Below are 1,153,433 nucleotides of genomic sequence, written 5' to 3' on the forward strand. Positions count from 1 at the left end.
TCCTACATTGTGTTGTAAACACGTGATACAGTTCTGCACCAACCTCTCTGCATTCTTCTTTATGTTTGCATTCTGCCATACCGTAGATAGGTGCTGTATTATTTTTTCCGCACAGATGTGAGTAGGGCTGTGGGCCATTGTGACCATTGCAGTCACATAAGAATTTGGCAACATCCAGTTTTTAGTTCCCTTGTCCACCCAACAACCCTCTAAATCTAACTCAGCAGAGCCCTCTGCCCATCCTTGTATCTCATCGGCCGTGGCTTCCGCCTGAATTTCTTTGACAGTGGCAATTCCATCTTCTATCATACAGGGTACTTCCTCAGTCTGAACTGTCATCATTTTATTATTCAAATCAGTGGCAGTTTGTTTCGCAATTCTGTCTGCAAATGCGTTTCCCTCTCCCACTTTGCATGTTACCTTTTTATGTGCCTCGCGTTTCACTATTGCTAGGCGTTTTGGAAACGTGAGTGCAGACAGTAATCGTACAATCAAAGGGCCATGTTGAATTCTGGCCCCATGTGATGTCAAAAAACCTCTCTCCGCCCAGAGTCGACCAAAGTTATGAACCACCCCAAAAGCATACTGACTATCAGTATAGATATTCACGTTCAAATTTTCAGAAATCTCACAGGCTCTGGTCAATGCTATTATTTCTGCGGTTTGTGCCGAGTTGTAGGGAATTATTTTGCTTTCTACAACGTTCTCTAGGGTAGCGATCGCGTAAGCGGCAGTTGTCGTGCCATCAGGTAGTTTAAAACAAGAGCCGTGTAACTCTCCATCTGGCTCTTTTAGTGAGGTGTCACTTAAATCAACTCTCCCCTTCGTTTCTTCCTCAGTGACCATTAAGCAATCATGGGGTGGTGATTCGTTGTCACCAATTTCTTTTATGGGCAGTGGCATTAATTCTAAAGGATTCAAAGCCCTACACCTCATAATTTGGATATTGGGTGCAAACAAGATAATCTCATATCTTGTCAGTCTAGCGGAGGTGAGTGTCATGATCACTGCTTCCAAGGAGCTAGGACCAGCCCAACGTCCTTGGAAGCAGGCCCCTAACCTTCATCCTAGGCACCAGCCGGTCCCCACTGGGACCTTTTGGACCTTGTCCTGGCGCCGGTGGCACCAGGCTCATCAAAGTCACTGGTCCCGGCACTGGAAGCGCCGGGCTCATAATTTGTATGAAGATGCTTGGGTGGACTTACCTGCAGCAGACCATGCTGCTTACTTACCAGCCACATAGGAATCCTCTGTGAGCCGGGACTACTTTCTTACCTGGGTGGGGCAAGCTCCACTCCCTGGATACAACACTGGAACTCTTCTGGAACAGGAACTCTTTTCTTACCTAGGCGAGGCCGCGGAGGAAGACGCCTCATCACTCCAAGGCTATTTAAACCACACCCGATTGATGAAACGTGCTTCGCGTTATTCTGCATCCGCAGCAGAAGGCTCACCGTGTCTGTTCCAGTTTTCTTCTTTCCGATCCTGAACCTGCAAGAACAAACGCTTACCATTCCTGTATCCAGCATTCAGTAGCACCTGCAAAGACAAGAAACAACAGGTTAGCACGGCAACCTTCACGCGCAGCCCTTTCCTCACCTGATCCATCGGCAGCTACCATCTCTTCACGCTGCTCCTCCGCCTGTGAAGACGAAAGCATAGTTATTCCTGTGTGGAATTACTTACCGGCACTCCGCGAATTCCGGTTTTCTTCAACGCTGCAAGCCTGCACCTGAAAGACAAAAGAAGAGACATTAGACAGGTATTTTACTTACGCGCCATCGCGCCCGCCACAATAGGGCGCCTGCAAATACTCCGGCGTTTCCAGCGTCTCTTCAACACCCGAACTCACAACTGCAAGGGAAAAGAGACAGTTAGAGAGCTTTTGAAAAGCAGGCAACCGGCATTTACTTACGCATTTCCAAGCGCTTCATTCCAAGACTCTGGCTCGAACTTCGGCTTTCTTCACACCATCTTCTACCTCAAGAGCCCTGCAAGACAAATAGAAAAAGCATTATACAGAGCCCTGTTCCACATTAACGTGCCCACGCACCTAAAGACTGTAAGGACTTAAAAGGTGTCCGGAAACTCACCGTTCGTGCAGTTAACGACGGTAGCAATCCTCTGATGTCAAGAGGCCTAAGTTTCACCCAGTGAAGGAACTGGCAACGGCACCCTGCACCAGACGCAGATGGAGAGTCCAGCATTCACCTATCTAAGGTGAGCACGTTGACCTTGGGGCTCCACGGAAAAGCGAGGAAGGGAAAGGGAGAGAGATACCAGACAACCCCAGATCATTAACCCCATATTCTTTCACCTGCAGATATCTCACTCTTCGAGTTAGACACACAGTGCGAAGAGGCTCAGCCCCGGAAGCCAATCGAGTCCTGCACTTCGCTTTTCGAGTCACAGACACCATCCTGCCAAGACCGGCGCCTCCGTGGGAATCAGGTGAGCGTTACAGAACGCGAAGCCCACCGCAAAACTCCTACCCAGGCGCAATGGAAACCTCGGATACTGATCAATTGGCCCAGTTGCTTGGGGAACTAAGAGCAGAAGTACATGCAGCTCGTCAGGAAACAAACGCTCTAAGAAGAGAGCTGATAATATCCAAGGAGCGAACAGAGGACCTCGCTAGGCAATTGCTACAAACGCAGGCAGGACAAACACCTTTGCCCGCTCCAGGAGGAAATTATCCTTCAGCATCCTCCTCAAATCCAGTGCAAATCGATCTACCCGGTAATGTGCCCTTGGCTCCGCCCGAACGCTTTTCTGGTGACCCAAAGAGATTTGCAGTGTTCATTAACCAGTGCCGCCTACACTTCTTATGTAGACCAGCTGCCTTCCCAACAGATCAGGCCAAGGTGGCTTTTGTGCTTTCTTATCTCAGTGGCAGTGCCGCAGATTGGTCGATCCCTTTAGTCACTCAGGATGATCCGGTTCTTCATGATTTCCAGGCCTTCCAGTCCAGCATGGAGAAACTGTTCGCAAGACATGCACAAGGGCAGGCCTTGGACAATGAACTCCTTTCGTTACGACAGGGTAATCAAGACCTCTTGACTTACATTGCCTCATTCAACAGACTTATAGTGGAAACTCAATGGCCTGAGGATAAAAGAATAACGCTTTTCTACAGAGGCCTGCGTGGAGAGCTCAAGGATGTGTTAGCTCAAGTTGTGAATCCTCCACAAGAATGCTCAGACTATATTGACTTAGTTGTTCAATTGGACCACAGATTACAGAACAGAAAGGCTGATCGTTCCAAATTTGATACCCGAGTGTTTTCTAAACCGCAGACCTCTACTAGGGGAGCTGACACCGTGGAACCCATGCAAATAGGGGGCATGAAAGGACCTTTAACCCAAAAAGAGCGAGAAATGAGAAGACAGCTGCAATTATGCCTCTATTGCGGAAACTCGGGGCACTTTCTTCGAGACTGTCCGGTGAAACCAGCTAAGAAGGCTGTAGGAGCCGCAGGTACCTGTTCCACAAATTCTGAGCAGGGAAACGACCTAGCCCGACAAGTGTAGAGGTCCTCTTGCCGAGCGTTAAAATCTGTTCCATGACCTCCCATTTCGTGGTGCCTATGGTCCTCATTAGCCCTGAATGTCCGGATCGTTTGCATGCAATTGAAGCTTACATCGACAGCGGAGCAATCGGTAATTATGTGGACCGTGAAATGGTATCAAGGATGAATCTACCTCTTGTCCCTAAGGCAGTAAAAGACGTCATTACTACAGTGGATGGCACGGAGATAGCCTCCGGACCAGTAACTCACGCCACCCAAGAAGTGACGTTAGTGAGCCAAGAGGGACAACGGGAGAAAATCGTGTTCGATGTGATCAAGGCCCCTCAGTTCCAGATCATTCTGGGAATTCCTTGGTTAGAGAAGCACAATCCTCAGATCGATTGGCGAGCAAAGACGGTTCAGTTTCCAGAATGTATCTCCACTTGTTATCCTCGGCCTGATGTTTCACTGGCGGCAATCTCTTCTGAGGTTCCCAAACTACCTCCCGAATACCAGGAATTCCAAGACGTCTTTCGGAAGGACCAAGCTAACACCCTGCCTCCTCATAGGTCTTACGACTGTCAAATAGATCTGATACCCGGAACAACTCCTCCTTGCAGTAGGATTTATGCCCTCACCGAGCCAGAGAATCTTCACCTCAGACAATATCTGGACCAATACCTAGCTAACGGATTTATCCGTCCTTCAAAATCTCCAGCTTCCTCGGCTTTGTTCTTCGTTCCGAAAAAAGGAAGGAGACCTTAGGACTTGTATAGATTACCGCGCCCTGAATCAAATCACTGTTAAAAACAGATACCCGTTACCTTTGATCCCTGAACTCCTGGACCAAGTCAAAGACGCATGTATATATACAAAGTTGGATGTCAGAGGAGCCTACCACTTGGTACGAATAAAAGAGGGCGATGAATGGAAGACGGCCTTCCGCACCAAGTATGGGCTGTTTGAATATCAAGTTATGCCCTTTGGACTATGCAACGCTCCTGCCGCCTTCCAGTTTTTTATGAATGATGTCCTTAGAGAACTCATAGATGTGTGTGTTGTTGTCTACATTGATGACATCCTCGTCTATTCATCATCTGAAGAGGAACATCAGAAACACGTTAAAGAGGTCCTCGAGAGATTACATCAACATAACCTTTTTGCTAAGCTTGAAAAATGCGTTTTAAACGTAACTGAAGTTGAGTTCCTGGGATTCATATTGTCACCAAACGGAGTCCATATGGATTCAAAGAAAGTCGATGCAATCATCAAGTGGCCTTCACCAACCTCTGTAAAAGGAGTTCAAAGCATGTTAGGCTTCGCTAACTTTTACCGCAGGTTCATTCCTGAATTCTCTCGAATAGTCCAGCCCATCACCGCTCTATTAAAGAAAAACAAACGTTTTGAGTGGTCTACCGAGGCGGAACAAGCTTTTCAGGACTTAAAAGCTAAATTCATCTCTGCACCTGTTCTAAAACACCCTCGCCCAGAACTCCCCTACATCGTAGAAACAGATGATTCTAGTCTTGCTATGGGGGCAGTTTTATCACAAAGAGATCCGGTCACACACCAATTACATCCTGTAGCCTTTTGGTCCCGCAAATTCTCGGCTCCCGAGATCAACTATTCAATTACAGACAAGGAACTTTTAGCTATCAGATCAGCCTTTAAAGCCTGGCGGCATTATCTTTTGGGAGCCAGACACACAGTCACCGTAATGACAGATCACCGCAATTTACAATATCTGAAGACGGCCAAAGCTCAGTCTTCCAGGCAGCTCCGCTGGGCTCTGTTTTTGGCTGAGTTTGACTTTATAATTACTTATCGACCAGGCAGTAAAAACGGAAAAGCAGATGCCCTCTCCCGGATAGGAATAGATGAACACTTGACCAATCCTGAACCAATACCCATAATCCCAGAACAAAGGATTTTGGGCTTGGTCAGCGCTCAATCCTTTGAAGACATCGAGACTACAGTCAAATCACTCCTAACTCCGGCAGAATTACAGGACTGGCAATTCAAGGGGAAGGATTTCTCAGTGGACCAAGACCTACCAAATTTCCGAGGACGATTGTACTTGCCCTGTGAGAAAATACAAAAACAGGTAATCTCCTGTTATCACGACTCATTAATGGAGGGTCACCCTGGCATTACCAAAACCATGGAAAAGGTCAAAAGACATTTCTGGTGGCCATCATGGAAGAAGGATATTAGAGACTTTGTAATCTCCTGCGGTGTGTGTGCTCAGAATAAAAGTCAGAAGGAGAAACCAGCCGGCCTCTTACACCCACTAGACATCCCTCCCTGTCCATGGCATACCCTGTCCATGGATTTCATCACGGACTTACCTCCATGCTCAGGGTATAATACCATTTTAGTAGTCGTGGATCTATTCTCCAAGATGGCTCACTTCATTCCCCTGAAGGGCCTACCTTCAGGTTCAGTATTAGCCCGAGAATTCTTAGAAAACATTGTTCGGTTACACGGTTTTCCCTCGGTTTTGGTCTCCGATAGGGGAAGTCAATTCATCTCCCACTTTTGGCGAAGTTGCTGTCGCTTAGCCCAAATTGATGTGAGACTTTCAACCAGTCACCATCCCCAAACTGACGGACAAACAGAGAGGACAAATCAAACTCTGGAGCAATATTTACGTTGCATGCTCCAACAAACTGAAAACCCTTGGAAGGATATCCTTTGGATCGCTGAATACGCTTATAACAATTCCACCCATTCTGGAACCGGGAAGACTCCCTTCTTCCTATTATACGGAAACCATCCTAGGACCTCTAACCTGGATCCTCCCCAAGAATTCGAAACACCTGCTGTGGATCACTTGCACTCAGTGATCACTCGTACTTTTAAAGAAGCCACTGCCCATCTGCAAAGAGCTAAAGCTCTATACAAGAAAGGAGCGGATCAACACCGTAAAGAGGCCCCTCACTACGCAGTGGGAGATCAGGTCTGGTTATCCACTAAGCACCTGCCTCTAAAAGGACCCCGCACCTTCATCCCGAGATACTTAGGACCCTATCTCATCTCTGCCATAATTAATCCGGTGGCTGTCAAATTGGAATTGCCTTCGCATATGAAAATACATCCAGTATTCCATGTCTCCTTACTAAAACCAGTACAACCAGAAACCCGATTGACCGAACTCCCAGAACCTGTTCTAGTGGATGGAGAACTCGAGTTCGAAGTAAAGAACATCCTAGACTCCAAAATCTCCAAATCTAAATTATATTACCTGGTTGATTGGAAAGGATACGGCCCCCAGGAAAGGTCTTGGGAACCCTCAGAACATGTCCACGCACCTCGTCTGGTCAAGAAATTCCATCTGAATCACCCCCGACAAGCCAAAACCCCCGGAGAAGACACGCTTAGGAGGGGCCTTGAGGGGGGGTGCTGTCATGATCACTGCTTCCAAGGAGCTAGGACCAGCCCAACGTCCTTGGAAGCAGGCCCCTAACCTTCATCCTAGGCACCAGCCGGTCCCCACTGGGACCTTTTGGACCTTGTCCTGGCGCCGGTGGCACCAGGCTCATCAAAGTCACTGGTCCCGGCACTGGAAGCGCCGGGCTCATAATTTGTATGAAGATGCTTGGGTGGACTTACCTGCAGTAGACCATGCTGCTTACTTACCAGCCACATAGGAATCCTCTGTGAGCCGGGACTACTTTCTTACCTGGGTGGGGCAAGCTCCACTCCCTGGATACAACACTGGAACTCTTCTGGAACAGGAACTCTTTTCTTACCTAGGCGAGGCCGCGGAGGAAGACGCCTCATCACTCCAAGGCTATTTAAACCACACCCGATTGATGAAAAGTGCTTCGCGTTATTCTGCATCCGCAGCAGAACGCTCACCGTGTCTGTTCCAGTTTTCTTCTTTCCGATCCTGAACCTGCAAGAACAAACGCTTACCATTCCTGTATCCAGCATTCAGTAGCACCTGCAAAGACAAGAAACAACAGGTTAGCACGGCAACCTTCACGCGCAGCGCTTTCCTCACCTGATCCATCGGCAGCTACCATCTCTTCACGCTGCTCCTCCGCCTGTGAAGACGAAAGCATAGTTATTCCTGTGTGGAATTACTTACCGGCACTCCGCGAATTCCGGTTTTCTTCAACGCTGCAAGCCTGCACCTGAAAGACAAAAGAAGAGACATTAGACAGGTATTTTATTTACGCGCCATCGCGCCCCCCACAATAGGGCGCCTGCAAATACTCCGCCGTTTCCAGCGTCTCTTCAACACCCGAACTCACAACTGCAAGGGAAAAGAGACAGTTAGAGAGCTTTTGAAAAGCAGGAAACCGGCATTTACTTACGCATTTCCAAGCGCTTCATTCCAAGACTCTGGCTCGAACTTCGGCTTTCTTCACACCATCTTCTACCTCAAGAGCCCTGCAAGACAAATAGAAAAAGCATTATACAGAGCCCTGTTCCACATTAACGTGCCCACGCACCTAAAGACTGTAAGGACTTAAAAGGTGTCCAGAAACTCACCGTTCGTGCAGTTAACGACGGTAGCAATCCTCTGATGTCAAGAGGGATAAGTTTCACCCAGTGAAGGAACTGGCAACGGCACCCTGCACCAGACGCAGATGGAGAGTCCAGCATTCACCTATCTAAGGTGAGCACGTTGACCTTGGGGCTCCACGGAAAAGCGAGGAAGGGAAAGGGAGAGAGATACCCGACAACCCCAGATCATTAACCCCATATTCTTTCACCTGCAGATATCTCACTCTTCGAGTTAGACACACAGTGCGAAGAGGCTCAGCCCCGGAAGCCAATCGAGTCCTGCACTTCGCTTTTCGAGTCACAGACACCATCCTGCCAAGACCGGCGCCTCCGTGGGAATCAGGTGAGCGTTACAGAACGCAAAGCACACCGCAAAACTCCTACCCAGGCGCAATGGAAACCTCGGATACTGATCAATTGGCCCAGTTGCTTGGGGAACTAAGAGCAGAAGTACATGCAGCTCGTCAGGAAACAAACGCTCTAAGAAGAGAGCTGATAATATCCAAGGAGCGAACAGAGGACCTCGCTAGGCAATTGCTACAAACGCAGGCAGGACAAACACCTTTGCCCGCTCCAGGAGGAAATTATCCTTCAGCATCCTCCTCAAATCCAGTGCAAATCGATCTACCCGGTAATGTACCCTTGGCTCCGCCCGAACGCTTTTCTGGTGACCCAAAGAGATTTGCAGTGTTCATTAACCAGTGCCGCCTACACTTCGTATGTAGACCAGCTGCCTTCCCAACAGATCAGGCCAAGGTGGCTTTTGTGCTTTCTTATCTCAGTGGCAGTGTCGCAGATTGGTCGATCCCTTTAGTCACTCAGGATGATCCGGTTCTTCATGATTTCCAGGCCTTCCAGTCCAGCATGGAGAAACTGTTCGCAAGACATGCACAAGGGCAGGCCTTGGACAATGAACTCCTTTCGTTACGACAGGGTAATCAAGACCTCTTGACTTACATTGCCTCATTCAACAGACTTATAGTGGAAACTCAATGGCCTGAGGATAAAAGAATAACGCTTTTCTACAGAGGCCTGCGTGGAGAGCTCAAGGATGTGTTAGCTCAAGTTGTGAATCCTCCACAAGAATGCTCAGACTATATTGACTTAGTTGTTCAATTGGACCACAGATTACAGAACAGAAAGGCTGATCGTTCCAAATTTGATACCCGAGTGTTTTCTAAACCGCAGACCTCTACTAGGGGAGCTGACACCGTGGAACCCATGCAAATAGGGGGCATGAAAGGACCTTTAACCCAAAAAGAGCGAGAAATGAGAAGACAGCTGCAATTATGCCTCTATTGCGGAAACTCGGGGCACTTTCTTCGAGACTGTCCGGTGAAACCAGCTAAGAAGGCTGTAGGAGCCGCAGATACCTGTACCACAAATTCTGAGCAGGGAAACGACCTAGCCCGACAAGTGTAGAGGTCCTCTTGCCGAGCGTTAAAATCTGTTCCATGACCTTGCATTTCGTGGTGCCTATGGTCCTCATTAGCCCTGAACGTCAAGGATCGTTTGCATGCAATTGAAGCTTACATCGACAGCGGAGCAATCGGTAATTATGTGGACCGTGAAATGGTATCAAGGATTAATCTACCTCTTGTCCCTAAGGCAGTAAAAGACGTCATTACTACAGTGGATGGCACGGAGATAGCCTCCGGACCAGTAACTCACGCCACCCAAGAAGTGACGTTAGTGAGCCAAGAGGGACAACGGGAGAAAATCGTGTTCGATGTGATCAAGGCCCCTCAGTTCCAGATCATTCTGGGAATTCCTTGGTTAGAGAAGCACAATCCTCAGATCGATTGGCGAGCAAAGACGGTTCAGTTTCCAGAATGTATCTCCACTTGTTATCCTCGGCCTGATGTTTCACTGGCGGCAATCTCTTATGAGGTTCCCAAACTACCTCCCGAATACCAGGAATTCCAAGACGTCTTTCGGAAGGACCAAGCTAACACCCTGCCTCCTCATAGGTCTTACGACTGTCAAATAGATCTGATACCCGGAACAACTCCTCCTTGCAGTAGGATTTATGCCCTCACCGAGCCAGAGAATCTTCACCTCAGACAATATCTGGACCAATACCTAGCTAACGGATTTATCCGTCCTTCAAAATCTCCAGCTTCCTCGGCTTTGTTCTTCGTTCCGAAAAAAGGAAGACCTTAGGACTTGTCTAGATTACCGCGCCCTGAATCAAATCACTGTTAAAAACAGATACCCGTTACCTTTGATCCCTGAACTCCTGGACCAAGTCAAAGACGCATGTATATATACAAAGTTGGATCTCAGAGGAGCCTACCACTTGTTACGAATAAAACAGGGCGATGAATGGAAGACGGCCTTCCGCACCAAGTATGGGCTGTTTGAATATCAAGTTATGCCCTTTGGACTATGCAACGCTCCTGCCGCCTTCCAGTTTTTTATGAATGATGTCCTTAGAGAACTCATAGATGTGTGTGTTGTTGTCTACATTGATGACATCCTCGTCTATTCATCATCTGAAGAGGAACATCAGAAACACGTTAAAGAGGTCCTCGAGAGATTACGTCACCATAACCTTTTTGCTAAGCTTGAAAAATGCGTTTTCAACGTAACTGAAGTTGAGTTCCTGGGATTCATATTGTCACCAAACGGAGTCCATATGGATTCAAAGAAAGTCGATGCAATCATCAAGTGGCCTTCACCAACCTCTGTAAAAGGAGTTCAAAGCATGTTAGGCTTCGCTAACTTTTACCGCAGGTTCATTCCTGAATTCTCTCGAATAGTCCAGCCCATCACCGCTCTATTAAAGAAAAACAAACGTTTTGAGTGGTCTACCTAGGCGGAACAAGCTTTTCAGGACTTAAAAGCTAAATTCATCTCTGCACCTGTTCTAAAACACCCTCGCCCAGAACTCCCCTACATCGTAGAAACAGATGCTTCTAGTCTTGCTATGGGGGCAGTTTTATCACAAAGAGATCCGGTCACACACCAATTACATCCTGTAGCCTTTTGGTCCCGCAAATTCTCGGCTCCCGAGATCAATTATTCAATTACAGACAAGGAACTTTTAGCTATCAGATCAGCCTTTAAAGCCTGGCGGCATTATCTTTTGGGAGCCAAACACACAGTCACCGTAATGACAGATCACCGCAACTTACAATATCTGAAGACGGCCAAAGCTCAGTCTTCCAGGCAGCTCCGCTGGGCTCTGTTTTTGGCTGAGTTTGACTTTATAATTACTTATCGACCAGGCAGTAAAAACGGAAAAGCAGATGCCCTCTCCCGGATGGGAATAGATGAACACTTGACCAATCCTGAACCAATACCCATAATCCCAGAACAAAGGATTTTGGGCTTGGTCAGCGCTCAATCCTTTGAAGACATCGAGACTACAGTCAAATCACTCCTAACTCTGGCAGAATTACAGGACTGGCAATTCAAGGGGAAGGATTTCTCAGTGGACCAAGACCTACCATATTTCCGAGGACGATTGTACTTGCCCTGTGAGAAAATACAAAAACAGGTAATCTCCTGTTATCACGACTCATTAATGGAGGGTCACCCTGGCATTACCAAAACCATGGAAAAGGTCAAAAGACATTTCTGGTGGCCATCATGGAAGAAGGATATTAGAGACTTTGTAATCTCCTGCGGTGTGTGTGCTCAGAATAAAAGTCAGAAGGAGAAACCAGCCGGCCTCTTACACCCACTAGACATCCCTCCCTGTCCATGGCATACCCTGTCCATGGATTTCATCACGGACTTACCTCCATGCTCAGGGTATAATACCATTTTAGTAGTCGTGGATCTATTCTCCAAGATGGCTCACTTCATTCCCCTGAAGGGCCTACCTTCAGCTTCAGTATTAGCCCGAGAATTCTTAGAAAACATTGTTCGGTTACACGGTTTTCCCTCGGTTTTGGTCTCCGATAGGGGAAGTCAATTCATCTCCCACTTTTGGCGAAGTTGCTGTCGCTTAGCCCAAATTGATGTGAGACTTTCAACCAGTCACCATCCCCAAACTGACGGACAAACCGAGAGGACAAATCAAACTCTGGAGCAATATTTACGTTGCATGCTCCAACAAACTGAAAACCCTTGGAAGGATATCCTTTGGATCGCTGAATACGCTTATAACAATTCGACCCATTCTGGAACCGGGAAGACTCCCTTCTTCCTATTATACGGAAACCATCCTAGGACCTCTAACCTGGATCCTCCCCAAGAATTCGAAACACCTGCTGTGGATCACTTGCACTCAGTGATCACTCGTACTTTTAAAGAAGCCACTGCCCATCTGCAAAGAGCTAAAGCTCTATACAAGAAAGGAGCGGATCAACACCGTAAAGAGGCCCCTCACTACGCAGTGGGAGATCAGGTCTGGTTATCCACTAAGCACCTGCCTCTAAAAGGACCCCGCACCTTCATCCCGAGATACTTAGGACCCTATCTCATCTCTGCCATAATTAATCCGGTGGCTGTCAAATTGGAATTGCCTTCGCATATGAAAATACATCCAGTATTCCATGTCTCCTTACTAAAACCAGTACAACCAGAAACCCGATTGACCGAACTCCCAGAACCTGTTCTAGTGGATGGAGAACTCGAGTTCGAAGTAAAGAACATCCTAGACTCCAAAATCTCCAAATCTAAATTATATTACCTGGTTGATTGGAAAGGATACGGCCCTCAGGAAAGGTCTTGGGAACCCTCAGAACATGTCCACGCACCTCGTCTGGTCAAGGAATTCCATCTGAATCACCCCGACAAGCCAAAACCCCCGGAGAAGACACGCTTAGGAGGGGCCTTGAGGGGGGGTGCTGTCGTGATCACTGCTTCCAAGGAGCTAGGACCAGCCCAACGTCCTTGGAAGCAGGCCCCTAACCTTCATCCTAGGCACCAGCCGGTCCCCACTGGGACCTTTTGGACCTTGTCCTGGCGCCGGTGGCACCAGGCTCATCAAAGTCACTGGTCCCGGCACTGGAAGCGCCGGGCTCATAATTTGTATGAAGATGCTTGGGTGGACTTACCTGCAGCAGACCATGCTGCTTACTTACCAGCCACATAGGAATCCTCTGTGAGCCGGGACTACTTTCTTACCTGGGTGGGGCAAGCTCCACTCCCTGGATACAACACTGGAACTCTTCTGGAACAGGAACTCTTTTCTTACCTAGGCGAGGCCGCGGAGGAAGACGCCTCATCACTCCAAGGCTATTTAAACCACACCCGATTGATGAAAAGTGCTTCCCGTTATTCTGCATCCGCAGCAGAACGCTCACCGTGTCTGTTCCAGTTTTCTTCTTTCCGATCCTGAACCTGCAAGAACAAACGCTTACCATTCCTGTATCCAGCATTCAGTAGCACCTGCAAAGACAAGAAACAACAGGTTAGCACGGCAACCTTCACGCGCAGCGCTTTCCTCACCTGATCCATCGGCAGCTACCATCTCTTCACGCTGCTCCTCCGCCTGTGAAGACGAAAGCATAGTTATTCCTGTGTGGAATTACTTACCGGCACTCCGCGAATTCCGGTTTTCTTCAACGCTGTAAGCCTGCACCTGAAAGACAAAAGAAGAGACATTAGACAGGTATTTTACTTATGCGCCATCGCGCCCGCCACAATAGGGCGCCTGCAAATACTCCGGCGTTTCCAGCGTCTCTTCAACACCCGAACTCACAACTGCAAGGGAAAAGAGACAGTTAGAGAGCTTTTGAAAAGCAGGCAACCGGCATTTACTTACGCATTTCCAAGCGCTTCATTCCAAGACTCTGGCTCGAACTTCGGCTTTCTTCACACCATCTTCTACCTCAAGAGCCCTGCAAGACAAATAGAAAAAGCATTATACAGAGCCCTGTTCCACATTAACGTGCCCACGCACCTAAAGACTGTAAGGACTTAAAAGGTGTCCGGAAACTCACCGTTCGTGCAGTTAACGACGGTAGCAATCCTCTGATGTCAAGAGGCCTAAGTTTCACCCAGTGAAGGAACTGGCAACGGCACCCTGCACCAGACGCAGATGGAGAGTCCAGCATTCACCTATCTAAGGTGAGCACGTTGACCTTGGGGCTCCACGGAAAAGCGAGGAAGGGAAAGGGAGAGAGATACCCGACAACCCCAGATCATTAACCCCATATTCTTTCACCTGCAGATATCTCACTCTTCGAGTTAGACACACAGTGCGAAGAGGCTCAGCCCCGGAAGCCAATCGAGTCCTGCACTTCACTTTTCGAGTCACAGACACCATCCTTGCCAAGACCGGCGCCTCCGTGGGAATCAGGTGAGCGTTACAGTGAGGTGTTGCGCATGTGTCCTATTTAATAGGACATCTATGGCATGTGGCACCATCAGAATTAAAGTATGCCCCAATACCATCCCTTCCGTTTGTTTCACCGATGCAGCAGCCGCCGCGACAGATCGCAAACATCGTGGTAGTGTGTGTTCTACAGGGTCCAGCGCAGAAGAAAAATAGCCGCACGGCCTATTTCTTCCACCTTGTTCCTGTGTCAAAACAGCTAATGCACATCCTTCATTCTCGCATACAAATACTCTAAAACATTTTTCATAATTTGGCATGCCCAAAACTGGAGCAGAACATAATGCAGTTTTCAATTGATCAAACGCTCTCTGGCATTTTTCATTCCATTGCAAAGGCATCACCGCATCCTTCCTAGTTAATAGCACCATTGGCTTCACAATTAATGCAAAATTACCGATCCACTGCCGGCAATAAGAAGCCATGCCTATTATGGCTCTGACTCCTTTCTGTGTCTTTTGAATAGGTATACAAGAAATAATTTCTATGCGTTCTGGCGTTAGCCTTCTCCCCTCTTTCGAAAGTAGGTAGCCCAAATAAGCTACCTCCTTTCGATTATATTGAAACTTCTTCAAACTAGCTTTATGGCCATGTGCCCCTAGGTGTGACAGTAGTAATATGGTGCTCTTTTTCCAAATCTCTTCTGTATCAGCAGCGATCAACAGATCATCTATATATTGCAATAGTACACACCCCACTGGTAATTCTAGCATGTCTAGCTGCTCTTTTAACGCTCTACTGTAAATACTTAGACTTTCCGTATAACCTTGTGGAATGCGCGTGAATGTGAATGATCGTCCCCCTAATGTGAACGCGAACAAATATCTACTGTCCTTGTCCACCGGAATGCTAAAGAACGCGTTTTTTAAATCTATTATGCTAAAGTATTCTGCTGAGGCAGGTATCATTGTCAATATTGTAGTGACGTCTGGGACCAAAGGAAATTGTGGATCTACTACTTTATTTAGCGCGCGCAAATCAATTATGAAACGATATGGTACTTCATTGCCTCCTTTCTTAAACACTGGAAGAATCGGGCTGTTACATGTACTACCTGTAATTTCTTCAATGACTCCTAATTTCACCAAATCTGAAACAATACTTTTCAATCCTTTCTCTCCGTTAGCCGAAATTTTATACTGGGGAATTCTTGGCAGTGTAACTCCTTCTTTCAAAATGATCCTCACTGGCTCTATCTTCAAGCATCCTACATCGTTGTCATGCATCGCTCATATACAGGTTGGCACTTCTCTTAACTCTCCTGGCAAGGTTTCAGACATGAATTCTGACACAGGGGTATTTTGTGGCCAAATCGTTAGAAACACCCCGTCTGACGTACAATGTATAATCGCACCTAGCTTTTTCAATAAATTCAATCCCAACAAGTTCTCCCCACAATTGTCTGTTAAAAGGAAAGGACAATGTTCAGTGAATGGTCCTATACTAACTGGGACTAGTTGGGACACTGGGTTTATGACTGGTGTACCTGCGAACCCTACGGAAACATTCTTTTGCCCTGACAGTGGTAAATCCGGAACCAAGTGATGGTCTATTGAACACTTTTGTGCTCCTGTATCTATAAGGAAGCGGTGCTCCTTATTCCCGACTCCCATTTCCACATAGGGTCCTATCTGATTCACGGGAATGGACACTGGTTCCGACCCCTGCCCTTGGCTGTCCTATTGGGGAAATAACACATTGTCCGATGTGTAGTCACTACTATTACTATAATACGTATTTAGATGCGTATTGAAAATGTTCCCATTCTTTCTTCTATTTCCCCCACTCTGATTCCCATATTGTTGGTTTTGCTGACCCTGACTCTGGTTAGGAGTACTTTGGTTTTGGCCTTGGTTTTGATTACCTTTATTATTGTGGTGCTGCTGCATACTATTCCTATTTGGTCCATTCGCTCCTTGGTGCCCTCTGTGCCGTCTTCTCTGACCAGATCCATTTCTATTCTGTAAATGTAGACATTGCGCTCGCCAGTGTCCTTCCTTCTTACAGTAAGCACACTGATTTGGTCCCAATGGCCCCCCATGCATATTCAAATTACTCCTCCCATGTGCGTTGCCTCTTCCTCTATTACGTCCTGCTGCTTGCTGCAGTAACACCCTTGTTTTCAGATTTACTCTATCTTTCTCCTCCTGGTCCTTTCCCGCATTCACTCTCGTCTCATAATATTGGGCCATGTGTAATACCTCACCCAGCATTTTTGCTTGCCATGCACTTTCTGATGTCATTATTAGGTTCTGAATTGGGAGTCTCAACCCCCTTACATATTTATCAACAAATAGCCTCTTCCCCGCTTCACGTCTACCTGACCTTCTTAGACTCTCAGTCCACTCCTCCTCCTCCTCCTTTTCTTCCGCTACTTCACCTTTTGATTTATGCCTGCGCGCATGCTTCGCTCTACTTCTAAATCAGAGCATTGCTTCCCTTCTCCAGTCCTTAACAATATCAAATGTTGCGGGACGTGCTTTCTTTCTTATCAACACTCTTTCCAAATTATCTATTCTCGCTATCTCAAAACTACCATTTATCGGCCACTGATGGTCTTGTTGCTTTCTGGTTTGCCTATGCCAAGTCTCACAGAATATTATCTCTTCCACACCATACTTTACATACATCTCATACGCCGGCGTTCCCCCAGGTGGTGCAATTTGGCCATCTTCCAAAGATTGTCTATCACAGCGGAAAAACCCCACTAGGGTGGACAATACCCCAGGCATGTTTCAACCTTCCCCCTGGTTAATCAACCTTACCTAGGGCATTTGATTTTGCAAAGTCGACTCTCAACCAATATCAGGATTACTTTGAATCGGGGAATGACTCACCTGATAAATCAATTTGTCCTCCAGGACACAATTCGTCTGTATACTGACGCAACCAATGACGTTGTGTCTGTGTTTCTTGGCTTCCGTCTCGTTTCGGGACCCTCGCCTCCTTGTTCTCTAGCAAGATACGTTGATCAGGGATCAAGTGTGTGCAGATCTGCAAAGCAATCTCTCATCACTTCTACAGGGCGCCCCGAACACCTCTTGATCCTGGCTCGATCGTCCCGTCCTAGTCGTTCTCCGCCTTTACTCAATTACAACGTACACGATGGAACAAGTGGGGGAGTGTCCCTATTCGGGCGCCATCTTGAAAGGGGCCCCTAGCGGTCCCGCACGACTATGGAAACAAGGCAAGTTATCACCACACACGATAGATACGCCAGACACGAGATTGTATTCCCAAAGCTAGGGTTTATTGCAAAGCAAATAGTTTCAGTTGGTCAACTCGGTCTCACGCCCCGCGACGTATATCTCTAGAACTCGAGGGATGCAAGTGAGCGAATTACGTACATCAGTTACATATATACAAAATGCATATCATACAATCAGCTGTGACATGTTTAACACCCCCCTTTATTGGGTTTCTTTGAACTTGGTTTGATGGACACTTTCGACGAATATGACACCTTCAAATATCTATTCTAGTAACAATATGCAACTTTGCAAGTGCAGAGACATCTTTTACTTGTTGAACAGAACACAGTGCTTCTGTTCTTGGAAGCAAGCTACATACGGGGAAAGAGTCACATTCCAGACCTTGCTATCTAGGAGGTGCTATTCGTGTCCTGGGAGCCGACACGCTCTACAGGGCTCGGTAAAGGGGGGCCATAAGAAGAGCATAATTCAAGCCTTTAGCTGCTTTATTATAACATATTCTACCATATAACGAGACTGGCTGGCAGCTGTGAAATGATTAAATGCCCTGCGGCTCTGCTTCAAGGCTACATTTGGGAGGGAGCAGAGCATTCCTTCCCGGCGCTGCCTACGTTGTTTTTCAACAAACTCTTATTAGCCTCACGGCCCTGCGGCCTTGTCCTTTCACGTTCAGACAACAATATTATCAGTTGAGCAGTGTAAGCAGAAAAATGTGCTGCGAAGCAATTTGAACAGAAAGCAATGGGCAATTGTTAGAAAACAAAATGGCGATCCTTGTTAGATTAAAATGGCCGTTTATTGGTAAACTCGTAAACCTGTATTTCTATCGTATTGCGCATGAGACGGTTGGCCTTCGGCCACCAAAATACGTTTGCCGTCAATCATGAGAGGTATCCATTTTTCTAGACTGACAAACCCTCTTTTGGCCATATGCCAAACGTCTCATTCATCTATTGTATCCTCCTCTGATGACGATAAGTCCGAAGCACTTCTGTCGGAATCTTGCATGCTATTATAAGCATCATCATCTTCATTAATATCTATAGCCACTAATTCTTTCACTGTTTTTATTTTATGTGTGTCTCTGTCATCCCGGCCATAAGTTTGTTTTCTTTTTGTTATCAGATGCATACATCCCTTCGTACATCCCTCAGTTACCTCAGTGTAAACTAATGGTAGGCAGTGTATGCAACAACAGCACATTATGAATATTCCAAACACCACTACTAATATCGAGATCAACTTCCATCCCCAAGAACGCAGTATTCCCCAAAACCAGGACTCTATTCCCCAGCCCCCTTCTCCAGTAGGGAGTTCGGAGCTTAGGACATGCATTTTCTTTATTGCTTCAAAAATCATAGGGGAATAGTCATCTACAAATACACAGCACGCTGATCCCACAATCTTGCAAATTCCCCCACGATCAACCAGGATCACATCGAGAGCCATTCTATTTTGCAGCGTCATTAACCTGATTCCTTTTTCTTCCAACGTCATGTTAAATAGTATATCTGTCGTGTTTATGGTATTTTTTAGTATTCTGGACAGCTGCCTTATGTTATAGGAGTTCACTATCTGGGACAAGAATGGAATGAATGATTTTGCTAAGTCAGTCGCTATCAAAACACCTTCGCTACTCCTTTTGGTTCTAGATCTGGATAGTCTGGCCATGTCTGCTGTTTCTAAGAGGAACACTCCCGGGAACAGTAAACCTAGGTAACATGTACCTCCCCAGTTTCTGGGCAACCAAGGATATGCTTTCTCTCCACATATAAAATAGACTGGATCTCCCACATATACTGGTTCTATTTCCCATTTTAATACCACCGTATTCATGCATCCAGTAAATGTTCCTACTGAATAGGAGCCTTTCTTTTTTAGACAAAAAGGGACAGTTCTCGGGTTATAATTCACTGTGTAAGAAGGGGGAACTGCATCTTTGTTCCCGTTTGTTCTTACACGAAACGTCATCACAGATGTGTTAACTGGTGGGGACAATCTATCTTGTCGTGTTATTTTTCGCGTACTTTTTCTGGTAGGTTCTGGGGTCATCACTTGTGCTTTATGGAATATGAAACAACCCACAGGCCTCATAATTATTTCCTCAAACTCATTCATGTTTGTTCTGTCTAATTGACCCGTACTACTCTTATTCCACTTTCCATAGAACATTGCACTTAAAAATGCACTGCACGCAGAACTTAATGGCAATGGTTGTACATACCACCCTATTCCTTTCCCTGCATGCTGCAGTAAATGGGCGCATACCCAACAATTATTTTTCTTTAGAATTGCATGCGTCATATTCATGATGAGTAACAGCGTATTGTTCCCATAACCTTCTCTGTGTCTTTCTTCCATTGGGGACAAGGTATAAGAAATCACCTGAACCGGGCTTTCAGTAGTGGATAGATTAACTATTGGTAAAAATATTCCCAATGGGTGTATAGATTCCACATACCATCACACCAACTCTGTCGTTATTGGTGCTACCACACTCATGAAGCACATTATTATTGTCAAAGCCAGCATACAATTTTTTTTACCATGCGTTTTCCCTAGGTTTACAGTCTTTATAACTAACTCACTCTCAGCCGTGGTGCAGGAGGAGGCTGAAACCGGTCTCGACATTTTTCTCACTATCCTTCTTCTTCCTGACAATGTTCGTCGTGGCTATCTCTCTTCGTCGCACTTGTCCGGATGTCAATAAGTTCAAAGGAAGTGTCAACAGTTTAGTCTGCCAGCCCTTTGCAGCCTGGTTTGCTTATTCATTCTAGGCAAGATCACTTATTCTCTCTTATACTGCTCAGAGGACTTGTGAACAGTTCTCTATTGCCTTAGTACCATGTGCGCCCAGCTTGTCCGCTCTGGTTCAGGACACATGTACTTTTTATGATCGCACCGAGGAGCTGCGAGTCTTGAATTGTCCGATTTGCACAATTCTCACGCTTCTCTCTTCTACACCTCTAGTTCCTTCTCCGTCCATGAGCGGAACCAGAGGTTAGCATAAACATCAAAGAACTGTGGACCACTCTGTCTTTCAAGGCCGCAAATCATATCGCCTCACTCCTGGTATTGTGTGATTCGTGAACAGTGCCGGTGCACTTCCAGATCCAGGCTCAGAGTCAGCCTGTGGCGCAATGGCAGATGCTAGTGTGCGCCGCGACAGTGATGCGGATTCGGTCTTTGGCTCTGGCGCAATGGCAAGTGCTGGTGGGCGCTAAAGGGGTACACGTTTTGTATCTGACATTATTTGCAATGCAGATTTCGTGTCGGTCAGCAGTGATATAGGTTCTGCTGGGCAACGTTGGGGCACTCTTTGCCCTTCCCCCTTTTTGGCAATCTCTTCAGGCTTTGTTTCGATTTTCACTTTCCGCTCGGACAGTTTTAGCGGCGGTGGACTGGCAGCAGTTTCTTTCATTTCTGGGACCGCTGTCTCTTTCTGGTTGTCCGGATTGGGCAAATCTTTCAGTGGAGATGGGATCTTTTTGGCATGGGTGGCATGGATCCACAACTTCCTCCCATCCACCCGTATTGCCGTCTGCGTTGCCAGAAGCACTTGATAGGGGCCGCGCCACCTGGGTGCTAACGACAATCTTCTCTCAAAGTTTTTTAGCAGCACCCAGTCGCCTGGCTCCAGCGCGTGCCCTGGACCAGTATATTTTACGGGTAGAGCCTCCTGCACCTGCTGATGAATCAAATGCAATTTCTGCATTAAAAGGCCACAATAAGTGCTAAGTACAGGATGTTCCACTTCACTCAGTCGCCTTGGCTGAGGTGCGCACCAAACATTTGCTGGTCTCCCCATCATGATCTCATACGGGGAGAGCCCAGTTCTAGCCTGTACAGACGTACGCATGCGCAATAACGCTATCGGTAATGCATCCACCCAACTCAACTTGCTCCCTGCACATATCTTGCTAATTTTTGACTTGAGGATTCCGTTGTGCCTCTCAACAAGACCGGCCGAACTCGGATGCCTTGAACTATGAAATCTCTTATCAATCTGAAGACCCGCACATATCTGTAACACCATTGCACCCACAAAATGTGGACCATTATCTGACCATATGACACGGGGCAAGCCAAAACGGGAAAAGTATTCTTTAAGCATTACTTTTGCCGTACTCATTGCTGTGCAGTCTTTTAAGGGATATGCCTCCACCCACTTGCTGAATGCAGAGATCACCACTAAGACATATTTCAAGTTTTGGCACCTCTCCATCTCTATGAAATCAAAATGGATTACCTCAAAAGGCATAGAGGGCTGGCCAAAACTGCCTATTGGAGTCACTGTTCCCTTTCCTACATTGTGTTGTAAACACGTGATACAGTTCTGCACCAACCTCTCTGCATTCTTCTTTATGTTTGCATTCTGCCATACCGTAGATAGGTGCTGTATTATTTTTTCCGCACAGATGTGAGTAGGGCTGTGGGCCATTGTGACCATTGCAGTCACATAAGAATTTGGCAACATCCAGTTTTTAGTTCCCTTGTCCACCCAACAACCCTCTAAATCTAACTCAGCAGAGCCCTCTGCCCATCCTTGTATCTCATCGGCCGTGGCTTCCGCCTGAATTTCTTTGACAGTGGCAATTCCATCTTCTATCATACAGGGTACTTCCTCAGTCTGAACTGTCATCATTTTATTATTCAAATCAGTGGCAGTTTGTTTCGCAATTCTGTCTGCAAATGCGTTTCCCTCTCCCACTTTGCATGTTACCTTTTTATGTGCCTCGCGTTTCACTATTGCTAGGCGTTTTGGAAACGTGAGTGCAGACAGTAATCGTACAATCAAAGGGCCATGTTGAATTCTGGCCCCATATGATGTCAAAAAAACTCTCTCCGCCCAGAGTCGACCAAAGTTATGAACCACCCCAAAAGCATACTGACTATCAGTATAGATATTCACGTTCAAATTTTCAGAAATCTCACAGGCTCTGGTCAATGCTATTATTTCTGCGGTTTGTGCCGAGTTGTAGGGAATTATTTTGCTTTCTACAACGTTCTCTAGGGTAGCGATCGCGTAAGCGGCAGTTGTCGTGCCATCAGGTAGTTTAAAACAAGAGCCGTGTAACTCTCCATCTGGCTCTTTTAGTGAGGTGTCACTTAAATCAACTCTCCCCTTCGTTTCTTCCTCAGTGACCATTAAGCAATCATGGTGTGGTGATTCGTTGTCACCAATTTCTTTTATGGGCAGTGGCATTAATTCTAAAGGATTCAAAGCCCTACACCTCATAATTTGGATATTGGGTGCAAACAAGATAATCTCATATCTTGTCAGTCTAGCGGAGGTGAGTGTCATGATCACTGCTTCCAAGGAGCTAGGACCAGCACAACGTCCTTGGAAGCAGGCCCCTAACCTTCATCCTAGGCACCAGCCGGTCCCCACTGGGACCTTTTGGACCTTGTCCTGGCGCCGGTGGCACCAGGCTCATCAAAGTCACTGGTCCCGGCACTGGAAGCGCCGGGCTCATAATTTGTATGAAGATGCTTGGGTGGACTTACCTGCAGCAGACCATGCTGCTTACTTACCAGCCACATAGGAATCCTCTGTGAGCCGGGACTACTTTCTTACCTGGGTGGGGCAAGCTCCACTCCCTGGATACAACACTGGAACTCTTCTGGAACAGGAACTCTTTTCTTACCTAGGTGAGGCCGCGGAGGAAGACGCCTCATCAATCCAAGGCTATTTAAACCACACCCGATTGATGAAACGTGCTTCGCGGTATTCTGCATCCGCAGCAGAAGGCTCACCGTGTCTGTTCCAGTTTTCTTCTTTCCGATCCTGAACCTGCAAGAACAAACGCTTACCATTCCTGTATCCAGCATTCAGTAGCACCTGCAAAGACAAGAAACAACAGGTTAGCACGGCAACCTTCACGCGCAGCGCTTTCCTCACCTGATCCATCGGCAGCTACCATCTCTTCACGCTGCTCCTCCGCCTGTGAAGACGAAAGCATAGTTATTCCTGTGTGGAATTACTTACCGGCACTCCGCGAATTCCGGTTTTCTTCAACGCTGCAAGCCTGCACCTGAAAGACAAAAGAAGAGACATTAGACAGGTATTTTACTTACGCGCCATCGCGCCCGCCACAATAGGGCGCCTGCAAATACTCCGGCGTTTCCAGCGTCTCTTCAACACCCGAACTCACAACTGCAAGGGAAAAGAGACAGTTAGAGAGCTTTTGAAAAGCAGGCAACCGGCATTTACTTACGCATTTCCAAGCGCTTCATTCCAAGACTCTGGCTCGAACTTCGGCTTTCTTCACACCATCTTCTACCTCAAGAGCCCTGCAAGACAAATAGAAAAAGCATTATACAGAGCCCTGTTCCACATTAACGTGCCCACGCACCTAAAGACTGTAAGGACTTAAAAGGTGTCCGGAAACTCACCGTTCGTGCAGTTAACGACGGTAGCAATCCTCTGATGTCAAGAGGCCTAAGTTTCACCCAGTGAAGGAACTGGCAACGGCACCCTGCACCAGACGCAGATGGAGAGTCCAGCATTCACCTATCTAAGGTGAGCACGTTGACCTTGGGGCTCCACGGAAAAGCGAGGAAGGGAAAGGGAGAGAGATACCAGACAACCCCAGATCATTAACCCCATATTCTTTCACCTGCAGATATCTCACTCTTCGAGTTAGACACACAGTGCGAAGAGGCTCAGCCCCGGAAGCCAATCGAGTCCTGCACTTCGCTTTTCGAGTCACAGACACCATCCTGCCAAGACCGGCGCCTCCGTGGGAATCAGGTGAGCGTTACAGAACGCGAAGCCCACCGCAAAACTCCTACCCAGGCGCAATGGAAACCTCGGATACTGATCAATTGGCCCAGTTGCTTGGGGAACTAAGAGCAGAAGTACATGCAGCTCGTCAGGAAACAAACGCTCTAAGAAGAGAGCTGATAATATCCAAGGAGCGAACAGAGGACCTCGCTAGGCAATTGCTACAAACGCAGGCAGGACAAACACCTTTGCCCGCTCCAGGAGGAAATTATCCTTCAGCATCCTCCTCAAATCCAGTGCAAATCGATCTACCCGGTAATGTGCCCTTGGCTCCGCCCGAACGCTTTTCTGGTGACCCAAAGAGATTTGCAGTGTTCATTAACCAGTGCCGCCTACACTTCTTATGTAGACCAGCTGCCTTCCCAACAGATCAGGCCAAGGTGGCTTTTGTGCTTTCTTATCTCAGTGGCAGTGCCGCAGATTGGTCGATCCCTTTAGTCACTCAGGATGATCCGGTTCTTCATGATTTCCAGGCCTTCCAGTCCAGCATGGAGAAACTGTTCGCAAGACATGCACAAGGGCAGGCCTTGTACAATGAACTCCTTTCGTTACGACAGGGTAATCAAGACCTCTTGACTTACATTGCCTCATTCAACAGACTTATAGTGGAAACTCAATGGCCTGAGGATAAAAGAATAACGCTTTTCTACAGAGGCCTGCGTGGAGAGCTCAAGGATGTGTTAGCTCAAGTTGTGAATCCTCCACAAGAATGCTCAGACTATATTGACTTAGTTGTTCAATTGGACCACAGATTACAGAACAGAAAGGCTGATCGTTCCAAATTTGATACCCGAGTGTTTTCTAAACCGCAGACCTCTACTAGGGGAGCTGACACCGTGGAACCCATGCAAATAGGGGGCATGAAAGGACCTTTAACCCAAAAAGAGCGAGAAATGAGAAGACAGCTGCAATTATGCCTCTATTGCGGAAACTCGGGGCACTTTCTTCGAGACTGTCCGGTGAAACCAGCTAAGAAGGCTGTAGGAGCCGCAGATACCTGTACCACAAATTCTGACAGGGAAATGACCTAGCCCGACAAGTGTAGAGGTCCTCTTGCCGAGCGTTAAAATCTGTTCCATGACCTCGCATTTCGTGGTGCCTATGGTCCTCATTAGCCCTGAATGTCCGGATCGTTTGCATGCAATTGAAGCTTACATCGACAGCGGAGCAATCGGTAATTATGTGGACCGTGAAATGGTATCAAGGATGAATCTACCTCTTGTCCCTAAGGCAGTAAAAGACGTCATTACTACAGTGGATGGCACGGAGATAGCCTCCGGACCAGTAACTCACGCCACCCAAGAAGTGACGTTAGTGAGCCAAGAGGGACAACGGGAGAAAATCGTGTTCGATGTGATCAAGGCCCCTCAGTTCCAGATCATTCTGGGAATTCCTTGGTTAGAGAAGCACAATCCTCAGATCGATTGGCGAGCAAAGACGGTTCAGTTTCCAGAATGTATCTCCACTTGTTATCCTCGGCCTGATGTTTCACTGGCGGCAATCTCTTCTGAGGTTCCCAAACTACCTCCCGAATACCAGGAATTCCAAGACGTCTTTCGGAAGGACCAAGCTAACACCCTGCCTCCTCATAGGTCTTACGACTGTCAAATAGATCTGATACCCGGAACAACTCCTCCTTGCAGTAGGATTTATGCCCTCACCGAGCCAGAGAATCTTCACCTCAGACAATATCTGGACCAATACCTAGCTAACGGATTTATCCGTCCTTCAAAATCTCCAGCTTCCTCGGCTTTGTTCTTCGTTCCGAAAAAAGGAAGGAGACCTTAGGACTTGTATAGATTACCGCACCCTGAATCAAATCACTGTTAAAAACAGATACCCGTTACCTTTGATCCCTGAACTCCTGGACCAAGTCAATGACGCATGTATATATACAAAGTTGGATGTCAGAGGAGCCTACCACTTGGTACGAATAAAAGAGGGCGATAAATGGAAGACGGCCTTCCGCACCAAGTATGGGCTGTTTGAATATCAAGTTATGCCCTTTGGACTATGCAACGCTCCTACCGCCTTCCATTTTTTTATGAATGATGTCCTTAGAGAACTCATAGATGTGTGTGTTGTTGTCTACATTGATGACATCCTCGTCTATTCATCATCTGAAGAGGAACATCAGAAACACGTTAAAGAGGTCCTCGAGAGATTACATCAACATAACCTTTTTGCTAAGCTTGAAAAATGCGTTTTAAACGTAACTGAAGTTGAGTTCCTGGGATTCATATTGTCACCAAACGGAGTCCATATGGATTCAAAGAAAGTCGATGCAATCATCAAGTGGCCTTCACCAACCTCTGTAAAAGGAGTTCAAAGCATGTTAGGCTTCGCTAACTTTTACCGCAGGTTCATTCCTGAATTCTCTCGAATAGTCCAGCCCATCACCGCTCTATTAAAGAAAAACAAACGTTTTGAGTGGTCTACCGAGGCGGAACAAGCTTTTCAGGACTTAAAAGCTAAATTCATCTCTGCACCTGTTCTAAAACACCCTCGCCCAGAACTCCCCTACATCGTAGAAACAGATGATTCTAGTCTTGCTATGGGGGCAGTTTTATCACAAAGAGATCCGGTCACACACCAATTACATCCTGTAGCCTTTTGGTCCCGCAAATTCTCGGCTCCCGAGATCAACTATTCAATTACAGACAAGGAACTTTTAGCTATCAGATCAGCCTTTAAAGCCTGGCGGCATTATCTTTTGGGAGCCAGACACACAGTCACCGTAATGACAGATCACCGCAACTTACAATATCTGAAGACGGCCAAAGCTCAGTCTTCCAGGCAGCTCCGCTGGGCTCTGTTTTTGGCTGAGTTTGACTTTATAATTACTTATCGACCAGGCAGTAAAAACGGAAAAGCAGATGCCCTCTCCCGGATGGGAATAGATGAACACTTGACCAATCCTGAACCAATACCCATAATCCCAGAACAAAGGATTTTGGGCTTGGTCAGCGCTCAATCCTTTGAAGACATCGAGACTACAGTCAAATCACTCCTAACTCCGGCAGAATTACAGGACTGGCAATTCAAGGGGAAGGATTTCTCAGTGGACCAAGACCTACCAAATTTCCGAGGACGATTGTACTTGCCCTGTGAGAAAATACAAAAACAGGTAATCTCCTGTTATCACGACTCATTAATGGAGGGTCACCCTGGCATTACCAAAACCATGGAAAAGGTCAAAAGACATTTCTGGTGGCCATCATGGAAGAAGGATATTAGAGACTTTGTAATCTCCTGCGGTGTGTGTGCTCAGAATAAAAGTCAGAAGGAGAAACCAGCCGGCCTCTTACACCCACTAGACATCCCTCCCTGTCCATGGCATACCCTGTCCATGGATTTTATCACGGACTTACCTCCATGCTCAGGGTATAATACCATTTTAGTAGTCGTGGATCTATTCTCCAAGATGGCTCACTTCATTCCCCTGAAGGGCCTACCTTCAGGTTCAGTATTAGCCCGAGAATTCTTAGAAAACATTGTTCGGTTACACGGTTTTCCCTCGGTTTTGGTCTCCGATAGGGGAAGTCAATTCATCTCCCACTTTTGGCGAAGTTGCTGTCGCTTAGCCCAAATTGATGTGAGACTTTCAACCAGTCACCATCCCCAAACTGACGGACAAACAGAGAGGACAAATCAAACTCTGGAGCAATATTTACGTTGCATGCTCCAACAAACTGAAAACTCTTGGAAGGATATCCTTTGGATCGCTGAATACGCTTATAACAATTCGACCCATTCTGGAACCGGGAAGACTCCCTTCTTCCTATTATACGGAAACCATCCTAGGACCTCTAACCTGGATCCTCCCCAAGAATTCGAAACACCTGCTGTGGATCACTTGCACTCAGTGATCACTCGTACTTTTAAAGAAGCCACTGCCCATCTGCAAAGAGCTAAAGCTCTATACAAGAAAGGAGCGGATCAACACCGTAAAGAGGCCCCTCACTACGCAGTGGGAGATCAGGTCTGGTTATCCACTAAGCACCTGCCTCTAAAAGGACCCCGCACCTTCATCCTGAGATACTTAGGACCCTATCTCATCTCTGCCATAATTAATCCGGTGGCTGTCAAATTGGAATTGCCTTCGCATATGAAAATACATCCAGTATTCCATGTCTCCTTACTAAAACCAGTACAACCAGAAACCCGATTGACCGAACTCCCAGAACCTGTTCTAGTGGATGGAGAACTCGAGTTCGAAGTAAAGAACATCCTAGACTCCAAAATCTCCAAATCTAAATTATATTACCTGGTTGATTGGAAAGGATACGGCCCCCAGGAAAGGTCTTGGGAACCCTCAGAACATGTCCACGCACCTCGTCTGGTCAAGAAATTCCATCTGAATCACCCCCGACAAGCCAAAACCCCCGGAGAAGACACGCTTAGGAGGGGCCTTGAGGGGGGGTGCTGTCATGATCACTGCTTCCAAGGAGCTAGGACCAGCCCAACGTCCTTGGAAGCAGGCCCCTAACCTTCATCCTAGGCACCAGCCGGTCCCCACTGGGACCTTTTGGACCTTGTCCTGGCGCCGGTGGCACCAGGCTCATCAAAGTCACTGGTCCCGGCACTGGAAGCGCCGGGCTCATAATTTGTATGAAGATGCTTGGGTGGACTTACCTGCAGCAGACCATGCTGCTTACTTACCAGCCACATAGGAATCCTCTGTGAGCCGGGACTACTTTCTTACCTGGGTGGGGCAAGCTCCACTCCCTGGATACAACACTGGAACTCTTCTGGAACAGGAACTCTTTTCTTACCTAGGCGAGGCCGCGGAGGAAGACGCCTCATCACTCCAAGGCTATTTAAACCACACCCGATTGATGAAAAGTGCTTCGCGTTATTCTGCATCCGCAGCAGAACGCTCACCGTGTCTGTTCCAGTTTTCTTCTTTCCGATCCTGAACCTGCAAGAACAAACGCTTACCATTCCTGTATCCAGCATTCAGTAGCACCTGCAAAGACAAGAAACAACAGGTTAGCACGGCAACCTTCACGCGCAGCGCTTTCCTCACCTGATCCATCGGCAGCTACCATCTCTTCACGCTGCTCCTCCGCCTGTGAAGACGAAAGCATAGTTATTCCTGTGTGGAATTACTTACCGGCACTCCGCGAATTCCGGTTTTCTTCAACGCTGCAAGCCTGCACCTGAAAGACAAAAGAAGAGACATTAGACAGGTATTTTATTTACGCGCCATCGCGCCCGCCACAATAGGGCGCCTGCAAATACTCCGGCGTTTCCAGCGTCTCTTCAACACCCGAACTCACAACTGCAAGGGAAAAGAGACAGTTAGAGAGCTTTTGAAAAGCAGGAAACCGGCATTTACTTACGCATTTCCAAGCGCTTCATTCCAAGACTCTGGCTCGAACTTCGGCTTTCTTCACACCATCTTCTACCTCAAGAGCCCTGCAAGACAAATAGAAAAAGCATTATACAGAGCCCTGTTCCACATTAACGTGCCCACGCACCTAAAGACTGTAAGGACTTAAAAGGTGTCCGGAAACTCACCGTTCGTGCAGTTAACGACGGTAGCAATCCTCTGATGTCAAGAGGCCTAAGTTTCACCCAGTGAAGGAACTGGCAACGGCACCCTGCACCAGACGCAGATGGAGAGTCCAGCATTCACCTATCTAAGGTGAGCACGTTGACCTTAGGGCTCCACGGAAAAGCGAGGAAGGGAAAGGGAGAGAGATACCCGACAACCCCAGATCATTAACCCCATATTCTTTCACCTGCAGATATCACACTCTTCGAGTTAGACACACAGTGCGAAGAGGCTCAGCCCCGGAAGCCAATCGAGTCCTGCACTTCACTTTTCGAGTCACAGACACCATCCTTGCCAAGACCGGCGCCTCCGTGGGAATCAGGTGAGCGTTACAGTGAGGTGTTGCGCATGTGTCCTATTTAATAGGACATCTATGGCATGTGGCACCATCAGAATTAAAGTATGCCCCAATACCATCCCTTCCGTTTGTTTCACCGATGCAGCAGCCACCGCGACAGATCACAAACATCGTGGTAGTGTGTGTTCTACAGGGTCCAGCGCAGAAGAAAAATAGCCGCACGGCCTATTTCTTCCACCTTGTTCCTGTGTCAAAACAGCTAATGCACATCCTTCATTCTCGCATACAAATACTCTAAAACATTTTTCATAATTTGGCATGCCCAAAACTGGAGCAGAACATAATGCAGTTTTCAATTGATCAAACGCTCTCTGGCATTCTTCATTCCATTGCAAAGGCATCACCGCATCCTTCCTAGTTAATAGCACCATTGGCTTCACAATTAATGCAAAATTACCGATCCACTGCCGGCAATAAGAAGCCATGCCTATTATGGCTCTGACTCCTTTCTGTGTCTTTTGAATAGGTACACAAGAAATAATTTCTATGCGTTCTGGCGTTAGCCTTCTCCCCTCTTTCGAAAGTAGGTAGCCCAAATAAGCTACCTCCTTTCGATTATATTGAAACTTCTTCAAACTAGCTTTATGGCCATGTGCCGCTAGGTGTGACAGTAGTAATATGGTGCTCTTTTTCCAAATCTCTTCTGTATCAGCAGCGATCAACAGATCATCTATATATTGCAATAGTACACACCCCACTGGTAATTCTAGCATGTCTAGCTGCTCTTTTAACGCTCTACTGTAAATACTTAGACTTTCCGTATAACCTTGTGGAATGCGCGTGAATGTGAATGATCGTCCCCCTAATGTGAACGCGAACAAATATCTACTGTCCTTGTCCACCGGAATGCTAAAGAACGCGCTTTTTAAATCTATTACGCTAAAGTATTCTGCTGAGGCAGGTATCATTGTCAATATTGTAGTGACGTCTGGGACCAAAGGAAATTGTGGATCTACTACTTTATTTAGCGCGCGCAAATCAATTATGAAACGATATGGTACTTCATTGCCTCCTTTCTTAAACACTGGAAGAATCGGGCTGTTACATGTACTACCTGTAATTTCTTCAATGACTCCTAATTTCACCAAATCTGAAACAATACTTTTCAATCCTTTCTCTCCGTTAGCCGAAATTTTATACTGGGGAATTCTTGGCAGTGTAACTCCTTCTTTCAAAATGATCCTCATTGGCTCTATCTTCAAGCATCCTACATCGTTGTCATGCATCGCTCATATACAGGTTGGCACTTCTCTTAACTCTCCTGGCAAGGTTTCAGACATGAATTCTGACACAGGGGTATTTTGTGGCCAAATCGTTAGAAACACCCCGTCTGACGTACAATGTATAATCGCACCTAGCTTTTTCAATAAATTCAATCCCAACAAGTTCTCCCCACAATTGTCTGTTAAAACGAAAGGACAATGTTCAGAGAATGGTCCTATACTAACTGGGACTGGTTGGGACACTGGGTTTATGACTGGTGTACCTGCGAACCCTACGGAAACATTCTTTTGCCCTGACAGTGGTAAATCCGGAACCAAGTGATGGTCTATTGAACACTTTTGTGCTCCTGTATCTATAAGGAAGCGGTGCTCCTTATTCCCGACTCCCATTTCCACATAGGGTCCTATCTGATTCACGGGAATGGACACTGGTTCCGACCCCTGCCCTTGGCTGTCCTATTGGGAAAATAACACATTGTCCGATGTGTAGTCACTACTATTACTATAATACGTATTTAGATGCGTATTGGAAATGTTCCCATTCTTTCTTCTATTTCCCCCACTCTGATTCCCATATTGTTGGTTTTGCTGACCCTGACTCTGGTTAGGAGTACTTTGGTTTTGGCCTTGGTTTTGATTACCTTTATTATTGTGGTGCTGCTGCATACTATTCCTATTTGGTCCATTCGCTCCTTGGTGCCCTCTGTGCCGTCTTCTCTGACCAGATCCATTTCTATTCTGTAAATGTGGACATTGCGCTCGCCAGTGTCCTTCCTTCTTACAGTAAGCACACTGATTTGGTCCCAATGGCCCCCCATGCATATTCAAATTACTCCTCCCATGTGCGTTGCCTCTTCCTCTATTACGTCCTGCTGCTTGCTGCAGTAACACCCTTGTTTTCAGATTTACTCTATCTTTCTCCTCCTGGTCCTTTCCCGCATTCACTCTCGTCTCATAATATTGGGCCATGTGTAATACCTCACCCTGCATTTTTGCTTGCCATGCACTTTCTGGTGTCATTATTAGGTTCTGAATTGGGAGTCTCAACCCCCTTACATATTTATCAACAAATAGCCTCTTCCCCGCTTCACGTCTACCTGACCTTCTTAGACTCTCAGTCCACTCCTCCTCCTCCTTTTCTTCCGCTACTTCACCTTTTGATTTATGCCTGCACGCATGCTTCGCTCTACTTCTAAATCAGAGCATTGCTTCCCTTCTCCAGTCCTTAACAATATCAAATGTTGCGGGACGTGCTTTCTTTCTTATCAACACTCTTTCCAAATTATCTATTCTCGCTATCTCAAAACTACCATTTATCGGCCACTGATGGTCTTGTTGCTTTCTGGTTTGCCTATGCCAAGTCTCACAGAATATTATCGCTCCCCCACCATACTTTACATACATCTCATACGCCGGCGTTCCCCAGGTGGTGCAATTTGGCCATCTTCCAAAGATTGTCTATCACAGCGGAAAAAACCCACTAGGGTGGACAATACCCCAGGCATGTTTCAACCTTCCCCCTGGTTAATCAACCTTACCTAGGGCATTTGATTTTGCAAAGTCGACTCTCAACCAATATCAGGATTACTTTGAATCGGGGAATGACTCACCTGATAAATCAATTTGTCCTCCAGGACACAATTCGTCTGTATACTGACGCAACCAATGACGTTGTGTCTGTGTTTCTTGGCTTCCGTCTCGTTTCGGGACCCTCGCCTCCTTGTTCTCTAGCAAGATACGTTGATCAGGGATCAAGTGTGTGCAGATCTGCAAAGCAATCTCTCATCACTTCTACAGGGCGCCCCGAACACCTCTTGATCCTGGCTCGATCGTCCCGTCCTAGTCGTTCTCCGCCTTTACTCAATTACAACGTACACGATGGAACAAGTGGGGGAGTGTCCCTATTCGGGCGCCATCTTGAAAGGGACCCCTAGCGGTCCCGCACGACTATGGAAACAAGGCAAGTTATCACCACACACGATAGATACGCCAGACACGAGATTGTATTCCCAGAGCTAGGGTTTATTGCAAAGCAAATAGTCTCAGTTGGCCAACTCGGTCTCACGCCCCGCGACGTGTATCTCTAGACCTCGAGGGATGCAAGTGAGCGAATTACGTACATCAGTTACATATATACAAAATGCATATCATACAATCAGCTGTGACATGTTTAACACCCCCCTTTATTGGGTTTCTTTGAACTTGGTTTGATGGACACTTTCGACGAATATGACACCTTCAAATATCTATTCTAGTAACAATATGCAACTTTGCAAGTGCAAAGACATCTTTTACTTGTTGAACAGAACACAGTGCTTCTGTTCTTGGAAGCAAGCTACGAACGGGGAAAGAGTCACATTCCAGACCTTGCTATCTAGGAGGTGCTATTCGTGTCCTGGGAGCCGACACGCTCTACAGGGCTCGGTAAAGGGGGGCCGTAAGAAGAGCATAATTCAAGCCTTTAGCTGCTTTATTATAACATATTCTACCATATAACGAGACTGGCTGGCAGCTGTGAAATGATTAAATGCCCTGCGGCTCTGCTTCAAGGCTACATTTGGGAGGGAGCAGAGCATTCCTTCCCGGCGCTGCCTATGTTGTTTTTCAACAAACTCTTATTAGCCTCACGGCCCTGCGGCCTTGTCCTTTCACGTTCAGACAACAATATTATCAGTTGAGCAGTGTAAGCAGAAAAATGTGCTGCAAAGCAATTTGAACAGAAAGCAATGAGCAATTGTTAGAAAACAAAATGGCGATCCTTGTTACATTAAAATGGCCGTTTATTGGTAAACTCGGAAAAGTGTATTTCTATCGTATCGTGCATGAGACGGTCGGCCTTCGGCCACCAAAATACATTTGCCGTCAATCATGAGAGGTATCCATTTTTCTAGACTGACACCTTCTTCCGGGTGTGGTGGAGAACTTCCCGAACCTCCCTGAATGGCTGGAGGTTTACAAGATGCTCTTTTGGGGCTTGAACTCTGATACTTCTTTATCTGCAAAGTGGACCAGACGGTCCCTTTGTAACCTGTGTTTCTGCCACTCTAACTCCCTGATCTTCAGATCATAGAGTCATCCTGGTCAGATGTATTTGCCAAAATATTTTTGAACCTAATTAACGATACACGTCCATCAATATCTGCTATGGACTGGCCTTCCAGCCCAGTAATACCAGGCCTAATTAAGTCCTGCTGCCTCATGGTTCCCGGTTCTTGTGAAGTGGTAGACATGAAATTTGCAGTGCATATAATGTGGTGAGTTGGCCTGAGGCCCGTGGTAAAGAGGGCGTTGCTCTATGGTCAGGGGTTGCCCTTCCATACCCTAACTGTTCAGGGTTTCTCAAGGCCTGATTGAATCTAGCCATTTCCTTCTCCAACCTGTCCGCTTTATCTTTCTCAGCCCCCATCTCTTGGTGGTATATGGCGGCCTGAGCTTTGTACTCTACCACCAGGGGTTGGGAGCTTCTATGACCTTGCTACTTGGCCATGGAGTCCCTTGTTCTCCTCACAAAGGGCCTCATTTTCTTTCCATGAATCTTGTATTATCTGGGAATACTCAGACCTCTTCTTTTGAAGGAGACTAATCTCCTCACTCAGTGCATTTTTGGTCTGTGTGGTCTGCTCTAGATCAAATTCTATTTGTCTCACATGTCCCATTAATTCCTCATTTTCTACCCTCATGTCAGTCAGTTCCTGGAAACATGACTCGCTTTTCTCCATTTCTGTCTTCAGCTGGCACACTTCCTGACACAGGGCATCGTTTTCCTGACACAATGTGCTATTGTGTTCACTGAGGTGATCTCTCTGCCACTTCATAGCGCTCAAATTCTGGAGCTCCGGGTCGAATTCTGCTTGGGAATGGACCTCCTTTATGATCCACTGGTTATTCTCCTCTTTCAATTGCTTAATCTGATTTTGAAATGCACAAATGTCCTCTAAGCAGGCCTTATTGTGCACCACTTCTTGACTCAATTTTAATGGACTCTCTCAGGTTCTCAACCGCTTCTTGATATTCCTCTCTCAGTGCAGCAAATTGAGACTCTGGCTCTGAATTCATTTGTTGTTGTGTCGCTAACTCCTCCTCTAGCTGCTGAATCATGTTTTCTGGTTTTAATTCAGCATTTTGACTCTGCAGCACTTTCTCCTCTGCATTCCTTAATTCAAAAGCTCAGATTGATTCTGCCCAGTGGCTACACTCTCCTGATATCTTTCTTCCATGATCATCATATAGAAGTACATATATGCAGTGAGCTGGACCATTTTAATTTGCTCATCTCTGGTGGTCTGCGTCGTATAAAAATCTGTTAGGCCACTATCCTGCCACTCATCCATACTTAAGGAGGTCACCTACTGCATCATTTTAGATTGCCAGGCTTCATGCTCTTGTTCGACCCATTCCCCTTTAATGAACAATTTGGAGAGAAGGTGCTTCCTAGCCATGTTAATTTCTACAATGCTGCTCATTGTGAATTGTGTTAAGCAGCTGATGGGTTCTCTATGGCAGGGCAAAATCTCAACCCTGCTTCTGCAATTTGTATTCACAATATTTTATTTTATTTACACACCGCCTTGAACTCAGGGTGCAAGTTTGGATTGCGCCTTCACAATGCAAACCAGTTTTCTATCCACTAAATGTAACAATACCTTCAATGGCTAATCTGCTGTGCTTCACTGTGATGGGTGAAAACCCTTTTCTCAATCACGGCACAAGCCCCCACTTTGTCACGGTTCATTTCATGGCACACGCAAGCCAGGGAACTCCTTCCCCTGAATTGAATGTGGCGCACAATAAAACGCTTTTTGTTTTTTTAGTATACTAGATTCTTTTTGAGTAGGCCTCCAACCCGTCTTGCACCCAACCTCCACAAAAACCCTGTGCCACAATTTACTAGGAACCAGGCGGGTGTGTATCAATAAGATATTTATTCATTTACTATTTAATATCAAAGGAACATCAACCAATTACAACAGCCACCAATGTTGTGGCAACACAAAATGCAATAATCTCTACAAAACAACCAGGTTAAGATATATGATCACAGTTAATTCTTTTTGTTAATGGCAGAACAGAAAAAGAACAATTTAGCACAATGATATCACTAGAGTTAAGCTCTCACCCTGCAACACTCCACACACCAAACATCAATTGGACTTCATTCCTTTGACTGGGAGGCAGTGGCAGGGAGTGTGAATACAGGAGGGAAATCGGTTTTGGTGTGGTGCCCACAGAAACAAGATGGGGAGCCAGCAATGAATGGGACAATTTGTTTTTTAAGAGCAAAATGGAAGAATGGTGTTTTTTATTATTTCTTCCAACTGCCAGGGAAAGAGATGGAAAAACAGGGAATGTGCTTGCTTATGTTTAGAAAGACAGGTAGAGCTTTTAGGGAATACTAATCAGCACACAAGGAGAAAATCCATTTTTAGAATATACAACACATGTGCAATGGAAAGGGAATGCAAATGAAGAATTGTTTTTACCACACAATAGAAAAAGAGGAACAGAAGAGAGAACTTGGTTTTTGGGATGTTAAGCGCAATTTCAATAATGCAAATGGATTTTTTATTTTTACTGAGGCTGCAAATGATAGGTAGGCTCTGTGAAAGGGGTTAGCTCACACAAGGCAAATCAGTTTTGGTTCAGGGTGACAGATGTAAAGAGAAAATACAGTGGCAAATGGAAATTCATTTATCAGGGCCAATTTAAAAACAGAGACAAATTATTTTCCCAGATCACAATGGGATTCATTCTTTTGGGCAACACTTCATAACTATAACAATTAACAAAAACACTGGGAAAACGATTGCTGGTTTAAAATTCCACCAATCCTGATCCCGTGGAATTCAATGGGGGAATTAATTGATTTACTTAGACAAATACTAGGGATTTACACAGACAAATGAGGGGGGGGTTCAATGGGGATATGCTAACATACAGAGGCAATCAAGAGATTCTTCCATGGGGAGATTACTGAAATACATGGGCAAACAAAAGATTCTTCAATGGGGAGATGACTGAGATGCACTGGCAATTGGGGTTTTAATGGGGAATTTTCAATGGGGAAATATTGGATGCAATGCTATAAGAATGAAAGTCTTATGCACTTTAGGGCTGGGTTATTGCTAGTAAGCCTTAATTTATGGTTCAGGAAAGCCAGCTGCATCTCAGGACACTCTGGAAAGATAGGGCACGGGTCTGGTCACTCCACTCTTAAAGATGGTAAGTTTCAGCAGCCTTCTCTCCATCCTCCTTTTTCTGTCTCCCTGGTTTTTGTGTGTCTCAATCCTAGCACAGTCCCCCTAATATAGCAGACATGACATCACCCATTTTACAATTTAGGGGACGTACCCTGCAATAATCCCTGCCACTAAGATTGGACAGTTACCCTCTCTCTCTCCGCCCCCAATCAGGATTGGTTTAGGGGTTTGGAGCAACAACTGTCTTTTTCCATTTGTCATCATCCTTTGTTCTCCTTTCCACTTTTTGGCAAAAACTAGTATGTATCACAACTTCATAATTGTACTAGCAACTGCCATACGAAACATATTTTCTGTTTTAGCTGATCATGGGGAATTGGATAAGCCAACCGCCAAACACTTACGATGTAGCATGGCCATGCGTCACATTTTTGTTGATTCCATAAAATGCACAACAGTTATGAAGATAACAGTTATAAAGCATATCCCTAATTTCATTTTCCACCTTTTCATCAACTCTCACATTTGTAACATGTTCAGATCAGCCAGAAATCTAATCTAACTGGCCATTACAGTTCGGAGTCACAGGTAGATGCATTTTATACCCCCCAGTCCCACTGCAAAGTACATGAAAAATTGTGTAAAAATGAAATCAATCCACAGTATGGTTGCTGCGCAAAATGCTGAAAATGCAAATAGTCTTCTAAATTAATTGTGAGTGTTCCTGTGCAACAAAGGGGAGGGCTTCTCCATCCCACACAGTCATCTGTCCCACTGTGCCAACTTGTGACCAGAGGTTTTTATGAGTCTCTTTGAAGTGGGTGCACCAAGGATTCACTCCTTTTAGTCATGCTCCAGCCAAGCATGGCTTTCTCTTGAAGTCCTTGCTTCCCTAGTCAGTAGGTCTGAAGGATACTGAATTTTGATGCCTTTAGCAGGACCACATTTTATTCCGGGCTATTAGATGTGAGATGTGACATCCACCTGGAAGTGTGGCTTTCCACACCCTGAACATGTTTTTCCTTAAGGTTACATGTCTCTTCACATGTCACTGGAGTTTGGTGGGTGAAACATAATATACATAGGTTTGGTCAACCCACACATCAAGTTTTGCTGTTTCTGACATTTTTCTGTGCGCAGTGATATTTTCCCCATTTGGGCTTTTTAAAGCCGTTTTATTTGCAAACACATGTGCAGGCCATTTTTGCTTTCAATGTTGTCACAGTATATTACGCAGCACAAGCAAGTCAGGGACCTTTTTTCCCTGCAATGGGTGTGTGCACAATTAAACCGCCTTTTATTTTTACAATCCCCAAATGGTTTTTAAAGAGTCCTCCAACCCGTCTCACACCCAACCTCCATCAACACCCTTTGGCCCAATAGACCAGGAACCAGGCCGGTGTGTTGTCAATGAATATTTTATTATAAATTTATTATTGCGATATCAAATCAGAACAAACAGATGACAGCAGCCACTACTGATGTGGCAACACAAATGCAGACTTTTATAATGCTGTGATGCCACTACTATTTTGTTTCACGAAAAGCAATGCAAAACAATTCCACTCAAATAATTGCAGGAAGGTTAAGCACTCCCCCTGCGAAAATTGAAAAATGAGTGTTGAAGGATTTAATGCCACTGGTATGGTACAGCACACGCGGGTACTTCAGGCTGCTTACACTAGGAGAGAAATGGGGCTTCAAAATAGACTAGCTAGCACACATAGGAAATTCGGTTTTTCTACAGGTAAAACATGACAAAAATAAAAATAAATAAAAGGGAATGCAATTCAAAATTTGGTACCAGGGGCAGAGAAATGAACTAGGAAAAACAAGTTTAAACAGGTGAAGTGACATTTTTAGAAAAACAAAAATGGAAATCACACTTTCTTGCAGTGCCTGGGAAGGCCAGACAAGCTCCCAACAATGAAAAACAAAGGAAATGCAATTTAAAATCCGTGCTCAGAATATGATAGGGGGAGAAGGATAGAGTAGGGAAAATGAGCTTTCAAAGGATAAAAGATATTTTTAGAAAAACAAAAATGGAAGTCACCTTTATTCCTGCTCAGGCTGCAAATGTCACACATCCTCCAAACAATGGGAAACTCATAGGAGCTCAGTTTTTAGTTAGTTAGTTAGTTAAGCACATAACACGCAAGAATTTGGGCAAAGGGATTACTCACAATAACAAAATTGGTTTGGGTTCAAAATGCCAGATGCAAATGGAAATTTGTTTTGAAACCCCCTTTAACACATGGAAAAAATGGGTTTTCAGCTCTTAATGAAAGGGCTTCTTGGGGAATACTTTATATGTATAATGACTCGCAAGACACAGAGAAGCGAGAGGTAGTTTTGAATGCTACCTTTCCCTATCCCGTGAAGTAATGTGGGAATTAATTGATTTAATAAGCCAAATATATTAAGGATCTACACACACTGGAAATTCTTAAATGGGAAATGGCGAAAATACACGGACGTACAACAGATTCTTCCACAGGAAAATAACTTAACTATGAAGGCAAACAAAGGACTTTTCCGGGGGGAAAAATGACAAATGCACAGGTGATCAAAGGATTTTTCAATGGGAGAGTTACTACAATGCATAGCAAAATAAAACACTTTTCAATAGAAATGACTGACTTTCACAAACTGATAAAATTGGTGATTTTACCCAATGGGAATCTCAAGGGTAGTGCTTAAGAAGATAGGTCTTGTTTAATATAAGGCTGGGAAGATCTATACTTACAAGAGTAAAATCGCTTTATGATCATCAAGGGGAACCAGGGCTTCGCTGCAGGGACCATAAAGGGGTCAGTCAAGTCCTATCTCAGTCCTCAAAATCAGCTACTCCAACTCCCTGCTCCACTCCCAAACTAGGCCCACTTCTGCAAAGATAGCTCTAGATTTTTGATCAGCTGCACACCTCAGATTTTGTAGAGAGAATCCTCATTTAAGGTGGAGTAACTGATTTATAAGGCACATGACATGACTGATATGTCATCCTTCTCGCACAACTGATATGGCAGTGGTCAAGGGTTCCCTCACCCTCTGCGAGCTGGTAGGTCCAGAGAATGGGGGAGTGATTTGAGAAGCAAGGGGAGGATACCCTATTCATCATCTGACTGAGACAGGGGGTTGGATCTGGATTTTGTACATGGACATTTTTGACAAATGCCCTTTCTCATCAGATTACTCCAAATATTCCAGCATTTGTGGACACTATATTTGTTTGTGAATCAAATGATCCAACCTAGAAGTTTGTAGGTTATTTATTCTATGGCCGTGTTAAGGTTTTTTCCTCATTTGCTCCCAACGACATTTGGTAGGCGGAATATTGATTACTTTTTTCATGTTTCCTCAATTTTTCATATTTCTCAGTCACACCAGGAATGCCCCATAATATTTTCCTGAATAACTTGGGTTGTGTAGGGGCCCAAAAATTGTTTTCACCCCACCAGAAGCAGTTCATAAATCTGCACATGGATAATGTACAATTAATATTTTCCAAGTTATTGCATAAACGGCATATATCCCATTCTGCACAATGGCTTGTAAAACCCCTCATGCTTTTTGTCATAAAACGTGCGTATCCAGAGAATTCCTCAACTCATTCCCTTGGCAACACAACTTTTAAATCCAGTTTCACTCTTGGAGATTCACGTCCAGGAATTGAAACTTACTCGCAATTCATTCCCCTCAACCTTTCCTTCAGCTGAAATTGCCTTTTTAGCTTGCATTTTAATTCGACATGAACTCTGAAATAAAACCCATTAATATTGAAATATCACTGCAATGTTGTTCCCTGCATACAGTGGTTACATGTGAGCAACATGATTATACTTTTCAAGACTTTGATGCACACCTGGTTTTACAAAGTGTTACTTAGGGCAAAATCGAAATGTCTTTTGTAGTCCCAGCAGTGGAAAAGGCCTTCATTTGACTGCAGCTTTTTAACCCAGTTCAGGCTCTCAACATGACAGAAACCAACTCTTTTGTTGAAAGCTTTGCACACATTTTGAGAATCATGTCTTTAACTGAAAATGAAAAACGGCTTTTGAAGGGGATGATGTTGGTCATAGGGAAAAACTCCATTCTGCAGTGCAGGTTTGCACACAAATGTACAGGCTGGATGCCGCCGTTTTTGCCAATATGGTCTCAACTTTTCCAGGCCTTTTTCCAAAGTTCAAAGGTCTTCCCGTCATGTGTAACAAGGAACATTTTCAGGCATCACCAGGCTTAGGTGTCTAAATTTGCTCCTTTTCGTTTAGTTATTTCAGGGCCTTATTTTCACCTGGATTCATTATGGGGAGCACTCATACTGACTCCGGCCTTTTGTTATGGTATTCAGGGTTATTTCACCCCACAAGTGCCCCTCCTAGCTCCGTGGTAACTTTATTGAGACAGAAGAGCTAGGAGAGAGTGGGGTTTTCTTTTTACGATTGCCTATGTTCATCCCAGGGATTCTCCTTCAGAGCGTGCCTTCTCCTGGGCTCACTCCTGTACTCTCCTTCAGAGCGTGTATGCTCTATTCTTGGTCCTGATGGAGTGGTGCACTAATTTGCATCCAATCTCTTTGAATTTTGATTTTTCCATTAGGTTGTGGTTCCTGGGCCTCTCCCCGTCCTACAGCCCTCCTAGAGCCTGTAGAGGCAAGGAGTTAATAGATCTGTCAAGAAGAACGCAGAGATTAGTTATTTTACACAAAACCATTTTCCCAGGTAGAAAATAGACAACAAAACAGCAGGAGAGATACATACAAGATGCACATGGCAGGCATACATTTGGTTTTTCTACATGCAGATATTTCCCAAACAGTGGTTCCTTACATTTTTTTTCATAGTCTTTTCAAAATAAGAATAATTGTTCTACTCCCTGTTAATGTATGATTTTCTTCATCCCGGTTCCCATTCCCTACCTTTACTCCTCGGAGGATTACTGGGCTCTACCCTCACTGGGTTCTTCAATCAGTTACAAGTTCTGCCTCGGATGACAGCACTTCAACTGATTGATGTGCACCCATTTCTCTTCCGTTTGTTCTCGTTTAGGGACACAGATCTAATAGGCGACAGGTGAGATTTTGTCTACAATTTTGAAGGGGCCGCGCCAGGAGGGAAGCAATTTCCGCTCCTTGGTCTGGTTCCTCTGAAAATTGTACAAGTAGACCCTGTCTCCTACTTGATATTATTTTTAAGTGGTCTTTAAATCATAGTTGGTTTTCATCCCCTCTGCCGATTTTTCCAGATTCCGTTGAGGGTACGCAAAAGCATGCTGAAGGTGTTTTCTCAGATTCTCAATATAGTCATATATCGTGGACGCCTTGATCAGGGTCTGCTCTTGAGTTCTGTAGAGAATATGCTGTGGTAGAACCATTTTTCGTCCCGTCATTAGCACAAATTAAGAAATCCTGGTTGCCGAAGATGGTGTAGACCTGATGGCGATCAGAACAAGTGGTAGTAAGATGTACCTGCTAGGCCCAGAGACCACCACAAATTTCTTTAGGATGCCCACAATCATTTTGTTCTACCTCTTAACTCCCCCACTAGAGGCTAGGTGGTAGGCAATATGGAGTTTTCTCTTTACCCCAAGTATCTCCCTTATCTTTGTCATCACCTTGCTGGTGAAGTGACTTCCTCAGTCTTACTCAATCCTTTGGGGAGGTCCGAAACGCGAGAAGATGTGGTTGATCATCAGGGCAGCAGCTGTTTCTGCCTTGCAATTTGGGGCCGGGAGACATTCCACCAATTTGGTAAACAAGCATCTTACTGTTAATATGTACTTGTTTTCTCTAGCTGAGCGAATCATGGGCCCGATGAAATCTACTTGTAAATCTGACCATAACAGTGTCATCCCCCTTTTCTGCAGGGGAGATCGGTGTGTGAGTGAACTTGGCTGAAATTGCATACACACAAGACACCCCTTCAAATATTGGTCGAGTTCCTGACCCATGTGTAGCCAGTATGCGACCTCTCACAAGATTTCCAATGTAGTATGAAACCCCCGATGACCCGCTGTGGACACAGCATGATGTGACTTAACATCATGCTTCGGAATGAGGTAGGTACCACCGACTGGTCACATCCAGAGATGGATCTCCGTACCAACAAACCTTCTTGGATTCGGAACATTTTGGGAAACTTCATCAACACCCGGAGATCATCTTTCCCGATGTAATCAGTTTGGTCAGAGGAAAATTCACTGGGTCATAAATGTGTTGATAAAATTTCCCAATTATTCGATCCCTTTTTAAGCCATGATCAAATCAGCATCTGGGGTCTCCTTACTCCACTGGGCAGTTGAGAGTTCATTTAGGGAAAAGGTTTGGGACCTGGGGACAGCTGCAAACTGGATTTCCCCCAACAGGGACTCGATTTCAATGAGATCCCCATGGATGGCTCTGGTTTTGGCCAACTGGTCAGCCAGCTAATTTCCAGTTTTGCCTGGTCCCTCCATTCTGGAATGGCCCTTGATCTTCTTCCAGTAGATGGACATCTCATTAGAGGTGACCAGATTATCAATGGATTGTATTAATTTCCCATGCTTGAGTGGTTTGTTATTTTCACACAGTCTGACTCTGGTTTTCCAATTTATTAGGTGCTCCACAAACCCGTTCCAGCCATAATCTGAATCAGTGAATATGACAAGTTCATGGAGTTGGTGTTGCATGGCAGTGAGGATGGCCTGATTAATCGCCATAAACTGAGCCACCTGACTACTTTGGGGACCGATCTTATACCCAGTGGAGGGCTCTGGGGCATCATTCACTCAGGCATGTCCAATGCCAGCCATCAGTTCCTTTTCCCCATTGTTATCTACATGGCAGGAGCGCCCATCCACATAAACTGTGGGCATCCTTTGGCACGTGTCTTCCTCATAGACTTTGTGCAGGGAAATCAGGTACGCCTCCATGTTGTCTTGTATTTTTAGACTTTCATCTTCAAGACAGTTTTCTCAAGAACAATCATGCAAGTCATCCAAACCTTGTGCGAGGGAAATCTTCTTGTTTTGGCCATATCTGACCTCCGCAGGAAAGCCTTGCATGGATAGAATCCAGGAAGCAATTCTGGAATTACTCACGTTCCCCGACCGTATTCGGTCGCTTTGTAGATATTGCAAAGGCAAGTGAGGAGTCTCGACGATGATGTGCTTCGCCTGGATGAAGGGGCGGTAATTTTTCAATGACCAAACCGTTGCCAGGCATGCCTTCTCACACTCATTGAATTTTTTTTTTCTCCACAGAGGACAAAGTGATACTCACATAGTAGATGAATTTGTTGACCTTGTCATGCTTCTGGTATAATACTGCAGTCAAGCAAGTATTTGAGAACCCCGTCTCCAAGAAGAATTCCTTGTTTTTGATGGGGTAATCTAGACAAGGCACTTGTGAGAGGCTTCTCTTCAGTTGTTTCACTGCCTCGGCTTGTTCAGGACCCCACTCCCACTTGACCATTTAATAAATGGACCAAGGGTCACGTGACATCTGAATACTCTATGAACTTTCAACTATTATTAGTCAGTCCAAGAAGGCTTCCTAGTTCACGCATAGTCATGGGGGTCTTTCAGTTTTAGTAATGCTTCCAACTTTTTCACCTGGGTACAGAGACCCTCAGGGGTAATTTCATGCCCTAGGAAGTTTAGGCGGGTCTTATACCACTGCACCTTCTAGAAGGACAGTTTGGCTCCGGCTTCCTTCAACTGGGTCAGAACATAGCAGATTTCCGCTATATATTCCTCCACGGTTGAGCTTTTAATTAGAACATCATCCACATAGGCCAGCTTTCCCCTTTCACCCAAGTCGGGCATGGCCGTGTGCAGAAAAATGTTAAATTCATTGCCGGAGTTTATATATCCAACAGGGGTTCGGGTATACGTGTACTGCTTCCACCAAAGGTAAAGGCCAGCTTGTACTGGTTTTCCCTACTCACGGGCACTGTCCTGTATCTATTGGTCAGGTTAATGGCGGTATACACCTTTGACCCTTGGATCTGGGCCAGTCCCTGGTCAATGTAGGGAAGAGGCCATCGGGGCATGTGGAACCGTTCAACTCCCCAGGATATGCACAAGTGGCGCATACAGGACCCACAACATAGTATTGTCGCTGGGCTTCCCTATCATGGTCAAGCATTATATTTACCTACAAAAGAGCTTCAGGAAAAGGCCATGTCATGGTGCCATGACTCATCGTTAGCGGGACACCCAGGGAGAACCAAAACTCAAGAACTGGTAGCGTGACATTTTTGGTGGCCAACATGGCAACGTGATGTCCGGCAGTATGTTGCTGCATGTGACATTTGGGCCCGTAATAAGGCAAACCACCAGAAACCAGCTGGTCTACTCCATCCTTTGCCTACCCGTTCCGCACCATGGCATCCTATTACTATGGACCTCATAGTGGATCTACCAGTGGTGAAGGGCTACACCTCTATATTAGTCATCGTAGACACTTTCTCAAAAATGGCACATTTCGTTCCCTGTAAAGGGGTGCCGGCGGCTGGTAGTGTTGCAGAATTGTTCCTCCAACTTCTCCAACGTCTCCATGGACTCCCACACAGAATTATCACCGATAGAGGACCACAATTCACCTCCTGGTTTTTTGCGAGAGTTCTGTAAGGTCATAGGGATGGACGTATGTCTATCGTCGGGTTATCATCCGGAAACGGACGGCCAGACAGAACGGGTGAACCAAAGCCTCAAGAAATACCTACATTGTTTTACCACCAGTAGAGAAACATCTTGGGTTGAACACATTTGGTTAGCAGAGCTAGCATATAATAATGCAGGTCATGCGTCAACCAAGCAATCGCCCTTTTATTGCCTCTACAGCCATCATCCTAGGGTACTTATTGTTGTAATTATGCCCGACCTTAGCCCTCCCAACATTGACAGGGCAGTGAAAGTGCATTGAGCAATTTTGGAAGGAGGTACAGGGTAATCTTATTCAGTCTAAAACCACATATAAGAAATATGGCAACAAACATTGTCGCGCCAGTCCTCTATACCACTTGGGTGATCAAGTATGGTTATCCACCCAGAATATATCCTTGCATGGAACACGAAAATTACAGCCACATTATCTGGGCCCATTTGCCATAGAGAAAATTATTAACCCTGTGGCCAGCCTCGAAAACCACCTTGACCCAAAGGCCACCTCCCATCATGATACAAGGAGAACCGGAATATGAGGTTCAAGCCATCTTGAATTCCAAGAAACATAAAACTGGGCAGGTATACAACCTGATAGAGTGGATTGGATATGGACCTGAGGATCGCTTTTGGGAGCCTTCTACTCATGTACATGCTCCAAGATTATTGTGCGCCTTTCATAGGAACTATCCAAACAAATCCAGGCCATCTGCCTTCTGTGGGGGTTGGGAGGGGTGATGTCAGGGATGGACCAGGAAAAGGGCAAAGGAATAGGACAAAACATTCGAAACCAGTAAAAGGGAACAAAATTGTAGGTGCTTTGAGTCATGCTTTTATTAAAAACACTGCTAAAGTCTTGAATCCTATGGGTAAGGGCCTTACAGGAGACTGCTTTGTCCTCTCTGTAGGCTTAAAGCACGCCAGAACTGCAATGCCCAGCATGCTCTGGGCATGGGCAGCCAATCAGGAAGCAGATCGGGTGTGGCGTGCTACCGCACATGCGCAGGCCCCGAGGCATGGGGCTTGTGTTCGAGAATTTGAGGGGATAGGACGTGTGCAGAGCAGCTCCAGTGAAAACACATGCGAGGGGCCTCGGCCCACCAGATCAACACTCCGGCCCCTCGCTCGTTACAGATAAGTAGCACAGCGTCGCAGAGGGGAGCTGGGGAAGCGCAGGGGGGCAATTTTGCCCATAATATCGCCCCTGCGCCTGCTTGCAAAGCTTAGTAGCCGCGCCTTTGGTGGAATTTCAGTTGTTACTTGCTTGATTTATGTTCCTCACTACAGCAGAAACTTCTTAAGACACGCTTGACACATGTATGGTTTGCCTTTCAAAAACAAAAAACACAAACTCCAAGGAAGCAGAACGGCAAAATACATGCTGAAAGCCACGTGCAGTGACGCTCGTGCCAACATTATTCGAGCAGCATTGACCCGGCAAGGGGATTTAGGGACAATTCATTGGCAAGAGCCACGTGTGGCAGTGCACACCAATAGCAATCTCGAGGGAGTGTGTGTGTGTGTGTGTAGATGTACGAGAGTGGCATGCAGAGAGAATGACCGCAAACTGCATGAACACGCAGTAACTCTCAGATTTTTTTCTTTAGTAGTTTGGACCTTGCCCCAAAAATCTAAGGACACAGCACACGACTGACAGCTCTTGTCTGGCAACGACCAAGGACCACATCTCTGGACTAGGACTACTTAAGAGCTAAGTGTGCATGCATACTATATGTAACGCCAGTGGAATGTCAACTGGCACTATGTGCAAATCGCCTAGTTTTTGTTGGTATAGCATTTGTAAACCAAGTGTACGTTTGTTGTAGATTCTATGAACCATGCAGAAGTATTCAAGGAATGTTGGAACCACCTAGACTGGCAGGTGGTGAAAGGTCTGCAAGAATCAAAACCCTCTCCCAAAAATTCCCCAACCCCATCCATAACCTCTACCTATCCCTTTTTCCGGTTATCCTAATTCCCCCATACCCATCCAACCAACGAGACCCTAACCCTCCTTCCTTGCTTAGGTCACGAATGTCTGCGTAAGCTTTGACTTGCAGGCACCAAGACCACTGCGGGGTGGTTGGTTAAATCCACTCCTGCGCCAGGGACCTGTGTGATCGTGACACCAGTCGGGACCAGACTTTGTAGTTAATGAGGTCCAAATTAATTGCGAATCGATTGAGAATGTCACTGCCTAAGTGTAAGGCTGAAGGGACATCTCGCACAACCCAACAATTATGCTCTATGCTTTTATCACCAATGGAAACTTTTAGCATGCACCTGCTAGGCAGAAGATGTTTGGAATTGGGAGTTACCAGGCCCATTTCCCACTTATCGATCAGCTTAAAAGTGGGAATGGTCTGATGTTTTATGAGTTTCCTGAATAGCGCTTCACTGATTAAGCTTTTTCCATTATTCAGGCATACTCTGGCGAGAACAGGCTACCCCACCCCTCATTACCTGAATGGGGAGGAACAGCTGTTCACCCTTTTTCTGAATCTCAGCCATACTTTGGGCTGGTTTTTCATCACTTTTTATCATGAGATTTGGGTTTTCCTCAAATTGTGTATCCGTATAAAATGTCAGGGTATTTCCTTCCAGTGTGAAATGCCACTTAAAGCTGTGTGGAAGGTTGATTTTCAGGTATGGAGAAGGGTTCCCATCACCAGTTTGTTCTCATACAGAAATTACAGTTATGTCGGGGACATGATTATTCCTAAGGAACAACTCAATTTTGTCAGACCGCTGCTCAACCATATGGCATGTGCCATACAAGCTTACATAGTTTGTGCTCTCTTTTAGTTTTATTGTCCGGTTAGTCTGCGTCCAGAAGACCTTGTTTAGGGGTGATTAGGGGTGTCGATTAGGGGTGACAACTCCCTAGGAGACAGGGTGTTCCCTCTGGAATGACGACTATAACTGGGTATTTCACCTTGTGTCGCCCAATTTTGATCTCCGGAGTTGTTCATGAAGAGGTGTGAGGGGAATTTGGTGACTACCCCCTTCCTGAATTGATCTGATCAAATGTTGTTTTGGATAGAAGGGTGGCTCGGGATCCTGTATCCACCAGCACTGAAAATGAACCCTGCCATTGCACCTTGACAGGGGAATAACACCTGCCTTCTTTCTCCTCAAGGGGGCAAAGGAAATGTGTATTTTGGGCCAGCTGGTTGGTTAATTCCTTTATTATGAACACCAACACTGTGTGATCTTGGGCAATTTTCTGCATCGGGGTTCAGGAATCTGTGAAGAAAATTTGGCATCCTGAGATTTGGAGAGATTGTGAATCGCCTTTTCCCCTTGATTCTGTTCTGTCCCTCTTATCCAAGTCACTTGAGCCGGTTTGGGGGGAGGATCCCTCATCTATTTCTGAGTCCTCGGGATGACATTTCTGGGTTCAAGGATAGGCGGTTCTAGGTCTAGGTCCCCATACTTATCCAGTCTAAGTTAGGGTCTATTGGGACCCATTTTTCTTTGGAGGAATACCCCCATCCTTGAAAGAGAAGACTTTCTTCCCTGAATCCTCCAGGGATTCTTCCCCTTCAAACTAGAGGACACGGACTTCCTCCACAAAATGGGCCTTCTTGATCATTTGGTTTCTACTACTTACCCTCTGTTCCCTTGGTTGCAGTTTTTCGGGGGTAGGAGATTTGGTTTCAGGTTCAGAGGCTTCTAGAGGCCTTTCATGGGTGAGGAAGGATGCTTCCTCTAGCGCTTTGCATCCCCCTTTGTCCCGAGCCTCTTCCTCTGGAACCTGTTGGTTGTCGGGGTTTTCTCTCAGTCATTGTTCCAGGGTGCCAGACCCTTGGTTCGAGCTGTTCTGGGCAGCCATGTTCTGCTGAGCCCTCAACATGCGACTCAAGTCCTGGGTCAAGCTTTGGACCTGGCGCTCCAGTTGTGACACCCTTTATGGCTGATATGGGGGTCTAGGGTCAAATCTTTGCTGCTCTCTGGAAGGGTCTCTTCTCCCAGAGTAGCTTGGGTATGGAGGGTTTCCCTGGTAGCCCTCCATCCTTGGTCTCCTTTCTCCCTGATTTGGGGGTCTAGACTCCGGAAAGCAGGGATAGAGAAAAGGATTGTTCTGACTGTTGGGTTTCAGAAGGTACCTGGCGAAGAAACTTAAATTGAAGGGTGGAAGATTACTGCCCCCCCTGAGGGAAGTTTGGCGGGAAGTTTGGAGGGCAGCTTGGAGGAAGGTTTTCTGGGGCCGTACTTACCTGATTGGATCCCCCCCTGAGCCGGGAGAGACCATAGGTACCCCAAGATGGGTCTGTTCACCTTATAAATTGGGCTAATATAGTCGGCAGAGTCGGGTGACACATGTGTGGGGTCCCTGCCTGGCTACCACCTGCTTGGGACTGGTCAGAGGGTCTTCTCTGCCTCCCATTTGGTTTGTTAGATGGAGGTGGATTTTTAGGGGCCCTACATTTCTAGGTCCAAAATGGAGGTATTCTTCACCTCCGCCACCTTGGCAGCAGCAGGGGTGTTCGTTTTGGGATTTTTGGGGGAATTCTTATTTTCTACAGGCTTTTGAACCTCATAGATCTGGGTAGCTTGCGCTATTAGAAAAAAACAGAAATAAGTTCCCTATTAAGGAACTCCCGTACCCTGTTGGGCTCAATATATGAGTCCAACAGTTTGGTAAAAGACTTAATGTTTTTGTATAAATCCTTATTCACAAAATTCTGTTTTTCATGGTCAAGTTAGTTATCATACAATCAAATAGACACTGGCTTTCATTTTTCAATTTCAACATCAAATTTTAATATTCATATGACCCAACACGTTTCGAGATAGTTCGCTTCTTCAGGGGCAAGTTTTACCAGGTTACTCACCGTAGTGACCACCTTACTCCTAGTCCATAGTCCCCTTTCCTTCATACTTGTGGGACATCTCTCCGTCCTGTGGGACGGGACCGGAGCACTTTGTAAAAAGCACCCACATTTTTTTCAAAAATGTGTCCCTCCTCTCTTTCCTGCGCGGGGCCCGGCATGCGGCCCGTAACCCCGCCCAACTTGGTTCCGACTCGCGCATCGCCCATCAGTCCTTTTCTATCGCCGGGTCACAGACCCATTAGCAATAACAGAGGAACCTTATTAGAGGGGACGGTGGGCGGGAGTATGGAGGAAAGGGGGCTATGGACTAGGAGTAAGGTGGTCACTACGGTGAGTAACCTGGTAATACGCCTACGTCCCGTCCCCTTTCCTCCATACTTGTGGGAGATTCCCAAGCACTCCTTACAGGAACTACGGGTGGATGGAAATACCCCTTACTGAAACAGGTTCTTCAGCACAGCCTGACCAAACTGAGCATCAGCTCTAGAGCTCAAGTCGAGACAGTAATGCTTACAGAAAGCTGATGGGGAGGCCCAAGTAGCTGCCCTAGCGATGGACTCTCAGGGAACATATTTCTGAAAAGCAACCGCGACTGCCTTGCCCTGCACCAGGTGCGCATGGATACCTTTAGGAGGTTTCAGCCTTTGGACGGTGAACGACTCCGTGATGCAGGCGGCAACCCACCTGGAAATAGTAACCTTAGACGCCGGCTTGCCCTGAGGGTTACCGAAGGTCACAATGAGTTGAGAAGAACTCCTAAGCTCGGAAGTCCTGTCCAGGTAGAACTTAAGAGCTCTTCGGACATCAAGACAGTGTAGAACTTTTTCAGCCTCTGAGGCAGGGTTCGGAAAATAAAACGGAAGGTGATTCAGATGGAATTCAGTCACTACCTTTGGTAGGAAAGCCGGGTTTGTCCGAAGGACTACCTTGTCCTTGTGAAAGACCAAAAAAGGATGCTCCACCGACAATGCCTGGAGCTCACTCACTCTCCTCGCTGACGTAACGGCGACCAGAAAAGACACTTTCCACGGCAATTACTTGAGGTCTACCGTAGCCATTGGTTCAAAGGGTTTATGGAACAGCGCCGTCAGGACTACATTTAGGTCCCATGGCGGGTGCGGATTACGCACCGGAGGGTAGAGGCGTGTCAAGCCAGCAAAATGCCTCTTCACCACTCGGTTAGTTAGAGAATAAGAACACAGGTCTGTAGAAAGGTAAGCGGAAACCGCTGAGAGATAAGTCCTGCATGACAGAACATGAACCCCTGACTCTGCTAGGGAGGACAGCACCCTTGGATCCAACTTCTTCTCCAAACACCAATGACAGAACCTGAGCCATTTACTTCTGTATTGAGATCTGGTCGAGGATTTCCTGGCTGCCTGGATAATGCGCATGTTATCCGCAGACAAACTCAGATGCTCTAAAGACTTGAACTCAGGCACCATGCGGCCAAGCTGAGCGATTGTGGGGAGGGGTGCCACATCTGTTGTTCCCCTTGGTGAAGATCGGGAGTTACTGGTAACCTGATCGGTGGATACGCCGACAGGTGTTGAAGTTCTGAGAACCAAAACCTGGCCGCCAACAACAGAGCTATCAGCAGAAGAGAACAGTTCACAGAGTTCTTCAACTTCCAAATTGTTCGATGAACTAGAGGCAGAGGCGGGAAGGCGTAAACTCTCATGGTGTGCCATGGAATCTCGAGAGCATCCCCCAGAGAGGAGGCTCCCAGCCCCCCTCTGGAGGCATACTGGGGAAGCTTCTTGTTTACCACCGTAGCGAAGAGGTCCACCTCCGGTGTGCCATAACGCGAGAAAATCCATAAAAGGACCTCCGCCTTCAACTCCCACTCGTAGCTGACCATTGTCCGCCGGCTGAGGGCATCCGCTGTGACATTCAGCTGGCCCGGGATGTGCACGGCAAGCAGCCAGACACCATGAAGCATGGCCCACTCCCAAATCTGGATGGACAGGTCCACGAGGGGGGGAGACTTTGTTCCTCCTTGCTTGTTTATGTAATACATTCATACCACATTGTCCGTTCTTATGCGGACCACCTTGTTGACAATGAGCGGTCTGAACGCCCTGAGCGCTAGGAAGATCGCCCGAAGCTCCAAATGATTTATGTGCAGGAGCTTGTCCTGAGGCGACCAGAGGTCCGAGACCTGAAGAAGATCTAATGTCGCACCCCACCCGAGGAGGGAAGAGTTCTTCGTGATCGTCACCGTGGGGACGGGTCCTGAAACCCCGCGCCCCCAGACAGATTGCTGAGAGATGACCACCAATCCAGGTCCACTCTCATGGAATCCGGAATCATTATCCGCATGGAATCCGGATCCACTGCCTGACGCCATGAGCTCCGAAGAGCCATCTGGGTCCGTCTCATTTTGAGACGAGCAAGAGGAAGAGCCAGTACACACGAGGCCATGAGGCCCAGAAGCCTCTGGAACCACCAGGCCGACATGCTCTCCGACTGCACAAACATCTGACACGTGGCCAACAGATCCGCCATTCTGTCCCCGGTCAGATACACTCTGCAGTCGATCGTGTTCCAACGAAAACCCAGGAAGATCAGGTCCTGTGAAACCGTCATGGAGGATTTCCGCCAGTTTACCGACAGCCCAAGATGGACCAGGAGCTGAGGGAGAGACTGGAGGTTGACCGCTGCTGCCAACAGACAAGGGCTGGGTAAGAGCCAATCGTCAAAATAAGGATACACATGGATACCCTGGAGACGAAGATAGGCCGCAATCACCGACATCATCTTCGTGAAGACACGTGGCGCTGAGCTGAGGCCAAAAGGAAGCACCCGAAACTGGAAGTGCTCCTTTCCCAAAGAGAAGCGGAGGTATCTCCTGTGTGGATTCCAAATCAGGATAGGATTTGCATGTACGCATCCTGAAGATCCACCACGCTGAGCCAATCGCCCATCTGCAAAGAGGAGCGAATCTGGCCGGGCGTGAAGAATTTCTCTTGGGGTAGGAAAAGATTGAACTGGGAAAGGTCTAGGAGGGTGCGCAGGCCAGCCTGGTTGGGTTTGGGCACCGTAAACAGCCGGGAGTAGAAGCCCTCCCCTCGCTCCCCAAGGGGAACGGGTTCCACAGCTCTGAGATCCAGAAGTTTCTGAACCTCGGCCTTGAGGGAGGGTGAGCCCGACAGCTGAAAAGGAGGGTTGAGGGATAGGTAGGGGGTAAAAGTAAACGGAAGCCCGCTCGAGCGACTGACAAGAACCATCTGTCTTCTGCGATGGTCTGCCACGCCTCCCAATGAGACGCAATGCGTCCTCCCACCGGGGTCTCGTGCGAGTGCTGAAAACCCTCATTTGGCAGGTTTATCGGTGGCGGTGCCACCTGAACCTGATGAGGAGGCTGAGGAGCGGGAGAAAAACCATGTGCGTTGTTGTCTACGGCGGTTATTCCCCGCAGGAGTATCCACTCGGCCATTTTTGCGGTCGAGGAAGCCCCTAAAACCAGAGGAGGGTCGACTTTGCGACAACGGTCTCTGGGATTTGAAAGGAGGTTTAACCAGAACCGACAATGATTTAGCCGTCTGAGTGCTATCCTTGGTTTTGGTGAGCTCTACATCAGTAGAAGAATGAAAAAGCTCCTTACCATCGAATGGAAGGTCCAACACCTTGTCTTGCACTTCCTTAGAAAATTTAGTGGCAAGCAGCCACCCCTGCCATGAGGTATCAACCCCGAGCATGAGGCCCCGAGCCGAGGGGTCTACGTGATGAGCCACAGCCTCCAGGAGATCCTGGGCCAAGACCCTGGCATCGGAAAGGCCTCCTTTGAAGTCCTCCAGCTTCTCGACCGGGATGTGCTCCTCAAACTCCAACAGACCTTTCCACATCCGCATGTTAGCTCCCGCCAATATCAATTTGGCGTTGGCCTGCCTAAGCTGCAAGGCCGAGTTGGCGAAGATTTTCCTCCAGAGGGAGTCGAGGAGCTTGTCCTCCTTACCCAGAACCTGGGTAGCCATCGTGGAAGAGGATGCTGCAGGTCTGGACTGCAAATTGGCCGCAGCCATCAACGTAGAGGAGGGAGGCGGACAAGACGACAGAGTCACCTCTTCAGAAGAATGCGGCCTGTACCTCGCGTCAATCTTTTTATTGACAAAAAGTCCTGAGTGTGGCTTTTCCCAGACTCTTCGGACCTCGGCCAGAACGTCCTTCTGCAGGAACAGGCCGGTACGCTCCAAGGGAGACAGGGTGAACGCCCCAGAAAGCACGCCCCCCTGCAGAGCGGGTGCCTCGGGCACCGGAACATCTAAGAAACTCATCATGTCCTGTACCCGGTCATGAAAGGCTCTGATAGAGCGGGGAAGGTCCTTGTTGTCCTGATCGCCTTGAGGGTCATCTGACAGGTCAGGATCCTGCTGAGCCATGTCAGGCACTGCCTTGTCCACTGGGGACAATGGAGGCAAAGGCGAGAGAGCAGGGGGGGCCCCACCGGCAAGGGAGACGCCGGCGGAACCACCTGAGGAACAGGTGGAAACGGAGGCGCCGGTGAACATATCTCCTTGAAAAGCCCTTTCAAATATTCCCTCATGGGGTCGGTGCGCATAAGCGCTTGAAATTTACCGAAAAAGGCATCCTCAGGAGATTGTTTCGGGACTTGAGGAGGCCTCTCATGAGGTGGACAAATCCAGGGACGTAACGGGGAAGGGTGCCACACCGGGCCCTCCACCGACGTATCCACATAAATCAAAGGAGCCGCCCCCGCGGGCAACGAAACATTGTGCGGAAGAGGCATCCGGGCGTTCCTGGCCGGTAAGGATGTGGACAAGGGACCTTAGGTTCACCCAAGAGACCGAGCCCTACACCAGAAGCCAATGGCGTAGTTGTGGGGGTAGCACCTAAAATGGCTGCCGTAGTCGTGGCGGAAATGGGAGCCATTTTGTCCTCATCTGAGGGGAACTGCGGCACGTGAGGAAGTGAGGCAGGGGTCCCCATCGATGGATCAGGGGTCTTAATCTTAGCCTTAACATAAGGAACCTCGGCCGAGCCAGTACTATGAGGCCTGGAATGTTTTTGTGACATACCAACCGCCAACTGAGCCTTCGAAGGAAGGACCTCGGCACTGCCGGTAAAAGAAGAACTTTGCTTCTTTGCCCCCTCAACAGATCTGGTGTCACCACAAGAGCGGGAACGGTGCGCTTTCACCGACAAAGCCTTGACCGGCCTCTCAGAACTGTTGGTAGCTTTAGCCTCTGTACGAGGGACCTCGGACCCAGGTCCGGTAACAGCCTTTTCTGTGCGGGCCTCGAACATCCGTTCGGTAACTACAAGCCCAGCCAAGGCCTCGGGGCGCATCCCGGTTTTGTTTTTGAGGGAAGCCGACAGAGAGGCCTCAAAGCGAACTCCGGTACCCGACGACTCAGTAGAACTGGGTCTACAAGCAGCCCCCACAGGAGGGGCCTCGGAGCGTACTCCGGTGTTCACAGGCCCCTTACGGAGACCCTCGGAGAAAACTCTGGTAGAATTATTAGGCCCAACGGGCACCTCAGGGCGAACCCCGGTATCAGAGTGATCAACGCCCCTCCCAGACCGAGAGGAACCCGTGAAGGTATCCCCCGGTCGGGGTGCCCTGAAAAGTAAAGAACTTACTGGGCGTTTTTTCTTCTCGTCGATGAACGCCTGAAAATGCGAAGGAGGAGTTCGTCGGAACACCTCCTCCCACCGCTCAAACCGACGCTGAAGTGCCCGGACCGAAAGGGAGCCACAGTAAAAACAGGAGTCCCAACGGTGTTCCGGACCCAAACACTCTAAACAAAGAGGATGGGGATCTGCCCTCGAGAAGCGACGGTGACACGATGAACAATCTGGAAAGTGTAATTTGAAAGACATAGACAGACTAGTAAACGAACGCTGGCGAGAGCCAGAGAGGAAAAAAGGGAAGTGCGTCCAGCCCCGATCGAGCGGAGAAAAGGACCATTGAGTCCCATTCTCAATGGTGCCTGTGCATCCAACCTCCCCATTCCCTATGGGACTCAAATGGGAATGGGGAGTGATGCATTCCGGCACCAGCGAATGGACAATTACCAGTTCCGGCTAAGCCGTAATGACCCAGTAAGTGCACATTCGCGGGTGCCCGAAAAAATGGCAAGTTTGGCGGCAGCCTGCCTGTTTTACCAGCAAGGCTACCGCCAAACTTGTAATGAGGCCCATTGTGACTAAATTTGATCGGAGTCGAGAAACATAGTAATTCAAAAAAAGTGCTGTCCTTGTCAACCTCATTGTTGACAATATCTCAAGACCTTGTATATTACTCAGACTTGTCCTTTGTCCATTATATTGCACATAATTATAATCCTGTAACCATATTTCATAGATAGTCTCTCTTGCTGACTGATTGGGTGATTTATCGAAGAGCGAATACATCTAATCAGGGGTGTTCATGATCCTGACCGTGGTTATCATTTTGTATGCATCACTTCAAAGATAAGCCATGTTTAGTCCTCAATTCCCAACTAGAACCGGATTAATCTACAGATCTTCAAAATTCTATTTCAAATATAAGTTATCTACTAACGAAGAAAAAGTGTCAACTTGGGTTGAAGGGTGAGAGTTTTCCAAAAATATGTATGCGATTCTAGAACAATGCTGACCTGGGTTCTCTCGTAATGCAGGATAGGTTTAAATGCTTCTAATGAAGGAATGGGTTTTCTATTTTTATGGCCGCTTCAAATTGTAAGGAACCATTTAAATCTCTACCTATGGGAGAGGGTGCAATACCGTAAGTTTATTGGACTAAGTAGTTTTAGAGATAATCCATGTTAGGCATGCATAGGCCAGTAGCACTCCGAGATTTCGAATCAGAGCTGCTTTTCAATTGATCGTCAACTCCTGTGTTATACTCTCATGTTCAAGTGTTCAGAAGTGGGTCCCTATGGGAACATAGTGGATTTAGTTTGAATTCTAGTGATCAAAAAATGAGAAATATTCAACACTCGAACTTTAAAATTGCTTACCAAGTGTAAATTGTGACAGTCCACTCAGCTGGTTGTATGGTAGAAGTTAGGCGTTGTGCACTCGGTATGTTATTCCTCTAGCACGATCTTTTTAACTGAAATATAGAGATAAACCCACATAAAGGCCTAGTAAGTCAATGTTTAGAAAAAGGGAGGGTATAAGTGCTCAGTTCACCATTTGTTTGCTGAAAGCAAGCCTCATTCCTGGATTCAACAAGCTGCCATCTGCCTTGTGTGTGATTTTTTTTTTTTTAGAATAAAGATGTCCGCTAGAAATAGCGGCGTGTATCGATGACATCATCGCGTTGGTACGTGCAATGGGGTCACCGTGTAAACAAAGCGTCATAATAATGCTGCGTAAGTATTTTGGACAACAAGTTCCTCTACTTCCTCTAAAGTTCTTATTGCTCCTTTGTCTATAATGATTAGTGTTACACTCATCCCCAAACCGGGTGAGGCAAAATTAGGACATCATTGTCCCATTGTAAATAATTCTGTCCAATAAGATGAAAATAAACGAAAAATTGATCTCGTTATCGATGACTCTATCTAATTTAGTATACAGGGGCCTAATGGGCCTTAGAACATGAGTCTGGTTGAGTAAAGGGTAATGGTGAGCCTCACTCTAATCGTGAGACACTTTTGGTCTAAAATAGTCCCAGTGTAGCTCGTACTAATTAATCACTGTTATGTGTGGCTTTATAAAACATACTAAAGCCACTAAAATTCGATGTAGTATTAGTCATGCTTGGGTGTTGGTAATGATTGAGAGCCCGACGTGAGTTGTGGATATTAACCTCATGCCTGTGCATCGCACGTTAAAATGGGTCAAACTTATTATATAAGTCTATATGAAAAAACCGTGACGCTGTCTGTCTTTTTAGGTACTTTGAAACCGGAAAGAGCAAAATCGATCATTAGTATGTAACCATTGGTTCTTCAGGATTTATACTATGTTTTTATACAATTTCCTTAAGGTATTCAGATATTTCTATTCATAGTCTAAACCTAAGAATGTCAGTCTACATAACTCTGTGTTGTTTAAATCCCTTGGGCCTCATTACAAATCGCCCGGTATGGAAACAACGGTGGCGGTAAACCCGCCGCCACTGTTGTTTCCATGCCGGGCGATTACAACTCCTGCAGGCGGGAGGTGATGTTCCCGCCAGGTCTGACCTGGCGGGTTTAACACCGCCCGCCTGCAGGCGGACGAGGAAACACTGGCAGCATTACGAGATGCTGCCGGTGTTTCCATGATCCCCATTCCCATTGAGTCCCGTAGGACTCAATGGGAATGCGGATTAACACCATTCCGCCTCCGTGATTCCCGGAAAACCGGGGTTGTAATGCCCCGGTAATTCCAGGAATCACAGAGGCGGAATGGTAATACGAGTCCGGCGGTAACCAGGCGGTTTTACCGCCTCGGTTACCGCCGGACTCGTAATGAGGCCCCTTGTCTATTATAGACCTAGGTGTTTCACTGTTTTTACAAAATTAAGTTAAAATTCAAATTGTGTCTCCATCTGTGGAGTTCACATTCCAGACCAGGGAAAACTAAAGCGACTTCATCTTAAGGACTACTTGTCAATCAAGCTTTCAATCAACTGTCTCGTCTAAGGAGATCACAATCTACCTTGGTGTATCGGACAAGAACTACTTGTTACTTACACTTACAATCATCTGTCTCGTGTATGGAGATCACAATCTACCTCAGTGCATCGGTCTTATTAACATCAAATCAACATTTTGAATGTTACACTGTGGCTGTATATTTTGTTCAAGAAGAAGAAGAATGAAGATCAAAGTACTGTAATGCAATTCCTTAACGAATCCGTATGATTGGCAAACTGATACCTTTCCATCAAACTTCAATCTCATATTTGTCAAGTCGGTTTTATTGATGTTTCACCTTATCTGTGGATCTTGTTCAACATAAAGGAAACTTCAAGGTACGTTAATCCAATTCTACAGTAAGTCTGTATGGCCGTTGTAGTTAGAACAAGGGGGTAAGTCTTATTCTAAAGAAAGGGGCCAAGATAGTACTCCTCGTTAAGACCTAAGGGTGTCATAGCATCTATGCGATTCATAATTTATGAATCCAACACAATGCTCTTTGTGATAACCTTTTCAATGTCCCCTCCCCTTGGTAATGGATGGATCACTTCTAAAATGACACATCGTAGTTGTGATATATTGTGCCCATTTTCTTGGAAGTGTTGATAAACTGGTAATTTCATATTTCTAGTTCTGATGTTCGATTTGTGCTATGTCCAGCGGTCCCTTGCTCGAGGAGCGGTCTTTACTACCTGGTATTTGCCACATGGGCATTTGAGGGCATATATAACATTTTTACTCTCACATGATGCATAGTCTCTTAGAGGAATTTCTTCCCACTGCTCGGATGCCTTTTATGGTCACCCTTTATCACATCTGAACAATGTTGGCAGTTTAGGCATGCGTACGTGCCTTGTTTTTTTTTTACTTAAAGTTGATTGGTGCTGTTTTTTGGTTTTTTCAGCTTTCATTAAGGAATCTCTAAAATGTCTGCCTCGTTTGTAGGCCAACATTGGTGGTTCAGGAAACAATCTGTTAAGGTTAGGGTCAGACTTAATCAAGTCCCAGTTTTAGTTGATAATTCTCTTCATTTGAAAACTTTGACTAGAGTATTTTTTAAAACTATTTTTATTGGTTTTACAATGTGTTAAACATATCCCCCAATTGAACCCCACCCTGCCCCCCCACGTTCCCCCAGAGCAACTACTGAGAAGTCCTTCATTGGTCTGGTCGCTACAGGTCCTTGCAATTCCAGAAGCTTTAGGCGTTAGGGGCACCACGCGACTCGATAATCATCCTTAAGGAAGGATAATGTTTCTCCCCAGTGTTTTGCGAACTTGTGCACATTGTTCTCCAGGGCGTACATTGCCCATTCCAAGTCCATGCTTTCCCATATTTTCTGCAGCCAGTCCTGCAACATGGGACCCTCTGAACTCTTCCACCTTTGTGCTATTAAAGTGATAGCTGCGAGTGTTAGGACCACCCTCGCCTTTTCTCTGGGTTTGGGTTCTCTCGGTGCAGTGCCCACTTTGATTCCTAATAGGATATGTTCCGGTGGTCCGCTGCCCCCTGATCCGTAAGCCTGGTCCTGCACTCTTTGTACCTCCCTCCAGAAAGGCTCTATCTTAGGACAGCTCCATCAGATATGCTCCATTGTGCCCTCCATCCCACACCCCCTCCAGCAACCCTCTGACGCACCCGGATATATTTTATGGAGACGGGCTGGCGTATAATGCCAGCCGAGTAGTATCTTGTACCATGCTTCTTGTAACTGGGAGGCTCTTGCTATTTTAGGGATCATCCTCTAAAGTCCCTCCCATTCTTCCCTTCCAATATCCCCTCCTCAGAATCCCTTCCCACCTACGCATGTACGGCCATTGTTGCCGCAGGGTTGCGTCATCCAATACCCTGTACAAGTTAGATATCAGCCCATTGGAGCCATCGTTAGTCCAAAGGAACTTTTCGAATTGCGTTATGTTCATGGTCGCAGCTTCTTTGATTCTGGGATGCAGATCCCAATGTCGTATTTGAGCATACATAAGTCTCTCTCCTTCCTTCACCGCAAATTCACTTTTGCATTCCTAGAACAAGAGTATTTCCTCCCCCTTAAACATATCTCGCAGGTTCTTAGACCCTCCTTCTTGCCATTGTTTGAATGCCCCCTTCTCGAACCCGGGTGTGAACTCCCCATTCTTGAATACAGGTGTGAAGGGTGAGGGAAAAGTCGTAATCCCCCTCGACACCACTAATTTATCCCAGTTGTCTACCACTAATTTGGTGATGGAGCTTTGTATATATGCCTTGGCCTATGCTGTTTCGCTAGCCACAGCACTTCTGCCAATTTGTAATGCGCTACCGCCCTATCCATTTTCACCCATTGTTTGTTTTGTGTGCTCTCCCCATCCTGGAGCCATTCTCTGATCACGCGTAGCTGCGTAGCTTCATATTACTGCTGAAAATTTGGCAGCGCTAGCCCTCCCTCCCTTCTGGGTGGCATCAATAACTGTCTGCTAACACCTTCTTACCCTCCCAAAAGGAACTCGTTATTTAAGGCCTTTATCTCCCTAAAGAAACTCGCCGGGACTGCCTGGGGGGATCGCCTGGAATAGGTATAGTATTTGCGGGAGCGTAACCATTTTTACCCGGGTCATTCTTCCCACCCACGAGGTCCGAAGTGTCCTCCACCTGTGGAAGTCTCGTTTAATGCCGTTCAGCAGTGGAGGGTAGTTAGCTGTGTACCAACCCACCACGGTTGGTGTGATTTTCACTCCCAGATACCCAATTTCCCCCGGGCTCCACACAAAGGGGGTGGCTACCCTCAGCGCGTTGGAGCCCCCTGTCCCCAGCATTAGATTCAGTAGGTCTGATTTGCCCGCGTTGACCTTCAGGCCCGATACCACCCCAGATTCCTCTAGCAAGAGGGGCTCTAGATAGATTGCATATAGCATTGGAGACAGGGAACACCCTTGTTTTGTGCCTCTGCTCAGTCTAAAGGGTCTGGACATAACCCCATTCACTACCACTCTCGTTGACAGTGTCTGATAATTAGCCAGGACCATTTTCAGGAATTCCCCTTCAAGGCCCATTTTGTGCATCACCTGGAATAAGAAGGACCACTCCACGCGATCAAATGCTTTTTCAGCATCCAGCGCCAAGAGGACCGCGGGAGTGTCTGTCTTTTGTACCTTTTCAGTAGGTGGGCCACCCTCCTAATGTTGTCTGACATCTGCCTACCTCTAATAAACCCTGCCTGGTCTGGATGGATCAGGTTTGGAAGATGGTCCTCCAACCTGTTAGCCAGGATTTTCGTATATATCTTAGCATCTATGTTTATCAACGCAATGGGTCTATAATAGTTTTTATCCTCTGGGTCTTTATTAGGTTTCAGGATGAGGGTTAGTCTGGCCTCTTCCATAGATGAGTTATTCTGCCTTTGGACCTAAATGTATTAAAGAGGTATGCCAGGTGTGGGGTCAATTTGGTTGCAAATGTTTTATAGAAGGCCGCTGTAGAGCCATCTGGGCCCGGGGCCTTGTTTGATGGTAGGTTGGCGATCACTCTCTTTACTTCACCCTCTGTGATCTTCTGGTTGAGGGTCTGCTGCGCTTCCCTCCCAATCCTGCGCATCATGACTCTTTCCAGGAACTCTGTCTGTTGGAGAGCTTGAGGATTTTGAGATGAGTATAGGGATTCATAAAATTTTGCCAGTGTTTCCTGGATGTCCCCTGATGGTGTAACCCGCATCCCTGTTCCCGTTTTCAAGGCTGTTATCGCGTTTTTAGATTTCGCTCCCCTCAGTAGGCGCGCTAGGAGTGCATCTGTTTTATTTGCTTTGGTGTAGTATTTTTGGTGGATGGTGAGCAGTGCCCCTTCTGCCCTTTTTGTTCGTAGGACCTTCGGTTTCCCTAGTTCCCGCCTATATTCCCTCATTGACGCCCTGCTTGGGGTCATTCCTGCTTGCTGCCTAGCTGCCTACACTTCCGCCTCCAGCTGTGCCTCCAGTGCCCTCAGCTGTTTTTCCCTCTGTGCCTTTGCCGCTATCAATTCCCCCCTAAGCATTGCCTTGAAGGCATCCCATCTTGTGTCTTCCCCCATATCCCCCTCCTATTGGATTCGAAAAAGTTTTTAATTTTCCCTTCTATCTCCCCCCTAATTACTGGGTCTCTAAGTAAGTACTTTGGGTATTTCCATACCCACACCCCCTTTCTCTATTTCCTGTGTCCATTTGAACAGATAAAATCTTGTGGTCCGCTATTCCAATAGGGCCCGTCTGCAACTCCCTGATCTGTCCCACCAGACCCGTTGACACCCAGACATAATCGATTCTAGATTGTGATCAGTGAACTCCAGAGAGGAAAGTGTAGCCCTCCTCATCCTCCCTCAGCCCCCTCCAGGCATCCCTCAGCCCCGCCCTCTCGATCCTCCCCTTAGTTCTGTCGACATCACTGCCCCCCTCCTCTCCCAGAGCCTCCCGTCCTGTCACACACCCTATCCCATGCTATGTTAAGATCTCCCATCAGGATTATTGGACCCCTTCCATTGTCTTCCAAAACCCCCAAGCGCCTCAGCAATTGCTCCTGGCCCGAGTTTGGGCCGTACACAACCGCCATGGTGTATGGAATTTCCTGATGGGCCCCCCTTACTATGATATAACTGCCCTCTTTGTCTCGTAGAGTTTCAAGGACTCTGAAGTCCACTGTATTTTTGATGGCCAACGCCACTCCTCCCGTTTTGTTCCTCGCCGAAGCGTGCAGAATCTGGTAAAAAACCTGCAGCCTTAATCGCCCTGATCTTTGTGAATGAGGTGTTTCTTGGAGTCCTAAAACATCTGGCACCTCTTTCCTCGTAAATTGTTCTTATTTTTTCCTCTTTGGGGATTAAGTCCCCTGACGTTATGGGTCAGCCACTTGAATATTTACTAATTTAACCGTATCCCTTGTTGTCCAATGTCCCCCGCCTTCCCTCTTTCTGAAATCTCCCCCATTCCACCTTTGCTCAGTTCTTTCTCCTTGCTACCCCCATCCCTGATTCATCCTAACTCCACCCTGTCCTCCCACCCATCCCCCCTACCCTTCTGGAAGTACTTGCCCTTCCTGCTTCCCGTCCTCACCATCTTCGGGCATACCCGCCGTTTCCAATTCCAGGATGTTTGTCCCCTCCCCCCGCCCTGTTACCTCCTTCCGAGGTCCACCACCCATGTGATATTGCTTGATTAAGGGTTCTCTTGTTCCCCCGTTCTATCTGCCTCCTCTGCGTCCTGCACTCTTTCCTTCCGGGGGGGTCTGCCCACTCTCTCGCCTCTTCTCCTTTTGTCCCCCACTGTAGTCCATTCCCAGGGTCGTGGTCTGGAGTTTGAGGCCTTTGTTCATGTTATTGTGTGCGCTTCTTCTAAATCCAGTTGCATAATGTCAGCTCCCTCTTGTACTGACATGACTCGCTTCTGACCTCCTTCCCAGTCGAACACTAGGCCGAACGGGAAGGTCCATTTGTATCACACACCTCGTTCGTTAAGTGCTTTTGTTACTGGAGCCATCTGTCTTCTCTTTACGAGTGTGCTATTGGCCAGGTCTTCGTATAGTGCTATTTGCTTCCCTTGGTACATGATAGGTTCCCGCTTCCGCGCTTCCCGGAGAACTTTTTCCATTTGCGCGTACCTGGTGAAGGCTGCATGTACGTCCCTTGGTCTTGCTCCCGGGCCTTTGACCATCCTGCCCACTCTGTGGATGCGATCTAGCTCTATGGCATCTGGGGACTCTTCACCCAGAATTTCTGCAAAGCTATTCCGAACTTCTCCCTTGAGCTCTCTGTCCGAGACCGATTCCGGAAGCATCTTCACCCTTATGTTGATCTTGCAGGATGTTTTCCATGTCCCCCATTTGAATTTCCGAATTCCGCGTAGCATTATCAAGGTGCTCTATGGCCTCGCTGTTAGCCGTCGTCTCCTTATCCACCTCCTGCAGACCGCTTTCTAGAATATTGGTTTGTTCACCCAACTGCCTCATGTCTTGTCGAATTTCCCCCAACGCTGAGGTCAGATCCAACCTCAATAGTTGAAATTGCTCTTGGCTAGGCTATCCTGTAATGCTAGCATATCTCCCCTGAAGTCTTCTCTTGACATGGGGGCACAGGGGTCCGCATGTTCCGGGGTACTGGTTCCTGTCATTCCTTCATGGCTCTGTTTGGGCAGGGCCCTCACATCCTGAACTGGCCAGATGTTTGGTAGAGTGGCAAATGCATTGCCCTGAGTTTGTGTTGCCCTGTCCCGTCTCTCCTTATTTTTTTGATACATGGTCCTTTGACTTCCGCTGATACGCCCCTCTTAGCCAGTGTCTGAGCTGTGTCCCGCCCTGCGCCCCCTTGCTTGATTTCAGGGCTCGTAGCGTGGTTTCCCAACATCATCTCCAGCGAGTTACTCCACTCCCCACCACCAGCAGCGGCGTGACTGGACTTTTCCTGTTGTTGGGGTTGGCCCTCCTAAACTGCCCAGATGTACCTTAAGGCGAATCACTGCAGGGTGTTTCTTGATGTTGTTTCTGTTAAGGAGGCCAGTAGTGTGAGGAGTCTGAAGTCGGGGGTCAAGCTAAGCGAGTGCCTCAGGAATAACACGCCTCTGCGTGCCTCTCACTCTGTATGTTGCAGTATGTTGAGGGAGACGCAGCAGGCGTGCAGGGTTCTATCTGGGATGGTACACACCTTTGTCTGCTTATGTGTTCCTTATCAGGCAGGCGTCATGCTGCAAAGGATCGTGATAGATTGCTACTTGCTGCAGGCTTTTATAGGGTCCCAGATTCCTTATACATGACCTGGGGCTTGTCCCTCCCCAGGTCTCCTGGTTGTGTGTGGCGTGGCTTTGATCGATGGGCCTTTGCTTTGCGTCCACAGCTGCTGCTGTTGTTGGGCCTGCTTATGGTCCTTGGGGGCACGGGTGAGGTAGTGCAGTGAAGCACGGCACGTTGAGTGGTGGCCCTGGAGTCTGTGGGCATGTCACCCAGTTTGGGCTGGGGGTGCGGTGGTCAGTCTCTCCGTGCTGCAGTCAGGTGGGGGGGGGAGTAAGCCTGGGACGCAGGGCAGCCGGGATAATTCACCTAGCTTTGGTGACGTTGTGCTTGCAGCTGGTGATCCGGTCGCCTCTCCCTTTATAGAAGCTGCGTGCAATTTGCCTCAGCTGTCACATTGGAGGCTCTGGGGCCACGGGCTGGAGAGTCCACGTCTGTCTGCCCTCGAGGTCCGTTTGCGGAGCGTGCTGCAGGGGACCGGATGATGTTTGGCACTCAGGACCTCCCGGCATACCGTGGGGTCCACCTGCCGCACCTGTGTAGGCTGATGTTGGGCCTGGGGGGGATGTCACCATGCTGGCAGGCGATGCAGGTGGCCTTGCTTTCCGTGGATTAAGCGCTGGCATAGGCTGGTGCAGTGAGGCTGCCGGGGGTTCTGGACGGTGCCCGGGTGTATAGCTTCCGTCACAAGGCTGGCGCTACTTGTTGTTATCTCTGTTGGCTGTGTTGGGGCCCCCGAGCGGGGTCTCTGCTGGACGGTTATCCCTCGTGAGTGTTTTCGCCCAGGGGGTTTTGCAGTTCCCCTGCAGTGGATGGGCCTCTCGTCCGTTGGGCACTGCCGCAGCTGAGGGGGCCGGAGAGGCGCTGCTCCGCTCTCCTCGATTGAGGTGTGCCGTTCTGCGTTTCCCTGGCTGACGGGGCTCACTGCGGTTTTACGGAGCTCCTTGGGATATCCTCAGCACCACTTCTCCATACGGTGGGGCGTGAGTCACAGGGCGTTCCCACCCCCTCTGGGGATCACCGGTGCTCGCCGCCGGCATGGGTTCCTTTCAGAGTCCTTTTCCTCCTTTCTGTGGGTTTATGCTCCTATGATGGGCACCCCCTCTCCGTGGGGGTCTTTCCGATGTCAGCTATTAGCCCTCTGGCTGGGTGGTCGGCCCTTTGTTCCCGCGGGGGTCTGGAGAGCGCCGTCAGCATGTCTACACTGTGCTGGCGGCCATCTTGGAATTCTGGGTGAATTCTTTTAATATGCTTCTCTCTCAACGCCTATTATGGTTACCGAACCGACTAGAATATTTTAAGGTGTGAATTAGTCTGGTATTTTCCTTTTTTTGGCTGTTCTTTCAATAGAATCTCACGTGTGAAAGGTTCCGTTCCTTGAATGGGGTCATCCATTATTTGGTTGGGAAATCCTCTTTTTGCACAGCTTTCTTTTAGGTTATCATATTCCGTCAGCAATTGTGTTGCGTCAGATATTAGTCTCTTGAGTCATAGACATTGGCTGTAAGGTAATTTCTCTTTAAGGTGTGATTGGTGAAAGCTTCCAAAGTGTAGTGTACTATAAGCGTAGGTGGATTTTCTATAAATATTAGTAGTCAATTCAGTCCCAGTTCTTCCAATATTGACTTCGAGGGGATTGGGTCCTCCGACATATTGCATATCAATGACAGTAATCACCACAGCTGTGCTGCTTTGGAAAATCTTCGGCGTCTGCATCCTGCGTCGACGTTGATACGCCGCCCTCGAGGATCTCCTCCGACGGCTGACATCACTGGATGTTATAAGTAGAACGCACGACGCCCGTAGCCTCAGTTCCGTTTTTTCTGCGAACGTTTTCGCTTTGGGAATCTTTTCACGCCTCGACTCTTTGGAGTTTTTGTTGTTTCTCGGTTCTTCTAACCTGTTTGGTGTTTGTGAAGTACTTTCTACGTGAAGCTGTCTACCTCGTCTTCCACACCGTGTCCGGGCTTTAAGAAGTTCGGGGACTGTGGGTCCAAGATGTCAGTTACGGACTTGCACGACGCCTGCCTCTGGTGCCTCGGGGAGGCCCATGATACAGATGAATGTCGACTGCCAGTCGCTCACGTTTAAAGCCTTGCGGGAGCGCAAGAAGAAGTTATCGGTAGGTAAGGTGGCAAGCCCCGGAAGTCGAGGTCTGCAGGGCTTTCGATGGACGACTCGAGGGGCGCCTCTCCGTGTCGTCGACGGAAGTCCAGTGGGTCTCGCTCCCGGAGTCGGTCTCGCCACTCCTCTGCCTCTTCGAGGCACTCCGGGAAGCGCAGTCATCGGTCGCCTTCCCCGTCTTCATCCGAGGACTCCGCCCGTCGGCGGGTCGCTTAAGACACCAAGCATACGACGCCGGAGGAATGGGCTTCCTTCGGGAAGAAAATGTTGGCGATTCTCGAATCGCAGGGCACTGGTCTGTCCGTGCCTCAGAGTGGGGTCAGTTGTGATCAGCCGAGAGACACCGCTCGCACGCCTTCGGGCTCGGGTGGTCGTCACGATTCGCGGGAGAGGTACCGCGCGGACAAGGGGAATCGTTCTCGTCATGCCCGGTCCAGGTCCCGGTCCTCGACGCGCTGGAGACCGTGTGAACCTGTGGTGTCTTCACAGAAGACGTTGACGCTGGTGGCGCCGAGGTCATCGACGGACTCTTTCGAGGGCCTGCCTTCAAAGAAGTCGTCGATGCCATCGGCATCCCGGCCGTCGAAGGACACGCTCAGGGCCCTGGCGTTGAGGACTGTGTCGGCGCCGTCGATGATGTCAACGCCGCGCTCAGCGTCGATGCCGATTCACTCGACGCCTTTCGAGGCTGTGTCGACGGGGGGACCCCTTGGCTCGGTGGAACCCTCTAGAAAGGCTATGGCCAAGGTCAAGCATGGCTTTGAGTCACGTTCTGTGCCTTCTTACCGCCATCTGGAGTTTATTTCAGAGGTGGATGAGGGCTCTGATGATGGCATGGTGCCTGACACGGTGCCAGACGAGATTCTCTCGGGCCATAGCCAATTTGAGGACCTGAGGCAGTCCCCCTGCATGATGCTAGTGGGCTGGACACCTCTCCGGAGGTGGAGTTTTGTAGGCCTGAGCCTGGCACTCATGCCGACTCCTCGTACTGGCGCCTTATGTCAAGGGTCACCGAGTACTTGGGATGGTCTGCTCCCCCGGGGGAGTTTGTTCAGGATGACCTTACGGATATCCTCGACCTTGATCCACCAACTGACCCTGTCCTGCTGTTTCATATGGCTCTACAGAGGAGGGTGGCGGCGGCTTGGACTGCTCTGGAGAGTCTCCCGACAGTGGGCAAGTCTTTGCTGCGAAAATATTGCCCAGCCAGTAGCAACCCCTGCTACTTGTCCAAGCATCCTACTCCGGAGAGTTTGGTGGTGCAGGCGGCTACGGCCCCGGCAAAGCAGGTGTCATACCCTACTACTCCTCCTGATAGGGACGACAAGCGTTTTGACGGCTGGGCGAAGAAAGTGTTTTCTGCGGGGGGTATGGCGCTTCAGGCGGCCAATTCCATATGTGCCTTGTCACGTTTCACGCACTCTCTGTGGAACTGTGTTTCCTTGGCTGCTGAACATATTCCCGAAGGGGACGCACGGGATGGTTTCCTTGAAGGCAAGGATGCCATGTGTGAGGCCGTTCAGTCGGGTTTGGACATGGCAGATTGCGTCAGCCGGTCCATGGCGGCGAGGACCGTTATACGCAGGTTTGCGTGGTTGCGGGGGTCGGGGTTTGCTCCTGATGTGCAGGCCCGGCTCCTCGACATGCCCTTTGACGGGGAACATCTTTTTGGCAGCAAGGCTGACGAGAGCCTTGAGTGGTTGCAGACCTCAAAGGCTGCAGCGAAGTCGTTGGGCGCTGCAGTTTGACAACCTCCGCCTTTTCATCCTAGGGCACAGCAATGGAGGGGAGGTTCCTTTCGTTATTACTCATCCTTTGGTAAAGTGAGAGGAGCTGCCAGTCAGTCAAAGGGGCCACCGTAGGAGTGCCAGAGGTGGAAAACAAGGTACTTGAGGTGCCAAGGCCGCTCGGGCTGTTGCCTCTTTGCCATCAGGCAACGTCGCAGCCGCTTCAGCTCAGTCATGAGGCCATGTCCCATGGTTCGCCGGTTGATACTCAGATATTCTGATATACAGTCCCTGCTGGATAAAGGCGCCATAGAACTGGTGCCTGTAGTGGAGAGGAACAAGGGATGGTATTCCCCTTATTTTTTGATTTCCAAGAAAGACGGGGGATTGAGACCCATCATGGACTTGCGCGGTTTGAACAAACTTCTCAGGAAGGACAAGTTCAAGATGGTTACTCTCTCTCAAGTCCTCCAGGCCCTTAAACTTTAGGACTGGTTGGTGTCTCTCGAGCTCAATGACGTTTATTATCATGTGCCGATCCATCCAAAGCACAAGAAGTCGCTCGCAGAGTGAGTGAGTTACAGGCACTTTCAGATAAGCCACCCTTCACTGTGTTTCATAAGGACAGGGTTGTCCTTAGAGTTCGTCCTTCCATTCTTCCAAAGGTGGTGTCGGAATTTCATTTAGGCCAGAAGGTTGTTCTGCCGGCGTTTTATCCTCCTCCACATCCTGGTAAGGAAGTGGAGAGGCTCCATAGGCTTGATCCTTGGAGAGCGTTAAGCTTTTATATTTTATGTCTCGGGTCAGAGTGGATGATCAACTCTTCATTGGTTAGACTGGAAAGCGTTTGGTACAGGCTGTGACGAAACAGACTTTGTCTCGCTAGATTATTCTGGCTATTTCTGAGTGTTACCGCTTGGCGGGTAAGGACCCACCGGTCGGCTTACGGGCCCATTCTACCAGGGGTGTGGCTGCTTCTACTGCCCTGCAGAGGGGTGTTCCTATTCGTAAATCTGTGATGCAGCCACCTGGGCTTCGGTACATACTTTTGTACGTCACTACTCCCTCGATTCCATACGGGGGCAGGATCTGGCCTTTGGCAAGGCAGTCCTTTACTCCGCAATTTGATTGGGCCTGCTAAATTTCTGTTTTATAAATTCTTTTCCCACCTCTTTGCATTGGTACTGCTTTGGGAGTCTGTCATTGATATGGAATACGTCGGAGGACCCAATCCCCTTGAAGAACAAGTTACTCTCTACCTGGTAACGTTCTTTCGATGGGATGGTCCGCCGACGTATTCCATATCGCTCCCTCCCTACCTTCCCCGCTACAGAATTTCTTATGCTTACGTTTCCGCAAGGCTTTGTGTGTCAAACTGGCAGAAGACTGGTGGCACACGTTCTGGGAAAAAACTACAACTGAGGCTACGGGCGTCATGCGTCCTAGTTATAACATCCAGTGACGGCGGCCGTCGGAGGAGGTCCTCGAGGGCGGCGAATCGACGTCATCGACGCAGGACGCAGACGCCGAAGGTTTTCTGAAGCAGCACAGCTGTGGTGATTACTGTCATTGATATGGAATACGTCATCGGCCAATCCCATCGAAAGAACGTTACCAGTTAAGAGAGTAACTTGTTCATCTAGAAAGTGTATATTGGGATTGCCGATTTCCAAAGTGAATTTAATCCTTACATGACAGCTGTTCAGGTATGAGAAGAATTGTTGTAACTCATTAGTTGTGCCTTGCCAAATGCCGAAAATATCATCAATAAAATGTTTCCAAAATGTTATCTTATTTATCCAGGGATACTTTTCCAATACATAAGTTTGCTCAAAATGGTACATGAAAATATTTGCGTAATGGTGCGACAGATGAGCGCATTGATGTTCCGGATATTTGCAAAAAGAACTTGCCGCTGAATCAGAAGTAGTTATTATATAAAATTATATTTATTAGGTCTATCGGAAACATCTTGTGTATCAGGGTTTCATTGTGTTTAAGTAGGAACCACTCCAAAGCTTCTATTCCCTCGTTGTGAGCAATAGACATGTATAGACTATGTACATCTAATGTAAAAAGTATCAATGTTGTGTCATCTGTCCAAATTTCATTAAGAAGTCGTAAGAAATGAGCTGTGTCCTTTAAGTAGGTAGATGTCTGTTGAACCAGAGTTTGTAGGGCTTTTTCAAGATAGATGGTAAGTGAATGAAAAACACTTTCAGTCCCCGCTACAATGGGTATGAAGGGTGGGTTATTCTTGTTTTTATGCACTTTAGGTGGCGCGTAGAACACTGGTGTTATCGGGAATTTTTTTATCAAGAATTCACTTGTGTATTTGGATATCCTTTCCAAATTGAGAGCTTTGTCTACCATTTCTTTAATTACCTTCTTTATTGACATGAGTGGATCACTGTCAAGGATTACTTATGTGCTTTCATCTTGCAGTAATTTCAGAAAAACCTTCGTTGTAGAAATGTGTGTCCATTATGACGAAGCCACCCCCTTTATCAGCTGGTTTAAGTGTTATTGAATTATCCTCTGCCCATTCTTTAATCAATTTTATTTGGCATCTCCTGATGTTCATCTTATTGGTGGTAGAAATGTGTGGATGGAGAGGAGAGCACTACTTTAATTCAATCTTCGTGTTATGAGATTCTTTGCATTCATCAAAATCAAAGTTCAAAATGTTTTGGCCTGGAGCTGCCAGTCCACAATGGTCCCAATGCACCAGGACCAGTCAAAAATTGAAATATCCAAAAACAAAGTAACTCTACTTTGTTAGGAATGGCGCTTCACAGTTTGCCCCATGTGGTTGCTACCAGTTTATAAAATATATAACCTTCTGGGTCAAAAATACTAGTAAAGAGATTCAAACGTATTTGTTTGTAGCAGGAAATGTTTAATTCACATTCCTGTCCTTCTCTTTAAAAAGACTTAGGGCCTCATTACACGGTAGGCGGTGAGCCATGGCGCTTTTAGCGCCATGGCTCATGCCGGTACAATACCGGCACCGCCTTGGCGGAAAGGGGATTTACCGCCCCATTCCAAGGTTGGAGGGGCGGTAAATCCCCCTTCCGCCATTGCCCTTCCCCATTCCCATTTCTGCCCAATAGGGCTCTATGGGAATGGGGAAGGCGCTAATTACGGCACCGCAATTTTGCGGTGCCGTAATTAGCTCCGAGGTCCCTTAGCGGGTTGGATTTTAACGCCTGCAAAAAGCAGGCGTTAAATCCCCCAACCCGCAAAGGGACCTCGTAGTAAGGCGGTAAGGATTTACCGGTACCGGTATTTTACCGGTACCGGTAAATCCCTACCGCCATCCGTGTGATGAGGCCCTTAATCTTGCAAATCCAAAATTAGTAAATGGGTTTACATCTTGAATTGCCCATAATACACAAGTGCCAATGCATTTCGGATTAAACCTTCTTCAGGGCGGTGTAAAGGCAAAATTGATGTTACATAACCGATATTACTTTCATATCTTGTTAATGATCAAGCAACATAACATGTTGTCCCCATTAATTCAAAAGAAATCCAAAATAAATTGAAATCACATACCATATCAAATGTTGATAGCGTCCGTGCACATAGATGAAAAAAAAAAACAAAGATACAACAAATACACCAATTAGTTAGCTAACAGTTAGCAACGTACAAAAAGAACGAGAACTGGCGCGAGCACGCTTTGCAGCGGCTCACTCGGCTCAAAGGACTCGCGAGTATCTGCTGAATGGTAAGCACGGCTCGCACTATAGATGCAGCGCATATATTTCCTTAAAAGTAGAAGCCTAGTGACATTCTACTTTTTACTTTTAGATATTTCCGTGTACAGGCACGTACATAGTCGAGAATCCTACATGACTCAGGTAGGACATGCAGGTTTATATTGAACTATTGGACAGAGTAGCTTACATCTTATTGGTGGTGCCATATTTAAGGTGTCTCAGGTCTTTAATTGTTTTCAGATTAAATAGATTGATCACTGGGTGATTCATTTGCGGGTGAAATGTGCTTTTATTTTTCATTTCCAAATAGTCTGGCTTTTTGCGTTCCTCTGATGTTTCCGGAAGTGAGTCAAAGAAAACCTTAAGTTCCATTTTACAGATTAGTTTGAACAAATTGGGCCTGATTACGAGTCCGGTGGTAACCGTGCCAGAAATTCCAGCAGGTTACCGCCGGACTTGTATTACCATTCTTTCTCCATGATTGCCGGAATCACTGGCGCATTACAACCCCGGTGACCCAGCAATTCTGGAGGCGGAAATCGGTAAATCTCCATTCCCATGGAGTCCCATAGGACTGCATGGGTATGGGGTCCATGGAAGCACCTGCTCAGTTTATGACAGAGTCGGTGTTTCCATGTCTGCCTGCAGGCGGGGGGTGTTAAACCCGCCAGGTCAGATCTGGCGGGAGTGACACCTCCCGCCTGCAGGACTCTTAATCAGGTGGTCCGGAAAGAACAGTGGTGGCGGATTTACCACCACCGTTCTTTCCGGACCGGCAGGGTCATAATGAGGCCCATCTTCTTCTTCAAAACCAGTAGTGCTGTTGGTGGGGATAAAGGTTATTACCAAATTCAATGTGTCCATCTAGCTTTTGGTCAATACTTCAGATAAAATATTAAGAATAATTGATTCTGTTGTTTGTTCTTCTGTCTTTGTTTTCTTTTTCGCTCTTCGGGTTTGCCTCCTCCTAAAAAAATTGGTTGGTTACCTTGCTCTATTACCCCGTCCAGGGTCCTTTCCTCGTGGAAGTCCCTAATCAGTTGTGACATTATGTACTTAGGGAGGGCATGAAAATAGGTATTAACAAACTTCCTACTGTTTGTGCGCACCCGTCTAGCGGTTTGGGCAAATGCCTGTTTCAATTCTTGGGCAATCTCTCTCTGGGCCTAATCCTCTCCGCACTGTAGGATGCGGGGTTCCGGTGCACGGAGAAGTGCTTCAAGATGGCCGCCTTGTAGGTAGACCACCTTGAATGATTTTGATCCTCCAACCCAGCAAAGAAGCTGGAGTACTCCGGGGAGAATGTTCACTTGGCCATTTGTTATGCCAAATTAAATCATCATCTGGTCTTCCAGCTCCATATGCTCCCAGACTGAATGCTTGGCATTTTTGTGGTAAAGGGTCATGCCATTTCTAATGGCTATTATTTTTTTTTTTTATTTGTCTAATGGGGTCTTTTACCAGAGTTCTCATTTGTTTGGCAGCCTTCTTTTTCTGCTGCATTCGCCCTCAGACTCAGAGCTACTATTTGTGGTTCCGTCCCATCTTCTAGACCACTTTTTTGGCCGGGGCCCCCCTGAGCAAAATTTGGGCAGGCCCGGACCCCCCAGAAACACCAATGGACCGTATGTATTGCGCGCCGTCACCTGCTCCCATCACAGTCGCTGGGCTCCCTCATCCCACTCCTACCCAGTCCCTAGTTTCTCTCCACCCCATCACACACCCTGGGCTCTCCCCACTCTGCTCCCACCACTATCCCATGGTACCCGCCCATTGTGCTCCCACCCATTGTGCTCCCACCATAGTCCTTGGGTTCCCCCATCCCGTTCCCAACACAGTCTGAGGGCCAGTGGCGGCTGGTGATTTTTTTAAGTGGAGGGGCATAACTTATTTCCCCAAAAAATGCCATAGCGACCGAGCATAGTGAGGGAGCCCGAACCAATAAATGGAGGTTCGGGGGGTTTCCCCCTGTGAATTTATTTTTTAAATAATGGGTTAAGATACTGCATTGTAGAGCATACTTTTAACAAAAAGATGGGTAAATAGCCAAACAGTTTGCAATTGGTGCTGGGGGGACCAGGGAGCAGGCATGACAGGCAGAAACTCCCCCTTGGTCATACAGACATGCAGTGCCCCAGCCAGCATTTCCAATGAGCTATGCAATACTGGCGAAGCAAAACACCCCAGCACTTGCATGGCTCAGTGAGCATGTGCGGCTGGGGAAGTTCAGCCAGCCCAGGAGCACTCAATCAGCTGGAAAAAGCAGCTGAGTGAGTGCTCACTGTTTCACTGGGCTGGCTCCTTAGCTCCTCCATAATGGGTGAGGGGGCCACTGGGTGGGCGCCCCCTCGCCATTATGGATGAGCCGCCAGGCTCGGACTGGCCTATAGGGCAATGCCTGTACCAAAAATGTAAAATGCTAGTGTGGGGCAGTCAAAATGGGCCCCATTTTGGCCAATGTGGACCAGTTTGATGAGTTACTTTACTATGCAGTTAGTAATTATGGCCATTGTTGCTGAATATATCACAATTTACTTACATTTTACATTGGGTACTATTGAAACAGTGGGCCTCATTACAACCCTGGTGGTAGCTGTGCCGGAATGGGCAATTACCGGGTCATGACGAGTTAGGCGGACCTGATAATTGCCCTTTCGCGGGTTCCGGTACCGGTAGATCCCCATTCCCATTTAAGACCCATAGGGCTCAATGGGAATGGGGAGCTCGGATGCACCGGCACCGTTAATAAGGGTGCCGGTGCATCCGATGAGCTGTGCTCGCGGGTGCCGTACGGCCTGCCAGGTCAGACCTGGTGGGCTGTCAGGCACCCGCAAGCACAACTCGTACTATGGCGGTACGGTAGCAACGGTGCCGGTAGCTTACCGGCACCGTTGTTACCGTACCACCATAGTTGTAATGAGGCCCAGTTTGTGACTAAAGGAATGAATATCCATTTTCAACTGTGGCCCACTATTTCATTGTTGCATGAGACAGTTTCATGATGCTTCAGCCTGACCATGTGAGCCACCCCTGGCCATTTCTTCCAATCTAAAAAAAAAAAAGTGTTTTTTTTTTTTCATTTCATGCTGAGCTCTCAGGGCCCCCCAAGGATGAACCCACGGACCCCTGGGGGGTCGCGCCCCACAGTTTGAATACTGCTGCTCTAGTCGCTCCCTGATTCTTTGAGACTGGGAGTGTCTCCCAGAATGATGGGGCCTATTCTCTTCTCCCCTGTTGTATTGTGGGCTCTCTGGGTCATTTCCCCTGGACTCCCTCTTTTGCACAAAGGAGTACTCCTCTGACTCCTCCCTTCTTCCGGGATTGGTGGAGAACTCCATCCACCTCACTGAACAGGTCGAGGTTTTCAGGATGTTCTTTTGAGGCCTAAACTCAGACTCCTCTTTATCCCCAAAGTGGACCAGATGGTCTCTCTTACTCCCTGATCTTCTCTTCATAGGAGGAGTCCTGGTCGGGTACATTTGCCAAATACTGTTGAACCTAAGCAGTGATGCAAGTCCATCAATCTCTGATGGGGGCCGGCCTTCTTGCTCAGTCATGCTGTATCTACTTAAGTCCAGTTGCCTCATGGTTCCTGGTTCTTGTGAACTCATAGGTATAAAGTTAGCAGTGCCTGCGCATACAAGGTGGTGAGATGGCTTGAGGCCCCTGTTACTGAGGGCACCACACCGTGATCAGGGGTTGCCCTTCCATTCCCTAACTGTTCGGGGTTCCATAAGGCATGATTAAATCGAGTCTTTTTCTAACCTCTCTACTTTCTCTTTCTCAGGCCCTATTTCGTGATAGTATGCAAAGGCCTGAGCTTTGTGCTCTGCTATCAGGGCTTCTATGACATTACCTTGTGCTAATACTTGGCCCTGGAGTCCCCTGTTCTCCTCACAAATGGCCTAATTTACTTTCTGTGCAGCTTGTATTGATTGAGACTAATCTCCTCCCTCTGCACATTTTCGGTCTGTATTGTCTACTCTAGGTCACATTCTATCTGTCTCATATGCTCCATTACTTTTTCATTCTCTACTTTTAGGTAAATCAGTCAACTGGCACACTTCCTGGCATAGGGCATCTTTTTCCTGATACAGTGTGCCTTTCAGTTCACTGAGGTGATCTCTTTGCTGTTTCATAGCGCCTAACTTCTGTCACTACTGGTCAAAATCTGTTTGGAAATGGACCTCTTTAATAATCCACTGGTTATTCTCTTCTTTTAATTGCTTAATCTGATTTTGCAAAGCGCATATATCCTCTAAGAAAATTCTATTGTACGTCACCTGTTGACTCAATTTTATCAGACTCTCTTTGAGGTTTTCCACCCCTTCATTGCACTGCTCTTTCAGTGCGGTGACTTGTGATTCTTGCTCTCAATCAATTTGTTGCTGTGCTGCCAACTCATTCTTTAGCTGCTGAATGATGTTACGTAATTCTAATTTAGCATTTTGGCTCTGTAGCATCTTCTCCTGTACCTACCTTAACTCACTCTGTGTTTGGTCTAAAAGATTGAAATGATGTTCCACAGAAGCTACACTCTCCTGGTACCTTTCTTCCACAACCATCATGTGGAAGTAAATGTATGCAGTGACTTGGACCCTTTCAGTTTGCTCATCTTTGGTGGTCTGCGTCATGTAAAAATTGGTCAGGGCTTGATGTAACAGGCCACTGTCTTGCCACACATCCATATGTATAGAGGTCATCTGTTGCATCATCCTAGATTGCCAGGCTTCATGTCCCTGTTCTGCCCATTCCCCTTTAAAAATTTGGACAGAAGGTGCTTCCTAGCCATGTTCATTTCCACGGTGCTCATTGTGAAGAGTGTTCTGCACCTGCTGGGTTATCTATGCAAGGGCAGGATTTCCACACTGCTCCTTCCTAGTTTATGGTTACTATATTTTGTTTGTCCTCACAGCTCCGACACCTAGGGTACTAGTTTGGCTGGTGCCTTCACAGTATAATACAGCTTACTATTCCCTAAATGTAGCAATACCTTCAATGGGTTAGTCTGCTGTGCTACTCTGTCACGGGTGAAAACATTTCCTTAAACCCGGACGAGCGACCACGTCTGTCACAATATATTATGCAGCACAAGCAAGTCAGGGACCTTTGTCCCCTGCAATGGGTATTCGCACAATTAAACCACTTTTTATTTTTACAATCCCCAAATGGTTTTTAAGGAGACCTACAACCCGTCTTGCACCCAACTTCCACCAGCATCCTTGTCCCAATAGACCAGGAACCAGGCCGGTGTGTTAATGAATACTTTATTAATGTATTACTGTGATATCAAATTAGAACAAATAGATGATAGCGACCACTACTGATGTGGCAGCACAAATGCACAGACTTCTAGAAAGTAACCAGGTTAGGAGACACTGATGCCACTCCTATTTTGTTTCATGAAAATCAATGCACAAAAATCCACTGAAATTATTGCAGGAAGGCTAAGCACTGCCCTCGGAAAATGGAAAAATGGGTTTTCAAGGATTTATTACCACTGCCATGGGACAGCACACAAGGGTACTTCAGGCTGTTGACACTAGGAGACAAATAAGGCTTTAAAACAGAATAACTAGCCACATATGAAATTCAGTTTTACTCCAGGCAAAACATGAAAAATAAATTAAAAAAATTAAAGGGAATGCAATTCAAAATCTGGGCTCAGGGTACACTAGGGGAAGAGAAATAAACTGGGAAAAATGGGTTTAAACAGGTGAAGTGACATTTTTAGTAACACAAAAATGGAAATCACACTATTTCTTAATGGGGCTGGAAAGGTCAGAAAATCTCCCAGCAATGAAAAATGAAGGAAATGCAATTCAAAATCTGCACTCAGAATATGATAGGGGAAGAAGGATAGAGCAGGAAACCCGAGTTTTCAAAGGATAAAAGAAATGTTTTGAAAAACGCAAATGGAAATCATGCTATTGCTTGCTGGGGCTGAGAAGGTCAGACAAGCTCCCAACAATGGAAAAAGAAGGACATGCAATTCAAAATCTGCACTCAGAATGTGATAGGGGAAGAAGGATAGAGTAAGCAAAATGAGTTTTCAAAGGATAAAATACATTTCTAGAAAAATGAAAATGGAAGTCACCCTTATTCTTTTTGAGGCTGCAAATGTCACCCACTCTCCAAACAATGGAAAACTCACATAGGAACTCGGTTTTTAGTTAAAATGAAAGAGGCACATAACAGGGAGACTCTGGGCAAAGGGATTACTCACAATAACAAAATTGGTTTGAGTTCGAAATGCCAGATGCAAATGTGAATTTGTTTTGAAACACCCTTTAACACATAGAAAAATTGGGTTTGCAGCTCTTAATGAAAGGGCTTCTTGGGGAATACTTTATATTCATAACGACTCGCAAGACACAGAGAAGGCAGAGGTAGTTTCGAATGCTAGCTAGGGATGTAACGGTATAACGGTATACCGTTAAAGACACCGTGAACAGCTTAATTGAACAATAATAACCATCACATTGTTTATACCGGTATACCGTTTATACCGTTAAGTGTGCTTTTCAATCTAATTTGGAAAGGGTGCAATAAGCAAGTGCTGCGTAGTCTTGGTCTTGCACTGTTGGATGTGCTGTCTGCCAAGGGGGCCTTGTTTGGCTGACAAGAGCATAGGGAAAGTGAGGCCACATTAGTAAATGCAGTTTTGCTGCTGTGACCACTCTTTCTCTGTGATCAGTAGTGTTGGGTCAAAGATCAGATGACTGTGCAAATTGTGTTGAAAGCTGCCCAGTGCCTGAACCTTTGTGTTCCTCATGCAAAGCTGGTAACAATGAGCTTACTGACTGCCTCTCTACGCATACCTGAGACTCCAGTTCATAGACTCCGCCAGACCTGAATTTCATGGGCAAACTAGAACAAAGTTATTTTGTTTCAGGCATTATTTATTTTAAAGGCAGCATACCAATTTTAAACGTTTTCACACAGTCATGCAGCTACGCGCTACAGGTCAGATCTTCTATGGTGATTTCCCGATTTTCAATTTGCAATTAGCAAGACCACAGGGACATCACGAGGGTGAGCTGAGGGCCTGAACTGAAAGTGATCATTTTATTTTTCCTTTTGTTCGTATGTAAACAAATGTAATAAAACGTTCAGTGACTTGCAAAACAGTGGAGCCAGGAGCACTTTGCTTAGCAACCACTCACCCAGCAGGAGCAGAAATGCATCGAATCAGCCATTGCCCGGCATCATGTGCCATTAGTTCAGTAAGTTAAGGTCCTACTGCAATGAGCAAACACACATTGGAACAGCTGTTGCTCTGGCTGTGCAAATTGTAAAAAAAAAAAACGGCCAGTGAAGTCATGCATATCGAATTACTCTCCCCAAGGTTTAGATTCAAGAAACTTAAGTTTCTCATAGTCATGGATCGGATAGCCATCCAGTTCTGTTTTAGCTTAGAATTCTGGGATTTGGAGTTTTCCCACCAATTTGAAAGATGGGGAACTACATCCCAGAATTGAAAGGGGGAATGAACTGGATGCCCTCTGATGCATGTCCACAAACAACTTTAGCTCTGTAGACCAGACACGGACTGGCCGTTAGGGCAATAGGCCCCTGCCGAACCAAAAACGCAAAATGCTTGGGTGGGCCAGTTCTTTGGGTCAAAGTGGGCCACTCTTTTGGCCAAAGTGGGCCAGTTTGATGAGTGACTTCACTATGAGGCTAATAGTTTTGACCACTGTTGCATCACATGTTATCAAAAATCTCCCCCTTGGGTACTACTCAAACAGTGTTCCAAAAGGAATGAATTCCCATTTGTAACTGTGGGCCACTTTTATGTTGGTGCCCGAGACAGTTTTATGCCCCAGTCCGACCCTGCTGTAGACTGTGTGAACACTGGGCCTATCAGTGCTTTCTGCTAGTAAATAAACTGCCCCTCTCCTTTGTGTAGATTTGCACATTGGCACTAGAGTTATTGCTTCGCTTGATCCTACACATACCCGTCTTCTGCACATGGCACTGGACTCAAGCAAGCAGGACAGATTCTACATTCAATTTGAAGTATCCAGAGCAATGGGGTGAAATATTTCTTAGCTCTATTCTCAATTTGTGACACCACCCATGAAAGCATTCCTCCCTCTGAACTTGCATAACAAGGGTCCTAATGCACACAGACCTGGGGAAAACGGTAATGATGGTGCTCTGGTGAGGTGGTGGTCTAGGCCATATTTGTGCCGATATCTATTTTATCTTTGTCATTTTCAAAGGTTTTTTTTTACCACTATCTTTAAGAAGGTATATGAACATGTATTGTAAGAATCAAGAAAGAAATCAACAGCGCTCACTGAACACTGTCCCTTTAGGATTACATGGTCAGTGGTAACTCCGACATCAGACCTTCATAATACACTAGGCAGATGGTAAACAAGCTATAGTGATTAGATCACTATGCAACCTTTCGGTGTGTCTGTGTTGGCTATGACATTTTGACAAAGGAAACACAATGACATGGGCTTTCAGACTGCACATGAGTGACTTTTCTCCCTTTAATGGGACACAGAGTTGTCAAAACAAACTTTTTGTTGCAGCAAGTGGTCATGATGCCCATGCCATGTGGTTCCAAAAAAATGCAAGTCAAGGCCAATTTTCAAAGCGATGACCTGTGACTGAACAGCAAGCTCATTGCTCAAAATGTGCATTATAACACTTCCACTAGTCACTCTTTCATTCAAGGCAATCAACGAGTGAGCGCCATGAAAGACCAATTCTGCAGCCACCTTAGATTCCTGGAGGATCAGCTAAATCTGTGCAGACCTTGCTACAGCTGGAAAATCCTGCCTGCGTATTCGTAAGTTAACTAAAAACTAAAAAGCATTGACTTAATGGTAAGTTAAAGAACTTCAAATGCAAAAAGGCAATGTAAAAAAAGTTCTTGGTACAAGTAGTTTCAGTTGGAGCAGTTTTTAATGCCATTCCGTAGACCACACGTGCCTGACACAAAATCAATATGTTAGCAATAGGAAGAATAAATACAGTGAAAAGAAGGAAAAGGATTTACTTTGGGTTGACGGCTTTGGGGTTTATATATTTATAATGGATAATGTTTTCTAAACATATGACAATGGGGGATTTCCCTGGTTCTATCATTGAATTTACATATAATAGTCACACCGCAAAATTCACTCATCTCTGCGGGTATTCCCTGCTGCCATATCAAAGGGTAACATGTCCGTGATTACTGAACAACTTTTGGCCCGCAAGTAAACTAAAGGCTGTAACGTAAAGAGAGAGAGTGCATGTGCATGTGTGTGTGTGTATGCACACAAGCGCATACTAAAATCAGCCTCCATTGATCTGTGGCATGCAGATTATCAAGATGGTAACATGTTCATCTTCAGCAGTAGCCAGTGGGGGAGCTAAAAGCCTAAATGACCACTTAAGAAAAGCCATTGAGTTTGCTTTACCAGTTGCAGCAGGCCCCCCCCTCTCCTCCTCTACACACATGTCTGTGTTGTTTGATGGAAGCAAGGGGTGGTATTTCAGATTTCAGTGGAAAGTATGTTCAAAAGCCCAATTCTGGCCCTGGGTGCCTGGTTTTGTTTGTGATGATAAATCTGACAATTTATGACCTTTTAAGAAATATGTGTTAAGATTAGTTAACTCCACCTGCTATACCACGATAACCATTATATACCGTCATTTGGCAAGAAGGTTATCATACCACCATAAAACTAATACCGTGACACCCCTAATGCTACCTTTCCCAATCCCGTGAAGTAATGAGGGAATTAATTGATTTAATAAGCCAAATATACTAAGGATCTACACATACACTGGAAATTCTTAAATGGCAAATTGCAAAACTGCACCGACATACAACAGATTATTCCACAGGAAAATAACTTAACTGTGCAGGCAAACAAAGGACTTTTCAGGGGGGAAAGGACTATAATCAACAGGCAAACAAGTGATAGTTTTATTCCATAGGAAAAAATACTTAAATGCACAGGTGAACAAAGGATTTGTCAATGGGGGTGTTACCACAATGCACAAACAAATAAAATACTTTTCAATAGAAAATGACTGAATTTCGCAAACAGATAAAATAGGGGATTTGTCCCAAGGGGAATATCTAGGGTAGTGTTTAAGAAGATAGGACTTGTTTGATCTATGGCTGGGGAGATCTATACTTACAAGAGAAAAAGGGCTTTATGGTCATCAAGAGGCGCCTGGACTTCACTGCAGGCACCATCACGGTGTCAGTCAAGGCCTCTCTCTGTCCTCCAAATCAGCTACTCCAGCTGCCTGCTTCACTCCCAAACTAGGCCAACTTCTGCAAAGATAGCTCCATATTTTTGGTCAACTGCACACCTCAGATTTTGTAGAGAGATTCCTCATTTAAGGTGGAGCAACCTATTTATAAGGCAACCTATTTATAAGGTACATGACATCACTGAGATGTCATCCTTCTCGCACAACTGAGCCGGTAGGTCCAGAGAATGGGGGAGTAATTTGAGAGGCCAGAGGAGGATACCACATTCATCATCTGACTGAGGCAGGGGGTTGGATCTGGATTTTGCACATGGAAATCTCATATTTTGATAAATGTCCTTTCTCATCAGATTACGCCACATATGGCAGCATTTTTTAACACTATTTGTTTGTGAATCAAATGATCCATCCTAGAAGTTTGTAGGTTATTCTATGGCCGCGGACCTTCCCCCTTAGCCTTAGATGTAGCGTGCAATGAGAATGCTTTTTCTTGATTTTCTATGAATTCGAATTGAGCTGATACCAACCCGTCTCACACCCCCTTTTACAAATACCCACGGTCACAATGTACCATGAACCAGGGTGGTGGGTGGTAACATGATATTTATTTATTTTAATTTCAAAGAAAATCACACAATTTTTATATTGAGCAGCAATCACCAATGGGGTAATAATTACAATGAAAAACACTGAAATACACTTGGGTAACCTTCTACAAGAACATATCGAAAGCACAAATGAATAGGAGCACTTTTTCAATCAGGATAGATAGCACCCGAGTTAAGGTTTCCCCCTGCAATGTTCCCTCAAACCCCAATTAATCGAATTCTGAGTGGATAGAATGAAGCTGCAGGGAGGTAGGGATATGAGGCAGCAAACCGAATCAAAATCTGACATTCCCTCACAAAATAAGAGGCACAAAATTCGCAACATTTTGCAATGGCCTAAAATGACACTCGGATTTTGACAAATAATTAAGTATATTTTTGTTTAAATAATGATGTACATATGTCTGATCACAGTCTCAGGGATGTTATATCACTAGTAACTATAAGGTAAGGTATCAAAAAATACATACAGTTCAAAAAGCATCTTGAAATGAAAACACTGTGCAGCCAAATGAACACGTTGAAAAGTTGCTATTTACACATTTACAGTTTTAAATCTCAAAAAGGTTTTTTTTTTTAAACGGGTGAAAAACACAGAATCGGAATGTTGTTTTTAGGCTGGGTGATAGATGCACATCACAAGGACAACATAAAAGTGAAAGAGTGACTATAGCTGGATAGAGTTTCAAGGTGAAAGGAGGTTCGGTTTAGGTAAAATAAAGCAATTAAGGAGAGAAAATGTATGGCTATGAAAGAGGAATGCCACCTGTGAATATAAATGTTACGCTACAGTTGTAACCCTTCACACAGTGTACCCCTTTTCTTGATGGAAAATACATTTATTTAATCAAAATATTGCTAAGGATTTATGATCTATGCAAGACAGAAATGAAGAGAAAAGCGGCGCTAACGCTTGGAGATCAATGACAAGATGCACAGAGAATTCTAACAGTTTTAAACAAGGAATCAGAGTATGGATAGTATTATTTAAAGAGTGGAACAAAGACAAATGAGGTAATTCATCGAATAAATGTGCGCCGAAATCAAGCAAGTGTGAAAATCGCATCGCACGCATTTGAGACGCGCACAAGCGCCCGTTACCGTATTCATGGAACACATTGTGCGCGGCTTACCCTCGACCTGTGCCGAATCCATGCGGCTTCTACACGTCATTGCAACATTACGGAAGCCTGTTGCGAGATGCCCAGAGAAGGTGTACACTGTCCAGCGCACACACCTAAAAAGGGGGCGGAACGTGTGGAATGGGGAACAACACGCAAAAATGTGGGCGTAACGGGGAAAGTTCCGCTGCGAAATCCTCGCAAAGTCCACACGCGCGCTAACACGTATTCAAGGAATTGAACAGGACAAACCCGTGTGCGATAAAAGACGCGCAAAGCCCGAAACACGTACGCCACGCAAAGGCAGGCGTAAGCGCCCCCGCGCAGCATGAAAATGTGCACAAACAAAAAACAAGCATATACTGCTACGATGATTGTCCCATTTCTCGCAACTGTTATAGTTACTATGGTAACAATCCTCGGCGTTAATATTTTCAGACATTTCTCAGTAACGAAACGAGGTAAACAATAGCACTCTTACTAACCTGAATCTTGAGAAGTCTTTGGAGAAAGTGAAAATCCCCCCCCGAGTATCTCTACCTCCTCTGTTCCAAACCACTGAGAGGATGAGGCAGAGAACCCCGGGAAACCCTCTGGGGAAAAAAACCCGGGACGTCCTGGCCAAGTAGATCTTCACGTCCCCTGAAGGAATAAGAAGGTCTTCAATGCAGGGGATTTCTGATGGTTGTCCTCCCAAACTCTGGCACAGAATAAAAGCACTGTGTTAATTTAGATATCCCGCATTAAGTAACAATCTTAATATATACTTCACCAAGATTAACTGATCTACAGGGATTCAGGGCTGAAGAGATCGGTGTTCGGATGGGCGACCAGAAGGTGAGTAGCAGGGAGAAAGCCTGTAGAGTGAAAATACTCGGCGTGGGCGTTCTGTGTACTACCCTTCCCTTTCCTGGCTTCACAGACTGAGTGTTGTGAAAACGGAACGGGAAAGATCCCGCGGTGAGCTTGGACCAGGAAGTAACAATGAGACTGGAACTGCACATGGTGCTTCAGCCGCCATCTTGGTAGTAGAAACAGATAGAGATGCAATCTGCCGCCATCTATGCCACAGGGACCATCTAAAGTGATCTCTCATAACAGTATGCCCCCTCCAAAGGACAGTACCACCTGGCTTGCCAGGATGAAACAGATGAAAATGACGAACTAGTTTGGGGGCATGAACAGCCCCAGCCGGTTCCCAGGACCGATCAGCCGGAGAATACCCATTCCAATAAAGCAGATATTGAAGTCTCCCGCGATGATAACGGGAATCACAGATTCCTGCCACTTCAAATTCAGGCCCATTTTCTGTAGATACAGGAGGAGGTTTGCAGATGGATCCACGTCCAAAACGATCAGGAACCCACGGTTTCAATTGGGAAACATGAAAGACTGGATGTATCTGGGACCATGAGGGAGGTAGTCTTAATAAAAAAGCTGCTACACCACTCTGTGCCAAAACCACAAAAGGTCTGAAATATTTAGGTGACAATTTGGATGGGATCAGATGACGTGGGAGAAACCGTGAAGACAACCACACCTTATCCCCAGGCTGAATTGGAGGAGAGGGTGCCCTATGTCGATCCGCCTGTCGTTTGGCTCCCTCTTGAGCCAGTTCCAGACAATGTCGTGGAGAAAGATATCCTTTGCGAATGGTATGCAATAGATCATCCAGGTCTGGAAGAGGCGAAACAGGATCACAACACGTGAGAAAACTGGTAGTATGGAAACCGGAAGTCACATAGAACGGACTGGCTTTCAGTTGGGCATTATTATATGCATATTCTGCCAGAGGAAGAAGGTCCATCCAATTGTTCTGTGCAGCTGATATGTAACAGCGTAGATAACTCTCTATGGTTTGGTTCAGTCGCTCAGTTTGCCCATTGGTCTGTGAATGAAATCCAGAACTCAGTGCTCGTTGTATGTTGAGGATAGAACATAACTTCTTCCAATATTGGGAAATATACTGAGGACCATGGTCCGATATAATTGTATCAGGAAGTCCATGTTTGGAAAATACATGTTCAATGAATACTTGGGCCATTTGAGCAGTGGTGGGAACTTTAGGTAAAGGAACACAGATTTCTAACTTAGTGAGTGTGTCGATAGTAACCATTATGGTTGTACAACTTCTGGACAGAGGAAGGTCCACTATAAAATCTGTGGAAACGATTTGCCAAGGTCGATCAGGAATAGGCATCCTTACCAAATCACCCAAGGGAGGTCTTCTAGGAGTCTTGGATTGCTGAAAAATTGAACAGGACTTGACATATTCTGCAGTGTCATGCAATAAGGTAAGCCACCAGAAGTATCTACTGAGTAATTCAATTGTGTTGGACTCTCCACGATGCCCTGCAGAAGGAGAATCATGGCACCATTTTAATGCATCTTTCTGTAGCTCAAGACAAGGTAAGAATACAGAATTCTTGTGAAATAAACATCCTCCTTCTGGAGCCAAGGAGTGTTTCTTCTGAAATTGTGGATCCTGGTGTATAAAAGGGAGAGTCTTATCAGCAATCTTTTGCAGGAAAGTCTGAATTTGGTTGATTGTCTGTAAATTGGAGAAGATTGGCTCTGAATGAAAATGAAACGTAGGATTCATGTCCTTACGGGATAGAGCATCCACTCGGAGGTTGTTTCTTCCAGGAATGAAGTCAAATTCAATCCGAAATGGGGAAAATAAATGTGCACAACGAGCTTGTCTGCTGTTACAAGTTTGGGCATACTGTAAATCCCTAAGGTTATGGTGGTCGGTTCAAACTTTAACTGGATATACTGCCCCTAACAGTAGATGTCTCCATTCTTCAAATGCTTTTTTGATAGCCAACAATTCCTTTTCTAAAACTATGTAATTCACTTCTGCGGGTGATAAAGTCTTGGACAAATAAGCGACCGGACATTCTAAGCCTTGGTGATTGGACTGTAGCAGAACTGCTCCAATAGCGCATTGAGTGGCATCTGATTCTACAATAAACTGTCTTTGTTGATCAGGAGACACTAGAATCTGAGAGGTAGTGAATATGGTCTTCAGATTCTCAAAGGCTTCTTGCGCTTCTGAGTTCCATTGAAAATGAACCCCCTTCTTTAGAAGTTGAGTGAAGGGACGTATGATGTCCGAACATTTAGGGATAAATCGTCTATAGAAGTTTGTGAATCCCAAAAACCGCTGAACTTCTTTTACTGTCCTTGGAGTTGGCCAATCAGAGATTGCCTGTATTTTTACTGGGTCCATAGAGATTCCTAACGGAGACAAGATATTTACCAGATTACTCACCGTAGTGACCACTTTAATCCTAGTCCATAGTCCCCTTTCCTCCATACTTGTGGGACATCTCTCCGTCCTGTGGGACGGGACCGGAGCACTTTGTAAAAAGCATACAAATATTTCCAAAAATGTGTCCTTCCTCTCTTTCCGGCACGGGGGCCGGCACGCGGCCGTAACCCTGCCCACCTTGGCTCTGCCCCGCGCATCGTCCCTCAGTCCTTTTCTTTGCCAGGTCAGAGACCCTTTACCAATAACAGAGGAACCTTATTAGAGGGGACGGCGGGTGGGCGTATGGAGGAAAGGGGACTATGGATTAGGAGTAAGGTGGTCACTACGGTGAGTAACCTGGTAATACTCCTACGTCCCATCCCCTTTCCTCCATACTTGTGGGAGATTCCCAAGCACTCCTTACAGGAACTACGGGTGGATGGAAATACCCCTTACTGAAAAAGGTTCTTCAGCACAGCCTGACCAAACTGAGCATCAGCTCTAGAACTCATATTGAGGCAGTAATGCTTACAGAAAGCAGATGCAGAGGCCCAAGTAGCTGCCCTAGCGATGGATTCCCAGGGAACATACTTCTGAAAAGCAACCTCAGCTGCCTTGCCCCGCACCAGGTGCGCATGAATACCTTTAGGAGGTTTCAGCTTTTGGATAGTGAAAGACTCTGTGATGCAGGCGGCAATCCACCTAGAAATAGTTGCCTTAGACGCCTGCTTGCCTTGAGGGTTGCCGAAAGTCACAAAAAGTTGAGAAGAACTTCTAAGCTCGGAAGTCCTATCCAGGTAGAACTTAAGCGCTCTTTGGACATCAAGACAGTGTAGAACCCTCTCCGCCTCAGAGGCAGGGTTCGGGAAAAAAGACAGGTAGGGAGATCGATTGATTCAAATGGAATTCGGTCACTACCTTCGGCAGAAAAGCCGTATTAGTTCGAAGGACTACCTTGTCCTTGTGAAAGACCAAGAAAGGATGCTCTACCGACAATGCCTGGAGCTCACTCACTCTCCTTGCCGATGTGACGGCGACCAAAAAGGACACTTTCCAAGACAAGTACTTGAGGTCCACAGTAGCCATTGGCTCAAAGGGTTTATGGCACAGCGCTGTCAGGACAACATTCAGGTCCCATGGCGGGTGCGGATTACGAACTGGAGGGTAAAAGCGTGTTAAAGCAGCGAAATGCCTCTTTACCACTGGGTTAGTCAGAGAAAACGAACACTGATCCGTAGAAAGATAAGCGGAGACCGCTGAAAGGTAAGTCCTGCATGACAGAACATGAACCCCTGACTCTGCTAGGGAGGACACGAAGGACAACACCGTGACAACCGTGGCCCCCCTTGGATCCAATTTCTTCTCTAGACACCAATGACAGAACCTGAGCCATTTACTCTTGTACTTAGATCTGGTCGAGGTTTTTCTGGCTGCCTGGATAATACGCATGTTATCTGCAGACAAATTCAGATGTTCTAAAGACCTGAACTCAGGCACCATGCCGCCAAGCTGAGCGATTGTGGGGAGGGGTGCCACATCTGCTGTTCCCTCTGGTGAAGAAGATCGGGAGTTACTGGTAACCTGATCGGTGGACACACCGACAGGTGTTGAAGTTCTGAGAACCAAAACCTGGCCGGCCTCCACAGAGCTATCAGTAGAAGAGAACAGTTGACAGAACTCTTCAACTTCCAAATTGCTCGATAAACCAGAGGAAGAGGCGGGAAGGCGTAAGCTCTCATGTTGTGCCATGGGATCTCGAGTGCGTCCCCCAGAGAGGAGGCTCCCCGCCCCCCTCTGGAGGCATACTGAGGAAGCTTCTTGTTCATCGCTGTGGCGAAGAGGTCCACCTCCGGTGCGCCCCAACGCGAGAAAATCCATGATAGGATCTCCGCCTTCAACTCCCACTCGTAGCTGACCACTGTCCGCCGGCTGGGGGCATCCGCGGTGACATTCAGCCGGCCTGGGATGTGCACTGCAAGCAGCCAGACCCCATGAAGCACTGCGCACTCCCAAATCTGAATGGCCAGATCCACGAGAGGGGGAGACTTTGTTCCCCCCTGCTTGTTTATGTAGTACATTGACACCACATTGTCCGTTCTTATGCGGACCACCTTGTTGACAATGAGAGGTCTGAACGCCTTGAGCGCCACAAAAATCGCCAGAAGCTCCAAATGATTTATGTGCAGGAGCTGGTCCTGAGGCGACCAGAGGTCCGAGACCTGAAAGAGATCTAACGTCGCACCCCCCCCAGGAGGGAGGAGTCCGTCATGATCGTCACCATAGGGACCGGGTCCTGAAACCCCGCGCCCCCAGACAGATTGCTGAGAGATGACCACCAGTCCAGGTCCACTCTCATGGAATCCGGAATCATTATCCGCATGGAGTCTGAGTCCACTGTCTGACGCCATAAATTCCGAAGGGTCATCTGGGTCCGTCTCATTTTGAGACGAGCAAGAGGAAGAGCCAGCACACACGAGGCCATGAGGCCCAGAAGCCTCTGGAACCGCCCGGCTGACATACTCTCCGACTGCGCAAACATCTGGCACGTGGCCAACAGATCCGCCATTCTGTCCCCGGTCATGTATACTCTGCAGTCAATTGTGTTCCAACGAAAACCCAGAACAATCAGGTCCTGAGAGACCGTCATGGAGGATTTCCGCCAGTTCACCGACAGCCCAAGATGGAACAGGAGCTGAAGGAGAAACTGGAGGTTGCCCGCTGCCGCCAGCGGACAAGGGCTGCGTAAGAGCCAATCGTCCAAATAAGGATACACATGGATACCCTGAAGACGAAGATAGGCCGCAATCACCGACATCATCTTTGTGAAGACACGCAGCGCCGAGCTGAGGCCAAAATGAAGCATCCGAAACTGGAAGTGCTCCTCTCCCAAAGAGAAATGGAGGTACCTCCTGTGTGGAGCCCAAATCAGGATATTCATGTACACGTCCTGAAGATCCACTATGCTGAGCCAGTCGCCCATCTGCAAAGAGGAGCGTATCTGGCTGGCCTTGATCTTCTTGAATTTCTCTTGGGGTAGAAAGAGGTTGAACTGGGAAAGGTCTAGGATGGTGCGCAGGCCAGCCTGGTTGGGTTTGGGCACCGTAAACAGCCGGGAGTAGAAGCCCTCCCCTCGCTCCCCAAAGGGAACGGGTTCCACAGCCCTGAGGTCCAGGAGTTTCTGAACCTCGGCGTTGAGGGAGGGCGAGCCCAACGGCTGAAAAGGAGGGTTGAGGGGTGGGGTAGGGGGTAAAGGTAAGCGGAAGCCCACCCGAGCCACTGACAAGACCCATCTGTCTTCTGTGATGGTCTGCCATGCCTCCCAATGAGACGCAATGCGCCCTCCCACCGGGGTCTCGTGCGAGCGCGGAAAACCCTCATTTGGCAGGTTTATCGGTGGCGGTGCCACCTGAACCTGATGAGGAGGCTGAGGAACGGGAGAAATACAGCGTACACTGTTGTCTACGGTGGTTATTCCCAGCAGGAGTATCCACTCTACGATTCTTACGGTCGAGGAATCCCCTAAAACCAGAGCAAGGTCGCCCTTGCGACAACGGCCTTTGAGCCTTGAAGGGAGGTTTAACCAGAACAGACAATGATTTAGCCGTCTGAGTGCTATCCTTGGTTTTGGTGAGCTCTACATCAGTAGACAAATTAAAAAGCTTCTTACCATCGAATGGAAGGTCCAATATTTTGTCTTGCACTTCCTTCGAAAACTTAGTGGCATGCAACCACGCTTGCCTCGAGGTATCAACCCCGAGCATCATGCCCCGAGCCGAGGTGTCTACGTGATGAGCCGCAGCCTCCAGGAGATCCTGGGACAAGACCCTGGCATCGGAAAGGCCACCTCTGAAGTCTTCCAACTTCTCGACCGGAATGTGCTCCTCAAACTCCGACAGACCTTTCCACATACGCATGTTAGCTCCCGCCAAAATCAATTTGGCATTGGCCTGCCTGAGCTGCAAGGCCGAATTGGCAAAGATCTTCCTCCCTAGGGAGTCCAGGAGCTTGTCCTCCCTTCCCAAGACCTGAGTAGCCATCACGGAAGAGGATGCTGCAGGTCTGGACTGCAATGTGGCCGCAGCCACCACTGTGGAGGAGGGAGGTGGACAAGACGACAAGGCCACTTCCTCCGAAGAGTGTAGCCTGTACCTCGCGTCAATCTTTTTATTGACAAAATGTCCTGAGTGTGGCTTCTCCCAGACTCTTCGGACCTCGGCCAAAACATCCTTCTGCAGGAAAAGGCCGGTACGCTCCAAGGGAGACCGGGTGAACGCCCCAGAAAGCACGCCCTCCTGTGGAGCAGGTGCCTCGGGAACTGGAACATCTAAGAAATCCATCATGTCCAGTACCCGGTCATGAAAAGCTCTAACAGAGCGGGGAAGGTCCTCGTTGTCCTGCTCGCCTTGAGGGTCATCTGACAGGTCAGGGTCCTGCTGAACCGTGTCAGGCACTGCCTTGTCCACTGGGGACAACGGTGGCAAAGGCGGAAGAGCAGGGGCAGGCACCTGGGGCAAAGGAGGCGCCGGCAGAACCACCAGAGGAATGGGTGGAGCCAGGGGCGCTGGTGGACAAATTTCCTTAAAAAGCCCTTTGAAATACTCCCTCATGGGGTCGGTGCGCATAAGCGCTAGAAATTTAACGAAAAAAGCGTCCTCAGGAGATTCCTTCGGAACGTGAGGAGGCCTCTCATGAGGTGGACAAACCCAGGGACGTAACGGAGAAGGATGCCACGCCGGGCCCTCCGCCGACGTATCCACATAAATCAAAGGGGCCGCCCCTGCAGGCAATGAAACATTGTGCGGAAGAGGCATCTGCGCGTTCCAATCATAAACGGGCCGGTAAGGATACGCACAAGTGACCTTAGGTTCACCCGAAGGACCGAACCCTACACCAGGGGCCGATGGCGTAGTTGTAGGGGTAGTACCTAAAATGGCCGCCGTGGTCGTGGCGGGAACGGCAGCCATTTTGTCTTCATCTGAGGGGAACTGCGGCACATAAGGAGGTGAGGCAGGGGTCCTCGTCGATGGATCAGGGGTCTTAATTTTAGCCTTAACTTAAGGAACCTCGGCAGAACCGGTACTGTGAGGCCTGGAATGTTTCTGCGACATACCAACCGCCAACTGAGCCTTCGAAGGAAGGACCTCGGCACTGCCGGTAAAAGAAGAACCTTGCTTCTTTGCCCCCTCAACAGATCTGGTATCACCACAAGAGCGGAAACGGTGAGAAACCGCTTTCACCAACAGGGCCCTGCCTGGCCCCTCAGAACTGTTGGTAGCCTTAGCCTCTGTACGAGGTAATAGCCTTATCGGCAGGCGCCTCGAACATCTGTTTGGTAAACACAAGCCCAGCCAAGGCCTCGGGGCGCACCCCGGTCTTGTTTTTTAGGGAACCCAAAAGAGAGGCCTCAGAGCAAGCTCCGGTACCCTGTGACTCAGCAGAACTGGGTTTACACACAGCCCCCACAGGAGGGGCCTTGGAAGTTACTCCGGTGTACACAGGCCCCTTACGGAGACCCTCGGAGAAAACTCCGGTAGAATTATTAGGCCCGACAGGCACCTCAGGGTGAACCCCGGTGACATAGCGATCAACGCCCCTCCCGACTCGAGAGGAACCCGGAAAGGTATCCCCCGGCCGGGGTGCTCTGAAAAGTAAAGAATTTACCGGGCGTTTCTTCTTCTTGTCGATGAAAGCCTGAAAATGAGATGGGGCACCTCCTCCCACCGTTCCAACCGACGTTGAAGAGCCCGGACCGAAAGGGAGTCACAGTAAAAACAGGAGTCCCAACTGTGTTCCGGACCCAAACACTCTAAACAAAGAGGATGGGGATCTGCCCTCGCAAAGCGACAATGACACGTAGAACAGTCTGGAAAGTCTAATTTAAAAGACATAGACAGACTAGAAGACGAACGCTAGCGAGAGCCAGACAGGAAAACAGGGAAGAAAGTCTTCCGAGGATGCAAGTGCGTCCGGCCCCGATCGAGCGGAGAAAAGGACTGAGGGGCGATGCGCGGGGCAGAGCCAAGGTGGGCGGGGTTACGGCCGCGTGCCGGGCCCCGCGCAGGAAAGAGAGGAAGGACACATTTTTGGGAAAAATTTGGATGCTTTTTACAAAGTGCTCCGGTCCCGTCCCACAGGACAGAGAGATGTCCCACAAGTATGGAGGAAAGGGGACGGGATGTAGGAGTAATCACAAATAAGCTATTTGAGTCTGATGAAATTCACACTTTTCAAGTTTGCAACGTAGATGGTTCCTTTGCAAACATTCCAGTACTTCTTGAACATGATGAATGTGGTCAGTAGTATTTGAGGAGAAGACTAAAATATCATCAAGATATGCTGTGACATAATGCAGAATAATATCGGCGAATATGTGATCCATGAATATTTGTAATACGGCAGGGGCGTTGGACAATCCGAATGGCATGACTCGATATTCATAATGGCCAAAAGATATTCGAAATGCTGTTTTCCATTCATCCCCTGATCGTATCCGAATGAGGTGGTACGCTCCCCGCAGGTCTAGTTTCATAAAAATGGTAGAATTCTTTGCGGCTTCAAGAATGTCCGGGATTAAAGGTATAGGATATTTTGTCCGAGATGGTAATTTTATTAAGACCCTGGTAATCGATACAGGGTCGTAGCTCTGATGTGTTTTTCTTCGGAATAAAGAACAATGATGCTGCAGCGGGAGAGGTGGCTTCTGCTATCAAACCATTTTGCAAGTTGGTCTGTAAATACTCACGAAGGGCTTCCTTCTCTTTTTCCGATAAAATATACATTCGGCCAAATGGCAGCGATTGATCCGGAATCAATTCTATTGCACAGTCATCTCTCCTATGAGGAGGCAGTTCTGAGAATTCAGTGATTGAAAAAACTTCTTGAAATTTCCAATACTGCTCCGGTATTTCTTGGACATTGTTTAACATAGTAGCTTTTGATGTGGAAGTTTTATGAGAGGTCGGAATGTGGAATCCTACTGCCGCATCCGATAAACAATGAGTCAGACAATATTCTGACCCCAAGAAAAAAGTTCCTGCGGACCAATTCACATAGGGATTATGTATCTTTAGCCAATTGAGGCCCAAAATAATTGGATAGTGTGCCGTCTTTATCAAATCTAACTCAATCTCTTCTCGATGAGAAGCCATAACCATGCAGATAGGACGTGATGGTTCATGAATGAGCCCAGAGGTTAAGGGGTGCCATCCACGCTTTCTACGGCCACCGCTGTTAGTTTTGTTTTTCTTGGTAACCCGCGTTGTCTGGCCCATTGATCGCCCATGAAGCATCCCACGGCTCCACTATCTATTAGAGCGGGCACTTGGGTTATGTGTTTGTCTTCCAATATCAATATCACCATGACAATCATCATACCTAGATCGGTCTCTCAATACATTGAATTAGTTATCTTAGTTCCCGGGAATCTAACTTCCTGACTCCGTACCGTGGTTCCCTTCAAGGACGGGTCATGGCGTTTCCCGACCTTCGGGGTGGTACAACGGGACAATCACGAAGTAAATTATCTTTATCTCCGCAATACATACACAAACCCTGCGACCTCTGGCGGGTTCTCTCCTCTGGAGTCAAAGGACCTCGGACTGCTCCCAGTTGAATTGGTTCTTCCGTGGGTTGCGAGCAATTGGTAGAAACGGGTTTGTCCATAACTGGAAATGTCTCTGCGGGGGATCAGCCAATCCTATGCTTCCTCCTTTCTCTGGCACGTTCTTGTGATCTATAGTTTAGTTGCATCGCCAGGGCTATCATTTCGGCTAAATTGGGAGGGCAAGGTACTCGTGAGACCTCATCCTTGAGCTCTTAGCCCTCTGCAAAACAAGGTTATCAAGGCATCATCACCCCATGAAGTATCATTGGCTAGTTTTTGAAATTAGTGATATATGTCAGGATATCTTGGGTGCCTTGCTTATAATCTATTAATCGTTCTTGGGAATCTACTGTAATCACTTTTGTGCCAAACATAGTCTTTAAACTATTGCAAAATCCTGGGAAGGAATCTAGTATCGGGTTGTTAGACCCTACCAAAGGGGTAGCCCAGGCCAAAGCTGGACCGGTTAGTTGGGATATCATGTGACCTACTTTGTCTCTTTCAGTTGGAAAGAATGCGGCTTTAAAAAAAAATTGAACCGTGCATGCGTCCAAAAATTCTTTTAATTTATGAGGATTGCCATCAAATCGACCTCCTGGCCAAAGGCCTGGGGGTATTTCTGAACTTTGAGGTGAACGGATCATTTGCCGTAAAGCGGAATTTTCCTGTTTAAAGTTTTGCACTTCTGCAGTGAGTGACTGAATTGCAGCCATCATTTGCTGCATCTGATCCATGAAGAGTGAGAAAATGTCACCTCGCTCACTTACTGCAAGGTCTCATATATATATTTTTTTTTTGGCCGTTGCTTACTGTTAATAGTTACTATGGTAACAATTCTCTGCGTTAATATTGTCAGACCTTTTCCAGTAATGAAACGAGGTAAAGAATAGCACTCTCACTAACCTGAATCTTGAGGTCTTTGGAAAAAGTGAAAATCCCCCGAGTATCTCTACCTCTTCCGTTCCAAACCACTGGGAGGATGAAGCAGAGAACCCGGGAAACCCTCTGGGGAAAAAACCCAGGACGTCCTGGCCGAGTAGATCTTCATGTCCCCTGAAGGAATAAGAAGGTCTTCAACAGGGTTCCCAGTCAATTGGTCGAAAATATTTGGTCGACAGGACAATTGGTCGACACCATTTGGTCGAATGCCAAATGGTCGAATTTTTTTTTTTTTTTTTTACCCTTTTTTTTTTTTTTTTTGGGGGTGTCCCCCCCAACCCTATTTTTTTCTTTTTTTTTCTTTTTCCCCACACGAAAACCCACAAAACACATATATAAAAAAAAAAAAAAAATTCGACCATTTGGCATTCGACCAAATGGTGTCGACCAATTGTCCTGTCGACCAGTTTGCTGTCGACCAATTGACTGGACACCCTTCAACAGAGGGGATTTCTGATGGTTGTCCTCTCAAACTCTGGCACAGAATAAAAGGACTGTGTTAATTTAGATATCCCGCGTTAAGTAACAACCTTAATATATACTTGACCAAGATTACTGATCTACAGGGATTCAGAGCTGAAGAGATCGGTGTTCGGATGGGAGACCAGAAGGTGAGTAGCAGGGAGAAGTGAAAATACTCGGCGTGGGCATTCTGTGTAATACCCTTCCCTTTCCTGGCTTCACGGACTGAGAGTGTTGTGAAAACGGAATGGGAAAGATCCCACGGTGAGTGTTAAATTTTGGCAGAAGCAACGCGGAGACAGTCTTGGGAAGCTGGTAGATGAAGCGAGTGAAGAGTTAGGGGCAGAGTCAATAGACCAGGAAGTAACAATGAGACTGGAACTGCACATGGCACTTCAGCCGCCATCTTGGGAGTAGAAACAGATAGAGATGTGATCTGCCGCCATCGATGACCCAGGGACCATCTAAAGTGATCCCTCATAACAGCATCTGTGATCGTGGCACACCGCAGGAGGAGGAGGATAGCCTGGCCCTGCATTTCTTTACCCAGGACCAGTTTTTTTGGGATGCCTAATGACCAGGTCTATGGCAGGTATAGGTTTCCACCCCATATCATCCTAGACCTGGTCACTGAGTGGGAGGATGACCTCACATCACCCACCTTGTGCTCCCAAGCACTGAGCCCCTTGGAAAAGGTGCTCAATGTCCTGCATTTATTCTTTGGCCACTGGGTCATTTCAGCAGACAACTGCCATAGTTGGGGGCATCTCACAGCCCACTCAGTCACGCTGCCTACAACAGGTGTTGACAATCATGACTGCACGCCCCTCAGTCCGCAGGCACATATACATGCCCAGAACACCCGCAGAAAGGCTGGCCGTGGTCCAGGACTTTTATAGGGTGGCACACTTCCCCAAAGTGCTTGGTGCTATTGACTGCACCCATGTGGCCCTATGTCCAACTAGGGCCACTGAGGACATCTATCGCAACCGCAAGCACTGGCATTCCATCAACGTGCAGGTTGTATGCGCTGCCAATGAAATCATCACCTCTGTCTATGCAAACTATCCCGGGTCCACCCAAGACAGTTTCATATTCAGAATGTCAGCCCTACACTGGGACCTGAAAGCTGAGAGGCATGGCAACACATGGCTCATTGGTGAGTAAAAATGCCTGTGCACATGCATGCATGTCACACACAGACAAATACAGAAACTCAACTAATGACAACCATTATCACCTCCCCAGGGGACAGTGCCTACCATCTGAGCACCTACATGATGATGCCAATACGGAACCCCACCACACCACCCCAGGAAGATTCAACGCCGCCCATTTTGCAACCAGGGGCATAGTGGAGTGCACATTCGGAGTGCTCAAGTCACGTTTCCGCTCCCTTGACCGCTCTGGTGGGCAGCTACTATATGAGCCCCTAGTAGTGTGCAGGACCATTGTGGCAGCATGTGTCCTGCCCAGTGTTGCAACACGGCAGGCCGTACCGGTGGAAATGGTGGTGCCCCCACATCCCCAACCACATGCACGCCCGCTGCGAATGGGGAGGGGAAAGGGCACATGGCAAGGAAGCCCATACCCAGCTTGTGGCAACATTTTTCACGTAAACTCCCACCCCTGCGGAGTGCACAGAGGCCTGGCACATTCCAGGTGACAATCGATGATGACAAAGGGACAGTCAGCTGTCACAACCTTACCACCCTGAGAATGTGTCCTCGGAATTGCAGCAATATGTGCATCCCTAGCCACTGAAACAAACACAATCCTGTGTGACAAAAAGGCACAAATGCAAGATACAGATTTCACCACCCCGATGCAAAACAGCACATCAAAATCCTGGTATGTCACCTAAACCCCCCTCAACCCCATGTCACCCGCCCGACACACCATGCCATGGCATGCAATGTGAAAACTCAAAAATAAATTCACAATACATGACACAACTGTCACAAAGTGCACTGTGACAAATGGAAACAGGCCAGAGACAATTCCCTCAGACACAGACTCTGACAAAAAGACTGATCCAAAAAATACAACCCATACCAAAAGGACGCAAATGCATGCCACCAAAGGTTAGAACACGGTGGCATGCATTTCAGGCAATTCCAAAAAAAAAAAAAAAGTTGCGGGGGTGTCCCCTGTGACACCCTGCTCACTACACTACACAGTAAAGTGAGCAGGGGTTGTTGGCTGGAAACCCCTGCAGCTGCAGAAAAAACAATTAAAAAAAGAACCTGCGGCCCCAGTTCCCGATCACAAAAGTGAAAGTGAACTTGCGCAGCAGGGACACAGCATGTCTGCGAAGGTAAGTAGTGTGTGCGTGGGGGTATGTTGGGGTGGAATTGGGTGTGGGTGGGTTGGTTAGTTTGTGTGTGTGTGTGTGTGTGTGTGTGTGTGTGTGTGTTTGCAGGGGTATTCAATGCAGGTTGGCATGTGAAATGTACAAACCTTCGGTGTTGCGTACATTTCCATGTGAACTACTTTGTTGTGGACTCATTGGCAACCGAAAAATCTCCCCGATCCCCTGACACATCAAAAGCAAACCCAACACGGGACTATCTATTCATCAGCATAACATATCATGAACACAGGACCCAACAATGTCAATATCAGACAGTGACCAATCACTATAGCACAAGTGCCTCAATGTGACTTTGCCACCACACAGCCCCCTTCCATCTTGAGTGTGACTCTGAAAGCTAAAGGGGCCAGGGTACCGCATACAGCATGAAGTGCATCAACAATGTACACAGGCAAGGTAATACATGAATGAGCAACATGCACAGTTAACAATATACTCACCAAAAATGCAGGCCTACCATGCACTGGAGAAACCATCATGAATCCCCACTAGGGGTGTATACACATGTTGGACTTCAGACTGGCCACAGATATGACGGAAGCCCAATGCCTCTGTGTGAGTTATTGTCACACGGTGCCATCCTTGCGAGCCCATGGAAAGGGGAAGCAGGAGTGTCATATGTGTCAGGACCCCAAGCCACAAACATGAACACAGGACAAGCCTGTATGGGCCGAGCCGGAACACACAGTGGATGGATGCCTTCGGATGTCACAAAGCAACACACTGACATGAATGCACAATAGACAAAAAAAGGAAAAATAAAAATGGCAATTGTTGACCAGCGGGGAGAGGGCATACCCAGGAGGGGGGGAGGTGCAGGGTACACCTCAACACCCACATGCGTTGATGTGATAATAAAAAATAAATCCTCCATGGGCCCATGGTCTGCACGGCTAGGCTGAAGTGAGAGATCATTTGTCGCTGTTGTCACCCTCTGGCTCAATATCAGGAGGTGTGTGTGGTAAGGGTGCCTGCCCACTCATATCCCCAGCATGCCCCTCCATGACAGCAAGCATGAGGGTCTGGTAAGCCTGGTACTACAGGAAGATGGCAAGGAGGTTCCCATGCAGCACCTCACGTGTAGCATGGAGTTCCTCTTGCAAGGTCTTGCGTCTAGCACAGAGTTCTGCCTGCATGGCCTCACATGACAGAGGGACCTCCTCGCCGCTTGCATGGAGTTCAGCTGAGATGGTGCGTTCCAGCTGCTCCATCCGCTGTTCTGCCCGCATACCCTGGCCCATCAAAAGTGTGTCTGAGGGAGATGTTCTCTTCCCTCAAGGCTTCCCTGTGGGCCTCTGCCTCAGCAGCCATGGCTGTGCGCAGAGCCTCCAGTTCAGCCCGTCGGTCCCTGTTGGCGGCCAACGTGTCCAGCATGTGAGAGCAGCATGTGGACCGCGTTGCCTGCTGCTGGAACTCCACCTGCCACCAGGGGGGAGAATGGAATTGGCCACACGTTCCATGCCCTGAGCCATCTTCTCAATAGCTGCCCCCTGTTGCTGTGCAATGGCATACGTGTGATTCTCCCACACAGTGTTCCCTGGTGGCGCACAGCCACCGCGTTGCTGGACAGCACACCTGTTTGGCCCAAGGAGCCCTGGTCCTTGCTGTGCTGGCGCTGCCTTTGGTTGCAGGACTGTATTCCACCGTCAATCTGCTGCCCCAGGAACAGGACCAACTGGTGTGGAGCGTGACCCTGCACCCGTAACCACTGCAGGCGGACATTCCAACACTGACTGGCCCCTTGAGGGTCCTACCTCCCCTACAGGTGTGTCGGGCAGAACAGCATCCACTGCAGAATCACTCACCTGCAACAGCATGGATTGATGAACATCCGATTCAGCATCAGAGTCAAAGAGATCCTCAGAGGTGTACCCAGAGCCAGTCCGGGACAGGATGGTCTGGAGCACCAATGGATGCTCATGGCCTACCACACCAAGCCCTCCACTGGTACTTGATTGGTTGGTGCCCTGAACCCTCCACCCTCTCTGCCATCTCTTCCTCCTCTGCTTCCAGTGCCTCATCACCTGTAACAAAACAAAAAATACACATGAGCACACATGTCACCAGCATATACCACACACACATCACAACATTGACAGCTAACACATGAAGCAACCATGTCAGACATGACACAAACTCCGGCATGCATGCAGTGGAAATGAAATGGAAGATGACCCTGAAAGCAGATATGGATGCATGTCAAATATGAAGCCTACACATGTACTGCATGTTGCATAGCACCTGCATCACACACAAGCTCCTGCGTTGCATAGACCTTATACAAAAATGAAAGATCCCAACAAACAAATGGCACGTAGCATAGGCATGGCAAAACTGTCAACCATCCCCAGATGGAAGTCAAATCGTACTGTCCGTGGCCCATGCAGAAAGCATATCACGATACATTACATGTCAATCACTACGACTAAAAGCACACATGTGTCACTGGATGCAACGATGCCAGTGTGTTGCAATACAGTGAAGGAAGGTACATGGATACATAAATGCTAGGTCACCTTGACATCACACAAGTGAATAGGCATGTAGAAGACTGAAACAGGGCTCAGAAGTGTGTGGGTGCAGTGCAGTGCATGTGTACGGTCTCAGCCCTCAATCGAAACACAAATTCAGTCATGTCAATGTTGTGTGATGGTAGCAGTGTAAGGGCAATTGCGGTCATCATGTGCAAAGTGTTGGCAGTGGATTGTTGGAATAAAGTAACTCCCATCCCCTTCGGAGAATGGCTGGGAGGCAGTGTGTCTATTGCATCACCTCAGTCATCTGAGACTACAGCAAATGAGGAGGTCAGAAAGCACAACACATAAGTAATCATCATAAATTCCCCAAGACACGGAGAAGCTACAACACCAGTTGCATAAAGGCAGGGAGGCTGTACCAGAGGGAGTCCTACACTCGAGACAGAAGGGGACACCCAAATAATGGGTGTGAGGCACTGACCCGGAGTGAGCATGAAAGGGATGACCAAATACCATGAGACATGTGAAATATCGGAGATGGAGTAGAATGAGTAGCTTGACACGGACCCATAGGACTCAGAGGCTTGCTGAGAATGCATGTGGTCCATGAGTGAACACTCATGTCCACTGTGAGCCTGTGTCATCTGCACAGTGCATGTGAGACACTCTGCATCAAGGACAAAGGATGTACCACACAGTACAGGTCTGGCAGAGTTGCAGAGGGAAGTGTGCATATACACAGAATACTGGGACAGGCCATTTCATGAGTCCAGCATGTGAATCACCAGTACCATGGAGACAGTGAGCTGCTCGGGGATAGAGAGGCAAGGAAGCATGCCCCTGAGAGGGACCAGCTTGCAGGGTGACCTCACAGAGATGACAGTCATGTGACGACATAGGCAGAGTGTTGAGTGCAAGATCAGCACAGACTATCAGCAAACATGTATGGGAGCAAGGATATGGACAAGAGAGGCTGCAGAGTGTCTTGCATGTAAGGAGGGTGCAGGTGTGTAGAGGAGGATTGGCTCTGTGTGCAGCACATGGCCTGCATGCAGACTGCATCATAACAAGCACGCATCAGTCAAGCATCGCGTGGGTCACACATGGCACTCATGAATACATAGCCTGAACTGGCAGTCTATCACAACACATCACACAAGCAAAACACAATCATGGGCTGGACACACACGCATCAACACTCACCGGATGTTGCATCAAAATCTGTCATCTCTCCCACTCCTTAGATTAGAGCCTAATCGATGAACCCTGAAGCTATCTCCTCATGAGTAGTGAGTACATCGTCCACTGATGCTGGCCCACTACCAGTCACCAGAGTTTAGGTGTAATTGGAAGCCTGCTTGTTGTTTGCACAGCATCGGAGGTCAGTCCAACACTTATAGCAATCATCAGCTGTGCGCTTCTCAAATCCCATGGCACTGACACTTTCTGCAATGCACTGCCAGTGGGCCTTACGCTGGGTAGGCGTAGTTTGGCACCCTGGCCCCACCAGAATATCGTGGTCGTGTCCCAACACGCAGCCCACAAGTGTGTCCAGTTCCACTTTATTGAAACTTCTCATCCTTGACGTGCCGGAGGCCTGAGCCGTGTCTGGGGTCCCAGCCTCTTGCGCAGAAGCACACTTCCTCCTCTTGGTGGGTTGTGCGGACCCTGCCGCTCTGGTCAGTAGGGGCAGGGCCGCTGGTGGACTGGCCAATGGAAGTAGGCAATGGCATGAGGACGGAAGGCCTGACTTGAGTCATTGGCTGCTGGGTGCTGTCGCCGCATGACTGCCTCAGTGCCAAGGGCTGTGAACGACACAGTCCTGGCTGGCAGACTCACAGCTGGGATGGTATTGGCTGCATTTGCCTCTGCAGCTTCCACCACCTGGCTGCTCGGGGCAGCAGATGTCACCACTGCCCCAGAAACACGTGGCTTGGTCACAGCAACCTTAGACACAAGTGGCTTGATCTTCCTGACCTGGAAATCAGCCTGGGAGTCCTCCTGTGCCAATGCAGCCCTAGCCGCAGCTGCACCTGCAGCTTCCACTACCTGGGGGCCTGTGACAGCAGATGTCACTGCCTGTCGGGTCAGATGGGTGCCGGGGATGTCTGGCGGTGGTGGCATGACTGGACATAGCATGTGGCTAGACATCCTGCCCCTGTGGAACACCCTGACCACGTCCCCCTTCGCGGCCACTTTGGACTCCCTGGCCACCCTGGCCACCCTGGCCACGTGCCCCAACACAGCCACCTCTGGGAGGTCACCCAGCTTTTCCACCCTTACCTTTTGGTGGCCTCCCAACAATGCACTGATGGACTAGTGCGAATCGGAGGGGCACACAACAATTGTCCTGTGCAATTGGGGTGAAGAGGGCATGGTATGTGATAGTAGACACACCCGTGTACTCCTGCGAGGCTGTCTGTGACCCCTGGGGAAAAAAGACGGGTCACGCAATGCTCAGTCACCCCAAAAAACCAAACAAACGTGCACGCAACCCCCCGGTAGTCCACGTGCATGGAATAAACATCCCGCAGTACGCCGTGGCACCCAGGGACACAGAAAATACATACGCATGGAACACGCAGGCTACTCCGACCTTCAAAATGGGGTATGTGACACACAGGAGCAACCACAGTGGGAAAAAAAGCATGCGTGACTCACCGTCTGCCTTGCGTGGTGAAAAAAAACAAACGTGTGTGTGCGCGCGTAGGCAACTCCCCCACCAAAACAAAAAGTATGAACTGTAACCATAGTGAAGATATTGCGTGTGAAGCCACAAGAAGAAACACACGCGTCGGACCCCACGAATAGCACGTACAGCGAACTGGTGTCCTACGCTGACCTTTAACTCGTACCGAAGGCAATGCCCGTGCGCATCACATTACGTACGCACGTACGCGCTAAGGGCCTTTCCTTGAACTACACGCTAACGCACTGTTTTTTCACGTGCAGAGTCACTCTGCATCAAGGTGGCCATACAAAAGCACACGGAAGACCACACTCTTGCCCACAAGGCCATTTACCTGGCCCCCAATGCCCCGAGCTGCCTCCTACAAGCCATCTGTTTCTGCCAGCCAACTCAGTGTGCCTGCTGCCAACGTGCCCTGGAATTTGGTGCCTGCACAAAAGACATTGCCAAAGGTCCTGTTGCTGCGACCACCTCTGCTGAAACAGAAGACTCCCGACTGCTGTACCATCGCTCCACAGCCAAGCCACAGGACCCAGTTGCCCATCCACACCTGCCTGGGGGTTGCCATGTCAGACCAAACACCATTTGGGGACAGTGGCAAGCCCAGGCAGTGAGGCAGATGGCTGCCTGCTTCAGTGCCAATGAAGTTGGCATCCTGTTGGAGCAAGCCCTGGGGCATTATGATGCCCTCTTCTCAACATCACGCCTCGACAAGGAAGGACGGAGCAGGATCTGGGTGGACATCATGGATGCCATCAACGAGGAGGGGGTGGCATCCCGCGACTACGACCACGTCCGGAAGCACTGGGAGGACTTCAGGTCCAGGACTCTCAACAAGGCCCGGCGCCTCGTCAAGGCTGAGGATGAAGTGGGGCGCCGGGGCCAGTTGAGCAACAACCAGATGAGGGTCCTGGAGCGCATACGCCCAGCACTTTACCACCAGGTCCTACTGTTGCAGAGCCGTCTGGAGTCAAGTGGTAAGTGTCCATGTGTTCTTGTCCAGCGAAGCGCATGTTGAGGTGTGCCTGGAGTGTGCACCTTGAGCTTATGTCTGGCATGCCCCATGTATGGATGTCTGTGTGCAGGTAGAAAAAATGTGTGGGTTTTCCCATATTTTACGTTTATGGGAGTCGAATCTGTACAATAGGGAGTATTATATAGAAGAGAACAAGAGGACAGATCAACTACCCCTCTCTAGAGATCCCTTTGGATACAACTGGTGAGTGAAAACAGCCTCTACTTTATAATTTTTGTAGAGTGACCACCTGTGGCCTGAAAACTAAGTATAATTCATTCACTTTATTTTGTTTCCAATTTTTTTAAAAAACACAATAAAAAAGCTTTTCAGCATATAATTAATCTTCAAAAAAATACCACTTGAATACAACAGTTTCACTTTCTGAGGGGATAACTTGATTAGACTTTTCCTTAATGCCACAACAGTTATTTAGTTATGTAACAGAGAAACAGGGAAATACAGCATTTTCAGTTCCCTAGTAGGTTCCCTACAGGGTTGAGCCCGTGCTAGTCTGTGTCGCGATGCGCACAGCCGTCATTCGTGATGACGTGCGTGGTCCTGGCGGAACCATGCATGTCATCACGAAGAGGTCTGTGCCATCCTGCACTGGCTAGCACGGCTCATTGTCGTGGGTTTGCAACATGTGCTGGGCCCTGCTGCGACCCCCTCCTCCTCTTCACCCATTATGCGCCGGTCGTCCTCCCAGCCGTCTTCGGCCCAGATGCCACCAAGGCCCCCTGTGGACCTGTCCCAGTCACCACAGCCACTCTGGTGGAGATCACATCCCTGCCACAGTCGGGAGTCCGAGGTTCAGCAGAGGTGGTCACCCCAGCAACAGGACCACTGGTAAAGGAGGTTGTGCAGGCACCTTCGAGCAGGGCACGTGCACGACTGCCCCGAGGGGTGTATTCATCCCTGAGGCAGTCCTGGTGGAGCAGGCACAGGGCTTAAAGGCAGCGGCAGGCTCAATGTAGGAGGTGTCAGGACTAGGGGCTAACAACAGCACGGGGGTAGGCATTGGCCGACGGGCAGGAGGACCTAGAAGCAAGTGTGTCTTCCGTGTGGCAGCAGATGGGTCAGCGAATTGGTGCAGAGCAGTGGCGGGCACGGAGGGCATGACTCACCATGACCAGTGTGGAGAACTCCATGCGTCGGGCAAATAGGCAGGTGGAGTTCCTCAGGCACTCGTTTCAGAGGAGCATGACAGAGTCCCTGCGAGCCCTCGAGGATAGAGCTAAATCCCGCCTCCAGGATATTGACACAGAGTTAGATGATGCCCTGGCCCAGACTCTTGGTAACTTCGGTGAGTCGTAGGACTAGCCCGCCACCCTTGTATATAGTTCTGTAGTGTTAGGTTTCCTTTCTTTTTTATTATTTGGAGTCCATGGACTTAGCTCCACAATTTGTACATAGTTTATTTTTTATAGGGTTTTTGGGGTATCTTGTTTTTACTTTTGGGATCATGGACCCTTCATCCTTATATATAGTTGGACTTCGGCACACACCACAGGGCACCCTCATCCAACACCCATGACCATGCCCATGCCCCGCAGGCAGCCCACACCACAGGGGATCCCCTAACACCCATGACCATGCCCCGCAGGTAGCTCATCACCCGTGTCCATAGCCCACAGGCAGCCCATCATCCGTGACCATGCCCCTCAGGCAGCCCATTACCCATGTCCATACCCCGCAGGCAGCCCATCACCTGTGACCATTCCCCGCAGGTAGCCCACACCACAGGGGACCCCCAACACCCATGGCCATGTCCCGCAGGCAGCCCATCACCCGTGACCATGTTCCACAGACAGCTCAAGCCACGGGGGACCCCCCAACACCTGTGTCCATAGCCCGCAGGCAGCCCATCACCCATGACCCTGTCCCGCAGGCAGCCCACACCACAGGGGACCCCCCCAACACACATGGCCATGCCCCGCAGGCAGCCCACACTACAGAGGACCCCCAACACCCATGTCCATACTCCACAGGCAGCCCATCACCCGTGACCATGCACGTAGGCAGCCCACACCATGGGGGAACCCCAACACCCGTGTCCATACCCCGCAGGCAGCCCATCACCCGTGTCCATACCCCGCAGGCAGCCCATCACCCGTGACCATGCCCCGCAGGCAGCCCACACCACAGGGGACCTCCCAACACCTGTGACCATGTCCCGTAGGCAGCCCTTCACCCCTGACCATGTCCCGCAGGCAGCCCACACCACAGGGGACCCCAACACCTGTGTCCATACCCCGCAGGCACCCATCACCCGTGACCATGTCCCGCAGGCAGCCCACACCACAGGGGACCCCCAACACCCATGGCCATGCCCCGCAGGCAGCCCATTACCTGTGACCATGCCCTGCAGGTAGCCCACACCACAGGGGACCCCCCAACACCCATGACCATGTCCTGCAGGCAGCCCATCACCTGTGACCATGTCCCGCAGGCAGCCCAAGCCACAGGGGACCCCCCCCAACACCCGTGTCCATACCCCACAGGCAGCCCATCACCTATGACCCCGTCCTGCAGGCAGCCCACATCACAGGGGACCCCCCGACACCCATGACCATGCCCCGCAGGCAGCCCACACCACAGGAGACCCCTAACACCCATGTCCATACCCCGCAGGCAGCCCATCACCCATGACCATGCCCGTATTCAGCCCACACCACAGGGGACCCCCAACACTCGTGTCCATACCCCACAGGCAGCTCATCACCTGTGTCCATATCCCCATGCCCCGCAGGCAGCCCACACCACAGGGGACCCCCAACACCCATGACCATATCCCACAGGCAGCCCATCACCCGTTACCATGTCTGGCAGGCAGCCCACACCACAGGGGACCCCCAACACCTGTGTCCATACACCGCAGGCAGCCTATCACCCGTGACCATGTCCCGCAGGCAGCCCACACCACAGGGGACCCCCAACACCTGTGTCCATACCCCACAGGCAGCCCATCACCCGTGACCATGTTCCGCAGGAAGCCCACACCACAGGGGACCCCCAACACGCATGTCCATACCCCACAGGCAGCCCATCACCTGTGTCCATACCCCCATGCCCCGCAGGCAGTCCACACCACAGGGGACCCCCCAACAAACATGACTACGATTACGATGATTACGATGGAGGGGGGGCTGTGTGCTGGACCAAGGATAGCACAGGGCCTTTGTGCCGTATTGGCCATTTCACTGGCTTTTTCCTGTGCAAGGGGCAGTTTTGGGGTGTAACTGGCGCTGCAGGATTTCCACTGCGCCACAGATGGTAATGGCTCGGGAAATCCATTAATACGCGGTGCGCCAAAATGCTGTTTTGCGCTGCACCTGGCGCACGCTCCCTCTCTGCGCGAGGCGCTTGCAAGACTTCTGCGCTGGATTCCATGAATTGTGCCCAAAGTATTAAGATGGGGTAGGCTATGTGTGGCTATGGGATGGGGAAATACTCACAATCCGCACTTGAGTTTGGGGATTTGGACAGTCAGCTGGTTCTGGACTCAAACACTCTGGTCACAGGATAGCGGCGGACACTCCTAACAGCAAGTAGCTAGGCAAGTCTGGTCACTGGATGGCAAGGGTACAGCGGGCATGCAGGTAGTGAGCAAAAGTCTGGTCCGGTCACAGGATGCTCCCCAAGGGTACCACAGCTTTTACCCTTTGCTATTGGGATTTTTGTGGGGTTTTCTGGATAATTGGCCCGCTTGGATCTGGTCAGTTATGCTTTGGCCTAGCAGTAGAGTCTGGAATCTTGCAAAGGTGGATCTGGAATGTCTGGATACGCAGGTGCTGGAAATTCAGGAGAGAGTCTCTGTCCCTGTGAGCTCCCACCCTTTATATAAAAGCGGGTGACATCACAGGGTTTATTGATGGGCAGAACTGAGCTAGACCTACCCCCAAGAACCGGATAGGTCAGCCAATGTTGTTTGCCTCCTCTAGGAGGGGCCTCAATTTATGGGGTTGTGTTTTATGAGGTGCAAAGCCATCCCACAATCCTTTTTGCCAGAAATCAATCTTAACACAAATCACACATTTGTACAGTTGTGGCACTTTTTCCAATTACATAAGCAGATTACATATTTCACGCAGAGCATGGCAGTCCAACTGTCCAGTTTGTAGGACTTTGTTTCGTCCACCTAATCGTTTTCCGTCCTTTTCAGTGAGAAATGTCATACCTAAATTCTATAAGTTTGTACATGTGTACATATTATCATACGGCATGTTAATCTTGAATTTCAAAGTGGCACTATATACACTTTCCTCAAATAGCCAATTATCTGCTATTTCTGTCACTTATATGCCACTGAAGGCTACCATGTCTTGAATTAAAGCCATCAAAATTGCATCTACATTCTGAAACTTTCACATTTCTGCGTTGTCCAATTGCAAAGATAAAAGTCTCAAAATGTTATTAATAAACTAGTCCTTAGAGCCAAAATGGCCTTTGTCCTCCACTGGGACCATTTTTTCTTCAGGCTATGGCCAAATGTCAGTTCAGCCCAGGGCTGCCCTGGAGTTTCCCCAGCTTGAGTGACTGGTGCTTGTCACTTCCAAAAGTCGCACATAGGTGTCCCAGATCTACTGTCTCAAGCCGAAGCCCAGACAGAGGTCTGACGAGCGTGTGATATTTCTTTCTCTTGGTCCATTAAAGGTTTTCAAGGGCAGTAGTTAACAGGTAGGTGTCCCAGAATCTAGTGTGGCTTCTTTTGGGGGGGAAGGCCTCTCCTGTTGCTAGCAACTCCCCAAGTAGAAAACCTGTTTGGCTAATTCCACAACACAGCCAATGCCTTTACTTAGTTATTTTATTTTTATGCAACAGAATCATGTCTGTTGAAACAAAACATCCCATCTAAGTATTCACACAACACCCGCCTGACATTCCTAGGCAAGGAAAGGGCTTTATTCAACATTGTACTTTTAAAACAGGCATTTTTCTTGGTTTCCAAAAACACATTTTGACACGTGGTGAATGGTGCTGGGATTTCCCTTTGAAATCGGTTTCTCTCTCTCATCTGGATTCCAAACTTTGTTTTGCAGCCCTAGTCAGTTTCACTTATACAGCAATCTGTTTAAGACACAGGTCCACTGAAATTGACATACGCCCTTAGAGCTAGGGTTTCCTTTGAAGCAGTGATTTTTAACATTTTGTTGCCCAAAAGTCAAGTGTTTTCCCATGCGGTTGAAATTAAAGCTTCTGTTGATTTCCCAGACTTGGTCTGACACAGCCTGCCGTTCAGGCAGAATGCTCTTTTCTGCTGGAACACAATCTGAATATGGATGGGCATGGCCTCACTGATAAAAGCAGAGTAATTTAGAACAGATGATAAGAGCATCAAAGCAGCATCATTTTAATTGTAAAATATTAACCAGGTTACTCACCATAGTGACCACCTTACTCCTAGTCCATAGTCCCCTTCGTCCATATTTATGGGACATCTCTCCGTCCTGTGGGACGGGACCGGAGAACTTTGTAAAAAGCATCCCAAAACATTTTTTTCAAAAATGTGTCCTTCCTCTCTTTCTGCGCGGGGCCCGGCATGCGGCCGTAACCCCGCCCACCTTGGCTCTGCCCCGCGCATCGCCCATCAGTCCTTTTCTATCGCCAGGTCAGAGACCTATTAGCAATAACAGAGGAGCCTTATTAGAGGGGACGGAGGGCGGGCATATGGAGGAAAGGGGACTACGGACTAGGAGTAAGGTGGTCACTACGGTGAGTAACCTGGTTATACTCCTATGTCCCGTCCCCTTTCCTCCACACTTATGGGAGATTCCCAAGCACTCCTAACTGGAACTACGGGTGGATGGAAATACCCCTTATTGAAAAATGTTCTTCAGCACAGCCTGACCAAACTGAGCATCAGCTCTCAAGCTCATGTCAAGACAATAATGCTTACAAAAAGCAGATGGGGAGGCCCAAGTAGCTGCCCTAGCGATGGACTCCCAGGAGACATATTTCTGAAAAGCAACCGCAGCTGCCTTGCCCCGCACCAGGTGTGCATGAATACCCTTAGGAGGTTTCAGCCCTTGGCGGCGATCCACTGAGAAATAGTCGCCTTAGACGCTTGCTTACCCTGAGGGTTACCGAAAGTCACAAAAAGTTGAGAACAACTCCTAACCTCGGAAGTCCTGTCAAGGTAGAACTTAAGAGCCCTTCTGACATCAAGACAGGGCAGAACCCTTTCTGCGTCTGAGGTAGGGTTCGGAAAAAAGACCAGCAGGGAGATCGACTGATTCAGATGGAATTCAGTTACCACCTTCGGTAGAAAGGCAGGGTTTGTCCGTAGGACTACCTTGTCCTTGTGAAAGACCAAGAAGGGATGCTCCACTGACAAGGCCTGGAGCTCACTCACCCACCTTGCTGAGGTAACGGCGACCAGAAAGGACACTTTCCAGGATAGGTACTTGAGGTCCACCGTGGCCATGGTTCAAAAGGCTTATGGCACAGCGCCGTCAGGACTACATTTAGGTCCCACGGCGGGTGCAGACTACGAACTGGAGGGTAGAGACATGTTAAGCCTGCAAAATGCCTCTGTAACGCTCACCTGATTCCCGTAGAGGCGCCGGTCTTGACTGGGCGTATACCATATCTTCAAAGGTGATGTGTAACACACGGCTGGCTCTTTGGGCTGGACCTCTGTGCACTGTATGTCTGACTCGAAGGGTAAGATGTCTGCAGATAGAAAATATGGGATTAAGGAACTGGGTTATTGAATGTCTCTCTCTTCTTCCCTTTCTCTTCTCCTGTAGAACCCCAAAGGTTAACGCTCTCACCTTAGGTAAGTGAACGCCGTGCTCTCCATCTGCCTCGGGGCAGGGTGCTGTAACCAGTTTCTTCACTGGATAAGGGGAGCAGGCCTCTTGACTTCAGAGGACTGCTGTCCGTCGTTTACTGCACGAACGGTAAGTTTCAAGTAATTCTAATGTCTTTAAAGTCTTTAGTAATGATGTTTCTTGTTTTGCAGGGTCCCGGCGATGGCGGATGACGGGCTGAAGTGAGTTGAAGATGGAGCCCGTGTGATGAATAGAAGCGCCTGGAAGCACGTAAGTAAGCGCTTGTTGCCTGCTTCACGATGCGCTCTAACTGTCTTTTTATTTTGCAGGTACAAGTTCGGAGCGGCTGCAGGGTGCCGGAATACCCACTGGGTTAGATGTGGAAATGAGTAATGGCACGTGAGTATTAAAGTTCCCCAATGTCTAAACGCACCTTGTTTTGTCTTTCAGATGCGGGATGCAGTGCCGAAGGCCTCCGGAGCGTGCGAAGAGTTGGTAAGCTTTTGTCTTTCAGATGCCGGAATGCAGTGTGAAGACCTCCGGAGCGCACGAAGAGTAGGTAAGCCTTTGTCTTTCAGATGCCGGAATGCAGCGCGAGGCGTTGGTGACAGCCGATGGACCAGGTAAGTGAAGAGCTGTCACTGAAGACCGTAATGCTAACCTGTTCTTTCTTGTCTTTATAGGTGTTGCTGAAGACTGGATTCAGGATGGTAAGCCTTTTTCCTTAGGCCCAGGATCAGATTCAGAAGACACGATGAGCGTTCTGCTGCAGAGGATGCAGAATAACGCAAAGCAAGATTCATCCATCGGGTGTGGTTTAAATAGCCTCCTGTAGTGCTTAGGTGTCTCCTTCCACAGCCACGCCTAGGTAAGAAAAGAGTTCCTGCTTTCCAGAAGAGTTCCAGTGTTCTGAATCTAGGGAGTGGCTCCTGCCCCACCCAACAGGAAAAGTAGTTCCAAACAGAAGAGGATCAGAGGCTCAACTGGCAGGCAAGTAAGCAGCATGGTCTGCTGCAGGTAAGTCCACCCAAGCATTATGAGCCCGGCGCTTCCAGCGCTGGGACTGGGCATATTTATGAGCCTGGTGCCACTGGCGCCAGGACTGGGTCCAAAAGGTCCCAATTGGGACTGGTTGGCACTCGGAACCTGGGTTATGGATCTGCTTCCAAGGGAGTTGGGAAAACCCTGACCTTTTGGAAGCAGAGATCATGACAGTACCCCCCCTCAAGGCCCCTCCCAAACCGGGCATCTCGGGGGGTTTTGGCTTGTCAGGAAATGTTTGGTGAAATCTTTTGATTAGGCGAGGAGCGTGGACATATTGAGCAGGTTCCCAGGATCTCTCTTGGGGGCCGTAGCCTTTCCAGTCAATTAGGTAAAATAGTTTAGATTTGGAGATCTTGGAGTCCAGAATGCTTTTGACTTCAAACTCGAGTTCTCCATCAACTAGGATAGGTTTTGGAGATTTAGTTAGTCGGGTTTGAGGTTGCACGGGTTTTAATAAAGAGACGTGGAAGACCGGATGTATCTTCATGTGCGGGGGCAAGTCCAACTTGACCGCTACTGGGTTTACTATGGTAGTGATGGAATAGGGACCAAGGTATCTTGGGTTGAATGTGCGTGGCCCTTTTAGAGGTAGATATTTGGTGGATAACCAGACTTGATCCCCTACTTGATATTGAGGGGCTTCCTTCCGATGTTGATCTGCTCCTTTCTTGTATTGTTCTTTAGCCCTTTGAAGGTGAGAAACAGCTTCCTTAAAGGCTTGGGTGATTGTAGAATGCAGGTAGTCTACTGCTGGTGTTTCAAGATCTTGGAGGGGATCCAACTCTGAGGTTCGAGGGTGACTGCCGTACAAAAGAAAAAACGGGGTTTTCCCAGTTCCCGAATGGACAGAGTTATTGTAGGCATATTCGGCTATCCAAAGGATGTCTTTCCAAGTTTTTTCAGTTTGTTGCAGCATGCAGCGTAAATACTGTTCCAGAGTTTGATGGTCCTCTCGGTTTGTCCGTCGGTCTGAGGGTGGTGACTGGTCGATAGTCTCACATCAATTTGAGCCGACCGACAGCAACTTCGCCAAAAATGAGAAATAAATTGACTACCTCGATCCGAAATTAGAACCGAAGGAAAACCGTGCAGTCGGACGATGTTTTCGAGAAATTCTCGGGCCAGAGTGGCTGCTGTTGGCAAGCCTTTGAGCAGAATGAAATGCGCCATCTTGGAGAATAAGTCCACGATTACTAGAATCGTATTGTATCCGGAGCATGGAGGTAGATCGGTGATGAAGTCCATAGAAAGCGTATGCCAAGGGCGAGGTGGGATGTCAATAGGGCGTAAGAGGCCTGCTGGTCTTTCCTTTTGACTCTTGTTTTGGGCGCATACTCCACAGGACATTATAAAGTCTCTGATATCTTTTTTCCAAGACGGCCACCAGAAGTAGCGCTTGATCTTTTCTGAGGTCTTGGCCATACCGGGATGTCCTTCCATTAAAGAATCGTGATAACAAGAGATTACTTTTTTCTGTAAATCTGTGCTGGGTAGGTATAATCGTTCTTGGAAATACAATAAGTTGTCTTTTACTGCAAAGTCCTTTCCCTGCAGATGCCAATTCTGTATGTCTGCTGGAGTTACAAGTTGCCTGGCTTTATCCTTAACTTCCTCTATGGATTCTGTGGCGATTACACCCAGAATTCTTTGTTCGGGAATGATTGGTACAGGTTTAGGGTTGATCAAGTGTTCTTTCACTCCCATCCGAGAAAGGGCATCAGCTTTACCGTTCTTTGTACCAGGTCGATAGGTAATTATGAAGTCAAACTCGGCAAAGAATAATGCCCAACGGAGTTGTCTAGAGGATTGGGCTTTTGCGGTTTTCAAATATTGCAGGTTTCGGTGATCCGTAATCACAGTAACGGTGTGTCGGGCCCCCAGCAGATAAGGCCGCCAAGCCTTAAAGGCAGACTTGATAGCCAGAAGTTCCTTGTCAGTAGTCGTGTAATTGATTTCAGGAGGCGAGAATTTGCGGGACCAAAATGCCACGGGATGCAACTGATTGGTTACCGGGTCCTTTTGTGATAGAACTGCCCCCATGGCAAGGCTTGAAGCATCAGTTTCCACGATGTAGGGGAGTTCGGGGCGAGGGTGTTTTAAGATTGGTGCAGAGATAAATTTAGTCTTCAAATCCTGGAAAGCTTGTTCCGCCTCGGTAGACCATTCAAAACGTTTGTTTTTCTTTAACAAGGCAGTGATGGGCTGGACTATTCGAGAGAATTCGGGGATAAACCTGCGGTAAAAGTTAGCGGAGCCTAACATGCTTTGCACACCTTTTACGGAGGATGGTGATGGCAATTTGAGAACTGCATCGACCTTCTTTGAATCCATACGCACTCCGCCAGGTGATAATATGAATCCCTATCTGGCAGTCATAAGACCTATGAGGAGGTAGAGAGTTAGCCTGATCCTTCCGGAAAACATCTTGGTATTCTAGGTATTCGGGAGGTAACTGGGGAGTCTCTGAAGAAATTGCTGCCAGTGCAACACCAGGTGGAGGGTGACAAGTAGAGACACATTCTGGAAACTGGACCGTTCTTGCTCGCCAATCGATCAGAGGATTGTGTTTCTCTAACCAAGGTATTCCTAGAATAATCTGAAACTGAGGGGCCTTGATCACATCGAACACGATCTTCTCATGGTGTCCATCTTGACTTACTAGCGTCACCTCTTGAGTGGTATGCGTTACTGGCCCGGAGGCTATCTCCGTACCATCCACCGTAGTAATGACGTCCTTTACAGCCTTGGGACAAAGAGTTAGATTCATCCTCAAAACCATTTCATGATCCACATAATTGCTGATGGCACCGCTGTCGATGTAAGCTTCAATTGCATGTAATCGATCCGAATTATCAGGGCTAATGAGGACCATAGGTATCACGAAATGCGAGGTCACGGAACTGGTTTTCACGCTCGGCAAGAGGACCTCTATTCTTGTCGGGCGAGGTCGTTTCCCTGCTCAGAGTTTGTAACTTTGGTAACTGCAGCTCCTACTGCCTTCTTGGCAGGTTTCACCAGACAGTCTCGAAGAAAGTGCCCTGAGTTTCCGCAATAGAGGCATAATTGCAACTGTTTTCTCCTTTCCCGCTCCTTTTGTGTTAGAGGACTTTTCAGACCCCCTATTTGCATGGGTTCCCCGGAGTCTACTCCTTTGGAAGGAGTTGGCGGTTTGGAAAATACTCGAGCATCAAACTTGGAACGATCGGCCTTCCTGTTCTGCAGTCTGTGATCTATTTGAACGACTAAGTCTATATAGTCCGAACAATCTTGTGGGGGATTCACTACTTGGGCTAACACATCTTTGAGCTCTCCACGTAGACCTCTATAAAACAGCGTAATCCTTTTGTCCTCAGGCCATTGAGTTTCCACTATCAGTCTGTTGAAAGACGCAATATAAGCCAAAAGGTCTTGATTACCTTGTCGCAACGAAAGAAGCTCATTGTCCAAGGCCTGCCCCTGTGAATGTCTTGCGAACAGTTTTTCCATACTGAGCTGAAAAGCTTGAAAATCATGGAGGACCGGATCATCTTGATTTACTAGAGGGATCGACCAGTCTGCCGCATTGCCACTAAGGTACGAAAGCACGAAAGCTACTTTAGCTTGATCAGTTGGAAAGGCTGCTGGCCGGCATAAGAAATGCAACCGGCACTGATTGATAAATACTGCAAACCTCTTTGGGTCACCAGAAAATCGTTCGGGCGGAGCCAGAGGTACATTCCCAGGTAGGTTGATCTGCACTGGATTCATAGAGGATGTAGAAGGAAGATTTCCCCCAGATGCGGGTAACGGGGTCTGTCCGGCTTGTGACTGTAGCAATTGTCTAGCGAGATCATCTGTTCGCTCCTTGGAAATAATCAGTTCCCTTCTTAGAGCGTTCGTTTCCTGACGGGCTGCATGCACTTCTGCCCTTAGTTCCCCAAGTAACTGGGCTAGCTGGTCGGTATCCGAGGTTTCCATAGCGCCTGGACGGGAGTTTTGTGGTAGGCTTTGCGTTCTGTAACGCTCACCTGATTCCCGTAGAGGCGCCGGTCTTGACTGGGCGTATACCGTATCTTCAATGGTGATGTGTAACACACGGCTGGCTCTTTGGGCTGGACCTCTGTGCACTGTATGTCTGACTCGAAGGGTAAGATGTCTGCAGATAGAAAATATGGGATTAAGGAACTGGGTTATTGAATGTCTCTCTCTTCTTCCCTTTCTCTTCTCCTGTAGAACCCCAAAGGTTAACGCTCTCACCTTAGGTAAGTGAACGCTGTGCTCTCCATCTGCCTCGGGGCAGGGTGCTGTAACCAGTTTCTTCACTGGATAAGGGGAGCAGGCCTCTTGACTTCAGAGGACTGCTGTCCGTCGTTTACTGCACCAACGGTAAGTTTCGAGTAATTCTAATGTCTTTAAAGTCTTTAGTAATGATGTTTCTTGTTTTGCAGGGTTCCGGCGATGGCGGATGACGGGCTGAAGTGAGTTGAAGATGGAGCCCGTGTGATGAATAGAAGCGCCTGGAAGCACGTAAGTAAGCGCTTGTTGCCTGCTTCACGATGCGCTCTAACTGTCTTTTTATTTTGCAGGTACAAGTTCGGAGCGGCTGCAGGGTGCCGGAATACCCACTGGGTTAGATGTGGAAAGGAGTAATGGCACGTGAGTATTAAAGTTCCCCAATGTCTTTAAACGCACCTTGTTTTGTCTTTCAGATGCGGGATGCAGCGCCGAAGGCCTCCGGAGCGTGCGAAGAGTTGGTAAGCTTTTGTCTTTCAGATGCCGGAATGCAGTGTGAAGACCTCCGGAGCGCACGAAGAGAAGGTAAGCCTTTGTCTTTCAGATGCCGGAATGCAGCGCGAGGCGTTGGTGACAGCCGATGGACCGGGTAAGTGAAGAGCTGTCACTGAAGACCGTAATGCTAACCTGTTCTTTCTTGTCTTTATAGGTGTTGCTGAAGACTGGATTCAGGATGATAAGCCTTTTTCCTTAGGCCCAGGATCAGATTCAGAAGACACGATGAGCGTTCTGCTGCAGAGGATGCAGAATAACGCAAAGCAAGATTCATCCATCGGGTGTGGTTTAAATAGCCTCCTGTAGTGCTTAGGTGTCTCCTTCCACAGCCACGCCTAGGTAAGAAAAGAGTTCCTGCTTTCCAGAAAAGTTCCAGTGTTCTGAATCTAGGGAGTGGCTCCTGCCCCACCCAACAGGAAAAGTAGTTCCAAACAGAAGAGGATCAGAGGCTCAACTGGCAGGCAAGTAAGCAGCATGGTCTGCTGCAGTTAAGTCCACCCAAGCATTATGAGCCCGGCGCTTCCAGCGCTGGGACTGGGCATATTTATGAGCCTGGTGCCACTGGCGCCAGGAATGGGTCCAAAAGGTCCCAATTGGGACTGGTTGGCACTCGGAACCTGGGTTATGGATCTGCTTCCAAGGGAGTTGGGAAAACCCTGACCTTTTGGAAGCAGAGATCATGACAGCCTCTTAACCACTGGGTTACTCAGAGAGTAGGAACATTGGTCTGTAGAATGATAAGCGGAGACCACTGAAAGGTAAGTTCTGCATGACAGAACGTAAGCACCCGACTCTGCTAGGGAGGACATGAAGGACAGCACAGTGTCAATCGTAACCGCCCTTGGGTCCAACTGCTTTCCCAAACACCAATGAAAGAACCTGAGCCATTTACTCCTGTATTGGGATCAGGTCGAGGGTTTCCTGGCTGCCTGGATAATATGCATGTTATCCGTAGACAAATTAAGAGGCTCTAAAGACCTGAACACAGGCACCATGCTGCCAAGCTGAGCGATTGTGGGGAGGGGTGCCACATCTGCTGTTCCCCTTGATGAAGAAGATCGGGGGTCACTGGTAACCTGATCAGGGGACACACCGACAGGTGTTGAAGTTCTGAGAGCCAAAACCTGGCCGGCCACCAGGGGGATATGAGCAGAAGGGAGCAGTTCACTGAGTTCTTCAGCTTCCAAATTGCTCGATGGACTAGAGGCAGAGGCAGGAAGGCATAAGCTCTCATGTTGTGCCATGGAATCTCAAGAGCATCCCCCAGAGAGGAGGCTCCCAGCCCCCCTCTAGAAGCATACCGAGGAAGCTTCTTGTTCACCGCCGTAGCGAAGCAATCCACCTCCAGTGTGCTCCAACGCAAGAAGATCCAAGAGAGGACCTCAGCCTTCAACTCCCACTCGTAGCTGACCACTGTCTGCCGGCTGAGGGCATCCGCTGTGACATTCAGCTAGCCCGGGATGTCCACTGCAAGCAGCCAGACACCATGAAGCACGGTCCACTCCCAAATCTGGATGGACAGGTCCACGAGGGGGGGAGACTTCATTCCCCCTTGCTTGTTGATGTAATACATCGACCCCACATTGTCCGTGCGTATGCGGACCACCTTGTTGGCAATGATCGGTATGAACACCCTGAGCGCTAGGAAGATCGCCAGAAGCTCCAGATGATTTATGTGAAGGAGCTTGTCCTGAGGCGACCAGAGGTCCGAGACCTGTAGAAGATCTAACGTCGCACCCCACCCCAGGAGGGAGGAGTCTGTTGTGATCGTCACCATAAGAGCTGGGTCCTGAAACACCGCAGCCACCGACAGGTTGCTGAGAGATGACCACCATTCCAAGTCCACTCTCATGGAATCCGGAATCATTATCAGCTTGGAATCCGGGTCCACAGCCTGACGCCAGGAACTCCGAAGAGCCATCTGGGTCCATCTCATCTTGAGACGAGCAAGAGGAAGAGCCAGCACACATGAGGCTCAGAAGCCTCTGAAACCACCAGGCCGACATGCTCTCCGACTGTGCAAACATCTGACACGTGGCCAACAGATCCGCCATTCTGTTCCCGGTCAGGTACACTCTGGAGTCGATCGTGTTCCAGCGAAAACCCAGGAAAATCAGGTCCTGCAAGACCGTCATGAAGATTTCCGCCAGTTCACTGACAGCCCAAGATGGAACAGGAGCTAAAGGAGAGACTGGAGATTGCCCGCTGCTGCCAGCGGACAAGAGCTGCGTAAGAGCCAGTCATCCAAATATGGATACACATGGATACCCTGGAGACGAAGATAGGCCGCAATCACCGACATCATCTTGTGAAGACACGCTGCGCTGAGCTGAGGCCAAAAGGAAACACTCGAAACTGGAAGTGCTCCTCTCCCAAAGAGAAACGGAGATATCTCCTGTGTGGGTTCCAAATCCGGATATGCATGTACGGATCCTGAAGATCCACCACACTGAGCCAATCGCCCATCTGCAAGGAGGACCGTATCTGGCTGGGCGTGATCATCTTGAATTTCTCTTGGGGTCGGAAAAGATTGAACTGGGAAAGGTCTAGGATGGTGCGCAGGCCAGCCTGGTTGGGTTTGGGCACCGTGAACAGCCGGGAGTAGAAGCCCTCCCCTCGGTCCCCAAGGGGAACGGGTTCCACAGCTCTGAGGTCCAGAGGTTTCTGAACCTCGGCTCCGAGGGAGGGCGAGCCCGACAGCTGAAAAGGAGAGTTGAGGGGAGGGGTAGGGGGTAGAGTTAAGCGGAAGCCCGCCCGAGCGACTGACAAAACCCATCTGTCTTCTGTGATGGTCTGCCACGCCTCCCATTGAGACGCAATGCGTCCTCCCACCGGGGTCTCGTGCGAGCGCGGAAAACCCTCATTTTGTAGGGTTATCAGTGGTTTTGCCACCTGAACCTGAGGAGGAGGCTAAGTAGCGGGAGAAAAACCGTGTCCGTTGTTGCCTACGGTGGTTGTTCCCCACAGGGGTATCCACTCTGCGAGATTTTCAGTCGAGGAAGCCCCTAAAGCCAGAGGAAGGTCGACTTTGCGACAACGGTCTCTGGGTTTTGAAAGGAGTCTTAACAAGGACCGACAAGGACTTAGCTGTCTGAGTGCTATCCTTCGTCTTGGTGAGCTCTACATCTGTTGTAGAATGAAAGAGCTCCTTCCCATCAAATGGAAGGTCCAACACCTTGTCCAGCACTTCTTATGAGAATTTAGTTGCATGCAACCACGCCTGCCGTGAGGTATCAACCCCCAGCATAAGGCCCTGAGCCGAGGTGTCTACGTGATGAGCCGCAGCCTCCAGGAGATTCTGGGCCAAGACCCTGGCGTCGGATAGACCCCCTTTAAAGTCTTCGAGCTTCTCGACCGGGATAAACTCCTCAAACTCTGACAGACCTTTCCACATCCGCATATTAGCTCCCGCTAATACCAATTCCGCATTGGCCTGCCTGAGCTGCAAGGCCGAGTTGGCAAAGAGGTGGACAAATCCAGGGACATAACGGGGAAGGGTGCCACACAGCCCCCTCCACCGACGTATCCACATAAATCAAAGGTGCAGACCCCGCAGGCAACGAAACATTGTGCGGAAGAGGATTCCAATCCTAAACTGGCCGATAAGGATGCGCACAAGAGTCTCTATGTTCACCCAAGGAACCAAGCCCTACATCTGAGGCCGATGGCGTAGTTGTAGGGGTACCACCCAAAATGGCCGCCGCGGTCGTGCCGTGAACAGGCACCATTTTGTCATCACCTGAGGGAAACTGCGGCACGTGAGGAAGTGAGGCAGGGGTCCCCGTCGATGGATCAGGGGTCTTAACTTAAGCCTTAACATAAGGAACCTCGCCAGAGCCCGTACTATGAGGCCTGGAAAGTTTCTGCGACATACCAAGTGCCAAATCAGCCTTCCCAGGAAGGTCCTCGGCACTGCCGGTAAAAGAAGAGCTTTCCTTCTTTCCCCCTCAACAGATCTGGCGTCACCGCAAGAGCGGGAACGGTGAGAAACAGCCTCCACCGGTAAGGCCTTGCCAGGCCTCTCAGAATTGTTGGTAACTTTAGCCTCTGAAAGAGGGACCTCGGACCCACGTCCGGTGACAGCCTTATCCGCGCGGGCCTTGAACATCCGTTCGGTAACAGCAAGCCCACCCAAGGCCTCGGGGCGCACCCCGGTCTTATTTTTGAGGGAAGCCAACAGAGAGGCCTCAGAGCGAGCTCTGGTACCTCACAACTCAGTATAACTGGGTCCACAAACAGCCCCCACAGGAGGGGCCTCGGAGCGTGCTCCGGTATTCACAGGCCCCTTACGGAGACCCTCAGAGAAAACTCTGGTACAATGATTAGGCCCAATGGGCACCTTAGGGCGAACCCCGGTGGCAGAGCAATCAACACCATTCCCTGCCCGAGAGGAACCCAGAAAGGTATCCCCCGGCCGGGGTGTTCTGAAAAGTAAAGAACTTACCGGGCGTTTTTTCTTCTCGTTGATGAATGCCTGAAAATGTGAAGGAGGAGTTTGTCGGAACACCTCCTCCCACTGCTCCAACCGATGTTGAAGTGTCCTGACCGAAAGGGAGTCGCAGCAAAAACAGCAGTCCCAATGGTGATCCGGACCCAAGCACTCTAAACAAAGAGGATGGGGATCCGCCCTCGCGAAATGACGGTGACACGATGAACAATCTGGAAAGTCTAGTTTGAACGACATAGACAGACTAGTACACAATCGCTAGCGAGAGCCAGAGAGGAAAAAAGGGAAGAAAATCTTCCGAGGATGCAAGTGCGTCCAGTCCCGAACGAGTGGAGAAAAGGACTGATGGGTGATGCGCGGGGCGGAGCCAAGGTGGGTGGGGTTACGGCTGCGTGTCGGGCCCCGCGCAGAAAGAGAGGAAGGACACATTTTTGAAAAAACATTTTGGATGCTTTTTACTAAGTTCTCCGGTCCCGTCCCACAGGACGGAGAGATGTCCCATAAGTATGGAGGAAAGGGGGCGGGACGTAGGAGTATTCCCTTTTTCAATGGGAAACTTTGGGCTAGCAGCAAAGCAGCGCTGCTTCTTCACTCTGCTTCTATAGTACACACCAGAACACACCCTGGCAGCCTTTCTTGGTGTGCTCCCGGTTCCAACTTGCCCAATGGTGCTTGGCAAAACAGTGCAGCCATCCTTTTGTAGCTGCAAAATGCAGTTTTGATGCGAGACAGTGGTGCTCAAAGGAGCCAGTGCAGCCATTTTGCTGTTAACTGCTGAAGTGCAGCTTGGTTATGGATGGGATTTCTGCTGAGGGGCTCACTGTATCCCACAAATCCCTTGGCAACCCAGCTTTGGAATCCAGTTTCACTCTTGGAGATTCATGGCCAGGAATTGAAACTTACTGGCAATGAATTCCCCTCATCCTTTCCTTCAGCTGAAATTGCCTTTTTAGCTTGCATTTTAATTCAACATGAACTCTGAAATGCAACCCATTCATATATTGAAATATCACTGCAATGTTGTTCCCTGCATAAGGAGGTTACATGTGAGCAACATGATAACATGATTACACTTTTCAAGACTGATGAACATCTGGTTTTACAAAGTGTTAATTAAGGCAAAATCAAAATGCCTTTTGTAATCCCAGCTGTGAAAAAGGCTTTGACCACAGATTTTTAACCCAGTTCAGGCTACCATCATGACAGAAACCAACTCTTTTGTTGAAAGCTATGCCCATATTTTTAGGAGCAGGTCTTTAACTGAAAAAGAAAATGGCTTTTGAAGGCAATGATTTTGGTCATAGTGAAAAACTCCATTCTGCAGTACAAGTTTGCACACTAATTTACACACTGGATACCGCCGATATGGTCTCAGCTTTTCCAGGCCTTTTTCCAAAGTATCATGAGGTGTTTCCCTCATGTGTTGCAAGGAACATTTTTAGGCATCACCAGGCTTAGATGCCTAAATGTGCTCCTTTCGTTTAGGCATTGCAGGGCCTTATTTTCATGTGGATTCACAGTGGGTCTTTCATTATGGAAAACCCTCATACTGACTCTGGCCTTTCGTTATGGTATTCAGGGTTATTTCACCCCATAGTGGTGAAATATACTGTTTTGCATATTAGAGGATTCTTTCATTCCTCCTTCTTTTGTAAATCAAACAGCTACTTGTCCATTGATAATGATAGGTAGGCCCCTTTCCACAGGGCTCTTTAACTTCACATGAAACAAAAGCAAAAGCCAAGCAGTTTTTGTTGCAGTGTTTAAATGCCTGCCATTCATGTGAAAAGCAAAAGCCGGGCCGTTTGGGCTGCTGTGTTTAAATGCCTGCCATTCAGGTGAAAGGCAAAACAAAAAGCCAGACCATTTTTGTTGCAAAAACCAGGCCTTTTTTGTTGCACTGTTTAAATGCCTGCCATTCAGGTAAAAGACAAAAGAAAAAGCCAGGCCGTTTTTGTTCCATGGTTCACATGCCTGTCATTTATGTGGAAGAGACTTCTGTTTGGGGCCTTTAAATGCACCCCACACCATAAGGGAGTATTCTGGCAACAACTCTGGTGAAGAACGCTTGCTTTCTCTTAGATGTTTGGGGAACCAACAGTGGATTGTCTTGTTAAAGCTTTTGCTAATAGGATTAGTGGTGCATATCCAATTTTGGGGTGGCACACTTCTTTGAATTATATGCCAATGGGTCCTAACTTCTCCACTCTTGGATGTGCTTACTTTCTTACATATTGCCTGTGGATCTCTATAGAAATTTGATTAACTCCGGTTGATCTGTTTGATTGAGCTTTCACATTAATGCCAGGTAGGTCCTAGCTAGTCGGGTTTGCTTATGCTGGTAACTCACAAAACGCATGAGTGCAGCATGCTACATGAGGGCGGTGGCGAGTGTACAGAATCAATATCTCGTTTATAACACATGGTCACATCCTGTTGGCTCTTGGGTTTGCTATTTGATTTCCTAAACTCTTTGTATTAACTAGAATGAAATGTTGGTTTATTTAGACTTGTTGCCTAATAACGAGATTGAGAGCTTCTGAGTATTGTTAGAAATTCTGGACACACAATAAAATGCTTTCGTGAAATTGAATTCAGTTTGTTTTAGATTTTTTTCAGTATGATTTGCTCTTGAAGAAGGAGTCTTTACCCCGAAACGCGCTGAGCACAACCCAGATTGTCTTTTGATTTTTGTGTACTTATTTGTCTGTGTATCAGCATTCAAGTGAGCAGGGGACGGGAGAGTCCATATATTGGACTTTCTTTGTTGAGAAGTGACCAGACACTGTCAGGTAAGAAGCCATGATAAGCACCTGAACGTACGTTTTAATTAGCTCAACGCCTTATTTGGGGTTTGGGCGTACAGACTCAGATCTTGTCAAAATAGCTTTATTAGGATCGGATACCTAGATCTCTTAGGACTGCTTTGCTTCCACTGCCCATCTGTTCATTGTTATTTTACCCGTCTAATGTAATGCTCTAGACCAGGGGTATGCAACGTCTGACTCTCCAGGTGTTTTTCACTATGAATCCATTGATCCTCACCATTGGCTGTGCTGGCTGGGGCTGATAGGAGTTGTATTCCAAAATATCTGCAGATACAAAGGTTGCAGACACCAGCTGTAGACCTATCTCTGGCAGGATATAGCAGCAATGATCATGCAGGCAAGGTATCTCATTTAGGAGACGCAAGTGAGCGCAGCACTGGTTCTATTGATATATCTCACTCTTTCACAACCACTTAGAAGGCAGTCAAGCCTGAATAATGGAAGTGGAGTCACGTGACCTTTGACTGAGAAATTCCCTCCATGGGCTCACAGATGTTTGTGGAATGTATTGTAAAGGGTCCCCATGCATAAAACTCCATGGAGGAGGTTTGGGGATTCAGTGACCTTTTATTGGTACGCCAGAGCCTCCTATCCACCATACATAGATAGCAGGCTCTCTGGCCTCTATCTAAAATATTGTATCATTTTCTGCACCCATCAATCGATAGTAAATCACCACATTACATTTTCCAATAATTTTTCTTGCAATAGCAAGTTAAAGAGACAGCAAACAGTGTGAAATATGCCTTTATTTGTAAGTACACAAAAGTCGAATGCAAAGGTTACATTAATAAACGTGATGCATCATTCATTTCACTTTGCAGTCAGGAATGGGTCTTAGTAATCAAGTGGTGTTGCCATGAGTAAGCCAAGAGACAACGTTGTGCTGTCCAATTCATAAATGGTCACGAATATTATAATATATGAAGGATTCTATTAAACCTGAGTGCTTGTGCTTTTGAACAGCGCACAGTGGGCCTGATTTACAAAGCTTTTTTCAATGAGATTGCACCATTATAAAATTATTTTGCAAATCAGGCCCAATCACGTTTTCAGATAAGTCACAGTGAGATTAAATGCCCTGCCCATGATCATGCACTTTGGTTAAGTGGCGATGCCAAGATTTGAACACACTCTACGGTTTAGACACTTGGCCACACACCTTCAAAAGTCTAGTTATTATAAAATATGTTATGATTTGGCTTCCAAGAGCTACCTTTTATAGATATACTTGCAAAGTGAACAAAGAACGTACTAATCAACCTGGCAATAAACACATCCGTATAGAAACATGTTAAGCAAAAATAGTATGATTATAGCTTCATTTTCTACGCCTTAAATAAAAGCCTATAAGTACCAAAATGAAAAGTAATGTGAGAATGGAAGATCTCTTCTTTCTTATAACTGTACTTTCAGGACTTAAAGGCACGCAGCAAAAGAAACTGTGCATTAAAGGCCCATGTCTATAATCATTGTTTAGCACAGACATGTGGCTTTTATTATGCAAGGTCCTAAGAAAATGCAAATGTCCACCTAAAAAACAAACCCTTTTATTGTGCATCAGACTAGCATACAATATTGATTAAAACTAGACCATTGTTTAATTGTTTCGTATGAAGGCACAGATGTGACAAATAACTGGATTAGTATATGGGCCTATAGAGGCAAATGTACCACATTTCCAATCACCTAAACATTTTCCAAGAAATAAATGCACAGAGACTAAAGGAACAAAGAGCTTGCACCCCACGGTTAAGGTACGGCACGAGTTGTGCGTCCTGGACGCTTTTTATCACAAGCCTCATCCTCGTTACGGGTCTCGTGGGGAGAATGGGCCTAGAGTGTTATCCCAGCATTTTGGAAGGGCGGGCTGAAGCCAAATTACCCAAACGGTTTTGTTCGCCTGCAGGCAGGGTGGGTGATAGCTTGTAGCTGGCGGGTGAGGGGAGGTTTATGGCCAGTGACTCCCTCCAAATGTGGGCGAGTTGAGCAGTATATTCATATCTTCCATCCTGTCCAACTACCCAAAATTGACATTTTCGCCTGAATATTTTAAGTGTGAACACACTGGAAAATGATAGCTCATACTTTGGTACCCGGCAGAGGTTGAAGTGAGAATGAAATGGAATCCACTATTTTTGCAGCCATTCCCACAGTCCCAGGAAGTGTTCATTGTGCTCTTGGAGCATGCCTTTATGGTATAGTTCATGATCTCCTTCTGCGCTGATCACTTACCCTGGGCCTTGACGAGGGTGTAATCAATCAAGCAATGTGTAAGAATTGCGATGCTTCCTATCTGCTGGGAGGGTGTGGCAGCAACTGCTGGGAGACGTTGCCTGGCGCAAATAGGAACACGTTGGAAAATATGCCGTGCATATAGAAAAGCGTATATTCAACACACGATGAATCAATTTTGTTCCTCTTAAAAACCCTAGAAACATATTGATGGCCAAAACAAATGCATTATTTATTGGAATCATGTATCCTTTTCGTATTAATGTGGGCCCTCTTTCTATTGTTGTTTGACTCTGAGGCGGGGGTCTGCAAAATGTACCTCTACCAGATGTTTTGGACAGCAACTCCCCTCAGCCCTAGCCAATAGTCAATGGTGAGGCATCGTGGGAGTCGTATCCTAGAACATCTGGAGAACCAGAGGTTCAAGTTGTGAAGAAACAAAGCTACACCTGTCCCTGGTCAGGTCATTTTATGCATCGACTGCAGCATCTGGCCGAGCATGCACAGCGGGCTGGGGTGGCAGATTGGAAGGTTTGCAATCCTGCATGGAGCAATCGGGACTTTCCCTGCCTCCCTTTAGTTTGTATTTGTGGAAAATATACAGGCATATAAGGTACCAGCAAAGTCTGAAAAAGAAAAATCCAAATAGCCACATCCCCTGAACTTGCAGGGTGTCGAGCTAAACTGCAATCTGTGTTGACATGGGAGCAACAACTAAAACTAATTGCAGGGCAGGCTTATTTTACCCATCCACACACGTGGCAAGCTATCTACCACGCATGTTGTGCTACCACTGCCTTGCCCACCCCACCACCCCCACTACATTTGTGTTAAACTTCTACCAATATTCACAGGCACTTCAGATTTTACGGGATGATTTTTTTTACTGCACATTTTCTGTAATTGTATATTGCAGCCCATATAGGTTTCCCTGATATTTCAGAACAAAATACCCCTGGTTTTGTAAATGTCAAAAGTAATTTGGTGATTAGCTGAATCAAGTGCCGCGTACAACAAAATAAGGCCGCCTCATACAGTACGTGGCGGTGGCCTATTTTTTAAACATATAGTTCTCCTTACCATAGAACAATGTATGTGTTTCGAGTCCTATAGTAAATATATGACGATACTTCACGTTAGTCTAAAAGTTGATGCACGAGAAATGTGTGATACAAGAAGGGAATCATATAAAATGTGTAATGTTACTTAAGTGTTGTAATAGTTCAAGTCACTATATTTCTGACTAGTGGAAAGAGACCAACAGAAACAAAATACACTCAAGCAGACAGTCTAATATCACAGCAATGCCCACAGATGAGTAGAGATGCGGAGTTCACGACTCGATTCGGCTGGCCACACGTGGGTCACGACCCTGTCCACTAAACAGTGCAAAACGACAGCGTGCCACTGTTTATCTGCATTTACGTGCGTTACCGACAACGGACAAAAGCAGAGAGAAGAAAGAGCCGAAGGAGAGATGGCGAAAGACAGGTGAAGTACATCGGACGGATTGGGGGGCGGGAGGAGAGGGGGGAAGAGTTGTAAGCAATGGAGAGAAGCCTGGGCGAGAAGGGACGAGCTTATAAGAAGGATAGAGGTGCAGCGAAATGGAAGGATAGGGTTAGATACGCACAACCGGAGAAAACGAAATGCATTTGTGTGTGATTTCACACTTGAGTATCTTGCAGCCCAGAGAAATGTGTTATTTATAAAAGTAAAACCGTGATGATTATATAATCATGATGGCTTGAAGGAAATACAAAAAAAAGGAATGGGAATGATTCCGTGAACCTTCAGTGGATGTTTTCCTGCCACACGCTACTCGCGTGGGGGACGCCACTTGCAAGCCACGCTGTCACCTGCTCCCAGGGCTGAGGTCATTCACTACATCTGTTAAACTCTTCCTGGGTGTGGATATGTCTATGCTTATTTCTTTATGCATCCATGTTTCTAAACATCACAGTCTTGGTGTATATTGCATGCGGGTGTTCGTATGTATGGCTTTGCAGGTGTTTTATAGCGCTCCACACGCATACGTGCTGCATCTGCGCACTGTGGCAGATGGGGAAGGAGGGGTGGGGGGTACCCTGAAATGCTTATAGTTCCAATCCGTGCATACTATATTAGGTGTAGCTATTTATACGTTAGGGTCCGTGCAAGCTTACGTTCCTGTGTATCACTCGGGTTCCGTGGGTATAACATATATGTACACGGGGTGTGTACGTTTACACATATGCGCTGCCGCGTCTGCACGTGCAATGTTCTATGTACATTTTAATGTTTATTTGCATTTTTTTTATATAACTTTGCTACGTATGTGACCGTTTTATCGCATGGTTCCGTGCGTGTGTGTTTTCATGAATATGTATTCCCGAGTCTATGTCTTCCTTATATACGTATTAATGTATCGATTCATGTTGCACGTCTGTGTGTCTGTTCATGTATGTCTGCACGGGCATTTGCTTTTTCACATTTCCTCGTATAAATGTGCAAATGCCGAGCATGTTTATGTTAACAACACAGAAAATACGTGTTTCTTTTCTTCGGGCATGAAGATGACCGAATGTGCTCTCAAAACAACGGAATCTGCATGATCTTCTGCAATGGGGTGGACAGGACTATGTGTATACTTTATTGAGAGCAGATATTTAGAGGTTTGGGGTGTGCTGTGGGTTTGCCTGCAGAGAGAGAGAGGGTAAAGGGTTGGCGTTTGTTCTACACATATAAACGTATATTACATTAATTGGTCACCATGTTGATTCTACGTGGATGTGGCCCGACGCCAATACACTAGTTGCTCGGGTGACCTTCGCGTGCACAATTCTTTCTCATCCCGTACAATTTAAAAATAGACCTTGCACCATGAGACACAAAGCCCCACGAGACAAGTGGTTCAGGGAAAGGCGTAGGATTGGTAAATAGCAATATACACCGGGCCCTGAAACACTGACCTATATCATGTTTGCGTATTTCGTGGTTTCTTCTACAGTGCGCAGGACAACGTTTTGTTACAAATCATTGACACGCATAGCGAATGGCTAGACAATGACGCCGAAAACATTTGTTCAAAAGTAATACAGCAAGTACGAAGGAAGTGATTGGGAGGGCAAGACAGTTCGGACAAACTAGCCAGAACAACACGGCGAGGACACTATCACGCACAGCTTCATTCAAAAAGCGTAGTTCGTGAATCAGGTCAATGGTGTTCTTAAAGATCAGGCAAATAAAAGAGTCCGGAAACTAATTCTGGGACGTGCTTGTGTGTTTGTAACAGCACTGTGCCCAGAAACGTAAATTCATGAAATTGCATTCTCCGGTCAAGGGTAAGCAAGGCTTGCTGGTTCACGTGAAGAGGCTCGCTGGTTCATGTAAAGAGGCTCGCTGGTCATGTAAAGAGGCTTGCTGGTCATGTAAAGAGGCTTGCTGGTCATGTAAAGAGGCTTGCTGGTCATGTAAAGAGGCTTCCTGGTTCACGTGAAGAGGCTTCCTGGTTCATGTAAAGAGGCTTGCTGGTCATGTAAAGAGGCTTGCTGGTTCACGTGAAGAGGCTTCCTGGTTCATGTAAAGAGGCTTGCTGGTTCACGTGAAGAGGCTTGCTGGTTCATGTAAAGAGGCTCGCTGGTTATGTAAAGAGGCTTGCTGGTCATGTAAAGAGGCTTCCTGGTTCATGTAAAGAGGCTTGCTGGTCATGTAAAGAGGCTTGCTGGTCATGTAAAGAGGCTTCCTGGTTCATGTGAATTTCGAAAACGGGACTCTTGGCACATGCTGTACCTGTTACGGATGGGTTCTTTAGCTCTCTCGCTCTCTCTCACACACGCCCTCTCGGGAAAACACAGTGCGTGAAGATGCACAGGATACAAATAAAGGCAGGTAAAGGGCCACTAATGCTTCCTCCGGGGACGTTTCTATTCAACTGGAGGTTGTGGGGTGAGGGGATTCAATCTTTTTGGTAGGGTGGAACTGGGGCATACAATTGTCTCGGGCACCAACGAGAAAGTGACACAGAGTTGCAAACGGCAATTCATTCCTTTTGTGGCAGACTGTTTGAATTGTACCCAAGGGGGAGTTTTGTGATAAAATGTAATGCAAATTGTGCAATGTAAAGAATATGTATTCATCAACAAAGTTCAAAACTACTAGCCACATAGAGAAGGAACTCATCAAAATGGCTCACGTTGTCTAAAAAAGCGGCACACTTTGACACAAAAAAAACTGTCCCACGGTAGTATTTTGCGCTTTTGGTTTGAGCATAGCCCTGTAGGCCAGTCCGAATCTGCTATTCAAGGCAACCCTTTAGTGTCCCCTCTTCGGGACAGTCGCGCTCCTTTGTCCTTTATACCTGACAGTGGTATTTAGGCAACAGTAGAAGCCAAGTACAAGAGCCCCCAGATCCAAGCGAGAATCACAAAACGCGCACGACGTTCCTGCGTGAGACCATACCGCCCGGTCCATGTCTTAGGTGGGGCGCTCTCCCTCTTGCCATCTAAGACATTGCACTGATGGACACTCAGCTGTCTTCAGGACCATCCGGCTCTAGACTCACTGACCCCTTGAAAACGTGCAATGAAAAAGTCGGTGGTCCTGATTCACAATTGCAAAGCGCGTTGTGAATCAGGTCCAGTGTATTTCTTTGATGCCATCAGGACAACACTGGGGCATTCACTATATTTAAGAATGTTTTTCGGAGATGGGCATGTGTTTAGGGGCATCAGTCGCCTAATTGGAGATTTCACTCTTTTGCCATTAGGACGGAGTCATCTGAAATATGTCGCCGGGTTCACATATCGCGCCCCTCTTCCTCCCTTCTAACTTCGAGACTGCCATTGTATTCGGCCAAGAGATGGCGGAATGTTTGAAAAGGTAAGTGAACACTAGTACGGCCGATGATAAACGAACCCTTAGCCAGTATGTATGTTTTTATTCTTGCTTCTATACTGTGCACATACGTTTTTGGACGCATAACTCCACTGCGGGTACTGGTTTTTAATACTACATTGCCCGACAGGTAACACACATGTTCACATCTGTATGTAGAATTTAGAACGGTCACTTACCACGGAATGCGCCACCACACCGCAATTTCTGTTGCACTGGAGTCCAGATTCTCCTTCGCCTTTTTTTACCAAAGCGCCCTGCTGTTGCTCTGCCTGGTTAAGGAGACATGTGCAAAAGAAGTCGTTAACTGAAAAAAAGTCACGCAAAGGGGATTCCTAGAACTCGCATGTTGAACCCTCACCAAGGAAAGGGTTGATTGGATGCCTTAGGGCTGTCCGCGGTGTCCGGGGAGGATTTCGGATGAAGTTTATCTTGGCGGAATGCAGGCTACGTTACTACATTTTCATCATGGCAAGTAATTGGTTGCCAGGCCCCAATGTGCAACTGCCCAGGTTATCACTTGCTATATATAGGCCGTCCTGCTCTTGCCTTAAGAGGTGTTTGAACATTCATTTGACAAGTTTTCCGGCTAATAATAAAACCTACCCCAGCTCGTTGCCAGAACATTGTGAGGGAGAGCCTTCATAATGAAGGCATCTGCAAACAATTATTGTTTCTAGAAGCACGGCGATAGCATATTTGTTTTTATTTTCTCCTTCCCACAGACATATTTTATTTACATATTAGTGTCGGTCTTGCTGGGAGGGAGGGGGCGAGGGAGAGAGAGAGGGGGGGGGAAGGGAGAGAGGAGGGAGGCGGTCTAGATCTTTGAAGAGAACTCACATGCATCTTCCTCTTGGGATCACGGCATGGCAGAGCAGTCAGTTGCGTGCCTGGTGACGTCTCCGTGTCCTATAGGTGCAGTGACTGCGAGATAAGAGTTACCCCCGTGCCTTGGCCCTTCTTTCATTAGTGTATATCGGGCATACACAGTGACATTTAATGTTCCCGGTGGCAGAAATCGGCCTAAAGTTGTGGGGCTATTTACGGGGAATGGTCCAGGATTCTGCCTCGACCGGCGTGTGCTCTTCAGGGTCGTTTTAAACTTCTCCACGGGTCTGAGTTGGACTAACAAGCGCTGCTCGCGGCCGCTCACAGAAGAACGGAGGGGCTTTTCCCGAGGTGAGTGCCCGTGTTTATTGCTGGAGCTCGCACATGCTGGGGTAAAGTCTACGGGGGCGCGGGTGCCTAGCGTGGGTATAGGCCACTACTGGACTCGCTGTCAGCCTGGGGGCGCATGTTCCGTTTCATTGCAATGCTTCAGCTTGACACGAGCTTCTGTCTGGGGAAGAGGTGCACACGGGATCAAGGAATTCATCTAGAAACCAAATCGCCACATAGTTTCCAAACTCTTTTTTTCAAAATAGTTGGGGCGCGCTAACTTCTAGATGAATGCCGACGGTGGATCTATATAATACACGACTTATATATTTACGAGCGTTACAGCGAGCGATGTACTTTCATTAAATATATATATATACGCGCGCACACACACACACACACGATCTATTATGATAGCGCGAGAAAGTATGGATTCCTGAGAAGTTAATGGGCCTGCTTGTACAAGGGCGCAATCCCATATGCAAACGCTCTCTGAATCAGTCCCAATGTGTATACTTACGAAACTTATTTGGAAAATGCATACACTGTAAAAAAAAAATATATATATATATATATACGACATATACAGTCCACGAGTATAGGTTGGAATACACGTGGTACAGATTAAAGATTGTGTGATTCAGTTGCACGCTGTGCCACTTCGCCAACCCCTCTCAATGCATAGAACCCCCCCCCCCCCCCCATTATCGCACAGAGCGTAGGCTCCATGAGAACAGTAGACGCCGCTGCGGGGTTTTATTGTGAATAAAAACTGCCGGGTTGGGGCCGTCGCTGAATGACGTGCACGGTCGTACACCGGGGGGGGGGCTGACTTTTTGGAATCTGTACCCCGAGACGCTAGACCGGGGCAGAGAGCCGGCGATATCTGACATCTCAATTTTCGTGTTGGGTTCTTTTCTAGATTCAAGAGGTACATCCAAGAACGAAAATGGCAAAGTGGTAGCATCGGGGGAGAGTTCGGAGGGGCGGTCGAGGACATCGAGGGGCTGAAAAGATGATGCAAACCATGCAGTTTATTCTTAACCTTATCAAAAATGCAGCCCCTATCTGTTTCTCTTCAGACGGAAAAAAAAGAGGCGGCGGGACCGTTCACTCTGCGCCGCTGACCTATTCAACTTTACCCTCAAAATAATACATTTAGAGGAGAAAAGGGCGAACATAAGAGAATGAGAGGGCGGGGGGCGGGGGGAAAGAGAGCGAGATAAAAAAGCGTCTCCAGCCCTCGGTGACGGCTTGATTATTTGAATATGAGAATGGCCCCGAGTTTGTGTATATGGACTCCCTTCAAGTTAAATCGTTAGAGCATTCCTGCGGTCAGGGCGATCCAGCCTCGGATCTTTGATCTTTTTTTTGTAGATACAAATGTCACTGGGTCCATCTTCACTTCCACTTCTCGATGTCTCCCCTTTTCTAACAAACCTGGCAGAGAGGTGATTAACTGGGCTACAGAGGGCCGGGTAGGGATGGTAAGTTTACACGCACTGCTCGATGCGTCCGAGAGACATCACTGCTTGTGTGGGTCGGCTTTTCGGTTACACTGGGAAGCGATAGAAGGGTAGAAAGAAATAGTCTAAGAATCGAAAGTGACGCAGAAGGGCACTGTCACGAGGCTAAGACACTGAGTGGGTAAAAAAAAGAACTGAAGGGAAAGAGCTTGAATTGGATAGCAGTGAGAAAACCTTGAAGTGGACAGCACTGAATGCATCTTAAAGAGGGGGAAGCGGAAAAAGAAAGGCAGACAGTAGAGCGCAGTGGCAGACCGAACGCGAGGGGCAGAGACTCGAGAACCGGGAAAGAGGAAGGTGGGGGAGTGTGTGTGTCTACAGAGCAGGATCAAAGCTGGTTGGCCAGACGCAGAGCTCTTCCAGAGCAGAGCTCCCCCCACGTCACTCCAGTCCGCTCAGCGTCTCCTGCCGGAGAGCCGCTCTGCTTCACGCTGCAGCCAGCGCACTCGCCCGCCTCTGCCCCCCGAGGAGACCACGGGCCGTGCTCGGAGAAGAGAGGCAGGGAGGGAAGGCCCAAGGGGCGACAGTCCTCCCAGAGGGCCGCTCCTCCAGCCGGGCTCGGACTTTCGCCCCGACGCCATCGCTCCTTCGCGGCAGCAGGCTCTCCCACAGCTGACCGATGCGCATTCTCCGCCCGTTATCACCTCTTTGGAATTGGGTCGGGCTCGTCTGACAGATTGGGCATCTTGGCACAGCGGGGAGCGATACAGGGATCGGAGAAAGGCCGAGAGGCGCCGCGAAAGAGAGGGCGAAGCTCGACTCGGCCTCATCACTGGTGCCTGAAAGCACGATCAGCCAGAAAAGGGGTTACATTTTCTTTCCCCGTCTTCGATTTCCGAAAGAAGGCCGATGTGTGATTGGTTCCATGGGCGTAATCAAGGCAGATAGTTGTTGCCAGAGCCGGCTCCCTCTGCATTCACTCGCGCCAAAGTGCTGCTAAGGGGGCATCGTTACCCACCCCTTCCCGGAGAAAGCGAAGAGGCCCGAAGGAGCTACACCGGGCAGCCATTCACCCGGGCCTGCAGGTATTACCGGAGCACTGCGATTTCGCGCAGGGGTGGAGGGTTGCTGTGCAATCCACATGCACACCACGCACGACAACAGACGAGCCTTCTTAACACGAGCCGCAGGCTACAGGTATTGGGCGCTGGGGGAATTCTGCCAGCTAGATGTTCTCCTTCGGAGCAGGTGCTCGGCCTAATTCTGCCAGCTCCCACATCTCCTTTGGTTGGCGACAACACTTTTTCAACACCGTTGGGTAGAAGAAAAGTAGCGTTCTTATTGCAAGAAACACAAACACATTTCGAAACATGTGTTAGAATAGCTATGGCTCAACTAATGCGTCATGTTTGCAGCATGTTGCTTTTTGCTTTGAAGAAAGGATACATTATATGCATTTCATAATTACAACCTGTGTGAGTGATGTATAAACACCTTAAAACCTATATAGTGCGACCAATGATGCGCCAACCATCAGCACATCCACCGAAGCATTTATAGTTCTATGTGTACCATTACACCAACTACGTTAAGAACTCTCATGCTTTAACATAATCGCTTTGCTCAGGGTTCACACGCCTAAATCTAATGTCAAGAAGTATACTGCGTGCACAGCCTGCCACCTTAAATGATCAAAATGGATGCAAAATAAACGCGCGTTTCTGCGCCCTTCCCCGAGTACTCTCATGTGTGTTAGAATGTAAATATGGGCATTTACACATTTAGGTTAAAATAAGTACACTTTTCTTTAATGCAGTATCACTAGAAAGCACACGCTTCACAACCCACTGTGAGATCACCTGGTGTGATGACTGTACTCGGCCCAGAAGCCCCCGCTCACCCTCGGGGAGATTGAACTGTCAATGTTGACATCTGGAAAGCGTTCACAGATAAACTTCTTTCAGTGCTAGCACTGTGCATATCCAGAGATCATATTAAAATCAGGAATATTCATTACCACCAATAGTAATAACACTAGTAAATATAATTATACTACTATGGGATAACCTACCCAGTGCAGCGTCTCCAGGCGCTCTTAATAAGTGTCATCAACTCTGTGTTGCTGATTTCATCGGCTTATAAAGGATCAAAGGCGGAACCTGTTTGGCACCCACCCATTTTTGCTTGCTGAAATATAAGCACTCGTACTGAAATCTAAAATGGTTTGGTATAAACAGTAGACGTTATAATAGTTCAGATCTCTTAAAAATACAAAATGTAGTTGTTTCTGACAAATATTCCAAGTTCCAAACAAAGAACACCACATTAAAGTGTTGTGGACACTTATGATCGTGGACGTATTTTCAAAATATTGACTATGGTGATTCTAGTATTCAAGGGATATCCGTTTGTGGAAGTTGCTCTCCAGTTGCACTATTTGATCTTAAGTTTTGCGTCGGCTGTTAGCTTGAGATGTCCATTCACGCTGGAGGGGTTTATGATAATATCCTGTGATATGAAACAACGCTTAGGCGTATCTCTCTATTAAGAACCCGATGAAATGTACGCCAACTACCGTGGTCTGGAAGTCTTGCCATTACCGTATCATGTCAATGTTTGATGGCATGCATCCTTCTCTCAGGAGCTTTTGAGTAACTGTCCCGCCGCGCCCCTGTTTGTCAGTGCGGCGATTAGCCGTGCTCTGGCCTCATTCCTATCTCTTGCTTAATCGCATAAACTCGAATATTGCATAGGGTCTCCATAGAAAGAATTGTAGTGTCACGGGAGTTTATTTCAGATAATCTGAAGAAGACCCAGCAACAGGAAGAGCTCAGGCGAGGAATCATGAAACGCCAGGCAGGAAAAACGCTCGAATTCAGTAGGGTGGCAATTAACTCCCAAAGCGCCAAATATATGGACATCTTATCTTGATTGGTCGGTCACTCAGACACATTTGACAGTCTTATCAGGTGCGGAGTAAATAGGGGTTTTGTTGGTCTGATATTGAATGTTTACATAATAGCCACACATGCATCTACCTAGCGAAAGTGCCCTGCGCTTATAAATAGTTTACAGTCTGGAGAACAGCCCCCCCCCCCCACACACACACAGCATGGCAGCAGCAAAGTAGGCATTACTCAATTTTGCAGAACAATGAATGTTTGGGTCTCTCTGGACACACCAAGTGATTGCTGCTACTAACACACACGCAATAACAACGGAGTGTTGTTGGAATTACCTAACACTTATTTTACGAATGTAAGTACATAGGAATATACACGTGCATGTATACACGTACACACACATCTAAATATGCATGCATATTATACGTGTAAATGTAGACAGGGGTGCGTGGAAATACATATGGTAATTTGATATATGTCATGCTCTTCCTACTATACGAAATCTGGCATGGAAGTGTAATACTGTGATGTGACATTAGTGTTTTTACTATGCCCCCCCCTCCCGACAACCCCTCCTCCCATTTATACACCAATAGACAGCAGGTTGCCACTAACAATGGGCGGGAACACAATGTGAGACTATAGTTTCATTGTAAACAAACACACACACACACGTCTGGGCATAGCATGTTTTTGATAGCGGGGCACCGGTTCAACGGCATGCAACGTGAGTGTGTTTCTGTAAGACTATTCGAGTGATCCCGAGCATCACCTTTGCTGCCCTCCAAGCAATTCCACATAGGCTTCATTGGCGCCAGTAGAGAGTGTCCCATCACGCCTATTGCATTGGCTAGCGGGCTTCTTGAAATGGATCATGTGTCTCCTACCTCACCTATGGGCCGTGGCCTCCTCCCCGAGCACTGACATCGTTGTTGTGTGTCACGGCCTCCTGCAAACACAGAGTCGAAGGGTTTTCACTCATGGTCGCCCTGTCATCTTGTTTTCTCCGTATCTGCTTCGTGAAGATCGAGTGGAGGAAGCCAGCGCCATGGCAGATTCCGACGAGGGCTTTGGGCTGCCAGACACCCCCGTGGATTCCGAGTCCAGCGAGCTGCACCCTGACTCCAAGCAGGACAGCCAGCTCGGTGCGGGCAGCAAGGCCCCCTCCTCGCCGCAGGCTGCCTTCACCCAGCAGGTAAGCGATACATCCCACTGCTGTTCCCACTCTCCCACTCTCTCCAGCCTTGCGTGTGTGGACCTAGCGTTCCCCTTCTGCGAGTCTGGCGGTGGAGTGCGAGCGTTAGGGGGCACATAGCAAAATACAACATCTGTTGCCCAGGGCATGCACTACCATTATTATATGTTCTACCTGAAAACGTTTTATCTTCTGATATTAAGCATGTTTATCTTCAACTTAAAATGTTCCTCCTGCACCCCATTGGATCTGACTAATATAGAGGGCCTCATTTTCAATGGGATTTTCCCACTAAAAACGCGTTTGCAAATAAGGCCCTATTCTCTTAAAACTTGACGTAACTGTGACGTCTTACGCCATTATGTGTTAGATAGGGGGTCATGCATGGACATGTTGACAGAAATTAAACTTTGACACACATTCTGACGCCTAAACTGCTTGGGCCTCATTTACAAACATTTTTTCAATGGGAATTTTCTATGTCAAAACATGTGTGTACATCAGGCCGATTCACTTGCAGTATATGCAATACAATGCGCGACCATCTTTTATAAAACGTGAACTGAGAGTGTATCTGTAAACTGCCTTGCTTCCCATAAGCACCCCTCCCCCGTCCATCGCATTATTCCTTCCATTGTAGCGTTCTTTACCCACCTCAGAATGCTCACTGTGCAGTCAATGCCCACTGGTATGACTTGCACTGCAAACTGGCAGCAAGAGTACTCACTGCAAAGAAAGATCACCCCCCCACCCACCCCTCAATAACACTGAGGTCACACGGAAAAGGGAGCGCATGACTAGTGCCTACATATTATCAGCAAATTTAAAGGAAATGAGGGTCGACGTAGATTTCACTATGGTGGATGTACCCAACATCCACCATAGCGTATAGCTTTCCCTTGTTGCTGCCCTTTAGGAAAGTACATACAATTTAACCGAACCATGATAATTGGAACACGTTTGCTTTTGTGCCTTTGTGAACATGGATGTTCTTTTAAACGGTTCAATGTGAACGGAAATCTTTGTACCTGGACCTTTATTCTTTAGTCTAATTGGAGTATTGTTCCACTATTCTTCGCTTTTTCTGTTGTAGATATATCCTTTATAATTAACTAAACAGATCTGATACTACGTATTAGACACGAAACCCATGTCTGCTTTTGCGTGTGATAACGCAAATCCTTCTTCTTAGTCAAATGGGAGTCTTGTTTTAAACCTGTATAACCAACAGAACGGCCTGTTTACACGCCAAGCACTTGTCCGATTTTGGCTATGATGGCAATTGAAGTGCCTCGGTAAATCGCTGAACCTTTCTTCGTATACTGAATACCCAGCCTCACGAGTCGTTCATTTTGAACTGATCCTAAAAGCGGGAACGATTGTCAAGCACGTTATGTTGCTGGGCGTTGCTTAGACAAACGTATTTATGCATCCCACGAGTACAGATCCAGAAAACAAACACGTTACATTGCAGCGCTAATGGGAACACAGATTAAAACCAACAGTGCAATGAATCCCTGCTAAATTGTGTCTCTAAACTTCTGTACACATGTATAAATACACATCTCTTCTTTCAAGTGTGTCACTTAACTATTCTTAAGGCCATACGCATGGGCCCCAATGAATACGGGATTAAACAGTGGAAATAAATACAAAGCCTGTGAAATAAGTCTTTTTACCACTATCAGATATTGGTCCTGATTTACAAAACTTTTTCAACGGGGTTTTCCCATAGAGAAATGTTTAAATCATGCCCATTTGGGTCTGATTCACAATGGCTCAATCCAATTGAAAAACGCTTGTAAATCAGGCCAACAGTATCCCCGAAAAGGGCTGGGAGAGAAAACTGCTGCAAACCATGTGCTATTCTTTACCGAATAAAAGCGTATTTAGAGATGAGTAAAAGTGCATGACACTTGACTCATGCCTTCCCGGTGTCCCTCATGTAGAGGCATTTCAAGGCACTGTAGGATAATCATACGTGGTCTTTTCCTGCTCTGGAAAGTGATCGATCCCACAGCAGCACGGCCTCTTTGCATGCATGGAATAACCAGTGACTTCGGGGCGGTGAGCTTTCCTCCAATAAACACGCGCGTTTAATGTCAACAGCAGAGCGAGGAGGAAAACGCATTTCCACATTGTATTATGAGGGCATCATTACAAAAGAGCAACGCGCGCTGCCCCTTGAATGTCTGTTCATTTAGCCCCCTCTCTTTCTCTACCTCCAATTACAATTTCCTATCCTCTTTTGCAGGGCATGGAAGGGATTAAGGTGTTCTTACACGAGCGTGAACTCTGGTTAAAATTCCATGAAGTGGGGACAGAGATGATCATAACAAAGGCTGGAAGGTAAATACGAATTAGCATTAGGTGCATTTGTTCACATTGCATTCTCGCTGAATAACCCTGACCTCGACGCCCTCTACACACAAGCATGCATGCACACACTGTGCTGTGTGCCCAGGCGCAGAGATATGACTATTGTAGACCCAGAGGTATGGGTATGGACGGTGTTCTTTTAAAGCACAGAGAAGACCGCCTATGATGGGTGCGAGAGGAAATGCAACCAACACATGATAGGATTGTTTGTAACCGTGATATGGCACTGCCAACCCTACTCTTTCCTCGTTATGCAACACGTCAATAGTAATGTAATGCCAACAAAGATACAGGCACCAGTCGCAACAGATTGCAGTGATTATAAACTACTTCTGCAGCATTGTTGTTGTTAAACGTGTCTGCGACTGTCTCTGTTACCAATGTACTGCTTGATGGTGTAATACAAAGAGGCGCCAGCTCCTCTGGAATCTCAGCTCACACTTTCACTAGTGGTACGAAGCCACACCTACAGACTTTAAGTGCTTTACATGTGCTGTTGGGTGGCAGATCGAATGGGCCTGATTTACAAACATGTTTTCAGTTGGACTTTCCCATGTTAACATTTTTTTTGGTAAATCAGGCTTTTAAGAGTGTTGTGTAGCACACAAGTGCACTTTAACTTTTAAGGAGGCAATTTCAAACACATCGTGGTATACTGTATGGCGGAGAGAGAGAAAGAGAGAAAGACGGGGAGGCAGAGGGAGAGGAAATAGCACCTCATCTGACCTAAGGTGAATGAGAAAAGTACACTGCAGGATATGCACGACCCTTTACGCGGGCTGATTATCCCCAAGGCCAGTCTGGCGTATGTTTTACGAATGGCGTGCATGTCCTGTGAAGGCACGGATTGCTTGTGTGTGTATTATTATTATTATTTTGGATTAGCTCTGCTCTGGGCATCTGCTTGAACGTAGAGTGTTTGTAAACATTTCGATATATTCCCAAATTGAGAGCATTGGTAACTGAAGCCTGATTGGACAGAGATGAGTAAGATACGAATTTATACTCCGACTCCTTGCGTCGCTTGACACATTGTCAAAAGGGTGTCATTTCTGTGACATTCGGGATGATGCTTTTGAGAGCGATGATTTTCGGTAACTATATACTCACTTAATAAGATATTTAAAAGGGTCGTCACCGTTCATAGTGGAAAGGGGAGTGTGCTTCGACGAAAGAGGTGCGAGGAGACATCGAGTTTAGGGCAACCCGGAGAGGAAGCGCCACGACCACCACAGAAAGCCCTGCTTGTGGTTTCGCTGTGTGAAGCTCACGTGCAACCACCCATGCGGCTAGGGACCCAGGACAGGGCATGTGAGCGTTTTCCAGAACTATTTCGGGGCATATTGGAGCAACATCGAGGGCTTTTATTGGGGGTAAGCAAGAATGCCGTTGAAATGTATTGTATACACGATGACGTATTGAGGAGAGGGCATGTTAAATGATAACAGATTTCATCAAGCGTATACTGTTTTTCTCCATTCTGTATTTGTCCAGAACTTGGTGCAAGAGTGAACCTTAAAATTGTACGTTAATTAAACTAACCTTTTTAAAACGAACCCGTCTCTTTGCCACAAGGTGGCCTGCAGTTGAGCCATGCTGTCCGTGTGTTCACCAGCATAGGGCTCCCCTGAAAAAGGACACAATGACAGACAGGAATCAGACCACAACGCCGTTGTTCAATTCTTCAGGTTAGCATCGTAGACTAGAAGAGTCTTATGTGGTGAATGGAAAGGCCACAGCTCTCTCTGTTTTTTCTTTTACTGCTTTAAACTTGAATGTGCTATATGATATAGATGAAACACAGAGCGATATAATTTTCATTTAAAAAAAGCAAGCCAGCAAGACACTTTTGTCCAATTTATGTCTTGACCTATGGGGTTTGGATACTATAGCGACGCTGTTTGAGAGCGCCCCCCTCAATAGGACTAATGCTTCAGGCACGCCTCAAAAGTCAGGGATAATAAGTAAGGGAGTCATGCTTCGCACAGGAAAACAAAATAATGAAAGAAAAGGCCAATGATACATTTGACGACAGTTCTGTATGCATTGCTGGCCTGCTTCTTCGACCTGCCCTCTCCTGCTTTCTCTCCATTCTGGAAGCGAGCTTCCTCTCTTTGCCGTCTCCATCACGTCCTATTCTGAAATTACTTTTTTGTCAGAGACACGTTTTCTGTTTCATCACTCCCAAATAGCATGAAAAACATGTGCATGATCATTTAATCGTTCACAGTTTGAATCCGATTTGCAGTGTTTCTCAAAGATCCAGGATATCTTTAACATATGCACCGAAGCTGCAAGTGCCACTCAAACGAGCTGAGAAATGGCACCACCTTGGCCAGAATCACGATGCATGTGGTTTGTAATTCCCTAATTATAATTAGCACTATAAATAATTTTGAGCCTAAGATGAACTGGTTGGTGACCCTGGAGGCGAAAATTCTTCGTTCTATTTTGGGGGTCCCCCCAACTCAGTCCCTATGGAAGCACTGTGACTCGTGCTTGTCCTCATCTCACTCAGAGCGCAATGGCATTTATTGTGCTGTACATCTTTACTGTCGCTCTTATCCACCAATCTCAACACAGATTCTCTGAAGGGTCTCATCGCAGTCCACTGTAACCAAAATAACACCAATCTTTACCTACTGCACTTGGTAGCGTCCACTGACCATTTCTTGAGAGAGAACATAAACCTCTTAGACTTGATGACTCTGCAGCAGGCATTGTCAAACTCAAAAGACACACTGCAGTCAGGGCTACAGACCTGGATCTATGCCAGCTACATACTAATGACAACTCTCTGAATTTTCTAGACAGGGATTTAAATATTATACACCTCGCACATACCTAGATAAGCCCTGCCCCCACCAATTTAGGAGATTTATAATGTAGATGCGTTTTAATATTCTCACTACTAGAGAGACTCTGGGTCGCCGGACTGGGACACCATATGAGGAAAGGCTGTTGATTCTGTTCTAGCAAAGTTGAAACCATACGTCACCTAATCACTAGCTGCCCAAAGCTATGGAATAGATATATTAAGGGCTACTGTAATATGATTTCCAACATTGTGTCCCTGAACTCGGACCAGTTCTGGAGCTATTTATATAGCGTTGAATCCCTTGTATGTACTGCAGCCGTGTTCCATGTCTGGAAGGACATTTTAGCCAGTTCTATTTCATTTCTCACTAGAATAATTGATTTGCACCTATGGAGAATTTTAGACACTTCTCTCTAAGGAAAAGGAAATATATGAACTGTTTGATTTTGTTTGTCTGAATTTTATTTGTTTTTATTAAAATGTAAGGAAATAATAATTGGAATGGTTTTAACATTGTAGATTTGTGTAACTTAACCATGTATGTAGTGTTATTCAGGAACTCATATATGTGCTTAAGATTTATGATCTTGTTTTACCAGATGCACAATAAAAAAAAATTCATTTCAGCACACCATCTTTGAAACTCACCCACTGCCACAGATGAAATAAACTGAAATATTAAACACATCTACAAACATGTACAGTTGCAATATTCAAAAGAAGATATGTTGGGACATAATCCACCAAAAGCAGTTTAAGCATTTAGAATGTACTGCTTTTGAAACAGACAGACTAACCATGAATGCAAATAGAACATGAACTCGATTTTCCAGAGAGAAACGGGCTACAACGACCGATTTTAAGTGGTGTGGTGTTGGCTATCAACAATTGGGAATACTGATTTGGGATTAAATGGACCGAAGGGTTTCAGAATTAAGCGACCGAATCCGGAATAGTTCCACATTAAGGGCCCGATTCATGGCATTTTTGCACGTTTCCAAGTGACGTTACACCGTTGAAAAGTGACTTTGCAGTGCTGACACAAACCCTGGTTCATGGAACTGTGCAAAGTGTATTTTTGCAGTGCATAGTCATTCGGCACGGACGTTGCACTGCAAAATACACTCTGCACAGTGCCATGAATCAGGGTTTGTGCCTGCAGTGCTAAGTCACCTTTCAGCAGTGCCAAGTCACTTCGAACCGTGCAAAAAAAAATATGAATCGGGCCCTAAATAATTGTGTTTAACTAGCACTATGGATGCCAACCCCTTGCACCTTTTCTCCACACACGAAAAATAGTGCTGTATTAACACACGTAGATTACACAGAATGTGTAAGGCGTTTTTCAATGGGATGTTCTCATTGAAAACCGATTGCGTGCATCAGGCCCACTTACTTAAGCAGATCTTGGGTCACCAGAAGGACGCTGCTAAAAGCGGATGCTGCGCCGGGCAAAACAGCAGCTAACCATTGACTAAATAGAATGTTCTTAGGCAGCCCCCGATGCAAGCCACCGGCACACTTTACTTCTCAAGGGCTGAAGCCTTCGTCAAACTGTTCGAGTGTCCCGTCACGGCCGGAGCGGCGATCTTGGTAGGGAGGCGCATCCTGGCACATGAGCACGTGCTAAGGAACACTGGCTGTGAAGGGTTCTCCTGATCAAGCTAAGCCAGAAGGCAACGGGAACACTGGCTGTGAAGGGTTCTCCTGATCAAGCTAAGCCAGAAGGCAACGGCACCAGATCCGCAGAACTGACGAGTAAGAGTGAAACTCCCTCCGCATCACTAGCGAGACACTGAACCTGCCACGTGCACAATTCAGCATGGTACAAGGTCCCTTGGTGAGCATGCATTTCCATGCTACTCTATGATATGGGCCTGATTTACAAAGCGCGTTTCAATGGAATGTTCCCATTGAAAAACGCGTTTTTCCAAAAGTAAATCAATCTTGGCTTTTCTACGTTATTGTCCTATATTAAGCTGTTCTAGGCTATGCTATACCATGTCGTGGTACGTTGTGACTTTTTATACTATCTATCGTGGTGGTAAAGTGTCAAATAATGTTATGTGAGGCATGTCATGATGTTGCAGCCCATCTGCAAAGTAAGCATGGACTGTCCATGGCTCTGCCATGTCGGATTGCCGTCCACCTGATACCAAGAACGCAGAACTGCACGTGCAGGCAGCCAGCAGTGCTACAGGACGTGCCAGTGGCAGAGGAGCGCTGTCACAGGATCAAAGGATCAGCGAGGAGAGGCTGGAATAATACTCGCAAAAGAGAACATCTCTTTATTTGTCAAAATAATAACTGTGTCATGACAAACCACCCTCTGCAACTGTATTCTCTAATTCCGGCCCCAGAGGCAGTACATACAACTAACTCCCTCGCGTCGCCTTTTGCATTTCTTAATGTTAGTCTGTGATCTTTTGTAACGCTGGGCTCGGCTTGTGCATATATTTCATGATTTTAAAGAAGGTTATTCTTTATGTCACATTTAGGAAAAGTACAAGGAAAACGCGAATTTGGTCACCATTCAATGTCGCTTAAGGCGCTCGCTTTCAGCAGTTCACAAATGTACCGCGAAAACCTAGTAATTTGGGTTAATCAATGAAGACTTTCACAAGAGTATCATGGGCACCAAAACCAATTTGAAGGTAAATCAGGCTTTTTTTTCTGGGGGAGTTTGGGGGCGGGGCAGAGAAGAAGGTTGGGGTGGCCCGAGATGTGCTCCCCAACCTGGATTTATATCTACGGAGGATGAAGGACAAGAAAGACAAATAACTAATAATGCAGTCTGCGGAAATCCGAACTTTAATTTGGACAGTGTCATGGACTTAAAAGAACACGATTTTACTTGTCACTCTGCCTTAGAGATTTGGAGTACTTTGGAATAACTGCTTTTGTTACACGCGAGCAAAAGGTCCAACCTGTTTCAAAGTGAAACAGGGCTTCGTGTGATTCCAGCAAGCACTTTTACTTTGTGGTCGTCTACCTCGACCCTTCTATGCAGGGCCCTCTAAATAGTTAAATAACTTTATGATCATTACATTTATCACTCACCAACGACCCGTAGGCAATGCATTATTGTGCCTACAATTTAATAATCAGTCATTTAATTTTTACAAAATTATAAACTATTAAAAAAATAATTCAAGAAAGATCTCGCCTTAGCTGAAGGGACGGTAAACTCGCAAGGAGGCACGATGCCCAAGGGCCAGTCACCTTCCATGCCCCTAGCCCCACAGGAAGAAAAAAGAAACGCTAGCAATTGTTCTTGTGGCATGCATTTTTATTAAAAGAGATTATATCAATGAAGGGGTCCAAATACTTACACCCTAAAACCCAATTTACACGTTTTGCAGCAAGCACAAACGAACTGTGCAGGAGTTTATCCAAGAGAACCCTGCTTCCCAGGACCACAACATCAAAAGCGAGCCCCCTCAACAAAGAGGCAAGAAGCTCGAGGTCCCAGTCAGTCAACCCCACCCCAATGGCAAGAAAAAAAGAAAGAACATCTGTTGTTTTTGTAGCAAGCATTAGCTGCGTTTTACTAAACGAGATTCTATCAAAGAAGGCGTCACAATTCTTATCGATTTATACAAAATGCGCATAGACCCCGCAAAGTACTCTGAACGCCACCACTTTTCGCGTAGCTGCATGCAAAAACATGTTATGCACAATCTGCGTGTTCATAGAATTCCAACCGTAAAAATAACCCTAAGTGCAAGTAGAGGCCGGAATGCCCATGACATGCCCCACGCAAATCGGTTCTGGCCACATATACCAACCTTTGCGCAGTCCGCATCCCTGCCATCATGCATCCCGTCAATACTGCTGGCGGTTCCCCCGCAATCAAGGCGACACCTTGGTGACACTGTGTACGGTGGACTGTAACTTCTTACGGCACGCCAAATAAATGCGTTACATGTCACATAACACAAGTTGGCCCTGATGAATCTGCATGTGAACCCCCGTAAATGACGGCTGCACCCCACTAATCTGCATACGTGCACCCTTAACTTAAATCGGCACCTCAACTATGTGCCGTCAACCCTAAATTGCTACTTGAACCCTACCTCTGTGTATTGGTTCCTATGCACACAGTGCTCTGCGCCTCCTATTGTGTGGCTTTGAGTCCACGATGTTTGCGTGTAACTTTTCCCGACGGGTTGAATTTGTTTTGGTTTGCGCTTGACTGGGCGTGCAATTACACTGCGTGGCCCGTCCCTCAAAACGCCCACTTTCTTCCCAATTTTGCCAGGAAAATGGTGAATATGCATGTCCCGCCACCTATTTATTTGCGTAGGCCCGTCCCACACTTTGCGTGGACTCTCGCGCAGGGCGCCCGACTGCACGCAAAGAGGTGACAGACCTGTGCAGAGTCCCTGCAAAGTCCATTCCATGAATCGACAGAAGGAGTTCTGCGTGCTGATTAGAGTGCAACATTTTTTCAATGCACAGAAAATTCTGTAAATCAAGTCCCTAGCCGTGTAAATGAATTGCCTGTGAGTGCCTCCCTCCATAGAGAGCCCTCCACAGGTCTGAATCTCAATATCCCAGCCCCCTTCCTGGGATTTGAAGGCTGGTAGCAGTAAAGGTGCTAACATCAGGTGTACCTCCCCATCTACCAGTCCCCCTCCCCCAACATCTCAAGTTGCAGCAAGGGGAAATTACCAGCACAATTTACATTCCTATTCTGAGATCAGGCAACATGGATGGTGTCCCTAAACATATACTCAGAGCTACCACTACTCCAGAAGTTGAGACAAAAACAACCTATCAGGAAGTGAACACAACAAACCACAACCCCCTGTCTTCAGAACACACCCGACTTTTTCTCTAAAAACTTCAGATAGGATCTGCACGAGCACAACTGCTCAGGATATCAAATGCAATGATAGCAAGAGATCTCGCAGAGGTCCTGGCTGTGCTTATAAGGCTCGAACTATGCTACACCTCTGGGAATGCCACATGTCCACAATGCCAACCGTGCTTTGCTCATGTGGCTCTGAATTGAAGGTGAACTTCCAATGATGGCTACTGGGTGGCACCCTCTTTTTCGGAATGTTTTTAATGTGCAAATGTGTTCACATGTTTACAGTATCCAAAAAAGTTCACTATCAAGTAAGGCCGAATTCAGTGCAAATTTGGTGAAGTGTTAATTTTACAATACAGCAAAATAAGGATATTGAACAAATAAATGAGCTAGAGATTCAATGAAGGAGTACTCACAACAAAACCGTCAAAACGATTCATGCAGGCGTCCCCCCAGATCTAATGCCCATTAGTTCATTTGTGGGTAATACATTTAGGGCAAACCATGTAGGACCTGATTTACAAGACCGTTTTAACATGGGAAAGTTCCATTTGAAATTTCTTTTGTAAATCAGGCCCTTAATCTACATGTTAAGAATGTATTATGCCAAGTGGCATTCAGGAATTTTATTAGGTATTGGGGCAATACTCGGAATTGTTTCTCCTTGATAGCCAGGTCACAGAATAATGTTTATTTTAAGATTGACTCTCTCATACGTATCCACTCAGAGTGCCACACTTCCTTTTTATCAAGTCTTGACTGGCAATGAAGGTGCTGGGGGAAACACAGAAAGATCTTAACAGATCTTCAAATCGGTTTCACAGATTTATAGGTAGATACCGGTTGGAAATCACCATAGAAGAAAATCTTGGAGAATCCCAAGATATTCAAATATGTCTGCAGAAGTCACAATTTTACCAAAGCAAACCATGGCAGTAGTCTCAATTCGTGTCTGATTAACGAGATAGGTACAGAATTAGGAAGGGAGAGAAGGCGAAACCCCAAAAGTCCCTCTAGTTTATTCATGATCCTTATTGTAAATGCTACAGGGAAATCTGGAATCCTTATTTACACAGGTACAATATGTTATTTTTAATGTATCAGTATTGATGGACTGATAAAACTTTTCAATAGAGCAAAGACTTTATCATACTTTATCTAAGATCACTCCTTTGTCAGCATATGCTAAGCAAATAAGATTAAACTGGCCTTCTTGCGTTGAAAAGAGTGAAGGCTCTCCAATGTATCACCGAAATCTGAAAGCTAAAGATTGAAAAGACAGGGAGCCATGATGATGGGTATATGTTTTGAAGTTATGTAATATATAGGGTGTATATTATTTTTATTTATTTAAATGTTAATTTTATTTGGTTTTTAAAATGCATTTTAAAATTAATTGTATGTTTGCTATGTATATATGCTTTGTAAATATGTTAATACTGGCCCCATGTTTCAATGCTAAAAACGATGTCATCCAGGGCCTGTGCCTGGTATATGATCTTACTCTTATCCCATCACCAACTGGTGAACATTAGTCAAACCATTAATGCTCTTTTGTATAAAGGACCTTACTCCAGGACTATCTTTGCTTTCTGTTATTGCCAATATTGTAAGCCATTTCTGTTCGAAATGACAGCCGGTTCTGAAATACATATATAAAATAAATCTGGCCAAACTGAAAATGCAAATAAATATGTAATTGTGTTGATGTAGGCCACCACCAAGAAAAACACGCATGGTTTTATCAAATGCATGAATTAACCAAGCCTTGCAATTACCAGCTATAAAACAATCACTAGAATGTATACATGGGAGTTTATCAAAGAAAACATAGGATAACTATAGCAGCAGAGGGGGGCGGGGGGAGGGACAACTGGCTAATGCCAAGAAAATATTAAGTTATTTAAAGTCATGGACACAGGTGAAACACACACTTGGGATTAAGTCTTACTTGACTCATATGAAATCTCCAAATTTAAAGCGGGTGTTTACTTGTATGCATATAAATGATCGAAAGATCCGAGACGGATCATGGCACTGGATCGGATATATTAGGAGAAGAGAATGTGACTGTGTTATAGTTGTCGTTGATGACAGAAAGGCGCATGCCAGCCCACGTCTTTGCAGATAGGCAATATGACTTAGATCCAGGGCAATTAGTTACATTTTACAGGCACAGGTCGAGCTCAATTATGCAGTGGCCCTTTATGGTAGAGAAGCATTTCATAAGAGGTCTATAAAATAAGTTGTTATTTTAGCCATTAATGGCCAGGGAAGAAGAGTGATGTAGAAATGTACCTGACTCATGTGATGCAATTTAATTTTAGAGTCACCCAGGGCCTGTATTTTGGAGTTACTTTGCTGTTTGGAATTTGTTAATTGTTTTTTTTTTAATGTTATGGTGAATTTACTGCTAGATTGTGTTTTCCTGGTGAAGGCCAAATAAAGACTGTAGTTGTATGTCTTGTCCTTGATGGTAACATTGTAACCATTTACCTAGGTGATGATGTTACTTTTTTTCTTGCTATTGGTGGGGTTTAGTTACGAAGTTTAGTCTTAATGTTTGTTTTATATGTAACAACAGGTTAAACCTTGACCATGGCATTCTCAACATTTATAGACTTCAACCTTTTATAGATGCAAAATTGTAACTCGCACTGATTTCCTCATTTTTTTAAGGTGAGAGGTATTTAATTTTTCACATGCAAGCATTTCATCATATCCATTCTTAAATGTTGGTGAATTGAGCAGTGTAAGTTGATTTTTCCTTCGATTTTGTGGGGTGCTCCTCACGTTATATGGAGTTTACTCCATGTAGAAGTACATGTTCATGTATTTCATATGAGTATGGCATGAACCCGGATGGTTTTGCATACCGCTAGCATGAGTTATAAATACTGTGTTTTATTCTGCACCACTACAAGAACGTATTTATGCATGGAGATTGTCAAGTGTGTAATGAAGTTTGTCCCGCATGACACCTTATGTAACAGGTAAAGAGTCTAGTTTGCATTTATACACTTTACAATCATTTGGGTACAGTTAGTACTATTTTGCAGTTGTTCTTATTTTATAGTTTTATTATGCTACATTTGTGGAACTGTAAGTGCATTAACAACCTATGGGCCCAGTTTACAAAGCGTTATTCAATGTGATTGTGCCATTGTTGTGTTAAAATAAGATGCAAATTCATAGTTTTTGGTTACATATTTTAATAGACCTATCTATGTCTATGGTGCTGGGTGTCTTTATTTGGAGATCACGGTTGCCGAAAATTTAAGTGTGGATTCGGGGAGCTTCACTTTTTGTAGTTTAAAAAAGAAAGAGTGTGAGTTGGTGCTTGTGTGATGTGTAAAGTGTGTGTTGTACAAGGCTTGAGCAATCATGACTTATTGGGCCTGATTCATGGAACGTTTTCCTATGGGTTTGCGCCATTATAAAACACTTCCATGAATCAGGCCCATTAGGTCTACATGTTTTAAAGGTGTGCATGTGATTGGATGGGTTGCTAGATTGTTCTGGAAGTATGTGAAAGGAAAAGTGAACTTGTACTACAAAACGCCAGTCATTTATGCATGTTTTAATTTTGTTTACATTGTTTGGGTACATTTGTGAGGTTTCTATGATTTTACCAAAGGTAAAATCAGAGTGGTAAATTTCACCGAAGTTAAAATACCCAAAAAAATACAGAATTGTTGTTTTTAATTTTATTTGGGGGGTTTGCCCCAATCCCTCTGTTTTTCTATCCTTCTAACCCCACCCAACCCCATCCACAACCATTTTATCTCCTTAACCCACTACCATATATATATATATATATAGAATTAACATTTTCAGTATTTTTATAGTGTTTTGGGTTTCGGTAAAACTTACCACTCTGATTTATTTTCAGTAAAAAATGACCCATTTGTGGTTTAATGTGTTGATAATATGCTGTTTTGATGTGGTGGATGGCATTTTTTGTTCCAAGGTATTCTGCTAATTTCCATTCTGAGATGGAATGCATAATGTGGCAGTGGATGTTTTGTGGCAGTCTCCTTTTTTGTTGCACCATATAGTGCTTTTTTGTTGTGCAATATATTCCTAATTTAGTTGTGTATTGCTGACTTTATGTTTTGTTGCTGTGTTGTATGATTTCTAATGGTTTATGTTCTTTGGCTACGTGTGTGTGTGTGTGTGGTTTTATGTGTGTCTGCTGTGGTGGTGTGCTGTTGTGGCAGATTCTTTTTCGGATAGTATTCTCTTCTTTTGTATGCTGTGATCTGTGCTGTACTGTGAGTGTGGATGTCATGTGACAGATGCTTTGTTTTTTTAGCAGTGTACTCTTTTTTTTGGGTCCCTCTGCTGTCCACATGAGGTAATGTATGTGTGTTGCTGAATATTTCGTATTCTGCGACATATTTTCATTTCAGTGTGTCTCCACGACTCTACTGCCTGTAAATGGTGACCCCACCAATTGTTTGGTGTAACAGATCTATTTGTGAATTTTGACGTATATTCATTTTGTTTTGTCTCTCGGATGTTACTGTGCATGACTGAATGTGTGTGTGTGTGTTGGGAGCTGCCAATGTTTTCTTGTGTTTTGCAGTATATTTTTAATGCCGCACATGTCGGGAAACAGTAATATTTTTGCCTCAAAAAGTGAACATCGTGAGTTTGGCTGAACAGCGCATTTTGAGTCTCTGCGGAATATCTCAAGCAAAAACAGGTTTTCTGTCAGCAATCTCTTTAAGGAGGAAAACGTAGAGAAAAAATGGTCAAATTTTCACGAATGTCTGGATTGCTTCCAACCAGCGGTCTGCCAAAGTTGGTGAACTTTTAAGTATGGAAACAAACGTTGTAGAGGAAAGCTTGTTTGCAATTTCCTATGTGCAGTTTGATGTAACTTTATTTAAACTCTTGCTTGTCATAAAATGTATCCTCTAAAAAAAAAGTTTAGAAACAAAGTTAGCAAAAAGACTGAGGGCCTGATTTACAGCAGCGTTTTTCAATGGTGCAATCCCATTGGAAAAGGTCTTTGAAAATCAGACCCTGGATTGTATTTTCATTTTCTGTTGCTTTATTTTCCCTATTAGAAACTGAAAACTACACTTATCCGAATGCAAACTGCCCCTTCAAACAATCTCCTCTAGGTATAAGAACTTTACTAAAAAGAAATGAACACTAACACTGATGGATCTGTTTGATAAAGTCATCTGCTTACACACAGAAATGTTACTTGCTTCAATGATGGGAAGATAGCTTGAAGTTCTAAAAAAACTTCGGTTTCGGTTTATTATTGCCTTGAAAGAATTCAAAGAAAATTGTAGGTAACTAGAGTTGGGCAGGGGTTTTCACAGGCAGATGCTTACATCACAGCTGTACTCACCAAACCATTAGAACCTAATCAGAGAACTTAACAGACAAGGGCCCCTCTGTGGTACAAGGCCAGCACAAGGCCCTGCCTCCAAAAATGTTTACATAGACAACTGGTGGCCATCATAGGCACCAGCCTTCTAGGAGTTTTCCCGAATTTCTGATCAGTCAGTCCGCCACTGCAGCGCCACATCCACAAGCTCCCCAATGCAATGCTTATTGTTAAAGACAACATTCGAGACAATACCACTAATGCTGTCACAGATGACTTCTGACGTGATATCACCAATGTCATCATTACCAACATTGATACAACCGACAACTATATCCACTTTTGACAATGCCCCCTTATCTTTGCGTTCCACACATACACCTCTAGTAGGAATGACTGCTCCATATGGACTCTTGATGCCAAGTGTCTTGCACAAAGTCTCTTACTGCCCTACAAATGCTTACCTGATATTTAGGTAGACCTCGAGGATGAAAATATGCACTTTGCATTCACTCATAACACCTGTGTGCTCTCTACAGAAGTTCATGGCAATCATGCACTTTACGATCCCACCTGGTGTTCAGGTCATCCTCATCCACGATGATCCTGCACCGATGCCTTTTGCCACTTTTCTCACCACTGTCTACTAAGCACACTGGTACACACATGGAGCTAGTACTTCTAATAGTGAAGAATACAATCTGCAAATAATGTATGCAATGGATGTGGGTGTAAATAAACTCAAAAAGATTCATCCTTCATGCAGCTGTAAGGATATGGGGCCATCATTCTAAGCTATTGCTACTATTCACCATAAGAGCCTCAGAGAAAGCAGTATGAAAGCAGCATTAACCTTCCTTCTACTCTATCAGCTCTTACGTGCCACCTCTTGAGTGTGAAGGACACCTCTGATACATTCAATATCCCAAAAATTACCACCACAACTGACTCCTTTGTCTCTCACACCACTGTATAAAACACCACTCTCCCAAAATATAAATTCTTGGCTTGGCATGTCCCGTCTCTGTGTATCACGTGTTAACGCCCCATCGACCTCATTGGCTTATGACTTTTCCCACTATTGTTAGTTAACTGCTGCATGATTGCCAGGAGAACTGCTTTCACTAAGTGTTTTTATAGAATACCTTTTTCATTCAATAAATAAAAACACAAATAGAAGGCAAATCCCACACAGAGAATCTTAATTATGGTAGTGTCATAAGGCCTGGGCTCCTACATGTTTAATCACATTAAAGGCTTGTTGGAACAAGGGGCATGTGAAAGCAGCCTGCATACAGGAGAGATATCTCGGCTCCTATAAAGGGATTGATGTACCTCTCTGAACCAAGAAATACATGGCATAGTCATTCCTGGCAAAGGCGACAAAGCTGCCTAGTTGATCACAGCAAACAACTTTCTATGACCGTATTAACTGGACTTCAGGTCAAGCTCCATCGATGAAACAGCTACCCTCCTGGTGGTCTACAATGTCCTTTACATCCTTGACAAAAGGTGAGGCTGTGTTGGGCACCTTGCTTGTCTTTGCCTTGTTCAATAGTGTCGATCAAAGTCCTTCACAGAGCACTAAAATAACATCTAAGCATACACAGATGAGCTCGTATAATGTTCACTTCCTTAATTCATAGCAAGTTCCAAATGGTTAAAACTGATGACTTCAGTTAACCTCTCGCAGAGAAGTTACACAATACCACTAAAGGTTGCATTCTTTCGGCCATGTGGTTCAACATTTATATGGAAAGAGTGGGCAAGTGGGTGAATAATGTGGGAAGATGCACTCATCCATGTGATGAAGGAACTCCGCTTTGCATCAGGAAAACTGAACATTTTAATTTACCACCCCAAACTCCTTACATGTTGAGATGCCGCTGCACCAGTGAAAAAAGCAAGCAACTCATATCCATTAATAAAAACATCTTCCAAAAAAGAACCTCCCTGGTAGGTCCTATAATAACCACCACACTCAAGAATTTCTGTTTGTTAGTCTGGTGACTATCGGGAGGAATGCAGAGTGGGATCACGTGCTGGCCACTGGCTTCTTGGTTCTCAGTTCTGTTGTCTTCAACTTTTGCAGAGTGGCCGTTTTGAGCAGTTTTCATTCCCCAGACCTCACCAATGGGTATGATGGGTGGCCACGGATGGATGAGTGAACACTGATACGTTTTTTTTTTTAGTTTGGCAATCATCCTGTCAGACCTGTCAGGTTCCTCTGTCAGTGTCTTCTCTCTTTCGTGGAGTCCCATGTCTGCCATGTCTTAGATGTTGTGGTGGGGCACCATGTTGTAAGCTGGCTGCATGTGGCCGGAGAAGTCATGTGATCCATCATGTTGGAGTAGGCCTGCAGAGAAAAACTGAAATATCTTTGGATGTTGGCCTTTGCCTGAAGAGTATGTGCAAGCACAGTATACACTTCTGGCATTCCATCATGTTGCTGCAGTAGTAGCTTGCACCTGGGAGGAAAGGACAGTTTGCGTTCCAGATACTCTGCCTTACCCTTTGTAGGACATGGATTTTACTGCCCAAGCAAGAGCACAAAAGGGTCATGATTAGCAGTCAGGATTCAGGCTGTCATGGTGAAGTAGGATGCACCTACGCGTGGAGCACACGACCCACAGTTCAAATTGTTGTCCGTAGGTCATCAATGTGTGTCCCAGAGATGCTCACCCAGTCTTTTCCTTGTATCTGACCTACTATCCATTAAGCTAGTAGGGGAGCACAACAAGTTAAGCGCTTGCTTCACCACACAGGTTTGTTTCGTTGCAGTGCTGGCTCAGCCTTTCTTGCACCCACGCTCGGCATACTCTCATACATTTGTTTGTGTACTAATAACACCTATTAATTTAGTGCTTACTAGCAGGAGAAATAAAACAGATGGTGCTGTGATATTAGTAGCTTTGTAATATTTGACAAGAGGTGATGTTATTTTTTGAAGAATGATTTTCAGTTGAAATACAAAAGAGTACTTCTACAAAAGTATAGGGAACACAGAGACAGAGAGTGTAGAACACTGAACTTGGATTTTTTCTATGAAGACATTGTTAATGTTACTCGTCCTTGTAAAAATCACAAGTTGATTACATACAAGTAATAAAAAAAATAAATAAAAAAAACAGTACTTTTATATTCTTGGAAAAGGGGTGTGCTCTGATTTGAAAGCATACAGTCTTTCAGTTGTATTTATTGCCCCCCTAAATACTTGCTCATTTTAAAAGGTAATACAAAGCTGGGGAAAAGCACAACCTTTTAGGGCCAGCTGTTTGCCATCCTATGTGACAGAATAGAAATACTAGCTGGAGAACCAGTCCTGCATTGCTAGAATCTGCACTTAAGTATAAACGCCATCTCTGCCATGCAGGATATTATTAAAAGGCATTGCCTCTGTTTCTTTCTGAGGGAACCTATGGAGCCATCTCTCTGTAGAAAGATGCACGCAAGTATTAAGATGTCTGTGAAAAATCTTTTTTGGAATCTCACCTATCCACGACAGACATGTGCTTTCATCACTATATTAAGAAGAGCACATTATATACCTAGAGGAAGAATTGGCTCCAATGGATATTTCTGCTCCCCGGATGAAAGGAGTGCCCCTTAAGTCACCATATGGTGCACAGACAACAATGTAGTCCTCAGCAGTATGTTTCAATATTTAGCTTATGTATTCGTTTTTCACTAATCTATCTTCATTGCAATCCTCAAACAATAATGATTTTGAACAATCATCGTTTTACAAATGTTTTCTATTTCCTTGTCAATAACTGTGCGATTCAACACGTTTCGTATTACTACATCCCTTCAGGACTCTACACAATATCATAATAATCAGGACTCAACATTAGAACTCCCACTCAAGTAAATGGTAAAACATTTTTATTGCAAAACAATTTATTACAGTTACATAATAACAAACATGAATCTAATTTATTTCTGCATATCACCTGGGTTATTTAGCTTCCATTTTGTAATGTCAGCACAGAAGAAGGAAACGTGTATATACCATTTATCAGCAAACTTCGATTTTAACTAGAAAAATACTTATCTTCAGGAAACAGAAGAGTTGCTCTGCTCCCTTAGGTCACTCTTGTCTGCCTCGCTAACTCAACATATATATACAGGCCACATCATAAAACTGATGCAGACACGTGTTGCACCAATCCAAATATCAAACAATATACATGTAGTCACACAGTGGCTTTACTCAAAACCTAATGCTGAGGTAACAACATATATGGGAATTTGTTTATGAAATAAATGCAATCCTCAGGATATGTAACCTAGTTTCACTTGTACTAAACATTACAGAGCATCAAACAACTTCATTCATGAAGATGACCAGCAGAATGACTTTGTTTTGAACGCTTATCGAATTATTCAAACTCTTCTTCAGAAAGAACACATTACTTACCCCTGGTAATGTTCTTTCTACTGGCTGTTCTTCCTACAGAGTCCTCATCTTTGATATACCGATATCCTGCTTGCAGTCTCGGAAAAGATTTCGACAGCAGAGCACTGTCTGGCATCGAGTCGACTTGTGGATTACGAAAACCTGCATGGGCTTTGAAAGAGAGAAGTGAATAAAAAAATGCAACCACAGTCAGAGGGGTAGGCTGGGAAGGCGATAAGGAATCCATTGAAGGAACATCCAGTAGAAAGAACGTTACCAGGGGTAAGTAACTTGTTCTTCTAATGGATTGTGTCCTCCCACGGATTCCTCATCTTTGATAGACTACCATAGCAGTTTCATAGAAGGAGGTGGGACCAGTGGATTTTTCTTGCTGGTTTATATTGTTCAAAACAGCTTTCCCAAACTTAGAATCCTGACCCAGAAAGGTGACCAGACAGCAATTTTTTGAAAAGGTGTGCATCAAAGACCAAGTTGTAGCATTACAAATGCCTTGCACTGGTATACCTCTCTGCAGAGCCAAAGTGGTTGCCACTTCTCTGGTTGAATGTGCCGTTAGATTTTCAGGGACATCTTTTCCAGCTATAGAATAACCTTCTGAAATATACAAAATGATCGAACGTGACAAGGTTTGTTTAGTCACGGCCTGTCCTAGTCTGTGTCTGGTATAACCCACATGCCACCCTGGACATGTAAAATATTGGATCCATTTTAGGGACAAGTATATGCAACCTTTCTTCCTCCTTGGAGGGATGAGGTGGTGTATAAAATGCTGGCAAGGTAATTGTTTGTGTTAAATGGAATTCGGACACTATCTTGGGAAGGAAGGAGGGTTGCACCCTCAATACTACCTTTTCTCTAAAGAACAGGAGGTTTCAATGATGGAGCTTGTAGCTCACTCAGTGAGCAGAAGGGAAGGCTTCCAAAATTATAGTCTTGAAGGTTAATAACCTGAGTGGGCAGGAGTGGAGAGATTCCCAAGTCGGGACTATGAAAGGGACCAGTGGGAAATTATTTGTAAGTCCCTTTAAGAACTGAATCACATTGGGTATTTTAAAATAAGAGCCTTGCTATGGAGTGCGATTAAAGATGCGTAACGCCACCAGGTAACCTTGACAGTAGCCACCTGTAGAGCCTGGCTGGCTAGGTGCAGCAAAAAAGATAGCACTGCAGATGTATTGCAAGTGAAAGGATCAATATCTTTAGCTCTACACCACCTTCAAAATGTATTGCAATGGCAGCGGTATAGTGCTTTTGTTGCTGGTCTTCTGGCCAAAGGTAACACCTCCATCAGGTCTTGCGGGAGGTCCCAATCTTTGTATCTTAACCTCTCAGAAATCAGGCGTGAAGGTTTATTGTTCTAATTTCTGGGTGAAGAAGACAGCCTCCCTTTTGTGGGAGTAGGTCCACTCTCCGAGGAAGACAGAATGGAGGGCAGATAGACAAGTGCAGAATGTCCGGCTACCATGTCCTCCTAGCCCAATCCAAAGCAATTAGGATCATGACTTCCTGAACTTCCTCAACCTCCAGATTACATGAGGAATGATGGTGCCTTGTCAGAACGCATGCAGGATTGTACATTCCCAATCCACTATGAACTCATCCCCAGAGCCGCTCTCTGAGGAAATTGCCTGTAGTAGAACAAGTCATATTTTCTGTTGATACTGGACGCACACAGATTCACTTGAGGGGTGCCCCAAAAGGTGAAGATCTCTAAAAGGGTTTCCTGAGCCAGCTCCCACTAGTGGGAGACGGTTTTCTGCCTGCTCATAGTGTCCTCCGTCATATTCTCTTCTCTGGCTAGGTGAACATCCAATTGAGAAATTCTGTTTTGCAGTGCCCAAAACCAGAGCTGCATTGCCTCCCTACACAGTGGTAGTGACTCTACACCTCCTCTTTTGTTGAGGTAATGCATGTCCACATTTTTGTCCGTCATTATCTGGACATTCGTCCCCTGTATGGAAAGCAAAAAGGCCATCAGCGCTAGTATGATTGCCCTCAGCTCTAAAAGGTTTATGTGTAGTTTGGTATCTGATGGGGACCAAAGAACACTGATAAGGAGATTGCTCATGTGAGCTTCCCATCCCTTGAGGGAAGAATCTGTGACTATTGTTATCTCCAGCCAGGGCTGCCAAAAAGGTTCCCCTACCATCACATTCTCCTCTCAGGCCCACCAGATGAAATCCTGTGCGACCTTGCTTGGGACCTATGGGATCTGAGACCCAATGGAGGAACATCAGCCTTACGTAGGCTTCTGGCACCAAGAAAATGCAGGACAGCATGAGGCCCAGCAACCTCAGAAAATTGAAAAACCTTAGATGTTGGGTGTTTTGAAAACCTGTCACCATCTACAAGATATGTTGAGTCCTCAACTCGGGAGGCACAGCCTTCTCACCAGAAGAGTCTGGGACTGCTCCAATTAATTGCAGCTTTGGGGAAGGTTTCACCTGGGACTTCTTGAAGTTGAGGGAGAAGCCCAGTTTGTGGAGAGAGTGGCCGGTGCTGTTGAGATCTTCCACATCCTGTTCGAGAGAACAAGCACTGATCAGCCAATTGTCTAGGTAGGGAAAGATGTGAATCCCTCCTCTCCTTAGATTTGCTGCCACCGTCACCATCATCTTGGTGAAGACCCCCGGCCTGGAAGTCAGCCCAAAAGGCAGTACTCGAAACTGATGGTGAGAACTTCCAATGGCAAACCTCAGATACTTTCTGTGCTTGGGATGTATCGGCACATGAAAGTATGCATTCTGAAGATTGAGTGGCACCATCCAATCCTGGAGCTAACAGGCCTGGAAGATCTGTGAAAGAGTGACCATCTTGAATCCATCCTTCTTGAGGAACCTGTTCAAGCATCTCAGGTCCAAGATAGGTCGCAGTCCTCAGTCTTTCTTAGGAACCAGAAAATAGGAGACATACCCACCTTAGTATTGTTCCACTATAGTACTCTTTCCAGAGCACCCTTCTCCAGCAGGAGGAGAATGTCCTGCAAAACAAGCAGGTCTGGTTCCCAAATAGATTGCTTGGTCAGGGGACAATCTGGGGGCTTTTTTTAGAAATGGGAGACAGTACACTTGAGCCACTGTCTGAAGTACCCACGCATCAGAAGTAATGTAACACCATTCTTTGCGGATTTGGGGCTGTGGCAGAGGGTAGCAAGGAGGTGACTGTCTGAGCGGTCCTTCCTCCATGGCCTCTTGAGCCACATGTAAATCCCCTTTGCCCTCTTTGGGCAGCCTGACCTCTACCTCTTTGTCCAACAGAAGAGTGGAAGCAAAAAGAACACTCTCTTAAAGCCTGGGAAGGCAGATGTTGCTGCTTTTGTGGCTGACGGATGGTTGCTCCCAAAGATTTTGCAGCTGCCTTAGAAGCCTGAAGCTTTTCTAAACTGTCACCAGCCTTTGATCCAAAAAGATTGGACCCATCAAAGGGCATGTCTAAAAGTCTTGAATGGATGTCAGGTGCAAATTCAGACTTGTGCAGCCATGAAAACCTCCTGATGAGTGCACTTGAGCCAACTGAACGGCCAACGCAATCTAAAGCATCAAGACCTGATTGAAGTGATTGGCATGCTGCCTCCTTGCAATCACTAATGATGTTATTAAACCCCTCCCTCATCTCTCCTTCAGGTATGTTCTCTGCTGCCTGGGAAAGTACTTTCCAAAGAGTGTATGTAAAATGGCCTTTAGGGCAAGGCCCCCAGCAGGGAATCCCCTCTTTGGCAATGCATCATTATTATTTGCCATCCCTACCAGGTGGGATGGTTGGGTCAGCTGCTGCCATTGAAGTGGAAGTTGCTGCCTGCACCACCAAACATTCCGGATTAGGCTGCCTGGAGAGGAAGTCATGGGCAATAGATGAGAGGTCTATAATTCCTCACCAACTCTTTATTCACAGCAGTAGTGGTATCAGGCTTTTGCCAGTTCTCCAAGATGGTGTTCTTGAGAGCTGAATGACAGGGCAGCACCAGCTCCTTTGGAGGGACTTCATCAAGGATATCCATGCAGTAATCCTAAACTATGTCCTTTGCAGGACGGCCCGAGCCCAACTATTCAGTAACCCTATTCATAACTTTCCTGTATGACACACGTTGATGAGCAATTATGTCAGGTGTGGCAAATTCCACTTTAGGGGAAATGTCTAAACCACTGGCTTCTTTAAGGCAAGTAGCCAGGTCCTTCAAACGAGACCGATCTGAAATCAGCTCCTCAGGGACATTAGGCGTGCCAAAACACTCATACCCAAAGGGTACGACGTCGTCAGCTTCTTCATCTTCCTTGAAGATGGAGCTAAAAGACAGGAAAAAGTGTTTCTTCGATTGCGGCTTACATTTTGGAGTTGGATCTGAGGTCACAGTGGATGACTTTGATGTTGAGTCCTTCGATAATATATAGACTGAAGCCTTTGGCTTAGATGCTGCACCTGTGGTCAACACTGTTGACATTACTCAGCTAGGCATCTCATAGGTCTTCTGACTCAGGCTTGTGGGTTTGAGGGGTCGAAGCCTTATACAAATCCCTGTCGGCATTTGAAGGCACGGTGGGATCGTTAGCCTTTTGTGGCTCTTTCGAGGGACCAGGAGGGGCCGCCTCCAAAAAAACATCCATAATTTTCTGACAGAACCTTTCCCAATCGGCTGCTGAGGGAGACGTATCTGGGTAATTGACCTGTCTCTTGTCGGGACGAGGATGCAGAAGACAAAGAACGACGGTGTCTCTTTGATCTTTTTTTGTGATGCAAGGACAAAGAATGACACACATCGCTCCTGGAACATGACTGCTTAAGAGTGTTTGGAGCATTTCTTAGGCCTATCAAGTCATTTATCACCTGGCGAACATCTGCATTCAGAAGAGTTTCGCATCGAAGGAGTAGTGGACGGAGACTTAGAAACCGACCAATCTAGGGCTATTTCGACCTTCTCACTTTCAAGGCCTTGGTAGTCATCGACTGGCAGGAGCTGCACTCAATGACTTTGTGCTCCTTAGCGAGACACCTGAGGCATATTCTGTGCGGATCTGTGTTCAACATCTCCGAATCTCAGTCTGCACACCTCACAAAACCTGTCTTCAGAGTAGACACACTAATTCAAAGAAGACATATCAAGAATCAGTGAAATGAGTTGAACCATTCCGAGAGCGTGCTGTGCATGTTGAAAAACGGAACAGGTGTCGTCAAGAGACATCGACTTGATGCACAGCGCGTTCTGCTGTTGAAAAGCCGTCTTCGACTGCAAGCAGGATATCGGTATATCAAAGACCGAGGAATCTGTGGGAGGACACAATCTATTAGAAGCATCATCTACACAAAGCATATATATATATATATATATATATTATAGAGACTAATATATGAAGAGCAGTTTTTTTGTTGACACTGTGTGTCTAGATTTATATTGTTTCAAGGATCTTTCTTTTTTGTTGGGATATTTGGGTTGTGTGCAACAAAAGTCTGCACCAGTTTTATAATGTGGCCTGTATAACCATGTCTTTCAAGGTCCTAGACTCTGTTGGACTTTATTGCTTTTTAGCATCCCTGACGTTTGGAGCAACTATCCATGAGCTTATTTAAAATATCGTTTGTCTGGTGAGCAGGGTCTATTTTGTGTTATATAACTCAATATATAGAAATACTACAAATTCAATATACTGTATTTCAGAAACAATTTGTGAACTAAAATGGGCTTATTACATACATCTTCCCTATGTCAACACTCTGTGGTAGCATGTCATAGGTCCTGAAAACCAGCATATTGGTTGGTCATGTAGGTTATATAAATGGCACACCAAGGTTTAGTTATGAATATAGTTGTTTTTCAAGTTGCTAGAAACAGACCATCTCATGTTCAACATTAAGGTCAACAGTTGAAGCTTTCGTTTTATTGGTTCATGCTTCCTTAAAGCAAGCTTAAAGCAAGAACGTTCCTATTTATATGCCCCAGAATGAGGACACGTGGATCTTTAACAGTCTTGTGTTCGTGTGTTGACCACCAGAGTATGGCAATTGGATAGGAACCTTTCTTCTTTGTTATTTCTTTACTATGTTCCTGGATTCTACACTCTTGGGCCTGATTTACAAAAGCCTTTTACAATGGCGCAATCCCATTAAAAACACTTTATAGATCAAACCCTTTTATCTCCTAAAAGTAATTATATTACAATGAAGTAAGGAAATGCATTATATGTGATAAACCACATACCACATAAGCTGTGCAGCAGTTTATGAATACGTTAATAGTAAATTATCTTGTTGCTCCATATTTGAACCATTTTGTCTTATTCTCAATTTGATTACATACATCACAGGTTCCAAAAATATTTCACGGAGTTATTTACCATGTGTCTATTATGTTTAGCAAAATTAGCGGTGACACATTGGGGCTCAATGTTTTTTTCATATATTTATCTTTGGGATTTATAAAGCGCCAACATAGCTGAGAAGCAATGAAGCACTTATAGTTGGTCCTTCATTATATGTTATCTATGGCTTGTTTCCTATGTTTCCTTTCAGATCCTTTTTAACAGATGCCAAAGCTTGCTGAATATTCTGTAATCTTGTAAACTGTTCATTTTGTATGTCGCTATACAGCAAATTGCAATGTCAATCTCTTTTCTCTGTTGGACTTGAGTACAATTTCATTTTAAACTATTTTTGCTTTATTTGAGATTTGAGCAAGTTTTCATAATTGTAACCTCTATCTAAATACATCTCCAATGCTGATGTAGTATTCAACAGATCTTGTTGCTAGCAGAATCAACAATAACAATCTCGCTCGTTAGTCCTTTAAATTCCATGGAAGTATCATATGTAATGTAATTGTATCATCATTGTCATCACACCAGGCAATGATTTCCATATGCATGATACATAGTGAAAACTGGTAGCGAATTTCCATGATGATAAATGGTTGCTTTTGTGGATTAGTTAAATACGGAGATGACTACTTGAGAACATGTGCAACTTTTAATTAATGTGTATATTTTAATGCCACATGCTCTGTGTCTTAACAGAAGGACAATTCTGAAATCTCTATGTAGCATTATTTCAATATTTAGTTTTGATTCCAAGCCACAGTGTTCACAATTCCCTTATACGTTTATGTTTGTGAGTTCTTTAAATCTGATTTGTTAAAAATCAGGGATGAGAAAAAGAATGTGGTTTTCATTGTTTACACGTTAGTACTGCATTATACAGAATGAGCAACATGTTAATGATATGCGTAATTGAAACTTAGTATACGATATGATAAGTCATTTATAACGCGCCTGTTCACAAGTGATTCTAGGTGCGACATGGAGGGAGAAACAGAAGGAGGGCAAACAACGATCTTACTAGGCCTTATTTCATTCCGATCTCGTAAGTGTGTGGAAGAGGGGTGGGGAGAAGTGACAAGGGGGAGTGGGGGCTGAGGAGAAATGCAGGTTAGTCAATAAGCGCTGCCAGATGGTGGCTGTTAAATGCAAAGAGAAGGGAATGTAGGCTTACAGATACAGACCCTTAAGTGCTGAGGGAGCCCAGAGGCAGTGCAAGGGCAACTGGACATGCAGGAGACGGGGCCCAAGTTCATGGGTGGCCAGGTGACCAGTGCGGGGAGCTATCAGCGACATTAGTAGGGGAGAGTAAGAGAGAAAACGGAAGCGAAAAGGAATGTCTCGAGTTGCTTCCGGAACCAGAGGTGGTTCTGCTCAAGTTTGAGAGAGGCAGGGAGGCTGTTCCAAAGGGAGGCCCTAGCCGAGGAAAGAGATCTGCCTCCCATTCTATGCTTGGAAAAGCATCTGACCCTCAGAATTGGAGGTGGATGAGCGGAGAGCTCGAGAAGGAAGATGTTTAGGAAGAGAAAGTTGGAGGTAGTACGGTCTCAGGGCCGAGAATAGTAAGTGATTAATGTTAGTTGTTGGAAGCTCTAATGTACTGAATCTGTTCATACAGAGCGTTTCATGCTTTGTGAACATTTATTAATGCACATAATACTCAATAGCAGAGAGTATTGACATGTTTCTGCATGCGTTGCATGGATTTTATTTCAGTGATGTTTATAGGTGGCGCTTTGGTTTTGTTAGACCAAAGGCCTAATTTGTATGAGAAACTGTAGGGTTATATTTGTACAGCAGTTTATTTCAGTATTGTGAATAAATGTAGGTGAGCTTTCTTGGAAGAGCGCAGTGGTCTCTACTTTTTGGGGGCTCATGATTTGGCAAATGTTTTTATTTGATTTGTTATTGATAGTTCTTGGTGTGTGTTGTTGTCTTACGAGTTGTCTTTGGCTTAGATATTTTTTCACAATATCAATTGAAGGGAGGTGGGGTGCCTATTGTGACAGTAATCAGTTGTATTATTTTATACAAGGTGTGGGTGCAATAATGTTTGAGATGTCAGTGTCGAGTATGCGCAAGCCTTAGATATATGTACTCTGGACAATACTACAGAACTAATTCACTCACTGAAAGCTGTTGCTTCAATGTAAAAAATAGCCAAGTCCAAGCTTAATCCATGTGATTTATGCATGGTTACCGCATATGTTGGAGTAATAGGAAACTCTTGTCTTGTTACATATATTTATTTCGGTAGCTACAAACGTGGAATTAATAGTTGAATGAGTTGCATGCTTTCAATATTATCACATTTAACTTGAAGTGCGTCAATAATTAAGTTCTTGACACATTTTTAAAAATCTACAGGATAGCTCATTGGAACAATCTTTATTCTACATGTATATTTCTCAGCATGCAATTCTCTAAACCTCAGTGATGTTTTGGCTTGTGGACAAACATTTAAAGCACAATGAAATACAGCTTTTCTTAATAGAGCATGCTCGAAATCTTTTACATTTTTCTTGATTCATTTTACTTTCAAACCATGTCTTTGTGTTTGGTAAACAGATTTTGATAAGATATGGGTTGTTATTTTTGGAATATTTCAGTACTGAAATTCTCAGTCTGCTAAAGCGAACATTAGGGAGACGTTTTTTACACTCGTGACATAGGATGTTACATAATGATGCAACAATATTGTCACCATACAGATTTGTGAGTAGTCAAACATATAAAAGCACATATGCCTCGTTGGTAATTATTCCTATTGTAATGTCTTTTAGTATATTGCTTTAATGTTGGTCTTTGGAATGAGAAATGCTCGAGTCAATTCAAAGTAATTCAACAAAACTCCTCCAATTCAGGTTGCCAATGATACCTTGTTCTTTTGGCACCATGTTTAGTGGTCACAGTTTGAAATACTGTCTGGTCATTAACTTGGGTTAACTGGAGAAGCTTCACAAATACAATTATTTGCTTGACTCCTTAAATGGCGAGGCAGTGAGTGAGCTTTGGGAATTTTTGAAACCTTAAGAAAATGAAAGCAAGCATAACATTGGAGACCATGCTGATTGATCTCATCTGTTATGAATGCTATCATGTCTTAATGTTTTGGTAACCTCTTGAGCTGCTTCTGCATGCAGTTCGTGTATTAGATCCGAGTAGTGTAATCCCACCTATTGTATATGCAATCAGGCTTTTGGAGGAGTTATTGCACATGCTACTAAAACATTAAACATTTCCTATATGGAAGGGAACAGAAAATGTGCTTACCCGAAACCAACATTGGTATCTTTCAGAGATTCAAATGCTTATAATTATTCCACATCCTCAGGCCGGGAACCCCTGTTATATAATAACAAACGTGTACAACCAGGAAGTACATTTTTTTAGCTTAACCACTTCGACCATGTACATTCAAGGCCTAATCAACGGGGCTGTCAGTATAAGCACCAACCCCTAAATCTAACCTCAAATATTGATGAAGTTTTAGAGCACCTTTTATGCTCCTGATTCATAGCAGGAGCGGGTTGGAACATGTGAATCTATGAATGATTCCAACGCCTGAGAACCGGAGTTACATGTAAGCAACTTTTCCATTCTGCAGCATTGGATCTTTCATAGAGCCAAACGTAGGATGTATTCCAAATAACGATAGTCGTTAGACCATTTCTGCTTAGTTCCAAATTGGTGCAACAAATGCGCAACTCAAATATAACACGCATAGGTTAATCTACGTGATACACCGGGTAGACAAAGGAAAAGAATGCTGAGCATAAACTCCTGTCGGAGACCACTCCTACCTCACGTCTCAAGCTGCTTGCCGAGTTAACATTGTCTGTGGCAGACGCACAAGTCCCTGATAGTTGTACACATGGCATATGTACAGTAATCCTGTACATTTACATTTTACATTAATGTCCAATATTAATAGCAAACCTGGTTAGACACCCTCTGTGTACCACATATTGTACTTCTTCAAAACACTTCACCAAACTGCAAAACCACACTGAAGCAGACATTAATTCTGCACCAAAAGTGTTCTTTTTCAGAAAGGCACAGATACATTTACAATTCTGCATTAACATCATAACAGTATGATTGCCTATCTAATTTTAGTTCACAAAAATACAGAAAGTTCATGGTCTGTATTTAGGCCAGAATACACTGTTCTGTATTTACAGATAAGGCAAGACTATTTGTCTCAATCGTAGTTCTCAGTTGCCACCACGAGATGGCAAAGGTGCCTGTGTCAGAACAATTCTTAAATCTTTGATATCATCCATCTGATGATGTCTTTGCCATGGCTACGGGGTATTTTGCATCTTGGCTAGAGATTGTGCTAATGTGTTCCCGGATTCTAATCTTTAGAGCCCATATTGTGCTGCCAATACAGTGGGAAGCACAAATGCAAATAATGCAATAAACAGCATATTTGGAATTACAGTTAATAAACTGCTCAATTTTATGGGTTCCTAGTTTCCCAAACTTAATCTCATTAGTGTCAAAAGCGTATGGGCACATTGTACAGCCTCCGCATTTGTGAAAGCCCCCCCTTACGCAAATGATGTAACCAGTTGCCCATCTGTGGTGTCTCTCTCATAAAGGAAGGGCACAATATGTTTCTAAATGTGGGTGCTTTGCGTTTGCAGTGAGATATCTGAAGGGGGACAATATGCTTGAAAGTGGTACAAACTGCTTAACTTGAGAGGTAAAGTACTTTTTAAATTGTAATTTACATACACATTTAAAAAGATCAATTTGAATATCAACGTAATTATTGAAAGATGATGGTGCGAAAGAAAGGCCTTTATTAAGTAACATTAATTTTTGTGACAAGAGCTGGTAAGCGGGTAGATTATGCACTAGGTTATTAGTCTGCTCTGGTTCAGCAATTTCTGCTGTGAGGCTCGTGTAACTGGACGGGCTAATGCAGGGCTGTTTCTTCCTCTGTTGTTTCCCACCCCTGCAGCCCCTAAATTTGTGGTTGCTGTTAAAACATTGGCGACTACAGGGTCTTGGAACCTGACTTGCTTTGTAAGTGCTCTTCGATTGCCTTTCTTGTAACGACAAATGTGTTCTAAAAAAGATGAAGAGGTGGATGGGTGGGCTAGAGTCCCCACCATGTTCTCAGTGCCAGTGGCCCCCAGTGAGCAAGATCGGCTAGTACTCGTTGATCGAATCTCTGGTTCACTCTCAATATCTGAGCTAGTCGGCGATCTGGAAACGTCATCATGAAACGTATAAACCCTATTGTCTCTATATTCACGATCATTTCTCGAAAATGTGCGAGATTTTCTCAATTTGATCTCATCCTGATGTTGATGCAAAATTGAATACATAGTTTTGTAATTCCTGTCTTTCGTAGCCTGGGGGAGTCTAACAAGTTAATCTCTAGTTTCAATGCATTAATTAGAACAATAATGTGAGCATGTTCCCGTTCTGCATGTTCAATGAGTAACATGATCATAGTATTTGAACTGGCCGAAAGGTGTTATTCCCATTGGTTAGCTAAATCATTGTGCAGTGAGTTTTCAAAATCCAGCAGAATTAAGATTCTAAAACCCCTCACTATCTTGTTTTGTTCTAAGTAGTGTTTGAGAGTTAATTCCCAAAACGTATTAATTTTAGTCATTTTTTACGTCAATCTTCATTTGCTGCTGTCAGACGTTTAAAGGGATTGAGAGTAGACCCTCGAGGTGCAATAAGCACTTTGATATCATCATTGCTCGTCATAAGTTATTCGGCTGTCAGTGACATATTTTAAAAATGTGTTTGGCTTTCTCCAAATTTGCCCTCCTGTGGAATCTGACGGGACAGATCCCGAGATGGGTCTACCCATTGCCTCATGGCACAATTGTGCACATGCCTCTACTAACCATCTAGAAATTCCTTGCTTAGACAGATACAGACCTTTCCCTGGATTGCCAAATTGAACAAACAGCTGATCTGAACATCTAAAGCTTTCTGTTCTCTCAATGTAGAAACTTGAAGATTTCCTTAAATCGAAGGCGTGATGCAACTTTGCAGCTGGAGTGGACAATTGGAGAAGAAAGTTGGAAAGTTCACTGGCTCATTGAGATTGAACTCTTAGACAAACTTAGGTAAGAATTTAGGGTAGGTCTGTAACTCCACCTTAACCCCATGAAAAATCCAATAGTTTTTTTCAAGCAAAAGCTTGTATGTCTTCTATTCTGCGAGCGAAAGTTATTGCTATTTAAAAGGTTGTTTTCCGTAAAAGGTATCTGAGGTCAGCCTTGTGTAAAGGCTCAAAGGGCAGTTTCATTAGGCATGTGAGAACATTGTTGGGTTGCTAAGGAGTTGTCGGAGTACTGATTATAGAGACTGTTGTGATTGAGCTATTGAGAAATTGTTTGACTTCAGGATCACAAAGGAAAGAACGTTTTTCCTATTCCAGCTTAGTTTTGCATAGCTAACAAATGTCCTACGATTGACGATTGACTCAAGCATACTCAGATAAAGCAAAAGGCATTGTCACTTCTCCAAAGGGGGCCGATTGTTATGCCGCTAAGGACAACCAACCTCAGAGAATGCGGTATCCCTGCCAATCATCTGACCCTAGACCCCCTACGTACAATCCATACAATGACCCCTTTCCTAATAGGGTCATGCGTTATTGGAACCCTAACATTCCACTAGGAATCTATGTGATCACTGTGCTGGCCATAATGTCAACAATTAAATTGCAGACTCTCGTTATGGCGCGGCGCAGTGATCAAATAGATCACTGCCATGCATTCCCTTAACCGTCTCCCCCATTTACCCACTTACCTGTTCAGCAGCACACCATGAAGTGTCCCGCCATCTCTCCTCTGACCCTGTGGCGTCAGTTCTCACTCACCAACGTGGGTTTGAACTCGTGTTGCAGGGTCCTTTTTCCCTTTTATTTATTGTCCCCCACTACCATCTAATGGAAGCAGGGGACACCCCCGCAACCACCGCTTCCATTAGTCGGTGTAGCAGGGGGGGTCGGCATTGCACAAGTCTGATTTTTGGGAGTGATATTTTGGAATCATTCCTTTCCCTAGTAAGTACTGGGACAAGGAAGAATAGGAATGACCTAAGTGAAGATCCCTTTCCGAGTACTGTGATGAGGAAGAATCCAACTGACTCACTGGGAGTCTTCAAGATCAGTACTGAAATGAGGAGGATGTGTGGAGGCATAGAGATTACCTATGGGAACTGCAGCGAGTGGTCTACTGGTTGCCGGTTTCCTATTGGTCCAACAATAGTTGAAGTAGAGGAGGAAAACCAGGAAGTGTTGTCAAGCATTCCTTGGAGGAACCGGCAGAGAAGCAGGCAAACAGAAGGGGCTGCAAAAGAGGGGCTTAGTGAGGTGAAGAGGTGTTCCCAAGCGGTCCAGGGTGGAAGAACCGTCCGGGTAGAGGGAGAAGCAGCAGTTCAGGTGGGAGAAACCAGGGGACTACACGTTCAAGGGGAGAATCGCTCTCTGCGAGGGACCACATGCTCAGAGCTGCCGCAGCACACCAGAGAAGGGCAGAAGACTGCAGAAGCCCACAGCCAAACTAGAAGTAGAAAGACCCTGAGACTGACCAAAGACTACCGGGAGAGACTCTAAAGGGACACAGGTGAAAGGGACAGTTGGTGGGGACAGAAAGGAGCAGTGGGATACCATGGCCCCGCTAAAGAGGGGAAGAAGGGGAAACTCTGGGAAGCATGGTAAACGTCCCAAACACCCAAGAAAGAAACCAAGAAAGAAGGGTCTGAGACCTGCACCCAATGAGGATTACCCTTGACAGTCATCTTCATAGACGCAGAACTTGGCAGGGTTGTGGACCAGATCTGTGAGAAAGAATCCCTAAAGACACTGATACCCACAAGTGGAGTGTGACACAAGTCATCTTCCTCGTAGCAGTACTTGGCCAAGAGGAGGGCCAAGTGAAGCGAACCAAAGAATAAAGACCAGGGTCTGGGACCCACAGTAAGCAAAGCTTGAGAAGAGACCAGGGGAAGGGACGCGTCCTCTCTGGTAATGTGAAGAAGAGGCCAGGGGACCCTGGTGTTGGGAGAACTGTTTGAAAGAAACCAGGGGAAGGAAGTCATTCCCCTGGACAGTGAGATATGCATGAGAGAAGCCAGAGTGAGACCAAGGGCAGGGAGCCATTCTCTTGGTTTCAGCATTTTGAGTTGGAACTTTGCTTTACTTTTGGAACGAGCAAACCCTTCCTATTTTGGTATTTTGTTCTTTTACACAATTGGGAACTTTCTTTTGGTACACCATTGGGATCTTTACTTAACATCTTGGAGAGAAACTGTCCAGGAGGATGGAGTCACTCTCCTGGACCAAGAACACTGGGATAACCTTTAGTTTGTTATTAGTGTAAGGTTTGGAAATAGGCTTTCTTGACACAGCAGTGGATTATTTGCTTTATGCAATACATCCTTATAGTCTCCTTAGTTTTAGTTGAGGCAATGAAACCCCTCTTAGATCTAGGGCAAGACCTAGGGCAAGATAGGGTTTTCTTTTTGTTTTCTTGTTTAATAAACATTTATGCCAACAATCATGCCACCTTTGTGACCGCCTCACACCTCTGCACCCTTACAACACACACCCTGTGGGAGAGTAAGTAAGGCAGTACATATGTAGACTGGCTTCTCCTTGTCATTGGCTGTGAACTGTAATCTCATTACCAATGAAGAAATCAAATTAATTTCAGCCTATTGATTCATCTGTTGAATGGCATCCTTGATTTTACAATGACCTGTTTGCAACAATCCTGTGGCAGACAATCAATTGAATTTCTGGTTTTCAGTTGCTGACCTTTAAATGCTAAATAGTCTGGATTGTGATGGTGATTATGGCCTCTCTTCCTCGTTAGTAGGCCTGCCTCTCTTCCTTGTGAGTAGATCCGACAGCACCAGGAGATGGTAGCGTGGATGTACGAATACTTTGACGAGATGTGCATACCAATGTTGATGTGCCTAAGCCAGGGATACTAGCCTCATTGTGCATTTAATTCTCAGAAGCTTGCATGTTACCCGCCTAATCAAGGGGAAAGTGTGGGAAATCATACAGGTATTCCCTGTCAAGGGGATTTAGAAAGTTTCCTTATGCCTGCGAATGACAGAATCTGCTGGCACAGGTGGGTTATTTAACAGTTTCTGCTAATGCAAATAGGTCTATTTTTGGTTGACCCAGTCTGAGGAAAAGGCTATGCTGTTCTGCTCCCACTCGTGTGTTTCTGACCCCCTTTTCTCGGCATCTCTGACAGGATGTTAGATTTATATGGGAGCTGCGTTATGATGAGGTCTACCTCATGCAATATTTCCCAATGGCTTAGGCTTTCAGGTTCTTGGGGTAGCTGAACAGATCATGTTCCTCCTTGTTTCCTTACATAATACATGAAGGTGTCCATTTCCAATTATATTGTTTCCTGAGATGATGCCCGCAACTTGACGATGTTGATATGGAGCTTCAAAAGCTGGCCATGAACCTTAGTTACTCAAGCGTACCTCCTGTCCCTAGAGCAACACACCTGTCCTTACAGTGCACAACAGACTTAGATCCGAGAAATCTGCTGGGTTTGTCCTCAATAGTAAGGCCATGTGGAAGCTGTTGTGTACAAATATTTTGTCTTCCAAGCTTCCTGTGTCTTACACCCATTAATTATATTCCCAGAAAGGACACATTGTTAACCTGCAATTTGGTACTAAGCCCCACAAGGACATGTCTCCTTGAAATGACCTGCACTGCCTTGCTTTATGGTTGCTCTTCTGAGGAGGATTTCTGAGTATAATTAAAATGCGATGTGTTCTGTCCTCTGAAATACCATTGGAATTGATGTGTAGAGGTTTGCTACCCACTTGCGAGGCTGCTGGCATGAATTTTGCTGGTTCACTGACACTAATAGGTCTCCGATCAATGGCAGGCTTTCGTAATTGCTCTTCTTGCTTGAGTCTCTCAATGTGCTTTTAACAGCCTGTCTATCAGGAAGGGGAAAACTGATAATCAATTTCTGTAGAGACAAACTGTCACTAGAGCCATGCACTTTCGGAAAACCTCCCATGAGGAGTGGAGCTCAAAAGAACATATGGTGGTCTTCACCAAAGTAACTTTGAAAAACCTTCCAGGATTTTAATGGATCACTATGTGAAACTATGCTACCTCTATCACCATCTAGTCTTATTTTCTCAGTCATGGGAAAACCCTTCAGAGCATGACCATTCCGAATTTCAATTTTTCATGAATTTGTTTAGACCATTGACACCTATTAATTAGTAAGGAACAAGTTACTTAACTGTAACTATTGTTCTCCAGGATGGGTTCATATGCTCAAGAATATACTGCATCGTCAGGCTGGGAATCCTAAGTAAAAGAAAAAACAGTTTCACCTTCACTTACAAACTGTATTTCTCCTTTAAACCAATCACTGCCCTCTGGGTCATACTGCCCCCATCCAATGACAGTCCTCTCACTAAGCCCCTCCTCTGGCAGCCATCTTCGGATTTGGTAAGCACGTAAAGTGGCAGTATGACTAAGAAGGGCCACAGAGGGAAAGGAGAGAGGGTTTGCATGTGAATCCATGCCAAGCCCATGCTGGAGAACAATAGTTACAGGTAAGTAATTTGTTAATTCTCCACCATGGGGTCTGGCATGGATTCACATGCTCTTGAATAACTCAACCCTGGAACAGACTTACTACAAACAAACAGGTTGCGTAACACTGCTTGGTTGACCGTGGACTCCTCTTCGGAATCCATGTCAACGCAGTAGAATTTCGTGAAGGTGTGCGTGGACCTCCACGCTGCAGCCCTGCAGATGTCAATCGGGGGCACACCAGACAGGAATGCCGTCTTCGCAGCGATCGCTCTGGTGGAGTGGCCAGGCAGCGGTCGGTTCGCTACCCGATCACAGTGATTGATGCAGCCGGAGAGCCATCTTGAAATGGAAGCCTTGGACAAGGCCTTCACATGGTTCACAGGACAAAAGTTCAAAAACAGTTGAGCAGTCTTCCAAAAACTCTTTGTGCGTGTCACATACAACTTCAAAGCATGATCAACATCCAGCGAGTGCAAGGCCCTTTCAACCGGCGATGAAGTTTTCAGGAAAATAAACAGTAAAAGGCTCAGTGAGGTGGAATTCTGATGGAACATTCGGCATGAAAGAGGGGTAAGGTTGCTTGCAGGATAGGGCCTGGATCTCCCCTACCCACCTACCCTCCTGGCAGAGGTGAAGGCCACAAGGAAAGCTGTTTTCCATGAGAGGAACTTGAGAGGGGCCTGATCCATAGGCTCGAAGGAGGCTCCCATGAGCTTCGTCAGAACCACATTGAGTTCTCACGCCGGGGCAGGAACTTTCATTGGTGGGAAAGATACAAAAGTCCCTTGAGGAGCTCCTTCACTAGTCGGTGAGACCAAAGTGAAGATCTTTCTGGTGACCTGGTGTAATGAGAGATATCCACCAGATATACCTTGATGCAGGCCTGGGCCAGCTCGGCCTTGGTCCAAGGATAGCAAGTATGGCAAAATCTGTGGACCTCAAAGGGGTAATCTTCTGCGACTGGCACCTCATCGCGAAATGCTTCCAATTGTGACCATAGCACTTCAAGGTTGATGAAGCCCTGGTCTTGGCGAGTACCTCCCTGCAGTCCGCCAGCAACTCATATCCTCCAAACTGTAGGGCTGCAAGAGCCAAGCCCTCAGGTTCAGAGATCCTGGGTCATGATGCAGAATTGTGCCTCCTTCTCTGGTGAGAAGATCCGGAACCACTGTCAGCTTGACTGGAAGTGACGCTGACAGTCTGAGAAGGACTGGATACCAAATCTGTCTCACCTATGTCAGGGTTATGAGTATCATCCTTCATTGACAGAGTCTGAGAGTGTTGATGACTCGTAGCTGGAGAGCGAACGGAGGAACACATACAGAAACAGACCTTACCACGGGAAGGAGAACACGTCCCCGAGGCTCCTCGGCTGGTGGAATCTACTGGCAAAGCTCTGGTATTTGGAGTTTGCCACCATCGCAAACAGATTGATCTGGGGCCTGTCCACTTGACGATGATGCGTCCACCTGTTCCTCCCAAACTTTCCACTCGTGCCAGGAGCACAGTTCCCTGCTGACGGAGTCTGCAATGGTGTTCTGGACTCCCGCCAGGTGAAGAAGGATGAGGAACATCCCTTGTCCGATGGCCCAGTGGCACAAGTCCTGCGCTTCGTTGTAGAGCGCTGGGGATCGTGTGCCCCGTTTCCTGATGTAGAACATGGTGGTAGTGTTGGCTGTGAATGCCCTCACCACCTTGCCTTTCAGAGATGGGAGGAACGACCTGAGCACCCAGAACAATGCCCGTAGCTCCAGGATGTTGATTGGAGATCCTTCTCCTCCGGTAGCCACAGGCCTCTGGCGTGCAGATGTCCGGTGTGAGCTTCCCAGCCTTCCAGGGAGGTGTCCGTAGTGACCGTATCTTAGTATGGAGGGTTCTGAAATCCCATGCCCTGGGCGATGTTGGAGCGGACGCCCCACCATCCTATTGCCTGACAGAACTTGTCGTCGAGAGCAATCTTGTCCGTGAAGCTTCCGGACATCTATATCTAGCGAGCATCCAGGAACTCCTAGAGGAGCCACAATTGCAACCTGCAGAGCCAGTTGAGGTAAATGCAGGACGATGAGCAACAACTTGATGGTCCACACCGTGGCTGTCTTCGTTGATGACTGTTGCTGCACCTTCCCTTGAATGGCTGCCACCATCTCTTCCGTGGGTGATGCCAGGCAGGACACCGTATTGAGCCTGGCACCTAGGAATAACACGTTCTGCAATTTAGTTAAGCAGGGCTTTGGATAGTTGATGGAGAATCCCAGATCTGTCAGTAGCTGGACGGTCATCTATGTGTGTCCGACGGCCCACTCCCACGACCAGGCCCGAATGAGCCAGTCGTCGAGGTACAAGTACACGTATATCCCCGTAGATATAGATGTGCGGCCACCGGTGCCAGGCACTTCTTGAACACTCTGGGGGCTGACTTCAAGCCGAAAGGTAGGGTCTTGAACTGGTAGTGTTGTCCCTGTACCATGAAGTGTAGAAACCTTTGGTGCTTCCTGTGAATGGGGACATGGAAGTAGGTGTCCTCCAGGTCCAGCGACGTTAGGAAGTCTCCCTTTTCTAGATGGCCGAGCATGTGTTGCAACGTGACCATCCTGAATTTTTGGGCTTGTTCAGACGTCGTAGGTCTAGAATGGGCCTCCAGCCCCCTGTCTACTTTCTGACCAAAAAGCATCTGGAATACACTCTGGAGCCCCGGAGTCTTTGGGGGACAAGCTCTATCGCCCCTTTTCGCAGCATTTCCCGTACCACCTCCAGGAGCTGAGGGATGTGCTGTTCCTGACGGGCCACCAGAGGCGTCCGCGGACTCATGCGCTGAAACTCCAGGGTATTTCCTTTCCAGCACCCATCTGTCAGGTGATCTTTTCCCACTCACTGACGAACTGGCCTTCCACTGGGGTGCACGGGTGGGGACCCAACGTCCTGGTCGGTTCGGGCTTGCTTCAGCACTGTTGTCCTGCCCTGTGGGGAATGGTAAAGCTGTCCTCCACTACCGTAGACCTGGGAACGGTCTCTGTAGGCTTCCTGAGTTGAGGATCTGGAAGGCTGATGGTACGATGAGGAGAAACCTTTGGAAGACCTGCTCGACTTTTCTCTGGAGGATTGAAAGGAAGAGCGGTTCTGCTGGAGGGTGCCCAGGGAATGGGCCATCTCCGTATCTGCCTTGATGGCCTGTAGCGACTCGTTGATGACTTTCCCAAATAGGTTATCTCCATCGAAAGGGCATGTCCACTACCTTCGCTTGGACCTACAGGCAGAAATTCATGGCCTTCATCCAGCCTTGGTGATGAAGGCAGATACCGTTCCCCATTTGCCGGAACACTATGTCGGTAATGAATGCCACTGTGATGGCGTGATCAGATGCTACCTCCCCTTCCTAGAAGAGAGCTATGGTCTCCATCTTCTTATTGTTGGGGAGGAACTCCAGACCCAACTTGTACCACAGCTCCCTGTCATATCTGGCTAGGATCGCCAGTGCATTGGCCACCTCAATGGTGGACGCTATGGTGTAAATCACCACCCTTTCCATGGCATCCATCTTCTTCCCCTCGCTGTCTGGAGGGACCGAAGATGAGGACAGGTAAGCCAACCGTTTTGTTGCGGCCGCCAATACCACCGAATCCGGCAAGGGTTGCAAACTCGGGCACTTGGGTGTGGATTCCGGCAACCAGTACTTCTTCTCCAGCCTATCCCATTCGACCGGAGCTGTGCAAGGGTTCTTCATGAGGCCCAGGTCCTCCTCCCACAGGTCATCCACAAGGGGCACTGCCATGATTGTCGTCCACTTGGCCTCACGCCTCTGGAACAAGCAACCCGCCTTCCTGATTTCTTTGGGCATAAGCTGGAATGGCTTGGAGGCTCTGGCGATCATGGAATGCAACAACCCCACCTCACCTGGTGGGGACGCCCTATGGTGACCCGCTGCACCGATATCCTCGTCGTCCGTCATTGCCGAGGCCGTATCCGTTCCCGTACCTGTGCCTGGGTCCGCTGGGGGAGAGGGAGCCTGACGCAGATATGTAAGCCGAAATGGGGGCGTTGGATGATGCCTCTTCTTTGATGGCGGCTGATCAGGGTTTGGGGGACTAGTGGAACCGGCCCCTGGGGCATCCTCTTCTGGATCTCTGAAACCAAGGTGTGGAGGGTCGACAGGAGGTCCAGAGACACATCCCTCGGCTGAGCTGGTGGAATCGGATCACTAGGCCCAGCGCCATCCTTGCCGGTTGTGCTCCTCTTCCACGTCGTTGTGGACAGTGTGTAAGCACTCCAGGTCCTCCTTGTCCGTGGATGAGACCTCCATGGCTTTAGCCACGGCCTGGGAGGATTGTTCCAGGGCCTCCCCACTCCTCCCCCCAGGTGAGCTGGAACTGGGTTCTGAGATGGTTTGCCTTTTTCCGGTGTGCAAGCAGTCTTTGCCAAAGTCACTGCAGCGGTTTTGCGCCTCGGAAGCAGGGATAACTTCTGTGCTGCGGGGGCTACCTTCACAGTGTCAGCCCCCATTGCCATTGTGAGAGCTGCTGCCACCACTTCTATTGTCGACAAACTATTGACCTGTGCCGATTGGGCCTTCTTGGGCAGTTTGGCTTTCTTCTCCTCCATCTGCAGCTTCTCAGGCTTCTCCGGCAGGTTAGCCTGATTGGATGATTGCAGATTGTAGGACACATCTGAGGGATGCCAGAGTTGTTGCTAGAAGGCCTTCCAGGTGGGCATTGCCACCATCCAGATGAAGGAGGACCAAGGCTTGGACACCAGATATGAAGTTGATTCCTGGGATGAAGGCCTTGATTCTCTGTAGGTGGAAAGGTTTTTACAAAGCAGCTTATATCTTCCTTGCTATGTGCACCTTGAAGAGCAGAGATGTCTGTTGATGTAGAACCCAAAGGACTTGGCACACATGGTCAGCCGGAGTGTGAAGCCCCTGAGGTTCATAGTGGAGAGCCAGGTCTGGATGACAGAGTGTTTGTGTAGTTGGGCAGCAATTGGGTATTGTAGGGGTTGTACTTCAGGTAAACACTGGACATCCAGGACTGCGTCAATGTGAGGCAAGCCTTTAGCCTGTGGATGTCTTCAATGGAAGATATCTTGAGGTAGTGCTGTGTGTCATGCATTTATTGGTGGATGTGGATGTTGTGTAGAGTGAGAGGGGGTCTGAGCAGTTCATGTAAAGGTGAAGATCAAAGGGGATAGCATGGATCCTTACGGGACTCCACATGTGATGGTTAGAGTTGGTGATCTCTGGGAATCCATTTGGATACATTGGTGGTGCTTAGCAAGGTAAGATTTGAACCAGCCAAGTATGGTCTCGCTGATCCCCATATGGCAATGTAGAATGTCGGTAAGTGTGATGGTCTACTGTTTCAAACACGGTTAAGATGACAAGGGGAACCAGGAGGCAGGGATATTAAGGGCATCATCGAATACCTTGATGGCAGCCGTTTCATGCTGCATCTGGATCTGAATCAAGATTGGTAGGACTGAAGAATGTTGTTGGTGGCAATGTGTTGGAGCAGTTGTGTGGCTACTGCTTTCTCAAGGATGTAACCCATAAAGGGAAGATGGGTGATGGGCCGGCAGTTGCTCAGATTGTGAGTGTCCAGAGTTGGTTCCTTGGGAAGCATTGAGAATCTTTCCTGTCAAGGGGCGGTGTCTTGAGTGAGGGAGCTGTTGATGATTGCCAGGTAAACAAGGAGTGCTTTAATCAGAACGGTCTTGAGAATGGAGGCAGGGAGGATATTGTCTTTATACAATGTGGCCATGAGAGATTCTAGGGTGGCAGTAAGGTCTTCCATGATGAACATCTTGAAAGTTGTCCAGGTAGTGGCCGTTTTGCGAGATGGGATTTGTTAGGTGCTATCAGTTGTGGTATTGGTGTCTATGTACTGCTGGATCAGATCTTGAAGATGGCAGTGGATTTTTCAATGAAGTATGGTGCGGGTGAGTCGGGGAGAGGGTTGATGCAATGCTTAATGGCTTTGAAGAGTGCTCTCCTTTCATTGTTGGCCTTTGCTATGTTGTTATGGTAATAGTTAGCCTTAGCAGTGGGGATCAGTTGTCTGTCTGCAGCGCAGCGTTCTTTGTGCAGGGCAAGGTCAGATGCGATGACCGATTGTTGCCAGCCTGTTCTTGTCTTCTGATGGTTTTTTGTTGAGGTTGAGTTATCGAGTGTAGCAGGTTGCAAAAGGTTTAGGCTTGAGGGTGTGTTTTTTCACTGGAGTATAGCGGTTGATGTTTGTTGCAAGGATGCTTTTGAGGTCCTAGAAAAGCAAGCTGCAGACCTGGTTAGCATTCATCTCCACTTCAGCTTGTCCTCCTTTTGAACTAAAAAGAACCTCAAATAATATCACTTTCCCCGGATTTTGAAGGGGAACCCTCTCTGAAGCTTATTGTCTAACAGTCTTTGAACGTCCTTGTGAAGCTGAGATGATGTGCAGCTCTGAATATTTATTTTGGACGAAAAATAGGTCTTCCCATTAATTCCAGCATGTACCCAGGGTCAGAATTTAAAGCAGGTAAGCATCTGTTGTTATGTTTCCACTCATCCCTTAACCAGGGAATTCTGCCTCTGAAGTAGTGCTGAAAACGAGTGGAGATGGGCCAAAAGAATCAGGTTGTCCTTGAATTGTTTAACCTGGTTTGACCATAAGGAGGTTATGGCCTTAGATGTATTGGAGTCCACTTTCATAGCTTTATCATTGACCTTTTTCCTGGCCATCCTGGCCTGTTTTGTGGCTTCCTCTTGTTCGTCAGGCATAACTATTGCATTAAATTGGTCCTATGATACCACATTTCACAGCCATATCATGCATATCCACCGCTTTGCCGTTTGTACTTTTTATCGGGCTTAGCTGAGGCCAATATTATGACAAGAGGCATTTTTAATAATATTTTTCATATATCCAATATTTCTTCTAAGAGTATTGTTGTTGTTCTCTGTTTTTCTTTTCATGGTATAGAAGAGACTTGTTTTCTTCAGTGGGATCTTCTAACACAAACAAAGTAGCAGCCTTCCCTTTCATGTGATGGATGGTTGCTAAATCGTCCAGAGGAGATACAGATAAAACTGGAGTTTTTGTCATGCTTGCTTTTTGCTGGCATACTCATCCCATTCAGTTTCTTTTCATTGCAGAATTTCTCCCTTTTCAGGTGTGTAGGGATCATCTCCTCCGTATGGGTTGTCAATGTCACCATGCCCTTGAATATAAGAATCCCTGTCATCTTCACCACAGACATATAAGTCTTAGAAGTCTCTTCCTTCGAGCATAAAAGCACACAGAATAGGGTTTGTTGATAAATACTTTTCCAGCATTGTGAGTGAACATAGAAATGTCGTCTAAATCCTTAGCCCTGGGACATATCCCCACCCTTCTGCCTGCTGATTCTGTTGTTCTATTTTCTGAATCACCATATTGAGCTAATATTCCCTTTAGGAATCAAGCAGCTTTATTGGCCCTCATTACAACTCAGGCGGTAAGGGGTTTACGGCGCCGTAAACAGCGCCGACCCTTACCGCCTGAGTATGAGGTCCCTTAGCGCCATGGCGGATTTAACACCTGCTTTTAGCAGGTGTTAAAATCCATGGCGCTAAGGGACCATGGAGTTAATTACGCCACCGTAATTTACGGTGGCGTAATTAACGCCTTCCCCACTCCCATTATGCCCTATGGGGCAAAAATGGGAATGGGGAAGGGTAAATGGGGATTGGGGACTTACCGCCCCGCCGACCTCGGAATGGGGCGGTAAGTCCGCCTACCACCATGGCGTAAACGTAGTTTACGCCATGGTGGTAAAGTCACGGCCCAGGCGGTAACTTACCGCCTGGGTCGTAATGAGGCCCATTGACATAAGAGCCAGTTATTTGTCTTTCTTCAGAAGAAGCTTGCACATGTTGTTTCTCTGTACCCAAGCCCTCATCTACCATAATAACACTCGCAATGATGGTGATCTCTGACACAGGGATAAAATAAAAACACTTGTAAAATTGATGCTTAGAATTGTTCATTATAGAGATTGTATGTTCCACAAATTGCTTGTTTATTTGTACATCCTTTGGTTTTCCCTTTTTACCAACATCAACAAGGTCATAGAAAGATTGTAGGATGCATCAGTTGAAGGTTTTTTACTTGAAAGCTTTCCTGACGATGACTTTGATGGTCTCACGGATGATGAAGAGTTGACCGTTGACGTAGGCCTTCTCATCATTGACAATGTCATTAAAAGAAAAGTTGGCGATGAGTTGTCAGTGGGTTTGGCTTGCAGACAGAAAGGTCACTGATGAACGTTTGTCGATGATGTTGCCAGTTACGGAGCTAAGGAAGCCCCGGTTAGCAACCCATGTTTGTCCTTATGACCTGTGTACTTTAAAGACATTGGGCCTCATTATGACCCTGGAGGTAACCATGCCGCTTTTGCGGCATGGCTACCCTCATTCAGGGTACTGGGTCCGGGTTTCCTGAATGGTATTTCCCCATTCAAGGAACCCGGACCCAGTACATCCCCCTTCCCATTTCAGCCCCCATAGGGCTCAATAGGAATGGGGATGATGCTAACGACGGGCCCGTTAATGACGGGCCCGTCGTTAGCATCCTGATCTGCTCGCGGGATCCTCTAAGGACGCCTGGTTTTACCAGGCGTCCTTAGCGGGTCCCGCAAGCAGACCTCGTAATGAGGTGGTAGGGGGTTAACGGGGCCGGCAGCTCTACCGACCCCGTTAACTCCCTACCACAAGGGTCGTAATGAGGCCCATTGTGACCTTCATTCTGTGCTTATATGAAGCTCTTCCACCAGAAGGTGGTTCCAATCTGGATTCTTTCCCCACAAATTGTTCCTCCTAATTAGCTCTTTTCTGAGGATGGGTGCTCTTCTGTTATTTTCATCCTCTGCGGGTAGAGTTATCAGAGAATCATCACCTTAAAAGTTCACTACTCCCTCACTTATTTAAAGGAGAATCTGTGAACAATGATTCTTGCAGGTTTTTTGTGGCAATGACTTACAGATGTCGCAAATCTCTGGAACATGGTCTGAATGAAGAAAGTATAAACAGTTTTGAGTGGGCCCTTCAGAAATATATTCTTTTTGCTGCATGATCTGCAGTCCTTAACCAAAGATCGTTTGCTCGTGGAAGGTGTGATGTGCTCCCCTGCAGTTGCCATATTCAACTATAGAGATGTCAAGGCTTGGCAATTTGCTGTAAAACACATATTCTGAAAGTCCTAGTAGTGGGAACAAGTCTAGCCATAGCAAGCCATAGAAAATTGTCACTGCTTAGAAAGTTAAGGATAGAAATGTCTTAAATTGGAACGTTAAGGGGGCCTCCCTCCAAGGTATGATGTAAGGGGAGAAACGTAGGATCACCAACTAATTGGTTAAGTCATGTATGTGCATTATGATATGATTAGACTACAAAAGTGTACTTCCTGGGTGTAAGTCTATGGGGCTCATTACAAGTTTGCCAATATCCCACTGGTAATTCTGGTGGGATACTGGCAAACTGCCCCTACCGTTCCCGCCACCTGATTTCCCGGTATTCTGGGATATTCCAGGCATCGGAAACGCCATTAAATCAGCTTTCTGTTCCTCTTGATGTTGATCCTGACAAGGATCGAAACACATTGAGGAATGACCGGCTCTCTCTGAATCTGTTCTTTATAAATTCCTTGAACAAAGAAATTGCCCACTAAATCTGGTTAAGAGGATGAAAGTCATTTCATTGAAAGTGGAACAATAAAAAAGATTAAACATTAACGTCACAGTGAGCAAGATTTTATGTCAGTCTTTAACCCCTCTAGCTTCATTCAGTTCAGTTCTTTAAAGACGCGTCTGGCCTTGTTAAACATTTGCACCTAAAAAGGTCCATGCATTCAGTGCATTCAGACTTTGATGTGTAGTCTGAATGCACAAGTCACAAGTCACTATTTTTCTAGAATAAGAATATGTCACAATGAGGGCAGCCACTCACATGTTTGGGTGGGCAGGGGATGTATTTGAAAATATTTTTTCAATAACAACTAATCTAAAATCTAGGAGTTATTAAATCCTCCTTGATTTATCTAAAACATCCCAATGTTTTCCTTAGGCAAAAAATATGCATTTATTTACCAAAACATATATTTAGCACAGTTCTACAGAGTCACTTATTACCGTGTAAAATGGCACATGAACTCTTCATGCACATTCCCGTCAAATGAAAAGTCAGCTATTTCAAATTGTGCATCTGTTTGGTTTAGTGTTTCCGCATCTAGATTTATGTTTCTATGAGTCTCTGATTATCTTACTGTAGTTTGTAGAATGATTTTCTAAGCATGTTCATACTTTACGCACTAGGTGTAGATAATCAAGTTCTTGCAAAGATTTTTTTAACGTTTTGTGGGAACTCCACGACTATCACTAATATTATGTGCTCAATTTAATGACCAACACTTAATGCTTGGATATTGTCATGTAATTGCACACAGAAAACCTTGACTTGTAAAGCTTTTCGTAACTAATTTCCTGGTCTTATTCCAGACTTGGATTGAAGCTGTAAGGTTGTTTGAAAACTCAAGACAATCGCATTATTTTGTTGACATATATATTAAGATGTATACATTCTGGTCAAATAGCTTTCACTTTCATATTGTTTGATATGAAGCGTAATAGTAATTGGTTGGGATGTGGTACAACGGTGTGCTATTATCTACATTTATGATTTTGTCGTTGTGTGATGTACCTGCATGTCACTGTATCCTCTTGTCATATTAAATGTGCTGCTTGGCTGCCGTGGAAGAAAAGAGAGCCGTTTTTAAGTAGAAATATAAAATGTTTTGGTGTTCACTGTACATGTGTAGTTTTGTAGTTATGTCAAGATTTGTTTTTAATCCACACTATCCAGAATACGACCGATTGCGGATTTAAATCTGAAACGTGGTGGATCCTAATACTCTTTATAGTTGTATTTTGAATGTATACATTTATGGCACTCCAATATCCGTACAGTTCTTTTGCCAATGAATGCAGTTACGCATATCCAAAGTGATCCATATTTATATTTGATTACCACAAGTCACCTTTAGTCATATTTAGTTAGTTCAAATTATTACTGTGGCTGTGCTTTGTCACTGAGTGAAAAACATCATCTGGTGATTGAAGGGCAGGCTTTGGGCTGTGTATGGGCAGTAGACCATTCTAGGATATGTCTATGGGGCAGAAATCTTACTATCAGAATTAATCATAAACTGCTAATATATGTGATGAGGGAGGAGGAGTACTTCTTTTGAAGTTACAAAAGTCCGTGACTGAACTGAAAGAGTACAGATTTAGGCTGGAACACATCTCAGAAGGAGCAACATGGTGAATGATGGTTTTTCTCAGCTTCCTGTGGAAGAGGAACTGCCTCTTCATGAGTCAGAGTTTGATGTGCCATTGTTGGAAAGTGGTGCTGAAAATTTCGCTGAAATCTCGTGGTTTCAGGAATCAGTCATTTCTGCTAGTGGGTGGGCTGAGGCCCAAAAGGCGGATGAGGTGATGTGTAAAGTTACATGATTTTGCCTGGATATTTGGTCAACAGAGCAAAATCCCCTGGACAATCTAAACACTTTTTGCAACTTGTAATTAGATTGGTGGTGATAGTCTTATGAGAGGTGAGAAACGTGTCCCTCCTTCTTCAATCAGGACTAGGCTTATGAGCCTGACTTACTTGGGACATCCATGGATAAATGGTGGAAGTTAAAGGTAGTGTTTTCGTAGCCTGGTATGGACATCAAGGTGGAAAGAAGGGTTCAAACGTGACCCTGTCAATACAGTGACAGGACTTCTGTTCCTCGTGTGTGTCAAATGACTCCAGCTGAGTTTCCTTCAAAACCTTGGCATAAAATAGCGATACACATATCAGGCCAGTACTTCGATGACCCCAGATATCTTTGATGCACAGTAAATTATCACTCCCGGTGGCCAGTCGTACAACCTATGAGTGAGGTGAACAATGCCAGTGTCATGGGATTTCTAAACAAATTGTCAGCGAGGGGATTCCTAAGGTTATCATGTCAGACAATGTGTTCACAGGAAATATGTGCCTTCCAAGAGTTACACAATTTAGACATACATGCACCTTGCTATACCATCACCATTCATTCCAATGGGTTAATTGAGTGCTTTGATAGGAATCTCAAAGAATTGGTGAAGATGTGTTGAATTTTTTTACTCCTTTGTGAATTCTAATTCCACTGATTCTGATTAAATTTGATTTTGAGTTGATTGTTTGAACCGCGTTTGCATACTTATATTCACAGTTGAAATCAATTTTTTGTGAAAACTCTAGCCTGTGTAAGTGTAGATAGACAGCTTTGTTGAAATTAAGGATTGGTTCTTCTTTAATGAGTGTCACAGGTCTCATAGATCTGTTATCTTCTGAATGTGCAACAGAAAGAGTGAGTTTTGATTTGTGAAAAAGTGTCTTGGGTAACCTTTCTCTTTGCTTGTTTGAGCATTTTGTAGCTGTGATGAACAAGTTACTCACCAACTGTAACGTTCTTTCGATTGGATGTTCCTCCCATGTATTCCTCATCTTAGATATAACCTTACCTTCAGCTTTGCTGCTTCAGAATTTTTTTTCTCTCTCTCTCCACCAGAGGGCAGTCCACTCGAGGCTGCAGCGTCAATGTCCCTCGGCGGCATCCGTCGAACACCGAAATCATCCGCTGTATAAATGCCTCGATCGTGCCCGTTGGCCTCAGTTCTGTTTTTCATGTCTTATAGCCCATAAATTATAGTTAAAGGATGGGTCTCTTTTGACTCAAGCCTTAAACGAATTTAGAGTGTAAATCAAGTAAACTGTACTGTGGGGTTGGCTGGGAGGGTCGATGAGGAATACGTGGGAGGAACATCCAATCGAAAGAACACTACAGTTGGTAAGTAACTTGTTCTTCGAATGGATTGTGTCCTCCCACGTATTCCTCATCTTAGATAGACTCCCAAAGCAGTTTTGTATTGGAGGTGGGAGTACAGAAATGTTCTAGTCATGTACAGAATGAAGTACAGATTAAGCAAAGAGACCTCCTTGAGAAGAGGTCGAATCTAGATCATAATGTTTTATAAACGTATGCATGGATGACCTTGTGGCTGCTGCACAAATATCTTGTACAGGGACACCCCTGTTTAGTGCTCTCGAAGTTGCCATGCCCCTTGTTGAATGAGCCCTCAGCCCGTCTGGTGGTTCTTTCCCAGCCAATCTATAACATTCTGTTATAGCCAAAATTATCCATCTAGATAATTTTTGTTTAGTTACAGCAAGTCCTAATTTGCAGCCAGTGTTTCCCACAAGAAGTTGATCACACTGACGTATTTTTGCCAATCTTGAAATATAGAAGCTAAGAGCTCTTCTGGGCTAAATTGGAATGCATGTGAGGAACTTCAGAACTAAGTTTAAATCCCACACAGGAACTTGAAAAGGTATTGGAGGAAACACATTATTTATACCTTTTAAGAATTTAATTATTAAAGGTATCTTAAAATAAGATTCTTCCTCTGAGGAGCACTTAAAAATGGAAAGCGCTGCTAAGTATCCTTTTATCGTACCAACCTGGACCCCCAGATTAGCCAAGTGTAATAGAAAAGATAGTATTGTGGGAATATTACATTGAAACGTGTCCACATTCTTTTCTCTGCATCAGTTACTGAACTTGTTCCTACGACACCGATACAGAGATTTGGTTGCTGGCCTTCTGGCTGAAAGTGAAACCTCCATCACGTCATCCGAAAGGTCCTAATCCTTATATCTCAACCTCTCAGAAGCCATGCGTGAAGGTTGAGTGTGTTGACCTCTGGATGGAGAACATGAGCTTCCTCTCGCGAGAGAAGATCCTCTCTTTTTGGAAGATGTATTGGAGGGAAGATGGACATGTCCAGAAGGTCTGGGTACCACGTTCTCCTGGCCCAATCCGGGCCAACTAGGATCATGGTTTTCCTGAACTTTCTCAACCGCCTGATTACTTGAGGGATCACAGGGACTGGAGGGAATGCGTACAGAAGTGGAAACTTCCAATCAACAAACGCGTCCCTTAGAGCTCCTCTCGGGGGAAATTCCCTTGAGCAGTACAGTTCGCACTTCCGGTTGGCACCGGTCTCAAACAGAGGCACTTGGGGGGTTCCCTAAAGGGCGAAGATCTCTTGAATGACTTCCTGAGCTAGCTCCCAATCGTGGGAGACTGTGCTCTGCCTGCTCAGAGCGTCCACCACTGTGTTTTGCTCTCCGGCTAGATGAACTCCCGATAGAGAGATCCCTTCTTGTGTTGCCCACAACCAGAGCTGCATTGCCTCTCTGCACAGTGGTAGTGACCCTACTCCTCCTCTCTTGTTGAGGTAGAACATGGCCACTGTGTTGTCCGTCATTATCAAGACATTCTTTCCCCGTACAAAGGGCAGGAAGGCCCTCAGCGCTAGTCTGATCGCCCTTAGCTCCAAAAGGTTGATGTGTAGTTTGGACTCTGATGGAGACCAATGAATGCTGATTGTCAACTCGTTGGTATGAGCTCCCCACCCCATGAGTGAGGTGTCCATTAATACTGTTATCTCCGGCCATGGTTGCCAAAAAGATTCTTCTCTGAGGATATGTTGTCTGCAAGCCCACCATTGTAGATCCTGTGCTACTTTGGCTGGAACCTGCAATAGATCTGACATTTCCCCTGAGAATTGGGACCATTGAGTCCAGAGAGCCCTTTGAAAGGATCGCATTCTCAGAAAAATGCAGGATGCCATAAGACCGAGCAACCTGAGAAAATCGAAGGCCGGTAGATACTGGGCATTCTGGAATTGTATTACCATCTGCAGAATCTGGTGAGTTCTCTCTTCAGGAGGCGAGGCTTTGCCCGAGCAAGTATCCCGGACTGCTCAGATAAACTGGAGTTTCTGTGATGGTATCATGTTTGACTTTTTCAAATTCAGAGAAAACCCCAGTTTGTGAAGAAAGTGACAAGTCTTGGACAGATGATCCTGGGCTTGTTCTGGAGAACGTGCCCTGATCATCAAATCGTCCAGATAGGGGTAGACATGAATCCCCACTCTCCTGAGACTCGCTGCCACCACCGCCATCAACTTGGTGAAAACTGTTGGGGCGGAGGTCAACCCGAATGGCAGAACTCTAAACTGATAGTGAGAGCCGCCAACCGCAAACCTCAGGTACTTTCTGTGCTTGAGATGGATTGGCACATGAAAGTAAGCATCCTGAAGGTCCAATGATACCAACCAGTCTTGGAGTTGATGAGCCTGAAGGATCTGAGAAAGTGTGACCATCTTGAATTTGTCCTTCCTTAGGAACTTGAACAAGTTTCTCAAGTCCAAGATGGGTCTCAGTCCTCCGTCTTTCTTTGGAATGAGGAAATATGGGGAATACCATACCAACCCTTTTTCCTCTCCGCTACAGGTACATGTTCTATTACACCTTTCTGTAGCAGGGTTAAGACTTCCTGCAACAGGAGCGGATATGGATGTTTGACAGAGTTGTATCCCGGTGGATGATTCTGAGGTTTCTTTTGAAAAGGAAGGCAGTAACCTTGGGATACTGTTTTCAGTGCCCAAGCATCTGAAGTAATGCCCCGCCATTCTTCCAGATGCTGTGAGATCCTGCCTCCCACTGGGGTCTTGTGGGTCAAACCCTCAGAGTGGTTTTGCGGCAGCTGCAGCAGCGGCTGAAGGGACAGATGCCACTGCTGGGGCAGGTCTAGCACCTTTTCCTCGCCCCCGGGAACATTTCCTTTGACCTCTCTGACTGTACTGTCCTCTTCCACCTCTAAATGAAGAATAAAATCGAAAGGGACAACCCCTCCTGGAAGATGAGCCCGTGTAGGGGCGTTGTTGAGGTTGTTTTATAGTGGAACTGAGTGATTTTGCAGCCGCTTTGGAGGTCTGCAGCTTCTCCAAACTTTCATCCGCCTTGCTGCCAAACAACCTCGAGCCGTCAAATGGCATATTAAGGAGCAAGGATTGCACATCTGGTGCAAAACCTGACTTTCGTAGCCACACAATTCTACATAGCACCATGCTAGATGCCATGGACCTACTGATACTGTCAGCTGTGTCCAAACCTGATTGAAGGCATTCTCCTGAAGCCTCCTTTCCATCCCTTATTATGGATAGGAACCCATCACGTTCCTCACTTTCTGGGATGTGCTCAGCTGCCACTGACATGCAGTCCCACAGGGTATATGTAAACCTTGCAAGGGTGCAAGTTACATTAGTGGATTTTAAAGCCATGCTCCCTGACGTAAACATCTTCCTCGCCCATGCATCAACCTTTTTATCATCCCTATCCAGGGGAATTGTGGGGTAAGCAGCATTTCTAGTAGAGGTAACTGCTAGAACTACCAGACCTTCTGGAGATGGGTGTTTACTTAAGCATTCTGGGTCAGATTTACAGGGTCTGTATTTTGATACAAACCTTTTATTAACTGCTGGAATGGCTTCAGGATGTTCCCATGCAGTATTAACCCTCCTTTGTAATGCTACATGAAAGGGGAGTATGGGGTCTTGCTGAGGTCCTCTGAAAGGATATCAGTCATGTCATCATCTTGATAGACAGGTGAATTTCTACCCCATCACATGAATTCAGTAACTCTACTCATTAATTTTCTATAGCCCACATCAGCATGTTCTGCCGGGTCAGGTTTTTCAAATTCGTATTCTGGAGAGGTATCCAGACCACTTGCTGATTGCAAGCATTCATGTAGGTCTTGTATTTTAGATTGAGGGTCAACTGACTCCTCAGGGACTGGTATTGTGCCAAATCTAACACCAGCAGGAGAAACCTCTTCATCTGCTGATGACTCTCCTTCATATATGGATGGCATGGTCCTAAAGAAATCGTGTCTACTTTAAGGACGAAAAACCTTTTCAGATGGTATAGGTTTTAACATTGGTATAGGCATGGGCAGCGACAAAAACGACGATGGCGTTGAAGTTGTAGCAACAGCCTTCGATATTGTTGAGGTAGCTTTCGATGCCCTCAAAGGAATCGTCGAAGGAATTGTCGAGACTATCGACACTGTCGAAGGAGCCTTCGATATTGTCGATTGTATACTCAACGTGACCTTTTTAGGTTGAGTCATCGACGTCTTGTGCTCGACTGTCTTCGATGGCTTCAAAGGAGTTTTTGATACAGTCCTCGATGACGCATGCGAGCCTGATGCCATTTTCTTTCCTTCTACCTGCGGTTTATGCACCGGTAGGCTTTTTCCACAAGTTGTCTGCGAAGAGTCCCTAGATGACACCCTCGACATTTTCTTGTCGGATTTTCTTGTTTTAGATCTTCCCCTGTCCCCTTTCTTGTGAGCAGGGGCATGGTCTTCGTTAGACTTTTTTGAGGGGGTCTGGGCCGCGTTCTCAAAAATGTTTAACGGTCTTGGAGGACATGTTATAACTTTCTCAGATGACGTCGAGGAAGAGGAAGAGGGAGACCAGTGTCGTCTTTTTTTCACCTTTTAGGAGGATGAAGAAGAGGACTTCCCCGATCTGCTCCTCAACCTATATTTTTCATGGTGTTTTACCGAAGACTCAGCCGAGTCTTTTCTCCCCTTCAAAGAAGACTTTGATGAACCATCCTCCATCGCCAGTTTACCTCTTCATTCTTTTAAGGCCTTATGGGTCATCGACTGACAAGAACCGCAGTCATCAATACGGTGGTCGGAACCGAGGCACCAGAGGCAATTTTTATGGGGATCAGTCAACGACATCTTCTTCCCACATTTCTGGCATTTCTTGAATCATGTCTTCGGTTTGGAAGGGTTTGATGAAGACATTATTTTCTCACAAAACTGAAGCGCTGTTTGTAATGATCCGAAGCAAAGCTAACGGAAAAACGTAACTGAGGCCAAAGGGCGCGCTCGAGGCATTTATACAGCGGGTGACGTCGGTGTTCGACGGATGCCGGCGAGGGACATCGACGCCGCGGCCTCGAGTGGAACGCCCTCTGGTGGAGAGAGAGAGAAAAATATTTCCGAAGTAGCAAAGCTGAAGGTAAGGATATATCTAAGATGAGGAATACATGGGAGGACACAATCCATTAGAATGGAGAGCTTTATGGATGCTTCTAGAAGTTTGTGAACGTCAAAATAAAAGTAATGTCGTGCGTCCTATCAACATCTTATTTTCGTTTTATTCTGGATTTGTTTAATTAGAAAAAGGCAAAGCCAAAACGAAAATTCAAACATGCCTTGAGCAAATTTTAGACAAAACAACATCTGCATTAACGTCAATTCACAGTATTGGTAAAATAGATGAAGACATGGATCATTGCCATTCACTGTGCCACCAAGTCGGGGTGATGAAAATTACACAAATTGGCCATTAGTGCTGAGTACCAGATGTCAGTTGGTCCCAGGGAGTAAGCAAAGAGGGCGGTCATGAGCAGAGTTGTACTTGAGAGTCAAGCACATTGAGAGCATTGGTGCTGGAGGGACCCAGATGTGCCTACCATATGTATATGGAACTTTGTGGAGCGCTACTATGGCCTTTGGAGGGATCACAGTGACAGTGTTCTACACATGAACCAAACTAAAACGCTGACTCAACCTTATGGACGTGGCTGATCAAAAAGACAGGTTTTCAGAGTGCTACTAAAGGAACAAAGATCGGGTGAGGTATGAATTATGAGAGATGAGTTCCACAAAAAAGTGAACTGTGCAGAAAAGGTTGGACCACCTGAACAAGTAAGACAAAAAGAAGAGACAGCAAGCAGATTAAACAAAGCAGGTTGCAGCCAATGACCAGGTTTCAATAAACTGAATTTTCCAGCAAGGAAAGGTGGATGCCAAAACTGCAAGTTCAAATAGACAAGGCACATCAATGTGTTTGTCTCCCTTCGGCCAATGAGGAGACCTTGTTCCAGAAGAAATATAAGTGTGCAAGCCCAATATGACTCTGGCGCAGTGTTTTGTTCACATTTAGGGTGCGTGATCGCCATTTTAAGAAGACCTAAAATATATGAGTAACAGTAGTCAAGATGACTAGAGATGAAACTATTGATTAATGGAACTTTGTCAGAAAAGGAAGGCTACTTCGAACCAGACACAAATACAAAAATAAAACTTGAAATACAGATGAGATATGAGTAGACAGCGTTAAAGAGGAAATTAATTTTAGCCCAAAACTTTTCACAACTTCTGGGACCAGAAAAGGACACGCCCCCAGATGTGAAAACCAAAAGGCTTGGGACTAAGCTTTAAATTGAGGGAAAGGAGCAAGAATTTTAGTTTTGGAACGGTTAATTTAAGGCTATGGGGACAATTCCAAAAAACAACAGCTTCAAGTCATGACTGATGTTTATCTTTAGTAGATTGCCGCTTGGCATCCAGAAACGCCAAAATCTAGGTGTCGACATCATACATCAGAAAATGGGACCCAAATGGCTCAACCCACATCTCCAAATGGGTAACACTAATATTAAATAAGAGGGAAACCTCTTTGGTACCCCACAGTTCAAAAGCACCATTCTGACGAAAAAGGAGGAAGCGTGACAGACTGTGTACGATCAGAAAGAAAAGGTTTAATCTTATCTGAGGCCATCCTGCCGGACCCCCAGATGAGCAAGCCACACACCTGCAGAAAGGGGCCCCAGATGGCTAAAAAACATCTAAATTCCTCCTTTGTATTTGTAGTTGGTCAGCTCCATCATCGAGGGGGGCAGCAATTCGCTGATGTTGTCCTCCTTGTTCAGGCCTGTTTCTGACCTCCATTTACATATAATGGTTCTTTAAGCCAGCAGAACTGCTCTAAAAAGCCATGTCGTGTTCGGTCTAGACACTTGACATCTTTTGTAATTTTGTAGTCCATGAAGAGTGAAGCCTTCATTGAAATGTCGTCCTGTATCACGAGGTTGCTCCTGTACTGCACCTATCTCCAAAAATGTTAAGATCATGTTGCTATGTGCGTCCATGTGTACTTTAGATTGGTTGGAACATTTCTTTTTTCAAATGCACATATGGTGCTCAGGTGTGTCGAATGCATGCACCATGGTTTTGAAGTTCCTTGCATGTGTGTTTTGACCTTTCTTTAAGTGAAATATGTATTTGTGGATACATTCATGTTAAATAACTGCAGAGTACTGGCAGTGTGTGAAATCTGTAAATTAGGTTATTTTTGAAGGTTTGGGACTGCCTGTCTATATCTCCGGGGCTCATTTTCGATGGGTTGTAATGTAAGACATATGCGTAAAAGCCTTGCATAAGGCTTTGACGTATATGTTTTACATCACACCCCATTTTCCTGCATTTGTAAGGCAGAGAGGAGGGGTGGAATGCAACTTGCATTTCCGCCTCTCCCTTCTTCCACGCCATACATATAGTTTCACCATTTGCGCCAGCATGGATTTTCATGCCGACGCAAATGCTGTGGATCCCTATGGTGTCCTCAGGCTATATGAGCCAATAAAAAGCAGGCGGACAGCAGAGGGATCCATTGTAAAAGCTGCTTGCAATGCGTGCATGGCAGGCACCGTTTACTCATTTTGCACAGTGGAGTGCAAAAGTGCAGAGCAAAAGACAGTGTACATGCTTCCATGCTGCCCTTTGCCCTGCATTTTGGTACCCAACAATGCAAATGCCCAAAATTTGGTGGCGGGGATCTGGCTATGTGTATGTGTACACGTAACTGGTCCCAGCCGCAGAACTACAAATTAGCCACTCAATGCTTTTTGCTTGTCAAATGTGTGAAATTACAAGTGGATCTTGGCAAGGCAAGTTGTGTTTGATGGATATTGTGCAACCTATGAGGAGTGCATATATATTTTAAGCAATACATTGTTCTCCCTTTCAAACTTCTTTTAGAGTGGTCTGAAGCCATCCATTTTTTACATGGATGTATCCCATATTGTTATTGACAGATGGAGGAATCCTAGTATTGGTGTATGTAAAACGCACACGTACACAGATTTGAGCATAGAAGCGTACTGCTCCATCTAACCATCAATCCTTGGCTGAATTCCATACATCTGCATGTGTTTCGGCGTAACATAATTATTCTTGTATTTAGCTATTTTGCTTCCATTTTTGTGCCCTATTTGGATTATACTTGATCGCAGGCTAATTGTTCACTCTGGCGTGCTGCTGTTGAAGGACGGATGAGATCTCAGTGCATGTGCGACTACGTCTAATTCTGGATTTATTCTTACCTCCAGCATATCGATCTTGACCAACAGATATGGGGCACAATGTGTATGTGAAAAGAGATTCATATGTGTTTTTTAATCTGGAATTTTATGTCTAAGCACATTTTAAACAGATCACTTCTTAAAGTGTTTGCCAATGTCAAATTCAGTTAATTAGGATAGGATACATTCACATGTGTGGCCCTTTAAAAACTGTGTTTCATTGGTGATTGGGGTGACTTACCATATTGGGCTTCACTGGAAATCGGAGGACTCCAAAGCTACTGTGAGGCTGTGAGTGATCTAAAGGATACTTTCCTGTGTTCAGATGATCCAGGAACTTGTGATTTAGCATAAGGATTGGTCTGTGGATACTTAGCATAATTAGGTGCTTTTAGAATAGGCCCTCAAATGATTTAGTAAGATTTCCTATCCTGACACCTGTTCTATCGGAAACTACCCTATTTTGTTGAGTAGCACATCCATGTGGGCCTGTAAGTGTTTATCTCAACGTGCCCTAAAAATAGAGCTTTTGACAAGGGAATACAAGATACAGGTAAACTTCAAGCCAAAAATATCAGACTGGCCCCAGATAGGGTTGAACAAGATAAGAGACCTATCCGACTGAGACAATGGATTATCCACACCTACTGTTAGCTACGGATCCTTCAGAGTAGGCCACCTTGTGGTTAAAAGAGATTGTTTACTGATATGATTGTTCTGAGAAAGCTATCTTGGTTTGTTTTAATTCCATTGTTTCTATTACCTTTACCCTTACATTGTTCTAAGAATAAAACCTGCTTACACTTGCTTACCCATCATTGCACAAGTGTTCTGTTCCTTCTGCCTCATGTCAGTATACTTCATATTCTTTTTTCAGCTATCACAAATAAAGTGCTGTTTGGTCTCTGAAGCTTTCAATAAAATGTTCTGCTTTGCAATACATTCTGACCTTGTTTGTGGGATAGAGGTGAAACATTTCTTTAAGATATCAGCTATATATGTGTGGGGTGTTCTTATTTCAGGAAGGTTTACTTACACTTTTTGGCAAATGTTTTTTGCTTTCTCGGATTTGGTTGGGAAATGCATGGAATAGCCGTTCATTCTGTGAAGAGTCATGTGCAGTAGCCTCGGTTGTTTGACTTGCCTTTCTGCAGTTTAAGGCACTGATTCATGAAATGATTTGCTTGTAAAACGGGGATTTGCGTGCCATTCTGCCCGCAAATCCCTATTCGTCAAACAAGGATTTGCAGGCAGAATGGCACACAAATCCCTGTTTTACACACAAATAATTCCATGAATCAGGGCCTAAGTGTGCTTCAGTTCAGCGACTAATGAGAGTGGGAATTCCACACATTCATCAGTGTTTCAATCACTTCAGCATACCACAGTATATGTGCATTCTTTGGAGTGTCTTTCCATGCACTTTTGCAGTACTCCGCATATTTCAGTATGTGCGGATCGTTCAAAGAGTGTTTATACACACATTAGGGTGCATGACTCAAACTCATCTCCATCAATTTCCTCCAACGTCTCTCTGTATGGTCGCATGAGCAGCAACACCGACCCACTTGCTCCATCGTTTGATGGTGTCAAGGCAGCTGCCCTCATTGGTCTGCTAGGGAAAACTCTAAATTTGTCAATTGTGCGGAATTAAAGTAAAAATATAGAATGTCTTTATATTTACGTGTAAATGTGGTGTGTGTTTCAAATGTGAAAAGTAAAGTTACTGTCAGTTTTGAGAAATGCTTAGTGTTGAGTGGAGTCTCAGTCACATCACCTTTGCAGAGTGGTCTAGAAGGGGGGATTTTTGTGTATTGACACGGATGAACGGATGACATACTTTGTATTGTTCTGATGCTTCTGACTCCCATGTAGTACATATGGGTCTGGTGGCCAAGGACTGTGCAGAAGTATTGTTACAACTTTTGTGAACAACTCTCTTCTGTCGGGCACTGCGCCTACTATGCGTAAGATGGGATACTCATGAAGAAACCCACACTAAATCTGGATAGCCCAAGTAACTACTGCCAGTGGCAGATTCCCATTTTTGGGCCAAAATATTAGAAAACGTGGTGCCAACCCAACTCCCAGAATTTGGTGAATCATACTGTCTTTTGGGCGATAAGCAATCAAGTGTCCAACCAGGATCCAAACTGCCACTATTGGATGATAGAGAAAACCTGCTCTGTGACAAAGATAATCACAAAACCACTTTACTAGTTAGATTTGTCTGCAGCGTTTGACATGCCGGATCATACAATCATTCTTAATCTACTTTCTTTACCTGTCAGCATAACCATACCAGCTCTGAAGAGGTTTGCTTCCTATTTGTCAAATAGAACTAGTTGTGGTTCTTTAAATCCTCTCACACACCGTAAAAGTCAAATGAATTGTGGAGAACGTTAAGGCTCATTTTTGTCTTCTTTTCTTTTTCATATATATGTAAAACCTCTCCATGATAGGTTTACTGAATTAAGGGTAGGGATCTACTGTTATCCGCAAGATATGCAGACATACTTGAAGCTATCACACAATGTTTGCTGAGTTTCTTTTCAGCTATGGTGGCCATCAAACTGTGGCTGGACCATAACTGGTTGAGCCATAACACATCTAAAACTGAAATAATGTTGTCTGTACATCCATAGGTCTGAGAATGTATAATTAATTAAAGGTGATTTTCTCAATAAACGACATGTATCTATTTTTTTCCTCGAAATTAAAAACACTAAGAGCATTTGTTGACCCCTTATAGACATGTTTGCTCAAGTTAATGTTATTTTCAGCTCTTGTATTGATCATATTCTGCTGTTCAGATCAATTTTTTTTAGCATAATCTAAACTAGACTCTTCTAACTTTTATTGGGTTGTAAGTAATTTCAAATCTCACGGCTTTACATTTTATATAACAATATGGCCTGTTACTAATTACTAGTTACTAATTCTCCCAAATTTGCTGATTAACCAACCTGTATTGGTTGTCAGTACAATCTAGAATCCTTTTCAAAATTGCTACTATAACTCAAACAGCGCTGTTTTCAGTTCTTCTTGATTTCTCAAGAGCACTTTAGTGAGCTATTGCACAAGTAGAACTGTCAGATATTCCAACTAAAATGTATTGGTAGTGCCACAATTTATTCTAGAAGTGCAGGTGGCAAATACTTTGCAGTCCAAGAATCTTTAATTAAAATGGGCTGCCCCTCGCTCTCAGACATCAGTCTGCCTTTGGACTTGTGAAAAACACCTAAAAATGCAATTACTCCAAAAACACTTTTCATAATTTCATAGTGCAGAATCAGTCTACCAGTTATGGTTAACCTGCAGCATTATCCCTCTAATGTCATTTCTATCATTTTTCCCCAATGGTGGACCCCAATTCTGGATACATTATTTGATGCAGTCGTAAATCCAGGTGTGGTCCCGAAGTCATGGAGACGTAGTATGGTTGTATCACTGTTTAAAAAGGGGGCACTAGACGGCCCTCACTGTTACAGGCCTATTTCTTTATTGGCTACTTCTAGTAAAATCCTTTCAAAGTGTATATTGGCCAGAGTGGAGGAGTGGGCCATGGACAATAACATTTTGAAACCCCACTACAAAGATTTCAGATAAGGCTACAGTACGGTGGATCATTGTTTTATTCTGAACACACTAATTGAGTAAAATTGTAGAATCAGGGGAGGCTGTATTTATACAGCATTCCTCGACCTTGATAAGGCATTTGTTTCTATCGATAGAAATATCATTTGGTGTAAACTTCATGAAATAAGTATGTCATGTGGTCTGCTGAAGCTAGTACAAGTGAGTTACATGGACACAGAGGCTCCAGTAAGATGTACCACTATTTCCTACCAAGAAGGGGCTTAAGCAGGGATGTACCTTTGCCCCCTTATTGTTCATTTTATTTATGTAAGAATTTGATCCTTTTAATGTTAAAGGAAACATGTATCCACTAATGTTGAATACAACTCGATATAGTGCACTCCTATATTCAGATGACGCGGTTATCATAGATCTAATCCTAAATGGCTCCAATGGGGGGTCTGATATGCAAAACATTACTTGCAGAAACATAGCTTTAAACTTAATAAATTCAAGACTAAAATAGTAGTCTTTGTCAAGCTACGTAAACCAACAAGGTAGTCTTTGAACAAGGCACCATCTAAGGTTGACTCTTATTTGTACCTCAGGCTTCTCTTCTATAGAAACTGATCCTGGGCTAGGATATAAAGCAGTTAGCGGGGAGAGCTTCACTTAGACTTAAGGGGCTTCTCCAATTTTACTACTTGTATGAAGCTCACAGATTGGATAAATGCCTGGAGGTTTATAAGGTCATGGATTCTTCTATGATACTCTACAGCACTGAAGTCTGGGGAAATCATAATTGCAAACAATTGGAGGTGGTCCAGAATGTATACGCATGGCAACAGGGCTTCAACCGGGAACTCCTGGAACTCCAGGTAGCGACTTTAGGACCGAGTTGGGGCTGTTGCGCATGGAGTCTATGGTGCATGTGAGATACTTAAATAACTTCTTGGAAATACTTCTGGGCCTCCCAGTTAACCACAATGTGAAAGAGTGGTTCTTAGAAATGAAATCCTCTCCATGCAGCGAAAAATAGAAGGGGTATAATACTGCCAATAGATTTTGGCTGGCACATAGAGGGGTTGTCTCAAATCACGGCCCACTGGTTAAGCATAAATCAGCTATTAAAGACGGGATGAGCAATATGGCTAGGGAGATAAATATGCAAAATATGCACTCTCTGTCCACATATGCAGAGCTATGGGATTCTCTCTCCATTGGCTGTTGGACACTTTCACCAAATAAGATCTCCAGTCAGACGAAGATACAGATGTGGATGTCGGATTCCCCTAAATGTACCTGTGGGTTGGGCCACGTTGATGAATTGAGAAACTTTTTCTTGTTTTTCCCACACTACAGCTTGAAAGATGTGGCTTTTAACTTGTTTTAAGCATATCAAATTAAAAACATGAAAAGAAGCAATGCGCTTCTTAACTACGATGACCTGACATTTATTTATAATTTATCTGAGTATGTTACTGCAGCACTGAAATCTCGAGCTCAGTGCTAAAAGCACAATAGGATTTTGATGTTAGTTTTAGCTTGGTTTTATTGTCTTATTAATGTTTTATATGGTAGGTTGTCCGGTCTTAAATCTGGTATGCTCTCTATTTGGAGATAATTGGCAGGGTTTATCCCATGTGTATCATGTTGTTATAATGGTTTTATTGTTGGATTTCAAGACAGCACAGCTGCTGATTATGTATTCATTATTTTGTAAATGGAGAAAACTGAATACATTTTATCACTACTACTCTAATGCATATGGTTCTTCATCGCTCTATAAATAAAGTTAGCAAGATGTAACACACAACATGGTCCCACGGTTTTGAGGGTAGGATCTGTTTCTACTGAGATACGTTTGTTTTTCTGTACATGTTCAGCAGATGTGCTGCTACATGAGCTCAAGGACTGTGTCAAGGGGATCACTTATGTATGCTTTGTGTTGCTGTTGTCTGTTGTGAATGCAAAGACCTTTATAATGTGCTTTGTGATTTTGAAAATTCACTATTTACTGCACTGTTTTGTATATGTACACTTCTTGTGTTTGTCTTTCATTTACACACTGTGCCTTCTTTTTACGTTAAAGCGGACCCTAGTACGCTGTGGACTGTAGGAGATTCGATTCATGGAAATATTTGCGTGGAAAATAGGGTACTTGCACCCAAACTACGTGTGAAATCCCGTTGGTCGATTTATGGAATCGAATGCACGGAATATTCCTTGGACTTGCGTGGAGTTCGCGCAGGCTCGGCACATCTCTGCGAGCGGCCGAGTGCCTTGCACGAAACTCCACGGAGAGCATGGGCGATGCCTGCGCAGAGGGCGGAGTAGGGGGTAGAACTCGGAAAATGAGGAAGAACAAGGAAAAAGTGGGCCTTACGAGGGATGGGCCGCAGACAGTCCATAGCACACCCACAAATTCGCACAGCAAAGCGTATTCATGGATGTGACAGCGCAACCTCTCGCTTGCCAAATGCCCACGCAAATCCCTCAATCTCTCCGCCACCCGAAGGCAGGCATAAGGACACTTGCACATAGGATTTGCAGTGCAGAGGTGAGTTCTAATGTCGGATTTAGGGCTCTGTGCACGCAGACAGGGTTCCGATCGGACTTAGGGGTGTACATATGTGGCATATTGGGGTACTTGGCCGGTTTAAAGGGGGTTCACACGCAGATATTCCGAGTTATACCTGAGTTACGAAGTGTCATACGCATGTTGTCGGGGTGCCAGCAATAGTTAAGGGGGACCCTGCGCAGGGTCCCCCAGATGCAGCCCTACTTGCGGGGGAGACCACGCACTGTTTCAAGTGTGCGTGTATTCGCACCAGGGTGAGCACACAAATGTAGCTGCTCTGGTTGGTTATGCTTTGTGTGGGGCCGTGACAGGTGCTTTCAGGGTGCAACTTGCGAATATGGTTACTTTGCGCAGTAAATTACATTAATATGCGGGGCGCACTGTAATTCGCGGCACGCAGCAATTGTGGGAGAAATGCACACTTTTCCATGAATTGGGCCCCTATGGTATTGGCTGAAATTCTCCATTTGTAAAATTGAATTGGACACGCACTGGAATGAAAAAGTAGAAAGTTTGTGGTATGGGAACTCAGGTGCCAAATTGGAAACTGTAATGCAGTTTCCGCACAGCAGCAATTCATAGACGGGAGGAGTATTACACGTGCCTGCGCTGCATATCGATGGCAATGATCTGAGGTATAGGAAGAGCATACAAATCATGCATGAAATGAGGGCAGACCTGCAAGATCTGTTTGTGCGTTTGCCCTTATGTCATACAGCATTTTTATCCTGTATTGTAGGGCTGCAAAGTTGAAGAAGGGGCAGTATGGTACCATCGTAATGATCATGGAACCTTTGTTAGTAAATAACACTTTAAAGGTGACGAGGAATTACTGTTTGCAAAATATTCTCACACACACACACACACACACACACACACACACACACACACACACACACACACACACACACACACACACACACACACACACACACACACGCGCGAGGCAACACACCTCCCAAAATTCGACAGTAATTATTCGTAGACTAACCATAACTCTGTCAAACATGAATGAATCCAATGACCCTTTATTTTTTGCTGGGAGTCAAATGTCATTGTAAATTAGCATAACCAGTGTAGGGTACTAATATTTCACATTCAAAGCCCAACTGCAAGGAGAGCTCTGCTCACAGCCTTAACAGGTGAGTCTAGTTTCCTAAATCATTGTTCACAGAATTTGGTTTCTAAAGTCCAACAGCATGAAGAGCTTTACTTGCAACCTTAAGGGATAGGCCCACCATCCGAGCCAATTATTCATGGGTATCAGCCTGAACGCTTTTTTAACAATCTTGCCCTTTGCAACCAAGTTCTGTGAATATAACATGCTGTAGCAAATACAACACATGCGCTTTGGGGCTGTCTTAAATACAATAACACCTCTCTCACCTGGCGAACACCAGCTGAGATTAAAACTGGTTTCAGGTATCTTCGTCTAAAAGATGTTTTTTGGCAAGTTAACATAAAATGCAATTCATTTTCAATAGCAGATTCACACATTGGGCACATAGCTGAACCTTGGTCCTTCCATAGATATGTGGCACTTGCAACTGGTAAAATCAAAAAACAGAAATATAGAGATCTTTCATCAAATCAATATATATATATCAACACCTTCAGACAGACTATGTTCGGTATGTATTCAAAACCTGATTTTATTTTCAGCCCATCAGTTATTAATTCATTCCATGACAGGCTGCTACCAGTAGTCTTAACAATCTTTTTTCCTACTGCTGAACAGGTTGTTGGGCTTTCCCATAGGTTTCTTAAATCAGGATCGGTTAAGCAATTTTTTACATGATTAATCCACTTGGACTTTCTACCTCCATCCAGGCTCAAAAAATGACTCAAGGCTTCACGATATGGTTCTAACCCTTCCTGGCTCCAGAGTCTTAGCCAATATCTAACAGAGTTGTATTTCGCCAGCGTGCCCACAGGAAGAGTATTAAGTTCGAGATAGATTAGAGATGAAAGGGCACATTGTGGTAGCAATAGCAAATTCTTTAGAAATGTACGTTAACATTAATGTAGTTTTGCAAGATCGGTGTAGCCCCACACTTCTGAACCGTAAAAAGCAGCCCAAGCTGACTGTTTTTAAAATAAATCCAGTACCAGTGAAATAGCTCCACTGCCATGTCTTATATAAAAAACGAATTGATAGCCCCATTATTTTTTTCCATATTGATAAAATATTTTTATACCTGCAATGCCCAACTCCCAGACTCATGAAACCTAATTCCAAAATAGTCAAAATGTTTAACATATTCAAGTGGTACATTGTTTACTCTGAAGAACACTGATCCATGTTTGGACAGACGGGGCTTAAAATCATGATTTTAGATTTTTCAATGTTCACCTTATGGTATAATTCTCTGCATTTGAGTGTAACAATTAAGAGAGCCTTTTTAAGACATGAACGAGATGTTAACAAAATCACTGCATTATCAAGCATAAAAAAATGCCTATTTTTGGACTGTCCTGGCACTCCATCAATCAATCTCTTGGACAGAGATATTAAAAAGAAGGGATGCCAGGATGCAGCCCTGTCTGACATTCCTACATACATCGAATGCTCTTGTTTGCTTGCCCCCTAAGCTGAAGAGGACCTTGGCTTGATTTTGAGATTATAATGAAAATATAATCGAGATTAACTCTGAGAATGCATTACGAGCTGAGAGACTTCTCCATAGGGTGACTCTTGAGACTGCGTCAAAGGCTGTTTTTAGGTCTAGGAAAGCAACATACAGCTTCATTTTAAATAAGGCTGTATATTTCTGAATCAAAAGTAAGAGTAAGAAACATTGATCCTCCGTCCCTCTGCGTGTGTGCTTATTATAGGATTACTGACAGTGCAACCATGAAAATGGCCAAGAACAGCCTTAGCAACAATTTGTCAAGCCCCATCTAAGGGTGAGATAGGGCAATATTTACACAGCAGCTCCCTTCCCCCTTTTTTATATAATAGGATTATTTCTACTTGGCACCATGTGGACGGAATTGAGCCTGATACAAGAAATGCGTTGAACACTTTGCAAAGAATTAGGGCCCACACAACCTCCTCATCCTTGTATAAATCAATGGGAACTAAATCGGGACCCACAGCGTTACCACTTTTTATTGATCTTAAGGCTGCACCTAAAGTCATACTCAAGACATACTCAAACAAAGATGCATCCTTGTGTCACAGTTATCTGACACCATGTTATTCCAATCCAATTCCTCTTCCCCGTGGGACTAAAGTTCATAGATATGGGATATCTATTCATCTGCCGAGATGCAACATTGCAGTGCTTGGTCCCTCTTTAAATCTTTATGTGCCACCATTTTCCCAAAAAGATTATTGTCCCCTTGTTCGAGGGCGTTGTGCAGAGCAAGCAATTATTTGCTAGCAAACTCCCTCTTTTTGAGCATGATTAACTTCTTGTAGTCCGCTCTCAGGATGCGCAAATTGACCTTATCCACCCCGATACTGGATTTAACACAAGATGCAATCTTTTCTTTGGCAACAGAACACTCTCTCTCGTACCAGCCAGATTTTACCACGGTCCATCTTCTGACCGCTGACAGGGGTGCAGTGACATATGGGATAAGGTTGGACTTAATGATTTCAAAATCAGAAAGCACTTGGAAATCTGGGCCATCATCTCTACAAATAGCGGATAGATTACCCATGCCCATGTGACCTGTTTTGTACATTAGTACAACATACCCCAAAATCTAAAGAAAAGCCCAATTTAGCAGCAGAATCCCACATGCTAACATGGCGGGAGATTGGAACATTTTCCACAAACCAAACACAATGGCTATCTTTTGATTAGTCAATCTGTTGGCCCGATACTAAAATCGGCCCAAGTCCGTGGGTAAAATTGGCATGAGGACCCCAAGACAACCATGAGGGTCCATAAAAAGGGTCAGTGATCCAAGATATCTGTAAGAGGATTTTGCCCACTTTCAGTCAATTTAAAAATACACAGGATCCATTTTCACCAGTATAGCAAATGATTGATAAAGAGAGCAGAAGCAAGGGTCTTTCGAAAATTTTGTGCAAATCTGTCTAGTAGTTCTTTCTGTAGAAGTGAGTAAAAAGTGGCCTTTGACTTCAAGATGGCCGCCGTGGAGGGAGGACGCGTTTGAGCTGAGCTCCGTCTCCCCTCCCACGCCACAGTAACAGCTAGACAAGGCGGAACTCTCGAATGCACTAAACCGGGAGACGAGCCCATGCACCAGTCGCCGGTGCTCCCAATTTGGACAGAGGAAGAGCGGCATCCCCAACGCAGGGACAGAAAGCGGACACAGCGCTGCGCGGGAGATCTTCCCGCCAATTCCATAAAACACCAGAGGGGCCAAGAAACGACCCAGAGAAGAGAATAGTCCCTCCCCACTCGTGCCGGGCGATCAGTAACTCTCGTGGGGAGGCGGATCCAGTGCAGTGGAATTCAGAGGAAAGGGACGCTCCTCCGACGTGCCCCGCACCAGGGAAACTCCTCAGGCGTTCCCGCGGCGTGAAGGCTGAACGCGCCGCGGCCGAGCATATTCGAACGCGGGCACTTGGACAGAAATGGACCCGGAAATGAAGTTGAGCCCCGCCCGATCCTGAGAGGAGTGAGCGGAGAGGCGAGAGGGGCCCCCTGGACCGTGGAGTGGACACAGGGTACTCGGGAGCACATAAGGCTCGTGCCCGGTGGCAGGCCTGTGCGCCCCCTCAGTGACAGTTGTCTAAGCGTGGCACACGAGGGGAAGGGGCAAGGGACACGCAGGTACAACAGGAAATACCGGTGACCGGGCTCGCGATTTCGATAGAACCCGAGATCTCGATAGACCCGGACCGCCCTTACCCCGATCAACATCCCTTCACCGCATTAGGAGTCAGGGCATTGGAATCACCCGGTTCGAGCGGCAGGCAGGGAGACACAGCCTGCACACTGAGAAGGGCCGGGGGATCACCTCAACAGCGTTGGAAGACACAGCCACTATCAGAAGGGGCCCCCATCCAGAGGTGGGGCAGGGGCAAGAGAGGGTCCCACACAATCTCGCAGGCTCCGCGTGTCTCGGGGCAAACCGCAGAGGACCCGGAGAGAGAGGTACACCCAGCGCTTAGGACGAAAAGCATTCGAAAAGGGTCCGTAGAGGCCCGAGACAAAGCACTAATCGGCAAGCATCAAACAGGGCGCGCACTGCTTAAAGCCAGATGTCAAGGTCTAGAGGGAAGCAAAGTCAGACAAACCCTCCGACCCAACTTCAGAAGCAAGACCAGAGCTTGGTTCACCTCTGGGGCGGAGATAAAGGGACCCCAGACAAAACAAAAGCACACAAAGATCTAAAAGGAGGCACGGGAAAAGATACTCCCCACGAAGAGATGGCCCCAAAGCAAGACCTAAAAACGTGGTTCGGGGAGTTTCAGTCGCAATTCATGGAATCAATGAACTCGCATCTGGATGCTATGAAGAAGGAATTTAAATCAGTGCTGCTGGAACTAAAAACAGAAGTGGCAGGATTAGGAGAAAGAGCAGATACTCTGGAGAAAACTGTACAGAATATGGAGGAAGAGACGCAACAAGTAGCAGAAACACAGGAACATCTGGTCCGCCTAACGCACAACCTGGAGATTCAGTACGAAGACTTGGAAAATAGATCACAGAGGTCAAATATCAGGATTAAAAATATGCCAGAAACGGTGGAGGATAAAGACCTCAAAATGGCAGTGCAACAAGTATTCAAAGACATCCTCGATCTGGTGGAGGAAGAAGTGCCGATTGATCGCATACACAGGGTGGGCCCGAGGAGACCGATGGTCCAAGGCGACCGCCCGAGAGACATGCTGGTGGCCCTCACAAGATACACACAAAAGGAACAGATCCTAAGAAAGGCCAGAGCTATGGGCCATATCCGAACGAATGGGGAGGAAGCACAATTGTACCAGGATATAGCATTGACTACGCTCCAGAAAAGAAGAGACATGGCCAAAATAAAAAAAGAACTCACCTCGCGCCAAATTAGATACAAGTGGACATTCCAATTTGGTCTACTATTCACTTGGGAGGGATCGCAAAGACAAATAACCACCAGAGAAGAAGGTCTGACACTGTTAAACTTACAGAATCAAGATGAAGACTCCCCGCAAGCAAGCGGCACAGCCCCCTTCACGAGAAAGGGTCAGGGAGAATGGAAAACGATAAATAGGAAGGGGAGGCGTCCAAGCAAAAAGAAACAAAGACCAGCGGCCTGCAGGGAAAGCAGGAGTCAGCTAGACGAAGCAGTACACAAGGAGACTAGACAGCGCCAACAGAACCTCGAGAGTCCAAGTAACAGGTGCCGGGAAGGGGGGGGTAAAGACCCGGATGTCACTAAAGTCATGTGGAAGGGTTTAGGAGCCCCTTCGAAGTTATCCCTGAGAGTGTTCGAGGGCGTGAAGCACACAGCGGCACGCCTGAGCGATATTAGAGAATCATGCCATCCTCAGGCCAGTTTGGGGAGGGAGGAGGGATATGCGCCAGTTGGGGAATGCGCAACACTTGGGGAGGGGAAGGGGAGGTGGGGTTGGGGGACGACCGAGCATAACTCTGAAACTACTAAAGGGAGGAAGGAACCTAAGCGAAGCCATCTAGTCTATAAGAAGCGATGGGGATAAAGATCTTGACACAAAATGTTAGGGGCCTAAACTACCCCGTCAAGCGTAAAAAAGTTGAACACTCCATCAGGCAGGGGGCATTCAATATCGTAATGCTGCAGGAGACTCATATTAGAGATAAAGACAAGCAGAAGCTATGCTTAAAGGGATTCAACCAAATCCATCAGGCAAATGCGCAAGATAAAAAAGCAGGAGTGCTTTTAGCGATCAAAGACTCCTTACATGTGCAGATAGAGTCCACCTGGAGAGACAAACAGGAGAGATCCCTAATTGTGACACTAACAATAGAGGGTAGGCCCCTAACACTGGCCACTGTATACGCTCCCAACTCAGGGCAGGACGGCTTCCTGAGAGATATCCTGGACAAATACAACAGCATGCCACAGGAGACATTATATTGTGGGTGGGGGGGACTTCAATTTGGCGTGGGATCCATCCTTAGATAGATCTGGACCCAGACAACAAGACCAAGGCGTCCCGTCCAAAAATCTAAAGCAGAAATTCACACACATAGGGCTAGCAGATGCCTGGCGCAATGGCAATCCTCAACAGAAAAGCTACACATACTACTCACACGTACATAACACGGCCTCGAGAATAGATTATATATGGGTCTCAGTGGGGCTCCGGGTAAAATAAAACAGATAGAGATTGAACCAATCACTCTTTCGGACCATGCCCCCCTTTTGGTAGATATAAATTGGACAAACCACTACCACCGTCTATGGAACTGGTGCCTCCCGGAGGATATTCTTAGGGATCCGGTAATGAGCCAGATGTTATAAGAACACATTTTAGAATTCTTAGCTAACAACGACCTCCCCGGTACTAACAGGGACACACTATGGGATGCCCTAAAGGTGGTTACAAGAGGACAAATAATAGCACTCAAAGCACAGAAAGAGAAAACGCAACGCCAATGGGAAAAGGAATTAGAGGGGAAAATAGAGGCGATATAAGCGGAATTGATTCAGACGCCTACCAGAAAATGTATGCGAACGTTAAGACATGTCCAGGGGCAGTTGGAAACACTGAGAACGAAAAAAGCAGAAAAGGCACTATTATATACAAAACATTGGTATTATGTGAAGGCGAACAAAGCCGACAAACTGCTAGATAAACAGCTGAAAGGTAGACAGCAGACACAGACAATAAGAGCCCTAAAAGACGAATCAGGCCAACTTAAAACTCAGACCGCAGAGATAGGTCAGATACTTGGAAGATTTTACCAAAAATTGTACTCCACAGACCACCCGAAAAAGGAACTCCAAGAAGCCTTTCTAGCCGGGGTCCAGCTCCCAATACTGACAGAACAAGATAAACAAGCCTTAGAAATGGACATCACCGTAGAAGAAGTATATGCAGCAATTCAGTCCCTTCCGAAAAATAAAGGCGCGGGACTGGACGGGTATACCGCCATATTTTATAAAACATATAAAGACATCCTCGCCCCGATACTTACATCCCTGTATAACACATTTGGTGAAAAGGGAACAGTAACCCAAACAATGAATGAGGCAAAAGTGTTAGTGTTTCACAACAGGCGGAAAGATGGACAACTCCCCACTGCTTAACGCCCTATAGCCTTAATTAATCTGGACGCAAAACTGTACACTAAAATATTAGCAACAAGACCGGCCCCAATTCCTCCAAGGATAATCCACCAAGCCCAATCAGGTTTTATTCCAAATCGCCAGATTCACGACAACATTCGAAGGGTCATACACTTGGTCGAAAAGATGGGCATTAAACAAACCCCAGATGCATTAGTAGCCTTCGACGCAAAGAAAGCGTTTGATAGAGTAGAATGGTCGTACCTATTCCAGGTACTACAGTAAATGGGAATGGGCAAGGGCTACATAGATATGGTTAAGGCCAATTACAACTCCCTGTGCATAAGGATAGCGGTAAATGGTGGGTTATCGGATAAGGTTTACCTAGAAAGAGGGACGAAGCAAGGGTGCCCGTTCTCCCCCCTTCTATACGCTATATACTTGGAACCACTCTTGGCAAAAATCAGGGAACTAACAGAGGTCACAGATATAGAGATGGCGGGGCAGGATCACAAAGCAGTGGCATATGCTGATGACATGCTAGTGGCTTTAGGAGACCCAGAGAAATCCCCCCCATACTTAATGGAAATCATAGAAAGATTTGGAGAGATATCAGGGTTAAAAATAAATAGGCAGAAATCGGAGATGCTGGTCCTGGCAGGGAATAGAGAAAAAATCAGAGCAAAGACAACAGATTACCAATTAAAAATAGCGACCACTGGCATCATATACTTGGGAATCACTCTCACCGAGCAAATAGATGAACTTTACGCCCACAACTACCCGCAAATTCTAGAGAGGGTCAGAAATGATCTGCTAAAATGGAATCCGTTAGTGATCTCATGGTGGGGTAGAATTAATGCAGTGAAAATGACAATACTCCCCAAACTAATGTACTTGTTTCAGGCCCTCCCGATAAGCCCCCTAAGGCTTTCTTCAAGGCACTTAGGAAAGCGGTCTCAAAATACATCTGGCAGAACAAAGCCCCTAGAATCTCAAATGCGGTCCTGACAGCACATAGAAGGGAGGGAGGATGCGCTAAGCCACACTTCAAGAAATACTACGAAGCGGCCCAGCTTTGGGTACTGAGGGAATGGATCCCGGAACAGGGGGAGAACATTTGGGAGACACAGGATAGAGCGGTGGCAACAACATCTACCAAACATCTGTTATGGATCAATAAATGATTCTGACATGATAACACAAACATTAGCAAGATATTGAAGACAACTCTGGGGGTGTGGGACTCCGCTATGAAAAATGAAACCCTGACTAAAGATCCCGCCCCGTTCATGCCTCTGTTTGGTAATCCAGAATTCCCCCAGGGAACGGAAAAAGGAACTTTCCGCAAATGGGAAGAAGCGGGGTGCAAGATGGTGGGAGATATGCAACAAGGCCAACATATAAGGTCATCCGAGAACTGCAAAGCACTATTGTACTTAACAACAAAAGACCGATATAAATACGAGCAGCTACACCACTGGTTGAGCACCCCACGCATGAAAGAAGCTATGTTTAGGGAGTTGACCCCCTTTGAGACTTATATAATGACACACACTGGTGCCAGCAAATTTGTCTCCAACACATACAAATTTATAAATGCCCAAAAGGAACCAACCACATGGCAATAGATGAGGAAGTGGGAGAAAAACCTGGGCTACGCACTCCCCAAGGAACGGTGGGAATACATATGGTGCCTGATGTCAAAATTGACAAGAGCCATTCAAACAAGAGAAATGTGGGTGAAGATCATGGTGCAATGGCACTATACCCCGGAGAGACTGAACTCGATGTTTGCTAACTCCCCAAATAAATGCTGGAGGGAATGTGGAGGAAAGGGGGACTGGCGACATATTTGGTGGGCATGCCCAAAGATTAGGCCATACTGGGGAGAGGTCAAAACTCAAATGCATGGAATGTTCCCGGGGACAGAACACCTGGGAGAGGAAATATGGCTAGGGGGCTTTTGGGATCCCAGGGATAAAACGCTAAGCATCTCTCAGAAGAGAAACTTTATGGGCCTCTTGATAGGAGCTTGGTTGGAAATTGCACACAACTGGAAACAGAAATCCCCCCCACAGGTAGTAGATTGGACGCAAAGGGTCTGGACACATCTGACGATGGAACTATTAACCTACAACATCCAAGGGGATCATGGGAAATTCAGAAACAATTGGGGAGTAGTACTGGACTTTCTACAAATGGATTATAAAGAACAATGGTGTCCGCATACAATAAGGATATTAGACTTATTATGTGAAAGTGGAAAAAACTCCCTAGAGAAGACATGCATGCACGGATAGAGACTTGCTCTGTCTGGGGGGGAGGGGAGTTATTAACATGTTCTAGTTGAAGTTTTTTTTTTAATGTAATGATCTTGATTCATCGCACTGAAACTTAATAAAAATATGTTTAAAAAAGAAAAAAAGTGGGCTTTGAAAATGTGCAATGGGAATGTGAGTTTTGGGCCCCCGTCAGCATTTATTCCCAATTAGTACACTTCATTCCATAATATGCTCTTTTAATTATATTCTCATAGCCTTATTTCTTTTCCATGTGCCCTCTATCAGAAACTAGGAAATCTCCTTGGAACTTTACAACATCTAAACTGTTCCCTAGTCAACAAACCAGGACAACCCATGGTTTTGGGGGTCACTGTGAACGTGTGGAGATGTACTTTGACAACCTGGCCAAGTAGCAAATACAGGTAACATTAAGGTCAAGTTGAGGGATAATGTGTCGTGGTAAAGTACTGACCCGCCGTCTCTGCATAGTAGGTCAGTAAGAGGAGGCAATCTGATAAATGGAGATGCCGATAGATGGGGCAGTTCTGAGTACCAAATTTACCATGGGCAGGCTGGGCCAACCAGGATCAAAATGCAACAGCTCTGAGTGTATTGAGAACTTGAGGTAGCAGAGGGATCAGGTGGAATGCGTACAGGAACAATTCCTCCCATTGGAATGTGAATGTGTCCCCCAAGCTCCACTCTTGGTGAAACCGACTCGCAAACATGTCTCATTTCCTGTTGTTGCTGTAGCAAACAGGTCGCTCTCTGGACCTCCCCACTAGGGGAGGAGACGGAGAATCTGGCTCGGGCGAAGTTCCCATTTGTAGCATGACCTGAGTTCCATGCTGAGGGAATCCGCAATCGTATTGTGGAATCCCAGCAGATGGAAGAGAATCAGAAATATGTTGTGCTTGCGCCTCTGCAGATAAAACTGGAGAGTGGGTCCCCACTTGCTTGCAGATATAGAACATGGTGGAGGTGTTGTGCATGAAGATGAAAACCTCCTTGTCCTGCAGCTGTGGTCTGCATCTGTGGTCTGTGCATCTGAAAGATTTCCTGCACTGAAATCTAAGACATTGATGTGTAGGGTTTTGCTTCGGGCAACCACAGCCCTCTAGCGTGGAATTCTCCTGTGTGGGTTGGGCTCCCCAAGCCTCCAGGGAGGCATCCATGGTCACTGTCACTTGATCTGCTGGAAGGTGAAAGGGGAGCTCCTTGAGTGAGGTTGAGACTGAACCCTTATGGTCCTCTTAATTGAGGTAACACATCGTACGATGGGTGGGATGCAAAATAACTCTTACACCAAATAATAAGACTGACTCAGGAAGTTGGCAAAATGTCCCGTCAGCATTTTTTATATTCAATTGTCTAAAACCGGGAGTTACAACGGACATCAACGGATGTCCCACAGCTAGATCAACATATTTCATAAAAAAGCATTCTTATATAGCAAAACTTCATCACTCGCGTTGCCATACTATGTGGCAAACAAGAAAAACCTAGGTGCGATTGTGGCTGGCATAAGGGGAACATCTAAGTATACTTTCTATGCTGGGTAGGATTGTAATTGGGTCTCTGCAGTCAGGTGGACAACTTATGCCCACCCCTAGTGCAAGTCATCTTTGACAGTTATTAGATACACAGTACATCATTGGCTCCCAAACTATAAGGCCCTTCGTTACACGGCCTTCTACAATTGGATGCCATGCTCATACCCATCTAGAACATTCGACTCACTGCCAGCACGTAAGCTGGCACCCCAGGTGTCAGTGGGTGGACTTGACCATCACTTCCCACCCAATTAGCCCCATATCTCTCATCGTTCATGCCTTCTGCTATTCAAATTGTCTTTGAACTCAGCCTTGTAGTTGCTTCTTGCTCCTGGGAATAAAAGGTAGTATGGGCACTTCTTATCGCAGTTCTGGTCTCTGTACCCAAGCTCCTATTTCCATCCTTGCTCAAATGATAATAGTCTGTGAATTGGTTCATTATATAGCATTTAATTGTCGTGAATTAATAAACCTGGCGCTCATGAGGGTCTCTCTTTGCAACTTGACAAGGGATGCGTCGGCTTCTCACATTCACTGTTCTTCAAAGACTGATAACCAGTTTTGGCTGCTTCAGCCTTTGACACCAGGCCAGACAGCCTTCATTGTCTTGCTTCGAGCTCCAGCTAATTTCTTGCTGCGACACACGCATAGCTATCCATCCTTCTTTCTCCATGGGTTTAAGCTTACTAAAGTTGTGACATTGAATGTCCAGAATATGTATTAAGTGGCGCCACCGCCTGAAGTCTATTTCACTACGTATAGCCAGCCTTATGATTACTTAATCTACTTGCATTACAGCATCTGTACAGTTATAAAACAGCTTGCATTTTCTGCAGTGCTCTTCACACGTTCAATCTTCAATCTGCATATTAAAGTTCACTCGATTCTTTACATTGTCATCAGATTTTATTAGGTCCATGCATCTTCTTCTTCGATCATTCTTCTCAGTGCGTCATGCTCACTTCTTGTGATGTCACAAGCCTCTTTTTTTCTTATTTTCATATTCCTTCGGGGACTTCCTCCAGGAGATTGTCAGTTCCACAAACTTTTTTCACAATTGGCCGGAGGCTCCAGCGCTTTGCAGTCGCGCTCTACCACCTTGCGTTAGATGTGATCCTGAGGACGCACCTCATTTAATTTCATGGATTTATTGTATCCCACATGCCATTATCCGATACTTCATTTGGATCCGGTTTATTCGTAGTAGATTGGATTGGTTTGCACTGGATAAGCACTTTACGCAAGTCAAGGATCTATTGAAATAGTGCAGGCGGTCTGCCACCACTTACCCTGGTAGTAACACATCACGAGCCCGCAGGAAGCTCCTACCATTACTTATCTCGTCCTGATGAAGGCCCATACAAGAACAGCTTCAAATTCAGCTCCTTAAGGCCGAAACACAGCCGTGTTGACTATATGACTTTGAGTCTCAGTGTCCACTGAACACGGGTTTAATTTGTGTTGCATTTAAGCACTATGTACTGTTTGTTTTGAAATATGTTACCCATGCGATCCTCCCAGGTTCCCAGGGTATGTACTTTTCATTTAATCAAAGGATCCAAGACAATGACTTTGGATTTGCACCAATTGTATCTTTTGTTGATTTTGTGTGTACAAGCGTTGAGCATCCTGCTGTGATGTACAGTAAAACTGTTGAATAACCAGCAAACACTGTGGAAATAGTTTTATCTAAGACAGGAGTACGTGCTTTAGGTTTATTTGACTCTGTTCATTTTGTCTTACTGAATGTTAACCTACCTGGTGAGAACAGGGTCGTAACCAGGAGCCCGACACAATTTAACAGTTCCCCAGTGGTACATCAGATCGGGTTTTCTTAATGATTACTTTGTCTCGAAAACTCTCTGTGGCAGAGTCACAGTTACTGATATTGAACTTGGCACAACTTCTGGTTCCCAACATACAGGTAGCAGAGGGGCGGTACTTCCTGCAGAGGTATTTAGCTCCTCCTCCACAAGACGATGACTCCACCATTGAAGAGTGTTGCGGAAGGATGATTGGAGGAGAAGCCTGTCTTCCCAGGACAGTTATTTGTCGCCACTGGACGTTCAGGAACTTTTGAAGCAGTATTATTTGGAGTCTGCAGTGAGAGATCAGTGGGATGCAAGAGGACATCATTCCTAGGAGGGACACGAGGGAGCAGATTGATGTGATTGGCTGACCCAATAGCTGTTGGACCTTGTTTAGTAAAGTCTTCAACCTTTCCTCCGAAGGCATGGTGACACAGTCGACACTATCAAGATATGAGCTCAAGAATAGTGAATTCTGAGCAGAAAGTAGGGATGACTTTGCAAAGTTCACAGAAAACCCACGTCAGACAATGCATGGTATCTTCACTGTGTTGCGTCTCTAGTGGTAACAATGGAGCACGCACCAACCAGTCATCCAGGTCTGGGTAAACGTGGATGCCTGAACGATGGAGGTGCGCTGCCACTGGTGACAGGCACTTTGTGAATACTCTCGGGGCTAACTTCAACTCGAAGGGCAGGGCTTTGAATTGGTAGTGCCCTGGACCTGAAATCAGAGGAAACTTCTGTGCCACCTATGAACAGAGCTGTGAAAGTAAGCATCCGTTAGGTCTAGAGAGGTGAGGAAATCCCCTTCTTTCAGTTGGTCCAGGGTGTATTGCAGCGTTACCATGCATAACTTCTGAGACTTGAGGAATTTGTTTAACTTCCTGAGGTCTAGAAAAGTTCTTCATCCTACTGAGTTTTTCCTTACCAGAAAGTATCTGGAGTAGACTCCGGAGCCCTGGAGGTGCGGTGGTATGACTTTGATTGCCCCCTTATATAGGAGGGATCATATCTCTTGTAGAAGCAAGACATGGTGTTTTTCCACCTTTGGGATGGAGGGATGGAGGGACATATGACCGTGTTGAATAATGGACAGCACCCATTTGTCAGTGATGTTCTTCCAGTGTGCAACAAAGTTGGCAAGCCGCCACCCTATTGGGGTGTTGAAGTAGGAGCTGTGGTGGTGCCCTTGTCATGCTTGCTTCGGGATCAACTTCTAAAAGAGGCTCTGTATCATCGCTGGTTTCCTCTACGGGGCCGAGACTGTCCCTTATGACTCTCTTAGGGGGTGCTGGTGCCGGATGTTTGTGGATGGTAAGAGGACCTGTAGTCTCTCAAAGTCCTTGAAAACCTTGCTTTACCCAAGCAAAATTACTGGTGGTGTTGTTGTAGAGCGCCAAGTGAACGAGCCATTTCAGTGTTGGCTTTGATAGCTTGTAGAGTCTTGTCAAGGCCGAAAATGTGTGGCTTTCAACCACCCTTGGTGGCGTGTGCTTTGTCCATGGCTACTGAGATGGCGTGATCCGACACCGCTTCCCCCTCATGTAGCAGTGTAAGCGCTTCTACTTGTCAGCAGGCAGAAAATCAAGTATTGGTCCTAGTTTGAACTAACATTTATAGTTATAGCGGGACAGAATTGCCAGCGAGTTAGTCGCCTTGATAGTTGTCGCGGCTGTAGTGATGACTCTCTTGCCAAAGGCATTTGGCTGTCTGCCCTCCTTGACAGGAGGCAGCATACAGGGAGAGGAAGAATTGGCGGAATGACTACAGGCAGCTGCAGAAATAACTGAGTCCGGGCAAGGTTGTGTGCACAGGCACTTGGGTGTGGACTCTGGGACTTTATATTTCTTTTCAAAGCAATCCTTTTTGGTGGGGTGCTGAAAATGGGTTCCTCATCGCTAAGAGGTCGTCCTTCCAAATATCCTCCATTACTGGAAAGGCCACCATTGATTTTCTGGCAGATTCCTACTGTTGGTAAAGGAATCCCTCCTTGTTCTGTTCTTCAGGTAGAAGATAAAAAGCGTTGCCACTCGTGACATTAGGGCATGGAAGGAGCCAATCTCATCCAGAGGCAAGTCTCTTGCCAATAGGTCTGCTGTCTCACCGTCACCTGGCACCAGATGTTCAAACGCATCTGTAGAATGTGTGCCAGGAGAACCATCTATCTGATAATCATCAGCGTCTGTGTCCGTATCTGTGAGGGTGACTGGTGATAAAAGTGGGGCCTCTGGAAGAGGCCTGAAAAGTGAAGGAGGAGCCAGGCCTTCCCCTACAGGGAACCCACAAGGTTGTGCAGGAGAAGGCAACTGTGGAGCAGGAAGCCATTGCTGGAGCTCTAAAACAAGTGTTTGCAATGTGGATTATGTATCCATTGACACATTTTTGGAGCCGGAAGGGGTGCCTGTCGGGGTAGGTGTCACTGAAGAATGATGAACAAGTTCCTGTGGTAGAGGAAGACTTTGCTTTAGTGGAGCTGGGGGAGGCATGCTGGCAACAGGAGTCACCTTTTGCACTTCCTCTTCTGCTTCAGAGGACACAACTTACAAATCCACACTCTGTTGAATTATCTGCTCAGGAGGGGCCATGGACGGACATGGGACCATAGGCTGTGTATAAGGAGCCAAAGTAAACAGAGGCTGGGCATGAGTATGCCTTGGAAGATAAGATCATGAGGATGCATTGTCCATAGCAACTCTCTGTGGGACCGTGGAGACCAATGGACTTGTGAACAGGAGCCGTCGACAATGCAGACGTGCTTGGAGATGGCGCAGATGATAATGAAGTTACTATTGAAAACGTGGTCGTTGACGAAGTGGTTGGCAGGGCAGAAGTAGGGGTTTTCATCGTGGGCTTAGTTATCTTAGTCATCGACAAGGTTACTGACGGAGTCGCTGCCAAAGACAACGTCATCGTTGCCAAGGATTTACAGTGACTGAGTCGTTAACAGGGTCGTTGTCAATGATGCTGTCAATGCAGGAACTGTAGTCGTGAATGAGTGCCACCTTTCTGAAGAGTGGTTCGAGACTAAGCAGGGCCCATGTGGTCAATGAGGTGACCATAGTCGTAGATGGAGATGTCAACAAAACTGTCAACGAGAGAGAAGCCCAGGCGTGGGACTCATGTCCCTTCTTAGCCTTCTTCCCCCGGTAGATTCTTCTTGGGACCTCGACCTCTTGGAAGATGTAGTGCGCGCTAGGGGCCTGCTGTGCCTGGTGGAGGCATAACTACAGACCGAAGCCGAGTCAGAAGCCGGCACCTTCATCCAACCAGGCCACTAACCTGTGGTGGCGGTTCTTGTGGGTTTTGGATGAGAGCGACTGACAGATGGTACAGCTTGCCAAGTTGTGTTACGTGTAAAGACAATAAAGATACTGTTCTTGAAGATCTTTGATGTAAATGTTCTTCAGGTTACATGTCTAACAGGCTTTGAATAGGCTGTTCTTCCTAGTTGTATCATCTCCACGGACTCCTGTATGCCTCAGATGGAAGAATGGAACTCCAGAGGCAATGGAATGGGCCAAAACTTCACTGTTGTGCGCGAGAAGCAATCTAGCACCAAACTTGAATATTAGATGGAACAGATTGCAAAAATAGACAAAAAGTCATTGAAGTTGTAGAAGAGAGACTCACAACACTTAAGGTGTGGTAAAACAAATATGAAGATGGCCAGCAGGGGTGGAGCTAAGGGGACTTGTCTAATTGGCTGTGGGCAGTATGACCCAAAAGGAGTATAATAAAGCACTAAAGTGACAAGCAGATTTAAAATGTAAAGGTAAACTGCTTTAATGTGACAGAAGGTTCCCAGCCTGACAACAGGGAATATTCAAGAGCAAGTGAATCCATGAAAGAGCCAATGCTGGAGAAGCAGTGTGGTGAAAAAAAGTGCCACTGTAATTAGCAGTGCTGTGGCATTGCATCACAAATTCCAATGCAATACTGCTTGATTTATGACTTGAGCGAGTATGTTTTTTAAAATAAATTCTACGTTATTATACAATTTGGTATAATCTTTGTCTCTAATCCACTCATCTCTCCCTTGTATGTTCTCACCCACTCTCTTTTATTTCTAGGCGCATGTTTCCAAGTTACAAGGTGAAGGTCACTGGACTCAATCCCAAAACAAAGTACATCCTGCTGATGGATATTGTACCAGCTGATGATCACAGATACAAATTTGCAGACAACAAGTGGTATGTACTGGGTCACAAGCAGAGGGGAAAGTTGACTAGCAAAAGGTGCTTTGGACATCATCCCAGCCACGAATGTGGGAAATCAATATATGCCAACCCTTTGCCCTCTGTCGAAGGTTATCATCCCAAGATAATGGGAGTAAAATGTAATGAAGATTACAGTGGATTTCTAATTCTACATAATTGGCCATTGCCAAAAGTAGGTATACCCCTATATTTAAGACATGGGAGCTCATTGTATTGATCCAGGTAATTCGGTGGCAGCGACCCGCTACGTGTAGAAATACAGGTAGGTGGGCCTCTGCTGCCGAATTTCGGTCATTTGCAAGGCGGAGTGCAACAGTGCAGGGAAAGAGTCAGCATACAAGTGTGTACACTGCCTTTTGCCCTGCTCTTTGCACTTTGCTGTGCAAATTGAGCAAACACTGCCTGCCATGTAAACATGGCAGGCAGCATTTACAAGAAATCCCAATAGGGTCCACCTGCGTGTTGCTGGTGCATAAAGCCTGCAGTCCGCATAGGTATCCACAACATTTGTGCCGGCATTAAAATCCATTCTGGGGCAAACGCTGGTAGCATTCGTAAGGCAGAGAGGAAGGGAGCAGGGGAAACACAAGTTGTGTTCCACCACTCCTCTCTGCCATACTGCAACAATATATTTAGATACTACACTTATATATCATTTGTCTGTATCAGTCTAGCCCTGCCTATGACTCATATAGAGCCACATAGATCCCTTTCTAGCTTCAGTACTGAAATACGTATCCAGGGTAAAGAACCTGGGGTGCATATGACAAAGTGACCTGGGTTGCGAATGCCAGGTCACAGCCAAAGTACAGGCAGTTTTTTTTATAATCTACGGCTTCTCCAACAAGTCCTTCCTTGTGTGCCCCAGAGAGATCATGCAACAGTGGTAGGAGCCCTATTATTTCTGAAACTGGACTATTGTAATGGTCTACTACCTGGGGCTTCTATCAAACAAATCCATTGATTACAAAAAAGCACAGAATGCAGTGATTAGATACGTATTTGGGGCAAAGAAATCTACCCCAATATCTGGCCTATGAGGGTCCATTCACTGGTGGCAGTGGAGGATCGAATTAAGTTTAAAATTGGCTGCATAATGTTTAAATGCATGAACCCCCTAGGGCCTAGGTATCTGATGGATAAACTAAAGCAATATCAATTGACACAGCCCTTAAGGTCAGAGGACACGTATCTGGTGTCCGTCCCCCCAATGCGATGTGTTTCCAGAGGTGATTGTAGATTCTCAGTATTCAGACCTAAACTGTAGAATAGCCTCCCACTAGAGTTAAGGAAATCGGACTCACTGGTATCATTTTGAAAAAATAAATAAAAACGTATCTGTTTAAATAACTCCAAGAATACATTAAGGATTAGAGGTTTGCTGATGATACACTATTGGTGACAGTATCATCTCCCGTTTCACTTTTTCATCTGCGGTTGATACGATTCAGTTAGTTATGTGCGCGTTAAAAAACCTCAATCAATCAATCCCCCTCTGCCACCAATAAGCCAAGAACCAGGCCGGGGTACAGACAGAATATATTTATTTATTGAATAATATGTCCAATGAATAATGGCACCAAATGATTACACACGCCACCTTCTCTGTTGCACAAAACAAAACTTCAAAACAAAACTCACTTTTTGGGACTACACTTTTGGGTCATATGTACATGGCACACAGGCCAAATAAACAGTTGAACCCTGCTGTCCCACAAAGACCACTGAATGTCAGGTCAGAATTAAACATAACATGGAACATTACAAAATCCTGAACTTGGTAATCCTTTTATGAAGTTGGATTTAAATCACAGCAGCATTATTCATTTGTGTAAAATAGTTTCTCCCACGCAGTGCACTTTACTTATAATCTCCCTGCGCACATGTCAAAACTAACAACGTGAAAGCACATCCAACATTGAAAAAAATAACATTTATCACACATGGAACATTTTCCTTCTTCACACTGAAACAATACAACATCTCTCTTCTACCAGGGTCACTTTCTCACTCTTAGGAGAGAGTGCATATTTTTCAATTAGGAAAGACACTTTGTTTCATTTAGCAAAACACTTCTCTACCCAGCATCAAAAACCCAGACATTCAGTTATATTCAGCACCCCTCTGCTTAAAGGCCAGGTCTGAGGAATGGTGACAGTTAGGAACTTTGTTTTTAGTCAAGGGCACCTCTTACTTTTAGGGAATTCTGGGGTTGACAAGGAAAATAGTTACACCAGATTACATTAACAGACTCTAGTTTGTGTTCACACCAGGAGTGAGTTTGTTAATTTCCTTTGGATTTATGGGGGTAACTGAATTATTATGTATCAAAGTATACTAAGGGTCCATTTCCACGCCCCCACCCATTAACTAAGGGAAATGCATTAAATCAAACAAATTCCCACACTTGGTTCTGTTGGACAAACTACTTACATTGGATCTCTGGGTTTGGTGTGAGGAAAGATATCAGTGTTTCAGTCCCTCTCTTGAGGAAGCATAGGAGTCTGGTCAGGCACTTCAGTAATGGATAGCCACCAGCATTCATCCCTCTATTTTGCTCTCCTTGCAAAGATCCCAGCCTCTATAGTCTTTCCCAATTGCTGTCTCCCAGGCAATGCGAAGTCTGCAGCATTTTTTCAATAGTTTCACCCAGATGATTTTTAGGCAGCTCTCCTGCTCTCTGGCTTGTGCATCCACGTTTTAACCACAAAAGCACACCACTTAAACATGTAAATGAGGAGGTGCTAGCTTATTAGCCCTCATTTTAATTGGAACCTTACTGTCACTGTCCTCTTCACCCCCAAAGCTCAAGCCCTCTCTGTGGATAGGCTCACAGAGAAATATGGTTGAATGGTGAGAGGGATGAATCCACCCACTGGAGTTTTAATTTTACACGTTTCAGTTTTTCACCTCAAAAGTCAATACATGGCAAACGTTTGTATCTTACAAAAACAAAACAATATATACATATTTAGATTCCCCTAATCATGCCACACTTGATGAAACGATTCCCGTGTTTGCTCAAGGTTGCATGTTCAAACAGTGATTTGTCGTGGTTTATACAAAAATTATAAATTGTGAATATGTCATTTTCTACCCAGATATCCAAGTTATTAAGTTTTCACCTCTCTGAATCTCTGCTTTGTGACATTTTCTGGGGAGTTAAGAACACATTTTAGGTTGTAAATCTTGTCCCCAAGGTTGAATTCTGGTAAGGGTTACTCTAATAAATAGGCCTGGCCAGCAGCTCTATAGTGATACTTTAACCATTTTCGTGCGACCAATGTTTCTTGAGAAAATTAACAAACTACGGTTGTCCATTTAAACTAATGGGAATCTTCAAACATATATGCAGAGCCTGACTTTCATTTCACAGTTCAGTTTCATTTCTACTCTGTAAAATCATCAGCCTTTCTTCTCCCAAGGCTAATGGTCATCTTGTTGCATATCTCAGAGAACAGACCCCAATAACATTCCTTCCTGGTCGCTGTTTGAGTGTTCTGAATAGAAACTGAGCCCTTCTCAGGAAACAGATACTTAAAGTCATGCCTCTAGAAACAGGCACTTATATTTGTAAAGGTTACATTCCCTTGGGCACATGAGGTCTTGTGTTTATTTTTAATATAATTGCATCTTGTTGCCACTTGTTCATGTTCTCCTCATGATAGGTTTATTTTGGCAAGGGAAATTTTAACTCCATGTGTTTATTATTTCAGCTGCAAAATGCACCCACTTCCGTGATCACAGTTTCTGTGTTTGCAAATCCCAGGCTTTCCATGTAGAATAAGCTTTTAATTTTTCTTGGCTTTATCAATCACATGCAAGGCCCAATCAGTAAGTGGATTTCTCTTTATTTGAAACAGCCTTAGGATATATGGCAGATGCAAATGAAATACTGCCGTTTCAGTTTGGCATTCATCTTGGCAAGTTTTCAATACCATGCAATTTTTAGGCCCAACATGGACAAATGCAGTTTCCTTCTTTTTGGGCAAAATATACCCCACAATACAAATGCAGGCACGCACCAGGAGGAAGTACCGCGAAGTACTGCTTTGCCGCGATACTCTACTCCTTGAACATTCCTACTAGTGCTTGGTACGATCTGCTAATCATCGTAGTTTCTCCACTATTATATGGACACTATCAACCATATTTTGTTTTATTTTTTACTTATTTAGATCTGCTATTATTGGATATTCTGTGTTTAATTGGCTGGTCCCGCCCACCTCCTGACGTTCTCTATAACTTCCGAAACCCACATGCACCTGCGCACATGCACCAGGAGGAAGTACAGAGAAGTACCGCTTTGCTGCTTAGCCACGCGGCAAGCAGTACCCCAGACCCTCTGTGACCTGGCCTCCTATTTCAACCCCAAAAGGTCTGTTCATTGCATTCTCTGTCATGACTGTCATATAACGCTTTACATGCCCATTACTTTATATACGTTGAAATCGGATATGCCACTCGCAACTGCTGCTTCTAAAACTATTGCTCGTGCGAGTGCCCACTCGCTTCGGCGAGTGTCTAAAAAAGCTTCCACGCACTTTTAATAAAGTCTCGCTGCCGGCTGACTTTTCGCAAGTGACTCCAATGACAGTAATACTCAATTTTGAGCCCCTTCTCTTGCCTCCCCCACCTAGTAACGAAAATCTTACCGGGTCTGATTTGCTAATTACAGCAGGTTACTCCTATTCACCCAAAGGCGTCAGCTATGGAGCTAACGCATGTAACAGCAATCATAAACCTAAAAATTACATTGCGTTAGCAAACTTACCTGCTGAACCGCAATAAAGGCTCCTACTCGAACCTCTTCAGGTCATCCCATTTCATCAACCAGTCAGAGCCCTACATCATCATGCACTCCAAAAACTACAAATAGTCCGGATATCGACGAAGGTCGTGATGACGTTCTCCCTTCTGATATTTCAATATATGCCAGTTTACAGGATTTGAATATCATGCAAAACTTGTCTCAACCCCCCAATTTTATTCAATCATCGCTCACGTGAATCATCTGCCATCTCTATATCCTTTGTTGCTCCAGCGCCACGTCGACCAGTTTTTCTACCTGAGCACAACAACGAACCAAGTCCAAATACAATGTTAGAGATCACCCTCTCAGCCATGAACATGACCATATTCAGTCTAACCCGATTATTTAAATCGCTAGACGCGAAAATTACACAACAATCCATACAAATCCAACAGATTTCTGAGTGGATCAATGATGAATTATGCAATAGATTATTGAACAAAACTTCAGTGAGACAATTGAACCAAGTTCCCCCCACCAGCTTGTCCGCTGGCCCTGCATCAACTGCGCAGATTGCCCCTGTGCTATGTGCTCTTCCAGCCTTTCAGCGAGTCATACCATCCATTGATGATAAATCGCTAAATTCATCTGTAATCAACATCAACGAACACATAGATACTGGTGAAGATGAATCTGCCTCGACTACCACCACAGAGGCTCCTCGACCCTTTGACATCTTTGACTCTGAAAACACACGAAAAAATGCTTCAAAGGACAGTTCTAAAAAGCTGCTAATAGTGAAACAGCAAAAGAAGACCAAAAACATGAAGACAGTGCGATCTACTATAAACTCAACCTCAAAACACTTCATATGAGCTATTACTGCATCCTAGAAACAAATCACAAATGCCAGTTCAGCTGTCGTTAGAAAATACAAAAAATTACTTAAAGACAAAAAAGAGAACCATGCAGAATGAAAACCACTCTCTCACGCATCCTCCATTGGATGATCTCATTTCTGCCTTGACATCACAACCTGAAGCTAATGAGACCACGACTCCTACGTGTCAGCAACCCCCAAAGACGAAAAAGAATGATAAAGAACATTCCCTCCCTGGAGGAGATTCCTTGTCTATTGAACAGCGGTATGCTGAGATTAGGAAGGCTGTTGATCTTTACTTAGCCACACAACTTAAGGAACATAACGCGTTGCTCTCCAGCAATAAACAAATTGAACCCCTCGTTATGCCTGCAAATGAACCTTCACTTCTCGAACACTGACAGGAAAATACTCAGAAGCAACAAAAGCAATATATATGAACAGATACTGCTACTTTTCAACAACATGTAATCCCGGCAGAGATGGCGTCTATGCGACAAGGTGTGGTCAACAGAACAACTTCCACTCTTCCCCTTACACCTGACAACAGACAGGCCACTCGCTTAAACAAAAACAAAACGCAATCAAAGTCTCACACCTTAATAATGAAATGTCGAGCAGCCCCATACACCACCTATGACCTTTACGGAACTAGTATTATGAAATTCTTTAAAGATATACCTACATTGGAAGACATTGACATTGATCAAGTAGAATTCCTGAGTCAGAGTGACTTGTCAACCGTTAGATTGTGGATTCCCTCAGGTTTTGTTTTAAATGCAATATGGAGAGCCAAAATGCACTTGTTTGCTTTGGGCTTCATCATTGCCCAAGATCCACATAACAGCAGTGTTAAATCTCTGTTAATGCAAACAGAAAGATTAGCATCAGAATGTTCTAAATGCGTTCCGCACATTCCACATTCCCATAATCAATGGACCAAACCTCAAGCATAACAACCCAAGATCATTGAAAACAAAAAACGAAGCCTGGCCAGTTGGAATACACGCGGCCACGCTCATTTAATGGATTTTTCTGCTAATAAAATTGATGACTTTGATATTCTGACGTTCCAAGAGACATGGCTCACAAACACTCCAATATGGAATAATCACCACTTCCGGCAACCCCAGCTCATAAAGGACAACCAAGTTCTGGTCTTCTCATAGCTATTAAAGTAAATGAAGCCTGACGATTCAACCATGGTCCACCCCGAACAATTTCTTACAGTTTCAAGACTGAGTAATAGCTCTTCTTAATATATACAGAAATCCTGCCGGTATATCAGATGACTGTTTTTTTAGAGACCTGGGAAAACTCCTCAATACAATCACTGCTGATCCTGTCATTACCAACACTATCATCACTGGAGATCTCAACCTACGCTGTCTTCCACTGAGCAAAGTAACTCGTAACAACACTATTACTAGGTGGACTTCATTAATGAGTGAAAGACATCTTAGAACGGCCAATGGCTCCCTACCAGGTGATCTTTCCCCTCACAGTACCTGGTGCAGAGGACTCACAGAGAGTATAATTGATTACACCTATGCAGACAAATAGATGCTGTAGCTGACAAATTTGAGGTCGTTAAGCAATTGCATAGTGATCACAACATCCTTACCCTCTACTGGACCAGGGACTCTAAACATCACCAGATTGCAAAACAGTGGTATAAGATCTCACTGAATGTCAATAATGTCAAAATACGTTTTTGGTGGACTGAAAACAAACTGCTACAGCTTAACAACAAACTCCTGCAGGATCAACTAAGGAACGATGACAAACCATATGCAGTAGCTCTCAATCGTTTGAAAACAACCTCCACGGCCCTTAGCAGAAACACCCATTGCTTTGACTCTGAACTCCGGGAAAAAATAAGCTGATCTCAGACACTCAAAGAAATTAATTAATGAGCTTCCACCAATGGAAAGACTGATCGTGTTAGAAACTGCAAAATGCAAATACAAAAATTGGGTTGGTGGCCGAAAGGCCCTCATGTATCAGTGTGATGGAGAAGCAATGCTTCAAACATTAGCTAACAAGAACACTGTGCAGACATGGGGGGTCATTACGAGTTTGGGGGTAGCCATGGTGCTATTACCGCCATGGCTGCCTCCAAAGTCGTGTCCGGGTTCCTTGAATGGGGACTTAATGGGTCATTCCAACATTGGAGGACCCAGTAAGTCCCCATTCAAAAAACCCATTCCCATACGAGCCCCCATAGGGCTCAATGGAAATGGGGAGGAAGCAACCAGCCAGCCTTAGAGGAGCCCACTAAGGGACCTCGGAATGCGGCGGTAAGGGGTTAACGGCACCGGCATGGTTACTGGTGCCGTTAACCCCTTACCGCCAGCCTCGTAATGAGGCCCATGTTCTCTCTTGAATCAATCCACCCACAACAGCTACTCAAATCAATGGCATCACTGAGCAACAGTGGCTAGAGCATTTCTCCAATTTATATGCCAATCCAATCTCGGCAGCTGCTCGGAACACATTCACTCCTTATGGAACTTGGCAACTGCGAACCTCTGAAGAAGAGATAGAACAATTTATCAAAAAATCAAGCAGATCACGAGCCCCTGGACCTGATGAGCTAAGCAAGGCTATGCTCAAGGTTCACCCTAGGATCTGGTCCATTATCTTAAATAATGTCTTCACAGATATCCTCAGAAGTCGCACCCTACTGTTTTCTTGGTGGAAGTCAGTGATCGTATCAATCTTTAAAAAAGGAGATTGCTCACTTGCTTCTAACTACAGACCCATTGCGCTGCTGAATGCGCCAGGAAATTCTTTTGCCCAGTTTGTACTTTGCGACTTCAACCAGTGGACGTTATCACATCGAAAACGTGATCCCAAGCAGACACGATTCGTAGTAGGCATGGGAACAGCTATTAACTTAATGCACATGTGACAAAATAACCTCTTTATTTTGCGTTTGTCGACTTTCATGCCGCCTTCGATTCTGTTTCCCGACAACTCCTCATGAATAAACTACATGGAGCAGGATGTCCATTGACATTAATTGACATCATAGATGCACTGCACTCAAACACTTTGGTTCAGATTAGGCTTACCTCCGAGGGTATGCTCTCTGCTTCTATGCGAACTGCAAGAGGGCTTAAGCGAGGCTGTTTCCTTGTTTCAGCCCTCTAACTTTTTCATATCCGATATGCCAGAATCATTTGAACACATCATTGCTGATGCACTTAAAATGGGCTTGAGACAAGCACCCGCATTGCTATATGCTGACGATCTGGTCCTGCTTTCCAAGACTCCCATGGGCTTGCAGAGGTTACTTGATTCCTTTTCACTTTATATATATGCAAATCAGCTAACCATAAACATTCAGAAGACCAAAATCGTGCTTTGTAATGGCACACGCTCTAGTCGAAGTAAACTTAAGTGGACTCTACAAGATAGATTAATACAAGTAGTAATACTTGGGCATGATTATTGATAATCAACAACAGAATGAAACTCACAACTCCTAGAAAGAAAACTAGTAACTCCGATCCGACAAACCAAAAACATACTTTACAAATATGGCAAATTTTCAACATTGCCTGCAGTGACCTACTATAATCAAATAGTCACTCCTGTATTACTGTACGGTATGGAAACAAGGACCATATTACCCGAGAAGTTGCTACAACAGGCACATTTTAAATCTAGCCCAGTGCCTGCCGGTCACATGCCAAAGGTACGAAATGGGATTCATTTTCTCTAAATGGCTTGTATCGATGGCGCCTCTGTGCCTTATTCAGAAAATGCATTTTGGTTGCTAATACAGACGGCTTACTTAAAACATTGTCTGATTACATATTCAAATCCGAGCATATTTGTATAACTGACTGGAAAAAAGTAATTTTTCACATCCTGGCATTCACTGATATACCCTCGGATGTACTTATTGTGGATCCAAATAGAGCTAAAATGAAAATATATCTAGCCGATTGGATCGAGACACAGAGACAATGCCTGTTGTTCAAGAACTTTAAAGAAAATCTCTTTGCAGAGAAAATGTTACATGTCATAGACAGAGACGTCTTTATGGGAGGGTAAGAGGGGCACTTGCCCAGGGCCCCCACCTTGGAGGGGGCCCCACACGTCTGCCTGATCTGAAGAAGTAAGATACCATTGTTCACCAGTCTTAAATAGCACACTTCAGGATATTGTATGGGGTGCTTCTGAGGCTCTAAAACCATTGCCCTTCTGTTTTGGCAAGTGCATCTGCCTTGATCAATTCATCATGTATTGCTTTCTGTGTTCACTGTGGTATACATAGTTTGTGTGTTCCTTATGGTACAACTCTGCAGCATTCTTTCCTTCTTCTGGGGGTTATGTTGATCGTGTGCAATAGGCAATGGTGAAATCCATATTGAGAGTGCCACAATGGTTCTGAAGTTAGCTCAGTATGTGAAGCACCCATTGCAGAGATATGTGTTCACATGCAAACTTAGAATATCACATTCCAGCAAGGCTGGCTGAGCCTTTCCTATGTCTGAAGTTTATAAACCTGCCTGCATATGTACTTGGTTTTGCAGAACAACATCTGCTATTATCAGCAATGTACCTGTAACTGTACCAGATAGGGGTTGTTATAAAAACTAACATATCATCCGTATGGTAAAGGTCTAGAAACTGGTTTGTTCAGATGGGGGTGCCTCCAACGATGGCATAAACTGTTAGTCCAAGAGGTGAATAAGTATCCAAATTCAAGACTATGGAACGCCAGCATTCATGTTTGTATTCTGGATTTGCCAGCAGATGATACAGTGACCCTGGTCAAATCATCTAATATATTTTACATTACATTACTGTTCTGTATTCTGTGAGGTTTGCCTTCTTGCATGCTGCTGGTATCGTTTAGCCCATTACTTGATCTTCCTTCTTATGTAGGCCATTTGGGTGGAAGGGTCGGTAGACAGAAGAGAGCAGATCATATGTTGCCGGCCTCAGGCAAGCATATTTTAAGGTCTGCTTGTTTGCCACAAAAAACGGTTTGCTTTTTGGTAAAAGTCATAGGTTTTTATGCACGTTTACAAATGAAAATGTCACAAGCTATTGTTTTGAAAGTATGTAAAGCTTTAAAATAAAAAGGCAAAACCCAGATTAAATGTGTTAAATCACATCGATTGGTATGCTGATACTTACATACTTCCCTTGATGATGGAGAGAATGAAGCTAGAATCATTCCCATTTTGCATAACACCCTTCTATAATATTTTGTTTAAAAATTGTTATGTTTGGTAATGTGATTTGTGTACTTTCAAAGTCCATTTTTTAAAATAAAATGAGATTGTTCTAGTTCATGGTAAGAACTGGAAAATAAAGTGTTCAAATGCAGAAATTACAGAGTTGGCACAAATCCCAGATCACCCCTAACCAATGTGTGATCCTGGGCATCTCCTTTAACCTTGTATTGCCTAACCTCTCAATGTTGAGTCTTGGTTGGATAGCTCAGGGGCAATGTGCTCGCATTGGAAGCAAGACGACACGGAGCAACACAGGTTCGATCCCCGGGTCCACGCTTAGAAACCTCTGGATATTAAGAGCGTTATAAATAACCAATCATATTATTGCCAGTCCCTAAACCTTTCAAAATTTTCAGCCCTTCCGAGTGACATCCTTCTCATCGTATGATCTTCATAAAAGCCTTATTCATGGTTTCACTCTGTTAATAGTGAGCATATTTATATCGCACACCACAGGCTTTTATTCCTTTGATATCTAATAGCAGCACTATTTGAAAACCATATCGCACTTCTAATCTCAGTCTGTCTGGATAAAGACACCTTCCTGGGAGCTTCTAATCTGCCTCCACTATCCATGTTATGGTATGTGTAGTGTTCTCCTTCCTTCCAATTGGTGGTCTCTATCCATGCATGAGCACTTTTGCATTCTGTGAGGCAGCTAGTGTGAATTCCCTGTCTATTATGAGTTATATGTACCTTTTACATACGGTCCTGCATTAATACTACATCTACCTTCCTGGATGTTATTGATAAAAAGTATCCTGTATGTACAAGAACAGTAACCCCTTTGTAAACTGCTAATGTTAGTCTTCAAATGCTACTTGTTTATCATTCTGATTAGAGCAAGAATGAAGAGGGCAAGGGGGCTTAAGTAAATGTACTTATTATGCTGCGAGACAGTATATCAACCTATTGGTTGGGAGCGCGGCGGGTGGGGTGCGCAACCAGCATTCTTGATCCCTTCAATGCTTTGGTTTGGTGGAGGTGGGCCGCAAATTGTCCGTCCCCAGGGCTCCAAAAGTGCTTAAAATGGCCCTGGTCATAGAACCTTATTTGCTTACCCATCCCACACTGATGCTTAGATCAGCTATCTTGTGTTTTAAATTTAACTTGTGGCCCACCAGAGAACTGATCGCCAGACGCAAAGCCATCAGTCAATGAATGAACATTTGTTGATTTTGTGATAACAACAAACAGCAAGAAACTTTGCTAAACATTATTCTGCAGTGTACCAGACTTTCCTAAAATAGAGAAAAATACCTTGCCAAACACCTTAACTATCTCATAGTGCTCGATGAAGATGCCCGCTGAAAATTGATTTTCTCAACATCGGTCCTTAATATTCGAATCGCGACAGTGAATTTCTTAAATGCATTGTCATTAGACCAACATCCCAGAATCATTTGTCTATCATACTTATCCGTTTTTCTTGAATTGAATTTGAGAACTGTTAAACTCCACAAATCAGCTGCACATCAAGATCTATATGCAGATGACATTCCACTTAATTGAATGAAGTCATCTTGGCACAACTGTTGTCTATTTTCCTTTCTAATGACACATGTTTTTGTCTGATAATTTGACTCCTCAAGAAGCCTCTATATTTAGCAACTATTGATGCGCTACCATCAGACTAATAATTCTGAAGTATATTTTTCCTTTGTTAATATTTATCCTCTTTGCATCATTTGAACTTCATGCATGCTGATACTCTATAAACTAATCAAAATGTATGTCCTACAAAGAGAATTACATGTTATTAAATGATGCTGTTTTAGCATACATGTGAACATTGGAATCATCATTTGCTTATCACTTGATTATGATTTTATTACCTTAATTTTGCGTTCATCACTTGATCATTTGTACGACCATTCTTTTTCCTTCTCTTTTGTTCAATCTGTACTGTAATTTCACACCTTAGTTATCATGCCACCAATTTACAATGGAACTCATTATGACATTGGCGGTAGCCGTGCCTGTAATAAAGGCACGGCTGCCGCCAGTGTCAATTTCTATCCCAGCGCCCGTGAATGGGCAATTACCGGGTCATTACGGCCCTGCCGGACCCGGTAATTGCCCATTTGCCAGTGCCGGAAAAAAGATGCTCCCCATTCCCATTCGGTCCCATTCGGCTGAATGGGAATTCGGAGGTCAGATGCATCGTCACCGTTTATAACGGTGGTGGTGTATCCGAAATGCTGTGCTCGTAGGCGCCGCTCTGCCTGCCAGGTCTGACCTGGCGGGCAGAAAGGCCCCCGCGACCACAACTCATAGTATGCCAGTCCGGGAACTACGGTACCAGCAAGTTTACCGGTACCGTAGTTGCCAGACAAGCAAACTTATCATGAGGCCCAATGTGATATTACTGTTTGTATTTGGATGATGTTGACTATAAATCTTTGTGATTATTAAACTTTTGTAATTTAATATTGAAATGTTGATTTATTCAGCTATATCAATAAAAAAAAAACAAATGCAGGAACATGGGTCGTGATGTAAGAAACATGCTAAAAGCCTTACACAAGGCTTTTACACAGGTTTCTTACACTATGCTCCATCCAAAATGACCCCCATAATGTCCAACTTGAATGTTTGATGGAAAAGGTGGGACCTTTATGAATTGAATGTAGACAGTGCAAAGAATTACTGAATTTTGAAAATATTTTAACATAGGAGGCACCCTGTAGAAAATGTGGCAAATTTAATGCTCATGTTTTTTGATGTTCCACCCACAATACATTTTCGTAGATTGACATAAAAAGTATTTGGCCATTAAGTTTCAATTTGGAAAGTGAGAAGTATAGATTGTAAAGACAAGGTGGCAGATGAGAGAAGGAGAAAGTAACACAATGAAAACATGTAATGCCAGGGGACAGGAATCTCCATTATTGTATTTGAAAAGCAAAGACAATTAAAGCTTACATTACAAACCTAGGGTACTCAAAGCAAGCAACCGCTTTAGGAAAAATAAACTGTAACATAGGCTGCCACTCTTTACCTGGCACAGAATTAATTAGTAAACAAATGAAGAGACAAGTACCCCCTCTGCCCTTACATAAATATTGCATTACCGAAGGTTAATCACCCAGTCCACAAGCTATGGCCCAAGGCAAAGCAAGGGGTGCATTTTGGGACACAAACACAATTTACATAGTTTTAACTGGCAGATTCCCAATCTGTTAACATAAAGAGGCTTTGGTACAGTGGGCCTATTTATAGTGTTTACCATGACATGATATTAAGGCAAAACAAGTGATGTTTCAAACTAAGGTCTGCAGTGTATTGAGACACAGTAAAGGGAAGAACTTGTTACTGAGCTCTTCACAGCTGCGTGCAAGTGGTAGATTGCAAGTGTGGTGTGTGCACCTGGGTTGGCCCCCCCGACACATCAATCCAAGTGAAGATGGCAAGCTAGGTGACATGGCACAGTTGGCTCTAGTGCATGGGCCATCGTGGCAGCCCAGAAAATTAGCATATTTAAGGATATTGAAACTGCAATGGCACATTAGCATACCACAAAAGTGACTTGACTTGAAAGAGGTTAGGATGCTGAAACCCTTCATAACCACAACTAGTAATGCGCTCCAGCAACTGGATTAGTGATGTGTGGTTTTTAAGACTAGTCTAAAAGTGTTTGAAGCAACGATCAGCACTGCAGAAGACATCACAAAACGATCCATGATCCTTGAGATGTAGTTTAAAAGCACCCCAGGAGCAGACATAAAATTTGGAAAATCAAAACAGAAGAAATACCCTCCGTCGACATGTCCTTCAAGAGAGAAGAGGTGAAGAAGGTGCAGTTAAGTACCTTCAGCTTCTTCGTGAAGCTTCTTCGGCTTCCCAGTCTTAAAATCCAACACCTCTATGTGTCTGATCGCTTAAAAAGCAGTGCTGAGCAGCTGATTCCCAAGACCTCTGATTTTTCTCCTACTTTACCACCCATAGCTCCAAATGATAATGAAGAAGGCTAAGACTCAAAACACTTTCTATTGAAGAGTCAGTGTCTCTTTAGTGTCACTGCATTTTACAGGATCTGTATAAAGCTACGGTGGAGAGAATAAAGGCATTCCTGATCCTGACTCCTGTGCTAAAACAATTAGATTCATTGTCTGAACTTACGCATCAATGTAGGTTCAAACTGAAGTTAGTAGGCAAGACATTGTTCTTTGGAGACCAAAGAAGCGTCAGCAGGCTGTCATGAACCTGTTACATTATAAAACAGGAGGATTGACCGCCTCTAGGGCTTTCTGACCGCCAAACACATGGGCACTAACTAATTGTATATTGTTGTAGGTTGGGTCATGTTGTACGTGTAATGCAGTTTCAGTTCTGTGGGTGGGAAAGCTTTAGTGGTCTTCTTTTGGCGTCTCTCTCCATGATAAAGGTTAAGAGTGTGTTACAACAGAGGCTTCAGCGTTATTAATCGTTGCTGTAATGTATTTGTCTTGGGTTTTTCCTTCACTTCTCTCGTTTGGTCTTAAGTTCAATATGGATGGAAGTTACCTTTTTACTTCTATAGGACGCAGTTGGACATCTGTATCCAAACTATAGTATTGGTGTAATGCAAGTGGTCGGCAGAATGACTTTGGTGGGGATTCATCTTTATGGGTTGTTGGAAATATTGATGAGTTACAAAAAAGGCCTGACTGCATTAGGGGAATGGTTAGGTTCATAACTTGGAATGTCAAGTGCTTGGCAATCCCATTCAAAAGACAAAATATGCTGTCTGACTTGAGTAAGCTGCAGCCTTGGGTGGTGTGCCTACAGAAAAGGGACATGGATTCCCAATGAAGATTAAAACTGAAGTGTCTGTTGGGTTTGGCGATATGGTCGAAGCAACGGCACTGGTGATGAACATTTAATTTAGTGAATAGGTCCCTCTATGCTCAGCTTGTCGACCAAGAGGCAGCTGTGTATGTTGCATATTATAAATTGGAAATTAAAAGCACAATATCATGACCGTTTATGCAATGAATGTTCTGATCCTCAGCTTTGGAAATATATGAAGATGTGGTTACTAAAATATTGTAGGGGAGAACAAGATAGTCTTTGGGGATTGAAACCAAAAATAGTATATGGCATTTGGTGATAAATCCCAGTCAGGTTTTCTTAACACAAAATCTAAGAAGTAATTCCCACACGTGATCCAAGAAGTGGGGTTATGTGACACCTGGAGGCTGGTGAACCTTGTAGCCCAGTGCATCAACTTTCTCTCTGAGGCACAAAGCTCAGTGTCAAGGATCCATTACATCTTGCATTCTGTCCTCAGAACCACTATATAATTTGGAAATGTGTAAATACTGGCCTCAGAGTGTTAATGTTAAAAAATATTGCTATGTGCTTAATTCCCTGTGCGTGGTATATCCTCCTACTCTTACCCCAGCATACGTCACTCAATGAAGAAACCTTCTCTCATGCTCTCATATAAAGACACCTTAGCCTACGACTGCCTCCGGTTACAGTTACTGCCTAATTTGTAAGTAATTTTTGCTCAAAATTACACCCTGTTCTTCAATAAACACGAATACAAATCTATGTGGGCACATCACTGGGGCGCAAGTTGGTAGGTTTGCAAGTAAAGCATTAGTAATTTCAAAACATGCTCCAGACTGACAGTTTGAATGCTTACCAGCTGTCACAAAGAGGGAGGGATAGAATTCCCAGAGGGTCCGACGTTCGTTCATTCATCCTATTTTTTTCACTGCATTTTTTACTGAAAAAAAGTTGCCCAAAAAAAAACTATGTAAAATATGGGGGTGTGGGGGAGGTAAGGGCATATACAAAATAAAAACATGCAATGAGAATTTTTTCAGGCACAAACTGTCAGCAAAAAAAGCTGCGGAAAAAATAGCCCAGCGATGAATGAACATAGAAGCCCCCAGCGGCTGGACTTTTACATAGAATTAATTTTACCAACATGAGGAGGTGATATAATGTAGGGAAACAGAAACCCCTCTGTGTAACAGGGAAATACATTTGAAAAGATTCCCTCCACCCATCAGTCTCCTTTTCCCAGGTCCTGTCTGCCGATAGCCTATAGGCCCAGGCACCCAAACAGTAAGAATCACAACAATTGTTAAATAAGGCGTAAATAAATAATAAATCAAGTTCCAAATCACAAAATCTGCTCCCTGATGGATAGACATGGAATGCAGGTCCAGCCGCAATGGGACAAAAGCAATTTGAAGGGGACAACAAAGAACCACAAGGAAGGTTTTGGAAGAACTCTGGTGGGACCTAAGGCTTTCTTTAGACATTAGAAAAAGAGAGCTTTTCTATAAAGAAAAAAGTGAGAGGATGACATTCCCGGTTCTAGAAGGGACAATCATCCAGATTGCAAACGTCCAGGTCTTGTTTTAGTAACCAAAGTTCCCGAGTCCCTTCAGGGCAGCGTCCAACAAAGTCCCTCATCGTTTCAGGGAGTTAAAGTGTTACTGTGCCCTTCTTTAGTCATGGTGTTATTTGGTCCTTTGAGACCCTGATCGAAGTTAATTTGTGCCTTAGTCACTTCACCTCCTCATATGGTGAGATGTCCCCCAACAGTGGTTGTTGCACCCCTTGTGTACTCAGGAATGGGTAGGCGCATAGTTTCTCCTACCCCAGAGGGCTCCTGGGCTTAACTGTCCCAACTGCCACAAGTTGAGGAGTCGCTCCTGTCTAATATGGTTGGCGTGGATATAATTGTTCCCCAATCTACCTGGGTAGTAAATCAACGGTCTTCTCTTTCTCTCTAACACCAGCTCTCAGGAACACTGTCTTCTTCCCCACAAAGCTAGTGGACTTCTGGCCACTTATATACTGTGGGTAATTTGGTAGTTTCATTGGCTAGCTTTTTCCTTCCTAGGTATGCATGTCCCTTATCACCCCTGTCCCTGGCTTCAAGTGCCCACTTCCCCCCCTAGTAGGTAAAGTCTCATTCACCTTAACCTCAGTGGGGGGAATGTTCTAATGGTTTACTTCATCTCCCGCCTAGGTCTAGCATGTTAGGGTCAGCCATGAGTGTGCCGGGTGCTTCCGGAGACAGTGGTTTGCCGGGCATGATTATGGGAATCTGGTTCCCCTAGGCCACCTCTCCACCTGACAAGCCCATGGGCAACTGGCTCTTCCCTTATTGGTCGCTCACATGGAATTGGAAATTGTTGTTCACGTTGGTGGGGCAAGTGTCTGAATCCGGCCTGATGGAGTATTTTTTCGCAAGGTCCACGATCAATGTCAGATATTTTCCCTCAAATGCACACAGAGACTACAGCTCTGCACGTTGAATTACTGACACTGGGCAGGCTAAGCTGCGTGTCTTTCTGTCTTTACTCAGCAGCTTGTATATGAGGGTGAGCTGTCTAACCTAGTAATAGATTCTCCACCTGCTATCTATAGGAGATGCATGGGCTCTTTATCTCTTTTGCCTGCTGCTTTCGGAGGATGGGGGGCCCTGAAGATACACCATATGTAATTTCCAGGATGCATCCGGGAATGTGTGTCTCCCAATGACCCCCAAAGTTCCCTAGCCTCTCTTGGATGGTATGGCAACAGCGACTTCATCAATGCAAGGTGTTGGAGATTCAAAAAACAAGGGGGGTCCTGGGAAGTCCATCTGCCAGACATAGTCCCGGTTACAAGAGCCTTACCCAGATTCTTTAGCTCACTATCTTTCACAGAGGAGAAATATCCAAAACATATCAGTCTTTGTCCTGCCCTTGGGCAGTCCAGCACCGAAATGCTAAGCAATTCTCCTCTGAACAAGAGTACCAACAGCAACCCCAGACAGGTGTTTTGGTCTGGTTGGACCTCATCAGTAGGGTGGAGCTGTGCCTCTCTAAGAATAGTGAGCAAGGGGACCACGTCTGGATTCCCCTAGTAACTTAGGGTGAGAACCAAAGTTACTTAAAATATGCAAAAAAACAAGTGGGGTCCTGGGAAGTCCCTCTGCTGGACATTAGTCCCAGTTATGACAGCCTTACCCAGATTTTTTAGCTCACTCAGGTGTTGGAGATTCAACAGCTCACTCATAAAGAACCTCAATTTGGCTACACTGGTTAAATTAGCATAAAAGACATTTTATAAAAGACATTCCACATCTAATACATTAGTACCAACTACTCGTGATGTGTTTAAGGCTACTCTACATAGCCTACTTATTGAGTCTGGCAAACCTAAAGGTTGATAGCTGGCAGGTAATGGAAAAGTCTTAACCTCTGCCAGTTGCTCTGGGCAAACCTAGAGACCAAAATGTTTAGGGTGGGAGCAAGCATGATTTGAAAGTGCTCTTCCCTTCTGAATCATGTCAAGGGTTGCTTGTTGTCTCGTGCAGAAACGATGCAACCTAGCAGTTCTGGCTGGACTGCTCCTTTTGGGGTGTGGCCAAGCCTGATTTGAATATGGTCTTATCCCTTCTAAAGTAGGACAGCAGGCTGAAAATAAATGTTATCAAATGTTTGCTCATAGCAATGCGAGAGGTTATAATTGTATTTAAAACCCTCGAGTCATCACCTTTCTGTTTTGCTAATTATTGAGTAGGCATCTTCAAAGCGACTGTTAAGACATTAAAAGGTGTGAGGACTTAATTTATATCAGTCCATTGGGTATGGTTGCCAGGAAGTTATCGAGTCTCCTCTGTCAATATAATAGAGCATTTGCAGAGCAGGGCTGTGGTACCCTGTTGACAATTAAGTATTGCGGCAGGAACAAAAACCTGGGCAAGCTGCTTGCCTCATATCTCAAGGTTAACCAAGAAAGAACTAAGGTGATATAGTGGCATGGCAGACACTTAGGAATCACACGTATGCACGTAGGAATCACAGGGGTGACTTGGTCACTTACAATCTTGGCCGTATTTTCTAAACTTTTCAAAGACTTATACAGCCCCTTGAATGTTCAGCCGTATACAGCCTCATGAATGTTCAGCCCCGGTAGAGGAAAAGAAGGCCTTTGTATACAATATGAAACACTCTTGCGGGGGTACATGACTACATATCACTTTAGGAAATCTCTAAAAAGGCAAAACTCCCTACTAGCCCCAATTAGTACCCTTTTCCTCAATCTGTTGGAAATATATAATAGCTTTGTAGAATCCGTCTCAGTGTCCGCTATCTTTACAGAGTCTTTGCTTATTCTCATACCATAACCATAAATTGATCCATAGTTGATGAAAAACGACCATGGTATAGTGCTGATTAATACCAACTGCAATATATATCAAACAGTTCTAGGTGCCCACTTGGACGCTGTTGTGTCTGCACTTGTCAGTCTATTACAGGCATATTTCCTTAGGGGAAGATTGTCATCATCAAAAACGAGATTGGTATTCGACTGTACGTAATTGAGATAAAACTATTGCCTTATAGGGACAATAGTAAAAGTTACTCACCGTAGTGACTACTGCACTTCTACTGTATAGTGCCCTTTAGTCCATACTTATGGGTATCAGTCCCATCAGGTTGAGACTGGCGCATGTTGCACAGCAAAAAGAAAGTTTACAACAAAAATTCGATTTTGAGGGTAGAGCGAGGCCTTGGTTAAATGGACTAAGCCAACTGCATTTTTGTAGGGGAAATGAAGGATGGTGTACGGAGGAAAGGGAACTATAGACTCGGAGCACAGTAGTGACTATGGCAAGAAACGTTTACTTACTCCTCTGTCTTGTCCCCTTTCATTCAAATTATGTGAGATTACAAAGTATATGTCTCCTATGGAGGAAGGTACCAAATCAAGCAAATAGATTCCAGAGATTTGCCTAGCAAAACCTCGTGTATCTTTGGGACCTGGAATACATGCAATAATACTTGTAAACGGAAGGTGAAAACCAAGTTGGCACCTTAGTAATAACATTCCATGGCACCTGTCTTTGAAAAGCCACCACGGCAGTCTAAACTCTGCCTCAGTAAACATGCATACCATTTGGCTCAGGTTTAGCGAGAAGGTGGTATGACTCAGAAATCCAAGCTGTGATCCAGCATGCAGTGGATGGCTTGAGACCTTTGCCTCCAGTGGCATGACCCTGAATGTGTAACAAAAAATAGTTTATCTTTGAAGACTTTGGTTTGGTTTTGTCTAAGGAAAGCTTCACCATCCTCTGGAAATCTAAATTGCACAACACCCTTTCAGCTTCTGACTGAAGGTCCAGGAAGAAGACTGGTGTTGTAATTTCCAGATTCATGTGAAAGGAAGGAGCTAATTTCGGTACAAACGTTATATGTATACGAAGAACCACCATGTCCTTTTGGAATACTGAGAGTCCTTTTGGCGAGAGAGGCTGTATCTCACATACTCACCTAGCCAAAGTCACAGCCACTGAGAAAAGTGGCCTTTTGCTGTTTCCATTGGCGCAAAGGGCTTCAGTACAGCAGCAAACAAGATTATATTAAAGTGCCACATGAGGTGCAGACATTTCATGGGTGGAAACAGATGCAGCAGTCCCTCAAAGTGGTGACGGATCACTGGATTAGAAATCGAAAAAGAACGATCAGACGTGCATCTATATGCCCCTATCGCAGGTAAGCACAAACAGCTGGAATCAAGTACTATACCTGTTTCTGTCAGGTGGATATGAACGTACTCTTGAGTGAATTAGCCTGTGTATCTAATGCCAAAATCTGAACCATTTGGTCTTATATTGAGAGCGCTTGGCGGTTTACTAGCTGCTTAAATAGTTTTTAGATTTCCATCTGAAAGACCTAAATAACCAAAAGGGAAACACCTCAGGAACCAGCTAACCAAGCTCAGTGATTGAGGGAATGGATGAAGAATACTCCCTCCCCCTCCCCAGGTACAGTGATAGAATCTGTGGGAATACAGCGAGAAAGATCTGGCCACCTGATGCCATCTTCATGAGGTCTGAAAACCACACCCTGACTGGCCAGTGCAGGGTCCACAGAATCATTGAAGCATCAAAGTCATGCACCATTTTGATACCAGTTCTGGAATTAGTGGAACTGGGGAAAATGCATAAATTGAGCGGGTGTTCGAAGAGATGATAAGAACATCAACTAGAGAGCCTATCTCCCTGCAATGTAAAACTCTTGTATTTCGCATTGGCTGGTGTGGCAAACATGTTTTTAAACAGGCAACCCCACCTCTGAAAAAGCCGTTGAAGGACAGAGTCGTTAAGTGTACAGTCGTGATTGGAGCGGTTAGGTCCGTTTAGCCTGACCTTCTCCATGTTCTTTGATCCTGGAAGGCTTTGAGCTACATCTGACAGTATAACATCCATTCTCAAATCTCGACTGCTAGTCTTCGTAGGGCTGAGAACGTGGTACCTCTCGTTTGTTGCTATAGTGCAAACACGTTATATGTTTTGTCTGAATCAGCTCAATCCTGCCAGCAACTAAAAGTGAGAATGCCTCCAGTTCCTAGAAAATGACCTTGAGTTTCAGCATCTTGATGGTTCTGTCTGTTCTTGGGTGGACCACAGCCTGTAAGGTGAAGGTCTTGCAATATCACCCAAAAGGAGTCCGTTGTTATAGTCGTCTCATGGAGAGTGTTCCAAAAGGCTGCCTGCATCATGAGTTTTTCCTGACAGCCCCCAAAATGGGTTATTTCTTCAATAATCTGCTTTGGTCTTAAACTCAATATGGATGTCACCTTTTTACTTCTATAGAAGTAAGTTGGAAATAGTAATCCAAACTATATGATTGGAAAATCTTCGGAATGACTCATGTGTCGACTGCTTGTCCTGAGCTTGATTCCATGACTACCCCAGATGTCATTGCAACCATTTTATCCCCAACCTTGTTAGATGACATAAGGCTGAGGAGCCATCCGAACCAACAGGCTGACAGATAACTCTTGTTCAGTCTCCATGACGTCCATCTCCCTTTCTGGTGTCAGGAACACTGTGTCTTGGTTAGAGTCCCAATGGAACGCAGTTAACTGATTGCCCTGCGTGGGAATAGTCTGGGATTTTTTTCTGATTCACAGATAAACCCAAAACTCCAGGAAAGTCTGTAAAGCCACTGAAGCTTTCTCGGGCTGAAGGTGCAGACAGAAGCAAGACGTTCAGGTGCTGATAGATGTTTCCATTTCAGACGAAGATGTGCCCCCGATAATAGATGAGAGTTTTGTGAAAGATCTTGGAGCTGTATTCAGGACAAAGGGAAACACCCTATACTGGAAGTGCACATCTCCCAGGAACAAGCAGAGAAACCTCATGTGCGGCGGCCATATGGGAACATGTGAGTATGCATCCTTCAAGTCCACAATGCATAACCAATATTCAAAAGTTAGAATCGACAGTATCTGCACTTGAGTAGTCCTCTTGAATTTTCTAAACAATGGGAGGTTGTGACAGGGTCAGGGTCATGGCCCTGTCAAAGTGGAGGAGAGGGATCCTTCCCAACCAGGGACAGGATGCTCACTAAGATAAAAGTCAGAACTAGCCCTGCCTGGAGAAAAGACAGGCATCGATTGGTGCAAGATGTCAGGTGAGCGCTTTAGCCAATGGGAAGGGGAGAAAGGCACAGAACCACCAGCCCTGCAGCAGCAGGAGAGGCAGAGTGTTGGTTGTATGGCTGAGATCACAGGAGGATCTGGAGTTGGACAGAGACAAGGTGGAGGACGAACATAGGAGCAGGGTGTTGGAGAGTTGGTGGTAGAGTTTAGCGAAGGTGAGGTATTTGAGAAAGAGTGATACCAGTTGTGTGTAGTGTAGTTTTGGAATTGGGGAGAGGTGTGCATTGAAGGTCTGAGAGATACAGATAGTGTGAAAGATAGGAGAAGGGAAATGGTGAAGTAGTAGTAGGTGTGAGAGGGAGGGAGTGTTAGGAGAGAGAGAGGCTAGTGGAGAGATGAAGGAGTGGGGTATGTGAGGAGAGGAGTGCAGGAGAGAAGTGGGAAGTGTGCAAGAGGAGTGGGAACAGTAGCAGTGAGAGCAGTAGTAGTGATAGTGTGGGGAAGGGAGAGTAGTAGTATTGTGGAGAAGGTAGTGGTAGTAGTGGGAGACGAGTAGTAGTAGAAGTGGGAAGAGAGTAGTGCTAGAAGTGCTGCGGGAGGAATAAGGAGTAGTTGTATGGGAGGCGGAGGAGAGGTAGTAATAGAGTGGGAGAAGCGTTTACATCAAAGGGTGGAGGCAGGGGGTAGGAGAGAGAGACACACATTAGAAAGACAGAGAAGGACGTTGGGAGGAGAGAAGGTGGGTAGAGTTGGATGGTGGAAGAGTAGAACTTTAGGACGTCACATTGAAAGTATAGGGACTTGCAGCACAGATGGCCGTTCCCCAGGGGTGCCCCGGCCCTGGAGCACCTGCATACTCGGCACCCCTGGTGCCACGGAAGGAAGTCCCTGCATCTAAGATACACACATTGAGATTAAGTCAGTGGTAGGGATTACTGGTTGGCTGCCCTAACCAGGTATTACAGACACCTGGACAGGGGTGGGATGCCCACAGAGGTGAGAGAGAGGAGGCTGACCCTAGCGCCACTTTCCCAGGGCCCCTTTTTCAGCCAGTGTCTTTAAACAATTGTCTGTCACCATTGCTCCAAGGAACTGTCCATACTTTTCAATTTATTTGTAATATAACCCCTGAACAATTCTTGAAAGTCTGTGAAACATTAAGGCAATCTATGACAGTATTCATGGGAGACAGATCCAGTACTGTTCTGAGGCCCATCTGGTTCTTTTTCAGAACAGTAAAGACCCTAGAGTAGAAGCCGTGGCACAGCTCAGACACAGGAACTGGTTCCAGGGCCCTCATTTCTTGGAGTGAATGTACTTCCTACTGCAGTACAGAAGACAAGACCTACCAGAGAGAGGAAGAATGAGTGAAGGGGGTTGAGCCAGCATGTAGCATCGGGAGTCTAATGACCTGACCCAGGAGTCCTCTGAGATGCAAAACCTCCATGACACTGTCAGAACTGGAGCTTGATAGACCCGACACTATCCTAATTTCTGTTTCTCCTCCAGGTTAGAAGAAGCCTAATTGCCTCGGCCTTCTTTCAAGCAAACCCCTAAAACCTCCCAATGTCTTGAGCTAAAGTGCTGACTCACTGAAGAAGATTGGAATTGTTGTGCAGGGCCTTGGTAAGAATGACCAATGATTTTGCATTAAGAATGGAGATCTTTTACTTCATAGGCTCCTCATCGGTCGAGTTGCAAAATAACTCTACACCTCTCGGGAGGCCCCAAATTGTATCCCGAACATCTTGTGAAAATTTGGAGGATCTTAGGCACACCATCCTCTGCATGCCAGCACCAATACGCATACTTTGCAAGGCAGTGCCAATCTGGTGAGCTGAACGCTCAAAGAGGTGCTGAGCAATCATTTTGGTATTTTGCAGACCAGGTTTAAATGATTCCTGTTTGCCCAGCAGTAGGTCAGTTTGAAAATCTGCTCCTTCCAAAGGCAAAGTTTGGCCACTATCAATAAGGCACCAGTGTTTGCCTGATGCGACTACAAAGCTGAATTGGCATACAATTCTTCTCCCACTGCTTCTCCTTTCCAAGAGATTTGGAGGAGGAGGAGCAGGGGGAAGAACCGCCTTTTTTGAAAAGCTTCCACCTCCGATTATGAAGGAAGGAGGTGTGAAGCCAATTAATTGCATCCAAAGGTGTTTGCCTTTGGTCCACCTCCAACCTTTTATTCATTGGAACCAAAGAATGAGGGTTTTCTACAAAACACATTCTCTTGTAATGGAATGTCTCACTTTAAGCCTATTACTCTGGCCAAGACATTAGCTTCAGACAGATGTTTCACTGGAGCTGATAGCCCAAAAAATTCAGCCATGCTACCTACCCTCTTATGGAATACTTGAGTAGAGGAAGGGATCTCCTCTTCCCTCTCACCCACATCTTGTGGAGAATCTTCCACAATCAGAGCCAAACATTTATGTGCCTTGAAATGGGTCCACTGCTTGTGGTTCTGTTGGTTTGTAATGAAGAGCCACACAGCAGCGGCTCACCTAATGAAGCCAAGGGAAGTGGCTTCGCTGGTGATGGCTGAGACTGCAGAGCAGGAGTGGTAAGAGCTGCTGGTTGAGGCGGTGGTAACGGTTCTTTTACCAGCCAGTTGAAGTAAGAAGATATTACAGGTGCTTTCATGAGCGATTGAAAACACTCAAAGAAGCTGTCCTCAAAGGCCTCCTGAGGGTTGAAGATGCAGACAAGGATAGAGTCGAGGCAGGAGGTCAAGTGAGAAAGGTACCTGGGGTGAGCTGACCATGGATATACACCCCAAAGCCACCCAGAGGGAATAGGGTGTTGAGTAAACCAAGTCAGCATGGATAATGGTGAGCAGTCAAGCTTGGGAGTGAAGGAACCTCATGACACATTCGCAGGTAACTGCACAGGTCTCGACTAAGCACTGATTGTAAAGTGGTGTTGTTCTTCCATTGTTGTGTCCTCTTAATCCTGTGGGGACAACACTGCAGAAGCGGAGTCATTTGTTGTTAAAATGGCTCTGTGCGGTTCTTCACAAGCCAGGATTTTGTGTTCTGCGGTACGTGATGCAAAAGAGAGCAGAAGTGCGGTGCCGCTCGCTGAAGGTCTTGTACCCTTGGGACAAATCCTAGTAGTGGTGGTAACAGGCTTTGATATTATAATGGGGAAGTGCAGTTAACTCACAAGTGCAGCCAGTGGGTGGATCATAAGTGCAGACAGAAGGGACTGTACGGTTGCGGATACAGACCCTTAAGTGCTGGGGAGCCCGGAGGCAGTGCGAAGGCAACTGGATATGCAGGAGCCTGGACCTCGTTTCAGAGGGTGACCATGTGAGCAGTGTGTGGAGCAGTCAGGTACATCAGCAGGGGAGAGGAAGAGAGAAAGCGGAAGCGAAAAGAAAGGCCTTCAGTTGCTTCCAGAAACTGGGGTGGTTCTGGTGAAGCTTGAGAGAGGCAAAAAGGCTGTTCCAGAGGGAGGCCCCAGCCGATGAGATAGATATGCCCCCAACTCTTTGCTTAGAAAAGCTTCTGACCCAAAGAGAGTTGGAGGTGGTTGAGCGGAGAGCTCAAGAAGGAAGATGTTTTGGAAGAGAAAGTTGGAGGTAGAGCGGTCCCAGACCCCAAAAAGCTTTGTGGATGATGCAGATGGTCTTGAACTTGATCCTTACAACCACGGGGGGCCATTGAAGAGATATCACAGCTGGAGAGATAGGATTCCTGGGCTTGAGGCCAAGGACAAGTCTTGCAGTCCTGTTCTGGATAAGTTGTAAAGGTCGAAGAGTAGAGGCAGGAAGATTTAGAAATAGGCTGTTGTCCAGCTTAGAGAGCACAGAGCTCTGGAGAAAGTGAGCTTCTGGGGGAAAGTGAGAAAAGGAAGAATACCTCTAAGGAGGTGCAGCTGATTGTTTGATTTCTTAGAGACGTCAGAGATGTGAGGAGAGAAGGAGAGGGTGGAGTCGAAGATGACACCATGGTTTTTAGCCTCACAGGAAGGAGCAGGAAGAAGGCCCAGAGTGGGCGACCAGAAAGAGAGGAAAGGAGGGAGCGGGTGTCCCAATGAGGAGAATCTCAGTGTTACAGGCATTAAGGCAGAGATCATTGGCGGCACACCATCCCTGAATTGTGGCCAGAAAATCTGGTACGAGAGAAGAAGCAGAGGTGGCTGAGGGGAGCATGAAAGAGAGCGGAGTGTCATCTGGATAACATTGAAAATTGGAGCAGAAAGTAGCGATGCAGTGGGCAAGAGGGGCCAGGTAGTGGTTGAAGAGCCAGGGAGAGAGGATAGACCCATGGGGAACACCACAAGTAGAGAGAGGGATAAAAGAGAGGAAAGACCCTAGTTGGACCAGAGAGGGTCGGTCGGTGAGAAAGGATGTCAACCCGGCCAGGGCCTGATCAGTTGTCGTGGAAGCGATTGAGCAGGATGGCATGGTTGCCCGTGTCAAAAGCAGAGGATAGATCATGATCGCCGCCATTGGGCAACATAATCCTTGCTACCTAGACTCAGAGTGGATACCCAGCCAATCCTATGTGGACCCAGTGCTTACAACAAGCCCCAGGTCGCCTACATCCTTAAATAAGGACCCTCAACCATTCTGGTTCCTCCATGACAAAGACTTCAGTCAAAACACATGTTGGCTCTTCTCACATGCACCTAGCATGTTATGTGCCAGGACAATGGTTAAAAAAAATAAAAAGTTTGAACCACAAACAAGGTGTTCTGACTTTCTTCAACAAGTAACTCCATTGATGGTTATTACCATAATCTAGCACCACTACTGACAAGGTTTGCCCACCCACCAGTATGTACTTTACTGTTGGGAACTTCAGAGTTTTTTCCCAAGCAAACCATGTGTCAGGCTGCAGGAATCAATCAATCACTCAACTAAACAAAATGATAGTGCAGGGATCTGTCGCTCCTCTAAACTCTCAAATGTTACACTGCCTCCACAAATCCACCTTCCTGGCCTCGGGGAAGAGTCCAGACAGCAATGCTTTGTGAATGTGTGAGTAGAGGACCATGTGGCTGCAGCACAAATTTCCTGAATTAGGATAGTAAAGCAGAGGAAGTAGCCATGCCCCTGGAGGAATGAGCCCTGAGACCATCAGAAGGATCTTTTCCAGCTAATCTGTGGCATTCAGAAATTCCTAAAATGATCCATCTAGTTAAGGTTTGTTTTGTGACGGCCATACCCGACATATGGCCTGTGTAACCAACGAAAAGTTGATCATCCTGTCTTAACTTAGACATCCCGGATATGTAGAAGCTAAGTGCACACCTTGGGTCAAGCCTGTGTAATCTCTCCTCTTCCTTTCCAGGATGAGGTGGAGGATAAAAAGATGGAAGTATAATTCTTTGAGTAAAATGAAAATCAGACACAATGTTTGGTAAAAATGTGGGTTTAACCTAAAGGACCACTCCAACCTTGTAGAAAATAGTGTAAGAAAGCTGGCAAGACACACTTGAAGTTCACTCACTCTACGGTCCGATGTAAGAGCAACCAAAAGAATGGTTTTGAGTGTTAGCAATCTTAAAGGACAAGAATGAATATGTCCAATAGCTACACATATGAGAAATTTCAAAACTAAGTTGAGATCCCAAACCGGGACTTGAAAGGGGGTCTGAGGGTAGACATTTGTCAATTCCGTCAGAAATTGTGGCATTTTGAAGAAAGATACCATTTCAGAGGAGTGCTTAAAAATAGATAGCGCTGCCAGAACCCTATAATTGTGCCAACCAGGAGCCCCAGATTAGCCAGGTGTAATAAGAAAGATAAAACCATAGATGTGCTAGTCTTATCCCTGCACCAGCTGCAGAACTTGTTCTAACGGCAGTGATGCAAGGATTTCGTTGCTGGCCTTCTGGCAAAAAGTAAAATCTCCATTACATTGTCTCAGAGGTCCCAATACTTATATCTCAACCTCTCAGAAACTATGCGTGAAGGTTGAGTATCTTGACCTCTGGAAGGAGAACCCAACCCTACTCTCGTAAGAGAAGGTCCTCTCTTTGTGGAAGTTGTATTGGTGGGCAGATGGACATGTCCAGAAGGTCTGGCTGCCACGTCTTCCTGGCCCAATCCGGGGCAATAAGGATCATGTTTATTTCTGAACTTTCTCAACCTCCTGATCATGTGAGGAATGACAGGAACTGGAGGAAATGCATACAGAAGTGGAAACTCCCAGTCCACTATGAACACGTCCCCTAGAGTTCCTCTTCGGGGAAATTCCCTGGAGCAGTACAGCTTGCACTTCCGATTGACACCGGCCGTGAACAGATCCACTTGAGGGGTTCCCCAAAGGTTGAAGATCTCTTGAAGGACTCCTGAGATAGTTCCCACTCATGGGAGACTGTGCTCTGCTTGCTCAGAGTGTCTGTCGCTGTGTTCCCCTCTCTGGCTAGGTGAACTGCGGCAGGGAGACCCCTTCCTGAATTGCCCAGAACCACAGCTGCTTTGCATCCCTGCACAGTGGTAGTGATCCTACACCACCCCTCTTGTGTAGGTAGTACATGGCCATTGTGTTGTACGCCATTATCAGGACATTCTTTCCCCGTACAGAGGGCAGAAAGGCCTTCAGTTCTAGTCTGATTGCCCTCACCTCCCAAAGATTGATGTGTAGTTTGGACTCCGATGGAGACCAACAACCACTGATTGTCAGATTGATGGCGTGGGCTGCCCACCCTGTGAGGCATCTGTCACTACTGTTATCTCTGGCCATGGCTGCCAAAAGTATTCTCCCTTCAGAATGTTGTTCTTGCAAGCACACCACAGAAGATCCTGTGCTACTCTGCTTGGAACTTGAAGAAGGTCTGACATCCTCCCTGAGGATTGGGACAACTGTGTTCTGGGAGACCATTGGAGGGATATCATCCTTATGCTAGCCTCTGGCACCAGGAAAATGCACGATGCTATGAGGCTGAGAAACCTCAAAAAATTCGAAGGCCAGAAGACGCTGGGCACTCTGAAAATTGATGACCATCTGTAGAATGTGTTGAGCCTCGGTGGCGAGGCTTTTCCCGAGGATGATTCTAGGAATGCTCCAATGAATTGGAGCTTTTGAGATGGTATCATGTGGGACTTCTTGTAATTGAGGGAGGTGCCCAGTCTGTGGAGAGAGTGGCAGGTTACGTTGAGATGTTCCAGAGCCTGTTTGGGAGAACGGGCTCTGATCAGCCAATAGTCCAGGTAGGGGTAGACGTGAATCCCCCCTCTCCTGAAACTCGTTGCCAACACTGCCATCAAATTGGTGAAAACCCTCAGGCAGAGGTCAGCCTAAAAGGCAGAACTCGGAACTGATAGAGAACCGGCAATGGTGAACCTCAGGTACCTTCTGTGCTTGTGATGGATTAACCAGGTTACTCACGGTAGTGACCACCTTACTCCTAGTCCATAGTCCCCTTTCCTCCATACTTATGGGACACTTTGTAAAAGCATCAAAAATTGTGCAAAAATGTTAGTCCTTTCTCTCTTTCTGCGCGGGGCCCGGCACGCTGCCGTAGCCACGCCCATCTCAGCTCCGCTCCGTGCATGCCCATCAGTCTTTTTCTATCGCCAGGTCAGAGACCTTTAGCAATAACAGAGGAACCTTATTAGAGGGGACGGAGGGCGGGCGTATGGAGGAAAGGGGACTAGGGACTAGGAGTAAGGTGGTCAGTGCGGTGAGTAACCTGGTTATACTCCTACGTCCCGTCCCCTTTCCTCCATACTTAGGGGAGATTCCCAAGCACTCCTTACAGGAACTATGGGTGGATGGAAAAAAAAACCTTACTGAAACAGGTTCTTCAGCACAGCCTGACCAAACTGAGCATCAGATCTCGAACGCAGGTCTAGACAATAATGCTTACAAAAAGCAGATGGGGAGGCCCAAGTAGCTGCCTTTGCGATGGTCTCCCAGGGGACATATTTTTGAAAGGCAACTGCAGCTGCCTTGCCCCGCACCAGGTGTGCATGAATAACTTTAGGAGGCTTCAGTCCTTGACCGGTGTAAGACTCTGTGATGCAAGCAGCGATCCATCGGGAGATTGTTGCCTTAGAGGCCTGCTTACCTTGTGGATTACCAAAAGTCACCAACAGTTGAGAAAAGCTCCTAAATTCGGATGTTCTGTCAAGATAGAACTTAAGAGCCCTTCTAACATCCAGGCAATGCAGAACCCTTTCCGCCTCTGAAGCAGGGTTTGGAAAAAAGACCGGCAGGGCAATTGACTGGTTCAGATGGAAATCAGAGACCACCTTCGGCAGGAAAGCAGGGTTTGTCCATAGGACCACCTTATCCTTTTTAAAAACCAAGAAGGGATGCTCCACTGACAAAGCCTGGCGCTCACTCACGCGCCTTGCTGAAGTAACGGCAACCATTAAAGACACCTTCCACGACAGGTGCTTGAGGTCCACCGTGGCCATTAGTTCAAAAGGGTTATGACACAATGCCGACAGGACCACGTTTAGATCCCACGACGGGTGCGGACTACGGATTGGAGGATAAAGGTGAGTCAAGCCTGCAAAATGTCTCTTAACCACTGGATTAGCCAGAGAATAAGAGTATTGGTCCGTAGATAGGTAGGCGGAAACCGCCGAAAGATAAGTTCAGCATGACAGAACGTGAATTCCCGACTCTGCCAGGTGGAATACAAAGGACAGTACCATGTCAATTGTAGCCGCCCTTGGGTCCAGCTGCTTGTTTAAACACCAATGACAGAACCTGAGCCATTTGCTTCTGTACTGGGACCTAGTCGAGGATTTTCTGGCTGCCTGAATAATACACGTTATCCGCAGACAGGCTAAGATGTTCTAAGACCTGAACTCAGGCACCATGCCGCCAAGCTGAGCGATTGTGGGGAAGGGTACCACAGCTGTTGCTCCCCCTGGTGAAGAAGATTGGGGATCACCGGTAACCTGATTGGCGGATACACCGACAGGTGTTGAAGTTCTGAGAACGAAAACGTGGCCGGCCACCACAGGGCTATGCGTAGAAGGGAACAGTTCACTGTGTTCTTCAGTTTACAAATCGTCCGATGAACCAGAGGGGGAGGCGGGAAGGCATATGCCCTCATGTTGTGCCATGGAATCTCGAGAGCATCCCCCAGAGAGGAGGCTCCCAGCCCGTTTCTGGATGCATACAGAGGAAGCTTCTTGTTTGCTGCCATAGCGAACAGGTCCACTTCCGGAGTGCCCCAGTGCAGGAAAATCCCAGAGAGGACCTCCGCCTTCAGTTCCCACTCGTAGCTGACCATCGTCTGCCGACTGAGGGCATCTGCCGTGACATTCAGTTGGCTGGGAATGTGTACTGCAAGTAGCCAGACACCATGACGAACCGCCCATTCCCAAATCTGGATGGACAGGTCCACGAGAGGGGGAGACTTGGTGCCCTCTTGCTTGTTGATGTAATACATCGAAACCACATTGTCCGTGCGGATACGGACCACTTTGTTGGCAATGATCGGTCTGAACGCCTTGAGCGCTAAGAATATCGGCAGAAGCTCCAGATGATTTATGTGGAGAAGCTTGTCCTGAGGCGACCAAAGATCCGAGACCTGAAGAAGATCCAATGTCGCACCCCACCCTAGAAGGGAGGAGTCTGTCGTGACCATCACCATAAGGGCTGGGTCCTGAAAACCCGCCCCCACCGACAGATTGCTGAGAGACGACCACCACTCCAGGTCCGCTCTCATGGAAGCCAGAATCGTTATCAACTTGGAGCCTGGATCCACAGCCTGCAGCCAAGAACTCAGAAGAGCCATTTGAGTCCGCCTCATCTTGAAACGAGCAAGAGGAAGAGCCAACACGCTTGAGGCCAACGAGGCCCAGAAGCCTCTGGAACCACCAGGCCGACATGCTCTCAGACTGCGCAAACATCTGACACATGGCCAACAGATCCACCATTCTGTCCCCGGTCAGGTACACTCTGCAATCGATCCTGTTCCAGCGAAAACCCAGGAAAATCAAGTCCTGAGAGACCATCATGGAAGATTTCCGCCAGTTCACCGACAGCCCGAGGTAGAACAGGAGCTGGAGGAGAGACTGAAGATTGCAGGCGGCTTTCAATGGACAAGGGCTGTGTAAAACCCAGTCGTCCAAATACGGATACACATGGATACCCTGCAGACGAAGATAGGCCGCGATCACCAACATCATCTTCGTGAAGGCACCCAACGCTGAGTTGAGGCCAAAAGGAAGCACTCGAAACTGGAAGTGCTCCTCTCCCACAGAGAAATGGAGATATCTCCTGTGTGGATTCCAGATCAGAATATGCATGTATGCATCCTGAAGGTCCACCACGCTGAGCCAATCGCCCATCTGCAAGGAGGACCGTATCTGTCCGGGCATGATCATCTTGAATTTCTCTTGGGGTAGGAAAAGATTGAACTGGAAAAGGTCTAGGATGGTGCGCAGGCCAGCCTGGTTGGGTTTGGGCACCGTAAACAGCCAGGAGTAGAAGCCCTCCCCTTGTCCCCCAAGGGGAACGGGTTCCACAGCTCTGAGGTGCAGAAGCTTCTGAACCTCAGCTTTCAGAGAGGACGAACCTGACTGCTGGAAAGGAGGGTTGAAGGGTGGGTTAGGGGGTAAGGGTAAGCGGAAGCCCGCCCGAGTGACTTACAAGACCCACCTGTCCGCGGTGATGGTCTGCCACGCCTCCCAATGAGACGCAATGCGTCCTCCCACCGGGGTCTTGTGCGAGCGTGGAGAACCCTCATTTGGCAGGCTTTTCGGTGGTGTTACCACCTGAACCTGAGAAGGAGGCTGAGGAGCGGGAGAAAAACCGAGTCCTTTGCTGCCTCCGGTAGGAATTACCCAAAGGGGTATCCACTCTGTGGGATTTTCGGTCTAGAAACCCCCGGAAGCAGAGGAGGGCCGGCTTTGTGACAGCGGTCTCTGGGTCCTAAAAGGAGTTTTAATCAGGATGGACAAGGACTTAGCTGTCTGGGTGCTGTCCTTCGTTTTGGTCAGCTCCACATCCGTTGTGGAATGGAAAAGCTCCTTACCGTCAAACGGCAGGTCCAACACCTTGTCCTGCACCTCCTTTGAAAACTTGGTGGCATGCAACCACGCCTGTCGAGAGGTATCAACTCCCAGCATAAGATCCCGAGCCGAAGTGTCGACGTGATGAGTCTGAGTCGGGGCCTCAAGCAGACCCTGGGCCAAGACCCTGGCATCGGATAAACCCACCTTAAAGTCTTCCAGCTTCTCGACAGGAATGAACCCCTCGAACTCCGACAGACCTTTCCACATCTTCATATCCGCCCCCGCTAACAACAGTTCTGCATTAGCCTGCTGGAGCTGCAAGCCAGAGTTAGCGAAAATCTTCCTTCCAAGGGAGTCGAGGAGCTTGTCCTCCTTCCCCAGCACCTGAGTAACCTTCGCAGAGAGGATGCTGCAGGCCTGGACTGTAAAGTGGCCGCAGCCACCACCGTGGTGGAGGGGGGCGGACAAGATGATAAGGCCACCTCTTCCGAAGAATGCATCCTGTATCGCGCAGAGTGTGGCTTTTCCCAGACCCTACGGACCTCGGCCAAAACGTCCTTCTGCAAGAACAGGCCGGTACGCTCCGAAGGAGACAGGGTGAACGCCCCCAAAAGCACACCCTCCTGCAGAGCGGGTGCCTTGGGCACTGGAACATCCAATAAGCACATCATATCCAGTACCCGGTCATGAAAAGCTCTAATAGAGCGGGGCTGGTCTTCACTGTCCTGATCACCCTGCACATCATCCGACAGGTCAGGATCCTGCTGAACCGTGTCAGGCACTGCCTTGTCCACGGGGGACAATGGAGGCAAGGGTGGAAGGGTCGGGGGAGGCACCGTAGGCAAGGGCGGCGCCGGCGGAGCCACTGGGGGAGCGGGTGGAGCCTGAGGCACAGGCAGGCATATCTCCCTAAAAAGACCCTTGAAATACTCTCTCATGGGGTCGGTACGCATGAGCGTCTGAAATTTGCCGAAAAAGGCGTCCTCCGGAGACGGTTTTGGAGCTGCCGGAGGAGGCCTCTCATGAGGAGGATAATTCAAGGGACGCAGAGGGGAGGGTTGCCACACAAGCCCATCCCCCGAAGTATCCACAAAAATCAAGGGTGCCGAACCCACAGGCAACGAGACATTGTGCAGAAGGGGCATCCGAGCGTTCCAGTCGTAAACTGGATGAAACTGATGCGCACAAGGAATTTTATGTTCACCCGCAGAACCAACTCCTACACCTTAGGCCGATGGCGTAGTTGTAGGGGAAGTTTCCAAAAGGGCCGCCGTGGTCGTGGCGGGAACGGCTGCCATTTTGCCATCACTTGAGGGGAACTGCGGCACATGTGGAAGTGAGGCAGGAGTCCCCGTCGGGGGGTCAGGGGTCTTAACTTTAGCCTTTACATAAGGAATCTCGACCGAGCCAGTACTATGAGGCCTGGAATGTTTCTGCGAATACCAATAGCCAAACTAGCCTTCACAGGAAGGACCTTGGCACTGCCCGTAAAGGAGGAACTTTCACTCCTTTCACCCTCAACAGTTCTGGTGTCGCCATAAAAGCGGGAACGGTGAGAAACAACTTTCACCGATAAGGCCTTGTCAGGCCTCTCAGAAATGTTGGTTACTTTAGCCTCTGTATGAGGGACCTCGGACCCAGGTCCGGTAACAACCTTACTAGCACAGGCCTCGAACATCCGTTCAGTAACACCAAGCCCAACCAAGGCCTCGGGGAACACCCCGGTACTTTTGAGGGAAGCTGATAAAGAGGCCTCAGATCAAGCTCCGGTACCCCACGATTCAGTAGAACTGGGTCTACAAGCAGCCCCCACATGAGAGGCCTTGGAGCGTACTCCGGTATCCACAGACCCCTTACAGAGACCCTCGGAGAAAACTCTGGTACAATTATTAGGCCCAGAAGGCACCTCGGGGCAATCCCTGGTGATAGAGCGGTAGACGCTCCTCCCGCCCGTGAAGAGCCCGGAAAGGTGTCCCAAACAGGAGTCCCAATGGTGGTCCGGACCCAACCACTCTAAACAAAGAAGATGGGGATCCGCCCTTGCGAAGCGTCGAAGACACGATGAACAATCTGGAAAGTCTAGTTTTAACGACATAGACAGACTAGTACACGATCGCTATCGAGAGCCTGAGAGGAGGAAAAAGGAATACATCTTCCACGGATTCAAGTGCGTCCAGTCCCGAAGGAGCGTAGAAAAGGACTAATGGGCGATGCCCGGGGTGGAGCTGAGATGGGAGGGGCTACAGCCGCGTGCCGGGACCCGCGTAGAAAGAGAGGAAGAACTAAAATGTTTGCAAAATTGTGGATGCTTTTACAAAGTGCTCCGGTCCAGTCCCACAGAACGGAGGAATGCCCCATAAGTATGCAGGAAAGGGGACAGGACGTAGGAGTATGGCACATGAAAGTAAGTATCCTGAAGGTCCAATTATACCATTCAGTCTGGAAGCTGGAGGGCCTGAAGGATCCGAGAAAGGGTAACCATCTTGAACTTGTCCTTCCTGTGGAACTTGTTCAAGTCCAAGATGGGTCTCAATCCTCAGTCCTTCTTGGGGATTAGGAAGTAAGGGGAGTACCAACCCTTGCTCCTCTCTGCCACAGGTACTGGTTCTATAGCACCTTTCTCTAGCAGGGTCAACATTTCCTGAACAAGGTGCGGATCTGGAATCTTGAAAGAGTTGTTCCCTGGTGGATTATCCCAAGGCCTTTTTAGAAAAGGAAGGCAGTAGCCCTGGGCTATAGTTTCCAATGCCCATGCATCTGAAGTAATACCCTGCCATTCGTGCAGATGCTGTTAGAGTCTGCCTCCCACTGGAGTGTTGTGGACTAAGGCCCCAGAGAAGTTTTGAAGTGGATGATGCAGCAGCTGAGGGTAAAGCAGCCGGTGTCTGGGCGGTCTTAGCACCTCTCCTCTGTCCACCACAGGGAAATCTTCTCTGTCCTCCTTCACTCACCAGTCCCCTCCCTCTTGCAGTTGAGGAATAAAAACAAAAGGACCTGTCCCTCCAAGCTGTTCATTGGGCAGAGTTTGCAGTTTTCTGATTGCAGCACCAATGGATTTGGCTGCCGCCTTTGAGGTCTGCAGCTTCTCCAGGCTCTCGTCAGCCTTGCTGCCAAATAAATGTGTGCCGCCAAAGGTCATGTTAAGAAGTCTTGATTCCACATCCGGAGCAAACCCAGACTTTCTCAACGAGGCAAATCTGTGCATAACAGTGCTAGCTGCCATACATCTGCTGATACTGTCTGCAGAGTCGAGAGCAATCTGAAGGCATTTGCACATGGTGTCCTTCCCATTCTTAACAATATTCAGGGATATGTTCAACCTCCATTGCTATGCATTCCCATAGGGTAAATGTAAACTTAGCCAGTGCATATGTGGCATTTGCTGACTTAAGGGACATACTTCCAGCAGAGAAGACCTTCTGTGCCATGGCATCATATCGTTCGTCATCTCTGTTGGGGGGAATCGTTGGGTATGCAGTCTGTTTTGATGGGGATGTGGCGGCCTGTACCACCTGATCTTCTGCAGTAGGATGCTTGCTTAGGTAAAAGTGATCACTGCTTGAAGTTCTGTATTTGCTTGTAAAATATTTATTTAATTTACCACTGGAATTAATTCCAGCGTCTCCCAGTTGCCATTGACCTGCGTTTGAAAGGCGACATGGAAGGGAAGAATGGGGTTCTCCTGGGGTCCCTTATCTAAAATACCTGTTAGATCATCCTGCTCATAAAGTGGTGCAGGTCTCCTCCAACCTAGATATTCAATAACTCTAGACATCAATTGTCTGTATGACCCATCAGCATGGTCTGAGGGATCTGATCTTTCAAATTCAATTTGGGGAGAAGTATCTATCCCACTTGCAATTTGCAGAGTCTCATATAAATCTTTTATCCTCGACTCCTCTGATATCAGTTCCTCAGTTCCACAAACCAAAAGTTTGTGTCCCTTATTGCAAGCCAAAGGATCATGAATCATCAGATCAGGGCTCATGCTCCTCATAAATAGAAGAAAGTGACTTAAAGAAATCTCTCCTTGATAGTGGGAGAAAAGAATCTCTTCATTTTTCAACCTCCTTCGAAGATATTGTCACATGCGTTGATGACAGCGCCAAAGCCTTCGACGCAGTCGACAGGGAGGGCTTTGACAACGGTGACGTCGAAGATTTTCCTTTTGAAGGAGTTTCTTCTCGACTCGATGGAACCTCTGAAGGTTTGAGGAGTTTTCTCCTGGACACCCGGGCTCGAGGGCGCACAGGTTTTGTCCTTTGCCATTTCTTTGTTAGGTTTCCCCTCGACATGAACATGACTCTTACTCTTCTTCTTCGAGGGGGAAGAGGCCGCATTCTCAAACACCTGAAACATTTGCAGACTGAATCCCTCCCATTCAGCCGGTGAGGCCGATTTGGTCGGGCAAGTAACCTGTTCAGGGGAGGAACTCGATGCCAAAGACGGCGACCTGCGACTCCTTTTCTTCGTATGTCATGAAGATGAGTGGTAAGACCCACTCCTAGATCAAGATCGCCTTTCAGCTTTATTCCGACGAGGATCATCGCCCCTTGACTCGTCAGAAGATCGCTTTTTCAACAGAGTCGTTAAAAGGGATTTATGTGACCTACCTGAAGCTAACTTCCCTCTATGTTCTTTCAGGGCTTTCAGTGTCATAGAAAGGCAGGATTCACACTACGATATCTTGTGATCGGATCCAAGACACCATAGACACACCGTATGGGGGTCCGTAAGGGACATTTTCGCCCGCAGTCTTGGAATTTCTTAAACCCTCAAGCGATAGCTCTCATGGAAAAACGGAACTGAAGCCAATGGTCATTGTGTACTCTATATACCAGTGATGACCTCAACATTGAGACAGAGGCTCCCCAGAAACATCGAGTCGACAGGCATTGATCCACAGCACCCCCCTGCTGAAAACATTTTCCGAAGCAGCTAAGCCTGGATATGGCTATATCAAAAGATGAGGAATGCGTGGGAGGACACAATCCATTCCAAGAGGCTGTTCCATTTGACCCCATCTACATCATACTGGGAGGACTTATTTGGTCTGTTGAACCTGGTTATCAGTCGCATAGGGCAAGATCAGAAGAAACCCCAAAAGCTGACAGTGCGGAAGACTGAAGTTTGACAATCAAGAAATAAGAAAACACACATGGCTGAAAAATCCAATTACGATCAGTAGAAGAAAGAGACTGAGATACAAGGAACTGGTAGATGCAATAGGTCACTAGACACTGCAGTTGAGCATGCACATACAGCTCTCATTTGTGTTTTTCTTATGATACCTGCTGGGTAAAAAATGTTTTGGTTCCTGTACTGAATGACGGGACATCCCATGAGTTCGAAGAAAAGGTGACTGAACGCATCACTTTAATGGTCAATTATATCAATATTACATTTTGCCACAACAGAATTATTTGTTTGAGTTTCAGTAAATAGTATTTATTAAAAAGAGAACCCACCAGGTATGAAATGTGCCGAAGGAATTGGTTCCATAATGAACACAGAAATGGACAAACATCTGAAAAATGGCCTCATACACATTTGAGATTGTCAATGCACCTAGAAACCATTCTTATGTAGATTAACATTACCATGTGCATTAGGAAATCACGTTGTGCATCTTAAAAGTGCCCACCTGATCCTAGAAATTAAGAAATGTGTACTGAAAAATGACTCCATGTGCCTTACGATTTCCTTTGATTCTTCAAAGGTATCAATGAGTCCTAGGACTAAATATATCTGCCCTTTTAGATGATTCAGTTAAATTTTATTGGCATTTTTAAAATCGCTCAGTGTAATATCATAAATATTCAATGGAATAGCGTTTTTAAATGCAAAGGGGGTTTGATGCATACATGACAACATCAGAAAGTTTAAAAGAGTCCAAATAAAAGACACAAAAAATGTAATGGAAAGATTCAACCAATTTTATTTTTTATTTATTTTTATTGTGTTATAGTTCATAGAACTTTTAACAAATGTATATAAGAGAAAAACATATCACGCAAAATTATATAACATTGCCTCGGAACTACAACAAATTCAAAGATAAAAGACCTAAGGAAGAAAAAAGAAAAGAAAGAAAAAAAGAAAATACAAACTTAGATAGCACTGAAGCATATAAAAAGATAATCATCACAATTAAAAAGGCACGTCAGAATTATATATCCAAATAAAAAGGATGCCACATAAATATACAAAGCTAGTTACACCACAGACCTATTCATTGCTTATATGTAACAGAACCTGGTTCAGGACCGCTCTCCAGGTGAATGAGCATTTTAATATCCTCTTCAAATTTCCGTAGGCGTTCATTTGCCACCTTGCAGATCTGGGTGATAGCAATGACCAACCTGTTAATCCTCCCTGATAGGCACCTCCGCCAGAAAAATTCACTTTCAATATACATCTGATCATAGTAAAATTTAGCAAAGTACTTGTCATAAATCGAACTCATCCCCTGACAGCAGGTGAGAACATGTCTGGCTGTTTCCACCCTAGAATCATCAGCACATATTCTGCAGATCCTTCTCTCAGCGGATACATTAGTCCAGGATCCCCGAACCCCCAATACATTAAGTCGATTGAGTCTAATATCTAAAAGTATTCTGCGGTTAGCCAGGGAGGGCATAAGTTTCAGATAGCTTTGGGGCTCTTTAAATATAAAAGGCATCTTAGCAAATGTGCTTGGAGAGCTCATGGTGGAGATCTTACCATGGCTGGTAGCCCAATCCCACTTCTCTATGACACCCTTCAATGATTTTAATATTGCCCCTTCACCATGATCCCATTTAGGTAACCAACCAATTTTATTAAAACTTTTGAGATTTTTCTCCTTAAATGTATTCAGGGCGTCCATTTTACCTCCCTCCAGGCCTTCCTGAAGGACGTACAACAGAGTTCCTGGGCGAGCAAATTTAATTTTCACATATAGCTTAGCTCTATTATGATCAATTTGGATGGACAAAGAGATAAGCCCCATTTCGAGTTGTATCGCCTGAAGCGGGGTATAATTAGTAAGGCCAAGCAATCTGTGCTATATTATACCTTCCGTCACATCCGCCCACTCAGACCAGTCTGAGAAGGATGTCTCCAGAGCATAAAAGAACATGGACACCAGCTTCTGCTTATATATATTAGTTATTCCCAACAGGCTAAAGCCTGCCATCTTTTTAGAGAAGGTCATGACTGCTGTTAGGGTGGCCATAACTTTAGATTCATTTTTCCTCTCTCCCCACATACCTCATGGCCCAAATACTTATAACAGTTTACTTTTTTAATCAAGCCTAATGTGCACAGAATATTTAGCTTTTTACAACAGTTTCGGCCCACCGCCATAAACTTAGTTTTAATAAGATTGATTTTTAGGCCATTATTCTTAGCATAGTCACAGATGGCACTGGCGCTATTACAGATTCCACTATAAGTATTATCAAAGATAATAATGTCATCTGCATAGCAGATCCACCCAATTTTGTGAGAGATGATTCTGGGGAAGGCGTTCTTTTTTTTCTTTAAAAATACCACCAAAATTGGCCATAAACAGATTGTATAGGGTAGGTGCCAGGCACAACCCTGTCTTACACCTTTTGCAATAGAAACAGGTTCATGCAAGGTACCCATATTATCCAGGTGGATCATGGCCTTACTTTCATCATATATCATCATACAAGCATACAAGAGATGAGGGGGCATGCCTAAGGACTCAAGTTTAGACCACAGCCTCTTACGCTCCACAGAGTTGAAGGTGGAGGAGAAATCGACAAAGAGTATATACAAAGGCAGCCTGTCCTTACCGTTGGCCTGCTCAATTAAGGTATTTACTATAAAGATATTATCTTTTGTCAAGCACCCTTTGCGAAAGCCAGTTTGAGCTTTGTCCAAGATGTTATGACTATCAATCCATTTAGTTATATCCTGGAGAATTAGGGAACAGAAGATCTTACTAGACACATCCATCAGTGCCAAGCTTTCAGGTAGATTACGTGGTCCACTTTTGAAGACCGCAATGATGTTAGACATCTCCAGGAATGGGCATCATACCTGTGTCAATAATTATTTTAAAAAGAATCCCCATAAAACTTCAGGGTTTTCTTTTCTTATGATATTACAAACCCCATCGGGGCCAGGTGCTCTGGAAGATTTTAGATACTTAATTGTCCTTATAACATCCTCCCGCAGAATAGTCAAATTGGATATCGGTTTCTTTTCAAGTTTAGATGTATCACCCTCAAATTGTTTAGCAATAAACCTCATCCAGGTATGACTATTAATAGGAATAGAGAGTTCTGAATTACCTATATTGCGAAAAGATCTAAAACTGGCCTAAAATGTCCTGGTTTTCCCGTCTATAAAAAGTCAGACCATGTGTTGCCAATTAATGTTGTTATCAGAGGCCAAGTACCGTCTAATCTCGTTGCGATAGGCATTCATAATCCTTCTCCTATTCCTCTGAAGGAATTCAGGATTCTGGACATTGGAATCACATATCCGCAATTCCCTGCGCATCGCTCTTTTCATATCCCTAATAACCCTATCAGACTCTTGATTTACTAAGGCCATTCATATGGGGTCTCAATTTCCCTCCAATAGGCATAAAACCATATATATGTTTAGACAGCCAACTCACTATGTTATCAGCAGAGCGAGTAGTCAAATGTTCTATTGATATGTCACCACACCACTTTTTAACCTTAGCTAAATTGGCATCAGACCAACCGATCCTGCTGCCACGGCTAGATATAATGATCCCTCCCATGGCATCCGTATCTGCGGGTCTGATATCCAAGGTAGCCATGCATTGTAGCAAGGCATGGTCACTAAATTCATTTTCCAATAGCTCAAAGCTAGTAAGGCTATGAAACATCTTGTCACTCATACAGATGTAGTCTAATGTGGATGTATACAGACAATTTGTCCATGTACTACGGGAAGTGGATTTATCATGTTTGCATGCATTCTCCACAAATAATTACATATCCTTGATAAAGGTATTCTACCTCTCGCCCTTCGTCTTTTCCCCCATATTGGAAATCAGAATATTGGAATTAAGATCACCTCCCAGTATGATATTCTTCACCCCCTCAGAGATTAATTTATCTGATATACACTCGTAGATAGTCTGTTGTATGTCAGCGGTTTAGTCGTTGCCTGGAGGGTCATATATATTGATCAGCATAATACAGCTACCATTATCCAACTGCGCCTCTACCATCAATACATTGGGATTTGGGGGAAGCAATGCACATTCACAGGCATTGATGACTTTAGATACCAGAATCGTAAGGCCACCATAGGGCCTGCCCTTATCTCCTTTTCTTGATAGATTATGAAAGGCTGTATATCCATCAAAGATCCCCCTTTGCATGAACCAGGTTTCCAATGTGTGCATTACAGAGAAGATCATAGGAACCTGATTCCGCAAAAAGATGGCAGTGGCCTCTAGTATTCCAGGATATAATAGTAGTGTCATCTCAATGATTATTATGGACAGGTGGCAAAAAAGAGCAAAGCCATTCCCAGTGAGATTTTATTACATAATTACCCATCGTAGGGCTATTACTCTGGGCACCATTTCTGGCATTATCAGGATTAACCTTATTTACAGACCAGTGATCTCCCTCCTCATTGACATCAAGCAGATATCCAACCCTTTTCAGCTCCTCCTTATTTTCTCTCACAAGGCAGACCACAGCTTCAGAGTAACAATGTACTCAGCTGAGCAAATTTCAGACGGGGTTCCACAAACTTAATCCACAAACCTAAAATCCCCACTTTTTAATATTCTCAGGCAGAGTTGAGCATTTCGAATTTCAAGTAATTTTCCTTGATTTATGAGCTTTCTAGTTTTCTTAGTGCTGCCAGATATGGTAAACTGTTTTCTAGGCAGGCGCTCGTTAACAGGGCCGTCAAAGCCTGGACCTCTTGAGGATCTCTTACAATTCATAGATAATTTCACAGGCAGTTCCTTGGCCATTTTTGAAAACTTCACCTTAGATTTTCTGATAGGCCCCTGGATTTCAACAGATTCAACAGATTCAGCATCACTATCATCACTGCTTTCAGCGGAAGTGTCAGTTGTATCCAGGGTACTATCAGCAGGTAGATCCACATCAGCTGGCCCCTCCATCACAGGAATAACCTGCAGAGCAGTAACCTTAATTTTTGGCTTTTCCGATCCAATTAGCCATGTAGTTAGGTTACCCCTTTTATGGGCACGTTTTTTTTACTTCCTTGCTGTTCTCTTTCTGCCTCTTTTGGAAGTGGATTTCAACCCTTCTGAAGCCACCTTATCAGCAGTTTCCACCACTTCCACATCCCTATCCTGTTCGGGTTTCTTTACAGGTTTTTGTCCGCTTCTTCTCTCTATTTTAGATAAATGACATCCATCCGCACTCTCACTATCACTGCCAGCCATAATTTCAACCAATGTTGATTCCATGTTCACATTTTCTACAATAATGGCTTCTTTAGCAGGTACACTCGCACCCAGTGTGTTATTCCCCACCATGTCAGTGATGATATGTACTTTAGACATTTCCTTAAGTACATCTGCATTATTTCTCACTTGGGAGACAATAGTATAGCACAATCTTAGCAAGATTTTAATGCAAAGCTGGTTGCGGTATTATGAGGGTCCAATTCTTTCAAGTTAGATTCTATATTACATTTAACACATTCATGATAGGAGGTCAATGATGCATTTTCTTGTACTTCACAGTCACCCACACTACACACTATCCACCAGACCGGTAAATCGGGGGTAGCATGAAAGTCTGTCCGTGGTTACAATGGGGGGATGCTAGATATTGATCTCACTGAGTCTGCAGTCACACTATCCAAGGTCTCTGGTTCAGGTCTCAGATCCTTCAGCCGCTCGAGATTGGTTATTTGTCCTTCCAGGCTGTAGCACAGGTTAAGAAGTGAATTACTATTATCAAATTCCAACGAGATGCAAGCCTCCGCACTAGAAGGTGTATCAGCATCCAGCGGAGCAGTGTGTAGCTGAGCAACAACCACTTGCTCCCCAAAGAAATTGGTAATCTTATCTTTGGCAGCCACCGTCTGAGTGCTTATTTCCACTGTGTCCACATCTTTCATATCGTTCTTTTTTTTGTTGTTGCCATTTTTAAGTTTACTTCTCAACTTCATGGTAGCAAGAGATTTAGAATTAGAACTCCTTTATAAAAGATTCTATAAGATGAAATAGGCCGAAAATTCAGCAGAAATAACATAGTGTTTTTATATCACCAGCTCCCTCACAGGCTCAAAGATAGAGAATCCACAGTCACCAGTGGGGGGGGGGGGAATAACAACAGTTCTTACTTATCCCTAGCTTGCCGCTATATTGTAGTTGAGTGACCCCAATGGGATCAGCTGGCTCAAAGATCAAAGATCTGCAGTCACCAGTCACCCACAGGTATCAGCTATCAGACAAGCGAGGGGACAATAGGCAGCAGTAAGTTGTAATATGTGTCAATAGTCAGCACGAACAATAGGATGTCCAAGCGTGCCTATAGAATCAAGGCAAATCAATAGTTAGGCAAACCAGCAAGCAGACCACCATGAGACTCCAACCTGGGCTGCAACTGGCTATATTAGTAATGCTATTTTAGGCCCTTCAGCATTCGGCTCAGCAACTTTCAGGGTACTACCCCACAATGTATAGTATACAGTGGAAGACACAGAGAGTTTCCCTGCCGTATGGAAACCCGAAGGGCCCCCAGGGCCAATATCGGCCTCCCTACCTGAGCGCAGAACTCAGAGCCTAAGCTTCAGCAATTCTAACCTCTCGAAAATACGCTGAGGTGGAAAGCACCCCCGCCCCACAAGTGGGAGAGATTTGCAGCTTATTAAGAGACCTACCCGGTCCAAATCCCGGTGCAGATCTCAGTCTCAGGAGTCTCAGGGAGTCCCGGAGGGACATGAGAGTACCAATGCCGTGAAGAGGAAGAGTCACAAGGCACGAAGAGTGCAGTTCTGCACCGCTCAGCTCCTCTGAGCGAAGGCCATTCTTCGTCACCTCACCGTCTACTCACAGTCCTCCAGCTCCACCGTCAGCACAGCTAGAGGAAAGGACCTAAAGAAAGAACACGGGACCGTCAAGCCGCACCACGCTCTACAGTACTGCTTCTCTGTTCGAGCTACTGGCCGCTTCCGACAATCATCCTGTGATTGGTACAACTGATACTCCTTATTCCACTAATACTAACTACTGGCAGCTACAGTTGTATTGTTTATTAGCCTGTCTGAGTGGAAGTAGAAGGTTTAGCTTGTTGCACATTATTACTCTGCTGCTCTATTTTAGAATTTTTAAATAATTTCAGGAATTTTACTGTTTTCGTGTAATTTCATTCTTGTGATTTTTTTATTCTGACATTGCTTCGGAGTGACAGGGATAGTTTTGGAAACTATTAGTTTTTTTTTTAAGACAACCTCAAACGCTGTTTGCATTAGGGACAACATTGCCCATCTACCCCCAGTGTATATATTCCCTATTTAAGGTCTGATAGTTTAGCTTGTTGTACATCGTTACTCTGCTGCTCGGTTTTAGAATTTTTAAATAATTTCAGGGATTTTACTGTTTTAGTATAATTATGTTCTTGTAACTGTTTTATTCTGACAGATTGCCCATCTACCCTCAGTGTATATATTTATATATCAGGCCCGCCAGTTCACGCCGGTTCATGTCTCGGTGTATAAGGATGCGGCGGACAAATCTGAGTGAACACTTTTACCGTTATGCGCCTTTTTATTTGATACATATTTGACCTTTGTTACACACTTGCTTCCTCTGGCCTTTTATTGCTCATTATGTCACCTTCAGGTGTAGACTCAATGCCCTCAGTGTTCCATAGATGTCAGTTAGGACATTCAGAGAGTTAGGGAGTTAATACTTTGAGGATGTATCTACCTGATCTCTCTCAATCTTTCATATCTAACACCCTGAAACATAAAGCTTAATCTACTTTCTTATCGGCGGGATCCTGTGAAGAAATCCACAGACACGTTGTGCTTGGGAGTAAGTAACAGTAATTTAATCTGAACCCTCGGCAGCCACATCCAAGGGAAGCCACAAACCAACTGGCCCGTGTGGAATGCTGATCCACAAACGAGGCACAACATTCCACACGCGCCAGCTGTGAATTACATATGCAGAACATGACATATCTTCTCCCCTTACACCTTTAACATAACAAAAACTTAAAAGGTACATAGTAAAAACACAGCAGTAAAGTAGAAAGTTAATAAATAAACGCACAACAAATTGTAATAAAATGATACAACTGTAACCAGAATGCAAGGTACTAACCGATACCAAATACATGCTATGCAAAAACACTAAAGCAGTCTGGTCACTTTAACACTCATAATCCCTGAGTTTAATTGGAGGTCTACACGATCTCACAGGACGCACCTCACCACCCCTAATCGTGCCAGACCCAACACTTGACTCACCAGACCTCACACACACATCCTTATCCCCTTCATCCACAACCAAAACTTCCTCCACACAACCCGCAGCAGACAGACCCCTAGATGGTCCGCCCCTCTCCTCAAACACGGGTGCATCCATCCTCTCGACCGCGAAGTCCAACGCATCGCACACATCACCCTCCATCTCCAAATCTCCACCAGCCGACCCCTTTATCTAGTCCAGCATCCAACACCACCACCCTCCTCTTGCTCCACCTGGGACCATCCTGCAACTGCATGTATCCCTTACCACACTTGACCACCTTCTTGGATGGCAAAAATAACCAGGTTACTCACTGTAATGACCACCTTACTCCTAGTCCATAGTCCCCTTTCCTCCATACTTATGGGACATCTCTCCGTCCTGTGGGACGGGACCGGAGCACTTTTGGAAAAAAGCATCTAAACATTTTTTCAAAAATGTGTCCTTCCTCTCTTTCTGCGCGGGGCCCAGCACGTGGCTGTAACCCTGCCCACCTTGGCTCCGCCCCGCACATCTCCCATCAGTCCTTTTCTATCGCCAGGTCAGAGACCTATTAGCAATAACAGAGGAACCTTATTAGAGGGGACGGCAGGCGGGCGTATGGAGGAAAGGGGACTATGGACTGGGAGTAAGGTGGTCACTACGGTGAGTAACCTGGTTATACTCCTACGTCCCGTCCCCTTTCCTCCATACTTATGGGAGATTCCCAAGCACTCCTAACTGGAACTACGGGTGGATGGAAATACCCCTTATTGAAAAAGGTTCTTCAGCACAGCCAGAACAAACCGAGTATTAGCTCTTGTGCTCATGTCAAGACAATAATGCTTACGAAATGCGGATAGAGAGGCCCAAGTAGCTGCCCTAGCGATGGACTCCCAGGGGACATATTTCTGAAAGCAACTGCAGCTTCCTTGCCCCGCAACATGTATGCATGAATACCTTTAGGAGGTTTCAGCCCTTGGACGGTGAAAGACTCCGTAATGCAGGCGGCGATCCACTGAGAAATAGTCGCCTTAGACGCCTGCTTACCCTTAGGGTTACCGAAAGTCACAAAAAGTTAAGAAGAACTCCTAAGCTCTGAAGTCCTGTCAAGGTAGAACTTAAGAGCCCTTCTAACATCAAGACAGTGCAGAACCCTTTCTGCCTCTGAGGTAGTGTTTGGAAAAAAAGTCCGGCAGGGAGATCGACTGATTCAGTTGGAATTCAGTTACCACCTTCGGTAGAAAGGCCGGGTTTGTCCATAGCACTAAAATGTCCTTGTGAAAGACCAAGAAGGGATGCTCCATTGACAATGCCTGGAGCTCACTCACTCGCCTCGCTGACGTAACGGCGACCAGAAAGGACACTTTCCAGGATAGGTACTTGAGGTCCACCATGGCCATTGGTTCAAAAGGCTTATGGCACAGTGCCGTCAGGACTACATTTAGGTCCCACGGCGGGTGCGGACTACGAACTGAAGGGTAGAGGCGTGTCAAGCCTGCAAAATGCCTCTTAACCACTGTGTTACTCAGAGAATAAGAACACTGGTCTGTAGAAAGATAAGCGGAGACACGAAGGACAGCACCGTGTCAATCGTAGCCACCCTTGGATCCAACTGCTTTTCCAAACACCAATGACAGAACCTGAGCCAGTTACTCCTGTATTGGGATCTGTTCAAGGGTTTCCTGGCTGTCTGGATAATACGCATGTTATCCGTAGATAAGTTAAGATGCTCTAAAGACCTGAACTCAGGCACCATGCCGCCAAGCTGAGCGACTGTGGGGAGGGGTGCCACATCTGCTGTTCCCCTTGATGAAGATGATCAGGGGTCACTGGTAACCGGATCGGTGATACACCGACAGGTGTTGAAGTTCTAAGAACCAAAACCTGGCCGGCCACCAGGGGGCTATGAGTAGAAGGGAGCAGTTCACCAAGTTCTTCAGCTTCCAAATTGCTCGATGGACTAGAGGCAGAGGCGGGAAGGCATAAGCTCTCATGTTGTGCCATGGAATCTGGAGAGAATCCCCCAGCGAGGAGGCTCCCAGCCCCCCTCTGGAGGCATACCGAGCAAGCTTCTTTTTCACCGCCGTAGCAAAGAGATCCACCTCCGGTGTGCCCCAACGCAAGAAGATCCATGAGAGGACCTCCGCCTTCAACTCCCACTCGTAGCTGACCACTGTCCGCCGACTGAGGGCATCCGCTGTGACATTCAGCTGGCCCAGGATGGGCACTGCAAGCAGCCAAACCCCATGAAGCACGGCCCACTCCCAAATCTGGATGGACAGGTTCACGAGGGGGGGGAGACTTCGTTCCCCCTTGCTTGTTGATATAATACATCGACACCACATTGTCCGTGCGTATGCGGACCACCTTGTTGGCAATGATCGGTCTGAACGCCATGAGCGCTAGGAAGATCGCCAGAAGCTCCAGATGAATTATGTGAAGGAGCTTGTCCTGAGGCGACCAGGTGTCCGAGACCTGTAGAAAATCTAACGTCGCACCCCAACCCAGGAGGGAGGAATCCGGCGTGATCGTCACCATAGGAGCTGGGTCCTGAAACCCCGCACCCACCGACAGGTTGCTGAGAGATGACCACCATTCCAGGTCCACTCTCATGGAAGCCGGAATCGTAATCAGCTTGGAATCCGGGTCCACAGCCTGACGCCAAGAACTCTGATGAGCCATCTGGGTCCGTCTCATCTTGAGATGAGCAAGAGGAAGAGCCAGCACACACGAGGCCATGAGGCCCAGAAGCCTCTGGAACCACCAGGCCGTCATGTTCTCCGACTGCGCAAACATCTGACACGTGGCTAACAGATCCGCCATTCTGTCCCCGGTCAGGTACACTCTGCAGTCGATCGTGTTCCAGCGAAAACCCAGGAAAATCAGGTCCTGCAAGACCGTCATGGAAGATTTCCGCCAGTTCACCGACAGCCCAAGATGGAACAGGAGCTGAAGGAGAGACTGGAGATTGCCCGCTGCTGCCAGCGGACAAGGGCTGCTTAAGAGGCAGTCGTCCAAATATGGATCCACATGGATACCCTGGAGACGAAGATAGGCTGCAATCACCGACATAATCTTCGTGAAGACACGCAACGACGAACAGAGGCCAAAAGAAGCACTCGAAACTGGAAGTGCTCCTCTCCCAAACAGAAACAGAGATATCTCCCGTGTGGGTTACAAATCAGGATATGCATGTACGCATCCTGAAGATCCACCATGCTGAGCCAATCGCCCATCTGCAAGGAGGATCGTATCTGGCTGGGCATGATCATCTTGAATTTCTCTTGGGGTAGGAAAAGATTGAACTGGGAAAGGTCTAGGATGGTGCGCAGGCCAGCCTGGTTGGATTTGGCACTGTAAACAGCTGGGTGTAGAAGCCCTCCCCTCGCTCCCCCAGGGGAACGGGTTCCACAGCTCTGAGGTCCAGAAGTTTCTGAACTTCGGCTTCGAGGGAGGGCGAGCCCGACAGCTGAAAAGGAGGGTTGAGGGATGGGGTAGGGGGTAGGGGTAAGTGGAAGCCCACCCAAGCAACTGACAAGACCCATATGTCTTCTGTGATGGTCTGCCACGCCTCCCAATGAGATGCAACATGTCCTCCCACCAGGGTCTCATGCGAGCGCGGAAAACCCTCATTTAGTAGGTTTATTGGTGGTGTGGCCACCTGAACCCGAGGAGGAGGCTGAGGAGTGGGAGAAAAACCGTGTCCTTTGCTGACTACGTCAGTTGTTCCCCGCAGGGGTATCCACTCTGCGAGATTTTCTGTTGAGGAAGCCCCTAAAGCCAGAGGAAAGTCTACTTTGCGACAATGGTCTCTGGGTTTTGAAAGGAGTCTTAACAAGGACCGACAAGGACTTAGCCGTCTGAGTGCTATCCTTCATCTTGGTGAGCTCTACATCAGTTGTTGAATGAAAAAGCTCATTCCCATCTAACGGAAGGTCCAACACCTTGTCCTGCACTTCTTTTGAGAATTTAGTTGCATGCAACCACGCCTGCCGTGAGGTATCAACCCCCAGCATAAGGCCCAGAGCCGAGGTGTCTACGTGATGAGCCGCAGCCTCCAGGAGATCCTGGGCCAAAACCCTGGCGTTGGACAGTCCCCCTTTAAAGTCTTCCAGCCTCTCAACCGGGATGAACTCCTCAAACCCCGACAGACCTTTCCACATCCGCATATTAGCCCCCGCTAACACCAGTTCGGCATTGGCCTGCCTGAGCTGCAAGGCTGAGTTGGCAAAGATTTTCCTCCCAAGGGAGTCAAGGAGCTTGTCCTCCTTTCCCAGAACCTGAGTAGCCGTCGTGGAAGAGGATGCTGCAGGCCTGGATTGCAAAGTGGCCACGGCCACCATTCTGGAGGAAGGGGGCGGACAAGACGACATTGCCACCTCTTCCGAAGAATGCAGCCTGTATCTCGCGTCAATTTTCTTATTGACAAAAAGTCCAGAGTGTGGCTTTTCCCAGACCCTGCGGACCTCGACCAGAACGTCCTTCTGCAAGAACAGGCCAGTATGCTCCAAAGGAGACAAGGTGAACGCCCCAGAAAGCACGCCCTCTTGTGGAGTGGGTGCCTCGGGCACTGGAACATCTAAGAAGCACATCATGTCCAGTACCCGGTCATGAAAAGCTCTAATAGAGCGGGGCAGGTCCTTGTTGTCCTGATCGCGATGCGCTTCATCCGACAGGTCAGGATCCTGTTGAACCGTGTCAGGCACTGCCTTGTCCACAGGAGACAACGGGGGCAAAGGCGGAAGGGTCGGGGGAGGCACTGTAGGCAAGAGAGGCGCCGGCAGAACCACCGGAAGAACAGGTGGAGCCGGAGGCGCAGGTGGGCATATCTCCCTGAAAAGCCCTTTGAAATAGCCTCTCATGGGGTCGGTACACATTCATGTTTGAAATGTACCGAAAAAAGCCTCCTCCGAGGACTACATCGGAACCTGAGGAGACTTCTCACGAGGTGGACAAATCCAGGGACGTAACGGGGAAGCGTGCCACACAGGCCCCTCCACTGACGTATCCACATAAATCAAAGGTGCTGACCCCGCAGGCAACGAAACATTGTGCGGAAGAGGCATCCGGGCGTTCCAATCGTAAACTGGCCGATAAGGATGCGCACAAGGCACTCTATGTTCACCCAAGGAACCAAGCCGTACACCTGAGGCCAATGGCGTAGTTGTAGGGGTAGCACCTAAAATGGCATCCGCGGTCGTGGCGGGAACGGGCGCCATTTTGTCATCGCCTGGGGGGAACTGCGGCACATGAGGAAGTGAGGCAGGGGACCCCGTCGATGGATCAGGGGTCTTAACTTTAGCCTTAACATGAGGAACCTCGGCAGAGCCGGTACTATGAGGCCTGGAATGTTTTTGCGACATGCCAACTGCCAAATCAGCCTTCCCAGGAAGGACCTCGGCACTGCCGGTAAAAGAAGAGCTTTCCTTCTTTGCCCCCTCAACAGATCTGGTATCACCACAAGAGCGGGAACGGTGAGAAACAGGCTTCACCGGTAAGGCCTTGTCAGGCCCCTCAGAAATGTTGGTAACTTTAGCCTCTGAAAGAGCGACCTCGGACCCACGTCCGGTGACAGCCTTTTCCGTGCGGGTCTCGAACATCCGTTCGGTAACAGCAAGCCCCACCAAGGCCTCGGGGCGCACCCCGATCTTATTTATGAGGGAAGCTGACAGAGAGGCCTCCGAGCGAGCTCTGGTATCCACGATTCAGTAGAACTAGGTCTACAAACAGCCCCCACAGAAGGGGCCTCGGAGCGTGCTGCGGTATCCACAGGCCCCTTACGGAGACCCTCAGAGAAAACTCTGGTAGAATTATTAGGCTGAACGGGCACCTCAGGGCGAACCCCGGTGACCGAGCGATCAGCGCCCCTCCCGGTCCGAGAGGAACCTGGAAAGGTATCCCCCCGGCCGGGGTGCTCTGAAAAGTAAAGAACTTACCGGGCGTTTTTTCTTCTCGTCGATGAACGCCTGAAAATGTGAAGGAGAAGTTCGTCGGAACACCTCCTCCCACTGCTCCAACCGACGTTGAAGTGCCCAGACCGAAAGGGAGTCGCAGTAAAAACAGGAATCCCAACGGTGATCCGGACCCAAGCACTCTAAACAAAGAGGATGGGGATCCGCCCTCGCGAAACAACGGTGACACAATGAACAATCTGGAAAGTCTAGTTTGAACGACATAGACAGACTATTACACGATCGCTAGTGAGAACCAGAGAGGAAAAAAGTGAAGAAAATCTTCCGAGGATGCAAGTGCGTCCAGTCCTGAACAAGCGAAGAAAAGGACTGATGGGTGATGCGTGGGGTGGCGCCAAGGTGGGCGGGGTTACGTCCGCGTGCTGGGCCCCGCGCACAAAGAGAGGAAGGACACATTTTTGAAAAAAATGTTTGGATGCTTTTTACAAAAGTGCTCCGGTCCCATCCCACAGGACGGAGAGTTGTCCCATAAGTATGGAGGAAAGGGGACGGGACGTAGGAGTATGCACTTCCCCCTTTCTGCACAAACCTGGGGTTCTTAATGCACACAACATCACCCACCTTGACCCGCAACTCCTCCCTACCCTTCTGGGCAGACTGAAAAATCTCCTGGTGCACCAAAATACTACGCTGCACACCCTCCAGATCCAAATCACATGAGCCACCACCCCCCAATGCCCAAGATCTCAAAGTGGTTCCTGGCTTCCTTCCTCTTAACAACTCAAACAGCGTTGTACCTGTGCACACCAACGGGGTTCTGCGATAAGCTGACAAATACTGCGAGACCACCTCCTGCCACTCCAGCCCATTGGCCAAAGCCAACTGTATAGCACTCTTAATGACCCCATTGACCCTTTCCACCAGGCCATTGGCACAGGGATTATAAAGAGCCGTGCGACAATGTTCAATGCCACACCGACCCAGAAACTCCCTCATGACACCAGAAGTAAACTGCACCTCGTTGTCGGTAACCAGCATGGCAGGGAAACCTTCCCTGTCAAAAATCTTCTCCAGGAAGGCAGCAACCACCTCAGCAGTTACCCTACCAAATGCCGCCACCTCAACCCATCTAGAAGTGTAATCCACCAACACCAATAAAAACCTGCACTCCGGCTGCAAACACTCAAAAGGACCCAAGATATCCAGAGCAAGCTTAGACCACACCTCCCTGGGAATGTCAACAGCATGAAAAGGCTCGGGGCGAACCACCCTGCTCTTAGCACTCATGGTGCACTCCTGGCATTCATTCACCAACAACTCAACATCCCGATCCATGGAGAGCCACCAATACTCCTCCCGTATTCTCCTCTTAGTCAAAGAACGTCCCAAATGGCCCTCATGAGCCAGCTCCAACAACCTACCACTCAAACACACCAGCGGAATCAATTTCTCACCCCTCGACACTCCCCAAGGACCAACCACCAACTCTTCCAATACTTGTGCATACCCTTTACCCTCTGGTCTGCCACCAACCACCTCCCAACCTTTGCTCAAACCTTCACGGATCCAACCTAGCTCCACATCCCTATCACTCTCCAAGACCCACACCGATTTATCAACAACAGGCATGACACAAGCAATCTGAACCTCCTCCTCCAGACCACCACCGATCTCCTTATGACCAACCTGTGCAGTGGGCAAAGGCAACCGCGACAAACAGTCAGCGACCACATTCCTCTTTCCCGGCAAGTACACCACAGTGAAATTATACTCCTGGAGGTCCACAATCCACCTAACTATCCTTGGAGACACATTCACACCACCCTGAGAGTTAAACACATGGACCAAAGGCTTATGGTCTGACCTGACCACATACAGTACACACCACAAGAATGTTCTGAAATGCTTTGATGCCCAGTTCACCGCCAAAGCATCCTTCTCAATCACGGAGTACCTAGCCTCTGCCCCCTTCAACGACCTGGATGCAAACGCCAGCGGTCTCACCTCACCTTCACACCATTGCTCCAGAACTGCCCCCAACCCTGCCTCACTGGCATCCACTGTAAGCATGGCTTTGCACTTGGGGTCAAACAACCTTAAACATGGTGCCCTATCCACATCATCCTTCACCCTAATAAACTCTTCCATGCATTCATTAGACCACTCGAACCTGGTACACTTTTTCAATAAAGCCCTCATTGCCACGGTTTTCTTGGAATAGCCAGGAATACATTTTACATAGTACTCTGCCAAACCCAAAAAAGACTTCAACTGATCCTTGTTAGCAGGCACAGGAGTGTCCTTCACCACCTGCACCAACTCAGCCTTGGGGCTGACACCCTCCGCGCTGAGAGTGTGGCCTAGATATGTCACCTTATCCACCCCCACCTGACATTTCAACAACTTCACCGTCAGCCCTTTGGCCTTCAGCGCTCCCATCACCTCACACACTCTGGCATCGTGTTCCTCCCTGCAACTACCCCACACCAAAATGTCGTCTTGGAAGTAACTCACACCCAACATGCCACCAAACAACTCCTGCATCAAACGCTGAAACACAGCTGACGCCGACGCCAGCCCAAAAGGCATGCGGCAAAGGAGGTCAATGGTCTTGAATCCGGGTGTAACTCGATTTGGTGATACGCAGCAGAAAGATCAAATGTGGAAAAACACTTGGTCTTGCCCAGAGTAAGCAACAACTCATTTATATTTGGCAAAGGATGGCGGTCTACCCAAATACTAGAATTCAACCCACGTAGATCCACACACATCCTAAGACTACCATCCCCCTTCCTGACCAAGACCAGCAGGAACAACTATTCCGATGACTCAATGGATTCAATGACACCTGACGCCAACAATTTATCCAACTCTTCCTTCAAGCCATTCCTGGCCATAACTGGAGCTCCCCTCACTTTATGCACCACAGGCACCACACCCCTCTTTAAAACAATGCGGTGTGAAAACCCCTTAAGCCTCCCCAAAACATCCGAAAACACTTCAGGGAACTCCACCTTGAGCAGCTCAGCAGTCACCCGACCACGCACAGCCCCCACCTCCATGACCGGCACATCACAACCAACAGCTCCAGCCATCTCCTGAACACTCAAAACCGGAACATCCTTTCCTGGATGAATTTCAATATTCAAAGCTGCTTGCTCGTCCCACCCCAACACACTGGTACCCTTGAGTGCCACATATAGCTTACAAACAGCCTGACTACCCTTGAATTCAATGCATGCCCGGTCATAACCCAACACACTAATAGGATTCTGTCCATAAGCACTGGGGTTGATATCTGAAGCATGCAACATTGAAACCTCTTTACCCAACACCTCCCCATAAACCTCCGGAGACAATTGTGTACGGCGAAACCGAATCAACCAGCATATCAACGGGATGCCCATCCACCAACACTGAGACCCATGGGCCTCTCCATGACACACCTTCCACATGTAGTATCACACCCAGCTCAGGTTTGACCTGTGGCCCACTCTCCTGATCCACGACGCCACCCTCCATCACCGCAACCACCACCGCATTAACCTTGCACATGCGAGCATAATGACCTCTACATTTGCATTTCTGACACTCAATATTGGCAGCAGGACATTCTTTGGAACCAGTCAAATGGCTAGACCAGCCACATCTTCTACAAGGCTCTTTAAACTTGGATAGTCTTCTACCTTGGTTGTCACTCTTGTCAACTCTCCTCTTGTTATCAGCACCACTACCTCTACTGCGAGGTAACACTGCCTGGACAGCGTCCCTAGAGCCCTCCTTCTCAGTCACAATCTGTACACTCGCCCTAGACGTCTCAATCACCCTTGCAATCTCCACCACCTTTTCCAGAGGGGGGTCGTTTTCAATCCATAGTCTCTCCCTAATCTTTTGTCTACTGGTCTTCATCATTATCTGGTCTCTAATGTACTCATCCAGGATTCCTGAAAACCGACAGGTAGCCAGGAGAGTTCTCAAAGCCGTCACGTATGCATCAATTGATTCCCCCGCACCCTGCGCTCTGGAGAAAAACTTGTAACGCTCCAGAACTGCATTAATCCTCCTGCCAAAGCGAACCTCCTGCTTCTTTAAAGCAGTCTCATATGCACTCACTACACTTTCGCCATCACCACCACCAGGCACATACACGACCTCCCCTGGTAAATAGTGAAACACCCGGAAGCCTTCAGTGCCAATGCAGTTCAAGAGCACTGCCTCCAGGCCCGGCTCCAGCAGGGGGGCCAGGGGGGCCAGGCCCCCCAGAGCCAGCCTCTGGCCCCCCTAGAAAGGAGGCCATGGCAGTGGTGTTATACACCACTGATAACCGAGGGAGTGGAGGGTGATGTCACTCTAAACCTTCAGCAGTAACCTCAGAGACATCATTCTGAGAAGCTGAATTTCAGGAGGCCCAGCCAGGATTTGTTTTCTTGCCCTAGACAATGATTTATGACCCACAGCCAATAAAGTACAACTGACCAGGGAGATGGAGGGCCAGTCACACCTCTAAGTGAGGTAGCACAATTATTCAAGCAGGCTGCCTACAACTATTTTGTCAAACCTAAAATCACAATGTTGGTTTCTGTAATTTAAAGTGTGTTTATTTTTTGTGGGAATATAGTGTTTTTTCACATCGTGCTTAATAAAATGGTTAACTATATCAAACAATAAATGACAGGTAAAGTTGCTTGAACACAGATTTCTGCAGAAGGTGAGTCAACTGACACATTCAAAAATTCCATTCAAAAAATATATTCTGCTGCATTAACTACTTTAGTAAAAGTGAAAAGATAAGGTTGGTAGTAATAACATTTAATTCTGTAGGGGAGAGTGTAGTAAAATCAAAACGTGATAGATGCAAGGCTTTGAATTAAACATGTCCACTACCTTTGTTCTTCACAACATTCAATGCCATAATTCTGTAGTATGTCTGTGCGATTAGAGAAGGGGACATGCCATTAACAAATTTCTTTTGGTGCTGCCACCAAAAGGTGCAGTTCAATCTGAATTGCCAGGCCTTGTTCCCTCTCCACTTAAACACAAGCAAGCACATGCATTTTTAGGCCCTGTGGTCTAGCAGTTTGGGAATGGCTTCTGACATTAGTGACATGGCTAAGGCTGATATGCAAACAATGGTATGGAATGCTGTCCAGAGCAATTATGGGGGTCACCCAGCAGTTTTGGCATGTGCATAGGTATTAGCAGACATTTGCCAGGCAATGCCATCATATGCCCAGTGACTGGCACCATTTTCCAGCTGTTCCCACCTTATGGCAAGGTGGTACCCTTATGGCAGTGCTTGGCAAATGCCTATCCATGCCTAATCAAAAGCCCAAGCTTTGGGCTTTGCCAATGCATGTTAGCTTCCTTTTGTCTCCCTAAGTGAATGTGTATATGTCCAGATGTGGGTGTCTTACTTGCTATGCCTAGGGAATCAAGCTGCACCTCACTGAGCTGGTGCAACAAGGTCCTACCTGAAAATAAGGCTAGGTTGGAAAGTATTGATCAGTTTCAGATCTTCTCATGCATACTTACCAGTGGGGCTCTGACCTAAATAGAATGTAGCTTTGTTTGGAAGCCTAGCCTACTCTGACTGAACATTTACTGATTCAAACAGATAAGAACTGACTTGATAACTTTACAGAGTTTGCATGCAAACAGAATGTGTGTTGTGGAGTTTGTTTGGAAAGTATGATGTAAATCCTGGGTTCTGGGTGTTTAGCCAGGGACAGAAATGAAACATGAACACCCGTAAAATAACAAAAAATAAGAGTGTTTTCTATAATGTTGTGGGCAAAGTATAAAAAGTGTACATCTTTTATAACTAAAAGCAGTATTTAACTATTTTCTTAAGAGTGCAATCAGAGATGGATTTAACATTTGGACAAGGGAACACATGCCAATGCCCCCTCTGCTCCTCCTGCTCTACTCTCTCCCCTGAAATACAAACAGCCAAGGCTGATCAGGCCCACCCAGTGAGATCTTATCTTTTTAACGTGTCTCAGAGAAAGATTATTTACAACAGGAAGTGATTAGAGATGGGAAAAGGTAAAAAGGCAGTGATCATTGCTGTGGCACTTTAAAAAACAATTATATAGGTTTTTAAGAAGCTATTTAAGTGTGATTGTTGGGTGATTAGTAAGTAAGGGGATACAGAACAAGCTCCGTGAAACAATAACCTTGTCATGCATTTCATTTCACTTTGTGTCTGTATGAGAATTTTTGTAAGTTGTCATTAATTGCTATGCTGGAGCTTGTAGGCTTCTATTTAGGATGGGGAAAATAAAGTTACAGTCATAGGGGATATTTTTCCAGGTCAAGCGGAGTGCAAGAAGTGGGGTTAAATGCATGTAACTCCACTTTTTATGAGCTGCAGGATTTTGTATGATTAGACAGGTGAAGTTGGAGAGCAGACTGGACTTAACATGATCCCCCTACCAAATCAGATTGGTATACCACCAGCATGTATTTTTACGTTGGCAGAAAACCAATAGATTGCTATGGGACCTGCCACTTTTGCACCTGGAATAAAAGCAGGCAAAGTCCAAAGGAATCCATTGTGGATGGCTCCCACCGTTATTAATTGTGGAAGTGATTTGCACTTTTCCAGACACCTACTGGTAAAGTAAAGAGCAAAGGCGAATTTCTCCTGTGTTTTACTCTTTACTCGTCCAGCACTTGGTGGAAACAATTAAAATTAATGAATGGCCCCTTTTGCAAAAAAATGCAAACATGAGAATTCTGATCTATGAAATTTAGGATTCAAAACAAAATGCCCCACCTAATCTTTTCATCAACATGTTTCTACAATGATGATTACATTGTCAGGTTGGTGTATCATGTGACTTGTGCATTTTTAAAGTAATCTGTATAAAATGGAGTATTATGTTAGGTATTCAAAGCCAAACTTCAACACATATTCAAGTAGCTACATTTCCAGCTAGGCTAAAATTATGGCTTTAACACTTGACCAAAGTGTGTGATCCTGGGCATATTTTTTAATTTCACTATGCCTTATCTATTAAAATTAGGTGCCCATAGAAGTGATTCCGTTCGCATTATAAGCTATTCCAAAAAGTCTCACTCATGGTTTAATATATGGGCAGCACAGGGATTAGGACACACACACATCTAACTTTGAAAATAGCCGGGCCACATTTATTGAACACAATTGTGTCATTCAATAGGAAATCAAAGTAAACGTATCAAAGAGTCATCATGGACATTTGCATATTATAACCAGTATGTAAACAGTATGTACCAGAAAATTATGTATAGGGGCAGGCCCCACTAGGAGTGATACCAGGAGGCCGCAAACCCCTCAACCAGCACTGTCTGCCTCCTGATGCAGCCCTTACAACCCTAACACTCCTTTGCACTCTCAACTCAATTAAAATATGCTGCAAAAATGCAACAAAAAAATAACATTTTGTGTTTAAAATGTAATTTTGGACATTAACCATTGATCGGAGACATTCAGAGTGGGACTACTGTAGGGGTTCAGCTGGAAAGGAGGGGGGTTGTGGAATGGGTGGGTGAAGGAAGGATTGTATACATGTGTATGTTATTGGAGGATATGTTGTTGTGCTTGAAATATTGTTAAGATCAACAAGACTACCTGCATTGATTGGAGATGGTATGTTCTGTTCTTGAAATTTGAAGAAGATTGAAAAAAATGTAATGTTGTAGGAATCAAAATCTCCTATTCCTTGCTTCAGTATTCTGGGTGGGGGGTCTATCTTTCACAAGATGGAGGGACCACAAACATCTCCTCCGGAGCCTGCTGGGAGTAGCCACAGTGCCCAGGAAGGTATTGTTGGGCGGACACCATCTGAGATGGTACAAAGACTGGGGACCTCACTGCTCAGCCCTCTCAGAGGAGGAGGAAGAGGAGGAGGAGGAGGAGGAGGCGGCATCACCCTCAATTATCCCAGACCAGTCCAGGAATGTCATGCTGGCTGCTGGTGTGAATAGGTGGGAGGGGAGGTAAATGGGAACATGGTTAGGGCAGCTGAAGGAAGGTGACTGGACGGTGAAAGGTGAAGGAGGATCAGATATAACAGAAAGGGGAGAGCAGATGGGAAAGGAAGATAGGTAGATTGATGTTGCAACACTATGTTCCTTGCTTCTCTTTTGCTATGTACAGTTTATCTGGGAAGACATTTTTTTTCTGGATCACGGATCTGGTAAATTTGGATCAACGGCAGCACTTTGTTGAGGGTACTCCTAGACCCACACCCAATGGAATGTGGGCCCCCCTGATCACAACCCTGGCCCACCCAGATGAAAATTCCTAGAGCCGGGCCTGACTGCCTCCTTTTCTTCGTCATCAAATTTAGCACCCCCCTCTGCCCTCAGGTACCCTTTGAAGGAGTCAATCCATTGGTCCCATGTGCATGCCGGCTCACCCGGAGTGGGCAAAAATGCCGGAGGCGGCCTGGCAGCAGAATGCAACATGATTCAGTAACTCAACACGTGGAAAGTATTGGCCACCCGCACAGCAGCCAAATGCCCAGCCCACACCACCACACTGCCGCTTCACCACTCCATCAAGCTCGAACTGCAACGGTGAAACAAGGACAGTGCCGCCTAAAAACACACAGCACAATGCTCTGTTATCCTGGAATAGGAGCGGTGCCAGATGCAAAGGTAAAATGTCACGGTACTCCAGTGGACACCCTCACCAGACAGCCCCAGTACCTTGAATAACCACCAGAAAGTGCTGTGTGACAATGCTTGATGGACACGATCATCCAAGTATGATACAGTACCTTGCACAGCCACTCATCGTTCGGGCAAAACAAAGCGTCTGATCCGAGCCCAAACGCGTGACCACCGTATGTGCAAATCCAGCAGGGATCACTCGGCAACAACTAGCCCTTGCCCAAGTTCCTTACGCCCCCTGCGAGCGCAACGTAAAGACGTACCATGTGACGCACTTGACTCCGTCTCAATGACGCCACCTCCGTATGTACCAATTCAGCAGCGGTCACTCGGCAACAACAAGCCCTTGCCCGCACTCCTTACGCCCCTTGTGAGTGTAACGTGAAGACATATCACGTGACGCCCTTGGCCCCACCTCGATGACGTCAGTCACTGACTTTCGTGAATGAGCAGGAAGAAGAAGATCAATGCTCTCTGTGGCTCCAATGCCCGGTGGATGGCTCCTGCCGCCCCCGCCAGCACCGACGATGTGGCCGCCTGCCGCACCGGCTCCTCTACTGCAGTTCCTGGTTGGGAGCACCCTCCAGCACTCATGGCAAACACAGTGGGTACCGCGGCCAGGCCCGCACCAACGGAATACCAGCAACCCCCCGCGGCGACAGCAGCCGTGCCAGCTGGGATGAAGAGCTGCCGGAGATACAGTAATGGCAACAGCTGCTCCCGGTGCCGTGGCAGTCGAGATCCCAAAGCAGATGGAGAACAGCCCCAAAGCCGCGCAACGGCCGCGCAGCTTGCCACCAGTCGCCGAAAAGTCTGCACGCATGGGCAAGCGAGGGTTCAGACTTCCGGTCGTCGCCAATCAAGAAATCCACTGACACGTTGTGCTTGGAAGTAAGTAACAGTAATTTAATCTGAACCCTCGGCAGAGCCGATCAACACAGCCACATCCAAAGGAAGCCACAAACCAACTGGCCCGTTGGAATGCTGATCCACAAACGAGGTACAGCATTCCACACGCGCCAGCTGGGAATAACATATGCAGAACACTACATCCTGCCATTCCTGCGAACCCATACACTACAATTTGGCGAGGAGGGGAGACAATTCCATGATGAAGAAATGCAGAGCCCTGTTGTGATGAGTAGCCGTGGTGATTAGATCAGGAGCTGTCCATGGTGGCATGCCTCATGTGAAGGTGGCCCAGGGTAGTGTGACAGCTCCACAGAAGATGACACTCACCCCGGAATTGCTGATAGTGCAGGCGCCCTGAGACATTTGACCGGTCAGTGCCTGAGTAACTATTTTATCATGACCTCAGTGCATTTTTTGGTGCACGGCCGGAATAATGTATGTTGGGCTGAAGCAGGGCACTTTGGGGTACATAACTCCTTGTTGGGGGACGCCTCGGTTTAGGATGATGCTTTCCCTGCCCCATGGCGCTGCTGCAGTGTGTGGCGTGTGAATATCCCCTTTGGAGAGCTATTGGTGGGTGGTGAGTTGTGGCTGTGACTGCTTCTCTCATTGACCACAACTGGCTGTTCCGATCAACGCCGGTCATCACAACGCCTTGCAACAGGGATCCGAGATTTCTGGTGGAATTAGAGAGCATGCTGAATGTGCGAGCACGTCACGTCGCTTCCGTGGAGAAGTGATTGAGTGCCGTTGTGAGGCGCCATAACTCAGCTTCCTGTGCGCATTGAAATGCATTGCCGTCTGATTTCTATTGCGGCAGAATTTTTAAATTACATTTTTTCACAGCACCATCTAACAGTAGGAAGCGTCGAACGAAGGTAATTTCCAGTGTTCCGGCAGTTGACTTACTTTTCAGTGTCTGCCGTAGAATGGAATTTGAACATGAACATTCAGGATTCCGAATTCTGCGATAATCGGGGTACTTGAAGCAATAAGGTACAGCATCTGCAAGGAATGATATTGTGTGCCTCTTTTAAAATGGTATCGGACCACGGCGTGACTATCTTTAAATCTCTGTTCTGCGCCTGGTTGGGCAGGCGAGGTGAAAAGGAGATATGTTTAATGAGTTTTACGCATTGTTTCATAACTACCTGATTTTTCTGCACAGCACTGTTTCTCTAGCGTTTTGTGCAAGGAGACGTATACACAGGAGAAAGGTAATGCCATTGCTGTCTGTTTTCTATATGGCGAACTTTCTTCGGATGTTTTATTGCAGTTGTGCTTTATTGGACAGTGCTATATTAAATATAGGTTTAATGAAAATACTTGCAGTAAGAACATTTTCAGGAAAATGTTTAACTTTGTGGAAACAGCAAATACTAATTTTAATGAAGTCAGTTTATCTATGTCCTGTTAAGAAGTTGTATTGTGATTGTGTGGGGCAGCTCTTTGTGACAATTCCATTAAAACATGTATTTATACATAGCATTTCATTTTAAATGGGACAATTCCATTTACAAATGTATTTATACATGCAATTTCATTTTACAATTGGAATGCACTTCGAGTGAGTTTTGCTGTGGGTGTGTGGGGCATGCTTTCTGGAAACAAAAATGTATAACATCCGAGATGTAAAGCAACATTTGTTTATTTCTCGACCAACAGTGCCTGATCAACACCACTGGCAGGGGTTATGCACTGTTCCTTTTATATGTCTATTTGCTGTGTCCCACCCCACATGCGTATTTTAATATGTGCATTTAAACTGTACATTTAATAATTCATGCTGTTATATGCCAGCTGGCTGCCATTTGATGAATTGATATATGTTACGAATGAATGGGTTGTGGCCTAACCTTATATACATTATTATTCTTGTGGTTTATGGTTTGTAAGCCATCAGTATAGTTGGTAAGTATTTTGATCATTTATATTTAAGTGCCATATTGAGCGGTATTTAAGCGCCATTGGGTGGGATGTATGAATGTTTTGGAGCGCTCATTCTGTGCACTTAAAAAGTATACTAGCTACATGCAAATGTTCCATCTTCTCAACACAGTTACACAGAAGTAGCTAACCTGTGTGTCTTCACTGATGTTCTGCTTCTCTAGCAGCAATGCAATGTCTGTTTTTGTTACTTTTATGTGTGTCTCTTAGGGAGATGTGCCCATCATCTGCGGTGCGTCATGTGTTTAGGTGGTCTGTCTTGGTGTAGGATTGATTGTGGAGTTGGTTTTGCTGGTCACAGGTTGCTTGTGTGAGAATGTAGTGATGTGTTTGTTAGGTTATGGTTCTATTGTGATATAGAAACAGATTCAGTTTGAAATTATTATTTTCAGATGGCTGCGAATGTGCTCGGGCGTGGCTGGCCCGAGATCCTGTGTGGCAGACTGGGGTGAAAGGTGAGTACGCTGAGATGGTTGCGGATGTAGTGTTGAATGGTTTGTGCTTGAAGGTGGCAGCTTTGAGATCTGGGAGGGGCAGTCCCGGATACCTGGCGGTTTGATCCCTTGGTTGGTTACGAGTGTTAGCTTCGTGGGTGGTTGAATACGCCATGGTGGTTGCGAATGTGGCAAAGTTTATCAAGAGTTTGGTTGGGTGTTTTGTGTATGGGATCCTGTCTGTTGTGGCTGCATGTGTGTTTCCCCTTCATGTTTCTTCATAAGGAAGGGGGATGCGTAGTGTGTTGTCTGTATTGCTGGTTGCAATGCAAGCCTATGGAATGTTGTTCGTAGTGGAACATTGAGTGCAATCAATGTTCCAGAGATGTCAGTTAGGACATTCAGGAAGGGAGTTAATAGCTTGAGGGTGTACATACCTGACCTCGCTCCCTCTTTCTTATCTAATAACCTGAAACATAAATAAATCTTCAACTACTTTCTTACCTGACGGCCCCTATATGGTTCCTGAATCCTGTATGCCATTCCTGCAAACCCGTACACTACAAATTGAAACCAACCCATTGCAAGGGTGATGTATGCCTTGCACGGGTTGTAAAGACATGTGCTGTTCAGCTTATTTCTTTAATCACTACATTTATCAATACATCTTTTAGTGAAGGTTTTGTGACAACATGCATTAAGCAGGCGTGGATTTCACCATTACTCAAACAACCATCTCTTGATCCCAATGTCCCCTTGAATTATAGGCCCATTACCAACGTTCCGTTCCTACTTAAGATCCTGGATCGTGCTGCCTATATTCAAGTACAGGACTTTCTATGTCTAAATAGAACATTGTGGGCAACCGACAATCAGGGTTCCAGAGTGCGCATAGCACAGAATCTGCTCTACTTGACCTGAAGGCTAACATTCTTGAAGTCTTTGAGAAGGGTGGTACAGCTCTCCTTATGCTTTAAGATCTGTCTGCCGCTTTTGACCTGGTTGACCATGCTTTGCTGGTTTTTAGGCTTGCTACCTCCTTTTCTCCAGCAGCGGCCAACTGGGTCAAATCTTTTCTGGCAGACCGCTCAGCTAGGGTTTTTCATGTTGACGCCAAAGCCGATAAATTTGTGGTGACATGCAGAGTCCCTCAGGGCTCCTGCCTGTCAACCACATTGTACAGTATCTTCACCAAGCCTCTATTCAAACTGCTTGATGCTAATGGCGTGATTTACACACTTTTCGCCGATGACATTCAATGGGCCTCATTACGGGTCGGGCGGTCCGGAAATTACAGTGGCGGTAAACCCGCCGCCACTGTTAATTCCGGAGCGCCCGATCACGAGACCTGCAGGCGGGAGGTGGCGTTCCCGCCAGGTCTGACCTTACCGCCCGCCTGCAGGTGGACGTGGAAAAACCAGCACCATCACGAGATGGTGCCGGTGTTTCCACTTCCCCGTTCCCATTGAGTCCTATAGGACTCAATGGGAACAGGGATTTACCGAATTCCGCCTCCGGAATTCCCGGGACACCAGGGTCGTAATGCCCTGGTAATTCCGGGAGTCACGGAGGCAGAATGGTAATACGAGTCCGGCGGTAACCGAGCCGGAAAAACTGGCTGGTTGCCGCCGGACTCGTAATGAGGCCCAATGTCTTTGACCTCTTTTGGGTGATTACACCAGAGACACTGAAACCATAAACTCAGTATATTCTCTCATACAGACTTGTATGGTTTAGCCCTAAATGATGCAAACACTGAGCTAAGGATAACTCATACAGCCGCTCAGTTGAGAAAGTTTAGACTCGACTTTCATGAAATTCAGATAGCAGGTTGCACTATTGCCACACTTCACAAAGTGGAGACTATGGATAAAATCCTGGATCAAGAACCAAACATGAAAGCACATGTGAATAGCCCCGTCCCTTTTTTCTCTTACTATCTCAAACTGTTAGTTCAGTTAAGACCTTTCCTTAATCGCAACAATTGTGCCACTATTGCCCGGGTTATCATTGGCCCAAAGCTGCACTATTGCTCCAGCCTTCTGCAAGGTATTGGCAAAAGAGAAATTGTCTGGTTACAGATAGTGCAAAATAATGCCGTATGGGTTGTGGAGAGCTTACGCAGAAGAGATCATATCTCTGAGGCCAGGAGGGCTCTGCACTGGCTACCTATTGCCAGTACAATTACCTTTCGTCTGTTGTGCATTACACACGCGCCTACAAGGATGTAGTCCTGTGTACTTATCTAGAAGAATCTCCTGGCAGCCCGCATGGAGGGTTCTGGGATCTAATAACTCCTTTCTTCTTCAGGTTCTCAGGGCTAAGATGACCATGGTTGCCCAAGTGTCTTTCCCCTATGCGGATCCGAGAAGATGGAATGCTCTCCCTCCTGATATGAGGGTTTATCGCAACTTTGCCAGTTTTAAACGTGGATTAAAAATAAATCTGTTTTATTGTTTTTTCTGCGCAGCCTGCTCCCCACTGATGCTTTGACCCTGGTTTGTTTTTTGTTTTCTGTTATGGTAGCACAACTATGGCTGTAGACCTTGTCTTTGTCGCTTTATAAATAAAATAAAGTGTAAGGAAATATCCACAGCAGTCCTGGTCCTGCCACCAATCGGACCAGTCCAGCCCTAAGTGCTAGGCCAGTTCCCTGAAAGAAACACAAGCAACCCCAGACATGATCAGACTTGCTAGGAGTCATCTGGGCATATTACCTCTCACTTACGAAGACTCACTATAGAAGTGGTGGATGGGAAACATCTGGAGAGTGCAGGAGAAATGTGCTCAAATTTCCTGATGAAGTATGCTTGACTGAGTGATTTTCTTTCCTTGACTTTTAACCATTTTATTATGATTTCAATCGAAAGGGCTTTTTGTAGAAACAAAGACAAATTCAACCAATAGAGCCACAACTAGGTCTCAAAATTGGAGTGGGTTTATCCTTCCCAAAGCAATTCGGTAAACACGCATCATATTTTACTGAATAGTGCAAGAGGGCCATTTTTTTCTGTAGATTGAATAGTTTAGTAAAATGATGGTTCTTTTGTGATTTTAGCTGGTTTAGAGAAGAAGATGTGTGCCAAGTGAGATTGTCAGAATGATGCAATTTATTTATTGCCTACATGTGAACGTGTAAGTGGATTAGGCGTGAGGAAGGAGAGAGGGAGAGAGAGGAGAGATAGAGATAGAGAGGGAGAGAGGGAGAAAGAGAGAAACAGAGGGAGAGGGGGGAGAGAGAAAGAGGGAGGGCGAGCGAGAGAGACGCTTATTTGTTGGTAACATCCTTAGCACAAATGTAATTGCTTCATAACGCTGCAGCGTTAGAGACAATGGAGGAGGGTGTACAGTGCTAAATAGCTTCAGGCTTGGATTGTACTACATAGCATTGTGATGGATACAAGGATTGGCTACTTTGAGACCCCAAAACAGACCAAGCTGAGATGCAGCTAGGTTTCAGGGGGCACCAGCAGCATCCACAGGCCAAGACAGGCCTGGCTCAGATTCCGATCGAGGCCCACTGGTGTGCAGTTAAGCCTAATACTACTTTACTCCCATAGTGGGTCCGTGGGTCATTAGCCATGGCCTTGGATTGTGGCCGCGGGCCACTCTGCCTGGTGCATGACCTTAGCCCATGGCCCAGACCCTGCCAGGCCACCCAAAGTAGAAACTGGCCCTGGCTTTTGGCCAGGCCCACTGGCCACTTTATCTCCATAAGGGGTCCCCTGTCATATTACAGTTATGTTAGCAAGCACTACACATAAGCCTATAAAATATGTTGGTCATATGTCTTGAAATAGACCAAGTGAATGTGTTACTCTGGCAGGTAGTTTCCCATGATATATGAGGTGTCATCAGTCTGCTCCAGTTTCCAGTGATGTCATTGATAGGTAATTAGTGATGGCCTCTGTGATGTCATCAGTGTTCTGCTCATGGGCTGTGCAAAGGGGATCTGAGTTAAGGTGGCTTAGCTTTCTAAGCGTTCCAAATTTCATGATTTGTTGCGTTCAACCATACCCTTAACATCACGTCAACTAAAAATGTTACACTGAATTTCAAAGGTTTTGTTATGCTAGTTCTCAAACTACCCGTAGTGCTAAAGTTTCTTCTTTTCATATCCTCGCAGATGTCATAGTCAATGTTTCTAAGCTATGCGGTATAGGATATTTCACCATTACTTGTCCATGGGCCTCATTACAACTGTGCCGGCACAGTACGACTCTGCTGGTGGGTGCTGTCCTGCCCGCCAGGGTCAGACCTGGTGGGCTGAACAGCACCTGCCCGCAGAGTTTCACAGAAGCACCAGCACCGTTGTTAAAGTTGACGGTGCTTCCGTGGTCCCAATTCCCATGGAGTCCTATCGGACTCCATGGGAATGGGCACTTACAAAATTGCCGGCGCCTGACTTCCCGGCCACCAGGGTCGTAATATCTCAGTGTTACCGCAAAGTCAGGTACTGATAATTTAGTACAGGTCCGGCGGCAACCCGGCTTTATCACCGGCAGGGTTACCGCCAGACCCGTAATGAGGCCCTATGGCCCACTAGCTGAGAGTTCTGCAAATGAGTGCATTCGGAAATTTACTAAAAAAAATATGAACTAAAGGGATGCTATGGTTGCAGCAAAATCGCCATGCAGAACCGTACACTGCTCATGCCACTCACTGGTTGTGGTCATTAACCTGGAAAATAACAACCTGAAAATAATGTTTGCTGCCCATTGGAGCTCTGTTTTGTGTTGTCCGATATCAATAAAAAAAGAAGCTCAAAATAAGTAGGCCCGAGCTACCGATTTTCGTTATTTGGTTTTGCTCCTTGAGACTTCTAAGAACTGTGGGTATGTGCAAATCATGTATGATGCTCTATGTGATAATGTGAGCAATGTATTATGATGGCTGAGTCTGCGGGTCATGTACAGATTCAGATAGTAGGCAAGGGGGCTCAAGCCAGGTCTAAGCAGATCTGACTCTGAGTCAACAGGCCCACACAGACACAGCTCTGGGCCAGCTAGAGTACAGTGGCCCCCCAGCTGCATTCATGGGCCAACACAGACCCCGCTCAGACTCGGATTGAGGACCACAAGCCATGTCTGTAGTGTGACAACAGATCAACAGAATACACTTGAGCTGCTTGTGGTTTTCTCTCCCCCTCGATTGCTGGTCTCTTCAAGGGTTTTAGGGCTTCATTACAAGTATGATGGTGCATCAATACGTGGTGGTAATTCCATTACTGCCACATTACTGCACTGTCATAATACGAGTTTTGGCAGTAAGGTGAGTGGTTTACCTACAGCAAAAAAATGGAGGGAAATCATCCACCTTATCCCCCAAACCGTTGGATTTTTCATTTGGAATTACTGCTAGTGGTAAATCTGACAAAAATCCCCATGTAGTCATATGGACTCCAAAAGCGGAGACTAACAATGCCTTGCCACCACTTGTAATCCCATGGTAAATCCACGGGACTTCAAGGCGGTAACAGTAATCAACTTTGGCTGTAAGTCTGTGGATTTACTGGCAATTTACTGGCAAACCTATATGAGATCCATAGTCTCTCTAAGATCTTGGCTCTCCTTCCATCTTCCATCAAAGATGGTAGCCCAGTCTGTGACACTCCCTGCAGGGCCTGTGCCCTTTTATAGGGTGGCTGATTACTCTGTTCAAGCTAGTCTCAACTGGGTTATGCTCCCCATCTTGATCTAATGCCTGTCATGATTGATTATTGCCTTGTTTCAGTCTCCTCTTTGCCTGTGATTCTCTCACTCCCCTCACTGGATCCCACAGCTGTGTTAGTAATTGTGACTAATGGTGCTGTGCATTGGCCACCAAAGGCTTAAAAGGCTGTATCTCAAGCAGCAGTAATCATCCCAGTACCCAGCTCAGCGGCTGAGTCCGAGTTTTTTATATGTATGCAAGTGGGGTACAGACTATTTCTGCGGCTTGCAAGTGAATGTACTTCCTTTTGGAGACTGAGTAGGTGCCAACAAGCAGTGCTGGGGGCAGAGAGTGCTGTCTTTGGTCGCTACAACCGCTCCACTGTAATTTCCCTTTGTACATACGGAGTATTCTTTTGTGCTGCTATGGTTGTTTGTTATTCTTGGGCCCACGTTATTAAGAAGATTGGGAGGAGGGTGGGCATAAGGTGTTGTAGAAAGGTGGACACTTGTGTGAAAATCTGTGGGACATACTCCACACTCTGTATTACCCCATGACAAAAGCCTGTGTCTTACTTCAACCCTTCACATTTTTAGTTACCATGCATGGGGTAAGATTGGATGGAGGGAGATGTTTTGGGATTTATTTAATAAAAACCTTCATTGTAGTGGAATTTTGTTTCTACCAGGTGGGTTGCAATGGGTTGCAATGGGTACGGTATAACTCCCAGAGGTCCATAAAGCACATCCTTGCTATAATTTAGTAGGACAAACTACCTTTCTCATGTGTATGTGGTTGTGGGTGGTAAATGCTCCCCAAAAGAGAAGAGCTATCCTACGCAACTAACAAGACCTAGATGTAGATTTAGCATTATTGCAAGAAACTCATGTACAGGTCCCTTTTCGACTGATAGAGCATTCTGACCCCAAGGGGTACTTCCTTATGTTGAAAGGGAAAACAGGTGCTAATCTGTTGACTATAAAGGAAAGTCACTGACTGTAGTGACCAGTGTACTCCTATTCCGTGTCCACATGGGAAGCATGCCACGCTGGGCTGAAGGCTCAGTGCTGTAGCTGCATGGGGGGGGGGAACTCCCACAAGCAGGGGTGTTGCTAAATCTGGAAAAGACCCGGGGCTACGCTGATGTTGGAACTGTCAGGACTCGGGGCTAGCTAGCATTTTGGCTGTAGATCCTGAGATTCTATCCGGGGCTACAACCAAAAGACCAGGGGCTATAGCCCTTTAGCCCCCCTCTAGCAACGCTTCTGCCCACAAGTATTCGAGAAAGGGGACGGGGCAAGGGGTACGCCCCTTTATGTACCTAATGGAAAACCAGCTTTGATTTGTATATGATCTTCCTGCTAATATCTGAATTTGGCACAGCTGATATTATTATTGGGGGGATTTGAACACAATGGGCCTCATTACAACCTGCCAGTCCGGGACCGTGCAAAATCCGTGATGGCGGTAAAAACGTTTCCGTGTCCGCAAGGGTGCGGAAAAACCGCACGATTACACGCTGTCGGTCGCGCGCACCACACGGACTCGGAAACGTTGTTACCGCCGTCACGGAATACCCCACGGAAATGGAAATAACGAAGCCACAAGTGGCGCAAAACCCGTTTCCGCCTCCGCCGCCACGGACACGGAACCGGAAATACCATGATCGCCAAAACATATAAAAGCACAATCCATTGCCATCCAGAGCCAGCACAAGCACAATCCTGACTCTGAGAAGCCAAAAGGGACCACCAGCATGTCTGCCAGGATTCCTGCTCAGAGGCAGCTCAGAGGCAGCGCAAACAGCGCTTCAGCGAGGCGGAGCTAACCGTCTTGGTGGAGCACATTGTGGACAATGCTGAGATGCTGTTCAGCGCCGACCAACGGCGTGCCACACAGCAGCGGAGGAAGGAGGTGTGGGCCGAAGCTGCACGCAAGTGCACCGCTGTGGGCATGGCAGTGAGGAGCGTGAAGGACTGCCACAAGCGTTGGGACGACCTGAGGCTGAGGGTACGCAACCTCATTTCCACGCACCGCCAACGCAGCAGTGGGACAGGCGGAGGACCCCCTTCCCCACTGAGGCTGCAAGCATGGGAGGAGCGTTGCAGCAGCGTCCTCCACCTAGAGGGAATCCATGGGATTGGGCAGGCTGAGGCAGGAGTGAGCCCACCTGCAGATGCCGGTAAGTGCCCAAACATGAATGCCACATGTAAATATGCAGTTGTGAGTACTGGGCCAAAGGACCCATTAACAACCCCCCCCCCCAGGCAGTGCATGTGTGGGCCAAAGGACCCATTAACAATCCCCCCCCCCAGGCAGTGCATGTGTGGGCCAAAGGACCCATTATGATCCGTATGGCAACCAATATCACTGAATGCAGACACCAGCAATCAGATGCATGTGACTAACACTATTCAATGTACAATCTTAATGACGCATGTGATGCACCCATCTGCCACCACAACAACACTAATTGCATGCCCTTTGTGTCCCCACAGCCGTTTCAAGTGACAGTGATACTGCACAACAGGCCAGCCAATCAGCATCGGCAAGTACACTAGCCACCGCCACCACACAGGAGGATGCTGCCGGCAGTTCTGCACCTCTGGCCACATTACCAGCCACTACAGATGTGCAGCACACCACCACCACCACCAACATCCCCACCATCTCCACACTGGCTGAGTCCAGACAGGTGCCACAGGAACCTATCATGGCCACCCAACAAAACACCGAAGGCAGCAGCACTGCAGAGGGGGCGGCCTGCAGTGATAACAGTGCCCCGCAAGAGCACTCGGAAACGGGGCCACAGGGGGAGATGCCCACATTGGAAGACCTGGGCTCCTTCCATGAGCTGGGGTTCAGCCCCACTTCACTGGGGAGTCCCATGAGGTCGCCCACCCCATCCATGGCCGAACTGAATGCCCGCATGCAGCGGATGGAGGACCAGCAGGCTACCCTCACCCAGCTGGTGGAGAGGCAGCTAGAGGAATCCAGGCTGCAGAGGGAGAGCTACAGCGCCTCAGTGCGTCGCCTGTCGAGGTCCATTGGACGTTTTGCGAGCACCATAGTGACCCTTGCACGCCATGTGCGGGAGGGCAATGACCACACCTCCAGGCTTGTGGAGGCCATGTTGGTTGGCCAACAGGCAAATCTGGCACGGATGCCCTCAATCCCTGATTCTGGCCAATCAAACACTACCACCCCATCCAGCTCCACTACTGCCAGTCCAAGGAGGCGCTCGAGTAGGCTAACGGGTCCCTTGGGCAAGGTTGCACAGAAGCGCACACGGAAGTGATGGCATGTGTGTGGGGCAGTGCAGGACACATGTGGACTACAAGGGTGTGAGAGGGGTGGTCACGTTTGGGTGGTGGGGTAGGTAGTTTTGGGGGTTTGGACAATGGGCTCTGGGTGGGGGTGGGCACGTTTGGGTGGTGGGTGGCCCCGGGTGTACAGCTTCCCTAACCAATGCACCTTCTTCCCTGTTGTTATTACATCAATACATCACCATTTCAAATCAAGACATACATGTGTGGACATTGATAATTTATTTTGCAGTGCAACTATTAATTCATTGTCGTCACCATGTTTGTGCATTACTGTGAATGTGCTGTGACTCAAAAGTAAATGCGAATCAGGGCATCCCGTGCTCTCTGGCCATCATGTGCACCCCCAGGGGGAGGCGGTGCCATCCCATCCCCATCTCCATCTCCATCCCCATCTCCATCCCCATCTCCATCCCCATCCCCATCCCCATCCCCATCCCCATCTCCATCCCCATCCCCATCCCCATCTTCCTCATCTGCGTCTGGTGGCATTGGGATGTTCCTGCGCAGGCATATATTGTGCAGCATGGCACATACCAGCGTGATTTTGCCCGTCTTCACTGGGCTGTACAGCAGTGATCCGCCAGATCTGCTCAGACAGCGGAAACGGGCCTTCAGCAGTCCAAATGTCCTCTCAATCATTCCACGTGTGCGGATATGTGCCCTATTGTATGCCTCTTCATGCCTGTTCCTTGGTCTCCGTACAGGTGTCATCAACCATGGCGTGAGTGCATATCCCGCATCACCTACATGGGATGTAGATGGGGGAACATGTCAGTGTTTGTGGCATCATGTCCTCATCTGCTGCTGTGCATTCTTGTATCATCATTCATTCATGCATATGAACCATGCAGTGTCTGGAGGTATGTTTTGGCCATCACGAGGAATGTCGCTGACTGCATATGGGCCTACACATTAACTTGCATGTTTGCTGTGCCCTGCGGGTGACATTTGATTGTGTGCATGTCATGGTGCAGTGCTGTCCACACATGGCAGAGTTACTCCACTGTACGGAAGTGGTAAATACTCGTCGTATCATTGACACGCCTCTCGTGCTTTTTGGGGCAGTGTTCCAATTGAGGGTGGGTGTCTGCAGTGGCACAGGGTTCATGGGACAGTGACGGGATTGGCTGTGGCAGCGTGTGCACGGGCACATTGTGGTGCCCTGTCATGTCTTCCTTCATGATGTTTGGCATCCGCTGTGTATTTGGTAGATGGAAGGGGGGTGATGCATGTGCGGTCACAGCGGCACACTCACAATGCTCATTGCCTGGACACACACACACCACTCCGACAGGGTTGTAGCATCGTCAGCTGTACTCACCCAATAGCCACGTGCTTTGTCCGGCATAGCGTTCCATGTACCGTGGCAACGTGGAATTCCGCAGTACCATTGAGTCATGTGATGAGCCTGGGAAACGTGCGCAGCAGTGTGTAATCAGTTGCATGGCATCACAAACCATCTGGACATTCAAAGAGTGATACTGTTTCCTATTGCGGAACACCGCCTCAATTGCATGTGGTACTGTCAGCTCGACGTGGGTGCAGTCAACTGCGCCTATGCAATTTGGCATGCCTGCTATGGCATGGAAGGCCAACTTGGTGGCAATGACCCCGGGGAGGGTGCGTGGTAGGGCTATCTGTTCCGACACATGGCGCAACAGGGCATCCAGTACCTGTACCAGGACTTTTGAGAAACACGGTTGTGATATGCCGTGCAGCTCACCAACCGTGTGTTGATAGGTGCCAGTGCCAAGGAAATGCAGAACTGAGACAACCTTCAAGAGGGGGGGGATGGCGGTGGGGGTGTCAATTAGGCTGCTGATGTTGTCCTCAATCATGGCGGTGATGTGCATGATTGTTGCACGGTCCAGCCGGTATAGGGTGTGGATCTGTCCTGGGGTGAGGTTCCAGGGTGAGGCCCTGATGCGTGGTATTGGTGGCTGGCGGCGGGGTCGGGCTGGCTGGGCAATGGGGTTTGCCATAGCTGCAGGGTTGGCTGGTTGCCGCCTGCGCCTCCTCCGCCTACGCCTCCTCCTCTGCGCCATTGCTGCCACCATGTGCAGTACTGCCTGTTGGTTGAGTAGGCCCAGTCCCAGTGCTACTAGCCCTGCTGCCTGCATGGTTCTGTGTTGTGTTGGGCTGGGTGTGGCCCTTTTGTAGGCTCCCAGTGGCCTGCTAGGTCCAGCTGGGCTGATTTGGTGCACCTGTGCCCTGATTCAGTTCAGCCGGCAGTGTATAACGCCATGTTCGCGGTGGCGGCGGTTCCGCCACCGTGATCACGGTATTTCCGCCATTTTTTTCCCGGTATTTCCGTGTCCGCGCTAGTTGTGATGCTCACGGTGTTTCGTGTTGCCGGTAACGGAGGGGTTTCCATGCAGGCGGAATTAAGGGGAACCCTATTTCCGCGGTGGCGGTTTAGGGTGGTGCTATTACCGGGGCCGCGGGTCATGATTGCGCGGACATGCAAACGGTGCCGGTATGGTTTTACCGGCAGTGTTAATTCCGGACCGGAGTACTTGTAATGAGGCCCAATGAGTGAGGTTGCTTTGGATAAATCCTGTCAGTCCTGGAATATATCAGTGAGTCCAAGGCCTTGCATCAGAAGTTAGGCTGACTTTAAAGTAAAACATTGGGTAGAACGGTACTACACTAATTTTTCTCATGTATACAAAATGTACTCCACAATTCATTTTTAAGATTTTTTTTATTAGCATTTTTCAGAATTAAACAACAAGAGTATCACTCCTTAACGTGAAACGTCCTCATCCTTTTCATATTTGTCAAACCATGCAGCTCTACTAACATATATTAGGGAAATTCTATATGGTAGTTCTCTTTATTATAGGGGAGATAAAATACGAAACAATTGAAATCAAGCAGTGCAGGTATCTCTGTGTCCCCGCAACCAAGGGAGCATCTCCACCCCCAGCAAGTTCATGTCTTACCATCGACATAATCTTTTCATAAGCAATCATACAAAATCTGCCCAAACCTGATTTTACACATCTGTTTTAGAAAGTCTCAAATGCCCACACTGGATCATAACAGCAAATGTCCTGTCATCTAATTGCAATGTCCACATAATGCTCATCAAATGGTTGTGCCCAAAAACGTATTACCTCAAGATATACTTTGTTATCAGAACAAGTGGTGCATAGATTTTTCAGCCCGGCTGCCATTTCCTGTTACATCATTAGGTTGTGCCTCCAGTCAAGCATAGGACACTCCTTTCGGAAAATTCATATTTTCTCAAACCAGGTTTCCATTGGTTGATTCCTTTTCAGGGATCATTTTCAATAGTTCTACTCTCTCTAGGTCCCAGAAGACATATTTCTTATCTTTCCAGTTTATTCTCAATTTAGTGGGTCTTAATATTCCTGGCATCACTCCTCGGTTGAGAAAAGATTTCTTGAGCACATTACGCTTTCTTCTTTTACTCTCTGTTTTAGGTGCCAAAACGTGGAAAAAATAATCGTTTGTTCCTGAAACTCTAGGGTCACTTCTGAGGAGGCCGCCTTTACCATTCCCTCTCTGTCTCAAATATTTGTAAATTTAACAATAAATGTTAGGCCAGACATCAATTTTTGAGAATAGCTGGGTGCGGGCATCTTAATTCTGCAACACCTGTCGACCAAAATAGGTTCTTCCTCCACTTCCAGATGAAGCATTTCTAGCAGCCAAATTATGGTAAAGGTAATGGGATTGTCTTCTTTGACTCCAGAAGAAAGGCAGATAATCCTAAATTCCAACCTATTCAAGACCCTGCTCCCCTTGACAGTTATTTCCAATTGTTTTCCATTGTGTTTCACTACTTGGACGAGTTGGGAACATTGTTGGTCCAGTTCTGCTTTTTTGTTCCAGAGTCGAAGTTTTCGATTCCAGCTGCACCACTTTCTCATTTATTTGTTTGAATTTCTTTTCTAGATCAAACATTCACTTTTCAATGGGCCTCATTACACGGTAGGCGGTAACCATGGCGCTATTAGCGCCATGGTTGCCGCCGGTATTTTACCGTGTCCGCCTTGGTGGATGGCGGAATTACCGCCATACTCCAAGGTGAGCGAGGGCGGTAATTCCCCATTCACCAAGGCACTTCCCCATTCCCATTTTTGCCCCCATAGGGCATAATGGGAATGAGAAAGGCGCTAATTACGGTACCGCAAATTGCAGTACCGTAATTAGCACCAGGGTCCCTTTGCGGCACCCTACTTTAACGGCTGGTAAAACCAGCCGTTAAGGTCGGGTCCCGCAAAGGGAACTCGTAGTAAGGCGGTAAGGGTTTACCGGTACCGGTGCCCTTACCGGTACCGGTAAACCCTTACCGCCTACCGTGTAATGAGGCCCAATGTGTCCTAATGCTTCCAATACAGGGTCTTTCATTGGTGCAGAGGCTTGTGATCTTTCCTTTGGCTGCCTGCTCTAACAGGCAAATAAGTCTGAGTCTCGGCCTTCCCATTCTTTTTATTCTTTCCTGTTGCCATTCTCCTTTTCTCCCCCTCCCCCCTTTATGTATACAAACTGTGTCAGCCCAGAAGAACAAGTTACTTACCGCTATTAACGTTCTTTTGATTAGATATTCCTCGCACATATTTCTCATCGTATGATAATTATCTCTCCAGCTTCAGCTGCTTCTGAATTTTTTCTTGACAGAGGGTGGTGTATGCAGTGTCGTCGAGTCGACGTCCCTCGAGGGCCTCCGTTCGAGGGTCAACATCATCAGTATAAGTAGCACACGCAGCCACGTTGGCGTTAGTTCTGTTTTTCCCCCTTCTGAAGAGGAATTACCAGGCGTACCCTAGACCATAGGCTCACAGAAAGTGTAAAGTGTAATAACACGTAAATTGTACGGCGGGGTAGGCTGGGAGGGGCGATGAGGAATACATGGGAGGAACAGCCAATTGAAAGAACGTTACCAGGGGTAAGTAACTTGTTCTTCGAATGGATTGTGTTCTCCCACGTAATCCTCATCTTATGATAGACTCCCAAAGCAGTAATAATGAGGAGGTGGGAGTACCAATAAAATTTAGATCTAATCATGGACTGAATGAAGGACCGCTTTTGCAATTGGCCTCCCTGACTGGAAGATGAATCCAGGCAGTAATGTCTTACAAAGGTATCGATAGACGACCAAGTGGCCGCTGAACAAATATCATTGATTGGGACACCTCTTTGAAGAGCGGCAGAGATTGCCATGCCCCTTGTGGAATGTGCCCTTAGGCCCTCCAGTGGATCCTTGCCCGCTAACCTGTAGTGTTCACCAATAGCCAGGATGATCCATCTGGATATGGTTTGTTTAGTTACCACAAGACTCAATTTGGGGCCAGTATAGCCAATGAATAATTGGTCATCTTGGCGAAATTTAGCCATTCTGGATGTATAAAAACTGAGAGCCCTTTTTGGGTCCAGTCTATGCAACCCTCCTCTTCTTTTCTAGATGAGGAGGTGGAAAGAAAGTTGGTAAGGTAATTTTTTGTGAAGAGTGGAAGTCAGTGACTACCTTCAGTAAAAAAGAAGGCTTTACCTTAAGAATTACCTTGTCTTTATAGAATACCATATGTGGCGGTTTGCAGGAAAGGGCCTGTAACTCTCTTACCCTGTGGGGTGTCGTTATTGCAATAAGCAAAACGGTTTTTAATGTCAAGAGCCTTAAAGGGCATGAGTTTAAAGGCTCAAAGGGAATGCATGTTCAAAACCTTAACACTAGATTGAGGTCCCCTACAGGGACATTGAATGGGACTGGTGGATACACATTAGTAAGGCCTTTCAAGAATTGAACAATCAGAGAGATCTTAAAATATGAATCCTCCTCTGAACAACGCTTGAAAATGGAAAGTGCAGATAGGAAACCCTTAATTGTTCCAATCTCGAGCCGAAAATTTGCTAAATGTAACAAAAAGGAAACCACTGTAGATGTGTCACATAGAAAGGGATCCACATTCTTATCCCTGCACCAGTTGCTGAACTTGTTCCAACGGCAACGGTACAAAGCTTTTGTTGCTGGCCTTCTGGCCAAAAGCAAAATATCCATTACGTCAGCCAGGAGGTCCCAATCCTTGTATCTCAGCCTTTCAGAAACCATGCGTGAAGGCTGAGTGTCTTGACCTCTGGATGGGGAACCCGACCTTCATCTTGCGAGAGAACATCCTCTCTTTGTGGAAGACGTAATGGAGGGCAGATGGACATGTTCAGAAGGTCCGGATACCACATCCCCCTGGCCCAATCCAGGGCAATGAGGATCATGGGCTTTCCAAACTTTGTCAACCTCCTGATCATGTGAGGAATGATAGGGACTGAGGAATCTCCCAGTCCACTATGAACGCGTCCCCTAGAGCTCCTCTTGGAGGAAATTCCCTTGAGCAAAACAGTTTGCACTTCTAGTTGACACTGGTCGCAAACAGATCCACTTAAGGTGTTCCCCAAAGGGTGAACATCTCTTGAAGGACTTCCTGAGCTAGTTCTCACTCGTGGGAGACTGTGCTCTGTCTGCCCAGAGTGTTTGCCACTGCGTTCTGCTCACCGGCTAGGTGAACTGCTGATAGAGAGATTGCTTCTTGTATCACCCGGAACCAGAGTTGCATTGCGCCTCTGCACAGTGGTAGTGACCCTACACCTCCTCTTTTGTTGAGTTAGTACATGGACACTGTGTTGTCCATCATTTTCAGAACATTCTTTCCCCTTGCAGACTGCAGGAAGACCAGCAGCGCTAGTCTGATTGCCCTCAGCTCCAAAAAGTTGATATGTAGTTTGGACTCCGATGGAGACCAGCGAACGCTGATTGTCAGATCGCTGGTGTGGGCTCCCCACCCTGTGAGTGAGGCGTGAGTCACTACCGTTATCTCCAGCCATGGCTGCCAAAAAGATTCTCCCTTGAGAATGTTGTCTTTGCAAGCCCACCAGAGAAGGTCCTGAGCCACTCTGTTCGGAACTTGCAGGTAGTCTGACATTCTGCCAGAAAATTGGGAACATTGAGTCCTGAGAGCCCATTGGAGGCATCTGATTCTCAGGTGAGCCTCTGGCACTAGGAAAATGCATGATACCATGAGGCCGAGCAACCTCAGAAAATCAAAGGCCGGAAAATGCTGGGCATTCTGGAATTTGCTAACCATCTGCAGAATGTGTTGAGCTCTCACCTCGGGTGGCGAGGCTTTCCCAGAGGAAGTATCCAGGACTGCCCCAATAAATTGGAGTCTTTGGCATGGTATCAAGTGAGACTTCTTGTATTTGAGGGAGAAGCCCAGTTTGTGAAGAGAGTGGAAGGTTAAGCTGAGATGTTCCCGGGCATGCTCGGGTGAACGCGCCATGATCAGCCAATCATCTAGGTAGGGGTAGATATGAATTCGCCCCTCTGCTGAGACTCGCTGCCACCACCTCCATCAACTTGGTGAAAACCCTCGGGCGGAGGTCAGCCCGAATGGCTGAACTCAAATTTGATAATGAGAAATGCCAACCGCGAACCTCAAGTACTTTCTATGCTTGAGATGGATTGGCACATGAAAGTAAGCATCTTGAAGGTCCAATGATACCGACCAGTTTTGGAGTTGGAGAGCCTGAAGGATCTGAGAAAGGGTAACCATCTTGAACTTGTCCTTCCTGAAGAACTTGTTCAAGTTAAGTCCAAGATGGGTATCAATCCTCCTTTCTTTTTGGGGATTAGAAAGTATGGGGAATACCAACCCTTTCCGCTACAGGTACATGTTCTTTTGCACCTTTCACTAGCAGGGTCAAAATTTCCTGCACACGAACCGGATCTGGAATTTTGATAGAGTTGTTCCCCGGTGTATGATCCTTAGGCCTTTTTTCAAAAAGGAAGGCAGTAACCTTGGGCCACACTTTCCAAGGCCAAAGCATCTGAAGTAATGCCCTGCCATTTGTTCCGATACTGAGTAAGCCTGTCTCTCACAGGGGTCTTGTGGCTCAAAGTCTCAGAGTGGTTTAGAGGTGGCTGAAGGTAAGGCTGCAACTGCTTGGGCTGATTTAGCACCTCTCCCTTGTCCACCATGAGGTGGACCACGCTTGTCGTCTTCCTCTTCCAAATGAGGAGTAGAATCGAAAAGACTTACCCCTCCAGGAAGATGAGCCCGAATAGGGCTGTTGAGGTTGTTTTATGGCGTGCTAGGGGATTTAGCCGTCGCCTTTGAGGTCTTCAGCTTTTCCAAACCCTCAACCGCCTTGCTGCCAAATAGCCTTCAAAGGGTATGTTGAGTAATCTAGCTTGCACATCTGGTGCAAACCCAGACTTCTGCAACCACACAAATCTAAGTAACACTGTGCTAACTGCCATGGATCTGCTGATGCTGTCTGCAGTATCCAAACCTGACTGGAGACATTTACCCATTGCCTCCTTACCATTTTTGATGATTGCCAGGAAGCCGTCTCTCTTTCCTCTCCTTCTGGGATGTGGTCAACCACCATAGCAACACAGTCCCACAGGGTAAACGTAAATCTAGATAATGTGAAAATCACATTTGTCGACTTCAATGCCATACTACCCGCAGTGAAAAGCTTTCTCACCCAGGCATTCACTCTATTATCATCCCTGTCAGGATGGGTAGATGGGTAAACTGACTGCTTGATAGATGTAGCAGCCTGAACCCCAAAGCTTTCGGGTGTGGGATGCTTAGTGAGCTACCCCAGGTCACTGCTGGATGGTCTGTACTTCCTTGCAAAGTTTTTATTTACTGCAGCTGCAGTTTATGGTGTCTCCCAATTTGCGGAGACCCTTTTCTGTAATGCCACGTGAAAAGGAAAAAATGGGTCTTCTGAGGACCCTGGTCCAAGATGTCTGTCATGTCATCTTGCTCAAAAGAAGGAGTGGGTCTACTCCATCCTAAAAATTCAATAACCTTTCCCATAAGTTTTCTGTATTATGAGTCAGCATGTTTAGTAGGGTCTGATTTGCCAAACTCTAACTCTGGCGAGGTATCCAACCCACTGGCTGACTGAAGGTTATCGTATAAAGATTCATCAGATATTAGTTCCTCTGGCACATCAGGGGCACTGAACGGTAGTCCAAAAGGTGGTGAATTGTCATCAGAGGAAGGTTCCTCCTCATATATGGCTGACAGATACTTAAAATATTCCTTTTTAGGTAAAGGTTTGTAAACCTTTTTCTGCACCACTACAGGCTTCAACATTGTCAAAGTAGTCGTCGCCGATGGCTTCGAAATCGGCAACGATTTAGTAAGTGTTGACTTCGGTTTCAGTGTCGACGGCTCCGATGCCAACGGGGTTGGCGAAGGCAGTGAAGTTTCCGAAGTCTTGTGTTTCTTCGACGGAAACCTACATGGCTAGGTTCCTGACTCGAAGCACTCAACGATTTTTGGTCCGATCAAGAACTTTCTCGACGAAAAAATGGCTTTGAGCTCAGTTTCGAACATTTAGTCTTCAACTTCCCTTTGTTGTCCTTATGCAGAGCGACTGGGGCATGGCTTTTCTGCTTGTCCTTTGAGGCGGTGAGGCCGCTTTCTCGAAGATTCAAAGCATTTCACTATGAAATGTGTCCCCTTTAGCAGGGGAATGCAATTTCGTAGGACACCTGATTACCTCAGTTGAGGAATCACTGGAGGTCAAAGGTAACCTATGATGCCTCTTCTTGGCCATCTTTGAAGAAGAGGATGAAGAATTTTCGATCAAGACTGTTTTGATTTTTTGCATGGGGAAGAATCCCTCGACTCATCAGTCTTTTTTGTCCTCTTCGAAGGTGACTCTGAAGGTAACCTCCCCACCGCCAGTTTACCTTTACGCTCCCTGAGAGCCTTGTCGGTCATCGCCTGACAGGAGCCACAGTCGGAGGTAAAGTGCGCGGAACCCAGACACCACAGACATACACAGTGGGGGTCGGTGATCGACCTCTTCGTCCCACAATCTTGGCACTTCTTAAAGCCCAACTTGGGCATTGGTGGAATCAATGAAGAAGACATTTTTCAAACGAAAATCACTATTTTCACTGAAGGGTGCCGTAATTCTCTCGAAGTGTTAGCTCAGAAAAACGGAACTGTAGCCAACGTGCGCTGCATGCGCTACTTATACTGATGATGACGTTGACCGTCGAACGGAGGCCCTCGAGGGACATCGACTCGATGGCACTGCACATATCGCCCTCTGTCGAAAAGAATTCCCGAAGCAGCTGAAGCTGGAGAGATAATTATCATAAAATGAGGAATACATGTGAAAACACAATCCATTCGAAATAGGGCTATGAGAGTGAGCAAGAGTGGACTACACTCACCAAATTCTTCAAAATAGTTGCTTGTTAAAAGTGGGTTTCCATGTCCCATTAACATCATTGGGACAGTGGAAAAGAAATCAGATGTATAAAGGTTTGTGCAGCGGCACATTAAGGTTTCCATGTGTTGCAGGTAGTACTCAAGCTCCCAGGGTTTAAACAATCAGCCCTATATCTATTTGTTTTACCGGTCCATTTCCTCTGCCAGTTAGATAGGTCACCTCTCTGGGTTTCCCTCGCTGTAGGTGCTTTCTGCAGACACAGAAGATGGTGGATCATGGGCCCTCATTACGACCCTGGCGGAAATCGCGGTGCTAAATGCACCGCGGAGCACGGCGGAAAGCTGCCGATAGCGCCATGGAGGTTGGCGGATTTTCCGCCCCATGCCGACCTTGGCGGGGCGGTAAATCCCCATTCCCCATTTTACCCTTCCCCATTCCCATTTTTGCCCCATAGGGTATAATGGGAGTGGGGAAGGCGTTAATTGCGCCACCGCAAAATACGGTGGCGTAATTAACATCAAGGTCCCGTAGCGCCATGGATTTCTCCGCCCGGAAAAACCAGGCGGAAAACGTTCCATGGCGCTACGGGAACTCGTAGTAGGGCGGACGGGTCCGCCGCGAATAACGCTGGCGTAAACCCACTCCGCCAGGGTCGTAATGAGGGCCATGGTGTCCCAAGCTCCATAAGTATAGCAAGTCTGAAAATCCTCCTATCCACCGTATTCCTGGCCATGCCCCATCCAGGAATGATGTTAATAGTCGTCTTCTGCAGGGACGGGTGAATAATATTGAGATAGGTCCAAAAAGGTATAATCGGATCATGTTCCATTGATGGCTAAATTTAATTGGAATGGGCCCTCCTTTGCAAACATCCCATATGTAAATTACAGGATGCTCTGCTTTGGGATACAAAAATAATAGATAAGGTTTCCCTCATGATTCAGCAATAATTTTAGGACAATGACACCGGAGAAGTGGATTGGGGAATGCTTTAGGATGCTTGTAAAGTGGTGGAATGGGGTAAAGTTATTGAACAGGGGGCAGGTTATGCTAGAGTAAAGAAAATGCTACTGGCGTTAGAGGAGGAGGTCTGGGTAGCTGAAAAAGCTCATAAAGATTTGCCCTCAATTAGACATACCGGACTGCATATTCCCTACTAAAACAATGGAATCACACTAACAGCAATAAAGCAAACGGGTATCTTGTCTATAAACCCAAGCGTCAGAAAACAAGAAACCATATAGAAAAGTTATGGGATGAGGCAGGTAGGAGTCATTCAGACAAGGAATCTAAAATGAAAATATAACTAAATATTTACAATAAACTCTGGTGCTGTGAGCCTTAGATGTGGGTGCTTTAAGTTAATTTCTATGTAGGGCAAATATGCCTTGTATTTCTGAATGTGCCGGGCTATTCTAGAGTGGGAAATATCATTGGTGAAGATAGATGAAGCAATAAAGGGGATCTCAATGAATAAAGCACCACACCCAGTTGGGTATTTAGGTAAATTCTATACAAAAATGTAACCCGCATTTGATGCAACCACTGAAATGCCTTATTAACTGTGTTGTGGCTTCTGAAAGGGTTTCCAACTCCATGGCTGAATGCATGATCACTTTGCTATTTAACCAGGCAAAGACAAAACTAGTTGTGAATCCTACCGCCCAATTTCACTAATGAACATAGCGCAAAACTATACTATAATAGTGACCCACTTATTGTTTCTTCTCCCAAGGATGAAACATTCGGATCAAACAAGATTTATCTCAGATATCGAAGTGCAGGACACAATTCGTAGAGCAATAAATATAATAGAGTTGGGGAAGAGAATGAGAATCCTATCTGCACTTTGGGATTAGATGCACAGAAAGCATTTGATTGTCTAAAATGAGAATATCTCTGCCTGGTTGCTATAACACGTAGATCTGGTCCAGAATTCTTGAAGCTAACGATGGCCAATTTTCATGCACTAAAACGAGAATAAAATTAAACTTAGAACTTTCACTCTCTGTTGATCTCCTTTTCAGTGGAACCAGGTAGGATGTCTTCTTTCTCTGCTTCTCTTTGTCCTTAGCACAGAGCCATTAGCTAAATCGGTGAAGCTGACTGGGGCAATTACAGGGTTGAATGCAGGTGGAGTGTTCGGTACGTTTTCCCTTTTATGCAAATGACCTTTTCTTTATTGTGACCAGTAGTAGAACCATGTCACCAAAAATAATAGATTTCTCGAAAAAAAATCAGGATGGTGGCAGGTATCACCATAATGTCCCTTTGGATCACCTATGATAAGATCTGAACGTGTTATACTTTGAAAGACCCTAGTTTAGAATACACAGGCATTACATTAACAAAATCCCCTCAATCTTGTTAAAAACATAATATTGTGCCACCTTTTCGAGAGATTACTGTGGATTTAGAATGCTGGGCTAAATTGGAGTTATCTTTGCTGGGAAGGATCCACAGTTTCAAAATGAATGCTATCCTCAAGTTGCTGTATACGCAACAAGCAATTCCAGTCCACGTTTTAAGATCTGACCCTCTGAAGCTTCAGAAGAGAATATTCTGATCTTTTTGTGAGGGGGAAGTGGTCCCCAGGTCTCACATAAAATACTAGATCAGTGGTTTCCCAAATAGCACCTATTTTTTATGGTGGTCACATGATATGATATGATATGATATGAATTGGTTAATTATTGAGTAATCAGTCGGTTTGATTTCCTTGCAGAGGATCCCCTTGCTGGCTATGGAAGAAAAACGACAGAGTGTGAAATTTTCGAACACCTCTATCACAGCCTTAGCTCGGTGGGACAAGTATCACAAGGGCCTTAACCTTCATCTACACAAAGGGATCATGTCATCAATATTCAGTAACTCCCACGTATTCCCAGGATTGAATGCAGATGTTTCTGGTATGTGGAAAAGTGGAGGGCATACTGAGATTTGTCAATTGTATTCAGGAGGAATCCTATTTAACTTTGAACAACTAATGCTATTTTACATGAATCTGAGAAATAGCACTATAGTTATTCACAACTGAGACACTGGATAACCAATCCTAAAGTGAAAAGGTTAGGGCAATCCAATCTATCCCCTTTGGAGGAGTATCTGTCTAATACATCTGGAGACAAGTTGGATTCAGAGCTTTATAAAATCTGAGATAAAGAGGATCACCTTGAGAAGATGCTTTATATGCTTAGTTGGGAACAGGATTAGAATCAGGAAATCCCAGTGGAGTCATGGCAATTAATTTGGAGAGCGCATGCCAAGGTATTGTGAAACACCACTATTAACTGTATCAAAAATGGTGACTAAATCCCCAGAAACTCAGTGAAATATTTTCTGATTATTACAATCTGTGTTGAAGAGGTTGTGGGAAGATAGGAGACTTGCTACATATGTGTTGGAAATGCCCAATGGCTCAAATATATTTTGGCGGGGAGAGTGATTGCATAAATGATGCAACCTACTCATTGATCCCCTAGTTATTTTATCAGGTGATAAAGATGAGAAAGGCTTGTTTCCAAGGAGGGTTGACTCATATTTTAAATGCAGCCAGGTATGTACTGGGGCAGAAACGGAAGACTAAAGAAGGGCCCACATTAACGAAGGATACCTTTTTATGGGTGAATAAGCTGGGTGAGGTGTTTGATGCTATGGGCACCCTTATATATTACGTTAAAAAACGGGATGCATTTGCCTTTACCCCACTTCTTCTAATGCAATGTTTGCTTTTAAACTTGTTGTGCGATATATTTCCCAAAGTGGGGGAATTTCTGATGCAAAATGTACAGCAAATGGTATGTTAAATGGTAGGGTAAATGGTATGTTACGTATATGGTATGGGACCCCATATTGCTTGAGGCTTACTGGATACGCTGTTGACTGAGGTTTTTGCTTGATCCACCTGTCTATTCTCTTATGTACCAATTACTTCCCAATGTTCTTTTTTTCTTTTTGTACAATGGTGAATATAAATAAAGTTTTGGAAAAAAAAAGACTTAATTGCTTTGTGTACTGCGAAACGTTAAACTTAGCCTTGCATTTTACAGTCTGCAGGAAATATTAATTTCAATCAGGCTTTCTCGAAATCAATTTTGAGCTAAGTGCAAGCAAAAATTGTCCGCGCCAAAACCAACTGGGGAACAACTCCCACACAGAGCACCACACTATCAATTGGTGCATATGTGACATAGCTCTAAACATCAAAGCCATTACACCATTTCAAAAGGCTTCCCAGCACGCTTCCAGAAATACATTAGGAAACAAAACACTGAGGAGCTTATGTTCATCGGAGGCGTAAACTTAATGGTAGACGTAAAAGCATTGCGCAAGGCTTTTACGCCTTCCATTAACGTCACACCCCATTTTCGTCCATTTCTATCTCCCTTCCTCTCCACCATACAAATGCCTCAGCATTTCTGCCAGCATGCATTTTCAGGCCGGTGCAAATGCTGGGGATCCATGTGGAGCCCGCCGACTGTATGCAAGCAGGTGGACTCGATAGGGATCCATTGTACACGCTGCTGCCGTGCTTGCATGGCAGCAGCGTTCGCTATTATAATTACACACTGCCTAACATGTGAACATGGCAGGCAGCATTTAATTGTAATTGTAAATGCTGCCTGCCATGCGAGTTTGGAAGGCAGCGTTTACACACTTGCACGGTGAAGTGCAAAAGTGCAGGGCATGTATGCCACCTTTTGCCATGCACCCTTGCACTCCACTGTGCAAAAGACAAAAATTCTGTAGCAGGGGCCTTTGCATGCCAAACTGCATACATACAGGTCCCCAATGCCGAATCAGGCCGCAGACTACAAATGAGCCTATGTCACACAACCCCATTTCTAGACAATGACGCTAGAGCATGACAACATCTGCTTTACAAAGAATTGCAATGTTGACAGAACTACAATACAAAAACAACACACTGACCAAGGGCAAAACAAGAAACATGCTTCGTGAGAACCGTGCAAATCATATGCACGTATATTTGCAGGAAGTAAGCTATGGCTACAAGGTCTCGGCCGTGGACAGGTCCACAATTTATGCAGTGCAAAAAAGACAAAGGAATGTCTTGCTCTCACAAACAATTGGGCATGCACACACACTGTCAGATGCCACTTCAGCAAATGAGCAATCAAGGCCATAATTAGGGTTTCCGGTTTTCAGTAACATCTAAAAACTCCTGGCAAAGGTTCAAAGAGATTGTTTTATCTCGCCTCGGGAAAATCTGGAAAACATTGGTTTCTTTTGTGCTCGGGGTGAAGTGTGACCGCAGGAATTGGGTTTCGCTTTGTGGAATGAGAGGACACTAGGGTGCTATTGGCAGGTGGTGGTGGTTAATGGTAGTGATGCATGTGCTATCGAGGAAGAAGCCATTGCCCTTTGGGACGTCTCACTGTCCTCTAGTCCATGCCGCGCCCTGTTCTCGGTGACATCAGAAGCTCGGGGCTCTGGAGCCTGCTGGTCTGTGAAAGGGAAGTTGCTCGTCATATTTATCAGCTGATCTTTACTCTGCCGACGGCAAAGGAAGCAGTGTCATTTCCCTGCTAGAACCTGGACTGAAGGTGGGCGAGTAGTGGTGGGAAGACTTTCAGGCAGGTATGTGCAGCAGGCAGAAGAGTGGGCTTAGTTCTGTCCCGGGCAAGCACCAGGGAAGGTGGTGAGACTGAGTCTGCATTGCAGCTTCTCTGAATGCATGCAGGGGACAGTGAAGTGCCGCTCGCGGGAAGCATATAATCCCTCCCAAAGGATGTGCACTTCATGTCAGTGCACTGATTTCAAAGCATATTATTAACCAACAAGTGCTAGTAAAAATTAATTATTGTATTGTTTTGTTAACATGAAACAATTACAGATTTACATTGTTTTTGTAGAAAATTGAAACTTAAATTTTTTTTTCTTCACAACACCAAACGGTCAAAACCGATATCTACGACAATGTGCTCAGAATTTTCTTTAGAACATGTGGAGAACACAATTAATTTACTGAATCTAGCAGAAGAGGAGGACATCCACACGATAATATTGTTTGCACATGAACAAGACATTACCTTGGGTCTTGCAAAACATACCAAATTAAAATCTCGCTCAAAATTCACCCCAATATTACCACCAGATAATGCCATAGACCTCTTCGAGAAAGCAGTACAAGGTGAATTAAGACAACTATATCTGAAGAACCACAAGTCTAAAGTGAAACACAACTTCAACGAAGACCAAATTGCAGCCATTAATCAACTAAAAGTAAATCATGATATCACAGTGAGAACTGCTGACAAAGGAGGAAACATTGTATTACTCAAGACAGAAGATTACATAAAAATAGCATCGAACCATCTTAACGATACAGAATGCTACCAATTGCTTAAAACTAATCCAATCAAAGGTTTATTATTAGATTGGAAACTAATGAGTACCCATTGGCATGAGCAACATTTGCTTTCAGATGAAGAATAAGAATATATGAATATATCACATCCAATACTACTGACTATTTACTTCATGCCGAAAATTGATAAACAATACACAGTTCTGCCTCAATGCAGACCCATCATAAACAGTATTGGCTCCCTAACCGAAAGGATTTCAGAATATATTGACGATTACCTACAACCGCTTGTGTCTGGTCTGAGTTCTTTTATCAAAGACACAACACACATATTGAAACAACTTGAAAACATATACTGGGAAGATCATTTTTGGTTTGTCACCCTAGATGTAACACCACTGTATACCAGCATTATACATAACAGGGGAATTTCGACTGCGAACTATTTTTTGAAAACCAGATCAGTCTCACTACAAGGTCAAAACTTGATGATTTCAGAAATGATCCACTTCACGTCAAACAACAATATTTTTTGCTTTGGAGACAAATTTTTCAGACAGACTCAGGGCACAGCAATGGGAACCAAATTTGCCCCCTATACGCCAATTTGTATATGGGACATTTTGAAACTCAGTTTGCCTGGCAACATCCAGATTTTACAACCAACAACAGAATTGCTTTCTAGGGGAGGTATATCGATGACATTATTTTAATATGGAATGGATCAGAACAACAACTTCAACAATACTACTCATTTTTAAATAATGACAACGACTACAATTTGAAATTTACTATCAACTATAGTAAACAGACCATCAATGTTCTGGATTTACATCTTTACATACAAGACCACACCATTCACAGCACCTTATACACAAAAGAGACTGCTGTGAATAGTATTCTACATGCCATGAGCAATCATCCCCACCATATCATTCAGAATATTCCGTTTGGTGAATTCCTACGAATCAAAAGAAACTGGACATCAGAAGATGAATTTCAAAAACACCAAGATACGATGTTCAATAAATTCAAAAAAGGATACAGCCCAAAACATCTAAAACAAATGTCATGTAAAATAATGAAAACATCTAGAACAGATCTACTACAAGACAAACCAGCAAAACCTCAAGTATTGGACAAACCAGGATTCATTACAACCTATAGTGCAAATAACTATGTTATTACCAAGATTCTACGAAGGAATTGGAACATTTCAAAATCAGACCTCGAGTTGGATACACTTTTGGACAAAAAACCCAACATGGTTTTTCGGAATTGTATGAATCTAAAAAGAATGATAAGTCTGTTGTATTTCGATAATAAAAAATATGAGCAATATAAACTAAATCAGTCAAAAAAACATGTAATCTTGGCTTGGACCCCAAATGCAAGGTAATTTCAAATGTAACCACTGCCAGATCTGCACTCACATGTGTAATGCGAAGAAAGACTTTGTACAACCACACTGCAAGAAAATCACAATCAAACAACATATTAATTGCAACAGCAGATTTGTTATATATGCCATCATATGCGACTGCTGCAAAACATATATTGGAAGCACAATAAGAAAACTTAAGATCAGGTTAGGAGAACATCTGAGAGCAATTAAGAACAGAGTTATGACATCTCCTTTGGCTTTCCATTTTCACCAAAACCACATGGACTCTGACATAGACAAGATAAAATGTTATGGGTTAGAGAAACTCTTAACACCGAAAAGAGGAGGCCATTTGGAAAAATGACTTTGCAAAAGAGAAGCATTTTGGATATAGTCTATGGACACGATATATAAGGGTCTAAATGTGGACCATGAACTACATAATTTCCTGTAAAAAATTGATTCGTGATGTATATGATTTGCATTTGTTCTGTAAATTTATCAGAATTATGAATTATGTTGGAATGGCTTAACTGTACAAGTACACACACTTATTTTAACCACATGGTGCTTAATCCCTATTTGCACCCGTGTAACAATGAAATAACATAGGTGCTGGTAACATCTTAAGAACTACGTTTGTACATAGGATTGTAGAATCATGAGTTTCGTTTTATTGTACACTGACAAAAACTAATGTACCAGAGACATGAGCGAGAAGAATAGAGAATCTCTGTGAATATTCATAACCGGCTCCATCCGTGATTTAGTATGTATATCAATATACCAGTATCTTAGCCTATACTATTTAACCAACTCATACAAGAGCCCTCATGCCTGTTTTCAGGTCCATAATAGAAATGTTCATGTCATGACACACAATATATGTCTTTGTAAGATTTTATGTTTATTACAATTTTGCAGAATTATAAGGTACATATCCGCATCAATTTGAAATTATGTGCACACTTTTCAAATGATTTATATACATAATCAAGTATATTTTGTTAATACAATGAGAGATCGTATTCCCTATCTAATAAGGCGCTCTGCTTATCGTGCCGCGATCACGTGACATACGCACATATCACGTGATATACGCGGAAGAGGCTAGGCGTCCAGGACCGAATTATGAGACACACCAGTATGGAACATTTTGGTTTTGGCAATCGTACCATTTGAATGAATCACACTAGCATGTAGTACAAGGTAAGCACGATGCAATTAGGTACTTAAAATCAGTACGCACGGAAACGCTCTTGCACACTAGTCGGGTATTCTCAGTTTGCAATAATATAGTTTGGGAAACGTATACCCGTTTCTATCTGTTTCTCGATCTAGTGTCGCTACATATTATTTTTGGCTGACAAACAGACAAATACTTACCTACAACAGAGACACTATGAACATGCTGTATATGTAAGTTGCCAAATTACATGACTTTGAAAAATGTATTTGTTGACCTGAGATAACCTGTTCTGAAGCTCCTTTGACATGACTGTAAAATATACCCCTTTCGTTTTTCTTTTTGTGTCTTTATTAGGATGTGAATACCTAAGTCTCAAAACCATTGAGAAGAGTTTTCTGTTATAAATCATTGGAATCTATTGAACGTACACAATCAATGCACAATTTGTATTTTGTTAAGAAAATCTCTTTGTTATACATTTGAAGCCAAATAGCTTTCAAACCCCTGAGGAACCGCCATAGTGTGGGCGGGGAAACACGGGTCGGGATCAGGGTGGACACAATGACTCTTTCTGTGTTAATCTTGGAAACTGAATAACTTGATGATTTAATGGAATACAAATTAATTTAATTTGTTGAAACCACTGGGAATAGAATGAATGTTTCAATGGAATACAAATTAATTTAATTTGCTGAAATTACTGGGAATTGAATGAATTTGCAATTCAATAGAAAACAGCACGTAAAAAGCATTTAAGAATAAATCAAGGCTAAGAAAGCACAAAACTGTGGAAGCGTGTATTGTTTGAAAACACACCAATTTTCAAAATCTGGTCTATACTTTGAATAAACTGCTGGTTCAGGCGCGGACAACATCAAGGTCTAGGTTTTCTGTTTTTCTCCAGTTTTTGTTCTCCTCTTCAGTCTGAGGGGACTAGATCTTTGTCCTGCTGCGTCTACCTCTATATAAAGTGAACAGGAGCAGCGCCAGAATCAGCCTACGACTGTTTTGGTACTAGTAATTGTTTTGTTAACATCATGCTTGACAAAATCAGAAAGATGGGCGTAGTAGGGTATAGCTGAAATAATGATCTTTGCGCGTTGAGAGCATGCTTCTGAAAACAGCCACCTAATGCTATCAAGCTCTGTGTACGATATTGCTTCATAATGTTTATTAATGGTGCACATTGCATATGTGTTTTATGATAGATGTTTCCATTACAAAAAATGCCAGTTATGCATTGTTGTATGTGAAAGCTGACACACTCACCGTTCCCTATTTGACTTTTAAAACAAGCACCATCCAGTCGTTGTCTTGGGTGTGGGGGTCACCCTGCCCCCTATTGACACCCCTCCACCATTGTTGTACCATTGAGCATTAGGTAATTAATTATATGGCAGGGGCTGCAGGCATTCTTGCTACTACCTATTGTTTATTTCTATGGTTGCTTTGGTGTAATTGTGATGTATACGTGTGCACTTCTGTGTGATGACTTGTTTGCTTTATCACTATTACTCACTCTTGGTGGTTAACAGAACTTTTAATAGGAATGTTGTGTTTAATGTCTCAAAATTCCTTCAAGTGAGGACTATGAGTGGATCAGATTCAGTAATTGTCAGAGGCACACTGCCTATTTGAGAAGGAGCTGTTTGAGGAGGCTGATGGATAAATAGCCGGACATTTTCACTATTTAGCATGCATTCAAGTGAATACTTGAGAAGCGGCACTCCTGCCTAAAAACGGGAGTGTTGTGGTCCACTAGCAAAGCGTACCCTGACTTACATGATCAGGGTATTAATACCGTCTTTCCCCGTCTGGAAAAGCCATGTGGTCCTGGACATACTACTTTCCTTTAGCCAGGTTCTCCCATCTGTCCAAAGTAGGACACTTATAAATCGAGTATTAAACACTATGGAACAACTGTGTATGTATAATGGGCACACACATATTGCCTTGGCAGCCACTGGTTCCAGATTCCAGTGGTTGAAGCCAGGGGATGAAGGAAGCATGGCAGCAGGGGCCGTGTGTGGAATGCAGATAGTGACTCACAGGACATGTATTTTGAGAGCCAAGTGGGCCAGCCTACCATATTGAAGGGAGGCTTATGTGCATTGTTAGAAAATCCGGGTTTGACCCCCGAGCCTCTGTGATATCGGATGGCATACACATCCTACACTAACAGTGATTTGGACATGCAATTACGTTTAATGCAAGTCGTACCAAAACGCACGGCAACAACATCCAGTAGTGTTAGCACCTCTTTGCCTTTTACTCTAGTTTCATCTGTGTCAGCACCTTGCCGTCAGAGCAATTACTGACTTTTCAGCTGCAGCTTAGTGTTTCAGCTCCCATCTGGCTGCCTGCCCTGGGAGATTAAATAGCACTTCTTTATATCCACTCTTATTTATGCAACCTAAGGATGCCACAAACTGTATCCACACCCTTCCCCTAACTGTAGTCAAGGGGGGCCCAAACATATTCAAATGGGGCCCTATGAGCCCTGACAAATGTTTAGCCAGGCCCAGGGTAGGACTCGGACAAGAAATAGGCCCGTTCACCCAAAAAAAGTGGCCCACTCCTCAGCCTCTAAAATGTGGCCCACCCCTCGCCACACGACTCTTGACCTCTGATGCCATCACCGGAAGTGATGTCATTTGACCCCACCCCAAAGAAGCGATGAAATACGACCGTTCACCCCTTGACAAAACAGGAAGTGGCATCAAATAGCATTGTGCCTAAGTACACTAAATTACTGTGAATACAAGCAGACGTCCAAGGCCAAATGATAATATGTTATTGTATAGCACTTAAGCTTAAACTCTTTTTTATAGGTTGGATGATATTGTATATACATACAATATCATCCAACCTGTGCTGGTACTCATTTATCGACCTAAGAAGGATGAAAGGCTTTTTGGAAAAAAAAAAAAATAAATTGGAATTTTTTTTTCTATTTTATTTTTCCAAACCGGCCTAGGCATGGCCAGAAACGGGCCCCAACTCCCCAGGGACGATTTCGGCCCGGCAGGCTGAGGGGCCAATCCGACCCTGGCCAGGCCCTGTGAGGGAGCACTAAGACTGCTCTTTCCTATTCCACTGTGCCTGTAGGGATGAGGGTGTGTGTGTTGTGGCTGATGTGAAGAGATTGGAAAGGTGGCAGACCAGGAAACAGCAGGGCACGCTCAGCCTTTGTCCGTCATTCAATATCTACTCATCACGTTTTATTCCACAGAGATATATTTGTCTTATTAGAAACAATTGTCATTAAAGCACACGTTGAATGTTTGGATTTTGTTTTCCTTGGATTATTTCATTATAAATTGTTGGGCTTAAACGGTGGGCACTTTTTACACTTTGCCAGCGTAGTTATTGGAAATTCTCCTCTCTCGGATTATTTTTCCAGGTTGATAATTATTTTTAAAAAGGCCAATGCTTATTTGTCATGTGCACTTCCTTCTAGGGAGAAAGGTCAATTGAAAGCGCCAACAGTGGCTAGATTGATCAGTTTGTGTGTTGGATATTTTGGCCTTACCCGTGTCCAATGACAATGTGGAAAAGTTGTTTTCACAAGTCAAAGTCTTCTTGGGAAGAAACAAAAGGGAAAGGATGGGCAAAGAGCCCCTGAAAAAGTATTGCATGATTTACTACACTCATTTTGACTTGTAGAAATGTTAGCTATTACTGGATTAACATGAAAGTGTTCATAACATCTTGCGCTGAGAGATATTACCTTACTCATGCACGCAATGCAACAATAAAATAATATTTCTGTGTTTACACTGGAAAAAACAGCTATTTGCAATGTTTTAACAGGGGTAAACTGGAAAACACGAGTGAACACATATTTTGAAATGTTTTGAAAACACTGGAAAAACACCCCAGGAAGTAACAACAACAACAAAAAACAGAAAACCCTAGTCATAATTAAATGCCAAAAGTGCAATTACAAGGACAAGGTTCCACACAATGGTGATAAAGACAAAATATAAAGGAAAGATGTCCAAAATACACAACAAATACGCTAGCAGCTGACACTGAAGGAGCAAGTACTCCAGCACAGCACGTGCAATTGCGCGCAGTCATGTATCAATAGCTTATTCAAGCTGTGCTGCCCTCTCTCAACACTCTTCCCATCACTGGCCATCCATGCCTCAGGCTCATTTCAACAACCATCTTCAAATATTCTTCAAATAGACATCATTCAGCAAACAGCTGGCCATGTAGCAACTGGGCCATGAGCAGCCAACTGAGGTGGGCTTCCTCTAAATGACAACACTCTCACCCACCTACACACGCTGATGGAAGGCTCACAGGCTATCGCTATCAAATATACAAACATTGCCATATCACTCATGCCTAAAATGGTAACAGTGGAGGCAGCCCCACAACTATAACAATGCCTACAACAGTAACAATGGAGGGAGCCCCACAATTATAACACTTTTGCAAGTCTTTTGCAAGCACTAAAAATGATGGGCTATCATGTGCTCACATTTGGTCCATTAAACTGAAACCGGATTAGCTTCTTTAACACAGATTAACTCCTTATCTTCTTTTCCAGTTCTGCAGACATTGGTGCAACTTCCACTTTTCATCATTGATGCCTTTCTTTCCACACACATGAGCTGTAAATGAGTCATTAACTGGGGTGCTGCTCTCACAATATTTGTGGACTCTGGCTCCAAGAAAAAGGGAATAAACTCTACCTGCTGTTTTCCTATTTCCCTGCCCAATTCCCGATCGTTTTTTGTGCATGCACAAAGCCAATGTTTAATTTTGGGTGCTGGTCACTTATTCCTGGTAGTGCTGCTGGCCTCAAGCATGTGTGACAGCATAGGCATATACTAATAAAAACATAGTAGAAAGTAACAACCACAGTTGTAGACCCTGCAGGCTAGTCCGCTGGTCCCTTACAAGGTCTGCCAGATCATCAGACATCCCTCGCATAACATATTGGTGACCCCTTTGCTCTCCTCTTATGGAAACGACACCCTAGTTGTGTTGGCGACATTGCTCGGGGATGCACGTGGTGCAAATGTTTGTCTCCAAATACCAGTCCAATTGACACCTCAGTGGACGCCTCTGTCACTACTGCTTTCATTCTACTTTTCACCATAATGACACATTACCACCCTTCCTTCAAGAAATAAATGCATTGTCTCTGGTTGTACTGCTGTCAGTTACAGCTGGGGTGGCTGTAGAAAACATTAATCCGTCAACGAGACTCTTGCTCACAGAGAGACAGACGTAAAAAGAGACAGGGGGAGAGAGATAGAAAGAAAGGGATAGATAGAGAGGGGGAGTGTGCTATTCCGGTGTATGATATTCTGGTTTCAGCTAATTATGTTTATTTTGTGTATGTAATGTGATTCCACCATTTTAGACTGTACACTGCTAGTTTTTAGGAGGCTCCTGGAGTTGCTTTATTACACTTCAAGTGGAGGCACCATTTTCTGAATTAACTTGCGTATCGGGGTTTTCCTTTCGGTTTAGCTCATTCAGCACCTCCACATCACCATCATATTTTGGGGACTTCCTTTATGGTTCTTGTTATAGTCCATCTCCTGTTTTTACGAATACAGTTAATACCACTCACAGTTTTGGCATTCATAATCATCAGAGGTTGCCCAGCATGCCCCCAGGAACCTTACATTAGAGTGTCTTACCGAAACACACCTTAGCACAGCACATACAAGGATCGCACAGTGAACACACAACACAAGGGCTCCAATAGGGAGATATTAGAGCATGAAGAGATTTGAAGAAAATACAAGGAAGAGACATTTAAAAGTGAGATAGGAAGCCGTGTCAGGCAAGAGGAATAAAGGAAATGTGTCAAAAGTAACTAAGCTAGAACGCGTTCAGGAACTTAGTGGACTGCACAATCACATGGAAGTGCTAAAGTGGGCAAGCAAGACAACTAACATAAAAAAGTGGAAACGTAGACTAGATGCAACACGTATCTACATGATGAGTCAATGTAAATGTCCAATTTAAAAGATCTTATAGTAGTTGAATTCAAAATTAGGCTAATTTTCCATCGACCAACAACTGAAAACTAGGCTTAAGTAACAAACACAAATTTTCCCCTAACAATGGACTCAGTGATATTAAGACTAAGATTTAGAAACAAGGTGTAGAGCTAGATGAACGATGGAGAGCAAGAGTTAGAAGGCAGAGAAATATAGATTTAGTAAAAATGTGAAGTTGCAGAGGTAACACGTTTCCTGTGTTATGAACAAAGCACTATAACATAAGAGAGAGGGTGAGAGACAGGGCTTCAAATATTGTGTGAAATAAGGAAACAGTTAAGACATTGATGGCTTCATGGAAAGAAGATGTACAGAAACCAGACATGTGGAAGAAAAAAGAATAAAGTAGCAACATCGTGTCAAATAACTTCTCAGTGCTCAAACCACATTACAACTATTGTGTGATTCAGCTGCAGAGCCTCCGATTTGTTTCTCCAAAATTGGTTAAAGGAAAAAGGAACATCATTAAAATTCTGATATATTTCCTTGAAATAGGTCGGTCACTGGGAAAGCAGAGCCTGCCATGCCAGGACGATTATACGTCCATCCGGATTCGCCAGCTACTGGGGCTCATTGGATGCGGCAGCTTGTATCTTTCCAGAAATTAAAACTGACCAACAACCACCTGGACCCATTTGGACATGTGAGTACCCTCATTAGCACAATTGGAATGTGCACTTTACCACTCTTTCTGGATAACGGTAGAGTTAACATAGTAATTGACAATGTAGCACAAATGTTTAACCTTTTCCGTGCGCGTGTGTACAGATGCTCCAAGCTAGACATTATTTTCAAAATGTCACTATGAAGTGGTTAAAAAATGCCTACCTCATTTTCCTTGTAGTTTACCCAGAGAAATTATATGTTTTCCTTTGAGGGAACCAGGGCTATTTATTTGCACATTCCAATAAGTTTGAATACTCATGATGTTAGGGACATTTCTTTAATAAAATTGCATCCATATTATATTTTTCAGACATGCAAAGCTAATTACTGACATGCCAAACGGGATAATTATAATATTTTCCTAAATGTTGTGAGTCTGGCAATTCTGAATATTTGTAGATGTTCACAGTGGTGGTGCGTGAACTTGCCCGAATGTCACATTTGTACTTGTAAGTAAATTATGACAGAACCACTGAATATGAATGTTAGACCGAAAGTGCCATTGTGACACTCTGGTCTTAGGCCACTGTTAATTTTGAACTGTTCCTGCCTGGTTTCCTAGAGTTTATACTAGAAGAGGTCTCATCAGAAGCCTCATCATAGACGGAAATATTGTGTGTGATCCCTGGAAAACCTAAAGTGTGTAAGGGTAAGGCCAAACAATGTGCTCTGTTTTGCCCCGGCAAGTCCCTTTGCACAGCTGTCCTATTAATTGATGGTAGCCGTTTTGTGATTATCATGAGTTGCAGTCTTCCACACCCCAGCGGTGTCAATATGGGTAACATCGGCAAGCTATTGTTCGTACAAATGATTGAGTGGGGAACCAATGTGGCATAAATTATCTATCTAGTTCTTGCCTTTTAGAGAGGGGCAACAGTCAAACTTGGCTAGAGTTATCATAAGGATATAACTCGACTGTGGATGGAGTCTGGGATCAAGCCTTAATCCACACCTGCAAGGATACTGGTGAAAATTAAATGTTGCAGCAGCCACTGATTGAGAGGCCTCCAAAAGGTTTCATTGACTGCCCGGTCCGATTGAGGTCAGGGTTTCCCACTGCCTTGATACCAATACGTCCAAAAAATAAAGGACCTACTCGCTTGTAAACGTGGGGCACATCCCTCAACACAGAATGAGATGCCAACCCAAAGATAGGTTATGAGGAGACCCTCACTAAACCTGCTTTCTACTAAAACCCTTCCTGAGTACAAAACTTTGCCACAGTATCAGATCTCCAGTTACCGCAGACAGACCAAGGCATGGTTCTCTTACTTTGTGACCTGGTGAGCCAGCCAAGTCACAACCCCTTGGAGTGTGTGTCCTCCACAAACCTTGCATAACCCAGTCAGTGCACTGACCATGATGACAAAGAGGCACATGCACATGTACCAAGGCGCCCTTGAACAGTCAGAGTCTGATGTATGAAGTAGCGTGATGCAAGATAGGAGCCGGTGAGCACAAAAGTACTAGTGACCTCATCACCCTGAAACAAAGCCTTGAGTGGCAGCTAGTCCCAGTGCCATGGTGCCCACACTGTACTCAGTGCATCCATATTGTCTACATCCCTGCTAGGACTGCCTGCACTGTATACATCACCAGCATCCAGCCTCTGCAAACTGGAACGGACTGCACCACACCACAGGATTGAGAAACACTCACCTGTGTCTCCGTCACAACCTCAGCATCAAGAATTCCCTGTTGATGGTTGAACTGAAGTCCAGATGATTGCTTAATCAATTCTGTTTTCCGTATGTAAACCATTTTTCAAAAATATTACCATCCCAAAAAAACAAAAGGGGTCAGGGGAAGCAGATCCTAATAAGAAAATATATTCCTGCTACAAAAAGTAGATAAATGAAAATAACTAGGTTACTCACCATAGTGACCACCTTACTCCTAGTCCATATTACCCTTTCCTCCATACATATGGGACATCTCTCCGTCCTGTGGGACGGGACCGGAGCACTTTTGTAAAAAGCATCTAAAAATGTTTTCCAAAAATGTGTCCTTCCTCTCTTTCTGCGCGGGGCCCGGCATGCGGCCGTAACCCCGCCCACCTTGGCTCTGCCCCACGCATCGCCCATCAGTCCTTTTCTATCGCCAGGTCAGAGACCTATTAGCAATAACAGAGGAACCTTATTAGAGGGGACAGCGGGCAGGAGTATGGAGGAAAGGGGACTATGGACTAGGAGTAAGGTGGTCACTACAGTGAGTAACCAGGTTATACTCCTACGTCCCGTCCCATTTCCTCCATACTTATGGGAGATTCCCAAGCACTCCTAATTGGAACTACGGGTGGATGGAAATACCCCTTATTGAAAAAGATTCTTCAGCACAGCCTGACCAAACTGAGCATCAGCTCTCAAGCTCATGTCAAGACAATAATGCTTACAAAAAGCGGATGGAGAGGCCCAAGTAGCTGCCCTAGCGATGGACTCCCAGGGGACATATTTCTGAAAAGCAACCGCAGTTGCCTTGCCCCGCACCAGGTGTGCATGAATACCTTTAGGAGGTTTCAGCCCTTGGACGGTGAAAGACTCCGTAATGCAGGCGGCGATACACCGAGAAATAGTCGCCTTAGATGCCTGCTTACCCTGAGGGTTACCGAAAGTCACAAAAAGTTGAGAAGAACTCGTAAGCTCGGAGTCTAGTCAAGGTAGAATTTAAGAGCCCTTCTGATATCAAGACAGTGTAGAACCCTTTCTGCCTCTGAGGCAGGGTTCAGAAAAAGACAGGCAGGGAGATCGACTGAATCGGATGGAATTAAGTTTTCACCTTCGGTAGAAAGGCCGGGTTTGTCCGTAGGACTACCTTGTCCTTGTGAAAGACCAAGAAGGGATGCTCCACTGACAATGCCTGGAGCTCACTCACTCGCCTCGCTGACGTAACAGCCACCAGAAAGGACACTTTCCAGGATAGGTACTTGAGGTCCACCGTGGCCATTGGTTCAAAAGGCTTATGGCACAGCGCCGTCAGGACTACATTTATGTCCCACGGCGGGTGCGGACTACGAACTGGAGGGTAGAGGCGTGTCAAGCCTGCAAAATGCCTCTTAACCACTAGGTTACTCAGAGAAGAACAAGTTACTTCTTACCTGGTAACGTTCTTTCGATGGGATGTTCCTCCAACATATTCCTTATCTTTGATAAATCATCTCCCAGCTTGCTGGCCTCAGAATTTTTTTTTTCATTAGAGGGCGCTGCACGTCGACGTCCCTTGAGCTGATGTCCGTCGACAGCCTCCGTATCGGCACCGACGTCATCACGCATATAAATAGACTTGCGCAGCGTCCGTTGCTCAGTTCCGTTTTGACGTTAACAGTTGTTTTAAATGAATTGGTTATTGACATTGAAGGAGCGTAAACTGCAACCACAATGGAAGTATTACTGCGGGGATGGATGGGAGGGGCGATAAGGAATACGTCGGAGGAACATCCCATCGAAAGAACGTTACCAGGTAAGAAGTAACTTGTTCTTCGAAGGGATTGTGTCCTCCGACGTATTCCTTATCTTTGATAGACTCCCATAGCAGTGGTGTTAATTGGAGGTGGGAGTAAAACGCCATGTTTCCTTTTAGGAATGAACAGAATGTAATACGGCTTTGCCAAACCTAGTTTCTTGACTAAAGGAGGAATCCAGGTTGTAAAATCTTGTGAAGGTATGTGCGGACGACCATTTGGCAGCCGCACATATGTCTCGAACCGGAACCCCTCTTTGGAGGGCCGAGGAGGCTGCAATACCCCTGGTTGAATGAGCCCTAAGATTTTGAGGAGGCTCTTTCCCTGGTAGTTTATAACATTCCAGAATGGCCAAAATAATCCATCTGGAAATGGTTTGTTTTGTTATCGGTAGTCCCAATTTGTGCCCTGAGTAACCTACGAACAGTTGGTCTGCTTGCCTAATCCTAGCAGGTCTGCTGATATAAAAGCTTAAAGCCCGCCTGGGGTCCAGCCTATGTAGCCTTTCTTCCTCTTTCCCCAGATGGGGAGGTGGATATAATGAAGGTAAGGTAATTTTCTGAGTGATGTGGAATTCAGAAACCGCTTCACGTGTAGGACAACTTTGTCTTTATGAAAAATTGTATGAGGGGTTTTACAGGATAGAGCTTGTAATTCGCTCACCCTTCTGGCAGATGTTAAAGCTACTAATAAGACAGTTTTAAGGGTGAGAAATCTTAGCGAACAAGAGTGGAGTGGTTCGAAAGGAGTACCTATCAGGAAATTAAAGACTAAATTTAAGTCCCATAAGGGAACTAGGAATGGTCATGGAGGATAGACATTAGTTAATGCCTTTAGAAATTGTATTACTAAAGGTAATTTGAAATACGATGGCTCCTCTGCCTGCACTTGAAGATTGATAGCGCTGCGAGATAGCCCTTGATAGTGCCAACTTGAAGGCCTGAATTTGCTAAATAGAGTAGAAAGGATAACACAGTTGGTGTACCACATGAAAAAGGGTCGATATTCTCTTCCCTGCACCAGCTGCAAAATTTGTTCCAACGGCAGCGGTATGAAGACTTTGTTGCTGGCCTTCTGGCCAAAAGCAACACCTCCATAACGTCATCAGGGAGGTCCCAATCCTTGTATCTTAACCTTTCAGAAGCCAAGCGTGAAGGTTGAGGGTTCTGATGTCTGGATGGAGAACCTGACCTCCCTTCTGTGAGAGAAGATTCTCCATGAGTGGAAGGCGAATTGGAGGGCAGATGGACATGTCCAGAAGGTCCGGGTACCACGTTCTCCTGGCCCAGTCTGGGGCAATTAGGATCATGGTCTTCCGAAATCTTCTCAACCTCCTGATCATTTGAGGAATGACAGGGCTGGTGGAAATGCGTACAGGAGTGGAAACTCCCAGTCCACTACGAACGCATTCCTTAGAGATCCTCTCGGGGGAAATTCCCTTGAACAAAACAGATTGCACTTCCTGTTGGTACTGGTGGCAAACAGATCCACTTGAGGGGTTCCCCAAAGGGCGAAGATCTCCTGAAGGACTTCCTGAGCTAGTTCCCACTCGTGGGAGACTGTGCCCTGACAACCGCTGATGGTCAAGTCATTGGTATGGGCTCCCCACCCCGTGAGTGAGGCATCTGTGACTACTGTTATCTCCGGCCATGGTTGCCAAAACAGTTCTCCCTTCAAGATGTTCTCCTGGCAGGCCCACCACTGAAGGTCTCGAGCCACCTTGTCCGGAACCTGAAGGAGGTCTGTCATTCTCCCTGAGAATTGCGACCACTGAGTTCTCAGTGCCCACTGAAGAGATCTCATTCTCAGGCGAGCCTCTGGCACAAGGAAGATGCAGGATGCCATGAGGCCTAGCAACCTCAAAAAGTCGAAGGCTGGGAGATGTTGAGCATTTTGAAACTTGGTGACCATCTGCAGAATATCTTGAGCCCTCACCTCTGGTGGCGAGGCTTTTCCCAGGGAAGTGTCCAGGACCGCTCCAATGAACTGGAGTCTCTGTGATGGTATCATCTGTGACTTCTTTAAATTTAGGGAGAAGCCCAGTTTGTGAAGGAAGTGGCAGACATAATCTAGCTGGATCTGAGCTTGTTCCGGAGATACAGCTCTGATCAGCCAATCGTCCAGGTAGGGGTAGACGTGAATCCCTCCCCTCCTTAGACTTGCAGCCACTACCGACATTAACTTGGTGAAGACCCTCGGGGCGGAGGTCAGCCCAAATGGCAGAACTCGAAATTGATAATGAGAATCGCCAATTGCGAACCTCAGTTATTTCCTGTGTTTGAGATGGATTGGCACATGGAAATAAGCATCCTGGAGGTCGAGAGATACCAACCAGTCCTGGAGCTGGAGGGCCTGAAGGGTCTGAGAGAGAGTTACCATCTTGGACTTGTCCTTCCTGAGGAACTTGTTCAATTCTCGTAAGTCCAAGATAGGTCTCAGTCCTCCGTCTTTCTTCGGTATGAGAAAGTAGGGGGAGTACCAGCTCTTGTTCCTCTTCGCTACAGGTACCGGTTCTAAGGCACCTTTCTCTAGCAGGTCTACAATTTCCTGCAAGAGGAGCGGATCTGGAACTTTCAGAGAGCTTTTCCCCGGTGGATGACTGAGGGATGCGTAGAAAAGGCAGGCAGTAACCTTGGGCAACTGTCTCCAATGCCCAAGCATCTGACGTAATAGCCTGCCATTCCGTCAGATGTTGAGTTAACCTACCCCCTACTGGTGTCTTGTGAGGAGAGTCCTCAGAGCGGTTTGGAGGCGGCTGATGCAGATGCCAAGGGTAAACAGGCACCTTCTACTGCTGCGGCTTTTGTATTTTTACCCCGTCCACCTCGGGTGAATTTTTTCGGACCCCTTTGAACCGGCTGTCCTCTGCCTCTTCCGAATGCGGAATAGAAGCGAAAGGACTTACCTCTCCAAGAAGATTCTGAGGGGCTATATGGTGTCTGACAGATTGCAGCTCCCAGGGATTTTGCTGCTGCCTTTGATGTTTGAAGCTTTTCTAAACTGTCATCTGCCTTCTTACCAAACAAAGAAGAGCTGTCAAAGGGCATATTCAAGAGTCTGCTTTGCACATCTGGAGCAAAACCAGACTTTTGCAACCAAGCAAATCTCTGGGTTGTTGTACTTGCCGCCATGGCCCTGCTGATGCTGTCAGCAGAATCGATGCCAGTCTGAAGGGATTCGCACATAGCGTCTTTACCATCCTTGATGATGTTTAGGAACGCTTCCCTTTCTTCTCCCTCCGGGAGGCAGTCAGCCGCTGATGAAGCACACTCCCAAAGTGTGTGGCTGAATCTTGCGAGCGTACAAGTAGCATTGATGGATTTCAATGCCATGCTACATGCAGAAAATACTTATTTGGCCATAGAGTCATATCTCTTGTCATCCCTGTCCTGTGGAACAGTAGGGTAGACCGATTTACTACCTGATGAAGTACCTGCCTGAACAACCAGACTCTCCGGAGTTATGTGTTTGGATCAATATTCAGGGTCAGCAGAAGATACCCTATATTTAGCTGATAATTTTTTGTTAACCGCCGGGATTACTTCAGGTGTTTCCCAGTTTGCCAATATTCTCCTTTGTAATGCCGCATGAAATGGCACCACAGGATATTCCTGTGGACCTTTCACCAAGATGTCTGTGAGGTCGTCTTGCTGAAAAGCAGGTGAGGATGTGGACCACCCCATAAACTCTATTATCCTTGCCATCAAGGTTCTATAAGGGGTTTCAGCATGTTCCCCTGGGTCTGGTCTGGCAAATTCCACTTCTGGGGAAGTGTCCAACCCACTTGCTTCCTGTAAGGATTCTTGGAGTTCTTCAACCTACCTTCCTCAGAGGTAAATTTCTCTGGTACAGGAGTTGCAGATCCCTGCAACTCAAAAGGTCTTTCCTGATCCGAATCCTCCCCTTCTTCATAAATAGATGAGACTCTGGAGTGATCAGGTCTTGAAAATGGTATAAATCCCATTTCCAGAGCAGAAGGGGCCAAATTCGTCATGATTGGCTGAGAAAACGTCAACGTCGTTGACGCGGACGTTAAAGGCTTCGAAGCCATAGAAAAAGGTGTCGAGAAAAGTGGTAGAGGCCTCGATGAACTCGAGAGAATCGGAATTCTCGTGATCGAGGCTATGGGTATGGCCACTGGCTGTGAGGTGGCCGTGGTTTGTCCTTTCGCGGCGTCGACGTCGAATACGGCGTCGACTCGACTGACCTGTGTGTCGAAGAACCCTTCTATAACGGCATTGAAGACGCCGATCTATGCGTCAAAGGGATCTTCGACGACGGCGTCGAAGACGCGACTTTGCCTTTACTCGAGGGTTTGTGACGCTCTCGAGTGGCTTCTTTCGCCGGGTGCTGCGACTCGCGGCGTTTTGATTTTTCGGGTGTTTCACCCAGGGTATCACCCTCAGCAGTCTTCGAGGGGGTCGAGGCCGCTTTCTCGAAGACGCTAAGCATCTTTTTCCTGAATTCCTCCCACTGAGACTGAGAGCTATGTTTTGTGGGGAAGGAGACCCTTTTTGGGGAAGCGGAAGAAGAAGAAGACGAGGAAGGGGATCTTCGACGTCTCTTTTTTGAATGCTTAGATCTCGAGGAGTGATGTGAACTGCTTCGAGACCTAGAACGAGATCTTTTGTGATGGCGAGGAGACGAATGTCTCGACTCCGCCGAGGAAACTTTTGAAGAAGTTTTAACTGCGTGACCTCTCTCGAGCTTCCCCTTACGCTCCTCCAAGGCTTTTGCCGTCATGGACATGCAGTCCTCGCACTCCGAACAATGGTGCTCGATTCCCAGGCACCACAAACAGATCCTGTGAGGATCTGTCAACGACATTTTCTTTCCACAGTCTCAACATTTTTTGAAGCCGGACCGTGGAGTCGTCGGTTCGTGTGAGGAAGCCATCGGGTACGAGTCGGTATTCACGAGGAATAATGAAGTATATTTGACTGAAGAACTGAGTAACGATTTTCCAAGGCCCCACGAAGCGCAGAAAAACGGAACTGAGCAACGGACGCTGCGCAAGTCTATTTATACGCGTTATGACGTCGGCGCCGATACGTAGGCTGTCTAGGGACATCGGCTCGAGGGATGTCGACGCGCAGAACCATCTACTGAAAAAAAAAATCCGAGGCCAGCAAGCTGGGAGATGATCTATCATAGATAAGGAATACGTCGGAGGACACAATCCCTTCGAATAAGAACATTGGTCTGTAGAAAGATAAGCGGAGACCGCTGAAAGGTAAGTTCTGCATAACAGAACGTGAACACCCAACTCTGCTAGGGAGGACACGAAGGACAGCACTGTGTCAATCGTAGCCACCCATGGATCCAACTGCTTTTCCAAACACCAATGACAGAACCTGAGTCATTTACTCCTGTATTGGGATCTGGTCGAGGGTTTCCTGGCTGCCTGGATAATACGCATGTTATCCGTAGACAAGTTAAGATGCTCTAAAGACCTGAATTTAGGCACCATGCCGCCAAGCTGAGCGATTGTGGGGAGGGGTGCCACATCTGCTGTTCCCCTTGATGAAGAAGATCGGGGGCCACTGCTAACCTGATTGGCGGATACACCGACAGGTGTTGAAGTTCTGAGAGCCAAAACCTGGCCAGCCAACAGGGGGCTATGAGTAGAAGGGAGCAGTTCACCGAGTTCTTCAGCTTCCAAATTGCTCGATGGACTAGAGGCAGAGGCGGGAAGGCATAAGCTCTCATGTTGTGCCATGGAACCTTGAGAGCATCCCCCAGCATAAGGCCCCGGGCCGAGGTGTCTATGTGATGAGCCGCAGCCTCCAGGAGATCCTGAGCTAAGACCCTGGCGTCGGATAGACCCCCTTTAAAGTCTTCCAGCTTCTCAACCGGGATGAACGCCTCAAACTCCGACAGACCTTTCCACAACTGCATATTAGGCCCCGCTAACACCAGTTCGGCATTGGCCTGCCTGAGCTGCAAGCCCGAGTTGGCAAAGATTTTCCTCCCAAGGGAGTCAAGGAGCGTGTCCTCCTTTCCCAGAACCCGAGTAGCCGTCGTGGAAGAGGATGCTGCAGGCCTGGATTGCAAAGTGGCCGCGGCCACCACTCTGGAGGAAGGGGGCGTACAAGACGACAGGGCCACCTCTTCCGAAGAATGCAGCCTGTATCTCGCGTCAATTTTCTTATTGACAAAAAGTCCAGAGTGTGGCTTTTCCCAGACCCTGCGGACCCTGGCCAAAACGTCCTTCTGCAAGAACAGGTCGGTACGCTCTGAAGGAGACAGGGTGAACCCCCTAGAAAGCACGCCCTCTTGCGAAGCGGGTGCCTCGGGCACTGGAACATCTAAGAAGCACATCATGTCCAGTACCCGGTCATGAAAAGCTCTAATAGAGAGGGGCAGGTCCCCGTTGCCCTGATCGCCCTGCGCTTCATCCGACAGGTCAGGATACTGCTGAAACGTGTCAGGCGCTGCCTTGTCCACAGGAGACAACGAGGGCAAAGGCGGAAGGGTCGGGGGAGGCACCGTAGGCAAGGGAGGCGCCGGCAGAACCACCGGAGGAACAGGTGGAGCCAGAGGCGCAGGTGGGCATATCTCCCTGAAAAGCCCTTTGAAATATTCCCTCATGGGATCGGTACGCATTGATGTTTGAAATGTACTGAAAAAACCCTCCTCCGGGGACTGCCTCGGAACCTGAGGAGACTTCTCACAAGGTGGACAAATCGAGGGACGTAACGGGGAAGGGTGCCACAAAGGCCCCTCCACCGACGTATCAACATAAATCAAAGGTGTCGACCCCGCAGGAAACAAAACATTGTCCGGAAGAGGCATCCGGGCGTTCCAATCCTAAACTGGCCGATAAGGATGCGCACAAGGGACTCTATGTTCACCCAAGGAACCAAACCCTACACCTGAGGCCGATGGCGTAGTTGTAGGGGTAGCACCTAAAATGGCCACACTGCGGTCGTGGCGGGAACGGGTGCCATTTTGTCATCGCCTGAGGGGAACTGCGGCACATGAAGAAGTGAGGCAGGGGTCCCCGTCGATGGATCACGGGTCTTAAATTTACTCTTAACATAAGGAACCTCGGCAGAGCCGGTACTGTGAGGCCTGGAATGTTTCTGCGGCATGCCAACTGCCAAATCAGCCTTCCCAGGAAGGACCTCGGCACTGCCCGTAAAAGAAGAACTTTCCTTCTTTGCCCCCTCAACAGATCTGGTATCGCTGCAAGAGCGGTAACGGTGAGAAACAACCTTCACCGGTAAGTCCTTGTCAGGCCTCTCAGAAATGTTGGTAACTTTAGCCTCTGAAAGAGGGACCTCGGACCCACGTCCGGTGACAGCCTTTTCCGTGCAGGCCTCGAACATCCGTTCGGTAACAGCAAGCCACACCAAGGCCTCGGGGCGCACCCCGGTCTTATTTTTGAGGGAAGCCGACAGACGTCTCAGAGCGAGCTCCGGTATTCCAGAATTCAAGTGAACTAGGTCTACAAACAGCCCCCACAGGAGGGGCCTCGAAGCGTGCTCCTGTATCCACCCCTTACGGAGACCCTCGGAGAAAACTCCGGTATAATGATTAGGCCCAACAGGCACCTCAGGGCGAACCCCGGTGACAGAGCGATCAATGCCCCTCCCCGTCCGTGGGGAACCTGGAAAGGTATCCCCCGGCCGGGGTGCTCTGAAAAGTAAAGAACTTACCGGGTGTTCTTTCTTCTCGTCGATGAACGCCTGAAAATGTGAAGGAGGAGTTTGTCGGAACACCTCCTCCCACCGCTCCAACCGACTTTGAAGTGCCCAGACCAAAAGGGAGTTGCAGTAAAAACAGGAATCCCAACTGTGATCCGGACCCAAGCACTCTAAACAAAGAGGATGGGGATCCGCCCTCGCGAAACGACAGTGACAAGATGAACAATCTGGAAAGTCTAGTTTGAACGACATAGACAGACTAGTTCACGATCGCTAGCGAGAGCCAGAGAGGAAAAAAGGGAAGAAAATATTCTGAGGATGCAAGTGCGTCCAGTCCCGAACGAGCGGAGAAAAGGACTGATGGGCGATGCGGAGCCAAGGTGGGTGGGGTTACGGCCACGTGCCGGGCCCCGCGCAGAGAGAGAGGAAGGACACATTTTTGGAAAACATTTTTGGATGCTTTTTACAAAAGTGCTCCAGTCCCGTCCCACAGGACAGAGAGATGTCCCATAAGTATGGAGGAAAGGGGACTAGAGGCAGAGGCGGGAAGGCATAAGCTCTCATGTTGTGCCATGGAACCTTGAGAGCATCCCCCCAGAATAAGGCCCCGGGCCAAGGTGTCTATGTGATGAGCAGCAGCCTCCAGGAGATCCTGAGCTAAGACCCTGGCGTCGGATAGACCCCCTTTAAAGTCTTCCAGCTTCTCAACCGGGATGAACACCTCAAACTCCGACAGACCTTTCCACAACTGCATATTAGGCCCCGCTAACACCAGTACGGCATTGGCCTGCCTGAGCTGCAAGCCCGAGTTTGCAAAGATTTTCCTCCCAAGGGAGTCAAAGAGCGTGTCCTCCTTTCCCAGAACCCGAGTAGCCGTCGTGGAAGAGGATGCTGCAGGCCTGGATTGCAAAGTGGCCGCGGCCACCACTCTGGAGGAAGGGGGCGTACAAGACGACAGGGCCACCTCTTCCGAAGAATGCAGCCTGTATCTCGCGTCAATTTTCTTAGTGACAAAAAGTCCAGAGTGTGGCTTTTCCCAGACCCTGCGGACCCTGGCCAGAATGTCCTTAAGCAAGAACAGGCCGGTATGCTCTGAAGGAGACAGGGTGAACCCCCTAGAAAGCACGCCCTCTTGCGAAGCGGGTGCCTCGGGCACTGGAACATCTAAGAAGCACATCATGTCCAGTACCCGGTCATGAAAAGCTCTAATAGAGAGGGGCAGGTCCCCGTTGCCCTGATCGCCCTGCACTTCATCCGACAGGTCAGGATACTGCTGAACCGTGTCAGGCGCTGCCTTGTCCACAGGAGACAATGGGGGCAAAGGCGGAAGGGTCGGGGGAGGCACCGTAGGCAAGGGAGGCGCCGGCAGAACCACCGGAGGAACAGGTGGAGCCAGAGGCGCAGGTGGGCATATCTCCCTGAAAAGCCCTTTGAAATATTCCCTCATGGGATCGGTACGCATTGATGTTTGAAATGTACCGAAAAAACCCTCCTCCGGGGACTGCCTCGGAACCTGAGGAGACTTCTCACAAGGTGGACAAATCCAGGGACGTAACGGGGAAGGGTGCCACAAAGGCCCCTCCACCGACGTATCCACATAAATCAAAGGTGCCGACCCCGCAGGCAACGAAACATTGTGCGGAAGAGGCATCCGGGCGTTCCAATCCTAAACTGGCCGATAAGGATGCGCACAAGGGACTCTATGTTAACCCAAGGAACCAAACCCTACACCTGAGGCCGATGGCATAGTTGTAGAGGTAGCACCTAAAATGGCCACACTGCGGTCGTGGCGGGAACGGGTGCCATTTTGTCATCGCCTGAGGGGAACTGCGGCACATGAAGAAGTGAGGCAGGGGTCCCCGTCGATGGATCAGGGGACTTAATTTTAGCCTTAACATAAGGAACCTCGGCAGAGCCGGTACTGTGAGGCCTGGAATGTTTCAGCGACATGCCAACTGCCAAATCAGCCTTCCCAGGAAGGACCTCGGCACTGCTGGTAAAAGAAGAACTTTCCTTCTTTGCCCCCTCAACAGATCTGGTATCGCCGCAAGAGCGGTAACGGTGAGAAACAACCTTCACCGGTAAGGCCTTGTCAGGCCTCTCAGAAATGTTGGTAACTTTAGCCTCTGAAAGAGGGACCTCGGACCCACGTCCAGTGAGGGCCTTTTCCGCGCAGGCCTCGAACATCCGTTCGGTAACAGCAAGCCACACCAAGTCCTCGGGGCACACCCCGGTCTTATTTTTGAGGGAAGCCGACAGACGTCTCAGAGCGAGCTCCGGTATTCCAGAATTCAAGTGAACTAGGTCTACAAACAGCCCCCACAGGAGGGGCCTTGAAGCGTGCTCCTGTATCCACCCCTTACGGAGACCCTCAGAGAAAACTCCGGTAGAATTATTAGGCCCAACAGGCACCTCAGGGCGAACCCCGGTGACAGAGCGATCAACGCCCATCCCCGTTCGTGGGGAACCTGGAAAGGTATCCCCCAGCCGGGGTGCTCTGAAAAGTAAAGAACTTACTGGGTGTTCTTTCTTCTCGTCGATGAACGCCTGAAAATGTGAAGGAGGAGTTTGTCGGAACACCTCCTCCCACCGCTCCAACCGACTTTGAAGTGCCCAGACCAAAAGGGAGTCGCAGTAAAAACAGGAATCCCAACTGTGATCCGGACCCAAGCACTCTAAACAAAGAGGATGGGGATCCGCCCTCGCGAAACAACAGTGACAAGATGAACAATCTGGAAAGTCTAGTTTGAACGACATAGACAGAATAGTACGATCGCTAGCGAGAGCCAGAGAGGAAAAAAGGGAAGAAAATATTCTGAGGATGCAAGTGCGTCCAGTCCCGAACGAGCGGAGAAAAGGACTGATGGGCGATGCGGAGCCAAGGTGGGTGGGGTTACGGCCACGTGGTGCCGGGCCCCGCGCAGAGAGAGAGGAAGGACACATTTTTGGAAAACATTTTTGGATGCTTTTTACAAAAGTGCTCCAGTCCCGTCCCATAGGACAGAGAGATGTCCCATAAGTATGGAGGAAAGGGGACGGGACGTAGGAGTATTCAATACACCCACACCCTGACTTCCAGAGTGGGATCAGCACTTACTTCACCCCCAGTTGTCTATGTCTCATTTGGAAGGAGCAACTTCAAAGTGAGATTTTCTTGTGGGCCAAAAGGAGACAATCAGTCTCTGGCTATCACATGCCCTCACCTCATTTGCTAAAAAGAGGGAACACACGTATCTACAAAATGGATCTGATCATGGCAGAAAATAACGACGAATAAGGAACATCTGCACTGTATCCTATGCCAGATTCAAGACTGCACTATTGATAAAGGCTGCAAAACACCCTAGAACTGACAACAATAACTTTTGTTTCTGTCAAGACCTCAACATCAAGTACTCTAGCCTTTAATCCCTTGACCAAAATGTGAGCCAAAGCAGTAGGAATTAATGGTTATTTGCTTATATTACAACTTCTCATAGACCCTAAAATGTGTTCCAAGGAATAACTCCTGAGAATGATGCATTTTCCTTCTGGTGAAAGAGCCCTAAGGACTGTAGAGAGAGAGAGAGCAATCCATTGGTGAGTGGTATGTCTTACTCCTCCTGCCTGGCAAGCTGCATTACTTCTTTGCCTTTTAAAAAGCTGACAACTGTGTTTTTCATCTTTCACACAGAAAAATGTCAAAGGGACAGGCAAACTGAAATATGTATTCCCCTTACAGGGTGTCATACTTTTAAGCTTCCATTTCCTGCGCAGCCAATTTGTTACAGCTGGTACTAGGGGCAGAGAGCAGAGACAAGCTCTCAATAGTGCTCACATCCTCCGAATGGTATGAGAACTCTATTTTAGGCATGCATGAGACTCTCATGCAGGCGTAATAAAGAATGGATAACTAGGGAATCCGCCTGGGTTTTGCACCCAGTCAAAGCCAGGCTAATTCCATAGGAATCCATTAGTAATTTCTGCCTGCAAAGGGTATTTGGAGGTGAAATTTACTTTTGTCAATACGAAGAGGAAAACGAAAGAGCAAGAGCGAATTAGTCCCACTCTTACTCTTTCCCTCTCCCCTCCACCCTGCATATGTTTTGAATTGCATGCAGGGGACCCCACAGCAAGTAATTGTGTAAGTTGGTGGTCCCCTGAATTAAATTGAATGAGTCTTCTTAATGTATGCATTCCAGACATTTCTAGGTATTTCATAGTTTTTGCATCTCTATTAGTGCTAAAACAGACAACAGTGATGAGATGAAATATGATTTGGACAAACTCGCTAGTTTGAGGAAGTGCTCGTTTGGAGACAAATAGCAACACAGGGCTCCTATGTAAGATGTTACAACCTAGTATTTGTGCCTGTGCACACCTTAAGGATAGAAAACTAGGTTTCACATCCTAACCCCCTTCATCCGATTGGCAGGGGCTACGAGTAGTCACAAAATTCTGGCATATGTTTTATTTCATTAAAGTACCCAATGCTTTCTGTGCTCCTTCCACCTCTAAGCAATGTAATGTTGGTTTTAAATATTACTCAGTGTAATGTTAATGAAGTTATCACTTTTCCTATACTCTCATCTGATCTCTCAAATTTTCCAACTGTCTCTCTGCTATTAAATATTGGATGGCTTTGCACTCTCTGATGTTAAACTCCCCATGTGAGGGGCATGCCATTCTTTCACTGCGCTTGTCTTGTTAAAATCCATTTACAAACCCTGCAAGAAGATCACACACTCTGTAAATTCCACCACCTGCATGTACATTTGACAATTGACCAACTTGGCCGACTATTTTTTCTCATAGCTTTTATTAGTACTAATTCCACATTTTCCAAGTGTTGATCTTCACGCAATGAAGAATCACAAAATTCCCCCAGGATTCAATTAATAAAAAACTGGAATGTGGCGGGAGTATTGTACATCTCAAGGGGCATTACCTGATACTCATAGAGCCTAAGCCTTTTAACTCAGTCATGCTACGAAGGGCATCACCTGATACTCAGAGCTCAAACTTGGTCCCAAAGGAGGCAGTTTTACACTTGTCTCCCTTCCTGGCCGACCAGAATGTAAGCTCCACAAAGGATTAGTTTCATACAAAATAGAAGATCATGGAATCTGATGTAGCATGGCTAGAGATCAAAGGTAGAAAGATATACATTTGTGAACGTGATCTTGTACAAGGCTCTGTAGTTAATACTATTTGTATTTGTATCTGTATTTTTGAAGAACAGGGATGTCAATTTCTAACAGAAATGTCTTAAAATAATGCATTTACAGATGGCGGAGGCATTCCCACGTAGGGTGCCTGCACAGTAGCACAAAGATGAGAACAAGTGTGTCAGTCAGTTTATGGGGGTGTACAAAAGTGGGACATATGCCACTGATAAAACAAAACACACAGAAAAAACAAGGGCCGGAGGAGCTCCCTCTTTAGCAAGTACGTGAAGTTTAAACTGCGTTTTGAAGAGATCCACAGTTGGGCTAACTTGGATTGTTATGGATTCCAGTGGAGCAGGGAGAGTAGGGAGAAGAACAAGTTACTTCTTACCTTGTAACTTGTTCTTCGAAGGGATTGTGTCCTCCGACGTATTCCTTATCTTGATAGACTCCCATAGCAGTCGTGTGTAAACGGAGGTGGGAGTAAAATTGAAATATTTCCCTTTAAGAATGAACAGAGTGTAACACAGCTTTGCCAAATCTTGTATCCTGGCTAGAGGCGGAATCCAGATTGTAGAATTTAGGAAAGGTATGTGCGGACGACCATGTGGCAGGCGCACAAATTTCTCGAATCGGTACCCCTCTTTGGAGGGCCGAAGAGGCTGCGATACCCCTGGTTGAGTGAGCCCCAAGGTGGTGAGGGGGCTCTTTCCCAGCCAATTTGTAACATTCTAGAATGGCTAAAATAATCCATCTGGAAATGGTGTGTTTTATGATTGGCAATCCTAATTTGTGTCCTGCATAACCTATAAACAGTTGGTCTGCTTGCCTAATCCTAGCAAGTCTGCCGATATAAAAACTCAAGGCTCGCCTTGGATCTAGCCTATGTAGCCTCTCTTCCTCTTTCCCAGGATGGGGAAGAGGATTGAATGAAGGTAAGGTTATCTTCTGAGTGATGTGGAATTCAGAGACTACCTTAGGGAGGAAATTAGGCTTCACTTGTAGGACAACTTTGTCTTTGTGAAAAATTGTATGAGGAGGTTTGCAAGATAGAGCTTGTAATTCGCTCACTCTTCTGGCAGATGTCAAAGCCACTAGTAAGCCTGTTTTAAGGGTGAGAAATCTTAATGAACAAGAATGGAGTGGTTCAAAGGGAGTACCCATCAGGAAATTTAAGACTAGATTTAAGTCCCACAAGGGAACTTGGAACGGCTTTGGGGGATAGACTTTAGTCAACCCCTTCAGAAATTGGATTACTAGGGGTAATTTGAAATATGATGGCTCCTCCGCAGTGCGCTTGAAGATCGACAGCGCTGCGAGGTAGCCCTTGATCGTACCAACTTGAAGACCTGAATTCGCCAAATAGAGCAAAAAAGATAACACCATGTACCGCATGAAAAGGGTTTGATATTCTTTTCAATGCACCAGCTGCAAAACTTGTTCCAACGGCAGCGGTATAAAGTCTTTGTGGCTGGCCTTCTAGCCGAAAGCAACACCTCCATGACGTCATCTGGTAGATCCCAATCCTTGTGTCTCAACCTTTCAGAAACCAAGCGTGAAGGTTGAGAGTTCTGATGTCTGACATCAGCGCTGATACGGAGGCTGTCAAGGGACACCAACTCGAGGGACGTTGATGCGCAGCGCCCTCTACTGAATAAAAAATTCTGAGGCCAGCAAGCTGGAAGTGATCTATCAAGATATGGAATACGTCGGAGGACACAATCCCTCCGAACTCGATGTACTTGAGAGGATCGGAATCCTACTCGGTGTCGTCGAAATAGTCGATGGCATTCTCGACGTCACGGTCGAGATCTTCGACACCTCTACTGTCTGAGATGTAGTGACAGTTGTAAGTTTGTCCTTTATCGGAGTCGACAGTGGCGTCAAAGACGGCGTCAAAGCAACCGATTTATGAGCCGAAGGGCCCTTCGACAACGGCGTAGATGACGCAGATTTATGAGTCGAAGAAACCTTCCATGATGGCGTCGATGACGCGGCCTTACTGCCTTTACTCAAGGGTTCATGACGCTCTCGGGTAGTTTCTCTCGCCGGGTGCAACGACTTGCGCCGTTTTGATTTTTCGGGTCTTTCACCCGGGGAATCACCTTTAGACGTCTCTGAGGGGGTTGAGGCCTCTTTCTCCTCGAAGACGCTAAGCATTTTCTTACAGAATTCGTCCCACTTAGTAGGAGAGCTGTGTTTCGTGGGGCAGGTGACCCTTTCCGGAGAAGGCAGAAGAAGAGGGAGATCTACGACGCCTCTTCTTAGAGTGTCTCGATCTCGAACACTGATGCGAACCGCTTCGAGATCTTGAACGGGAATGTTTCTTATGACGACGAGGAGACGAATGTCTCGACTCTGCCGAAGAAACTTTCAGTGAGTAAGAGATTTAAGAGTCTTACCTCTTTCTAGCTTCCCCTTACGCTCCTTCAAGGCTTTCGCCGTCATGGACATACCGTCCTCGCATTCCGAACAGTGATGCTCCGATCCCAGGCACCACAAACAGATCCTGTGAGGATCCGTCAACAACATTTTCTTCCCACAGTCACAACACTTTTTGAAGCCGGACCGAGGGGATCAATGGTTCGGATGAAGAAGCCATTGAATTAAGATGATATCTTCGAAGAGTAAGTCTGAATCTTCTTGAAGAAAGTACTGAGCAACACGTTTCCGAGGCCCACGAAGCGTGGAAAAAAGGAACTGAGCAACGGAAGCTGTGCGAGTCTATTTATACGAACGGTGACGTCGGTGCCGAGACGGAGGCTGTTGAGGGAGATCAACTCGAAGGACGTCGACACGTAGCACCCTCTACTGAAAAAAATTCCGAGGCCAGCAAGCTGGGATGGGTAACATCAAAGATAAGGAATAAGTCGGAGGACACAATCCCTTTGAAAGAGTGGAATTGAGAGCAGACACAGGGAAGGTAGCAGACAGTGAGGTTGAGCGCAGAGTAGGAACAGAGGGAATGAGATGGTGAGTAAACTGAGATACAAACAGACACGTACTGAGGGTTCTTTGTGAAAAAGTCCACAGGAAAATATAGTCATGTGAAAATGTAGTCAGCAAAAAGCTGTTTGAAAACATTTTGTCATTCACTACAAGCAATCCAGTGTGGAAATGTTGCCAGTATTAAGGTCACCAAAAAAGCTTTTTTTAAATACATAAAAGTACTAGGCAGTAACCCTAAATATGACGAAAGCTTTAACAAAACCTTCACAATCACTACATTCCTCTCCAAATTCAACCCTTATTCTACACTGAACTCTTACAGAGCACTAACTCTTCAGTGTGGTAAAGCATTTCATTTGCACGTTAGTCAATATAAAATAAATAGAAAAGGAATAGTGAACCTATCTCCAACCCCATTATCAGCTTGCAACAAAGTACATAGCCCTTGCCTTAATTCAAACCTTTTCTTGAATATTACCCTAGCCTCATCCTAACTAAACTCTACCACTTGCCCTATCCTTATATTGCCCTAACCAGAAGGGTTTTTGTAACCGCTATCCTACGTCAACATCGCCAGCCCTCTCTAACCTTCCTATTCCTTTCTTTAACACTAACCCAAACCGATACACTATTATCCCTAGCCTTACAATAACCTCTACACTAACACTAACCCTGACACGTTTTTACTCTAACCCCTCCACTTATCCCAACCCTTATCCTAACCCTTATCCTAACCCTAAACCAGGAAATCACAAGCCCACTAAGCCCTACTTAACCCTAACAACTACCCAAGAAGCACTACATTTTCGGCTACCTTTTAGCTGCATTTTTTGACTACTTTTTGCTTGGCAACATTTTCACTGCAGAGATATTTTCCCCACAACTTTTTCACTGACTACATTTTTGTTGGCTACATTTTCACTGAATACCATACTTAAGAGCAAGACCATAGATAGCTTGGTAGACAAGGAGAAGGAACTTGAAAAGAGAGAGGTTGTGCATGGAGACCCAATGAGAAAGTTGTCGGTAGGTAGACATGGGGGAGGATTTGGGTAGGGTGTAGAGACGGGGGTGGCAAAGTTGAGGACTTTTGTCTAGGGAGAGGAAAGAGAAGAAAGGAAGGCAACGGAGTAGGCTTGAGAAGTAGTCAGGTTTGCTGAGCACAAGAGTGGGGATTCAAGTTTGTGTAGAGTGTTCAGTAAGAAAACGACAAATTTTCCAAATGTTGAGGAGGAAAATACAAGCAGCAGAGGGATGCATTGTTACAGTCCTAGGTCACTATCAAAGAGGATCCCAAGACTGCAAGCCTTTGTTGAGTGATCAGGAAGGTCAGGTGGGAAGGAGAGGGTAGGGTAGGGATGGCACTGTAAGCAGGGAGAAAGATGACTTCCATTTTTTAGGGAGTGGAGCATCAGGCAGCAGAGACCGTTCCAGTGATGAATTGCAGTGAGACATTTTGTAAACTGTTCCAAGATGGCTGAAGGAGAGAAATGAGAAAATATTTCAGTGTCATCTTCAGAAAGGTGATAGTGAAAGCCAAAGGATGACATAAGTCTTCCAATGGCAGAAGTATAGAGGGTGAAGAGTAGATATCCAAAGACTGATCCTTGTGGGATGTCGACAGGGTGAGGGGTGGGGTGAGAAGTTTGTAGGTTGCAAGAGATTATTGAAAAGATCGACATTCCAGGTTGGTGGTGTTCCAGGCAAGATCTGAAAAACCCACAGTCCTGGATAGTTAGACAGTGAGAGGAGTGGTCAACAGTGTCGAAAGTGGCAGAAAGGTCCACAGGTATAGAAGAGAGCTTGGCGTGGTGAGCGAAGATAGAGAAGTTGGGACATGCATGAGTTCTGGCTCGGTGGAGTGCTTACTATGGAAGCCAGATTGAAGTGGACCACTTGGTCCATTATCCTCAATGTACTTGGTGATCTAGGCGAAGACCACCCACTGAAGGACATTTATAAGAAATGGGAAGCAGAGAAACAGGGTGCTAGATTGCTAGGACATTTGAATCAGCAGCGAGTTTCTTTAATAGGGGCAAGACAGTTGAAGATTTGAAGGAGACAGAGAGAGAGAGAGATTTAAGAGCTGAGAGAGATAAGGGTAAGTGATTAAGACTCACACTTGGGGACTAAAAGGGTTGATAGGCGCGCAAGATGGGTTGGCACTGTGAAGGATGGGTGCTAATTCAATAAGAGAGAAAGGGGAGAAGTAGTCGAGAGCAGAAAATATAGGAGGAGAGCTGGTGGACAGAAATATGGTTGGGGAGTGAGCGAGGGGAGGGATGTGTGACTATCATGAAATTGAGAGCTTTTATAAGAAAAGTAGTGAGCAAACTCATTAGCAGAAATGGAGGAGGTGATGTATATTTGCTTAGGGTGGATGAGCAAAGATTGGAGGGTAGATCAAAGTTTGCAGGTGTGATTGCGAAGGGATGAGATTAGGTTTGTAAACTAGGAGGATTCAGCAGAGTCTAGTGCAGAGGTTAGGACAGCAAGGGAATTCTTTTAGGCTAGGAGTAGGTTAGGTGCATGTAATTTGCACCGGTGTCATTTGTCATGGTGCATCTTTGTTTTGAGGATCTGCATTTCAGAAGGGATTGAATGCTGAGGACAGGGAAGATGTGAAGGCGCTAGCAGGATAGTGTTGGTCAATTGAAGTCATAAGTGCATAGAGAAAGTCATAAAAAGCATGGTCAATGGAAGAGGCATGAATAGGGGAAAGAGACAGGAGAGAGGTCCAAACATCATCAAGCTAAGGGGTAAGACCTACCTGCCTGACGTACCCCTTAGTCATTGAATAAGGGAGATGGGGAGTAAAAGGTGAAAGGACTGGGATGTTAAAGTAAGCATGGAGTGATCAGAGGGAGAGAGCCAATGGAGATGTCAGAGGAAGAGAGTGGACTGGTAATAAAGACGTGGTCAAGAGAGTTCCTACCATATTGGGTGTGCTGGTCATGGAGAGAGTAGACGGAGTAGCCATAGCGGAGGGATTCAAGTTCAAGGCAGGTGAATGCAGAGAGCTTGGGAAGATTAAAGTCTCTCAGCATGACAAAGGGGGTGTTGGGTAGAAATTGACTCAAAAACACGGGTAGGATCAGGGAAAGAGGAGTTGAGAAGACAAGGGGGTCAACAGTGAGAGAACAGTGAGAGGATTATGAGGGAGGAGTTGCATAGTGGCATATTCAAAACAGTAAGAGTTGAAGTCAGACAGGGGTAGAGGGGAATTGTTGAGGGCCTTATTGAAAAGGAACCCCACACCATTGCCCTACCCAACAGGTCAGGGAGAGTGGGAGAATGTAGAAGAGTCAGTGTGGATAGCTGCTAGGTTAGTAGAGTCATGACGGGAGATTCAGGTTTCTGTGACAGCAAGAAGTGAATGTTGAGGATAACAAGAATCACAGTGGTCAGTGAGGTAGGAAGACCTGTTGCAGAAGGAGTGTGCCGTGCAGAGGCCAAATGAAAGAGTGATAGGAGGTGGTGTTGTGCGGTAGGTGAGGGGAATAGATGAGATTGGAGAGCACAGGAGCATCTCATTTGAGGAGAGCAGTGGAGAAGAGTAAAGATTGGGAGGCCTGAGAGAGATGCAGAAGTTACACCAAGTTGAGGCTGAAGGCTATGAGAGAAGGAGAGGAGAATAGTGAGTAGATGGATGAATGGAGCGAAGTCAAGATGCATGATGAAGGGTAGAAGAAATAGGCAAGTGAAAACAATGGAGAAAGAGTGTAGCCCAAGAGCGAGAGAGGTTAGGTGTTGAGCGGAAAGGGAAGGGGTGGATAGTTGGCTGAGTAGAAGCAGGTGTAAGTTCAGAGTTAGACTATAATGGGGCTATTAGTAACCAAGAGACAGTTAACAGGCCCAAAAGAGCAAGGTAACAGAAGCTCTGGGGTGAAAGGATAGTCAATAGGTGGAAGCAGAGGTCAAGTAAATGGTAAGATCAGTTAAGTTCTGGCTTGAGCAGGGGTTCTGCACCTAGGCCCTTTCCAGCTGTACCGGCCCAAGCAGGGAGCTGCCTTTAACTGCTTTTGGCCCTTATGCGCCCGGTAGCCTCTGGGTCTGGTTCTGCGCTATATTAATAAATAAAATACAAATTAGCTGCCGACACCCAGGAGAGACTGAATAAAGAAGGCAGTGTGTCAGATGGTCATCCGAAGAGCTAATCACAGTGCTCCAGACAGCTTCCAAACTTACGGCCTGGCAGGGTACTGGATGTTGCAGGGAAAGTGGGCTCCATTTTGCAGGCATGACCCTCAGATGATGCACAGGGTTCTCTGGCACAGCAGGATGTGGCCAAGTGGGCAAGAAAGAAAACGTTATGAAAAACGAACCTCCAGTCACATTTCCTTCTGCAAGCCAGTAACAATGCTCCAGATGGCTTCCACACTTGCAAATTGAGTCCTTGGTTTTGTAGGCCTAGGGAGCTTGTTTTGCTGGTAAGACCCTCGGATGGTGCACAGGGTCCTCACTTGTCATAATCCTTCTTTGAAACTAAAATAATGGACAGCGTGCAAGCGATTAAGAATAAGGGATTAACCCAGTGGCAAAATGTTCCCTTGTGAATTCCTTCAGAAATTAAGTTTTTTTTTCAGTCTAAGTATATATCTATTGGTACGGTTATGGCTTTGGGAACTTGCTCGATTTCACAGTCTTAAGATCTATGCAAGGGTAGCTATGATTGTTCCATCATCAAAAACAAACAAATGGTGCTGACATGGAGGTAGCTCCCCCCACAACACCAACCCTATGACCCCTAGGGATACTCATGTATTGTTGTCAGTGGTCGAAGTGTGTGAAAAGAAGTAGTGGAACTATGTTCCCTAATGGCCTGCCCCTGATGCCCACAAACCCCATCACCACAGCTCCTCCCCCGCACAATACAAACCCCCAAACACATGCGCCTGCTGTTTAAGGGAACACTCAGTGCAGTGCACTGAAAGTACAAGATTCAACTTCTCCCTAAACTTTTATTTTAAAACGAAACCATTCTGGAACGGTTTCTTTTAAAAATAGAAATATAGGATAAGTAAAACTTTATTAAAAAAGTAGAGGAGCCCCGCTTCCAACCACTTCGGCCACTGATTGTTGTCAACTACCACAAGAGAGTCTCCTGATGGGAATTCTGCAAAAGTCGTCATGAGCTCCTGTTTAGAATCTACTGTGCCAAACCGGGCAAACAGACTATTTGGTCTTCACAGACAGCCACTATCTGCAGCCTCTGTGTATTTGTATTATATCAGTATCATACTTTCAGATGGAGGCACTGTCTATAAAGCCATGACGCATGCTTTGAAGAAATTATGAACATACTGAGTCCAACCTACCCATATGGACCTAAGGAGGGACACACAGCTTGTCAGTGTTGTTCGGTTATTTACCCAACCATTGACTCCCTATTGCCATACTAATTCCTATGGTAATTTCCGCCCACTACCTGCCCTCGTCCGAATCACATCTTACTGGGATCTCCTTGAGCTATCTTTATGAAGCAGTAACATCAAACTTTGGCCTGCCAGTATTTTTTTCTAAACTGTCTGCCGAGAGTTAATGACGGAACTGCAGCTGTAAAATACACTACTGTTGTAATAAAAATTTCGTAACCAAGTGTGCCTTTGGCCCCTTCATGTATATATGTTTCCTGCACTGATGCCCTGTTAAAACAAGCATTGATAAAGCCAACAGTTTTATCTAACTTTCTCTGACTACTCATCCCGGACACTGGGCAGTATAAGAGCTGTAAAATAATGGGGGTCATTACGACCCAGGCGGTAAGTACGCCAACTTTACCACCATGGTGTAAACTATGTTTACACCATGGTGGATGGCGGATTTACCGCCCCATTTCAAGGTGAGTGGGGCGGTAAATCCCCATTTCCCATTTTACCCTTCCCCATTCCCAGTGGGGAAGGCGCTAATTACGCCACCGTAAATTACGGTGGCGTAATTAGCACCAAGGCGGTTTAGCGCCATGGATTTTAACGGCTGCTAGAAGCAGCCGTTAAAATCGGAATCAGGCGTTAAGGGTTAACGACGGCGTTAACCCTTAACGCCTGAGTTGTAATGAGGCCCAATGTCATTTCAATTGACTATTATATAAGGCAGATTCCCCACCTTATAGTGTGTTGGTCCATACATATTTTCCAGGTACAAGAGCGTGTTCTGATTTGTGATTGCTCATGAGAAGCCTTAAATTGGCCGTTCCCATTGCACATCATCCATACATTTCATTGATTGCATGTGTTATTTACATCTAACCATTTATTAAGTGGCCATCACTTTTACTCTGAAAACATAAGCTGTATACAATTAAATAACAGAATGTCTTATTCACATATGACCTTCGTTACATGAACATCTTTGGTAATTATTGGTCCAAACGTTCTGTTGACAATGGGGAAGACATGCCATGGCATTTATTTTTTAAAGAGAATTATTCATTTGTAATCAGGGTTTGTACTGTGCCAACAGGGACATTTGCAGAGTGGCAGCTTTTGAAGGGTAAATACTTCCATGTCCTTGATTATTTCCTAGTTTAATGTAAAGTTGTTTTCTCCCTGTGTGCGCCCCATCCTTAGTTTGTCTAAGCCTCTGCACAACTTTATATGTGACCATTTAGTTGGCCACGTGTCAAATCCTTGCATTGCCTGTATCCGCTCCTGAAATATTTGTAGCTACTCCTTTCTCATTGTTTGCAGTTTGCCCTGATTAAGAGACTGAAGTGGTCCCGAATGGGCAAATCATAAAAAACCACGCCAACCATCGATTTGCAGACAAAGGCAAATCAAAATCCTTTTATTAAGTCTGGTTGAGCTCACTGATAAATATAGCAGTCCGAGCTCAACTGTTTAACTCTCCTGACCTGGTAGGGAGGCAAGGTCCACAGATCGATCAAGTTTCCGTGGCCCTGCATGAAAAGGCCATCCAATCCTGTTTTCACTTGACATTGTGGGACTTAAAGGTTTCCTAAATTTCAAATAGAAAAGACAAAAATGAAACTTGAGAGCTCTGGAATCACAAACTTAAGACTGTATCACAGTAATGAGAAAATGGACTTAGGGTATGAGTCTCCAAATGTTTTTGTTACGTTTTGGCAAGTAGGTGGCACTTTAAGTGCTGCCTGTATGCCACAGCTATTACCATGGGAAGTGAAGCTAGGAGAGAGAGATGTGATGTGGGGGCTATTGGGCACATTTGCTATGGGTATTGTTTGGATTTGTATCCACCCATTGACCACCCAGGGCCATGCTAGTCCCTATGAACATTCTCAACTACTACCTGCCCCCTCCATCTAAAACACCCGTCCCCCAGGATCTTTATGAGCTAGCTCAGTGTTTTTAAGGGGAAGCCTGTGTTATTTCTAAGAAGTCTTCTGTTAGCTAATGGCATATTTGCAATTATAAAACATCTCATGGTGTAATACAAATGTCTTGACCAAGTGTCTTCAGCCACTTCATTTGTAATCAATATATGTGTTCTTGCAGCTGTTCCTTGCAATGAGTTCCTTTTAATAACAAGCACTAGCAAAGCCATTTGTTTTGGCTCTTATAGCCTTTAGATAGGCATTTGCCAGACATCGTCATAATGTACCAAGGTACTGACAACATTCACCAGCTTTTGCCATTTTGTGGCCAGATAGTTCCATTTTGGCAGAGCCGGGAAAATGCCTTTCACATGCCTACATAAAAGCCAAAAGCTGTTCACTTTGCCAGTGCTTGTTTTAATGTTAATACTGCCCCTCATAGATTCACTGGCAAGTTAAGTCGCTCTGAAATAAGCTTTTCACATGTAATTTTTACTGTTTGGTCACTAATGCATTGATTTGATCAGACCAATTCATGTTATGTACAAATTTAGCAGGCTTTAAAAAAACACAGATGCTACCAGCATCTTCTCATTTATACCCGAACACATATTTGAGAATCAAACCCATTCTTTTCTGTAGGAAATAACCCTGAAATGGGTTTTATACCTGTACAATGACACGCCCCTTGCAGCATTACTCGAAGATGTTTAAGGGTGGAATGAAACATCATTGGTGTTTCCTCTTGCAAAGGGGACAGCTATCCCCTACTGAGAATAGGCAGCTCGTGAAGCAGACATTATTTAAACAAACCTGGAAAGGCAGGATTAAGAACTGTGCCGGTGCAGCTTCAATTAGAGAAGCAAGTAATGAAATTAAGAACTATTAGATCGCTCACCGTTGATGTCTACGACTTAGCAGGATGTCAAACCAATTTGCCTAAATCCATATGATGAGAGAGCCAAGTCACAAAGGATGCCTCCTGGGGGTCAAGGATGGAGTAGGCCTGGCGGGACAAGCTTTGGCTCTGTCGCCACGATCTTCATCCACCCCGATCCCTCGATATGTAGAGTAAAATCAGGAAAAGTCTTAACTCCTCCAGATCAACTCCTTGTCAAATAGTATACAAAATTAGTGTGATTGAGTAGTATACAGAGCCCTGCTCGCCATGCTTGTTTATCAATTAAGGGCCGGATTCATGGATTTCTTTGCACGGTTCAAAGTGACTTTGCACTACTGAAAAGTGATTTTGCACTGCCAACACAAACCCTGGTTCGTGGAACTGTGCAAACTGTATTTTTGCCGTACAAAGTCATGCTAAGTCATTTTTGCAGTACAAAATTAACTTTGTCCTATCTTGCCCTGCACAAATACACTGCAAAGTCATTTTGAACTGTGCAAACAATTCCATGAATCGGTCCCTAAATCTCTACTACCAAAGATAAGTACTTTCCAGAAAATAATTTGTTCTTTACCTATACAGTGGGAACACGTTTGTATTTTCTTTGAAAAAAAGGTGACTTTCATAGGAAAAACACGCTTGCTGTAGAAAATATGAACATTTGTGGACAGCCACACAACTATTGTAGGTGCAAAAAGAGATGAACGCTTTTTGCACACTTCAGTCCTTTCTGGTCCTTTCTATGTTGCCATTTTTAAAAACAGTGTTTTTTTTGTTGAATCCTAACAGAGTAAATTAGGTTCCTTTACAATGTGACAACTGCCATAAGAACACTTAGAAAGAAGCCTCACAATAAACCTCAACACAACATTTTACTCTCCGACAACTATCTCCTTGTCTACCCTTCCCTAATGGTGTATATATTTTAAGATCTGGCTGGAGCGAGCTTTTCTCGCTGCTTTAGAGAACTAATAAAGATGCCTTCAAGTGAGGGGTCCAGATGGCAGTCTCAACTGCTGTATCTTGCGTAACCTTTGCATCCTGCTCGTTTTACAGGAGCAGCCGTTCTGTAAGCGTAAGTGGAAATTTTGAAGCCTGTGAGAGATTTGATGAACATTGCTTTATAGGGATTGCATATTTCCCTGCTGCTTGGTAAACTGATGTCTTTCCCCCTTATTAGTGTGTTTGCACACATAGAACTACTGTAATAGGCATTGAAAAAGGCTTTCGTCCACTTTGTTCTACCTGTGTATTTGATAGATTTCACATATGTTTGGACCTTTACAAATAATTGTTACTTATGCAGATCCCATATAAGTAGTTATAGCGACTTGATGAGGCATTTTGGGATATGTTCTGTTGTGTTAAAGGTTCTTGTACCGCACACTGTGGCCACCTGCGTGGTCTCTTGGCGCTCTGGCGGATCTGCAATGCTAGGAAGGTGGCAGGTTTTGGTAGTATTGAGCGGGAGAAGAGCAAGAGAGCTGTTATGTGCTGTTGACAGCTTCAGTTCTGAGAAACCGATGAAGGCACGCCCCTAAATGCGCACACCAGACAAACTACAACCCGCTAGGGAAAAAGGCCCAAGATGCTCTTGAAAGTGAAGCAAGTATTTATTTCTACAAAAATAGGTGCATTAGCAAAGAACTCTGCTGCCATGGAATGTTCTACCAAAACCTGTACAAGCAGAATCTTATAAAGAGACAGTAGGACGCATTATGACTCCGGCAGTAGCCGTGCCGATAAAACTGGCAAGTCTGTCGCTCGAGTAATTTCTTTTCCGGCATCCAGGAATGGGCAATTACCAGGGCATTACAGCCCCGGCAGATCCGGTAATTGCCCATTCCCAGGCCCCGGGAAAAAAGGCTTGTGAATGGTGCTGATGCATCCGACATGGTCTGCTCACGGGGGCCGGTCTGCTGCCAGGTCAGACATGGCAGGCGAAAAGACACCTGCGAGCAGACCTCGTAGTTTGCCGCTCCAGTAACAATGGTACCGGCAAGCTTATCAGTACCGTTGTTACCGGACCGGCAACCTTATAATGAGGGCCAGTGTCATAGGTGATGTCACAGTATACAGTGAAAACCTGCATGGCTGGTTGGTGCGACCCTATACATGATCTGCCTGCTCCATAGGGGATGTCAGGTTATTGTTCCTAGCCCAGTCCGTCCGTTTTCCATCACGTGGGTGCTCATGAGCTAATCATCTCCAGGGAACCAAGGGAGAAGAAGCACTTACCTACATTTGTGAACAGTGCTACTCTATCATTATACAGTGCACCTGGTAGTCTCAAAGACTGGCACAAGGGGAATCTCGAGGTCACACCAACTCACACATGCTTCACTCATTCCCCATTGGGTCTTTAGCTCCCAATGCTTCCACCCTCACTTTTGAATAATAATGTATCCCTCCCTGTACCTCGCACTACAAACAATGTCATTATGAAGTAAAGGTGGGCTGACCATACTCTCAGATCTTTTATGGTTGATTGATTTATGGTCGGTGGTCTGGGTTCAACTGGTATCTCGGAATTCAGGGTCTCGGGACTAGGGCAGTTGTAGGTGCTATAACTCGTAGTTGGCTAGGTGGAGGTCGGAAGCCTGTTCTGGCCTGTTTGTGATAACACGTACATCAAGGCACCCAGTACTGTCTTGTGGCCTTGCAGTGCACATTCTTGCTAGAGCAAACATATGGGCAACAACTTTAGAACAAAGAAGGGTTTCTGGGGAAGTTGGCGGCTTGGCCCCCTCTTATCAGCGCGTGGGCCTATTCAGATTTACCCTTAAGCCTGGCAGCCTGTGTCTAACACACTAAATACTGCATGGCCGTGTAGGCCCTATGCTTCGACTATGGGCCTCATTATAAGGCTGGCGCTCCCGTAATGAAGGGGGCCGGTACGGGACCGGCCCCCTTCATTCCGGAAGCACCGATTATGAGCTTCCCATCGCGGGACCCAGATCGTACGCCTGGTAAAACCAGGCGTGCTTTCCGAGTCCTGCGAGGGGAAGAGGGAGGCAATAACGGGCTAGATGTAATCTACCCGTTATTACCTCCCTCCCCATTCCCATTGAGCCCTACGGGGGCTCAAATGGGAATGGGTTCCTGCAAGGAGGAATTACCGGGTCCTCCTATGTCGAAGTAACCCGGTAAGTCCCCATTGCAGGAACCCAGTAATGGAGCCCGGAACGGAGGCAGCCATGGAGCTAATAGCTCCATGGCTACCTCCATTCTCATAATGAGGTCCAATGTCTACTTAATGGGCCTCATTACACGGTAGGCGGTGAGCCATGGCGCTATTAGCGCCATGGCTCATGCCGGTAAAATACCGGCACCGCCTTGGCGGTAAGGGGATTTACCGCCCCATCCCAAGGTTGGAGGGGCGGTAAATCCCCCTTCCGCCATTGCCCTTCCCCATTCCCATTTCTGCCCCATAGGGCTCTATGGGAATGGGGAAGGCGCTAATTACGGCACCGCAATTTTGCGGTGCCGTAATTAGCTCCGAGGTCCCTTAGCGGGTTGGTTTTTAACGCCTGCAAAAAGCAGGCGTTAAAGCTCCAACCCGCTAAGGGACCTCGTAGTAAGGCGGCAGGGATTTACCGGTACCGGTATTTTACCGGTACCGGTAAATCCCTACCGCCTACCGTGTAATGAGGCCCAATGTCTTGAAAAATTGTGTTTGCTTATATGGGCGCATTATGTCTAAATGTCTAAATTGTGTACAATAACATGATTGTGTGGGGACTTTTAGGATGCCCTCTTGGTCTATTATAGTTCTTTCAATGGGGCTCATCTCACCTTAAAGCTCCTAGGGGTGTAGGATGGGTTTGCTACCTTCCCAAAATTCCCCCTTTAGCTACTTCTACAGTAACAACCTCCCCCCCACGCATAAGCTCATTCTCCATGTGTGGGATCGGTTGGTCAGTCTGTATTTGACTATCTTTTGTATTGCGAGGTACCTTTGAAACCCTAATCAACACCATCAATATTGTGCTATTAGGCACTGCTTTGGCACAATACCGGAGGCCCATTTGACATGATGGCGCCCAGCCAGGACAGGCCCAATCAAATACAACATCAAACCAGTAATTTCCTCCTTCTGGCTTCATGCAGACTCCTAGACCATGTACGGCTGTGATTATGTGAGATAATGACCCGTTCTCTGTGTCTTTGGGAGGTCCGAACGTGCTGCAGGAATCGCCAATTATTTGGCACGTGCCTCCTTCCATTGCCGTCAGCATATCGAGGACGTACTGATTCTGCATTGTCATCAATCTCAACTCAACCTTTATGATGGAACTCATGCTCGGTGTCGTTTGCCAACTGGACCAGTTCTGAGCTTACAATTCATAGCCATTTTGCATTGGCCGATGCCTGCATGCAGGGTGACAGTACTGAAGCATAAAAAGATTCTGCTGAGCTGAAAAGTCTGCATTCATCTGGGATTTCAGCGAGCAACTGGTATGAGTCTCTAGAAATATAGTTTCATCTCTTCTTCCTCTACAGCTTCTCATATTGCCCTTTTCCGGATAGGACGCGAAACTCTGGTGGTGGTAACAGGTTCTGATCTTTAAACGCAGGAGTAAAGGTCAGAGCTGTATCAGGTATTGGCCACCCTTGCAAATGTTCTTCTGGGATTACCAATATGGCTGGCTGCAGCATTGCCAGTGTACGGTAGGCCCTCCATGATGGTGGGAGGTGCAAGTACGCTTGCTGGCCGCAGACCCTCTAGTAATCCATTACTGCTGCTGTGCCTCTTTTCAGGTCTGAGATCATCAGGGTTTTTCATTGCAGCATTTGTTAGAGCCGGTATAAATAGTTCCTTCACTGTGGAAGCAAAGTTCATATGTTTCTTCTCGGTTTTTCCATTGCTGTAATCCATGTCAACGACGTAATATGCTGTGTCCTTCACTCGAGCCAGGAGCTCCTCTTCATATCCTAGGAGGCCCTCCACCATGCAGCTGAGTGTGGTCTGTTGCCATCTGTTGCTTATATATTTAAGTCCTTGGATCACCATATATAGTTGTTGCAAGCATTTACTGTCTCTTGGATTATGGTTACATTGCAGGGGATCTGGATCCACGAACTCTAGTTGCACGCTGTGTGCATGGAAGGTGCCCTTGATCCTACATAGTGCAAGATGAACCAAGGACTGTGCCTTTATGATTGGTACTTCCTGTGTTACTGATACCTTGAGTGCTCCTGACGCATGTGGGATTAGTGAACATACATAACTACCATTTGCTTTTTCTCTCACTACCGCATGCATATCCATATACCAACTATTGGTCATCTCAGGGTGTCGCACATCTTCAATAGCATCAAGGCCTAGCCTGTAGGCCTGTAGTAGGCATCATAGTTTGCCCTTCGTGCTTGCATTTTCATTCTCTTATGTGGCCGTATGTGTTTGCTCGCAACACTTCCAATGATATTATTGTCATTAACGCTTGCGTTATGAAAAATATTCTTAAAGACAAAATGGAATTGGTTTTCTAATATACTCTTACGTCGGGTCTGCTCATTGGTCTACTATAGCTGTCATTACACTCCTTACAATTGTTATACATATTTACAGTAATGTTGGTGGTGTTTGTGTATACACCCAATTCTCCCCCTCTTTTATATGGTCTCCGCATATAAAAGATGTTCCCCAGTATATCCCCAAAATGAACATTAAAATAGTGAATAATCCTGCACTAAAATGCATGCCACACACATGAATATGAGAATCTAGGAACAATTTGATAGCTAACATGTATTGTAACATACAGAGAGGTATTCAAAGCTGCTGTCTCCATTGTCTTCTCACCTAAAAGGAAAAAAGAACGTACACAAAAGATAGAGCGGGGGAAGAGAGGGAGACAGAGAGCGAAAGGGAGACGTAAAGAGAGAGAGAGAGAGAGAGAGATTTGATAAAGTATTTATGTTGGAGCAGCTGTGCGTGTGCACAAATGGGACAGGGGCCAAAAGGAATTGTGCAATCTGGCTGTATATTTAGTAATGGGGTAAATGAGCAGTGCCAGGTGACCTTAAGGCGATTGTGTAATGTTTGGAGGTACCCTGCGGAGGTCAGAAAGGTGAATCCAATAGCAAAGCCCCTTTACTTTTACAGCGAGGGGGGTTGAAAACACCACTTCATAGGGTCCATGAAATCTGAGGTTATTCCATTGTCGAACAAAGCTCCTCATGTAAATAAGTCCTCCAGGCAGCAGCGGTTAGGTGGGCGGGGAGTCTGTCTCTGTCCGTCTGCAGTGTCCGTTGTGTCCTCTGGTCGGGTTTGTGCAATCTGTCGGGAGACACATTTAATTGCACGTGTTAGGCTTGTCAAATACTCTTTAAATTCTTCACCTAAAACCACTGCCGCTCTATGTGAATCTGAAGTTCTCCTGACAGGGGATATGGGTGTGCTCATGCGCCAACCAGTAACCACCTCATGGGGTGATAAATGGATGTCCTTGCTGGGTTGTGGGCATAAACTGAAGAGGGACAAGGGTAAGCAGTGCACCCAGTTCTTCTTCAATGTGGTGCAAAGCTTAAATAGCATACTCTTGAGAAGCCTGTTGATCCTCTCCACAACGCCGATGGCCGGCAGGTGATAAATTAAACACAGTGTTTAATGCCAAGTATTGCTGTGATCTCTTTAAGGAGCTCATTGAAAAAATGTGTGCCGTTATTGGAACACATCGCACATGCCCCATGGGGGGGAAGACCTCCCAGACAAGAATTGTGGCTGCACATTTGGCATCCAGGTGTGCACAAGGTCCTATTTTGACCCACTGTGAAAAAGGGCAGACCACAACAATCAGATACCAGGACCCATTGTATCTTTCCCCCTTGCCCGCGTAATCTATGTGCAGCTCATAGAAAGGCCAATAGGGTGGGGCAGAGTGCCTTGTAAAGTTTGTAAAGTCATGCCTGTGCTGAAGCTCTGACACGTGTTGCAGTGTATGATCATATTAGTGAGGTGCTCTTGGATATTGAGCACAAAGCAGTTTGTAGTGTTTTTGAATCCCAGCCTGTGGCAACTATGGCGAGTTTCCTTATAGTTGAGAACGTTTTTGCTTTTCTTTGTATGTTTGCAGCACCTGGACTCTGTATCACTGCGACTGACCAGTGCTAAATTCCTGAATTGAAAAAGAACCACAGAGACTTTTAGGTGCGCTCCAAAATGATGTTTATCATCAGTTGTTAATATTCATCAATTCATATTTTCATGACACACTTCGATTTCCTAGTCCTTTGTTTTATATTCACACAGAGTGGTTGCACTTTTTCTTGAACACAAAATTATGTTTCCATTTTCCAAAAAGTTTATTTTGTTGATCTGTTTTCGCTTCATAAGTCTTGTTTCCTTCAGCTCTGTATTGTATCCATACAGAGTATAGTTGTGTGTTCTGACTCCAAAAGAAAGATTTTTAGTTATTCAACTGATGCCTATAAATGTGATATGTGCAGTATGCACTCAATTGTTCCTTTTCTTCCCTTCTCTCCCTCTACACGTGTTTCTCTGTCTTCTCAGATGGTTCATCAGGAGGGTTGTTTAAAGTATTATAAGATCATCAAACCTGTAAGTTAAGGGAACAATGCATATTGTATAAGTGGTTATGTTTTGAAGGTCTGTTGGGCACCGTATACAATTTGTCAATAATAGCATGATACTTATTTTTACTTACTTCTTTTGCATCATATAGACAATTTCCCATCTTTTCCAAGGTTTCTAGTTTTCTCAGGTTTTGCAAATTATTGGGTTTCCGCTGTGACAATTTTGAAGTTCTCTTTATATCTCTTTCTATCTCTTGGGACTTGTTTTTTTATATCTAATAGTGAAAAGTGAAAAGGAAAAAGAAAAAGTCTTCCGCTATTGCTTATTCCTCTCTTACCTATCTATGCTTAATGAGATTATATATTAGATTCTAGTGGCTTACCTTCTTTAGTAGACAATTTTTCTGAAAAGATGCTTTCCTAAGTCCCGCGATGTTCATCCGATCGTGGTTGCAGATTCGGATGAATCAAAATGGCTGTTTATTTATATACGTCATCACGCCGAAGCGTGATGATGTCATTACGTGCCATATTTCATTTGTCGTGCGTGCGTGATGAAAAACAATGACAAAGCAGTTTGTATGTCAGCTGCAATATGTTGCTTTGAGCTGTGCGAGGGGTGGTGAAGTTGGTCGAACGCAAGCTACCGTTAACAGCTCATAAGCCATTACTGCTTTACCAGTGCTTTCCTGCCTCCACAACAAATCAGTTGGATATTGTTTGCACCCTCTCTTTACCCATAGTTCCATTTCTTAATGTGGTGCTTTACTCTGCAACTCAATAAACTGTGCAATGGGCACTGTTGTATATGGGGTGTTCTGCCGATTATTTGGAGGCATGGTCACAAGGTACTCTGCAGTTGTGGGTACCAGGAGATAAGCCATCATTTTGGCTGCCGGCCCCGCAGCACCATTTCCCAATGAAATTTCATCTGTGTTATTAGTGTGGCCGGTGCACTTGACGATTGCCACTACAGAAGGTTGGGACAACATGGAGATCAATGTATCTAGCATTCTAGCATGTTGTACTGGGAAACTGTCCGCTCTCCGGAAGCCCCTCCTTTTCCACTGCGACAGACCGGCAATTGTAGTGACGTATGCCGAGTTGGGATAGATGGTCACGTGACACCCCTGTGATGCGCGCAGCCCTTCAATGAGCACCATGAGCTCTGCTGCTTGGGCCGAATAATGCATTGCCAATCTTTTCATAATCAAAGTCTCATATTCCCCTGCCTCAAGACGCACCACCGCAGCACAATGACACAGTAGGAACACATTGGGGGTCATTCCGAGTTTGGCGGTAGGGGGTTAACGGCACCGATAAGGATGCCGGTGCCGTTAACCCCCTTCCACCACATTCCGAGGTCCCTTAGCGGGTCCCACCAGGAACCAGGTCCAACCAGCCGCCCTTAGCGGGACCAGTTAAGGGACCATGGAGCTAATAACAGGCCTGCAATTTGCAGGCCCGTAATTAGCTCCTTCCCCATTCCCATTGAGCCCTATGGGGGCTCAAATGGGAATGGGGAATGATTTTCGAAATGGGGATTTACCGGGTCTGCATAAGTCGGAATGTCCCGGTAAGTCCCCATTCCGACTACCCGGACCTGAGTTTGGAGGCAGACATGGTGCAAATAGCACCGTGGCTGCCTCCAAACTCGGAATGACCCCCATTGACTTGCTGACTACACAAGTACCCCCACCTTCCCCTTGTAAGAACACACATATTGGCTTTGCCCCTTATGTGGGTAAAAAATACCATGTCATGGAAAGAATACGGTCAGTCTGCCTGCCCCATTGTGCTATAAAGCCCCTCCGAAACCCTCCTGGATGTAATAAGGTGTCTTCACCCAAAAATGCCAGTCTAACATGTAAGAAAACATCATTTCTTCAATGACTCTTGCCTGGGCCACAGCCTTGCACGCACATATTCATAGCTATTCACCCAACAGCCACTCGCCCAGTGGTGGCTGGTGATTATTTTATTTGGAGTAGAGTAAACATTTCACATATATATGCCATTGTGAAAAATCAATTTTTTAATAATGGTTTAAAGTGGTGCATTATACAGCAGACTTTCTGTGAAAAATACAATAGATGCAATTCACCAAAGGTGCGTACGAGCATTTACCAACACATTTTCATAAAGCTTTTGCCCACAATATGTGCCAGTATAAAAACATTTTCACACTGGCTGAGCCCATGCATTTACATTATGGCTGCACCAATATGTGCCAGTATTCCCATATAAGAACATACTCAGGTTTGCTTTGCAGATAATGCAAGTAAATATACTGTACGAAAACATGTGCATGCTGGCTGTGCCAATATATGGCAGTATCCCCCCCTAAGGTCATACTCCTGTTGGCTTTGCCATAAAAAATGCATTGCCACAATAAGAAAACCTGCCCAAACTGGCTGCACAATGTAGATCAGTCTAGACATGTGATAACACTTATCAGGTTTGCTTTACGCTTTATGCCAGCAAAGAAAATTCCATGTCACAGTATAAAGCAAAATGCCAGTCTTGCCCTGTAATAACACATATAATGCTTCCTTCATCATAAATGCCTAATTAAAAAAAGTCATTCCACTGTAAGAAATGGCTAGACTGGCTGCACCCAAATGCCACATAATAACAATTATCATGCCTGCTTTACTATAGATGCCCAATAAAAATATTGAAGTAGCATACAGATGCCACCCAGTCACCAAAATCAGCTCCTCGGTCGGCAAGCCCAGGACAACCACAAGTGCACACACTGTCACTCGCACATGTAATTATTCACCATACACTTTTTCATTCACATGCACAGCCAGCCAGCCATACATACATACACCATGCACTCACTCATTCAGATACACATTACATAACACACACTTGCATGCATGCAACACCCTTGTACGCACACACATTTACAACAAATATTCTTTTCTTATCTTTTTCCAAAATCCGTCGAACCAGAGGGACTCCTCTCCAGGCAGGCCCCCTGCTCCACACTGGCAGCAACGGGAAGTATGGACTGCTTCCTGGTTCCTAACATGCGCACGAAGTCAAATTGACTTCCGAAAGAAATTATTTATTTCTTAAGCTTGACGTTCTCCTCCGACAGGGCAATATGAGGTGGGGTCCTGATATGCCAAGCTGGGGAGCGCACTCCTTACACAAATGTATGTAAGGACCAGCGCATCTTCTGCGTTCCAAACTCAGCCCCCAAGAAATGTGCAGGTCACCTTCGAGAAGCAGGCGAACTGCGCATTTCTAAATGTAGCTCTCCTTTCATTTACGCTAATGCCCTGCGGCGCTTCTTTAAAAAAAATAATAACACTCTGCATTTGCAAAGCCACACCTATTGGATTTACCCATGCTTCTCTATCATTTCTGTCCTCCCTCGCTGCTCCCCTATTTCCTTCTTCATCCTGTCTATTGTCACTGTTTTACATTTCAGTGTTCCTTATGTCCTGTTTCATGTATCAATCAGTCCTTATTTTATCCTTGCATGCATTGTTTTTAGGGAGGGTAATTATATCAATCGAAGAACTTTGCACTCTTTTAAAGTGATCAATGTTGTTTTCTTCAGTGCTTTCAGATTAATCTCCGAACATCCGCCTACACATTTTTCCATGAAACATTTTCTTTGCAGAATCATGTGATCCGTGTATGTCTAAAGGAAATAACGACTCTCCTCACGGCAGGCAAACAATACGGTGAAGGATGCACACTGAGAAAGTGAGACTGCTCTTAAACGAGAATACGCAAATCCCCCGTAACTCATACCCGGGCAAGCACACAACGATCTGGTCCTCGGTTACCATTAGTGCGGGTTTTTAGGAGACACATTCAAACGCCAGATTTGTTGCGTATTGTTAAGTAGGGATAGATTTCTTCCTCTTTTCTTTTAGATAGGCACGACATCACCACCATCCTAGGAGCAGCACCCCCTGATAGGGACAGGGTGTGCTTCTTCCTAGGGAGAGTTTTAGTGGTTTCAAGAATGATTCTGGCTCAAATTGTTGTGCACTAGACAGTGCTTCAAAACTCGTTTTGTGTGTTACAAGACGTTGGAAATATAGCGGTGGAATGAATCTGTTGTAAACTGTAACTCAGTCCCTGATTGTTATTGCGCATAAAGGAAATATTATACAGGATTAAAATATCCTTCAAATGCAGGTTTACTGAGTGGTCTACATTAATATGGACTTTAGTTAAAGCTTACCGAATTACTTTCTATTGTTCCTGTGAGGCTAGCAAAATGCTGTACCACCTCATTGTGTGTGAATCATGAAACCAATCACTTGTGTTTGCTTTATTCTCTCTCTTATATTTCCATAGATCATACTGAATTCTATGCACAAGTATCAACCAAGGCTCCATATAGTGAAAGCAGATGAAAATAACGGATTTGGGTCTAAAAACACAGCCTTCTGCACTCACGTGTTCTCGGAGACTGCTTTCATTGCTGTGACTTCCTATCAAAATCACAAGGTAAGAAAGGGATGGGGTAAACCTTTATGTCAATACATGAAGCATTAAGCATTTTCTTTAGTTCTGGTCACTACATCTGATTACCATTTCAGATCAGGGGATATTAGTTTAGTAAACTTAACCTATGTACAAAGAAGTTAATTTAGCTAAGAACACATAATACCGAGAGCTCTGTGAAACTTGCAGGTGACAGGTTCAAATCCCAGGATGAGCACCATTTGCTGAACTATTTCAGACTGGGAAGTTTGCATTAAATGATCAATTACATTATTAACTTTGGCATTGATAGGAACGCGATCCATGTTTCATACGTTTTTCAAAAAGTTGGCATACTTAGTTAATAAAGAGGAATATTCTAATGCCTCGAAAACATGAACTAATTTTGTATTGTATTCATCTAATTTGACCTCTCAAGACTTTTGATATTAAAAGATGTGACATAAAAAATACCGAATAGTTACTCATGCAATCAGTGATTACATACAAAATGGGTTTGGGAACAGTATCCACCCTCAAAGCAAAACAGTGCTATTTGGGTTAATTTGCATTTGGTTGGTCAACACAAACACTCATGTTACAGCAAGCAGATATACAGTCAAAACGCCTTTTACAAAAGCACTGTTTCACATTCGGCCATGTTTTTCCCAGAGACTTTCCCAAATGAGTTGGAATGAACACCAGAATCCTGAGACACAGGAAAACTATAGGCCAATTTTCAGCAAAGAAATGTTATCATTGGAATGTTGGCAACCAATTGTAAATAATGCTACTGCAGAAGGCTTACACCGCTGTTAGTTACAAGGCCTGCTGTTTGTCTGCTAACATTGTGCATCAATGCACAGTGTCTCCCATAGTGAACATTACAACATGACAATGCTCACACCAAGGTTGCAAACACCTTCACCAATTGTTTTCTTTAGTTATAACCTGTTTTTGAGATTTTGCCCTATTATAATTACAGCCCTGGCGTAGAAGGATGTAACATGTGTTATAGTGCTTTATCTTTGTAAACTCATGTTATAATGCCACACGAACACCGGGCACATGTTTACTTGCCCTCCCCAAGACAAGCCCTGCCCTGAATTCCCAGCAGGCCACTGAGCAAAGCACCTGAGCATGGTAAAGTGAGCCTGAGTCAACTCAGCCTGCCAACCAACATGCCAAACAATGCAAAATGGATGGATCCAGACCCAAATTTCAAGTAGCCCTTTCTCTGAACCAAAGGATCTTGCCTTCCATAACCCTTAGCTGTTGCTTGTGCTAATTGGCTGGAGTTTGCAGACTGTGGAACCCTTCCGCCTCATCTTCCAACTCACAGATGCTTGTTTTGCTGCACATGGGATTAAATGCATCAGGGGACTGGGGAGGAGGGAGAAAGAGAGTGAGAGCGACAGAGAGAGAGATAGATTGGCAGGTGCAGTGTGAGCTAGTGAAATGGGACCTGCATGCAATAGTCTAGTGGTGGGAGTACAGGGTGACAGGTTATTTTGCCTGAGTGCATGTTGCTCAGTGTGCATGACTTCTGCATGTAAAGTTGACCATATCTATCAACTGTAGACAGTTGTCCCAGGGGTTGATAGACATTCATAATACCCATTCCCCCTCTTGAACTGCCACCCATAGAAAACAGCTGAGTACCACAAAACTCATTCCCCCTCTTGAACTGCCACCCATAGAATACAGCTGAGTACCACAAAAAAATCGGTCCAAATATCACAGTCACTGAAATTGCAGTCATCTCTGAACACAATGTTCTGTATGATTTTATAATGTTTTAAACTAGTCATCTCTGATAGTAGTTGAATAGCCACCTAATTCTATTTACTATTCACATGCAATGTAATGCTCTTTTCATTTCCATGCTTGCACAGACTGCAGTATTCCGAAGGGCCTTCCACACCACAGCGCTTCAAAGTCATAACAATGGCATTATGCACTATACAAATATCAAATAAAATAACATAACATCTCAAATCTCTTATGAACTTAAACTCAATCAACTTGCCAATTTCACCTCCAATGGGGACCTGTCCATAATGCACAAAAAGGGAATGCCCTCCCATTTTGGAGGGGCCACCACTGAGTCCTGCACAGTGCTCCAGATCAGTCAACCTTATAAAGAGCACTCTGCAAGCCAACACCACCTTCCGCATTCAGGCATGACTATGACATAGGCCGTCATGTGTGTCGGGGCACACTCCATACATGGGGCCTGTAGGGCTTCTGAACCTGCTGGCAGAAAGTGGCGTTCACGAGCACATGATAATGGGAAATGCTAAAGGAATCTGATATCGAGCCCCAAAATGCAAAGAATACTGCTGCTGGGGCTCTGAATGTTACCACCAAACTACTCAAATATCGGAACATATGCCCAACAAAAATAAATCCCTCCAAAAAATTGTAAATAATAATAAGTGCCTCATAAGCACCTGCCCCTGCTTCCACCCGCACAGCTATACAAATATGTTGGGATCAGTGTAAACAGCAGGGCCCTGCCACAGGAAGGAGCTTTAATATAACAGTCTAATTTGTAAAGGAACTGCATCTTTTCGTTTGCATGAATCACTAGGTCAAGTCAAGTCAGGCTGTATTCGGAAATTATCCTTAGATGCACAAAACGCATAAAAAAATGCAGCATCAGCATAAAATACCATATTGCAACCGAAAGTCATTGCACACAGTAGCTTTTGCCAGTTGGAAGGAGCGGCACATTGCGGTTTCGTGCAGCTTGACAGCATACAGCTCGGGCAAATGGCGCACCCCTTAGGGTCCCTTCCTCTAAGGTCCGGAGCAGCCCATTGTGGTAGCTGTTCAGTTGATGTGGAAGGCTGAGATACGGCCGTGCTGGTTGTGCATGGAGAAGTCAAGCACACTTGAGCTGACCAGAGTTCAAAGCCCCATCCTGACCAGAGCATGATATTGAGCCTCATCCTGTCTTAAGACTAAGTTATGGCCCCAGTTTTTTAGCAGTAAAAGCTACGAAACAAGAAGCTTTGGCACTTGGACTTTCATTAAACACCTACCTACCCTTGTTGATAGTCTTTTAATAACATTTTTTTCTGTTGGTTTCACAGCTGCTGTTCTGTGCTTTTAAACCTAGATGGCTTAGTTCGCTGACAGTTGGAGTTCCTTCAGTGTGTGAAGGGTAGGGTTGTCGGATTTTAGTAGCCCCTCGAGCCGGCTGGGCTTGCCCTTCAATGATTATTCCTTACAATACTCCTTACAATACAATACAATGGCAAAACATAAAAAAGCCTTTGGCTCCTTGCGTGCACCGCAAGAGAAATACTAAACCAATCATAGAAGCCAATCTGTTTATGAATGAGATTAAAAGCTTTCTTTGTAATATAACTCTTCCCCAGGATGAGGATTACTTGGCAGTCTGTAGTCCAACAGCCTTTGGATTCAGAGCATGGTGAGCTAAGGAAGACAGGGCCAGAATGCCCAGAGAGTGAATGGGGTCCCAAGGAAGATAGCGCAAAGGGTCAGCTCAAATTTAAGAGCCAATGGGCCTCATTACAACGAGTGCAGCCACAGAATGAACGGTGCCGGTAAGGGACCGGCACCGTTCATTCCAGGCCACCTCATTACGAGGTCTGCAGCGGGTCCTGCTGAGGGCGTCTGGGCTTTTTTCTATTGCACCTGGTATTATCGAGCAACTTCCCCGTCTCCTTGATCAAACTGCAGAGTTGAAACAGAAATCAATATTCAACCCACACCAAGTCATGATCAGGGACTAAACCAAGTCCCAGTTAGCCCTAAATATGACTAATACAGAATCAGCATATTTGAGTAAAAGGTTTAGGGTATTAACTAGCATGGCCCTTGATACTCTGATTTGAAGCAACAAAGAAAGGGGGCATCTATTGCAACATCCGTTATAGAATGCCCTCTTAAAGAGGGACGAAGGATAATAGCCTTGGTGGGACAATACCTATTCAAAACCGAGTGGCAGGGAGGAATTCTCTAAGAGGGTTCTCTAAATGGCATGGGTATTAATTTATAGCTATCAAACCGTTATTTGGCAAAGGAAGCACTGAACCATAAAGGTGGATTTAATGTTGTCTCAGGTTCATTTATGTACCATAATACCAAAGAATATGTATGAGGGTGTTGATGGTCCTAACTGACAAAAAGCGGGCACATTGAACTACTTTTATCATCAAGTAAATCCAAGAATATCCAGGCTAAATAATGGAAATGATCATTCTCACTGTATGATAACCACAGGAAAAGCATGTATGAGAGTGAATGAACCTGTGTTAGTAAAGATCAAACTTTAATTAAAAAAATCTTACTGCAGTCATTGAATCACATGATCGAAGACAGAAGGATGTGCGATTCACCGTAGGTAGAGGAGTGATGCCCTATGACCCACTGAATCATGGGTGGACATTTTGTAAACCCCTAAGTGAACATCAAAGGGGCAGGTTATGAACCACTAGATATGTAAATAAGAGAACAGTATATCTCACAGGGATACCCAAACCAACTAAAGAGGCTTATGTCTAAGGAGACTCCTTTTTAAATAAATGCTTTCATTGGCTGAGACATGAAAGCCAATTGGTTATAAGAATAGACATCAAAAAGGCACCTCTCAAATAAAATCGAAACTAGTGTTGATTGTCTTTAGATGATATTAATTGATCAATATTTAGCAGAGGATGTATTGAGCAGTGTTAGGAGTTTACTACTGAATTATACCATTTATTTTATTTATTTATATACTGGAGGAACAATGCTCTTTGGATCACAAAAGAACAGCAGATAAAAAATCAGATTTGACGGGAAACGGTGGGCTTCCTACAATGGGGTGAGTTTGGGGTACATTCTGACCAGGCTGTGGAGGGGAGAAAATGGAACAGTCACCAGGGACAAAACATAAGTAGACATACATAGATTAAGGACAATAGACATTGGACATTTTTAAGTGTTGGTAGGTGGTACGGCCAGCTGTGCACATGATGTGACCATGATGGTGAAGTGCTACAGTGGGGGAAGGACAAAGGCAGGTTAGAGGCAAGGGAAACATATTAGCTAGCAAGCAGATGAGAGGTAGGTTAAGAAGGCGAGGACTTAGGCTTTTAGTTTGGTTTTGAACAAATCCATGTCGACCGTTTCTCGGATATCCGGGGAAAAAGAATTGCACGCAAGTGGAGCAAGAAGAGAGAAGGTGCAGAAGCAAGAAGAAGCACAGGGAGGGCGAGGAGCAATGTTAGGTAAGATTTTCATAGAAACGGTAAATCGTCCTGACCTGGGTCAACCCCCGAACCTTTTCCTTTAGTAGTGAGATATTTTTCCTTTATACCTCTGTGAGTGGGAACCTTTTTCCACACTCACAGAATCTTTTACACTTTTTATGGGTGTCATTTCTTTGACTCTCCATAGTGCCTTTTTAAAGTTATCCTCTTCAACAACTTATTGGCAATAAGTGCCTGTTGTTGCTGGGTTGCCCTAGGGGCTCCAATGTTTTACTTTCTCTGGCTAACCTTGATTGAACAATAGTTCCCAAGGGTCGAAAGGATCTTTGGATCCCTTTAACATTTTGTTAGGTGAAACCTGAACACCTCACCTTATGTGGAGTGCTGGGGAGATACAATCTATCCCCTTTCACACTAAAACTGTAACAATTCTGTTACAGGGACAAGCTTACCTTCAATGGCTGGTGACAGTGATGCCTTGTATTAATTTGGAGCACCTTTACCACAGGCTGTGTTCACAGCTGCACTAAAGGCACCTAAGTGTGGTCATTTTACCAAAAATAACCTGTCTTCTTTTTTCACCAAATTAGTGTTTCTTGTCGTTTCTTGTTCCTTCCCCTGACATCCAGGGCGGGAAATTTCTTGTGTGATTTTCATCTTCAGCGGGAGTCCCCTGGACTCCCCGCCCAGGCTCCAGTCTGTCTGTGAGGGCAGGAAGCGAGGGAGGAGCCCACAACTCTGCAGACCTTTGTCTTCCTCGTTGCCTGAATGGGGACAAATTCCAGTGGGGGGCTGGCTGTCCTGATTGGACAACCAGACCGCCCCTTGTTGTAAAGTGCAGGGAAAGAATGCAGAAGGTTTGCTGTAGTTCCTGTTAAATACTGCAAACCTGGAAGCTGAAGACAAGTCGACCACTGGAACCAAAACCGAAGAGGATGATGAAGGAAAAGCGGCAGAGACATTTTCCAACGACCGGAGAGCCTGCTGTGTAACCTGGGCCTGCTGCAGCCCTTCCTTCCAATCGACATGGGGACTCTGAAAACGAAGACCTTGGCCGAGAGCCTGGTGAGACCCACTAAACTCAAGAAGACCTGCATTTGAACCATCCCACGCATTGCTGTGACCTTGATTTGCTGCAATACTCCAATACCCTAGGACTTCGAGTCATTGTGCAGTGCATGGTCATCTTAATTCCAAATCTCACTGAAACTTTGTGGGCATCCTGGTGAATCTACAGAGACACAAATCAAGTCCAAAAAGTCCCCACAACAGAGTGCTGGACCTTTGTAATGACAAGAATTCAACCACGATTTTCTGTCTTCTTCTGTGCTCCATGAAAAGGCACCAAATCCGCAGAACCACATTCAGCCACGAGGAAAACCTTGCCTAGAGCCTTCTCCATTGATCCCTGCTGCAAAGTTCCTTCTGAGGTCTTGTTTTAAGTCACCACAACCAGGAATCCACTGACTGGGTATTTGGCTGCAGATCCTGAAGTCCTCCTGCTGCAAAATCTTCTTCAATGATGAGGTACTGTGTTGGCTTGAGTATGTACTTACCTTAAGTGTCTTCGATTTCTGTGTAGCTGTGGGGCGTGTTCTGTGATGGACAGGTCTCTCATCCGTGCACCCAGTCCCACTGTGAAGCCCCTGGACCCTCTTCTAACTCTAGAAGTAAAGTACTCACCTATTTGCCCAGTCTTTCTAAGGAACTCTGACCTTTGCTACTTAAGAACCTATCCTGACACTGCCTGTTGGTCACTAGATCCTAGTGACCCCCCTTGCACCACTGAGAACACTCATGCTCCAAGAATAAGGGAAATACCTTTAATGGATTGGGCCTTTTGCCTAGAAAACAAAATATGTGTTTAAACGTTACTTAGTTGAAAAAGAGTTGGTTGGTAACTGTAACTCTAAGAGTGAACAGTTACAAAAGTTCTTACTTAGCTTGGATGTGTGATGTAATATACTTAAAAGTATGGTTAACATCTTTCTTTCCTTAGAAACTGTTTTGCCATTCTAATAGAAAGTAGATGTGAAGGTATATTACTCTCCTGTGATTAGGTTGTGCCTTTTCCCAAAAGTAATGTGTTGGTTTCAACAGATTATGCCTGCTAGGATAGCCCCCAACTGTTGGCTTCACCAGGTCATTCTTGTTAGGATAATTGTATCAGTGTCCCCCAACTGGGTCTTGCTTCACCTGACTTGCTTCTAGCCTGTCCAGAATGAGTCTGTATTAGGTTGTTGCCTACCTAGAATAACTTTGAGTCATTCAGTAAAGTGTAACATTGGGCGTTGCTTCCTCTGTGCTGTTGTAGACAGACTCCCAGAGTCTCTTTGGTTCTAACTGTCCCCCATAAGTCATACATAAGGTACTTGTACAGCTGGGAAAGAACTAACCTGGATTTCATTGGGAGGTTAAAAAAGTATATGGGTTTTACTTACCTTGAGTTAGCTGTGTCCCATCCCAAAAATAAGTTACAAGAGTTACTGCTTATCTCAATTTGTGTTCACAAAAAGTGTATTGTCGAGTTGACTGATTCAGTGATTTGCACTGAGAGTCACTATACAACTGGTAGAGTCTACTGCCCTTGCATTACTGAATGTAATTGTGAAAGTAACCATTGGTTTTACCCCCCAAGAATAGGTGTGACCTATACTGAATGTGTATGAAAAGGTTTTGACTTTCCTAGAATTACTGTTAGGTGTTCCAAATAAGGTTTATACTTTGGTCTGTGTACCTTCAAGTATAGTGCTGTGTTTTTATAATTGTGATTACATATATATATGATAGTACTGATTTACCCCTAGATTTATCTGGGCCTTCCTGTATTTAAGGAAATCCTTTATTTTTACAATACATTGGGCCTGCTGGTACCTTTGTTACCGGACCAGCAAACTACGAGTTCTGCTCGCGGGTGCCTTCCCGCCTGCCAGGACTGGCCTGGCGGGCGAACCGGCACCCGCGAGCAGAGCATGTTGGATTCACCGGCACCATTCAGAATGGGGCTCAAATGGGAATGGGGAGCATTTTTTTTCGGCGCCCGCAAATGTGCAAATACCGGGTCCGGCGGGAAGTAATGACCCAGTAATTGCCCATTTGCAGGTGCTGAAAAATTTCACACGTTTGGCGGCAGCCTGCCGGTTTTACCGTCAAGGCTACCGCCAAACTTATGAGGCCCATAGTGTTTCAGTGTTTCTTTGGACCCCTTGTATTACAATTTCATTTGTACTGATTCTACAGCCCTCTCTCCCTCCTAAAATAGGCCTGGCTGCTCTGTCTACGCTACCATGTACTCAGGTGGTACAGCCTTATGCTAAGAGTGGAGTCTTGTACTGCCTCAGTTGAATGGTTTTACTAGGCTCTTAGTTGGACTTCAGAAAAACTGTCCTAACAAGCAACAAGGGTAATCAAGGACACAGAGTGGAGATTGCAAGACGGCTTGAAGAGTTTAATAGTGGAGGGTAGATAAAGTGGTGCCTTACTGTGCATCAATTTGTGAACCAGTAGAAGAAATTTAAATCTGGCCCTGTTTTGCATCATCAGCCATCCAGCCTGGTGATGGTACGAGGAAGTAGGTGTGAAGTGAGGGAGTTCAAAGAGAGTCCTGGAAGCAAAGTTAATGATCTTGTTGAAAGGACAGAAAGCATAGTTGGGGATACCAAAGAGGATGCTGCCACAGTAGTCCAGTTTAGAAAATACAAGGGTGGTTAAGAGATGCTTGGCAGTGTTGGAAGAAAGGAGGTGCCTGATGTTCCTAATATTTAGAAGGTTGAGGCGAGCTGCTGTTCCTGTTTTGGAGATGAAAGTAGAGAAGGGATGAGAAGGGTCAGAGATGACGCCAAGGTTTCTAGCTGAAGAGGAGGGTAGAATGTCAGGTGGGTAATGGATAGGCAGAGGAAAAGATGAGAGAAAGCCATTGGCAGGGAAGAAGAGTACCTATGTTTTGGTAGAGATCAACATCAGAGAGTGCAAAGCCATACAATATTTAATGACAGAGAGACAGTTGAATATGTCGATAGAGCGATCAGAGGAGAGTTCAGGAAAAGAGAAGAAGATTTGTGCGGCGTCCGCAAAGAGTTGGTACGAGAAACCAAAGGAGGAGATCAGTTCCCCAAGAGCAGAGGGAGTGTAAAGAAGAGCAGATCCAGCACAAAGTCTTGTGGAGCACCAACAGTTAGAGAACTGAGTTGAAAGGATTTGTTGCTCCAGGTGACAGAGAATTTGTCGAGTTTCAAGGTAGGATTCAATCCAGGCAAGGGCTCAATCACGAATCCCAAGAAGAAAGTCTATTAAGGAGATCAGAGTGATCGATAGTGTCAAAGGCAGCAGATAGGTCAAGGAGAATTAGTATAGAGGATATGTTGGAGTGCTTAGCAGAGGCGATGAAGTTGGACACATTCATGAGAGCAGTTTCCGTGGAGTGACAGAAGTGGAAACCTGCTTGTAGGGGGTCTCAAAGGTTGTGGGTGTCTAAGAAATTTGTAAGGTGGTTGCAGACAACCCTTTAGAGCACTTTAGAGTAGTGCAGAAGGAGAGACACAGGGCTAAAGTTAGCCGGTAGGTTCGGGTCGGTCCCTTGCTTTTTTAGGAGAGGGATGACCATGGCTGTTTTGAAAACGGAGGATAAGCAAGCAGAGTTGAAGGACAGGTTGATGAGTTCAGTTAGGTGAGAGGCCACTAAAGTGGCAATAGGCTTGACTAGCTGAGGAGCTAGAGAGTCTGATGGGGAGCGAGAGGGGTTAGCCTTCAGCAGAGACAGCACTTTGTCAGTATTAGTGTGACTAAAGTGGGAGATAGAGGCAGAGGATGATGGTAGAGTAGGTAGAGTGTAAAATGGAGGAGGGAGTCTGAGGAAGATCAGGAGAGAGTCCTTAATTTTGGATATGTTTGCAGCAAATTATTAAGCTAGGTCATTCATTTTGAGAGTGGAGTTGATAGTCATAGACTTAGGAGATGTGAGGAGTGGGTTTAGGGGGCCTGTAGCCCGCACTTGGTTCGAGTGGGAGTCAACGAGGGTTAGGTAGAATTCCCTTTTTGCTCTATCAAGAGTGGGCTTGAGAGAGTTCAGGGCAAAGAGGAAGAGTTTCAGGTCATCCATTTGAGCAGCAGCCGATGTATGTCTGTGTGGTGAGAGCGTATGAATTGGGTGGCCCATGGCTGAGAATGCTGAGACTTAGGGGTGAAAGTGGTGGAAGAGGCATCGAGTGTGAAGGAGGAGATTGAGAACTGTAGGTCGGAGAGAAAGGGGGAATGGCAGAAGGTTTACATTTCGATTTAGTAATAGGTGAAACAAGTGGTGCAGAAAGGTCAGAGGCTGGAAAAGAGATGGTGGTGGAAACAAATGAGTGATCAGATATGGATGGTGTGACAGTGGTATTAATGGCTCAGATAAAGATGGCAATGTATAAGAGATCCAAAGAGTTATCCCCTTTGTGGGTAGTTAGGTTATGGATAGAGTGGAGATCGCGGTCACTAATAAAAGTCGGATGTTCAGATTTCAAGTTCAAACAATGATCCAGACATGAGGTTTTGTTCCAAGCTTAGGCAAATCCCATGCAAAGAATTACAAGCAGAGAGAAAACCACACCCCAGCAGTCGGGAGATCCTATTATATTAGGCGAAGAAAGGCCGCCCCCTCCTGGTTTTAGCCGCCCTGTAGAGCCAACAGATAACCAGAGATTACCAAGATGTACACCAGTCAATTCCCAAAACAGGGTTACCTAATTACATGAAATACTGCAAGTCTAAATAGTGCAGTGGAGGATGTTGACTTGTGCAAAATTATAAAGGGGTGACATATTATTACTTTTAAAGAAACATGGGCTATATAACCTTTTTAAAGTTGGCATATAGGTCAGAAAAGGCGACACCCGGGTAGTGGACTAATGACCCAGGTGTCAACAGATTTAAATGTCTCTACTAAGGATCTTTATATCAATTCCCCAAACATCATAGGGATTAAGGTGACGTTTAATAATGTAGATCCTAAAAGAGTATGTTATATTTATGATGTGTATTTGAGATCTGAGCTTTTCCTATTGGAGGAATTGGAGGAAATTGTGGGTTTCTCAGATCCACATAGACACGGATGCTATCATCATGCACAGTTTGATAATGGGAGACTTAAACCCTCAAATTGAACCCTATGAACCTTGTGGGGAATTCCGTCATGCCTGGTTGAAAAGCCTGAAAAAAGGTATCCAGGAACCTTTCACACAACTATATATGACTGAGGGATGAGGGTTACAAATATTTTTCTAAACGGAACCCAAGCATCCCATTATACTGTTAGGACCACAAATAGAACTAGTTAATTATGTATTCATGTGGCAAGAAGACCCGAGGCGGCGGGCCAATACCGCCGCAGGTAATGCCCCCGGGGCCCCTAGTTACAGGCCCAAGCATAGTGAGGGTCATAATGAGGCCCGTGGGCATTACCGTGGTCGGTATTGGCCCGCCACCGAGGGTCTTATAGCCATTAGTACCCCAGCCCGGTAGACCGGGGTAATAATGGCATTTTTTTCTGTTCCGAAACTCTGCAGCATTTCGAAACAGAAATAAATAAATAAATGTCAAATAAAATGGCCGCCAGGAAAGGGAAAACGTAGTCCGTTTTCCCTTTCCATGGCGGCTATCGGAAGCAGACGTGCTGGGAACAGAAGTGTTCCCAGCGCGTTTGGTCCCCGAGAAAAAGAAAAAAGAAGGTAAGTGGGGTTGGGAGGGAAGGGAGACGAAGGCAGCCTCAAGCCTTGGGGAAGCTCAGAGCGGGGATTGCCCCGTTTCGATCCTCCTCATTGGCTAAGAGGCTGCCACGCCCCCCCAGCACGCTCGTACGTCCACAGGAATACCGTGTGGTATGGCTCGGAAAAGAGCCAATCCATGTGTAGTATTTCCTGTGGACAGAGCGTGCCGGGTACTAATAGACATTATGCAATGGAATGTTCTTCATATGCGATAACAACCCAATAACAGTGGTACCATTAGTTCATATAGGTGCCAGTCCATTAGATAGTGGGAAAGATCCCTTTTGGACAAACATTTTAGTCCTTCCTAATACATGAAGGTTGTAATGGAGCCACTTAGATTTGCCAGGTGTTTCCCAACAAATATATATCACACTACTTCCCTTCCTAACTGATTTCAAGGAAGCCATGGCAACACAATAAGTGTGGTCATTCCCTATGTTAGCAAGGAAAGAAGTAAAAAAGATAAAGAGGTTATGAAGGAAAAGCCCTGGTTTGACATGCAGATAAAAAATATCTATCAACACTCAAATCTTTCCCCACCGATATTATGCAAGTGAAGCTCGCTATGAAAAAGTATACAGATCTTATCAATGTCAAAAAGCAAGAAGAAATTGCTCTTAATAGTTGCGTTTATAGCTGTGGACTCAAGATTTTTGGCATATTGTAATCAGTAGAGGTCTAAGGGAAATGTACCTGCATGATTCCAATATTTTGGAGAAAGTTTGTTTTTTATATTTCAGTGCTTTATACCATCATGATGAAGAAGGACGCCCTCAAAATGAATGCACTCTCACAAAAAGGACTACCTCTCCATATCAGCAATGTTAACACCTGCTTATATTTACCAATGCAGACGTTTATTGTACTATCAAGAGCCAAAAACCAAACAGAGCCCCTGGACTTGATTGTATCCCAGCCTATATATTTTGATATGAACCAAAATTTGGGCAGCTTTTTTTAACAATGATTTTCAACTTCTGAAATTTCAGAACGACTGGTAGGTGGTAGGTGCTGAGATTGATTCACTATTTTATTTATTTATCGTATTATAAAGTCAGCATAGTCACCTGTTAATACACCATCTATCCAGATCTGAAATGTAGTATCGAAATATAAAAATACATCAGAAAATAAAACATGATTTCCACATATTACAACATTTAAGATTCAGTTAAAAAATACATATAGTCTCTGCATTTTACAGTACTTCAAAATCTGCGAGAGAACACTAATATATGACAACCTCACAGTGCTCTCATGACAAAATATCCAATATAATCACAACGTTCCTCCATAATATGGTAAGGAAGATAACACACCCTTCATGATTTACATTCATGCACATGGACCACAAAGCCGCACCTGACAATCTCCCTTCTATACCAGCTGATCTTAGAGCTAACAACCATAGTTCTAAAAGAGCAGGGCATGCAGTGAATAGATGTTTGACAGACTCTAGTTCTGTTTCATCGAACAAACAATATTGTCTAGTGTCCCTCGGTAACTCCAAGCAGACACCCACAGTCTCTAGCGGCTTCACAGAGTTCACTTTTGATTTAATGTAGTCCCAGACCATGTTATTACCAACAAACTGTTCAATATACTTTGGGATAGTCACTCTTTCCTGAATATACTAAATACTTCAGAATTGCTTTTAGTGGCTATGTCAATAAGTAGCCGTTCTCGACTAAGTCCTAATTAAACGTCTTCATAGCTTTCTTACAACTATTTTGTTGTGATCTCAAGACGTTTTTTGGAGCCAAGCAAGCCATCTGTGTGCAATGTATTTAATTCTAACAATGCAACTCAAGGACATATAACTAGCTTTAGTCAATAGTGCTTTATGTAAGAGCCCACGCACAGGTTTCAGATCCATATAGCAACTTCCAGTACATATTCAGACAATATAAGTGGAATTTAACTTGCAATGGTACAATGTTAAATTTGAGGTACACCATTTCAATAGATATACGCAGAAGCAATATGGTAAGTCTCTGTAAGATCGTTGATTCTATTTTGTTAGTTTCAGATAGAATATTCATTGCCCATATTTCTGCTCCATATAAAATAATGGGTACGATTTTTGCCTGATGCAACTGTAGTAAGATGCCAACTGAATATCCCCCACCCTTGTGTGCACGGGAGCTAATGCTGCCTGATATTTGAAAAGCTTTTAGGTTTACTTGTTCAAAGTGCCTTTTACCACAAAGTTTATTATCTAAATTAATACCTAAGTATTTAAACTGAGGAACCACTTTGATTGCCTCCTCGTTCATATACCAGCACGCACCTATCTCCTTTTTGTATGTAATGACTTTGGTTTTTATGGTAGTCACTACCAAAGAGATCAATTCAGTATACTCTTTCAAGTTATTCAGAGAAGACGGCAATCCACTAGGCGTCAAGTATAATAAGGCTAAATCATCAGCATAGCCCATCCATTGTATTGGAGTGTCACCCCGTTTTGGTGCAATCGAGGAACAGTTAGCAAGGAGGATGATGGAAGAAATCCCTCAAACTATCGCCCAATATCCTTATTTTACACTGTAGGTAAAATGTATTGGGAAATGCTATTTGTTCATTTAGAATAATGGGGCAAGGAGGGTAATGTTATAAGCCATCTTCAAATAGGTTTTAGCAAGGAAGTCTTAATGATAGAGCACATCTTTCGTATACATTTGTTAATCCATAGTATGTAATACTGGATGGTCACACCCTTTATATGGTTTGTATTGATCTAACAACTGCATATGATACAGTTCCCTGGAAGTAACTATGGCAGTGTCTGTGATGTGAAGAAATAGTGTTCTGGATGAATTGGTTCAAGCTGTTCAACATCTCTATAGTACAGATCATGCTGTAGCTGACTGGTGTGAGGCAGTGAAAAAACAGCCTTCTCCCAGTCTGTGGAGGAGTAAGGCAAGGCTGTGTATGGTTTCAAGAAAGTGCCCCCCCACTTCTCTATTCTACCATCTCAAGATAACCCAAGAAATGACTGGTGGAGCATCAAAGTTCTTTACAATATTCTCTCTGTGTGTAATTGCCTCCAACTGGCAAACTGAGTCATTATCCCTCAGATGAAACAAAGTAACCTCTAGGGGTGTGGCCTGCAGCTGCAGACAGGAAACCTCAGGGCTCCACTACATCTATCTGCAATCCCAATTTTATCCTTTTTGAGGACCGACAGATAAATATAGCCGGCAGAACAAGGTGGGGAACAAACAGAGAACAGGTGTACAGCAATCCCCACCCTGCTGCCCTGAGGATTCCCAAAGAATTATCAGCATAGGATACAAGGAGGAGAGTGAGTGGTTCTGTGCTATACATGGCCACCACCCGGACCTGGGAGTCCTGCTGAGAAACAGGAGCAGGCTAATTGAGCTCCAGTTAGGAGCACAAAAAGACAGACAATATACCTGTGGAAGGCACATGGTTAACAGAGGGGGGGGTGGGGACAGCCACAAGAGTCGCAGCGAAGGAGAACAAAGACCTTAAAGATGGCCATGAGCTCTAAGCCCATGGGACCAAAGAATAAGAGAAAGATTCAGCCAGAACACACTAGCAAAGTTCAGGAGAACAGGAGAAGTAGAAGATTCCCAAATAGACTAGTTACCCTTCCATGAAGGCATCACAAAAGGATCACTTCCCACCAATTGTCCCCAGGGCTACCCCTCCACACTCATGGAGGCCTGATGATAGCATAATTCTTCTGAAACAGGACACAACATGTGCCTACTGAAGTGGGGTGTTGGAAGTGTGGGACACCTTGGCAAATAAGAGAGGTGTTAAGGTAACATGGGTTTCTGGCCTGGCAGAAGGGACTCGAGAACAAATCAGATATAAGTCATGCCCAAGGAGTCGAATCTGTGTGATTTGTCCTCCACGGAAATGTTAGAGGGAGAAATGACCGAAGATTATTTGCTCGAAATAATCTTCGGTCATTTCAACCCTGAACATTCCCGATGTGCGCAAACCCCTACCCAAAACCCCACCCATACCCCTACCCCAACACACCCCCAACACACCCCACACCTCTACTTACCTTTCCTTCTGACGCGCTGTGTCCCTGTGGCGCCAGTTCCCTTTTACTTCCATGATCGGGAACCGGCGCTGCAGGGTCCTTTCCTTTTTCTATTTTTAAAAAAACTTTTGATTGGGCGAGCTGCGGGGATGTCCCCTGCAACTCCCACTCACTATACACAGGTTTCAGATGTATATAGCAACTTCCAGTACATATTCAGACAATATAAGTGGAATTTAACTTGGAATGGTACAATGTTAAATTCGAGGTATACCATTTCAATAGATATACGCAGAAGCAATCTAGTAAGTCTCTGTAAGATCGTTAATTCTATTTTGTTAGTTTCAGATAGAATATTCATTGCCCATATTTCTGCTCTATGTAAAAAATTGGGTATGATTTTTGCCTGATGCAACTGTAGTAAGATGCCAACCGAATATCCCCCACCCTTGTGTGCACGGGAGCCAATGCTGATATCTGCAAAGCTTTTAGGTTTACTTGTTCAAAGTGCCTTTTAACACAAAGTTTATTATCTAAATTAATACCTAGGTATTTATACTCAGATACCACTTTGATTGGTTAGTATAGTGTAGTATAGTATATTGAGCGGTGTGTTGCAGGGGACACCCAGGCAGCCCCTGGCCTTTTTCTTTTTTCTTTTGTTCTGGTGAGCTGCAGGGATGTCCCTGCAATCCCCGCTCACTATACTGTATAGTGAGCGGGGTGTCCCGGGGGACACCATCGCAGCCTTTGTGTTTCTTTTTTTTAACCAACCCCACCAAAAGACCCAATATCACAAAACGTTCGAAATTTTGGTAGTTTTAACTTTTTGTGGTATGTGATTTAGGTCTTTTGGTGGGGTCAGTAATTTGGATACAGTAATTTTGGCTTATTCCAAGGAGTCTGATTCGAGCTGAACCTCAATCGGAGGAACAAAACCGAGAGAGTTGTTAGCTCAGGTGTCGGGTATTTGTTGAGCTAATTAGCACTGAAAACAACAAAGCCCCGGAGAAGCGAGGTGGTCGGTGCCCAAGTAAAAATACAGCAGACATGGAGGGCGTAAAGGGGGCGACACACCGGGTCCCAACAATCAAGGATGGACAAGAACACACCATCATTGAATCAAACACAAACTATGGGGGATGTGGCTAGACCCACAGCAGAAAAGAAGAGTCAGCTGAGCTCGGGTGGTCCTTACAGCGATACAGAGTTCCCATGTGGCACTAGAAGCAAAGATAGGCTCTGTGGTGAGTCAGAAGAAGTACACGGACTCTCTGAGGACATGTACATTCATTACGAGGTAGGAGGTAGCCATGGTGCAATTAGCACCATGGCTACCCCCTTACCGCATTCCGGGTCCTCGAAATAGGGACTTACCGGGTCATTCCAACCTTGGAGGACCCGGTAAGTCCCCATTCCGAGAACCATTCCCCATTCCCATTCGAGCCCCCATAGGGCTCAATGGGAATGGGGATGGAGCTAATAACGTGCCTGCTAAAAGCGGGCACGTTATTAGCTCCCTGGTCCCTTAGCGGCTCCCGCTAAGGGCGCCTGGTAAAACTGGTAAAACCAGGCGCCCATAGCGGGACCTGCTAAGGGACCTCGGAATAGGGCAGTAAGGGTTTCACTGGCACCGGTCTCCTTACCAGTGCCCGTTAACCCTTACTGCCCACCTTGTAATGAGGCCCATGGTGTATGATATTTTATTAAAATAATATTATAAGGCCTAACTTTCCCCATCAACATGTGTGATCCCATACATGTCACTAAATAAGGTGCTTGTTGGTCAATAGTGAACGTCCAAAGAAATAAGTCAGCTGTCAAAAACTACCCTTACTGACCCTATCACTATGAAAACTAGCTTAGCTCAGGAGAATGACTCCCTACTCCTGATGGTATTACTAGTACCAGTCTATTGGATTCTCTTTTGGATAGAATATCAACTTATTTTCCCATTTTCCCAGGGTATTATTATCCACTGTTCCTCTCTTTCATCATTCAAGTTTTCATTAATTCTTTTTCTTTCACCACATTCAGAATTCATTTGCTACCAGGTTAACTCGGTTTCATTTTTACTGAGGCGAGTTGCTGAATAATGATTCTCTTGGGGCCTCCCATACTTCCAGTTTTCCCAGTTACCTTTGTTCTTGAAGGAGAACGTCTTCGGGAGCCCTCTTCCTCAGGGACCTTCTCTCTAGTCCTGTACTGCCGGCGACTTCTCCTCTCTGGCGTCTCTCTCCTTGCTCTGCCTTGTTTCGTCATGGTGGCCCGGTGCTTCGCAGCTTGAATGGACACCCAGTGACCCTATGGTTGGATAGGAAATAGTTTGTGGACCTGCAGTCCACCACAGTTTCTCCATTGCCACCACACTCTCATGGGCTCCTGCCATGTCTGTTCCTCTCACTTCGGGTCTGCCATACCTCCGGCGTCCCACTTTGCCACCTCAAACGAGTTTGAAACTTGTGGGCTTCCATCTTCTTCAGCTACTTTGCAGCTTGGGGCCTTCCCAGCCTTTCATCTGCATTCCTCTCTCCGTCTCTCTCTGAGTGCACCCTGCTCATTAACGCACTCGTTCCAGTGGACTGGATATACTGACTTAAAGGGACCTGCTCTTTTTCCATAAGATAACAGCATTTATTATGCATTTCCTTGTCCCAGTCTTGGTACTTCACAGTTTCTGGTATTTTAAAACATCCCATGTATGCCATAGTATGTCCAGCTTTAAGGAGTTCCTCATGAGAACGTGAGTCCTTATCACCTAAGGGGGAGTCTCTCCCGGTGAGGTCCTACATGCCTCTCGCCCTAGAGAGGGTATTATGGAGCAGGCTCACCTCCCTAGCCTCAGGGGTGGGGGGCCTCCCCTTTGGGGAGAAGGGACGAATTCCCTCGATTCGTCACAGCTCAAAGGGGAAGAAGTGAACCTCCTGCCGGCGTATATGCACAATATTGCAGGAAAACACAAGGTGACAGACTCAAAGGCAACTACTAAAGAGGGGGAAGTACTGTCCCTGAAAAAGCAAGACACAGACTTGTTACAAATAACTAAAGACTGGGAATGAAGAGCTGAAGACACTGAATGCCATTCGAGGTGGAACACAATATGAATAGTGGACCTACCGGAAGTAGAAGAAGGAGACCCAATGGAACTATTTTTAGAGAAATTGCTACAGGAGTCATTTGAGTTATCAGTCTCGCAATATGGGTCCCGGATTACACCAAGAGAATGCAACAACTACTTTAAAGCTTCAACAAGGGGAAGTCAACCTTAAGAGAACATACGCTGCATGTTGATGTACTCAGCCAAGTGCAAAAATATTCAAGGGGATAGACAGTGGTTTTACAACTCTCTACATATGGCATGGGACTGGTGGAAGCTAGAAGGGAACCAGACTGCTAGAAGAAGGGCATCAACAAGTTGTGAGGAGCCACGCACAAAGCAAATCTGGAAGGGCAGAGAAATATCAAGAAACCGAGAAGATGGTAGTTGTGCAGATGGAACCAAACAAATGGCAGAGATGGAAAGGGATGATGCTGCTGTACTGGGACAATATATGAAGAAAGGATAGGGAAATAGCCCTTATACAGTGCTCATATAATCAATAGAGGGAAATTGAAAATTATCACATGGAGACTGAGCAGGTGACATTGGGATGAAGATGGCTGTATGAGGTCAAATGTGGCGAAAGAGTTTGGACTGGCAAGGAGTCGGACTTCAGAATCCGTTTTTTCTTATTTCCCTGTGTTCTTCTCTGTCTTGACATAGTTGAAGTGATAAACTTAACAGGGTGTGTCACGCCCCTCGCAAAATATGGTCACCAGAGTCCTATTTCATTAAAAGAGGCTTTCACACACGCAAATTGGAGGAATTACCATGGTCATGTTATCATAGAACTTGGTTATATTTACAAGCTTAAAGATTTGGGGGGCAAAGGGATGGCAGAGGGAGTTGTGCTGAAATAAGAGGGAAGTTTAAGAAACTGAGGCATCTGATCGATGGGCAATGTCATTGGTCCTAGGGGTTGCACATCACAAGGAGGATAAGGAAGGAAGGAAATGGAGGTTTGGTCTTTCAAAAATGGGAAGTGCTAGAAAAATTATGTGAAATGTTAGAGGAATGGGCAATGCTGCCAAAAGAAGACAAATAGCCATTTACATTAAGAGATGGGGCAGACAGCTAGCATTTGTTCAAGATACACGCCTAATGATAACTGAACTTAGTAAAATTAAAACAAGGTGGGGAGCAGAGGTGCATGGCACATCATATTCATACTTTGCACGGGGTGTCCTCATATGGGTAGCCAAAGGTTGTTCATTGTCCTACTAGACCCAGACTTGGATACACCAGATACTAAAGTCACTTATTTAAAAAAAAAAAACAGCATCCAGGTCCTTGAACCTGGCAATTAACAGACCCAGTCCTGGTAGAATTATGGAGGGAAGAGAATGGGACAAGGGGTTATTCCTTGATTATTGATTATTTTGACGATACCTTGCACTAATGTATATCATTTAAAATTTCTTTCTAGATATTGTTTGAAATTTACTTATATGCCCCTAAAGAATAGATTACTCTCGAAACGCATTGGCCGACAAATAAATCATCTATGTTTTACAAGAAAATTGATTGTGTCAGTCTATCTGATATGCATTTAATTATATAAAAAAATGCCTATTGATTGAGTATAAAGATGGGAGAGTATATTGAAACAATATATTATCACCAAATTACCTGGACTCAAAATGTTTTGAGCCATTGATAGTGTACAGGGGGTAGGAGTTGACATTGGGAACTTAATTGGTTTCTGATTCATATTACACAACCCATATGCCAGGGTTGGTTATCATCTCCTCTGCACCTTAAGATTATTTAATATTCTGCTAAAACTTATCACAACATCACAAATTATTGGAGAGTAACACAAGAGTGCAGGTTGATTTTTCATTTTCTTGGTTATTCCCTGTACTCTCACCCGCATTGTACACACTCAAGGAGCGACTACATCTTTTTTTGGAGAGAACAATTTCCCGACTTTAGTGGAACCAAATACATGCAGAAAATACTTTTGCATCATTCCCTATCGGCAGCAGGGCTAACATGGGGCCAGGTTAGGACGGTGATACCTAGCTCGATACTGAGGGTGGAATTCTCTGTGAGACGTAGCATGCATAGATACGATCCTGGTGGCCTTAGAATAATATTTTTCTCATAATGTAGGCTCTGTTGATGATGTACGGATATTATGGAGGCATTTAAAGTGACAGAGAGAAATGTATAGCCACAACCAATGGTATTCGGGCAACACTCCTAAACATAATTATGAGGTCGGAAGAGAATATCAATAAAATAAAGAGGGAGAGAGCAGTGGGGAACTCACAAAAACAGGCCCGAACGTCACTACGTTGCTGCAATTATGTCAAGTATACTGGTAGGATTCATGGTGAAGGGGAAAGCCCTGGGTGCCTACTGGTTTGGCTCTTAAGAAGGGAGATGCAGCATGTTACTATTACTCAAATAGACAGGAAGGATGAGTTCCTAGCTACTGTGCAAAGAGACATTAATGAGGTGTTTTATAAATATGACATGCATGTATACAAAAGTGAAGGGAAGAGCAATACTGAAGATGTTATGGGAGTATTAGAGCAGGTCAAACTCCCCAAGCTGACTGAAGCAGCAAACACGGAATTTGAAGAACTTATAACAGAGACCGAAATAAGGGTAGCCATTGAGTCCCTGAAAGGAGGGAAGTCGCTAGATAGTGATGGCCTACCAGTAGAACTTTATAAAACATTAAATTCCTTGACAGCCAGGAACAATTATACCATTATGCCTTTCAAACGAGGTCCCTTCCAAAACCTATGAAAGAGGCAAGGAAAGTGGTTCTGCTAAAATAGGGTGAAGAAGCCAGACATTGTGATGCATATCACCCAATTTCACTCATAATCTTAGATACACATTTATTAGGTAAAACAATATCTACTGGGATGTTGAAGGCAGCATCATACTTGATACACCCACACCAATGTGAGTTTGTTTGGGTGAGAAACACAGCTATGAATAAACTTAGACTACGTTATGTGATGGAGGCAGTTCAGGGTAAGGCAAGGAAATGGTGATATTGTTGTTAGATGCCGGACTCCTTGGAATGGAAATGGCTATTCAAATTATTAGAGCAACATGGTGCTGGTACCAATATGATGACCTGATTCAAGATTATTTATAATGAGCTGAGGCAAGGGAAAAAGACTGCAGATAAATGTCTCCCAGCTGGCAGCTGGAAAAGGGTACACGCCAAGGACATGCCCTGTCCCTGACTTTATTTGCTCTGGTGCTGAGGCCTCTTGCAGGCATATTTCGATACCAAACAGGGAAGCAGGCATGGAGGTGAGGAGAAATTAGCATGTTGTGTCCCTTTATGCTTATGACATGCTTTTATAAGTACAGTACCCACATTTGCCTATTCCGTGCATGATGGAAGTTCTGGGGAAATTTGGAGAACAGTCGCAGTTCAAGATAAACACAAATAAATGAGTGACATTCTCACAGACGGGACTCACAGGGTGGCCAAGGGAGGAGTTTCCTGATTTTGGAATTCGTTGTGAACTTAACTCCTTTGGATATTTGGGGATACAGACATACATTTGCAGACACATTTCAATATAATACAGAGATGGGCCTTTTACAATATAGAAGATAACATAGTTTTTTGGAACAAATTACCACTATCTTTCATGGGTAAGATAGTGATATGCAAAATGGCGATTCTAAGCAGACTCTGTTTGTAAATATTCCACATATGATTAAGCCACTATTATTCAAACTTCTGGACAGTAAGAACACAGAATTATTATGGGTAGGAGGGAGGTGTCAGGAGTGTGCTTTCAACATTGCGTAGGAAATACCAGGCCAAAAGCCTTACCCTTTCAGATTACAAACTATATTTTCTAGCAGAACAACTGCAAGGTGGTACACAAAGGAGAATAGTAAGAATGGGAGACGGTTAGGAGAACTTCCAAGGAACAGGAATGGGATAGAACTGCTTTGGAAAATGATTGATGGAATAGGTACGTCGTGCATTGTAAAAGTGATATAACAGGTGTGGAAATGTACATGTTCAAAATTATGCATGAGGGAAGTTTATAATGCCAATATCCCTCTGAGAGCAGATGGGAAACAAGCTATAGTAATAAAAGATGTGGGAGATGATAAATGCACAAGACAAGGATGCTCGCTAATGGGGGACTTGTATGAAAATGGGCAATTGCTACCCTTTACTGGATGGGTGGAGAAGTTTGAAATGTTGAAAGGTCTGTTTTTTTACTATTCCAGGGTGGTCAAAATCATAGCATCGTAATGGGAGTCCATACTGGAGGAGCCACAATCAACACCAATACTTCACGCAATACTATGAGGAGATAGGAGAGGGGCGCATAAGGGATTGCAAGACAGAGTAGCTTTAAAACAGCTCAAGATGAATGAGAAATGGGATAATAATATAGGCAAATCGTTAGAAGAGATAAATTGGTCAAAGATGTGTTGACAATTTAAGGTAGTATCGAGAAATGTAAGATTGAAATTATTCCAATTTAATATACAACATAGGGTCTCTACATGACTCAGTTGAGATTACATTAACTTAATCCCGAAGCCCCCGATGCCATAGATGTGAACAAGAACGTGCCAGCTTCTGGCATATGGCATGAGAATGCCTTGTGGTTGCAAGATTCTGGCATAGGGTGATGGGCCAAAGTACGCCTGGTGGAGATGTTCCAGAGGAAAAAAAAGTGCTTTAAAAGAATAGCCAGATTCTTAGCTTTGTTGGCAAAAAGGAGGATGGCAATATCATGGAAATGCCAAAAGGGTCGTTAATATAACAGTGGCTAAAGGGTCTGCAAAGATGGATGGCTGCCCAAAAATGGGTTTTACAATATCGATTACAAAGGGAGAAGGAGGGGGAAATGGACTAGATATTACTCTTGAATTAACTCACGGTCTCCCCTAATGACAAGCCACCATACATCAGGAACAATTGAGTGCATCAGAAACAGTAACAGAGAAGAGCATTTGCGCTAATGGGTAAATCAGCTGAAATACCGCCAAACTCAGTTACCGTTATCTCTAATTGGTCCCGTGGAGGTACCACAGGATTACAAGTGGTGTTAATTCCCCACTTTTGGAGTCCACAGGACTCCATGAGTATTTTTGGTAGATTTACTGAGGTAAAGTGGTAGATACACCTCCAGCTTGTGCAGGAGATAAATCTGCTACTTTTTCTCTGAAAATCGGTTGATTTACTGCATGGCAATACACTGGTGGAAAATCCACCAGCAATTATAATTTGGTGGTGCAAAAAAGCGGCAGCAACGGAATTATTGACAATTTTTTGAAGCACCCTCAAACTTGTAATGAGGATCCCAGAAATATTATCTTATGTCCTGGGTGAATAAAGAGCTCCTTTTCTTTTTCTCGAAGGAATCAATAGAATCAACTTCAATCATGGTTATTTAGCAAACAATTGAAATGGCTCTAATTGAAATGATTTCTTATTTGTACCACAGACCGCTCCAGAGAGCAGAGGAGCAAAATGGGAGGGAATTCTGTGTCTTTCAAAATGTTGCAATGCCTCACATGGCAAACAGACTTTTTCATATCAGGTCCCCATATTTTGGATTATTTTTCTGGGATAATTTATGAAATAAATATGATGATATTAGTAAAAAAAACGAAATCAGTTTCTTTTCAGTTCATCTTTTTTTGGATATTTAGTGCATGTGTCAGAAGTTGGCTCTTCAATGACTTGCGATACTTTACTGCATGGTGTGCCATTTAAATGTACTCAAAGGCCATGGGTGAGCATGGCACAAAGATGGCCGCTTAAAATAGCAACTCCCTAAAACTGTGGGTGCAAAATAAGTTTTGCCGCAATGTAGAGGGACCAAAGTTGGTCCCTGTGAACACAGTGATGCGCCACCAGAAATTAGCGGTAAAGTGGGGCTATCATAAGAGTTGTTGGGGGTTCAAGCAGCAGAGGCAGCCTTGCACATGGATGAAGATGCGAGGTGGAGCCACCGTGGAGAGGCAGTGATGGGGCCAGGTCAGAAGTACCTGTTTCCTCTGTGCCAATCTGCTTCCTATGGGGTTGTCAGAGAGAATTGTGAGCATGTTATCCAAAGGGAAGCGCCCAAGATCTGATACACTACAGCACTTTGGGTATAGTTAGTTGCTGATGAGGAAGAGGGTAACCGGGTTAAAGAGGAAAGGGCTCAATGAATGTCATTGTGCTGGCGGCTAGACCCGTGGCGGCTGTCTTTGGGGGATTTATGTGTGTAGTGTAAGGTGGTAGGAGATCTTAGTAGGGAGTCGGTCAGTCAGGAGAAGAGGGGAGTAAACCCTAAAAAGCAAGACAACCTGCAACCCTGCACTCCTACAAAGTCCTCTTGTGCCTGTATAGGTTCCATTTACTATCTCATATTGCCTATGTCAATCCCTCCCCTTCTCTCTCTCTTTCCAATTCCTTCTACTTCTCTCTTTCTGTCTCAAATAGATACATTATACCTTATGCACAGCAAAACAAAGATTCTGCGAGTTGGCACATATGGGAAAAGGGGGGCAATCTGACAACCCCTCTCTTTACCATAAGTTACATGTTAAGGGTTATGGGAGGCAAGATCATTTGGTTCAGAGAAAGGGCTGCTTGAAATTTGAGCAACAAAAGCACCCATTTCACCTTCCTTAGTATGTTGGTTGTTGAGACACTTCTCCAACCTCACTGTAATATGCTCAGGTGCTGTGCTCAGTGGCCAACTGGGACTTTTACCCATTGGGGCAATGACCCATTGTGGCGTTCGTTGGGGCAAGCCTGCTTTTTTCCCCAAAAGACCCAGATTCCTCTCACACAGGCACAGGCCAATATGAAATCCTCCCCCAACAGCGACGATTCACCAGGTGCGAATGCTAGCGTTAGTCATGATGAAACCTGGCCTAAAGGGGCTGCTATGGCTGAAGGAATGTAAGAGTAGCATGCTGGCAGTGAATGAAAGGGCCTTTATGTGGAAGGGAGATAGGATGGACAGTCCAATAACACAATCTCGAGTTTGTAGTCTTTCTGCCTCTTGCTAGGTAAGGATCCCTGCCAGAGTTCCTTACAAAGCTCTGTGCAGCTGCTAAATGATGAAACCAGGGCAGAACTAGGTCTGGAGTTTTTATCTAAAATGTAAGGGCTGTCCTTCCATGGATAGGGAGAGGCTGTCAGGGATTAGCTGCTAAAGGGGAGGGCCTGGGATAGAAGGCTCACTATGGCAAACGCCAGATCCATACCTGTCCCAGATCCGAGGAGTCAAAGTTGTGGGGAGCCCGCTTTTAAAGCTTCTCATCCAGCTCTTGGAGCATCAATTGGTGCAGAGAATCAGGTGAGTGCTGGAGCCAATGGGAGGGAGAGAGAGAACCAACAGAACCACAGTGTAACAGGAGACAGAAGGAAAGGCTGAAGGTGGGTTGCTCGGATGAGGTCAGAGGCGGTGAAGGTGAACTGAAAGACTAGGAGGATGGAAGAGTGGCGTGATGGAAAGCTGGGTGCAGAATTTGAGCAAAGTCTAGGTGACATATTGGTGAGGGTGAGTAGTGCCAGTTGTGTGGTGTGTAGTGAGGGTAGTGTAGGAAAAAGTGGCTGGGGCTGGATAGAAGGCAGGTGGGAGAGAAAGAAAGATAATGTGGGAGATAGGTAGAGGGGTGTGAGGGTAGAAGTTAGAATGAGAGGAAGTGGGTGTCGGAAGATAGTATGAATAGTAGAGTTGGTGCACGGAGAAGGGTGCAGGTGAGAGGTGGCAAGGGGGGTGAGAATAGGGAGAGTGTGTATTGGGAGAGTGAGCAGGGCACCATATCGCTAAGTAGAGAAGCTTAGTAGTAATGCGGAAAAAGGGAGAGTAGCAGTAGTGCGTAGGAGGGAGTAGCAGTGTGGAGGAGGGAGTTGTAATGTGAAAGAGGGAGTAGTAGTGCAAAAGAGGGTAGTAGTAGTACATAGGAGAGGAGTGAGAGGGAGTAGTAAGATCGGCAAGAAGGTAGTAACATCGGATGGTGGAGGTAGCTGGTAGAAAGAGAAAAACATCGGAGGGACAGAGGAAAGAGACAGAAAGGTGATGTGGTGGGTAGAGTTGGGCAGAGGAGAGTAGCGGAGGAGGAAAGTAGTATGAGACAGGTAGAGAAATATTTGGGTGGGTAGTGGGGTTTAAGTTTCTATCGGCACATCTATACAACACCTTTTAGAAATAACCACTGAATAATGTAGAGCCATTTTAGTAAGTCCCTGAGTGAGCTTAGACAGAAAAGGCCACTTGCCTTTTGGTTAACTTTTTAGACTTTACAGTGTTTAGCATACTGAGGGAGAAACAAGGGATATAGACTAACGTGGGGTTAGGGACAAGTGGGCTTGGGAGGAGGTTTGTTTAGACAAGCTAGAGAGGGACAGCCAAACTGAGTCTCTCCACGTCCTTCTCCAGCCTAGTGCATTGTATTAAACCACCTGCTGGTCTTACTGCTGAACAATCTAATATTGATGACCATAATAGTCAATGCATCTTATTTCGTTTTGTGTTAAAAACAATGAACTCCACCTTTGACGTGCCTGGACACTCAGCGTTTCATTAAGGCCATCTGTCACAGCAGTCCCTTCAGGGAGTCTCCTGGAGGCAGGAATACAGCGCCTCACTCATTAGCAGCTATTTACTCTAGAGAAGGTGGGGAGTGAGGCTGCTTTTTTGGGGTATGGTGCGGTTGACCAATTTATGCCTCAGTTTTGACAACTTTGAAACAAATTGGTATGATTTCTGGAAGGAATTTCAGACAATTGTGTGTTGTGTAGTTTTGAAGCTGATTCCAAAAGCTGTGAAACAACCTATGTTTTTGCCATGTGGGCTCCCTACGATTACCTGGTCATTGTCCACCTTCTATGGGCTCTTCATTTTAGGGAGTCGCTCTGGAAGTTGCTAAGTAAAAGGTAAACTATGTAAGTAGAAATGTAAAAACATGTTGAGCACAATTTGAAGAGGCCCTCCAGTCAAGTAACCAGGTTACCCATTGTATATGACAAGAGAACATATTCTATCCAAAACTTAGGAAACAGATTACATTTCGCTAATTGAGGAAGTTGCAATATGGATTAATATGTTTTAATACTTGGCAAGCCTACTCTCTTAGTTAATGCTGCAACACCTACAGCAACACCTAGCTGACCTTGGCGAGCTCCCACACCCACTGCCCCTCCGCAATGGTCCTACACATAGATCCCACAAACAGGGATTTGCACAAACACTGCCCCCAAAACAATATGCACACAAACAAACATACACATTGCCCCATACTGCCCCAACACACTGGCCCTGAAACCCACAACGCCATCAACAGGCGCACACACTCCCCACAGAGACACACAAACATTTCTCCCACACACTGCCCACACACACAGTCCAAACACTTCACACCCCCATACACTGTGCGCACACACTGCCCACTGTGGCCAAGTGTCTGAGGCAGGGTGATAGAGGCCCATGTACCCCCACCAGCTCCATGATGTAGGGCCTTGGATGAAGTACATGGATCCCTCATGCTCTTCAGTTCATAGCCAGACTTAAGTACCCCTCAATGCCTAAACCCAGACACCTCTTGTGGGGGTCATATAGGTGTACCTGGGGAAGGTGACTCTATAAAAGGATGCTCGCTGGGAGTAAACACCACAAGAACAATTACCTATTATCCCCATCATGATGAATGGCAGGACTCCAGGCTTAGCCCTTCTTGGCTATACCACAGGGTAACCCAAATGTACTGAGTCTGGCTCTTCTGGGTTTGACTCTAGTTATGAATTCAAAGAATCCCTTACTGATAGAGAAGACATCCCATTGTTGATTCATGGAGGATCTAAAGCTTCCTTTAAATTGGCAGATCCTGGGAAATACAGACAAAGGAATGGTATGAACTTTAAACTTATTTAATGAAACCAGCAGAGAACAAATGCTCCCCAACACCGATGTGCCAAAGGTACTACCCAGGCCATGTACCTATACTCGCGAACACCCACAGTGTAACGGCAGCCAAAGATAGAGACATGGGCCACAAAGTGATAAGGTTACAGAAAAGGCGCATGTGCACCCAGTTACAAGCCTACTTGAATCAGCCTGGCAGTGGCATCAGCCTTGCAGAGGACAAAACACAGAACTTGCTTTGCTTACCCACTCAGAGTCAGTCTGCACTTTACAGCACGCCACACAACATCAAACACAAGCCAGGCCATCAGAATCCAAGATGGTAGTCAGGGTAGATGGAGAATCTTCGTACTGCATCAAACAAAGTTGGCAACATTGTAGTTCAATAAAGCAAGCACCAGTCTTCTGCTGTTGACCATTAATCATTTAAACAAACTGCGTGCTCACAAGCAGTGTATAACAGGGGCAAGGAAGAACAAATGAGTGGAGGAGTCAGGAACTGGAGGAGAGAGGAGTTACGCAGTTTATGACAGGGAGAAGGTGGGAGTGATCAAGGAGGAGGAGAAGAGCAGTTTGGAGGGAAGGAGCAGACCACCAAGATAGAAAAGTGAATAGGATGTGACAAGAGTAGAGTGAAAGGAGAAAACAAATCAAGAGAAAAAGGAAGAGAGAAGTTAATAAAGGTGGAGGAGAGGACCAATTTGAATAATGTGTAGATCACTATGAAGAGGAGGAGTGGAAGTGACAGAGTTTGGAGGGGAATAACATCTGAGAAAGGTAGAGAAGGGGCAAAGCAGAAAGTGGAGGAAGAAGAAAAGGTCAGAGAACAAATTTGAAGTAAAGAGCAAAGGTATAGAGCATTACCAGAAAATGAGGAGAAAAGAAGAGAGAGAAACAAAGAGGGAAGGGGTGAAGATCACTGAGAATCATAAAGCCAATCCTCCAGAAGAACAGGTGGTGATTGAGGGAGATAGAAAAGATGATGGTCTGACTAGACGTAGACCACTAAGCAGCATACCCAAAACGAACTCAGGCAGCCTTAAAGGGGGTTAAGCCCAAGAACCGCATTTCCTACGATGATACTGCAAATGATAGTTGACGAATGAGACCACATTCCCTCACATTGAATACATGTACTCACAGTGCACACATATGCCCACCCTACAAACTCCTGTTCACTTTACATACACCTGCACCCTGTGCATATGCCACAACTCTGCACATACACCAACACTGTGTCCATTCAACCAAACCCTGTTCGCATAAGCATACTGTGCAGTGAAACGACTGCTATATTAATACATTTCCTCTCATTTTCTTATTCATGTTCCTAGCACCTTGAAGCACAGTGTGTCTACCTTAAAACATGTTCATTGTGGATGACTGCTCACATTAGCAGCCATATGTAGGGGACATTATGATAACTTGATGAATCTCCCTGACAACAGGGTGAGTACCTAGACATTTTATTGCAATGCATGCCAATGGTGGGAGTAGAGTACTCAGACATTTGATGAAACGTGCTAGCCTTGGGCGATGTAAGGAACTCGTGGTGGCAACAGTAAAAACAGACACAAGTGATCACAGTTCAAGGGTGTTTATTGAACTTTATAAAGGCTGAGGTAAACACCTAATCTAAACCTAAATCTAATATGGGAGCAAGCTACGACCATCAAATCCAATAATAATAAGGCAGTCCTAGTGGCGTTTTGTCAAATAAAAAGGGCCTATACTAAAAAACCTATTGCCAACCCTTACTACTAAATTACAAAAAGAGTGTGTGATAATGTTCACCAGAAAAGAAAGCAGTGTTCACAAAATAATAAGCCAGGATGGTAAGGCTGGATCTCCCTTCCACACGTTTTGAGCAAGGGACAAGGCGGGACTTCTGGGAACAGCACACTCCTGGGCCTTTACAGCACGAGGTTCACAGTTCCAATTTAACGATATCAGAAACCTTCAGAGGTTAAGTCTCTTTCCTGCAAAAGTCTCTTTGCCTGAAAAGGCCTGCTGTTTCACAATGACAAACAAACAAGTTCTCTCTGGGATCTTGCACCTTGGGCGATTGTTCTTCGCCCCCAGGATCTCCCTCTGCCGGGCTCGGATCCTCCTCACAGTTTGGGCCTCCCTCTGTCGGGTTCACTACAGCTTTTCTTTAACACAGTTCATGTATTTCTAATACAGTTCATGTATTGCCCATTCTCATCAGAAAGCAGAGTTTTCTTTCCCCTAGCTTTCTTTCGGCATCCCTCTGTCAGATTCACACTTTCCTTGTTTCACAGTTCACAATTTTATCGGAAAGCAGGGTTCCCTTCCCATAGCTTTCCTATGGCAATGGGTCAGAGACTTTCAATTGCAAAAGGGATTTGACGTAACCCTTGTAGGACCACTCTGATGCCTCATGCCACCCTTTCCTAGGGTCTTCTGGTTCTTGTAGTTTCAAAACAGGTACCGGTCAGAGTCTTTCGAATGAGCACCCACGTGGCACCGGACACCGCTGCACCTGGACCTTAACTGGGGTTTCTTTAAAGTTCAAACATATACACAAGTTCTTTCTCTTGCAAATTATTTTATCTTCACTTTTCTTTGTGTTCAAAGTGTTACTAATTTCAACCTTGGGTTCAACACAGTTCAGTTTGCTATCAGCCTCCTCCGACTCACCGGTTGTGCTGAACCCATTCGCTTCTTTGTTCTCTGGAGTCAAGGATAGTACCATGAGAGCCAGCTTGCCTCTCCACCGGCGTTATCAATGCGGGAGGCCCCTGTGTACCATTGACATTTGCTGCTCCGCAACCAGCTGTAACTCCTGGTCTTATGATTTCCCTTTCTGAGGCTTTGCGGATCTGAGTTTAAAACGGCCAGGGCAATTCCGCCTCCTTCCTCCTTCCAGGTCTTACCGCCTTTCTCCTCCATTTGAACTGCTGGTTAGGTGTAGCTGTCTCCTTGTGCGTTCGGCCTTGCTCGAAGTGTGCTTTCATGCTCCGCTTTTTATCCCTGTTTGGAAGGTAAAGGGCCATCAAGTGTGCGTGGTTATTGTCAATTGCCTGACTCTGCCCAACCCGTGTATTGGGACTTGTTAGGTAAACGGCTCTGTTATTAGTCCGTTGTCTGAAAGTGTTTGTGCGGGAAAAGGGGGGGTTGAGCTTCTAAATATCCTTCAGGGTAGGATGGATAAAAGGTGTTACAGGAAGGGGAATACCGCGTCTCAACCCTCTGTGTCCCACTTCCACTTCCCGAACACCCCTCGCCCAGGTGATCCTCCCCCACTGGTCCACCACTGAGAACTGGATCCAATAGCGATGGCCGTGTCCTGGCCACCTGGATGACAGATCTCCAGGAACCAGCGGGGGAGACACCTTCAGGTTTCTCACAGCGAGTACCTGGATATTTGATATGAAATCATACCAATAGTGTGAGTAGCTAGACATTTAACAGCAGTACCTCCCAATGCTGTATTTAACTGGGCATTTGATGGCTCTCTCTAGAGGATAGCTTAGGTTTGGGACGGAGGACTGACTTTAATTGATGAGACATCCTGACAAGCACCTTTTTAATGTTTTTTTAGCATAGGGGACTCATCTTAGAAGTAGGGATTAGAACAGGTGTTCTTTACTTAATAAAGCAGTGTTGAACTATGCTTCCATGTTTGCCTCCTCTGTATGACCTACCAAAACACCTACTGAAAGGTCCTCCTATATGCACATGCCTTACTTGTCTTGCTGTTCAACCCTAAGTCTTCAGTCATACGCCTATTTGATATATTAAAGATTATTTTCTTTCTAACAAAACTTTAAAGTGAAAAGGTCCAAATGGAGGTCTTTCGAATAAACCCTACATGCCACAGGAATACGTTTGTTAGCCTGAATTTAAAATGGGTAAACAATACCCTTCACCTGCTTAGAGATCGAGGTGGGGCATTGAGCATCTAATGAGATCAAATTGGAAATGAATCCCTGAGTTGAACACTAGGAAAACTTTAACTTGACTTTTTGGGGCAGGATTAATTCTGTTAATATTACCCTATATCTACTTTTCCTATGCATTTTTGGCATGTTAATATTGCCACCCCATCTCAGGGACTCTAAGGAAATTGAGAAGTGGTTTACGTCACATTTTTTTGTAGGGGGAGGTCATACGAAAATCCTTGAATAATCCTGAAAGAGGATGTCACCAAGCAATATTTTGGGTTCCCAGATGTACATAAGTATCACTAGGCTTTCTTGCTGCATTCTATCAACACATGAAGAGGTGTAGTGGTAAACACCAATACCTTTGCAAATGAGTACCTAGCTGCAGTATTATTGAAAATGAAGCAGTGGTCCTGTCCACACATGCCCATTTCATATTATCTGGTAAGTCTCTGATGATTGGGTGCTTCTTTCCTTTCATAACCCAAAAGACAAGAATAAAGTGAAACGTAAATACTGTTGATGCATTCTGAGGCACCCCTTTGGGATAATGCAGCACATGAGGTTAATAACAAGAGAATCCATGGGAAGCCCTGGTACCTCACAGGAACTATTTATGCTAAAGATGTCTGAGTGGATGGCAGGATGATGTCTTGGACTTCCACCATAGGCATTATAGCATGTTAGATGACACATTGGAAACCTTGCTCTTGGTCACAACATTACACTGGGGAGACCTCCTGACCTGTTACCCTATTCAGTGCCTGTTTTCAGCTTCGTCCTTTCATAACCAATTATATAAGAAGGGGTGGTGGCCTGTTCAGTCTCTGCAGCTCTTGGACTGAAGAATTGGGCAGTACAGTTGATCACCTGAGCTGGTCGGGGATTTACCCCAATTTGCAGCATATGAAAATAAGAGGAGATCCTATACCCACATGTTTTGGTCATGCATCCTGCTTCACAATGTTTGGGCGGATGTCCTAGCATGCACTGACCAGATCGCTGAACAGATCACTAGCTACAACTTACCTACCTCAAGACCCTCCTATCCATCCTGCGTTCTAAATTCTTAGATGCAGCAGAATTTGGTATTGATGGCATCTCATCATGGCAGAAAGATGTTCTGAAATATTGGAAGTCACCCACCAAACCATTTTGTGAAGGCTGGATTCAGGAACCTGTTACCTTATCAGCAAGAATAAGGGTTATATATGCTATGAAGCATGACCTAGACAAATACGCCATGGTCTGGAATGCACTTAAGGAGGTGTATTCAGGTATGATGACTAGTTATTTGTCATCCCCATGTTTGCCTGCTTTTGCTAGTTGCCGCCTTTTGTCTTGTCACATTGTGATCTAATCTAATAACCTTATAAGGCTAATTACAGACCACTCACCTCTACCATTTTTGGGCATATTTGAGTTGTTTTTTTACCAGCTGAATGAAATCCAGTGGTAGCTCCACTGGAACAAGTGGCGGTAACGGTAATTGAGTCTGGTGGTATTTCAGTGGATTTACCACCACAATACCACCAAACTCATAATGAGGCAACAGACTTAGGGCCTCATTACAAGTTTGGCGATGCAGGGAAAAAGTGCTGGTATCATTTTTGGAGGACTAATCGCCAGTGGAATTACAGTGCAGTAATTCCTCCGGCTTTATTTGCGCCAAAAATCCTGATTGAGTCCAATGGACTCCAGAAATTGGGAATTCTCACCACTTGTAATGAACTGGTAACTCCACGGGACCAAGTGGCACTAATGGTAATTGGGGTTGGCAGTATTTCAGCATATTTGAGCCAAAAGTTTGGGTCACATATCTCCACCTTATATTTAACATATTTTGTAAGGTATATAAAGTACCTGTCTCATGGACACAGGCAAATATCATCTCTATCTACAAAGGGGCAGGAGGGTGGAGAAATATATTCGGAATAGCTATCCTGCAATCTTGCTGCTCGACACCACTACGAACATCTACTTACTACGAATAGGCTTGAGGAATGGATAGCAGAAACCAATTGCATTAGTGACCTCCAGGCAAGCTTTAAGAAGGGAATAAGTACAAACCGGCGAGGCCTTTAAATTGGAAGTATTGATAGATAAGTATGTTTCATTGGAATCAGGTACATTATACCTGTTATTTGTTGATCTCAAGACGGCCTTTGATGAAATCCCCCACTCAAAACTATGGAACATCTTAAAGAGAAAAAGCATTCCAACACCCCTAATGATAGCTATCCTGCAGCTGTATACCAACAACACAGCCATAGTTAGATGCACGAATGAAGGAGAATTCATGCACAGGCCAGTTTCCTGTAGAAAAGGGTGTGAGACAGGGATGCGTGCTGGCACCCACACTCTTTCCTATTTATTTTTTTAATTTTTTAATCACTTTATTTATCATTTTGAACTTTCCTATTTATTTAACCGATATTTTGAACGGCCTATCACTGGACTGCACTCATTCTTCTAAATTAGGTGGAACACAAATTAAAATCCTTATGTTCGCAGATGATGAAGTTCTTATTTCTCGTACACAGTGTGTCCTTCTTAGGGGTATTAAGTTAAAATGTGTTAAAAAGATTGATTTAGAAAGGAGTGTTTGTTGCGTGGAAGGGTGGGTGCGGGTGGGCGAGTAAGTATGTGTGTTTCTGAATGCGTTTTTGTTTGTATTTGCAGGTGTGCATGTGCCTGTGAGGCGAGGGGAGATGGGGAGTGAGGTCAGGGGTGGTAGGAATAGTTATGGATAGGATGGTGTGGGGAAGTAAAGGGATGTGAAAGGGGGGTGAAACCCCTCAATTATAAGGGTGAGGACGGGCATGGATTGTTTTTCAGGTGGTGAAAAGTGATATAAGTGAATATTAAAGGCTGCACCAAATTGGATGAAAGAAATCAGTCTTTTTTCAATGCGGCTTTAAAAATTCGAGAATATCCCATAGAACCATCTTAGGTTGGTAAGGTAATTCACAAAATACTGTGATGCGAAATGTCTATCAATTCATCAAAAACCAAATGTATGTGCTGTGGTAAGAGGAGGAAAAAAGATACCACCTTGACCATACAAATTAGATTTGTAACCAATAGATGAAGTCACATTTTCTGATTACCCGGTATTTAGATTAAGTAGCAATGGCAAATGGGATAAACATATTGACACAGATAAACTAACTTTAAGAAAAAGAAGTACTCAAATTTTGAGCCTTGCAAGTAAATGTGGCAACAATATTGTCACCCCAGCTTTGGAAGTGAATTTGGAAGTGAATGGATCCCAGGCTGTGGGGGCGGCTGTGTATGGTGCTGAATTATGGGATCATAAGCGGCTAACAAATTTCACAACCATGGAAAACCTCTGCCTAAAAAAACTACTTCTCTTACCAAAAAGTGCACCTAATCAGCTCATCCATTTTGAATTGGATTGGACTAAACTTGGAGAAATTATAGCACTAAAGACGTTGCTATATTGTTCTAGGTTATGGTCCAATAGTGAGATGACGGGATTTCAGGAGGCCTTGTTGGATTTAATGAGCTGTGAAGGAGCTAATACATTTGCATGGATTGTTTATGTTAGGTAGTCTTTTTACCAACTTTAAATTGATCAATTCTGTCATAACCCGAGCTCAATGCAACAAAATAGCAGAGGATTTTTTCAAGGATGCATATCGCGGTTGAGCCCATGTCAAGAAATTGTTTATCTTTGACCATTGGCTGGGCTTATTTGACTGAAAACAACTTTCAATTGTGAAAGCTGCTTGAAGAATATAAAATCCCCTTATGCTCATTCATTGTTTAGGAAAATGAGATTGAACATTCTACCTCAAACAAATCTTTTGTACAAAACAGCGACCTACTGTTGCCTTTTTTGTGATGCTGTTTATGAATCTCGTCAGCACTTCTTATTCACTTGTCCTGGGTATACGAAAATTTAACAAAGTAATATATTTTTTTAATTGTATTTAGTTAATTAATTAACTTTTACAATATTTTTCCTACATAGAAAAGAAGAATTCACAAAATCATTTCTCAACATAAGTTAAAAACACACTTTCCAGTTGCAAGAAAAATACAAAAGTACAAATTTACAAAATTACCAAAAATACAAAATTGCAATCATCAAATAATTAAAACACAATTTAGTAAATAATTGTTTCTTCATCTCAATTCATTTCATATCATCTATTATAAATTCAAAGCATTCAGAAAATTGGCAGTTGCAATTCTGATTCTCACTAAACGGGCTAGGAAGATTATTTTCCATCGTAATTCTTGATTTACATCAGCCAAAAAAGAGTACAGATTTGCAAAGTGTGTCATTCTCAATAAGGTCAGCTGAGAGCATTCAATAATGAGATGTTTCAAGGTTTCGCTCTCATTAATCAACTGACAAAATCGACAAATATTTCCTGATTCTTGAATTATACGTCTTTCAGCTAGAACCGCCCTCGTGGGCCATAGGTTAAATCTTAAACACATAATTGCTGATCTAACAGCCAAAGATGGACTTCTAAGGCATCATGGTTCAGAATGTTGTGTCTGTCATACAATTGCCATCAAAATGTTTATATGTCAGACAACGCTCTCTTATTTGAGTCCAGTCATTGGTAAAGATCTGCAATTTAACTTTAACCGGGTTACTTACAAGGAGTTCAATTGTTACATTTGCGGTGGCTAGTATATGGTATATGCTTTGCAACAATTTTTTGGCAAAACCATGATCAGACAAAAGCAGATAAAATGAGTGTCTTCAAGAGGGTTCTATTATCATTATACATGAGAAATGTTCTGAATAAGGCACACAAAGCCACTGATATTGCGCTGCCAAAGAAATCAGACCCAGCTCATAACGGATCCACACTACTGGGACCCCTTGAGGTAAGTGTAGTATCTGCCTCCAGAATGAGGCTTCTAATTTGTCAAAGAAATAATCCTCAAGTGGTTCCAATGCTTCCATACCATAAAGCAACACAGGGGTGCATTTTTGGGTGTAATATGTCCAGGCCGGCAAGATGGAAAATTTGCCCTACTTCCTCATTATGATTTTAGTTTGGGATATTGATGTTTGCAATTTCTGTTGCAATATTTATAGATGACTGTGATTACGTTGGCTCATGTCAATGGTAATGCCCAGATAAACATATTGGGCCTCATTATGACCCAGGCGTAAGTGTTTAACGGTGCCGTAAAAGGCTGTGGTGCTGTTAAACACCTAGCGCCTAATTACGAGGTCCCTTTGCGGGACCCGACCTTAACGGCTGGTTTTACCAGCCGTTAATGTAGGGACCCGCAAAGGGACCTTGGTGCTAATTACGGTACCGCAATTTGCGGTACCGTAATTAGCGCCTTCCCCATTCCCATTGAGCCCTATGGGGCAAAAATGGGAATGGGGAAGGGCCATGGCGGCAAGGGGAATTACCGCCCCACCAACCTCGGAATGGGGTGGTAATTCCCCATTCCGCCATGGCGGACTCCGGTATGGACCATGGTGCTAATAGCACCATGGTTTAGCGCCAGAATCCTAATGAGGCCCATTGACTAACATTGATTCTGGTGTTCTGTACGGTCCAAATCATTGTGTTACGAGTTGTTATTTCCGGGGCATACATGACAATTTTTGTTTTCCCAAGATTTATGCTCAGCAAATTGATCTGTATGTACTGAGTCAAAAGAGTTAGTAGGGTCTGTAAACCCACCGGTCTCTTGGAGCAGAGGACTAGATCACCTGCGTATAACAATGCTGCTATAGGCATACCATGTAATTTTGGTGCATCTGTAGGTTGATCTGCAAATACCTCTTTGATATCATGAATGTAGAAGCTAAATAACGCAGACGCCATTATGCATCCCTGTTTCAGGCCCCTAGCAGTTTCAATTGCTGAGGAAAGAAGCCCTTATGTGTTGAGTCTTATTCGTATGGATGTTTGTGAGTGGAGTGCATGGATAATATCTTTCAGTGTTTCAGGGCAATTTGCTTTTGATAGTTTAGCCATTAGTAATGGGCGTGAGACCGAATCAAAGGCCGCATTAAAATCAACAAAGGCCAGATAAATGGGCGGTTGGTATTTTGTGCTTGACTCTTTATAGCATTTATACATGTCAAATTAATGCTCGTGCCCATGCCCGGTACAAAACCCGTTTGATTCGGGTCACTTTTTTTGCCAATTTTAGTCCAGGAGTTAAACTCTTGGAGCACAATTCTTGCAAAGATCTTGCCCTTAAACATTGCATTGCTCAGCCCGTGTGTCTTGGATCTGTCATCCTTCTTGAATATAGGTACCACAAATGAGGTGCGCCAAGAGTCTGGTATGCTTCTATTTTGTAAAACAGCTCCAAAGATTTTTTTCAAGGATGATTGCCCAAGCAGTTGGATTTGCCTTAAACATTGCATTGCTCAGACCATCAGGTCCTGCAGCTCTGGAACTACTTGATCGTCCTATTAGCTCTTGTATTGATGTTAATGTGAACTCTAAGTTCCAGATGGTTGCTCTGGGGAATTCGTGATTTAGATCTGAATTGGTTGTGTCCCTGTAAAGTTCAGAGAAATTATGTATCCATTGCCATTCTAGGACACTGTTAATCTGGCTATGATTTTGTTTGTTATATTGTACATTGTTTACTAGTGCCCATATTGCTGCAGTGCTTTTATTTTCAATACTGTGCAGCATGCATTCACTATCCTCCTGGAACAAGAGGGCCGCTCTTCCACGAGTCCAATTTCTGTATTTGGTCTTAGCTCTTTTGATAGCTTGCGCTTGATATTCACGTGGTAGTAACTGAATTGCTCGTTTTTCTCTTCTCCATGTGACTTTCCGATCTTTCACCTCCTGGTCAAACTGATGTTTGTGAAAAAAGGCATGCTGATCATTTTTGCTAAACACCGTTCTGTATCTGTTCATGGCACTGACATAAGGAATGTTGGTCTTTCCACCCATGTCTAGGTCATTTCCTAGCATGTATAAGGTTTTGTCAGTCCACCTAAATCTAGTTTTGGCATTGTTCACCATCACACTTTGTGTCATTCTTCTGTTGGAATTGGAGGCTTCCTGTAAGGAACATGTCCAGGTTAATGAAAGCAGATGATGGTCACTGTTAGTTTGTTCTACGATTTGGAATTGAGTTGCTAGATTGAATAGATTCCCATCTACATATATATAGTCAATGATGTTACCCATTTTGCCACGCTGCCAGGTGCTCTTTGGGGGCACATCTCCTGGACGAGATCCATTGGCCAGTTTGAAGTTCCTATCTGCCATAAACCGGATCCACCTTTCAACTTGCTCTGTTCTACTTTGTTTTTGGCTGGATATACAATTAAGATTAATAATATCCCCTAGAACAACAGTAGCCGAGATATCTAATGCGGCCAGTATTAGATCCAGAAGTGATGTTGGAGCACTATAGAATGCATCATCTGTCATGCCCGCTGGATTCCTGTACATATTAATTAATGCAAAAGACGAATGCTGTAAATTGATCTTTACCAACTGAAGGAAATCATTAGAAGCAGCTCATGGCTTAACAGTTAGCCCACTACTCTGTTTGACTGCCACTAGCAAACCCAAGGTGGGTCTGCCCACGGACGCCTTGGCCGCCGGCAGCAAAGTGACCTCATGATTGTTCCAAAGAGGGATGTTCCTCAGCCATGTTTCCTGTAGGGCTATGATGTCATAATCCCCCAAACAGTTTCCTTTCTCCAACTGTAAGTGAGAATGTCCACGGGTGTTCCAGGAGGCAAGGCAGATGTTCTGTAGGGAAATGGCTGATTGCTATGCTCTATGATACGTGGTGGACTCTGATACAGCTGTTTGGTAGATTTGAGGCACACGTTTGGGTTGTTGATCTAATTGCCCTTTGGCATGCAGATCTTGTGCAATGATAAATCCCAGCTTAGATATCTCCATCTTTGCTTTCCTCAGGGCATTCAGCATGACTCTTGATGTTAACCATAATCGTACAATCGAAAGATCCTCATTATTTAAGAATTCAATTTGGTCAATGTCTGTGGTTGATACATCCTCCAACTCAGGAATGTCTCCAAATATGTTCAGAACACTCGTTCGGCACAAGTCGAATGTTGGATACGGATCTGCACGGCATTTCATTATCAAGGAATATCTCCTTTCAGTTGTTTTGCTTACAGGTTCCTTTTTGTTGGCTTTATTTGGGAAGTTCAAGGTCTTGTCTCGAGGTTGCTGACTCTTAGAATCCATGATCTGCACGTTGCCCTCTTTTGGGGGAAAGAAGTGGGGCCATTCTTCAAGACCATGTTGTATTTGTCCAAGGATATTATTTGTCCGTGGAGCCATTGGATTGTTCTGATGACGGCCTTTGAAGCCACTGCTGGGCTCCATCTTCCCAAAGTAAGCATCTAAACAAGATTTGATTGACATTTCAATTTGCGTCTGTTCTTCCAGCAGATCTCTTGAGGCTTGTGTTGGGATATTGTGAGTCGTGCCTTCAGATGGAGCAGAAGTGAGTCCAACCCTCCTCTCATGTACTATAAAGCAGTCGGGTTGAGTGTTTGTCTTGTGTAACACGGTTTTGTTTATGATTGATTCTGGGTCTCTCATCTCGATGGCATTGTACTGGTTCCCAGTGCTTTGCATTGTGGATGAAATAACACCTATGCTAGCATTACCTGGTAGCTGTATTCTCGAAACCTCACTTCTTTATTGTGTGTTTAAGTATGCATCAACGGCTTCCCGATTAGATACTCTTTGTTGAGCGAGTTGAGCCTCATTAGGCTTCGAGGACGATTCGCCATACATTGTTTTCATTTGATTCAAAAGAAAAAGAAAAAGAAAAAGAAGGAAAAGAAGACATGAGTTGTACGGGAGTAAAGAAACATATAAGCAAAGGCAGAGAGAGAACCCGAGTCAGACATCCGAGTTGTAGATGGGGCATAAGGAGGGGGTTAAGATGAGATGAAGAAAGATCCATAAGGAGGGCTGAGAAATATTCAGGGTGGGAGAAAATTGACGTAATAAGGAGTTTTGCAGCATAAAAAGAAAGTAAGGAGGGAATCAACAAACGTTATAAAGATGGAAATGACAGATGGGAGCGGTTGTAGAAATGGAAGGAAAGAGAATCAAAAAATAAGACCAAGATTACGTGCAGAAGGAAAAAGGGAGCAAAAAGGGTGTCAAAAAAAGACCGGGGAGGCTGGCATGTCACTGACGTAGAGGTGAGATGAAACAATAAAAGACTCAATGATCGAGAAAAGAGGAATTGCATAGATTGAGAAGAGCAAAAGACAGAGTATAGAGACTTGGGGGACATCATAATAAAGAGAGTGGGAGAAGAAGTTTGATCCGCCCAGGAGACTGACTAGCTGTGGTTGGAAAGATATGAATAAAACCAATGAGTAACATGGTCAGAGAATCCCGCATTAGGACAATGTTTAAATCCCAAACCGGGTGGGGTCTCTTGACCGGGGATAGAGCCTGGTGAGCCCGTCAATGTGTCTGCGCCAAACCCTGTGAGAGGTGGAGAAAGACATGTCCTTGGTGGTGCAGTAGGTCAGAATTGCTGAAAGATAAGATCAACATGAGTCAGTAGAGGATTTCATTTAGAGGGCAGGTCAATGGATCGGTATGCTTGTCCAGGGCCTAGTAACAAAGCCTGGTCCACTTGCTCTTGAACTGGGCTCAAGTAGATGCCTTTCTGTCTGCCTGAACTTTTAACATATTCCCAACAGATAACCTGAGATGGCCTAGGGTCAGCTAATCAGGAACCATGCTGCTAAGTTGAGCAATCAAGGAGAGGGGTTGGAGGTCCCTTCCTGCTGCTGAAGGAGGAGATTGTGTGTTGTCGGAAGGGGAATTAGACCCTCTCTCCTGGCTTGCAGCAGGTGGGAGCACCAGAAGTGGATTGGCCACTGAGGGGCTATGAGGATGAAAGTGGAGCCCTTGCTGATGGAGAATCTCTCCATGCCCCTGGGGAGAGGAGGGGTTGTTGGAAAAGCATGCAGGGCCCAGAAATCCCACTTGATCTATAGTGCATCTCCCAAGGAGTTCCTGCTGAACCCTCTCAGGAGGCGAAGAGAGGGCACTTGCTGTTCTCGGCCATGGCAAAGAGGTCCACATGCAGGTCATCCCACTGCACAAAAACTGTCTCCAAGACTGAAATCCTGATCTCCCACTCGTGATCTAGGAATTTCTCTGGGGATTTCATCCTGCTGAGAAGGTCCACCTATGCTTTGAGTAGTCCTGGCAGATGTATGCCGTCAGGGAAATTTGATGCTTGATGACCCACTCCCATTTTTTCACTGCCAACAGCCACAGAGGGGGATTGATCTTGTTCCCCCCCTTTTTTTTCAGGGGATCCTTGGAGGTCAAACTGTCGGTCTGGATGTGAACTCTCCCCTCTGAATACAGGAAGAAAGACGTGCAGGGCACTGATGCTCGCATGAAGGATGTTGATATGGAGAAGGTTCTCCTCTTGGGACCGCAGGACATGTGTTTTGAGCAGTCCCAATTTGGCTCCCCAACCCCGAAGAGAGGATTCTGTGGTGACACACTCCTTTGGATTCGGCTCCAGAGAAGGAATTCCACGAGTCAGGTTGGTGGGCTGACTCCACCATGTCAAATCCTGGTGTAAAAAGTCCGATTGTCTCCATGTAGGTTGGCTCCAGGAACTAGTTAAGTGCAACTTGAGATGACTCCTTTTCAAGCGGGCAAATGGAATGCAAAGTACACATGCAGCCTTCAACCCTATGACCCTTTGAAACCACTAATCACCAAGTCACCTGTCTCTGATGAAAGTGGCTCACAGCAGCTGATATATCCATTATCTTCTGCTGGGGTGGAAAAATCCTTGCAACATGTGATTCCCACACAAATCCCAACAAAAGGCAGACTCTGTGAAGGAACTAAGGTTGATTTTTGATGCTTAATGGAGAATCCCAGATTAAGGCGTGTGTATGTCATTGCTTTAGCTGATACAGCTGCTTGGTCTGCAGAAGGGCCTTGGACCACCCAATTGTCCAAATATGAATAGATGTGTATCCCCATCAGACGAAGGGTGCTGCCAACTGTGTTCATCACTTTGGTAAATACTATTGTAGCTGATTTGAATCCAAACAGGAGGGCCCTGTACTGAAAATGCTTCCCACTGATGGAGAACCTCAGGAATCTCAGATGGAAACATGCCGGTATGCATCCTTGAGGTCGACGGCTAAAAACCAGTACTCTGTTTGAAGTGATTCCAGGATCTGGGAAGGCATTACCTTATTCAATATTTCGTTGGGGAGGAAAGGATTGGAGGTATAAAGGTCTATGATTGCCCACAAACCAGCCAAGGTCTTCTTGGGCACAGAAAAAAAAGATAGGAATAGAAGTCCTGACTAGTTTGGCCTGGGGGAACAAATTCTATTGCCTCAATGGAGAGAAGCTTGTTGGCCTCTTCCAGAAGAGGGGTAGAAACCATCTGGATTAGGGTGGTAAAGAAAGGAGGATAGGGAAAGAGAAATGGTAGCCCTTTGAGACTATAGACAGTGTCCAGGGGTCCTGAGAAATGGTCTGCCAATGTGAAAAGTGATAGGGAGCCTGCAGCCGACTGGTGTTGTGTGGGCCTGTCTCATCATATCACTGCTTCTTTGGAGCTATTGAAGCTGTAGCGGTAGATCCGATAAATAACCCCTTTGAAGAGGAGTGAGACTGCTTCCTTCTATGACCCTGGGAGACCTGTTGGGGATTCTGGCCTTCATGTTCTGGTAGCCACGAAACCTACCAAATGACCATTGTCTGGCATCTTTGGAGAAAGCCGATTACTGCTGAAAAGGCTTGTGAGCCAGCTTGGAAAGCATCGCTAGATACTTTGGGGTCTTGGTAGGCGTTTTGCTTTTGTTTTGTTTTTTGTTATTTTGGGTGGCTATCACTGGAGTCTAAGTGGCCGTTGGTGGTGCAGGAGGAAGAGAAGTCCATGACAACGCAAGTGTGATCCAGATCGGTTGTCTGTGTCAAGCTGCTCAAGACGTAGCAGTTCAGGGAAGTGGTGCGAATGTTAAGGTTGGATAATAAGTGCACCAATCATTGGACTGCCAGCATGAGGCACAAATGACCCTTGCAGTACTGTAGGTGACAGAGGAACCAGAGATTCATGTCTCAGGGCATAAACCTGAAGGCAGCTCCCCAGTGAAGAAATGGCCGGTGATCCCGGGTCGACAACATGGGGGGTCTGGACCAGCTGCAGGAGTCAATTTATGAATACTGAGGACTGTATATTTATGGACACAAGGGATTTTTCCTACCAACGTGGAGTCCCTAGATTTAAAACTGGGGGCATGCAGACTTTTGCCTACCAATGTGGAGACCCTGAATTTAGGTTTCAAGAGACCCTTGGGTTAGATCTCAGTGATAGGGTTAATGGGAGTCTGCGTCGTAAGCCTGGGAAGTACCGAAGTACCCTCATCGAGGACATCACTGTTACCAACTGAACACTCTGCCGTTAAGGCTGGTGTCAGCCATTACAGCCTCAGACCACCCCAGTGGGTCTTAGAGGATCCAGAAGACCCCTCCCACATGGGGTGGTCCCAGGAAAGGAATCCAGTCCCCACACTGGAGTGTCTGCGAAAAAAAAGAGTTCTTATCTCAGCAGCGCACAACGCTCTGTGACGTTGACCTCTGACGAACTCCTTTACTGACCGCAGCGGGAAACCACCAAAACGATCCTTCCACCAACTAAGACGAAGCATGTGGGAGCTGAGAGCCAAACACAACCAGCAAGTGTTCAGGCATGGTCGGGACCCAGACACCTCAAAAAGAGACTGTGCAGGTCTGAGGGCCAGACATTACCTGATGCAGGAGACAAAGGAGTTGAATCCAGTTATCACCGGCATACGACAAAAGTATGGCAGTGAAGCCGGAGGTGCAACAGTCTAAAAAATGTAGAAGAAAAAATCTTTTGTGATGGGAAGCTGAAGCAACAAAATAAAAAAGAGCTGCAGTGATGCTTAGCGCTTCCAGTCCCATCGAGCTGTAAAAAGAACTGATGCATGAGCCCAAGGGGAAAAGTCAGTATGGGCGGGCATGCCCAGTCACACCTGAGCATGCAGCAAATTTAAAGGGTAAGTGGACGTTTTTTGTTGCAGTGCAAATACCTCTGGTTCCATACCCAAGGGACGACCTCCGATCAGTATGGAGAAATGAGTCAGGACATAGGATTAAGTTATGTTATTGGGTTTTATACTGCGCTTCACCACCATCTGCTTAGTCTTCTGAGGCAATGAGTCTTAAAAAAGAGGGGTATGGGTTTCATTAGTAAGTATAGGTGGAAAATGCAAGACAGTTTTGCTGTTCCGTTAGGTGCGTTTATAGGTAGTTTGTGTTGCAGGAACTTAAAATAGCTTTATCTATAGAGCCAAGACTCATATGCATACAGTGCAAGCGTGCATTTGGTTCAGTTAGTGTTATAAAAGTTAATTGGAGAGATGGAATTGAGATGATTTTTGTGTGCAGATGGCTTAATCGGAATGAGTATTATAGGTGAAATAGAGGAATGTAAGCATGTGCTTATGTGAATGCCCCAAAATTAGAAGGGTTGGGCCTTGGGCAGGGTGTGTATTATGGGTGTGTGTGTTTGTGTGTATCTGTGCGCATAGCACCCATTCTAATATCTTATGTTGGTCATGCTACCGTTGCAGTTATATTATTCTGGGCTACATCAACATTTGCCCGCTATGCTAAACTATACAATCGTTTTGCTATGTGTGTGTACTCTGCTATCATATGCTAACTTCGCTATCCTTTTCACTGCTTTGAAATGCTATGCATTTAAATTTGGTGTACTATTGCTATGCTATGTGATGTTCATGCAACTCCATGTCATGTTTAGGTTTCTGGCACGTGCTACAAAATGCATCATTGCTGAAAATGTTGACCTGTATGTTTGATGTACGCCATCCTTTTGCTTTTAGGGAGTGCTTCTTCGCACACGCCATTTGGCTAACCTTTTCCTAAATCACTGCAACTTCACCTGACCATACTCACACGTTTTTTCTTTTGAACGTTCCCTTCCCAAATGCTGATTTATTCCCCCATCCCTAATTTGTGTCATACTTGCGGGTTATGGCTTCATATTATACTGTGTCATGTTGTGTTAGATGATTTCACATTAATATCAGGCTGCTCAGTCCGAGGCCGACAAGGGCTTTGAAGCAGCTTGAATAACCAGGTTACTCAACATAGTGACCACCTTACTCCTAGTCCATAGTCACCTTTCCTCCATACTTATGGGACATCTCTCCGTCCTGTGGGACGGGACCAGAGCACTTTGTAAAAAGCATCCAAAATTTTATTTTTCAAAAATATGTCCTTCCTCTCTTTCTTGCACGGGGCCCGGCACGCGGCCGTAACCCCGCCCACCTTGGCTCCGCCCCGCGCATCGCCCAACAGTCCTTTTCTATCGCCAGGTCAGAGACCTATTAGCAATAACAGAGGAACCTTATTAGAGGTGATGGCGGGCGGGTGTATGGAGGAGAGGGGACTATGGACTAGGAGTAAGGTGGTCACAATGGTGAGTAACCTGGTTATACTCCTACGTCCCATCCCCTTTCCTCCATACTTATGGGAGATTCCCAAGCACTCCGAACAAGAACTACAAGTGGATGGAAATAACCCTTACTGAAAAAGATTCTTCAGCACAGCCTGACCAAACTGAGCATCAGCTCTTGAGCTCAGGTCAAGACAATAATGCTTACAAAAAGCAGATGGGGAGGCCCAAGTAGCTGCCATAGCGATGGACTCCCAGGGGACATATTTCTGAAAAGCAACCGCGGCTGCCTTGCCCCGCACCAGGTGTGCATGAATACCCTTAGGAGGTTTCAGCCCTTGGATGGTGAAAGACTTACCCTGAGGGTTACCAAAAGTCACAAACAGTTGGGAAGAACTCCTAAGCTCGGAAGTTCTGTCCAGATAGAACTTGAGAGCCCTTCTGACATCAAGACAATGCAGAACCCTTTCTGCCAATGAGGTAGGGTTCGGAAAAAATACCCGCGGGGAAATCGACTGATTCAGGTGGAATTCAGATACCACCATCGGCAGGAAAGCAGGATTTGTCCGTAGGACTACCTTATCCTTGTGAAAGATCAAAAAGGGATGCTCCACCGAAAATTCCTGAAGCTTACTCACCCGCCTTGCTGATGTAACGGCGACCAAAAAGGACACTTTCCAGGACAGGTACTTGAGGTCCACTGTGGCCATTGGCTCGAAAGGATTATGACACAATGCCGTCAGGACTACATTTAGATCCCACGACGGGTGCGGACTACGAATTGGAGGATAGAGGCGTGTCAAACCAGCAAAATGCCTCTTAACCACTGGATTAGACAGAGAGTAAGAGCATTGATCCGTAGAAAGGTACGCGGAAACCGCTGAAAGGTAAGTTCTGCATGACAGAACATGGACACCCGACTCAAACACCAATGACAGAACCTGAGCCTTTTGCTTCTGTACTGGGACCTAGTCGAGGGTTTCCTGGCTGCCTGGATAATACGCATGTTATCCGCAGACAAGTTAAGATGTTCTAAAGACTTGAACTCAGCACCATGCCGCCAAGCTGAGCGATTGTGGGGAGGGGTGCCACAGCTGCTGTTCTCCCTGATGAAGAAGATCGGGGTTCACTTGTAACCTGATCGGTGGATACACCGACAGGTGTTTCCGGAACCAAAACCTGGCCTTCCACCACAGGGCTTTGAGTAGAAGGGAACAGTTCACCGAGTTCTTCAGCTTCCAAATTGCTCGGTGGACTAGAGGCAGTGGCGGGAAGGTGTAAGCTCTCATGTTGTGCCATGGAATCTCGAAAGCATCCCCCAGAGAGGAGGCTCCCAGCCCCCCACTGGAGGCATTCTGAGGAAGCTTCTTGTTTACCGCCGTAGCGAAGAGGTCCACCTTTGGTGTGCCCCAATGCAAGAAAATCCATGAGAGGACCTCCGCCTTCAACTCCCACTCGTAGCTGACCACTGTCCGCCGGCTGAGAGCATCCGCTGTAACATTCAGCTAGCCCGGGATGTGCACTGCAAGCAGTCCAACACCATTAAGCATAGCCCACTCCCAGATCTGGATGGACACGTCCACAAGAGGGGGAGACTTCTTTCCCCTTTGCTTGTTGATCTAATACATCGACACTGCATTGTCGGTGCGTATGCCGACCACCTTGTTGGCTATGATCGGTCTGAACGCCCTGAGCGCTACGCCAGAAGCTCTAAATGACTTATGTGGAGGAGCTTGTCCTGAGGTGACCAGAGATACGAGACCTGAAGAGGATCTAACGTCGCACCCCACCCCAGGAGGGAGGAGTCCGTCGTGATCGTCACTGTAGGGGCTGGGTCCTGAAACCCCGCACCCACCGACAGGTTGCTGAGAGATGACCACCATTCCAGGTCCACTCTCATGGAAGCAGGAATCATTATCAGTTTGGAATCCGGGTGCACAGCCTTACGCCAAGAACTCCGAAAAGCCATCTAAGTCCGCCTCATCTTGAGACGAGCAAGAGGAAGACCCAACACGCACGAGGCCATGAGGCCCAGAAGCCTCTGGAACCACCAGGCTGACTTGCTCTCCGACTGTGCAAACATCTGACACGTGGCTAACAGATCCACCATTCTGTCCCCGGTCAGGTACACTCTGCAGTCGATCGTGTTCCAGCGAAAACCCAGGATAATCAAGTCCTGCGAGACCATCATGGAAGATTTCCGCCAGTTCACAGACAGCCCAAGATGGAATAGGAGCTGAAGGAGAGACTGAAGATTGCCCGCTGCTTTCAGCGGGCAAGGACTGCCTAAGAACCAGTCGTCCAAATACGGATACACATGGATACCCTGCAGACGAAGATAGGCCGCAATCACCGACATCATCTTTGTGAAGACACGCAGCGCAGAGCTGAGGCCAAAAGGAAGCACTCGAAACTGGAAGTGCTCCTCTCCCAAAGAGAAACAGAGGTATCTCCTTTGTGGATTCCAAATCAGAATATGCATGTATGCATCCTGAAGATCCACCACGCTGAGCCAATCTCCCATCTGCAAGGAGGACCGTATCTGGCCGGGCGTGATCATCTTGAACTTCTCTTGGGGTAGGAAAAGATTGAACAGGAAAAGGTCTAGGATGGTGCGCATGCCAGCCTGGTTGGGTTTGGGCACCGTAAACAGCCGGGAGTAGAAGCCCTCCCCTCGCTCCCCAAGGGGAACAGGTTCTACAGCTCTGAGGTCCAGAAGTTTCTGAACCTCGGCTTTGAGGGAGGGCGAGCCCAACAGCTGAAAAGGAGGGTTGGAAGGTGGGGTAGGGGGTGGGGGTAAGCGGAAGCCCGCCGAGCGACTGACAAGACCCATCTGTCTTCGGTGATGGTCTGCCACGCCTCCCAATGAGACGCGATGCATCCTCCCACCGGGGTCTCATGCAAGCGTGGAGAACCCTCACTTTGTAGGTTTCGCGGTGGTGTTGCCACCTGAACCTGAGGAGGAGGCTGAGGAGCAGGAGAAAAACCAAGTCCGTTGTTGCCTCCAACAGTTATTCCCCGAAGGGGTATCCACTCTGAGAGATTTCCGGGCTAGGAAGCCCCTAAAGCCAGAGGAGGGTCGGCTTTACGACAACGGTCTCTTGGTTTTGAAAGGGGTTTTAACAAGGACCGACAAGGACTTAGCTGTCTGAGTGCTATCCTTCGTCTTGGTCAGCTCTACATTTGTTGTAGAATGAAAGAGCTCCTTACCATCAAACGGAAGGTCTAACATCTTGTCCTGCACTTCTTTTGAGAAGTTGGTAGCATGCAGCCACGCCTGCCGTGAGGTATCAACCCCCAGCATAAGGCCCTGAGCCGAGGTGTCTACGTGATGAGCCGCAGCCTCCAGGAGATCCTGGGCCAAGACCCTGGCGTCGGATAATCCCGCTTTGAAATCTTCCAGCTTCTCGACGGGAATGAACTCCTCAAACTCCGCCAGACCTTTCCACATCCACATATTAGCCCCTGCTAACACCAGTTCGGCATTGGCCTGCCTGAGCTGCAAGGCAGAGTCGGCGAAAATCTTTCTCCCAAGGGAGGCAAGGAGCTGATCCTCCTTTCCCAGAACCTGAGTAGCCGTCGTGGAAGAGGATGCTGCATGCCTGGACTGCAAAGTGGCCGCAGCCACCACTGTGGAGGAGGGGGGGCGGACAAGACCACAGGGCCACCTCTTCCAAAGAATGCAGCCTGTATCGTGTGTCAATTTTCTTATTGATGAAAAGTCCAGAGTGTGGCTTTTCCCAGACCCTGTGGACCTCGGCAAGAACATCCTTCTGCAAGAACAGGCCGGTACGCTCCAAAGGAGACAGGGTGAATGCCCCAGAAAGCATGCCCTCCTGCGGAGCGGGTGCCTCGGGCACCAGAACATCCAAGAAGCACATCATGTCCAGTACCCGGTCATGAAAAGCTCTGATAGAGTGGGGCAGCTCCTCGTTGTCCTGATCGCCTTGCGCTTCATCCGAGAGGTCAGGATCCTGCTGAACCGTGTCGGGCTCTGCCTTGTCCATGAGGGACAAAGGGGGCAAAGGCGGAAGAGTTGGGAAAGGCACCGTAGGCAAGGGAGGCACCAGTGGAACCACCGGAGGTACGGGTGGAGCCGGAGGCGCAGGCGGACATATCTCCCTAAAAAGTCCTTTGAAATATTCCCTCATGGGGTCGGTACGCATGAGCGTTTGAAATTTGTCGAAAAAAGCGTCCTCCGGGGACTGTTTTGGAACCAGAGGAGGCCTCTCATGAGGGGAATAATTCCAGGTACGTAACGGGGAAGGGTGCCACACCGGCCCCTCCACCGACGTATCCACATAAATCAAGGGTGCCGACCCAGCAGGCAACGAAACATTGTGCAGAAGGGGCATCTGGGCATTCCAATCATAAGCTGGCCGATAAGGATGCGCACAAACTATGTTCACACCGGAACCAAGCTCTACACCTGAGGCCAATGGCGTAGTTGTAGGGGTAGTACCCAAAATGGCCACCGCGGTCGTGGCGGAAACGGGCGCCATTTTGACATCGCCTGAGGGGAACTGTGTCACGTGAGGAAGTGAGGCAGGGGTCCCCGTCGATGGATCAGGGGTCTTAACCTTAGCCTTGACACAAGGAACCACGGCAGAGCTGGTACTGTGAGGCCTGGAATGTTTCTGAGACATACCAACTGCCAAAAAAGCCTTCCCAGGAAGGACCTCGGCACTGCCGTAAAAGAAGAATTTTCATTCTTTGCCCCCTCAACAGATCTGGTGTCGCCGCAAGAGCGGGAACGGTGAGAAAAACCTCTCACCGATAAGGCCTTGTCAGGCCTCTCAGAAATGTTGGTAGCTTTTGTCTCTGTACGAGGGACCTCGGTCCAAGGTCCGGTAACAGCCTTATTTGCGCGGGCCTCGAACATCCGTTCGGTGACATTAAGCCCCACCAAGGCCTCGGGGCGCACGCCGGTCTTATTTTTGAGGGAAGCCGATAGAGAGGCCTCAGAGCTAGCTCCGGTACCCCACGACTCAGTAGAACTGGGCCTACAAGCAGCCCCGACAGGAGGGGCCTCGGAGCGTGCTCCGGTATCCACAGGCCCTTTACGGACACTCTCTGAGAAAACTCTGGTACAATTATTAGGCCCAACGGGCACCTCAGGGCAACGCCCGGTGACAGAGCGATCAATGCCCCTCCCAGCCCAGGAGGAATCCGGAAAGGTATCCCCCGGCCGGGGTGCTCTGAAAAGTAAAGAACTTACCGGGCATTTCTTCTTTTCGTCGATGAACGCCTGAAAATGCGAAGGAGGAGTTTGTCGAAACACCTCCTCCCACCGTTCCTACAGACGTTGAAGTGCCCAGACCGAAAGAGAATCGCAGTAAAAACAGGAGTCCCAACGGTGATCTGGACCCAACTACTCTAAACAAAGAGGATGGGGGATCCGCCCTCGCGAAGCGTCGGTGAAACGATGAACAATCTGGAAAGTCTAGTTTGAACGACATAGACAGACTAGTACACGATCGCTAGCGAGAGCCAGAGAGGAAAAAAGGGGAAGAAAATCTTCAGCGGATGCAAGTGCGCCCAGTCCCGAACGAGCGGAGAAAAGGACTGATGGGCGATGTGCGGGGCGGTGCCAAGGTGGGCGGGGTTTTGGCCTCGTGCCGGGCCCCGTGCAAGAAAGAGAGGAAGGACAAATTCTTGAAAAAAAATGTTTTGGATGCTTTTTACAAAGTGCTCTGGTTCCGTCCCACAGGACGGAGAGATGTCCCATAAGTATGGAGGAAAGGGGACGGGACGTAGGAGTAAGTAGCAGGAAAAAGTTACTCCACACCCCTGTTGGAGCAAAAATCCCCTTGTTGACCTGTTTATTTATCTTTATTGTTTATGTAGTGCTTACATTTGAAGGTATAACCGCGCTGCACGAAACAAAACAGATGATATCCGGCATAGTAATCGAAGACAAATTATAATAACTGATGGAGCAGATCGGAGGGAACGAATGGGGGAGTAGATTGGGGAGCATGTAGCGAGGGATTCTGCAAGCCAAGAATTGTGCCCCCATCTCAGGACTCCAGAGAATAGCAGTAAGGAGCGGAGAGGGGGAAGGAGGGACAAACTTAAATGTAATTAAGTGAGCAAAGACCTAGCTGAAAAACAACTACAAGGGGGCACCCCAGACACAAATAAATACGAAACGAAGTCCCTAGGGATGCAGTGGAAAAGCTTAACAACACGAAAGGGCATCCAATGTAAAGAGGACACAAACAAACAGGGAACAAAGTATGCTGCAGGACAACCACTGTGCATGAGGAGGGACATCAGGCAAATGCGCAGACCCACACCAAGAGAAGCAGAAGCCTGTGCCTGAACAGGCCAGCAAAAGGGTCAAGAGCACAAAAGGGCCAGGAGTCAGGGGCACTAAAGGGCACGAACTTCCTGTCATAAAGGAGGACAGGCAAGAGAGCAGAAGCCTAGAGATCTGCTGTTAAGAATTGGCACATGCCTAACATAAGCACAGTCCTATAACAGAGAACAGCAGGGGTGAGAGTGAAGAACTACCCAGAATAACGGGAGAAGAAATGAGGGAGAGCAAAGAAGCGAGAAGAAGTCCCAAGATGAATAGCTTGCGCATAATAGAGACCAAGCAATAGAAACCAACAAGCTGGAGCAGGAAAATCTTGCACAATAGGTGGCGACTCAAGGAAACAAAACCAAAGGCAAACAGACCAACCTGGAAGTGTTCGCAAAAGGCCAGGATTGCACCAAAGGAGAGAAAGTGGCTGGATCTGCTATAGGTATGAAGGACAAGCTAGATAATGGAAACCAAAAAATACTAGACGCTATAGCAGCACTACAAACAACTTTGGAAGCAAGGATTTACACAGTAAGGATGGATGTGGGACTATTAAGGGAGGACATGAGAACGCTGGTAGGGTGCACAGGGAAACTAGAAGGGCAAGTGCAAGAAAACACTAAAGAAGTGGCACAAACGATGGCAGACGTCAATATATTAAAACAGAGGGTAAGACTGCTAGAAGAAAGAGCAGAGGATGCCTGAAGGAGGCAGACAAAGGAACATTAGAATCCTGGGGCTACCCAAGGGCATGGAGGGGTCCGACCAAACTAATTATGTAGAAAACCCGCTGTTACAAGGACTGGGACTGGGGAATCTCACACAGGGATTCACTATCGAGCATGCACATCGATCCTTAGTCAGGAAACCGCCACCAGGAGCTCTCCCTAGACCTATCATTGCCAACATTTTAAACTACAAGGATAGGGAGATGATCTTGGCATTTTCCAGGACAGGGGGCACTATACAATGAGCCTCAGCTAAACTGGCAATATACCCAGAGTATACCTTTCAGGTGCAGAAAAGGAGAGCCCAATTTATAGCCACGAAGGAGGGATTTAAGAACTGAAATACATGCTAATCTACCCGGCCAAACTGAAGATACTGCACAATGGCCGCGCTCTGTTTTTCGACAGCCCAACGGAGGCGCAAGCAAGACTGGATGGACAGCGTGAAAGTACCAACAATGGAAAAAGACTGACCACTACATGTGCTGTAAGCAAGAACAAGCCCTAAGAATAAATCGAAAAGCAAAGTAAGGAACAAGTTACTTACCTGTAACTGTTGTTCTCCAGCATGGGTCTGGCATGGATTCACATGCTCATGAATATTCCCCGTCGTCAGGCTGGGAATCCTCAGTAAAGAAAAAATCAGTATCAGTTTCGTTTCTGATCTGTCTTTCTTAGTAATAACCAATCACTGATCTCTGGGTCATGCTGCCCCCAGCCAATGACTGCCCTCTCCCTAAGCCCCGCCTCTGGCAGCCATCCTCAGATTTGGTAGCACGCCAAGTGGCAGTATGACCAAGTGAAGAGCCGCAGAGGGGTAGTGGGAGGGTTCGCATGTGAATCCATGCCAGACCCATGCTGGAGAACAACAGTTACAGGTAAGTAACTTGTTCCTTCTCCAGCATGGGGTCAGGCATGGATTCACATGCTCATGAATAAAAGAATACACAGCAGTATACACATGCACAACCACGGGAGGTGGCAACAGGCTAAACATTAAGCAATACAACCACTCAACACTAAGCATCTCTTAGCATCTCTAAGCATCTCTTACCTTCCCACCAGGCTTCTCACTTAAGCGAACAGGTTGCGCAGCACTGGTTGGCCGACCCTGGACTCCTCCCTGATCGATGCAGTAGAATCTTGTGAAGGTGTGCGTCGACCTCCACGTAGTAGCCCTGCAGATGTCCAGCAGGGGCACACCAGACAGGAACGCCGTGGTAGCAGCGATCTCTCTGGTCGAATTGGCTCTCGGAGGGCCGGGCAGCGGTCGGTTTTCCAACCGGTGACAATGCATGATGCAGCCGGAGAGCCATCTGGAGATGGAAGTCTTCGAGAGAGCCTTCCCTTGATTCACAGACCCAAAGTTCCCAAACAGTTGTGACGTCTTCCGAAAACTCTTTGTGCGGTCCACGTAGAACTTCAGCACTCTAGCCACATCCAGCGAGTGCAAAGTCCTCTCGGCCGGAGACAAAGGCGACGGGAAGAAAACTGGCAACACCAAGGGCTTGTTGAGGTGGAAGTCCAACGGCACCTTGGGCATGAAGGAGGGGTGCGTCCTCAGCACCACCCTCGTGTCATGAACAGTCAAGTATGGAGGCTTGCAAGATAGGGCCTGAATCTCTCCCACTCGTCGTGCAGAGGTGATGGCCACGAGGAACGCTGTCTTCCATGACAGGAACTTCAAAGGCGCCGAATGCATAGGCTCGAATCGGTCTCCCATGAGCCTGGTCAGCACCACATTAAGCTCCCACGCGGCGGGAATGATCGCAATAGTCCCTTCATAAATTCCTTCACTAGGCGATGGGACCACAAGGATGCCCGTCCCGTCGTCCAGGTATATCGGGAGATGGCAGCCAGATGAATTTTTATGGAGGCGTGAGCCAGTCCAGCCTTGGCCAGTGACAGCAGGTACGGCAGCACTTGAGGGGCCGTAATTCGCAGAGGGTTGATCTTCTGTGCACGGCACTAGACAGAGAACCTCTTCCATTTATGACCGTAACACTTGAGAGTTGAGGACGCCCTGGCCTTTGCAAGAACCTCTCTGCAATCAGCTGGGATATCGTACCCTCCAAACTCTAGTGCTGCAGGAGCCAGGCCTGCAAGTTCAGCGACTGTGGGTCGTGATGGAGAATGGCGCCTCCTTCCCTGGAGAGAAGACCCGCGTCCGCCGGCAACCTGACTGGCAGAGACGTTGACAAGTCCAGAAGGTCCGGGAACCAGACCTGCCTCGGCCACGCCGGTGTGACGAGGATCATCCTGCACCTGGACTTCTTGAGCTGGTTGATGAGGCGGAGCAGCAATGGCAATGAAGGGAACGCGTATAGAAACAGGCCGTCCCAAGGGAATGAGAAAGCATCGTCCATGCTCCTCGGCTGTGGGAACCTGCTGGCGAACCTCTGGCACTCTGAGTTCATCGCCGTCGCGAACAGGTAGATGTGGGGTTTGCCCCATCATTGGAAGAGTCGATCCACTTGATCCTGGCGCAGTTCCCACTCGTGGCACAAGCGCAGCTCCCTGCTGAGTGAGTCGGCAATGGTGTTTTTTTTTTCTTGCCAGGTGGAAAAGAACCAGAAACATCCCCTGGGCGACGGCCCAGTGCCACAGATCCTGGGCCTCCTTGGATAGGGCTGGGGATCTGGTGCCCCCCTGCTTCCGTATGTAGAACATTGAGGTGGTGTTGTCGGTGAAGATCCTCACCACTTTGTCCTTGAGGGACGGGAGGAATGACTTGAGCGCCCAGAACACTGCTAGGAGCTCCAAGATGTTGATGTGAAGAGACCTCTCCCCCGGAAGCCAAAGGCCTCTTGCGTGGAGATCTCTGGTGTGGGCCCCCCAACCCTCCAGAGAGGCGTCCGTAGTCACCGTCTCCTGAAACGCCGGGGTTTGAAAGTCCGTGCCCGTCGTGAGGTGAGCCCGGGTGCCCCACCATAGGAACTCCTCGTCGAGGGGGATCCTGTCCTCGAAGCAGCCCCTCGCCTGAAACCAGCGGGTGTCGAGGAACTCCTGTAGCGGACGCATCCAAAGTCTGCAAAGGGGCACAAGGTAGATGCATGAGGACATCATCCCGAGAAGGGACTTGATGGACCTCACCCTGGCCACGTCCGTGGCTAACAGGCGCCGCACCTTGCCCAGGATGGTCTTGGTCTTCTCCTCTGAAGGGGAGGCCAATTGCTCCACTGTATTGAGCTTCGCCCCCAAAAACAGTGCTACTTGCGATGGAACCAGGTGGGATTTGGGCTAGTTGATGGCGAACCCCAGCTCAGTGAGCAACCGGATGGTCCTCGCCGTATGATCGACGGCGAGTTCCCTTGACCTTGCCAGGATTAGCCAGTCGTCCAGGTAGGGGTAGACGTGGATCCCCTCCAGGCGCAGCCGCGCCGCCACTGGTGCTAGGCACTTGATGAAAACCTTGGGTGCCGACTTTAATCCGAACGGTAGGGCTCTGAATTGATAGTGGCGTCCCTGAACCACGAACCTGAGGAACTACCTGTGCCTTTTTAGAATGGGGATGTGGAAGTAAGCATCCTCCAGGTCCAACGACGATAGGAAGTCACCTTCCTCCAGCTGTCCCAGCACGTGCTGGAGGTTGACCAGCCTGAATTTCTGCGCCTTGATGTAATTGTTTAACCGTCGCAGGTCCAGGATGGGGAGCCAACCGCCTGTCTTCTTTCTGACGAGGAAGTACCTTGAGTACACTCCGGAGCCCCGGAGCCTCCTGGGGACGAGCTCTATGGCACCTTTCTGGAGCATCGCCCTTACTTCCAACAGCAGTTGAGGGACGTGATTCTCCTTCCTGGCCACGAGAGGAATGCAAGGGCACTTCTTTAGGAATTCCAGCGAGTGCCCATTGGCCAGGGTGTCCAACACCCAACGATCGGTGGAGATGGACTCCCACACTCTGTCGAACTTTGTCAGCTGGCCTCCCACCTGGGTGCTTCGGTGGGGGCCCGACAACCCAGCCGGGTCAGTCTTGCTTGGAAGCGGCCTTGCCGCCTTGGCCACCTTGGCCTCCTTGGCAACGACGGCGGGAACCCCCTTGCTTGCCGCGACCTCTGTAGGCCTCCTGGGAAGAGGAGCAGGCCGCCTGGCAGTAAGTGGAGGAGCCACCGCTGGATCCTTTGGAGGCACCCTGTCTGCCTCCAGGGCTCCGAAAGGGCCGTCGCTGCTGAAGCACCCCAAGGGCCCAAGCCGTCTCCGAGTCGGTCTTGATGGCCTTTAGAGACTCATCCACAGCCTTACCAAAGAGGCTGTTGCCGTCGAATGGCATTTCCAACACTCTGGTCTGGACGTCCTGGCGAAAGTCTGTCGCCTTGAGCCATCCTCGTCGTCGGAGGCAAACTCCGTTGCCCAGTTGGCGAAATCCGGTATCGGCAATGTCCGTCGCCACCGTTATGGCGTGATCCGATGCCACCTCGCCTTCCTGCAGAATTTCTAGGGCCTCTGCCGTTTAGTCATCAGGCAGGAAATCTAGCAGGGAAGCTATCTTGAACCAGTGCTCCCTGTCGTAGCGGGCCACGATCGCTAAGGCATTGGCCGCCTTAATCGTCGTCGCCACCGACGAGACGACTCGTCGTCCCATAGAGTCCAACTTCTTGCCCTCGCTGTCCGGCGGGGAAGTGGAAGTTGAAGCCGCCGCGCCCGCTGCCTTCTTGTTAGCCGCTGCCGAGACGACCGAGTCCGGCGTGGGCTGGGCCCTGAGGCACAAGGGGGCAGCATCGGGGACTCGGTACTTCTTCTCGTACCTGTCCCTCTTGGCAGGTGTCGTGGCAGGGTTTTTGAGGACAGCAAGCCCCTCGTCCCAGATGTCGTTGAGTAAAGGCACCGCGAGGACCGTCTTCCTCTTAGCCTCTCGTCGTTGGTACAGAAACCCCTCCTTTTTCTGTTCTTCAGGGCAGAGCTGGAAGAGTTCGGATGCCCTGGTTATCATGGCGTGGAAAGAGCCAACCTCGTCGGCTGGGGACGCCCGCGGGGGGGGGGGTGACGATGGGATGTCCGCTGTGTCATCACCGCTGTCATCGTCCGTCCCCGTCGCCGTATCCGTCGCCGTATCCTCTCCCGGCGAGGGGGATGAGGAGACCACCGGTCTCGCAGGCACGAAGGGCGGAGCGGGGTGGACTCTCCTCCGCTTGTCCGGAGGGCTTCCCGACGGGCCTGGTTCTGGCTCCTCCGTCGGGGTGCGTGGTAATCTCGTCCTTATCTCAGTACATAAGGATTGGATTGCCAACAAAATGGCCACCGAGCTATCCTGGGGCTCGGGCAATGGCTGCGACGGATGGGATGGCCGCTCCACTGGGCCCTGTTCGTCATCGTCATCGCTATCTTCAATCATGTCAGCAGGGACTGTCCCCTGGGATCGAACCTTCTCGAACCTCTCATTGAGGTTTATGAACCTCTCGTTGAGGCCTATGGACCTTTCGTTGAGGCCCTTCTCGGTCTCCACCAGTTCCTCCTCAGAGGCTGATTCCGAGTCTGTAATGGCCGCCGGCCCCCCCCTCTTTTTCATCCAGGGGCTTCACAGGGGTCTTAGCGATGGGCTGGAAAGAGGATTCCCTCCGCGGATGCCGGGATACTCTGGGCCCAGAGGCCGTTTCCATTGGCGTAGTCTCAGCCGGCTCTGCCAGGGTCGCAGCGACCACTTCGGTAGAGTACTTAGCCGGGTGGATCAAAGCCCTCACCACCTTAGGTGCATCCTAGGCCTTTGCCTTGGGGGGAGGGTCAGCGCCTTGCTCCCCCTTCGAGATCGACCGGGTCCGCTCCAGCAGCCTACCCGGGTTCTCGGACTTCCTCTTCCCCCAACCAGAGCGTTGGCTCGTGGTCGAACGTGCCGGGGAAGTAACGCCCTGCTTGGCAACCGAAGAGCCTGACCTTTCGGCGCTCCCGGAGCCCACGGACTCGCTGTGCTTGGCCTTCTGTTGTGCCCCCGTCGCCGGGGCGCCCTCAAAGGACTTAGAAACCCGCTCAGACTTCTTCGCCTTCTCACTTGCTGTGCCCTTCTCCAGCCAGGTGGCGAGGTGGGAACTACGATCTTGTTTGGTCCATTCCGAAAGGTTCTTGCAGTACGCACAGTCCTTCTCCACGTGCGCCTTGTCCCCAAGGAGGCAGTAGAGACATCGCAAATGCTCGTCCTCCTTGAAAACGTTATATAATCCGCATCCAGGGCAGTTCCTAAACAGCTTGGATCCAGGCGTCGAGCTCCCCTTGTCCTGGGCCATGTCCGTTGAGGTAGGCCGCAGATCTTCCGGAATCCTCCAAGAAGTGTAAACTCGACGAAAACTTCACCCTTGAGGGATGTAGAAGAATTCCAAAACCGGTCCCCGTTATCGGAAGTAGAAACCGTGGAGCTTGAGGCTCGATTAAACCTGAAAAAGCATGAAAACACAGTAAAAAACTCAAGAGCTAGACACGAGGACTCCCAACACTTGAGCGTGCAGTAAAAATCTGAGGATGGCTGCCAGAGGCGGGGCTTAGGAAGAGGGCAGTCATTGGCTGGGGGCAGTATGACCCAGAGATCAGTGATTGGTTATTACTAAGAAAGACAGATCAGAAACAAAACTGATACTGATTTTTTCTTTACCGAGGATTCCCAGCCTGACGACGGGGAATATTCATGAGTATGTGAATACATGCCAGACCCCATGCTGGAGAACTAATGGCTGGAAACCGAAGCGAGGAAAATCACACGCGCTAGAGAACAAAATAACTATGGAACATAAGTGAAGCCAAATTTGAGATTACATAGTATGGTTGCCATTTGTGAAAATGACAAAAAGCAGGAAGACAGCAGGGAAGACACATGCTGCTTGGTAAGAGTGACACAGGACAGCGGAGAGCTCCTACTACCCCATATTTTTTGTTAGGGTACGATACTAAGTACCCACCCGTCAGGCACCAAACGCCTAGTCCAGCGACTAGGTAGCGAGGGACCCGAAATGGGGGTAGTCGAAGCATGCACTGCATGACTGGACAGTTAAAGTTGGGGAAGAGATGGTTCAGTAAAAGGGGCGAGGGGAGTTGTTCTGGGGAAGGGAGGGAAAGCCTGATAGAGTATTCCGTAGTCCTAACACACAGGAAGCCACAATCTTCAGAAAAATTAGCAGCGTACTGGAAGCACCTGATAAGCCTACACAAACAATCAGATGATGGCCAGGAGCATTAAGGTATTGACCTGGACCATCCAACGTCTTAACAACTACAGAAAGAGGCAGAGGGTAATCACATACTTGGCAGACAGAAAATAGGAATCGCCCTATTAGAAGAGACGCATCTTAATAAACCCAGACAAGACATCATTGCTAAAAAATGGGGAGGCTTAGTGGTGGGATCCACATACTCAGCGTATGCCAGGGGAGTCCTCATTTGGGTGATCCCGACAATCCCTCTGAAAATACTGCACACTAAAGCAGATGACAAAGGCAGAATGGTAATGATACTTGGTATGCTGGAAAACAAGCAAATATGTATAGTGAACACATATGCACCGCACCATGATGCCAAAACATTTTTCCATTCCTTATATGCAAGGTTGGGACCGTACAGAGATGAGGTCATTGTGTGGGGTGGGGACTTCAATAGCACACTGAATCCCAGAATGGACAGGTCAAACAACATGTTCAAAAGACCGGCTGCCCCTGCAAAAGGTGCTGAATGCCCTCCTACACTAGTTCAACTGGGTCGACATATGGAGGACTCTCCACCCAAAGAGAGAGACTACTCTCACCACTCCACCCCATATAAAGTACACACAAGAGTAGACACCCTGTTCACTGGAAGGAACATATGAGGGAATTTTAGGAGACAGAATAGAAAGCAAGAGTACTGTCGGATCATGCCCGCTCATATTAAAGTGGGTGGTAACAGCCCCTGGACCGCCAATACCAACCTGGAGACTCAGAAGTGAGTCACGCCTAGATACAGCATTTAAAGGACATGTAAGAGAACACACAACTGAGTTCTTCAAGATTAATGAAGGTAGTGTAAAAAGATACAATATGGGAAACGTGTAAAGTAGTGACCAGGGGAGAGATGATAGCCAAAGGAGGGGTGGAGGGGGAATGGGTGGCATGTAAAGCTATCACCCCAGAAATACACAAAACAGAACAAAAACTAGCAGAGGTTGAGAGGCAGAGCAGTGCGGGTCGAGACCATTTGAGTGAGAAAATAAAATTGAGACAAAAGTGCCCAACCCAATGGGACAGCCCGGGCAAATTGAGTTATGCGCAATACCTTGAAAAAGTTAATGCCCAAGGGGACAAACCTAGAAAATTGCTGGCTTGGTTGTATGAGAATAACAACAAGAAAACACCAATGCACTTGATCCTAAACGCAGATATGTAATACTCAGGTGGGCGTTAACAAGGCTTTTTACAACTGCTATAGAGAACTGTACAAGGACTCCCATGCAGAAAGAAACGTGGAACTGCAGGAAGCATTAGACTTTATAACCTTAACACACTTAGATGAGCAACAAGTGCACATATTAAAGAAGCCCATAATGACAGAAGAGGTGAAAGCCATAATAAGAACACTGCCCTCAGGTAAGGCACCAGGCACAGATGGACTGCCAGGCGAATAATATAAGGTATATGCGGATAGCCGGGTACCAGTCCTTACAAGGGTATACAACAAAGCATTTGAAACAGGATTGCTCCCAGAAAGCATGAGGGAGGCAGTAATAATCCCTCTTTCTAAACCCAAAATAAACAGAAGAATGTGGCTCTTACAGACCCCTGTCCCTTTTGAACCAGGACAGCAAAATTCTTTCTGCAGTGCTGGCAAATAGGATCATGAGAGTAATAACGGAAATTATACACCCTGACCAAACGGGATATGTACCGGGTAGGAATATCTCCTGGAATCTAAGGAGGTTACACCACGTTATCAATAGTTCTAAGGGTAGGACGAAGGCATTCAATTCGATACATTGGGACTGGCTTTACGCTAGAATGGTTGGACTGGGATTTGGACCAAATTACATGAGATGGGTAAGTTTATGGTGAGAGTTATAATTGGAGGCATTTCTTCCGACAGATGGGAACTACAAAAATGCACCAGACAAGGCTGCCCACTATCTCCAATGTTTTACATACTTGCAATGGAACCTATAGCAACATTCCCGAAACAGGAATACAAGGAGGCAGGAATAGCAATAGATGGTGTACGGCAAATAGTGTCACTGTACGCAGACAACATGTTACTGTATTTGCAGAACCCAGAAGAGAATCTACAACATGTATTATACGTGCTGGACAATTTTTGCAATTTGTCTGGAATAGCAATCAACAGGAATAAATCCTGATTATTCCAAACTAGCTGAGGGCAACAAAGCAGAGTTGCCGCCACTGACACTGCCGTGGAAAAAACACTCCTTCAGATACCTAGGACTAGACATCTACCATGAACCAAAACATGAGCACACTCACAATACCATAAAAATAATGTAACCGGTAGTAAAATCAATGCAATTCTGGGGGAAGTTGACTGTCAGTAATGGGGAGGGCAGCGTTATTAAAAATGGCGACACTGCCAAGACTGCTACATTGATTTGGGAATGTACCATACAATATACCGAGACAATTCGTTATAAACATAGAAAAAGAGTGCAGAAGCTTTCTATGGCAAGGCAGTAGACATAGGGTGGCACTCAATACTCTACAAAGACCTTATGAAAAAGGGGGGTTGAGGATTCTGAATTTCGAGCGGTACTACCTAGCATGCCAGATGCAATACATGGTGGGCTGGCTTGAAGGTGACCCTACCGTAGACACAGCACTACTACAACCAGCAATACAACATCTAAACTTGAAAGACCTATTATGGGTTGCCCCGCCATAACCACAAGGATATCCGCAACTAGTGAAACTTAGCATGCAAATATGGTATAGAACCTGCAGAAAACTCAAAATGAAAGATCTGATATCACCACTGATACCCCTAGCACCAGTAATGACGGATAATAGAGGACTAAGAGCTAGTGTGCATATATATTGGGAGAATTGTGGGATCATCATGATAGGGGATCTGAGGGGAGAAAATAAACTAATGGAATTTCAAGAATTACAGGAAATGACAGGCATACACAGAGGACAATTCCTACTACATGATTAAGCACAGATGGCCAACCATTGGGGAGGATACAATAGGCAGTGAAGAAATAGAAACAATAATAAATATCTCAGAGGGAGAGCATACCATATTAAGACTATAGGTTGTACAGATAGGCATCACACCAGAGGAGAGCTGAGAAACACGGGAGGATGGGAGTCAGAACTGGGGAAGCCCTTTGGAGAGAAGGATAAGAAGGTCTTCAGGAAAGAAAGACTGCAACTGATACAATTATAAGTAATACAGAGAGATTACCTAACTCCAGAAGTAATGACCAGATTCAAGGGTGCAGGTAGACAGAGTTGTCCAAAATGCAAAATGGAAAAAGCTGGATATTGTAAAACATTGCTTGTATCATCTACAAAGCAGTCACAAGTAGCACCCCAGTGAACCTGGTGGCTAATCTGCACATATCTGGTGGCACACGGTTCTCTTGCAGCAAATCAACCAACAGGTTCAAATCAAGACTTGCATGCAAAGGCAGGACCCATAAACAATCCTTCCCATGTTACAGGCTCACACATTGGAACTCGATCCCTGTATCTGCTCGGAATGCCCCCACAATTCTCTGATTCCACAAGGCTCTCAAAACATGGCTTTTTCAACAATACCTGAGCAAGAACTATGGCGAGCCAGAATAAGAAGTTGGACTAATTAGTGACATGTTCAAGGATCTTTATTCAAATAAAAAGAAAATGCCTACCTAGTCCTATCGCTATGAGGGGAGTTCCCTGCCTAACAAACTAAAAGTAAGGGTGCTCGTCAAAGTACAAAAGAAATAGTACTTAGTCCGAATCCTATTAACTAACTGGCCGTACCACTTAGGAAAAATATAACAAAAAGGAGTCCGGAGAAATAGCCTGTACTTGGCTTCTGCATGGCCAAACATTTCGATCGCTTTTCCAAGAAGGCTGGATTTTCAAAGTTTACAGATTTCTTGCAGTACAGGCCTCAGCCTCTCTGCTGGTTCCCTATGCCAAGATTTAAGCCTTTACATATTTTCCATACGGTTCCCTTTTCCCAGAAAGACACAGTTTTCTTAACACAATTCCACCATTTCTGACTTGGTGCTTGATAGTTTCCTTGTCTCGTTGTTAAACACTAGAAGCCGCCAACTTCTCTCTCCTCCCAGTTCAGTTCACTATGTTTTGTGTTTCCAGGACTCCCCAAAGTCCTCTGGCCCTCTGACAGACTTACTTTAGTGGGGCCTCATTGGGGTGTCTGCAAGTTTTCCGGGCTCCTGCAACCCTTGCGGCTTCTCCAGCCTTGAAGATTAATGGCTCTCAGTTTTCCAGGGTTCACAAAAGCCCTCTGGTTCTCTCATAGGCTTGCTTTAACAGGACCTCGGTAGGGCATCTGCCTGTTCGGGTTTTCTCGGCTCCCGCAACCCTTGTGGCTTTCCCAGCCTCCGATATCACTGTTTGCCCCTCTCAACGGTGTTATGTCTTCGGAAGCGTTCACTTCTCTTCTGCTGCTCGCAGCTAATGCACTTCTCGTGTGGCGACATGGGATCTGATCTCTCTGCTGTTGTCTGGTTTTGAGGTCAGTTAACGGGCCCCAGTTCCACCACAGCTACTGTGTGGTTGCGCTAACAGGCAAGACGGTAGATTTACCGTCTTTGTCTCTCTCTCTCTCTCTCTCTCTCTCTCTCTCTCTCTCTCTCTCTCTCTCAACCTTGGCTCCTAGGCCGATCAGGATGGCAGGATCTCCTCTGCACAGGATTCTCTCTCCTCCATTCCAAGTTCCTTGTGGTTTTATGTACGTCATCACAAACAAAAGGGGTGTTTTAATCCTCGGACTGTGGAATTCAGGCAGGATGCAGCATTACCTGAAGCCAAAGAGACTGAAGAAATATCACTATTTGGAGAATCAAAAATAGCATCACAAATAAAAAGGGATGTATCGTTGCTCTTTGGCTGGGAAGTTCAGGCGAGATCCAGCATTGCCTGAAGCCAAAGAGATTGAAGAAATATCACTATTTGGGAGAACAGAAGTAACAACAGTCTTTCCAATTCCCATATAAGCGGACAATATACTCTGGACCAGGAGTTCCTTACTGCAATGGGAGTCCTTGCCTTGTTCCCAAGTGGGGAGTCACTCCCAGTGAAGTCCCACTTGGCCATACCCCCAGCGAGGGTCTTGCTGAGCGGGCTCACCTCCCTAGCTTAAAGGGGTTGGCTCCCTTCTGGCGAGAAGAGAAAAAACATCCAGATTCGTCACAGGACACACAGATTGACGCATAGAGAGACACTCATAGTACTACACAACTGTTAAAAGATGCCAGCCCCAACTCTGGCTACCCACACACGGTACAGCACTCTACTGCTCTTGAGCTAGATCTGCTCTTTAAAGAATAAAATAAATGAAATAAACCAACATGAGGCGGAATCCAAAACTCTATTAGCACGACAAGGTAACAGCAGCCCAGATCAAAAAGGGTAGACTAGGCTTCATAATACAAATTAACTCCCAGACATCATCAGCCTCATTCCTAAAAGGACTCAAGAATTCCAGCACAGGGCTTTGCTCCCAGAGGAGCCACAGCTCAAAATACACCCTCATGCAATTCTACATAGTACCTCCCAGCTTTCCTGTCTATTGAACCTGGCCATTTGTGGACTAAGGAATATAATTGTGTTCCTGTTTCGTTGTGCATTTTTCACCAAAACCAAGCTGGGGCTGTTGAAAGTTTAAAAGCCGGACTACTTTGATTCGAAGACATAAATCAGGATATTTACAGAAGGACAGCCCTAGCCCTAAGTACCCTGTTGGTCACAATCCACATTCACCTTTCACAGTCTATTCTTGACTTTGCATCTACTGGCTAATGGCTTGGCAGTCCCAGAATACTGTTCTGGAGTTTGTCTTTTGAAAGAAAGTAAACATAGACATGCTTCAAGGGTCGGCTAGCGATCAAGCCCATCACACAGCCACACACTACTTTTTACTATTAATTTTTTGTTTCTTTAAAACTGCCATCACAGGAATACTTCCTTCAGACACCTTAGAATTTACCCTCCTAATTGTCTGCTATCCTGATCTACGAGCTACTTTGGCTGGATTGGCATGCAGCCAAGCTATCACAAGCACTATTCTTCTTTCATTAACCTGCCCCACCTCCAGTTGAACCCTGCCTTTTCGTACCTCTGCCTTTTCCCCCACCACTTCAGCCCTCCCTTTTTCCTTCCACAGCAGACGATGGCCCAGAGACTCAGGGCAGGGCACAATACTACTACTTCCGACAAGCCTCAGTGCTTTGAAAGTGATGATGTAATGCACGTAGCAGCTATGTCAATATCACATACTTAGTTGTCTGGCACTGTAATAATGCCTCATTCTAGGTTTTGAGAGGACAATTAATTGGCAGCAGTGGGCACAATGAGCAGCAGTGGGCACAGTGTGCTCCCTCTGTGTTATGAAATAAAGGAGGCAGCCTATTCTTAGGCCACTGAACACAGCCTGGTTAGGGAGCTCAGGGTACATTTTCTCACTATGGATGGCTGCATTTTACAATAATTTGATAGCCTACTGCCGAGACAGACAGCACAATTTGCACATCATGTAACAAGGATTGATCAATCTCATCCCTCATCAAGTTACCAAGCAGATATGGCTTATGGAGGATCATGATTACTGCTTCTCCTCCTCATCCCTCTTTCCCTCTTCTCCTTGATTGATCCCTGAATTCCCTTTTAAATGGCTAACTCTTGGTTCTGGCACTTCTGCCAGATTGGCCTGGAACCCCCCATTATTCTCCTGGTTTACGAGGAGGGACATTTCCAAACTTTGTCTGATAAAGTTAAAAGCCAAGCTTGGGCACACCTCAAGTCCATCCCACTATCATGCGCTTACTATTTCTGGAATCACAAAATCTCTGTACTAGAAACATCTCTCACCGAAAATTGCTTGGAATCAGAGGCAGGTTGGACTCCATTTCATTCAGGACAACATTGTTTTGATTCAGTATCAAAGATTACACATGCACCCCTACTGCCACAAGCATTCACCCTAGCCTTCAAAACCGCTAGTACCTTTCCTTCTGCTTGTCTACTCAATCCAATAGTACTCCTGCTCCTCCCACCCTTTTCCTTTCCGCAACACACCAAAGTCTGGTTCAACCCAGGCAGGGGTACAATTCAACACTCTCTGGATAAACTTCAGCACTGTAAGACCACTACAGTGGTGATTAGTACAATATAAAAGCCTTTTAACAGAACATAACTTTTTAAGTATCTTATCAGGTGTATCCATGCAGACATCCTAGTAGTGAGGTACTACTACTAGGGAAGATCAGATCAGAGTCACTGTAGTGAGAGTTACAGATTGACTTGCAGTGGGTGCAGATACCCCTCGAAGCAGACACTGGGAACACTGAGTGCAAAATGACAGTGGAGCAAAACAATGCCAGAAGACATTCACATGAAAGTAACTTTGGGGGACCCCCAGGAGCCAATCACAGTGAAATTAAATAGTATTGGGGAAACACAATGAAGTATTACAAGGTTTGGGAGAAGAGGGGGTTTGCCTGGGGCATGAGCCTTGACTGTGCAGGGAGTCCGCCAGAAGGACTCCTATTACTCACCCTCCCTTGGCCTAGGGCCTGTCACTATGGGGTCAACACCAGTTACCAGCATGTGAATGAAGTGCTGGTGCAGCACTTGTCTTGGTCATGGGGGATGCCCGTCACCTGCCATTATTCTTCCCTCTCTTCTACCATCCAGGATATGTGGATTCCCCATGCTTCTTCCACGTTTGCCTGCTGGAGACAGGGGAAACTTAATCCAAGGTTCAAGGCCACCAGCAGCTATGTTTGCTGCTTCCCCTCCGCCCTCAAGACAAGTGGGCACCATCCATCTCAGTGTTAGTCATTATATAAGGCTCAGAAATATTAAATGCTTTGCGGCTCATCCAAGTTATGAAGTAATGACCTGCTGCTTGCTCACAGATCTCATCAGCACAAGCATCAACCAATTGAGGTATTTTACAAATTAAATTAAAATAATATATTCTGTGGGATTGCCTACTGGAGTACATGCGACACAATAAGGTTGTTACAAGTACATAAGAAATGTAATCCTGGAGGGAAGAGCAAAGTAAAACACATATGGATGCACGGCTTTAAATTAATCATTAGCACCAACAATAAACTGGGCAATATTCCATACCATAATTTTTTAGGACGTCTGCACCATCAAACAATGGGATCAGCAGCAGACAAATGAGCCTTGGTCCTGCAAACAAAAGGTGCAGTCCAGTCTTAACAGCTCTGCCATATCGTTTCTGCAATGGAACACAAGCCACTACAGCCAGTTTTAGGCCTTATGGGCTATCAGTTTGGGAAGGAGTGTTCTCATGGTTGGAAAGAAGAAGACTGGTTTGAATATATATGTATTTATTTTATTTATTGTTATTAGTCAATTGACTTAAATAAATACTTAAATCACATCAGATACACATAATTCAGTCAGTAAGTAAATATGACAAAATTATTATCATATCATACGCATCGAATTTGTTAAACTTCATGTACTAAAAAGTCCTTTTACAAACTTAAAACCATCCTAAAAACTACAACGATACTATATTAAATATTTCTTAATCAGAAGGAGCAATCTTTTTGGTTCAAGCACCGATTCGCTACATTAAAGCCCATTAAATGTGCAAAATATGCAACAGTACATTGTGCAAAACTATATTTCATTTAGACATACAGTCAGTTATTCAAACAGTTGCATGATCCAGACACTATATTCAAAGCCCTACCATCTATTGCTCATGACTCATGACATAAACTACAATACTGCAGTTCCAGTGGGAAGCATCTTGGCTATGCTACTCAATATCCTATATATTGCAATGTGCACCGCAACTTTATGAGAATTCGAACAGTATACCCACAAATCAGTTGATTGATGTTATCGTATCTGAACACAAAGTTCTCATAAGTGCAGATATATACTGTACTCAAATTTGGGCACTCAGTAAAAAAATGCTTTGACGTTTCCATGCTATCTTTATATTTACAAATTTGACAGTATCCATTTTCAACCAGGATTTCCAGTTGTGACCCCAGTACAGTTAATATCTCGGAAATTGGTTAATCCGTAGGCGCAACATAAACCAGCGTACCTCCAGATTAAGACAATACCATGTACTGTTGGGGACTCTTGTATCCGTGGGTGTCCGGACATTTCATCGACAACAATTGGTCGACAGGACATTTGGTCGACGTAATTTCGTCGAAAACCAAATGGTCGATTTTTTTTTAATTTATATATTTATTTTTAAGGTTGTAGTTTAGGGAAAAAGGGTTTTTTAGAAAAAAAAGGGGGTTGGGGGGACCCCCCCAAAAAAAGGGGTAAAATAAATAAAAAATTCGACCATTTGGTTTTCGACGAAATTGGTTCGACCATTTGTCCAGTCGACCAATTTTTTTCGATGAAATGTCTGGTAACCGTGAACCACGTTAAAATAAGCTTTTAGCTGTTGGTATCCACTCCTGATGGACTAGTTTGTGTACCAGTTTATTGCCTGGAAAGTTGTTGTTAGAAATCGTCAAATATGGCACCTTTATGGTGTCCACTTGTCCCACAGTTTGATCCCAAGATTTTCAAAATAGGGCATAGAGGCATCATTTTAGCCTTCAAATATAACTCCACCCTTCTTCTTTCAACCTGCCCCCCTAATGAAATGAAATCTAACTCAAGGCGTAACACCTCCATTGGAACGGAAGGGTCGCAGCATAGTAGCTTTCTCCAGCATACCCCCCAGGCAATTTAGCCATCCCAAATCCTTCATAGTCAGCGCCTTAAGGCTGTATAAAATTGCAGGACAGAAACAGTGCCTATAAAGGATTAGTATGCCCTCAAGGGAATATCCTGCAGACTGTCAGGCAAAGTTATAGAAAAGATGGGTCATCTGTACAGCTTTCCTCTTTTCATTTGCGATAATGTGAGAATAGTTGGTCTCCGCACTCATCTCTAGACCAAGATAGGGATAACGATCCACGTACTCTACACTGCATACTCTACACTGCCAAAAAAAGGTATCAAGCTTCACCCTGTTCACCATTTTTCCAGATTTCCAGATATTAAGAGGATCTTCGTTTTTTGCAGATTTACCTCAATATCATTTTCCTCAGCATATCTGGCCAGTGAGTTTAATTTAGCTCTACAGTCACTCAATGTATGATCAAGAATAACGAGGTCTTCCGCATATAACATGTAGGTGATTCTTGTTTGGCCAATCCTGGGAGGGCACCAGAGGCAATCCACATTCTCTCAGGAAGGTCAGAGATGTATATGTTGAAAACAAAGGGGGCCAACACGCAGCCCTGCTTGACCCCCACCTGCTAAGCAATACAGATGCAGATAGACCTCCATTGTTTTCCAACCTGCCTCTTGCTCCCGTCCCTTCATGAAGCTTCTCTGTGATATCTAAGAGCCACCCAGGACAACCCAACAACTTCATTTTATTACAAGGATTGCCCTGTTAACGTGGTCAAATGCTGATTTTATATCGACAAATGCAATAAACAAGACTGGGGCATATTTTTTTGCTGCCTCTAAAATAAGGAGATCAAGCAGGCATATATTATGGATAGTTGAGGAACCGGGCCGGAAACCGGTCTGAAAATCATACATAATATTCTCAGTTAAGACACAGGCCTCTAACTCTTTCAAGACAAAGCCCACAAACAGCTTCCCAGTCATGTCCAGCATGGGAAGCAGCTTGTAATATTCTGGCATGGCCCTGTCTCTCTTCTTATAGACCGGGAGCAGCACAGCCTCCATGTGGACAGAACGGTATGCTCATTGCAGACCCTGTCAAACAAGGCCTTCAAGTAAGGTAACCAACCCTCAGGATCACTCCTTAGGACCGTATTAGCTACGACATTTGGGCCAGGTGCCCGAGATGACTTTGCATTTTTAATGGCTGCCAATATGTCCTGTGTAGAGATATCCATTGGCCATATTTCCCCACCCCCGGTGTTACTAGGGCACAAAGACAACGCTTTTGGAATCATCTTACCACCAACAAAGCTCAGCCATGTGATTTTGCCAATAGTATTAAGAATCTGCTTCTCCTTATTTCCCTTGGCCGCAGTGAACATTTTCCATATAGATCTCGAATTTCCACTCCCGAGGCTCCAATCATTGGTTGCCACTGTACATTTAAGGCCGAGTTCTTCCAATAACCTAACCAACATCGATAGGAGTTCTTAATCCTGTTAATTTCACCATGTAACATAGGGCCCAGTGGTATAGTCTTTCTCAGCCACCTGATCTCTGCGCATATTTATTTTGGAATTGCGTATGGCTATGTCGAATGGTTTCCTGCTTATGTTTTCCACCACCAACGACTGCTTAGGCTCGACAGATACCACGTCGGCAATGAGAGAACTAAGCCAGGTCTCCATCTCGTCCACAGTGGAAGCTCGATATTTCTGCCAATCATCCTGATCAACAGCTTTTATGGCTGCTGTAGCCCTAGCTGTCCTAGCCCCTACTCACTGAATTAGATTTCCCGAATGACTCAGTGTTAGGTATTTTAGACAAGAGCCCAAGAGTGTCCTAACCAGGAGCTGCAGAGTCAGATTTAAGTTAGAATGATCGCTATGCTCACTCCAAGTTATCTCCAGATTCTGCGATAGCATCGCAACCAAAGTAACAGTCCAGTGTGGCCTTACTTTGGCTGCTCCTCCAGGTCTGAGCACAAGGAGTGTCCCCTCTGGCACGCCCGTTTAATAGGACAAACTCCCATTCCTTTAGGGAGGCAACATATAATCGGGCCGATGCATTCGCCCTTTCGGTTTTCGGAGATTGTAACCTCTTTGTCTACTCACAGGGGGTCATTATGACCTTGGCGGTAAGGGGTTAACAGCGCCGGTAATGGTGCCGGAGCCGTCAAACCCTTACCGCCCCATTACGAGTCTGCCCGCGGGACCCGCAAATGGCGCCTGGTAAAAACAGATGCCCTTGGCGGGTGCCGATAGCAGACCAGGGAGCTAACAACGGTCCCGTTATTAACAGGCCCGTTGTTAGCTCCCTCCCCATTCCCATTGAGCCCTATGGGGGCTCAATGGGAATGAGGATGTACCGGGTCCGTGTTCCTTGAATGAGGAATTACCGGGTCCTCCAAGGTTGGAATGGCCCGGTAATTCCTCATTCAAGGAACCTGGACCCGTTAAAGGGGGTAACCATGCGCAAATTGCGGCATGGTTACCTCCAAGGTCGTAATAACCCCCACAGTCTTAATCAACATATTTACTGAGTTAAGCAATATCTGCTTTATGTGGCCTCGGTGCATGCGCCGCAGACACAAAGTGAGCAGCACCAGCAAAAGAGATAAATAACACTATAAAAGTCAATCCAGTAGTAAAAGTCTTTACCTTGTAAGCAAGGATTTGGACGTTTAGAGCGCCGCCTCGTCATTCCTCAGCGAACCACTGGCAAACCACTTCCTCACTCCAATTAACCGCTCCACATTCCGTGGTAATTTGAGGTTCAAGAGGTTTACGCTGTTTGCTCAGAACACGCCTCCAACAGTAAACAGCAAAGAAATCCTGGCGAAACATCAGCAAACCAATTCCTCACTCCACTTAACCGCTCTGCGGTAATGTGAGGTTTAAGAGGTTTATGCTGTTTGCTCAGAACACACCTCCAACAGTAAACAGCAAAGAAATCCTGACAAACCACTGGCAAAATATCAGGCTGCCCAGAGCTTAATTGGATTTGTAAACGCACTACTGGTGTGATAGAAAGGTATAAACCAGGTCTGCCTTCAGCCACTCGATTTATAAGCACTATGTGTATCCTTCACTAACGTCCTGTTAAAAACAAGCATTGGCATAGCCAACAGTTTGGCATGTGCTATAAGTATTAAGTATTTGCCAGGCACTACTATTATTTTTATTTATTTTGAATGTGTAAAGTGCACTGCAGCCCATAGGCATCGAGGCGCTGTTGCAAGCAAATGATTTAGTTACAGCTTTATGGAGGATCGGTCAAGGGTTACAGAGAGCAGAACCTGTCATAATGAAAATTAGGCCAGTTACAGATGTGCAGGAAAAAAACTGTGATCAACATACACAGTAATGTATCAGTACATTTAAGCAAGTTGAAGTAGCAAGGTGGTCAACCAACAACAGGGGCTTTTTATACAAAAGGCCAGGTTTTGAAGGCCTTCCTGAATGCTGTGTGTGACTCGATGCTCCTTATGTTAGTAGGTAGGGAGTTCCATTGAGAGGCGGCGATGAAGGGGAAGCTCGAACCGCCTACGCATGACCTGGAGATTTTGGGAACAGTGAACCTGTTAGAGTAGGCCATTCTAGTAGTAGTAGTAGGTCTGTCCGAGAAGGGGTTAGCAAATCTCTGGGAAAGATACAAGGGTTCCTTGTTGTTTAGACATTTGTGTGAGATGGCAAGAATTTTGAAGGTGATGCGTTCCTTGATGGAAAGCCAGTGGACTTGTTTCCTGGTGGCAGTGATATGTTCCCTTTTAGAAATGCTGGTGGCTGCACGTAGGGCGTTATTCTGTATGGTCTGAAGTTTCCTGATGTTTTTTCCAGAGGTGCCTGTCAGTAGGGCAGTGCAGTAATCTAGCCTTGACCCAATTATAGCCCTTGCTATAGTGAGGCTGTTCTCTTTGAACAGGAAAGGTCTTGCTGCGTTGATTAATTTAACATGATATGAAGCCGCAGATGCAATTGCATTGACTTGTCTGTTCATGGTGCGATTAGAGTCTAAGTAAACCCCTAATGTTTTTACTGCCTGCAGCACCGGGATAGGTGTGCTGTCAATGGTGAAGGAGGTGTCTCTTTCGTCCAGTTTCTGTGGGGTTGCCGGGGCCGCAATAAGAAGCAGTTCTGTTTTTTCTTCATTGAGGCAAAGCCAATTATCTGCCATCCATGTTTGAATTTTGGAGTAAATGGAGTATAGTTGCTCCAAGTCAATGTCGTAGTCGCCGGTGAGGGGGATGATCGCCTGCGTCTCATCCGCGTAGTTGGTATATGATATACCTTGCTCATCCAAATACTTGAAAAGGGGCTTCATGAAAAGGTTGTACAGGGTGGGAGAGATGCAGGAGCCATGCGGGACGCCGCATTTGATAACACCTGGGTTGGCGCATGATTGGTCTGAAAAAAATTGCATGGCTCTGCCCTGGAGAAATGAAGCAATCAATTCTGTGGCCTTGGTGGAGAAGTTAGCTGAGGATGATAGGAGGCGGCAGAGGGTGCTATGATCGACCAGATCAAACGCTGCTGTTAAGTTGAGAAGTAAAAGGAGAGCTGGTTTGCCAACATCAATTTGATTTTTAAGGTCTAGGAGCGCAGTTTCCGTCCCATGTCTTGGGCGGAAGCCTGACTGGCTTAGACCAAGGAGGTTATTGGACCTGAAAATAAGCAGACTTGCCTAGTACTTTTAGAAAGAAAGGGGCTGTGGTAATGTGTCTATAATTCCCCGGGACTGTAGGGTCCGGTGACAGTTTCTGCAGAAGCGGAGGTACCCAGGCTTCCTTAAGACATGTTGGGACAAGCCCTGCAGAGAAAGAGGCGTTGATGAAAGCTGTCAAGAAGCAGGCCAGTGGGGAGCACTGTCTTTGATGAGCTGTGCTGGACAGACGTCTACTTTACAGTTGGATGGCTTAATAGTTTTGAGAAGGGAAGTGATTCCTATTCGTTCATTTCTTTGAAGGAAAATGGAGGGGATTCATGGGAGGTCCTACAGTGGAAGTCAGTGATTTGTTTGCTCAAAGCCTGCTGATGGCCAATAATCTTGCTTTGTAGTGGGTTAAGTTTGTCAAGTAGAGGGTGGAGCGGCTGCTGTTGATTCCAATTCTCTGAAAATAGAGAAGATTTCTTTGGACCCTGATTTAGCATTGGCTATCCTTGTATTGAAAGAGTTGCTCTTGGCTGCGATGATGGATTTTTTATATTCTTTGGCTATGGACCTGAATGATGCTTCAGTGGCGTGTGAGAGGCTCTTTTTCTGGCACGCATTTCAGGGAGATCGGCGGAGAACCAGGCGTTGATGTGTTTATTTCATTAGATGCCCGGATACTCACCTGCTAGGATCAATGGACAGTTAATACAAATATGGCATTCCCTGGCAAGTTCCTTGCCCCATGCCTACACAACAGCTCAAACAATTAGCAAAACAATTGTCAGTTGGCATTTTATTTAATTGTCTTTATGGCTTTCATTGTTTTCTATTAGTAGCCAGCGAGGGTCAATCAGAATGTAACAAACATTCTGATTGGCCCTCGCTGGGGCATTACCCGACCGGGAATCCCTTGGCCGGATTCCTACACTTTGTTCCCGGCAGGGGCGTGGCAGCCCCTCAGCCAATGAGGAGGCTCGAAATGGGGGAATCCCCACTCTGAGTCTCCACATGGCTGGAGGCTGCCATCATTCCCTGCCGGGGATTCAGGTATTTTCTTTCTTCCCACCCACTCCCCAGCAAACTACCCCCTCCTCCCCTCCCAACCCCACTTATCTTCTCTTTTTCTCCTTTTTCAGGAGTGAACGCGCTGGGAACACTTCTGTACCCAGTGCATCTGCTCCAGGTGGCCACCATGGAAAGGGAAAACGTACTCAGTTCTCCCTTTCCCGGCGTGCATTTTTTAAAGATTTTTTTTCTGTTACGAAAAAATGCTCTTAGTACCCCAATCTTGCGGGCTCGGGTACTAATAGCAATAAGCCCTGAGCTGCGGGAGCATTACCTGACACGGTAATGCCCCCGCGGCTTATTGCTTAAATAACACAGGTTCGATATGAGCATTACTGCCGGTGCTGCAGCTCTGTACAATGGCATATGACAGAATATGTCTTAGAGCTCATTAAGAGTGATACATGTTCAGGGTCGGACTGGGCCATAAGATTGTCTCGGGCACCAATGAAAAAGTGTCCCACAGTTGCAAATGACAATTCATTCCGTTTGTAGCAGACTGTTTGAGTATTACCCAAGGGGGAGGTTTTTGATAAAATGTGATGCAAATTTTGCATGTTAAAGAATACTTATTCAGTAACACTGGTCAAAACTACTAACAGCATAGTGAGGTAACCCATCAAACTGGCCCACATTGGCCAGTGGTGTATTGGGTTCGGCCATGGGACTATTGCCCGATAAGCTAGTCCGACCCTGTACACGTTAAAAGCAAGGTGTTTCCTACACGCACGTTGTTAAAATACTTAACTCATCTCTGCACCATTACTCAAATGTTAAATATAAGGAAGGCAACCATCATCCTGATTCATGGAATTATTTGTGCGTAAAATGCAGATTTTCCGCGCCATTCTGTCCGAAACTCATCATACCTCAAACAGGCATTTTCGGGCAGAATGGCACGCAAATCTGCATTTTACGCGCAGATAATTCCATGAATCAGGCTGCATGTTGGACATGTGCTTGTAATATTATGCATTGAAAGACTTCCAGGTCATAGAAAGCATAGATTAACATTGCTGCCATTCAAACTTGTTTATGACTTTATCCAGATCACACAACTGAAAATTGAGAACAACCCGTTCGCAAAAGGATTTCGAGGTAGTGATGACATGGAGCTGCACAGGATGTCCAGGATGCAGAGGTAACATATTTGTGGCATTTCTGTATTTGTGGCATTTCTGTTCATTAGGTCAGAAAACGTATTAACTCATGTTTTAATTTAATTTGTGTTGATTTGAAAGTTTAAATCTCTGCTGGTTTATGTGAGACAAAGATTTTGTGAATTAATGATGACAATGGAGAAACGAGAAGAAAATCACAGACATTCATTTTGTGCAAAGTATTCCTACTTGCAGAAATGAAAGAGCGACTAACTGGTGCTCTCTTATTTGGTTTGTTAAAAAAATGTTTGACAAGAACCAAATGAGAGTGTACATGCTGATGCACGCTGCTTATGAAATCGATATACCTGTGCCTCTTGTATGCACAGGGCAAAAGAGCCATGGAGTAATAATCACAGCGAGTTCAGTGGATCAATCATTAAACGTATAACTGGTTATTATTATAGGCATACTTTAAAAAAAATCCTCTAAAGTGAATACAATAAATAAACCGAAAACATTCTTATTTCTACAGTAAATGTTTTGTCTTTTCTTGGGAGTGTCTATGAAAGGAATACATAGCCAAATAGCCTCCACCTAGCAAAAAATCCTCATTAAGGAATATATCTATGCAGATTCCGGCTCAGTCCACAGTTCCTGTGGCCTCTAGAATTTTTTCAGGGAGAATTGAATGCTTTAAAGAAACTAGCAATGTGCTGATCTATGAAATAAATCCCTGGTTCTGAGCTATAACTACAGATTATTTCAGAGTTAGCACATTTTTTGTGCTAAGAGTCTTTGCAAGGGCTGTTCCTTAATCCCACTCTGTCTTGAGGCAACAAAATCCCATTTGGAGAAAGGATGGCACCAAGTCCTGTAATTGCTGTAAAAAAGCTTTCACTGCAGCTGTCGTTGCTGATGATGTCTGAACTCATTTTCCCCTTAGCTACATTCCTTCCCATATCATCAGTACCTACAGTGATCCTCCTGGCTGCTGGACCTGGACAATGCTGTCCAGGTGAGGTTATGTAACTTGACTGAGTCTATAGAGAAATTCTATGCCAAACACAGCAATTCCTCTGCGCTTCTGTCTTTTGGTTGCCCTTGACCAAGTGCTTGGCCTAGGAGGCCTCATCCAGAAAACTACAGAAATTGTCTACTGCGTCTCAAACAGCATGAGCACCGTTGCCCACGCCGATTTTGTGGTTACTAAGTATGTTACTATGTACTAAGGTTCTGGACATAAACCTTTGTACATAGCGCTTAAAATGAAATAGTGATACTTACTGGTTGTACCCAAGACAATAAATAGCTCATCATAGTTGGGAGTGTGACCATTGATGTACTGAGAAATCATTTGAGCCTGTTCCACGAGTTGTTTTTCAGCCTGTTGTGCCATTGCAGGTGGGGAAAAAACACAAACACGCTTTGCCCCACCCCAAAATGCTAGGCAACATCCTTTCTGAACAAGACATCTGTAGTGACATAGCAAGTTTTAGTAAATTATGTTTTTGATAGGTGACCAGAGTAAGTAGTTATGATTAATTCACACATTTTACATCCCTCACTCTACAGTGTTGCAAGTCAACCTGATGGGGCACAGATAGGGCCAGACATTAATCCCAAGCTTGCTTTGCATATAGATCCAAACTAAAACTCACTCAGGATGATCGATGAAGTCCAATGAGATTGAACTCTCAGGAAATAAACATCCCAATCTTTATGGTTTAAATGGAGAAGGTGCCACCAGCGCTCAAGTCAAGGAAACACGCAGGGGGACGCAGTCCCCCCACTTTATTCAGAGGGTGGACTCAGTCCCCCCAGCTAAAAGAGATGTCCTTTTGAATTCATGCAGACCTCGGTGATCAAACCACAGTCGTGAGGTTTGTAGGCTGGACACTTCACCACTGCACTATATAACCTGATAAAAAATAACAACTAAAGGTAAAATATCCTATTCCGGTACTTCAAGTCCCAGAAATGTAAACGTTTTTAAAAACACTACTGGAAGAAAATATCCGGTCTTGATTTTGTGTGTGTGTTGGTTTTATGAAAGGCAAATGCCATTCGTCCTGTTCAATTTGGGTGGTTATGCAAAGCCAATTTAATGAAATGCGCATATTTCACCTTGATATGCTAATTTCTGGCGACATCACATCCGATTGCGTTTGTTGGTGAGTCCCCCCACTTTAATTTTTAGGACTTGACCCCTCGTTGCCACCCAGTATATCATAGGATCACCACAAGATGCAGGCTGCTATATTACACATTGTAAGTGAGCATTCTAGTGTTTTCCAAGATGGTGTCAGTGAGACTTCCCGGCATCTACTTATTGCAGAGTTCATGTCAGTACGCTGTATTGCTATTTTTACGCTCCTGCTACCTGAATTCCGCATTTCATATTAGCCCAGTATTTCTTCCTGAGCTCTGGGCTTTTCTTGTTCCAGCGTCGATTCTCCGTAATATTCTACCTTTTCTTCCTCATTTTTTCTTGCATTCTGCCTTTTCATCTCTGATTACTCTACTGTTACTCTGCCGTCTCTTCGGCATTCTAAGGTACTCTATCCTTCATACTTCCGTTCCCTTTTAAGGAGATTGAATTCTCTTTTTATCTTCCGCTTTGCTTACCGTGCCTTCAGTACACGTCTAAGCGCTGCTCTTCTTTTTCCTCTCATTTCTTCTTGTTCCTACGCTCCTCCACTGTTTCTCCTCCTCTCCTCTTCCTACTTTCCCTTCCATCCATTGCATTTCGTTCTCACCCCTTCTTCTCTGTTTGACTTCTTCTTCGATTGCTAAGTAACCCCTTCTCTTGGTTCCATGTAATAAAAAAGCAGCGAAAATGGCAGTTTAAAACAAAATTGCAGCAAAAAGGTTGTGGTGGTGCCCCTGCAATCCATGTAACGGATGCGGGGGACACCTCCGCAACCCGCTGACCCATTATACAGCACAAGGGGAGCAATGGACACCCCTGCAACACCCGCTCCCCTTGTGTGGTATAATGGAAAAACCTTTACCAGGTCACACCACAGCCTTTTTGCTGCGATATTTTGGCGACCATATTACTGGATACCCTTTTCTTATCTGGGAATCCTCCAGATCTTCGAACTTTGTGAATAACAAGACTGATATTCCACAGGCTTACCTTTGGACTACAACTCCTGTTGACCACAATCGGACTACAAACTCCACTTGCCTCAGTCATCAGGTTTTATTCCCTGTGAGGGTTTCCCGAAGGCGTAGACCACTGGGAGCAGAGGGTTATGTTCACCATTGAACACTGAACACCTGGTGGCACTCACCCCCAAGCATCCATATCCTACTGTTACGAACTGTGAGTTATCATTTGGCTGCCCACATCTGAAACCTAAGACTGAACATTGACTGTGGTTGCTTCTGGTCCAGTGCCAAATACATGTAATATAGCATTTCGGACTAGACAGCCCCCTATGGCTTTTTCGCCTTCTGCAGTGACCTAGCAGACTTTCCCACTGTAAAACATGGAGAGGCTGAGAGAGAAAAGCAGGTTGCTTTCCTGAATGAGCGTTGGAGCCCATCAGCCCTGTGGCAGACTCAGCCGAGCAATCTGAATGGCAGCACCCGTGTGTATCTCCAGGGACAGCAGCTCATATGTGGCCTGCACAAATGTTAAATATCTACAAATGGATGCCTGCACAGACAGTAGTCGCAGCAAGCACAGGCAATAAGGGCATCTCAGGTTCAGAGCATCGGCATGCGTACAACATTGGATACCAAGTCTCTAGCCCGCGGATGCCCTTTAGGCCCCTTATGGTGCTTGGTGGTTAAAAAAAAACTCCTTGAGAGAGGGAATTGTTTCCCTAAATGTAAATATTACAGCTTTTTCATATTTAATTTCACACAAAAAATCAGAAAATATCTGTAAAATGTGGCATTTTGATCCATTTTTAAAACCTCTTGAGTATGTTTGGGCTAGGCTCCCTCACTCACTCTGATCCGGGGAAATATCTATTCCCTAGCACTTAAAAACATTCAACAACTGCCAAAGTATAAGGGTAATAGGGGAGGGTCAGGAACAGGAGAAGAATGGACTGCTTCACGCCATAATGACGTTTGGCAAAGACAATGAAGTGAAAAAGGGACTGTCGATGATATAGAACAAGAAGACACAGAGAGGACCATCGGATGGGGTAGACTATGAAAGAAAGGCTGGTCAGGGACAGAGGAAAGGGGCACAAAGGGTGGGGGACAGGTAGGAGAAGCTTGTTGGGATAGGTTAGCAGGGAAATTACATTGAAAGAGAAGAAGATTCAAGAAATGGGGAGGGGCCAGAAGCTGCCTGTAGCAAAAAACACATTATACACAGGAGAATTGGATGGTGCTAATAGAAGAAGAGATGCCCAAAGGATCAAACACTAATGAAGGGAACTAGGGCAGGGCTTTCTTTCTGGAAAACAAATTGACAACAATTGTGCATGGAAAAAGTAGCAGGATGAAAGCAGTGTGAAAGCTGTGGTACATGAAATAACATTGTGCTCGCCTATGGCAAAGTGAATGGTCAAGGGATGTCAATTCTTGCTGTGGCACATATGGGATTTAAGATCCATGATGATGCAAAATGTTATGAACTTAACAATAATTCAAATAATGCATCAGACAAGGGCAGGATATAAATGTTTCGCCTGTTGTTGGTTATAGTTACAATTTCCTAAGTGGAGCGTGATAAGGAGGTTATAGGATATACAATATGTTGATTAAGGAACATAAACTGAAGCCTAGTTCTAGGATGCTAATGCAGAAGTCAGAGGTCTCAGAAAGGGGCCTTTTGTGGGTTTCACCATAGAGCGCTATCAGCGACCTTCATGGATCCCTTCACGAATTTCTACTTAGAGCTTCTGCTGGGAAATCCTGACAGGGTGAAGGATAAGATAAAACAGCGGGACTGGATTGATACCATAGAGAGTATGAGGAGGGCTAAGAGATCTGCCTGCTTTACAGTGATTGATAAATGATTATCAATGCTCCCTGCCTATTTAAAAAAATCTCCAGATCTGCGGCTGGCATTAGCTATCCTTAGATTTTATCTAAATCTTCCAACGACCCTTGAAATCCAGGCTACAAGGGACATTGAAGGGAAAATACTACCGAATTGTGACAAATGTGATAATACCGGTAATCAGACATCTAAACACTTACTATCAGATTGTCCAGGCACTTGGAGTATGAGGGTAAGAAGATTTGGTAGGTGTGTCCATCATCCGTTATGGTTAAATACCATTGATGTTTGGGGGAGACTATCTTCATGCCATGAGTCTGCTCTCTCAATGGAACTTGTTAGAGCTCTGAGGGACCTTAATTTGATTAAGAATTGAGTGGAGAGGAGGAGAGAAAGAGGTGAAGGGTGATTGGATGCCACAGGGGGACGGATTAGTTTTCTCCACTTTTCAGTCTTTTTTTGATGTTCTGTTCCAATGAGTAATTTATTTTAATTTAGTCTCTATGAGACCAAAGACTTCAATTTTGGATAAATGTGTACTCCCATTTCTCTGCTCTGCTCTTTCTTTTTTCTTTTTTAGTTTTTCCCTTATTTGCTGTTTTTTATACACTCTATAGTCTGTGTTGAAATTTCTTGTTTATCAAAGATAATAATTTGGGAATTGGAATGTTTCTTAAATTGTTTTTAATGTTGTAATTTTATTTTGTTGTATGTTTGCTTGTGAAAAGTGTTTAAAGTCAATTGTTGGCTATGGCACGATAAAAAAAAAAAAAAGCTTCCATAGAATGAATCACCAAGACAAATGGTATGGCTCTCTCATGAAACAGAATACATTATAAAATCACATTTTACCATAAAGACATCTGGATGAGGCACACAACAACAAGCTGATCACCCTACCTACACCCTATCAAGCTAACATATCCCTCTTGTCGTCCTCTTAGAGCAACGCCTATTCCTTGAATCTCCTCCATCTTCTCCTCCACTAAACACTCTCTTGTACTTTGAAGTGCTCAATCTCTCTTTTTTTGTATTGGGATTTGGTTTTAATTAAAAAAAACTTTTCACATATAGAATACAACAGATTACGAAAATAATGAATCATATACGTTTTCAACAAAATCAATAAAACAAAATACTCACTTCAATTCATCAATTATATCAAACAATGCATTACTGTAACGCTCACCTGACTCCCACGGAGGCGCTGGCCTGGTTAGCGCTGCTGTGACCTCTTCTAAGGTGATGCGCAGGGTTCGGAAGACGGACTGGACCGGGCCCCCAAATCTGGCTTGTCTGGCTCGCAGAAGTATCCTTCTGTAGGCGAAAATAGGGGATTAACTGCCTGCGGGGTAATGCAATCAGCCTCCCACTTTCCCCTCTCACCCTCTTCGAAACCTTTCTATGATTCCTCGTAGCGTCTCACCTTAGGGTCTGGAAGGACGAGCTCTCCATCCTGCTTCTGATGCAGGGGCGCGTTGGTAGGGGCCGGGGTCCGGAAATGCCAGGATGCAGCCCGGAACCGAAATGAAGAGGGAATGAATCAACAGGTAAGTCTTAACATGGAGATTTAGCTTTCCTTATTCCCTTCTCTCTCTCACCTTTTGCTCTGGTCTTTTTCTCCCTAGGCGCTGGGGCGTGACTGCGAATCCGGATGATCGCTGCTGAACATGGAGGCGCCCAGTAAAGGTGAGTGGAATGCAGCGCTGCAGCGATCGACGCGATTAGCTTTTAAATAAAAGTCTTCCTTTTCAGGATTGTCGGCGAGATGTCTCCGGGATGCGGATTTAGCAGGTAAGGACTTTTCCTTCTTCTGTTCTCTTCTTCTCTTCCTTTGCAGGTGATCCAGGATGCTGGCAGGCGTGGCAGAAGTCAGGATGCAGGAGCAGACACGGTGAGCGTCCAGCTGCTAGATGCAGAACAACGCGAAGCACGTGTGGCTGTTCGGGTGGGGTTTAAATAGCCTTGGAAGAAGTTCCAGGTATGTATCCTTCCTCCAATCAGGTATGTATCCTTCCCCGACCACGCCCGGATGGTAAATTAGTCCCACAGGTAAAGTAGTTCCTTTCAGGCCTCAAGGAGGCCGGGATCCTGCAGCATGGTCTTCATCAGTTAAGTGCACCCAAGCACATCCATAATGAGCCTGGCGCCTATGGCGCCAGGACTGATGTCTTTTATGAGCCTGGCGCCATAGGCGCCAGGACACTGTCCAAAGGGCCCCTATATGGGGTTGCTGGGTACTTCCTTGGGGACTGGATGTCCGCTTTCGGGGACGCAGGGCTTGAACCGGCTCCACGGGAGCGGGCATCATGACAGCACTCCCCCCCAAGGCCCCTCCCAAGGTTGTTCCCTCCGGGGGTTTTGGTTTGTCTGGGAAGAGTCGGTGGAATTTCCTGACTAATCGAGGTGCATGCACATGGTCGCTGGGTTCCCACGACCTCTCCTGAGGTCCGTACCCCTTCCAATCAATTAGGTAGAACAGTTTTGACCTAAACATTTTTGAGTCTAAAATGTTCTTCACTTCGATTTCGAGCTCCCCATCTATTAGAATAGGTTCTGGAGGTTTGAGTAGTCGGGTTCCGGGTACCACTGGTTTCAGAAGTGACACATGAAAAACAGGGTGAATTCGCATACTAGCTGGTAAATCAAGTTTAACAGCCACTGGGTTAATTATTGCCGTAATAGAATAAGGTCCCAGATATTTTGGGTTAAAAGTTCGAGGCCCTTTCAGTGGTAAATGTCTGGTAGCAACCACACTTGCTCCCCAATCTGATACGGAGGTGCTTCACTCCGATGTAGATCAGCATTCTCCTTGTATTTTCTCTTGGCTTGTTGTAAATGCGTAGTTGCCTCTTTGAAGGCTTGGGTAATTGTAGAATGCAGATGTTCTACTGCAGGCATTCCGAGGTTCTGAGGTGAGTCAAGGTTTGAGGTTCGAGGGTGATGCACAAACAAAGTATAAAAAGGACTGTGGCCAGTTCCAGAGTGTACCGAATTATTATATGCGTATTCGGCTATCCAAAGAATGTCTTTCCAGTTGCTTTCAGATTGCTGTAACATACACCGTAAGTATTGCTCAAGGGTCTGATTTGTCCTCTCGGTCTGACCATCGGTCTGAGGGTGGTGACTGGTCGATAATCTTACGTCGATCTGCGCCATTTGACAACATTTGCGCCAGAAGTGGGAAATGAATTGGCTTCCCCGGTCAGAGATTAGTATAGATGGGAATCCATGTAGCCGAACAATATTTTCGAGGAATTCTTTGGCTAGGACAGGAGCTGAAGGTAAACCTTTCAAAGGAATAAAGTGGGCCATTTTAGAAAACAAATCCACAATTACCAGAATAGTATTGTACCCCGAACAAGGAGGCAGGTCCGTAATAAAATCCATTGATAGGGTGTGCCAGGGTGCTGGCGGTATGTCTAGAGGTTGAAGGAGACCGGCTGGTCTTTTCTTTTGACTTTTATTTTGGGCGCAAACACCACAGGACATAACAAAAGATTTAACATCTTTTCGCCAAGAGGGCCACCAAAATTGTCGTTTCACCTTTTCCTCTGTCTTGGCAATACCGGGGTGTCCCTCTATTAATGCATCATGATAACCGGAAATAACTAGTTCGTGTAATTCCTTATTTGGCAGGAATAAGCGTCCTTGAAAATAAGGTAAACCATTATCTATGGTAAAGTCTGATCCCTTTTGTATCCAATCCTGTAAGGTTGTAGGGTCCAGGAGTTGTTTCACTCTGGCTTGAATGTCTTCAAGCGTCTGTAACGAAGTCATGCCTAGAATCCTCTGTTCGGGAATTATTGGTACTGGTTCTGAGTTTGTATCAGATTCTCCCATTCCAATTCGGGATAAGGCATCTGCTTTTCCATTCTTGCAGCCAGGTCGATAGGTAATCACGAAATCAAATTCAGCGAAAAACAAAGCCCATCGGAGCTGCTGTGATGATTGAGCCTTGGCGGTTTTCAAATACTGTAAATTCCGGTGATCAGTGATCACTGTGATGGTATGTCGAGCGCCAAGCAGATAATGCCACCAGGCTTTAAATGCGGACTTAATGGCTAACAGTTCTTTGTCCGTGATTGCATAATTAACCTCGGGTGCCGAGAATTTTCTGGACCAAAATGCTACGGGATGCAGTTGGTTGGTTTCGGGATCTCTTTGGGACAGGACAGCTCCCATGGCTAGGCTGGATGCGTCAGTCTCGACGACATAAGGGAGATCTGGACGCGGATGTTTCAATATAGGTGCAGAGGTAAACTTAGCTTTTAAATCCTGAAAGGCCTGCTCGGCTTCTTCAGACCATTCAAAACGTTTATTTTTCCTCAAGAGTGCAGTAATGGGTTGTACCACGCGTGAAAATTCCGGGATAAACCTGCGATAGAAATTGGCAAAGCCGAGCATGCTTTGAACCCCTTTTACAGAGCTAGGTGATGGCCATTTGAGGATGGCATCCACTTTTCTTGAGTCCATCCGGACTCCTTTGGGTGTCAGGATGAAACCTAGAAACTCGACTTCTGTGGTATGGAAAACACATTTCTCCAATTTATCAAATAGTGTGTGTTGGCGCAGTTTTTCAAGTACTGCCCAGACGTGTTTTCTGTGATCAGATTCCGAAGAGGAGTACACCAGAATGTCATCGATATATACGACAACACAAACATCGATGAGTTCCCGAAGGACATCATTCATGAAGTATTGGAAGGCAGCCGGCACGTTACACAATCCGAAAGGCATCACCTGGTACTCGAATAATCCGTATTTAGTACGGAAGGCAGTTTTCCATTCGTCGCCTTCTTTAACTCGTACCAGATGATAAGCCCCCCGGAGATCTAACTTGGTGTATATGCAAGCGTCCTTCACCTGGTCAAGGAGTTCAGGGATCAGAGGCAGAGGATAACGGTTTTTAACCGTTATCTGGTTCAATGTGCGGTAATCGATACAAGTTCTAAGGTCGCCTTCTTTTTTGGGCAAGAAGAACAAAGCCGAGGATGCCGGGGACTTTGACGGACGAATAAAACCATTAGCTAGGTATTGATCCAAATATTGTCTCAAATGCAGATTCTCAGGTTCGGTAAGGGCATAAATCCTGCTACAAGGGGGTTGTGCACCGGGCACCAGATCGATTTGGCAACCGTACGATCTGTGAGGAGGTAACGTGTTGGCCTGTTCCTTTTGGAAGACGTTCTGAAAGTCTTGGTATTCCGGAGGTAGTTGCATGGAGGCAGAGGTTACAGATGCTAGATTAATCTTCAGGTTTTCTGGGTAGCAGGTTTGTGTACAATCCGGGAAGGTTATTCTCTTAGCTCGCCAATCAATTCAAGGATTATGTGTCTCTAACCAAGGGATTCCAAGAATAACCTGAAACTGTGGAGCCTTGATTACATCAAACACAACACCCTCCCGATGGCCGTCGGGACCAATAAGAGTCACCTCAGTAGTGGAATGTGTTACCGGTCCAGAGGCAATTTCAGTTCCATCGACTGTAGTGATGACATCTTTGCTGGTTTTAGGACGGAGAGGGAGGTTAATCCAAGAGACCAATTCACGATCCACATAGTTTCCAATAGCCCCACTATCGATGTATGCCTTTATTGCATGCAACCGCTTAGGCTGATCTGGATCTACGAGAACCATTGGCACAATGAAATGCGAGGTCTGAGAGTTAGTTTTCAAGCTCGGCAAGCGGACCCCTACACTTGTCGGGCGGAGTCGTTTCCCGAAACAGAGTCTTCATGGTTTTTATCAGCGGCTCCTACCGCCTTTCGGGGCGGTTTTGCCGGGCAATCTCGTAGAAAGTGTCCAGAATTCCCACAATAAAGACATAATTTTAACTGCCGCCTCCTTTCACGTTCCTTTTGAGTTAAGGGTCCTTTAACCCCTCCAATTTGCATAGGCTCAGAGACATCAACTCCCTTGGGATTAGCAAGGATCTTGACCAACACCTGGGTCTCAAACCTGGACCGATCTGCTTTTCTGTTTTGAAGTCTGTGATCCAATTGGACCACTAAGTCTATATACTCTGTGCATTCTTGGGGCGGATTTACAACTTGGGCCAAGACATCTTTAAGTTCTCCTCGTAGGCCTCGATAAAACAACGTGACTCTTTTATCCTCTGGCCATCCCGTTTCCACAATTAGTCTATTAAAGGTTGCAATATAGGATAGGAGGTCCTGATTGCCCTGTCGCAGGGATAGAAGTTCGTCATCCAGAGCCTGCCCCTGAGAGTGTCGAGCAAATAACCTTTCCATGCTTGCTTGAAACCTTTGAAAATCACGGAGAATCGGGTCATCTTGAGTAACCAGTGGAACTGACCAATCGGCAGCGCAGCCGCTGAGATATGACAATACAAAGGCTACCTTGGTCTGATCATTAGGGAAGGCCCCAGGTCTGCATAGGAAGTGCAAACGACACTGATTCATGAATACGGCGAATCGTTTGGGGTCCCCAGCAAAGCGTTCGGGTGGGGCCAGCGGCATGTTTCCAGGTAGATTAATCTGCACAGGGTTACTGGAAACCACAGGAGTGGGGTTCCCTCCGGAACCGGGTAGAGGAGTTTGCCCAGCTTGACCTTGCAAAAGCTGTCTGGCCAGGTCATCAGTTCTTTCCTTTGATATTATTAATTCCCTCCTGAGGGCATTAGTCTCTTGACGAGCGGCATGTACTTCGGCCCGTAATTCCCCCAGTAATTGGGCCAACTGATCAGTCTCAGAACTTTCCATAGCGCCTGGGTGGGAATTTGTAGGAAGGCTTCGCGTTCTGTAACGCTCAGCTGACTCCCACGGAGGCGCTGGCCTGGTTCGCGCTGCTGTGACCTCTTCTAAGGTGATGCGCAGGGTTCGGAAGACGGACTGGACCGGGCCCCCAAATCTGGCTTGTCTGGCTCGCAGAAGTATCCTTCTGTAGGCGAAAATAGGGGATTAACTGTCTGCGGGGTAATGCAATCAGCCTCCCACTTTCCCCTCTCACCCTCCTCGAAACCTTTCTATGATTCCTCGTAGCGTCTCACCTTAGGGTCTGGAAGGACGAGCTCTCCATCCTGCTTCTGATGCAGGGGCACGTTGGTATCCAGTTACTTCACTGGATTTTCGGATTGGTGAGAACCAAACTTGCTTGGCTTCCAGGTAAGTTTTTTGATAAGAGGTTCCCCTTGTGTCCATGCATTAATGTACTAATGCTAGTGTCTTTTTCCCCACAGGGGCCGGGGTACGGAATGCCGGGGAACAGTCACCGACCCGAGATGAGAGGTGAAATCCTTGTAGAAATCAGGTAAGTCTTTAATGAGCGTTTTTTGGTAATGTCTTTTCATTCGCTTAACGCTGATGTCTCTTTTTCCCCTTAGGGGCCGGGGTTCGGAAATGCCAGGATGCAGCCCGGACCCGAAATGAAGAGGGAATGAATCAACAGGTAAATCTTAACATGGAGATTTAGCTTTCCTTATTCCCTTCTCTCTCTCACCTTTTGTTCTGGTCTTTTTCTCCCTAGGCGCTGGGGCGTGACTGCGAATCCGGATGATCGCTGCTGCACATGGATGCGCCCAGTAAAGGTGAGTGGAATGCAGCGCTGCAGCGATCGACGCGATGAGCTTTTAAATAAAAGTCTTCCTTTTCAGGATTGTCGGCGAGATGTCTCCGGGATGCGGATTTAGCAGGTAAGAACTTTTCCTTCTTCTGTTCTCTTCTTCTCTTCCTTTGCAGGTGATCCAGGATGCTGGCAGGCGAGGCAGAAATCAGCATGCAGGAGCAGTCACGGTGAGCGTCCAGCTGCTAGATGCAGAACAACGCGAAGCACGTGTGGCTGTTCGGGTGGGGTTTAAATAGCCTTGGAAGAAGTTCCAGGTATGTATCCTTCCTCCAATCAGGTATGTATCCTTCCCCGACCACACCCGGATGGTAAATCAGTCCCACAGGTAAAGTAGTTCCTTTCAGGCCTCAAGGAGGCCGGGATCCTGCAGCATGGTCTGCATCAGGTAAGTGCACCCAAGCACATCCATAATGAGCCTGGCGCCTATGGCGCCAGGACTGATATCTTTTATGAGCCTGGCGCCGTAGGCGCCAGGACACTGTCCAAAGGGCCCCTATATGGGGTTGCTGGGTCCTTCCTTGGGGGCTGGATGTCCGCTTTCGGGGACGCAGGGCTTGAACCAGCTCCCCGGGAGCGGGCATCATGACAATCACAAGAAAAGAAAATCTCTATTTAACAAAACCTATTTTCTTATCAACCCAGTTGCCTCCCACAACTTCACTTCCCTGTGGTGGCAGTCAAAGACACATGCCCCCCCCAACCACATAACACTGCCATTCCTGTAGTTTTTCACACTGATTCTGTAACCTTCCCTCAAGCCATTCACTGATCTTAAAAAAACAGTGGTTTGGCCTTATGGTCAACAAATCCAGCATACCTTTTCCTCAGCTACCTCAGACTCATTATAATTACAATCTACCGAACCACCAGCACCCACAACCTGTCTACTTACAAGATCTTGATCTTCTTAAATCTCTTCCTACCGAAATTCCAGCCTTGCTCATGGAGAATTTCAGCTTTCCAAATTCTGACCATGGATAACAAACTCCAGCTGGATGCCACTCTTTCTGACCATTTCCTAATCATCTTCCAATAAATGCAGACTCACAATTGTGGCAACTTACTTGATCATATGTTCCTCTCCTCTTCCCTCTATACCTCTGCCCCTTTTTGGGCCCCTTACTCTCTGAACATTATTGTCTCTGTCCCTCAACCACCCCCTTCTTTCAAAAAATCACAAAATGTAAATTCAGAGAAGACTTTCTGGTCCCTTACCTAGGCAATGTTAGGACTCACTTTCAATTTTTTGAACCAACTATTGCCAACACCAATGAACTGTAATTTCTTGAATTACATTCTGGCCCTGGCTTCTTATGAATACAACTACCCCAATCACTCATTCACTCACTCTTAGCCACAACCCCAACTATCCTCTCCTCTTCCCTCTATACCTCTGCCCCTTTTTGGGCCCCTTACTCTCTGAACATTATTGTCTCTGTCCCTCAACCACCCCCTTCTTTCAAAAAATCACAAAATGTAAATTCAGAGAAGACTTTCTGGTCCCTTACCTAGGCAATGTTAGGACTCACTTTCAATTTTTTGAACCAACTATTGCCAACACCAATGAACTGTAATTTCTTGAATTACATTCTGGCCCTGGCTTCTTATGAATACAACTACCCCAATCACTCATTCACTCACTCTTAGCCACAACCCCAACTATGGATTTTTTCCACCCATGTAACTGCTGGGAATAACCATGTGTCTCAACCTGCACCACTCACTCAACACCCAGTCTTTTTCTGCTTGTGTCCCGTGGGTAATCACTCCTTGATCTCATTATCTCTGTGGTTGCAACAAAGTCCAAGTATTGCAACAACCTCTCTTCACTCTGATCCGTCTATGCTTGTCCCATCGTCTCCTCTCTTTCTGCTTGTCACTCTCAGCCGAGGTCTTTGCGTTCTACTGCTCCAACTTACTCTGCTCCCCTCTCTTTCTCCCCCATTCTCCTTATCTCCACTACTTATCTTCTAAAACTAAAGTAATATTTTTCCTGGCGTCTAAAACCACAATCCTTCTCCTTTCGCCTATATCCTTTCCTCATTTCATTATTATCCCATCCCTCAAGGCTTGCAATCTGGGAGTTCTTTTTGACAGTCACCTTTAACTTCAACATTCCACCCCTACACTGCTGTGCAAGGCTCAACCTCTTAAAGATCTGCAATGTCTGTCCCAATCTCATCTTTCACTCTACCAAAACACTAATGTACTTCTTCGAAGGCTGGATTATGATTGCAGCCTATTTATAGGACTCACTCGCTACTCCGTTGCTTCACTAAGCAAGGACTAAATGCACCCTCTACTATCTCGTACTTCTTGACCCATGCAAGCCATGCCCTAACCTCTCCTAAAACTAACCGCCCGTCCACCCTGTGCTTTACTGTATTTTTACTTTCTCACCAACCAGGCTACCTGTCACTCTAACTCCATACCCTGAGGGATTACACACATTCCTACATTACCAGGCGTCTAAATGCCCATTAAGAACCAATTTCTCTGCCAACAGGGTTCCCCAGTATCCTTTTGCAATTATCATCATCCCTCACCCCCAAAGATTCCCAACCACCATCACCACCGCAATGCATATCTGTGATTATCTGGTAGGCTAATTACTGTAGATGTTCTGAAAATTCTGTCTTGTTTTGTCCAGCCCAAAATCTGGCAAAATATATTACAAAATGTATTGTGACTTTATAGGATCCAGCAGTGGAACTGTTTTTGCCATCAACTGCCTTTTTGAACAGAGCTTCTTGCCAATACTCATGCAATGCGGTTACAATGTATACTATAGAGTTCAAAACAGAAAACTTCAGAGCTCTTCATGCAAATAGCCATGTGTGCTTCCATGGTTTATATATTAGGACTCGTACTGGAGTCCTTCAGGGGCTCACCATGAAATCAATCCTAATGGAAAGCATTGATCGCACAACAAAACATGAGCGGAGACCTATGTGCAGCTTTTAAAAATGTGTTAAACACGCTATAGCACACACGAAGGCATTATGAAGTCCCATGTAGTGATTATGATGTCACCTTTCGTGCATTGGTTTTTTTGAAGGCTTCTAACGGGGTAAGGAAGTTCTGTATGAAATGTATCAAAGCCACTGACATTGTACTACACTTTAAAATATGTGAAATCTTTCCAGAACTAGCAGGGCAGGATGCCATACGTGGCCTCCCTATATACTGCAATTCAAACATGACATATTCAACACTGTAAAATTACAGTGAGCAATCAAAAGCATTTTGTGATCTGTACGTGAATTATTCGGGTTGTCGCTGGCCAGTCCATCCCGTTTTAGAAAATGGTTTTAAATTCAGAGGTTGTTCCATGTTTTGCTGCATTGTTTCTGTGATCAGGGACGTTTTTATGGCAGGGCGCCTTGGAGGGGGCCCCGCAAGGCTGCCTGATCTAAAGAAGTAAGATTCCTTTGTTCACCAGACTTAAATAGCACACACAAGGATATTGTATTGCATGGTGCTGAGGCTCTAAACCTATTACCTGTCTGTACATTTTACCTCAATCAATTCATCATGTAATGCTTTCTGTGTTCACAGTGGTATATATAGTTTGTGTGTTCCTTGCGGCACAACTCCTGTAGCATTCTTTCCTTTATGTGGGAATTATGTTGATCATGTGCAATAGCCACATTTGAAATGTATACTGGTAAATTGTGTGCCACAATGGTTCAGAAGTTAGCTCAGTGCGTTAAGCACTTATTGCAGTGATATGTGTTACTACGCAAGATAAGAATAGGACATTCCTGTAAGGCTGGTTGAGCCTTTTCTATGTCTGAAGTTTATAAACCTGCCTGCATATGTACTTGGTCTTGCAGCACAACAGGTGCTATAATCAGCAATGTACCTGCACCAGATAGGGGTCGCTATAAAAACGAACATGCCATCCTGTGAAGGTCTAGAAATGGGTGTGCTTAGATAGGGTGTTGTAAAACCTAGGCAATCGCCTCCAACAATGTGCAAGAGATGAATAAGTATCGGAATTTGGAACCAAAGCATTCATGCTTGTATCCTGGCTTTGCCAGCAGACAATGCAGTGATCCTATCCATCATCTTATATCTCGGACATTAGTGCACTGTCTTCTGTGAAGTGTGCCTCTGCGCATGCTGGTGGCATTGTTTAGCCCATTACTTGATCTTTCTTCTTATGTAGGCCATTTGAGTGGAAGGGGTGGTAGACAGAAGGGATTTCCTTCTCAGGGTATGATCTTCAAAACAGCCTCACTCATGGTTTCACTGGCTATAGTGTTGCTTCCACTATAATATTGAGCATTGATATATTGCACACCACAGGAACTTGTTCCTTTGATCTCTAATGGCAACACTATTTGAAAACTATGTCCCACTTATAATCTCAGTCTGTCTGGATACAGACTCCTTCCTGTTAGCTTCTAATCTACATCCACAATCCATGCTATGGTACGTGTAGCTTTCCCCTTCCTACCAATTGGTCTGCTGCATCCATGCTTGAGCACTTTTGCATTCTGTGAGGCAGCAAATGTGAGATCTCTGTCTATTCTGGGTTACATGTACCTTGTACATACAGTCCTGCATTAATACTACAGGCTGCATACCTTCCTGTATTCGATTGATATAAAGTCTCCTTTATCTATGCTAGAACAGAAGTAACCTCTTCCTAGGCTGATAAACAAGTAGCATTTGAAGGCCAAAATTATCAGTCTGATTAGAGCAAGAAGGAAGAGGGTAAGGGGACTTAAAGGGAGTAAACATCCTTATTTTTAATGCTGTGAGGCAGCATATCAACTTATGGGTTGTGATTGTGGCTGGGGATGGGGGGCATCTCAGATATTCTTGATCACTTAATTCCTTTGGTTTGGTGGAGGGGGGCCCCAAAGAAGTCTGTCTGTGAACTATGATTTTAGCACACGGAGGCCTCAATGAACCTACCAAGATCCATTTCTACCGCTCCCCTTCTATTTGGGCTATTTGCAATTGTCAACAGATCCCTGCCTTCAGCTAAATTAATGTTTTAGGAACTTGAAAAAATAATGTATTTTTTTTATGTCGAGGGGTGGTGACAGAATGGTGTGGGAATACAGAAGTCTGCTACAAATATACAATTCCATCTGCTTTCTGTGGCATGCTGCCATTTCTAGGGGCGGGGTAAGGAGAGAAAACCATCTCTTAAATGATTACAGTCATGCGGTCAGTAAACGTGAACTTGCTTAAGTGTACTTTGTAAGCGGGTAAAAGAACAAATATAACACAGTGGGAATTGTGGCAGCAGAAAGAGTTAATCGTAATAAGTGCCAACATCATTGGACTTTTTTCTGAAATGTGAACAACTTTTCAAAACAAAACCATATGGAAGGCAATTTATATCGATCTCTTTATTCCTACTAGCGGGAGACATTGTTTAAAAAGGAAGGTTAAAGAAAGGGCTAATGAAATAAGAAAATACTTGAGATGGAAAAGATTAAAAAAGACAGCATTTCAATTGTGTATGACTATTTATGTTTATATATATATACCCATCTATCGCATAGAATAGAGTTGTGGTTGTTACTCTATAGTTAAGGTTACATGGTCAATAGCATTGCACTTTTCAAGAATCACCAAAAAACGTTTTCAGGAACCACCTTCCAAAATTGTTTATTGATATATTCAGATATGGAATGAAACACCAAAGTGTTCCAAATGAACAGTCAAAAATACCACAAGCCCGGAACGTCAACAATACGTAGCAGTGGAATAAAAAAAACAAAATCCAGAAAGAACAGATTGGAACACAAGCATCGTAACCTCAGACTAATGAAATCAAAATATTACACTCTGAATAACACTCTCAGAAAAACACAGACAAAATAAAGAAATATAATTCAGCACAGTAGCCATAAACAGAAGGTACTGTATACAAGCCCATACCGTGGAATAATAGGCTCAGAACAATATGTCTGAATTAAAATGCTTGGACAAATACACTCATAATAATACACTCTGGGCCCAATTCAGGGAATTATCTGCACGGTAAATAGCGACTTTGCGTGCCAAACCTCACGCAAAAGTCGGTTTGTAGATTCATGAAATCGACTGCGTGGGACTTTTTTGTACTCTGCAAGGACTCCTCGAAGGCTCAGCATGTCTTTGAGAGTGGCCGAGTGCCTTGCGAGAGACACCTTGCAGAGCATGGCCGCAGACAGCGCAGGGACCAGAGTAGCGGGCGAAACATGCAGAATGCTGAAGAATAAGGAACAATTTTGTTTTTCCATTGGAGGGCCCGCGCAAGGCGATCGCACGCCCACAAATGCTCAGGTAAAATCGGATTCACAAACCTGACCGCGCAACCTCATGTCTGGGAAATGACCAGGCAAAGCACTCAATGTAACCGCCATCCGAAGGCAGGCGTACAGACACTTGAGCATAGGAATCACCACACAGAAATCGCCTGTTGGATTTCAGGCTGCTTGCATATATTCGGGTTCCGATATAATTTAGGGGTGAGCATAAGCAGAATGGGTTTGCAGGGATATGCACACATATTGTCCGGGAAATTACAACTTTTTTACGGGACATGTTGCGCATGTTGATGGGGTGCTGGGAATAGTTACGAGGGACCATATGCAGTGTCGCCAGGGTGCTGCCTTGGCTGTGGGGATTTGCATGCTGCTTATCCGAGGTGTGTAGATTTGCGCAAACGTCTGTATGCGAGGCTGGAATTGCTATGCGTTGGGCATGTCATGGGCGTTCCGGCCACTCCTTGCGCATCGGGCTGTTTTGCATGGGGAATTCTGTGAATACGCGTATCTGAGCAGGGACGTGCAAAGGACTATTCAAGGCATGAACTTTCTAGGGTCAATGTGCCTATTTCCATGAATCGGGCCCTCTGAGTAATACACTTGGGGCCTCATTACGAGTTTGGAGGTAATTCCGCAATAAATCTGCTGAATTACTGACAAATGCATTCACTGTTACCGCCACTTGGTCCTATGGGTTTTACCACAGGATTCCAAGTGCTGCAAGGGTGGGTGTAATCCCCATTCGGAATTGTCTCCCTGGGGAGTTTGGCAGAATCACCATGAATGGTAATTTAGCCATGGTAATTATGCCTATTATTTATCATAAATATGGAGGATTTACCTACAGCACTATGCCGGAGGTAAATCCTCCACTTCAAGGTCAAACTTGGAATTTAGCAGTTTGGTAAAAATTATGCTAATAGGTTACCATCCAAAATAGTAGTGATAATGTAATTGCCACAACATTTTACCCATTGCCAAACTCAAAGAAGCTCATGGAATAAAATACTCAGAATAACAAGCGCAGAATAAAATTCAGCACAACATCCATTCACAACAGGCACTGCATATAAGCCTACACCGTGCGGACACCACGACTAACAACAATACGATTGGAATAATATTCTCTGAATAATACCGGTGGAATAATTCCCTCAGAATAATACAATCAGAACAATGGACTCAAAATGATACACTTGGAATAATAATCACAGAATACAATTCAGCTCAGTTGCCATAGACAACAGACATTGCACTACAAGCCCTCACAATGAGCACACAATGGTTAACAATATGCTTGCAGTTATACATTCAGAATAAGTGGAACACTATAATATGAAAGAAAATCAGTGGAAAAAACTAATTTAGAAAAAGAGTTAGTACTTACTTTTTTTGAGCTGCTCCATTCCTGTCCTCTCAGGTTGTTAACCTGGAAAACCATCGTTTTAGTGGCCACCACTTCTGCTCACAGGGTTAGTGAGTTCATTCACAGTATTCTCCAAAGAGAAAGTCATTTTGAGGGTTCGTCCCTCCTTCCTTCCCAAGGTGGTGTCTGAATTTCATCTGACACAGACGATCACACTGCCAGCCTTCTAGACCCTCCTTGCCCTTCGAAGGATGAAGAGAAGAGAGGTTACACACACTTGACCCAAAAAGGGCTTTGTTTTTACATTTCAAGAATGTCAGCCATCAGACAGGATGATCAATTATTTATTGGCTACACTAGTCACAAATAAGGGAAAGCATTGACCAAGCAAACACTCTCACGATGGATCATTTTATGCATTTCTGAGTGCTACTCCATTGCTGCAAAGGATCTCCCTGAGAACTTAAGAGCCCATTCCACCGGAGGAGTCGCAACTAATTTGGCTCTGCAAAGAGGTGTACCAGTGCAGGACATTTGCAATGCCGCAACTTTGTCCTCACTCCATACTTTCTCAAAGTATTACTGCTTGGACGCTCTGTTGGGCCAGGACATTTGCTTTAGAAGAGTGGTTCTGCTAATCAAAATTGCACACTTCTCCCACCTCCATCTTGAAAACTGCTATGGGAGTCTATCTGAAATGAGGAACCTGTGGGAGGACATACTTCATTAGAAAAACAAATTACTTACCGCTGGTAAAGTTCTGTCTGATGGATGCTCCTCCCACTGATTCCTCATCGCCCTCCCAGCCTACACCTCAAACTGTGAGCACATTTTTGTACTTCTCTCTTTCAATGCCCATGCAAGTTATTGAATTCAAGACAGCTAAGCAAAAAGAGGAAAAAACTAGGAACTAGGGCAACATGTGTGGTGTGCTATTTATACTATCACCAATGTCACTTCCGGACGAGGAAATGGTAATCGTCGAGGGACATTGATGCCGATGACGAGCAGTGCTCCATTCCGTCGAAATATTATTCTGAGATTGGAAAGCAGGATACAAATATATCCAAGATGAAGACTCCGTGGCAGGGAACAAAATCCAATAGAAATACTGTATTTTGACAGAGTGTTTGTACTTTAATGTTGGCGTTGCTTGTTGACTTCACCTTTTCATAAATAGTAACCTTAAATCGTTTTCTAAAAAAAAATATTAAAATGTTGCTCTCCGTAGTACCTTCTGTAGTCCACATACTTATGGGAGTCCGTCCTTCCCTAGGGACGGGGCCTGAGTTCTTTTTGCACAGCACACAAAGGGAAGTTCCCCTTTGAAAGAATTTGTGTTGTGCCATAAGGCACGGTAGCATGGCTGTGGTTAGCCTCACTGACCCTGTCTTCCAGCAACACCCGTCAGTTCTTGGAGCCACTAGATGGGTCATCTGACTACTAACCTATTTATTGGGATATGACAAGCAGGGTGCATGAAGGAAAGGGGACTATGTACTAGGGGTTCTACGTTCTTACATCGCTAGGTTTTTTTTCACCTGTTTTTTGTGGCAAAACATTTTGGCCAAAAGAACTCATCGAAATTCTTTTTTTAAATATTTGGTGGTTCCCCCTCAAACCCTCCATTGCTATTGTCTAGTTCACATTCCCCACACCCCATGCCCATTATATCCCCTTATCCCATGCCCCCCATATTTTTCGATGAGTTTTTTCAGACAAAAATGCTCAGCAAAAATAATAAGCCTGCCGATTTAACCACGTTGTACCAGAATAGGAGTACAGAAGCCACGTCAATGGGTAACCTTTTCATATCATATGTTCTATCCCTCTCCTCCATACTAATGGGAGATTAAACAGCAGCAATCAACCAGACGAGGCTTAACTTTATTTTAGACACACACATTTTGATGGTCTGCCTGCCCAAATCTGTCATCCAACCTGGAAGCAATGTCCATGCAGTAATGAATGCAAAAAGTGGATGATTAAGACCAGAAGCCTTACTGATACCATCCCAGGTTAAATTTATCAGGTTAAACACACATGCAGTTGCTGTGTCACTAAGCGTGTGTACAAGCCCATAGGAATGATTTGTTTGGACTTTTTAAGACTCTACAATGCAAGAGACGATCTATTGGGTGATCGTACCTTTTGATGCCTGAACACCAGGCTACTGCCTGCCAAACACTATAAACAGACTATGTGATTTTATGAAAGATTTAGATTGGTCCAAGTAAAACTGTAGTTTGCACCGTTCATCCAAACAATCCAATGTTCTTTCCTCATCAGTTTGAGGAGTAGGAAAATGGTAGGAAGGGCAATTTCCTGATTTATGTGAAAGACAGAAATTAATTTAGGTAAAAAGTTAGAATTGGTTCTAAGGACAATCTTATCCCTATGGAAAACCGTAAGGTTCAGAAGCTGACTAGAAGAATCAGTGAAATCCAAGGCTTGTCAAAGTGAAGGCAACCAAAAAGGCTGCTTTCCAATACACTAGTTTGATGTCTGCAAGCAGTAATTTATATGGTGGCTACGAGGAGGAGAGAGCACCAACGTAGTGTGCTATTTGATACTGGCCCAGGTGGTAGCTCACACGGACTATGTTCTCACGCTACACCTAACACCGGCTATATTGTTTATCTTGGCCTGCTAGGGAGATTGTGTACAGTGGCTGTGAGATCCATCTCCTATAGGCAATAGGCATTAACCCTCACAAAATTCATAAATATTCCAACAGTCTCCAAGAAATAGCTGCATAGTGCAGTTCGGGCAGCGTGTAATCGAGCCCTGGTTTCTAACTGCTCCAAAAGAACAAAAAAAAGAGCAAATTCCAGACTGAAGCTGCAGGGATTATCCACGTGGTTTGGGACAAGAGGGGTACCACGTAAGTTGTGCAAGGGAAAATTACAGCTCGTTTTTAAACCACAACTTGTTCCCAAAAATTTGGCGAAACCATCTACTATGAAAAATACAGATTTTATTATGCTTGAAAACACAGACCCAGATGGAAACTTCTGAACGTGAGCCCATTGATAATAATTATCTTCTCAACCTTTGCCCGAGCCTGCAAAGGGAGGCGGTCAAGATAACGCAGACTTAGCATACATTGGCTACTAAAGATACCATCGAAAAACATTGGGATAACTTGCCTTGCTCTTCTACCAATTTAGCTAACTCTCCAGATTTGGGACATGGTGCGACAAGTGTATATGCATCCTCACTGGCTGAAAACTCATATTTTTCTTCCTCAGAACCCTCAGGCGAAGAACATCAGTCAGACCCATAATTCCTTAGAATTCTACAAGCACTATTTTCAAAATGCAATAGTATGTACGAAGAGCAGCATCCTTAAGGAAGGATTTACTATGTTAGTGGAGGTAGTGCTTGCCAATAAAGCACCCTCTGAGATTATGGAGAGAGAACAGGAGAAACAAAATGGGAAAGAGCCACAGGAAAGTTATGTCATGAGTAATTCACCATACATTAGCGGTACTGTAAATATCTTAGATTATGCTGCAGTGTGCAGTAACGAGGAGGAACAAGAGAGGTCTACACTAAGTAGATAGACTGCTTGAGGAATATTTTAAAAGGAAAAGCACAGATATTGAAAACTAATCAAGATCTCTGATGTTTTTGCTACCTCTTTCTGAATCAAGCAAATGTGCTCAAATTAATTAATCGCCAGCCACAATTGGAAATTATCTCTTCATGTGACATTGCACTGGTGGAAATTCCAAATTCTGCAATGGAAACAAATTGACTGATTATCTTGTTTCCCCTTTTGTTACTGAATTGATTCTGTCCTATGATAAGGGTATTTAAAGATTGGATATGATTTTAAGAGAAATCCGGACACAGTGCCTTTGAAGGTGAAGAGACAGAGTCATCACGACAAAGAATTCAATCTCTCTCAGACTGAAATAGATATGTTGGTCAAATAAATTGTGATGGCATTAAATATGAACACAAATTCACCCCTGATTAGTGTACATCACCAACAGCAAGACGAAGACCTGGATGATGTGATTGACCTACTGTAACAGATCGGGATCAGCTGGTTGTGATATCATGGAACACCAGAGGATTTAGCTCGTTCAGTCGCAATGCATTGGGCCAGTCCTATTTACTTAACGCAAATCTTTTTGCGTTACAGGAAACCTGGATGCAGCATGATTTTGCTCTTGATGGTCATCAGCTGATACAAAGGCATGCAAGCAGCAATTTGACGGGTCGACCCTATGGTAGGTTAATGATAGGGACAAAAAATGAACTAATGCTAATAGAATATAGATCAGCACACCACATGTTTTAACTGCAATAATAATCGTTGAAATGGAAGGAGGCAAACAACTGTTACTATTCTTAATGTATATAATCCCCTGGTCAATAATCAAACTACAGGGATTATAGAAAAAATAGAGGGAATTCTGAATGAATGGCTACTTGATAATACAAGTGGCATGTATATAATTATGGGTGGTTTGAACTATCAAAGATTCTCCTCAGTGGCAAGGAGAGAGCCTTCGGAGACTAATAATCAACTTGGAGTTATGGCAATAGATTATGTAAATGAGGACAACACTGAAATATATGACCCAAGGTCTACATTTATCACCACGTTCTGTTTACCACAGCTTATATAAAGTCTGAATGTCCTCTCTCCTATAAATGGTCAAAACGGCCTTGTGTTGTAATGGATTGATTATTTTTTTATGCCAGTTGTAGTATTCAAATACGAAGATTTCCAGCTAATGCCCATGAAGGTCAGTGACCATGTATCAACTAGATTTACATTGCAGCATAAACATGGGGAAAAACTATAGCTTGTTGGGAACTATAATATTAATACTAGTGGAAACAGAATTATCTGGTTGGAAAGAAATATAGAAATATTTAATATGCAGATATCTAATCATCTCCTTGAAGATTCTGCTATTGGACAATTCGATTTTAAAGAATACGCCTCTGGTGTAGTTATGGGCAAACAGTATGTAGGAGCAAACCAAAGAAAAGATTCTTTCAAGCCCCTGGACAATGAAAAAATATATGATAAGGTCATTGCTGAGAAAAAAAAACTGTTAAAAAATATATAAAGACTTCTGTGGCACTGGTACCTGAATCGGCTCAGAAGGATCGGGCTAAAACAAGACTTAAAACCAGATACAAAAATTCTGTTAAAATACATAAACAATGGCAATTTATGTTTAATTCTTTGTGGAATACAGATTCCCATATATTCTGGACTATGTATAACATGCATTCAAAATTGATTATAGACAAGAAAGAAGTTAATCCTATACCTTAGGCCTCCTAGATATTATATCCCTATAATGGAGGAGGAGCATGTTAAAATATCTTTTCCTCTCTCAATGGGATATTTTCTGTTATTTTTCGTAGAGGACTTAGAGTGCATAATAGGTAAGAGCAAAACCTCCAGGGCCCTGGGACTGGGTGATGTTTCTAACCTAATTATGAAGAAAGACCCAACAAATGGGGCCATTTTATTGGACAGGCTGTTCACTCTGATCAAGAATACTCAAACTTTATCTAACAGCTGGAAGTGATCAATAATGATCCCAATATTTAAAAAGGGACCTAGAGACATTCCATCAAATGATCGCCTTTTGCCGATGGTGGATTCCAGCTCCAAGTTATTCTCCAGAGAACATTAATGCTTAGATTAAGGAAATCAAGCTCTTTAAAAATCAACAATCAGGATTCAGAAAAGGAATAGGTACCCTTTCCAATCTATGGATCCTTATATTTCTCATGCACTCCACTTTGGAAAATAAAGATAGCGCACTCTGTATCTGTTTTATTGGCTACTAGCAAAAGTACCCATTCCCCAAACGGGTTCTGTAGACAGACATGATAACACTCTCATAAATTGTTGAAAATCAATGATCCCATAGATTGTTGTTCCGATTCGCTTTTCGTTTCTTGTGCTTTGCACCCTGAAGTAAACAGCACTCAAAATGGGTGCATGTGGCTGGCTGACATACCCCAGAGCAGATGTTGGGGGGAGGCGAGAGTTGGTGTGCTGCTGCATACTGTGACGTCCTGTGCTCTCTCTCGGTCGCCTCACCCTGGCATGGTGCAGTTCATTGTGGTGCATTACGGTGCAAATATATCGGAAACCGTGCATCCTATGGCCTAGAAACATGGTTTCTGAGGTCCCATAGTAGAGGGTCAGTTTTGAAACAATAGACAAAATCCTCACCTTGACAGATAAACTTCCACTTTTCGTTTTGTAACAGCCTTGGCCCATTTTTGAATTTGTTGACCTTTGACAAGTGGCTCCAAGGTGGAGAGTGGCACTTCCTGTCTGGATAGAATGTTCATTATGCTAATCTCGTCACCTTCGTATGGTATTTCCATAGCTTGATAACCACTTTGGGAAGGCCCTTGACCATAGGGACCTTGAGTTTTGTTCCTCGCGTCGAGACTGGTCCTTCTACGACCACATTGATGTTTTGCCGATTTCAGGCAACCTTATGTGTAAAGGTGCTGAAATCCAGGATCCAGGGAAAGGGGTGGAGAGTCAAAATTGTATGTAGCCAGTCATGTCTGGAGGGTTCTAACAGGTAACTATGCAAAATGTGGTGCAGTTGGATAAACGGTGTGGAATTGTATAAGGAACAATGCTTTGGCAAGCCACACACTCATAAGTTTTGCTGAAATCTGGAGAAAGGAGTGGGGTGTCCAAATGTCATGGAGCAAGTAATATTCGGAGGGTTCTAACAGGTAACTATGCAAAATGTGGTGCAGACTGGTGAAACGATTTGGAATTGTATAAGGAACAATGCTTTGCCAAGCCACACACCTACAAAATATTATGGCAAGGACAGCCACCCTGCTGTGTGAGTGACAGCCAGGCTGGAATGAAGGGGGGAAAACTGTTTAAAAGCAGGTCTCTGGGGCTTGGAAAACAGAGTCGACCACTGGAACACAAGAACTGAAGACGAGCTGAAGGAAGACGACTGCTGTAACTCCTGCATGACCGGTGAAGCCCTGCTGCAGGTCCAAATTGCCTGAAACTCCATCGACAGAGAATCCCTTCAAGGATAACTTCTTCCTTTGAGTTTGGTGGGAATAACCAACTCGTAAGCCGCCTGGACACTGTCCCCTCCTGAAACTTTCCCGATTTCGAAGGCTTGTCCTTCCCTAAACCAATATCTAACTTTTTGTCTGACCAAATTCTTATAAGATCCATGGCAAAGACTTAACCGTTTACTACCAGAACTGTGCTTTCCTATACAAGACTCTGAACCATTGACTTTGGCCCAGGCCAATTGAATTGAATTGCTGGTTATAGTGAACTGAAACCATTTGCCCTGCCGATGAACGTATTTGTGCTGTTGATTCTTATAACCTTGTCTTTTTACCCCTTTTTAAAGTAACTGAAGTGTCATTTTGCTTCCACTTCAGGGGAGCTGACTTGTTCAGAAACTGATTGGTCGTGTATTGTAGTATATTAGATTGTGATATTGAGCTGCTCTTCCTAGTGGAATGTTTTCCAAATGACTGTGTAAATAAATGTATATTACTTTACCAAGAAACCTTGAGAAAGTGTTTATTTGAATCACTGTATTTGTTGGTCCTTTGTATAACTTGTTCTACTGCTCACTTTACTCTTGAGATAAGTCTGGCTGCTCAGCCACTGCTACCACATTACTGTGTAGTACAGGCTTGTACCAAAGGTGGAAAACAGCAAAAAGACACAAAGACCCACCTCCTGGAGCCATGTAATTTGTTGAACCAATCAGGAGAGAGTCTGAAGGAGTCCCGCAGAGCTCAAATGCACCGCAACACACAGAGGAGGTGTGGCTGGTACAAGAGAGAGAGAGAGAGGACACCAGATATTGTCTCCTGCCACCCATCAAGTACCTGGAGAGTGCAACTTAGACCCGCAAATTAGCAACCACGACCATCCAACACAGAAACCCGAATGAGACCAAACGACGTTGGAGCCTCAACACCAAACTCAAAGAAGGTGCTGCCAACAGGCACAGCACTAAGCGATCAGAGAGGGAGAGGATACGCCAGCAGACGTGGAGTCCAGTTAATGAGTCATGTAAGCAGCTCTACGAGAAGAGAAGGGTCAGAAGGATTGCAAAACCCTCCCATGGAGCAGCACGAGTCACACAGGTACACAGTGGCGCCAGAGGCACAGGAGGTAGGGGGACACGTGAAAGAGACAAGTACCAGTGTAGGAGAAAGAGCCAGAACCCACTGAGTGGGGAAAGAGACAGAAACAAGCCCAGAAGTGTGGAGCAAACCAAGGAACACCAGATGGGATACAGAGAAAGAGAGACGCCTCTGAGCAGACGATGCACCAAGAAGCCCCAGAGTGGTGAGAGAGAAAGCAACAAACCCCAAAGTGGGGAGAGAACCAATACACCCCAGAGAGGGGACAGAGAAAGAGAGAAGCACCGGAGTGGGAGATGAAGGGAAAAGTGCTGCAGTGGGGAGGGAGAAAAAAACAAGCCCCAGAGAGGGAAGTGAACTGAGAAACCCCAGAGTGGGGAGAAAGAGACTGAAAGGACAATGAGTGGGGAGCAGGACAGACAAAAGACTGTGAGACCTATAACTGGAATCAGGAAGAAGCAAGGAAACTGGCTGCAGTCCTGTCAGCTGTATATGACCTATATACTTGGAACTGTGATCCTAGGCCAAGGCCTATGGGAGAGAGACACATAGGTGGGGGTCAGAAGCCAGCAGCCATCCCTTTCATTGGGCAATACCCCACAAGTATATCTAGTTTGGTTTGTGTTATTCTTTTGAGCAGTAGGGAAATACATTAGGTGAAGATTAGGATTCCAGACAGAGAACTTAATTTATGTTGCCAACCTGACGAGCACCCTTTTCTTTTGTATAGGGTAGGGTGTAGGATCATAGATTTAAGGAAAGATGAGTACTCTTTATACTAAAATAAGAAAAAACATGGGTGAAACATGCTTCCTTGTCTGTCTTCTAATTCTGACCTACCAACAGTGTTTAATTAAGCATGAAAATCCTAGTTTAGTTAATCACCAAAAAATTAATCTGTGCTTGATTAGAAAAGATTATTGCTTACTGCAGCTCTTTTTACCTTGGTGTAAGGAGTCTGAATTAATTAGAAATGAAAATGATTAGAAATATGGTAGAGAGACAAGAGTGGGTGTCAGAAGTGAGCAGTCATCGCTTTCATTGGGTAATTCTACAAACGTATATATCTAGTTTATTTTGTATTGTCCTTTTGAGTAGGAGGGAAAGATGTTAGGTGAAGATTAGGATTCTGGACAAATGACTTCATTTATGTTGCCAACCTGAAAACCTAACACACACTTTCTTTACCTTCTTTTGCATAAAGTAGAATGTGGAATCATAGATTTATCATAGGATCATTCCTTTTTACAATAAAAAGAAGACTACAATTTCAGTGAAACATGCCTCCTTGTCAGTCTTCTGATTCCGACCAACCAACACTGTTTAATTAAGCATGTAAAAACTAGTTTAGTTAATCACCCAAAAAAACTGTCCTTCATTAGAAAAAATGGCTATTACTTACTGCAGCTCTTTTTACATCGGTTTAAAGAATATGAATCAATTGGAAATGGGAATATTTTAGAAGCAGACCATAAAGAACAAGCAGGCGACTCCCTCCAGTACATGAAAGATTGGGAGCGGGACATAGGAGAGGAGATTACGCAGGAAGAATGGAGTCAAATCTGGAGGAGGGCGCACAAATTATCCAAATCCACTGCAATTAAAGAATCGGCATACAAACTATGTTACCGCTGGTACTTACCCCCAAGTAGAATACACAGAATTATCCCCTCGTACCCCCCAGAATGCTGGCGGCAGTGTGGAGAAAGAGGAGACATGTTCCATATGTGGTGGTCGTGCCCAAGGATAAGAATATTCTGGAAAGAAATACTGAGCCTGATCAGGGACATAACGGGCACAGACCTACCATGGTCCCCGAAAGTCATTCTGCTGGCGGCAGTGGGAGAAGGGAACTATGCAGCCTCAGGAAACAGAGCGGCCCTCATAACCCACCTTCTGACTGCAGCAAGGATGACAGTGGCCCAACGATGGAAGACAGTGGAGGGCCCTACAACTCCATGGTGGTGGGTGAAAGTGTGGGGAGTTATGGCAATGGAAAACATCTGCGCCACAAAATCAGGGTCATATCTGAAATTCTTGGCCATATGGGACCCACTCCAGGACTATGTGGGGGAGCGGGAGAATCAATACTTTAAACCCCGGGCTCTTAGAAACATCCATATCAGATAAAGGCAGCAGAAGATAAGGCGAGGGGTTGCCTCTTGGAATTGTTCTGGTAGAACCATGGTTTTGATTGGTTCAATTAATAAAAGGAAAAAGGGGGGCAGGTGGGGGGGAGAGGGTGGAGGGGTGGGGAAAAGTATGAAGACAATACTAGACTCTATAAGAAAGTTCAAGGCGGTTGAATAAAAGGTTCATGTTGATAACAATGTTCTTAACACATGTTGTAACGAAAGCTCAACCATTGTCTTAAGTTAAAAATGAAAATAAAGTTGGTTAAAAAAATAAAAAAGAACACATTAAATCCCCTTGGTTTAGAACTATCAAAAAGGTTGACATAGAAATAAAGCACAATTAGCAATGCAAGATGTACTTGCTGCAATGCAGCAAAATAACAGCCAGCTACTTTACAAGAACCCGTTCCTTGGTTAAATGTACAACAACAGAAAAAGGTGTTTTGTGATTTTGTTACTAATATTGACCACAAGCATTTAAGTGAAATGTGTCTTTTTGATTGTTTAAACTTTAAACCAACACTCTTTTATATTAATTGAGAAGCAGGTGCTGGAAAAGATGTTTTAATTAATGGCATATCTAAATTTGTGTTTGACACATGTAATAATCCTTTAGCATGTGTTATAACAGCACCTAATGGTCTGTCCACGTATAATATCAGTGGTAGAACTCTACATAAACGGTTTATGTTACCAGGAGAACATGGGAATAGATTACAATATGAAAAACAAGCTGAGGCAATACAAAATCTTGCTAAAATTGAAAAAACATGACCGTTTTAACAATTGATAAAGTTAGCATGATATCTAATATAATGCTTTCATTTATATTCCTTTGCATGTAAGACATTTTGATGATATGTTGAAGTTAACATCAGTTAATGGAGAACCTGTTTTGAAAACAAGTAAAACAATATATAGTGTATACACCTTTGGAAGTATAGGCAATGGAAATGTATGTAGTTATTTTAAATACTTTGAATTAACTGGAAATATGAGACGAAGTGAAGATATTGATTATGGCAATATCCTAAAAGAAATTGGATTAGGATAAGTTATACAAAAGTCTATTAGTAAATTAGAACAACATATTAAACATGTATATGGAATGAAGATAAAGTATATAGTGTATTGATAAAATAAAGCAAAAAACTGTATATTTTATGTCAACTGTAGCAAATTATTATTTGTTTAATTGTGAAATGATTTTGAAAGAAAATCACAAAAATATTGAACCTCAAGCAGTAGATAAAGTAGAGCAGTCTTCTTTAACTAAAATGATGCAAGCAAATTCTAGTAAAAGATTACAGGAATTACAAAGTACTGTTTCTAGGACAACTGGCCTTGATAAATGTTTGCATGAATGCTAAAGTAATTGTAAAAAGAAATGTTAGTGTAGAAGAAGAAAGGTTTGTTAATGGCGCTATGGGATATAGAGTGGGTTTCAAAAACCTTCACTATTATTTTATTATACTATTGAATATATTGTAATACAACTTGATAACATTAAAGAAGTACAAGAAATTAAAACAGTTACTGTGCATTTTCAACTGTTAAAAGACAATTATGTAATCCGTAAAAAATGTCCAATAACTACAGCATGTGCAGTCACAATACATACATCTCAAGGTTTAAGTTCAAATACATCATTAGTCAATATAATATGTTAAGATTTTACAGGTGGAATGAGTTATGTGGCTTCGTCAAGAGTGCAAACACATAGTGCTTTAATTTTAATAAGCATAGATGTAACAAAATGCACAGCTCACATTCCCTGTACAAAATGATATAACATGCTGCATTGAATGTATGCTAATCACTTACCATCAATTGATATACCAATAAAAGTCAAATCAGTTACAACAAATGGCCAAAGCAAACTTTTGAAACTACAACAAATACTAAAGTTACTAATAAAAGAAAAAAACAGATGTCTAGTTTGAAAAACAAATACTTTTAGTAAAGCGAACACTTTTCAAAGTAGCCCTTCAGGTTTTATTAATGATACTGAGTAAATAGTTATGCTACAACAAATACAAATTATAAGTGACAATCTTTTTATTTTATCAGTACAAACTATAATATTATTACAAAAGATTCTGAAAAGTGCATAGATTTGCTTCAATGCTTATAGAAATAGATAACCTATAAATTATTGTTGGCAATATTTCAAAATGTACTTATGGCTGGAATAAATGTTTATGAAACAATAGGTATAAATTATATGTATAAAATCAGTGCACATCTCATACGTTTTGCTGTTAACAATGAAAATGTTCTATTGCATATTTCTAACGTCCACATGATTCCATTTAAAGATCTGTTCACAAACAATATTACAAATGAGACTTCAGCACAATGTAAACAACCAGTTAAACAAACTATTCAAGTTATACATCAATCTAACTACCTTATTCTTATATATTAGAGCTCAAGGTGTAAAATGAAATACTTTAATCACAAATTATACCCCTTCAAGTTTCTATTTGTGGAACTAATTATAAAACAGAAAATATTTATCATAATGGAAACACCACAAACAGTGGTTATTATATTATAAATGTATAGCAACATTCGTTATGGTTTGAACATAATGATGAGCAAATCACTATAAAATAAAGCTTGCTATGCAATTTAAAGGATGCCTAGATAATTGTATTAAAAAGGACATCAGCAAGTTAAAATACTTAAAGTTACCCAACAAAACAATCAACAGATTAAAACCTCACAATATATATCAATCTATTAATAAAATGCAAGTATACTTTTACATATTTCCTCAATTTATGGCAATTTTCATGAAGATACCCAGAATGAGCAAGTTACTTACCCCTGGTAACATTCTTTCAACTGGATGTTCCTGCCACATTTTCCCTGAGTATGCCACACTCTAACCCAAAAGGTGGCGTGTCCTGGTAAGATGGCTCATGTTTTTCGAAGATCGAAGACAGGGACTTGAAAAAATCCTTCTTAGGAAGAGGTTTAAATGTTTTTTCAATTTCCGTTGAAGGCATCGAGGGCTTCGATGGTATTGGTGTCTATGGAATCCTCGAAGGATTCGGCCCATGACTCAAAGGTGTCTTCGACAGTCGAGGGCTGGGCCTGTTGTCGACTCGAGGCCCACGAGGGCTCTTGATGGGTCAGAGGCTTCTTAGCCAGGCTCGAGGGCATGCAGGTTTTGGCCTTGCTCTTCTCCTTGTCGGCCGTAGAAGGCCAGATAGGTTCATTGCTGTTTGCCTTATGTCTCGAGGGGGCTGAGGCCGCCTTCTCGAAAATCGTTAGCATCTCCTGCCTAAAAGCCTCCCGCTCAGGTGGCGTGGCCGACTTACTTGGGCAGGCTACCCTGAGTCCAGTCGAAGAGTCAGAGGATGAGGACAGGGACCTGTGGCGTCTTTTCTATGTTTTGTTCCAAAAGGATGAGGAATGGTGAGAACCGCTTTGTGACCGAGAGTGTTTTTTCGAATGTTTCCTCTGCAGATAGTCACCTCTCGACTCATCCAAAGAGCTCCTTTTTGATGGAGTCACGGACAGAGATTTTAGAAGGAGCCTACACACTGCAAGTTTCCCTTTGCATTCCTTCAATGCCTTTCCCATCATGAATTTGCAAGATCCGCAGTCAGCCGTTCTGTGGTCGACGCCAAGCTACCACAAACAGACCAAATGTGGGTCGGTGATTGCCATCTTAGCATCACAGTCGATACACTTCATGAACCCAACAAAACAATCAACAGATTAAAACCTCACAATATATATCAATCTATTAATAACATGCAAGTATACTTTTACATATTTCCTCAATTTATGGCAATTTTCATGAAGATACCCAGAATGAGCAAGTTACTTACCCCTGGTAACATTCTTTCAACTGGATGTTCCTGCCACATTTTCCCTGAGTATGCCACACTCTAACCCAAAAGGTGGCGTGTCCTGGTAAGATGGCTCATGTTTTTCGAAGATCGAAGACAGGGACTTGAAAAAATCCTTCTTAGGAAGAGGTTTAAATGTTTTTTCAATTTCCGTTGAAGGCATCGAGGGCTTCGATGGTATTGGTGTCTATGGAATCCTCGAAGGATTCGGCCCATGACTCAAAGGTGTCTTCGACAGACGAGGGCTGGGCCTGTTGTCGACTCGAGGCCCACGAGGGCTCTTGATGGGTCAGAGGCTTCTTAGCCAGGCTCGAGGGCATGCAGGTTTTGGCCTTGCTCTTCTCCTTGTCGGCCGTAGAAGGCCAGATAGGTTCATTGCTGTTTGCCTTATGTCTCGAGGGGGCTGAGGCCGCCTTCTCGAAAATCGTTAGCATCTCCTGCCTAAAAGCCTCCCGCTCAGGTGGCGTGGCCGACTTACTTGGGCAGGCTACCCTGAGTCCAGTCGAAGAGTCAGAGGATGAGGACAGGGACCTGTGGCGTCTTTTCTATGTTTTGTTCCAAGAGGATGAGGAATGGTGAGAACCGCTTTGTGACCGAGAGTGTTTTTTCGAATGTTTCCTCTGCAGATAGTCACCTCTTGACTCATCCAAAGAGCTCCTTTTTGATGGAGTCACGGACAGAGATTTTAGAAGGAGCCTACACACTGCAGGTTTCCCTTTGCATTCATTCAATGCCTTTCCCATCATGAATTTGCAAGATCCGCAGTCAGCCGTTCTGTGGTCGACGCCAAGCCACCACAAACAGACCAAATGTGGGTCGGTGATTGCCATTTTAGCACCACAGTCGATACACTTCATGAACCTGGTCTTCGGCATAGAAGAAGTAGATGAAGAGGCAATTTTTTAAGTTACGATGCAGTTTTGTGAGAAACCAAAAGCTTGCTGTATCAAAGCATAAGCTATCGTGGAAAAATGGAACTGGAGTAACGGCCGCAGTGCATGCTATTTATACCTTTGATGATATCAATCTCAAGACGGAGGCCCTAGACATTGAGTCGACTACAATGATCACATCTTGTACAATCTTTAAAAGAGGATTTCCCAGAATCTTTAAAAGAGGATTTCCCAGAGCAAACCATATTTTCTTGTACTAGAGCAAATATCATTTTAGTCAGACTGGCTAGGGAAATAAGGCCCAAATAATTTCTTAGAAGCTGTTTTGGGATTCCCTTTGCCAGGTCCCAGCACTTTCCTTCATAGGTTGCTCTAAAGTTTATCCAACCGCAAAACATCAAGCGCATGCCCATAATCCTGCTCCGAATGAAATAAAGGCTGTACACTACAACTCCAAACAATGAGTAAAAAGAAGCTAAAGCATCTACTAGGTGTTTTTGCTTTATTTATTTGTTTACCAGTGCACATCCTATTCCCACAAGAAAGACAAGGCACAATTAAATATATTTTATTAGCCATTCCTTTAGATAATCACTCTACTCTAAACCCATTGCACCTCTTTTGTTGTGTACAAAAAAGCATAGCCATAGGTTTGGAGCAGTCCATTTATAAACTTGTTGCCTTAGAATAGAAAGATTCCCAAACCAAGAAGTTTTTCAAACAATCTGGGCATTGTCAAATCTGATGAGATAATCAGCACATACTAATGATGTGGCATTGGCCCAGTATTAATGGAAAGCCACATAAGAAGGGCCTCTAGCAAATCTATGCCAACACACATCACTGGGTGAGGCCCCTAGATGTCTCAATCTCTCTCGTTACTTTGCTATCCACCTCTAACCTCAAAATAACGTTACATTTTCCCTTGTGAGGACATTTTAGTTTTCGGCAGAAAAGCATCTATACCCCAGTGATGTATATTTATCTATAATAGATTGCTTTCAACCCGATAAAATACTTCAATGTAATCAAGAAATGCAGCAAAAAGGGGCCTTATATCCTCACCCAACACACGTTTATCCAGCAGTAATAATACTTAGGTTTTCAAAATGCAGGGAGAGTGGCAGTGATGACTTTTGGTGCCAGCATCCAATACCTGCTCTTTCCTTGCTAAGCGGGTTTGAGGCAGTCAAAGCCCCTTGGGCGTTGCTCCCTGATCCTTGGGTATGGAAAACATAGTGTTGCTCCAACTGGGGCATTTTGGAGGCAGCAAAGGGTCCGTCATTGTTCTACATCTCCTCTGGTGCAGGTGCCACGCCTGTTGCTCTTGAGGTGTCTCTCCCTCGCCCGTACAACCATGATCTATTCTGCATCTGCGTTGCATGCCTGAAGGGCGAGCAACAACACTTCTCTCAGGAAAGAGACCTTTGTCTGCCGCCCATCCCACAGCCCCCATCACTATTTGTTTTATACAAAAACAATTAATTCAAGTAAATAATTCAATTCCTCTGACGGCTCCCCTTTTTTAAAAGCAAAACCTCATTAAGCACATCGGCCAGGTTTTGCTTTTGAAAAGCCTCAGCTTCTGCAAAACAAAGCATCATGGGAGATATACAAGTATTTGTGGTGCCAGTGGTACCCCACTCTATGCTTTTGTTAAAAAAAAATAACCAACAAAAACACCTGTTGCTGTGCTTTTTGCCATCCTCAAAAAAGATTTGGCGAAAATCTGTTCAGTGGTTTCAGTTGTGCAAGTGATCAAAATTGGTACATTCCTTCCTATGGGAAAACCTCTGTAAAAAAAGTCGAAATATATAGTAGAACTAACATGCAGTTTATTGCATCAAAACTCATGAAATTCGATGGGTGTAGTACATATAATGACCTGAGCAAGGGGAGGCAATACATTGGTTCACCTCTATGTCTCAGTTAAAGTTTTTCACTGAATGTTAAGGGGCTTGTTATGCTATATCGTATTGACCCTGCAGTAGTAAATAAAAAAGCCCCCCCCGCTATGACCTTTTAGACACAGGCCCCGTCCACTTTGCACCAATTAGAGTAAAAGGCTGTGACCTGCTGGCCATAACCCTTGTCCTCTTTGCACCAATTAGGGTAGAAGCCGGGGGCCAATGGCCCCTGCCAAAGCTATTAGGGTAAAAGAGCGTGTCCTAGTAGCCATGCATTCAGCCATGTCCCCAGTCCACTTTGCACTAATTGGGGTAAAAGACTATGGTCCACTGGTCATGGCCTTTGGAGTGCCCACAGCCTTTGGCAGAGGCCCCTGTTCACTGTGCCCAATGAAGGTAAACGGCTATGGCCCAATGGGAATTGGCCTTCGGTCACTGTCCACTTTACACCAATTAGGGTAAATGTCCATGGCCCACTGGCCAGTATTTGCCTTTTTTCTCTGAGGCTTCTGAACAGGAGGGGGTGCGTAAAACCCCTTTGTTGCAGTCTTGGGTTGCTTGTGGTAATGAATGCTCGGGGGATCTATCCGGATGTCATGGCCACCGATCTTGGTAACCATGGAAGCCACCAAAGGCCCTGGATCTGGCATCTTGCCTGGAATGCCACTAGCGAACTATCCTTCTTCTTGTTTAATACTCAATTAATACTTAATCTGTTGAGGAATGAAAGCCATGTGTGTCATAACGGGAGATCCAATATCCGATCCTGCACATCTTGGGCAAAATGGGTTGACCTCAGCCAGACTAAGCGTTGCATGTCAGTACCCATGAAAATACCTTGACTGGCTTTATCTGTATGCTGAATGGGTCCTGAGGCACTTTCTTTGCCTCTGCTAGACCAGATTTAAATACAGCTGACTTATCTTGAGGAAGATCTGGGAGGAAATCGGCTGTCTCCTGGTAAAACCGCTGATTGACGGCCGCTGAAGAGCATCAGCATTCACCTGTCACAAGTGCAGGGTTGCGATGAAGTAAGTCTTCCTCACATAAAATTCAAGTAGTCTGTCATCTTTCAACAGACAGGAGGAGAAAGTTAAAGAAGTTAAAGAAGGGCAAGTGGAGGAGGGCTTTCCATAAAGGAAAACTGCCACCAACACATAAGACAGAGGCTGAGGAAGAGACAAAAGTTGAGGCATGTCCAATGCCACTTGCCGATATCTGTCCTCACATTTTTGTATTTGTGGCCTGACATGAGTGAGGCAATTTGTTAGATTTTGGAGGCAAATGGGAGCTATTACTTTTGAATAGGAATACCACAAAGCCTGCTGATTGCTTAACCAAAACTTCAACAAAGAATGCCAAGAAAGGATTACATCTCTGCAATATGATCAAGAAATAATTTTGCAGAGTAGGGGAAATGTTCTTCCTTTGCATCATTATCTGTGTCATCTTGCCTATTAATCTAATCCACTATAGTAGGACGGATAAAAGCTGGTTCTAGAATCTCAGCAGACTTATTTAGCATTGGGTCCTTAGGAGGGGGCGCTGGAGACTTAGTAGCATCTCCTGAGCCAGGGATAGTATGAGGTGACTGAGGAGCTGGAGGAGGAGGTATCTGAGGAGGCAGAGGTTGATGTAGAGGCCTAGGGTTAAGATGTTGTAACACAGTGAGGCTTTTGAACCAGAACAGACCATGGATCTGAGAATTTGAGTGCGGCAGAAGGTGGCGCGTATGTAGTGCACCAGGAAGTCTGCATGAACACCTGGAGAGAATCGTACCTTGAGGTAGTAGGTGTTAGTCCGGTACTTCATCCCACTAGGCCCTGCTGCGGTCTCTGATGGTGAAGAGCAACATTTTGTGCACGGTGCAATTACATGTTCTTTTAGGGGTGCATGAGATGTTCTTATCCAGAGCAGAGCCCTAGGGCAAAGGTTTGACATGATAAAGCCTGGTGATAGCACAAATTACCTTGAAACGTTGCTCAGTAGGGCTTGAGCCCTGTGAGACAGAATAACCAGGAATCCTAATACCTGAAAGCGTCCTCAGGCATCTGGCTTGTGCTTGGTACTAGAGCTTTTACGCCCCTCGGTGCGAGCACCGGTAGATAAAGTTCCACGAGCCTCTGAGTACTCTCAATGGAGAGAGGACTTTGCAGATTATGATTGAATTATATATTAGCAGGGAGACAGCTGGTTAGCAGGGAGAGAGCTGCCCAGTCGGGCTGGAAAAGCAAGCAGAATCTGCAAGTAGCTGGCCATAATTCATTCCGGCCCCCTATGCATGTGCCGAGCCTTCATGCTCTACTTGGAGGCGGTGCCTCAGGCCAAGTCTCCACTGAAGTGCTCGACCCCCTGCCCACTCACCTGCACACCACCTTGCTCACATTCAGGTCCTGGAAATATGTATTTCCAATCGCGGACATATGGATAATTTCTTTTAAAATGGAAGCATGAATTGCGCAAAGTCTAGTTCCCTTAAAATCAAACATAAAAGTATCCGAACCCCAGCTGGCAGCTCTAAGTGCTAATAGGGATAAATATCGCTTTTATAGATGTGCAGAGGGCTAGAATGCTGTGCTTGTGCTTACCTGACTCGGGCTTGAGGACCAGTAGCAGCCCTCCCCTCGCCTCCCCCTGAAAGTAGTAATTAACGCTATATTGAAAACTGTTGACATCAATGACAGGCAAGGGCCATCTTGTCTACCTGAAGTTGACAATTAGCATGTCTGTCGCAAAACCATACTACGTATTTAGTCTCAGGTTATGACTTTCCTTGAACTTTTTAGTTTTATGAAACTTCTGAACTTCTTACACAGCAAATGTTGGGTTAAGCATACAATATAAAGGGCACTGCTCTGTGAAACACTGACTGCACCCAGCTGCACAAAGCCTTGCACCGAAAACAAAATTCAAAGCCTTTTTATCATATCTGTATGTGCTCATTCATGCACCTAACCTTTTATATACACTCCTCTCACTAATATCTAACTTCAAAAATGCTGAATTGTTGCTAATTATATCACTTGGGTACAATTTATGTTTGGTGACTTTTAAAATATTAGTACAACATTGTTAATCAAATAAGTTTGTGTGATAATCAAGAAAACGTAAGCAAATTCTGATAATTTTTAAAAACTAATTTATGCCTTTGTATGGAGAAAAGTGGGTGGGTCATTGGAGTATAAAACATTATAAGAGGAACATTTATGACCCATCGGCCCTGGATTATGAGATGGAAAAAAGAGTTCTTTTATTCATGAATTTTGTAAGGATATATGCAATTTATTGAACACTAGCAGGCCAAACTTCGCATGGTAATTCCTTCTTCAGTCCTAGTTTGAAGTTTATCTAATAAACTAAACCAATGCTTCTTTGTAGACAATATTGCTAGCCTTTCCTGTAGGAGCTAGTGTGAACAAATTGTCTTTTTTTCCAACTGTGGCGCAAGCAACATAAAAGCTGACCATGAGAAAAGCATGAATTCCGTAAAGTGGTTCCAGCTACTTTGACAGGGAGCGTTCAGATTGCACAGCAACATTATTGGTGTCCCGATCTACAGCCGTGGCAGCAGCGACCTCAACATAAGTGCTGTACGTTTAGGGCTGAAGCGTGTAAGCTTGAAGTGCCGTACCGTACGTGTACGGCTGAAGCATGTATATTATGCCACCTGCATGACTTCAAAAGTGAATGCCGCTAATGTCAGCTAGAATGCTGATAGTGTGGAAAGTTTAAGAACAATGAACTGCTGAAGTTTTCATGAACTGCTGAAGTTTAGGAACAATGAACGTAGAACTACGGCAGAATTACGGCGCAAAGAGCCATATGGCAGTGCTAAGCATTGCAGACCTCTTACCAAATAAAAAAATAAGAAAAAGGTGTATTGTATACATTTTACATTGTCTTCACCATGGAACCTACCCACATGCCACATTTTAGGTTTGTAGCATGTTGGGAAGTATGCTGAACATTTTGAACAGACACACACCCACATACCTAAGCATTGCAGATCAGTAAAAAAAAAAAAGAACAAATGGAAACATTTATATTTTATACTTTTTCCATTATGTACACCATGGAACGTACCCACATACCAAATTTCAGGTTTGTAGCATGTTGGGAAGTATCCTGAACATTTTGAACAAACACACTCACATACGCAAGCATTACAGATTGCTTAAAAAAAGTAAAAAATTGAATAATGTATATGGTTTGAAATACCCTTCAGTCTGCAACACCCACGAGGGCTGATGTAACCCCTCTGGAATGGGTGGAAGTAATCCTCTGGGGAAATGTAAAAGACTGAACTTTAGCCATAGTGCCCAGAAGGCCTAACTACTCACAGTGAAAGAAGGAGAGGTTGAGACACATTTAGAGAAGGTCATCCAGGTTTTGTTATTTACTCTTGGGAAGATACCAAGATTTACCTTTAAGGAGACCCACCCATAACATAGAGCCCAAACAAAGGTATTACATTTAGAATGCTAGGACTTGACGTTTTTCTTGATACTATGTGTCTGCTATGTGACTTGATTTAAAGCTTTTTGATAAAACAAGAAATATAGAAAATGAGAGACTAGCACATGGAGTAAAATTATTTTTGATTCACTCATCAAAAGAAGGGCTAGTCTCTCAATGTGAAGGCTCTTTCTTTCCTCCTCCTCCCCCTCCTCCTCCTCCTTCTCCTCCATCATGTTAAGACAGATCCTCCTCACTGTAATATTCTTTGTCCACACTATGATATTCTTCACTCCAAAACTACTATGTAAGTCCCCCGCTTCATCTTTCATCCTCTCTAAACTAGAGACTATTACTAGCATCTCCCCTCTACTGCCTTGCACTCTTCTTCTTGCCACTACTTCTTCTTGCCACTACTGTGTCTCTACCACCTGGCTCTGCTCTTCTCACCACCACCTCCTGCCTTCCACCTTGCTCTACTCTTCCCGTCACCAACACGTCTCGACCAATTTGTATACTCTCTTCCCCCATGCTTACAAAAGGTTATCTCGCAATTTCACAAATCTATCTCGACTGAACTTATCTAAGTCCGTATTTAAGACCATATTAACATCTCTTGCAAGAATAACAGGACCCAAAGCCACTGCTTTGCAAATAGGCAACATAGTTTCTGAAGAAAGGGGTTTTCCTTTCGTTGGGAGCATCTTTTCACTTACACACCAGGGAGAGAGCCCATCAAGATCACCTACGACTTTTTTTGTCAGTCACCTGGTCCAGCAGAAAGGAGGGAATGGCTCCAGCCAGAAATACCCCCCCCCCCCCTTATTCGTTCATTAAAATATTACTTTGGGAGTTTGTCCCAATAAAATTAAATAAAAACAATTAAACAGACATCCAACAAATCAGTTATAGAATCACCTTAAGTACAGTCATTTGCAACATGTTGAATGTAAAAACATAATTAAAAAAATGACACTAACAAAGAAAGTGTCTTAGAAGACACTATCAAAATAATACGTTCTCCTTCCTGCCTCTGTGAAAAAAAACATACAAGTGCCCAGGTCCCTGCCAGCTAGCTTGAAGACATCAGAATCAGCAACACAGGTCTACAGTTGGGAAAATGTACATTTCTTAAAATAAGTACAATTCTTACTGTGAATGACCCTATTGTTGTACTACATGTGGTAAACCTGAGATGCCCCTAGCCCATATCAAGGGTCCCTGATTTTAATGCTATTTTAATGCTGAAGGCCCAATTCAAGACAGAATGAGACAGTTTTCCCACAACATACAATTGATTACTTGGGGTAGCTGTTTTAAAGTCAGGCTTGCTTTTTTTGTGCAACTCTCTGATGGTGCAGGCAAATTTGAGGTGCAAAGAGCTGAGTGGCAGTTAGTTTTGTATGTCAGGTTTTATAGTGTAATGGAGCACTGTACATCTTGTCGAGGATGACATACATGTTAAAGAGGGGGGGGTTGAAATGTGCTGGCTTGAGATGTTCCAGCCATGAGAGGGCAATGCAATGCGAGAACGCGAAGAGCATTGGTGGCACCTAGGTATTGACTGAAGATCTTGAGTTCCTTCCTGAACTGCAAGCATGCTGGTGCGTTCCCGTTTGCCACTGCGATGGTGTTGCAGTAGGCCGGCGTATTGCAAGAGAAGGCCTGTTTCCTGTTAGTTTTCCTTGCAAACCAGTTTTGTGTTGAGCCTAGTGATGGCCTGTCTCCTGGAGGGTCATAACCCACCTGAGCTGAAGTGTTTTGCAGCCAGGAAGGCAGGTGCATGAGCGGTAGTTGACTTACTACTCGCTGTGCCGGTCAAGTGGCACAGCGAGTAGACACTTTGACACCCGTGCAGAGCCTGTTAACGCAGGTTCGAATCCCGGCGGGGCCAAACTCAGCCTTTCATCCTTCCGAGGTCGATAAATGAGCACCACACACCGTGGGTAATAATAAGCAGCGCTCAGATACCTGAGGGTTTGTAGCGCTATATAAAAGCCTAATTATTATTATTATTATAGGTAATGCAGGCACACTCAAAGAGCACAGTCAATGTTTGTAAGAATGTTGAAGGAGAGGCAGTGGGGTTTAGTTTTTCCCCCCCATAAAACCTTCTTCTGGAGGCAAGGACATGGGAAAGCTGTCTTTGTGAGATTACTCTTAGCCTTTTCTTTCCTTTTCTTGAAGTTTTGCAAGTAGATGTCAACGTAAGTGATGATTATTTACGTCAACCAACCCATTGTTCAATGTTAAAGATGCTGACCTCTGTTTGTTGTGTGAAAGGCCCATTGGTGGACCTCGCTAATACTCCTTGATACCCCAGCATAATCAGATCTTATTCTACTGTTGAACAAGGGGTTTATGGAAATCATTGGTCTCCATTTAGTAGCAAGACTAAACGATCATGCTGATCTTTGAAGAAGTTGAATAGACTGACTTCGATTACAGCATAGTACATAGATGCAATCTCACTAAATAAATAGGCTATTCGCAGGTTTTTATAAAAATGTTTGTAACTAATTATTCAGAAAAAAAGTCATACAGGGTGGTGCTAGCGTGCATGATGGCCATCCTTTCAACAATCACTGCAGAGTAATGGGAACATCTATTCACCGAATTGGGCCATGTGCTAAGCAGCCAGATTGCCCAATTTGACAAATACACAGTTCCCTTTCCTTCCTTGTAACTTCATATTGAAGTTGGATGTAACGCTTCACAAGCCATTTTGCTAGAACCGACAGCATCTGACGTAGATGTCATCGCCATCAACGTTGCACTTTAGAGATGCTATTGTAGCTGTCACAGGACAAACGTGGCTAAAGGAAAGCTGAGCCAACATGGATGACTATTGTTTTTGGTCTCCCCAGGTCCTGCTGGCTGTTTGTGTGAGGGAATTAGGTAAGGTTGCCCCAGGCCATTTGAACTGTGGTGCCAGGCAAGGAGGAGTAACTGGGTCTGTGCCTGTTTGCACGAGTCCATCATTGCTTTGTGAGTCATAGCAAAAGGAGCACCAAAATTCCTGCTCCTCACTTCAGTACTGAGGCTGCCTGAGTATAAGCAGGTATTGTATACTGATGGAGGTCAATAAGAAACCTTCTCTTCATGGATCCGCCTCTGCCCAGCAGAACAGACTTCAGAGGAACCCATTACTGCATATACAGATAACATGGAAAGTAAAAGAATCATCCAAATGGCTAATTGCTTTGTACTGAAACGAAAATGTGTAATCCCTGGCTACCAAGGTTGAATCCCCAAATGGCAAACTCAAGAGTCTGCTCCGGGGTCAGAGAAGCATAACAGAGAATAGATGTAAAGGTGTAAAGGAAGATGCATTCCAAGACTTAAGAGGCTGCTGTTGCAATTCTTTAGAAATAACTGATAGCAGCAACAATTGCCAGGGGGGCTGATATCAAAAATGTTCTCAGCAAAATAATATGTGCATACTTGTACTTCCTAAATCCACTATGAGGGCCCCATAAAGATCTTATTGGAAATAATGCTGCCTGGACTACTAAGAAAGCATATATCTTCTATGCACAGATTCTTCGATCCCCAATCTGTCCCAACTCTCCGCCCTACCCGATCATTGCTTTAAAATGGGCGATCAACAATACCAAGGAACGAAGGTCTCCATTTTCACTGATTACGGTAAGACTGTTCAATACTCCAGGAAAGCCTTTTAGAAAGACCACAACCTACTCAAAATTGGACTTTGCCAACAGGAATGTGAAGAGAAGAACAAGTTACTTACCCTTGGTAACATTCTTTCAATTGGATATTCCTCTCACGTATTCCTCATCTTATGATAATATCTCTACAGCTTGCTGCTTTGGAATTTGTTTTCGACAGAGGGCCCTGTGTGTACTGTCGTCTAGTCGATGTCCCTCGAGGGCCTCCGATCAACGTCACCATCAGTATAAGTAGCACATGCAGCGCCCGTTGGCTTCCATTCTGTTTTCCCCCTTTCTGAAGAGGAATTACCAGGCATACCCTAGACCGTAGGCTCCCAGAAAGTTTAAAGTGTAAGAACACATAAATTATACGGTGGGGTAGGCTGGGAGAGGTGATGAGGAATATGTGGGAGGAACATCCCATTGAAAGAACGTTACCAAGGGTAACTTATTCTTCGAATGGATTGTGTCCTCCCACATAGGCCTCATTTTATGATAAGACTCCCAAAGCAGTAATAATTTGGAGGTGGCAGTACCAATTAAATTTAGATATAATCATGGACTGAATGGAGGACGGCTTTTGCAAAATGTCCTCCCTGACTGGAAGATGAATCCAGACAGTAATGTCTTACAAATATATGGATAGACGACCAAGAGGCCGCTGAACAAATGTCATTGATTGGGACACCTCTTTGAAGAGCAGCAGAGGTAGCCCTGCCCCTTGTGGAATGTGCCCTTTGACCTTCCAGTGGGTCCTTGCCCGCTAATCTGTAGCATTCGCCAATAGTCAGGATGATCCATCTGGATATTGTTTGTTTAGTAACTGCAAGGCCCAATTTGGACCAGTATAGCCAATAAACAGTCGGTCATCTTGGCGCAATTTAGCCATTCTGGAAATATAAAAACTGAGAGCCTTTTTGGGTCGTGTCTATGTAGCCTCTCCTCCTCCTTTCATGGATTATGAGGTGGACTAAAGGTTGGTAAGGTAATTTTGCATGACAACTACCTTCGGTAAAAAAGAAGGCATTAGCTTGAGAATAACTTTGTCTTTATGAAACACTGTGTGAGGAGGTTTGCAAGAAAGAGCCTGCAACTCATTTACCCTGCAGGCTGACGTTATTGCAATAAGCAAAACGGTTTCTAATATTAAGAGTTTTAAAGGACATGAGTGTAAGGGCTCAAAGAGAATACGTGTTAAAAACGTTACCACAAGATTGAGGTCCCATACAGGTACATTGAATGGAACTGGTGCGTATTCATTAGTAAGGCCTTTTTTCTTCTTTTTTTATTGTGCATATGTTTGAAATTTTACACATCCACACTGCTCAAATTAATACATATTATAACAGTAAAATTTAAACCATAAAAATACATTCATCACTAATACACTCTTCAATACAAATAAATATACAGTACTATCATTCCTCACTCTTTCACAATTCAATATGATATTTACAGATCCAATACAAATAACATATATGCAACCCATTCTATTAATTGTCAACACATCAACAAATATAACTTTAATCTATTCCTGAGAAATAAATCATAGTTTCTTCCTAGCACTTACAACACAATCTCAGCGCTTCCGAGTAAAGCATAGTGAAGCTAAGTTCATCCAACATTCTGATCACCTCTGCGGTCAGAAAAGCCTTGTTACCTCCACTTAATCTGTCCCAGACCTCTTGTGCCAAGTCTACCTTGCCCATTGAAAGGTCTAATAATTTTTAGAGCCCTGCATTCTACCATTAAATGACGCAAGTTCTCACTGGGCATTTTGCAGTAATGACACATGTCTCTATTTTCTGATGTATGGGTTCATCTCTTGGCCAACATTTCCCCCATGGGAAGAAGATTGAGACGGAAATGGAGGAATTGACTCCTTATTCTTGGGCAAGGAAATAGCTTGAAATAAATTGGCAACAGACCCAATGGCTTGTCAATCCTAGCAAATCTAGACTGGATCTTGTAATTCCTGACCGTGGTAATTGTCCTAATCCAGTCCATTTCTTTTAATCATTTTTTGATTGCTTCTGGATTTTCCTGCATCTCTCTTCTACGCTTACCACATTCATACAGCATAGTACCAGCGCTATTTGCCATATCAGTAAGGATTGGTGAATTATTTGGCCCCAGTTTGTTTGCTAGATTCTCATAAAGTGTATTTCTCAGTGGGTTATACATTTTTGCCATTATTGTCAAAACGTTCCATTGAAACCAGTATGCCAAGGACAACAGGCCACGTTCATATTGAATAGATGGCATTGGTGTCCCCATTGGTAGGTTTAATACCCTTTTCCATATGTGACCCTCAATCTTGACCCACAGGATGGTTAAGCTGATTGGGTTAATTTACACCCTGTACATTATCTTAGGAATCACTTTACCTACATAATAAATCAGCAGTGGCTTAATTGTAAACTTGTAACATTTACAATAGATCTTCTTCATTTGGTAGATCATTTGATCACTTTTGTTAAATATTTGATTATTACTGCCCTCACACAATGTTTTATCCCATATCTGGAATCCTAGATAGATTGCCTCCCTTTGAGGTACTATCTTGATATTGTTTACCTGCCAGTTGTATTTTGCTCTGGCCACTTCGGATTGGGATAACTGGATAATCTGGCACTTCTTCTGATTGATTACCAGTCCATTTGTTTTAGCATATTCACTCATGTTTGTTATCAGACGTTGTAAACCAACAGGTGTATAATCTAGAAGTGCCAAATTGTCCACATCAGCTAGCATTTATTTTTGCCCCTCCCAGTTTAGGTGAAACTAGACCAGTACCCTTCATTGCCCGATAGAGGTCTGCCATAAAAAGATTGAATAGACATGTCGCAAAAATACATCCTTGCCTTAAGCCTTTGTGCGTTCTGATCAGTTATGTTAATACTCCTTCCGAGTTCAATATTCTGATCCACGTCTCTTGATCGATATGCTCCAATATTGCCAGTAGTGATGTAGGGATACCCCATGCTTTCAATTTCTTCCAAAGGAATTCCCTGTCTACTAGATCGAAGGCTTTAGAAAAGTCTATTAGGGCCACAAACACTCTTATCTCACTTAATCTAAGATCCTTTGCAAATTTGTCCTTAATAACAGATAGCATTAAACCATTCAGTGTTGTTCCCATCCCCTTTCAGATCCCAGTTTGTTCTTTTGCCAAGAGGCTTAAATGTTTTACCCAGTCATTCAACTTCTCATGTACTATTGTGGCAAATATTTTTGTGTCCGGGTCCAACAGAGCGATAGGACGATAATTCAGTGGGTCTATCCGATCCCCCTTTTTATGTATTGGTGCAATAATGGATTCTCTCCAGGAATGTGGGATTCTACGTTTCCACAGAATATCCTTAAAGAGCTGATCCAATAACCCAGCCCATCATTTTACATTGTTCTTTAAAACCGCATTGGATAGACAATTTGGGCCACAGGCAGCAGACATTGTTGCTTTTACTATTAATCTTTCTATATCTGATACCTCAAATTCCAATCTCCAGGGGTTCATTATGACTGGCCTCCCGTCTAGACCCTTTGGCTCCCAAACCATTCATATTTTACAATGTGTAATCCAGGACTCCTCAGACACACTCGTTGACTGGGTTACACATTGTGGGTGTTCATTATCATTTAATATGGTCCAGAATTGCAGAGTGTCTTTTTTAATGAGAACCTCAGACATCCTCTCCCCGGTTTTATTATGGAGTAGTTGTCTATGACCCCTTAGCCAGCACTTGTAGGCCAGGCGGTCTTCCTTTTTCTTAGTTATACATTTTTCTGTACCATACTCCTTGATTCTGAGTTGCCACAATTGATAGTTCATTCTCCTTTTGCCTAGCCAGACTTATTTATTAAAAGTGTATCAATGTCAGTAGGTTGATGTATGTAATATGTTAGTAGTCTCCTGGTCCAAGAGAAACTCATTAAAAACCCTCAACTGAACAGCTATCCACCAGCATCTCCTTATTAACCCGCTCTACATAGCATTTTAGCTTCTGGTTCAATGTACTGCCCTTATACCTATATTTCCGTATACGGTTTCCAACTGCATTAACCATCAGGTCTATAGGTCCTCGGGCATCGGAGCAATTTGTCTTCATTGTTAGATGAGTGACTAACATATTGTGGTCGCTCAGTGTAGTCTCTTTCACTGCGAAATAGTCACAAAGATCTAACAATAGTCTAGACACTATTACATAATTGTTGATCGTGATTCCCCACGTTTCCACGTATTGCCAATTTTTTTATTAATAGCCAGCGTTTTATTCAGTAAATGGAGATCTCAGGTCCTACATAAGTTATCCCATTTTTGCCCATTCAATCGAACAGCCAGTTTAGGTTGTGACCCATGATTAACACAATTAGTATTAAAATCTCCACCTATCATGATCGATCGTCAACCTCCATCATCCACTCGCCAACCAATTGGTGAAATATAATTAATGTATCTATCCAGGGTATCTAGCTGATTATTCCAGTATATATTTATCACCAATAGTCTCCTTGCTGTCCCCACATGCGCTACCTTCATTTCAGCCGTCAAGATCCATTCTATTTCATTCGAAATGATATGGGACAATGCAAATTTTGAGTTTCTTATTGCCAGCTATAGTCCATCCATTGGTCTGCCTTTATTAGGCTTCTTGGCCTCTTGCTGTAATATAAAAAACATATCTCGACCCAGTTAATGGTAAGCCAAGTTTCCTGAAAAGTGATGATATCGTACTCATCCAAAATATGATTTGCCTCCTCAAACCCCAGGAAACCTTTGAAACCTCTCATGTTCCAATCTAAACAGCACATATTTTCATGTGTCAGAGGTTAGCCTGACACCCCTTTGCTCCCAATAATTTGTTTTTCATTAGATCTAAGACCATCCAGGCCAACCCATGTTGGTCAGTTGGTGTGGGCTTAGTTATCATGTTAGTCACATTTGCGCTTCTTATAACCATCCTATTCACCCCAGTTTCACAGTGCATCGGTCCCTGCATAGGTTCAGAGAGCAGGCTTCTATCTTCCTGTTGCTCTTCATACACCACACATCCAAACTTCTTTATTTCCGCTCTTTCCTCTATTTCCTCTAGTACCATACGTTTTACAAATGCTGACCTCCAGCCAACTTCTGCGAAGTCGCATCGATCCTCAAATGGGAAACTAACATACATTATATCACGTATGGATATTTTTGCCAGACTACTGGCCTGCCTCAATAATGTTAGAATGGTGCAATATTAAAGCACAATATTAAAATCAACATAGGGACACATTTCTAAGTACAAAATATTATGTGCTTGTGACAGCTTATTTCTCCAATCACCGTTTACCCCCCTTGTCAGACTGCTGGGTCGAACTCATTTGTAAATTAATAAGTCTGAAGGGATTTTTATCTTCCTCCAGCATTACTTCTGTAAGACCAAACAGACCTCTAAGTCGATCCGTTGGGCCCACCAGGGATTATCATTGGTCTGTCCTTTCCCCTTCCTCTAACCTGGCAGGGGCCTCCATGACCTTCTTTGCGAGCAGTTGATTGTTCGCACACTACCTGTGATTGACGTGGAATAGATCCTTGTATGAAGGTGGCACCTCCTTGCCCTGGTTTGTTGCAGTCCTGTTTAGTCATGGGAACAGAGAAAAGTGATGCCCATTGCTCCTTCGCCGCTGCTGACACCAGCATTTTCTTTACCTGCTCATCCGGAATGCATGGTTTCCATTGTCCATTCTTCTCTTTCTCTTGACGGTTGTTACAGATTTCGCAGTCCTTAGGCCAACCTCCTCCATCTTTTTCAAAAGCTGCTCGTTCATCATTAACCTTTCTTTAGTACCGATTTTGGTGTTTGTTGATTGGTTAAGACAATTAATGTTAGACGTGATGTATTCCCAAACTTCGATCAAGCTCATATTGCCCTTTACCTGATCCATATCCATTAAGGGCTCATTCTCTGCCCTGTCCACCGCCAAACGGAGGCTGTCTGTTTTCACGGCAGTGTGGCTTGACGGCTCTGCCTAGTTCGAAGGGTCCTTTCCTCTAACTTCACCTGTGTGAACTGTCTCACACGGGCCTCATACTGCCAGAGGAGGCTGCTGTTCACAGTTTTGTGCTCTGCTGTACCTCTGAAATATCTGTATTGGTGCCTGAAACGATGGTGGTGGCTGCTCTGCACTGTACGCTTTCTGCTCTAGCTGCGGGTGCACAGTTCCATTCTGCCCTCGGCTTGGTTGGGCGTCGGCATTTAAGCGACGGTGCAGCAGGTACGTTCTACTGAGTATGCAACCCAACATCAGGTTTTCATTGATCTCTTTGCACCTAGGGCGGGTGCTTTAACGTTGTTTTTACACTGCCTTTGTGTTTATACCCGTTTAATCCTTGTCCCATCCTGCTTCGTGATGCAAAAAGACAGGCTGTCTGAAATGTTGGCTTTGAGTGCTCGTTGAAGTGCACGTGCACGTACTAGGAGTTCTGAGCTACTTCCCGTGCCCATGGGGTCTCATGAAGAGCTATATACAACACCAACTAAATGTTTGGAGCTGGCCTTACACCCAGTGAGCCCAGTTATTAAGGGCAATGTTAAAATAACCTATACAACCCTTGAGTCCGTTGTATCTAAAAATCAACCCGTAAATGATGTTACCAACTGTCATCTTACCGTTTAACCCACAGGCATATGGATAAGGTTGTCAAGGCTATACAGACAACCCCTCCAGCTCCTGATAATAATAGGGAACAGCCAACCTCCATCATACTGGCTCCCTCTCCTTGGGTGGAGATGGTTGTTAGATCCACTCCTGTTTCCCCTCCAGATCTTTCGGATGATCATGCGAGGGACTCCAGTATTGAGTCCTGGAGCCTTTGGAAGCGCACTCCCATTAAAGAACTTAATAGTGGCGGTACGTCCAATGACTTCGACTCCTGGCTAGTGTCCCTAGATATTTCAGAGAAATATCACGCATCCTTTTCGAAAAAAATATGCAAACAGCCAACGTTCAGCCTGTGAGCCCCTTGCCTACCAGCAAAGTGTACTGTTCTTTACAGACTGATTTGAGCTTAAAGGAATCTGAAAATCATGCATGCTCATCAGGGCTTCCTTGAGTTGGGTCCTGTCTTGAGACATTGGTTACTATGAAAGAAGCGGCACCACTCCTTTCCTCTTTAGGAAGTAAGCCACGTCATAATCTCAGTTTCACCCAGCCTATGCTGGCTGCTGCCCCGTGAAAGGATACCTGGGCGGCCAGCATGAGTCCATGAACCCTAGAACAGCAAAGCTAAGAAGTGTGCGCTTAAAAGAATCAAACATGTCAAAGCCCAAGGATGAAACCACCAAAGCATTGGTTATGTATAGGCGAAACTTTATCATCACCAATGTTATGAAGCCTCTTAAGAACGATCCCAGAGATGCACTTCACAACAAAGTCCTTGCTTGGCTTCGTGCAAGAACCGGGCCCGGGGTAGTGCAAGCCTCCAACTTGAAATTCCTGCATAGGATTGAATTAGTCAACTGGTGAGCCAAGGGAACAGGGACTGTATTGTGGTGGGGTGTGGAGCCAGCACCCTGCCTCAGTACTTGAGATTGAGTAATTAAGTAGTGACTGGATCATTTTTGTCTATGTTTTTTTTTCTTTTTCTGTTTGTTTTAATGTATGTGCTAATTGTTTTATTGTTGTATTGTTTGTATTGCTCTTGTTCTTGTAAGCGCTTTGAGGCCCATGGGCAAAATGCGCTATATAAGAATTTGTAATAAATAAATACATCATAGGCACTTTTCTTATTTTACTAGTGTCTTCGCCATTATTCTTCCAATCTTGATTCATATTTGCATCCTCATCATTCTTTGACTGCCGAACCACATCTCTCAAATACTTTCTTGAATCCTTCTTCAACTGATTCCTCCTACCGTTCAACGATTATTTTTGGCTTTTTTGAGATCTTTGGAGATGGTGTCTTTTTCTCTGTGAGGACTTCCTCTATGCTGTCATCAGTTCCCAACGCTTTCTCACTTGAGCTCTTTCTAGTTTTTGGCACATTAACGCAGCTAGTGTTTAGTATGTCAATTTTTACATTCAGCTCCGAGAGAATTAGCGTATGGGCTCTTACTTCATCCCTAATGTTGTTGCATAGGGCAACTTGAGCGATCAGAATGGAGTTGTTCTGCGGTTGATGGTGAAGACAATTTTATACATTTGTCTGCTTCTCGTAATGTATGGTGGAATATGTTTGTTCTGCTGGCTTCCGGTCCTTGTGCAAGATTACTAAGGGACATTAGTTCAACTTACTCTGACGGTGACCCGACCAAGGAGTTATGGTCCACATAGCAATGCTCAACTGGACTTGCATAGCTCTCAACTGCGCGTCCCTTGCTTACAAAATTGGCCAGGCACATACTCTTGTTTACCAAATTTCCTCCTTCTACAGAACCTAGCTCTCCAACAGCTTCCAGGAAGCTAATGTCACTCATATACCCTTATCGATGTTCAATGGTGCAAACGGACGAGTGATCTTTGTTACAGTACTCGCCGCCACAGGTTTGAAGAAGCTTTACCACCTCTGTAACACTCCTGGCATAGCCAGATTTTCCGTTGTGATGGTATTTCGTGATTGCGTAATTTGTGCTGTTTGCGCTGTTTGCCGCAAAATGCTGGAGGTATTAGAACTAACCACTGTAATTGGGGGCTGTTTTGCCTCTGTAATGCCCAAACCAGTACATATGGCATTCAACAGGCATTTTTCTTGCTGTATTTGAGCTGATGTTCTATTCATCAAGTCAGCCAGGCTGATTAAATCCCCTGACATCACATCCATAGGTGCTTGGGGTGGCAGAACTGCTGTGGTGATTGCGCCTTAGACTGTGTTTTCTGCTTAGTGGTTTGTTTACCCAAACCCAATACTGTCAGTGTAGATTGTTTCTTTGTTTGCTTAGGTGGCATCCTTAAACTTCTTGATAGCTTATGTGCACTTCACCAGAAGATTAGTTGTATCGCATTAACGTAGTATACAATCTAGTCAGACGTGCCAATTTTCCCACGCTTTATACAGTGGGGAGGCTCCAAAGGCACCAGTGCCTACAGTGCCTACAGTTACTTCCCCCTCAAGCCAGGTAACACTTGTAGAAACTCAAAGAAGCAGCCCTCAAGCCTATATTTCGTTAGACTAATAGCCTCCTCTCTATTAGCTTAAGATGCCTTATATGCCGGAGTTCCCAGATATCAGCAGACCAGCCGCTGTCCAGTTTTTTATAAGTACTCCCTTAGTCAGATCAATTTGCAAGAGGAAGCTCAAAGGCTCTAGGGCCCAGAGTCACTTCCCCTCGCTTCCGGGACAACCACTTTTTTAGCAGTTCTCCCTTACTTTGGTTTGGATCTATTTGCAAGAGGAAGCTCAAAGGCTCTGAGGCCCACAGTTACTTCCCCTCGCTTCCGGGACAACAAACAAACTACAGAGTTATATGTATTGATCCCTCGATTGTTATGTACGCCGCTCACCTTTATCTCCAGTAATTTGATGACGGCACAGATGACTCCGGTTCTGCAACAGCTGGTGCCAAACATTACTGTTACAGAGTATCACTGTTTTGCTGGGATAACTCGGCACCGGTGTCCAACTACGGACCACTACAGACACTTTGTAGCCATTTGATGTCCGTGCAGCACTCCACACCAATAGTGGTGTTTTAAACTCTCTGCACAGGCAGACCGGTTCAACGCTCCTCCTCTGTATTGTAGAGAGAAAAAACAGACTCGATCTCAGAATTCCAGCAATCCAGCGATTATGACCACTCCAGACCACTTTGTAGCCACTTAGTATCTGCGCAGTGCTCCACGCTAATAGTGGTGTTTTAACCTCTCTGCACATGCAGACTGGTTGGAAGCTCCTCCTCTGTAGTGCACAAAGAAAAGACAGACTCAATCTCAGGATTCCAGCAATCCAGCGATTATAACCACTACAGACCACTTTGTAGCCACTCGCTGTCCGCCTGTAAGTTCTTTTAAGAATTGGACAATCAGAGGGATCTAAAAATATGAATCCGCCTCTGAGGAGTGCTTGAAAACGGAAAGCGCTGCTAGGTAACCCTTAATAGATCCCATCTAGAGCCCCGGATTTGCTAAATGTAATAGAAAGGAAAGCACCGTACAAGTGTCACATAGAAATGTATCCACATTCTTATCCCTACACCAGTTGCTGAACGTGTTCCAACGGCAACGGTACAAAGATTTTGTTGCTGGCCTCCTGGCCGAAAGCAAAATCTCCATTACATCATCCAGGAGGTCCCAATCCTTGTATCTCAGCCTTTCAGAAACCATGCATGAAGGCTGAGTGTCTTGACCTCTGGATGGAGAAACCAACCTTCCTCTTGCGAGAAAAGATCCTTTCTTTGTGGAAGACGTATTGGAGGGCAGATGGACAAGTCCTGAAGGTCCGGATACCATGTTCTCCTGGCCCAATCCGGAGCAATTAGGATCATGGATTCCAGAACTTTCTCAACCTCCTGATCACATGAGGAATGATAGGGACTGGAGGAAACGCGTACAGGAGTAGAAAATCCCAGTCCACCATGAACGCGTCTCCTAGAGCTCCTCTTGGAGGAAATTCCTTGGAGCAATACTGTTTGCACTTCCGGTTCACACCGGTCGCGAACAGATACCCTTCAGGGGTTCTCCAAAGGATGAAGAACTCTTGAAGGACTTCCTGAGCTAGATCCCACTCGTGAGAGACTATACTATGCGTGCTCAGAGAGTCCGCCGCCATGTTCTTCTCTCCAGCTAGGTGAACTGCTAACAGAGAGATTTCTTCTTGATTTGCTCAGACCCAGAGCTGCATTGCCTCTCTGCACAGTGGTAGTGACCCTTACCCTCCTCCCTTATTGAGGTAGTACATGGCCACCGTGTTGTACATCATTATCAGGACATTCTTTCCCTATACAGAGGGCAGGAAGGCTTTCAGCGCTAGTCTGATCGCCCTCAGCTGCAAAAGGTTGATATCTAGTTTGGACTCCGATGGAGACCAGCGACCGCTGATTGTCAGATCGTTGTTGCTGGCTCCCGATCCCATAAGTGAGGCGTCTGTCACTACTGTCATCTCCGGCCATGGTTGCCAAAAATATTCTCCCTGGAGAATATTGCCTTTGCAAGCCCACCACAGAAGGCCCTGAGAACTTCTGCCCGGAACCTGCAGGTGTTCTGACATCTTGCCTGAAAACTGGGACCACTGAGTCCTGAGAGCCCATTGGAGGGATCCCATTCTTAGGCGAGCCTCTGGCACCAGGAAAATGCAGGATGCCATGAGGCCGAGCAACATCAGAAAATCGAAGGCCAGAAGATGCTGGGCAGTTTAGAATTTGGTAACCATCTGCAGAATGTGTTGAGCTCTCGCCTCGGGTGGTGAGGCTTTCCCCGAGGAAGTATCCAGGACTGCTCCAATACACTGGAATCTTTGGGATGGTATCATGTGGGACTTCTTGAAATTGAGGGAGAAGCCCAGTCTGTGGAGCAAGTGGCAAGTTACGCTGAGATGTTCCCCGGCTTGCCCGGGTGAACGAGCCCTGATCAGCCAATCGTCCAGGTAGGGAAGATTTCCTGCACAAGGAGCGGGTCCGGAATTTTGACAGAGCTGTTCCCCGGTGGATGATCTTGAGGCCTTTTTTGAGAAGGAAGGCAGTAACCTTGGGCCACAGTTTCCAATGCCCAAGCATCTGAAGTAATGCCCTGCCATTCGTTCATATCCTGCGAAAGTCTGCCTCCCACCAGGGTTTTGTGGGTCAATGCCTCAGAGTGGTTTAGAGGCAGCTGAAGGTAAAGTTGCTGCTGCTTGGGCTGATTTAGCACCTCTCCCTCATCCACCACAAGGGAATCTTCTCTGACCCCTTTGACCGGCTTGTCCTCTTCCTCTTCCAATTGAGGAGTAGAATCAAAAGGACTTATCCATCCAAGAAGATGAGCCTGAATAGGGTTACTGTGGCTGTCTAATGGCGGCGCTAAGGGATTTAGCCGCTACCTTTGAGGTCTCCAGCTTCTCCAAACTCTCATTCGCTTTGCTGCCAAACAACCCCGAGCCTTCAAAGGGCATGTTGAGTAGTCTTGCCTGCACATCCGGTGCAAACCCCGACTTCCTCAACCACGCAAATCTACGTAATACTGTGCTAGCAACCATGGATCTGCGGATGCTGGTTGCAGTATCCAAAACTGACTGGAGACATTCACTCGTTGCCTCCTTACCATACTTAACTATTGCCAGGAAGCCATCTCTTTCTTCACCTTGCGGGATGTGTTCAGCTGCCATAGCAACACAGTCCCACAAGGTAAACATAAATCTAGACAATGTACAAGTCACATTAGTGGATTACAAAACCATAATACCCGCAGTGAAAACGTTTTGCGCCCAGGCATCCACCCTCTTCTCATCCCTGTCAGGAGGGATGGGTGGGTAAGCTGACTGCCTGGTAGATGTAGCTGCCTGAGCCACCAAGCTTTCAGGTGTGGGATGCTTGGTAAGATATTCCGGGTCACTGCTGGGAGGTCTGTACTTCCTTGCGAAGTTTTTATTTGCTGCAGCCGCAGTTTCCGGGGTCTTCCAATTAGCAGAGGCTCTTTCCTGTAGTGCCATGTGGAGAGGTAAAATTGGGTATTTCTGAGGACCCTGGTCCAAGATGTCAGTCATATGACCTTGCTCAAAAGATGGACTAGGCCTACTCCATCGGATCTACGTGATTTTACCGAACCGAAAAGTTCCAACCTCAAAAGTCCTTATTCTTTCTTCAATTTTCCACAAATATATATGTGGGGGGGAGACCCGTCTCACCCCCCCAACTTCCCCCTATACATTTTTTATTCACTTTACCCCCCCATTCCCCACATATATATATGCAGAAAATTGGGGGTCGGACTTTTGGGGTCGAACTTTTGGGAGTAGATAATTTTGTACAATACCTACTCCATCCCATGAATTTAATAAAATGAGTCAGCATGCTCAGAGAGGTCAGGCCTGCCAAACTCTAACTATGGCGAGGTATCCAAACCACTAGCAGACTGGAGACTATCACACAAATCTCTTAGCCTGGTCTCGTCAGATAAGACAGTAATCACTACAGTGAGTAATATTTCCTTACATCTATTCCGTGCCCCTGTTCCGCCATACTTATGGTAGAGCACCGGACATCACTCTACCCAGTGGAGGAGGAACCTAAACTATAGAGAACAGGTTCCTGTGTCCTGCCTGACTGAATTGTGCAACAGCTCTGGAACTGTTATCCAGGGACTTATGTCTGCAGAATGCTAATGGGGAGGCCCATGTAGTCATCTTGCAGCTTGCATTCCAGAGTACATGTCTTTGAAAAGCTAGGGCTGTGCTTTTTGCCTTGGTTAAATGTGCACGGAGGCCCTCAGGTGGAGCCCTGCTTGTAGTTCATAGCAGAATTTAAAACAAGAAACAACTCAGTCAGCTATTGTCAGCTAAATTTGGGGAGAAAGCTCACATTGTGGCCCATAATTCACTCTGGCAGAATCGCCTTTGAGAAGTGTCACGAGCAGTCATAGGATTACCTGTGATATTTGTCGAGTCACGTGACCAGACTACACCTATTTGCAAATTTCTAGGACAATTCAAAAAAAGAGTGGAAAAAATAATTTAAATAATACGGTGACACTGATAGTGTTGCCTGCAACAAATGTTTGACAGGAAGGTGAGCATAACACAGTTCCCCACAATATCTTTTCTGTTTGGAAATACTGTGGTCCTCATTATGACCCTTGCGCTCCCGGAATGAAGGGGACCGGCCCCCTTCATTCCGGGAGCGTGTATTACGAGGTTCCCTTTGCGGGACCCGGACCAGACATCTTGTAAAACCAGACGTCTTTTCCGGGTCCCGCGAGGGGAAGAGGGAGGTAACAACGGGACACTTATAATGTGCCCGTTGTTACCTCCATCCCCATTCCCATTGAGCCCTATGGGGGCTCAAACGGGAATGGGGAATGGTTCCTGCAAGGAGGATTTACCGGGTCCTCCTATGTCGGAATGACCCGGTAAGTCCCCATTACAGGAACCCGGTAAAGGAGCCCGGTTTGGATGCAGACATGGAGCTAACAGCTCCCTGGCTGCCTCCAAACTCGTAATGAGGCCCAGTGACTTTAATCGCAGAAAAGAAATATATCTTTCCCAACCCTCTCAATATGTGCCCAAAATTGGACTCTAGGATGGCACTGCAATTTATTATTCTGGTCGTTATAATCATCTGTTTGTTTCTGCAAGTTCCAATTGTTAAGCAAGGAGTATCTTTTTTTTTTCGTTGTATAACTTCTTATTCAGTACTTTAAAGAGCATATAACCAAGTGCAGCTTAAAAATGGGAAATGAATTACTTTGCAACCTTCCTCTACGCATAAGAAAGGGAACGCAAGATCTTAGTCTCTCGAAGCGGGCTGAGACACACTTCAAAAGTTATCTTGAAACTTTATAACAGTTGCTCAAACCTTCTTAGAAATGTTGTTGGATTTGCTCATTGTTACAATTTGAGACACAGATTGGAGGAAATTATTTTCTGGATAAGAGGAAATAACGTTCAGATGGTAATCCCCCCACTTATGACTGAAACTTGACACTCCATACTTGGTCCAACAATCTTGCGCACTGCTAGGGGAGAGGTGTTCTATTAAGGACATCCACTTTCAGTCAGTTACCGACTCATACGATCAGCTAAACTGAGCCCCCTTTTCTCTCTGAAGTACCCCTCTTTTACTCATGGTAAACCTGGGTCTTCTTTAAAATGCTGTTTTTATTCTTTTCTTATAGCTTCTGGTCTAAGTTTCTGCTTTAGTAAAGAACGGTGGACACCACCAACGTTCATGCACTTGTCAATGTGTAGTGAAAAATACGGTAAGACCCACAGTGCAAGGATAACCAAGTATAACTTAAGCTGATCCTGAAACACATGGCCCGGGAAACCGTAGGCTAGAATACAGTTTGAAGTAACTTCATTCATAATCATCAGTTCACAAAGCCAAGTAGAACCTAATTGTTAAATAATAAATAATTGTTAAATAATAAATAATACACAAAGATTAATTACTGCAGAGATGCCAAAATATTTAATATATGAAGGACTTTGCTTCTTTTCTTCCTTTTTTGTAACACATTTGTTTTTACTCAACCAATGAAAGTCATGGTATTGACTGTTTCAAATCACACAAGGTCACCCTGAAGACGGACCATGTCCGAAATGCATCGGTAGACCCATCTTGTTGGGCATCTGTCCTCCTCACAATAAATATTTTGGCATCTGTGCAGTAATTAATATGTTTGCATTATTTAACTTAACAATTAAGATCAGGTGCTTACATGTACACATAAGACACGTTATTACTGTGTGGTCTCCTTAAAAAACAAACAAAATAAACCTGGACATTTTGTGCTTTTATTGGTATTGGAATCAGTTATCATCATGTAATATACAAGTAAATGTCAACAATATTTAATTATTATTACTGCAGTATTTTTCACTAATTATTCCATGAATCCATGATGAAAATTCACTTCACGTTAGTCCTTATTCATAAAACAACAGTAATGACTTAATATACAATATGGTTATGCAATGTGTTGTACATTACAATGTTATGTTATGTTTATTTATACTGTGCACTGCTACTATTTGCATGGTCTCAATGCACTCACGTAGCACTGTAAGAAAGTGGGTGGGGTGGGTTAGTGAGGGAAGAGGGTTAGGATGGAGGTTGTGCTCTTCTGTTGATGTTTGCAGAACAAGGAGAAACTGCCGTCTGTGCGTGTCGGCTTTCTGAGCATGCTTGACTTGTGTGCACTGAACTTGTTGTGTCCAGAGGGGTAACGTCCAGTGTTTTGAGTTTGTTGTTTACGGTTCTTGGGGCGGAGGTGTGGCTTTTGTGTTCTGTTTTAGGTGTTGACTAGCCCCTTGGGCATGTGTGGTGCGTATGTGGGCGCTTTATGTTATGTAACCGCACTATCAATGTGATTGTACTTTTTCTGATTCATTTAGCAAGTCTGATTCATGCACTCATCAAGTTCTTCATGGTTAGACAAGCAACAGTCCAATGTAATAACACCAGTATGATTCCCTGTTTAGGATTAGAACAATGCATCATTTTATTCTATGCAAATGTTTCATCTGCAATGTACAGTGTTTGAACCATAGCTCTCAACTCACACACTTTTGTAAACAGCTGACTCACGTGACAAGTCTCTTGCACGACCATTCACTTCAATGGGCTCTCACCCACCAAAAACAAAATCTGGTGTTTTCACCCGCCTTGGCCACATAAAAGGTTGAGATCTATGATTTGAACAGTAAATCTACTTCTGTTCCAATCTTTTTAGGCTATGATCCAAATTCCCTCTGCAGGGGTGTGATGATAGATTTTGCAATAAGAACCATGTAATGTCTTTCTCATTGTTCTTCAATCTTTCTATATATAAATAAAAGGGAAAATGTATGTGTGCCCATTCGAAATGTTCAGCATACTACCCAACATGCTAATAACCTGAAATTTGGCAGGTGGGTAGGTTCCATGGTGTAGACAATGTAAAAAGTATAAAATATACATTTTGTTAAAGCGGTCTGCAAAGCTCACCCCTGCCATATGTGGATATGTGTGTGCGTCTGTTTGAAATGTTCTGCATACTTCCCAACATGCTACAAACCTGAAATGTGGCATGTGGGTAGCTTCTAGCAAAATTGGCTAAACAGAAGCATTGGTTTAGTTCATTAAATAAACTTCTAAGTAGGACAGAGGTAGGAATTACTGTGCGAAGCATGGGTACACCTGCTAATCTTTTATAATGCTCAACTAATGGTTTCCACAGTGTTCCATATGCAACTTCTGTATTCAGATATCTGCTGTTTCAGAGGTCTTCACGTTTCTATTACATACAGTATGTTGCAGGTACAACAGATAGTTTACATAACAATTTGTTGCAATTTGTGGAACTCATCATAGTCTATTTGATGTCATTGTATTCACATTTTGTAATGCTTTCAGTAAATTGACAGGTTACACAATTGCCAAATTTGTAATGCCCGCAGATGGGTTCTCAGCCCCACACTGATGTAATTGATTGTTGTGCATTTGCCGTTCTAATGGGCCTGGCCAGTCTTTGGTGTAAATTTGCATTCCTCCTGAATGCAAAGATAGGTTTCTGCGAAATAATCGGCCTCACAAACACAGATTGGAAGGCGATGGGGAGGGCAGCAAGATTTTTGACACCTTTCTGAGAATGACCCCTCATCAACCCTCATACAAACTCCATGAATGGCCACCAAATTTAGTAATTTAGCGATCACATGTGAAGGTTTTCTGCACCACGCAGTAACGTGAATGGCAGAAGTTTCATATACAAATCCCATGCAACGTAAATTGGCCAAGTTCTTCACAAACATATGAGGCACAGCAATACGCATTACAGGTAGTGCTGTTATATGCCAGCAACAATCTGGAGGTACTGCCAACATCTGTCCAGTTACCCAATAGGACAGATAGGGCTGCCAACACAAGCAGGCACTAGAGAAGACCAGGGGAATAAAAAGATGGAAGGGGAAGGTAAAAAGCACGGGGTGGAAAGGAGCATTGGAAAGGCTAATGGGGAAGAAGCAGAAAGGGAAGGGACAAAGAGGAGAATGACAGGATGACAGCAAATAAATCTCATGCAGATATTCCTAACTGAGGCCTCAAGCACTCGAGCTTAAGGCATCCTTTGGCTGTGTGAGTTTTCATATGGTCATGCAATTCCATAATAGAGCTAGGTAGTGATGTAGTTCTGTGCCCTCAGCTACTCAGTTGCTCGCACAAAAGTCTGTGGTTTGCCACTAGCTTTTTCTAACAGTGTGTGACAGAAACTGCAGTCATGTTCCCAGATATTCCTATTAAAGCCCAGGTGTTGCTACAGTAAGAATAAACTGAAATCAGATATCTAGATAGTGACATTATTTGCTCGGTACTATTTGTATAGGCCAGGTATTACCAAAATATACACATACCGACATCAAACGTATAGATACAGTCAAATGCCCATACACTCCCACAAAATGTCAGGTATTGCCACCCAGTACTATTACATGTGCAAGTGTACGCATCAGCTGAGCTATTGCAATAATATTACATGGTACATTGATAACACGTCAGGTATTGCCAGCATACGTTAGGTTTTCACATCATTGAGTAAGGTACGTCAATCAATCAACACACTCCCACCTGTTGTCGCACACACACATATATTGCCATAGCCACTCAAGTACGCCCATAAACACAGAGGTATTCAGTTTAAGACGATGACACAAATATAGGCACCCAAAGTCACTTATTCAACAAACAAAAAATCTCACACACACATAGCCACTAAAGAACACTGATATAGCCACAGATAAAAGGAAATACACATAGGGGTACACATGTAAACACATCCAACACATAGCCAAGTACCCATTCACTCACAGTCACATACACCACAAACACCATCAGACACACAAACACATGCAGATAATCATGCATGCACATAGAGGAAGGAATGGCCATCTCAACCATGTCTTCCCACTGGCATGTGGCTTGGTGAGATTCACAAGAGTCCAGACACAGGAGTGCATTTTTATTCTCAACACAAATTGAAAAGATAGCTTCTCCTGGTCTTTTCAGTCTGAAGGACAAATAAAGGCTCCTTTTCAACAGTTTATAAGGATTAAGGCTAACCCTCCGGCACTCACAGTCTCCTGATCGCTTGCTACCTCAGCAAGATTCCCCAGGTCCTCTCATCAAGTGTGGTGGGAGGGAGATCAACTCCATTTGTTGTAACTGTTGCTGCGTCTCAACCACAAGGTGTAAAAGGGAGTAATACAAATGATACACAGACCCTTCAAGCCCAGTGTCATCAAGGTGGGGTTGGGGGTGGATGGGATTGGGGGGCTTATAACCTCCCTTTCCAAGGGTCCTGATATCTACATTTTGCCTTCAGTTGCTTAACCCACACTTGGCAATGTATCTGCTCCTCCCCCCACTTCCCCTTTAGAGAAGTGCTTCTCCCTTATGTGTCTGCCCTCTCGTACCTTCCTCTTCTGACTTGTTCTGCTCTTACTAGTCCTCTCCTCCTCCCCCTCCTATTTTTCACCTATTACTGGCTGGTATTCTCTGAGACCCATCCCTTCTTCCTCCGCCTCTGACTTCTCTCCTCTGAACCTCTGGTATTCTCCACCTCCCAACAGTTGTTCCGCCACATCCACCCATTGCTGTTCTTCACACCTTCCACCCACTGCTGTTCTTCACCTCCACCCACCTACTTTTCCACACCTTGTACCCTCTGATGTTCTTTGGCTTCTCCACCTACTGTTCTCCACCTTCCACTGTACCCTCTGATTTTCGCCACCCCCTAAACCTGCCGTTCTCTCTTCTCCCCCTCTTGCCTACAATCTCCACCACACTTTACATTTCCCTCCTCTCCTCCTCGTTGCTCTGTTTACACACACTAACTTGCATTAAACTCTGGTCCTCCACTCCTAAAAACACCAATACCACTAAATTGTGTGTCTTCACTTGTATTCTTAGTTTGCGCCTCCTCTGGCTTAACGGTTTGAGGTCTGTCCACTTATTTTCTTGGGTTTTCCATTGAATAGTTTTGGAAAGTTATGACTTCAATGTTTCGTGAGTCATGTTACACGCAAGTAAGAGATAAAATGGCTTTAAGAAGCTTGCCACCATTTTGAAAGTGACTCAAGTGCTTTCCAGCATATTCACATGTGGATGCTGACATGAGGGTGGAGCTCTGTCTACTTGCTGAAAACGGGTATGTGTAACAGATCTCTCCGCAGATGCTTGCACACCCCTTTTCAGTCTATCTCCACATTTACCAACGTAAAGTGCCGCCAGGTAGGCATTACTGTGGCCTTCCGAATTTACAGAAAACTTGAGCCACCATTTTTGCTGTTTTCCATCAATATTGCCAATATTACAGGACATGAGCTGGCAGGGCTTACAGCAGTCCCCCATCTTTGTAGGTGAAGGGTGCTGCATTACACATCTCTTTTGCGACATCTGTCTGGGGAAACCTTTCAAGATGGAACGATAATTTCCTCTGAAAATATACACTTTTGACGGTGGTTTTGGATAGGAGAAAGAAAAGGATAGATCTCATTTCTGCACTGTATGAGGCCCATTTTGAAATTGGGTATGACCTGTTAGGAATACATGTTGATAAGACATTCTTGTCCATGGCCACCCCTGTCATGTCCTGAAGTCCTGTACCATTATTGGGATCTGGAATCCAGACAAGGCTGGCACCCCCCTTTGCAGCGGAATTTGGAACTGTCAGAGCTTTTGGGGGCTTGCTCTGAGAGGGGTAAGATACTGGTGGGTCCCGGCCGTGGCCTGGGACAGTTGAACCTGAAACCAACAGCAGGGCATCTGCTGTCAGGGTAGCGAAGCCGGAAGAAGGTGGAAATGTTAGATCAGAGGCATAAATTCTCTAATGGGGCCTTTAATAATTCGCTATGGCCTATGATCTCATAAGCATTTGAAATTTGACAAAGACTCTGGCCGTTTGAGTGTTCTGAGATTGAGGAGGGCCAGTAGTTGCAGCCGTTGGAGTCCACTTTGCAGTTTTAGCAGTGACAACAGCGGCTGTCTGCGTAGAGGGGTCTCAACAAGCCATGGTGGAAGCAGAAGTAACGAGATAAGCAGTGGGCCAGTCTGTCTAGGGATAAACAAGTGCTGTGGGTGGCAAGGGGATCAGAGAGGCGGGTTCCCTATGTGCGCAGGCCCTCATTGCCATTTGACTACCAGACAAATTTGCTGGAGAAGACCTCTTAGAGGCCCCCTCAGGTGCTGTGATAAAGGGATTGTGTGTATGTCATCAGCCCTGTCCTCCATCTTGTGGGTTTCGTCTGCCTTTTTTGGGACTTGCCATGCTGCACCTGATTGGGAATGTACAGACTATTTCTTGACAGTGTGCAGCCCAAGGTGTACGGCCCTAGAGGAGCCTCTGGACACTTCCCGGTAATAAGAGCCTCAAGGTCTGGCCCTTAGTACTGGAAACAGGTCTGGCCCCTAGTACTGGAAATGTACAGGCTTTTTGCTGACAGTGCGCACCCCAAGGTGTCAGGCCCTTGAAGAGCCTCTGGAGACATCCTGGTACAAGGGGCCTCGAGGTCTGGGCCTGGAGGCACAGCAGATGTACCTTGAGGGATAGCGGCCCAGGTAGTTACTTGCCTAGATGGCCCCGCCCTGGACTCCTGCCCGGTTACAGGTACTTAGGCAATCTCTGTGTGAACACAGAGATTAGCATTTATGGCCCAGTGTGTCTTGGAGCATCCAGAGGACCTCTTCTAACACTGATAATCCCCGGAAAGGAGTTGGCATGGCGGGGTGCTTCAGAAAAGATATGATTTTACCTTTCTATGATTTCCTTTCTTGCACACAACAAAGTCTCTATAATAGGATGGAGGATACCTACTAAAAAGGTCTTTCCGCTGATTGAGTCTGAGACGCAATGCCTGTGGGCCCAACGAGTCACAAGTGGCACAAGGGTCGACCTGTGCTCAGGCCAAGGCACTCTAGGCAGAGCGCCAGGGCATTGGCCAATGGGAAAATGGGAAGCTGCTACTGCAGGATGAGTAAGAGGAAAGACGATTAGTACCAACATACACCATACGCCATACACGAGGACAAGGGTGACGAGTACCCAAATAGAACAATAACCTGGGAGAGGGTGCCAGTGGGGAGGGGTCACTGGAGGCTGGGCATGCCCATCACTGACACACTCTTGCGCGTGAATACAATTTAAAGGGAAAGGATATTCTGCAATGCAAAAAGGCTCTGGTCTCATCACTATGGGACAAACTCCCATAGGAATGGAGGGAAGGTGGCTGGAAGTAGGAGGTACAGCCTTGAAAAAGAAATCATCCTCTGTGAATACCAAATGTGTATTCGTTCACTCACCAAAAGCTCCATGTTTTGCAAAAGCATTGGAGAATCTGACTAATCTGTGCTCCGTCCCTCCTGGTTGATTGGCAAAGAGCCCTTTTTATATTTAAATTTACTCACAGCTCCAGGTGTTATTGAGTAGGCCATTCACTTCTGCTTTTTAGTGCAACGGTCTACCCACGTGCATATTGGAAAGAAACATGCATGACACTAATTTAGCAAGCAGAAGGCCACATAAAAATAGATTCTGAAGGAATTAGTATTTAAACCAGTCGATTCTCTCAATCTATAGCTTAAATGCTGACAACAGTTGGCCACTGGTAGCTTGCACCACGAGTCCGAGAAAACTAAAAGGGGCATTAGTCCAGTTCGGTGAGTATTTCAAGCAACATGACCCCAACATTGAAGTAAGTCACAACCTACCTGATAATAATTTCTTTGGACTGATCATTTAAAAAGTGGTGTACTTTATATTGTATAGTTACTTAAGGGATCATGTTCCTCTGTGTTGAACGAATGGGTTATGGGGTTGGAGAAAGTGCTGGACAATGTAGAATAGACAAATATGTCACGTTTAATTTCTTTCAGCAAGGAGTACCCTGTTGTACCAAGGAGCACAGTCAGACAGAAAGTGGTTTCCAATCACAGCCCCTTCAGTACAGATACCACTCGGAGCACCTCTTCCAACCTGAGCTCACAGTATCAGTGTGAAAATGGCGTGTCAAGCACCTCGCAGGAACTGCTCCCGCCAACCAACGCATATCCATCTCTCACACAGGAGCCTGGCACGATCTACCACTGCACCAAGAGGAAAGGTCAGGAATCGTACTACAAATGTGTCTCAAATCTGTTAAAATGTGTTTTTTTGTATGACAACACTGCTAGTCAACTCAATTTGTATTGCTTTTCTATTTTCTGCAGTACCCCCTACCCCACTTCTCTTACTTTACAGAGCTCTCTATGGCCATAGTTTGTCCTTTCCTTTTTTTCTATAACAGTTTCCAATTCCTACTTCTCACATAGAGGGTCATTTGAAAAAAGGTGGTAATTGCGTGGATGGGACCAGCAAAGTTAGCCCTTATGTGGCGTTGGTTCCCTTCCATGAAATTTTGGTCATTTGGGAAATATAGTGCAAAAAATAGGTAGAAAAACAGATGAAATTGACTTGACACTTGGGGGTAATTTGCCAAATGTGGCGTTGGGTCCCTTCCATGAAATTTTGGTCATTTGGAAAATATAGTGCAAAAAATAGGTAGAAAAACAGATGAAATTGACTTGACACTGGGGGGTAATTTGCCAAATGTGGCGTTGGGTCCCTTCCATGAAATGTTGGTCATTTGGAAAATATAGTGCAAAAAATAAGTGTAAAAACAGATGAAAAAGACTTGACACTGGGGGGTAATTTGCCAAATGTCTGGATCAGTAAAAAGTGGTGGTTTAAGTGCCAGAAGTGATTACCGCCACTTTCACTGATCTAATGGATTTTTTAGGATTTGTCCAGTAAAGTTGAGGACCAAGGAGGTTTTTAAATGTCTACCTCCTTTCCCCCCTTCACATGACAAAATCACCTAGGGTACCGCCAGCATGAGATTTCCATGCTCGTGGTAAACACATGAATTCCTATGGAATCCGCCTGAATCTTCCACCGGATTATATAGGAATACATTGCTAAAGCCTCATGCAATCGTGAATTGCAGGAGGCTTTTACATTTTTTTTCAAAACTGAGTAAAAAAGCAAAGAGTAAAGGAAAATGTGTCTGTGTTTTACTCTTTATATTTCCACTCTGTTTTGTAAATGTAGAAAATTGCACAGAGTGCACCTTTTTCAATTAAGTGCAAAAGTCCACGGTACCCTGCAGTGCAATTTCTAATTTATTAAAGAAGATCCTATGTTTTTGCACTCCAATTTGCAAAAAGTATAAATGCTGCCTGCATTTATGCATGGCTGATAATTCCAATGGAGCTAATTTTCGAATCTCCACGTAATTTGGCGTTTGGGACCTGGACAAATGCGCTAGGGCGTATTTTGATCCTTTGCATGGCGGAGTGCAAAGATGCAGAGCAAAAGGGGAGTGCACTCCGCGATGCAAAATGAAAAAAACGCTGCCTGCTATGCACACATGGCAGGCCGCATTTACAATGGATCCCTACGGAGCCCGCCGACTTTATGCTGCAGTATAGGGATCCCCTGCATTTGCGCCGGCATGAAAATTCATGCAGGATCAAAGGCTGGGGCATTTGTATAGCGAAGAGGAAGAGAAGCGGCGGAAACGCAAGTTGCATTCTGCCCCTTCACTCTGTCATACAAATGGGGGAGAAAGTTAAGGGAGAAAGTTAAGGGAAAGCGTAAAAGACTTGCACAAGGTTTTTACGCCTTCCATTAACTTTACTCTCCATGGAATCCACCTGCTTTTAGCAAAAGGCAAAAAAAAGGTGAATTCTATAGGAATATATTGATGTTTTTCACCAGTATGATAATGTCATGCTGACTTTTACAAGTCTGGCGGTAACCATGCTGGTGCTGCCAAATTATTTTTAAGAAGTCTAGACTATGTTCTGTGCAGGTGGTGCTTTCAAGAACATGCTGGGTAAACACCTTTGCTTCTCAGGGACTTTGGCCTTGCAGCTCTCCTGTGGACACTAGAATGGCTCCCATCGTCGTTTAGCAATGCTTAATCACTCAAACAGGGGTCACCCAATAGAGGAGTGAGGTTTACTACGACATTCAAAATAATTCTCCTTCTAAATAAATTCAATTTGGATCTCTATCCACTCAAAAACCCCTAACTAACCTCGCAGGGAATGGTCACTCTCTCAGCATTTCTTGAGAGACCAAACTGTCTGCAATGAAATTAAAACGCAAATCAAAGAGTTTTTTAAATTAAATAAACCAGAAGAAACCTCTTACAATAATAACTGGGTTGCTTTCAAAGCAGTGATAAGGGGAAATTCCTAGCACTCGTCACAGAATTGGCCAGACCGCAACAAATCGAATGCAAGCAGTTACTAACCGAGTTCTAAGAATTAGAATCACTACACAAAATTAAGGGTTCCAACAAAATGTTGCACAAGCTGAGAGGAGTTAGAGAACAACTAAACATTTGAGCTACCAATAATGCAGAAAAAAATCTCCTCAACCTGAAACAATGATAGTATGAAAAAAGCTAACAAATATCTTGCCAACGCCTTTAGGAATGAAAGATATAAATCACATATCCAAACAATTAGAGACAAGGGACAATAGGGTCAGCAGGTTACATGATGACCTCTCCAAGCTTTCGCCGAGCCAGGACTTCTACAAAAACCTATATACAGCTAAGCAGCCTAACACTAAACTGCCACGGATCACCCAGGCCCAAAAAACCGTCCTGAATGAACTGAGAAACAGTGAAGAGACCCGATATGCCATTAATTCCCTGCAGGACAATAAAGCCCCGTCCCAGATGGCCTAACAAGCCCCTTTTATGAGGAGCTAGAGAACACCCAATATGGACCCCTAACCACCTTGTTTTACTCAATAAGACTCTCAACTTCAGTATCCAAATAGATGGGGGAGACCGTGATAAGCCTTTTACCAAAACCAAAAACCAAGGAAAGGCCCTGGGGCATGTGACTCCTACAGACATATAGCGCTACTCAATCGAGAAATCTGAAAATATTTGCCAAGGTCCTAGCCAGAAGATTAAAAGGCATACTCCCTAACATCATCGACATGTACCAGGCTGGTTTCATTAGAGGCTGTCAATCATTCGACGTTATAAGAAAGATAATACATCTAATAGACAAGTCAACAAGATTCCCTGGGGATTCCCACAATGTTGCTCCCTCTAGACACTGAAAAGTCATTTCATAGGGTGGATTGGCCATATCTTTAGACAAACCTTAATGGCTATGTAATTTTGACAAAGATTTGAAAAAAAAGGTAGGTAAACCGCTAACACTTCATCCCAAGGGCTATAATTCATAAATGCAAAACAAGGGGTGGGTTGAAGGTACAATAACCCATTTTAAATCACATTTATTGTACAATTCCACTTTTTCAGACCACCTAAGATAGCTCATAGATTAACAGCACACCATTATTTTCACAATATCACATATCAGTGCATACAAAATACATTATATCACACCATAATCTAACAATAGTTTAACAACATCAATGCCATAAAGTGAAAAGTGCAATTCGTCACAGCGTGTAAACAGTCAAACACAATGTGCAAGTACCAGGAATATCCCCTAATCAATTGAGTAAATGGATCAATCAATGTGGGTGCAACACATCAAATAATTATGTATATTATACTGAGCTCTTGTAAGGGTATTCTTTTATTTTGCCCTTATTCCAAGTTTCAACATCTCTCCAATGCACATTTGGAAGGGTTTTCATCAGGACTGACCGCCCATATCTAAAAATAGAAATTACATAACTAGATGTCAATATATCGTGAAACAAATGGCTGCCTAAAGTCTAGTCAGCATTTTCCTAAAACAAAAGCTACCCTTACTGATTCACATTTCATAAGTATGAGCCTAGATCAAGTTCGCCTCAAATTGCTCAACCAGACCTGGCAAAACAAAAATAGAAGGAGCGTTACTTGTCTACCTTCTTTTTACTGCTGCATCTGATTACAACATGTACATTCAAGAAACTCTCCTGTCTCGTCATAAATGGGTCCAAATCAATTCTGTTTTTTCTAAGGGACCTCAAGTGTCTGGGCAACCCCTTTATGAAATGACACAAAAAGGGGAATGCTAATGAAATATTTACCCTTTAAAAAAAATAAAAACAATGTCATGTCTGTCTTTTTGTGTCAGCAACATACCTCAGACTTAGTTCAACAAGCCCCATGTTCTGGTGCAGCCTCTTGTTCGGATACAAAAATCCTGCATAAGTTGTCTTTTATTTCTAGAATTGCTGCAAAACGCTCCTTATTTTCGAGTCATCCGAACGCTGCCGCAATCAATTTACCCGTTGTAACATAATACTCACGGTTCTGCACGCTGACATAACCGTGAATCAGTCACATGTCTTACAGTCGCGTTTTCCTTAAGAGCTAAAGACTAGCATGGTACGTTGGAAACTAAATGCCAGTGGCCAAGTCAGGAAGTGCCCACAAATTATACACGGACTCGACTCAAAATTATAATGACGCCAACAGCTCATATAATAATTTGTATTGCCTTGGGTTCCCCTGCCATATTGATGACATAACCAGTCGGAACAGCTTGTGTTCAGAGGGAATGCATGAAGACATCCGCAAGTAGATTGCTAAAAATTGCCACCAATGGCGCTTTCTCTCGACTTCCTACATCAGAAGAAATATCTGAGAGTTTATAGCTCTTTCCTCCAATGTTGCCCCTTCAGGCGCTGACTAGCCTTGTAATGCAAAGAGTCTGGAAATATGGCTTTAATGGATGATTGAAAGAAGCAAGATCCAAATATCTTTATTGATGTTGTACATTTTTTGTTCTGGCAGCTTCATAGTTGCAGACATGGTATCAACCAAAAACGCCAGAAATTGCATCTGATTTGAAAAGATTGACGTTTTCCAGTTTATTAGGAAGTTGAGGCTTTTATGAGCAATATGATGGCACGCGGTGCTCACACTTAAATGCTGTCCGACATGGTCACATGTCGGGCAGCGTTTAATTTTCATTGTGAACACTGCTTAAAATGTCCACATGGTAAAGAGTGTTCACAATTACAGATAAACGCTGTCAGACATGTGAGCATGTCGGGCAGCAGTTAATTGTATCTGTACACGCAGCCTGCCATGCAGGCAGCTGATCCATCACACTGAAACTGTTGGTTGCCTCCACAACCAACAGTCTGGCTTCAGAGCTGCCAGAGGTATGGAAACCACTCTCATGAACACCTGTGAAGACTTGCTCTCTAATCTTGATTCTAGCTCTCCTTCTGTTCTCATGCTTCTTGATCTTTCTTCTGCCTTGATATGGTCAACTATGTCACCCTGATAAAACGCTGCATGACACCCTTGGCATCACGGACCTGGCTCTGGATTGGCTGACCTCCTTCCTCTCTGACCTACCTTCCCAGGTGCAACTGGGCGTCTTTCTCTCCACCAACTCACTCTCCACCTGTGGCCTCAAGCCCAGGGAACACATCTCTCCAGCCCTTAGATCTCTCCAATGGCTCCCAATGGCTGTGAGGATCAAGTTCAAGACCCTCTGCATCATCCACAAGGCTTTCTGGTACCTGGGATCCTGCTACATACAACTTGCAATCCGGAAATACCACCCTGCTAGAGCACTTCGGTTTCTAGCTCTAACTCTCTGCAGATCAGACGTTTTCCAAGCAAAGAGTGGGGGGTAGATCTGTCTACTCCGCAGGGGCCTCCCTCTGGAATGGCCTACCTGCCCCCACTAGACTTCAGCCTGATGTCCTTAAGTTCCGGAAGCTTGTCAAGACCTTCCTCTTCTCTTCCTCCATCCCTCTCCCCTTGCCCTGCTAATCTCCCCTCTAGCCTAGACTGGCTGCCTGGTCCCTTCACGAGTCTTACAGGAAACGAAATCCCCCCCCCCACTCTGTCCAGTCAACCTGCGCACACTTGGTCACTCCTGACCCACTTCCCAGCCCCAATGATCCGGCACTTGCTCTTACTGCACTTATCTGGGTTCTGCACCCCTGGAGCCATTTCAGCCCCTTACTAGCACTTAGCTTGTTGATCCTCCTTCGCCTGCTATCTCTGCCTCCCTCGCCACCTCCTCCTGGCCTCCACCGGCACTCTCCCTCCCACGTACCTTTGGCCCTGCTCATGCACTACCCCAGTTCCCTCCCCTCTGCACTTCTCGTAACTGCACTTGCACTATCTGAATGTTACATGGCCTAGTATGATCGCGTCCCTGTTTGTCCTTTCTGTTTTCTCCTCCCCCCTGCCTTGTTGGGCCTCGAAACACATGTGTGTAGGTGCATTACAAATAACCAATAAATAAATAAAATCAATAAATACATGTTAAACAGATGTATTTCGTTGGATTTGACGAGTGGGAACTCTAGGCTCTACCTTGAATGGCATGATGGGCAATGTAAAATGTTGCAAATAAGGTGAGAGTCGGCGGTCGCCCGCTGCATAAAGAATAACGATACATTGTTTACTGTGCTTACTGTGCACCAGCATTTACTTTGATCAATCGTGGTGGCGGATGTTTTCCAGCATGTAAGGGATTTTGCATTCCAAGCTGTGCACAGTTTCTGGTAGGAAGGAAAGAGCACTCTTTTAGACACTGTTCATTTAGCAGACTTTAGAAAAGCTTTGTGTATCTCTCTAAACCACCAATTTACCATTCCCTGACATCTCAAAATGACTCCTTGCATCGGAGCTCGTTCATCTGTCCCTACCCGACAAACAAGCCCGACAAGCAAGTAAGCATCTAAAAGCAAGTTAAAGAAACCGCAAGACAAGGGTGCTGCCTCAATAAAAAATAAAAAATAAATGCTATGCTTTATATGCCTCACATTATTTGGGCAAGAGCACCTATTTTTTCGATCAACCTCTTCTTCCTGTGTACAGCACTCCCCCGTCCTTGCAACTAGCTTTGTGTCTTAAAAGTACTCTAAATATGTCAACAAAAATACTCTTTATAGCAGGGTAAACAAAATGCAAATATACTATTTGTGTTGCCTACTAAAAAAATATTGACAATCGGCCAATGGTTTCTGATATATTCTCTCCATCACTTCGCATCATGTGCATCTAGTCATTGCTTTCAACAAACATTACATCAATTAAAGTACGCCCCTCTTATTTTCAGAGACTGTCAACGATGCGCTATGGCCAAACGTTCTCTTTTCAGACACATACAGGCTTACAGCTCTTATATTTCTTTATGTCGTCGCCATAGGGAAAATCATCAGCAACATTCATCACTTGAAAATATTTCAGCCAAGGGGTCTGTTCTTCCACTCCACAACATGGTCTGTGTAAATGGTTTCAAGTCAACCAACCCTCCTGACTTCAAAGTAGACGCGGGCACTTCCTTCGATTGTCTCTAAGAGACTGCAATCTCCTCGACAGCGGTTTCACAAAGTCGCCAGCCATGGTAAAAAAGAGGAGAAAGCAGCCGGAACACTGTCGTCTTCGCTTAGGATGTCTCCTCCATATCGCTCCCTGTCAATCTTATTTCAAACATATTCTACCTCCCTCCTCTTTGGTTTTATCAATGCTGCCAAGTAGTCTATCTGATAGGAAGTCGTTTTAGACAACCAACGCCGAGAGTATTTTAAATAAAAAAATGTATACTGAAGCAGCAACTTAACTAAATGACGAATACCGCACGTATCATTATATTAAAATAGAGGGAATTAGACGGCCTAGTTCTGGGGAGCATTCAAAATGGCAGAAGTGAGGGGAGGCGAACAATTGAAAAAGTCCTGTCTCAACACGACATGCCAGCATTGCCACTATCAACACATTTTCATGTTGCTAGTGCCCAAAGAACGCATGAAGCCTGTCCCATCATTATATGTCCGCACTACCCACACCTTTCAGGCTTCTGGTGGACAAGTCAAATCCAGAAGCCTGTTTCAATTTAAACCCATGCTGTCCAGTTCTGCATTAAGTCGCTTTCACAAAGAGCGTCTCTGCCCCAGACTCTCTTTCTCTCTCTCTCTCACACACACTTCGGGTGTCACGGTATTTGTTTTATGGAGGTACGATAACCTTCTTGCCTATTGATGGTATATCATGGTTATCGCGGTATAGCAGGTGGAGTTAACTAATCAACAAATATTTTCTTAAAAAGGTCATAAATTGTCAGATTTATCATCACAAACAAAACCAGGGTCCCAGGGCCAGAATTGGGCTTTTCAACATACTTTCCACTGAAATGCCACCCTTTGCTTTCACCAAACAACACAAACACACGTGTGGAGAGGAGGGGGGGGGAGGACCTGCTGCGATTGACAAATGCAAACTTAATAGCTTTTAATTTAGGCTTTTAGCTCCCCCACTGGCTATGGTGAAGATGGACATGTTGCCACCTTGATAATTTGCATGCCACAGACCAATGGAGGCTGATGGTAGTATGCGCTTGTGCGCATACACACACACGCACTCTCTCTCTCTCTCTCTCTCTCTCTCTTTACATTACAGCCTTTAGTTTACTTGCGGCCAAAAGGTGTTCAGTAATCACGGACATGTTACCCTTTGGTATGGCAGCAGGGAATACCCGCAGAGATGAGTGAATTTTGCGGTGTGACTTATTATATGTAAATTCAATGATACAACCAGGGAATTCCCCATTGTCATATGTTCAGAAAACATTATCCATTATAAATATATAAACCCCAAAGCCGCCAACCCAAAGTAAATCCTTTTCCTTCTTGGCACTGTATTTATTCTTCCTATTGCTAACATATTGATTTTGTGTCAGGCACGTGTGGTTTACGGAATGGCATTAAAAACTGCACTAACTGAAATGTATTGTACCAAAAAAAAGAACTTTTTTTTACATTGCCTTTTCGCATTTGAAGTTCTTTAACTTACCATTAAGTCCAATGCTTTTTAGTTAACCTACGAATACGCAGGCAGGATTTTCCAGCTGTAGCAAGGTAGCATTTTGAAACTTGTCTCTGCACATATTTAGCTGATCCTCCATGATTCTAAGACGGCTGCAGAATTGGTCTTTCATGGCGCTCACTCGTTGATCGCCTTGAATGAAAGAGTGACTAGTGGAAGTGTTATAAAGCACATTTTGAGCAATGAGCTTGCTGTTCAGTCACAGGTCATCGCTTTGAAAATTGGCCTCGACTTGCATTTTTTTGGAACCACATGGCATGGCATCATGACCCCTTGCTGCAACAAAAAGTTTGTTTTGACAACTCTGTATCCCATTAAAGGGAGAAAAGTCACTCATGTGCGGTCTGAAAGCCCATGTCATTGTGTTTCTTTTGTCAAAATGTCATAGCCAACGTAGACACCGAAAGTTTGCATAGTGAAATAATCACCATAGCTTGTTTACCATCTGCCTGGTGTATCATGAAGATCTGATGTCGGAGTCACCACTGACCATTTAATCCTAAAGGGACATTGTTCAGTGGGTGCTGTTGATTTCTTTCTTGATTCTTGCAATACATGTGCATTTACCTTCTTAAAGATAGTGGCAATAAAAAAACCTTTGAAAATGACAAAGTTAAAATACATATCGGCACAAATATGGCCTAGATCACCACCTAACCACAGCCCCATGATTACCGTTTCCCCAAGGTCTGAGTGCATTAGGATCCTTGTTATGTAAGTTCAGAGGGAGGAATGCTTTCATGGGTGGTGTCACAAATTGAGAATAGACACAAGAAATATTTCACCCCCATTGATCTGGATACTTCAAATTGAATGCAGAATCTGTTCTGCCTGCTTGAGTCCAGGGCCATATCTAGAAGGCAGGTAGGTGAAAGATCAAGCGAATCAACAACTCTAGTGCCAATTTGCAAATCTACACAGAGGACAGTGGGAGAGGGGCATTTTATTTACTAGCAGAAAGCATTGATAGGCCCAGTGTTTACACAGTCTAAAGCAGGGTCGGACTGGGGCATAAAATGGTCTTGGGCACCAACATAAAAGTGGCCCACAGTTGCCAATGGGAATTCATTCCCTTTGGAACACTGTTTGAATAGTACCGAAGGGGGAGATTTTCGATAAAATGTGATGCAAATTGTATATTTAAAAGAATGTTTATTCAGCAACAGTGGTCAAAACTATTAGCCGCATAGTGAAGTCACTCATCAAACGGGCCCACTTTGGCCAAAAAGGTGGCCCACTTTGACCCAAAAAACTGCCCCTCACAAGCATTTTACATTTTTGGTTCGGCCATGGACCTATTGCCCTAATGGTCAGTCCATGCCTGGTCTATGTAATAAAGAATACTGAGGCTGAAGATGTTTGGGAAGGGAGCTTTATTATACGGCCCCCGGAGGTGAGGAGGGCGGTTGGGAGAATGCCGGGTTGCGTTCCTGGTGGAACGTGGGGAAACAAAACATTCCTCACTCCGGGTGGAATGAAGTGAAGGATGACATCACAACAGTCTACAGAGCTAAAGTTGTTTGTGGACATGTTTCAGAAGGGCATCCAGTTCATTCTCCCCTTTGAATTTAGGGATGCGTAGTTCCCATCTTTCAAATTGGTAGGAAAACTACAAATCCCAGAATTCTAAGCTAAAACAGTACTGGATGGCTATCCGATCCATGAGAAACTTAAGTTCCCTAAATCTAAACCTTGTGGAGAATAATTTCATATGCATGACTTCACTGGCCGTCCTTTTTTTACAATTTGCGTAGCCAGAACAAGAGCTGTTCCAATGTGTGTTTGCTCAGTGCAGTAGGACCTTAATTTACTGAACTAATGGCACGTGATACCAGCCGAGGCTGAATCAATACAGATTTGCTCCTGCTGGCTGAGTGGTTGCTAAGCAAAGTGCTCCTGGCTCAACTGTTTTGCAAGTCATTGAACGTTTTATTACATTTGTTTACATACGAACAAAAGGAAAAATAAAATGCTCACTTTCAGTTCAGGGCCTCAGCTCACCCTTGTGAGGTCCCTGTGGTCTTGCTAATTGCTAATTGAAATTCCGGACAATCACCATAGAAGTTCTGACCTGTAGCGCGAAGCAGCATGACTGTGTTAAAAAGTTTAAAATCTGCATGCTGCCTTTCAAATAAATAATGCCTGAAACAAAGTAACTTTGTTCTAGTTTGCCCATGAAATCCAGGTCTGGCGGAGTCTATGAACTGGAGTCTCTGTTATGGTTATAGAGCCAGTCAGCTCATCGTTACCAGATTTGCATGGGGAACACAAAGGTTCAGGCACTGGGCAGCTTTCAACACAATTTGCGCAAAGTCGGCTGATCTTTGACCCGACTCTACTGATCACAGAGAAAGAGCGGTCACAGCAGCAAATCTGCATTTACTAATGTGGCCTTACTTTCCCTATGCTCGTGTCTGCCAAACAAGGCTCCCTTAGCAGACGGCACATCCAACAGTGCAAGACCAAGACTGCGCAGCACTTGCTTACTGCAGCATTTCCAAATCTGATTTAAAAGCACACTTAACGGTATAAATGATATAGTGGTATAAACAATGTGACAGTTATTATTGTTCAATTAAGTTGTTCACAATATCTTTAATGGTATACCGTTATATCCCTTACGCACACACAAACACACATGCACACACTTGTACAAACACACATGCAAACACATTATTTTAAGCAACTTTTTTTTCTTTTTAATGGGCCTAAAAGCCAAGAATGGTTATTTCTCACCTGACACTGGAAGAAAACGTGTGCTATCTTTAAACGGTCCTATACGTCTTAATACATTCAAGACTTGGACACCCCCAGGAGAAGAGGCTTTGTGATGAGCCCATCTGTTTGTAGTCACCGTTTGACAAAGGTATGCATCCTCTTGTCATACATATTGTACACACCATTTGCATATCAAACAATCATCTGTTAAACTTAAGAAGAGCTAATATTCTTTAGAGGAAAGGACACACCTGAATTATTTGCCGTGTCTGCTGCCAGTGGCGCAACTAGACCGAAACGTCAGGGAAGCAGACTAACGCTTGAGGTGGTGGGGGAAGGATTACCTTCAGAGACTGTGCGGGGCATGGCAAACTTACTTGTATGGGGCCCCGTTTACGTTTTGACAAGGAATGTTTTTGGGAACTAAATTTAAACCAGAAGGGGCATGGGCACTGCCCAAAAACATTATAGAATCTATAGACAAAACAAACCTTTTTAAATGGCACCTGTCAGCATGGTAACATAGTGAATGTCATGTGGTACGCTGTTGGCTTTATCAGTTGCTAGTCCATGATGCATGCCCAACAGCATTATACCACAGTCCAATGAAAGTCTGAGTGTGGCTAAAGTTGATAGGTCTTAGAGGTGTCAGTGGGAATCGAAAGGTATCGAAGAAGGAAGCTGACACCAAGGTGGCATGGAGGTTGGCAAAGACTGTTATTTGTAAGAAAAATAAACCCTCACTATCCCCATCTTCTAAGAGGGATTTCTCAGCCTCAAACTAATACTAAAATGTGGCTGTCAAAATGTCAGTCGAAATCAAAGATCCACCGTCTTGTGTCATAACCTTTGTCTATCCCTTACACTACAACTAAAGAATACATCACCGGAAAAGTTCCTTCTCCAGGAGAAGGACTCTGTTCTCCTGGTAGGTGGCTAGTATTCCCAGAAATGTTATTTGGCAAAAAGGATGCCAGGGGTAATGACCCCCCTTCCCCTGGCTTGTATTTCAACAAACCGTTTCAAAAGTCAACTTTCTGAACCAGCAGAATCACTCCCTTATCCTGGTATTGGGTCACAGATTTCAATATGGTTCACTCAAAGGCCAGGGGAATGACTCCTTTCCCTGGGTATCTCTTGATCAAAAGGATTTTCTGTTTTTTCAACTTTCAGAACCAGAGGATGACCGCCTTCCCCCAGTAGTGGTCCTCTCACTCCAATGTAGTTCATACCAAAACCAAGGGGAATGACTCCCTTGCCCTGTCGTTTCTTGATCAAAAGGACCCCGTTTTCTTCAAGCTTTCCCAAGTCTTTCTCTGGGCCTTAGTGGACTCTTCCCTGCCACTGTGACTAGGATGCTTGCCTCGGATGCTTATTATACTTCTGTCGGGGTCCCAGACTTTTCTCTGATGATCAGTGGACTTGTTGCTTCCACTGCAACGAAGAAGGTCTACTCTGATGCTCAATATACCTGGCTTAGAGACCCAGACCCTTCTGTGGTTAGTGGGCATGGTGCCACCACTGCAATGAGGATGTTCTCCTTTAATGTTCAATATACTGGTGTTTGGTTCCCAGACCTTTCTCTGGTGGTAAGTGGCCTTTTTGCCACCGCTGCAACGAGGAAACTCTCCTTCAATGCTCAATATATTTGGCTTAGGGTCCCAGACCCTTCTGTGATCAGTAGGCTTGTTGCCGCCACTGCGATGAGGAAGTTCTCCTCTGGTGCTCACTATACTTGGCTTAGGGTCCCAGACCCTTTTGTGGCCAATGGGCTTGTTGCTGCCACTGCAACGAGGAAGTTCTCCTCTGATGCTCAATATACTGGTGTTGGAAACATCCAAAAAGGCTGTATCCATTTGTATGAATGGTGCAAAAGACCGAAAAGGCCTGTACCATTCCTGCGAATGGATACAGTCTTTTTTGGCCATTTCCATTGAGAATACGAAAATACTGAACATGAGGAGTGGGGATTGCGGGTGTGTGCCCCGCTCCCCATGTTCGGCATTTTCGGATTGTGGTTTGATTTGATTTTATTTTATTTATAAAGCGCAAAAAACCAGGCCGAGGGGCAACCGGGCGCATACTCTTAAACATGTTACAAAATGCAATAGTTACAGTGAGTTACAAAAATATACAGCATATATACATGTACCGAAGGGTACCATTAACAGCGTATAATACAGGGACAGAGCAGAGAGAAAATGTATATTCAGTCCTGTACCCCACATGGAGTCTGGACTGTGTCAAGGTCTCATGAGTCTTGGGAGAGCAGCCATGTTTTAGCATTGTTCTTGAAGGAGTGGAATGATGGTTCAATTCTGATAGGTGTGGGCAAGGTGTTCCAGAGTTTGGAGGCCAGGACGGGGAAGCTCACCCCACCAGTTTTTTGGAGTTTTCATCTAGGCACGATGAGGCTGTGAGTTTGGGCTGCTCTGGTAGGTCGAGTGGAGGTGTGGCGTGAGAAGCGAGCGGACAGGTAAGGTGGGGCGTTGTTGCTCAGACATTTGCGAGTCAAAGCTAGGGTTTTCAGGGCAATTCTCTGTTTTACCGGGAGCCAGCGTAAGTCCGATCTGACGGAGGAGATATGAGAGCGTCTCGGGATGTTTAAGGCTGCCCTTAAGGCATTATTTTGTACAGTTTGCAATTTATTAAGGTTAGACTGACTGGTCCCTAGGTAGAGAGCACTACAGTAGTTGATTTTTGCCATAACAAGAGTTCTGGGGAATGTGATACAGTTGGTGGAATTTAGGAAGGGTCTACAGGCAGTGATAAGTTTGCAGGTATAGGCCGAAGCTGATCTAACTGCATTTATTTGTCTGTTCAGAGAAAGCGAGGAGTCAAGATAGACCCCTAGCGTCTTAGTATCTTTGGAGACTTTGATGTCATTGCCGTCAATAATGAAGGACTTGTAGGTTTGGTCTAGTTTGTTGAGCCGATGATTTGATCCTAAAAGTAAGAGCTCAGTCTAATCATCGTTAAGGCAAAGTTTGTGCTGTGCCATCCAGGCCTGGATGACCGAGTAAACATCGTTAAGGACTTTGGTGTCAGCTGTGTAGTCTCCTGTGATAGGGATGAGTATCTGGGTGTCATCCATGTAGTTAGTGTAGGAGACACCCAGATAGTCAAGCACATCGAAGAGGGGCTTGGTGAATACGTTATACAACGTAGGGGATACACACGAGCCTTGAGGAACGCCACAGTGAATAGGGGAGGGATCCCCTGATGCCAGCGGTGAGAAGACCCTCATGGATCTATTGCTCAGGAATGAGTGGATCCAGGCATTGGCAGAGTCGGAGAAGTGGGCTGCGGATTTGAGATGCTGGCAGAGTATTTGGTGGTTGACCAGATGAAAAGCCGCGTAGAGATCGAGGAGAAGGAGAAGAGCTAGCTTCCCATTGTCCTTCAGTGACTCCATCTGAGTTTTCAAGTCGATCAGAGCTGACTCTGTGCCATGTTTAGGGCGGAACCCTGATTGTCTTAAACCCAGAAGATTGTTTAGTTCGAGGTAATCCTGAATCTGCAGGTAGGCTGCGCGGTCCAGGATCTTGAGCAGGAATGGGACTGTAGTGATAGGTCTGAAGTTAGTTGCGATATTAGGGTCAAGGGAGGGTTTTTTGAGGAGTGGGATAACCCATGCATCCTTTAGGTTGTTGGGGACAATGCCAGACTTGAAAGAAGCATTTATGAATGCTGTAATGAACGGGGCTAGCTCATGAGATGCTTCCTTGATAATAGGTGCTGGGCAGGGGTCGCCTTGGCAATTGGAAGGTTTTAAATTGTTTATGATGTTTTCTACTTCGAGAGTAGTGAGTGGGGAGAAGGAGAAAGGTTTATGCGGATAGGTTAAATGTGTATTAAGTGTAGGTGTGGTCGGTGGTTGGTCAAGCTGTAGGGATTTCTGTTTGTCCCTGATTTTAGATTGGAGGGTAGCAATTTTACCCAGGAGTGCTGACTGAATATTGGTGCACCAAGTGTTGTCTTTGGAGCAAGAGTCAGGGGGGGCTGCAGGTGTCTCGAGTTCCTTAAGGATATTAAAGAGTTCCTTAGTATTGGACTGGGCTGACATAATGCGGTTATTATAAGAATCTTTTTTTGCCTGGAGTACAGCTTCTTTATAGTTAAGGGTGGCTATCAGAAGACTGTCCTTGTAGGCGTCATAGTGGTGACTTCTCCAGTGTGACTCTGCTGTGCGTTTCTCTTTGCGTAACACTCTAAACTGGGGAGTAAACCACGAGTTAAGGTGTGCTCGTTGTTTGGGTTTCCTCAGTTTGAGCGGGGCGATAGAGTTGATGGCTGTAAGCAATACATGTCGGCTAGGTTGGTGGGGTCTGAGCAAGTGTCAGGAGCGTTATTTAGTGTGGGAAGGATAAGGGGGAGTAGTTTTTCTGTCGTAATGTTCTTTTTATTTCTAGTGAGGGTGGCTGGGGCGACCAAAGGCCTGGGTGGTGGGGCTGCTTCGATGCTGAAAGTGATGACATGGTGGTCAGACCACAAGCAAGGGGCGTTGGAGATTACGCTAATATTGCAATTGGTGTCACTAAGCCAGTCAAGGGACTGCCCCTTAATGTGGGTGGGTTCCTGTATGTGGTGAGTGAAACCTAAATCTGTTAAGGTATTAGCTAGGTTGAGGGCCGCAGGATCATTAGGGTCTTGGTGCCTAGATTGAGGTCGCAAAGAATGATGTTTGGGAGTTGGATTTAACATTGTTGATTACTAACGTAGAGATGTCATCCACAAAGGATGTGGGTGGACCAGGCGGTCTGTATATTAGGTGAATGGTAGCCGTTTGGTTACCTGAGATGTCCTAATGAGTTTCTAGAGATGAAAGCAATTCCTCCACCTCTCGAGGTGCGATCACATCTGATGATGGAGTAATCAGTGGGGATGGCCAATGAGAGTGCCGGGCCGGAAGCCGCGTGCAGCCAGGTCTCGGAGATGGCGATGAAGTCGAGTTCCTGCGTTTTGATAAGATCAGCGATGTCCAGAGCGTGCGCAGCTAGGGATCTTGCGTTAATCAGGGCAGCTTTAATTAAACCAACGTTGCTTGATGAAGCTGTGATGGTTTGAGGGTGATGGGGCGTGGGTGAGGTGGCCGTTTGTGGGGGCGGGCTGTGCGTATGAGTTTTGAGGTATGGGCTCAGGTACATGGGGTGTCCCTTCTTACCCATAAGTCTAGATCCTAATCTTAGGTTTCTAAGAGTGATAGGACATGGTTGGTTGGGTGAGGGTTTTTTGGCAAAATGGTCGAGCCATAGGGCCGGATCGTTGAGGTAGATGTTGTGGTATTGAGGTGCAGTACTTTGGTAGGTATCAGGAGATCTGTGAGAGGTGGCCATGGATGAGGTGTGCAAGGCGCTAGGTGCAGCTAAATTGGGAGGTGGTAGGTGTGACGACCTGGTAATTGACCACACTGAGAGTAGTACTTGTAATGAGGAGAGCAGTGACCTTAGGGAGGGCCAGCATGGTAGCATGTTACAGAGATTAGAGAGAAAGGGCCGCCGGGTCTGTGAGGAAGTTATAGGTAAGCGTTACAGGGACTATTTGGCTAGGCAGTGCGGTTGAGGGGTATCCCCTGCATAGGGGAATAAAGTAAAAAAAAAAAAGGAAAGGATCCTGCAGCGCCGGTTACCAAGCACGTAAGTGAAGAGAACCAGTGTTGCAGGCAGTCGGCGGCACACAAAGAGGTTTGCTGCCAAAAGCAAAAGGTAAGTAAGGGGGGTGTTTCTGGGGTATGTTTGGGGAGGCATTCACTTTGGGTTGTTTGAGCGTAACGATCAAGTTAGCTACAGTATTTTCCACCGCAAACTTTTCTGGTGCGGGCAAACAACCCAAATCCACCGGTGTTCAGGTCCCATACCCTTCTCTGGTGGTCAGTGGGCTTGTTGTGGCCACTGTGATGAGGAATTTCTTCTCTGATGCTCGGTGTGCCATTCCCAGTAGTTTGACTGCTACTACTCGGTTGACAGAGAGCCTCTCGAGCCTGCCTCGCCTCCACCCTGTGTCCCCTCTGGGTCTCTCATACCTCCTGTTACCTTTGTTGGGATTCTGGTATGCCACCGGGCTTCCTGGGACTGGGGCACATCACTCCAGCTCCTTTGACTTTTTCTCTCCACCTCTGCAGCAGCGTGTCAGCTCTGCACTCTCCTGGATGGCTCAGCGTCTTCTCCCTGCATCGCCTTCGGGTCCACTCCAGCTGGACCTACAGAGAACTAGCTGATCACTTTGCTGGCATCCTGCGCTAGTGGTTGACTCAGGTCAGCTGACGGGATTAAAAACTCCCACTCACACCTGCTGCCTCTCCCGGCAGGGCTTGAGAAAGTCTTCAGTACTTCTCTTCTTATACAATGTTGTCAGTCCCGCCCTGGTGGATTGTCAAAGTCCTTTGTTGCTCTTGATGGAATGATCTTCATGCATCCTTAGGGCCACCTGGTACCACTACTAGCACAGTAAGTAATCTCCATGTCTCCTGTGCTCTTCTTCGTCCTGGTACTTTCTATTATGGTTGTTTCTCCTAGACGACAGCAATACATGGATGTACTCTCAAGGAAGTTGTATAGCATGGAAGGGGGTTAGGGAAGGTTGGGGTGTGACATTGGCCAACGGTCTATACCCTAGGTGATCAGCCATGAGGTCCTCCAGCATTATACTACCCCTACAGGTCCTATTGGTAACAGACGCACCTCCCTAGCCTCATGGGAAAGGGCTTCGCCCTGGAGAAAAGTGACGATATCTTGTGAATCGTCACAGAAGTCAGAAGGGAGGTCTGGGCAACTCATAAAAAACTGTGAGCCCAGAATCTGTGACATGGCATAGTGTTAGCTAATATAGCATCGCTTAGCTTAAAATCACATAATGCAGCATAACTAGGTCTAAAACCTGGAGAAACAATAGTTTGCATGGATATAAACAAATAAATGCAACAAACTGTGGTGTCTACAAGGTGAAAACATGTGTCTCCAGTTATTATTGGGTGATTTGTTGGGCAAGATATAGTAACAATAATCACCTCAAATCATTCTACCACCCTACTTAACAAATAGCACATCTCCCGACCGCACACAACTCCAGCACACAAATGGCACACCTCACACAATGGAATGTACAGCCCAATGAAAGAAACACATCTACTATATACTTCTCTAAACACCACACAGACCCACCACAGGTACACCAACACAAACTCTCTACACTGCGTAAATCCCAATCTGGAAGACAACCACACAAACAATGTACATTGCCAACCTAGAGCACTCAGAAACTGCTACTCCAAACAACTCACAAGATATCTGCAAGGTACACTTGATAGGGAGCACTATCTTTTAAGATCTCCATTCATCAACATTGCAACACAGCACCTCTACCCTGCTCCCATTGCTCCACTTACAGATCATGAAGCTCCAACAAACCATAGAAATGGCAGGTGTGCTGTACAAGACTAACATAGTATAACAGGCTATGCCAAAGAGTCTCACTCATTCTCATATGGGGCAGATGACATAAGCAACTCTGGTGATTGGCAGCAAGAGGTGAGGAAATAAAATGGCTCTGATGCATTCAGTTTGCTATAATATAAAAATGTGGTGCACTGACTAGCAGGTGAAATTATATATCTACCTGTCAAATCAAGTGTTTTGGGACTGAGAGACAGCCAGTGCACCGAGACACAATTCTAGGTGACAGCCTCTGGGGGCACTAACAGAGGCACATCAGAGGAAACTATTTTGTCCGTAAAATCCTTAAATCTGTCCCAGTCCTTTTTTTGAATAAGTGCACCTAATCACTTCCAAGGACTCCAATTTCTGCACTTAAGTCAACATGATATCAATTTATTTTCCCAGGATCACACACTTTGGTTAAGCAGTGAATTCTGGATTTTAATAAACTCTGCAATTCATGCACTTCGACCACAAACCTTCTGAGCTTTACTTCCTCCAAATATTTCATTTTTGGCTTTGAAGGACTGCAATAATATGGGCTTTCTATTTGTATTAGAACACTGTAAATACGCATTACGACCATAAGGTTTCTTCAGTGCTCCACCGGACAAAGGTAAAAGAAAATAGGACCCGATCGGGATAAAAATGATCAATGATCAATGAAAGTCCAATAGCCAGATTTTTAGTTTCTTTCTAAATTCAAGAAGAGTAAATATCTCCCTAATATCAAGAGGTACATTGCTCCATGATTTGGCACCAGCTATTGTGCTGGAGCGTACATTTGCCCTGGATTTATGAAAAAATATAGGGATTTCCAGCTTCGAATAGAGAGATGATCTTAACAGTCTGGTGGTGTGGTTCAAGGCCAACCGCCTGTTCTGATAGGTGGGGGCCGTGCCATAGATGATCTTATGGATAAGGGTAAATAGCTTGAACCTAATCCTGGCTTGTTTAGGGAGCCAATGGAGCCAAAACAACTCCTATATAACTCCTTCTTACCAAGTTAGGTGCCAATTATTGTCTCGAGCATACACCCGATAAAGACTATGGGTTTATGAAATTGGTGAAAGATCTGTTCCATAAAGTGGATTGGAAACCTGATTTTGGATGTTGTTCGAATTTCCTGAAATTAAAAGCGGCCTTTCTCGCGTCTGAAAAAATGGGACTGGGTCAACAACTATTAACACTTGCAGACATTACATAATTACAGTCAAGTGGCGCAAGTGTTCACAACAAGGTTATCTGTTATGTTGCCCGGATGCCAAGGTACAGCGATTAAGATTGCTAATGCAGGGGGGCGTGCCCAGCAGTGCAATGGGAAAGACATGAGTCTCTCCGGCTCCCGCGACCGCCAAACACATCCTGATTAAATTGCCTGATTCCTGCATGCTATAGAGGCATAAACACTCTGGATGGGTGTCGGACCCCCCCGGGCTAAAGTGAGCCGGAAAAGCAGCTGAAACCGTGGCTGTATTACCGAGCTACGGGCGAGAAGAAATCCGAGCAGCGCCAACCGGCCCGACTTCAAGATGGCCGCCAGGGGTGAGCGCTAACTCTGTGCCCGAGAAGCGGAGCTGTACGGCAGGGGGACTCGACTTGCCGCCTGCCCGCTGTCGACATCGAGGGAAGGCGAAGCTCCAACTTGTATGAACAGCCTGTTGGAAGAACTACAATCCTGCGCACCTCCACTGGGGAAGACACCCTGAGCCGAGGCGGCCTTGATACGCGGCCCACGCCGGTGGAAGGGGGGTGCGAGCCTGCCGTCGTAGTGAGCGGGCCGGCGGATGAGTGAACGCGAGCAGCCGGCTGCACTCGCTCAACCACAGGCCAGGATGGTCAGCTCCGAGCGGAAATAGTGGTGCCCACCAGGGGCTGGCCGGGGCAGAGTCCCAAAGCAAAGCAGCAGCACACCGACGGCAACCAGAAAGCTGTGAATCCAACGTTCCTGCGCTGGTGTTGGGTAACCGGGACTGGGGCGGCACTGGACTGTGGGAGGCCACCTGCAGCAAGGGCCCTAAGCACAGGAGCACACTCACCGCCAAGAGCACGGGGCCCTGAGGCCTGCATCGTGGGCCAACAACCGCACCACCTGTGGGGAGGGCGTGGGCACCCCGAGAAGAAGCTACATCTCAGAAACAGGCGAGCAGCACTGGAGAGCAGACGTGAGTAGCAGTCCCACAGCCCTACCACTTGCATCGGCCAGGGCAACAGGCCAACGATCCGCCGGGATAAGGGGTTAAAGGCGCGAAGCGGACTCACCATGCTGTGAGGTGGCCATCACACGCTCCTCCACCCCGCAGATAGCAACGGTGCGTGGCCCCGGGACCAAAGTGGTGGAACTCACTGGGGCCGGATTGGGCGGGCAATCCATAACCAGTCCCGACGCCGGAGCAGGCCAGTATGCAACACAGAGGCAACAGCTTAGTCCGCAATCCGGTTGCTGCACGGCGATTTCCGCGCAAAATCCAGACCCACTAGGCACAGTAAGAAACATGGGGAAAGACAGATCTAGAAGACTGCCCACGCAAAGCAGCATGGACCAATACACAATTCCTCCTCCACAAGCTCTTGACCTCTACTCGTTGTCCTAGGAGCAGGTGGAGACGATCTCCCTCAAAGACATAATGACCGCCATAGCGGAATCCCGCACGTCCATGGAGCAGAAAATGGACGGAATAGGCATGGACGTGTCCCTCCTCAGACATCACCTCCAAAACCTAACGGCACGCACGGGAGAGGCCAAACAACGCATCTCGAACACAGAAGATGGGATTCACAACATGAGACAACAACTCCAGAGTGTCACGTCCAAGCTCATCTCGAACACAGAAGATGGGATTCACAACATGAGACAACAACTCCAGAGTGTCACGTCCAAGCTCATCTCGAACACAGAAGATGGGATTCACAACATGAGACAACAACTCCAGAGTGTCACGTCCAAGCTCAAGGTGCTGGAGGATAGAATTGAAGATGGAGAGGGGAGATCTAGACGCAAAAATGTGCGAATACTTGGTATCCCCGAGAAAGCATAAGGCGCCCGCATTGACATTTTTTTTTGGAGCAGCTGCTCGCTGACCTGTTCAACCCGGACGATTTCTCCAAGTTCTTCTCTATAGAGCGAGCGCACAGAGTGCCCACCGGCAGACCAACGCTTGGGGCTCCCCCACGCACAGTAATTGCAAAGTTTCTAAACTTCAGGGACCGAGACGCATTACTGCAACATGCACGCGCCAAGGGCACGATTACCTTTAATGGTTCCAGGATTGCCTTTTTCCCTGACTACACTAGGGAAGTGCAGAGGGCAAGACAATCCTTTGACCACCTCAAGAAGCAATTACAATCAATGGGAGTGAAGTATGGGCTACTCTTTCCCTCGCAATTGAAGGTCTACCATAAGGGAACCACGGTCCACTTTAATGACCCCAAAGAAGCATGGCGCTGGGCTGAACAGCATATAGAAGGCGACTGGTCGTCTTCGCGCAGCAGAGGGGGAAGAAACTGTGTGCCCTCGCCTGCCCAACAGCGCAAGCCCCATCAGCCTCCAGCACAAGACCCACCGGAAGACATAGGTGGCTGACCCATGCCTAAACCTCTATCCAGTGCCCCGGTACTCAACAGTAAGCTTGAACTGTGATATGGCACCTTATGCGACATACCGCAATACCCATCTTAAGATAACACAGACTTGAATGTGGCGGTTGCGGGAACGTCTCGCACATGCGCTTTGTAGGGGCCCCCCACCCCCTCGGCTAGCAAGTTTCAAGTTAAGCGCTAAAGATGTCACCCCTCCCCCCAGTCATAGTTTGTAGGGGGGACCACCTGAGCCTTAGGCTGCGATTGTCTTATGTAAGCTGTCCAGTTGACAGCCGGTAGTGTTAAAGTTCAGGCGACCGATACTTCTAGTTGGGAGAAGTATAGGGAGGGTGGGGTTGGGATTGTTGAGTTTAGCTAAGGGAAGGACCAGTCTAGCACATAACACACTAAAATCACATAAGAGGGTTATAACACAGAGGCGCACGGTTGCCGGGTACCAGGCGTCGTCATCAACAGCACACACTCCATTAGCCACGGATAGATATGGCATCACGTAATACAAACACAACCAGAACACTGAAATTTAAGATTGGTGGGGCAATACCTGAACAGGCACGCACCGGACGTCACTTTCCTGTCCGAAACACACCTTGCAGGCACAGAATGCTCCCTATTTAGACGCACAAATTATAGACTTGCAGTCCACGCAGGCTTCACAATGGGCTCAACGGGGGTCATGGTACTGATACACAAGAATCTCCCTTTCCACATGAACACAGTAACCCAGGACACCGGAGGAAGATACGTATATATGTGGCTGGCACACTCTGGGAGCACTGTGTCACCATAGTAGCGATTTATGCACCGCCCACTTTGTTGTCACCGCTACTCGCCGACATTTCCACCCTGATTACCGCAGACACCTCTAACATCATGATAATAGGAGGGGACTTCAACAAAGCCATGGACATATCCCGGGATCGCTCACACCTTCGAAATAGAAACCCCAGCGTGCCTACCAAACTTGCAACGTTCACGAACGCCATGGGTCTGTGTGACGTATGGAGAGAACTCCATCCAAACATCAGGGAATACTCCTTCCACTCGGGGGCTCACGCCTCGCTCTCCAGATTGGACTACTTCTTTCTCCCAGCAACTGGCCTACACAGGGCACATGAAGCATGCCTACTTCCCAGAGGCATCTCCGACCACTCTCCACTGGTGATGCAAATCACAACATCAAGGCCGACTCCCCCGCCCAGCTGGCGCCTGAATAATTACTACCTGGGCAATCCAGACCTGGTGGTCAGGCTCCAAGAGACAACGCAGACATACTTCGAGCTGAACACAGAGTCCGCAATAGACCCAGTATCACTATGGGAGACCTGCAAGGCAGTACTGAGGGGATGACCGCACAGAGGAAACAATACCTACTCAAGGTACACGAAGCGGAACAACAGGTGCAACAAGCAGAGGTAGCGCAGATAACCCAGAACACGCCCGACACAAACCGGGCCCTGCTCCTGGCACAAAAGCATCTCCAGAACACTTCACTGGATAATGCCAGACATGCACACTTGACAATGCGTGCAAGAGTTTATGAAGCCGGGAAAATGCTAGCATGGTTAGAACGCAAGGAGCAGGGACGCAGCCATATCCAGCAGCTACAGAGTGCACAACCCCACTTGTGGCAGATCAGGACATCACGAGGGGCTTCACAAATGACTATGCTGAACTGTATAAGTCACCTTTCACCCCTGCAAATACCTCAATCATAGAAGAAATTAACTTCCCCACCTTGAGCATAACACAACAAGAATTGTTGGAAAGAGACATAACGGAGGATGAGGTGTTGAATGCCATGTCCGGCCTCCAAGCTGGCAAGTCCCCAGGTCCAAACAGCTTCCCGATTGAGCTGTGGCGGAAAGTGGGAACCAACGTGATTGTTCCACACCTACTGCAAATGTTCCAACACGCAAGAGAACAGGGCACCCTTTCCCCAGATCTTAGGGAAGCCACAATAATAGTACTACCTAAACCGGACAAACCCCCTGAACACTGCAGCTCTTACAGGCCCATTTCACTTATAAACAGCAAAACTAAAATACTTGCGAAGATCCTGGCAAACCGGCTACAACAAGTCATCCCCTCCCTGGTCCACCCTGACCAATGCAGCTTTATGACCAAGAGATCGACACACATGAATCTCTACAGGTTACACTCAGCACTAGAAAAAGCCGGCAGCATACAGGGTCCGCTGGCTTTGTTATCACCTTTAGCTGTCTCTGAGGGGGTCGAGGCCACTTTCTCGAAGACGCTAAGCATTTTCTTACGGAATTCCTCCCACTTAGCTGGAGAGCTGTGTTTCGTGGGGCAAGTGACCGTTTCCGGGGAGACAGAAGAAGACGAAGAAGAGGGAGATCTACGATGCCTCTTCTTAGAGTGTTTCGATCTCAAAGACTGATGGGAACCGCTTCGAGACCTTGAACGGGAATGTTTCCTGTGACGTCGAGGAGACGAATGTCTCGACTCTGCCGAAGAAACTTTCGAGGGAATAGAAGTTTTAAGAGTCTTACCTCTTTCTAGCTTCCCCTTACGCTCCTTCAAGGCTTTCGCCGTCATGGACATACAGTCCTCGCATTCCGAACAGTGATGCTCCGATCCCAGGCACCACAAACAGATCCTGTGAGGATCCGTCAACGACATTTTCTTCCCACAATCACAACACTTTTTGAAGCCGGACCGTGGGGACGACGGTTCGGATGAGGAAGCCATCAAATTAAGATGATATCTTCGAAGAATAAGTTGAATCTTCTTGAAGAAAGAACTGAGCAACACGATTCCGAGGCCCACGAAGCGCGGAAAAACGGAACTGAGCAACGGTCGCACGGGTCTATTTATACGCACAATGACGTCGGCGCCGAGACAGAGGCTGTCGAGGGACACCAGCTCGAGGGACGTTGACGCGCAGTGCTTCATGCATGTGATTCAAAGGGACCATTAGTGGCATAGATAGGTTGTGGCCTGGGGCAGCTCATCAATAATGGGTGTGGAGGAGCTGACCCACCAGAACTCCTGTCCATTATGGTGGAGGTGCACCAGCCCAGGAGAACTATCTCAGCTATGTGTTGCAGCTGAGGGAGCACTCCTGGGCTGTCTTGAACTGTCAAAAGGAACCACTATGTCCCTTTGACAATTTGTACCCAGCTGCACATGTCCGATGGCCTATGCAATGCAGGAGGCGTTTTGCTTCCTCAGCCTTGCATGGCCCTTTGGGGATGCAGCTTGGGTACTGCATGCTTGTATGTGTGAGGGGGTGCAATGCACCTGAGCTTCCCCAAACATACAAACAGAGCAGGGTGCGGCATCATCAGTGCTCCATACACACAGGAGGGAAGAGTCCCCTACTCAGACAGGAACTGGGTATAGACCTAAACAAATATGGAAGTGTTCCTGCTGGGTAATTAATCAACTACATTCTTTAGTCAATTTATGAAAGCAGATGAATTTTGCAACAACAATTTCTAGGCATCTGTATTGCAGTTATATACGTCTAGGTATTTGTTTCTATTGAATTGTTAAACCTTTATGGTATTTATGGTCTTTTCATTTTCAAATTCACCAGAGTATATTGGTCCTGAAGAAGGCAGTAGATTTTGAATCCGCTGAAACGCACCTTTTGCGAAGGCAGCAAAGTCTAGGTCTGCCTAAATGCACCTCCCGCGTTTCTTTGTGTCGACCCTGGGATGTCATGTATTGCTTGATGTTTCTGTCAAAGTGGTGTTTACTTTTCTACTATTATTGAGGAGGAAACTGTATGTATTGTCATTGTCTATTGATGTTTTTCTGTATATTATATTTGCACTTTGAACGATATTCAATGAAATAATTCATTAATGATGTATTTTTGTATAATTATTACAACTTCTTTAATTACTTGTGAAGCATGTAATTAAAACATGTGTTGATGATGAGTACAAATGAGTGAACTCTACAGATGCCTAGAAATTGTTGTCACAGACTCTGAACGCTGACAAAGCCGTGCAGGAAAACAAAAACGGCTTTGTCGGCGTTCACACTGCCATTTCCAGCCCAGACCAAGATTTCTAATCACAGAAGATCTGTAACTCTGAGACAATCTGGTCTACAGACACCTACAGTAAGAGGTGTTTTCACCGCCACCAACCTAGAAGATGGATTCTCTGGCTTACCCTTGCACAGGATAAATCTTGGATAGAGATCCCGGGACTACCATTTGTTTCATCACACGTCCTGATGAAGGCTTGCCCACCAAGCTGCACTTCACAGCTCCTTTAGGCCGAAACACCTTTGTGTCGACGTTAAATACTACCCGAACAGTGCACAATTTTAGCATTGTTATTGTTCTTTGTGACCCTTTTTATATATGTTCATGCATATTATTGAAAAGTCCCAAAGATCCAAAATAAAAGCCCTTCTCCTATCATTAGACGTTGAGAAGCCTTTCAGGTGGGTAAACTGGGAATATATGGAAAGGGTCTTGAAAAACTTTGGCTCTGGGCCTAACATGATAACACGGAAAATGGCAAACTGTAAAACATCGAGAGGAGTTAAGAGAGAACGGGGACTGTCAGACAGCTTCCCACTAGAAAGGGGGGTGAAACAGGGGTGTCCGTTCTCACCCCTTTTGTTTGTTCTTGTGATGGAGCCCTTTGCAGCATGCAAACAATCCGATGAAGGAGTTAAGGGTATTACTTGGGGGAAGGAAACCCGTAAACTCTGCATCTTCGCAGATATTGTGTAGGAGAAATGCTTGTTCTCGTAAGTATCCGGATTCCAAGTAAACATTGAGAAGACTGAGATTTTCAGCCTCACACTTGTTGCTAAGAAAGTGGCCAACTGGAGCAAAGATTCCCATTTACATGGGCAAAAAATGGCTTTAATAACTAGCGGCCGACTCAAACACTGACATTTCTATACTATAATGCAAACTGTCTGCAAACAATTCATGTGATTCAGGCATATCTGGATAGATGAGGGAAATTATACATTACATGGGTGGGGTCTATAGCAGTACTAAAGATGAACATCCTCCCAAGGATGCTTTATCGATTTCAAGCACTACTCATCGCACTCCCCAAAAAAACAATAACCAAACTGAAGAATACCTGTATAAAATATCTGGGCGGAAGCAAGGCCAGACTAAATAAAAAGATTTGGTTGCACCCAACGGACAGAGGCTTCCTTGGGTGTGCAGACATGAAGAACTATTTTAGGGCGTCTCAAATATGGGTATTAGGAGAATGGACTCGGAAGGAATCAGAGAAGCCTTGGCTCTTTATCAAACAGCAGTAGTAGGCACACACATTTGGAAACAACTATGGCTTCAAATGAAAGACAAGGCAAAATACTGGTAAATCTTATCACAAACCTTAGAATCACGGATCTACGTTGAAATCCCGACGATGAAAAGAGCAATGCGGGATACAGAGGAGTAGAAAGCTTTGAATCCCAAAAATGCTGACTGGATGAAACTCTCAATTGTCCCCTGCTTTCCATGTAATGGAAGCATGCGACAACCCTGCAACCCCTGAATCACATAATGCCGAACAAGGGGAGCAGGGGACACCCCCCCAACACCTGCTCCCCATGGTAAGAATTATGGGATTCAGGATTTTCATCAATGCTGAATACGCACAAAAGGAACATTCAGCATTTTTTTTCCTTTATGTGTACCTTTCCGTACAATGTGGCAAGAAATTGCAAGGATGAAGGGGGTTACATCCTTCCCGTCTCCAAAATTTATTTGGTCATCATATTTCACTCTGGGTCTGAAAGGTCAGGGGCTCGAGTCTTGGGAAAGTGGCAACCGCACTAAAATGGGAGATTTGTTCAGAGGTGGGAATATCAAGACATTTGAACAATGCAAATCAGATTTCAGGGTAACGGAACTGGAGCACATGAGATATCTCCATCTTAGGTGAGGCATTGGGTGCTTCACCCCACAAAGCTTTATCAGGGCGCTCACTAACAACAATGGAAACAATTATCCAGGGAGCATGAACTTCAAGAGGGCTAATATCAGCAACACATCAGGGCCACCTTCACAGGGCTGGGACTTGCTGTGTCTGGATCTCATTCTTCTCCAGCTTTTAGTCAGAAACCCCATGGTAAAGGCCCTTGTGGCCTCGAGGTCTGCATTGCTTGCAGCTGCCCAGGCCTTTTCAAGCATGGCCCCCGGGCTCAACACTGCTTTCTGAGGCACTCCACTAGCCTCCAATGAGCCGCCCGATTGGTCACAGTCTCCACCATATCAGAGGCAGGCCCGAGTTCCGGCAGGCAAATGCTGGCCCCCATTGAAGGACCACCTTCAAAGGGCTGGGGCTTGACCTGTCCGGGTCCTGGAGGGTTCGGAGAGACCCCAATCCTGCTTCACGCCGTCTCTGACCTTCGGATCCACCAGTGCACACAAAGCTGGTAAGACATTCCTCCCTCTGTAATTCCTGTGAATCTCTTTGCTTGGCCCCACAATGCCTATCTACCTCCTATGCAGATGCTCCTCTGATGCGACCTCTCCTGCATGGCTTTACCGATCTCTAACTTGCCACCCTCCCACATCTCATATTCTCTCTCCCTCACTCCTGTGTTATACTTCCCTGCATGTTATGCCTCATGGTTCCCCACCTCCTTGCACCTGCATGCAGGCCGGATCCATCTTCCTCATTGACTTCCTGCACTGCCGTTCTTGATGGACTCTATTTTTTGGCCTCCCTCGTCCTTTATCTCAGTCACTTCCACACAGGCCTTCTATCAACTATATCTTACTCCTCGCCTTCATTCACAGTGCCTTTCTCCTTCCTCACTTAGGCATTGCCTGTGACATTTTACCATGTACTGTACGCACCTTGCAATTTCCTTCCTTACCAAATAGTGTGTTTTACTCACTCATATGGAATTTTGAATCTGCCTACCTGCATATTGCTATTTGCATTTAGAAAGTGTGTGTTTTACTCACTTGTTAGGAAACCCAAACCTCCTACCCTGCTTAGTGCTGCTGCATTAAAAAGTGTGCTTTAACTTAGTTGCTAGGAAATTCGAACCTGCCTACTTGCATATTGTTGCTTGTATTGAAAGGAAAAAGTTACTTACCTGTAACTGTTGTTCTCCAGCATGGGTCTGGCATGGATTCACATGCTCATGAATATTCCCCGTCATCAGGCCGGGAATCCTTAGTAAAGAAAAAAAATCAGTATTAGTTTCGTTTCTGATCTGTCTTTCTTAGTAGTAACCAATCACTGATCTCTGGGTCATACTGCCCCCAGCCAATGACTGCCCTCTACCTAAGCCCCTCCTCTGGCAGCCATCCTCAGATTTGGTAGCACGTAAAGTGGCAGTATGACCAAGTGAAGAGCTGCAGAAGGGAAGGAGGAAGGGTTCGGATGTAAATCCATGCCAGACCCATGCTGTAGAACAACAGTTACAGGTAAGTAACTTGTTCCTTCTCCAGCATGGGGTCTGGCATGGATTCACATGCTCATGAATATAAGAATACATAGCAGTATACACATGCACAACCACGGGAGGTGGCAAAAGGCTCAACATTAAGCAATACAACAACTCAACATTAAACATCTCTTGCCTCCTCACCAGGCTCACCTTAAGCGAACAGGTTGCGCAGCACTGCTTGGCCGACCCTGGACTCCTCCCTGGAGTCCCGATCGACGCAGTAGAATCTCATGAAGGTGTGCGTCGTCCTCCACGTAGCAGCCCTGCAGATGTCCAGCAGGGGCACACCAGGCAGGAATGCCATGGTAGCAGTGATCGCTCTGGTCGAATGGGCTCTCAGATGGCCGGGCAGCGGTCGGTTTGCCAACCGGTGACAGTGCATGATGCAGCCGGAAAGCCATCTGGAAATGGAAGCCTTCGAGAGAGCCTTCCCTTGATTCACAGGTCCAAAGTTCACAAACAGCTGTGATGTCTTCCAAAAACTCTTTGTGCGGTCCACATAGAACTTCAGCACTCTAGCCACATCCAGCGAGTGCAAAGTCCTCTCAGCCGGAGACGAAGGCGACGGGAAGAAAACTGGCAATACCAAGGGCTCATTGAGGTGGAAGTCCGACGGCACCTTGGGCATAAAGGAGGGGTGCGTCCTCAGCACCACCCTCATGTCGTGAAAAGTGAAGTATGGAGGCTTGCAAGATAGGGCCTGGATCTCTCCCACTCGTCGTGCAGAGGTGATGGCCACAAGAAATGCTGTCTTCCACGACAGGAACTTCAACGGCGCCGAATGCATAGGCTCGAATGGGGCCCCCATGAGCCTGGTCAGCACCACGTTGAGCTCCCACGCCGGGGCAGGGGCCTTCACCAGCGGGAACGATCAGAATAGTCCCTTCATAAATTCCTTCACCAGGCGATGAGACCACAAGGACGCCCATCCTGTAGTTCCGGTGTATCGGGAAATGGCAGCTAGATGTATCTTGATGGAGGCGTGAGCCAGTCCAGCTTTGGCCAGCGATAGTAGGTACGGCAATACTTGAGGGGCCGTAATGCGCAGAGGGTTAATCTTCTGTGCACGGCACCAGACAGAGAACCTCTTCCACTTATGTCCATAGCATTTGAAAGTTCAGGACACCCTGGCTTTTGCAAGAACCTCTCTGCAGTCAGCCGGGATATCGTATCCTCCAAACTCTAGTGCTGCAGGAGCCAAGCCTGCAAGTTCAGCGACTCTGGGTCGTGATGGGGAATGGAGCCTCCTTCTCTGGAGAGAAGATCCACGTCCGTCGCCAGCTTGATAGGTGGGGACGCTGACAAGTCCAGAAGGTCCGGGAACCAGATCTGTCTCGGCCACGCCGGTGCGACGAGGATCATCCTGCACCTGGACCTCTTGAGCTGGTTGATGAGACGGAGCAGCAACGGCCACGGACGGAACGCGTACAGGAACAAGCCGTCCCAAGGGAACGAGAAAGCATCGCCCATGCTCCTCGGCTGGGCGAACCTGCTGGTGAACCTCTGGCACTTGGAGTTCGTAGCCGTCGCGAATAGGTAGATCTGGGGTTCGCCCCACCATTGAAAGAGCCGATGCACCTGGTCCTGGCGTAGTTCCCACTCGTGGCACATACACATATACATTCCTTCATCTCTGACATTGGGCCTCATTATAAGTTTGGCGGTAGCCTTGCCGGTAAAACCGGCAGGCTGCCGCCAAACTTGTGAAGATTTCCGGCGCCCGCGAATGGGCAATTACCGGTCATTACGGCCCTGCCGGACCCGTTAATTGCCCATTTGCGTGCGCCTGAATGAAATGCTGCCCATTCCCATTGAGCCCAATAGGGCTCAATGGGATTGGGGAGGTCAGATGCACCGGCACCATTCAGAATGATGCCGGTGCATCCAACATGCTCTGGTCGCGGGAGCTGGTACGCCCGCCAGGTCAGACCTGGCGGGCGGTAAGGCACCAGCGAGCAGAACTTACCGGCAAGCTTACTGGTACCGTAGTGACCGGACCAGCAAACTTATAATGAGGCCCATTATCTCTTGCATTTGTCATGTATCAATGAGGGCTAATATAATATCTTTTCTGCCCTTAGATTCGAAAGGGACAGCAATCATTTGTCCAATACATTATGTTGTCAACATACATTTAGTACGTTAGCAAGATGGCACCCGCAATTTCAGTAATGCGCTGTTTGGCATCAGCGTCCTACACTGACACTTCACTTTGTCAGTAAGCACATGATTCAAGACCTAGCCTTAGATTACTTTGCTATCAGACATCACTAGTATGCAATAGAATAACATGGAGTTATTAATTACATTTTTCAGGGTTCCATTTATAGAAAATGAAATAAAATGTACGTGTTGTAATCCCTAACTAATTGAGAATGTCCCCTCCTGCAATGAGGTAGGTCTATATGCCTAATTTCAATAATTATTTCATTTCTTATTACATAGCCATATGTGGTACCAAACTTATACACTTTGAGGTTTTATGCATGTATTCAAAATGTGATTGGATTATTTGCCTGGAGTTACTCTGTATTATACGGATTTAGTACATAGTGAAAAGCACAAACATTAATTTCTCTTTAAAACAATTGATTCATATAATATTTCATGAATTAATTACATTACTTTTTAAGCTTCGTTATAATTATGCCACTATGTGATATGGGTGATCTGGCAGCCTGGTTGTAGCCACGGATTAGTCATGCAGTGAAGTTTTAATTGCCATCTGACCTAAACAATACCCTACATCAAATGACTCAGAGTTTATGAACAATTTGTCCAGGACAAGAGATTCAGAACCTGTTGTCCTGATCAAGACGTTAAACTGTTTTCTACACCAAAACATCTCAAGCTATTCATCAACTATGGCCCCCTAAATCTCAACCACCACCGATTATCTACCCAATATGAATTTGCTAAAAAGCTGGCCGAAGCAAATCAAAACATGCTTGAGAATGCTGTCCATAGCTTGGATCTAGTAAAATCTCACCTGCTAAGAAGACAGTCTAAACAAATCTAGTATTCAGCAGACATTCGTAATCTTAAAAAAGCCAAGACCAAAGCACTGAAACAGTGGACAAAAACCAAATCCCCAGAGGACAATACCATCTACTCCCTTACTGCTAAAGCATTTAAACTTGCCATCTGTGACGCAAAAAGAATCACACTATGATCACAGAATCTCTGGAGCAGCCTCCAACTCTAAGGAGCTCTTTAGAATTTTGAAAGAACTGGAGGATCAATGCCCCTGTCCGTCACAGGTGATTAAAGACTCCAACTGGTGTACAGCCATCCAAAATGCTTTCAAAGATAAGTTAGAAAACATTCAGACAGGCATTGCAGCTATGTATATTGCAGGAGACAACCCTAAAGGGAATTTAGTTCCCACTGTAACTAAGGGGATCCTTCCCAAATGTGAGTTTCAAAAGGTTAGCGAAAACAATTGACAGCAGTATTAAGGAAACTCAAGCCCACAAACTGTAAAGGGGACATCTGTCCCCCTTGATCTCCCCCTTGATTAAAAAGCTTCCCTGGATCCCAACATGCCAGATAACTACTGGGCCATTACTACTGTTCCTTATCTCCTGAAAATCTTCGACAAGGTGGCTCACCTACAAATCGAGGAGTTCCTCACTAATCACAAAATATCTCCTGAAAATCTTCGACAAGGTGGCTCACCTACAAATCGAGGAGTTCCTCACTAATCACAAAATACTGGGACAGAAACAATCTGGTTTCAGATATACATACAGTACTGAGTCTACCTTATTTAACCTGGAAACTAACATCTTCAATTCTTTCGAGAAATGCAATACAGCACTACTTGTGCTGCGGGATCTATCCCCAGTGTTCTATTTGTTGGACCATTCCATACTAGTGGACAGGCTGCAGAATACAGTCTCTTTTTCACCATCTGCAACAGAGTGGCTAAAATCTTTTCTCTCTGATCGCAAGGCCAAGGTCTTCTTTAAAGTGGCAATGGCTGAGGAGTTCTCAATGACATGCGGGGTTCCGCAGGGGTCATGTGTATCGCCTACACTATTAAATATTTTCATGTTACCTTTATTTGAACTAGACAGAGAAGGTATAGTGTATGCCAACTACACAGATGATAGACAAGGCCTGATCCCCTCACTGGGAATCATGTCACTGACTCCATCACTGTACATTCTATTTATGGCCGGTTTCAAACCTGGATGTGCATCAATGGCCTTGCACTTAACTATTCAAAAACAGAGCTCATGGTCATGGTCATGGTCACTTCCTCCGGAGCTAGGCCCAGAATATCAGAGTTTTGTCATCACACGATGTGCCATTACCACTCAGGCTAAAGGTAAGACCTTAGCAGTTACCCTGAACCAAGAGTTGAATCTGAAAGCCCAAGTAAACAGCTTTGTCTCAGGTACATCCTATCGCAGGAAATTGCTCACTCAGCTTCGTCCATTCTTAAACTCCACCAACTGAGCCACCATTGCCGGAGCTATCATAGAGGCAAAACTTGATTATTGCTCTAGCTTACTGATGGACATTGCAAAGGGCACACTTATACGCCTGCAAGTCATCCAGCACAATGCTATGCGCATTGTCTCTGGACTCCACAAAAGAGGCCATGTGTCTGCAGCTCGGAGGGCTTTACACTGGCTTCCAACAACTGCTTGTATGGACAGAGTATTTGTCTAGCAGTATTGCATAGCTGCCAGCATGTAGAGCCTCAAGATCAAATAATGCATGCCTCCTAGACACGCCATGAGCCAGACTGTCCTTTGTTGCCCAGGATTCTTTTCCGTACATGGACCCTAAAAATTGTAATGCGCTCCCCGCAGACCTGAGAGCATTTACCTCACTGGCTGCATTCAAACGGGGGCCAAAAACCACCCTGTTCCATTAGCCTCACTTCTCTGGTATGGTACATATCTTCCGTCGCTGGCATCTGCCTACGATTGGCACTTACTGTTTTCTGTGTTTTTTTTGTTCTTGTCTAGGCGCCTCTATGCCCCAGGGCTCTCTCTTTTGCATCACATGCATAAACTAAATAAATTCATAAATAAATATCCTTATGTGGACGCAATATCGAAGACACACAGACACAGATATAAATAGCATTTTGTTATATCATGGTCCATGTTTCTTAAAGATCTTTTTTTTGTAATTTACTGATATATCCTTTCTGGAATGTTTTTGTTTGCCAGATATTTATAATTGTTTTTCATGTCTTTGTTTCTATACATTCTTACTTGTAAATATATGCTATTGTTATTTGAATAAGGCGTTGTTACCTTGTCTTTTCTTTTAGTGCTCTATCTTTTTAACTAAACCAATGAATTGTGACAGAGTATGTAACAGTCAATGCTACTTGGTGTGGTGATGTTGTACACCTTTGAGATAGGATTAATACAAAATATTTTAATATTATTTCCCATTTGGAACATCTCTTTGTTGTTTGAGCTCAAGTTCCTAGTTGAAGTTTGGGTACCAATAAGGGAATACATAGCAACTCATCCACCAACATTTGCTGATTTGTCTGGTTTATACCCACCGGCTCATCCTAGAATTCAGATTCTGAAAGTTTTCTCTCTGATTCAATATTCATCTGGAGAAGTGAAGCCCAGAGGGAGTCAGACAGATTCATTTTATAGTTATTCTATTCTACTAACAAGTAAGCAGGATAATGGGTCTCATGACCTTGTAAATGTAACAACGCTGCCTACTTCAGTCACGTTATCATTCTCTGCTTCCATAACCTCGCTCTTTTCAGCTACCTGCTATATCCTACTATGTTCTGCCTTTGCAGTGCCCTATGGACCCTAATGTGCCAACAAATATGGATAACTTTCAGAGGCCTTTAAATTTTTCATGATTCCCTCTCTAACCATCCCCTAGCAGGTATACACACATTTTTCTTTATCAGCACAACTCAACATTCATTTTCCAGGTGAAATCTTCCATCAGAACTACTGCTCCCCAGCATATGGACATCAGAATTGTTGTGCCACTGCATGGCATCAAAACGTCAGTGGCTAGAAAGCACCACAGTCAGAATGCATCAGATGTGAAATGGCTAGGAGCAGCATGCAGCCTGAGGTGCTTTTGAAATCTCCCCAGGGCAGAAATAAACAAAATAAATAGGAGCCTCAATCAGGCACTGCAGAAAACACATTCACTTAAAAAAAGTTAGGTATTGTAATACGATGTTTGTTTAGTATTTTGTACTTAACTTTTCCCATTTCTATTCTTTTTACTAGCTGATGAGGAATGTTCCCCAACTGAGCATCCTTACAAGAAATCCTACATGGACACATCGCCTACTGAAGAGGATCCCTTCTATCGATCAGGCTACTCCCAATCACAGGGTGTGAACTCCTCATACAGGGTTGAATCTGCTCAGCGACAGGCCTGCATGTATGCTTCCTCAGCAGCTGCTCCTGACTCTGTGCCAAGTCTGGAGGACATCAGTTGCAACAGCTGGTCAAGTGTGCCTTCATACAGCAGTTGCACAGTCACAGCAATGCAACCCATGGACCGATTGCCTTATCAGCATTTCTCAGCTCATTTTACATCTGGATCCCTCTTGCCACGACTTGCAGGTGTGGCAAACCACTCCTCACAAATCAGCGAAACACACAGCATGTTTCAACACCAGTCTCCTGTTTCCCATCAGCCCATCATCCGACAGTGTGGGCCCCAGACTAGTATCCAGTCACCCAATTCTTTACAGCCAGGTGAATTTGTTTATGGAGTCCCCAGAACCCTCTCCCCACACCAGTATCATACTGTTCATGGCGTGAGCATGGTGCCAGAGTGGAGCGAGAACAGCTAACAAGCACAACAACAGGAGGGACTGCCAGACATGGACAGGGACTAAATAAAACCAACAACAATAAGATTGATGTTGATAGAAGGAAAGCTGCCTTCAAGCAATTGTGCTGCTATGAAACTAGCAGTTTAATAAAAAAGAAAAAATCATAACACCTGCAAAACACTTATCTGAATTTGGTTACGTTTTCCTGATTTGGGAAGTTTAACTGAAAGGAAAACTCAAGGTTTTTGGGACAGCCAATTTATAGATTGGGAAGTTCCCTTCGGCCGACCGCTCCAGAAAAGATCGATCACACAAAGTATTCTTATTTTTATGTGACTGTTGCTACGGTTTTTCTGGATAAAACCCACAGTTCTCCTCTTTCCTTGCCCTCCGCCTTTCCTTTCTCATGCCTCAGAACAGGATCTGAACGTATCTTCCCTCTCCCAACACAAACGGCGTGTGTGGCAAAGTAAAGTTGGATATTTTCATTGGTGTTGATGTTAACAATGTTTAAAAATAAAATATAATATATTTTACCAGTTGTACCATAGACTGGAATATAAAAACACTACGAGCCACAGCAAACATTTGACTGTTCATCAACAATTTAATATTAATGTATTTATAAACTGCTATTCTTGTGAGAAATGTCAATATAATATTTATTTATAGTCCTTTTTTCCATTACTTATGCACTCACACAGAGGGAGAGACATGGAAACTATGTCATAGAACCCATGAATATAAAATCCATAACCACCTTTCATGCATGTATTTAGAGATGTCTATCATGGTATAACATGTGCAACCGAGTGCTGTTTCAGGCTAGCAGAAGCTTTGATGAGTCTGAGTGAATGTGAAGGATTTAGAAATGAGAAATCAAAGACAATATGTGAATGGTCAATGTGCCAACTCTAACCTGTTAATTAAAACAGAGCTGAACAAGGAGCTCTTTAGAGAGCACAAAAAATCCTAACCAGTGGCACTCGCCCCAGATACTCTTCCGTGTGCTGCCACTCAGTGCAAGGTATATCACACAGGTTAGAAGACACACACGCTCCATAAGCGATGTCCTGCTTGCATAAAGGAAAAGTTAATCACATTAGAAATCAATCAGAAGAACATCAAGATGCCTATGTTTTGACAGTGGTTATAGCAACACTTATGACCAATATAGACTGTGGTAAAAGATCTGTAATCTTCTGCTTGTTAAATGTTATCTGGTGTGGCAACGGATATTATATATGTCATAAAAAAATATAATACCTATGTGGTGGCTGTAATTTGTTAGGCCCCCTCACATATGTCTCGTGTCGCATAAAGCTTTGACTGCTGAAGTGTTAACATCTGGCTACCTGACTTCAGTAAGGTAAAGTAACATACCTGCAACCGTATTTCTCCAGCAAGGGTATCCTCCCCAAAATCATAACTTTTGGAATAAATGATTGCCACGAGGCTGGATCACAGAATATTTGTTTCAGAAAAATATAAATATATATTTAGCATTTGTTTTCAAAACAATTTCATACAGAAATAGAAAGAAAATCACATTCATCACTCGTTAGGACCAAAGGTAATGTTCAGGTCCAACAAATTCTTTAAAAGCCTCCTAAACCTGCAGGCAAAGTAACTTGATCTACTCCACCTAATAGAAATGCAATTGACCCACGGTGATGGTTGACACACATGTTCACCAGCACGTTCTGTGAAATGGTGTATGTCACCATACGCCCACTTCATGTTGGTGCACTGCTGCTAATGAGAGGCCAGCCAGGCACAGTGAAACTTTTACTTGATATTCTTTGCAAATAAAGTTTGTTTGCAGTATATATATGTCAGTATATATATATATATATATATATATATATATATTCAGTGAAAAAACGTTGTTAAAGGGACGTTATGGTTCAAAGTAAAACCGAAAAACCCCTGAAATTCGGCAGTTATGATAAGATAAGCAACCACAACTCGCGCCACTGTGCACTGCTAACACTAACACCCAGGACATCACATGTCTGGCTCTCCCTTTTTTCCCTTTACTAACATATCTAGGCCACATAGTTTTCTTCAGTAACAGTCAGGAAGTAAAAATTGAAAAGGTACTATATTTGTAGACTTAGGGTCAAGTCACATCATATGAAACATATACATAGCAGAAGACACAGGCTTGAAAGAGAGCAATCCTTTCTGTGCATGAAGATAATCATTAGGGTTATCAGCACTTCCTCATAGTTTTATTTTTATTACTCTACCTTCCCAGTATATGCTCATATTTGTATACATTATACTCATTCTCCTTTCCTTTGGGTGCAGTCACATCATGTGATACACATACATATGGTAAGTAGCAGCTTTGAAACAGAGCAATAGTTTCTCTGCATAAAGACAATCAGTTAGGTTATGAACTCTTTCTGCTACTACTTCTGCTTTTTTGTTTACTTCACTGTCCATGTATATAGTCATATTTGTATGTGTTGTTGTCTCTTTGTGTTTTGTCTGTAATAATGATGTATTAAGTGGGTTTTATTATCTACTTATTACATGTTTCACAGTACGCAAAACTCTAATAAGAAAGCAGTTATCATTTCACTATTCAACATGGCAAGATTATGAATATGGCACCTTCATCATGTATGCTGCACACACTGCCTATGTTTCTGCATGAGTAGATTAGTATACTGGATAGAACTTCATAATAGAATGCTATTTATATCAATGCATTGCTTAATGCACTAATTAGCTCATGATATTTATCCCAATGATCCTTGACAGTTTTTGGTCAGCATTATAAGAATCCCTTGTACAGAGTTTTTATGAAAAGTAAATTCACATGTGATGTCATCAGTGATGTCATCAATGACATTTGTGATGTCATCTTTAATGTCCTGGGTGTTAGTGTTAGCAGTGCACAGTGGCGCGAGTTATGGTTGCTTATCTTACCATAACTGCCGAATTTCAGGGGTTTTTCGGTTTTACTTTGAACCATAACGTCCCTTTAACAAAGTTTTTTCACTGAATTTCATAGGTTTTTAGTAGTGCAACTTTACCATAACGTCCCTTTAACAAAGTTTTTTTACTGAATTCCATAGGTTTTTAGTAGCGAAACTTAACCATAACGTCCCTTTAACAAAGTTATTTTACTGAATTTCATAAGTTTTTAGTAGCACAACTTAACCATAATATCCCTGACTTTAAATACATGTAACATAGAACATACTGAACCACTAGCTAGTGATTTCGATGTCCGCGGACTACTGCCATGTCCGCGGACATATTGAAAATCTGAGCGTGGTGAATGTAAATTTAAATAGTGTGCCCCATTTCCCCTTTGAGGTTGGCTCTGAAAAGAGCAGTTTTTTTTGCAGATGCTTGACAGACACCTGTTATTTTGTATTTTTTTTCTTCTTTTTTTCTTACTTTACTCCTAAAATCTTCACATAACCTTCTCCAAAGCAACCCTTACATTCCAAAACAGCATGGCATGTCCCATAAAATATAAGGAAATGCCATCTTCTTTAAAATAAACAGCATTACTGGAATCAATATTCTCATTATTACAGAAGAGCATACCAGCTCTAAGCATGAAGGCACACATGCCTCGGTTGATTACACACCTAGCATTGTTTTGCTGAGGACAAAAAACTGAACTATTGTCCCATATTGCCCTAGGTAGTAATCCAGAAGAAATTACTTTGGCATTTGGAAGGATGTTCATTACTGCTTGAACCAAGTGTTCCAAATCTGCCAATAAAGTAGGGGCACTGACATAGCCCAAACGGAAAGCACCATAGTGCAAAACTACCACATGGGGACTGTTGATCCTGCCCATATCTTCACAAACTTGTACAATTTCCTGTACATTGCAATCAGGCACAGTGCTCCACATGACCTCCACTCCTTTAACATCAAAATTATTTGCAACATGCCTGCATTGAGCATACTGTTGTAAACCATGCACAAACATATCTCCGAGCACCAACACCCTGACTTTCTCCACTTCTGCCATCTTCACTACACACAGTCTCTTTCAACACAAATCCACAACCTCAACATCTGATTGGCTGATCCCTACAGTCTTCTTTCCATGCTGGATTTGCTGGAAAACCCTGGATGTAGCACGCCCTGTCCCGTGGTGTCCGCGGACCGCTTAACTCTTGGACAGCCCTTCTACCATTTCCACTTCACTCTCTGTGCCATTCCCTCATTGCATACAGCTAAGCAGTCACACAATACGGAGAACGTCCTCAGAACACCCCCATTTTGTTTATTTTCGAACATTTCAGGACACCGCGAGTGTTCTTATAACACATGCAACTTGCCAGCGAACAATACGGACAACGGCCTCAGAACACCCCCATTTTCTTTATGTACTAACATTTCAGGACACCGCGAGTGTTCTTAGAACACATTTAACTTGCCAGAGTACAATACGGACAGCGTCCTCAGGACACCCCCATTTTGTTTATGTACAAACATTTAAGGACACCGCGAGTGTTCTTAGCTCAATTGTAGCTTGCTTGCGAACAAAACGGACACATACTCCGTCCTCAGAACACCCCACCATTTAGTTTATATAGAACATTTCAGAACAGCCGTGTTGTCCGCAGACAATACGAACACAACAAAAGTGTCTAGCATATAAAAAAAACAGAACATTGAACCTATCTCATACTCCCCCACCCTCCCCAATTACTCTTACACACCAACACACTCCACTAAATACAATTTTTAATCCAAGTTTCACTGCGCTGTCCGCGGTCATCCGCAAATGCAAGATGGCGGGCGCCACAGAAAATCTGACGCGCTTCACGCACCACGCCGTCCAATCAGCGAACACGTCGGGTGTCTGCGGACATCACGCAAGCCGCTCGGCCAATCAGGGCACTGTCTGCGGAGCGAACAGGGAAGTCCGTCCGCAAAGCGAACGGAGATATCACTAATTTTTTTGCCTTACATTTTGGTCATTTTAAAAAAAACTACTGGACGGATTTACACCAAATTTGCAAAAGCACGCTTTCGGGACCAAGCCCCCGCTCCTGCCGCATGTGTAAATCCGTCCAGCGGTTTGGGCTGTAGGCGTGTGCAAAGCTTTTTCCCATTATGTCTATGGGAAAAAACAAACATTTTGGGACCCCCCCTATAACTTTGCCCCCCCTGGACCAAACCTCTCCAAACTTTTCAGAAAAATCCAGAGTAGGCCATATACTTTTTTTAGCAAAGATTGGTGAGGATTCGTCCAGAGGGAGCGAAGTTATAAGCCACCCAAAAAGTGCTCTTCCTTTGGAAACACCAACTTAACCATAACTACATGGACGCTACCGTGTCCATGTATTATATATATATATATATATATCTATATGTATATATATAGATATATATATATAGATATAGATATATATATATATATATATATGAACAAGCCACGCGATTGTGGCGAAACGCGTCAGTTGCAGGTACTCTGCTGGCACTGACTTCTTTGTTGGGATGACGAAGATTTTAAAATGGACATTTCCATAATAAAGTTTGCAATTTTTTAAACAAACGCCTTGAACTCCTGGCTTTTACTTTTGAAGGAATCCATCACGAGAGTGCTGCTCACAGTGACGGTGGGTTTTTTCGCTGTCAAGTTTTGAAATATATAGGTATATATAAAAAGCAAAATTTGTTTGTGGCTAGGCGAAGCATTGTTCCTTCTACAATTCCACAGCATCATCAATCTGCACCAACTGTTGTATAGTTAACTGCTAGGACCCTCCGGACAATACTGGCTACATGACATTTGGACACCCTACCCCTTTCCCTGGATTTCAGCACCTTCGCACATGAGACGGTTTCCTGAAATCGACAGAACATCACTATAGTGGTAGAAGGACCGGTCCTCAACCCTAAAATGCACGGTTTCTGCGGGATCTGCACCGCAATGCACCGCAGCAAACTGCACCACTCCAGGGGGGGAGGGGCACAGTAGGACCCAGTATGCAGCAGCACACCAACTCTCGCCCCCCCCAACGTCTGCTCCAGGGTATGTCAGCCAGCCACACATGCCCATTCTCAGTGCAGTTCACTTCACCTACAAGATCATTGATTTTCAACAATTTATGAGAGTGTAGCCATGTCTGTCCACAGAACCTGTTCGGAGAACAGGTACTTTTTGCTAGTACGCAAATAAAAGCACGTAAAGCATGTTTTCACTCTTCTATAGCGTAAATGAACAAGTTACTTACCAACTGGTAACGTTCTTTCAATTGGATGTTCCTCCAACATATTCCTCATCTTTGATGTATTCCATCGAGCTTCAGCTGCTTCGTAAAAACATTTCGGCAGAGGGTGCCGTGCGTCGATGTCATCGAGTTGATGGTCCCTCGAAGGCCTCCGTCGAGGGTGACGTCATCAGGTGCATAAGTAGCACGCGCAGCGCCCATTGGCCTCAGTTCTGTTTTTCCCCCTTTCATTATCGATTTTCCACTGTGCAGACTGTGCCGGTAGACAGGTATTTTGCCTTGCGAGAGTTGGAGTGGCAACAGCCTGGGAAAAATCTACAGAGGGGTAGGTTGGGAGGGCGATGAGGAATACGTTGGAGGAACATCCAATCGAAAGAACGTTACCAGTTGGTAAGTAACTTGTTCTTCGAGTGGATTGTGTCCTCCAACGTATTCCTCATCTTTGATAGACTCCCAAAGCAGTAAGGATAATTCTTATCGAGGAGGGATTAGATTTTTTTTTTTAAATATTTTCAGATGGCTGAGGGACTGCTCTACCAAAATTTAGCTCCTTAGATTGGGAAGTATCTAGGTTGTAGAATTTTGAAAAAGTATACAGCGATAACCAAGTCAATGCTTCACAAATGGACCTTATAAGAACACCTCTTTGCAGGGCTGTAGACGAAGCGATGCCCCTGGTGGAATGAGCCCTTAAACCTGCTGGTGGGTCTTTTCCCACCAGTCTGTAGCATTCCGAAATGCAAAGCACAATCCAACGTGATATTGTCTGTTTTGTTACTGATTGACCCAATCTTTTTCCTGTGTTGCCAATAAACAGTTGGTTGTCCAATCTAAGCCTAGAAAGCCTAGAGATATAAAAACTTAAAGCTCTTGTTGGATCCAACCTGTGTAATCTTTCCTCCTCCTTACTAGGATGGGGTGGAGGATAGAATGCATGTAACACCATTTTTTGATTTAAGTGAAACTCAGATACCACTTTTGGTAAAAATGAGGGTTTAACCTTCAACACAACTCTGTCCTTATGGAACACAGTATAGGGTGGCCCAGAAGACAGTGCCTGCAATTCGCTCACTCTTCTTGCAGATGTTAAAGGAACTAGGAAAGCAGTTTTCCATGTTAGTAAATCTTAATGGACACGTGTGCAAAGGCTCAAAAGGAGCACACATTAAGAATTTTAGGACCAAATTGAGATCCCAAATCGGTACTTGAAATGGGTGAGGAAAAACACATTAGTGAGTCCTTTTAAGAATTGTACTATCAAAGGAATTTTGAAGTAGGAGCATTCTTCCGACGAGCGCTTGAAGATGGAAAGCACTGCAAGATAACCTTTAAAGGTTCCAACATTCAGACCTCTATGTGCTAGGGTCAGAAGAAAAGATAGTACTTCGGAATAGAACATAGAAAAGGATCGACATTCTTTTCTCTGCACCAGTTGCAAAACTTTTTCCAACGGCAACGGTATAGAGACTTTGTTGTTGGTCTTCTTGCCGAAAGCAACACCTCCATAACGTCATCTGGAAGGTTCCAATCCCTGTATCTCAGCCTCTCAGATACCAAGCATGAAGGTTGAGCATTTTGACCTCTGGATGGAGAACCTGACCCTCCATTTGAGAGAGACGGTTCTCTCTCTGAGGAAGACGTACTGGAGGACAGATGGACATGTCTAGAATGTCCCGGTACCACGTTCTCCTGGCCCAATCCGGGGCAATTAGGATCATGCGGCTCCCGAACCATCTCAGTCTCCTGATAACCTGAGGAATGACGGGAATCGGAAGGAACGCATACAATAGTGGGAAATTCCACTCCACCACGAACGCGCGCCCCAGGGCTCCTCTCCCAGGAAATTCCCTTGAGCAATAACTTACGCACTTTCGGTTGATACCGGTTGCAAATAGGTCTACCTGAGGGGTTCCCCAAAGGGCAAAGATCTCTTGAATGACTTCCTGAGCCAGTTCCCATTCGTGGGACACTATGCTCTGCCTGCTCAGAGCATCTGCCGTCATATTCTCTTCCCTGGCTAGATGAACTGCCGTTAAAGAGATTCCTTCTTGAATTGCCCAATACCAGAGTTGCATTGCCTCTCTGCACAGGGGTAGTGACCCTACACCTCCTCTTTTGTTAAGATGTTGCATGGCCACTGTGTTGTCTGTCATTATCAGGACATTCTTCCCTCTGACAGATGGCAGGAAAGCCTTCAGCGCTAGTCTGATTGCTCTCAGCTCCAGAAGGTTGATGTGTAGTTTGGACTCCGATGGAGACCAACGACCACTGATTGTAGGATTGTTGGCATGAGCTCCCCACCCTTTGAGTGAGGCATCCGTCACTACTCTAATCTCCGGCCATGGTTGCCTAAAGGGTTCTCCTTTCAGAATATTCTCTGAACAAGTCCACCATAGAAGATCCTGACGAACCTTGTTCAGAATCTGGAGAAGATCCGTCATTCGACCTGAGAACTGGGACCATTGAGTCGTTAGAGCCCATTGAAGGGATCTCAATTCTCAGGCGTGCCTCTGGCACCAGAAAGATGCAAGATGCCATGAGGCCGAGCAATCTTAAGAACCCGTAAGCCTGAAGATTTTGGGCGTTTTGGAATTTGGAAACCATCTGAAGAATGTCTTGAGCCCTCGACCTGGGAGGCAAGCTCTTTCCCAGGGATGTGTCTAACACAGCTCCTACATATTGGAGCCGTTGAGAAGGTGTCATTTGTGACTTCTTGAAATTGAGGGAGAAGCCCAGACTGTGGAGGAAATGGCAGGTGACTTTCAGGTGATCCAGTGCCTGTTCGGCAGAACGTGCTCTGATCAACCAATCGTCCAGATAGTGGTAGACATGAATCCCCCCTCTCCTGAGGTGTGCTGCCACTACTACCATCAATTTGGTGTAGACCCTCGGGGCGGAGGTCAATCCGAATGGAAGGACTCGAAACTGATAACGTGAGTCGCCAACCACGAACCTCAGGTATTTTCTGTGCTTGAGATGAATCGGCACATGAAAATAAGCATCCTGGCGGTCCAATGACACCAACCAGTCCTGATGCTGAAGGGCCTGAAGGATCTGAGAAAGAGTGTCCATCTTGAACTTGTCCTTCCTGAGGAACTTGTTCAAGTTTCTTAAGTCCAGGATGGGTCTCAGTCCTCCGTCCTTTTTGGGGATCAAAAAATATGGGGAGTACCATCCCATGTTCCTCTCCACTGCAGGTACCGGTTCTATAGCACCTTTCTCCAGCAGGGTTAGAACTTCCTGCTGTAGGAGCGGGTCCCAAAACTTCAAAGGGTGTCTCCCTGGTGGATTGCTTTGAGGTTGCGTTAGAAAAGGAAGGCAGTAACCTTGGGCTATTATTTCTAGAGCCCAAACATCTGAAGTAATGGCTCGCCATTCTTGCAGATGCTGTGGCAGCCTGCCTCCTACAGATGTTTTGTGATGCTAGTCCTCAAAGTGGTTTTGTGGCGGTTGCTGCAGCCGTAGATGGCAAAGAGGCTGTAACTCGAGCTGGCTTTGCACGTTTTGCTCGTCCATCGCGAGTGGCCTTTCTTTGGCCCCTTTGACTGGCCATTCCTCTCGTTCTTCCATATGAGGAGTAGTAACGATAGGATCGTCCCCTCCAAGATTGATTTGTTGCATGAAAGGGCTGAGATTGCCTGATAGCAGCTCCCAACGACTTGGCAGCTGCGTTTGAGGTCTGCAACCATGCAAATCTATGCATTACTGTGCTAGTGGCCATGGACCTGCTCACACTATCAACAGTGTCCAAACCAGATTCAAGGGATTCCCGCATAGCTTCCTTTCCATCTCTAACAATGGCTAGGAATCCTTCCCTTTCTTCCCCTTCTGGTATGTGCTCCGCCGCCATTGCAATGCACGCCCAAAGAGTGTACGAAAACTTTGCCAAGGCACAAGTGGAGTTGGCTGATTTTAATGCCATGCTCCCAGCTGAAAATAACTTCCGTGCCTAGCCATCTACACGCTTATTGTCCCTTTCTCGAGGGATAGACAGGTACGCAAGTTTGTTAGAAGCTGTGGCTGCCTGTATGACCAAACTTTTGGGAGTGGGATGTTTAGACAGATAGCCGGGTCGCTACTGGCAGGGCGGTATTTTGAAGTAAGGGATTTATTCACTGGAGGAATAGAATCCGGCGTCTCCCAATTTTTGGCCACCCTATTTGGTAAGGCCACATGGAAAGGTAGAATTGGTTCTTCAGTAGGACCACGGTCCAGTATGTCTGTAAAATCATCTTGGACAAATTGGGCTGAAGGCCTGGCCCAGCCCAAATAATCTACTACCTTAGTCATTAACTGACGGTATGATGGATTGGCATGTTCACCTGGCTCTGGTCTACCAAATTCATTTTCTGGGGACGTATCAATACCACTTGCATTGTGCAATGATTGAACCAAATCTTTCATCCTGCTTTCCTCTGAAATCAGGCATTCAGGAGCATTTGGAGTACCAAATTCAAGCCCAAAAGGTACATTTTCCTCATCAGATTTTTCTTGTTCCTCAAAAATTGAGGACAGGGATTTGAAAAACTCCTTCCTAGGCAGAGGCTTGAAATCCTTCTCTGGAGGAGGTAGAGGAGTTGTGCTAATGGGTCCTGAATGCAACCCAGGTGTTTTAGCCTTTTCTTTCACTCTTCCTAGCTGATCTTGTCGAGCTGGAAGTTTCAGCGTTGAGGGCTTCAGCGTCGACGTCGACAAAGGCGTTGATAACGTCGACATAGTACCCGACTTTGACGGCATCAGCTTCAAGGGCATCGAGGCACTCTTCGAAGACTTGCCCTTTGAGGTATGTTCGGTCTCGGACGGCGTCGGAGACCTCGAGCGGTCGACTCGACTCAAGCGATCTTTTTCATTTGACGTCCTAGAAGGTTCTCTATCTTCCTCCTTCGATCACCCGGGCTCGAGGGCGCGCGAGTGTAGGAGCGATAAGGCTCCCGGCCGGCTTCCGAGGAGGGCGCGGACCGAGGCTTTGCTTTCTCGAACACCTCCATCATTCTTACTCTAAATGCTTCCCATTCTTCGGATGATGAGTGTTTTGTAGGACATTTCATCCTTTTTGGGGATTCGTCCGAAGACGAAGTGGAGGGGGATCTGTGGCGTTGTTTCTTCGATTTTTTCATCGACGACGACGAGCGATGGGAATCGCTTCGGGACCGAGACCGATGTCTTTCGCGTCGAGGAGATTTCTCCTCACGGGACTTCGACTCGACGCTAGAAGCTTTTCGGTCGGATTTACGACCTACCTGCAGTTTTCCCCTCCTCTCTCGCAAGGCTTTCCCCATCATCGCTTGACACTTCATACAGGCCTCCAGGTCGTGGCCTTCTCCAAGGCACCATAAGCACTCTCGGTGTGGATCGGTAATCGACATTTTTGAGCAGCACGATTTGCATTTTTTGAAACCCGATTTCGGGGTCGTGTTCGGCGTCGATGACTAAGACATATTTTCTTCACAGAACTCGAGGCACGCCGAATCTCCGAAGCAATGTACACTGCGGAAAAACGGAACTGAGGCCAACGGGTGCCGCGCGTGCTACTTATACACCCGATGACATCACCCTCGACGGAGGCCTTCGAAGGACCATCGACTCGACGACATCGACGCACGGCGCCCTCTGCCAAAAACAATTTCCAAAGCAGCTGAATCTGGATGGAATACATCAAAGATGAGGAATAAATTGGAGGACACAATCCACTCGAAATATATTTATGCTCTTGCAGAGATAATTGGGCCTCATTACGAATTGGGTGGTATCTCGGCTGTAAATCTGCTTAGAAACCACCCAACTTTTTTACCATTACCACACTTGGTCTGGCAGTATTACTGCTAGATTACAAGTGGTGGTAGGCGGTGTAAATCCCCATTAATTGGAATCCATATGACTTCATGTGGGATTTTGGCGGTATTACCACTAGCCGTAATACTGCCGAATTGCCGATTGTGGGCGGCAAGGAAGCAGAATTACCTCCAACTTCTTGCTGGAGGTTTTTCCTCCACCTTACCCACAAACTCGTAGTTGGGTGGTGCAGTAATTCGGCAGTAACTGTATTACCGAAGCATTTTTACTGCACCGCCCCACTTATAATGTGGATGAATATATGAGTATTAAAATAGTAGTCAAATAATAAACAATTCCTAGTGTTTGTAATAATGTAGATGGGCCTAGTCCTTGAATCCTACTCTTTTCTTTTTCACTTCTGGTAATTTAAAGCCTACAACCAATAAACTATGTGTTTTGCAACATAAAATATGGTACATTAAAAATTTAAAATATACTCACAATAGTGCTCTCCTGATTGGGGCACGAGCAGACACATGATGTTATAACAAACAATGTAAACTCATAAAGTGGAAATGGCCAACTACTCTATCAAAATGCCCAGATTTCCACAGGCAATTACCCAAAAATAATATAAAGCCATGGATAAAAAATATAAGTAAATCCTTTGAAATCTACTTGCTAGATTTCTTCCTTCCATCCATGGTGCATATATAGGCCAACTTATCGTGGCTGTGAAACTGCAAGGAAGAGCAGAGGTTTTCAAATGTGCTCTGCTCAGACTTGCCACACAGCATAACTCAGTTTTCTCCACACCGGAGAAGAGGCAGAAGCTAGCCTAACAATAATACATCCTTGCACTGACAGGCTATACAAGACACTAGAAAGAAAAATATGTTACTTAAAAAAGCATAAAGGGCTTTAAAATGGTTTAAAAAGGCTTACTTCTGTCCCAAAATATATATACAAGTTAGTATCAAATTGGAATTTGAAAACATTTGCAAAGTGTCATTTTTCAGCTTTAGAGAGCATATATAAGCTGCGCTGGTTAATGTAGTAAAACAGTTGCTGTTTCTTATTACCAAAGCCAGTCAGGAGTCTTATCCAGCTCTGTGGTTCTGTTTTGACTGCCAACTCTGTCCTGCATGGAATCGGCTCACCAGGAATCCTGAGGAAGCTCTATGTTACGGCTCATCTTTAGAGCTTGCTTTATAGGGGGGATTCAAGCTTATCTAAATACCTTTATTTCTCTCACAGCCAACCCTGGCCTGTGAGTGTCACTGTCTAATCTTAATTCTTAATCGCTTCGACCACCTAACCACACTTTGTTCCCATAGGTTAACTTGGTAGGTACTTTGTGAAAAAGTGTGCGAAATGAATGAGAAATGGCGCACCAAAAGGCCTATTCATCCCACAGTAAATAACCCAATCAGATGGCTGATTTTTTGGGACTGGAGCCGACTGACCTCATTTTGCAGTGAGACACATTACTACATTTCATAATGGTAAGTTTGAGGTTGGTAGATGGGTGGAAGTGGTAAAATAGAGTTTTGGGAAGGGGAGGAACAGTAGGTGGGCATGAGGACAGGGGTATATGCTGGCTTCACACCATAAAAAACAATGTAGTAAAATGCTTCAAAATGGCCTGCGCGGTTCAATGGTGTAGATCTGTTTTTCCCACAGATTGCAACAGTTTTTGAGAAAAGACACTGAACAGGTTGTGAAAAAGACAAATTAAATGGTTCCTTTGCATAACCAGCAGTTATTCAAATGTTCGGCCTGTTTTTTCTCCACAGGGTTCCAAACGCACTTGAGCTGGGGGATTTTAAGATCCTGCTTGTAGCCTAGAAGAGCTCGGTTAGCAAGATACCAGGAGGTATTTTTGACTCCCTAGGCCAACTGATGTCATACAAACTTTCCTTCCTGACATTAACTCTGTGTGTTTGACAATATGTCTAGAGGAGTATCACAACACATTTAGAAGACATCTTAAGCCCAAAGGGTCATGCATAATGTACAAAATTCTACAGTGCGCATATCATTTGATAATTACGTTTGGGATACGTTACCAACTGCTGTGTACTAGCTCATTGTTCTCCATTGGGAGCACCTACATATTGGGTGATGCCTGCTACCCAGAAGCTGTTTAATCTCCCACTCAGCAACTCCTTAGTTTGATCCCAGCTCCATTTGTAAACGACTTTGCAACATGGCTGAAAGTCCAAATTACTTTGCAGATTTGTCTATATAATGGGGATATTCAGCTGACTTTTAAAATGTATGCATTATTCAAGGGCATGCACGCTCGAACTGTTAACTAAACAATTATTTTTACGATGTAATATACCTGAAAGTCATGAGAACATTCTTTACATTTCTATACATTTTGTTTTACATTAAAACAATCTTATTTACTTTGTGAATATGACAGGCTGCTTGGAAGTAAATACATTACTAACAATAAAAATGGAGCACATTTTTAAATCAATAGTCTAATGCTGTGTATAAATTATAATTAAGAGTTTGGCAGTAATGGCGAACCAGTATTTTAGAATGCCACGTATTTTATCGCTTCGAACAATTATGGGTTGACCAACTCAATCAAAAAAGTTTAACCTGCTTTTATGTGCAGGAAATTTCCTCCGCACAAAAGCGTTAGCGCATGCAATAGTACCCATTCAGTAATAACACACATTCCCAATTGAGTTGTATGGGTCTTCAAAATGGGGAATAACTGAAGAGCATGCATGACTTGGAATCATGCAGACCCTTTAAGTTACAGCATGCTTAATGAAGCACGTACTGGTAATTCTATTCAGCTAGATTTCCAGAGGAAATACCATATTACATTATTAATAAAACTACAAAAACAAAAAAACAGGAAAACACAAATTCAGAATTCAAAAGGACATAAGTAAACTACATATCTTCATAAGGGACCAATGTGTCCCTCCTGATATCAATCACATGGCTCACAAAGCCAAAAAAGACCACATTCCACAAAAACAAAGTCGAGCAGATAACCAGGGAGGAATTCGATAGCGAAGAATCAAACCATAATCAGAATAGTCACCATCTAGTTTCAAGTCCAGGATACCCCACGAAATGTTCATGAGGCTTACCACTTCATCACAGTTACAAGACAGAATGAACACAACATTCACATTTCACATCCTAAAAACCTCTCCTAAGCCATCTTTCCTTTTACTAAGCTCGGGCTGACCCACATAGTTAAGGTTGGGAGAATTGTCCTCCACTTCACCCCAGTGCTTCATGAGGGCACTACATTCCCTATTGAATGTAGACAGGTCATCATGTGATACGTATATAAGCTTCTCCATTAGATACATATCCCAAACCTTCAGTAACCAATCTGATTTGTCATGTGCGACCTGCAATTTCCACTTCTGGGCAACTGCCAGTCTGCCTGCCCGTAAAAGCGCCTCCCACATCCTCGGAAAGCAATAACCCTCATAATCCCTTGGAGGGATACCCAGTATTAGCATCCAAACAATCATCTATAGGGGGACCAATCTCAGGTCCTTAATCCAGCTCAAAAGCGGTGGCCAGAAAATCTGTATGACTGGACACGTCCACCACATATGAGTTAACGTTCCCCTATGAACACATCCCCTATAACACAAAGGGGAGAGCCCGCAAACATCTTCGAAAGTGTCTCAAGAGCCCTATACCAACCTTGGAGGACTTTGAAGTTATCTTCCATCGCGTGCATTGAGAGGTTCCTGTGAAATGTCACTTTATATATTTAATCCCACAATTTAATCAGGAATATCCCATCCCACAGCTGAGACCCAGAACCCCTTGAAAGGTTTTCTCCCCGACATGTCACTAGTGATCAGAGTTCTATAGATTTTAGAGATGATCCCTTCTTTGAGACACTTGAGTCAAACACCAGTTCAAGGGGAGGGAGATCCCTTCCTAAATTCATATTCCATGTCAGGTCAGTAAGGTGGCCCTTCAACCTCAGGTAGTCAAAAATCAAGAAAACATACCCTGGTATGGATTGAAAAAATAAAAAATGCTTTAAACCAACCTCCAACGAACAGTTGACATGCCCTTTCAAGTTCCAGGTCAAACCAGTTGTGAGTAAAGCGTAAGCCCAATTTACTGATATGAAGAGGAGGGCCTCACAGCGAACTCAGAGGAACGGGCCATGTAAAAAGCATTATTTAGATCATATATTTGGCAAAGATCTTTCCAACTACAATCCCAAGTAGCGAAAAGCAGCGTTTACTACAGAGAAACCCAATATATCCTAGCCCCGACCCTTCCCTATCAATAAGGCCCAAGAACATCAAACTGGATTTGGCTACTTTGATCCTGAGACCTGAAAGCCTGTCATAGTTCTCAACCATTCTCATAAGCCCACAAAGAGAGTCCCCAACATCATCCGAGTAGACGAAGATATCGTCAGAAAACAGGGAAAGCTTAAATTCTACTTCTCCACAAACAATTCCCGGATATTCATGCTTGCCTATTGCCAGGGGCTCTATCACAAGAGCATAAAGCAGAGGGGATAATGGACAACCCTGTCTCATCCCCCTGGAAAGCGTAAAAGCATCAGACAGGGCAACTAACTGTAATTCTGTCCACTTGTATTCTATAAAGCGATGCCACCCAACCCCCGTAAATTAACACCAAAGCTACAACTAACTAATAGGGCAACCAAAAACTGCCATTCCACCCTATCCAATGCTTTCCCTGGGACCTGAGAAAGCAGACAGGCTGACGTCTCTGTATGTTGCGTCATATGTATCAGGTCCAGAATCTTCTGTAGATTATCTGAGCCCGGATGACCCTGGACCAAACCCACCTGATCCCCAAGAATCAGAGAAGGAAGAACCCTGTCCAATCTGTTCCCAGAGATTTTGGAAAATATTTTTACGTCGGTATTGAGAAGAGATATAGGCTGATACGATGCACAATGTGTGCAGTCCTTCCCCTCCTTGGGTATCACAGCAATGAGTCTAACCAATAACAGCGACAATGAACACTGAAACAATTTGTAAAACCGATCGGAGAAGCCATCATCCCCAGTGGTCTACTCAATTTTCATAGACTTAATCATTGTTACCACTTCTTGGATGGTGATAGGGACCTCAAGTTCCTCTGCAACATTGTTGGACAATCTTGGGATCGCAAGACCGTTGAGAAATCTTGGGATCTCGAGACCGTTGAGAAGTGCTCCCACCTCCCCCAGTTGACCTTCACACTCGGACAGATACAAAGCATCATACAAGTGCTTAAACACCTCTGCTATATCCTTATCATTATACTTAAAGTTACCAGAAGGTATACAAATTGCGGCAACCCTTTTAGAGGCACAATGTTCCCTCAGCCACCACGCCAATATTCTATCCACCGTTTCCTCTCTTTCATAGTACCTTTGCGTCAAGAATTTAAGCTTCCAGTCCGTCTCATGCACAAGAAGGACCCTCAATTCCGCTTTACAAAGCCAGAGTTCACGGGTACTAGTGGAGTTGACATAATCCCTACCCGAGCCCCTGATGCAATTTACTTACCTTGTCCTCAGGGTTAGTTCTTTGTTGTTCCTCTCTTTCTTACGGAATGAGGCTATTTGTATCAGATCACCACCTACGGTAGCATTAACACCGTCCCATAGGGTAGGCAAACAGAACGTGCCATTATCCTTAAATTCAAAATATTCCTTAATCCTCAGCAACTCAGATCCCACCTCCCTTTCCTTCAACAGGAAATTATTCCATGTCCATCTACCCCTCGCACCATCTCCTCCCCAATATCAACTTGTGCATGTACCAGGTTATGGTCCGACCATTGTACCGCACAAAGGTCCACTCCCCTGACTAGATGTACCACGGGATCGTCTACCAGAACCATGTCAATGCGTGAGAAAGTCAGGCGCTGCTGAGTAGTAGGTAAAAGGCGGACTAGTCATGTGAAGGGTTCACATACATCCTGAACACACAAAGTGCAATTGAGCTCTTGAAATTTCCTCGAGATCCTATCCTGGTCCTTAGGGACTTATGTTGGTGTAGAGGTCGATCTAGCACTCCTAGGGTTCAGCACCATATTAAAATCTCCACCCACCAACAAGGATCCCTCAAGAAACAACTGGAGCGTGTGGCAAACCTCCTCCCAAAATGGTAGTTGATCCAGATTAGGGCAGTAAACCAACCCCACCGTGACTTTAGCACAGTTAATCAAACCGTTCAGAAAGAGGTACTGACCCTCACGATCCACAAGCCTCTCATCAACAATGAAATTACAAATCCAACTATATGGAGAGCCCTTGTTTCTTGTGGGACCCTGATACAAAATAAGCTCTGCCCATTATCTCACCCCGCATTATGGGTTCCTTACCCCTAAGCAAGTGGATCTCCTGCAGGCATAGCACATCCAACTTTAATCTCCTAAACTCTCTCAAAACCAAAGATCTTTCAGGGAATTGAGACCTCTTACATTCAAAGAGCCTATATGGAGACACCGTTTGATTCCTGTCATCACGTCACATCACCAACAGCTCTTAGAAACCTCCCATAGTCTGTGCAGCAAAGCCAAACCACCTTAGACCCAAGTAGCAGCAATCAAAATACACCCATATACAGGCGCTCCACAAGAAAGAATAAGTTATAAATACATTCACGTTTTATTGTTTCTGGTGAATATTTTCTGTCTGTGCACTCTACCCACTGTTGATCTGTTTGTGTTTCTTTGAGTTCTAGTATTGACTTGAGAACTGACTGGTCCCAGTTAGTTGGAGGTCAGTGGCTGCATGGCTCCATAGAGACCGATATTCACCTGTCAGCCTGTTATGTGGGTTAAGTGAGAAGAAGCGGGTATCCTATGTGAGCCTATGCGCATTCAAATTAGTATTGCTCACAAATTCCCAATCCTATAATGATCGTGAGGTACACACTTGTTGTTGTTTATACAATGTTATGTTTTAATTCAAATAATTCCACATTCATCATAGAAAAGAGAAAAACTTGTGCCAACATTTCTCCACACGTGCTATTGTTTCGCCCTTCCTTGGGCTTTGTCAAGGCACTTAATACATTGCTTTCTGTGTCAAATTGATTCAAATGTACAATTCATGCATACATTTCTTTGCTATAAAACACATATAGATTTTGATGGCTTCAGAAAATTAGGGTTTTTTTTCTTGTAGTTCCTGAGTGAACAGACATCTGTGGTTTCTTTATTATCAAATGATAAGTCACTATTCTGGAGTCCTGGTTAAAGATCAGATGGCTGCAACTGCATGCAATCCATCTCCTGGCACTTGCCACTCTTGTCTGCAACTGATTATATCAATCCCTTGTGGGAATAGTTGGCAACCCTGTATGCCTTCCCGTCCGCAAAACAAGCAAAAAATTCACCCAAAAATTCACTACAGGCACAAGCTCAATAATGAATGACAGTATATAAAAACATAAACCTACGGTCTGTTTGTTTATCATATTCATAGACTGTCACCAAATACATCTCATCATCCGTGTACCTGGATCATTCAACTATTCATATTCAAAACATTTGAGGGTTGGTAGGTAAGAATCTATATATCCATTATTACAATACATCTTAATCAATCCTCTTCAATAGAGTGGTTTTAACTACTGCATGGCGAACAGTTTCAACCTTTGTGGGCTTTTTCAAGGCAAGTAAAACCAATATATAAATGTTTCCATCAACTGGATACATTAAAAAAAGTCCTTGCACTAAACCTGGCGGTACAAGGGAGGCAGGAGTCCAACAAAGAAGTATAGATGTGAAGATCAAAGAACCAAGACATATAAAACAATATAAGATATAAGAAAATCAATGCAAAACAATATATAATGATATATATAATAATGGTTCTATGTGATTTTACCAAAACACATTTTTTTCGGTAGATTTTTCACTGAAAAGAATAAACTTAAAAAAATCACTGAATGTTTTCCTTTTTTTGTTTGGGCCGCCTCCCTCGCAATTCCCCCATTTCCCTATGTTTTAACCCCTTATCCCCTGTATATATATTTTATAAAATCAATGTCTTTTGATCAATTTGTTCAGTAAAAATCCATCTAAATTTGTTTTCAGTAAAATCCCTTGATAGCAGAATACATGGAGGACACAGGAAAGAGTGAAATAAAGCAGTTAGAGCTGCGGAGTCCTCTTTTTTAGGGGGCTGTGTGGCAAAGGACTAATATGAATCTATAATGCAACAAGAATACCACAAAAACAGCTACCCGCCTACCCACGTGCCAGGTGTGTCTAGTTGCAAAACGTGCTACCTTTCATGTCGATCAATTATTTGCGACAGAAAACATAGAGAAATACATATTTTAATTCATGGATACAAAACACTTTAAAAAACAGGAGAGACAAAAATGCACATAACATTCCATAAGAGAACCTATACTGAAAAACAATTGTCTTGACCAGTTGGTTTTAACTGAACACATTCGTCAGATACTGGTGATGTAGTGAGGTTAGTAAACAAATAAGGTGACATCCTATTGTTAAATGAAACCTTGATGCAATTCACTATCCTTGACTTTGTTAATTTTTCTGTCCTTGACTTTGTCGACACCAAAGAGTGTGTTTCTGGGTCCTGGCAAAAGATGGTTAAACAGGCTCAGTAGCTAGTTATTTGATGCTATCAGGCATGCGTCGGACCCGTCTTCAGGACTTGATTTAGATAGATCTCCCAAATTGGGATTTCAGAAATAGTTCATTGGTAAATTTCCTAAAAACCAAACGAAAAAACCGTGTTGGTAACAAGATAAAAACAAAGTGTAGTGTCTCTATGTGTGTGCACATGCAACTAATTCAACTAACCTTTTTGTGGTTTATTTGGCGTGTGTGGCCTTGATTTTAGAACAAATGCGGACAGGATTCAATGGTCCCAACTGTGATTTCTTTGCAAAGATTTTGAAACTGCAACAAACGAAAATGATTTTTATGAAAAGTTTGTTTTTTCTTTTGCATTACATTCATTAGAAGGCAAAAGTTCAAAAATGACTGACAACAGAGCCACCTAAATGAGCCAAATCGAGTTCATATTTAAAGCGGTACAGACTGCCTTTGAGTGTTTGTCATTTGTATTACATTCGTTAGACAGCGGGAGTTCAAAACGAAAATGGAAGTGAAATAGCAGCGAAGCCTACTAAATGAGCCAAGTTAAGTTCGTACCTAAAGTGATACAAACTGCCTTCAAATCAATTATGTTGCACTATTGTTTTGAGCATTTTTTAATAAAATACTACATGTTTTTTTGAAAAGGGAGGAACATACCTCTTGATCCAAGCGAAGATATTCTACGATATAGCTTCATTTGCGGACACACATGTCCCGTATGTGATGTTTTTCGTATTGGAAATTGAAGTTTACCTAATTTGTTAAAGGAAATACAGAGATGTAACAGCCCGTAAATAGCTAACAGAATACTGCTGTTTGCATATCACAAAAGCGCGATATGAGTGCTTACAATTGCTGCTTTTCAAGGAACTTACTTGATCACAAGCATTGTTGCTTCCACTCGAAACGAACGCGGGTAGTTACTGCCGGGTTCACTTTCACTTACGTTAGGAAAAGGCTAGACTTGCTGTATTTATAAATTCATCTAATCGCGACCGCCATCTTGGAAGGAACAATGGCGGATGCGGCCAGATTACTAAAGGGCTGAAAAAAAGTATGCTGCACAAGAATGGGGCATCCTAATTGCAAACATTAAATGAAATTGTACTTTGGTAATATTCTATTTGATATTTCAAAGGAAATGTGAAAATAAGTGGTCAATACATATTGTGACATTTCCACCCAATAATGTGCACTGAGGGCATTAAAAAGCTGTGTTGTAAACATGCATATGTGATGGCTCAGCATGCACTAATGAATGCTTTGCGTGTGCTTCATGAATGTCACTTGTGCAAAGGAGTTACTTATGTAAAAACAAACTCCATTCAATTCCGATGTTAAGGCCAGCCTGAACAGTGTTTAGATTGTAAATCCACTTCTGTTCAAGCTGCCTCAGCTTTCGGTCGCGGTCTCCCCCACGAGGGTGTGATGGAACTGTTTGAATAATATACCACTCAATATCCTCACAGGTGTGTTTTGCTTTTAAAAAATGAGCAACTAAAGGTTTCTCCGGAACTGAATTTTAACACATGACCTGTGCTCGCAGATTCTCTGCTTTACAGGTCTTTTTGTCTTCCCGATGTAAATTTATTTGCACGGGCAGATGATAGCATAGATTGCCCATGCTGTGTTGCAATTGGTGAAGGCTTTTAAGTGCCATGTTAGACCGTTTAAGTTGACAGTTTTCACGTTTTTTGTCAAACGACACACCGAACAGTTACCACATTTAAAGTGACCGCTCACTGGTGGCAGATGCCACAGTGTAGCTTGTTGTACTGACGTAGTTTTTGGCACTTGATATGTATGTACCAATGTGTCTCGTAAATTGGGCATACGCTTGAACGCAAATCGGGGTTTGTTTATAGAGATATAGAGAAGTCTTCAGTTTGAATTAAAGACCAGTTTTTTAGGATGCAGCGACGAAGGTCGTTGCTAATTGGGGAAAACGTGGAGACACATGTTATTTTGTCTTCTTGTACTCTATGGCGTTTCTCCAGACTTTGGTCTCTGTTTGTGTTCCTTGCTCTTTTAAGTGATCGGCGGATCACGTGAGATGGATATCCTCGTTCTTTTAGTTTTTGCGACAGGTGACTACTATGCAGTTCAAAGTCTTCCTTAGTGGAGCAATTACGCCTGATGCGTAAGAATTGACCAAAGGGAAGATTTTCCCGCAGTGATTGCGGATGAAAACCTTTGTATGACAACAGTGTGTTTTTATCTGTTGGCTTTTTGTATAGAGTGGTTTTTAATAAGCCTTGAGATGTTTTATAAATTTCTAAATCTAGAAAGGCTATTTTCTGATGATTGAAACTCAGTGAAATTTATGCATGGGCTTTGTGCGTTTATCCACTCAAGAAATTCTGTCAAAGTTGTTTCACTTCCATGCCATAAAAGGAACACATCATCTATATACCGATGCCAAGCTTTGATGTTTAACTGGAAAGGGTTGTTTTCATGATACACAGAATTTTATTCTAAGTTGTCCATAAATAAGTTCGCTAAATCAGGAGCAAAGGTAGCGCCCATGCTTGTTCCGTGTAGTTGTTGGTCAAATTTATCTTTCACCATAAAGAAGTTATTGACCAGCGCTATTCGAATGCATTCGCAAATGAACTCAGACGGGACTGAAAGGTCTTCTCTGGTTTCGAGATACGAAAAAATGACTTGAATGCATTGTAATTGTGGAATACTGGTGTAGAGGGACTCTACATCTAGAGTGACCAGAATATCGTTAGTGTCCGTGGCAAGTTCATCAATGATCTTAATCATGTTCGTGGTGTCCTGAACATACGACCTCATTTTAAGTACAAAGGGTCTAAGAAATGAATCTGTGTAAATTGATAATGGTTCAAGTAATGAACCAATGGCGGCTACTATGGGGCTCCCTGGTGGTTGACTGGCATCTTTATGAATTTTAGGCAAACAATATAGAGCTGGAGTGGTGGGTTGACTTCTAGTGAGAAAAGCTTTTTCTTCCTCATCTATCCATCCCTCGTGTAGTGCATGAGACAGCACGCTGCTGATTTCATCCCGTATGATGTTAGTGGGGTTGCCTGGCAGCTGTTTATAGAATTTTTTGTTTGTCAATTGTTTATGAACTTCATTATTATATTGTTGAGTGTCCCACAGTACCACACCTCCTCCTTTATCCGCCGGCTTAATGACGAATAGGTCATTATTTTCTAAATTAGCAAGAGCTAGCTTTTCTTCTTTTGATAAATTGTTGGTGCATCTGTTTTTAGTTTTAACTAGAGTTCTCATCTCTCGAAGGACTTTGTTCTCGAAACTGATGATTTCAGGCGAAATCATTGAGATTGGTGGGATAAAGGAGGACGGAGGCTTGAGGCTAGTGGCACTCGATCTCTTGTCCGATGTAGATTCTTTGTCACGGAAAAAGTATTTCAGTCTTACAATGCGAAAGAAGTTGCGCATCTCTGTTTCTGTTTTAAACAGATCAGCATTATTAGTAGGCACAAATGATAAGCCTTTACTAAGAAGGCTGGTTTCAATAGGTGTGAGTGTGTGTTTACTCAAATTGAAAATTGGAATTCCCAATTTTGGAATTACCCAAGTTTGAGGTGGCGGTTGCCATTGGCAAGTACGCATTCCATGATTGCCTGGCTGGCGCATTCTCCCTCGTCTGCCCCGTCCTTGAAAAAACTGGCCTCGTGGAGGGCCGCCTCCCCTGTTGGGAGCATTATTCCCAGAATCTGAACCACTACTATTGCTAGAATTTGAGAAGGAAACAAATTTTTTGTGTTGTCTAGGCCAAATCGGGCCCTTTGGGAGGCCTTGATTCGCGTTCATTGATTGGTAAAAACCTGGAACCAAATATGGTTAAGTAATCTCTTCCCTATAATTGTGTATATCTTTTTTCAATTTCCAAATTTTTTTGTCTAGGGTAAATGTTTTAAATTTCACCATTTCATCTTGTAATTTGTCAAGCAGTGTTTTAGTTTCTGGGATCACAGATTCATCTAGGATCTTTTTTTCTAGGATGGCTAAATCTTTTTTCTGTTGTTTTGCCTCCTCTTCTGCCGTCGAAATAACTAGAATGACCCAGTCCCTTGAGCATTTGTTGCCCACCCCACTAAACCCAACCATAAACTTCGGGTTATCTAAAAAGACCCAGGGGATGTTTTTTTACCTGGAGCCCCTCTGGGATGACTCCCGCTTTTAGGTACTCGACCATAAGTTGGCCATGGGACTCAGTTCTAATGAGTTTCTTTTTCTTTTGTGTCAACAGATCTAAGTCATTGGTGGTTGGGGGTGGAGCAGCAGCTGCATTCGGGGTGGGTGTATCTAGCATTGACGGAAGGTCAAAGAATTTTTTATATTCATCATCGGAAAATGATAGGATATTTACATTCTCCATTGTTAATTATTTTAAGCTCAACCAACCAAAGGGGTTGTCCAATATAGTGAAATAAAGCAGTTAGAGCTGCGGAGTCCTCTTTTTTAGGGGGCTGTGTGGCAAAGGACTAATATGAATCTATAATGCAACAAGAATACCACAAAAACAGCTACCCGCCTACACACGTGCCAGGTGTGTCTAGTTGCACAACGTGCTACCTTTCATTTCGATCAATTATTTGCGACAGAAAACATAGGGAAATACATATTTTAATTCATGGATACAAAACACTTAGAAAAATTAAAAACAGGAGAGACAAAAATGCACATAACATTCCATAAGAGAACCTATACTGAAAAACAATTGTCTTGACCAGTTGGTTTTAACTGAACACATTCGTCAGATACTGGTGATGTAGTGAGGTTAGTAAACAAATAAGGTGACATCCTATTGTTAAATGAAACCTTGATGCAATTCACTATCCTTGACTTTGTTCATTTTTCTGTCCTTGACTTTGTCGACACCAAAGAGTGTGTTTCTGGGTCCTGGCAAAAGATGGTTAAACAGGCTCAGTAGCTAGTTATTTGATGCTATCAGGCATGCGTCGGACCCGTCTTCAGGACTTGATTTATATAATCTCCCAAATTGGGATTTCAGAAATAGTTCATTGGTAAATTTCCTAAAAACCAAACGAAAAAACCGTGTTGGTAACAAGATAAAAACAAAGTGTAGTGTCTCTATGTGTGTGCACATGCAACTAATTCAACTAACCTTTTCGTGGTTTATTTGGCTTGTGTGGCCTTGATTTTAGAAAAAATGCGGACAGGATTCACTGGTCCCAACTGTGATTTCTTTTCAAAGATTTTGAAACTGCAACAAACAAAAATGATTTTTATGAAAAGTTTGTTTTTTCTTTTGCGCTACATTCATTAGAAGGCAAAAGTTCAAAAATGACTGACAACAGAGCCACCTAAATGAGCCAAATCGAGTTCATATTTAAAGCGGTACAGACTGCCTTTGAGTGTTTGTCATTTGTATTACATTTGTTAGACAGCGGGAGTTCAAAACGAAAATGGAAGTGAAATAGCAGCAAAGCCTACTAAATGAGCCAAGTTAAGTTTGTACCTAAAGTGATACAAACTGCCTTCAAATCAATTATGTTGCACTATTGTTTTGAGCATTTTTTAATAAAATACTACATGTTTTTTTGAAAAGGGAGGAACATACCTCTTGATCCAAGCGAAGATATTCTACGATATAGCTTCATTTGCGGACACACATGTGCCGTATGTGATGTTTTTTGTATTGTAAATTGAAGTTTACCTAATTTGTTAAAGGAAATACGGAGATGTAACAGTCCATATATAGCTAACAGAATAGTGCTGTTTGCATATCACAAAAGCGCGATATGAGTGCTTACAATTGCTGCTTTTCAAGGAACTTACTTGATCACAAGCATTGTTGCTTCCACTCAAAACGAAACCGGGTAGTTACTGCCGGGTTCGCTTTCACTTACGTTAGGAAAAGGCTAGACTTGCTGTATTTATAAATTCATCTAATCGCGACCGCCATCTTGGAAGGAACAATGGCGGACGCGGCCAGATTACTAAAGGGCTGAAAAAAAGTATGCTGCACAAGAATGGGGCATCCTAATTGCAAACATTAAATAAAATTGTACTTTGGTAATATTCTATTTGATATTTCAAAGGAAATGTGAAAAAAGTGGTCAATACATATTGTGACATTTACACCCAATAATGTGCACTGAGGGCATTAAAAAGCTGTGTTGTAAACATGCATATGTGATGGCTCAGCATGCACTAATGAATGTTTTGCGTGTGCTTCATGAATGTCACTTGTGCAAAGGAGTTACTTATGTAAAAACAAACTCCACTCAATTCCAATGTTAAGGCCAGCCTGAACAGTGTTTAGATTGTAAATCCACTTCTGTTCAAGCTGCCTCAGCTTTCGGTCGCGGTCTCCCCCACGAGGGTGTGATGGAACTGTTTGAATAATATACCACTCAATATCCTCACAGGTGTGTTTTGCTTTTACAAAATGAGCAACTAAAGGTTTCTCCAGAACTGAATTTTTAACACATGACCTGTGCTCGCAGATTCTCTGCTTTAGAGGTCTTTTTGTCTTCCCGATGTAAATTAATTTGCACGGGCAGATGATAGTATAGATTGCCCATGCTGTGTTGCAATTGGTGAAGGCTTTTAAGTGCCATGTTAGACCCTTTAAGTTGACAGTTTTCACGTTTTTTGTCAAACGACACACCGAACAGTTACCACATTTAAAGTGACCGCTCACTGGTGGCAGATGCCACAGTGTAGCTTGTTGTTGTACTGACGTAGTTTTTGGCACTTGATATGTATGTACCAATTTGTCTCGTAAATTGGGCATACGCTTGAACGCAAATCGGTGTTTGTTTATAGAGAAGTCTTCAGTTTGAATTAAAGACCAGTTTTTTAGGATGCAGCGACAAAGGTCGTTGCTAATTGGGGAAAACGTGGAGACACATGTTATTTTGTCTTCTTGCACTCTATGGCGTTTCTCCAGACATTGGTCTCTGTTTGTGTTCCTTGCTCTTTTAAGTGATCGGCGGATCACGTGAGATGGATATCCTCGTTCTTTTAGTTTTTGCGACACGTGACTACTATGCAGGTCAAAGTCTTCCTTAGTGGAGCAATTACGCCAGATGCGTAAGAATTGACCAAAGGGAAGATTTTCCCGCAGTGATTGCGGATGAAAACTTTTGTATGACAACAGTGTGTTTTTATCTGTTGGCTTTTTGTATAGAGTGGTTTTTAATAAGCCTTGAGATGTTTTATAAATTTCTAAATCTAGAAAGGCTATTTTCTGATGATTGAAACTCATAGTGAAATTTATGCATGGGCTTTGTGCGTTTATCCACTCAAGAAATTCTGTCAAAGTTGTTTCACTTCCATGCCATAAAAGGAACACATCATCTATATACCGATGCCAAGCTTTGATGTTTAACTGGAAAGGGTTGTTTTCATGATACACAGAATTTAATTCTAAGTTGTCCATAAATAAGTTCGCTAAATCAGGAGCAAAGGTAGCACCCATGCTTGTTCCGTGTAGTTGTTGGTAAAATGTATCTTCCACCATAAAGAAGTTATTGACCAGCGCTATTCGAATGCATTCGCAAATGAACTCAGACGGGACTAAAAGGTCTTCTCTGGTTTCGAGATACGAAAAAATGACTTGAATGCATTGTAATTGTGGAATACTGGTGTAGAGGGACTCTACATCTAGAGTGACCAGAATATCGTTAGTGTCCGTGGCAAGTTCATCAATGATCTTAATCATGTTCGTGGTGTCCTGAACATACGACCTCATTGGGGCAATCTATGCTATCATCTGCCCGTGCAAATTAATTTACATCGGGAAGACAAAAAGACCTGTAAAGCAGAGAATCTACAAGCACAGGTCATGTGTTAAAAATTCAGTTCCGGAGAAACCTTTAGTTGCTCATTTTGTAAAAGCAAAACACACCTGTGAGGATATTGAGTGGTATATTATTCAAACAGTTCCATCACACCCTCGTGGGGCAGACCGCGACCGAAAGCTGAGGCAGCTTGAACAGAAGTGGATTTAAAATCTAAACACTGTTCAGGCTGGCCTTAACATCGGAATTGAATGAAGTTTGTTTTTAGATAAGTAACTCCTTTGCACAAGTGACATTCATGAAACACACACGAAACATTCATTAGTGCATGCTGAGCCATCACATATGCATGTTTACAACACAGCTTTTTAATGCCCTCAGTGCACATTATTGGGTGGAAATGTCACAATATGTATTGACCACTTTTTTTCTCATTTCCTTTGAAATATCAAATAGAATATTACCAAAGTACAATGTTATTTAATGTTTGCAATTAGGATGCCCCATTCTTGTGCAGCATACTTTTTTTCAGCCCTTTAGTAATCTGGCCGCGTCCGCCATTGTTCCTTCCAAGATGGCGGTCGCGATTAGATGAATTTATAAATACAGCAAGTCTAGCCTTTTCCTAACGTAAGTGAAAGCGAACCTGGCAGTAACTACCCACGTTAGTTTCGAGTGGAAGCAACAATGCTTGTGATCAAGTAAGTTCCTTGAAAAGCAGCAATTGTAAGCACTCATATCGTGCTTTTGTGATATGCAAACAGCACTATTCTGTTAGCTATATATGGACTGTTACATCTCCGTATTTCCTTTGACAAATTAGGTAAACTTCAATTTACAATACGAAAAACATCACATATGGGACATGTGTGTCCGCAAATGAAGCTATATCGTAGAATATCTTCACTTGGATCAAGAGGTATGTTCCTCCCTTTTCAAAAAAACATGTAGTATTTTATTAAAAAATGCTCAAAACAATAGTGCAACATAATTGATTTGAAGGCAGTTTGTATCACTTTAGGTATGAACTTAACTTGGCTCATTTAGTAGGCTTTGCTGCTATTTCACTTCCATTTTCGTTTTGAACCCCCGCTGTCTAACGAATGTAATACAAATGACAAACACTCAAAGGCAGTCTGTACCGCTTTAAATATGAACTCGATTTGGCTCATTTAGGTGGCTCTGTTGTCAGTCATTTTTGAACTTTTGCCTTCTAATGAATGTAGCGCAAAAGAAAAAACAAACTTTTCATAAAAATCATTTTCGTTTGTTGCAGTTTCAAAATCTATGAAAAAAAAATCACAGTTGGGACCAGTGAATCCTGTCCGCATTTGTTCTAAAATCAAGGCCACACACGCCAAAAAAACCACGAAAAGGTTAGTTGAATTAGTTGCATGTGCACACACATAGAGACACTACACTTTGTTTTTATCTTGTTACCAACACGGTTTTTTCGTTTGGTTTTTAGGAAATTTACCAATGAACTATTTCTGAAATCCCAATTTGGGAGATCTATATAAATCAAGTCCTGAAGACGGGCCCGACGCATGCCTGATAGCATCAAATAACTAGCTACTGAGCCTGTTTAACCATCTTTTGCCAGGACCCAGAAACACACGCTTTGGTGTCGACAAAGTCAAGGACAGAAAAATTAACAAAGTCAAGGATAGTGAATTGCATCAAGGTTTCATTTAATAATAGGATGTCACCTTATTTGTTTACTAACCTCACTACATCACCAGTATCTGACGAATGTGTTCAGTTAAAACCAACGGGTCAAGACAATTGTTTTTCAGTATAGGTTCTCTTATGGAATATTATGTGCATTTTTGTCTCTCCTGTTTTTAATTTTTCTAAGTGTTTTGTATCCATGAATTAAAATATGTATTTCTCTGTTTTCTGTCGCAAATAATTGATCGACATGAAAGGTAGCACGTTGTGCAACTAGACACACCTGGCACGTGTGTAGGCGGGTACGTGTTTTTGTGGTATTTTTGTTGCATTATGGACACAGGAGAGAGGAAAACAAAAATAAAGTTTTTAGAACACGATCAGTATAATTTCAGATGGTGTGACAATGGGGCTCACTCCGACCCTGCCAGTACGGAAACAACAGTGCCGGTAAGCTTACCGGCATCATTGTTTCGAGACCGGCATATTACAGGTCTGCTTGCCGGAGCCGCCGTGCCCGACAGGTCTGACCCTGTCGAGCACATCGGCCATGGTCGACAGACCCGACACGGAAGCACCGGCACCGTATGGGACTCTATGGGAATGGGGAACAACATTTTACTAACGCCTGACTTTCCAGGCCGCTGGGGTTGTAATCAGATGCCAGTAAATATTTACGGGTCCGGTGGCAAACCACCGTTACCACCGGCACGGTTACTACCGGACCCGTAATGAGCCCCAATGACTGACTCTTAGTACATTAGCAATGCATTCAATTATAACAAATAATTTATGACACATACTTCGTCCAGTGACTAGATCCAACATATCACCTCCCCCAGTGTCATCTTCAGGAAAAAATATCGAAGAAAAACACAACAAACATACTAAATCATCATAATTAAATCTAAACAAACAGAAAAGGAAACACAGAGCAAACCCCCCAAACTCCACACCCCCACACATCAAAGGCATTTGACTCCCCCCCACCCATCACCAAGAACCCTCTACCAACATTACTCCACCGCTTACCTAAGTGCCAACGATAAACTCTTCTACCCAACTGCGGCCAGCGAAAAACCTCAAAGTGAGCCCCACCCCACATTTCAGCCCAACATGAATCAACAGCACCCCGTCCGAATTTGGGACAGGAGGCAGAGCAAATGAAGACATCCAGCAACAAATTCCAGCAAACCACCACAGTCACTTCTTCGATGGGCTGGGGACTAGCGGGTGAGACACCTTCAGGTTTCTCACAAGAGCAGTTACCCTTCTCCTTTGAACTTCCCTCCACCACCCTAATGGCACTCACCATCTTTCCTATCTTCTATAATTGCTACTCTATCTCCTACCGCCCTCTCTCACTAAATCTGGAATAAAAAAGCACAAACATGACATCCTGTGTACAAACCCTGGCCTTCCCATGGCAGACGCGGGTGTAAGCCAACCTCCAAAGAGGCCTTCACAGATATCCTTTCTCTGTCCCCTCTCCAGATCTATGGACCCCTCATCTTATCTCTACTCTCTACCCTTTCACTTCCTATCCCATTAACGGTGGAACCAAATGGGAAGTGCTCTTGGCTGGCTTCTCATCCTCCCATTGCATCATTAATGTCTACCTTACTAGCACTACTAACCTGGTTCAGGGTCCTTAACCCTTCTTAATGCTTCTCTTTGACCGGATCCTGCCTTCCCTCATTAACTTCCTTCTACTGCCTCTCCCCCACCACTTTTTCTATCTCTCCCCCTCTGACCAAAGTACCACACCCCTGTGCTCCTCCTCAGAAAACCTTCAATGGCAGAGACCGCCTCGACCTGGGGACTCTCAAGGCCCTCTCAGCCAACAAATACTCTGCTGACATCTGCCTCCTTCTTGAAGACACTGACCTTGACATTCTCGCTCTCATTGAGACTTGGTTCAAACCTGGCGACTCTCAAGGCCCTCTCAGCCAACCAATACTCTGCTGACATCTGCCTCCTTCTTGAAGACTCTGACCTTGACATTCTCGCTCTCATTGAGACTTGGTTCAATGCCAGCTCAGTCACTGCTTTTGACTTCCTCCTCCATGACGGCTTCAAGATCATTTCCAAGCCTCGGCCTCACTGTGCTGGCAGCCAGGATCACCTTGATCTATCCTGAGTGGGTTCTTTCATCCTTCGTACCCACCCAACTCTATTCTTCCTTTGAGAGCCTGGTTTGCAAGCTGGCCATCTCATCCTCCTCCAATGTGACCACTGATACCATTTACCAGCCTCCAGGTGCTACCACCCTGTTCCTCTCTGAATGGGCTGATTTCTGCTCCTCCCTTCTTTTAACCACCTCTAACCTCCTCCCCTTGGTTGACTTCAATTTCCAATTGGATTCCTCTACCGCAGCAGCCATTCTCTTCATTGATCTCTGGGCCTCTTTTTCCCTCTCCATTCTCCCCTCCGACCCTATCCACGTGGCTGGACACACCCTGGATGCCATCATCCACTCTGACCTCTTGCTCGCTCTCCCCTCTGGTCACGCCTCTATGTTGGCCAGACCATTCTCTCCTTCCACCTGGGTCCCTTCGGCCCTCCTACTGGACCCCCAAAAGCCCAGCCAACCTGGTTCTCGTACATCCACCCAATGAAACGAGTGTCAGCTGCTGCCTTTTCTTCTACCTTCATCCCTCCTTCCCCCATCACAGACTACCACCGACTCTGCTCTCAGCAACCTTCACTCAGCCATCACCAATAATCTTGACATCCTTTCCCCAGTCATGAGGATCCGCTTGAAACCCGCCTCTAAGCGTAACACCTGGAATGACACCAAACATGCAGCCCTGAAACGAAAGTGCAGAGCAGCGGAACGGAAGTGGCAAACCTCAGGTTCACTCTATGACAAACTGGCCTGCCGCCTGCTCCAAAGGCAATACAGACTCTGCATCCGTGCCAAGAAAAGGGTCCACATTCAGGCGCAGATATCTAGTGCATCCAATAACATGGCGGAACTTTTCAAAATCTGCAGGGAGCTTGCCAACCCGTTCTGCAGTCTCCTCCTCCCCACTTCCTTCCCAGGCCCTCTGCAGTGCACTGGACACACACTTTGCCACCAAACCTCAGGACATCCTGAACACCCTTGGTCCTCAGCTGCAAAACCCATCCCACACCCCCTTGTCTCCCTTGGCCACTCACCCCCCTAATTCCACCTTCACCCCTGGCACACCAGAAGTTGCAAGAGTTGTCTGTTCTATGAAGACCTCTTCCAAACGGGCTTCACCTGCTCATCCGGAACAATCATGGGCAACATTGGCTCTCTTGCCCCTGCGCTCGCTGATTTCTGCAACCATTCTTTCACCACTGGTTCTTCCCCCTCCTCCCTCAAGCACTCCCTTGTGTGACCGCTCCTGAAAATACCGTCAGCAGGCCCTACCTGTCCATCCAACTACCACCAAATTTCAATCCCCCCTTCCTGGGGAAACTGCTGTAAAAGCTGGTCTTGCCCCAAATCAATTCGCACACTGAACTTGTCGGTGGTCTCGAAGATCATCAATCTGAATTCCGAGCATCTAGAGGCACAGAAACTGCTCTTCTGAACACCTGTGAAGAACTGCTCGCATCCCTGGACTCCAACTCCCCTGCTGTCCTCATCCTACTGTTGATCCAGAAAAACAGATACCCCTCGATCATGGGGAAATGTACTATGTTGGCCGAAGACCAAGACCAACCGTCTCATGCTCTTAGTGTTAGTAATACATAATCATAAGCTTGACCGAAGGTGACAGAAATCGCCATCTTGTTTTCTCTAACGTTTGCTTATTGGTTTCTGTTCTAAATGCTTTGCTGACATGATATTCTGATTTACCAGTGTGCAATGCAAGGCCAAGGGAAATATGCTGAAACATAACGTAGCAACACTGAAAGAAATACCCGGTCTCCTCCCATGCGCTATCCTTGAAAGAGGGCAGCGAGGCATCCTAACCAGCCCACAGGTGCCAGTGTGTCTCGAAAACACAGTGAAAATACTCGGAACGAACATTAAATTGCTTAAATTATGTTCTTCTTTGCGGCCCCCCTTCTCGAGCCCTGTAGAGTCCTAGAGAGCGAGTTGACCACCAGGACCCAAATAGAAACTAGGAGATAGGAAGGCCTGGAATGTGGCTCTAGCCCCCACATGCAGCTTGCTAGCGAGAACAGAAGCATTCTGTTCTTTTCAATAAAGACTTATGTCTGCAGCCTTACAAAATTGCAAACTGTTGCTAAAACAAATGTTTGAGGTGTCATACTCGTCACGATTGTCAATCATCGTGCTCAGTTCAAAGGAGATGTGCAAGGGCGGTTTTTGATATGACACTACTGATTGTAAGATCTTAGTTTTGTATATATGTAACTGATGTTTGTGTCTCGCTCTCTTGCGTCTCCCAAGGTCTGTTAGACACACGTCACGGGGCGTGAGACCAGTTGGCCAACTGAGATTATTTACTTTGCAATAAACCCTAGCTTTTGGGAATACAACCTCGTGTCTGGCGTATCAGTTCGTGTGTGGTGACTGTGCCTTGTTTCCACATTCGAGGGTCCCTCAGGGGCCCCTTCACTACTTGACCTCTCCTTTGCCTTTGACACTGTCAACCAGTCCATCCTCATACAAAGGCTCCATGATACCCTTGGTATCTCGGAACAGGCATTGGAATAACTGATCTCTTTCCTAACTGACCGCTCTTCCTAAGTCATCTTGGGCACTTTTCACCTGTCCTACTTCCTTCTACACCTGTGGTGTCCCGCAGGGGTCTATGCTCTCCCCCTGGCTCTTAGCTGGAACTCCTAATCTCCTCCTTCTCCCCCAACTTCCAGTGTTATACAGATGACACTCAACTCTTTTTCAGACTTCCTGCTGACTCACTCGAACCTGCCTTCGGTGCACTTCTAACAATCTGTGCTTCAATGCCAACAAAACTGAGATCCTTCTGATTGGGACCCATGCCCCTCCTTCTTCCCTTCTCTCTGGCCTCCCACCTTGGGCTCTCCCCCTGCTCCTTCTGAAGCCAAAAACCTGGGAGTCATCTTTGACTCCTCTCTGTCCTTCCCCCCTCCCTCACACTCAGGACATTGCCAAGAAGTTCCACTTTCAACTCTTCCTTCTCAAAGGAATTCTCCCTTTTCTGACTTTCCCCAACATCTCAATGTTTCCTGAGCCATGGTTCTCTCTAAGCAACAGCCTCCTTCTCAATCTACCTTCTTCCACTTAGCGACCCCTTTAGCTAATCCAGAATAGAACTATCCCTGACCACATCTCTCCTTCCCTGAAATGTATCTGTCCCTAAAATGCCTCCACTGGCTCCCGGTTGTTGCAAGGATCAAATTCAAATCCCTCTGCATCATTCACAAGGCTGTCTGGGGCCAGTGACCACATTATCTGCCACTCTCGCTTACAGAATTCTCTCCTTCTAGACCTCTACGTTCCTCTGGTACCAACTCCTTGTGGGTAAAGGGTTTAGCTAAATAGAGAGCAGGAGGTCGTTCTCTTTCCTCAGCTGGATCCCTCCTATGGAAAAGCCCCCCTCCTCCCTCTGCGTCTTGAGCAGGACCAACTTTAGTTCCGAAAGCACCTCAAGACTTTCCTCTTTTCCTCTTCCTTCCCTTCTTCCCTCCGCTGCTAAATTCACAGTTGTTGTGATTGATTTCTTGGACCCTTATGCATCCTCGGGGCCCTTGACCACTCAGACCCAATCTCCCCAGCTTCTGTCTACCTTCAGCACTAGCCTCAGCACATCCTCTGCACTGGAGACTTGCACTTTTCCAACCAAAGCGGCTCCTGGCTGCATAGCACTTAGCATACCTTGCACTCATCTGTGGCTCACCCTCAAGCACGGATACCCCAGCACCTACCCCACTGTCCTCTTCCTTGCTGCACTTGCACATTCTGAATACTCACAAGGCATAGTAGGTTCGGCCGTCCCTTCCCCCACTGTGTTTTTTGGTATGTTTCGAATGTACTGCAATCCCATGTTCCCTCCCTTTTGCCCTGTGGGTGATTTGCAACAGAATTAATTTGCTGTATAAGTGCCTAACAAGCAAACAATAAATAAATAAATACATATCATCATAATAATCAGTGTATGTAGTGCAATCATATACATTGGGCCTAATCACAGGTCCGGTGGGAACTGTGCCAGTTCTACCGGCAGGTAGCCCCCGGACCCGTAATGAATGACTGATGCCTGACTTCCCAGTAACTCTGGGGATTACAACCCCGGTGGTCGGGAAGTCAGGCAACCGTATGTTTGTAAATCTCCATTCCCATAGAGTCCTACAGGACTCTATGGGAATGGGGACCACGGAAGGTGCTTTTGTGAAAACTCAGCGGGCGGGTGCCATCCCACCCGGCAGGTCCGCCGGGCAGGACGGCACCCACCCGCAGAGTCATAGTATGCCGGTCCCGAAACAATGGTGCCGGAATGCTTACTGGCACCGTTGTTTCTGGACTGACAGGCTTGTAATGAGGCCCGTTATCTCCCTCCTGCACTGCTTCTGCTATAAATGTTGCAAGAGTCACTATGCAGCACATGAACATTTGGTTTAGAAATTATCACTTCATAGCCGACACTCTCTGTGTGGTCAATGTGCTTTGGGTTTTTCAAGAATCGCAAAAGTGCATGTTCATCATATAATGCCACTGAACAGCCTATCATTATATTGGATGATTTCTCAATTGCAAAAGCTGCTCCAGGCAATGCTTGCTCACATGGATAATGGTCTCTCATTACTGGATCTTAAAACACGCTGTAGAATGCTAGAGGTTTGTGTCCTAGTGATGTTTCTGTGTGAGGATAGTCATCATCACAACCCCATTTGAATGAGAGAATAGAAAAAAGTCTGCATTGTAATTTGGGACCACTAACACCAGAGCTGTACTTATTGCTTTTTGCAGTACATCAAAGGCATCTATCATTTCGCCTGTCCATACAAGATCACTTTTGTCTTTCTGTGCTTCCTTGAGTCCCTCTAAAAGAGGTAAAACATATGTGCTGTAATCAAAGACCCATGCACAACAATAATTGCAGAGTCCCAAAAACTGCTTTAAGTCTCTTATTGTATGTGGCCGGGTTGTTCTCGTAATAGCTTCTGCCCTTTCAGGTGTCTCATTTCTACCTTCTTTTCATATTATCTGGCCTAAGTGCAATACCTATCCCTGGCAATATTCTTGTTTTTCCTTGTCAATTTTGACCCTTTGTCAGCTTACACTGTCAACACTTTCACTGAGTCTTCTCTGTACTCTTCATCTGCGTCACTACAAACTAATAAGTCATCCACATATTGTATTACTGTGCTGTCTTTACATTTCCCCAAGTCCATCTGGAGCAACTATTGAAGACAGTGGGAGACTTGTAGTACCCGGGTGGGAAGCGACTATGCAGCAATATGATTCTGCGGCAGGTAAACGCAGTCAAATATTGAGAATCTCCATGCAGTGGGCTTCATCACGACTTGGGCGGTAACGCCGGCGCTATTCGCGCCGGCGCTATCTGCCCTACCGCCGAACTCCCCGGCGCTAATAGCGCCGGATCACGAGTTCGGCGGTAATGTTAATCCCCATTCCCCATTGAGCCCATTCGGGAATGCCCCATTCCCCATTGGGCTCAATGGGGAAATTTCACGCTAATACCGCCGGCGGATTTCCAGCCGGCGGTATGAGCGCGAATTTTCGGTGGATTTCCCCCCAGCTCAGAGCTGGGGCAAAATCCGCTGAAGTCCTGATTTGGCGGACCCTTAAATCCGGCGGTAATAGCGCTACCGCCGGATTTAAGGGTTACCGCCAAAGTTGTGATGAGGCCCAGTGTAATAGAGAAAAAAACATTTTTCAAATCAATCACTGTAATACTTTGGGCATTAGGTGGTATGTTACATAATATTGTTGCTGGATTCAGCATCAATGGGAATTATGCCTCAACAATATTGTTCAAAGGGTGTAAATCCTGGATGCATTTACAAGACCCTCCTGTTGCCTTTTTTTACTGGATACACCGCCGTCTTGCATGCGATTATGAAGGCACTAATATACCTTGTTGCATCAGGGCGGCAATAGTTTCATAGATACCCTCGTCAGTTTCTTTTGACATGGGATACTGTTTTATTTGTGGTAAAATAGCTCCTTTTTTCAGTTTAATGTTAACTGGTCCTACTCCTTTCAAAAGGCCAACATCAATGTGCTACCAGTCCTCAATGAGCTTGACATTTTTGCCAAATCTTCCTGCAAAAATGATGATACTTTTCTCACCTGCAATATTGTTTGGGAAACCTCTCTGTACTCTATTTGCAATTGGTAAGTGATGCTTATGTTGAACATCACCTCATCATCTGAATAATCATTTTCAAATACTTAGTCATCAGTCAAGTCAGTAAGTCTGTGTGTTGAATCAAGCGCTATCACTGAGCGCTATCACTGTCCGCCGTCTAAGATATGTGTTATGCAGAGCCTGTCATATGCTTTACTCCCCACCCCGTAGCTGTCTCACTGCACTGCAACCTACAGCATTGTGCTGCAAATATTTGCCATACACAGCCTATCTACTATGACCTGTCGGCCCTCTGCTGTAATTGTACCTCACTCGCTACTTAAATATTTTGGCATAGCTGCATTTTGCTGGAAGTGGAATTTGGATTCTAACATCTTTGCATCTTGCAGCCCATTACTCAATATGTATCCCAACATTTTCGCATCTGTCCTGAGCAGACCCGCACACTATGGTGAATATGTATTTCACTTATCTGCTAACCACCTGATCCTTCCATCTGCCAGTCTGTAAACCTGATGTAGCCCTCTGTACCAGGAGGCTGAGCTGCCTCTCAGACATACACCTACCTGATTTTGCCTTACCTGTCTGTATACCTGATGTAGCCCCCTGCACCATGAGGCGCGGATTTGCCAGACTGTACACCTACTTCATTTTGCCTTACATGTCTATATGCCTGACGTAGCCCTATGTTCCATGGGGTGTGGCTTCGCCAGACTATGCATTTCGAGAACCACTTGTATGTTGTAACCTGTGAGAGTGGCCCTACACTTTAAGAATGTTCACTTCACACGCACTCTAATTAATGCACTTATGCATGAGGGTTTGGTGCGCTGCTGTAAATGTAAAATTAAATAAATGTCTTCATCATCAACCCCATTTAATATCACTCTTTTTTCCCTCACTATTGCTGCTTCTAGTTCAATTGTAATAATTTGCCCTTCTACCATGTCCAAGGGCACCTCTGATCTAAACATAAATTCTGTAGGTATTCTCAACAGTTTGTCCTGTATTCATGGAAGCTATGCCAACACCACTTGCACCCCAGGAAGAAACACTGATCTCCCTGCGCTCCAGTGTCAACTAGAAGGAAAAAGTCTTGTTGCCTATGGTCACCCCCACCCTCGATTCCTCTTGCGGTTATGGGGAAATTGGTAGAATTGGGCACATCAAGTCACTCTGTGGGCTGTTCTATTGTGGATTCATGTTCAGTCCTGTTCCCGTAGAGGGACTCCTTCCCACTACTGTCACCCCTCCTACTCTAGGTGTCAACGGTGTCCGTGGCAATATGTTTGCATTCCCCTGTGTTATTGTGTTCTGTGGTGCTTGCGGTTGCAGGTGTTCTTGCTGTGTCTGAGGTTGCATCGCCTGTTGTGGTTGTTGCATCTGTTGCTAAACTGCCTGCTGTGGTTGCTGCATTTAATGCGCTGGTGTTTGAAGTGGTTGATTCTGTGTGTTATTTTGGGCATTATAATCTTGCTGTGTAGTGCTATATGGGTGGTGGGTATGTGGGCCCCCCACTTGGGGCAAATTGCTGCCAGTTTTGCTGCATTCCTCCCCCCACCTCTGCAAACTCAGGCAATGGGCCTCATTACGAGGTAGGCGGCCACGGAATCAACGGTGCCAGTAAGGGACCGGCACCATTCATTCCGGACCGCCCTATTATGAGGTCTGCAGCGGGTCCCGCTCTGGGACGCTTGATCAGACCAGGCGTCCTTAGCGGGACCCGCTAGCAGACCAGGATGCTAACAACGGGCCCGTCATTAACGGGCCCGTTGTTAGCATCCTCACCATTCCCATTGAGCCCTATAGGGGCTATAGGGGCTCAAATGGGAATGGGGATGTACTGGGTCCGGGTCCCGCGAAAGGGATTTACCGGACCCTCCAAGGTCGGAATGGCCCGGTAAGTCCCCTTTTGCAGGACCTGCAGCCGGTTCCCGGTATGGGGGTAGCCATGCCGCTAAAAGCGGCATGGCTACCTCCATATTCGTAATGAGGCCCAATGTGTCTACTTTTTCAACAAGACCAACACTGTGTTCCAAATCTCCCAAACTGTGACTGTCCTCCATTAAAACCTCCTACCTATGGTGCTTGGACTCTAAACCCTTTTCCCCTTGGCGCAAACCCCCTCCCCCGGGGTAGTAGTTATATTCTCCTCTTCCTGTAAAACTTCCATTTAAACCTGGCTGCATTTCTTGTGTTCCCTGCACACTGCTGTTTTCCCCACTAGCTTTTAAGACCGCTCCCTCTACTGCTAATATTGATCATTTCTTTTCTACCAATTCTGCTTCTTCTATCATTCTTTCCACAACCTACTTTCTGTCCTTTTCTTGTTTCAATCAAAAAAGATGAATGATGTTCAATTGTATCTCAGGACATGGTTTTGCCTCAATCCCTACAATTTTCTTTAATTGCCTCTGTATTTCTTCGGGGAGTCCCAGACTCAAAACGTTGTACGGAATGGTTATATATTTGTCCCACAATTGTCTCTAAAGGCCATTTCTCTTGTATGTAATAACCATTTGTTTCTTATACAGTGCTATAATCTAAAGAGCTTTACATAGGACATATTCACTTACATTACTTTTATTACCCAATCAGAATTGGTATTCATTTATCGACCTCGGAAGGATGAAAGGCTCAATTGGCCTTTCCGGGATCCGAACCTGCGATCTGCAGATCAAATACAGATCACAGCAATGAGCGTTGAACCCGCTATCTTCCGATTGCTCACCCAATTTAGCAGCAAACTAGCTTTTCATTTCTCCTACCGCCAAAGTAATTCCGGCAGTTTCTCTTTCTAACTCGTAAATCCACTTCCCTGCACCTCCTGTGAGTGACAGCAGTTTATATAACAAGTTATTTTTGTCTGTCTGTGGTGAGGGTATATAGTGTGTAAGTCCTCTGCCTTTCTGCAATCACAGTAATTGTGTCAGTCCACTTCTGCACATGGGGCACCCGCACCCTTTTACTTTGTTAGAGTTGATGCCATCCGAACCTTTTTATGGCCAAGTAGATGTCTTAATCTGTTTACATATGGTATGCTCCTTTCTTGTCTCATCAGGAGTAATGGATACCTAATGGGCTCCATCGCTATGCCCTCAAAGTCTATCAAATCTATCTCTCTCCCCACAGGAGCACTTGTAGAAAGCGCCTGTGCAGCTTCCTCATCACCACTCTCCTCGTCATCTTCGCATTCTGACTGTCTTTCCTCTTCATCCTCCTCTGCTTCCTCAAAATCTAGCCTCCTTAGGGGCTCTCTCACATATGTCCCAATCATCACCTCTTCCAATACATCCCTTCCCGAACCTTGAAGAGAATTTGACTAACTTCAGCTCATGCTGTTTTGTCTAACCCTACTTAAGCTATCATTGTTCCTTCTCATAACATCTCCCTTTTCTCCGTCAGTCAGTGTATGTCTGCTAATTATGGCATCAACTTGTTCCTTTTTGTAACCAAGTTTGGATAATAACTTTCTTCTGATGCCAAAGGGTCTCCACCTCAACTTTAAGCAATAGTTATATTTGTTGACAAATCTTTGTCTTTCCACTTATAGCAACATTTCAACCCAACTTCTTCTTCTTGAGAAACTAAATTCTTTTATCATTCTTCCGTATTAACTATAATGTTTGTCAGGATGATCCCACAACAATTCATGAAATACTTTAGTGACTTTTGCCACTTCTGCTTCTTCACAAAACCTTCTAACACAATGCAGTACTTCAATGATTTCTTCCCGGTGCACTAACCTGCCAGGACTACCACTAAACAGTCTCTATACTGGTATACTCACCTACCAGGACAAAAAAAACCCTAACACTACTGCAAGTACCATGTAGTGAGGTCTACTTCAAATAGTTAGAAAAGTATTTAACTTTCAACAACTTCCATTTTCACAACTCCTTTCAGGAAAACATGTTATATGTTGATGTTGTTCATTCCACTCTAGATTTGCCACAGGCAATGCAGGTATGCTTCACACCCCCTGAATACTTTATATCAGGAGGGTTCCTCTGCTGCCACTTCTGTTTTCCCACTAGCACATCAGTAAACAGTTGACAATGCTTCTTTCTTACACCTGCTTCTGTTTGGCTTAGGCAATGCTTCTTGCTATTCTGTTTGACTATTGCCTCTTCCTTATTCTGGCAACAACAGTTACAATCTTCCTGCAACAATATTCCCCTATTATTCAGCCAACATGAATTTTAAGCTCTGTAAAGAATTGCCCCTTCTTTACTTTGGCAATGCTGGTTCTGATTAGCTTGATTCTGTATTGCCCTTTCGCTGCTTTGGTAAAGATGTTTGTAATTAACATGCTTTTGGCAATACTGTTTCTGATTAGCTTGCTTATGTATTGCCCCTTGTGAGAAACCTGAAGATGTCTCCCTAGCTAGTCTCAGGGGATCTGCCATCCAGGTGGCCAGGACACGGCCATTGCTATTGGATCAAGTTCCTGGGGGTGGACCAGTTAGGGTGGATAACCTGGATGGGAGGGGTCCTTAGGGAGGGGGGTGGAAGTGGGATACTGACGGGTGATATGCGGTATCCCCTTCCTTCAATTCCTTTTCCCCAACCTACCACATAGGACATGCGAAAACACTGCACCCCCCCTTTCCTAACACAAACACTTTCACACAACGGACTAACACCTGACCCGTTTACCTGACATGTCCCAATACAAGGGTCAGGTAAAGTCAGGCAATCAACCAGAATTATGCACATCTGACGGCCCTTTCCCTTCACCACAGGGATAAAAGGTGGAGCAAGAGAGCACAGTACGAGCAAGGCAGACCGCACGACGAGACAGCTATCCAGACCCTGCAGTTCAAGAGAAGGAGAAAGGAGGCGAATATCGAGAGGCTGGCGAGGGGGTCACGACCATGCCCTTTTCGACAAAACCCTCGGCTGAAAGAATTGTAAGGCTGAGGACAATAGCCCATGTGTGCTGCAGCAGATGTCAACGGTGCACAGAGCATATCGACACTGATAAGCTGTAGCAAGGGAAACTCCTGCTTCTGTGGTACCATCCTCGACTCCAGTAAACAGGAATGTGAAGTTGGCAAGAGTTAACCCGAAGAGGCATGTGGAAGAGAAGGGGGCACGTCTAAATTCCCAAGAGTCAGTGTGCTGACAAAAGTGAACCCGGCAGAGGGATGTCCACTGGAACTGTTTAAAAAGACATTAAGATTTGTGAAGGAAGGAAAAGCCATAGTGAACCCGGTGGAGGGAGGCTGAAAGCAAAGAGGGGGCTGCGCCGGAAGAAGGGGAGCCAGGGATGAATACATCACCCGAGAAAAGCCAAAGTGAACCCGGTGGAGGGAGGCTGAAAGCAGAGAGGGGGCCTGCGACTAGAAGAGAGGGACCCCGGGGTGAATCCATCACCCGAGAAATACGTGCGACAGAACTTTGTGTTTGTTAGTTTCTTTTCTTGGTACACCTATCAAGCGCTCGGGACTCAGAAACCACAACCACTGACAGCCTTGATATTGAAAGGGACTGTTTTAGGATCCAAGCCGGGAAGAGGGAGATCCAAGGGGTGAAAAACAATCACCCACCACCACGAGGAACAAGGGTCAGCACCCGGAAGAGGGGGACCCAGGGGTGAAGAACCCTCACCCTTAGTAAAACCAGGAAACAAACCTTTATTTTGTTGAAGGAACTTTTGTTTTGTTATTCGAACACATCAGGCCCTTGAAGGCAAGAGACTTTCAAGGGAAGCAAAACTTGGCCATCGAGGCTCCTGATAAACTGGAACAGAACTGTCGACTCGTGCTAAGGAAGCTCGAGTGTGTGCTGTGCTCCACGATCCCACCTTACCCTGTGCTCAAAACGTGGGTAAGGAAGATCCACGCTACTACATCCTGACATATTTGTGAACACTTCTTTCTTTTCTTGAGAACTATCCTACACCCCTTTTTGTATTATTTGTAAGGTTTGTCAATAGGTCTCTTAGTATAGGCCCTTTTTATTTGACACAACGCCACTAGGACTGCTTTATTTTCATTTGATGGTCGACGCTTGCTCCCATCTTAGATTTAGGTTTAGTTTAGGCATTTTCCACCCTACAAACATTGTTCAATAAACACCCTTGAACTGTGATCACTTGTGTCTGTCTTTACTGTTGACACAATGAGTTCCTTAAACCCTTCTCTGCTTTGGTAAATGTGCTGACTTTTATAACAATAGTTGTTACTTTTCTCTGTTTGCAAAGTTTGTATCTCGCTAAGAAGCTTTCTTTATATTGGTTCAGTATTCAAAACAATGGTCAGAAGTCTGCGGTTGCATATGGAGCATAACAGGATTACCTTCCACTGGTAAACTCACCGGCTCTGCTACCCACTTCCGTACAAACCATTGGCACAGCTAACTCTGCTTCTTCCTCTGCCCGGCAGACTGCTTACAGCTTCCTGCGTCCCACGCCGAAAAGGAAAGGAGTTTTCCTCATTCCTTGTGTCTACTGGTGCTTGCCAGCCACCGGGACACTGAACGCCAACAGGAGAGCCTCTCTCTCTCAAAGGAAAGCTTGCTGCAATGCCGGTTTCTGCTGCGCATCGTCTACAATTTAGGTTATAAACTTGGGAGACCCTCTCAGGACCATCCTCTGATTTACCAATAGCGGCGGCTGGGGCGTATCCTCTCCTCTCCCACTTCTGCTTCTCCTGCAACTGCAACAGGTGGTTTTCACAACCTCACCCTCTTATTCTAATGGTCTGCACCTGAGGGGGTCTTATATATTCAAAAGAGCCACTCAGGCGTGGGTCATTAGAACCACAAGACTGTATCTTGCAGTTCAGTGCATCTGAGTCCCTCTTCCTCGTCCCAGTACACAGGGCATTGTGGGACCTAAATCCCCAATGTGATTTTCGTTTCTTTCTTGACAACATGTAATTTTACAATAATCCATTAAGATTCAAGGGTCTCTAGGGAGTTATTCCAGTTTTCCTGACCTGGTTCCCCACCATGTGATCCTGCTCCAGAACACCACCTCCAGGGTCAGGATCAGGAAAAGTCTGCCTTTCCCTGCCACATGAGAAGGGTCCCTGGTCAGCGTTTCTGGGGGAATCACCGCTGATTCATCACAAGTCTTTGTACTTGGACAATCAGTTGCAGGTTTTTGCCAAACTGAGTTGAGATGAAGACTGCTTAGTCTGTTCTCACTGTAGCTTGCTCTTGTGGGTACATTAGAAAGTTAAATTCCAAAGTCTCTGGAGATGTATCCCACCTGTTAGCAGAATTGACTCTTTGCTTTCAGTTCTGTCTGTTCGACTATGTGGATTGCAGCAGTCACACTTTCAATTGCTTTAAACGTCTAAATAGAAAGATGAGGAGGGGGATGGGTTACATAGAACACCAGGTAACTGAGCCTTGCTCCCATCCTTGGTATCTTGGATTGTAATGGCAACTTCTGTCCACGTTATGACACAAAACAAGATGTGGGAATGCCTGATGAACTGAGGGGGCAGATTTTGTGCAGAATTAAACTGCGAACGAGCATTATACAGCCAGCTGCTGTCCTCAGTGTGAGCCATTTTGAACAATAACATGGCACCAATGCACAGCAGTGTATCCCTCCATGGCAATTAGACACTTGAATGCGGGCTGTATTATGTTGTGGGGGCTCAATGTGGACCTAAAGTGCTCTTCTGTTCTGCATGAGCCCTCCCTGATCAGACGATGAGCCGGCCTACAGCTGTGGGGACAAACTGATCAGAGGGACCCTCTCTGTGTGAAGACCAGTGAGGAGGCAGAACACCTTGCCATGGTTATCAATATTTATGTGGGGGGCCTGTAGTGGAATTTGTAGGAACCACCCACCTAGCACTGACACCCACGGGGGGTGGCCTAGAAAAAGGGGTGAGGGTGGAGTGACATGCGGAAAAGCCCCTGGAGATAAAAGTGGACCTAGCAGAGTCCCCCTGTGCTGGAGGCAGGGACACCAAAACAGAATGCCTGGCGATTCCTTCAAATGGGTGTCTTTGCTGCAGCTGGGCAGCTAGCAGATCCCCTTGACTAAGTCGGTGGCGTATAGAGGGAGAGCACTCTTGGTGGTAGGGGAGGAGGCATCCCTCTCTCTCTCTCTCTCTCTCTATATATATATCTCTCTCCCTCTCTCTCACTCTTTCTCCCTCTCTCTCGTTCTCTCTCCGAAGTGAATGATAATCCTATTCCCCAGGACTCATTGATATCTGTTGGGCCATCTCATAAGCTGAAATGTGCTATTGTTAAAGTGGTAGACTCCCTTGCACTTGGGTAGCTCCTGCTGCTCAGAAATTCTGGATGTCCTGCCCACAGGGATGGTCAGCAAGCTGTACTTGCCTGAAACTGTGTGAACTGCTCTCTACCTGTGACTTTAACACTGGAAGAAACCTTGCTCCTCGATAATGGCAGCATCAAATACAAAACACTACAAAACATCAAGGTTATGCTGCGTCAATAGGGCCCCAGCACCACAGCAACAGGGGCCTGTGCAATGGAAGTGCCACTAGAAACGTAGGCAACTGTGATACTATAAAGTGACCCCCAATAGCCTATAACTAACGGATTTCTCCAACAATTTCTCTGTGATGATTCTTCAGAAAATAACTCAAATATTGACACTCTGAGAGACAGTCTTTATACACAAATTACAGAAAACAGAATCAATGAGCTGTCTAACGATACAGAGGAATTACACGTCGCCATGTTGGACGTCGAACAGCAAGTAACTAACCTCAGAGACAAACAAGGAGATACAGAAAGGAATACAGTCTCAATACGAACCTAAGCCCTTACTTCATTTCAATAATACTCCAGAAGGAGGTGAAACCAGGCGACAAACCAGGCATCAAGACAGAGATGATGGAAAACGTCACAAATCAGACAAGAAGGATCTGCATTGAGGGATGGCAATAGCCCTGCTCATCTAGAGGACTCATCGAGTGGACGAGTAGAGGAAACTTTTTTTCTGGACGGAAGAGTCCCGGGCCCATGAGATTCATTTTCAGCTTGAAATTGAAGCTCTATCAAATGTACTTTATTAAGGCTGCAAATCTATTGACAACAAAGGTTCTATAATATTTGTCTTGTCAGGAAAAACGGTTGTTTCTTGGGTGGATGCTGCCGGGAGAATATACCCCTGATGAAGTATGGGCCATTATTGAAAAATGGGGTCTAATATTAGATATGCTGATCAGGGCACTAAATTATAGGCATCCCATCTATGTCAATCGCTTAAACACACTTAATTGTGATATTTGGTTTGCCCTATGTGCTTTGAGTTCTTTTTATATTTGGTTAAAAATCTGTAAATATAGTGTTGTTAAAATGAAAGTTTTGCTCACAGTTTGAAACTACTCTGAACTCTGTGCGATGTTCAGAGACAGGACTACCAAAATGTTGATGTTGTGGAAATTGTGATAATGCTAGAAATATGAAACTTCACAGGATTATGCCCAGATGTCATGCACATGCATGGAGAAAAATGTGGACAGATCTGACACTGGGTACCCCACCAAAAGCACAGAAAACTGTCAATTTTGAACCAAAGCTTGCACTAAAATAGAACCCGGACGGATACTTGCTCTATTAAATCTGTGATGTATATATGTATTGCTAGCAAGTTGGTGATATTGTAAATATGATTTATGTGAAAAATAGATATACTGTACGGAAACAAAGGGGAGGTACTCCCTGGATCGTAAAATGCAGCATCACTATGACACTAGATTTCCTTCTCAAATCAGGAGAGGGGAAATACTCTGACCAATAGGATTCCTAGAGGGTGTGCTTAGTATAATTCAGCCTACCCACCCCTTTGGGAAATACATAAATAGGGACAGTTTAGGACCTAGAGATACACACAGATTCACCCATCAACTGACTTACTGGCGAAGCGCTCTGCAGGAGGAACCCAGATCCCAGACTCCAGAACTTTGAAAGCAGAGAGGCCCAATTCCAAAGCTGAACCCTTCACAGCTTGGTCTTTAAAATCTTGCAACCTGATTTTACCCCCAGACTTCCAAGGGGCACACCAAAAATTGAACAGCCTGGCTGTGCTGTTTCTGCTTTCTTGCCAAGAACTCTTGCTAGAACCCAGAGATCCAAACCAGTAGAGCAGATCTGTAACCTGATAGCTGTAACCCAGAACCAACCCGTCAGATCCAGTCCAGAGGCCGTGCAGAGACCAGAGTGCCATGCTGAGTGCAGAACCGGGTGCCTGAATCCTGTCCGGTGGGCTATCAGAATTCCAGTCCAAAACCTTTGACCAGATCTTTGACGGGACTATTCCAAACCATAGTAGTGAGTATCTATAGCATAGAATTGTCCATAGCCAATCTCTTATCCTTAAGTAATCCAATCCAACCCATCCTATCATATCCAGAACTGCATTGTAGAATCGTTCTTGTTTTTCTGAATCTTTCCCTCATCCATATAGTCCTTTGTAAATTGTAGTGATAAATTGATCTTTGCGCTAATATATTTGCTGAAGAAAGGCAAGCGTCTCAGCAGGTAGAAACCATCCGGGGGCGTCAGTGGATTGGTGGCTGTGCTGTTGTGTAGCTTGTATCTTCATAGACTCCCTACTGTAAAGAAATCGTTGTTTGTAATTTCAAAAGCGCATAACTCATTTGAAAATCTTGACTCTTTCTGAGAAAAATCGACCTCTACTAAAACCTTCATAATTTCTGAACCGTAGATGCTAGAAACGAGATTTAAGTGTCAAATTGAAGCTAACATCCTGAGATTTCAAACAAATCTAGGACCGCATTCCACTATTGCCGCAATCGCGTTTCTCGCGCACAGAAAAGTTTGCCGCGGATTTGCATTTGGCCTAATTTCATCACGTGTAAAACAGCTATTCTTTGCATCTGACCTCAGAATTCCGTTTTCAATCTGCTAGTTGTTCATCATCATTGCTAGTGTTTACCTGAAACTATACAAAGCGGCTCCCACTAGTTTTGAATCCAATTTAGAGAATTAGAGTCATTTTTCAGTGTTTTTCCCATTCATTACAAACCACATTCAAAAGCATTTGAACTGTTTTGAAATCATTCCTGTTTCTCTCTGCTTGCTGGGGGGGACTGGGATTAAAACTGCGTTGGTTGAGATTGTTTACTCCTGAAACCTGTGTTCTCACCTTCCATCTATATTGCATATTAGAGGGGATTGAGTAGTATCAGGGGGAAAGAGTGACATTGCATTTGATTGAACCCACATCAAGTATTATTCCATGCTGCATTGTTTTCCTATCCATATCAAGTATTATTCCATGCTGCATGATTTTTCTTATCCATACTCCTTCTGACTAAAGAGATTGTTGATTGCAACATCACCCATTGGTGATTATTGTATAAATATTAAATAGTGTGATATATATATTGTTCATATTCATAAAATAAATCTTTTAACTTTGCAAAACAACCTGCGTCTTGGTTCAGAGAGACCGGGGGGGGGGGAATTCAACGAGAGGGGCGTGATATAAAGGTACATCATTCAGAAATAAAAGAACTTATAGACAAAAATATATAATTAAGGGTTCCAATTGTGCATCACACACTAGGCATTGACTTAGGTGGAGTGCCGGGTTGAAATCACTTACAAGATTGGGGGCTCGGCAAGGGATTTCTGAATTAGATATACCACTTGTGACAGTCTAATACAGTGTGCTAACTGACAGGGTACATACACCCTGCTGGGCTACCACGCTGTGTTACACTGTGAAAAGCACCCCTCAATAGGAACGCTCTAAGGAATCGGTCTGTTTTGCAAAAATAAAAGAAAACTTCTGTAAGTCAGGAAGGAAATTAATATTTCCAGAATGGCGACTTTGGTAGAGAGGAATATGGCTAAAGAGCACCTATTGCATAAATTATTGGTAAAGGGTGAATGGACAGAGCAGGATCAGAATGTGTGGTTACAGGCAATCACAAAACAGATCACTGCAACAGGGTTAGATACATGGCAAGACCAGGGCCCATTACATATGGCCCTGAGTGAACTATATCTGACCCCTAAGACAAAAGAAGAGCAAAACAAGATTGCCAAAATAGCGGCATATCTATACCTATATATTGGAGCCATATAGGATAAATATGCTGAGGGCCAAGATCTGGCAAACAGGCAACTGCAGGCATTAGAAAAGGCCCAAACTGACCTGGACTCTTCTGAGCAGAGGCTGCAGAGGAGCCAGGAGTCAGAAAATGAAAGTAGGCAGTACCTAACCAAAATAAAAGAGGACATGGGTATCCTGCAGCAGTAAAAGGCAGACCAGGATACCAGAATGCTGGCCCTGCAGAAGGAGTACCAAGAAAGTTTGGACTCCCTACTGCAGAGCCAGAAAAAGCTGGAAAAACAAATACATTTCAACAGGGCATGCGCGGAGCAGGTAGTCACCCTGCAAAACCACTTAGACAGAAAGAAGAGAGTAATAAATGAATCCTGAAAGAACTGGACACCCAGGCAGAATTTGATGAAGAGCGCCAGAAAGCTGATGCGCTTCAAAGACAGAGGGACGACCTGGCGGCACGGAGGCAGGCTCTTGCTAAGGAAAGGGACACCTTAGGCCAGGAAGTCTGCTATTTAAAAGAGAAGCTGGAAGAAAATCACCTGCCCTTCAGGGACTGGGTGACCTCCAAAAAGACCATCAAAAATTGTTAGAGAACACCAGGAGGGTAGAAGAAGCTCTAGCAAGGAAGGACCAGGCCAGTATCGAGAGGACTCAGGAGGTAACCCTCCTGCAGCAAAGACTGGCCCAGTACTCTAAAACAACACAGGAAGCACAGAGAGAAAATGAGGCTCTCTGTGAGAGCAATGACAGGTTCCACAGACTGGTAGCCATGCAAGAGAGACTGATAGAAATTAGCAAGGCCTTGGTAGAGGAACAGAAAGCTCAGATTCTTGCATGGCAACAGGGAGCAGGGGCTGACATAGATGAGGTTCGCTGGGAAAGGGAAACACCTGAGCATAACCTCAGGAACCCTAGTAAAAGAGGCCTTCATCTCTTCCAATCCCTGGACTCTGCCACCCCCGTGTCCACTGGCACACATGAGCCAAGGGCCAAGGGGATGGCAGATTTCAATCCAATCAGAAATATGGGGCTCATAGACCAGCACCTCCCAGGATAGATGGGCGGGCATCTGGGTATGGGTTCCCAAGTACGGTAAAATGTAGTGGGGAACTCCATGAGAATAGGCCCACTAAGGGCATCCTGAAAACCTCTGCCCAGGTAGGACAATGGGGGTGGGGGGTTCTCATCAAATCCTGGGTGCAAGGAGGTATCAGAAGACTCCTCTCAGCACCCCAGGACACAGGAGACTACGTCCCCACATTCTGCCAGCCATTCCCAGGCTCGCAGAATCCAGGAGAGCCTAGAAGACCAGACGGGCACCTCTGGGAGCAGTGCCTCTGAGTCAGAGGAGGAGTGGACCAGGGTCATCCGAACCAAGAAGGCCAATACGGCAAAAAGGGCCTTGCTCAAGGACCCCCTAAAGCAAATCAAAGTGATAAGGAGTGTCATCACGCCCTATTTTAGAGCTCTTTGAGCAGATGATGGCAACTTTCCATTTGAAGGACAGCCAAAGCTGTATTCAATATGTGAAATGGACTTTCTCACCAGAATACTCCAGCTTCTTTGCGGGGCTGGAGGACCAGAATCAGTCTAGATGGTCCACCTGTAGGGCTGCCATCTTGAAGCATTTTTCTGTGCACCGAAATCCTCAGGAGGCTCGCAAGGCAGACTACAACTTGCAATGTGGGGAGGATCAGGCCCCACAAGAATTTGTGAAGGAATTAAAGCGTGCCTTGTGTGCAGACCAACAGAAGGGTGCCCACGGACAGCGAAGAATTTGTGAAGACTTTTTTCCACGCTCTCCCCAAATGCATCATGACCGAGCTAGTGAGAGATTTTCATGAGAAAAGGTCACTATACTGGGTCATTGAACAGGGCACACAAATTTATGAGTTGCAAAAGCCCATAGAAAACAAAAATAATACAAAAAGCCCCAAAACAACCAACAGCCCTGCTGCTGCTAAGGTGGCAGAGGTGAAAGTTGCCCCCATTTTAGACTTAGAGATGGGGGGCCTAAAAACCTGCCTGCAAAGCAGAATAATCCCAAGCCCAGAAGGCCCACGGGCCAGTCACAGACAGGGAGTCAAGGAGGTAGTCCCACAAATGGAATCCCTCACTCTCCTGACTACATAAGTCCCCGCTACAAGGGGAACCGACCCATCCTGGATTATGTGTGGACTCCTCCAGCCCAAGGGGGGGGATCCAACCAAGCAGCAGCTAACCCAGGAAACGTCCCTCCTCACTTCCCCCAGGAGGGCAGAAATTCCCCAAATCCTGGACAGAACTTCTTCGCCAGGTACCCACAAAACTTTCAACCCCAAAATAATCCATCCTTCTATCCCCACTTCCCTGAGCCCAGACAACCTAATCCGGGAGAGGGGAGGCGAAGGGTGGAGGGGCACCCAAATTTTCCAAGCCCGGGGCATTTTCAGAGAAGGGATAGTTACCCTTCCCGGGATCATCCCAGGGGAGAAATGAGAACCCTTTATCAGCCTGAGCGGGTGTCATAGCTAGAGCACCAGGTCCAAAACATGGCACAGGATTCTGGGTCGCATGCTGAGGGCTCAACAGAACCCTCAGATAAGCATGCCAGCACAGAATACCTCAAACTCCGGACCTGGTGCTCCAGAACAATGACGGACGAAGAACCCTGACAACCCACCGGTTCCCAGGGAGGAGGCACAAGGGGAAGGGGGGTGTAAAGCCTTGGAGGAAGCTTCCTTCCCCACTTGTAAACAGCCCCTGGAAACCCAGGAACCGGAACCAAAATCTCCTGCCCCTGAAAATCTGCCACCCAAGGAGCAGAGGGGGGGGTAGGAGAAACAAAGAACCCAAAAAGACCCATTTTATGGAGGAGGTACAAATCTTCCAATTTGAAGGAGAGGGATCCTCAGAGGATTCTTGGGAAAGGATCTTCTCCTTCAGAGATGGGGGAACTCCTCCCAAAGAAAAATGGGTCCCAAAGGATTCAAATCCAGACTGGGTAGATGTGGGGACTGAGCTAGCGTCACCCATCATCCAACCCCAGAACCAACAGCAGGAAAATCCCCTGGTGCAAACCCATCCTGGCGACTGCCTCCAGAAAGGGGGGGGCAGCCCAGCACCAGAACCAGGGGAACCCAAAACACCTCCCATATCTAGCAGCCACCTTTTCTTTTCAGATCCCAAGACTCCCCACAGAGTTCTGCCCAAATCACCTCCCTATCAGTGTCCAAAACTAGAAAACTAACCCACCAGTTGTCCAAAAATGTACATGATCTGTGCCCCCTTGAGGAAAAGGAGGGAAGATTCTATGCCCCTGTACAAATACAGGGCCAGGGTACAATTTTGGCACTGGTGGACACTGGATCCCAAGCTACCCTTCTGTCAAAAGGGGCCTTTGATAAACTGAATTCAGGAAGGGGGGAGAATTACCAAATTCCTCTAACCCTTCTTCCTGGACAACTTCAGAACTTTGACGGGAAGGAAATTCCCATTGAGGGGACTGCGGATTTGGACATTAAAGTTGGGCGACACAAGGTGAAGCACCCGGTCATAGTTGTAACTCCAGAGGGCACCCCTTGTTTACTAGGGAATGACCTCCTGCGAAGATTGTCACCCCTAATAGATTGTGTAAACAAGGTCCTCTGGACCCAGACTAACCGACCCATAAAATTAAAACAGAGTGTCAGCCATGTTAGTTTAAACGGCACCTGCCACATGGTTGAACAAAAATCTGACCAAGTAGAATTTCACTTCCAGAACAACCAAATCCCAGACGTGACAGTAATAGCAGTAGGACAACAAACTGGTGATGGGGGGTCCTCTCCATTTCTGAAAATCAACCTTCTTTCCAGTTTAAGGAGGCATTCCACACTGGAAGGAAACACTCTGAAATTCTTTACCAATCCACAATCAGACATTCCCACTACAATAGTGCAGAAAGATGAAAAATCAGCCCGGAGCCCTAGCTGATATTCAGAAAATTGGAGAGCAGTTGTTCATCCCTGTTCAGTTAAATGAAGGGAAGGACTCTGTTCTCGCCCGAGTGTGTGTGAACAACAGTAAGAGCTTCATCAGCGAAGCCATGTTCCGCAAACTCCCAAAAGATCCAGCCATTCCCATATTTAAACTGATAGACAAATGGGAAATGGATCTGGAAATCCCCAATTCCAAACATCTCCTGCCAAGCAGGTGTATGGTCAAAATCTCCATAGGCAACAAGAGCATAGTCCATAATTGTTGGGTCGTGCGAGACGTCACTGCCGCCTTTTACTTAGGCAGTGACATTCTCAATCGCTTTGCCATTAGTTTGGACCTAATAAACTTCAAAGATTGGTCCCGATTAGCAGATAATCCCATGGGCTTTGATGACCCAGAGAAAGCATTTAGGTCAGCTCAACTGCTGCCTTATGCAGTTGAAATTCAGATTGGAGAGGAAGTCACCATCCCAGAAAGGACCCGACAATTCTCCCTGGAAGTGAAAGTTAAAAGAGGACAGAAATTGAAAAACCCTGATGCCTATATTCATCTAAATGTTTCTCTCCAACAGCAAGGGTTGGGTGTAAACCCAACACCACTAGTCAATATAGAACATGACACCATTCTAATGGAGGTGGATAACAGTGACTTAAGAGTATTACTCTAGCCGCAGGCACCATTATTGGAATGGCGGTTGATGACCGACATTTTTCCATAGATTTAGGCAATGAACTGTTAGGACCAATCCCCAAGGACTGTTTTGACAGTGATAGTGGTGACAACACAACACCAGACAGGATCTTTACCCGGCATGGGGGGGGGACTTCCTGGTGTACACTTCCTGCCCTTATGGTAAGGAGGATGTGACCTGTGACTTCAGGAGGGATGAGGTGATTTTCCAGGTCCATGAGGGCTGCCTTTTCCCACCTGAAGCCACCAGTCCAGATCAGCACTCTGACCAGGGACTTCTCCTCCCAGCTGGAGGAGGCTGCTGAGATAGCAAAACCAGAAGTCTTTCCAGGCTTCAGGCAGATGGTTGAAGAGAGAGTCAACCTAGCGGATGCCTGTGAGACTCTGGAGCAAGGGCAAAAATTGAAACAAGTTTGCTTGGATTTTCAAGATCTCTTTGCGGTGGACTCATATGACTGTGGTCGCACCAACATCCACATAACAACAATTCCCATGGACCCTGGCATGACTCCAGTGTTTGTGCATCAATATTGCTTGCCTCTTGCATCAATGGAGTCCCTTACTGAAATAATTAAGAACTTCCGGTGCTGGGGATTTTGAAGGCAACCGGCTAGTGGAGACTCTGTGCCAACCTTAGGAAGCTCAACAAACGGGTCTATACTTCCCAGAGGGGCGTGATATAAGGGTACATCATTCAGAAATAAAAGAACTTATAGACAAAAATATATAATTAAGGCTTCCAACTGTGGATCACACGCTAGGCATTGACTTAGGTGGAGTGCCGGGTTGAAATCACTTACAGCAGACAGGTTCCCAAAAAGCTTACCGTAAATTGATTTTGAAACAAGGGGTTACTCTGTGATTTATTCATTGGATAAGGCCAGCCAGGCTGCTCTCCATCTTAAACATTATTATGTTAATAGCAACAAAGGAGGTAAGATGCTAGCGTCTAAACTCAGATCGCAACATACTAGTCACCATCATTTCAAACTGAAGGATTTGACTGGGATTGAGCCCTTTTCCAAAAAGCAGCAATTAGAGCTAGCGTATGGTTTCTTTATTAAATCATATACATCCTCGAGATTAAATCCCAAGCTTCAATCTGAGTATTTTCGCAATGTTCAGCCCCAGGTAACTAGGGAACACTGTGAGCTCCTAGAGGGCCGGAGATCTGCCATGGAAATCTCAGACGCAATTGATTTATTTGCTTCCAGCAAAGCCCCAGGATCAAATGGGTTTAAAGCCTTGTTTTATAAAAAGTACAAAGATATTCGTTCGCTGCCAGTGGCAAAGGTATTCAATACACTCACCACCCTTCAATGGGGTTTGCGTTCACGAGATAGTAACATTAGTTAGCAAAGAATGAGAAGATCCATCTCTATGTGCCTTCTATAGGCCCACAACTTTCATGAATCATATTGCAATATGTTTTACTGAAGTATTAGCAAGGCATCTGGAAGATATTTTACCTGCCCTTATTCATGAAGACCAAGTGGACTTTGTGAAAGGCAGACACACTTACAACAATGTTCAGTAGTTCTTGAATCTGCTAAACCTAGCTAAAGGCATAAAACACACTGATTTTCTGGCCTTAGATGCTGTAAAATGATTTGATTGAGTGGATTAAAATTGTGTTAAATTGGTCCTAGATTTGGTACTTAATGTATAAACTTAATTCTGGCTATCACTCCACAACAATACACAAAGGAATAAACAAAAACCTGACTGACCCGATGAATTTATCACAGGACACAAGGCAGTGTTGCCCACTGACCCCTTTCATTTTTATTTTAGCAATGGATCCATTGGCCCATAGAATCAGAACCCATAATTACATTAAAAGTACTGCAGGCGGGGGAAGGTTGATTGCACAAGTTAACAATTTGCTGATGATGTTATCATCTATATGAGTGGCACAGGCAATACACTCCCCTACCGGATGTATGTCCTAGAAAGTTTCAGTAAAGTGCGAGGATTCAAACTTAATTATCTTAATTCTGGGAGTACATTTAACATCTAATCCACTCTCCCTTTACAAAAATAACGGTGGGCAAAACTAGAGCTATCCTGGCTGAGCAAAAAGAGCTCACTTAAAATGTCAGCACTTCATCGCCTACTGTATGGTTTCTAGGTACTCCCATCGGAGATCCCAAAAGGCCAAATTCTGAAGCTTCATGGAAAATTCTTACCATTTGTTTGGGGGGATAAATCGCCACAGATGCCGAATGACATTCTGGTTAAATTGAAACACAATGGGGGTTATGCGACCCTGTCAGATGTGGAAAAATATACACTGGTATACCACTAAAGCGCTTTGATTGAGAGCAGCATGCCCACCCCGCAGAGTGACCGGGTTAGGATTTAAAGAAACAAAGCAGCTCTTGACTTACATAAACTGCAATGGTTACCAGGACTTGAGACCTTAATAGACTCACTCAGGCTGTCCTCGGAATCTGTTAAGCAGGGGTTCTGGCAAAAAGCATGTAGGAGATTTTAACTTCTTCTTTCACTGGTCCTTTCAAACATATTACAGGCAATTCACTCTTTCCACCGGGAACGGATGAGATGTCAGATAGGTCATGGATTCTTGTTGGAGTTTTTAGGGTTGCTAAATTGTTCCATAATTCTGTATTCATGTCCTTTGAGGAGTGAACAATACCTTTCCAGCAGACGATATACCCCCATGGATTTCGAGGGACTGGTCCTTAATACACCTTACAAGCATATGGTGTTGTTGCTTTTTAAGGATAGAGAGGAGGTGTTTGAGAAACTTAATCATATGCTGGCCTGAGACCTGGGAACGATATTCATGCAATGAGATACAGTAGGAGAAAAGGGGGGAATTTGGAAGAAAGTGTTGCTCCCGCCTTTTTGTGTCCAGCATAAGGAAAATGTGTATAAAATCTATTTCAGGTAAAGATTATATGTGATCTTTCTAACTGTTTCAAATCAATACTGGAGGGATTTGGGGATAAGGAATTCATCTAACCTTTGGTGGTTCTGTTCTTCTGGGGCCAGGGACCGCAATACCTCCAACTCTCTCTTCGGAAATATCTTCCAACTCAAGCTCCTCCACCTCCAACTCCTTGAGGGTCAGTCGCTTCTCCAAGCAACGAGTCAGGGGCTGATCTCTTCTTCGGCTGGCGCCTCCCTCTGGAACAGCCTCCCTGCCTCTCCCAAACTTAATCAGAACCATCTCCGGTTCCGGAAGCACCTCAAGACCTTCCCCTTTGCTTCTGCCTTCTCTCGTCCTCTCCTGCGCTGATCTCCTGTCTGATACTGCACTGGTCACCTGGTTACCCTATGAATTCGGGCCGAGGTCCCTGCCCGCCATGTTGCACCCCTGCACTGCCTCCTGGCAACCCTTGCACTTTGGTCTGTATCTGCAACCCTACAGTCCCCTTACCTGCACATATTAGACACCTGCTGTCTGCACTTTTACCCTCTCACATGCCACTTTATGGCCGCACTACTTGTTTTTATCCCATGTTTGGCACTTGCTCATTCTCCCGACCCCATGGCACTTTTCCCCTCTCCCCTGCCCTTGCGCAATCTCAATGTCACTAGGTCTAGTAAGATCGCTGTCTTTGTCCTCCCTCTGTTTCCCCTCCGTTGCCTAGTCGTGCCTTGAAACACTTGTGTATAGGCGCGTTTCAAATGCATATCATATCTAAACTGAAGATATTTTGGAAGCAACTGCTCTCTTGTATAAAGAAAATGGCACAGATTACCATTTCTGGTTGTTCCACTAGTTGTGTTTTTGGGTGCCTAAAATGAGCCTGGAATGTTGACTTGCATCTGAGGGTAAACACATTGCCTGCCAGATGAACGTTTTACCACTATGCAGACGTGAAAACAGGTGGAAGCTATGGTTTTAGCACACAAGTCAACTAACTAGTTGGATACTCACATAATGAAGATGATCACTGAAACCAATAAATACTTCATGAAGAACTTTATCAGCATTTGGCAACCATTTCAGACTTTTTTTTTTTACTTTTATTTACCAGTTAACAAAAATACTGAATGACACAATTATGCTATCAAATGGAAAAATAATATCATATGGATCAAATAAACAATACAACTATTCACATTAAAGGATTCAACTACTACATCATCTCACAGCTGATTCCATACCACCTTCATAATCACCCCACCCAAACACCCACCCCTTTTAAATGTATTTCTTATTTATAAACAATTTAGCACAATGAATGAAATTTCCCCCATATTTTTTCAAACAATCCGTTTTCGCCCTCTCTCTTATATAGTACCTTCTCTACTTCTGCTAAAGGATGCATGTCCATTGCCCAAGCCTCTATTTTCAGGTTCAAAGCTGATTTCCAATTACTTAAAATAACTTTCTTTCCAATCATTGCTCCTCTGAACAACCTCTTTTTCTGACATTGAGTTAGGTCATCCAAAATGTCATCGCTCCCCAACACCACTGTTTTAAAGTCTAGAACAGGCAACCCCTCAATCACTTTCCCGCAAACCACACCTATCTCTCTCCAAAACACTCTCACCTTCCTGCAATCCCACAACATGTGTTCCGGGAGACCTAATTCATGTGTACATGTCCAACAATCTGAATTTTCCAACATACCTCGCTTCCACATTCTTTCGGGTGTCCAATAAACCCGATTTAGGATCTTAATCTGTCTTGATCTTTCTATAAGTCCCAAAGAGCATAGCCGGACATTCACACACATTTGCTTCCGTAACTCCTCCGAGATATCCGAACCAATTCTTCTACTCCACTCTTCTCTTAATGAGTCGTTACTCTTGTACTCAGATACAATCATATTGTAAACACGGCTGGCTAATCCACCTTCCCCTCCAATTGCCTTCCTTGTAAGCAAGTCTAAGTTAAGCCTTTTCTCCAAATCAACATCACCAATCGCACTTCTGAGTTTTCTGTAGTCAGAAACTTTGAAATTCTCAATGTTATAGCTCGGCTGCAGTTCTCTCGCTGTCATCCAAAGCCCATCCTTAAAAAGATCACCTATCCATTGAAAACCACCTAGGAACCAATCAGCCCAGAATACCACTCTGCCCTCTATTTTAATAGATGGGATCATCCAGACTGACGCTCCAGCATCTTTAAACGCATTCACTCCCAACAAGTCAGACAGTTTCTTCCACGAGCTTCTCAAACACGCAATCAATGGGTCTTTCCCGCAACTTCGTCTCGAGTTTGAGGTCAAGATAGCTCCCGGCGTCAGAGGACCATTGTAACTAGTTTCTTCCAACACCCAATCATCACTTGAATCTTCCAGAAAGGGAACAATGAAATTAGAAATATAGGTCAAATGGTAGGCTCTGAAATGCGGTACCCCTAATCCACCTTTTACCAGTGGCAATTGCAACTTCCATAACTTTAACCTTGGGGGTTTCTTATCCCATAATAATTCTTGAAGTAGTGCATCCATTTCTTTCCAATATATGGAAGTTATTGTCAGAGGAATCAAACTCAGGACATAGTTAACCTTCGGGGCAGAAACCATCTTCAAGGCATTCACCTTGCCCCAGAGTGACAGCTTCAACAGACTCCATCTATCCAGATCATCCCTTAATTTACAACAAACTATGTCCAGGTTTTCATGTACTATATCTAAGATTTTGGGTGTCAACTAAATCCTTAAATATAACAACCTGTCTGTACACCACCTGAATCTTAATTCTGTTACAAATTTGTTATCACAAAAATGCACCAGTGGCAGTACCTCAGACTTTGTCCAATTTATTTTGTAACCGGAAAAAAAATGAAACTCTGACAAGATGCCGGTATTGAATGTCGCAAGTCTCTGAGGACTAAAAGCATATCATCAGCAAATAATCACCATTTTTGCTGTAGTCCCCTGCATGTCAAACCCATTATCCTACTCTCGTCCCTGATGGCAGCAGCTAATGGTTCTATGGCAATAACAAATAATTATGGCGACAAAGGGCATCCTTGCCTAATTCCTCTTTTCAGCATGAAACTGTCAGATCGTATTCCATTGGTATTTACCTCTGCTGTTGGTTCATTATAAAGTAATCTAATCCATTACACAAATGTTCTGCCAAATCCCATCCTATCAAGCACAGAGAATAGAAAATCCCAATTAATTCTGTCAAAAGCCTTCTCGGCGTCAAGGGATAGAACAGCAACGTCGTCTTGCTGATCATTTGCCTTAGAAATCGTATGTAATAGTTTCCTGATGTTACTCGAGGTTTTTCTCCCTTTCACAAAACCTGATTGGTTTCTGTGAATCAATGATGGAAGTAGATTTTCCAATCTTAATGCCAAACGTTTTGCCAGGATCTTGTTGTCTGTATTGATAAGACTTATTGGCCTATAGCTTGTGGGAAGGGTATCATCCTTCCTTTTTTTTGGGAAGGCAGAAATCATCGCATGTCTCGTAGTATCTGGTAGCATACCATTCGCCAATGATGCCGTATACATGTTCTTCAACAGGTGTAGGACAGAATTCGGTAACAACCTATAAAACTTTACAGGTAATCCATCAGGGCCAGGGGATTTCCCTGAGTTCAGTTTAATAATTGCCCGTTTAATTTCATCAACCATAATGTCATCTTCCAATAGTTGTAAATCACCCCCAGTGATCATTGAAAGATTAGACTTTTCCAGAAATTAATTCTCTTTGCCTGTCTCGCCTAACTCATTTTGGTACAATTCCACATAAAAATCCCGAAAGATGTTAATTTCTTTTGGGTGATATGTAATTTTATCATTCTTGTCTCAAATATATGTTATGGACCGCTCAGCCTCTCTCTTCCGCAATCTATAAGCCAACCACCTGTCACACTTTTTCCCTTCTCAAAGGATGCACTCTTTAGATAAAAGTTTTTCCGTTCAGCACGTTCATTTATCAGCTTTTTCAAATCTTTCTTCATTCTCCTAAGCTCAGTTATTGAGTCTACACTCGTTGGATTAGCCATTAAACTTTTTGATAATTCACTTATTTTCTCCACCAGTTCAGCTTCTTTATTATTGTATTGCTTTCTTTGTCCACTCCTCACACTAATTAGATGTCCACGTATGATACATTTAAAAGTTTCCCATACAATACCCGGACTCAAATCCCCTAGGTGGTTTTCAGTCACAGAAAACTCTATTTCTTTCACAAGTCTATCAACATCATCTTCATTTTGTAGAATAGAGGTATTCATCCTCCAGAAATATTGTTTGTGTAGCGCAAATTTCAAGCACAAGTGCATTAGTACACGAGCATGGTCAGCTAAAAGAATGTTTCCTATTTCGCATGTTCTATAATTCTCTGTCATTTTCCCAGCTGTTAAAAACATATCAAGCCTTGAAACTGTATTCCCTATTAGAAGGGTGTTCCAGCCTCCAACAATCTTAAGTTATGCTCAAAAAGTAGATTGTTCAATGCCAAATATTGCTTATCATTATGTCTACTGGTTGTGGCTTACTTCTATCATATTTTTGTCAAGCACAATATTTAAATCACCCCCTAGGATAATATCCTTAGATCCTAAATCTTTTAGTGTCTGTGCCACTTTCCTGAAAAAGGACCCATCATCCACCGATGGTGCATAAATATTACACTATCTGACCATGAATATCCACTAACAGTGCAATTATTCGTCCCTCTTTGTTCCTCTTTGTCCGAAATGTCTTTTAGTACATTAATAGAAGTGTTCTTCCTAATCAGGATTACCACCCCTCTAGACTGTGAATTGAAAGATGAACCATAAAATTTCTCCACCCAATTCTTCCGCAGCTTCTCAATATCTCTCGAGGTGCGTTTCCTGTATGAAACAAACATCACCTTTTAACTCATTTAAAAAATCCAAAATGTTCATTCTCTTATTTACATTATTCAACCCATTAGCATTCCAAGTTACCACATGTAAGTCTTCAACAATCTTTTCCACACCACTCACCTCCAATCATACAACATGGAATAAATCAATCAACTGTACTAAATTCAGCAATATAGTCAAACATTCCAAACTTCCTAGTGTCCCAGCCACCCCTCCCAAATAAACTCAAACTCACTATATGTATAATTTAAAATTCAGAAAACCCCATCCCTAACTCACTCCCCACATATAAATCATCCGTCCAAGCCCAACACTTTGTAGCATTTATATTAAAGCAAAGGCCTGCAAATTATAATTTCCTCCTCCCCCTTCGTGAAACATGTGAAGGTCACCCACAGCCTCTCATCAACAATATCAATTCCAAATTTTCTTCAATATATGGTAAAATTAGCGTTCCCCAACTAGGTCCACTCTGCCAAGTATGTAATAATAATAAATGTCCCAAATGCATCAGAACCTATTCTCCTCTTGGAGCCCTACAGGTATTAACCTATTCCGGATTCAACCTGGCCAAGCCCCTAGCTATCCATCCCACCCCCTGGCTTGAATAATTAAGGGATACATTTAACTTGACTCTCTCTTATAAACTCCAACCCTGAATGAAAATAATGAGAGATCTGTTCAGTTCATTCAGTAATTCACGCATACTCTGTATATGTTTTAGGATCAAGGCAAGAGTGTCACCAAAATAAAATATAATATCCTATATCTTCCTTATAGTCATTTTCAGATACCTGTAACATTAATCTACTATAGCATGACTCCATATACCAACAGCAGGTTACACCTATTTCATTGCTGGTAAAGTTTCAGGATCCATACAAATGCTATGCTCATAATGAATGCATATATCTGTTATAGCCCCCCCTCTCATATTCATTTACAACCTACTGCAAGTATTAATAGAGCAATCAACCAACATATTGCACATCATCTAAATGCCCATAACAAACTCTTATATGATTAGCCTAACATGAGGTAAGGTTACAAAAGGCCGCTAAATACTAAAACCACTTCCTATATAAACTCAATAAATAAACATCCAGGTTACAAATTCAGAGGTAGAATAAACTATTTCAACCAGTATTATGCAACACCTCTCCTAATATGATTAATGAGATACATTACAATACAGTAAAAAAAAAACATTTTGATAACAAGTACCTGATACCACCCATCACCCGTACTGTACATCATATTAAGTTCTAACATGACGAGGACCATAAATCTGAATGAAAAACAGACTGGAACAAACTGATGTAGCATGCTACAGACAGTAAAGGGGATAGGAGCACCTTGAAGATAAAACACTGGAAGTAAAGTTCTGTATGGAGACATTAAAGTAATAATATGAAAATCAGTTTGGATGTTTAGTGGTTATAGTGGCTTCCCGGCCTTAAGAAAAGTACCTTCATTTCCTGCCAGTCTTAAGTGATAGTTGCATCTGGCGTGATGTTAGGGGCATCATTGCCAATATTGAAAAAAAATCTGTTAATGTAACAATCATCCTTAGTCAGTATCATAAGTCCAGTTCCGGCCATCAAAGTTCTGCCCCTGCCTCAGACCGCAGTCTCTATCTGACCAGCCTGCCAGCCGTACCGCCCTCACACCCCCCGTGCACCACCATCGGCCGCGCAGAGCAGGAACATACAGGGCGACCGGCTCAAGCCAATCACCCACATTCTTGCCCCGCGCAGCCAACCACCATATACATATAGAAACCGCAATCAGGAGCTGCAGCGCACCAAGTGTCCGGAAAGTAAAAGCCCAACTCAGGCGGTCCCCCTTGAGCCAGATAGCTACACCAAAGAAAAGAAAAGGAAGTCTCTACCGTTTGATATCCGGACATCTGCAGCATAGGGACTTTAGCAGGCTGTGGGCTACGGTCTTCGCAGCCATCTGTGAGCTCTATCCGATTACGTTTCAGGGACCTATTCCTCCATATCTTGCTTCCTCCACGCCACCAACCATACCATACAGATCTCATGAACGTGCATACGATCTTCCTGAGTCAGCTGAGCTACGTTCAGGGAACGTTGTAGGGTCAATTTTTTTAAACTCTGTCTCCTTCGATCTTAGTGAGTGATCTTTTAAAAAATAGATCGTTAACTGTAAAATGTATCGGCGCCATTTTCCATAAAAAAAGAAATTATTATTATATCAGAGTTATGCAAAAAAAAAAACAGATGTGGGAAGTGAGTTAAGTTAATCCATGCCTTTCAGTTACCTTTGTTTTGTTAGGGCTCCAGCCAGCTTATAGCTTCCTTTGGATCCATGGTGTTTTTCTCACCTCTGGGAAGAGCCAGAGTCAGCAGATTGGCTCTATTGAGAAACACTTTCACCCCCACCAGTGTGGCCAAATCCTTGGCTTCTTTAAAGGACTTTCTGATAGCCAGTGATTCCTTAGTGTAATCAGGGTAAATAAAAATCGGTTTACCCTTGTAAAAAGCATTCCCTTTTTTCTTGCATTTCTCAGGATGTCCTCTTTGATCCTTGTATTCATAAACAAGATGAGAATTTGTCTAGCCTTTGGACCAGTCTTCCTGCCAACTCTGTATACATTAACAATGTCACCTTAACCAATATGTTCATAGCTGAAGCACATTGTCAGCACATCCAAAATCAAAAGTAACAAGTCTTCATTGGTGTTTTCTTCTATCCCTACCAGCCTCAGGTTCTTGTTTCTGATGTTTAAATCCAATTCTAAGCTCTTCTCTTTCCCTTTCTGAAAGTCATCTTTCAAGCTGTTGCAAGCCCTGAAACTTCCTGCAATCTCAGTAGAAATCGATGATAAACCACTTTCCAGAGCAGAAACACTGCTCTGGAAAGTGGACGGCTATCCAATTGAGAGACCTTCAGGGAAATATCTTCCATAGAAGATTTAACATCCCACACATCCTGTGCCACTTTCCCAGATCTTGAGCCATTTTCAGTAGTAAGGAATAAATATCTTGTGTGTTTGGCACCTCACTCATCTAGGAGGCTAGTTTAGGATTCTTAGGGATAGGGCTATCTGCAGTATCAATCTTTTTTTTTTACTTCATAATCTAATATAATCAAGAAAATGAGAGAGCCAGGAGCTACAGGATTATGCTGCTGCCTCTGCTGCCTGCATTCCGGAACCCATTTCAGACTTTTATGCCTTCAGATTTAGATTAACCTGATGAGTCAGGTCATTTTTACCCCCTAAGTTTCCTATTACTGAAAGGCGGGGGATATAGAGTACATGTCGGGCCTTTAGGGAGAATACGGAGATGCTCTGTTAAAGGGGAGATGTGGATCCAGGGAGATGCTCTGTTAAAGGGGAGATGGTGAAGCAAGCCGACTAAGAGGATTGCTGAACACTACCATGAACTGACATGATCTTTCAGTCAATGTTCCCCTCTTCTTTGTTTTGTTTGTTGAGAAAATCACTTAATTTGTTGAGGTTGTCCTAGCCCTTTGGACCCTGTTGAGTTGGGAGGACGGCAACCCTTGCCTCCCACTGCCTTTTTGCTTTGTTTGTTATTATCAATTTAAAAATAAATCTGCAGTATTGTGGTATCATTGATTATGCTCAGCTGATCTTGTGATTTTTTAACTTATTTGAAAATATGGAATAAAGATTTATAAAGAAGAAATGAGGAGATCTGGAATTACTCCAGCTATGATGATGTAAAAACAAAGGTGAAATGCCAATGCTCACTCAAAACAGGAAACTGAGGATACCTGCTCCTGTTTTCAAGATAGGGTGTGCAATCCAGTCTGGGTGTTCTCAGAACTGAAGCGATTCCTGACAAGTAGAGTTTTCAAGGATTGTGCTCAGCAATCAGACCAGGTTGGGGTGCTTCCCTAGACAGAATTGGTGGCCATAACAAGTGTGCTGTTTCATGGAATGTCTCATTTGTTTTGTGAATGTCGTTTTGAAGTTCTTCAGGTGTGTCAACCTCAAGGAAATGTAGATGCCCGAGCTTGACTTCGCAATGGTACTAGGCCAGCAGGCACTGGCGGTTGCAAAACCATTTCAAAGCAAGTGACCACATTGCCGACAGTCATCAGACTCACAATTCCCACTGGCACAAAACAGCATGTTTTGTTAAACTGCACAACATAGCACCGATTGTGTAACAAGTATAATCTTCTCACAAATGCCTCAACCCTCAGTGAACTCATGGGTGTAGAGTTTAGTGCAGATTGTACAATTTGGCAACGATTCACAGGGCTGTATTATTATGCAGTTTTTGCACTTATGTTGGACTGTACCAACACACTCTTTAAAGGCATGCTGGTGGATGCTTGAACCAACCCACCACCACAGCCATGATCATAGGGTACTTCATAGGAAGTATTTATCCAGGTTTTTACAACTTTGTATAGGGTACCCCAGAATTCTTGTGCTTGGTAAAGCAGCGAGGGTTTTATATTTACTGGAGTGTTTTATACCCAATGGATTATCCAAAATCTCATACCTGTCACACGGGCCAATCATGAATACAAATGTTTACTCAGTACACTAAAAACTGATGTGGTTTCTGAGAGGGCTTTCCCTCTTGCTGGGAAGACAAACTCAGTTATCTTATCTGAATAGGAAATTGTCAGTGAGCTCCAATCTGGAACACCTCTTAAGTGGGGGTTCTAGCAAGGCAGTAGGATATTGTAAATTTTAAATTGTTTGGACAGCATCTTTCAAGGATTTAAAACATTGCATCTTCTCTCTGGACGTGTGCATCTAGGCTTCTCTAGCCATGTAGTTATCTGTCTGATTGCAGCTTGATCACTGGATGACCCTCGTGTGTCTATGCCATTTATGTCACAGCTCAGGTGTGTGTGCTAAGCCATTAACTGGCATAGCTTCACAATAGAGATTGCATATGTCTGAGGTTTTATGCAAGACCTAGGCTACATCAGGACCTATAATGGTTCCAAACTGCCTCATACTGCACTCATTGAACTGAATATACCATGCACTAGCATGCCTGGAGCACGTGTTATGTGTTACCTACCACAAATTATAGCTGCCTTTACTTTAATATGTGACAAAGACAGATACTGAATCTGTACTACTCTTTCAGAATAGAAGGTAAATGTGCATGACCAGTCCAGTTTGTAAAGAGGACAATAATAGCAGCAAGTGTTGGAAAAGTCACACTGTCTTAAACACTAAAATGTGTTTGCTGAGAGGGGCCAGGAATGAGACATGGACACAGAGAGCTCATATTGTTGGCTATAACATTTTATTACACAAAAAGTGAGTTTCAAAATGCCTAACTGTCCCTATTCTAGGAGGTGTTTCCCTAACTCAAACAAAACTAAGTGTGTATCCAATGTCAAGATGTCCAAAGCAAAATGTCCTGTGTCCAAAGTTCTATTCTGGCCCACAGAGTCTAAAACAAATTTCTAAGGTGAAAAGGATTATGTCTCGTGCCTTGAAAGTGCACAAATGTTCAAGTTCAAAAAGGAAAGGCGTAACTTCAACACAAAAGTTCCCAAATGGATGCCTTTTACAGTTCCAGGGAATTGTTCCCTTCTACAGGTTGTCTTCAAGATATTCAAAACTCCTAAGGGTAGGAGTCTTGATTATTATTCTCGGAACAACACAAATTACGTGTATGTAAAACAATGTAGCTGTTATCCTTTATATTGTAGAATACCTGGTGTACTCCCTTGTCAGGTTTATTTTCCTTTTTAATGTAAATTCAACAAAGTCTTTGGCTATTTACGATGTATCCTTGTATTATGACTTCCTCATGTGATTTACCTTTACACACTTGACAACACTACTTTGCTTGGTATACTTCCCTGCCATGGCTTTCTCATTTGCTTCATTTGACACTCTTGCAAACTTGAATCTGCCTGGTATACTCTCTTGCTAGGGCTTTCTCGTGTAATTCACTTGACACTTTTGCAAACTTGAATGTGCCTGATATATTCTCCTGCCAGGGCAATCTCATGGGTTTCACTTGACACTCTTGCAGAATTGAATCTGCCTGGTATACTCTCCTGCCAGGGATTTCTCGTGTGCTTCACTTGACACTCTTGCAAACTTGAATATGCCTGATACACTCTCATGCCAGCTTTCTCATGCGCTTTACTTAACACACTTGAAAACTTTACCATATCTGGTATTCACGCTGATATTTCTCTTTTGGGAATATCGAGTCTCACATTCTGTCTGTTATAATAATAATAATAATAATAATAATAATAATAATAATAATAATAATAATAATTTTGCATTTATATAGCGCTACGAATCCTCAGGCATCTGAACGCTGCTTATTATTACCCACGGTGTGTGGTGCTCATTTATCGACCTCGGAAGGATGAAAGGCTGAGTTTGGTCTTGCCGGTATTCGAACCTGTGTCGCGTCGGTAGATGTCAAAGCAAGCGCTCTACACATTGTGCTATCTGACAGGCAATATACTTAATTTATTCAAATGTGCCTTCAGAAGGCTTGTCGACGTGCCCCAGTGTCCCAGCTTCCCTTTTGTGGACTCATCGGCTCTCTGTGGCGTGCTTCGGTTCTCCCGTGGTAAGCATGCAGCGGATTCTCAGCGTCCTGTTCCTTCTCTCCGGGTTCACCAATCTCGTTTTGTAACTTCTGCATCCCTCACGGCTCCCGCTTGCCTGCTTGGTGCTTCTCTGCCTTCAAGCGCCATGGATGCTGCTATCCGGTACCCCCGAATGCCAGGATGTCTTCCCTTTTCTTTCTCTCATGGCGGACTGGCTCCTGCAGTCTTCATTCCTTGGCCTTCTCCGTGAGCCGGTTGGCTCCATAGTCTTCTCAATAATACAGCAGTCCCTCGGTCAGCACAGAGAGGACAAGGTTCTCCCAGCCAATGTCTCTCTCCTGTCAGCTGTTTCAGAGTTTTAAATGTCCCGGCACCAATTATGCGCTTGCAACCACTAGAGTGCACCTTGTGCTTCTGGTCTTGATTAATCTTCATTACTCCCCTCAGCTTTCTCTTCACAATACGTTTGTATTCATGAAAAGGGATCTCAGTTCTTGGCAACTTATATACAGAGCATGGGATGGTGTTTTAGTAGCTTCCATGGGTGGCTGAAGGGTGTTATGACAATGGGCCTCATTACGACCCTGGCGCTAAGTACCGAACATTACCGCCATGGCGTAATTAACGCTTACGCCATGGCCGGATGCCGTAAAGTGCGGCACATTCTGACCCATCGCGCACGAGCATTACGCCATGGCGGTAATGCAAAGAACACGATGCCGTAAAAGACCCCAAAATGGCCCCTACCGGCATCGTACGCTGCGCATGGTGCACTACCGCCACCCATCATAGCGGTGACCGCAATTAGCGGTGACCGTAATTAGCGGTGACCGCAATTAAGCGGAAGCGGAAGTAGCGTCATCGCGGCGGAACGGGAAGGAGCACGGCGGCCATCTTTAAAAACACAATCCATTGCCATCCTCCCCAACCATACCAGATCCGACCCTGAAACCTTTCCAAACCCATCACTCACCCTACTACCCACCCAAAAATGCCGAAAGTTGTGAAGAAGGCATGCGACCGGCAGCGCCAGGACCGCTTTACACGTGAGGAGCTCACCATGCTTGCCGAGACACTGCAGGACAATGCTGCAGTAGTATTTTCCACGCAGATGACCAGGCCGGCAATAGTCCAAAAGAAGGCCATATGGGCCTTGGTGGCACAGCGTGTCAGTGCGGTGGGGGCCATACCCCGCACTGCACAGCAGTGCAGGAAGCGCTGGGACGATCTGAGGCTACGGGTGCGGAGCATACTCTCAGCAAACCGGAACCTGGGGACGGCAACCGGGGGTGGATCAGAATCCCCCATCAAGCTTCAGGCATGGGAAGAAACATGTGCCTCCACCATTGGGATGGAGAGCATCGAAGGAGTCGGAGGGATGGGGAGAGGAGTCCCGACATCTGGAGATGCAGGTAGGTGGCCAAATCAAGGCATGCTAAAAGCAACAAAGTTCAATCATGTGAAGTACCATGTTGACCCATAGTGCATATGCAACACATCGGCAGGAGAATGCCCACAGGCACATCCGGAATACACCCTGCACACATGCAGCATGCACACCCTAACTGCTGGCACCCACATACCACCATGCAACTTCCACACAAAAGGCACAAAACCTGTATGCCCCTGCCGGAAATGTTCTGCATGTACCTACTGTTAAGATGTCACTCGTCACAATGCCCGGCCAATGTCCGCAGACCCATCAATAACAGTATCCCACCTTTGCTCCACCACAGGCTCTGATTCAGACCTCCAAGATGAGGACACCACTGCCTCCAGAGCCACCAAGAGGGCCAGGACAACAGTGGCAAGGCCGCAAGCCTCCACCTCAGCCGTCCCTGGAAAAACACACCAGCAGCCACAAACCCTGCCAGGGGAAGAGGCCAGGCCAGTGACAGCCACCACAACAGTCATCGGAGACGCAGCAGCAGCACCGCACACATCAACAATTGTGCCCACCGAAGGGACAGGCTCCACTGCGAGCAGCACCCTGGGGGAAATTGCTGCCATAGCAGCATCCTCAGACAGTGAGGCAGGGAGCATCGAGGACATCGATGATGGAAGCCCCACTGCCCACCCACATTCCCCCCACACATCCCTAAGCCCCCTGCAGGCGTATGCCACACAGGGGCATTCGGAGGCCGAGGATTGGCCAGCCACCCCATCCCCGCAGCCTGAGGCGAGCAGCCCAATGGACATGGCAATGCCACTGGACATGAGCCAGCGCAACCAGCAGACCCTGCAAGAGATAGTCACCCGCCAGCAGCAGCTATCCACCCTCCTTAATGAACACGTAGCAGAGTGTGGGGGTGCAAGTGTTGCCATGGAGAGAAGTGAGGACCGAGTCACGGATGCCATTGAGTCCTCCACAAAGGACATCTGTACAGAGCTCGCTGCTGTGCGGCACGTCCTCACAGAACTAGTACAGGCCATTAGGGACACGCGTCCAATCGTGCAGCCAGGACCCTCCTCATCAACCAGCTCGGCACAGAGCAGCCCCATCCGCAGATCTGGGAGGAATCTGCGCAGCACAGGCAGGGGTGCCCCGGGGGTCAGGGGAGGGGACTGTCAGTAGTGGCTGGACAGTTGAGCAGGACTCCTTCACACACTGTTGCACAGACAGTACCACACCTTCATAGAGATTCCAGGGGGGTGGTGGGAGGGTGGAGGGGGTGTGTTGGGGTGTTCAGGGGGGAGGTGGGAGGGTGGAGGGGGTGTGTTGGGGTGTTCAGGGGGGTGGTGGGAGGGTGGAGGGGGTGTGTTGGGGTGTTCAGGGGGGAGGTGGGAGGGTGGAGTGGGTGTGTTGGGGTGTTCAGGGGGGAGGTGGGAGGATGGAGGGGGTGTGTTGGGGTGTTCAGGGGGGTGGTGGGAGGGTGGATGGGGTGTGTTGGGGTGTTCAGGGGGGAGGTGGGAGGGTGGAGGGAGTGTGTCATTCCTTTTTGAAATCACAATACACTTTTTCGTTTTGCACAAATCATATGTGTGGACATTGCTCATTGCGTATGTGTGCTTTATTGTTGAATAGTCCGCAGTGTGCATTTTCAAGACACACACATTGGCCCGAGTGCCCTCTCCATGTCACACGCACACGACGTGTGTACTAGAAGCATTGGTCAATGGGATTCTGACGCATTTCACGCCCCTCCTGTGCATCGCTGCCTCCTTGAGGTGCTGCACAATCCCCACCCTCATCATCCTCATCGCCAGGTGGTTGCAGGTCTGCGTCAGGGGCACATTTCGTCTGACGCACATATTGTGTAGCATGACACATGCCATCACAATCTTCGCAACCTTCTCACGGCGGTACAGGAGTGCCCCGCCAGATCTGCAGAGGCAGCGGAAACGTGCCTTCAGTAGGCCGAATGCCTGCTCAATCACCACACGGGTACGTGCATGGGCACGGTTGAAGTCCTCCTCATGCTGGTTCTGTGGGTTCCGGACTGGTGTAAGGAGCCACCTCTTCAGGGGATAGCCTGCATCACCTGTAAGTGGACAACAATGTATGTGTCAGGGATGAGAATGATTACTGAACATGACGTGACGCCATGCCTTGCATTAGACTGTTACTTTGCACCACTTTTAGTCGCACTAATGGATTCACACTATGCAACCGGTATATGTTCATGGCTCTCATGTACTGTTTTGCATGCCAAGTCACAATGAAGGGGTGACAAGTGCCTTATGAGTGCACATCCACTGTGTCCGTTCAGGCCGTATTTCAGGTGACCTGGCACGTGTCCTGTGAGGTCAACGCTCACATGATTGCAACATTGATGTCTGGCACATTATGACCCCAGTGAACAATACTGATGTCAATGTGGACAGTTTGTGGGCCTTGCTGTCTGAGTTGTGGTGTATTGATGTTCCTGTCCGTCACGTGCCTCCTTTGTGCGCAGTTATGGGGGACAGGCCTATCAGTAGATGGTGTTTGGTGACGTGCATGTAGCTGCTATTCGTTGGAGTCAATGTTGTCACATTTTGTACAATACACTTGCAGATGGTTGTGTCATGGTTGGGACACACCTTCATTCCCATGTTAGGGCTGCTTAGATCAGGCATCATGTATACAGTTTTCAGATGACGTAAGTGCTGCCTCAGGGTATGGTCTGGCTACTGCTAGCCGCAGCCAGGTGAAGTATGCATCACCCCCCCCCTTTCTGCCAGGTGAAGTATGCATTGGTACGTCGATCACCTACCCACTTCGCATTTCCATGGTCATGACATTAGACTCACCCAGTAGCCAGGATCTTGGGCCTGCATGTCGCTCCATGTAGCGTGGTATTGTGGAGTTCCTCAGGACCATTGAATCATGGGTTGATCCGGGGAATCGGGCACAACAATGTGTCAAGATCCTGTTGGAGTCACAGAGCATTTGCACGTTGATTGGTTAGATAGTTTACGGTTGCGGTACGGTACCTCCATGGCATGTGGGACCACCAATTCCACATGGGTGCAGTCGATGGCACCAATGCAACCAGGTATGCCAGCTAGTGCATGGAAACCCACTTTGGTGTTAGCAATCTCCTGGGCAGACCGTGGCAATGAGATGTGGTCGTCTGTGTGCTTGTGGAGGGCATCGAGCACTTGGATCAGTGCAAGTGAGAAGAATGGTTGTGATATGCCATGCAAGTGCCCCACTGTGTGCTGGTAGGTGCCTGTGGCCAGGAAGTGGAGCACAGACACTACCTTCAGTAGGGGGGGATGGCGGTGGGTGTTTCAATCATGCTGACAATGTCATTGTGTATCATGTCCACAATGGTGGTGATGGTGTCCCGGTCCAGTCGGTACAGGGTGTGGATCTGCTCAGCGGTGAGGTTGAATGGACTGGCTCTGATGCGTGGGATTGGGGGCTGCCTCTGTGGTGGCACTGGCTGTGCTGGTGGGGCTTGCTGGCCCTGCCTTGCCCTCCTTCTCCTCCTGCGTCTCCTCTGTGCAGCCTGTTGTTGTTGTTGTAGTTGTAGTTGAAGTTGTAGCACTTGCATTGCTATCAGGTCCTCCTGCCCCAACATTGCTAGTCCTATTGGTATCATTGTGGAGTGTGACTGGGTCTGGGAAGGGGTTGGGTGTGCTCTTTTTCTACTTCCTGAGTCTGTATTGCCTGCACCTGTGGCAGCTGGATTCACTGCACAAGGCCCTTTACGGTTGGTTCGCGATGGCGTTACTAGCGCCATGGCGGTAAGGTACTTTACGGGCTGGGTGATGGCGTTAGGTGCATGTCCGCTTGAGTTGGCATTCGCGTACCTTTCCGCGATGGCGGTGATTACGGTGTGGGATGCCGCGTGCGTGCGTCCTTGGTGCAGTTAACGGTCAGGGGTCATAATCGGACCTAGCGGAAAACGATGGCGGTAATCTTTTACCGCCATCATTTTTCACTTAGCGCCAGGGTCGTAATGAGGCACAATATCTCATTAAGGCATGGGGAATGGAGGGGGTATCCCTAAACGAAAAAGAGGATGTCACTTGTGTATAGGCGCATTATAAATGCCATATCATATCATATATCACTCCCTCAAGGGTTACCTCTCTCCATGTGATCCTCCCTCATGTTCAGGGTCAGATAACGGCTGCCTTCCCCATGCCGTGTGTGTGTTGTGTGTGTTTGTGTTTGTGTTTGTGTTTGTGTGTGTGTGTGTGTGTGTGTGTGTGTGTGTGTGTGTGTGTGTGTGTGTGTGTGTATATATATATATAATAGTAGCATATTACGCATGACGTGTTTGGTGATGTGGTGGTGAACTGTCTCCTGCTTAACTTTATTGACCAGCGGATACTTTAGAAGCACTCACTTCGAAGTGTCTTTTATGCCATTAGAGGAGGGGACCAAGCAATAATAGATCAGTCTTAGCCCTACCCAATCCAAACAGAGCAGCCCAAACAACCAGGCCACGTCCAAGAAGTAGCAACCTTAGGTCAGGTCCAGTGAGCAAGCAACTCCCAATGTGTTTTCGGAGGTGTATAACCAGATATGTGTCCCTGGATCTCTGATCTGTGCCTACAGAATCATGTAGCAACCAAATAATGCCATAAGACAAAGTAAAACATGTCCGAGGTGCTTGTTCTCCCATTCAGAGGGTCATGACTAGCTCAGATGTGAGGCTGAGTAAAATGTGTTGGAGGGGGATCTACCTGTGGGGGATCTGTGGTGCCTCATCATCCTCTGCCCCCTCCCTGCTACCTCTCTAGTTACATGTTCTGCTTCCTGGCATTTCCAGGCTTCGAACATCCATCACTGACCGGGTCCTAAACAGGAAACATATAAGCAATTTAATACTTTGCTGCTGCCCTCCGTCTCCTTGACCGGAAGCACACTTAGCGCTTGATGCACATATGGAATAGTACTATCACTTTAATCTGGAAACAATTCTGAGATTCAGATAACCAATCAGGCTGTCTTCATGGCTTGCCACTCTGCTAACTGACATAAGATTCCATGGGGGAATTATATGCTTAAAAGGAAAGCCTTCCTGCCTGTCTGCATTCTCTACTCTCTGGCAATAATGAAGCAAAAGCTGCTGTAATAAAAGCTACAAGTAGGTGGCTTTTGTTTCATTAGTGCAGCGAGGGCAGAGATTAACACAAGCACAGAAGGATAATACATTTCACAAATTGGATACCTCCTAGTGCTTGAAATTAAAGGGGTTTCAACATTATTTGCTCAAAACTTTACAGCGAACTTTCTTTAAAAAGATGTTTAATATATGTTTTTGATTATAGCCCATCTTTTAAGACAATAACATTTTTGAGCGCACTTTCCTTTTATGGTCTGTAGGAGAGCAAACTCTTTCTAACCAGACATAAAAATGTGCATTGGCTCCAAGATATGTCTAGCTGCAAATCGAAATGGATATGCATATTTTGAGTACATGTAAGTACTGACAAAGAAGGACGGCAAACATATCTAGAAAACTAGTTAAATTGGTATAAAAAGATATCGCTTTTTTGAGACATTTACACATTACAAGAAGCGAAAGGATACATTTAGAATAAATGCAACATTTTCAAGAATAAATAGGGTTTACATAAAACGCTATGGGCCTCATTACAACTCAGGCGTTAAGGGTTAACGCTGTCGTTAACCCTTAACGCCTGATTCCAATTTTAACGGCTGCTTTTAGCAGGCGTTAAAATCCATGGCGCTAAACCGCCTTGGTGCTAATTACGGCACCGTAACTTACGGTGCCGTAATTAGCGCCTTCCCCACTCCCATTATGCCCTATGGGGCAAAAATGGGAATGGGGAAGGGTAAATGGGAAATGGGGATTTACCGCCCCACTCACCTTGGAATGGGGCGGTAAATCCGCCATCCACCATGGTGTAAACACGGTTTACACCATGGTGGTAAAGTTGGTGCAGTTACCGCCTGGGTCGTAATGACCCCATATAAGTGATTTCAACCCGGCACTTCATCTAAGTCAATGCCTAGCGTGGGATGCACAATTGAAACCCTTAATTATTTATTTATCTCTATAAGTTCTTTTATTTCTGAATGATGTAGCCTTAAATCACGCCCCTCTCTTTGAATCCCGCCCGGTCACACTGAACCAGGAAGCATGCTGGTTTGCAAAGTTCAAATATTTATTTTAGGTATTTCACAATATGTCACACTATTTTAATGGTTATAGTTATACAGTGATCACCAATGGGGTTATGTCACACTAACAATCTCTTTAATCCCAAGGAGTAATGAGAGGAAAAATAATGCAGCACAGAAATAATACTTTTGTGCGGGTTCAATCAAAATGCCGTGTGATTACTCTTTCCCCCTGCACATTACTCAATCCCCCCAATATGCAATATAAAGAGATGGAAGGAGAGAAAACAGGTTTCAGGAATACAGAATTCAACAAAACAGTATTAATCCCAATTTCCCCGCAGCAAACACAGAGAAAACCGAATTGACTGCAAACTTGTCAAAATGGTTATGAATTTGGCCTTGAATGGAATGGTAAAAACACTGAAAATTGATTTAATTCACTAAAATGGTTTCAATACTAGTGAGAGCCACTTTGTATGGTATCAGACACACTAGCAATGATTATTGAGTAACTAGTAGGTTGAAAACTTAATTTTGAGGTCGGGTGCAAGGAACAACTATTTCACACGTTATATTTGAGCCAAACGAAAAATTTGCGGCAAACTTTTCCAGGTGCGGTAAGCGCGATTGCGGAAAAACGATAAGGAGTTGAGATGGGGTATTGGGTTCTTTGGAAAGCTTACAATGTTAGCTTCAAGTAGACACTTAAATTCGTTTCTAGCATAAACGGTGAAGAAGTTATGAAGGTTTTTGTGGAGGTCTTTTTTCAGAAAGAGGCAAAATTGCAAACCAAGAATGCGCTTTTTAAAATTACTAACAAGGTTTCTTTACACTAGGGGTAGACTATGGAGATGTCAACTACACGACAGCACAGCCACCAGCCCAGGATATATCTAGTTGGTTTTGCCTGCCGAGATGCTCGCCTTTCTTCAGAAACTATATCTCAGCGCAAAGATGATTTAGCACTACTATTACACTATTACAAAAGGACTATAGGATAAGAGAAAAATTTCAGGCAGACAAAAAGAATTTCTAACAATGGAGTTCTGGATATAATAGAGAATGGGTTTGGATAGGGATGATTTATGGACAATACATATGCTAGTGATAATCCTTTGCTATGGATACTCACTACCAATGTTTGGACTGAACCCGTCAGGGATCTGGTCAGGGATACTTTCTGGGACAGGAATCCTGCTCGGCACACCGGACTGGACTCAAGGCGCTCTAGTCTGCAATGAGCAAGGCACTCTGGACACCGCATGGTGGGACTGGACTGGATCTTACGGGCTCTGGTTCTGGTTCACAGCTATCTGGTCACATCACGGCTCTACTGGGTGGATCTTTGGATTCTGGCAATAATTCTTAGTAAGAAAGCAGCAACAGCACAGCCAGGCTGTTCTTTGGTTCCCTTAGAGGTCTGGGGTAAAATCTGTTTTCTGGATTTTTAAAGGCCAAGCTGAGAGGTTCAGCCTTGGAAATGGGCCTTTCTGCTTTCAAATTTTCTGGAGTCTGGAATATGGATTTCTCTTGCAAAGTGCTCCGCCAGCAATCGGTTGGTGGGTGAATGTGTGTGTTTGTTTCTAGGTCCTAAGCTGTCTCTATTTATGTATTTACTAAAGGAGTAGGTATGCTGAATTATCCTAGGCACACCCCCTAGGTATTCTATTGGTTAGGGTCTTTCCTCTGCCTTGATTTGAGAAGAAAACAGAGTGTCAACATGACGATGTGTTTTATGATCCAGGGAAAACCTCCCCTTTGTTTTTGCACATGAAATCTACTTTTCATATAAGACATATTTACAATTTTACAAATTTGATCTCAATGGCATATCTAGATCACATATTTTGTGGAGCAGGTATTCATCAAGATTGGGTCTGGATTTGGCGACTTTTCTCACTTTTGGTCCGGGACCCAATGTCTGATTTGTCCACAATTTTATGCATTTGTGCACATGATATCTGGGCATAATCATATGAAGTTTCATGCTTCTGCCATTAACACAATTGCTATAAAACGAGATTATTCACTACGCCTTTTTAGAACATTGCACAGAGTTCTGAGTCCTTTTAAAACGTACACAAAAATTTCACAGTAACAGTACTGTAATTTTACAGTTTTTACAAATTCGCACAGTCCTTTGTCAGTCCTTTTTAAAAAATATACTTTCTGTGCTTTGAGAATGCACCAAACCGCCTGTTCCTGCCCCCAAAGTTTCTGGTGGCTCAAGAGAAATCCCACCTTCTTCCTCTAGCAGGGGCTTCTGTTGACACTTGCAATCTGCATATCCTTTCAGCCAAGGAAGTCCTTTGTCTCTCCTAGGAGAAGCAGCCCAAATCTCCTCCCCTCTTCATCAACCCCTGAATGTAATTTCCTGGCTTTTGGTGAGAAGCAGGAGAAGGCCTTTTGTCGGGACAAGCTGTGGAATTTGCTTTGTAGTTTTTTGGCTTGCATCAGGCTGACTTTAAAAATCACTTTGTTAAGTTTTTCTTTGATGAAAATAAACTTACAAGTTTAAAACAGGCAAACAGAACTCTAATTCCAGTCTTTAAAACAAAGAGATTAAATAGTTGCAACCTATATTACTTTTGATAGCAGGTCACTTAATTCCAACCATTTGATTTTAACTGCACAAGGTTAAGCGTCTAATGCATGGGTGCAAAACATACGGCCCGCGGGACAGTTGCAGCCCGCCATGCTGTTTTGTCCGGCCCGCGAGGCACAAACACTTTCCTAATGGAGGGCGGCCTGCAAGCAGCATCGGCCGCCCTCCATTAGGAAAGTCTTTGTTGTCTTCTGGGCCAGACAAAACACTGGCCGTCATTGGCTCAGCACACATGCACCACGTCGCTCCTCCCTCAATGGAGGGCCAGCACTACGGCTGGCGTGGCCAGTAAGGCTTGATGCCGGAAGGCATTTCAGCCTTGCTGGCCAAGCCAGCCATAGTACCACTCACCTCGCCAGCATTCCAGCTTCAGCACGTCCGGTAAGTGGTCTGTTTGTTTGTGTTTGTGTGTCGGGTCTGTTCTGCTGTATGTTTGTGTTGTGTATGTTGAGATGGGGGGTGGGGCGGGTGTCGGATGTGTATGAATGTTTGTTTTTGAGTGTTTGTGTTGTGCATGTTGAGATGGGGGTGGGGGGTGTCGGATATGCATGAATGTTTGTTTTTGAGTGTTTGTGTTGTGTATGTTGAGTTGGGGGGGTTGGGGGGTGTTGGATGTGTATGAATGTTTGTTTTGAGTGTTTGTGTTGTGTATGTTGAGTAAGGGGGTGGCGGGGTGTCTGATGTGTATGAATGTTTGTTTTTGAGTGTTTGTGTTATGTATGTTGAGATCGGGAGGGTGGGGGGATGTCGGATTTGTATGAATGTTTGTTTTTGAGTGTTTGTGTTGTGTATGTTGAGATGGGGGGTGGGGGGGTGTCGGATGTGTATGAATGTTTGTTTGTGAGTGTTTGTGTTGTGTATGTTGAGATGGGGGTGGGAGGTTTTGGTATGTATGGGTGCATGCTTGAGAATGTGTGTGCTCAGTTGGGGGGCGGGGGGTTCGGGTCTGTATGGGTGCATGCTTGAGAGTGTGTGTGCTGAGTTGGGGGGTGGGGGGTTTGGGTCTGTATGGGTGCATGCTTGAGAGTGTGTGTGCTGAGTTGGGTTGTGGGGGGGTTCAGGTCTGTATGGGTGTATGCTTGAGAATGTGTGTGCTGAGTTGGGTTGTGGGGGGTTCAGGTCTGTATGGGTGTATGCTTGAGAATGTGTGTGCTGAGTTGGGTGGGTGGGGGGTTTGGGTCTGTATGGGTGCATGCTTGAGAGTGTGTGTGCTGAGTTGGGGGTGGGGGTTCGGGTCTGTATGGGTGCATGCTTGAGAGTGGGTGTGCTGAGTTGGGGGTGGCGGGTTTGGGTCTGTATGGGTGCATGCTTGAGAGTGTGTGTGCTGAGTTGGGGGGTGGGGGGTTTTGAGTCTGTATCGGTGCATGCTTGAGAGTGTGTTTGGGGCATAGTGTTTGGTTGGGGTGAGGGACATGGGGCACAGTGTTTGGTTGGGGGTGAAGGGGCCATGGGGCATAGTGTTGGTTGGGGGTGGGGGACATGGGCATGGGGCATAGTGTTTGGTTGGGGTGAGGGACATGGGGTATAGTGTTTGGTTGGGGGTGAGGGGGCCATGGGGCATAGTGTTTGGTTGGGGGTGAGGGACATGGGGCATAGTGTTTGGTTGGGGGTGAGGGGGCCATGGGGCATAGTGTTTGGTTGGGGGTGGGAGCCATGGGGCATAGTGTTTGGTTGGGGATGAGGGGGCCATGGGGCATAGTGTTTGATTGGCGGTGAGGGGGCCATGGGGCATATTGTTTGGTTGGGGGTGAGGGGGCCATGGGGCATAGTGTTTGGTTGGGGGTGGGAGCCATGGGGCATAGTGTTTGGTTGGGGGTGGGGGACATGGGCATGGGGCATAGTGTTTGGTTGTGGTTGGGGGTGAGGGACATGGGGCATAGTGTTTGGTTGGAGTTGAGGGGCCATGGGGCATAGTGTTTGGTTGGGGGTGGGAGCCATGGGGCATAGTGTTTGGTTGGGGGTGGGGGACATGGGCATGGGGCATAGTGTTTGGTTGGGGGTGGGGGACTTGGGGCATAGTGTTGGGTTGGGGTTGGGAGCCGTGGGGCATAGTGTTTGTTTTGGGGGTGAGGGGGCCATGGGGCATAGTGTTTGGTTGGGGGTGGGAGCCATGGGGCATAGTGTTTGGTTGGGGGACATGGCCATGGGGCATAGTGTTTGGTTGGGGGTGAGGGACATGGGGCATAGTGTTTGGTTGGGGTCGAGGGGGCCATGGGGCATAGTGTTTGGTTGGGGGTGGGAGCCATGGGGCATAGTGTTTGGTTGGGGGTGGGGGACATGGCCATGGGGCATAGTGTTTGGTTGGGGGTGGGGGACATGGGCATGGGGCATAGTGTTTGGTTGGGGGTGAGGGACATGGGGCATAGTGTTTGGTTGGGGGTGAGGGGGCCATGGGGCATAGTGTTTGGTTGGGGGTGGGAGCTATGGGGCATAGTGTTTGGTTGGGGGTGGGGGACATGGCCATGGGGCATAGTGTTTGGTTGGGGTGGGGGACATGGGCATGGGGCATAGTGTTTGGTGGGGGTTGAGGGACATGGGGCATAGTGTTTGGTTGGGGGTGAGGGGGCCATGGGTCATAGTGTTTGGTTGGGGGTGGGAGCCATGGGACATAGTGTTTAGATGGGTGTGAGGGGGCCATAGGGTATAGTGTTTGGTTGGGGGTGAGGGAGCCATGGGGCATAGTGTTTGGTTGGGGGTGGGGGACATGGGCATAGGGCATAGTGTTTGGTTGGGGGTGAGGGGACATGGGGCATAGTGTTTGGTTGGGGGTGGGAGCCATGGGACATAGTGTTTGGTTGGGGGTGGGGGACATGGACATGGGGCATAGTGTTTGGTTGGGGGGTGAGGTGTCACTGAAAGGCACAGGAGACCCCACTCTCTAGATTGGGGTATTACCGTAATAATACATCTCAGAAAGGAAATCCAGAGGAAACAATTAGCAAAAAAGCGTATTAAGGATTTTATTGTATCTAATACATTTTTCTCTGTGAATTTAATCACAAATTAATCTGCACTCTAACGATTTTTATTTTACATAGCAGGAATATTATAAAAACATCCAAATTTGATAAAAATCATCCTATTAAATCATTCATACATTTATCCACATCCATACAACATCCATCCAAATACTCATACAACTCATCAATAAGTACAAGATAAAAACATATAACAAATATAACAATTCATCCACAATTTCATAGTTATACAAAAAGTTTTTATGCAAAACAACACATAGTGCAGGGCCACAATAGGTTTTTTAGGTGGTCAGCAACTACAACACACAATGCATGGCCACAATAGATTTTAGAAGAGGTGGTCAGCAATCGGGATAGGCCAAAAAGAGGCTTCGCAAGAGGCCTTATCCTAGGTTTCTCTCAACCGGTTTCGACGTGTAAACGATGGTTTGGAACGTCTTCATCAGGAGATAAAGGGTAGTTGTCTACAAACAAAACAAAAATATGGGCCCATCAGTTCCCTATCCAAAACTAAGGTCAAGTGAAAAAGAGAGGCCAAGTGAAAGGAGGCAGAAAAGAAAATGCAAATACATGACTTCACAAAGCTAAATTGCAGACATAAAATGTTCTGCTGTTGTCCTGCTGAAAATCCACCAATATCTACATATATTGGGGTTAAACTCAGGGCGTCATGCATGGAGTGCTACCATAAGGAATCAGTGTCCCTAGACCAGGCTGGTGCAGATCATTAATATGGCAAAGAGTGATGGAAAATTAGATACACACCAAATGGAAAGAAGTCAGAGCCCACATGCAATTGTTTGGAAAAGAACTTTTTAAGGAACAACTTGCAAACCAACCTTGGCAACTCTAACAGGAATCAATCCGTTGTATAAATTTTGTGTGGAACATAAAACACTGACATGCAAATTGCCTATGTTCTGGTTAACAATCCTGCATCGCAGATGGTTGAATTTTAAGCTCCAATCTTTGAGGGTTTCAAAGGAAATTATATCAGAAACCCTCGCCAGAAATACGTCAAAGTAACTTGTACCTTATTGGTACATAGATGTATTTTACAATGTCCATATAACAGAGGAGGTCTAAGAAGGTCTGTAGCTGGCTCCCAAGAGCTACTTACCTGCGGATAGCACCCCACGAAAATCGTAACCGCTGCTGGAACCGGAACTAAAGTCCACGGGATCAGCTACTTGCTCCGGTCATCTACGACTCGTTCGAACGGGTGGGAGACGCGCATCTAAACTACGTCTTCTTACCCACACATTAAGAGCACCTGGCTACCTATCACGTGATTACACTGTGCCGCGTTGATAGGGTAATACACGACCTAAAGGGACACGTGATTGTTGATCCACGTAGCGTGTGCATCCGTCAATCGTGAATACTGAATGACGTATTCACATTGAGCTGCGTGAATGGAAAAAGTGATTGGAAAAAGTGATCAGCTTTTGTATGTATAATTACAAAAGAAATTTGGAAGTGGATCAATAAGGAATACTATGTGCCTACATGCCAGGGTTCCAAAGTATTTAACCCCTGGGTCAATGTTTTTAGATTGAAAATCCATAATTCTTCTTTGTAGGCTAGGTTTTTTAGGATTTGAGTGGAATTATTACCAAAAACCTTTTCCACACAAAACCATTCCCTTTGATCTACTTTGTGGCCCATCTCAACATAATGGATCACCATTGAGGCATTAAGGTTACGAGTTTTTATTTTTGAGCGGTGCTCGTTAATCCGTGTACTCACTTCCCGGGTCGTTTTTCCAATGTACATTTTTTGACATGGGCATCGGATTGCGTAAATGACATTTTTACTTTTGCAAGTCGTAAAGGTGCGGAGATCCCAATTATTTTGTTGCATGAAGAAGGAAGTGGTTTTTTTACAAAATCTACAAGCCACACAAATGGTACATGGATAATGCCCGAGGACCGGATTTTGATTAAGATCCCGTATCATAGTAGGTTTGAGATTGCTTCTGCTGGCACGTGTGATCTTCTGTTTTCGATTTTTACTCTTTTTAAATGCAAAGAGGAGGTTTAGGTAACATAGTTCCTGTTGCATTTAAAATGCGCCAATTTTTTAATATAATGCCTTTTATGGCTTCACTATGTTGACAAAAAGTAGATATGCATACTAGTTCTTTTTTCTGTAGTTGAACTTTGGGTAACAATAGGGCCTCTCTATTTGAAAAACGGGCTCTTTTTCTGGATTGTTTTATGAGTCTTTTAGGGTAACCCCTTTTCAGTAGTCTTTGTTCCAAAACAAGGGCATGTTTTGTAAAATTGTTGATATCTGTACATTTGCGACGTAGTCGCAGAAACATGCCATAAGGCAAATTGCGCAAGAGACTTGCCGGGTGTTGACGCTCATATTTTAGTGTTGTATTTCATTCAGTCGCTTTTCTGTGTAATTCGGTGTGGAGGACACCTCCATCAGTGAAAATAGATAAGTCCAAGAATGCAATTCTCGACGTGGAGTGTTCAAAAGTGAAATGGATGCCTATGTCCACTTTATTGAGCCATTCCACAAACGCCAGCAAAGATTCCATGGATCCCTCCCAGATCATGAATATGTCGTCGATGTATCGACGATATATCTTGATTTTTTCTCTAAACGGGTTGGAAATGTGCAGGATTTTTTCTTCTTCAAGTAGAGACATGAAGATTATGGACAAATTTGGGGCAAAAGTACACCTCATGGCTGTGCCTTTACTTTGTAGAAAAAAATTCTTCCTTAAATTTAAAGAAGCTATTGGTCAAAACCAATCGAGCTGCTTTACACAGAAATTCTGTTGGTACAATGTTAGGGGGTGGTCTCCTATCTAGGATTGTTCTTAAACTGAGAATTGCTCTGTCTTGAGGTATATTTTTATATAACGCCTCAATATCTAGGGAGACCAATATTTGTGTAGATGAATCGAAAGTTCTTAATTCAACAAGATTGATTACGTCTCGTGAGTCCAGTAAAACGGTTGGGGTGGTCATAGCCAAAGGTTTTATGAAAAAATCGATGTATTTGGATATTGGTTCGAGTAGAGAACCACAACCAGAAACTATGGGCCGACCTGGAAGATTTTCAATATTTTTGTGTATTTTCGGCATGATGTAAAACAGGGGCGTACGCTCTTCTGAAAAATTAATATATTCGGATTCTTTTGTCGAAAGGAACCCTGCATGGTTACCTTCCTCTGTAAGTGCCAAAATCTTGTCCTTGATGGATTTTGATGGGTCATGAGCAATCCGAGTATAGTGGCCTGGGATAGACAGAAGTCGCAGGACTTCTTAATCATATTCGCTTGCTTCCCAGACCACTATCCCCCCACCCTTATCTGCAGCCTTGATTACTATAGAGGGATTGTCAGCTAATGTCTGTATTGCCTGGAACTCCTGTAATTTCAAATTAGGTCCTGAATGCATTCTTGGATAACAAATTACTTGTTCAATTTCTTTTAAAACCAATTTTTCAAAAATGGTCACCTCTGAGGGCAGATCATTCAAATTGGGAGCAAACGTGGATGGTCTAGACAACCCTGAAATGTTTTGTTCCCTGGTTGGGGGTGAGGGACATGGGGCATAGTGTTTGGTTGAGGGTGAGGGGGCCATGGGGCATAGTGTTTGGTTGGGGGAGGGAGCCATGGGGCATAGTGTTGCACTCCAAGAGTGAACCCAATAATAAAGCTAAATCAGGCACAGTTAAGAGATGTACATCCTTTGCTTTTTTGAGGAAACCTGACTCAACGAAGGCCATACTCCTCTTGGGCAACCCAAACAGCAAACTATAGCAGTCCAAAATAACGGAATGTCCAATCATAGGTCAATAAAATATATATAATTTAATTAAACAGACGATATACAATAACTAAATCGAAATAAATTATAATAATGGAAAATGTGTAGTACAAAATGTAAGTTTGAAATGCAAAAACAATCATTACCCCTCAAAAACATATTCTTTTTCCATGTGTTTAACACAAATTGGGGGTTGAAAAAGCCTCCTGCCACGCCCCGCCTACCGCTCCGCCCACATTTACTTTTCGGCCCACTATAGCCCTCATGTAAGGTACTTTCGGCCCTCTGTCAAAATTAGTTTTGCACCCCTGGTCTAATGCAATTAAATGACAGCTGTCATACAGGCGGCCGATGGTGCTGCGTCCATATTTTGACAGATTTTCACAGGCAAGCACACTTTTTAATGTGGATATTCTGATGATAGATTCTGCTTTTCCTGGCATTGTGTGCTCATATTGATCTCTTTAATGAAGTGACGGGTAACATCCAACAAGGATGTTGGATGTTTTCTGAATTTTTGAACCGTTATTTTGTATTTTCAGCAACCAAGGAAAAAAAGGATTTCAGAGAAATTTTTGGGTTTCCTCGCAATAAAACACTGCCTTTCATGCAGTTTCCATGTTCACTCTGTGAGCAGCCCAGTGACAGGTTTCAGCAGTTTGGTCTCCTTCTACTACTGACACAGGCAAAGTAGTTTGGCAGCCTTCTGGTTTCACAGTGCAATTTTCATAGGTTTAGCGAGCAAAGGGTTTTTTGTGGCCATTTTGCTGATTATGGTGCCACCAGCACACAGTGATGTCGCAGGGCAGAGCCTAGTGGGTCAATACATCCCACAAGCCCCCCCTCGCGATTTGACTTTTGACCGCCCGTCAAGGGGAAGTCGTGAGATTGGGATGATCAGTTTCTTTTCTTTCTGGTCCAAATGGCAAAATTCATCCGCTTCACCCATCAGTGGTGGATCAACCGATTCTCCTCGCCGATTCCTGATGAGAGTATGGAGAGATACCCCGGTCCCCTTGGATCTTTCCTTCCGGTCCCTGGGTGGACCTCCTTGATACTTAGGATCCATGGTTTCCAATTCTAAGATGACAAAGCAGAGCATATTTGTAGACATTTCCCCACGACTGTTCATGTAATGGGGCAGATACATACATTTTGACAATCTTTTCTATTTGCAATTTATTCCTCATTATGACAGATGGAATAGTTTTATAGTTGGAATACTAGGGAGCTGGAGTGACCCCCTCTGGGGTTCCAGATGAATCCTCTAGTTGCTGCAGAGTGTGCCTAGAATGGCAACACTTCAGTTGGCTGATATGGACCCACTTATCTTCCCCCTCTGCCAAACTGCCTTTAGGGATACAGATTTTTGTAGGCGACTGGTGAGATTTTGTCTACAATTTCAAAAGGACCCCTCCAGCTAGCAAAAATGTTCGCTGTTTGGCCTGGTTCCTTTGGAAATTGTATAAGTAGACCCGGTCTCCTACATGGCATTCTTTTCTAGTAGTCTTTAGGTCATAGTGGTTCTTCATACTGTCTGCAGATCTTTCTAGATTTCGCTGAGCATATGAGCATAGGCAAAAGCATGTTGAAGGTATTTTCTCCGATTTTCAACATACTCATGAGTTGTGGAGGCATTGATCAATGTCTGCTCTTGGGTTCTGTAGAGCAGATGCTGGGGAAGCACCATCCTTCGTCCAGTCATCAACTCAAACGGCGACATTTTTGTTGCAGCTGAAGGGGTAGATCTGATGGCCATCAGGACAAGAGGTAATCTGATGTCCCAACTTGGGCCAGAATCTGCCACAAACCTTTTTAGTATGCTCACAATTGTCTTGTTGTATCTCTCCACTGCACCACTAGAGGCTGGCCGGCAGGCAATGTGTAATTTCCTTATGACCCCAAGTATCTCCAACATCTTTGTCATTACTTCGCTAGTGAAGTGGCTACCTCGGTCTGACTCGATCCTTTGGGGTAGTCCAAAATGCGAGAAGATGTGGTTCATCATCAGGGCAGCTGATGTTTCTGCCTTGCAATTTGGGGCCGGGAGACATTCCACCCATTTAGTAAAGAAGGATGTCATGGTCAACATGTACTTGTTCCCCCTAGAGGAGCGAATCACAGGCCCGATAAAATCGACTTGTAAATCTGACCAAGACAGTGTCATCCCCCTCTTTTGGAGAGGCGCATGGTGTGCACACACAAGATACCCCTTCAAGTACTGGTCGAGGTCCTGCCCCATGTGTGGCCAGTATGCAACCTCGCTTAAGATTTCAAGTGTTGTATGAAACACCCTATGACCGGCTGTGGCCGCATCATGGGCGTGACTTAGCATCAGGCTTCGGAATGAGGTAGGGGCCACCCACTGATCATGGCCAACTAGGGATCTCCTTACCAACAAACCGTATTGGATTCGGAACATTTTTGGATATTTCATCAACACTCTGAGGTCCTTTTTCCCAATGTAATCGGTATCCGTCAGGGGAAAGTTCTCAGGGTCCTCAATGTGTTGATAAAACTTACCAATTATTGGATCCCCTTTTTGAGCCGTAATCAAATCAGCATCTGGGGTCTCCTTACTCCATTGTGCAGTTGAGAGTTCATTGTGAGCAGTTGTCTGGGACCTAGTGATAGCAGTGACCTGGATTTCCCCCAACAGGGACTCGATCGCAAGTAGATCCATTTGGATGGCTCCGGTTTTGGCCAGCTGATCAGCTAGGTCATTTCCAGTTATGTCTGCTCCCTCTACCTTAGAATGAGCCTTGATCTTTTTCTAGTAGATGGTCATCCCATTCGAGGTGACCAGATCATCAATATTTTGGATTAATTTTCCATGTTCCAATGGTTTGTTATTAGCACATAGCATGCCTCTGGTTTTCCAGTTAACCAGGTGCTCCACGAACCTGTTCCGTACATAATCCGAATCTGTGATTATGATCAGTTCATGGAGTTGATGTTGGACAGCAGTGAGGATGGCTTGATGCACAGCCATGAACTCTGCCACTTGACTACTTCGGGGACCAATTTTGTACCCAGCAGAGGGTTCTGGGGCATCACTCACCCATGCATTCCCTATGCCGGCCACAAGTTCATTTTCCCCATTGTTGTCAACATGGTAAGAGCATCCATCCACATAGACAGTGGGCATTCCCTCACATTGGTCTTCTTCAAAGATTTTCTGGGGGGAATTAAGGTATGCCTCCATGTTGTCCTTGATTTTAAGACTTTCGTCCTCGAGACAGTTTTCTCTGGCACAATCAAGCAAGTCAGCCAGAACTTGCGCGAGGAAACTCTTCTTGTTTTGGCCATATCTGACCTCCACAGGAAAGCCTTGCATTGACAGGATCCAGGAAGTAATTTGGGAATTACTCACATTTCCGGCCCAGATTCTGTCACTTTGGAGATATTGCAGAGGCTGCTGTGGAGTCTCCACGATGATGTGTTCCCCCTGGATAAACGGGCGGTAATTCTTCAATGCCTACACCATTGCCAGGAGTGCCTTCTCACAATCGTCAAATTTTTCCTACACAGTGGATAAAGTTTTACTCGCATAGGCGATTACTTTATTGACCTTGCCATGCTTCTGATATAATACTGCAGTCAAGCATGTATTTGAAAACCCTGTCTCCAAGAAGAACTCCTTGTTTTTGACAGGGTAAGCTAGGCAAGGCGCTTGTGAGAGGCTTCTTTTGAGTTGTCTTACTGCCTCGGCTTGTTCTGGACCCCACTCCCACTTGACCACCCCCTGCAAAAGGTGGATCAGGGGTCTTGTGATCTCTGCGTAGTCCTCAATGAACTTTCTGCTATAATTAGTCAGTCAAAGGAGGCTCCTTAGTTCCCACAGAGTTGTGTGGTCTTTTAATTTCTGGAGTGCTTCCACTTTCTTTTCCTGGGGACAGAGACCGTGAGGAGTAATCTCATGCCCCATGAAATTGACACGGGTTCTGCACCGCTGTACCTTTTGAAAGGAAAGTTTTGCCCCGGCAGTCCTCAACTGTGTCAGAACATAACGGATCTCCACTATGTGTTCCTCCACAGTTGAGCTTTTGACTAGAACATCATCTACATAGGCCAGGTTACCCCTTTCACCCAAGTCGGGCATGGCCTTGTGTAGAAAAATGTTGAATTTGTTGCCGGAGTTGATGTATCCGAAGGGAGTCCGGGTCCATGTGTACTGCTGCCCCCCAAAGGTGAAAGCCAGCTTGTATTGGTCCTTCCTACTGACAGGTACAGTCCAGTACCCATTGGTCAGGTCAATGGCAGTGAATACCTGTGACCCCTGGATCTGGGCCATTCCTTGGTCAATATAGGGAAGAGGCCATCAGGAAGTATGGACCCGTCTGTTGAACTCCCTTAGATCGGCGCAGAGTCTCCACTGGCCGTTTGGCTTCAAAATCCCCAGCACCGGATTATTGAAGGTGCTGTGGACTGGAAGGATTATCCCACGGGACTCAGGGTTCTTAATTATTTCAGTAAGGGACTCCATTGATGCGAGAGGCAAGCGATATTGCTTCACAAACACTGGAGTCATGCCAGGGTCCGTGGGAATTGTGGTTGTGTTGATTTCAGTGCGACCACAGTCATACGAGTCCACTGCAAAGTGATCCTGAAAATCTAAGAAAACGTTTTTTGCTTCTGCTCCAGAGTCTCACAGGTATCAGCTAGGTTGACTCTCTCTTCAACCATCTGCCTGAAGCCTGGAAAGACTTCCGGTTTGGCTATCTGAGCGGCCTCCTCCAGCTGGGTGGAGAAGTCCCTGGTTAAAGTGCTGATTTGGACCGGTAGCTTCAGAGGGGGAAGGCAGCCCTCATGGACCTGGAATATCACCTAATCCCTCCTGAAGTCACAGGTCACATCTTCCTTACCATAAGGGCAGGAAGTGTACACCAGGAAATTCCCCCCATGCCGGGTGAAGATCCTGTCTGGTGTTGTGTCATTGTCACTATCAATGTCAAAACAGTCCTTTGGGATGGGTCCTAACAGTTCATTATCTAAATCTATGGAAAAATGTCAGTCATCAACCGCCATTCCAATAATGGTGCCTGCGGCTAGATTGATACTCTTTAAGTCGCTGTTATCCACCTCTATTGGAATGGTGTCATGTTCTATGTTGACTAGTGGTATTGGGTTTACCCCCAACCCTTGCTGTTGGATGTGGGCATTAAGATGAATATAGGCGTCAGGGTTTTTCAATTTCTGTCCTCTTTTAACTTTCACTTCCAGTGAGAATTGTCGGGTCTTTTCTAGGATGGTGACTTCCTATCCAATCTAAATTTCAACTGCATAAGGCAGCAGTTGAGCTGACCTAAATGCTTTCTCTGGGTCATCAAAGCCCATGGGATTACCCACTAATCGGGACCAAGCTTTGAAGTTTATTAGGTCCAAACTAATGGCAAAGCGATTGAGAATGCCACTGCCTAAGTAAAATGCAGCAGGGACGTCTCGCACGACCCAACAATTATGGACTATGCTCTTTTGGCCTATGAAATTTTGAGCATACACCTGCTAGGCAGGAGATGTTTGGAATTGGGTGTTTCCAGGTCCATTTCCCATTTGTCTATCAGTTCAAATGTGGGAATGGCTGGATCTTTTGGGAGTTTGCAGAACATGGCTTCACTGATGAAGCTCTTACCGTTGTTTACACACACACACACGGGCCAGAACAGAGTCTTTCCCTTCATTTAACGGAATAGGGATGAACAACTGCTCTCCAATTTTCTGAATATCAGCCAGGCTCTGAGCAGATTCTTCATCTTTCTGGACTATAGGAGTGGGATTTTTTGATTGTGAATTTGTAAAGAATTTCAGAGTGTGTCCTTCCAGTGTGGAATGCCACCTTAGACTGGAATGAAGGTTGATTTTCAGAAATAGAGAGGACCCCATCCCCCCCATCACCAGGTTGTTATCCTACTGCAATTACTGTCACGTCTGGGATTTGATTATTCTGGAAGTGAAATTCTATTTGGTCAGATTTTTGTTCAACCATGTGGCAGGTACCGTTTAAACTAACATGGTTGACATTCTGTTTCAATTTTATTGGTCGGCTAGTCTGGGTCCAGAGGACCTTGTTTACACAATCTATTAGAGGTGACAACCTACGCAGGATGTCATTCCCTAGTAAACAAGTGGTGCCCTCTGGAGTCACAACTATGACCGGGTGCTTCACCTTGTATCGCCCAATTTTAATGTCCAAATCGGCAGTCCCCTCAAAGGGAATTTCCTTCCCGTCGAAGTTCTGAAGTTGTCCAGGAGGAGGGGTGAGAAGAATTTGGTATTTCTCCCCCTTCCCGAATTCTGTTGACCAAAGGCCCTTTTTGACAGAAGGGTAGCTTGGGATCCAGTGTCCACCAGTGCCAAAACTGTACACTGCCCCTGTATTTCGACCGGGGCATAGAATCTTCCCTCCTTCTCCTCAAGGAGGCAAAGATCATGTACATTTTTGGACAACTGGTGGGTTACTTTCTTGGTTTTGGACACTGACAGGAAGGTGATTTGGGCAGGAGTCTGTTTGGAGTCTTGGGAATCTGAAAGAAAGAGGTGACAGCTAGATATGGGGGACGTTTTGTGTTCCCCTGGTGCTGGGCCGCACCCCCTTTTTGGAGGCAATCACCAGGATGGGTTTGGACCAGGGGATTTTCATGCTGTTGATTCTGGGGTTGGATGATGGGCGGTGCTCACTCAGTCCCCACATCTACCCAGTCTTGATTTGAATCCTTTGGGACCCATTTTTCTTTGGTAGGAGTTCCCCCATCTCTGAAGGAGAAGATCCTTTTCCCAGGATCCTCTGAGGATCCCCCTCCTTCAAATTGGAAGATTTGTACCTCCTCCTCAAAATGGGTCTTTTTGGGTTCTTTATTTCTCCTACCCCCCCTCTGCTCCTTGGGTGGCAGACTTTCAGGGGCAGGAGATTTTGGTTCCGGTTCCTGGGTTTCCAGGGGCTTTTTACAAGTGGGGAAGGAAGCTTCCTCCAAGGCTTTACACCCCGCTTCCCCTTGTGCCTCCTCCCTGGAAACCGGTGGTTTGTCGGGGTTCTTCCCGTCATTGCTCTGGAGCACCAGATCGTGGATTTGAGGCATTGTGCACCGCCATGCCATCTGAGGGTTCTGTTGAGCCCTCAGCATGTGGCCCAGATCCTGTGCCATGTTTTGGACCCAGCCCTCTAGTTGTGACACCCGCTCAGGCTGATACAGGGTTATCATGTCTCCCTGGGCTAATCCCGGGAAGGGTAGCTATCCCTTCTCCCAAAATACCCCGGGTTTGGAAAATTTGGGCACCCATCCACCCTTGACCTCCCCTCTCCTGGATTGGGTTGTCTGGGCTCAGGAAAGTGGGGAAAGAAGGATGGATGGTCCTGCGGGTTAAAGTTTTGCGGGTACCTTGGGAAGAAATTCGGTCCAGTATTTGGGGGATTACTGCCCTCCTGGGGGAAGTGAGGAGGGAAGTTCCCTGGGTTAGCTGCTGTCTGGTTGGATCCCCCACCCCCTTGGCCTGGCTGAGTCCACACATAACCCAGGATGGGTCTGTTCCCCTTGTAGCGGGGGCTGATGTAGTCAGGGGAGTAAGGGGTCCCATTTGTGGGATTGCCTCCCTGGCTCCCTCTTTGTGATTGGCCCGAGGGCCTTCTGGGCTTGAGGTTGCTTTGATTCTGTGCAGGCAGGTTTTTAGGCCCCCCATCTCTAAATCTAAAATGGGGGCAACCTTCACCTCTGCCACCTTAGCAGCAGCAGGGGTGTTGGTTGTTTTGGGGCTTTTGGATTATTTTTGTTTTACAATGGCTTTTGCACCTCATAAATGCATGTGGCTTGTTCAATGACTCAGTCTAGTGATCTTTTCTCGTGAAAGTCTCTCACTAGCTGGGTCATGATGTACTTGGGCAGAGCGTGGAAGAAAGTGTTCACAAACTCTTTGCTGTCAGTGCGCACCCTTCTGGTGGTCTGCACAAAGGCACGCTTTAATTCTTGAACAAATTCTTGTGGGGCCTGATCTTCCACACATTGCAAGTTGTAGGCTGCTTTGCAAGCCTCCTAAGGATTCCTGTGTACAGAAAAATGTTTCAAGATGGCCGCCCTATAGGTGGACCATCTAAAATGATTCTGATCCTCCAGCCCCACAAAGAAGCTGGAGTACTCGGGAGAGAAGGTCCATTTCATATATTGAATACAGCTTTGGCTGTCCTTCAAATGGAAAGTTTCCATCATTTGTTCAAAGAGCTCAAGGTGCTCCCAAACTGAATATTTTACATTCTTATGATAGGGCGTGATCACGCTCCTAATGGCCTTTATCTGTTTTAGGGGATCCTTGAGCAAGGCCCTTTTTACCTTGTTGGCTTTTTTGGTTTGGGTCACCCTGGTCCACTCCTCTGACTCAGAGGCACTGCTACCAGAGGTGCCTGTCTGGTTTTCTAGGCTCTCCTGGATTCTGCGAGCCTGGAAATGGCTGACAGAATGTGGGGGCCTAGTTTCCTGTGTCCTGGGGTGCTCAGAGGAGTCTTCTGATTCCTCCTTACTCCCAGGATTTGATGAGTACCCCCCCCCACTGTCCTAGCTCGGCAGAGGTTTTCAGGATGCCCTTAGTGGGCCTACTCTCATGGAGTTCCCCACTAAATTTCACAGTACTTGGGAACCCATACCCAGATGCCCGCCCATCCATTCCTGGGAGGTGCTGATCTATGAATCTATGAGCCCCATATTCCTCATTGGATTGAAGTCTGTCGTCCCTGTGGCCCTAGGCTCATGTGCGCCAGTGGACATGGGGGTGGCAGAGTCCATGGATTGGAGGAGATGAAGGCTTCTGGTACTGGGGTTCCTGGGGTTATGCTCAGGTTTTTCCCTTTCCCAGCGGACCTCATGTCTCTCAGCCACTGCTCCCTGTTGCCATGCAAGAACCTGAGCTTTCTGTTCCTCTATCAAGGCCTTGCTAGTCTCTATCAATTGTTCTTGTATAGCTACCTGTCTGTGGAGCCTGTCATTTTTCTCACAGAGAGCCTCATTGTCTCTCTGTGCTTCCTGTATCATTTTAGAGTACTGGGCCAGTTTTTGCTGCAGGAGGGTTACCTCCCGAGTCCTGTCCTTACTGGCCTGGTCCTTCCTTGCTAGAGCATCTTCCACCCTCCTGGTGTGCTGTAACAGTTTTTCATGATCTTTTTGGTGGTCGCCCAGTCCCTGAAGGGCCAGGTGATTTTCTTCCATCTTCTCTTTTAAATAACTAACCTCCTGGTCTAAGGTGTCCCTTTCCTACATATGAGTACCGCTTTGTGCAACCAGGTCGTCCCGCTGTCTTTGGAGCGCACTAGCTTTCTGGCGCTCTTCATCAAATTCTGCCTGGGTGTCCAGGTCTTTGAGAATTAATTTATTATTCCCTTCTTTTTCTTGGTCTAAGCGGTTTTGCAGGGTGACTATCTGCTCTGTGCATGCCCTATTAAAATGTATTTGCTGTTCCAGTTTTTTCTGGCTCTGTAGTAGGGAGTCCAAACGTTATTGGCACTCCTTCTGCAGTACCAGCACTTTAGTATCCTGCTCTACCTTCTCCTGCTGCAGGATCCCCATATCTCCTTTTATTTTTGTAAGGTACTGCCCGATTTCATTTTGTGATTCATGGCTCCTTTGCAGCCTTTGCTCTACAGAGTCCAGATCAGTTTGGGCTTTTTCTAATGCTTGTAGTTGCTTGTTTGCCAGATCTTGGCCTTCGGCATATTTGTCCTGTATTGCTCCACTATGGAGGTACAGATATGCCGCTATTTTGGCAATCTTACTTTGCTCTTCTTTTACCTTAGGCGCCATATGCAGTTCACTCAGTGGCATATGCAATGGACCCTGATCTTGCCATATATTTACTCCTGTTGCGGTGGCCTGTTCTTTAATTCCCTGCAACCACACATTCTGATCCTGCTCTGTCCATTCACCCCTGACGAATAGTTTGTGCAGTAGGTGTTCTTTTGCCATATTGATTTCTACCAAGGTCGCCATTCCGGAAATATTAATTTCCTTTCTGACTTACAGGAGTTTATTTTATTTTTGCAAAACAGACCAATTCCTTAGAGCGTTCCTATTGAGGGGTACTTTTCACAGTGTAACACAGTGTGGTAGCCCAACAGGGTTTATGTACCCCGTTAGTTAGTACTTTGCATTAATCTGTCACAAGTGTTATGTCTAATTCAGAAATCCCGGACACGAGCCCCCAATCTTGTAAGTGATTTCAACCCGACACTTCACCTAAGTCAATGCCTAGCGTGGGATGCACAATTGAAACCCTTAATTATTTATTTATGTCTATAAATTCTTTTATTTCTGAATGATTTACCCTTCTATCACGCCCCTCTCTTTGAATCCCTTCCCCCCCCCGGTAACACTTAACCAGGAAGCAGGCTGGTTTGCAAAGTTAAAATATTTATTTTAGGTATTTCACAATATATATGCCACACTATTTTAATGGTTATACAATGATCACCAATGGGGTTTCCCTCATCATATTATCCAAAATATACCGTTTGGCGAACTTCTGCGAATTAAAAGGAATTGCACATCAGGAGAGGAATTCACAAAGCACCAAAAGATGACAATCAAGAAATTCAAGAATCACGGTTACAGTCCAAAACATCTTAAGAAAATGGCAATTAAAAGTATGGAAAGATCCAGACCTGAACTACTACAAGACAAACCAATGAGAATACCAGAACCAGACAAACCCAGGTTCATCACGACCTTTAGCTCGAACAACTATGTTATCAAAAAAAATGTTGCAAAGAAATTGGAACATTTTGGCAACGGATCCTGAGCTAAACACCTTTTTGGAAACAAAGCCAAACATGGTTTTTTGGAATTGTATGAACTTGAAGAAAATGATAAGCCCATCCTACTTTGATAACAAAAAATATGAACAGTATCAACAAAACCAGGCTAAAAACACAACATCATGGCTAACACTCCCCAATTTAGGGAATTTCAAATGTAGCAACTGCCAGATCTGTCCCCATATGTGCAATGCGAAGAAATAATTTGTGCAACCGAATGGGAGAAAAATTACAATCAAACAATTTATCAACTGCAACAGCCAATTTGTGACATATGCCATAATATGTCCATGTGACAAAGTATACATCGGCAGCACAATAAGAAAACTAAAGATCAGAATAGGAGAACATTTGCGAGCAATCAAAAATAAGGACATAAAATCACCTTTAGCTTTCCATTTTCATCAACATAACTTGGAGTCTGATATAGCCAAAATAAAATGTAATGGGATAGAGAAACTTTTCCCACCAAGAAGAGGAGGAAATATGGAACGACTCCTTCGCAAAAGAGAAGCCTTTTGTATATGGACCATGGACACAATCTATATGGGTCTAAATGTTGATCAGGAGTTACACCATTTTCTTTAACAAGTGTAGTGACGTGATATAATTTGCTTCTTTTATGCTGTCTCTCTCTCTGCCATTCTTGGAATGAATTTGGAACAAGGATATATACATGTTTGCATAATCACACCTTTTGTTTGACACACAGTATTTCTTATATTTCGTTTCTTTAGCCTTTTAATATGCATATGGCTTCTGGCAGTTTTCCAACATTTTGTTTCACTTTGAGTTTTATCACATGACAGTACCAAGTTTGGACCTGGAAATTGATTTACATGTTTATGGGACATCAAACCAATTTATAAAAACCGCCTCCGTCCGGTTTTTGCAATTTGCACTTTGATATGTTATTTTGGATCTTAGCCAGTTAAACATTGTATTTTTTTGATGCCGAGATCTTCATAGCGGTTTCCGTTTAAAAAATTAGATATATCTAACACGCTATTTCGAACATATCTACATTAGTCTGTATAATTCTTGCGCATTTATATTAATGGCGAGTGTTAATCCAGAACAATATTTAATCTGCATACTCTTTACAATTCATGCACCAACAAAGTTATAATTTACCCCAATCCAATATGGCGCCCCGCAGACCGCACCACGTAACGGGATCACGTGACACACACGTCTAGTACCAGTTGTTTTGAATCTCTGGTTCAGACGCGATAGCGCTGATCACATTGTCCACGGCAATCGGACCGCTTGTAGAAACGGACGCTGCACACGCTACGCAACTTTACAAATACAGGTCAACTGTTCATAATCTTTTAGCATGTATGCTGTCATCATACTAACACGAGCGCTCTAAGTATACCCCGCATTATGTAACTAGTGGCTCACTTATACATGTCTGTTTTCTTTACTTAGTGCCATATCGACTCTATTCAGAAGGCACTTTCTCATACTCCAACTAGGGATTTTGAATCTCCAATAGACTGAACATGTAAATTGCAAATCTTTTTTCACTTTTCAACAACAATAATATGTACATTGTAGAAAACCTGTTCTGAAGATCTCATTTCAGTTTTGTAAACAACCTATTCTTTTATTTTAATTTTTTTCTGTCCTAATAGGAAGGAAATGTTTAACTGCCCATTATAAAGAAGAGAGGGATTTACTTTATTTCTTTAAAGTTACTAGCCACCAAACCTCTGAGGAACCACCAGAGATCAGGCGGGGAAACACGTGTCGGGACTAGGCTGGACACTAAATCAAATCAAATGCATCTAACTTTATTTTAAAAAAAGAAGACAATGCTAGATTTTGAATGACTATATAATTCAAATTGAAGACATTTTTTTCAAAACAACAAGCATAATAAAATCAAGGCTAAGAAAACTATACCATTTGTCTCATTCAAGAGTGAATTGTTTATTCTGTTTTCGGATTTTTTTGACTGCGAAAATCTTTTTCTTGTTCAAGCACGGACTATAATAAGGTCTAGTTTGTTTACTTTGCCAGGTTTTATCTCTCTGCAGTCTGAGGGTAATAGACCTTTGTCCTGCTGCTTTTACACGTTCAATTGGTGCACAGGAATATCGCCGGAATCAGCTAAAAAGATTGTGTTGTTTTTGTTTTTCCAGATGTCACACTAACAATCTATTTAATCTCAAGGAGTAATGATAGGAAAAATAATGCAGCGCAGAAACAATACTTTTGTGTGGGTTCAATCAAAATGCAGTGTGATTATTATTTCACCCTGCACATTACTCAATCCCCCCAATAAGCAATATAAAGAGATGAATGGAGAGAAAACAGGTTTCAGGAATACAGAATTCAACAAAATAGTATCAATCCCAATTTCCCCCCAGCAAACACAGAGAAAACCGAATTGATTGCAAACTTGTCATAATGGTTATGAAATTGGCTTTGAATGGAATGGTGAAAACACTGAAAATGGATTTAATTCACTAAAATAGTTTCAATACTAGTGGGAGCCACGTTGTATGGTATCAGACAAACACTATCAATGATTATTGAGTAACTAGCAAGTTGGAATCTTAATTTTGAGGTAGGGTGCAAGGAACAGCTATTTCACACGTTATAGATTTGAGCCAAACGAAAAATTTGCAGCAAACTTTTTCTACTATAAGGAGTTGAGATGCGGTTTTCGTTTCTAGCATGACGATGTGTTTTATGATCCAGTGAAAACCCCCCACTTTGTTTTTGCACATGTAATCTGCTTTTCATATACGACATATTTACAATTTTACAAATTTGATCTCAATGGCATATCTAGATTACATATTATGTGGAGCAGGTATTCATCCAAGCCCCGTCGCTGTGAGAGCTTGGGTCTGGATTTGGCGACTTTTCTCACTTTTGGCCCGGGACCCAATGTCCGATTTGTCCACAATTTTATGCATATGTGCGCATGATATCTGGGCACAATCATATGAAGTTTCATGCTTCTGCCATTAACATAATTGCTATAAAACCAGATTTTTCACTACGCCCTCTTAGAACATCGCACAGAGTTCTGAGCCCTTTTAAAATGTACACAAATATTTCACGTTAACAATACTGTAATTTTACAATTTTTACAAATTCACACAGTCCTTTGTCAGTCCTTTATAAAAATATACTTTCTGTGCTTTGAGAATCAACCAAACTACCTGTTCCCGCCCCCAAAGTTTCTGGTGGCTCAAGAGCAATCCCTGCCTTCTTGCTCTTGCAGGGGCTTCTGTTGAAACTTGAAATCTGCTTATCCTTTCAGCCAAGGAAGTCCTTTGTCTCTGCCAGGAGCAGCATCCAAAATCTCCTCCCCTCTTCATCAACACCTGAAAGTGATTTCCTGGCTTTTGGTGAGAAGCAGGAGAAGGCCTTTTGTTGGGGCAAGCTGTGGAATTTGCTTTGTAGTTTTTTGGCTTGCATCAGGCTGACTTTAAAAATCACTTTGTTAAGTTTTTCTTTGATGAAAATAAACTTACAATTTTAAAACAGGCAAACAGAACTCTCAGATTCCAGTCTTTAAAACATGGAGATTAAATAGTTGCAACCTATATTACTTTTGATAGCAGGTCACTTAATTCCAATCATTTGATTTTAACTGCACAAGTTTAAGCTTCTAATGCTATTAAATGACAGCTGTCATACAGGCGGCCGGTGGTACTGCGCCCATATTTTGACAGATTTTCACAGGCAAGCACACTTTTTAATGTGGATATTCTGATGATAGATTCTGCTTTTCCTGCCATTGTGTGCTCACGTTGATTCCTTTAATGAAGTGACGGGTAACACCCAGCAAGGATGTTGGATGTTTTCTGATGTTTTGAACCATTATTTTGTATTTTCAGCAAACAAGGAAAAAAAGGATTTCAGAGCAATTTTTGGGTTTCCTCGCAATAAAACACTGCCTTTCATCCAGTTTCCATGTTCACTCGGTGGGCAGCCCAGTGACAGGTTTCAGCAGTGTGGTCTCCTTCCACTACTGACACAGGCAAAGTAGATTGCCAGCCATCTTTTCCAGTTTCACAGCGCAATGTTCATAGGTTAAGCACGCATAGGGCTTTTTGCTGCCATTTTGCTGATTCTGGTGCCACCAGCACACAGTGATGTCGCAGGGCAGAGCCTAGTGGGTAAATACATCCCACGGAAATGGATAGGCCTATTTTGAGTACATGTAAGTACTGACAAAGAAGGACGGCAAACATCTAGAAAACTAGTTAAAATTTGTATAGAAAGATATCGCTTTTTTGAGACATTTACACATTACAAGAAGAGAAAGGATACATTTAGAATAAATGCAACATTTTCAAGAATAAATAGGGTTTTCATAAAACGCATTTCTTCCTACTTTCAAGTAAGTCACAACCAACAGACGGGCCTGTCACTATCACCACAGCATAGCCATTGCTTCCGTCCACTGACAAGAAAACACAGTGTGCGCGAAGTGCACTGCAAAGCATACTGCAGTGGACAGGTCTTTCGGCTCCTTGATTGTTTGTCTTGCTCATGGTCCTTTCTCCCCACCTGGATTGGCTAAGAATCAGCCTGGCTACAGTGGATATTTAAACCAAGAGCATTTGTGGAGAGCGCACAAAGTGCACTGCAAAGTGTACTACAGTCAGGGGAAGGTGCATCCAAACTGTACAGGTAAAACGAGGTCTGGTTTGTGATCCATCTGCTTCGTGAATTAACATTGCATCCCGCTACTGCCATTTATTAGACGCCATGTCTTATAATCTACAGAGTAAAAGCTGCTCGGATAGTGGGAACGCTGCAGAAGCCTCAATTGAAAATAATGTATTGGCTATATCCCTACACGTTTAAGTCCCAAAACTAAAAACAAAATTACCGAAGTTTGAACAACGCAGCAGAAGAAATGGGGGACTCCATACAGAACTCTTTTCTATTGCCGATAATTGATAATTCTTTGCTCAACTTGTGCGATAACCTGCAAAATGAAACAAACCTAGGTGCAAATATTGTGGTGAGACAATTGAATACGACCAGAGATTAAGCGATCCCATAGGTTTTGAATACTAGTGGATCACCAAGGTTGTTGGACCTATAGGTTAGCAGTGTCATTCAGGCACCTTAGGAAGGTACCACGATTATTGATTAAACGGCTGCTCCACAATAGTTTTTAACGGCACTTCAAAGCCTGATCAACGTTTGTAAGAACAGGGTGCAAATGGAGCAATATACACCCTGCACTCCACTCCCTACCTGAGACTCATTGATCTGCTCCCCACGGTCTCCCCCCTGGTTGCTTGTAGATCTCTTGCTTCCAATTGCCCACTCTCGCCCTCCCTTGTTAGCTCCTTGATCCATTTTCTCTCTGCTTCCCTCACTGTGTTCTTCCCCCTATGATTATAAAGCGCTCCGTTGCTTTCCGAAGCTAGGTCCGAGGAGGAGGAGGAGGAGGAGGAGGAGGAGAAGAAGGAGGAGGAGGAGGAGAAGAAGGAGGAGGAGAAGAAGGAGGAGGAGAAGAAGGAGGAGGAGAAGAAGGAGAAGAAGGAGAAGAAGAAGAAGAAGAAGAAGAAGAAGAAGAAGAAGAACACCTTGGGTCACATCCTAGGCCTACTGATCGACAGAGCACATCGATCTGGGATGACTCTTGGCAATCTGATTCTGCCTGCACTAACTGGCGTTTGAGATATGGAAGAGAGTTTTAATAGCTGTTCAGAGCACACGTGATGGTGCTGGCGCTCTGAGATGTATGGTCGCACAGTCTCCTAAAAGCAACACGATTATTACAATGCACAAAGATCTTTTGCATTCAGGAGCGCATGACAGAAGTGCCCCCCCTGCCTGCTAATCAGCTTATGGAGGCGAGTCAGATTACCCCTTTAGTGGAAATTATCTATCATACCAACTCTAATGATCTTCCTAAGAAGCCTGCAAAGAAAAGCTTGCATTTTAAAAAGAAAGAAAAGAAGAAAAAGGCTTGAGCTACGAGCTAGTGCTGCTGCTGAGCGTTTCAAAGTAAAGGAATCGAGCACCTGCTTTGAGTTGGCATTGGTGGATTCCTCGGGTCAAAAGAATAAACGGAACTTAAGCAAAAAGAGAAAGAAACCGCATATCCAATGGCAACTTGGATGGATGGTGAACCCAAGTGCCTATTTTTGCAAAGTGGGGGCGAGGGTCCCAAGCCCCACAGCAATTCAGGAGAAGGCGATTGTAGAAGGAAACAGTGCCAGAGAGTTAAGATATCGAAGGGACGCCCACTCATATCAGTTAGATTGTAATGGAAACAGAGTGAATTGTAAAATTAGTACCACGGGTGAAAGGAAACCCCATTTTAGAAGGTAGGCGCCATTTTGAAATTGAGGTCTAGTGCATTGACAATGCTAGCATGCATATAGTTAGTCTAGAGGGTCAGAAGAATGTGCGTGCATTCTTCATTCGCAGCCCTGGCAGTCCTGCAGAAGGTTGATTTCCTGAACACACGCACACATATTCCTTTATATAATCTGATCAGTAGAGCATGCAACCCAGAAGGAATGTGCCCAGCAAGGCCAAGAGAGGGACAAATGAATCTTCAAAGAGCAATCCCACAAGATGAGGGGTGAGGGCTTTAGGCCCTCGCCAGACTCCAGATCTTTAAATTATAGCGGCCTGAGACCCCCAGATTTCACACATAAACATTCAAGTACACTGACCAGCCTAAGACCTCTGGCCAGAAAACTGTAAAGTGACCAATCCATCAGGAAGATCAGAGAACAGGGACTGGCTGCCCCCACCATCAGTTCATGTGATTTGTGCTGCGAGGTGCAAGGGCATAAGGTAACAAACGTATGTATTGTGTGGGAAAGTTGGGGAGGCCCCGGCGTGTCTGGGAAACGAGCGGGGATTCATGTAGTTCTGAGGCGTTATCGGCATCTCTATAGTAGCCGCCTCGCTCACGTCCTTGATACCAGGTGCACTGTAGAACTGTGAAATAATGTGTTGTATGTGTAACACAATTGCCAATTAATGCTTTATATTTCACTGACGAAAGAATAAGATCCCTACGTGGAAGAAGATGGACAGGAGATGCTGGGACCAATCGCCTGGAATCCCATATGGAGCACGCTATATGTGTATAGAGTCGCACCAACCAGCCACCTGGATTTGTAACCTATCTGATGTACATCACTCGTGATGCTGTATAGCCTTAAAAGCTATTGCTTGTGCTGTTTTCGCCAGAGCGCTCTGTGCAGCAGAGTCCTTTGTTGACACGTACTTTTATTTTTATGAGATTAAAACTTGTTCTACCGGGAAAAGGTTTGGTGTGCCTTTTTTCCTGGTGGGGTGTATTTTTTCTGGTGTGAGCGTTGAGGGGTTACTCTACCTTTTTGGTGACCCTGACATGATCCCAGATTATCTGCAGAGACAGAGGATGCCAGGCCGCACATCTGGAGGAGCCGTGCCCACCTTCAGCGACCAGTCCGAATGGGCAATCCGTAGTGGTGTACAGGAGCCGTTTTGACAGAATTCCTGTCTGCTCTTTGGAGTGGGGAGCGGCTCCTAGGACGGTGCAAGACTCTAATGGGATGGCGTGACAGAGGAGCTTGGGGAACACGCAGATGTAAGTAGACCTCTTGCTGACTTAATTGCCTATGAATTAGGCATGACCATGAGCCTCTTATCTCCACCTCGTTTGAGGCTGTGAAAATAGACACGTGATCATCAGTCATTTCATGCCAACATTCACCGTAGGCTAGGTCTCAGCACTAAAAGACAGGCCTGCCTAGGTTTCTGTGCTTACCAACATGAATAAACAAACAGTCAGGAATTGTAATGTTCTTGGACTCAAAGAGATACCACTCTGACAAATTACTCTCAATTATATCACTTGACACAGGAGTTATCATGTTAATGTATTTAATACAACACCCTACCTTCTGAGGGCTCTTATTCTCATCACACAAGCTAAAGCAAAAGCAGATATAATGTAACATAAAATCACCCCAATTAGCAAGATTGCCATGTGGGCAAAGAGCATGTTTGAATAGATAAATAATAGAACAAGTGGTAGTTTTAGTTTAACAGCATGAGTAACCATGGAGCAATGTTATACTATACAACACTACACTACATGCCATCAGTCTCAATGCCTTCAGCAAGTCCCGACCCGTCACTCACGTATAGAGCAGAATGTGCTTCAAATGAAACGCCTTCTGGGGTTTCGAGTTCTCCTTAGCTGGGCCCGGCTGTCTCCTTCCTGCTGCTGCTCTGCTCAGGACTCCTCTGCTCTGTACTCTTCCCCAGCCTCGCTGGCCTTGATGGACAGACACGTCTGCTGACCTCCCCCTCTTTCTGCAAGAAGGAACATGGTTCCCCAGCCTGTGTGCGCGTCATATCCGCTATCTGGAAGAGTAAGGACTAAAGCTCAGAGTGTCACTGTGCTCGTTGAATATGGTCGACTATGTACAACTCCATTAAGTGGATTTTGTACTCGTTCAGTGACTGCTTCCACTGCATTCCATGGGCCTTGGCTCAGCAAAGAGATATGTATGTCACTTCTTTCATATGTGCACCAAGCTTCTCTATGTATCTTCTTATTTCCTGTCCTTGACTCCTTATCAGATGTAACACTCAATGGTGTGAAGTGAACGCTCACACCTACTGGTGTGCAGTTTAAAATAGGCAGCTACCGTTTGTGGTTTTGCTCATCTGCTAGAACAGGAAAGCACCACTTCCTGGACTTTGGATAGGCCAAGACATATTCATCCAGCAAGCATGCACACTAGCTTTCTGTCTATAACGTGTGCTGTATGTTCGACGACTGTTCTTCGGCTATCAATGGCTGCAGGTCTGCATGATGTGAAAAACAGTTGCCATTTACATTTTTATTTGTTTCACTGGCTACAGGCTGCATGATATGTAAAAAAACATATTAACTTTGGCTTATTTTCATAACTTTTCATAACCTTGTGTGCGAAAACAACGGGAGCAGACGCTGAGAGGGGATTTGGGCGAAGAGATAAAGGGTATGTGAGTCTGTGTGCAGTGAAGAGGAAGTGACAAGGGTGTATGGCAGAATGGTGTGTGACTGCGTTGAGTAGTGTGTAAAGACCATGTGGCGGTTATATATCTTTTTTATTATGATTATGAGTATATAAGAAGAGAAACAGAGAAGTGGGATCCTTTCCGAGGTAGGGAAGAAGATGGGGCCATATTTTGACATGTGATAAGAGAATACAAAAGTAGGGGCTCCGTATAATAAGAGAGCTCGAATTCCTGTGCCCAATATATTCCAGGTGGGAGAATAAGGAGAAGCAGTGGTTGTTATTTTAGTTTATTGTTTTAGCTTGTTGTTTAAGTGTTTAAATTCTTATTGTGTACCATGTGGGGGCCAAGGGACGGCCTGTGGAAGAAGTAATGTGGTTACTGGGCATAAAAAGAGTATGGGCCTCATTACGAGTCACCCAGTATGGAAATAACGGTGGTGGTAATCCTGCTGCCACCGTTGTTTCCATACCGGGTGATCTCGAGTCCTGCAGGCGGAGGTGTCATTCCCGCCAGGTCTGATCTGGCGGGTTGGGAATGGGGATTTACCGAATTCTGCCTCCGGAATGCGCGGGTCACCAGGGTTGTAATGCCCCGGTAATTCTGGGAATCACAGAGGCGGAATGGTAATACGAGTCCGGCGGTAACCGAGCCGGAAAAACCGGCAGGTTACCACCGGACTCGTAATGAGGCCCTATGTGTGAGTGTGTATATGTGGAAGTGACTGGGATAGAAGGTAGTGTAGGTAGGGGCGACAAGGGAGCTGGAGTGATGGACTGGTAGGAATCGGTAAGATGAACTATACTTTGTATATGGTGTGGCATTATTGCATATACATTCTTTCATAATTGAGGAAAGTACAATGTTGGAGTATATGTGCAGTGCATTGCCATTGTATAAAGACAACATTGAGAAATATCATAAGCAGTGGGTGGCGGAGACACAGGGGGGAATGTTCCGTCCATCGCCAGAGTCGGAGACAAACAACAGAGGGATACTGGAACAAATGTGCACATTTCTGGCAGTTAAATATAAAGGTAAAAAGCTCCAAAGGAGGAATGAGATTCTATAATTATGGAAGATGGTGGACAACATAGAGGATAATGATGACTGAAAATCTCAGTGTGACAACAGCTTCCCCCAAGTGTAGTTAAGTGTAGAAACAGGCATCTCCGCCCCCAGTAGTGTGTTACCCAAACCTTCCTGCCACAGGATATACAAATCCAACATATGTGCCTTCACCCACCACAGCACCCCCCATCTACGCCACCAACCCCATAACAAACGAATACTAACACTGCAGTACCACGGCATAGAAAACCACAGAAATAGGTGGAATTAGCACAGTTGAGGGCCGTCTTGAAAAAGGGAGCATATCAGGTTGTGGACTAGATGAATGGAGGGCCGGGGATATCTTATTCAGATTAGACAGCAACGCGATCAAGGATGTTCATATTGAGAAAGGGAAAAGTGTTAAACGAGAAACGGGGAGTGTAGACTACAGGACAATGAGGTCGGATGGGGCTAAAGAGTGGCGGGAGGATGAATGGGACACCATGGAGGAATTGGAGGATGAGGACGAGGCACCAGCAGTTACCCCACGGGTAGAACGTTTTTGGGGGTCTGCAGTAGAGGAACAGATTTGGGCGGGCAGCAGTAGCAAGAAAAAAGGCAAGTGATGGCAAGAAGGCAAGAAGGGGAGTGGGCACGCAGTTGCCATTTTTGCATAAAGGCACCGGCAGGGCACAGTATGTCCCCTGGGCCCAGATTGACAAAAATAATTGGATGAACATTTTTCAGCCCCTCACTGCCGGGGCTGGTAAATGGATACACGATTTTGAGAAAAAAAACAGCTGGGATCCCTTTGACAGTTGAGATGAAAAAAGCTTGCTTGTAGCAATTGTGGGAGATCAGGCAGGGGATGTTTGGGTTAAGGCTGGATACCCAGGAGTGAAAATAGATGATGATACACATGATGGGGCACACCTTAACGACATCAGAGGTAGGTGTGGGCTGCACTCTGGCGAGCATACCCTGATACACCAGATTTGCAGTCCATAATGCAGTACACAATGGGGGATGTTGAATACACTGCTCAATACATTCTGAAAGTACAGGCGATAGGGAGGGCAGAGACGGGGGAACAGTGGGACTGATCAGTTCGGCTTTTCTATTTTGTCAGCAAAAAGGGATTGCCCAAAGAGGTTCAGAAAGCTCTTGAAAAAATTGTGGGCATAGAAGTGAAAGGGTGGGCTGAAATACAGACCATAATTATAAATCACTGTAAATGGATTAAAGAAAGAGAAAAGGAAACAGCACAACGGTTGCAGGCTGAGGCTAGTGAAACTGGTATAGAAAAAAATTGCAAAAATAGCAGTTGAAGAGGCGGTAGCAGCAGTCACTCAAACAGATTCGGGATTCGGTAGAGCAGGTGGCATCGCAAACGGACACAACAATAGCAGCGTTCTGGCCAGGCAGAGGGCAGTGGAACGGTGCATCTCAGGCACAGTACCCTGAGTGGTACCAAGGAGGTCAGCAGTGTGGCAGAGGGGAGTTCCAAGGGGAAAGGGGAGGCAGAGGGGGATTCGGAGGCATGGGGTCAAGAGGTGGAGCAGGACCAGTTCAATGTTGGGGATGCAGAAAAATCGGACATTTTGTGAGGAAAGCAGGATGGGAGCAGGGTACAATCCATACACTCCTGCAGGCCCAATACAGCACCAGCACTTCCCCACACCCCTGATGCCCACGTCTATACCATATGAAATACACCAAGCATACACACAGCTACCACCACAACCCCCTCAGGCACAGTTACCTGCCCTGCCCGGCAACCCAACACAAGCTGCACTGCCAAGTCAATCATGCGGCGTCCCAAAGCCCAGGAGCAATGCTGTTCCAAATGGGACAGTGACACATCATCAGGGAGTGAGCGTCCTGGGAGGCAACCCTTTCACATTCCCAAGTACCAATACATATCTTGACTAGGACAGTACACAGAAAGCTATTATGTGCCTAGTCCTGTCCATAACTGACCACCCTGACGTGGAACCCTTGGTGGGCGCAGAGATAGGAAATAAACAATTCATCTTTATGGTTGACACGGGTGCCACTAAATTATGCATTAGTGAAGGAAACTTCCCGTTATCAGGTGAAACTCTCGACACGGAAGGCTTCTCTGGGGCTGTGGCAACGGTTCCATTTACTTAAGATGTAGCCATCAGGATAGGAGGCAAAGTGGTGCGTGAACCTCTATTGTATTCGGAAACCTCACCAGTAAATTTGTTAGGGCATGACCTCCTAAGCAAATTAAACATGACCATCTCCTTTACAGACCGGGTAATAATATGTGCTACCCCAGGCATGTGTGCTATGAGAGCAATGGAGATCAAACATGCTAGAGATGGGGAGGTGGTAGTTACGCCATTGCTGTTGATCCTGATATGTTTGTCTATGGGATTACTAGGGATGTACAGCACAGTAAATTTAATATTCGGCCGAATACCGAATAGTTGACCTAAGTATTCGCCGGGGGCCGAATAGTTACCGAATACTAGATTACTACTGGAAATGTGTCAAGATATGCACAACAAGCCAAAACCCATGGCTTTGCCAATGCTTGTTTTAACAGGACTTCAGTGAAGGAAATGCTTATAAATTGATCATAGCTGTAACTAACTCCTTGCAGTTAGCTGACCTGAATGTTCCAAGGCTGCAAGGATCAGTCCCTTTCCACCCCCATGACTTTCCCGATAGACAGCCGGGAAGCGACAGTTAACACCTAACAAGTCACCTATAAATAATCAGTCTCATGTCTGCCCGCCATTGCTACTTTGGCATGTACCAGTCTGGACCTAAGCTCCTTGCTGCCAAAGCCAAATAATCGATAGAAATGGATCTAATTTTGCTTAATGCAGTGGCCCATCACAAATCATTTCAGGGAGCTTCGTGTGCCCAGTTTCTTCATATGTCACCGAGTTGCAAGACCTTGTAGTGACCACTTGCTTTGGAGGCATGTGGTTGAAATCTAGTATATCTTCTACGTTCCACATTCTGGATGTCCACTAGATGTCACTATTCTGGCAGTCTTTGTTTGCTCCTTTCCCAGGGGCGAGGGGAAGAGAGCCACAGAGTAGTGAGCCACTCCATAAAGTCAGGGAGACCTGTGCAAAGTACGCCTGGGTGAGCCATGTGACTGGTAACCCACTCCCAGCTGCTGCACTTCATAACACTGTTTGATCCTAGCCCTCAATTCCCAGTTGAAGCAACACTGGAGCCACTTGGAAACATGTGTGACACCGGCCTCTAAGACTACTAAAAGAATCTAAGGATTCACATGCATTGGTTGCTGTACTTTTAGGTGCAGGGATTTGCTGGAGACATCCCTCAAAACGCATGTTTCCAGCACACATTGGCAAGTAAAGAAAATAAGGTAAATTTAAAGAAATTCCGTTTCATTGTTCGCAACAACACAAACTATGAAACTCGTTAAATCAAGTGACCAAGAGGCACTGCCTTAAGGCAAATGTGAGGGCTATGCAAAGGTGCAAACACTAAAACCCCTTCAGGACCATTTGCAGCACAGAGTTCACACCCGCCCTGCAAATGTTTATCTATTAACACATTACAATTGCTAATGTGGAGGAGGTGTGCCACCCATGGAGATGGTTAATGCTCTCTGTTGCATGTAAACACATGCAGTTTTATGTAAATTTTATGTAAATTAAACAGCTAGAAAGACTGTGTTTCACTTCTATGTGAGCATCTTGGAAAATGCTCACATAGAAGGGAAACACAGTCTTTCTAGCTGTTTAATGATAAAAAGGTAAACCTTACTTGCATATAAGAATCACACAAAACAGTTTAGTGTTACTCGTTACGCTATTATTAGCAAATTGCCAATAATATTGAGCATTTTATAATTGAATATATAAAACAGCTAACTTTGTCTGTATTTGATGTATTTTGTATTGCCATTGCATCACTCCCGTCATATGCAGGAGCAGAGGTATCGCTCAACATTTGAGGAAGATGAACCAGCCTTTCAAATGTTCGTGTTTGGCAGCTCATTAATATGACGACTTCGATGGATAGGATGGTGATATCAGGATACTTTATTTTTCGTTGGCAAGGTTTGTGTTCCAAAGCTGAATGAGTGCCGCATTAGGCCGCAGTAAAGGTGAAGTTAACTCCAGACGGACTTGGATGGAAAAGGCACGCAGAAAGTGTGGCGCAGCTACTGTTTGAATTGCATTAACTGTATCGGATATTTGTTTCTTTCTGACCAAACAGTCATATTAAATGTGAAAACAATATCTGCACTGGTCCCAAGCTAAATAGAACAATTCTAATATTACATTACAACCTCACAAAAATGAGTGTCAAAACTGAAAGTTATGTTGGCACACATCGTCATGCAAAAATAGTTGAGTGGCGACCGGCTTACATGCTTTGTCATGCTCATGTCGTAATGAAGTGCAGCCGTGTGGGCCTCAGAGAACAGCAGCTGCTTTGTGCCACTTGACGATATGATGATATGATATGATATGATACGGCATTTATAACGCGCCTATACACAAGTGTTTCAAGGCGCGACGAGGCAAGGGAGGGGAACAAAGGGAGGAACAGACAACGATTCTCCTAGGCCAGGTGTCATTCAGATCATGCAAGTGCGAGGGAAGGGGGCAGGGACAGTGCAGGACATGGGAATAGATAAAACAATAAGTAAGTAATGGCCATCATGTGGCAAGTGCATGGGTAAGTGCATGCATCAGGTGTCAATGGCTGGTCGGGGGACTGTAGGGATACAGAAACAGTCCCCAAGTGCGGGGGTTGCCAGGTGGGCAGTGCAGGTGTGTGAAGCTGGTGGGGGAGGGACTTGGGTCCAAGATCAGAGGGTATGCAGGTAGCTGGTGCAGTTCCAGTAACACCCAGGAGGTCAGCAGAGGAGAGGAGGAGAGAAAGCAGAAGCAAAGAGAAGTCTTGAGGTGCTGCCGGAACCGGAGATGGTTCTCCTCAAGTATAAGGGAGGCAGAGAGGCTATTCCAGAGGAGGGCCACAGCCGAAGAAAGAGATCTACCACCAACTCGTTGCTTAGAGAAGAGACGGACTCTGAGGGAGTTGGAGGCGGAGAGCTCGAGAAGGAAGATATTTAGGGAGAGAGAGTTGAAGGTATTGAGGCCCCAGACCCCAGAAGGTCTTGTGGACGATGCAGAGGATTTTGAACTTAATCCTCACAGCCACTGTGAGCCAGTGCAGAGATTTCAGTCCTGGAGAGATACAATGCCTGGGCTGGAGGCCAAGGACAAGTCTTGCAGTCCTGTTCTGGATAAGTTGCAGAGGGCGGAGAGTAGAAGCAGGCAGATTTAAAAAGAGGCTGTTGCAATGGAGTGCAATGGAGCAACTTCCTGAACATTCCTAAATGTGAATTTTAGCTTTTGTTTCTGCTGAGATAGACCACACTGCCCCTTGTGCAGGAAACACATAACAAGTAGGGGTGTACCTTCGGCTTCGAGTAAGGATTCCATTAGGTATTCAGCCGATGCCGAATACCTAATTTTCAGCCGGAATTTGGCCGGATACTTACTTGAAGCCGAATTTTGGTACACCCCTAGGGATTACAGTGTTACTTGATGCAGTTCCCCAGATTGGGAAGGCATGTTGGCGGATACCATCTGATTTTATCTTCAGACCCATTGTGACCCCATAGCTTGTGGCAGTGACAATACTCGCACTGGACTTGCAAGGGTTGATGGTGTAAGAGAAAAGGACTGTTGTAGTTGGGACCGATTCAGACGGGTGTGAGTGGCGCAATGTATTGTGCATTGTACCAACAGTACCCGTAAAAAAAGTGACAGATGCAGAATTGTTTGAGAACCGGATTGATGATGGAGAGATAGTGTTGGCTATTTGCATACCCTGTGAGATAATGATGCAATATCGTAAAGTACAGTGTTCTCTGATGGCCCTTGTGACAATGCCCTCTTTCACTGAAACCGGTCTAGAACAGGTTCCCAACAGGTTATGGACAAGCAGTGCCCATGATGTCAGAATCTTATAGGGGGAAGCACCCGTTCGAATAACACTCAAGCAAGGGGCAATGTTGCCCCGGTTAAAACAATATCCACTGTCCAAAGAAGCGGAGGAAGGGATAAGGGATACAATCCCTGCACTTCTAAATCAAGGGATTATTGTGCCCTCGAACTCCCCATGCAAAACGACCATATACCCAATAAAAAAAGGCAAGGCAGTCCAGTTGGAGAATGATCCAGGATTTCTGCCCCTTTAATGACATTGTACAGTCAGAGTTTCCGATCGTTCCCAACCCTACAACCATTTTGTGTAGCATCCTGAAAAAAAGCAACACATTTCACTGTAGTGGACATGAAAAATGCCTTGTTCTCCATACCACTGCACCCAGACTCTCAATACCTCACTGCGTTTACGCATGGCCGAAAGCGGTACGAGCATAAAAGATTACCTCAAGGGTACTGTGAATCCCCTAGTATCTGTAACAGAATATTACATGCAGATTCGGGGAACATACAGGTGCCCAGCCCCATCATTCAATATGTGGATGATTTGCTAGTATGCCGCGATACTGAGCAACAATGTCAGAAGGACTCTAGCACGCTCTTGCAGTTGCTAGCATATACAGGGTACAAAGTAGACAGAGCTAAATTACAATATTGCCTCCAAGAGGCAATCTATTTGGGACAGTTGATATCGGTCCATGGAAAGAAAATAATACCAGAACACGCTGCATCAGTGCAAAGTGCCCCCAGCCAGAAACTGTCAAAGAAATGCAGAAATTCCTTGGACTATGTAATTACTACAGGGCATTGATTCTAGATTACACTGCATACACTTGGCCCCTGCTGCAGGGCCTCAAAGAAGCAAAAAAGACTGCTAACAAGATAACATTGACAGAGGACATGCTTACAAGCTTTAATGACGTGAGAGAGGTCATCTCCACTGCTCCAGTGTTAGAAACCCCTGACTCCACTCAATTGGTTTATTTGTATTCCCATTCTAAATGGTCAAATGATGACTGTGGTACTCACTCAGAAAAGCACTATGGGCCACCAGGCATTGGCCTACTGCAGTGGAGTGCTATATTCAGTGATACAGGGTCAGTTCCCTTGCGAACAGGCGCTTGCTGCAGCTACATTTGTAATTGAGAAAAGCTCCACAATTACCATGGGGTGTTCTGTAATACTATGTGTAGCATGCAGTATTTGCCATCCTTGAACAATCTAAATCAACTCTGACCATGTAGCGGCATGCACATATGAAGTTATCCTATCCAGCCAAAACATCCACATAGTGCGATGAAAGGCAGTAAATCCTGATACTTTCCAGACAGAACTGTGCACTGAGAAAGACCTTGCTAGACATGACTGTAACATTTGAAGGGGAGGAGGAGGACATGCCAAAAGGAAGAGACAGTCCGCTCAAGGGGAAGAAGTAGGGGTGGACTGGGGACCAAATGAGGCTCTGGAAATGTTGCATATAGCCCAGTCCACCCCTGGGGAGAAGTGCTTTTTGTTGATGGGTCAGCAACTATTGACAATTGGACAGGCCTGAGACATACTGATGCAGCAGTTGTCCGCCTATTGGTTGGAGAGTATGAGGTGGTTGTGCACATAAGGTTCCCCATGTACTACTTATCTGAAGCAGCAGAGCTCACAGCACTTATAGATGCAGTTCTGGTGTCCCAGGGGTGTCCCGTGAATATCTATTCAGCCTATGTCACCACAACTGTGCATTCAAGGCTAGCACAGTGGAAAAGGAGAGGGTTTAGAAGAGCTGATGGGTCCCCAGTCCAACATGCTGCATTATTGGATAAACTGATCGAAGCACTTTCCCAGCCATCCGTGACGTCAGTGATTCAATACACCGCCCATACCAATGACACAAAGTTTCACTCTGCAATGCCACCACAGATGTGGTGACCAAACAGGCTGCTTATCTTCCAGCACCCATCATCTCTGAATATCCAGTAACACCACAGAATGAGAGCAGTGCCAGCACCCTACACTTCACTCCCCATAGCATACATTATCAAAATACAAGGTGAAGCCCAACAGAAAGAGAAAGATTTCTGGCAGAAGAGGGTGAACAAAGTCCCCTACCAAATTATTATTGCAACAAGAAAATGCAGGTAAAGCTGTCGTACCACGTAAATGATTGCTGGCCACCTTTGAGCAGATGCACTAGCCTTCTCAATTGTCAAAGCAGCATATTGCTGCAGATATACAGGAGGCTTGGTTTGTTCCCAATCTTCAGGAAATTCTTACTAAATTGGTGATAAACTGCAGCACGTCTCAAACATACAGTACTGGCCATACCCTGAGAACAATACAAGGCACATTGCTTCGCCCTACTGAGCTATTTAGGGAGCTCCACATTGATTACACTGACATGGAAGAATGATGCAATGGGAGTAGGTACTTAATTGTTGTTTTATGTCCCTTTTCCTGGTGTGTTGAGGCAGGTCCTTGTGCACATCCCGACGCTAAATGTGCTGCCACATTTTTGGTGAGATAGGTGTGTCCTTATTGGGGTGTCTGCGGGGTGCTGCGGTCAGATAATGGCACCCATTTCTTTTATGAACTCTTTAAGATAGTGACCGCGCTGCTAGGCATCAAGCATCAGATCCGCACAATTTACCACCCCCAAGCCAACATGGTTGTGGAGAGGATCGATGGCCTGTTAAAAGCCAAACTCTCTAAGGTATGTGCTGCCCCACAGAGAAACTGGGTGCACCGCCTCCCCCTGGCTTTGGTCAGCTTGCGCGCACAGCCCTGTAAAGATCATCATGTATCAACACATGAGCGGGTAACAGGCAGGAAACTCCATACGCCTCTATCCCCTGTAAGGAGGGCCTCTGATGCTCACAGGGCAGTGTCCATTTTGGGTGAGGAATTTGAGGACTACCTGACTACATTAACTACATAAATGAAATCTCTCTCTCAACAGATACCACCAAAGCGGTCTGAAAAACCAACCAGCGCTGCTTCTACTCCAACGACTTCACAACCTCTTCAATTGTCACCTTGTGATAGGGTTTTCATGATGAACTTTAAGATATAACAGCCCTTTTTTCGTCATCTATGCAACTCCATTTGCGGTGAAGGGTACACCTTTCTGTTCAGAAGGCTCCCGATGCCGCACCTCTCGCTGAGCACGACAGCAGTACATGAGTAGAAGTGCACATATATTTGCAGAGTAATTTACCAGCTGTACATATGATTTTGAGTTATATATATAGTTTCATTACATGCCTCTTTTAAGAAAAGGTTGTTTTAGTAACATTTTAGTATATTTTTTCTGTTTTTGAGTAAAGTGTTTTCTTCTCTTTTGTTTTCTGTACATGTTTTTGTTACTTACTTTTTTGCATATTCTTGCTCTTTCCCTTTTCATTTGAGAATGTCAGTAAAGTTGATTGTTGATGCGCCGCTAGTTTCCAATGTACAAAATGCAACCAAAGACAAATATAATATGTCCATGTTTTCTCCCCGTGTATATGTGCGTAATGCATTTCACACTGAAAATATTTTGTACCTATATGTTTGGTTTAGCTGTATATTTAGTTTGTAATTTTATATTGCTGCAGCATATAAAAGGGGGGATATCAGAGGCAGGTGTGCAAGGGATGGGTGTCCATATTAGAAGGGGACAATAACACAATACAGGGAGTTCATACTAATACATCACCATATGGGAACGTGATATCAAAACAAATTAATTATATATTACCAGATGCAAAGTTCCATGTGCCACATGCAAGCATATTAAAACATTTTAAAAGACAATCTATGAAGGGATATGAGTATAGAGGTTTAGGTTTTGATATGATACAGGACGTGCACCATCCAGAGATGAGTAGAAGCTAGTACACGGACATGAGCTTGGTGGGAAACAGGTTAAATGGGAGCTGTTGTATTTGCATCTTAATACCACATGCATCGAGGGCAACCAAGGTACTAATACTACAAGAAGTTCCGTTTTTGGATGCTCAATGACTTGTCTATCTAGCACTATGTAGATTGCAAAGCACGTTTCAAGTGTACAGCATTGCATTGTGATGATGGTCCCAGATGAAGAGTGTGTCCGTAATGCCAGAAGTGTACAGTGTTTGCAAAGGCCATACATGCTGCTAGAAGGAGGGAAGTCCGCGGCCAATCGGTGGGAAGAAACTGTGTTGAGCTGCAGGAGGACTTATAGGACAGAAAAAAAGAAGTGATTCAGAGGGTGAATGAAGCATGTCTAGAATTCTGAGGGAAGCACGTGGCAAAGGTAACATGGATCGAAGCAAAAGATAAGCCGGTGAAGGTGCAGAAGCAGGAAGAATATCAATGGTGCTTCTATAATGCCAGAGATGTGTCTGTGAGCACTAATGACAAGTGCAATGCAACAATAAACATTCAATATTTCAAGAAAGGAACAGCTGCAGTGATGGATACCTATTGGGTCTGCGGCCAGCAGGCGTTCCTGCACCTCCCACCATCATGTGGGGGGGGCGTATGGTCGCTGACCACGCTGCACTCAGCTCTTCTTGTGATCCCAGAAGAGCACTTAATCATAAGACATGGGAGCCTGGGTGCCCCCACACCATCACCAGAGCCTACCACATCTGCATCACCACTACAGCCCCCTGTCTTCCGGATTCTGCCAGAGAAGAAAGAAAACATACTTCTGAAAAGGAATAAAAGGGCTAACTATTTATTGACAAGCTCAGATGAATTGCTCAAAGAAATACCTGATCAATACAGACTGTACAATACAGAAGAAGCATTTTTCGCTTCTCTGCTAGTGCCAGGGATACAAGCAGCAGCCAAACGGCTGTAAATAGTTCGATACAAACTGATGCAGCTGGCAAATGATACTGGACAAGGCTTCAATGCAATTGAAGTTGAACTGAGAACCATCCGGTTAATGATGCTGCAGAACCGGTATGTGCTCGATCTGCTCACAGCCATGGAAGATGGGGTCTGTAAAATGTAAAAATAATTAGAGAATCCTGCTGTACTTACGTGCCCCCAAATGATGTGGCAAACGGCTCTCTCGTGCAAATAATAGAGGCTGTGCACACCCCTGGAGAACATATGCAGACAGTAGTTGCGATCCAGAAGAGTGACTGGTTCGATGATCTTTTCTCGTGGGCACCATCGTGGATGGGAGCGATCGTCAAGATACTAGTGGCAGTGGTGGTGTTTGTTTTGGTGGTTTTCTGCACATGTCAGTTGGGCAATCGTCAAGATACTAGTGGCAGTGGTGGTGTTCGTGTTGGTGGTTTTCTGCACATGTTAGTTGGGACTTTGATTCTGTGCTAAGGCGATCACTAATAGTGCGATGATGATGGTTTCAATTGGGGTAAGCAGTGCACCTTGCAGTACAAAAGATGGGCAGGTACAATCAGATGACCCAAATAATCCTCGCAGGGTGAGAATAGAGCAAAGTATTGATCCCTCAGGAACAGTTACTAGGGTCCCAACTGACCTCAAAAGGTTTGTGGAGCACTGGATAGATTTAGAAGGAGATGGGGGCTGCATATATCTTACCTGCACCACAGAGCATTATACTCAAACAGATGGAAGTTTGCGCTCGGTATATGGAGTGTGGATGCCTAAGGAAGGTACATGGAGGCTGAGAGGATGGCAAGAGAGTTAGTTAATATAGGATTAACAAAAGGGGGGAATGTTGGGAAGCAGGGGCCAAAATCCCAGGCCCTGCGGCGATTCAGAACAAGGCAATTGTAGAAGGAAACGGTGCAGGAGAGTGAAGATATCAAAGGGGGCCCACTCTTATAAGTTCGTTTGTAATGGAAACAAAGTGAATTGTAACATTAGAACCACATGTGTAAGGAAACCCCATTTTAGAAGGTAGACAGCATTTTGAAATTGAGGCCTAGTGCCAGGGCTATGCTAGCATGCTTATAGATAGTCCAAAGGGTCATAAGGGTGTGCATGCGTTCTTCAGTCGCAGCCCTGGCAGTTCTACAGAAGGTTAATTTCCTGAACCCACATATAGTCCTTTATTGTATCTTATCAGTAGTGCATGCAACCCAGAAGGAATATGCCCAGCAAGCTCAAGAGAGGCCAGAATGAATCTTCAAAGAGCAATCCCACAAGATGAGGGGTGAGGGCTTTGGGCCCTCACCAGTCCAGATCCTTAAGTTATAGTGACCCGAGACCCCCAAGTTTCAGACAAACCTTTGAGTACACTGACTGGCCTAAGACCCCAGGCCATAAAACTGTAAAGTGACCAATCCATCAGGAAGATCCGAGAACAGGGATTGGCTGCCCCCACCATGAGTTCATGTGATTTGTGCTGTGAGGTGCCAGGGGAAAAGGTAACAAATGCATACTTCGGATGGGAAAGTTGGGGAGGCGCCGGCGTGTCTTGGAAAGAAGCAGGGGTTCATGTAGTTCTGAGTTGTTATCGCGACGTCTAAAGTAGCCGCCTAGCTAAAGTCCTTGGTACCAGGTGCACTGCAGAACTGTGAAATAATGAGTTGGGTGAGTAACTCAATTGCCAATTAATGCTTTATATGTTCCTGATCAAAGAAGAAGATCCCCACATGAAAGAAGGTGGACAGGTGATGCGAGGACAAATTGCCTTGCATCCCGTATGGACCAGGCTGTATATGAATAGGGTCACACCAACTAGCTACCTGGATTTGTAACCTATGTGATATATACGTCTCTCGTGATGCTGTATATCCTTAAAAACTATTGCTCATGCTGTTTTCGTCAGAGCGCTCGGTGGCAGCAGAGTCCTTTGTTGACACATACTTTTATTTCTATGAGATTAAACAATGTTCTCCTTGCAAGAGATGTGCTGGGCCTTTTTACCTAGTGGGGTGTGTTTTTTCTGGTGTGAGCATTAAGGGGTTACTCTACACTATCACTATAGAAGTACCTGTGGATTCCACCATGGAAAAAGAAATGGAACTGCTTGAGTGTGGGGACATTGAAGGCCATCATAACAATGTTTCGGTATACGCCGAGGATGATGAAATCCTACACAATTCTATTAAGTAGTTGCTATTGACCCCCAGGAGGGCAGGTTCTCCTCAGGATTGTGCCGTTAATTTACTTTAAATTACGTTAATTTACGTTAAAGTGTACTTCGATCAGGCTGGTGGGTCAATGTCTCAATACAAGAATTGTTTGATACCAAAGATGGAAGCCCTATGAACAGAGCATATGTGTCAGGATTTGGGGTTGAGGCAAGAGAAGGCGCGTAAATTGCAAAACAAAGCTCTGAACTACAGTTCCCAGCAGCCTGTGGGCCAACGTGTAGTTCACAGCTTTCGCACGGCGAGCCAGCTGGGTGTAATTACGTGGCTTCATAAACCAGCCGGCCGCCCGTGCTCCGGTGCGGATAATTAAGGATGAGCAGCATGGGCATTTACGGCGTTTGATGGTGGTGAGAAGAGCTGGGTGAAACTGCAACGCCAGAGGAATGCTGAATTAGGAGTCGGTGGCGGTGAACAGAGGCGGGCCCGGCGGCATCCTCACGTCATTCTACAGGGTCCGGGTGTCCCCGTTAGGCACCCGGACACACAGCTAAGTGATTTAGTATTTACTACATTGTGAGGAAATACTGGTATACACGTCTCCCTTATACGATAGTGGGGGAATATGTACGCATGCCGTCGTATGTACACCATCTGCAACTTGTAAGGAACAGAGTGAGAGGAGTTAAAGTCACGCTCTTCTGCATATAATGTTAGCGAATGAATTCTATTGTGATCATACCATTTGGTGCACAAGCAAATCTCAAGAGTTAATGAGAGAGATTTAAAGACTTGTTCCTTGCGGTTAATGTTGGGTAGCACCTGTTTGTAGCGCATATGCCCATGAGGTTAAAAGCACACCATGAGTGCTGATAAAGGATGTTAAGGACACGTTATTGCGAATATTACATGTTGTATAGGAGTGGCTCCTCTAGACAAGTTAAGAAGAGCACTGCCAAATGTAATGTTTGTTGCTTTTGCTAGCCCAAAGGGCCATGTGTCTTGTTTCTTCACTGAAGGGAAATTCCCTTGTTTGTGCCATACAGCTTGCTGTTAAAACCATGTCTTTCATCTTGAACCCATAAGCTTTATGTCTGGTGCTACATTACACCATGTGTTATGTATCTAACACATTGTTATATGTGCATTCATGTTTTGTTTGGGATGATTAAGCAGAGGCTATGGTGCACGGATTACGCATAGAGACAGGAGTTAGGTGTGAGTAGAAATAATCAGGTCTTGGAGGTTAAACAGGTTGTCGTTAGGATTGATTGTTAGTATATGCATGTTATCTCTTCCCTAGCTTCCCTTTATCTGTCCACACCCTTTCCCTAACTCCTTCTTCCCCCCATTGGCTGCTACGTGGTTACGTGCGTTATCAATATCCAGGTGCCCGTGCCAACCACGCTGGGAGGGTCAATCTATTCGGCTTCCGTGGTTCGGGAGGGGGGGGTTCGATACCCTTTCATCCCTTTAAGTTTTGACAGTATGCTCTTTCTTTACTGTGCTCGATTCCTTCACTAAAATGGATTACATATGCGGATATTGAGTGGGTTGAACAATTAGATAACAGCCCATTGAAAATCCCTGTTTTGCATTGCGCTCCTGTTCATATTGTGACTTTCATAATGGCTTATGTTCAGGATTTTCTTAAAATGGGTTATGATTTGCATGATTTGAGGTTAAGCCAGGCAGTACAGAATGCTGAGAACAGCTAACGGTGACTATTGACCAATCAGGCCGCAGGTTTCAGTATAAACCCGCTAAAGTAACGGCTGCCCATCCCCAGATGCTGGATAAAGAGATTGGGACTGGTTGCCTTGTGTTTCTCCAACCTGATTTACCGCAAATACCCTATTAAAGCTTCAAGGAACCTGACTATCTGCTCCTGGAACATGTAGCGATTTAAGAATCTGGTAATGGTAAAGGAGGACGTTGCTTATTGGCTAACAATGTGTTCCTGGTGCAAGAGAGTTTGCTTCTTTCTGAGGTATAGGTGGCCGGTCATAAAATATTTGACCGGAAAGCCAGGAAGAGTTTAAAAGGGAAATCTATTTACAAGTATCCCAAGCTATTTTTAATCTAGAGCAGTGACCTTGGTTAAGTAATCTCCTTATATACTAACAGTAGAAGTAACACCCAATAAAAAATCTCATTATGGTGATCATTAACTTCTATGACCCACCACCCCCCCCCCCCCCCCGAAGGGCTCACAGATGAAGGGTATCTAAGATGTCTTAGAGGAAGTTTTAGAAATGTAGCTGGGGCTATTAACAGCCATTGCTGTGAGCCCATTGATGGCTCGTTTGGGCTAAGTCCCCTGAAGCTTTTATTCCAGCTGCCTATCCCTATGATACTAAATCTAACAAACAGGGCCAACTTTGGTTGGAATGTTTAACTAAAAATAATGTATGTATGCTGAATGACATACCGGGCACCTTCACCTGGATGATGGGTGACAAGAAATCCACCCTTGACTATTTTTTCATTACATGGACGGATTTCCACTTGGCTGACTTCTTAGAAGTAGCCCACAATAAACTTAGCTTTCATGCACTTATCTCCCTGAAATTATCCCTTGAGATCAAATCTTCCAGCATGGGGAAAATAAGACAAGTAAAAGCCAACACTAGGGCTGAATGGGTGGATTGGATTGCTGCAAACATTGCTGACATTAAAGGCCACATTATTGGTTTAACTATGGAAACCTTTTCCATGTTTGATCATTGCACCGTGGAAGAATTTTCAGAGTAGATTTCTGGTCTGACAGCAAGGTTTGGACAGTTTTCATGTATCAATAAGTTTGAACATTCTAAAGGTTGATGTACGGATTGAACATAATAAACAGTACCTCAGAAGAGACATCCGTAATATCCTGGCTAACCCTGTCACCAACTGAAGTGAAACTGGTGTTAATTAGGACGAGGAAGAACCGCTGTGGCAATTGGTTACGCATTTACAAACACTCGTAGCACATCACACATTGGCAAGTAATGCTTTGCACCATGCCCAGCGTTTACAGAAAGATATTTTGGAACTTGGTTAACAAATCGGCTGAACCTGCCATCAATTCCTTAAAATCTGCTTTGGATGAAGACACGAGGTGCAGGTATATTAGTATCCTTTTGAATGGGGAAACTGAGCTCCAGATCCCCACTAATCATCTACATACTCACCTAGATATAAGTGGGTATATGGTTGATGCTATCACCGGCATTATTAAAACAACATAAAATTCACAAGCAGAAGGACCCGATGGGCTGGCGAATGTAGTTCTAAAAAATAACTGATATTTGGGCCAGTTAACTTCTTTAAACATTTTAACAGAATTGTCAGTGCTAATCGTACTTGGAAGGAATCCAGTATAGTACCGGTCTATAAGAAAAATTATTGTCTGGCTCCTTTCAATTATAGACTGCTGGCTTTACTAGATGTCTCGGGAAAGATCTTTGCCAACATATTGTTAAGGGAATTGACCAATTTAGCAGAGGAGAAACAACTGTTAGACACCTTTCAAGCGGGTTTCGAAAGGGGCACAGGACTGCCCAAAACATCCTTCTGTTCAGACTCCTTACTAGACTACTGACCAGTCTTCGATTCAGTTAATAAGCCCCTTTTATGGGATAAATGGGACTGTTGGGGTGTCCCAAAAGGGCTCCTTAATATGATAGTACAGCTCTATACCGGTACTATGGTTGAGGTTAAGCTGGATAACCAGGGACATGTCACAGGGAAGATGAGTACACACTGGGGTCTGAAGCAGGGATGCCTTTTAGCACCGATTTTGTTCAACCTTTATATTGCAGACCTGCCAGAGAGACTCAAAGAAATTCATAATTTTCCTCCAAGGACCATGGGCACTCATGTAAAATGGTTGGGTTATACAAACGATATTACGATATTATCATCTTGGGCCATACTCAAATAGGACTCAGGAGATCCCTTGATGCTGTGAGAAACCTGAGGGTGTCTCACCCTCTAGTCCCCAGAGATCTGTCGTCCAGGTGGCCAGGACACGGCCATCGCTATTGGATCCAGTTCCTGGGGGTGGACCAGTGGGGGTGGATCACCTGGGCGAGGGGTCTTTGGGGAGTGTAGGTGAGTGGAGGACACTGAAGGTCCTTGTAACACCTTTTCCCCATCCTACCCTGCAGGATATTTAGAAGATCTACCCCTACAACCCCCTTTTCCGACACAAACACTTTCTTACACCCTAACAGACAACGGACTGACAACAGAGCCGTTTACCTGACGATGTCCAAACCACGGGTCAGGCAGAGTCAGGCAATTGACAAAAAGCACACACATTCGATGGCCCTTTACCTTCCTCCACAAGGATAAAAGGCGGAGCATGAAAGCACACGACGAGCAAGGCTGAACGCATAAGGAAACAGCTACACCGAAACAGCAGTTTAAACAGAGGAAAACGTTGGCGAGACCTGGAAGGACAACAAAGGGGGAACTGCCCTTGCCCTTTTCAACTCAGAACCGTGAAGCCTCCAAAAGGGAAATCCTAAAACCGGCAGTTACAGCTGGCATGTGTATGAACAAATGTCAACCTGCACAGGTGCCTCCCGCATAGATAGCACAGACAGGGAGGCATGCTTGCTACCATGATACCGTCCTTGATTCCAGAGGCAAGACAAGCCAACAGGTTCAACACGGCCGGTGAGTCAGAGGCTAATAGCAAACTGAACTATGTTGAGCCCAAGGTTGCAAGTGGAAACATTATGTGAACCCAAAGAACCTGTAAAGAAATAACTTGTGTGTGTGTGTGTGTTTGAACCTTTGAGAAAGCCCAGACAAGGGCCAGCTGCAAAGTGGTCAGGTGCAGCAGGAGTGCTCATTCGAAGGACTCTCATGGCCCCCTTTCGTTTTGTGTTGAAACTACAAAGTTGAGCATGTTTGAATTGAGCATGTATTTTGATATTTTAGCCAACAAGAGGTTTAAATTGATTGCCATAAGAAACTTCATGTACAGACTAAGGGCCTCATTACACGGTAGGCGCTAACCATGGCGCTACTAGCGCCATGGTTGCCGCTGGTATTTTACCGTGTCCGCCTTGGTGGATGGCGGAATTACCGCCCTACTCACAGGTGAGCGGGGGCGGTAATTCCCCATTCACCAAGGCACTTCCCCATTCCCATTTTTGCCCCCATATGGCTCAATGGGAATGGGGAAGGCGCTAATTGCGGTACCGTAATTAGCACCAAGGTCCCTTTGCGGGCCCGTTCCTTAACGGCTGGTAAAACCAGCCGTTAAGGTCGGGTCCCGCAAAGGGACCTCGTAGTAAGGCGGTAAGTGTTTACCCTTACCGCCTACCGTGTAATGAGGCCCTAAGAGTCTTTCACGAGTATAGGGCATATAGCGGTGGTAAACCTAATTCAAATCTTAAAATGCACATAGGCTGGCTTTTGGGAACACTCAGAACACGCTTCCAAAAGAAGCCTTCAATTTTTGTCCAATAATGCATAGTTTTGTACGATTTAGGGGCCGATTCATAGAATTCAGCGCACAAGTGGCGCACGCGGCTGGCGCACAGTGTGCGCGTGCGAATCCCTGCGCCAGCCGCGTGCGCTAAAATCCATTTCCGCGCACAGCGTATTCATGGATTCCAGCCACCAAAACCAGCCGTGGCGCACAGTTGCGCAGCGACCCTGCAGCAGCGCCAGTTACGCCTCCAAGAACGCCTCTCGCGCAGGGAAAAGCCATCAAAATCCCCAACCGAGCGCAAAGGGCAGCAGCAAACGCAGAGCTGGGAGCGTGTATTCCAGGGGTGTGCGGGTGTTTCCATACGCGACTGGGCTGGGTACGTGTATTTCAGGGGTGCGCGAGAAAGTCTACACGCGATTGGCCTGGGTACGTGTATTTCAGGGGTGCGCGAGAAAGACTACACGCGATTGGCCTGGGTACGTGTATTTCAGGGGTGCGTGAGAAAGTCTACACACGATTGGCCTGGGTACGTGGATTTCAGGGGTGCGCGAGAAAGACTACACGCGATTGGCCTGGGTACGTGGATTTCAGGGGTGCGCGAGAAAGTCTACACGCGATTGGCCTGGGTACGTGGATTTCAGGGGTGCGCGAGAAAGTCTACACGCGATTGGCCTGGGTACGTGGATTTCAGGGGTGCGCGAGAAAGTCTACACGCGATTGGCCTGGGTACGTGGATTTCAGGGGTGCGCGAGAAACTCTACACGCGATTGGCCTGGGTACGTGGATTTCAGGGGTGCGCGAGAAAGTCTACACGCGATTGGCCTGGGTACGTGGATTTCAGGGGTGCGCGAGAAAGTCTACACGCGATTGGCCTAGGTACGTGGATTTCAGGGGTGCGCGAGAAAGTCAACACGCGATTGGCCTGGGTACGTGGATTTCAGGGGTGCGCGGGTGGTGGGTGTGCGGGAAGTTCAAGACGTGAATTGGCAGTGTGGGTCCTCCCAGGTCTCCCCTCTACCTCCTCCACGACCTCTGCAGGCATCCCACACCACAGGGGACTACCCTGCACCCCATGTCATGTCCCACAGGCAGCCCATCCACCATGGCCATGCCCCCCAGCCAAGCCACATGTCCCCTTGCACCCCCACCCCCCAGCACTGTGGGGCACCTGCCAGCAGGCCCCCACCCATGTCCAACTCCTGTTCCCCACCACCCCCACCCCCCAGCACTGTGGGGCACCCTCCACCAGGCCCCCACCCATGTCTCCCAGCACCCCCACCCCCCAGCCACCAGGGGCACCCTCCACCAGGCCCCCACCCATGTCTCCCAGCACCCCCACCCCCCAGCCACCAGGGGCACCCTCCACCAGGCCCCCACCCATGTCTCCCACCACCCCCACCCACCAGCCACCAGGGGCAGCCTCCACCAGGCCCCCACCCATGTCTCCCACCACCCCCACCCCCCAGCCACCAGGGGCACCCTCCACCAGGCCCCCACCCATGTCTCCCAGCACCCCCACCCACCATCCACCAGGGGCAGCCTCCACCAGGCCCCCACCCATGTCTCCCATCACCCCCACCCCCCAGCCACCAGGGGCAGCCTCCACCAGGCCCCCACCCATGTCTCCCAGCACCCCCACCCACCAGCCACCAGGGGCACCCTCCACCAGGCCCCCACTCATGTCTCCCATCACCCCCACCCCCCAGCAGTGCAGGGCACCCTCCACCAGGCCCCCACTCATGTCTCCCAGCACCCCCACCCCCCAGCCACCAGGGGCAGCCTCCAGCAGGCCCCCACCCATGTCTCCCACCACCCCCACCCACCAGCCACCAGGGGCAGCCTCCAGCAGGCCCCCACCCATGTCTCCCACCACCCCCACCCACCAGCCACCAGGGGCAGCCTCCAGCAGGCCCCCACCCATGTCTCCCAGCACCCCCACCCCCCAGCCACCAGGGGCAGCCTCCACCAGGCCCCCACCCATGTCTCCCAGCACCCCCACCCCCCAGCCACCAGGGGCACCCTCCACCAGGCCCCCACCCATGTCTCCCAACACCCCCACCCCCCAGCCACCAGGGGCAGCCTCCACCAGGCCCCCACCCATGTCCGACTCATGTCTCCCAGCACCCCCAGCCCCCCAGCCACCAGGGGCAGCCTCCAGCAGGCCCCCACCCATGTCTCCCACCACCCCCACCCACCAGCCACCAGGGGCAGCCTCCACCAGGCCCCCACCCATGTCTCCCACCACCCCCACCCCCCAGCCACCAGGGGCAGCCTCCAGCAGGCCCCCACCCATGTCTCCCACCACCCCCACCCACCAGCCACCAGGGGCAGCCTCCAGCAGGCCCCCACCCATGTCTCCCATCACCCCACCCCCCAGCCACCAGGGGCAGCCTCCACCAGGCCCCCACCCATGTCTCCCACACCCCCACCCACCAGCCACCAGGGGCACCCTCCACCAGGCCCCCACCCATGTCTCCCAGCACCCCCACCCACCAGCCACCAGGGGCAGCCTCCACCAGGCCCCCACCCATGTCTCCCATCACCCCCACCCCCCAGCCACCAGGGGCAGCCTCCACCAGGCCCCCACCCATGTCTCCCAGCACCCCCACCCACCAGCCACCAGGGGCACCCTCCACCAGGCCCCCACCCATGTCTCCCAGCACCCCCACCCCCCAGCCACCAGGGGCACCCTCCAGCAGGCCCCCACCCATGTCTCCCAGCACCCCCACCCCCCAGCCACCAGGGGCAGCCTCCAGCAGGCCCCCACCCATGTCTCCCAGCACCCCCACCCCCCAGCCACCAGGGGCAGCCTCCAGCAGGCCCCCACCCATGTCTCCCACCACCCCCACCCACCAGCCACCAGGGGCAGCCTCCAGCAGGCCCCCACCCATGTCTCCCAGCACCCCCACCCCCCAGCCACCAGGGGCAGCCTCCACCAGGCCCCCACCCATGTCTCCCAGCACCCCCACCCCCCAGCCACCAGGGGCACCCTCCACCAGGCCCCCACCCATGTCTCCCAGCACCCCCACCCCCCAGCCACCAGGGGCAGCCTCCACCAGGCCCCCACCCATGTCCGACTCATGTCTCCCAGCACCCCCACCCCCCCAGCCACCAGGGGCAGCCTCCAGCAGGCCCCCACCCATGTCTCCCACCACCCCCACCCACCAGCCACCAGGGGCAGCCTCCAGCAGGCCCCCACCCATGTCTCCCAGCACCCCCACCCCCCAGCCACCAGGGGCAGCCTCCACCAGGCCCCCACCCATGTCTCCCACCACCCCCACCCCCCAGCCACCAGGGGCAGCCTCCAGCAGGCCCCCACCCATGTCTCCCACCACCCCCACCCACCAGCCACCAGGGGCAGCCTCCAGCAGGCCCCCACCCATGTCTCCCAGCACCCCCACCCCCCAGCCACCAGGGGCAGCCTCCAGCAGGCCCCCACCCATGTCTCCCAGCAGCCCCACCCCCCAGCCACCAGGGGCAGCCTCCAGCAGGCCCCCACCCATGTCTCCCAGCACCCCCACCCCCCAGCCACCAGGGGCAGCCTCCAGCAGGCCCCCACCCATGTCTCCCACCACCCCCACCCCCCAGCCACCAGGGGCAGCCTCCACCAGGCCCCCACCCATGTCTCCCAGCACCCCCACCCCCCAGCCACCAGGGGCAGCCTCCACCAGGCCCCCACCCATGTCTCCCAACACCCCCACCCCCCAGCCACCAGGGGCAGCCTCCACCAGGCCCCCACCCATGTCCGACTCATGTCTCCCAGCACCCCCACCCCCCCAGCCACCAGGGGCAGCCTCCACCAGGCCCCCACCCATGTCCGACTCATGTCTCCCAGCACCCCCACCCCCCCCAGCCACCAGGGGCAGCCTCCACCAGGCCCCCACCCATGTCCGACTCATGTCTCCCAGCACCCCCACCCACCAGCCACCAGGGGCAGCCTCCACCAGGCCCCCACCCATGTCCGACTCATGTCTCCCAGCACCCCCACCCCCCCAGCCACCAGGGGCACCCTCCACCAGGCCCCCACCCATGTCTCCCACCACCCCACCCACCAGCCACCAGGGGCAGCCTCCACCAGGCCCCCACCCATGTCTCCCAGCACCCCCACCCCCCCAGCCACCAGGGGCAGCCTCCACCAGGCCCCCACCCATGTCCGACTCATGACTCCCAGCACCCCCACCCCCCCAGCCACCAGGGGCAGCCTCCACCAGGCCCCCACCCATGTCCGACTCATGTCTCCCAGCACCCCCACCCCCCCAGCCACCAGGGGCACCCTCCACCAGGCCCCCACCCATGTCTCCCAGCACCCCCACCCCCCAGCCACCAGGGGCACCCTCCACCAGGCCCCCACCCATGTCCAGGAACAGAGACTTCCATGCTGTCATGTGTGCAATCTGCACAGGGCTCCCCATGTCACATTCAAACACATGCAACAACCATGCGGTTCACACATTACAGGTCGCACATGCATTACCATGATGTCCCTGCACACATACATGCGTACATGGCCTATGTCACACATGCAGGCAAGTATCAGACAACCAGCACACTGCCACATGCCCTGTCTCACACAGCAATGCTTGGCCACTTACCGCTCAACTCCAGACGGGTCTCCCTCTCAAGGACCTGGCTGTGGAGCGCTGGGTGTGCGCGTTCCAGGACCCTCACCTGGATGGAACTCATGCGGCCCCGGCCCCCCTCCACAAGGCGCCGGGCCTTCATGAGGGTCCTGGACCTCAAGTCCTCCCAGCGCTTCTTGACCTTCTGGATGGTGCGGGTTGCCACCCCCTCCGCGTCCTCTCCCGTCCTTCCCTGTTGGCGCGGGACGATCCGAAGAGGGCATCATACTGCCCCAGGACATGCTCCACCAGGACACCAACTTCGGTGGCAGTGAAGCTGGTGCCCCTCTGCCCCTCTGCCCCTCTGGCCGGGGGTTGCAACTGGTGTCAGATGTGGATGTGCTCGACATGGCAACCCCAGGGGCAGGAGTGGGTGACCAACTGTGTCCTGGGGCTGGGCTGTGGAGCGATGTCATTTGAGTCGGGACTCTTCTGTACCAGCAGGGGTGGACACAGCAACTGGACCCCTGCAGATGGCTGATGTGCAGGCACCAAATGGCAGGGCACGGTGGCAGCAGGCAGGCAGGCAGGCAGGCAGCAGCAGATGGCATGTGGGAGGCTGCTTGGGGCACGGGGGCCAGTGAATTGGCCTTCTGGGCAGGAGCGTGGTCTTCCGTGTGTTTTCGCGTGGCCAGCTTCATACGGAGTGATTAGGCACGTGAAAAATCTGCACGCTGCGTGTAATGCGCGTAAGCGCGCGTGAAAAACTGCACATCCGCGTGTAATAGGAGGAAAGGGCCCATGCATAAGCGTGCGCGCGTGAAAAACTGCACGTCCGCGTGTAATGCGCGTAATCAAACGTGAAAAAGTGCACGTCCGCATGTGACGTGACGCGCGCGTGCGTTTCCCTCAGCACGGGTTAAAGGTGAGCGGGCCCAGCAGTTCGCTGTACGTGCCTTTCGTGGAGACCGACGTGTGTTGCTGCTTCCAGTTGTTTCGCGCGCCATCTACTTCACAGCTCTCAAGGACGTATCTCTTCTTTTGGCGGGGGTATTGGCTACGCGTGTTTTTCTGCATCGCGCTAGTCAGACGGTGAGTCGCAAACGCTCCTTTTCCCACTGCGGGTGCCCCTGTGTATCGCACCCATTTTCGATGTCATCGTAGCCTGCGTGTCCCACGCGTACGCGTTATACGTGTTACTGGGTGCCACCACGTACTGCGGGAGGTTTAATCCACGCACGTAGGCTGCAGGGTTGCGTGCACGGTTTTACTGCAGTTTTGGGGTGCCTGAGCGTTGCGTGACCCCTCAACACATCACCGGGGTCACATACAGCCTTGCAGGTGCAGGGGGGCTGTTAACATCTTGCTTCCCACCCCCTTCACCCCAATTGCCCAGGTCAATTGTGCTGTACACCTCCCATTGGCACCACTCCATCTGTGCCAGCACTATTACATCTGTGCCACGGTAGGGAGGCTACCAAAGGTGAGGGGCGCCTCAGCTGGGCGTCCTCCTCGTGGCGGGCGTGGTCGGGGACGTGGCCGTGGTGACCAGGGAGTAGGGGGACTCCAGGGTGTCCAGGGCAGCCACAGAGGGGGAAGAGGCAGGGGTGCGCCACTTGAGCACAATGTTGTGCCATGTGTTGGTGCAGCCATGCCACCACCCCCTGTGGTTCAGGGGGATGCAGCTCCTGCATCTGGCACTGGCACCCGTATGACCCGGCAGTCCGTTTCATCGACTGCCACGGGCCCAAGGGTAGCGGTAGCTGCAGGTGCAGTTGTGGACACCGCCACCCAGGCTCAGGGTCTGCCAGCGCAGGCTGCGTTGGCACTTGAAGAGCCCTTGGTAGATCTCCAACAGGCCAGGGGGGAAACCATTGGGGCAGGCCGGGCTGCTCAGACCAAGACACGTGTCCCTGGGGCAGTCATGTCATCTGCTGCCCCGAACAGCCGGGTGTTGGCAAGTGCAGGGGCAGATGCACCCAACAGCACCCCGGTTGTGAGTCTGCCAACCAGGACCGTTGCGGTCAATGACCCTGCCACAGCTGATGTTGCTGCGCAGGGTCCATTAGTGGGCACCCAGCTGCCACTGACACAAGTCAGGCCTTTGGTCATCCCTCCACCTGCCACTCCCTCGGCTCAATCCACCCAACCCACTGGCCATACTGGTCAGGGCGGCATTAGCCAGCCAGGGTCTGCGCCACAGTCCAAGAGGAGGAAGGTTGCATCTGCAGCACAGGCTGGGACCCCACACACAGCCACGACCTCCTGCACGTCGAGGAAGAAGCCTTTCTGTAAGCAGGAACTGGACTTCCTCGTGGACTACGTGCGGGGACACAGCCGTGACATGCTAGTGGGTGCCAATAGTCAGACTACGGCTGCCCAACGTGACACCCACTGGAAGCATGTGGCAGAACATGTCAGTTCATTCGGCCATGAGGTGCGCACGGCGCAGGAGTGCAAAAAGCGCTGGAATGACATCAAGCGCAGCACTAAGGCCAAGCGTGCCTCAAATTACAACTTGACTCTGGTGACTGGCGGTGGGCCTGCACCAGAGGAGGAAGAACTCACTCCGCATGAGGCTCTCGTTGCGGAGTTCATACCACCAGAATTGGTCGAAGATGTGGGAGAGATGCTGGACTTTGATGCCCAGTCCAGTGAGTGTTGATGCGTAGTTGTTGAGGACGTGTGTGTTTCACTTGTGGGATGTGTTGTGCATGATTGCTGCTACATGTGACCTGTACATGGTTCTGATGTGTAAGTAATGCAATGCCACCGTCATGCATGTCTCCTCTGCCTGCATGCGGGACTCCATGTGGCCATGCTCCCTTGCCCCTCCTCCGCCACTCTGCACCCCAGTTCCACCTTTGCACTGGTCTGCTACATTCTTGCCAATGTGTAGTTTCATGTTCATGTGTCCTGTGTAGATGCTAACTTCCAGCTTAGAAAGTGCCAGACATATGCCGTGTGGTACAGCCTTAGTACTCGATGCAGGGCATCCCACTTGTACTGTGCATGGGTCAGATGTCCCGCAGGGACATGAGTGCCCATTCATGCTCCATGTGCATTGCACACATGCCCCTATGTGTCCTTGACTGGATGATCACTGTAATATGAGTCCTTGGTTACATACATTGCCTGCCATATTATCGGCCTCCCCATGTCAACTGTGGCTCAGTCCTGCGTTGCACACATGTTTAGGCTCTGACAATCTGTGTGGCTCACAGGCCTCAGCCTGTTCAATGGCCAATGACTCTGTCCAACTCTTGTCGTGTCTTCTTCACACATGGCCGGCCTCCGGATCTTCCATCATGTGTCCTGCCCACTGTCCCAGCATCATTTGCAGTGTTGTAATTGAAATCACATTAAGCTGTTGATGCCAGTCAACACTGCTTGTCAATACACAGGTGTATGATCAGCCTTTTGATACCATGCTAGGCATCCCTGCTTTGGTACTGGGGTGGAGGGGTGCTTGTCTTCTAGACATGGTACACAATGAATACACAATGCACGTGATGTCTGATTTTGACATTGCACTGCCTTCACATTTCCTGGCACACACCATGGAGTGCTTGTACATGTAGGTAGTGAGTGGCGTACACATTTTCTGCACTGCATAGACCCACTTCCATGCAAACTGCCACCTTTCAACAGGTCTGATCACAGAAGCTATTCTAAGTAGATCCAGCATGCATGCAAGGTCATATGTTGTGTGTCACATGTCTGCCAGATGCCTTTGCTGTCGGTGTGTGTGTGTGTGTGTTGTGTGCTTCTGACATGTGTACTGACCTTTTCCTCTCTATTTTTCAGGTGATGACGCAATGGATGCAGAGGATGGTGTTGTCATGCCAGACACAGGGTTGGTAAGACCACATCAACCCGGCACTAGTGGGGGTCGTGGGGTGGTAGGCCACGAAAACCCCCAAGTGCTGCAGTCCATCCTGTCTCTGGCTGCCTATGAGTCCAGCCTTGATGACGACTCTGACGTCCATGTTGAGTTGGATGAGCATCAAGTCCATGTGTCAGGGGTGAGTGATTCTGATGTGGACACTCCTCTGTCTGCGACCCCTGCACTGAGGGATCAGACAGTCTTGGTTCCTCCGCCCGTGGTGGATCGGGACGCAGGGTCACCCTCCACACCAGTCACTGATGTGCCTGGGACATCACGTCGACGGGGGCATGTAGTCGTGCAGCCGCAGGCGGTGCCAACACAGCGAGGACCCCCGGTCCTTGGGTCCCGCAGGGGTCAAGCCCGGCAACGCGGTCGCCGCGCGCAACCGCTGTATACTGAGTGGGAGCAAGACATGACTGCCAATTCAGAACGGCAGGGGGCAGCAATGGAGAACATCGCTGACAGCATGGAGCGTGTGGCCCGATCTGTGCTCCCCCCTGCTAGGCAGGTGCTTCTCCAGCAGCAGGCGCCACGGTCCACGGCCCTCTCACTCAGGCTGGGCATGGCGGCCTCAGACAGGGCACGCCAGGCTGAAATGTCGTCTCTGCGTCAAGCAATTGCTGCTCACGCAGAGGCGCACATGGATGCCCTGAGGGAGGAGTATGCCTCCCTCAGATCCACTCCGGGTGTCCTTATGATGTCCCAGAGGCAGCAGGCAGAGGAGAGGTTTGCACAACTTGAGCGCACCATCTCGGCCGAGCTACAGGCTTGCCGGGAGGTGCAGCGGTTGTCCAGCCAGGCCTTGCAGGAGGAACTCCGTGTTACACGTGCTACCTTGCAAGAGGAAGCACGTGTATCACGTGAGGTCCTGCATGCAGACCTATGTAACATCGCCACACAGAACCAGGCTCACCTGTCCGGCAGACTTGCTGCCGACGAGGGGCAAGCTGCGGCTAGGCGTGGCCAGGCTACTGTGCCACGTCCTCCTTACCAGGATGAGCCAGACTCGGACGACCATCTATCTCCCACATAGGTCGTGCTGTGAAGGCGTTGAGCCCATGGAGGTATTTTTTTTTGGCTCAGCATCATCGCATGTGGATGTTGAGCAGCACCCTGTACCTCCCCCCTCCTGGGTGCCTCCCCTCCCCCCCGGGTCGTATGTGGCCATTTTTGATTTTTCTTTTAGTTTAGTTAGTTAAGTTTCTGTTTGATAGTTAGTTTAAATAGGTAATGTAGGTTTTCCATAGTTAGTGTAATTAGTTAATAGTTGAGTTAGTTTAAAATTTGTAGTCTATTGTGCTTACATGTGACAGTGCGGTGCCTTGTGGTTTTTGAAGGCATCCACTGTCTGTTCCAGCTGGGCCCTTCATGGTTGTCTTGTGTATGTGTTTGCTGCTTGGGTTCCTTGACTCACATATGCCACTCCTGCCTCCCTTATCCATGGGCTCGCAAGGATGGTTCGGTGTAACAGATTTTTACACAAGGGCTTTGGACTGTCATATCTGTGGCATGTCTGGTGCTTTTTGACTTGTGTTGACACCCCTAGTGGGGATGATTTAGGTGTAATTGTCCACTGTTCAGCTTTTGCTAGATGGGGCGTGTCATGATTAATGTGGACATTGATTGCTATGCATTGTGTATTATGTTTCATATCTTGCCTGTACACGTGCTTGTTGCAAATCATGCTGTAGATAGTGTTCCACACTTTGGAGGTGAAAGACGGACTGATGGTGTGATTTGTGATGTGACTCTCTGACATGGTCAAGTAATGAGATGCCTGATGAGACACACACAGATCACTTTGATGCATTAATCATGTGTTTCATGCACTTTCTGCAGGGGGATGAGGCACCAGAGCACCTTTGCCAGCAGACATGGCCCATTGGACGACGTTATTCCTGACCCGTTTGTTGGTGCCCACATGCACATGTGTGCACAAGCAGAGCCACAGTGATTGCAGACCCACATCCTAGAACTGCTGACATGTTCCAAGGAACTCCAGGCAAGGTGAGCATCACAGGGGGGCCACGACACAGCAAAGCTTGCACCAGGCGAGTTGCACGTGCAGGCTTAGTCACAGCACTGAGGGTGAGCTTAGACAAATATTGGTGTTGAAGCACACAATGCAGCTCAGATGTGTTTGTGGACTGATGGCTGTTGATAGTAGGGTTGTCTGGGACACATGCGGGGGCAGTGGCACATACCCTGCGGTACACCAAGGTTCATTGAGGCACTTGTATCAACCATGTAGCCTTCCAAGACATCGAAAGGGGCAGCTCACAGGGGCATACAGCAAGGGACATACTCGGGTGCAGTGCATGTCTATTCCACGTACTTCATGATAAATGCACTGTCAACTTTGTTTTGGTCATGGTGGTACGCAACTTGCTCTGTAGTCATGGCTTGCCATATGGGTCTGTCTGCTTACCCAGGGAACATTGCATGTTGTGTGAATTGTGACACATTGGTGTTCCATTTGCCACGCACCCACCAGCGGCTGACTTACTGCATTGACTGTGAATGACCCGTCACAGGGGTGATGTTATATATGGGTACGAAGCATGGAGCACAGATTGTCTGTTTGTAGAGTTGTATGTTGTTATGGGGCATGTTTTGTGTTGTGTTTTTGTGTAATTGGCACGTACAGGTTGCTGACTGTGTCTCTCTTTGCAGCATTGCAGTGCTCCTGTAACCGGACCTGAGAGTGCGCAGGCAGGAGGCCAGCACTCAAAACCAGAGCTAAGTGTCTTGTTGTATTTTCTTACAAACTGCCCTGCATAGGCTTGCTGGGGAGTGTACTGATGCATGGATGTATGTGTGGTCCTATTTGGTATGTTTTTTACCCTAATCACCCGTGATCCTATGCAATTTTGAAACCTGTACCCTCTACCCGGTGTTCCTGCTTCCCATGCCTATCCAAGCAATGTTCCCTGACCCTCTTTCCCCACTGGGGTTGCGGATGCCTGTGTAAGCCCCGAACTTGCAGGCGCCAAAACCCTAGAGGGGGTGGTTGGTTCGTACCACTCCTGAGCCTGTACTACAGAAGGCCATGACAATGATGTCCAAGTTTGTTTGGATTGTGCATGTGTTCATGCAGGTTGTACATTTTCGTGCATTCCCTGGTTTCATGTGTCATTCCTACTCCCCTCACCTGCCACGCATTCCAGTCATCCAGTGTGTCTACACCTGTCCCGACTGCATATCCCTGAACCTCATTCCCCACCAGGATCTCAGGGGCCTGTGTGAGTTTGACCTTGCAGGCACCCGGGACATGGTGTGGGTGGATGTTTCATGAGACTCCAGCGCCTGTACAGGGGATCTGTGACAGTACACATCCATTCATGGTGCATCATCCTATGTCATGTACCACACATGTCTCACATCCTGTCGTGACATTGTTTTGCTGTGCTACCTTGGTTGTTGCATCATTGTGGTAGTACTTGGCCTTTGAGACGTACTGCTATGTCAAGTCATCTACTGGAGGGTGTTTGGGTTCCTTTTCATGCCTTGGATTATGTGATTTTGGAAATGAGTGTGGATTCTGAGGGTTCAGGCATCTCTTTACACACAAGGTGGGAGATGGACACGAAGGGTAAAGGTGATCCTGTGGCCAGGTGGGAATGAGGGTTGGAGGCTCCATGACCCAGGTGCAGTTGTTCAGTGGGTCATGGTCATTTGCGAGGGGGGGGGTTGTTGTTGATAGTTGCGTTGCCCTGCAGTGTGATGGGAACTCTGACATTGTAATGTTGTTGTCCTATGTACATGTTGTGTTCTGCTGATCAATGCCTGTTCATGTGTTGTGTTTTCCTTTCAGGTGCGAGGGGATAGTAGTGGTTTGACATGCTGGGGTGTACACATGGTGGATGTTCACATGTGATGTGTAGGGAACACTGATGGTCACTTGAGTGCACATGCATATGTGGAGTGCATGTCCTTGCAGAACCACACACTTGCACTCGGATGCACTCCATGTACTCCCACCCTTGCATATCCACGTGTACACTGTTTGCCTTCTGGTGCCCACTGTGTCCCGGCAGCACATGTTCTGTGACCGATTATGGTTCGAGTACATGCCTAATTTGATGTTTGATGTAGTCTGTCACTTAGATGTGATGCTCAGGGTGTGCATCACACGCAATGGCTGTTCACTGTGCTGTGCGCTGAGCAGTGTGATGCAGGAGTAGGACATTGCACACATGAGCTGCAGTGTTCATTTTGCAATGCATCATGTGCATATAGCCAGGCATTCATTGTGATGTTACGTCTACGACTGTTGTAATGCATTTGGAATCGACTTATTTTTGGTGGGACATTTTGTTGGTCTGTCATTTCATCGGATTCCGGGTCAGGCATCATTGTCCGATGCCACTGTACATTTAGGACATGGAAATGTGTACCTTATCGTTACTGGGTCGGTGTATGGGTATTGCTTGCCATGTCATGTTGATGTTTGGGAGGGTTTGACTGACATGACAGTGATGGCCATGGCCTGTTTTGCAGGTGTGTGTGATGCACACCTTGCATGTCCAGGTCATCCGCTTCTCAGAGCAACTAGCTGGGGGTAGGTTTCTCTCCGCAGCAGGGCCCTCCCCCTCGAACAGACTTCCTGACTTGAACTTGAGGGGAACCATCTCCAGTTCTGGAAGCACCTCAAGACCTTCCTCTTTGCTTCTGCTTACTCTCTGCCTCTCCCTTGCAGAATTGTTCACTGGAACTGCACAGGAGCTGCAACTGGGCCACTCTCACCAACCTCGGTCCCTGGCCCAGCCACTGTCCACTTGCACTGCCACCCTGGCAACCCCTGCACTGCACTACTGTCTCTCTATCCCTACAGCCCTCCCTTCCCAGCACTCGTCTGCACTTACCTTAGCAGTTGCCACCAGGCGACCTATGTATAATTTTTTGGCCTACTTCCCCTGTACTGGACTCCCCCCCACCCTTGCACTTTTCCCTTCCCCCTACCCCTGCACTTGCACAATCACAATGACACCTGGCCTAGTAGTACCGTTCTCTGTGTTCCCTTGTCCCCCCCCCTGCCTCATTGTGCCTTGTAATACTTGTGTATGGCTCATGTCATGTCACATGTCATATGTGTGCATTTTGGTTGCACAGGATAGCTTGTGTTTAAGTAGCTAGGGATGCAGACGATGTGGCACTTCCATGGCAACTATCTCAGGGTGGTAGGGTTGTGACAGTTGACTGTCACTTTGTCATCATCGATTGTCACCTGGTATGTGCCAGGCCTGTGTGCACTCCGCAGGGGTGGGAGTTTAGGTGAAAAATGTGGCCACAAGCTGGGTCCGGGCTACCTCGGCACGTGCCCTGTCCCCTCCCATGGGCAGCGCCTGTGCCTGTGGTTGGGGATGTGGGGGCACCACCATGTCCACCGGGACGCCCTGCCGTGTTGCAACATTGTGCAGGACACATGCTGCCACAATGATCCTGCACACAACTGCTGGTGCATAGAGTAGTTGCCCACCAGAGCGGTCAAGGGAGCGGAAACGTGACTTGAGCACTCCGAATGTGCGCTCCACTATGCCCCTGGTTGCAATATGGGCAGCGTTGTATCTTACCTGGGGTGGTGTGGTGGGGTTCCGGATTGGCGTCATCATGTGGTTGCTCAGAGGGTAGGCACTGTCCCCTGGGGAGGTGATAATTGTTCAGATTATTAGGGTTGGTATATTTGTCTGTGTGTGACTTGCATGCATGTGCAAGGGCATTTGTACTCACCTAGGAGCCATGTGTCGCCATGCTGCCCAGCTTCCAGGGCCCGGCTCAGGGCGGACATTCTGTATATGAAACTGTCATGGGTGGAGCCAGGGTAGTTTGCATACACAGAGGTGATGATTCCCTTTGCATCGCATACCACCTGTACATTGATGGAATGCCAGTGCTTGCGGTTTCGGTAGATGTGCTCAGTGGCCCTAGGTGGACGTAGGGCCACATGGGTGCAATCTATGGCACCGAGCACTTTGGGGAAGTGTGCCACCCTGAAAAATCCAGGACAACGGCCTGCCTTTCTGCGGGTGTTCTGGGCATGTACATGTGCCTGCGGACTGAGGGGCGCGCTGTCATGATTGCCAGTACCTGGTGTAGGCAGCGTGACTGCGTGGCCTGTGAGACCCCCCCCACTATGGCAGTGGTCCGCTGAAACGACCCAGTGGCCAAGAAATGCAAGACATTGAGCAGCTTCTCCAAGGGGCTCAATGCTTGGGAGCAAAGGGTGGGGGATGTGAGGTCATCTTCCCACTCCCTGACCAGGTCTAGGATGATATGGGGTGGAAACCTATACCTGCCGTAGACCTGGTCGTCAGGCATCCCAAAAAGGCCTGTCCGTGGTGCAAAAATGCGTGCCCTGGCTATTCTCCTCCTCCTGCGGTGTCCCACAATCACTGCAGCAACAAATGGGGCATTCATCGTCGCTGTATATACGCGTTTGTTGTTTGCGCGCACTTTTATGCTGTGCGCGGGCGCGGGACGCCTCCGTGTGGGCGGACTCGTTGGTTTCCCGAATTCGGGTGTCATCGCGTGTGATCGGAGGGGAGCGAGCGTACACGCGATTGGCCTGGGTACGTGTGTTTCGGGGTGCGCGGGTAGTTCCACACGCGATTGGCCTGGGTACGTGTGTTTCGGGGTGCGCGGGTAGTTCCACACGCGATTGGCCTGGGTACGTGTGTTTCGGGGTGCGCGGGTAGTTCCACACGCCATTGGCCTGGGTACGTGTGTTTCGGGGTGCGCGGGTAGTTCCACACGCCATTGGCCTGGGTACGTGTGTTTCGGGGTGCGCGGGTAGTTCCACATGCGATTGGCCGGGGTACGTGTGTTTCGGGGTGCGCGGGTAGTTCCACACGCGATTGGCCTGGGTACGTGTGTTTCGGGGTGCGCGGGTAGTTCCACACGCCATTGGCCTGGGTACGTGTGTTCCGGGGTCCCGTGAACTTTCACACGCGATTGGTTGGGATCCACGTGTGTACTGTCATCACGTGCAATGAGGGATACTCCCTCGCACGTCACGTCACAGACGCGCTCACGCGCTGAGGGCCTTTGGTCCAATGAAAATGCGTATGCGTGCAGACGCGCTTACGCGCTAAGGGCCTTTCCTCGAATTACACGCTGACGTGCAGAATTTTCACGTGCCAAATCACTCCGTATCAAGCTGGCCACGCGTAAGCACACGGAAGACCACGCTCCTGCCCAGAAGGCCGAACTACTGCCCCCCAGAGCCCCGAGCACGCTCCCACCTGCCATCTGCTGCTGCCTGACTGCCTGCTGCCCACGTGCCCTGCCATTTGCTGCCTGCACATCAGCCAGGGGTGCTGTTGGTGTGACCACCCCTGCTGGAACCAAAGACTCCCGACTGGGATTCCATCGCTCCACAGCCCAGCCCCAGGACCCAGTTGCCCACCCACTCCTGCCTCTGGGGTTGTCATGTCGGGGCAAACTCCATCTGTGACCACTGACAACCCCCGGCCAGAGAGGCTGAGGGGCACCAGCTTCAGTGCCACCGAAGTTGGTGTCCTGGTGGAGCAAGTCCTGGGGCAGTATGATGCCCTCTTCGGAAGTTGCCGCGCCGACAAGGAAGGACGGACTCGGATCTGGACTGACATCGTGACTGCCATCAACGCGGAGGGGGTGGCAGTCCGCGACTTCCAACATGTCAAGAAGCGCTGGGAGGACTTCAGGTCCAGGACCCTGAACAAGGCCCGGCGCCTCTTGAAGGCAGCGGATGCCAAGGGGCGCCGGGGCCACTTGTCGGAAGAACAGATGAGGGTCCTGGAACACATATCCCCAGCGCTCCATGTCCAGGTCCTTGAGAGGCAGACCCGTCTGGAGTCGAGCGGTGAGTGTACATGCATCCTGATTGTGAGCAGTGCGTGTGGTGATTGTTCAGTAGTGTGCAGGTTGCACATCTGTTTGTATGGGGTGGAGTATGGGTGCGGGTGTACAGGGCCGTGGGGCTGACACATGCGAGGGCTGTAATGTGTGAGACATGGATGGTGCCTGTGTGTGTGGGCTTGCATGCCAAATGCAGTTGTGTGGGCACACAAGTTTGTATGAATGTGTATGTGAGTAGACATGTCCGTGATGTCACGCATGTATGTTGTTTTCAGCTGATTGTATCAGGGCTGTGTACATGTGCATGTGTGTGTATTTGACAAGGGTGCAACAGTGATGCAACATGGATGCATGTGACAGCTTTAAGTGGAAGCCTGATGGGCAGATGTGACATGGATGCCCGTCTGAACACTGCGACACTTAGCAGAGGTGTACACATGCATGCAAGTGTGGTGGTGTGTGTACATGTGTGGTGCACTTCCTGTGTTGCATGTGATGTCTGGCTCACCTTTGGCTGCTGATGCTGTTGTATGTGTATGGATGGTGTTGGCAGTTGCAACATGGCTGTGGTATGGCTCGTGTGTGCAAGTTGTAATGACATGTGTGTTGGGGATTGTGATGACATGTCAGAGGTTTGCCAATGCCACTCATGTACAACTGTCATGTGTGTATGTGTACATTGTACAGTGCCCTGATGCCTGTGTTTTGTTTCTCCCTGTCTGCAGCGTCAACTGATGAAGAGGGCGGAGAAGGTGCTGTGGAGCACAGCGGCGGGGATCCCACCGCCAGCCGGAGACGCAAGGCCCGGCTCCCCTCCCAGGTTGTCATCTCGTCGGGGAGTGAGGAGTCCGGTGCCGCGTCCCAGGCCGCAGCTGCCGGGGGGAGGTCCAAGAGGCGGAGGTTGCAGTTGGACTCCTCGGCAGCAGAAGGGGCAGCTGGGACCCCACAGGGCCCAACGGGGGAAGATGGCACAGAGTCATCCAGGTTGGTGGGGGGTTTGGTGGAGGAGGAGGCCGTGCAAGCACCGGAGACGGGGTCTGGGGGTGGGGATCCCACTGGTGCTAGTGGTGCAGTGCAGGACCAGGGACAGGAGGCAGCACAGGCCGCCGCGGAGGTGCCTGTGTGCAATCCTGTCCCTGATCCTGTCCCTGCATCATCTTGCACCAGCAGGGATGCCCATGTACAGACCAGTTTTCAGGCAGGGGATGAGCTGACGTCAACTGGCCTTCCTCTGCCTGCGGACGTGGCTATCCAGGCCCGGGTTGAGCCTGTCCTGGCTGGAGTGGCGTTGCGTCAACGGGCAATGCGAGGTGACCTGCAGTCTTTTCATGAAGAGACTGCACATCATCTCGAATGGCTCGTTGACCACGTCAGCCTGCTGGGACAGGTCACCCAGGCCGGATTCCTCCGTCTGATGGGGCTTGCCACGACCCCCTCCTCAGCTGGACCCCCTACGCGCCAGTCGTCCTCTGTGCCATCTTCCCACCCATCAGTCACCTGGGTGCCCTGTGGAGCTGCCTCTGACGGTGCGGCCAGGCTGGTGGAGGAGGCATCCCTGCCACAGTCGGGAGTCGGACGTCCAGCAGGGGTGGCCACGTCAACGACTGCACCCCAGCCGGCGGAGGATGTGCAGGCAGCAGGAGGCAGTGCAGGGGCAGAGGCACAGCAGCAGCAGCACCATGGTGGGAGCCATGAAGGCTCGGGGCCTTCGACATCGGAGGGGCAGGCATCGGCCGGAGGGCAGGAGGACCCAGGACAAAAAGTGTCTTCCGTGTGGCAGCGGTTGGGCCACGCCATAGATGCGGAGCGGCAGCGGGCGGAAGAGGCACGGCTCTCAATGGTCAGGGCGGAGAACTCCATGCAGAGGGCCCTGAGGCGGGCCGAGTGCCTCGAGGCAATCCGCAGGGCTTTGGAGGTGGACACGTCGACGGCCCTGCGGACCCTCGGGGCCATGGAGGAGGACCGCCTCCGGGACATTGAGGAGGAGTTCGATGATGCCCTGGCCCGGCACATCCAGAAGTGAGCCGTGGAACTAGCCCGCTGCCCTTGTACATAGTTATGTAGGTAGTGTTAAGTTTCATTTTTGTTTTTATTTCATTTGGACCTTTTGGACATTGGCCACATTTTTGTATATAGTTTTTTTTATTAGTTAGTGTAGTTAGTTAGGTTTCCTTTATTTTGTTGGGATGATGGACCTTGGCTTCTTGCATTGTACATAGTTGTGGACTTGTACATACTTTCTTTTTTAACATTATCCATGGATCAATGGCTTATCATTTTTTTTTCACATTGGATTTTGTTTGGTGGACATTGACTTTGTACTACATTACTTTGGATTTCTATATTCTTTATTTTTTTTTTTATTTTGAACGGACATGCTTCTTTTCATTTTTTTCCATTCACATTTCTGTTTCTTCATTTTTGTTTCTATTCATCTTTCCTTTAATACATTATTTATTTGTTGCACTTCAATGTGTGGTGTCTCATTGTTTTCATGCATTTCATGTTATGTGTTTTGAGAATCACTGACACCCATTGGGTGTATGTGAGGGACATGTGTTTGTTTTGGAACTTGCAATTGGTGTTCTGTGATGTAATTGCAGAATATGAGTGGGTGGATGCAATACTCGGGTGGGTGTTTTGCATTTGGGGGCTGACCACAGAGACCAGGGATCTGGACTGTGATGACATGTTGGGTGGGGAACATGAGTTGGACATGGGTGGGGGCCTGCTGGAGGCTGCCCCTGGTGGCTGGGGGGTGGGGGTGGTGGGAGACATGGGTGGGGGCCTGGTGGAGGGTTCCCCTGGATGCTGGGGGGTGGGGGTGGTGGGAGACATGTGTGGGGGCCTGGTGGAGGGTGTCCTGCACTGCTGGGGGGTGGGGGTGATGGGAGACATGAGTGGGGGCCTGGTGGAGGGTGCCCCTGGATGCTAGGGGGTGGGGGTGCAGGGGGACATGAGTGGGGGCCTGGTGGAGGGTGCCCCTGGATGCTGGGGGGTGGGGGTGGTGGGAGACATGAGTGGGGGCCTGGTGGAGGGTGCCCTGCACAGCTGGGGGGTGGGGGTGGGGGGAGACATGAGTGGGGGCCTGGTGGAGGGTGCCCTGCACTGCTGGGGAGTGGGGGTGATGGGAGACATGAGTGGGTGCCAGGTGGAGGGTGCCCCTGGATGCTAGGGGGTGGGGGTGCAGGGGGACATGAGTGGGGGCCTGGTGGAGGGTGCCCCTGGATGCTGGGGGGTGGGGGCGGGGGGAGACATGAGTGGGGGCCTGGTGGAGGGTGCCCTGCACTGCTGGGGAGTGGGGGTGATGGGAGACATGAGTGGGTGCCAGGTGGAGGGTGCCCCTGGATGCTGGGGGGTGGGGGTGGTGGGAGACATGGGTGGGGGCCTGCTGGCAGGTGCCCCACAGTGCTGGGGGGGTGGGAGACATGAGTGGGGGTCTGGTGGAGGGTGCCCCTGGATGCTGGGGGGTGAGGGTGCAGGGGGACATGTGTGGGGGCCTGGTGGAGGGTGCACCTGCACTGCTGGGGGGTGGGGGTGGTGGGAGACATGTGTGGGTGCCAGGTGGAGGGTGCCCCTGGATGCTAGGGGGTGGGGGTGCAGGGGGACATGAGTGGGGGCCTGGTGGAGGGTGCCCCTGGATGCTGGGGGGTGGGGGTGGTGGGAGACATGAGTGGGGGCCTGGTGGAGGGTGCCCCTGGATGCTAGGGGTGGGGGTGCAGGGGGACATGAGTGGGGGCCTGGTGGAGGGTGCCCCTGGATGCTGGGGGGTGGGGGTGGTGGGAGACATGAGTGGGGGCCTGGTGGAGGGTGCCCTGCACAGCTGGGGGGTGGGGGTGATGGGTGACATGAGTGGGGGCCTGGTGGAGGGTGCCCCTGGATGCTGGGGGGTAAGGGTGCAGGGGGACATGTGTGGGGGCCTGCTGGAGGGTGCCCCTGCACTGCTGGGGGGTGGGGGTGATAGGAGACATGTGTGGGGGCCTGGTGGAGGGTGTCCTGCACTGCTGGGGGGTGGGGGTGATGGGAGACATGAGTGGGGGCCTGGTGGAGGGTGCCCCTGCACTGCTGGGGGGTGGGGGTGGTGGGAGACATGGGTGGGGGCCTGTTTGAGGCTGCCCCTGCACTGCTGGGGGGTGGGGGTGGGGGGAGACATGGGTGGGGGCCTGCTGGAGGCTGCCCCTGGTGGCTGGGGGTGCAGGGGGACATGCGTTGGTGGGCAGTAGTGCTAGTTGATATGTGGGTTGGCTGGTGGGCATGGCCATGGTGGATGGGGTGCCTGCAGGACATGTGCTGGGTAGGCCCCTGTGGTGTGAGCCACCTGCAGGGGCCGTGGAGGGTGTAGAGGGTACACCTGGGAGGACCCACACGTGCAATTCACGTGTGCTGCTCCCCGCGCACCCCCGGAATACACGTACCCCGCTCAATCGCGTGTGGAACTTCCCGCGCACCCCTGAAATCCACGTACCCGGCCAAATCGCGTGTGGAACTTCCCGCGCACCCCCGAAATACACGTACCCCGCTCAATCGCGTGTGGAACATCCCGCGCACCCCTGAAATCCACGTACCCGGCCAAATCGCGTGTGGAACTTCCCGCGCACCCCTGAAATCCACGTACCCGGCCAAATCGCGTGTGGAACTTCCCGCGCACCCCCGAAATACACGTACCCCGCTCAATCGCGTGTGGAACATCCCGCGCACCCCTGAAATCCACGTACCCGGCCAAATCGCGTGTGGAACTTCCCGCGCACCCCTGAAATCCACGTACCCGGCCAAATCGCGTGTGGAACTTTCCGCGCACCCCCGAAATACACGTACCCCGCTCAATCGCGTGTGGAACTTCCCGCGCACCCCTGAAATCCACGTACCCGGCCAAATCGCGTGTGGAACTTCCCGCGCACCCCTGAAATCCACGTACCCGGCCAAATCGCTTGTGGAACTTCCCGCGCACCCCTGGAATCCACGTACCCGGCCAAATCGCGTGTGGAACTTCCCGCGCACCCCCGAAATACACGTACCCCGCTCAATCGCGTGTGGAACTTCCCGCGCACCCCTGAAATCCACGTACCCGGCCAAATCGCGTGTGGAACTTCCCGCGCACCCCTGAAATCCACGTACCCGGCCAAATCGCGTGTGGAACTTCCCGCGCACCCCCGAAATACACGTACCCCGCTCAATCGCGTGTGGAACTTCCCGCGCACCCCTGAAATCCACGTACCCGGCCAACTCGCGTGTGGAAATTCCCGCGCACCCCTGAAATCCACGTACCCGGCCAAATCGCGTGTGGAACTTCCCGCGCACCCCTGGAATCCACGTACCCGGCCAAATCGCGTGTGGAACTTCCCGCGCACCCCCGAAATACACGTACCCTGCTCAATCGCGTGTGAAACTTCCCGCGCACCCCTGAAATCCACGTACCCGGCCAAATCGCGTGTGGAACTTCCCGCGCACCCCTGGAATCCACGTACACGGCCAAATCACGTGTGGAACTTCCCGCGCACCCCTGGAATCCACGTACACGGCCAAATCGCGTGTGGAACTTCCCGCGCACCCCTGGAATCCACGTACCCGGCCAAATCGCGTGTGGAACTTCCCGCGCACCCCTGGAATCCACGTACCCGGCCAAATCGCGTGTGGAACTTCCCGCGCACCCCCGTAATACACGTACCCCGCTCATTCGCGTGTGTAACTTCCCGCGCACCCCCGGAATACACGTACCCCGCTCATTCGCGTGTGTCACTTCCCGCGCACACCCGGAATACATGTACCCCGCTCAATCGCGTGTGTCACTTCCCGCGCACCCCCGGAATACACGTACCCCGCTCAATCGCATGTGTCACTTCCCGCGCACACCTGGAATACACGTACCCCGCTCAATCGCGTATTTTACTTCCCGCTGCGCCACTTTTTTGATGCGCTGGGACTCTACCGCCTGCCTTCGTGTGGCGGACGTGTTTCAGCTTGTGCGTGGCTTTGGCTGTGCGTGGGTTTGCCCTATTCCATTCCATGAATACGTGTGGTTCGTGTGCGTGTGGGCGTTCCCTCTGCTTCCGTGCAGTGCATCCCCAGTTACGCCCTTATTTTCGCGTGTTGTTCCCCATTCCGCGCGTTACGCCCCATGTCCCGCCCACTTTCTGCTGTGTGCGCTGAGGTTGTGCGCTTTCACTGTGCGCGTCGCGCACCGTCGCGCACGCCTTTCGCGATGTTGCAGTGACTTGTGCGCCATGCACGGGTTTGGCGCACATCCCGCGGTGAACACGCGCAGGGACTTCCATGAATCGCACGCGTGCGCGTGCGCCTGTTTTTTTCCGCTTGCGCATGCTTGCGCATGCTTGCGCCTAGATTTTCGGCGCACGTTGGTTCCATGAATCGGCCCCTTAGTTTCTGAACCGTACAAGATGATTACTGTGACTTTCTGCATATAAAATGTTACCAAAGATGAGCAAGAAAATTGACCAAACCTTGCTTGTATGATCAGCGCCTGAGATGTCGCTGTTCGAATTTTGGCTAGTGAGTGACTACTGATATAAATTTCAAGATATTTATATTGCTGTAATACCTCTACACAACTCCCATTTAAGCACCATTTGGTACTTTGTATCTTCTTAGTCCCCTTCGGGATACAACATAAAATTTTAGTTTTTTCAACGTTTATTTGGAGTAAGTTGGTTGCAGCATATTTTTCCAATGCAGTTAGCAGTCTCTGAAGGTCCCTTGGTGCCTTGGACAACAAAACAAGGTCATCCGCATATAGTAGCCACGCTATCGGAGATGTACCTAGTTGAGGGGGATCAGATTGTACCTCGGCAAAAATTGTTCCCATGTCAGCTATAAAGTAATTAAATAGCGTGGATGCTAATACGCATCCTTGTTTTAGGCCAGAATACGTAAGCACAGGGGCCGAAAGATGACTTTCCATCGTCAGTCTTGCTCGAATAGAGGTGTTTACATGAAGTTGTGTAACAAAGACTAACTGAGATTGCAGGCATGCTGTTCTGGCCAACTTGGATAGTAATAATGACCTACTCACAGAATCAAAAGCAGATTTAAAGCCATATATATAGCCTGTTTAGATTGTTGAATTTGTTGTTGGATTGCTGTTATGATGGTTAAATTAATTGCTGTATCAAGTCCCGGAATAAACCCTGTTCATGGGGATCATTAAGATTGTTCTGGGTAATCCACGTTTTAAGATCTCTCAAGATGAATCTAGTAAAGAGTTTATCCAGCACATCCAGCAATGCAATGGGGCGATAACTTTCTAGACATTGCTGATTGCCTTTCTTAAACATCGGAACCATCGTTGACTTACACCACAATGCTGGTATGACTTGGGATTAAATAATCTTCACATAAATTTGATTTAGTATCCACGCCCACGATTCTGGGTTGGCCTTAAATATAGAGTTGGACAGGCCATCTGGGCCTGGTGCTCTTGAGTTCGATAGTTTGGATATATAAAAAAACAATATATCCGCAAGATCAAACTCTAGCAACAGCTTAGTCTTGGACACATCAATGGTTTCAACAGCATCTTGATCCTTAGAGGCATATAGATCAGAGAAATAGTGAATCCATTTCTGCTCAGATACAGCATTAATCTGCAGTGAAAGCTGAGATGTATTAAAAGTCTGATTAAGTAGATGCCAAATAGCTCCTGAGTTCTTAGAGGAAAGAGCCTGTAGCATATTCTCTCTGTCCTCATGATACATATGAAATTTTCAGGACTTCATCTAGTTCTTGTATTTCATTTTCAGTGATTTAGTCTGCAAATGTTGATCTAGTGGAGAGATTTTTAAGACTCCTACTTGCTCTAAAAAGAAGTTGTTTTTGGTGTTTAAGATGAGGATCGAAAGAGTGTTTGTGCTTAAATATGGGCTTGGTCAACCTAGACTGTACCTCTGTTAAGAGTTGGAGTGCTGCAACATATTCTGACCTCTTTCCTTTCTGATCGACCTTCCCAGGTACAACTTGGGTCCTACCTTTCCTCTATCGCCCTCTCTACCTGCGGTGTTCCCCAGGGGTCTAACCTCTCCCCCTGGCTTTTCAACCAATACCCGGCTACACTTGCCTACTGTATTTCCATTTTCTGCTCAAACTTCCAGTGCTATGCTGATGACACCCAACTCATTTTCAGGCTTCCCTCAGACACCTCCTCTCCTTCCCTCCTCTCTGACTGCCTAATCGCCATTCAAAATTGGTGTGCCGCCAACGATCTTTGTCTAAATGCCAACAAGACTGAAATCCTCATCATTGGTACACCTTCACCATCCTTTCCCCTCACTCTCTGGCCGGCCTCCCTTGGCCCTCCTCCTACCCCTACCTGCGAGGCTAAGAATCTCGGGGTCATCTTTAACTCCACACTTTTTCTCCGCAGACATCTATGATGTCTCTAAAAAGTCAAACTTCCTACTGCACCTCCTTAAAGGTACTCTGCCTTTCCTCTCCTTCCCCCAGAAGCTCACTGTCTCCCAAGCTCTGGTTCTCTCTAGGTTGGACTACTGTAACAGCCTCTTTCTGAATCTACCTGCCTCCCCTCTCCGCCCCTTACAACTAATACAGAACAGGACTGGAAGACTTGTCCTGGGCCTCAAGCCCTGGGATCGTATCTCTTCAGCTCTGAAATCCCTTTATTGGATCCCAGTGGACGCAAGGATTACATTTAAAACCCTATGTATTGTCCACAAGGCTTTCTGGGGCGTGGGTCCAAAATACCTTCAACTATCCCTCCGTAAATACCTCCCCTCTCGAGCCCTTAGCTCCTCTACTTCTAACTCTCTCAGGATCAGTCGTTTTTTCAAAGAAACAAGCTGGAGGTAGATCTCTGTCTTCGGCCGGGGCCTCCCATTGGAACAGCCTCCCGGCCACCTTGAAACTTGAGGAGGACCATCTCCCGCTCCGGAAGCACCTCAAGACCTTCCTCTACGCTTCTGCCTTTGCCCCTCTTCTCCCCTACTGATCTGTTTTCTCTCTCAGCACCATGCTCCTGGCCACCCTTTGTCCTTTGGGCCCAGGTACCTGCTCACCCTCCTGCACTGCCTCTGAGTCACCCCTTGCACTGGGATCTGCATCTGTAGCCAGACAGTCCACAATTTTTCTTCTGCACTTATCAGATATACCCAATCTGACAAATGACGCACTTGCCCCTGCCTGTATTTATTTATTTATTTATTGCATTTATTTATTGCACCTATCATTTATTCTGTTTTCTCCTTTGTGCCACACGCTCCACTTCTCCCCCTTCCTCGCACTTTCCCCCTTTTCCATGCACCTGTACGTTCTGAAGATCACTGGACCTAGTAAGATCGTTGTTTTTATTCTCCCTTGTTCCCCTCCCTTTGCTTGGTCGTGCTCTGAAACACTTGTGTATGAGCGCGAAATCAATAAAATATCATATCATATTGCCCATCAGAGTTTATCAGGACAGGATTTTCAACTACTCAGTTTCGTAAGCAATGGTAAAGATCACAAAGTTGATTTGAAGACCATCGCAATCGATTTCCCCCAGAGGATACCGCTAGTTTGAGATTTAGATGTTCTTCTAAGTGAGGTAAATCTGATGACTTCCATGTCCACGACACAGTCAACTGATCAAGATCACTGACATGGGGCCTCATTAGGACCCTGGCGGAGAGGGTTATACGCCAGCGTAGTGCATGGCGTACCTCTCCGCCATACTACGAGTTCCCGTAGCGCCATGGCGGCCTTTTCCGGCTGGTTTTACCAGGCGGAGAAAACCATGGCGCTACGGGACCTCGTTGTTAATTACGCCACCGTATTTTACGGTGGCGTAATTAACTCCTTCCCCACTCCCATTATACCCTATGGGGCAAAAATGGGAATGGGGAAGGGCAGAATGGGGATTGGGGATTTACCGCCCCGCCAAGGTCGGAATGGGGCGGTAAATCCGCCAACCCCCATGGCGCTATCGGCGGCTTTCCGCCATGCTTCGCGGTGCATTTAGCACCGCGAAATCCGCCTGGGTCCTAATGAGGCCCATGGTGTTTTCGTACAATGAAGTTATCTATACATGAAAACATAAGGCGATGAGTGTATATATAGTCAATGATGGCTTTTTGATTATAACGACGCCAGGTGGAGTTGGCAGGGGAGTCATCCTCAAGCGCACCATTGAGCATTAACAATTGTCTGTTGCTCATAAGATTAGACCACCTTCGGCGTCCAATTGTATCATGATGGATTTCGGATGATAGGTTATGTATATTCAGATTGCCTACAATAAACGTTGCTATAATTGTCATGTCAGATGCAATTTTGTCAAGCAGAAATTCCATGTATGCGAAAAAGGAGTCATCGGAAATGCTGGCATGGTTCCAGTAGATATTTACTAGAGCTGTTATATGGGTGTTAGAAATAATGCGAACACGCTGGGTTAACTGATTGGGTTCAACCGATCTGGTCATAAAAGGGCCAGATGAGATTTTAGCGCTACAAGTCGACACGCCATGGGTCTTCCCTTGGTCTGGAGCATAGCTGGTATAGTTAGAATATTGAAATCATTCCAGATAGGTGTTTCCGTGAGCCATGTTTCTTGCAGGGCTATAAAATCAAAGTGACTACGATAAAGAAACTCATTGTTCATTAGATGGCTATGAACATGGGTATTCTAGCTAAGCAGGCTCAACGTCTGTTCATTATGAGTTTTTAATGGTTACAAGACGGATGTGGATCATGAGCGATCATTTCTCTCATTAGAAGAGAAATGCGCTTCACACCGTTCATAAATTGGTCTTTGCATGAAAGTCGTTTTGAAGTTTGGTTTGGGATCTACTTGATTAAGGTTACTGCAGTTTTGCGCTGATTTCTTGATCCAGAGACATTTTCTTGAGATCATTCGTAAGCAAGGGTAAAACCCAGATCAAAAAGAGACCGCCTTGCTTGCCAAATCAAATTGAGAACTACGCCAGATTGGATCTATATCCTAACCGAGGAGAGATTTGATTCATGTAGAAACTCTGCTTGATTTACGTCAGAAGAAGACAAATCTTCTAAACTCAGAATTTCAGCGAAGATGTTTAATATAGATGTTCTATTAAGATCATAGGTGTCAAATGGATCAGATCTGTATTGCATTATTAAAGTATGAAAATGTGAGGTAGAGTTACGTCCATTATTAGGTTTGATGTTATAATGCAATGCCTTTGTTCTATCATCATGTTTGTCAGCAGGTTGCGAAAGTTGTGCTTGCGCACAAGTAGGTAGCTGGGCAATTTGCATAGATGGAGAGGCATTGGATTTTGGAGCAGGTATACATATATGAGTGTAATGGTGCATCAATCTCTCTATTTCTAGAATTCTTTGCTCCAAAGTGTATAGTGTTTCTTCGCGAGGTTGAGTCTCATGTGTATGAAATTGATCTCCACATTTTCAAATTTTGCACTGTTTCTGTAGAATGATTTTTTGTGATATTAATCTCATTGAGATGATCATCCAGAGGCCCATGAACCACTGGCACCACTGCCGACTGATTTCTAGTTCCGTCAGTGGTTTTATTGAATTTAGCAATGTTTGAATATTTTTGGTAATGGCCGTGGTGACATCCATTACACGTTTTCTTGGTTAGGTCAAATTTTGAAGAAATAGTTTTTTATTAGCGTGATTAGATGTAGCAATGATTTTTATATTTTTGCTTTTCTTCTGCTGATTCAACTGTGACGAAATGTTAGCCATAGTTCTGAGAGGTTTGAAAAAAATTGTAACATCCTCTTTGTTCTTAGTTCCATGTGGTTTAACTTTCCCCTCACCACTTGCTCTGCTCCTTTTGTTCTGCAGAGCGGTTAATGCACCTCTACTATTTATAGTTTGAGTCAGGTCTGATGTTAAATCTACTGTATTCGTGAGGCACGTAGCAAGCATCACTGTCTCAATTATAGTGATTTTCCCTGATATATTACTGGAGTCACTTACTTCAGAAGAAGCTCTCAATATAGTATCTATGCCATTCAAAGAGATGGCATCATGAATCTGCGCCATGGAGTCATTTCTTTCTAGGGGACATAATTTAATTATTTTTTTTCCAGACGAAATACTCGAACAGCGTGGACATTCATTGTGTGCGATCATTGCTTTTATACAATGATTTGTCAGTGTAGTACTCATTTCCATCTGCTGTCGTAATATATTCTCTAATAGGTTCGTTGTGAGCTGAGTCTGACGTCAAATATTTCATAAAGTTTTGACAGAGAAGAGAGAGTGAAATTCATGGCTGTCAACGTAGGTTAAAGATATACGAGGATGGTTCAGGGTTGTGAGTTAGGGAAGGATTATGAGTGAGAGGCATTATCGAGGGAATAGGCTGGGAAAAGGATATTGATAAAGCAGAAGAGTTTTTTAAAAATGTTTCCGAACATTTCTGGTGACTGTGATAGATTTGAGCAGTTAGTCGTATCGAGATATGCCTCTCGAGTTATAGACACACTGTGAATTGGTAACGGCAAAGACGTGGGATTATTAGGTGGTTTAAAGCTAGGCATGCTCAGGAGATTAGGTTCTTTGCATGGCAGGCCGGATTTTAATGTAAATTAACTAGGTCCGATGTAACTGCTACAAAAATGTCGGCAGTGTGATTAGAGGCCAAAGTCTTAGACGAGCACAGCCGATTCTGTTCAGTACTGTGACCTCCCATTGCCACTGATTCACTGGATGGTTGTTCCAAGTCTATATTTGCAGGGATAGATTCCATAGTAACGTCCCTTAGATAAGGAAGAGACGTTATGATATTTGTCTCCACGTTAGGGCTCGGTTTGATGGTTTCAACGCAATAAAAGCATCTAATATCAACTGACAAATGATTGAGATCTCGCTCGGGTCAAAGGAGCTCCGTCTTTGTTTCCACTTTGGACGGCATATCTGTTTTAAGCGTAACATTGATTTTTTTCCACTTCTGCATGCAAAGAGACGGTGAAAAAGCAAAGTTGACCAGACAGAAATTAGCCCACGCCTCGTGTATAGTGATATGCGTTTGTGCTCCACAAACAAAACATGACTGAGGTTATGATTGTAAGGGAGTGTGTATAATGAGAGGAACTCACCACAATACGGGATTAAAGTCTAGTCCGACACCCGCCAACCCAGCCCAAGACAGCCACAGACAGCCCTTGCCAACAGCGCTTTCCCAAATGCGCGTGGGCACTATGTAAATAGGATTATGGGTAAGAGAGCGGGATTTACCGTTGCAGCTAAACAATGCCGTGAGAATGAATAATTCAAACACAACAAAAGGGTCCAGGGAGCCACACAGCCACAGACAGCCCTTTCCAACAGTGTTTTCCCAAATGTGTTCGTGGGCATGCTGTAAATAGAATTCTGGGTAAGAGGGCGGGATTTACCGTTGCAGCTAAACAATGCCGTGAGAATGAATAATTCAAACACAGCGAAAGGGTTCAGGGAGCCACAGAGCCACAGACAGCCCTTGCCAGCAGCACTTACCCAAATGCGTGCATTCATTCTGGCATAATTTGAATTTAGGTGGGCTTCCAACTGTGCATCCACCATTTTGTACTGCTTTTTAGTGCTTTCTGGCGTAATTCAAATGTAGGTGTGCTTTCCAATTTCTTATTGATCTGTAAATCAGGGAATTTCCGGGTTGCTCATTGGTATTGTCTGCCTGCCCGCATTGTGAGATTCTACTATTGCATAGTGCTTCTGACCTTCTCCCCTGCTATCCTCTCATTTCTCACCACCACCTGTATCTGCCCCCACGGTGTTCTCCATCTCCCATATCTTTTCTAACTGCTTCTCCGTCCCCTATGCTCCCTCTCTCATGAAGTCTGGAAGAAAGAAACTTTAAAAGGCACTCTTTAGTTCCAACCCTGCTCTGCCCATTGCAGACATCTATATCAATGCTTGCTCCAGACAGACTATCACTGAAATTCTCTTAGCTGTTCCTTCCTCTGATTTATGAGCTTCCCATATGATCTCTGTCCTCTTCCCTTTCTCCTCCTCACCCATTACTGCCGGCACCAGATGGGATGTGCTCTTGGCTCACTTTGCATCTTCAAAATGCACCATTAATGTCTATCACAATGGCACTATCACGGCCCAGGGCTCTCAGCCCAACCTCTTCCTTCTTGGCAGGCATCTTCCATCTCTCTTCAACCGCCCCCCTCATTTCACCCCTCATCTCCCCTCTGTCCTCCCCCCAGTGGTGGCAACCCACCCCTGTACCCCGTTCGCAAATCATTTAAAGGGGGCAGCCAGCTTCTCTTAGCTACCCTCAATTCTTGCTCTGCTATTAAACACTCCTCTGACATCCATCACCTCCTTGAAGACCTTGGCGTCCTTGCTCTCACTGAGACATGGTTCAAGGCTAGAGGCTACAAGACCCTGTCCAATTCCAGGCCCTCCCCACTCAAAACTACTCATCCTTTGAAAGCCTAGTCGGCAGGCTTTGTGTCTCACCTATGTTCTCTCTTACTCTTGCTACCATCTACAGGCTCCCTGGACCGACCTCCCTCTTCCTCTCAGAATGGGCCAACCTGTCCTCTTCTCTTCTTGCCGCCTCCCCCAAACGCATCTTCAATGGGGACTTTAACATCCATCTCGACTCCCCCGATGTGACCACTGTTCTCCTTCGTGACCTCTGCAACACTCTTTCCCTCACTATCCTCCCCTCTGGCCCAACCCACTCTGCAAGACACACCTTGGATGCTCTCATCTTAACAGACATCCCCCTCTCCAACCTTCTTATTACCCCTCTCTCCTGGTCTGACCACTCTCTCCTCTCTTCCTACCTTGACCTCCCCTGTCCTCTAATGATGCCTCCGCCCGCACTGCCAGTCTCCTTCTCCGTCATTCGACGGATGAAGCGCGTGTCAGTCGCTGCATTTGCCTCTTCCTTCATCCCTCTGCCCCCTTCCTTGGACTCTCCTTCTGACTGTGTTCTAGCTAACCTCCACCTTTCTAACTCTAACACCATTGACATCCTTGCCCCCGTCATGTGGATCTGCATGAAGCCTACCAAATGTAACTCTTGGTATGACTGACTTGGCAGCTCTGAAACGCAAGTGCAAAGCTGCTGAGTGGAAGTGGCAGGCATCTAGCTTGTCCTCTGACAAACTGACCTGCCGCCTACTCCAAAGGCAATATTGTCTCTTCATCTGCTCCAATAAGAGGGCTCATGTCCAAGCCTGTATCTCTGGAGCCACGAATAACACGGCCCAATTCTTTAAAATGAGCAAGGAACTTGCCAATCCTACCGCAAGTCTCCTCCTCTCCTCCTCCCTCCCAGGCCCCATGCTCTGCACTGGCTGCCCACCTTTCCTCCAAAACTCTGGACATCCTGCCCTCTCTGTCATCTGTCCCCCCAAGCCCCCATCTGCCGCCTTCTCTTGCCTCCCTTGGATGCCCTTTCCCACATGCTCTCCTTTCTCTCTCATTGCACCAGATGAGATCTCTAGAGGTGTCCGCTCTATGAAAGTCTCCTCTGCACAGGTGCTCCACTGCTCCTCCAGAACCATCAAAGACAACATCACCCCTCTCGTCCCAGCCTTGGCTGACCTCTGCAACCACTCACACACCACTGGCTCCTTCCCTCAACCCCTTAAGCACTCTCTTATGCACCCTCTTCTAAAAAGCTGTCTGCTGACCCTTCTTGCTTGGCTAACTATCGCCCTATCTCTATCACCCCTTTTTTGGGCAAACTTATGGAGAAGCTGGTCATCCCCCAACTGACCCTCCACACCGACAGGCTGGCTACTTCCATGACCACCAGTCCAGTTTCAGGGCAGCCAGAGGCATGGAAACTGCTTTCCGGAACACCCGTGAAGACCTACTCTCTAGCCTGGACTCTAACACTCCCTCTGTTCTGATCCTCCTTGATCTTTCTTCTGCCTTTGACACAGTCAACCACTCCATCTTCATAAACCATCTCCATAATACCCAAGGCATCACAGACAGGGCACTGGCGTGGCTTACCTCCTTCCTTTCAAACGGACCTTCCCAAGTGCAAATGGGTCATTTTCTCTCCTCCACCACACTCTCTACCTGTGGCGACCATCAGGGCTCTAGCCTATCACAATGGTTCTTCAACATCTACTTGGCCACTCTGGCCCACCTGATCTCCACTTTCTCTCCTCATGTCCAGTGTTATGCAGACGACACACAGCTCTGTCAAGCTACCCGCCTCTACCTCCTCCTCTTCCTCCTTCATACCTGACTGCCTGACGTCTATTCAGGAATGGTTCTCTGCCTTAATGGCAGCACAACAGGGATACTTCTCATTGGGACACCTGCTCCTTGCCCCCCCCACTTTCAGGCCTGACTCCTTGAGCCCCCTCCCCTCACCCACCTATAAGGCAAAAACACTTGCGATCACCTTTGACTCCTCTCTCTCTTTCTCTCCACACATCACAGACCTTGCCAAGAAGTCCAACTTTCAGCTCCACTTTCTCAGGGGCATTCTACCTTTCTTCACCTTCCCCCAGAAGCTCAACGTCTCCAGAGCCCTTCTCTCTAGGCTAGACTACTGCAATTGAGTCAGATCCCAGTCCTGACACCATATGTAGGGGAGGCATGGTATCATAAGCATGACACTTACACAAAAGGTAAAATTTGTAAAAACCTTTATTAAAGTTTCTGGGTTTGGGAAAACTCCTACTTTGCCCTATAGCTAGGATGGGAGTAGTCTTGACCATCAGAAGATAAACAAAACAGTCCTAGTGGAGTCCATCAAATCAAAATGGCCTATGCTAACAATGCCTGCCCTATCTCTTGTACAAAAACACATACCTTCCTCTATGCGAGGTGCATATGTTTGTTCTTCTCGGAGGTCCTCTAGTATGAGGGCTCTGGAGAGGACAAGGGGACATTTTATCCAGGGACTCTCGCATATCCACTGAGTTTCTTTTCGGCTTGCTGGTAGGGGCTGGTAGGGGCTGGATATTGATATTAGTCCCCTGTGAGTAGCCCATGAACAAGGATCAAGGAGTCTTGATACAAATAATGTCTCTATGACGGTCTGTTTATGTCCATTTCCATACCGGGGAGGTCTGGGAATAGTAATCAGACTGCGACGATCTTGTGGTGTAAATTCTCTGGGTGGAAAAGAAGGTTCTTGAAGAAGGGTCGAGAGTTCATACGAAGTCTCTTCCTATAATAACCTATCCCGGAAGTCCAATGATAATGGCCGATGAAAATAGTCGGGGTTCCCCTCTGATAATAATGTACGCCGGTACTAAGGGATAGATCTTGTTATCTCTGTGTACAGAGGTGACTCTAACCATGGTTGCATGTTCTAGATCTGCCAGAGTGACCAAATCGGCTCTTAGGTTTACTGCCAGAATCAATTATTTCCTTCACTACTCTCCCATTTACCAGTGCTCTCTCATATGTAAATTCAGCTGAGGATCGACATAAACATATGCTAAAGGTTTCTAGATCTTCGTTTTGTTCTTCCCATTCCTCTCCTTTTAGGCATCCTATTTCCATAAACTGTCGGAGGTAAGAACGTTTCTCCAAGCAGAGAGTGTGAGGTAGATCCCTTTTCCCGGCCGGCTCCTCCCTCTGGAACAGCCTCCCTCCCACCCTCAGACTTGAGCCGGATCGTCTTAAGTTCCAGAAAACTTCTCAAGATGTTCCTTTTCTCCTCTTCCTTCCCTCTCCCCCTCCCATGCTAACTCTCCCTCTGGCGCTGCAACTGGGGCTTTGTCCCTTCAGAATCATACAGGGGCCAGACCAACCGCTACCAGTCCCCCTCAGCATCCTTTGCAGCACCTGCCCTGGGGCTCCCTTTCCCGGCCTAGCCCAACTTGGTCCTCCACGTCCAACGCATTCATCCTCCCTTTCCCCCTTTTCCCCTGGCACTTGCCACCTTGGCCCACCCAGCACTTCCCTGCCCCCTTTGCTGGGGGCATCCCACTCCTGCACTTCTCCCTTTCCCCTCTGCCACTTGCACTTACCAAGTTGTCAAGCATTTGCACGGTAGGATTGTCACAAAGCCAATATAAAAGTTTTTGTGGTTCTACTTTTGTGATTCCCAAGTTCCCCTCCCCCATATTGTCTTGTGGTACCTGGAAACACTTGTGTATAGGCGCAAATACACATGTCCAATAAATAAATTAAACAAATAAATAGCACAGGTGCATCCCCAGGGTTGGCGTAGACCCACTTCTCCTAGCCTTCATTTCCCACTGGTACTCCAGGACTATCTGCTTGAAGCTCTGCTTTAGGTCCTTCGACCACTTCACCTAATTTGAGCACACTGGGGTTGGTGGAAACCACATAGTGACTGCCACGAATGTTGGGCCACTTTCATGGGACACATTTAGTTATCAGTTTCTCAAACAGTCTTGGACTTTCTTGGCTACCTCCTCTGCCAATAAATGAAATTCCTCGTCAGAGAAATTCACTTCTTTCTGCCTTCCATCAGCTGGTGCTTTCATGGCAACCTGCTCCACAGATTCAGAATAGATAGTAATTGCTGGTGTTAATATGACCACCCTTACATTTCCAAAATTGCCCACATGCAGTTATAGTTATTACATCATCCTGTAATGTCACTGCATGTGGTGTTTGCAGTTTTCCTACATGTGCATTCCTATGTTTACACTCGTTGGGCAGTCAAGTCATGATGGAGCAGTGGTGGTAATGGCAATTACTGCATGCACTAATTTCTTACGGAATACCACCATGCCCTCAATCACAGGCAAAGAAGATGGATGTGTTCTTGTGCAATTTGGCCTCTCTCCACAATTATTATTATCATTTTTTTAACACTCTTTATTGACATTTTGGCAAAACAGTTCTCAAACTCCCCCCCCATGCCCCTATGGCAATCTCCCCATATCCAATAACAAACTTTAACCAAACTATTCAACTAATTCCCCTTCCCGCCCACCCCTCTTCGCCCCCCTGCTCCCTACCCCAGTACCCCCCTGAGTCCTTCATTCTCCAATAGTGACCGCATACAGTCTTCTGTGTTTGTTGTTCGTTGAGATTTGAGTAGGCCCATCTCCAGATCATACCCCCTATTCTCCCCTTCCCACAACTCCCTCATACTCTCTCTCTAATACTGGCAGTTTCATGGGGGGTGTAGGTCATTGTCCCTTGACAGATCATTTAGCAGTTGAGACCAGTGAACTGTTACCTCCTCCCCACCAACCTCTGCATCTACATTCTGCATTACTGTTAATTCCGCTAAGCCCCATCTCCGTCCGTCCTTCCGCCATAAGTTGATTACCGGGCCCTGCTGGCAATACCCTCAGTACAGAGGGAGAGGAGGTGGACCCTGCTGGCAATACCCTCAATATGGCCCTCTACCACCCTTTGTACAGTATGGCCAGAGCACCCAGTTTCCGTGCCCGAATCTCCCTTCTCCTCCTCCAGAATCAGGACCACCACCATTAGACAACCTATTTCACACCAGGAGACAGTCCTACAGGAGGTGATACCCAAGTCAGCGGTATACAATATTTCCCCTAGGACTCTTAGTCCTCTTGAAATTTCCACGCTGGAGAGAGGGTTTTCGTTTGTACCCATGCAAAACCCTTCCAGAATGGATATGTAAACCGAATTACGTAGTCTATTCCGCAAAATTAGATTGAGAGATTTTTTCGGGACTAACGAAAGAGAACAAATTGACATGGACTCTAACACCCCATTCAGGTGTAAATCCACTTTTACGCCTAGTCTCAATATGGTCTCGGAAGAAACAGTGGTTTTTGAGAAGGCTGTACTCAGAGACTTTAATTTGCTACATAAGCATATTGATAGCCATCCACACACACCAAGTTTTAACTTCTCCAAAAAGGAGTGGGACTGCATTAGGAAACTCAAAGAAGATTCCACTATTATAATCAAGCAGGCAGATAAGGGGGGTGGTATCGTTGTACTTGATGCCACCCAATATGACCAAGAGGTTATGCGTCAACTTGAGAATCCCTTGGTTTACCATAAACTGAGTGGAGATCCGACTGATTAGTAAGGAGATCACTGCCATCGGTATGGCAGCACGTGAGGCGGACATTATCATTGCAGGATGATCAGTAGATAACTATGCACTTTAATTGTAGATTTCTAACATTCATTGTTTGTTTTTATGCTGTTTTATCACGGATTCAGCCCTGTGTGTAATGTACTTTGATATGTGAATAATAAAGATTGATTGATTTTAGACTATCCTTGACCTGGCCTATCCCCTCATTCGAGCTCCTACTTTGAGAGCAATTTATTCCGCTTGATTTTTCTAGTGGTGTGCTTTATATGACCCCTCTCCTTTCTGTTGCTTGATCACCGGGTACTGCGGCAATTTCTACGCTGTTGCCATACGGCGCTTTGCCAATATGAGTAAGAACCGTCCCAGCCTATTTCTCACCTTATTTTGTTTTCCCCCTGGTAACTTCCCCCACAGACAAATCTCCGGGCTTCTTTCCCAACTGGTCCCCAGCACCTCATTCACCTCATTTAGAACTTCATTCCAATATTCCACTATTACCTCGCATTCCCACACCATATGCCAGAACCCTGCCCGTTCCGAACCACATCTAGGACACTCGTCTGATCGTTCCTCATTCATTGCCCGGAGTGCTATCGGGATAATATATATCATATGCAAAATATTAAACTGAACTAACTGAAAGCGGGCATTCCTCAAAGTCTTCCGGACCAGGTCCCAGACCTGCTCCCATTCTGTATCTGATATGGAGCGTCCCATATCTGCCTCCCATTTTTCCTTGGCCTTCAACTCCCCCTCTGCCGCCCCTTCCCCAAGCGCCTTATAAATGCATGAAATGCGTGCCCTACCCCCCATCCGACTAAGTAACACTCGAAGAACCGGACATGGTTCCGGCTCCTCAGAAATCCCCTCCCACAGTTCCGCCATCCTACGAACCACCACCCCATACGGCAGAAAAAAAACCCTCGGCAAATCAAACTTCTCACACCACTCCTCACAGGTAAGAAGCTTCCCGCCTTCAAAAAGATCCCCCACCTTTTCACATCCTTTCTCCCTCAAACTCCGAATCCCCACTCTCCCTATTGCCTGATACAATTTCTGATTGGCCCCCCACGGGAGACCCCCCTCATAGCATCCCCTCACCCCTCTACCACCCCCATACTTCCTCCATGTTTCCCTCACTGCCTCAAAGACTACCGACCCCCCTCCAGCCCCTAACGGGTGCCACAGAAGTTCCACTGGCCTACAATCCGGCTGCAAGGTCCTTACCAATACCTTGAGGATTCCCCCTCCGATTGATCCCACACCAAAACTGACTGTAATTGCGCCGCCACAAAATATTATTCATAATTCGGAGCGCCCAACCCTCCTTTCCCCCTAGCTCTCCGTAGCGTTTGTTGGGAAAGCTTCCTCCTCCCCAGACCCCACAGTAGCTCCCTAACCTTAACATCTAACATTCTAAAGAACACTCTCTTTGCCACATACAGTATATTAGTGAAGAAGTAGAGCAACCGTGGCAGGATCACCATTTTACATAACGCCGTTCTACCCATCAGTGAAAGGGGCAACGCCTTCCAGAATTGGATAGAATCTCCTATTTTGGATAATGCCCTCCCTGTGTTGTACACAAACGTATCCACCATGTCATGGAACACCTGTACGCCCAGATACTGAAATGACGCCTTTTCCCATCTTATCCCCACCTCTGGCAAATCCGCCAACCGACATTCCCGTAATCACCTTAACGGAAACAAGACCGACTTCTCCGGGTTTATACGGAACCCCGACATATATCTAAAGTTCCGCAACACTTCCAAAAGGTCCGGGAGATACGTCTTGGGGTCCACCACATATAATAACAAATCGTCTGCATAAAGCGACACTATATGTCGTTGCCCTCCCACCTCAATTCCAGCCTCTGCCATTTCCTGCCGTAGAAACGCCGCCAACGGCTCTAGGGCTAGCGCAAACAAAATCAGAGAAGCCGCACACCCATGCCTTGTCCCCCTTCCCAACTCCCACATCCCCAACACCCAATTATTAGTCTTCACCATTGCTAGCGGTTTAGTATATAGTAGGGTCAACCACCTACAGATGTTTTCCCCAAATCCGAATTCCTGAAGCACCCTGAACAACCACTTCCATTCCAAGGAGTCGAACGCCTTCATGGCGTCAAATGATGCTATCGCCATATCATGCCTTTGCGACCTCACCATATCCATCACATGATGAAGTCGGGAGATGTTACCCGATTTATTCCTGCCCTCTATAAACCCACATTGGTCCGGGTGTATCAGACTTGGCGCAACCGTCGCCAACCTAGCAGCTAGGATCTTTCCCAGGATTTTCCCATCCACATTCAATAGGGAAATGGGCCGATAGGTCGTACAGTCTTTCGGGTCCTTCCCCTCTTTTAGCATCACTGTAATCACCGCCTCCGTCATCGAATGTGGGAGGCAGCCTCTCTGAAATGCCTCCTCATAAACCTTCTGGAGCTGCGGAACCAATTCATCAGCAAACATTGCGTAAAACTCTACCGGAAGCCAGTCACTACCCGGCACGCCCCCTCTCCTCAGGGTGCGGATCGCCCACCTGATGTCCCCCTCCACTATAGGGGGCTCTAATTCCTCCCGGCGGTCTTCCCCCAGCTTCGGCAACCGCAGCACTTCCATGAGGTCCTCCACATCTACATATCCTCCCTCGCTTGTATATAATTCCTTATAATATGTTACAAAGGCCTCATTAATCTCCTTCTGGGTCCCGACCACCTCCCCCATACTCGACCTTAGCTGGGTTATTACCCGACTCGGACCTTCCCTACCAATTAGCCAAGCTAGCAGTTTACCCGCCTTGTCTCCATCCCCATGTAGGGTGACTTCCCTCCTATTGCTGTCAAAATGTGATAATTCCGTTAGGGTCCTCTGATAAAATTCCAACGCTCGCGCCAGGGCTTCCCCACCTCCGCGCCCCCGGCCGCCTCTTGTCCAGTTCCGCCACCTGGGCCTCCGTGCATTGTAGCGTGTCTAAAAGGCGTTTACGCATCCCCACTGCCATGGCCAAGCACTTCCCTTGTATATTCGCCTTGAAGGCCTCCCAGAGCACTCCCCTAGATTCCACCGAACCATCATTCAACTCAAAGTAAACCCTAATCCCCTCTCGCAACTCCGCCACAAATGCCCTGTCCCGTAACGCCTCTCTCTGCATCCGCCATAAACACCGTAGGGGATACTCAGTAGTACCACCTAGCGTTGCCACCAGGGGCGAATGATCTGACAGGGTGCGCCCTAGATACTTTGTCTCCCCAAAATACTGACAGTATTCCTTTCCCATCACAATGTAATCCAAGCGCGAGTATGAGCCATGCACACCTGAATAATATGAGTACCCCCTTTCTTCGCCATGTTTCTCCCTCCAGATCTCCACCAAATCCAGTTTCCGCATTATCTCCTGCAGTGACCCCGCCATGTATTTCTTAGACGCCCCTCTACACCCGCACCATCCAATCTCTCATCCAGGTGGCAATTAAAATCCCCCCCCTCATATTATCATTTCCCATCTATAAGCCCCCACCACATGAAATACCGAGGGGAAGTACTCCTTGTCGTCCACGTTTGGCGCATACAAGTACACCAAACAAAGAGACCTATTCTGACAGAAGCGGTGAATAAGGATCGTCCACCCCTCCCCATCCTTGACCACCGCCTCCACCTTTAATGGCGTCCCCTTCGCCACCCAGATAAGGACCCCCCTGGCCTGCGTAGAGTACGTTGTGCCCCATACCTGACCTCTCCACATCTTCCCCAACTTCCCCAGCAGTTCTACATTCACGTGTGTCTCCTGTAGGAAGGCCACTTGTATCTTCTGCCTCTTTAGAAACTCCCCCACCCTCCTCCTTTTCTGGTAATTCCCAAACCCTCGAACGTTCCACTTCCCAATTTTCAAACTCCCTAACTTACCCATCTAATATACAAGAGCCTTATCTCATTTCAACCCTTCTCCCTCTCAATCTCTGCTTCCTTTGCACCCACCTCCATCTCCACTACCCCCACTTCCCTTTTGACTGCTGTGCCGGACCTCACTCCCCCTCGTAGTATCCATGCTCCCACCAGCACCTGACCCCAACTTGGCGCTCTCCCCCCTCAACCCTCCCCCCTCTCATCCCGCTCCCCCCTTCCCTCCTCCCTTCCGTCTCCCTCCCTTCCTCCCACACCTGCCCCCTTACCATAGAGAGAACCACTCCCCTCCTCTGTCTTCCTCCACAACTGTAGACCCAATGATCTACGCCTCCCCTCCTTCTCACTTCCCATAGGGTCGGTAGTCAATGGCGTCACTTAGAACAGGAGGACTTGCCATCTAACCCATGCAGCCCCACCAAGATCCCCCCTCCTTTCTGTTCCCCCCTCTCACCCTCAGGAAACAGAGCCCTGCTAAATCCCTCCTCACTCCTTATCTGCTGGGAGTTACCCAGATTCTTCCATTGCCCGGCCCGCCCTCTCCAGAAGACCCTCCGAAGAAGGATCTACTTTACGAGACCTCGTATCCAACCAGTCCCATGCTTCCCTCGGGGATGTGAAGAACCATGACTCCCCCCCCGACAACACCTTTAACTTTGCCAGAAAAAACATCATGTACTTCAGGTTGAGCTCCCGTAGGCGGCGTCTCACTGTGTCATAAGACCTCCTCGGACATTGCATCTTCAGAGTAAAGTCCGGGTAAATCCTTAACTTTGCATTACCAATCTCATAATGGCCCGCCTCACGAGCATCCTGTAGAATGGCGTCCCGGTCCCAAATAATGGCATCATTTTTGCCACCAGCACCCTTGGCGGGGCACCCGGCAGAGGAGGCGCCCCCCGGACCCTACGAGCCCTTTCCACCGTGAAGAACTTGGACAAGCCCTTAATCCCCAAGACCTTTAGCATTAGATTCTCCACAAATAGTTCCGCACTCGGGCCCTCCTCTCTTTCCAGGACCCCCACCAGACGGATGTTACAGCGTCTGGAGCGCCCCTCTGCATCCTCCGCTCTAATTTCCAGTGTTCGGGTTGCCCCCACCAAGCCCACTACCTGATTCATCAACTTCTAGACCTCATCTTCTACCGTACTAACCCTCTGCTCCACCTCTGTGACCCTCTCACACACTTTACGGAGGTCCGCCCTCACAAGGGAGACGTCTACTCCCACCTCCTTTATACTCTCTTGGAGGGTACTCCTAGAGGCCTGTATCGCCTCCATTAGCGAATCCAGGGTCACTCCACCCCCTCCTCTCCTGAGGTTCTCTCCTGTCGCTCTGCACCCTCCTGTCTTTGGACTCTGTCCTTTGCATCTGCATATTTCTCAATCCATTGCTGATTCTTGCCCATAGCGGACCAGACTTGATATCTCGCCCCTTGGCACAGACTCTACCACTTTGTCCTCCACCAATGTCACCACTCCACCTGTAACCTCCAATGGGGCCCTTTCACCTCTCCGCCAGGAGCACCCCACCAGCGCCTCCGGGTCACAGACGCCAGACCCACTCTTCTTGCAAGGGTTTGTGCTCCTTAGCTCCACTCCTACCCCTCACGATCTCCAGTTCCCGGGTGGTCCCTCACCCCCAATAACTGCTGACAGTGGCTCCTCCAGGCACCTGGGTAGTCTGTCCCAACCACTCCAAATGAGGATGTGTCCCACTGGTTAGTCCTCACTCTCAGTCCCTGTTAATCACATCTACAGGGACCGCCCCTCCCCCTAACTGCTCAACCCTCAGTTTCCACATTCTTCAGGCTCCACCATATCTGCCACCGTCCTGGAGCCCGGGGGAGCATGCAATTCTCGCAGAGCCTCTCACCAGTGGGGGGCCGCTGAACAGACCCCCCTTCCTTCCAAAACACTGTACGCTCGTCCCGACCCCCTCAAAGTCTCCAGGGGAGGATTCGGAATATCTGGTAATGGGACCCTGTCCTTTATTGTCCCTTCAACCGGTGACGGGATAGTGTCCTCCCCTGCCCCCGTACGCTCCCGCCAGGTTCCAACCACCACCACTTCACAGTCTGATTGCTCCCTTCACTGGATGAGCGGTGCGTACCTTCCTGCCACCTTAATGGGGGCCAGCTGTTCCGGCGCTGTACAGCTCCCGCTTTCTTCTCTCCTTAAGGGACACGGCCTCTCCGGTCTCCGCAGCTGCATTCACTCTCACCCGGACCGGCCCTCCAGCGCCAGGCTGTCCTTCTCCCGGCACTGCTCCACCGGTCCGCTGGGTCCGCCGGCTCCCCGCTGCATACACCCGCTCTCCACAGCTCCTCCTCCCACTGTCTTCCTTACGGGGTACTCCACACTGCCCCCCGCTCGCTGCCGTCTGCACTCCGGTCCACACCTCTCACTGTGCAGCGGGATCCACCTCTTCTCCCTCGTCAGGTCTACCTCTGCGGCTTTCACCGCAGCCGCCATGCCTGGACGCGCTCTCCTTCTCCCCCGGCCGCCAGCCCGCAGCCCTCCTCCTACATCCTCCTCACTGCGCCATCAGGGCCATATTGACTGTCTCTTCTCACCAGGCGACCATGAATTTTCCGGCGAGCTCTAGGCAAATATCCTCACTCCGGTCTCTTTCCAAAGCCTACTATCCTCCGCTCTGACTCTTCAACTTCTCTCTCTTACAATTCAATCACCATCCATGGGGGTTTTTGAACAGGATTTTGCCTGGATTCTTACTGCTGCACGAGAGCTCTAGGACTTCACCTGCTCATCGTTCAGCAGTTGGCCATGCCCCCCCTCTCCACAATTATTAAGTGAGGAAGCGTCCTTCCAGTGTTTCCCTGCCAGCACCCTGATTCTTTATGCATAGTTTGTCATCAACCCATGCCCACCTATCCTTGAGAAAAAACGGACCGAACACTAGCAAGACGTTATATCAGACCCCCTGCCGCATGATGAATGCTGCCTTGCGAAACATTTTGATCCTGAGATTTCTGTGTACCTCTTCAAAGAATGGTCAGCCTGCAAAATGCCCTCTATGCATAGACTAAACCTGGAGAACACAAACACTTACACATTAGCTGGGACCAAGTGTCTAGTTGTAGCACCTTGACAAGAGATTCTCTCACCATGGCGGTTGTCTCCAGTTCGGTCTTGTAAGAATCAGTCACTTTGAATGCTGTGCATGCGGCAAAGAAATCCAAGTAGTTTTAACCCTGTCGAGACATGCTCGCTGTACCATTGGGAGCCAAGCTGCAGCTCACTGATGAAGTTAAGCAAAGCAGACTTATTCCTGGGCTCTGGTGTGTTCTCTTGCAGAGCCAGATGTTGCTGGCCAAACAGTTCTGGCTGGACTGCTGACCTTGGTGGCAGGACCAAAATTGATTTACATATGGCAATTTTATGACTAGCTGGGGTACCCAGCATTGCCCATGTCCTGATTGAGTGGTGCCTCATATGCCCGAGAGGATGTTGCTCTTGACCTCATGTCAGCAAGTCATGCTGCTGTTTGTTGTGTTTCAGAAGCTCTTGATATTGATTTTCGCTTTGCATCAGATGGAGCTTTTCCAAGTGATGTTTGTTTTGTGTGGCATGTTTGTCACTCAATGGCTTCAGCACATTTGAGAAAATGCCCAAGAAAGATTGATCGATTGTGCTCTCTTCTCATGAATGAACTTAACTGTGACATTGCCGAATCCCATATATGGAGTGGCGTGATCAAAAATAAAATGTTTTTAAAAATTTTCTTTACTTCCCTTTAAAAACACTTTGATAAACACTTTCAAACTGTATACATTTCAAAGGAACAACCAATACATCGAACATTTTGCTTCACACACTTTTCCAAATTGTGCCACCTTCTAGTACCTACTGTATTGAATTAGCGTGAGCATCAGTAAAGGAGGGTGTCTACGGAGTGACGTTTTTGCATCCAAACAGACTACAATCTTGCACCAGACAAATGAGGAATCTTTGCAAAATTTGGTAGCAATGGGTTCAACGGTGTGGATTTGCATAGCCGGACAAACATACACACATACATACATTCAGCTTTATATATTAGATGGTGCAGATGGGTTAATAAACGATGGATGGTTCTGCATAAGTGGTCTTGTTTAATGCAAAACCTTCCACCCATCACGTTTTGTTTTTTGTTAGGTTGCTGTCCAGCAGAGGAACATGTGTGCTAGGTTGCGCCAGGTAACATCCCAGTTTACCTAAAAGTTCCACTTTTGCATCACAGACGTTTCCATGATTGAGGAACTGAAACATACCCATTTAACTTAAGCTGTTAGTTTCAACAGCTTGTAAACTGTTATGTCCTGGGAAGACCTTAAGGCCCTTGTGGTCAGTCTGTGTGCTATGCTTGTTTTTGTGTATTGTTTTTGTGTACATCATCTGGGCCCACTAGTGCTCCAGGTAGGGTTTTGGAGTGAGAGTAGTTTACTCCCAATTTTTAGAATTAGAGAGTAAATCCAGTTTCAAGAGAGTAAAAATGAGTTTCCTCCTTTGCAAGAGAGTAAAAAGTGTGATAACTATCCAATTTGTGCGTAAAATTAACACTTTGTTAGAAAACAGTGACAAAACAGCTGTATTTCAAAGTGGTTCTAAATAATGTATTGCACTTGTGGAAAATATTTTCCCCACACAAGAACCTTGTAGATGCATCCTACCCAGCTTCATCTTCATGATACTTGGGCACAAACTCTGTTAAGAGCTACTACAGATGCCCGCTAGTTACATAGGGTGATTCATAAATCAAGTCCCTCACTCTACCAGCATCACTTCTCTGCCTCTCAGGCCTACAATTGCTGCCTGGCACTACCTGCTTGACAGCCACTCCATGTTTTTGCTTCATCTTCCCTTTGCTACTCTGTTTCCCCTGTCTCTCACTTTCTGACGCTGTGCCTCTCACCCTTAAGTGTTGAAATGCCACGTTTTGCAGTTTGTTTCTCTGTCACTCTGCCTCTCCCATCTCTGCATTCTATTGTCGCTGTTTCCCTCCTTTATCTCGCTGTATCGGTTGATATAAATCCTCTTCATCTCTCATGTCATTCCTCTGGCTATATACGTTTTTTCATTTTCTCAGTTGTGGTTGCTACTCCTGTCAGTCTAGAAATACGGGTACCTCTACTTTGAGACTGCAAATGCATTTTGGTGGCCATGGGCCAACCGTCTCTTGCACAATATGACAAAATATAGGTTTTCGGGTTTGCCAATGAACGGCCATTTTGATGTAACAAGAATCGCCATTTTGTTTTCTAACTATTGCTCATTGCTTTCTGTTCCTATTGCTTCACAGTATATTTTCCTTCCTCTTACACTGCTCGACTGTGAAACATTGTTGTCTGTATATGAAAAGGACAAGGACGCAGGGCCGTGAGGATAACAAGAGTTTGCTAAAACACAAACATAGGCATCGCCAGGAAGAATGTCCGGCTCCGTCCGGAATGTAGACTTGAAGCAGAGCTGCAGGGCATTTAATCATTTCACAGCTGCCAGCCAGTCTCATTATATGGTAGAATATGTTAGAATAATAACGCTAAAGGCTTGAATTATGCTTTTCTTATGGCCCCCCTTTGCTGAGCCCGCTAGAGCATGTCGGCTCCCAGGACGCGAATAGCACCTGATAGATAGCAAGGTCCGGAATGCAACTTACCCCCGTATGTAGTTTGCTTCCAAGAACAGAAGCGCCGTGTTCTATTCAATAACCGAAAGATGCCTTCGCACTCACAAATTGCAAATTGTTATTAGAATAGATGTTTGAAGGTGTCATAGTGGTCGGAGATGTCCATCATCACACCAAGTTCAAAGAAACCCAATAAAGGGGGGGGTTAAACATGTCATAGCTGATTGTTTGATATGCATTTTGTATATATGTAACTGATGTACGTAATTCGCTCTCTTGCGTCCCTCGAGGTCTAGAGATACACGTCGCGGGGCGTGAGACCGAGTTGGCCAACTGAGACTTTTGCTTTGCAATAAAACCCTAGCTTTGGGAATACAACCTTGTGTCTGGCGTCTCTATCGTGTGTGGTGACTCGCCTTGTTTCCATAGACGTCAGGGTCCCCTAGGGGCCTCTTTCAAGATGGCCCCCGAATAGGGACCTTCCCCCACTTGTTCCATCGTGCAACGTTGTAATTGAGAAAGGCAGAGAACGGCGAGGACGGGACGATCGAGCCGGGATCAAGAGGTGTTCGGGGCGCCCTGTAAAAGTGATGAGAGACTCCTTTGCAGATCTGCACACATCTGATCCCTGATCGACGTGCCTGGCTAGAGAACAAGGAGGCGAGGGTCCCGAAACGAGGCGCAAGCCAAGAAACGCAGACACAACGTCCTTTGGTGCGTCAGTATACAGACGACTTGATTTATCAGGCGAGTCATTCCCCGTTTCAAAGCATCCTGATATTGGTTGAGAGTTGACTTTGCAAAATCAAACGCCCTAGGTAAAGTTGATTAACCAGGGGGAAGGTTGAAACATGCCTGGGGTATTGTCCACCCTAGCTGGGTTTTTATCCGCTGTGGTAGACAATCTTTGGAAGATGGCCAAATTGTACCACATGGGGGAACGCCGGCGTATGAGATGTATGTGAAGTATGGAGTGGGTGCGATAATATTCTGTGAGACTTGGCATAGGCAAACCAGAAAGCAACAAGACCATCAGTGGCCGATTAATGGTAGTTTTGAGATAGCGAGGATAGATAACCTGGAAAGGGTGTTGATAAGAAAGAAAGCACGTCCTGCAACATTTAAGACTATTAAAGACTGGAGAAAGGAAGCAATGCTCCGATTTAAAAGCAGAGCAAAGCATGCACGCAGGGATAAATCGAAAGATGAAGTAGCGGAAGAAAAAGAAGAGGAGGAGTGAACTGAGAGTCTAAGAAGGGCAGGTAGGCGTGACCAGTTGAATATAGAAAAGATATACCCACAACGAGAATTACACATAGCAGATGAATTGATAGAAAATATATTGACCCATACAAAACAAGGCCCAAGATCAGAAGTAAGACCAGACACATCAGTAGCTATTGCCCAGACCCCGCCCGTAGCTCAAGCTCCCCCTCCGGAAGCTCAAGCCCTCCCACAGCCACAGACCGCGCACGTAACACTTCCTATTAGCCAACCAGGCCCACAACAGACACTCCCTGTTCCCATTGTCCCATCCGCACCTCCCGCCTTAGACACAGACTCGGTACCGTCCGTTCCTCCCGGGGTTGAAGTTGAAACCGCGGGGGCAAGAGGCAGGACTGGCCAACGGGGGTGCACGAGGGTAACCCGCAGCGCAATCAGCAAAGAAAGGAAGGTGGAATTGCAGCAACAGGCAGAGATGTATATAGACGGGAATGATGGGACGGCAACATTAGCTTCGATATATGACTTCCGTAGAAGCAACGAAAGACAGGTAGTGTTGGAATGCATGGGTGAATATTTGGTGGAGAAATGGAAACAGCTCATTGGGAAATTACCACCGCAGCGATTGTTAGATTTCAATGCATTAGCACGCTGTAGGGAGAGGGATGAAGAAGTGAGAGAACATGTATATAGACTTTTTGAGCTTAAAGATGAATTAGATAATGATTATGCCGAAATGTTTACTGCACCTGGGTACAGGAGTAGAGATATCGGGAGAAATAGGAAGGAAACTGTAGAGCCATATATACAACGACGACATTCAATGTCGTCAGTACAAAGGGGCGACAAGTTAAAAGTATGTATGCGAGAAGCGTTTAGATGGATGTCAGATCCTAGTATTCCCACAATGGAGATACACGAGATATTTGATGACTATTCCATGCCCATGAAAAGAAAAGCGCTACAGTCGATGGTTGAACATTTATTAGACAAAGATATGAAAAACGATAAGGCCAGCCCACCTGAAATAATGGCAGTATATAGAAGAGCGCTAGAGCGAGGGACAGGAGAAACAGCCCTATCGCTAGATCTGGGAATATTATTACACCTAAGAGAAGGGGGAGGGGCAGTTAGTGGGGCATTTCCTAGGAGAGAGGATCCACCTACATTTGTGCCCAAAGTGGAGGTTGCTGCAGTGGGCAGTGCAGCGGCGCAGGTGACACCAGCCCATTACACCGCCCAATATGTGCATGTCCCCTTTTCCAGACAGGAGGTGAACAACATAAAGCAGACGATTCCTGATATAAGAAAGAATCCTGCAGGGTTTTACAAGGAAGTAGAGTCCTGCCTACAATCATCCGTGCTTACCATGGGTGATATAGACCTAATATTCCCGGTGATCCTGCCAGCAGACATATGGAAACAAATAAGGAAGGTAGATGACACAACGGCCTTTGGCGCCACATGGGCGGACTTGATAATAGAAGATAGAAATAAAGCGGTTGGGGGGACACCAGGAGCGAACCTGGCGGCGTTACCCGCACGTATAGTACAGAAGTTAAAAACAATTGTCCCAGAGAAAAGAATCCAATGGGACAAATTGACTGCATGTGTACAAGGCAAAGATGAGTTGGCTACAGATTATTTTAATAGTTTTGGAGAAGTATTCACAGACTTCAGTGGGCAGGATGTGGGTTCAGAAGCAGGAAAGAGGTTATTTGTTGACAAATCTGTGAGGGGGTTAAAACTTCCAATTCAGGATCTAATAATGACATCAGAGAGTGCATGGCAAGCAAAAACGTTGGCCCAATATTATGAGCGCAGCGTGACTGCAGGAAAAGAAAAAGAAGGGAGGGATAGGGTAAATCTAAAGACACAAGTATTAATGCAGCAAGTAGTAGGACATAATAGAGGGCGAGGGAACGCACAAGGAAGGAGTAATTTGAATATGCATGGGGGAACATTGGGACCGAATCAGTGTGCATATTGTAAAGAGGAAGGACATTGGCAAGCGCAATGCCCGCATCTACAGAATAGAAATGGGTCTGGTCAGAGGAGACAGCATAGAGGACACCCAGGAGCGAATGCACAAAATAGGAATAGTATGCAGCAGCATCATAATAACGGAGGTAATCAAAACCAAGGCCAAAATGCCCCAAACCAGAGTCAGGGACAGCAAAATCAACAATATGGAAATCAGAGTGGGGGAAATAGAGGGAAGAGTGGAAATGTTTTCGATACACAGCCAAACACGTATTACAGTAATAGTAATGATTACACATCGGACGATGTGTTATTTCCCCAATAGGACAGCCCAGGACATGGGTCGGAAACCAGTGTCTATTCCCGTGAATCAGAGAGAACCCTACGTAAAAATGAGAGTCGGGAATGAGGAGCACCGCTTCTTGTAGATACAGGAGCACAGAAGTGTTCAATAGACCATCACTTGGTTCCGGATATACCACTGTCAGGGCAAAAGAATATTTCCGTAGGGTTCGCAGGTGCACCAGTCATAAACCCAGTGTCCAAACCAGTCCCAGTTACCATAGGACCATTTACTGAACATTGTCCTTTCCTTCTAACAGAAAATTGTGGAGAAAATTTGTTGGGATTAAATTTGTTGAAAAAACTAGGTTCTGTTATACATTGCACGGCAGACGGAGTGTTTCTAACGATATGGCCACACGATTCCCCTGTGTCAGAATTCATGTCTGAAGCGTTACCAGGGGAACTAAGTAAAGTACCAACCTGTATATGGGCAATGCATGACAACGATGTGGGATGTTTAAAGATAGAGCCAGCAAAGATTATTTTGAAAGAAGGTGTTACCCTACCGCGAATACCCCAATACAAAATTTCGGTTGAAGGTGAGAAAGGATTGAAGAGTATTGTTACTGATTTGGTGAAATTAGGGGTAATCGAGGAAATCACAAGCAGTACATGCAACAGCCCGATTCTTCCGGTTTATAAAAAAGGAGGTAATGAGGTACCATACCGTTTCATAATTGTTCTACGCGCATTGAATAAGGTAGTAGATCCGCAATTTCCTCTAGTGCCAGACGTCACTACAATATTGACAATGATACCTGTTTCAGCAGAATATTTTAGTGTAGTAGATTTGAAAAATGCATTCTTTAGTATTCCAGTGGACAAGGACAGTAGATATTTGTTCGCGTTCACATTAGGAGGACGATCATTTACATTTACGCGGATTCCGCAAGGTTAAACGGAATGTCCAAGTATTTACAGTAGAGCATTAAAAGAACAGCTAGACATGCTGGAATTACCCATGGGTTGTGTACTTTAGCAATACATAGACGATCTATTGCTAACTGCAGACACAGAGGAGATTTGTAAAGAAAGCACTGTATTACTACTGTCACACCTAGCGGCACATGGCCATAAAGCTAGTTTGAAGAAATGTCAGTATAATCAAAAGGAGGTGGCTTATTTGGGCTACCTACTTTCGAAAGGAGGGAGAAGACTAACGCCAGAACGCATAGAAAGTATTTCTTGTATGCCTATTCCAAAGACACAAAAAGGAGTCAGAGCCATAATAGGCATGGCTTCATATTGCCGACAATGGATTGGTAATTTTGCGTTAATTGTGAAACCATTAGTGAATTTAACTAGAAAGGATGCGGTTATGCCTTTGCAGTGGGATGAGGAATGTCAGAAAGCATTTGATGGATTGAAAACTGCATTATGCTCGGCTCCAGTTTTGGGTACACCGAACTATGAAAAAATATTTAGACTTTTTGTGTGTGAAAGTGAAGGATGTGCATTGACGGTTTTGACACAGGAACAAGGTGGAAGAAATAGGCCGTGCGGCTATTTTTCTTCTGCGCTGGACCCTGTAGCACGCGCACTACCACGATGTTTGCGATCTGTCGCGGCGGCTGCTGCGTCAGTGAAACAAACGGAAGGGAATGTATTGGGGCACACTTTAATTCTGATGGTGCCACATGCCATAGACGTTCCATTAAATAGGACACAGACGCAACACCTCACCTCTGCTAGATTGACAAGATATGAGATTATCTTGTTCGCGCCCCATATCCAAATTATGAGGTGTAGCGCTTTGAATCCTGCAGAATTAATGCCACTGACCTTAAAAGAAATTGGGAAGAATGAATCACCCCCCCACGATTGCTTAATGGTCACTGAGGAAGAAACCAAGGGAAGAGTTGATTTAAGTGATATTCCACAGAAAGAGCCGGATGGAGAGTTATTTTGTGACGGCTCATGTTTTAAATTACCATATGGCACGACAACTGCCGCATACGCTATCACTACCCTAGAGAGTGTTGTAGAAAGCAAAAGAATCCCCTATAATTCAGCACAAGCCGCGGAAATAATAGCATTGACCAAAGCCTGCGAGATTTCTGAAAATTTGAATGTGAATATATATACTGATAGTATGCTTTTGGAGTGGTTCATAACTTTGGTCGACTCTGGGCTGAGAGAGGGTTTCTGACATCACATGGTGCCAGAATTCAACATGGCCCTTTGATTGTACGAATGCTGTCTGCACTCACGTTTCCAAAGCGCCTAGCAATAGTGAAATGCGAGGCACATAAAAAAGTAACATGCAAAGTAGGAGAGGGAAACGCGTTTGCAGGCAGAATTGCGAAACAAACTGCCACTGATTTGAATACCAAGATGATGATGGTTCAGACAGAGGAAGTACCCTGTATGATAGAAGATGGAGTTGCGACTGTCAAAGAAATGCAGGCCGAGGCCGATGAAATACAGGGATGGGCAGAGGGATCTGCTGAGTTGGATCTGGAGGGTTGTTGGTTGGACAAGGGAACTAGAAACTGGATGTTGCCAAATTCGTATGTGACTGCAATGGTCACAATGGCCCACAGCCCTACGCACATCTGTGCCAAGAAAATAATACAGCACCTTTCTACAGTATGGCAGAATGTAAACATAAAAAGGAATGCAGAGAGGTTGGTGCAGAACTGTATCACGTGTTTGCAACACAATGTAGGAAAGGGAACAGTGACTCCAACAGGCAGTTTTGGCCCGCCCTCTATGCCTTTTGAGGTAATTCATTTTGACTTCATAGAGATGGAGAGGTGCCAAAACTTGAAATACATCTTGGTGGTGATCTGTGCATTCAGTAAGTGGGCGGAGGCATATCCTTTGAAAGATTGCACAGCAATGAGTACGGCAAAAGTAATGTTGAAGGAGTACTTTTCCAGATTTGGCTTGCCCTGAGTCCTATAGTCTGATAATGGACCGCATTTTGTGGGTGCAGTGGTATTACAGATATGTGCTGGTCTCCAGATTGATAAGAGATTCCATAGTTCAAGGCAACCGAGTTCTGCCGGTCTTGTGGAGAGGCACAACGGGATTCTTAAATCAAAGATTAGCAAGATTTGTGCGGGAAGCAAGTTGAGTTGGGTGGATGCATTACCAATAGCACTATTATGCATGCGTACGTCTGCACAGGCTAAAACTGGGCTCTCCCCATACGAGATCGTAATGGGGAGGCCAGCAAATGTTTGGTGCGCACATCAGCCAAAACGACTTAGTGAGATAGAACATCCTGTGCTGAGTACTTATTGTGGCCTTTTAATGCAGAAATTGCGTTTGATTCATCAGCAGGTGCAGGTGGCATTACCCGTGAGGTACACCGGTCCGGGGCACGCGCTGGAGCCAGGAGACTGGGTGCTGCTAAAAAACTTTGAAAGAAAGTCATCATTAGCACCCAGGTGGCGCGGGCCCCATCAAGTACTTTTGGCGACGCAGACGGCAATACGGGTGGATGGAAGGAAGTCGTGGATCCATGCCACCCATGCCAAGAAGATTCCAACTGCACTGAAAGACTTGCCTGACACTGATGACCGGAAAGAGACAGCGGTCCCAGAAACAAAATAAACTGTTGCCAGTAAGCAGCCACCTAATCTGCCAAAACGAGAAGTGAAACTCGAAACAAAGCCTGAGACGATTGCCAAAGAGGGGGAAGGGCAAAGAGTGCCCCAACGTTGCCCAGCAAAATCGACATCACTGCTGACCGATGCGAAATCTGCCTTGCAGATATCAGCAAAACCAAATCGTGTACCCCTTTGACGCCCACCAGCACTTGCCAGCACGCCAAAGAACGGATCTGCATCATTGGCGCGGCGCACACCAGCACCTGCAGTAGCGCCACAGGCTGACTTCAAGCCTGTATCTGAAAGTGCACCGGCACTGTTCACGGATCATACGATACCAGGAGCAAGGCGATACAACCTGCGGCCTCGGGAGACAAAGTGATCCGCAGTCTTTTTGGTGTTTATGTCAACCTCTGGTTCAGCTCATGGAAGGAGAAGGAACCAGAGGTGTAGAGGAGAGAAGCGTGAGAATTGTGCAAGTCGGACAATTCAAGACTCGCGGCTCCTCGGTGCGATCATAAAAAGTACATGTGTCCTGAACCAGAACGGACAAACTGGGTGCACATGGTACTATGGCAAGTGAGATAACCGATTAACAGTACATGTGTCCTGAACCAGAGCGGACAAGCTGGGCGCACATGATACTAAGGCGATAAGATAACTGATTAAAGGTTCTCTGAGCAGTAAAAGAGGGGACAAGTGATCTCGCCTAAAAACGAATAATCGAATCCAGGCTAAAAAGGACAGGCAGAACTGAACTCTGACAATTCCATTGAACTTATTAACATCAGAGCAAGCGCGACGAAGAAAGATATCCACAACGAACTGTGATAAAAAAGAAGAAGGACGACGAGAAACATGCCGGGACCGGTTCCAGCCTCCTCCTGCACCACCACCGCTGAGAATGAGTCAGTTATAAAGACTATAAGCTTAAGAAAAACGCATGGTAAAACAAATTGTATGCTGGTACTAACGATAATAATGTGCTTTATGAGCATGGTAGCACCAATATCGACAGCCCTAATATTATGGTGGGTAGAAACAATACACCCATTAGAAATGTTTTTACCAATAATTTATATATCCAGTACTGAAAGCCCGGTTCAGGTGATCACTTATACCCTACCCCCAATGGAAGAAAAACACAGGGAAGGTTTTGGAAATAACACCTTACTGCTGATAATGAACATGACACATGCAATCCTGAAGAAAACAAACTGCTGGGTATGTGCCCATTTACCACAGCATGCCGGGAAAGGAATAGGGTGGTATGTGCAGCCATTACCATTAAGCTCTGCATGTAGTGCATCTTTAGGTGCAATGTTCTATGGGAAATGGAATGAGAGTAATACAGGTCAATTAGACAGAACCAACATGAATGAGTTTGAGGAGATAATAATGAAGCCTGTGGGTTGTTCCATTTTCCATAAAGCACAAGTAATAGCCCCAGAGCCCACGAGGAAAAGTACACGAAAGAAAACATGACAAAATAGACGAGATAGATTGTCCCCACCAGAAAAAACATCTGTAATGACGTTTCGTGTAAGAACAGAAGGGGACAAAGATGCAATTCCCACATCTTACACAGTGAATTATAGCCCAATAACTGTCCCTTTTTGTCTAAAAAAGAAAGGCTCTTTTTCAGTCGCAACATATAATGGTTGTATGAATACAGTGGTACTAAGATGGGAAATAGAACCAGTATATGTAGGTGATCCAGTTTATTTTATATGTGGAGAGAAAGCATACCCTTGGTTGCCCAGAAACTGGGGAGGTACATGTTACCTAGGGCTACTGTTCCCAGGAGTATTCCTCTTAGAAACAGCAGCCATGGCCAGATTATCCAAAACTAGAGTCAGAAGAGCTGACAAAGGTGTTTTAATAGCAACTGATGTAGTGAAATCATTCATTCCATTCTTAGGACATCCTATAATGTAAGGCAACTGTCCAGAATCCTAAAGAATACAATAAACACAACAACAGATATATTATTTAACATGACGTTGGAAGAAAGAGGAATCAGGTTAATGACGCTGCAAAATAGAATGGCTCTCGATGTGATCCTGGTTGATCGTAGGGGAATTTGCAAAATAGTGGGATCAGCATGTTGCGTTTATGTCGATGACTATTCCCCCACGATCTTTGAAGCAATAAAGAAAATGCACGTTCTAAGCTCTGAACTCCCTACTGGAGAAAGGAGCTGGGAAATAGGATCTTGGTTTTGGGGAATACTACGATCTTGGGGATGGAAGTTGATCTCAATATTAGTAGTGGTGTTCGGAATATTCCTAACGTGCTGTTGTTGTATACATTGTTTACCCATAGTTTGCGCTGAGGTAACTGAGGGATGTACGGAAGGATGCATGCATATGATAACAAAGAAAAAACAACCTCATGATCGAACTAGCCCAGACCCAAATGAGATGAGAGCAGTAAAAGAGTTGATGGCAATAGATATTGATGAAGACAATGATGTCCACGATAGCACGCAAGACTCAAACATAAGTACTTCAGATTCATCATCACTAGAGGAGGTTTCAATAAATAGATGAGACATTTGGCATACGGCCAAAGGAGGGTTTGTCAGTCTAGAAATACGGGTACCTCTACTTTGAGACTGCAAACGCATTTTGGTGGCCGTGGGCCAACCGTCTCATGCACGATATGACAAAATATAGATTTTCGGGTTTGCCAATGAACGGCCATTTTGATGTAACAAGAATCGCCATTTTGTTTTCTAACTATTGCTCATTGCTTTCTGTTCCTATTGCTTCGCAGTATATTTTCCGCTTACACTGCTCGACTGTGAAACATTGTTGTCTGTATAGGAAAAGGACAAGGCTGCAGGGCCGTGAGGATAGCAAGAGTTCGCTGAAACACAAACGTAGGCAGCGCCAGGAAGAATGCCCGGCTCCCTCCCGAATGTAGACTTGAAGCAGAGCTGCAGGGCATTTAATCATTTCACAGCTGCTAGCCAGTCTCGTTATATGGTAGAATATGTTAGAATAATACTGCTAAAGGCTTGAATTATGCTTTTCTTAAGGCCCCCCTTTGCTGAGCCCGCTAGAGCATGTCGGTTCCCAGGACGCGAATAGCACCTGATAGATAGCAAGGTCCGGAATGCAACTTCCCCCGTATGTAGTTCGCTTCCAAGAACAGAAGCGCTGTGTTCTATTCAATAACCGAAAGATGCCTTCGCACTCACAAATTGCAAATTGTTACTAGAATAGATGTTTGAAGGTGTCATAGTGGTCGGAGATGTCCATCATCACACCAAGTTCAAAGAAACCCAATAAAGGGGGTGTTAAACATGTCATAGCTGATTGTTTTATATGCATTTTGTATATATGTAACTGATGTACGTAATTCGCTCTCTTGCGTCCCTCGAGGTCTAGAGATACACGTCGCGGGGCGTGAGACCGAGTTGGCCAACTGAGACTTTTGCTTTGCATTAAAACCCTAGCTTTGGGAATACAACCTCGTGTCTGGCGTCTCTATCGCGTGTGGTGACTCGCCTTGTTTCCATAGACGTCAGGGTCCACTAGGGGCCCCTTTCACTTCTTTTGATTATCTTTCTTGCACTGTCTCTTATGCTATTGGTCTGCCCTTCTCTGGTCTTGCTTTTCTATCCCTCCCCACCTGCTGTTGATCTGTGTTTTATTTTACTGTCTCCAAATGTCTCTGTTGCTCTGCTTCTATGCCTCACTTATACTGTGTGTTTGTCCTATTATTAACTATGTTTCCCTTCTCACTTTCTTTGTTGCCCTATCATGTAGCTCATTGCTCTCTCCCCGTTGCTTGAATTCCTGTTTTGGATTGTCAAGTATGTTCTCTGTCCCTTCGACCCAACACACCTTTTTTCTCCTGTACTGCGTATGTTCAGAGTTGCTCTTCCTCTCCTGTCATTCTTTTTGCCTTTTAACATAAGACCATAAATATTCAAAAAGCTGAAAATGCCCTTTCTATTAAAAAATCTAGTGAAGCTTTACGTTTGGGTGCTCCTTTTTTAAATGTGTGCAAACCTTATTTTGGCCATTAGGCTGGGAATTACAGAGTTAGAGGTTTTTCTGGCCAGATGCAACACTTGCCTGAATGAAGATGCTTTACCAACACGCTATGCCATTACAGAATAGGAGCCCATAGGAGCAGTGTGCCCTGAGCCATTACAAGTATAGCAGCCCAGATGAGATGTGTCTGTTCTGAGCCATTACAAGTATGGGATAAAGGCCAAAATGACTAAAAATAAATTACTGAATGGGAGATTTGGCTGAATTTCAGCCGTACGAAAAGTTTGCACAGCCGAAAATCTCAACCAAATCCCCCACTCAATGGCATTATAGTGAACAAGGGCAGTGGGGGGTGTCCCCCGCACCCTTGTTCACAATGTCAGCGTGGGTAACCCCCAGCAGCCGTTCGTGTACAGAAAAAATAAAAATAAATGTATAAAAGGACTCTGCGGCGCCAAAACCCAATCACAGAAGTCAATGGGAACAGACATCGGAGGGACACAGCGAGTCGGTGGCAGGCAGCGAACTATGCTGCCGCAAGGTAAGTAAGGGGCGGGTGGGAGTGGCTAATGTATTTAGTTTGGGTTGTTAAACTGTAACGGCCAAACAGTATCTTTGTCCAACACCAGTTTTTTGGGTGCTGTTTGTTCCGTTACAGCAGCCCAAATGAGATGTGTCTGTTCTGATCCATTACTAGTATAGTGGGCCCTCATGGGATGTGCGTGTTCTACTTCTGAGACATCACAGGTATAGCAGCCCTGGTGAGGTGTGTGTTCGGAGCCATTACACATATAGTAGTTCTCATGGGATGTTCTTCTTCTGAGCCATTACAAGTATAGCAGCCCAAATGAGATGTGCCTGTTCTAAGCCATCACAGGTACAGCAGCCCAGATGAGGTGTGTGTTCTGAGCCATTACAAGTATAGCAGCCCTGAAGAGTTGCGTTCTGACCAATCACAGGTATAGCAGCCCTGATGAGTTGTGTGTTCTGAGCCATTACATGTAGAGCATCCTGGATGAAATGTGTGTGTTCTGAATCACTGAACATTTAGTAGTCCTTTTGCTAAGTCGAAAGTTGAGTCAACGCTGTTACAATTGAATGTTAACGCATTTTAAATGCATATCTCTGATGCAGACCCATTAACTCACCGATCAACAGGATTTGAACTAACAGGTTACACATTAATCTCTGCAGCAGGGTTATTGACCCACTGAGCTGCCTTTCCCAACATGCTCTTGGCACTGAAAGGCATACAGTGTTAGGGCACTGGCAGTTCCATGTGAGGCTTGCCTGACATAAATGGCTTGTCAAAAGGTCTAAGCCTGTTTGGACTAACCTACATTAGTCAGGAGATTCATAATGAGGCTTTGAAATGTGCTATATATTTGGCAGTGGCACTCAGTAATCAGACATGGGTGAAGCAGATGTTTTGAAAAGCGCAAGACAGAGAAGAAGGGATTGCAGTATATGACAGCAATGCCATCTTCTCACACTGTCGGTGGTTGGTGGGAAGAGCTCAGATACTGTTCTTGCTCAGGACTTAAGCTCACTGCAGAAAATGCCAACACATGTTCATGCTTTCTTAACATCAGCTCTGTTAAGAAATTCAGGTACTGTACCAAAACATAGTTGACCTGCTAAGAAATGTGTACATAATGCAATCAGCTCTGCTGTGAATATTTGACATTGAGCCATGACATGCGTATTACAGCTCTGTTGATAAATTAGGCTACTTTGCCTGAATATGTAGCAGTCCTGTTGAGAGGTACAGGTATGATATGATATGATAGGTCATTTATAACACGCTAATACCCAGAGGTTTCTAAATGCGGACCCGGGGATCGAACCTGTGGTGCTCCGTGTCGTCTTGCTTCCAAGGCGAGCACGTTGACCCTGAGCTATCCTCCCGGTACAATCTATGACACTGAAAATATATACAGCACTGCTTCTACCTGTATCCATTATACCTGCCTGCAGTGGGTGGTCATAATGTGAGTTAGAGTTCAGTCCACATGCCTAGCCATGTGTTGCTCTGTAAGACTAATAAAAAAACACATCTTCATAAAGAACACCCAAAATGTTTTTCCTTATCACAAAAGCCAAACAACTGCTTGCTGGGAGGCTCTCCTAAAAACTTCAGGAGATCAAGAACCCCAAACCATTGAATGCAATTGATGCGATTTGTGATGAAAAGAAAAGGTATGAAATGCCCATGCTGCTGCAACTGCGCTGCCTCTATTAAAGTGGATTAAGACAGAGGAAAAGTAAGCAGAAATGCACCCCTTGTTTAAGACAATTTTAATTTGACACAATACTACCTGTGTCCTAAAGCAAAGTGGAAAGCATGTTCATTATTCAAGATGCTTTAATAACAGTGTAACCTACAAAATGAAGGCAGTTGAACAAAGTGAACAAAACACAAATTCACTTTTACATTACTCAGAAAGAATGATCCGTTTGCATCTGGACTGCAAGCTCATCAAGCTTCATCCAATACTAAACTGATATACTGTGAGACTACCACCATTGCACCTGGACTGCCATGAGGATTTTCAGGCCCTGATCCACCAAAAATCAGCCATCTGAAAATAGCAGAGAGGAAACACTTTTTTAGATGACCAATTTCTGGAAATAGCACAATTTATTCAGAAAGGTGGCCTGCATACTTGTGTGGACACTGCGAATGACGCACTGGTGGGCCCGTTTGTATACATTCAAATTTATAAGCATGCTCCCAAAACAAATAAATGCATGGTAGGTTCACATTGCCAATTTTGGAGCTCGGTGAATATTTCACGTGACAGGTTCTTAAAGGGCCTGCTCCTAAAAAATGGCAAAGTAAAGAGTAAAAATAGGTTCAACCATTGCTTGGGGAATAGAAATTCAAATGTAAAGCTGAGATTCACACTGTTGCGCTTCCATGAAAAAAAAGCCTACAAGGCAGGGACATTCATTCACCAAAATGACAGGCGTAACAGAGGTAACACCCTATGAAATCACAGGAACTGGCATCACAATACCTTTTACACTTATGGCTTCACAGATGTAGAAGTTCAAGATTAACAAAATAACAAATATTTACTGACAAGTATTTGGCTTACACAGTAAATAATATTCAGTGTAACACAGGTAGCATAATAATGTAGCTAGATTTTCTGTTACATACCCATAGTTCACACATTGTAAACAGGGAAAGGTCCCTGTTCTGTTGCTGATTACAATTGTTTTCACAGTATCATTGTGTAGTATTAAATCCTTTATATTCTTACTTCTTGGGTATACAAAGGTTTGTCTTTTACCAAATAATGTCCTACTCATCTTCTGATAAAATTGACCAATGTTTGTAAATTATCTTCCTTATCTTATGGCTCTGTAGGGAAAATCTAGATACATATACCAGATCCAGTGGTGTCTTCTTTTTTTTATGTTGTAAATCCTGTTTGGTCTGTTGTTCTTCGCTACATCTCGCTTCTTTAATCTCGCCCAGTGTGCAACCACATTGTAGGAACCGGTTCCCTATTTCGTCAAGTTATTTAGAACATTTGTTTTCATCCATGACAATTCTCTTAACTCAACAATGACTATAAGGCAAGCTCTTTAGTCTATTTGGGGATTGGTTAGCAAACCCTGTGATGTCAGTTCTACCATGGCATTAAGGTAATTTACTTTGTTGCTTCCTATCTCAAATGTGAAGTGCATATGTTTGTTTATGGCATTAATATGAAAGGCGTTACATTCCTCCATAGTACCTAACCATATACCAAATATATCATCTATGAATATGCCCCAGTATCTGATGTATATGTGCAATATAGGTTGATGCAATATATTGTCCTTTTCAAATTTGCACATGAAACCGTTAGCGTATGATGGTGCACATAGAGGTACCAGATATCTGCAAATAGAATTGTTCACCATATCTAAAATATTAATTCTGTGCTATGAGCTCTAAAAGAGCCATGATGATGATTTTGGAAGCTCCAATGTCATTGTCCTGTAGAAGAACCCATTCAACAGCATTTTGACCCAGGTCATGTGAAATAGAAGTGTATACGTTCTTAACATCCACTGTAAACAAGGAATCAATGGGTTCAGTCTACAGGTTTTGTAAAATCGTCAAAAGGGCATGGCTTGGCGCCGAAGCAAATGGAATGGCGCCGTAGGAGCTCCTGCAGCATATCTGCCACCGACAACAATTGTACCGGAGCAGCGGCATGTAGAAGCCCCATAAGTCAATGGCTGGAACGAGGAAGGGACGGGGCACTGAACGCCTGCAATCTCTGGGTCCGCGCACCCTTCCAACACCACTTCTGAAGCCTTTGATATTCGGCTTCATGAGAAGGAAAATGGTGGCGGCTCCGCCCTGGAGCTACAGAGGAACCAGAGCTGCGGAGTGCGTTGAAACACGCTCCCCATGATCATAGGACTACAGCAAGGTTAGCCGACAGAGACTTGATCCACACTGCCTACTCCCTGCAGCCTCAGAGGCGCAGCCTAATCGCCTAACGGACCCAGCTGGTGTGTCTCCCCTCAGGCGGCGGCTCAACACAGCTGCAGCCGTGCTGGGACTCCATAGGGAAGGATCAAAATAAAGGAAGCAGGGATTGCGGCTCCAAGACTGCAGTGCGCTACATTCGTTCTATGCCTCGGGGGACAGGCTACTTGAGAGCCACTTGTTACATGACTGCGGCCCCACCACCCTCACGGATGCAAATGGTGCTGAAACACCGACCAGATCCTTTCTCACAGCACCCGGTGATGCCCTCCCCCCCACGCTGTCCACCACCACATTGCAGCAGCCAGGCAAGCCGATCCCCAAGGGCAGGAGCCCGCGTCACACACGGTAGGTGGAGGGTTCTGGGAGGGTCCTGCATCGAGCTCCCCCGCATAGGGGGTACAACAGTGTGGTCTCAGTGGAGATCGCCACCTGAAACAACAAACCCTGCTGGAGATCTTCATATTGGGACCCAAGCAAGCGGGCGGGGCTCTCCCTCTGCAACTAGCCAACTACCAACGCCAATCCCGGCCAGCCACTGCTGCCTATCTCTGGCCTCCCTGGAGGATTGGAGCTCCTATTTCACGCGGACTCCGGGCCGGCCCTCTCCGGGATTGGCACACTCCTTGAACTTACCTGGTTCGCCAAGGGCCCCTCACCTACTGGGCCTCCCAACATTACACACTGAATTCCGCCTCCCAGGCTTGGAATGCCGGATATCACCATCTTGTTCCCGCTCTAGCAGCGGAACAGCGGCCCACGCATCCGCCCGGAACTCTCTCCTCTCTCACTGCGCTGCTGATCCCGCAACACAAATTTAGGACGGCAGGTGGGGGTCCCAACCAGCAGGCCCTGAAATACACGCACAACCACAGCAGTGACCATAAGACCTGAAGCTGGGCCCTGAGGTAGGACCTGGGCCCTCAAGATCTATCTAACTCCCCTGTTTGGTGGCTGATGACTGAAACTAAGGGCCCAGAGTGATGGGTGGTCATCTTGCACTCTTGGTAGCCTTAACCTAACAACTCCATCTTGCTCTGGGGTCCTCTGTTTTCCTCCTTCCACTCAGACTGTGCAATTTGTTGCAGGAAGCACCCAAGCAAGGTCTGATCCCTTGGAGTTATGGGTGCGAGATGGCCAAAAGTGGGAGAAATGTCAAACAGCTGGACATCACGACCCTGATTAATCAACCCACGGTCAAGAAAACAAAAAGGGCGTCCAGGCAGAGCCGCAACTGGTGGATCAGCTGGGTGAGGTGGAGGAGCCCTCCCATACTCAACCTGTCACAAAATCCGACTTGCAGGCGCTCCTAGCTGCCATGACAAAGGATTTCCTGAAAGGAAATGAAGAGGTCATGAGGAAAATCTCCACACTGGATAAGAGGGTCGCATCAGTCGAAGGCAGAACAGCAGATGTTGAGAATGCTCTGTGTGAGCAGTCATTTGAAACGGAAGGAATTAAGGACAGACTGGAAGCCCTCAAAGCCAAATGTGAAGCGTTGGAGGCCAAACAGGAGGACACTGAGAATTGCTCCAGGGGCAACAATATATGTCTTTGGGGTATCCCCTCCTCAATCTCAGATGCAGACCTGGAGAGTTACACCAGGCACACTATTGATCTGATTGAACCAGCAACGAGACAGGGGGAGAAAATGGCAGTCCATTCTCTAGACGCACATAAAGCGGTTGACCTGCTGGACTGGGGCTACATCAAATCAACGCTCACGCACTTTGGGTTCGACCCACACTTTATATCCTGGGTAATGTCCAACTTCCAAAGCCCCTCCACTGAGCTTAAAATTAACGGGACAAGAACAGAGAGAATCCAAGTAACCAGAGGCACCTGGCAGGGTTGCCCACTATCCCCACTTATCTTCGTCCTGTCAATGGAGCTGTTTGCCTGAAAAGTGCAACAAAATGCTAATATAAGGGGATTTAGGGTGGGTGATAGGGAATTTAAAACAGCAATGTATGCGGATGATGTCCTCCTTACAATCACCCAGATAGACAAATCAGCTAGGGCCCTCTGGGGAGAAATAGAGGCCTTTGGGGGCGTCTCTGGATTTGATTTAAGGTGACCTACACCAAATTCTCTGCCTTAGCAGTTAATATCCCGCGCAAGGAAAAAGAAAGGCTCGCCCCACTGATCCCCATTCCCTGTGTTACCTCCAGTATGGGGTACTTAGGCGTCCAAATTTCCAATGAAACAGAACGTTTATACCAACATAACTTTCCGCCTGTATTTAGGGAATTACAAAAAGACCTAGAACTGTGGGAAAAACAGGAAATCTCATGGCTAGGTAGAATAACAGCAGTTCACATGAATATTGTCCCTAGGATCATCTACCACTGCGCTGCCTTACCAGTTAACATCCCGGAATCAGATGTGAGGAAACTACAGAACAGCGTAATGAAAATCATCTGGGCGGGGGGAAAACGCGAATTGCCAGAGAAATTATGACCCGCTCTAGGCCCCTGGGCGTCCCGGACATAGCCAGATACTGCTGGGCAGCCCAGCTCTCTCACGCATTCGCCTGGGAATCTTTGACAAATCATCCACACTGGAAACAGATTGAAAACGCATGGTGCTCAGGCCCACTCTCATCTCTCCCCCACATAGCTCCCGCCAGGACTCTTAATGACCTAAAACCCTTATGGCTATAAGAAATACCGTAACTAACTGGAAACAAGCAGCTCGCAAATGGGGTTACACAGGCACAATTGGGCCCCTCACCCCGATCTGGGGTAATCCAGATTTCACTCCTGGCATCCCCCCGGCAGCTTCACAATCTGGAGGAGGGGAGGTCTGAAGAGGTTGTGGGACTTTCTGCAGGGGGGCTCCCCCTCACATTCATAGAATGTAAGGCAAAGTTCAATATCCCAGAAACAGAGAATTTCCACTATGCACATATCAGGCATTGGATGTCACAGGGTGAGATTAGAGTAAGGGGAGGGAGGTATCTGACTGCTTTGGAGAGGACTTTTAACAACCTCAGCACCCAGGGGCAACATCTCTACCATATATCGAGTGCTAGATATAACAGATCCTTCCAAGAAGGAGAAATGCATGATTAGTTGGGAGAAGGAACTGGGACGTACTCTGGAAATTGAGGATTGGGAAAAAATTTGGGGAAGATTGCATGGAAGTACCAAATGCATCACGAACACGGAAGGGGGATACAAGGTGTGCTACCGGTATTCTGTGAGCCCTGATCTGTTACATAAAAGTGACCCCTCTATTCCCTCTGGCTGCTGGATCGCTGTTTCACCTGCTTTGGGCTTGCCCAAAATCAATGTGCTTCTGGAAAGCAGTTTTGGAACATATCAGGCTGATCATTGGGCAGGAAATCCCCTGGGACCCAGGGTTTGTACTGCTGGGGGACACCAGGGAGGGAGCATTCCCATTAGCGGGCCAGATAGCCAAATTAATCACCCACTTATTGACTGCTGCTAAAATCTCTATTGCTCGTCTTTGGAAACACCCGAAGGGCCCATCCTTGTCGATCTGGTGGTCAAAATGTTGGGACATTGTGGTGTCGGAGAAGATCATCGCCTTGCAAATGGGGGACATCACAAGCTTCCAGAACATATGGGCTCCCTTTATGGAATACGCAGAGAAATGTCCAAGCCTGACTTGTGGCCCCCCTCTAACCCGATGGCTCACATAGCCCACCAAGTGACATAGTGTTGATGGCCCTACTTTCAACCCCTCTAGGTCCAAAAGGGGTGTTCTGCACTAGGCTGGGTACCCCCCTGACAATCTGTTTCTGCTCCTCCCATGTTGTTCTTATCGACCCTATACGGTCCGTGATGGTCATGTGCCTCTAACTGAACTATCTAATTGCCTTGATGTTCTTGCTGTCTACCGTAATGAAAGCTCCTAAGCAAAGTGTTTTGTTGAAAAATAAATCGTCAAAAAATGTATTGTGTCTTTTACGTACGTCTCTGTTTTTTTGTATGAGTGGTTGACTGAAAAAAATCTACATATGTTTCCAGAGGTTGTAAAATATTGTCGGTGGCCGAGACTATGCGTCGACCCGGTGCTTTTGTACACATTTTATGAATTTAAGGAAAAGTATAAAAAATTGAAGTAGGATGTGCATTATTAAGAAAGGATTTGATTTTCCAAGCTTCATTCAGTAATTCAGTGAGTTTCCGGTGAATGTCATGTACGGATCCATAGCCAAAAGGTGTATATACATTTCCATGACCTAACTGACACTTGTCATAGTCAACTTTATTCAATATGTCATTCAGCTCTTTGGATATCTTGTCATGGAAGGATTTCAACCTTGTGAGTGATCCATCTGAGGGACCCAAAGCGAACTCAGGTGCCCCCAATGATATTCTGCCCACCAGTATTATTATTGAATACCTTTAGAAAATACAATAGGAAGGGGTTCTCATTGGCTGCATAAACGATGCTAGTAAATAATTAGTGTTAACATGGGTCCCAGACAACATGTGGAAGCCTCCCTCCTTATCCACTGTATTTGAAAACCCCGGAATGGGAACAGTTTCTACCCAATAGGATTGCTACTCAAGCCTTCCTAGAAGCGACTAAAGACTGTACCATAGTTTGATTGGTGCATTGCTACATTAATACCTCTTTCGCATAGGTAGGTTGGGGGGTTTAGACCCCAGATGTCAAGGCATAAAATCAGTATCATATCGGAATTCAGGATGCAATAATGATTCATTGGTTTTCATTTTATAAATCATGCTGCAGTAACTACAACATGACTTACGATAAGCTCCTGCACAGCACAAAGGACATATACAAAGAGGAAAGCAGAAACTCAGGCTGCAGGCCGACCCCAACGCATACTTGCAAAGAGCACATTGCTAGATGGAAACTGGTGATAAGAGTGTTCCTGCTGTGTCGACGACTGTCTGTCATTGGTTGTAAATATTGAGAAGGTACTGCTGTCAGGATGGATATAAATGAGTTGCCCCTCCCTTCGTTCCTTTATCCTGTTCGCCTGCATTTTTCTCAACACATATTTGCTGTGTTCATTGTTATCTCAACTTTAGCCCTCTGACCTATATAACTTGCTATCCCCTCGTGCCCATCTTCTTATAACTCTTCTCAGTCGCCCTTCTTTCCACTATTCCTTTCAAATATTCCTCTTTCCTCCTAAATAAATTGTCTTCCAAATCACCTCTCTACTCTGCACACCTTTGCTGAGCCCTACATTCCGCTCAGACTACTATGTCCTGTACATGCATGTGAAAGGCTATTTGTGTGTGTACATGTGAAATAATACTGTGTGTGTGAAATGATGGGTGTGCACGCGAGGCTGACTTCCCTGGGCAAGTGATAGTCTGCATTGGTCATGCATGTGAAAGGCTGCTTTGATCAGGTATGTGAAGGAACAGTGATTGTACAGGTTACCATTCTGCACCTTCTTAATTCGATGAAAACATCAAAATCTAAGATTATGGTTAACCCTGCTAATGCCAGATTTTAGTCACAACCAAATGTGCACGGTGTAAAGTTGTTTAATGTATGTACATGCTATAAAATGGGAGACAATTTGCATGCGGACAACCGACCTTACGTTCAAACTCGAAGTTTGCTTTTCATTGAACGCAGGTCCAAGTATATGATTGGTGTGCCTGGTTACAACAAGACATGATGGCTTCCCTAGTTTACGTATGTATTGACATCACTGGAAGCCATATCACAGAAAATGACGTATTTGGTCTTTTATAGGGGATCCTGAAAAGTTGCATTATAGGAGGTCAATATAGGTAAACCAAGAGACACACAGATTTTTGATGTTCAGTATATCAACTTGCACTGTCATTATTATATATAAAGCGGTGCTATGAATGAGGCTTTTTTGTAAAGTGTGCACTTGACCAATAGGTTGACCTCTAATTTTGGCAGATAACACACAGTTAAATAAAATGATTTGCCCAAGATGAAACACATTAGTTAATTTTGAAGCCGTGATTTGAGACCAGTCTGCATCATAGGATGTTAACCATATCTTTCCAGCTATAGTCGGTAGAAATAGGCGTTTGCTTTTCAGAAATAGTCTCTTTTGTAAAGGTTACTCGAAACTTACAAAAAAATCATAACACGCCAACATGAAAAACAAATCAATCAATATAGAAATAGGTTATGCATAAACCGTGTCGTTGTACATTTCCCTGCCTATTATTGAATGGAAAACTACACGAACCAGAATGCAAAGTAATGAGAGGAGAAACATAATCCTCTGTGTTTTGGAAATGCACTGTCAAGAGTTAGACACACAACAAAAAGCTAATATATGATAAGGTCACCTTCTAGTAGTCATTGACGACATTATGCTGCTTTCTATTACATATTATGTGAAGGGAAAGTAAAGTGTATACTTAACAGAAAAATTGGTTGCTCCAATGAACCATCACTAATTGCATACTCTCCTCGTAGCTCTAGTGGAGAAACAAGGCTGCAAAGCCCCAGACCGTCTGCTGCTGCTGCAAAGGGGGCACATGCTTGTGCCGGTCCCGATTGAAAGCAAGGCTATACAAATTTGCTAATCATTTACATTTGATTTCTAATCAAAATATTTTTATTTAGCAATATCAACCAATCAATTTTGCAAAACTAATGTATGCCTTGGCCGTTAACTTTTGGGATAGATCCTCAGCCTCTGCCTTATCTCTTGTAGCTCATTTTCCCCAAACGTTGTCTCATCTCCTGATTAAAACGTATTTCTACTCGAACCTGTCACCTTCCCATTTACTTACGCTTACAGGCTAAGGCAGTATAATGAACAATGTGGGACTTAGACAAAACATATCTACCCCTCCCACTCTCCCCGACCAGGGTAATACACAATTCAACATAAAGATACTTAGCCTAAACCAGACCATCCTGCTCTCCATGAATAGTCTCTTACTCACAGAAATCAGCCATCCTTGCCAGTCAGTAACGAACATTACGTGACCCCCAAGATATCCCTGGATTGAACCTTAAAGCCACTCCAACAGAAAGTTGCTGGTCCAATCAATAACAAGGTCTTTCCAAAATTAGGGTTTCAATCATTTTGCTAATGGGAGAACTTCTCTTATTGTTCCTAATTACGCATTGCCCTTTTCTAGTACAGAAATATGAGTGTGAGTGCTGCTCCATTCCAGGATCCCCTTTCTCAATTCCCTATAAGTCACAAATCCTGACACTTTGAAATCAATGTACAGACATCCCTCTAAATAAAAAAAGATAATCCATATGGGAGAATCCATCTGTAAAGAATGTCCAAAAGAATGTCCTGTTGAATATGCTCTGTGACATCACTGTCCTAGACGATAAGTCCTGAAAGACCTCTTTATGTCCATCAATCTCAATATGTGCTCTAGCTCTCACTGCTAATAAAATTGCCTCCTTTGCCAAAAAGGTATAAAGGCATGCTAATAGGTCTCTCGGGTCTGTCGCTGGCCAATTCAGATCTCAGTCCAACCCTATACATACTGTCCATGCTCAAGTTGTACGTAGTCTCAGTGGAAAGAAAGAATTGATGAACTTCTTTACCAGAAAGTATAGGGCAGTCCTGTGAATCCCCTGCTTCAATGATTTAATAAGCAGATTATATCGACATGTCCCATTCTCAAAATGATGGCCTTTATAAATGAGCTGCTCTGTCAGGGTCTTGAGTGCCTTGATCTCCGCTTGCAGCTTCATGTCATTGTTGGAGAAATCTGTGATTGCACCCAAATTCACATTGACTCTTCTTGAGTGCTTCAATCTCCTCTTTCAGTTTCGATCTTCCTTGGACAAATCCGAGATTACACCCGCAATTACATCAACTCTTGCTCTGAGGCACGTGAGTCCCAGTTTAAGTTCCCCTATGCCTTTTTTCATCTGTTCTTTCAAAGATTCCATAGCCTAACGAATGTTCTTCCTCAATTTCCCTAGCCATCCTTGGTGAAATGTACAGGAGTAGAATGAGCGTGCTCTTTCTTGTATGCCAAGTAGTAGAGGTGGTCATCTTAGAGCCTCAGTTGTGGCTGCACTTGAGTGTCTTCAGGGGAGTGGCCTTTCGGGTTCAACTTCTCAAAATGGTCTGAATAGGGCCTTTCTGAGTACCCTGAGACCATATAGTTTTCAGGGGAGAATAATCGAGGCCTTCCTTCAGATCTTGCACTCTTCCCACTGTTTCTCCCCTCTTTTCAGGAAGTAGTACAATGTTGCGTACTTCAGCGTGGACCAGGATAGGAAGTCCTCCGCCTCCTACTGTTTCTAGGGAACTATCCATCTGATATATGAACATGGTGGTGCACTAAGGGGCCTATTCTCTCACCAGCTAGGGTCTCCATTACCCACATACTGGTGACCATTTATCACTGCCACACTCCAAGTGAGTTCACCACTTGGATCTCCTAACGTGCCCTGGCAGTCTGCTGCAGCCAATCCCTAGTTGTGTCACCGGCTTGGCACGCCCTGATGATGCAGCACTGGCAGCCACAACACAGCCCAGAGAATCTAAGCCCTAGACATGGCTGCCACCGCACAGGCCATATTCCACCCTGCCTCTACCTCCAAAGCCACAGGTGTGTAGTGGGGCAATTATTGACTAGAGAGCATGTTCAGGCTCTGCCCCCAGCCTTTCTCAGAAGAAACAAAATTATAACATAAGAAAGGACACATTTGAAATAACACTTTAAATTCTCCTGGAAATGCAGCTGGCACAATGGATAGTTATTTTTCCCTACACAAGTAGGGAACAGATGAGGCATTAGCTTGCACAATTAGTGTGTTTTAAAATAGAATAGATTAGGTGACAGGAAGGCATGTAGACAAGATAGGGACTCACTAAACATGTAGGGCAGGAACCTGTAAGGCAGATAATGTTGCTGCTACCCATAGGGAGATATAATGTGACAGGCATGCACCAGGAACTCGGTAGATAGCAAAATAAATGTGTTCTGCAAAGGAAAATAATGTGACAAGCAGTTGCCATTTAAGAACTGCACCGACAAAGCAGAGAATTAAACACTACAGCTTTAAGAGAGGACCCAGCCAAGCACGCTATTTGAACAAATACATTTAATTCAGGAAAATGGTGTGGCGGCTGGACATAGCGGCTAAAAAACAACTAATTGCTGCAATGAAATCTTAACATGGTAGATAGCAAAATAAATGTGTTCTGCAAAGGAAAATAATGTGACAAGCAGTTGCCATTTAAGAACTGCACCGACAAAGCAGAGAATTAAACACTACAGCTTTAAGAGAGGACCCAGCCAAGCACGCTATTTGAACAAATACATTTAATTCAGGAAAATGGTGTGGCGGCTGGACATAGCGGCTAAAAAACAACTAATTGCTGCAATGAAATCTTAACATGGTGGAAGTGTAGCATGACTGACAAAATAGTATTCATAAATGTGTCAAGAACAGGATGGCACGGTTACTGTTGCAAGAACAGGGCCTTCAGACTCAGCAACATCATGGCGGAGATAACATGGGCTGTTTTATTTAATTATGAACAAATGTGATACGCTTGTCATCTCCTCCCATCTACATAAAACATGTCATATGCTGCCAGTTCACGGCGACTGTGACTGCATGTTAACCGATAAGCACATGTCCTTTTCACTGCAGAAGTAATTTAGAGCCTACCAGTAATATTCAAGCAAGATGATGTAGCATATTTTTATGGGAGGTTTTATGGGTGGGATCAATCATTATTGTTGGACATATGGAATTATATATGTAGCTTAGTAGAGGGAACCAATGACCAGGAGCGATAGGTTTTCATAAGTATGACATCAAAATGGCTATATAAACTGCTGTTTTCTGTTGAGATGTGGAGAAAATCTTGAGTGAGAGCTTGGCTCTTAATCTTGTTTTTCCCAAGAGTTTTACATTGCAATTAAAGCTGGGTTACCTTGCATTTGGCATACCACAATCCACTCTGTGTTGTCTCTTTATTGGCAAATACCAGTTAGAGGGCTATACTGTTTTTGGACCTCTGATCTTCATCTGGTAGCAGAGTACAGTTGGAGCTTGTGGACTTTGCTGTGCCCTTGCCACCCTCCATTTTGGACAGCAGAGCGGTCAGGAGAGCAGTTTTTTTTGTTGTGCGCAACTTAACAAGAGGACAGCAGGGACCGGCTTTGGAGTGAAATTCTGCCTCATGTTCCACCACCCGCTGGAAAAAACAGGAGGAGCTGGCAAATTGAGGGGAGCCCAGGACACACAATCCTCAAAGGTCCACGGAAAAGTGAGTATGCTATGTGTATGGTAACGCGGGGTGGGAAATGTATCGTATGATATGTAAGAAACTGAAGTTGATTAAAGATAGCCCTAGACAAGGTCTTGGAAGACTGCGCAGTAGGGCCCCCGATAACCCAACCTTATTTTGAGGGTAGAGTTAAAGAGATAGAGAGATAAGGATACCCCGGGGCAAAAGAAAGAAACCGGAAGTCAGCTGTATTTTATTGTGTTGTATTGCATCTTAATTGATTAAATTGTTGATTGCCGGCATTGTGTTTTGAGACACGTTCTGTAGAGGTGGTGTTACTGTGTGTGTTGTGAGTGGTACAGGTTGATGGGGTAAGTATGAACATTTAGATTGTGAGTGGATTTTGTTGTTGTGACTCAGAGGTAGGATTTGGATATTGGGCTGTGACACTAGACAATGAAAACAGATTTAATAGGTGGTGTATATTTGAAGTGGGGAGGAGGTGTGAGTAAGGGAAAAGTGTGAGAGACTATTTCTGTTCTAATTATTGGTAAGCTGACCCCTATTTGTATTGTTTATTCTGTGTAAGTGCCAAGCTGCGCGCTGCTTAAAAGTTGTCACGATGTCAGATACCCCAATAATTCACCTATGCAAAGTGTTCCCTAGATATAGTACCAAAGTCAGTAAGTATAATGCTGAATGGGTGAAAGGGACTGCTCAAAAAATGTACATGTCGTGGCCACAAGAGGGCACTAACTGTAAAGATGTACTGGAACATATGTGCACATACTTACATGCCATACACAAGGGCAGGAAGCTTAAGAACAGGGTAGGTATATTAGAGCTCTTGAAGGCCTGAGGAAGAGATAAGAGGGGCCCAAGAAGGAATGGATGCTAAATATGTGTCAGGGGCAGCGCGAGCCGCCCACGGTGCTGCGCCTCCTCCCTCTGAGGAGAGCGCTTCCACACAGCCAACAGCCGCATCATCACCAGCTGAGGCCGGAATTCACACACAATTCACAGTACCGCCTCCATATGTGGACAGCACACCAGCCTTGACCTTCCCAAGAATATACCCGGTACAAGCAGCAGCTGTAGGGTGTAGTAATCCCAGATATCAATCACCGATGAGGAAAGTGATGATAGTAGAAGGGCAAAATTGGTAAAAGGAATGGCGCAATTAGTGCAAATGGAGAATTAAGCATGGTGCAGCTCAGAGACACAGTTAAGGGATGAGAAAGAGTACAGAGGGTGATGTAGCTTAGAAAAGCAGCTAAGAGCAGCTAAGGAATAGCTCCGGACAGTGAGAGGGATGCAGATAGATGGTCACAGGGTGAGGCGTGTACCCATAGGTAATAAGAGATAGTGGAGGGACTATGATGGAACCAGAGAAATGGGTAGGAGGAAAAATGTTGTTGAAACTCGATGTAAAGGCACAGAAAATAATTATGTGAAGGTAGTGGAGTATGAAGAAATGAAGGAAGCAGCCAGAGAGGAAGCAAGGAGGGAAACACACGAAGAGATAGAGCAAAATGCACAATGGGAAAAAGAGAGGGAACGGAGAGAAGCAGTGGAGAGAGGAACAGGAAAGACAAAGAAGGAAAAGGGAGGTAGGAGAAAGGAATGAGTATGTAAAGAGGCTAAATGAGAAGAACAGGAGAATGGCAAGAGAAAAGGAAGAAATTGAAAAAAATGAGGAAGGAGATGAGCCGAGAGATGACTAGAAATTATACCAGCGATATGGGGAGAAGGAAGTGGGACATTAGCCCCACAGACCAAGGGCAGAGATGTGTTGCTAAAGATAATGAGGGGAACATATGTAAGGTTGCCTGTTAAGGGAGTGAGTTTTGATCTCATACTTGAGCATGACGAGAGTGGAGAAAGTGACAGAGAGACAGATTGGGTAGACATTGATGGTGAAGAGGGGGGAGAGGAGGTGGCGCAAGCCCCACAAATGGATACCAGAGGACCAGGCGTAGGAGAGAGCAGATATGCTGGTGCCAAACTTAAGCCTATATCCACCCCTCACATCAGTACTCTCCATAAATGAAGACCATAAATCACCATTTGGTCTCGGGAGGATAGCTCAGCCGCAACATGCTCGCCTTGGAAGCAAGACACGGGCAACACAGGTTCGATCCCCGGGTCCGCGCTTAGAAACCACTGGGTATTAAGCGCATTATAAATGACCTATCATTTCTTATTTCTTAAGAAACTTGCCAGAACGCCAGTGATGCCGTGTAGCTGAGACATTGAAAAGGAGAACTCGCGCAGCATCTCCTTTGCACAAGAAAGGGGTAACACAATTCCCAGTGCTCCACAAGGGATTAGGGCAGCCCCACTATACTGCATGGACTCAGACAGACAAAAATAACTTGATGGATAAGCTGCCATCACTGACAGCAGGGGCGGGCCGGTGGATCTACAAGCTAGAGCGAGAGACAGCTGGGACAGCATTAGCTATAGGGGACATTAACAGCCTATTTGCATCCATATTGGGTGACAGGCAGAGGACGTGTGGAAGCAAGAAGGCTATTTTGCAGTGACAGAACATAACACCACTAAATATGACGGGGCACCATTTAATAATTGTAGAGCTAATCTATGGAAGGCACTGAGGGTGCTATTTCCAGATCAATCTGACATGAGCGCCATAAGGACTAGGAAGATGGGGCCTACTGAGGACCCTGCTGCCTCTATTCAAGACATTAATGATGGTTGGCGTTTGTACACTAAAGACCATTGGGAAACAAATATACCAGTGTTTTATCATATTCTATGTCAGGGCCTACCTGAAGAAGTACAGAGACAGATAAAAAAGATTGTGGGGACTGAAATGAAAGAATGGCTAGAGATAGAAATGACTATTGTCCATCACTGTAGGTTAAAGCAGGAGAAGGATCAAAAGAAATAGAGGAAAGGCAAAGGGAAGAGCCAAAATTGGTGCAGAAGAAATGATCCAAAATGGCGGTAGAAGGAGCGGTATTGACAAAAACAGAAGACAGGAATAATTGATAGGAAGCTGTCAAGCCACAGCAGGGCATGGGTGGTTATTTTGCAGGAAGAGGGGAGAGTCGTTTTTACCCAAGAGGAGGAAGAGATTGTGTTCACAGAGGGAGAGGATTTGGGTTTGGTGGGTGACAGCCCTGTTTCGGAGGACCTGGGGGCACTGGAGCAGTATGTTGGACATGTGGGAAAATAGGACACATTTGACGAGTGTGTAGAAGTAGGAGCAATGCAGAAAAGTGCAATGCAGTATAGGCCAAAGGGGGATGGCATAGCCAGCACCATATGGTGCCCCACAGCAAGACTATGGGTGTTATGACTACACACAATATTCACCAGATCAGCCACAAGAACAGCAGGTGCAGCAACCCCAAGGGCCACAGATCCAGCCACAGATGGCACCACAACAACCACAGCAGACATTGACACAGCAACCACAGAGTGCAATGCAATCACAACAAGCAATGACACAGTGGGATGCCAATATTCTGCCACAGACACCATGGATAGGAGGAATGACAGCCGTTGGGGAGAACCCTTTTAAAGGGACAGGACTGAACATGTATCTGCAATAGGACAGCCCACAGAATAGTTTGATGTGCCCTATCCTATCTGTAACTACAGACCCTGAACAGGAACCGAGGTTAGAGGTATCTATAGGCGACCAGACTCTTTCCTTCTTAGTTGGTGCACATTAATAGCACTTGATGCGTCACACAGACTGACCCAGTTGACAGATGAGTTATTTTACTACAGTGACTGATGATGAGGTATTGCTGGAGACAAATATACCATGTCAATTGAGAATAGAGTATACAGAGGTGCCACAACAAATAATGCTAGCTAAATAAGTACCATCATTTATCAAAGGAGATTTGGCAAGGGTACCCGGCACACTATGGACGACCAGCCCATATGATGTGGGGTTGTTAAAAGGGATTGGAGCAGTAAAAATAAAATTAAAGAAAGGGGACATTTTACCTTGAGTGAAACAGTACTCAATGTCCAAAGAAGCAGATGAGGGAATTTATGAAACAATACATTTGCTCATGAAGCAGGGAGTGATATTGCCATCAGAATCTCCTTACAACACTGCTGTATACATAGTGAAAAAATCTCTTGGATGGTTGTGGAGATGTATTCATTTATTTATTTTACATTTATAAAATGCACAAAACTCTCGGGCATCACGGGTTATCAAGATTAGCCATATTGCGTGACACAATGCATAAGGACTAGCAGTATTATGCGCGTGCAGACAGAGGGCCAAAACCCCACAACTGTGTTTGTAAATGAGTTGCATGACTATTTGATGTCTATGACTAAATACCTCTCTTTAATATCTTGACAGGAAAGGGAAAGGTAGGGAGGTATCGCTAAAGGTACAGAAAAAGACGAAATAGAATTGAATACTACTGCAATTGTCACCTTTTTTTCTGTGGGTCAGCATAGCCAACATAAGATGATACAAGAGTGCCGCGTCCCTGCTCAACTATCAGGATCCCAATGGAGAAGAAAACGAAAACAGACCCAGGACAAGCGCTGAAGTACATGCTGATAAAGAAGATAAAAGGAATAAGGAACTTGAGAATAAAGGGGATATAAATCACGTTGCACCACTTGAGGAACACTGATGCTGAACTATCACTGGAACAGTCAAAAAGGAGTTGATGATGAGGACTGTTTAATACATCACCAGCACAGTATTAAGGACTATTTTTCACAAGAGCATACATCTATTACAGACTATTTTTTCTATCCTTACATTTGTATTGGGACTATTTTGTATACTATTTTTCACAAGAGCATAAATCAATAACAGACTGTTTTTTCGACTTTTCTACTTTACATTTTTATTGGGACTATTTTTTATCTTCCACATTTTTTTATTTTTATGTTTTTATCCACACTATTTTTATATTTTTCTATGAACTACATAATAGTGGAACTGGTTTGAAAAAAATAAAAGGAAATCATCAATCAAAATCTTTTTTTATTTTCATTAGAAGTGGTTGCAAAATGTTTTGAAAAAGGTATACACAGCTCGCCTCACTCACCATTGATAAATAAAAACCTACTATTGCCCGGTACTAAGTAAACTGTACTAATGTTTTCGTATCCTTATGTTCCTGATATCATAATAATACCCTGACCAATACGCTGCAGGACACATATACAAACAACTGACATTATGGCTATTGCAGTCCTTCTGTTTTCCTTTCTATTTTGTTGTTTTGATTTCTTATTTTATCTCACACTGCATTTGACTTATTATGACTTATTATGATAAAAATAAATGTGTTTCTATGGCATAATGTTAGTGAAGAAGTTAAAAAATAAGTATATTTCCAGTTAGAGCAGGAAATGGTATTCCGCCCAGTTGTGGAGACAGTAAGGGCTAGGAGAAGAATTGCAGATGGTGAATATTACATGAGAAGTTATTTCGACAAATCCATAAATACTGAACGAAATTCATGGTATAGGTCAATAGAGAAGGTGGAAAGAGAGAGAGATCAAGGGAAAGCTGCTTTGATTGCTCACTTATCCCATATGGCATGACATCCTCTCAAGTATTCATACTTCAAGAAGTACCCGAGTACAGAGCACAATGCTTGGTACATCTGCAGTATGCCAGACTAGAGGACAATTTCAGGGACAATCTGCTATGATGAAGTATCTCAGAGGATCAGAATTCCCATACTGTCACGACCCCTGCCCTAGGCCTGGATTGCCAGGCCAGGTGGGCTACTTCTTGTACCCCCATCAGGCCCTCAAGGGCCTTGACATTTGCCCCCAGACTCTCTTGGAGTCAGTCCTGGCGCCTTTGGCCTTTGGCGCCAGGCTCATGTGCTTAAGCAGCAATCTGGGCCCATAAGGGCATTGCGCAACAACATGGATGCTTCCACATGGCTCAGTTCCTGAACTGAGCTATGGGGTCTAGCATTTTGGGTGTGGCAGGCCCAGAGACACCTGGGATGCCTGCAGGCTATATAAGCCACGCCCGGACTCCAGTACATGCTTCGCGTTACTTTGCAATCCAGCAACGTGACGCTCATCGTGTTCAGCTGCATCTGCGAACCTCGGAAGAACAGCATCTGAAAAACAAAAGGACATCGTGAAAAGCAGCAGCTTACCTGTGATTCCACCGCAAGCTGCCCTATGCTCCTGCAACCATCATCCAAGGTACACCGAGCCGCCCGGATCGTCGAATCTGCAAAAGGAGAGAAAAGGACATTAGACATTTTGCAATTGTGCCGGCAGCTTACCTCACGAGTCGCCCATCGACTAGCATCGCCTTCGGACTTCTTGCTCCAGGTGAGCACCGCAACCTATGAACGAAAGACTACAGGTTAGCAAAGGCAAGGCATCATAGTGCTGCGTATAGCGCCTACTTACCGCATCAAGGCGCTCTCAAGACACCATCACCTGTCGGCGAGTCCCAATTCAGCCAACGTTCCAGAGCGAACTTCCGCGCATCTAAGGAGAGAGAAAGACATTATTTAAATCCAAGAAAGGCATACAGTATTAACAGTAATAAGACCTACCTGAAAGACTCTAAAGGGCTTTCATCAGTGAAGTAACTAGATCGCACTCGCCACAAAGGACAACGCGCCCTTGCCAAGAAGGCAGGACGGAGAGCACGCCAAAACCTATAACAAGGTGAGGAAAGGTCCGGGGAGGGGCTGCGGGCATACGGGGTTTTGGGAGGCTCTTACCCCAGTTGCCCAGTCTTGAACATTGCCCACCTGTTTTCCAGGCAGAACTTCTCCGCTGATGCACACATGATGGAGAATATAAGAATGAAAAGTAAGGAACTCAAGTACATACTATCAGGTCCAAAAAGAGGAGATGTCGTAGTAGTGGATCACCAAATATTAAGGTATACAGATGCCCAGTTTAATTTGATACCTCATTGTGCCGACAGACCAGAATTACAAATAAAAGGGAAAGTATATTCCTCGGGAGGATGGGTTGATGGAATAATGGGATGCTGCAAAGCAGAGGCAGTATGGACTCCGCCAATAGCAGCCAGAGTTTGCCGTGAGGAATGGAAAGAAACTGCAACATGTTTAACATGGGTGGAAGATGAAGCAGGAGCACTACACATAACCAAACTACAAGCACTGACATTATGTTTTAGAAATAATGGTTCAGTAAAGCTTGGTAACAATGAAGGGTGCAAAGACATTATGGATTTACCAGGTATGAAACTTGGCACAGCTGTACTAATGGACCATTACCGGGCCTGCGGTACAACAGTGGATATGCAGCTTCCATCCAGCTGGGGTGGCATATGTGCCATAGTGCTATTAAATGCACTGGCACTGGTAATAGCACAAAGTGAGGTTGACATTGGGACTTTTCCTTCAATGGCACACAACAGGAAGAAAAGATCCCTAGGCCTAAAACGCACAAAAATAACTATTTTTCCAAAGAAGCCAATGCTGCATTCGATGAAATTCCAGAGAGTTATATGTTGTTTGGTAAAAAACAACGTTCTGCACATCCTTTCTGATGCCTGGCATGCAAGCAGAAGCAAATGCACACTGGATCCAGATAACTAGGTGGGAACAGTTACAAACTGTTAATGCCACAATAAAAGGCTTCAATGCAATCAAGGGGGCGTTAAAAGCGGTCAGATTGATGACCCTACAGAACAGCTATGTTCTGGACCTCTTCACAGCCATGGAGGGAGGGGTGTGCGCAAAGATAGGGCAAAGTTCATGTGCATATGCACCCGCACATGAGGAGAATGGGACCTTGACAGAGGCCATATACTTCCTGAAAGAGCTGCACGATAAAATGGAGGAGGAAGTGGATGACATGGAGGACGATAGCTGGTCAAGTTATCTATTCTCCTGGATGCCTACCTGGCTGATAGATGCATTAACATTTCTGTTGGCAATTTTGGTACTGTCGGCAATTTTGGTACTGGTCCTAATGGCTTTTAGCATCTCGAGAATAGCAATAAGCCAATGTAAAAATAAATGCAAGAAGGCACTCCAAATGGCAGTAATGGTTAATGTGGCTGACACTGTACATCAGTACACTCAAACTGATGATGAAGTTTACTCTGCCACGTACCCATTGGGTCAGCCAGATAGGCAACCTGGATCATTGTTTACATGCCCAAAATATATCAATAACTACAATGATCACTGGGTGAAATGTGACGACAATGGCGAGTGCTGGCTTATGACATGCATTCCAGTAGAATACCCAGTACAAGGAGGTAACTTGAGTGGGGGTCATCGGAGTGTGGCTGCCCAAGGATGGCTATAATATGAGACACAATTAAGGAGTTGTTGATGACTCGACCAGAGGGGGGAATGTAGTGGGGCAATTATTGACTAGAGAGCCTGTTCAGGCTCTGCCCCCTTGCCTTCCTCAGAAGAAACAAAATTATAACATAGGAAAGGACACATTTGAAACGGCACTTTAAATTCTCCTAGAAATGCAGCTGGCACAAAGGATAGTTATTTTTCGCTACACAAGTAGGGAACAGATGAGATATTAGCTTGCACAATTAGTGTGTTTTAAAATAGAATAGATTAGGCAACAGGAAAGCAAGTACACAATATAGGGACTCACTACACAAGTAGGGCAGGAAATTGTAAGGCAGATAAGGTTGCTCCTACCCATAGGGAGATATAATGTGACAGGCATGCACCAGGAACTCGGTAGAGTGTAAAGTAAATGAGTCCGGCAGAGGAAAATAACGTAACAAGCAGTTGCCATTTTAAAACTGCACCGACACAGCAGATAATTAAACACTGCAGCTTTAAGAAAGGACCCAGCTAAGCACACTATTTGAACAAATACATTTAATTCAGGAAAATGGTGTGGCGGCTGGACATAGCTGCTTCCAATGAATTTGAAGGACTAAGACACGGAAGGGGAGGGTTACATAGCAGAACACGATACCATTGTGTGCATTCAACTGTCAAGGTAAATCAAGTTGCGCTAACACGGCAGACTATTTGAAGTCTATGGGACGAACTGAACATCCCAGGAAATGTCCTAAGTGGCAGACAGATTGATGTCTCAGTGATCGGCTAGGCGTGACAGAGAAGCACGATGCGGCTAAAAAGACAACTAATTGCCACAATGAAATCTTAACATGGTGGAAGTAGCATGGCTCACAAAATAGTTATTCATTAATGTGTCAAGAACAGGATGGCGCGGTTACTTTTGCAAGAACAGGTCCTTGAGACTCAGCGACATTGTGGTGGAGATAACATGGGCTGTTTTATTTAATTAAGAACAAAGGTGAAACTCTTGTCCTCTCCTCCCATCTAAATAAAACATGTAATTATGCCGCCAGTTCATGGAGAGTGTGACCGCATGTTAACCGATAAGCACATGTCCTTTTCAGCACAGAAGTAATTTAGAGCCTAGCAATAATATTCAAGCATAATGATGGAGCACATTTTAATGGGATGTTTTATGGGTGGGATCTTAGAAAAAAAATTGTCCAATCATTATTGTTGGACATACAGAATTATATATGTAGCTTAGAAGAGGAAACCAATGACCAGGAGCAATAGGTTTTCATAACGATGACATCAAAATGGCTATATAAACTGCTGTTTCCTGTTGAGATGTGGAGAAAATCCATCTTGAGTGAGAGCTTGGCTGTAAATCTTGTTCCCACCCGCCCCACGAGTTTTACATTGCAATTAAAATGGGGCTACCTTGCATTTGGCATACCACAATCCACTCGGTGTTGTCTCTTTATTGGCAAATACCAGTTAGAGGGCTATACTGTTTTTGAACCTCTGATCTTCAGGTGTTTGAGAACAAGTGCTTAGGCCGGACTCCATCACAGAGCGAGGTTCCTCTGTACAAACACATTGCAACCGTGAGACCCATCTTGAATGTTAGTTATCCTGGACCTGTGGATCCACCTGCACCACAGGTCTGGGGCTTTAGATCTGTCTCTGGTCACTGGGAGACAGTCCCCCAGCTCAACAACATTGGACAACTCAGGCTGGTGCTGGTATGGACCCCGGCTCTGTCAGTTCTACAAGTCAGCCAGAACAAGAGAGGGACACATCTTGCTAGCCCGCCATCTTGGCCTCTCCCCAGGGTGTAGTCAACAGCCTATACAAAAAACGGCATTTGTACCTCAAAAATAAGATTGTTGGGGCATATTTTAAAAATGAGAAGAAATATACTGAAACTCTTGGCATTGAAGGAGAGCTTGTGCACTACTTCCTCTTTAATGTTTGAATGAAAGACGGAAGCACTCAACCCCACATTTAAAAATAAAAGTCAGGTGCAACAAACATAGCATTTATCCCCTTGCAGAAAACATTGCAGGAGGTTCATGACATTAATAGTTACACATTGAGTATTTATTAATATTTTCATGGGCTTTACTCTTGTAGACACAGGCATGTCCAAATCAATTGAGTTTTAGTTTCAGAATGATCTTGGTCATCAAGTGTTTGAAGTAAGTAACTATATATTCTCTAAATTACGTTTTTGTACTTTTCTGAAGCATTATAGGGACTGAAATGCAGCATGTTCACAGTAAACAAATCATTAAAATGAAATATCTTTATACTTGACATCGTATATTTATGATAATTGTCTTGCCTTACCAAAGAATTGGCAGACAAAAATGGCATTGCAGAAATGACCTTATGATGAAAATCCAATAAACAGCGGATTGAAACATGTTGGGCTGATTGTGTTCTGCAGTGTTTTTTTTACAAACTTTAAGATTAGTAGACATCAGATACATTACTGACCAAAAAAAACACTGTTACTCATTTTAATAGTGTTGTCACAATTTTTAGTTGTTTAGGGTTTTTCTGTACACATAATCACAAATGTAATTGATTAGCATAAATGTTTACACTGTATAATATTGTGGTATTATACAAATGGTTATTGATATTTTATTTCTATTGCGCTCATACACAAGTGTTTCAGAGCGCGACAAGGCAAGGGGGGAAAGAGGGGAGAACAAAACAATGATCTTACTAGGCCCAGTGACATTTGAGAACGTGCAAGTGCATGGGAAAGGGGGAGGAGAAAACTGCTGAGCAAAAGGAGAACAGATTAAATAATAATAAATAAATAATAAAAAGCAACAAAAGTGGTAGTGCAGCCAGCAAGTGGTAAGTGCTGAGTTTAAGGCAGCAGACAGGGTAGGACAGATGAGTGCAAGAAGACAAGGGAGGGGGGCTGTATGGGTACAGATACAGACCCCAGTGCAAGGGGTGGGCCAGAGGAAGTGCAGGAGGGTGGCAAGGTGAGCAGGGACCTGGGCCCGGAGGACAGAGGGTGGCCAGGTGCACGGTGCCAAGAGAGACCAGATCAGCCGGGGAGAGGGGGGGGTGACGGCGGAAGAAAGGAGGAAGGTCTTGAGGTGCTTCCGGAAACAGAGATGGCTCTCCTCATGTTTTAGAGAAGGAGGGAGGCTGTTCCAGAGGGAGGCCCCAGCCGAAGACAGAGATCTACCCCCAGCTTGTTTCTTTGAAAAATGACTGACTCTAAGGGAGTTAGAGGTAGAGGTTACTTGTGGTGTTTTGATATCACAATGATAATAGAATGTATGCATTTAGGACTGTTGAGTGTTTTTTCAGTTATCTTAAGTTCTTTTAACTGTTAGAAGAGATATATGTGTTGATTACTAGGTTAAGGGGCATTTACGACCACCCTGATTATTTGAATACAGTTTTTCACACACTGCGGGTTTAGAGTTTTTTTTTGTCTATGAAATAATGGTTGCCTAACTTCTGTGCTGCAAATGGATAAAATGTACTGGGAGAACTACCACCTGCCCTAAGCCCTCACAGGGAGAGCACATTGTCAGTGGTGTGGGCGGGACTGGGGCCATATTGTCGGTGTGGGCAGGACTGGGGGAGCTGTGAGGAAAAAGGGGCTGTTGCCTTTGAAGAAACGTTAATAGGGATTTGTGCAAAACGGAGTTGGGAAACTACAATCCCAAGGTCCTTAGCGTGGCAGTGGGCTGGGAAGGCAGAAGCAGCCAACTGCTTTTTAAGGACTTCCCCGGCCCGTGCTTCCTGCTGGTGATTGATGGTGTGACATGGGCCGGAGGAAGCAGAGTGCTCAGTCGGAGCACGTGGAGACTTCTGATATGCAGAGCGGGGTCCGGCAGTGATTTTTCCAGTCCAGGGCCAAGCTGTGAAACTCTGCAGCTTGCCCTGACGAGAAAAGCTGCGCACGGCAGGACGCTGTACAACACAGGGTATTCTCTGCCTGGGGTGGTGCCGGTGAGCCCCCCCCCAGGCCTCAGATATGTGCTCACTTGAATGTTATTGCACTGCTGGTGACACGTTTCATAAGGAGTTAGATTAGGAATGCTCTGTGAAAGTTTGCTATGAACTGTGCACATCAGTGTGGTGTGGTTAGGAAACACACATGATTACTTGTTCTGTGATTACATATATGTGTGTTAAAGCAATGCAGGTGTTTCCCGGACTGAGAAAGACACTTGGCAGGCTTTAAGCAAGGAGCAAGGCATACTGTGAAGTAACGCTATGTTTGTTCGTGGCTGCATTTTGTCTCATTTCATGTTGTATCATTGATCATGTTCATAGTCCTGTTCAATGTTATCAGTGTGTTCAGGTGCCCTGAGAGGAGCGCTGAGACATGCATTTGAGGGGCATTACTAATAAAGAACTGCATGCCTCCATGGTTCAAGAGTATACAAGTGTTCAGTGTTATGTTCCATCCATGCTTCATGTGCTTATGTTTGTGGCTATCTCAAGGAAAATTGCAACTGCAGTGTGGTGAGTTAGTATTCTAATTAAGAAGGATACTGACAGGTGTGCCGAGGCAAGCCTAGTATGCTTTTGTTCTTGTTGTATGTTCTCCACTTCCCCTTTTCCAGTTACCTTAAACACCCCCTCCCTATCCACAACCCCTCCCTAACCCTCTTCCTCCCTTCGGCAACCTCAGGGTACCTGTGTTTCTACAATCACGAGCCTGTGTCAACCAAGGTGGGAGGGGTCACTACATTTGGCTTCCGTGGCTAGGAAGGAGTTGTGTATACTCCAAGGATGTCGAAAGAAAAGAAAAGAGGGAAAGAAAAAAGAAAAGAAAAGAAAAGAAAAGAGTGTGACAGGAGCGGAGTTAAGTGTCAAATGATGTGCATGCCCTGAATATAGGATGCTAGCTGTTTAGCATAAAAACAAACTGCATTTTGGGAACATAATAATGACCACCACTTTGTCAAACATGTTTGTGCTAGTAATGCAGACGTACGTTTCTTCTGAGCATGCAATGCATACTTGGTATAGAGCTACTTCCTTTTATTAGAATGGTCACCATTTGGGTCGACCCTCTCCAAGTCCAGTAGCGGTCCCAGGGAGCTTCGGCAGGGTCCCCATCGCTCCCCGGAGGAGAAAGCTGTAAGGCGGCTTGGCCAGAGATCCATGAAGGCCGTGGGTGCTGGCCCCTGGCCTTGGGAGCCTGTCTCCCATGTGGGCTGACAGTCCTCAAGTCCAGTGGCGCTCCTAGGGAGCCCCAGCAGGGTCCCTGTCCTTTCCCAGAGGGAAAAGCTGTAACGCAGGCCAGCTAGAGCTCCAAGATCGTTGCGGGTCATGTCCCCAGCCTTGGGCGGCTGTCTTCCATGTTGGTCGACCATCCCCAAGTCCAGTGGAAGTCCCAGAGAGCCCCGGCAGGGTCTCCATCCCTCCCTGGAGGGAAAAGCTGTAACTCAGCCCAGCCAGAGCTTCAGGATGGCCGGAGGTGCTGGCCCCTGGCCTTGTGCACCTGTCTTCCATGTCAGTCGACCGTCCCCCAAGCCCAACTGCGGTTCCAAGGAGCCCCGGCTGGATCCCGTCTTTTCCCAGAGGGAAAAGCTGTAACGCAGGCCAGACAGAGCTACAGGGTGGTTGGGGTGATGTGCTCGGCCTTCAGCGCCTGTCTCCCATGTAGATCGACCATCCGCAAGTCCAGCGGCAGTCCCAGGGTGCCCAGTCAGGGTCCTCATCCCTCCCTGGAGGGAAAAGCTGTAATACAGCCAAGCCAGACCTTCAGGATGGCCCAGGGTTGTTGGCCACCGGCCTTGGGTGCCTGTCTTCCATGTGAGTCAACGGCCCTTATGCCCAGCGGCGGTCCCAGGGAGCCCTGGCAGGGTCTGTGTCCTTTCCCGGAGTGAAAAGATGTAACGCAGGCCAGCTAGAGCTCCAGGATGGTTGGAAGTGATGGCCCCCAGCCTTGGGTGCCTGTCTCCCATGTGGCTCGATCGTCCTCAACTCCAGCTGCGATCCCAGGGAGGCCTGGCGGGGTCGCTGTCCCTCCTCAGAGGGAAAAGCTGTAACGCAGCTCAGCCAGAGCTCCAGGACGGTCGGGGGTGATGTCCCCGGCCTTGGGCGCTTGTCTCCCATGTGGGTCGACCTTCCCCAAGTCCAGTGGCAGTCCAAGGGAGCCCCGGTAGGTTCCCCATCCCTCCCCGGATGGAAAAGCTGTAACGCAGCCCAGCCAGAACTCCAGGAATGTTCGGGGTTATGTCCCCGGGCTTGGGCACCCGTCTCCTAACTGGGTCGACCATCCGCACGCCCAGCGACAGACCAGGGAGCCGCGGCAGGGTCCCTATCCTTTCCCAGAGGGAAAAGCTGTAACGCAGACCAGTCAGAGCTCCAGGATGGTCAGGGGTGATGTCCCCGGCCTTGGGCGGCTGTCTCCCATGTGGGTCGATCATCCCCAAGTCCAGCAGCAGTCCCAGGGAGCCCCGGCAGGGTCCCCATCCCTCGCCGGAGGGAAACACTAAAGCATCCAAGCCAGAGCTCCAGGACGGCCGGTTTGTGCTGCTCCCGGCCTTGGGCAGCTGTCTCCCATGTGGTTCGATCATCCCCAAGTCCAGCAGCAGTTCCAGGGTGCCCCGGTACGAAAAGCTGTAACGCAGCCCAGCTAGAGCTTCAGGAAGGCCCAGGGGTGTTGGCCCCAGCCTTGGGCACCTGTCTTCCATGTGGGTCGACCATCCCGAAGCCCATCGGCAGTCCCAGGGACCCCTGGCAGGGTTCCCGTCCTTTCCTGGAGGGAAAAGCTGTAATTCATGCCAGCTAGATCACCAGGATGGTCGGGGGTGATGTTCCCAGCCTTGGTCGCCTGTCTCCCATGTGTGTTGACTGTCCCCAAGTCCAGCGGCAGTCCCAGGGAGCCCTGGCAGGGTCCTTAGCACTCCCCGGAGGGAAAAGCTGTAACGCGGGAAGGCCAGAGAATGCACTTGCTGTGCTAATGGATGGACTTTACATCTGGCCTTATTCATCTTAGTTTTTCATTTTTCCATTTCTTAGTGAGGATGAGGGTTGTATGGATTGTCGGCCACGGTTTCATGGGCAGCAGCACATTTCAAAGGCCCAAGCACATCTGGGTCTCAGAGGGATGGTGTGTCATTGTACTGGTTTGGTGGCGGAGTAGTGCACCTTCACCAGCTCGGAGGAGTCATCTGCGCTGCCCAGGCAAAAAGAGAAGCTCCACCTCCATTTTTGATCGTTGTGCATCTGGAAGGGAATTATATGGTTTCTTTGGGGCGGAGAGGGGTTACGGGAGCTACTTATGGCTGAACTGGAGTGGATTTCGCCTAGGTTCCCAAACATCGTGATGGCTTGGTCTCAAATGATTCAAAGGAGGGCTTGAGAACTCCAGGGAAGGAAAAGGCCATCAACTCTTCAGTGAAACTTAACGGCAAGCTGGCAAGATTGACAAAGGCAAATGACTAAATTCGGACAATTCACCATGGTTTTATCAAAGGCGAATTGATGTTTCACAGAGACAGAGTGACCTATCTAAGAGAGGCATGAATGTTTTCAATGAGGACATAATGAAGTTTGCCCAGATGTTATGTTGGGGGTGGGGGAATTCCCAATAATTGATGCACTTACTAGGTTGTGTGGCCCGATAATAAAATGGTGACTAGATCTGTTGAAAGTGAGACTCTGGGCCTCATTACGAGCTTGGCGGTAGCCGTGCCTGTATTACAGGCACGGCTACCGCCAAACTCGCTACCGGCATTGCCACCCGCGAATGGGCAATTCCCGGACCATTACGAGTTGAATGGCACCCGCGAGCAGAACTCGTAATTCGGCGGTACAGTATGAACGGTGCCTTACCTGCACCGTTCACACCATAACCGCCAACATTATAATGAGGCCCACTGACTTGTTAACAACTGCAATGTACTTTGTTTTGGTGGAATGCCAATGTATTCAACATATCAGTGCTGCCTACTTTTTCCAAAGCATCACCACATTTTGTAGCTTATTTCCACTTGCTGGCCCTTGTAGCCGTTCGGTGCTTGTGACCTTCCCCCTCGACCCCCTGCCCTATGTGAATGAGCAGGGGGTTTTGTGGAAAGGGTGCCAGCAATTTTCTTGAATGGGCCTGCCCTGTACTTTCCTCATCGTCAGTTCCTCCTTCCAGTGCTTCTCTGCCTTTTCACCTCACCCAAATAGAAATGCATTGCAATGTTGTTTCTAACCTGCATTTGCCACCCACCTGCACCCCATGGGGTAGTGTAAAGTTCACTGCACAGTGGGTGTCTTCGAATTGTCAGTGTGGGTTCCATCCTCTTTCCCACACTTGTATTTGTCTAATGTATAGGTAAAGATGACTTCTTGCTTAGATTTTTTGCTCTCTTTGTTGTAGGTACAGGTGTGTTGTTGCAGTCTAACCACTTGTAAGTAAGCAGTGAGCTATACTTTTGTATTTCACTTGAGTGTTAGCAAATTAGCACTCCTTTTTATTTGGCGTGCTGAGAGTAGATTACATTTTAGAGGGCCGCTTTATTTTGTAAGCAGATTCGTGACAATTTGGCGCAACTGTGTGGTCTTGGTCTATTTAATTTAAGACCACTTGCTATAACAGTTTCCTTACTTTGAAAAGAAAAGTTACTTGCTGTTTCAGTCTTTATCTATTCTTTGGGCAGTAAAACCTTAGATTGTACAATTGTGATTGCTTCATGTCAGATGTCTGGTGAGGAGGCTCTCAACTTACTGATGCAGTCTGGGTCAGAGTAAGGCACAGACCAGGTGCAGAATCTAAAACAGAATCTGCTTCTGAGGGTGAGCATGCAGTAGATTCAGAAATGAGTTTTCGGTTCAGGTTAGTTCCACCTCCTCATCTGAGGAATGGAACAAAGGGGTACATGCACCCCGGCTGACACTTCCCACACAAAGGTTGAGGGATCATGCAGGACGTGCAAGGAAAGTGCGAGTTCATGACTTTGCTGATGAGTCAGACTTGGTGCCTCCAGCAATGGCTCAGCCTGTTGTGCCACCTTTCACTGGAGTATTGGGGTGTACACAGAATACAGATGGTTTTGAGCCTATTGACTTTTTCAACCTTTATGTGGATGATGGGTTCATTCCAGATATGGTTGAGCAAACCGATCTGTATGCTGAACAGTTCTTTGGGGAACATGGTGCCAATATGAAACCACATTCCAGAGCACACTCTTGGGTTCCAACTACGGGTGTTCAGATTAGAACATTTTGGGGTCTCACTCTGCTCATGGGAATAGTGCTGAAGCCGTCTATATCACTATACTGGTCTACTGAAGCTTTATTTACAAGCCCTTTTTTCCCAGCAATAATGAGTAGAGATCCTTTCCTAGCAATGCAACGTATCCTGCATTTTAATGACAACTCGGCAACATTACCAAGAACTGACCCAAATTGTGATAGGCTCTTCAAAATTCAGCCATTTCTCAAACACTTTGCACAGCTATTTTCAGAGATGTATGTTCCTAGCCAGAACATATCTATTGATGAATCTTTGGTATTGTTCAAAGGTCGGCTACTGTTCAAGCATTCCGAGCAAGAGAGCACAATATGGGATCAAGGTTTACATGTTGTGTGAAAGTACCACTGGGTATGCCTACAACATGAGAGTCTACACTGGAAAAGACTCAAGCTTAAACCATCTGTGCTGTCCAGCCCATTTAGGGATAAGTGAGAAGATTGTGTGGGATCTTGCCACACCATTGTTCGACAAGGGTCAACATTTCTAAGTGTACAATTTATACACAGGAATACCACTGTTCAAGGAATTGTACAATGTAGGCACACTGGCATGCAGTACAATCCGCAGTAACTGCAAAGGCTTCCCCAGACAACTTGTTTGTAAGAAGCTGGACAAGGGAGCATGCATAGCATTGCGGCGTGATGAACTGTTGGCAGTAAAATTCTGCGACAGAAGGGATGTGCACATGCTGAGTACTACTCATGATGAAAGTACTTCACTTGTCACTGTGCAGAGGCAGGCTCAGCAAGTGCGGAAGCCCAAGTGTATTCTGGACTACAACAGGTACATGGGAGCAGGAGGAGTAGATAAAACAGACCGAATACTTGAGCCATAACATGCAACACGCAAGTCTCGCAAGTTGGCAGTGCACATTATGCATGTAGCTACATACAATGCTTATGTTGTATATGGTACAGCTGCTCCGGAAAACAAACTGACATTATCAAACTTTGAAAAACCAGCTGTAAATTTGCTGACCGTTGTTCATGTACCAACTCCCTACTTTGTCAGAAGTAGAGGATGTAGCTAAATTGAAAGGACAACACTTTGCTGATTATGTTCCCTGCCACACCCATAAAGACACCCATACAGAAAATGTAAGGTGTACAAAACAAGGAAGTATGAGGGATACACAGGTGTACTGTCCCCAATGCCCTTGCATGCCAACCCTCTGCCTACAGCCTTGTTTTCTTTTGTATCATACAAAGAAACAGTATTGGGAGATGTAGTGATTGCCTGAAATGCCCATCATTCCTACAAAGGGACCCATAGTCTTTCAATTCGTGCATGCCTTAGAAAGGAACGCCACTCCAGCTTCCTCCACTGGAGGCGTGCCTTCGACAAGAAGGAAACACCATTCCGACTCACTTCACTTTGGCGTGCCTTGGCAAGCAATGCTAGTCCAGCTCCCTCCACTTGAGGCATGCCTTGAAAAGGAACACCATTACGGCTCCTTCCACTTGAGGCGTGTCTTAGAAAGAAACGTCAGTCCAGCACCCTCCACTCGAGGCCTGCTTTGGTCAAGAAGGAAACACCATTCTGGTTCCCTCCACTTGAGGCGTGCCTTAGAAGGAAATTTCACTTCAGCTCCCTTCACTCGAGGCGTGCCTTGGACAAGAAGGGAACACCATTCCGGTTCACTCCCCTTTGGCATGCCTTGGCAAACAATGCTAGTCAAGCTCCCTCCACTCGAGGCGTGCCTTGGGAGGGGACGCTGTTCCGGCTCCCTCCTCTCAAGGTGTGCCTTGGCCAGCAATGCTAGTGCAGCTTCCTCCACTTGAGGTGTGCCTTGGAAAGAACGCCATTCCGGTTCCCTACACTTGAGGCGTACCTTAGAAAGGAAAGCAATTCTGGTTTCTTCCAATTCAGGCGTGCCTTGGCAAGCAATGGTAGTCTAGCTCCCTCCTCTCGAGGTATAACTTGGACAAGAAGGGAACACCATTCCGGTTCCCTCCACTCAAGGCATGTCTTTCAATATATGCAAACACCAGTTTAGCTCCCTCCCCTTGATGGCTAAGTGAAATGAAAATGGAAACTGGACGCCATCTATATGGCAGCTGTGCGTTGTATAAAGCGTACCACACTGCCATGATTTTCTTTTACAAAAGTAAAGTTCATGTTTTGTATGACTGGAATGTCTTGTTTTAGAATGACTGAGATGTGATTGGTGTGTGAGTGAGGTAAAGCTGAGGTGTCCATGCAGATATGATTGCTGTGAATGCCCTTTTCTATCAATGCAGAAATTGTTAACATGTTAGTGGATGTGTATTTAGTGTGTGTATATTTGCAGATATGGTTGGTGCGACATGACTGTTGAATGCAGGCACAGTTGATATGCGAGTACATGATGGTGGTGTGAAAGACATTTCCTGGAGACAAGGTTGAGCTAATGTCCACTTGCTATGAATGTGCAGATATGGTTGCTGTGGAGCTGGCAATTTGGTAGTGGTAAGACTGCTGAAATAGATGGTTTGTGACTGCAGACATGAAAGGTGTATGAATGGCCAGTAAAGCGGTTGGTGCCTTGATGCGGCTTTAGTGCTCACAAGTTCTTTTTTTTTTCCTTGTACTAAAACCAACCATGGGTGTCTTGGTAGACTATGCACCGTATCTATGGGGAGAGTGAGCAAAGGTGCCTGCAAAAGGGCTTGAAGAGGAAAAACAGGGCAGTGGTGGCTAATGCACAGTGATTCTTCTATTCCCAGAGCACTTGGCAAACAGATGATTTACCTGTTTCCGCCCAGGTGAGCACACCCACACATGTGATGTCTGGCTTTTGTCGGGAAACCTGCGAAGGTAGAACATGGGTTGTTGCCCACGTATTTTGTGTGAAATTGGGTGTATTTTTTTGACATTTTAAGTACAGTGTGGCTAAGAAATTGTAGCACGATTAACGCAAGTAATGGCTCCTTGAATTTCTACAGGTGTCTTCTTTTCTGAAATGCATGAGGTTCCTTGTTTTCCTTGGTGGATGTGACACCCCAGAACCAAATGGGTGGGTTGCCACAAGGCCAAATCCAGTCCTCCCGAGGACGTTAGGTGTACCACTGGTTTAGCCTTTTCCCTTTGTGCCCAGGTCAGTACACACACACATGTGAGGTACCGTTTTTGCCGGGACACCTGTGGGAATGTGAGAAGATAGGACATGTGTTGTTACTGGCGTGTTTAGATGGTTTCCTGGTGGCAAATGTCCGAAACGTGTGTTATTTTCCTACATTTTGGAATTTGCTGGGCCTTGTGAGTAATAAACTCTAGGGCAATTTGCGCAAGTCACACCTCTTTGGATGCCAATGGGTGTCTTGGTTTCAGAAATGCATGGGTTCCGTTTTCTTTGGTGGCTGCGACACCCTAGGCCCCAATCTGTGGGTTGTCCTTGGAGCCAAATATATTAGAAATGTTGTCTTCCTGGGCCCTTTGGTGTACCAGTGGTTTAGCCTTTTCCCTTTGCGCCCAGGTCTGTGCACCGATACATGAGGTACCGTTTTGGTCGGGACACCTGTGGGAACGTGGGAAGGTAGGACATGTGTTGTTGCCAGCGTGTTTCGGTGGTTTCCAGGTGGAAAATCTCAGAAAATATTTTTTCCCCCTACTTTTAGGACTTTGCCAGGACTTATGGGTAATATTTTCTAGGGCGATTGGCGCAAGTGAGACTTCTTTGGATTCCCACGGTGTCTTCTTTTCAGAAATGCATGGGGTTCCCCATTTTCATTGGTGGCTGCGACACCCTAGGCCCAAATCTGTAGGTTGTCCACAAAACCAAATACATAAAAAATGTGGTCTTCCCAGGCCATTTGGTTTACCAGTGGTTTAGCCTTTTACCTTTGCACCCAGGTCAGTGCAACCACACATGTGAGGTACTGTTTTGGTCGGGACACCTGTGGGAACGCGGGAGGGTAGGACATGTGTTGGTGGTGGCGTATTTCGTGGGTGGGCAGAGGGAAATGTTTGAAAATTGTGTGTTTTCCCCCAAATTTCGGACTTTGCCGCGGATTGTGGGTAATAAATTCTAGGGCGATTCACGCAAGTCAGACCTCTGTGGATTCCCACGGGTGTCTTCTTTTCAGAACTTCATGGGGTTCCCCGAAATGCATGAGGTTCCCTGTTTTCCTTGGTGGATGTGACACCCCAGAACCAAAAGGGTGGGTTGCCACAAGGCCAAATCCAGTCCTCCCGAGGACGTTAGGTGTACCACTGGTTTAGCCTTTTCCCTTTGTGCCCAGGTCAGTGCACACACACATGTGAGGTACCGTTTTTGCCGGGACACCTGTGGGAATGTGAGAAGGGAGGACATGTGTTGTTACTGGCGTGTTTTGATGGTTTCCTGGTGGCAAATGTCCGAAAAGTGTGTTTTTTTCCTACATTTTGGAATTTGCCGGGCCTTGTGAGTAATAAACTCTAGGGCAATTTGCGCAAGTCACACCTCTTTGGATGCCAATGGGTGTCTTCGTTTCAGAAAGGCATGGGTTCTGTTTTCTTTGGTGGCTGTGACACCCTAGGACCCAATCTGTGGGTTGTCCTTGGAGCCAAATATATTAGAAATGTTGTCTTCCTGGGCCCTTTGGTGTACCAGTGGTTTAGCCTTTTACCTTTGCGCCCAGGTCAGTGCAACCACACATGTGAGGTACTGTTTTGGTCGGGACACCTGTGGGAACGCGGGAGGGTAGGACATGTGTTGGTGGTGGCGTGTTTCGTGGGTGGCCAGAGGGAAATGTTTGAAAATTGTGTGTTTTCCCCCAAATTTCAGACTTTGCCACGGATTCTGGGTAATAAATTCTGGGGCGATTCACGCAAGTCAGACCTCTGTGGATTCCCACGGGTGTCTTCTTTTCAGAACTTCATGGGGTTCCCCGTTTTCCCTGGTGGCTGCAACATCCCAGGCCCAAATCTGTGGGTTGTCCACAAAACCAAACCCAGTCTTGTCCAGGGCGTTTCATGTACCAGTGGTTTAGTCTTTTCCCTTTGCGCCCAAGTCAGTGCACCCACATGTGAGGTACTGTTTTCATGTGGGAAGGTAGGACATTTGATTTCTCTTGGTGTTGATAACATTTTCATGCATTTCCTACTGCACTTGTTACACAACCTTTTCATTGCCCAAATGTGACCTACATTTAGTCACTGCTTTAGGCGCTGTATGCTTTTGTAACCTGCGCAAGTCACCTATCCTTGAAAAGGTCTGCCTGTGCTCTTTCAACAAATGTATGCTTGCCATTCTTCCACCACATTCATTTTCATAGCTCTCAACCGTTTGTGCTGCAAAGGCGGGTGAAATCCCCCGATTTTGTTTTTGGCGGGTGAGACGCCCATTGGAATGAATGGGCATGCAGGAGGCTTGATGGGTAATACAGCCCTTTACAAGGCGGGTGACACCCGCCAAAAGCGTGTGAGTTGAGAGCTATGCATTTTCCTTATTTTCAAATACTAAGTACGTCTGTTTAGGCCGTCAGCATAAAAATCCTGTGTACCATGGCTCAGTTTTTGGCTCATGGTAGTGCTTGTTTTGTGAAACATTACAAAACATTTGTGATTTCCTAACTATAAGAGTCAGGGGAATGTAGAGGTGCAATGCTTTTCTCAATATTCACAGAAGCCATACAAGTTCAAACATGTCCAGCACATACTTTTTGTTCTGACACGTTCCAATATTTTCCCAAACTATGGGAATTTTAGGTACGTAGTTGCAGCCTGACCTGCACAAATGACCCCCTCCTGAACTTGGAATGTTGTCTACCATTCAGAAATGTATGCCTTTCTGTGTTCCCATTGCATACATGCCAACATTCCCACGGACCGGGGTAGGAGATTTTATCAGGGAAATCGGGAGATGCAAATTTCCCCGTAGGAATACATTGGGGCTAGAATGATTACAGGCGGGAGAATGTGAAAAATAGCTACATTTTTTACTGAAAAGTCGGGAGTCTCCCGCATAAATCGGGAGTGTTGGCATGTATGCCATTGAGCTTTCCTACCCCCCTCTTCCGTTCCGTCCAAGCATGTCCTATTTAAAAAAAGGTAAACATTGCCTACCTGTCACAAAACTGATTACGAAAAATATGTTTTCCTGGTTCCACTCAACCTGTTCTTGAAAGCTTGGAAAATGGTGAATTCAGAACTGCAAACCATTTGTTCCTAGGCCTTAGAAGAAAAAAACCACAGTCTTCTGTGTACATCAATTTACTGACATTTTCAGAAAAAAATCTAAATGTGGTCCCTTTTTAGTTATTTTGTCACACACCACTAGAGCAAACTAGGAATCCTTGGTGGCGTTATGACAGCCTAGAAATGGGAAGAAAGGGATGTATATTCGGCTGGGCTATCACTTGTAACAAATAAGTTACAAGGGATTGAATGCTGACATACCAAAATGTCCAAAAAAGGGCTCAGCACTGGGAGGGAAAAACCTCAGCAGTAAAGGGGTTCATTTTAAGTAAAAGTCAAAACTGTATTTAAAATTACAATGATTTAATGATTTTGGAAATAGAGTGCAGTGGGTGTTAGCTGCAGAGGAGCAATGTGGGTGAGCGCATTCTGGTTTTTCACCCTGGGAGCAACATAGTTTATAATCTGCTCTGACCACAGCCCTTCAAATGGGGCACTCGGAGGTGAAATAAACGTATCACTGCCGTTTGCGTGGTTTGTGGAACGGGAATTCCCTATAACTTATGTTTCTGACCTGTTTGCAGTCGGGGGTTTAAAGCGTGCTTCTTGTGAGTACTTGTGTACATTACTTTTAAGCAACTATTGAAAGGGCTTGGCTTAGAAGCCTCTGCTTTCCTCCACAATAGGTGCTGACAACGCTGCTCAAAAGATGGCGAAACAGTTTCACCACGCGTTACTTTTACCAGGTTTCATTACCTCAGGTTTTTTTTGTCCCGACTCGAACTCTGTGCAGCCGTTGTTTGGATGAAGAATAGTTGGGTCCTGCACGAGCACTGCAGTCGGTCTTTCTTTAAGCAGCACGAGGAGCGTCCAACACGTTCGTGACGCATGCGCAATCTAGAAGGAAGTAGCAAGCACCACTTTACGCAGTTGAATGTGACTTTTGATTTCTGTAATCGTTGACAATACGCCTCTTTTGAGAATTACCTCAACGGCCGAGAGCTCGCCTCTGCCCCACAGAGGGCGTTTTGTGGGCAGGCGCGAATCGTACTTTCTCATTGACTGAAAAAGTTACGATGGTCGCGCGCGTCTTATTTGCTTCTCCAGCGCTGATCATTAGGCCGTATTTTTACCCCGGTTCCAAGATCCGGCAAAATATGTCCCCTCGGATCCCGGTAAACTATTCATGCAATTTAACTTGAATTGTTGCCAAGGCAGGATTTAAACATATTTTTAAATATGTAATCTTTGTAGTTTTAAAAGGTGTGCACCTTTTATGCTTTGCTTGCAGCACCACAGGAAACACTCCTCACTTGGATTATTTTCCAGGTGCTCATAAGTAATTGATTTCCTGAAATGTAAATGTTATTTATGGGGGGGGTCGGGAGTAGGGGGGCGTAATTCTGCCACATTGGCTACTCTCACTGATGTCCCTCCCTGAGTTGGTTGGATCCCACAATTCATAGTTTCCATTTCCATCACTGCTTATCAGAATTAGATCCAGTTCGAAGCACATGGGCAAGCAGATATCAGGCAGTTGTTGTTCTTCATACATGCCAGATTTAGGCGGGAGACTCCTGATTTTTCAATTGGAAATAGTGCTATTGTTTACTGTCTCCCTCCTAAAATAATTATAACCCCAATGCAGTCCTATGGGGAAATGACATTCCCCCGATTTCTGTGGTGAAATCTTCCTCTCAGGGGCTCCGTGATGTTGGCATGTCTGGTTCTTAGATAGCTGTAGTGTCGCTCATAATTTTAATGTCATATGGTGGAGGCGCCCAACACTACTGAAATGTAATAACAAACACAAGTCTCCCCTTTCCTAAAGTGGAAAGCTTTCTCCATCCACCCGCCTCACATATTTTCCTTATCAGCATATTTTGGGTTTTATTTTGTAATAACTTGCACACAGGTTTTTACAATGCCAGAGCTTGCCTTTTGAATCTGCCTTCTGACAGAGCAAAACCTCCTCAACGGTCTGCCTCATAACTTGTCCGGTCAACTACAGCAACATGGTCTTTTCTTGTAAGTGGCTGACTCATAATAATATATCGGAGCACTTCAAGCGCGTTTCTAATAACGTCAGCCATTTCCCTGTGATCCTACCTCATAGTGGTTCATTGCTTTTCCTAGAGGTCTACCTCAAAATATCAAAGAGCTTTTACAATAGTTATAGCATTTCAGATTCTTACCTCTCAATCGTTTTAATAAGATAGATCAATATCTACTAGTCTGTTTTAAAATGTAACAGAGCTTTGTCTCAAAATATAAATAAAAATGTCTTACATGTCTACCTCATATCATTTTAGATTCTGTGTTGATAACCAAGGCGTTCCATTATCAATGTGCAACATCATCTGTCGCCCTGACCAATCAGGTTTTGGAATGTGTACCTTATGGCCTGGTATGGGCTTGTAATTTCATACCATGGCTGAGATAAATGCTACTGCTGTCATCTTCCCTCTCAGCCATAACCCTCGAACATCTGCAGCACTACTCCTAAAGGTACAGTCATTCCCCCACCACTTACCTGCCTTCTGCTACTCTGTGCTGTTTGCCCTACCGGCAGAAGCGTTGCTAGGGGGGGGGTCTAAAGGGGCTGTAGCCCCAGATCTTTTGGTTGTAGCCCCGGATAGAAACTCAGGAGCTACAACCAAAAGGCTAGCTAGCACCCAGTCCCGACAGTTCCGACATTAGCGTAGCTCTGGGTCTTTTTCAGACGTAGCAACACCCCTGCCTACCGGAATACCCTGCACTCTTCCCATCGCCACCGCAGCTGCCTGCCCACCTTCTCCTGCTAATGGCCTCCGTGAACAGAGAGAGGGGACGATGGCTAGTTCCTTTATCATTTCCATGACAGTCATCATTTTTTGACTTTTGTAACTGTAGCTGCACCGATTCACAGCTTTAAAAAGAATTGCTGTTGGCACCTCAGACAAAGAGACAAGATGGCAAGGACGTTCATTTCATAAACACCTGTACACCACTAGATTCACTGCTTCAGAGCCACAGAGTTTTGCTTTTCTAGAAAAAACAATCCTGCAGTCCTTGCTATTTGGTGGTTTGAATCTATTTTTCCTGATTACCTGCTACACAGTGTTATGTCTTCGACTAATGTGCGCATGCGCGAGCCTCGTTCTGGCCACGCATGCGCGTTGGAAATAAAGACGGACCGTGTGGCAGATACCGCCGGGACCCTAGAACGTACAGACGTGTGTGTATGAGTCTTATTGCATGCACGCGGACGCTAGTACAGGGCGGCCCGAGGCATGGGAAGCCCCCATCACATTGGCGACGAGGCGGGACACGGGGAGAGAAATGCTTGGCACGTGTAAACGTGTCGTTATGGGTATTTCTTCTTCACGTGCGTCACGAATCTCACACGAGTGATGGCGACCATTTTGTTTTGGATGTTGAAGGCGGTTGCGGTCCGCGAGGGTGCTTGTGCGCTGCCTAGACACTGAGGTAAACAACCCCTCAATTTTTGGACACCCTGCAATTTTCCTCAAGAGGGAGGATTGCACCTTTACCTGAGCTAACAGGTTGGGGGAGAGAAGCAAACCTCTCACATCATCACAGCAACTTTGCCCAAGAGGTCAGGTACATTGAACCTGAGTGCAGCCAGGTTTGCGGCCTCTAACAGGGACTGAGGTGCCTGTGCGCCCTGTGAACATGATGGACAGCGATGGAGACGCTCCGGCGCCAGCGAGAGTGGCGAGAAGGCAGCATGGATCCCTACAACCAATGCAAGAATTTGACACCTCAGGTCCACCGTCAAAACTGGGTCCGAGATGGCTTCTATGGATCAAGGAACTTGACATGTTTTTCGCTGCCACTGGGGAGACAGACGATGATGCCAAAGTGGCCACGCTGCTATACTCAGGGGGAACAGAGGTACTGCACATTTACGAATCTCTTTCCTTACCCGTGGTGAACTATGATGCTGTCAAAACCGCGCTGAAGGATCATGTCATCCCCCTATCCAATGTTGACTTTGACAGGTTTGTCATGTGAGGGGAGAAGCAGCATGAGGAGGAGTCGCTAGATCAGTTTTGTGCACGTTTGAGACAGCTAGCCACCATGTGCAGATGGACGGATGCGGAGTTAATGATCTGCCATTAACTGATTCAGGGTTGCAGTTCAGGCAAGTTGAGGAGGCAGGTCCTGAGGGAGCCTGGCATGTCGCTGGCACAGATTTTGGACAGTGGAAGGGTGTACGAACTTGCTGAAAGTAGAGGAGCTAAGATGGATGCGGCCACACGCCCAGGCAAGCATGAGGACGCTTTTGCTGTTGGGAAACACCCCGAGACAAAGCCCAGGTGGAGCCAGAAGAGTCAGGAATCAACAATACCGCAAGGTAGCCCCGCCATTTGCCAGTATTGTGGGTATGACTTGCCGCATTCGGAAGGCTGTCCAGCTAAGACAAGAGTTTGCGGAAGATGCAACACGCCAGGGCACTATGCCAGGATGTGCAGAGCTGCTGCCCCGATGACCACGCAGAGAGGGCCCGCTAGGCTGGGCGGCGGGTTTAGGAAACAACGCAGTGTCGCTGCCGTCGAACAGGATGTCCAAAGTTAACATCGCGGAAGAGGAGGAGGAAGATGAAGAAGTCTTCTTCATCTCAAACTTGGCTACCGGGACCAAGAAGCGCAGACAACCAACGTGCGTTGTAGACATTCAAGGGGTCCCTACACAGGTACTGATAGATACAGGAGCCTCAGTGTGTGTACTGGTCACTGAACATTATGAGGCCATACCAGGTCCCCCTCTGTTGGACAAATCAAGAGCAAACATTTTCACATTGGGTGGTGATGATCCCCTACCCATCAAAGGGGTGTTTGTAGCTCCCGTAGCCCGAGGGGACAAGGTGATAAAAGCAAGGTTTTTCATTACAGATGTCAGCCCCCGGTCGCTGTTGAGTTGTGCGGCCTCGGAAGCATTGGACCTGGTTCACTTTGCACTTGCGATCTACCAAAGGGACGTCGAGTCACTTCTGGAGAGGTTTGAGAGTACCGTTCAGGGGATTGGCCAACTGAAAGCGGAGCCAGTGCGACTACACATAGATGAAACGATCCGCCCTACGGCGCTGAAGCACCGACAAATCCTGTTTCACCTTAGGTCCCAGGTTGAAGACGAACTCAAAGCCCTAATCAGCATGGACATCATTGAAAGGGTGGAGGGGCCGACTCCTTGGGTTTCGCCAATCGTGGTGGCGCCCAAACCCAAACAACCGGGCAAGGTACGCATCTGTGTGGACATGCGGCTGCCCAATGCAGCCATTAAGCGTGAACGCCACCTGACCCCCACGATAGACGACATCATCAGCAAACTGCAGGGGGCCAGGATATTCTCCAAACTGGATCTAAGGCCAGGATATCACCAACTAGAACTACATGCAGACTCGAGGTACATTACCACCTTTACCACGCATGAGGGTCTGTACCAATTCAAATGCCTCAGCTTTGGGATATCCTCTGCGCAGAGGTCTTTCAGAATGCCATCAGGGGCGCTTTGGCGGGTCTAAGGGGAGTAATCAATATGAGTGACGATATTCTGGTTTTCGCCACATCACATGCCGAGCACATGAAGTGTCTAAAGGCGACCTTGCAGAGACTCAAAGACCTTGGACTCACCTTGCATCGTGAAAAATGCGAGTTCTTCAAGGACCGCATTGGGTTCTTTGGGTTTGTGTTTCATGAGAACGGTGTATCCCCGGATCGAGAGAAAGTCAGAGACATCCGCGAGGCCGCAAGCCCCCAGTCGCCGACAGAAGTTTGCAGCTTTCTGGGGATGGTTAACTATTACGGCCGATTCATCAAGGGGCTGGCATCCCTATCTGAACCCCTTCGGGCCCTCACGAAAAATGACGCTGCTTGGGTCTGGGACACGAGAGAGCAAGAAGCGTTCAATTCCATCAAGAAGGCGCTGTCCGATCAGGACACAGTGGCGTATTTTGACCCTGCAGCCGAATCTGAGATCGTCGTGGATGCAAGTCCTGTGGGCCTACGGGCTGTCCTAATGCAGGAAGACGCCAGAGGCGAAATGGTACCCATCGCATATGCAAGCAAAGCCCTCACAGAAACTGAAAGACGCTACTCACAGATTGAGAGGGAGGCCCTGGCAATCCTGTGGGGCTGCAGGCATTTTAGGTTGTATATTCTTGGGAAACCCGTAACTGTCATAACGGATCACAAGTCACTTCTTCCGATCCTTGTGGGCGTGTCGTCTAAACCACCTCCCAGAATTGAGCGGTGGATGCTCGCCCTCATTGAATATGGGGTCAAGTTAGTGTACCTGCCAGGAACAAACAATCCTGCGGACTATTTGTCCCACCACCCCAACGAGAAAAGGGAACAGGGCCTGAGAGAAGTAGTAGAATGCCAAGATTTTATTCACAATATTGTGGAATGTGCCATGCCGGTGGCGTTGAACCGAATGGTAGTGGCACAAGAGTCGGCAAACGACGAGGTGTTCAAGATCATCCAAACTGCAATTCGGACGCGGGGAGTGGAGAGACGTCCTGCAAAATACAAGGAAAGAACACAGAGCCCAGAGGGAGCTGCAGGCGTTATGGAAGGTTCGTGAGGAACTCTCAATGTCGGAGGATGGTTTGCTGTTAAAAGGGCGGCAAACTGTAGTTCCTCAGTCGCTGAGGTCTGGAGTCCTGGATCTGGCACACACCGGACATCAGGGAGTGCAAAGACAAAGGCGAAGCTGCGACCAAAAGTATGGTTCCCTGATCTGGAGGCCCTCGTTGAGTTACATGTGAAAAGATGTTTGCCGTGCCAAGCAGCGAGCCCCGTAGAAAGGGCACCGCCGATTAAGTCAATGGAACGGAGTGAGAAGCCGTGGAGTACAGTCACGCAGATTTTGGATCCACTGGAAGGGGTATGTACTTTTTAGTGGTAGTGGACCAGTGGTTGAGGTACCCAGAGGTGGAACCAGGCGAATGGAGAGGCTGAAAGGCTCATGAGGACGCTCAACAAGGTATTCCGCATAGCGGCGAACAGTGGAGGGGAACTAAAGAGGACTCTTTGAGTGTCTCAGAGAGTACCGAACGACACCCCACCAGTCCTCCGGAGTGGCTCCAGCAGAGGCTCTTTTTGGGCGCTGCCTGAGAGGGCTCCTCCCCGAATTGGAAGGGTGTGAGCCGGGTGTTATAGACAATGACAGAGTGAGGGAAGATTGAGAAGTGCACAATGCTAAGGAGACCGAAAGGAGAAGAATGAAAGATAAGGATATAGTGGTAGGAGACTCGGTGCTGGTACGAAACCGCAGGCCAGAAGGAAAGCTGTCACTGCCCTACGAACCACAACCGTGGGCCGTCACCCATTTTAAGGGATCCATGATTACCGCTGCAAATGCAAAAGGAACTATCACCCGCAACCAATCCTTTTTCAAAAAAATTGACAATCGGCCCCGTAATGTCGACCCCGCAGTGCCTGCACGACCCGAGGAGGAGGATGAAGTCCCTGAAGATGACCCACCCATGGATCGGACGCCGGCAGTCGGGACCCCACCACCTATCCCGCATGTGGAACGAAGGTACCCTGCGCGACAAGGCCGCGCTATACCTGTTCGACTCAAGGACTACGTCCTAGACTCTGGAGACTGAACAGGTGACTGTTCCAGGCCAATGATCCACTGTTGCAAATGTTAATACTGTTTTCTGAGTATGGTTTAGTTGTAAGTTATTGCACTATTTTGTTTAAAGAAAAAAAGGGATGTTATGTCTTCGAATAATGTGCGCATGCGCGAGCCTCGTTCTGGCCATGCATGCGCGTTGGAAATAAAGACGGTCCGTGTGGCAGATGCCGCTGGGACGCTGGAACGTACAGACATGTGTGTATGAGTCTTATTGCATGCATGCGCGCGGACGCTAGTACAGGGCGGCCCGAGGCACGGGAAGCCCCCATCAAACACAGCGGCTAGCGCTGCACTCAATTACTCGAGCATTTGCTGTATATTTAGGCACTGGCTGCAATTCAATGAATCATTTGTAGATAGCTGTTTTGAATCAGTCAGCCCTGCAATTGGTAAAGTGAAAGGGGCAAAATAATGACATTTTTCCCCCAGCATCAGCAAGAGTTGTGGAAAGTTTAAATACGCCCTTATGTTGTAAACCTCATGGGAGGGAACATTTATCTACTGATTCAACTGACAATAATTCCCTTTTGGAAATGTGTTACAACTTACCAAAAGAGGCACAGATTTTGGAGCCAGCACGCAGACAGACCTGCTAATCAATAAACTATATAAAAAATCAACAAACAAAACGGTGAGCTATGTGCATGCGTCTTTCGGACTTGGTAATCGTCTGTTGGCTTCTCTGGCAACAATGAGCATTTTGAACAAATATTGCATTGTTAACACTGTTTACTCTATCCACAAATGTTTTTTTGCCCTTCCAATGGAGGCGCTGCACTTCAAAGTGAAGGTTCTGGTAAAATTGTGCAACTCTATGTATGATGAGATTCAGGCAAAAAGTAACGGCTTGGCTAAAGTAGTACAAGTACAAGAAACTCAAAACCCAGGTTCTGTTGTTGAATATCAGAACTATCACTTGTCGGAAGTGTTCCACCTTCCAGCCAAAAGCTCACAATCGCATTCAGTCGCCAATATACCTGAGATTGCCCCCATGGAAGGTGAGAACAATGGCCTGTTACAGCGCCTAAGGTCCCCATGAAAAAAAAGGCAAGCCTGGAGGCGTAAAGGTGAATATAGTTATTTGGATGGTTTGTCAACACACCAAATAAGTGCTTGGCCATTGGGAATGTATACATTCTCTATTATCGATAAGAAGACTAGAAAAAAGCAACAAAAAGGGTTAAAGAGAAGTAAGAAGAGGGCTCTTAAAGATCTTGATAACTTGGTAATTAAAGCTATGACAGCCGCTGAAGAAGCAATTTGCTATGAGTACAGTTCAAACAACCTAATTTCAGTTACTAACTACAGCAACAAAAGCAAAATGAGCATGGTCTTCTGTTAATCACAACAAAGGGAAATGAGCATGGACTAACATAAGAGCTCCAACAACAAGAACAAAATCAATCATGGTGTGGGGATGGCTAATTAAGCATTTATTAGACTAACTTGTACTCCTAGTGGGAAAGTTTCAACTGCGAATACAATTAAAAAGAGGTCAGATTGAAGAGATGTGTGAATTATTGCATGACACACATATGTTTTACAGTAGATCTGTTTGCAACAGTAGATAGTGCTCCAATCAACAGCTCACATATTCTATACTTATTTTCATTGATTCCTATTTTACGTTTGTTAAATTCGAAGGTTTTGGAGTATGTTGAAATGCTAAAATGTGGTAAACAGAGCATCTCCAGAGTGCAATGTTGGTCTTCTCCTGCTGTAACTAACCTGATATTTTCTCATGTGATGAGTTTAAAAATAATTGTGTTATGATTTAAAAATGCACTCTAAAGCGTATACACGAAAGGAAGTTGCTAAACTGGCTTTCGAAAATCTAAAGGTGATAAGCACTAAAGTTCGGAAGAACGTAGTTGTAAATTGCGTCTGAATCAATATGCTTCCAGCGATTTTGCAGGCTACAACTCTGGCAAGACTCTGATTAATTGCCAGTGCTTTCTAGAATACCAGGCACTTTGGGGGGCCCTCGTCTTTCTTTAAGGTCATACCTTTGATGAGTCCACTTAACCTTTCTAGCTTATGGTGGCAGGTACTTTATTTCCTTCTCTCATCACTGGACCAGGTATGTCAATCTCAATGTTAATAATCTTTTTAATGTGTTGCATTTTGTGGTAACGTTATTCATCGTGGTTCCTACTATCTGACATGTTCTTGACCTTTTGGGCTGATCTAGCTATGTATCTAAAATTCCTTTTTGTTTACAGGGTCATCTATTTCTTCTGGTCCTGACGAAGGCAAAGATTGGTCTTGGAAGCAAGACCAAGAAAGGTCTTGGAAGCAAGACCACGCTGAGCAACATTGGTTCGAATCCCATATCTGCGCTTAAAAATCGACTTTAGGCATTAAGCGCGTTATAAATACCTGCACTTGCACGATCCAAATGTACAAGGCCTAGTCGGATCTTCCCCCTTGCTGCACCCCTTGCCTTGTTGCGCCTTGAAACACACACAGGTATAGGCACATTACAAATGAGCAATACAATAAAAAAAAAGTGCGGGATGTGCCTCTTTTATACTGCATTACCTTGAAATGTTGTTAGGTGGAGAGCGGCGGATATGCTCCAGCTGCGAGTATGGTATACCTATGTTGTATAGAGGCACACTTTTGCACGTAGACCCGTGATGTTCAGTGACTTGACTGTCTGTATTGATTTCTGAATTACTCTAGACTAGATCTAGACTAAGCTGTTATAGGTATTGAATTTCAGGTATCTGGGCTGCATTTACACATTTTTCTTTTGTTATCTATTTTATTCTCTTTTTTCAGTGTTTTTGATATAAGTATGTTGTGTTTGAGTAATTTTCAGAGCATATGATTCTTTTTTAATGCACTGAATAATTATTTAATATATTTTGCATCTTTTTTGTGCTATTTGTTGTATTAATTTGTTTGATTGATTTATGTATATATAAGATCTATTCAATATTTCCTACAGCAGATATGGCCCTGAGGTGAGGGGTAAGGCTACGGCCCAGCTCATCTGAAGTAACATTTGAATAAGCTGTCAAATAATTCCTGGTGGGAACATGCCTTTGTGTATTTAGAATACTAGGGGGGCATAGAACCTAATAAATAAAAAGCAAGGAGGAGTTGGATCATATGACAAAAATTGGCATATTCGTAGTGCAAGAGAGCTGGTTGTTAACCAATATGTGTACCAATAGTTTCACAATTGAACAAAAAGTCCCTACTAAGGGAGTTTCAGCAAGCCCAAGGGGTGAATTATTAATTATGGCGCAAATCTTTTTTCCAATGAAAGAAACTTTACTGGCCGATATGAACCCCAATCTTCTAATTGTAGAAATGTAATTAACTATAGAGTCTGAAATAGAGACCTTGCTGTTGTTACATGTTTATGACCCACCAGGGAACAGTATGACTGAGGGCCCAATTCAGAGCTCATTGAAATGATAGTGTTGAAAGCCGACATTCTCCCCTCCAGACAGGAGGACAAAACAACGATCTTACTAGGCCTTGTGGCATTCTGATCGCCCAAGTGGGGGAGGGGGAGGGGGAGAAGTGCCAGGGGGAGGCGGGGAAGGGGAGACCGCAAAGGAATGCCTATGTGCTGCCAGGGAGGTGGCTCATAAGTGCAGGAAGTCAGGGGTTACAGATACAGTCCCTGAGTGGTTGGGAGACTCGGAGGCAGTGCAAGGGCAACTGGTTGTGCACAAGAATAGTCCCATAAATTCAGTGGGTGGCCAGGTAACCAGTTTGCGCAGCAGACAGGGGCATCAGCAAGGGAGAGGGAGACAGAAAGAGGAAGCGAAAAGGAAGGTCTTGAGTTGCTTTCAGAACCTTAGGTAGTCCTGCTCATATTTGAGAGAGGCAGGGAGGGTGTTCCAGAGGGAGAACCCAGCCGTGGACAGATATCTACCCCCATTCTCAGCCTGGAGAAGCGTCTGACCCTCAGAGAGTTGGAGGTGAATGAGCGGAGTGCTCGAGCAGGAAGATGCCTAGGAAGAGAAAGATGGATGTAGTGTGGTACCCAGCCCCAGAAAGCCTTGTGGACGATGCAGAGGGTCTTGAACTTGGACCTTGCAGCCAGAGGGAGCCAGTGGAGAGATATCAGGGCTGCAGAGATAAAATCCCTGGGCTTGAGGCCAAGGACAGGTCTCGCAGTCCTGTTATGGATTAGTTGTAAAGGGCGAAGAGTAGAGGCTGGCAGATTTAGAAAGAGGCTGTTGCAGTAGTCCAGCCTGGAGAGGACCAGGGCTCTGGGGACAGTGAGCTTCTGGGGGAAATTGAGAAAAAGAAGAATACATCTGAGGAGGAGAAGCTGATAGTGTGACTTCTTAGAGACGTCAGAGATGTGAGGAGAGAAGGACAGGGTTGAGTCGAAGATGACACCAAGTCATCCCAAGTTGGGTGGCCAGAGTGAGAGAGGGAAGGCGATAGCAGGTATCACATTGCAGATCTGCGTCTTACTGGCATTAGGGCAGAGATCGTTGGAGGCACACGATTCCTGAATTGCGGGCAGACAATCAGGTATGAGAGAAGGAGCAGAAGAGGCTGAGGGGAACCTGAAGGAGAGCTAAGGGCCATGTGTAAAGACTGGAGGGGGTTATCTGTGTTCCTGCCCTCTATGTGGCAGAGTAGAATCACAGAGCACCCCAGGCAAGGTTCTCTATGTGGTAGCAATGGACGAGCAACCAAGGCTTAAGCACTCAGGAGGTGATGCCGGCTGTTTCTTAAGTACAGTGTAGTCCCCAACCCCCACAAAGGAATGCCCACACACGATGTTATGTGATAACACAGTTCTTTATATAAATAAGGTTCAATATATATATACACACACACACAATGAATAACACACTTTGTACTTTGGTAAATCTTATGGTAAATATGTACAATATCTATGTGGTACCACAGTAAACTCTTTCTTTTAAAATGCACCAACTGCTGACAGTTTCCAATGGCATACAAATCCCATAGTAAAGTGAATCAACATCAGACATAGGAAGGAAGGTAAGTTAGGTTAAACAATGGCAGAATAGTACTTTAGCTACTAAGTCACAGTTCTGTGTGAGGGCCCCCCACCTGGGAAACCTGTAACTAAAGTGTATGAACAAGTCCAGTCCATATATGTTTAAAATAGTCTTGTTTCCTGCTAAAATGTTCTACTACCCCAAAGTACCTGAGTTTGGCAGAGTGTCTTCGACGGTTCGTCGAGGGATCCCTTCTGGGTGAACTCCCTTTAATGAAGAAGCCACAGGGCGTTGATAGTCCTCAAAGAAATGTGAACCTTGGCATCGAGAGTCCTTGAAGAAGAGAGTTTGATGCCGCAAAGATGACTCGATGAAGGACGTAAGCCCGGCAGAGGGTGTCGGGTGTTGGCATTGGCGTCTACGATCGTGATTCGACCATGGCTGGCTTTTGGAACTTCGTCAGCGTCTTTGTGGACTTCGGGTGGTGGGAAACCCACCAGCGGATTCTCCTTGGTTCATCGGCGACCTTGACTTTCTCCGGCGGGACAACGCGGTCGACGGTGATGGCAAGGGAGTCCTTCGTTTCAATGTTCTTAGGCAAACGGTGGAGTGGTGCGGCTCCGGTCATGGAGCAGTACAGCATCAAGCTGTCCCCGGTTCTGGGCAACACAATGCGACTGGCTTCCAGCGGTTACGGCAATCCTCTGAACCCCGGTCGACGGCAATGAACTTGAACCTTGATGTCTGGATGCTTCACTTTGAGATTACTCGGCGGACCCGTCTCCGGTCGACAGCCTTTCGGAACTAGCGTCCAGGGTGCCTCCGCAAAGATCAGCTTTCTGCACAATGTTCCCTCGTAGCTTGGGAAGAGGTCTCCTAGCCAGGTCCTCTCTCGGATCCGTCCTTGACAGACTCGACAGATTTCAGATTGGGTCGAAGGAAAGCAGCAGCAATTCTTCTTCTTGCCGCTGGGCTTAAAGGATAAGCAGCTTCAAGTTTCAACTTCAGCTTCTGAACAATTCTGGTAAGTGAGAGGCCCCAGATCTACAGTTCTGTATCTCATTCACACTGCTGAGCCAAGCCCAGGCAGCCAATCATTCAGAAGGGCATTCCTGCAGGTAGGCATCCAATCAGGCTCACCGTGCATTCAGGCCATTCACTTCTACCCAGACACCCATAACAAGCAATGTGGATTGGGGCAAGCACCCAGCCTTTCAGCACACCACACTGCATTCATGTCCGTTTTGGTCAGGGCTGTCTCATTCTTTGTGTCACACACACACATACCAGACACCCATAACATGGAATGCATATTGGTCACACACTCCATTCACCCAGGTCCCACCCCAAGGGTGTACCCACAACATACAGTCACTGGGAAGGCTCCAACCAGTCTGGCCTGGACTTCCCCACAATACCATATATGGTTCTTCCACCCAGCAGCCAGTGAGGGGAAGGGACAGATTCAGGGCTTCCCAGGACTTTGGGAAAACAAGGTAACAGGTAATAGAAATCAAGGTGCCACAGGGGCCATCTTTTCTCCTATCAGGAATCCACTGATTCCTATGGCAGGGCCTGGGTATCCCAAAATGGAGAATACTCAGAGCCCCTGTCAAATTCAGCATGGAGCTGCCACCAGCCCATACCCTGCTCTGTGGGCCACCCACAGGTGCCCAAAAACATACACTAGGTGTACAGGGTTGTACCTCCAACCATGGATGCGCGAAGGGTATCCCAAGGGTCTCTGTTCACCACAGCCAAAAAGAGGAAGAGTTGCACTGCCAGGAGTCCCACATGGACTCCTGTGCAAAAGAACAACACAGAACACACATGATAAGGGAGTACAGGACAAGGACATGGAGGCCCGGTCCGTCCAATGCATTTCCAGCATCACACATCTGCATAACATTGAATGTTAGAACAGAAGGTAGAGGTGTGGTGGGCCAGAGGTGCCAGGTAGTGGTTAAACAGCCAGGGAGAGAGCACCACATGCAAACCATGGGCTAGAAGAGAGGAAAAACCCAAGTTGGACCTGGGAGGGTCGATCTGAGAGAAAGGAGGTCAATGAGGCTAGGGCCTGGCCAGAGATACCCAGGTTGTCACAGAGACGATTGAGCAGGGTGGCATGGTTGACTGTGTCGAAAGCAGAGGATATTTCAAGGAGAATGTGGACAGAAGGAATGTTAGAGGAGGTGTTCAGGAGAGCAGTTTCCGTGCTTCTTGCTGCTCTGGAACCAACATATTCAGTATGTAAATTAAGCTGGGAGATGTACAGCTTTTCCAGGAGTTTGCCCAGGAACGGAGTGATGGAGATCGGGCAGCAGTTTGTCGGGTGCAAGGATCGGCAGAGGGATTCTTAAGGAGGGGGTGCACAAGGGAGTACTTAAGGGGGAGTGGAAGGTTCCAGTGGCAAAAGAGTGATTGCAGAATCGCCCAAGGCTGGAGCTAGGTTGTCAATGTGGTCCTTAATGGTTCTAGAGGAGCAGGGGAGCACCTGCTTTGACAAGACTTTCATAGATCGGACTTGTCTAGAAACATTGTCAGGAGTGAACAGGCAGAAGGAGGAGAAAGGCTGAGGAGATACGGCCGGAGAGGGACCTGGAGTGGTAGAGGGAGAGGAAGAGGAGGTAGAGGAAGATGAGAGAGTGGACATGATGTCCTGAGTTTTAGTGCTGAAGTGAGATGCCAGAGCCCTGCAAAGTGCCTGGTAGGGAACAGGAGAGGTGGAGACTGCAGCAGGATTGGCCAGTTCCTTGCAGATTTTGAAAAGTCCAGCTGAGTTGTTAGAGGCCGCAGAGACGCCGAGTTGGATGCAGGCTTTCTTCTTAGAAAGGACAGAGTCTGAATTGCCGTTGGAGCATATAAACAAACAGGGTAAGTTCGTAAAAAAACAAGGAGAGACGGACAAGCCGTTGTCATCCTTAACCGTTAACCCGGTAACCCCAGCACAAAACAACGGTTCAGTAGGAGAGAGGTTATTCAAAAATACAGTGTATTAAATAATCTTACATAATCACACAGCATGGAAAAGGGTAGACAACCAATCGAAAAGCTAGCCCTGGGGAAGGACACCCTGACCCTATCGGGGGTGCCTCACCCTAGGTGGCGTGTGGTGCAAGGCCTATCTAAAAGTGATAGAGGACCTAACCTTCTATAATGGTGGCACATACCTTTTCAAACACTGTAACATCAATACAGAACCATTCCGACTGGCTATTGCAGCAAAGGACAGAACTGTGTATGAGCTTGATGCCCTCTACTTCCTCTCAGCCACCCTGCACTTGCGCTTAAGGGTGGCGAGGTCGGAATCATACCAAGATTTGCATTTGGATGCAGGCTTCAAACGGATCCTCATGATAGGGGCAAGTACATCCAGAGTATTAGAGTTTGAGAGATGAAGGTCGGAAAGGGCTGTGTCAGAATGTGAGTCAACCAAAGGTGTATGAGGAGGAAAGTAGCAGCGAAAGCCTCCACTGGCACACGCTTGATGGGCTGGATGACCGAGAAGGTGGGTGGCAGTGCTGGGGTCAGCTTAACCTGAGAGGCGAGAGAAACAGGTGAGAGGGGAGAAGAAAGTGGTCAGTCCAAGAGAGCAGAGTGGTGAGAGGGTTTGAGCAGGGACGTCATTTGGGGGTCGCCAGGGGTCGCAACTGCGACCTCTGTGGTGTCCCTTGCAACCTCTGTGGTGTCCCTTGCGACCTCTACTAAAAAAAAAAAAAAAAATTCTTTTTTTTTTTTTTTTTAAGTTATGCAAGCTCCTGGGCTGTGGCTCTTTACTTCTGGGGTGGCTGGCTTTCTTGTTCAGGCCCCTTAAAAAAAAAGACTTGAGGCACTTTTTCTTATTTTTCTTCTAACACTTTCAGCACTGACCCTAAATAAGAAAGAGTAGGTATACCAAATAATGTGTCTTTCTGGAATTCTATACAGTAATTGCTGGCCTCATTAAATGTTTATTTCAGGCACACTTCAGGGGGTGAGTCACTGATTTAGTCTGTTCTTAAACGCCTCACTAAGCCTAAGCCGTTCATCCTTCTGAGGTCGATAAATGAGTACCAACACAGGTTGGGTGATATTGGGTGTATATTTTTTCTATATAAAGCGCTTAATGATGTGTTATTATATAGCACTTACGCTTATCATTTGGTCATGGACGTCTGCTTGCATACACAGTCATTTGGTAATACGGGCCAATAAACACTGAACTTAATGATACATATGGCGATCCATTCTTGTATGAATGTACATCATATAGTGATATCATAACTATATTTTTCATAGTTTACAATGCTATGTGATGACACTTCCTGTTTTTTCAACGGGTGAAATGTCGTGTACCATCGCTACCCGCTATATCACTTTGGGGCGGGGTCTAATGACATCACTTCCTGTGATGTCATCAGAGGGTCAAGGGTCGGGTGATGTCAATTCCGCTACGCCTGGCATTTTGGTGAAATGACGTCCCTGGGTTTGAGAGGGGGAGATCAGACGAGATCAGAACATCCAGGGTGTGCCCTGCAGAGTGAGTCAGGCCAGAGGGAAGAATAGATAGAGAGAGAGTTGCAGAGGTTGTGAAAGAGCCCTGAGGAGGGGCTAGAAGCATCCACGTGGATATTGAGGTCTCTGAGGAGGAGAGGTTGAGAGGTAGAGGCAAGGAGGGAGGAGGAGAGGTCATCCCACTTGGAGAGGACGCGGGTCACCTTGCCCCGCGCTCTGTAGATGGTGGCCACAGTGAGAGAGAGATGCCAAGAGAGATAGAAAGCATGCAAACTAGGCATTCAAAGGAGGAGTAGGCCTGCATAGGAATGACAGAAGCAGGGATCCACTCCGGGAAGATCAGGGCTACTCCCCCTCGAGGACGGTTGGTTCTGGGTTCAGAGAGGATATTGTAGCCATCAGGGAGGAGAGTGTCAAAACATGTGACAGAGCTGGCCATGAACCAAGTCTCAGTGAAACCAAGTGCATCCAGGGCAAGCTATTCGTGGAGACGGCAGATGTCCGAGGAGTGTTTGACAGCAGAGAAAGAGATGAAAGTAGCGACATGGAGCAGATTGCCACCTTTGCAAGACCTCCATGGAGGGGTACAGGCATGAGATACGCCCAGCGGAAGTTTTAGAGGTGCCCGATAATGGGCTGAGGAGGAAGGTGGAGATGAGAGGGTAGTCAGAGAGGAAGAAGAGGGTGCCGGAGAGGTGGCGGAAGAAGGAGAAGGCAGAGTGGCCAGAGAAGCAGCATAGGGTGCCAGAGAGGTGGCAGAGGAAAGAGGCAGCAGACCAGCCAGAGAAGCAGAGCAGGGTGCCAGAGAGGTGGCAGAGGAGGAAGGTGGCGGAGGAACCAGAGAGGTGTAGGCAGGAGTAGCAGGAGAAGGAAGGAAGTTGATAAGATGCAGGAAGCGTCTATCGAAAAGGAGGAGATTGGCCTGAGGGCCCTGGACCAAGACGGTGCCAATTAGTAAACATTAATGATGGTCTTGGAAGAGTGGAAGGGGGCCAGGAGGACCTCCCACCGGGCACCACCATTAATGGAAGAGGAGGAAAAAGGAGAGAGAACAGAGACCATGTGGGGGTCCATAGGCCTGGAGAGGGAACAACAAAGAGGATGTCGGTGAGGGTCTGTCTGGAGGAAGCACTAGTGTGGGTATCAGTGATAGGGTAGCCTGGGTGGGAGACCAGGATGTCCCTTTTGAGCTTCTTCCTACCAGACTTAGTGAGAGGGATAGGATAGTCTATAGAATAGCAGTTAGAGAAGATAGGGGAGACAGAGTGCACCATAGAAGGTGCGGGCGGAGGGTGCAGGCAGATGAACACTTGCGTGTTTTTGCGTGTACCTCTGAAGCGGGCCCTGGGTCTCTTATGATGTCTATGTGTGCAGTTTTAGCAAATGTGCTACCCAGATGTGATGATTATGGTTGGTGGCAATTTCAACTCTCATTGTGCAGCAAAGCATGACAACAGGGTGTGTCCTGAAAATTGAAAACTCTCATAGACCTCAGATAAAAATGAGACAAGCTAAAGGGAACAAACAGGGCAATATGTGGATGGAGCTCATGGTAAATTGGAATTTAGGTATGTCTAAAGGCAGAGTGAAGGAAGATATCCCTGGCTATAAACATGTACATGGAGTATGGGTAACAACAGGCAACCTTAGATTACTTCTTCGTGCACTCCATGTATTTCAATTGGGTTCGCTCATGGAAATTAGCATTTGTCATGCACAGCTTTCATGCCATATTAGAATAATCGTTATGCTTGGACCAGCCAATTAATCGCCTCATCAAGGTGGGGGCGATAGAGGCTTACAGAAATGGCTATAGCATCTACTGATCACAGCATAATGTGAGCTTGAGTAACAGCTAGAATGATAAATATATGAGTCAAGCAATAAGAATGAACCAAAACCTACCCCCTAAGTATATTGTGGAAGTGATCACTACTTTTAATGCTGAATATGCCCTGCTGGGATCTCACAACCAATCTTTTAGAGATAATGCTGCTACGGCAGGAGCGGATTATGTTGCTACAATTTCAGGCGAAGAAGCACGCCTTTCGGCAGCATGTGTGGAATATTAAGCGTGCGGTTTTCCTCACTGAAGTTGAAAGGGCGCTCTAACTATAAAGGGCAAATTAAATTTCACAATTGTCTCAAAAGATGTTAACTTTCAGCTTTAAATGTTCAATGACAGCTGATTCTTAATATGCTTAGAGAGAACAACATCAAGAAATGTAGGCAATGATATATTCAGTTTATAGGCCTGACTCTAATTCTACAAATTAATCCCATAAATGAAGCATCTTGGTGTACATTTATTAAAGAACAATTTGGACATGAGAAAACAAAAACGAGGCATTTGATTCCTCCTGCCCTTATGTCATGGGCTTTGTATATCTCGGAGGAAACCATTTAAGATATCTCTAATTGAAAAAATTCTCAGGCTCCAAGCAACTGTTTTATAAAGATTCTATGCACAGAGAACATTCTCCAATAGTGGAAACAAGCTTTTTGATTCCAGTATTTAAAAAAAGGAGAATGCCTAAACCCTGCGAATTACAGGTTATTAGTGCTACTTGGCGTGTCAGTGAAATCTTGTAGAGTCAATTGTATATTAATTCTTCTGTCCATTTTAAATTGGACTATAGAGGCAATTTTTGTACTAAGATTTTACCAGAATGTGGTCTGATACAGGATGCATGTTGGCACCACTGTTGTTTAACCTTTATATAGCATATCTATGCTGTGGCATTAACAACGTTCCACCAACATTGGCAAACAAGCATATCCCTTGGTTAGCCTTTGCTGATGATGTGGTCCTATTGAAGCACACCTACATAGGCATGGCCAGGAGTATAGATTCACTATATAAATACACTTTAAATATTCATCTGCAAAAAAACATTAGCAAAACGAAGATTGTGTGTTTTGGTAAAAAAAAGGCATGACATCCAAATTGTGGAAATATTGTGACAAACCTTTGGTTGGCTTCACTTCTCCCCAGAGGGGAGTCCCTTTCCATGAGGCCAAGGAGGTGAGGTTGCTACCCGTTGGGGGTGGTATAATGTGGGTGTATCTCGTGGGGGAGGGACTCTCCCCTTGGGAGGACGACCACCTAGGGTATTGCCCAGCTAACATCACACCCCCACACACTCTAGCCTCTCCTTCTTCTACTAACCTCTTTGTAGACAGTAGACCTATGTACTGTTGTAAAGTAGGAACATAGGTAATGCAAGTACAAGGTCTTGTGCTTGCCGCTCACTTCCTGTCTGCGTGCTCTCGTTTCATCTGTCTCCCCCCCCCTCCCTCCTACTCCATGGTGCTCTCTGTCTCGCCTATCTTCTCTAGCTGCTTCTCCATTGACTATCCTGCTCTCCTCACTAAATCTGGTAGGAAGAAGTTTAAAAAGGACATCCTGGTCTCCAACCCAGGCCTCCCTATCGCTGACACCTACACTAGTGCTGCTCTAAGGAAACTCTCACTGACATCCTCTTTTTCGTGCCTTCGCCTGACCTATGGACCCTTCATATGGTCTCTGTGCTCTCTCCTTTCTCCTCCTCTCCCATTAATGGTGGCACCCATTGGGATGTCCTCTTGGCCCCCTTCCGCTCCTCTAAGGCCATCATTAATGTCTACGCTAATGGGACCATCTTGGTCCAAGGCCCTCAGGCCAACCTTCTCCTCTTTGATAGACGCTTCCCACACCTCATCAACTTCCTCTCCTCTCCTGCTGTCCCCCCTCCTCTATCCTTGGCTACCTTGCCTCTACCCTCCCTCCCTGGCCCTCCTCGTGCTCCTTCTTCACCTCCTGCTTCAACTCCTCCGCAGGGCGTACCTCTGATCTGTACCCCTCCCCGGAAGTTCTTCAAGGTGGGCAACCTTCTCCACATTGCCACTCTAAATTCTCGCTCTGCCATCAAGCACTCCTCTGATATCTGTCACCTTCTTGAGGAACTGGACCTCGACGTCCCCTGTCTCACTGAGACATGGTTCAGAGCCAGCTCTGCCACCAGCTTTGACACACTCCTACCTGACGGTTACAAGATCCTCTCCATGCCCAGGCCTAACCGTGCAGGGGGTGGTGTTGCCCTTATCTTCCCTGAGTGGATTCCTGCCACTGTCACTCCTATGCAGACCTACTCCTCTTTTGAATGTCTTGTCTGCCGACTCTCTCTCTCTCCTAGCCATTCCCTTACCGTGGCTACTATCTATCGGCCACCTGGTCAAATTTCCTCCTTCCTCTCTGAGTGGGCTGACCTCTCCTCCTCACTCCTGTCCTCAACCACTCAACTCCTCTTTCTTGGCGACTTCAACATCCACCTTGATGCCTCCAGTCCCCCCACTGCTCTCTTTCGTGACCTCTGCGACTCTCTCTCACTTTCTATTCTCCCGTCTGGGCCTACTCACTCTGCTGGGCACACTCTTGATGCTCTGATCTCTTCTGACCTTCCCCTCTCCGTCCCTCTCTCCACTCCTCTCTCCTGGAGTGATCACTTTCTCCTATCCTCCCACCTCACCCTCCCTAACCCACAGGCAAAGCCACCCTCTTCACTGCCACCCACCTTCTCGGTCATCCGACCCATGAAGCGTGTGTCAGTTGAGGCTTTCGCTGCTACCTTCTTGCCCCCCCCTGCCCCTTCGGCTGACTCCCACCCTGACACAGCCCTCTCCATGCTCCACTCTGCTATATCTGTTACTCTTGATATCCTTGCCCCCGTCATGAGAATCCGCCTGAAGCCCAAAGCCAAATGTAACTCCTGGTATGACTCGGATCTCGCCACCCTAAAACGCAAGTGCAGGGTTGCAGAGAGGAAATGGCGTGCTTCATGTTCATCCTCTGACAAACTGGCCTGCCGCCTGCTCCAAAGGCAGTATCGGCTCTCCGTTCTCACCAAGAAGAGAGCCCTTATCCAAGCCCGCATCTCTGCGGCATCTAACAACTCCGCCGAACTCTTTAAAATCTGCAAGGAGCTGGCCAACCCTGCTGCAGTCTCTACCTCTCCTGTCCCCTCCCAGGCCCTCTGCACTGCATTGGCCTCTCACTTCATCTCTAAAACTCAGGACATCCTGTCCTCGCTCTCCTCCTTTCACCTCCCTTCCTCCCTTCCCGTCTCTTCCTCTGGCCCTTCTGCAGTCACCCCTCCTCCCTCTTTCTCTGCCTTTCCACTTTTCTCTGCTGACGAGGTTTCCAGACAAGTCCGATCTATGAAAGTCTCGTCTAAACAGGTTCACCCCTGTTCCTCCAAAACTATCAAGGACCACATCAACTCCCTGGCTCCTGCCCTGGCTGACTTTTGCAACCACTCCTTCGCCTCTGGAGTCTTCCCTTCCCCCCTCAAGCACTCCCTTGTGCACCCTCTTCTCAAGAAACCCTCTTCCGACCCCTCCTGCCCGGCTAACTATCGCCCTATCTCCATCACTCCCTTCCTGGGCAAGCTCCTGGAGAAACTGGCCATCTCCCAGCTTAACCTCCATGCTGAATCTGTTGGTAGTCTTCATGACCATCAATCTGGTTTCAGAGCTGCCAGAAGCACGGAAACTGCTCTCCTGAACATCCGTGAAGACCTGCTCTTGAACCTCGATTCCAACACTCCGTGTGTTCTCATTCTGCTCGATCTCTCCTCTGCCTTTGACACTGTCAATCATGCCATCCTGCTCAACCGTCTCTGTGAAAACCTGGGTATCACTGGTCAGGCTCTGGCGTGGCTGACCTCTTTCCTTTCAAATCGACCCTCCCAGGTCCAACTGGGGTCCTTCCTCTCCGACATCTTTTTCTCCACCTGTGGTGTCCCCCAGGGATCTAATCTCTCTCCCTGGCTGTTCAACCAGTATCTGGCACTCCTTGCCCACCGCATCGCCGCTCTCTGCCCTAATTTCCAGTGCTATGCGGACGATACCCAGCTCATTTTCAGGCTATCCTCAGCCTCCCCCTCTCCTTCCCTCATCTCTGACTGTCTGTCTGCTATCCAGGAATGGTGTGCCGCCAATGACCTCTGCCTTAATGCCAGTAAGACTGAGATTCTACTCATCGGTACACCCACTCCCTCCTTCCCTGCAGCTCTCTGGCCTGCCTCCCTTGGCCCCCTCCCTGCTCCTACCTGCAATGCAAAAAACCTTGGGGTCATCTTCGACTCCACACTCTCCTTCTCTCCTCATATTTCTGACGTCGCTAAGAAGTCACACTACCAGCTGCACCTCCTCAGAGGTATTCTTCCCTTCCTCTCCTTCCCCCAGAAGCTCACTGTCTCCCGAGCCCTGGTTCTCTCGAAGCTGGATTACTGTAACAGCCTCTATCTTAATCTGCCTGCCTCCACTCTCCGCCCTCTGCAACTCATCCAGAACAGAACTGCGAGACTTGTCCTTGGCCTCAAGGCCAGGGACCGTATCTCTCCAGGACTGAAATCTCTACACTGGCTCCCAGTGGCTGCGAGGATAAAGTTCAAAACCCTCTGCATTGTCCACAAGGCCTTCTGGGGCCTTGGTCCTAAATACCTTCAACTCTCTCTTCCCAAATATCTTCCTTCCCGAGCCCTTCGCTCATCCGCCTCCAACTCCCTCAGGGTCAGCCGCTTCTCGAAGCAACGAGCTGGGGGTAGATCTCTCTCCGCGGCAGGGGCCTCCCTCTGGAACAGCCTTCCTGCCTCCCTGAAACTTGAGGAGAACCATCTCCGGTTCCTGAAGCACCTCAAAACCTTCCTCTTTGCTTCTGCTTTCTCTCTCCCTCTCCCCTGCTGAACAGCTAATACTCTTCACTGAAACTGCACTGATTCTGCAACTGGACCACTCTTAACGGCCTCGGTCCTGGGCCCAGCCACTCTCCACTTGCACTGATGCCCTGGAACCCCTCTGCACTGCGGGACTGTCTCTGTATCCCTACAGCCCCCCCTTTTCCAGCACTTGTTCTGCACTTACCTGCACTTGCCACCAGCTGGCCCTATTTATTTATTACTTTACGCCACTTACCTTTGCACTGCACTTCCCCCCCTCCCCTTCCCCTTGCACTTTTCCCCCTCCCCCACCCCTGCACTTGTGCGATCTGAATGTCACCTGGCCTAGTAGGATCGTTGTCTGTCTCCTCTTGTTCCTCCCCTCCCTGCCTCGTCGCGCCTTGAAACACTTGTGTATAGGCGCGTTACAAATGCCATATCATATCATATCATATCAAGTACCTGGACGAGGTGGGACACAGGAGCAATAAACAGCGATACCAAGAAGGAACTGCAGTGGAATAGACTTCTGTGGAGGCGTGGTCTCCACCTACGCCATAGGAACCAAAGAAGGACTGCCTATCAGAGAGACACAGCCAACCAGGACGAGAGACCGTGAAGCCCGGGAAGTGCAAAGGATATGCAGAGAAGGCCAGGACGGAGCCAAGAGCAGTACGCTCCCGGAGTCAAGATGACAACGGGACTCCTTTGCCCAACATCTTCCAGATGGTAAGAGGAGGCTGGCAGATGGTGAGGGGAATGCAAGAGGCAGCGTCCATACCATTGCTCCAAGGGCTGGCCAGAAAATCTGCGAGGAGAAGGCACTGAGACACGTAGATGCCCACACAGCATACGAAATAGGAGAGAGACCCCAGGAAGAGCCGGCCGTGCATCCCAGGAACATAGAAGGTAATGGGAGAGGTGCAGGGACTGGTAGGGGCTGGAAGGTAGAGGCGATAAAAACACTGTACAAATTGTGAGGGCATCTTGGAGTAAGAAACAGACAACCGATTCAAAGTTCATAATATACACATTTCTTAACTTAAATGTCAGGATGGAGAAACTCCTATCTTGCACTATACTATGGTGGGATTTCCCTGTCAAACCAAATCTAAGGAAAGGCAAAGTCCACAAGTTCAACTCAGGAATCTTTCTGTGTCCAAAACCTATGCTTGCCCTCACAACTAATCTTATACAACGTGTAGGGATGTCAGCAACAAACAAAATAGTGTTCAGCATAACGTTTGGAGCTTGGTACAGCTCGCAGCTCGCTTCTCCAAGTATAAAGTAGTTCTAACAAAAGTCTTGAGTTCCAAAACAATATAGGATTGACCAATAGTGATAGGAGTATCTGGGTGTCATCTGCGTAATTAGTGTAGGTGACAGCCAGATGATACAGTTTGTCGAATAGTGGCTTTGTAAAAATATTGTACAAAGTGGGCGATATGCAGGAACCTTGTGGGACTCCGCAAGTGATGGGGATCTGGTCAGCCGCAGCAGTAGGAGAGAAGACATGCATTGTTCTATTCGCAAGGAAAGATTGGATCCAAGTGACTGCGGAATTGGAGAAGTGTGCTGCCGATGATAGGTGATTGCATAATATTTTATGTTCTACCAGAGCAAAGGCAGCCGATAGAAGTAGGATGGCAACTTTGCCTTTGTTTAACTCGTCAATCTAACTTTTAAGGTCAACAAGGGCAGTTTCAGTTCCGTGCTGAGGTCTGAAGCCAGATTGACAGGTTCCAAGCAGTTGATTTGTTTCTAGATAGTCTTGAATTTGCAAGTATGTAACTCTGTCCAAGATTTTCAGCAAGAAGCGGACTGTGGTGATCAGTCTATAATTAGGAGGTATAGTTGGGACTAATGTTTGCTTCTTGAGTAAGGGGAGCACCCAGGACTGTTTCAGGTTACTTTGGACTGAATTACTGGCAAAGGAGGAGTTTATTAGTTTGGTTATGAAGGGGGCTAGATCTCTAGCTGCATCTTTTATGATCTGGGAGGGACAGTTGTCACTTTTACAATTAGATGATTTAAGAGATGCTATAATCTTTTGAACTTTGGGTGTGGATACCTTGTTAGATTTGAAACCTGAATTCAGGTAAGCGGTGGATGGTAGGGTCGGAGGTATTGAATTGCCTGTGGTAAGTTGGAGTTTTTTTGTTGGCTATTTTGGTCTGGAGCCCATTGATTTTGTAGAAAGAGCGTTTTATATGCTAGTGCTAGTGCATGCTAGTGCTAGTGCACCAAGGTTTATCCTTGGTGCAGGAGTCTGCAGGTGGGTCGGGTTTTCTAGCTCTCTCGGGATGTTAAATAATTCTTTAGTACTAGATCGTGCTTGGCTTATTCTGTCATTGAAAGTTTCTTTTTTTAGTGCGGATTATCTCATTTTTGTAGGTGGCCGTGATGACGGAAAGGTTAGTTTTGTTTTTTAAGATGAGGGGTTGGATTTCCAGAGTGTTTCCAGTTTTCTTTTTTCAGTACGTAATACTTTAAGTTCAGGAGTAAACCAGGAGTTCAAATGTGCTCTCGGTTTACTTTTGCGCAATTTTAGTGGGGCAATTGTGTCTATAGCTTTGGACATTGAGTCATTGTAGATGTCAACCAACAGGTTAGGGTTGTTGGTGGCAGGTAATGCGTTGAATATAGGTACTATCAATGGTATTATAGAATCCACTGTAATATTGCTTTTGTTTCTGGTGAGACAGGGTGGAGCAATAGAACGCTTTTGCATCTCTTGGTTATTGACGTTAATTTCTAAGGAGATGAGGTAATGGTCAGACCACACGAGTGGTGTGGAATCCTTTAGGGTAATATTGCAATTGAGGCCTGCTACCCAGTCAAGTATCCTGCCCTTCTCATGGGTAGGGTTAGTGCTTATTTGTGTGAAGCCTTGTTCAGATAGTATGTTAGCTAGAGAGGTGGCGTGTAGGTCATTGCTGTCATTGTAGCCAAGGTCGAAATCACCTAGGTTAATGTTTTGCGCCGTGGGTTTGGCGGTGTCGGCTTGCACCGTGGGTTTGGCAGCGTCGGCTGCTAGAGACGTAATGTCTTCTTCGAAGGACACAAGTGGACCTGGAGGCCTGTAGATTAGGTAAATGGTAATGGTATTTTTGGGTGATGTGCTCTCGGTTTACTTTTGCGAAGTTTTAGTGGGGCAATCATGTCTATAGCTTTGGACATTGAGTCATTGTAGATGTTGACCAACAGTTTAGGGTTGTTGGTGGCAGGTAATGCATTGAGTATAGGTACTACTAATGCTATTATACACTCCACTGTAATATTGCTTTTGTTCCTGGTGAGACAGGATGGAGCAAAAGAGGGCTTTTGCAACTCTTGGTTATTGACGTTAATTTCTAAAGGAGGTGAGGTAATGGTCGGACCACACGAGTGGTGTGGAATCCATTAGGGTAACATTGCAATTGAGGCCTGCTACCCAGTCAAGTATTCTGCCCTTCTCTTGGGTAGGTTTAGTGCTTATTTGTGTGAAGCCTTTACAGATAGTATGCTAGCTAGAGAGGTGGCGTGTAGGTCATTGCTGTCATTGTAGCCAAGGTTGAAATCACCTAGGATAATGTTTTGCGCCGTGGGTTTGCCGGTGTCGGCTGCTAGAGACGTAATGTCTTCTTCGAAGGACCCAAGTGGACCCGGAGGCCTGTAGATTAGGTGGATGGTAATGGTATTTGTGGGTGATGTTTCGAGCTTAACTGAGAGAAGTTCACAGGACGCTAGGGGTGAAGAGGTAGCTAGTCTCATGTTAAGGGTGGATTTGAAGATAATGGCTGTTCATCCTTCTCAAGCAATAGGTCTGTCAGCTCTGAGGATGGAATAATTGTCAGGGACAGCAAAGGTTATGGACGGGCCTGCTGCATTGTGCAGCCAGGTTTCTGTCATAGCAAGGAAATCAAGGTTGGTGTTCAGTAAAGTGTCTGCGATCTCAGTTGAATGGGCAACGAGAGACCTGGCATTGAGAAGTGCCCCTTTTACAGGCTGCTTCTGTATGCCCTTCTTGGTCAAGCTAGGATTAATAGCAGCTAGGCTGTTTATTGAAATATTGTCGGTTTTTTCGTGTGTAAATTTGTCATTGGTAAGATCTGAGTGTAATTTACGGGTGGTCTTTGAGTTATGTTTGGCTAGTGAGTGCAGGGTCTTAGGTAATCTACTGCCTAGTCTATTATTGCGCTCTGTTATGTCAAGGTTGGTGGTAGATATGCCTTCCTGAGGGTGGGGTGTCATGACAGCATTAGGTGTGTAATGTGAGACTGACGTGTCATGTCTAGCACTGGAGGTGAATGGTAGTAATGTTGGTAGAAATGAGGTGGGCTTGATTCTAGAGTCCCAGTTGGTGGGATTAAGTGCTGGTAGGAATAGCGTGGGTGGGGTTGCAAGGTGGCTGGTGGTGGATTGACTTGGGTCCCTAAGGTGCGCCATCATGATGTGGTTGAGTAGTCTAGTTTTAGGCCTAAAGTAGGTGAGCATGAGTGGAATGATCCAGACTAAGCTGATCATGGTGTGTCACCTATCTATTGTATATGTTAATAGAGTGGCATGTGTATCGTGGGGATTATTTTAGTGTAGATAGTGACATTAGGCTGGTATCGCTGTTCATAGTGAGGATAGATGGCTAGAACGGTAGGACGATTGAGTAAGTTAGTTTAGAGAGAAGCGGCTAGTGCGGTGACCTAGTTCAAGAGCAGTAGCATCCGCAAATTAGGCTGGCACAATCGCAATAGGGCTAGCAGGTTAGGCTGGTTCACAAGCAATAGGGCTAGCAGGTTAGGCTGGTACAATAGCAATAGATCAGATTAGGCTAGTTCAAGAGCTGTAGGCATAACAGTGGTGAAAGCTGAATGGGCTAGAGCCAATGTCCACACTGATGCCCACGTTGGGGATCACAAGGTAGATTTAGTGAAGAGCAATTGAGATAGCAAGGTAGACCAGTGCAAGCAACAGTAACATAACAGGCTGTACTAATACAGTAAACCTATGCTAGTGCTAGCTGAGGCAATAGTAGGATAGTAGCATAGGCTAGTTCAGAGCGATGACCATAGCAGATTTGGGTAGTGTGCTATTCGCTAACCAGAGCAGGGGGGATAGTCGCGTGAGTTTGTACAAAGGATCACAGTCATAGTATTAGAACAGTGTTGGTAAGGCAAGCTGTGTTATTTGCCAAAGTAGTATGATGTTCAGATTAGCACTTGAGGAAAGTGTTTTAGCCAAAGTGCAGTCAGGTACAAAAAAATCCTATTTCTATGGCACAATCGACAGATCTCAGTGAGGACATGCTGGGCTTCTGGCATCGCAGAAATCACTACTTCCTTTGATGTGCTTTTAACATTTGATATCAAACCAATCATCGTAGTGAACAAGATAAATTGTTTATGGTGAGCGGTACTAATCACAGGAGCCGTTGTGCATGTAAATACAGTTGGAGACAGTTCCGGAGATATCGGGCAGTGGGGCCAATGTTAAGAGCAGGCGTGATGTGATAAGCTCGTCAAGGTAGGGCTAGTCTCATGTTGTTGTTGCAGTTGAAGCAGATATTGATCTTCCTTTAAGTAATGTTTGTTCTGACAATATAACCCTCATTGATCTCGATGTATCATTATCAGCTATTAACTTTGAAGGTGAGAAGGTGCTCTTGACTCTCCGTCACATATAACGGAACTTGATGTTGATATTTTATTTCTATCGCGCTCGTACACAAGTGTTTCACACAACTCATACACAATTTATATCATTAAGTAACTTAGCAGAGGGTCCTGAGGGCTCAGAAAGTGCTGCAATGCATTACACTTTAAAGGAGGTGGATGATCAAATTAAATTAGCATCCCATCCATCTCTGCACTTAATTCTATCTTGAGCGCCGCGGTAGAACTTTATGAAAATATCTGTGACAAATATAGCACACACACTTATTCTCAGCAAATTCAATTTTAAGATAGATATTCTCAGCAATTCTGCTTTTCACAAAACTGCAAACGGGTCAGTGTCTGACAAACAAGTGAGACTTGATAAACCTGACTGGGAACTAGGTAGTTGGGGTGCTCAGTTTGGGTCCTCCAAACAACCTTTTCACTCCCCTCTCTCTGTCACATCCTTACAACCTGAGGTATTACCAAGGAAAGCTCTCAACATGTCCAAAAATGGTAGAAGAAACCAGCAGAGAGCTATCTCAAGAAAATGTATTTGTATATTCACTTGACAGAGAACGGGGCAAGGTTGGCCACAAACATGGTTATTGAAGATCTTGTAGATCAAGGGCACATTAGAGCTCTTGATGAGCCAAAGGACACCACTGGATTTATCAATAAGGTCCGTGATATTGTAGAGGGAGGGATGCGTTCTGTCGAAACTGTTGGTTTGCCAGTTGTACATATTTATTTATTTGCATTTTTAAAGCGCACAACTGCACTCAGGCATCGCGGCGCTGTAACAGAAAGCTCACTTGACATGGGTACAATATTGAGAATACAGAACAAGATTGATTATAGACATTGCCTGTGTTCCAAGGTTACAGGGGAACAGTGGGGCTGGTGCACGTTTACTTGAATAAAGTGGTTTTCAGTGCTTTTCTAAAGGCAAGGAGGGAAGTTTCCGATCTCAGTTTAGGTGGCAGTGAGTTCCAAGATTTTGGTGCTAGTACTTCAAACTCGACCCGCCGGCTTTGGTTCTGTTGAAGGTAGGAATTGAGAGTTGGTGTGTGTCCAAGTCCCGTTTAGGTCTGAGTGTCTGCACTTGGTGTATTTGTTCTGATAGGTAGATGGGGCAGATTGGTATAGGCATCTATGGGTGATAGTGAGAGTCTTGAACAGGATGCGCACTTTGACCGGGAGCCAGTAGGCTTTTTGTCTTGCTTAGGAGATATGCTCCCTCCTGGGGATGCTGAGAGCTGCCCTCAGTGCATTGTTCTGTGTAATTGGTAATCTGTTGATGTTTTTGGCAGAGGTGCCCAGTAGGAGGACGTTGCAATAGTCCAATTTTGCACCTATTGTGGCCCTGGCAATGTTTAAGCAGTTTTCAGTGTAGAGGTGGGGTTTTACCGCATTGATAATTTTAGTTGTTAGTGCTGCTGCTGAGGAGATATAACTTACATGTCTGTCCATGGACAGGGTTGAGTCTAGGCACACTCCCATAGTTTTTACAGAAGAGGAGACTGTGATTACAGAGATCTCTATTTTGAAATTCCAGTATTTGCTGTCTAGTTTTTTGAGGGTATCTTTGGGGCCGACCAGTAGTATCTCTGTCTTGTCCCCATTGAGACAGAGGCCATTGGCTGCCATCCAGGCCTGGATGATAGCATATGTTTCTTGTAGGGTTTTTAAGTCTTGCTCATAATCACCAGATAAAAGGAGAAGAATTTGTGTATCATCAGCATAATTGGTGAAGGTTATGCCGCATTCTTCCAAGTCGTTAAAGGGTGGTAGGGTAAATAGATTGTATAACGTGGGAGAGGTACAGGAGCCTTGTGGTACTCCACAACTAATGGGAGATTGAGTGGCTAATGCTTGGTCTGAAAAAACCCTCATGGCTCTGCCCTCCAGGAAGGATGTGATCCAGGTGGTGGCCTCAGTGGAGAAGTGGGCTGTGTCTGTGAGGTGTGTCTTTAAGACTTGATGGTCCACCAGGTCGAACGCTGCCGACAGATCGAGAAGTAGGAGGATTGCAGATTTGCCTTTGTCCATATTACTTAGGAGTTGGTTTTTTAAAATCGAGCAGAGCTGATTTCCTAGTCTCTTTTCCTTGTCTCTTTCCTAGGTTGTTGTGTAGTTCTAGGTAGGCTTGAATCTGTAGGTATGCAGCCTTGTCCAGAATTTTCAGCAGGAATGGCACAGTTGTAATGGGCCTATACTTGTTTGGAGAGTCAGGATCAAGAGTGGGCTTTTTTAACAGTGGCCGGACCCATGCTTCCTTGAGGGACGAGGGTACTGAGCCAGAGGCAAATGAAGCGTTATATAAATGAATAATAAATATAAATAAAGTTCATAGTAATTTGAATAATAGCATCATTACATCTAAAGGTGCATCGACTCATACTCTATCTGTTTTAGGGGAAAATATTTCAGATGGGCCGATTGTTATCAGGGCTCAATCTGCTAAAGGAACGCAAACTGATGGTTTAGCTGATCCTAACAAGTTTGTATTGGTCACTAGCGAGAATATAAATACATCTGCTGAGGGCGCGATTAGGCTGCAGTCACAAGAGGTGGCTAAGAAGCGCTGGGCACAAATATTTAAATTAACAGCTTTAAACAGCTAAGGCCCCAGCCAGAAATAAGGAAGAAGGGAAGGGGCACTTAAGAGAGAACCTGGCCCTAATTAACACTAGTAGATCCCTATCCAAAAATCAAGACAACTATGTTTGAGAAGGAAGTCAAACTGGGAGTTTGAGGATTTTGGTTCCAGATACAGGGGACATCATTACCACGAAGAGTGAGGTATCAGTAGTGAAGGTTTATAGTAGCTTTTATTAACATCTTTACAGGTATGGAAACAAATCCCTGTCAATTTGATATACATGAACCTACTGCGCACTGCCCAAAAACTGTTATAACGCCTAAGCTGGATGAGGGCCTAAAGGCTGGTACACAACAGAAAAAGGACAAAGCAGTAAACCTGTTTTAGACAAAAAACATGCTAATAACACACTGTGAACTAGACTCCCAGTTAAGCTTCCAGATAGTATTACATTGCTCTAATATATTGAAACTCTTTCATGCGATTCCGACTCTTGATACAGTGTCCTCCTCTGATATTGATTATATTGGCTTTGTTCAAGAGTCACGTACAGACTTGGCTGAAATACACTTGAAATCTGTTTTCATTGCCAGAGCCATTTTGTCAGCACAGGCGGAGGTTTAAAAAGTGGGCTGCCAAGTCTATACAGAGCTGAACTACAAAGACCTAAAATCTAAGGGCCAGAGCACTAAGCTAATTGATGCAATTAGTATGCAATCAGATAAACTATTTGCATAAATGAGCTAAAAACAATGAGTAAACTCTTTGATATTGTCAGTCATGAGAAAGGCTCTGAAGAACAGGAAGGGTGGGCATGGCTACTTGGAATTCGGCGGTGAGAAGCTGCAAAGAACAGTCCAGCCCCTGAAAGTCTATAATAGCAGGCGAATTTGGAATAACCACTTGGAGTACTAGAGTCTACAACAGCTTTATGTGCCATGAGCAGGAAAATGTAATGTTTGAAAAAAACGTGGTGATCGTATTGCAAGAAGCATGGCTACAAATCACGCAACAACTGTCCACTAAATCTGTGGCTGGTCGACCATCTGGTCGACTTCTTATCGCCACAAGAAATTCACGTAGTGCGACCAAGACTGTAGTTAGTAATATGTTCCCAGGGATTTTAGTGATTCAAATAGATCTTGTCTCATAGGGTCCCAGTGCTTGAATACTTATTATTAACATATATTGGAATCCTGTGGTATCTGACTTGAATATTTTTCTGGAGCAGATATCTGTGATACTAGGTGAATGGTTGTGCAGTAATGATGCATACATAATACTTGCAGGCGACATTAACACCCAACTGTTTAAACATCTACAATCTCCAAGTAAGGAGCAATGGATGACTCTGTTTAAGGAATGGGACCTGCTAGTAGGAAACAGAAACATAATTGGTGATCTAGATTAAAAAATAACGTGGAAAAGTTGGCTCAGGTCGTCAGTGATCAACTATAACATAATGTCGAGACCCCCGTTTGAAATGTGCACCAATTTGACGGTGAAGGAAACTTCCCACAGTGACCATAATATTCTTACAGGATTGTTAGAGGTCAAATGTGTGCGCAAATTGGGATACACTTGTAATAACTTGGTGATAACATGCAGCAAAAACCGAACAAAAACCTTTAGGAAAGGTGGCATGCAACTGATGAGAAAATGAGAAAATATTGTAATATTGTACCCTTTTGATTCATTGCAGAACAGGTGTACAAGTCGTTCAAATCCTTCCTATGGGACATTGATGAACCACTTTGCCGAATGGGGCAGATTCTGCCGCATTTACACAATTTTGACAATATGGTTCGGAGGGCTAAACGAGTGTAGGCAGCAAATAAGGGAGTTAAGAAAGTCTATGCTAAATAACGAAGGGTATGAAATGCAGAAGAAGAGCATTGAAAGCAAGCTTAGAAACTGGGTACGAAATCATAAACAATCCCAAACAGATGGTGAACGAATGTTAGCTATCCTGATACAAAAAGATACGTGCAGCTTCTGGAGCCGCTTGGGGGACCATTCACAGTCTCAAAGGGAATCACAAAGCTGTGCAGTCTATGACAGCAGTTGGCTCAAGCACTGGCAAAATATGAATGGCACGCAAATGAAGAAGGTGGATATATGCGGAGGGAAGTCGTGGCAAATAGGTTTTGAAGAGGACGACATTGCACAAATGATTGCTCGTGCCTCGAGTTCCAGCGCGCCTGGGCTGAATGGCCTTACTAATTCCTTTTTCTGTCCCGTGCTGCCTGCAGGTGAGGTCAGCATTGCCTTAGCCCTTCCTGGGCCCCAGTTTTTGCTAATAACTGTGGCTTGATCCTTGCGCTACAAGTGCCGTTGTTATCCCTCTTCCTTCCCTCCCGAACTTCCCTTCCTCCCCTGCTCGACTTCCCTGTTGCCTTCCCTTCCTCCCTCCTCCCTGCCCGCCCACCTCCCTTGATTGGCGGCCTTGCTGGTCATTACTGACCTTCCCTGGGCAGCCCCTGCGGCTAAGGGCCCTAAGGCCAAGGGCAGCTCAAACTGAGGCGGCTCCAGCCAGTGTCTGCAGGTGTCAGCAGGGGAAGCCAGTCGCCAGCCGTCAACCAGCATCGACCCAGGAAGTTAGGATTGGCCCGCCCGGGTTAGGTTTTGAACCTCACTCTACTCTGCAACAGGGTCGGACTGGGACAAGAAATAGGCAGGTCACCCAAAAAAAAGTGGTCCAGCCCTCGCCTCAAAAAAGAGGCCCACCCCTCGCCTCACGACCCTTGACCTCAGATGACATCACCGGAAGTGATGTCATTTGACCCCACTCCAAAGTGACATCCCGAGAAGCGATGAAACGCGGCCTTTCACCCCTTGACAAAAAAGGAAGTGTCATCAAATAGCATTGTTCCTAAGTACACTAAATTACTGTGAATCCAAGCAGACGTCCAAGGCCAAATGATAATATGTTATTGTATAGCACTTACGCTTAAGCTCTTTTATATAGAACAAATATGCATACAATATCACCGAACCTGTGTTGGTACTCATTTATCGACCTAAGAAGGCTTTTTGAAAAAAAAAACATGAACAAAATATATATTTTTCTTTTTTTTCCCAAACCTGCCCAGGCATGGCCAGAAACCGGCCCTGAGGGGCCAATCCAACCGTGCCCTGCAAACCTGACCATTTAGCATACTTCAAACTTAGTTATTTTCCTCCTGTACTCAAAATTGCATTGTGAAAGTATTTAAATTGCGTTTGAAACCTAGGCCGTTTCCCCTCTATTCAGGACTCTCAAACCTAGGTGTGTTTTCAGGACTCTCAAACTTAAGTGTGTTTCTTTCCCCTGTTTCTAAATCTGCATTGTGAAAGTTGTGCCGTTCTGTGGCGTTGCCTCCTAGCAAAAGCACTCACCTAGCGAACCTTCTACCACTATCTAAGCGCATGCCGTCTTGCCCAATTGTCAGCTTATCTCATCTCTCTGTCTTGTCTGCTTGCACCCTGCCCTGTGTACAGGAGGGTCCTTCCCTAGTATTCTCCCCTACCCCTTCCCACTCCCTTCTTCTCTCCCTAACTACTCTATGGTGCTCTCTGTCTCTCCTATCTTTTCTAACTGCTTCTCTATCCACTATCCTGTCTCATCAGTAAATCTTTTAGGAAGAAGTTTAAATAGGACATCCTGGTCTCCTACCCAGGCCTCCCTATCGCTGACACCTATACCAGTGCCTCCTCCAGGCAAACTTTCACCGACATCCTCTTTGTCGTTCCTTCGCCAGACCTATGGACTCTACATATGGTCTCTGTGCTCTCTCCTTTCTCTTCCTCTCCCATTAATGGTGGCACCCGGTGGGAGGCCCTCCTGGCCTCCTTCCACTCCTCTAAGGTCATCATTAATGTTTACTTGAATGGTACCGTCTTGGTCCAAGGTCCTTAAGCCAACCTTCTGCTCTTTGATAGACACTTCCTGCGCCTCATCAATTTCCTCTCTTCTCCTGCTGTACCCTCTCTTCTCTCCACGGCTTCCTTGCCTCCCCCTGCTGTCTCCTCCTTGGCTACCTTGCCCTTTCCAACTTCCTCTTCTGCCCCCCCCTTGGGCTGCTTCTACACCTGCGCAGATAGTACCTCTGATTTGTACCCCTCGCAGGAAGTCTTTCAAGGACGGCAACCTTCTCCATATTGCCACTTTAAACTCTCATTCAGCTGTCAAACACTCCTCTGACATCTGCTGCCTCCTGGAGGAACTTGACCTTGATGTCCTCGGTCTCACCGAGACATGGTTCAAGGCCTGCTATGTCACAAGCTTTCACATTCTTCTCCCTGATGGCTACAAGATCCTCTCTGCACCCAGATCCAACCGTTCCAGATGGGGTGTAGCCCTGATCTTTCCTGAGTGGACTCCTGCCTCTGTCATTCCTAAGCAGGCCTACTCATCTTTCGAATGCATCGTCTGCAGGCTCTCTCTCTCTCTCCTGGCCATTCCCTTACTGTGGCTACCATCTATCGGCCATCTGATCAGATCTCCTTTCTCTCTGAGTGGGCGGACCTTTCCTCTTCCCTGCTGATCTCCACCACTCAACTTCTCCTTCTTGGAGACTTCAACATCCACCTGGATGCTTCCTGTCCTTCCACAGGACTCTATCATGACCTTTGCGACTCTCTCTCTCTCTCTATTCTCCCCTCTGGTCCGACTCACTCTGCAGGGCACACTCTGGATGTTCTGATCTCTTCAGACCTTCCCCTCAACCCCTCTCACCACTCCTCTCTCCTGGAGTGACCACTTTCTCCTTTCCTCCCATCTCACCCTCTCTACCCCTCAGGCCAAGCCAACCCCAGCACTGCCACCTACCTTCTCGGTTATCCGACCCATGAAACGTGGGTCAATTGAGACTTTTGCCACCACTTTCACTCCCCCTTCCCCTTGGCTGACTCACACCCTGACACAGCCCTTTCCATGCTCCACTCTGCTATGTCAGATACTCTTGATTTTCTTGCTCTGTCATGAGGATCCGCTTGAAGCCCAAAGCCAAGTGCAACTCTTGGTACGACTCAGACCTCGTCACCCTTAAACGCAAGTGCAGGGTGGCTGAGAGGAAATGGCGTGCTTCTGGTACATTCTCTGGCAAACTGGCCTGCCGCCTGCTCCAAAGGCAATACCTGCTCTCTGTCCGCACCAAGAAGAGAGCCCACATCCAAGCCTGCGTACCCTTGGCATCTAACAACTCGCTAAACTCTTTAGAATCTGCAAGGAGCTGGCAAAATCCTGCTGCTGTCTCTACCTCTCCTGTCCCCTCCCAGGCCCTCTGCATGGCCCTGGCTTCTCATTTCATCGCCAAAACTCAGAACATCCTGTCCTCTCGATCTTCCTCTCCTCCTCTTCCCTCTACTCCTTGCTCTTCCTCTGGCCCTTCTTCAGTCACCTCTCCTCCTTCCTTCTCTGCCTTTACCCTGTTCTCCTCAGATGAGGTTTCTAGACAAGTCCGATCTATGAAAGTCCCATCAAAACAGGTTAACCCCTGTTCCTCCATAACCATCAAGGACCATATCTACTCCATGGCTCCTGCTCTGGCTGATTTCTGCAACCACTCCTTTCGCCACTGGAGATTTCCCCGCCCCACGGAAGCACCCCCTTGTGCATCCTCTTCTTAAGAAACCCTCTGCCGACCCTTCCTGCCTGGCTAACTATCGGCCAATCTCCATCACTCCTTTCCTGGGCAAACTCCTGGAAATGCTGGCCATCTCCCAGCTTAATCTTCAATCTGAATCTATTGAATGTCTCCATGACCATCAGTCTGGCTTCAGAGCTGCCAGAAGCATGGAAACTGCTCTCCTGAACATCCGTGAAGACCTGCTCTCCAACCTCGATTCCAACACCCTCTGTGTCCTCATCTTACTTAATCTCTGTTCTGCCTTTGACATGGTCAACCATGCCATCCTGCTCAACCGTCTCCGTGATAACCTGGGCATCAACGATCACCTGAGTTGGCTGACCTCCTTCCTCTCCGATTGACCCTCCCAGGTCCAACTTGGGTCCTTCCTCTCCTCTATCTCTACCTGTGGTGTTCCCCAGGGGTCTAACCTCTCTCCCTGGCTTTTCAACCAGTACCTGACACTTCTTGCCCACCACATTGCCGCTCTCTGTCCCAACTTTCATTGCTATGCGGATGACACTCAACTCATCTTAAGGCTCCTTTCAGCCACCTTTTCTCCCTCTCTCATCTCTGACTGTCTGTCCGCCATCCAGGAGTGGTGTACCGCCAATGATCTCTGTGTTAATGCCAGTAAGACCGAGATTCTCCTCATCAGCATACCTACTCCCTCCTTTCCTGTCACTCTCTGGCTGGCCTCTCTTGGCCCTCTTCCTGCTCCCACCTCCGAAGCTAAAGACCTCAGGGTCATCTTCGACTCCACACTTACCTTCGCTCCTCACATCTCTGACGTCTCTAAGAAGTCACACTACCAGCTGCACCTCCTCAGAGGCATTCTTCCTTTCCTCTCCTTCCCCCAGAAGCTTACTGTCTCCAGAGCTCTGGTTCTCTCTAGGCTGGACTACTGCAACAGCCTCTTTCTAAATCTGCCTGACTCTACTCTCCACCCTCTACAACTCATCCAAAACAGGACTGCGAAACTTGTCCTTGGCCTCAAGCCCAGGGATCGTAACTCTCCAGGACTGAAATCTCTGCACTGGCTCCCAGTGGCAGCGAGGATTGAGTTCAAAACCCTCTGCATTGTCCACAAGGCCTTCTGGGGCCTGGGACCTCAATATCTTCAACTCTTCCTTCCTAAATACCTTCCTTCTTGAGCTTCTCGTTCATCCACCTCCAACTACCTCAGGGTTAGTCGCTTTTCCAAACAGTGAGTTGGTGGTAGATCTCTTTCTTCTGCTGGGGCCTCCCTCTGGAACAGCCTCCCTGCCTCTCTGAAAATTGAGGAGAACCATCTTTGGATCCAGAAGCACCTCAAGACCTTCCTCTTTGCTTCTGCTTTCTCTCCTCCTCTCCCCTGCCGATGTCCTGGCTGAATCAGAAACTGTACTGGTTACCTGGCTAACCACTGATCTTGGGCCCAGGCCCCCCCCTCGCTAGTTGCACACTTGCACTGCCCCCTGGCAACTCCTGCACTCAGGGACTGTTTCTGTATCCCTACAGCCCCTACTAGCACTTGACACCTGATGTTCTGCACTTACTCTGCACTTGCTACCAGCTGGCTGCATTTATTTGTTGTCTTTATTTATTTCACTGTTATCCTATGTACTGCACTGCCCCCTCCCTCTTCCCATCCACTTTTCCTTTTCCCCCCTCCCCTGCACTTGCATGATCTCAATGTCACCTGGCCTAGTAGGATCATTGTGTCTGTCTTCACTTTGTCTCCCCTCCCTTGCCTCTTCGTGCCTTGAAACACTTGTGTATAGGCGCGTTATAAATGCCATATCATATCCTTAAAATGAATAAGGATATGTGGGCTGAACTGCTGTTCATTTTATTTAAGCACATTGTGGCCAGTTGCAAACTGCCTGAGTCATGCAAGCTGTCTGTTGTGGTCTTCATATTTAAGAGGGGAGATCGGCTGGATCCCATGAATTACCGGCCGATCGCCCTTCTAGATGCTGATAGTAAGATTTTTGCATCTATAGTTCTAGAAAAATTGGAGGAATGGATTCTTGATAAGAAAGTACTCTTAAAAAATCAGATAGGATTCTGTAAAAATATGGGGACGCCCTTAAATGGTTTAACTTTGTCTACTTTGAAAGATATTGTTTGCTGTAACAGAAACACTTATTTGTATTGTGCAATGATTGACTTCTCCAAGGCGTTTGACACCGTCAATCGACAGATCTTATGGCGTAAGTTGAAGGCTTGAGGCATCCCATTATCTTTGTTGGCTATTTCGGAGAACATACCTACGGATAGCCAAATCCAAATTAGACTGGATGCTGAAGGCTCCTTTACTACCCCGGTAAAGATTACTAAACGCCTCAGAAGGGATGTATATTGGCCCAATGCCTTTTCAACTTGTACTTGGCAGATCTGTATGAGACCTTGTAGGAGGCATCTTTTGTCAGCCCTAAACTGGGTAATGAACGCATTAGCTGGTTCGCGTACACGGATGAGGTTATTTTGCTGGATTGCACCCCAAATGGACTGCAAAGATTACTAACCGCTTTGAGTAAAAATGCACTCATAATGAACAGGTAATAAATCATTCATCAGTCAACTGTTAGCCAATTTACAAGGTTTCTGAAGAAAGAGGGGACATTTCAATGGCACATTGACAATATTGCAAATGCTTTGAAAAAATATCTACCTATCTGGGCTTCTATATGACGGCACAGCCCAATAAAACCTATCAAAGTATTAGAAAATAAGGTAGATAAACTAGCCTTTCAAATGAAAAAGATCCTCTCAAAATGTTGTAAATTTAGTACAGTGCCACTAATAAAATGTTAAATTGGGAAAGTAATCCCTAAAGTACTCTATGTTTCATGGGTAGAACCGGCACTGTACGATATATCATGGGAAAGGATCGAAGTAAGAATATGAAAAAAAGGTTTTTAATTTGCCATTGTCAGTGTCAATTGCATAAGTGAGATTTGATCTTGGTCTCCAATCTTTACGTTCCTGGTTTAACTGGCGTCTTATTGCGGAATACAGAAAAATGTTGTTATAAATTAAAGCTACTCTATATGAAGATCTGTCAATTGTAACGAAAGTTGTAATTTTCTGTTAACCATTTAACATTGTGCAGAAGCAATTCTCACAGAATGTGGAAAAACACTGGAAGATCTAAAGGCCAATCCAGCACAAGTTAAAGGAAGTCTCCATTTAAAATATTGAATTGACACTATAGATATGACTAGGAATTATCAAATTAATTCCACCTTTTCCTGTGTAGATACACCACTGGGCCAATTTCCCAGGTATCTTGAACAATACCCTTCTCCCTTTTATCGCGAATTTATTTTAGATTTCGTTCAAATCTTTCAACTGGGGAGTTCTTGTTTGCTATATCTCCTAATACAATATTAACTAAGGAGAAATGTGAGTTTTGTCAAGAACCTGGAGTACATAAATTAGAGCTTATTCTGAATAATTGTCCAGTTCTGTCTAATATCAGAACTACATTCTTGGGTCGTTTTCTTTCTAAGAGTATATGACATGTGGGCAAGAATAAACTCAGGAAATGAAGTGTTTTTAACAACAGAGATCGTTAGAATGCTTTTAGAAATAGGAATGGCGGGTAAGGAGTCTATACAGCACACCAAACAACTTGATCTTAATGTTTAATTTTTACAAGACAGAATTCAATTGGTGAATAGAATTGTGTGTGTTAACACTAGATGTAACTGATTGTTCTTATATGTGATGCAATGACATTTTACATGTTGCTAAATGTAATTTTATAATCTTGTGAAAGGTCAGTGTTTGATCATAACACAATAAATAAATAATAATAATAAAGGACTGTCATCAAAAGCACAGGCACTTTCACCATTGTCCTCCCTCGCCCATGCACTGGCATTAAAGAGGGGGCTGTCATGGGAGAACAATGCAGCATCACTGTTCTCTCCTGCCCCTCTGGTAGTCCTGAACCAGTTCCCATTTGACACCAGTGAGACTGGCAGGGTGGCTAATTGCAGCATTACAATCCTGCTGACTAAGGGAAATAAGTGCCCTATAATATTCCCTCATGCCTCCTTGCCCTGATTTCCTCTTCAGTAGTTAGTGCAGTGGACGTGCACCAGAGGCAGCTGGACAGATGCATGGCATCCTTGATGTTCCAGATCCCCACCAATATACCAAATCTCTTTGCCATAGACAGTGGAAGAAAGGTGGTAGGCACAGCAATGGAACTGTATGCACAGAAAGGGACGGTGTCATTGTGGCACCAGACTTATTAGGTGCACCGTGGACAGCTTGGGAGGCATTTATTTCTTCCACGACTAAGTATGACCTATTGTGGCACTGCCAGAGCTTGGAGACATTTTTTACGGCCATGACTTAGAGAAGTGTATGCATCCGAAGGACACCTCAGAACCTTCTCTCTATATACCTTTATTTTACACCATGGACGACTTTGGGCCGAAAAAGGATGCTGAAGCGCTCAGTTTGCTTAGTGATTGCTTGACTCTAGGAAAAGCATAGACAGTGAAGACAGATTTCTGCTGCAGACATGGAGGACACACATCTTAGTGTGCCATTTTGTCACGAGGCTAGCAGTTTCACACCTTCACTGTCCCACATCTGTAAAAAGGGGGTGGGGGCAGTCCGCCTATTGGATGACTCATAGGTCCTGAGCTCAGTTAAGGGTCCCGAGTGTAGTGTCAAGACCGGAATGGATAGGACAGGACATAGGACAGGGACAGGGCCTGGGTGGGAGACATTGTGGGTTCAGAGCAAGATGGCTCAGAACTTCCAATAGTTTTCTATTATGAAGATAGCCCTTTCTGCCCTGTAGACATTTAGGGACGGTGGATAATCGTAAATGCAGCAGGAGCAGTGCTGGTCATTGGGCCGGCTCTCAGCGGATCCGTGATCAGGCACCAGATATGGAGCCGGATTTAGGGATCCGGCCAGAGTCAGCCACCCAAGCCCATGAACCGCGCTGGAATACTTAAAAAACAAAAAAAGAAAAGCTTTTTTTTTCCTCTCTTTTTTTAAGTATTCAGGCATTGCTGGATGCCCACTATGAGCACTGCCCCCTACAGACCACGCCCCCTCGGGCACTGCTCCCCCAACTCCTCCCCCTCCCTGGCCCTTGTGTTGTGGGATCCCCCACCACATTTTTTTCCATTTCCACCACTGAGTAAGGGGCTCTAGGAGACTGAATGCTGCAGAATTTGAAGCATCTCAAATGGTGTGTTGATCATGAAGGTCCAAACGAAGTTGTCGCAGTGTTGTGGAAAACAGTATTGATCACCTACTGACATAAGCCTATGCAAACTAACAAGTGGAGTGGCCTTGTACATTTGCGAACACGTTGATGTCAATGACCTGTTTCAGCTTATCTTGTCTTCATGAGGCATAATAGAGTCCCTACACAAACACTAGGAAAAGTAACGAAACGTCAGTAGAAATGTGAAGGGAAACTTGTTATAAAATGTTATGCTAGCAGAAAATATTAATGAGAAAAGTCCTTGGGGAGTTCAAAAGTTTACAAAAAAGAAAACAACAAAAAAAAACTGAAGTGCATTTTTGCACATAACTTTATAAAACAGCAACGCTGAATGGCACCGTATGCCCTTTCAGCCAGTGTTAAACAATTTAGAAATGGCTTTGTTATGTGAGTCTTTGGCAATGAACTTCAACGTCTAAGGAGGCGCGTGAGCTCATTCTAATAAAAAAAGCTGTACTTGTAAGGAGGGCCTGCTGCCCGGAGCCTGCTGGCATCACAACTTCTTTTGCTGGATGGATACATGGGTAGAGTTTTATTTCTAAACTATATCAGGCATTGTGTATTTCTTGTGCAGAAAACAGCAACATGTGCAAGTCTTTCGGTGACTGATGTGGGGAGAGAAGGTTGGGGTCCCCTCAAAAAAGGAACGACCCCCCCCATCTTGCTTACTTGAGGAGCACTTGCATGCAAAGTGGTCCCCAGATTCTCCTCTGGACGCCCATTCACTAGTGCGCATTCCGAAGGCCCTTGTCCTACAGCCCTCTTCGCCCCCCAACTGCCTTGTAATATTTACAGTATCGGCTGCTCATATAACAAGCGTTTACATTAACGGAGAGGTGGAATTACATCGGCTAATCTAATGGCCCGCACTGTATACGTTAAGAGGCATCCAGGTCTATGGCTTTCGCTGCGCACATGAGAATCCCCCCAGCCTCTCCCCTCCAGCTTCTCTCAGAAATCTGTTTTGACAGGGGGGCAATAAATGGATGCAAACTGATAGCATAAGTACCTCGCACAAACTTTGATCAGCCGGGGTTATACTTCTCTCACTAAAAGCCTTGTATATGTTAAGAAGGGAAATTGCTTTTATTAGAGAAATGCGAAATTCTGTTTCTCTTTGTGGTCTCTTGTACCCAGGCCAACAAAGCCGAAAAGTGTAAATTAGCTGAAGGCCTCTCTGCTTCCCTGAGGTATTTTGAATAATCTCCTCTGGAGAGCATGGACGAGGACAGGGGGTGTGTAGCTAGGAAAAACCCTGATATAGAGTTGTCCTGAGCAAATTCCCAATGTTTATAAAATGCAACCATACTTGGCAACTCAGGAGAATCCCCTATCAGATTCTGTGGAGGTGATACCTTTTATTGGAATGTAGCAAATAATATACAGATGTTAGAAATGGAATCAAGGCGATTTGTAGAAAACATCGGTAAGATTCCATACTCTTCAGAGTCATATTAAGGGTAACATTGCTATGAAGATGAAAGTACGAGCATGTGATTCAATAATCATTAGAGCGCAAACCAGCGATTGGTAGGTGACCGCAGCCCCAAGTTCAAGCCGAAGGCAAGGGCTTCTAACGAGGGCCAAGTTCACTTACCACACAGTTGTCAGAGCAGAGCAGGACCTGTCAGACCTCCATCATTGTGCGAGTCCTCCTTGCTGCGCTGCACATGCCAGACCCCCTTGATATGCTCTACAACAATGGCGACGAGTAGGACCAGGGTGCGCACCTGCTAGTCTGGCAGACCTGCAGCGCCTGGATTACTGATCCCCGCAGTGTACTGTAACTCAGGCCGCCACAAGGACACCCTGTGTTTTATATAAACCGGTAAGAGACACTGTGCTTTTTTCATTTGATTAACGCTCCTCACGCAGTTAGCGCAAGGCATTGGCCTTAATTTTTGCAAAGCCCAGGCTACGCCTGCAACAACGATCCCACACAGGGCCACCCCAACAACAGAGAAAGGCGCAGCTCTCATCAGAGTGTGCTCGTGCACCATCCTCCTCTGCTGTTCACGGCGGGCTGCGGATCCCCTCCCCGGGTGTGGCTGTGCACCTGCTGTGTGACTACAGGAGATCCACCACCCTTGAACCTGGGTTGCAGCTCCTCCCGGAGTGCCTGTGCACCCCCCGCCGTCAGCCCATTCCCTTGACAGGCTCCATATCCCGAAGGAAGATGTCTGTCGCTGATGCTGCTGCACTTGCACCACCACCACAGGGGGGAACATCACATCAACGGGGGTCACTCGCACCTCTTTGTGATTTCGACATAGACGGAGGCCTGGCCAATTTGGGACCACATTGGGAGCTGTGGCGAGAACGCCTGGACATCTCCTTTAATGGCACAGGGGAAAAGGATGACCTAAAGAAGACATCCATGCTGATATATTCAGCAGGCCCACCGGTCCTCAAGCTATTTAAGTACCTACGCTCCACCGATGACTCCTATGGTTCGGCTGTTAAAGGGCTGTCAGACTACTTCGCACTCATGGTTATTATCGATCACGAAAGATTAGACATGTGCACCGCCATGCAGATGAGCGATGAGAGCCTAGACAAATACCACAGTCTCCTGAGACAGCTGGCCGCAACCTGCAACAGGGAAAACGAGAAGTGAGGCTACAAATCGTCATTGGATGCCATTCCGTTAAATTGCGGAGGCACATTCTCTGCGAGCCGGAAATAACAATCCCCAGGATGCTTGAAATTTGACGGTCCCACGAGATGACGGACGTCAGGGCTTCAAAAATGGAGTCTGCGCTGAAGTCAGCAAAGCTAAAAGAGGTATGGTCAGTGGGAAAACAGCCCTCAAAAAGCCAAGGAACGAGGAGCACCTGTCGACAAAAGAAACACCGGAACCCCTCTACCACAGCCCCTTGCCCACAATGTGGGTATGATCTCCCCCATGAGAAAGACTGCTCAGCTAAAGGGTACACCTGCACAAGGTGCAGGGTCCAAAATCATTTTGCCAGAGTGTGCAGAGCATCGACCCCAGCCAGAGTGTTGAGGGGCAGAGAGCACCCAAGAGGTGCTTCACAAGATCGGGCGATCCAACACTACGTCCATAGACCCTCGAATGAAGTTAGGAGAAGGACAAGCGGATGAATACGAGGATGTTTTTTTCATATCAGCCATGCTCACAATCGGTGGCAGGGGGAAGCACCAACCCAGGTGCTCGGCGACTATCCTAAACACCCCAGACCTGTACTTCTCAACACTGGTGGCTCGGTTAGTGTCATGGCCGATGAGCAATACCGGAAGCTGCCAAGACCTCTGCCACTCCAAATGACCAAGGTGTGCATATTCACTTTTGGAAGCAAGACCCCACTACCCCTGGAAGGCGCCTTCATAGCCACCGTCCAGCATGGTGATGTCTCCATACGTGCCTGCTTCTACGTGACCAGGGTGGGAACCCAGACCCTGCTTGGCTGCGCTGCAGCCGAAGCCCTTAGACTCATTCAGTTCGCACATGGAGTATTCACAGATGTGCAAACGTTGCTACAGAGATTCAAAGGTGTATTCACAGGCATAGGGCAAATGACAGGAAAACCAATCCGCCTCCACATCGATGACACATTCCAGCTGGTGGCATTACGACACGGCAGGGTGCCCTTCCAGCTTTGTGACTAAGTGGAGAAGGAGATACAAAATCTAGTTGACCTTGACATCATCGAGCATGTAGAAGGGCCAACCCCCTGGGTGTCTCCAATGGTCATTGCTCATAAACCCAAACAAAAAGTATATAATGATGGGGCGACTCCACCTCCCTTATTGGCTTTCAGAAAGAGCCAAAACATAAGAAATATGTTTATGTCAGAAACGACATATCTGTCAAACAAATACCCATACCTAGACAGACTACTTTATTTGATCCTCCTACTGTCAAAGGACATTTCCCGTGTGGGCATTGTCTGATGTGTGGATTTACAAAAGAAACAAAACACATCGAGTTGAATTCGTCTTTGACCTGGGTATTAAATGAAATGACAAACTGCAATACTGAAAATGTGGTTTATTTAATAACTTGTCCATGTGACTTGCAGTATATTGGCAAAACCAATAGGAAGTGTAGGATACACATGGTTGAACACCAAAGTTGCATTAAGAATCAAGTTAATAGCAGCTCCTATGGTGAACCATTTTTTGTAAATGAATCACACTCATGAAGATTTTAAATGGGTCATTCTAAAAAAGATTCATGGCACCAACAAACAAGATATCGATTTGAGACTGCATAACTTTGAACAAAAAATGATTCATAAATGTCAGAGCCATATTGGAGGTCTTAATGAGGAAGTGGAGTGGCATTGTGTGAATATATGACTTATTATTCTATGTCTTCCTGTCACTGCTTTTCTTATGAGTAGGACACTCTTTCATACCGATGGATAGTGTATTTGACTCCACGTTTGTATGCATAATTTTTCAACTCTTAAAACATACAGTTGTACTGATACAAACGTTCTTGATGTGTCTGAGATCTTGGGTATTTAATATTATCTGTGTTACCTTGAGTACCGCCACCTATACCCTATCCTATTGTTGTTACACCCATACATGGTGATGGTCAGGTCCTTAATTTACCTGTGTGTGCACAAATATCCAGCTTTAATAAAGAAAGCTTCATATATGTATATGTACATTAATGTGTTCTATATCGTTTTGTAACACCACCATGCAATCCAGCGGATACACTACGTCAATACTTCTATACATCCTATGTTGTATCCGTGCCTCTGAATTGTTCTAAGATGGCGCTTCTAATTTTAAGGAATTGCCATAGGCCCTAGTCCGTTCTCTATGCTGATACGTGGCACGTTGATACCAATGGAGGAGGGCCTCTGATTTCGCGTGTGTTTCACTGGGTGTTGCAAAATCTATGTAAAATCTATCTTTTTGGGACCGTACCATTGTCCAGACTGTGGGCCTCATCGCGATTTTCGCGGTAACCCTTCAAATCGGCGGTAACACTGTCAGCGCCGAATTTAAGGGTCCGTCGGATCACGAGTACAAATACCGCCGGCGCCATTACAGCCAGCGCAAGTACAGCCGGCTGTAAATGCGTCGGCTGTAAAAGCGCCAGCATCCATTCGCGCTAAAACATAGCAATCACCAGTCTGGCGTGGGCGCTATTAGAACAGCGGCGGATAATCCGCCAAAAATACCCCCAGCAAAATGCTGGAGGTAAAAGAATACAGGGCACAGCAATAAGGGCCCAGGTGAAACCAATGCAAATCAGAGGCCTACAAAGGACCCACCCATGCACAACACACCCTCCCCAACACCATTACACCAGCAGGAGCAGGGAGGAGACAGCAATAAGGGCCCAGATGAAACCAATGCAAATCAGAGGCCTACAAAGGACCCACCCATGCACAAAACACAATTCCAAACACCATGCTGCCATTTGGAGCCGGGAGCCTTGATGTGGACATTTACCTGCTGCGCCTGGAGCTACAGAGGCCAGCCAACCAGGCCAGGACCCTGTGAGCGCAGGGGCTGGTGGGGATGAGGATAAGGAGGAGGAGAGCAGCACCAGCAAGGCGGCCAGCCATCCCCAGGCCCAGGCCAACACCCTGGGCCCTGACTGATGGCCAGTTGCTGACTGAATATAGGCTGGACAGGGCAACCATCACCCAGTTGCTGGACACAATCCAGGCTGACATCGGCAGCCGTATAGCAATCAGCACAGCAGTACCCCCGCTTGTGAAGCTTGTGTCCGTGCTACAATAACTCGGGACTGGCAGCTACCAACACACTGATGCCAGGATGCATGGCATGGCCCAGTCCACCTTCAGTGCCATGCTGGGACAGGTGCTGGATGCACTGTTGATTCATGTGCACAGGTGAACCAGCTGAAGGGTCAATTCCATGCCATTGCCCAAGATCCGAATGTAATAGCAGCCCTGGACTGCACACATGTAGCACTCGTACCACCCCAGGTGCATGAGACAGCCTACAGAAACCGAAAAAATAACCATTCCCTGAATGTGCAGATGACATGTAGCTCTGATCTCACCTTCAGCCACTACTGTGCCCCCTACCCAGGATCCACCCACGACTCCATGGTCCTGCGCAACAGTACCCTGCCAAGGTACATGGAAAGGCACCGAGGCCAAAACACATGGATGCTGGGTGAGTACAAATGCAGTCCGTAATGCATGTTGAATCACATCTGATGGGGCTGGTCACACACAGTGAAATCCCTGCATGGCAATAGGCAGCACCATCACTGCAGCATTCCCATGCAAGCACCTTGCACGAGAACCCTTGGACATGTCCAACACAGCAGAACACACCCAGTCAGGATGTAAAAGACATGTGGCAGCACAGTGACACATGGAAGGCCTACTACCACAAAGCCTCCTGTGTGAGTTGCACTATAGCTTCCCACTCTGACATAGTACAGACATCCCACCCTGGCCACTCGACAGTCATGCCAATGTTACACAAAAGTCGGCACATCCACAAAAGCACTACACATAAGTAGTCTGATTAACGACAATGTACATCCCTGAAACATTGACCCCTGATTGGCCAATCACATGCCTGGAGAACAGTACATAATAGTGGCAACCAGCAAATGCAACAGCAGCCAAAGGGAATGCCAATGACACATGGGCTAACCACTTGTCCCATGCACAAGCAGGTGGATGGGTCCCCTCCTCCAGTGACAAGGGACAGAGTACTGTTACATTTAGAAACAGAGGCATAGCAAGTTGTGAGTACTCCATTGATTCAATGCTGCTCCTAGCACAGCACACTCCACAATGTAAGTGACCAAATGATAAGTAGGCCACATGTAATACATGAGTGTGATGCACATAACAACTCACAAGTACATAGATAAACAGCTGTATGGCAACCTCACACCATGCATGTCCTGGAAGTCAAAGGTCGAATGCCAACATTGCAATGAGATAGCATGACCTTCTCGACAGAAACTTGATCCTGGTGAAAATGTCACTGATGACTGAGCCTTGTGCACCCACTGAACTTACCTTGTCCCCATACCTGCTTTCTCTCCCCTGCAGGTGATTCTGGATATCCTCGGTACACATGGCTCATGACCCCTGTGCGTCATCCACACACTGCAGCTGAGCGGGCATACAGCATTGCCCATGGACGTACACGGATCTGCGTGGAGAGGGCATTTGGACAGCTGAAGGCACGCTTCCGGTGCCTAGGCCGCACGGGATGGGCATTGATGTATGCACCTGAAAAAGTAGGAAAAATTGTACTGACATGTGCCATGCCCACCGATGCTCATGTGCAGCCACCTGAGGATGGGAGTGAAGGTGATGATGTGCCAGAAGGTGTTGCACGTGCACACAGGAATGGGCTGAGGGAGGGGAGGTTGGCCAGACAGGGCTTGATTGATAATTTATTTGATACGTTTTGCACATGTCACTTGAACATTAAAGAACACTTAATCGCAATCACAACTGTCCATGCTTTGTATGAATTTTAAACGTGATTTATTCAAAGATTGTCTATCTCCCCTCCTCCCAGTGAACACACAGCACACAATCCCCCCTCCCCCCAGTGAACACCCAGCACACAAACCCCCCTCCCCCAGTGAACACCCAGCACACAATCAACTCCCCACAACAGTGCAGGTAGGTGCATGTTCTCAGGGCACCCACAACAATGCCATGTCCAACTATGATGGTCGTGGGTGCTTTCCATGTCCTGGCCCCTCTGGTGTGCGGGATCTCAGGTGGCGCAATGAACGGCACCTAGGAGAAGGCTCAAGGGATCCCTCCGTGGGTGTAGTGGAAGTTGATGGGACTGACCCGGTTGCCTGCTGATGCTGACAGAGAAGGTTGTTCGCTTCCCTTGTCTGCTCACCGAGTGGAGGTACTGCCTCGCACAACTCCCGTACCCTTTGGCCAAAACCTGTCAGGGCTGAGGTGCATTGCTCCACCACTCCGCGTGTGCATGCGTTGTCTCGGGCAATGGACTTGCAGCCATGCCGTATGGATGCGCTGATAACCTTGATGTGCCGGCTGCGCGCTTTGGCCATGGATTCCACTTTTGCCTGTTTGGCCTCAATTATGTCCAGATGTCCCATCACAGCTCCTCCTGTGACGAAAGGTACCCCTGGTGTGGCAGGTACCAGCCTGCCACTTGTGCACTGTTGGGGGGGGCTGCAATGGGACATGTTGGCGGCTTGGATGGGGCTGCCGGGCTCTGAGTGCCGGTCTTCAGGGCTGCCATATGATGATGTGTCTACATCTGGCTATGGTGTGTGGACACCACGCACATGCACACGTGGGGTTTGTGCTCCCTGTGTGACTGGCCCTGGGGTCTCCTGTGGTGTGCCCATCCCTTTGTCGTCGCTGCTTTCAGGGGAATGCAAATGTCCTGCCTGATGCACAGCTGGAGGTGTCACTCCCACATCGGGCTCTGACTCACAGGTGACTCCCTCTGCATCGGAAGTCTGCATGGTGGCTTGGGGTGAGCTAGGCGCTGACACCCTGCGGCCATGTGGATGCTGCAGCGGTTTGGTTGGGCTGCGTTGTGGTGATGTTGCAATGGGTCCGGCGTTGGTTCCTTTCCATGCGGCCCCTTTGTTGGGTGGTGGTACTGGTCGAGGTACGCTGCCTCGGGCGCTGTGATGGAGTGGCCTCCTCATCGTCATCCCGTGAGGTTCGCTGTGTGCCTGTGGGGTACATAGGGTGTGGATTGAGTTCAAGGCAGCCTACATAAGTATGAAGCAGTTCATGCCATCAAGTGGGATTGTAGGCAGTATCATTTATGCATGCCACTTGCATTTTGTTCATCTCCATGTAGTGATTGGTGGAATGTGTGAGTGTGGAGGAACACTGCATGGAAATGTTTGTGTGCCATCATCACATGCGGGATTGGGATGCACCATGCTCAGGGTCCTGGGGTGTATTCATGCACACTCACACTTTACGTAGCTGTCCCATGGCTATGGATGTTTGTCCCCTGCCCCTTGTATTGATGCACTGCATGTGCAGGAGAGTCTAGGCGGCACTACGGTTCAATGCTTCAAGGGCTCAGTTATAGGTGTCTGCAGTCCCTCGCACACATTTCATCACATTCATTCACTCTGGGTCTGCATGTGTGGTCCTTTCAGATGCATGCATTCGAGGTGGGACTCACCTGCAGTCGGATCAATACCAGTGCCTGCCTCTGCTCCACCAATTCCCTCTATGGTGCCCATGTCGATTAGGGCAGTCATCTTCTCCTCCCAGGGTGTGAGTTTGGGTGGTTATGGCCCTCCTCCAGTGCCCCTGCTTGCACTCCTGTGCTGTGACAGGATGCCGCTGACTCTCACACGCAAGTCATTGAGGCGCTTGCGACAGTCCTCGCCATCCTGGGGCACGCTCCCCACTGCAGACACCCTTTGGCTGATGTTCCGCCAGATCTGGGCACGGCGCTGCCCACTGGCCTTGCGCTGCTGCAGTTCTTCATGGTGGATCTCTGCCTCCTCCACCAGTACGGCCAGCTCCTGGTCACTACATTTTGGCTTCCTGACCCTGTCCAGGGCTGACTTGCCCCTAGTGCGCTCCTGTGACATAATTCACTCTTCCCATTGGAGGATGGCTTGCAGGGGCTGTGATATCCGACAGATTGTGATTTCCAAGATGGCCACCACTTTATTTCTCGTTCCGGTGGTGACGTGTTTCCCGCGTGCTTATTGCGCACGCTATTAGCGCAGTATGGCGGTAGCGCACAGTGCACTGGATTTACGGGTTCCTGGGCATTTTTCCAGTCGAGCGCTATTTGCGCTACCGACATGTCCCTGTGCACACTAACTTGTGATCTGGCGGACTATCCTCTGGGGGGCTTGGCGTTAGCGCTAATTACGCTCGACGGGAAAACCGCCACATTACCACCCAACATGTGATGAGGCCTTGTGTCAGCCCTTCGAGCGGTATGTAATTGTAGACATCTTGCTTTGATGGCCGTGTTTGTGAAGCACGTATGAATTGTAGTCCGTCCTTCATGACTATTAGATGAGGGTATGTCTTGTTTCAAGAATGGCGCGTTGTCAGATGGCTTGTTGTTTTTGATGCGAGCAACACTGGTATTTGGATAATCAAACCACTGGATTAAGCAAGGTAATCTATGTTGTATCGTGTACATTTCAGTCCCGTGTTGCGACAGGGAAGGATTTTTTGCAGTTGGCAATAAGCGAGCTGACTCGTGAGAAGCAATTAATTGCATTTAATAATAAAACTGTTGTTGGAATTGCCTGTTGTGCTCTAGACCTGTGATAAAATGTGTGTCTTTCTCCATTTATGTTGTTTATAGAGGCCTTCTTAGGTGGGGGATAGGAATACACATCCCACACTGATATTCATTCCATATTAAGAGACATTGTTGGACGTTTGTGAAGCCATTGTTGAGAAGCCATTTCGACTGGATCAAAAAACTTGAGGTATTTTCACAAGTGATGGTGAAATAAAGGTGATGGGATATAACCTGGAGAATATGCTTGGAGGTACTTGACATAAAGGTGATGGGATATAGCCTGGAGAACATGCTTTGAATTGTGCTGGTATTTCAGCTCCTAATGTTGTATGACCTTGGTTTCGTTCCATTGGTTGTTGTTTTATGTATGTATAGATCTTTGAACCAGTTGAGCTACCATGAAGCTTTTTGGAAATATAAACTTGATTTAAGAAGTTTGCTGCTAAGTTATGTGTATTTGGATACTAGCACTACTCAATTCCTATTTGGAGGTAAAGTAGTAATTGTTTTAAAGGACAGGCTTAGGTGAGACCTGGTCCTGGTTTCTCTAGACACCATTTGGGTGTACCGTAGAGGAGTTTTGAGTCACTTAAAGAACATGGCTCACTATATTGATGGTGGTGTATGTTGTTGTCCCCTGTAGGTGTCTCCACATTGAATTTGGAATCCCCCAGTTTGACCTTGGATTGCATGGTAGTGAAAACCTTCGTGCAAAGAAAGGTTTTCCCTTAAGAAAGTTCATGCATCCGAAACTGATAAGAACTGAAACATGGCGGGATATGTGTTTTTGTAAAATGACACTTTTTTATAGTGTAGACTGTAGAGTGTGTTACAATCATTTGGTGTCTGTTTAATTGTAATGTGTGTTGAACTGTTGTTGTAATTTATCCCATTAGGTTTGGGTGAAATCTTGGGTCTTGTTGTTTTAGAATTGTTTAGAAGTGTTTTCTTTTACTTTGAAAATTAATTACAATTGTTACATTTATATAAGGTTATTGTGTCCCGAGTCCATTTTTTCAGGACTAATGGTGATAGGATACTACATAGCACCACATCAAGATAGATGAGGAAGTCACTAGATTAGATCATATGAACCTCTTTTCCTTTTTTGTATAAAATATATGGTCTGCCTTTGACCGTGAAGTGAGGTGTTATATCGTTTTTTTTGCCTTAGTTAAAACAGTTATTTCATCTGTACCTGTAGATGGTGTCAACCTGCTGCACAGAAAGTAAAAGAACCTTCCATCCAATGTATGCCCAGGAGCGAAGAACTGTGGGAAAGCATTCACATGGACTTTGGCTCCACACAGAGAGACCTCTACTTCCTGGTCATGATCGAACAATGGTCTTGCTACACTGAAGTTGAGTTTGTGCCATCCCTATCCCTCCAAGATGTAATGCCCGTGATGGGGAAAATATTTGTCACCCATGGGTTCCAAAAGACCATGTGCTCAGATATTGGGTCACCATTCCAAAGCGCTGGCCTCGAAGAATTCCTGACGGAAAGAGGGATTATGCACAGGAAGATCACACCTTTGTGGCCACGTGCAAACAGAGAAGCAGAGCACTTCATGTGCACCCTTAACAAAACATTTTGAATAGCGCATGGTCAGGGGGCCTACGACAGACCAGTTTTTGCTTAACTATAGAACCACCCCACAATGCTCCACAGGAGTGACCCCTGCAGAGGCCCTGTTCCACAGGTGCCTGCGAATGTTCCTTCCCGAACTGGACGGGAGAACTCAAGGGACTATAGACAATGACAACGTACGTGCCCGGAGGGAAACTGGCATCCACAAGGAGAATACACGGCGAGGCCTAAGAAAGCATGACCTGGCGGTCGGGGTCACAGTGCTAGTGAGGCCTCGCCACCCAACAGAAAAGACCTCCCTCGCCCATGAGCCAATTGCCCCACAAGGTGGTCCGAATACAAGGGTCGCATATAATGGCTGCGGATTACTGTGGGTTGGTAACAAGAAAAAAGCTCTCAGGTCCACCCTGACTACAGACTGACTGGCATGGACTGAGAGAGAACAGCGCACCCCATCTCCCAGATGTGAGAAACACCGAAGACGACAACCCAAGAGAGCCACACCATGAAGGAGCAACAGACCAAACCCCAAGAGGGAATGGCTATCAGGTGGGAGACCTCCCAAGCACTGAGCCTGAAAGGCGGTACCACACCAGTGAACTGAGAGGGCCCCCATTACGCCTAAGAGACTATGAAATGGGCACCTGAACTCAGACACGAGAGGAAGCCAAAGCCCTGGGCGAACTACCCCAGCCTTTGGGTAGCTGTGAGTTCAGTGCAATGCATTTACGTTTCTAATACATGTGTTCTGTTTTGACATGTTACTGAATAAAAAGTTTGTTGTTATAAAAATTGGGAGGATTGTTGTATCACATGATCACATGCCGTGATGTTGCACGTGCTGAGTTAATAAAGATGTCCGGCTTTGTTCTCTTTTGGTCAAAGCAGAGCGGGACCTGTCAGACCAACATCATTGTGCAAGTTCTCCTTGCCACGCTGCGTTGCGCATGCAAGGCCCGCTCCATACTCACTACAACAACATTGGTGCCCAGTAATAAGGGCTTTAACACTATTAGAGCATGTTGATGGTGAAAACAGGCAGGGCTGTTCAATGCAAAATCTCTTTGTTCTGGGGCGTGAGCACCCACATAGAGGTCATATCATTGAAAGCCTGGAGGCATAACAGCAAATGGGGCAGAAAACACCAGCATGTACCAGCACTCCATCAGCAGGCAAGAGAAAGGAAGAAGCAGGGCCCAGTGGAGAGAGTGCAATGCATAAAATAAAGGTTGGCTTTGTAAATGAAGACAACACATTTTCTTTTTTGTGTAAAGTCACCATAGGCCAAACATGTTTACCTCTACATTTGCACATCTAGACCTATTGGCTTTGCAAATTAATGTCAGGTTTTGTTATGCATGTGCATGCCTTTCCAGATCCTGATAATGCTATAATTATTTACCCGTAATCTTCATTACTCCTATTCCTACTCTTCCTTGTCACAGTACTTATCTCTGAGGACCCGCCTCCATTCCAGGAACCCCTCTTCAATTTATTTATTTTATGCTCTCCAGTCTTGGCTCTAATCCCCCTTCTGTCCTCATTCTCCTTGATCTATCCTCTGCTTTTGACATGGTCAACCATGCCATCCTGCTCAGTTGTCTCCGGGACAACCTCGGTATTACTGATCAGGCCTTGGCCTGGTTGACCTCCTTTCTCACCGACCGGCCCTCACAGGTCCAACTAGGTTCTTTCATCTTGTCTATCCCTCTCTCTACTTGTGGTGTTCCCCAGGGGTCTTACCTATGTCCTTGACTCTTAAACCACTACCTGGCACCTCTTGCCCACCGCATCGCTACTTTCTGCTCCATTTTTCAATGTTATGCGAATGACAGACAGCTCTCTTTCAGGATCCCCTCAGCCACCTCTGCTTCTTCTCTCATATCAGACTGGCTGGCCGCAATTCAGAATGATGTGCTGCAAATGATCTCTGCCTTAATGCCAGTAAGACTGAGATCCTCCTCATTGGGACTCCCGCTCCCTCCTTTCCTCTCTCTCTCTCTGGCCGCCAGCCCTGGGCCCTCTTCCTGCTCCTTCCAGTGAGGCTAAAAACCATGGTGTCATCTTCAACTCCACCCTCTCCTTCTCTCCTCACATCTCTGACGTCTCTAAGAAGTCAAACTATCGGCTGCACCTCCTCAGAGGTATTCTTCCTTTTCATACTTTCCCCTGAAGCTCACTGTCTCCATAGCTGTGGTCCTCTCTATGCTGGACTATTGCAACAACCTCTATCTAAATTCTCCTGCCTCTACTCTCCGACCTTTACAACTTATCCAGAACAGGACTGCAAGACTTGTCCTTGGCCTCAAGCCCAGAGATCGTATCTCTCCAGCTCGGAAATCTCTTCACGGGCTCCGCTTGGCTGCAAGGATCAAGTGCAATGCAAGACCTTCTGTATCATCCACAAGGCTTTCTGGGACCTGGTACTGCTCTACCTCCAACTTTCTCTTCCAAAATATCTTCCTTCTCGAGCTCTATGCTCATCCACCTCCAACTCTCTGAGGGTCAGGCGCTTCTCGAAGCAGAGAGTTGGGGGAAGATTTAGCACCTCAGCTGGGGCCTGCCTCTGGAACATCCTCTCTGACTCTCTCAAACATGAGCAGAACCATCTCTGGTTCCGGAAGCAACTCAAGACCTTCCTTTTTGCTTTGGCTTTCTCTCTTCCTCTCCCCCGCTGATGCACCTGACTGCTCTGTGCACTGGAAACCTTGTCACTCTCTGAACTCGGGCCCAGAATCATGCATGTCCAGTTGCACTTGCACTGCCTCCGGGCTCCCCAGCACTTAAGGGTCTGTACCTGCAACCCTACAGTCCCTTCTCTCTGCATTTATGAGCCACCCGCTGGCGGCATTTATGAGTTAACTGCACTTGCCCCTTCCCCTCCCCCCGTAACTTCTCCCCTTCTCTCTTCCCTGCACTTGCGCAATCTGATTGACACAATGCCTAGTAAGATCGTTATTTTGTCCTCCCTTGTTTCCCCCTCCTTGTCTTGTTGAGCCTAGAAACACTTGTGTACAGGCGCGTTATAAATGCCACATCATATTGCACCATAACCAGACAGGGGAAAACAGAACACCCATCAGTAGGAGACGAGCCCCCAGGGGAGACACTGACCCTGAGGGTCGAAGCGCAACCCAAAAGGGAGGACCCAAAACTGAAATCCTCCATCCCACAGCAAAACAGAAGAAACGGACTGGAGCAGTGCCACATGTGTATAAGTGACCCAGAGAAAACAGGTACGCCACCCAAATCCCATCGAACCAGCAGAAGAATGCACTGCAGAGCCACAAACAAGAAAACCCAAGAGAAGGACACACCAATCGTGCCCGCAGATGAACACCAGGACCACTGACCCCAAGGCCAAAGGAGAGACAGCCACAGCAGAGAAGCAACTGCTGCGAGTATGTGGGCCCCGAGAGACCATGATAGCTTTCATTCTTGGGTCTGAGCAGGTGAGCTTGTGTCCCTCTGGGCCTCATATTTTTGCATAGATAATTCTGTTTCTTGTCCCCTGGCACCCACATGCAGCAAGGCATTCTCCCATCCCTTCCGGGCTTAGCTTCTCCTCCCTCCTCCCGCCTCCGGCCCTCCCTCCACCCTTGATAGGCTGCCTGAGCCTCCTCATCCAGGCCTAGCTACCGGCACTGCTAGTGCACTCTGTTTTCATTCTTGGGTCTGAGCAGGTGAGCTTGTACTCTTGGGACCCTCTGGGCCTCATATTTTTGCGTAGATAATTCTGTTATTGTCCCCTTGCAGCCGTGTGCAGCGAGGCATTCTCCCTTCCCTTCCAGGCTTGGTTTCTCCTCCCTCCTCTCGCCTCCGGCCCTCTCTCCACCCTCCACCCGTGATAGGCAGCCTGAGCCTCCTCATCCGGGCCTAGCTACCGGCACTGCTAGTGCGCAGTGGTTTAATTCTTGGTTCTGAGCAGGTGAGCTTGTCCACTTGGGTCCCTCTGGGCCTCATACTTTTGCATAGATTCTGTTTCTTGTCCCCTTGCACCTCGCCCCTCCGGCACTCCCTCCTCCCCTGATTGGCCACATAAGCACTTTAACCCACCCTCCCAGGGCAGCCCTCTTCCGGGCAGCCCCTGCGGCTAAGGGCCCCAAGGCAAAGGGCGGCTCCAACAGAGGCGGCTCCAGATCGTGTCTGCAGGTGTTAGCACGGGAAGCCGGAAAGCCAGTCACCAGCCGTCAACCAGCATCTACCAGGACCAGTACGGTAGGAGGGTATAGAATCCCATCTATTGTCATATTCACCTACAGTAGCACAATGCTGCTCTAACTCGACCTCCTACAGCCTCACAGGTCTCTCAAATCTAGCTGTGCCTTTTTTGAAACTACACTGTCTAGTATTCAGGTTGCATTGATAGGCCTCTCTCCCACTATACAGGTCTCTCAAATCTAGCTGTGCCTTGTTTGAAACTATAATGTCTGGTATTAAGCTTGCATTGATAGGCCTCTCTCCCGCTATACAGGTCTCTCAAATCTAGCTGTACACTGCTTCAAACTGCACTGTCTGATATCCAGGTGGTATTGATAGGTCTCTCTCCCACTATACAGGGCTCTCAAATCTAGCTGTACCCTGCTTCAAGCTGCACTGTTTTATATCCAGGTGGCATTGATAGGCCTCTCTCCCACTATACAGGTCTCTCAAATCTAGCTGGACCTTGTTTGAAGCTACACTGTCTGGTATTCAGGTTGCATTGACAGGCCTCTCTCCCACTATACAGTTCTCTCAAATCTAGCTGTGCCTTGTTTGAAACTACACTGTCTGGTATTCAGGTTGCATTGATAGGCCTCTCTCCTAATATATAGGTATCTTGGGACTGGCAGTGACCTATCTCAAATTATTTGATACTCAGATCGCTTTGGTAACCATTGTCAGTCAAACCAACCAAGACAGTTCTGTAGTTACTAGCTATACCCCTCTTAACACCATATAGGTTGTTTGCTGCAGCGATCTTCTTCCAGGGTGACCCACACTAAGGACGGCCACTTGAATACCCCGACAATAACACCCTAGCAAACCTCCCTTACCTTACCCGAGAGAAAGACTGAACTAACCAACAATATTAGCCGACAAGACCCCAAACAGATGGAGCCCAAACCTCCACCGGACAACTCCTGACACCCGGTCCCACACCACAAACAGACGAACCAAAGCAAAACAACTCTGCATCAACGAACACAATAAAGATAAAAAGTAAAGGCACAGGCTCTAAATGCCACGCAAACGACTGGGACCAGAGCAAACACAAGCGACCACCACCGAAGACTCACAACTGTGCAACACACCCCCACAGACAGAAACGACAACCAAACCAACGCCGAGAGAAGAGAGAAATCACTCTACCTAACTCTATACCTCGCAAATAACCAGTCACCAAAACAAACCGACCCAACGCAAGAATTGACAACAGACAATCAAACTCAACCATGCAGAAGAAGAACGGACAACGCCAGAAACAACAAGAACCCAACCAGCGCAATAACACCCAACATCACCAAAACCAGAGGAACTACCACCCAACACCCACAAAATTCTGAAGAAGAACCGGATGAAAACAAAAACCCAAGAATGAACCTAGAAGAACTCTTAGACAACACAGATGCACTGATACCAACACCTTTAGTGTAGATCGACCTGGAAGAAAACCTTAACACCAATCAGAGAACAACACCGACAACTAAGCACAAACTAAATCTCACCTTTAAACTCCACTGCAACCTAATAAACAAAATATCCCTGCGACAACGGCATCGACATCCTATTCATCACAGAAACATGGCTGGACAACTACTAAATCACACTCCAAAGCTGCCTCCCAACCAACTTCAAATGCCTTCAGCTACACAGGAAAAACAAAAAAGGAGGAGGCCTCTCAATAGCATTCAAAGGACACCTGAAAATGAAAACTGGCAAACCTCTCAACATCATCAACTGCGGAACCATGGTCATGCACCTATCAGCGAACCCAAAAACGAACATCACCTTCATTCTGGTGTACAGACCACCGACATACGATCCAACCTTCGTCGACAACTTCATAGAAGCCATCACCAACTTAGCCATCAAGCACGAACATCTAATAATCCTGGGGGACTTCAACACCTGGTTTGAAGAAAAACATGCCAACTCCGAAAACTCTCTAATAGGGCAGCTAACAACCATGAAATTACGACAGCTGGTCAAAGAGGCAACCCCCTCGGCAGGACACACCCTCGATGCAATCTTCACCAAGGAAAAACTCATCACCATGGCACCGCCTATACAAATACTGTGGAGCGACCATCTCATCATCCCATTCGTCATCACACTACCAACCGAAGTCCGCATCCAGCACCCCAAGCTCACAACCATCACCAAAAGGAACTGGAAAAACGTCAAAGCAAGCAACCTAATGGAACAACTGCAGATGACAAAACCCTTGACTACAGAACTAGAGGTGGCTGACCTAGACGGGAAAGCAGAGCTACTCCACAAATGAATTGCTGATACAATCAGAAACATCAACACGGAAAAACCATTCACCCCCTCAAAAAAAGGGCAATGGCAAAATGGTTCACCCCGTTACTAAGCGACATGAAAAAGGACACCAAAAAGATGAAATTGGAATGGAGAAAAGAATACAACCAAGACAAGAAAATACTGTTCCAGAAACAAATCTGTGCCTACAAGAAGTAAATACAAAAGGCAAAGAGAAGGCATTATGATGACACGATCACCAATGCCAGCAACACACAAAAACAAATGTTCAACATCATTAAAGAAATGAGAAACCAACCTGGCTGCGACAACACTCCAACCCTCACAGAAAAACTCTGCAACGACCTGGCAGACCATTTCAAGAACAAAATTAATGGCATCCAACAAACCATACAAAACAGACCAACCAACCATAACACTCAACCAACCAGACCTAAAGAAGAACCACAGCACAAACTCCAAAACTTTCCTGAAAGTTCAGCAGATGCTTTCGCCAAGCTGGTTAAAAACAGCAAGGAAGCAGGATCACCCATGGATCCCTGACCCCCCCCAACATCTACAAATCAATCCTCGCACAAGGAATGCCAGCAGAATACTACAGAAACCTTCCAAATCTCTCCCTCGCAACAGGAACAGTACCAAAATCCTTCAAAGCAGCATATATCAAACCACTTCTAAAAACCACAAGTGGCAACGTCGAAGACCTCTCAAACTACAGACCGATTTGAAACATTCCCTACCCAGCAAGACCCCTAGAAACATACGTATACAAATTAACCGAAGAACATGTTGAAAAACACCACCTGATGGTTCAAGCCAAGCACAAGTCGGTTTCAGACCCGTAAGAGGAACAGAATCAGCACTACTATCCATCTGCCACGACCTAAAAACAAATGCAGACTCCAACACAACCTTAGCTTTGATTCTGCTCGACCTCTCCACGGCCTTCGACACAGTTAGCCGTGACACCTTAACCAAAAGACTGGAAGACATAGGCATAACGGACATGGCACTACTCTGGATTAAATCATTCCTAGCAGACAGAACTGAAACTGTATTGCTAAAACCCTTCAAATCCACTCCACAAGTTAACGACTGTGGAGTACCACAATGATCCTCACTATCACCACTATACATCAACATCTACCAGACTCCAGTAATCACAATCTTCAAAAAATACAACATAACATGCTACAATTATGCAGACGACACTCAAATCATCTACAAAATAGAAGACATTCAAGCCAATCACCCAACACTAACTGAGTGTCTAGAAGAAGTCTTTAACTGGATGAGCACCAACAATCTGAAGATCAACCCAGGAAAGACAGAAATCATGATTATATCCAACAACCAAGAGAACAACACCAACATTCCGTGGCCGATGGAAATGGGAGCAGCACCAACTCCATCTAAGGTAGTAAGAAATCTGGGAGTCCTGATGGACAACACCCTAACCTTAGAACCACAAATAAATGCAATAGTCAAGAAATGCTTCTTCCTCCTTCACACAACAAGAAGAATCCTACCTTTCCTCTCCTTCACCCACAAAACACTCACAATCGTCGCCCTCATCATGTCAAGAACTGACTATACAAACAGCCTCTATATCGGGATGCCAGAATACCTCATGAAGAAACTACAACGCATCCAAAATGCAGCAGCCAGACTTCTCCTCAAACTATTCAGAAGAGACCACATCACCCCAGCACTAAAAATACTACACTGGCTCCCAATCAAACATCACATCACCTTCAAAACAATGTGCATAACACACAGGGCAATCAGCAGACAAGGAGAAGAATTTCTAGAAAAGAAAATACCAATATACAAGCCAATGAGACTTCTCAGATCAAGCAACGAAATCCGTCTGGAACAAAAACGGTACCTCAAGAAAAAACTAGGAGGCTCCTCCTTCTCCCACCTGGCTAAAAAACCTGGAACAAAATGCTGAAAGGAATAAGAAACACCAAAGACCACTTACAATTCAAAAAACTCCTAAAAACCTGGCTCTTCAACACCACAATTTCGAACTGATAAACTAAAACAATCAAACAAGAGACACAAAGAACAGGATGACAGATTTCAGGAGGACACTGACAAACACCAAGATCCGACCAAATATGTTAGAGAGAATTCTCTTCTAAGGCTAATTTCCCTTACCTATAGAGTCCCCTAGCAGCTTTGCTGGATTTGAAGGGTTTCTTTTTTTCTCCTGCTAAGAGGGCGACCCTTTTTTTCCCACTGTTAGACAGATTGCTAGTATGTGTTTTAGGCTATCTTGTGTGCTTCTGGTCTATGGGGTTTTTCTCACCCCCATACGAATCATCTTTTTAACATGTGTGGTACACAGCACTCTCCGTGCCGTACCACAGGGGTGTCGTAGCGACCCCCAAACATAGAATCCATACCCTGGGTCTGACTACTGTCCCAGGGCATGTAAAGTCCCCATTGACTTTACTAGTCAATTCTTATGAACTAAACCAGTACAACCCATCTTACTATGGAAGTACTGGAAAGGGTTAAAAGTTTTTTTAAGGGGGTACCGTACAGTCCCTCTCTCAAAAGTTTCTGGCTGGTGGCAGTGGTTACTATAGTAAATATTCGACCGCGAATATTTCCCTATGGGATTTTCCCATTATTCGAGGCTACCACTTTTACTCACAGCCTCTAACATACTGCTGGTTTATTTTAATATTAACTTTACTCTGGTAGGCTTTTATTGCCAGAACTTTAATTATATTTCTTTCTCGTGTCTTTCTCTATAATCCTAACCCAGGTCGGGAATCCTTTGTTCATCCTTTTGGCGGGCTTCTGCACAGAAGCCCTCCTCTCTGCACCACTGAGTTTGGGGTAGACAGGATGTGTGGGAGGGGGAATAGGCACCCTGGACAAGGTTGCCTACGCAACCCAAGTTGCACTCTGCCCTGATAGGCTGGGGGTTTCTCCCGCCAGGAGAGCCACCCCACTGTGTGAGTAACAGCTAGGCTGTATGAATGGGGGTCTTGCTGCATAAAAGCAGGGTCCTGAGGACTGGAGGACAAGACGTTGCCACTGGAACCAAGAAACCGAAGAGGAGCGAAGCTGAAGACATCTGCAACGACTGAACCACCGGTGAAGCCCTGCTGCAGATCCTCACCACTTTTCTCCAACGACTTAAGAAGATCTTCCTCTGAAAGAGTCTTCTTTCCTTGAGCTGGTGGGGCCAACCAGTTTGCCAATCGCCTTCCCGGACCTGCCTTGGTCGAATCGTCAGTGCCAAGCACTAGGAGACCAGCTAGCCAGACACCCGTCCACCTGGACCGCGATTTAAAGGAGCGTGCCTTTTATTCGTTTGGCAGCACAGCGGCTGGTTTCATCCCTGGGCAGTGCAGTAACTCGAACCTTCCTCCACGACAAGAGCCTCTCTTCCTCTGCTGGATCTCCTGAACTGCAGGAACTGCCAGGAACTACCGCCACCGCGGGAGCCTCTTCTACTTTAAAAGTACATTGTTCCGCCAGGCCTCCAGTTTCGTTGGGTATTGCTAAAGGTGTTTTAAATCCTTTACTTACCTACTGGGTTGGCCGCCCCTATCATCTAAAATTGTCTTTCACCTTCTGCAACCACCGTTTTGAATCGTTAAACAAAGACTTGACTGCAGCTACTAGAACATTTTGACCCTGGGCACGTTGCCTTGTACCATTGACACTGGCACAGGCCTATTGACTCTACTAAATCTGTTACAACTGCCTTCACTAAATTGCTTCTCACCTAGAAATGTGTTGGTGCACCTAACTCATATAACCATCTTTTCCTTCCCTCTGTTTAAACTTGTGAAGTGCCATTTTGCTCGGTTTTCACCTCAGTATTGCATATGCTAAAGTACTGCCTTGCCTAACTTGTTCACAATCTACTTGGGAAGTGTTGCTGGTGTGTTAAATAGTCTAAACCTGATTAACTTGTCCTTTCCCTCCCTTTTGAGAAATTGTCAGAGTGCCATTTCTGCTTGGTTTTCACTGTGCCGTTTTGCTCAGTTTTCACTCTTGCTCAAACTTGTCTCCAATTTAAATAGGGAGTTGTGTATACTTTTCTTGACTGATTTAACTTGCTTTAATAATAGTGATTTGTGTGTGAACATCAGAGTGTGTAAAATACAAATATATATTCTTTTTGATACAAAACTTTGGTCAGTGTTTCCTTGTTCCATAGTATTGTACTAATGTGTAAACCGTGAATACTGCTCATCTCCCTCTAGAGATAAGTCTGACTGCTTAGCCACAGCTACCAACTAAATCTTTGTGGTACAGACTGATACCAAAGGGGATTTTCTTGCATATGCCTGTAGTCTTAATCTTCTGTAGTGCTCCCTAAGGGAACTGCACCGGATTCTGCTTAATACTGGTGTACAGTGGTGGGATAAAAGTATTGGATTTACATTTTAGAGTGCTGCTAGTACCTTGGTTCAATTAACCACAAGGCTTAACAATCACTAAAAATTCATTTTAAAAGAATTCAAATATTTAAAGCTATAGCCAGGAGACCCTCCTTGTAAATACTGCTGATTAGTTAAAGGATCTGTGCAGACAGAAAAGTCTTCCTGTCAAAGGCAAGAAATCAGAAATGATTGAAAGATTGTTAGAACACCAAAGACTGGGTGGTAGGGCTGTAGTGCCTGCCCCTCCAGCAAATGTAGCAAACATTGAGGATGGTAATGTTGATCATGTTATTGTTGAAACAGATGAGGAAGAGGAGGATAACAATGTCACCCCCTCTGGCCCTCTGCCTGCTCAAAGGCCTCAACCTGTGGCTACTGGACCATTGTCAGGTCCCATATTAAGTCCTGAATGTATCACTCTAGAAAAAATGAGACTTGAGCTTGAATTCAAAAGAATGAGTGCCCAAACTGAACAGAAACATCAAGAACTAAGGCTCAAAGAAATTGAGCTCAATCATGAGCTAGAGATGAAGAAATTGTCTTTGGAAAATGCTTCTCTCCCCGAATCCTCTAAATCCTCCAGTCCAAAAAGACCCTGGATGCCTAAAGAGATTGTGGGTATGCATGAACCTATGTTGGATGTGTTAGATTGGTTAGCTATGTTTGAATACAATCATGGGCTCCAGGATATCACAGGGAGTCAGTTGATCCCCTGGTTATTCTCTAGGCTCCCCCCTGTTGCATCTGATGTGGTAATGGAGTTGGGTGAGGTGGATAGAATGGATTATGAATGTGTGAAACTAGCTTTGATAGCTAGATTTGGGAAGACCCCATCCCAGTACCTTAAGAGGTTTAGGACCCTCAAAAAGCATGATAGTACCTCTTGGGCTACTTGGTTGAATGAGTGTTTGAAAAACTTTGAGGGATGGATTAAGGGTTACAGAGTGAAGGAATGAGAAATCTTGTAATGTTGGAGTCTATCTATGATGCCTGCTCTCCTAAGCTCAGACAGCACTTCAAAAGAGCTACATTCTAAGAAGCTAGCTAAGGCTCCTGACTTGTGGGTTGCCAACAGGGCTACTCACAAGGATTCAGGGGTCACCCAGAAAAAGGATGAGGGAAAGCAGCCTAAGAAAGACAACAAAGAGAATTCAAATAATTCCAGTTCCAAAGAGGGCCACAAACAAAATTCTATGGGTAAGCCACAAGGAAAACCGAATCAGGCTAGTGTACCTTCTGGTCTCAGACCAGAAGGAGGTCAGAGCAAACCACCATTCATAAATACATTTGGAAAATGGTATGTTTGTGGTTCAACTGACCATGTGAAAGGGGATCCCAGATGTAAGGGTAAACCTTCAGGGATCCACACGGTCTCCTTAGCCTTCACTCCAGATGAGGAAGTACCAATGACCAGTGGAAACTTTCAACTAATAGCTGAAGACCCCATCCGAGTCTCAGCTAGTGTATCTTTAGTATCCTTGGGGTTGTGGGAACAACAGAATTTAGATGTGTATAATTCTATCCCAAATAATACTAAAGAGTATTATAAGGACAGTGTCCTAGTGAACGGTCAGGAGACCCCTGCCATTAGAGACGCTGGGTCCAGCATAACTGTGGTGGATGAATCTTTGTTCAAGGTAGAGGATGTTGCTAAGGCACCCAAATGCCTCACCAAGTCAGCTGGAGGGCCTGTGCAGATGCTTCCCCAGTTGCCAGCTCTCATCCAGTGCAATGACATAACTGTCAGAATACCTGTTAGTATCCAATCGGAAGTACCTGGAAGGGTGTTGTTGGGCAATTTTCACAAAGATCTTGGAGTAGTGTCAAGTACTCCCAGACCGCCTAGTAAAAGATTACAGGAGCTCACCAGACCTGCAAGGGAGAGGACATTGAGAGGCTCTCCAGAGGAGATGATAGAAAAAGAAATCACTCCTAGCCCACTGGAGTTACTAACTGCAATTTCTAAGCAACCATAAGCAAAGGGGAAACCCAAGACTTCCAAAAAGAAACCAGCAGAAAGCACTCCAGTGCTTTCAACCAGGATATCTCCTAGGTTGTCAAAAATCACTCCTGTGATTCCTCCTCCAGCTGAGGCTGAGAGGGAGGTACCACCCTCTGTGGTTGAACTAGAGCCTGAGGATTCAGACCTAGTAGAAGGCCAGGATCTTATTGGAGATCTGGACCCTTTGGACCATCCTGAGCTGCAGTCTTTACTGGCAGAAGGTGGCCCCAACAGGGCAGACTTCAGTTGGGGACAAAGAGAATGTCCAACTCTGGAAGGTCTTCGCCACCAGGCAGTTTTTCAGCATGAAGGGCAAGAGCCTGGGAAGTATAGGTTATACTGGGAAGATGGCCTCTTCTATAGTGTACCGACTGAGTCCACCTCTGGAGACTACAAAAGACTTGTAGCGCCCAAAGAGAACAGACTCCAATTCTTGCAACTAGCCCATGAGATACCTTTGGCTGGTCACTTGAGTTTCAAGAACACCAAGGAAAGGCTCTCTCTCTACTTTTATTGGACTAAAATGGGGGGCTGAGTTAGATAAGTATTTGTTATGCTTGAGCTAAAACATGGTGCTGGTGCGCAGTGCATTCTGGGAGCGCTCGGAGCCATGATGGATATTTACTTCATGCCGCAGTGAAAATCTGTACTCATTTTGCTGAGAGCTAGATTCACGATGCCGAAGAAAACATGCTTTCCAAACCTGGTATGCAGTCAAGGACATTTCTGCTGGGAAAGCTAACTTTGTTATATCTTGTTATGAGCTATGGTACTGTTTTCCGTGGTGCTTGTTTTTAGAGGAGGGAGGCACTTTGCTCCTTGAGGTTACTGTTGGTTGACCCAGCTGGCAACCAACGGCTGCTCATCAATGCGCAAGTGCGTTGCCAGAAGGTTTGAGAAAATTGCCACCCCTTTTTGAAGTGTGCATATATACGGAACCCCTGAGCAGCCAGGAGAGACTTCAGCTGGAGGGGGGACGCTTCCGTCCGGCATACCTGTGGGCTGTTGTGCTCTCGGCCTGGCTGTTATCGGGGTCTTCCAGCCGCTTCTGGTGAGATGAGGAATCCAGTTACGCTCATGGTGATGTATTTTCTTTTGAATACTTTGTTTCTTCTGTGATTTATTTCTATGTTATCACTGGTTGCTTCTAAGCTTTGAATAAATAGCCGTATAAGTGCTCATTATTTTCTAAGAGTGTGTGGTTGCAAGTTATTGTGTCTTCCTGCGTTCAAAGTATTGGCTCTGTAATTGCATTGGTGATTTATGATTGTCCGTGCACTCTGGGAGAGCAATACATTTTGGCGTCACGAACAGGATATTTGTGATGAATTGTTCCAAATATTCAAGAATCTGTTTGAATGTAGATAGGCTTCGGTTACCTTGCAAGCGAAAGTCATTTGGCAGTGAGTGTTGAACTGTGTTAAACTGTTTTTTTTTCTCTTCTCCTTTTGCTGGTGTGTGCATGCTTGTGGGAGTGATTGCAGTGTTGAAAGAAAAAAAATATATAGATATAAAGAGGTTTTGTTTTGTTTACAATAATGAGTAGTTTGTTCAGGAAAAAGAGCGTTACCGCTGGCGGTGAATGTTCTGATGTTATCATTCCAGGCTGGACTAAGAGTCCATATGATAAAGTGGCCCAGGTGTGGGCATGCGGCGCAGGGCTAAGTGAAACATGGGACCAGGAATTGGGAGATGCTGATCCGTCTAATGTAATGGTGTGCTTGCAACAAGTTCCAGTGGAATGTGGCAGAGAATGCACTGCATTAGGTAGGCGAGGTTGGGTTCTTTTGCATGCTTATAGAAAAATACATCAAAGGAATTTGGAAATGAAAAATGAGGTTTTGCGATCAGAAAAAGAGCTGGCTGCAGAAAGGCAGACTGCGTTAATGCAGCAGATTAAAATTAAACTTTTTAAAGATAAGGCTGACACATATCAGGCTGTGGCCAAGATGGCAGCAGTCAGAGTAGCCCGGTATAAGTATAGGAAAAGACGGGGAGGGGGCAACAAAAGAAAGGTGGCAGCTGTAATCGCTACCGCCGGTGTGGACTGGGACCCGGATAAGTGGGATGGTGATATTTTTGACTCCACCAGTCCAGAGAGTAATTCCGCAAATGAGTCCGACCCCAACATGGAGATTAAGCAGAAAACAATGGCGGCTAAGCCTGTTAGAAGACGGCGAGTCGGACCCCACCCGCAGAATTCTGCGGGCAGAGTGGTGGATTTAACCACGCTGGAGGATTACACCCAGCAGGAGGTTGGGCAAATCATTACCCGTTTGAGGCAAAAATCTGGGGAACCTTTATTGACATGGATGGTGAGGTTGCTAGATGGGGGCGCTGCAGGGTTGTTGGTAGATTCCACGGACTCACCGCGTTTTCTACCCTTGTCAACTGACACCAATGTACAGGAGGTCTTAAGGCCAGGGCCGCCCCCTGATGACAATGGTCGAGATGCACAGGTGTCTTTGTTGCACCTAGCAGCCCAAGCATGTAACCGTAAATACCCTATTACCACAGATTGGCCTAGTGAGGAAACAAAGTGGTATACTTTGAAAGAGGCAATTCAAAATGTCAGAGAGCATGCTATGAAAGAGGCAATTCACGTAGATGCTCCAGGACACATGGGGGCCGTGCCGCTCTCAGTTTCAACTCGAAACATGGTGATTAGAACTGCGTCACCCGCATACAAAAGTGTCATTATGACGTTGCTCGTAGGTATGACGGGCAAACCCACTGATGAGGTAGTGGATGCCATTCGCCAACTGGCAGATTTAGGGGAGTGGGAAAAGAGTGAGTGTAGTGCGAGAAGAACCGAAGGCAGGATAGTAGATACTCCCGAGTGTCCAGAAAGGACATGTATTTGGCTTTATTAAAAGACGGTGTGCCATGAGAAGAAATTGATGGCATTGAAACCAGAGTAATGTATGAATTATACAAAAAAAGAGGACTTGCAGCCAAAGAGCGCTATAAACAGGTTAAGAAACAGGTAGTAACCAAGCCACAGGGGAACAACTTACCTTCCGCTCCTCCTGAGGAAAAACAAGAAGAAGGGTCTATGGGGAAACCTTCCCCATACCAGCCAACATATGCTGATTTGAGGAAGGTGGTGAGTGCAATGCTAGAGGCGGCGTCAAGTCACACTCATTCGAAATTTGACTAGGGCTACGGCCAAGCTCCGGCAGCGTCTGCTCGGATAAAAGTTGATAGGCGGCCCCATGTTGATGTTAAGATTTTTTGGGGGCCAGGAAATATGCAAGGGGTGCGAGCATTGATAGACACCGGGGCGGAGGTCTCTCTGATTCATGGCAAACCAGCACGATTTAAAGGCAAACAATTTACTATTACAGGTCTTGGGGGAAAGGAGACCCCCGCAGTACAAATGAAAGTGGAGATGAAAATAGGCAATTTGAATAGGCAGAAATACCAAGTGTTGATTATCCCGATACCTGAATATATAATTGGCTTTGACATTCTGGAAGGGTTGACTTTGGGTCTTGGAGGTAAAACGTACCAGTTTGGGGTGAGTGCATTGACCTGTACACCCATTACCGTAGGCAAATTGAAGATGCCCCCAGTGCAAGTGCCTGTGGCAACCAAGCAGGTAGCAATGAAGCAATACCGCATTCCTGGGGGGCACAAGGAAATTTCAGACACCATCAAGGAGTATGTGGAGGCGGGTGTGTTATGCCCTATCACCACCGCATGGAACAATCCTCTCTGGCCTATTAAAAAGGGGGATGGGTCGTGGAGGATGACGGTGGATTACCATGAGTTGAATAAACACACTCCTCCCTTAGTGCCCGCGGTCCCAGATGCCAATACCTTGATTGAGAATGTCCAAAAGTTTGAGGGGACCTGGTATGCAGTGGTAGATTTTGCCAATGCATTTTTCTCTGTGCCAATTGCTGAAGAGTGTCAAGAGCAGTTTGCATTTTCTTGGAGCGGGCGTCAGTACATCTTTACAAGGTTACCTATGGGGTACATACATAGCCCGACCATCTGTCACCGACTGGTGGCAGAGCACTTAGACAAGATACCGTGTAAACCTAACATACAAATCTCTCACTACATTGATGATATTTTGATTCAGGGCAAGGATGAGCACAGTGTGCAAAGCCAGTTAGATGTCATTATGGAAGGATTGAAGAAGGAAGGGTGGGAGATTAACTCAAATAAAATTCAAGGCCCAGCTGAAACAGTGATATTCCTAGGGATTCAGTGGCATCATGGGCATCGAAAAATGGTGCCAAAAGCCCGACAGAAAATACTTGAATTCACCACTCCAATGAACAAAAAGCAAGCTCAGCAGTTAATAGGGCTGTTTGGGTTTTGGAGACAGCACATTCCCCATTTAGGGCAGATATTGGCCCCCCCTCTACAAAGTGACACGCAAGAAATATGAGTTTCAGTGGGGGGAAGAGCAGCAGAAAGCATTTGATTTGGCGAAAGACATCGTGCAGCAGGTGCTTGATCTATGGCCATTGAAGGAAGGCGAAGTGGAATTGAATGTGTCTGTACAAGACAATTATGCTAACTGGAGTGTGTGGCAGAAACAGGACAGGAAAGGTGTGCCATTGGGGTTTTGGAGTCGTAAGTTGCCAGATGCTGGTAACTCATACACTCCGTTTGAGAAGCAGTTGCTGGCATGTTATTGGGCCCTTCTTGATACCGAGCAAATGACGGTGAGCCATGATGTATTGATGAGGCCAGAAATACCAATCATGCAATGGGTACTGAGCTCTCCTAAAACACATAGAATAGGACATGCTCAAGAAGCCAGCATAATTAAATGGAAATGGTACATTCAAGACAGAGCCAAATCAGGGAAGGGTGGAGTTGCGAAATTACATGAGCAAGTAGCCAACATACCGCCCTCAGATTACATGCCACCGGAAGTGCCTGAAAAACACGAGTCTCCCGTGAAATGGGGAGTACCTTACAGCGATTTGACCGTGGAGCAAAGAGAGCATGCCTGGTTTACGGATGGCTCAGCCCGATATGTGGGAACTGAGCAATACTGGAAAGCAGTGTCGTACAATCCCAAGACAAAAAAGATTTTGACAACGTCAGGGAAAGGGAAGAGCAGTCAGTTTGCAGAGCTTTATGCAGTTTACCAAGCATTGAAACAAGAGACCCCTGGTCGATGTCATGTGTACACGGATTCATGGTCAGTGGCGAATGGATTGGCGGTGTGGTTGCCAACCTGGCAAAAGAATGGGTGGAAGATTCATTCAAAAGAGTTCTGGGGAAAAGAACTGTGGCAAGATATTGCAGAAACGTTATCACAAAGTGAAGTCACTGTGTATCATGTGGACGCGCATTGTGCCACAGACTCATTAGAACGTTGGTTTAATTCTGTTGCAGACGAACACAACAAGATTTCATCTGTGGATGAAGAGGTTCAGGAAGACGATTTGGAGGGTTTGGCCAAGTGGGCTCACCAGAAATGTGGGCACCTTGGAGAAGAGGCTACTATCAGGTGGGCACAAGCTCGAGGAATCTGTATTCACTTTAGATGTAGTGAAAACGATCATTTTGCAATGTCCAGTGCGCCAACACCAACAGCATAGACCTATCCCTCAGATTGTTCGGGGTACATTGCGAAGAGGAAAACTACCAGGTCAAATTTGGCAGATTGGTTATATCAGTCCCCTGCCAATCAGTAGAGGTTGTCAGTATGCATGCACTATTGTGGATACATATTCAGGAAACATGATGGTTTTGCCGTGCAAGCTTGCAACACAACTGAACCCCATCAGGTTGTTAGATCAGATCATATTATATTACAGAGTGCCTTTGCAGATTCAAAGTGACAATGGGTCACATTTCAAAGGAAAACTAACACAGGAGTATTGTCAGGAAAAGAGCATTGAGTGGCTTTACCATGTGTCTTGTTACCCTGCCGCTTCAGGGCTGATTGAACAAATGAATGGGTTGTTGAAAGAACAGCTGCGCAAATCTGGAGATGGCAATTTGGCAGGCTGGCGTGATTGTGTGTTTGATGCGGTGCAAGTACTAAACAATAGGCCTGTGAATGAGCATGAAACTCCTTTGATGAGGCTAATGACTCCTACTTTACAGATTCAACCCAATTCAGTCAGAGAAACCCTATTGTACTGGGAAATTACCCCGGGTTCTTTAGCTCCCTATCGGGCAACTCCAGAGTCAACAGGGGTAGACTTGCATTCCCATGAAGAAATCAGATTAGACGCAAGAGGGATTGTTGTAATTGAAACAGGGATTGGAGTACAAATTCCCCCAGAGCATATGGGATGGATTGCCCCTAGATATGGCCTAGCATTGAAGGGAGTTCAAGTGTTGGGAGGGGTAATTGATGCCGATTACCAAGGCGAGATCAAAGTCATCCTGATGACTAGTGGGGACCAATTGTTACCGATCCACAAGGGTGATCGGGTGGCCCAATTGATTATCATTCCTGTTAAGTTGTCCATGATTAAGAAGGGGGAGCCTCCTACAGTGTTAACTACCCGTGGGGATCGTGGTTTTGGCTCTTCAGACAGTATTGTACCGGGTGCGAAGGTGTGGGTGGAAAGGCCAAGTGGCCCACCAGTGCCCGCAGATGTCATTGCATCAGGCAAAGACCAAGTAGTTTTAGTAATGGAGCCCGGTAGAAAGAAATGGCAATATGTGCCCGCAGACAAATGTTACCTGAGAGAGTGATGTACAACACTGATATCTCTTTTCTGGGTTTGCCTTGTAGATCCTGTGTCTGGCTGGTGTAATTGTGGTACTAAATGGACTGCATTTGGGAGAGTGAAACAGCATGCTGCTACCCACGAAAAATGTCACATCTGTGCCAGTGATCAATGGGATAATGATAATGATGATTAATGCTGTTCAAAAGCAGCCTTATGCCGATGCCGAAAAGCCAGCCAGACCGAAGACATGGATTCGTGAAATGCAGCAAACACATCAGGCGCAAGTGAAAATAACCTTGATGCCAGTCATGCAAGAAGCATTTACAGGACGGCGAAAACATTCTCCCATGATTACCCAAACGGAGAATATGTGGATATATCTGGCACAACAGGTGCTCAACATTATGCACTTTTGCCTTACTGATGTGCCCAATGATGAAGCCTTATTGACTACGTGCTTAGTAGCAGTGCCGATGCCAGTTCCGGTTTTAAAGCATATTTTCGGCGTCACACACAATGATTCTTTGGTTCAAGATTCCGATATTAGGCAATCTTTTTCCGTCTATGAGTACTACAGATTTGGCCAGGAAACAGATTGCAAAGGGAGAAATTTGACAGGTGTTATAACCTATAATATAACCCAAGGCGATGTGTGCTACCTTATGACATGCAATGCAAAAGAAATTGGCAAATGCCAACAGCTCGATTTAACCAAACAGCAAAATCACACAGTGTTTGAGCAACGATTATGTTCGCGAGTGCCACGCACATGTACCAGCATGAATAACACTATGGGCCTCATTACACGGATGGCGGAGAACCATGGCGCTATTAGCGCCATGGTTCATGCCGGTAAAATACCGGCACCGCCTTGGAGGAAAGGGGAATTACCGCCCCATTCCAAGGTTGGCGGGCCGGTAATTCCCACTTCCACCATTTCCCTTCCCCATTCCCATTTTTGGCCCATAGGGCTCAATGGGAATGGGGTAGGCGCTAATTACGGTACCGCAAATTGCGGTACTGTAATTAGCACCCTGGGTCCCTTTGCGGGTTGGTTTTTAACGCCTGCAATAAGCAGGCGTTAAATCCCCCAACCCACAAAGGGACCTCGTAGTAAGGCGGTAAGGATTTACCAGTACCAGTATTTTACCGGTACCAGTAAATCCTTACCGCCATCCGTGTAATGAGGCCCTATGTCTTGTAATCATACAGTGATAGCTGCCAGTCATTTGAATCATGTGAAACTTCCAACAGGATGGCTCTTTTCATGTGGCAACATCACATACACTTATATTCCAGCTAACATTTCCGGAGGTCCATGTGCCTTAACTCGATTAGGACTAATGATGTTTCCTTTACACCCAGCGATAACTCGAGGCAAAAGGTCAACTTTTGAGTCTGTGGGTCTATCCACCGATTGTGATTCACATGTGCATTTGCTATCAGAAGATGAGGTTCTAGCGTTAACCCTTTCATTAATGGGAGTTTGGGGTTTAGCTGCTGGGGGTTACAAATCTTTGATTAAATTAGCATGTTTAGTAGTCAAAGGACTTAATCATACTTCTCAGGCATTAGAAGAGTTACTCCTTGATAGTAAAGTTATTAGAAAAGCAACTTTGCAAAAAAGAGCTGCTGTGGATTATCTATTGCTAAAGCATAATTTAGGTTGTAATGCAGTTGAAGGTATGTGTTGTTTCAATCTAAGTGACCATTCAAGATCCATTGAAAGTCATATTTTAGGTTTGAGGGATCTCATTTCTCAAGTGTCCCAAGACCATACTGGGAATTGGTGGGATTGGTTATTTTCATGGATTCCTGATGTTGGGGGTACACTACGTTACGCTTTTGCTTGCATTTGCATTATATTAGCTATCAAATAGCTTGTTGTTGTTGCATTCAACTTATTCCCAACTTAGTTTTAATATTTCGTCGGTTTCAGAGACCGTCTCCTCTGCCACTGGGCTATGGAAGATAAATATCCAAGGGTGGAATTGTTATGCTTTAGCTAAAATATGGCGCTGGTGCGCAGTGCATTCTGGGAGCGCTCGGAGCCATGATGGATATTTACTTCATGCCACAGTGAAAAGCTGTACTCATTTTGCTGAGAGCTAGATTCACGATGCTGAAGAAAACATGCTTTCCAAACCTGGTATGCAGTCAAGGACATTTCTGCTGGGAAAGCTAACTTTGTTATGTCTTGTTATGAGCTATGGGACTGTTTTCCGTGGTGCTTGTTTTTAGAGGAGGGAGGCACTTTGCTCCTTGAGGTTACTGTCGGTTGACCCAGCTGGCAACCAACGGCTGCTCATCAATGCGCAAGTGCGTTGCCAGAAGGTTCAAGAAAATTGCCACCCCTTTTTGAAGTGTGCATATATGCGGAACCCCTGAGCAGTCAGGAGAGGCTTCAGCCGGAGGGGGGATGCTTCCGTCCGGCATACCTGTGGGCTGTTGTGCTCTCGGCCTGGCTGTTATCGGGGTCTTCCAGCCGCTTCTGGTGAGATGAGGAATCCAGTTACACTCACGGTGATGTATTTTCTTTTGGATTCTTTGTTTCTTCTGTGATTTATTTCTATGTTATCACTGGTTGCTTCTAAGCTTTGAATAAATAGCCGTATAAGTGCTCATTATTTTCTAAGAGTGTGTGGTTGCAAGTTATTGTGTCTTCCTGCGTTCAAAGTATTGGCTCCGTAATTGCATTGGTGATTTATGATTGTCCGTGCACTCTGGGAGAGCAATACAGTATTGCAAGAGTTGCCACACCTGCCAAACTTCTGGTAAGAGTGGTTCCAAGAATGTGCCACCTTTAGTGCCTTTCCCTGTGGTGGGAGTACCATTTGAGAGAGTGGGAATCAACATTGTCGGTCCTCTTGACCCTCCAACCTCTTCAGGCAACAGGTTCATCCTTGTTGCAGTAGACCATGCTACTAGGTACCCTGAAACATTTCCTATGAGGATTGTTACAGCTCAGGCTGTGGCTAAGGCCCTCCTTGGTATTGGGTTGGGTTTCCTAAAGAGGTAATATCCGACAGGGGGTCAAATTTTATGTCCCACTACATGAAGGGCATGTGGAAAAACTGTGGAGTTACCTACAAGCAGCATACCACCCTCAGACAAATGGATTGGTGGAAAGGTTTAAGAGAACCATGAAGAGCATGATAGGGGCTTTGGAGGACCCCCTTAAGAAAAAGTGGGATCTTCTAATGCCATGCCTTCTCTTTGCATATAGAGAAGTCCCTCAGGAGGGAGTGGGTTACAGTCCCTTTGAACTTCTCTATGGCCATCCGGTCAGAGGTCCATTAGCCCTGATCAAGGAGGGGCTGGAGAGTGCTCCTTCCCCCAAACCAGTCAGAGTGACTGACTATGTGATAGGACCCCGGAGGAGAATGTCACACATGATGGCGAGGCAAGTGATAACTTGAAAGCAGGTCAGGCTCTGGTTAAGCATTGGCATGACCAAAGGCCAACATGGTTGAGTTCGCTCAAGACCAGCTAGTTCTTGTTATGGTGCCAACAAGGCAGAGGGCCTTGCAGGACAAGTGGATAGGACCCTTCAAGATTGTGGGAAAACTTGGAGAGGTGAACTATCTGGTGGATTTAGGCAATCCTATGGAGGCTCCCAGAGTCTTTCACACCAACCGTCTAAAAGCTTATGTCTCGAGACCAGAACTGGGGGCTTTGCTCCTAGCTTCAGCTCAAGAGGAGGAGGAGAGTGAACCTCTGCCTTACCTTCTCAGAGGCAAGCCTTTCGATGAGCAAATAGAAGGAGTCAATCTCTCTTCTAACCTGACTTCTGAACAACAGGAGGAGTGCAAAGTTTCGTTAAATCAATTTGCCCCCTTGTTTTCACTTTCACCAGGCTTGACCCCTTGGGGCCAGCATTACATAAACACTGGTGACTGTTTACCTGTCAAAAGCAGGGGTTACAGAATGTCAGAAAATGTCAGAACCCACATCAAAGGAGAGGTCAAGAAGATGCTTGATCTCGGGGTAATAGAACCCTCTACTAGTCCATGATCTAGCCCAGTTGTGTTAGTACCAAAGGCAGGATCCAAGGAGTTGAGATTATGTGTGGACTATAGAGCTCTAAATGCAGTCACTAAGACTGATGCCCATCCTTTGCCAAGGACAGATGAGCTGGTGGATAGACTTGGTTCAGCCAAGTTCCTCAGCACATTTGATCTCACGTCAGGCTATTGGCAAATAGCCCTGACAGACCATGCCAAGGAAAAAACTGCATTCTCCACCCCAGTTGGCTTATACCAGTTTAAAGTTATGCCTTTTGGCTTAAAGAATACACCTGATACATTCCAAAGGACGGTTAACCAGGTTCTAAATGGGATGGAGGACTTCTGCATGGCATACTTGGATGACATTGCAGTGTTCAGCCCTACTTGGAAATAACATGTTGACCACTAGGGATATGTTTTGCAGGCTCTTGAGCAGGCCCCGCTGACCATAAAGGCAAGCAAATGTCAAATTGGTCAGAGTAAAGTGGTCTACCTTGGTCATGAGGTAGGAGGTGGTGAAATAAGGCCTTTGCTCAGCAAGATAGAAGCTGTGCAAAATTGGACGACACCTACTACTCAAACCCAGGTAAGAGCCTTCTTAGGTCTCACTGGGTATTACAGGAATTTCATTGAGAACTATGGGACCATAGCATCTCCATTGAATGTAATCTCCTCTCCTAAATTCCCTAAAAAGGTCAAATGGAATGAGGAGTGCAATCAGGCCTTTGAAAGCCTAAAAAGAGCCCTTTGTCAAGCTCCAGTCCTAAGAGCTCCTGACTACCACCAACCCTTCATTGTGCAAACAGATGCTTCCATACAGGTATATGTGCAGTCCTTAGTCAACTGGATGAGAAAGGTTGGGAACACCCCATTTGCTTCATCAATCTGCCTCCAAGGGTTTGATTTTACCATTGAGCACAGGTCAGGATGTCACCACCAAAATGCTGATGGTCTCTCTAGGATGTTTTTAACCGACTAGAGGTAATGTCACCACCAAAATGCTGATGGTCTCTCTAGGATGTTTTTAACCGACTAGAGGTAAGAGACTCATCCAGGAGTGGATTAGATCCTCCTGTCCCTTAGTCTGGGGTGGCAGTGTTAGGGAGAATTCTCTTCTAAGGCTAATTTCCCTTACCTATAGAGTCCCCCAGCAGCTTTGCTGGATTTGAAGGGTTTATTTTATTCTCCTGCTAAGAGTAAGACCCTTTTTTTTCCCACTCTTATAAAGATTGCTATCTTGTGTGCATCTGGTCTATGGGGGTTTTCTCACCCCCATAGGAATCATCTTTTTAACATGTGTGGTACACAGTACCCTCTGTGCCATACCACAGGGGTATAGTAGCGACCCCCAAACATAGACTCCATACTGTGGGACTGACTACTGTCTCCCAGGGCATGTAAAGTCCCCATTGACTTTACTAGTCAATTCTTATGAACTAAACCAGTACAACCCATCTTACTATGGAAGTACTGGAAAGGGTTAATAGTTTTTCCCTAACATTCATTTTCGAGGGGGTACCGTACAGTCCCTCTCTCAAAAGTTTCTGGCTGGTGGCAGTGGTTACTGCTGTAAATATTCGACCACGAATATTTCCCTATGGGATTTTCCCATTGTTCGGGGCTACCACTTTTACTGACAGCCTCTAACATACCGCCGGTTTATTTTAATATATTAACTTATTATTAAGGTTTTTATTGCCAGAGCTTTAATAATATTGCTTTCTCGTGTCTTTCTCTATAATCCTAACCCAGCCCGGGGATCCTTTGTTCGTCCTTTTGGCGGGCTTCTGCACAGAAGCCCTCCTCTCTGCACCACTGAGTCTGGGGTAGACAGGATGTGTGGGAGGGGGAATAGGCACCCTGGACAAGGTTGCCTACGCAACCCAAGTCGCACTCTGCCCTGATAGACTGGGGGGTTCTCCCGCCAGGAGAGCCACCCCACTGTGTGAGTGACAGCTAGGCTGTATGAATGGGGGTCTTGCTGCATAAAAGCAGGGTCCTGAGGACTGGAGGACAAGACGTCGCCACTGGAACTAAGGAACCAAAGAGGAGAGCAGCTGAAGACATCTGCAAGGACTGAACCACCGGTGAAGCCCTGCTGCAGATTCTCACCACTTTTCTCCGACTTCAGAAGATCTTCCTCTGAAAGAGTCTTCTTCCCTTGAGCTGGTGGGGCCAACCAGTTCTCCAATCACCTTCCCGGACCTGCCTTGGCCGAATCGCCAGTGCCAAGCACTAGGAGACCGGATAGCTAGGCACCCGTCCACCCGGACCGTGATTTAAAGGAGCGTACCTTTTATTCGTTTGGCAGCACCGCGGCTGGTTCCATCCCTGGGCAGTGCAGAAACTCGAACCTTCCTCCACAACAAGAGCATCTCTTCCTCTGCTGGATTTCCCAAACTGCAGGAACTGCCAGGAACTACCGCCACCACGGGAGCCTCTTCTACTTTAAAGGTACCTTGTTCCGCCAGGCCTCCCATTTCGTTGGGTATCGCTAAAGGTGTTTTAAATCCTTTAGTTATCTACTGGGTTGGCCGCCCCTATCATCTAACATTGTCTTTCACCTTCTGCAACCGCCGTTTTGAATCGTTAAACAAAGACTTGACTGCAGCTACTAGAACATTATGACCCTGGGCACGTTGCCTTGTACCATTGACAAAGGCACAGGCCTATTGACTCTGGCTAAATCTGTTACAACTGCCTTCACTAGATTGCTTCTCACCTAGAAATGTGTTGGTGCACCTAACTCTTATAACCACCTTTTCCTTCCCTCTTTTTAAACTTGTGAAGTGCCATTTTGCTCAGTTTTCACCTCAGTATTGCTTATGCTAAAGTACTGCCTTGCCTACCTTGTTCTCATTCTACTTGGGAAGTGTTGCTGGTGTGTTAAATCGTCTAAACATGTATAACTTGTCCTTTCCCTCCCTTTTGAGAAATTGTTAGAGTGCCATTTCTGCTTGGTTTTCACTGTGCCGTTTTGCTTAGTTTTCACTCTTGCTCAGACTTGTCTACAATTTAAATAGGGAGTTGTGTATACTTTTCTTGACTGATTTAACTTGCTTTAATAATAGTGATTTGTGTGTGAACATCAGAGTGTGTAAAATAAATATATATATATTCTTTTTGATACAAAGCTTTCGTTGACTGCTTAGCCACAGCTACCAACTAAATCTTTGTGGTACAGACTGATACCAAAGGGGATTTTCTTGCTTATACCTGTAGTCTTAATCTTCAGTAGCGCTCCATAAGGGAACTGCACAGGATTCTGCCTAACACAGTAAACCCCCGCAATTACGAGAGAGACAATGCTAGGTCATATAGGACACTAGTAACACCTCACAAAGACAGAATCAGTTCCCCTGACAAACCCTCCCTACAAGCCCACCCTTCCCTTGAACACCAACATTCCATACTTGAACTGAGTTAAGTGGATGCTGGCAGCTGCCACACTTGAACTGAGTTGTGGACATTGGCAATGACTGGGACAGGATAGACTTGTGAATGATGGCAGATGCCGCGCATGCACGCATTAGTTGGTGTTGAATTGGGGATGGGATCGTGGGTGTCGGCATGTGCCGCACTCGGATGGAGTTGTGGTTGTTGGAACGTGCCGCACTTGGATGGAGTTGTGAGTGTTGGAACGTGCCGCACTTGGATGGAGTTGTGAGTGTTAGCATTTGCCCAAGTAACCAACCCACTAATAATTTAACCCCTCTGCATACACCTTACAAACTCTAACCAAACACAACCAGAAACCTATAACACAACAATCCGCACAAACTTCACTACACTGCAACAACAAAACAAACCACACATAGACTCGCACAACAGTACACAATGACTACCGACCAGAAAACACCCCAAGCCCAGCCAACGGAGTTACCGGGTTGAGGCTGCCAACAGCACATCACTGCTCCCTTGTACTTTTCCAGCTTATTCCCGCTAACTCACCCCCCCTCCCTTTTTTCAGAGCCAACAGAGCGCCAGGGGACCACTCCGGTGGTGATAGTGCATGGTACAAATATCCTTTAACACTAACATTAACAAAGCAGAGAAGCAAGTGCCACTGCGTATGCCAGAAGACTAGATACCAAACAAAGTCCGTCAAGAAATCACTGCATCGAGACCAAAGAAAGCTCCCACAAACAGGATCAGAAACACAACGGGAATGCACTAATCAGTACCCGATAGAGTGCACGAATGCCACACGTGCAGACGTAGGAACACCATACGGGACCCCTGCAGGAAAACCCTGAAAATCACAACAGCCACCCACAAGCAACCCGAGGGCCAGGCAACAGAGTACATCCGAGGCACAGGATCCATCAGTGAGACGGATGGCCAGGGGAACCAGACACTCCATAGTAAGCAACACCCAGTGTATAACACATGGGGTGTTTGCCAGGGCTAGCCCCGGCACCTAGAACAGCGCATCAGCACAGATTCCTGAGCATAGAAAGATGTCGTGGAGCATAGGTAAATAGATATAATAAAACAGGCAGACAATTTTAGCAACACATACATATGTAGAAACATACAGGCAACAGCAGTGTGCACTGGCCAGGGGAACGGCAACCTGGATGGCCATTGACATAGATAAACCCGAAGACCCTGGCAGCAGGCCATGATAACTAACCATATACAGTAAAAACAATGAGCAACTAAGAAGGCCATGTCGCACACCTCCGCACTCAGCCCACACGACAGCGGTGCAAAGTTACTACACCAAGAACCAACAACACAGTGAAAGCAGGATGGGTTGTGAACAGCAGGACAGTCACCAGCCAGCAGCTCCAACAAGGCAGTGAAAAGGCCAATTTCGAGAGGAGTGACAGTCAAGAGTGCCAACCTATACAAGAAGAGCCTGCACAGCAGTGTGCAACAGTTAAAACAGGCCAGTAATGACAGCAACTGCATCGTGATCAATACACCATTAGAGGAAAAGCAACGCAGAAAGATGGTAAAACAGGTATAACCTGCCACTAATATAATTATAGCGAAATGACAACAACGATGTGTTGAAAGAAACATGCTAAACAGATATCGAGACAAAATAAGTCATGTCGACAGGCAACTGTAAATCACACAACTGACAACGATAATGCCACCGACATCCAGAAAGAACTGGTTGGGCTCACAGCCAAACCCCAGATAAGAGAACACGAGCCAGAGAAGCCATGAGCTGCGTCAGCAGTGGGTTGGGAGCCGCCTGCCCAGATGCGCCACAGGAGGGCAAGAACATATATCTGTGCCCAGACATGCAATGGCTGACAAATGTAACACATTCCAAACATACCCAACCCACCCTACAGAAACTGTTTCAACACAAAAAACAACCACGGTGCGCACAGCAAGAGCAAGTGCAAACACACAATGGATGGGTATCTGTTCAACACCCCACGTCAAAAAAACAGCAATCGGATAAGCTAAAATGAGCCCATCACAAGGCACCACACAATAAAAGCAAAAGTGCAGCGGACAGAGCAAAATATTTACAGTGACAGGGCCTGAGTGGTCTGACAGCCTCCATACCGGTGACCTGATGAGCCTCACACAGCAGATATGACAGACAACAGAGCCAAAAAGGCAACCCATGCACCAAACATGAACCCATGAGGTGCCAACACTGAGGCCCCAAGCAAGGACCCACCAACCTGCCCCACAAAGCGCCACCAGGGGGCCATAGCCCCAAGAATCAGATGCTAAGCAGGGCCACCCCCAGGAAGGGGGGGCACCAACTGCACAGCCATCCAGCCACAGGTTAAAAGCAACAGGAAGCTAAGGGCACCAAAGCCTGCTGGCGGCCAGAGGCCAACCCACCTACACCAGACCTTGGGAGTGGACAACAGAGCCTCAAGCAGCAATAGCTGAGGACATCCCAGGCCCACAAAGAGGCGGAGCAGGGACAGCTCTGGCCCAGCTACCAGCACAGTCACCAGCAGGAAGCAAGGCCCTGCGTCCCTCATCGGTCGGAGCAAGCCCACCACAACGATGCCACACCCCGGGGAGTGGAGGAGAGGGGCAGCAACAGGACATCTGCTTCCGCCCAAAACAGAACGAACCATGGCAGCATAGAGGCAAAAGTAGCAAGGTCGCTGATGGCCTGAGCCAGCCTCTCCCATCAGTGCCGCAGCCCCAGAGGAGCTGGCTCCAAAACCACCATGGCCAGCCAGCCACCGTGCCACATCTCACCTGGAAGCCCTGGGCTGGAAGACCTGGGGCACACCGCACCCACATCCCTCCATGGTCCCCCCTCGCCCAGCAGGCGACCCAAGCGGGAAACCAGGAAGGCCAAAGCCCCCAGAGCTCAACCGGAGCTCCAGCCCCACAAGAAATCCAGGAGAAAGCCCCCACAGGGCAGGAACCGCTGCCCTGCTGAGGGACTCCCCCCCTTGGGGCCAGCAGACGAAGCTCCCCGATGCCCCACACCAGGAAGAAGGAAAACCTGGCCGGAGGACAGGAACATTTTAACTGGTGTTCATGGGTAATTTAGATGTATTATACTGCCAAAAAAAAGAAATTGATGGGGGGTTCCTGGAATGAAGCGAGGCCTCAGAGGTAAGTACTAGGACGTGGAAAAGGGACGTGGAGGTAATGATGCGTTACACCTTGTCCATTGTTAGTCTATATTATGCAATGTTATGCTACCTTTCTTTATGTAAGGGTGCAAACTGGGGCCCTCAATTTGAAGTCTATTTGAGGGGTTCTTTCAGATATTGGTACTGAAGTACCACTGAACCTGTTAGTGGCTGATGATACAATGGGCCAGGGCACATACCATGCACAGGCAGCTGACATAGCAGATCACAACCACGCACATTACAACCACAGCATCACCATGGTGAGAAATGCAAGTAAATGATAGTCTTTTAAATTCTGCAAGTGTGGTATGCTGTTCTGCATGCACTGTCATGTAAATGTACATTCTTCATGTACGTTTACCATTCTGTGATTGCCTTACTCATTGCCATCTTTATATATAAAGCGGGATGCATGTATGTGTGTATATTTTTCTGGCTATACAAATACACACCATTAAATCCATGTCTACCAAGTTTTGCAGGGATTCCTCTTTTGTCTGGAGCAAGATCTATGTGTGGATGCAAAGATCTTATATGCAAAAAAATGTTTTGAAATGTGTCTGTAATTTAGTGCAACTATACAAATCCACACCGTTGAACTCACTGCTACCAAATTCTGCTTGGATTCCTTATTTGTCTGGGGCAGGATTGTAGTCTATGTTTGGATGCAAAATATTCACTCCGTAGACACCCTTGTTTACTGATGCTCATCCTGATTCACTACAGTAGGTACTAGAAGAAGGCAACATTTTTGAAAAGTGTCTGGAGCAAAATGTTAGATGTGTTGGTTATTCTTTTATTTATTTATTTGAATTCTTATAAAGTGCTATTTACCCACAGGCCTCAGAGTGCTACAAAGAAAACATAACTTACAAACAAGACATGCATACATAACAGAAAATACACAAAAGAAGGCAAGGCGATGGGATGAAACAGACAATGCTAAATCCAGGAGAGCAATCATTGTGACTTTTCAGGCAACAATTCGAAATCAAACTAGAAGTCCGACATTCGCAAAGCACATGAGCAAGTATTTACACAATCTCAAAAAGTGGGGCAAAGTACTGATTCCACACCCTACCAATACGCAGTCCCTATTCCTTGTCACAGTACGTATCTGTGAGGCCCCGCCTCCATTCCGGGAACCCCTCTTCAATTTATTTATTTTATGCTCTCCAATCTTGCTTTAATCCCCCTTCTGTCCTCATTCTCCTTGATCTATCCTCTGCTTTTGACACGGTCAACCATGCTATCCTGCTCAGTTGTCTCCGGGACAACCTCGGTATTGTGATCAGGCCCGGGCCTGGTTGACCTCCTTTCTCACCGACCGGCCCTCTCAGGTCCAACTAGGTTCTTTCATCTTGTCTATCCCTCTCCTACTTGTGATGTTCCCCAGGGGTCTAACCTCTGTCCCTGGCTCTTCAACCACTATCTGGCACCTCTTTCCCACTGCATGGCTACTTTCTGCTCCCTTTTTCAATGTTATGCGGATGACACTCAGCTCTCTTTCCAGCTCCCCTCAGCCACCTCTGCTACTTCTCTCATACCAGACTGGCTGGCCGCAATTCAGGAATGGTGTGCCGCAAATGATCTCTGCCTTAATGCCAGTAAGACTGAGATCCTCCTCATTGAGACTCCCGCTCCCTCCTTTCCTCTCTCTCTCTGGCTTCCCGCTCTGGGCCCTCTTCCTGCTCCTTCCTGTGAGGCTAAGAACCTTGGTGTCATCTTCGACTCCACCTTCACATTCTCTTCTCTGACGTCTCTAAGAAGTCAAACTATCAGCTGCACCTCCTCAGAGGTATTCTTCCTTTTCACACTTTCCCCCTGAAGCTCACTGTCTCCAGAGCTGTGGTCCTCTCTGTGCTCTGGACTATTGCAACAACCTCTTTCTAAAGTCTCCTGCCTCTACTATCCGACCTTTACTACTTATCCAGAACAGGACTGCGAGACTTGTCCTTGTCCTCAAGCCCAGGGATCGTATCTCTCCTGCTCTGAAATCTCTTGTCTGTCTCCCCATGGCTACAAGGATAACGTGCAAGACTTTCTGTATCGTCCACAAGGCTTTCTGGGGCCTGGGACTGCTCTACCGCCAACCTTCTCTTCCAAAACATCTTCCTTCTCGAGCTCTATGCTTATCCACCTCCAACTCACTGAGGGTCAGATGCTTCTCCAAGCAGAGAGTTGGGGGGAGATTTATCACCTCAGCTGGTGCCTGCCTCTGGAACAGCCTCACTGCCTCCCTCAAACATGAGCAGGACCACCTCCGGTTCTGGAAGCAACTCAGTCCTTCCTTATCGCTTCCGCTTTCTCTCTTCCTCTCCCCTGCTGATGCACCTGACTGCTCTGTGCACTGGTCACCTGGTCACTCTCTGAACTCTGGCCAAGGCTCCTGCATGTCCAGTTGTCCTTGCACTGCCTCCAGGCTACCCAGCACTTAAGGGTCTGTTTCTGCAACCCTCAGTCCCTTCCCTCTGCACTTATGATCACCCGCTGGCGGCATTTGTGAGTTAACTGCTCTTGCCCCTTCCCCTTACCCATGAAACTTCTCCCCTTCTCTCTTCCCTGCACTTGCGTGAACTGAATGACACAAGGCCTAGTAAGATTGTTGTTTTATTCTCCCTTGTTTCCCCCTCCTTGTCTTGTCGCTCCTAGAAACACTTGTGTACAGGCGCATTATAAATGCCACATCATATCGCATCATAACCAGACAGGGGAAAACAGAACACCCATCAGGAGGAGACGAGCCACCAGGGGAGCCACCAACATGGGAAACAACCTGAGGGTTGAAGCGCAATCCAAAAGGGAGCACCGAAAATCAAAAGCCACCATCCCACAGCAAAACTGAAGAAACGGACTGGAGCAGTGCCACATCGGAATAAGGGACCTAGAGAAAACAGGTACGACAACCAAATCCCATTGAACCAGAGGAATAATGAACTACAGAGCCACAAACAAGAAAACCCAAGAGAAGGACACACCGACCCTGCCCGCAGATGCACACCGGGACCACTGACCCCAAGGCCAAAGGAGAGACAGCCACAGCAGGGAAGTAACTGCTGCAAGTAATTGGGCCCCGAGAGACCATGATAGCAGAGAAGCAAGTGCCACTGTGTATGCCAGAGGACTAGATAGCAAACAAAGTCCATCAAACAATCACTGCGACCAGACCAAAAGAAGCCCCCACAACAGGATCAGAAACACAACAGGAATGTACTAATCAGTACCCCATAGAGTGCACAAACGCCACACGGGCGGACGTAGGAACACCATACGGGACCTTCGGAGGAAAACCCTGATAATCACAACAGCCACCCACAGACAAACCCGAGGGCCAGGCAACAGAGTGCATCCAAGGCACAGGATCCATCAGCGAGACCCTGGATGGCTAGGGGAACCGGGAACTCCACATTAAGCAACAGCCAGTGTATAACACATGGGGCGTTTGCCAGGGCTAGCCCCGGCACCTACAACAGCGCATCAGCACACATTCCTGAGCATAGAAAGATGTTGTGGAGCATAGGTAAACAGAAATAATACAACAGGCAGACAATTATAGCAACACACACACATGAAGCAACATACAGGCAACAACAGTGTGCAATGGCCAGGGGAACGGCAACCTGATGGCACATTGACATAGATAAACCCGAAGACATAGCTCTCAACTTACCCGCTTTTGGCGAGTGTCACCTGCCAAAAGCATTCAGACAAGCTCATATGTTTCACCCACTTTGGAGCCATGGACTCATTTTTGCCGGGACCCGATTTTGAAATGGGGTCCTGGCGCGACTCTTCCTGCACGAATGGGGGCGTGAAAAGCAAGTGAAATGCTTCATGCCCCCATTTCCTCCCCCTTCGCCTCCGCGGTGCTCTACTCCAATGAGAGGATTGTGCCTGGGAGCTCCACTGCAAAAGGTCAGCAACATAGAAGTAGGACTACCATTTTTTTTTACGGCAGTCTTACTTTTATGTTTATGACCTGTCTGGGTTTTCTTTTTTTAAAATCTGGTCACCCTAGTTTTCACCCGCCTTGGTGTCAAAAAAGGTTGAGAGCTATGCCCGCAGCAGCACATGATAACTAACCATATACAGTAAAAACAATGAGCCGGAAGGTGGCAATGCTGGGCAACTAGGAAGGCCATGCCCGCACAGGGTCGGATTGGCCCCTCGGCCTTTCAGCCCGTGGCTGGACTGAAATCGCCTGGGGAGTGGGGGCTGGTTTCTAGCCATGCCTGGGCCAGTTTGGAAGGAAAACATTTTCTTTTTATTTTTTCACATTTTTTTTTCTTTTTTTTTCACAAAGCCTTTCATCCTTCTTAGGTTGATAAATGAGCACCAACACAGGTTGGGTGATTTTGTATGCATATTTGTTCTATAAAAAAAGAGTTTAAGCGTAAGTGCTATATAATAACATATTATCATTGTAATTTAGTGTATTTAGGAACAATGCTATTTGATGCCACTTCCTGTTTTGTCAAGGGGTGAAAGGTCGTGTTTCATTGCTTCCCGGGATGTCACTTTGGGGTGGGGTCAAATGGCATCACTTACGATGATGTCATCAGAAGTCAAGGGTCGTGAGGCGAGGTATGGGCCCCTTATTTTTGGGTGACCAGGCCTATTTCTTGTCCCAGTCCGACCCTGTGCCCGCACACCTCCCCACGCAGCCCACACGACAGCGGTGCAAAGTAACTACACCAAGAACCAGCAACACAGAGAAAGCAGGGTGGGTTGTGAACAGCATGACAGTCACCAGCCAGCAGCTCCAACACCAGCGCAAGGCAGTGAAAAGGCCAATTTCGAGAGGAGTGACAGTCAAGAGTGCCAACCCATACAAGAAGAGCCTGCACAGCAGTGTACGACAGTTAAAACAGGCCAGTAATGACAGTGACTGCATCGTGATCAATACACCATTGGAGGAAAAGCAATGCTCCTCAAACAACGCAGAAAGATGGTAAAATAGGTATAACCTTCCACTAATATAATTAGAGCAAAATGACAACGATGCGTTGAAAGAAACATGCTAAACAGATATCGAGACACAATAAGTCATGTCGATAGGCAACTGTAAATCACACAACTGACAACGATAATGCCACCGACATCCAGAAAGAACTGGTTGGGCTCACAGCCTAATCCTAGATAAGAGAACACCAGCCAGAGTAGCCATGAACTGCGTCAGCAGTGGGTTGGGAGCAGCCTGCCCAGATGCGCCACAGGAGGGTAGGAACATATATCTGTGCCCAGACACGCAATGGCTGACAAATGTAACACATACCAAACACACCCAACCCACCCTACAGAAACTGTTTCAACTAAAAAAAACAGCCAGGGTGCGCACAGCAAGAACAGGTGGACACACACAATGGATGGGTATCTGTTCAACACCCCATGCCAAAGAACAGCAAACCGATAAGCTAAAAAAAGCCCATCACATGGCACCACACAATAAAAGCCACCTGCAGCGGACAGAGCAAAACATTTACAGTAACAGGGCCTGAGTGGTCTGACAGCCTCCATACTGGCGACCCGATGAGCTGCACATGGCGGAGATGACAGACAACAGAGCCAACAAGGCAACCCATGCACCAAACATGAACCCATGAGGTGCCAACACCGAGGCCCCAAGCAAGGACCCACCAACCTGCCCCACAAAGCGCCACCAGGGGTCCATAGCCACAAGAAGCAGAAGCCAAGCAGGGCCAACCCCAGGAAGGGGGGGCACCAACTGCACAGCTATCCAGCCACAGGGTAAAGGCAGCAACAGGGAGCCAAGGGCACCAAGGACTGCTGGCGGCCGGAGCCCAACCCACCTACACCGGACCTTGGGAGTGGACAACAGAGCCTCAAGCAGCAATAACTGAGGACATCCCAGGCCCACAAAGAGGCAGAGCAGGGGGCAGCTCGGGCCCAGCTACCAGCACAGTCACCAGCAGGAAGCAAGGCTCTGCATTCCTCATCGGCTGGAGCAGACCCGCCACAATGATGGCACACCCCAGGGAGTGGGGGTGAGGGGACGGAAATCTATACAAATTAGCCATCTATACAAATCCACACCGTTGAAGCCACGTCTACCAAATTTTGCAGGGATTCCTCTTTTGTCTGGAGCAAGATCTATATGTGGATGCAAAAATCTTATATGCAAAAAAAATGTTTTGATGTGTGTCTGTATGTTAGTCCGGCTGTACAAATCCACACCGTTGAACCCACTGCTACCAAATTTTGCATGGATTCCTCATTTGTCTGGGCCAGGATTGTAGTTTATGTTTGGATTGTAAGAGGATTCAATTCAACACTACAGCTAAGTCAACGCCTAGTCTATAATACTGAATGAAAACCCTTATTGATATATCTTTATGTCCAGTTCATGCGTTCTGGATGACTACCCCTATATAACACCCCTCTCTCAGAATCCCCCTGACCCCACTGAGCCAAGAAGTAGTTCTGTTTTGCAAGTTAAAAAGGTTTATTTGAGAAGTAAAGCAATATATATCTATCACACTTTTTAATAATTAATAATTGAATAGCACACTTAATCTGATATGATAAAGATTAACAACGGAGAATCTGGCACTAGCACACCTCTTTATAATCACTAAGGAGTTGACATGAAATGGATAAGGTAGCACACTGGTAAATAGGGACAGAAGAATAATGTGATAGAGAATGCTTTATAGAGTTCAAATGGATGCAATGTTAAATGAAAGGCAGTACAGAAATTACTTGATAAGATTTCAGCAAAAGACAATGTAATCACTTTCCTAGACAATTCACCCCCCCTTTTATGCAATGCAAGGAAAGGGAAGGAAGGCACACAATTCTCAGAAATGCAATTCAAATGTAATTCAGTTCACCCCAGCAACTTAGACTACAGACGTTGAAAACACAGGCAAAAGTGCTTTGATATGTGCTGGCAATGTAGAAAAAAATATGCTAAAATGCTTTTAATTCCCTCTAGGAGGTTCAGGTGAGTGGTATCTAGTTAATATTAGCTCAGGCTCACTCTAGCAGTGATGCAGGGATAGTTTTTATGAGGCAAACGATTTTTTTCAAAGGAAAGCAAAAGCAGCTATCTTTTGGCAAGTGGAGAAATTTTCAAATCGCGGCAAAATTCGCGAATGCGCCGGGCGCTATTACAGAAGAACTACAAGGGCTATCAATATCGTTTTGGGGTCCTATGAAAGCCTAGGATCTCAGCTTCCAGATGAAAGTTACTGCAAGTCTCTAGCACAAACGGAGATATGAGCGATTAAATAAAGGTCGTTTTTCAGATTTGAAATTTTAAAGTTCAAAAAGACAAGTGCAGCTTGCAACTAGAAAATGACAAGTGACAGCTTTACAAATGAAAGGTGACAGTTAGGAGGCAGTTCTACTTAGATTAAAATAGATTGAATTATATTATTTTAACTAAGAGATAGGTTCTGCACAGTTTTGCTATGTACTCACACTATATTCTTGAGTTAAATGGGCCTCGCCACGGATCTGGTCAGGTTTTAGACTGGACTCTGGTCTCTGCACTTCACAGTGATCTGGGTCAGCTCTCTCTCTGGATTCTGAAGATTGAGGGATTTAAAGTCTGGATCTTTCTGCACAGCTTTCTCTAGAGATTGATGGAGGTAAAGTATGGATTTTCCAGCAGAGCTTCCAGCTGCAAATGGATTTGAAGGTCCCTATCTGTCCTGTCTGTCTGCTTTTATGTGTTTTTTTAATGGGTGTGTGTGAGCAGCATCACTAGCCAGCCCCTCTCCACTTATCATTGGCCAAGCTTTCATTTCTCCCCTGATTGGGGAAGCTAAGTTGTGTCAGAGTGATGTCATTTTACAGCCTGCAGAAAGTCCACTCCTCCTGTCAACTTGCACACAAATCTAGATTTGAACCAAATACATATTTGCAGAGGTACATATTGTTTTAAAATCATATGCACCCATCATGCATTACAGGAGGTATACCCTGTCCAAATCTTATTAGATGATCACTTCTTCAGCCAACAGTGTTAGAAAAAGTTACAAAGCAGCATTGCTACAACTGCTGTAGAAGTGGGGCTACCACACAGCGCTAGAATTAATATACATGTATGTTTTATACATACACCCACACACTCGAGAGAAAAAGGGGACAAATCCGGTATGAGGCCTGCACGCTGACAAACCCAAAGACCCCTCATGCAAATTGTGAACACTGACAGCAGAGGAGTAATTAAAGAAGTCATGCATAGGCCATGTGATGACCCAGCCATGCACTGCCCAGGGTATTTTCTGGGAAGCTCTGGCCATCATGATGTTTTCCATGTCAGTACTGCACAGTTTTGAGGTAGGGCTCGGATGCATGGGTAAATACATCCCACAAGCCCCCCTCTTGCGATGGCCATTCGGTTTCACTGATGGGACTCGCAAGACCTGGGATGTTTCCTCATCTTCTTCCAATAGATGGCACAGTTCAGCATCTTTTCCTCCATCCGGTACTGGTCGATCGGTTCTCCTCGCTGGTCCTGATGGGAATATTGGGCGGTACCCCGGCCCCCTTGCGTCATCCTCCCAGTCTCCGGATCATCCTCCTTGGCCCGTCTCCAGGTTTTCTTTCTCCTAGGACGACAAAGGAAGAGCGGCAATACCTATTCATAGACGTTTTTCCACCACTGTTGAGATAGTGGGGCGGCATATGCATTTCATCATAACGAAACATTACATTCTTATTTTGAAAAAAAAAACAGTATAACTAAGAGACAGTTTCATGCAAATCACAACATTTTAGAGACTAGATGTGGTATGTTTTATTGTTGGAACTGAATTAGTCTGAGACAGTACCCGCTAGGATTCTAGAGGATTCCTCCAGTTGTTGCAGAGTGTGCCTGGGATGGCAACATTTCAACTGGTTTATGTGGACCCAGTTGTCTTCCCCCTCTGCCAAATGACCTTTGGGAATGTGGATTTTGTAGGCCACAGGGGAGATCTTGTCGATGATCTCAAAGGGTCCCTTCCATGTAGGCAAAAATTTGCGCTGCTTGGCCTGGTTCCTTTGGAAGTTGTATAGATAGACCCGGTCTCCCACCTGATATTCCTTCCTGGAAGTTTTCAGGTCATAATGGGTCTTCATGCTATCAGCCGATCTTTCTAGATTCCGCTGAGCATAAGCAAAAGCATGTTGAAGGTGTTTCCTTAAATTCTCCACATACTCATGAGTTGTGGAGGCATTTATCAGTGTCTGTTCTTGGGTCCTGTAGAGCAAATGCTGAGGAAGCACCATCTTGCGCCCAGTCATCAACTCAAATGGTGACATTTTGGTTGCAGATGAAGGGGTAGATCTGATGGCCATTAGGACCAGAGGTAATCGGATATCCCAACTTGGCCCAGAATCTGCCACAAACTTTTTTAAAATGCTCACAATGGTTCGGTTGTAGCGTTCCACTGCTCCAGAAGAAGCTGGCCTGTAAGCAATGTGTAGCTTTCTCTTGACCCCCAGTATCTCCCACATCTTTGTCATTACTTCACTGGTGAAGTGGCTACCCCTGTCTGACTCAATCCTTTGAGGTAGACCAAAACGGGAAAAGATATGGGTAATCATCAGGGCAGCTGCGGTTTCTGCCTTGCAATTTGGGGCTGGGAGACATTCCACCCACTTGGTAAACAAGCATGTCACAGTCAACATGTACTTATTCCCCCTAGCAGAGCGAATCACGGGGCCTACAAAGTTGATTTGTTAATCTGACCATGGCAGTGTCATCCCCCTCTTTTGGAGAGGCGCAAGGTGCGTGAGGGATGATGGCTGAAATTGTGCACACACAAGACACCCCTTCAAGTATTGGTCGAGGTCCTGCCCCATGTGTGGCCAGTATGCAACCTCTTTTAAGATTTCCAATGTTGTGTGAACCCCCCTGTGACCGGCAGTGGCCGCGTCATGGGCGTGACTTAACATCAGGCTTCGGAATGAGGTAGGAACCACCCACTGATCGTGACCAGCTTTGGATTTCCTTACCAGCAAACCGTCTTGGATCCGGAACATTTTTGGACATTTCATCAACACTCTTAGGTCCTCTTTCCCAGTGTAATCGGTATCCGTCAGGGGAAAGTTCTCGGGGTCCTCAAGGTGTTGGTAAAATTTACCAATTATTGGATCCCCCTTCTGAGCGGTAATCAAATCAGCATCAGGGGTCTCCTTACTCCACTGTGCAATTGAAAGGTCGTTGTGAGCATTTGTCTGGGACCTGGTGATAGCAGTGACCTGGATTTCCCCCAACAGGGACTCAATCTCAATTAGATCCCCTTGGATGGCCCCGGTTTTGGCCAGCTGATCAGCTAAGTCATTTCCAGTTTTGTCTGGTCCCTCTACTTTGGAATGACCCTTGATCTTTTTCCAATAGATGGTCATCTCATTCGAGGTGACCAGATCATCAATGTTTTGGATCAACTTCCCATGTTTCAAGGGTTTGTTGTTAGCACATAACATGCCTCTGGTTTTCCAATTAACCAGGTGCTCCACGAACCCGTTCCGTACATAATCCGAATCTGTGATTATGACCAGTTCGCGGAGTTGATGCTGGACAGCAGTGAGGATGGCCTGATGCACAGCCATCAATTCTGCCACCTGACTACTTCGGGGACCAATTTTGTATCCAGCGGAGGGTTCTGGGGACTCATTCACCCATGCATTCCCTACGCCAGCCACCAGTTCTTTCTCCCCGTCGTTGTCAACATGGTAAGAGCATCCATCCACATAGACAGTGGGCATTCCCTCACACTTGTCCTCTTCAAAGACTTTGTGTGGGGAATTAAGGTATGCCTCCATGTTGTCCTTGATTTTTAGACTTTCGTCCTCAAGACAGTTTTCTCTGGCACAATCATGCAAGTCAGCCAGACCTTGCGCGAGGGGACTCTTCTTGTTTTGGCCATATCGGACCTCCACAGGAAAGCCTTGCATTGACAGAATCCAGGAAGTAATTCGGGAATTACTCACATTTCCGGCCCGGATTCTGTCACTTTGGAGATATTGCAGAGGCTGGTGTGGAGTCTCCACTATGATGTGTTCCCCCTGGATAAACGGGCGGTAATTCTTCAATGCCCACACCGTCGCCAGGAGTGCCTTCTCACAATCGTTGAATTTTTCCTCCACAGAGGATAAAGTTTTGCTCGCATAGGAGATTACTTTATTGACCTTGTCATGCTTTTGGTACAATACGGCCGTCAAGCACGTATTAGAGAACCCTGTCTCCAGGAAGAACTCCTTGTTTCTGACAGGGTAAGCTAGGCAAGGCGCTTGTGAGAGGCTTCTCTTGAGTTGTCTTACTGCCTCGGATTGTTCTGGATCCCATTACCAGTTGACCCCCCCCCTTCAGGAGATGAATCAGGGGTCTGGAGATCTCTGCGTAGCCCTCAATGAACTTTCTGCTGTAATTAGTCAGTCCAAGGAGGCTCCTTAGTTCCCGCAGAGTTGTGGGGTCTTTCAATTTTTGGAGGGCTTCCACTTTCTTTTCCTGGGGACAGAGACCCTGAGGAGTAATCTCATGCCCCAAGAAATTAACACGGGTTCTACACCACTGTGCTTTCTGAAAGGAAAGTTTTGCTCCGGCGGCCCTCAACTGCGTCAGAACATAACGGATCTCCGCTATGTGTTCCTCCACAGATGAACTTTTGATGAGGACATCATCTACATAAGCCAGGTTACCCCTCGCACCCAGGTCGGGCATGGCCTTGTGTAGAAAAATGTTGAATTCATTGCCGGAGTTGAGGTATCCGAAGGGAGTCCGGGTCCATGTGTACTGCTGGCCCCCAAAGGTAAAAGCCAGTTTGTATTGGTCCTCCCTACTGACCGGCACGGTCCAGTATCCATTGGTCAGGTCTATTGCAGTGAATACCTGTGACCCCTGGATCTGGGCCAGCCCTTGGTCAATGTAGGGCAGAGGCCATCGGGAAGTGTGGACCCGTTTGTTGAGCTCCCTGAGGTCGGCGCAGAGTCTCCACTGGCCGTTTGGCTTCAATATTCCCAGCACCGGATTATTGAAGGTGCTGTGGACTGGACGGATTATTCCCCGGGACTCAAGGTTCTTAATTATTTCAGTAAGGGACTCCATTGATGCGAGAGGCAAGCGATATTGCTTCACAAACACTGGAGTCATGCCAGGGTCCGTGGGGATTGTTGTTGTGTGGATGTCAGTGCGACCGCAGTCATATGAGTCTACCGCAAAGAGATCTTGGAAATCCAAGAAAACTTGTTTCAACTTTTGCTTTTGTTCCAGAGTCACACAGGCATCAGCTAGGTTGACTCTCTCTTCCACCATCTGCCTGAAGCCTGGAAAGACTTCTGGTTTGGCTATCTCTGCGGCCTCCTCCATCTGGGTGGAGAAGTCCCTGGTCAGAGTGCTGATTTGGACTGGAGGCTTCAGGTGGGAAAGGCAGCCCTCATGGACCTGGAAAATCACCTCATCCCTCCTGAAGTCACAAGTCACATCTTCCTTACCATAGGGGCAGGAAGTGTACACCAGGAAGTTCCCCCCATGCCGGGTAAAAATCCTGTCTGGTGTTGTATTGTCCTCACTGTCACTGTCAAAACAGTCCTTGGGGATTGGTCCTAACAGTTCATTTACTAAGTCGATGGAAAAATGTCGGTCATCAACCGCCATTCCAATAATGGTGCCTACGGCTAGAGTACTACTCTTTAAGTCGCTGTTATCCACCTCTATTAGAATGGTGTCATGTTCTATGTTGACTAATGGTGTTGGGTTTACCCCCAACCCTTGATGTTGGAGAGAAGCATTTAGATGTATGTAAGCATCAGGGTTTTTCAAATGTTGTCCTCTTTTAACTTTCACTTCCAGGGAGAATTGTCGGGTCCTTTCTGGGATGGTGACTTCCTCTTTGATCTGAATTTCAACTGCATAAGGTAGCAATTGAGCTGACCTAAATGCTTTTTCTGGATCATCAAAGCCCATGGGATTATCCGCTAATCGGGACCAAGCTTTGAAGTTTATTAGGTCCAAACTAATGGCCAAGCGATTGAGAGTGTCACTGCCTAAGTAAAAGGCGGCAGGGACGTCTCGCACGACCCAACAATTGTGGACTATGCTCTTGTTGCCAATGGAGATTTTGAGCATACACCTGCTTGGCAGGAGATGTTTGGAATTAGGCGCTTCCAGGTCCATTTCCCATTTGTCTATCAGTTTGAATGTGGGAATGGCTGGATCTTTTGGGAGTTGGCAGAACATGGCTTTGCTGATGAAGCTCTTACCGTTGTTCACACACACTTGAGCGAAAACAGAGTCCTTCCCATCATTTAATTGGACAGGGATGAACAACTGCTCTCCAATTTGCTGAATATCAGCCAGGCTCTGAGCTGATTTCACCTCTTTCTGGACTATAGGAGTGGGAGTTTCTGATTGTGGATTAGTATAGAATCTCAGAGTGTTTCCTTCCAGCGTGGAGTACCACTTTAGACTGGAAGGAAGGTTGATTTTCAGAAATAGAGAGGACCCTCCATCACCAGTCTGTTGTCCTACTGCTATTACTGTCACGTCTGGAATTTGGCTATTCTGGAAGTGAAATTCTACTTGGTCAGATTTTTGTTCAACCATGTGGCAGGTGCCGTTTAAACTAACATGGTTGACACTCTGTTTTAATTTTATTGGTCGGCTAGTCTGGGTCCAGAGGACCTTGTTTACGCAATCTATTAAGGGTGACAACCTCCTCAGGAGGTCATTCCCCAGTAAACAAGGGGTGCCCTCTGGAGTCACAACTATGACCGGGTGTTTCAACTTGTGTCGCCCAATTTTAATGTCCAAGTCTGCCGTCCCCTCGACGGGAATCTCCTTCCCGTCAAAGTTCTGCAGTTGTCCAGGAAGAGAGGTGAGAGGAATTTGGTAATTCTCTCCCCTTCCTGCATTCAGTTCATCAAAGGCCCTTCTGGACAGAAGGGTGGCTTGAGATCCAGTGTCCACCAGTGCCAAAATTGTACCCTGCCCCTGTACTTGTACTGGGGCATAGTATCTTCCCTCCTTCTCCTCAAGGGGGCACAGATAATGCACATTTTTGGACAACTGGTGGGCTAACTTTCTGGTTTTGGACATGGCGAGAGAAGAGATTTGGGCGGAATTCTGTGGAGAGTCTTGGGAATCTGAAAGAAAAAGTTGGCAACTGGAGATCAGAGCCATTGTGGGTTCCCCTGGCTCCGGTTCTGGGCCGCCCCCCCTTTTAGGAGGCAGTCACCAGGATGGGTTTGAACCAGGGGATTTTCTTGCTGTTGGTTCTGGGATGAGATGGTGGGCGGCGGTAGCTCAGTCTCCACATCTCCCCAGTCTGGATTTGCATCCCTAGGGACCCATTTTTCTTTGGGAGGAGTTGCCCCATCTCTGAAGGAGAAGATCCTTTTCCCAGGATCCTCTGCGGATCCCTCTCCCTCAAATTGGAAGATCTGTACCTCCTCCTCAAACTGAGTCTGTTTGGGTCTTTTGTTTCTCCTACCCCCCCTCTGCTCCTTAGGAGGCAGACTTTCAGGGGCAAGAGATTTTGTTTCCGGTTCCTGGGTTTCCAGGGGCTGTTTACAAGTGAGGAAGGAAGCTTCCTCCAAGGCTTTACGCCCCCCTTCCCCTTGTGCCTTCTCCCTGGGAACCGGTGAGTTATCGGGGTGCTGCCCCCGTCATTGTTCTGGAGCACCAGGTCCAGAGTTGGGTGCGTTCTGCGCCGGCATGCCGATCTGAGGGTTCTGCTGAGACCTCAGTATGTGACCCAGATCCCGCGCCATGTTTTGAACCTGGCGCTCTAACTGGGAAACCCGCTCAGGCTGATACAAGGCCCTGTTTTCTCCCCTGGGCTGATCCCGGGAAGGGTAGCTGTCCCTCCTCTGGTAATACCCCGGGTTGGGAAGATTTGGGTACCCCTCCCCCCTTGGCCTCCCCTCTCCCGGATTCAGTGGTCTGGGCTCAGGGAATTGGGGAAAGAAGGATGGATGGTTTTGGGGCTGGAAATTGGGTGGATATCTGGGGAAAAAGTTCTGCCCAGGGTTTGGTAAATTTCTGCCCTCCTGTGGAAAATTTGGAGGGAAGTTCCCTGGGTTCGGTGCTCGGTTGGATCCCCCCCCTTGGGCTGGGGGAGTCCACCCATAACCCAGGATGGGTCGATTTCCCTTGTAACGGGGACTTACATAATCAGGAGAGCGAGGGACCCCATTTGTGGGGCTGCCTCCTTGGCTCCCTGTCTGTGACTGACCCGAGGACCTCCTGGGCCTAGCATTATTAGGTGCAGGTAGGTTTTTAGGCCCCCCCATCTCCAAATCCAAAACGGGGGTGACCTTTACCTCTGCAACCTTGGCAGCAGCAGGGGTGCTGTTGGCTTTGGGGTTTTTCTGGGCATTACTTTTGCTATCTACCGGTTTCTGCACCTCATAGATCCGGGTAGCCTGTTCAATGACCCAGTCTAAAGATCTTTTCTCGTGAAAATCCCTCACGAGCTGGGTCATTATATATTTGGGCAAGGCATGGAAAAAAGTATTAATGAATTCTCTACTGTCTGTGCGCACCCTTCTGGTGGTCTGCGCAAAAGCACGTTTCAGTTCTTGCACAAATTCTTGTGGGGCCTGATCCTCCCCACATTGCAAATTGTAGGCTGCCTTGAGAGCCTCTTGAGGATTTCTATGAATGGAAAAATGTTTCAAGATGGCCGCCTTATAGGTGGACCATCTTAAATGATTTTGGTCCTCCAGCCCCGCAAAGAAACTGGAGTATTCCGGGGAGAAGGTCCACTTTATATATTGAATACAGCTTTGGCTGTCTTTCAAATGGAAAGTCTCCATCATTTGCTCAAACAACTCTAAGTGCTCCCAAACAGAATACTTAGCGTTCTTATGGTAAGGCGTGATGACGCTCCTGATCGCCTTAATCTGCTTTAAGGGGTCCTTAAGTAAGGCCCTTTTTGCCTTATTGGCTTTTTTGGTTCGGGTAACCCTTGTCCATTCATCCTCTGACTCAGAGGCACTGCTCCCAGAGGTTCCTGTCTGCTCTTCCAGGTTTTCCCGGATTCTGCGAGCCTGGGAATGGCTGGCAGAATGTGGGGACCTGGTCTCCTGTGTCCTGCGCAGTTCAGAGGAGTCTTCAGATTCCTCCTTGCTGCCAGGATTTGATGGGTACCCCCTCCACTGACCTAACTGGGCAGAGGTTTTCAGGATGCCCTTAATGGGCCTACTCTCCTGGGGTTCCCCACTGAACTGTACTGTACTTGGGTGCCCAAACCCGGATGCCCACCCCTCCATTCCTGGGTGGTACTGGCCTATGAGCCCCATACTTTTAGCTGGATAGTAATCTGCCATCCCTGTGGCCCTGTGCTCATGTGCGCCAGGGGACATGGGGGTGGTAGAGTCCAGGGACTGGGAGAGATGAAGGCCCCTGGTGTTAGGGTTCCTGAGGTTATGGTCAGGAGTCTCTCTTTCCCAGCGGACCTCATCTCTATCCGCCCCTGCTCCCTGTTGCAATGCAAGAGCCTGCATTTGTGCTTTCAGTTCCTCAGTCAAGGCCTTACTAGACTCTATCAGTCTCTCCTGCATCGCTACCTGTTGTCGGAGCCTATCATTGTGTTGACAGAGGGCCTCATTTTCCCTCTGTGCTTCCTGGTTGGTCCTGGAGAACTGGGCCAGTCTTTGCTGCAGGAGGTTTACCTCCCGAGTCCCATCCCTACTGGCCTGCTCCTTTCTTGCCAGAGCATCGTCCACCCTTCTGGTGTGCTCTACCAAGTTCTGGTTTTCTTTTTGGAGGTCACCCAGCCCCTGGAGGGCCAGGTGATTTTCTTCAATTTTCTTTTTTAAGTGGCAGACTTCCTGGCCTAAAGTGTCTCTTTCCTGACTGAGAGCCTGCATCTGTGCTGCCAGGTCGTCCCTCTGCCGTTGGAAGGCACCAGCTTTCTGGCGCTCCTCATCAAACTCTGCCTGGGTATCCAGGTCTTTCAGAATCAGTTTATTACTCTCCTCTTTCTCTCTATCTAGCTGGCTTTGCAGGGTGACTACCTGCTCCGCGCATGCCCTGTTGAAATTGATCTGTTGCTCCAACTTTTTCTGGTTCTGCAGTAAGGAGTCCAAACTGTCTTGGTGCTCCTTCTGCAGGGCCAGAAATCTGGTATCCTGGTCAGCCTTTTCTTGTTGCAGTATATCCATGTCCTCTTTTATTTTAATGATATATTGCATACTATCATTTTCTGACTCCTGGCTCCTCCGCAGCCTCTGCTCAGAAGAAGCCAGATCAGATCGGGCCTTCTCTAACGCCATCTGTCGCTTATTCGCCAGATCTTGGCTTTCAGTACATTTATCCTGCATGTCTCCCATATATAGGTACAGGTATGCCGCTATCCTAACCATCTTGTCTTGTTCATCCTTAGCTTTAGGAGCCATGTATAGTTCACTCAGGGCCACATGTAATGGACCCTGATCTCTCCATAGGTCTGACCCTGTTTCAGTGAACTGTCGCGTGATGGCCTGCAACCAGGCATCCTGGCCCTGTTCAGTCCATTCACCTCTCACAAATAGTTTATGTAAGAGGTGCTCTCTGGCTATTTTCATGTCTACTAAGGTCGTCATTCTAGAGATTGGTCTCTGTCCTGACTTACAGAAGTTTGTATTTTATTTTTGCAAAACAGACCTTTTCCTAAGAGCGTTCCTTTGAGGAGTGCTTTACAGCGTAACACAGCGTGGTGATCCGACCGGATATGTGTATCTGGTCAGCTGGCACGCTGTATTAATCTGCACAAATGGTAGATCTAACCCAAACGTCCGGCACGAGCCCCCAATTTGTAAGAGGATTCAATTCAACACTACAGCTAAGTCAACGCCTAGTCTATAATACTGAATGAAAACCCTTATTGATATATCTTTATGTCCAGTTCATGCGTTCTGGATGACTACCCCTATATAACACCCCTCTCTCAGAATCCCCCTGACCCCACTGAGCCAAGAAGTAGTTCTGTTTTGCAAGTTAAAAAGGTTTATTTGAGAAGTAAAGCAATATATATCTATCACACTTTTTAATAATTAATAATTGAATAGCACACTTAATCTGATATGATAAAGATTAACAACGGAGAATCTGGCACTAGCACACCTCTTTATAATCACTAAGGAGTTGACATGACATGGATAAGGTAGCACACTGGTAAATAGGGACAGAAGAATAATGTGATAGAGAATGCTTTATAGAGTTCAAATGGATGCAATGTCAAATGAAAGGCAGTACAGAAATTACTTGATAAGATTTCAGCAAAAGACAATGTAATCACTTTCTTAGACAATTCACCCCCCCTTTTATGCAATGCAAGGAAAGGGAAGGAAGGCACACAGTTCTCAGAAATGCAATTCAAATGTAATTCAGTTCACCCCAGCAACTTAGACTACAGACGTTGAAAACACAGGCAAAAGTGCTTTGATATGTGCTGGCAATGTAGAAAAAAATATGCTAAAATGCTTTTAATTCCCTCAAGGAGGTTCAGGTGAGTGGTATCTAGTTAATATTAGCTCAGGCTCACTCTAGCAGTGATGCAGGGATAGTTTTTATGAGGCAAACTTTTTTTCAAAGGAAAGCAAAAGCAGCTATCTTTTGGCAAGTGGAGAAATTTTCAAATCGCGGCAAAATTCGCGAATGCGCCGGGCGCTATTACAGAAGAACTACAAGGGCTATCAATATCGTTCCGGGGTCCTATGAAAGACTAGGATCTCAGCTTCCAGATGAAAGTTACTGCAAGTCTCCAGCACAAACGGTCACGGAGATATGAGCGATTAAATAAAGGTCGTTTTTCAGATTTGAAATTTTAAAGTTCAAAAAGACAAGTGCAGCTTGCAACTAGAAAATGACAAGTGACAGCTTTACAAATGACAGGTGACAGTTAGGAGGCAGTTCTACTTAGATTAAAATAGATTGAATTATATTATTTTAACTAAGAGATAGGTTCTGCACAGTTTTGCTATGTACTCACACTATATTCTTGAGTTAAATGGGCCTCGCCACGGATCTGGTCAGGTTTTAGACTGGACTCTGGTCTCTGCACTTCACAGTGATCTGGGTCAGCTCTCTCTCTGGATTCTGAAGATTGAGGGATTTAAAGTCTGGATCTTTCTGCACAGCTTTCTCTAGAGATTGATGGAGGTAAAGTATGGATTTTCCAGCAGAGCTTCCAGCTGCAAATGGATTTGAAGGTCCCTATCTGTCCTGTCTGCTTTTATGTGTTTTTTTAATTGGTGTGTGTGAGCGGCATCACTAGCCAGCCCCTCTCCACTTATCATTGGCCAAGCTTTCATTTCTCCCCTGATTGGGGAAGCTAAGTTGTGTCAGAGTGATGTCATTTTACAGCCTGCAGAAAGTCCACTCCTCCTGTCAACTTGCACACAAATCTAGATTTGAACCAAATACATATTTGCAGAGGTACATATTGTTTTAAAATCATATGCACCCATCATGCATTACAGGAGGTATACCCTGTCCAAATCTTATTAGATGATCACTTCTCCAGCCAACAGTGTTAGAAAAAGTTACAAAGCAGCATTGCTACAACTGCTGTAGAAGTGGGGCTACCACACAGCGCTAGAATTAATATACATGTATGTTTTATACATACACCCACACACTCGAGAGAAAAAGGGGACAAATCCGGTATGAGGCCTGCACGCTGACAAACCCAAAGACCCCTCATGCAAATTGTGAACACTGACAGCAGAGGAGTAATTAAAGAAGTCATGCATAGGCCATGTGATGACCCAGCCATGCACTGCCCAGGGTATTTTCTGGGAAGCTCTGGCCATCATGATGTTTTCCATGTCAGTACTGCACAGTTTTGAGGTAGGGCTCGGATGCATGGGTAAATACATCCCACAGGATGCAAAATATTCACTCCGTAGACACCCTCATTTACTGATGCTCACGCTGATTCACTATAGTAGGTACTAGAAGAAGGCAACACTTTTCAAAAGTGTCTGAAGCTAAATGTTCGATGTGTTGGTTATTCTTTTATTCATTTATTTGAATTTGTATAAAGCGCTATTTGCCCACATGGCCTCAGAGTGCTACAAAGAAAACATAACTTACAAACAAGACATGCATAAATAACAGAAAATACACAAAAGAAGGGAAAGCAATGAGTTGAAACAGAAAATGGTAAATCCAGGAGGAGCAATCATTTCGACTTTTCAGGCAACAATTCGAAATCAAACTATAAGTCCGACATTCAAGGAGCCCATGGTCAATTATTTACACAATCTCAAAAAGTGGGGCAAAGTACTGATTCCACACCCTACCAATACACAAACCCTATTCCTCTGGGCGCACCAATCATCGATTTCTATTCTACGCAGGAACTTCAAGTCGGAGCATGAAACTACCACAGGCCCAGATCGTGCGCTAAGTCAAGCGAGAGCTTTATTTCAAAGTGCTTCTCTTGGTTCTCTCTGAGAAGGTTTTATAACGTTAGGAATAATAAAATTCCTATGGTCCAATACCAGTTCTCTGACGGATTCATCCTTAGGCATTGTCATATGAGTTTTTCTTAATCACAGACTTCACAGGTTGGCCAGTTTTGGTCTGGGATTCACCGACTCATGGAAACCATCCGGACGTAATTTAACAGTAGCGTCAGCAGGCAAAAGAGAAACAAGACTATTATTCTGTACTTGCTTGTTTCCTAAAAAGGAGGGAGATGATGGTGCTACTTTCAGTAGTGATGTGGACCCAGGGCTCAGACCAGCTGGAAAACCCCCTATTGTATGTGAATAGTTGTCTATTTCCTTAGGTGGCAAATCTGTTTGAGAGGAGCAGTTCACTTTATCAATGGTCAATGTATTACTACTGTATACAGTTCAAATGTTTTTCCTAAAGCATTTTTAAAGGGAATAAAAAAATGTTTATCACGCCACTCCAAATAAGGGAAATGGCAAGGTTACAGTTTAATTAAGTTCATTCATGAGAACAGAGCACAATCAATCAATCTTTCTTGGACATTTTCTCAAATGGGTGACTGAAACATGCTGCACAAAAAAATAACATCACTTGGAAAAGCTCCATCTGATGCAAAGCGAAAATCAATATCAAGAACTTTTGAAACGCAACAAGAAACAGCAGCATTACTTGCCAACCAGAGGACAAGAGCAACTTTCTCCAGGGCAAATGAGATGCCAGAGCAAACCGAAGCAAGACTTGCCGACAAGCGGGCAAGAGTAACATCCTCCAGGGCATGAAATGCCACTTGATCAGGACACGGGCAACGCCGGTTACCCCAGCTAGTTTATTATACAATGGTGGGCCAGATAGATGAAAGGCACCCACAACAGTGCCCCCTGGAACCCCTCAACAAACAATAACCACTAACTAAACATGTTGAAAAAGTTGAGGAACCTTTCTTTGGGGGGACACCTAGTGGTGGACCTCAGGGCCCTTGTTTATGCTCAATAGTAGCTCCTTTTCAAGGTCGCATGGGAGGGTAACAACGGAGTCTTTGGTTCCTCTACTTTGTTTAAGTAAAGACTCAAAATGCAGTTACACTGACAGATTACCCATGCACCCACGTTTTGCCAAACAAGAAAGAAGAAGCCAAACTGATTTGTAAATTTCGCTCTGTGGAGAGGGGCCTGAATTCAGACAATGAAATGGCCTAATTTCTGTAAAAAGTGATATAGAAATGTAAGATATAAATAACTGTAGATTGGTAAACTCACCAAGTGAGAAACAGATTTTCTTGAAATGGTGGTAATGTATGGTATTCAAGGACATTTCACCCCAATTTGGCAAGAATTGTTTCTGTCCTCAGCACATATTGCTATCAACAACAATGAGCAACCAACCAGAACTAAACCCAGAAAGAGAAGGTAAACACTATAAGCAAAACATTTCACCATCTTATTAGAAAGGTATTTAGTAGAGGGAATTTGGGGTTAATACCAGAGTACACACGGGATGTAGAGATGTTTAATCTATGGAAGTCCGGAATCAACCATTTCATTAAATATCAATCTATGGGAAAAACGTTAATTACAAATCACATTCAGCACGTTACAATTTGAACAGCATACGATTTGGTGCAACAAAATAACGTAACATCCAACACTAAACACTAGAATGAGCCCAAAACATGGCCGCCGAAATACGTTGGACCACACGGCAGCACTCACGTCGCTAGGATATGTGGACAGCAATCATAATGGAGTCCAACCATGGCACACGGGGCGTGAGGACAGTTCTGTACAGGACCAAGAAACAGAGGTAAACGCGATTAGCAAGCGCCCTGAGGTTATACTCGGAGGACAGAAACACAGGCCCACACGTGGTACTTGGCCCGCATTCAACTTTTTTACGGACGAATGTGGGACAAATAATCTTTAGGAAACAAAATAGTCGTTTCGAAATGGAGTTTGTCCACGGAACTCGGGCATGCATTTTAACGTTATAGAAACTTTGAACCTGACAATGGAGGGGCCAATTAATTACGCATGCCCGAGAAGCTAAGTAGAAGTTCATATTAGATACGAACTAGATAATGTGCCATCTAACAGTATAGCAACTCGCGGGACTAAAAGGCAAATTATAGATCTTCACACATTTGATATTTGAAGAGATTGTCCCAAACAGGATTTATGAATTGGGACTATAACAATACCCCTATAGAGGACGCACCACACACCGGTACAAAGCATAGACATGGATTGTTTTTATCAGTCACAAACACAAATACCTTTGTGTTTTTCTCCTAACTAGCTGGTATTTAACCCGAGACTTGACAAAAAAAGACTATAGAACATATATGCAAACGACCACCATTTTGGTAAGCAAAAACAAAACATGTCATAATACCATCTATACCACAGTTTGCAAGAACTAGATTTGGAATCCAAAGAAACATACTAATGTAATGTGTTTTTCTGTTTTTTCTTTATTTGCTCTTATAATTTATTTTTGATGTATTTCACCATCCTTAAACACTCCTACCCTTTACCCCTTCCTCAACGGCCAATCCTTTTACATCATGCTTTGTCGGAAACCTTTGGGTTATGATTGACACAATTATGAAATGTTATTTAAACATGGCTGTTTTGAAAAATTGCTATTTAATTAACTTTTCACTTATCATGCAATGGGAATGTTGCCACATCACTAAAATGGTTCATGTTTTGCAAAAAAAATGGGGAATATCATGTTCAACACAACCAGCCCTGATTTGAAAAAGACGGGAGTTTGTCGAAACACGTGTAATCACAGAGGGCAAAGAGAACACATATTATTAAAAATTGTATTGAAACACTGAGAAAGAGGTTACATGTCTTCTTTCTTGTTTGGCAAATCGTGGGTGCATGGGTAATCTGTCAGTGTAACTGCATTTTGAGTCACTAACTAAACATGTTGCATTCCTCCCCAAGAAACATCACATCCCTCCACACCTCTACAACACTAAAAGACTGCCAACCAAGCACCTTTGATCACATTCGCATAGCACAAGACATGCAACTGTGAACACAACTGGGTGGATACACATACTCTCACTTGAAACTGAGGATACTCAGCCAGAATTTGCCCAGACCAAGTCTCAGTGGACACTGCATCTCTTTAAAAAATTACCAGGTGGCTCTTCGGCACTGCCTTAACAAAACGTTCACTTGATTGTCAGGTGGGAAAGCATTGCAATGGTGGGGGCCAGGAGGGAGAAGAAGAGTGAGGTTGCACAGGATTCTGATGGAGGTTTATTGAGAGTAGAGGATCAGAAGGTACGGGAGGGACAGTAGGGGGGAAGCAGTCACTCTTGAAAAGAAATCTCACCACTGAATATCAGCAATAGTTGTAGCCTTTGAATAGGACTAGACCGTCTGTACCAACTGCAGTCCTTCACTAGGACCACACCCACTGTACTAATTGGGACTTCCTGTAACATGCTCTTTGACTTGGATATCGCGGATTAGCCTGCTCCTCCCATCAAATTCAGATTGATTGGACACTGTGTAAGGGCACAGCTCCAAATCCCCACCTTCCTGCTGGCATTGCATTTGATGTTTGAGCTGGCAGATTTAGTGCTTTGTTGCCAGAGAGACATCAAACAGGAGGTTAAGGGCAGGGGAGCAACCACCATTGATATTTTTTAGGGGGACCTATATTACCAGATGTACATTTATGATTATGATCTTGAAGCAGTTTTGCCGCACTCCTTCTCACAATTACTCTGTAGTCTCTGTTCCAAAGTAAAATAGCTGTATACAGTGACAATATGGTTCAAGCCTGTAGGAAGGAGCGAAGGATCTATGACAAGTAGGAAGGATTGAGTCAGTGAGGGCTGCCTTTGATTTAGGAAGGATGGGCTTTTGAGATAAGTATTTACCTGTGGAAAACATGAGCTAAGGGGATGCACCAATCCCCATGGGCTGTCACACCAATGTTTGATGTACTCTAGGAATGTACCTATGGATAGAAAATCGTCACTTGTAGGGGAAGGAGTCTGGAGATTTGTTCATGGACAAACTACCTTTCACACAATGGGAAAGATGGATTTTGGCCATTTCCACCAAGAAAAACACTACACTTCACCTCTAATAAGTATAGCTTCTGACCATTGTCCCAGGGACATAGCATCTCATTTTACCTGTTCTGCCCATTGTCTCTCTTATAGGAAGTATGGGTAGCGTACATTTACCTATTGAAATAATGAATTCAAAGAAAATTCAAGGTCCCTGGAACATAACCTGTCTTATTATTTATTTATTGTTCACTTATTAGGCGCTTATACAGTTAGCAAAACTGTTTCAAAGCGCCCACAGGGCAAACAGGGTGGGGACATGGGAAGGCAATACAGCAAGAATAAATAATTGCATTAATAGTAGAGCAAATAATGAGAATAAAGAGAAGGGGAAACAAACCTACTATGCCTTATGAGTGTTCAGAACACGCAAGTGCAGGAGGGGTGGCTCTATGGATTCATAGAAAATCTGTAGCCTACAGGAAGAGTGCAGTCTGGGAATTTGCTCCAGGATAAAAACAATATTTCCCTTTTATGAAGTAGGGCTACTGGGGATTTATCCATGGAGAAAGAACCTGTCAACTATAGAAAAGATGGGGTTCAGGGCTTTGCCCTTGGACAAAAAAACTGCTACCTTCAGAAAGAATGAGCTATGGGGATAAGCACGAAGAGAGAACCTGCCATTAACATTTGAAATTGCGCACTACGCAAACACAAGACTTTGTTATGTTGTAAAGATGGGTCCTCATAATTAGAAAAGAGGTGGCGAGCCAGTTACCTATAGGAAGGATTGTTGCTGTGGAGTGACCCCAGGATAATAATCGTGTTACTTGTGGGAGGATTGGGTTTTGTGGATTCACCGGAGACAGAGAAATGAGTTGCCTGAAGGAAGCATGATTCTGGACATTTAGAAAGTTAGATAGTGTTCAGGAACCTGTGAGTGAGGGACAAACAGAGTGGCTAAATTACTCAAGATGAGCTCCCTCAACACCCTCCTTAAAGAGCCACAGGCAGAGACATGTCAGGTACCCCCTCAAAATACCCACATGGGTAGCGTAGGCCACCCTCAAGGGTTATCTTTGCCAGATGTGCCAGGGATTATTTACCCACAAGAACAATGCAATTAAGAAATAAAAAAGAACACACATGTTCAAGAATAGATTAATGAGATTAAAAGAATGCATTGTGTTACCTGTAGGAAGGATGGATTCTGGAAATCACTTACCCAGGGTTATAAAGCCGACACTCCAAGCAACACCCAGTTCTATCCTTTCAATTTAGGACATAGAACATGTCAATTGTCCTAAGGATGTATTCTGATCAGTCACGAGTGGACATAAAACTGCTCAAATGTAGCATTGGTGGGTTGTATGGGTTCATACAAATGGGGAAACGGTTGACCCTAGAAAATGAAGGGTTCATGCAGAGAAAGGGATATATGCTATCTGCAGAAAGAATAGGTCTGAGCATTTTCTCCAGAGACACGGAACTTTTCCAATAGGAAAGATGGGTGTCTGAGTATTCACGTATTCACTCAGGGTAAATAGTACTGGTCACATGCAGAAATTATGTTTTCTGTTAATTAAGCATATACCATAGCTTAGGAAGTTAAGCAATCTCCTCAGTGATTTTTATTTTTAGTCTGGAGGGCACGGGTTCAAAGCCCGGCAATGGCAACTCAGCCCTCCTTCAGTCAAAGGTCTATAGACTAAGTACCATTACAATGGCTAATAACAACACCTGTCATTACAGGGCTTAGAGGCTCAGCAGCAGGAAGTGCTACATAAAAACATGTTTAACCCTGTGTCAGAGAACCTCTCAAACAATATCGACATCTAAAATGAGCACATAGGTGCAGAGCTTCACATCTCTCAAGCTGGATGGTCCAGAGGACTGCCAGAGGGATACAAAGGTGACCCCTCCCAGACAGAATGAGCTGAAGTGGCTATCCCAGGGACGCAGAGCCTTTCACCTGCAATGCAGGGTGAGCTCAGTGGATCAGAGCGGGCATGTAAAGTTATCTTTATATAGTGGATAGGTATAATAAAACTGGAAAGGGGCAAAGGATTTAACAAAGAAACAGAACCTTCTATCTCTTAGACTTGATGGAGTCATATCTGTTCCCAGGAACATGGGTCTTGGGAAATTGGCGAAGGGATTAACATCCATATCAACACCACCTTAAATTAGCAATGGATGCATGCATTGGAATTGAAAGGGTTGCCTAACTCAACACCTCACTGTTAGAAAGCTTTAAGGCAGGGATTGACCAGTCGTGTACTTCTTGGTTTGTTTTTGGAGGCCTTGCATTGAGCTTGTTAAATTTACCTGATCATCCGTTCTTTAGCCTCTCTTTAAAAGCATGACATTTTGGAGTGATTGTAGATGCTAGGCCAATGCAGTACCAGACCTATTACTACTTACTAACAAACCAAAGGCGAGGTGTACACTCTATTTTGTCGATTATCCCTTTATATTCCCAATAGTAGGGCACCTTCTTCCATTCGCTCCACCCTCTCCAACATTTTCCCTGCTCTTATTTCTGCCCAGACCTTTCCATGATCCCCTTCCATGTTCCATCAGAATTACTCTCCATGCACTTACCCGCTCTAATATGGTTTAGTGGAAATGGTCTAATAACTGCAGCACTTTATCCTAACAGCCTTGCTTTGTGAGCTTAGCTTTTACTATGGCTATGGGCAGTATATGAGTCATGGGGGTAGGAGACTATGGGAGAAACACATGAAAAGTGAAAAAAAAAGAAAATCATATTGCAGAGAAGAACATGGTCTCATGCCCCAAAGCATTCTCCTCCCTGATTGTTTCACTGAATACTTAGCAAGTGTGTGAGACGTTCGGCTCATGCAGTGCATTTTAGGGATTGGAATTCGGGCATTGCATCTCTCTCTGGCTTAGTGGCCTGGCACTGTGGTGATGGGCACACTTAACACGTGGGCCAGCATCTCGCACCTGCATGCCAGCAGACAGTGCTGCATGAGCCTACCCAACTCAGAAGCATTTGTATCATTTTTACTAGGCCCGGCAGGTGCCGTATTATGAATAAAGTAATAGTCGGCTGCAGCAGAGGAGTCCCAAGAAATAAAACAGTCATCATAAGTCAAAATTAGACAACAGCACTTTAAAATCAAGATGAGCAGAGTTAACTGTTTTATCACCAGACCAGATTGATTTCTGTCAAAGGCACAAAATAAGGGGAGTAACCCTGTGAGTTCCCCTTAAATGCTCCCCATGCTCTCCAAAGAATTTTACACCACACTACAGACTGCATAGTTAACCTGGCCCACCAGGCATGCGCAATGCCCATGATGATCATGCTACCTCAGGGCATGTCCCACACAGCACTAGGTGAAAGATGTAAGAATATTTTGTATTAGCACCCTCGGCGGGGGCAGCAAGCAATCAGGTTGCTCGGAACGAGGTGAATCCCATGATCCAAACCCGCGTTCCGAGCAACCTTCTGGCTGCTTCCCCCACCCTGCCATCTTCCCCTCGCCCTCCCTTCTCTTCCCCTTCAATTTCCCATCCCTCTCCACCCCCACTTACATCATGCCTTCAGTAGGGCGCCCACGCTGCTGCCACTCCATCTTCCTGCTGGCGACCATGGAAATGGAAGAGGGGCTCTGGTTGGAGCCCTGTCTTCCATCTCTGTGGTGTCCATCTTACATCAGTTTTCTTTATGAATGACGCCACATGGAGTACCATTCATTTATACAAAAGACATGGCTATCAGCACCCCGGATTACCGTATTGGCAACCCGAGGTGCTAATGGCAATAAACGGGTGGTAACGGCACCAGGGACCCTCATTATTAACTCAGGCCTGGGCCCGTTACCACCCGTTCCAGAACATACACTGCATTGAAACAAGGGGTGGAGGTTCCTTACCCTTGGTGTCCAAACGTACCAGTCGCCAGTGTGCATGACCAGTAACATTATTACATGTAAATCAGTGGCAGGAGCAGCTTTTGGTGCAGCGGGTGGGTTGATAATGAGGGTCACTGGCATTGTTAATGGTTTAGTGTCAAAGGGGGGAGTTCAATATCTTTTAGTTTAGGGGTATTAACATCTCTCACAAATTAGTGCAAGCGACTGAGCAAAGCGAGATAGCCTTTAGTTATTTAGGGAGGTTCAGCTGGGTTCTCCCCCTGACAACAATTTCAAAGGGTGCATTTTATAGTTTTGTTTTGAGAAAAAGAGTGTAAAAAGGCAGTACAATTTCTAATTGGCTCTGTAGGGTAACAGAAGAAAACCCAGCAAATGCACAATTGAAGAGGACCTTTTTCACAAGGAGGTGGCGAAAGAGTAGTGGGCGTTGCTAAGAGGACATGTGGTGCCTGCCTCAAATAATCATGAGGCCTCACAAAAATGTATTTTGGGTAGCACAGCATGATCTCTGGTGGTCTAGATGGCATCCAGCATGCATAATGGGAATGCATCTCTCCAGCTCAGTTTGTAAATAAATCACTTTCTTTAAATAAAATGTTCTCTTACTCAGTATATAATTTAATCAGAAGGGCTAATTTTGTTAAAAGTGGGTCCACAGTTTTCCACTTTTACAAAATGGAGTTTTATAGGAAAGAGTAAATACGGAAAAAATCATTTTTAGGCTTTCATTTTAGTTTCCATTTTGTAAAAAATGTAAAAGCTGCCAGGAAAGAACGGAATTTACAATGGATTTCAACGTAATGGCATGAATCCATTTGTTTAATGCCTGCATGAAACTCTCACCTAAGCGTGAAACTAGATGATTTTGCAGGCAGAGAAGGAATGAGGAGAAGGAAATGATTTTCCCATCCTATCTCCTTTCAGCCTGCAAAATATAAAACATTTCTTGCAGCAGTAACAACGTGTACAAACTGGTGTAAGCCTTTCACGTCGTGTTTTTACAATAATTATACTGCATTGCAGCTTTTGATATGAGTTCCAGTGAGTACATTTCCCACATTCTGTAGACAAAAAAAAAACTGCGGAAAAGGAGAGGACAACAAGAATCAGGTATCTGCTTTGCATAGATTAAATAGCACTTTGGGATAATAAGAACAACGTTCAACCTAATAGTAAAATCTTTGCAAATCCTGAGACATAAATACCCATTTGGACACCTTTTCTAACAGTTGCAGAGCTTGGCTTATCCTGCTTGAGCAGCAGCTGTTCCTTTAAAATGGATTCCTTGCAACAAGGGTAAGGTGGAATATGGGGGGACCAAAGGTCATTTTCCTTATTTTGAGGGAGGTGGGACACCCTTAACCCTCCTAGTAGTTGTGCTATGGTTGGGCACTTAAAACTATAACTACTAATGCTATGGGCCAAGACTGAAATACAGCCAACTTCAACAACCTACCTCCACACCAGGCAGAGACAACCCATGCCTTTGGACAAACCAACTGGAGTGGTGCCAATTTATGTAGTTCTTATTGGAAGATGGTGAGAACAGTTGTTGTATTCCTCCCCAATCAAAACAGGTAAATGTTTGTAGGTAAGTATTGTTAGTGATAGTCTAAGAGTCTACTGGAACTGCTTCTAGATCAGCAGCCCCCAAAAAGAAATATGCCACCTGTCCGACAGTGCATAGCTCAATCCATTGGGCCCTGCGAGTCACTCGACTACAGGGGTTATGTCACATACCCGCATACGTTGAGCTTTTCCCCACTCTGAAGTTATCCTACTGGTTGCTATTTCAGATTGTACTATTAAATGTACTCTTGGCAAATTCCTCTAGAAACATTCCTCTTCCTTGCAAGCAATGTCCCAAATTAGACCTTTGTGGCTAGACTATAATGAGGACTACTTAACTTCACACATGTCTACATTTAATGCAGGGTTATCCTTGAAGCCTCAGTCCCTGCCGTAACGTCTAATATATGACAAAACCTAATGGGAAGACTCTGGACCAGGAAGAGGGAGGTGTGTTCCCCCCACTGACTTGCACTGTAGTAAAGAACACTTTAGGCTGGAGAAAGTAAAGCAAAAGGTTGTAAAATATGAACCTTGTGGGCTTATATAAAGGGGGAGTTGGTGAGTATGCCCTGTTCCTGCTCTAGTCCTTTCTCCATCACATGCCTTCTAGAAATTATCGCATTGCTGTTTTACAATGTACTGGATTTACACATATTTGCTGTTAATGATAGAAAAGGATATCTGCGCATGAGATGTGCTTACATTTCTGATGAGAAAATGTTACTTTTTTAGGAATTATAAGGAGTTCTGCCATTTCAGGTATTGGTGGGCACACATTTTCCTTTACTCAAAGTGGTGCTTTATACTGTAGAAAAAATTCAACTTTAGACTTGCATCGTGGAGGAAGTTAGCTCAGTAAATCTTTAATTGTTTCACTGCAGGGTGAACGCAAAGATGGACAATACATGACTTCCAAACCATCCTGATGCTCTGTTATTCCCACCAGCCAAACACCCACTTATGTGTTTTTTGTTAAGTGCATAGACCCTTATACAGTGAAAGGGAGATCTTATAACTTCAAAAAGGAGGATTTCACTCCTCCCAATTAGTACAATAGACTTCTACGAGTAGACAGGCAAGCCTCATCCTTCAAGGCCACTCTGGCTGCATTCAAGAGATAACAACAAAGATATGTATTCATAAAATTATGACTCACTCATTATCACTATTAGTTTAAAGCTGTTTCGTTCATGGATGCATTTCTGGCATAGTAAGCACGTTTACAAAACATGTGCTGAGGCTGCAGAAAGCAAGTGTGCGAGTATAATTCCCCTTCAGTGTGTCAAGTTTCGATTCACCATTTCAAATGTAAGCATATGATTCAAAGTGGAGCTTCTCAAAGCTACACCTGATCTGTGTGCTTTATATGAAGCATGGTTTTCTTACATTGATATTCTTTTCTCATTTAAATTCATTTACAATTACATTTCAGTCCACATTCTTTTTAGGCCATGTGGCAAGCCAGAATAAGCACCTGACCAGAGGACATAGGTTTCAAGTAACTAAATCCAACTTTAAAGTAAATCGCCTCACTGTTACTATTGCTAAAGGGGAATTTGGTTCCTATCAAACTAAACTAAGGTGCTCGTCAATAGACAAACGGAAATAAAATAGTCTTCTGTCCAATCATATCCACTAAACTGGCCCTACCACTTAGAAAAATATTTTTAAATGTAGGCGGAGTGCCATGCACTCATTGTTGGTCACTAGACTATTTCTCAGGTGTCCCAGGAATTTCTCCTGGTTCTGGATTCGGCAATTTAACATTTCTCCTTATTTCATAGTTCTTTGTAGTCTATCAAAGCACCTTTAAGTTTCTCAGGTTCCACAACAAAAATCATTTCTGTGATTCCTCTCTACCACTTGGTTTAGCTCTTGGGTGTCTCTGTGTTCCCCTTGTATCTGTTTTTAGATTTGCTTATGGACCCCAGTGGTACCTAGTGGGTTCCTCTGTCACAATATCTCTTTCCCTTCTGATCTGAGGTGTAGTTTCTCCATTCACCCCCTCACAATGTCTTGCCACTTTACTATGCATATTTATCCCTATTGCTCTGTTGGGTTTCTCCGGCCCAATATCTTAATTTACTTTAGTTTAGTTTATTATTTGCTAGTTAGGAGCTTATACAGTAAATACATTGGGTTTCAAAGTGCCCACAGGGCAACAGGTAGGGAATGTGGGATTGATGAACAATTCAATATACAAACAATACAGTGGGGGGGGGGGCGGCTGAACCTACTATGCCTTGTGAGTATTCAGAATGTGCAAGTGTAGCAAGGAAGAGGGCAGTGGGGTAGGTGATGGGCTGTCCGTGCTCGAGGTTGAGCCACAGATGAAGTGCAAGGTATGGTAAGTGCTATGTGGCCATGAGCCATGCTGGGTGGAAAAGTGTGAGTCTCGAGTGTGCGGGGTGTGCCAAGGCAAGTGCTGTAGTTAGACATAAGGGAGATTGGGTGTGAGTGGTCAGGGGCCCAAAGAATGCATAAGGGTCCAAGACACCAATCACAGCAACTGTGAAATTAGCAGAGGAGGGAGGGAGGGATGGAGGAGGAAAAGAGGAAAATCTTGAGGTGCCTTCAGAAATTAAGAAGGTCCTGCTCAAGACACAGAGGGAGGGGGAGGTTGTTCCATAGGACGGATCCAGCCGAGGAAAGCAAACAACCTCCTGCTCTCTGTTAAGCGAAACGCTTAACACATAGGGAGTTGGTGCCAGAGGAACGTAGAGGTCTAGAAGGAGAGTATTTTGTAAGATAGAGTTGCAGATAGTGTGGTGCCCAGCCACAGACACCCTTGTGGATGATGCAGAGGGATATTTCAGTGTTATCTCCCTGGAATAAGGGCAGCTCCTCTTTCCATCTGGTTTTCTTAGTTCTATGGGGCACATGTGACTCGTTGGGAGGTTTATACTTTTTGGGTTTCTCGTGTCTCCACAACCCTTTTCCTTGTCTCGTGGTCCCTTTATTGTCTGACCCCTATGACTCTTGGGGGGGTGGTTAGGGTAGTCCTTTCTTCTTCTCCACTTGTTCTTTTACTTCTACTTCTGGGGTATTGATGATCCCCCTTTCTATTTGGTTCTTTCAACTCTCGGTTCAGATGTTGTGAGCCTCTGTTCACCTCTCATATCTGTTCTTTGCTTTGCTCATTGAGCCCCTCTGGCTCAGTTGGGGTTCTCTGTCCGAATAACTCTTAATTCTCTGGGGTATCAGTAACTGCTCTCTTCCTGTGACTCTGTTAACTCTTGTGGGTTTCTGTGACCCTTCTAGAGGTTTATTCTTTTTTTTTTTCATTTAGTTTGTACAAACTTTTGAAAAAGGAATTTTCTGTTACTTAAAACACATACAAAACACTACATCTTTCGTCTTTACAAGACCTCTTCTCTAGCCTTATTTCGGTCAACTCCTTAAAAAACTATCTTGTGGAGATTTCGAAGGTGGTCCTTTGTTCTTCAATCTGGATCACGTCTGCCAAATTGTTCTCTTCACTTATCTCCATATAGGCCTCTGTTTTCGAGACCACTGGACTCGAGTCTAAGAAGTTCTGTATTAGCTCTAGGAATTTCGTCAACGCAATCCACACTGAGTTATTTTCTGTCAGGTGCAGTAGTTTCCACCATTCCTCTGCTGAAAGCGTCTGATAGTTTGTCATCACCTTTCCCAGGCAGAATTTGTGTTGGTCATTTAGTTCAAAACAATTTAGGATGAGATGTTTTAAGTTTTCATCTTCCTTCCCACACAATCGGCGTAGGACATCGCCCCTCGGAATGACACGCCTATTTCTCAGAATTTCTTTTGTTTCTAAGATGTTCAGCCAGAACTTCAGATAATGTCTTCTAAGGCGTTTACATGGCGATAGAACCAGATATTTCTGGGGTGTGTTCCGTTTTTTGCTTCTTCTGGTTGATTTAGCATGGATTTTTGTAAAGCTCTTTTTTCCCCGATTTCAATCCAGTCTAGATCCAGCAATTTTCTCTTTACGTACTCTAGATTGTTCCATAGTGTTAGCTCATCTGTCCCCAGTTGTTTAAGGATCTGACTACATTGATATTTCCAGTCCCTTAGGGCCGATATTCTTTTTCCTGTCTCGTTTCCCATCAGGATTTTGAAAGGTGGTAGATTCGCTTCTTCATATGTTTTCCGAAAGAGCAATAACTTATTCCACATTATCCTTGAGTTCAGGGTGGAGATTCCTACTTCATATAGGACACACACAGTCGGCGTGCTTTGAGGTATTTGGAGAATTTTCTTCCAAAAGAATCCTTCGCACCTAGACCATGACCTGTGGTCACAGCCGAACAGGTTCTCTGCCCTATAAATTAGGATTGGTGTAATTTTATTTTGGTAAAATTTTCTCACTGGCTCATGTGTGAATTTCCCAAATTTCTTCTGCAATACACGTCCTTGTGAAGTTAGTTGTCTGCAGCTGTTTAATATTTTTTTTACCATCGGCTCGTCATTTATACTGGAGTTGATCATTGTACCCAAGTACCTGGTGTATTGTACTTTGGCTAGTTTCTTTGTTCCCACGAACCAGCTTGATCTGTGCTTGTGGCCTTTCTTGCCTCTTTTGTTTTCCAGGACCATAATTTCAGATTTGGCAATGTTTATTTCTAGCCCAGGTTCGTCTGTGTAGATCTCTAAAGCTGACAATTTTCTCTGGAGACCGATTGGCGAACGGTCTAAAATCACCATATCATCTGCGTATAGGATGTGGTGCAGCTGGAAACCATTGATGGTTGGTGGAAATGAAATCACATTTGCCAGGGCACTTCCAACCTCTGAAATGTAGAAGTTGAACAGGGTCGCCCCTAACGGGCAGCCCTGTTTAACACCTCTCTCTGTGGGTATTGATTTGGACAGATTTCCATCACTGTCCAACCTTACTTGAATACAGGTGTCTGAGTAGAGTTCTTTAATAGCCGCAATTAAACTTCCGTGACAGCCCCTCTCCTTTAGTTTACGCCACAAGATTTCTCTGTTTACACCATCGAACGCATTTGCCATGTCGATGAAAGTCAAATATATTTTTTTACCTGTTCGTATGGCGTCTATTTTTAATAGATTTAATATTAGGAGTTTTGTGCTGCAGCCCACTCCTTTCACAAACCCGGACTGACGCTCGTCATAGATCTTTTCTTGATTAATCCATTTTGTGAGTTGGTTGAGGAGTTGGGTTGCAAACACCTTGCCTATGACATCGAGAAGGGCTATGGGTCGATAATTTGCCGGCTCGGATCGTATTCCCTTCTTGAATATTGGGACAATTATTCCCAACTTCCAAGTTGTAGGTATCTTTCCTTCCTTTATTATTGCTTGAAACAAAATATCGCAGAAGTCTGCCCATTCCTTGATATTTTCTTTAAGATCTGCATTCGACAGGCCGTCGGGTCCGGCGGCTCTCGATGCACTGCTCTTTAGAATTGAGGTTTTGATGTCTGCTCTGTCTATTTTCAAGTCCCATGGTACTTTCGTTTGAATCTCTGGTGTTTTTATGTCTTTCCTTCTTTTAAATACATTTTTGTAATGACATTCCCATGTTCTTTCCGTCACCATATTAGTTATTATCGCCTTTTCTGAGTTGCTTGAGTCATTTATTACCGCCCAAAATCCCTTCAAATTCCTTTGATTAAGGGTCTTCATGATTGTTTCAGCCTCTCTTTGATCCATCTTTGCTCTGTGTATTTTGCACCAGTTATTATATTGGTTTCTTGCTTTTTTTGACAGGCCTTGGTTCAGTTTTCCCTTATTGGCGACAATCGCCCTTAGAGTTTTTCTCAGTTCTCTCTTTTTTTTCGCCACCTACGGATCATACTTATGTTTGTAAAAGTTTTGATTCCTTAGCGAGGTCTTATTCTTGGTTCTGTATATTTCAATGAGCTGTTGATACTCCAATGCTTCAATTGTCCCGTGTTCATGAGATCGTAGCAGTTGATCCGATACTACTTTTATATCTGTTTTCATTAACCTTAATCTGTTTCTCCCTGGTACCACTGATATGCCACATCTCCACTGCTCCCTTTCTTCCCCTTTACACCACTTCCACTCCATTGATATAATATTGTGGTCACTTTGCGTGTTTTTAGTGACTCTGAAAGAGACCGTTGCCTGTAGAATATTCTCAGATGCAAAGATGTAATCTATAATGGACTGCTGACTTCCTCTTTTCCAGGTCGGCTTTGCCGGTATGTCCCCTCTTGTTACTCCATTCAACATAGAAAGATTTCTGCTTGCCATTTCTTCTAGCCAGCGTTCATTTTTAAGAGTCTCACAGCTAGTCCTTGTTGTTTTTTGTGGGTCTACTTCGATTAATTTCATATTGAAATCCCCACGTAGTATGATTGGGGCCTTTAAGTCTTCCATTATGATTGCATCTAAGGCTTCAATAATGTCATCTTCAAGCTTGTGATCGGACTTGGGGGTTAGATTCCAGTATATATTTAGTATGTACAGTTGATTCACCAGCCGCCTTGTGGACTCTGCTTGTACTAAGCAGACCTTCTGAAGGAAAGGTGACAAATTACATGCTTCCTTAATTCTTAGTCCACATGATCTTTTAATTAATGTCATTTGGCCTGACATGGGCCGTCCTTTTTTTTGTTTTATGGCTGGGTTTAATGCTATTTCAAACCCATCCACACATGGGAAATTGGTCACCCATGTCTCTTGGAGGCATATTATATCGGCCTTTCTTATCATTTCCGGTGGGGTTCCTAGAAGGTGTACAAATCCTCTCGTATTCCACGAGGCTAGCCTCATTTGCCCTATTTCAGCATGACATTAACTCGTTGTTGTTGTATTCAGTGATTTGGCTAGCCAAGACCAATTTTTCCTTTCATCTTCAGCGGCTTTAAGATCTGAATCTTTTGCACTCCCACCACCTAGATTTTCACAATTATCCACTGTTATTTTAATTTTCTTGATTTTTATCTCTTCGGGTAGACATGCTAATTCAGATTCACTTTCATCTTCTATTGAGTTGATTTTGAGTTCAGGTATTGGTGAGGTTTTCCCTTTTGTTTTGGGAGCCTTCATTTCTTTTGTTTTTTCACTTTCACAGTCTCCAAGTGAGTTGTCGACCTCATATATTTGATACCCAGCTTCCAGGAGCTGCCTCTCGCTCATCATAATCAAATCGACATCGTTTTTGTCATCTATGTGTAAGAGTACATATTTCTGGGTCATATCAGCAATGATTTCTACACGTGCAATCCGATCGCTCTTTATTGCTCTCAATGACAGTATTTTTTGGAATATCTGTAGGATAGTGTATCTGTTTAATGAGGTATCATTTTTTTTGCTATCGATTTTATCGACAAGTAGTCTATATTGATGATTTCTTCCTACGACTTTCTTGACAACATTCGTGTTAGTTTTTTGTGACTTGGCGGGCGGTTCTACACTCCCCCTAACTGCTCCTTCAACTCGTGTTGCTTTTTTTGTATTCTCTTTCGGAAGCTCAACATCAAGCTTGGAGATCTCCTGATCATCTCTTGTGGAATCTTTAGGATCTTCTCTAGATTTGTGGTTGGATTTCGATTTCATCATACTTTTCATCCTTTTCTCTTCCAGGGTTGAGATGATTGGCGGAGCATCCGCCATTTTCCCATTTATCTTCGGTCTGGGCATGATTTTTTTGGTGTTTCAGGCCAGGTAATCACTCTTTTGCTTGTCAATATCTTTCCTTTTTCTTTTTCATTTCCAGATGTTGATGGTTTAGGCGTCACCGTTTTGGCCTCACAGCTGCCGAATTCACAATTCTTAGCTGGTTCTTTTGTGCTCTCCACCTTATTGGTCTCTTTATTTTCCTCGGCCTCAGGTGAGCTGTAGGCTGACATATTCAACAATTCATCCTCATCGCCTTCTATGTCTTCAGAGTCCACCTCTATAATGCTCTCACTCTGAAGCATGTTATCCCGACTCTGGATTTCGGTTTGTGCTTTATCTTCCACGATTCGCACTTCTTCAATCTTTTTTTTCTCCTTTAGTGTCGGTGGCTCTGTATTGTTCACTGTTATATTTAGGGCTTTGATGTTTCGAAAAAAGTTTGCTGTGCTTCGTGAGTTCTTATTCTTTTGGGCTTGTTGATTCTTCGTTTTCTTTTTACAAACATTTGTTTTAGATTTGTCGATTTTAGATTTCAGCTCTTTGCACGCCCCAAGATGAGCTTTCGGATGTTCAAATATGTCAAACCACTCACCCTCCTTCCTTTTAGCTGAGCCATCTCCGAAATTGCTACATGTAGGCTTTTTATTGTTGTCATTGGATTTTGACATTTCGGGTGGATTGATGGGTGGGAGGCCTTGTTCTTTAGCTGCGGCTTGTTCACTTTGGGTTTTGCCGGTCCCACCCTTTTTTTCCGTAGATGTTTTGGGTACATTTGTTGTGCAAATCTTTTTAGGTTGTATTATTTCCAGGTCCGAACTGACCATCTCTCCACAATTAACTTCCTCACAACTGATTACCAACTCTGTGCTGTCACAGAAGTTCTGATGGGGGTTCTTTTGCTCAGCTCGACTCATTTTTACGGGCAGGTGATTAGCTTGACCTTGATTCTCCAAAGAGTCTAGTGACTCCTGGGCATTCCCTGTGTTCGTACTTGTTAGCCCAATTTTTGCGGCTTGATTTTTATCTAGGACACACCTTCTTTCTCGTTCATTTTGGAGTAGCGTGAGAGCTTGCCTCACCACTTCTGCTAGAAGTTTCTTGTCTTCTGAATTATTTCTCAGCGATTCTTTCAAAGTTGTTAATGAGATTGTTTCCTCGTTTCGTCAGTGAAATCTCAGAATTCATTTCCTTGAGATCTGTCTCTAGTTTATTCATTTTAGAGTTCAATAGAGCGATCAGGGTTGTTTGATCTCTGCAATTCTCATTTAAATTCTCATAAAGCTTCATCAGGGGGGCGACCGCTATCGTTGTAGCTGACATCAAAATAGGGCTTAGCTTCGATATTATTATCTCGACGGCATGCGAGATTTCATCAGTGTTGGATCCTCCTTTCAAGGGTATCTCATTGGACTTCTTACGGTTTAGTTTTGTCATAGTTATCCCATCAGCATCACCTTCTGATTCCTCTGTTGAAGTTGAGGTGGTACGCTGTTTAGATTTTTCGTGCAAGCTTATCTCGCCTGAATCATTTCTACACGCGCAATCCTCTTGTTTTTTTCTTTTGAATAGTTTATTCAGGCGTCCCTTCTCACTCTCTAAGCTTTCGCTTCTTCGATTTCTCTTTTGCGACAATGCTATCTCTTCATTTCTCGATTCGAACGCTGGAGAGTTTGATTCTAGGGACATTACCTCATGAATACTTCTGTGCTTAAGGTGATGTGACTCGGCGCGGGATGGGCTTCCCTCGATTGTGCTAAATTGGGAGATCCTTCGGGCTTGCGATAGACTTGCGTTCATCTTTGTTAGATCTTTTAGAACTTGATCAGCAATCCCTATATAGTTTCTTCTTCCCTCAAGATTTATCATGTTGTGGGGGGTATTATTTGGCAGCATAGTGCTTTTGGTCCAAACTTCGTGTGGTTGCAGAGGCTCACTAGTCTCATTTGTTTTCTCCAGCAAGTTAATGCTTTCGTTTGTGTATGTACATCCGAGAGAATCCCTCGGTTCTTTTGTTCGCTCACTCAAATGATCACCTCTTTTCCCCATGATGGGTATATTGTCTTTTTTGATTGGCTCTGGATTGTGCATCTCAGCCACCTTTAGCCATGCCAATGATTTTAGAGACCAGCTCGATTTTAAATGCACGCTATTGTTTGTCTCACTTTGTGGCTTCATTTCACTTCCAGCCGTGACTAGTGTGACTTGTGTTACTTGTTCCGAGTTGCATATTGGGGCCTCCTGTCTCCACCTACGGATAGGGGTAGGTAAAGAAGGCTGCGCATTCCAGACCTGGTGTATCATTACAGCGCAGACTTCCTTACTCTTCCCTCCCGTCTGATTATCATTAGCACCACCATTCTTTTCATGCGCGCCGGATCCCATTACCTCTTCCCCCTGACCCGACAACGGGCGGGTTTTTTTGCCGTATGTCTCTGTGGGGACTAGTTGTGTGTTTTCATTTAACTTCTTCCACCTTTCCGTTAGCCCCTCAATTTCTGGTTCATACACATCCGTAATTTCGATCTCGGACTCTTCATCCCGGCCCAGGTCTTGATCCTGATCCTGGTCCCTTTCAGTATCACTCCTCTAATCTAGAGTGTCGAGGGTATCGTTCTCATCTCTTTCCCTCCGCAACCACACCACACTAGCTAGTTCGTGTGTGGGTATCTCTTTATTGGGGTGTAATTGCACGGCGTTGCATACCGTGCTGGGCTCACACTCACACACAGCAATGACTTCCGCAGGGGCTGCAGAGGGTTGTTTTTTCGTTCCAATTTCATCATCTTGAGTTCTAATTGAAGCGCGCATCACATACAGCCCTCGCTTTGCTTGTGCGCGTGTGTTTGCTTTCGTCATAGCCCCTCTCATTGCCGATAATACTGTTGTCGCTCGAAGCCATGAGCTAACCTGACAGTACTTACAATGTTTATTTATTTACTGTTTTTTATTATGCTTGTTACTTGTTGTACTTATTAAGCACTTGTGTGCTCTCTTACCGTGATCCTCCCGTGTTCCTTTCCAGCGGTGTTGTTTTGTGACGGAGAGTGGGTACGTCGTTGGTCTCAAGGGCGGTGAGTCAGGCACCGCATCCATTTAGAGTCTAGAGACAACCGCCGCTTTTCCACCTCCACGGGGCCTCCACGAGATCCACGAGACCCAAAAGTCCTCCAGAGACCGCCAGAGACCACCAGGGAACACCAGGCAACACACTCGAAACACTCCGCTACGCTCCGCTCCGGCGAGGTCGGGTGTTTTGTTGTGAACCTCCTCCTTTCCTTTTCGACTGCAATGGCAGAGAGACTGCCAGACACCAGGCAACACACTCGAAACACTCCGCTACGCTCCGCTCCGGCGGGGTCGGGTGTTTTGTTGTGAAGCTCCTCCTTTCCTTTTCGACTGCACTGGCAGAGAGACTGCCAGACACCAGGCAACACACTCGAAACACTCCGCTCCGGCGGGGTGGGGTGTTTTGTTGTGAAGCTCCTCCTTTCCTTTTCGACTGTAATGTCAGAGAGACTTCCAGACACCAAGCAACACACTCGAAACACTCCGCTACGCTCCGCTCCGGCGGGGTCGGGTGTTTTGTTGTGAAGCTCCTCCTTTCCTTTTCGACTGCAATGGCAGAGAGACCGCCAGACACCAGGCAACACACTCGAAACACTCCGCTACGCTCCGCTCCGCCGGGGTCAGGTGTTTTGTTGTGAAGCTCCTCCTTTCCTTTTCGACTGCAATGGCAGAGAGACTGCCAGACACCAGGCAACACACTCGAAACACTCTGCTAGGTTTATTCTATACGTGTATCTCTGCCTCCCATAACCCTTCTCCTTCTCTCATTCATTCTCTCTCTCTGGCCCTCTGTGACTCTTGTATGGGGTGAGGACAGTCCTTCCTTCTTCCCCACTTGCTCTTTCCTCTCTCTGCCTCCCTGCGATCTGGGAAACCTTTGTACCTTCAGTGTTGTAGGGACTGATCCAGTGACGGTGTGTCTTTTCGGCAGGGGTGGCATTCTCCATGCCTGGATGCTCCTCCGAACTTGATACGAGTGGTATTCGGATTCCACTCATCTCAGCGTTTGTTCGCTCATCTGATCTCTCATTAGTTTCGTAGGACTCACAACTCCCTCGGTTCCTGGTTTTGGCATCTGTTCACATCCACCTGGCCCACTACATCCTCTGAGTGGTCATGGCTCCAGATAAGCTTCACATTGCACTGGCCTGGCTTCTCAGGCCTGCACGTCTTTGTATCAGGACAGCGATATCTCCCTTCACTGTAGGCCTCTCTCTGCACCACACCCGGCAACGCTGTTTAATGAGACTCTGTTCCTCAGTGACATACTCATACTCATGTCAGAGGCTCACCTCTGTGAATGGATTCTCCTCACTCACTTATTCATGCTCCTGTAATGAGAGGGGGCGTATTGTTTGTTAAGATGGATTTCTGAACTCTGACCTGGAGGGGCAGAGGTTCAGAAGGCCAGCCTAGTTTCTTGGAACAGGGTGACGGAAAGACCTCAATGAGCACACAAGGCAGTGACAATTACAAATTACTCCAGACAGGTGTTATATTAAAAATATAGACACATTTATTACAAGGCCTTTGTAACATCGACCATAGCAAAGAATCACAATAATACTAAAGTAAACCAACACATCACAATCAATACAATATATATACAAGACCGCGGGGTCTAAGGAGTTAGGAGCACGTAATATGTAGACCACCTAGATGGGGAGGAAAACAGGCGGTGCAAGTAATCATTAGACCCAGTTCGACATCCGAAATACACCTAACTAGGAGGAAGTCTGAGCCCTACGAAGTGAGGAGCCTTATGCTCAAAAGTACCTGCATGCGCTGGTGCCAATGGACAAAAGAGGGCCTCTTCAAGGATATCAGGCAGTTCAGGAAGATGAATGAAGCGATGCAGAACAAGTCCCCACTACTCAAGTAAGGCCTCCACTTGTGGGCAGAGGCAGGGTGAGAGTGCGGGATAGTGTCGCTATTTCGCAACAGCGGTAGAAAAGAAACTGGCTCCTGCGCGAGGGGCCACCGGTTGGGGTATGGACTACTCACCGGTCCCCGACGCAGGCAGACCCAGACTTCTCCAGGTCAGTTCACGTTGCTGGCAGGTTCAGCTGCGATGATCAGGACGTCTCGACACCGTGTAGATTCTGCATAGCAGGATGCAGGGTCGAGGATGGGTGTCCCAAATGCAGCGGACGTGCACATATTGTTACCACAGCAGGGCAACACGGCAACTGCGTTTACTCTGGTCCGGGCGCACTCGTCTCACTTCAGACCTGGGAATGCCAAGGGTACGAATTCGGTGTGAGGGTGCCGTGGACGCAGAGCAAGCAGTAGACCAAGTTTCGAGGGCTTCCCCGAAATGGCGACGGTGATGGAGCAAAGCGTCCTGCGTAAGCTGTTCAGCCCACTGGTTGGCCCAGGGACACTTCCGAAGAGGCTTACGTGCAGGGTTTGATGAAGGTGCCGGGAATAGTTGATCCCACTATTCAAATGGGTCGAAGCGCCTTCACAGACCACCTAGGACGATCAGATGCAGAGGGCTCTCACAGGACGACAGCAGTTCAGAGTGCCAAACCTTCAGCGGGTCACCAGCGGTTCCTCGACTCAGCTTCTTGTTGCAGGATACTTGGCTCCTTATCCCTTGTTCGGTGTGAACTCAGGAGATCGACATGGTAGTGGTGTTTTCAGCCTCCTCTTATCCAAAGTTCCCTTCGCGCCAAAACGGAGTGGGCCCAATGGGAGATCTGCTCACAAACACTCACACCATACGTGGACCTATCACGGACCACGGTGGTCCCGGGCATTCAGGACACTCTAGACTCTCTGGCACCCAGGATGTGTATTGGGAACAGACATCCCAGCCCACATCCTGGAGGCACACACAAGGCATGCAGAAGCCAGCGAAAGCGTTGTTTAGCGGGAAAGTGCATGACCAAATAAGGACTGCCCTGGGTCGGCTTGACCTGGGGGAAGGTGAAGGGGCAAGACGGTCAGCAGAACCTCGTGGCATAGCCATTTTGGGAGCCAGGCCACCTATTTGTGCCAAACACGGTAAGCGCGGATACATGGCAAAAAAGGGTTCAAAACACAAGAGAAACGATAGCTGCCACCAGTCCTGTCCGTGACACACTTGCACAGTTCATAATAAGTTCAGCGAGAGTTTCTAGGGCCTTTGGAATGACTAGAGACCCAAGAGCGCTGTAATGTAAGTTACGGTGCACTCCTATTTCATGCTGCACAAAAGCTGCAACATGAGGAAAGGACTAAGGGAAACGAAGTCTCCCAGTACTGACTGTCTTAAGGACATGTCAGTTTCCCCATAAGAATTGAGCGAAAGCCCAGAGGAGTGCTGCGGAAGTCTCTGGCAAAGTCTAGATCAGAGTGTAAAACAACAGAAAAAAGTTTGGGGTTGCCACATGGAGGGAAAATGACATACAATTATGAAATCTTTCCTAACACTTTCCCCTCCCAGACTAAGGACAGGGGGGAACTAATCCACCCCTGGATGAGTTTCTTGTTCAGGTCGGTTAAACATTCTGGACAACCCATCAGCATTGCTATGTTGGACACCTGGCCTATGCTCAATAGTGAAGTCGAAGCCTTGTAGTCTTATGGACCACCTAAGCAACTTTGGATTCTCTCCCTTCATTTTCATTAGCCACTTTAAGGGCTTATGGTCAGTTTGCACAGTGAAGTGGGTCCCATAGAGGTAAGGCCTCTGCTTCCGTAGGGCCCACGCAACAGAGAAACATTCTGTCTCTACTGTGGACCATCTGAGCTCTCTGTCCGTACGCTGGCGACTAATGAAACCAATAGGGTGTTCCTTACCCTTCTCATCTACTTGTGATAGTACAGCTCCTATCCCAGTGTCAGAGGCATCTGTCTGCACAATAAAAGGTCTTTGGTAATCAGGGGCCCTGAGTACAGGGGCCTGGCACACGGAGTCTTTTAAGCCATTGAAGGCCTTCTCACACTCTTCAGTCCAAGTTACCTTCTTGGGTTTCTTCGGAGTGGTGAGAGCAGTCAGAGGGGCAGCTATGGTGCCATAGTCTGCCATGAAATTTCTGTAATACTCTGTGAGTCCTAAGAAGGCTCTCACTTGGGTCTGTGTAGTGGGGGTAGGCCAGTCTTGTACTGCTTGTACTTTACTGGGTAGAGGCTGTATCCTCCCTCCACCTACTTCATGTCCAAGGTAAACCACTGAGCCTTGTCCAATCTGGCATTTACTGGCCTTTATGGTCAAGTGGGCTTTCTGAAGAGCCTGTAACACAATCCCAAGGTGTTTCACATGGTCTTCCCAGGTGGCACTGAAAACTGCTATATCATCCAGATATGCAAGACAGAATTCATCCAACCCATTCAACACATGATTCACAAGCCTCTGGAAAGTGGCAGGTGCATTCTTCAACCCAAAAGGCATTACCCTGAACTGGTAAAGACCTTCAGGAGTTGAGAACGCTGTCTTATCCTTGGCATGGTCTGCGAGGGCTATTTGCCAATAGCCTGCAGTCAGGTCAAACCTGCTGAGGTACTTGGAGGCACCCAAGGTATCCACCAGCTCATCTGTTCGAGGCAAGGGGTGGGCATATGTCTTGGTGACAGCATTCAGAGCCCTGTAATCCATGCAGAACCTCAATTCAGTTTGCACCAAGGTATCAAACCAGGGGACTGTGAAAACAGGGGGGAAAATTGCCTAAGCAAACTTTTCACCTCAGCCTGCTGATCAGAAGTCAGGTGAGGGGCCACTCGGACACCCTCAAAGGAGCTATCTGGAGTACTGCTTTGAAACAGGTCAGGGAGAGGTTCAGACTCCTTTTCCTCAATATCTGAAGCCAATAGCAGTGCTGTGATTTCAACTCTTGGGATGAAAGCCTTCAGCCTATTTACGTGGAACACTTTTGGAGCCTGTCCAGGCCTTCCAAGGTCCACTAAATAGTTGACCTCAACCAGGGGCTCCACCACTGTGTAAGGGCCTGACCATTTATCCTGTAAAGCTCTAGGCCTTAAGGGATTCATGATCAGGACTTGCTGGCCAGGTGTGAAGTTGATGAGGGAAGCTTTCTGGTCATACTAATGTTTCACCAGGGCTTGTCCTGCCTTTAACTTGTCACTAGCCAGACCCATCAGCAGTACCATCCTTTTTCTGAGCACTAACACATAGTCTACTACGTTGGTAGTAATAGGGGGAGTGGGCATCTCCCATCCCTCCTTGACTATGGCTAGGGGTCTCCGCACAGGGTGACCAAACAGAAGTTCGAAGGGGCTGAAGCCAACACCCTCCTGTGGTACCTCTCGGTAGGCAAACAGTAAGCATGGTAAAAGAAGATCCCATTTTCTTCTCTGAGGTTCTTCCAGAGCCCCAATCATACTTTTTAACGTTCTGTTAAACTGTTCCACCAGACCATTGGTCTGGGGGTGGCATGCGGAGGAGAACTTGTAGGTGACCCCACATTCTTTCCACATAGCCTGCATATACTTCGACATAAAGTTGCAGCCTCTGTCAGACACAACTTATTTAGGGAAGCCAACCCTAGTAAAGATGCTGAGTAAAGCTTTTGCGACTGACTTGGCAGTCACAGTTTTCAATGGGATGGCCTCAGGATATCTGGTGGCAGGGTCGACCAATACCAGGATAAGCCTATTGTCTGAGGATGTTTGGGGGTCAAGGGGACCAACGATGTCAATCCCTACCCTCTCGAATGGTACTCCCACAACTGGGAGTGGTACCAATGGAGCTTGGATTGTTGTACCACTCTTACCAGATAACTGGCAGGAGGCACAACTCCTGCAGTGACTTTCTACTTGCAGCCCCATCTTGGGTCAGTAGAAGTGCATGGATAACCTTTGCTTGGTTATCTTAATACCAAGGTGACCAGCAAGGGGCACTTCATGCGCCAGCTGCAGGAGGAAGGGTCTTACAGCAAGGGGAACCACCAACCTCCTATGGTCTCCTTCTGTAGACTCTGTGGGCTCACTATACAGGAGTCCACCCTCCCAATAAATCCGATGCTTCCCAGTAGGTTCACCCTCAAGCTGGGAGCAGGCCTGTCTCCTTAGGCCTTCCAGAGATGGGCACTCACGTTGGCCTTTACTGAATTCTTCCCTGTCAGGACCACCTTCTACTAACAAATCATTTAGTTCAGGATGGTCATTGGGGGCAAACACTTCAGGCATCACCACCTCCTCGTCAGGTCTGGGCGATTGACCAACTACCTCCACCGCAGTGGTAGGCGAGTTAGGGGGAATATTTTCTTTCCCTCTTTTTGGTTTCTTGACTCCTTTAGCCTTGGGTTTCCCCTTTGGCTGGGGCAGGGCATTGGTCTTGGCCAATGCTGCCCTCGTTTGAGACCTTGTGCAGGGTCTGTCAGCAGTATCTCCCACAAGCCCTAAAGCTCTGAGATCATTGCCCAACAAGACCTTTCCTGGGACACTCCTCTGAATGCTCACTGGAATTCTGACTGATGTACCATTGATGGTAAGATTTACAGGTATTACTGGGAACATGAGAGGTGGGCTGTCAGCCAAATTAGTGGGCATCAGAATAGCTCTAGCAACTTCCTCTGAGTCTACCAAGGTAGAATACACTACAGTTCGACTTCACCCACTATCCCTAGAGCTGGAGTATCTACTCCATTGATCAGCACACTGTCTTTAAAGTAGTGCTTGGTGTTATCTGGAATCCTAGCATAATCCTCTGCGACTTTAGGCTCCCAGGAACCCACATAAACTAAAACTATCTCAGCTTCTATCCCACTGGGGAAGGAGTCTGAGGAGAAGGATGCTCTAGTAATCTCTTCTTCCTCGTAGGAGGAGAAGGCCAGATTAGCAGAGTGGACCCCCAAGGTGTTGAACTTACATCTGGGATCCCCCTTCACGTGGTCAGTTGCTCCACAAGCAAAACAAGATCCATTGGGTCTGTTTACATAGGGAGGCTTATTATAACCAGAGTTCTGTTTCGGAGGCTGACCTCCACTACCCTGTGAGTTCTCTTGTGTCTTACTCTTATTTTTCTTTTTGAGGCCCTTTTGGGAAGAAGATTTATCAGTTTCCCCACCCTCCTTATCCTTGGAATTTTTCCCTTCCCCCTGCTTACCAGGATGAGTCTTGTCCCTATGGGACACTCAATGTGACACCCATAAATCTGCTGCTATGGCAAGCTTCTTAGGATCTATCTCCTTTGAATCTGCCAAATGCTGCTTAAGCTCAGGGGAAGAAGATGCAAAAATATCTTCCAGCATGACAAGACTTATCATACCTTCAAAGGTAGAAACTGTATAACCTTCGACCCAGCCAGTCAAGTTTTTTAAGCATTCAGTTACATAAGATACCCAAGTACCACCTTCTTTTTTCTTATACTCTCTGAATCTTTTTAAGTATTGGGCAGGAGTCTTTCCAAACTTTAAAAGGAGATTCTGCTTCAACATTGCAAAATCTGCTCTCTCAGCCTTCGACATTTCCATAATGGCACTGCAGCCAGAATGGGGCAGTCTGCTAAGTAACCAGGCAATTTTATCAGCATTGTCAACTTGATGAACTTCACATGGATACTCAAATGTATTCAGCCAGTCCATAATGTCATTCTTTTCCTCATATACACTGAGCAGATCTTTTGGAAACCTTGGATGAGAGGAGGTCCCAGACCCATGTCCAGGACCCTTGGATCCATTGGGAACTTGGAGCTTGGGCAGTTCTAACTGGTGATCCCTGTCTTTCTGTTTTTCTGCCTGTTCGATCTTTAGCTTGGCCCTATTGAACTCCAGCTCTTCCTGGAGTTTGGCCATATTGAACTCAAGCTCCTTCTGCCTAAACAGCAGCTCTTGCTTCTTGAATTCAAGCATGGCTTCCCCATCAGCACTGGCAGAGGAAACATTGGCCATTTCATCCTCCCTGTCCTCATGGTCGCTGTGGACCAGTGCAGCGGCAGAACTGTCAGTTCTACCAGTGAGAGCAGCCCCACCTCCTTATGCACTGTCCTCTGAATTTATAGCGCTAAGCTGAGCTTCTTGCCACGCCATGATTCTTTGGATCATTTCCATTTTTGTGCTTGAGATGAGACACCTCTTTCAGCACACATCTTTTCAATGTTTTGGATTTAGAAGCATTTAAAGTTAACAAGGTTCTTGTTTCCATACTGTTAGATAGGACTATGGCCTTTAAAAAGTTATACTACGACAATTCACTACGTGTCCTGTTAGGAATAACTTGAAATGCCTTCGCTCGTGCGCAACACTGGATACCTTCAGTCGTATCCCACCACTGTACACCAATTTGTTAAGATGGATTTCTGAACTCTGACCTGGAGGGGCAGACGTTCAGAAGGCCAGCCTAGTTTCTTGGAACAGGGTAACTTCTGGACAAGCCAGACCAATCAGGGTAGCGATGGCGGCGGTCAAGACTAAGTCTCAAGAGGGGTGAGGGTGACGGAAAGACCTCAATGAGCACACAAAGCAAGGACACTTACAATTTACTCCAGACAGGTGTTATATTAAAAATATAGACACATTTATTACAAGGCCTTTGTAACATCGACCATAGCAAAGAATCACAATAATACTAAAGTAAACCAACACATCACAATCAATACAATATATATACAAGACCGCGGGGTCTAAGGAGTTAGGAGCACGTAATATGTAGACCACCTAGATGGGGAGGAAAACAGGCAGTGCAAGTAATCATTAGACCCAGTTCGACATCCGAAATACACCTAACTAGGAGGAAGTCTGAGCCCTACGAAGTGAGGAGCCTTATGCTCAAAAGTACCTGCATGCGCTGGTGCCAATGGACAAAAGAGGGCCTCTTCAAGGATATCAGGCAGTTCAGGAAGATGAATGAAGCGATGCAGAACAAGTCCCCACTACTCAAGCAAGGCCTCCACTTGTCGGCAGAGGCAGGGTGAGAGTGCGGGATAGAGTCGCTATTTCGCAACAGTGGTAGAAAAGAAACGGGCTCCTGCACGAGGGGCCACCGGTTGGGGTATGGACTACTCACCGGTCCCCGACGCAGGCAGACCCAGACTTCTCCAGGTCAGTTCACGTTGCTGGCAGGTTCAGCTGCGATGATCAGGACGTCTCGACACGTGTAGATTCTGCGTAGCAGGATGCAGGGTCGAGGGTGGGTGTCCCAAATGCAGCGGACGTGCACAGGTTGTTACCACAGCAAGGCAACACGGCAACCGCGTTTACTCTGGTCCGGCTGCACTCGTCTCACTTCAGACCTGGGAATGCCAAGGGTACGAATTCGGTGTGAGGGTGCCGTAGACGCAGAGCAACCAGTAGACCAAGTTTCGAGGGCTTCCCCGAAACGGAGGCGGTGACAGAGCAAAGTGTCCTGCGTAAGCTGGTCAGCCCACTGGTAGGCCCAGGGACACTTCCGAAGAGGCTTACGTGCAGGGTTTGATGAAGGTGCCGTGAATAGTTGATCCCACTATTCCAATGGGTCGAAGTGCCTTCGCAGACCTTCTAGGACAATCAGATGCCGAGGACGACAGCAGTTCAGGGTGCCAAACCTTCAGCGGGTCACCAGCGGTTCCTCGACTGCAGGATACTTGGCTCCTTATCCCTTGTTCGGTGTGAACTCAGGAGATCGACATGGTATTGGTTTTTCAGCCTCCTCTTATCCAAAGTTCCCTTTGTGCCAAAACGTAGAGGGCCCAATGGGAGATCTGCTCACAAACACTCACACCATACGTGGACCTATCACGGACCATGGTGGTCCCAGGCATTCAGGACACTCTAGACTCTCTGGCACCCAGGATGTGTATTGGGAACAGACATCCCAGCCCACATGCTGGAGGCACACACAAGGCATCCAGAAGCCCGCGAAAGCGTTGTGTTTTGCCGAATGTGCATGAACAAATAAGGATTGCCCCAGGTCGGCTCGACCTGGGGGAAGGTGAAGGGGCAAGACGGTCAGTGGACAGGACAAAGAACCTCGTGGCATGGCCATTATGGGAGCCAGGCCACCTATTTATGCCAAACGTGGTAAGCGTGGATACATGGCAAAAAGGGGTTCAAAACACAAGAGAAACGATAGCTGCCACCAGTCCCGTCCGTGACACACTTGCACAGTTAATAATAAGTCCAGAGAGTTTCTAGGGCCTTTGGAATGACTAGAGACCCAAGAGCGCGGTAATGTAAGTTACGGTGCACTCCTGTTTTATGCTGCACAAAAGCTGCAACATGAGGAAAGGACTAAGGGAAACAAAGTCTCCCAGTACTGACTGTCTTAAGTGCATGTCAGTTTCCCCATAAGAATTGAGCGAAAGCCCAGAGGAGTGCTGCGGAAGGCTGCGCTTCTCTGGCAAAGTCTAGATCAGGGTGTAAAACAACAGCAAAACGTTTGGGGGTTGCCACATGGAGGGAAAATTACATACAATTATGAAATCTTTCCTCACACTGTTCAGCACAGGTTGTCAAACAGGTGTAAAGTTCAGCATTATCTTGAGATAAATACATAGATGTATTGTTAGGATTACTTACGGCGATGTAGGCAGATAATGTCTTGTGCATAGGGAGTTCTCCAATGGGAATGGGAGTCCTTGTGCCCTGGAGGGAGTAACTCCCAGTGACAGATTTGCTTAGCCGGCTTACTTCCCTAAAAGGGGGTGACCCCCTAGGGGAGAAGCGTCACATTCCCCAGATTTGTCACACCCATCATTTACATAAAACTGCATTTTTCCTCCACAGGAATCCCCTCTTTGAGGCTAATGACCATGATCCTCACATTTCTAAATACTTTGGATTATAATTTCAAAAAGACCTGTATCTTTTCAATTATCTCTAAGGAGGTCTACTTAGTAAAAGCTTTTCATGAACTTTCAGGGTATTGATAGTCTTTTTCAAACATTTAAAACTGTACTTCATTAACAAATATATACAATAAATTCCCAACAGCATGTCTGATCTAGCCACACATGTTCTAATGTGGTAAATAATATCATTGAGATTGCCATTATAATGTGGGTTAAATGTATAGCATTTGGATCCCTCAAGAGCACTAAAACCTTCCTTTGAGGCCAGGATAGTATCTAAGGCCATTTGGTTACTCAATACCATAGTGCATGGTGATATGTGCTCATGAGTGATTAATGAAAGGGAAATTGAGGTTCATTTTCCACTTTCTATAGTAACAGGGATAGTTTCAGGTTATCACGATTAAGCTGAATGCCTTGTCCAAGCATCAAATATCCAATTCCTTTAGCAAATATTTTCTTTATTGAAGATGATCGCAGCTTAAGTGATTGTCTGATGGCAGACAGACCATTTCCCGTATAACAACTCCCACCCCAATGCACGAGTACCCAGCTATAGTATGAAATCCAACAGATAAATAAGTACCATGATAAGTAGCACAGCCAGAATTAAGAAAAGAGAACCCTTTATCAGAATAGATAATAATATTAAAACAAGAGCCGGTGGATTGAGAAAATCTATACCTACCGTTTCCCCCATAAACAGAGGAACATTATTAGTGTAACATAGAATGCATGTAGTGGGAAAAGGCAAACGTATTGCAGCAAGTTTCTTTTGTAGCTAATCAAGAGGAGGAAAAGTCAGAGAGCCTGAGAAGAGAACCCCATCATTGAATAATGGGCAGACCATTTGTTCTAGAAACCAATTTCAAATAACTGCAGGTATCCCCTCACTTTTTTCCCACAAAACATTTTATTAGGTTTTTCAACATGGGTACACATTGACATCAACAATGCATTATTCAACAACACAAAATCTGAGTTCGAGCCAGGTATGAATCCATGTTCAACGGGAATGAAAACGGGCCTAATAGTTCATATATATGCATTTTTCCCCCCTTGAGGCCTTGGGGCCAAGAACCCCCAACCCTGCTTTCTGGTTTAGAAGTTCACTCCACCCTGGAGCCAGCGTGTTAGAGGGGGTCTCCTGGTGAGAGTTGGAAACTTTTCAGAATAGTCCATGAAGGTTGCCAACGTATTCAGAAAATAGTTCAGGGTTCTCGAGCGGATTGCTGTGACCTTCTCTGCTACAGTGACCTCCCAGCATTTCGACCACCATAGTGGGACCGAGGGGCTGTCTGCATTTTTCCAAAGCCGTGCCATTGCAATTTTTTGTAGCTAAAAGAAGATGAGAGCATAAGCGTGGAACATGTCCCGAGAGCAGGAATACTCCTCCCCCTGTTTCGCCCAGAAGAATTATTCCGGGATCCCACGGAATAGATAGCCAAGTGATTGCTTTGATATGATCCACCACCTCCCTCCAGTATCCCTCTGCTTTTGGGCAGGTCCATACCATATGATACAGAGTGCCCCGGACTGAACACCCTCACCAGCAATCTGCAGAAATTTTAGGGTTGGCCTTGTTTAATTGGTCTGGGGGTACATAACCCCCTTCCCTGTTTGAGATACATTGTGTGCTCTTATGTAGCGTAGTCCAAATTTTCCCCCATTCTTTTCTATCTTTTTCTCGGCCTAGATCCCTCTCCCAGTCGAGCATGTATCTTTCTTTTTTTAGAAGGATCTGTTCTGTCCAGGAGGCGATAAAGTGACAAAATTCTTCCTCTTGGGGCCGGAGATAGAAGGGATAGCTCTAACGCTGTTAAGTCTCTAGCCCCTCTCTCCCTGACCACCTTGTGCGATATCCAATGCCGGAGCTGGGCATAGTGGAACCTTTCGGATTCTCCCACCCTTAACTTTTCTTTGCATCTCTCAAATGTTATGGGAGAGCTGCCTCCCAAGAAATCTGAGAGTTTCTGCAATCCCCCCTCCCTCCATGGCCCAAAGCTGTGTGCTGGGTTTCCTGGTGTGAATTCAGGGTTATTCCGGATAGGTGTTAGTGGGCCTAATGTGTCGCCCGGCCGCCCTACTTCCACGCTGCTGCTTTCCAACTGTGAGTAGTGATGCTAGTCACCATGAAGGGGCCCCCATTTGCCTAGAGATTGGGCAGTGGGACCAGACACCAGGCCTCTTCTAATTGCTTCCACAACAGCTGGTCTGTTGGTTGGGCCCAAGTATATGCATGGAAAAGTTGTGCTGCATTTGCATACCTCGCCATGTGAGGGATGCCCAGGTCACTCAGAGCCCTCCCGCGGACCATAACCTTCTTTGCTATTCTGGGTTCCTCCCCCCCATACAAATTCTTGTATCTTTCTCTGCAGGGAGAGCAGTTAGCTCTTCAGAATGTGCACCGGGAGTGCTGCGCATTGATAAAGTAGTCTGGGGATTAAGTTAATTTTTATTGCTGCAATTTGCCCAAACCAAGAGATTTCTTGATTCTCCCAGTGTTTTAGATCTCCCCGGAAGTAGTTAAATAGCTGCGGGAAGTTGCTTAGGTATAGGCGGGAGCGATCTCTAGGAATGTGCACCCCACCAACATATTCGATCATATCTTTGGCGCAGGGAATTTGCATCGTAGGACTGAGGTCCAGTTTTTTCTGTTTGGGCAGATTGATTGCTAGTGCTGAGGATTTTCCTAGGTTAACCCTGAACCCGGAGACCACCCCAAATTCTTCAATTTCTTCCCAGAGCGGCCCTAGAGATGCGCCCAGGTCAGTCAAAGTTACAAGGATGTCATCCGCATATAGTGCGACTTTATATTTATGGCCCCCATCAGCAAGCCCCTTTATCTTCGGATTTTGCCGGATCCTGGCAGCAAAGGGCTCCATAGATAAGGCAAAAACCAGAGGTGATGGGGGACACCCCTACCGCGTTCACCTAGTTATGTCTATCATCTCAGATCTGATGCCATTAGCCCAGAGTTGCGTGGTGGGATTCTGGTAGTTAGCCATCACCCATTTTGTAAAGTTTGGACCAAAACCAAAGTGTGCCAGCACTTTTCTAATATTGCCCCAGTCCACCAGATCAAAGGCCTTGTGTGCGTTTAATGATATTACGGCCATACCCTCACCCCTCCTACGGGCACTTTCAACAAGGTTTATCGTACGCCTTATGTTGTCGTGCGTCCCCCTCCCTGGGATAAATCCCGCCTGATCCCAGGCTATTATATCTGGGAGAGTCACGTTCAGCCTAGTTGCCAGTACCTTTGAGAATATTTTCCCGTCGTTATTCATTAGGGTTATTGGTCGATAGGAGGAGGCCTGTTCGGGGTCTTTCTCTGGCTTGTGGATTAGGACCGTGAGCAACTCTGCCATAGACTAGGTATCCCCTCACTTGTAGGAACTGGTGCCATGGGCAAACGCAGGGATAAATCATATAGACGATAGGCACATACCCCAGCTGTCTGAAATATTTTGAATGCAAGTATATTGGCAGGTATTGTGCAGGAATGTATTCTTTCTTTCTGTTCAAGGAAGTTCATTGGGACCCTCTAATTCATGATAGGTGGTGTTGAATGATTCAACAGATACAACAAACATCATCATCAGAAAGCATGTAACATTCATTGGGACTCAGTCAAGTTACAAACCACTTTAGCCAAAAAGTTCTTGTTGTTGCTAGCAGGTACAGTTCAAAGTCATATATGCTTTCACATGTTCTCAAATGATTAGTATGCTACATACAAAGCTGGAAGCACACAGAACAATAGTGTAAACAGAAAACCGTAGTTGCCAACAGGATGTGTCAATGGATGTAAAGAATGGTCAGCAACATTGTACATAGTCAGAGATGCCCATACATGCCTATGGGGGCCAGAACACCAATTACGAACAGGAACATCCCAGCATCACAATTATAGAAAGGGAGCCAAAGGAGTCCTGAGCAAATGATTTCTTTGTAGCTTCTCCAGGTATTTCTTTCAGCTTGAACTCACTCAAAGGGTAGCATGATACTTCAACAATGGCCTGCAAAGAATAGAGTATATGCTTACTTTCAATGAATCACTTGATCACTGTTCTGTCCTGAGCGTGGGAGGAAACTGTGGGCCTCCATACCGGGTTCGAGCTCTGGGTTCCTTCAATGAGGAATTACCGGGCCATTCCAACCTTGGAGGACCCGGTAATTCCTCATTGAAAAAACCCATCCCCATTCCAATTTGAGCCCCGATAGGGCTCAATGGGAATGGGGAGGGAGCTAATAGCGGGCACGTAATGGGCCCGTTATTAGCTGCTAAGGACGTCTGGTCTGACCAGACGTTCTGAGTGGGTCCCGCAAGGGAACCTCGTAATAGGGAATCCCGTAATGAACGGTGCCGGTCCCGTACCGGCACCATTCATTACGGGACCGCCAGGGTCGTAATGACGCCCCGTATTTTTCTTGAACGTTTAAATCAGGACCTTAGAGAGCAGATTGTGGCTGCATCCCTTCTGCATTTGAGACACTACTCACTAATGATAAGACTGCAATAATGACTGAATCTGCGTGTGCAGTATTCGAAAAAGGAATAGTATTATTCTGAATAGGCATTGAAGATGTGGCTCCAGTCTCAGTACTGCTGCATACAGAAGCAGATTTGGGTGAGAATGGTTCTGCTAATGCACTCGGTCCAGTATAGACTGAAGCAAAGGACTCTGGAATCGCTGCAGTTGATTAAAAATCATGTATCCCTCCTGATGCGCAGACACAAGACACTGCTCCCCGCGAGATACAGCTCTCGATTAACACGTTTTTTTCATGAGCATCCTTGACTCATTGGCACCTGGGATTACCCGACCGGCTGCATTTTTTACAGTATTTCTCCAACAAACATTTCCTTTTGCCTGCATGCTGTGCATTGTACAACCAGCTATTCTGCTAAGACGCTACTCAGTCACGCCAGAGTCCAGCCCTTGCCTTCTCCACTAGACATCCTCGCCTGTACTGATGACAGCAGATTCCAGCCACTAATTTCATCCAAGACATCACCCAGTTGATTTAGGTGAACCAAGCTTCTGCATCAGCCGTCCACCCTACTCATACCAGTGTCCTGATGACAGTTCGGCACCCTCAGAAAATCTGCTTTTACATTGCAATATCTGTTGTGTGCAAGTCATATCCCAACTAGAAACACCCACTATACGTGCCGACAATGATTACGTACTGCTACTCATTTAGCAGTACATGAAATTGCACTATTTTGCTACTAACCCACCTTTGCAATTCTTGGTTTCACGTGTATGTTTTAAAATTCATGTTATACAGGCTTATGCCTTTTTTTAAAAACGTTTTTTGAGTTAACAATTAAACTTTGTTTTATCTCCATTTTCCTGTGATCTATGTGCTAGTATATGCTAAGCTAGCCACTGTAGTATAAGTGCCCCCCCCCCCTCCTGCGTCTATGGAATAAGGGCTAGCCGTTGACTCTACATCCTGTTCTGATGGCTCCCTCCTGATGAACCATTATAAGCAAATGGAGAAACATGTGTCGATGGAATTACTGTGAGAGAATCATTAAGTCTATCAATGAAACATTTTGAAATTGATATACCTTTTGAAGATAAGAATAATTACTTTGATGCACCATTTGAAGAGGAAAGATTTTTTAAATACGAGAAAATCAGAAACTGAAATCATTGGTGATTAATTTTTTATAAGTCAATAAAATTAGGGCGCACAACAAAGGGTACTCAAGTTTCTGTTTCTCAGAAAATCCAAACATCATGCTGTCAAAGGAGGGGCCGAGGCCATGCACATAGAGTGCACAGTCCAAATCTTGTGGGGTGACAACCCATGCTTTTTGTTCAGGTTATTCCGCATCTGCAACAAAACCAATGGCTTGGCTTTAGGCCATCTAAGGCCAGTCTCTTTACATACTCTAGATAAGTGATCCTAAATGTCTTAGCTATGGCATTCCAATGGTGCACTAGATTGTGGATACTATGCAAAATGACAATGCTGAGAGATGTTGAGCACTTTACAGATATCTCTAACTACCTGCCCTGTGAAGTGTGTGCCACTGTCACCATCAATACCCGCATGAAGACTAGATTGAGGCATATATTCACTAAGAAACCTTTTAGAAACAATGACAGTCAGCCCTTCAACATGGTTAGCCCTCCACCCACCTAAATACATGTCCTCCACCAAGCAACACATGACATTAAGACATGCAGGTAGTTGCATGAAATACATCTGAATACTGACGAAAGAGTCTTGCTGTGCTGGATGCTCCGAAGGCTAAGTCTTTCGATTTTCCCATATTATGGCCAATAAAACAGGATAAGTGTAATGGTAATTTTGGGTCGCCATAGCACAAACCAGCCCCGGTTAACATGGGTATCAAAATGAGTCAATCTGCTGAAAATAAGGGCTAAGCAGTCTGGGCACTATCAGGCAGCCATGTAGAGAGCACCAAAGAGTATTGGGTTGCAACTTAAAAATGTCTTGGATCAAAACTCCTTGTAAGATTCTGGGATGAGATCCTATGGTCTAGAAAAAGTTGTGAGTGGCTGTTCCACCCTAATACAGACACATTTTATGTTATGTTATGTTATTCGGCATGTATATAGCGCTCTATATATCATTGGTATGACCTCAAAGCGCTGGTAGGTTGAACACCCTCGGGAACCGTATTTCTGGTCAGTAGAGAGAGATAGTGTCGTAGGGTGCGTGGGTGCACCAGATAAGTGTGCAGCTGGTGTAGTTGCTGGTTGGTAGCTGCATCTCAGCATTTAGGTGTGGTGCTGGATATATCAGTTGGATGTGTGCAGTCTGGTGGGAGGACCCCCAGACAGGGCTCTGGCTGTGTTAGGCCTGAAGGACGCATATGTGAGCAACTATGCTGGAATGTGCTTGGCTAGCTGCGTTTTATTAGGGTGATGAGGTGCTGATGAGGTCGTATTGGTATGTGGACAAGTAGGCCGAATTAATCAGGGGTATAGCAGTGTTCTAGTTGAGTGATGGTATATAGTAGAGAGTAAGAGTAGTGATGTGATGTGGTGGATATCTTTAGAGCGAAATACACTATTAGGAGCCAAAGGGAATTTTAGAGCCACAGTTCATGCTGAATTGTCAGCAAGGGAATTACCATTAGCAACCACTCAATGCGACACATCGGGCCCCTTGCATTTAACAATGGCCGTGCAGAAGGTAATAAAAGGGCTGAAACATAGAAGCCATTTAAATGAGAGTCCCTACTGATGTCAAATAGTCATGTTACCGCCGCAGTTTGCCAAGTCTCGAACCACGCCATGGACATAGCTGGAATCAGTATAAGTCATGCCAAGTTTTCATTTAGACAGCACAACTTTATGGGTGAGAGCAATTAATTCAGCAACCTGAGCAGAATGAACATTTGGCTACAGATATGCCTCCAAAACGTTCGTTGGAGTACAAACTGCATACTCTGGAGACTATTCCATAAACAAGAAACATCAATAAACAGAATCAGCTCAGGGTTGCAGTGATATATCCTTTAAATCGACTGTGGTAGTCATGATATTTTCAATCACCACTAAACAATCATGCGGCTCTGCAACTGAGGGAGTACAGACAAATGATGCAGAATTTAATATCTTACATCGGTTAATAGTAACATTAGCGACAAGGATTCGTAATTGCTTATATTTAGTTACATGTGAATTTTATATGTGCCGTGTTTTGCCATTTAAGAGTAACACTAGGACAGCATGAGGCACAGCTAGAATGACACGGTGCTCTTTAACGAAAGTATCAGCTTTGGTATCAGCAGTAACCATTACAGCACATAGACAAGATAGTAAACCTACATCCACAATATCTAATGCAGCACCATGATAGGCTGCTGGACAGTGATTATTACTAGTCAACATTCCTAGGGCAAAGCCATCACTTTTGTCACAAAACAGAGGGAAAGATTTCTGATCATTTGGAAGAACTAAGGACAGGGCCTTCGACAATTCTTGCTTGACTCTGATAAATGCCTCTTCTGCTTCAGATAACAAGGAAGGGATTTGGGAATGGACTCCTGAGTGAGGTTCTGTAGGGGTTTGATAATTGGAGCATAGCCAATTATCCACTTTTGGCAGTAGCCAACCATTCCAGAAATCCTCTCATTTGCTTTACAATTTGGGTTCTGGCACTTGCAAAATTGCATTATTTTGATCTTTGAGATATTGTGATCAAGATAAAACATTTGTGTCTAACAAAAATAGAGATTTTCGTTTGGGGCTTTGTGTCCTTTCAGAACAAAAACCATCAATAAATCGAGAGAATCTTGTTCACATGCCTTCAGTGACAGGGACACCAAAAGATCATCAACCTATTGAATCAAGACGGGCCCTCCAACCCCTTTTGACACTAGTGGTTCAAGATCTCATTTTAAAACCTTGGAAAAGAGTATCAGACATTCCACATATCGCTGCAGTAAACTAGCGAAACAACACTGTAAGGATTTATAAGTAAAGGTAAATTGATACTGACCGGTAGGTTGCGGCAGTATGGAAAATAATGCAGAACATAGAAACACTACTGTAAAGTGTATTGCAGTGGTAGGAATGCAAGATACCATATTCTCTGGATTGGGAACAGAAACAATTTGAAAAATAGATGCATTGACAGCACATAGGTGTTGCACAAATCGGTAAGTTTATTTCCCAGGCATTTTGATAGGCATAATAGAAGTATTGCAGGAACTATGGGTAGGCATAATAATTCCTTGGTTTTACAGGGATTCAATTACATGCTTCATACCTTCTTCCACTTCTTTTGAAAATGGGGTACTGTGGGATGCACAGAAGAGGTTTGGCTGGGTTCAGAGTCATGGGCACTGGTTCCACATTTAGTTTGAGTCCCACTTGAATTGCATGGGTAGACCACAATTGCGGAGGAGCTCAGTCCAACAGTCCTTGTTGCAGCAAGTGAATGTAATTTCGTAGCTCCTTTTTTAAATTTGGAGCCTCTTGCAAGGCATCTAAAATGCCTAATTGTCTGTTTATAGGTACATTCAACTAAATACCTACAGGCGGAAAACACATAGTACAAAGCATCTTACACAATATCCGATCCTAATAAATGCATTGGTGTAGAAGGGCTCAATAGAAATGCATGATGCTCAGGAATGGAACCCAAACCTGGCAGCAGGATGTGGTATCAGGTGACGCCTGATTCGAACTGCATTTACCGCTTCATCTGAACAGGAGACATGTGGAAATTCAGAGCCTCCCAAACTTGAGTGTGAAGCTCAAGTACAAACAAGAGAAGAAACACTCTTTCTGCTTACAGCACAATTAACATAAGGAGCAGAAGAATGAAGCTGAATCAGTGGTTCAACATTATTACTGCCCCCTGGCTGTCCTATCGTGTGTTAAACATAGCTGGCAGTGGGGTAGGAGTAAATGACTGTGAATAAAAGGAGCAAGCCGTGTTGGTTGCGCTGACTACTGAGTTGGACGATTCAGGCACTCAGATGTTCAATGTCTAAACTCTTTGCAGTGATTACACTGTTCATAGTACACTTATGTCATCTCTCCATCTCGAGCTCCTCCTTGACCGACTTTAATAGAGGTGACACATCCTCTACCCCTTTGTTTCCCCTGAAAGCTAGTGCCAGCTTCGTGCCTGCCCCTTACTTGCGAGTGCTGCAGCTTTTGGATTTGTAATGCCATTAATCTAGCCTCAGTTTTTTCCTACTGTCTTACAGCCTTTTCATAAAAGTGCTGCACAGCTAATAACACCAATTTTCTTCTCAGCCAATAAGTACTCCCTTAATTCATTCTGCGGTCTTGAGCTGCAGCACTATTACAAATGCAGAAACCATGGCTTCTGTGCAATGTTTGCTTCATTGCGGAACCCAGAAAAATGATCAAAACATTCCTTTAGTTTGTTGAAAAAAACAGCCAGGCTTTCCCCTGTGCTTTGTTTGAACACATCAATCGTGGACCAGTTTGTTTTCTTGGGCCCATTTCTCGGACTGAGCAGGGGAGACATCATTGAAATATTTGAATGCCTCTCTAGGTTTTCTTAGGCAATGGCCTATTATTCTTCTGAATTAACAAAGTCAATATAACAGGAGGAAGGGGATCTGTGAACAGCTCATTGAGATCAGAACTAGTGGGATTGTAACAGTCAATGATGACCTGTAACTCCAAATGAAAATTAACGGTATCAGGTATTAATATCCCCAACAAAAATATTGCCGTAAATATGGCCGTTTGGTTCGCCATAGGCGATATTTTTATTGGAGATATTATGTGGCAGCAGGGGTTGCGGGGGTTTCCCCTGCACATTAAAAAGTGATGCGGGGGTTGCAGCGGTGTCCCCCGCAGGGTCCATTGTGAATTTTGCCACAAAAATATGGCGATATTTTTGCATGGCGATATTTTTGCAGCAAAATTATCACATGTCCAGGGAGGATAGCTCAGCGGCAACGTGCGCGCCTTGGAAAGAAGACGACACGAAGCAGCGCAGGTTCGATCCCCGGGTCCGCGCTTAGAAACCTCTGGGTGTTTAAGCGCGTTATAAATACGCAACTAAGACAAAAAAAACACAATTACGCATCCAAAAAACAAATAATTCCTGTAACAGCGCCTCGATGCCTGTGGGCTGTGTGAGCGCTTTAAAAATGTAAAATAAAAAATAAATAAACATGGAACCAAATTAACAGGGTATTCACAGAATTTGGGAAACCTTTGCACAATATTATAGACGTCACTGCGGCTCCATGATGTGTGCACAGACACTAATGTATTTATTGCTAGCCCCAAGAAACTGTCTTATATAGTACGCTGCAGCATCAGTTTGAGTGGGAGTGTTAGGGAACCATTCAAAAGTTGCAGATACATTAGATGCAAATGAAGTGCCAACTATTTTAGAAATCTGCCATCTATCATGCAGTACATCAATGGCTAAAAAAGCCATTGCAATGTCGAGCGCCACACTGATCGTATAGGAGTAAATTGAATATTTGCTGGTAGCTCACCAAGGCATGAATCTTGGCCATGGAAGTGAATCGGCCCACCCAGTGGAGATGCAGGAGCAGAGGCAACTGGTTGTGATTGGTCTGGTGCTTGATCATGTGCAAGATTCAATATCGTGGGGAGTTCCTCTTTGGGGTTACACTTCGAATTACTGGATATAGTCTTTCTTTTCTTAGCCAAATGTGCTTGTTTTGCTTTCCGTACTTTTAACTGCTCTTGGAGTTTCCATTGGACATCTTTCAGAGCTCTGGCTTTGAACTTGGAATGCCTTTTAGTGTCATCTGCGAAGCAGTCAAAAAAGGAATCCCTATGCTTTTGTTGAACTTTCTATCCCAAGGTCTCGAGAGTTCCTCTTAAATAAACAATCCTATGAAGACCAAATGTACCTTCCTCAGGAAATTGCTTTGTGACAGCACAATTTATCCAAAAATGTGCAAGTTCTGGGCAAATAATGTGTGTACTTAAAATGAGCTTGACTTTCCTACAGGGAAATTGGCACTCCCTTTCACCTACCGGTTCCCATCCTCACAAAGGAAGACAAGGGTTAACGTTTAAGGAAGTCCATGGAGCTCTTTTGCAATGCCCCATGTAATAGTGCCAGGACACTGCTAGACCCGACAAACTCATGATTTAGCACTCATTAACCACAATCCACACAGCAGTGTCAATACGTGGTTTAACTTCTATTAACATCAGCTTTTCAATAACCAGCACCCATGCCCCACACAGTCAATTTGAGACACAGTGGGCCTCATTAGGACCCTGGCGGTAAGGGGTCTACGCCAGCGTTAGCTGCGCCGACCCCTTACCGCCAACTACGAGTTCCCAAAGCGCCATGGTCACTTCTACGCCCGCTTTTTGCGGGCGGAGAAATCCATGGCGCTATGGGACCTTGGTGTTAATTACGCCACCGTAATGTACGGTGGCGTAATTAACGCCTTCCCCACTCCCATTGAGCCCTATGGGGCCGAAATGGGAATGGGGAAGGGTAAATGGGTCAATGGGGACTTACCGCCCCGCCAACCTCGGAATGGGGCGGTAAGTCCGCCATCCGCCATGGCGTAAACGGACTTTACGCCATGGCGGAAAAGTCCGCCGATGGCGGAAAATATCCGCCAGGGTCCTAATGAGGGCCAGTGTATTTAACCATTACGTCAACATCAGCAGCAGTGTAGAGATGGGGTAGGGAAAAGACAAGTTCACACGCATAAGGGCAGAAATATAAGCCTGATCAGGTTCCATTGCTCGGACAGAAATAACCAAAAGTCTTCAATAAAGTCACACTTGCCGAAACAACCCATCAATGCCTGCATAAATGTGTCTGGTGGTGGAAAGACAAATTGAGTTCACTAACTGTAACTCGAGCATGGTGGTCTATGCAATGTGATGCCCTTATGATCGGCTATATATAGGAAAAAGAGAGTAAGGATTACTGAGCATAAAAGGTGCATCATGAATAGAATTATGAGAGCACATCTGGTTGAGCATTATGCAGATGAATAGCTCAGGACAGACGAATTGAGATGGATTGTGCTTTATCGTGCAGTAAAGATGATGTAGCAGATAAAGCACGTGTGCACAGAAAAGAACAGGAATTCATATTCCTGACTAAAGGCAACGAGACTGGGTTGAATCAATGTATTGCGTGGCACAAGCTATAATAAATGCAGCATTGTTACGCTTGGGCAATCGGGATCATGTGTGCACTCCCAGATTCTGCACACACACACGTATTTCTGTAATGAAATTCATAAGACACTTGAGGAAATGATCTATACACGTTACTAAGTCCGCAATGTTTACACTAATCATGTGACTTGTGGGACAAAACAGCGTTTGTTTGTAAGCGCCTTTGAAGACGGCCATGTGCGCTGTGAGTGCACCAGAAGCCTGTAACCAGGCAACTGCGTGGCTCTAAGATGTTACTCGCTGATGAGAATTTCACAAGTGCCGCCTTTACAGGGAACCAGGAATGACGTGTGCGGTCCTCCCGTGACATAAGTAAGAGAGGGTGATGTGTTTGCGGAATACGAGATGTAGTTTTGGTGTGAGAGGATATGTGTAGGTTAGTCGGTCACTGGATGATTTGTTTAAATTTCAGTGGTCCGAGAGTGCGTCTCTACTTGAAGAGAAACACAACAGTTAAGTCAAGTCATGTAAATGCACTGGTTATGTGTCTAGGTTCTTGATAAGGAATTAGCTTAGTTGACAGTTACATAATCGGTAATGTTCTACTTGGTATACACTCTAAAGGTGGATGGTGATTGCAGAATTGGTGTCAGATACGTTTTGATCTCATGTATAAGAGATACACCCTGGACAATAATTTGTCATGTGTATGAAAAATTGGCTAGAGATGGGAAAGCCCTGTGGATGACGAAAAGAAGGGGAAAACAACGTTGTGTATTAAAAAGTATATGTTAGGTGTCATGGCAACAATGCGCGACACTAGAGCTACAGAAATTGATATGTGTTGAACAACATAAAAACTAGATAAATATTATGCATATTGTTTTCCCAACACCAGACCCCTGAAGAAGTGCCCTCAATGATAGTGGTATGAATGAGAACTAAACGTGTTGGGTTCACTGTATAATAATTGGAACATTGATTAGGACCATGAATTGGTTTTTAACAATTAGGGAATAGAAGGATATGTCATTAGGAACCAGGTTGTGCACCAATTATAAGTTTTGTTGACTGTGTTGCATAGTTTTAGAAAACATTTTCGAGTGTGCATGGGGATGAATGAATTGAATGAATGAACAAGCCTTGAGAATTATATGACTTTGATGTAATTTTTTATGAAACTGTATAATGAAATTGTGGGATAGTAGTGATCTTTGCCTGGAGTAGTGTTCAAGACAATATACTGTGGAAGGGTACGAAGATGTACATTGCCTCCAAACAGTTGCCCCCTCATGCATTTGCATCTTGATCCACCTGCTGGAGGACATTGCAGAATACACAATATACCTGCACTCTTGAGTCATCGTTTCTGGTGGCCCTTGCAGAGGAAAGACATTGAGGATATGCACTTACCTGTGTAGTATGTACACCAGCAAAGAGTGATCCCCACAAGCCAAAGGGACTGTTACAGCCCTTGTTCATCCGTGAACAACCATGGACATGCATTTCTACAGATTTTCTTGTGGATCTTCCGGAGTCTGAAGGAGTCTGAAGGGGACACAGTTATCATGGTTAATATAGATTCCTTTACCAAGATGGCCCATTTCTCATCATTTCCAAAATTACCATATGCTCCTCAAATGGCTTCACGCTTTCTGGAGGACGTGGTGCATTTACATGGCCTCCCCCTGAAGATTGTATCGGATCGCAGATCACAGTATATATCAAGTGTTTAAGTATGCTTGTGGCAGAATTTGGGGATCGAAAGAGCTCTGTCTTCTGGGTATCAAAAGACAGTGGTGTAGCGTATTGGTCTTGGAAACTGGTGGAAAACATCCATGCCCCACTTCTGTTGAAGGCTTTTCATTGCCGCAGGCTCCTACGTTCCTGCCGCATGGGTGCCTTGGGGAGAGGGCATACCGTTGACACTCCAGAAGTGCTCCAGTCTCCTGTCCTCGGTGCTGTGTTCAGTTAATTAATGCTCCCTGTGCCCTGCTCCTCCAGCTCCTCCTTCTTGCTCCTCGTGGCCTTCCTTCTTCCTGCCTTACCTTCTGCTTTTGCTAAGTTGCTTCCTGTTGTTCTGCCTTACTCAAAGCTGTTCCTGCTCTTTGCTGCTGAACCCCTCCGGTTTCCCTAGACTCTGCACTTCCTGTATCACTGCCCCCAGTGATATCCTGCTGCTGCTCTTGACCTACAGAATGCCACCATCACAAACTGCAGTGTCTAGGGGGTGTTGCCTGTTGGCTTTTTCCCCAGGGACTATCTGTCCCCTAGGTCACTGTGGGGATGTGAGGGAGGACGGGGAGGGAGAGCGGGACGCACGGCCAGAGGAGCCCGCTGTGCCGCGGGCGTGTGCGGTGCCGAACGCGGGCGCCGGGAAGGCGTCCCTGTTAAAGGGAGAGCCTTGTCGGCGTCCCGCGACGGTGCCGACGTTGCAGCCGCGGCGCCGCGGGTGCTCACAGCCGCAGCGCCGCGTGTGCCCGCAAGAACCGGGTTCACTGGAGCTGCGGCTGGGAGACCCGCGAGCCCAACGTACCTCGGTGGCCTCCGGCGGCGAGCGCCGGCGAGGCTCGGGAACTAGAGAGCCCGACTCGTGCCGACCGCTTGGCGCCGGAGGTGCGCCAGACAGCTGGGCAAGGACCCATCGGGGGCAGCCAACCAGAACCCCCTCCTTACCTCATGCAGGGCAGACCCAGAACGCTAGCATGGGGCCTCAAGCAGGACGGGCCTCCGGGAGACATGCCTCGAGGGAGACACAACGTTGGGGGGGCGGGGCCAATGGAAAGGGTGGGGCTGACAGCAGGGAGGGGAAGCTAGAGTCAGGCAGCCAGAATAAAGGAGGAGGTGGGGAGGAGGCAGCACTATTCATAGAGGGTGGGTGCCTAGGGTCCCCACCAATCAGACAGGGGGGGAGGGAAGTTGTCCCTGATTGGCCCTTTTTCCCTCCAATCCCCAGGTATAAAAGGCACTGGCCTAATGGCGTTTGTGTTGCTTTTTGCAGGGAGAAGGAGAGGAGAGTGAGAGCAACTGGTGGGCCTATCCGGGTCCGTGAGAGTAGGAGACCCTCAAGGAGAAGAGGAACTCCTGGTGCCTTTTACTCCCAGTGAAGTAACTGTGGGGTCAACCTGGAGTCCAACTACCTTGGTTAAGACATTGTGTAATAAAGGTCTACAAAACTCCACTTCGCCTACTGTCGTGATTTCTACAAGTGGCGTAGTCGGCAGGATTTAAGGAGAACGCGATGGAGAAAATAATACAGACACTGTCAGAAGGGCAACAACAGTTACAACAGCTCTTCCAACTTCAGGCCCAGCAGGCGGCCGCTGATCGCCAAGCCTTTCAGCAGGCCATAAAATTGCATGGTACCCTGCAGTCCACTTCTCAAGACAAACACCAAGAGACGATAAAACACCTGACGGATGCTGTCACCGGCACCCGAAACCAGCCTATGGTCCCTTCCGCAGTGTTGCAAAAATTCAAGGAAGGTGAAGACCCGGCTTTCTTTTTCACCACATTCGAGAGAATCGCCCGAAAATTGGCCGGTGGACCGCTGGGGCCAATATGTTGCTCCCCTTTTGTCTGGCATCATGCAAGGTGCCTACCAGGCCGTTAACCCAAACGGAACCATGCCTTACGCTGAAATCAAAAAAGCAGTATTGGACCGGTTGGGACTTGATGAAGAGGCCTACAGAATGAGGCTGCGCGACACTAAACTCAAACCGGGTGAGAACCCCCGACAGCTCTTCTACCGAGTTAAGGAACTCACCGAGAAATGGTTACAAGTACCGGGAACAGGTCTCCAAGATGTCTTAGATAAAGTCACCCTCGAGCAGTTCATTGAGGCCCTACCCCCTCCGATGCAAAGATGGGTCCGACAACATCACAGGCCCACCTTATCTGAGGCGGTGGACATAGCGTCGGCCTACCAAAAGGCAGGGGGAGCAGGTAAACCCTTCGGAGTCGGATCTCCCATTCGCAATCCAATGCCACCATTGGAACCCCTCCCAACCAAGAGCCTGCGAGAAGGGCTTCCCAAATGGAGAGCAACGGAAGGACGCCCTTCTGGATCCGAGGAGAAGAGGAGCGGTCCCGACCCGCGATCCGCCCAGTTGTCCATGGGATACCGACAACCGCAATGTTATGACTGTGGCGAGTGGGGCCATATCGCCCGGTTTTGTCCCCGGAAGAGAGGCACCGAGCCGATGGAGATCGGATTCATGAGGACCGAGCAAGGACCAAGATGCCAAGGTCTCTACGAGATGGACATCCGGGTAGACGGGAACCAAGCCAGGGCCCTACTCGACAGTGGAAGTCGACAGACGGCGGTACTACCAACCGTAAGTGATTCTCCTTACCTCGCCAATGTTAGTATCCCGATTCGGTGTATACATGGGGATGTAAGGACCTACCCCATGAAATCCATAACAGTAGAGGTGGGCCCTAACATTGCAGAGATGAGAGCTGCCGTCCTCCCCTCCTTACCCGCCCCAGTGGTGATTGGGACCGATCTACCTCACTTCCACCAGACTATCAGGGCCCTAGACCAGGGATGGTGGGAAGAAGCACCCTTTGCCAGGGAGCCCATCCCCCCGAACACCCCGGGACGAGAGAGACCCACCAGGAAAAGAAGGGAAGCTCGCCTTGCTCAGTGCGCATCCATGTATGCCACCCAACGGATAGCCTGGAACCCGGAGGACCATGAGGATTCCATCCGGGGAGAAACACTGACGGACCCTACCTTAACATTGGCCCGCGAAAGGGCCATCACTAATGGGGACCCAGACCTGACCAAGGAAGCCGGTTTTATATCTAGACAGGGCCTACTCTATCGGGTTTACCAAGAAGAAGGAGGTACCCGGAGGGAACAACTACTCCTACCCAAAACACACAGGGGTATTGTCCTCCAGTTGGCACATAACCACCCTTGTGGCGGCCACATGGCCTCCCTAAAGGCACAGCAAAACATCCTAAAACGCTTCTATTGGCCGGGGGTCTATGGGGAGGTGGCGAAATTCTGTAAGGAATGCAAAGTCTGCCAGTTGACGAGTGGGGAAAAGCCAGCCAAAGCGCCTCTGCAGCGGATGCCATTGATCACCATACCCTTTCAAAGGATAGGTATAGATCTGGTAGGCCCGCTCGAGCCAGTCAGTCGTGGATATCGATACCTGCTGGTCGTTGTGGATTATGCCACCCGATACCCCGAGGCCTTCCCCCTAAAGGGGACATCGACTAACCAAATATGTGACCAGCTCATCCCCTACTTCGCACGGGTAGGCCTACCCACCGAAATCCTCACCGATCAGGGTACCAACTTCATGTCAGCTGTCATGCGACAAGTCTGTGAAAGACTACAGATCAGACGTCTACGTACCTCAGTCTACCACCCCCAAACGGATGGGTTGGTGGAAAGGTACAACCAAACCATAAAGAAAATGATGAAGAGGGTAACAGGCCCAGAGGGGAAGGACTGGGATAGAGTCATACCCCTGATCCTTATGATATTAAGGGACACCCCCCAGTCCTCGACAGGATTCTCCCCATTCGAGCTACTGTTTGGAAGACAGCCCAGAACTATACTAGACCTGGTTAAGGAGGACTGGGAAAACATTAAGGAAACATCCCTCACCGAGTACGCTGAGGACCTTAAGAACCATCTATCTACTTTAAGGGGACTAGCGGAATCCCATCTAAGTAGAGCCCAAGACCGACAGGAGAAGACATACAACAAGGGCTGTCGCCTAAGAAAGTTAGAACCAGGGGATAAGGTACTGGTGTTACTACCCACCAGTACGAACAAAATGTTGGCGCGGTGGAGAGGTCCTTTTGTGGTGAAAGACGTGGTGGGACCGGTGAATTACCGGATATACCAACCTGACCGAAGCCCATCATATAAGGTTTACCATATAAACCTACTAAAGAAATGGAACGAGCCTGTACCGGTCGATATTCTGACCACCCAGGATACAGGGTTGTAACACGCAACCGGCCAATTGGAGGCGGTGCAGTGGGGGGAAACACTCACTGAACACATGAAGAATGAGATCATGGAGACGCTCAAACCACACCGCAACACCTTCTCCCATTTGCCTGGAAGGACCGACCTAATGGAGCATCGTATCGAAACCCTAAACTGACAGATAGTCCGGCTGAGACCCTACAGGATCCCAGAGGCCCGAAGGTTGATCATTAGGAAAGAGATCGAAGAAATGATTAGGTTGGATATCATTGAACCCTCAACCAGTGCATGGTGTTCTCCAATCGTGCTCGTACCCAAGCCAGACGGGGCTGTACGATTCTGTATGGACTTTAGGCAACTCAACCTGATATCCCAATATGAAGCCTATCCCATGGCCAGGATGGATGAACTGCTGGAAAGGTTGGGTGCTGCCCATTACCTCAGCACCCTGGACCTCACCAAGGGATACTGGCAGATCCCTCTACGGGAATCTGACAAAGAAAAAACCGCATTTGCTACACCACAGGGGCTCTTTCAATATAAAGTGCTACCATTCGGGTTGCATGGAGCTCCGGCCACCTTTCAGAGGCTGATGGACGTCCTCCTACAGCCCCACGACCAATACGCTGCAGCCTACCTGGACGACATCGTGATATACAGCGCATCATGGAATGACCATCTAACCCATCTACGCAAGGTGGTCGACACCCTGACCCAGGCCGGACTCCACATCAACCCAGTGAAATCAGTACTAGGGACCCAGGAAACCAAGTACCTTGGACATATAGTCGGTGGCGGCGTGATTCGGCCACAGGTGTCCAAAATCGAGGCTATTCAGGGGATCCCAGTACCAACTAACAGAAAACAGATTAGGGCCTTCTTGGGGTTTATAGGGTACTATAGGCGCTTTATTCCCTGTTTTTCTTCCCTGGCTGCGCCACTGACCGAGGCGTTGAAAATCGGGGGTTCGCCAGACCTGTCAACCAATCACGCCGCCATACTGGCCGTTGAGGGACTGAAGCACAGTATATCATCCCACCCGGTGTTGGTATGCCCGGACTTCCGGAAGCATTTTTTTCTGCAGACGGATGCCTCTGGCATGGGGTTGGGGGCGGTCCTGACGCAAGAGGTAGACGGGTTCCTGCGACCAATCTGTTTTGTCAGTCGGAAGCTCCTTCCACATGAGTTAGCGTATTCCACTATCGAAAAGGAATGTCTCGCCATTAAATGGGCAGTGGATTCATTGCGATACTACCTACTGGGGAGGAAGTTTACGTTATATACCGACCATGCACCCCTGCAGTGGTTAGCGAGACACAAGGACACCAACCAACGTGTTCTACGGTGGTTCCTGTCCCTCCAGCCCTTCGACTTCGTTACCTTGCATAGACCTGCCAGCTTTCAGCTGGTGGCAGATTACTTGTCCAGGAGTTCGATCCGGCCCGACCGGCCTGGATCTGTGGTGGGGGTATGTGGGGATGTGAGGGAGGACGGGGAGGGAGAGCGGGACGCACGGCCAGAGGAGCCCGCTGTGCCGCGGGCGTGTGCAGCGCCGAACGCGGGCGCCGGGAAGGCGTCCCTGTTAAAGGGAGAGCCTTGTCGGCGTCCCGCGACGGTGCCGACGTTGCAGCCGCGGCGCCGCGGGTGCTCACAGCCGCAGCACCACGTGTGCCCGCAAGAACCGGGTTCACTGGAGCTGCGGCTGGGAGACCCGCGAGCCCAACGTACCTCGGCGGCCTCCGGCGGCGAGCGGCGGCGAGGCTCGGGAACTAGAGAGCCCGACTCGTGCCGACCGCTCAGCGCCGGAGGTGCGCCAGACAGCTGGGCAAGGACCCATCGGGGGCAGCCAACCAGAACCCCCTCCTTACCTCATGCAGGGCAGACCCAGAACGCTAGCATGGGGCCTCAAGCAGGACGGGCCTCCGGGAGACATGCCTCGAGGGAGACACAATGTTGGGGGGGCGGGGCCAATGGAGAGGGTGGGGCTGACAGCAGGGAGGGGAAGCTAGAGTCAGGCAGCCAGAATAAAGGAGGAGGTGGGGGGGAGGCAGCACTATTCATAGAGGGTGGGTGCCTAGGGTCCCCACCAATCAGACAGGGGGGGAGGGAAGTTGTCCCCGATTGGCCCTTTTTCCCTCCAAACCCCAGGTATAAAAGGGACTAGCCTAATGGCGTTTGTGTTGCTTTTTGCAGGGAGAAGGAGAGGAGAGTGAGAGCAACTGGTGGGCCTATCCGGGTCCGTGAGAGTAGGAGACCCTCAAGGAGAAGAGGAACTCCTGGTGCCTTTTACTCCCAGTGAAGTGACTGTGGGGTCAACCTGGAGTCCAAATACCTTGGTTAAGACATTGGCCCTCATTACAACTCAGGCATTAAGGGTTAACGCCACCGTTAACCCTTAACGCCTGATTCGCACCTTAACGCCTGCTTTTTGCAGGCGTTAAGTTCCATGGTGCTAAGGCACCTTGGTGCTAATTACGGCACCGTAATTTACGGTGCCGTAATTAGCGCCTTCCCCACTCCCATTATGCCCTATGGGGCAAAAATGGGAATGGGGAAGGGAAAATGGGAAATGGGGATTTACCGCCCCACTCACCTTGTAATGGGGCGGTAAATCCGCCATCCACCATGGTGTAAACGTAGTTTACACCATGGTGGTAAAGTTGGTGCACTTAGCACCTCAGTTGTAATGAGGGCCATTGTGTAATAAAGGTCTACAAAACTCCACTTCGCCTACTGTCGTGATTTCTACAGTCACCTACGCCTTTCTAACTTCAGAGGTCAAGGTGGCCTCTGGGATGGGCTTCACTTATCTATCCAACATGCTCATCAAAAGCAAGGTAAGGTGTTGAACTCAGCCTGTCCATAAAAGGGCTGCACATTACCTGTTTGTACCTGATCCCAGGATACTTAGGGGCCGATTCATGGAACAAACGTGCGCCGAAAATCCCAGCGCAAGCAGGCGCAGGGTGGCGCAAGCGTGAGAAAGCAAACGCACGCGCACACGTGTGATTCAAGGAAGGCGCTGCGCTTGTTTCCCACTGGTTGTGCGCCAAATCCGTGCATGGCGCACGCGCGCACACACATCATCAAATGGCGTGCACTACGCGCACAGCAAAAGCGTACATAGCGCGGTGCACACAACAAAAGTGGGCGGAACAGTGGGCGGAACATGCAGAATGGGGAATAACGCGTGAAAAAGAAGGCGTAACTGGGGAAGTACTGCAGGGAACTACACGGAACGCCCACACGCACGCGAACAACCCGTATTCATGGATTCGAATACGGGAAACCCGCGCACGGCAAAAGACGTGCACAGGCGTCAACGCGTCTGCCACACGAAGGCAAGCGGATGTGTCCCCGCACACAGTATAAAAGTGCGTGTATATACAGCCCATTTGTCGCAGCACTGATCGTGGGACACCGCAGGAGGAGGAAAATAGCCAGGGCACACATTTTTTCACCACGGAAAAGCCTTTTTGGGATGCCTGACGACCAGGTCTATGGCAGGTATAGGTTTCCACCCTGTATCATCCTAGACCTGGTCAGGAAGTGGGAAGATGACCTTACATCCCCCACCCTCTGCTCCCAAGCACTGAGCCCCTTGGAGAAGGTTCTCAATGTCCTGCATTTTTTGGCCACTGGGTCTTTTCAGTGGACTACTGCCATAGTGGGGGGGGTCTCACAGGCCACGCAGTCACGCTGCCTACACCAGGTCTTGGCAATCATAACAGCACGCCCCTCAGTCCGCAGGCACATATACATGCCCAGAACACCTGCAGAAAGGCAGGCCATTGTCCAGGACTTTTACAGGGTGGCACACTTACCCAAAGTGCTTGGTGCCATAGATTTCACCCATGTGGCCCTACGTCCACCTAGGGCCACTGAGCACATCTACTGAAACCGCAAGCACTGGCATTCTATCAACATACAAGTGGTATGCGATGCAAAGGGAATCATCACCTCTGTCTATGCAAACTACCCTGGCTCCACCCATGACAGTTACATATGCAGAATGTCCGCCCTGAGCCGGGCCCTGGAAGCTGGGCAGCATGGCAACACATGGCTCCTAGGTGAGTACAAATGCCCGTGCGCATGCATGCATGTCACACACACACACAAATACACAAACCCCAATAATCACAACCATTGTCACCTCTCCAGGGGACAGTGCCTACCCTCTGAGCAACCACATGATGACGCCAATCCGGAACCCCACCACACCTCCCCAGGTAAGATACAACGCGGCCCATATTGCAACCAGGGCCATAGTGGAGCGCACATTCAGAGTGCTCAAGTCACGCTTCCGCTCCCTTGACCGCTCTGGCAGGCAGCTACTCTATGCACCCCAGTAGTGTGCAGGATCATTGTGGCAGCATGTGTCCTGCACAATGTTGCAACACGGCAGGGCATACCGGTGGACATGGTGGTGCCCCCACATCCCCAACCACAGGCGCTGCCCATGGGAGGGGATAGGGCACGTGGCGAGGCAGCCCGGACCCAGCTTGTGGCCACATTTTTCACCAAAACTCCCAACCCTGCGGAGTGCACACAGGCCTGGACATACCAGGTGACAATCAATGATGACAAAGAGACAGTCAACTGTCACAACCTTACCACCCTGCGATTGTTGCCATGGAATTGCCACATTGTGTGCATCCCTAGCTACGTAAACACAAGCAATCCTGTGTGACCAAAAGGCAGACATGCAAGGTGTGAATCACACAGACCTGCAAAACAGGCCATGACTATCACTGGTATGTCACTCAAACCCTCCCAAACCACAACATGACATGGCAAGCAATAGCCATACACCAACACAGTACCAATAAGGTACACATTGCCATGTGAAAAATGTAAATTAGCATCAGACAATGATGCCTGACATGGAATCAGATGAAATGACTGACCAACAACCTCCCACCCAAAATAAGTCATACCCAAATGCATTCCAAAAGTTGTAGTTGTAACATAACAATGAATGCCTGTCTACATGCACAATGTGCATTGCAAAATCAACACTGCAGCTTCTGTGTGCCGTGTCCACCTCCTGCAACACACAGCTCAGCGCACAGCACAGTGAACAGCCATTGTGTGTGATGCACACCCTGAGCATCACATCTAAGCGACAAACTACATCAAAAAGCAAATTAGGCATGTACAGGATCCACAATTGGTCATAGAACATGTGCTGCAGGGACACAGTGGGCACCAGAAGGCAAAAAGAGTGTACACGTGGACATGGAAGGGTGGTTGTACATGTAGTGGATTATAGTGCGAGTGTGCGGGTCAGTAGGGACATGCACTCAACATATGCATGTGCAATCAAGTGACCATCAGTGTCCTCTACACATCACATGTGAACATTCACCATGTGTATACCCCAGCATGTCAAACCACAACTATCCCTTCACACCTGAAAGGTAAACACAACACATGAACAGGCATTGATCAGCAGAATACATCATGTACATAGGATACCACAATTACAATGTCAGGGTGCCCATCACACTGCAGGGCAAGGCAACTATCAACAACAAAACACCCCCCTCCCTCACAAATCACCACGACCCACTGAACAACTGCACCTGGGTTATTCAGCCTTCATCCTTTAATTTCACCTGGCCACAAGATCACCCTTCCCCTTTGTCACCATCTCCCACCTTGTGTGTAAAATGTTGCCAGCACCCTCAGAGTCCACCTTGATTTGCAAATGCACCAAATCCAAGAGAACTCAACGCAGGCCAACACAAAAGCCAAGCAAATAGCCTGCAGGCAGTAAAACAAACCAGAACAGCCTCCAGTAGATGACTTGAAGTAGCAGTACGCCACAAAGGCCAGGTACTACCACAATGATGTTAAAAACCAAGGTAGCACAGTAAAACAATGTCCCAACAGGATGTGTACCATGTGTGGTACATAACATAGAATGATGCAAGGTCAAATTCACACAGGCCTCTGAGACCCTGGTGGGGAAGGAGGGTCAGGGATACGCAGTCGGGACAGGCATTGGCATACTGGATAACCGGAATGAGGGGCAGGAGAGGGGAGTAGGATTGACAAGGGAAAGTAGGGAATGCAAACAAATGTAGTACTCACATTAACACATACACAATTAGACCAAACTTGATCATCATGCACATAGCAGCAAATTACTCAAATGTCAAAGAGAATCTTATCTCTGGGGTGAGTGCTGGCCTCCTGCCTGTGCACTCTCAGGTCCGGTAACAGGAGCAGTTCAATGCTGCAAAGAGAGCCACAGTTAATAATCTGTGCATGCCCAAAACACACAAACACACCACCAGTTATGCCCCAAAGTAACAAACTACTCTACAAACAGACAATCTTGTATGGATGCTTCGTACCCATACGTAACATTACCCCTGTGATGGTTCATACACAGTCAATGCAGTAAGTCAGGCGCCGCTGGGTGCGTGGCAAATGGAACACCAATGTGTCACGATTCACACAACATGCAATGTACCCTGGGTAAGCAGACAGACGCATATAGCAAGGTATGACTTCAGAGCAAGTCGTGTGCCACCATGACCAGAATAAAGTAGGCAGTGCATGTTTCTAACTCTACTTGGAAATGAAATGCACTGCACCCGAGTCTGTCCCTTACTGTCTGTCCCTGTGAGCTGCTTCTTTCCATGTCTCGGAACGCTACATGGCTAATACAAGTGCCTCAATGGCCCATGGTGGACCAGAGGGTATGTGCCACTGCCCCTGCAGGTGCCTCAGACAACTTTCCCATCAACTAGCCATCAGTCCACTAACACATCTGAGCTGTATTGGGCGCTTAAACACAAATATTTGTCCAAGCTCACCGTCAGTGCTGCTACTAAGCATGCATGTGCAACTGGCCTGGTGGAAGGTTTGCTGTGTTTGTGCCCCCCTGTGCTGCTCACCTTGCCTGGAGTCCCTTGAAAAACGTCAGCAGTTTTCGGATGTATGATCGCAACCCCTGTGCCTCTGCTTGCGCACACATGCACATGTCGGGCACCACCAAACGTGTCCAGATTCAAGACGTCCAATGGCCCATGTCTGCTGGCAAAGGTGGTCTGGAGGCTCATCCGCCTGCAGAAAGGCCATGAAACACATGATTAATGCTTTAGATTCATCTGTGTGTGTCTCTTCAGGCATTTCATGACTGGACCATGTCAGAGACGTACATCAGAAATCACATCATCAGTCCGTCTTTCACAGCCAAAGTGTGGAACACACTATCTACGGCATGAATTGCAACAAGCACATGTACAGTAAAGATAAGAAACATACTAAACAATGCATAGCAATGAATGTACACATGAATCATGAAACACCCCATCTAGCAAAAGAAGAACAGTGGTCAATTACACCCCAATCATCCCCACTAGGGGTGTTAACACAAGTTCCACAGCAGCAGACATGCCACATATATGACAGTCCAAAGCCCTTGTGTAATAGGCTGTTACACCGAACCATCCTTGCGAGCCCATGGATAAGGGAAGCAGGAGTGGCATATGTGAGTCAAGGACCCCAAGCAGCAAACACATACACAAGACAAGCTTGAAGGGCCCAGCTGGAACAGACAGTGGATGCTTTCAAAAGGCACAAAGCACCACACCGTCACATGAAAGCACAATAGACAAGCAATTTTAAACTATATTAACTAATTACACTAACTATGAAAAACCTACATTACCTATTTAAACTAACTATCAAACAGAAACTTAACTAACTAAACTAAAAGAAAAATCAAAAATGGCCACATACGACCCGGGCGGGAGGCACCCAGGAGGTAGGAGATACAGGGTGCTGCTCAACACCCACATGCGATGATGCTGAGGAAAACAAAAACCTCCATGGGCTCAATGCCTGCACAGCCCGACCTATGTGGGAGATAGATTGTCGTCCGAGTCTGGCTCTTCCTGAAAAGGAGGACGTGGCACAGGAGCATAACCACGCCTAGCCGCAGCTTGCCCCTCGTCCGCAGCAAGTCTGCCGGACGGGTGAGCCTGGTTCTGTGTGGCGATGACACGTAGGTCTGCATGCAGAACCTCCCGTGATACACGTGCTTCCTCTTGCAAGGTAGCACGTGTAACACGGAGTTCCTCCTGCAAGGCCTGGCTGGACAACCGCTGCACCTCCCGGCAAGCATGTAGCTCAGCCGAGATGGTACGCTCAAGCTGCGCAAACCTCTCCTCTGCCCGCACCCTCTGGGACATCAGAAGGACACCTAGAGTGGATCTGAGGGAAGCATACTCCTCCCTCAGGGCCTCCATGTGTGCCTCTGCGTGAGCAGCAATTGCTTGACGCAGAGATGATATTTCAGCCTGGCGTTCCCTGTCTGAGGCCGCCATGCCCAGCCTGAGCGAGCGGGCCGTGGACCGTGCTGCCTGCTGCTGGAGAAGCACCTGCCTAGCAGGGGGGAGCACGGATCGGGCCACACGCTCCATGCTCTCAGCGATGTTCTCCATTGCTGCCCCCAGGCATTCAGAATTGGCAGTCATGTCTTGCTCCCACTCAGTATACAGCGGTTGGGCGCGGCGACCGTGTTGCTGTGTTTGACCCGCGCGGGACCCAAGGACTGGGTGTCCTTGTTGTGTTGGCACCGCCCGCGGCTGCATGACTACATGCCCCCATCGACGTGATGTCCCAGGCACATCAGTGACTGGTGTGGAGGGTGACCCTGCGTCCCGGTCCATCGCGGGCGGAGGTTCCAAGACTGTCTGACCCCTCAGTGCAGGTGTCGCGGACAGAGGAGTGTCCACATCAGAATCACTCACACCTGACATATGGACCTGATGCTCATCCAACTCAACATGGTCGTCAAAGTGTTCCTCAGGGAGGATCCAAGATGGCCGCCGGGGTGAGGAGTCGCAGCTAAACCGCGCTCCGCCCGGGCCGCCGAAAGAAGCACGACCGAAGCCGTGACGGGCCGTCCCTCGGCCCCCCCCCCCCGACTACCAAGCTGCCCCCATACACCCCCCCCCCCCAGCGAGGAAGCAGGCGCCGTGAATAGAAGTGCGCCGCCGAACACACGAAGAGCGAGGCAACCGCCCCCTCCCCCATCGGGACCGAAAGAGTTTCTCCCGCGTCGCAGGGGGCCCTCCGGCACGGCGCCGGGAGATTGCGAGGCATCGACCAGCGAGTGAGCGGGATCGTGGAACGGAGCCGCCCTCGCGCCGCCCCGAGGTGAGGGGAGAGCGGCGTGCAGCGGAGCAGCTGCGCCGCCGGGAGAAAGCAGCGCGAGCAGGGCGGACCGCGGGAGAGAGGCCGCGGGGGCCGCCCTGCACGGAGCGCACAGGAGGACACAGAGGCAAAGGTGAGCAGGCCCGGGGGGGGGCCAGGAATTAAGCGCCAGCCCAGGCGCACATACCCCAGGGGGGGGGACTCACAGGAAGGAGAAAAAAAAAAAAAAAACACCTCTCCCAGGCACCAACCAGATTCCCCCTGGGACACAAGGACTCACCTCACAAGTCCCCCAACAAGACAGAGGGTGGAAAGGGGGGAAACCCAGGAAGGTGAAACAGAATACAGCAGGACCCCCAACAGTGAAGAACACCTCGGAGGACAAGAAAGCGAGAGGCCCCATCGAAGGGTTACAAGAGGGCGAAGGAACCATATAGTCTACTACACTGAGCGCCCTATCATGTCTAGGGCAAAAGGAAAGGGGAACCCCATCCAGCAAACTCCCCAAACAGTGAAACAAGGGGCCGACATTCTGCAGATGTGGTCAACAGAGGGGACACCACAACCAAGAGGAAGAACCCAGGGAGACCCCACGGGAGAAGCAGAATCACTATCCCAACAACAGCAACCACTGACCAGGGAGGACATGCAAACCTGGTTCATGGACCTGCAGGAAAAATTCATGTCCACAGTTCAGGAACAATTTACATCCATGAAGAACGAAATGAAACAAGCGGTACAAGACATGAGAACAGACATAAACAACCTAGAAGAAAGAACAGATATTGTGGAAAAAACGGTGCAAAGTCTTGAAGAAGACACGAGACAAACAAGCGAAACGCAAGAACACCTGGTGACACTCACTCAATACTTGGAACTACAATGTGAGGATTTAGAGAACCGCTCTAGACGCTCCAACATCCGAATCAAGAACATGGTGGAATCAGTGCTGGACAAAGATCTGAAGGAGGCGGTGAAGGAGGTGTTCAGAGACATCCTGGGAACACAAGATATCGAGGATATCGGAATCGACAGAATCCACAGGGTGGGACCGAAAAGAGCGGGGGCCCCAGGGGAAAGACCACGTGATGTTCTGGTGGCGATATCCTCCTACCCGCAGAAAGAACAGATCCTCAGGAGAGCCAGGGAATTGGAACATATTAAAATGAATGGGCAAGACATCCAACTGTATCAGGACCTAGCACTAATAACCCTCCAAAAAAGAAGAGCAATGGCCCCACTGGTGAAAGTGCTAATAGGAAAACAAATCCGCTACAAATGGACCTTCCCGTTTGGGCTGCTGTTCACATGGGAAGGAAAACAGAAGAGAGTGACCACGCTGGAAGAAGGCCTCAGCACGATGGGACTACAAGATGAAGAGATGGAGCAGATGGACCAGGGGGAGGCCACAAACAGGAGAGAACGAACAAGAAAACCTATGGGCTGGGAATCCAGCAAGCAGAAGAAGGCAAATCCAGGGAGAGACACCCGGAGAAAGGTACCATGAGGAGTATAAGAAAAACACATGCCTGGGGAACAGACATGGATACGTTGCCACTGAAGACCCAGTCGGGGGGGAACATGGGAACGGACCGGAACGGACAATTCAAGGAGGGCGGCCTGGTCGAGACCCAACGGTCGGGAACCAGGTAAAGACAAATGGATCAGTGGGGTTTAGGAATCCCCATAACATACCCCCCGAGGGTATGGAGGGCAGGGAGCGAAGGGCGCAACGCCCTAGCGTCAATAGGAACCCTCGCCCTACTCGGGGGAAAGTTTGATTGGTTTAAAGTTCAAAGTTGGGGGGGAAGGGAAGTTCAAGGGAAGGGAAGGGATCGGAAGAAACAAAGAGCTAAATCAGGAACAGGAGGGGACCAGAGGCAATGGCATACAAACAAAATAGAATGGGGATGATACGCTTTATGACCTACAATATCAGGGGCATGAACCACCCAACAAAAAGAACGAAACTGGAGAAACAATTCAAAAGGGAGAAGGCGGATGTACTACTCCTCCAGGAAACCCATATCAAAACTAAAGATAAGCACAAAATGCGGATAAAAGGATATAAAATATGGGCACAGGCAACGACAACAGAAAAAAAAGCAGGAGCCCTGATAGCGATAAAAGAAGGAAAGGACATAAAACCAATAGACACTATGACTGATAAGGAAGGAAGGTACGCCTTTGCCAACGTAGAGATCGAAGGATGGCGCATATCGCTCGCCTCAATATATGCACCCAATCAGGGACAGGATGGCTTTCTCAGAAACGCACTATCGAAACTGGAAGATTTCGCTAGAGGGGAGGTGATACTGGGGGGGGACTTTAATTTGGCGTGGAACCCAAAGCTAGATAGGAGCACAGGAAACACACATGGACAGGGGGCGCCATCAAAACGTTTGAAACAGCAAATGGACCAAATGGCTCTGAATGATGTCTGGAGGGAACTGAAGGGTGAACAAAGGGGGTACACCTATTTCTCACATGTTCACAGCTCTATGTCCAGGATCGACTATCTATGGGTGTCAGTGGGACTACTGGGAAAGATACAAGGACTAGATAAGGGCTCTATAGCCCTCTCGGACCATGCCCCTCTATGGTTGGACGTGACTCTCCCAGGGAGGAAGAGCGGGCTATGGAAATGGAGGTTACCGCAGGAGTTGATCCATGACCCAGTGGCAGGGGAGGCCATAAGGGAAATGATAGCGGAATACTTCTTACAAAATGACACGGGGGAGGTCGCAATGAGCGCAGTCTGGGACGCGTTTAAAGCAGTCTTGAGGGGGAAGATGATAGCGATGAAAATCACGAGAGATAAACAAAGGGATCGGTGGGAAAAAGAGCTGGAAAAAACAATTGAGGAGATCCAAGAGAAATTGACGACTCAACCCACAAAGATATTGAAAAAATCTCTGAAACATACACAAGGCCAACTAGAGATGTTACGTACAAAGGGCGCAGAAAGGAATCTACTCTATCTGAAACAGAGATATTATATAAGAGCGAACAAAGCAGACAGACTCCTGGCGCGACAACTAAGGGCGAAACAAAAAGAAACAACAATTAAGGCCATATGCGATACGAAAGGTGCCACTCAAACCTCTACGCACGACATGGGGGAAACAATGAGGCAATTTTATCAAACGCTCTACTCCACAGAACACCCCGATACAAACGCCCAAACTTCATACTTAGAGGCCCTAAAGATCCCGAAAATCTCAGAAGAAGATAAACAGTCACTAGAGACCCCTATCAGTGAAGAAGAAGTCAATAAAGCCATAAAAGAACTCCCAAGTAACAAAGCTCCAGGCCCGGATGGGTTTACGGCACCATTTTATAAAAAATATGCAGACATACTAACCCCGATCCTAACAAGACTCCTAAACTCATTCAAAGACACCGGTAATGTGACCCCCACAATGAACGAAGCGAAGGTGCTGGTGTTTCACAAACCAGGCAAAGATCCAACTAACCCCGCATCATACAGACCAATCTCCCTAATCAACCTAGATGCAAAAATATATACCAAAATCCTGGCAACAAGGCTATCCCCGCTCCTCCCTAAATTGATTAGCGAGGATCAATCAGGCTTCATTCCAGGCAGGCAAACCCACGATAATACTAGGAGGCTAGCCCACCTGATCGAAAAAATAGGGATAACCCGCACCCCAGCGATACTACTGTCAGTAGATGCCGAGAAGGCTTTCGATAGAGTGGAGTGGTCCATACTGTTTAGGGTTCTGGAATCCATGGGGTTTGGGGAAAAATATATCGCGAGTATTAGAGCAAACTACAATTCCCCATCCAGTAGAATAGCCATTAATGGCGAACTCACTGGCAAGGTAACGATAACGAGAGGAACGAAACAGGGATGCCCCCTATCACCACTACTATACGCTCTCTTCTTAGAACCCCTCCTAATTAAAATACGGGAATCAATACACATCAAAGGGATAGAAATGGCGGGTCAGCAACACAAAGTAATTGCGTATGCAGATGATATGCTAATAACCTTAGAGGACCCTGAATCCACTTTATCGGCCACAGTTAGAGAACTAGAAAACTATGGGACCATCTCTGGCCTAAAAATAAATAGAAAAAAATCAGAGATCCTCATCCTGGCAGGGGATAGAACGAACATAGAAAGGCAGGCAAAAATACTGGACCTCAAGATAGTACAGAAAGGCATTAAATATCTAGGAATAAATGTACCCCCAAAAATAGAACAATTCTACGGGGAAAACTACCCGTCGCTAATTATAAACATCCGAAGGGAATTAAACAGATGGAACCCACTACAGATATCCTGGTGGGGTAGAATACAATCAATCAAGATGACCATCCTCCCAAAGGTACTATATTATTTTCAGGCTCTCCCAGTGGGGGTCCCAGACACGTTCTTCAAAACCTTAACAAAACTGGTATCGTCCTTCATATGGAAAGGGAAAACACAGAGAATAGCCAGGAAGGTCCTCACGGCCCCAACCAGAGAAGGAGGAATGGCGCTACCCCACTTTAGAAAATACTACCAGGCAGCACAGCTTAAAGTTCTAAGGGAGTGGGTGGGGGAGGATCCGCAACAGATATGGACCAAACAAGACAGAGCAGTAGCAAGGACCCCACTGGTAGAACTGCTCTGGAAACAGAGGCAGCACAGGCACGAAAATCTAAGGTTAAGCGAAATTATGAAGACCACGTTAGAAGCATGGGATAGCCAAACAAAAAAAGGCATAATGACCACAGCGATTGGGCCCTTTACACCCATCTGTAGAAACCCACTATTTCCACCGGGGATGGAACAAGGGGCATATGACACCTGGGAGAAGGCGGGCATTACTAAAGTAGGAGAGATGTTTATGGACAAGGAAATCATCCCCCTGGAGTCGTGCGTGGCTGGCACGAGAATCCTTAAAAGTGATAGATACAGATATGAGCAGCTAAAGCACTGGCTAAACTCTCCGACAATCATCGAGGCAGCAACCAGGGACCTTACAGGGTTCGAAACATACATCACATCCAACACGGGGGAGAGAAAATGGGTATCAACTTTATACAAATACATAAACTCACAAGGGGAAAGCATTAAATGGTCATACAGAATAAAATGGGGCAGAACATTGGGGGAGGAACCAACGGATAAACAATGGGAGGACCTATGGAAACAGATCCCCAGAATGACCCGCTCGGCACAAACTAGGGAGATGTGGGTCAAAATAATGACACAGTGGCACTACACCCCAGAGAGGCTCCACTCAATGTACCCCAACACGTCCAACCACTGCTGGAGAGGATGTGACGAAGTGGGAACATGGAGACATATATGGCATGACTGTAAAGGCATCAGACCCTTTTGGGAAGAAGTGAAAAACGAGATGGGCAAAATATTCCCGGATGTGGGGCTGATGGGGGAGGAGGTGTGGCTCTGTGGAATCAAAGACGACACAGCAAGGCAATACACCAAAACGCAATGGAGATCATTCATGGGACTACTTATTGCAGCCTGGACCACCATTGCACAGAACTGGAAAAATAAAAATACCCCATTGACCTACACCTGGCTACAGAAAGTATGGGCCCATATAACAATGGAGAAAATTACCCACAAACTTCAAGGAACAGGAGACAAATTTGTAAAGGAATGGGAAGGGACCCTGCAATACCTCCAGTCAGACTTTATGGAACAATGGTGCCCCCATAACATAAAAATCTCAGATATATTCAACGCATAAAAGGATCCCTGGACAAAAGACTCCATCCGTCCCGTGGGGAGGGAGGGGGGAGGGGGAAGGGAATGTTATAAGATTCAATGTTAACTTCTTCATGTATTATTTATGTAAAACTAATAAATACAAGTTTAAAAAAAAAAAAAGTGTTCCTCAGGGCTGGACTCATAGGCAGCCAGAGACAAGATGGACTGTAGCAATTGGGGGTTTTTGTGGCCTACCACCCCACGACCCCCACTTGTGCTGGGTTGATGTAGTGATAACAACCTTGTGCCTGGCATGACAACACCATCCTCTGGGTCCATTGCGTCATCATCTGAAAAATAGAGAGAAAAAAGGTCACTACACATGTTAGAAGCACACAACACACACACACACACCGACACCAAACACATCAGGCAGACATGTGACATACAAAATAGAACCTGGCATGCATGCTGGGTCAACTTGAAATTGCTTCTGTGATTAGACCTGTGGAAAGGTGGCAGTTTGCACTGAAGTGGGTCTATGAAGTGCAGCAAATATGTATGTTACTCACTATCTACATGTACAAGGACTTCATGGTGTGTGTCAGAAAATGTGAAGGCAGTGCAAGGTCAACTTCAGGCATCACGTGCAATGTGAATTCAATGGGTAGCATGTCTACAAGCAAACCACCCCTCCCCCCAAGTGCAAAAGCAGGGATGCCTAGCATGGTATCAAAAGGATGACCATAGACTTGTGTATTGACAGACAGTGTTGACTAGCATCAACAGCATCATGTGAATCAAGTGACAACAGAGCAAATGATGATGGGACAGTAAGCAGGACACATGATGAAACCTCTGGAGTACACTCACGTGTGAAGAAGACACTACACCAGTTGGACAGAGGCATTGGCCATTAAACAGGCTGAGGCCTGTGACCCACACAGATTGTCAGACCCTAAACATGTGTGCAACGCAGTATTGAGCCACAGTTGACATGGGAAGGCAGATGAAATGCCATGCAATGTAGGTCATCCAGGATTTGTATTACAGTGATCATCCAGTCATGGAGACATAGGGGCATGCGTGGAATGCACATGGAGCATGAATGGGCACTCATGTCCCTGCGGGGCATCTGACCTCTGCACAGTCCAAGTGAGACACCCTGCATCAAGTACTAAGGATGTACCACACAGCATATGTCTGGCAGATTGGCCGCTGGATGTTAGCATGTACACAGGAGGCATGAACAGGGAAGTACCCAACGGCAATATTGTAGCAGACGAGTGCTAAGGTGGAATTGGGGTGCAGAGCGGAGGGGTGAGGGGCAAGGAAGCATGCCTACATTGAGTACCCGCTTGCAGGCAGAGGACATATGCACGTCAGTCATGCTATGCATAGTCCCTGGGCTGAGAGGAAGGTCACTCCACGGTACATGCAGAAGTGCCAGTGAGCTGGAACATGGACCGGAGGGGCATACTGGTAACCAGCATGTGAGTAGGGTGCAATAGTGGTGATGCGGACAGTCCCCGTCTGCTCCACATGTCCACCATCCAGCAGAGTAGACCTGCATCAGGGAAGCATTGCATTACTTGCACATCAGAACCATGTACACGTGACATGTAGTGTCAGTCATGCACAACACATCACACAAGTAAAACACACACGTCCTCGACAAACACACATCAACACTCACTGGACTGGGCATCAAAGTCCGGCATCTCTCCCACTCCTTTGACCGATTCAGATGGTATGAACTCTGCAACGAGTGACTCATGCGGAGTGAGGTCTTCCTCCTCTGGTGCAGGCCCACTGCCAGTCACCAGAGTCAAGTTGTAATTTGAGGCACGCTTAGCCTTAGCGCTGCGTTTGAGGTAATTCCAACGCTTTTTGCACTCTTGCGCCGTGTGCACCTCATGGCCGAATGCACTCACATGTTCCGCAACTGGCTTCCAGTGGGTATCACGGTGGGCAGCCGTAATCTGACAATTAGCACCCACCAGCATGTCACGGCTGTGGTCCCGCACGTAGTCCACGAGGAAGTCCAGTTCCTGTTCGCAGAAAGGCTTCTTCCTCGACGTGCAGGAGGTCGTGGCTGTGTGTGGGGTCCCAGCCGGTGCTGCAGGTGCAACCTTCCTCATCTTGGATTGTGGTGCGCAGACCCTGGCTGGCTAATGCCGCCCCGATCAGTATGGCCAGTGGGTTCGGTGGATTGAGCCCAAGGGAGTGGCAGGTGGAGGGACGACCAAAGGCCTGACTTGTGTCAGTGGCAGCTGGGTGCCCTCTAATGGACCCTGCGCAGCAACATCCGCTGTGGCAGGGTCATTGACTGCAACTGTCCTGGTTGGCAGACTCACAACCGGGGTGTTGTTGGGTGCATCTGCCCCTGCACTTGCCAACACCCGGCTGTTCGGGGCAGCAGATGACATAACTGCCCCAGGGACATGTGTCTTGGTCAGGGCAGCCCTGTGTGCCCCTACAGTTTCCCTCCTGGCCTGTTGGAAATCTTCCAAGGGCTCTTCAAGTGCCAACGCAGCCTGCGCTGGCAGACCCTGAGCCTGGGTGGTGGTGTCCACAGCTGCACCTGCAGCTACCACTACCCTTGGGCCCGTGGCAGTCGATGAAACGGACTGCTGGGTCACACGGGCACCAGTTCCAGATGCAGAAGCTCCATCTCCCGGAACCACAGGGGGTGGTGGCATGACTGCACTGACACATGGCACAACATCGTGCTCAAGTGGCGCACCCCTGCCTCTTCCCCCTGTCATGATCTCTGCTTCCAAAAGATCAGGACTTGCCCGACTCCCTTGGAAGCAGACCCATAACCCCGGTTCCGAGTGCCAGCCAGTCCCAATTGGGACCTTTTGGAACCTGTCCTGGCGCCAGTGGCACCAGGCTCATAAAGATGCCCAGTCCCAGCGCTGGAAGCGCCGGGCTCATAATGCTTGGGTGGACTTACCTGCAGCAGACCATGCTGCTTACTTACCTGCCAGTTGAACCCCGGATCCTCTTCTGTTTGGGACTACTTTTCCTGTTGGGTGGGGCAGGAGCCACTCCCTAGGTTCAGAACACTGGAACTCTTCTGGAAAGCAGGAACTCTTTTCTTACCTAGGCGTGGCTGTGGAAGGAGACTTCTAAGCACTACAGGAGGCTATTTAAACCACACCCGATGGATGAATCTTGCTTTGTGTTATTCTGCATTCTCTGCAGCAGAACGCTCATCGTGTCTTCTGATCCTGGGCCTAAGAAAACAAAGGCTTACCATCCTGGAATCCAGTCTTCAGCAGCACCTGTAAAGACAAAGAAAGAACAGGTTAGCACTACGGTCTTCAGTGGCAGCGCATCTCTTACCTGGTCCATCGGCTGTCACCAACGCCTCGCGCTGTATTCCAGCATCTGAAAGACAAAGGCTTACCTACTCTTCGCATATTCCGGAGATCTTCGCACTGCATTCCGGCATCTGAAAGACAAAAGCTTACCAGCTCTTCGCACGCTCCGGAGGCCTTCGGCGCTGCATCCCGCATCTGAAAGACAAAAGAAGGTGCGTTTAAAGACATTGGGCAACTTTATTGCTCACGTGCCATTACTCCTTCCCACGCCGAACCCAGTGGGTATTCCAGCACCCTTCAGCTTCTCTAAAGCTCCGAACTTGTACCTGCACGATAAAAGGGACAGTTAGTGCGCATCGTGAAGCAGGCTACAAGCGCTTACCTACGTGCTTCCAGGCGCTTCTATTCCTCACGCGGGTTCGATCCTCAACTCTCATCAGCCCGCCATCCGCCATCGCCGGAACTCTGCAAAACAAGAGATATCATTACAAAAGACTTTTAAGACATTTGAAGCGCCCAGAACTTACCGTTCGTGCAGTTAACGACGGACAGCAGTCCTCTGAGGTCAAGAGGCCTGCACCCTTATCCAGTGAAGGAACTGGTTACGGCACCCTGCCCCGAGGCAGATGGAGAGCTCGGCGTTCACTTACCTAAGACATCTTACTCATCGAGTCAGACATACAGTGCACAGAGGTCCAGCCCAAAGAGCCAACCGTGTGTTACACATCACCTTTGAAGATACGGCATTCACCCAGTCAAGACCGGCGCCTCTGCGGGAATCAGGTGAGCGTTACAGAACACAAAGCCTACCGCAAAACTCCCACCCAGGCGCTATGGAAACCTCGGATACTGACCAACTAGCCCAGTTACTTGGGGAACTAAGAGCAGAAGTGCATGCAGCCCGTCAGGAAACGAATGCTCTAAGAAGGGAACTGATTATTTCCAAGGAGCGAACAGACGATCTCGCTAGACAATTGCTACAGTCACAAGACGGACAAACTCTGTTACCCGCATCAGGGGCAAATCTTCCTTCAACATCCTCTACGAACCCAGTGCAGATCAACCTACCTGGGAATGTACCTCTGGCTCCGCCCGAACGATTTTCTGGTGACCCAAAGAGGTTTGCAGTATTCATTAATCAGTGCCGGTTGCACTTCTTATGCCGGCCAGCAGCCTTTCCAACTGATCAAGCTAAGGTAGCTTTTGTGCTTTCATACCTTAGTGGCAATGCGGCAGACTGGTCGATCCCTCTAGTTAATCAAGATGATCCGGTTCTCCATGATTTTCAAGCTTTTCAGCTCAGTATGGAAAAACTGTTTGCAAGACATTCACAGGGGCAGGCCTTGGACAATGAGCTCCTTTCATTGCGACAGGGTAATCAAGACCTTTTGGCTTATATTGCGTCTTTCAACAGACTGATAGTGGAAACTCGATGGCCTGAGGACAAAAGGATTACGCTGTTTTATAGAGGTCTACGTGGAGAGCTCAAAGATGTGTTAGCCCAAGTAGTGAATCCCCCGCAAGACTGTTCGGACTATATTGACTTAGTCGTTCAAATTGACCACAGACTGCAGAACAGGAAGGCCGATCGTTCCAAGTTTGATGCTCGAGTATTTTCCAAACCACCAACTCCTACCAAAGGAGTAGACTCCGGGGAACCCCTGCAAATAGGGGGCCTGAAAGGACCACTAACACAAAAGGAGCGGGAAAGGAGAAAACAGCTGCAATTATGCCTCTATTGCGGAAACTCGGGGCACTTTCTTCGAGACTGTCCGGTGAAACCAGCCAAGAAGGCAGTAGGAGCTGCAGTTACCAGGGTCACAAACTCTGAGCAGGGAAACGACCTCGTCCGACAAGAATAGAGGTCCTCTTGCCGAGCGTTAAAACCAGTTCCGTGACCTCGCATTTCGTGATACCTATGGTCCTCATTAGCCCTGAACATCCGGATCGATTACATGCGATTGAAGCTTACGTCGACAGCGGTGCCATTGGCAATTATGTGGATCATGAAATGGTTTTGAGGATGAATCTGACTCTTTGTCCAAAGGCTGTAAAGGACGTCATTACTACGGTGGATGGTACGGAGATAGCCTCCGGACCAGTAACGCATACCACCCAAGAAGTGACGCTAGTAAGTCAAGATGGACACCATGAGAAGATCGTGTTCGATGTGATCAAGGCCCCTCAGTTCCAGATTATTCTAGGAATTCCTTGGTTAGAGAAGCACAATCCTCAGATCGATTGGCGAGCAAGAACGGTTCAGTTTCCAGAATGTGTCTCTACTTGTCACCCTCGACCTGGTGTTGCACTGGCAGCAATTTCCTCGGAGGCTCCCCAGTTACCTCCTGAATACCTAGAATTCCAAGATGTTTTCCGGAAGGATCAGGCTAACTCTCTACCTCCTCATAGGTCTTATGACTGCCAGATAGACCTGATACCTGGATCTACTCCTCCTTGTAGTAGAATTTATGCCCTCACCGAGCCTGAGAATCTTCACCTCCGACAATACCTGGATCAATACCTAGCAAATGGGTTTATTCGTCCTTCCAAGTCCCCTGCTTCCTCAGCTTTGTTCTTCGTTCCAAAAAAAGAAGGGGACCTTAGAACTTGTATAGATTATCGCGCCCTGAACCAGATCACCATTAAGAATAGATATCCGTTACCTTTGATCCCTGAACTCCTGGACCAAGTCAGAAAAGCATGCATATATACAAAGCTGGATCTTAGAGGAGCCTACCACTTGGTACGAGTAAAAGAGGGCGATGAATGGAAGACGGCCTTCCGCACCAAGTATGGGCTATTTGAATATCAGGTCATGCCCTTCGGACTTTGCAATGCCCCGGCCGCCTTTCAATATTTTATGAACGATGTCCTCAGAGAGCTCATAGATGTGTGTGTTGTTGTTTACATTGACGACATCCTCGTTTATTCTTCATCGGAAACTGAACATCGGAAACACGTGAAAATGGTCCTCGAGAGATTGCGTCAACACAAACTTTTCGCTAAGTTGGAAAAATGTGTTTTCAACGTGACTGAAGTTGAATTCTTGGGATTCATATTATCACCTAGCGGAGTGCGTATGGATTCAAAGAAGGTCGATGCAATTCTCAAATGGCCATCGCCATCCTCCGTAAAAGGTGTTCAAAGCATGTTAGGCTTCGCTAACTTTTACCGCAGGTTTATCCCCGAATTCTCTCGAATAGTCCAGCCCATCACCGCCTTGTTAAAGAAAAACAAACGTTTTGAATGGTCTACCGAGGCGGAACAAGCTTTCCAGAATTTGAAGACTAGATTTATCTCTGCACCGATCTTAAAACATCCTCGCCCAGAACTCCCCTACATCGTTGAAACTGATGCTTCGAGCCTTGCCATGGGGGCAGTTCTATCACAAAAGGACCCAGTAACCAATCAGTTGCATCCCGTGGCATTTTGGTCCCGCAAATTCTCGCCTCCTGAAATCAATTACACTATTACTGATAAGGAACTTCTAGCTATCAAGTCCGCCTTTAATGCTTGGCGGCATTATCTTCTGGGGGCCCGACACACCGTTACTGTGATTACAGATCACCGAAACCTGCAATATTTGAAAACCGCAAAAGCTCAATCCTCTAGGCAACTCCGTTGGGCACTATTCTTTGCCGAGTTTGACTTCATAATTACCTATCGACCTGGTACAAAAAACGGTAAAGCTGATGCCCTTTCTCGAATGGGAGTGGAAGAACATTTGATCAATCCTAAACCTGTACCTATCATTCCCGAACAAAGAATTCTAGGTGTAATCGCCACACAATCCATAGAGGAAGTTAAGGATAAAGCCAGGCTACTGGTAACTCCAGCAGACATACAGAATTGGCATCTGCAGGGAAAGGACTTTACGGTGTAGGACAACCTATTATATTTCCAAGAACGGTTATACCTGCCCAGCACAGATTTACAGAAAAAGGTAATCTCTTGTTATCACGATTCTTTAATGGAAGGACATCCCGGTATGACCAAGACCTCGGAAAAGATCAAGCGCTACTTCTGGTGGCCGTCTTGGAAAAAAGATATCAGAGACTTTATAATGTCCTGTGGAGTATGCGCCCAAAACAAGAGTCAAAAGGAAAAACCAGCCGGCCTCTTACGCCCTATTGACAACCCGCCTCGCCCTTGGCATACGCTTTCTATGGACTTCATCACCGATCTACCTCCATGCTCCGGATACAATACGATCCTAGTAATCGTGGACCTATTCTCCAAGATGGCGCATTTCATTCCACTCAAAGGCTTACCAACAGCAGCAACTCTGGCCCGAGAATTTCTCGAAAACATCGTCCGACTGCACGGTTTTCCTTCAGTTCTAATTTCGGATCGAGGTAGTCAATTTATTTCTCATTTTTGGCGAAGTTGCTGTCGGTCGGCTCAAATTGATGTGAGACTTTCGACCAGCCACCACCCTCAAACGGACGGACAAACCGAGAGGACCAATCAAACTCTGGAACAGTATTTGCGCTGCATGCTACAACAAACTGAAAAAACTTGGAAAGATATCCTTTGGATAGCCGAATATGCCTACAATAACTCTGTCCACTCGGGAACTGGGAAGACCCCGTTTTTTCTTTTATACGGTAGTCACCCTCGAACCTCGGAGTTGGATCCACTCCAAGATCCTGGAACACCAGCAGTAGACCACCTGCATTCTACAATCACCCAAGCCTTTAAGGAAGCCGTTTCTCACCTTCAAAGGGCTAAAGAACAATACAAGAAAGGAGCAGACCAACATCGGAAGGAAGCCCCCCAATATCAAGTAGGAGATCAAGTCTGGTTATCCACCAAATATCTACCTCTAAAAGGACCACGCACATTCAACCCAAGATACCTTGGTCCCTATTCCATCACTACCATAGTAAATCCAGTAGCGGTCAAGTTGGACTTGCCCCCTCACATGAAGATACATCCGGTCTTCCACGTCTCTCTATTAAAACCCGTGCAACCTCAAACCCGACTAACTACATCTCCAAAACCTATTCTAGTTGATGGAGAACTCGAGTTTGAAGTCAAAAGCATCCTGGATTCCAAGATCTCCAAATCTAAACTATTTTACCTGATTGACTGGAAAGGCTACGGTCCCTAAGAAAGATCCTGGGAACCTGCAGAATATGTCCACGCGCCTCGTCTAATCAAAAGATTTCATCGAACATTTCCTAACAAGCCCAAACCCCCGGAGAAGCCCGGTTTGGGAGGGGCCTTGAGGGGGGGTGCTGTCATGATCTCTGCTTCCAAAAGATCAGGACTTGCCCGACTCCCTTGGAAGCAGACCCATAACCCCGGTTCCGAGTGCCAGCCAGTCCCAATTGGGACCTTTTGGACCCTGTCCTGGCGTCAGTGGCACCAGGCTCATAAAGATGCCCAGTCCCAGCTCTGGAAGCGCCGGGCTCATAATGCTTGGGTGGACTTACCTGCAGCAGACCATGCTGCTTACTTACCTGCCAGTTGAACCCCGGATCCTCTTCTGTTTGGGACTACTTTTCCTGTTGGGTAGGGCAGGAGCCACTCCCTAGGTTCAGAACACTGGAACTCTTCTGGAAAGCAGGAACTCTTTTCTTACCTAGGCGTGGCTGTGGAATAAGACACCTAAGCACTACAGGAGGCTATTTAAACCACACCCGATGGATGAATCTTGCTTTGTGTTATTCTGCATTCTCTGCAGCAGAACGCTCATCGTGTCTTCTGATCCTGGGCCTAAGGAAACAAAGGCTTACCATCCTGGAATCCAGTCTTCAGCAGCACCTGTAAAGACAAAGAAAGAACAGGTTAGCACTACGGTCTTCAGTGGCAGCGCATCTCTTACCTGGTCCATCGGCTGTCACCAACGCCTCGCGCTGCATTCCGGCATCTGAAAGACAAAGGCTTACCTACTCTTCGCATGTTCCGGAGATCTTCGCACTGCATTCCGGCATCTGAAAGACAAAAGCTTACCAGCTCTTCGCACGCTCCGGAGGCCTTCGGCGCTGCATCCCGCATCTGAAAGACAAAAGAAGGTGCGTTTAAAGACATTGGGCAACTTTATTGCTCACGTGCCATTACTCCTTCCCACGCCGAACCCAGTGGGTATTCCAGCACCCTTCAGCTTCTCTAAAGCTCCGAACTTGTACCTGCACGATAAAAGGGACAGTTAGTGCGCATCGTGAAGCAGGCTACAAGCGCTTACCTACGTGCTTCCAGGCGCTTCTATTCCTCACGCGGGTTCGATCCTCAACTCTCATCAGCCCGCCATCCGCCATCGCCGGAACTCTGCAAAACAAGAGATATCATTACAAAAGACTTTTAAGACATTTGAAGCGCCCAGAACTTACCGTTCGTGCAGTTAACAACGGACAGCAGTCCTCTGAGGTCAAGAGGCCTGCACCCTTATCCAGTGAAGGAACTGGTTACGGCACCCTGCCCCGAGGCAGATGGAGAGCTTGGCGTTCACTTACCTAAGACATCTTACTCATCGAGTCAGACATACAGTGCACAGAGGTCCAGCCCAAAGAGCCAACCGTGTGTTACACATCACCTTTGAAGATACGGCATTCACCCAGTCAAGACCGGCGCCTCTGCGGGAATCAGGTGAGCGTTACACCCCCTCTGCGGCCACCCTGGACACCCTGGAGTCCCCCTACTCCCTGGTCACCCCGACCATGTCCCCATCCATGCCCGCCACGAGGAGGACGCCCAGCTGAGGCACCCCTCACGTTTGGTGGCCTCCCAACCATGGCACAGATGTAGTAGTGCTGGCACAGATGGAGTAGTGCCAATGGGAGGTGTACACCACAATTGACCTGGGCAATTGGGGTGAATGGAGTGGGATGCAAGATGTTAACAGCCCCCCTGCACCTGCAAGGCTGTATGTGACCCCGGTGATGTAGTGACGGGTCACGCAACGCTCAGGCACCCCAAAACTGCAGTAAAACCGTGCACGCAACCCTGCAGCCTACGTGCGTGGAATCAACCTCCCGCAGTACGCGGTTGCACCCAGTAACACGAAAAACATGTACGCGTGGGACACGCGGGCTATTATGACCTCGTAAATGGGTGCGATACACAGGGGCACCCGCAGTGGGAAAAATAGCGTGCGCGACTCACCGCCTGACTAGCGTGATGCAGAAAAACACGCGTAGCCAATACCTACACCAAAAGAAGAGATACGTCCTTGATAGCTGTGAAGTTGTGATGGCGCGCGAAACAACACGAAGCAGCAACACACGTCGGTCTCCACGAAAGGCACGTACAGCGAACTGCTGGCCCCGCTCACCTTTAACCCATGCTGAGGGAAACGCCCTTGTGCGTCACGTCACTTACGCGCGTAGGCCCTTTCCTCGGATTACACGCATTCACACGCGGATGTGCAGTTTTTTCACGTGCCAAATCACTCCGTATTAAGCTGGCCACGCGAAAACACACGGAAGCCCACACTCCTGCCCAGAAGGCCGAATTACTGCCCCCCAGATCCCCGAGCACGCTCCCACCTGCCATCTGCTGCTGCCTGTCTGCTTGCTGCCCACATGCCCTGCTATTTGCTGCTTGCACGTCAGCCAGGGGTGCAGTTGATGTGACCACCCCTGCTGGAACCGAAGACTCCCGACTGGGATACCATCGCTCCACAGCCCAGCCCCAGGACCCAGTTGCCCACCCACTCCTGCCTCTGGGGTTGCCATGTCGGGCACAACACCATCTGGCACCACTGGCAACCCCCAACCAGAGAGGCAGAGGGCCACCAGCTTCAGTGCCAGGGAAGTTGGTGTCCTGGTGGAGCAAGTCCTGGGGCAGTATGATGCCCTCTTTGGAGGTTTGCGTGCCGACTATGAAGGACGGACCAGGATCTGGATGGACATCGTGACTGCCATCAACGCGGGGGGGTGGCAGTCTGCGACTTACAACATGTCAAGAAGCGCTGGGAGGACTTCAGGTCCAGGACCCTCAACAAGGCCCGGCGCCTCTTGAAGGCAGTGGATACCAAGAGGCGCCGGGGTCACCTGTCCAACCACCAAATGAGGGTCCTGGAACGCATATGCCCAGCGCTCCACGTCCAGGTCCTTGAGAGGCAGACCCGTCTGGAGTCGAGCGGTAAGTGTACATGCATACTGATTGGACGCTGTGCGTGTCGTGGTGTGCCAGTAGTGTGCACGTTACACATGTGTTTTTGTAGGGTCATGTAGGGATGTGTATGAACATGGGCGTGAGGCTGCCACATGTGAGTCCTCTCAGGTGTGAGACACATCGATGGTGTATGTATTGGTAAGCATGCTGGGCAAATGCAGGTGTGGGAGCACACGTTTGAATTTCTGTGTATGTACGTTGGCATGGTTGTGGTGTCACACATGGATGGTGGTCACTGCTGCAAGTATCTGCACTGTGTACATGTGCATGTGTGTGTATTTGACAAGTGTGCAACTGTGATGCAACTTGGATGCAGGTGACACTGACATGTAGAAGGCTGAATGCCAGATGTGACATGGATGGCGATATCATCACTGTGACAATTGGTGGACATGTACACATGCATGTAAGTATGGTGGCGTGTGTGCATGTGTTGTGCACTCCCCGTGTTTCATGTGACGTAAGGCTCACCTTCGGATGCTCATGCTGTTGTATGTGTATGGATGGTGCTGGCTGGTGCAATATTGCTGTGGAATTGCTCATGTGTTAGGGAGTGTGATGCCATGTCTGAAGTATGACACTGCCACTCATGTACAACTCTCATGTGTGTATCAGTCCATTGTATAGTGCTCTGATGCCTGTGTTTTATCTCTCCCTGTCTGCAGCGTCAACTGATGAAGAGGGCGGATGGGGTGCTGTGGAGCACAGCGGCAGGGATCGCACCATCAGCCGGAGACGCAAGGCCCGGCTCCCCTCCCAGATTGTCATCTCGTCGGGGAGTGAGGAGTCTGGTGCTGCGTCCCAGGCTGCAGCTGCCGAGGGTAGGTCCAAGAGGCAGAGGTCGGAGGTGGACTCCTCGGCAGCAGAAGGGGCATCTGAGACCCCACAGGGTCAGACGGAGGAAGATGGCACGGAGTCATCCAGGTTGGTGGGGGGGTTGGTGGAGGAGGAGGCCGTGGAAGGGACACACACGGGGTCTGGAGGTGGGGATTCCACTGGTGCTAGTGGTGCAGTGCAGGGGCAGGGACAGGAGGCAGCAAAGGCAGCCGCGGAGGTGCCTGTGTGTAATCCTGTCCCTGATCCTGTCACTGCATCATCTGGCACCAGCAGGGAGGCCTACGTCCAGACCCGTTTTCAGGGAGGGGATGAGCACACAACAACTGGCCTTCCTCTCCCTGCTGACATGGCTATCCGGGACCGTGTCGAGCCTGTCCTGGCTGGGATAGCGTTGCGTCAATGGGGCATGCGAGGTGACCTGCAGTCTTTTCGTGGAGAGACTGCACATCGTCTTGCATGCCTCTTTGACCACGTTGACCTACTGGGACAGGTCACTGGTGCTGAATTCCTCCGTGTGCTTGACCTTCTTGCGACCCCCTCCTCACCTGAACCCCCTCTGCGCCAGTCGTCCTCCATGCTGTCTTCCCACCCATGTATCACCTAGGTACCCTGTGGAGCTGCCTCTGACCCAGCGGCCAGGCTGGTGGAGGACACATCCCTGTCACAGTCGGGAGTCGGACGTCCAGCAGGGGTGGCCACCACGACAACTGCACCCCAGCCGGAGGAGGACGTGCAGGCAGCAAGAGCCAGGGCGCAGGCACAGGCACAAGCACATCAGCAGCAACATGGTGGGAGCAATGATGGCTCAGGGCCTTCAACATCGGAGGGGCAGGCATCGGCCATAGGGCAGGAGGACCCAGGATTTCAAGTGTCTTCCGTGTGGCAGCGGTTGGGCCACACCATAGATGCAGAGCGGCAGCGGGCGGAAGAGGCACGGCTCACAATGGTCAGGGCGGAGAACTCCATGCGGAGGGCCCTGAGCCGGGCCGAGTGCCTCGAGGCAATTCGCAGGGAATTGGAGGTGAACATGTCGTCGTCCCTGCGAACCCTCAGGGCCATGGAAGAGGACTGCCTCCAGGACATTGAGCGGGAGTTCGATGATGCCCTGGCCCGAGACACCCAAAAGTGAGCCATTGGACTAGCCCGCTGCCATTGTAAATAGTTTTTAGAGTTAGGTTTCCTTTTCCTTAGATTTGTGGTGAATGGACTATGCCACACACATTTGTATATGGTTTTTTTATTAGGTAGTCTCTTAGGTAGGTTTCATTTCTTTCGTTGGGCTCATGGACCCTTGACAATGGATTGTACATAGTTGGACAATGGATTATTTTGAACTTTTCCTTTTGATTTAACCATGGATCAATGGATTTTTCTTTTTACGTTTCCTTTGGATTTGCGTTGGTGGAGGGAGAGTTTCGACTATTTTTCTTTAGGATTACTTTGGATTGGTTATACTTTTCATTTACTCATCTTTTGCACATGGTTTTCATTTCATGTTTGCTATTTTGTTATGCTTTCATTTCATTGCTTTATTTTTGTACATAATACATTTTCATATTTTAGATCCATGTGTGGGATTCGCTCATTGGGTTGATGCATGTGAAAATGTGGGTTTACACAATCAATGACAACCAGTGTGTGTGTGTGTGACAGACGTGTTGATGTACTTAGTTGACTTTTGGTTTGTGTCTTGAGATAGGCATGTCAGTGTGTGGTGGATTGGGAAAACATTGCGTCTCAAGAATGGGGTGGTGTGCTGTGGTATTTTGGTGTAGAAGTGGGCCATGATTGTGCATCTTTACTTCATGTAAGGGGGGGACATGAGTGGGGGCCTGCTGGCAGGTGTCCCTCACTGCTGGGGGAGTGCTGGGGGACATGAGCGGGGCAGGTGCCCGTCAATGGTGGGGGGTGGAGGTGCTGGGGGACATGAGTGGGGGCCTGCTGGCAGGTGCCCCTCACTGCTGGGGGGTAGGGGTGCTGGGGGACATGAGTGGGGGCCTGCTGGCAGGTGCCCCTCACTGCTGGGGGGTAGGGGTGCTGGGGGACATGAGTCGGACATGAGTGGGGGCCTGCTGGCAGTTGCCCCTCACTGCTGGGGGGTGGGGGTGCTGGGGGACATGAGTGGGACATGAGTGGGGGGCCTGCTGGCAGGTGCCCCTCACTGCTGGGGGTGCTGGGGGACATGAGTGGGGGCCTGCTGGCAGGTGCCCCTCTCTGCTGGGGGGTGGGGGTGCTGGGGGACATGAGTGGGACATGAGTGGGGGCCTGCTGGCAGGTGCCCGTCAATGGTGGCGGGTTGGGGGACTGGGGGACATGAGTGGGGGCCTGCTGGCAGGTGCCCCTCACTGCTGGGGGGTGGGGGTGCTGGGGGACATGAGTGGGACATGAGTGGGGGCCTGCTGGCAGGTGCCCCTCACTGCTGGGGGTTGGGGGTGCTGGGGGACATGAGTGGGGGCCTGCTGACAGGTGCCCCTCACTGCTGGGGGTGGGGGGGCTGGGGGACATGAGTGGGACATGAGTGGGGGCCTGCTGGCAGGTGCCCATCAATGGTGGGGGGATGGGGGACATGAGTTGGTGATCACTAGTGCAAGGTGACATGCTGGGGGGGCATGCCCATGGTGGCTGGGCTGCCTGCGGGACATGGCCAGGGGTGCAGGGTAGTCCCCTGTGGTGTGGGCTGCCTGCAGGGGATGTGGAGGGGGTAGAGGGCACACCTGGGAGGACCCACACTGCCAATTCACGCGTAGGACTCCCCGCGCACCCCCGAAATACACGTACCCCGCTCTGACAGCAAAATCGTGTGTGAAGCTTCCCGTGAACCGCAGTAATACGCGTACCTCACTCGCACAGGGCCTATCGCGTGTGAAACTTCCCACAAACCCCAGTAATACACGTACCCCACTCGCACAGGGCCTACCGCGTGTGAAACGTACCGCGAACCCCAGTAATACACGTGCCCCGCTCGCACAGGGCCTACCGCGTGTGAAAGTCCCCGCGAACCCCAGAAATACACGTACCCCGCTCGCACAGGTCCTACCGTGTGTGAAACTTCCCGGGAACCCCCGAAATACATGTACTCCACTCCAATCGCGTGTGAAACTTCCCGCGAACCCCAGTTATACACGTACCCCACTCGCATAGGGCCAATCGCGTGTGAAAATTCCCGCGAACCCCAGTTACTCACGTACCCCGCCCACACAGGGCCTATCATGTGTGAAACTTCCTGCAAACCGCAGTAATACGCGTACCTCACTCGCACAGGGCCTATCGCGTGTGAAACTTCCCGCAAACCCCAGTAATACACGTACCCCAATCGCACAGGGCCTACCGCGTGTGAAACGTACCGCGAACCCCAGTAATACACGTGCCCCGCTCGCACAGGGCCTACCGCATGTGAAACGTACCGCGAACCCCAGTAATAGACGTGCCCGCTCGCACAGGGCCTACCGCGTGTGAAAGTCCCCGTGAACCCCAGAAATACACGTACCCCGCTCGCACAGGTCCTACCGCGTGTGAAACTCCCTGCGAACCCCAGAAATACACGTACCCCGCTCGCACAGGGCCTACCGTGTGCGAAACTCCCCGCGAATCCCAGAAATACACATACCCTGCGGGGGGTGCGCAGGGAGTTTTACACGTGATTGGCCTAGCGCGAGCGGGGTATGTGTATTCCGAGGGGTGCACAGGGAGTTTTACACGCGTTTTCGTAGTTGGGGGGCTGTATGCTGGTCCACTGGCCTGTGCGCCATGTACTGGATTTGTGCGCTGTTCATGGTGCACGGGGCGGGGTTGGGGGCATAACTGGTGCTGCTGCAGGGTCGATGCGCCACTCTGCGCCACGGCTGCTTAGGGATGTTAAAATCCATGAATACGCTGTGCGCCGAAATGGGTTTTGGCGCACGCGGCTGGCGCAGACTGCTGCACGCGCACACTGTGCGCCAGCCGCGTGCGCTGAATTCTATGAATTACCCAGTAAATCTATCAGTGTGTTCAAGAAAATGTTGTAAGGAGAAGTAAGCGTCGAAAGTAACAGTAGAGGGGATAAAGATTCCGGTCGCTCTGTATAATCAGCTCTCCGGAATGTAGCACTCTCTTTCTAAGTTATCCAGTTGTCTGAATTCCCCACTGCAGTTAAACCAAGGTCTTCTTCATTATAGTGTTTTGAGTTTTCTGAGGATCTGTGACCTTCAACTGGTAGTGTGTATAATTTGCCCCTTCTTGTTCTAAACCACACACAATCACATAGGGTGCAAGGCGATCTTCCTTATTAATAGCAGATTTCAGTGTGGCAGGATTGGCCTTTCTGCCATGTCAATATTAAAATGCACAGCTAGAATTATGAGAATCCTTGTCAGTGCCAGAGCAACTCTATCTGAGGTGAATAACAGTACAGTACATGGTATGTCAATGTCAGTGTCGGCAGGAAACAATGCACAGCAACCACTGTCTTTACTCATTGCGCTACAATAACAACAGGTAGACCACATGGCAATGAGACCTGCAATAACGTTTACTACGCCAATCGGATCTGCTGATTTAGGCCAAACATCTCTACCAATCAGAAGGAGGCAGCTGTAAATGCTTAAAGACGTGAAGCCCACAAAGCATTGTATGAATCATCTCACATTGGCTCAGATTGATGTGTATCTGTGGGACAATATATGTGGCAAAGATTTTGCCTTTACTAAGGCATGAATGTTATGTACACATCAGCGCCCTTATGCAATGATGTATAATAAACTCTGTGGCGTGCCTCTAGCGGAGAGGACACAGTCAGTGGGGCAAACTGGAACCGGAGTGCCTGTGTATTTGCTAGTGCAGCATGCTTGCCACTAATGCCATCCCTCATACAATACGGCCTGGGTGCTGGAGCGCCGGAGTGGCCCACACTACACTGGTGACGAAGGGTAATGCAGCCCAGGCGGCATGGAGAAAAAACATATTGTTTTAAAAATTGCTGCTTAAGGCAGCCCTGCACAGTACAGAGGCTGGCAAGCACCACATACACAAGTGAACGCAGTGAAAGCTCAAGCTGATGCCTGTCCAGTGCTCCCCATCCACAGTGGCAGAGTACGTACAGGAAAATAAAGTGCACCCTGCAGAAAACACTGTGAACCAGGTGGGTTTGGGCCCTATAATTTCCAGTGGAAAAAGTTGACTGACCACCCCATGCACCCAATGATGTCTGCAACACTGAGCTCATCCACCCCAGCCAGATTGGTACCTGCATTCAGCCCCAATTTCATACTGAGTACACCGGGACATCAGGGCATGACTATGGCTCCTTTCGACCCATACTTGGAACCATCATAAATCAGACCCAGATGGGCCTTGTGGATCCAAAAGTTCGAAATGGCCATGGACTGCAGGGATGTGACCATGCCAAAGAAAATTAAGCCACCCCTGCTATTGAATGTAGGGGATGACACGCTATACATCTAGAACTCACTCCCCACTGTGCCAGACAGTGATGATGAATACAAAGCAGCAATCTTGCACATCATTTCATGCCCCATCTCAACCAAGATTATGAGATCTTCAACGACGGTGCAGGGCGAGGCAGAAATACTCAACGCATATCACACCCGGCAGTGGTGACTGCCACTATTGTGTGAATTTGAGAATGTTGACGTGGAAGTTAGATGCCAGATCATAAACGGAATGCATTCGGAGAAGTTAAGGAGAATCATAGTGAGCGAAAAAGGAATTCCGTTGTCCCGCATCATCAAATACGGCCGCCAAAGGAAGCTCTCACATGCAAGATCCGCCCACATGAGCACGACTCTGAAAGGCTTCAGCTAATGCCAACTCAAACGATTGCAACAGTCACCGACAGACCACCACTATGAGGGGATGACAGTGGCCCTGCCCAAGATCCTTGGTGGCGACCCAGAATCTCTGCCCCCAATGACTGCGGGTGGTGTGGCAGGCAGCGACACAGGAAACTGAACTGCCCAGCGCAGGTGACCATGTGCGGCGCATGTGGCCATCTTGATCACTACGCCAGAGTTTGCCAGTCTTCGGGTACCCCTACAGGTCAATGGCCATCACCCGGGAAGACGACACCCAGGAACAGGAAAGCAAAAGCACCGCAGGTCGAGGTCAAAAACGACTCCTCGTCAGCTGAGTTGGAGGACAAAGACAGCAGGACGATGACACAAATTGTGGCTCAACAGCCCCGGAAGAAGAAAGGGAAGGTGCATTTGATATCTGTGCTAGATCAAGGAGGCCAGAACACAAAGAGAAAGAAGACAAGTCCCTGATTCAGCATCCGTGTCGGCAAGCAGGAGGTGACAATGACAATCAACACTTGTGCATCCGTAAACGTGATGGTCCTCAATACCCTGCACAAAATGGAGCCCTGACCAGCACTGATGGACACAAACGCACAACTCTATGTGAATGGCAGCAGGAAACCCCTAACGGTGGCACGGCGATTTCACACCACACTCAGCAGGATTGGGGGACCGACGATCCAATCAAAGATATATGTTGTAGACACAGGCATCAAATGCCTGCTCAGCTGGGCCTCTGTGGAAGACATAGGACTGATCAAACTAATCTGCGACATCTCAGATGACAACCAAATCCGTAACCGCCTAGCAGATAACCCCAAGCTACTCCAAACTGCATATCGACCAAACCATACAGCCACAAGCAGTACGACACTGGGGAACACCTTTCCATATGACGGACCAAGTCGCCAAAGAACTTTGCGATCTGGAGAAAGCCAGAATAATCGACGAGGTGACAGGACCAACACCATGTGTTTTCCCAATAGTAGTGACAAAGAAACCCAAGCAACTGGGTGAAGGCTAGTCCCTTTTTACGCACACTACAGAGTGAATACAACCCTCTAGGGAAAGAAGCGAGGAGATAGCTTGCAGGGATAACAAGGCTTTAATTGTACAAAGTATGAGCAAATGACTCTGCTGCTCGAAAGTGCTCTGATTAATCTATGAACAAGAAGAAGCTTAAAAATCCATGTGGCGTCCTCATATACAGTAAGAACTGGTGCGACTGATTGGTGGGACCATATGGATGGGCATGCTCCATATGGGATGCCAGGCTGCAATTGGTCAGTTCTGTTGCTGTCGATCAGTCTCCACGTGGGGCAGCTGGGCTCATCCTGGTTTTGGGTGAGCGTCGGGTTGCTTGTAAAATACAAAGTTGAATTTAAACTAACAAGCTAGACCTCCTACTCCATCACTGTGGCATGCACCTGGGCGTCTTAAGGAATTGGTGCCAGAGGGAAGGGAGGATAAAATACATTCATGCTGACCCACACATTCAGGGCTTCGTTGATACCGCACCTCCCACACTCAAGGTCTCTACCCTGGGTTTTGATCTTTAATGTATCCCTCCCTGTACCTCGTGTTACAAAGGATCTATTTTATGCAGGGAGAGAAACAGTTGTGCATGTTTAGATCTTTTATGCACAACTTGATTTGTATTGGGACAGGAGGGTTGCTTGCTAATCATGGAAACTAGAGGTGTGGGGGTTGGGACAGTGGTATGGGGCTGAGTCTGAGCTGACTGGGTGGGGGTTAGAGACCTGCTGGCAGCTAAGTGTTGATGAATGGATGCTGCGCGGAGACTGGTGTCCCACGTTCTTGCAGGGTGCATTCCCCTGCACAATACTAAATGATTGCAACAGTAAAGGGACATGGGGGAAGTGGACTCTTGTGAGAACTGGCGGTGGGTATTAGCTCTGCCGGGAGGGTGTTGGGCCTAGTGAAATTGTTCCATGGAGCTACGCTTGTGCAGCGTAGTCACACAAGCCTGTGTTTTCGCCATAACTACAAAATGGCGTTTCTTTCTTTGTGTCTCCTAATGCTATGCACCTGTTATTTGCACAATATTGCTTTCGCAATGAGTTTCATAGTGCGGTTCTCTCCCCCCCCCTATACAGTACACTATCTCGTAGGGGATTCGCCTCACCTGAAAGCGCTTAGGAGGGTGGTATATACTCATTTCCATCCCAACATGGGGAAGATAAGAATATGTATTGACATGCGCCTCCGCAACGCAGCCATCATCCGGGAGAGACATATCACCCTGACACTCGATGAAATAATCGCAGACCTCACAGGGTCCAAAATGTTCTCCAAAATAAACCTAAGGGCAGGCTGTCACCAGCTCAAGCTGCACAAGGACTTGAGATACATAACAACGTTCTCGATGCACCTGGGGCTGAGGAGATACAAACGGCTAAACTTCGGACTATCGTCCGCAGCAGAGGTTTTCCAACAAACCATACACACTGCCTTGCAGGGCCTCCCCGGAGTCATAAATGTCAGTGATGACATCCTGGAACATGCCAAAAGCCAAGCAGAAGACATGGCTAGATTGGCAGCGGTCCTCAACAGGTTGCAGGTAGGCTTACCCGACCATCTACAAAGACAAATACGAATATCTCAAAGAAGAACTAACTTTTTTCGGCTTTGTGTTCAATGGCAGGGGTGTGTTGGCTTACCTCCCCAACCCCAAGGTAGCAGGCATTAAGGGAGTCTCACCGCCTACAACACCCATGGAAGTCCGCAGGTTTTTGGGGATGGCCACGTACTGCGTGAGGTTCATCAACAACCTGGCTACGCTTTCAGACCCACTGCAAACCCTGACCAAATTGGACAGCTAGTGGGAGTGGGACAAGCCATGCCAAGAGGCTTTTGAAAGCATCAAGGAGTCACTGTTGGCTAATACCAGCATGGCCTACTACAATACCCACCTCCAAATGGAACTATACGTGGATGTGAGCCTTGTGGGCTTAGGAGCTGTACTGGTACAAAGCACCCCTTCAGGAGATACACGACCAGCGGTGTATGCGTCCCGGGCTCTCACCACCACGGAATAACGATACTCGCACATTGAGAAGGAAGCCATGGCAGTACTGTGTGGGTGCAGGCATTTCCAATTATACCTGTATGGACAGAAATTCAAGACTTTCACGGATCACAAACCGCTAATCCCTATTTTCACGGGCTCAGCACCCCACCCTCCGGCACGGATCAGAAAATGGTTGCTACAACTGCAACAGGTGGATTTTGACCTTGTGTACATACTGGGGGCGGACAACCCTGCAGACTTTTTATCCAGACACACTCGCGCCGCCAAGGTGGCTGAAGTCTCGTAGTCAGCAGAAACAAAAGAACACATATGCCTGGTTGTGGAGGCAACAAAATCTAAGGCTGGGAGCACATCAGAACTGGTGGAAGCCACCAACGACGACCCCTGCTGCACACTGACAAAGAATGCCATCCTGGCAGGGGAGTGGAACTTTTTCCTCCAAAACAACCACAACTACACCCTGGAGGCATGGAACTTCCTAGCTGGGGTGTTCCCCCTCTGCCACAAACTATCCATCACTGATGAAGGCCTCATTCTGAGAGGAACATGCATCCATGTACCACCCAGACTGCAAAACCGAATAATGGCCTCAGCACACAAAGGCCATCAGGGCATAGTGAGGACCAAGGCATGGATACCAGACCGAGTGTGGTTCCCACTGATCGACGCAAAGGTCGAGGCAATCATATCCTCGTGCCTAACAATGGGGCACCGCCGCTACCAGAACCAATTAAATCCACACCCAGAGAGCATGTCATGCTGGGAATCAGTGAATGTTGATTTCTGCACAGTACAAGAAGAGACCTACCTCCTAGTCACCATTGATGTGCACTTACGATACCCATAGGTGGAATTGTCCACTCAACAGAGGCGGAAGCAGTGTTTCCAGCCCTGGAAAAGATGTTCGCGACAGATGGGCCACCCAGTTACCTAAAAACGATATCCCATCTCTGCAAGCCGTGATGGGAAACTCATCACCAGGAATGCATCATGGTTTAAGAAAGTTCCTCAGACAATGTGGAGAGAGGAGCTGGATCAAATGAATGACAGAGAGACAATGGAGGGAGAAATAACAGTGATGGAACAGAGCCAAGAAGTAGGGTGGCATCAGGCCACCATCCCAGCAGAAGTAGACAGCCAGGGCCGAGAAGGAGGATGGTGCCATACCGCTAGGCCAGCTGACACAAATAGCCCAGCCGGACAGCCCGAAGGAACACTGCCACAGAGCCCCCTTCCGGACCCAGCCGATTGGCAGCACGGCTGGTACCACCTGAGGATGGCACCAAGGCAACCTGGAAAGCTAAGTGACTATGTGCGCTAACATGGAACTGTTAGCTTAATTAATAGGACTGTGTTTAAGTTTGCATTTGTATGTTCAAGGGGAAAGAAGAGGGATGTTATGCACACGTCACAGCACTTACGCGGTGACGTATAATAAATGCAGCTGCGTGCCTCTGGTGGGGAGGACACAGTCGGTGGGTGAACTGGAACCGCAGTGCCTGTGTAATTGTTAGTGCAGCATGCTCCCCACTTACACCGCCCCCCAGCCCTCATAAAACACAGCCTGGAGGGACGGAGTGCCAGAGTGGGCCACACAAAAATGGCCATGCACGTATGTGTGCGTATGTATGTTTATGTGTCTGGGAGTCAGAGGAGAGAGAGAGCTGCTTGTGTGTTTACTTTGGTTATTATTACACACTCAAGTATTTTGGCAATAGATGTACATATCTGTTGCAGCTTTCATTTGAATCACAGAAGCAGGTGTGAAAGTACTGTCATCTTCTCACCATGGACACTTGTCAGGCATGTGACAGTGGCTATAGGGGACGATTTACATATCTCAATATTTCTGGACATGCTGTTAACTATTCAATACTTGTAGAACAATAAAGGGATGTACAGGATAAAATGTTGTGGAGCTTCAGTATTCGGTGATGCCTTTGTTGATCGCCACCTGTTTGTTCGTGGGCACTTTGCATGTGCACTTTATGTCGAATTTGACCAATTATGTACAGATATGAATGTATATGTATATGTTTATGTAGGAGTAGTAGAGTAGGGGGGTACTCGAGTGGGGGGTGGACAGGACAGACAAGGGGCGACCACCCCATTATAGTACAAATAATTGGTCGAATTTAAATAGACAGAAAGTGCACAGAGTGTGCAGGAACAAATAGGTGGCTATGAATAAAACGTAGAACTACAATCACATATTGTAATTGTTACTTTTATCTTATTTGATTTATTTACATTATGTCAATATAGCGCAACCCTAGCTCGGAAGCAGAGTAGAGCTGTGCAGCAGGATTAGGGTAACATGAACAGACAAGTGATTTGAGGGGCAGACAGTAACACAGTACTATGTGTGTACACATACAAATTACATGATAGCAAACTGTGTGTACATATACAATCACATCGTCGCCCTGTGTTTAGTTGCAGATAGTCACAATGGGACTGGTGTGTAGCCTGAGTGTCTAGGTACATGGAAATTGAACATATACAGCATGGCGTGTTGTTGAAAAAGTGCTGGGCCGTGAAGACATTATCAGCCATTTCATGCTATGCATCAAGCCCATCAACATAGGGCTATGATGACTGGGTAAAACCATCTTCGTCCCAGATGGGAACTCATCCTGTTTCAGCACCCAGGAACACGTTACAGTAGTTCCATTTTGTGGTGAAGATTATGATGATGTTACACACCATCTGTGTTGAATATTGCAAGTCAATAAAATCACCTTCATGAATTGTGGACGAGAGCCATGTTGTCAGGAGTACATTCCCTAGATTCACCCCAGCCATCGCTGACAGGGGCGTGACCAGAGAAAAACAGATAACTTGAAGGAGGTGGTGCTGTGTTTTTTATGGCTAAAAGTAAAATGAGAGTAGCAGTGGCACACATACCTCCCGAGATGGGGAACGACCTGGCATTTGGTGACATTCCCTGTGACCTGCAGGAATGTTGCCATCACAATTAGTGTGCATTATATGTACAGAAGGAGATGGGGAGGCCCGGATAGACTGCAGGGCGGCTGGGATTCTAAAAGGTTTTGTAAGGAATCAGAGAGCCAGACTTCAGGGTCTGAAACTGCATTTGTTATTTTCTATTTTTTTGTTAATCATTAGTTTTGCTGCAATCAATGGCCTGAATGCAAAATTAGCAAAACAAAAGAGTTGATGGCTGGAAGGTTTAGAATAAATCTTGACCTCTGGCATTGCTCTGGGCAACCCTCCAGACCATCTTTCTTCGTCTGCCAAGCCATTACAAAAGGGGAAAAACCATATGCAAATCAGGCTTGGTCCCACCCCCAAAGGGGTAGTCCAGCCCGAACTGCTAGGTCACATCCCTTTTGCACGAGACCACAAGCATCCCCAGACATGTTTCAGCCTTGTTGGGCGTCATCAGTGAGGAGTAGCTTGGGTCTCTAGGCCCAGCAGGCAAGGGACCCACGTCTGGGCATACCCTTCCCACTCGGGGTGACAATAGCAAAACAAAAGAGTTGATGGCTGGAAGGTTTAGAATAAATCTTGACCTCTGGCATTGCTCTGGGCAACCCTCCAGACCATCTTTCTTCGCCTGCCAAGCCATTACAAAAGGGGAAAAACCATATGCAAATCAGGCTTGGTCCCACCCCCAAAGGGGTAGTCCAGCCCGAACTGCTAGGTCACATCCCTTGTGCACGAGACCACAAGCATCCCCAGACATGTTTCAGCCTTGTTGGGCGTCATCAGTGAGGAGTAGCTTGGGTCTCTAGGCCCAGCAGGCAAGGGACCCACGTCTGGGCATACCCTTCCCACTCGGGGTGACAATAGCAAAACAAAAGAGTTGATGGCTGGAAGGTTTAGAATAAATCTTGACCTCTGGCATTGCTCTGGGCAACCCTCCAGACCATCTTTCTTCGCCTGCCAAGCCATTACAAAAGGGGAAAAACCATATGCAAATCAGGCTTGGTCCCACCCCCAAAGGGGTAGTCCAGCCCGAACTGCTAGGTCACATCCCTTTTGCACGAGACCACAAGCATCCCCAGACATGTTTCAGCCTTGTTGGGCGTCATCAGTGAGGAGTAGCTTGGGTCTCTAGGCCCAGCAGGCAAGGGACCCACGTCTGGGCATACCCTTCCCACTCGGGGTGACAATAGCAAAACAAAAGAGTTGATGGCTGGAAGGTTTAGAATAAATCTTGACCTCTGGCATTGCTCTGGGCAACCCTCCAGACCATCTTTCTTCGCCTGCCAAGCCATTACAAAAGGGGAAAAACCATATGCAAATCAGGCTTGGTCCCACCCCCAAAGGGGTAGTCCAGCCCGAACTGCTAGGTCACATCCCTTTTGCACGAGACCACAAGCATCCCCAGACATGTTTCAGCCTTGTTGGGCGTCATCAGTGAGGAGTAGCTTGGGTCTCTAGGCCCAGCAGGCAAGGGACCCACGTCTGGGCATACCCTTCCCACTCGGGGTGACAATAGCAAAACAAAAGAGTTGATGGCTGGAAGGTTTAGAATAAATCTTGACCTCTGGCATTGCTCTGGGCAACCCTCCAGACCATCTTTCTTCGCCTGCCAAGCCATTACAAAAGGGGAAAAACCATATGCAAATCAGGCTTGGTCCCACCCCCAAAGGGGTAGTCCAGCCCGAACTGCTAGGTCACATCCCTTTTGCACGAGACCACAAGCATCCCCAGACATGTTTCAGCCTTGTTGGGCGTCATCAGTGAGGAGTAGCTTGGGTCTCTAGGCCCAGCAGGCAAGGAACCCACGTCTGGGCATACCCTTCCCACTCGGGGTGACAATAGCAAAACAAAAGAGTTGATGGCTGGAAGGTTTAGAATAAATCTTGACCTCTGGCATTGCTCTGGGCAACCCTCCAGACCATCTTTCTTCGCCTGCCAAGCCATTACAAAAGGGGAAAAACCATATGCAAATCAGGCTTGGTCCCACCCCCAAAGGGGTAGTCCAGCCCGAACTGCTAGGTCACATCCCTTTTGCACGAGACCACAAGCATCCCCAGACATGTTTCAGCCTTGTTGGGCGTCATCAGTGAGGAGTAGCTTGGGTCTCTAGGCCCAGCAGGCAAGGGACCCACGTCTGGGCATACCCTTCCCACTCGGGGTGACAATAGCAAAACAAAAGAGTTGATGGCTGGAAGGTTTAGAATAAATCTTGACCTCTGGCATTGCTCTGGGCAACCCTCCAGACCATCTTTCTTCGCCTGCCAAGCCATTACAAAAGGGGAAAAACCATATGCAAATCAGGCTTGGTCCCACCCCCAAAGGGGTAGTCCAGCCCGAACTGCTAGGTCACATCCCTTTTGCACGAGACCACAAGCATCCCCAGACATGTTTCAGCCTTGTTGGGCGTCATCAGTGAGGAGTAGCTTGGGTCTCTAGGCCCAGCAGGCAAGGGACCCACGTCTGGGCATACCCTTCCCACTCGGGGTGACAATAGCAAAACAAAAGAGTTGATGGCTGGAAGGTTTAGAATAAATCTTGACCTCTGGCATTGCTCTGGGCAACCCTCCAGACCATCTTTCTTCGCCTGCCAAGCCATTACAAAAGGGGAAAAACCGTATGCAAATCAGGCTTGGTCCCACCCCCAAAGGGGTAGTCCAGCCCGAACTGCTAGGTCACATCCCTTTTGCACGAGACCACAAGCATCCCCAGACATGTTTCAGCCTTGTTGGGCGTCATCAGTGAGGAGTAGCTTGGGTCTCTAGGCCTAGCAGTTCGGGCTGGACTGCCCCTTTTGGGGTGGGGCCAAGCCTGATTTGCATATGGTCTTTCCCTTCTGTAATGGCTTGGCAGGCGAAGAACGGTGGTCTGGAGGGTTGCCCAGAGCATTGCCAGTGGTTAAGATTCATTCTAAACCTTCCAGCCATCACCTCTTTGTTTTTGCTATGTCACCCCGAGTGGGACGGGTATGCCCAGACGTGGGTCCCGTGCCTGCTGGGCCTAGAGACCCAAGCTATTCCTCACTGATGAGCCCCAACAAGGGCGAAACATGTTTGGGGATGCTTGTGGTCTCGTGCAGAAGGGATGTGGCCTAGCAGTTCGGGCTGGACTGCCCCTTTTGGGGTGGGGCCAAGCCTGATTTGCATATGGTCTTTCCCTTCTGTAATGGCTTGGCAGGCGAAGAACGGTGGTCTGGAGGGTTGCCCAGAGCATTGCTTGTGGTTAAGATTCATTCTAAACCTTCCAGCCATCACCTCTTTGTTTTTGCTATGTCACCCCGAGTGGGACGGGTATGCCCAGACGTGGGTCCCGTGCCTGCTGGGCCTAGAGACCCAAGCTACTCCTCACTGATGAGCCCCAACAAGGGCGAAACATGTTTGGGGATGCTTGTGGTCTCGTGCAGAAGGGATGTGGCCTAGCAGTTCGGGCTGGACTGCCCCTTTTGGGGTGGGGCCAAGCCTGATTTGCATATGGTCTTTCCCTTCTGTAATGGCTTGGCAGGCGAAGAACGGTGGTCTGGAGGGTTGCCCAGAGCATTGCCAGTGGTTAAGATTCATTCTAAACCTTCCAGCCATCACCTCTTTGTTTTTGCTATGTCACCCCGAGTGGGACGGGTATGCCCAGACGTGGGTCCCGTGCCTGCTGGGCCTAGAGACCCAAGCTACTCCTCACTGATGAGCCCCAACAAGGGCGAAACATGTTTGGGGATGCTTGTGGTCTCGTGCAGAAGGGATGTGGCCTAGCAGTTCGGGCTGGACTGCCCCTTTTGGGGTGGGGCCAAGCCTGATTTGCATATGGTCTTTCCCTTCTGTAATGGCTTGGCAGGCGAAGAACGGTGGTCTGGAGGGTTGCCCAGAGCATTGCCAGTGGTTAAGATTCATTCTAAACCTTCCAGCCATCACCTCTTTGTTTTTGCTATGTCACCCCGAGTGGGACGGGTATGCCCAGACGTGGGTCCCGTGCCTGCTGGGCCTAGAGACCCAAGCTACTCCTCACTGATGAGCCCCAACAAGGGCGAAACATGTTTGGGGATGCTTGTGGTCTCGTGCAGAAGGGATGTGGCCTAGCAGTTCGGGCTGGACTGCCCCTTTTGGGGTGGGGCCAAGCCTGATTTGCATATGGTCTTTCCCTTCTGTAATGGCTTGGCAGGCGAAGAACGGTGGTCTGGAGGGTTGCCCAGAGCATTGCCAGTGGTTAAGATTCATTCTAAACCTTCCAGCCATCACCTCTTTGTTTTTGCTATGTCACCCCGAGTGGGACGGGTATGCCCAGACGGGGGTCCCGTGCCTGCTGGGCCTAGAGACCCAAGCTACTCCTCACTGATGAGCCCCAACAAGGGCGAAACATGTTTGGGGATGCTTGTGGTCTCGTGCAGAAGGGATGTGGCCTAGCAGTTCGGGCTGGACTGCCCCTTTTGGGGTGGGGCCAAGCCTGATTTGCATATGGTCTTTCCCTTCTGTAATGGCTTGGCAGGCGAAGAACGGTGGTCTGGAGGGTTGCCCAGAGCATTGCCAGTGGTTAAGATTCATTCTAAACCTTCCAGCCATCACCTCTTTGTTTTTGCTATGTCACCCCGAGTGGGACGGGTATGCCCAGACGTGGGTCCCGTGCCTGCTGGGCCTAGAGACCCAAGCTACACCTCACTGATGAGCCCCAACAAGGGCGAAACATGTTTGGGGATGCTTGTGGTCTCGTGCAGAAGGGATGTGGCCTAGCAGTTTGGGCTGGACTGCCCCTTTTGGGGTGGGGCCAAGCCTGATTTGCATATGGTCTTTCCCTTCTGTAATGGCTTGGCAGGCGAAGAACGGTGGTCTGGAGGGTTGCCCAGAGCATTGCCAGTGGTTAAGATTCATTCTAAACCTTCCAGCCATCACCTCTTTGTTTTTGCTATGTCACCCCGAGTGGGACGGGTATGCCCAGACGTGGGTCCCGTGCCTGCTGGGCCTAGAGACCCAAGCTACTCCTCACTGATGAGCCCCAACAAGGGCGAAACATGTTTGGGGATGCTTGTGGTCTCGTGCAGAAGGGATGTGGCCTAGCAGTTCGGGCTGGACTGCCCCTTTTGGGGTCGGGCCAAGCCTGATTTGCATATGGTCTTTCCCTTCTGTAATGGCTTGGCAGGCGAAGAACGGTGGTCTGGAGGGTTGCCCAGAGCATTGCCAGTGGTTAAGATTCATTCTAAACCTTCCAGCCATCACCTCTTTGTTTTTGCTATGTCACCCCGAGTGGGACGGGTATGCCCAGACGTGGGTCCCGTGCCTGCTGGGCCTAGAGACCCAAGCTACTCCTCACTGATGAGCCCCAACAAGGGCGAAACATGTTTGGGGATGCTTGTGGTCTCGTGCAGAAGGGATGTGGCCTAGCAGTTCGGGCTGGACTGCCCCTTTTGGGGTGGGGCCAAGCCTGATTTGCATATGGTCTTTCCCTTCTGTAATGGCTTGGCAGGCGAAGAACGGTGGTCTGGAGGGTTGCCCAGAGCATTGCCAGTGGTTAAGATTCATTCTAAACCTTCCAGCCATCACCTCTTTGTTTTTGCTATGTCACCCCGAGTGGGACGGGTATGCCCAGACGTGGGTCCCGTGCCTGCTGGGCCTAGAGACCCAAGCTACTCCTCACTGATGAGCCCCAACAAGGGCGAAACATGTTTGGGGATGCTTGTGGTCTCGTGCAGAAGGGATGTGGCCTAGCAGTTCGGGCTGGACTGCCCCTTTTGGGGTGGGGCCAAGCCTGATTTGCATATGGTCTTTCCCTTCTGTAATGGCTTGGCAGGCGAAGAACGGTGGTCTGGAGGGTTGCCCAGAGCATTGCCAGTGGTTAAGATTCATTCTAAACCTTCCAGCCATCACCTCTTTGTTTTTGCTATGTCACCCCGAGTGGGACGGGTATGCCCAGACGTGGGTCCCGTGCCTGCTGGGCCTAGAGACCCAAGCTACTCCTCACTGATGAGCCCCAACAAGGGCGAAACATGTTTGAGGATGCTTGTGGTCTCGTGCAGAAGGGATGTGGCCTAGCAGTTCGGGCTGGACTGCCCCTTTTGGGGTGGGGCCAAGCCTGATTTGCATATGGTCTTTCCCTTCTGTAATGGCTTGGCAGGCGAAGAACGGTGGTCTGGAGGGTTGCCCAGAGCATTGCCAGTGGTTAAGATTCATTCTAAACCTTCCAGCCATCACCTCTTTGTTTTTGCTATGTCACCCCGAGTGGGACGGGTATGCCCAGACGTGGGTCCCGTGCCTGCTGGGCCTAGAGACCCAAGCTACTCCTCACTGATGAGCCCCAACAAGGGCGAAACATGTTTGGGGATGCTTGTGGTCTCGTGCAGAAGGGATGTGGCCTAGCAGTTCGGGCTGGACTGCCCCTTTTGTGGTGGGGCCAAGCCTGATTTGCATATGGTCTTTCCCTTCTGTAATGGCTTGGCAGGCGAAGAACGGTGGTCTGGAGGGTTGCCCAGAGCATTGCCAGTGGTTAAGATTCATTCTAAACCTTCCAGCCATCACCTCTTTGTTTTTGCTCTGAATGCAAAATTAAACATTGGTGGTGCTAAGAGAATGAACTGATCATTGTTTTAAATCTGAAAGCACCCTTTCCAGGAAAGAACATTTTGAGAGACACTATAGCATGTATGTTCAGCAAAGGGAGCTATTAGAAAACGTTAGCACTAAGTGGTGCTAACAGGCTTGTATTCAATATCAGTCTGTAGTGGGCTGCTCAGGACTGCTTTATGGTACAGGGAGTAGCTTCTTCCAGCCGTATGTGTATAAGTACCGACAATAACATTGCTAAGTGATTCAGCTGCTCCATCTTACTCATCTTTTTTGAGCTATGCCTCAACTAGGAGAAGATCTTAAGGTAATTAAAGACAATTACATATTAAGAAGTAAAGCTAAAATTCTGGGTGCACAACATGCCATCCTGTCACTACATAGTGGTACTGATCAAAATCGCTAATGTTTGGGAGATGGGCCTTCCAACTTATTGGACGAAATAGGTATTGAAGAAAATAGTATTAGATCTGATATTAAGGGGAGGGGTTGTCCCTCAAAAGACTACAAAATCAATGCCTAATTCCCCCGTAAAAATAACAACAAACTGGAGACTGGCATTGCACTAAATTCTGATGTAAACACAATTCCCGCCAATAGGAACAAACGATTTAATCATACACCCCGCTCATTCCCTAGATAAGTAAACAAAAATGAAAACACAGCTTTTTTAAAGTATGTGTTAGAGCCTTGAAATGTAGATATAAAAGCTGGAAGCAGCTGAGTGTAGTGGAGTGTTGCAGATGGTCTCAAGAGCTCATTCGGGAAGTTTAGAGAAGGCTATCTAAGACTAGACTGCAAGAAGGCCAATCAAAGAGGAACTCCCTGTCTAATCCTCAACCTCCCATGGACTTCCTACACCCTAGCCCACACTTCCCTACTTCCAAGCTGTTGAGTCACTACTAATGCCAAGTAACCCCTACTATATGATGCCAAACTGGACTAACAGTTAATAACTAAAGGCCACAGCCTTCTCTTCCTCACTACCTGAAGACATTATTAATGGTAATAAGGCTCAGACTGGCCTATAGGGCAATAGGGCAATGCCCGAAGTGTCAGCCCATGACTCTAGGAGGGGCTAATTATTTTTGTCAGAATGGACCACTTTTTTGGCCAGTGTGGACCAGTTTCATAAGTCACTACACGCCAGTTTTCCGACTGCAAACTGGAGTGTTATCATACACTGCTGGAGAAGAGATACTCACAATTGTTTTTACAGGTGAATAATTGTGGTTTAACTTCCAATGAGACATACTACAATCTAAGAACAAGAAGAACACAAGCAAAGAAAAGATTGAGAAAGTAATTGAAAACCCCCTGAAATATAATGATAACAAATTGATGAGTGATACTAGACTTATCCTACTAATGAGCCATTCTGGCGAAACACGTGTAGAGCATAGTAATAGTAGGAATGTGAAAGAATAAAAGATAAGGGGATTTACACTACAAATAATAAAAAGGATATAACACAACCATGTTGTAAAGATTATGCAATGATATTTTGAACTAAATAAGGACATTCAATACGAAGAGACTATAAATATATATACACTACATGGACAGATTACCATAAAAATATATCTGGACCACGGATACTAATACCAGGGATGTGAAAGGATATAGGACAACTTATTAAGAGCATAAGGAGAATTACGCTAAAATAACCGAAAGGATACCTTACATCTATTTTGTAAAGGATGTTCAATGGTATTTTGAACTATTTAAGGACATTCAATATGAAGAGACCGTAAATATAAGTGGACTACATGGACAGTGTGAAGGTTTCATGTGTAAGATAAGTGCATTATGAATAAGAATAACTATGGTTACTATGCTCATTTATTTGAAAACTAGAAGTGAAGTCAACTCCTTTCTGTAAAATTAGAACAACCCCTTGCTTTTGATCAGAAAATGTGCAAGATTGTCTCCCGCCTCCCCTTGTTTCCAATATGTCTTCAAATGCATTATTTGCAAAACATTTTACCAAATATACCCCCTTGGATAGTACTCAAACAGTCTGTTCTGGATAACAATTCATTTAATGTGCAATTGTGGGCCACTTTTTCATTGGTGTCTGGATGGCTTTTATGTCCCAGTCCAACCCTGGCTGGGTCCCAGATGCATAATCATCGTTTATACCTTTGACAGCGGTATTACCCAAATTGTTCGTTTACAATTGTTCAAATGAACAATTGACCGATTTTAAAAGGTCACAATTGACCTTTTCACAATTGACCGTATATATATATATATATTGGTTTTGGGGGGGTTTTGCGTTGGGTGGGGGTTTGCGGGGGCTTTCCCCCCCGCATATATGTTACAATTGACCTTCACAATTCGGTCAATTGTGAAAAGGTCAATTGTAATTCGAACAGTTGTAAAACGAACAATTCGTATACAACCTTGACAAAAAGCTATCTTTTCAGGAGACAGACTGAGTAGCACAGAAGTTAGACCATGGGTTACCAGTGGCAAGATTGCAGTTTTGATCCACCTTGTTTGCATAACAATGCTCACACTTAATTGTTGGCCTGTGTGATGCGAAGAAATGTTTATAGGTTGTAGTTTATAACATCCTGTACTGTTATAAAAATGGGTTTATCCTGACCGGCATTGCTAGTTCCCAGGCGCATCTTCATCCATAACACCTTTGACCACCATGTCATAATGCAAAAAGCTATACTTTCACAGGGGTGACCCAGTGGCTTGGTGGTTAGAGCATGCAGGCTTAGAATGGCCTATAGGGCCATGCCAAAATGCCAGCCCATGATTAGAGGATGGGCTGGGTTTTATTTGACAGAATAAACCACTTTTATGGCCAGAGTTGGCCAGTTTCATAAGTTACTACACCAGTTTTAACCAATGTTACTAAGCAAATATGTTTTCAAATACATTATTTGCAACATATTTAAAAAAAAACACCCTCTTGGATAGTACGCCAACAGACTGTTCTGGTAAATAATGAATTGCAATGTATGATTGTGGGTCACTTTTTCATTGGAGCCTGGAAACATTGTATGCCCCAGACCAACGCTGGCTAGTTCCCAGATGCATCTGCATTTATTAATCCTTGGACAACTATCTTATAATGCAAAACGCTATTCGTTCTGCAAACAGAGCCCTTAGCTCAGAGGTTGGAGGATGGGTTTGCCCATGGCGAGTTTGCAGGTTCATGTCACATTATTTGCATAAAAATACCCAAACTGGTAGTGTGAGCTGTGTGTTGGAGGACGTTTATAAACGTTTTACACAGAGGGTGCTAGAGGGCCAACCAAGATGGCCACTCCCTAGTGAGCTCCCACACGGCCTCATATTAATCTGGCACAATCATCCACACATCTCAGTGAAGCCTGCCTAGACCACCGATCACCAGCATCATCAGACGCTGCCTCACCACCCCGTGCAGTTTGGGGCAAAATCGGAAGCCCGGAGGCCCTAAACGTGCCCCCCCCTGGGGTTCGCGCCTGAAAGAAACAAGCAGGCCCGCCAGGAGCCCCTGGTTCACCGAAGCTGCCTGGGCCGGGGCGATAGCCGGGGAGGAGGATCCGTCCGCCCGCCCTGCGCGAGCCTTGGGAGACGGCAGCTGGGGGCTCTCTAGCGGGCCTCGGGCGGGAGTCGGGGAGGGTCTCCTCTGCCTGCCTCCTGCTCCTCCCGCCCTCCCATCGGGAAGTAGCGGCCTACACTGGAGCGCATCGCCGGGACCGCACTGACCCGCTGGCGGCCAGAAGAGGGCCCGTACATCCGAGCGTGGCGGCCATCAGTCGAAAGGCATCTCCATACCACCTTTCCGCCACCCCCTCCCCCCGTGCTGACTCGGACCACCACAGCGAGAGGCGCCCGAACCCCGGAGCGGACGGCGGCAGAGACCCAAGGCGACAAACCCGCAGACAACGGGAGGGCGCGCCTAGCAGCAGTAACGACATCAGCAGGTACGGAGAGTGTTGGGGGGAAAAACTTGCTGAATCACCTGCAACTCTGCATAAGCCCTCCAGTGTGAACGAGCCTTCCCAGGCCCAGCCGGAGAGCCTGGAGCGGGGCCCAGCGAGCCGCAGCACCCCTACCCCCCGGGGCCCTCCCTCTGAAGCCAAAGACAAGCAGTTCGTCAGCCCCGACCTGGCGGTGTCGCCCACACGGACCCAGAGACCTCAGACAGCTCCACAGAGCAGCTTCAGACCCCGATAGCGGGTGGAGAGCGGCGTGGGACACAATAAACAGTCTCCTGTCTACCCCTGCTGTGCACCCGGCCCAGCACAGAACATCAAATCTTAGTGAACGCCCGCAAGCAACAGAGCGCCAAAAAGGGGCCGGTGTGACAGCTGGAGTGCAGACACCTGCGCCCCCCGCGGTTCACCCCTATCCGGGCCGGTGGAGCGGATCGGAGGACACAAACTTAAATCCCTGCAGCCTGTCTGGGTAGCCGCTGGCACCTCTCAGCTCCCCCTGCCAACGGATATCGGCATCCACCAACTGGAGCTTCCGCCCAACCAGGCTCATCGAGCCAGAAGCATCCCGCCTCCAGGGGACACCCTCAATCCTTTGGTTCGGTCCCGAAGGTCCGGGGCAACTCTTTGCACCCCACCGCCGGAAAAAGGGGAGCCACGAATCACTCCCGCCCAGCCCACACTCAGCAGCAATCGAAGAATCTGGAGCGCATTAAAGAACATAAAAGCCCAAGACACACCTCCTGGCCCGGTTCGCTCAACTACCCCTGTGAACCACCGCGACTACCGGATGGTCGCATCACCTTGACGGGAGCCAGTCAATAGAGTAACAGCCTCCCGCTCGCCCTCCAACCTAGGCTACACCTTCCTCCGCACCACCTCGATGGGAAAAACGGACAGGTCCCAAAGGAAGCTCACGTTTGAATCAGGTTCACGCCCCAAGACTCCCAGGCTCCAGAAGGACCCAGAATCCTCGACCAGCAGCATGGCTCAGGCGGAGGATGGAACCTCCTCTTTAGACATAAAGAGCTTCTTACTGGAGCTAAAGGCTGACATCGGGAGCCTAAATAATAAAATGGATGGGCTATCCTTGAAGGTAGACCTTCTGCAGCACAGAATGGGCACCCACGCGGAACACCTCAACGAGGTTGAGCAACGCGTCTCAAACCTGGATGACGGCACAGCGACCCTAGCAGCTAAAGTCAGCCAACTAGAGTCCGAGATGAAGGCAACCATCTCCAAATGCGAAGATTTGGAAGGTCGCTCCAGGAGGAATAACATTAGAATTATTGGGTTCAGGGAACAGCAGCTGCCTTCTAAAATGGAAGACTTTGTGGAAAAGCTATGCACCACCCTTTTCGGCCGCGAGGCCCTATCCCACATGTTCATGGTCGAGAGAGCCCACAGGATTCCATCATCTAAACCCGTCCCTGGGTATCCCGCTAGACCCATAATTGCCAGGTTGCTCAATTACAAAGACTGCGATGCCATTCTACAACTGGCCAGGGAAAAGGGAGAGCTCCAATTTGAAGGAGACTGAATACATTTCTACCCTGACTTCTCCCCGGCAGTACAACTGCATAGAAGATCCTTCACCTCGGTCAGACAAAGACTCAGGGACAACCAACTCATCTACTCTATGCTCTTCCCAGGCGCGTCTCAGAATACAGCATGAGGGAAGAACTCACTTTTTCCAGACACTGGAGGAGGCCAATGCCTTCTTAGACAGAGCCGGATACCCCGCGCCAGCTCACAACCAGGCTCGGGCACAGCGAGAAAGAGCGCACCGAAACCCACCGTAAACACTGCACGGTCGGCGGCACTCACGCAGCGCTCTAACCGAGATACATCTAGGAGTTGAGCTCTCCGAGGCCATGCAAATTGGGAGGCCCCTGGTACCCCTTGCACAGCAAAGTTAACATAAACGGTTCACTGTTATTGGGGGGGAAATGGGAGACGAACATGCTCGGTTCGCAGTTTGGTCTCCGAAAGATTATACAAACGGCCAGTTGGGGGTTGCTCGTGTAAGGAAGGAATCCAGTGACTGGGATTGGGAAAGTGCCATCGACCCGTTAGCCCCCCCCCCCCACACCCCAGGGACCGCACGACAAATTTGATTCTGATGCAAAAACACCAACAGAGCTACCATCAATCAGCAACACAAGCCTTATACATAACCCGAAGCCCAATCAGGACAAAGACAAAAACATCAGCTTATCTGTCTATATTGGTCATATAATTCAAAGTCGCCACCTGGAATATTAGGGGAGGTAACCTCCCCTCTAAAACAAGGAGGATCCTTAAATTCCTAAAGAGGCACAAAGTAGTCAAAGGGAACACCAGTGGGCCAAAAGGATCAAGTCTTTACATCAGAACTCTGCGACGAAATATCAACCTTTCTGGACATAAACCTGGGCACTGTGGCCTCTCCAAGCACTCTCTGGGAAACGCTAAAGTGTTTCATAAGAGGAGTTTGCCTCGCCAAGGAGAATGGCATTTGTAAACTAATCCAACAGGAACTCACCAATAGTGAAAAAAGATTGAGCAGCCGCACCCAAGCAGCACTGAAAGAAGAACTGCAAAATTTTAAGTCCATAGCGGAACGTGAGCTAAAATTCTTAGGCCGAAACAGCCAAATCCGCCAGTAAGGCGAAGGCCAGAAACCGGCAGCCCTCCTGGCGAGGCTAATCGGAGCCGACAGGAAACCAACAGTGGTCGAGAGAATTCAACCCAGGCACGGCTCAGCGGTGCACACGGATGAAGACATAGCCAGGGAATTCCAAAAATGTTATCAAGACCTATACACCTCCAGATACGACTCAGACGCCCTGAAGAGGTATCTCGAAAACACTGAACTCTACTGGGTGGAGGGAGAGTTGCGGGAGCCCCTTAATGAAATCATCACACCAGACGAAATAAAGGAAGCCATCAAATCCCTCCCAAACACCAAAGCCCCGGGACCCGATGGCTTAGCTGGGGAATTTTACAAGGCCTTTGCAGACACCATAGCCCCTCTACTCGCGGAGGCTTACTCTGAAGCATTGGAAACAGGCTCCCTGCCACGATCATTATGCGAGGCTAACATCATCCTTCTACACAAGGCAGGCAAGCCTCCTGATGATTGCGCATCCTATAGACCCATATCCCTCCTCAATCTGGATAATAAAATCCTTGCTAAAATTCTTACAACCAGGTTATTGCCGCTGATGCCGGCCCTCGTGCTCGCAGACCATGTAGGGTTTGTGCCCGGGCGATGCACGGCGTTTGGCATCAGGAGACTGTTTGCCATCGCTGAGGCCATAGACCCCACCGGCCAAGCTGTGGCAGACCTACTCGATGCCGAAAAGGTGTTCAATTCCGTAGAATGGCCCTTCCTATTTGCCGTACTCACCCAGATGGGCCTAGGCGCCCGATTCATCAAACTCATATCCCTCCTATACAATGACCCCCACGCCACAATATTAGTGGGATCAGCGAGATCCTCCCCCATTAGGTTCCAATGCGGCACTCAACAAGGGTGCCCTCTCTCTGCACTAATCTTCGCTTTAATAATGGAACCATTAGCGTCCAATTTACGTTCCCAACAACTCCACCGAGGCCTCACTGTGGGCCCGCACAGACTGATCATATCGCTATAAGCGGACGTTGTGGCACTATTTGTTCGAGATCCCGAAGAGAACCTTAACCCAGTCATGAGTGAAGTGATCAAGTTTGGAGCCGTATCGGGCTTAAAAATCAACCACACGAAATCAATCATTTTTTCACTCACTCCTAATACTAAACCATTCACTGATAACTACAATTTTGCTTGGGAGTCCTCAAAAGCCCGCTACCGGGGGATACTGATGTCGCTAAATTACCACGAGGTATTCCATGACAACTACGAAGCAGTAGCTAAAACACTCCAAAAAAAAGTCAACCACTGGAAATCACTCCCTCTGACACTTTGGGGGAAAGCCTCCCTGGTCAATATGGTGATACTGCCAAAATTACTATACCTATTCGCTAATATTCCAATCCTAATCCCACAAACATTCTTGAAAAAAATTAAAAGCCTGGTTCTCGAACTGCTATGGGCCGGCAAACCAGCCAGTGTTGCCTACTCGACTCTGATCCTCCCTGTGACCAGTGGTGGGCTAGCCCTTTCCCGATTTAGAAAAATACTTTTGGGTGGCCCAAGCGCAATTTCTCAGAATCTGGTACGCAATACACTCGATCAGGCCGCACGTCCAGATAGAAAGGGCATTGGCAACGCCTAATCTACTAAGGGCCGTGATCATCAGCCAGCTCCCAGTGCCCACTCACACCCTTAACGTGGTCCTAGCGACATATGAGATATGGAAAAAACTAGCAAGGAAATACAATATTCAGGTGAGATACTCGCCCCTCCTCCTGATCAAATTCATCCCAGGGGTTCCGTTAACTTCTGAAAGAATCTTTCACCAGTGGGTGTGGTAGCTACAAATAACCTCGCTGGGAGACCTATTTAGCGAAGGCATCTTTATCACACCCCAACAAGCAACTGAAAGAGGTGGCAATACGCCCCTAGACAAGTTCATTTACTTCAGACTCCGATATACCCTGCAAGCGCTATTTCCCTCATTCCCACAACAACCACCAACATGGCAGTTGCTAGACAACGTGATCAAGGCCCAGGGCGAGGGCAGACTAGTATCACAAATGTATAAATCCATCCTAACGGATACAGTAGCCATTGATACCGGCATGAAAGCCAGATGGGAGAGGTCCCTCCACTTTACCATCCCAGACGAGGAATGGGCATACATTTTAAGGCAAACCCAAAAAATAGCCCTCAACTCTCGCCTAAAGCTAACTTCAACTATGTGCACCAGACATATTTCACTCCCCAAAAAAATAACAAACAACAAACAGACCAAACGGCAAAATGTGAGAGATGTGGATACCTATCTGCAGGCTTCGTCCATCTTGCTTGGGACAGCCCCAAACTAACCACATTCTGGACACAAATCCTTCAGACCACATCTGCAATCATAGGAGAAGATGTGCAACCCATCCCAACGGCAGCCTTGCTCGGGATGACAAAACAGCTGTCACCCGGGATAAGGAAATTAGCAGGACTTCTACTGACCCTAGCCCGAAGGAGAGTGGCCATGTCTTGGGGCAGAGGACCCGTTCCTTTAGTGGCTCATTGGCGTAAAGATATTCTGTACTATCAGGACGTTGAATCTGAATTTATCAAAACACTCCCCCAACATGCATGCCCCCCCCGACATATGGGGACCCCTAGTGTCCTTTCTGATTAATGAAGCAGATGATTGCTCATCCGCAACCTCTTCAGGGAGGCACTGCTCCTAACGATTTATTCATGGATTGACCTGGGGACAAAAATCTGCGGCTATAGAACTTACTAGTGGATGCTATCGTATCTCTGCTGGTCCGGGGGGGATGGGCGGGAGGGGGGGTTTCAAGGGATGGCTCTGGGTTACGCACCCTCGTGAAGGGTGCAATGTTGTGTAATGTTTTTTTTTTTACTGGTATAGAAATATTGTTTTATCTTATTTCCATCACAAATGCCTCAAAGAAAGAGACCAGAATATTTGGTTATCCCACCCAAAGGTGCTACTTCCCAGATGCATCTTCATCAAATACACCTTTGGCTGTCAGGTCATAATGGAAAAAGCTATGCTTCATGAGTGCGGTTCAGAGGTTAGAACATGGCTTTATCAATTGCTGGTTGCTGGTAAGTCCTTTGTTGGTATGAAAATGCTCAAACTAATATGCATTGTGTGTAATAAAAGCTGTGCATTGGGAGAAATGGGTAACACTTGTAATGATTTGTTTACTGTTTTAAAAATATAGTTTTATCTTTAATTCCATTACAAATGGCTCAGATAAAGAGAACAGCAAATGTATTTATCACAGCCAATGTTGCTAGTTCCCAGATGCATCTTCATCCATTACACATTTGAAGCTCATGTCTTCATGCAAAAAACTACCCTTTCAGAACCCTGACTCAGTGGCTAAGAGGTTAGCAAACAGGGACACCACAGGAAAATGCGCAAATGTAAGTCCCCTCATATGCATGACAATGCATATGCTGTATGTTTGGAGGACGTAGATTCCATTTTTAATTTGTAATCATTTTTTGCTGTTATGAAAATATTGTTTTATATTTATTTCCATCACAAATGGCTCAGAGCGAGAGAGAGAGAGAGAGAGAGAGACAGAGACAGAGGAAGAGAGAGACCAGCACTTTGTTTATCCCATGCAGCATTGCTAGTTCCCAGCTGCATCTTTATCCATTTCACCGTTGACCGCCATGTCATAATGTAAAAAGCTATGCTTTCTGAAGATAGACCCAGTGGCTCAGAGGTTAAATCATGCAGGCTCAGACTGGTTTATATGTCAATGCCCAAAATGCCAGACCATGGGCCTCATTACAGCCATGTCGCTCCCGTAATGAAGGGTGCCAGTATGGGACCGGCACCCTTCATTACGGGACACCCTATTACGAGGTTCACTTGCGGGACCCGGTAAGGACGCCTGGTAAAACCAGGCGTCCTTAGTGGGTCCCGCGAGGGGACCAGGGAGCTAATAACGGGCCCTTTTTTAACGGGCCCGTTTTTAGCTCCCTCCCCATTACCATTGAGCTTTATGGGGGCTCAAATGGGAATGGGGATGGGTTTTCCAATGAGGATTTACCAGGTGCTCCATGGTTGGAGTAGCCCAGTAAGTCCTAATTGGAGGAACCCGGTACTGGAACACAGTATGGAGGCAGCCATGCCCTTATTAAGGGCATGGTTACCTCCATACTCGTAATGAGGCCCATGACTCTAGGATGGGCCAGTTTTATTTGACAGAACAGACCACTTTTTGGCCAGAGTGGGTCAGTTACATGAAGATGTTTTAACCAATGTTACTAAGCAAATATGTTTTCAAATATACCCCATTGGCTAGTACTCAAGCAGTCTTTTTTGGATAGTAATGAATTGAAATGTGTGATTGTGGGCCACTTTTTCAATGGTGCCTGGATAGATTTTATGCCCCAGCCTGACTCTGATGGCAACCTACTCCGATGCTCCCTAAGACAATGAAGGTTATGATGTGCCTTGTCACTCTCTCCTTTTCATTCACACTGTCTCTCCCATCACTATTTTTCCTCTCCCTCTCACCTACTTTTCCTTTCTCTCTCCCTCCTATTACTTCTTCCTACTCTATCCTTTCTTTCTCTCTTACTCCCTCCCTGGGACTACCTTCTCACCTCTCTCTCTTCTCCACTTCTCTCACTCTATCCTGCCACTCCCATTGTCTTCTGCAGCCTTCTCCCCACTCTCCCACCCTCTATCTTCACTTTTTAATGTCTGTCCCTGAAACATCCAACTCTCCTCCTTTCTCGTGCTCTCTCGCACTAATATTTCCTTCTATTCTCCAACCTCTGCCATCTACACCTGTCTCCCCTCTCTTCCACCCTCACTTCCACTCACTGTTTCACGCACCTTCTCTTGCTTACCAGTTTCACCTTCTAACCCACCTCACCCACTCTACTCTCACTCTTTCCTATCTCCCTGCTCCTCACTCTATCCCGCATTTCAACACGCATTATCACAATAACCACTCTACACTCTCGTGCTTGGTACTACTCTCACCCAAACACAATACCTCATCTGCACTCTATTTCACAATCTCTAACACATCTTCAGCACTCCGCTCCACGTTCTGGCCTTTGCCTGGGCTCTCGGTCTGCCTCCTCTCCTTCTGAATTCACCCAAAAGTCTTTCATCCATTTCTGTCTGTGCAGGTGGTTTATACCAGGCCTTCCTATTTGACCACTTACTCACTCTTCCCATTGATCCTCTCGTACACCTGACCTCTCATGACCTCTCATGTCAATCTTGTTCTTCTGACTTCCCTGCACCGGGTAAAAGTGCCCCAAATCCTTAAAAAAAACCTTTTAGCCCAACCCCTTGTCTCAAAGCCGACATTTGTGGGATTGCTGTTGCTGGGGGTTTTGGTCTCTCGCATTGCCCTCCTGCTGCCATGACAAGTCTGCATGCTCTAAACAATAACTTTTTTAAAGACCAGACCTTGTAATGCAGTTATATTGTGCTCAGTTCTAATCAAGTCAAAAACACCAGATCTAAGTCCAATACCAACAGCAACGGAAGAAGTGCAAGAGAAGAAATAAATGAATAACATATAGAAATATGATGTTCTGGGGAGGGACATGGCACTCCCCTATTGGCCAATTTCCGTGCCATATGAACCGGTAAGGCTCAGAATTAACATATGGCCTGAAAATCGGCCTAATAGAGGTTATCCACATCATTCCCATGGTGTTGGTGCACTACTGTCAGGGCTCTCGGCGTGACGCTCCCTATCATCCCAGGAGCGAGGTGTTGAGAGGCCTGCCACCAGCACCGCTCTCTACCTCACCCACGTTGCACCAGACAGATGCAGCCCAGGCACCATAGATCCTCTCCTCCCCAGTCCTTACCTTACTGGGGTGGGGGGCAAAGAGAGCGGCTGTGCATCTTTGTCGGCCTCACCTGGCAGATGCGGTCCGCCTCTCCAACGACTCGCCCCCAACCGCAAGTCCATTGCCTTGTCGGTCACACCACCAGTTGTGGTCGAGCTTGTTTCTTAGCCCTGCGCACCCTCCTCATTATGTTTGTTGGTGGTTGAGGGGAACTAGCCAGTTTCCAGCAACCACTCCAAACTGTTTTAACCCTCTTCACCCCACTGATATGGGACATAATAGCTTCATAGACAACACCCTTCGTCCGTACCAGAAGTGATGGGCCGTAGTTCTTGTTAAATGCCCTTGACGCTCTCAGGCCTTTAACTAGGTCTTCAGGCCCATAACTCCCTGTAAGACCATCAGGCTAGGTCTATAAAGTTTAAGATGAGACTTGCATTGTCCGGATGAAGTGGTTAAAGATAAGCTCATACGCCAGATGGAATTTACTCGAATTAGCCTGTCTGGCCAAACTAAAAGTAATCCTAAAAAGTATAACTCAAAGAAAAGCTTCAAACAGGACAAGATTGGGCTCCTGTTGAAATCTGTAGACACATGTTAAGGCATTGCCATGTCCTGGGGGTGTCGTGTGTGAGACACAGTATCCTTCTAATTGCGGTTCTGCCTTGTGCAGACTTTGCAGAGAAATAACATTTGCACTGCTGCCATTCCTCACTAGAGATGGGGGAGTCAGAGATTTAATGGGTAGGGCCGAGCCTGGGCAGAACCTGGGGGTCAGGACTGGCTCTAGGAGCCCAGGTGGAGCCCAGGAAATGCTGTACATACAGCATATTTGCATGTCGATAAATGTGTACCGAAGTTGGTACCCATTTATCTACCTCAAAAGGATGAAAGGCTGAGTTAGTCTTGCCGGGATGAGAACCTGCAACCTGCATAGAGCAACAAAGATTGCAGCAGCGAGCAGTCAACACTCTGAGCTATCTTACCAGTTATGGTATAGAATTAGGACACTAGTATGGAGTTCATAAATAAAGTGATGGTGACCTTAACTGTTACTAAGTACGTTTTCAGGACATGTATTTTGTGCCCTCCCCTGCATTTTCATGGGCAGTGTTAATGAAGCCTTAGTGCCGGCAAAAACTGGGAGAGGGGGCAGCAATATACCGACATTCAGCAATTAAAAAGTGTAGTAATAATCATTGGTGACGTACCACTAGATCTTTTAATTTTCACAGAGCGTACCTTTAGTTCAAAGGCTCAATAAACTCATCCTTGAACTATCTCAGGCTGGACCTTCAAGCACTGCCAGTTTCCCAGGTCTCAGCTAGACAGACGCACGCACAACGTCCATGGCTCTGCAGGCCATTAAGTTGCTCAGGTTGCAAACTCATTTCTTTTATCAGTGGCAGAGCCTTTCATATGCATGATGGAACATTTCCAACTAAAAGAGCTCGCAAAGCACCAGTTATCTTGCAAATCTGTGCTAGTTTAAGTGCGAGACACAAAACACCCATTTAAAGATGTGTTTATATCCATGGTGTCTCTATTATCTTATTATGCAAAACAATAAAGTTGCTTTAAGTCACTAATTAAAGGTTTTCAACAACATAAAAACCCTAAGAAAAAAGGACAGACTGTGGGCAGTGGCATCACATAAGCACAGTGCAGCCATGGTAAAAAAGCTGCCCTGATAGATGCCGTGGCAGAAGAGGTTAACAGCTGTTGGATGCAGGAATCCAGGAGAGTGGTGGAGAAGGACGTGCCCACCAGGCAGGGTACGTTTGGGTCAGGCGGCCGAAATAAAGGCAGGTGCGAGCGCGTTTTCTTTTTTTTTTTTCAAATAGGAGTGGGCGAGCACCTGGTGGGGCTCTTGGCCGGCCCCTGCTTTGGGCAGTCACGGGCCCGAGAGGGGGGTCAGGCCAGAGCCCTAGGTGGGGCTCGGCCAGGCCCGAGCCCTGCCACGCTTGCCCAGCCTTATTTCTCACTGAAACAAGCTCTATTCCTCACTGGAACACTCTGACATCTGGCCGTACAGCATTTATGTCTGTCCCCCTCCAAAGCAGTCCTCCAAAAATCCTTCATCTTTTTCATTACATTTGTATTTATTTGGGAAATTTCCTGAGCCCAGATCTAGCTTCAAGAAGCAGTGGAGCGCTGTGCAACAATGATTTAATAGGAATACATATCATTGGGCACAGGTTAAAACAGGGCTGTGGTACATACAATTAAGGAGCAGTAATTAGGGATAAGCTGGGGTCAGATGGCAGGTGGGATCAAGGTGTATGAAGAAGATGCTCCATGCAGAGGAGGGTCTTGAGCTCCTTTCTGAATTGCATGAGGGTGGGTGCAAGTCCACTATTGAAATGTAAAGGTTTCCATAGCCTGTGGGCAATGATCAAGAATGATTATTTCCTGTTTTGTATTGGTTCTTTTTTTTTTTTGGAGCTCAAATCTGGACATGTCCTGGCTTTATGCAGAGCGTTTTCTGCCAGAGATGATGATCCTGTTGGCTCAGTAGGAGGGAGTATTCAAGGTTATGGTTTTGTAAATTATGCAGCTGATCCTGGCAGTAATGCATGCTTGTAAAGGCAACCAATATAGTTTAGGTAGTGCACGCCTAATGTGCCCACATTTGCACAGACTTTTATTGAGGAGGGCTGCTGCCACAGTGTGGGCCGGTGAGTGGGACATGTCCACCATCCATGTGAGGGCATGTACTGTAGATTGAAATTATTGCCCGGAAAAAAGGGCTTGATTTTTCTACAAAAGATTGAGTTGGTACAAAGCTGCCTGTTTTTTTCTGAAAGAGAGATGGCTGCCAATGTGGAATCCCAGGTACTGGTGTCAGCAGTGGGATAAAGCCCTCTATGCCCATGCAAGAGTTGGGCATATGGGTCTGTATCATGGTGAGGCAGGCCTAGAGGTGGTGGATGTCTATGATGGAAGAGATTCTGAGGTAGATTGGAGTATCATGTACATATTTGGTGAATGTGGATGTTATGGTTAGCAAGGAAATATCCCAGGGATCTATGTAGAGGTTGAAAATCCAGGGTGAGAGAGGTTATCCTTGTTGAACTTCACAGGTGGTGTGTGATTTGGAGGTATCCATCTGGATGAACCGATGGCAGACGTATAGGTCTGAGGTGAACCACTGGAGAATAGTCTCACTGATTCTTATGCAGCTGTGCAGTATGTCCATGAGGGCTCTATGACCTACTATGTTGAAGGCCACTGAGAGTTTGGGGTGTACTATGAAGGAGGGGTAGCGATCATTGAGGATTCAGAGAGCATTGTTTTTCACTTGGATGATGTCAGTCACCATGCAGTATCTGGGTCAGAAGCCATACTGGTAGGACTGTAGGAGGTTGTTGGCGTCAATGTCTGCTTGAAGTTCAGTAGCTATGGCTCTTTGGATGAGTTTGTCAAGGAAAAGAAAGTGGGTAATGGGGCAAGAGTTATTGAGGTCATTGTTGTTCAGTGTAATTTTCTTCTGACTGGGCCTATTTGGCCAGTTTTGAAGGCAGTGGGAAATATTCCTTGGGTGAGGGATGCATTGACAGTAGCCAGGAATGGATGGAATCTTTTCCATGGGAGTGTCTTGAGGATGGAGGCTGACAGAATGTCACCAGAGTAAGTGGTAGCTTTGAGGGTTGCTAGGCTTTTAGTGGGGTCCTCCATAAATAGAGTTCTGAAGGTGGCCCGTGTCATTGTTTCATGTGCTGGGATGAGTGCAGCAGTGTGTGTGGAATGTAGAAGGTGTTGACGTTTTGGCAGATCTTGCTAAGCTTATTAATGAAAAGGTTTCTGATGGCTGTGGATTTCCTGACAGAATGTGAGGTTGTAGGGTCAGAGAGAAGTTCTGGCATGACACCCAATTCTTTCATATTGTGGTGTACAGAGTTTTCTCTTACTGAGAATTATTTTCAATTTGATGGTTGTTTCTATCAATAAGTCCATGGTACCGCCAGGGGGTCGGCTGTGGCACCTTCACTGGCCAATCTTTATGTGGACTATGTAGAATATATGAGTGTTTACAGTGAAAACAACGTGTTCAGAGAGCATATCTCGTTGTGGCGAAGGTACATCGACGATGCGCTTCTAATATGGCATGGTGATGAAACAACTTTACAAGCCTTTTTTCAATGGCTGAACGGGATCAATCCCTTTCTCGAATTCACTATGAATTATCACAAGGAACAGATAGATATTTTGGACTTGACCATCTTTTCCAATCCATCCACCAATCTATTGGGATTAAAACCATTCCATAAGATTACTGACCGTAACTCCCTTTTCAGATATGACAGCTTTCATCCCAAGGCCTTGAGGGACAATTTACCGTTTGGCCAGTTTTTGCGGCTTAAACGAAATAGTAGCGAGAAGGATGTGTTTGAGTCTGAAGCATCCACATTGAGTTACAATTTGACCCAACGAGGCTATCCTAAGAAGATTGTTAAAAGATCTTTTAAGAGAGCTTCCAATAACCACCGTGAAGCGCTGTTGGAATACTGACCTAAACCCAGTTCAGCTAGATCTGACTCATTAGTTTTTGTTAGTACATTCAATCACCTATCTAACCATGTGGTTAAGATCATTAACAAACATTGGCATATTTTGGCACAAGCAAGCATACCTGTCGAGAGTCGACGTTGTGCTTTTAAACGCGGACGTAATGTCAAAGAATTGATTCGTGGGAATGACATCAGTAACAAGGTAGATACGCAGGCCACTATAACCCAACAGTGGGGGTTGCCTAAACTGAGAGGACATGCCCCGTGTGGGGCTTGCGTATGTTGTCCACTGACCAAACGTACTACCGAGGTGGACATTGGTTTACCTAGACCATGGGAACAAAGAGGGTTCACTAATTGCAACTCCATTTTTGTTGTATATGCTATCTGGTGCCCTTGCCAGAAAATATACATTGGGAAAACAGAACGAAAAATTAAAACCCGTATTAATGAACACAGAAGTTGGATTAGATTGAAGAACTTAACAGCCCCCATGGTGGGGCACTTTGTGATGCGTGACCATGGCTGCGATGACCTGAGATGGACAGTGCTGAAAAGGATCTTGAGTAGGAGCCACCTGGTGGGTTTAAATGAATCAATAGATTGTAATTTGTAAATATACCATGTTCCAATATAATAAGGGTCTAATTCCATGGAATGAAAATCCTTCCGATAAGGTGTGTTTTACACCCTACTATTTTTGAATGGCTGATATAATTCCTTATATTAATGGTCATATTGACATGCCGAAAAAACCACTGGTTAGCTCCTTTCATCATATAGTATAGGATGCGGGACTATGATTCCAGGTTTCACTTTGACCCGTTAAAACACACTAACTGAGGTTGTACCTTTAAGAACAGAGCACGTTCAATTTCACATTACGTGAATATCACGTGACAGTATGAGAGCTCACATTACCTTGATATCTGGAGCTCGTACGTTGTTTCAACGGCTCACAGAATCACTGCCGCGAGGATCGATGGACACACTCTGAAATAAGAGGTAAGCAGTGTCTCCGACCGTGGAGGTTAGGAATAGTTGTAATGAGAATTATTCATGTCCTCCATGTGCTTATGGGCAGGGCAGCTGTTCCTGTTACGAGTGTATCCTTTTACTGAGAAGGGCCTTGTGATGCTATTAGTACATGCCCACACGATACCGACTTTATGTTGAAGGGTGCTAATTCGGCTTCTTGGTGTTTTCGCTCTTTATTTATATAGACATTTGAATTGCCAATAGCTGAATTGGAAAGCAGCGAATCGTATTACGATCCGCGCCGTGAGAAGAGACTGAGCCAGAGGCAGTCTCCATAGACCCACTACCGCAGATGGGGCAGATTTATTTGGTGAAGGTAAGCCGTGTTGATGTGCGCCAATTTTACATCCTGCTCCAATTCATACATCAGGTGTACATCTGTTACCCATGTACACAATGCACAAGTTATAACTATTTGTTGGATGGATGCTGTGGGGTTGACATTTGAGTCATTTTCCTAATTTTCACCATTTTCGCTTCCGTCTTTGTGTGAGCTTAGGTTTTTGAGGACCTGCCCTTGTGAACTAATGGGTTCTACATTTTTGTGCCTGCCCCTAAGATTGCGGGTCATTACCATGCAAGTGGTAACACTGCACCATCATTCTTGATGAGACAAGTGTACCAAGTGAAGATTAGAACAAGAGACAAGCTCTGAGTGTCCGCCGGACATTTATATTTTCATATTTTTAATATACCACTCGGTGTGGGTTAGTTACATTTCAACCCCGTGGGATAACAATACTAGTCCTGGATGTCCTGATGTGTCACGCGGTGTTGGTGATGGGTTTGTTTTGTGGAATATGCCAATTTATATGGTTTATCAATCATGATTCGGTTGGTGGTTTACATGATCCCTGTAGGGGTGAAGTAAGTATAGGGGCACTTATGGCCCCTACTCTGCACTCCGTTCATTTATGGTGCAGTGGTAGCAATGATCTATTGAGAGATTTGCATATCTAGTTCGATTGATTGTGTTTCTATGTTTATACTTCTAGGTGAGTTGTTGGTGTAGTCTACTTGTTCCTAATTCCACTGACGTTCCTTTGACAACGCTGGACTTTTGTGCCCTTGAAGAATTTCTGTTGAATAACTGTTGTACAGAAAGAAACATATCGGGTTTGGGAATGTGCTGTCATTAGTAACAGCACTGATAAAAATGATATTGAGCTTTTCTCTGTTGTACTGGCCCTATAACTGACGGTAGCTCAGTTGTGAAGATTCTACTCTTCATATTTGTAATGAACAAGAGGTTGTATCAGTGTATTTTAGGATGTTGTTTTACATTGATGATTTAGATGTTACAATTGAATGAAATGATGAATTATCTGAGTATGAATGAGGTATGTTTGGCGTATGGTTTGCTCTGGTTTTAGATGAGAATAATGTACCTTACCAGTTGAACTATTAATTTTTTCGGATTGGTAAATGAGTGCATTGATTTTGATACTTGTGATGTTTTTTAGAATAATGAGATCAGTCTTTTGCTACATATTATTAAAAATGTTGAATTATTAGAGAGTGTCTATTGATTTGAATTGAATGCATTTCATCTCATTGTTTGGTTATTTAAAGACACATTTTCTTTACAATTGTTCGGAGTCATGATGAAATGTTGACTGTCTATATGAGTAAACTACGCCAGAGCTCACCACATAGAAACACAAGTACTATGATCTTTGATGTTAATATAAGTATATTGGTTCTATCCAGGCCAGATCATAGTACCAAGATAATCATGGTAACCCCTGCCTCTTCTGTTTTTTAGAGGGTTTTAGCTCACCATGCTCCACAGCACCAAGATTGGGCATGCCTCAAACCCTAGTCTGATTGATGCAGACATTAAACTAATACAAGGCTTGCCTGTCTCCCTTTTGTATCATTTGCTTTTTTTCCATATTTCACTAGGTGTAGTGTAACCTATACTGTTTTAATTGTGTCTTTCCAATCCTGCCTAATCCTTCCCTTCTACTACAGTTTGAAGTGGGTCTCAGTGAATTGGTGCATTACAAAACAAAATGCATCACATAAAAAATAAATATTCCCTGCCTCCTCACAATGATGCGTTATGTTTCCAACTCCATCCATACAAGCAAAGTATGGCATGTCTGATCACATGTATCGAACTAAAATAAATACAAATACTATTTCTTCCTGGTTTCATTTGTGCTTGTTGGGGGTGCTTGTTCTAAATTACAGGTCTAATCAGGAAAAGGTGCTGTCCCTTCTTAGGAACCAGATGCATATAAGGATAAACAGAATAAAATCGTGGGTGTCTGGTTTACTGATAACTTATATGTGCTGATGAACCAGTATCAGGTAACAATCTGGGGCTCAGATTTGCACAGCCATTGCTTGAGATTAACTGGTCATAATAAGACCCTTCTCTAAGCCCGAAACCGGAATTCGAACCCTGTATTGCTCTGCGTGTTTTGTTTCCACGACAAACGCGTTGTCACTGAGCTATCCTCACTGATTAGGGGGATGTGACAAGTCCTTCTTTTGTAGTGCTGGAGCCCACACACAGCTGTGCCAGCATACCAGTGTCCTTATCTATAGTCCACCATTAAATCCAGTCCTAGGAATTCACATTAGCTGTAAAATAACGATTTATGAGTGCCTTTTTCACAAGGTACCATGTTCGTCTCCGTACAAAGGACGAAGAACCACACAGCCACTCAAAATGACTTTGGATTCATGTGAGCACTTATTTCTTGTGTATATGTCGAGAATGGCATTATTTCGTGTTTGATTCTCAGATTGTTCCCCCACACACCCAAGGGATGCAGCACACTCTCAAGCTCCTTAGTCCCCCCTGCTCTGACGCTAAGTGACCCAGAAAATCCAGACAAACTTCCAACGACATTTTATTGATAACGTCGATAACACTCGAAGCCCCTTTCCCGCTGCTTCAGGGGTGGTCACAGAGAGGCAGAAACACGAGGCTTGCTGAGGTGATCCCGTCTGGGAACTCTTTGTATAAGCCCATTTCGTTATGTTGATCAATAAACTCCTTGCGTTCACTCGGGACCCAGGAATATTGACCATAGAGACGCTCTGAGCCAGGGAGGGAGCCCGCATGAAATGCCACGAAAACACATCTTCATTAGAACGTAACGGGGGTTAGGGCCTTCTCTGAGAGGGTGTATATCCGCATGTCTATCTTATGTATTAGGGTCTCACAACTAGACCCAAACCTTGGCGTGTAGCTAAAGCGTGGTGGTGCACGCCGTGTGGGGCCATGGTTAAACTATCTGGGTGGGTACCCTTCCTGTTCCACCCCACGTATTGTTTGTGGCATCTGGTGTGAAATTAGCAGCACACAGTGTGTTTTAAAGCACAGTGGGCCAGCGATATAGGGCAAAACATGACAGGATTTAAAGAGGACCTGTACATTAGTATTAGCGCCTCTCAACACGGTGACATTACTTTTGCGATGTGGTGAAGGGTTGGCATTGCCAGTTGCTAGTTTGTGTCCATTGGCCAAAGTATCACGCTATGAAATAGGCCTGAATTTCGGTGCAGATCCGGGTATGGGTAGACTGTGCCATCGTCCTGCGCTGATCGGTACCCCACGGGCACCAGCTGCCGTGAGAATACCAAGTAATGGAGATTGTGTTCAAGAGGGCCTGCTCATCTTCCAGGCACAGTCCTCTTTTTCCCGCCTGTCGCAGCGAAGCAGCGCTGTCACCTCAAACCACTGTAACACTTTACAGACAAATACCCTATGCAGATCCCCCCACCCCTCCTCTCCCTCTGCAACGCGCATCAGACTCTGTGGGGGCATCACAAGTACGATTTATCACTCTCTTTGTCTTAGCAAAGCATTTAAAGTGGAAGCTATCTGCAATTGAGGGATCGTTTAAGTTACCGTTGTTTTGGACAAAACGTTCTTAACTTTTTGGTGAGGAGAATTGCAAAGAATTGCACAAGGGGCATTTTATTCAGAACACCCATAAAGCACCATTTAGCTGCCAAAATCTATGCCTTTTTTCAAGACAAATAAAATCTGTAGCTATAGAAACTTTTAAACTATCACATGTATTTGTATATGTTCATTTGACAAACCAAAAAGCAGGGGTCAAGTCCTAAAAATGAAAGTGGGGGGACTCATCAACAAATGCAATGGGATGTGACGTCACCAGAAATTAGCACATCAAGGTGAAATATGCACATTTAATTAAAATGACTTTGCATAACCACCCAAATTGCACAGGTCGAATGGCATTTGCCTTTCATAAAATCAGCACACACACAAAACCAAGAGAGGATAATTTCTTCTAATAGTGTTTTTGAAACGTTAAAAGGTGTGAATATTTTAAACTCCAAGAACCAATACAAATGTATTCCCTGGAACTTGCAGTACCGAAGTGAAACATTTCACCTTGAGTTGTTTCCAATTAATTATCAAGTTATATAGTGCAGTGGTGAAGTGTGCGGTTGCATGTCATTTCATCGTGGGATGCAATTTCGCTCTGTGGATATTTCAACGAGAAAACAAATCGATAAAAAAAAAATATGTATGTACACCCCCCTCTCCAACACCCCTGTCCCCTTTAATTTTTTATCTTTTCCTGAACACCCACACCCCATATATATATATTTCTACTCCCCACCCCCTAAAAAATTCGATGGGTTTTCTCATTGAAATATCCACAGAGAAAAACCCAGCGTCATTTCATCCTGCGATGAAAGGAGAAGTGTGCGGCCTGCAAACCTGACGACTGAAAGTCCGATCCCTGAGGTTGGTTTTATTTCATAAATTCAAACAGGACATTCACTGTTTGTTATTTTAGCTGGGGGTGGGGGGAACTGAGACCACCCCTTGAAAAAGTGGGTGGACTCTGTCCATCCGCCTGCACCCTCGACTTGAGCCCAGCCAAGAAGCCTTAATTTTCCATAGAATGTCATATTTGCCTCACATCACATATATCAAGCATGCTTTTATCATACAATTAAAAACACCCAGGCTACCTTTTACATTATCTTTTTTTATGAGTCTTTTAGTCCTCAAAGTAGATTTACAAAAACCACAGCTATTTTTTTAGCCTTGTGCTGAATTGTTTTTTGATATTTTCAGTCTTCCATTCAAGATTGGAGGGATGACATTATCCTCTTATTGCTTAACAAATCTCCATGAGGATTGATATATTCGTGCAAGTACTTTTTTTTTATGTGTGTGCTTTTCAAGTCATTTTTATAAAACCAAATATTTTTAAAAGCCAAATATGAGTCGAGGAGGGAAAGGAGGAGAAGGTAAGTGAGACATGATGATTTGCAGGTCCATGCATGGGAAGAGAGCGTGTTGGCCTGTAGACTAGAGAGGTTCTTCTACCTGGTCCTGGCCCTGTAATGATTGCCGGGCTCGAGTCGAGTGTAACCGTGGCTGGACGAGAATTAAAAAAACAAGTTTTTCGTTTGGCTCATAGGTGGCACTTTAGCGCCACTTATGAGCCAAACCTATTGGAAGGGAGTACAGGTAGGAGGGAGATTACATGTGAGACGGGGCACATAGATTGTGCGTCTTGTTTGTTTATTTACCCACCCATTTACTGCCCATGGCCATACTAACCCTAGACATTGTAAGTGTTTCTTATCCCTTCAGGTTGGGCAGGTACAGATATACCTCTTTTTCAGAGAGATAACTAACGTGTTTCTCTGCATTGTTTGGCTGGTTAGGTGTATTCTGCAACTTCTTGGAGCCAATGCGGTCCTCGCACTACAGAATGAAAAAAGTGTGGCTATGTTTTTCTTTACTTTTATTTTAATTTTTTATTAAGCATTACAGGAATTCAGCTGTGAGTTAAACACATGGTCATTCAACAATGTGTTTGATTTTTTCACAGACATGGGCAGCGAGTCCTGAGGAAAACATTCCCAATAAATGAAGGGTAATTGTTGAAACTAGGAAGGAAGGAGCCTCACGAGACCCTTCTCCAGAACTCACAACACACTTGAACACAATTTTACAGAAATGTATTGTCTCGCCTAGTAGACCTTTGCCATCATGAAAATATTCTGTATGACCGCAATACAATCAAACTGTCTGATTTTAATTAATTGATGTTTTAGATTGTGAATCAATTTGGGAGGCAAATTATTGTTTAGGAAGTGATGGCATCTTTTGCACATTAGGCTTTTAGAATTGGGGAGGCACCTTATGCACTTTCTGCACATTGCACTTTATATATGGGCCTCATTACGAGAATGGAGGTAGCCCTGCTGCTATTTGCGGCATGGCTACCCCCATTCCCGGTATCGGGTCCGGAATACCTGAATGGGGAATTACCGGGCCATTCCGACCTTGGAGGGCCCAGTATTTCCCCATTCAGGGAAGCCGACCCCAGTACATCCCCATTCCCATGTGAGCCCCAATAGGGCTCAATGGGAATGGGGATGATGCTAACAACGGGCCCGTTAATGACAGGCCCGTTGTTAGCATCCTGGTCCGCTCGCGGGACCCGCTAAGGATGCCTGGTGAAACCCGGTGAAACCAGGCGTCCTTAGCGGGTCCCGCGAGGAGACCTCGTAATGGGGTGGTAGGAGTTTAATGGGGCCGGCAGCTCTACCGGCCCCGTTAAACTCCTACCGCATTCCTCGTAATAAGGCACTATGTGTATTATGTTGTAAGAGGATTCAATTCAGCACTACAGCCAAATTAACACCTAGTCTATAATACTGAATGAAAACCCTTATTGATATATCTTTAGGTCCAGTTCATGCGTTCTGGATGACTACCCTTGTATGACACCCCTCTCTTGGAATCCCCCTGACCCCACTGAGCCAAGAAGTAGTTCTGTTTTGCAAGTTTAAAAGGTTTATTTGATAAATTAAAATATAGATATCACACTTTATAATAAATTAATAATTGAATATCACACTTAATCTGATATGATACAGATTAACAACAGAGAATCTGGCACCAGCACACTTCTTTATAATTACTAAGGAGTTGAGATGAAATGGATAAGGTAACACACTGGTAAATAGGAACAAAAGTATACTGTGGTAGAGGATGCTTTATGTAGCTCAGGTGGATGCAATATTCACTGAATGCAATACAGAAAATACTCAATGTGATTTCAACCCAACAATGTAATCACTTTTCTCTGGCTATTCACTCCCCCCCTCTTTATGCAATGCAAGGAAATGGGAGGAAGCACACAGTTCTCAGAAATGCAATCAATGTAATCAGTTCAATCCAGCAAGCTTACAGAAAACAGAGAGGAGTTTTGAAAACACAGGCAATGCTTGGATATGTGCTGGCAATGAATGAGAAATATGCTAAATTTGCTTTTAATTCCCTTATAGAGGTTCAGGGTGAGTGGTATCTAGTTAATATTAGTCCAGGCTCACACTAGCAATGATGCAGGGATAGTTAGCAGGTTAAACGAATTTCTGGCAAATGAAATCAGGCAGCAGCAGTTTTTTTACATGTGAAGAAATTGCAAATCACGGTAAAATTCGCGGATGCGCCGAGCGCTATTACAAAGGAACCGCAAGGACTATCTCTACCGTTTTGGGGTCCTAGAAAAGCCTGGGATCTCAGCTTCCAAATGAAAGTTATTGCAAGTCTCTAGCCCAAACGGTTGCGGAGATATGAGTAATTTAGTAAAGGTCGTTTTTGGTTTTGTAAATTTTAAACGCACACTTTTTCAAAATGACAAGTGACAAATTTTTGCAGCTAGAATGGCAGGTGACAGCTAGGAGGCAGTTCTACTTAGGTTAAATAGATTGAATTAGATGAATTTAAACTAAGAGATGTGTTCTGAGTTTTGCTAAGTACTCACAAGAGATTTTGAACAGGAAAGCGACTTGGTCACGGACTTCAGTCTGGTCAGGTCTTTCCGGGTTCTGCTCACAGCGCCTGGCCTCTGGAACTGCTCACAGGGGTCTGGTCTCTGCTAGGCACCGGTTCTTTGGGTCTCTCTGCTCTGGATAGATTGAAGTCTCTAGTTTGGCTTTCTGGAGTTTGATGGAGGTAAGTATGGATTTTTCCGGCAGAGCGTCCCGCTGCAAATGGATTTGGAAAGTCCCTATCTGTCCTGTCTGTCTGCTTTTATGTGTTTAGAATGTGGGTGTGTTCTAGCATCACTGACCCTACCTCTCTCTCAGCTTCTAATTGGTCAAACTTCCATTTCTTACTTGATTGGGGGAATGAAATGAAGTGTCATCATGATGAGGTCTGTTTATGATACAGAGAACCCACCCCTGTCAACTTACACACAAATCTAGATTTGAAACAAATACATATTTGCAGAGGTACATATTGTTTTAAAATCATATGCACCCATCATGCATCACAGGAGGTATCCCCTGTTCAAACTCTGCTCTTCCTGGGAGCTTGCATTCAGAACTGGCACATATTTCACTTTTTAACTGCTTTTTCAATTTCCGACATGGACCCAACTTTACATACATGTGTGCAGGGGGTAGGGACATTAACTGATGAAGTTTCAGATTTTTAACATGCACACATTTAGAGTAATATCCACTTTTCCGCTAAAACCCCCCTGAACATACCACCGGTTCCTACCACGTCTTAAACTGTGGGCAGAAAAATCACAAGAATTATGGTATCATTTATAAAATTTTCACATGTCCGCTCTATGAGTTATTCATCTTTTTATAAAACCATATCCTTGCTGCAGGGGTGTGTCTTTTCAGGTCACATGGTACAGAAACCAGTCTTTCCAGTTTCTGCCAAGCCAGCTTGCTTCTCACAGGCAGTGCTCCTCCCAGCTCCTGCCAAGAGGAAGCTACAATTTACGACTGCGGTAATAAAAACCTTTGCCTGAGTGAAGAGGGCTTTGTTCACTCTCTTGCAGAGCACAGATAATTCAATTATCAGATAGATGGCATATCCTTAGCCTGGGCAGCAAAAGGAAGGTTGGCCTGGGAACACAGTGGTGACTCAAGTTTCACTCCTGATGGGTAGTTGCTAGGCAAAATCAAGTTCCTTAAGCCAGACCTTCAGCTAACTTTTTGTTGCTTTTAAAATAACTTGTAATTTTACACATGCAGCTAGAATGCTGATTCTAAGTGCAAAACTATGACATTTCAACAGTTACAAAGGCATGTGACACCAAACATAGGTCACTCATTTAATTTAACATTTTCGATTTTGGTGGTTTTAAATCCAGTTGCAGTTAGGCTTAAGCTGCTGACTCCATAGCATTTTTGTTATAAGCATTGTTTTTGGGCTCTTCATTTCCCAGATTTTGTAGGCACACAAAACTCCATTCTGCCAAATGTCTGCTGGTGTTCAGTGAATATTTTGCACATGTTGCAAGGTTTGAAATAGGCATTTTGCTTGCCTTCAGAAAAACACACAGAGTGGTTTTAAAACGCCGGCTTTTGGATAGTGGTGAGTACTGGTACTGCACTCATTTTTGGGATTTAAGAAATGAATTCCCCACACTTCTAGGTTGCATTTGGCAATCAGCATTGCCATTCCCAATGGTTTCAGACTACTGTGCGGGTAGTCCAATGGTGGTTTTAAAGCGCTTTGAAGCTAACCGGCGCTACTGTTTTTCCTTTGGCAACCCATTTCCCTCATGGCAACCCGGCCTTTCATTCTCGCACTGGTGGGTGGCAAGTGAGGCAACCATTTTGGTGGGCGCACAAACTGCGCAGCTTTCCTGGATTTCAGCGCACATGTGGGTTTTCCGCCATCTTGAATTTTCTAAGCCCACAGCACCAAATGTTGTAGCAGGGTAGCTTAAACGTGGGTCAGGACACCCTACAAGCCCCCCCACGTGACTGCACTTTGAGTTTGGGTCGATGGGGAGTCGCGTGCCCAAGGGTTTTGACCCACGCACCGGTCTGTCCGCATAATCTTCTTCCTCTTCTGTAGATGGCACAGTTCAGCATCTTCTTCTCCATCCGGTCAGATCGATCAGTTCTCCTCGCCGGTCCTGATGGGAAGATTGGGCGGTACCCCGGGCCCGTTGTGTCTTTGCTCCCGGTCTCCGGATCGTCCTTCTTGGTCATCCTTCATGGTTTCATCTCTCCTAGGATGATAAAGGAAGAGCGGCAATATCTACTCATAGACGATTTTTTTTTTTCACCACTGTTGAGATAGTGGGGCGGCATATGCATTTCATCATAACGAAACATTACATTCTTATTTTGAAAAAAAAACAGTATCACTAGAGACAGTTTCATGTAAATCCCAGTATGTTAGAGACTAGATGTGGTATGTTTTATGATTGGAACTGAATTAGTCTGATACAGTACCCGCTAGGATTCCAGAGGATTCCTCCAGTTGTTGCAGAGTGTGCCTGGGATGGCAACATTTCAACTGGTTTATGTGGACCCACTTGTCTTCCCCCTCTGCCGAACCACCTTTGGGGATGCGGATCTTGTAGGCCACAGGGGAGATCTTATCGACGATCTCAAAGGGTCCTTTCCATGTAGGCAAAAATTTGCGCTGCTTGGCCTGGTTCCTTTGGAAGTTGTATAGATAGACCCGGTCTCCCACCTGATATTCCTTCCTGGAAGTTTTCAGGTCATAATGGGTCTTCATGCTATCAGTCGATCTTTCTAGATTCCGCTGAGCATAAGCAAAAGCATGTTGAAGGTGTTTCCTTAAATTCTCTACATACTCATGAGTAGTGGAGGCATTTATCAGTGTCTGCTCTTGGGTCCTATAGAGCAAATGCTGAGGAAGCACCATCTTGCGCCCAGTCATCAACTCAAATGGTGACATTTTGGTTGCAGATGAAGGGGTAGATCTGATAGCCATTAGGACCAGAGGTAATCGGATATCCCAACTTGGCCCAGAATCTGCCACAAACTTCTTTAATATGCTCACAATTGTCCGGTTATATCTCTCTACTGCCCCAGAAGAAGCTGGTCTATAAGCAATATGCAGCTTTCTCTTGACCCCCAGTATCTCCCACATCTTTGTCATTACTTCACTGGTGAAGTGGCTACCTCTGTCTGACTCAATCCTTTGAGGTAGACCAAAACGGGAAAAGATGTGGTTAATCATCAAGGCAGCTGCAGTTTCTGCCTTGCAATTTGGGGCTGGGAGACATTCCACCCACTTGGTAAACAAACATGTCACAGTCAACATGTACTTATTCCCCCTAGCCGAGCGAATCACAGGGCCTACAAAGTCGATTTGTAAATCTGACCATGGCAGTGTCATTCCCCTCTTTTGTAAAGGCGCCCGGTGTGTGAGGGATGTCGGCTGAAATTGTGCACACACAAGACACCCCTTCAAGTATTGGTCGAGGTCCTGCCCCATGTGTGGCCAGTATGCAACCTCTCTTAAGATTTCCAATGTTGTGTGAAACCCCCTATGACCGGCGGTGGCCGCATCATGGGCGTGACTTAACATCAGGCTTCGGAATGAGGTAGGAACCACCCACTGATCGTGGCCAGCTTTGGATTTCCTTACCAACAAACCGTCTTGGATTCGGAACATTTTTGGACATTTCATTAACACTCTTAGGTCCTCTTTCCCAATGTAATCGGTATCCGTCAGGGGAAAGTTCTCAGGGTCCTCAAGGTGCTGGTAAAATTTACCAATTATTGGATCCCCCTTCTGAGCGGTAATCAAATCAGCATCAGGGGTCTCCTTACTCCATTGTGCAATTGAAAGGTCGTTGTGAGCATTTGTCTGGGACCTAGTGATAGCAGTGACCTGGATTTCCCCCAACAGGGACTCAATCTCAATTAGATCCCCTTGGATGGCCCCGGTTTTGGCCAGCTGATCAGCTAAGTCATTTCCAGTTTTGTCTGGTCCCTCTACTTTGGAATGACCCTTGATCTTCTTCCAATAGATGGTCATCTCGTTCGAGGTGACCAGATCATCAATGTTTTGGATCAACTTCCCATGTTTCAAGGGTTTGTTGTTAGCACATAACATGCCTCTGGTTTTCCAATTAACCAGGTGCTCCACGAACCCGTTCCGTACATAATCCGAATCTGTGATTATGACCAGTTCGTGGAGTTGATGCTGGACAGCAGTGAGGATGGCCTGATGCACAGCCATCAATTCTGCCACCTGACTACTTCGGGGACCAATTTTGTATCCAGCGGAGGGTTCTGGGGACTCATTCACCCATGCATTCCCTACGCCGGCCACCAGTTCTTTCTCCCCGTTGTTGTCAACATGGTAAGAGCATCCATCCACATAGACAGTGGGCATTCCCTCACACTTGTCTTCTTCAAAGACTTTGTGTGGGGAATTAAGGTATGCCTCCATGTTGTCCTTTATTTTTAGACTTTCGTCCTCGAGACAGTTTTCTCTGGCACAATCATGCAAGTCAGCCAGACCTTGCGCGAGGGGACTCTTCTTGTTTTGGCCATATCTGACCTCCACAGGAAAGCCTTGCATTGACAGAATCCAGGAAGTAATTCGGGAATTACTCACATTTCCGGCCCGGATTCTGTCACTTTGGAGATATTGCAGAGGCTGGTGTGGAGTCTCCACTATGATGTGTTCCCCCTGGATAAACGGGCGGTAATTCTTCAATGCCCACACCGTTGCCAGGAGTGCCTTCTCACAATCGTTGAATTTTTCCTCCACAGAGGATAAAGTTTTGCTCGCATAGGAGATTACTTTATTGACCTTGTCATGCTTTTGATATAATACTGCCGTCAAGCACGTATTAGAGAACCCCGTCTCCAGGAAGAACTCCTTGTTTCTGACAGGGTAAGCTAGGCAGGGCGCTTGTGAGAGGCTTCTTTTGAGTTGTTTTACTGCCTCGGCTTGTTCTGGACCCCATTCCCACTTGACCCCCCCCTTCAGGAGATGAATCAGGGGTCTGGTGATCTCTGCGTAGCCCTCAATGAACTTTCTGCTGTAATTAGTCAGTCCAAGGAGGCTCCTTAGTTCCCGCAGAGTTGTGGGGTCTTTCAGTTTCTGAAGTGCTTCCACTTTCTTTTCCTGGGGACAGAGGCCCTGAGGAGTAATCTCATGCCCCAAGAAATTAACACGGGTTCTACACCACTGTGCTTTCTGAAAGGAAAGTTTTGCTCCGGCGGCCCTCAACTGTGTCAGAACATAACGGATCTCTGCTATGTGTTCCTCCACAGATGAACTTTTGATGAGGACATCATCTACATAAGCCAAGTTACCCCTTGCACCCAAGTCAGGCATGGCCTTGTGTAGAAAATGTTGAATTCATTGCCGGAGTTGAGGTATCCGAAGGGAGTCCGGGTCCAGGTGTACTGCTGGCCCCCAAAGGTAAAAGCCAGCTTGTATTGGTCCTCCTTACTGACAGGCACAGTCCAGTATCCATTGGTCAGGTCTATTGCAGTGAATACCTGTGACCCCTGGATCTGGGCCAGCCCTTGGTCAATGTCGGGAAGAGGCCATCGGGAAGTATGGACCCGTTTGTTGAGCTCCCTGAGGTCGGCGCAGAGTCTCCACTGGCCGTTTGGCTTCAATATCCCCAGCACCGGATTATTGAAGGTGCTGTGGACTGGACGGATTATTCCCCGGGACTCAAGGTTCTTAATTATTTCAGTAAGGGACTCCATTGATGCGAGAGGCAAGCGATATTGCTTCACAAACACAGGAGTCATGCCAGGGTCCGTGGGGATTGTTGTTGTGTGGATGTCAGTGCGACCACAGTCATATGAGTCTACCGCAAAGAGATCTTGGAAATCCAAGAAAACTTGTTTCAACTTTTGCTTTTGTTCCAGAGTCACACAGGCATCAGCTAGGTTGACTCTCTCTTCCACCATCTGCCTGAAGCCTGGAAAGACTTCTGGTTTGGCTATTTCAGCGGCCTCCTCCAGCTGGGTGGAGAAGTCCCTGGTCAGAGTGCTGATTTGGACTGGAGGCTTCAGGTGGGAAAGGCAGCCCTCGTGGACCTGGAAAATCACCTCATCCCTCCTGAAATCACAAGTCACATCTTCCTTACCATAGGGGCAGGAAGTGTACACCAGGAAGTTCCCCCCATGCCGGGTAAAAATCCTGTCTGGTGTTGTATGGTCCTCACTGTCACTGTCAAAACAGTCCTTGGGGATTGGTCCTAACAGTTCATTTACAAGATCAATGGAGAAATGTCGGTCATCAACCGCCATTCCAATAATGGTGCCTGCGGCTAGAGTAATACCCTTTAAGTCGCTGTTATCCACCTCTATTGGAATGGTGTCATGTTCTATGTTGACTAATGGAGTTGGGTTTACCCCCAACCCTTGCTGTTGGAGAGAAGCATTTAGATGTATGTAAGCATCAGGGTTTTTCAACTCTTGTCCCCTTTTAACTTTCACTTCCAGGGAGAATTGTCGGGTCCTTTCTGGGATGGTGACTTCCTCTTTAACCTGAATTTCAACTGCATAAGGTAGCAATTGAGCTGACCTAAATGCTTTTTCTGGATCATCAAAGCCCATGGGATTATCCGCTAATCGGGACCAAGCTTTGAAGTTTATTAGGTCCAAACTAATGGCAAAGCGATTGAGAATGTCACTGCCTAAGTAAAAGGCGGCAGTGACGTCTCGCACGACCCAACAATTATGGACTATGCTCTTGTTGCCAATGGAGATTTTGAGCATACACCTGCTTGGCAGGAGATGTTTTGAATTGGGTGCTTCCAGGTCCATTTCCCATTTGTCTATCAGTTTGAAGGTGGGAATGGCTGGATCTTTTGGGAGTTGGCGGAACATGGCTTCGCTGATGAAGCTCTTACCGTTGTTCACACACACTCGAGCGAGAACAGAGTCCTTCCCATCATTTAACTGAACAGGGATGAACAACTGCTCTCCTATTTGCTGAATATCAGCCAGACTCTGAGCTGATTTCACATCTTTCTGGACTATAGGAGTGGGAGTTTCAGATTGTGAATTGGTATAGAATCTCAGAGTGTTTCCTTCCAGCATGGAATACCACCTTAAATTGGAAGGAAGGTTGATTTTCAGAAATAGAGAGGACCCCCCATCACCAGTCTGTTGTCCTACTGCTATTACTGTCACATCTGGAATTTGGCTATTCTGGAAGTGAAATTCTACTTGGTCAGATTTTTGTTCAACCATGTGGCATGTGCCGTTTAAACTAACATGGTTGACACTCTGTTTTAATTTTATGGGTCGGCTAGTCTGAGTCCAGAGGACCTTGTTTACGCAATCTATTAGGGGTGACAACCTTCTCAGGAGGTCATTCCCTAGTAAACAAGGGGTGCCCTCTGGGGTCACAACTATGACCGGGTGTTTCAACTTATGTCGCCCGATCTTAATGTCCAAGTCTGCCGTCCCCTCGACGGGAATTTCCTTCCCGTCAAAGTTCTGCAGTTGTCCAGGAAGAGAGGTGAGAGGAATTTGGTAATTCTCTCCCCTTCCTGCATTCAGTTCGTCAAAGGCCCTTCTGGACAGAAGGGTAGCTTGAGATCCAGTGTCCACCAGTGCTGAGATTGTACCCTGCCCCTGTACTTGTACCGGGGCATAATATCTTCCCTCCTTCTCCTCAAGGGGGCACAGATAATGCACATTTTTGGACAACTGGTGGGCTAACTTTCTGGTTTTGGACATCGCTAGCGAGGAGATTTGGGCAGAATTCTGTGGAGAGTCTTGGGAATCTGAAAGAAAAAATGTGCAACTGGAGATCAGAGCCATTGTGGGTTCCCCTGGCTCCGTTTCTGGGCCGCCCCCCCCTTTTTGGAGGCAGTCGCCAGGATGGGTTTGAACCAGGGGATTTTCTTGCTGTTGGTTCTGGGATGAGATGGTGGGCGGCGGTAGCTCAGTCTCCACATCTCCCCAGTCTGGATTTGCATCCCTAGGGACCCATTTTTCTTTGGGAGGAGTTCCCCCCTCTCTGAAGGAGAAGATCCTTTTCCCAGGATCCTCTGAGGATCCCTCTCCCTCAAATTGGAAGATCTGTACCTCCTCCTCAAACTGAGTCTGTTTGGGTCTTTTGTTTCTCCTACCCCCCCTCTGCTCCTTAGGAGGCAGACTTTCAGGGGCAAGAGATTTTGTTTCCGGTTCCTGGGTTTCCAGGGGCTGTTTACAAGTGAGGAAGGAAGCTTCCTCCAAGGCTTTACACCCCCCTTCCCTTTGTGCCTCCTCCCTGGGAACCGGTGAGTTATCGGGGTGCTGCCCCCGTCATTGTTCTGGAGCACCAGGTCCAGAGTTGGGTGCGTTCTGCGCCGGCATGCTGATCTGAGGGTTCTGCTGAGCCCTCAGTATGTGACCCATATCCCGCGCCATGTTTTGAACCTGGCGCTCTAACTGGGAAACCCGCTCAGGCTGATACGGGGCCCTGTTTTCTCCCCTGGGCTGATCCCGGGAAGGGTAGCTGTCCCTCCTCTGGTAGTACCCCTGGTTGGGAAGATTTTGGTACCCCTCCACCCTTGGCCTCCCCTCTCCCGGATTCAGTGGTCTGGGCTCAGGGAATTGAGGAAAGAAGGATGGATGATTTTGGGGTTGGAAGTCGGGTGGATATCTGGGGAAAAAGTTCTGCCCAGGGTTTGGTAAATTTCTGCCCTCCTGTGGGAAGTTTGGAGGGAAGTTCCCTGGGTTAGGTGCTTGTCTGGATCCCCCCCCTTGGGCTGGAGGAGTCCACACATAACCCAGGATGGGTCGATTACCTTTGTAGCGAGGACTTACATAGTCAGGAGAGCGAGGGACCCCATTTGTGGGGCTGCCTCCCTGGCTCCCTGTCTGCGACTGGCCCGAGGACCTTCTGGGCCTAGCATTATTAGGTGCAGGCAGGTTTTTAGGCCCCCCCATCTCCAAATCCAAAACGGGGGTAACCTTTACCTCTGCCACCTTGGCAGCAGCAGGGGTGCTGTTGGCTTTGGGGTTTTTCTGGGCATTGCTTTTATTTTCTATGGGCTTCTGCACCTCATAGATCCGGGTAGCCTGTTCAATGACCCAGTCTAAAGATCTTTTCTCATGAAAATCCCTCACAAGCTGGGTCATGATATATTTGGGCAAGGCATGGAAAAACGTGTTTATAAATTCACGGCTATCCGTGCGCACCCTTCTTGTGGTCTGTGCAAAAGCCCGCTTTAACTCCTGCACAAATTCTTGTGGGGCCTGATCCTCCCCACATTGCAAATTGTAGGCTGCCTTGCGAGCCTCTTGAGGATTTCTGTGAACAGAAAAATGTTTCAGGATGGCCGCCTTATAGGTGGACCATCTTAAATGATTTTGGTCCTCCAGCCCCGCAAAGAAACTGGAGTATTCCGGGGAGAAGGTCCACTTTACATATTGAATGCAGCTTTGGCTGTCCTTCAAATGGAAAGTCTCCATCATTTGTTCAAACAACTCTAAGTGCTCCCAAACAGAATACTTAGCGTTCTTATGGTAAGGCGTGATGACGCTCCTGATCGCCTTAATCTGCTTTAAGGGGTCCTTGAGCAAGGCCCTTTTTGCCTTATTGGCCTTTTTGGTTCGGGTAACCCTTGTCCATTCTTCGTCGGACTCAGAGGCACTGCTCCCAGAGGTTCCCGTCTGTTCTTCCAGGTTTTCCCGGATTCTGCGAGCCTGGGAATGGCTGGCAGAATGTGGGGACCTGGTCTCCTGTGTCCTGCGCAGTTCAGAGGAGTCTTCAGATTCCTCCTTGCTGTCAGGATTTGATGGGTACCCCCTCCACTGACCTAACTGGGCAGAGGTTTTCAGGATGCCCTTAATGGGCCTACTCTCCTGGGGTTCCCCACTGAACTGTATTGTACTTGGGTGCCCATACCCGGATGCCCACCCCTCCATTCCTGGATGGTACTGGCCTATGAGCCCCATACTCTTAGCTGGATAGTAATCTGCCATCCCTGTGGCCCTGTGCTCATGTGCGCCAGGGGACACGGGGGTGGTAGAGTCCAGGGACTGGGGAAGATGAAGGCCCCTGGTGTTAGGGCTCCTGCGGTTATGGTCAGGAGTCTCTCTTTCCCAGCGGACCTCATCTCTATCCGCCCCTGCTCCCTGTTGCAATGCAAGAGCCTGCATTTGTGCTTTCAGTTCCTCTGTTAAGGCCTTACTCGACTCTATCAGTTTCTCCTGCATCGCTACCTGTTGCTGGAGCCTATCATTGTGTTGACAGAGGGCCTCATTTTCCCTCTGTGCTTCCTGGTTGGTCCTGGAGAACTGGGCCAGTCTTTGCTGCAGGAGGGTTACCTCCTGAGCTGTGTCCCTATTGGCCTGCTCCTTTCTTGCTAGAGCATCCTCCACCCTTCTGGTGTGCTCTACCAAGTTCTGGTTTTCTTTTTGGAGGTCACCCAGCCCCTGGTGGGCCAGGTGATTTTCTTCCATTTTCCTTTTTAAATGGCAGACTTCCTGGCCTAAGGCGTCTCTTTCCTGACTAAGAGCCTGCATTTGTGCCGCCAGGTCGTCCCTTTGCCGTTGAAGGGCACCAGCTTTTTGGCGCTCCTCATCAAACTCTGCCTGGGTATCCAGGTCTTTCAAGATCAGCTTGTTGCTCTCTACCTTCACTCTATCTAGATGACTTTGCAGGGTGGCTACCTGCTCCGTACATGCCCTGTTAAAGTCTAATTGTTGCTCCAGCTTTTTCTGGCTCTGCAGTAAGGAGTCCAAACTGTCTTGGTGCTCCTTCTGCAGGGCCAGAAATCTGGTATCCTGTTCTGACTTTTCCTTTTGCAGCACATCCATATCCTCCTTTATTTTAGTGATGTACCGTCTGCTGTCATTTTCTGACTCCTGGCTCCTCTGCAGCCTCTGCTCAGAAGAGTCCAGATCAGATTGGGCCTTCTGTAATGCCATCTGTTGCCTATTTGCCAGATTTTGGCTTTCCGCACATCTATCCTGCATGTCTCCAACGTATAGGTACAGGTATGCTGCTATCCTGGCAATCTTATTGTGTTCCTCTTTGGCTTTAGGAGCCATATATAGTTCACTCAGGGCCACATGTAAGGGACCCTGATCTCTATATATATCTGACCCTGTTTCAGTGACCTGTTGTGTGATGGCCTGCAACCACACATCCTGGCCCTGTTCGGTCCATTCACCTCTCACAAATAGCTTATGCAAGAGGTGCTCTCTGGCTATTTTCATGTCTACTAAGGTCGTCATTCTAGAGATTGGTCTCTGTCCTGACTTACAGAAGTTTGTATTTTATTTTTGCAGAACAGAACTTTTCTTGGAGTGTCCCTTTTGAGGAATGCTTCACAGCGTAATGCAGCGTGGTGATCCGACTGGATGTATGTATCCCGTCAGTTAGCACACTGTATTAAGCTGCACAAGTGGTATTCTAACCCAGAATCCCGGATACGAGCCCCCACTTTGTAAGAGGATTCAATTCAGCACTACAGCCAAATTAACACCTAGTCTATAATACTGAATGAAAACCCTTATTGATATATCTTTAGGTCCAGTTCATGCGTTCTGGATGACTACCCTTGTATGACACCCCTCTCTTGGAATCCCCCTGACCCCACTGAGCCAAGAAGTAGTTCTGTTTTGCAAGTTTAAAAGGTTTATTTGATAAATTAAAATATAGATATCACACTTTATAATAAATTAATAATTGAATATCACACTTAATCTGATATGATACAGATTAACAACAGAGAATCTGGCACCAGCACACTTCTTTATAATTACTAAGGAGTTGAGATGAAATGGATAAGGTAACACACTGGTAAATAGGAACAAAAGTATACTGTGGTAGAGGATGCTTTATGTAGCTCAGGTGGATGCAATATTCACTGAATGCAATACAGAAAATACTCAATGTGATTTCAACCCAACAATGTAATCACTTTTCTCTGGCTATTCACTCCCCCCCTCTTTATGCAATGCAAGGAAATGGGAGGAAGCACACAGTTCTCAGAAATGCAATCAATGTAATCAGTTCAATCCAGCAAGCTTACAGAAAACAGAGAGGAGTTTTGAAAACACAGGCAATGCTTGGATATGTGCTGGCAATGAATGAGAAATATGCTAAATTTGCTTTTAATTCCCTTATAGAGGTTCAGGGTGAGTGGTATCTAGTTAATATTAGTCCAGGCTCACACTAGCAATGATGCAGGGATAGTTAGCAGGTTAAACGAATTTCTGGCAAATGAAATCAGGCAGCAGCAGTTTTTTTACATGTGAAGAAATTGCAAATCGCGGTAAAATTCGCGGATGCGTCGAGCGCTATTACAAAGGAACCGCAAGGACTATCTCTACCGTTTTGGGGTCCTAGAAAAGCCTGGGATCTCAGCTTCCAAATGAAAGTTATTGCAAGTCTCTAGCCCAAACGGTTGCGGAGATATGAGTAATTTAGTAAAGGTCGTTTTTGGTTTTGTAAATTTTAAACGCACACTTTTTCAAAATGACAAGTGACAAATTTTTGCAGCTAGAATGGCAGGTGACAGCTAGGAGGCAGTTCTACTTAGGTTAAATAGATTGAATTAGATGAATTTAAACTAAGAGATGTGTTCTGAGTTTTGCTAAGTACTCACAAGAGATTTTGAACAGGAAAGCGACTTGGTCACGGACTTCAGTCTGGTCAGGTCTTTCCGGGTTCTGCTCACAGCGCCTGGCCTCTGGAACTGCTCACAGGGGTCTGGTCACTGCTAGGCACCGGTTCTTTGGGTCTCTCTGCTCTGGATAGATTGAAGTCTCTAGTTTGGCTTTCTGGAGTTTGATGGAGGTAAGTATGGATTTTTCCGGCAGAGCGTCCCGCTGCAAATGGATTTGGAAAGTCCCTATCTGTCCTGTCTGTCTGCTTTTATGTGTTTAGAATGTGGGTGTGTTCTAGCATCACTGACCCTACCTCTCTCTCAGCTTCTAATTGGTCAAACTTCCATTTCTTACTTGATTGGGGGAATGAAATGAAGTGTCATCATGATGAGGTCTGTTTATGATACAGGGAACCCACCCCTGTCAACTTACACACAAATCTAGATTTGAAACAAATACATATTTGCAGAGGTACATATTGTTTTAAAATCATATGCACCCATCATGCATCACAGGAGGTATCCCCTGTTCAAACTCTGCTCTTCCTGGGAGCTTGCATTCAGAACTGGCACATATTTCACTTTTTAACTGCTTTTTCAATTTCCGACATGGACCCAACTTTACATACATGTGTGCAGGGGGTAGGGACATTAACTGATGAAGTTTCAGATTTTTAACATGCACACATTTAGAGTAATATCCACTTTTCCGCTAAAACCCCCCTGAACATACCACCGGTTCCTACCACGTCTTAAACTGTGGGCAGAAAAATCACAAGAATTATGGTATCATTTATAAAATTTTCACATGTCCGCTCTATGAGTTATTCATCTTTTTATAAAACCATATCCTTGCTGCAGGGGTGTGTCTTTTCAGGTCACATGGTACAGAAACCAGTCTTTCCAGTTTCTGCCAAGCCAGCTTGCTTCTCACAGGCAGTGCTCCTCCCAGCTCCTGCCAAGAGGAAGCTACAATTTACGACTGCGGTAATAAAAACCTTTGCCTGAGTGAAGAGGGCTTTGTTCACTCTCTTGCAGAGCACAGATAATTCAATTATCAGATAGATGGCATATCCTTAGCCTGGGCAGCAAAAGGAAGGTTGGCCTGGGAACACAGTGGTGACTCAAGTTTCACTCCTGATGGGTAGTTGCTAGGCAAAATCAAGTTCCTTAAGCCAGACCTTCAGCTAACTTTTTGTTGCTTTTAAAATAACTTGTAATTTTACACATGCAGCTAGAATGCTGATTCTAAGTGCAAAACTATGACATTTCAACAGTTACAAAGGCATGTGACACCAAACATAGGTCACTCATTTAATTTAACATTTTCGATTTTGGTGGTTTTAAATCCAGTTGCAGTTAGGCTTAAGCTGCTGACTCCATAGCATTTTTGTTATAAGCATTGTTTTTGGGCTCTTCATTTCCCAGATTTTGTAGGCACACAAAACTCCATTCTGCCAAATGTCTGCTGGTGTTCAGTGAATATTTTGCACATGTTGCAAGGTTTGAAATAGGCATTTTGCTTGCCTTCAGAAAAACACACAGAGTGGTTTTAAAACGCCGGCTTTTGGATAGTGGTGAGTACTGGTACTGCACTCATTTTTGGGATTTAAGAAATGAATTCCCCACACTTCTAGGTTGCATTTGGCAATCAGCATTGCCATTCCCAATGGTTTCAGACTACTGTGCGGGTAGTCCAATGGTGGTTTTAAAGCGCTTTGAAGCTAACCGGCGCTACTGTTTTTCCTTTGGCAACCCATTTCCCTCATGGCAACCCGGCCTTTCATTCTCGCACTGGTGGGTGGCAAGTGAGGCAACCATTTTGGTGGGCGCACAAACTGCGCAGCTTTCCTGGATTTCAGCGCACATGTGGGTTTTCCGCCATCTTGAATTTTCTAAGCCCACAGCACCAAATGTTGTAGCAGGGTAGCTTAAACGTGGGTCAGGACACCCTACAATGTTTACAACTGATTACTGTCTATGCAAAAGCCAGCAGATGCGGCTATAAAACCAAAATGTATTTAAATAAAATCACATTATAACTGTTTGAGTAATACCTTCATTCCAACCTTGTTTTGTGATTCATGCTAATCCCTATGGCCATTTCCACCCACTACTTGCTCCTCCCCGCCCAAAACACATCCTCCTGGGCTCTCTTTGAGCTTGCTCTATCAAGCAGAAACATCAACATTTAGCCTGCCAGTGTTTTGTCTAAGCAATCTTCTGAGCGTTAATGGTTTAATCGCTGCTGTAAGTAGCAACTTGTCCAATAAACATGACATAACCAAGGGTGCTTTCAGCCACTTGCTTATTATCTCTTCCTTGCAATGAAGACCTGTTAAAAACCAGCAGTAACAAAGCCAGCAGTTGGAGTTTATGTATAGGTATTAGATAGGAATTTGCCAAGCATTGCTGTGATATGTCCAAGGAATCGCCCCATTGTCCAGCTGTTGCAATCTTATAGACAGGTAGTAAAAAATCACAGCCTATCAAATGCAGATAGCATGCCTAAACAAGCGTCCAAACATTTGGCTTTGCCAATACTTCTTTTCTCTCGAGTGCCACCAGGATTTAAACATTTAAGTTATCAGGGTAGGCATTTCCCACAAGAGCACATGAAAGTGCCAAAGTGCCCTCAATCCACATGTCTCGTATTGGGATTTTCTTGTAAAGGGAATATTTTAATATAGATCATTGGGTTTGAAAAGTGTGCTCCTTTCATACTTTGCCAGCAACGTTATAAATACATCTCTCTCTGGAGATTTTTTGGCTGTTGATAATACATTTTCTGAAAGGCCAATGCACATTTGTCCTGTGCACATTTTTCTTTTAAGAAATGCCAATTTAATAACAGTTGCATCTTTCACTTTGTGCTATGTTCACTTCCTGGGTGCATGTTAATGAACCCCCCTGTGAGGAATTTGACCATCCGCACGGTGGGTGTATGCTCGCCTGGGCATTTTTGAAATTTAAAATGAACTTCAATGATGGTAGATCAACCTCTGGAAAATGTGTGGGGATAATCCGTACATATTTTCACATGCTCTCTGCACAACATACACATGTACCCATGTACTCTGGGCGGACACAGCCTACAGGCACAGACCCCCCCCACAAGTCATATTTAGTTGAGATTTGACATGTGGAGTTCACAATGCATCTCCAGAAGGGGGAGAGCCAAACCTTCTCCCTGCCATGGCCAGCCTAATTAACTAACAAAGGCTCCATGGATCTGCCCTGTCATTTTGTTGAGCACTGTAGCCGGTGGCAGAATTCACATACTAATCAGAGTTTATTTCAAAGTCATGTCTGGGATTGCGTCTATTACAGTAGTAATCCCCACAGGAGGACCCCATTCAGAATTTACAAGAATGTGGTTTGGGGGAGCCAGAGATCCTGGTGCTGCTTCAATCAGGAACCACAGAGAGCTCCATTAACCAAAGAGGTCCTTTGATCCACAACAGACAGGAAGATGGGTGGGAATTACTAGAACATGTTTTCACTGCCTTTACCTTTTCTTTTGCAAAGCACTCTGGTTATGACCTCACACATACAGGACACTGTTGGTGGGGACCCAAAATTGGTTCATTAAGAATCAGAAGGAAGAACTCACCATTGGACCCTGGCAGAAGGTACAGTCTGCCTTACATCTTCCGCCAGTGAAGGAGGGCCAGGACCTCCAAGAGGGAAGCAAGATCCCTCCCCTAAATATCTCCCAGGGAATAGAGGGAGATGCTGAATCAAGAGGACCCTCCAGCAGCTCCAGAACCGGTACCCATCCAGCACACAGCGTGCCCTGCTATGTACTGCAGGAAGCTTCCTAGGTGGGAAGTGCCAGTGAGTCTCTAAACCAAACAAAGTACAAGGCAGCTGTCTGCAACACTCTCCTCAGCTTTGGGTCACCTGCCTTAAAGGACAACGCGAGCCTAGTGAAGAAGCTAAGAGGAGTGCATCAACAAGCATTTTCAGATGTCTGCCGTAAAGGATATTTTTGAGCAAGTCGAGCCCCTCGAGCTTCAACTGACTGCACTGTCTGTTTCCATTTCCTTCCCACTCTCCCCCTCCCTTCCTTATCTATGTCTTAGCTCTTGCACTATCTGAAATGTCGTCAGGCCGAGTACGATAGTTAATTTCACATCCTTACTGTTCATGGCCTGTAAGAATGTGGTTGTATTTTCCCTTGTTTCCTGCCTTGTCTTGAAGCGCTTTGAAACACATTGTGTATAGGCGCTATATAAATAAACGATCATATCATATCATATCATACTGCTGACTGTTGTTATGCTGCAGTCGCTTACGCCATCCGAGATGTCTTGACCAGTGCTTCTGAACAACCAACAAGCACTGAGACAACGATTCCTGACCCCAAGTCGCCATATAGGCCAGCCTGCAGCCAACCGTCCAGCTTCACTTGCTTAACTGCCTGCTGTCTGATACCCGCAGCTGTTTCCCATCTTGAATTCTGTCGCAGAAGCTGCAAAGTGCTCTGAAACGGACTCGACCCTGTTGGGCACCAACAACACCTGCAGCACAAGGTACATTGCGGTTCTGTCCTCCTGGTCCTAGTAACATAGTATGACCTATTTTTTATATATTTTTTATTAGTATTAGCTTCAAAAGAAGCTTTTTACCAGTTACAGTTCAAGTTCACCGTGAAAGAAAAAAAAGAAAATTCCAAAACACTAAAAAACATAATACAACCATTTCAATCAATTGCTAGATAAGGAGGAGAGAAGTAAAAAGGGGAAAAAAAAGGAGAAGAAAGAAACAGGGAAAAAAGAGAAGGAAAGAACCATGGCCAGCCAGAATTAGCAACTCTTACTGTCCTATTATGCAGAAATAAACTTTCTTTCTCACTTCTATCCATCGAGTTTTTTAAAGATGATTGATACCATCTCTAACAGGGCAAAAGTTATAAATAGCCTTGAACCCTGTAGCAATTGTAACCAAACGTCTTTCTCTGTTAGAGTTCGATTATTTACAAAAAATCTCCCCAATAAATTACGTCGAATATCCTTGATGCCCTGGCAACTCATAATAAGATGGCAAAGTGTTTCCATTGGGTGACCACAGAGCCGACATTTATAGTCTCTCATACTTTTCTGTAATCTCGCTTCAAGAATTTCTTTGGTCGGAAAGAAATTAAAGCGAAGTCTTAAAAATTGCTGTCGCGACACAGTCGAGGGAAGCTTACTCAAATACAACAGAGTTAAACCACGCTTGTTCAGAGCTACACAGTATTTGCCATAAAGTTTGGATGACTGTGCCAGCTCTGAGGACTCAATCCAATCATACTCATACAGCTGTTTCTTCACAAGATCTGGGTTTTGAATTAGTAGTTTCACAGTAGAGTCTATTGAGTCCAACAATCCCAAGCATTTGGTGCTCCATTCAAGTAAAGGCTCTTTTTCTGTTTTCAGTGCTTGACCCAACAGCCCAAAACCGCTATCCGGTGGAGGCAGTAAGCATTAAGGCATTGAGGCAGTAAGCATTTACTATAGAAAGATAGTTTTCCAGCTGACATAAGTTATGAGGGAAGTCAGTCCAAACTCTTTTCTTATCGCCGCCACAGGTATACAGTTTGGGAGGTCAAGTACAGCTCTCCAAAATAGGCCCTCTAGGATTTGCCATATCTTCCAACTCAACTGAAGAGAGCACTCAGCCTCATAGGTCACAATAGGGACTGCCTTCATGGTGTAAAAACGGAGCAGGGGTGTCAGTGTAAATTTGCAATATCTGCGTTTGATCAGTCTTGCCCGGGTTGTCGGCATCTTCAGTTTGCGCCTCCCCGCTACTTCTCTTGGGGCTTCACTGTAGCTTACGTTGATCGGTATACCCAAATAGAGCAATTCTGATGTCTCTCGGATCTGGTCACCATTTATGTGCCAACCCTTGAACTTCATGGAGTTGTGAATTGACTTCCCCAAAATAAGCACCATTGATTTGGTGGCATTTACTCTTAGATCGTTGAAAGACAAAAAAAGTGCTAGGGCGTCCAATTGGCGCTGGAGCCTGATTGGGGTTTTATCCAGGAGAATTACATCATCTGCATACAACAGTCTATTCATTCGGGAGCCCGCAATACATGGGGGAAAGCATCTAATGTCCGTAAAGGCATCACCCATGTCAGAGATGTCTAATTTAAAGATAGCTGTGTCTAGTCGACACCCTTGCTTGAGGCCCACTCATGTTTTGATGGGGTTTGACATGTCACCCTTTTGATTCAGCTTAATCTGTATACTTGTATTATTATGAAGGGCCTCCGTAGCCTTGCGTATGTCAGTAGGGCACCCCCAGTCCTTTAGCTTCTGCGAAAGTTTCTCTCGATTTACTGAATCAAAGGCTTGTGACAAGTCTACTGATGCGAGATATACGTTTTTACTGTTCTTTTTTGCTGTTATCAGAAAAAGGTTAAACGATGTGCCAATTCCTTTTTCAAACCCACCTTGCCATCCATCCCGATGTTTGGGATCCCAGCTCCAGGCCGTAAAATGGTTCAGAATCAAGGCAGCGAAAAGTTTACCAAGAACATCCAAGAGGGTGATAGGTCTGTAATTTGCTGCCACAGACCCATCACCCTTCTTGATGATCGGAACAATAATAGATTTCGTCCAAGTAGCCCGAATACTGCGTTTTGTTTTCACCAGTAGAAAGAGGTGGTGTAAAAAAGTTGCCCATTCCTCTGGATATTGTTTTAATGTCAAATTCCTAAGACCATCAGGACCTGCGGCTCTGGAATTGCTGGACGATTTAATTAGGGCGAGGATATCTTCCCTTTCAGTTTCAAACTCCCAATTTGAGCATGAATTTTCTACAGCCTTCGTGGCTTGCAAATTGGGCTTTGAGAATAGCTTGGAGAAATGATCCGTCCAGTCCTTTGCCGGAATAGGTTTGGAGATGACTCTGTTGAGGTCCGTCCAGCATGTTAAAGATTTGCCACATTTCACTCGAGTTTTTAGATGCAACCAATTCCAGCATGTGTTCAGCATTCGATTGCAATAGAGATTGTCTCTGCTGCTTTATCCAGTTGTTGTACGCAGTCCTCGTTTTCATAACGGCCGCAAAGGATGCCAGAGAAGGATTTTTCTTCAGCGCTCTTTGCATCTTTTTTAGTTCCCTTTTTCTTGTAGCAACCTCATGGTTGAAGGTATATTTATGGCGGAAGTCCTTGGATCTTCCTGGGCCAGATATTTCGCTGAAGATGGCCAAGGACAGCGTATAGTCTGTCTTCCGGCCTACCATTATCTCTTAGATTTTTAGATAATGTAGATACATTTTTCCTCAATAGTCTTACTCTGTTCCTTCCAGGCTGTACTTCCAGGGCATCTCCATCTGGCGAAGACTTTGTGATCCTGCCCAATTCAAGAGATAGTTTCAACATATTGTGGTTACTCTGTGGAGTTTCCATGATCGTCAAGGCCACTACTCTACAGTGAAGGCTGTCGGAGGCAAGAAAATAGTCTAGAATGTGAGAATCAGACCCTCTCTTCCAGGTTGGATTTGGTGGAATATCCCCCGGTGTTATGCTATTTAGTAATGCGATATTTCTCAGCTGGAACTCCTTCCTAAATGACAGGCCTCGCTTTTCAACTTCTTGCAAGTTACTCGCATAGTGATTTATGAGAGCGCCACAATTATTGAAACAGTGAATATTTATGTCCCCACATAAGATCACATTCAAGTTGGAGTTGTCAATCATAGCAGTGCCGACCTCCTCCAATAACTGGACCTTGAAGCTCTTGGCTGCAGGGTCGTTGCACAGAAGGTTGCACAGAACGATCCGCCTCATAGCGTCCTCTTCACCGATTTGATATGCCAGTAGGTTGATCTGAATACATGGTGAATGTTCTTTGACCAGACTACTCGCAGGCCGCAGCTTTCGTTAATTGCGGTCAATAGGCCCGCCATTGGTCTGCCCTTTGGGCCTTTTATTGCTGGGTTGATGAGGACGACAAAATATTCGATGATAGGTTGAACACGCAGCCACGTTTCCTGAAGACAAATGACCTCAAGGTCTCCCAATCGAATACTACCTTCTCCCAGTAGATGTTTAAAGCCACGCGTGTTCCAACAGACCAAATGGACGTAGGGCGGGGGATGGTTATCTGGGCTCTGGCGTTATGATCTTCTAGCCAGTGAGCTGGCCATCCAGTCCCAGTTGTCCCCAGCCTTATTACATAAGGGCACTCGTGGCACACCAGAAGTGTTCTTTGATGCATTAGGGTTGTTGATCGTAATTCTGAATTTGCCCTTATTTTTCTTACTCGGCCCTTCATCACATATGATTTGGTTTGTGCTCACAGAAGGGTCGCCATCCACATTGTATGACCTATTGTCTCATTTGTGTTGAAACCAAGTATCTTTGAACTATTGCGATTAATTACTATACCGACTACCCTCCGGTCAGTATCCAGAGTGCATCCCTTTTCCTTCTTTGAAATTGTCTGTCCTCTGTGTTCCTTGACAGGATGGATTGTATTTTAAAGTACGCTAGAACTGTCTGTTGGGATAATAATAAAGTAGATATGCTATACAACCTTGACTGGACAGCCCCTTTTATCATTGGGTAAAATTGTATTTTCGCATTGTTGCAACTAACCAACAATCCACAACCTTTCGGAGACAAGCTTGCCGTTCCGTCCATGTTACCAAAATCAGAAAAGGAGGTTTATCATTTGCTTGTGTTTCCAATCTGTTTGGATCTCTTCTGATGTCCTAGAGGTGTGGGCCTGATTGATGGTTCAGAAATTAATATTCATCCCTGGACTACTGGTGTCCTGGAAGTTGATTCGTCACATTGGTGGCAGGCAGTCAAATCTAGTTGGGGCCTTGCATACAGCTTAGTCACCCAACAATAAAAGTACTGTTGCAGGCAACGTTTAGACACTTCTAGGTATTTGTAATAATCATGTTCTTGACATAGAGACTGTGGGACTCATTCCGAGATTGGAGGTAGTCATGGCGCTATTTGCGCCATGACTGCCTCCAATAACAGTACTGGCACTGGTCTCGTTCAATGGGGACTTACCGGTGTAGTCCGACCTTTGCGGGACCAGTAAATCCCCATTGAAAAAACCATTCCCCATTCCCATTTGTGCCCCCATAGGGCTCAATGGGAAGGGGGAAGTAGCTAATAACGGTCCCGCAATTTGCGGTACCTGTATTGGCTCTGATTTCCCTTAACGGGTCCTGTCCATAACGCCTGGTTAGACCAGGAGTTAAAGGAGGAACCTGCTAAGGGAACTCGTAGTAGGGCGGTAAGGGATTACCGGCACCGGTCTCCTTACCGGTGCCCGTAATCCCTTACCGCCCCACTCGGAATGAGGCCCTGTGAAAGGCGTGTCCTATTTCAAGAGAGGGGACTTCCCCACAGCACTAAGAATAATAAACCTGAGTTGCTGACCTCCCACCAAGCTTGGGAAGAAGCAAGGGTGGCTGGGGTGAAGACCCCAGGGGATGGCTTAGACCCTGTTTACCCAAATGAAGTAGACCTGCTGGAAGGGGTAGTGGATGGAAGGAGGAAGACAGCATGAGCAGTGTCTCTCACCCACCATTCTGCTCAGCAAAAAGCATGGTCTTTCAGCACTCTAGAGTGTCACAGAGGTCAGACGCTAGTGCGATGTCCCACAGGTCTCAGGCCTCGCCACAGTCTCTAAGTGGCCCAGTAATTGTCATGGCTGTAACAATGTAGTGGCTAGAAAGCTCCTATTGGATGAGAGGAGACTAGCGCTGGAGGAACAAAAACAGAACAAGTTCACAATGGAGCGGGACAGGGTAGCAATAGAGCTGCACAGACTGGCACTCGACGAAAAGAAGCAGGCCAACAGACCCACCTCTAGGCGAAAGCAGCAGTAGTGGCTCAAACTAAGGTGGCAGGGATAAACCCCAGTGCTACATCCCAAAAGACTTAGTGCAGGCCTATGAGGTGGGGGAAGGATATTTTTGACTGGCCAGAAGTGCTCAAGCTTGCTTTTCAACCACAGGAGGTGGAAGAGCTACTGTGGAGTGCAGTCCTGATGAGTCGCTTACCAAGACAGCAGACTGATGCAAATCTTCAGTTAACTCCTGAGGAAAGGCCAGTTTATCAAAGTATACAAGCGGCCCTCCTCAGGAAGTGCTGTGAAACCCCTGAACAGTATCTCAAGAGCTTGAGAGAGCTCAGAAAGAAAAGTGGGCTGACATTTGAAGCATTCACACACTTGTAATTGAAATATTGGAGCGGGTTAGTGGCTGGTGACAAAGTTAACACATTTAAAGGGATGCACAATTTGATTGCGATTGCGTGTGAGCATGTTTTGAAGAATTGCGAGGTTTGCCTACACCACCATATTGTGGACAAGACTATCATAGACACTAGGGAGTTTGCAAAGACTGCCAACAGGGTTGTGAGTACTGGAGTTCAGAAAAAGGCTCAGACGAGCACACCAAACTGGAAGAGAAATCTTTGGACAAAAAAGTTAACAAGGATGGAAAGGACAAAGGTCCAACCCAATCCTCTGCAAAGTCAGGTCCCCAAAAGAACAAAGGGAAATCCCAAAACTTTACTTCAGTCGTACACACCGAAATGAAGAGCGCATGCACCCCTAACACTGGGATACCTACGTTCTCACGTTCTCACCACCCAAAGGTTGTTTCATGTGTAAGGAGCTGGGTCATGTGAAAGGGGATCCTGCTTGCAAGGGCTTACCGAAGCATGCAATAGTGAATGTTGGACTTGTGGAAGAGGCCATCGTTAGTGTCGGCCTCCCAGAGAAGGTTTACTCACGAAGCCAAGGAGTGGGCGAATGTGGACTGGCTACACTGAGTGGGAACAGTACCGGGTCTCTAGAAGAGATCCCAGTTCCCAATAATACTCAACTCTCTTTAGAACATGTGTATATCAATGAACACAAAGCTCCTGCGGTCCCAGACACAGTCGCTAGTCTCACTGCTGTCACCTGGCGTGGATACTGTCAGGCCAGTATACTGATGGGCCTGGTTGTAGCATCAGTGGGTTTGACGGAAAGAGTTTGCGCCCCTTGGAGGTAGTTGAGTTCCGCTGGCGAGGTGAAATGACCCAGCGCTGTGTAACGGTGAAAGACTCCATCCCCGTCCCATGTCTGTTGGGTAATGGTCACCATATTGAACACTCTCAGAACCTTACGGCCTGGAGTGCTTCCAGAGGGCTTGGTGGAGGGACTGGTGTGGCCGTAGCCCCTGGTCCAGTTCCACAGACCGCTGAGTTGCCTACTCCTGCAGGAGAAGGGCACTAGCCACTGAGGACCCTACTTTCGTAGCAGGGGACTCCGTGACTTCAGTGTTTGCCTGGTGCAGCGCAGGAACCTGAGGTGGAGGACTAGATGAGCACAGATCTGAAGGGTCTGCCCGAGCTGGATGAGTTTGCATCAGCTGGGGCCCAGATCAGACTGACATCTTGAAAACCCAGAAAGAATATCCCACTCTGGCGGGTCTGTGGAAGCAGGTGGAGGAGCAGGCTAAAGGTGAGGCTCAGGGACTGTTAATAGTATACTGGGAGGATGGACTCCTGTACAGTGAGCCAAAAGACTCTCTGAGTGTGAGGGCACCAGAAGGTTGGTGACTCCCTAATGCCATAGAAAGTTCCTTTTGGGTTTAGGCTCACCAAATTCCTTAAACTGGTCGATTGGTGGAGACTAAGACATCAGACCGGATGTCTGCACACTTTTACTGGCCGCAGTTTGGCGTAAAAGTTAAGCAATTTATCCGGTCCTGCCCAACTTGTCGAGCTTCTGGCAAGTCAGGTTGTGCCATAAACCCCGCCTTAATTCCACTCCCATGGTTGGGCAGCTTTTCGAGAGAATAGGCTTGGATATTGTGAGTCCTTTGAATCCTCAAACCAGCTCAGGGAACATATACATCTTGGCAGCGGTAGACCAATCCACAAGGCTGTCCCTTTGATGAGCATCAAACCCCCCGCCTTTGTGAAGGCTCTTATTGGGATATTCTCCTGTATTGGATTTCCCAAGGAAGTCGTCTTTGACAAGGGATCAATCTTCATATCAGCGTATATGAAGGCTATGTGGGAAGAGTGTGGTGTCACCTACCAGTTCTCTACATCCTTCCATCCACAAACAAACAAGCTTGTTGAGTGGTTCAACAAGACCCCGAATCACATAATAGGTGGTTTGGAAGAGAACCTGGGGAGAAAATGGGATATTCTCCTGCCATGCCTACTGTTCGTCTACAGGGAGGTGCCACAGAATGGAGTAGGGTTTAGCCCCTTTGAGCTTCTGTATGAGGTCCTCTCAGTCTAGCGAAAGAGGGATGGGAGTGCAACCCCTTATCCCCTACTCAAGTTGTAGTGGACTATGTAATTGGCCATCGCTCTACAATGGCAAAGGACATGGAACAGTAAACGAAAAACCTAAAGGCCAGTCAGGAGCTGATGAATCACTAGGCATGACCAGAAGGCCACAGTGACATTCTATTCTCCAGACCAGTGGGTGTGGATTTTGGATCCTGTCAAACCCAGTGCCCTTCAGGACAAGTAGACTGGGCCTTGCTGTGTGCTGGAAAAAGTCAGTGAGGTGAATTATCTTATTGAAATGAAAGAACCTAAACAGATATGTAGGGTCTTTCACGTCAACCGGTTAAAACCCCATTATAGCCAGGATGACTTGGTCATGCCATTAGTGAATGATGGAGAGACTGAGGTGGGGACCGATCCACTCCTAGAGCTCCTGCACACTGAAGCCACAGATGGGTCAGTTGAAGGTGTGAACCTTGCAACGGACCTGTCAGAACAGCAACTGACAGATTGTTACTGTTTACTGCGAATGTTTGGCAGTCTGTTTTCAATGACTTTTGGAGGCACAGATTGGTGCACCCATGATGTGGACACTGCACACAGTAAGCGGGTGAAGAGTAGGATTCAATAGATGTCCGATAAGGTTACGGACACCATCAAGGAGGAAGTTTCCCAGATGTTGACCCTACGAGTGATAGAGCCATTCCACAGCCCCTGGGCTAGCCAAGAGGTATTGGTCCCTAAAAAGACCAGTGGTGGGAAGACTGAAGTTTGCTTTTGTGTGGACTACCGGGCCTTAATTGTTTCATGAAGACAGATGGTCACCCCATTCCTCAGGCAGTTGAGATCATTGACAAGCTCGATGCTGGAAATTACATGAGTACCTTTGTCCTCACAGCAGGGTACTGGCAGGTCGGCTTGGCAGATGAAGTTAGAGAGAGGTCAGAATTCTCAACCCCAGAAGGACATTATCAGTTCACTGTAATGACTTTCGGATCGAAGAGTGTCCCTGCCATTTTTCAGCGGATGGTTAACCAGGTTTTGTCTGGTCTGGAAAACTTCAGTGTTACCTATTTAGGCGACATTGCTGTGTTCAGCCACACCTGGGAGGATAACGTATCCCACCTGAAACAAGTGCTTCAGGTGCTGCAGAATGCAGGTCTGACCATCAAGGGTTCAACGCGCCAGATAGCGCAGGGCACAGTGGCTTACCTAGGCCACTTGGTCGGTGGAGGTAAGGCACAATCTCTCGAAGTAAAGGAACAGGCTGTGAAGGATTGGACATCCCCACCACACATATGCAGGTTAGAACCTTTGTAGTTCTCACTGAATACTACTGCACATTCATCAAGAGGTATGGGACCATGGCCATGCCCCTGAATGACGTAATTATCAAGAAAATACAGAAGAAGGTAACTTGTACCCCTGCCTGTCAAACCTCCTATTAGGATTTAAAGGATGGCCATCCAGCACCAGCCAGACACCAAGCTTTAAAATGCAGATGGCCTCAGCTGGTATGTTCGCCTTTATGATGAAGCAGACCCTCAATAGGGTGGTGGATAACATGTTGAGGCCGAGGGCATGTGAGAAATTCGACCATCCGCCTGGTGGGTGTGCGCTCGCCTGGGCTTTTTTGAAATTTTAAATGAAATCGAATGATGGAAGATCAACCTCCGGAAAATGTGTGGGGCTAATGTGCACACATTTTCCTATGCTCACTGCATGACATATGCATAGACCTGTGTACTCTGGGTGGACACAGCCTAAAGGCGCAGCCCCCTTGTCCTATTTATTTGAGATCTGACAGGTGGAGCGCATCTCAGAAAGGGGAGGGCCAAACCTTCCGCCTGCCATGGCTAGCCTAATTAACTAACAAAGGCTCTATAAATCTGCCCTGTAATTTTGTTGAGGCCTGTAGTTGGTGGCAGCATTCACACACTAATCAGAGTTTAATTCAAACACGCCCACATGGGGCATGGCTGCAGAGGCTAACAAAGGAGACAGGAAACGCCAACCACCCTTTCATATGCACTGTGTCAACCTGAAGCCAGCTCCCACTCTCAATATTGATTGACAGTGAAATGTCATGTCTGGGATTGCATGTATTACAGTAGTCATTCCTGCAGGGGGCCCCCTTTCGGAAATGTACGGCTATGTGGTTTCGGGGATTCTGAGAGTCTGGTCTCGCCTCAGCTTCAAGGGAGACCTGTCACTTTAATCAGGAACCACAGAGACCTCATTAAATAGAGAGACACTTTGCTCCACAACAATTAGGAAGATGGGTGGGACTTAGTAGTACATGTTTTCACCCCGTTTACCTTTTCTGTTGCAAAGCACTCTTGTTATGACCTCACACATACATGACATTGTTGGTGGGGACCCAGGATTGGTTCATTGAGGTAGGCCTAGCCTACACCAAGCCCTGCGGTCCATTTGGCTTTAAAAGAGCCCCTCTTTTGACAGATGATTGGAAGGCTTCACCAGAAGCAGAAGGAAGAATTAATCATTGGACCATGCCGAAGGTATAGTCTGCCTTACATCTTCCGCTAGTGAAGGAAGGCCAGGACCTCCAAGAGGGAAGCAAGCTCCCTTCCCCAAACATCTCCCAGGGCACAGAGGGAGATACAGAATCCAGAGGACCCTCCAGAACCAGTACCCAGCCAGCACACAGTGTGCCCTGCTAGGCGATGCAGCAAGCTTCCTAGGTGGGAAGTGCCAGAGAGTCTCTGAACCAAACCAAGGACAAGGCAGCAGCCTGCAACACTCTCCTTATCTTTGGGCCGTCCACCTTAAAGGATGACACAAGCCAAGTGAAGAAGCTAGGAGGAGTGCATCGACAAGCATCTACCGACGTCCACCTTAAAGGACATTTTTTAAGCCTACCGAGCCCCTCGAGCTGCAACCGACTGAGCTGCTGATTGTTGTTATGATGCAGTCCCAGTCGCTAAAGCCGGTCAAGCACTTCGACCAGTGCTTCAGAACCGCCGACCAGCACTGAGACAATTCCTGACCCATAGCCGCCATGTAGGCCAGCCTGCTGCTATCCGTCCAGCTTTGCTCACCGAACTGCCTGTCGCCTGATACCCGCAGATGTCTCCTGCCTTGAACTCTGTCGTAGAAGTTGCAAAGTGCCCTGAAACCAACCCGACCCTGTTGAGCACCAAGAACTCCTACAGCACAAGGTACATTGTGGTTCTGTCCCCATGGTCTTTCTCCAAAGGTCCCTAGTGACAGTTTATGACCCATTTCCCCCTTTGTGTTGAAACCAAGTATCCTTGAACTATTGTGATTAATTACTATACCGACTACCCTCTTGTCAGTATCCAGAGTGCATCCCTTTGCCTTCTTTGTAACTGTCTGTCCTCTGTATCCCTAAACAGGGAGGGTTGTATTTTGTAGTGTGTTAGAAACGTCTGTTGTGATAATAATAATGTAGATATTTGTATACAACCTTGGCTGGACAATACCTTTTATCATGGGTAATAATTGTATTTTCGCTGTGTTGCAATTTATCAATGATCTACGACGTTTCGGAGATATGCATGCCATTCCGTCCACGTTACCAAAATTGGACATGGAGGTCATTAATTTGCTTGTGTTTCCATTTTGTTCTGATCCCTTAGGTATACTAGAGGTGTGGGGCTGATTGATGCTTTAGAAACTGATATTCATCCCTGGACCACCGGTGTCACGGAAGTTGATTTGTCACAACCACACTTTTATTTAGGACTTGAGCCCTGTTGATTTTGTTAACATTTCAAGACCTGTACAATTGCTTACTCTCACTGCCTCAAGATCTTCCAGGTAAAAAGACTCTGAATCCCATGATAAGGTAATCCTGCATTGGAGGAACTTTACTGCCCCAAACTCAATCCCTTCCCTGACATCCTTGGAAACTGTGGTCACACCAGGAGACATTCTTTAGGTATGTAGCTCACCTTAAGTTTTGAAAATATTAAAAGCATTGATTGGTGAGTGCTTTCTTTTGACAGTGAAAATAATCCTCATCTGAAGCTTTTGAACCAAATGCATATTGCTAGTTTGGAAAATATGGCCAAATATATACAGTATACAAATGAAAGCAGTCGTTAAACTACTGAAAAAAGCATTCCATAGTCGGAGTCTGTTTTAAAACAAAAGTTGCAAAAAACCTGTTGCAAACAACATTTATATCAACTACAGCTGGGAAGAAAGTGTCCGAGTTGAAGACTGGTATGCAATCTCAGCGTTGCCATTTAACCAAAGTATGTGCTCCTAGTCAAATCCGTTTATCTCACGATCTTGTCTGGCAAACTAAGAAGTCTCTAAGAGTGATTCAGCAGACACTGTCAGCTACTATAAACATAAAGCCTCAGTCCTGATATTGCCACACAAGCAATAGTAACAGTGACAATTCACAGTTTATGCACCTCGTTACGAGTTTGGAGGTAGCCATGCCGTTTTTAGCGGCATGGCTACCCCCAAACTCGGGTCCGGGTCCCTCAAAAGGGGACTTACTGGGCCATTCCGCCTTGGAGGGCCTGGTAATTCCCTTTCGCGGGACCCGGACCTGGTACCCATTTGAGCCCCCGTAGGGCTCAATGGGAATGGGGTGGATGCTAACAACGGGCCCTTTAATGACAGGCCTGTTGTAAGCATCATGTACTGCTAGCGGGTCCCGCTCTGCACATCTGGTCTGGCCAGGCGTCCAGAGTGGGACCCGCTGCAGAACTCGTAATGTGGCAGCCCTGAATGAACGGTGCTGGTCCCTTACTGGCACCGTTCATTCATTCCGTGGCCGCCACACTTCTAATGAGGCCCAATGTGTCTCTTGCCTTACTCCCAGCAACTTATATTATTGTAACATGATCTCATCAAACGTTAAAGACTCATTCTGTGTCACCATTTTCCCGTGAAACCTCACAAAACATGATTCCACAGAAACCAATATAGAAAGAACTTAATTTATAAAGTGTCACAACCCGTTACTTTTGTAATATAAGAGGAAAAACAGAAAAAAGAAACGAAGAAGGAATCCTCAGAGAAATTAAACTCCACAATGTTTATTTTCTAAACATTATTTGTTATACACTAATTTCATTCGATTCATGCCATTTTCTGAGATCTCACTTCATAAGCACATTAGGCGGCCCTACACCTGTTTTGACGCCCATCTTAGGTGTTAGTGGGAGTCTAAGGGAGCCCTTGGGCTGTTGATTACTGGATTGGGGCTATGATTTTGCCCTATGGCATAGCATATCCTGAAATAGCATGACATAACTTAGCGTTGAAAGGTACACCGTAATTAAACATAAGAGGGCACAGCACAGAGTTTCAATTAGTGACTGGGGCAAGGGGGAGGGAATTATTGTTGTGTTGTAATCGTTCTACTGCACTAGAATCTCCGATGCCCTGACTGACTCATGTGAATATGTATCATCTATCAAATCAACTGGAATGTGGCTGCGGTTGGGCTGGTGCTAGAATAGTGCAATTCGAATGCCCATATTTTCCAAAGAAGATTACAGGCTATATCCTTTACTCATTTTGCAGTGAGAAATATTCCTTCTGACTAACTATGCAGGGCCAAGTTATTTTGAGAAGGGAAATGCACAGAAAGATAGAAATAGAACGATGACCTCAGGGACCAAGGAACATAGTGTATAAGGGAAGAGGACACCGACCTGTCCTAATAGTGATGAGCTAAAATGGTTTAGACGCAGACACAAACCAAAGAGAATAGTGAGGAGACAGAGCACGGTTATGGTGGGACAATAGTGCATTGCTGTGCCAGGGCAAGTGTGGTTACATACCCCAGAAACTATACTACCTCAGGAGGAATTATGGTAGCTGTGGACTGCCTTCTCAGGGTCAACCTCTCATAGATCTGATATGATTGATTGGACATATTGACCAATCAGAATGAAGTGGTCAGAATTATTTTTGTAAATAAAATATGTTGTCAAGAGGAGTATATTCTGGATCCCATTCTTGATCGCATGTGCCTACCTCCGTCATCACTTCCTTCTTGCTGTTGCCTACTCATATCACGCCACATATTGACCAATGCTTCTGATCCAGTGAGTCCATGAGTTTGCTTTTCTTTCCTTTCCTTGCTTTCCTCTGCCGCCCAAGAATTGACGGTGCAGAGATCTGGGGCTGCTGTATTTTTGGAGGAAGTGCCTCTGCAGGTACTTCTGGGTGGAATCCCTTTTTGTTGTGCTACAGTGGCCATGTTTGTGTTTCCTTGTTGAGAAATAGGTAGGCTATAACAGGCAGGAACTCAAAATATCAACACTTACATGGCTCAACATTATCTACAGTTGGGTGCAGACTCTAACAAGAGTGCTGCAGCAATTCAAGCAGATCTATAATTGTACACACACGGCCTAACTAAAGAACATGAAATTGACCAGACTCCAGGTAAATATAGACATATCCTACAAATAATAAGGGAACCTAGATACCCCAATTAAATGTCACCACCACAATTCATAACCAAATCCCTGAAGAAGCTCACCATAGGTTTGCAAAAGCACATGATCTATGTAGCGAAACATGTGTAGCCTAGTTCAGATGTGTATCAAATAGCAGCATGTAACCAAAAAGGAGACACTATCCTTGGCAATGATGCATTTTGAAGTACCAAAATTGGAATACATTGGGCCTTATTAGGAGTGTGGCGGTAAGGCAACAACAGCACCGGTAGTGCTACCGGCGCCATTGTTACCTCGCCGCAACATTCCGAGTATGCTCGCGGGTGCCGCTCTGGAACGCCTGGTCAGACCAGGTGTGCAGAGCGGCACCCGCGAGCAGTACCGAATAGCAGCAGCAGCCCCGTTATTAACGGGACCATTGTTACCATTCTCCCCATTCCAATTGAGCCCTATGGGGGAATTCTTGGAACTGTTGATGAGAGGGTAAATCAATCATGAGTTTAGCTGTTGTTCATTCTATTCTGATGCTGCACCTAATTTCACCTAGAAACATTGCACAAGTAGTATTTTTCGATTCAATGAATTAAAAAAAAATTAAAATTAATTTTACTTCCTTGTTAGTAACTCAAATGTTTTTTTAAGAACATAGATACATTTCATATTATGGGGTTTTGCGTTGTTACTGCAATGATTCTCACATGGTTCACAAGAAAGATCTAAATTTTCAAATACCTGACTAGAGGACTGCAAAAATGGATCCCCTCTTATCCTAAGACATTAATACTGTAAAGTGGTGATTTGAATGCTCGCTGAATCAAAAAAGTTGATTATTGTGAAGCCAATTAAGAAAGAACATTTCAGCTCCATTACTGATGCTGATATGTTGCAACAAGCTTGTAACAGAAAAATATATCTCTGGGTGAAATTCTTTAGTATGGGTATTAATTGATCTTTAAGACCAGTTTCTAAGCAGGGATCATGATTTGAAACTGTGTTGCTATGCACTGTACTGCTTCCAAGACAAACATGCCCCCATGGGCTATTCTCCCAGATATACGTGAATGTTAAATGGAAGAACGAGTGAGGACATCCCAGGGAATTATTCTACATTTGACATATGGATGAAAAATACTATAGACTATTATTTTGTCAATGCCAGTCATTTCGAACAATGCTAAATGTTAAACTTGAACAAAAACACAAACTAGTGATCATATGTATTTATCTTTAACTAAGGAGTACCCAATTTTGTTACAGTCAAAAAGCCATTATTGGGGACAGTGAAGAATAATGTACAGGGTGATAGGCTTACGCATACTGATAAGAATGTTACTGAGTTCTGTAGATATATAAAGAGCTTGCACATATCTAGTCCAATTGATATACAAAAGTATGTGCAGCAAATAAGAACTTGGACCTCAGAATATATTGGAAGTCGAACACATTTCCAAGTTTATGCCCATAAAAATAACTTTAAGTGACAGAATGCTAAGATTAGGAGTAGGAAAATCTCACTAGGAATTCATATAGATATTGCTCAAAATAGTCAACTAATGAGTGAAGACTAAAGCTGCATTAAAAGAAAAAAACAACAATAAAATAAAAAATGGTTACAAAATCATAAAATGATGAAAACACACAAAGGCTGGGAAAACAAGGTGATTAAGAAAGGTAGCTGCAGGTCCTAGGGATTAAATCACAGTGAGAATGGAATAATGAGCAGAGACAAATAATACTAGTGAATTAGTCTTGTGTGCTCGGTTATATTGAGAGGACATTTAAGACAACTAAATGTGAGAGATATAATAATATACTGCTACCAGCAAATGAACAGATTAAAAATATCGAGATTTTATTATGATGAAATTCATGCAGTAATCAATCGAATGAAGAAATCAGAGGCGTTAGGACCATATGGGCTAGCCAATACCACCATCGGTGACTAGTTGACATTTTGTACACAATGGCCCTCATTATGAGTCCGGCATTAGCCATGCAGGTAAATCTGGCAGGCTGCTGCCAGACCCATAAAGAGTTACCGGCACCTTACTTGCCGGTAACATTGGGGTATTACAACCCGGGCTGCTGATAAGTCAGGCGCTGGTAACTGTTATTCCCCATTGGTATGCTCGCGGGTGGTGGTATGCATTACACCACCCGTGAGGGAACCCGTAACTACTACCACTGTTCATTCGCGGCCGCCAGCCTCCTTATGAGGCCCACTGTGTCAAGATCTCTTGTGGAGGAATATGTCTAAGGGAGGTAAAGATGCGATTTCATTAAAGTGCATTCAAAATGTATACCAAAATACGACTTGATGAATTTGGCCATTTCTCAGGTAAAAGTTCCACCAAGAAAGACCTAAACAGTTATGCCTTTTACCCCCATTTTTGTTCAATGTTTATATGGCTGATTAACATGTTTTTTTATTATAGGCAAAACCAGTACCGCCACAAAATTGGCAATTCCAATATTGCATGGACTTCATATACTGATGATTTTGTACTATTTGATCACATGGAATCGGGTTTACCAGCCTCATTAAATTCTCATATACCCCGTTAACCACCTTGTTATTAACACTGCAAAAAGCAAAAGTTATGAAATTCAGGAGTGGCAAGCCAAACAGTAATTTAATTGCAGTTGGGGGAAATTCCTGAAAACCCTGCCACATTGCAACCTTACCTACACTAGAATAATAATGTGATTATTGCCTGTGCCACGCTGGTTTAGAGCAGCAACATTTCTGAAAGTATTTAAATTGCATTGGGAACCTATTTAAATTGCATTGTGAAACCCAAGCCTTTTTCCCTCTATGCCGGACTCTCAGACCTAGGTATGTTGTCTACTATTGTCTGAGCTCCTTTCGTCTTGTTCAATTGTCTACTACTGTCTCGTATCTTTGTCTTCTGCTTGCACCCCTCCCTGTGTCCTTCCCTAGTGTTCTCCCCGCCCCCACCCACTCTCTCACCTCCTCCTCTTCTCTCCTCTCCCTACCTACTCTATGGTGCTCTCTGTTTCTCCTATCTTTTGTAACTGCTTCTCTATCGACTATTCTGCTCTCCTCACTAAATCTGGTAGGAAGAGGTTTAAAAAGGACACCCTGGTCTTAAACCCATGCCTCCCTATCACTGACACCTATACCAGTAATTCATCCCTCACCAGACCTATGGACTCTACACATGGTCTCTGTGCTTTCTCCTTTCTCTTCTTCTCCCATTAATGGAGGCACCCAGTTTGAGGCCCTCCTGGTCTCCTTCCACTCTTCTAAGGTCATCATTAATGTTTACCTGAATGGTACCATCTAGGTCCAAGGCCCTCTAACCTTCTCTTATTTGATAGACGCTTTCCCCGCCTCATCAATGGAATTTCTTCTCCCGCTGTCCCCTCTCTTCCCTCCATGGCTTCCTTGCCTCCCCCTGCTGTCTCCTCCTTGGCTACCTTGTCCTCTTCCCCCTCCTCTTCTGCCTCCCTTCTGGCTACTTCTTCAGCTGTGCAGGGTGTACCTCTGATTTGTACCCCCCGTAAGTCTTTCAAAGACAGCAACATTCTCCATATTGCCTCTCTCAACTCTCGCTTAGCTGTCAAACACTCCTCTGACATTTGCTGCCTCCTCGAAGAACTTGACCTCGATATCCTCGGTCTCACTGAGACATGGTTCACGGCTAGCTCTGTCACGAGCTTTGACACTCTCCTCCCTGACGGCTTCAGGATCCTCTCCGCGTTCAGGTCCAATCATTCCGGGGGGTTGTAACCCTGATCTTCCTTGAGTGGATTCCTGCCTCTGTCCTTCCTACGCAGGCCTACTCCTCTTTCGAATGCCTCGTCTGCAGGCTCTCTCTCTCTCCTAGTCACTCCATCACTGTGGTTACCATCTATCAGCCACCTGGTCAGATCCCCTCCTTCCTCTTTGAATGTGCGGACCTCTCCTCTTTCCTCCTGGTCTCGACCAGTCAACTCCTCCTTCTTGGAGACTTTAAATCCACCTGGATGCTTTCTGTCCCTCCTCTGAACTCTTTTGCATCCTCTGCGACTCTCTCTCACCCTCTATCCTCCCCTCTGGCCCGACTCACTCAGCAGGGCACACTCTGGATGTTCTGCTCTCTACAGACCTTCCCCTTGCTATCCCTCTCACCACTCCTCGCTCCTGGAGTGATCACTTTCTCCTTTCCTCACAGCTCACTCTCTCCACCCTTCAGGCCAAGCCAACTCCAGCACTCCCACCTACCTTCTCGGTAATCCGACCCATGAAGCATGTGTCAGTTGAGGGTTTCAATGTCACTTTCTCACCTCCCACTCCTCCCTCGGCTGACTCACACACTGACACATCCCTTTCTATGCTTGACTGTGCTATATCTCATACTCTTGATGTTCTTGCCTCTGTCATAAGGATCCGCTTGAAGCCCAAAGCTAAGTGCAACTCCTGGTACGACTCAGACCTTGTCACCCTTAAACACAAGTGCAGGGTGGCTGAGAGGAATTGGCGTGCTTCCTGTACATCCTCTGACAAACTGGCCTGCCACCTGCTCCAAAGGCACTACCGGCTCTCAGTCCGCACCAAGAAGAAAGCCCTCATCCAAGCCCACATCTCTGCAGCATCCAACAACTCGGCCAAACTCTTTAAAATCTGCAAGGAGCTGGCCAATCCTGCTATAGTCTCTACGCCTACTGTCCCCTCCTAGGCCCTCTGCACGGCCCTGGCTTCTCGTTTCATCTCTAAAACTCGGGACATCCTGTCCTCTCTCTCTTCTTCTGCTCCTCCACACTCTACCCCCCTCTCTTCCTCTGGCCCTTCTGTGGTCACCTCTCCTCCCCCCTTCTCTGCCTTTCCCCTGTTCTCTCCAGACAAGGTTTCTAGACAAGTCCGATCTACGAAGGTCTCGTCAAAATAGGTTCTCCCTTGTTCCTCCCAAACCATCAAGGACCACATTGACACCCTGGTTCCTACTTTGGCTGACTTCCGAAACCACTCCTTCGCCACTGGAGTCTTCCCTTCCCCCATGAAGCACTCCCTTGTGCACCCGCTTCTTAAGAAACTCTCAGCCGACCCCGCCTGCCCTGCTAACTACCGCCCAATCTCCATCACTCCTTTCCTGGGCAAACTCCTGGAAAAGATGGCCATCTCCTGGCTTAATCTTCACACTGAATTGGTTGGTTGGCTTCATGACCATCAGTCTGGCTTCAGAGCTGATAGAAGCATGGAAACTGCTCTCCTGAACATCCATGATGAACTGCTCTCCAACCTTGACTCCAACACCCCCTGTGTACTCGTCTTACTTGATCTCTCTTCTGCCTTTGACCATGCCATCCTGCTCAACCGTCTCGTGATAACCTGAGTATCACCAATCAGGCCCTGGCATGGCTGACCTCTTTTCTCTCCTATCAACCCTCCCAGGTTCAACTTGGGTCCTTCCTCTCCTCTATCTCTAACAGTGGTGTTCCCCAGGAGTCTAACCTCTCTCCCTGGCTGTTCAACCAATACCTGGCACTTGCTGCCCAGCGCATTGCCGCTCTCTGCACCAACTTTCAGTGCTATGCGGACCACACTCAGCTCATTTTCAGGCCCTCTTCCACCACCTCTTTTCCTCCTCTCCTCTCTGACTGACTGTCCGCTATCCAGGAGTAGTGTGCCGCCAATGATCTCTGCCTTAATGCCAGTAAGACTGAGATTCTCCTCATCGGCACACCTGCTCCCTCCTTTCCCGTCGCTCTCTGGCAGGCCTCTTTTGGTCCTCTTCCTTCTCCCACCTGTGAGGCTAAAATCCTCGGGGTCATCTTCGACTACACTCTCTCCTTCTCTCCTCACATCTCTGACATCTCTAAGAAGTCACACTACCAGCTGAACCTACTCAGAGGTATTGTTCCTTTCCTCTCCTTCTCCCAGAAGCTCACTGTCTTCAGAGCTCTGGTTCTCTCTAGGCTGAACTACTGAAACAGCCTCTTTCTAAATCTGCCTGCTTCTACTCTGCGCCCTCTGTAACTCATCCAAAACAGGGCTGCAAAACTTGTCTTTGGCCTCAAGCCCAGGGATCGTATCTCTGCAGCACTGAAATCTCTGCATTGGCTCCCAGTGGCTGCAGGGATTAAAACCCTCTGCATTGTCCACAAGACCTTCTGGGGCCTGGGGCCTCAATACCTCCAACTCTCACTTCCTAAATAATCTTCCTTCTCAAGCTCTTTTCTCATCTGCCTCCAACTCCCTCAGGGTCAGTCGATTCTCCAAGCAACAAGTTGGTGGTAGATCTCCTTCTGCTGGGGCCTCCCCCTGGAAAAGCCTCCCTGTCTCCCAGAAGTTTGAGGATAACAATCCCTGGTTCTGGAAGCACCGCAAGACCTTCCTCTTTGCTTCTGCTTACTCCCCTCCTCTACCCTGCTGAACTCCTGACTGAAACTGCACTGGTCACCTAGCTATCCTCTGATCTCGGGGCCAGGTCCCCTCCCCCACCAGATGCACACCTGTACTGCCTCCCGGGAAATCTTGGGGGCTGTTTCTGTATCCCTACAGCCCCCCCAGCTCTTGACACTTGATGTCTGCACTTACCCCTGCACTTGCCACAAGCTGCCCGCACCTTTACCTACTGTTTTTATTTATTTTAATTATTCTTCACTGTTGATCCGATGTATTGCACTGCCCTCTTCCCCTTCCCCCTCGCACTCACCTGGCCTAGTAAGATCGTTGTCTTTGTCCTCCCTTTGTTCCCCCTCCCTTGCCTCGTTGTGCCTTGACACATTTCTGTATAGGCACGTTACAAATGCCATATCATAACATAATATATAAACAGAAATAGGAGAACAAGAGAAGATTGTTTGGCATATCAAGCAGATAGAGGTGAGTTCAGGGGCGTGGTCTGGTGTCAAAGAAGATGGCCGCCTGACACATTGGCTCTGTCTCCCTCACTATTAAATAAGGCATTTTCAACACTAATTTCTGCATTTTCTTCACTTACTTAGCTCAACTGAAGCCCTGCATCAACCTCGATTGCTGTCATCGAGGACCCGACTTTCTTCCGCGTTCCGCAGGTCCATGGTGGGACGCGACGCAGCACAAATGCTTGCTGCCTCTCGTAGCGTCTGCCTTGTATGAGGTAAACTCTGGCGTTCCTTCCTGCTGTGACGCGCAGGCTGCGTCCTACGTGGCTCCTCCCTCAACACCGCCACCGTCTGTATTTTGCTACAGGTGAACAGTAAAACTTTAATTTTGTGTTTTACATACACCACCACGCTGCTTTATTCCCCACAAAGCTTAAGACAGTGAATTAAAAGGAACATTGTGAAAGTATATATATTCCATATTAGGGATATATGAAGTAGGGATAAAATATGGTAAACCTGTTTAAGGTATCCTTCATTAAGAAGCTACTGAGGAAGATAAAATAAAAGCTTTGTACACACGCTACTACCACCTTCTAAGGCAAGTATTGGCTTCCTCAGCTACGAACAGTTTTATATAATTTCAGCCTATGTCACTGCTATTGGGCCACAGTTATATGACTTTCTACAGCTAATAAGAATTTGTATTAAAAGTTATAGGAGCTGCCCCCCTCTTCCTGGCTCTGCTAAACTATCTGAAGCTATTTCACCTAACTTCACCACAGCAAAGTGCTTCATTCTGTGGGTATGTACTACACTATCTGCTATTTGATCATATTATTTGCAGTGTTCAACTTTAACAGTAAAGATTACTATGCTTAAGGATATAAATCAATAGCTGCAATAAAAGGGGTGCTGCTTCAACTCTGATCATATTTGGCACTAACCATCTTCAATAAGAACTTTGGGGACTTCACTGATTACTATCTGTGCTCTGCATAAACTCAATTCATTTGCTGTTACTCTAAGTTCATTTGTGACCCTAGCTACCATACTTCTCTTAGTCGACAGAATAAATAGCTTCTAACAAAAGCAACCACAACACCACACCTGTCTCAAAAGATTCCATGCCTCCTTCCACTAATCTGAAAAGGCCCAAGAGTGATTTGCCGCCTCCTCTCAACACATCTGATCCTGCCTTAGAAGCAATCTTATCAGAAATCAGAGCCTTGCGGCCCTTCATTGAGACCACGAATCAAAAGCTACAACAGTTGGATGACCGATGGAAGGGCTTTGAAGAGCGAATGGAAGAAGTGGAGAGACCGGTTGGGATTGCAGAAGACGTATCCCCCAGGGTGGCTACGTTGGAAAAATCTGTTAAAGACCTCCAAAAGCACAATGAGGACTTAGAAAACAGGAGTAGATGAAATAACCTTCGTATATCAGGCTTACCGGGAGGATGCAAGAGATCAGATCCAATTATTTTTCTACAAAAGCTACTACCTGCTATTCTTCACTTACCTTTAGATACGCCTTTCAATATACAGCGAGCGAATCGCTTTGGGCAACATAGTGCCTCAGGATCCTCTCATTCTCCTCCTCGAACACTCATCTTTTACCTACTTGAATTCATGCAACTTCAACGTATTATGTCATCTGTCAAGGAAAAAAAAGATCTATTCTGGCATGGAAGCAAACTATACATCTCTCAGGATGTGGCCCAAAGAACTGCTCTACGAAGAAAGGAATTCTTACCCTTTCGTCCTGCACTGAAGCAACTTAGCATCCGGTATGGCTTATACCACCCATGCTCATTTAAGGTCACACACAATGGTAGCTCTGCCATGTTTGACGACCCGGCTGATTTGAGAGTTTTCATACGTTCCATCAAAACAGAAAGTAGGGACACGTCCTCTCCAGAGAACTTTTCAACCCCTGCTGGATCATGAGTTTTTCTATCTTTTCATTTATTCTTATCTACGCTTTGTTTCCATACTGTTCCTTGCTGTTAATAAATATATCTTCTTAACCTGAGTGAGACGGTTGCTGATGTGGTGCCCCTTTTTCACCGCATGCTGTCTCTTTTTGTCTTTTTGGACTGCCTGCCACATTTCTCTTCCTTTTTTATCCAGTTCCTGGGCCAATTTAGGTTACGACTCAATGCTGAGATTCCCACTGTTTTTGATTCTCAAGTATCTTCCTATCTGTTCATCTCAGTTTGGATTACCTAATATCTGGCCTCCCTTCCCTTTCCTTGATACCCTTTGTGTTTTCCTCTTGTGTCTCTCCCATAATTCATGGACATCTAACTATGTCTTTCGCCATGGTGTAAAGAGTTGGTTTGATGAAATGCCTCCTATACTGATAAATATCTGTTTAAATGACATTTAAATATGTCACTTGGAACATCGGGGGATGCAATAACCCCATCAAGAGTTGTCAATTTTTATCTCATTTAAATAATTTCAAACCCCCAGTAGTATGTTTACAGGAAACGCATATATCCTCTATAGAAGCTATGAAATTTAAATCCTTATGGGTTAAGGAGGTTATTGCAAGCCCTGCTGGTGCCAAAAAGAATGATGTTGCTATATTGTTAAGCAAGAAAATGTCTTTTAAAAGTTTGGATAAATATGTGGACACTGAAGGTCGCTGGGTATGGGTCAAACTCATGGTCAACTCTTTACAAATCTCTATTTTGAACGTCGATGGTCCTACTCAACCTACCCGAAGTTCTGGACATCTATTAAAGAAAGATTATTCGCACACACAATTTTGTTAACCTAATTATGTGTGGTAATGTAAACTAAGTCATGGACCTGTTTTTGGACAGGAAATCCAGTTGCTTATTTAAAACGTCTAAATCTCACAAATCATTTCTGGGTTGTATTTCTGAATCAGGCTTAATTGACCCGTGGGGGCTCTGACATCCCACACAACTTGATTTTACATTTCAATCACTTCCTCACAATACATTTGTACACGAGGGCGGAGCGACTTCTGACGGGCCCATGGGATCAGGGCTCACCCTCAAGTACTTTAAGATGAGATAGCTGCACCTTGAGGAGGATGGGGTGCAGGATTCTCTTACTCCAACACCAATCAATAAGGACAAGTCAATGGTTTGGCAAAGGGAAGTCAGTTTAATGACAAGTATGAAAAACGGGGAAACGATTGGAAATCAGCAGTGATGAGATCACCCGTCTCGCTTCAACTTCCAAATTCTTCATGCAAACAGTAACTTTTATAGCAAATTCTTGTCATCACTGACGTGTGAAACTCAAAAGTTTCACATGCAATTCTATTGGTTGGAAAAGGTAACTTAAGTATAGGTGCTATATCTGTATATAGTAACAGAGTGTGGGGATTGGATAACTCTTATCGGGTGGGCGTCTATGCCCATCCCTCTACACCACTCGTGATAAACGTCACTACAAGTACGACATCTCATTGGTTCTACTAGCTATAGGACCCTAGATTATTTGGTTCATTGTGATTTGGTCGGTTACACCCCAGGCATAAATCTGCACTTTAATTATCAGCTTGCAGAAGGGTTACCCAGATGCGCCATGCCCCAAGATTCACCCTGCCTTCCTTCCATCAATCAGTACTTTAGGGCTATATGTCAATTAGTTGGCTGAGGATGGCCTCGAAACTGTAGCTTCTTATCAGGGCAAGTTATGGCATCCTGTGGGTTTGGATGACATCAGATGTGAGTACCTCTCCGCGCCAGGCCGGTCACGTGTCAGTACACCGCGAATCGGCTTAATTTTCCCTCTATTTGTGTTTTTGATTCTTTGTTCGGCCTCGCCACCTGCCTGGGCCTCCTTATCTCGACCTTCACGGGGCAGGCTTCTATGCTCTTAAGTTTTGATTCTTCCGAGTTTTTGCTCTCCTCCCTTCCTGGAGTTGACCTTGAATTCCTAGCCATGAGCTGCTTCTTACTGAGTTTCGATTCTGTTCTTTCGTCTGTTTTGAGCTAGTTTATGAATCCTGGCCTGTTTGTCCTTCACCATCCAGGGCTTAATTCTGCTTTTATAAAATGGAGTCGCACTTGTATAATGTGCTTCTTGCGGTAGATATATAGTTGGCGCTTGCCGCTTTATCCTCCTACTAAGCATCGCAAGCAGTATCGTTTCTTTAGCTTCTTGCATTCCAAGCCTATTTACAGGCATTTAGCCAGTTACATATTTCCATCCTGCTTTCAAAGGGTACATTTCTTCAAGGTTCAGCATTGTTTCTTCTTCTATGTTCATTACATCATGATTTGCAACATTTCGTCTTTGTTTATCACCTTTTCGGTTGTCATTTCTTTCATCTGAACATCTGTCCGGGCCATTGTGTCGTCACCATTCGCCTTCAATAAGGGCCCTTTGGGTCTCTTCAGGGACAGATTGTAAGTATTCTTTATTTTGCGTCAGCTGCTGGTACGGTTGTCTCAATGGGTACCGTGCTGCTCATGGTTGTCTGGTTATTGGCGCTTCAATAGGTATACAAGTCCTTCTGATGGGTACGGGACGGGGCCCCACTGGTACTCTCTGTTGGTTTATTTGCTCCTTATACGTCACATATCTTGGCGAGTATGCTTCTGGTATCTCAATATGGGTGGCTGGAGTACAGGCCATATTTGGGACCTCCTCTACACACCCCCCTCTGGTCGGTTTATCAACCACTTTTGCTTCCTCCTTTGGATTACTTTTACTTGGTTCTTCTGCATCCAAATCTTCGTCTTTTGGGTTTGTACATGATGGTGTGAAGGTGTGTTTCCATATTTGTATCACTCCTTTCAGGCTTCCTGCTGTTTTTACATTGTTCGTCTTTGTTCCAGGTCATAAACTGACACTGTCCATTTGGGCTGCAATAGATCCATTTTCCTTCATATCTTCTCCGGTTCCTGGGCTACACAAACTTTGTTCCTTCTGGCACAAATGCACTGGCCTTCACAAAGCCTCTTATTTCTTCATCTGTCAGGTCTCTCAGCTTCCATCCTGGTTTGACATTGATCATGATCTTCATCCCAATGGCTTTCTTTGCTGTCTTCTGGCATTGTGTGATGATTATCTTGAAAATGCTAAACCCTGGTAGTATCATCAATAATAGGGCTCCTAGTAACTTGAATACCTCTGCCATCCATTGTGGGACCCATGAAAATAGTGTTCCAGACCAGCTGTCATCATCTACTCCGTCAGTTTCATCGATCATCTGGTTCTGTAGGTTTGTCAGCATACTGATGGCTTCTGTTAGACTTCCATTTTCTTCATCATGCGACGGTATAAATGTGCAACATGATTCTCCGATGTTTGCGCAAACACCTCCATCCGTCGCTGTGATCATGTCAAGTACATATCTGTTCTAATCGAATTGCTGTTAGTTCTTCTTTAATCGCGTTGAATCCTTTTATGGTAGTATTAATGGTCTGCAATAACTCCCATCTGGTTATCTGCAACCATTTAGTGTTTGCTCCAACTTGGAATCTTGGCATTATGATTGTTGCGAACACTGATGAGGTGAGGCTGAACAGCCTTTGTTCATATGGGATTGCATGGAATGCTTCTTCTGATTTGGCTGAGAAGTAATTTTCTCTCTTCATTCGGGATATCAGTTCTGCAGATCTCTCTTTTCCTCAGGTGGGCATCTGCTTTTGGAAAAAACTGTCAATATTCAGGTCACTCTTCGGGATCACTAGTGCTGGAACGTGGACATTCACTATTGTGCATATGCCTCCCCAGTTTCTCAGCAGCCTTATGTATGCTTTGGATCCACACGCCCATTAATGATCTATAATTTCTGCGGTTCTGTGAGACATACCTGGAGCTTCAAAGATGCGTCCGCAGTTCTGATTCTCTCCCATCTTCCTCGTGCCATTGTTCCTGAAGCACAATTTTGGGCTTTCCAGCGGCACTATCTGAAAGGGTCCTCCTCTGTCTTCGACCCATGTTAGTAACTTTATTAACTTTGGCCATAGAGGTTTGCACAGTTTTTGTGAGTTTTCTACTGCTTCCTTGCAGGCTCCAAGGACCATCCATGCTCGGCATATCACTACTCCTGCTTCCCATCCGTCTGGTCACAGCACTGTTCCGCAGATCTGCATTTGACCTCTGTTCTTCCAAATTTGGGCTTCTTCTGGAGTTTTTCCTTGGACGTTCAGTCTCGGGTTAATTTCCCATCTTGTTCCCTTCACTTCAAGCTTTTCATACCTGATCACGTGATTCCTAGTATGAGCTCTGTTTCTTGTCTTAATTTCCTGGACATAATCATCTTCATCGGGATACGCTGTTTCAGTTGCCCATATCAGTGAGGCATCTTTTCCCATAAACTGTCCTCTGGTGTTGCACATTGCTATGTGTGACAAACAGTGTGCTGTCGGTACATCGATTTCTACAGCCAGGAAGATCTTGGATTTCCCCGTGCTGTACGGTAGAAGTGCACACACGAAGCATTCTCCTTCTGAATTTCGTCTTCCAACGTCTTTCATGTGTTGGTACCAAATGTTGTTCCCCAGATGCGCTGTGCTGTCCAGGTAATCATTCAGTTCATTGTTATCTTCATGTAGACTTCTCTTGATTCTGAGTGTCTTCCTGTAGTTCGCTATGACTACATCCCTAAAAGCGTCTGTGTGACTCTTTCTTGCTGGAGGGCTTTTTCATCTGTGCCATTCGAGTGGACACGATTCTGTCTGCTCTTTTCTGGTCCTCATGCATCTTTTCTTTTCTGCGTGCAAGTGCCCATACTATCCAGCCTGACACTGGTCCTGTATATGGCTGTGTGGTAGGTCTGATGCTTGCCCCTTGGGTTGCAACTTGTGTGTTTGCCACTTTAGTCTCTGTGGTTTTGGTTCTCAACTCCTCATGTTGCTTCTTCGCTCTAGCTATGAACGGGAGTAAATGTTCTATTATCATTTATTTCTTTGCAATTAATTCTCCAGTAGCTGCTTCCGTCTTCTCAAGGGCTGTTGCTATGTCTACTTTAGTTGGCCTTTCACTTAATTCCTTTTGATCATTCTCATTACTTACTGGGACTGATTGTCCGGTAGGCAGTCTTGTGCTCTCTGCTGCCTTTGCTTGAGGTTCTGCAGCCATTGAAACTTTCCCAGGTCCATGTGCATTTAGTGTCTGGGTGCGTGTAGTGGTCAGTGCTATGTTTTCATTCGTTCTGTGCTGACCCTGTCTCCAGCTTTTCTCTTCATTCGTCACCTCAGGTGTGTCTGTATCACTGTTAATTACGTTCAATTTTAATTCGTTTACCATACCATCGGATTTCCTTGGGACTGGAATGACTTTATAGGGTCTGGGTGCCTTTGTGGGACTCATGCGTATATCATTAGGTGGATGCACTGCAATTGGACCGTTTGATGCACTAATAAAGAATGCAGTCCTGATTGTTAATGACAGAAAGGCAATGATAATCACTATGCATATGCATATGATCGTGCGGTATGACAGGTGGCAGCATTTCTTTCCAGGGAAGCGGGGACGCCCCTCTGCTGGTGGGATGACCAGGCTACTGTTCTGGGCCCCCATTTCAATCACAACAAAATGTCAATGTTTTATTCTTTTCACTCACTTCATTGTTTCTCAAAAAGTTTGTATGTTAAAGTGTCTGGTGCTACGCAAGTATCCCCCCTCTTGTGGGTGACGATTGTCTCTGGATATGGGATACAGTTCCCTTGCTAGACTATGGAAAATAGATTAGACTAACACCTTTGGTGAGTCACATTCATTCTGCATATTCAAAATAGGTGAGTTCCCAGTCCACCCCCCAAATCTGCTTCAATCCTGAAGACATGCTGGAACCTGTTCAATGTGAAAAAATTGAAAAAAGGCAATTTATCGAAATCAAAAAATAATACAAAAGTGAAGTTCTTGTCTCTCCCCTCGATTTGTCCCTTGGCGGAAAGATGACTTGGTTGGTTCTGCTCCTTCGATCTGTCCCTCAGCAGAAAGTTCACTGAAATCTCCTCAGATACTCTCTTTGAAAGTTGGACAGCTCCATTTGGAGCATGATGCCATGGAGGAGTGTTCCCATATGCACAACATTAGCTGGGTCTCTGATGAAGGTGATGACATCAACCTCGGCAGGTCTCCCCACCATTTCTGGAAAGTCAGTGACCAGGCGAAACAGGACATTGTACGCCAGTCGGCTGTCCTCAGGTGACAGGGACATTTGTCCTGCTTGGCTGGGTTCTGGATCACAGGCCTTTCCCTTGATGTGAACAGTCCCTGCACTTTCCTGCTGCGTGGATTGCTACCTAGTAGTTTAGTTTAGTCCATAGTTGACCCAAATGTTCAGAGTTTGCTGGATTTCTAATGAAAGTTAGTGTGTGTGTGGTTCATCTGACAATAGCTGGGCACTCCTCTATGATACGAAAGAAGAGTGTATTGACGATGGAAGAATTTGTGTCCTTATCACTGTATTCTGGTAACACAATGAAGGCTTCCGCGATGACAGTAAGCAGTTGCCAAATTACTTTCTTGTTGGCAGGATCTTGGATAAAGTCTCTGACACTGGTGACTCACCCTACAAGTGACGGATATGTCTCTAGCACTAATTGGAAACAGGACAGCACATCCCTTGTGATATTTCTGCTGGGTGACACCATACATGCTGCAAAGTGACTTCTTGATCTTTCATGGTTCAGTGTGCTACGTTTTAGCTCTTTAGGGCTAAAGTCTTTGATCACACTCTATTTGAGTCTTGTTCTCACCAACGCTTCAGTGTGATTGATTTACAAGTTAGAGTCAACAAATGTGTTGTGGCTTAGATGCGCAATTGTCTTCTTCACCCAACAACTGAGATGCATAGAGTGTCCGTTATGTCCTTATCCCCTTTTTTGCTTAGAGGAACTGTCCAGTTTAAGCACAACTTGCAAACATGTTCTTTGTCTTGGCTTTGCTGCTCATGCTTCCTTCTTCCTCGTCATGGATCTCGTCTGCACGTGCTGAGGTTCTTCCTCGTTGACTGTAATTTCTTCGTGGTGGGGTGCAGCTTGAGGGCTTTCTCCGATATAGGGCTTAATGTCATTGAGAAAAATCCATGCTCTCCTGCCCTGCAATTTTACTGCCGAAGGAGTGCAGTCTTCTACGGTGAAAGGGCCATTGAATCTTGGCTCATCCCACCTTTTCCTCATGTGGTTTTTGATCAGGACTGCATCTCCAGGGAAAACGAGTGGAACACAAAGACCTTGAGCTGGGTCTGTTGCAGAATCTTCTGCATTGCTTTGTGCTGTGCTGCACCCTTTTCGTCACCGCTGCAGCTGGTCTGAAATTACAGTAAGGCTGGATGTCATACAGTTCAGGTACTTTGACAATTCGGTTCCCAGGATCTCTCGGGTTGGCTGGGCATCACATCTAGCTCTATATCGTGGGGTAAGTGGGGTATTCATTCTCCTTCCTGTGACTATCTCATGCGGCGTAAGATGATGGTCTGAGCCCAGTTGGTTCGAAGAGCATACAATGCCAGTGGAAGGCAGTGCAACCACCCCCTCTTTAGAGTAAGCTTCAACTTGGCTATCCTTTCCTTTAACAAGCCGTTGAGCCTCTCGCAAATGCCATTACCTTCTGGATGATACGCAGACGAGAACCTGTGCTTTATACCAAGCAACAAGCTGATCTGCTCAAAGACTGAGTTAACAAAACATCACCTCACACCCCCCCCATCTAGGGAACAGTTCCCTCACCAGGAATTTTGCAGTACAAGTTGAGTCTGGGTGTGTACAAGGACCTGCTTCTATCCATCTAGAGAATGGACACACCACTACAATTAAGTACCTGTACCCGTTACACATTTGAATCATGCCGACATAGTCGATATGTAAGTGCTGAAAAGGCCCATTTGGCCGGGGGATGATTCCTCTCACTGCTTTTAATGTGTGCCCAGCTGTGAATTGCTGGAAGATTATGCAGTTCACCATAAAGAATGCAACATGCTCTGCTAAATTCAGTATAAACCAGTATTCCGCGAGCGTTGCCGCCAGATTCTCTTTTGACATATGTAATGGGTAATGCAATTGCTCCAATGCTATTCTTAGTAGGACTACAGGCATGACTGGTTTACCAGTGCTGTCTTGCTGCCACAATCCGTCAGAGGGGTTTAAAGAACACCCTCAATGTTTCCAAAGGTTCTTTTCATCTTGCGGTGCCTCCCCTTGAAGCTCCATTAGTTGTGTCTGCCCCATATTACTATAGACTTCTTGTGTGGTTCGTGCTACCATCATTCTTTCCTGAGTGCACGTCACTTCCACTTCCATGATTGTCTCACTTGTTAAGCGGCTTCACTTCAACACTACAGCTAAGTCAATGCCTAGTCTGGGATGCTGAGGGAAACCCTTATTGATGTATTTTTATGTCCAGTTCAGTACTCTGGATGACAACCCTTGTATAACACCCCCCTCTTAGAACCCCCCTAACCCCACTGAGCCAAGAAGTAGGTCTGTTCTGCAAATTTAAAAGGTTTATTTCAGAAATATAACAATATATATCTATCACACTTTTATAATAAATTAATATTGGATATCACACTTAAAATATGACAGTGATCAACAATGGATAATGTTCTACTGGTAAACTGATTTGGTTACTTAGAAGTAGTATAGAGGATGAGGTAGCTGAAATGCTTTATGGTTTCAAGGAAATGCAAGGTGTAATAAATGCAGGACAGAAAATAAACTGATATGGTTTCACAAGAGATAATATGTTCACTTTTCCCCTGGTGGCAATTCACTCCCCCCCCTTATATGCAATGCAAGGCGATGGAAGTAACACACACAGTCTTTAGGAACACAATCAAATACAATACGGAATTCAGCCCCCCCCAGCAAGCTTAGACAACAGGTATGCTTTTTAAAACACGGGCTCCCCCGGAACCTGCAGGAGCAGTGGTCTCCCTTTCCTGGATCCATCCTGAATTGCCCTCGAATTCGGGTAAGAATCATTATTCCGTGCGAGATTCGTTTTTTCTCGCTGCTAATTGCACCAGTGATCCGCCGACCTGCAAGAATATCTACACAGCCTGCATGTTTTAAACTTGATGCCAACAGCTGCTGTGTTTGCCCCTGCCACCATTAGCCACCACAAGGTTTTTACACTTCCAAGATGGCCGCCCGCCATGTCTCAAGGAACCCCAGTGCCTAACTGAGCACATCCGACTGTCCTCGCATCCGATTGGCCATTGAGCCACCTTAAGCAGCCTATCGCCAGCCGGTAGGCGAAGCCGGCCCACTCCCAGCAAGGCCCAGGATAATAAGGCCAATACCTGTCTTCACCTGTCCTCAGTCTTCCTCGCCCGGACCCCCTGCCGGATTCCAGACCAACCTCAACGGTAAACGCCACTTCGCTTTTAAATTGAACTGCCTAGACTCTGGAAAAGGCTTTGTTACCACAAGCTACTTATTGCCACTCTCGTGCACTCAGGCCTTATTGCATGCTGTATCTGTGCCCAAAGTTGCTGCCATTTCCAGTACATAGATGCTCAGTCGTATTTAGACTATTGTGTCGCTAGTCATCCCTGTAACATATAACTGCACTGTGCCTCACTGCTGCTCGGCTACCCTATGCAATTCTAGTTGCCATTTTTAACCGCATTGTGACCATCTGCTCTGTTCTGCTGATCTGCTCACCAATTGCCTCTAGATCTGTTGACCTGCAGCCAAATGTGTCCCCGCTCAACATACTTTTATAGCCACTAAACTCAATGTTGTGCTTAATCTGCTCTAAGTGCTATTCTGAAGTTAGGGGTTATTCTGATTCTAGGTGTTATCTTGAACTAAGTGTTACTCTGAACCTAGGTGCTATTCCCATTCCAGGCGCTATTCTGAATACATGCTACTCTGATCCAAGATGTTAATTGGTACACTGGCGCAATTCTAAACCTAATGCTGTGCTAATTGACAAACGCTTACTATGGCCACTTTGCTTACCTGTACCTGAGTCAGATGCCAATCTGCAACCTTGCACTACATGGATTAGGTAGTATTCGGCTACTCCAAGCAGGCCGCACTGTCCACTGCTAGATTTCGACCCTAGACAGGACACACACTGCACCTTACCCCCCTAACACAATGTTCCTCCCGGGCCTTTACTCTATACTACTGAGAACCATTCTCCACATCACCAATTCCGCATGCCTGCCCAGCTCACCCCTTAACTTGACCAGCCTAGGCACCGCATCACCCACCCTCACAGAGCCCAGCACCACAATCATGCTTACCCTACTCGCTCCCCCATGCCTTTCGGACAGGCTGACCAGATTACGATCCAGACTTCCCAAAATACACGAGCCTAGAGCCAGGGACTCCACAAAATCCATACTCACACACCGAACATCCATTAGCTCCTGCGCTAACCTTACGCTAAAAAACCCGAACCTAAACCCGTCAACTCCACTACAACCAACAATAGAGCGCTCAGCACAGCTACCACCCCCACCCCTGCCAAAGCCAAAACCCTACCTATAAAAGGTGCCCTCATCAACGCACGCTCCATGATTGCCCATGCCACGGACATCGCTGATCTCATTTTAGCTGAAGATCTAGACTTCCTAGCCATAACAGAGTCCTGGCTTCATGCAGCCGCAGGCCCAGCCCTTTTGCTAGCCATCCCCACTGACTACACCATCATCCGAGCAGACAGAACTGAAGCTAAAGGCGGTGGTTTGGCCATCATTGCCAAGACCCACCTTAACATCAGACTCAACTCCGCCACACACCTCCCATCATGTGAATCACTTACAGCCAAACTACCCATCGCTAACTCCCAAACAATATCCATTCACTTACTATACAGACCGCCCGGACCCCCGGGATCTTTCGAGGAAGACCTCAATGCCATCCTTACCGACAACCTAAAAAACTCCTCACAATGCCTTCTCTTAGGAGACTTCAATTTAGACCCCAAAGACAATCAAGCCACTCTCATCAGTAACACCCTGTCTGAACTAGGCTTCACACAAAAAGTAACCAGCCCCACCCATAACAAAGGGAGAACCCTTGATTGGATAGCAGACTATAACTGTGCCGTATCGATCACTAACAACACTCCCCAATCCTGGACCGACCACCACCTCCTCTCCTTCTCACTTGAGGCCTCAAGCCCTACAACCAACATGGCACTAGCCCCAGCCATCCACACGAGAAGCAAAAAAAATATTACAGTAGAAAAACTGATCCCACTCATTCTTCCTACACTAAGCCAACTCCAAGACTCTAATCCCTATGACCTCGTAGAAGGCTATAACAACACCATGCGCATAGCCTTAGACGCCATTGCACCATTGAAACTTAGAAAATCCAAACCAAAAAAACACCTCAACCAATGGTTCTCCAGCCATCTTAAAACCCTTAGATTGGAAAAGAGTAAACTGGAAAAAGTCTGGAGACAATCTCCGACTGACCACAACAAACTATTGCTTAACAAAATAACGGCCAACTATAAAAAAGAAATCATAGCGGCCAAACAAGAATCCTATAACCAGAGAATCTCCCAATCCAACTCCAGCTCCAGAGAATTATTTACTATCCTGAAAGAATTGGAAACCCCGGTAACAATCCCAGATACTTGCGTTAAAAACAAACAATGGTGCACCAGTGTCCAAAATGCACTAAACAACAAAGTCACTGGCCTTCAAACAAAAATTAAAAATAAGAAAGACTCCCTCACCAATCTTACCAACCCCATCAACGCCCACTCGAGCCCTCCACCCTCACACCACACACCTAACACTGCTCGCTTCAGCTTTTCCAAAGTCTCTTCCCTCGAAGTAGAAAAAATAATTCTTGGCCTTAAACCCTCCAACTGCAAAGGTGACCTCTGCCCCCCACAAATCATTAAAGGCGCGGCACGAGACCTCTCGCCATTCATCACCAGACTCATCAATGCCTCTTTTTCCTCAGGAACAGTCCCCAGTAACCTTAAAGATTCCTGGGTCCTCCCTCTCCTCAAAAAACCCTCCCTTGACCCGTCCATCCCAACCAACTACAGACCGATTACCACCGTCCCATTCCTGCTCAAGATACTAGACAAGACAGCATACCAACAAATTCAAAAGTATCTTGAAACAAACCACCTTCTAGGAATAAGACAATCCGGCTTCAGACCCTAACATGGAACTGAAACAGCTCTGATAGATCTGAAAGCCCAAATAGACGTCCTTAGAGATAACGGGAAAACTGCATTACTACTCCTGCTAGACCTCTCTGCGGCGTTTGACCTAGTTGACCATAAAATCCTATGTAATCATTTAGACTCAGCTGCCCACTTTTCACAAGAAGCCATCAGTTGGATTGAGTCATTCCTCAACAACAGATCCATGCGAGTCTTCTCCTCCTCTGCCGCCGCCGAACCCATCCCCATTACATGTGGAGTCCCACAGGGCTCGTGCGTCTCCCCCACTCTGTACAACGTGTTCACAAAGCCCCTGTTTGATGATCTAGATGGCCTGGGTATCACCTACACTAACTACGCCGATGATACACAGATCCTCATCCCGTTGACGGGAGATTACAACCAGGATTTGGCCTTGGTGAACAGGGTGTATCTCATCATCCAGGCATGGATGGCTTTGCACAGTCTATGCCTGAATGATGACAAAACTGAACTCATCATCCTTGGTTCTACGTCCAACCCAACCAAACTTGACCACAATTATGCCAACTTCATCATAGATGGGAACCTAATCAAGGTTTCGAAAGAAGTAAAAACCCTAGGAATATACCTCGACTCCTCCCTAACCTTCCACAAACAGGTTAGCTCGATGGCATCCTCTACGGCCTACACATGTAAGCTCATAAGAGCAGCCAAACCCTTCCTCTCCACCCACAGCTGCACTACACTAGCCAGAGCATTGGTATTATCCAAACTGGACTATTGTAACGCCCTCTACATAGGAGCCACCAAACAAATCACCAACAAAATTCAGACGCTACAAAACAACGCCCTTAGGGCAGCACTCAATATTCCCAGGAGGGAACACATTTCCAATATCAGGAAATCCCATAACTGGCTCAGCACAACAGACAAAATCCTGCTTAAAGTAGCATCGCTCACCCACAAATGCCTGAATAATGCTGCCCCACGCTATCTGGCAGACAGAATATGCAAACACAGCCCCATCAGACCCACCAGAACCTCCAATGCTAATCTGCTCACCGTCCCCAGGTTTAAACGCACTAAAATGGGTGGCAACAGCTTCCAGGTGAAAGCACCTCAACTCTAGAACTCCCTACCACCATCGCTCAGAACTCCCCAACCTTACTCACTTTTTAGACGCAACTACATCCATTGGTTAAAGAACACGAACCACTAACACCTCTAACACCACACGGCTGCTCTCCGCGTTGCATGCTTTAAGAGAATCTGTAAATTTGTAATACTAAACTTGTATATATTTGTAATTCTTTAAATACATCTACTGCATTCTCTCCTGCCAAACTGTACACATGTTCCTTCACCGTCACACTGTAACTATGTAATGTAAAGTATAATTATGTAATGTAAAGTATAAGCATCCTGTAACCAAGCTTTGAATCACCTTGCTGCTCATGCGCCCTCATACCCTCGGGTCTGGTGCGCAATACAAATGAATAAACTAAACTAAACTAAGAGTGCTTTGTAATGTGGTGGCAAGGAAGTGAAAAATGCTAAAAATGCTTTTAATTCTCTCTAGAGATTCAGGGTGAGTGGTAGACACTTTAAATCAGTTCAGGTCAGCCCGAACAATGGTTCAGGGATGGTTATTAGGTTGCAAACGAATTTTAGCAGTTCAGGCAAAAGTGGCTATCTTTTTACAGATGACGAAATCAGGCCAAATCGCAAATCGCGTTAAATTTGTGCGAGTGCGTAAATCGCGATTGCAGTAAAAGTATAAGGAGTAGGTTCTAAGCTTTCAGGGAAAAGTTCAATCTCGTTCCTAGGACAAACGGTTCCAGAGATACGGACGATTTAATAAAGGTAGTTTTTCGGATTTGAAATTTTAAAGCTCAGAATGACAGATGACAGTTTTCAGTTTTAAAGATGACAGAATGACATGATTCTAGGAGGCAGTTCTAATAGGCTAAAATAGTTTGAATTATATTATTTTAACTAAGAGATTGGTTCTGCACAGTTCTGCTAGGTACTCACAATATAAATTTGAAATAGGCCTCGTCATGGATCTGGTCAACACGTCCAGCGGCGGTTCTCTCTGCTCGGCAGGTCAATCAGGCACCGGTCCTGCTCACAGTGATCCGGATCTCTGGTTCTGCTCACAGAGGTCTGGGTCTGGTCTGCGGTTCTGGCAAAAGTTCTTGGCAAAGATTTCAAACCGCTCGCCCGGCTGTTGAATAGTTTGGTTAGGTTTGCTGGATTCTGAAGGCCTGCTGAGAATATGTTTGCTTGCAGTGGGCCTTCTAGGTTCAAAGTTCTGTAGTCTATGGGTCCCTGGTTCTGGTCTCTGTCTGGAGGGGATGTCGGCCGTCAAAATGCTCCGCAGAAATGGAAAATTAATGTCTCTACCTGTCCCAGAAGTCTCTTTTTATGTGTTTTGGAAGTGGGTGTGTGCGTGGCATAACTGAGCCTGCCCCTCTCTACTTGTCATTGGCCCAATTCTCCCCTCTCCCATGATTGGGGAAGGAAATGGATTGTCATCATGATGAGGTCTGTTTATGGGTCAGAGGATCCTCCCGTGGTCAATTTGCCCACAAATCTATATTTGATTCAAATACATATTTCCCAGATACACAATTTGTTGAAATTACATGTACACATGATATATTCCTTATGGTCCATGCTTGTCCGCCTCTGATCTTCCTGGGGGCTTGCATTAAAAAATGACAACATTTTGCGCTTTTTGGTCAGTTTACCAATATCGGACATTTACCAAAAATTACACAAATGTGCACAAGGAGTATGGACATTAATTGATGAAGTGTCAGATTTTTAACATGCAGACATTTGGAGTAAGACCCTATTTTCCGCTAGCAACCCCCCAGAATATACCACAGGGTCCTAACACCTCTTAAAACATGCACAGAAAAATCACAAGAATAATGATATTACTTATATCATTCTGACAAGTCCGTACTATGAATTATCCATCTTTTTTTTAAATTATGCTCTGGCCCAGATGGGTGTGGTTTAGGTTCCAAAGCACATGGGGGAAGCTTCTGTCTGTCCCCACCTCCAGCTCAGGTGGTTCCCAGAGGCACTTCTCCTCCCACTTCTCCCAAGAGGAAGCTATTTTACAACCCCCCCAATATAACATTTGCCTGAGCCCAGGACAGTGCTTTGTTCAACCTCCTGCAGGTGCCCCTCCCCTAATCTAATCAGAGAGGTGTCATCTCCTTTTGGTGGGAGAAGCAGGATGCAGCTTGGCCTGGGAAGAGTGGCTGAGCAGGTTTCTCCTGTCTGGGGTAGTTGTCAGGCAGAATTCAGCTAAATGTCACTTTAGTTCCCAGTTTAAATCAAACTTACAATTTTTACATATACATTAAATAATTACTTCCTTCAAGTCATTTCAGAATATAGTTTTACATTGTATCCACCTCTTAGCAAATCTTTCCTTGGCCTGGTTTGGGTTCATCTGTTCAGTTTTACACAAAAGTCTGGTGGTTTTAAAACGCCGGCTTTCTGATAGTGGTGAGCACCGGTATTGCATCCATTTTTGAGTTGTCTTGAATTTGACAGGAGATTTTTGCTACTGTTTTGATGGGCATCCTTACATTTGAGTGGTTATGTGGAACCCCCCCACAAGGAGGTTGAATCTTTAGAGTGGTCTTGTGTCCATGATTTCAGCACATTTTTGAATCAGTAAAACAGATTTTTTGAACAAAGGTCTCCGGTATTAGCTATTTTGCAATGTTTGGAATGGACATTTGGAGCTTGCACTCAAAGAAACAGAGGAGATTTAAAAGCGCTTTTGCTCTGACAGGTGCTGCTATTTTTCCTTTGGCACCACCTTTCACCCCTGGTGCTTTTGGTATTCGCACAACTGCGCGGTTCTCCTGGACTCCGGTATGGAATGATGGGCGGCGGCAGCTCATCCCCACATCTACCCAGTCTATTGATTCAGAATGGGTTAAAACCCTTCACACACTCTTGGATGCCATACGCTTGGCTTCCGTGTCTGCTGCGTGATTTCCGCGCGACACAAAATCTGTCCCGTGAATATGGGCAGTGCATTTCACGACTGCTATGCACACTGGGAGCTGTAGTGCCTTAATCAGCCCATCCAATAAGGCTGCGTGCTGCACTGGTGTGCCGTCTGCTCGGAGGTAGCCCTTCCTTTTCCAGCATGCTAGGCCTGCGTGCACTGTGGATGTCACATAGGCGGAGTCACTGTATACCGTTACTTCCTGGTCTGCGTGATTCTCAATGGCAAGTATCAACGCCAATAACTCTGCAGCCTGTGCTGAGTAATGAGTTGGTATTCGCGCACTGATGAGTACTCGAAATTTTCCATTTGCTATGTGTTTCATCACAGCAACGCCTGTGTGTCTGTGTCCGTCTTCTTGGTCGATTCTCGAAGAACCATCAATGAAAACGATCTCTCCTCCTGCTAGGGCATTTTCTTTTACCCTGGCAATTTCATCATAGAATTCTTCATAGTTTGTACAGTCATGTATTGGCTCTCCTTCAGTGACTGGCTCGGCTATGAACGTAGCTGGGTTTACTGTTTTACATCGAACTATTTTGATCGATGGATTAGATATGATCACCTCATAGGCGGAAGCTCTTTCAGATGTCAGCATGGCAGAGTACCCTTTGGTTTCTCTAAAATGGCAAATAATGAGTGCTCGACGTATAACATCATAGAACATCCCATCACAATGGTTGTTGCTTTCTCTATGGCGCACGCTGCGGCAACTAAGCTTTGTCCTCATGGGAACTGGCCTCTCATTACTGGGTCCAGATTCTCACTGTAATACGCCAGGGGCTTGTACCCCAACAAGGTTCTTCAAGTGAGCACTGCCTTCATAACCCTGCCATCCGTGTGTGAGAATAGGTAGAATTCCTCTGCATAATTAGGAATCCTGAGAACTGGAGCCGTGCAAATTGCTCTTTTGAGTTCTGTAAACCCCTTTTCCATTGTCTCAGTCCATTCAATCTTTTCCTTTATCACCTGGGTCCTCTTTAGGGCCTGGAGCAAGGGCTTGATATATGAGCTGTAATCGAAGACCCATGCTCTAACATAATTGCACAGGCCTAAAAAGCTCTGCATTTGCTTTACCGTGAGTGGCTTTGCCGTGTTCATGATAGCTTCAGCCCTTTCTGGGTTACCTTTTCCCCCTCATATAGTCAGTAGCTGAACAGAATTGTGCCTGAATTGTTCTTCTGTTGTGCTGCAGATTAGAATGTCATCCACATACTACAAGACAACGCTTTCTACTGCAAAATTGCTCAGGTCCATTTGGAGGACTCTGTTAAAGATGGACGGGGACTCGCAGTACCCCTGTGGTAACCTCGTGCTTTTCAGACGCATTTGTCTGAATGTGAACAATGTCAGATCTTGTGAATCACGGTGCAACGGGATTGAGAAAAAGGCATTTTTCCAGTCAATCACTGTGAAATACTTTGCCTCGACTGGTATATTACATAAGATTGTAGATGGATTAGGAACTAGAGGGAACTCAGCTTCAAAAATATTGTTTTATGCTCTTAAATCTTGGATTAAACGCCAAGACCCTCCCTTTGATTTCTTGACAGGATAAATCAACGTGTTACAGGGTGACTCTGACGTCACTAGGATGACCTGTTCCATCATGGCGGAAATAGTCTTCGCGATTCCTTCATCCGCTTCTCTGGACATGGGGATTTGTCGTACTCTTGGTAAAATTGCTTCTGGTTTCAGTTTAATTCTCACTTCTCCCACCCCCTTCAGGAGGTCTACGTCATATGGTCCTGTAGTCCATACTGAGTCAGGTACTTGGGCCATGTCATCATCAAAGTATTCCGGACCTACCAGTGCCAACACCATTCTCTGAGGCACTTCTCTTGTAATCATTTTTACCCAAAGTACGAGACTCACTTCCACCCTTGTTTCCTCTGAGTCTGGTTGTTCTTCAAACAGATCGTCATCGGTGACGTCAGTCACTCGATACCCTTCTTCAATGGCAATAATCGCACACCATTGTCTGCCTTCATCATCGTAGCCTTCAACTAATGCTATCCTACCTCGCACCGCTGAAGCATGTATCATCAAGGGAAATATTTGTCCCTCCTCTTCATGCATTGGTATTCTCGGCCTGAATAAAAATTCATTAGGGGTTCTCCTGACCTTGTCTGCAAGGCCTGGTAATACCGCCATAAGTACACGTATGCCTTATGTGAAAACCTCAGGTTCCAGCAGTATAGCTCTCATGGCTCTGTGTCCTGAATAGGCTCTGATCATATCGCACACATTCGAATAATGCATTCCCGGAGTAGAGCATACTATGCCCTCCTCTGTAAACGAGATGGTCATATTCAATTTTGTCATTAAATCTCGACCCAAAATTTTTTCCTGGGGTCTGACATGAATACAACAAAGGTACATTCATTTTGCATTCCCCTATGGTGACTGGGAGCGCGTCTGCAAAGGGAACTCGACTGTGAGCTTCTGTAAAACTCTGAGTATCTATAGCTTCGCCAGGCAAGGAAAACTTGCCTTCTCGTATGCACAAGCGTGTTGCCCCGTGTCAACTAAGAAGGAATATTCTTTACCCCCTATGGCGACATTCACCCTAGGTTCCCTATTAGGGTCTGGTGTCACTGATAGGATAGAGCACATCAGAGTTCCCAGTGAGCTGTCCTAGTTCATATATAAGTTCGGTCCGCTGTACACTTGTGGATTTTCTCCATTACCGGGGTTGCCTCCCCTTCCGGAGTGAGTGCCCTGAGAAGTTTGCGGTGGTGCCTGTTAGAATTGCCCTGGCGGCAGGTACCCCATGCTCGGGGTTTGAACCCCCTGCTGCGCACCCTGCTGCATGCCTGGTGCTTGTTGCTGCACTGTGTGAGTCTGTGCACTGCCCTGTTGGGAGATTGCAGGCAGATTCACTGTGCCTGCTCCCATTCCTTGGCTATTTTGCCACGCGCCTTGGCTTCTACACGAGCACGCCAGATGCCCTGTCATTCCACACAGCCAACACACCGGCGGTGGTCAGGCTATTTGTCCATTCGCCATATCTGTATTGCCCATTTGCATGTTTTGAAAACATTCTTGATTTCCTTGGAAACCTCCCTGATTACTCTGCCATCCTCTTCCTCTAAATCCCCTTCCCCTTGGGCATTGTCCTACGACACCCTGCGTGTTCTGCTGTGGGATAGCCACCTGTTGTACGTTCTGCTCAGCTGGGCTAGTCAGCATGGCTCCTTCAAAAGCGCACTTGGATAATTTCTTTTGCACTAGATTTGCTTCCTCACCTTTTCGAGTTGCCTCCTTTTTCCAATTTATTTCTTGCAACAGTCTACAGTAATGTGCGATAGTTAACTGTATCTCTGCCTAGGGTTTAGCCTCTACCCCTACCAATTTCTTAAGCTGTTTTTGAACCGGCTCTGGTAGCCCTTGGCACAATATGTGGTAAAACACTGGTGTAGATTTCGTCCAAGATTCATGCGTTTCAAGCACCCACGCGTCTTGGAAATTCTGGCTATAAATCAACAGATCTTCTGACTCCTAAATTTTTCGAGTCATTATAACTCCCATATCGGAAGTGTCTGGGTAAAGCACTCGTAGCGCTTTCCATACTGCTGCTCTGCAATTGTTGAATGGCACTCCGTCGTGGGCAGTGTTATTTATGGTAACAACAGGGTACCCAGCCTGTGCCCATACATTGTCTGCTCTCTCACCGAGTATGGCAATCAGGAGACCTTTAATATCCCCTATAGCTAACGTGACACCCCCTGTCATCTTTTCTAACTCACGCATCCACTTCCCAACTTCCGATGTCAGCATATGAAGCTTGCTTTTCAGGTTTTCCTGATCCATGTGTGGCCATGAAATATATTGCGGTCTTGCTCCCCACTTTTCTAGAAGCGGAAATTGGAATGCACAGCCTTCTTTCTCCTTCCCCATAGCTCTTCTGTCTATCGCTGGGGTAACATCCCGCATCGCCGCTTGCCTGGCAATTTCCTCAACCGTCCACATATAGGCGGGCGCTGACACCCCCCTCTGACCATGGGGTGTTCCTTTGTGTCGGTCAGACTGTGATGTAGATTCTGATGCCCTTGGTGCAGACTCGCTAGCGTCTGACCATCTCACCCCTGTGTCCCTTGGGATCTGCTTTTCGCGCCGTCTCCCTTCTTCATTTGTCTCGTACTCCATCACCTCTCCGGAGTCGGACATTGATTGTTCCCAATTCATGCAACTCCTTGCGTCATCGTCGTTCTTACTGATTTCTAGCCTATCCATGGACAGTCTCCTGCTCCCACTACTTCGGGTGACGTCTTCAGTGTCATACAGCTGAGTGCTTTCCAAGCGCTCGTCTTCCCCTTGGGATATTGGTTCTAACCCCATTTCATCATATATCTTATCGATCGTTTCTCCGATGCTTCTGGTGTCGAAGTCATCCTCAATATTCGCCCCACTAGTGCTTGTACTGAATCGTACACAGGGAAAAATTCTTCACTGTCTTCCCATTCTACAGCAGGATTGGGTTTTTTAACTCCCCGCTCCAGATATTTGCGATCGTGTGCCCTCTGTCTATGCTTACGTTCAATATCATCATCGAATTCTTTGCGCTTCTTCGCCTCTTCTCTGACCTTATCTTCTTCCCTTCTCCTTTCATTTCTACATTCATTTGCTCTTCGAACTTCCTCATCCTTTCGCCTCTTTATCCTTTTTTCACATGCTCTCTGCTCTTCTTCGAGTTTTTCCTGGTTCTGCCTATACTGGTCATAGGTGCGCTCTGTTTGCGACTGAGCTGCTTTCCTTGCTCTTCGCGATATAGCTGTTCTCGCCTCAGCCTATCTTGCCTTCTTATTCTTTCGTCCCTTATTTCCCTTTCCTTCTCCTTTTCCCTTCTCTGTGCCTCATCACACTTCTCTCTCGGTCTCACATCATCACTTCCTTTTCCATCGAGTTTCAACAATATCTGTCCTCCCATCCATTCGTCTTTTGCGAATGCTATCTCATCAGTTCTGTCTTCCCTTCCTTTCCATTTCTTTCCCTCTCTCTCCTTATCGAGAGGTGCACTTGTCTGTGCCTGATCCTTCCTCTCATCATCACATCTCTCCTTGTCCCTCGGGACTTCGGAGGTAAGATTTTTATCCTGATCATTCCCCTTAATTTCGTCACTACTGTACGTAGGTGACTCATATGTGGGGAAGTTGTACCCCATAGCTGCCTTGAGCTCTCTTAATGGGTTGAGTCCCTCTGACTTACTTCCCTCGGTTGCTGTTTCAGGCGGGGCAGGTGGCGCGGTAGGCGTCTCACCCCCCTCCATGCATACATTTAATATCCAGTCTGCAGGTGGCTCTTCCTCTTTCGACTGTTCAAATATTTTCCAAAGTTGTAGAACAGCGAGGCGTTTCTCTAGTTGTTTGCCTGTGTATGTGGCATGATAATAAATCGTCATATGTTGTAAAACGGCTTTAGATAAGGACCCGTTCTGTGGTCATGGCATAAACATCCTGTGGGCGGTACCCTTAACCCACTCTGTAATGTATTTCTTAAACTTGGGTGCATGTTTAGGCAAATGTTTACATAAGTGTGCTAGCGGAGTAATATCTTCCATGCTTAAATCTGTTATAGCAATACTTTCATGCAACTTCACCGCACCCAACAATATGAGAGAGCACCAAATATCACAAGCTCCAATCCAATCTTTACCTGCCAAATTTTCTTTCTCACCAGTTGACTCAAGGACATCAATTCATGTGCGATTCCCTCTCAACTATAGAATCGCGTAAAACCCCTAATCAATTTCAAACATCAAGGAGACAAATTTGCTTACATGTGACCCATCAACAGAACATGTATGACAAATGTTAAACAGACTAGACGGACACCAGCTAAACACAGATATCTCTGCATTCTAATCAACATGGAGTTTAAACAAACTCCTTTTTCGACGTCTTTAATCGTCTTAATAGCCTAATCTTTCCCTATTATGTGGGTCTATGAGTTCACATTTCTTCTGACCGCTATATTAAAGCGCAGGAACAAGGTGTAACCTCTCTCTCGGGTGTCTACCCCGGTATCCTCTCTCTTTATCTCGGGTGTCCTCCCCGTTATCCTCTCTCTTTATTTATTCAGTTATTCTCGAGTCATTATCCTCCTATGTATATATACAGTCTTCTCTAATTCTGACTATTTTGTTTTCTCCACCTCCCTCCGTTACCTTTCCCCTTACTTGTTCTATTGCTTAAGGACATTTGCCAAAGCATCAATTTTCATTTCACTCACCACTCGCATCGTTCCTCTCTGGGTCCCCGGATCACCCCATCCGTCACCGCCTTTTTTTGGTCTTTCGTCTGATCCACTGCCCGTAGGAATGGAAGGGTTTGTGTTTGTAAAACGGGTGCCTCCAACCCACTGCAGTTTTTTGGAGAGTATTACGCTATCATTGTCCACAGGAAGCTTCACAGTCTACTTGGTCAAAATGGTGAAGGACTCGTGATATTGCCGAAGACCTATAGTTACTTCCTGTCGATGGTCAATAGGTGTCTTGTCAATAATCAAAATTCAATAGTTGATGGTCAAAACCATCCTCCGCTACCAAGTGTACAGGAGGGCGGAGCGACTTCTGACTGGCCCATGGGATCAGTGCTCACCCTTAAGTACTTTAAGACGAGATAGTTGCACCTTGAGGAGGATGGGTTGCAGGATTCTCTTACTCCAACACCAATCAATAAGAACAAGTCAATGGTTTTAGCAAAGGGAAGTCCGTTTAATGACAAGTACAAAAAACGGGGAAACAAATGGAAATAGCAGTGATGTGATCGCCCGTCTCGCTTCAACTTCCAAAATCTTCATGCAAACAGTAACTTTTATAGCAAATTCTCATCATCACTGACATGTAAAACTCAAAAGTTTCACATGCAATTCTATTGGTTGGAAAAGGTAACTTAAGTATAGGTGCTATGTCTGTATATAGTAACAGAGTGTGGGGATTGGATAATTCTTATCGGGTGGCTGTCTATGCCCATACCTCTACGTCCATTGTGATTGGGTCGGTTACACCCCTAGGCATACATCTCCACTTTAATTAGCAGCTTGCAGAATGGTTACCCAGATGCGGCATGCACCAAGATTCACCCTGCCTCTCTTCCATCAATCAGTACTTTAGGGCTATGTGTCAATTAGTTGGCTGAGGATGGCCTCGAAACTGTAGCTTCTTATCAGGCAAAGTTATGGCATCCTCTGGGTTTGGATGACATCAGATGTGGGTACCTCTCCACGCCAGGCTGGTCACGTATCAGTACACCGTGAATCGGCTTCATTTTCCCTCTATTTGTGTATTTGATTCTTTGTTCGGCCTTGCCACCTGCTTGGGCCTCCTTATCTCGACCTTCACGGACCAGGCTTCTATGCTCTTTAAGTTTCGATTCTTCAGAGTTGCTGCTCTCCTCCCTTCCTGTAGTTGACCTCGAATTCCTAGCCATGAGCTGCTTCTTACTGAGTTTCGATTCTGTTCTTTCGTCTGTCTTTGAGCTAGTTTATGAATCCTGGCCTGTTTGTCCTTCACCGTCCATGGCTTAATTTGGCTTTTATTAAATGGAGTTGCACTTGTATAATGTGCTTCTTGAGGTAGATATATAGTTGGAGCTTGCCGCTCTATCCTCCTACTAAGCATTGCAAGCAGTATCATTTTCTTAGCTTCTTGTGTTCCAAGCCTATTTACAGGCATTTAGCCAGTTACATATTTCCATCCTGCTTTCAAAGGTTACGTTTCTTCAAGGTTCAGCATCGTTTCTTCTTCTATGTTCATGAAATCATGATTCGCAACATTTCATCTTTGTTTATCACCTTTTTGGTTATCATTTCTTTCATCTGAACGTCTGTCCGGGCCATTGTGTCATCACCATTCGCCTTCAATAAGGGGCCTTTGGGTCTCTTCAGGGACAGTTTGTAAGTTTTCTTCATTTCGCGTCAGCTGCTGGTATGGTTGTCTCAATGGGTACCGTGCTGCCCATGGTTATCTGGTTATTGGCACCTCAATAGGTATACAAGTGCTTCTGATGGGTACTGGACAGAGCCCCACTGTGGCTCTCTCTTGGTTTATTTGCTCCTTATGCGTCACATATCTTAGCGAGTATGCTTCTGGTATCTCAAAATGGGTGGCTGGAGTGCAGGCCATATTTGGGGCCTCCTCTACACATTATCCCGCCTTGATTATATATTTACATCTAAAACTCTCACAGGTACTATCTTTGATTACACCATTTCCAATATTCTTATCTCTGATCATGCCCCGGTTAGTACATCCTTTGTGTTTGGTGATCTCAGTCGGTCATCCTCACAGTGGAAACTTAATAATTATTTATTGCAGGATAAGCAATTCATTTCCTCAGTCCAATCCTTCTTACAACAATGCTATGAATACAACAGAGTTGAATATACTAATGTGGTAAATAATTGGGATGCATACAAAGCTGCTCTTAGGTGTCACATTATGGCATTCTCGGGTCGGAAAAAAAAGATGCGTAAAAAACTCCTAGACAAACTCTACTCTCAACTGACATCTTTAGAACGCAAATACTATCAAAACCCAAACACTGCAAATTTACACCTTGTGGTGTCACTTCGTTGCCAGATTAATAAGGAACCAACTGATTTGGCAGCAGGTAGCATACTTAAATAAAAAACAAACATTTATCAAACTTCTAAAGGCTGGAAAGTCGCTTGCTTCATTTTTGAAAACTAAGAAAGAAAGGTTTTATGTCTCTCACATAAAAGATCCCTCTGGCAATTTACATAATCGTCCCAAGGATATTCTGAAATGCTTTAAAGAATTCTATGGACATCTATACACTCATGATACCCCAATACCCACTATCAAATCTTTCCTCAATAAAATCAATAGATCATCTTATCCACAGATTGATCTCTCCCATTTAAATAAGGATATTACACTCTCTGACATTATGCAAGCCATAAAGGATTTGGGTAGAAATAAAGCCCCAGGTCCGGATGGTTTTTCCGCTGAATTTTTCAGCTCTCTTGATCATTCCCTAGCTTCTAAACTTAAGTCCTTATTCTCTTACTTTGCCTCACACACATCATCTTCTGGTTCTTTGTCTGCACCTCTGCTTATATTATTCTCTAAAGCTGATAAAGACCTCTCATGCCCTAGTAACTATCATCCTATATCCTTCGTTAACGTAGAATGCAACATTTTTGCTAAAATCCTTGCCAATAAAATAGAATAATCCCTTCCTGCTATGATCAAATCTGATCAAATGGGATATGTTAAAGGCCGTAATATTTCCTCTAATGCTAGACTTTTTTTGGATGTTACTCATATCGTGTCCAAGGACAAAAAGGATAGACAGGAGTATGAGGCTATTGCTCTTGATGCACAAAGGGCATTTGACTGTGTCAATTGGGACTTCATGTTCCAATCTCTCCACTGGCATGGTTGTGGTGAAAAATGCATTTCGTTAGTTAAATTGCTCTATTCTTTTCCCAAATCATCTATCTACATGAAGGGCCAATCTTCCTCCTTCTTCCCTCTTCTAGGAGGAACACGGCAAGGTTTCCCCCCTATCCCCGATCCTATATATCCTTGCACTGGAACCTTTACTTGAACTAATCAGATCTAACAGAGACTTACCAGGAATTGCAAGAGGTTCTACACATTGTAAAATTGCTGCTTATGCTAATGACGTTCTTATTTTTATCAAAAATCCAAAGCACCACTTTTCCCATCTGCTCGATATACTTCACCAATTCAGTCTTGTTTCTGGATATAAACTTAACAAAGAAAAAACTGAAATTCTTCCCCTTAACTCATATTGTTATAAGCACAAGCTGGATTCTCTTTGTTTAAAATGGTGCAAGGACTCTATCAAATATTTAGGTATTAATTTTGCGCCCACGATACATGACACTATCAAACTTAATATGCAAATACTACTTAACAAACTAAAAGACCTTATGTCAAAATGGTCCCCCCTTTACCTATATTGGTGGGGTACGCTTTGCACAATAAAAATTATTCTTTCTCCTATCATTATATATTATCTTCAACTTCTCCCGGATTCTCCCCCTCTTTCCTTTTTAAAACCTATCTACTCCTTATTACTTGATTTCTTATGGGGCCAAGGCGTATGTAAAAGGATTGCAATAGCCAAATTAAAAGCCTCGTATGATAAGGGAGGGGTCAAGTTCCCGGATTCCAAACTCTATCACTCAGCCTTCTTTGTGAAACAATAACGATACTGGTTTACTCTTCCCTCAGATCAGATACCCCGTCTTGGTCCAGATTGGAGGAAAATATGGTTTATCCTTATGATCCAGCAGATCTTATCTACCGGTTCAACTACTCCTCTATGGCTATATCTGAACCAATCAAAGCTACTATGGCTGCTCTAAAGGTCTTCCTTTTTCCCCATAATAAACCCCTAACAAGGAATTATCCCCCTTGCTATGGCATAACAAAAACATTCTTATTAATAATAGAACTTTGAATCGTAAATCCTGGCTTAAAAAGGTATTAGATCTATCCAACAAATTATCAATGGCTCCATTATTTTACCCTTTCAGCAATTGAGACACTTATTTTCTATCCCCAACTCTGATTTGAACTTTTACAATGAGTTGGTGAATGCTTGTTTTGATACACTTCATCATTTTTCTAATAACATACTTTCACCGGACGCGCTTATAATGCTGCAACTAACCACATCACTCAACCTCAGTGTCTCTAACATTTATACAGCACTTAACATTAAAACTATAGCACAGTCTGTATATCGGTCATGGGAAAGGGATCTGGGTCGAGCCCTAGATGAACACACATGGTGCTTAATCTTATCCAAAATCAAAAACATCTCAGTTTCTGCAAACATTACAAGACATTTTCTATTTTTTATTCATAGGGCGCTTATTACTCCTGTTAAACTCTCCAAATATAGAAATGGTCTAAATGATGATTGTTGGACCTGTGGTTACGCCCCAGCCTTGTACGAATATATGTTTTTTACTTGTTCCTTTGATTTTTCATTTTGGCAGGATGTCTAGAAATATCTTAAACTCATTTTTAAGATTGATGTTCCACTTTCCTTTTTGAATATTTTTTGAGGTAACCTTGCTATTAATTGTTATGACATGCAAACGTCAAAAGGAAAACTTTGCGATCTATTTATAATTATTGCCTTGAAACTTATAACTGCTAACTGGAAGAATTCTCGTTCCCTAAGTAGTAGAGGTTGGTGGAATAATATTTGTCACATAGAGAGAATGTAACATTGCATGGCTAAATTGCAAGATTCTATTTCCAAGTACAATGCAAAATGGTAATTTTTCATTCAGTATCTAGACAATTTCAATGCTTCTACACATGGCTCATAAATCTATTTGTGTATAACCCTCATATCTTCCACTTTAACTCTGGTGTCATATTATTTTAGACAGTATATAGGTATGTACACTTCTCCCATTCTCTTACACATTGTTCTCGTTTGTCTCCCTAGTATATGTCTCCCCCCAGTATGAGTTTTTGTAAACTCTCTTGTTCTTATATAGCAGATTGTATTCTATTTGTTTCTGGTATACATTGTTAATCTCTTTACTTAGTAATATTCGCAGTTCAACTGCCTACTTAAGGCCGGGTTCATTATCTGTCTGTTGATATGAAAACCATCCTCTTCACATAAGGTCTCTCGCAGCACCATGTTTGCCAATAAACTGTCTGTAATGTAATAACCAAAGATGCATGAGCTGTAATGACTAATCTGTTTGTAGCAATCATAATGTGCCAACGACTGCTACCAATCCTGTACCCCCTGTAACTAAGTTCCTGCAAGTAACAGCGCCACAATGCCCCTGGGCTGTCTGCGCGCTATATAAATATAAATAAATAAATAAATATGTGTGCTACTATTCATGCTGTTCTTCCAATAAAAACTATTAAACAAAAAAAAGAAGTGAGTTCAAGAAAAAGAAGTGTGCTGTTTTAGTAGAATGGAAAGGACAAAACCCAGTATGCACAGGAAGTTTTTAGAGAAAAGGAAGAAGTGCATTTAAAGGCCTAAATGGAAGTCCCTTTTGCATGAATAGCAAGATTTTAAACACTGAAACAAAAACAGCCCCGCATTTGTTTTTATTTTTCAAGTAAAATTTAAGAGCCATGTGGAAAGGGGCCTACCTGTCATTACTAATGAATAAGCAGCATTTTAATTTACAAAAGGAGGAATCAAAGATCCCTGTTACATGGAAAACAGGATTTTTAAACATTGAAAACAAAAACAGCCTGCACATGTGTGTGAAAATAAAAACCGTTTTTGAAAAAGTAAAAGTGATAAAAATATCACTGCTCACAGAAAAATGTCAGAAAAACAAAACATGATGTGTGGGTTCACAACGAGCAATGTATATTATGTTTCACCGACAAAACTCCAGTGACATTTGAAGAGCCACTTTGTTTTAATGAAAACAAATGTCAGCCCAAAGCACAAGGGCATCTCCCACTTCCAACATGGATGTAACATCTCCCATCTAATGACCAACCGCAATAAAAATGTCCTGCTAAAGGCATTGAAATTCAGTGTTCTCCAGACCTGCTAGCTCTGAAAGCAGGGACTTCAAGAAAAGTCATCCTTGGCTGGAGTTGACCAATATGTATGAACATGGGGCACCCATTTCAAAGAGCAGGCTTCCAACACAAAAGAGACTGATAAAGTTACAGGTGCCTCAGTGAAAACAAATGGCCGGAAGCAGGAGCAGGACCATTTGTCCCACAAGATCATTCACAATTTATTTAAAAGCACTGTTATCATTTAAGTGTTTTTCTCAGCCATCTTAAGGCGGATGGATTTCAACTATGTACAATTTTTTATGTAATTTCCAGGCGATTTGGGGGATATCAAATTAATCTTCCTGTGACTCTGGGAACTATAAGGGCCAGTGAACTAGGTTTCTGGCTGATCTGAACATGTTCCAAATGTGAGAGTCGGTGAGTGGGTGGAAATTGAAATTAGGGATATGCTTAATAACCTACATATTCATAATTGTTGTGCTTTTTATAGAAAGGGCAGAAAAGTGCCACATGGCCGGGCTTCATGATACAGATTTGGTGGTCAGCTTATCTAACATCCCATGATTAGCAGAAACAGAAAATATCTTTATTCTGGCAGTTGCTAGTAAAATTATGAAGTTGGGATACATAACTAGTTTTTGCCAAAAAGTTGAAAGGAGAACAAAGGATGACAAATGTGAGTTGCCATATGTTGTCCCAAACCCCTAAACCAATCCTGACTTGGAGGCTAGGTTTGGGAGGAGAGAGAGGGTAACTGTCCATTCCTAGTGGCAGGGATTATTGCAGGGTACTTTCCCAAGATTGTAAAATTGGTGGTGTCATCGCTGATATATAAGGGGGCTATACTAGGACAGAGAGACAGAAAAATGAAAAAGAAAGGAGGACAGAGAGAAGAGACAGACCATCAGGAAGGCTGCTGAAACTTTCTATCTGACAGCTGTAAGGACACAACAGAGGAAACCGCTGAGAGTGCATCTGGAATGAGCTGTCTATCATTAGGAAGGCCTCAAAGCTTCCTGGGTCCTATGGTGGAGAGTGGGAGGCAATCCTTGAGAGTGGAGTGACCAGACCCCTGCCCTATCTTTCCAGAGTTTCCTAAGATGCAGCTGGCTTTCCTGAACCTTAAAAAGTAGAACTGAGCCCTTGGAAACCAAAATGTGGGGGAGTATGCTTGCCTTGAATCCTTTCCCTTTATAGTGGTTCAGGGGGGGGGTGGAAACTGTGTAGATCCTTAGGCTATGTAACCAAAAATATTAAATGAATTAATTCCCCATTTGGCAGAACATTAGGGGGTGGATTTTGTTAAAATTCAAAATTAACAAGATCAGTTCCCAGTGTGCGCTGAAAACTATAGCCTATACTTTAATTGGGTAATCCTTGTTGTCCAGCTGACCCTGACTTATTTAAGAAAGAGGGGTATTTGTGTTCTTAAATCAATCCAACCTTTTTATCCAACTTCCCCAACACAGGCCTTTCAGTAAGGGGGGTCTGAAATCCCAAATTCCCCAAATCATTCCAATTTTTCTGTCTGACTTCCCAACAGAGACCAAAACAAGGGGGGGGGTCTGAAAAACAAACCGCTAAATCACTCTGTGTTGATTTTAAACCAAAGGTGTGGGTGAAATCATAATTGCCATATGTGTTTGAACCAATCTTGAAATCCTACTGTAGCCTTTTAAGTCTGCAGAAAATCAAAATTGCACAACATTACATAAGTGCCTTCTTTATTGGTCAATGTAAATATTTTGTGAGGTGAAATTTACAGAAATGGAAGAATGTAGTGGTGTTCTTTCTAACTCACTTTTGTGATTTGTTTATGCTTAGATACATTGATTGTGTTGTGCCACAGATAAAGTGGTGTTTTGACCTTTTCATGCTAATTTCTATTACTTTTAAATAAATACCAATATATTTCCTGTACACCGGCCTGGTTCTTGGCTCATTGTTAGCTCAGGGGAGAGGGATCCAAGGGACATATGTGTTTGAGATAGGGCTAAAAAAGAATATGTTAAACAGTTTGTTGCATAAACTCTTAAGTGGGGAGGGAAGGAACTCCCTGTGTTGAGGGTGGCTTCTCAAGAAACGGTTACATGAAATAGGCCAATAGTGGGAGGGTAAGAAAGGATCATGTGACAGTTTGCAATCATCTATTAGCTCTCCCCATGTGGTGTGGCATGGCTACCTCTGCTGACTCCCTCTATGCCCACAACTCTTCTGTGTTCCCATCCCCATGCTGCGCTCAACTATATTGCTAAAGCTCAGTGGGAGACCCCTGGAGCCCTACTCCAGCCTGCTCCCTTCTCATTACCTCACCCGTTCATTCTAACAAGCTATTGCACAAGTCATCATACTACCATGCCAATTCCCTTTTCTGTTAGGTCTGCCCTCCTCTACTCTGTGTCTCATCTTGCACCACTCTGCTGCTGCCTGGTGACTGCACACGCCACAGTGCTGGTAACACCACGGTGCTGCACTTCACGCCCATGAAATGTGTATGTACCATGACTCAGTAATCAAACGTTCATCGTGTAGCCTTGGCACTGGGCGTGTGTGTGTTTGTGAGAAGAGATTAATTATGTAGTAGTGGCATTTCTGTCTCTGTGCATGCATGTATGTTGGTGTAGTGGATTATCTTGCATGGTCTGTCATGTTTCCATTATTTAGTGGTGTTTATGTGTGTGTGTTGGGGCAGCAGATTATTTTCTGTGATGCATGGTATAGTTATCATTTTGTGTGTGCTATATTTATCATTGTGTGGTATCCTCTGTAGTGCTAAGCGAAATTGTGAAATTCAGTTCTACCAGATGTGGAAGTGAAATCTGTAACATTTTGATCTGTTTCTCTGCAATCTGCCGTTCATCCACCCCTTTGTATCAAAAAGAGTGGCGCAAAGTTTCTCATGCTGTCTCGTGAACCAAAACGAACCATGAGAAATTTCTCGTGCTGCTGTGTAAACCTAGCATGAATAGAAAGGAGCTACATGAAGTTTCTCATGCCTCTGTGTGAGCATAGCTTGAGTCGAAAAGAGCAGCACAAAGTTTCTCATGCCGCTGCGGGAACATTGTGCGAATCGAACAAAAAGTTGCACAAAGTTCCTTGTGCCGCTGCCTGAAACTAGCATGAATCAAAAACAATGGAATTGAGTTTCCTGTTGCTGCTGCACAAACCTACCACAAATCAAACAAAAAGTGGTGTGAAGTGTCTCGTGCCCCTGCGTGAACCTAGCACGGTTCCAAAAACGGGGCAAAATTGCTCATGCTGCATTGCAAAACTAGCGTGGATCAAAAATAACCCTGAGTGAAGTTTCTCATGTTTCTGCGCGAAACTAACACGGATCGTGGAAAACCACACAAAGTTTCTCGTGGCACTGTGTGAAACTAGCACGGTTTGGAAAAACCTGCACAAAGTATCTTGTGTCATTGTATGAAACTAACACAGATTGAAAAAAAGACCCATGCAAAGTTTCTCCTCGTGCTACATGTAACTAAAATAGGAATAAAACACCACACTTAAAACGGGGCAACATTTCCAGTGGCGGCGAAATCGTAATGCTGATTTCATGGAACATGCGGCAGCGGATTCCAGTGTGGATTCCGCATTTTACGCTTTGGGCACGAACATTTCGCCCTCCCCTAGTCCTCAAGGGCTACTATGAGTTTCTGAATACACTGATCATTTAAAAGTGAATATCTAAAGTTGGGCTGCTCCTAATTTTAAAAACGTTGCGGCATGCACCATTTTCAGGCAAGGGCTGGCTATACCAACTATCTCATAAATCAGAGCAGGCAATTTTCAGATGTGTGAATTGAAAGTGTGTTTTTTAAAGCTATTTGGAAATCTTAAAACAAAAATACCCCTTTTATGCACTGGATTTGACCAGATAAGTTGCCGGCCAAATTTAATGAACTTTCATTGACGAGAATAAAAGCTACAACGGAAAGTATAATGCCCAAGGCCACACGCCATCGGTTTTATGCTCACAGTGTCCTCCATAGGGCTCAACAAATGGAAACTATGAACCAATGACATCATTTATGAAGCCCCTTTAGTTATTAATCAAGAAGAAATGTGAAATCTGAGATGTTTGCCTGTGCAGGACCTATTTAAGAAGCACAATGGATTGAAGTAAGTAAGTTTACGAATTTCCTGCATTATTGCTGATGATTAAGCATAAAATTGGCATGTAGCACATATAAAACTGGGACATATCAATAAACTATGTCATGTGATATGTATTTGGGCCATATTGTTGAGAATAATTGCATATCTACATATGTCTTTGTGAAAGTGTGTTTGTAGGTTCGGGGTTGGCTCCACCCCCATAACATTGGCCGGCCTAAATTTTGGCCCAAGGTCGGAATACCAGTCTGGGGTGTACTGGCGTGGCGATAGTGATATTTGTCCAACCCCACCCATTCACCCTGCCCATGGCGCGGTCCGCCCCTTTGCTATCAGTATAGGCGATTTTGGGAGCTTGCCGATTTTGTAACTTTTCAAAAATCGGAAGTTATGGCACAATAAAACATACACAAGGCTATAGCAGACCACCACGTGCATGTCAGCTGCAGCCCGTGCAAAGCCGGATGGTACCGCTAGTATACACCTACTATATATGAACAAACACTGGCTGCATGACTCAGAACAGTAAGCCCTTTCCCTTTCGTTCGAAGGAGGCAGAACCAGAACTGCAGCTGGAAGGCAAAACTGCAACAAGAAATGTGAACGACTAAATAGAAAGAAGCAGCTTGTGAGCCGGCCCTTTCATTTCACTGGGGATGCCTATTGATTTGGTTACACCTAGTCCTGACTGACCTATTCTGTGTGGCTCACTGATATTGTGACTTAATATCTGACATGTTCTTTTGCGTGTGTTCTTTTCCAGCCCCTTGAGAGGGTCATGGCTAACCAACACCTCCAGAGCACCGAGGACGCAGGGAGAGTGGAAGCTTGCAAGGAACAGGTATCAGACAGCTGGGCTACAAGGTATTGATTGACACCTGACTGAGGTCCTGTTGGTAGAAAAAGACAAGCAGGGCTGGCCCGCCTGGAGAGATGCTCTATTACATTGATCCAGGGCTCAGAGCCTCCCTCTGTAATGCACTCGCTAATCACTTAAGTGCAAACGGAGTGCATCGACGTCAGGAGATAATGGAGCAGCAAACTCTCCAGGACGGGTGGATACTACATTCATTTTCATCAGCCCACTCAACCTGACCGAACAGGTATCGAACACACACGAGGAAGAACACGTTACTTACATCAAATAAAGATTAAGCAGCACGGTATCCTCTATAGATGCAATTCCACGGCATGCAAAGACGTCCCGGGAGGCTTTTATACGTGTAACAAACTTTTTGGAGCCGCTCGCTATCATTTGGATACATTGAGAAACTGTCCCTATGAGCTCACACAATCTATAACAAGAACACCTTATCCGGGTATCATGTAGACATATTATTTTTCTTGGAACAGGTTGGACATACTACAGTGTCTTAGGGTTTGCTGAAGCAGTGTTGCAACATAAAAACACCAGGGAAACAACAGAGGAGGTGTGACTTACCATACCAATGTTCCAATATCATTTGTCATGGCAAATATTATGTTTCTCCCAAATATAGTTTCTATATAGATTGTAAAGGTTCATAGACTAAGGCCACCGAAATGAAACCCACCCCAGTCGCTCAGGACTCACTCATGGTCCTGAGGATGTGCAGTAGACTATCTAAACAAAGTTGTTTACAGAAGATATAGAAAGATCCTATGGAACTTGTCTTTTAGATAATAGCAGGTAGTATATTACTCAGCAATCCTGTTGCAGCGGCCCACCCTCTTGGGGAGTAAGCCCAAGTAATTTTGGACGAGAGTGGTTAGAAAATGTTCATGCATTCCTCCACCGGTCAGCCAATGCCTTGCCAAAAAGAAACTTTGACGGGACATTCTAAAATATAGCTAACTGGCTATAGCCCATCCCAGTAGCACTAGAAGTCTATAAAGACATTTCTGCAGTGTACCCAGCCATCCGCCCAGATTCCATGCCCGGAATCCAAGAGGAAGACATTCTGCTAAAATCAAATGCCAAAAAGGAAGAAAATATGGCAAGGTGTCTGTGCCTATTCATCCAAAAGTCCTGTGATCCCTTTTTCTGTCTACTATTTAGACATTTTGGGGGCTAAGGGATACAATTTGCAGGTGGCATTTTAATCTGCCGCAGGGGTGCCAAAGAAATGATCCCACAGATGATGGAATTGACGCAAACATGAACTCCTGAGTGTATGTACACTGGTTAAAGTGAACATTTTCCCTAGTCAGGTGGAAAAGATGTAGAATGTTCAGTGAACCTCAATTGAAAGTAGTGATTGACCTATTTAACTAATTTGGAAATTGTGTAACGGAAAGTAGCTTTAGAGTGTATGAGTACAATGTATCAAGTGTGACAGGGCCACCGAAATGACCCTGCCCAGCGGGGCAAAGGGCCACTTTCAACTGGGGAAGGCGGCCTACCGGGACAACACCAGAGCCATACCTATTCCAGGGGCGGTGCGGGGTAGTTGAGGGAGACCTTTGACCCCAGCTCCCTGGTATACACAGAGCTGTGTTTGTACCTTTGGGCCTCTTTCTCGGACCTGAAACCTACCCAGATCTGTCCTGGCCAAGGGCCTCATTACACAGTAGGTGGTAGGGATTTACCGGTACCGGTAAAATACCGGTACCGGTAAATCCCTGCCGCCTTACTATGAGGTCCCTTAGCGGGTTGGAGTTTTAACGCCTGCTTTTTGCAGGCGTTAAATACCAACCCGCTAAGGGACCTCGGAGCTAATTACGGCACCGCTAAATTGCGGTGCCGTAATTAGCGCCTTCCCCATTCCCATTGAGCCCTATGGGGCAGAAATGGGAATGGGGAAGGGCAATGGCGGAAGGGGGATTTACCGCCCCTCCAACCTTGGGATGGGGCGGTAAATCCCCTTTCCGCCAAGCGGTGCCGGTATTTTACCGGCATGAGCCATGGCGCTAATAGCGCCATGGCTCACCGCCTACCGTGTAATGAGGCCCTCTGTCCTGGCCAAGGGCCTCATTACACAGTAGGTGGTAGGGATTTACCGGTACCGGTAAAATACCGGTACCGGTAAATCCCTGCCGCCTTACTATGAGGTCCCTTAGCGGGTTGGAGTTTTAACGCCTGCTTTTTGCAGGCGTTAAATACCAACCCGCTAAGGGACCTCGGAGCTAATTACGGCACCGCTAAATTGCGGTGCCGTAATTAGCGCCTTCCCCATTCCCATTGAGCCCTATGGGGCAGAAATGGGAATGGGGAAGGGCAATGGCGGAAGGGGGATTTACCGCCCCTCCAACCTTGGGATGGGGCGGTAAATCCCCTTTCCGCCAAGCGGTGCCGGTATTTTACCGGCATGAGCCATGGCGCTAATAGCGCCATGGCTCACCGCCTACCGTGTAATGAGGCCCTCTGTCTCAAATCATTTAGGTGATTTCCAGGAGGCAGGCACATCCAGAGAAGAACTTGGACTGCAAGAACCACAATGCACCTGGGCCCACAGGACAAACCCCAGTCTCGAACAGGAGGAACAAACTGGTTATCTAAATGAAAATGCACTAGGGGCACCCATTCAGAAGCTGAGTGGAAAACCAAACATCTACTACAGACTGCTCAGGCATGCTACAGGGGACGAGCAGAGGAGCAAAAGCAGGGCTGTAACCAGAAGAGAGAGGCACAACACTAGAGGATGTTGGCAGTAAAAAAGAATCGTCTTCATTTCTAAGACATGATTAAGCAAAATTATGTATTAGTTTTCTTGCAAGACAAATGGAAAGCATCCTACCTATTAGCCCATTCCCATTCAAATAACCAGCCTCACCCTGCAGATCTGCTATTTACCTTCTGGGGCACTTGACTCTGAAACTTTGAGAGTCACTTATTAGGCATTCGGGCACACTATTCCTTCCCTCCTCTTATACAATATTCTCCATTCTTAGGAAACAGCAGTCCATCATTTGTCTTCATGGTGAGAGATATCACGTGATATTACAGTTCTGGGTAAACATGGCAGCTCGCTCACACTGTTTCATCCTTCTCAGGGAAAGGGCCTCCACTGCCTTGACAATTTCCACTGTCAATGAGAGGTCCATTGTCTCTGCCAGTCTGAGTTGATGTGATCCATTTGCTTCAGTTCAACTGCCATGCCCCAGTAACCCAGGCAGACCATAACGTTCGTAGTCACCAAGTTTAGGTGCACATACACAGTCCAGATCATGATAGGCAACCATTGCCTTGGGCAAAAACGGGAAAGGTACCCTAACCAAAGTCTCCTAGGAGTGAAAAGAAAAACCATTTGAAAAATAAATTTGTTTAACCTTTGTTCCCACCTCCTCTCCTTATGTTTTACCCCTATTTAGCATTTTATGTATTTATTTTTATTAATTCTGGGTCTATGTTTTATTCTTCCACAGATCCCCTTTTTGCACTTCTACTGCAACTACCACAACAACAGTTACATCAGTATATTTTACAGGATGGAAGATTTGTAGGAACCGGGCCATCAACTTGTGTCCTTTACTATTCATTTAGAGTTGCAATCTAAGCACATTTAAATTTTATTCAAACTTATTTCAGGCTCTCATAATTGATGTAGTGCCTTTTGCAGGGCATGTGATTCTTCACTAATTTATTGTAGGACAAAGGAGGGGTAAAGCTCATGCGTAGAACTGTGGCGAGCAGCTCTGGAGGGTGCTCTATTGAGGACTGCAGTCAGCTCCTTACTACAACATCTATGGCAGCAGGAAATTATACATTCCAGTAAGAAGAACATGGTTATAGATAATGTTGTAGTTATATAGGGTTGTTCAGAGACTTCATTACTAGTATCACACATTGGGCCTCATTACACGGTAGGCGGTAAACCATGGCGCTATTAGCGCCATGGTTCATGCCGGTAATTTACCGGTACCGCCTTGGAGGAAAGGGGAATTACCGCCCTATTCCAAGGTTGGGAAGGCGGTAATTCCTCCTTCCTCCATTGCCCTTCCCCATTCCCATTTTAGCCCCATAGGGCATAATGGGAATGGGGAAGGCTCTAATTACGGTACCGCAAATTGCGGTACCGTAATTAGCACCCCGGTCCCTTTGCGGGTTCGTTTTTTGTACCAACCCGCAAAGGGACCTCGTAGTAAGGCGGTAAGGGTTTACCGGTACCGGTAAAATACTGGTAAACCCTTAACGCCTACCGTGTAATGAGGCCCATTATATCACCAGGAGTGCATATAATGCCTGCACGGTAAAGCTACCTCAAATGCCTTCTTCTGCTCTTTAAACACTACCCCTAGCGTCTGTAAATTCTTCTGGCTATCGGCAATTTTATTGATTTCTGAGATTAAGCTCTCTAGATTCTCGAAGTGTCTAATCACTACCTTGGGCCATCACGGGATATTGAGACTTACTGATTTCCTTTCTACTGCTGCCCAATACATATGAAACTGTCACGCTCCTGTCTGCAAAACAAAATGTATATATGTTGTGGGAACTGAGGCCAATGCCACAAATCAACCCTCACCATGAAACAAGAGTCAGGGATATTCCATCCCAATAAATCATGTTACCTACTAATAACACCTAGCCTTGTCCTAGCTTATTAAGACATTGCAGGTAATGTGGTTGAAGGGGCCATAATTGCTAAGTTTATTCTATTTGTAGCCATAAATCAGGGGTTACCGCTGGAGCAGTTGTCAAATATCTGGCTGGGATACCCAGCAGTAGCACTTCCCAAAATTCTCTGTGTATGACCCAGTCCCAGTTGCATCCAGCCCACGGGCCAGGGACAAGTCTGCTGTCGGGTGTTGAGACGCCTTTCACTGGCCCCTTTGCTGTGATGGTACACTTTTGACCTCCAAAGGTCCATCCTCTGGACTGCCAGAAGTCTCCCCAGGGCCACAGGTATTCTGGTATTCCTGAATCATTCCCCAGGATTCTGGGCTATCTGTTATGTCTCATATCTTCTCAGATATTTGCGAGTTCAGAATTCAGGTAGACTTGCACCTTTTCACATGAAATACCCATTGTAGCATTTCCCTGGAAGACATTACTCCATTATTCAGCTGTATTAGCGGCGCATCTCTGATGAGCTTAGTGAGAGTCCTAATAACATGTAGCGACCCACCCAATCTTCATGTTGGTGAGTTGTGCCACAGAAATAAGTCCTGTTGCTTGTTCTAATCTGCCTAATCGACCATCTAACGTTTGCCCTTTATATACAGCCCAAGTTGCAGGAGCAGTTTTGGCCCCATCCCAAATTCGATTGGCTACTTCCCTTTTCCTTCTTCGTCTGCACAATTCCTCCGACTGTTGTTGCAGGTGGATAGCTGCCCCCTCGGAACAATTGGGAAACTGTGTCATGACCTGAGAGGCAGACAAGGCAATAGTGAAAATCATAGTTGCTAGAGTGGTGTTCAGAATCACATACCGAAATCATGATCTATCTATCTTACTCACTGTATCATACCAGAGAGACTGACTCGGCATCACTGTTTTTTTCATGAATTCAACAACCTCAAATGTAGGAGAAACGAGATACTTGATTAAAGTATACATTCTATTATTGAATTCTGATATATAGTTGCATAAAGCACTAGTGGTGTTAGATCACACCCTTATCACCTCGGTGCTTAATGTTGAGATCAAAAAAGTAAGTAAATAACAATATAGCTCCATGGAATTATTGTAGTTCTTTCCTAACATTACACTCAGATCCTCAATGCTGCACATTCCAGGTACAACCACACAATAAAAACCTTGAGGTAAGTATACTGTATCAGTGCTTCTGCTCTCATTATTGCTCTGCACCCTTTCACCACCACCACTGTATCCGTCAAGTAGCGTTTTCAACACATCATCTTCAGAACGTCTTTTCTTCCCAATCTGGAGTGCAAAACAGAATAGCAACAGTCTGTGAATTCTGACACATGGGATGGTTTAGGGTAAATTTCAGGAGCTGAGGTCATTTAATAACAGTGGTTTCATTCTTTACCAACTGTGACAATTCACTAGGTGTTGTCACTTCTCCACTGGGGGAGCCCCTTCCCATGAGGGAGGGGAGGCAGCTACCCAATAGTCCCCTTAGGGATGGATTAATGTGGGAGGACCTCATAGGGAGGAACTCCTTGCCTGGGGACATGTACAACCACCTAGGGTACAAGCCCTCAGTCACACCCCAACATCCTCTGGCCCCCCCTTTGGTAAAAAAAAAACCCTTTCTTGAGGTTAAACATATGTACTATTGTAATACCTTCAGTATAATCTAGGTAGAAAAGACTAGGACTAGGATGATTACAGAAGATGAAAAAGGTTCTGGTCAAGAGAGTACTGGTACGAGGTGGCCCTGAGGAGGCATAAAGATGCAAATGTCAAACAGAATAAGGACCTTCCACCAGGGAGGATCTGGCAACAAAGTATAAAAAGAGACAAAGGAGTATACAAACTGTCAAACCCAGCTGGGTCCATCCAGCCCCGGAGTAGTGAGAGGCAAGGAAGCTGCCAAACATCCTGAAGCGGCAAAAAACAGAGACTGGAGGACACAAGCAGGAAGCAGAGAGCGTCTCCAGTGGGCATGATGGAAGCGGGTCCAAGGACCAGTGGAAGAAGGTGAGGCAGTGTCGTGACCTCCCAAAGGGGGTGGACCCTGTTTTCCCACAACACCGAGACTGCAGGGAGTCGCCAGATGCGTAAACGCCTTGAAACCACCGAAGCCACTGAAGACCGTGGGAAGCCAGGAAGACACTGACACCAGTCCCTGGAAGAACTGGGGCCATGCAAGCAGCTCCCAACAGGTAAAGGGAGGCATGGGCAGACTGGTGGGGACAAGGGAAGAGTCGAGGGATCTCAGCTTGAAAGTGGGCCAAGAAGGGTCGGGGACCCAATAACGAATAGAGATTGTATCCGAAGAGCACTTCCTCATCTGAGTGGAGACAGTGAAACCACTGACCACCAGAGAAGGGTCGGGTACCCTATAATGAACAGAGAGTGACTCTGAGGAGCACTTCATTATCTCAGTCGAAATAGCGAAACCACTGACCACCAGAGAAGGGCTGGGGACCCCACAACGAATAGAGACTGCATCTGAGGAGGACTTCTTCATCTCAGTGTAGATAGAGAAACCACTGACCACCAGAGAAGGAATTGGGCCCCTAAAATAGTTGAAAGAAGCAACAGAGACAAGCGTCTTCAACCCGGTGGCCATGGGAAGACCACTGAATACTGGACAAGGGTCAGGAAACCAAAGCAAAGTACAATACAGCCTAAGGAAAACTTTCCCCAATTCAATGACCGGAGGGATGTCACTGAAACTAATAGAAAGAGTTGGGACACTGTAAGAGCCTGGGAACAGAGACCAACTGAATTGCAGAGCTGGGAGGAGTTATTAACATTACAAATAATGTCAAGAACCAGTGTAAGAGAGTCATTCCTCCTGGACCTAAGTGTGTGGACACTGTGATACACACATAGACACCAGGAGAAGGGAGAAATTCTCCTGGCAAATAATCTTAGAAGTCAACAGAACATCAGGGGGTGTCATTCTCCATGTCTTGTGCCTTTTTGCTGAGACGAATCTGAAAGCCAGACTAAAATAGAAGTAATCAGAACATCAGGTGAAGGGATTAATTTCCCCTGGCTTGTGCCTTTTTGTAAAGAGAACTTTTCTGAGTGTACCAGGAGAAGGGAGGCATTCTCCCGGTGGAAGATTTTAATTTATTTATCATTCTTAGGTTTAAGTGTAAAGGATAGAAGTAGGGTTTTGGACAAACAGTGAATATTATTTCACAGACATTCAGACACTTCCTTATCTTTAGGTCGAGGCAGGGAAACCCCTCATAGAGTTATGGATAGATAGGTTTTTGCAAAGCTCAATGTAACTTTATAACCAAAACCATACCACCCTTTGGTCCGTCTCATACTTCTACACCACGGGCCAAGTGCAGGGTGGCATGTTGCATTATCTGGTCCACCAAGACTTTCGTAATGGAGGAAGGGCCGCAATCAGCAACAACAGCCCTCCATTAGAAAAGTCTTTGTTTACTATGGCGGGCCCGGAATAATACTGACCCTCATTGGTTCAGTGCACACGTACTACGTAGCTCTTATGAGTTGCGTAGTGCGTGTGTGCTGCAACCAATAGAGGGCCAGAACTGTGGCTGGCGTGGCCAATAAGGCTTGTTGCCGGAAGGAAGGCATTGCAGCCTTGCCATGCCAGCCGCAATAGGAGAGGTCTGCTCACCAGCACACCACCTCGAGAACGTGCCAGCCTTCCAGCTAGCCTGCATTGCAGTGCATCCCGTGTGGTAGGTACATTCTGGGGGTATCTGTATGTTGTGGGATGCATGTTTACAACCGCCTTGTGTGCCGAGATGGGTGAATGGTGTCAGGTGGTGGGGTCTGTAGGATTGGGTCTGTATATTGTTTGCTGCCTGCATGTGCCGAGATGTGAATCATGATGAGGAGGGAGGGGGGCGGTATGTTTGGGTCTGTATGCCTCTGTATGTTTGCAGCCTTGTGTGTGTCGAGATGACCTTGCTTATTTCTAGTGGTGTTCAAATAAAAGGGAATTCCCTTTGAATTTGGAATGGCCGTTTTTATACGCCCGTTTTCACCTGATTTACTTCATTGTGGAATAATCAGATTGTGTACATCTAATTGTTAGATGTACACAATCATATCATTCCTGTCTAATACAACAGGTAAAATGCTGAAAAATGAGAGACTGAAAACTTAACAATCTAGTCCCCTCTGATCTTCCTAACGAGAAACAGCAACACATCCAGGATCTCCTGGATCAGTTCCCAATGTCTGTAAGGGTGAGCCTGGGTGAGTAATGGGAATCAACACTGTATTCATACACACCAGGACAAGGTCATGAATGTATTTATTTATTTCATTTCATGAACATTTGTATGGCGCCTATACAGCAAAAAGTGTTTCCAGGTGCCACAAGATAAAAAAAGGGGATGGGGAGGGCACAGGAAGAAAAAAAAACAGTAACAGTCCTAGTAGGCCTTGTGACATTCGGCTCGTGAAAGTGCAGTAACACGGAGTGCAATCTTAAGCCCTATTGCATTCCCGAGGCAAGGAAAGAGAGGTGGACAAAAACGATCGCTGGAGACATTATTGCACCATGTCAAAGTCAGTGATGCTCGCCTACAGTTCTTGTTGCCAAACCAGATAAATCATGGAGGTTTTGAATAGACTTCTGGAAATTGAATGCCATATCCCAATTCGATAATTACAGATGCCTCAAAATGACAACCTCATCGACTGATTGGGGCTGGCAGTGCATATCTCCACGATTGATCTAACTAAGGACGTTTGGCAGGTGCCACTGAACCCCACAGACAAAGAAAAGATGGCGTTCTCCATCCCCAGAGAACTGTTTAATTTCAAAGTCCTCCCATTTGGACTTCATGGGGCACCAGTCACCTTACAGAGACTGATGGACCAGATTTTGCAACCCTTTTCCAACTTTTGTGGTGCTTATTTGGACGATATTGTCATCGACAGCCAGGTCTGGAAAGACCACATGTTTCACCTACATGAAATCATTAGAGCCCTAAAACAAGCTGGCCTGACCACAAATCCCAAAAAGGGCCACTTGACGCAGTCGGCCGTGAAATGCTTGGGGTTCTTTGTGTGGAACAGGCCAATCCAACCCCAGTTAGAAAAAGCCTTAGCCGTTTTAAGGAAGTCATGGTATTAAAGTAAAACAAACACAAGTGACCACAGTTCAAGGGTGTTTATTGAACCTTATCAAGGGTGTGATGAACGCCTATCTAAACCTAAATCTAAGATGGGAGCAAGATAATAATGCAGTCATAGTGGGGTCTTCTCAAAATAAAAGGGCCCATACTAAAAACAACGTTTGCCAATTCTTCCCACTAAATTACAAATAGTGTGGGGTAATGTTCATGAAAAAGGGAAGTGTTCACAAAAATGATGAGTCGGGATGGTCAGGCCGCTGGCCTCCCTTACCCATGTTTTCAGCATGGGACAAGGCGGTTCACTCGAGCATAGCACACTCCTGGGCTTCTTCGGCACGAGGACGCAGTTCCATTACAAATATCAGGGCCTTCTATGCCCAAGTCTCTTAAGATATCAAAAGTCTCTTGCTTCAGAGGGCCTGACGAATCAAACAAACAAAAAGTTCCTTTCCAAATATTTCCATAGGGAGATTCACTCTTCACCCTGGATCCCCCTCAGTTGGGCTCAACTCCCTTTTACACAATTAGTCTCCCTTAGCCGTGTTCGGACCGATTACAATTCATGTATATCATCTCGGTGACTCACGGTTCGCCCCGGATCTCCCCGCATCTCCCTCAGTCAGGCTCGAATCCCTTTTACACAATTAGTCTCCCTCAGGCGGGTTCTTACCAGTTACAGTTCGTATTAGCTATCGAAGACTTTTGAATGTGCACAGGGGTTGGCTTGACCCTTTGCAGGACCACTTCGATGTTACAGTTCACAATTGTACACTCTCAGTTGGATACCTAAGGCAAATAGAATAAACTGATGAACAGGAAAGGGGCGGTCCCACTTGGCCTTGTGAGCACTGAGAATGTGCAAGTGCAGGGAGAGACAGAAGGGACAGGGAAGGAGGTATGTGCTAGGAGTTTGACATAGGGAAGAGCCAAGGAGTTAGTTGTGTGCAACAGTAAGTGCCTGGCAGAGATCGGTTGGTACAGAGTGGTCACCTGCAAATAATAAGTGCAGGCCTTTGAGAACACAAGCCAGTGTCTGCCCAAAGGCAAGTGCTGGGATGGGGCGGAAGGCTGAGGATGATTGGGCGTAAGGGCGGGACCCAGCAGGGCACATAAGGTCCCAGGCCACCAACCTCACCGACTGTGGGGTATTAGCAGGGGAGTGAGGAGGAAAGGAGGATGTGAAGAGGAAAGTTTTGAGGATCATCTAGAATTTGTGGCGATCTGGCTGAAGACACAGAGGAAGGGGGAGACTGTTCCAGCATAGGGAGCCAACCAATGAGAGAGATCTGCCACCTGCTCACTGATTAGAAAAGTGCCTGACACGCAGAGAGTTTGAGCCAGAGGAGCGTAAAGATCTGGAAGGAAAGTATTTGGTGAGAGCAAGTTGTAGATAGATTGGTCCTCTGCCCCCGACAGCCATATAGGGTGTCCTCATGTTCCACAATACATACACAGGCCATGTGATCTTTGCCTTCTCTTTTCCTCCTCAGAGAGCAGACCTCGGGCAATTCCTATCTGCATAGGTTCCACAGAATCACTTCCCAAGCGGGCCACAGGCATAAGGGTTTTTGAAGTGCTTCTCGGAGGGCAATTTCTTCTACGTTCTGCCTTTTTCTCTTGGAATTTGTAGTCCAGTTGCAAGACCATGGTCACAAGGTCTATAAAGGAAGCAGGTTGTAGGACTTGAACCAACTCGTCCTTTTAGTCATCCGGGAACCCTCTTCTGAATAACGTAAACCTTGTCTCCTCTGGCCACCCTGTTCCATCTGCCAGTTGGCAGAATTTTGTTACATAGAACTGAGCGTCAAGATTCCCCTGATCAAAATCCAGTAGGTTCTCTTGGCAGTATAGGCAGTCTCTGGACAGTCCAATATCGCTCTCAAGGCACTGACAAAGGCTGAGTAACTGTCCTGAACAAAACTGTCCGATGTGACCAGAGGTGTCACCCAGTCTAAGGCATTGCTAGACATGTTTGTGACCATGTAAACCACCCTAGATGTGTCCAAGAGGAACTGGTGAGGGCGAAATGTAAACATTATGGTGCATGGTCAAGGAATTATTTAAGCTTCTTAGGAGAACCATCATTCTTTTATCCAGTGGAGGCCACTCCCAGAACCTCTTGTTGTAGGTTTTCCCTAATGGTTACTGCCTGTTGAAGGGTGGTGTTTTCTAAACAGAATCCCTGGACCTTGTTTGTTAATTGTTGCTCTGCGTCCTTTAAGGCCTGCATAGGATCCATGTCTGGTTTTGAATGGTGTGGGTGTCGCAAACTGTCATTGTCTCAATCAGTCTCACTATCTGAAGTACATTCAACAACTCTTTTAGGAGCAGGCCGGCTTACTCGTCTCCGGGTATGGTGTCTTGGCGCGAAAAGAAAGGACCTGTCCCCGTAACAGACCAGCCTGGTACCTGTTAGCCAACCCAGGCACCAGGTCTACCCATCCCAGGATAAGGTCCGGATGTAGGTGGAAACCTTCTTTGGGAAGAAAACCTCCAGGTGGTAGATGGCTGGTGCTGTATCTAAAATGTCCAAGGCAGCGAGAATCCAAAAGGAGGAAACAGTTGCTAGAAGGTAAGTAACAGAGATGTCCAATTCCATTTTCTAGAAAAGAGAGGAGTCAAGGAGAAAAGAACAAGAAGAGAGAGCAGAGAGGAGCTGGAGTCAGCAGAGGTGGAGAACAGGAAGTGGAGTCTGGGCAGGGAAGGCAGTCTCGAGCGGACTCAGGACAGAGCAGGCCATGCGAGGAGAAGCAGGGAAGAGTACAGGAGCAAGGAGGGATCCCGAGCGAGGAAAAAGAAGAAAGAATAAAGTACACAGCGTACCTGCAACAAGAGTTGCAATGTGCCGGGCCCGATCCAGTGCAGAAATAAATGGAGCCATCTTGGAAGGTCACATTATGTAAGATAAACTAGACCACAACTCTATTACAGCAGGAAACATAATGGGCCCCCACAGGCCCTTGGTAACACAGCACCATGACCGCTTGGGCTAGGGAGTTGGGAGCCCCCCTCAAGTGCAACAGAAGGTTACGGGACCACCCCTTGTCTTGGGGCCCCAGTTACCATTTTCTGGATATATTTTTATAATAAAAGTTGAAAAGCTATGCAGATTGTCACATGGATTATTGTGAATCTTATCGCAGGAGATGCAGTTGAGCTTGAACAATTGGGTAGTGTTTTAGTTGAAATATGTGCTTGTAATTTCAAAATATGTGGCCTCTTCCACTCGGGTGCCATTTCCACATACTGCATTAGACAACTCATATTTTTGGACCTACCCAACTTTTCAAAGACCTTGCCCACACTCATGGTTAAACCTTAGACCTTATATTGCAACCAAAATTAGAGATGAATGCCCTTAATTACATAACCCCAATACTTTGAACTGATCACAATGACATCCCCTTTACTATCACCATGTGTAAACCTCAACGACAAACGGAAAAACACACACACAACATGGAGTATCCAAACCCTAAACAAACTCCTTTCTCTACACTTGCTAGTCTCCTTAAACAGTATCACCTAAGCGCTGACATCCAGTAAGTGAATATCCACAAAATATATTAGCTACATTTGTGTTCATATCTGTGATCCACACATGAAGAAATGTATCAATAAAATGAACATGTATGCACTAGTAAAATTGTATGCATTCTTGTGGAGATTTTAATTATGATTTTATTTCTGTACGATGCACCTCATGTGCAATTTTACTTGTCTTACTGGACCCTAAGGGCTATGAAATCAATACCATTTAGACATAAATTAAAAATCTGATGGCTCCAAAAAATATGTAAGCATCCTTTCTGTAACCCACCTTTTCAAAGAAGATTTCATCCAAACTGCCTGCACGGAAGCCACCATCATATTATTGGTCAAAAAGCCCCAATCAATCCATCTGTTAGCAAGAACTATGGTCACTATGATGGTCTCCCCATATCCTCAAGAAAACGATTGTAGTGCAACTCCTGGCTCACCTCTGCAGCCTTCTTTATTCTTTGCAGTTGGTTGTCTGCCCATGACATGGCACATACCCAGCCTGCCACAAGATGTGGCTGACACCCACAAAGCAAAGAACAAGGGTCAACGACTCTATGAATACTTCCAGATCTCAGTGCTCCTTTCCACAACACCAATCATAAAAAGCTTCCCAGTCACATTTGGAAGGGAGCAGAGGTCTCGTGTTCTTCCCTCCCATTTTTCATAGCCTCACAATCTGGCTGTTTCCAGACACTCAGACTGGAATCCTTGCTCTCTGACTCCAGTCAGGTCCGGTTTGCAGCCACTGAAAGCTCCCCTTTGTCATTAATTATCAATATTTATCCCCACCCATCCTAAAGATCATCACCAACGATAGTCAACACGAGCCCTCCTGTTACGATGGGACCATACTCTATGCATCACGAGCAACCAAAATGAGTACCGATTCCTGAAAAACTGCAACCCTGTCATTGACTCCTGGACGGCAAGAGGTTTCGAGGAAAATAAGAGAAGGAAAATGGAACTTCATACTGATACACAAAATGCATCACCAACTACCCAGAAAGTCGAACTTTACCACGCATCCTAGGTGAGCCTTTTTCTCCCAGCACCAAATAAAAACAAGTGAGTTATCACCAACTCTTCCCTATGTCCTGAGGAGAACAGTAGTAGAGGTTAAAATACCAGGGCAATGGCAACAGTCCTCTTTGACTAGTCCATGCAGCAGTATCGGGAGGACGGCCTGAGTGTAGGCGGTTGATGTATGTGCGCCTCTTTGTGGTGGTCTGTATGCATATCCATTCAGAGCTTATTGGTTATCTGAAAGCATATGTCATCCATATTGTCCATACTTACATAGATTCCAATGATATTGGATGGGTGTATTTTGCTTACATATAGTCTGACCCTTTTTGTATGTGCGTACATATATTCTGAGCATATTCTTGTGTATTGTGTGTGTGAGCATCTGTGTGCAATGTTTATGTTTGTGGGGGATGTGTGTGGGGGAGGTGTGTGGGTGTGTATGTATAATGATTCTGAGATGTTTGCCTATGATTACCTAGTTTCTGAGATTATTGCATGTACTGTATTAAATCTCATTTTCCACCCCCTCCCTGACTTCCCTTACTTCTTCCCTCTTTTCTTCCTCAGCTCTAGTTCTCTTTTATTGTCCTCAGCAAATTGTTCTACATACTGTTTTTGATGGTTTGTTTCATATCTTGTAATTTTATGCTTCTATTTTATTCCATGTATTTATGTTGTTGTAATGTAAAGCGCCATATAAACTTAATAAGTACAAATACGTGTTGGAAATTGTTTGGATGGTCCACACTTTTGGAGAATTACATTTTTGCCAAATTGTTTTTGCCGCATTTTGTACCACTTTATTTTTCAGCAAAAATGCATATGGTAAATTGGGGTGAGGTGTATATAGAGGGATGGTAGAAGGGGGAATTCGGCAAAAAGTGTATTTCAGCCCAAAAAAATCAGGAAAATCTCATAGAACCATTGTTTGAGCACATGGAGATGTGTGAGTGGCTGGCTTTAAAAGGTTGCTTACCATTGTGAATGTGGTTTGCAATGTTATCTCAGGTGCCTGCCATGATACTGAGGAAGACTTCTCTTGCCAAACCTTCACCTTCAAGACCAGTTCCTGTTGCAGCTTCCAGCCAAGATCATCTCTTTCTATTTATACTCCTTTCCCTTTTATCATCTTTAGCCCTAATGTTCCTGAACCCCATCCAGAGCCAATCCACTTATTAGATGGATCCTGATCCTTGAGAACATCACCCATTTGACTATCACTTTGTGAATGAACATTCAGGACCACCAGGCGTTAACTAGGGTTGTGCTCATGTCATGATCTCAGTATTGACGGGCCCATGCACCAAATTTCCTTCCCATCAAAACACTGTCAGGAAGTCTGTCAGACTCTTGAGGTCACCCATGAGTTTCTGATGACAGTGCTGGTAATCTTTCATGTTGCTGCTTCATTGAAGGAGCTATCCCACATGGGCAGATATACTTCTTATCGCCAGGACCACATTATGTCCTGAAGATTATATCAATGCATCTATGCAGGAGGGGTTCACAGACCCCTGTACTACGGGACCAAGATCTTTTTCTTAATGAAGGAATCCAAGCAACAATGGCCGTGCATCAACTGCAGGGAATTAAAAACAGATCATGGTGAAGAACCACTGATCCCCAATTGGATTGAGCAAGTCTGAGGCGCATTATGGTTTATCAAACTGGACTTGCATGGAAGTTACAATTTAGTGCACATCCGGAAAAGGGATGACCTGTAGACCTTTGTTAAGGTGAAGTACAGTCATTTCACATACACTACCATACACTTCACAATTTGTGACACCTCTGTGGCTTTTCAACACTTTGTCACTGACATGTTTCATGTTTTGGTGCAGCAATTCCCTGGCTGAGTATCTACTCCCACAATTGACAAGATCACATTGAACATCTTCTGCAGGTATTGTGCTAATTATGAAAACATCTCATATGCGCGAAGCTGGAAAAATGTCAGCTTGTCACTGGGGTAAATCCTTACAGGACATCCAGAACAACAAAACAAGGAGCACATTTATCAAGAATTAGGACAGGTTAACCTGCTGTTATCTCGAAACTAATTCAGGGAATGGGCTAAAGAGCTAGAAGAGAGATATATAGCACAAAAATCAAAACAACCAGAGTTGTTCAGACAAATATTAGCAACAACACAATGGGCGAGAGCGAACAGCAAATATTGCCTTGATAAAGACCTGATTACGAGTGTGGTGATCCGCAAAAGAGGGTGCCGGTAAGCTTACCGGCACCCTTGTTCCGGGACCACCACACTATCAGGTTGCCTCCCGGGGCCGTTGCACCCGGCAGGTCTGACCTGCTGGGCGCAGACTTTTCACGGAAGCACCAGCATCGTTACCCACTGTGCCGGTGCTTCCCTCTCCCCACTCCCATAGAGTCCTAGAGGACTCTATGGGAATGGGGAGTTACAAAATCCGGCGCTTGACATCCCGCGCCACCGGGACTTGTAATGTCCCAGTGGCACCGGGAAGTCAGGGGCCGGATTCGATGTTACGGGGTTGGCAGCAACCCACCGTTCACACCGGCGGCTTACCCCCAACCTCGTAATGAGGCCCCTTGTGTCAAAACACGTGTTGGCTTTGATCAGAACAATATTGGGATACAATAAGCCCTACTCTTTGGATAAATAATCATTATATTGACTTTATTGTTGATTACATTTACATTTTATGTATACAGGAGGCAAGCGCGTCTTACTAGTACAACTATCTAACTGCATGGAAAAATGTCAGTTCCACACAATGCAAGCAGGGTTATTGAGCTATCTGCTAACCCCCAAAAGGGTGAAAATGAACCAGAAGAAGGTAAAAGCAATCATGGAATTACCTAAACCTACCATACTCATGGAACTTCAACAATTCTTGGTATTCACTAACTCTTACCAACAATTCATAAAATACTCTCTAGGGTGGGGAAACCACTTAATCAACTGACTTGGAAGTACACTCCATTTTTGTGAGCTGCTGCCACACCATAAACCTTTCAAAGCCTCATGGAAGCCTTCTCTTCAGCACTGTCTTACTTCAACAAGACACTTTCAAGACATTAATAAAGGAGGCATACACTGGCAGTAGTGCCATTAGAGTAATGTTTTCCAAGAAAGGAGAAGATGGGCTGCTGCGACTCATGGTTTATCATTCGACAAAGCTAACCCCAATGGGGTGCAATTATGCCGTTTACGATTGGGAGCTCTAAGCCATTAAGGATATGTGTATTCAATGGTGCCATATTCAGGTAGGACCAACACACCTGTTTAAATAGGTAATGTTCCTGCATAGTCCTTCTGTGAATTTCAGTGGCATTAACATTCATTTGCCTGTACCTCTGTCTTCTTTAGCCTACTGTTCCATCTGCGCCAGGATTTGATTAAGTTTGTTGTGTGCGCAATATAAAATATTCAAAATCAAAATCACACTCCATAGAATTACTCACAGACCAATGGGAGTTAAAGTTCCTGAACGAAGTACAATGTCTCAGTCCTTGGCATGTCCATTGGGTGTTTTTTGTTGTTCTATTTAATTACACACTGTCCTATAAGTCCAGCTCAAAACAAGTGAAGCCTGATGCTGTTTCTCGCCGTCCCAGCTACCCCGACCTGGTGGATCTCTTGTCTATCCTGCATTGACTCCAACCAACCACTGTTGGAGCTCTTTCAAGGCAGAAAAACAATGTTCATATGTCTGCAACCCTCCCGAGTCATCAAGCTTGTTAAACAACATCCAGACCTGCAGCAGACCCCAGAAGGCACGTTGTCCCTGCGAGAACGCTTGTATATATCCCTGACAGAGACCTGCCACAGACTACTCAAATGGTGCCATGATTGAAGATGTGCTGTCATTTTAGGCAAAACAGATTACGGGAGGGTTCATTGAAGTTTCTGGTGGCTTGCCAAATGGTTGACACTGATTGACACATAAAGTCCATGCAAAAGAATGTACTTCACAAAAAGGTTTATAAGGGGCCTAATGAAAATAAGGACCCATTATCAAACTGGTAGGGTCAGAATTACCAAGCTGAAGTTGTCAGGATGGTTATTCTCAAAGAGGTGGGGGGAGTGCTTTAGGCAGCTTAACAAAAGTAAGTGGCGTTTAGAGAAATAAAGAGTGCTGAAATAAAAAGTTTGTCAGTTCTCATTAAGTCTGGGGCTGGGTGCCTCACAGCTGATTAACACAATAACCAGTGATCTCAAAATCCCGGATTTGAGGGGTTCCCACACTCTTCTTCTATGGTCTTCTTGGGGTCTCTGCTCCTTTGTTCTCTGATCTCACATACCCTTCTTCTATCCTTACTAGGTGGAGACTGTTGATGGACTCTGTAGGTGGTGTTGTAAGTGTCGGGCCGTCCAGCAGGTATCAGAGTCACAGTGAGACAAATGACTGCCCTAAATTCCTGACAGGGTCCACACTATGCCTCTAACTACCACCTTCTCCCCCAGGGCCCTGGCACTCCAGACATCTACTCAGTCCCACTTTCATCTCAGTGTCTTTCCTGAGGTCTTATTTGTACAAAGTCTGCCCTGCCTTTCTCTCTCTCTCTCTATCTCTTCTGAGCATCTCCTGCCTCTCTGTTGGTGTAACATCTCCTCCTCAGCAATATTCCGCTCCTTCCTGCACTTTCATTATCCCTTTTCCCTTCACCTACTTGATTCTCTTCTACTTCCCCTCTTCAGTTCCTCCTCCTTAACCACCCTATCAATCCACCACCCTTCTCATTGCTTCCTTCTACCCCTCCTCCTTCTACTCCTTGTTATTCCCACACTCCTTCTCTTTACTTCCCTCTCCAACCACCTCCTTATTCTTCCAGATGTATCTCCGCTCCTCCACCTCTTTCAACAACTCTTCCACCAATTCCTTATCTCTTTCCTCTATCTCCTTCTCTCCTCTCATCCACCTCTTAGTGGCTTCTCCCATCAGCCATATGGTCTCCAACCAACTTTTTTCATAGCTTTGTGCAGCTGTTTCACCCAACTGGGCACCAACTCTCTTCTATTTTTGACCTTCTTCACTCTGTTGAGCACCTCTCCTCTAAGAGCCAAGCCTCTTCAGTTCTCTACTACCTCTCCCACTTTCTTCAGCACGCTGGGCACTGTCCTTCTACTTCCTCGTCTCTAGTTCTCTAGGTCTTCAAACTCCACCCCACTGGGAAGTGTCCACCTTCGGATCCTCTCAGTCTTTCTCCTCCCAGCCTTCTGGGTCTTTCTCCTCCCAACCTTCTGGGCCTTTTTCTACAGAGCCTCTTGGATATTTCTACTTCCAGCCCCCAGGAATCTTAATTCCTCACCTAGAGGGACACTCTTTCTTCAGCCTCCTTGGGCTCCCCTGCAGCCTCTGATCTCAGTATAACCCAGTCCTCCTGGGTCTCCTCTCCAGCCTCCTGCTCTCCAAAAGGATAAGGAGTTCTCTTCCAGTCTCTCATCTCCTGCTCCTCCTTCTCCAACTCCTTCGTCTCACCTCTCCAGCCAGCTCCAAATGTGCTCTTCCCCCAACTCTCTCAGCTTTTTGACAAAGGTCTTGCCTTTAATAGGGTTTTGCCATTCCTTCCAGCCTCTCTATTTAAGGGAACTCATGTGTGCAGGCGTGGTATGGGGAGCTTGGGATTTTTAGGTCTGCTGGACATTAGCGTCAGGAACCATGTCTGCCATCCCTCCTGCTCCTTATATTGCCGGTTTAATGATTGACTGATTGGCTCCGCCCTGCTCATGGCGCATTGCACTAATGTGTCTCTTGGGTTTGGCTATTCCCTCCTCTTGGGCAGTCCTCTCTCTGTCTGCCATACCCGGACCCTGCCCTTGTGTTGAACTCCCTTGGTCTACCTGGTCTTAGGTGTAGGAGTATGAAGCTGGGAGGCAAGTGATGGATTGCTTTTGTTCTTTCACATGGTTTTTCCTGGTTCCGTGAGGTTTATGAGGTTCTAAGGTTACAATGCCAGGAAAGTCTGCCTGCCTCTGTTATTTGGAGTTCAAAGGGCTTTTAGGGGGTGCTTAAATGGCTTAAACTACCTCAGTAAAACAACATATATAAGAGATGGTATTTGCCTCGATATCTAGAACCAGCCCAATTCCAGAAGTGCACAAGTTAACCAAAAAGATGTTCTTCATACAAGGCACGTGACAGCATGCCTTACAACAGTCTAAGAACACCTAAAAACTCCTGGCCGATTGTAAAACAGTGGCTGGCATCTACTCATGCAGTCTATGACTGAGTTTGGCTGTTGACTCAGACATCTAGATTCCGCGCTGTCACCACAAACGTAACCCCTATCTGTTGTTCCCTTTAGGATGCCAAATCTTGCTTTTCCTGCAGCTGCCAAATTGCCTTTTCCAAATCATTGGTGAATCTATCCCTTCTTTTATGTGTCCCTCCTGAAACCTGCTCACCCCGTGCACCACAGTATTTGTACATCTAACATTGCCACCTCTCACTCTGCTCATTTCACCATGCATATGTACATTTGAGTAGAAAGGTCTCGACCATGAAGAAAAATTCTAGGAACCTACCCATCCTTTCCTACCTCTACAACTTCTCGGCTTAGGTGACAGTTCCATTCCTCAGACCCAGTACAGAGATTAACTCATAGATTCCTGGCTCCACATGTCACAGTGCTCCCTGTAGGCATTACAATGCTTAACAATGGGCCTCATTGCGACCCTGGCGCTAATGGGTTAACGTCGCCGTAAAAGGCTGTGGCGCCGTTAACCCATTAGCGCCTGATTACGAGGTCCCTTTGCGGGACCCGACCTTAACGGCTGGTCTAGACCAGCCGTTAAAGTTGGGACCTGCAAAGGGACCTTGGTGCTAAGTAAGGTACTACAATTTGCGGCACCGTACTTAGCGCCTTCCCCATTCCCATTGAGCCCTATGGGGCAAAAATGGGAATGGGGAAGGGCCATGGAGGAAGGGGGAATTACCGCCCCGCCAACCTTGTAATGGGGTGGTAATTCCCCTTTTCTCCATGGCGGAGTCGGTAAGTTACCGGCATGGACCATGGTGCTATAAGCCCCATGGTTTTCCGCCTGGGTCGTAATGAGGCCCAATGTCTAGGTTTGTTTGTGTTCTCTTAGTCGTTATCAAGATGCAGTCCAAATATGCAAGCAGCCGCCTACAAAAGCTTGCTTATCACTCATGTACTTTCAAAGGTTGTCTGTCAACCATTATCTCATCTGTCTATCGTGATACTGAGAAACACTTTGTCTGCCAAAGCTTTGTCCTTGAGAACTGCCCCTGTTGTGGCTCCCAGCTAAACTTGTCTCTTCAAACTCAAGCTACCTTCTGTTCTTTTAAGCACTAACCGCCTGTGGTAGAGTACCCTGCCAGATCAACCGGTCCAGAAAGCCTTGAATGTGCAGGAAGTCTGAGCATTCTGGTGGTGGGTGAAGTCTGGGTAAACTCAGTTCCTGATTATAACCTATCGCTCTCCTTAGCCATACTGTTCTCCACTTTGCAGCCCAGTCCTTCTCCACTCCAAGCCATGCACACCAGGGAAGGCATCCACTCATGTCCTGTTCCAGATGGTCCAAACCCACTTTTGCCTCCCCGATGCACCTTATCTCCTGGGAGTGTTTGGAAGGTGGGGGCCTCAGTGCTAGGTCATAATGGTTCCTATGCAGTATAGTGAGTCAAAGACTGACTCCATACTTACGTATATAAAGAGCATACTACATGTGGTTTTTGTGCTTCCACAGTTCTATGTTGATACACATGGTCCAAGAAGTTCATTTGTGTAGTTGTGGGGATGTCACAGGTGTGTTACTTGTGTGTGTAGAGCTGTGTATGCATATTCAAACAATATTAGTTGTGTGTAATCTGATTAAATGGTTAATCGCTTTTGTCACTGACCCTGTTGGAATCTTCCTTGTCCAGGGACAGCCGCTTACCTGGGCTTAATAGACAGAGCTGCAAGCTTACTGGGGATGGGGTGTATGGCAGATAAAGTAGAGTCTCCCTCACTACCAGGGTCACAATATCTAGGTGAAGATTGAAGAAGTGGAGTCTATAGTCCATCTTCTAAGCTATCAGCATAAGATATGAACATAAGCACTCAGCGGCCAGGGTACAGCGGATTGTCATCCCTCACCACAAGACAGTCCCTACTAGAGGCCTTGAGTTCTATGTTACCTTTTGTCATCTGGAGAAAAAACAATCACATCAACTTTCTTGGTAAGGTCAACTCACAAGTAGCAGTGAAAGGGGTTTTAGGATTCAGGTTATGTGTGGCTGTTTTTTCTCCCCTGCAGCCCATGTTACAATGTGTGGCCTCCTTTACAAAGGATGCCCTTTAGAAAGTGCTTTTGTCCTCAGGTCTTGCACTTTGCCCTTTCTTCCTCCACTGTGCTTACTCATTACTTACTGGGGGGAGGAGTTGAAATAATGGGCCGTATATGTCATAGCTTCCCTTTTGGTTTTGTAGGATGTTTTTACTTGGCAATATCTAATTCAGGGGATTTTCCACCCACCCCAAATCAGCTGCACACAATCCTCCTTCATATAATGAAGTTCTTTTTATGAATCTGGGACCCCAATTTAATTTAATTGATTCCCGATAGCTTCCCTCCCCTTTGGGACAAGAAACACACAGGGTTGAACAGATGGTCTATTTATTAATATAGAAATAATTGAATCAGATGGCAGATAAACAAATAAATTCTTTCTTTTAAAAAAGGCAAATGGTAAAAAAGATAACCAGCACACTAGTTACTTTCGTTTTCAATGCCAGAGATATGGAAATAGAAACTTTATTAACACGCACTTCACCACAATATCTATGTATTTAATTCACCCTGAGCACGCAGTCACCATAGATTGGATGCATGAGAGTCCATGAGGAATCTTTCATTTGTGAAAACAACAAATTAGTTAAAATATCCCTGCCTATCCTCTTCTTGCTCCTTCCCCTTTTTTTCAAAATGCCAACCCTCTTTACTCAATAGACAGGTCAGAGCTTCATCTACATTGTAACAAGCAACTGGAACTTCGGGTATGTGAATAGCTTCTGTTCAGCCGTATGTTGGCAACATTCTCTTCAGTGAGTTTCTATTAGTTATTCTGTAAAATGTACCTTTCTGCCTTTCAATGGGCACCTTGAACAGCGGAAAAAAATGGACAGCAGATAATCACCCTCTCCCTTTTATCTTGAGCAACCCTGCATTAATATGAATATTTTGCTTGATTATATACCCAGGAATTACTTCAATTATCTTCTTTTTCTATGGATGCGCACAGTAAGATGACCTTTTCGACCCCCATTAATAGTTCTTCAGTGGTAGATATCATCGACAGAGAAAAGAGTCAGCGGGATCTCACTGTATGCACACCATTGGACCTAATCTATAAAAATATGTCTTTTTCCAGAAGCACATACACTGTTCCCTAACTTCTTGGGATGCACAATTAATCTATCTATTACCCCCTTCAGTACTAACAAATTATAGGGACCAGGATTTATTCCAATTCCCTTTATGGGATCGTTCCCCACAAGATTACTTCCCTTTTAGATATTACTCACATCAAAATGTGTTTTGGCTCAATTACAGACAGGTGGGCACCCTCCTAAGAGCCGGTTAAATTCTCCCCCTCTAGGAACAGGTGATCATAAGCCACTAAGCTAGGGCCAGCCTTTCTCTAAAGCCTGTCTGCTTTCTCTCCCACTGAAGAAGGCCTGGGACTTTAACTCCTGGTAGGCATCCCTTTCAGTCTCTACCATTAATCCACCAAAGGGTGCAAAAGAAGAGCAAATCTACTCCTTTTCCTTCCTGTTGTTATCAATTCTTCTTTCTCACCATCAGCCATTGAATGAGTAAGTCCCTTCAGTCAGTGTCCATGAGTGATCCCCAGTGTCTTCTGTGTTTTTACCTTTTATAGAGCACAAAACCCCACCTTTTTGAGGTGTGTATACTTTCCTCAATTTAATTGGCGAATATATATGATTGGGAAATGTTCCAAAAGTGACATCACAGTAGATATACCCCTCCACAGTCATTGGGCATATTAATAAATGTGGCAGTCGGATGGGAGTAACTTCTACACCCAGTTTCCCTCCCATTTAATGTGATGTAATCTCAGGGATATTACCACCTTCTCAAACATTTCATTACACCTATGTGACCACTTCAAGCATCAGCTCACCACATGCCTTACCCTGGTATGAATCAATTAATGCAATCATTATTACATCATGAATCATTTCTGAATTACTGATTTTTCCCTTTAACTCACTTCTACATTTATATTCATATTATCTTTCCATCTCATAACGGCTCTTTACTACGAACGCAAGGATGGATTATGACACACTAACGTATGCCCTTTCTTTGCGACAAAATGCACAATAATAATTTGCATATTAAAACTACATTTTAAAAATCATTGTTGATCCACTTAATAGAGGGGTTTCAGTTGAAGGTATTGACACCCAAATGTGTTCTTTAAGAGGTTTGGTTCCAGAGATACAGGCGATTCAGTGTACATTAAAATGGCATTTTCATTGATACTAAAATATGGCACTGTTCTTCTGCCTAGACACAACACTATGAACATGGTAATTTTCTATTGAGTCAGGGCTGGAAATCTGCTCTTGTTGACTTATGCCTGGCCCATATGCGCTTTATGGCCCAGTGCATGGCTTATGAAATAGTCTTTGTAATTTGAATATCTGTGGATGTAGGTGTTAGTTTTGTCTCCTGTTGAGAGGTTTTCAGACTTGCAGTCCTGTCAAGTGTTACATTCTTTGCTTCAGGAAGACGCGTAAAATGGTGTTGATAGATTAAACGGGAGAGGACTACAAATTCATCTGAATTTAAATTATTTAAAAAAAAATGTTAGCCCTAACAGACACACAGGGCATGTAATAAATGGGCGGTAGCATTGAAATGTCGTGGTAATGCTTTAACTGCTGCATTTAAGGTTCCGCCCAAACTTGAGTTTGGCAAGTTCAACCCCAGCTCAAGAGCTGGGGGTAAACATGACAGAAAAACTATGATTTTCAGTGCAATTACTGCACAGAAATACCGCCGGCAGTAATTGTGCCAAAAATTCCCCATTGGGAAGGGAGATTTACATTTACCGCTCAACCCATGATCTGGCAGTAATACCGCCAGATAGGTGGCAGGTAACACAAATACAGTTGGGCGGTATTGTGATGAGGCCCTTAAAGTTTATGGTCTGGTCTGATTTGCTTCGCCTGTTTCAAGAAGGATCCTTAGCTGCAGTGGGCAGTTTTCAAAGAGTTTATTAGCATGGGAAGGGAATTTATCTGCCCTCCCATCCTGTATGCTGGGGTTGGGGAATGTCTTTGTGTGAAAGGACTGCTATATGTCAGAATTCAGTGCTGTCTCCATTTAAAGTTGAATTTTGGTTGAAGAACCGGTATCACCCGGGTGCTGGTTCATTGAAGTAATGACTCTTTGTGTGATTGTATACAGATTTTACAAATAATTGGGGCAGTCATGTTGCTTTATATCTGTTAGTGATTTATTAATACACTCAGCCTGCTGATTTGTAAAATCTGAATACAATCATACAGAGTGTCATTACTTCAATGAACCAGCGTCAAAGTGATAGGTTCTTCAACCAAAATTCATGCTATCCCTCGCCAAGACAGAAGAGCACTGTCTTATAAGAACCCCCTCACGCTCAGCAGGTTCTACTTACTTTCATCAGATCAGCGTAGTGATCGATTAATTCTAGTGCTCTACCCACCCTCTATTCTCCATTTAAAGTTGGTTTCAATCACAAATGCGATTTTGAATGTGCATAGTTTCATAAAATATCACATCTTGCACGATATGATGGTCATGGAGAAGCTGACAGCATTGGTATTGATCATATAGGGTCCTTTCGGGAGGAATGGGAACCTCTGGTAACTACATGGGAGGGAGATTACAAATACACTCCTTGAATAGAAATTGCATAAAATGTCTTTGACGTTGCAGGAGTTAGGGGGAGATTGAAGGGACACCATTAGTCCCAAAATAGGAATCACCTAAATGATTTTGTTAAAATCTTACCCAGGAACAGTGTTCCTGTTCTGTTAAAAATAGCCCCTTTTCCCCAATAGGAGTTTATCTCCACCTTAACCTGTGTGAAGGAAAAAAACGAAGGTCAACCTTACTTTTTGAGTAACATGGTTCTTGTCAATCCTCCTCAAAATGAAGTCAGGGTGGGAAAAACAGCACCTGACTCAGTAGTTCGATCAGAACTGCCTTAGGGTCAGTAGAAGATCTGTGTTTGAGTAATCAGAATATGAGATAAGACCACACGCCCAACCTGGGCCTTACGTGGGCCAGCTGGTTCTGTTTAATTCTGGAAGACCAGTCATGTCGCTGGAAAAGAGGGCCAACATGCCAACAATGCAGATCTCTGTGCTCAAAGGGGCACATGGGAGGATTGTGACACTATTAGGGTTGACAGCCAAATATAATTTTGATGTGGAGACTGGAGTGAAGGTGCAAAATGCATGGCAAGGAGGAACAATATTCGAATTTTGGCCCTGTGTGAGGACGAGGAGGGAAATTACCTTACAAACTATATTGAAAACATGTCGCTGCAAGAGCTGGATCTGGACAAATGATCACAGGCGTTTGCCGTGGAGAGAGCACCCAAAGCATTGGTTCGGAGACCTCCCGCATAGCCCAGGCACAGCCAAGACTGACAATCTCTCAAATTCTCAACTATAAGTACAAAGAGTATATTTTGAGATTTTCCAGACTTGAAGGGAAGAAAAGAAGAGGCAATTCAGATTTAGTCATTTATACAGGTGCCACAGCATTTGTACAAAATAAAACAGAAACAATATGATGGTGAAGGCGCAAGTGAGGCAACTCCAGTTGCATTATAAGCTGATGCATCCGGCAAAGTTGCGGTTTGTATTTAAAGGGAAATCTGATTTTTTGGAGACTCCGGAATGTGCACCCGCTTTGCTTGATCAGCAGAATAATCAAGCTCCACCGGAGGACACCAGTCATGAGGACCAAGACTGAGCAACCAACTGGTTGGACTAGGTCGTTGAAGGTTAGCTGGGAAGTGGATATTGGGAAAGGTCTGGATGGAAATTAGATGTAATTCTGTGAGTAGATGCAGATGTTATGACCAAAGCGGGACACATTAGCTGCTGTTGCTCCATAGACTACTGTTACGCTCACCTGGTATCCACGGGGACGCCACCCAGCCCTGGTTGGATGATTTGCACTCTTGAACCCTCTCCCGGTCCCTTAATAATGCCTCTGGTTAAAGATGGGTCTGCAATATAGGAGAGCTGGATTCAATACCAGATTGTCTTTATGTTTTCCCACCTCCCTTGGCCTCAACTCCTTCCTCCCCCTTGGGCCTTCTCCTCATCTTAATATTGAAAAAGGTGGATTCTCCGCCCTGCTCCTCATGGCAGGGGCGCGTAGATGTGGGGGCGAGCAGCTACCAAGTTACTTCACTGGTGCAAGCCCCCCTGTGGGAATGCAGGCCTGCTGCGACTCCGTAGGTTTTCTGCTTTGCAGTCTTTAAATGCAGTTCTTATGTTCCGTTTAGTTCGAAAATTAATGTCTTGCTTCTTTCCTTTTAGGTATGGAAAGGTATTTTGGTGTTGTCATGCAGTTTGAAGAAGAGCATGGTCCGGTAGGCGAAAGCGCGGTGTGCGCATTGCTGTCCGGTGAGTAATGCACGATGCGCGGCGCTGTTTCGCCTTTTATATTGCTAACCTGTGTCTTTTCTCTCCTTGCAGGTTGCGATGTTCCTCGCCGAGCACTGTAATGTTCCAGCAATGATACTGACTAGGAGATGACTACCCAGGTAAGAATTGTGTGGCTTTCTTCATTCGGGAGGAAACGTGAGTAAACGCTTACTAATGCTGTCTTTCTTTCTCCTCTTTCCAGGTTATGGTATTCCAGGATGCATGCGGTGCCGGATGATGGAGTTCATACCTTCAGGTGAGTGGAACCGAAGTCAGCGATGGATTTATTTATTTATTTATTTATTTATTTACATTTATAAAGCGCTCACACAGCCCGCAGGCATCGAGGCGCTGTTACAGGAATTGTTTGTTTTTCTTAGTTGCGTAATTGTGTTTTTTTTGTCTTAGTTACGTATTTATAACGCGCTTAAACACCCGGAGGTTTCTAAGCGCGGACCCGGGGATCGAACCTGTTGCTGCTTCGTGTCGTCTTGCTTCCAAGACGCGCACGCTGCCGCTGAGCTATCCTCCCGGGATTGAAGACAGGATACTGTTCCAGGTAAGTTTCGTAGTGTTCTTTCTCTCTCTGCAGGTCCTTGGTTTCAGGTAAGCTGGCCTCAAAGAACTGGACACAGTGAGCGTTACGCTGCCCACAGCAGAATAACGCAAAGCATGTTCTGCTGTTTGGGTGGTTTAAATAGTCTCAGGTAAAGTAGTCAAGGTAAAATAGTCCCAGGCCTGCCACACCCAAAGTAGTCCAGGTAAAGTAGTCCCAGACCTGCCACACCCAAAAGACTAGACCGCATAGCTCAGGACCTTTTAACTGAGCAATGCCTGTGCTTCCATGTTGGCTGAACCCCACCAAGTTAAATAGTCCCAAGTAAATAGTTCCATTCTAATGCTGGTCTTCATGATGGTTATGAGCCTGGTGCCAAAGGTACCAGGACTGACTCCAAGAGAGTCTTGGATGAGGTTTTAAGGCCTTTGACCTGGCCCTAACTGGAAGGCTGACTTGCTAGTGAGGGCCAGGGGCAAGGTTCATGACAACTACATGCTGGGACCGAATGGCCGATCGTAACTTGCAGTGTCCGTTTACACTGTCTACTGCTATTTTGATTTGGGCACTTGGACTGGAAGCCAACTTGTTAATGCTCTAAGCTGACGCTGCTGGTTATCACCTGGAAACGCTACATCGCATTGTTTGTTCACCCAGGCAACAGCCTGGCTGGCACCTTGATGGTCCTTGGAGCCGACTGTAAGGCGTAAATGCTGGCGCCCCTGCCACGCTAAGTCTGGGTGATAACTCAAATAGCGGGTTGCTGTTGAGGGACAGTTATTTTTTGGGGGGTGTTTAGTTGAATAATAGGGGATGATGTTTTTGTCTGTCTTTTTGAACTGGATATCATGGTATGCTGCTGATATATATGGTCATGATCATTGCATATATAGATGCATGTTGGGTGGGATTTGGGGAGTGATGTGGGGAAGGGAGACCAAAGTTTCATCTGAACTGATTGATGATGGCAGCAGATCTGCGAATACTATTGTAGAATATTAGGGGCTTGAATGGCCATGTCAAGAGAAATAGAGTGTATGGATATCTTAGGCGTAACAGGATTTCTATTGCACTGCTGCAGGAAGCACATGTGAACGGAGTATAGCACAGGGGCAACGTGCTGGTCTTGGAAGCAAGGGCAACAAAGGTTTGAATCCTGGATCCATGCTTAGAAACCACAAACTATTTAAAACATCTAGATGAGAGCATACAGCAAGCTATGCTTAAGAGATGGGTTGGATTTGGGGTAGGTTTGACATATTCAAACTACTCAAAGGGGGGTACAATGTTTACTGGAGAAGTACACCTACACCGATTCACGTACACTCAATATCTAGGCAGGGTGTGGTCAGAACCCAAACAGATGACACCCACGTGATGGCTCAGAGTGGAAGCCCTACTAGACCCCTTGTATAAGGAAAGCATGGGGGTTTGGATACATGGGTACTTTTCAGTGATTGATCAGTTTTTCTGACTACAGAGTGGTATGGAAGGCCTTCAAGTTGGTGATGAGGGATGAGTGTATGACTATGTCTACTGGGATTAAAACAGTGTTGGTTTAAGTCACTGGGAGATATTGAGAAGATCAAAGTTCAGAAGCATGCCTTGGTGGAAGGGTAGGGCGACGAACCCTTGTTGATTAGACTATGGCCCTCATCACGACTTTGGCGGTAACCCTTAAATCCGGCAGTCGCGCTATTATCGGCGGATTTTGTCCCAGCTCTTGGCTCGGGGGAAATCTGCTGAAAATTCACACTATTACCGCCGACGGGAAATCCGCGGCATTCCCGAATGGGCTCAATGGGGAATGAGGAATTACATTCCCGCCGAACTTGTGATCCGGCGCTATTAACGTTACCGCCAAAGTCGTGATCAGGCCCTATGGCAGGAATGTATGGATGTGTGGGATGGATTGGGAACACATAGTTATAGTGTGTATTTTGAGAAGTTGCATGAACAAGGTGACAAACCAGGGAGATTACTAGCATGGTTACTGTTGTGCTGGATGCTGGGTGTGGTGGATGGAATGTGTAGTGTGGAATGTGGAGTGTTTGGGTGTTGTTGTATGGATTGAGGATTCTAGAAGAGTCTGTTTGCCCAGTGGTACCTGAGCGCTGGTTGTTACTGTGCTGTATCCTAAATGTAAACAAAGGTGTTTATATCACAGTACTACATCGGAGTACCTTCATATTATTGGCGATGAGTTGGTGGTGACGAGCAGCCCTGGGCGACGTCTATGGTGCCCCAAGCGTGAGAGGACTAGACGGCCTGCAGGTCCGACGGTTCTCTGGTGCCCTGTGAGAGTCCATTGCTATGTATGATGAATCCTACAGAGTCCTCACATAAACCCTGCCTAAAGTCTCCTCCCAGGTGGCCAGAAGAAGGTAACCATTACATGATCCTAACCCTGGGGGTGGTATTAGCCAGGTCAATCAACTGGGAGGAGAAGGGTCCCATGGGAATAGAAGGACTCTGTTAGGAGAGATGCAGTATTTCTCTTCTTCAGATGGAAAGATTTCCTTGATACCAGAATATATAATGGCTTGTTGTCAGAGTGAGACTTCCCTTCCCAAAACTGCCCACCTTTTCATGAATAAAAACCATGATAAGAATTCAAATAGTAACGCCGTAGTGTTGGATATTTATGATTATCATTTTGGTTTGGACTATGAAGACAAGAATAAAACCTTACCTCCTCTAAAATCCTTCCCTAAAGAAGTATTCAGCAAACAGAGTATATTACAGAAAGTAGAAATTGAAGTTAGTAAAATAAAAAGGAAGCAGAACTTGGGGAGTTCAAGTCTCATAATGCCCTAAGTACTGGGACGAAGAAGAGGGACTCAGAGGTGAGAACTGCATCATGCAATCTAGTGGTTCTAATGACCCACACCTGAGCGGAACATTTGAATATTTAAAGCCCCCTCAGGTGGAGGCCACTGGAACAAGAAGGCAGAGAAGCAGAGGAAGTTGCCAACCGCTGTTGCAGCAGCATGATTGGAAAACTGAATACGCCAGAGCCGCTGCTGTATCTGAAGTGGGTGCCGGCCCCGAAAGTGCAGAGGTCACGCAGCAGGAAGTGCTGTTTTGAAAGGCTTTCCCCATGGAGCGAGAGAGACTCTGCTATATCTGAAGTGAGCACTGGAACACTTTAGTAGCCAGAAGAGCACCTTTCCTGAAAGGTGTGGGCCACGGGAAAATGACCGAAGCCGTCAGTCATACACAAAGCATCAGAAGATGCATAGTCAGATGCAGCAACAGATCGGGTGGACGCGTTTAAGGAATCTGGTGAGTTTACTATTGCTAGGTAATCTCAGAATGCTCCGTAGTCGACCGCTTGCAATGAATCCTTATTTTGAATGCCGAACTAATAAAAGAGAAGCATATTTGCGTTATAACAACTTTGACAAAGGACAAGAAAGAAAATGTTACAATTACTACTACCCAAGCCAAGAATATTTCCAAAGCAGAACAAAAGCAATATTGAACCAAAATAGAAACACACATTGGCAAAGCCAACATTATAAAACAAAGAGAGAAAGACATCACAGATACATTGTAACCATTATTACAAGAGTGAAGGGGAGACAATAGTGAAACAAGAGACCAACAAGCATTACCTAAACCAAAGAAGGGCAAATGTCAACAGTTATGGAAAGTGAAATTGAGAAATCAGAATTGACAGGTGAGAGGCCCTCATTGGCAAGGTATTAAGGAGGAGAGCAATACAACCTGCCTTGCATGTGTAAAATGAAGCAGTGGAATAAACAGCACAAATGTATATTGTTTTACAGAAGAAGTTGTGTATCCTAAAGTTGCTAAAAGAAAAGACTTTCCTAAAAAGCTTTGAGAACACTTTACCACACAGTAATTGTAGTTGTGTTAGGAGCTATTGACCCGGCAGGCAACTATTTATTTATTTATTAATTTATATAGCGCACTGAGCCATGGGGCATCTGGGCGCATTTCTTGCAAATACATAAAATACACTTTTACAGACAGATTGTTACAGACAGATTGTAGAAGATACAACAATCAAGTGCAGTAGAAGTACAGGAAGGTAAAGGCTAGAGTTCTAAAGTCCTACAGGTACATTCTTACGTATGGAGGAATGAGCAGAGTGGGGAAATTCTTAGGCCTCTTGTGAGAGAAGCCAGGTTTTGGAATTTTTCCTGAATAAATGGAAGGAGGGTTCTGTTCTGAGAGTGGAAGGGAGTTCCACAATTTGGGGGCTAGCATGGGGAAGCTGCTGCCACAGGCTTTCTGGAGCTTAAACCCGGGGATCTTTAAGCAGTGTGCTTGAGCTTGAGTAGGGCGGAATGTAGTGGTGTTAAGGGTGAAGTTGTCAGCTAGGTAGCTAGGCGCCTGGTTAGCAAGGCACTTGTGTGTAAGTGATAGGGTTTTATACTCAATCCTCTGGTTGATAGTGAGCTAGTGGGTGTTGCATCTTATATCCGAGATGTGTTGAGTCCTTGAAATGTTCAATGCAGATCTAAGAGCATTATTTTGGATTACTTGCAACTTGTTTAGTTTACGTTGACTTGTGCCTAGGTAAAGTGCATTACATAGTCTAATCTGTAGAGAACTAGAGCTCTTGCTATGGAAGTACGGTTGGTTGTCAATAAGAATGGTCTACACGCATTCATTAACTTGCAGGTGTAAAATGAAGATGAAGCTATTGCGTTGATTTGTCTGGTCAAGGTGAGTGAGGAGTTTAGGTAAATACCTAGCGTTTTGACATGCTTACATACCTTTATGTTGTTCCTGTCAATGTTAAAGGAAGTGAAACATTTTTTAAGGCTGGCCACCAAATATAAATACTGGCGGGTTGGCGGCCAGCCTAGATGCAGGCTAGGAGGCAGCAGCAATGTTCGTGATTGCTAGAAAACACACCTTCGTGCAGTGACACGAACTTTGCTGCAGCCTCCTGGGCTGCTACTCGTGCTGACTGTGCTTGACTCAGGGCTGCACTCTGCGCTTGCGCAGGGAGCCTAGCCACCGCCCTGTCGCGGGAATGCACGTGCCCTGCTGCTTGGTCTCTCCTTGCCTTGCACACTAGGCACTGTTTGCCAGTAGCAAGTGCTACATGCTGAAACAAGTGCGAGAGACCCCAAGCCTGCATGCAGACACTGGTTGAGCCTGAGGAACTCGAGCTCCCAGCGCCACGACGGACGACGCCACAGGCACCTGCTGCAGCTTGTGTGACCCCACCCCTGTGAAGAGAGTTGCGCACAGCCACCTGCCACCAAGCCTAAGGTAGGTACAAAAATAGTTATATGGGTGGGTGGCAGGGCGGGCAGCCTAAGTTTGGATTTGGAAGTCCATTTAAGATGAGACTTCAACTATCTGTTGGATTTCATCAGCAGGGGACCGTCTCTTATCGCCACCATGACAACAGGCCCAACCTGCCTGTACCCCCGTGGACTCGGCTCTCACGCCGGCATTCTACACCTTATCCCCCCCCACCTTCCACCACACCGCACCTAAGGAATGCTCTATTTTAATGCATTTTAAGTATCCGGTGGGATCCCAAGCCAGCTTTAAAAACACGCTGTGGGCCGCGCTGAGGACTGAAGAACCTTCTTGATAATGTCCAGGCGTATGAGTGGCCTGTACCCGAACATTGCACCCTCCGAATTCAGGAGGATCAAGACGCACTACTCAGCGTTTTAAAAGTAATGTCTTTTTGCACAGCCCGTCATGTTGGAATTCTCCAGGTTCTAGGACCTGTAACCTGGATAATTCCAACATGATGGGCTGTGCAAAAAGACATTACTTTTAAAATGCTGATAGTGGGAGACGCTAGCAAGCAATGACGCTTCCCTTCCAGTTGGCGGCAAGCGCTTTCACAAGTTGCCATGAGAACGCATCCTCAAAGCCCCAGCCTTTGCTGTGGCAACCTTGGAGAGTCTAAGCAAAAAACACCACAACAACAAATAGCTCACAAAGCAATTACGAACAGAGCAACCTCTCCGACAGATCTGAACCCTCACATCGTTCATTGCTCCCATGGGGATTAATTAACATGTGCGCATGGGAAGGGACAGGGTTGCAATGTTTTCTTCCTTTCAAAGCCTGGCCTCCGCTTCAATAATACACATTGTCTTCTTATGGGTTGAAAATCAACACAAGTGCACTGAAAAAGTCTAAACATCTAATGGACGTCTCATGCGACACAAAAGCAGGGACGGACTGGGTCATAACATTGTCTTGGGCACCAATGAAAAAGTGGCTCACAGTTGCAAATGGCAATTCATTCCTTTTGTGACGGACAGTTTGAGTAGTACCCAAGGGGGAGGTTTTTGATAAAATGCGATGCAAATTGTGCAATTTCAAGAATATTTATTCAGAAACACTGTTCAAAACGACTAGCCACATGGTGAAGTAATTCATCAAACTGGCCCACATGGGCCAAAATAGTGACCCACTTTGACCCATAAAACGGGCCCACACTAGCATTTTGCGTTTTTGGCTCGGGCATTGCTCTATTGACCTATGGGCCAGTCCGAGCCTGCGACAGAAGAAACCCTGTTGTTGAACCGTCTGCATTTCATTCTGCATAATCTCGATGGGTGGTGGGTCCGCTTTCTATGTACTCCTGATGTTGAACACATAGGAGCTCATCTTTGTGGAGGCATATGCCAATGTAATGCATTGAATTCACCTTACACCTCATTTTCATCTATTTCTATGGCGGAGGGGAGGCATGGATCGTAAGTTATGACTCTGCCTCCCTCTTCCTCTCCGCCAACAAATACTCCCGCATTTATGACAGCATGACATGTACATGCTGCTGTAAATGCTGTGGGTGCCATAGTAATCCATTGCAAATGCTGCCTGTCGTGCGTAAATGGCAGGCAGAGCGGCGTAAAGGCGAGAATGCCACCATTTTTACACTCCACTTTCAACTCTGATGTGCTAATGTTGAACAGTCCACAGAGGAGACCTGTTTACACCAAAGTGCAAACGTAACAGGGCCCTTCTGTGTAATTTATGCACATTTCAAACATGAGCTAATGAGTCTGCATTTTGAGCAGCAGCACACACTGGTCATCTCTGCCGTACCTATAATGGGTCTAAAATTGACACAATAGTGACGTTGACACTGTGCTGTATGCACCACAAAGGATGTCCAGGGGAAATAGTGTGCTACAGACTAATGAATATTCTTAGGATGGATCTATGTGATTATTGCGAAATGCAGTTGTCCGGTTTCCAGGCTGGACCCTTCACCAATGCACTATATAACCTGATGACAAATAACAAACAACTAACGGTGAAATGTCTCATTTCGATGCTGAAAGTCCCAGGGAAAACATTTGTATTGGTTCTTGGAGTTTAAAACATGCACACCTTTTTAACGATTTCAAATACACTATTAGAAGAAAATATCCTCTCTTAGTTTTGTGTCTGTTGATTTTATGAAAGGCAAATGCTATTCGTCCTGTGCAATTTTGGTGGTTATGCAAAGGCAATTTAATGAAATGCGCATATTTCACCTTGATATGCTAACTTCTGGTAGTGTCACATCTGATTGCGTTTGTGGATGAGTCCCCCCACTTTAATTCTTAGGACTTGACCCCTGGCTATTGGGCTGCATTCGAAAGTTAGGGCATCCACGGCGCTGCATTTTAGGGTGCTGCTGCATTTACCTATGTGCCACACTTGACCTTGAAATATGCTGATAGTGGGAGGCGCTAGCGAGCAATGTAAGGACTGTTGTAATGATGACTGGTTTACTTTCTGTTGTTTGAGTTGAGTCCCGAGTTTGAGTCTCAGCACCTCCGTTCCAGCATGTAGTGTGTGTCATCCTTGAAAAGTCATTATCCCCCGACCCCCAGTAAATAACTAGAACTCATGGGCGGTCCGACTATAGGGAACTCCGTAGATTTCCTGGCAGGCCTCTGCATCATGGTCGTCTTTTGTGTGGTAAGGTAACTGGTATTTTATTTCCACAGTTTCTCATAGGAAAGGGCTTGCTGGAAATGTGTCCACTTATAACGTTTTTACAGAGCCTCTTTTTGTTCCCGGTCCACCCCTGCTAGAACCAGCTCTCTACTGGCACAGTGGCAAGCGTTCGATTCCATATAAGTGAAATAGATGGCGAAACCTCAAGCCCACTCCGTTCCTTCGCGCATCCATCCAGAATGGGACCCTAGAGCTTCCACTTATAGGTGGCTATTGGGCTGCATTCGAAAGTTAGGGCACCCGCTGCATTTTAGGGTGCTGCAGTTACTAATGTGCCACACTTGACCTTGAAATATGCTGATACTGATTTTTTTCTGTTTTAAAATACTTGTTGTCAGACTACCACCCTCATTTTAAATGCCGAGTGAAAATAAACAATATAAATGCGAGACATAGGGCCTCATTACAAGTCTGGAGGTAACCATGCCGGATTTGGGAATTTTACTGGCCACTAGCTTGCCGGAAACACCGGGGCATTACAGCCCCTGCGGTTCCGGGAAGTCAGGCGCCAGTAAATGGTAAATCCCCATTTCCCATTTTGGGAATGGGAACTATGATATGATAATAGTCCAATGTCCATTCATACCCCCCTTCTAGTCATCTTTGTCATTAATCATGTTCATGTACTGTTTATTTCATTAAACCAATAGAAAGCATTTCCTTTATATTCCATACATTTAGTGAACTGAGAATGGAGAAGCTAATGCTGTGCTAATATTAATTTGTGAGGCAGAATCTGTGTTCCACTACAAGAACCACTCTGTTCTTGTGCCAACCCATCATAAAACAAATGATCTTGCTAATGTTTAGAGATGTAAAAGGACACAATTTCAGATGAGCTAAAGTCTTGAGAATAGAGCACCCAAATGTCCCTTGAAGTAGAGCTTGTTGTGCCGCATATTTGCATTCCTCGCTTGCACACTGTGGAATCTGATCACTAAGCCTTGCTCACTGGTAAGGCGCTGGACCACCGCCACCGCGCCGCCGCCGACTACCCTCGGTCTGGCAGCGTATCACTCAGTTGCGCACATGACTGAAAAACAGCCCGCACACAACTATTCTTTGGCGCACACAGCCCAAAAAAATTAGAGGGAACATTGCTAGTGAGGTGTTTATCTCACCTTTTAAGTTAATAAATGGCTAATTGTGAAAAACCTTCATAAAGTAGTCCTCACATATGGCTCTTTTCCCGGTAAACCATTCTCCATGTCAGGCCCAATTGCACATCTCGTGAAGAGTGCGGAACATGCAGCTGAGAGGAAAGGACCTCACGCTGTGCGGCATGCATCATACACACTGTCCATAGCTTCAGGAGAAGCGGCAGAGTGTGGTGGGAAAGGCAGCTCACTAGGGATCATGACATGGATTGTGACGTATTTAGGGTCACTGCAGTTGCAGTTACTCATGGATTGTAGGCACGTGTTTTAAGAGAAGTGTGTGCCTCAGCACAATACATTATCACAGGTACCGTTGAAGAGGGTGGTGGACAGTCGGTGATAGCACTGGGTGTACAGTGTCATGGTCATGCAGAGCATTCCGGGGACCGCCATTTTCATGGCATCGCCTGGACGGATTACAATTAAATGGGTACAGTGGAAGAAAGGGTATCTGCATTATTGCAGGGCTGAATGTGGGAGTAATGTTGCCATGTGCAGAAAGTATTACTGTTAATGTACTTTCTGGGATATGAGGGGCAGCACATTTTTGAGACACTACCAGAATTGGGAGACTTAGTGGATACTGATGTTTCAAATTAGTTAGAGATTTTTATGTTGAAATTGGACGCACATTATAATCCTAAAACGAGCACAATTCTGGAGCGTTATAACTTTGGAGTTTGTGTACAGGAGAACAGTGAGAGCATGGAAGAACACATTATTGCTCTACAGCATTTGTCATTGACGTGCAAATTTGGAACCTATTGAATGAACAAATTAGGGATCAGTTCATGATACATTGTACCAACAATAGGATCACGGAAGAGCTGTGGCTGAAAGACGATCCAAGGCTGGACAAGGTGATCAATATAGCAAAAAAAGTTTGTTAATTGGCTTCTGTCATTTAAATGCTTTTGGATTCCCATGGCTTCATGCTACATTTTGATCTCTCATGACTGAGTGATGCATTTAGTTTATCATCAAAGCAATCTTGTCTTCCTGTGTATTAATCCTGCCCTTTTTTCTGACTGCAAAATGCATAATTTAATGCCATGCAGAAACCTCAGCGATGCCTGCTGGTTCCTTGTGGATGCTGTTGTTGTGGACCACTCACAGATCACCGGAGCGGGCCACCGCGGATGTCGGGATCACCCGACGTAGACCATGGAGCTGTGTCCATGCAGCTTCTGTACAGCAGGGAGCATGCTGCACATGGCGGATCAGCGGACTGGAACACCTGGGCTGGGGCACCCGGCTAACCCCAGCCTTGGCCCTGGGGGCACACAGGCCGGGGTTGCACCAGTCACTGTGGTCACACAGCCAAGACATTCAGGTGGGACGGTGTTTCCCAGCAGGGACCATGCCAGTGGGCCTGTGGCATGGCACCAGCATGGTGCTCGCAATAACACGCCGGGGTGAGTTCTTTGTTCAACTGACGAGCCAGAACTGGCTCGTCCCTTTTATTAGGTGGGTCACATGGTTAATACCATGTGACCCCGGCACAAGTCCTGGGAGCTACCATGCTCCCAGGAGGGGTGACATGCAACAGCTGTGACAGAGTAGCTATGTGTGATGCACAAATAGACTGACAAGGTAAGATTGTACTAACAACGATGGATTCATTTTGTTCACAGCAACACAATGGGCAGGTAGTGTCTTTGACAGCAAGCAAAATAAAGTATCTTACAACAGTTAGAGGAGTAGAGGTCTCCCCCGGCTTGCCAGTCCAATTGTTAAACATGGTCTTTTTCTTTGGAATGTGGTATTACCTACAAGTTCACCATAGCTTTCCACCCACAAACCAGTGGGCTTTATGAACGCTTGACGATCGCTCGATGAACGCTTTAACAAGGCCCTGAAGGGCATGAATGGTGGCTTGGAAGAGCCCCTCAGATGTAAATGGGATATTTCCCGGCCATGCCTCCTGTTTGCCTACCAGGAGGTGCCTCAGAGCAGAGTAGGGTTCAGTGCCTAAACTCCTGTTTGGTCACCCTGTTAGGGGTCCCCTAAGTCTGGTGCCTGAAGGATCAAACGGTACCCTTAAGTCCTTCCCATGACACAGGGGACTGTGTGCTTGGACTCAGATACAGAATGGCCAAGTACAGAGAACAGAGCACCCAGAATCTCAAAGTCAGTCTAGTGCTCATGAAGCACTGGCATGACTACAAAGCTGCAGTGATTAAATATACTCCAGGACAGATGGTCTGGATTACGGAGCCTGTCAACTCCAGCACCCTTCATGATAAGTGGACTAGATGTTATGTGGCCTTGAGAAAATCAGTGAGGTTAACTACCTCATTGATACAAAGGCCCCGAGCGAGGCACACACAGTCTTTCATTTAAACCAGCTGCATCCTCATTATGGCCTGGATGAATTTGTGTTGGCTCTCGTGACAGATGATGGGACTGAGGCGAAGACATATCCTCTCCCAGACTTGCTACACACAGAGTCCACAGATGGGACTCTGGAGGTACTTCAAATCTCACCAGACCTGACAGAGCAGCAATTGTGAAACTGCCAGGAGTGTCTCAGCCATTTCGAGAGTCTGTTCTCACCGACTCCAGGTAAAATAGATTGGTGCAACCATGACATTGACACTGGGGACAATAAGCCAGTGAAGAATTCACTGCATGTCTGACAAGGTGAAGGACACTATCAAAGAGGAAGTCTCCAAGATGTTGGATGTAGGGGTTATTGGGAAATCCTATAGCCCATGGGATAGTCCTGTGGTGGTGGTACCTAAAACGTCCAGCAATGGGAAGACTGAAGTCCACTTTTGTGCAGACTACATAGGTTGAATTTCTGTCACCAAGACAGATTCCGATCCCATACCTCATAAAGGCGAGTTGATTGACAATTTGGGTGCTGCTTAGTACATGAATACCTTTGACCTCACTGTCGGGTAATTAGCAGTTCGGCCTGAACGATAGAGTGAAGGAGAGGTCAGCAATTACAATACCATATGGGCCCTACCAGTTCAAAGTTATGCCCTTTGGGATCATAAATGCCACCCAACCTTTCAGAGGCTGTTAAATCAGGTTGTACCTGGTTTAAATGATGTCAGCATTGCCTACTAGATGACATTGCTGTCTTCAGCCATACCAGGGAAGACCATCTATCCCACCTAAAACAGGCACTTCAACCCATGTGGAAGGCTGGCATGACGATCAAGGCATCAGATAGTGCAGGGTCCTGTAACTTACATAGGACACAAGTAGGTGGCGGTAAGAAACAGTCTCTGCATGCAAAATTGAAACTGGTGATGCATTGGGACCTAACCACCACCCACACACAGGTGAAAGCCTCCTTGGCCTCACAGGGTATTTCAAGGTCAAGTGTGGCACATAGGTAAATGCAGCAGCACCCTAAAATGCAGTGCCGTGGATGCCCTAACTTTCGAATGCAGCCCAATAGCCAGGGGTCAAGTCCTAAGAATTAAAGTGGGGGGACTCATCCACAAACGCAATCAGATGTGACACTACCAGAAGTTAGCATATCAAGGTGAAATCTGCGCATTTCATTAAATTGCCTTTGCATAACCACCAAAATTGCACAGGACGAATAGCATTTGCCTTTCATAAAATAAACAGACACAAAACTAAGAGAGGATATTTTCTTCTAATAGTGTATTTGAAATCGTTAAAAGGTGTGCATGTTTTAAACTCCAAGAACCAATACAAATGTTTTCCCTGGGACTTTCAGCATCGAAATGAGACATTTCACCGTTAGTTGTTTGTTATTTGTCATCAGGTTATATCGTGCATTGGTGAAGGGTCCAGCCTGGAAACCGGACAACTGCTTTTCACAATAATCACATAGATCCATCCTAAGAATATTCATTAGTCTGTAGCACCCTATTTCTCCTGGATATCCTTTGTGGTGCATACAGCACAGTGTAATTGTCACAATTGTGTCAATTTTAGACCCAGTATAGGTAAGGCAGAGATGACCAGTGTGTGCTGCTGCTCAAAATGCAGACTAATTAGCTCATGTTTGAAATGTGCATAAATTACACAGAAGGGCCCTGTTACGTTTGCACTTTGGCCCGAGCCAAAAAACACAAAATGCTAGTGTGGGCCAGTTTTGTGGGTCAAAGTGGGTCACTATTTTGGCCCATGTGGGCCAGTTTGATGAATTACTTCACCATGTGGCTAGTCGTTTTGACCAGTGTTTCTGAATAAATATTCTTGAAATTGCACAATTTGCATCGCATTTTATCAAAAACCTCCCCCTTGGTTACTACTCAAACTGTCCGTCACAAAAGGAATGAATTGCCATTTGCAACTGTGAGCCACTTTTTCATTGGTGCCCGAGACAATGTTATGACCCAGTCCGTCCCTGCTTTTGTGTTGCATGAGACGTCCATTAGATGTTTAGACTTTTTCAGTGCACTTGTGTTGATTTTCAACCCATAAGAAGACAATGTGGATTATTGAAGACGAGGCCAGGCTTTGAAAAGAAGAAAACATTGCAACCCCTGTCCCTTCTCATGCGCACATTTTAATTAATCCCCATGGGAGCAATGAACGATGTGAGGGTTCAGATCTGTCGGAGAGGTTGCTCTGTTCGTAATTGCTTTGTGAGCTATTTTTTGTTGTGGTGTTTTTTTGCTTAGACTCTCCAAGGTTGCCACAGCAAAGGCTGGGGCTTTGAGGATGCTTTCTCATGGCAACTCGTGAAAGCGCTTGCCACCAACTGGAAGGGAAGCGTCATTGCTTGCTAGCGTCTCCCACAATCAGCATTTTAAAAGTAATGTCTTTTTGCACAGCCCGTCATGTTGGAATTATCCAGGTTACAGGTCCTAGAACCTGGAGAATTCCAACATGACGGGCTGTGCAAAAAAACATTACTTTTAAAACGCTGAGTAGTGTGTCTTGATCCTCCTGAATTCGGAGGGTGCAATGTTCGGGTACAGGCCACTCATACGCCTGGACATTATCAAGAAGGCTCTTCAGTCCTCAGCGCGGCCCGCAGCGTGTTTTTAAAGCTGGCCTGGGATCCCCCCGGATACTTAAAATGCAATAAAATAGAGCATTCCTTAAGTGCGGTCTGGTGGAAGGCGGGGGGGGGATAAGGTGAAGAATGCCGGCATGAGCGACAAGTCCACGGGGTACAGGCAGGTTGGGCCTGCTGTCATGGTGGCGATAAGAGACGGTCCCCTGCTGATGAAATCCGACAGATAGTTGAAGTCTCATCTTAAATGGACTTCCAAATCCAAACTTAGGCTGCCCGCCCTGCCACCCACCCATTTAACTATTTTTGTACCTACCTTAGGCTAGGTGGCACGTGGCTGTGCGCAGCTCTCTTCACAGGGGTGGGGTCACACAAGCTGAAGCAGGTGCCTGTGGCGTCGTCCGTTGTGGCACTGTCAGCTCGAGTCCTCAGGCTCAGCCAGTGTCTGCATGCAGGCTTGGGGTCTCTCGCACTTGCTACTGGCAGACAGTGCCTAGTGCGCAAGGCAAGGAGAGACCCAGCAGCAGGGCACATGCATTCCCGCGACAGGGCGGTGGCTAGGCTCCCTGCGGAAGCGCAGAGTGCAGCCCTGAGCCAAGCACAGTCAGCACGAGTAGCAGCCCAGGAGGCCGCAGCAAAGTTCATGTCACCGCACGAAGGTGTGTTTTCTAGCAATCACGAACGTTGCTGCTCCCTCCTGGTCTGCATCTAGGCTGGCCGCCAACCCGCCAGTATTTATATTTGGTGGCCAGCCTTAAAAAATGTTTTTAAAAAAAAATTTAAATTTTTTTTTTCATGAAATGATGATTGGAGCACAAGTGCGCGGCAAAAAAAGCACTATGCACAGCTCAGAATCAAAAGCTGCGCGGCTGCACAGGCGCGCACCTTACAGGGAACATTGGTGTGCACACACCTGTTACCTGGAAAAAACCTTGAACAAAAGCCTGGCCACAGTCGCTAATCCAGTCATGCAGTTACCTCAGGAATATCAAGAATTCCAGGATGTTTCCAAAAATAACAGGCAAACACCTTACCATCTCATAGATCATACGATTGTCAAATCGACCTCATACTCGGTCCACAACTTCCATGCAGTAGAATCTATGCCCTTACGGAACCCGAAAACCATCACCTACGACAATACTTGGACCAATACCTTGCTAATGGCTTCATTCGTCCATCTAAGTCCCCTGCATCTTCATCTTTAGTCTTCGTGCCCAAAAAGGAAGGTGACCTCAGAACGTGCATAGACTACCGTGCATTAAACCAGATCACGGTGAAGAACCCATATCCATTGCCTCTGATCCCCGAACTACTAGACCAAGTAAAGGATGCTTGCATCTACACTAAATTAGATCTCCGAGGGGCATATCATCTGGTAAGTGTAAAGAAGGGCGACGAATGGAAGACCGCTTTTCGCACCTAGTACGGATTATTCGAATATCAGGTGATGCCCTTTCGGGTTGTGCAATGCACCAGCAGACTTCCAGTATTTTATGAACGATGTCCTTCGTGAACTCATTGACGTCTGTGTTGTCGTATACATAGTCGATATTCTAGTGTACTCCTCCTCAGAATCAGACCATGTTAAGCACGTTTTTGCAGTCCTTGAGAAACTACGCCAGTACAAGTTATATGGAAAATGGGAAAATGTGTTTTTCATGCTACAGAAGTTGAATTCCTTGGATTTATCCTGACTCCAAAAGGAGTCCGAATGGACTCTCGAAAGGTGGACGCAATTCTCAAGTGGCCATCACCCAGTTCAGTTAAAGGGGTGCAAAGCATGCTTGGACTTGCTAATTTCTACCGCAGATTTATTCCTGACTTCTCATATGTTGTACACCCCATCACAGCACTTTTGCGAAAAAACAAATGCTTCTTATGGACCGAAGAGGCTGAAAAAGCCTTCCAAGTACTGAAATTGAGTTTAGCCATGGGGGCTGTCCTGTCCCAGAAGGATCCAGAAACCAGTCAAATTCATCCAGTAGCATTTTGGTCCAGAAAATTCTCAGCCCCGAATTAAACTATGCGGTTACCGATAAAGAGTTGTTAGCCATCAAATCCGCCTTCAAGGCTTGGTGGCATTATCTTCTCGGTGCCAGGCATACCATTACTGTAATCACCGATCACAGGAACTTGCAGTATTTAAAAACAGCCAAGACCCAATCATCGCGTCAACTTCGATGGGCCTTATTCCTTGCCGAATTCAATTTCGTGATCACTTACCGACCAGGTTGTAAGAATGGTAAGAGAGACGCTTTATCCCGAATTGGGATGGGAGAAGCATATTAGAACCCAGAACCGGTGCCTATAATTCCTGAACAAAGAATTCTTGGGATAACTACTCTACAGACCTTAGAAGATATTCATTTAAAGATCCAACAACTTTTCGATTCAGCAGACCTGCAGGACTGGGTTAAAAAGGGCTAAGATTATTCAGTTGTCAATGACCTACCTTACTATCAAGGGTGTCTATTTCTACTACACAAGGAACTACAAGAACAAGTCATCTCCAATTACCATGAAGCTCTGAGGGCACACAGGTATTGCAAAACTGAAGCTAAAATTAAAAGACAATTCTGGTGGCCCACCTGGCGAAAAGATGTAAAGTAATTTGTACTGTCTTGTGGCATCTGCGCCCAGAACAAAAGCCAAAAGAAGAAACCAGCTGGTCTTTTACAACCTTTAGATATTCCACCCACACCATGGCACATTTTGTCTTTAGACTTTATTACAGAACTATCGCCATGTAATGGATTCAACACCATTCTAGTTATTGTGGATCTTTTTTCCAAGATAGCCCACTTTATTCCTTTAAAAGGATTATCTTCTGTTTCAATCTTGGCCAAGGAATTTCTCGAAAATATTGTTCGAATACATGGATTTCCTTCCGTATTGATCTCTGACTGAGGTAGTCAGTTCATTTCACAATTTTGGCAGAAGTGTTGTCAATTGGCACAAATCGACGTAAGGTTATCAACCAGTCACCATCCCCAAACCAGTGGTCCGACGGAGAGAACCAACCAGACTCTTGAACAATACCTACGTTGTATGCTCCACCAAACCAAAGGTAATTGGAAGCACATTTTATGGATTTCTCAATACGCATACAATGACTCTACATTCAGGAACCGGACAAAGCCCCTTTTATACCATATATGGACATCATCCTCGAACCTCAGAACTCGATTCGCCCCAGCATTTAGAAATGTCGGCAGTAACTCATCTGCATTCTACTATTACACAAGCCTTTAAAGAGGCAACAAAACATTTGAAACAAGCAAAAGAGGAATACAAGAAAAATGCTGATCAACATAGAAGTGAGACCCCACCATATCGAATCGGAGACCAAGTTTGGCTGGCTACATGTCATGCCCGCGCCGCTGGCGCACGCATTGGCAACCATCATGGACTACTTGGTACTCATTTATCCTTCTAATACTCTTTGAACAACTCCTATTCACGCCTTGGTCTTTTATTTCCATTTGCTCAACTTTGGTTCTTTCTTATTTTATTCAATTAACTACATTTACCATAATGCACCTGGTTACAGTCCTCAATTTCTGGCTATTCTCATTCATCTTTATTGGGACCACAATCCCCAGAAGCCCTAGCGGCCAGTGCTGCTTCCACCTGCTCAGTACCAGAGAGGGAGGAGGCAGATTGTCTTCAGGTGTGCTGCTCCAGGTGCTGTCAATTAGCCTGCCTCAGAACAGGGCAGGGCTGTATATAAGCAGCTGCCTGCAGGAGCACAGTGGCTTGCATCTTGAGATCTCCCCGCTCCTGTTTGCCTTGACCCTCTACTTTGTATGTTGTTCCTGTTGCTGCATTATCCTGCTTTGATCCAGTGCCCTTTCCGGGCTCCCTGCCTTGCAGCCGATCACGCTCCGCTGCCTTCTACCTACAGCCCTTGTCCTCTGGGCTTCCTGCCTTGCAGCCTACTACAGTCCTCAGCAGCCCTCTACAGTCAGCGGCCCTGCTCCTCTGGGCTCACTCCTTGCTGCCCTGCTCTTCTGGGCTCCTTGCTTTGCAGCCTGCCTCACTCTGGCTGCCTACAGTCCTTGTCCTCTGGGCTCCCTGCCCTGCAGCCTGCCTCACTCCGGCTGCCTACAGTCCTTGTCCTCTGGGCTCCCTGCTCTGCAGCCTGCCTCACTCCTGCTGCCTACAATCCTTATCCTCTGGGCTCCCTGCCCTGCAGCCTGCCTAACTCCGGCTGCCTACAGTCCTTGTCCTCTGAGCTCCCTGCCATGCAGCCTGCCTCACTCCGGCTGCCTACAGTCCTAGTCCTCTGGGCTCTCTGCCCTACAGCCTGCCTCACTCCGGCTGCCTACAGCCCTTGTCCTCTGGGCTCCCTACCTTGCAGCTTGCAACCCTCTGCTGTCTCCAAGCCCTTGTCCTCTGGGCTCCCTACCTTGCAGCCTGCACCTCTTCGCTGCCTACAGCCCTTGTCCTCTGGGCTCCTTCCTTGCAGCCTGCTCCCTCCGCTGCCTACAGCCCATATCCTCTGGGCTCCTTCCTTGCAGCCTGTCTCCCTCCGCTGCCTACAGCCCTTGTCCTCTGGGCTCCCTGCCTTGCGGCTTGCTACGCTCCTCTACCTTACAGCCTGTGTTACACTTAGCTGCCTACGGCCCTGCTCCTCTGGGCTCCCTACCTCGCGGCCCTATTCTTTTGGGCTCTCTGTCGCCTACTACTAATCTCTCTCTGTCCTGTTCTTCTGGACTCCCTGCCTGACAGCCTACTACAGTCCTCCACAGTCCACTACAGTTTGCCTGCACCTAGTGCCACTCTTGACTGCAGACCTGCTTCCTACTTTGCAGCCCTTCTGTGTTCCTGACTGCTGCTCCCTTGTTCTCTTCCTTGAGTCTTCTGTACTCCACCTTAGGTTATCTACTTCAGTCTAACTGCCTTTCCTTCATTTCCTTCTGCTAGATTGCTCATTGACTTCCTTTTCGCTGGATATATCTGTTCTTGTCTTCTCATGTGTCTTATGTAATCCCTTTGTACAGAGCTTGCCTGTTGGTTTCCGGCAGGCAACCTCTGCCCCTTCCCTTGTCGCGTTTTCAGTGTTACAGACACCCACTGCTGTTTTTCCCAGCCATTAGCATACAGCGTGGGCCTCTGTTATAGCAATCTGTGCAGAAGGCTGGAGTTTCCTAAGGTTCGTGGAACACTCTTTCCCATTTCAGCATACACCCCAAGAGGGAATCCAGTTTGTTTATACCTTTGTATCTTTTGCCCCTTTTGGCTCACAGCTACAGTTTCATACTCCTTTCTTGTTGAACTTCCTGCTGTGTGTGCTTATCTGCTACCTTACTTCAACACATCCACCCAAAACCTACCTGGGTACCCTGTGCCACTCTTGACAGAGTGCCATTCTTGACACTACAAGACATATTCCTCTGAAAGGAACTCAGACTTTTAATCCTAGATATTTGGGACCTTACACCATTAAGGCCATTATCAACCCCGTGGCCGTCAAATTAGAATTACCCTCTAATATGCGGATTCATCCATGTTTCACTTCTAAAACCAGTTCAACCCGGGACAAGATTAACCAAACCACCTGACCCCATCCTAATAGATGGAGAACCTGAATTGGAGGTAAAAAACATCCTGGACTCCAAAAATGGTTAAATCAAGACTTTTTTATTTAATCGACTGGAAGGGTTATGGACCACAAGAAAGGTCATGGGAACCTAGTGACCACGTTCATGCTCCTCGATTGGTGAAAAAAGTCCATCGGGACTTCCCAGACAAGCCAGGGCCAAGGGGAAGAACAACTTTAGGAGGGGCCTTGGGGGGGGGGGTGCTGTAAAACCCCAACAGCCTCGGCTGGGGGCTGTTTGGATTCAGTCCTGGTGCCTTAGGCGCCAGGCTCATCATAGAAATCAGTCCTGGCGTCATAGGCACCAGGCTTATAGAATTTACTTACCTTATGCAGACCATGCTGCAAATGAGTCCAAGCCAATGTGAGGCCTGGATGGGACTATTTTATTACAAGGACTATTTTTCACTCGGGTGTGGTTCTGGGGAACTTCTTACCTGGGACTACTTTTCAGGCTATTTAAACCACGCCCGAACAGCAGCCCATGCTTTGCGTTATTCTGCATCCAGCAGCGTGACGCTCACCGTGTCTGCAAGTCAGCATCCAGTCTTCTGCCACGACCACCTCGAATCCGGAGCTCCTAGACAAAAGGCAAAGAAAGGAGAAGAGGTTAGATCAGAGACATTATTTGATTCCTTACCTGATTCCGGACCCAGCACATCTCCGAGCCTGGAAAGGACATAATTTCAGCACGCGCCGCTTCGCCAGCAGCAGCGCCACGCTATACTCACCAGTCCATCGCATCTTTCGACTCGGCGCTGCCTCCATCATTTTCTTTGTCGAAACCCAGCACCTGGGGGGAAAACAAAAGGAATAACAAGGTGAGCCGAGAAAACCAACAAGGACAATCTCTTTTCCACCATAGGCTTACCTGCTTTACCACCGGAGGTATTATTCTTTAATTCGCTGCATCTTCCTATGCCGCACCTATAAAGGGAGAGAAAACAGCAAGTTAAACTCATGCAACTTTTACCGGACAGTGTTTGGTAATACAGACTCTTACCTGAACGCCATCAGCTGCCTCCAGGCAAAATTCTTTTGGACCCAGCTGCAACCTAACGAGGGAATGGAACAAGAGTGAACATCGGACATATTGAACTCTTTGAACTTTATAGACACTGGAGTCAATATTTCTCCGGAACTCCTCCAGTACCTTCAACCCAGTGAAGTAACTGGTATCTACGCGCCCCTGCATGCCATGCAGGATAGAGAGCTCATCATTTAAAAACATAAATTGAGGTTACCAAAAGGGAATATCGGAGGTGATTAGTGGGGAGACGAGAACTGTTGGGGGGCCATCACTAAAGTCCACGGGTGGCTAAATCCCTTTCTCCACTTGCAGGAGAATACTTCTACGAGTCCAGCAGACAAGATTAGGCGGTCCAGTCCAGACTGTCATCTCTTCACTACGCATCACGTTGGTGGAGACTGCAGCTGTCCGGGTCCGATCGACGCCCCTGTGGGATCCAGGTGAGCGTAAGAGAAGCTGAAACCCTACATTTTTGTATCTCACTTTACTGTCCAAACCCAACAGAGACCTCTTAAGTGGGTGATGGTCATGCAGGGAGAGAATCCCAAGTTTCTGCATCAGGTTGTATCCCAATGGAGACTGAATATGGGCATCCAGCCTAAACCTGTGTTGCAGCATTCCAGTGCAGATGACTTCAGTAAGTATTTTCACGTTGAGGATGAGCCTGACCCTTAAAAGGGAAGTGTGGAACATTTTTGGCTGGTGGGTGTATGACAGAATGCCATCTGGTGAGGGTCTGAAGGCCCTAGCATTTTTGATTTTTATTAATCTATAATGATGCAGGTAATTCTGTTTTTGAAAGAGGAATCTGCTAATCAGGACCCCATTTCATAAAGCTACGGGCCAAAAGGATAGTTCATGCATGTGCCCTTGCTTACCCAGTCTACTTACAATGGCAGCACTTGCTCTTCTGTGACAAAGGGTAGGTTCAAATTTTCCATGTGCATTCCTAACAGGTGTTGTGACCCAACGTCACTGAAAAGACAGTGGGCCTCATTACAACACAGGCGGTAAGTTCCCTACTTTACCACCATGGTGTAAACTGCGTTTACACCATGGTGGATGGCGGATTTACCGCCCCATTCCAAGGTGAGTGGGGCAGTAAATCCCCATTCCCCATTTACCCTTCCCCATTCCCATTTTTGCCCCATAAGGCATAATGGGAGTGGGGAAGGCGCTAATTACGGCACCGTAAATTACGGTGCCGTAATTAGCACCAAGGCGGGTTAGCGCCTTGCATTTTAACGCCTGCTAAAAGCAGGCATTAAAATGGTAATCAGGCGTTAAGGGTTAACGGCGCCGACCCTTAACGCTTGGGTTGTAATGAGGCCCAGTAAGTTGTAACCCTCCCCCCTTAGACAACTGAAACTCTGACATGGGGATCTCCTGGGAGCCCTGTTTTGAAGGGAAACTCCCAAAACAAGCCTCACACCACAGTGCTGCCCAACAAAGGGCCTTTGAAGTGTAAGCTTGAGAAGGGAGCAGAATTAGAGTAGCCAAATAGTGCCAGACTGCCAAAAGTGTTTTTGTCTGGACAAGGGATTCAGAGCCAAGGCAGGTGAAGAATATTTGTCTTCCTTCCAATACTGCAGTTCTCCAGGAGAGGAACAAAACTAGAGAAACACATGATTGGGTGAAAGATCTGGATGTGAACTGGCGGGTTTGTGCAAGCTGTAAGGAGAAAAATGCACAAGGCCAGGTACCGAATGGTATTTAGGCTTCCCCACAATTTGGGTTTCTTAAAGTGCTTAATTAAATCCCAGAATGCAGGGGACTAATATAATTGATTGATTGATATTTTAATTCTATCGCGCTCGTACACCAATGTTTCAGAGCGCGACAAGGCAAGGGAGGGGAACACGGGAGAACAAAACAGCAATCTTACTAGGCCCAGTGACATTGAGAACGTGCAAGTGCATGGGAGAGGGGGGAGGGGAAAAGTGCATGGAAGGGGGGAGAGGTGGAAAGTGCGAAGCAGAGGAGAAACAGAATAAATATCAATACATAAATAATAAAGGCAACATACAGTGGTAATGCAGCCAGCAATTTGCAAGTGCTAGGTTTAAGGCAGCAGACAGGGTAGGTCTGATAAGTTCAGGAAGAAAAAGGGGTGGCTGTATGGGTACAGATACAGACCCCAGTGCAAGGGGTGGCCCGGAGGCAATGCGGGAGGGTGGCAGGATGAGCAGGTACCTGGGCCCAAAAGACAGAGGGTGGCCAGGTGCATGGTGCCAAGAGAGAACAGATCAGCAGGGGAGAGGGGGAGCGAAGGCAGAAGAAAAGAGGAAGGTCTTTAGGTGCTTCCGGAACCGGAGATGGTTCTCCTCAAGTTTTACAGTGGCAGGTAGGCTGTTCCAGAGGGAGGCCCCAGGCGAAGACAGATCTACCCCCAGCTCGTTTCTTAGAAAAACGACAGACCCTGAGTGAGTTGGAGGTAGAGGAGCAAAAAGCTCGAGAGGGGAGGTATTTGCAGAGGGATAGCTGAAGGTATTTTGGACCTAGGTCCCAGAAAGCCTTGTGGACAATGCAGAGGGTTTTTAATTTAATCCTTGCATCCACTGGGAACCAGTGGAGAGATTTCAGAGATGGAGACATACAATCCCAGGGCTTGAGGCCAAGGACAAGTCTCGCAGTCCTGTTCTGGATTAGTTGCAGAGGGCAGAGAGTAGAGGCAGGTAGATTTAGAAAGAGGCTGTTACAATAGTCCAAGCTAGAGAGAACCAGAGCTTGAGATACCATGAGCTGATGACTAGGGTGCCGGGACAGGAGTTCAGTTCACAGGATGGACATGGACATGCAGGACCGTCCAGTATTCCACCCAGATAGTTAGGAAATAAAAGAATGTCTCACAAAGATCCAGGTCCAAACAAAAGCACTAGACAAGACATCCAAGGACGCAAAAATAATGAAGGACGAAGGGTCAGTCTATCCATGAGCAATTCAGGTTCCAAAAATGGTGAGTAATCCAAAGACTAGGCAAACAAACCTAATTCCAAAAAATCTGAAAGTAATCCAGAGATGGTAAGCACAACTAAAATGCCAAACCAGAGAGGGGAGATCCAGGAAGGTAAATGAGGGGTAGAACGAGGTTGAATCCAGTGAAAGGAATACAAGAAATATGAAGCACCAAAGACAACTGCCAGGGCTTGTTGAGAAGCGAGGCAGTCTGGAATCAAGAGCCTTTTCTTCCGGGTAGGTAATGATGTGGGCATGCCTACGTACAATGCTGTGCATCTTGTTGTCAGTCCCTAGGGCTGCCAGGAAGCATAGTCCATTGACCGGTGCTCCCGGAGATGCCAATGCTATATCCAGCGCATGACTGGGCCTAGACGTCGGTGGCCCATGACAGGACCCCCAGGCGAGGCCCAAGAAGGGCAAAGGCAAGGGCAAGAAGGATGAGCCCAATAGAACTCAGCCAGTAAACATTGAGTGTCTATGTGAGAGGCTGGTTGCCAAGTTCATTCTTGGGACCATATCCCTTCCAGTTGAAAAGATACTGGAGCATACCCCTGAAGAGACGTGAGTCCAGTAATGGTATGACCTCATATTCGGGAGAGCCCTGGACTAGACACAATGCAGGATGAGGATGCAGACAGGTGGTAGGAGGGCAGGAACAGAGAAGGGCATTTGGAAAACAGGATGTATCTGACAGGATCGGGGTAAGGACAAACGAATCGCAACAGGACTCATAGGGCCTCAACACGAGTCTGTCAGTAACCCTTAAATGTGGTGGTATTACCGCTGCATTTAAGGGTCTGCCAGATCATGGCCATGGAGGATTTCCCCCCAGCTCTGAGCTGGGGGGAAATCCGCTGCAAATTTTCTGAATTTCGGTGCTATTACCGCCGGCGGGAAATCCGGCAGCGGTAATAGTGTGAATTTTCCCCATTGGGCCCAATGGGGAATGAGGAATTCCTGAATGGGCCCAATGAGGAATGGGCAATAACCGTTCCGCCAAACCCGTGATCCGGCGCTAATAGCGCCAGGGGTTTGGCGGTAGGGCTAATAGCGCCAGCGTTACCGCCCAACTTGTGATGAGGCCCATAATCTGCATTATGTTGTATGGTCCTGTCTATCGAGACAACAACTTTCGATTGACCAGGCAGGTGGAGGTGAGTAGTTGTGAGCCACACTATATCACTGATCTAATAAGAGGGAGAGGGTTGTCTGCGACCGTCCACAAACCTTCTGGTTTGTGCCCGTGCTGTGCTTAAGTGCTGTTCAGCGCTGAGGTAAAGGTTCTTGATGTTATCTATACATTGACCTACTGCTGGGACCCCAGTGGTGTGTGGCGTATTGAAAGGTATATTCCTATGATGTGCCATATAGGGTTATGGGTCAAAGGATCGACAGTAAAAGGATCGAATGGTCAAAGGGTCGACACCAAAGGACCGAAAACCAAAGGATCGAATTTATGTATTTTTTTTACATTTTTTTTTTTGGGGGCTTCCCCTCCAACCCCTGTTTTTTTGCTAAAAAAACATTTTTTTTACCTATACAAAAACCAAATAAATATATATATAATTGAAACAAAAAATTCGATCCTTTCGTTTTCGGTCCTTTGGAGTCGATCTTTTGACCATTCAACCCTTTTTTTTTCGATCCTTTGACCAGACACCCCATATGGTGGTGATCATTGGTCTGTGGATGGTACGCATACAAGAGACGTCTGTCTATGTGTAGTCTGGACATCAGAGCTGTACGAAATTTGGAGGTAAATTGTGTACACCTGTCTCTGATTATGATGGAGAGAATGCCTTGTAACCTAACTACATCCTGCACAAAGAGGTTGGCGAGGATCAATAATGTTGGGTGGCTGACACAGGGAATGAAGTGGGACATCTACGGGACTATATCAACCACTACCTGACAGTGTTCTTACTCCTGACCCCGGGAAGCTTAATGATGAAGTCAATAGTTGTGGCATACCATGGTCTGTATGGCACTGGAATGGGTTGTAGCGCTCCAACAGGTCTTCCTAGTTGACATTTGCATTGCGCACATATGAGACATAATAGGACGTAGACTATAACTTTGTTTTTCATGTGAGGCCACCAACAACAATGCCGGAGAAGATCCAGTGTTTTCTGTTGTCCAGGATAGGCCGATAGTTGTGTATCATGACACAACAACATAGATGCCTTATGGGTTTCAGGGTTGGGGAGAAACAGCCTGTTTTGCTTGAATGGAAGGCCGTCTAGCAGCGTGATGTTGTATTCCTCAAAATCCTGTGGGTTGGGCCGGACCCAAGATAGAATCTGATCTACCAGTCCCAATGTTGCCATGCAGGCACAAAGAAAACGGTCACAGGAAAAAATGGGATCAGCATTATCATGGTAGCTTCCTCGTCCGAAGGCAGGCGAGAAAGTGTATCAGCATTTCCGTGCAATGTCCTTGGTGGATTGGTCACCTTGAAATCAAAAGGGGCAAAAAGACAGATGCCTGCATGCTTGTCTAGCATTTGCACATTTAACGGTAGCCAAGGCCTGAAGATTTCTGTGGTCAGTATGTACGGTCCCTCTATGTTTAGCTCCTAATAAATTATGGCACCATTCGAGACAGGCAGCTTTTATGGCCAAAAATTATTTTTCAGTGACAGTATACAGGAATTCTGTTGGGCACAGTTTTCTAGAATATTAGGAAACAGAGTGCAGGTGTTAGGCTGTAGAGCACCTCTGCGATAAGACAGCTCCTAAAGTGAAGGCAGAGGTATTTGCTTCCACTATAAACGGATGGTCTGGGTCGGGGTGTTGCAACACTGGTGCATATGTAAATGCCTCTTTCAGGGTATAGAATGAGGATTGGGCGGTGTTGTTCCAGGTAAACGGTGTTGTCGCCTTAGTCAGTGCAGTGAGTGGCAATACTATGGATGAGAATTCTTGGATAAACCACCTGTAGAAGTTAGCAAATTCAGTGGTCGGGGTACAGCCTTTAGTTTACTGGCACACATATGAATATCTGTAGAAGATAATTCATACCCTAAGAATTCTACTATGTTGGTATGAAAAAGATATTATTCAAGTTTTGCGTATAGCGAATGTGCTCTTTGTCTCTGTACTTCTGTTTGGACATGTTGGATGTGTTATAACAATTACTGGGAATAAATCCATATGCTGTCTTGATAGACTATGACATAGGAATATTGTGGAAGATATCATTCATGAAGTCCTGAAATGTGGCTGGGCATTGCAGAGGCCGAAGTATATAACCATGTACTCATATAACCCATACTTGCTGTGGAAGGTCGGCTTCCATTCATCTCTCTGTCTGACTCGTACAAGGTTGTAGGCTCCCCAGAGGTCAAGCTTGGTCAAAACAGTGGCTGATCTGAGTTGATCCAGTATGAGACTGATATGAGAGGGATAGGATAACGGTTTTTAATGGTTATATAATTTACTGCACAGTAGTCTATGCAAGGCCTAGGGTCTTCCCTTTCTTATAGACCAAAAATAAAGAAGAAGCGGCCTGAGAGCGAGAATGGCGGATAAAAATAAACAAACTTCTGAAAAGTGAAGGTGATGTAATAATATGGGACGTGATCCTCCTTGTGAGTGAGGCAATGCACCCAGCTCCAGGGGATGGGAGCCCCTTCCACCAGGTCAATGGGGAAATCATAAGAATGATGAGGTGAAAGGCGTTGAGCCTTTTTTCTCATCAAAAACATCCAAAAAGGCGCTGTATTCAACTGGTAACTCGTTCTCAATAAGACATGTATGGCCACTGAGAGTATGCAACTGGGTGTGTCCTGTGAAATGTTCGAAGAAAAACAGTGTATGAAAATATTGGGAATTAAAATCCACCTCTTTAGTTTCCCAGTCGATGTGGTGGTTCAGATCAAAGGTGACCTAATCTCTGTGTCCCTGAAGAGTCGTCATTTTCAAGGAAATCATCTATTCCTTTACGGACCCAAATGTTAGTGCAGAGCCATAAATGGCTCTCAATGGTTCAGGAATAGGTTTTTTTACAAAGGGTATTTTGTTTTGTTTGGCATAGGCAATGTCTATGTAATTTCCTGTAGCACTGGAGTCCACCATGACACATGTGGACATGGACTCCTGACCAGGGGTAAGAAGAACCACCTGGATAGTAATATGAGGCGTGGTCATTGAAAGAACGCAGAGTGGCCTGGCTTGAGAAGCACTCATCTGATTGGCCAGGAATAGGGCTAGAGAGTTTCCTGACTTTGGAGGAGGGCATGAAGAGCAATTCCTTATGAAATGTCCATTCTTTCCTCAGTAAATGCAAAGGTTCTCTGCCCACCGCCTTTCCCTTTATTCTCGAGATAAATGAGGGTGAATTCTGCGTATCTGCATTGATTCTGACATAGGTTAAGAGTTGGGTTCTCGGTTAGATCAGGACCGACGCGTGAATCGAGAGGTGCTGCATTAGAGTTCTGCTTTGCATTCAGCCAAGCTGGCATCAACCTGTAGAACGAGATCAAGGAGTGCACAATACGTAGAAGGTAATGAGGGAACGGTAGCAAGACCATCCTTCAATGTGTCTGAGAGCCCACAATAGAAGAGGGCTGCCTTCTTACTCTCAGGCCAGGCAGTCTTCGCTGCTAATTTGTTAAACCTGGCTACATACTCTAGGAGCCAGATAAGTTCCCTGTTGGGAACCCCCATCCCCTGAACACTATCAATAGCTAAATAAGCCAAACAATTTAGAAATCAGTTACTGACACATTAGGGTTATTGCTTTCAGAGACAGCTAATCCTAGCCAATTTGGTAATGTACAATAATATTCCTTATTACAAAAATTGAAAAGATAACCAAGTTATGGTCAAATCAAAGTCATCAGATTTATTCATTCAGATGTAATTGCTCAACGCGTTTCAAGATAGTCATATTATCCTGCAAACCCCTAATCTGTTTTTTTAAACCTTTTTTAGGACAATTGTTTGAATGGATTAAATACGTTGGGAATATCTTCCAGGACATTTCTTTCCATACTATAATACCGGACGTCCAAACACCATTATGTGATATTCACAATACTGTCATGCCTTTCTTGTCAACCTCTGCCCCTTGAGCCTCCGCCCCCTTACCTTCCTTGCTGGGGCCTCAGCGTTCACACGGACCGCGGGTCCCTTACGCTCAGTCCTCAGCGGCATGTCGCTCCTTGTGGCATCCTTGGAGCCTCTGTCCCCGCCTGTCCTCTGGTTTGCCTTGGCGCTTGCGGGCGCGCAGGGGTGCCCTCCGACTACATGGGCACCCCAAGAACCCAAAGCTCCACAACAAGGGGTACCGTGAACCGATTAGCGGTCACGTGACCCAGAAGCAATGTAGGAATCGGTCACGTGACCATGTGGGCAGTCACGTGACCCAGAAAGACGCTTGAAAAAGAGCGCTGGTCCGCTTCCTCACTGCTTTTCAGCTGCTTACATCAGCTAGTAGCTATCTGGACCCCTCCTGTTGGATTTACAGATTTTTTGCCTTGTTTTGTTTACCTGGATTGCCTTTTGGATTTGCCCACTGAACTTTGTATCTTGGAGCTGTTTTGACCCTTGGACTGCCTTACTGGACTGCTGCCTGGATTTTCCTTTGGATTTTTTACCCTTGAGACTATTTAGTTGTGGGTTTCCTACAGCTCCTTGGAACATTTCTGGTACTACTGCTTCCCCAGATTCAAATATTTCATCCAATATCAGCAAACTTGACTGCCAGCACCCTGCCCTCCGTTCCTTCAGGTGGGAACAGTTAGGTCCCACGCTAGCACCTATTATCCTTGGGGTAGGTGTTTATTATTCTCCTATTCGCCATTATTCATTGTGGTAATCTTATACTTGCATTCTAACCTTGCTTTTCTTTTCAGCCACCCGGGACCCGGTGCTTCCTGTTCCTGCCTATCTCCTGCGGCCCCAATAACTGGTCAGCGAGTATTCTACTTTTCTCTGACTGGTGCTTGGGGACGGTGGCATTATAATCCACGTGGACCTCAAGTCGTAACAAATACTACGATTTTTAGCAAGTATAGTTTACATATGTTCTTCATATTTTAGATACCTTTGCTAAATAAGGGAAGTACAAATAAAGTATAATCTTTCTTGACCATACAGGATTTGACTGATTAGTTGAATCATAACTTTGATTGATCCTGGTCCCATGAGGATAACTGAACCTACTGAGAATCTTAGAAGTTTGCTTTATATGGCATTAGAAAACATGGTAATACACCCCCATATCTCATACTTAACCTTATCGCATGAACATTGTCACTTTTTTCATGACTTCTTTGTGATCTAATTCCTTGAGGGTGTGAGAATGAAAAGACATCTGTCTCAGAAATTTTCACCATAGAACATTGGTTACAAAACACGGGCTTTCTTTGGCTTTGTATGAAATACTTACCACTGGTCATCATACATGCTAGATTATTGTCTGTTTATTTGTTTGTTTTATTATTTATAATGCGCACCAGACCCAGAGGTATCAGGGTGCAACAGTTACAGGAATATGCAAAGCTTATTTACAGTGATACAGAGCATGAAATACAGTTACATAGAGTGAAATACAGTACATACATGGATTGATGAGGACTGGAGGAACTAAAGCAAGTTACAAATATGGCACACTATTCATACATTTATGTGTTTTTATTTTTTTAATCCCAGATCCGTAATGGGTAGTGCTGAGTTATATCTCAGTTGTGGGGGCCTAGGGTCACAGGGTGGAAATTGTATCACCCCGTTTACAGGCCAGAAGATTTTAGCCATGTGATAGTATTTGATCTGAAGTTCATGTAGGATTGGTCTTCTCTAAGTGAAGGGGACAAGGAGTTCCAGAGCTGGGCTGCTTTTACGGGGAAGCTACAGCCTCCAATCTTGGATAGTTTGAATCTGGGAACAGTCAAGCAATTCAGGTTAACTAAGCTAGAAGGTCTTATGTCCGTCTGTGGAATCTTTCAGTGAGGTAAGTAGGAACAGCATTATTTAGTGATTTGTGGGTAAGTGACGCCGTTTTTAGGAGCATCTTATCATTGGTTGAGAGCCAATTGTTTCATCTCCTACTCTCAGAGATGTGATATCTTCTGGCAATGCCTAGGGCCGCTCTTAAGGCATTATTTGGGAGAATTTGAAATCTCCTGATAATGGTTTTGTTCGAGCCTATATAAAGGGCATTACAATAATGTAAGCGGGACAGAATAAGGGCCCTGGCCAAGATGATGCAGCTATTGTTAGAGAGAAAGGGTTTGCCAGTTCTGATAAGTTTACACGTGTACGCGGTAGGAGACGCTAGTGTGTTAAACTGTTTAGGGAAGGACAAGATGGAGTCGAGATAGAATCTTAATGTCTTTACCTCCTTGACCACCTTGATAAGGTTACCGTCAATTGTGAAGAATGAGTATTCAGAGCTTAGGTTTTTTAAGTTGGTGGGGGTGCCCAAGATGATTAGTTCGGTTTTATCATCATTCAGGCTTAGACTGTGTGTGGCCATCCATGCCTGGATGATGCTCCACACTCTATTCACCGAGGCCAAATCCATATCATAATCCCCTGAAAGTGGGAGGAGAATCTGAGTATCATCTGCATAGTTAGTGTAGGTGATACCAAGATGGTGCAGATCATCGAAGAGGGGCTTGGTGAAGATGTTGTACAGCATGAGCGAGACACAGGACCCCTGTGGCACCCTGCAGGTGATGGGTATAGGGTCTGCTGCCACTGAAGGCGAGAAGACCCTCATGGTTCTGTTGCTTAGGAATGAACTAATCCATGTTATAGCCTCTTTCGAGAAGTGTGCTGCTGATTCGGGATGGTTACATAATACCTTATGATCCACCAAATCGAAAGCAGCTGAGAGCTCAAGGAGGAGAAGTAAAGCAGATTTTCTACTGTCTCTGAGTTCATCAACCTGGGCCTTTAGATCGATAAGGGCGGTCTCCGTGCCATGTTGTGGACAGAAACCAGACTGTCTTGCCCCTAAAAGGTGGTGCAGTTCAGGTATTTTTCAATGTGTGTATAGGCCAATTTGTCTAATATTTTTAAGAGAAAGGGAACTGTTGTGATTGGCCTGTAATTGGTTGGTGTTGAGGGTAGGATTTTTTTTTTTAGTAATGGAAGCACCCAAGATTCTTTGAGATTCGTGGGAATAGTACCAGTGGCAAAGGATGCGTTAATAAGTTTAGAAATGAAGGGCGACAAGTCACGTGCTGCATCCTTGATGAGTTGTGCTGGGCAGAGGTTGCCCTGACAGTTGAAGGGTTTAAGAGACAGGATAATTTTTTCTACTTCGATAATGGATGTTTTAGCGAAGTTGAAGCGGGTGGGTTGGATTTTGGAAATATTAGGGGGGGTGGTAGGTATGGGTTGGGCATTTAGAGAGGCATCTTTGGGCTATTGGATTTTGTACAATCGATACTTTATTAGCAAGTGCATGTTGGATGTCTGAACACCAGTTTTTGTCTTTGGTACAAGTGTCTGGTATGGCAATGGGAGTCTCCAATTCTTTGAGTATGGTCATGTTAGAGTTAGCTTGGGAAATACGGTTGTCGTAGGATTCCCTTTTAGCAAGGCAAATTTCTTTTTTATAAAGAGATGAGATGTTGGTAAGCTTTAGTTCATTAGTTTCAGAAGGAAGTAGTCTCCATGAGGCCTACAGTTTCTCTTTTGTTGTCTTAGGTTTTTTAGCAAAAGTGTGAACCACTTGTTAAGGTGTTTTTTAGGCTTACTTGGTCTCAGTTTGAGGGGGGCGATCTGATCTAGGGAGGAACCCATAATCTTATTGTATTCCTCAAACATTGTTTCTGGATTGGTACTCTCAAATCAAAGACAAGTCAAAGTGAAGTTTAGAATTTGACCAGAGTGTGTTCACAAATGTTGGTCATAGACCATATAGTCTTTACTTTTCTAATGTAATTGAGATTTATTTTTGCTTTTTTGTAATAGATTTGAAAATTGGAATATATAATCAGCTCCTGAAGAAGAAAATCTATCACGAAACGTGTTGGACAATTACATCCGAATGAATAAATCTGATGACTTTGATTTGACCATAGCTTGGTTATCTTTTGAATTTGTTGTAATAAGGAAAATTATTTGAAATACTTTACATTACTACATTGGCTATGATTACCAGTCTCTGAAAACAATAACCCTAATGTGTCAGTAACTGATCTCTAAATTGTTGGGCTTATTTAGCTGTTGATAGTGTGCAGGGGATGGGAGTTCCCCAACAGGGAACTTATCTTGCTCTAATTCACTCACAACCCATATGCCAGGGTTGTTTTCTTTCTCCTCTGCACCTTAAATCAAATTTTTTACTAATTGAATCCTTTTTTTGAATCATACTACTTAAAACCACAACTAACCAGGAGTGCAAGGTGTTGTCCTTTCTTGTGTTACATACTCTAGGAGCCCTTTCCTGCCCTGCATGAGGTCCAGCAATTCCAGATCATTGGAAATGCTGGACACAAGGGCATTGTATCGTGTGTCAGCAACCTAGTTCATGGCTTGTAGTAAGGACTCAAAATCAAATAAAATGGAGTTGTTGGCTTCCTATAATGAATTAGCCCAAGTAGCAGCCATTCAGACCAGATAAGATAGAACAAGGGCAGCCTTTGAAGTGGCAACGGGGAAGGAAGCCAGTTGGTACAGAAAGTGCAATTTACAATGATTTACAATGATTCACAAATGTGCAGTATGACTTCATGATCTCCATGAAACCGCTCAGGACGAGCTCAGGACGAGACAACGGAAACAATGTTGGGAGGATCAACAGTACCGGGGTTCAAGGGTTTCGAATGGCACCACCCGAGAGACCAAGTGCTGAAGCATCAAATTCTGTGTCAGCGGGCAAGGGAAGCCTTCCCCCTGAATGGTGTCTATTCTTTGTTGAAGGGTGGCAGGAGCAGACTCCATATCGGACTGCAAGGCCATCATGGCCTGCATTACTGCAGACAAGGGGTCACTTGCAGCCTCCATATCGTCACCTGGGTGTGTATAATAGAGCTTCTACATCTGTCACAGAACCAACAGTGTTTTCATCTGGACATTCAGAACCCATGCAGGTGAAGTTTATTGGTGATCCTCCCAATGCTGCAGTTCTCCAGCAGAGGAACAAAACTGGAGAAACACAGGATTGGGTGAAAGATCTGGAGGTGAACCGGCTGGTTCGTGCAAGCTGTAAGTAGAAAATTCACAAGGTCATGTAACGAATGGTATTCAGGATTCCTGGCAATTTGTGTTTCTTAAAGCGCTTACCTAAATTAAAGGATGCAGGTGACTAATAGAAAGATGACCAGGATGCTGGGACAGGAGTTCAGTTGACAGGATGGCCAGGGAGGACCCTCCAGGATTCCGCCCAGCCATTTAGGAAAACAAACAATGTCTCACGAATGAAGCACCAGAGACAACACCCAGAGCTTGTTGAGAAGCCAGGTGGTCCAGAATCAGGAGCCTTTTCTTCTGGGTATGTTATGATGTAGGCATGCCTACATATGACGCTGTGCATCTTGTTGGCAGTCCCCAAAGCTACCGGGGAGCGTTTTCCATTGGCCTTGGCGCTCCCGGAGATGCCAAGGCATTCGGGAGGGCAAAGGCAATCCCCAGCTCCGGATCATGGCACGGACTGGCCCTAGATGATTGTGGGCTATGACAGAGAGGAAGTAATGGAGGACAAAGAAAGAGGTCCATCATGCTGCATTTCTGTGGGGCTCTCTTTCCTTCCTGCTCCCTCCATTTTCTGCAGAACAGGGCCCTGTGGGTATGATGCAAAAAGGCACAGGTCACTTGTTACATTGACAGGGATTGGACCTCTTACATCAGCTTGCTTCTGTCCAATCCCCTGTGATCTTTTATCTTTATAAGGAATGGGACATCCACTCCTTCTTTGATTCTTTCCTGGACACCACGAAGAATAAATCTCTGGAACCCTGTTGGGCATGCATTCCATTTCAAAGTCCTCTGCCATAGAGGCTAAGACAAGTGCTATCCAAGGCAGAGGAATGTTCTGATCACTAAAACTTGTCAAGGAACATTGGAGGTGTCTGTTGTTTGGACCCAGGCCTGCCACTCTGCCAGCTGTACTGGAAACATGCACCTCACTGGAGGTCAAGGATTTCCTGCAGGTGCCAACATAACTACCTGGACTGCGAAGAGCAGAATAGGAATGACTCGCAATGTCCTGGAGCCCCTGGAATGGGTCTTCCAGCACAATGAAGCCCAATAGCAGCTGGAATCCTGTTTGCACAACTTTGAGCCACCATCAAACTTCTCATGACGCCATTCATGCCACCTGGACCCGAAGTGCTTTTGATACACTTTTGCATCTTCAAACTGCTGCATGCATTTTTGAACCGGCTCGACACAGCCTCTCCACACTAGCGCTCATCGATGCCTCTGTTCGAACACCGGCTCACTGCTGCAGAATCCTTCGACTCGCTGCTTCTTCCAGCACCACATTAAAACAAGACCTTGGGGGTCATTACGAGGTTGGAGGTAAGTAACAGTCCTTACGGGCATGGAGGAAATTCTGTGTCCATGTAGTAAAGAGGCCGCTAATAGAGGGCTATTACGAGTTTACGTGCACAAGCTTTGCGCCATGCCGGTAATGACATTACCGGCATGCCGTTAAAGTCCAAAAAATGGCCCTTAGCGGCATCATGGAAAGCGCAGACAGCACTACCAGCATCAATGGAAACAGCATTAGCAGGCACCACTATTAGCGGTGACTGCTATTAGCGGTGCCCGTAAATAAGCGTAACTGGAAGTAGCGTCATCGCACAGGAACGGGAAAGAGCACATCTGCCATCTTGAAAAACACAATCCATTGCCATCCTCAGCACACAGGACCCGGAGCATATTGCTGACTACAAACATCAACCTCCCACAACAAAATCCTACCCAAGGAAGTAAAAAAAGGCACCTCCCGCCTGCGCAAAGAGCGCTTTAAAGAAGATTACTTCACAATGCTGGCTGAGACCCTGTCTGACAATGCCGAGGTTGTTTTCGCAAACAGCCTCAAGAGAGAGGCCGTGACAAAAAAAAAGAAATCTGGGAACTTGTTGCCCAAAGAGTCAGTAGATAGGCAACACCCCCGCACAATAAAGGATGTTCGGAAGAGATGGGATGACCTGCGCATGCGAGTCAGGAACATCCTGTCTGCAAAAAGGAGCCAGGCCATGTCTACTGGTGGAGGACCAAGCTCACCAATAAAGCTAAGCCGGTGGGAGGAGATCTGCACCCGCACGATTGGCATAGAGGCCATCCAAGGTGTGGGCGAGATGGACCGTGGCGCCACCTCATCGGCGGAAGGAGGTGAGTGTCCTAAGAAAACACTGTAAAGCAAAGTATGATGATAGTCCACCAATTTGTCTGTCTAAAGAGACAATGCGTGGCCCAATACATACACATTCCCTGCCTAGATGTCGACCGCAGCACAGACACATGCACATACATGCAGCATGGCAATGCCATACCTGACAAAAACCACACAAATATGAAAATGGCATAAGTCACACTGCATGCAGGCCACAACAGAAATGCATGCCACATAGCATACGCCCGCCACAACATGAGTGACCACGACGGATGCCTGCATGCTCCACCCATGTAGCAAGCAACGTGATCATCAAAACTCCACTGCCTAATCCCCTCTAATGTGTAGAAGAGCAATAATACAAATGTATGCATGATGCTTGTCAAACCATCACTCATGCGGTCCCTCTCTTGGTCCCCCACAGGCTCAGATCCTGACAGCGAGACCCGGGACTCACAGGTGACTACACCCCGGAAGAGGGCCAGGGATGAAGGCAACAGGCCTTCCACTTGAAAGGCCCAGACAAGCCACTACAGGCTTTGAAGACCAAAACAGCCCAGGATGCCACGGCACTGGTGCCGCTAAGGCCCACCACCACAGTCCCCACGACACCTGTGACCCCTGCACAGGATACAGTCGAAGGGGCACAATCTGCAGAGAACAGCTCTGTTGGGGAGGCGGCAGCCACGGCACCCGTGACAGATGATGACATGCAGAGCCAGGCGTGTGTACTTGTCGAGGACGACTCCTCGGACCTACCTGCAACACGAAGTCCCGCCCCATCCCCCCAGTTCACACCTGTGGACTCCTACCACGACACCACCCCAGAGCAGTCTGGGGGGAGTCCGTACAAGGGAGCATGAGTCCCACAGAGGACCCAAATGGATTTGCCCATGTCACACACGCACCCTCCAACTCCACTGGTGTATAGGCGGGGGTGCAGCAGGCAGGACACGCAGCACAGCACCAGGACAAGCTCACTGCCCTAGTGAGGCAGTTTGTTACAGACAGTGCCCAAGCAAGGCAGGAGGGGCACAACAATACTGCCTCCCTGAGGCAGGTCATTGTGGAAAGCACCAATAGATTATGCGAGGAGTGTCTGCCCTGAGGCAGGTCCTCACCCGCTTTGCAGATACCATGGAGGCTGAGCGTCCAGCCCCCAGAATGGAGCAAGCGGATACCCCTTCTTCATCAAGCTCCACCCAAACCAGCCCCCTACGCAGGTCAGCGCGCACCCTGCGCTGCTCTGACATGCCGCCACCAGGGGAAGGAGGCGGAAGGGGATGTAGACGGGGCAGCCTGATGAAGGCAATAGACACTGACACATGAAGCATTTGCTTGGACACCATGTGTGGGGAAGTTGTGGTGGGTGTGGGAGGGGGGCGAAGATGTGTGGGGGAGTTGTTTGGGGGAGGCAGGAGAGGGTGTGTGAGGTGGAGGGTTTGAGCACTTTAATCTTTTTTGGACAGTTAAATACACCCGTTGTGTTAAAAAAATATCTTGAGAGGACATATCTTATTGCATATGTGTCATTTGTTGATATACAGAGCATAATGTACGTGTACTCCCACACCCAGTGCCATCTGTCCAACTTTCATGTCAGCCTCTGCATCCATGTGTGTTAGAAATATTTTGCAATCACTGACTGACGCACAGCCCGTCCCTCCTGTGCATCGGCACTGCTATGATGTGCACCCACATCATCTTCATTCCCTTCATCATCACCAAGTGGTTGCAGTTCAATGTCAGGGGGCACGGGCACGTTCCATCGGATACACATGTTGCGCAGCATGACACATACCATGATGATCTTGGCCACCTTCTCATGCCTGTAGAGGAGTGCCCCACCCGACCGGCTAAGGCAGTGAAACCGTGCCTTCAACAGGTCAAAGGTCTGCTCGATGACCACACGGGTACGGGTATGGGAACGATTGTAGTCCTCCTCGTGCCTGTTCTGCGGGTTTCGGACAGGGGTGAGGAGCCACGGCTTCAAGGGATAGCCACTATCACCTTCATGAGAGGCAATAAAAGGTATATGTTAGTTGATTCATGATGGACAGCTGTACTAGTCACACATGCCTGCAGATTATCGTCGGTCACATGCACATGTCCCTGGTTGTATGCACACGATTTTAATGCCCTCAATGGGTTCTGTGCCACGGACATATGGTGTGGGTTGCATCTCCGAGATGATACATGGTGTACACTGCCTTGATGTTGCTCATGCATTGTGGACGCATACCGCTTTGTGTCAAATTTGTGATGTGTTGTGTTCTGTATGATTTTCTAACTGGCAGCATTGGCAGGGGGCTCTGCAATATTAGGCATTCAGTGCTGATTATTACGATGGTGACATTCTGCACTTCTTTGGTGATGGCGGCCCTGTGACAAGCAGTGGATTCCCTTGGTGATTCTGTTCAGTGCACTCCCATGGATGCTTGTCCTGTGTAGTGAACTGCTGCAGACATTTACTTAGTGAATATTCACTGCATGTTGCTGGATTGTGTTACGGAGTGTGAGGTATGATGATGGGTGGTGGACGTGTTGTGGGAAGTGGGGTGGTTTTGAGTTTGGCATGTTGTGATAGGTGTTCAGCTTACTTCATTGCTATGGGATTTGGTTGTCATGTTCAGTTTGGGATGCTTTGGGGCCCAGTGTTTTGTGATGTGCACATCATGCTGTCACCACAACAATGACACCATGGTGGTGTGTGCATCTATCCCCCCATTTCACTGCCATGTGCCTGTCATGCAATTTACTAAGCAGCCAGGCACGTCGTCCTGCATGTCGCTCCATGTAGCGTGATAGCGTGGAGTTCCGCAGGACCATTGAGTCATGTGTTGATCCAGGATATCGGGCACAACAATGTGTGATGATCTTGCTGGCGTCACATACCATCTGTACATTGATGGAGTGGTAGTGCTTGCGGTTGCGGTACGCCACCTCCATGGCATGCGGGACCACCAAGTCCACGTGGGTGCAGTCGAGGGTACTTATACAATTTGGCATGCCTGCCAGTGCATGGAAGGCAACTTTTGTATCAAGAATCTCCTGTGGAGTCCGTGGTAGGGATATGTAGTCCCTTGTGTGCTTCAGGAGGGCATCCAGCACTTGGTTCAGCATGCGAGAAAATAAGGGTTGTGATATGCCATGCATGTGCCCCACTGTGTGCTGGTAGGTGCCTGTGGCAAGGAAGTGGAGCACCAACACTACCTTCAGTAGAGGGGGGATGGCGGTGCGTATTTCAATGAGGCTGACAATGCCGTTGTATATCATGTCCACGATGGTGGTGATGGTGTCCCATTCCAGACGGTACAGGAAGTAGATCTGCTCACTGGTTGGGTTGAATGGACTGGCTCTGATGCGAGGAATTGGGGGCTGCCTGCATGGTACAACTGGCTGCACTGGTGGGGCATGCTGGGCCTGTCTCATCCTCCTTCTCCTGCGTCTCCTCTGTGGTGCCTGCTGTAGTTGTTGTTGTTGCTGGTGTAGAAATGCAAGCATGTCCTCCATCCCCAGTATTGCTACTACTAGTGGAATCATTTTGGTGTGGGAAGGGGTGTGGTGTGTGGGTGTGCTCCTTTTGTGCTGGGCCAGGCTCCAATGCCTCCACCTGTGCTGATTGTGTGCAACTGTGGCAGTTGGGAAACTGCACATAGCAGTTTACGGGTGCTTCGAGATGTCAGTATTGGCGGCATGCCGGTATCCCCTATTAGCGCCTTCATGATGCCGGTATTTGCATGCCCGCCTGACTTGTGATGTCCTCCTGTTAGCGGCATCCCGGTATTGCCGGCCTGCAGACCTGCGTGCCTGTGCCCTTGCCGCTATTAGCGGTGCCTCTAATACCGGGTTCTTAGGTCTGAATAGCCCGGAGCGGTATGCGATGCCGGTAAGCCTTACCGGCATCATTTTTCCATTACCTCCAACCTCGTAATGACCCCCCCTTGTCTTGGCCTAACTCGAACCTCGACTTGAGCTGCTAGAATCCATTGTGCCACAGATTGACTTGACCCATAGGTAACATCGTCTCAAAATGATTCAAAGGCCAACCCGAACCTGTTGGACACTTTGAACTGCATCTCTTTGAATGCTGCATCAAAATGCACAGAGCCCCGTCTTGAAGTTGACCCAACGCTAGCTTGCCTCCTGGATCAACACGACTCACCACTTCTCAATCCTTGTTCGACTGCAAGGACAGCACAGACAATCCCAGTTTGATGCTGTCGAACCACCCAAGATCAAAAGCAAAGTACTGTTGCCAAGTCCCGTCCCCTTAGTCCACTTTCTGGGACCATAGTGAATTCTAAGATCTTTCTTTACACTTTTTCCAGCAAAGACATATCCTTTAAAGTCACATTGTTGCAAGTGCTTGTCTGATCACCCCTGCTCAAGTACCCAGAGTGCTATCCTGTACAATTTCTGTATTTTCTGTGTTCTTTCCACAGGGGTGGGATGTTGGTTCTGTTTTCTTGTTAGTTATTTGCGTTCTGATTGTTTAATTAAAGTATACATGTGTTGATAGAATCTTGATTGGACACTTTTATTGTGTAGTCTTTATACAATTGCTGTTTGAGTTGCTGCTGGGATCACTTCACATTCCTCCTGAGAGAGTGTATTCTGCCCTCGGCGCACATTACCAAAAAAGGCGTAAAAGATATACCCATCAGGCTGTATCTGTTTCACCTTTATGTTTGGGATCACTGTTAGTTTAGTAGCAGTGTGGGGCAGAGCAGGTGGTTAAGCCACTGCTCCTCACTGTATTCCTGCAGAGAAATAGTAATGTCGTCACACAAGCCCTTGCTGGAAACATTATTTAGTCCATTTCCAGTACAATGAGATAGAAACAAAATGATGTTGTGCATGTCTTCACCTCGGGCTACAAATAGCAAACATAGTATTTCTAGTGCAAGCCTTGCCAGAGCAAGAACAATTAAACAACACAATGTTTCATCTGTTAGGCCACTAGATTTGATTTTGAGTGCAGGCAGGCCTTGAGCTAGAAATCACCCAACCTAGAACATATTTTTCTATTTCCTGCATAGGTAAACGTTGCAATGGTATTTTTTTAAATGTGTAGTGCCAGATATTCGCATACTATGAACATGTGTTTTTCTTTTTCCAGCATGGACGAGACTCATGCTAGAAACATTATTTTTGGCTGTTACTATTGCAAGGCCCAGTAGGCACTACATTCTCTTGGTTAGTTAAAATGCCACACACCTCCCACATAGCAGTGGAGCATATTTTTGGACTTTACATGGACTGGTAGAATGCTCTTCACCTTAGGGCCTTGCTGCTTACACTTTATCTGCAGAATCACTGCAAAAATGTGTCGATTCTGTGAACTCCAAATCATCTGAAATACTGGTGATTCAGAGTTCAAATAAATTGGTGTGGCCCCCACATAATGGCTGGTACGCATACCAAATGGTGCTCTCCCATTCTAGCTGCTAGAAGAATAATACTAATGAAGACATTTGATACATGCATCTTAAAGTAGCAGTGGCTTGATAAAACAAACAAGTGTTGCTTCTTAGCCCTAGTTAAGCTGGGCAAATGTCACTCCATAGAAATATTGAAGATGAAGAAGGCCTTATACTGGGAACAGGAAGGTCTTCGTTGCTCTTCTAGACACCCAGTAGTCTCTGGTAGAGGGCAGAGGAATGATAGGGAGTTCCAAAGTGGGACTAAATAGAGCAAAAATGTACGTTGGCTTGTTCGCCTTCACCTGGTTTTCAGGATGACAAAAGGATGAGGTTGGTCTTAATGGGACAAAAGGGGATATTTCTGAGATGGGGCTAGTTGCCAGTACAATTGACTTAGCACAGGGAACGTGTGGTAAAACCTTCACATCTGAGTGGCAGACAAGCTTCTGTGTTGTACAGTCTCTGCAGTTTACTGAAAATATATTTTGGTAAACTGAGGTAGGCTTTATCTATGTAGTTCTAGATGAATAGAACTAAGTTCAACAAAGTTCCCTGCCCTTCCCTTGAGGTGAGGGAGCCACATGCCACCACTCATGCAATGATACTGTACATTGAGACAAGAGTGAGTTGATCCCCTGGTCAACCCCATCATACCCAAAATGGTAGGCACCACATTGAGGCAATGTCCCTTCAAGGGAGCTGGAAATGCGCAACGCTGGAGTGCCCCATTTTGTTCACTGCAATAGTATTAGCTTTCATCCCATGCTTGCTTCTCTTCTCCTTCAACCGTCCTAGGTCATGAAAGCACAGCGGCAGCAAAACCAAACAATCAGGCAGTCAGAAGTATTGCTTGCAGACTGTGTGAAAGATCTCCCAAAGGGGGGGGGGGTAACAATAAGCTCCACAGTCTTCCGATGAGCAGTGTGAGTACAGAAGAGAACTCAGATCCACAGAGTACATAGCTCCTATGATCATTTCTCCTTGAGTCAGGATATCTGGAACTAGCGCACCTGAAGCACTTTAGACATAGTGGGGGGGGGGACACAGAGGGGCAGGGGCAGCGCCCTATATAAGACAGGGGCTCTGGCAGAAGGGTGTGGGTGTTTGGAGAAGGTGTTTATTAAGAAGAAAATAAAGAGCAGAGCAGACGGACCAAGAGTGGGGGGCCAGGAGTTCAAAATCAGACAAGGAGGTGGGTGAGGAGAGAGGAAAGGAGAAGAGGTGGAACATCAGATAGGGGGAGTAGGAAGATGAGGAGAGAGGAAAGGAGGGGAGGTGAAACATCAGGCATTGGAGAAAACAAGAGGAGGTTGAGAAGAAAGGAAATCAGGGGAGATGGAAAATCAGGAGTTAGGGAGTAAAGAAGAGAGGCTGACTGCAGAGAGAGGAGGAGGAGAAAGAGTGAAAGGAGATGTAAAGATAAGAGTGACAGTGGAGGTGAGGATGAGTACCATGGGAGAGAGTGTGGAGGTAGTAGGGTAGAAGGGCATGTCTGGCCCAGAGAGGTATATAGCAGGTAGTGCGAGAAGGGAGAACGCTGAAACTAACACATTTGGGCTGGACAAATTCTATTCATGGTATCTGCTCATCCAACCCTTTTCCTAGGTGGGTGACAAAGAGGCGATATACATGATGGAGCTCAGTGTTGAGACTATACAACTTAGAGGTTAGTCTTTAACCGATCCACTCCTATAAGATATGTCTCACATTGCTACGAGGGATAGAGGACCCTACGGGTTCAGATGAGTTACTGTGTTCATCTGACATGACCTATGATCAGCAGTCTGCTCAGATACATGGAACATACAGACAATCAGGCGAATGCTTCACCAGAGATAACCCCCTTAAAATCTTTGGATGCTAATGTGGCCAATGTCGTACTTGACGCCATGGATTCTGCCATGGGAAATCTTCATAATACCTGATCATCTATTGATAACATAAATTAGAACACGGTCCTACTCCCAAATCCATGTTCTGCAGAGGGCTTGACTATAGATACGGCTGTCCAGGCCCACAAGGGGGCATACCTTTATACATTTGCTAAAGCAGGGAATTAAACATTGATATTCCCCAGGTAGTTCCTTCTTTTTTGCCAAGAATACAGCTGAAGAACAGTTTACACACAAAAAAGGACTCAAGAGAAAAGGTACATGATGTGAGTTGATAGCACCTTCCCTATGTTGTTCAGGGACCATGGCTGTCCCGCCTATATTTTTATCTTTGAAGTCTTATGACTCCACTGATGTAGGCTCTTCTAGGCTTTTCTAGACATTGTCATCTCAAAAATAAGTCAAAAAGACAGAAGTCCATTATGTCCCTTCTTCAGTGTGAAGTATCCACTGGATGTGGGACTCACTAGTTAAGGATGTCTAGAATATGTTACAGATTTTTTTTTCCGGGTAACATCTTTTAGACTCCAGAACTTGATCAGTCTGTGGTGTATTTATTTGAAAGGAAAGGAACCCTGAAGGGTTATATACAAGGTGTTCACATGCTGTAATGATAAACTCTTACATGTGTTGGGTCTCTTCATGCAGAATTTCAAAGTTATGGGGTGATGTGTGGTTCAGAATTAGCCCCTGGATGTCACCACAATGATATGTTGGATGCAAAGAGTTCTAGTGTTAATAGCACTCACCAAAACATTGCCAAAAAGAACTTCCCACATATTCTAGGTGTGGATTTGTTTACTTCTATGTCCATTCCGAGAATATTTAGGCAAGGCACTGGATTGTGGGTCTGGAAATAAGGGACTATAACATTCCTCCGACCAGCAATGTGTGATGAGTGGATTTACTTACTTGCTTGGCAACACCAATATCACCATATCACCATTTCATAATAAGGTACAAAACGCTGCTTTTGCCTGTTGATCCAAAGTTAATGGTTATGACTTCTAGGTAATCTGACCCTAAAACAAAAGATGCACTGTTGATGTTACATTTATCAACGATTTATCTGGGTACATACACACATTCACAGCTTTGGACAAATACAGACCAATATTATGACAATGTTCTTCCCCCAAAGTTCTTACCAGTGCTTGAAAAGGCAGAGCACACTCCTGCAGCAATTTTTCTTAGGATTGTCGTTTATTGTTCCCATCCTTCTGCAGGTGAGACTTGCACCTAGAAAGACTTGGATGGGAGACTTGCCTGTTTCTTTCTAAAATGGAAGGCAATACGTTCAGATTCATGGGTTTTTCCGTCAAGGGTTACAGAATACAGTCTATTCTAACTTGCTAGATGATGCCCTTTTCCCCTCCCCTTTGATGAGGAGGACTATTTACCTATTTGGGCAAAGACATTTGTGAGTAGATAACAAAGGAGGCAGTGATCCCAGCCACCGCTTCCATAATCTTTTTTAATGTAATTTCCTTAGTCGCAAAATCACACAGTGGGTTTCAACCAGAGATTAATGTAAATGCTTTTAACATTTTCATTGTGTGCAGACACTCCTCCGGTATATCATTCACCCGGGGATTGCATGGTAAAGGTGGAACTGAAAGACACCTTACTAGTGGTTCCTATTTGCCCAAGCCTCCCTCCAAATTAAGAGGAGCTCCAATGTCTTTACAGGGAAAATATGGCAAATATATTACCTCTCAATTGACCCATTAGCTGCTATATACCATTTTGTGAGACACCTTCATACATCAAATGAGGACCATCAGTTTGTTGTTAATTGTCTGGTTTGTTTTTTCAGCTAATTTCGTTCACCCATGGGGTGCTATTATCAGGTGATGCTATAAGGTCCGTGATGCATGTTAATGGCGGATCACCTTCATAGCTAGTTTCCCCTGGGGGTCTATAAGCCAGTCTAGTTCTGGGCCTTTCACGCAAAGAGTAGCTTGGAACGTTGGGTCTCACCGGTTTTGCATTCTACCCCACCAGGTGTTCTAGTACACTTGAACGCCATCTGGGATATATATAGGGGACTACACACGTACTCTTGTGCTGTAATGGTGATGGAAGACTGGCTTACCTGTGGCACACTTGTTGTCCATTGATGACTAAGTTTTGGTTTAATATTTCATTGTTTTTGAGCCAACTATGATCACATCAGAAGGTAGGATTGCAACTAATGGATTGTTATTTTGTTTTGTTTTGTGTCTCTTGTTTTCGTCCTTTTTCCCCCCTCCCATGTGCAACTAATTTCTTTGTGGTTCTCACCCAATGTATGGGTCAATAATATGTTTTGGGTTTGAATGTGGATTGGAATATTGTTTTTCATACTGTGGCTATGATCATCTAACAATGCTTATTAGTATGGTATGGGTATGTTTCATTGTGACATTTAATGTTTGCCTCTTCTGTGCAACGGGGGCATTCACTTTTGTTTACTTCTAAATATCTATTCATGGAATGTAATTGTTGTCCTATGTATATATCAATTGAGTATAGCCCATGAAGTCGACTCTGAGGTCGAAACACGTGTCAGCTCAACAGAGCATAATTTGAAAAGACTGTCCGCACTGTGGGGATAATGCAATTGTGAGTTCAGATAGCCAATTTCGTTCACCCAGGGGGTGCTATTATCAAGTGGTGCTTCAAGCCCATGAAGAAGACCTGCGGTCGAAACACGTGTCGGACCTCGGTACTGAGAATAAAATCCTATCACGACACATGTACAGCGCAGTGTGATTGTGGTTTTCTAGTGTTTATGCTTGCAGGGCCCCTGGGGCAAGGGGCTCATACTTACGTTATCAGCCCCTGCTGTTCTCCCCCCCCCCTTGAGACGTGCACAGTGGTTCTCCTCTAAAAAATTGCTTTTGAATAATAGGAAGACTCCACACTCCACTTACAGGCCGATTCATGGAATTAATGTGCGCTGAAAAATCTCGCGCAAGCGTGCGAAACCGTGCGAATTGCAGTGCAAGTGCGAAAATCGCAGCAAACCCCGTGCACAACGATTCATGGAAGTCCGTGCGCGAGTAAAATCCAGGATGTGCGCTGAAAATCTGCGTGGCGCACGCCAGCGCACAGGTCATCTAACGGCGTGCGCTACGGCCACAGCGAAAGCGCACATAGCGCGGCGCACATAACAAAAGTAGGCGTAACACGGGGCGTGACACGCGGAATGGGGAACAACGCGTGAAAATGTGGGCGTCACGGGGGAAGTATAGGAGGCAAGTGCGCGTGAACGCCCACATGCTTGCCTACAACACGTATTCATGGAATCGAATAGGGCAAACCAGCGCACCGGCGAAGATGCGCACAGGCCTAAACACGTACGGCACACAAAGGCAGGCGGTAGCGTCCCTGCGCATGAAAAAAATGTGCGCCAAAATGTGCGCTAACAAAAAGCACGTATATACAGCCCTGATGATTGTCCCATATTGTGGCCCTCTAGGACAAATGACGTGCAAAGGGGTACGCGACAAACACGAACACCCACTGTGTCAAAAATAGCATGTGCATGTATTTCGAGGATGCGCGGGAAGTTTCACACGCGATTGGCCTTCGGCGAGCGGAGTGCGTGTAAATCTGGGGTTGCGGGAAGTTTCACACGCCATAGGCCCTGTGCGAGTGGGGTGCGTGTATTCCTGGGGTTCGCGTGAAGTTTCACACGCGATTGGCCTGGGTACGTGTAAATCTGGGGTGCGCGGGAAGTTTCACACGCGATTGGCCTTGGGCGAGCGGGGTACGTGTATTTCGGGGGTGCACTGGAAGTTTCACACGCGACAGGCCCTGTGCGAGTGGGGTACGTGTATATCTGGGGTGCAGGGGAGTCCTACATGTGAATTGAAAGTGTGGGTCCTCCCAGGTGTTCCCTCTACACCCTCCATGACCCCTGCAGGCAGCCCACACTACAGGGGACTACCCTGCACCCCTGGTCATGTCCCGCAGGCAGCCCATCCACCATGGGCATGCCCCACAGCCAAGCCACATGTCACCTAGCACTACTGATTACCAATGCATGACCCCCTCCACCGCCACCCCCCAGCAGTGCAGGACACCTGCCAGCAGGCCTCCACTCATGTCCCACTCGTGTCCCCTTGCACCTCCACCCCCCAGCACTGAGGGGCACCTGCCAGAAGGCCCCCACTCATGTCCCCTTGCTCCCCCACCCCCCAGCAGTGCAGGGCACCTGCCAGTAGGCCCCCACTCATGTCCCCTTGCCACACCCATACCCCATCATTGAGGGGCACCTGCCAGCAGGACCCCACTCATGTCCCCTTGCACCCCCACCCCCAGCAGTGCAGGGCACCTGCCAGCAGACCCCCACTCATGTCCCACTCACGTCCCCTTGCACCCCCACCCCCCAGCAGTGCAGGGCACCTGCCAGCAGGCCCCCACTCATGTCCCCTTGCACCCCCACACTCCAGCACTGAGGGGCACCTGCCAACAGGCCCCCACTCATGTCCCCTTGGACCCCCAGAAGTGCAGGACACCTGCCAGCAGGCCCCCACTCATGTCCCACTCATGTTCCCTTGCACCCCCACCCCCCAGCAGTGCAGGGCACCTGCCAGCAGGCCCCCACTCATGTCCCACTCATGTCCCCTTGCACACCCACCCCCCAGCACTTAGGGGCACCTGCCAGCAGGCCCCCACTCATGTCCCACTCATGTCCCCTTGCACACCCACCCCCCAGCACTGAGGGGCACCTGCCAGCAGGCCCCCACTCATGTCCCCTTGCACCCCCACCCCCCAGCACTGAGGGGCACCTGCCAGCTGGCCCCCACTCATGTCCCCTTGCACCCCCACCCCCCAGCAGTGCAGGGCACCTGCCAGTAGTCCCCCACTCATGTCCCACTCATGTCCCCTTGCACCCCCACCCCCCAGCAGTGCAGGGCACCTGCCAGCAGGCCCCCACTCATGTCCCCTTGCACCCCCACCCCCCAGCAGTGCAGGGCACCTGCCAGCAGGCCCCCACTCATGTCCCCTTGCACCCCCACCCCTCATGTCCCCTTGCACCCCCACCCCCCAGCAGTGCAGGGCACCTGCCAGCAGCCCCCACTCATGTCCCCTTGCACCCCCACCCCCCAGCAGTGCAGGGCACCTGCCAGCAGGCCCCCCACTCATGTCCCCTTGCACCCCCATCCCCCAGCACTGAGGGGCACCTGCCAGCAGGCCCCGACTCATGTCCCCTTGCACCCCCACCCCCCAGCACTGAGGTGCACCTGCCAGCAGGCCCCACTCATGTCCCCTTGCACCCCCAACCCCCAGCAGTGCAGGGCACCCTGCCAGCAGGCCCCCACTCATGTCCCACTCATGTCCCCTTGCACCCCCAGACCCCACCACTGAGGGGCACCTGCCAGCAGGCCCCCACTCATGTCCCATTTGCACCCCCACCCCCCAGCAGTGCAGGGCACCTGCCAGCAGGCCCCCACTCATATCCCCTTGCACACCTACCCCCCAGCACTGAGGGGCACCTGCCAGCAGTCCCCCACTCATGTCCCCTTGCACCCCCACCCCCCAGCAGTGCAGGGCACCTGCCAGCAGGCCCCCACTCATGTCCCACTCATCTCCTGTTAGGCGGAAACCTGTGCAGTTCCCTCCGGGACCACTGCAAAAGATTTAGGACTACAGGTGTTGCGATGAACCCACTTGGTAGCAGTCTGTACCACACAGATTCAATTGGTAGCTGTGGCTGAGCAGTCAGACTTCTCTCAAGAAAAGTTGGTCAGTATAGGGAGCATACAAGATAGGGTAATTCTCTGCAGCAAAACGAGTAAACACGCAACCAGGCTTTAGTATAAAGATAGTAAGTTATTTATTGATAACAGCACATCTATGAAAAATACTAAAGCGGAACACGGCAAATAATTCAAAATACAATTACTCTGCAGAATGGAATAAGCTCAATCCCCCGATACACACTATCGGCAACTCTAGGTTCTACGGCACCACTTATTTTCAGACAGAGGTGTATACCTCAACCCAGATGACACTCGAATATTTAGTGAGGAAGGGAGAGAAGAGAAAGGCAGGTAACGAAGTCAACACGGTTCGCACTGAAGCGGGTAAAAATGCACGGCAAGAAAGCATTAATCACACTAGATCATACAGTTCGGCGGCCAGGCCCACTCGGTGAGAGGCAAGGCACGATGTCCTGGAAAGTCTCTACGGGTGATGCATTCAAGTCTCGTTTAGCAAATTGGTTAGCGACAAGTGGAACCAGTTCAGAACAAAGAGTGAATAAAGCTTGGAGGCAACCCAACGGAACGGAGAGGAATCAGATACCTCACACGAACCGATCAAAAAGGGAAGCCAGGCGGTTACGGTACCTTGTTGTGGAAGACAGCTCCGACGGGGGCAGTTGTTCCTGGTGGTGGATGCATGACGGGTCTTGGCCAAGAGAAGAGATGCTCTCGTCGTCGAAGAGAAGATGTCCGGTGCACCACCAGGGAAGAAACCAGCCGCGGAGTGCTTCGTCACAAGGCACCACCTTTCGATCACGGTGCAGGAGTAGTGGCTATCCGGTTGCCGGGTGCTCTGCACGGGCAATTCGACCACTGCGTCCTGGGCGATCAAAAAGCACAAAGAAGAAGAAGACTGGTTGTTCCCACCAGCCAGGGAAAGAGCCTCTCCGGCAGGGAGATCTCTTCTGTCGTCGGGAGATTGTGAGACGATTCCGCAGGGCTCCACCGGAGGTGTCGTCGTGCAGGTCGAGTCAACGTTACCCTCGTCGGATTCTTTAGGTCCAGTGGCGACTTCCTGAAGATCCAGTCCCAAAGGCCCTGCTTTTATGCAGACGTCCCCCATTCATTCAGCCTAGCTTGTCAATCAACACATGCTAAGTGGTGAGCGGGAAGGCTCACCACCTGGGCCAATCACTTCAGAGTGCGACCTGAGTTGGCAAGGCAACTCGGTCCAGGGTGTCTAAACCCCCTCCCAAACCCCTGAGGTAACCCAGACAGAATGGCGCCACCTTCGCGGGTCTCTGTCCAGAGGCCCGCCAAAAGTGGAACAAAGGGCTCAACCTTTGGTTTAGGAGTCACAGAGAAAAACACAGACGCCATTTTACAACCCGAGTTCTGGCAGAAAATACCACTCGATAAACCTATTTAAGATAAGTAGATCGGTGGTACGTTGGAGATTAACGAAAAACAGTATCAATCTTCAACAATGGGACGAATCCCATAGGGTTATGCTCGGGGTCGAACATAACAAGTAGTTTCCACTGCCACCAGCCAAAACTCGACGAGGAGGGACGGGACAGTGCCCCCTCGAGTAACAGATCCAGGAGTAATCGTATTACCCCTACTAGCACGTCCACAATAAGATGGTTGGTACTAGTTCTGTTAGTAAATTTAGGCCTAGTAAAGCCAATGGTGACTTTACATGCCCGGGGAGACAGTAGTCAGTCCCCGGGTATGGAGTCTATGGTGGGGGGACCCGCTAAGGCGCCCCCGTGTCACGACACGTAGGGTGCAGAGTGACACACATAGAAAAACTTATGAGACCCTATGGAGTAAAAGACCCCATAGCCCATCGAACACATTGACATCTCAAAGGAATTACACACATACATGTCCAAGAGTGAGAGGAAAAGGGTCACACTCTTGGCAGGATGGGAAAAACAAACTCCAGAAATCCAGCAAAGCTGCTGGGGGACTCACTAGGTTAGGAAATTCAGCCTAAACAGAGAATTCTCCCTAACACTCGCCCCCCCCCAGACTAAGGGACAGGAGGATTTAATCCACTCCTGGATGAATCTCATACCTCTAGTCGATGATATACATCCTAGAGAGACCATCAGCATTTTGGTGGTGACATCCTGACCTGTGCTCAATGGTGAAATCGAACCCTTGCAGGCAGATCAACCATCTCAGTAGTTTTGGGTTTTCCCCTTTCATTTGCATTAACCATCTCAAGGGTTGGTGGTCCGTCTGAATAACAAAAGTAGAACCATACAAGTACGGCCTAAACTTCTTCAGAGCCCACACGATAGCAAAGCATTCTCTTTCGATTGTTGCCCACCTTGTTTCAGGATCCTTCAGCTTGCGGCTGATGTAGCAAACGGGGTGCTCCCTACCTTTCCCATCCAGTTGACTGAGTACGGCACCTATCCCTACATTGGAAGCGTCTGTCTGCACAATGAAGTGTTGGCGGTAATCAGGAGCTCTGAGTACTGGGGTTTGGCAAAGAGCCTTTTTCAGGTTTTCAAAAGCCTGATTGCACTCCTCGTTCCATTTAACCTTTTTAGGGAATTTGGGCGAGGAGATGACATTCAGTGGAGAAGCTATGGTCCCATAGTTCTCTATGAAATTCCTGTAATACCCGGTGAGGCCTAGGAAGGCTCTCACCTGAGTCTGAGTAGTCGGTGTTGTCCAATTTTGCACAGCTTCAATCTTACTGAGCAAAGGCCTTATTTCGCCACCGCCTACCTCATGCCCAAGGTAGACTAGCTTACTCTGTCCAATTTGGCATTTACTCGCCTTTATGGTCAGATTGGCTCGTCTAAGAGCCTGCAAAACATCTCTCAGGTGGGTTACATGTTCGTCCCAGGAATTGCTGAACACTGCTATGTCATCCAAGTATGCCATGCAGAAGTCCTCCATCCCGGTTAGAACTTGGTTTACCATCCGTTGAAACGTAGCAGGTGCATTTTTTAGTCCGAAAGGCATTGCCGTAAATTGGTATAAACCAACGGGGGTAGAAAATGCAGTTTTCTCCTTGGCATGGTTGGTCAGGGCTATTTGCCAATAGCCTGACATCAAGTCAAATGTGCTGAGGAACTTGGCGGCGCCAAGTTTATCCACCAACTCATCTGTTCTTGGCAAAGGGTGGGCATCAGTCGTGGTGACTGCGTTAAGAGCTCTATAATCCACGCAGAATCTAAGTTCTTTAGATCCGGCCTTTGGTACTAACACAACTGGGCTAGACCATGGACTAGTAGAGGGCTCTATTACCCCGAGATCAAGCATCTTGCTGACCTCACCTTTGATGTGGGTTCTTACGTTTTCTGACATGCGATATCCTCTGCTTTTGACAGGCAGACAGTCACCAGTGAGTATCTCGTGCTGGCCCCAAGGGGTCAAGCCTGGTGAGAGCGAGAACAGAGAGGCAAACTGATTCAACATAGACTTGCACTCTTCTTGTTGCTCGGGTGTCAGATTGGAGGAGAGATTTACTCCTTCAATGTTTTCATCTAAAGGTAAGCCTCTGAGGAGATCCGGAAGAGCTTCACTCTCTTCTTCTTCCTCGGCCGATGCTAGAAGCAGCGCTCCTACATCAGGTCGTGAGACATACGCTTTAAGTCGGTTGGTGTGAAAGACTGTCGGAGCCTCCTTGGGGTTACCCAAGTCCACCAGATAGTTCACCTCGCCGAGCTTACCCACTACTCGGTAGGGTCCCATCCATTTATCTTGCAAGGCCCTCTGCCTTGTGGGGATCATAACAAGAACAAGCTGGTTTTGAGCGAACTCAACCATGTTAGCCTTTTGATCGTGCCAGTGCTTGACCAATGCTTGTCCAGCTTTCAAGTTATCGCTTGCTTCTGTCATCAGGTGCGACATTCTCCTCCGGAGACCTATCACGTAGTCAGTCACTCTGACTGGCTTGGGGGAAGGAGCACTCTCCAACCCCTCCTTAATCAGGGCCAACGGACCTCTGACGGGATGACCATAGAGTAGTTCGAAGGGAGAGTAGCCTACTCCCTCCTGAGGGACTTCTCTATAAGCAAAAAGAAGGCATGGCAATAGAAGGTCCCACTTACGCTTAAGGGGTTCTTCTAGAGCACCTATCATGCTCTTCATGGTTCGGTTGAACCGTTCTACCAACCCATTGGTTTGTGGGTGGTAAGCCGTTGAGAACTTGTAAGTTACTCCGCAGGTTTTCCACATGGCTTTCATGTAGTGGGACATAAAATTTGACCCCCTGTCAGAGATAACTTCCTTAGGAAATCCGACCCTAGTAAAAATACCAAGGAGGGCCTTAGCCACAGCCGGAGCTGTAACAGTCCTCATAGGAATTGCCTCAGGATACCTAGTAGCATGGTCTACTACAACAAGTATAAACCTGTTGCCTGAGGAGGTTGGAGGATCAAGGGGACCAACGATATCAATCCCTACTCTCTCAAATGGGACTCCCACAACGGGAAGAGGCACTAACGGTGCCACATTCTTGGACCCAACCTTACCAGAGATTTGGCAGGTATGGCAGCTTCTGCAGTGTTTTTCTACTTCGGCCCCCATTTTTGGCCAATAGAAGTAGAGTGAGAGCCTTTCCTTAGTCTTCTTGAAACTCAAGTGACCAGCCAAAGGAATCTCGTGGGCTAACTGCAAGAACTGTGGTCTGTTCTCTTGGGGTATTACAAGGCGTTTGTAGTCTCCAGGTGCAGACTCGGTTGGTTCACTATAGAAGAGGCCATCTTCCCAGTGTAACCTATGTTTCCCAGGCTCTTGCCCTTCAGCCTGAGTTTTTGCCTGACGGCGAAGACCTTCCAGAGTTGGACATTCTCTCTGTCCCTTACTGAAGTCTGCCCTGCTGGGTCCACCTTCTGCCAGTAACGACTGCAGCTCAGGATGGTCAACAGGATCCAGATCTCCAATGAGTTCCTGGCCTTCCATTAGCTCTTCTTCAGAGTCTAATTCTACCATACAGGGTTGTACTTCCCCCTCAGCCGCAGCTGGAGGTGGAATTACGGGTGTGACGTTGGACAACCGCGCGGAAGTCCGTGTCGGCTGCATCGGAATGTGGGCTGTTGGTTTCGGTTTGGAAGTTTTAGGTTTCCCTTTTACTTCTGTGTTCCTAGAGACAGCGGCCGCCATTTCCAATGGAGCAGGAGTGATTTCTTTCTTCATCATCTCCCCGAGAGTACCGCGCAGGGTCCTCTCTCTTGCAGGTCTGGTTAGCTCCTGTAACCGTTTACTAGGAGGTCTGGGAGTATGCGATACAACTCCGAGAGTTTTCAAATCGTTACCCAACAGTACGCGTCCTGGTACCTCACTCTGTATGCTGACAGGTATCTTTACAGTCATGTCGTTACACTGGATGAGAACTGGTAATTGGGGAAGCATCTGCACAGGCCCTCCAGCTAACTTGGTGAGGCATTTGGGTGCCTTAGCAACATCCTCAGCCTGAAAAAACGATTTATCCACCACAGTTATGCTGGCCCCAGTGTCCCTAATGGCAGGCGTTTCCTGACCATTCACCTGGACACTGTCCTTATAATACTCTTTAGTATTATCGGGGATAGAATTATAGACATCTAAATTCTGTTGGTCCCACAACCCCAGAGATACTAAAGAAATGCTGGCTGAGACTCCAATGGGTTCGTCAGCTAGCAGTCGAAAGTTTCCACTTGCCATTTGGACTTCCTCCTCTGGAGCGAAGGCTAAGGAGACAAGCTGGACCCCTGAAGGTTTACCCTTACATCTGGGATCTCCTTTTACGTGATCAGTCGAGCCACAAACAAAGCATTTCCCGAATGCTTTCTGGAATGGTGGCTTGTTCTGACCTCCTTCCGGTTTGGCACAAGAAGACACACTATTCTGCTGTGGTTTTCCCGGTGGCTTACCCTTCTGGTTTTGTTTGGGGCCCTCTTTGGAATGTGAGTTATTCGAATTCTCTTTTGAGTCTTTTTTAGGCTGTTTTCCCTCGTCCTTTTTCTGAGTTGTCCCAGAATCCTTGTGAGTAGCCCTGTTGGCAACCCACAAGTCAGCAGCCTTAGCTAGAGCCCTGGAATCTAATTCCTTCGAATCAGCCAAGTGCTGTCTGAGCTCAGGAGAACAGGCATCATAAATCGACTCCAACATAAAAAGATTTCGCATACCCTCGTAAGTGTCAACTTTGTAACCCTTAATCCATCCCTCTAAGTTTTTCAACCCTTCACTCACCCAGGTAGCCCAAGGGGTACCATCATGCTTTTTGAGGGTTCTAAACCTCTTAAGATACTGGGAAGGGGTCTTCCCGAATCTAGCTATCAAAGCTAGTTTCACACTTTCGTAATCCGTCTTATCCACCTCCCCCAATTCCATTACCACATCAGTCGCAACAGGAGGAAGCCTAGAGAACAACCAGGGAAGCAACGCATTCCCGGTGATGTCCTGGAGCCCATGATTGTATTCAAACAGTTTCAACCAATCCAACACATCCAATCTCGGTTCGTACATACCCACTAATTCCTTCGGCATCCGGGGTCTTTTGGGACTGGAGCTCCTAGAGGAACCAGAGGAGAGAGAAGCATTTTCCATAGACAACTTTTTCATTTGTAACTCATGATTAAGCTCTATTTCCCTGAGTCTTAACTCAGCTTGTTTCTGCTCAGCCTGGGCATTCATTCGTCTGAACTCGAGCTCTTGGTTTCGTTCAGCTTGAGCCAAGAACCGTTTATATTCTAATTCGAGCTTCATTTTTTCAAGTTCAAAATAAGCAGAATTACTCGTGGGACCTGGTATTGGCCCCGTAGGCACAGTTGGCAAGGCAGGTAGAGGAACAGGTGAGACAGTTTCGTTAGCCTCGCCGTCCCCGTCAGCCTCTTCATCGCTATCATCAGAATTACGATTCAGATCAACACCATTACTGTTATCTACAGTTGCTGGAGAGTTTGGTTCCTCTGAACCAGTACCCAGACTTTGGTTCGCCAGCAATCTCTCTATCAGTTCTAACTTCTTGCCTTTTACAGGAAGATTCTCTTGTCTACAGAGAGCTCGCAGACTCTCAGTATTTTTATCCGACAAAGACTCTTGGCTGTAAATTTCCATTGTAGACATGTTTTTTGAAAGTTGCTTTTGTAACGTTTTGTGGTTAGTCGTTCTACAGCGTCGAAAAACACTCTAAACTGTATACTCGATACTAATCCCACCGCTGTACACCAGTGTTAGGCGGAAACCTGTGCAGTTCCCTCTGGGACCACTGCAAAAGATTTAGGACTACAGGTGTTGCGATGAACCCACTTGGTAGCAGTCTGTACCACACAGATTCAATTGGTAGCTGTGGCTGAGCAGTCAGACTTCTCTCAAGAAAAGTTGGTCAGTATAGGGAGCATACAAGATAGGGTAATTCTCTGCAGCAAAACGAGTAAACACGCAACCAGGCTTTAGTATAAAGATAGTAAGTTATTTATTGATAACAGCACATCTATGAAAAATACTAAAGCGGAACACGGCAAATAATTCAAAATACAATTACTCTGCAGAATGGAATAAGCTCAATCCCCCGAAACACACTATCGACAACTCTAGGTTCTACGGCACCACTTATTTTCAGACAGAGGTGTATACCTCAACCCAGATGACACTCGAATATTTAGTGAGGAAGGGAGAGAAGAGAAAGGCAGGTAACGAAGTCAACACGGTTCGCACTGAAGCGGGTAAAAATGCACGGCAAGAAAGCATTAATCACACTAGATCATACAGTTCGGCGGCCAGGCCCACTCGGTGAGAGGCAAGGCACGATGTCCTGGAAAGTCTCTACGGGTGATGCATTCAAGTCTCGTTTAGCAAATTGGTTAGCGACAAGTGGAACCAGTTCAGAACAAAGAGTGAATAAAGCTTGGAGGCAACCCAACGGAACGGAGAGGAATCAGATACCTCACACGAACCGATCGAAAAGGGAAGCCAGGCGGTTACGGTACCTTGTTGTGGAAGACAGCTCCGACGGGGGCAGTTGTTCCTGGTGGTGGATGCACGACGGGTCTTGGCCAAGAGAAGAGATGCTCTCGTCGTCGAAGAGAAGATGTCCGGTGCACCACCAGGGAAGAAACCAGCCGCGGAGTGCTTCGTCACAAGGCACCACCTTTCGATCACGGTGCAGGAGTAGTGGCTATCCGGTTGCCGGGTGCTCTGCACGGGCAATTCGACCACTGCGTCCTGGGCGATCAAAAAGCACAAAGAAGAAGAAGACTGGTTGTTCCCACCAGCCAGGGAAAGAGCCTCTCCGGCAGGGAGATCTCTTCTGTCGTCGGGAGATTGTGAGACGATTCCGCAGGGCTCCACCGGAGGTGTCGTCGTGCAGGTCGAGTCAACGTTACCCTCGTCGGATTCTTTAGGTCCAGTGGCGACTTCCTGAAGATCCAGTCCCAAAGGCCCTGCTTTTATGCAGACGTCCCCCATTCATTCAGCCTAGCTTGTCAATCAACACATGCTAAGTGGTGAGCGGGAAGGCTCACCACCTGGGCCAATCACTTCAGAGTGCGACCTGAGTTGGCAAGGCAACTCGGTCCAGGGTGTCTAAACCCCCTCCCACACCCCTGAGGTAACCCAGACAGAATGGCGCCACCTTCGCGGGTCTCTGTCCAGAGGCCCGCCAAAAGTGGAACAAAGGGCTCAACCTTTGGTTTAGGAGTCACAGAGAAAAACACAGACGCCATTTTACAACCCGAGTTCTGGCAGAAAATACCACTCGATAAACCTATTTAAGATAAGTAGATCGGTGGTACGTTGGAGATTAACGAAAAACAGTATCAATCTTCAACAATGGGACGAATCCCATAGGGTTATGCTCAGGGTCGAACATAACAAGTAGTTTCCACTGCCACCAGCCAAAACTCGACGAGGAGGGACGGGACAGTGCCCCCTCGAGTAACAGATCCAGGAGTAATCGTATTACCCCTACTAGCACGTCCACAATAAGATGGTTGGTACTAGTTCTGTTAGTAAATTTAGGCCTAGTAAAGCCAATGGTGACTTTACATGCCCGGGGAGACAGTAGTCAGTCAGTATGGAGTCTATGGTGGGGGGACCCGCTAGGGCGCCCCCGTGTCACGACACGTAGGGTGCAGAGTGACACACATAGAAAAACTTATGAGACCCTATGGAGTAAAAGACCCCATAGCCCATCGAACACATTGACATCTCAAAGGAATTACACACATACATGTCCAAGAGTGAGAGGAAAAGGGTCACACTCTTGGCAGGATGGGAAAAACAAACTCCAGAAATCCAGCAAAGCTGCTGGGGGACTCACTAGGTTAGGAAATTTAGCCTAAACAGAGAATTCTCCCTAACATCTCCCCTTGCACCCCCACCCCCCAGCAGTGAGGGGCACCTGCCAGCAGGCCCCCACTCATGTCCCCTTGCACCCCCACCCCCCAGCAGTGCAGGGCACCTGCCAGCAGGCCCCCACACATGTCCCACTCATGTCCCCTTGCACCCCCACCCCCAGCACTGAGGGGCACCTGCCAGCAGGCCCGCACTCATGTCCCACTCATGTCCCCTTGCACCCCCACCCCCCAGCACTGAGGGGCACCTGCCAGCAGGCCCCCACTCATGTCCCACTCATGTCCCCTTGCACCCCAACCCCCCAGCACTGAGGGGCACCTACCAGCAGGCCCCCACTCATGTCCCACTCATGTCCACTTGCACCCCCACCCCCCAGCAGTGCAGGGCACCTGCCAGCAGGCCCCCACTCATGTCCCACTCATGTCCGCTTGCACCCCCACCCCCCAGCAGTACAGGGCACCTGCCAGCAGGCCCACACTCATGTCCCGTTGCACACCCACCCCCAGCACTGAGCGGCACCTGCCAGCAGACCCCCACTCATGTCCCCTTTCACCCCCACACCCCAGCAGTGCAGGGCACCTGCCAGCAGGCCCCCACTCATGTCCCACTCATGTCCCCTTGCACCCCCACCCCCCAGAAGTGCAGGGCACCTGCCAGCAGGCCCCCACTCATGTCCCCTTGCACCCCCACCCCCCAGCAGTGAAATGGCGATCTCATGACACAAACCAAAAGTCAACTATGTACATCAACACATGTCCGCCACACGAAGGCAGGCGGTAGCGTCCCTGCGCTAACAAAAAGCCCGTATATACAGCTCTGATGAATGTCCCATACTGTGGCCCTTTAGGACAAATGACGTGCAAAGGGGTATGCGACAAACACGGACACCTGCTGTGTCAAAAATAGCGTGTATTGCGGGGGTGCTGGGGAAGTTTCACACGCGATTGTGCCTGGGCGAGCGGGGTACGTGTACTTCAGGGGCTCGCGGGAAGTTTTACACGCGATTGTGCCTGGGTGAGCGGGGTACGTGTACTTCAGGGGCTCGCGGGAAGTTTTACACGCGATTGGACCTCGGTGAGCGGGGTACGTGTACTTCAGGGGCTCGCTGGAAGTTTTACATGCGATTGTGCCTGGGCGAGCGGGGTACGTGTTCTTCAGGGGCTCGTGGGAAGTTTTACACGCGATTGGGCCTGGGCGAGCGGGTACGTGTATTACTGGGGTGGGCGGGGAAGTACAGGAGGCAAATGTGCGGAACGCCCACACGCACGCGCCAAAAAAGACGCGCTAATCCAGAAACACGTACGTCAGCAGGAAGCAGGCA

At 46.1% G+C, this 1,153,433-nt stretch overlaps 1 protein-coding gene and 1 long non-coding RNA gene across 5 annotated transcripts; one reads left to right on the forward strand and one right to left on the reverse strand.

Annotated features, from left to right (window-relative positions):
* Positions 1–39,054: 39,054 nt before the first annotated feature.
* LOC138492205 (uncharacterized) lies at positions 39,055–134,448 on the reverse strand. Its single transcript, XR_011276165.1, has 3 exons — positions 134,112–134,448; positions 133,930–134,022; positions 39,055–42,318 (listed from the first exon to the last, which is right to left on the reverse strand). It is a non-coding gene; the product is annotated as an uncharacterized lncRNA (long non-coding RNA).
* Positions 134,449–136,187: 1,739 nt separating this feature from the next.
* Positions 136,188–545,487, forward strand: TBX5 (T-box transcription factor 5). 4 transcript variants are annotated; one of them, XM_069619221.1, is made up of 10 exons: positions 136,690–137,462; positions 140,306–140,475; positions 142,730–142,824; positions 172,542–172,661; positions 222,303–222,422; positions 322,619–322,766; positions 362,055–362,207; positions 440,186–440,277; positions 508,026–508,252; positions 544,395–545,101. In XM_069619221.1, the coding sequence occupies exons 2-10, from the start codon at positions 140,329–140,331 to the stop codon at positions 544,967–544,969; spliced, it is 1,677 nt and encodes a 558-aa protein (XP_069475322.1). In that variant the 5' UTR covers positions 136,690–137,462; positions 140,306–140,328; the 3' UTR covers positions 544,970–545,101. The 4 variants fall into 4 exon arrangements, with proteins under 4 accessions (XP_069475324.1, XP_069475322.1, XP_069475323.1 ...); XM_069619222.1 differs by lacking the exon at positions 172,542–172,661 and having other exon boundaries at positions 136,698–137,462; positions 544,395–545,487; XM_069619223.1 differs by lacking the exons at positions 136,690–137,462; positions 142,730–142,824; positions 172,542–172,661 and adding an exon at positions 136,188–136,398.
* The last annotated feature ends 607,946 nt before the right edge of the window (positions 545,488–1,153,433 follow it).

Source organism: Ambystoma mexicanum, chromosome 10, assembly GCF_040938575.1.
Source record: "Ambystoma mexicanum isolate Mex_15411 chromosome 10, UKY_AmexF1_1, whole genome shotgun sequence".
Classification (NCBI taxonomy): Eukaryota; Metazoa; Chordata; class Amphibia; order Caudata; family Ambystomatidae; genus Ambystoma; species Ambystoma mexicanum.

Bases quoted from the DNA above. Each gene is read 5' to 3' on its own strand.
- TBX5 (XM_069619221.1), top strand. From the start codon at position 140,329: ATGGCAGATTCCGACGAGGGCTTTGGGCTGCCAGACACCCCCGTGGAT. The intron at 172,662-222,302 runs GTAAGAATTTAG...TTTTATTTCTAG, and splicing joins GAACTCTTAGACAAACTTAG to GCGCATGTTTCCAAGTTACA. The intron at 508,253-544,394 runs GTCAGGAATCGT...TCTTTTTACTAG, and splicing joins CCACTGCACCAAGAGGAAAG to CTGATGAGGAATGTTCCCCA.